This window comes from Hesperophylax consimilis, chromosome 13 (genome assembly GCF_061612785.1).
Source record: "Hesperophylax consimilis isolate HC1 chromosome 13, BYU_Hcon_1.0, whole genome shotgun sequence".
Classification (NCBI taxonomy): domain Eukaryota; kingdom Metazoa; phylum Arthropoda; class Insecta; order Trichoptera; family Limnephilidae; genus Hesperophylax; species Hesperophylax consimilis.
The window spans coordinates 31,248,040-32,301,294 of NC_142848.1; the positions used below are offsets into that span (position 1 = coordinate 31,248,040).

A 1,053,255-nucleotide genomic window follows, 5' to 3' on the forward strand; every position below is an offset into this window, starting at 1 on the left:
ACTTTACTACATTTAAAAATAAATTATTTTGAACGCACCAATCTCTAAACTTACTAATATTTGATTGTAGTATATGGCAATGATTTATATCAGTTATTTTCTTGTATAGTTTGATGTTATCTGCAAAGAGCAATACCTCGACATCGTTGAAGCAATTGGTTATATCATTGATGAAAATGAGGAACAAAACCGGGCCAAGGTGACTACCTTGCGGTAGGCCACTGGTAGCCCGGAAAGCTTTCGACATCCAAGATTTTATTTTAACGAACAGTTTACGATTTGACAAATAGCTACTAAACCATTTTAGCATGTTATCCCTTATTCCTAGAGCAAATAGTTTTTGGATTAGTAGTTTATGGGATACTTTGTCGAATGCCTTCGAAAAGTCTGTATATATACAGTCGACTTGTTTATTTTCTGCAAATGATTGTATAATGAAGTTTTGAAATACCGTTAAGTTAGTTGCGGTGGATCTTCCTTTGATAAAACCGTGCTGTTTTTGATTAATTAATTTTATTAATTTGGGATAGATTTCATCAAGGACCAATGATTCAAAAAGCTTTGGCAGTACTGACTGTATACAAATGGGGCGATAATTAGCTATGTCAGTATCGTCTCCTTTTTTGTAGATCGGTGTAATGAAGCTAGATTTCCAGCGGTCTGGAAAATGTCCAAGGGACAAGAGACGGTTAAATAGTAATGTGAGTGGTTTAGATAATGTATTAGAGCATTTTTTGAGGAATATTGGTGGAATGTTGTCTGGGCCAGCGGATTTATCAGTGTCTAAGGAAAGTAATTTTTGTTCGCAACACTTTTGTGTGATTTGGCAGTTTGTTAAGTTTGTGGTCATATTAAATTTGTATTCGGGTATTTTATCATCTGGAGTGTCTTCATCATATACATTTTTGAAGAAGTCCGAAAAAAGGTTTACAATATCCTGTGTATTGTTTGCACTGATTCCATTCATTTGCATTATTGGCGGGTAGTCTGTGTTTTGTTCATTTTTTTAAGAAATTTCCAAAGGTTTTTGGATTTAAAGACAGTGTCCTCGACAGAGGTTATGTACATTTTGTAATATTGTTTGGAAAGATCTTTACATTTTTTCCTAGTTTCGCTAAAGATTATATAATCATTTATGGATTTACTTTGTTTGAATTTTTTGTGTTGACTCTTTTTTTGCTGAAGAGAGGCTGTAAGCTCTGATGAAAACCAAACCGGGTAGGTATAGCTTCTCGGTGTGTAAAAAGGTACATAGGATTCAATAGTATTAGAAAAATATAAATAAAGTTTATCTAACGATTCATCAACGCTTTCATCGGATAAAAAAGACCAGTCTGTATTTGAGAGGTGGCAGTTAATTGAGTCGAAGTCGGCTCGTTTAAAGTTTAGGGCGCTTTGTGAAGGTTTCCTTTCATTATCACATGTCATATTTAATTTAATGTATAGGGGAGGATGATGATTATCTATAGGTAGAAGTGGATCATTTGAGAGTTCAACAGACATTTTAGGATAGTTTGATAAAGCTAAGTCTAATAAGCGATTGTTACTGTTATATATCAAATTATGTTGATGAAAGTTTAGAAAGTTTACCATGTCCAAAATTTCACGTGCACGATCGTTTTCACTTTCGTTTATGATGAGACCACAGTTATTTGCTTTCCATATTAAGTTTGGTAAGTTATAATCCCCAAGAATAACAATTTTCGAGTGAGGATATTTTGATGAAATTGTTTCGATGTCTTCACAGTGGTTTCTATATGACTGAGGGTCAGAAAGTGGTGGTAGATAGGCCGTTCCAAATATAATTTTCTCGAGAGGAGTCGTTATTTGCACAAAAAGATGTTCGATGTTATTGTGTTTCGTGGTTAATTTTCTTGCTGACAACTTCTGTTTTATTGCAATTAAAACTCCTCCACCTCTTGACTTGGAACTTGATCTGACGTTTCTGTCGCAACGAAATACTTTGTAGTTAGTAAGACCGAGTTCAGTCGATTTGATTTCCGAGTTTAGCCAGGTTTCCGTAAGTATAATGATGTCATGATGATGAGAAGGTAGAGCTGCTTGTAGGTCATCGAGTTTTGATCGCAGTCCGCGGATTTTTTGATAATAGATTTTTATAGTTCTGGTTCGGTTAGGTGGGATTGCTTGATTATTTTTGTAACTTCCTAGTTTTTTGGTCGATTCGGCACGATTCGGGGGTGGAGTTAATGTATTTTATGGTGACATCTTCACCATTTTCTTTCCTTTTCTCCAGCTGAACCCTCAGATCGCTTAGAAATTTTTGTTGCGCCGGTGTTGAGTCGGGGTAAATTCTGACATTGTTCTTGAGAAGACTTCGTTTGCTTAGAATATTTCTCGATTGTTTTGAATTTTTTAGTTCAATTTTTATTGGTCTAGGCTTGTCATTTAATAATTTTCCAACCCTATAAAATTTAGAAATATTTTCATTTGCTGAATTGTCGATTACACCGATTATACTGGTGACAGCTGCCTGGTCATCCGAGATCCTGCCAGCTTCTGTCGTCTTAATGCTTTCGGGCACATTGCAAATAATAATATTTTTAGATCTCACTTGTTGTTCATTCATTTCCGAAATTGCCTCGCAAACACTAAAGTTATTTTGCGAAGGATTTGCTCTAATATCCTTGTATGCGCAGTTCACCTTCTAAATTAGCAGTTTTGGATGCTACAGCTGAAGACATGGTACTTATGGCACTTAAAATTTCACATGCAATTGGGGAAATTTTAGAGATTTGATCCTTATTAAATTTGTTGGCTGGATCAAAAAGTACTTTATTTAAGGCATTGACAGCTATTTCTGCTTTGGAGATGAAATTTTGCACATCCATTGTGAAACGTTTAAAAATTCACTATTCACTGCTTATCACTGTTGGGAGTCGATGATTTGTTATTGCTTTTGTTGACACACTACAGAAGCACTTCCAATGCTAAATACTGCTATGTTAGTAAATAAGTGCTGCTTGTTAATATTCGATAATATTTATGTGTAATAATTCACTGTAAATAGTTTAAATGTTTAATTTTGACAGGAGTAGATCAAAATATGTTTGTACTATCAAAAGAGTATTGTTGCAAGCTATACTTACTATAATAATAAAAAAGTGTTTGTTTGATTTAATATATATTTATATGGTTATGTATGGAATATAGATAGAATGACATAAAAATACAATATATACTACAAAAGACGGACGTTGTTGGCCACATTATTTATTTTTATCAAAATATGTTTTACATTTATAAAATGTGCCTACCCCACGCCACTGGCGAAATCCTCACTCCCCGCCACTGCTCATTTTGTCCCCGTTTTGGCCAAAGCGGCTTGAAAACTTTGACTCCGAAAGGCGTTGGTACCGCATCGCGCACCTACATTTGCCCGAGGTAAGCGAAGGCGCCGGCGCGCCGCGAGTAAAGCGTGCCAATACTAATACATCTTTCTCCTCCACAGGTGCCGGCAGGAGAGACCGCGTTTCCCCGGTGGTGATGACCCTGGGAAACATGACGCACGCCCAAATGACAGCCACGGTCCAAGGACACCTGGGGGCTGGGAAATTATTCACGTTTAAGTATAACAGGGGCGGCACGGTCAACATCTTCGTGCGCACGATGGAGGACCATCGCGCCCTCACCAACGGGCTGCGAGCGGAGGCTTGCGGATTCCATACATTCACGGCCGAAGCCGAAAAAATGAAAAAGGCCGTTATCAAGGGCCTGCCGCTCGTGGAAGTGGAAGAGATCGCGGCGGATCTAGAATCACAGGGATTCCCGGCTATGAAGGTGGTAAAGATGACCGCCTCAGTAGAGTACCCATTGTACCTCGCACACTTCAACAAGGAAGTAAACATGGGACAGCTGCGCGCGGCCGTCAAATACTTGTGCCACTGCCGCATTCAACTTCAGAAGCACAGGAGCAACCATCTTCAGCACGGCACCCAGTGCTACAGGTGCCAAGAATTTGGGCATGGGTCCCGAAACTGTTCACACACAGCAAGGTGTGTTAAATGCCTAGTGGAGCATGCTTCAGCAGAATGCCCCAAAAAGACAAGAGACGAGCCCGCCGCATGCTGCAACTGCGCAGGCCCGCATTCGGCCAACTACCGAGGCTGCCCCAAGCGGGTAGCGTACGTCGCCTCTATCCAACAGCGACCTGCCAGAAGGGCCCAACGCCCGCTGGCAGAACAGAACCTTAGCAGGCCACCTCCTCAGCCAAGAACGGATGGACGCTCATGGGCCAACGTAGCCGGAGGTACCGCCCCCGCCCAACAGCAACCCGAGCCCGCGCCGCCCCCACAGCCCCGCCCACAACAGGAGCCCGTGCGCGCTTCCACCTCTACCGAGGACGATCTGGACATCATGGCCCTGCTCCAAGGCCTTCTGACCAGCTTGCCCGCTGCACATCAAGGGCAGAGAAGCTCGTCGTCCTGATGGAGTTTCTAGAGACCACCCTCGATGTATAATTCCGAGATGGTGAAAGTCCTAGTATGGAACGCAAACAGCGTCCGCTACAAGACAGACGAACTGCTCGCCTTGGCAAACGACACAAACACCGATATTATTCTCTTATCAGAATCCCACTTGAATCCAAGCGTACCGCTGAGAGTGCCAGGCTTCGAGATTTATCGAGACGACCGACAGGAAAGATCACGCGGAGGAACCGCAATATTCGTTCGACAATCTATGACATCCACAAGAATCCCCACTCCGAAGTTGAAGCACACCGAAGCCACGATTATTGAAGTCACCATAGAGGGTAGAGCGCATACCATTATCGCCGTCTACTGCACTAATGGAAACCTAGTGAGAGAAGACCTAAGTAAATTGCTCAATCTGGGACCAATTGTTGTGATAGGAGGCGATTTGAACGCCAAACACAACTACTGGAATAACTACAGAGGTAATGCGAACGGAAAAACGCTCTTTACACACATGCAGACAAATACCTATTCGATAATGGCGCCCGACAGACCTACGCACTACTCGCAGCTCTCTAGATATCCGAGTACATTGGATATTGTACTCGAGAAAAATGTAAAGACAATATCTCCACTGCGCACGCTAGACGAGCTGTTATCGGACCACCTGCCCGTGAGCTTCACTATAGGAGGCACAACTTCAAGGAGCCCCAGAAAACAGCGCAATTATAAGAATGCGGACTGGGAAGGATTCAAAAGGAAAGTCAACGAACGTATACATCTCACTTCAGGAACTCTGCGCTCGCTACAAGAAATTGACGCAGCTACAAGAACTCTCACGGAGATACTTCCAACAGCACAAGACACACATATACCTCTCAAAGAAGTACATTCATACACGATCAAGCTTCCCGAGTACGTCTTATCGCTCATCAAGGACAAAAATCGCCTGCGACGCATGTTTCACCGCACGCGCGACGAATATTTCAAGACAGCATTCAACTGCCTGCAGAGGGAAATCAAGACCGAAATCGCAGAACTCAAGCGCGAACTTTGGAACAAAAAAGTCGCGTAGCTCATGCCGAAGGATAATTCCTGTAACGTATTGATGTTTTACAGGATAGAATACTGGGCCCTTAATCTCCAGTATTCTAACGAGGATAGGGATCTGGTAATATATCTAGTAATAGTCGTAGATACTTATATACGGAGGTTGTTTAATTCGGAATATAATAAACTGACAATACAAGTAACAAGTTGCCTAAAGGCCGTCTAGCGAAAGAATGGCTTCCCGCCACCCGACGATGTAATCCGAGGCCTTTAGTAGCGTTCGGTTATGTTCGGTAGAACCCGAAGCTACCCGAACGCAAACACCAAACACTACACTTTCCCTCCTTCAACTCTGAAGCTACTTAAAAACCAACATAAATATTTTACATATATAAATCATAACATAGATATTCATTTTATATTACATTTGGTTTTAACAATGATTTTAAAAAGATAGACAACTTAGAAATTTTAAATATTAAGCACAAAACACGATTAAATCAATTGTGCAGAGATCCACAGAGATTTCTAACAGAACTGCGCTATGCAGTTATTACAACAAGTGAAGTTATTACATTTTGCTAACAAATAATCCTAAGACTAACAACCGCGGTGCCTGGGTCAAGTTGCCCCGTTTCCTCTGGAAGATGTGGGTGTCTCGCGTCTTGGCCGCAATCTCCCCGACCATGGTCTCTGTTGCCGGGCCTGTATCTGCTCCGACACCACCTCTTCTGCCGCCAACCTGAAATCAGGAGGAAAACCAGTGTTCCCTATCTTAATAATATAAACTTTCTTACCTAGCTTTCTAGAGACTTCTCCCTTAGCCCAAACTACTTTATTATCCTGACGATAATCTTTTGTTAAACACTTTTGTCCAATTTTAAAAACCCTGGTTTTAACCCCTTTGTAAAACTTAACCTGATCAGATTGAGCTTTAGAAATTTTAACGTTTGCTTGCTTGACTTTTTCAGAAAACTCATCCCCATTTTTCACTGGAATTAAATTGTCGAAAGTAGAACGCAGCCTCCTTCCTAATAACAGTACCGCTGGTTCAATACCTGTCGAGCAATGCAAAGAATTTCTATAGTCCATTAAAAAATTTGATAACTTGACATTAAAATTTAGTGGGAATTTACAGTTTACTAACAGTTTCTTGAGGAACGTTTTCGAAGTTTTAACAGCGTTTTCCGCCAATCCGTTTGACTGGGGGTATTTCACAGGAGAAGTCATAAGTTTAATATTGTTCTCCTTTAAGAAAACTCTAAATTCCTCACTTGTAAAAACTGAGCCATTGTCAGACACAATTAACTCAGGGTTGCCAAAATTAGAAAATTTTTTCCTCAATTCCAAAATCGTATGAGTTGAATCTGCCTTCTGTACTTCAATACAGTCCAACCATTTCGAGAATGAGTCACACACCACAAGGAACATCTTCTCCGCTAAAGGCCCACAGTAATCTACGTGTACCCTACTCCAAGCTTTACCTGGATTTGGCCAAACAGTCAATTGACTTTTTGGTGGTGACTGTTTTGACAACGCACAATCTGAACATGATTGAACGACTTTCTCTAAGTCTTTGTTCAGAGCTGTCCACCAAAAATATGCTCTAGCTATTCCTTTCATTTTAACAATACCAAGATGTGACCTGTGTAATGAATCTAACACTTGCTTTTGGAGAGAAAAAGGTATAACTATTCTGTTTTGCCAAAACAAACAATCTTCTACGATAGAAAGTTCGTTCCTTTTTAGCCAATATTTCCATATACTGCTGTCGCAATTTACTCGTTTGGGCCAGCCCTGCCGCAAATACCTAAACACTAGCTGTAATTCGCTATCCGCTGCGGTGGCTACCCCAACTGCTTGAAAATTTACATGTTCACAATTTTCAATAAAACAGATTTTGTCCTTGATTGATGAAACCGAATTTATCATCACTGGAACTATCTTCAGATTAAAAATCTCCATAAAATCCCTACCCACTATCAATTCCGTGCCATTAACCACATCAGTAAATAATAAATTATTTTTAAGATTATTGTATTCTACGGTAAAACAGGCACTACCTACAAGATTAAGTGGTTTGCCATCGTATCCTGATAAAGTACGCTTATCTGGTGACAATGTTACATTTCTAAAATAACGATTGAAAATAAAATCCGGCATGACCGACATGCTTGCCCCTGAATCAATCATAGCAGCACATTTTACTTCGTTAATTACCACATTAGCCCTAAACGGAGTAATGTATGGAATACTATTATTCTGGGATTGTTCAAAAATCGGATTAACCTTGTGATTCCTACATAATTTCTTCAAATGCCCTACCTTGTGACAATTAAAACATTTTGCGTTCTTGAATTTACAATATTTTTCTACGTGATATTCACCGCAAATCGTACATTTTTTATTCCTCGGTTCGGGGCTCTTTGAACGAGATAACCTTGAAAAACTTTGAGTTTCTCCCGAACGTGACGAATGTCTCCCGGGCGAATATGAACGATTCGAAATGGCATTCACATCCGAATTCCCTGCGGAAAATTCAGATTTAATTTCCGGAACCAGATTGTCTAAAACTGAAACCGTTATTGCTAACTCTTCCATCTTGTTAAATGTTAAATTAGTCCCCTCTAGAAAAATTTTCTCCTTAGCCCGGCCTGGTAAAATACCGATTGCAAAGGCATCCGCTAAGCTTTCTGGCAAGCGCGTTCCAAATTCACAAAAGGAAGATAATCCCCTTAGACGAACTGCGAAATCTCTGACCGATTCCCCATGCGATTGCTTGGCTTGATAAATTTTTTCTCGTTCCTTGAACACCGATCGCGGTCTGGAACAATGTTTCTCAATTAATTCAATTAACTGATCGAATGCCACGTCTGTAACTTTAGCAGGGAAACATAAGTTGATCAAAAGAGTTAATGTCTCCGCTTCTAGAAGATTCAGCAAATAAGCGCGTTTCTGTGAAGCATCTAACTTGGTCGTTTTTGTGTCATCACGAATTAAGAACTGCTCTAACCTCAAGCGAAATAAACTCCAATCTCCATTAACGTGGGAGAACCTGGAAATTCCGCCCGATTCCATGATTGCAACGACAACAACAACAAAAAAACCCACCCGGCAACAATAACACCTTCCAGAAAACAAACAAGAAACAAGACAACCTGACTCCAGGAACCGGCGCCGATGCAGTCCAGCGCCCAGCCGCTTCCCGGAATTCCAAGTCTTCTTCTTCTGTGAAACTTGTCTGGTCTTTATTACCCAGGGCCACCGATCTGGTCTTTGTTACCCAGAACCACGTGATTATTTATTCTTCGCTGGATTCTTCGTCTGGTCTTTGTTACCCAGAACCACGAAATTATTGATTCTTCGCTGGATTCTTGGTCTGGTCCTTGTTACCCAGAGCCACGTAATTATTTACTTCCAATTGTCCTTATTATGCCCAGTTTATCTCCATTTATTGTCACCTTGACAATAAAATCCCGGAGATTTTTCTTGCAAATCACTGGTGTGAAACAGATCGACTTGCCGGCAATCCGAAAAAACTGTTTTCGTATACTTCTTTTAAGCTGCGCCACTGTAACGTATTGATGTTTTACAGGATAGAATACTGGGCCCTTAATCTCCAGTATTCTAACGAGGATAGGGATCTGGTAATATCTCTATTAATAGTCGTAGATTCTTATATACGGAGGTTGTTTAATTCGGAATATAATAAACTGACAATACAAGTAACAAGTTGCCTGAAGGCCGTCTAGCGACAGAATGGCTTCCCGCCACCCGACGATGCAACCCGAGGCCTTTAGTAGCGTTCGGTTATGTTCGGTAGAACCCGAAGCTACCCGAATGCAAACACCAAACACTACAGGTTCGGATATTAAAATCCATTTTTTGAGGTTCTCTTGTACCAAATGGGCTGAATTTTTATAATCGAAATAGTTATCACGGTCAAAAAAGAAATCGGTCTCAAAATCTGCAAAAAGTTGTATTTATGGAAAAATAATCATTCTAATAGGCACTATTTGAAAACTTTGGTTCGGACATTTAAATCAATTTTTTCAGGTTCTATGGTACAAAATGGGGTAAAATTTAAAAATCGAGATAGTAATCATGGTCCAAAAAGAAATCAGTCACAAAATCTGCAAAAAGTTGTATTTCTGAAAAAGACATCATTCTTATGGGCACTATTTGAAGACTTGGGTTCGGACATAACAAACAATTTTTTCATGCTCTATGGCAGTGCTCCGCAACCGGTGTGCCGTGGCACACTGGTGTGCCGTGAGCCGGACACAGGTGTGCCGCGGTCAAATTTAATGTATTTGACATTTTACAATATTTCATTATGTATTTATATGTATATTTCAATATGTATCTATATATTCATTCGATTAAGAAATGTTCTCAAGCTAAACAACCTGAAAAAAGTCTATTACGCACTAGTCCAATCATTAATTCAGTATGCAATCATTAGGCGGGGAGGTGCATATGAAAAAATTTTAAGCTCTGTAAAAGTGGTACAAAAACTAATTATTAAAGTAATTTTGAAAAAACAACCAACATTCTCTTCAGCATCATTGTTCAAAATTTTCGAAGTACCAAAAATTGAAGACCTCTGTAAAAAAGATGCAATATTACAATATATAAAAAACTGTAATAAAAAAACTTAAATTTAACTCATCCTTAAGGCATAATTTTAACATCCAAATTCCTCTATTTTCAACTCAACAAATGCACAATAATTACATTTACAAAGGCATAAGATATTTATGTTAATTACTGATATAAACATAAATAATTGTGAAATAACTGCTACGCCAAGCTCAAGAGCTAGAACTCTTCATTGGAGTAGAAATTCAATAACATATGTTTTTCACTATTACCTATTATTACCTAATTTTATGTACAATGTAACAATGTTATAAGTTAAACAATAAAAAAATTAATACATAATGACAAAATATTTTTCATAATATTGTCTATTTTTCATTGTCTGCAAATACTGTTAAAAGACGTATTCACAATATATTAGAAACACTGATTAAAAAACTGTTATTGGCTGAAAAATTTGCGCTTCAGATCAACGAAACAACCGATAGTAAAAAATAAAGCATAGTTGATAGCTATTGTACTCTTTGTTGACGAGGACTTTATTAAAGAACATTATTTATTTTGTAAGAAGGTTTCAGAGCGACCTACCGGTGAAGAATTTTTTCAAGTAACCGATTATTTCTTCAAAATATACAATATTAAATGGAGCAATTGCATTGCTGTTTGCACGGATGGCACTGCGTCAATGACGGGTAGTAAAAAGGGTTTTGTCTCTTGTGTAAAACAAAAAAATCCAACGTTACAATTTACACACTGCTGCATACATCGGGAAGCATCGATGGTCAAAAATTTACCGAAGGAACTTTTGAACACGATGAATGAATGCATTAAAATCGTAAACATAATTAAATCAGAGCCCTAAACTCGCGAATCTTTGGAATACTCCGTCCAGAAATGGGAGCCGAATATGAATTCCTATTGTTTTATACTGAAATTCATTGGCTATCCTGAGGCAAAGTTTTGGCTAGATTGTTTGAGCTTCGTCAAGAGGTGTGTGAGTTTCTTTTAAATCAAAATATGCCCAAACTATATCAGCACCTCGATGATAATTAATAATTAATGAACCACCGGTCGGTGGCCGAGTTGACATCGCGCTTGGGTCCCACTCAGGCGTAGTGTGTTCAATTCCTCGGCTGGCTAAGTCCTCCATCACAACTCAAGCAACATTTTCAGCTTACTGTGGTGGTAGTAGGAGATTTTCAAATATTGTCAGGTTATTCGTAACCCGGGAATGTTTGTCTTTCTTTTTTAAAAAAAAAGAAATTACTGGAAAGCCAAACTTGCATACATGGCTGATATATTCGAGCATTTGAATCAACTTAATAACGAACTTTGGCAGAAAGAGTTGCAAAAAGGATGTTTGGAAATGTACCGAAGGATAGACCATAGTACAATTGAAAACAAACAATTAACTGTGGATCTGGCCCAACAACATTTAAGTATGCTTCAGCAGAAATTTGGTCAGTATTTTTATTCCATTAATACGGAACAATACAATTGGATTTAAAATCCTTTTACAACCAATGCAATAAATTCTACGGAAGCACTGCCTCTGCAAATTCCAGTGGAATTTACAGATTTAAATAATGACATCACTGCCTCTGCAAATTCGAGTGGAATTTACAGATTTAAATAATGACATGACATTAAAACATCACTTCTCCGAAGATCCATTAGATGTTTTCTGGATTTACGTTAAAAACGAATATCCTCACATTTCCGTCAAAGCATTCTTAACACTACTTCCATTTTCAACGACATATTTATGTGAGCAAAGTTTTTCAACGCTTGTATTAATTAAAAATGATAAGCCATGCTTAAAAGGTCTTGACCAAGAACTTCGGGTTGCGCTGTCAAAAATCGAGCCGAATATAAAACTTTTCTGTTCATTGAAACAAGCGCAGATTAATTTAACAATTAATCGCTCAATAATTTATTATTATTTTATAATAATTATTAAGATTGCGTAAAAAAAATGTTATAGTTATATGTATGTATGTATACTTTTCAAATAAAAAACAAGAAATTATTGTAAAATTTGTGTATCAATTTAATATCTATATATTTTAGCTTTTGGTGTGCCGTGGAATTCTAGGAAGAAATTTGGTGTGTCGTAGGTGAGAAAAGGTTGCGGAGCACTGCTCTATGGTACCAAATGGTCTGAAATTTTGAATTCGAGGTAGTTATCATATTCCAAAAAGAAAACAGTCGCAAAATCTGCAAAAAGGTGCATTTCTGAAAAAATCATCATTCTTATGGGCACTATTTGAAGACTTGGGTTCGTACATTAAAATCAATTTTTGAAAGTTCTCTTGTACCAAATGGGCTGAAATTTTAAATTCGAGATAATAATAATGTTCTAAAAAGAAATCAGTCGCAAAATCTGATAATGGTTGCATTTCTGAAAAAAATATCATCCTTATGGGCACTATTTGAAGACTTGGGTTCGGACATTAAAATACATTTTTTAAGGTTCTATGGTACCAAACGGACAAAACTTTTGGAAACATTGTAAGCATATTAAAACAAAGCGAAATCAGTCCCAAAATCTGCAAAAACTTGCATTTATGGAAAAATAATTATTCTAATAGGCACTATTTGAAGATTTGGGTTCCGACATTACAAACAATTTTTTTATTCTCTATGGTACCAAATGGTCTGAAATTTAAAATTCGAGATAAAAATTATGGTCCACAAAGAAATCAGTCACAAAATCTGCAATAAGTTGCATTTCTGAAAAAATCATAATTCTTATGGGCGCTATTTGAAGACATGGGTTCGGACATTAAAATTTATTCTTCAGGTTCTATGGTACCAAATGTGCTAATATTTAAAATTCGTGATAATAATCAGGGTCCAAAAAGAAATCAGTCACAAAATCTGCAAAAAAATGCTTTTCTGAAAAATAATCATTATATGGTCACTATTTGAAGACTTGGGTTCGGACATTAAAATCCATTTTTTCAGGTTCTATTGTACCAAATGTGCTAATATTTTAAATTCGTGATAGTAATCAGGGTTCAAAAAGAAATCAGTCGCAAAATCTGCAAAAAGTTGTATTTCTGAAAAAATCATCATTCATATGGGCACTATTTGAAGACATGGGTTCGGACATTAAAATCCATTTTTTGAGGTTCTATGGCACCAAACGGACAAATGTTTTGGAAACATCGTAAGAATATTAAAACAAATCGAAATCAGTCTGAAAATCTGCAAAAAGGTGATTTTAGGAAGAATCATCACTCTTATATGCACGATTTGAAGACTTGGGTTCGGACATTAAAATCCATTTTTTGACGTTCTCTGGTACCAAATGGGCTAAATTTTTATAATCGAAATAGTTATTATGGTCAAAAAATAAATCATTCTCAAAATCTGCAGAAAAGTTGTATTTATGGAAAAATAATCATTCTAATGGGCACTATTTGAAAATTTGGGTTCGGACATTAAAAACAATTTTTTCATGCTCTATGGTACCAAATGGGCTGAAATTTTTAATTCGAGATAATAACCATGTTCCAAAAAGAAATCAGTCACAAAATCTGCAAAATGTTGGATTTCTGAAAAAATTATCATTTTTTTGGGCACTATTGCAGGACTTGGGTTCGGATATTAAAATCCATTTTTTCAGGTTCTATTGTACCAAACGGACTGTAATTTTAAATTCGAGATAATAATAATGTTCTTAAAAGAAATCAGTCGCAAAATCTGCGAAAAGTTGCATTTCTGAAGAAATTATCATTCTTTTGGGCACTATTGCAGGACATGGGTTCGGACATTAAAATCAATTTTTGAAAGTTCTCTTGTACCAAATGGGCTCAAATTTTAAATTCGAGATAATAATCATGGTCCAAAAAGAAATCAGTCGCAAAATCTGATAATGGTTGCATTTCTGAAAAAAATATCATCCTTATGGGCACTATTTGAAGACTTGGGTTCGGACATTAAAATACATTTTTTAAGGTTCTATGGTACCAAACGGACAAAACTTTTGGAAACATTGTAAGCATATTAAAACAAAGCGAAATCAGTCCCAAAATCTGCAAAAACTTGCATTTATGGAAAAATAATCATTCTAATAGGCACTATTTGAAGATTTGGGTTCCGACATTACAAACAATTTTTTTATTCTCTATGGTACCAAATCAAAGATATTAGAAGAACGAGATATGCTATGTTGGCCGCCGGACCGTAGCCGGAGTACTACCTAATTAGGGTACTTTGAACGGTATCGGGACGTGTACGCACAGAAATCTGTTCTATGTATTAGTGCGGATACCTTAGCGCAAGCGAAGGTGTGCAGTAGTATTGGTGAACAAAACCGGCGACACTCCGGCAAAACAATTCCACTCAGTACGAACTGCGCATAGCACATCTCGTTCTTCTAATATCTTTGTACCAAATGGTCTGAAATTTAAAATTCGAGATAAAAATTATGGTCCACAAAGAAATCAGTCACAAAATCTGCAATAAGTTGCATTTCTGAAAAAATCATAATTCTTATGGGCACTATTTGAAGACATGGGTTCGGACATTAAAATTTATTTTTCAGGTTCTATGGTACCAAATGTGCTAATATTTAAAATTCGTGATAATAATCAGGGTCCAAAAAGAAATCAGTCACAAAATCTGCAAAAAAATGCTTTTCTGAAAAATAATCATTATATGGTCACTATTTGAAGACTTGGGTTCGGACGATAAAATTCATTTTTCAGGTTCTATGGTACCAAATGTGCTAATATTTTAAATTCGTGATAATAATCAGGGTCCAAAAAGAAATCAGTCGCAAAATCTGCAAAAAGTTTTATTTCTGAAAAAATCATCATTCTTATGGGCACTATTTGAAGACATGGGTTCGGACATTAAAATCCATTTTTTCCGGTTATATTGAATCAAATTTTGCGAAATTTTAAATTCAAGATAATAATCATGGTCCAAAAAGAAATCATTCACAAAATCTGCAAAAAAGTTGCATATCTGATAGAATCATCATTTTTATGGGCACTAGGTATTTGAAGACTTGGATTCGGACATTAAAATACATTTTTTCAGTCTCTATAGCGCCAAGTGAGCAAAAATTTTGGAAACATTGTAAGAATATTAAAACAAAGCGAAATCAGTCTCAAAATCTGCAAAAATTTGCATTTATCGAAAAATTACCATTCTTATGGGCACTATTTGAAAACTTGGTTCAGACATTAAAATCCATTTTTTGAGGTTCTATGGTACCAAATGGGCAGAAATTTTAAATTCGAGATAATAATCATGGTACAAAAAGAAATCAGTCACAAAATCTGCAAAAAAGTTGCGGTTCTCAAAAAAAAATAATTTTTATAGGCACTATTTGAAGACTTGGGTCCGGAAATTATAATCCATTTTTTTAAGTTCTATGGTACCAAATGGGCTGAAATTTTAAATTCGACATAATAATCATGGTCCAAAAAGAAATCAGTCATAAAATCTGCAAAAAGTTGCATTTCTGAAAAAATCATCATTTTATGGTCACTAATGGAAGATTTGGGTTTCTTCAGGTACTTTGGTACTGAATGGGGTGAAATTTTTTATTCGAGATAATAATTAAATAATCATCTGGCAATTTCTACACCCCCGCTGCACCGCCCCCTTGCCTCTACGCCCTTGGAAGGACGAAATCGAAATGAAGCCGCGTCTTTTGTCTTCTGCCAATATTTATTTATTTATTATTTTATTTACGCCCTAATGGGCTTTTACATGAAAATATACATTTACATTGATTACAATAATTGAACATAAGAAGATAAATGGAGTTAATTGTAAGAAAGCAACACATATAATAAAATTTTGTGCAAATTAGCAAAACACTAATAAGATGGATTCAATATAAAATATACCCAAGCATGAAATAGTAAGTAAAAGAAAGTTCAACATAAAAAGTAAGTAAGTGGGTGTGTTTAAACCCAGTATTAATTGTGTGTTTAACAAATCGATAAACCAATATAAATTAGAGTGTAACTTACTCGTGAGGTAAAGAACATTATAACAGAGATTTAAAAAAAAATAACAAAATAAGAGTTGCACCTGTAAAAAGCAAAAACTAATAGAATTTAGCAATATCGACATGAATAAGAAATAATAAGATCTGAGATGGAACATAGTGTTATGTATAAAAAGTAGTTAGTAGGTATATGCATACAATTATAAGTGTATAGTAGAGCAAATAAAAAACAAACAAATATGGATATAATTTACTTGAAAGGTTTCGAATGGGAGAAGATGTAATAAAATTATTAAAGCTATAAAAGTTAATTATTAGCCGATAGAATCGAAATAAGTTGCCTTTTAAAGCTCACAAAATTGTCAAAACCAAATATATCTATAAGTTCACAGTATTTATTCGCAAGGTTGTGAATTCTAGGAATTGGTGAAAAAATAGAATAATTAGTGTTGAGGTTCTTGTTAAATTTAAAAGTATCTTTACTGCGAGTTTGCCTAGCAGGAACATTAATGCAAATAAGTTCCAACAAATTAGGGCTGTCAATTAAAGATTTAATAATTTTGAATAAAAATAGCAAATCAATTAACACACTTCTATCAGATAATTTAAGAAGTTTAGTTTCAGCAAGCAAGTTATTGTAATTTATAAATTCGATTGGAATTTTCATTTTAAAATTAATGTACCGAAGGAATTTATTTTGTACCTTTTCTAATGATTGAGAATGGACCTTGTAGTACGGTGACCATACGGTGGAATTGTATTCTAATTTGCTTCGTACTAACGAGCAATACAGATGTTTTAATGTTGACATACTTTTAAAATTTGCTCCCATTCTCAAAATAAAACCTAGTATTCTCATCGCATCGCTTGTTATTTCATCGATGTGTTCGTTAAACTGTAGACTCTCGTGGAATATAACACCAAGATCACGAATCTGTGATACACGAAGAAGATTAGCACCATTCATAAAATAGGAAAAATTAAGTGGATTTTTGCCTTTGTAAAAACTGATAATCTGGCATTTACCTAAATTTAGTTGCAAATCATTGACAGAACACCACGCACATAGTTTATTAAGGTTCAACTGCAAAATTGCGCGATCGTCATCGTCTTTGATTATTCTGTATATCTTCAGATCGTCGGCAAATAACAGGACTTTAACATTAGTAAAAATATTAACAATATCATTGATAAACAAACAAAATAATATTGGGCCCAAGTGAGATCCCTGTGGTACTCCGCTCGAGGCAGCAAATGTATAAGAAGTAAACGAATCAATCTTGACTGCTAAGTACCTTCCTAATAGATAACTCTTAAACCATTCCAACATACTCCCTCTATTACAATTATAATAATATAATATAATATGAACTATTACAAACAATTATGCAGTGAATAGTTTATTGTTATAGTGATACGATACTTTTTGTTTTAGAATTAAGTTTTTTCATTTGGACATCTGGAACAGTTTTGATGGCGTTAGGATTAAGTTAAATATTATATTAATTTGTATTTTAGTTATTTATACCTAAGTATCAGTATGTTAGACTAGATAAGCAGTTCGTAGAAGGGAATGGCCGACACAGGTGTCGATGAGGCTCGCTATCCATCACATCGCCAACCCTTCGGTGGCACAAAGAGGAGGAAGGAACTCGAACAATGTCGAATTGGTACGTGGAATATTAGAGGAGGTATGGAAAGAAAGATGAATGAATTGTGTGACACAATGGTTAGCAAATGTTTGGACATTCTTTGTGTTACAGAGAGTATGAAAAAGGGGAGCGGTACAATGCAGCATAATGATAGGCTCGTCATTTGGTCTGGGAGACCAGATATGGAGAGGGCGTGTCAGGGTGTTGCAACACTACTGTCTCCCAGAATGATTGAATGTATGTTGCAGTATGAATGTGTAAGTCCGAGAATAATGTGGATCAGGTTCAAAATCGGTTTGACAAGGGTGTTTCTTGTTGTTTGTTACGCCCCTGTCAATTCTGAGAGTTACGAAGAGAAAGATGATTTTTGGACCGGTGGGAATGTTGTGATGAGACTGAAAAATATTGATGAAAGGATTATAATGGCAGGCGATTTGAATGGGTGGGTAGGAATTAGACGTGATGGATTTGAATCGGCCTTAGGTATGTTTGGGGATAAAAGAACGAATGACAACGGGAACAGAATACTTGAAGTATGTTTAGAGTGGAACCTGTTTGTGTCCAATACTTTTTTCGATCATAAAGGTATCCACCAATATACGTGGGAAAGAGGAAATGAGAGGTCAATTATCGATTTTGTATTAATTGACTCTAGGTTGAGAGCTGTTACCGAGGACGCGAGAGTTTTCAGAGGGGCAGAGGTTGAAACTGACCACTTTTTGGTGGTGTCGAGAGTAAACCTCTTTCGCGGTTGGCGCTCTAAAGTGAAAACGGTACTAACTCCAACAAGAATCAAAATAGAAAAACTACAAAACGATAATGAGAGAAGTAAGTATGTGAATTGTGCAGAGATGAGATTGAATGAAAAGAAAATGGACGGTCTTAGCATAGACGAAACATGGAACCACATAAAAGTGAGTCTTTGTGAATCTGCTAGAGAGGTTTGTGAAATAAGTACGCAAGGTAGGAAGAAAGGTGATGTATGGTGGGATGATGAGATTAAAGCACTAGTCTCAGAGAAGAAGAAAGCATGTTTATGTCTGATTGCGGCTGGCATTGCTTTCAGCGAAGAGAAGGATCGAGCGAAAGAAGTATATAAGGAATGTAAGAAAAAAGTAAGAGTTGGAGTGAAAGAACGAAAGAAACGCCTGGAAGAGGAAGAAGGAATGAAAATGACAAACCATTTCCAAGAAAACATTAAGTTGTTTTGGAAGGAAGTCAAAAGGTCCCGTTGTGGCCCTGAAACCGGAAGCATGAAAGTGATAAAATCTAAAGATGGAAAAATGTTTACGAATGAGGAAAAAATAAAAGAGAGATGGATGAAGTATTTCGAGGAAGTCTTTGAAAGCGAAGTGAGTGACAGTGATTCTAGCGGCGAATCAGATATGAATGATGATGGACTGAATGTTACCGAAATTAGCATGGATGAGATAGAAAGATCAATTAAGTGTATGAAGAATGGTAAGGCTGTCGGTTTCGACAATATTGCTGCTGAATATTTTAAAGGAGGTAGCCGTATAATTCTCACATGGTTGTGCAATCTTTTAAACCAATGTTTAAAGGAAGGTTACACGCCTTTAGATTGGAGAAGGGCAGTTATCATGCCATTATACAAAGGTAAAGAGTCACGTATGGAATGTGGGAATCATAGGGCTATTAGCCTGCTAAGTTCAGTTGGCAAGCTGTATGGTTGAATTTTGATTGAAAGGGTAAGAAAGGAAACAAAGGATAAAATATGGGATGTGCAAGGTGCCTTTATGAGTGGAAGGGGGTGCATCGACCAGATCTTCTCATTGCGTATGCTCACCGAGAAGTTTCTGGCAAAAAACCAGAAACTTTTCTGTGCCTTTGTAGATCTACAAAAAGCATACGACCGGGTCGACAGGAAAAAGCTATGGAAGGTGTTGTCCAAGTATGGAGTGAATGCGAATCTGACTCAGGCAATTGCGTCTCTATATGAGGGAAGCGTTGCATGTGTTAGGGTGAACGGTGGTTTTACGGGGTGGTTTGATATCACAAAAGGTGTTAAACAAGGCTGCGTAATTTCACCGTGGTTATTCAATCAATACATGGATAATTGTATGCAAGAATTGAAAGAGGTGGGATTGGGCGCGAATTTGAGTAATCTGAAAGTATGTTGCCTGTTGTATGCTGATGATGCAGTGCTGATTGCTAATAGTATGGATGATCTGCAGTCTCTCGTGTCTAGGATGAACGAAGTATGCGTGAAGAATGAGTTAATGATGAATTTAAGTAAGTCTAAAGTAATGGTGTATGAAAGATAAAGTACGAAAACAGTGTGCAATATAGCTGTGAATGAGGAATACTTGGAGCAGGTGGATGAATTTGTGTATTTAGGAAGCATGTTTACGAGAGATGGGAAGGCTGACAGAGATATTGAAAGAAGAGTAAATGCAGGTAACTCCATTAATGGAGTACTGAACGCAGTTGGCGCTAACAAAAAATTGTCCAAAGAAGCGAAGTTAGCAGTTCACAATGGAGTGCTGGTACCTACCCTGATGTATGGAAGTGAGGCGTGGAACTGGCAAAGAAAGGATGAAAGTAGATTGAATGCTGTTGAAATGAGATCCCTGAGGCGTATGTATGGTAAAATCATGTATGATCGTGTGAGGAATGTGGATATCCGCAAAGAGTGCAAGGCTGATGTAAGCGTAATGAGTAAGATCAAGAAAGGGACGCTTAGATGGTTTGGGCATGTAGAGCAAATGAGCGAAGAAAGGAGTGTAAGGAGAATATACGATGCAAATGTGAATGGTAGCAGAAATCGGGGACGCCCGAGGAAGACATGGCACGACCAAGTGAATCAGATACTTGAGTCGGACCATGTCGAGAGTCAGAACAATAGAAGAGTATGTATGAGACGATGTATGAATGTGAATGAGGCAAGGAGTGTGTGCCAAGACCGAGTTGTATGGCGGTCCGTCCTCTCTGCCTACCCCTACGGCGAAACGGCGTGATGGTTAGTTAGTTAGTTAGTTAGTTAGTTAATCATGGTCCAAAAAGAAATCAGTCACAAAATCTGCAAAATGTTGATTTATGGAAAAATCATCATTCTTGAACATTAGAAACATTTACAAATTAAGAATATTTAAACAAAGGGCAATCAATCATAAAATCTGCAAAAAGTTGCATTTTTGGAAAAATCATCATTATTACGGGAACTGTTGCAAGACTTAGGTTCGGATTTTAAAAGTCATTTTTTCAGGCTCTATGGTACCAAATGGGCTGAAATTTTAAATTCGAGATATAATCATGGAAAAAAAAAGAAATCACTCCCAAAATCTGCAAAAAGTTGCATTTATGGAAAAATCATCATTCTTATGGGCACGATTTGAAGACTTGGGTTCGGATATTGAAATCCGTTTTTTCAGGTTCTATGGCGCCAAACGGGCAAAAAATGTAGAAACATTGTAAGAATATTAAAACAAAGCCTAATCAGTCTCAAAATCTCCTTGAAGTTCATCATCTTTGTGGACACGATTTGAAGACCTGGGTTCGGATATTAAAATCCATTTTTTCAGGTTCTATGGTACCAAATGGGCTGAAAATTTAAATTCGAGATATAATCATGGAAAAATAAGAAATCACTCACAAAATCTGCATAAAGTTGCATTTATGGAAAAATCATCATTCTTATGGGCACTGTTGCAAGACTTGGGTTCAGATTTTTAAAGTCATTTTTTCAAGCTCTATTGTACCAAACGGGCAAAACTTTTGGAAACATGGTCAGAAAATTAAAACAAAGCAAAATCAGTCTCAAAATCCGCAAAAAGTTGCATTTATGGAAAAATCATCATTCTTATGGGCACTATTGCAAGACTTGGGTTCGGATTTTGATAGGTATTTTTTCAGGCTCTATGGTACTAAACGGGCTGAATTTTTTGATTCTGATAAAAATCACGGATTTAAGTGAAATCAGCCAAAAAATCTAAAAAAGTGTGATTTCTGAAAAAAAAAATTCTTTGGGCACTAACTATTTCAAGACTCGGGTTCGGATATTAAAAACCATTTTTTCAGGCTCTGTTGCGGCGTGATTGGACTGTAATTGCGGTATTTGTGATATTGTTTGATTGACTTACCAATATCTCCAAACTGTCGGCACCTTCCACTTTGCTCTGCTTTAATCACCGGTGGGGGTAATTGTTAGTATTGGAGGAGGTCAAGGAAAGGGAATAGTGATATTGGATTTTGCGATATGGTTCAATGCGTTATAGATTGCTATTTTTATGCACTATTTCACGGCGGTATTTTGCAGTATGACATTTGCCGTTTACAAGCGCGGCGCGGTGGTTTTAATAACTCAAGATAGGTTATGCGGAAGCGGTTGCACTTGCGGCGCGGTTACTTAAACAACTGACTTGATGTAGGTAAACGCGCGGAACGCGGGCGGGAAACAACTCGAACCAAATACTATGCAACAATAACTGGCCCGAGCATGCCCCCCGCCTTGACCAATGGTCAAAGTAACTAATACAACAAAGAAAAAAAATGAAAAACAAAAACACGTTATGAAAGGATTCAATAAACAATACTGAACCCGCGGTAGAACTAAATTCTAAATTAACTAAATCTAAGATAACGTTAAAGTTATTGTGTAGGCAGGGGACAGAGTTTAACGACTGCCCTGCGATATGTTCCGGAGTTAGTCTTAACGTCCGCAACGCGGATCACCCCATCTACGCCGGGGTGGACGTTTACCACTACGCCAATAGGCCATTGTAGTGGTGCGATATTGTCACTCTTAATTATTACCACGGTGCCTTTCGTTATTGGATTCGAATTTGTATTCCATTTCTGACGCGATTGCAGCGTGTTCAGATACTCCATTCGCCATCGATTCCAGAAAGTCTGGACGAGACGATCGACAAGATGTTTTCGTTGCAGCAAATTTACTGGCGCATCTGACAAATCAGCAGCGGGTAAAGATTGTAATGGAGTGAGCGTTAAAAAATGCGCGGGTGTTAAAGGCAATGGAGCCGAAACATCGGTAACGCTGAGCACTGATAATGGGCGTGAATTTAGAATAGCTTCAATCTGATGAAGAACCGTTTGCATCTCTTCGTACGTGAGAAGAGATGTACCCACAACTTTATTTAAGTAACATTTAATGCACTTAATGTTACTCTCCCAGATCCCACCGAAGTGGGGTGCTTGTGGAGGATTCATCTTCCACTCGATACGGTTTTCCAACAAATTTTCTGAGAATTATTTCTTGTAGTCCGGTGACTCTAAAAGTTCGAATAAAGCCTTCAAATGCGATTTAGCTCCTACGAAATTTGTCCCATTATCAGAATACATTACATTTACAGGCCCCCGACGGGATAGAAAACGTTTGAACGCGTTGAGAAAGACTTCAGTCGAGAGGTCTGAAGCGAGTTCAATGTGAACCGCGCGGGTCACCAGACAGATAAATAAGCAAATGTATGCCTTTTGGCTTCTAACACCCCGACGTCTATGCGGGATTATTTGAAGCGGCCCAGCGTAGTCGACCCCCGTGTGCAGAAAGGCCTTAGCTTCGCGGACGCGGCAAGCGGGTAAATCTCCCATTATTGGGAATTGCGGTTTGGGATTGACTTTAAAGCATGTGTTGCACTGATGCACGCGTTTCCGAATCAAATTGCGCGAAGAAAGTATCCAAAACCTTTGCCTCAACAGAGACATAAGTAAGGTGGGTCCCGTATGCAAGTTCTTAGTGTGGTAATAATCTACTATTAAATCAACTATATGATCATGAGCGGGTAATAAAATAGGATGACGACTATCAAATTCGAGTTCGGCGTTTCTCAATCTGCCTCCTACTCTTAGGAGACCGTCCTGAATAAATGGATTTAATTTAGCAAGAACTTGCCGTACTTTCTTGCCGTCGTTCACTGACTTCATATCATCGGAAAAATGTACTTGCTGAACTGCCTTTATAATAGCGATTTCTGCAATGTCAATATGGCTTAACTCAAATTTACGCGGCAATTTCCTAATGAAGCGAAACACGTAAATGACAATTCGAATCAATTTCGACCACGAATGAATGCGAGAAGCCAATGTGCATAATAAAGGTGACACGATTGTCTTGAGGCGATTATCGGTTTTAGGTTTCATTTCGGGTGGATCAGCTACACGAGAGCACAAGCCAAAAGTAGTTGGCTGTTCATACTGATTGGGTTTCAATTCCGGTAACTGTTCTGAATTTGCGTGCTTAAATGGTGAACTAGGCCACTCGAAATGCGGCTGGCAAAGCCATTTTGGACCATTCCACCAAATGTCATTTGCTATCAATTGCGATGGTAGCATACCTCTTGACAGGCAGTCGCTAGGGTTATCAGCACCTGCGACATGATAAAAATGACTACTGTTTAAATTTTCGTGTATTTTTGCTACGCGATTGGCAACAAAGGTTTGCCAGCGGTGAGGTGATGAATGAATCCAACTTAAAGTTACAGTCGAATCAGAAAAGGCAAATGTTGAATGAATAGTAAACCTAGCGGAGTAATTATCAATTACCTTTTTTAACAGGTGCGATAACAATAATGCAGCGCATAATTCTAGGCGTGCTAAGGAGACGATTTTTAGCGGCGCTACCTTTGATTTTGCGCAAACTAATTGAACCTTAATTCGGTTATCAGGAGTGGTCACATGAGCGTATACCACTCCTCCATATGCTTTTTCGCTGGCATCCGCAAATCCAACAAGTATTAACGTGCATCCTTCCGTGACTCCTATATGACGTGGAATACGAATCGACGATATTGACGGCAATTCCGCGTTGAACTGCTGCCACTGTTGTGATATCCTTGCGGGTGGGATTTCGTCCCAATCGATTTTCAAATTCCACAGCTCCTTTATTAGAAGCTTGGCTTGTACAATTATAGGTGCTACCAGACCCATCACGTCAAAGAGTCTAGCGACAGATGATAAAATATTGCGTTTCGTACAAGTTCGATTGTCTGGAGTAACTTCAAATGCGAAAATGTCATCCGAAGGATGCCATCGTAGCCCAAGGATTTTTAGCGATGCATCATTATCGAAAGTTACACTTTGCGACAGGCGAAGTTCCAATGGAACGTTTTCTAAAACTGTGCTGGAATTGGATGCCCACTTAGCGAGTTGAAAACCTCCTGACTGGAAGAGCTCAATCAACTCTTCAGCCGCGCGGATAGCTTCTTGCTCATTTAAAGCAGAGCTAGCGATGTCGTCTACATAAACATCTCTATTAATAATATCCTTTGCAAGAGGGAAGCGAGCGCCTTCATCTAACATTAATTGTTTGATTGCTCGAAGGGCTAAGAACGGACTACATTTAAGACCGAATGTTACGCGATTGTATTGGTAAGCCTGAAGCGGCTTTTGCGGATCGAATCTATATAAAATTCGTTGATAACGACGATCTTCTTTGCGAACATTTATACATAAATATATTTGACGAACGTCTGCGGATATTGCGATAGGAAAAAGGCGTAAATTCAGAAGAATGCAAAATAAATCATTCTGTAGGCTTGGTCCCGTGTGTAAAATATCGTTCAAAGATAAACCAGTTTTTGTCTTTGCGCTTGCGTCCAGAACCACTCTCACCTTTGTTGTCATTTTATCTTCACGCCTAACTGCGTGATGCGGGATGTAGTATGCGTTTTCTGACGGTAAGGCTTCCACCTGGGACAGATAACCTTTATGAATATGTTCTCTTATTACTTCATCATAAAGCGGTTTTAGTTCTGGCAGATGATTAAATTTTCTTTCTAGTGCATAAAACCGATTTTGCGCAGCTTGCAATGAATCACCTAAGTCACAAGGGTTGCTTTTGAATGGCAAAGCCACTTCATAAGAACCGTCCTCGAGGCGAGTTGTGGTGCCTTTAAAAATGTCTTCAGCTTCTTTTTTTTCGAGGCTGTGAACTGGTTCCGAACCAATATCTTCGATTTCCCAGAATTTTTGCATTAAGTTCTCAATTTCGTGCGTAGCGCAGAAAGTTAATGCGGTGTTTGGTTGAGAATTTACTGGGGCGTCACCCATAAAAACATAACCTAATGTGGTTTGAATCGCGACTGGAAAGCCGGGGGTGATTATCTTATTTGGTAGCAACAGTTGAGAGAACAGACTGACGCCAATTAGCAAATCGATTGGGCCTGGCATTGCCCAGGTGTCGTCTGCCAGCGGAACATTTATAAATTTATATGACGTCAAGTCCACCTTGCAAGTAGGTAAATGAGCGGTAATTTTTTCTAAAACTAGAGCGGTTATGGAGTATTTGAAGTAGGGATCAATCCTAGATTGAATTGTCAATGTGACACTTCCTCTTATTGATTGCGTTTTGCCACCTAAACCCTGGACTGCGAAGCGCGTTCCTGAACTGACTGCCAGGCCTAATTTTTCACAACATTGTGAAGTTATATAATGTTTTTGTGAGCCTGGGTCTAGAAGACAGCGGACGGTATTCTCTTCACCGTTTCGATCAACAGTGTGAACTTTGGCGGTAGCAAGAACTTCAGTGGTTGCCCCTTGTCGCGTGGTTGCTGACATAGTACATATCGGCGGTTCTGCATCGTTAGGTTGAGTTTCTCCATTGGATGTGGATGTGGAGGCGTTTGCTTGACTGGGTTTATCAAAATGAAGAAAAGTATGGTGCTTGCCATGACACTTATGACAAGTGCCTTTTGATTTACATTTTGTAGATGTATGTTGCGGGCTCAAGCAATTAAAACACAAAGATTTTTCCTTTGCGAAGGAAAACCTTTCCTTTGGTGATAATTTTAAAAATTGTGTACAAGTGTACAGTTGCGTGTGGTTCTCATTTTGACAATAAAGGCATTTTGATTGCGTACTCGTGTAAGTATGATGTGTGCGGAGTTGAGCTGTGCGACCAGTTCCACCGGAACTGGTTGAATGTGTGTTGGCGGTGTTAGGTCCACGAGTTGTTGAAGTTCGTTGCAGAATTTTGACCTGATCTTGCACAAACGACACCAATTGCTTGCAGGTGGGAATCTCAATTTCTCGAACTGAGAGCTCAAAAGCTTGTGCAGTTTGCGACTCTAATTTCTGCAAAGCGCATTGTAGTAATATAAAATCCGAAAGGTCTTCTATTCCCAATTGTTTTAGTGCGGCGATAGATGCTGAATATTTTTCTATAAAAACTGTCAGATTGTTTGCGTTGTGAGCTACGGTTTTTGAATGAAATATGTTATTCAGGTAATAAGTGGCAAGAGATCGCTTATCTTGATATTTATTGACTAGCGTATCCCAGATTATTTTATATGTGTCTCCAGTTGGCACTAAACCTGACGTAACATTTTTCGCGGTTCCAGTTAATTTTCCAATTAAATATTGTACGCGTTGCGAATCAGATAGTTGTGAATTTAAATGAACATTTGTTTTGAATGTTTCATAAAATAGGTGCCAATTTTCCATCCGTCCATCAAACGTAGGTAATTCTATAGCGGGTAACTTAATAAAATTATTATTATTAGTCGTAGCAGCACATGCAGATGTAGATGTTTGCGGTTTTGTAGCTAAATTTGGTTTTAAATTATTTCGTGCGCGAATAATACGTGTGTATAATTCTTCAAACTGTTCCCAGCTTGAATAATCTGGTTCAGAATTCGGGTCTGACGTAAGAGTATTCTCGTTAATTTGATCAATAATTAATTCAAATTTATTTTTAATTTCTAAAATACTTTCAGATTCTGACATAAACGCCTCACCTGAGCGTGACGCTTCGAAATTAATTGGCAAATTATTTGCAAGCAAAACTAAATTTTGAACCCTTTTTAGAATAATATCTCTTTTACCTTTTAGTAAAACTAATTGTCTTTTTAGTTTGTCTTCCATTTTTAGAATTATTTGCAAACTAAAAGTTTAATTATTTATAAAATAATGCGCAAGAAACACAAGTGTACTGGGCGACAATTTGTACTGACGAATTATAGTGGAGAAGTTATTTTCCAAATAATTAAATATATTGTGCCATAAACTCAAGCGATGTTTACGTACGTACTTAGGTTGGCATTAATACATAGACGAATATATTACGCTGGAATATCTTTGCGATTTGCACCGAATAAATTTGCTACAACAACATCGATAAATAATTTAATTACCCAAAATATCAAAGAGTACCTATACCTAGGCATGTAATTTCAAATAGCGGGCGAGTATTGCTAACTGAATTCTTACACAAAATGAATGCGACTTGCGATTGAATAGGAACAAATGGTTCTAGAATTACCAAAATGTAATTCTCAATTCAAATAATGCGGCTCGAATAGGACCAAATGTTGCGGCGTGAATGGACTGTAATTGCGGTATTTGTGATATTGTTTGATTGACTTACCAATATCTCCAAACTGTCGGCACCTTCCACTTTGCTCTGCTTTAATCACCGGTGGGGGTAATTGTTAGTATTGGAGGAGGTCAAGGAAAGGGAATAGTGATATTGGATTTTGCGATATGGTTCAATGCGTTATAGATTGCTATTTTTATGCACTATTTCACGGCGGTATTTTGCAGTATGACATTTGCCGTTTACAAGCGCGGCGCGGTGGTTTTAATAACTCAAGATAGGTTATGCGGAAGCGGTTGCACTTGCGGCGCGGTTACTTAAACAACTGACTTGATGTAGGTAAACGCGCGGAACGCGGGCGGGAAACAACTCGAACCAAATACTATGCAACAATAACTGGCCCGAGCAGGCTCTATGGCGCCAAACGTGTGCAAATTTTTAGAATCATTGTAAGAATATTAAAACAAAGCGAAATCAGTCACAAAATCTGCAAAAAATTGCATTTCTGAAAAAATCATCATTCCTGTGTACACTATTGCAAGACATGGGTTCGGATTTAAAAAGGCATTTTCTCACGCTCTATGGCGCCAAACGGGCTGAAATTATAAGAATGACGGATTTAAGCGAAATCAGTCACAAAATCAAAAAAAGTATCATTTCTGAAAAAAATATAATTCTTATCGGCACTTTTTTAAGACTTGGGTTCGGAATTTAAAAGTTATTTGTTCAGGGTCTATAGTACCAAATGGGATGAAATTTTGAATTCGTCATAATAATCATGGCACAAAGTGAAATCAGTTACAAAATTTGCAAATAATTGCATTTCTGAACAAATCATCATTCTTATGGGCACTATTGCAAAACTTGGGTTCGGACTTCAAAAGGCATTTTTTCAGGCTCCATGGTATCAAACGGGCTGAAATTTTGAATTCGTGATAATAAACATGGCACAAAGTGAAATTAGTTACAATTTTTCAAATAATTGCATTTCCGAAAAAATCATCATTCTTATGGGCACTTTTGCAAAACTTGGGTTCGAACTATAAAAGGCATTTTTTCAGGCTCAAATCAAAATCATCATTCTTATGGGCACTATTGCAAGACTAGGGTTTGGAATTTAAAAACCATTTTTTCAGGCTCTATAATAAACGGACTGAAATTTGGAATCGTTGTAAGAATATTAGAGCAAAGCGAAATCAGTCACAAAATCTGAAAAAAGTTTTATTACTGGAAAAAATTTAAATTCTTATGGGCTGTTTTACTAGACTTGTGTTCAGACTTTAAAAGACAATTTTTCAGGCTTTATGGTACCGAGTGGTCTGATATTTTGGAATCGTGGTTTACTTACCTTTACTATGATGTTCGTTTTTATTTTATATTAAGGTTTACAATCACCTAAGAATTATATATTTGTTTTTTTATTTTTTCTTAATTTTGTCTGCTTTTCATCTTTCTATAAAATCTGTTTTTATTTTGATTATTTCTTTCGTTATGACTGTTTCTATTTCAGCAGGATTCTGACCCCATGAGCGATGGTAGTGATGACACCATCGCACAATCCGTCATTATGAATTTAATTTATTTAATTTGAGTTTTTAATTAACTTTCCTTTATTTTTTGCATTACATATTATGATGAGCGTGCACAGTAGGCTAGAACTGAACTTCAATCGTCATGTACCGTCTACAACCCTTTTTGGGTGTGAAATAGACCTCGTCCCTGCCTAATCAGACGCCTCCCACACATGATAAGTGTTCACACAGAGTCGACTGCGTCTCCCCCACCGCCGTGTACGGGCTTGAGAATTGGTTGATGATGGGTGTAATACTCTCCGGTAAAATTTATCTACGTTTAAATGTAGATTCATACAATGTAAACCAGAATGTATGTAATGTGTTTTCTTTTTTTCTTCTCTACAGATGGTCTAGTCTTTCAGCAGCTATTTCGTCTATTATTATTTTTAGGCTTATTTTATTTTAGCCATACCTGTACATATTTTAATACTATTAATTGCGTTTTGTGTACATTGTAGGCATCCTGCAACCAAACCACTATGCAGGGACACTGGGGGTCTATATTATTTTTTAATAAATATAGAGTCGCTTAGCCAAAAAAAAATTACAGTCCTTGTGAGAGCTCTGAAGGAGTAACTATCTGTTACTTATACCAGAGCGGGTAAGCGGTGGATATCCTCCAGTGTCCATCCGGGCGCGTTAGGTCAGGGAATTTTTGTAGTAGCTGGTGGTAGGTAGTCGATCCTCTTACGGTTTTTACTGAATCAACTTCGCAAGTGCTGCTACGTCCTTGGGTTGATAGTTTCGTAGTCCGGTCCAGCAAGCGGTGATTTTTTACGTCAACTAGTAGCTCAAAATGTGAGAAAGACGGTCCATCCACAGCGTTCCGAGAACCTCGTCTGGTACTGCTACTCCCGCCAGGGTGCGGAGGTGGTGCAGGAATTAAGACGGCTTCCTGTACCCAATCTCTTCGTGTTCCAGGAGCCGTCGCGTCTTCTGTTCCTGAGTTGAACATAACCGGCGGGTCAGTTCAGTCTTCAGCGAGAGGTAGGCACCGGTTGCGGGTGGTTTGAGTATGATCTCTCGTACTTCGGCAGCGTGTCTTGGCTCCAAGGCTCCCAGGATGTAGCCAAATCTGGTCTCGTCTGCGACGATGTCTGATGCTTCAAAACTCCTTTCTGCCATCCAAAACCACATCTCTGGGTCGTCTGGGCAGAACGGCGGGATCCTCACCGCCACTCTGTGTTAATTTCGTCAGCCGCTTTTTCACCTTGTTTGGGCTGTTGCATATTTGCGTTGTTGTTGGTTTGTTGCTGGTGCTGTCACTGGACCTCTCGTCGGCTTTTTTTGGCTAATGATGAAGGCGACGTGCGTGTGTTCTTTGGGGTACCACTGTAGTTATATTTCGTATTCTAAATATTAATAAATAACTACTGAATTTGGCTGAAGCGGTTTATTATAACACATCCGAAAAATAAATAAACGTAGAAATAGAACAGAATTTTTTACAAAAGGAAGGTTCGAGAATGTTTTGATTTCCTTCCCGCTGACGCTTATACAGATGAAAAATAAAACGTTCTCGAACATTCCAGTAACAATATTAAAAAATAAAAGAAAATCCAAGAAGCTTGTTTGGCAACGGCCGAAACTTCTAGGATGACGTCCGACTCAAGTATAGATTTACAAACAATACAGAACAAAGTTATTAAAAAACTCTTCAATTATAACCCGGACACTCCCACAAAAAAACTGTATCAGGAAATGAAACTTTTGAAAATAAGACAATTGTACGAATACAATATATGCCTCCTAATCTACAAAATCCAAAATGGACTTATACACACAAACACAACATTTAAACAAACGTCACAAGTACACGAACATTATACTAGGCAACATAACAAATTGTACACACATGCTGTAAGGCCTGAAAGTGGCAAAAGAGGCATTGGCCACGAGGGTGTACAAATATACAATCTCCTTCCAGATAAACTTAAAACGGAGAGTATAAATGTATTTAAAAAAAAAACTTTTTAATCTTTAGTTATAAGAACAATATTAGAAAACTATTTATTTAATGTTATTTATTTAAGTTAAGAAAGTGAAATGTAAATTTCTTTTAACTCAATAAATAAATAAAAAATACAGTGTGTGGCAAGCCTACGCACGACGGAAGTGAAACTTTTAGTATTCTTCTCTCTCTCTCTTTTCATTTCATTCTCTCTTTTTCTGTCTATTGACATATTTATAAGTAAAAAAACAAATCGTTGATAAAAAAAAAAAAAAAGTTATAAAAATATGGGATTCGAACCCGGGTCCTGCATAACGAGTGTCGAACGCTCTGCCTCTAGACTGCGAGGAGAGATATTTCGCGCGACGCGGCGTTATCGACCTTGATTAGTAATTTTAATGATTCAAAATAAAAATAATTAATCAAAATACCGAGCGACTCTACCGACACGATTTGTAAGCTATATTTCGAACAAAATATCATATAGGTACTTGCCGTAAAGTAAATTAAATTTAAATTAACAAATTTATCTAATTTTTTACTACATTATTACAAATAGTTGATAAAAAAAATTAAAAGTTATAAAAATATGGGATTCGAACCCGGGTCCTGCATAACGAGTGTCGAACGCTCTGCCTCTAGACCGCGGTTATTACGTATTCGACCAAAATATCGTATAGTCAAAATATCTAAAAGTCGCAGCACGCAGAGCATTTTATCACTTTAAAAAAATATATTATTATAAAATCACAAAAAGAAAAAAAAATTTAGTTAAAGCGGGGATCGAACCTCGGTTCTTCACGACGACAATCGGGCGCTTTGCCTCTAGACCGCGAAGCTGAGTTTGGAGAGCCACCGAAAGTAGGTATATAATATTGGCTAGGCTCCTATAGCAAAATGATCACGGTTTTTGATGACGGTCATGAGTTGGTTTTACTCCGGTCCTCGAAATTGCATAACGCGCGTAAAGAAGTTTCGCTTCAATAAAAAAATAAGTAGTGGCGTACCATTACACCTCTACTTTGTCGAGTAGCGGTCGCGTACCTTCGCTGGAAACCAAGTATCCTAGGAATTTGACACTTGATTCTCCGAAGTTACATTTTGCAGCATTGACAACTAATTCACAATCCTGTAAGCGGCGGAAAAGGATTTCTAGGCGAGGCAGATGTTCTTAGCACTTACCCAATATAGACATTGTGTCGGAGCACCAAGACCTGCCGTATGCATATTTGCAACAGATGCAGACGCCACCAAGGATAGTGAAGGTACTAAAAAAAATTATCCAAGACATAATTCGGCCATCTGAGATAGGCGTTCGGGTAACGGGAATAAATAAGATATGAAATAAAGGTATCTTAATAAATACGGCAACCGCAGGCGAGCAGCAAAAACTATTAAATGCACCCTGCTTCGACAAATCGAGCACAATTAAGGCCCGACTACCGACCAAGCGATTTCCGAGACTAATATTTTTTGGTGTACCGCGGGTCCTGACTGACGAAGAATTTTTAAGGACCGCCTTACTGGTGTTCCCAACATTCAAGACATTGAGGGAACTATTGCGTGCTGTAAAAAGTAAATTAGCTTGTGCTCGCACAGGAAACACTTGTCATCGTATTTATGAAATGCCCGCTATCGTGCGTTAATTATATTTTGAACAGAATAAAATATTTGTGAACTGGACTGTTTGCCGCGTCAGAGATTTTATTGGCCTTACTGTCTGCACTAAGTGACATATAATTGGACACTCATACAAATATTGCAGAGATACTAAACCTACATGTGGACACTGTGCTCAAGAAAAATACACCCGTGAGTCTTGCCCAAATGCAAGCATCAATCCAGTTTGCGCGACATGCACCAGATTTGGTAAGCCTGCTGACCATTCAACTGGAGATTGGGACAACTGCCCAGCCTACATAGCTGCCCTCAAGAAGAACCTAACTAAAATAGACTATGGAGTGTAATATACAAGAACACAAGTGCCTGACCATCGATGACTATGTTATGATGCAGGGCTAGACTCCTTTTGTTTTAATATTTTATTCATTAATTTATTCTGCATCATCACATTTATCCTCGCCGATTCTCTAACCTAGTTAGGAACTGGGCGATTGTCGCTGGTATTGGTTTTGGTAAAATTTCGAATCATAATTTAAAATTTAAAATCTGTACCGGGCGGAAACAGAAAAAAACAAAACACTTCCTGGCCTGCGGAGAAACCAGGGAGTGGGCCTGATCTCTCGGCAGACGACAGTCACAGTTTTCCGGAGTGAAATTGTTTGGGAATGGTTTCCCTTTAATCGGAGTGGCGAAGTCTAATTTTATACGCGGAGATTGCATAATAAAATCGTATAAATGGTGTAAAATACGAAGTTCCATAGTGGAATTAGTTCGGTGGCTCGTTCGAATATTGTAACCACGCGGCATCATGAATCGCAAACGGAGTCAGAAGTGCTATCGGGTGTGATCTGCTTGAATCCGACCCATCCTTTATGGGATGAAGAAGCCAGTGGCTTAAAATATTGTGCCCGGTTCCCGGAAACCTAAGGATAGTATTCTTTCTCGCGGTTTGGCACTACGTCGACCGCATTTTCACCAGGGCCGTATTGAGGCCTATTTTTCCTTACATAAAGGGAATCCTCGCCAGGATACACGGATGCGACCGCGGGCACCAGATACCTCTTCCTCAGTCGCCAGATTACACATTTTCCTGCCACGGACAGTCGCCAGGAGGCGGAACTGAATCTTCCTCTTGCTCCGGCTGGAGTCCCTAGGAGCTCAGCCTGAGGAGGTGCTGCTCCAGCTCGAGTAGGATGTTACTTAATTAGCTAGATAGATAAAGCGTGGTCGGAACCTTGGGGGTAAGCTTATATCTAACTTTTATTATATTGTTTTCGTTATAACTCACACGGTAGAGTGTATAGACTTATATTGTATTCGAAATAATATACATTAATGTTACTCTAAATCTTCTTTCCTTGACTCTAAAGTACACATTGTAACCTGACACATTTCTGGTTTCGAACCCAACCCCCTGAGAACCCTGGGATCACAAACATTCTTGTGGGTATCTAACCCTCAAGAATTGGCGCTTCCAGTACTGGATAAAGTTTGTGATTCCACATTCATTATTATAACCTAAAATGTCTGGTGAGTATTGTAGGCCCCACTTTGCTCGCCAATTGCTACGTAGAGTAGTTGCTATGGTTACTTGCTAACACTTCTGACTCCGTTTGCGATTCATGATGCCGCGTGGTTACAATATTCGAACGAGCCACCGAACTAATTCCACTATGGAACTTCGTATTTTACACCATTTATACGATTTTATTATGCAATCTCCGCGTATAAAATTAGACTTCGCCACTCCGATTAAAGGGAAACCATTCCCAAACAATTTCACTCCGGAAAACTGTGACTGTCGTCTGCCGAGAGATCAGGCCCACTCCCTGGTTTCTCCGCAGGCCAGGAAGTGTTTTGTTTTTTTCTGTTTCCGCCCGGTACAGATTTTAAATTTTAAATTATGATTCGAAATTTTACCAAAACCAATACCAGCGACAATCGCCCAGTTCCTAACTAGGTTAGAGAATCGGCGAGGATAAATGTGATGATGCAGAATAAATTAATGAATAAAATATTAAAACAAAAGGAGTCTAGCCCTGCATCATAACAACTATACTCCCATGAAGAACTGTCTTCGAATAATGTATATGAACGCCAGAAGTATACGAAACAAGTTTGACGAAATTGAGGAAAAGGTCAGAAGATTATGCGATATTGTTTATGTCCTTGTCATCACTGAAACGTGGCTTGATCTTGGAAAAGAAAAGTTCTTACGTGTTCTGGATTCTATGTAGTGCTCTATCATTGAAAAAATTTCCTACGAAAATTCATTTTTAGGTATAAGTGTTTGCAGCAGTGATAGGAAACCAGTCAACATTTATGCCATTTATCGAAAACAAATATTATATCCATAGCTTTCAACAAAGCATAACTAACCCAAGAAAAACTTGCAAAACCATTAACTCAATTCTGTCTAACCATGCACATAAACCCACAAACATAATTGAATCTCTCATCGTAAATAATTGTGAAATTAGTTTTTCCATAGGCTCGGTGGTATTTCCAAACCATTTATTGTTTTTGTGTTTAATTCGTAGAACTCCATTTATTTTATTTTTTTAATTTAATTAAATACAAAATTAATAATATAATTATTAAGTTCTGCAAGTATTTTTTGGTTTTTGTTATTGTTACAGCTGTTTCGGCTTTCAAGGCCATTTTTAAACTCTTGTAATAAATAAATATTTGTAAAACTTCCGGAAGAAATTCTCTAGATGAAAGTGAAAAACTTATCTAAGTCCGTTGCACAGTTTAAAAGAACTAAGCGCCCAAACAGACAGACGCGGATAGTGACTTTATTATATCTTATTTAAAGATATATTTTTATTATAATTTGTTATTGTCAATTCATTCGAGTGAATTATTTCGAAAATATTCCTTTCGAAATGAATCCGAATGATTGGACGTGACAATAATGCTCAGTTAAAAAAAATTTAAATAAGGAAGAAAAAATTGTCTATTATTATGTAAATATTGTATTTGAATACAGAAAAACTTGCGTATCAGAGGGTATATCAGCACGTAGCCGAAGGATTTTAATCATTGAATCCTGAACATATGTAGAGATAAATGTGGATATCATTTTCCTGTGTTTTTTCGGTGATATTTTTTTAATTAACACAACAAAAATATATTTTTCCTAACAGCCTAGCGGTTAACGTGATACGCACTCTGTTTTGTTCCAGCAGTACGGTAACAGACGAGACAGACCTACGTGCTGTTACACCCCGTAAATAAGGAGTATCTGTGAGTTTGTTTTATTCCGAGAGTAATGAAATTCTGTACCTACTTCAAAACAAGAGAAAGGTCACTGTCTGTCTACATGAGACTTCGAGAAACACCCCCATCTTTTATTCCCACCCCTTAAAGCAGAATAAAGCCCGAGTATAGCCGGATACTTCAGGTAGTTTCGAAATCAAATTCGATGGGAAGAGATTGTGTTATGTAAAATGTTTCGATCACCTGCAACACTATTGAGCGAACACAGACATGGTGAAAACTTAGTGTTGCCAACTCAGCTGCTTTAGAGCTAGATTTAGGCCATACAAGGTTTTAGCCATAAATAAACCACTCTCGTTTTAGCTCTTTTTAGGTACATTTCGGGTGACGTCTAGCTTTATTTTGAAATTCGAGTTAGCAACACTGGTGAAAAATGTCTATGATTTTTCGTTACATCACATGTGTCTATGGTAAATGTCAAAAACAAATCTGGGCCTGAGATTTTCTTGCCCCGGATTAGTATTTTTCAAATTTTCGACTTTTTGCTACAGTTGAGAACTGTAGTTTATGTAAGGTAGGACTACACATAAATAGCAGAATGGCGCTGTTCTTCAAGGGCTTCGCCGCAGCCGTCGGCGCGTCCGGCAGATCTGCCCTCACCAACATGAGAGCGCCCGTTATCCAACAAATTGCCCACAAAACTGATCACGTCGCAGAGCCCGTCCCAGAGACCAGACCCACCGTGCGGAAGTCCAACGCGGCGCAGAGAACCCAGTTGAAAGACTTCGGTAAATACGTGGCGGAATGTATGCCGAAATATGTTCAGAAGGTTCAGCTGACGGCAGGAGATGAGTTGGAGGTTCTGATAGCTCCAGAAGGAGTAGTTCCCGTCCTCCACTTCTTGAAAGACCACCACAACGCTCAGTTCGTGAACTTGGTTGATATTGCTGGAATGGACGTTCCCAGCAAGCCTTATAGGTTCGAAATCATCTACAATCTTCTGTCGTTGCGTTTCAACTCCAGGATCAGGGTGAAGACCTACACAGACGAGCTGACCCCCATAGACAGCAGTGACGACGTATTCAAAGCGGCTAACTGGTACGAGCGGGAGATCTGGGACATGTTCGGAGTGTTCTTTGCTAACCACCCTGATCTGAGGAGAATCTTGACAGACTACGGCTTCGAGGGCCACCCCTTCCGCAAAGACTTCCCCCTGTCTGGGTACGTGGAACTTCGCTACGATGACGAGAAGAAACGCGTGGTGGTGGAGCCGCTTGAGCTGGCGCAGGAGTTCAGAAAGTTCGAGCTGAACGCCCCGTGGGAGCAGTTCCCCAACTTCCGCCATGCCCCCGAGACCCAGGAGGAGGTCAGCAACCCCGCTGAAGATGTTAAGAGCCCACCTAAAGCCTAGAGTTTTGTATGTATCTCTTTGGCTACCTAATACCATTACTCTCTGCAAATGCAAGACTTAGAAAGCATGTAGCTTCCAATTTACCATTCACTCCACTAAAACGAGGAAGGTTCAAAGGAAATTTCTAAACGTTCTGAGAACGAGCAACCTTTTACACGCAACCTTTTTTTTTTAGAGTCAAATCCTTTCCTTCTATCTCTGATACATATGTGCGTCTCTGTTTTCGCCACCTATCCCACTACCAAAACTCTCCTATTAAAAGTTTAACTCCAAACTCAGTCCATTGTTTATCAGTAGCCTTAAAAAGTAAACAATGAAAGCAAAAGTACCGAAACGTTCATTTTATTGCACCCGCAAATGCACTGATATAAATGATAAATTCCGTTTTAAACCTCTTTATTTTTCTCTCTTGTAACATAAACTAATTGTCACTTTATTTGAATATGTTTGTCATTATTCAATTGATTGTTTGCGATTTCTTTCGATATGATATCTACAGAATTTGACATTTTAAATTATTCCATGCAAATTACGTCAAAAATGCATTAACATAATTTCGTGAACTAATATTCAAGTTCAAGATGACTATCATTTATAACACAAATAACTTACGACTAACATTTTTTCACATCTCCCTCTAATACCTTAATAATCTTAGGTCGTAGATATCTCTATCTCACCGCGGTCATGTCCAAAAATGACTTCAAAATAAATTTAGTATGATAAGCAAATGTCAGACCCTGATAGTGTTTACCTCCTTTGTCTGTATAGAAAAGAGAAAGAAAGGAGATAGCTTAGGGACAAAACTTGATGTGACCCACACTAGGTACATACAGTAACGTCTCATTTGGACGCTAGATGGCACTGGAACCCGCTATTACATACGCTTCATTTTACTTAACTTAACTTCACTCTATTTTTGTAATATTTATATTTTCTGTAATACCTGCATCAACTGTAAAGCGCCCCTGAGGTGATATCTCACAAAAGCGGCGCTATACAAATTATCCAATAATAAATAAAATAAATATTACCATACAAATATGCACAAATATTAAAAATAAATTAATAATCGGGTAGTTTGTTAAATCCTTTTTTTATATTAATACTATTGCGGTATACTATAAATTCGAACTCTAAGCAGAATTCTTGCCTGAACAGATTATGCAATAATTACAATAGCGTATTATCCAAGGTTGATATTTTCAGTTGCGCACTTACCAAATACAAGAGGTCCATAAAAGAATATTTCTCTGATGGTTTGTGAATAATGTTTATCCCTTTATTGTTTATATCTCTATTATGATTTGATTTATATCTACAACCTCTCTCCATGGCTATGAATGTATTGTTTTGTAAATTTTTCGTTTTATATAACTTTTGTTTTGTATAAATTTTTCAATTCATATTCCTTTCTCACAAATTTAAATAACTTATTCCATATTATGCTGTCTCAGTAGAGGTAAAGTCACAAGGAGGAAATTCATAATTGGTTTTATTTTACTGTATAATACTTATGTACAAACTGATTAAATGTAAACTGTCGATTTCCCGAAAATGAATAAATAAAAAATAAATATTTTGGGAGGTCATTGACCAAAATACCTTGGTAGATGAGCCGCCACTGTATATAAACCTTCCGGAAGAAATTCTTTAAATGATAGTGAAAATCCATTGCGTAATTTAGAAGAACTAAGCGCACAAATAGACAGACGCGGATAGCGACTTTATTTTATACTATTTAGAGATGGGTTATTTGTGGATATCAATTGCCTCTGTAATTGTATTGTAAAATTAATAATTGCATTTCTTCTTTTCAGATTTTGCCGCTTCCGCCTCGGGGAATCTTTTCATAGAGTATTTAAATTGTTAGATTCCCAGTGTAAATAATTTATAAATAAAATAATATAACATCTTACGCCACCATTATTTCTTCCCAAGACTAATTGATAAATAAAAATTGTCTGTTAAGTTAATATTATGTCATATTTTTATGGTTTATTCAGTAGTATCTTATACGAATACATAAATAATTTTAGGGAATAATTATAAACTAAAATCAATACATGTACATATATAATACAGAAATTACGCACCATTAAAAAATAGCCATTAATTAATTAATGGATTTGAAAAACATCCTAATCATGTAAAACAATTTAAAAACAAAGTGCATAAAAAATTTTTATGGATTGGATATTTTGGTGACATTTAAGTCCCTTACACAACAGGAAAAAGTTAAATTTTATTGTTTACAATCATAAAACATCATTTTTTGTTCAATTTTTTTCTTTTCTTCTTATAGAACCATTGAAAACTTTGAAAGAAACAATATACAGAGTGTATTGTTTTATTTTATGAGACAAAACCTAGTGTTCGCCAGCGTACCCTTAAGAAAATTATTAAAAAATCATTTCTCTGTAGCTGTAGCTATTCTGGGGAAACTACTTAAGGTAATTTATAATATACTATTTTTTAAATATATAAACACATATCAGGTAAGATGGTACATTTTACAAAAACATCATTTTGCAAAAAACAATTAGTTATTACGAAAACAGAATCAGCTGGCAAACGGTGAAAGATTGGCATCGGCGATTGAGAAGTTAAATGGATGTTTGTGAAGGAATGACACTGCAAACTGAAAATAGCTACATTGCCCTAGAAACTCCAAAGAGCTGTGTGAATGTCATTACCAAGAGCTCAAATCTTGAGACTTACCTACAGCACAGGGGGTTCTGCTTTATAGTTTAACTAGTTGACGTGTACCAGGGAGTGCTAGACTTTTGAGACTGTATTATATACAGGGTTTTCCAATAAGAGGTGTTATTTTGATATTCAATCGTAAAAGATCAATGGTTTCGTTGCTTGTGTGGCACGTAGCGCCGTCTTGTTGAAAGTAAACGTTTTCCAGATCAATACCATCCAATTCTGGCCATAAAAAATCATTAATAATCTCTTGATAGCGCAATCCATTCACCGTAACTGTTGCTCCAGCCTCATTTTCGAAAAATTAAGTTCCAATGACTCCGCCGGACCATAAACCGCACCAAACAACACAAGTTGAGGAAGAGAGGCTTTTCAACAATAACTCTTGGGTTTTCCTAGCCCCAGATGCGACAATTTTGCTTGTTGACGAAGCCTGATTGCATTGCCTGTTTGCATTTGATTCAATCAAGTGAATTTTAATAATTTCAATGCGTTGTTGAAGCGTGTATCGTTCCATTTTTATTAATGGCGTAGTTTCTACTTGTCAAATGTCAAAAAATGACAGCTTCAAAAGTAACATCTACCGAAATAGCGGGCTATTCAAAATAACACCTCTTATTGGAAAACCCTGTATATAAACCCTTCAGGAAGAAATTCTGTAAATGATAGTGAAAACCCTATCAAACTCCGTTGCATAGTTTAGAAGAACCAAGCGCACAAACAGACAGATGCGGATGGTGAATTTGTTTTATACTTTTTAGAGATTTAATGTGGTATGTACTGTTAGCTGCTTATTTAAATATTAGCGCCACAGTCGTTTGGTTCGCTCTTCTGCTGCCAGAGGTGCGCTCTGTCGGCTAACAGCGAAACTACCCCAGCTGCTGCGCGTATCGGCCGGTAAAGAAGGGATGGACTGGACCTGCTGTGACATCCCGTCCTAACAGCCAACAGCCAACAGCTGGGATTTTGAACTGCGCAATGTGTGATATAACCTTATTGAATATTGGATGTTATTATCGTCATAGACTGTGAACACAATATTATATTTCATCACAACCAGAGATGTGCTTTATTTCAAATGGAAATGCAAAATGGGTATTTTCCATTTTAAATGCTTTTCTAAAAACCATTTTGCATTTTAAATGCTTTTCTCAATGCATTTTCCATTTTAAATGCTTTTTTGCAACATTCTTCCTACTATCTCCATTTATTTTTTTGTTCATAAGCCCTAAATATCAGTCGGTCCTCAACCTCGCTATGAGAGATAATTTACATTTGTCAAGTTGCTCCCTGGTTCCTACAATTGAGTGATACCATTACAAAAAATACTGATTCAAATACTGAACATGGGGCCATGACGCTGTAATATTAAATGTTAGATAGCAGTTTCTATGTTTTTACGTTGGCAACATTAGTCCCGCGCAATTTTTTTTTTGGTTTCATAATCTGTAGTCGTGGTGTTTTTGGATTTACCATCATGTAATATGTTTGTTCTACATTGATGTCCATTATTAAATAACAAAATTGTTTAAAAATTCCATAATAATTTTAATTGTTTGACCTGAGAAACCATTTTGCATTTGAAATGCTTTTCTAAAAACCATTTTGCATTTTCAAATGGAAAAGTTTTTACCCATTTCCATTTTGCATTTCAAATGGTTTTGGGTACCCATTTTGCACATCTCTGATCACAACCATTTACTTAGCGTTTTATTATTGCTAACAGTACAGTGAAAAAATTTTGTAAGGTTTTCCAATATACCTGAAAAATAAACTTCTTGTGTGGAAAAACATTACATTATGTAAAAAAAAACCTTTTCAAATTCAGTCAGCACTAAAAAATACACACTTTGTAGTCTGCTAATGCAAGAAATACTATGAATGATTTATTTGTATCCCTTGGAAAATCTGAAAGAGTTTCGCAGTAGATATAAAAAAAAAAACAGAACAGCGTAAACAACAGAAGTGAAGAAGTTTGTTCTGGCGATCTCGATCACCTCCTGTAGCGGTATCTCTTGAAGTGGAACCAGAGCTGGAAGATGTTGTTCTGGAACTGGCAACGGAAGCCCCTCTTGTAGGAGTACTCCCATTCTCTGTTGACGATCTTGAAGGCAATATCCTCGTAAGGAGGACCAGCGTGGAACCGGAGAACTCCAAAGTCGGGGTTTTCTGGACAAGGTTTCTACAAAAAATGGAAAAAAAATAATGTACACATTTGACACAATAGATTCTAACTTATGTCAATATATGGAAACTATGTATAAATTTAATACAAAACTTTTAATTTACATCAAGAGATGTCACTCATCCACTACTTATTCTCGATAAGCTGTCAGAATAACTATCCATTATAATAATTAAAAAATACTCGCAATTAGTAGAAAACTCGGCTAACTTATTGGATATATAGCCACTGTTATAGGTTCAAGTACAGAATAACAAACTCGAACTTTATAAAAAAATACATCTAAAATATACATTATCACTTGAATAGTGCTTTTGACAGTTATCAAGAGGATAATGAAATACCCCCTATGTCGAATATGTGAATTAACCCTTGGGACCTTCTAAGACCCAAACAGTCCCAAATGCCGTGCGCGCATTATACTCTCCTAAGACCATATTTGTCCCAGAACGACCGCACATTATTAAAATGCATATATCTCTTTTCCTCTCATCTAAAAATTAATTATTTCTTTTATGTCAGAAATAGTGCTTGTTATTGTCTTTGAAAAAATGGAAGCTTTTTAAAGGTTCGATCCGTGCAAATCAACAACGTCTCAAGGGTTAATCGAGAAAAACAATCTATTGGCATAATTTGACAGGCCACAAGAATTTTATTAGAATATTTTGTGATTCAAATGACCAAAATCTGTCATAGGCAATTCTAGCAAGAGCGGAGATGATTAACATATAGTTCCCGTGAGCACTTAGGCCATAGGCCCATTGTGCTATCAACCATTTTACCTCAATCCTTTAACAGTAATCCGGTCCCTTTAATGAAGTTCACCAGGGTTTTTATTGGATATGTGGCTAATAATAATAATTCTAGCATTAATAGTGTTGCGTTCTGTACATTTTTTCCCCTTCTGTACAACAAACTTGTCGAGTTGGTTGGTTCCCGAAGCTGATCAGGGATTTTCTGCATCAAAATTACAGGCGTCTATCAGGTTTTCAAATAGTTTAATTACCAGTGAGAACTGCGGTGTAGAATTCTTGTCGATGAGATCGGGATAGAATATGTTGAACTTGTATCCCTGCACGATCTTGGGAGGCGGATTGTCCATGTCGTAATGGGTCTGGTTGTACTTGTTCCACTCAAAGCCCGTGTGCACCCTGTAATACAGATACATGTCACAAATAATAAGTACATGCAAAGCAGACCCACTTGATTCTGCAGTTGGTAAGAGTACCAAATTACCAATGCTCAATAAATCCCTGGTACGTATACATTTGCGACCCGAAACGAGAGCCGAGCCACGAATTACGGGAAAGGAACGAAGCAACTGCAAGCGGTGTTTCGCTCCATTTGCGGTTGCTTCGTTAATTTCCCATAAGTTGAGGTTCAGTTCGGCATTTTGGCTCGCGTATGTATATGTAACATTATGAAAACATTCAATTGCATCCATTTATTTATTGCACTCCATCGGTATCATCAAAAATACTAATTTCTGTTGTGCGTCTGTGATTGTAACTCTGGTTCAATAAACATGGATTTGGTTTGAATTTAAGTGTCATTTTCCAAATCGGAACTGATGTGTGAAGAATTCCAACAAGCGAAAAAGTACCTACCTATAATATCATATTTTGTTTACCATATAATTATTTTAATTCTATACAGGGTGTAAACAGCACGTACCCGAAGAATTTTAACTTGGGCTCGTAGATTTTTTTTTCCATCCAATGATATTTTTGTCAATTAAAAACAAAAAATATATTATTCAATCATTTCAAAAATTTGCATCACAACGGATACACACTGTCTCGTCTGTTACCGTTGAACGAGACGGTGTGCGTATCACGTGACCCGCTAGGGTCCCCTACTACCCAGTCGCAACGGGTGATATGCTCAAGAATCGGTGGTTAAAATCCTTCTTAAATTCCATCACCCTGCTTATGAAATATGTACTTCTTTAGTGTTAATTTATTAGGATAGGTTGTTTGTGCAGAATTTGAACAATTAGGGGATTAATTGGGACTGGTATCTGACCTGTTGAAATATCTGGGTTTCCTGGGCCGGTACTTGTCGGACCAGAGGTAGAGCTGGTCGGGCAGGTTGGCCTCCACGCTGAACTTGGCCTCGTCCCCGCCCATGTCTCGCCGCGCCTCCCGCTCCAGCGCCGCCAGCCCCGGCACTACCACCTCCTCTGCTCCTCCGCCCTGAACACAAACATATATGAAGCCACTTTAAATTTCACTTTAGTGGTTTTAAGATAGAAGGTCAATAAATATATTTTTTGAAAGAACTTGAGATCCTTATTAACACACTTCGACTGGGAAAGGTAGTTAGTTCTACCCGTTCGGTCGATTGATGCTAAACATCGGGAAGGGTAGTTCTACCTTTTGCGCCGGCCTCATTTCAATGGCAGAAAAGACGGAATTATTCAATGTTTTTATATGAATATTATATACCAATCTCTTCGTAAAGGTCCCAACTATATGTACATAATTATCGAATCGTAATGCAAGTCTTCTTTTTATATTTATCTTTGTGCCTTTCGTTTACATCGGTATTTCAACAAAGGGATAGTATATTATTTGTTATTGTAATAATTCAATTCCTGGAATGAGGGTTTTTATGACCGTGAAACCCGATTCGAATCTCTATCTCTGTTCCGCCCTACTTAACTCCTATGTACAAGGGAGTGAGAGATGTCGGGCGTATTTAAAGAAAGCAGGTATGGGCAAATACCGATAGGCGGACCGTAATAAACATATTACGAGGTTAATTGAGTTGTATTTTAAATAATATTCAATTTTCGTTGCGTACTTTTATAGCTTGGGTATGCTGAATTACTACGTAGATATTTTTATTAAACCATTTGAATTATTTTCGAAGATATAGCGATTGAAAACAAATTAAAAAAATTCACGCAATACCTTTATTTATGCCAGCGCAAAAAATACCCTCAAGAAATGTGTTAAAAGTAAGTAAAAAGATTTTATTTCAAAGACTAAATAGTGATCACCTCTCTGCTCTTCTGTTTTTTCACCACACCCTTATGGGCAGGTCTAAGTTTCTTTGGTATATGGACTAAATCATTTTTCAGTTTCATTAACCTTTTGAATGCGTTAATTTGCTCCGTTTTATCTATACCCGTACGCGGTACATATTTTCAAATACCTATGCACGCAATTAAATGTCAAATTATAGCATTCTGGCATGATTTATTGGACTATATAGACAGAACAGATTATTCTCCACAATATGATAACAAATCCTCGTGTGTCAACACTCTTAGATGTTTATAAAAACAAAAACATAAATTTCATACAAAGACGTACCGTATCTTTTGAATGTGGTCCCGCCATTCACTCGGCGTGTGTGTACTTAGGCCACTGCGTTGATAGACACAAGTGGGACACCATGAGCACTTATCATTTTTAGTTATGAAAACTGAACACTTAAATTTTATGTCACTTAATATAATAACAAAATTGAACTAACGCCATCCGTTGACAAAATTGTAAACCATAGCACTCGAAGGCGCAAAGAGGCTCACTTGATTATCGATGTTTTTTAATGAAATACAATTTTATTTTCGAGAAATTCTTGTAGATGTCAGCATCGTGATAGTTCTACGAATGTTCAAGCGAGCGGGAAATAAATTTATGTCAAAAGACTGCTGGAATATCGGCATTCAAAGTTTCCGTATCAACAGTTGATACAGCCGCGTGTGAGTATGGACTTTTTGCCGTAACAACAGTTGATACGGCCGCGTGCAAAGAGTTAATGTTAATTTGTCAGATGAAAAAAGGTTCCTCTAATAGAATTTCCGTGTATCAGAATGTTTCCTAAGTTATTATGTTACATCAAAGTTTGGTCCGATAGATTAGCGCTTAGCACAGTGTGCTGGTAGATGGTCATTCTGAAGCTAAGAGGCTTAAGATGTTTGGTGAGGTTAGCCTACCTTCTGCTCTGTCTTCAGCACCTTTGCCCTGAGGAAGGCGATCTTCTGCTCATCGTGCTCGGGCTCCGTGAGGAGTGTGCCGGGCTCCAGGGTGGTCGGCGGGAGCAGCGGGGGGGTGTAGCGCCCGCTGGAATACTGCTTCAGGTACTCCGATGTCAGGTCCGTCTCCTCGGGATTCCATCTATAACAAGAACAGGATGTGAAGAATGCTATTATTGAATTAAACACAATTACGGTGAAACCCACGTAGAAAGTTTTCGCCGAGTTTATGTTCCTGCATACCACACCGTTCATCTTCAACTTTGCTTTGAATTCAAACGGTATCACACCATCACAAACCAATTTATTTCATTTGCCTACATTAGAAAAATTCCCCGATTCCCTGTATGTGTGAAATATAGGGTTTTCCAATAAGAGGTGTTATTTTGAATAGCCCGCTATTTCGGTAGATGTTACTTTTGAAGCTGTTATTTTTTGACATTTGACAAGTAGAAACTACGCCATTAATAAAAATGGAACGATACACACTTCAACAACGCATTGAAATTATTAAAATTCACTTGAGTGAATCAAATGCAATTATCTTGAGTGATGAGGCCCATTTCCACCTCGGTGGCTTCGTCAACAAGCAAAATTGTCGCATCTAGGGCTCGGAAAACCCAAGAGTTATTGTTGAAAAGCCTCTCTATCTTCAACGTGTGACTGTTTGGTGCGGTTTATGGTCCGGTGGAGTCATTGGACCTTACTTTTTCGAAAATGAGGCTGGAGCAACAGTTACGGTGAATGGATTGCGCTATCGAGAGATGATTAATGATTTTTTATGGCCGGAATTGGATGGTATTGATCTGGACAACGTTTACATTCAACAAGACGGCGCTACGTGCCACACAAGCAACGAAACCATTGATCTTTTACTATTGAATATCAAAATAACACCTCTTATTGGAAAACCCTGTATAATACAAAATTTCACAATATACACATTTTTAGTAATAACTTTCAGAAATATCGAATAGTAGTAACGCATACAATCGTAAATTAATATGTGAGTATGGAATATATCGGGAGCTCCTATCCCATTCCTATATTCCTCTTCCTTTCCCCTTTCCTAAAATGACATAGTTTTAAGACACATCACATACAAAACTCCATCTCTAAGCAACTTTAGCATGAGAAACTTTTTTGGCTTGACTTTAATTAATTTAATATGTATACATATTTATCTTCGTATTCTATGTAAAAGCTGTTTGTTTATGAAGCCGCATCTTCAGCGACAATATTACCACAAACATTGAACCATATGTTCGTGCAAATATGAAACATTGGGCCAGGGCCACAATATGTTTTGTTTTCCATGGCCGATGGAAAACAAAAAACGTTGTGACCCCGACCCAATTTTTTTGTTTTGTCCGATGTTTTGAAAACATTTGGTTGCAGGAGACGCGCTTTACAAATAAATAAATATCATCAATCTATTTTAAACGAGTCCTTTTACTAGACAGATAATAGAACTAGGATGTTTTATTTTGTTCCAATATAAATCTTGTATTTCCAATACCTCTTTCATTCTAACAAAAACCCAACTTTTATACATTTACGCCTTCTTCTTCTTGCAACAATGGAGTTCTTATTTATTGTTATCAAGTTTAATTTGTAGAACTCCATTTTAATTTTTTGTTTTTCTTTTATACACGGTGTCCGGAAACTCGTAGTACAAGCGGGAAACTGGAGAATCTACACCACATGGGAAACCCAAAAAAACATAAAGTTTTTTGATTTGAGCATTTTCACAAAAAAAAAAAAAAAACCAAAAAAATATATTTTTCGGCTATTTTAGGGTTAAAGTTTTTTCTGGTGTTTAGGGTTGAACAACAGATGTTTTAACCCTGCAGAGCAGAAATATTTTATGATTACACCGGGTTAAATGAAGGGTGATTTCAAAATAATGCTTCAAATCCGAGTTTCTTCATTTGTTTTACTTTCAAATAGTTTTAATTAGTTGGGTACTTTGATCTTCAGTAATAATTTATAAGAATTTGATTAAAAAAAAAAAAAAAAAAAAAAAAATCAACTTCAAACTCGATTTACTCGATAACGAAAGCTCAAATCAAAAAAATATATACTACAAAATCGACTCCAAATGTGATGTAGATTCACCAGTTTTCCGCTTGTACTACGAGTTTCCGGACACCCTGTATATAGGTACAATAATATTATTAATTTACAAAAAAACAGTTTATTTATAAACAGATTCTGCTGTGTTTTTATTATTAGCGTGACAGTTTGATAATTCTGTCAGAGGGCGAAACAGCTGTCACACATAATATTAATTACACAGCTGTAACATAGTTTTTTGAAAATTTAATAATAATATGATTAAACATATAAAAGAAAAAAAGGAGTTCTCATTGCACATTATATTTGACAACTTTAAATGCCATGCTGTTGGGTAGCTTATTATTTTAATAATAATCGTTGCACATTGTTATCACCTAATAATACATTGATAACAGTCTCCCTGTGTAAAAACTGAATATAGAAAAATATAGACTCACTCTTCATCAGTATCCCCCTCCTCCTTCTCTGCATCTTTACTGGTGCCGGGCTGCGGCTCCTCAGCGCCCGTGGGCTCCGCGTCCAGCAGCCCCTCCTTGCTGTCGGCCGCCTCCACCCCGCCCTCCAGGCCCTCGGGGGCCCCTGTGGCAGCCGGTGGCCCACCCTCCGCCACCACACCCTGCTCCTGCTTCAGCAGCTGCAGCTTGCGACGCAGGTTCTGCTGGTGGCGATCACGGAGGCGGGCTCGAGCCATGTGCGCTGGAAATAATAAACAGTGATTTTACAATTATGAACGCTTAACGAACTGTTGCTAGGTTAATTGACGTATTAATCAAAACAACAAAATGACCGGTCAGTGGTTGGTCAGTGGGCATAGCGCTTGGGTCTCACCCGAGCGTCGCGTGTTCGATTCCTCGGCTGGCTAAGTCCTCCATCACAACACAAGCAACATTTTCGGCGTTCTGTGGTGGTAGTAGGAGATTTTCAAACATTGTTAGGTTATTCGTAACCTGGGAATGTTTGTCTTTCTTTAAAAAAAAAAAAAAAAAAATGTACTCTTCCTTATCTACCTAAAGTTCCATGAAAAAACACTGTTGAAAATGAATTCATTTCATCACTTTAAAAACTAGTTTTTTTTTAAGTATATTTTATTTAGTTGTATAATTTAACATTTTATATCTAGTGTACACCTATTCTAAAACTACCATAAAAATATTCCAATACTTATTTGTACTTCACAACGTTGAGACATAACCCACGAAAAACTGCAAGACTTTTGGCTTCCTTAACATTTAAAGGGATTTATTGAACATTTTGAAACCTTTATAATAAATATTGCCGATAAATTTGTCTTAGGAAGCCTAAAATGGTTGCAGCTTCTCGTAGGATAGCCATGGACTGTACCATTAATACTAACCACAGACATAAGAATATATAGACTAGAAATTAAAGGTGAGGGGTAAAATCAACTGTTGAAGAACGAAGGGGGTAAAGCTGACTGTGATTCGTCAATAAATCAATCTGACAGGATATAAGCATCTCGCATTATAATATCACCATTTAGTTCTTAAAAGTAAAATCTGCTTTTGAATGAATAGACATTTTTACATGGGAGCGCAAATTACTCGTCACGTTATGAACTAATTTGCGAAGTCCAAATTCGGCAAAGTAAATTACGTCCATTTTCAGAGTCGTAGTTAGTTTCAGAGTATTTAGTTAAGACACTTTTACAAATGTTTCATAATTTACTTACCCCAGTAAACAACCATGAGCACACTTGAGAATCGCAACATTGTGAGGTGATAGTATATGTTTCTAAAACTGATCCATATAATACGGTGTGAATAAGCTTAAAATAAAGTAAAATAATGCTTACTTATGGAATGTAATAGGACAATTGGGTTTATTCTCTTTTTCACATCTATTTTTACAAGTTTTCATATCACAAGCAACCATTTTGCCGTGTTATTTCGTAAAATGCCTCGACCATAGCTCGACGCTAGTTCGAACAAGAATGATGACGTCACATTCTCAAGATTCACGGGAAGCCATACGCGAGCCCAGCCGGCTCCAATGGAACCGGTATGGGGAGTGGGGAATAATACGCTTTTAATCACTTAGGGCAGGTCTACTAATATTCATATGTCTATGCCTAACACTTTTTAACATAAAATCTGGTAACATTTTATTATTTAACTTGTATGTAAATACTAGGGTATTATAGACCAAACGTTGCCACACACTTAGAATACTAAGTTGGCGTTGCATTGTTTTTATCCTAGTATTTCTGCTACAGCACAATATAGTTCTCATACCTCTGTTCAGAATTATTTCCATTCTTTTAACTTGCATTTTACCGCTCAAAAAATTACACTTGTGCAGTAGTTCAGGTTTGGTGAGGTTAGTCATATCAAATGTTCCAATTTGTCACTGTTTGGTTTCGTCCGTTCACCCTACATGGTTATTTTAAAGACAGTGAAGTGTGTTTATAATGATATTAGTACCTTTGAGTTGTGAGAGCAAAGACTCCCAGTAGCCGATGTCCACTCCATCGTGTCGACCCCGGATCTTGTCTTCAATCTGTTTTTGAAGAGCCTCCAGCTGGATGCCGGTTTTGCCTTTGAACACCTGCAAAATAAAAGTACATATTAATAGATCAAAAAATACAAACAGAAAAGTTTTTTGTAATATTACTTTATTTATAAATTATAGAAAGTGTAGTGTTGTGCTGATAGACGTGTTTGAAATAAGTTAATTGCGAGACTTCGGAACCTCCGGAGATAGCCGAAGGCGGCTAGGTGCCTTCAGTACGGAGCTGTCCCGGGGCGTCGCGCTAATTAGATCTAAACTGCCCGCTCCTCGAGCTAGACGTATTGTTTGTATCTACAATAAAGTTCCACTGTTCTGTAAGAACCAACGTGTTTAATTGGAGAATTCCCATCTTCCATGAGCACCTTAGACTGGAGATAAGGGCCCAGTCAAAGTGATAAATATTAACGGTATTTCTGGAAAGATACCGTTTGAATACCCACAGCGGTATATTACAGAAAGGAATAAAGAATACTAGTGTGTCGAGGAGCTCTAGGCGTGTGATATCACCATGCATCGTAAAAAAATCACCATAAATTATAAAGGATGAAAGGCTGTGGCTACCTTAAGATTTCTGATAAAAAAATTATTATTCCATTGAATTCGTGAGTTTTTATGTCACAGTCATTCTAAAGACATTGCTTCTACTTGGCAAATTTCAAATTTTTGTTTGCAACCTACCTTGTCCTTTCCAATAATAATACAAATGTTGATTTGACTATGTATAATGCCATTTTCAAAACTACATAACCAACGCTACTCTTATTTGTAGGATTCAACAAAGTGCTGGTACATATTGATTACGCTTGATTCTATAAATGAAGTCAATAAATATATCAGTAGTGCCCCCATACTTGTTGCCCGGATCATGCATCCTATTGGTCAGTGAGTGTGTCTGATAGTTAATTGTGTATGTATTGCAGAAGAATGTTATATTTTGTCTTGTATTCCTAGTCCGCACATGGAATTTTAGTGGCAATGATGGCAAGACTGTCAATTAAGCTGTTAATGACAGTATGTAGTGTCTTACTTACTTATTACTAAGGCTTATAGCTAGCAACTTACATCTAACACTTTTAATTGTTTTGGGTAAATACTACCCTCTATTCCAGTGTTCCGCAAAGTGTGCTCCGCGGCACACTAGTGTGCCGTGGCCATTTGTAAGTGTGCCGCGAGTCCCGCGTCACTTCTCACAAAGTGCTCTGTAAATCGGTCTTTACTTTTCTGTCCGGCGCGGCGGCTGGAGGTGGCGTGGGTGGGACTCGATCGCTGCAAAGTTGCCGTGTGCTACGCCGCTACGCTACATTATCACGTGTGCTACACTACATAAGTGGGGTGCTATTGCTACATTATCACGTGATTGCGCACGAGCTGTCGGGGTGCATGCGCGTGACAACATTACATTAAAAAAGATTTTCAAATATTTCAACATAAAATTTAAAAAAGAAGAATGGGTAGCAAAACTTGCATATCTGGCGGACATATTCGCTCAATTAAATGAGCTGAACAAAAAAATTAAAGGAAGAAATTGTAAAATTTTAACGTCTTTTGACAAGATTGAAAGCTTTCGCGCTAAGTTGGTGCTATGGATCAGCCACGCTACCAATGGTAGTAACAAAATGTTTCCAAATGTCATGGCTGCCGATTCAGAAAAAAATGTGCAGGCTTTGATAGTGAAACACTTGGAGCTGTTAGCAGAAAAAATGAACTCATATTTTCCTAAGGGTGACTTGCAACCTATGGACTGGGTAAGAAATCCATTTTCGAAAAGCATTTCCCTTGGACATTTACCAATAAACGAGCAGGAAGAATTCATGGAGCTTAAAACTGATCGGACACTAAAATGAAAATTTTCTGAAACAGAGTTAGCACATTTTTGGCTCCACGTCAAAAATGATTATCCACTGCTGTCAAAGCGAGCTATTGCAATTCTATTACCATTTGCCACGACCTATTTATGCGAATTGGGGTTTTCAACTCTCACAACGATAAAGTCAAAAAAAAGAGAACGCCTGAGGACGATCGACGAAGAGATGCGAGCAGCGTTATCAACGATTGTTCCAAATTTTGATCGTCTGTGTTCAGTTAAACAGGCTCAAATTTTGCATTAAACATCTTTTCATGTTATATTGATTTTAATAATAAATATTAATAAAATATTGTTTTTGGTAAATTTTGGTTCGGAGTGGCCACGCTTATTACGAATAATTTTTAGAAAAAAAACTTTAGATATGCCTTAATTACTATAAAAGGAAACTTTTTGGCTTGGTGGCGGCGGAAAAAGATGCATTTTAATTATCAATTGCGTAAAATTAAAATTCACTTCTCGAACCGATTCGGTGACAGTTCGCGGTCATTCTGTCACTGTTATATTGTGATAAATATCAATCATAATTACACAAACCCTGCTTTGCCAAACAAACCATTCAAAACCTGGGATTTTTTTTTTTTAAATTATGATGACATGCAGCTTTCGTAGTTTAACCTCAAAGTTCACCGTTATTCGTAATAAGCCTAGCCAATCCTATCCAAAATTTACCTTGTTTTTTTTTTCTTTGGTGTACCGTTAAAATTTCTTGATTAGTTAGGTGTACCGTGAACATAAAAAGTTTGCGGAACACTGCTCTATTCTATCCCTCTGACTTTCTCGCTGGAATGCTACGACTAGATGGTCCAGAGTCTAGACATTAGGAGAAAAATTGCAATGTTGTTGGTAGCACATACGCTCCTCAGTGGACACATTTGCAATTCTGATGTTCTGAAACGTATTATGTTTTATGTCCCCGATAACTTCACCAGAGCCAGGCAGCACAGCCTTTTTGTTTTTCCAAGAGGCAGGACCAGCCTACCAATTCTCATGCCTTTGGGGAGAATGACTACGCTTTTAAACCAACTTTCTTGAGAGATAGACATTTTTCAGTCAAACCTCAATAAATTCAAGTGTTTTTGTTAACACGAGACTGCATCGCAACTGATGTAATTAATGTGTGTAATTGATTAATGTATATATGTTATTAATTGTAAATGTTGTGAAATTTTACTGGAATCACTGTTCTTCATAAATAAATAATGAGCCAAACCCGGTAAGATAGAGGTTACCTTTTTTATTTTCTGTATCTGTCTGTTGCATATTTTCATTGAGAGTTGTTCATGTTATCTTTTTCAAAGACTACATATAATAAAATTTCATTTATTTTACTTTAAAAAAAATTTAATGGAGGTCTATAAATTAAAAATAATAAATAAATTGAAATAATACAGTGAAACCTCTATCTATCGGTTTTGAAGGGACCTGTATAAAAAACTATGAATGCGGAAAAACAAGGATGTGAAAAATTAAAAAAAAAACACTACATACATGCTTAAAAGTTTAATATTCTAAAAAACTATATTTATTTCACATGTAACAGAATGTGTTTCCTAAAACTATTTTATATTCCAAACATGTGAGGTATAATTTTTAATTTTGAAATTTGTAAAGTTTAATCTTAAATTTCAAACACGTACTCTACTTTGTTTGTAACTTTATTGCTATACATATATTGAAGAGTATGTACTTTTTTCAGCAGAGTATGTACTTTTTTGAAACACTCGAACCCTAAATAAATGAAAATATTGCAAGCGCGCACTACAGCCCTGTTCGAATTTTTGACGACAAACGACAACTAGACTAATGCCAGGAGCGGCCACCGGAGCAGCAGAAGTCTTTCTCTTTCTTTCTAATGTTCCGCTCACTGTTCATGGTACCATTTATCGAAACCAAGCATTTAGCTATGAAATATGATTAAAAAAAATACTTCATATTTTAAAAACAATTGGTCGAGTAAAATATGTGCAAAAAACTGCGTGATTTAAACGATGAATGCGGCAAACGAAGCATAGAGGAACGATCAATGCAATATATTTTTGCAAGTTTTGCATGATGTAAATTCGGGACTGGAATAAATAAATGATAAATGTGGGAAAACGATCATTCGAGGAACGATCAATCGAGATTTCACTGTAGTTGGAACCTCCTGTGACCAATGCTTTCTCCTCAATTACCCCAAAAATAAAACCCGTTTCTATACAAGTTAGGATGATTGATTAATAAGTCAAAATATTAGTTAGAACATTACCTGCGTAACATCTTGTGCGACCGCGTGATGAATGCCGTCCCTTCGTACTCCTTCTGCGCCCCCTTCGGCGGTGCGTAGTTTTTCAAGTTCGTCCTGCACGATGGTGGTTATGTCGGACCAGTAGGACAGGTTTGCATCATTCTCCAGCTCTTTGTAAACCTGAACAAGGAATTAGACGTGTTATTCATCAGCGGTGGCCCATAAGGTAATGATTTAGTGCCGATTGTCAGTGAAAATATAGAGAAAAAAAAAACATTTATTTAAAAAACACAATTTTTAATCGTAATTACTGATGAAATGTCATCTACTAACTAAATGCACACATTGATTAATACTTGATAATAATAATTGGATAATTTGTAAGGCACAGTTTTGTATAAAGCAGTTCCAATTTTGAAAATGACAATTAAAATAATTTTACAATTGACAAATAAAAAATATTATATTATAAGGAAGTACTTTATTGCATGTTTGAATTCTTCACACAATGGGTTCCATTTTTGAAAATGTCGCTTAAATTCGAAGCAAATTAAAATTCATTGAACCAGAATTTCAGAAGCACATAAGCACATTTTGAACCAGGAAGCACATACAACCGAAATTAGTACCTATTTTAAAAATGTATCTTCCAAATTCAAATAAAAAGCCATTCACATTTGAAAAAAATTACAATACATATATACATTTTTCCTAATTAGATTAATATAATTGCGTGGATTTACGTACGGGATAACTAATGTGCTAATGAAAGTAGAATAGAATCTCGTTAATTCGAAATCTACGGGACATCAAAAATCAAATTTGAATTAGAATTCCCACGTAATTTAAATTTTATATATAAAACAAAAACAAAAAAGACGCCGAAAATCGAGTTTCTCAGCCGCCCCTTCAATGTCAGAAAGTATTTTTGGAGTAAATTTGTAATAATACTGATTATTCCAGTGTAATTCTAATTTTCGCAGCCGGTCACAGTCGCGGTCGGCCCTTTAAGATCAGTTATTGAAAGTAAATTCGTAAAAATACCACACATTTCCGCATAAATCAAATTTTCGCGGACGATTACCGTCGAGGCCGGCCCTTTAAATTCTTAAAAAAATGATTTCCACGTAAATTGGGATTTCCCCGCCAATTTTAGTTGCAGCCTTATAACTCATATATTCGAAATAAATTCGTAAAAATACGACATTCCAGTGTAAATCGGTTCTGATTTTCAAAATAATAACTATTAGAACGATGTATAACCGCAAAAAAAAATATTTTTAACTAAATTTTTGGAATATTTTGGCAAAAATCAAACTTTTTTGAATTACACAAACCAAATTTCGTGCGCGAACAAAAATAAATTTCCAATTTTTTTAAGGATATTTTTTTGGCGAAAATTTAGAATTTTAGGGGTTCGAATTAATCGAGTTCTGCTGTAATAATTGCTCATCAGAACTCTAATGAGACTTGAAACAATAGGCACTTGGGTCTAACTGTTTGTCACATTTGTCACTTGTCATTTGACATTGTCATTGAATCAGCTATCAACACCATTTTGAATATTTTGACTTTCGCCACTTCAAATAACGGTCCCCGTTAGCTGTCAATTCTTGGCCTGTCAGAATGTGATAAAATTTTGATAACCGTTATACTTGATGGCTCATCAGACCATCCAATTTTTATTTGTTTAGATTATTATGTGTTACCTTAATATGCCAATGTATGCCTGGACATTGGGGGTCTAGTCATTTTTATAAAAAGTAGCTTTCCTTTATAAATAAAACATCAGAGTCTTGCATACCTTAATATCTTCGAGCAAGTCCTCCAAGTCGGCGATCTGCAGTCCGTTGAGGTAAGTGTAGGGCTCGTGCATCTCCACGGCATCCACCTCCCCCTCCGCACTCACGTACCACGCCAGCAGGTCGATAGCCTTGGCTGCAAACAAAACAAAACCTTGACTACAAACAAAAAATTAAGTAAAAAATAGGAAAATTTTAATATATTAAAATATTTTCAATACAAAACATTAAAAGATAATTTTATCTAGTTTCTAAATTGATATTTGTTTTTTCGACATCTTCAAAATGAAGAAGTATAAACCTAGCACATTTAAATACCTTGGAAATATTCCGAAATTCGAAGAAATATTTCAAGTTTATACAGGATTTTCCAATAAGAGGTGTTATTTTGAATAGCCCGCTATTTCGGTAGATGTTACTTTTGAAGCTGTCATTTTTTGACATTTGACAAGTAGAAACTACGCCATTAATAAAAATCGAACGATACACGCTTCAACAATGCATTGAAATCATTAAAATTCACTTGAGTGAATCAAATGCAAATCATCTTGAGTGATGAGGCCCATTTCCACCTCGGTGGCTTCGTCAACAAGCAAAATTGTCGCATCTGGGGCTCGGAAAACCCAAGAGTTATTGTTGAAAAGCCTCTCTTTCCTCAACGTGTGACTGTTTGGTGCGGTTTATGGTCCGGCGGAGTCATTGGACCTTACTTTTTCGAAAATGAGGCTGGAGCAACAGTAACGGTGAATGGATTGCGCTATCGAGAGATGATTAATGATTTTTTATGGCCGGAATTGGATGGTATTGATCTGGACAACGTTTACTTTCAACAAGACGGTGCTACGTGCCACACAAGCAACGAAACCATTGATCTTTTACGATTCAATATCAAAATAACACCTCTTATTGGAAAACCCTGTACAACAGATAAACAACCCTCTTTGACTGTATAAAATAAAGATAAAGAATGTGTATATCATTCCCTGATCTATTTTATGACTGTTAAATGACAGTTTCTATAATTTTACATTTCTATTAGTAAGGTTTTTACACACACGGTTGTTTATCAAATGTATAAAATTTACACCACGTTTATTAGTGATGATACACTTGATGAAGTGTATATTTAAGAAAATAGTTTTACAAATAAATCATCTCTGCTGCTCAGATGATGTTAATAACAATGTTATATAAAGGAAAGGAATATGTACCAATAATTGTTACTGAAAAATCACTAAAACATTTTAATGACGAAGTGATAAACTCCTCAGGTATATTCTGTCAAAAGGTCTGAGTATTTCCGATTTGCATTAAAATCAAAATAAATGGAATATTTCTGAAATTATCGTTTGTCAGAAGGTCTGAGTATTTCCGCTTTGCAATAAAATCCAAATAAATATTTCTGAACGTATCCGAAATCTAAAAACTGCTTTTGAAAGGTGATAAAATACGCTTTAAAATTTTATTATTAGAAATAAATATATATTTTTTGAAATAACAAATTTAGAATGCAAACATAAAAACAAATAAAAATGTCTCGCTCTACGTTTTTTGTAACTAAAATTACTGATATAAAAACACGTGCATTTTATTACACAAATGTTATAGTCACCTGACTTTTTTATCTTTTGATCTAAATAAAGTTTTCAAATTGCCGTTGGAACCTTTGGTTTAATAAAAGTGCACATTTTAATTCTTCTGTGGTTAATTTCTAGATTTGAATATAAAGCGTAATATTTTTTCTTTCTAACACTGTTTAGATCATATGTCTCGCCATGACAGGGTAAATACAACGATTTCTGTGAGACCGTATTAGTGGTTCCAAATTGGCCTGAAGTCGATAATATAATCAACATTTTGTGACCGACGATCTGATGATTCAATAAAAGGAAGCAAAGTGATCTAACCTCTCCCGTCTTGTATGCGGATATGCGTCCGGAGGCGAGCCTGCTTGAGGTGGAAGGCGTCCTCCAAGGCGCGCCAGTGTCGCCACTCGGCCGCTTCGCGACCGCGCTGCAGCGACATGGCCTCTTCCTCGCGGGCCTCTCGCTCCGCCTCCCGCTCCACGCGCCTCTTCTTCACCTGCAATACAGACAATTGTGTAATTAGTTTGGCAGAGAATTTGAAAGATTTTATGGGTTGCCTCGGGTTTATTTTGTACCAGTCGGTCCAATTGAGTCGCACCAGTAAAGAAAAATATAAGTATGTGTTTTCAAACTGTACACATATTGTTCAATTCAGTAAAGTCAATACAAGTCAAGACTGGTTCAGAATCTGCTGATTGAATTTTTACGTCAGTCCTGGTCAGTCTGCTGAAGTGATAACAACGTTTAACATTTTCATTGCGCTCTTGACTTGTTTCAACCTGATTGAACTGAGTACTGTTAGTAATGTGACTTTCAAATAAAAAGCAACTGAATTCTGTTTTGTCATGGAACCATTGAAAACCTAATGTAATGGTTAATATTTCACCTTCTCCAGTTCAATCTTGCTGTCCAGCTGCTTCTGCCGGTTCCTGGTCTCGATCTCATCGTGCGTGGCGCCCTCCATGCCGTCCTTGGTGAGCTTCTTGGACCAGACGAAGGTCTGCGTCAGCGCCGCATCTCCAAACGGGTTGTCCTGATTCGTGTAGTGCTGGTACTCGCCGTCCCACCCCATGCGCTCGCGCCGCCGCCTCTCCTTCTCACGCTTCTCTTGAAGACGGCGCGCCCTTGAACATATATTATGAATTAAGCCGCCTCCTCACATAATAGACTTGACCACCCTTTTTAATGTGGGAATTGATCGAATAACGGGCTTGACTTAAGGAAAGGACGTGCAAACTTTTCGACATAAAAGGAACACACTGTAAACTTTTCAGTATTCAAATTCAATCAGCGTATAGCAATTTATTGTTGTCCTTTTTTCGCTAATAACAATAGGCAGGCTTAAGCGAGTGAAAAGGGTGTTTTTCAATAAAGCTTCACAATGATATCTCTGCCGAAAGCGTATACAAAATATACCCACAACTATAATTATTCTCTATGGGATGTGTGGGATTGCACTCACCTCCCCACATCCTGGAATAAAGATATTTTTATTTACTTTTTTTACTATTTTCCGACTTTGTGTCCGGGTTAAATCTAAACAGGAAAAACTTAACCATTCCACACACTTCTCCACAAATTATCATCTAGTCAATCCACATTATGCAAGTGCATTATATAAGCATAATAAATACAAAATAATACAAAAACAACATGTCAAATCACCAGAGATCAAATGGGAAAATAATTCACCGACTCCAGATATTTTATTTTATTATTATTATTATTATAAGAATTTTTTGTTAGAATCCACTATGATTGCGTGACCTGTAACAATTATTTAAATCCTGATTTGGATGAAGAACATAAAGCTATAGCAGGCAGATGAGCTAGCAAGGAAAGGGGGAGCTGCATGTTATAATTAATTAATGAGCATAATTCCGCGGCTTTACGCTGAAAATGTTAGCAAGATCAAGACTTGCATAAATATCATAAGGAAATTAGCTGGGGTTGCGATGCCAACACCCTACTAATAGCTTCTTAGCTGCAATCTTTTGCCTTGGTCTACTCGATAGCTGAATGTTGCACTCCACTGTGAGCTAGAAGTGCAGTTGCAACTAAACACTGTTATGCGCATGGTGAGTGGAACACTTCCCTCCACCCCTCTACAATGGCTCCCTGACCTCTCCAACATTGCACAGCCCGCTGTAAGACGACAGACTGCAACCTTCAGGGAATACAAAAAGGCCGTGAATAGCAACATTCCATTTCAAGATGACCTTGCAAACCTCCCGGCCAGCTGCCTCACATCCAGGAAACCCCTTTGGACTGAAGGCGAAACTCTTCCTCTATCATGATACTCCCCTGAAAAGTGGTGGTGAAAGACTTCTAATATGAAAAACAAGCACTAAGTGTGAGTCCAACAATTAAAATGCCAGGATTCTCTCTCCAGTCACAGCCGTTGGGCGTATACAATACATAAATGTGGCCTAAAAGGATTCTGAACTGTGTGAATATGGACATATTCAAACAACAAAACACATTGTAAGAGTGTCCCCTTCATCAGTTTACCTTTGCACGTCTTTGGCCTGAACCAAGTGACTCCCAATGCTGACGACTGACTGAATAACTTCAGCATCCCACTGTGACCTCAACTATATGAAGAAGCGCAGTCGTTTCACTCAAGTGCGCTTTAATATAACAACCTTCCTCTTCCCCGTGTTCCCTTCCCTCTTCAGCTTCACAACATACCCATTCATAGTAGGGACTTTTGTGCAGTATTCACAATTCAACTTACCTTTTCTCCTCCGGAGTTTCATTAGCCTTCATGGAATCTTTTTGTTTCTTTTTTTCTGCCACTAGTCGCAACCTTTCTTCCTCTAGCCGCTGCAACAACTTTAATTCCCGTTCGCTGCTGCTAGAGTCATCAGAAGAAGAAGATGAAGACTTCCTACGTTTATGTTTACTCTTCTTCTGTTTTTCACGATCTTTTGATTTATCCTTTGATTTCTTGCTAGAACTATATTCTGAACGATCTCTGCTCTCTTTTCTATCGTCTTTTGACTTCCGATCATCGTCAGATTCTGAGGAAGGTGACTTTCTTCTTCGATCTTTTGAACTTTGTGGTTTGTCACCGCGTAAATCTTTTTTTTTCTCTCGGGACCTTTCTCTACGATATCTTGGTTTATCTTTCTCATAGTGATAATTGTCTAGGCGTTCTTTAACGTTTCTGGTAGAAACAGAAGAATGCCTCGAAGACCTGTCAAAAAATGTTAAATATTATTAACCACTCACTCACTCGAATAATGTCTTTAGGAAAAAAAATACATAAAAATATAAGTACTTACATTTTGATGGCTTTATATAACAAATATTACAAAATTAATCTAGTCAATTACAATTGATTACAATATTTTGAAAATATTGCAGTAGTATTCCGACGTTTTGTTATGTTTTTGACATTTAACCTAAAAATAAGTGTTGCAAGAATCAACATAACTTGCCAGGACGTAAAAAATTTAGTACCACTTTAAGAAAATATAATGCTGCCTCCACATTTCAAACACGACACGGTGTTTACAAAACAATAATGTAATTTTTTTAATTACCGTAAACACACATGAACCGTTTTCTATATAATGTTAACGGAAGGTGGTTCTGCTGTCAATAATAATGTAATGTCATTGAATTATAGTAAACTGACCATTGTGAAATGAATTTTACTTTCATACTCTGTGTTTGCAGTAAAGAGCATATTTTAGGCTTAGCACGCACTGCGATTGTGCAGCAGTTTTCAAATAGCTGAAAAGGCTTAACCGCTTACAAACCGGCTGTTTTTACTAATTCATGGTGGTACTGAAATAGAATTAAGTAAAAACGCCAGTTTGGCATTTTCAGCTATTCCAAAACTGCTCAGTTTAAACGCAGTGCATGCACCCACTTAGGCAAAGACAAAAAAACCGTAAACATTAAAAAACAATGTTTTTAATTGGCTTTGTTGGACGGGTAATAAAAAATCATAATTAATATACAAATTTGATTTAATACTTAAATTATCATATGTTAATAAACATGACGCTGAGCTCCACCACACTTGGGAAAAAAATTATTTCCCATTCGAAAAAAAGAAATTAAAAATCAAGTACAGTAAAAAAAACTGAAATGTGATTGATAAAAAACATAACATTCTCATAGAAAAAATATGTGATAATAATTTCATAAATGAATAAAAGATCTGTCCTACCAACTAAACATTTCTAACAAATGACCACCATTTTGTTTAAATGGTGTCTAATAAAGATATTTTTTTACATAAATAACACTCCTTCACTTAACCCTCACATTATACCCCAATTTGGAATGCCATAGTCCGGACAGTTGGGACTTTTGTGCGGTCCCTGATCACATATATATTTTTTAATATCGTATTTTTTAATAATAACATGTTTAGCGAGGAAAATTTTAATCAGATTCTTCCCCACAATCCCTCTCCCATAATCTACTGAGGGCGTAATATTGTACTGGATTGACAATGAACTGCGGCAACACCAAATTATTATTTTCACCAGTTTTGATGTCATGTTTGGCCTCAAAGATGGCCGCACAAATCTTACTCGGATGTTCTGAATAACTCAGAGATAGAATTTCTCGTTTACCTGAAATCAAATAACAAAAGAACATTTTAATTTTGTACACACATGAGTGTTCCATAATTTGCATTATATAGGTATATCAGGATGTACCTGACAGACTTTAATAAATTAATTCTAAGTTTATTTGGAGTAAAACTCACTAAAAATTCGTTAGTTCAGTTAATTTCGAAACACTCGTAAAAAAGACAGTGCATTATGTACAGGAAAATGGGAAATAGGTTCCATTGTAAATTGTAGGTACACATCCCTGTCCAACACAGCAGTGAAAATGTTTATTGTTAAGCTCTACCTTTCTCACTAATATCCCCATAAGCCGGTAAGTTGAGAATGGTATTGACGCCTTCGTGGGACGTGAGCGGACAGCCCTGACAGTCTCCGGCCTGTCGACCCGCGGTCTTCTGGAGAAGTTTGCAGTCGGAGCAGCGCTGCCTGATCATCCTCCCCGCCAAACCAAACTGGTATCTGATTGAATAGTCGTACTTTCCTTGCTTGTAGGATTTCTCTGACATGTTCTGAAAAAAAAAAATAGTTTATCTTCTGCCAACAGAAGTAAAGAGGGGCTTATACTTTGGCTTAATCCAGTCCCACCTAAATTATTATATAAATATGGAGAAACACACACATTACATACTTAAATGATAAGTTTTAAAAAAACTCTTCAATTACAACCTAGATTCCCCACGAAAAAATTATACCAACAAATGAACTTATTGAAAATTAGAAAATTGTATGAATACAACATATCCCTTAATCTACAAAATGGACTTATATACACAAACACAAAATTCATAAAAATGTCACAAGTACACAAACACTATACGAGACAACATAATAAATTGTAAGCTAATACATTAAAGACTGAAACTGGTAAAGAAGCATAAGCCATGGGGGTATACAAATTTACAATCTCATTCCCGCTGGCCTCAAAATGGATTGAATAAATAAATTTAAAAAACAACTGTTCAATCTTAAGTTAAGTGAACAAAATTGTAATGTCTTCTATTGCAGAATAACTGTTAAGATAAGATTTTGTGTATTGTTGTTCTACATTAGTAAAATTATTATTCTTATATATATTATTTATCTGATATTCAGTGCGTTTTAGCATTGGAACTATTTGTGATGAGGTGTCAAGCATAGCGGCCATAGTGTTATGCACGTCAGCAGATTACAATTTGTTGAAATAAATCGATAATCGGCGTTCAACGGAGATCACTCAAATGTCGAAATGGTGATGATCGTCAGCTTGATGGTCGTCAAATGTTACCTTTAGTTTCAAACAACCCTACCTTACTTAGATCAAAATAATCACTTGTACACATCAATCCAATGCATGCTAAGTCATCCATCATTGCACATGAAACATTTTCGCTTACAATGATGGTATGTAGATTGTGATTCGTTACCTGGAAATGTTGGTTTTTATGTATCAAAACAAAAATCAATAACATTGATAAATTATTGTTTATTGTGTAAAACCATCTTGATGGCATACAAATCTAGAAACCTCTACCTGCATGAAAGTGTTTTGAAAATATGTAATGGTGTCAGTCACAGACAGGCCAATCTCCATTAGGAAGGAGATGTACTGCATCCTGGCATGATAGCGCAGATGCTTAGTCCGGTCCATGTGGTGATAGATGCGATGCATACACGGGGGGAAGCTGTGAGATAAGTCGGGGAGGGAATCCAGCTCCGTCTCATCTTCATCTAAGTCCAGACACCACAGCGGATTATCCACAAATCTGAAAAATAGTCAAAATTATCTTAAAGGCCCTCGATACAAGCAATCTAAATTCAGTCGGTCTTCGTCTTAGATGGCTGTGTTTTAGGGAAACAATCAAACAAAAAAATTTATAATTTGAAATGTACAGTGAAATTTTTCCGCCTTCACGCAATATGAAACTGTATGCGCTGGTGTTAGACGCTAAATTAGCCTGTGCCCTTGGCATATATCGTCCCTCTTCAGCAAAAAGTCTTCAAATGAAAAAAATGTTTGTTTTTTCCCACACAAAAATATTTTTCAATAGAATTCAAGCACCATTGTAAAAAATTCTATTACTCGTAAACAGATTTCATTTCCGAAGACTAAATAGCGATTCTACAATGCGAGCTCCATGTGGACTGACGAAATCATTTATTGACAAATCACTGAAAACTTGGATTGATCCCCTCGTCCTTATGGGCAGCTCTGTCTCTTACTTACGCGGTGGGCACTGCTGATTTTATTTATTTATTAAAATGCCATTTAATGGCTTTTACAATACAGTGATAATCGAATTACAAGCGTACAGTGGTAAACAAGATAATAATAGCAATAAATTAAAGAACAATTAATGTATACACAAAAAACACTATTGAAAGTGATGCAGTTATTAATGTAAGGGCAGTATGACGATGCATAATTCAAAATAAATATATACCAGTGTAACAATAGTTGAATTAATTTATACTAGGCTTGTAAAGACCTGTCATAATTGAAGTATGAGGTGTCTTTGATAATAGTCAGTAGTGAGTTTATTGTTACCCACAAAATTAATTGTACTTGGAATAGCTGAGTAGGCATCGCAACTTGGCATTAACAATTCAGAGCTGTCAGCGATTCAATTATACTTATGGATGAGAAATAATAATTTTTAATAAAATAATATATATGTTAGCTAACACTATAGGATATCTGAAGTAAATAGTTTAGATGTAGTAAAATATGATATAGGAGCCATGAAGAAGAATATTATCATTCCTGACATTGATTATTGTGTTTGAGGTATGTTATTATAGCCTTCTTATAACTATATTCCGTGCAGTTGAACACATCTACTACTTCTGATAAAACATTGCCAACTGCATGCAATCTAGGTATAAGCGAGTATCTAAATGACTCAGTCCTGATATTTTTGTTGAAATTGAAAAGAATTTTGGATCGACTAGTTCTTATAGGTATACGGAAGGTAATTAGACTTAATAAATCAGGGCTGTCTATAATAGCACTAAAAACTTTATAAATAAAAATCAAGTCGGAAACAAGTCTTCTATCTGAGTGTTTTAATAAGTTTAGTTCTTTCATTAAGTGATTGTAGTTTATTGTTTCAATTGGTAGACCGAGTTTATAGTTAATGAATCTTAGGAATTTATGCTTAATTTTTTTAATGGAGTCAGCGTGGATTTTGAAGTGAGGGGATCAGATAGAAGAATTATATTCGACTTGACTACGAACTAAAGAAAAATATAAGATTTTGAATGTTGAAATATTACGAAAGTCTCTGCCATTTCGAAGAATGAAACCAAGCATTTTTAATCCTTTGTTTGAAAAGAAGTTAAATTTTGAATCGAAAATCACGCCAAAAAAAAAAGATGATTTAGATAAATATTTGTTATTTACTTTTGGCAGTGTAAGCCCAGATCCTCTATCAACTCTCTGAACCGAACGTCCAGTGTTGCCGTCGGTAAGCTGACTCTAACGGAGGAGAGGAATGATTTGAGGAGCTGTCTCTGACGAGATGCAGCAACGAGATGAAGGTGGCTGCCATCGATATAGGCCACCCCATTCTTCAGAGTAACTTCCCTGCGCTTTACAAGATCTATAACATAAGTCCATGGTACCTGAAGGAATAAAGAAAAATATTTTATCAAAAACAAAATATAATGTACCTAATCGATTCTGTTTTAGGTCTCTTTTTTACACGATTTTGATAATATAACACGTTCCATAAAGCATGGTGGTAATATATGTTTTTATTAGAATTCTAAATTTTTCACACCACCGTGCTACCCAATTAATAATAGTATAGTAACAAACAAAAACGTGATGTATTTTTTGACAACCTGGTGACAAAAATAACTGTTTACAAAAAAAACATTTTTTTTAAATAATTTTTTTCAAAGACAAGAGTGCCAACTGTCCGAAGCCAAAAAGCCCGGAGAAAGAATGGGGAGGGGAAGGAGATGAAGAAAAAGAAGATGGGAAAGTACCTAGGTATTCAGATTTAGCTCAAGTCATTTCAAGCAAAAAAATAATTCTATTGGTGATCTTTCACCAGGGCAATACTAAAGGTAGAAACACACTGAGTCGACGTACGCTGTGTAAGTGACGCATTAAGATATCTAGACTAATTACAATCTATATATTTTCTAAGGAAATAGATGCTGTAGAAACACACTTCTCACACGTAATGCAAACCCACGGTTCCATCACTGTGCCGATCCAGGGTGTCCAGATCGGTGTGGAACATGTAAAGATGGAGGGGGTGGCATCACGCCTCCAACGAGATATCTAAGATATCACATCTATGAGTGGTGTTATGTTTCTTGTCTCCGCATTCATCATGGCGGTTGGCAAAAATAAGGGGTTTTACAAAATAGGGGTGGGTCACAGACATATGAATATATAGACTAGAAATTAAAGATGAGGGGTAAAATCAACTGTTGAAGAACGAAGGGGGTAAAGCTGACTGTGATTCGTCAATAAATCAATCTGACAGTATATAGGCATCTCGCATTATAATATCACCATTTAGTTCTTAAAAGTAAAATCTGCTTTTGAATGAATAGATATTTTTACACGGGAGCGCAAATTACTCGCCACGTTATGAACAAATTTGCAAAGTCCAAATTCGGCAAAATAAATTTCTTCTATTTTCAGAGTCGAATATTTCGTTTACGTATTTAGTTAAAACACTTTTATAAATGTTCATAATTTACTTCCCAGCAACCAACCAGCTTTGTATTCAGACGTATCTCGATGTGATAGTATATATTTCTAGAACTGATCCATATTATACGATGTGAATATGCTTAAAATAAAGTAAAATAATGCTTATATATGGAATGTAATACGACAATAAGGAAGTTGAGTCCATTTTTTTTATCAATGTTCGCATTCAAACTTAAATACTGGTATTTTTTTTTTTTTTTTTAAAGTTTGTTTTCATAATTAAATTAATTCTCAAAGTTTAAATTTTATTAAGCCCGCCAAAACGAGCGGAATCCGAGCGGTAAGAGGCGGGGTGTGGTGTGACGTCATTAGAACTGTGAAAACCACGACGCTCAAGCATTTTGTATGGAAAAAATTTTAATTCTTCAACAAGGAATTCCAGTAATTTTTTTACCAATATTAACCGTCTATTAGAATTGATGTTATTAAAAAAAAAAAGAAAATTGATTAAGATTTCATAGTTAAATTAATATTTTAAGTTAGAATATTTGCTTTTCCCGCCCGGTACGGTACTTGTACTGTATTGCCGTCGCTACTTGTTGACGTTCCACGCGCTAATTCAGGACCACCGCGCAGAAAAGTAAAATAACGGTTTACAGCCCAGTTCACTGTGATACCTTTCTGGGCGGCCGGCGGCCTGAAGTGTATCACATGCTATGTGACATGTATAATAATAAAAACTTCTAAGTTATGCAATAAACAACATATTATTATAAAGCACTATACGAATATGTATCTTTAGAAATCCATTTCATATAATAATAACAACAAATACGTACATATATTTGACAAACCCAAATAAACCTTTGGCCTATACACCTCTCTCATCTAAACCGACCATCTCTCATGTAATAGAAAGAGATGCACCATAGGTGATCCGTTGAACGTACAAGTCACGACACATGTGACGTCAGAATTCTTTCGACCAATCGTGGAGCGTATAGAGTCTATTGCTATTGAATGCTTTTTCAAGAACGTTTAACTAATTCTAAGAATAATAATATAGAAATATATTTATATTTTTAGAATCGATATTTTTTTATCTACATGAACATATTTTTTATAAGTCAAAATATTTTTCACTCAACTTCCTTATTGGGTTTATTCTCTTTTTCACATCTATTTTTACAAGTTTTCATACCACAAGCCACCATTTTGCCGTGTTATTTCGTAAAATGAACCGATGATGCCTCGACCATAGTTCGCACAAGAATGATGACGTCACGTTTTCTAAATTCACTTGAGGCCATACGCAAGCACAGCCGGCTCCAATGGAACCAGTATGGGGAGTGGGGAATAATACACTTTTAATCACTTAGGGCAGGTCTACTAATATTCATATGTCTATGGGGTGGGTAAAAGGAAGTTAGAAGAAGATTATCGACCCTTTCACTCATAAGGATTGGTACGGTGTAAAGTCACCATCCATGTTCCCCAAAAGGGAGATCGGCAAGCAGGTAAATAAGATCGCCTCTGAAGGTCTGAAGGGCCGCGTCCTCGAGGTGTCTCTTTGTTGCTGATATGCAGAAGTCGGATGCCGAAAGGTCTTTCCGGAAGTTCTACTTGGTGGCCGAGGTGTCCTCCTAATGGTGTTCTGCATCGGCTTCACCATGAAGGATCTCACGAGTGAGATCAATTGAGTTGGGCAGTTTCGTTAAAAAAATATCCAGCCTCGAAATATCTACATTTGTAAAGTATTGTAATGTGTTTCTGTATTTAATAAAAAAAATTTAAAAGAGACCAGCTACGCTCAACACACACAGGTGAGCAAGATCCGCAAGGAGATGTGTGATCTGATCACTCGCAACGTCACCACCACCGGCCTGAAGGGAGTCATGAGCAAATTGCTTCCTGACTCAATGGCCAAGGACATCGAGAAAGATTGCCAGACCATCTACCCATTCCATGATGTTAACATCAGGAAGATGAAGGTGATGAACTCTAGTAGGTTCAAGGAGCTCTACGAGGAGAGTGGCTACCGAGCACCCCGAAGGCTATGAGCCCCCGGTACAGGAGAACGTCAGAATAAACAATAAATATACCTTCTGATGTTTGGTGTATCTATGGTAGTTTGTTTTGACAGTCGACTTAATAAAATAATAAACTAAGGTTGTTTAAAAACATTGAACAATTCTTCAATTTTCAAAGTTGATTTTCAAATTCTGTGAAGGTTCTATTCATGTTCTGTTATTATATCATATTTGGCCAGTTGTTTAACAAAACTGAAATAATAACAAAACTTGAATAAAACCTTCACAGAACTTGAAAATCAACTTTGAGAATTGATGAATTGTTCAAATTCTGTGAAACGACCCGTCCTAAGTAAATCGTCCTCAAATACGCTCTCTGAATCGCAAGACATGACAAAGCTACCAATAGAATCTACTGACTAGTGAAATACATAAATATAACCTAAAAATAAAGGTCAAATCAACTGATGCGCCTGTGCGCCGCATACTTAAGAACTAGAGACCAATTGTTATGTGGTCAAACACGTTGCGTATGTAGAACCAGTGTGCATGTTGACTTGGGAACGTAGTAATGCGTGTATGGCCTACGTCGACCCAGTGTGTTTCTACCTTTAGGATACCTATCACTTCATAATGCAACAAATTATTTTATAAGATATTTCATACCTACTTTGTAAACTTCTTTGATTTCTGTGTTGGCTACGAAATCCTTTTCAATCGATTCACAGGCCAAATTATTTTCTCGGAGGTACTCTCTTTGACTATTTATTGATAATCCGAAAAACTGGATACTAGAAACATTAATTTTCATGAAACTTTATATTTTCAATTTAACACACCAACTTACTATCAATTCAATATTATTGTATCAAATAATTACCTGAATAAGTGAATTTCATTTCTCACAAACCAGTCAGTCAGTTCATACGATTTTCTATTCACAACTGCGTGAGCTAAAATAAAATAGGTTACTCTGTCATAGTAGCGAGCTTTCAGAACTTTGAATGACGAACTGTTTTCCGTACACAGTAGGAAGTATTTGGGAAATTTTGACGAAAACTCTTCCAATATCGCCTTTATCCAAGATGCCGACTGCGGAGTGTATTCCTTTGAAACCTTCTCTAAAAAATTTAACACCGATATTCTTTCTAAACTTACCCTGCGAAGTAAATTGACCGAAATTAGTGCCATAATTTTGATGTAAGTTAATCAATTAATCTTGTATATATTACAAAGGTGAAATTAAGAATTACTTACATTTGAACAGTTTTTAACGTTATTAAACCCGTCGGCATGTCATCTGGTTTGATGAATGGTTGTTTATATTCATTGAAAAAATTGAGGCAAGCCATATTTAAAGTTTTTGGCCTGCTAATCTTCAATATGGCATTTAAAGTTTCATTAATGGCTGTCAGTTGTCAGTCAAAATGCCTACTCAAAATAAATAAAATACTTGATTTTTCATCAGTTGAAATGGTTTGAGTTTGAAGCATAAATAAACCAAACAAGTTTGAAGTTTGAAACCATTGACAAAAACGCGCATCTGTCAAAAATTATAGAAATATAATTATTAATGTTGCCTCGGCCTCCTCAAATAATTTTCCAGTAGGTACTCCTCGCGTATGTACTATTGTATCATGTAAACATTGTAAACGTTAGATTTTTTTAACTGTTTTTAGTTCGCAGAAATTAAATAACACCAAATATATTCCTGAAATGATTGAAAAAAATATAATCCCCTTCTTTATTCAGAATAGCGATAAAAAATATTTTGTTTTACCGGTATTACACTTTCCATTAAATTTATTATAATGTTAATATAATAACAATATGTTTCAGTGATACTTTCAAATAAAAACCTTTATCTGTATACGTAAATCTGTTACTTAAGTATGTTATTATCTTACCTAAATTTTATAAAATTATGTTGCACAATTTGAGTAGTTTAGAAACTATAAATGTTTTAGCAACGTGTAGGTTTTGTTAAACTTTAAGTAAATGACCCATGATTGGGGTTACAAACCAGTATTGATAATTTTATCAGAGTAAAACGCACTTGAAGAGAAAATATCATAAAATTGCGCTATTGATCCATTGTGATTATTTGTATATTGACCGGTGTACAAAATATTTTTGTATCCATAGACTAAAACAAACTCTGACACCGGAAATCATAGACAAGCCAAAACTTAAAAACTTTAATATTCAAAAATTGTACCTCGAGCGGCCGTTGCTATTTCGCTCTTTGTAAGATTTGAAAGTGAGAGTTTACGCTGTTAAAAGTTGTTTTGGCTTGGGATATAAAGGAAAACAGACGCAAAGGTGCCAATAAATATACATAAATGAAGATGGCGCATAAAGACATATATTATTCAGACAAATACTACGATAAAGACCACGAATACAGGTAATTTAGCTCGACCTTAGCCAGCGTTGTTTTGTGACTCTGATCTTCATGCTTTTGTTTTGTTCGTGTTTTCTCCGAAATTACTAATTCACTCTTCAATTTCAGACATGTAGTTTTGCCTAAAGAATTAGTGAAGCTCGTCCCCAAAAACCACCTCATGTCGGAAGCGGAATGGCGAAGCATTGGAGTACAACAAAGTCAAGGCTGGATCCATTACATGATTCATTTACCTGGTAAGCGACCCTTCGGGTTGACTATTAAACTCCTTTTCAACCATTTGTATTGCGCAAGTACAAAAACCACTAAAATAACAAAGCAAAAAACCTAACCTATACCTTTATTGACAAATTTATTTACATGTGTCACTGAAATTTTTTGACATGTAGGTACCCGATTTTTTAACCTCCCATGTTTCGAAGTAATCGTGATGGAACACATTTTGTATACCAATTACCAAAATTCTTGACCATCTTAAACAACTTTTAGTATACAGCATTTCGCTTTGAAGCTATTGAATACTACAGGTCCCTTGGCTTATTTCATAGTTAATTGCACTGCACAATTTAAATTATTTAAGATTCATAATTCACTTGACTAGAATGGTAAACCAAAAATAATAGTGACATTAAATGTCTTTACTTATACCCTTTAAATTATTCAGTGATGTCTAATATTCTGTAAAGTACCACAATGTGATAAACAGCATTTGACAAACTCAAATTGACGATAAATTTTGTATAAATATTTTGCTAACCTAATATGTTTTTTTACAGAGCCCCACATCTTATTGTTTAGAAGACAAATCACCACCCCGCCTCCGGAATAAATCATAACTACATCAGGTCTCCTTGGAAGCTACTCCATTTGTAAATAACCTACTATAGTGACATGGTGATTTAGTTTTAATTGAATACTGTTCTCGTGAAAACCATATTGGTTATTTGATGAATTCTTTGTTCAAATTTTTAATACAAATCTTGTTTCTATGCGACTGGCTGGAAAACCTTACCATAGAAATTAGATTCACTAACTTTCTTTTGGGGTAGGTACCGTGAAATATTCTACTGCGTGGCTACCTTCCCTAAATGAAAAAACTAGTATTGTTTGGCTGAAAACTTAATCATAGAAATCAGCTTCACCAACTTTCTTTTGGTGTAGGTACCGTGAAATATTCTACTGCGTGGCTACCTTCCCTAAATGAAAAAATTAGTATTGTTTGGCTGGAAAATTTAATCATAGAAATCAGCTTAACCAACTTTCTTTTGGGGTAGGTACTGTGGGATATTTTACTACGTGGCTACCTCCCCTAATTGAAATTAAACTTGCGGTATTATTTTTATATTACTTTTAATCGAAAAGATCTGAATCAATGAAATTATAGTATTTGCAAAACTAATTTACTGCATGTTATTTAGATTATTTCACTGCCCAATTCTTATATAAACATTCCACATTGCATGGTCTAAAGTCGTGTTATTTTTAATTTGTTTGTTTTTGCATTATATGTGAGAAAAACTTCACATAATTTCTATGGATAAAATACAGAGTGACCTACAAGTAGCCGTCTTTGAATCTAACACTTGCTAATGACACCATACCATTTTATTATATGTCAATTTGTAGCGAAGTTAATAATTAATATAAAAGGTTTACACTTTTCTTCACTAGATAATGTATTTTCAAATAACCACAAGTTTACATAAAATTGTAATTTTCTATTAATAATGAACTCCATTAAAGATGTCATAATTGTTGGTGCTGTAATACATTCTTTAAAACTTTTTTCCATGCTAATTTAAGGTATTGTTAAATTATTTTATAAGTATTATTTCATTCTTATTATAAATGCTGGGATTTTTATAGAAACAAACAAAATTTACAATTATGATTGATTCTTAAGTTTTCCAAAAAAATTACTACATTGAAAGTGCAAACACAAACATTCATTATCTTGTTATTATTAATATATTAATCTGCCAAAATCCACTTAGGTGGGGTTGTTTCATAGAATTTGAACAATTCATCAAATTTCAACGTACATTTGTGAGTTTTGTGAATGTCTTGTTCAAGTTGTGTTATTATATCATTATAAGCCAGTTACTTGACAGAACTGAAAAAATAACAGAACTTGAAAATTAACTTCAAATTCTCTGAAACAACCCGTCCTTATAAAAATTCCCTTTTTCACAAAGCATTTATTCTCTTTGAAATTATCGTCGAGTCAAATTGTTGTATCTGTAAGAATTATGTTTATAAATAATTGCAGTAGGCACTGAACATGTTTTTAAGTCCCTTTGTGTATAAATTCTGTTGTAATAAATCCTTGTAAAAATGTATTTTTATTTATTTATTTCACGGCTATTAAGGCTTTTACATACATATATATAAAAAATATTTACGAAATTGTACACGCAAATAGTGCAGGAAAGGACTATTTAAAACAATTGCACAAAAATAAATAGAAAGACAAAATATCACTGAACTTGATCCACAAAGCATGCAGGCACAAAACATAAAAAATAAAAAAAATAAAAATTTCCTTTGTCGAAAAAATTATTATGTGTTGGTCAAATTAAATACCTTAATTAAAATATTCCCCTACTTGATGAAAAAAACTTCAATAAGGTATGCTTATATATTGAAATTGATGTACTAAATATATCAACAACATCGGAGTATTTGTTTCCTAGCTGTTGAATCCGTCGCATAGGAGTTTTATATTGGGACATTGATGTAGAATTGCTACAATAATACAGTAGGTACTGTCTTGTAACTGACCTGCTTGGAGTATGAAAAGATATTTTATTAATACTAGTTTTATTTTCCTTTGCTTTTATTTGGCTTTGCCCAAAATTTCAACCCTTTTCTTATTGATGAATCGAAATATGTTAAGCCCCTATACAAGCGGCTTATACACTTGCTCACATTATAGCCTGAAAATGAAAAACGTATTTAAAATTTTACACAACTGATAAACAATTATTTATGTATGGTAAACATTAGTTTCATCAGTTGTTTAAAATTTAAAACACTTTTTATTAGTAAGGCCCAATTTATAAACATAATATGGCTATTGTTTATTGCAGCCAATGTAAGAAAAAATTTCACATACCTACACATTAAAATGGTATATAGGGGGGATTTAGAGAGTTTAAACCCCCTCCCATCGGCCTCAGTATTGCGTAGGGGAAAAAGAGAACACTACTCGTAGATTACATTCCTGGAAAATACAACAATATTATTAGCACCATCTTTTTTAATGAATGTGATCTAAATAATAAGTTTTGGTAGGTAGAAGTCAAAAAACTTTCTAATCAATTTCCATGTGAGTGCTATAGCTACACCCTGGTAATGGTACCTACGTAATATACAACAGATGTAAAGGGAAAGTTATCTTGTTTACTTACGTCCTGTGTACAAGTAGCTACTCAATAGAATGAGTCTGACGAGTCAGAATCTTTGAAAAGGACACTGCAGACAGAGCTACTCATAAATAAACCACTCACTAGATCGATATCTTCAGACATTTTGTATGAAACAAATTGGTCCTAAAAAACCATAGATTTGCCAATATATAGACAGTACATTTCTCATTGGAGCCTACTTATTATACTATACACCAATGAAAAACAAAAGTTTATTCCATAGAATTTCAGAGTTTTTCATTGGTAGATATAGTTAGACAACAATATGATGTCACAATATTCACGGTTCCAATTTTCAATCAGAGTTATACCCCCTGGCGCTACTTGTCACTAACTAGTCGGTAACATGTTAGTAACCATTTGCAGACTACTCAACTTGTCAACTCGCTTTTGACTTGAGTCACATAGTTTCTCGTCTGATTGAATACATCAAATATAATAATCACATTTTTGTTTACGAAATGAAAAATCAACAAGTGAATGTAAAATTAGTGGTAGATTTGGAGTTATTTAATTATTTTAACAACAAATAATTGAGTGTTGAAATTTCTTTCAAGATATGGATGAACCATATGAAAATCTTGTTTGTATTTTATTTCTTCTGTAATTTTAATAGTAATGCAGATTCATTACTTGAATCATTATTCGTGATAGCAGAACTGCATCACTGATGAGTTAATAATTTAATCACAAAATAATTCAGTTTCTTTTGAGTAGCTCTGTGTGTTTAGGGCCTTAAATTTAACAGGAATATGGAATTTCAGTATAAAACTTGTTTCTGTTGGTAGAATCTGACCCAAACAGCACAGACATCGTCTTCTACTTATCATCCGTGAGCATAGAACACGTTAGAGGCAGTTGTTTCACAGAACTTGATCAAATTGCAAAGTTAAAATATTCAAGTACTGCAAAACAACTTGCCCATAATGGAATAATAACAGAACTTAAGGTTAAACGCGATGCTCGTTATATTCTACGTGTTCATAGATGGCGTAATTAATTAATTTGATCAAAATTAACTTTTTGCAAGGTATTGCTTTACAGTATTAAGACAAATTATTTGTTTGCGCCCGCATATACGCAATATGAATTTGAATAAATAGTTTTGTCCACATAAAAACTCAATTCTATCGAGAAAGGCATACGAATACAATATTGGATTGAATCATCGGTACAATATTGTATTTGTATGCCTTTCTCGAAAGAATTAAGTCTTTAAACGAACAAAACTATTGATTTATATTCATATTGCGTATATACGGGCGCAAACAAATGATTTGTCTTAATATTGTAAAGCAATACCTTGCAAAAGCGTATTTAAACAAAATTAATTAATTAACGCCATCTGTGAACACGTAGAATACAACGAGCGTTGCGTTTAACCTTAAATATTAACTTTGAAATTTGATGAATTGTTCAAGTTAATGACTGGCAGTCTAGTTTTGAGGATGAAGCAAGAAGCAGGACATGGATAAGTGTAATGTTTAGGTAAGTAAAAATAATATAAGATCATACCAACAATACTTATATTATTCAACAATTCAGTTATGCTACGTTCCGTATGGCATTCTTTGTTGCACAAAAACATCGAATATCTGGAGATCTTTTTCAATACAGGAGAAATTATAACTTCCATAATTTTGACAAATGACATTACAATACAACTAGACCCGCTATTGTCTCAAAAAACGTGGCAAGTTTTGTTTGTGCCGTATAAGACAACCTACTGCCAGTAAGTTTTCCTTCATATCCTTATGTGTTGCTACGTTCGATATCTCACTTTCTTTAATGGCGCTGAAAATCTTCAGAAAACAATCGAAATAATAAAACTTCCTTGTCTACAATGTACAAAAACTCTATTAAAAACATTTTATTTAAAAAACATATCTGAATACTCCACTGCCCAGCACAAATACTCAAACAGAGCAATAAGCCAAAATATACCGGTTACTCCCAGTTTGAATACATCTTTTGGACAGAAAAATATTAAATTCTATGCTATGAAATTATACAATCCTCTACCAAATCAGACAAAAAAAATAACAGAAATGAATATATTTAAAACAAAAGTAAAACATGGCTGAGAGAACAAAGTGATATTCAATTTACAAACATTATGAAGACGATTTAAAGACAACTTGAAACTAAATACAAAAGTTATAAACTACAGGCCGCCTCAGAACAGGAAACCCTAGTCAGAAGGACTAAGATTTTTTTTGAATTTTTACTTATATTATACTGTATACCTACATCATGTACAAACTTTGCTACTGAAACTAATAAAAAAAAGGATTTTTTTCAATAATAAATAATTTGCGTGTATTTACAAATGAAATCTTATTCCTTGGCTTTTTCTAGCTTTTGAAAATTGTTATTGAATTAAATGCAAACCCTTTCTGATTACACATGACGACACTTTGGCATTTTTTATGCAATTTAGTTCGAGCTTTTACACGGCCTTGCGGGACGCTTGTCAGTTTAGAACTAAAACCACTACATCGAAAGTACGACAATTAGCGTATCTTTAGTTTGCAACTTTTTGAGATCTCTACATGTCTTTAGTTTGAAATATCATTGGTTTGTTGTAAATTTTACCTACTGAAATAATGATATTTGTAGGTTTCAAGTTTCAACATGAAATTTTTTTTTAAATTTACATGTTTTATCCTTTTGTGAAACCCTAACAGTTTTTATTAGTCCCGGAGAGAGGTCGTACGTGACGTCATCCAAGTTGGTTTTTTTTGTTGTTTACATACAAATCTTTCTTCTCACATGTCTTGTATGAAAACTAAAAGGACATAAGATACTAGAATGATGACATCACATACAACCTCTGTCTGAGACTACTTTCTTTCTTGGAATAATATTCTAACTTTGAATAATTCAGGTTTTTGCATTCTTGGACCTGAAAAAAAGTTGGCAAAGGGTTAAAAAATTGTTGTCAATATTGGCATGGATCATCTCCCCTGCCTATGTCTGGTCAAAATGGTAAAATTGATATATCTTATATCACAGTAGGCCCAGATTTATTGCACTACACTAAAATGACAAGTTTAATAATCATTGAAGACAATATTAGCGACTCTGATCGAAAATTTGAAACAAAAATATCAGAAAAAGATTTGGTCGCATCAGGAACCCAGGACTGGGGCTTTGCTCTAAATGGACACATTTATCCAAGACACTATCTAGATTGCATTTAGTTCGGGAAGAATCTTACAATCATACATAAAGATAGCAGCCAATAAAAATATGCATTATGAAAATAAAGATGATGTTGGTATTTCTTAGTCGAAGTATGATACGGTTAATTATGACCTAGGGGTATAGGGCAACTCAGTTGTAGAGCACAACCCCGGCAAGGCTAAGGTCCTGGGTTCAATTCCTAGATGCGACCGAATATTTTTTTGATTTTTCTGTTTCAAATTTTCGTTTGAGGGTTGCTAATATTGTCTTCAATAATTAATTATTACACTTTGAGGTTTTACTCATTAAGTTATTGCAAAAATAAAAATAAGTTAAATAGAATAATTAAACACAAACAATTCTTACCCAAGAATTATTTGTGGGCATTAATTAATATTAATATAAAGGTATGTATTTGTGAAATAAATAAAAAAAAATTACCATCCAGTCTCTAGAAATTAATTTTATAGTTAGGTATCTAACAAAACTGTCCCATATAATAAAATGGATTTCTCTAGTTCCCGCATCCGATAAAACCAGGGAATATTAATCAAAGAAACCATTTTTTTAGCCATAAAATATTTTATTTGGTTTATAATGGATTACTTTCAGTAATGAATTACAATAAAAATAATAATTATTATAATTATATTGTCATTGGCTGTGTCAAAAATAATAGCAAAATAACAATGCTGCTAAACTTTGTGCTAGTGTGATTTGATATTTTTATAAATAAAAAATATATTTTGTAAAAAATATCGTATTTTATTCCTGATAATAAAAAAAACAATTATACAAATAAACAACAAACCAGTGTCGAAAAACAACAACGAAGAAATTGAATTTCTAAACTCGAGTGATTTTTGCGGGAAGGCAGAATTATTGTTGGATATTGATTTCAAATATATTTTTTTATAAATATCACTAGAATTTGAAGGAAAACTCGTTTTATTTCAATAAAAAATAATTCCCCAGGTGAGGCTCGAACTCACAACCCCGGCATCGCTCACGACTACTGTCTTATAAGTACCGTGCGCTAACCAATTGCGCCACTGGGGACGATGGAGGACTGGCCGAAATAACTTAATAGATATTATGGCACCGTTTTTAGGTAAAATTACTATTTATTTTCTGGAATGTGTTGATGTTCTCATATTCGTAACCTCAAATTCTGACTGTCAAACGGGATAATGTCAAAACAATAAATATATCCGTGATTGATAGCTTTGTTGCAAAAACAGTGATTCAAAGTGAAATGGCAACGAATATTAGTTCGGAACAAATGCGCATTTGATTTTTGTGTGTTATTATTGTTTTTGGATTGATAGAAGTGTACATATTTTAGGTTAAAAATGAAATAATATCAATACAAATACATACTGCAAAAAAAACAGTGTTTAGAGTGAAACTATGCCAAGTTCTAGATAATAATTATATTTAATTTATTGGAACAGCGCATTTGATTTTCATGTGTGAAAATCATTATTGTGTTTGGACTGAAGTGAAAATTAGTTCTTAGGTTAAATTATGTTCAGCAACACGAAGCATTGGGGTGAAATTGACGACAAAACAGATGACCAATATGTTTACTTACCAAAGGTATATGTTACTCTGAAATATTATCACCGGAGAAAGTAGTCCAGATGCGAAAATTAGTAGTTGTATGCCAAGGTCGAAATTATAATAAAATGGCCTTCTAGTCCAAAGAGCTTGGAAATTGCAAACCTGACTGCTGTCTACGTATTATTTAAAAAATATATATTATCTGCTTTTAGCAAAAGATTACAACATAATCCCAGTAGCTCTGTCCCCTGTTATCTAAAAAAATCTATTCTTAAATAATTGAAACATATAAAAATAGATTGACATTATTATCCCTCGTATGCTGAGAAGTATGTGTGACAGGCAAAAGATTATTAGGAGTATGAAAGCCATTGATCACATTAGGAAAACCATTAATTGTATTTATTTTAAATATTTAAAAATAAACTGCCATGCCAACCTTTGTGACAGAGTTGTACGATCCCTACGGGGTGTGTAAAAGTTAAAATAAAAATGTAATAACCTTTTGGAAAGTAAGGCTGTACTGTGCATGTCCGTAAAAAAATATGACTAAAGGAGTAATAATAATAATAATAATTGGATAATTTGTATAGCGCCGTTTTTGTGAAAAATCACCTCAAGGGCGCTGTACAATTTATTTCCTAGGATCTACATTTGTTATTTAGACCAACTGTGCCAGCACGAGGTTCGTCATCCGTTCAGGCATGTGTCTGCCGCCAATATAGCGCTGACATGTATCTGCTGCCAATAAAGAGCGCTGACACAACATCCTCACATAGACAACAAACCTTGGCAGCACCGCTGTGACGCTCGACGAAGACAGAAGATGGAGACTCTGCTGCAAGAGTCCTAGGTAGCGAAGGAACTGTACCAGCTGCTGCAGGGAGAGAGACTACCCCGTCCACCAACTGTGCCAGCACGAGGCTCGTCATCCGTTCAGGCATGTGTCCGCCGCTAATATAGCGCTGACATGTGTCTGCTGCCAATAAAGAGCGCCGACACAATATCCTCACATAGATAACAGACCTTGGCAGCACCGCTGTGCAAAATCACCTCATCCTAGTTTACCTTAGTCTCTCCAGTCACCTCCCAGCCTTTCATGCCACCTAGTGCATCTTCTCGACCCTTTCAGACTCCTTCCTGGCTCCAATACATTCTTTCTATTGTCGTGATCCGACGATTTCACACCTCTGTCTCAGACCCTTAGGGCTCGCTTATCGCAGGCTATCATAAGCAAAATCTTGAACCAAAGTCAAAGTGAAGTTTATGAGTGTCATCTGTAACAAAATACATAAACAAAAACAGAAAATAAAAACAAAGACAAAAACTTTAAACAAAATATGGCTTATCTGTCCTCCATGCAGACATCCTCGGTTGAAAAGGTCCCGTAAATCCCAACACCACTTGACACTTGAGTCAGGTATAAAATCTTCGACTGCATTGAGAAATCTTCGTTCTAGCTTCACTTTTAAAAATTAATCGGTTTAAAATGCTATAATAATTGCAAATTCCGGCTAAACGGTAGAAGTTACGCACATTTCGTGAAATAAGAAGGTAAGCACTATATAAAACACGGATGCTGAACAATTTTCAGCGATCTCTTAGCAAGGGAAACCTTCTGAAAGGATCAAACAAACCGGAGCGGTTAAAACACGTCCGCAACGAAGAAACAGCTTTTCGTGGTGGACGTACATCATACAGCAGTGTTTGTAGAAATCCTCCTATAATATAAATACAAATATTGAATTTTTTTATAATTAATTTTATTACTTCTCTCAAAAACAGAGGTTAATAATTAATAAATCATTTTCACATTTACATATTATCATTATATTAGTTGATTCGGTGGTGTTAAGTTGTATTTTGCCAACGTTTCGGTGTTATCGGAGCAAAAGTGAACTAATTTAAGTCTCTGGAAATATTACCAACTAAAATGGCTCGTATTAAATTATTCCATTATTATTTAATTCAAACTGGTTAGTAATAAATTTAATCCTTAATTACCCTATATTTAAAACCCTAACCTAACCTAAACTATCTAATAATATATGAGCGTTCCGCTGACAGCTCCGTTATAGCCTCTCACCCTTTCTCATAGACGTACATAACAAGATAGGTAACTCCAGAGTTTCAGCCATAGATAATTGAAACAAAAGTGAGATAATACGTGAAAGCGTGCCAATTGTTGCCGAGCTACGATCAAACTTCGCCAACTATCAAAGCAATACAATGCAAGTTACACATCTGTTGTGTAAGCAGCAGAACGGGTGAATGATTTGGTGACAATTGTAATGATTCATCGCCCATCTCCTTTGTTATTATCGATGGTTTCAGTGGCAGAACTGTAATTGAATAAAGCATAATAAACACTTTGTTTTAACCACTTTTTATTGTTTAGAAACAACCGACATATTTCATGAGCAATGTTAGAGAAAAATGAGCTCAAACTTTAGATGGTTTTTTTGTTCTTAGGTTAACTTCTCCCCACTCATAGAGCTGGCCCTTAGCCAGCCGGGCTGGTCTCCGCAGCGTCTTCAGGGCGCTATCGTAGGCCTGCCGTTGGACTCGGTGACCCTGCGCGCCGCCTTCCTCGCCGAACATGCCCGCCAGCTCGACGGACGTGCGGAGGGCAAGTCGACCAACATCGAAGGACTGAGTGGGGGCGGCAGTGAGACAAGCGGAGGGATGAACGCGAGGATGGAATCGGTATTGTCTCAGCCCTCTAGCCACCTACTGCAACATGAGGCGAAACCTCCACTCGGCTTTATCGAAAAGGTAATGTTGATAATCCAAAAGATGACGAATGGTTTCAAATGGACTCGAAATTAAGATATGATTTGAGATATTCATGGCCGAAAGTATTTTCATGATTTATTTTTGGGGTTTTGTGTAGTTTTGCACTTTCTCCTTTAGCCAACGTTTCTGACAATGTAACAGTGTCCATCATCAGGGCAGATCTATTGATTGTGGTGAAGTATGTGTTTATGTAAGTAGATGCGATACCGTGTTTTGCGCTCCAATCCTCTTAGGACCTGTATTTCACTAGGTATTAGTCAAAATTAATACTAAAAACTCTTGATGGAAATAATTTCCCTTGAGGCCTATGTCATCTGTGTGAAGGGGCTTTTGGAGGATGAGAAGAAAACACAGGCTGACAAATTATTTCACACCCGAGCTGTTGAGCTCGAGAATGTATCATGGAAGTGAACCATTCTGACGTGACAAACTAATGTTAACCATGTACAAATGTCAGGTGCGCATTTAGCATGTTTCCCAACTGTGTACCAGTGCTGAAGGGATCAATGACGGGGATCAATCAAGGAGGGATCTAGGACAACATTCCCACCTGACGTTGGTGAATTAAGGAATAAACACAAAATTACAAAATGGATTAAAGAACAAAAAAGACAATATTACCAAAATTTCATAGCATAAAATAAAAATAAAACCTACACGTAACACACAAAACCAAAATAAACACACATCACTCACAAACACACAAGATTATATATTAAATGTATTATTTTATCTTAAATTGTAGATTGTATTTAGATTATATTTTCATATTATAAAATGAAGGCCTCAGCACGGGCAAGCCACCCAGTGAGGCCAACATTACTGGAAAACTTTGAAATTTAAAAAAAATATTGTACCAAATTAAAAAAAAAAAAAAAAGGAAGGTTGAAGGAATCATATAGCATAGTTGCAGATCCTTCCGTTGAAATACCAGTAGCGTAAATACAGTATTCCCAAGTCTATGTAAGATAAGAGGTCTATCGAATGTTTTGCTCTAGTCAAGCGTTTTTATACACATTTTTTTTTTGTGTAAATACCGCATCGAGTACCAACTCCTCCTGGAACTGGTAAAACTATGGCATCCCCAATTGGGGTATGTTTTGAAGCTGAAGGAAGTGGCTTAGATGGAGCCCCCGTGCTTGAGATTTTTTTATATGTGAATACCGTACAAGAGTCTCAACTGCTCCTCACCGTTTGGAGCTAGTGAGACTATGGCATCCCCAATTAGGGTATGTTGTGAGGCTGAAGGTAGCGGCCAGGGAGGGGGGAAGGAGATGGGGAAGAGGAAGATTGGGGAAGTACCTGGCTATTCAGATGTGGTCACCAGACACAGCTAAAGCCTTTCAAGAAATGTTTCAATTAGAGTATCTTCCAATATGAACGAAAACAACAATCGTAACAATCAAAGAAAACATTATATTTCCGATCCACCACGGTTTACGAGGGTAACCTCATAAAACAGAATATATTAGGTTATGTTTGTTGTTTGTTATTTTCTTCATGTTCTGTTTGTCATGGAACCGTTTAGGAGTACTGCGCCTGGTCCCGCGGCTCTGCGCCCCCATCGCTGGGGCGAGCCACGTCTGCGGACTGCCGGCGCGCCCTGCAGCAGGCGGCCGCGCTGGAGCTAGCCACGCGGCCGGCGTCACTGGGTGCCACGCGCTCCGTGCTCGAGGCCATGGCCGACGCGGCCGACCACTTTCTGCGCCAGTTCACCGGCACCATGAGGACCATCGCGGACAAGGAGGCCGCGGACAAACCTTCCGGTGTGTATATACATAATTTTTTTACTCTTGTTTTCAAATTTTACATTTCATATAATTCTGGATACCAAAGGAAGGATGAGTTAAAAAAGATGTTTTAAGGAACCCAATGCATTTGTCTACATAACTACTAGCAAGAGTCACAATGTCTAGTATTGGGATTGCTAGAGTTGCACAACTCTTGTTATTAAACAAACTTTTTTTGATTGATTGAATTGATTTTTTAACCTCCATAGCAGAATGGAAATATTATTTATTACCAGCACCAGAAATTCTGGACTGTAAATTCTATGCAAATTTCATGAGGCCAGAGCTCACTGTTTGAGTTTTGGCTACCTGAAAAAAATATAACTTTATGTTAAAGTTTTGAAATTTTACCAATGCATCACACGGCAAGAACTTAAGTTTTAGTGGTCCCATTTTGTTAGAACTTGTCTGAGTAGCAAGAATACTTCTTACTTAGGTATATTTTATGCAAAAACACATCACTGCATTTATTCCATACTACAAAACGATTTTTAATAATAAAAAAATATACCACTACGTAAATTATACAATATGGCCAACATGTTTTTAAAATGTGACCCCTGATCTTAAAACTTTGTAATATTTTTTGGTTAGAATTACGTATTCATAAATTCGCAAGTAGTTAAACATCTGTCAGTTGACGATAATATCTTATGATTATGTATTTGTTTTGTCACATATGCAAAATATGAACATAACCATGCAAATAAATATGTCTTTATCAGTGTTTTCGTATCATTGCAACAAATAATGAAATATTGTTATCATTTATTGATTAAAATGCATTCTTTATAGATTAAACGAAATGTAATAACAAATGTCTATGTGTTGTGAATTGACATTAATTTTATTACTTAGGGGTATTTTGGGGATATTATCTCTCAGTCAGAGCTGAATATCTTATGAATAATGTTTATTGACAGCTTATTGAGAGATGGTGAACTCTACTATTGGTATTATCGAAATACAGTATAGTCTCCATAATCTGAAAAATAAACTGAACAGGCTCGGTTTTTAACAATTAAAAACCTGTTCGGTTTAATGAATTTTCAGATAACTGGAATCTTTAAGAAATAGCTGGACTTTTGGAAAATATGTTATTTTTGCCTTTCAAATCATTTACTGTGGATTTATAATTTTTTTATTCCCCCACTTACTTACAAATTAGCCACCACTAACTTGTATTGTACATTGTACCTGCTTAAATTGTTCATGCTCAGTTTACTATGTTATGTACTATGCACTTATTATTGTACTCCTGAATAATTTATGTATAACAATGTGTAGATGCCTTCAAGGCTTGAATAAATAAATGAATATCTATTTAATTATTGAAGACAATATTAGTGATTCCTAAACGAAAATCTGAAACAGAAAAATCAGAAAAAGATGCGGTCACATCTGGGACTCGAACCCAGGACCCTTGCCGGGTCACCGCTTTACCAACTGAGCTAATGGGACCCTATCTCCTTCGGTCCTATTTAACTGTAACATACTTCGAATAAGAACTACTGACATTGCCTTCATTTTTCTCACTGCACATTTTTATTGGTAACTATCTTTATGTATGATCGCAAGATTCAACCCGAATAAATGCAATCTAGACAGCGTCTTTAGATAAACATATCTTATTTTTATTTTAATGTGCGACATCTATTGACTTTTCTGCAAGTCTAGGATGAATATTTATTTTTTGGAATAACTTAGTGAGTAAAACCTCGCGGTGTCCCGGCAAGGTAAGGGTCCTGGGTTCGAGTCCTAGATGTGACCGTGTCTTTTTCTGATTTTTCTGTTTCAGATTTTCATTTAGGAATCGCTAATATTGTCTTCAATAATTAAATATTACAATTTGAGGTTTTACTCACAAAGTTTTTCCTAAAAATGAATATCTATTTATTTATTGAACGCCCGTAGGGCTTTTACAGACATAATACAGTTAAAATAACGCAGAATTTAATACCTAAGTACATAAAATAAATATCATTTGATCATTAGATACAATAAATCGATCAACTACATTTTGCACATCCAGAGTCTTAACTCTGCTTGGTTAATAACGGTTTACATTTCACCAATTGAAACAGTTCTATTTGTGTAATAAAGTGAACTTATATTGGAATATTGTTGAGCTAAATATATCTACATCATCAGAGTATATGTTTCCCAAATTTAGGATTCGTCTCATGGGCGCATAATACTGTGAATTTGTAGAAGAATTGCTACAATAGTATGGTAGGTACTGTCTTGTAACTGTTCTGCCAGGAACATGGAACGCAATTAAATGTAGCAACTCAGGGGTATATATTTAATAATGAACTAGCTTTTTGCCCGTTGCAGGCAACTAATGGGTAAAAATTAATTGCGTGGTGTAGTATTTGAATGTAGATGAGGCGAGGGTGTGGGTCTACAAATAGTTTAAAAAAGAAATGTATATTTGGAGAAAAAAAAAGAGCCAAGGAGCTTACTGATCATTTTTCCACCGAGCCATTCGTGTTGTGTAGGTCGAGACGCGTAATTTGATACCCATATCGTATGTAAGGTTTTTGTCACCGACATTCTTCAAAAGTCCCAGCGAGTTTTATTTTGGAAAAAAACATTGCTCTATCAACACGCAAAATGTAAAAACTTTTATCGGAAAAAATTATATTAAAAAAAAAACTTCAAACTTAATATGTTTAAAAAAAAAAATTACCAAACAAATATTTTCAAAACGCAATTAGGTACCTACTCGTTAAAAAATAAAGAGATAAAATTTTTAAATATGAATGGCTCCCGGGGCGACGGTACCCATGCCCGCCTCTCAAATTTATTATAAACACTCAAAAGGAAAAACTTTTGATTAAAAAAATGTTTAATTTACAAAACAATTAACATCGCTTCACCCTATTAACTTTTGCACTCCTGGTATAAATTTTAAATTTGCGTTACGCTATTGATGTAGTTTTTCACTACGGGGCGACGGTACCAGTGCAAAATTATTTTTACCAAACTTTATTTTATTTCGTTCAAAAGCATTATCGATTTTTCAAAAGATAAACTACCAAAGTAAGTACCTGCACAGATTTTATCGTTTTTTTAAATTTTTAAATCCATACGTTATATTACAACACAACGGACGTGACCTAGAAAAGGGCTAAAACATGCTCTCAGTACCTGCCTACCCTACTTTAAAAAAAATACCGAAAAAATATATACATAACGCAATTAGGTACCTACTCGTTAAAAAATAAAGAAATGAAATCTTTAAATATGAATGGCTCCCAGGCTAATCTCATCCAACTTCTGCGCCTCTGGTACAATTTATAAATTTGCGTGACGCTATTGATGTAGTTTTTCACTACGGGGCGACGGTATCCGTGTCAAATTATTTTTACCAAACTTTATTTTATTTCGTTCAAAAGCTCTATCGATTTTTAAAAATATACTGCCAAGTAAGTACCTACACAGTTTTTATTGTTTCCTTGAATTCACAACATTTCGCTGCTAGTCTATGATCGGCTATTATCTCTGATTAACCAAAAGCCCGATTGTTGGCGTTTTCGGTTCAAATGGCAAATGTCAAAACTTTAGCCGGTTACTGTGAGACATTTTGAACCGAGCGCCATATGTAGAACGGCCGATTAACGTTCCTAAACCTTCGGAGGATGAATTTTTTCGATAATTTTAACCGTAGACTGTGACTTTTTGACGGAATTCTATCATTAGGTTGACCGTGTTGATTTTATAAAAAGGCATACCACGTGGTTTCGTGTTGACCACGTGACTAATTTTTGTCAAAGATTCGAAGCTGTGCCAATTAAACTGCCGCAAATCAACTTTAGTGTTAGGCAATTTTTTTTTGCACTGCGCACTTTCGTATGGCGCGCCGCGAGCGCTTCCAGTTTTCGCCGCCAGATGCTACTCAAATTTGTGTCGACATTTTATCCCGAACGAATATTTTAGTAAACATTTTCATACAAACTTATACTGACTCGTATTTTCAGTTTTTACAGACCGAATTGAGCCTCGGCTTCTATACGGACGGGAAGGCGTCTCGGTCGCTTTTTGCCTGAAGACCGAAACAAATGAAAGGCAACTTTTTTGCGACTTTCACGCCAAAACGAACCTCGAGTTGTTTGAACTTAAGGGGGAGAGTGGTCGCTTTTCGCCTAATTTTCAGCGAGCAAAAAAAAACAAAGAAACTGAGTATTAATATATGTATTAAGAATTTTAAACAAACACATTAAATAGCAAATTATTCTTTGTTTGGATAATTTTAATAAATTTAATGAATAAAGAAGGTAGCCATAATATACGCATTCTCTAGGAATACCTATTCTAAAATTAATATATCTTAAGAATGTATATTGGATTCTTTCAATGGTGTGTGAATGAACTTCATAATTTGGAGACCAAACTGTGGAATTATACTTGATATGACTCCTTACTAGTGACATAAACAATGTTTTGATAGTGTAGATATTGTGAAAATTATTAGATAATCTTAAAATAAAGCCCAACATTTTCAAAGCTTTATTGTATATGATTTCTATGTGCTTTATAAAATTGATTTTCATTACTCAAGTCATTGATTTCCGAGACAGAAACTAACAATATATCAGTAATTAACTAACTCAGCACGGGTAAGCCACCCAGTGAGGCCAACATTACTGGATAACTATGAAATGTAAAAAAAAATTGTACCTAAATAAAAATAGAATAATCAAAAACTATAGGATTCCTCATTCGATAAAACCTCATAATTTGACATTTGTTTATTTATTTATTTATATTTTAAATGCATATTTACAGAATAAAAAATTCATTCAAATGCACAATCATAATTGCCTAATTAGCGATTTAAATTTATTAATGCTCAGGTGGAAAATGTCGATGTCAGAGGCTAGTGAGTTTAGAAGGACTATCATTCTTCCGAGAGGCATTGCTAATGGTAAGTTAGTCCTACATCTCGGAAGAATGAATGGTTTGTGTCTACGCGCTCTTGCAAAGTTATCAGGGACGTAAAATAAACTAATTTATGATGACTTTCAAGTTATTTTATTTTTACAAGTTATTTGACAATATATGGCAATCATTAATATGTCTTATTACTATAGGTTCAATAAGGTTCCAAACTGAGTGGCGGAGTATGTCGGTGAGTCTAGAAGGTTACGGAAAGTTCGAGAATGCTCTTAAAAGTTCTGAAAGGAGCCATAGCAACGCGTGGCGAGATACAGCTACATAGTAGTATAAATTATGTAATATTTATGGTTTGGACATGTGGAGTGGATAAACAAAGAAGGTTCCGGAAAGTTTGAGAATGCTCTTAAATGTTCTAGAAGGAACCACACCATTGCGTGGCGGGGTACAGCTAGTAGTATAAATTATGTAATATTTATGGTTTGGACATGTGGATAAACAAATAAATGAATGTAAGGAGAATATATTACGTAAAATTGGATGGTAAAAGTAGTCTGTGACACCCGAGGAAGATAAGGCACGATCAAGTGAACCAAACTCTTCAGTCGGGTCATGTCATGTTATATGTATGACACAATGAATAAATTTGAACGAAGCAAGGAGTGTGTGCCAAAACAAAGTTGTGTGGTGCTCCATCCTCTCTGCCTATCCCTGCTTGAAACAGTGTCATGGTTAATTAATTAATAGTATCCCCAGTCCCTTTCTTGATCTTATTCATCACGCTTACATCAAACATCAGCCTTGTATTCTTTCTGGATCTCCACACTTTTCAACACAATCATTGATGATTATACCACACATTATCCTCGGATATCTCTATTAATATTGCTTCAATAATTAATTAGGTATTTTTTGTTTATCCAGGTTTTCCCGACCTGATCAGCAAGACGCTATGTGAACTGGGCATCGTCGGCATCCACGAGTGGTACAACGACAATGTGCTGGGAGCGTGCCAGCGAGCATTACACCGCATTAAGATGTCGGAGCCAATCTCCGTGCATGAGGAGGTCCCCGAACTCCACTTCCCGGCTTCTCTGGAGGCCCTGGGCGAGGGATCCCTGGGCCCGGGGTACCGGATGCTGCACTCCCTGGAGAATGCTGACCTCATGCCCCGACTTCCCATGCACCTGGAGCTGATGGATGACACTAGTCCTATCACTACCGGCGGGAATGTCACATGATTGTAATTTTTATGATGAAATGGGTTTTGTAAATATGTCAGTTTAATTTGTGATATTTTGGTTGTAATAAATATTTGTACTTTATAAAAAAAAATTGTGTTTTAATTTATATTATATTGAAATCAGATATAGACAGTAATTTACACCTTATTTTGAAAGAAAAGTGTGCACAATTTCATCAAGACGTATCAAATTTCTACTTTAACCTCTTGTTTGCCGACGTATCCTTAAGTATACTATTAAAAATATCACTTATCTGAATATATATTTAACTAACTATTCTGAGGAAACTATTTATGGTAGATTACTAGTACTAGTACTAGGTATAACATATTTTAACATCCTTCCATTATATCTAAAAAATATTGAAGATATTCAGGAATTTAAAATAAAATTAAAAAATTACCTAAAACTACTATAAAAGTCCATATCTTACTTTTATTATTATTTCCTTCAAATCTTGAAACTGTATTATTGATAAATCTTGCCTATTTCTTACTTATCCCTTTGGTTTTGCAAATATATTATTTACTTACTTACATGATTTCATATAATTGAGCTAGGATTCACTCACCAAACACAAGAGCCTCGTCTCTTTATGGTGAGGAAAAGCTATTATTATTTACCTTTATAACACTGTATAATATGTATAATTGTATATTTATTGTAAAAAAAATACAAATATTAAATAAAATAAAATAAAAAAAGATTATATACTATTTTTATAAATATTTAAATATATTATCTGGTAAGTTACAAAAACATGATTTTGCAAAAAAACAACTGTTATTACGAGAATAGAATCAGATGGTGCTAGGTGAGCATTTAGCGCTGGTGATCAAGATGTTGAAGGGTGAGGAAAAGGGATGAGTGTGGTTTTTGTAAATATCATGTGTGCAAAATTTCATCGATCTCAGAATAAAACTAGATTAAATAAAAATTAGATTGCTGAAAAAAAAACTTATTTTTAAATAAAACTTTTGGTGGCAATCACGCACACACATGATATAAAATTGATGAAATTGAAACATGACGACATTACAGCGTTAATATACGCAATAAATGTCGTATTTGATACTATTGGTATGACAACTTCAGTTCCTGGGTAGGAATGGTTCTATCCTCAGTCAACAGTTTTTTTTTAATTTTTAAAAACATTTGAAAATAGACGTGTTATCTCACAGACTCAATAGCTTTTGACTATTAGATTGAGACAGCCAATCAACATTGCATATGCTTTTGTCTCTTTTACACTGCCCGTCATCATATTTGTCATTCTATTAAATTTTTAATTTGTATAGAGAAACCGTATTTCTGAATTTGATATTTGTGAAGGATGGTCAGACTTTTGCATCACGAATCACGTCCACTTACCATTTCTTGTGTTCTTTATTCCATGGTGGACGATGATATGGGAACATTGTTTTAAAAATTATTGGACATATTTGTGTTATAATATTATTTTATTACCAAATGCTTATTGAAAAGGCAGACGTTTGCATCATATTATAATAATAATGTGATGCAATTTTAAATATTTTTCGCATTTATAGTAAAATGTATTATTATTTACCATTGACAAATACAAAGATGTATTATGTTCACACTAATCGAACAAAATGTCCTGTTTCTAAATTGAAATTGAAGAAACGCACGAGAAAAGAACAGCCACAACAAATTTGTGTGAATGGATAAAATGGCTACAAATAACAACATACATAGCTAAATGAACAGAGAGCATTAGAAGCAGATAGCCATTCAAAGAATATGTGTACCAGCGAAACGGCTATATTATTATGAACGCCTCTCGTTTCTCTTGCCTCCTTGTGACGCCAACTGCGAGCTTAAAGAAGCCCACTCACGGGTGAGCGACGAGCATTTTTGTATCGACGTCATGCTCAGGATGCTCGTTGCGTACAAGCTCGCCCATCAGTGGGCCGCTTTTACCCACATTCTTGACCAACAAACGAGCGAGCAGAGTGATAGAATACAACGTACTGTCACTAGGTTGTACTTCATACTCTCATGTGTTTCTGCGTTCGCTGCCTCACATTATTTTATTCGAAAAGAGATTTTGCACAAAAACGGCGATATACTAATCATCCTAATATGCGAATGGAAAGAATCACTTTTTTTTTGGTTTGATTTGGTTTTTGCTTGAGAATAATTTGTGCACATCTCAAAAGCATAGGAAGGCATTTAAAAAAAAAAAATCCTGTAGCGACGTGGCTTGTGTGATTAAATCACCAGCTTGTCCACTGGACCAAGTTCAATGGAACCTCGCGCGTTGTCTCAGTAACCTATCATCATTTTTAAGGCGAAGCTTAATGCCAAATCACTATTTTGATTAATCTTTACAACGAATTGGTGTACATTATGAATACTAAAAAATATGCTTAAAATAAATTGAAGGTTTTCCTATCGCTTAGCTTGAGTAGAATACAAATAAAAAATTAATTACTCAAAAAAAATATACTTAAATGCAAACTACTAAAAAAAAAATTTTTTCAATAGAAATGTATGAACGCATAAAGGAAACAACTTTGTTGAAACAACGGTTGCCAGCTCCCATTTTATGAATTAGAGGATTTGATACGATTAAATAAAGGACATATGAAGAAAATAAAGGACATCAATATTTTTTAATAAAATGCTGTTATGGTATCAGTAGTTACATTTATTAATAAAAAAAACAATGTTAATCGAAGCCAAGTAAGTAGTACGACCATTGGTCATTTTGCATTTAAAGTAATAAATAAAGTTAAAACTTGGTATTACTTTTAAGAGCTTCTTCGTTTTCTATAATGAAATTGTTTGCATTTCATATTGAAGTTTGACTTTATTTGTAGTTCTGCTTTTACAGTATCAATATTTAACTTATTTCGGTTTTTGGTCCACGTATTCGTACACAAGGAAAAAATCCTTTCGGCTTGGGCATTAGAAACGGGGATGGAAAATACGTATTGTATTATTTTCAGCAGATTCTTGTTTTCATCCGTAGATTTGAGAATCTGAATCTAAATTTCAAGAACATTTTCACACTTCTTATCGTCTATAATTTTCGTCAGGAGAGGCTTTAATATACAGAACTCTTCATACAATGCATCAAGGTTAATATTAGGTATCTGTAGTTTTGATACCATGATGCACAAATCCTGGAACTTAATTTCTTTCGTCGCCCGCCGCCTCGCAGCACATCGCGCGAAATCACGCTGATTCATTTATTTTTTCCAAATTAAACAACAAAGTATTGTCCTCTATTGAAGATTTTAAATTAGAGGACCAGATTATTTTTTGGGTCTGAAATAGAGGACGTCCTTTAAAATAAAGGACGTCTGGCAACCCTAATTGTAGCTAAGATTATCTGTGACAGTTTCACTTTTTACAAAATAAATAAAAAACAGTTTTTTGCTTGAAATCGAACGTTTCTAGACTCCGTTTGTCAAGTGATTTTAATGCCTATTACCTACGATATAAGGTATACCAAGAATATACACATTTTTGGCTTGTAGTATAGTTATTTACTGATTCATTTCCGAGTAGGCTGAGATAATTCCAGAAGAATACTGCCATCTGTGTATCAGTAGAAAGGAATTTTCTAGAATAATAAAATAACGGTATTTATTTTTACAGAGCCTCAACAAGTCATCAATTAAATAGAGGTGGGATTGAATTGACAACAATTGTAATTATGCAGGATCACAAATAACATTGTGTTGAAAGTTTGTGTAGATTGATTCAATAATCGAACCATCGAGAAGCTGCGAGAATATTCGAGTTCCGTACCAGCGAAAGCGTCTAGAATGCTCTGGAAGGTTCCATATTTCAGTTCATAGATGGCACTGTCGTATATAAACGCCCCGCTCGCGGTTCGAAAATCATTCAGCTGCCCAGTTTCGAGCGATCAAGTTCTCTCTGAAAACGACAAGTTCAGCTTTCCAAACTTTAACTTGACATTCCATTAGTCTTTATTTTATATTAACCAAAGTTTCAAGTGAAATTTAAAATAAAAGTTGCAAAAATGGCGTTATTCATCCAAACAAATATGCCCGATCAACATTTTGGAGAAGTTCGGAACCTCGACGATCTAATCGTTTCCTTGTATGGAGTCCATCCATCAATGATGTCTCCAACCTGCAGAAGACACAAGCGAGTGGCCCCACAGTCAGCCCCCATCCCGAACCAGCCCGGTGTTGGATCCCAGATGTCGCTGGACCGCCACAACTTCCGGGTGTGTGTGGACGTGCAGCAGTTCCTTCCGGAGGAGATCAGCGTGAAGGCTGTTGGGAATGAGATCGTCGTGGAAGGGAAGCACGAGGAGAAGAAGGACGAGTACGGGTCCATCTCGCGCCACTTTGTAAGGAGATACGCTCTTCCCGAGGGCCACAGAAGCGAGGATGTGGTGTCCAGCCTGTCCCCCGAGGGTACACTGACCATCACGGCCCCCAGGAGGCAGGTGCCCACCGCAGAGGAGCGCGTCGTGCCCATCACCTACACAGGCAGCCCCCGCCAAGTCGCTGCAGCTGGGGGCCCCACTGACCAGACTCCTCCACAAGAACCACAACCAGACGCGACCTCAGCCTAATTAAAAGCATTTATTAGTTTTATAAGTATTATTATTTAAGATGTTATGTACCTAAGTTAATTTATTATTATTACATTTGTTTAACAAATTCTAAATAAATTATTTCGTATTCAGTCATGTATTTTATTTACTTGTTAATTTGTATACCCTTCTAATATTTTATTGCTGCAGCTAACTCCAGAACAGCACTTTTATTTCCTCCTTATATTGCATACCTCAGCACTTAGATAGATATTATACTGTATACCATAAATATACCACTCTCTGTATACTGTGACATACGTCATACGTCACGGGATTACGTAATCGTTACTTAGTTGTAGTAGTAATTACCCCTTTATATTTATTTACTGCAAAAAGGTACCATATTAATTTATTTTTGCTTTTCTATCATATATTTTTATAGAAATGTGTTCCATAGCCATCAGCTCTAGTAATGTTAAAAGGGCACCTTTGTACAACCTTCAGACACGAAGAAAACTTATGGAAGGTAATGAATGAGTGGATATAAATGAAAAACTGCTAGATGGTAATTAATACATCTTTAATTATTATAAAATAAAGTCGCTTTCCGCGTCTGTCTGTTTGTGCGCATAGTTCTTCTAAACTAGAGGTTCCCATACTTTTTTGCCCCGTAGACCACTTGCCAAATTTTTTTTTCCGTAGCCTGCCGAATATTTAATTTTCCTAAAACTATTAATGTCCCATGTGATAATCGTTTATTTTTTCCTAAAAAGATTCCCTTCCCTTGCCTGTCCAACAACCGGGTGGCGGTATAGTTCCTCTATATTTGCATTATGCAGACAAGGGCGCCCTTGTGAAGTATTACACCAAATGAAAATGAAGCAGGATAAGCAACGGGAATTTCTTTTTGTAGCTGACCCTACAGAACTGCCCCTTAAGTTCTTTGTCAGTGCTTATTCCGGTCATTTCTTCTTGTCACATGATTTCCGATTCTTCGACGTTCCATTTCTATAGTCAAAATGTCCACAAACTTAGTTTTTGAGTCTGTGTGAAGTACATTTAAATGTTGGTAAACGTTACCCTGGACGTTTTTCAAAAACAAGTTGGGAATCTAGGAAAATTCGCGGCTTCCGATGTGCAATGTTTTGCTTCAATATATTAATTCTGACGATATATATCTCTGTTTATATACCTCAAAAAACAACTTTAAAAAATATAAAAATACAAATATCAAATAAGTAATTTCTTAGTCTGTTATGTATTAGTATTACGTAAACTGTGTTATTTGTGTTAGGTGTATTGTGTCATTTACGGAATTCCTAAATGTTGACTTGAGGTAAATGGGGGTCGGCTCGTATGTACCCCCATTTGAATCATGTGGACCCCTAAATTTTTTTCTCGCTGACATGGACCCCCAGCAAGCCGATATCGACCCCTGGGGGTCGATATAGACCACTTTGGGAACCTCTGTTCTAAACTATGCAACGGAGTTTGGTAGTGTTATCACTATCTTTTAGAGAATTTCTTCCGGAAGGTTTATATATATAATACATGGATATTATATTTATTGAAAGTAGAGAAAAGTCGAGAAAAGCCTTGTAGACGTCAGCTGGTTAGATTATAAATATACCTATTATTGGAGATTAGAAGAGGACAATTCACCTTCATAAATTTATCAAACTTTATTTTTAAACATTTTCGATTTTTTTCCTTTTTCCATTTTCTATTTTCACTGGAATGGCAACTTGTGGTCTCATTAAAATTCCTTACATATTTTCCTATTTTGGTATAAGAATATGTATGTAGTACTTATTAATTCTGTTGTATTTGTTTAGTGCATCTGATTATCTAAATTCTAATTGAGTTCTGATCTTTTCTTCATTATTTGTGTAAAAATATATTTAAAAAAGTTGTTTTTCTTGTGTCCACTACTTAAAAATCTGAATACAGCATTTGGCTCCTCCGTATATATATTTTTTTCTATTAGGCTGAAACTCGGCAGATATTCTCGTAGTCGATGACAATGCATTATTTTAACTTTTGGTGGCAATCACGAACACACACGCCGACATATACGCATTTCTCTGAAATCTGATGACATCACAACAGTTAATATACGAAATAAATGTCAGTCCTACCCGATCGGTATTAGGCGAGTAGATTTGTCGACTCTAGTTACTGGGGAGGAAGGTTCGATCCCCAATCAAACCATTTCTTTTTTCAATTCTTGGTCACATTTCTGTTATAATATTGCTTTATTTCCATATGATGTTTATTAATCTAAAAGTTATGCTTATAAAATGGCGGATAATGTATAAATTTTTTTATATTATTCAATTTACTGACTCATTGTATTCGAGTAGGCCGCAAAAATTCTAGATTTCTGCCATATGTGTATCAGTAGAGAGGAATTTTCTAGAATAATCTATTATTTTATTTGAAAAAAGTTTTTTTACTACTTCCGACAATCAAATTAGAGTTTTGGAGGTGGAATTGAATTAATAACAAATGTAATTCTGTAAGATCCCACATAATATTGTGTCGAAAGTAGTAGTTTTATTCAACAATCGATCCATCGAGAAGCTACTAGATTATTCGAGTTCCGTACCAGCGAACGCTTTGGCGACTAGAATGCTCTGGAAGGTTCCATATTTCAATTCATAGATGGCACTGCCGTATATAAACAACCGGCTAACTGTTTGAACAACATTCAGCTGCCCAGTTTCGAGCGATCAAGTTCTCCCTGAAAACGGCGAGTTCAGCTTTATTTACAAAACATTCCATTAGTTTTTACTTCCTTCAGTTTTAAGTGAAATATAAAATAAAAGTAGCAAAATGGCATTATTTATCCAAACAAAGATGCCCGATCAGCACTTTGGACAAGTTCGGAACCTCGACGATCTAATCGTTTCCTTGTGTGGAGTCCATCCATCAATGATGTCTCCAACCTGCAGAAGACACAAGCGAGTGGCCCCACAGTGAGCCCCCGTCCCGAACCAGCCCGGTGTTGGATCCCAGATGTCACTGGACCGCCACAACTTCCAGGTGTGTGTGGACGTGCAGCAGTTCCTTCCGGAGGAGATCAGCGTGAAGGCTGTGGGCAGGGCCGCCGACAGCTAATCTGGGCCCCAAGTCTAGTAGACTATACCGGGCCCCCTCCCCACAACTTAGCGGGGGGGGGGGTGAGATAACAATTAATAAGTTCATGCTTACCTGCTACTGCTAGGAATACTACTTCATTAAATTTTCGTATACCATTATACCAATCATTCGAATTTGGCATAATTATTCAATGGAAATGTTTAAAAAGTTATGGTGAATACTCAAAATAAAATACTTGTGTTTCTTGTTTGTGTGTATTTACATATTCTTCGTTAATCAAGATATCTTGAGGCTAAATTAAATTATTATATTTGAAAGACAGAAAACAGGTAACAAAAATAAATAATCAATTTTCAAAACCAATGGAAAATAAATTAGGAGTACCGCAGTGATCGATCCTTGGACCCCTATTGTTCATACTCTATATTAATGACATGGTGAAAATATTTTCAAAATGCAAAGTACGACTATTTGCCGATGATACACTTATATACTTAATTGGAGATAACTATAAAGAACTAATAAATATTTTAAATAATAAACTAGATGATGTATCAAGATGGCTAAAAATAAATAAGCTTAAATTAAAAACAAAATGTATGGTGATTGGAAATAAGAAGACATTCAGTGAAAGCAAAATTAAAATTGATGGTGAAATTATTGAAAATGTTACTGAAATCAAATACTTAGGACTTATATTAGATTCCAAACTAAACTTTAATAGACATGCCGAATATACCCAAAAGAAAATTGGCAAAAAGATATCTTTTTTGGGAAGAATCCGGCCTAAAATTTCCAGAAAAATCGCCATCACCATTTACAATTCAATAGGCCACTTGCATGGATTTCATAACGACTTGGAAAAAATCGTGTGGATAGATCTTTTTACTAAGATTACGAAAATGTTAGTAAAATTTTGTAGAAATGTACATTTATTTTTATTTTTAAATAAATAAATCCATTATTTGGGCTCGTGTCGTCACTACATGAAAATGTCCCGTCTACTGAAAATGTTCCTATTAATTTTGTAAAATTCCACACTGATTTAATTTTTTTATATGGCATCACTTTGATTTCAGGCGAATTTTTGAATTCGTTCACTAGATTTATTGTTTGTTCTCTGCGAACTTTTCATTTGGTTTGAATTTTTGACAGATGTGAAGAGAACCCCGTACAATTTAGATGTCGGTACGTGTTTGGGCCTACGGAGCGTGCGGGCCTGGGCGCCCGGCCCACGTCCGTTCCTAGTGTCATTGGCATTTTTTAGTAAAATATCCGGGCCCCGTACCGGGCCCCCCTTAGGCCCGGGCCCCAAGTTTCGGACTTGGCTAACGTGCCCTCTCGGCGGCCCTGGCTGTGGGGAATGAGATCGTGGTGGAAGGGAAGCACGAGGAGAAGAAGGACGAGTACGGGTCCATCTCGCGCCACTTTGTAAGGAGATACGCCCTTCCCGAGGGCCACAGAAGCGAGGATGTGGTGTCCAGCCTGTCCCCCGAGGGTACCCTGACCATCACGGCCCCCAGGAGGCAGGTGCCCACCGCAGAGGAGCGCGTCGTGCCCATCACCTTCACAGGCAGCCCCCGCCAAGTCGCTGCAGCTGGAGGCCCCACTGACCATACTCCTCCACAAGAACCACAACCAGACGCGACCTCAGCCTAATTAAAAGCATTTATTAGTTTTACAAGTATTATTATTTAAGATGTCATGTACCTAAGTTAATTTATTATTATTACATTAGTTTAACAAATTCTAAATAAATTATTTCGTATTCAGTCATGTATTTTATTTACTTGTTAATTTGTATACCCTTCTAATATTTTATTGTTACCGGATCAACACTTTCGAGTACACACAAAGCTTTATTTCCTCGCCCGTATATTGTATATTGTATGCCCCAAGAGATACAATACCATACGGGAGTACAGTAATCACAAGTAACTTAGTTGTAGTAATTACCCCTTGATATTACTTACTGCAATTACCTAAGTACCATACAAGGTGTCCGGAGGTAATTGAAGGTTTGAAAAAAAAGTATTTAATTTGGTATTTTAGCTGTAAACGTAATCTATAATTTTATATGAAGCAGACCCCTTAGTCGTTCCTCTTAATTGGGTCAATGGTGAATTTCATATTATGATTTATACAGGTGTCTGGGGGTAAAGTGCACTACCTTCTGGGGGTGATTCTACATGATTTTAGAAGTAGAAAAGATAAATACCTTTTTTAGATTATTTATTGAATACAAGGTAGTCAGTCAGGTATGAAAAGTAGGATACAAATTATTTATTGAATACAGGGTAGTTAGGTATGAGAAGTAAGATACAAATTATTTATTTAAATTACACGCCGGACCGCGCGCCGAATCTTATTTTTACATGACTTCGGCACTTATGTCGGCATTGTCTCGTCTTAATGTTAAACGCGACGCTAGTTATATTCTACATATTCATAGATGGCGTAATTAATTAATTGGATCAAAATTCGCTTTTTGCAAGGTATTGATTTACAGTATTAAGACAAATTATATCTTTGCGCCCGCATATACGCAATATGAATATGAATAAATAGTTTTGTCTATATAAAAACTCAATTCTATCGAGAAAGGCATGCAAATACTTTATTGGATTGAATAATCGGTACAATATTGTATTTGTATGCCTTTCTCGAAATAATTGAGTTTTTAAACGAACAAAACTATTGATTCATATTCATATTGCGTATATACGGGCGCAAACAAATGATTTTTCTTAATATTGTAAAGAAATACTTTGCAAAAGCGTATTTTAATAAAATTATTTAATTAACGCCATCTATGAACACGTAGAATATAACAAGCGTTGCGTTTAACCTTAAAAAGTCTCTCCACACAGCGCAGCGTCCCTAAGATGAAAATGTTGATCTCTGTGAAATGAATGTAAAAAAACATAGGATCCCAAAAGGTAATAATTATACGAATTAATTTTTAGAACTACGGATCTATTGAATATCATTATGTAAGGGATGACTTATTATATCCAAAAAAGTACTATTCAATATGTAATATGGTACGTAAGTAGTAAGTTGCAGAGTAAAAAACGCCAAAAAATGTGGAACGCTTCACGATTTTGCGTGTCATCCTTGCGCAGGGGCCATGCTAATCTTCTCTGTATCGTTCCAATTTTAGTATATGTACTGCCGAAGCGAGTACACTGAATGAGGAAAAAATGTTGTATATATTATATGTCTGCAGAATACAAGTACAAGCGGGCACTAAAAGATCCTAATTGAGTCCCTGTGGTTCATGTATTAGCTAAAATGATTGTTGGTTTTGTCAACAGATGTCAGTAATGTTTTCTGGGTTCCATCACAAAAAATAAAATATAACAAATTTTTTATGATTGTGTTTGAACTAGCTTCAGGGCACATTCTTATGCGATTATTATTATTATATTTTTTAATTGCCGGCAACCCGAGCGTTTATTTCAATAACATGATCAACATTACAAATATGAAAGTAACCCGCCTCACTAGAAGATTTCTGTTCTGAGGCGGGTACGAGTATTATACAAAATCCATTTTCTACACATAACGCTGGAACCTCAAGGGAGCTATATTAGGTGTTATGTATTATCAGCGCCTTGTCTCCTTGACTCTTGGCGGCTTGGCAAGTTGGCGCCAGGAGCGGAGTGCTCCAAATGCGCCTGCAAAGGTCCGACCCTGACGCAGGAGCGCTCTGAGGAAAATAATTTGCCTCAGCTCAGGATCTAGGGGGTGCCGTTCGGAGCGTATTATAATGAGAAGAACGAGTGAAAAAGAAGGAGGGAGGAAACACGGAGTTCGGAAAATCGTTCCGCAGAAGTTTGATTACAGTGATAACCTATTTACAGGCCTCTAATGGTTTTGACAATAGGTTCGCCCTGGGGCGAGTAATTTTTTGGCGCCCCTTGTCAAAACCAGTAGACGCCTGGGCCCTAGGTAGATGATCACCATAATCAATAATATTCGGATGATTTGTGTTTTTGTGTAGTGCCGTTTTTATGAAAAATTATCTCAAGGGCGAAGTGTCAGGACTGTTAGGTTTTATCATTGGTAATTCGGCGCCCGGAGCGGACTGCTCCAATACCGCCCGCATATGGCCGGTCCTATTCATACTTGACGCATATATTCTAAAGATAGCAATCCGTTTGGGACCGCCAGTTTCTGAAGTCTTTCGGGGCACTAAGTTGCTCTTGCGATTTGTACAGGGAGTTTCTGCGGACCCTGTATAACGCTCAGCTTCTGGGAGACTAACTTGGTCTGAGCTTTTTTATATGTGAATACCACACAAGACTGACACTACTATGGCATTCCTAATTAGGGTATGTTGTGAGACTGAAGGTAGCGGTCAGGGAGGGGGGGAGGAGATGGGAAAGAGGAAGGTGGAGACGTACCTGGCTATTCGATCTGGTCACCAAACACGGCTAAAGTCATTTAATTTATTTCAATTCAAATTATGAATGGTGGTCTTACTGATAGTATCTTCCACCTGGAACCTGCCGCAACATACCTATTATTTTTAAAGAATAAATAAAATTTGTTATTATTTTGAATGCATTAAAATTACTGTGAAATAACACAAATTAAACAAATAAAAATTATTTGCGCACGCCGACATTTGAACCCGCGACCTCTGGATGCCGTGAGCTGGTCACTTAGGACGGGATGTTTAACAGAATTTTAACAATTCTTCAAAGTTCTGTTACTATCCTAGTACTGTAAAACAACCGGCCCATGACAAAATAAAAACAGAACTTAAATTTTAACTATGAAAATGATGAATTGTTCAGTTTATGTGAAATGACCCGTCCTTAGTTACACCAAGGAACTTGCATTAATGGAATGCATGTTGGAAAGAGGTAGATTGTTATTTAAATCCCTTTTAGACGTAATCAGACATGATTGGGTCTTTGAATAGGTTAGGTTAAGTTCTTACCGCGAAACTATCATATAAGAAAACGCATGGTAAATTTCGGAACAACCTCTGGGATTGATTTTTGTAACAAATTTATATTCATATATATTATAATAACTTTTGAAATGGGACATGTACCTACCTAGAAAATTTTATAATAAAATTAATTATTCTGCAATTATTTTTAAAAGCTGCAAGAATAAATAAATATTTAAAACAAACTTGTTTTATTCTATTATTATAATTATGTATATCTATAGAGTGTTTGCTACGCGTGAAAATTTATAAATAGTTACAATTTGCATCGATTCATGTATACACACATCATGCATTGCGTTGAAGTAAACTGATAAAATTCTATGATGCAATTATTATCTTTGCTGCACTTTCTTCATAATACGAAATAGACCGAGATGCTTCTAGAAAACTACCACCATCTGTGGATCAGTAGAAAGGAAACTTCTAGAAAATGAGATAAAAACGACAATTTAACAAATTTTGAACAGAGGATTTAAAATTTATAAGTAAAATATATCGAAATTCGTTTCAGTAAATAACCCTTCATTTTGATTGGGAGTAAACCTTGATTCCGTCCAATTATCGTGATGATTCGAGAATATTCGTGATTCACAGCAGAATCAAAGGTATTGTTCTCGAAGGTTCTGTATTTCGATTCATAGATGGCACTGCCGTATAAAACTGGCCCTGCTCGCCGTTCGTGAATCATTCGACCGCAAAGTTTCAAGCGACCAAATTCTCTCTGAAAGCGAGTTCGGCTATCAAAGCTTTATCGTGTTATTTTGTCGAAGTTCGCATCATTTTAACCGAAGTTTCGAGAGGAATATAAATATAAAGTTGTAGAAATGGCCCTATTCATCCAATCGGAGATGCCCAATAAGCATTTTGGACAAATTATGGACCTCGACGATCTAATCTCTTCCTTGTATGGACTCCATCCATCAATGTTGTCTCCAACCTGCAGAGCAAACAGACGTGTGGCCCCACAGTCAGCCCCCATCCCGAGCCAGCCTGGTGTTGGATCCCAGATGTCGCTGGACCGCCACAACTTCCGGGTGTGTGTGGACGTGCAGCAGTTCCTTCCGGAGGAGATCAGCGTGAAGGCTGTGGGGAATGAGATCGTGGTGGAAGGGAAGCACGAGGAGAAGAAAGACGAGTACGGGTCCATCTCGCGTCACTTTGTGAGGAGATACGTCCTTCCAGAGGGCCACAGAGGCGAGGATGTGGTGTCCAGCCTGTCCCCCGAGGGTACACTGACCATCACGGCCCCCAGGAGGCAGGTGCCCACCGCAGAGGAGCGCGTCGTGCCCATCACCTTCACAGGCAGTCCCCGCCCAGTGGCCACAGCTGTTGGCCTCACTGACCAGACTACTCCACAAGAATCACAACCGGACGGGACCGCAGCCTAAATTAGCATTTAATATTATTTGCTATCCCGCAGTGCTTCGCTATTGCTAATGTGTTTCTCAGCCGTGTCCGAATTCTTCCACCATTCACTGCTGTATAATGTTACTGCATTACATCGACTCTTCCTCGGGCGTTCCCGAATTCTTCTACCATTCAAACCACTCTCTAAAAACTCCTGGCAAGAACAAACTTACGGAGATTTAAGGTTTTGAACAGACGAACATTGAATTTTTTATTTATTTAGGTTAGTTAGTGCATTTTATCATTTAAGATATATTTAAGTTTATAGTTTTGATAAGTAGTTTTCAAATTCTAAATAAATTATTTCCAATTCACACAAGTATTTCATTTCATTTACTGTTTATTTTATCCTCTCTACAAAATCATCAACAAAAATCTGTAATCTAGAATGTTTTAGGTAAGCAGGTAATAGTCCAAGCGATGATCGTAAAAATCCCATCCCATAGGCCACATGAACCAAATTAGTACTGGGCTTTAAGGTTAAACGCAACGCTCGTTGTATTCTACGTGTTCACAGATGGCGTTAATTAATTAATTTTGTTTAAATACGCTTTTGCAAGGTATTGCTTTACAGTATTAAGACAAATTATTTGTTTGCGCCCTCATATACGCAATATGAATATGAATAAATAGTTTTTTCCATATAAAAACTCAATTCTATCGAGAAAGGCATACAAATACAATATTGGATTGAATCATCGGTAAAATATTGTATTTGTGTGCCTTTCTCGAAAGAATTAAGTCTTTAAACGAACAAAACTATTGATTCATTACTACTGCGAGTGTATTGGTTAAAACATTTCTGACATCTATCGTCGGAACCGATAACTATTTTAGTCAGTAAATGAACCAAAGCGTGTTCTTTAGTGCGCGCTTGTGCTTGTTTTCTGCAAACATCGAATATATACAACATTTTTTCAATTCCGAGTGTACTCGCTTCGGCAGTACATATACTAAAATTGGAACGATACAGAGAAGATTAGCATGGCCCCTGCGCAAGGATGACACGCAAAATCGTGAAGCGTTCCACATTTTTTGGCGTTTTTTACTCTGACAACTGAAATATTTTTACGATGCATATCATCAGAGGCTTATTATGAATTAATTCAGTGAAGATACGTTGCCCAGACCCTTTAGGTCATATAGCTACTCCATTCTAAACACACATTCTTTCAACGGCTATACTTTTTATAAGCGGTGCTACATTTTGTTCGATTAGTATGAATATAACGTGTCTTGTATTTTTATAATGTCATTGGAAGCATAATATGTGGTAATTTTTCAAGTTTACTAACATTGGAAAGGTGAATTTCTTCTTTAGAAAGGCAATGATCCTGAGACAAATATTTTATTTCTAACTAGCTGTACCCAGAGGCGGATTTGCAGTCTTGGCCGCCCTAGGCCCCAGACCATGTAGCCGCCCCTTTCTCAGTACCCATCATATTGACCAGGAGTATCCAAACTTTTCAGTAAGTTCCTAGGGTCAAAACCGTTTTAATTTTCCTGTCATTATCATTCATGGTTCATGGGGTGAGATTTGTCCAGGTCTTGGCGGCGGATACGTCTGCCCACCTGCTGCGTGGCGGGCCGGATCGAGAGAGACTGGGTGAGGGAGGCCTTTTGACCTTTCCAGTCGGACTATCTTGACCCATCGACTTGCACCGCAGTTGGAGGGATGTATTCATACATATGTCACTCCTGGACACACTAATCCCCAGATTCCTACCCACCCCTCATACATTTTCCTTTTCAGAACTTCCTATCCTTCCCTTCCTTAAAAAGACCCTCCACACAGCATCACCTAAGATGACATAGGTCGTGAGGGAAAATATTTTCCTCAAAGCCTCCTGTGTGGAATTAATGTAAAAAAATACGCTTGCTAAATTCGCTAGTTCAATTACTGTATAATTGTCGATTGTCGTGCGCTGTGTGGTGTGTGAACACGCTCTTGCATATCGCTATTTCGTACGTAGAATATTTAGGTACTTAGGAAGTAATTTCTTGTTATCATCTGTGACTTTTATGTCACGATTGGCCGCCCCTAATATCTGGCCGCCCTAGGCCCGGGCCTACATAGGCCTAAGGGCAAATCCGCCTCTGGCTGTACCGTTGTGCAGATAGAGAAACAATATCGCGTTTTGCTTTTACATCGTTTTTTATCTATCACAAGTGAGATCTATATAATATAGGTATATAAAAACACACGCGTGTTTGAATGCAAAGTTGTGTCGAAATTTCAAAGCAATCGGTGAAAAACTTTTGGAGATTTAAGATTTTGAAAAAACGAACATTTATTTATATTTATATAGATTTATAAAATCCCGTGATTTTTCATTTCATAATATTGTAAGATTATGCTGAAAGCATTGATTGAAAAAAATTCCTGCTGTTCTGCGCTAGTGAAAAATCACGGGTTATTTAATTGGTGAACCTGAAAGTATTTATAAAAAAAATATTTGCATCGATAATTCATGTTAATTAATAAAATCATGTCAAACATTAAAAAAAATGCAATTCGAGCAAATAGAAAAGACAGAAAAAGATTCAGTCTTAGGAATTGAACCCGGGACCTCTTCATTGCCGGGGATGTTTTTTGGGCAAGGAAGAGGTCATGGGTTCAATCACTAGATGAGGTTGAATCATTTACTGTCTTTTCCGTTTCATATCTTTCATTTGAGAGTCGTTAATTTAATATTAACTTCAATGATTAAATATTACAATTTGAGTATTTACCCATTAAGTTGTTCGACCATAAAAAAAGTATAATATTAATTTGGTACGTATAAATATTTAAGTTAGGGAGTTAGGATTTGATAACCAAACTTTTGCAATGTATTAGTTTTTACAGAGTTTTTGCAAAAATAAAATAATCTCGGTCTTGGCACATATCCTCTTGCTTCAATCACATTCATACATCCTCTCATTAATTACTTTCTTATCTTATCGTTATTCTCTCGTCATGATCCGAGTATTTGGTTAACTTGATCGTGCTATGTCCTTGCTTCTTCTACTGTTAACATTCGCATCATATATTTATACTTTCCTTACAATCCTTCTTCGTCCATCTGCTCTAGATACCCAAACCATCTAAGTGTCCCTAATGTACTTATAGTACGACTCACCTCTATCGTATACCAACATGATAAATCGCAAAGGTAAATAATTAATAAAAACTATCACTTACAAAATGAGATCATTTTATTTAAAATTTTAAAAGCTACCTACTTATAGTACTTTACATTTATAGAACATCAGAATAATACTCGTTTATTAAAACTAATAACAAATGCTTGTAATAATTGCCCTTGAGGTGATTTCTCACGAAAACGGCGCTATATAAATTAGCGAAATATTAATTTAGGCTGCAGCCTCGTCTGGTAATGGTTCTTGTGGAGGAGTCTGGCAAGTTGGGCCCCCAGCTGCAGCGACTTGGCGGGGGCTACCCGTAAAGGTGATGGGCACGACGCGCTCCTCTGCGGCGAGCACCTGCCTCCTGGGGGCCGTGATGGTCAGGGTGCCCTCGGGGGACAGGCTGGACACCACATCCTCGCTCCTGTGGCCCTCAGGAAGGGCGTATCTTCTCACAAAGTGGCGAGAGATGGACCCGTACTCGTCCTTCTTCTCCTCGTGCTTCCCTTCCACAACGATCTCATTCCCCACAGCCTTCACGCTGATCTCCTCCGGAAGAAACTGCTGCACGTCCACACACACCTGGAAGTTGTGGCGGTCTAGTGACATCTGGGATCCAACACCGGGCTGGTTTGGGATGGGGGCTGACTGTGGGGCCACACGCTTGTGTTTTCTGCAGCTTGGAGACATCATTGATGGATGGACTCCACACAAGGAAAGGATTAGATCGTCGAAGTTCCGAACTTGTCCAAAATGTTGATCGGGCATCTTTGATTGGATGAACAGCGCCATTTCTGTATCTTTTATATTATTCCTCTTGAAACGATGGTGAAAACCGTCTGCAGACTTCAATAGAATATTAAGAATTCGTCAAATACTGTTTTGAAAGCTCAAAAGTTGTTTCCAGTTTCAGTAATATCAGAGGACTCGATCGCTCGAAACTAAACAGCGGAATGATTTTAAAACCACGAGCGGTTCATTTATATACGGTAGTGCCATCTGTGATCCGAAGTACGGAACCTTCCAGAACGATATTCTAGATTAGAAAATTGGAGCGAAACTTGACTGGTGTAAGAGAACTCGAATATTCTCGAAATTCTAGAACCATCTGGTGACGGGTGGTTGAAAGAATGACGTATAGAGTGTCCATAAACGAATGTCCCAGTTTGGATTTTCAACCTTGTTTTTGGTTTTAAAACTAACTTTCAAATTATTTGACCAGATTTTTCGTTTCCCAAAAGATTTTAATTTATATTCATTTTTCTCAATAAATAGATATTGATAAAAATACCCGAATATTGTCGTAACGTAAGAGTGACTCATATTATCAATGAAAGCTTCTCTTTCCTAATATATATATGTAGATTAAGTTTTTATATATATATATATATATATCGTTTTGGACTCGATTACGACTTATATATATAAAAACTAAAACTTTTTATATATTTACAAAAAACTAAAACTCAGAAACGAGTCCCGGTAGGATCAAGGGAGTTATATGGTGTGGTATTCCTCTATCCCCATCCATTAAGAAGGTTCCCGTTTTTACTTGAAAGGCGTGCTTTTGAAGATATAAGGGCTGGAAGTTTCGCCCTCTAGAAATTTCTAGAACAGTCCAGAACATTCGAGAGTATTCGAGATCATTCCACAACATTCTAGAACATTCCGGAACATTCTGGAATGTTGTGGAATGTTCGGGAATAGTCTGAAACGTTCGCGAACACTCCGGTACATCCCAGATCATGACGAACTAAAAACGGGATTACAGCCGTTGCCTGATAAACTTTTAGTAAATTCGTAATCGTGACAATACATTGTTATCTCTAAATAGTATAAAACAAATTCACTATCCGCGTCTGTCTGTTTGTGCGCTTAGTTCTTCTAAACTATGTAACGTAGTTTGAAAGGGTTTTCAATATCATTTATAGAATTTCTTCCGGAATGTTTATATATATAATACATGGATGTTATATTTATTGAAAGTAGAGAAAATTCGAGTAACGCCGGGTACACGTCAGCTAGTGAATTTATAATAATGAAAGTTAAAACAGGACTTCGCTACGCTCAATCAATTAAAATTTACCTGAACCAAATCATCTGGATAGTGCACACATAATAATAATATAATATACGCTTTTTAACCGTTTGAGTGCCAAAAAAATTCATACAGTTGCTTTTAAAATGCCACCAAAAAAACATTATTTTTTATGAAACTATATATTTTTTTAAAACCCCATAAATTCTTTGAATTTTCAAGGATTTCGATGATTTTTTCGGTGTTTTATTAAAGAATATTGGTTTAGAATCACGCGGAGGAGGATCCCGAAGTCCAGGCGTTTCGAAAAAATGAGAATTTTACGTACCTACGTACGCGCGAATCAGAACACGACTGACGTAATCGACGGAAATCGACGATCGGCAATCTTCGTTAAACACGAATCGACGAAAATCGACGATTGGCACCCAAACGGTTAAATATGATTTTAATTGCGCCCCATTACTGTTGAATTTGGCAGTTTTCTCTAGTCTGGAGCCCCAATGTATTTGAAATAAACCCTTGACGCCGTGTATGTAAAAACGAACGGTCTGTTTGATAGATTCCTTTGAATTCCTTAGACTTAACAAACGGATTGCGATCATTAGAGCACAGGCGACAGATGGGAATACCGGCCTTGTTCTACCGCTATTTCAATGAAAGATGCTCCGAGAAACTAGCGTCATTGATCACTTCGGCACTGGTGCATAGGCGGGAAACACGCCAAACGGACGCTTAACATTAAATTTGTAAACGGTCGACATTTTTTGTCACGTGAGAATGAGTTCAACGAGATGTGGAACAATTTGCCGGCCTCTGTGTTTCCTCCATCATATAACATGGATTTCTTCAAGACCCGTGTTCACCCGTTCCTCTCATCAAAAAGATCCCCACAAAGCGTCCCCGAAGATGACAGAAATTAGTCCCGAGGGAAATTATTTTCGTCAACATCAAAAATAATAATATTAAAAAAACTAAAATTCTTATAACTTACAAAAAAAGCTAACTAAAAATGTGCTAGCTAAAGATATGGCAGGCTCAAAATACTTTTACAGCTAAAAACCGGAATTTACGGTTTTCTGACGGTTTTGTCCTATGAGTGTGGTATACTTTCTCTGTACCCTGTATCCACCGTAACTTTGTTATTATTTTATGTAACTTACTTTAATAAAAATCTGTACTATTACAACTAAATCGTGGCTAGCATCGCCCTGGGTGAAAGCCGAAAAATAAAAACATGCCTAACAATATTATTTCAATAAAATTATTGTAGTTTTCGAGTTCACCGACCGTAGGGACAATCTCCTCTGGCGGGAACGCAGATATAGAGCGATGTAGAGTGAGAGGCACGTTCTAGAATTCTAGAAACTGGATTTATGAAGCTTCAATATTTGAACTGTAGGTGGCAAAGCTCACGGAAACACAGGGAGTGAGCGTCGATAATAACGCGCACTGCGCAGTTAGACTTCGGGTTTAGTTCTAGAATACTAGAATAGTGCGAGTGGTTTGTTTATTTGTAAATCCAGTCTAGCTTTTAGTTGTCAGGTTGTTAGTGGTAGTTGTTTGGTTTCAGCAGCTAAACACACGTCGATAACAATCAGATTGTTATTGTTTACATTGCATACATCATTGTTCACAGTTTTACACAATGAATTCGTTTTACACCGGATATCCTGAGGGTGTAATTCCCCACTGGCCAATGCCCCCTGCAGTGTTCCCGAGTTATGCAGGTTCGGGCCCCCTTGTTCGCTCCAGTAGTGGCCACCGGGTTACAACAGACAGGGACAAGTTCCAGATATGCATCGACTTGCACCAGTTCACATCCAACGAGATCTCTGTCAAAACTATTGGGGATCATATCATAGTGGTGGGGAAACACGAGGATAAAGAAGACGACCACGGTTCGTTTGTCTCCCGTCATTTCGTAAGGAAGTACCCGCTTCCCAGGGACCATCTCGCTGCTGATGTGGTGTCCAGTTTGTCTTCTGACGGCGTCCTGACCATCACGGCACCCAAACACAAAGCTCCTGTGGAGGGAGAGCGAGTCGTGCCAATAGTTCCCACGGGGCAAGTTCACCACAAGCCAACCGATAGTCTGAAGAAAGGAACTGATTAAAATTGAATTGTTTTTGCCTTCATCGTGGTCTTCTGCGAAGCGACTAGGAATATCGATGCATTTATTTATTTGTTTAGCATTTGAGACTGATTTTCATTGAAATTTACTGATTTTATTGTAGTTCATTTGAGCATATTGTCGTGTGTCGATGTTTTCATCAATAAAATTAATATAAGTTGCGAAAATGTTTTTATTTTATTTCATTATCGATAATACAGCGCCATTGAGGTATTTTTTCACAAAATTGACTGTAAATAATAAATAATCCAATTATTATTATTATAGTAATCAATCATTATCAACAGATACTGTTTACAAATTAATATTCCAATGGGGTTTGCAATTCCACATGTTTTCAGTAAAAACAATTACGTGTTTTGAAGAGCATTTATCAAGATTACTTACTTTGTAAATATATGCGTCGTGAGAAATTTATATGACTTATTCCATCTAGAATGGATACAATGCGGATATTCACATTAATTTTCTTGTTTCACATCTTATAACTTATCTGGAGCTTTCTTATAAATTGATTTTTCAAATTGTTGGCCTGGCAAACGTGTTTGCTAGGCCAACGTTAAGCTATTTCATAACTTGCTGACGCGTACCTGGGGTTGCTAGGGTTATCCTTAGAAAATAGACATATACCACCTTGGATATTTCTGTAGACCTTTTTAAGACATACAATTTCGTAGTACATTATTTTAAGGTCACCGTTAGAAATGAAAGCGTTTGAAAAAATATTTTTTACGACTTGATTACAAAACATCTAGGTACTTTTCTCTACTTTCTATAAATAGAGTATGCATGGATTATATACATGAAACTTCCGGAAGAAATTCTCTAAATGATAGTGAAAACCCTATCAAAATCCGTTGCTTAGTTTGGAAGAACTAATCCTACAAACAGACAGACACGGATAGAGACTTTATTTTATACTTTTCAGAGACATACTTTGCAGACATCTACTAGATTATTAATACTGTCTAGGCGACATAACTCTTTTTAGATAAGTAATTCGATAAGTTTGTGTGCGTAGACTGTCATTCCAATAACAATAACAGAAGAATAAACATTTAAGTATTAATACAGTAATTCTCAAAGTGGGGCGCACGCCCTTCATTATTTATTAGCACCGCCATCTTTATTAATACAGGCCGTGCTGTGTAAAATGAACTGACCGTTAAAAAACCCCGTTTTCGGACTTTTGCACACTTTTTTTTGTTAGTATATATTGTAGTATGGTTAGTAAATTCGGACTTTTGCACTGGGTTAGTATATATAGTAGTATAGTTAGTTTGGTTAGTAAATTAGGACTCTTGCATTGGGTTAGTGTATATAGTAGTATGGTTAATTTGGTTAGTAAATTCGGACTTTTGCACTGGGTTAGTATATACAGTAGTATGGTTAGTTTGGTTAGTAAATTCGGACTTTGGCACTGTTTTAGTATATATAGTGGTATGGTTAGTTAGGTTAGTAAGTTCGGACTTTTGCATTGGGTTTGTATATATAGTAGTTTTGGTTAGTAAGTTCGGACTTTTGCACTGGGTTAGTATATATTGTAGTATAGTTATTTTGGTTGGTAGCAGAGATTAGTACTAAACCCAGTGCAAAATCTGAAAATAAGTATCTTTAACTGAAAAATCATTTTCTACGGCAAGGCCTGTATTAATATAGATAGCGGTGATATTGGTATAAATTTCTTTAACATTTTACTGTTAGACAATCGAATTTCCCGATTTTTTGACATCGCAGCATTGACTTTCCGAGGAAAATGTCGCAATGCGTGTTGAGATTAGGTTGGGTTAAATAATGTTAATTCGTGTGTTTTTATCTTGTACTAGTTGACGTATACCCGGCTTTACTCTAATTTAAATTAATATAATATCCATGTATTATATGTATACACGGTGTCCGGAAACTCGTAGTACAAGCGGGAAACTGGAGAATCTACACCACATGGGGAACCCAAAAAAACATAAAGTTTTTTGATTTGAGCATTTTCAAAAAAAAAAAAAAACCAAAAAAAAAATATTTTTCGGCTATTTTAGGGTTAAAGTTTTTTCTAGTGTTTAGGGTTGAATAACAGATGTTTTAACCCTGCAGAGCAGAAATATTTTATGATTACACCGGGTTAAATGAAGGGTGATTTCAAAATAATGCTTCAAATCCGAGTTTCTTCATTTGTTTTACCATCAAATAGTTTTATTTAGTTGGGTACTTTGATCTTCAGTAATAATTTATAAGAATTTGATTAAAAAAAAAAAAAAAAAATCAACTTCAAACTCGATTTACTCGATAACGAAAGCTCAAATAAAAAAAATAAAAAATATACTACAAAATCGACTCCAAATGTGATGTAGATTCACCAGTTTCCCGCTTGTACTACGAGTTTCCGGACACCCTGTATATAAACCTTCCGGAATAAATTCTCTAAATGATAGTGAAAACCATATCAAACTCCCTTGCATAGTTTAGAAGAACTAAGCGCACACACAAACAGACGTGCATAGTGACTTTGTTTTATACTATTTAAAGATACCAATGTATTGTCACGATTACGAATTTACTACAAGTTTATCAGGAAACGGCCTGTAATTCCGTTTTTAGTTCATTATCTGATCTGATCTGGGATGTTCCCGAACGTTCCAGACTATTCCCGAACATTCCACAACATTACAGAATGTTCCGGGATGTTGTGGAATGCTCTCGAATACTGTTGAAAGTTCTCGACTGTTCTAGAAATTTCTACAGAGCGAAACTTACAGCCCTTATATCTTCAAAAGCACGCCCTTCAGGTAAAAACGGGAACCTTCTGCATGTATCGCGGATAGAGAGCTACCAGACCCTCGATGGTACCGAGACTCGTTTCACGGCGAGTTTTAACGGTACGGTTACTGTACCTTACTTTTATAATATACATTATATTGATTGTCTGTTATTCTGGACCCTTGCAAACAAGATAATCGAAGATATTTTAAATTGAACAAACAAAAAAATCGCCTGGGGCGCTTTTCCCAATAGTCACCTTTTCCTTTGGTAGACATTATTGAAGTGTGACACGCATTGAATAGAGAATAAAAGTATTTTATTTTAATCATTGGGGACACGGCAAAAGTTGAGAAGCACTGCATTAGCTTCAAAACTTCAAACCATCGACGTGTGTCAAGTATCAAGTCGCGTAACTGTTGTTGTCTAGGTCAGGGCAGCGCCCTCTACGAACAAACTAAGTCGCATCGGCAACGTTGCGTCATGACGTCATAATGAAATCCATAATTATATGTAATTTAATTCATGTAAAAAAACTATCATAATTCTTGGAATCACTTTTTTAAGAATGTCGATTGAACTCTAACCAGAAACCAGGAAAATAATCCAGAATTGAAAAATAGCCTGAAATGGCTTTATTCGTGTTTGGTGACCAGATCTGAATTCCAGGTACTATCCCACCTTCCTCTTACCCATCTCCTTCCCGTCCTCGTACCTCCAGTCTCACAAGATGCCATAGTCTCACTGATTCCGGTTAGTAGCAGTTGGGACTCTTGGAGATGCTGTGTGGAGGGTATTTTTGAGGAAAGGAAGGAGAGGAAGTTCTTGGAAGGAAAAGGGTAAATGGGGTGGAAAGGAATCTGGGGGTTAGTGTGTCCAGGAGTGGTCGTATGAATGCAAGGCGATGGATCGAGAGAGTCCTGCTAGAGAGGTCGAAATAACTCCCTCGACCATTCTCTTCTGATCCGACTCACTAGACAGGCAAGACCTAGACAAACCTCACTCAATGAACCCGGTCATCCCTGCTAAGTCACCAAATGTAGCGAACCACTTGAGGTGACTTGTGGCAGAGGTGTTGGATATCCAATAAGTTTTTTCCGGGGCGACGGTACTTATGTCCCATTTCCGCCTCACAAATTGAAAATATCTAATAAATTAGTATATTGACAATGCCGGGGAACAGTAAAGCATAGAAAACTAACAATTTAATATTAGTGTAAAAATAATACACTACGGAGAATAGAGAGGTACCTACCCAACCTTAGGTATATAGAGAGGTACCTACCCAACCTTAGCTAAATAGAGAGGCACCTACCCAACCTTAGCTAAATAGAGACGTACCTACCCAACCTTAACTAAAGAGAGAGGTACCTACCCAACCTTTGCTAAATAGAGAAATACCTACCCAACCTTAGCTAAGTAGGAAATTAGAATATGTTGTTATTTGTTAGTTTGTTCAACATGGGATAAGTATTTTAAAATATTGGTAAGTAAAATTACCTGAAAAAATTGGTGAAATTTTTTTATTTCTCATCCCTATTGATAGATAATATGCTGAAATGTTTCTATGATGACTACCTACAAAATTTTTATTATTACAATAACTTGCTTTTTCATAAATTTTGAATAAAAACTAGGAACGCGAGTTAAGGGTGTTATAAATTAATAAATCATAGTAAAAATGTCGATCGTTCCATTTTTCGGCCTTCCTGGAGAAGAGGCATTATCTCCGTGGAGAATTCCTCCAATCTTCCACCGGAGTTACTACAGTCCCTGGCACCACTTTTCAAGAGTGGAGCCGACCTTCGACCGCCACGTCCCCGACACCATCACCAAAGAAAAGGGCAGCTTCCAGGTAGCCCTGGATGTTCAGCGCTTCGACCCCAGTGAGATCGTCGTGAAGACGGTCAACGGCGAGATCTGCGTTGAAGGAAGCCACGAGGAAAAAGAAGAAGGACATGCGAAGGTCACGAGATCGTTTGTGAAGAAATACAAGCTGCCCAAAGACCACGATGCCGATGATGTTAAAGCCACGTTCATGGAGAATGGTATGCTTGTGATAGTTGCTCCAAAAAGGAAGCCATTGGCCAAAGGTGAAAGGATTGTTCCAATCTTATCTTCCGCACAAGCCCAAGAATCCAAGAAAAGCAATGGCAGTCGCAGTTTGCCTATTCCAAAAACATCTCCCTCGCATGCCGAGAAGAAATCATCGAAATCTGTTTCCTGAGTGTTTTACCTACAGTTTCTACGTCGATTTTTATATATTTTTAAATTTAATCATAACTTATTTGCTTTTTACTTACTTACCTACAATTTATTAATTTACATGTTATGGCAGTGCGTCGTTGAAATAATATATTTTGTGTCGAAAGAAATGATGTATTTTTTATTGAATAAAACTCTACTTCGCATTTTAATCATTTTGTTTAATTTATCCCTAAGTTGGTATATTTATGTAATGTATCTTCACAATGCTAACATTAATTTTTAACCTCGCTAGGACTTAAGGACTTAGGAGGTTAACAGTTTAAAAAAAAACACAATTAAAATAACACTATTTGGCGATAGATACGACAAAACGTAAGTTAATAAATAGTTTTAATGTAAACTAGTAAATTAGATTGCGAGAGATTATTGAGATATTGCAGGACAACTGATTCAAGCCTTATCAGGGGTCCGAAACGTTGGATATCGCAAGTTCAAACACAAGGATAGGCAGACGACGAACCCCCCAATAACTCGGTCTTGACACACACTTCTTGCCTCATTCACATTCACACATCGTCTCATATATACCCTCTTCTGTTTTTCTGACCCTTGACATGGCCCGATCCAAGTATGTTGTTCACTTGATCGTGCCATCTCTTCCTTGGGCGTCCTTGACTTCTTCTAGCATTCACATCATGTATTCTCCTTAGACTCCTTTCTTCCTTCCACTCTACATGCCTAAACCATCTAAACATCCCTTTCTTTCTTATTCATTACGCTTACATCAGCCGCGCGTATTTACGAATCTCCACATTTTTCATTAGGTCACACATACAATGTTTTTTACACACATTCGCCTCAGGGATATCATTTCTACAGAGTTCAGTCTACTTTCATCATTCCCATGCCATCCTCGATAACCCCAAGTGGTTCGCCACGTTTGATGACTTAGCAGGGGTAAGGTTTATTGGTATCTTTGTTTTTTGAAATTATTCTCTCAAAACTAATTTTGAGAAAATAATATAATTTTTATTGGAATGACTTAACGAGTAAAATCTCAAATTGTAATATTGTCTTAATAAAGCTCTGAAAAATATGTTTATATCTGTAACAGCTGAGGCTTGCCCATTATAACCTAGGAAGAAAGAAGTTATTGTATCAAATAACAAAATAATACATTACCTTCTCGTCTCTCCATTATAACATTTTATGCGTAAACTTTTAAAAAGAGAGATTGCGTGGAAAACGGGTAAAATGGGAGAAGTTGAAATAATGATGGTATAAAAACAATAAATTATTAAAGGTTTACAATACCACTTTATTAGAAAATAAGGCAGGAAGATAATTTGTATAAATTAGTAATAATTGACAAAAGAAATACCTAAGTAACCTACGCGAAAAAGTAACTTTTATAAAAATAAGTAGGTAGGTATCAAACTTACAAAACTTATTTTTAGATTTTAATTAATAGGAATGATGGCGAATTTTCAATGTATGTGCTGAACTTGGATCTCCTGGACTGGTTTTCCACGATGTCCATGTCCGTGGTGATGGTCATGGGCATCCCGGCTGATGGGCTTATTAACAGGCCCCATCACGTGAATAGGCACCATCCTCTCTCCAAGAACAGCGTCAGGGTTCTTCTTCGGAGCAGTGATGCACAGGATCCCATCAGAAGAAAGGCTGGACACCACGTCGTCCTCGTGATGGTCTTGCGGCAGCTTGTACTTCCTCACGAAATGACGCGAGATGTAGCCATGGTCGTCCTGCTTTTCTTCGTGCTTCCCTTCAACAATGATCAAATCCCCAGATGTCTTGATTGTGACCTCGTGAGGAGCGAATTGATGGATGTCCATTGAAATTTGGTATTTATCCTTGTCAGCGGTCACGTTCGTCAGGATGTCGTGGTGCGGAGAAGCTCTGGACATCGCTCGGAATGGCGTGTAGCATTCCCTCGGCAGTAATGGAGCCATGGGCCAGTTCATAATTGAGTGAGGATTGTAAGATTGATACGACATAATTATAATATCACTTGCTTTTTGAAATGTTCACAAAAACCAACGCACTCCGTACTTACAGCGATACGGAATAATGACAAACAGCAAGGCGAACCGCAGTCAACAGCGCATTACAGAACAATAACAAGAATAACAACCGGTCAGTGTTGCCAACGGGTCTTGGCCTAATGTCGCCGTTTTTCAAACATTTAGTAGCTTAATGTAGCCGAATTTCAGTTGCAGTAATTCTAATGAACTCGCATAAATTCTGCCCACATATTCCCCACAAATATTGTACGTGAGCTTGATTCCCCTTTTATTATTCGAAATCCATGGGGGGGGGATTGTTAGAGAATTTCTGTAAAACATAATTCCCCACAAAAATGATTCAAAATGAGTACTCCCCACAAAGTATTTCAAATCCATGGGGGGGGGGGTTGTTACAGAACTTCGCTGAAAAAAAATTCCGCACAGCCAAAAAGCCTGTGGTAGCCTAATCGGCGACCAGTCGCCTTTTAGATTTTTTCGTCGCCGATCCTCGTTCCGAGTAGTCTAAATGGCGATAAATCGCCTTCGTTGGCAACACTGCAACCGGTGTCAGCCGGGCGCCGCCGCCGGCTTTTGTTTCTTCGTTTATTGTGCAGCTGCAATCTGCCACGCTATTGCCATCTGTGGGAGCGTCGCGAAACTGCCCTTTTAGGTGGCAAAATTCAAAATATCAATTTTGCGCAGATAATTAAGAAATTTAAAAAAATATATTTAAATTGCAGTTAAGATTCAAAACGAAATCAATTTAAAATAATAATTGATAGTAATGTGTTGAAAATATTCTCAAACAACAAAAATCAGCTGTAACTGACAAGCAATGGAAATGACCTACGACAATACGAAACGCGTGGTCATGTTTGTTGACGAAGCGACGTGATTTATTAGGTGGTTTATTTATGGTGTGCGTGTTATATGTATTTCATTTGTGACGGTATTGGTAACGAGGGTAAACATAAATAACAATGTAGGCAGAAGCCTATGTACGCCTATGGAATTGTATACGCGTTCGAGTTGGAAGTTGCTAGTGTGTATAAATAAAACTCTAATGTGCGTGAGAATGAATGAGAAAAATCTAGAAAGAGCGGGAATCTAGCAACACGCATGCGCGATCTTGACAAAACAAATACTAAGGATAGTAGAATTTTAAGCAAAAAAAAACATTTCAATGTTATTATAAATGTTCTTCGTTCACAGTATTACTTTGACTCTTCTACTTTTTTCTTTTACTTTGCTAGCATTGATTAAAATGTTCTTGCATGGAAATAACACATCCGGGGGTATTTAAACGTATGGCGCGATTCGTTCGCGCAATTCGCTAATACGAACTGCTCTGTGGAGGTTTTATTTCATAGAATTTTAAAGTGAATTGAAGTGCGCAATTTTGAAAGCTTGTGCTAATATCAAATCGAGGGAGAGTTTGAATATATCTGGAGTAATTCAAGATGTCTCTTTTCCCCATGGTTCTCCGCGCTATGCGACCATCGTCTTGGATGGAACAGCAGCTGAAGATGATGCAACAATTGGAGTCGGCGTTGACATCTTCGTTTCCCCACCATCCGTCATTCCACGTAGAGTGGCGCGTCCCTAATGATGAACAGGCCCTTCTGAAGAACTCTGAAGTTGTCGCAAAGAAAAACCAACCCTTCAAACTACAAATGGATGTCAAAAACTTTGCACCAAAGGAAATAACAGTAAAAACCATCGACAGTGACATTATCATTGAAGGAAAACACGAAGAGAATTCAGACGATAAAGGATTTATCTCACGACATTTCGTGAGGAGTTATCGTTTACCTGAGGGACATTATGCGGAAGACGTTGTGTCGACTTTGGAAGATGGCGTTCTAACTATAACAGCTCCGAACAGAGTGATCGAAGAAAAGCAAGCTAAAGAAATACCGATTGAAATCAAGGAGAAGGTGGCCGCGGAGGGAGAAGCTAAAGGGTGATTTTATGGCAGACTAGCAGACCAGCAAAGTACTTATCTGCTACAAATAATAAGATATTTATGTTTCTCAAATGTTGAAGATATAAATAGATAGTTGTTGTTACCATGATATTTTCAATGCAAATTGATTAATTTTGAAGTCTGATTAGTTTTTAGTTTTTGTAGATATTTTTGATTTAAGTACCTGTTTTTTTGAAGAGAGTTTTTGTTTTCGCAATTATTAGTATTATCTGAAATAAATGTATACAAAAGAAAAGGAAATTCTTTTATTTTGGTTATGTTTTAAGATTTTTTCATTACACATTTAAAATTTGGTTTTTCTTGGGGAGTCCCCAACTTCTTCCTTCCACTTCTTACCCACTTTATAGATTCTGACAGCTTTCAATATCTGAAAAGCAAATTAGGGTGAAAATGAAGGAAAACTAAAAGTCAGACAAAATAACCCTTTGAAGAACCGACACTAATCAGTTAGATGGCCAACGTTGGCGGCCAATGCATTGCAACAGTCAATATAAACCTAGTGAGCCTGTATATGTTGGGCCAGTACAATGGCCCAATGCATTGCAACAGTCAATATAAGCCTAGTGATCCTGTAGAACTATTTATCTAAAAACATTCAAAATTCTCGTGTGATGCAAACGTTTATTAATTTTTTAACCAGCCGATATTATATAATTTGATTGCTTTCATTTAAACAGTCAGATTTAATGAAAAATCGATATAATTACCGGCTGTCCCGATAAACCGGTGTCCCAATTAATCTGAATCGACTGTATGAAACGTATTCATAATGTTTTCATCACACAGAGAATATTTTATTACAAATCAATCGACACTCATTCAAAAACAATAAAAGTAATCATACAATAAAAAGGATATATTTAAATGGTAACAAAAATCTAACAAAGAAAAAACATTATTGCAACTGCCAGCCTGTCAGAATATCAGATTAAAAATTAAATACAAAAAAATTACCAAATATTATAACAAAATACTAAAAATATAAATAATATAACATACCTACATTAAGCATGTATGTGTTTTTACACAATAAAAACAATTGGTTTATTTATTATTTTAATTTAATTAAATTAATATTAATAAAAGCCATTAAATTAATAAAAGAGTATTTGAAAGACCGAATACAGGTAACAAAAATTAATAATCAATTTTCAAAACCAATGGAAAATAAATTAGGAGTACCACAGGGATCAGTCCTTGGACCTCTATTGTTCATACTCTATATTAATGACATGGTGAAAATATTTTCAGAATGCAAAGTACGACTATTTGCCGATGATACACTTATATATATAATTGGAGAAAACTATGAAGAACTAATACAAATTTTAAATAATGAACTAGATAATGTATCAAGATGGCTAAAAATAAATAAGCTTAAATTAAATACAAAAAAAAACAAAATGTATGGTAATTGGTTATAAGAAGAAAGAAAGAAAAGAAAAGAAAGCAAAATCAAAATTGATGGTGAAATTATTGAAAATGTTACCAATATAAAATACTTGGGAGTTATAATAGATTCCAAACTGAATTTTAACAAACATGCGGAATATACCCAAAAGAAAATTGGTAAAAAAATATCTTTTTTGGGAAGAATTCGCCAAAAACTGTCCGAAAAAACTGCAATCACCATTTATAACTCCATTATTGCTCCACATTTTAATTACTGCTCAACTATCCTTTTCCTGTGTAACGACCGAGAGCAAAATAAATTTCAAATTCTCCAAAATAGGGCAATGAGAACAATACTCAGACGAAATAGGTATTCAAAAGTAAATAAAATGTTAAACGAACTAAATTGGCTAACGGTGAAACAGATGTTGACCTTGAACACGATGATATTTTTACACAAAATTGTAAACAACCTGCTACCCAAATATTTTTCGAATAAAATTGTATACAACAAGGACATACACAAACATAAAACTAGGACGTACAATCAAATTAGGCTACCAAAGAAGGACAAAGCGAATACCCAGAATAGTATATTATATAAAGGGATGAAATACTATAACGCGCTGCCGGAAAACCTTAAGTCTGCCCCAATTGAAAAGTTCAAGATGTTGTGTAGGAGCCACATCAAGCAAGAAAAAAATAAATAGTATATTTGTATGTAATAATTAATTAGTCATTTGTAAACTTAAATGTACAAATTACTAAAATAAAAACAATAAATAAAAAAAAAAATAAAAAAAAATTATTTGATTCAAGTCTTTTTGCAATCAAAAGCAATGACATTACCAAAAAGACACGTTATTGTCTTACAAAATTAACAAAAATTTTGACACAAATGGATATGTGAATATCCATTAAATTCTTAATAATGTTGATCAGTTAGATAAGGTTCTAACTGACATTGTTTTCAAAATCCATTTCTTTTGCTCATTTTTATAGCCAAAGTTTTTCAAGCTTGTATTTAAATAACAAGGTTCTAACATCACGTTGAACCTTTTGCAATTGCCAATTTTTTTTGTATCTGACAGTTGATCGTTTTTACCAGGCGCAGTGTAGTTCGTCACTTTAGTTGGATTGAGTTCTAACTTCCCCTTAGGTTTCAAAGATTGCAAAGACGAATCTCTTGTAAAGTAATCAGATTTTAAAGGAAAATATTTATTTTGAACCTGGCCCTATTTTGGAATGGCATTAATTAGTTGCATGCGTATAGTTCTATCTGCACATTTAGGTATGTTCTACAATGGTAAGTATACATCCTATTCAAATATTTTCCTCTAAAATGTTCTAAACTAAACTACTTCACACAAGATTCAATCTCAAAATCAGAAATCGTCTTTGCAAACTTTGACACCTCACATCTCAGAACAAGTTAGAGTGAAGTTTGAACCCCCTCCAACCAAAGTAACGGCTCTGACAAAGATAGGCATTAAAAGCGTAGGTATGTTTGTATGAACGAAATAATTCGACAAAGGCATACAAATACAATATTGGATTGAATCATCGGTAAAATTTTACCGAATTATATACGCAATATGAATATGAATCAATAGTTTTGTTCGTTTAAGGACTTAATTCTTTCGAGAAAGGCACACAAATACAATATTTTTCGTTTAAAAAAAAGTTGTCCTATAAAGGGATAACTTGTGAATAACCTTTCATTTATTGTCAATTTTGGGTAATGACTTTTTTTATTTGAGCTTTCGTTTTCGAGAAAATCGAAGGTGGATTTATTTGGTAAATTTCTTAATTTTATATTTGATAGAATATCTATACATATTAATAACATCATTAATAAATTGACCTCGAGAAATAAAGGAAATTTTATTTTTTTATTTATACATTTGTTAAATTATTCTGTGTTATTGTACAACTAAACAATAATCTTTTTTCATTTATTCGTTACTTGAAGCATACCTTGTTTGGAGTATTTTTTCCGGCTGCCATGGATAAATCATAATATTGATCTACAAAGAGAAAAATAATATTATTGTTTGGAACTTTACAACACAACACATAGATAGAATATCTTTGATTTGACAACGTGTGAATGGTTACGTGTTTATACGCAGAAAAGCGATGGTATTGTTAATTTCCTTAAAAAGATTTTTTTATCTGTTTAATCTAAAGATAAAAATAAAAAAAACGGTAATAAACTTGTTTACTCCTCATAACGAAAATCGTCATTTTTCTCCCATAGTGCCATGACGGTCACCGGTGACCGCAGTTACCGCAGAAAATTTTGGTAAAAAAAAAGGAATACGTTTTGATGGTCGCCGATGCCATCTGAGTCTTTTTTTTCAAATTTAAAATGGTAATGTTTCTTCATTTCCACAATGGCGTTCAACGTGTTAATACCCCTTACCATGTAAGGCAGGAACAGTGAAAAACTTGACTTATTTTCACTTAAAACGTCCGATTTTACCAAACCAACAAATGATCTGGCGTGAGATGGTAATTTTTGGTTTAATTACCAAACGTGCCCTATGAAAAAACGTTCACTCTCCCACTTAGTCAGAGCGCGTAAAGACAATGAATTCTCTCACACACACTTGCATAAAGATGCCGCCAGTAAACAATATGACGTTAGTGCTAACCGTTAGGAAAAGGAACGCATATTAAATGTTGTATTTTACGCCTTTTAAAAAATATGACACTTGAAAAAATACAATACGTCAAATTTACACGAAAAAAGAGAATTTGTGCGTACTTACTGTTTTTGTAGCTTCCTTAGATTATTGTAATTCTTTAAGTGAGTCGGTATTCTACTTTTAGACCATTAATGAAACATTTTGATGGCATTTTCGAAATATATACGCCGTAAAACAGGGAGCCTATAGTTTCACCGCCATCACCGGGGGCTTCAATCCCGGAATAAGTAAAAAACTGTGAAATGTGTTGAAAATTTGGTGCAAGATAAAGTATTTATTTAATTGTTAATATCCACAGATAGCATAACGATAATAAGAGGCCGTACTTCTACAGATGTGTGTATTATATACATATTTTTAATTAAAAATATTGTGTAAAGCCGTTATTAACGCGTTAATCATAGATCCAAGTTTTAAAAGTGGGTTGTATGGTGTATCAATGTTTTTATTTTTTATGGTCGAATGCCTACAACAACTACAAAAAAATAGGCAGACTGAAAAATAATAGTCCATTAATTGGTAACAAAGAATATGAAGTCTGAGAATGACATACGAAAGGTAATATTAAGCCGTTTTAGAGAGCCGTTTTCCAGCAAATCACCATTCTGCCCTATAACCCACTCTTAATAACTTGTGAGTTAACCATTTATAAGTGTGTAAGTGAAAATTTAATTGTCTTTTCACTAATTAACTATGATTTATTTTAAAGAACATGTTTTATTAATTATTATGTTTAACCGACTCTAACATCACATTTATATAATATGTGTAATTTATTTCACATGACGGGCTCTCGAGTATTTGCGAAGCACAAAAACTGGTAATTCTTCCCAGATGAAGAGAACTATTTCTGTTTGTAGCACAGAAAATGTTGATTATTTTCACATGATGATCTCTTATTTCTGTTTGAAGCACCCAAACACCAATTTCCTCTCATGTGATGAGCTCTTGTTTCCGCATTCTTCTCATGTGACGAGCTCTTGTTTCTGTTGGAAGCACCGAAACTGTAACTTCTCGTCTCCTGGTGGATTCTTGTTTCAGTTTAATGCAATTATAATTTCTTCTCACATGATGGACTCAGGCTCCTGCTGGAAGGCAATGAGGCCCCCGTACACTTCGCCCCCCATCTGCATCTGCATGTGGTGCGGGGGCGGCGAGGGCCCTAGTGAGTAGTTGGGCGGGGAGTCGGGGGACAGCTGCGCTGGGTACAGTGGGGAGCCCTGCTCCTGCTCGGTGCCGGGGGCCCCCGCGGCCAGGGCGGGGGACTCGGGGGCATCCAGGTTACTGAATGTACTTGTGTCGGCTGTCGCACCTACAGAAGGATGAATCATTAGAAATGCTTCGTAAAAAAGCTGCACGAATGAGACAAAGATAATAACATTCGTAAAAGGTAAAATCATTGAAATTTCTTTTCCAAAACTTCATTCATAGTAGAATTCTATACATAATTTATTATTAAAATGATTAAAAAACTTTATTACATTGAGTGGTAGGGGAGAGTATGGTATATCGTACCACTTCGCACTTAACTCTCAATACTGTATGATCGAAATGGGTTAGAGAATTGGAGTTAGGTTCAAATTAATAATTTTTTTATTGGGTACGATATATATTTAAATCATATTTTATAGGCATCTGGAATGTTTTCAAATTAAACGTTTTATAAAAAATGATTTTCGGTACGATTTAACGAACCGGTACGGTTAATCGTACCACCGGTATGGTAAATCGTACCTAGACCATTATTCCAATTTATATCGAAGAAAACATGGACATTTTTAAGGCATGCATGTGTCGCAAATGACTGGGTTACTGATGCAAGCTTCATGCACCCATTGATGGCAACGAACGCACTGGATCCAGTCTTCTTTGGGTCCTGCCTTTTCAAAATAATTGCCAAAGCATATGTGGCATACGTTTTCTTTATCGTCATCATCAATATCCGTGTCCAAATCATTCAAAACGACAATACTGTCAGCATCTTCACTATCACTACTTCTGCAATTGGCCTTCTTTTGTCGAGCACACTTCTTACCCTTAATGGGCTTTTTATCAGTTTCAATAATCTTATTTTTCAATTTTTAATTTGGGAATTTTGACAGCTGGTAGACACCAGCAGCAACATTTTTTATACGGATTTGCTGTTATTTCAGCAGCTTTTTGTGCCATGCGCGTGTTCTTCTTTTTTGGTTTTTTGGTATTGGAGAAATCTCAAGAATTGAAGTTGAAAAGATGTCGACGCGTTTGAATTCGTTTGCCTCAATTCAACTTTCTGAGCTGCATCTGGTGGTGAAAAGGAAGACTCTGACGAGGTCACTGGTGGTGTTGGTCGCAACAAAGGCTCTGACGAGATCTCTGGTGTTTGTTGTACTAAACTCTTTAATTTAAAACTAGAAAATAATTAACTTATAAAACAACTAACAAATTACGGTAAATCGTACCGGTACGATTTACCAAACCACTTGTGGTACGATTTAACAAACTCTGAGTTTTTATGAAAAAATGACAACAAAACATGTAAACGACAGGTGACAATATGATTTTGCAATCGTAATTTGCAGAATACAAACAAGCTAAGTGAACTTAATTTGAGAAAAAACTAACATACCTACCTTTGAACACGAAATCACCTTACACAGGAGCCGAAAAAATTAGATGAAAATTGTGAAAAAACAAAAATACTCCACTGCCAGCGCACGCAAGATCCAACACTAAATTAAAATGGATGGACAACATAAAGCGTCATAACGCTTCTAACGGTTGGAAGAATATTATCAGGATTAAAAAATAGTGACCCGTAGCAAAAATATCGAGGTGGTACGATTTACCGACCGGTACGATATACCATACTCTCCCCTACATTCCGATTTTATTTATAACTTTTATTATCTATTAATATTAGATGTTGGCCTTTTTCGACACTTAAATAGATATTTAAAAGGTTCATCTAAGCTAAAAACATTGAAATTCAGGCAGAAAAAGCTGTGTAAACTCTACTTGATCATGCCATGTTTTCCTCAAGCGTAGGCGACATCTTCTACCTTGAATTTTCACGTCATATATTCTACTTACACTCCTTTCTATGTTCATCCACTCTGCACCTAACCTAACCCTATGTTTTACGATTGCAGGAGATCCGGAAAGAAATGAAGTAGATTGAAGTAATTTGTCAGTTCAATTCTCATGGGCGTGATGAGCAGCAAACGTGTTAAGACAGTATTGTTGTGATTTTGGACAGTGTTCCAGTATCTGTCGTCAGATCAAGATAGTGCTAATTCATCATTAAAATTAAATTAAAACTAGTCAAAAGTAGTAAAACGGCGTATTACTCAAAATGGGCGAACCTCCGAGCAGCATCTCCTGCAGCAGGCTGTCGATGTGCGCCACGCCAAACAGCTTGGCGAACTGGATCTGCTCGATCATCTTCCACGTGATGCTCTGCAGAGCGGGCAGCGTGAGTAGGATCTCCCCGAAGCGCCCCCGCTGGTCATACTGCCGGTCGCTGATGTAGTCCTCCAGGTTTATCTGGATTTGGTAGCGCAGTTGCTTGATGCGGTGCGGTTCATACTTTTGCATTGGGTTAGTACTCGTATATATAGTAGTATGGTTCGTAAGTTCGGAGTTTTGCACTGGGTTAGTATATTTTTTTTTATTTTTTTTTTATTTATTTATATATAATTTGTACATTTATTTATAACAATTACAGGTAATAAAGCCTAAGAAGTTATAATTGTACCATTTATGCAGTGTATATGCAATGCCAAAAATCTCGCAAATGCGCTATAGGACACAAAAAATAAATCTAATTTCTTATCTACCGCATTCAAAAAGCACGTAGCTCTCCCCACAGGTGAGTTCATTAATAAATTAGTGCGGCTTGCTCTACTATATAGAAGATTGTGATGACGTCCTCGAGAGTGAGACTCTGGTACAAAAAAATTTAATTGGGCCAGTATCTCATTATTAGATAAGTGACCGTTTATTAGTTGGAAAAAATATTTAAGCAAAGCAATACCTCTACGTGTCTCTAGGGAGTGGTAATTGGTCATGCCTAATATATAAATCGATGGGTAAAGCCAAGGGTAACGTCCATAGAGCCGCGAGAATAAAAACCTTAAAAAGATTTTATGGACTCTTTCAATGCGTAAAGTGTATGTTAATTCATGTGGAGCCCAGATGATCGAGTTTGATTCAAGTACACTTAGGACTAGTGTGTTATATAATAACGTCAGTGTTTTTGTGTTACGAAACGGATATGAGTTTCTAATTACGAAGCCGAGAAGCCTGTATCCTCTGCTTATTAAATCATCGATGTGTTGGTGAAAGGTTAGTTTGCTGTCGTAAATAACTCCTAGATCTTTGATTTGATTTAGGTGTTGGAGAATAATTTCATTGATTGTATATTCAAATACATGCGGTTTCTTTGATCTTGTATACGAGACGATATTGCACTTGGGTGTACTGAAGTTTAAGCCATTTATTTTGGCCCAGTTTGAGACGCAGTCGATATCACGTTGAAGGAGAATACAGTCAAGATGGTTTTTTTATTTAACGATATAGTTTTAAGTCATCTGCAAATAGTAAATACAGCGAATGTGTGATGACTGAACCAATATCGTTGATAAAAATCAGAAACAGAAGTGGTCCAAGGATAGACCCCTGAGGAACTCCAGAAAAAACTGTGAATTCCAAAGAACTGGAACCCTTATAATAAACAAACTGTCTACGATTTCGAAAATATGAAGCAAAAAAACAGAGTAGTCTTTTGGAAAAACCAAATGAAGCTAGCTTATTTAGAAGAATGTCGATGTCAACCTTGTCGAATGCTTTTTCCAGGTCGAAATAAGCAACATCCACCTGTCCCCGATTGTCGAGAGTTTGTGATAAGAAATCTGAGATGCATAAGAGGTTTGATGTTACTGACATCTGGGGTCTAAAACCATATTGACGGTCATCAAGAATTGGATTAACGTGATTAAGTATATATTTATGTAGAATTTTCTCGAATATTTTCATGATGGAACATAGAACGGCAACTGGTCGATAATTCCGGATATCGCGTTTGTCTCCCTTCTTGTAGATAGGGGTTATTTTAGTTAATCTCCAGATGTCTGGGAGAATCCCGTTTTTTAGGCAAACATTGAAGAGATGACATAATGGTGGTATTAAAAGGTCGGAACAACCCTTTAGTATAAATGTTGGAATATTGTCAGGACCAATGGAGTGAGGTTTCTTTAAATTTGAGAGTGCGTCCTTAACATCTTTTTCTGAAATACTGACCAGGTCGAATGAGGGCCCAATCTGTACAGTGTGAAGGGTAGAGTCAATATTGAGAGTTGGTTGGATATTTTTGTAAACAGATGAAAAAAAGGTCGCAAAACTATTTGCGATTTTATCATCAGTAGTCAATTCCTCTCCGTCAAGAATCATAGACTTAAATGAGTTGTTGGATTTTTTTAGATCCTTAATGTACTTCCAAAACTGTTTGGGATCGATAGATAATTTTTCTTCCATTGAAGTTAAATGATTTTTAAAAGCTTCACTGATTTCATGTTTTACGATGGAGCGATAGGCTGAAAAACTAGCATAGTCCAAGTTGCAGTATAGTTATTTTGGTTAGTAGCAAAATCCGAAAATAGGTATCTTTAACTGAAAAATCATTTTCTACGGCAAGGCCTGTATTAATAGAGATGACAGTGATATTAGACAATCGAATTTCCCGATTCTTTGACATTGTAGCACTGACTTTCCAAGGAAAATGTCAACGCAATTAGTGTTGAGATTAGGTTGGGTTAAAAAATGTTAATTCGTGTGTATTTATCTTGTACTAGCTGACGTGTACCCGGCTTTACTCTACTTTAAATAAATATAATATCGATGTATTATATATATTTTTTTATCGAAGGAAGCAAACACTTTGTGATGTGACATTATATATCAAATTAAAAATACACTTTGTAAAACACCACTTTTATTTTGAATTAATATTAACAGCCAACCAGGTTTCGCTTAGCTCAAGCTTCATCAGGGCTTATTATATCAACTAAAGTTATTTTCATACAGACACATATATAGAAGAAAATAAAACAATGAGTGAAAGAGATATAAATAAAATACACAAGTGAAAGAGATAGAAATAAAAGAGCAGACACCTTATTAGTGCTAGAACGAGAAAGGATGTATACTGATTACAGGATGGGTAGGAAGGGAGGGGGAAGGGAGGAAACAGTACACCACTTTTATTTTGAATTAATATTAACAGCCAACCAGGTTTCGCTTAGCTCAAGCTTCATCAGGGCTTATTATATCAAATAAAGTTATTTTCGTACAGACACATATATATATAGAAGAAAATAAAACAATGATTGAAAGAGATAGAAATAAAATACACAAGTGAAAGAGATAGAAATAAAAGAGCAGACACCTTATTAGTGCTAGAACGAGAAAGGATGTATACTGATTAAGGGATGGGTAGGAAGGGAGGGGGAAGGGAGGAAACAGTACACCACTTTTATTTTGAATTAATATTAACAGCCAACCAGGTTTCGCTTAGCACAAGCTTCATCAGGGCTTATTATATCAAATAAAGTTATTTTCGTACAGACACATATATATAGAAGAAAATAAAACAATGATTGAAAGCGATAGAAATAAAGTACACAAGTGAAAGAGATAGAAATAAAAGAGCAGACAGCTTATTAGTGCTAGAACGAGAAAGGATGTATACTGATTACAGGATGGGTAGGAAGGGAGGGGGTAGGGAGGAAACAGCTTAATATATATATATATATGTAGTGTATATATATTTTATATATATATTCCATAATAAATTCTCTAAATGATAGTGTAAACCATATCAAACTCCCTTGCATAGTTTAGAAGAACTAAGCGCACACACAGACAGACGCGGATAGTAATGAATTCGTTTTATACCATTTAGTGTTACCAATGTATTGTCACGATTATAAATTTAATAAAAGTTTATCATGAAACGGCCTGTAATCCCGTTTTTAGTTCATTATCTGATCTGGGATGTTCCCGAATGTTCCAGATTATTCCCGAACATTCCACAACATTACAAAATGTTCCGGTATGTTGTGGAATGCTCTCGAATACTGTCGAAAGTTCTCGACTGTTCTAGAAATTTCTAGAGAGCGATACTCACAGCCCTTATATCTTCAAAAGCACGCACTTCGGGTAAAAACGGGAACCTTCTTCATGTATAGAGGATAGAGGGCTATCATACCCTCGACGGTACCGGGACTCGTTTCGCGGCAAGTTTTAACGGAACTTATACTGTACCTTACTTTTATAATATATATATTGATTGTCTGTTATTCTGGACCCTTGCAAACAAGATAATCAAAGATATTTTTTTTCGCTTTTCCGCTTTAGGCGCTTTTCCCATTAGTCACCTTTTCCTTTGGTAGACATTATTGAAGTGTGACACGCATTGAATAGAGAATAAAAAATATTTTATTTTAATCATTGGGGACACGGCAAAAGTTGAAAAGCACTGCATTAGCTTCAAAACTTCAAACCATCGACGTGTGTCAAGTATCAAGTCGCGTAACTGTTGTTGTCTAGGTCAGGGCAGCGCCCTCTACGAACAAACTAAGTCGTATCGGCAACGTTGCGTCATGACGTCATAATGAAATCCATAATTATATGTAATTTAATTCATGTAAAAAAACTATCATAATTCTTGGAATCACTTTTTTAAGAATGTCGATTGAACTCTAACCAGAAACCAGGAACATAATCCAGAATTGAAAAATAGCCTGAAATGGCTTTATTCGTGTTTGGTGACCAGATCTGAATTCCAGGTACTATCCCACCTTCCTCTTACCCATCTCCTTTCCGTCCCCGTACCTCCAGTCTCACAAGATGCCATAGTCTCACTGATTCCGGTTAGTAGCAGTTGGGACGATTGGAGATGCTGTGTGGAGGGTACTTTTGAGGAAAGGAAGGAGAGGAAGTTCTTGGGAGGAAAAAGGTAAATGGGGTGGAAAGGAATCTGGGGGTTAGTGTGTCCAGGAGTGGTCGTATGAATGCAAGGCGATGGATCGAGAGAGTCCTGCTAGAGAGGTCGAAAGGACTCTCTCGACCATTCTCTTCTGATCCGACTCACTAGACAGGCAAGACCTAGACAAACCTCACTCAATGAACCCGGTCATCCCTGCTAAGTCACCAAATGTAGCGAACCACTTGAGGTGACTTGTGGCAGAGGTGTTGGATATCCAATAAGTTGTTTCCCGGGCGACGATACTTATGTCCCATTTCCGCCTCACAAATTGAAAATATCTAATAAATTAGTATATTGACAATGCCGGGGAACAGTAAAGCATAGAAAACTAACAATTTAATATTAGTGTAAAAATAATACACTACGGAGAATAGAGAGGTACCTACCCAACCTTAGGTATATAGAGAGGTACCTACCCAACCTTAGCTAAATAGAGAGGCACCTACCCAACCTTAGCTAAATAGAGACGTACCTACCCAACCTTAACTAAAGAGAGAGGTACCTACCCAACCTTTGCTAAATAGAGAAGTACCTACCCAACCTTAGCTAAGTAGGAAATTAGAATATGTTGTTATTTGTTAGTTTGTACAACATGGGATAAGTATTTTAAAATATTGGTAAGTAAAATTACCTGAAAAAATTGGTGAAATTTTTTTATTTCTCATCCCTATTGATAGATAATATGCTGAAATGTTTCTATAATGACTACCTACAAAATTTTTATTATTACAATAACTTGCTTTTTCATAAATTTGAAATTTTCACTTGGTACCTACATTCATTTTGGTTTCAATTGCCGCTCGAGCAACGAATGTAAAACTACGCGACGTAATTTTAATTCGCGAAGAACGTACATAAAGGAACGCGAGTTACGGGTGTTATAAATTAATAAATCATAGTAAAAATGTCGATCGTTCCAATTTTCGGCCTTCCTGGAGAAGACGCATTATCTCCGTGGAGAAGTCCTCCAATCTTCCACTGGAGCTACTGCAATCCCTGGCACTATTTCTCAAGAGTGGAGCCGACCTTCGACCGCCACGTCCCCAACACCATCACCAAAGAAAAGGGCAGCTTCCAGGTGGTAGTGGATGTTCAGCGCTTCGACCCCAGTGAGATCGTCGTGAAGACGGTCAACGGCGAGATCTGCGTTGAAGGAAGCCACGAGGAAAAAGAAGAAGGACATGCGAAGGTCTCGAGATCGTTTGTGAAGAAATACAAGCTGCCCAAAGACCACGATGCTAATGATGTTAAAGCCACGTTCATGGAGAATGGTATGCTTGTGATTGTTGCTCCAAAAAGGAAGCGATTGGCCAAAGGTGAAAGGATTGTTCCAATCTTATCTTCTGCACAAGCCCAAGAATCCAAAAAAAGCAATGGCAGTCGCAGTTTGCCTATTCCAAAAACATCTCCCTCGCATGCCGAGAAGAAACCATCGAAATCTGTTTCTTGAGTGTTTTACCTACAGTTTCTACGTCGATTTTTATATATTTTTAAATTTACTCATAAGTCATAACTTATTTGCTTTTTACTTACTTACCTACAATTTATTAACTAACATGTTTTGGCAGTGCATCGTTGAAATTATATTTTGTGTCGAAAGAAATTATGTATTTTTTTATTGAATAAAACTCTACTTCGCATTTTAATCATTTCGTTTAATATATCTCTAAGTTGGTATATATTTATGTAATGTATCTTCACAATGCTAACATTAATTTTTGACTTAAGAACTTAGGAGGTTAACAGTAAAAAAAACACTATTTGGCGATAGATACGACAAAACGTAAGTTAATAAATAGTTTTAATGTGAACTAATAAATTAGATTGCGAGAGATTATTGAGATATTGCACGACAACTGATTCAAGCCTTATCAGGGGTCCGAAACGTTGGATATCGCAAGTTCAAACACAAGGATAGGCAGACGACGAACCCCCCAATAACTCGGTCTTGACACACACTTCTTGCCTCATTCACATTCACACATCGTCTCATATATACCCTCTTCTGTTTTTCTGACCCTTGACATGGCCCGATCCAAGTATGTTGTTCACTTGATCGTGCCATCTCTTCTTTGGGCGTCCTTGACTTCTTCTAGCATTCACATCATGTATTCTCCTTAGACTCCTTTCTTCCTTCCACTCTACATGCCTAAACCATCTAAACATCCCTTTCTTTCTTATTCATTACGCTTACATCAGCCGCGCATATTTACGAATCTCCACATTTTTCATTAGGTCATACATACAATGTTTTTTACACACATTCGCCTCAGGGATATCATCTCTACAGAGTTCAGTCTACTTTCATCATTCCCCTGCCATCCTCGATAACCCCAAGTGGTTCGCCACGTTTGATGACTTAGCAGCTGGAATAATTGACAAAAGAAATAAGTACTAAAGTTACAACAAAACTTACAGTAGTTAACCAAGCAAAAATTAACTTTTTAAATATAAGTAGGTAGGTATCAAACTTACAAAACTTATTTTTAGATTTTAATTAAAAGGAATGATGGCGAATTTTCAATGTGTGTGCTGAACTTGGATCTCCTGGACTGGTTTTCCACGGTATCCATGTCCGTGGTGATGGTCATGGGCATCCCGGCTGATGGGCTTATTAACAGGCCCCATCACGTGAATAGGCACCATCCTCTCTCCAAGAACAGCGTCAGGGTTCTTCTTCGGAGCAGTGATGCACAGGATCCCATCAGAAGAAAGGCTGGACACGACGTCGTCCTCGTGATGGTCTTGCGGCAGCTTGTACTTCCTCACGAAATGACGCGAGATGTAGCCATGGTCGTCCTGCTTTTCTTCGTGCTTCCCTTCAACAATGATCAAATCACAAAAAAAATCAAAACAGTCGAAAGCGAAACGAAACTCTTGATTCAAAACGTAAATTTAACCAAAATTCGTGCATAACATAATATTAAAATAATTTAAGTCTAAACTTAAATAAAATTCCCTTTTACCACCAAAACACTCAAAAACGAGAACAGTATAGAAAAAAAATAATAATAATAATACAAAAAATATTATTGCTGTGTAACAGAATGCATAATATTATTAATAACTATTAACAATAACAATATAAAAAGTGAGCAAAACTTCAATGAAACAAATAAAATATTATTTAACATGGTAAAAACATATCTTTGTTTATAAAAAAACTATACATATTTATCATCAAAATGTTGTGCAGTGAAAATTGATTCTACAATATTTTTTTGAATGAGCAATATATAAAGCATTTTTCATTAACTAATTTACACATAAATTGGAGTAATTTTGTACATGCAATAGATTTTTGGTAAACTTGTCAAATTCCGCTGCAGGCAAAAGCTTTTTAAAAAACAATAAAAATAATAAAAATTTCATGAAGAAAACTATTTAAGTCTTTAAGTAAACATGCACAAAAAAAGTTTTTTGGTTGTTAATTTGGGTTATTTTAATAATTTATGCATATTTCCTAACCATCAAACTTAACTTTGAGAATAAATGGAACTTTAATGTATCTTTTACCATCTCCCACCATATGAATCGTTATTTCTTGTGGTAATTAAGTTGAAAACAAGTGCTATTTAAAAATTTATTGCAAATTAAGCGTGCAGCGGAATTTTTTGACGAGTTTTTCATATTTTTTAATAGTCCTTACGTTTAACCTTTACAACGCTGCTCTTTCGACACAATCTTGGTATCCATAATTTTAAAAAGCAGGCATAGTTATTATTCCATCAAAATGAAAATTGATACTTGAATAATTTCTGTAATTTTTTCTAGTAAATGACAAAGCATGGAAGATTTTTTTAGAAACATTATGAATCATTCTACATTTATCTGTCATGATTTAATTTCTTCTTAAACATATTAATAAAGGCACAACATACTGCCAATCTTCAAATACAGATCTGAAGTGACAACAGTTAGCAATATCTGCAGTAAGAATTTTATGTGCAAAATATCGGACCAAATATAATATCAAATTTTATAAATTACTTCATCAGGCTTTTTAACATTAATTCTAATAAAATTTTACAAAATCACATTAATATCTGGCCACGATTCTTATAAAAAATATATAAATAATTCAAATAACAATAACAAAATATTATATCTAAAAATTAAACCTTTGTAAGAAATATTATTGTTCTTGTGACAATAAACGAATGTCATGAAAACTTCAAGTCTTTGTTCATATTCATAAAAATATGGTTTTTAAAAATTATTTTATTATCTACTGGCAAGTCGGTTTAATATTAATGTTTGAACCCTGTTTGCATTAACACAGGCCTTTAATATTCAGTAAACAAACATAGATATACACTAGATGGTTTCTAATTAGCAATGTTTGTGGTTGCACGGTATATACATGCAAATAATTTTTAAAAATATATCTATCTACAAAAGTTCTTTAATGATTGCTTAAAAAATTTGACAGAACTTTGCAATCGAATACGCATGTGTCAGATCTGATCATCTGTGACAATAAAAACATGCTTTTTTGAAAAACAGCGCAATCTGTTGGACAAACATGATTTTTGTTAAAAACAGCGCCACCTGTTGGGCGTAAAAGCAAAAAGCGCTATTGTTTTTCTATCAGCACAGACAGACTTAGCCACAGCAAAGCTTAGCGGGGTACAGCTCGTTTTAAAATAAAGGATTACTAACAACTTGATTCGACGAAAAAAGTTAACTTCTGACAAATCTCTAGAACAAATGATGTTACAATATATATAGACGCATTGCAGAAATCTCAAAGAGGCAAGAAAAAAGTATGTCAACAATAATTGTAGTGCTTTCAATTTCGTAGTTTTAGTATTAAACAGCGTTTGAATTAAGAATTTACTGGAAACTTAAGAGTTTTCCTTACTTGCCACTTTTTAACTTAATTTTGTAAGACCTAGATGTATTGTAACATCATTGCTAGAACCAACATTAATTTCTTTTATAATTGAAAATTATTCTGGCTGGTTTTTGGCGTATTGCTGCGATTTATGGTGCTGCCACACGCAAAGCTCACATCAACAGATAATATAAAGCACAATAGCGCTCGCCATACAATCCCATACAGACCCGACACACGTAATGGTGCTGCCACACGCAAAGCTCACATCAAAAGTTAATGTACAGCGCATCATCTTTTCTACCGACACACGACGCTATCAAATATTTCTTCCTATGGTAGGAGAGGGGGTCAGTTGAATTCGAGAGCGGCCGAGGAACATAATTTCATCTGTCAAAGTGACAACTTTACTTACTGACAGCTTGAGCACGTTTTCGAAATGGATGATACTTGTCGCCTATTGCTGGATCTGTTGGACAGCTCATCCTCAGATGATGATGCCGCCAACTATATAATTATAAATGCTATTAATAAACTTTTTAGATTTTAAACAATCTGCGCGTAAATAGCGCATTTTCACATAACCTGACATAACCTCTCCGTCGAATCAGGAAATTCGCAGTTCGCACGCCGATCGACGAAAGCGACATATAATAAATTATTGTAAAATAAGCTCAAGTCGATTTCCAAAAATGTCGAAGGCAAAGGCGGCAAGGACCAACACCAGGGCAGGGAACGAGAAGAGAGCATGAGAGCTGACGAGAGCAAACCAGATTACCCAGGAAAACAATTGAAAAAAATCAACAAACGAACAAACTAGAAGCTTCTCTATGTAGGTATCAGGCCGTCCAACTTTATCAAAAAACCGAATGATATTACCATATAAACATACTGAGTTAAAAATATGATTAATTTTGAAAGGGCGAAAATTTGTTTACTTCAAATTCAAATATTGATTATATTTATATTTTAAATATATGTTAAGTATGTGTGCCAAATAAAGTTTTTTTTATGTTTCTAAATTTACTAGCACACATGACGATATGAGCTAACATAATAAATAAGAAATGCATTATTAGGCTGCTTATGTCATGGCTGTCAAAGGGAACACGGAACTTAGTCGGTAGCTCCGTAATTAAAATGACCCCCTCTACTTTTTACGGCGGAGAGGGGGGCGCATAACTTTTCAAATATCGCGTCGGGAGCGGTTACGTAAAATAAATTCGGTTAGCGAAGTTCAGAACCACACTTATAGCGCGTTATCTTTTTACGTGTGTCTGTATTGTGCTTTATATTATCTGTTGATGTGAGCTTTGCGTGTGGCAGCAGCTTAAAAAGAAAACGCGCTATAAGTGTGGTTCTGAACTTCGCTAACCGAATTTATTTTATATCGGCGTATTACTCAAAATGCAGCAGCATCTCCTGCAGCAGGCTGTCGATGTGCGCCACACCAAACAGCTTGGCAAACTGGATCTGCTCGATCATCTTCCACGTGATGCTCTGCAGAGCGGGCAGCGTGAGCAGGATCTCCCCGAAGCGCCCCCGCTGGTCATACTGCCGGTCGCTGATGTAGTCCTCCAGGTTTATCTGGATTTGGTAGCGCAGTTGCTTGATGCGGTGCGGTTCATACTTTTGCAATATGGTAGTATGGTTCGTAAGTTCGGAGTTTAGCACTGGGTTAGTATATATTGCAGTATAGTTATTTTGGTTAGTAGTAAAATCCGAAAATAGGTATCTTTAACTGAAAAATCATTTTCTACGGCAAGGCCTGTATTAATAGAGATGACAGTGATATTAGACAATCGAATTTCCCGATTCTTTGACATTGTAGCACTGACTTTCCGAGGAAAATGTCAACGCAATAAGTGTTGAGATTAGGTTGGGTTAAATAATGTTAATTCGTGTGTTTTTATCTTGTACTAGTTGACGTGTACCCGGCTTTACTCTACTTCAAATAAATATAATATCGATGTATTATATATATACATATATAATCCTTCCATAATAAATTCTCTAAATGATAGTGAAAACCATATCAAACTCCCTTGCATAGTTTAGAAAAACTAAGCGTACACACAGACAGACGCGGATAGTAGTGACTTCGTTTTATACCATTTAGTGTTACCAATGTATCGTCACGATTATAAATTTACTAAAAGTTTATCATGAAACGGCCTGTAATCCCGTTTTTAGTTCATTATCTGATCTGATCTGGGATGTTCGCGAACGTTCCAGACTATTCCCGAACATTCCACAATATTACAGAATGTTACGGGATGTTGTGGAATGCTCTCGAATACTGTCGAAAGTTCTCGACTGTTCTAGAAATTTCTAGAGAGCGATACTCACAGCCCTTATTATCTTCAAAAGCACGCCCTTCGGGTAAAACGGGAACCTTCTTCATGTATAGAGGATAGAGGGCTATCATACCCTCGACGGTACCGGGACTCGTTTCGCGGCAAGTTTTAACGGCACACATACTGTACCTTACTTTTATAATATATACCTATATTGATTGTCTGTTATTCTGGACCCTTGCAAACAAGATAAACAAAGATATTTTACATTGAACAAACAAAAAAATCTCCTGGGGCGCTTTTCCCATTAGTCACCTTTTCCTTTGGTAGACATTATTGAAGTGTGACACGCATTGAATAGAGAATAAAAGTATTTTATTTTAATCATTGGGGACACGGCAAAAGTTGAGAAGCACTGCATTAGCTTCAAAACTTCAAACCATCGACGTGTGTCAAGTATCAAGTCGCGTAACTGTTGTTGTCTAGGTCAGGGCAGCGCCCTCTACGAACAAACTAAGTCGTATCGGCAACGTTGCGTCATGACGTCATAATGAAATCCATAATTATATGTAGTTTAATTCATGTAAAAAAACTATCATAATACTTGGAATCACTTTAGTAAGAATGTCGATTGAGCTCTAACCAGAAACCAGGAACATAATCCAGAATTGAAAAATAGCCTGAAATGGCTTTATTCGTGTTTGGTGACCAGATCTGAATTCCAGGTACTATCCCACCTTCCTCTTACCCATCTCCTTCCCGTCCCCGTACCTCCAGTCTCACAAGATGCCATAGTCTCACTGATTCCGGTTAGTAGCAGTTGGGACTCTTGGAGATGCTGTGTGGAGGGTATTTTTGAGGAAAGGAAGGAGAGTAAGTTCTTGGGAGGAAAAAGGTAAATGGGGTGGAAAGGAATCTGGGGGTTAGTGTGTCCAGGAGTGGTCGTATGAATGCAAGGCGATGGATCGAGAGATTCCTGCTAGAGAGGTCGAAATAACTCCCTCGACCATTCTCTTCTGATCCGACTCACTAGACAGGCAAGACCTAGACAAACCTCACTCAATGAACCCGGTCATCCCTGCTAAGTCACCAAATGTAGCGAACCACTTGAGGTGACTTGTGGCAGAGGTGTTGGATATCCAATAAGTTGTTTCCCGGGCGACGATACTTATGTCCCATTTCAGCCTCACAAATTGAAAATATCTAATAAATTAGTATATTGACAATGCCGGGGAACAGTAAAACATAGAAAACTAACAATTTAATATTAGTGTAAAAATAATACACTACGGAGAATAGAGAGGTACCTACCCAACCTTAGGTATATAGAGAGGTACCTACCCAACCTTAGCTAAATAGAGAGGCACCTACCCAACCTTAGCTAAATAGAGACGTACCTACCCAACCTTAACTAAAGAGAGAGGTACCTACCCAACCTTTGCTAAATAGAGAAGTACCTACCCAACCTTAGCTACGTAGGAAATTAGAATATTTTGTTCTTTGTTAGTTTGTACAACATGGGTTAAGTATTTTAAGTAAAATTTGTAAATTAATAAAAAATAAAATAAAATAAAATCTGTAAGTAAAATTTTTCCCCCTATTTTTTCAGGTAAGTAAAATTACCTGAAAAAAAGGGGAGAATTGATTTTTTTCTCATACTTATTGATAGATAATATGCTGAAATGTTTCTATAAAGACTACCTACAAAATTTGATTATTACAATAACCTGATTTCGCATAAATTTGAAATTTCCACGTGGTACATTCATTTTGGTTTCAATTGCCGCTCGAGCAACGAATGTAAAACTACGAGACGTAATTTTAATTCGCGAAGAACTTATATTAAAGATTAAAGGAAAGAGCTGAATAAAAACTAGGAACGCGAATTACGGGTGTTATAAATTAATAATTAATAAAATGTCTATAATTCCATTTTTCGAACTTCATCCAATCATCCAACGGAACTACTACAGTCACTGGAACAACTTATCAAGAGTGGAGCAGACCTTCGACCACCACGTCCCCGACACCATCACCAAAGAAAAGGGCAGCTTCCAGGTGGCCCTGGATGTTCAGCGCTTCGACCCCAGTGAGATCGTCGTGAAGACGGTCAACGGCGAGATCCGCGTTGAAGGAAGCCACGAGGAAAAGGAAGAAGGACATGCGAAGGTCTCGAGATCGTTTGTGAAGAAATACAAGCTGCCCAAAGACCACGATGCTGATGATGTTAAAGCCACGTTCATGGAGAATGGTATGCTTGTGATTGTTGCTCCCAAAAGGAAGCCATTGGCCAAAGGTGAAAGGATTGTTCCAATCTTATCTTCTGCACAAGCCCTAGCCCAAGAATCCAAGAAAAGCAATGGCAGTCACAGTTTGCCTATTCCAAAAACATCTCCCTCGCATGCCGAGAAGAAACCATCGAAATCTGTTTCCTGAGTGTTTTACCTACAGTTTCTACGTCGATTTTTATATATTTTTTTAAATTTACTCGCAACTTATTTGCTTTTTACTTACATACCTACAATTTATTTACTTACGCATGTTTTAGCAGTGCTTCTTTAAAATAATAAATTTTGTGTCTAAAAAATTGATGATTTTTTTTATTAAATAAAGCTCTACTCTTCGCATTTTAATAGTTTTGTTTAATTTATCCCTAAGTTGGTATATATTTGTGTAATGAATCTTCACAATGCTAACATTAATTTTTAACCTCGCTAGGACTACCTATATGGAGGTTAACAATAAAAAAAAAACAATTAAAATAACATTACAAATATCACTATTTGGCGATCGATACGACAATACGTAAGTTAATAATTAGTACGCAAGTTCAAACGCAGGGATAGGCAGACGACGAACCCCCAAATTACTCGGTCTTGACACACACTTCTTGCCTCATTCACATTCACACATCGTCTCATATATACCCTCTTCTGTTTTTCTAACACTTGACATGGCCCGATCCAAGTATGTTGTTCACTTGATCGTGCCATCTCTTCCTTGGGCGTCCTCGACTTATTCTACCATTTACATGATTATTATCCTTAAACTCCTTTCTTCCTTCCACTCTATGTGCCTAAAACATCTAAACATCATTTTTTTCTTATTCATTACGCTTACATCAGCCGCGTATTATTAACGAATCTCCACATTGTTCATTAGGTCATACAATGTTTTAAACACATTCGCCTCAGGGATCTCATTTCTACAGGGTTCAGTCTACTTTCATCCTTTCCCTGCCATCCTCGATAACCCCAAGTGGTTCGCCACGTTTGATGACTTAGCAGGTGTGAGGTTTATTATTATCTTTGTTATGTCAAATTATTCTCTCAAAACTAATTTTGAGAAAATAATATAATTTTTATTGGAATGACTTAACGAGTAAAATTTCAAATTGTAATATTGTCTAAAGCTCTGAAAAAAATAGTTTATATCTCTAACAGCTGAGGCTTGCCCATTATAACCTAGGAAGAAAAAAGTTATTGTATCAAATCACAAAATAATACATTACCTTCTCGTCTCTCCATTATAAAATTTTATATTTATCAAAATAAACTTTTATAAAGAGAGATTGCGTGGAAAACGGGTAAAATGGGAGAAGTTGAAATAATGGTCGTATAAAAACAATAAATTATTTAAGGTTTACAATACCACTTTATTAGAAAATAAGGCAGGAAGATAATTTGTATAAATTATTAATAATTGACAAAAGAAATAAGTACTAAAGTTACAACAAAACTTACAGTAGTTAACCAAGCAAAAAGTAACTTTTTAAAATAAGTAGGTAGGTATCAAACTTACAAAACTTATTTTTAGATTTTAATTAATAGGAATGATGGCGAATTTTCAATGTATGTGCTGAACTTGGATCTCCTGGACTGGTTTTCCACGATGTCCATGTCCGTGGTGATGGTCATGGGCATCCCGGCTGATGGGCTTATTAACAGGCCCCATCACGTGAATAGGCACCATCCTCTCTCCAAGAACAGCGTCAGGGTTCTTCTTCGGAGCAGTGATGCACAGGATCCCATCAGAAGAAAGGCTGGACACCACGTCGTCCTCGTGATGGTCTTGCGGCAGCTTGTACTTCCTCACGAAATGACGCGAGATGTAGCCATGGTCGTCCTGCTTTTCTTCGTGCTTCCCTTCAACAATGATCAAATCCCCAGATGTCTTGACTGTAACCTCGTGAGGAGCGAATTGATGGATGTCCATTGAAATTTGGTATTTATCCTTGTCAGCGGTCACGTTCGTCAGGATGTCGTGGTGCGGAGAAGCTCTGGACATCGCTCGGAATGGCGTGTAGCATTCCCTCGGCAGTAATGGAGCCATGGGCCAGTTCATAATGGAGTGAGGATTGTAAGATTGATACGACATAATTATAATATCACTTGCTTTTTGAAATGTTCACAAAAACCAACGTGGAAACGCACTCCGTACTTACAGCGATACGGAATAATGACAAACAACAAAACGAACCGGAGTCAACAGCGAATTGCAGATCAATAACAAACGGTGTCAGCCGGGCGCCGGGTTTTGTTTCTTCGTTTATTGTGCAGCTGCAATCTGCCACGCTATTGCCATCTGTGGGAGCGTCGCGAAACTGCCCCTTTAGGTGGCAAAATCAAAAATATCAATTTTGCGCAGATAGAAATTTAAAAATATATATATTTTAATTGCAGTTAAGATTCAAAACGAAATCAATTTCAAATAATAATTGATAGGAATGTGTTGAAAATATTCTCAAACAACAAAAATCAGCTGTAACTGACAAGCAATGGAAATGACCTACGACAATACGAATCGCGTGGACCTACGTGCGCGTCGTCATGTTTGTTGACGACGCGACGTGATTGGTTTATTTATGGTGTGCGTGTTATATGTATTTCAGTTGTGACGACAAGCCTATGTAGTAGTATACGCGTTCGGGTTGGAAGTTGCTAGTGTGCATGAATAAAACCCTAGTGTGCGTGAGAATGAATAAGAAAAATCTCGAAAGAGCGGGAATCCAGCAACACGCATGCACGATCTTGACAAAACAAATACTAAGAATAGTAAAATTTTAACCAAAAAGTCATTTCAATGTTATTGTAAATGTTCTTTGTTCACAGTATTACTTTGACTCTTCCACTTTTTCTTTTACTTTACTAGCATAGATTAAAATGTTCTTGCATGGAAATAACACATCCGGGGGTATTTAAACGTATGGCGCGATTCGTTAGCGCAATTCGCTAATACGAACTGTTCTGTGGAGGTTTTATTTCATAGGATTTAAAAGTGATTTGAAGTGCGCAATTTTGAAAGCTTGTGCTCATATCAAATCGAGGGAGAGTTTGAATTTATCTGGAGTAATTCAAGATGTCTCTTTTCCCCATGGTTCTCCGCGCTATGCGACCATCGTCTTGGATGGAACAGCAGCTGAAGATGATGCAACAATTGGAGTCGGCGTTGACATCTTCGTTTCCCCACCATCCGTCATTATACGTTGAGTGGCGCGTCCCTAATGATGAACAGGCCCTTCTGAAGAACTTTGAAGTTGTCGCAAAGAAAAACCAACCCTTCAAACTACAAATGGATGTCAAAAACTTTGCACCAAAGGAAATAACAGTAAAAACCATCGACAGTGACATTATCATTGAAGGAAAACACGAAGAGAATTCAGACGATAAAGGATTTATCTCACGACATTTCGTGAGGAGTTATCGTTTACCTGAGGGACATTATGCGGAAGACGTTGTGTCGACTTTGGAAGATGGCGTTCTAACTATAACAGCTCCAAACAGAATGATCGAAGAAAAGCAAGCTAAAGAAATACCGATTGAAATCAAGGAAAAGGTGGCCGCGGAGGGGGAAGCTAAAGGGTGATTTTATGGCAGACTAGCAGACCAGCAGAGTTCCTACCTATTACAAATAATAAGATATTTATGTGTCTCAAATTTTGAAGATAGTTGTTGTTACAATGATTTTTTCAATGCAAATTGATTGATTTTGAAGTCTGATTAGTTTTTAGTTTTTGTAGATATTTTTGATTTAAGTACCTGTGTTTTTGAAGAGAGTTTTGTTTTCACAATTATTAGTATTATCTCAAATAAATATATACAAAAGAAAAGGAAATTCTTTTATTTTGCTTATGTTTTAAGATTTTTTCATTACACATTTAAAATTTGGTTTGTCTTCTTCTTCTTTCTTCCACTTCTTACGCACTTTATACATTCTGACAGCTTTCAATATCTGAAAAGCAAATTAGGGTGAAAATGAAGGAAAACTAAGAGTCAGACAAAATAACCCTTTGGCTGAAGAATGTTCCGGAAAGGTACAATAAATTGTAGTAAGTACATCCAACATTTTATGACACGGGCTTACTTGTAAAACTAAGCTACCGGTTCACGTTAGGCCTACGTGCTCGGCCAAAATCAGGACGCTGGTTATACGTTGGGCCAGGGTGTTGGGCCGTTTTTAGGCCAATGCCATGGGCCAATTCTGCATTGGCCATTTGATCAAAATTATTGGTACAGCACATTTAATTTTAACTAAATGTGCACCAAAGAGTGACGAAAAAAATCACGCAATAGAAGATGGTGGATGCTGACTATGACAAATGAGGCCAACTTGTGAAAGCTGTTCGCGCTAAGATCCTTTGACGTGTGCACAAAGAACCGACACTAATCAGTTAGACGGCCAACGTTGGCGGTCAATGCATCGCAACAGTCAATATAAGCCAAGTGATCCTGTATATGTTGGGCCAGTACAATGGCCCAATGGTTGGCCCAACGTGCTGGCAGCTTTACATTTATAGAGATTCCAAATCAAAACGTTTTGATGTCACAAAAATGATATATGTACTTACTAACAGGCAATAATGGTTTATAAGCTAATGATAAAGTTTTTGAGTGTTATAATTTTGTTCTTGAAAGCTTTTCAATCTGGATTTATAAATTATAAGTGAAGCTCTTTTTTCCCAAGGATACTTATTTATTTATTTCACGCCTATTATGCAAGTATTTGATACTCATGGTGTGTATTCACGTCACAAAAAACTTGACGCATGCACACGTCACTACTAAAGTAACGAGACCCGCATCGCCACCAATCATTGTCAAATTCTAGAATCGTCAGAACTAAAATGCTTTCATAACCTCACTCGCAATCAAACAGTTGCTGTCGCTGCCATTTTTATATCCTGTCATTCTTATCTGTTTTTTTTTCCTAGCGTTGATTTAAAGCACAAGCATTGTTTCAAAATGTCTGAAACAAATGACGCCATATTCGAGAGCATGCATCGTGCGTTCAGAGACGTCATGCATCTATGCGGATGTTTGTACTTGGATGACTAAAAAGGCACAATGAGCAGAAGAGTTAAATAAAACAATTACATTATTATTTTCAAATAGTAACTTTATTAAGATAATTGGCAATATATTTGAGCATTCAGAACGGTAACATGAGCCTGACGTTCTAAGTGGTCTAACCAACAACTGGGGGTATTAACATTTCTCCGATACAACTTCTATTATACTGTAATAACTATATAATATCATAAAATACATAACTTAGAAAAACCTGGAATGGAGGCACTACGTTCTGACTTTGCAAAATAATACAAAAAACAAGATTTAATAAAAATGGTAATAAGATAATATTTAAAAATTAAATTTAAATCTAACCCTTTGACAGAATTCGTTAACATTTTTGACACCATCGATCTTCGCAATCCGTTTTGAGTCATTAACGTTAAAAGGGGTTAACAATTACATTTAGGAATAAGCAAGTTATCTCTATATTCATTGTACTCGTTTCTAAAGTTGCAAAATAATACAAAAAAAAAAACAACGATGTACAATTATAAAATATAATTTTGATTTTAACCCTTCGACAGCACTTGTCAACATTTTTTACATCAAAATGATCTTCGCAATCCGTTTGAGTAAGTAATGTTAACAGTGAAATTATATAGTATTCATTCCATGCTTAAGGATGATTCCAAAACCAATTTGAAGGTTCGGTCCCAAATTGAATTAAATTAAATTCGTCTGATAATTAAACTAGATTTTAATATTTATAACACTAATGTAAAGTTCTAGGGAATCATCTTAACGTGAAAATATTATTATTTATATAAAAAACTTAATTCAACAATAAATGTGAACGAAACATGTTGCATCTCTAATAACACAATTTTATTAAAAAATAAACATTTTTAATATAATAACTGGCACTGTATGGTACTAAGAAGTATAATTAATTATCTAAAAACATTCAAAATTCTCGTGTGATGCAAAGGTTAATTTTAATTTTTTAACCAGCCGATATTATAGAATTTGATGGCTTTCGTTTAAAAACAGTTAAATTTAATGAAAAATTGATATAATAACCGGCTGTCCCGATAAACCTGTGTACCAATTAATCGGAATCGACTGTATGAAACGTATTCATAATGTTTTCATCACACGGAGAATATTTTATTACAAATCAATCGACACTCATTCAACAACTATAAAAGTAATCATACAATAAAAAAGGATATATTTAAATGGTAACAAAAATCTAAGAAAGAAAAAACATTATTGCAACTGCCAGCCTGTCAGAATATCAGATTAAAAATTAAATACAAAAAAATTACCAAATATTATAACAAAATACTAAAAATATAAATAATATAACATACCTACATTAGGCATGTATGCGTTTTTACTCAATAAAAACAATTGGTTTATTTATTATTTGATTCAAGTCTTTTTGTAATCAAAAGCAATGACATTACCAAAAAGACACGTTACTGTCTCACAAAATTAACAAAAATTTTGGCATGTAACAAACACACTCACATTTCCATTAAATTCTTAATTCAATAATTCTTAATAACGTTGATCAGTTAGATAAGGTTTAAACTGACATTGTTTTCAAAACCAATTTCTTTTGCTCATTTTTATAGCCAAAGTTCTTCAAGCTTCTATTTAAATAACAAGGTTCTAACATCACTTTGAACCTTTTGGAATTGCCATTTTGTTTGTATCTAACTTAGCCTTAGGTTTCAAAGATTGCAAAGACGAATCTCTTGTAAAGTAATCAGATTTTAAAGGAAAATATTTATTTAGAACCTGGCCCTATCTTGGAATGGCATTAATTAGCTGCATGCGTATGGTTCTATCTGCACATTTAGGTATGTTCTACAAAGGTAAGTATACATCCTATTTAAATATTTTCCTCACAAGATTTAATCTCAAAATCAGAAATCGTCTTTGTAAACTTTGACACCTCATATCTCAGAACAAGTTATAGTGAAGTTTGAACCCCGTCCAACCAAAGTGACAGCTCTGACAAAGATAGACAATAAAAGCATATGTTTGTATGAACGAAATAATTATATAACCGGCCAGTGTTTACATACTCAAAAGATACGTTGAATACTACATTCTACATCCAAGAGTGATTTAGATAATACTATGCTTTCTTGCTTACACTAAGACAAATATGGAACGTTGTATGAGACTATCTACTGGCAATAGGTTGTCCTTCTTATACTTGTGTGTCGCTACATTCACTATCTCACTTTCTTTAAAGGCGCTGACAATCTTTGGGACACAATCCAAACAATAGTGTTATTAATTTTTATATAAATTAAATGTTATTCTTTAGATATTACTAGTGTTTGCTGTGTAATGGAAATACTATATCATCACACAACGGCACTTTGGCTTATATTTATGCAATTTGGTTAGCGACAACACATAACCTCACACAACTTGTGACTTTAATTTGTAACGTGTAAATTTAATCTCTATAACGTGTCTAAAAGTTTGTAATGTCATTGATCAACAAAGATTTTTAATTTGAAATTACTAAATGAATAAATATATGTTTCTTATAAGTATATTTACTACGTGGCTTCACATATGTTTTAACATTATTTTTGAACTAAAAAATATGGTAAAAAAACAATATGGATGGCATTTTGACACTCGCGAGTGAATATTTCAAACTCTGAAAACAGACTTTTTGCCTTATAGTTTTAAGATGGTGTGATATAACGTGATATAATGACTAATAGAATAACTAATGGTAATAAACAATAACAAATATTTTTCTAAAAGATTGATAAATAAAGAAAACTAAAAGTAATTTGAAAGTTTGACAAATAAAACTGGCGCCCACACAATGTAACAATGAAATAAGACGATTTCATCATAAAAATAATAAATAGCTCTGAAGATGTAATGAAAAATTTATTTATTTAAACTGTTTCATAAAAATTTAATTATTTATGAAACAATATACAGTTAGAAAATCAATCAAATATAACAGTCATTATTTAGCTTATTCGCTATAGTAATATCAACACAAATTATTGCATAATTGCTCTCAAATAAGACATTATAAACAAATAAAATTGGGAAAATATATGCTAATATCATTAAATCTATATTAACAATAAGGCACTAATTAATGCACTGATTTATTTATTGATTTTATTGCACAATATATAAATATTATTTCTGTGTAAAAAGCATTATTGCAACAAAACAAGATTAAAAATAACTTAAATATTGATAAAAGGTATTCTTAAATACTCAAATTTAAAAAACTCGAAATCGCTCAATAAACATATAGTTTTCTATGATATAACTCATTTACATAATTGCTCTACTCCAAAAAATCTATAATAATTAAATATAAAGCAATATTTTAATAAACAAAACTCACAAACAGCCCATACATAAATATTACATACTGGCAACTTTAAAACCACTTAACAAAAAAAATTCAAAATAGTCAAAAGCGAAACGAAACCCTTAACAAAATGTAAATTTAACCAAAATTCGTGCGTAACATTATATTAAAATAATTTAAGTCCAGACTTAAATAAAATTCCCTTTTACCACCAAAACACGCAATAACGACAACAGTAAAGAAAAAAAACAATAACATTCATACAAAAAATATTATTGCTGTGTAACAGAATGCATAATATTATTAATAACTATTAACAATAACAATATAAAAAGTGAGCAAAACTTCAATGAAACAATTAAAATATTATTTAACACGGTAAAAACATGTCTTTGTTAATAAAAAAACTATACATATTTACTATCAAAATGTTGTGCAGTGAATATTGATTCAACAATATTTTTTTGAATGAGCAATATATATTAAAGCATTTTTCATTAAATAATTTACACATAAATTGGAGTAATTTTGTACATGCGATAGATTTTTGGTAAACTTGTCAAATTCTGCTGCATGCAAAAACTTTTTAAAAAACAATAAAAATTTCATGAAGATAACTATTTAAGTCAGGGGATTAAGTAAACATGCACAAAAAAGTTTTTAGTCAGTTAGTTTGGGTTATTTTAATAATTTATGCATATTTCCTAACCATCAAACTTGACTCTGAGAATAAATGGAACTTTAATGTATCTTTTACCATTTTCCCCGATATGAATAGTTATTTCTTGTGGTAATTAAGTTGAAAACAAGTGCTATTTGAAAATTTTTTTGCAAATTAAGCGTGCAGCGGAATTTTTTAACGAGTTTTTCATATTTTTTAATAGTCCTTACGTTTAACCTTTACAACGCTGCTCTTTCGACACAATCTTGGTATCCATAATTTTAAAAAGCAGGCATAGTTATTATTCCATCAAAATGAAAATTGACACTTGAATAATTTCTTTAATTTTTTCTAGTAAATGACAAAGCATGGAAGATTTTTATAGAAACATTATGAATCATTCTACATTTATCTGTCATGATTTAATTTCATCTTAAACATATATTAATAAAGGCACAACATACTGCCAATCTTCAAATACAGATCTGAAGTGACAACAGTTAGCAATATGTGCAGTAAGAATTTTATGTGCAAAATATCGGACCAAATATAATATCAAATTTTATAAATTACTTCATCAGGCTTTTTAACACTAATTCTAATAAAATTTTACACAATCACATTAATATCTGGCCACGATTCTTATAAAATATATAAATAATTCAAACAACAATAACAAAATATTGCATTTAAAAATTAAACCTTTTTAAGAAATATTATTGTTCTTGTGACAATAAAAGAATGTCATGAAAACATCAAGTCTTTGTTCATATTAATAAAAATATAGTATTAAAAATTATTTTATTAACTACTGGCAAGTCGGTTTAATATTAATACAACCCTGTTTGTATCAACACAGGCTTTTAATATTCAGTAAACAAACATAGATATACACTAGATGGTTTCTAATTAGCAATGTTTGTGGTTGCACGGTATATACATACAAACAACTTTTAAAATTATATCTATCTACAAAAGTTCTTCAATGATTGCTTAGAAATTTTGACATAAGGTTGGATTCGAATTACGCATGTGTCAGATCACCTGTGACAGATAAAAACATGCTTTTTTGAAAAACAGCGCAATCTGTTGGACAAACATGATTTTTGTTAAAAACAGCGCCATTTGATGAACGTAAAAGCAAAACCCGCTTTTGTTTTTCTATCAGCACAGACAGACTTAACCACAGCAACGCTTAGGGTACAGCTAATTTTCAAATAAAGGTTAACTAACAATTTGATTCGCCAAATTAAAAGTCAAATCTGACAAATTACTAGAACAAATGACGTTACAATATATATATAGACGCATTGTAGAAATCTCAAAGAGGCAAGCAAAAAGTGTGTCAACAACTGTCATGCATCACGTAAGGTTTTGTGCTATCTTTAAGTAAATTGCCTTAAAAAAGCGCCAAAATACCCTTGTGTGTGATGAGAATGTATTTTAATTACTCGGTAAACACTATTAGAAGCCAAGGAATAACATTTCATTAAATACGTGCATATTACTTATTTTTTGAATTATTAAAGATAATATAGTTGTTTCCCGAGGAAAATTTTTATGTATCGTAGAAAAATTGCAGGGCTGACTAGAGTAAACGTCTGGGAGCGCAACAGCCAAATTAAGAAATCAGTGCTTTCGCCAACTAAACTTCACTCTTTAAAAGGGTGTAATCACTCTACTAACTGTTTATTTATATGCTTGCGGTAAAACAACATACAAATCAGCAGTAACGAGTATTAACAACAATCACGGTCGTTTGCAAACTGTCATTGCTCTATTATGGCACGACACTGACTTGATCACTTGATACCTCAAAATCTGTCGGGCGCCCAGGCTTGTAACTCTAGTCTGCCTTGAGATGGTATTCAAAGCAACTTTTTCAACTTACATGAACAGCGTTTGAATGAAGAATTTACTGGAAACTTAAGAGTTTTCCTTACTTGCCACTTTTTAACTTAATTTTGTAAGACCTAGGTGTATTGTAACATCATTGCTAGAACCAACATGAATTTCTTTTATAATTGAAAATTATTCTGGCTGGTTTTTGGCGTATTGCTGTAAGTAATACATATTTATATATGTACATACATGCATTGACAAATTGAACAATGATTTGTTGATATATTCAAAAGTTGATGACCTATAAATTGCTGCCAATATCATTTTTGGTGGCAAAAGACGAATAATATTTGGCATAAAATCATTGTTTATTCGGTACTCGTTTAAATACAAGCCATATAGTACTCTCTTTATACTTAAATAACTGCAAACACTGTCACATATATACATAAACAATAATTGCTACCTGAAATGATTAATATGTAACTTGTGAGTTAACCATTTGTAAGTGAAAATTCACTTGTCTTTTCACTAATTAATTATGATTTATTTTAAAGAACATGTTTTATTAATTATTATGTTTAACCGACTCTAACATCACATTTAAATAATATGTGTAATTTTTTTCACATGACGGGCTCTCGAGTATTTGCGAAGCACAGAAACTTGTAATTCTTCCCAGATGAAGAGAACTATTTCTGTTTGTAGCACAGAAAATGTTGATTATTTTTACATGATGATCTCTAATTTCTGTTTGAAGCACCCAAACACCAATTTCCTCTCATGTGATGAGCTCTTGTTTCCGCATTCTTCTCAAGTGACGAGCTCTTGTTTCTGTTGGAAGCACCGAAACTGTAACTTCTCGTCTCCTGATGGATTCTTGTTTCAGTTTAATGCAATTATAATTTCTTCTCACATGATGGACTCAGGCTCCTGCTTGAAGGCGATGAGGCCCCCGTACACTTCGCCCCCCATCTGCATCTGCATGTGGTGCGGGGGCGGCGAGGGCCCTAGTGAGTAGTTGGGCGGGGAGTCGGGGGACAGCTGCGCTGGGTACAGTGGGGAGCCCTGCTCCTGCTCGGTGCCGGGGGCCCCCGCGGCCAAGGCGGGGGACTCGGGGGCGTCCAGGTTACTGGACGTACTGGTGTCGGCTGTCGCACCTACAGAAAGATGAATCATTAAAAATGCTTGGTAAAAAAAGCTGCACGAATGAGACAAAGATAATAACATTCGTAAAAGGTAAAATAATTGAAATTTCTTTTCCGAAACTTGATTCATAGTAGAATTCTTTACATAATTTATTATTAAAATGATAAAAAAACTTTATTACATTGAGTGGTACATTCCGATTATATTTATAACTTTTATTATCTATTAATATTAGATGTTGGCCTTTTTTGACACTTAAATGGATATTTAAAAGGTAGAGTCATCTAAGGCAGAAAAAGCTGTGTAAACTCTACTTGATCGTGCCATGTTTTCCTCAAGCGTAGGCGACTTCTTCTACCTTGAATTATATTCTATTTACACTCCTTTCTATGTTCATCCACTCTGCACCTAACCTAACCCTATGTTTTACGATTGTAGGAGATCCGGAAAGAAAGGAAAGTGATTGAAGTAATTTGTCAATTCAATTCTCATGGGCGTGATGAGCAGCAAACATGTTAAGACAGTATTGTTGTGATATATTTTTGGGATATTATGCCCTGTTGCGTTACCGCCTTCTTTAGACAACATTTCGGACAGTTTCCAGCATCCATCGTCAGATCAAGATAGTGCTAATTCATCATTAAAATTAAATTAAAACTAGTCAAAAGTAGTGAAACGGTGTATTACTCAAAATGGGCGAACCTCCGAGCAGCATCTCCTGCAGCAGGCTGTCGATGTGCGCCACGCCAAACAGCTTGGCGAACTGGATCTGCTCGATCATCTGCCACGTGATGCTCTGCAGCGCGGGCAACGTGAGTAGGATTTCCCCGAAGCGGCCCCGCTGGTCGTACTGCCGGTCGCTGATGTAGTCCTCCAGGTTTATCTGGATTTGGTAGCGCAGTTGCTTGATGCGGTGCGGCTGCGACAGTCCTTTTGCATCTGGAATGGGTTGGTTCGGATTGTAAATTATAATGAATTTAAATATGGTACATCTGGAATGGGTTGGTTGATATACTTAAAATTAATGGTTCTAAATATAGAAAGTGTGGAAAGTGCCGGTTCGGATTTGTTTTAAAGATGGAACGTCTGGGATGGGTGGGTTGGAATTACAGATTTATATGGTTTTAAATATAGAACGTCTGGAATGGGTTTATTCAGATTGCAGAATAAAATGATTTTAAATGTAGAACTAGATCGGATTGTTGAATAAAAGGGTTTTAAAAATAGAAGGTCTGGAGTGTGCTAGTTCGGATTAGTATTAAATATAGAATGTTTGAAGTGGGTTGCTTCAAATTGTTGAAATTAGTTTCAAATATGGAACGTCTGGAATGGGTTGGTATGGATTATAGAAATCAATGGTTTGAAATCCAAAATGTATTGCATCTGGAATTGGTTGATTTGGATTACAGAAATTAAATATAGAACATTTGCATCTGGAATGGGTTTATTCCAATGGCTAAATAAAATACCTATTCAATGGTTTATTCAATTTTTTTGGTTTTAAATAGAGAACTTAAGCATCAGGCATTACTTTGCGAAATTATCCAGTTTAAAAAATACAAAAACAGGCAATTAGTTTTAATATTTATATTTTATTTTATTACAATTATTATTTTGAGACCACACAAGAGTTCTAACTGCACGGAGCAAGTTGGACTATGGCACCGCCAATATTTTGAGGCAGGTGTAAAAAGAAGGAGAAACAAAAAAGGAATTACGGGAAATCATTCTACTTGTTTGGCTTAAGGTTAAACGCAACGCTCGTTGTATTCAACGTGTTCACAGATGGCGTTAATTAATTAATTTTGTTTAAATACGCTTTTGCAAGGTATTGCTTTACAGTATTAAGACAAATTATTTGTTTGCGCCCTCATATACGCAATATGAATATGAATAAATAGTTTTGTCCATATAAAAACTCAATTCTATCGAGAAAGGCATACAAATACAATATTGGATTGAATCATCGGTAAAATATTGTATTTGTATGCCTTTCTCGAAAGATTTAAGTCTTTAAACGAACAAAACTATTGATTCATATTCATATTGCGTATATACAGGCGCATACAAATGATTTGTCTTAATATTGTAAAGCAATACCTTGCAAAAGCATATTTAAACAAAATTAATTAATTAACGCCATCTGTGAACACGTAGAATACAACGAGCGTTGCGTTTAACCTTAAAAAGCTAAGTTCCAATCCAATCAGTTGATTACTGACATCTATTTACAGTGTTTGAAAGTATAATGGTGGTTTCTTCGGTGTGCGTTATAGAGTTTGCAGATAAGCCACATAGATGTCAGTACTAATAATTATAAAAATGGACTCTGAACCCAAATGAAAGCATCTACAAAAATTGAATTTGAATCAATATTGTTTATTTGTATCTTACTTACGCATCAATATTCCACGTAATGCTGCATGAAATACAAAAATCTTATCAATACATATATTATAATAAACCAATCATCTTCTGACAGTTAAGTTCTGGAATTTTAGCAAAAAGTGCTATGGAAGTTTTACTTTACCATATATATTATACTAGCTGACGTGTACCTCACGTTGCTCGACTTTTCTCTACTTTCTATAAATATAATATGCATGTACCATATATATAAACCTTCCGGAAGAAATTCTCTAAATGATAGTGAAAACCCTATAAAAATCCGTTGCATAGTTTAGAAGAACTAAGCGCACAAACAGACAGACGCGGATGGGGACTTTATTATATACTATTAAGAGATTTTGTTATGGCCATATTTCAAAATTATATCGAAGATTGAAGTCAAGTTCATGCTTACAAGAGATGAGATGTTGAACGGAGAGGAGGAAATTTTTAGATAAGGCTTCATAGAAGAGAGGATATTGTTTTGAAAGGAACAAATATCTAGTTTAAAACGTTAAAATTTCTTGATCTTTTTTACTTGTACTATCATGTAGAATCACCTCCCGAAGTTTGTGCACTTTACCCCCAGCACTGTATGTAATTATTACACGATTTGTAAAAGAAAAAGATTTGTAAGAGAAAAATTATGCGATTAAATTTATTTGCACAAACTTTTTTGTGATTCACTCAAAGTTATTAGATTTTTTTCTTTGTGAAATTGGGCCGGATTTGAGTTGTAAAGAGCTCCACACGATTTAAAATCAGATGGCGTCACAATAGTCGCTGTCAATTTCTCAGCAATCGAAAGACGTCGGAAAGGCGGATTTCTGTTCTTTATACTCAGCTAAGAGATATACCTATACCCCACATTTTAGCTTTGACATAAACTAGAGCGAGTGAGATAGCCGCGCAGCGTTCGCTATGAATGTGGTGGATAGGTATATTCCATAGCTAAGGGTAAAGAACGGTAATTCGCCTATTATAGGAGTGTTTATATCTCTCAATTTTTCAAAATCTTTAAAATTTATTAAGGACGGTTTGCTTCAGAGAATTTGAACAATAATTCAAATTTAAAACTTCATAGTTCAAGTTCTGTGAATGATCCGTTATTATTTCTGTTCTGTCAAGTAACTGGCCTATAATGATATAATAACAGAACTTGAATAGGACTTTCACAGAACTCGAAAATGAACATTGAAATTTGATGAATTGTTCAAATTATATGAAATAACTCATCCTAAGTGTATGATTAACCATAATTATATCATACAAATAATCATTTACATTTGGCTTAGAACAATCAATGCTACTGCATTACCCTTTACAGTACCCTTTTCATAAATCTTTGGTATTTTCTCTGTACTGATACTTACTGGGATCGAAGAAGACAATGGCTTTGAGACATGCAAACTCCGTATCATCGATTTGCACGTCTGTCATGGGCTTCACCAGCTCGTCCATGATGCGGGAGCCAACCAGGCTGATATCCAGGTCTGCGGCGATGCGAGGGTCTGCGGGGAAACACAGTGACACTGTTGCCACACACATTACATCACACTAACTGCACTGGGTTACCTAACGTCTATACTCTTCTGCTCCTGCATGATCTCCTGGCATATTCATTTTTTTGGTAGAGGTCATAAATAATAGAAACAAAAGGAGAGATATAGGACGGAAGCGTAATGACTGTCGCCAAGCTACAACCAAACTGCACAGAAAATCAAAGCTAATGAAAGTTATGCGTTTGGTTTGTAGGTGACCCATATCTCGTATTTCTATTATTTATGGTGGAGGTTAAACTAAATTGTGGTTAGGTTGTTGATTTGGGATCTGGAGGCTGCGGTTTTGATCGGTCATGAATTGACTCTAAAAATATGTTTAAATTAATATATTTTTGATTGATTTTAAAACAATTTAAACACTACAGCTATAGAAAGATTGGTCACAGAATTACAATCAAAGTTACTCTGGTATTAAAAAATATTTAAATATAATAGAATAGATTTTGTCTAGTATGGCAGTTAAAGAAAACTGGCCGGAACTGACACTAAATCCATTGAAATCTCTAGTTCTTGTGTTAAATGGCGCCGTAGTTTTCAGTTTTAAAGTAGAATTTTGTATTATTTTGTTACAACCAACTGCTGCGATAATGGTTAAATAAGTCTTTCTTTTGGACCAATTGAAATCTGCGACCAAAAATATGAATATTTCGGGGCAGCTGTTGCACACAATTCAAAAAAATCATCAAATTTCAAAGCTAATTATCAAGTTCTGTGAAAGCTCTTTTCAAGTACATTTCAGTAATAATATAATAACAGAACTTGAACAGAATTTTTACAAAACTTGAAAATCAACTTTGAAATGTGACGAATTGTTCAAATTCTGTGTCTCTTATTGTCCATCTGAACGCGACAAATATTTGAATTGTTTACAGGAACGAAATACTTAACACTTACAGCCTTACTAACGTGGTATAAATATTACCCGGCGCGTAAGCTTCGAACAGTGAAAATCTTGACTTATTACCATGGCGTTTGGTTAAAACGGTCATAAAACACGCTCGAAAATAAATTTACCACACAAACGTTAAACGGGCGTGTAAGAATCTAATTAGTAAGACGATTCAAATAAAGCATATAACCTAATTAAAAGTCATAAATATGGCAATAAACCACATATCTGAAGCGCCAATAATCCAGTCTATGAAAAATCCATTTGTGTCTTTTCGATAACAAAACATTTGATCTATCAAAACCCACGGCCTCCTGATCATAATTAATTGTGCTGACCTTTATCCACTGACCAGTCTTACCACTTTACCAGAGGTGAAACCATAGACAATAGAAACAAATGGAGATATGGCATGGAAGAGTCCCAACTGTCGCCTAGCTATATCCAAACTGCACAGACTATCAAAGCGGCTATGCAATAAAAGTTATGCGTTTGGTGTATAGTTTGAGACAAAGGCGGGGCACGTACTTATAGTGGTTCACGGGCCATGTTTCTCTTGTTTCTATTATCTATGGGTGAAACAAATAAGCCAGGAGTTCTCTGCTTTGGAGGTGTCTGCCATCGATGGTTGGTGATGGAAAGCCGAAACCGCAAGCCTTTGTGACATAAGAATTGTTAATAATATTGCTCATACAAGCGCCGTCGAAAACATAGAAACTGTGTAGGAAGTAAATAGTTATAAAAGTAAAATCCACCCGTGTTAGACCAACCCTACCACAAACCAGAATATAGTTTGAAATGGTTAGTAAACAATATAAAGTGAAATGATTTTTATTAGTAAAACCATCGTTTGAATGAACAAAAAAAAACCTCTCACAAATGTAACATTAGCACCAAATCGAAGAAGTAATAAACAAATCATCAGCATAATTTATTTAATTATAAATAAATTCTCAAAAACGCTAATTAAATTAAACTCAATCAATTGAAACTAATTTAACAGATAGGATGAAACGTCACACAACTATTTTTTGGCAAACATTCCTTGCTTACATCACATTCATAAATCATCTATAAAGATCCTTATGATTTCTGACTCTTGAAATGACCTAAATATACATTTTCGCGTCATATTCTCTTCACACTCTTCTCTTTGTTCACCTGTCCTACATAACCAAACCATTTAAGCGTATCTATCTTAATCTTGTTATTTTGGTCAGTGAGTATTATATTCAATTGATTGTGCATGTGAAATAACTAGAAATTTTAGTCATTAAAAACAGTGATAATTTCACAGTTAATAACACCAGAGCCACACAAATTGTCTATGCATGCACATAAGCACTGCCTACCCTATTTTGCCCGCTTAAAAATGTAAATAATATATATTTTTAAAACTATTGCAAGAAATCAAAAGTATGCAAAATGACGCACTTTCATTTTCAAATGTTGTATTCACTCGACACAAATACGTACATATACACGCGATGCTCATTCAAAAGATGATTCGTTTGTGTTATTGTGTTAAGTGTCGAAAAAGGCACTGCTTTTCGGTACAAACTACGAATGTAGCAATCAGTGCCATCTGTTGGTACCTCTATTAATTAGTACAACTTTACTAAGGAATCATTATCATATTACATTAGCTTTCTTTTATGCAATTGTGCGGTCAACAAATTAAATACGGAAATAAGTATGAATTATTTGGAAATTTAATATGGCTTAGAAAATGTTATATCTGCCTTTACTAGGCAGACTTCGGTGTTGGAAACTCTTTGAAATTAGTAAAAGGTTCTTCTTATAATTGTGTTTATTTACGTTACAATAAACAGGTCTGGATTAAACTACACTGTTCATTACCCGAGGGTAGGTAATTCTCTGGCTCCCGAGAAGCTTGCTCTCTTACAATATAATCTCACAAGTACCTGTTACACCTTAGCCACATCTGACGGACTCTGGAGTAAGCTTTTTGACTAGCGCCATCTATTGATTATATACTCAACCTTATTACCATACATCACAGAAAATTTCAACCAACATCGGCTAAAGCCAGCAACTTAGCCATTATTAGCGAAAACTTTTGTTATATCAATTTATTAATTTGGTGTTTTTCCTACTGCCTATCCTGATTAATAAATATATGCATGCCACGGAATATAATACATATTATATCAATATAAAAGATTTATTTTTATAAATAAACAAGACGCAACAGTCTGCGAAATTAACCCACATAACATATGTAATGATAAAGACTAATTGTCTAGCAGAATTCTAGAGATCACGAGACATCACAACAAGTTGAAATCGCAAAAGTTGTGATGGAAATGAAAAATAATTAGGTATGGAGAGAGATAGCTGCTGCTACAGTAATTTTAATAATTAATGTTGCTGTCAAGTTTTTATTACAAAACGCATTAATTAACGAGGTAAACAAAACTAACAAATACACCATTAAATGGAGCAATGAAGAACCGATAATGGCAGCACACAATGTTATTTTATTGATACTGAGAAATTAAATATTTACAATCGATAAATAAAAGAGGAATAATAAAGACATTATTACATAATAATATCAACTAAATTTTTTAATTTAAACTGAGTTCCAGCTATACACGGTGTTTGGAAAATCGTAGTACAAGCGGGAAATTGATGAATCTACATCACATAGAAAACCTAAAAAAAAAAATTTCAAACTGAGCATTTTCCTTTATTACTTGGAATTTTTTTCTATTATTTCCAACAACAGGATTAAAAAAAGCTGGAGTTTTTGGGGCTGGGTCCACGCTTCGATGCATTTAAAAATACATTAAAAAGCTGATATTAACCACCGTCGAAAATGTAGATTCATCATTTTCCCGCTTGTACTACGAGTTTCTGGACACCGTGTATAATGAGAACCATTTTTTAGAATGATAAATTTTCTTTTAAAATGAACACAGTTACATCTCTTGAGAGGAACATGTGTTCCTCTCAAGAGCCCCAACTTTCCAGAGTCAGTGGGACAATGGCATCCTTAATCGGGGTATGTTATAAGTATGAAGGGAGTGTGGAAGGTACTCAAGCTATTCTATCTGGTCACCAAACACAGTTAAAGCCATTTCAAGTAATGTTTCGATATGAATGGTGGTATAGTCGGAGAAGACCTATTGCACAAGATCTCTAGAATTTTCTTAAATTTTGTTTATTATCTTCTCGATCGCTCACACTATTTTCGTAGTAAGTTACTTGTTTTTCGCAAAATGACTGTAAATTTTTGTAAATTGTACCAACTTACCAGATAATGTGTTTATATATTCATAAAAATAGTATATATGTAATCGTAATACCATAAGTAGTTTCCTCAGAATAGCTACTTTTATTCAGAGAAATGATTTTTTTTAAATATCCGGATATGTTGGCACCCAAGAGGTTAAGTAACCCAAAAAAAGGCGTTAAGGGTAAAAGTAACATACGTTATAATGTAAGTGTTCGTAGATGGCGTACATTTAATTTTTTTAATGAAAATACACTTTTGCAAGTTTTGCTTTAAAAATTGAAGACTAATTATTTGTTTGCACACGTACACACGCAATATGAACACAAATAAATAGTTTTTTTAGTACATAAACTCAATTCTTTCAAGAAAGGCATAAAAATACAATATTGCATTTGTATGCCTTTCTTGAAAGAATTGAGTTTTTAAATGAAGAAAACTATTTATTCATATTCATATTGCGTGTGTATGGTCGCAAACAAATAATTCGTCTTAATAATAATATAAAGATAACTTGTGAAAAGCGTATTTTCATAAAATAATTAAACTTTCGCCATTTATGAACGCGTAGATTTTAACGTGTGTTGCGTTTACCCTAAACAATAATATGTATTAATCTTTTAGTGAAGCAATGATATAAATGCACATAACAGAACAGCATACACTATTAAATTTTATATTGCGTCAATAAAAATACCATTCACACTTTGTAAACCAAACATAATACACAAACATATTAAATTATTATTTCTTTAAATCGTTTTTTAGCAAGGTGGAATAATGCTATATTGTTTGTTAGTCTATAATATTACCACACTAGTTTTATACATTGTATTTATGTCTCTACGTTCTGGCGATAAAATTGTCACAAACGCCGACGGTTTCGCTCAAAGACACTCGAGTTAGACATGAGAAGCTTCATATCCCCCAGTAAGATACAAACGCATGCCAAACTTAAAACTAGAGATTTCCTTAACCAATATGAGAGAAATACACTGAAACTAAACAAGTTTAAGTTTGTGGTGTTTAAAATTCTATCAAATTTGGATATGATTTAAGATTTTCACAGCCAAAAGTATTATTAAAAGGTTTGTTTTTGGGGTATTATGCAGTGTTGCTTTAACAGCATTACAGTGTCCGAAACGTTGGCTAAAGAAGGAAGTAACGTAACACGGCATAATACCCCAAAAATAAATCACTCCATCAAATTTGATGCTCATCGTGATCAAACGGTGATCATTGAACCAAAAACACCGATCACAAGGCTGGAACGATCAAATCGGCATCTTAACTTGTATTAGAACCTTCAAAAATATTTTTATTTTATTTTCAAATACAAATTAATCTAAAAAAAAAACTAAAAAAACATTAAAAACTGATGAGGTCCATTTTATTCAGTAACCCGGCCTTGTGTTCTAAGGACGGTTTGTTTCGGAGAATTTGAACAATTCTTCAAATTTCAAAGTTAATTTTCAAGTTCTGTGAAAGTTCTATTCTAGTTCTGTTATCAGTTCTATCAAGCAACTAGCCTATAATGATAAAATAACAGAACTTGAATACGACTTTCACAGAACCCGAAAATAAGCGTTGAAATTTGATGAATTGTTCAAATTCTCCGAAACAACCAGTCCAGTGGTTTTAATTGAACGCCGATTCTCTCGGCCCATTTCAACTATTTATCAAATTGTAATGAGTTTGAAACACCTCAACTTAAGTATTACAATTCATACCGTCACTCGAATTCAATATCACTGTAAGCGCCAAAATTTTCATTCAGTTGAAAAATGTTTCCGAATTTATAAAATGTGGTAATAGATGGAGTGTTTTTCAAACCACTGGAGACAGATAGATTGTAGAAAAAAAGAAAAAGTTAACTAAAAAAAAAAGTTGCTTGGAAATAGTGGCAGTTACAGCAGTATCGTTTTCCTGTGACGATAGAATTATGTTATTGAATGAATTTTGGAGTACTGAGCCATGTTGCGATTCATTGTCTTTCTTGTGCCAATGTTTCGGAAAGTCTTACAGTGTAGACTATCTCAGTCCATCATCAGGGCAGAAGATGTATGTGTAGTCATGATGGATACCGCAAGGTTGTCAAAAAAGAGCAACATGGCTCAATATGTTTTAAGTCGAACAACATAAAACTATTGACGGTAAGAATCTTAAATCGTGTTTAGTTTAAGCATATTTGCAAACATAGAACATGTAAATACAGGAGAACACTCATTATCAAATCTATGTCATCCAAAACTCTGATTCCTACGCGAATTTTCCTTAAAACGACTGTAACTTGCAGCTCTTGCAGCATGCCTAGCAGCGCTCTTAATGTGGGATCATTTTTTTTCCGATCTAGTTTTAATAATAAGTGTTCTAAATTATAAAATTAATTAAAAATAATATTGGTAGGTGCTTTTCAAGGCACCTTTTGATGAAAAATTTAACCCAATGCATTTGTCTCAAAGACAATAAAGAAGCGAATACATTAACCCATTGAGTACCAAAACCGTCTTTGTTGGGTTAGGCTAGCGTTACAGTTGTTCAAAAATACACATATTTGTGTAAAATTTATCATTTAATAGCTCAATGAAAACTGAAGAAGAATTATTGATCCTTATGTTCAAAATAAAGATATTTAGTACTGAATGGTTTAATATGTAATGAATTTAATTTTGTAAGCAAATTGATTTTCATTAAGAATGGGTTAAACAGAGGTGAGGTTATGTTACCTGCGGTGTTCTTGGTGATGATGCAGTTGTTTCCAAGTAGGAGAATGTCCTTGAGGTGCATGGACCTTCGTGCCAGACCCAGTAGCAAATGTTCCCCTGCGTGTGCTCGAAGTAACGCCACCTGGCAGATAGAAAATCGGTAAAAATAACCCGGCCAAGGAAAATTCACTTATCGCAAAAATGACACTGGATAAAAAGCATTCGGCTAGACCAGGGGGAATCAGAATTTCCACTGATAAGAGCCAAATATTAAGAAAACGAAAGTAAAAATTTTCACAGAGCCGAAATTATACATACATTTTGACTTAATTCGTAAGCAGATTTTATTTTCGAGGACTAAATAGTGATATTACAATGCGAGTTGCCTGTATACTGTCAGATCCGGAAGTGAGGACTTCTGCTAGTCAGAACGCACCAATCAACAGAGCTACTAACTGCTTAAAAATTCTGCATCGACCATCGACATTTGTCGATGGTAGACATTCATCGACATCGACAAAAGTTCATTTGTCACAAAATGTGACTAATGAATTTTTATACTTACGTGTACCTCAAATTTGTGATCTTCTCCGTAACATATTGGTGTATAACCGTCTTACAGAGAAAACAAATAAATAAATTCATTTATTGACAAATCAGAGAAAGAGAAAAGTTTACGCAGACCCCCCACTCCGCGCACCTTGGTTTTTTCCCCTTTCTATGATGGGATGGTGTATCAATTTGGATGTATATGGTGTATTGTGCTCTTCTCATGAGGCTGCAGAGTGGAGATGAAGTTGGAGTTGGAGAGCCGCAAACGCCTATGAAAAGACCTACATGCGCGGCTCACGTCACGCATCTCACCATGCATCTCCTCACGAACATCAACTTTGATAGGGGTTAGGAAGAGAGACGGAGTAGGAGTGGGTATAGGGAACGAGAAGATGTCTAAAATTGGAATTAGAAAAAAAATCAAATGTACCTGATCGTCTAGCTCCAACTCCGTGAAGGCGGGAATGTACTTGGCCCACTCGACCAGGATAAGCAGCTGTTGCTTCATGGACTCGCACACGTCGTTGATGTTCGCCAGCTGCTTGCCGCTCAGGTCGCACTCGCTCATCGCTGCACCCGCTCCCAGCTGCTGTGGGGGCCAATGCGAGGTCAGGTAGGGAAACGCTTGGGACCACTGCCAAGGGTTAGTCAGGCTTACACCGTCAGTCGTAACAAGACAAGACTTGTACAAGTAGGTGGGTTAGTTTAGAGTTTTAGCGGAAATCGTTCAAGATAAAACAAAACTATAGATACCGTCAAAATGTATGAAAGATTAGAAGTTATTTTTATTGTTTTGATCATCTAAAAATTTGTAATTTACTACATTTAATTTTAATATTGATTTTAACCTTTGGAACGCTGAGGTCCCTCGACCTAATACCTCAATAGTGTGCCGAGGGTAAAAATCCCACAAAACAAAATGTATTAATGTCAGACAATTTTTTCGTATACAATGGATACCTTTGAGAAGTTAAAAACCATCTAAAACTACAAATTCCTAAACAGTTCAAACTGGCTGCAACGTCATTATCATTATAACGGTCCTGTGTGTACGTAATTGGAGCAGTCACTTCGGGCCAAGGAGGCACTGATAGTACCCAGCACCTTGAGAATTTTACTAGCACCAGGCGCCGTTTGAAAATGCTACTGGCTGGTAAGACGGCTGTTAACAACGCCGTATTCACAACCAAAAATGTAATTTTGGCGCAAATCTAAAATGGTACATTTTAAATAGAATTGGAAAGTTTATTTGTCAACACACAGATAAATGAAAGTGTCGTTATTATCGTGTATTTTTTTTCTTAAATTTTTCAACAGTGAGAAAAACAGTGAAAATACCAAATAAAATTTCAAAAAGGTGTTATCTAATAATTTTAGATACAAATTTTGTAAACAACTGGGATATCTATTAATCATAATATAAATAGACATACATTATCAAATTTGATAACAACGTACAGGTATGTACATAACTATTTGTGAAGTTTGTATGTTTTCTTTAGAAATGAAGTTATATAATATGTACATACACACAGTGTTCGGAAACCCGTAGTACAAATGGGAAACTGGTGATTCTACATCAAATCTTGCTATTAAAGAGTTGCTGATATAAATATATTGCTGTCAATAATTTTTCTCAATCATTCTTCAGTCTTTGTTCTGATGTGTTCTTCAGATAAAATCCTACACTTATCCATTATTGTGATATTAGATTTGAAGAATTATGAAAAACCAACCCAGTATTCTCATAAAGTTCTTTCAGCAGCCCTTGACGTGATATTTAGAGAACATAGAGAACCCAAAGAAACCTTTTTATTTCAATATGAGCATTTAAAGTATTTTTATATATTTTTTTGCAACGGGTTAAAAAACTTTTGGAATCGGGACTACAATTCGACGCTTTTAAAAAAATATTAAAACAGCTGATATTAACCCCCTAGCGACTAATTTGACCTAAAAAATTCTAACTTTGAACTCGTTTTACTAAAAAACGAAAGCTCAAATCAAAAAAAATTATACAACGACTTGAAATCTGATGTAGATTGGCCTGTTTCCTGCTTGCACAATGAGTTTCCGAACACAGTGTACAAGTGAGGTCATGATTTATTGGTACAAACATATATATATTATACTTAGTGGTGTTATGTTATTCTTTTGAGAAACAAAAATTTGTTCGTACAAGCAGGGCCGGCCCTGAGCCAAATAGCTCCTGGAGCTAATAAAAATCTCAAAGGCGCTGTATTATCAGATCCTTGGCGGCTTAGCAAAACGGCACCCGGAGCGGACTGCTCCAATTGTGCCTGCACAGAGCCGGCCCTGCATACAAACATCATAAATATATAGCATTCTATTCGTAAAAAATTATAAGCGAGCTTTTTTATGATAAACGTTTTCATCTTAAACGATTTCCACTGTTGATAGCTCAGTTGTTAGAGCAGTTGTCTGCAAATGACGCTGAAATCGTTAGCCAAAAAATTTCGAGGGGAAGAGAAAAGAATTGAAAAAGAAGTGTTAATAGTATGTAATGTAAATGAAAAATATTGTTATGAGATAGTAAAATATAGTTTAGTAACAAGATGAGATATATTTAGCAGTATACCTCTAGTGCGTCGACAACTTTTCTTGAAAGCATCTCAGCATTGAGCAGCGACACCACCGATAGTCCATTTCCCTGGGCTGGCTCCTCGTAACTTGGCCTTCTGCAGCTGATTCTGTCCCTCTCGATTTGGACGGCTGAAATAACACGAGACACAAATAAATAATAGAAAACATCTTCTGTCTTCATCGTTTTCATACAAGACATATGAGAGGGAAGACTTTTCGTTGATGACGTATGTAAAACGTCTCTCTGGGACTACAATAGAAGTGATACCATGTTACAAGCGCTAATCATCTTAATGTGGATTTCTGCGTTTAGTTTTGGTGTATAATATTTGCGGAGGAGGTCAGGTTGTTAATTCCACGTGTCTCGACAAAATAATGTCATCAAATATTTATGCTCGACATTTAAATGGATTTGCTGTTTTTGAACGCATTTCAAAATAAAATACTATTTTTGAAAGCAGATGAAATAATACTCTTTCAGATTTTAAAATTAAAATTTTGAAGGCCGACGAATATCTACAGTTTTTATCGTATAAACTGTAATTATTACTTTAGACGAATCTAAAAAACATATTTAATTAGACAAAGGCATTTAAAAATATATTGTCAATATACTTTCTTTTCGCTTCATATAAAAAAATATTATTATAAAATTGGCAATCTTTGAAAAATATTTTTCAAAGTTGTTTCATAGAATTATTTCAAATTTTTTGGGAGCGCCACCAATGGTAAATTTTTAAATGCAAATACAAACCATGGTATTCTCTGTTTCTAACACTGTTTGAATCATATGTCTCACTGTAATACAAAATGAGATAGCATGACTTTAATGAGTCCGTGTCAGGCTTGGAGAAATATCTCCCAAAAATAATCTACGGGTAAAAAAATTCAAGGAAAAGTCCGTTCTGGAAAAAGACCATTATTTTATCAAAAGAATATTTTCACAATGATGTCACATTGTCAATATGAAAACATATCTCAATACAAGCAACATTTGAATATATCAAATTGATTTTTCCTTGAAAATTTGAGGAAAATCCTCGAACAAAACTTTGTTTGTAGTTTATATTTAAATAAATATTTATAGTTTATAGCATTTATTAGTTTAATTAATTGATTTTGTCAATTTTTTCATTGACAAAATCAATTTTACTAATATTTACAACCTAAAAGGTGTTTATAACTGGCAGTAAGCAATAACTGAAATATGCAAATATTATCATGACATGGTGACGTGTCTTGTTTCCTTGCTCTTAAAATAATCAATGAAAATAAAATTGATACTTAAAATTTAATTTGCAATATTTTAATTTGAAGGATATCAAACTTTGTCGTGTGAAAATATTGTAATAAAAAATGTTGGAGGTGTGGTGCACAGTTAGAACATTTACAGACGGTTTGATGGACTATTTGACTAGAGAAAGATAATATTATATTGACGTAAATAAAATATATTATATAACCGTTTTGGTTTACAATTTTTCACATAATGTCCAAGTCATTTTAACACTATACAGGGTGTATCGGCACGTACCCGACAAACTTTAACCAGCTATTCCTTAGCACATTTGGAGTAAAAAATGTTATGGGCACTTTGCTGTCCGGTAACATTTTTTTCCTTTTAAAAACAAAAAATAAATAAAATTTCCACACTCCGTTACTGCCCTCAGTATAGGGGTAAAGTACTTGGCAACGCCGCGCTACTGTCATCTCTTTCACACGTATTCTGTCTCAAGTCCCGTGTGGGCTGTGTTATAAGCAAGTGTGTCGAAAACCATCTTCGCTCTTTCCTACACACTAAATAATAATAGTTAAAAATGAGACGAATGATGCCATACCATTGTTATTGTAAAAGCGCGCCAATACGTAAGTATACAACGAAACTCGAATAAGAATTGCCAGGTGGGTTTTTTAATCGCTTTAATCTGACTTCAAACAATAATTAAACACGTAAAAATTTATTAAAATATATCCAAGTATTATTTAATATAATATTACAGTACACTACTTTGAACCTTCGCAATAAATTTATTTGATTTTAAGTTTAGTTTGTAGAACTCCATTTCAATTTAGAGATTTTTTAATTTTTAACAGTCTTATTATTAAATTTATAAAAACAGTGTGTTTATAAACAACTTCTGCTAGTTGTAATTATTATTACGCGTGACAGCTGTTTCACCTTCTGACGGCATTATCAAACTGTGGTGAAGCCACTTACAGACGACGTAAGTGATAACTTTCTATTTTTATTATCCTGGCTTTATTGATTTCCGAGTAAATTGTCGTAAATTATTATTTGCTAATTCCTATTATTGCATTGTTTAAAATTTCACTTAATGTCGTTGGTATTTCCAACTGATGACTCAGGGGTTTATTTCCCTGAATAATTAAGTATTTTGGGGTCTAATTATCATGCATTTCATTACATCCGATATATCTACACAATTTTTATGTTGAATTGGGGAAAGTTTTATGGCTAAGGGAAGGAGTGGAAGGTGAGGAAGTACCTGGATATTCAGATCTGGTCACCAAATACGGCTAGTCATTTCAAGCAAAGTTTAAATTCTAAACCTGGATATTCAGATCTGGTCACCAAATACGGCTAGTCATTTCAAGCAACGTTTAAATTCTAAACCTGGATATTCAGATCTGGTCACCAAATACGGCTAGTCATTTCAAGCAACGTTTAAATTCTGAACCTGGATATTCAGATCTGGTCACCAAATACGGCTAGTTATTTCAAGCATTGCTTAAATTCTAAACCTGGATATTCAGATCTGGTCACCAAATACGGCTAGTCATTTCAAGCAACGTTTAAATTCTAAACCTGGATATTCAGATCTGGTCACCAAATACGGCTAGTCATTTCAAGCAACGTTTAAATTCTGAACCTGGATATTCAGATCTGGTCACCAAATACGGCTAGTCATTTCAAGCAACGTTTAAATTCTGAATTAATTAATCAATTACGAATTACTGATGACTCAGGGGTTTATTTCCCTGAATAAGTAAGTATTTTGGGGTCTAATTATCATGCATTTCATTACATCCGATATATCTACACAATTTTTATGTTGAATTGGGGAAAGTTTTATGGCTAAGGGAAGGAGTGGAAGGTGAGGAAGTACCTGGATATTCAGATCTGGTCACCAAATACGGCTAATCATTTCAAGCAACGTTTAAATTCTGAATTAATTAATCAATTACGAAAAAGCGTGGGGTTAAGAATATTTTTTTAAATTATAGTTGTAATTTATTGTCGATTTTTTTTTAAATTTGCGATATTTTAAATAAAATTTAATAATTATTATGTAAATAAATTAGCAATCTGGCAGCATTCATTTGCAGGTGGTCAATCCAATGCAGTCATGACGTTTGTGTGAGTGCTTTCCTTTGTGTGAGTGTGTTGCGCAGCAGTTTTATATGAACCGTTTTTTGATTCATCGGGATTGTTTTTAAAACTATACATTCTTTGTACCTTCAAATAAGTGGAAATAAACTTAAGTGTGTCAAGCTGCTCGTTATATTCCGGTAATTCTGGAAAGCTTTTAACATAAGCAATAATATTCATAAATCACATTCCGCGAAGTTGTAAATAACTAAATGTATTAAAAAATATACGTTGTAGGATAGCCTAGCAAGTAATATTTTGACAGAGCACTTACGGTTATTTAAAAAACAACGGCGCTGTTCAAATAGTCCAATTATTATAATTGATAAGTACCTAAGTGAGGAAAATTGTTTTTAAAAGTGCTCAGAATTATTGGACTTCGATTATAAATTCAGGAAATCTACTAATTAGTTTCTTAGTTTCAAAATTAGACTATTTAATACGTGAAACGCGTAAGAGGTGAAACCAGAGCATTCCAGAAGTGAAACAATTTAGATACAAAAATAAAACTGATGTGTACAATACAAGAAGACAATCAGTGATTCGCATACGAAAAATGTGAATAATCATTATTGTTAAATAAAATATTTATTTTCTGGTACTGGATTATGTAATACGGGCTTTGTTCGCAGCGACACGTGAGCAGTTGCGACGTTGCTTTCAAATATTGACAAAGGATAAAACAGTGGTGACATGTGGTGAAAATATGTTTAATTAATTTTTTATTAAAAAAAAACGTTACCGGACAGCAAAGTGCACATAACATTTTTTACTCCAAATGTGCTAAGGAATAGCTGGTTAAAGTTTGTCGGGTTAGTGCCGATACACCCTGTATGGTCGGGCATTTTACCGCCAAATTGGGGGCGAAGCGCGGGTGTTTTTTTAAATTTTAGCGCCAAAATTAGACTTTCCGCAAAATATTCATATCTTATGATCTATTTGATATTTTTCTATGAAACTTTCAGTGTTTTACTTTAAAATGATGTCTCTATTTATTTACTTAGCAATGTATGTGTAATTCCTTTTTTATGAACAAAAACTTTCTACTTTATTGGGAATCAAAGAAAAAACAGTATTTCACAATCGAAATAACATATCGACATTTATTCATACAAAACTACAAGATTATTTAGAAATTTTCAATACAAATAAAAAACTATAATCTAATGGTGCTTCAATGTGTGATAGCGTTCAAAACACTTTCCTTAATGCAGGGGCACATTGCAAAACTTGCACATGTACCGCGTTTCACTGCGTAGTTTGTGAGCGGAACATACGCGACAACGATTTTATTATTTTTAATTTTTTTGTTGTGCTTCAAACTTATTGTATTGACAGGTAGATAGATCGGGTACCACCGACAATAGAAAACACATGACCCCGCACCCATTTAGAACCCCTTGTTTACAAGTTTCCCGCTTCTTACCGCTTTGCGCAACAAAACGTCTCCCGCGTCTTACTGTAAAAAGGCTTACTATAAGTAACATATATAGAAGCCAAAGGGGGTTAATTATATAAATAAATAACCGAGGTATCGCCGCGGTGAATCAAATGGCTTTAACCGTGTTTATTCGATCTGAATAGGTAAGTACTTCCCCACCTTTCTCTTTCCTTTCAGCCTCTCAACCTGCAGCCGCCATAGTCCCGCTGGCTTTAGGCATTTCGAACTCTTGTGTAGTATTCACATTTAAAAAAGCCTGGGGAGGACCTTCGTCCGGTAGTGGATAAAAATAACTCGATGAAGAAGATGTGAAAAGTATTTGAAGTGTTGTTTCATTGTACGAAAGAATATTTTTGCAAGGTAAATATTACGTCTAAGCAGTATTGTGCCTAGAAGCAAATAAATAATAATCTCATTGTTGGGAAGAATTCAAGGCTGTTCCGATAGCTAGATGGGTTTATTTTATTTATCTTTGTATATATACATTATTTATTTAGTAAATGACAATAGTCTCCCAGAGCATTCATTGGTATTAACAATGATACAGCTAGGTTAACTCCGTGATTCCATAGGTAATAATACAAGCAATTGAGATGGGTCTTGAATAATCATCAGTATGAAGTTGTGTGCACAAAAGTGTTGCCAACGCTGTTTACCCATTTATTTCTGCCTACACACCAAACGCATAACTTTAAGGCCCTTCGTTCACAGAGGTACTTACAAGCAGAGATGTGCAAAATGGGTACCCAAAACCATTTGAAATGCAAAATGGAAATGGGTCAAAACTTTTCCATTTGAAAATGCAAAATGCAAAATGGTTTTTAGAAAAGCATTTCAAATGCAAAATACCTATTTTCAAAATGCATTGCAAATGCAAAATGGTTTCTCAGGTCAAACAATTAAAATAATTATAGAATTTTGAAACAATTTTGTCATTTAATAATGGACATCAATGTAGAACAAACATATTACATGATGGTAAATCCAAAAACACCACGACTACAGATTATGAAACTACAAAAAATTTGCGCAGGACTAATGTTGCCAACGTAAAAACATAGAAACTGCTATCTAACATTTAAAATTACAGCGTCATGGCCCCATGTTCAGTATTTTTTGTAATGGTATCACTCGATGCCAGGGCTCATGCAAGGGAGCAACTTGACAAATGTAAATTATCTCTCATAGCGAGGTTGAGGACCGACTGATATTTGGGGCTTATGAAAAAAAGATGAGTGGAGATAGTAGGAAGAATGTTGCAAAAAAGCATTTAAAATGGAAAATATATTGAGAAAAGCATTTAAAATGCAAAATGCAAAATGGTTTTTAGAAAAGCATTTAAAATGCAAAATGGAAAATACCCATTATGCATTTCCATTTGAAATGGATTTATTTGAAATAAAGCACATCTCTGCTTACAAGCTACGTGACTGTGATGCAGTTACTACGATTACTACTACACAAGTAGCCTACCGATATGCTACTCTTTAAAGCCGGTTTCCGTGCACGGCGCTACCCGAATTACACTGAACTATGTGCAGCCGTGGAATTAATGCGATGTCAAGTGACTCTAGACACTTATAATGTTCTTCTTTATATTTACAAGCATAAAAACAATCTATGATAATATTTTGGGTTTACCCATACAACGAAATAAAAGTTAATTGCAGGGCATTATTCGCCGCCAAGGAACTACATGAGAATGATGTAAAATGGACGTTTTTTTCCAATCTCAATCCTAAATTCTTTCTAACGTATTTTGGTAAATTGTAATTATATAAACATGCCATGGTTCGTGTTGAGAGCAATAGGCAAAATACAATGAGTAGTTGATGAATTAATGCACACCAGTTTTGCACAACACTACTACACTTACACTGGAGTGGTGTGATTTAATTAACTAGCGACAGAGCTGAGGTTAGAACCGGATTATAAAAAAATTAAAAATAAAATGAACTTGACTATCTTAAATAATTTAGCTAATTAGAATCACGATTACATATCATTCCATTATTATATAAAAAAATCTCTTCATTTTATATGTACATCAAATTTTTTTCTTATCATATGAGTATGTTAAGTTTTATTTTTTTCACCCTTTACACACGAGTGTTAGACTCTCGTAAAGGTAAATACATTTTAATTATAATTTGAAATATGTACTTATTATGTTAATTTAAATAATTATCTTGAAAGTTGTAGTAAATAAATAAATTAAAAAAATGATACGAACTAAAAAAAAATATATATTTTTTTCCACTTCCAGAACAAATTAAGGCGATGCACTACGTCGTGTAATATTTTAAATTGAGCCGCTGTCAATAACAACCCTTACGTAGATGGCGATAAGGTTTAAATTCCCGCTTAGCACCATCCGTCTGTTTTGATTTATGTAAGAAAAAAACATGGCCAAAAAGTGCCTTTTATTTTATTTTGTGGATGTTCATGCATAAATATTTACTTTTTTTTCGATCATTTTATAAATAACTTAATTTGCCACATTATAAAATAAAATCATAACCGAAAATGGGTTCGTAAGTAGGAGATTTTGAACTTTAAAGCAGTTTTCATAGGCCTTATACATTATTTTTTTCTGGGCTTATAAAAAGACTTATTTAAAAAATACTCGATTATTTCAAAGGCCAAGATGTATTCTACTCACAGTATTTAATTAAAGCATCTGAAACAAGTCTAGGCGACAAAATTTTCAAACCAAAAACACATGATTTTGCATTACTACGTATGGCATCGCCTTAAACATTCAAATCATGTTCGGACATCAAACCCGTAATTACATCGTGGCGCAACACTAGCAAAATAGTATGGCGGATACTCACGAGCGACGCGTATGCTACGCGCACAAAACTCGAGTCGCTTTCAAGTATATCCGTGTACGAATAGCCTAATTATATAGATGATTTGATTGTCCGTGCAGTTTAATCGTAGCTCGGCAAAGTTGACATTGGTTAGATTACAAATTACTGTTATTATTGTGGTTAAAATAATACAATGAATTTAAGTGAATGAACCGATGACATTCAGGAAAGGACACTTTAAAACAAAACTCTACACAAAATAAATTAAAAAATACTAGTTAATCGTGGGATAGAAAACGGCCATTTACACTCGTGCAGCAAAAATAAATGATAATGCATGACGATGTTCTGATTGATGACTTCTTCTCCTAATATAAGAAAAAAAGTTATTTAGTTTTAAAGTTGAAAACTGACAAAGTCACCCCATTTTATAGTGCCTAGAGTAGATTTTCTTTTCAAGTAAATGGGGGTTTCTTCGAATTTCGTTCAGGAGAAAAACATCTAGCTATGTTTAGTAACTAGATAAGAATATATGCTATGGTCTCACTGTTTTCTGATACAGGGTTTTCCAATAAGAGGTGTTATTTAGAATAGCCCGCTATTTCGGTAGATGTTACTTTTGAAGCTGTCATTTTTTGACATTTGACAAGTAGAAACTACGCCATTAATAATAATGGAACGATACACGCTTCAACAACGCATTGAAATTATTAAAATTCACTTGAGTGAATCAAATGCAAATCATCTTGAGTGACGAGGCCCATTTCCACCTCGGTGGCTTCGTAAACAAGCAAAATTGTCGCATCTGGGGCTCGGAAAACACAAGAGTTATTGTTGAAAAGCCTCTCTATCCTCAACGTGTGACTGTTTGGTGCGGTTTATGGTCCGGCGGGGTCATTGGATCTTAATTTTTCTAAAATGAGGCTGGAGCAACAGTTCCGGTGAATGGATTGCGCTATCGGGAGATGATTAATGATTTTTATGGCCGGAATTGGATGGTATTGATCTGGACAACGTTTACTTTCAACAAGACGGCGCTACGTGCCACACAAGCAACGAAACCATTGATCTTTTGATTGAATATCAAAATAACACCTCTTATTGGAAAACACTGTAGTAGCGATTTTTTTTTAACCGTCTGGAACCAGTAAGAACTAAGGCATCCTTAATTGGGGTATGTTGTGAGGCTGAATGTAATAGGGAGCGGAAGGAGATGGGGAAGAGGAAGGTGGGTGAGCACCGGACTATTCACATCTAGTTACCAAACACGGCTAAAGCCATTTCAAGCAACGTTTCGAATCTAAATTGTGGTCTTACACCAGGGCGACACTGAGAGTATCTTCCACTCTGGAACGTGCAACAATTATACTATATATTATTTAAAATTAATAAATTGTGAAATAACACAAACTCATTAAATTAAATTTACTTGCGCACGCCGGGATTTGCATCCGCGACCTTCGGATTGCTAGTCGAGGGCCTCAACCCTCGACCACGGAGGTTAAATAGCACGAAAAACATCACATAAAAATAAATCGCCTTAAGCTATAATGTAGGTTGAGAGTTATTATGTATAACTGCATTATTACTTCACGTGAATTTTGCCAATTTTTTGACCTTTCCGAAAATTGCAAAAAATGGCGGCTAATAAAATGATTGAAAAAAATACATTTTAATGCTGCAAATTTTATTAAAGATGATAACATATTAAGATAAGGATAATTACGATAAAAAAAGTATGTTAATGACGAGTGTTGAATTAATGACTGATTTTGATTGAATAATTTCCAGCGTTTTGAAATAGGCAAGGAGAATTTTTTTACAGCCCAACAAAAGTCACATCACTCGAGACATTGCGAAGATATAGGTACCTTATTAAATATTTGGAAACTTTTTAAGGCGATGCACTACGTCATGTAATATTTTAAATTGAGCCGCTATCAATAATAACCCTTACGTAGATGGCGATAAGGTTTAAATTCTTTGATTTATGCAAGAAAAAAACATGGCCAAAAAGTGCCTTTTATTTTATTTTGTGGATGTTCAGGCATAAATATTTAATTTTTTTTCGATCATTTTATAAATAACTTAATTTGCCACATTATACAATAAAACCATAACCGAAAATGGGTTCGTAAGTAGGAGATTTTGAACTTTAAAGCAGTTTTCATAGGCCTTATACATAATTTTTTTCTGGGTTTATAAAAAGACTTATGTAAAAAATACTCGATTATTTCAAAGGCCAAGATGTATTCTACTTGCAGTATTTAATTAAAGCATCTGAAACATTTCTAGGCGACCAAATTTTCAAACCAAAAACACATGATTTTGCATTACTACGTAGCCTTTTATTGACTTCGTTAGGCACAAATAATATTTATATTACGCTGGGAGAAGCGTACCCGGTGTTATAAATGGTTTGGAGTAAGGTTTTGAGGTTGTACTCTACTTGTGAATTCTAGTGTACCTGAAAACAGGGACTACTTTTAAGGTAGAAGTAATATTATCATAAGGAAGGGTTTTTTCACGGAATTTAAAAGCAAATTTTCACTGAACGCAGTTGGCGCTAACAAAAAATTGCCCAAAGAAGCGAAGCTAGCAGTCCACAATGGAGTGCTGGTACCTACCCTGATGTACGGAAGTGAGGCATGGAACTGATAGAGAAAGGATGAAAGTAGACTGAACGCTGTAGAAATGAGATTCCTGAGGCGTATGTGCGGTAAAACCATGTACGATCGTGTGAGAAATGTGGAGATCCGCAAAGAGTGCGAAGCTGATGTAAGCGTAATGCGTAAGATCAAGAAAGGGACGCTTAGATGGTTTGGGCATGTAGAGCGAATGAGCGAAGAAAGGAGTGTAAGGAGAATATAGATAGATTTAAAAGTAGAAAAAAAAACATTACGAAGGTTTTTCTTTTGTTTTCGGAAATGAATGAATGCAAATCTCTGCAGCGGAAATTAACCCACTTTCCCGATATCCGATCGAGCTGAAATTCGGCAGATATACTCGTTGTCGATGACAACGCATTATATTAACTTTTGGAGGCAATCACGCACACACACAAGGACATATACGCATTTCTCTGAAATCGGATGATAAAGCGACAGTCAATATACGAAATAAATATAGGTCCTACCCAATCTGGATTGGGCTCAGTTTTTAACGCGGTTGACTTCAATCCCTGGGGAGAAAGGTTCAATCCTCAGTTAAAAAAATTAAATACATCTCTATTAATAAAAATTGATGTATTATAGAAAAAATACTTTGTTTTGCAGATGCTGTTTCTCAGCGACGTTTCGCAAGGACATCCATGCGGAAATAATAATAAATAATAATAATGTTTATCTCAGCTGGGCAGAGCGGTGTGTGCAATGCTCTGCCTGCCATAAAAGTTTACATTTAAGTTAATACATACATAACAAAAAAATCAATAAAGAAATAAATATTAATAATAAAAAATGAATACATTGATGAGCACATTAAGACTTTATTTATTTATTTTGTAAGAAACAAACAGCTTTTATATAATATACAATGATAGATATAAATACACAAGTTAACTGAAGTCAAGCCACAGAAGTTTCTTATGTTAAAGTGCATTAGAAATGAAGTTTTAGTATCTTAAAATTAATTTGGTGTTAAAGGAAGGGGAGAGGAAGAGGAAAATAGGAAGAGGATAGGAGATGCTGCCGAAACATTCCATACTGTCATATTAATAATCGATCGTACGCATTACTTCATATCGATATTTCTTTAGGTTATTACCAAAAATGTCAATGCTGTAAAATTTTGTATTAGGTATATTGTGCACATATACGAGGAATTGGGGAATTTTTTCGAATGTTTGTTCTACACGAGGGTAGATAAAATAAATCAGATTGTCGGGTTGATATAGACGGAATATGAAGATTTATTAAATTGGTAAGTTCTGGTGAGTCCAAACCATTATTTAGGCTTTTAAATAATAAGATGTTTTAAATAATAAGACTTTTATGGTGGCTTGAGTGAAATTCTCTATCTCTGGTGTAGAACTACCCTAACAATGTGTATGAACCAATACACGTTGTTAGGGTAGGGTACCAATACACCAGAATCTACCGTTTACGCTGGTACAAAATATTGTCTTATTCGTTTTATTACGTTATTTATCATCGTAGGTATTTCGGATAAAACATGATATTTATTCCAAATTGTTATCATCATTTTACAACCATGATAGCTATAAAACAGATTATCGTATCTGATTTAAATAATACAACATGCCATTCATTTAATATGCCCCACAAAAATAAAAATTACGATATTAACTTTAATAAAAAAAAATCCAGTTATGCTAAAGTTTTATGATGGGAAGTAGTTCTGACGAAGTAACGATAAAATTATTTACCTTCTGATAGCCCCAAGGACGGGAAAGGTGTTTAAATCAATTTTAAATGTGAGCAAAATAACTGTAAAATTAATTTTACAATGGGCATTTAAAAAATATTAAAAAACTATTACATTTATTAAAAAAAATTGTATCAGGCCTATAAGAAAATGCTTTGAAGTGTACGAACCCCTTTTCCGACATGCGTTTTATCATATATTAGGGCAAATAAAAACCAAGCGTTTTGGCGAATTTTTTACAGGAATTTCAATCTTATCGTCATCTGCGTAAGGAGTACGTGATTTCGTTAAAATTTCACGAATTGAATCCCCTTCTCGCAATTTTATTTCCATTATGAGTTATCGAGCTTTGAAACGTGCGTGTACATAACTGTCACAAAAATTAAACCAGATGCCATATGTTTCTATTCTATTTTTTTAATGTGAATATCGCACAAGAGTACCAACTAACCGGAGTCAGTGCCTGGATATTCGGTAACCGGGGAACTCAGGATAGTGGAAATTCAACACAATCTTGAAAAGTGATATAAAGTCATGAAAACTAGGTTAAATAGATTATGTTAGGTAAGGTTAATAGGTAATTTTTTATCACTTTTCAAGAGTATGTTGAATTGCCATGGAGCCGAATATTCAGCTCTGGTCACCAAACATGGCTAAAGCAATTTCAAGCAACAACGTTTCGGTTTTAATGGTAGTCTTTCAGGGAGTGTCTAGCACTGCGTGAAATCGTGCGTTTTCTCAAATATCTATTAATAATTTATTATCTAGTATTAGATTAAATGTCCCGTAAGTGGTAAGTATTTGACCTTTCAAAAAGAAAACATTGTTAACGGGTAAGAATTCCACTCTAATCACAACTGCAGATATAATTCATAAAACATTCAGGTATAAAATGTTAACATACGATATCATACAGAAATGCAATCTGACCTGCATCAATTATAGACATGAATGAAGAATTCGGTTTGCGTAGATAGCAGACGAACGTCTGTATGAATGTAAATAAATTAGAATGGTACAATGGTAAGTCATACAGATCTAAAACAGGTAAGATTTCAAATATAGATCATTTATACACCGACAACAAAGAACAGGTAAATTTAATCAATAAACACAGCCTTGTCCTAGTGAGGTTAAAAATTCTAACGTAATAATATACAATATATTTTTTAATTTTTTTTTTAAAAGAAAGACAAACATTTCCGGGTTACGAATAACCTGACAATATTTGAAAATCTCCTACTACCACCACAGTAAGGTGAAAATTTTGCTTGTGTTGTGATGGAGGACTTAGCCAGCCGAGGAATTGAACACACTACGCCTGGGTGGGACCCAAACGCGATGTCAACTTAGCCACCGACCATATAAAGAAACAATTAATGCGTGTACAATGTGCGTGCCACTAAAACTCAGAAACGAGTCCCGGTACGATCAAAGGAGATATACGGTGTGGTAGACCTCTATCCTTCATCCATGAAGAAGGTTCACATTTTTACCTAAAGGGCGTGCTTTTGAAGATATAAGAGCTGGAAGTTTCGCCCTCTAGAAATTACTAGAACAGTCCAGAACATTCGAGAGTATTCGAGAGCATTCCACAACATTCCAGAACATCCCGAAACATTCCGGAATGTGAATGGAATGTTCGGGAATATTCTGGAAAATAACAGATCATAATGAACTAAAAGCGGTATTACAGGCCGTTTCTTGATAAACTTTTAGTAAATTCATAATCGTGACAATACATTGGTAACACCAAATGGTGTAAAACGAAGTCACTATCCGTGTCTGTCTGTTTGTGCGTTTAGTTCTTCTAAACTATGCGACGGAATTTGATAGGGTTTTCAGTATCATTTAGAGAATTTCTTCCGGAAGGTTTATATATTTAATATACGGATATTATATTTATTGAAAGTAGAGAAAACGTCGAGTAACGCCGGGTACACGTAAGCTAGTTTCCTATAAAATTTCAGCCATTACATTACAGAAAAAAACTCGTAGATGGTGAGCTCGAGCGTTATGAAAATTGCACAGCTAGCTAGGAACTAGCCTCATTGATCCCTTCGTCACCGCTGCATAGTCCCTTGTCACATGTAATATATACGATTCGTTGTTGAATTCAACAGCTCGGCTGTGGAACGGTTTTCCGGCCTATGTGTTTTCTCCTTCCTACAACATGGGTTTGTTCAAGATCAAGGTCTGTTCATATTCACTCCTTTTCCCGAAAAACACCCTCCACACAGCATCCCAAAAAGTGAGATAGACCTTGATTTTCCTCAGGGTCTCATGTGTGGAGTCAATGCAACAAAAGCTCTAACTAACTTACTAACCATCACGCCGTTTCCCGCAGGGGAAGACATAGACACGGAGATCGGACCGCCAAACAACTCGGTCTTGGCACACGCTCCTTGCCTCATTCACATTCATACATCGTCTCATACATACTCTTCTATTATTCTGACTCTTGACATCTTGACAGTATTGATTCACTTGGTCGTGTAACGTTTTTCTCGGACGTCCCCGACTTTACCTTTAGGCCATTTTTAAATACATCAATTTGAATTTCGATTGTTTTCTTGATTAAATGAATGAAATGGAATCTCGGAAGTGGAAATAAACCCACTTCCCGGCATCTCGGAACTCAGCAGATAGACTCGTTGCCGATGATGCCGATTTTGGTGGCACTCACTCATACACACGCATTTCTCTCAAATTGGATGACATCATAGACATATGAATATTAGTAGACCTGCCCTAAGTGATTAAAAGCGTATTATCCCCACTCCCCATACCGGTTCCATTGGAGCCGGCTGTGCTCGCGTATGGCCTCAAGTGAATTTAGAAAACGTGACGTCATCATTCTTGTGCGAACTATGGTCGAGGCATCATCGGTTCATTTTACGAAATAACACGGCAAAATGTTGACTTGTACTATGAAAACTTGTAAAAATAGATGTGAAAAAGAGAATAAACCCAATTGTCGTATTACATTCCATATATAAGCATTATTTTACTTTATTTTAAGCATATTCACATCGTATAATATGAATCAGTTGTTACTATCACATCGAGAAACGTCTGGACGCGAAACACAAAGCTGGTTGGTTGCTGGGAAGTAAATTATGAACATTTATAAAAGTGTCTTAACTAAATACTTAAACGAAATATTCGACTCTGAAAATAGAACCGATTTTTTTTGCCGAATTTGGACTTCGCAAATTTGTTCATAACGTGGCGAGTAATTTGCGCTCCCATGTAAAAATGTCTATTCATTCAAAAGCAGATTTTACTTTTAAGAAGTAAATGGTGATATTATAATGCGAGATGCCTATTTACTGTCAGATTGATTTATTGACGAATCACAGTCAGCTTCACTCCCTTCGTTCTTCAACAGTTAATTTTACCCCTCGCCATTATCTTCTCGTCTATTAATTCCTATGTCTGTGGATGACATTATAAAAAATAACAGCATTTAATGTACGAAATTAATCTAAATTTTTCTACAAGAGTTAATTGAGTTCCCGTATTTCTTTTTGTTTGTAATAACACATGTTCATAGTTTTGGCGTTTTGAGTATGTCTTAATCTTATCGCATATCTTGTAATTTATTCGAATGTGAAAACAATATAGTTTTTTATAAATTTTAAGGGCTTTAGATTGTCGATGAAAAGCAACACTTTGATATTATTATCAAATACCGCAACGATTTCATTAATAAACAGTAAAAAAAGTATTGGACCTAAAAGCGACCCTTGAGGTACACCGCATGTAGCCGTGCATTTGTAGTAGCGGGGGAAGGGATTTGGGGGTAATTCAGTCATTTATAAATAAATTTGCAATTACACATAGATTCTTAGTTATCATGGGTTGTTATAAACACGCATGGATTAATTATCCTAACCTTGCAGCAAAATCAATCGCTGCATCCAAATGCATTTAGAATACCAACACGTTCAGAATTATTATTATTTATTTATTATTATTATTATTTATTATTTGTCAAAATCAAACAAGATCCGCGTGAATGCATCGCGAGGCGCAAGTGACAATCGTTGGCAATTACTTACGCCATCTCGGATTCATTCTATTCAGAGCTCAGTGCCGCCGAGAGGTCAAGCGTCAAGCCTGTAGTGTCTTTTGTATTATTTATCGTCTATTATGTCCTTTCCATATGAGACATACATAATAATTTAAAATTTAGAGGAACAGTGATCATTCAGTAAAATATGATATTAAAATTTTATAGAACCCATGCAGAAGAATAGTATTATTCTTAACTTAATATTATAGACTTCTTGTAACTATATTCCGTACAGTATTGAAAACTGCATGCAATCTAGGCACAAGCGAGTATCTGAATTACTCAGTCCAGATTAAAAATAATTTTCGGTCGAGTAGTTTTAGTTCTATGTTAAAGATGATTAAACTTGGTAAATAAGGGCTGTCTATAATTCCTTAGCAATTTTAAAAATAAAAGTCAAGTGGGAAACAAATCTGAGAAATCAGAGAGTTTTAATAATTTTAATTCTTGCATCAAGTGGTTGTAATTTATAGTTTCTATGGGTAGACGGAGTTTATAGATAATATATCTGAGAAATTTATGATTTCGGAGTGGATTTTAAAGCGAGGGGTTCGAAATAGAAGAATTAAATTTGACTTGACTTCGAACTAAAGAAGAAAATAAGATTTTTAATGTTATTAAAGTCTCTGCCATTACGGAGAGTGAAGTTAACCATTTTTAATCCGTTATTTGTTACTGTATTGATGCGAGAAAGAAAATTGAATTTGGAATCAAAAATAATGCCAAGACCATTAATTTCATTGACAGAGGTGAGGGAAACATTGTTAATTTTATATTAAAAGTTGATTAATTCTAAAAAATCTTATTATGTGGCATTTACTAATGTTTAGATAAAGTTTGAAGAAATATTTTAATTTATTTGAATGTGAATACAATCTAGTTTTTTATAACTTTAACTGTAACACTTTAACATTATTATCAAATACCGTAACGATATCATTAATAAACAGTAAAAAAGTATTGGACCTAAATGCGACCCTTGAGGTACACCGCATGTGGCCATGCATTCGTATGACAGGTAAAAATTATTTGTTACTTGAAAAATTCCAATAATTTACCCTCTTTTCCAAATTAGCTAAGTTGATTGAGAAGTTATATAATAAATTATGCATGGTTTACTTTGTCGAGTACTTTTACGAAGTCGGTATATATTGAGTCGACTTGAGATTGAGTTCATCGAGGTTAGGTTTATTAGTTAGTTTTGCATTGTGTTGAGTTATCATGGAACCGATATTGCAATAGGAATAGGTGAGTTGTGAGGAAGAGAGATGGGTGACAGACCGGCGCGTGCGCAGTCGGCAGATCAAAGATGGCGGTTGGAAGAACCGCGGGAAACTTAGAAAGAAGATACAACTTGGTCACGCTAAAAGCAGTGGAACTCACTCTGCGTGGTATTATAATGAAAAGTAATTAATATACTGACCTTCCTTTTTCATCCCCGCCTTAAAGCACTTCCTGAGACGGCAGTAGCGGCACTGGTTTCTCTTGTCCTTGTCCACGACACAGTTTCGGCTGAACCTGCGAATGACAACAAACGGTCTAATGATCCACACAGAATATGTACCTACATCAGAAGTTCCCAATCTTTTTTGGCCAATTGCCCCCCACTTTTCAAGTAGAAAAATTTACTGGGTCCAAGGACAAAATCAATAAATCGAGTCATTGATTAAAAAAATGTTTATTCTGAGATAATCAGTTATATCCAAGCCAAAATAATAAAAAAGTCGACTATTTTAAATGCACTTTTTTCATCTGTTACAACTGATTTTGTGTGGGAATTTAACATTTTTGTTTTATTCATACAAAATAAAAAATAATAAAAACTGCACTTAATGACTTTTTGCAAACATCATGGCAACGACGATTGATAATATTTTTTCTCGAGAGAGAAGTAACCTTTTTTTCTGTGATTTTTTGGTACAATTCTTAGGTATAATTTTTAGGCACAATTTTTAGCTGTATTTTTTAGGTATATTTTTTAGGCATAATTTTTAGTCATAATTTTTAGGTATAATTTTTAGGCGTATTTTATGTGAATTTCTGTACATTATTCCACATTCAAAAGTCATTAAAATATGTTAGTGATTTGGTTTTAACAATTATTAGTACTATCTGTATAATATGTGTACACTATTGAGATTATTATTTTTTACCAAAAGTAAACATATGTTTACAAGATAAGATATTATTATAAACAATAATTATTAGCCTGACACACAAATATAAATTGCTGCCGACGGGAATTGAGCTAGCACCTTCTGATTGCCGGTCAGGTGCACGGAACCACTGTGCTACGTCGGTTTATTTTTAACCGCGAAATAATTCAATGAATACTAGTATTTCATTCAACAATTATTGCTTTTTTGATTTTTTTCACCTGAAAACAACCAACCTTATGCTTGTAGGAAAGGTATTGTTAAATACTTAATTTCTCACTAGGTGGGGTCAAGATATATTATATCTTTGTTTAATGGTGAAATATTTTGACATGTCGAATATGATAATAATAATATTTGACCGTCGTCGGCATTTATCTTCTCGGAAGATTTTTTCAATTTATATTTGTGTTTCGGGCTAATAATTATTGCTTATAATAATTTGACCATTAATATACTCAATTTAGCCATAAACACTGTTTTATTCGACATAATGAGTTATTTACAGCATGACAAAATAGGTAGATTGTGACTTCTAACTCAGTTTTGACAAAAATGTCCGTTAATGACTTTTTGCAGTAAACAGACGAAATGCTACATTGATTATTATCGCTCGTAGAGCCATATCACAAAGGACACTACAGGGACAAAACCCTCATATGTACGTGGCATTCCAAAACGAAATGCATCTTTTGGTCAGAAAAAAACTATAAAATCCGTGCAACAAAATTATATGATGCTCTTCCAAACAACACCAAAGTATACAAGGTGTTAAGGGCTTGACTTACTTTAACCAGTGATTCCTCAAATAAAACATGTAAATTTAGTTACTGACTGAGTGTCCGGTGACATGTGGAATAAAAATAAAAACATCAAAAAGTTACCAGATTGCAAAATTTCATTTAAATTGTTACTTCAAATAATGTCAGGTATCACTGGTTAAACTAAGTCAAGTACCTACGTCCATTAAAACCTAGTCTCTAGTATAAAATAAAGTCTCTATTCGCCCGTTTGTGCGCTTAGTTCTTCTAAACTAGGCAACGGATTTTGATAGGGTTTTCACTATCATTTAGAGAATTTCTTCCGGAAGGTTTACATATATAATGCACGTATATTATATTTATAGAAAGTAGAGTAAAGTCGATGTTTTATAATCAAGTCGTAAATATGTATTTTCGGGGACTACATTGTTAAGAGAAAGCTACAAGCCAAAAATGTGTATATTCTTGGTATACCTTATATTGTAGGTAATAGGCATTACAATCGCTTGACAAACGGACTATAGAAACGTTCAATTTCAAGCACAAAACTGGTTTTTATTTATTTTGTAAATAATTTTATAAGAAAGCAAAAAAGTTAATCAAGTGAAACTGTCACAAATAATCTAAGCTATAATTCTGTATTTTTTAAAGTTGTTTCCTGTATGCGTTCATACATTTCTAATGAAAACATGATTTTTTTAGTAGTTTACATTTATATTTTTTATTAAATAATTTATTTTATAATTTGTATTCTACTCAAGCGAAACGATAGTAAAACCTTCAATTTATATAAAGCATATTTTTTGGTATTCATTATATACACCAATTTGTTATTAAGATTAATCAAAATAGTGATTTAGCATTCAGCTTCGCCTTAACGCTGGCTAAACCTTTTGAGATTCATCAAAATAATGTACTACGGAATTATATATCTTAAAAAGCATACAGAAAAGTCTGCGATGGTATATGTATATGTCCTAAGGATAACCCCAGCTAGTCTTAAATATAAATAACTTACATCCGTAGGGATCCATCTAAAAGTATTTGAGATTTTAGTAATACGTTCATCAGAAATAATTCAAATGTGAGCGTCGAGCAAAATCTCGTTATTCGTTAGTCGAGTCATATGTCGCCATAATATCGCCCACTGGTGGGCGATATTGCACAGGTTGGGAAGAACTGATCTAGGTACATCATCGTCATCGTCATAACTACCGACTGCCAACTAATTACCATAATATATAATCATTGTTAGTTGCCACTGTCATTAATAATACCCTAGCTAATAATTACTATCCTAACGTACTGGGAAGGTAGCCCTGACACAGGTTCAAATAATTATAATATACATATTTTAATTTTTTATCATAAGATAACTTATGTTTACAAGACAAGGTTTTCATGCAAAGCACAAAGGATAACAAATCATTATAAGCAATAATAATTATCCAGAAACACAAATATGACATGAAAAAATCTTCCAAGAAAAAATAAATGTCGCCGACGGGAATTGAACCCGCACCCTTCTGACTGCCAGTTAGGTGCACTAAGCCACTGTGCTACGTAGGCTTATTTTCAACGACCAAATAATTCAATAAATACTAGCTTATTATGATCTGGATCGAACAGACACGCGAAAGCGATCAGTTTGAGACAAATCTCCAGACATAAGGCCTCTGAAGATGGACAGTGAAATCTGTCCGAAACGTCAGGAGTTAAAAAGTCCTTTCAAGGCGATGCCATACGTAGTAATGCAAAATCATGTGTTTTTGGTTTGAAAATTTGGTCGCCTAGAAATGCTTCAGATGCTTTAATTAAATACTTCGAGTAGAATACATCTTGGCCTTTGAAATAATCGAGTATTTTTTATATAAGTCTTTTTATAAGCCCAGAAAAAAAATAATGTAAAGGCCCATGAAAACTGCTTTAAAGTTCAAAATCTCCTACTTACGAACCCATTTTCGGTTATAATTTTATTGTATAATGTGGCAAATTAAGTTATTTATAAAATGATCGAAACAAAATTAAATATTTATGCCTGAACATCTACAAAATAAAATAAAGGGCACTTTTTGGCCATGTTTTTTTTCTTGCATAAATCATAACAGGCGGATGGTGTTAAGCGGGAATTTAAACCTTATCGCCATCTACGTAAGGGATGTTATTGATAGCGGCTCAATTTAAAATATTACACGATGTAGTGCATCGCCTTAAGGACTACGTTACGAGGGTAAACCGAGAAAATTATTCTAAATTTTACACCCCCGAAAACCTTAACCATAATATATTTATATGTATATATAATTTAGGTATATTAATATATATGTTTATCTGTGTCCAGGAGAGATATGCACGGAGAAAACATACTGATAAAAATATTGCTAATTTATTCTCTTAAAATTATTCGTGATCCAGTTAAAAACGGGACTGCAGGCCATTAACGAATGAATTAATAGGTATCCTGATAAAGTTTTAGTAAAATACCAATGTTTTGTCACGATGTCGGAACACGTGTTCCATTTCGTCATTATACATTATTAAGACAAATGCAGGTGCACAAACACGATTGATTTACGATATTATTACGAAATTAAGAAAGGTTTATCAGGAAGCAGCCGGCAGTCCCGTTTTTAACCAGATAACCAATAATTTGAACAGATTTTTAATAAATCAGCCTCCCAAATTGAACATACCTATATATTTGCGGTTGTAAAATATATATTTTTAAAGAAAGTCTATTATTCTCGGTTTATGAATATTATTTGAATTTGAATTACTCCTGCTACCAATTATTATATTCCCAATATAATGGGAAAATTTTGCTTGCGCAATGCTAGTTAATAGAATATTGAACCCGCGACGCCTTGGTGGGAACCAGAAGCTTTTGACCACTCAATTACTAAAAATAGAGCTATTTTTCCCGTACAATATCAGATTGACAAATTCGGGAGTCAATCATAACCTCACATTTGAAATATAATAATTTGTTCTAATATCGGTGTTGCCATACTAATGAAAAAAAAAATTACAACTATGGCAAGGTTTTTTCTTCAAACTCAACTTTTTTGCTTTTCTTTTTGCGAATAATTATATAAATAATGGCTATAAAAGCTCAAGAAGTAGGACTTTACATAAATCATTGATTAATGGCCTGTTAAAACAGGTGCCTTTTGCAATGGCCTACATATTTCACATTTAGTGGGTAGCTGGCACCTCAAAAGTCCAATTTCCAAGAGCCAATAAAATATATCTTGCTCAGTATATTGCAAAATTATTGTTGATTTGATTAATAACTATCGTTGAATATAATTATGTGGTTTTAAATTATCGTTTGTAGCTGTTTTTGCACAATTTTCAAGACAAGATTTTGTTTTTGTATGATGTCTACTAACTCGTCGCAGAACATCTCTAAACTACTCTATTTATTTATCTATCTTTTATCTATTTATCCATCTATATATATTTATCTATCGTTCTATCAATCTATCTATCCATCTATCTATCTATTTTATATGTACCTATCTATCTACCTAATTGATCTATCTATCTTCTATCTATTTATCTATCGTTCTATCAATCAATGTATCCATCTATCTATCAATCTATCTATCTATTTTATATGTACCTATTTATCATCTACCTATCTACCTAATTGATTGTATCTATCTTATATCTATTTATCAATCGTTCTATCAATCAATCTATCTATCTATTTTCTATGTACCTATCTATCTGCTACCTATCCACCTAATTGATTTTATCTATCTTCTATCTATTTATATATCTATTTATCTATCTATCATGCTATCAACCAATCCATCAATCCATCTATCTATCTATTTTCTATATATCTATCTATCTTCTACCTATCTACCTAATTGATCTATCTATCTTATATCTATTTATCTAGCTATCGTTTTATCAATCCATCTATCTATCTATTTTCTATGAACCTATATATATTCTACCTATCTACCTAATTGATCTATCTATCTTCTATCTATTAATAAAATAAGATTGTCCGATTGGCGGCGTGGATGTGATTTGTATACAAATCTACAGTTTTATTCCGTGAATGAAGAAATTTTGTACACTAGTCTTTCAAAACAATAGGAAGGTCACTGTCTATATTTAATTAGTTTTCTAAAATCTCTTGACTAAAGCCTGGAAAATGCCTTCTGTATATTTAAAGAAGAGTGTCTGTGGCGGGAGGCATGGCTTCGATTTTTGAGTGGTAGGCAGATTGGACGGACCGCCAAACAACTCGGTCTTGGCACACACTCCTTGCCTCATTCATATTCATACATTATCTCATACATACTCTTCTATTATTCTGACACTTGGCATAACCCGACTCAAGTATATGGTTCACTTGATCGTACCGTGTCTTCCTCAGGCGTCACCGACGTCATATATTCTCATTATACTCCTTTCTTCGTTCATTCGCTCTACACGCCCAAAACATCTGAGTGCCCGTTTTTAATCTTACTCATTACGCTTACATCAGCCTTGCACTCTTTGCGGATCTCCACATGTCTCAAACGATCATCCATGGTTTTACCACACATACGCCTCAGGGATCTAAGGCATTTCTACAGCATTCAGTCTATTTTCGTCTTCTGCCATGAACGTATAATATCCACACTCTTAGGTACCAGCACTCCATTGTGGACTGCTTGTTTAGCTTCTTTGAACATTTTTTTTAGAGCCAGCCGCGTTCAGTCCTTCATTAATAACCATTTTTATTAACAGAGTTATAGTAAATAGTAAGTAAGAAGTGTACAGCAGACAGAGGGTTAACATTAATAAAATTACAAAGTATATATACCAAGAGTAGCAGTAACAGTATGTTATTTCAAATGCTCTGCATAAGGGTAAGTATATAATATATTATGTTTCAAGCTGTTAAGTAATACCTCCCTCATTGAGAAAAAACTCGTGTTTAGGGAGGGAATTTACCTGCATTAACCCTTCTTTCAATATCTCTTTCAGCCTTCCCATCTCTCGTAAATCATGTTTTTATGTATGTAGAATTCATATCGTGTTGGAAGTTGCAAGTGGAAGTTGCATCAGTGCAATTAATGTTGTGGTTTACGGCGTTCAGTTTTCGTTTAACTGTCAAGTATCGGATATCAAGAACTATTAACATCAGCCCATTGTACCCTATTGATATTAATCGGGGTTTATTTTGTGTAAAATCCATACAATTGGATTATTAATAAGATCGGGCTCATGGCAGTAGTAAATGTAGTAAAAAATGAGAGAAGGCAAACAAGTCCTGAGAGAAGAGAGGTGAGTCAGGTTCAAGACATGATTGACAGATTTTAATTATTGTCAATAGAAACAGCGCTCGTTAATAATAATATAACTAATAATAGTTAATGCGGGCAATTATTGAGTTTATTATTCAGCCGATAGTCCAAGAATGCATTATTAGATGCAGTCGCACGGGTTAGAAATGCACTTTATTATTTAATGGACTGAAGGATCACGAGAGTGCAAGGTTGTAAGAGAAGGACGACTAACAAATTACCGTAAATCAGGTCATAGGAGACTAGGAGACAAAGAAATGAACATACTAAAGACGAGACAATACCCTGAAATAAAGATGGAAACGACGTAAGTGAAGCAGCACAAAAATAGGCGAAGCGCGGCCCTGGTGTATTAAGAGGAAGCTACAAGCCAAAAATGTGTATATTTTTGGTATATCTTATATTGTAGGTAATAGGCATTAAAATCGCTTGACAAGCGGAGTTATTGGGTAAGGCACACTGTAGGAATAATTTTAAGAACATGACCACTAATACTAAATTACCGTTCTTAAGTTTGTTATAGTAAAGCGCACTTGAATTGAAATGACACTAAACTGCGCTATATAAATGCCATGTTATTATTATTCAAACACAGAGGCCGTCAATAATAGAATGAACATGATATATTATGATAGAGCAAATTTTAATGATCGCGGGGCGAAGCATCCAAGATGGCCGCGCGACGCACTGTAGGGATGGGTCTTTAGGCAAGCTTTACCGATATTATTTTTATGTGTCGACTTAGGAATGCAAGTGCTTGATTAACCCTTTTCCTATCTGATATTTTCAGAGCTACAGTCTTGTGTAATGCGGTCTGTTATCTTCCGCTTTGCGGTAAAATAACAGACTGACAAATTAGCGATGATGTTCGGACACGTTTTTAAAAAGTTGCTAGATTAAATTCTGAGAAACCCAAAAAAATATTATTTCGATTCTCGATATAATCGGTTGATGATGAAGGCTAATGCAAACATCTCTAGTTGACCCATCGGTGAGTTGCGCGGTTATCTTGGACCCTTCACCCCGTAATATTTCTCACGTTAAAGGCTCTCCGTTCTGTTCACTACAAGGTGCCTGAAAATAAGTTTCATTTTAATATCTACGATTTATGTTGAATACATATCTTTAAGAGCAAAGGAATCTTAAATAATAGAAACATGGGAAAGGGGCCATGAATTAGTATTAAATATCGTGCACTGCCATGTCGCCAACATCTTTCACCGATATTACTACCTCATTATCAAAGTGCAAACCGTATTCAAATAAAACTTTTCTTTACTTTATAGAGCCATTAACATTATAAATTATAACTATTGTGAGGGAATGGTCATAGAATGTTGTTTGATATAAATAAATTATTTTTAATCAATTGTTTGGTCTCCATTTTACAAAATCCACATAAACAAAATCGAAGCAATTCAAAACAAATTCCTAAAATATCTTTGTTACATCATTTGTAACATTTAATAATTATGCAGAGGCAACTTCATACTTCAAAATTGATTTACTGAGTGTACGGAGGCATCGTAAGGATGCACTATTCCTGTATAAAGTAGTTAACAATAATATTCAATGCCTAGAGTTGCTAAATAAGATTCAATTCAATGTACCTGCGAGTTCAACATGCTCTTCTGTCCTGTTCAAGGTGGATCAGTGCAAAACGTACTTTTAGCAGACTTCTTGCCTGAACATATTACGCAATAATTATAATGGCGTATTATCCAAGGTGGATATTTTCAGTTGCGATCTTACCAAATACAAACGGTCCATAAAAGAATATTTCTCTGATGGTTTGTAAATAATGTTATGTCTCTATTTTTTATATTTCTATTATGATTTATATCTACAACCACTATAAATGTATTGATAAATGTTTTGTTTTCAAATTTTTTCGTTTTATATAGTCTTTTGTTTTGTATAAATTAATGATTTCGTATTCCTTTCTTACAAATTTAAATGACTTATTCCTTATTATGCTGTCTCAGTAGATGTTAACTGTCGATTTCCCGAAAATTAATAAATAAATAATGTCCAGTTGTTACCTGCACGTGTAGAGGTGGTTCTTCCTAACGGATCTCCTGAAGAAGCCCTTGCAGCCGTCGCAGGAGGCAGCCCCATAGTGCTTGCCGGTAGCGCGGTCCCCACAGATGGCGCAGTGCTGGCTGACGGCGGCGGAGCCCGCGTCGGGGCTAGGCCCTGCGCCCCCTCCCAGCTGCATGTCCGAGTCTGCTGTGGGGAGACAGACATGTTAGTGAGTTGTAATATGTCTGCAGTGGGGATACATACATGCTAGTATTGTCATTTGGCTGCAGTGGGAATACATACATTCTAGTATTGTCATTTGGCTGCAGTGGGAATACATACATGCTAGTATTGTCATTTATCTGCAGTGGGAATACATACATGCTATTATTGTCATTTGTCTGCAGTGGGAATACATACATTCTAGTATTGTCATTTGTCTGCAGTGGGAATACATACATTCTAGTATTGTCATTTGGCTGCAGTGGGAATACATACATGCTAGTATTGTCATTTATCTGCAGTGGGAAGACATACTTGCTAGTATTGTCATTTGTCCGCAGTGGGAATACATACATGCTATTATTGTCATTTGTCTGCAGTGGGAATACATACATGCTAGTATTGTCATTTGTCCGCAGTGGGAATACATACATGCTATTATTGTCATTTGTCTGCAGTGGGAATACATACATGCTAGTATTGTCATTTGTCTGCAGTGGGAATACATACATTCTAGTATTGTCATTTGTCTGCAGTGGGAATACATACATTCTAGTATTGTCATTTGGCTGCAGTGGGAATACATACATGCTAGTATTGTCATTTATCTGCAGTGGGAATACATACATGCTAGTATTGTCATTTGTCCGCAGTGGGAATACATACATGCTAGTATTGCCATTTGTCTGCAGTGTAAATACATACATGCTAGTATTGTCATTTGTCCGCAGTGGGAATACATACATGCTATTATTGTCATTTGTCTGCAGTGGGAATACATACATGCTAGTATTGTCATTTGTCTGCAGTGGGAATACATACATTCTAGTATTGTCATTTGTCTGCAGTGGGAATACATACATTCTAGTATTGTCATTTGGCTGCAGTGGGAATACATACATGCTAGTATTGTCATTTATCTGCAGTGGGAATACATACATGCTAGTATTGTCATTTGTCCGCAGTGGGAATACATACATGCTAGTATTGCCATTTGTCTGCAGTGTAAATACATACATGCTAGTATTGTCATTTGTCTGCAGTGGGAATACATACATGCTAGTATTGCCATTTGTCTGCAGTGTAAATACATACATGCTAGTATTGCCATTTGTCTGCTGTGGGAATGCTAGTGAGTTGTGACATCCAAGGTGTATGTAACACGACATTAATAAATTACTATCTTAATGACATATATATTTACAAATGTAGAAACATACAACTAACATTAATATTAACAATTTTATTTTACTAGCGCCAGAAGAAGAAATAAGTTCTACGATTGCGCCAGACAAGCCACGTTAATTTAACTAAGGCCAATTGTGGGTACCATTCTAGCATATATCTTTTTTGATGGATACAACGGGAAAATGAATGAGATGAGGGAGAGGGGAAAGTACTTGACTATTCAGATATGATCACCAATTACATATATTGAAGTAGGATGGTGTCTATCGGTCCTTACGCCACCGTTCTTTGAGATAATATGTTATGATCTCAAATAATCTTCGTTGCATCCCCGTTAAAAAAAAAAAAAAAATATATATATATATAGCGAGTGGTAAAAATCTGATGCAGTCAAGTACTAAAATTATAAATGTATAAGCCCCAAGACTAAACTCGTCTCTTTCTGATTGTATTGAATGAATGTTACTACCTACTTTGTTGTATGTTACGATCAAATGAATGTTTTGAGTAGATGCATCGAAGAAGAAAGTCTGATATAAGAACGCAACAATGCCAGTAATTGTCACAGATGCAACGACAGTATTGGCACCAGTTCGGAAATGTCAGCGTGTGCCATTCATGGCACCCCGGTGTCCCAGAGTCTGCCAAAGAATGCCCGAGACACACCATCAGGTTGAAGGTTAAACGGTTATCGTGATTAATATGTAAAAAAGGTAATAACGATAACACTCTTGGCCGTGATAATCCAAAATTATAACAGCTTAAACCAGGGGTTCCCAACATTTTTCAGATCGCGAAAGTTTAAGTTCTTTCGGTGCTATTAAATAATAAATAAATAATACGCGACTGTTCAAAATCTAAGTTTTTGGCATTTTTTTTAAATTTTTATTTCTAGGGATTTATTTTGTACTCCCAACCACACATTTACGCTTGACTAAGGTAGCGCAAATCGTATATCGTATGTGGTCGGAGATACGCCCTTTCGTAAATAGCAGATTATATCCAAATATTTAGATAAAAAAAATGTGATGCTATTCAAACTTTAAGACTTAGGACGGGTTGTTTCGGTGAATTTGAACAATTCATCAAATTTCAACATTCATTTTCAAGTTCTGTGAAAGATTTTTTCAAGTTCTGTTTTAATTTCAGTTTTGTCAAGCAACTAGCCTATAATGATATAATAACAACTTGAATAGGACTTTCACTAAACCCGGAAATGAACGTTGAAATTTGATGAATTGTTCAAATTCTCCGAAACAACCCGTCCTTACTGATTCAAAATGTAAATGATCACTTTTTTACTGTTTTGGGTGGCGACCCCACAGGAAATCCTTTGCGATCCCATTTGGGGTCACGACTCATTAATTGGGAATTGGGACCTATGGGTTGAGAGGAAGCTACAAGCCAAAAATGTGTATATTTTTGATATGCCTTATATCGTCACTAATATAGGTAATAGGCATTAAAATCCCTAGACAACTTGTTTAAATAACAACAATCGCGTTTAGAAACGTTTGATTTCAAGCACAAGAGTGTTTTAAAAAAAATATTTTGTAAATCATTTCATAAGAAAGCAAAAAACTTAATCAAGGGAAACTGTCACAGATAATCTTAGCTATAATATTGTATTTTTAAAAAGTTGTTTCTTTTATGCGTTCATGCATTTCTATTGAAAAAAAATTGTACTTTACATTTATATTTTTCATTGAGTAATTAACTTTTGATTGAATTTAAACGATAGGAAAACCTTTCAATTTATCTAAAGCATAGTTTTGGTATTCATAGTTACCAATTCGTTATAACGATTAATCGGAAATAGTGATTTAGTATTAAGCTTCGCCTTGTGCCGGCGATCCACAGATCAATATATCAAAGGACAAATCCACAGATTACTGAACTTATATGTACTTTCTGTGGGGTGGTTTAATTATCAGTAATGTCAGCATTGTCAACATTGCGCGAACACTTGATTGGGTTAGTTTTAGACGACAAGCGGGAATGTCGATTTCTGCTTCATCACTAGCTATACATATAATATTTATTACCTTGTCTGTCAGTCAGTTTTTAATTTGAAGCACTAACATATTATGTAAATATATCTAAACATGTTTAATATTTTAAGTTGACCTCCACGCTAGGAATTCACCTGTGTTACGGGGATTTTTTCAAGGGTAAATGGAATAGTGGAAGACGAATTGGAAAAAATGTCGGTATTATTTATCAAGAGTAAATTGATTCAGTACCTAAACGGAACACTTTAAAATTATAAAATGAAAAACAATTTGATAATAAGAATATTGAAGAAATTTAAACAACATCAACACTATAAAATATCAAAAATTTTCAATCGAAAATAGATTCATTACAGCGGAAGGATTTGATGAGTTCAGGGCAGGGAAGCAACAAGAAGCAAAAAGCTTCAAAACGCTCAATACAATAATTGAATACTGTCCATCCTACATTACCATGTTGAGCTCTAGCTAGGTATATAGATCCAAGAAGAGTCAAAAAGAGGCAAGGAGACGTAATAAAAACCAAGTATAGGAAATAATGTATAAGACAAGGCAAAAAGAGGCAAAAGAGCCAAAAAGAGACGAGAATACGTAGTAAGAGGAAAGAGTGGACAAGACGAGGCAAAAAGAAGCAAAAAGAGTCAAGAAGAGACGAGAATACGCAATAAGAGGAAAGAATGCACAAGACAAAAACGAGGCAAAAAGAAGCGAGAGTAACCAAAAGAATCAAGAAGAGCCAAAAAGAGTCAAGAAGACGCCAACAAAGCTTAATTCAACATTGTATCCCTCTCTGTGCTACATTCCTACATTGGTTCTATACTATTTTGCCTGTAAACCGGCTAATTAAACTCCAATCTGCTTCCATGCTTTAAAGCAAGTGTTAAAAGTCTAACAAATCAGTGCCTCGTGGAGAAACGGTCGCACAGGGACAGGAATTTTCATAGCTGGGTGTTTTTTTTTTTAAATTATTGTCGGTAGCCCGGTCGTTTATTGACATCAATGGTTATTTACAAATCATGTGCGCTACCCGACTCACTAGACAATATCTGTTCTGAGCCGGGCTGATTCGTGTCGTACCATTTAAAGGATTCAGAGAAAGAAAGACGATTGTCACAATTTGATAAATGTGCATCTTAAAATTTAAATGACGTCCATTTTAGCGGCCTTATTTTGTTGACTATCCGTGTCCAATTTCCGTATCATTGAATTATTTTAATATAATATCAAAGGTATACAATATGAATAATTTCTTGGCACGTTAATTCCGTTCACAATATGGTAAATATGAAGCTGATAGTCATAATTATTTTGAGTTGGTAGGGAGTTACTGAAAATAGCTTTTTAATCAATCCAATATTTTTTTTTATCAAAGCTCGTTCTTCAAATACATAGCCATTACGCATAATTCTAAAACTCTTCTAGAAGAATTATGCATAGATTACGCGGTACATATAAAAATCAAACTCAAACAATTTACATATCACAAAAACTAATAATAAAAACCATATTAAAAAAACCCTATTCATATAGTCCGAACTTTTATTCAAACAATTTAAGGTCAGAAAATTAAGTACATTATACTTCTACCATGCAACATTACAAATTTATAAAAACTATATTCAAAATAAAATCAAACGTCAATACTTCCTACTCCTAAATGTAAAAAAAACAATAGGACAGTTCAACCATGAATATCTCGGAGTTAAATTTTTTAACTCATTACCAGAAAAAATTAGAAAAATGAATGCAAATATAAACGAATTCAAAAGCCACCTTAAAAAGTATTCCGAACAGTTGAACTGAATCGTACCAAATATAAACCAATATAACAACACCCCCATACACACAAGCCCTGCTTATTTATGGGGGTACATCAAATACTAATATTATGTAATTAATAACTGTACTATATTGTGTAATTATATTATGTAATTCGTGTATCTTTTTTTTACTAATAAAAAAAAAAATTTAATAACGTCTTGTTCGATCTTCATTGCTGACATGAAGGTTCAAAATCGTTGAAGTTTTGACCGCTCATAAAATATAGTGATGCAATCAATATAACTTTATAGACAGTATAATAATAATACGTTGAATGTTGTAAACAGTATACAAAAAGTCATAATGAGAGTCATAAAACAAGGAAACGCTAAAAAAGAAAGTATGATATCAAACTTTATCCATCAAACTCTTTTGGAAAGTTACTGACGGATCAATTAACAAACTTCCGACAAAAGTCTGGCCAAATCAACACTTCAAGATGACTTAACCTCAAAAGATGATCTTCAATGACAAAAGTGAATGATACAATGATTACAATTAATTGAAAATACTAATTAAAAAGTCTTGCATAATATTTGAAGTCTAAAATCAACACTTCAAGATGACAACCTCAAAAGCTGATTTCCAATGAGATAAATGAACAATACAATTTTGCAAAAAAAGTTGGAGTTTTAATTTAAAACCTAGTTCGTCTCATGCTTTAACCATGTAATTTTTTATTACGTAAAAAAATTGTACATTTTGAAATTAAATAATTATAAAAATGAAACAGTAGTTACTTTAAAGGCGTCCTCATAATTATCAATATTGTAAGGTCTCATTTCCAAAGAGGCTGATTAGAAGTAGAATTGAGGTCAACCGATCATTTACATAACATTGTAGTTTATTTCTGAAACCGGTTCGGCCAAGAATAATTATATATTGAGAGAAAAAATAACCGGCGGTAAGGAACTAAATTATGAATTTAATTCGGGACCCGTCACAAGAACTTGAGGCATTCCCGGCACTAGGAAGTCGGGAACAGAAATAAAATCGGCGTAGTGAGTTATTTATATCGCGGAAAATATATATGCTTGCGACCATTTTACGTCATAAGCGAGGAGGTGTGTCTGAAATTATGAAAGAGATTGTGGGAAAATTATGTAGATTAAGAGAGATTGAATTTAAGTACAGTCCGTAGTAGTGTAGCGGATAAGTATTTGTGTTCGGTGGTAGATGCAAGTAATATTGTAAGTATCTGGATTAATACAGTATGTTAAGGGACGCGCTTGATTAGCGGCAGTAATTCCTTACATTATTTGGAGCAAGAAATGTTAATGAAATTTTGGCCTTCGGTGACTTTTTTGATGTTTTCAAGGTTATTGGGTTCAAACACACATTTCACATACGTTTAAGGCCTACTTTATTTCGCAGAAATTCACGGGTGACAAAGTTATCAAATGGCCACTCGGCGCCATTTTGTTTTTTGACTGTTGAAAGGTTTCCGTTAAATGCCGATTCTAAGTACGTTTCAGCTTTTGAACAAATTGTGATCAGCAGAAGAGGACAACTATAATGTTGTTAAGCTCGTCAGTTTACTACAATTTCCTGACCTTTCAAACGTCAAACAAACAATATGGTGCTGAATGGCCATTTGATGGCAAAGTTACATTTGAATTTCCACGAAAAACTCGGCCTAAGACAAACTAGGCAAGTATTGTATAAGATATCCGGTAAGTATAACGTCAAACTTTCAATCTAATTTGTCACCATAATGGATTATTCTCTAACTAAATAGTATAAAATATAGTCGCTATTTGTGTCTGTCTGTTTGTACGTTTGGGTCTTCTAAATATCCCATATCGAAAGAATAGAAAGAATTCAATTTTTTTTAAACACAAAAATTATAAACTAAACTTACACTTCTCAAATTATACCGAATCCATTAAATTTCATAATTTTAACTCCCTCCAAACAAGACGTCTAATTTTTGATCAAATCTTATTGTTTAAAATCCTAAATAATGGTCTGGACTCACCAGAACTTACCAATTTAATAAATCTTCATATTCCGTCTAGATCAACCTGACAATCTGATTTATTTTATCTACCCTTGTGTAGAACAAACATTCGAAAAAATTCCCCAATTCCTCGTATATGTGCACAATATAATACAAAATTTTACAGAATTGACATTTTTGGTAATAACCCATAGACATATGAATATTAGTAGACCTGCCCTAAGTGATTAAAAGCGTATTATCCCCACTCCCCATACCGGTTCCATTGGAGCCGGCTGTGCTCGCGTATGGCCTCAAGTGAAATTTGAAAACGTGACGTCATCATTCTTGTGCGAACTATGGTCGAGGCATCATCGGTTCATTTTACGAAATAACACGGCAAATAGTTGATTGTACTATGAAAACTTGTAAAAATAGATGTGTAAAAGAGAATAAACCCAATTGTCGTATTACATTCCATATATAAGCATTATTTTACTTTATTTTAAGCATATTCACATCGTATAATATGAATCAGTTGTTACTATCACATCGAGAAACGTCTGGACGCGAAACACAAAGCTGGTTGGTTGCTGGGAAGTAAATTATGAACATTTATAAAAGTGTCTTAACTAAATACTTAAACGAAATATTCGACTCTGAAAATAGAACCGAATTTTTTTGCCGAATTTGGACTTCGCAAATTTGTTCATAACGTGGCGAGTAATTTGCGCTCCCATGTAAAAATGTCTATTCATTCAAAAGCAGATTTTACTTTTAAGAAGTAAATGGTGATATTATAATGCGAGATGCCTATTTACTGTCAGATTGATTTATTGACGAATCACAGTCAGCTTCACTCCCTTCGTTCTTCAACAGTTGATTTTACCCCTCGCCATTATCTTCTCGTCTATTAATTCCTATGTCTGTGTAATAACCTAAAGAAATATCGATATGAAGTAATGCGTACGATCGATTATTAATATGAGAGTATGGAATGTATCGGGAGCATCTCCTATCCTCTTCCTATTTTCCTCTTCCTCTCCCATTCCTTTAACACCAAATTAATTTTAAGATATTAAAACTTCATTTCCAATGAACTTTAACATAAGAAACTTCTGTGACTTGACTTCAGTTAACTTGTATATATATATATATATGTATCATTGTATATTATATAAAAGCTGTTTATTTCTTACAAAATAAACTACGCAACGGATTTTGAAAGGGTTTTCACTATCATTTAATTTTTTTCCCGGCATGTATTTAACACATGCAAATTATTTATAGAAAGTAGAGAAAAGTCTAGCAACACCGGGTACATATCAGCTATTCTTAATATATAAAAATTCAGCCTGCGAATGTTCGTGCTCACAAAACTCAAAAAGTATGCGACCCACAGACATAGGAATTAATAGACGAGAAGATAATGGCGAGGGGTAAAATCAACTGTTGAAGAACGAAGGGGGTTAAGCTGACTGTGATTCGTCAATAAATCAATCTGACAGTAAATAGGCATCTCGCATTATAATATCACCATTTAGTTCTTAAAAGTAAAATCTGCTTTTGAATGAATAGACATTTTTACATGGGATCGCAAATTACTCGCCACGTTATGAACTAATTTGCGAAGTCCAAATTCGGAAAAGTAAATTTCTTCTGTTTGCAGAGTCGTAGTTAGTTTCAGAGTATTTAGTTAAGACACTTTTACAAATGTTTCATAATTTACTTACCCCAGTAAACAACGATGAGCACACTTGAGAATCGCTACATTGTGATGTGATAGTATATGTTTCTAAAACTGATCCATATAATACGGTGTGAATAAGCTTAAAATAAAGTAAAATAATGCTTACTTATGGAATGTAATACGACAATTGGGTTTATTCTCTTTTTCACATCTATTTTTACAAGTTTTCATATCACAAGTCAACATTTTGCCGTGTTATTTCGTAAAATGAACCGATGATGCCTCGACCATAGTTCGCACAAGAATGATGACGTCACGTTTTCAAATTTCACTTGAGGCCATACGCGAGCCCAGCCGGCTCCAATGGAACCGGTATGGGGAGTGGGGATAATACGCTTTTAATCACTTAGGGCAGGTCTACTAATATTCATATGTCTATGATGCGACCGATTTTAATGAAAATTTCAAAGTTTTATTCTTATTTGTACCAGAAGTGTTTATAGAGTGAAGAAGTCAGGACGCCCGAGGAATACTTAAGGCGATGCCATACGTAGTGATTTAAAATCATGTGTTTTTGGTTTGAAAATTTGGTCGCCTAGAAATGTTTCAGATGCTTTAATTAAATACTGCGAGTAGAGTACATCCTAGCCTGTGAAATAATCGAGTATTTTTTAGAGCCCAGAGCCCAAGTCTTTTTATAAGCCCAGAAAAAAATAATGTACAGGCATATGAAAACTGCTTTAAAGTTCAAAATCTCCTACTTACGAACCCATTTTCGGTTATGGTTTTATTGTATAATGTGGCAAATTAAGTTATTTATAAAATGATCGAAAAACATTTTAATATTTATGCCTGAACATCCACAAAATAAAATAAAAGACACTTTTTGGCCATGTTTTTTTCTTGCATAAATCAAAACGGGTGGATAGTGTGAAGAAGGAATTTAAGCCTTATCGCCATCTATGTAAGGTGTGTTATTGATAGCGGCTCGATTCAAAATATTACACGACGTAGTGCATCGCCTTAACGCAATATCTCTGCACCGGAATGAGATAAGGAGTAGAATTAAAGTCAATGTAATGTAGTTTTTTAACAGTAACATTGTGGTATACAGTAGTGAATGGAAAGAAGTCGGATACGCCAAAGAAAGACATTAGCAATAGCGAAACATTACGGGGTCCACTATTTATTATATAAAGATTGGCTTCAAATTCTGAAATCTGTTTGGTTGAACGCTGAATGTTATATAACCTATAATTTCATTGAATGCGAAAAATAGAACAGGAACGCGTTTCTACTGCGAGGTCACTGGCAGAAGGCGAACCCTATTTTAAAAGCCCTTCGCTGTTTCATAAATACATTTATGCGAAATTCTAGAAAGCTCTCGTAACTAATAAAGAGTAATAAATAATAACCATCGCTGTAAAAGCAATTTCCGTTAAAATATTGTGACTTCAAAATCAAATATACAAAAAACTGATGGTAAAATTATTCAGGCAATTTTTAATAAACTCATAAGTATAGTTGTATTCATATTATGATTGGGCGAATTCTAACGTCAAAGGAACCCAGAAGTTAACGATTTGAATACATGTAAAATTACCGATTCAAATTGGTTCTTTTTGATTAAATTAGTTAAAATAATTAAAAAGTTGAGCGGAGACGGTTTACATATAGTTCCCGTGAGCACTTAGGCCATAGGCCCATTGGGCTATCTCCCATTTTACCTCATTTCTTTAACAGTCACCCGGTCCCTTTTGTAAAGTTCACCAGGGTTGTCATTGGATATGTGGCTATGTCTTCTGGTTCCACAATGTGTCTTCCCAGGTCTCATATGCAATCTCCCTTGATTCCCTGAACGCCCCACAAGGGAAGAGAGCCTCATCTCAGAGAGGCCTCACAAGGGAAGAATTCACGGAGGTGGCCTCATCTCTCCTCTCCAGTCTCCACTCCTCCTTAATAAACTTAATACATAAAATGTATGTAGGTATATAACAAAATACTGGTATTTAAGATAAATGATACAAAATGAAAATCGCGATAATTTAAGGGGACGATGTACCGTAATAGGGGTCAGTTTTCAACTTTGAAAATAAATAACATCTTTATAAAATTTGTGTGTGAAACTATACATGTGTTTGTTCGGGGATGGCGATCAAAGTAATGGTTAATGGGGTGGCTTTGGTATACCATTTTTTGTTTATTTTCGAAGCGTCATTTGTATCCACGTTGCCTGAAAAAGAAATCATTAAAAAGAAGCGAGTCATTTCTGAGTGGTCGCGAGAATTATGCAGATATTTGCGATGATCAAAGTCGCCCCATATTACGTTACAAAAAAAGTTTGGAAAAACCAACTACAGAGGTAGTGCGAAGCGTAGATGGGTCTGCAATGGGCAGAGCTCAAAAGTAACCCAGAACCGACCTGGTCGAAGAAATGGGATCCAATAATAATTAGAAAAAGATTTATTAGATTAAACAAAAAACTAAAATGGACAAAAGTCCTCATTGCGAACGATTTTCTTCATCGTTTTCGACTTTGATGAAAATTGGAATCATAAGTCTCCAGGAATAGGTCGAAATAATGGACACAGAGGCGTTTCGAAGGATTATCGGCAACTATTTATTGACTTTTCTATGCGTGTATCGCTGCTGGCACTCTCCCAAGGGCTTCCGAAACTGTATCAAACAGTTGCCATTAAGGTCAATACACTCTCAAATTCTTTGAAGTATTTTTTCACGAATATGCAACAGTAGGTATGCTATCAGAGTTACCTCATGCTCTGGTCTATTTTAAAGGCACAAACAATAATAGAGGCGATAAAAACCAATATTTTTAATGTTTCAGCAATGAATAACACACAACAAGCTTTTCAATCCATAAGAAAAGTAAACAAAACCATCACCAAAGTAATTTAAGATATAATAACAAAATAAGAAAAACAGAAACAATAGTTTTAGGAATTCCCCAAGGTACGATATTAGGTCCTATACTTTTTATTTTATATATTTATAAATAAAAATTTTGAATTCCAAATGGTTGAAGTATTATATCCTATGCTGATGACACATCAATAAATTTGGAAGAAAGCAAATGGAAAGAAATTGAAGTATCAGCCAATAGAGCAATAAATATTCTGAAAACCTGGTTTGATATAAATCTATTATTACTATACCGAATATAGACAGATAGCACCGCGGACTTTTCTGTAGGCCCTTTTGAGAAACAAAATTCCGTAGTACATTATTTTCATGCATCTCATAAGGTTTAGCCAGCGTTAGCAATGTCAGTGTCCGGAGACTTATTTAAAAAAAAACATTGAATTTTCTCTACTTTCTATAAATACCTATAATATGATTTAATATATGTATATATAGCTTTCGAAATAAATTTTCTAAATGATAGTGAAAACCCTATCAAATCCGTTGAGTAATTTCGAAGAATGAAGCGAATTTATTTGATACTATTTAATAGAGATACTCGGCAATAAATACAAATGTTAGATGTAACAAAAAATTAATACTACCCAATAAATAAGAAGAAAAAAACTATGGCATTCACAATTTAGTGATTAATTCGAGACGCGTCGGCGCTAATCTTAGAATTTGAGGGGAATAAATAAAGACTTAAATTAACATAATAAGTAATTTGTCAGTAGTACGATCAATCATTACAACCTTGCAGTACGCGAGAAGTTAGCTAACTGTCGATTTGGTGACCATACTTCAAGATAAATTAAATACAATTCGGTTTCGTTATCACGAGGATTTGGCTATCTTATCTAAGTTGGGCTTATTACAGGTTAGAGGTGTTGAAGGTATGTACCTGAAACATTGTAATGCTCACAGATGATGTAGTTTTATAGCCTGGCTATCTCAGAAATGTGATGATATTATCGTCCTCAAAGCGATAAGATTCCTGACTTTGGGAATAGAGGAAGCGATTTCATTTCCTGGCGAGAGAGAATTTTCGTTCACATACCAGAATGGTATATACTCTAAGGACGGGTTGCTGTGACAGAATTTGAACAATTCATCAAATTTCAAAATCATCAAATAGAACCTTCACAGAACTTGAAAATCAACTTTTGAAATTTGACAAATTGTTAAAATTCGGTGAAACATCCCGTCCTAAGTGAGTGCCGCCCTGCGAAAGATCGGATCCATGCTAACTCAACACAGTGACTATTCAACACACTTTCAAAAAGTGATATAAAGTCATTAGAAACGATGAAATTTTTTTTTTTAACCTAACCTAACCTACTTAACCCAGTTAATAAAGTTTTTGTTTCATCACTTTCCATGACTTAATATAACTTTTTAAAGATGTGATGAATTATCATTTTGATGATTTAGAATTTCACCATTCAGAATCGAACCGTTACTTGTTATGGCTTTAGCTGTGTTTAGAATAAGTGTTTGTGACTAAATCTGAATAGCAAGGTTCTTTCCAACCTTTCTCTTCCTCTCCCCTTTTTACAACACTGAATAAATACTTTACACAGTTTCACATATTCCGTATTTTTTTACGGTTAAACAGTTAAACAAGATCACCATTCGGAATTGAAACGTTACTTGAAATGGCTTTAGCCGTGTTTGGTGGTCAGGTACTTCACGAAATTTCTGTTCCCTTGTTCCCTTCCCTAGTTTCTTCAGCAGCACAACGTTCCCCAACTGAGCGCTTAGTCAAAATCCTTTAACCAGGTTCAAATATTGCGTATTCTTCGTATGAAACTGTACATCAAATTTTGTTACGTTTCTTGTATTTATCTATTAATTAACGCCCTTTTTCGGGGCTTCTACATAAGAATATTAAGAAATATACATTATTTATTGTACATAACTGAATCGCTTCATTAACAACATTTTATATTTGTTTAAAGATAAATTGAAGATGTCCACTGACATGGTAAAATTGTTTCTCTCCATTAATATTCTGGGCAAAGAGGAATACATATGGTAGTTAGTCCCAGAATTTCTGCACTGAAATAAATCCTGACTTCTAGTATTACGTTGTGGAATCCGGAAGCTTATCAATTCTAGCAATACCAGACTATCAACTAAATCATTTAGAATTTTATATAGAAATACCAAATAAGTCAGTGAAAATTCTTCTGTCTGACAATTTGAGTATATTCATATAATTTAACAGAGTGTTGTAGGTCAACATAATTGCTGGAATACCCATTTTAAAATTTATAAAACGTAAGAATTTGTATTCTTTCATCAGCTTGTACATGTATATTATAATGTGGATTCCAGACAGGAGAATTGTACTCGAGTTCACTTCTTACATAGGCAAAATATAACAATTTAATACAATTTATATTGTTAAAATTTACTTCCAATAAATTGTTGACAACAATGTCTGAATGAACCTTTACTCACTTAGATACAAAGAAATTGAGAAAAACAAATAGACCCGGAAAATTTTTACCTTCGACATAATGTTGAGTTTTGGAAAACGCTCCCCATTTGGGGACGTCATAATTCCACTGGCTTTAAGACGTTTGGGAGCAGTTGAGACTCTTGTGCGGTATCTACATAAAAAGTCTAATATTTGAACATCAAATCGCTTCGAATTTTGTGCTCGAATAAAATCAACATAATATATAGGTTAAGTTTTAGGGTCCGTTGACTTCACTGGGTTTTATTTGACAATAGAACAATCACGTGATGATTTTTAAATATATACACTAAAAAAGTAACGATTCCTCTTAGGTAGTCGGAAGGACATTGCTCTGTGGTTGGCAATGGAAGAAAGAAGATTCCATGAAGCACATAATATTCGATCGATATTTTTAAATAATAACAGTAAATGATTTTACCTTGTCAGCTTGAGCAGATCTCTACCTTATCATAAACCAAAAACACCCTGATTTAGTCAAGTTCAAAACCATAACAGCTTAAAACTTACACTTACAGAGGGCAGCAGTTATTTATTTTAACAATATGGATTGGTTCGACTAGCCACTGTATAAACTATTTAAGGTTAAACGCAACGCTCGTTGTATTCTACGTGTTCACAGATGGCGTTAATTAATTAATTTTGTTTAAATACGCTTTTGCAAGGAATTGCTTTACAATATTAAGACAAATCATTTGTTTGCGCCCGTATATACGCAATATGAATATGAATCAATAGTTTTGTTCGTTTAAAGACTTAATTCTTTCGAGAAAGGCACACAAATACAATATTTTACCGATGATTCAATCCAATATTGTATTTGTAGATAGAATTGAGTTTTTATATGGACAAATAAAAAGATACTCGATAGACTTTCTCGATAGAATTGAGTTTTTATATGGACAAAACTATTTATTCATATTGCGTATATGAGGGCGCAAACAAATAATTTGTCTTAATACTGTAAAGCAATACCTTGCAAAAGCGTATTTAAACAAAATTAATTAATAAACGCCATCTGTGAACACGTAGAATACAACGAGCGTTGCGTTTAACCTTAAACAATAACGATTCTCGAAGACATTTTAAAGCAAATATTGAAGCAAGGGTTGCTGCTAATGACCGATGATTCACAATCTATGAATGATTATATAAATAAATTAATGCTTCTCTGTTTGTCTCGTACGCGTTCCTATACCATTTATCCGATTTCACTGTAAATTTGTTCTTATTAGTGCCAGGAGTGTTAAGAGAGTAGTTTGAATGGTAGAATTCGATACGTAGTCGAATTAACATCGATATAACGTATTTTTTAACAGTGATAATGTGGAATTCATTATGCTACATGAAGCGAATGGTATGATATAATAACTTGCTGAGGTGTACCTGCCCGGCGTTGCTGGGGGTTAACCTTAGGAGATAGACATATACAATCACGGACTTTTCTGTAGGCCTTTTTAAGATATACAATTCCGTAGTACATTATTTTGATGTATCTCATAAGGTTTAGCCAGCGTTAACAATGTAGTGCCCGAAAAAATATTTTTACGACTTGATTATAAAACATCGACTTTTCTCTACTTTCTATAAATATAACGGTACGTATACATTTTCGACCCGAAACACGAACCGAGCTACGAATATCGGAAAAGGAACGAAGCAACTGCAAGCGGCGTTCCGCGCTATTTGGGGTTTCTTCGTTCCTTTCACATAAGTTGAGGTTCAGTTCGGCAGTCCGGTTCGCGTATGTATACGTAGCATAATACGCATGTATTCTATATGAAAATCTTCCGGAAGAAATAGTGAAAACCCACAGACATAGGAATTAATAAACGAGAAGATAATGGCGAGGGGTAAAATCAACTGTTGAAGAACGAAGGGGGTAAGGCTGACTGTGATTCGTCAATAAATCAATCTGACAGTAAATAGGCATCTCGCATTATAATATCACCATTTACTTCTTAAAGTAAAATCTGCTTTGGAATGAATAGACATTTTTAGATGGGAGCGCAAATTACTCGCCACGTTATGAACAAATTTGCGAAGTCCAAATTCGGCAAAAAAATTCGGTTCATTTTCAGAGTCGAATATTTCGTTTAAGTATTTAGTTAAGACACTTTTATAAATGTTCATAATTTACTTCCCAGCAACCAACCAGCTTTGTGTTTCGCGTCCAGACGTTTCTCGATGTGATAGTAACAACTGATTCATATTATACGATGTGAATATGCTTAAAATAAAGTAAAATAATGCTTATATATGGAATGTAATACGACAATTGGGTTTATTCTCTTTTTCACATCTATTTTTACAAGTTTTCATAGTACAAGTCAACATTTTGCCGTGTTATTTCGTAAAATGAACCGATGATGCCTCGACCATAGTTCGCACAAGAATGATGACGTCACGTTGTCAAATTTTACTTGAGGCCATACGCGAGCACAGCCGGCTCCAATGGAACCGGTATGGGGAGTGGGGATAATACGCTTTTAATCACTTAGGGCAGGTCTACTAATATTCATATGTCTATGTGAAAACCCTATCAAAATCCGTTCCGTACTTTAAGAACTCAAACGCAAAAACAGACAGACGCGGATGGTGACTTTATTTTATACTACAGGGTTTTCCATTAAGAGGTGTTATTTTGATATTCAATCGTAAAAGATCAATGGTTTCGTTGCTCGTGTGGCACATAGTGCCGTCTTGTTGAAAGTAAACGTTGTCCAGATCAATACCATCCAATTCCGGCCATAAAAAATCATTAATCATCTCTCGATAGCGCAATCCATTCACCGTAACTGTTGCTCCAGCCTCATTTTCGAAAAAGTAAGGTCCAATGACTCCGCCGGACCACAAACCGCACCAAACAGTCACACGTTGAGGATAGAGAGGCTTTTCAACAATAACTCTTGTGTTTTCCGAGCCCCAGATGCGACAATTTTGCTTGTTGACGAAGCCACAGAGGTGGAAATGGGCCTCATCACTCAAGATGATTTGCATTTGATTCACTCAAGTGAGTTTTAATAATTTCAATGCGTTGTTGAAGCGTGTATCGTTCCATTTTTATTAATGGCGTAGTTTCTACTTGTCAAACGTCAAAAATGACAGCTTTAAAAGTAACATCTACCGAAATAGCGGGCTATTCAAAATAACACATCTTATTGGAAAACCCTGTATTTAGAGATTAGAGATATTATTTCCGTCTTCAAAATGCACCAAGTTGTTGGGTACAAAACTTTACGCCAAACAAACGCCGGTTACGCGTCAGCTTGTACAGAATTAACGCAAATATTTTAATCAGTACGCCTAGCAACGTAGAATAATCATCAGCGGTGATAACAAATGATTAAAATGAATGATCAACGTGATGAGTGACAAAGAAGTTTGTGGTTGAGCCACCGTTGTTATGGCTATCAGACTTGTGACTAATTTGTCTCGATGTACGACACTTCCTATAAATGTGATGATACATAAATATGATAGACGTGGTGCATTTACTGACGATTAATGTGGTGTTGTATTAATAAATGCATTATGTAGATTTTGCAATTTTGACTCACATTATGGTAGATTGCTGCGGGTCAAAGAAGGTATTGTTTACGTATGAGTAGGAATAGCTGTTGTTAGATAAAAGTTTATACGGAACAATACACATTCTCTCAGTAATGTTTCTTGAATCTGTAAAGCATTTAAACAAAAAATGAAAATGTTCGTTTGTTCAAAATCTCAGAAAAATCTTCACCAATTGCTTTGAAATTTTGACACAACTTTGCATTCGAATACGCGTGTGTTTTTATATACCTATATTATATAGATGTCAACCTGATTTTTTTTCTGTTGGACATATTACATTTTGTTTGATATATTAAGCTCGGTCCAGACATGTTCTTTTGTCCGTACCGTACCTCCGTTTCGTACCAGCGTCGCGATCAAGAACGCTAGTTTGGACGCCCGTTCGGTACGGTACGGTGGTACGGCATCTCGATACGGATAGAGGTACGCTCCGATCCATCGCGAGTCGGTTTTTCGGCCCGTTCAAAGGCGATACGGTACGGGTCTGCGCCAGTCTGGACGTGTTCGCGGCGTCTTACATCTTTCTCTGTTTTTGAACAATTCTAACTCCCACCAACGTCGCCTTTTTTGTTTTTTTTTCGTTATATTATTGTGAATAACAATGAAGGACGCGCAAGCAATCGTCAAATTCTCAAACACTTCCGCAGTCGACGACATGGTGGGAGGAAATGGACACGCGATGATCGCAGCGACGTTACGGAGATACGGGCTCTTGATCGCGACGCGGATACGAAACGGAGGTACGGTACGGACAAAAGATGATGCGTCCAGAGTTTTTGGATCGCGACGCTGGTACGAAACGGAGGTACGGTACGGACAAAAGAACATGTCTGGACCCAGCTTTACATGGTGTTTGTTTAGTGCAATTGAGTGGTTTCGGTTTCAGTCTGTATCTTTTGTCAGTTTATTTTCTATTTCTGATGTCCCCATGTTTTGTATCCAGCTTTTTATTTAAGATTTAAATGTTTAGTAGCATAGTATAGGAAGCTTTTTTGCCTAATTGTTGTGTTAGTAGTTGCTTGTTTGATATGTGTTTATTGTAATGAATTTATGCACCGTTCTTAGAGTAGTTGGTGGCGAAATGGTCAACATTCCAAGCAGTTCAACTGGCTGACCGGATAAATCATCACAATGATAATTCATCACACCTTTAAAAAGTTATATTAAGTCATGGAAAATGATGAAACAAAAGTTTTATTAACTGGGTTAAGTAGGTCAGGTTAGGTTAGGTTTAAATATTTTTTTTTTCATCGTTTCTTATGACTTTATATCATTTTTTAAAAGTGTGTTGAATTGTCACTGTGTTGAGTTATCATGGAACCGTTTTTATATACCTATATTATAAAGATGTCAAATGTAATAAGTAAAAATTGTTTTAAAAAAAACAGCGCCATCTGTTGGACATAAAAGCAATACACGTTACTGTTACGTTGCATTCGAATACGCGTCTGTTTTTATATACCAATATAATATAGATGTCACTTGTGACAGATAAAAACATGCTTTCTTTTAAAAAACAGCGCCATTTGTTGGAAGCAACAGCAACACGCGCTATTGTTTCTGTATATGCACACACAGACTGAACCACAGCGACGCGTGGCGGGGTACAGCTTGTTAATAAAATAAAATAATTTTGGTACCTACTTTATTGCTTATCTAATAAGATGTAATTCCGATGAGTGGTTCCAATTTTGAAATAAAAAAGGTAATTGAACATGTATAATGTTAAGCATTGCGAAGAGATATTTCACATTACTTAATTACCCATATACACCAAAGATCGAAATAGTTATTTATGTAATATTTGTATTTTTTACAACAGATGTAAAAAATTTACACGTTATAACGAAAAAATTTTATTAAAAATATTGAACTCTAAATTCGATTGTTGTGAACTCCTGCATTTAATAAATCAACACATATCTACACGAACGACTAGGCAAATATCAATATTTTTTATATACATACATCTCATTCCAACTACAGTTTTCACTCTCCAATACAACGTTTACACAGTCTTGGTAACAAATACTTGTATTGGCGATGCCATACGTAGTAATGCAAAATCATGTGTTTTTGGTTTGAAAATTTGGTCGCCTAGAAATGTTTCAGATGCTTTAATTAAATACTGCGAGTAGAATACATCTTGGCCTTTGAAATAATCGAGTATTTTTTAGATAAGTCTTTTTATAAGCCCAGAAAAAAATAACGTATGAGGCCTATGTAAACTGCTTTAAAGTTCAAAATTTCCTACTTATGAACCCATTTTCGGTTATGATTTTACTGTATAATGTGGCAAATTAAGTTATTTATAAAATGATCGGAAATCATTTAAATATTTATGCCTGAACATTTACAAAATAAAATAAAAGGCACTTATTGGCCATGTTTTTTTCTTGCATAAATCAAAAGAGGCGGATGGTGTTAAGCGGGAATTTAAACCTTATCGCCATCTACGTAAGGGTTGTTATTGATAGCGGCTCAATTTAAAATATTTCACGACGTAGTGCATCGCCTTAAACAATATAAATGTATTTGACAATAATTTTAATAACTTAGCAAACTTTAAACGGAGTATGTGCGAACTATTTTTACCTAATTTGTAAACTATTGTTACACTTTCTTATTGTCATTATGGTTGATTTGGAGGATTTTGACAGATATTCTATTTTTCGTCTCACTTATTTGTACTCTATCCATACCTATATTTTTTAAACTTTTATATTTTATGTAACATATTTTGTTAACCCCGATAATTTTTTATGTAACCTGTATTATGTTAAATATGATTTTTTTTAATGTAATCTGTGTAACTAAAAAAATAAAGATGTACATTATTATAGGTAAAAGCCCTATGGACGTTTAAATAAAATAAAATAAAATAAAAATAAAAATCGCCTTTCTCACCAAATTTCTTCTGTTTGGTGAGGGAATTCTAACGCAATTATACTATAAAGTCATGAAGTCATAATAAAATATTGCAAGTAAATACCAAAAAATACGTAAGAAAAATGCAAGTTTGCCAATAAGAGAGAAGTAAGATTAAAATAATAATAATAACAGATAGTTTTTAATTTTTCAAATTAAGGCGATGCACTACGTCGTGTAATATTTTAAATTGAGCCGCTATCAATAACAACCCTTACGTAGATGGCGATAAGGTTTAAATTCCCGTTTAACACCATCCGCCTGTTTTGATTTTTGTAAGAAAAAAACATGGCCAAAAAGTGCCTTTTATTTTATTTTGTGGATGTTCAGGCATAAATATTTAATTTTTTTCCGATCATTTTCTAAATAACATAATTTGCCACATTATACAATAAAATCATAAGCGAAAATGGGTACGTAAGTAGGAGATTTTGAACTTTGAAAGCAGTTTTCATAGGCCTTATACATTATTTTTTTCTGGGCTTATCAAAAGATTTATCTAAAAATACTCGATTATTTCAAAGGCCAGGATATATTCTACTCGCAGTATTTAATTAAAGCATCTGAAACATTTCTAGGCGACCAAATTTTCAAACCAAAAACACATGATTTTGCCTACTACGTATGGCATCGCCTTAAGCTGAATTTCATGAATGTTTTCGATAATTTTTGGATTTAGGAAGGTTGTTAAAACAAGTTATTCCCAGATATAGGTAGGCATTTTGAATGTGCTTGGTACACATGTTCGAGATTTTAATGTTGTTCTGATACTAGCCGACATGTACCTGGCGTTGCTAGGAGTTATCCCTAGAAGATCGACTAGTATACGGTAGTGGGCTTTTCTGTAGGCCATTTTAAGATATCAAATCCGTCGTACGCATAGACATATGAATATTAGTAGACCTGCCCTAAGTGATTAAAAGCGTATTATCCCCACTCCCCATACCGGTTCCATTGGAGCCGGCTGTGCTCGCGTATGGCCTCAAGTGAAATTTGAAAACGTGACGTCATCATTCTTGTGCGAACTATGGTCGAGGCATCATCGGTTCATTTTACGAAATAACACGGCAAAATGTTGACTTGTGATATGAAAACTTGTAAAAATAGATGTGAAAAAGAGAATAAACCCAATTGTCGTATTACATTCCATAAGTAAGCATTATTTTACTTTATTTTAAGCTTATTCACACCGTATTATATGGATCAGTTTTAGAAACATATACTATCACATCACAATGTAGCGATTCTCAAGTGTGCTCATCGTTGTTTACTGGGGTAAGTAAATTATGAAACATTTGTAAAAGTGTCTTAACTAAATACTCTGAAACTAACTACGACTCTGCAAACAGAAGAAATTTACTTTGCCGAATTTGGACTTCGCAAATTAGTTCATAACGTGGCGAGTAATTTGCGCTCCCATGTAAAAATGTCTATTCATTCAAAAGCAGATTTTACTTTTAAGAAGTAAATGGTGATATTATAATGCGAGATGCCTATTTACTGTCAGATTGATTTATTGACGAATCACAGTCAGCTTCACCCCCTTCGTTCTTCAACAGTTGATTTTACCCCTCGCCATTATCTTCTCGTCTATTAATTCCTATGTCTGTGGTCGTACGTTATTTTGATGTAACTCGCACTGTTAAGCCAGCGTTAGCAATGGAAGTTTTTTTTATGATGATTATAAAACATCGAAATTTCTCTTTATTTAAATATAACATATAATATAATAGTGATTTGTTTTTGGGGTATTATGCCGCGTTACCTCCTTCTTTAGCCAACGTTTCGTCACGGCAGATGTGTAATTTTCTCAAATAATTTGATGATGGACACAGCAATGCTGTCCGAAACGTTGGCAAAAGAAGGAGTTAGCAACACGGTATAACACCCCAAAAACAAATAACAAAAATATTGATAAGGTATTAAAATATTTTTCTTCAAAAATTTGTATTATTGAATATTTTTTACACGTTTTGTCAATTGTAGGTACAATGAATATTGTAAAAAAAATAGGTCGAAAATGTAGATAGTTTTTTACAGTGATTATTTAGTGAGAACCACAGACATAGGAATTAATAGACGAGAAGATAATGGCGAGGGGTAAAATCAACTGTTGAAGAACGAAGGGAGTGAAGCTGACTGTGATTCGTCAATAAATCAATCTGACAGTAAATAGGCATCTTGCATTATAATATCACCATTTACTTCTTAAAAGTAAAATCTGCTTTTGAATGAATAGACATTTTTACATGGATTCGGTTCTATTTTCAGAGTCGAATATTTCGTTTAAGTATTTAGTTAAGACACTTTTATAAATGTTCATAATTTACTTCCCAGCAACCAACCAGCTTTGTGTTTCGCGTCCAGACGTTTCTCGATGTGATAGTAACAACTGATTCATATTATACGATGTGAATATGCTTAAAATAAAGTAAAATAATGCTTATATATGGAATGTAATACGACAATTGGGTTTATTCTCTTTTTCACATCTATTTTTACAAGTTTTCATATCACAAGTCAACATTTTGCCGTGTTATTTCGTAAAATGAACCGATGATGCCTCGACCATAGTTCGCACAAGAATGATGACGTCACGTTTTCTAAATTCACTTAAGGCCATACGCGAGCACAGCCGGCTCCAATGGAACCGGTATGGAGAGTGGGGAATAATACGCTTTTAATCACTTAGGGCAGGTCTACTAATATTCATATGTCTATGGTGAGAACGCAAGATTGTAAGAAAAATTCACGGGCATTTATTTTTTCTCGGGAGATTTATTAAATTTGTATAGGTATTTCAGGCGAATAATTATTCTTTATAATAATTTGTTATCCTTTGCGCTATGCATAAAAACAATTATCATTAAAAAGATAATATATGACAAGACAAAATATTTCATCAATAAATGTAGATATGTCCCGACGCCATCTAATTGGAGATTTAGCATTAACAAAGCCTTTCGTTCAAAAATACAGTTTGTTGTTTTTAGGTGGGCAAAAATGTAATAAGCAATAATGTAGAAAGAAAAATACTGGTACATGTTGAATTATTTGGTGTGTTTGGAATAAGCCTACGTAGCTTAATACTGAGAGGTTTTGACCGGCAGTCAGAAGGTTGTGGGTTCAATTCCCGTCGGCGGGATTTATTCTTTCTTGGGAGATTTTTTTTCGGGAGGTATTTCTAATAATAATTTGTAAGAAAGAGCTGACGACGATGGTGATCATCTCACGGCAAGAATTTTTCTTGAAGACAAGATATCCGCAAGGCAGGAAACTATTTCTACAGAGCGGCATTATCACTAATAATAATTAATAATTATACATATATTATTTAGTACTTGTCGGTGGATAAATCCTGTTTGGCACAATTAAATAATGCAAGGCAAACATTAGTAGATATTACTATTCTCAAATGACGAATGACTGGTAATTAAAATAGGCATTTAAAACAATTATTCGTTTAATTATGTCGATTATCCACATGCTAACGCAATGTAGTATATAAGATCGATGGCAGGCGTAATTAAAAACGTGAAAATCCCATGAGTTATATTCGTAGAATGGGAGCTACGTGAAGAGATCCCATTTTATTACTAAAACCACTGAAGAGATGAGGATTGGACCTTCCTCCCCAGGGACTGGCTCTTAACTGATGTGACTTTTTAAATGGTGACCGGATAAATCGTTAATCACATCTTCAAAAAGGTATATAAAGTCATGGAAAGTGATGAAGCACAAACTGTATTAACTGGGTTAAGTAGGTTAGGTTAGGTTTAAAAAAAAAAAATTCATCGTTTCTAATGAGTTTATATCACTTTTTAAAAGTGTGTTGAATTGCCACTGTGTTGAGTTATCATGGAACCTTCTAAATATCTTTCAAAACATTAAAAAAATGGTTTTAATTAGGATTAAATCTTTCTCCTCTAGGACTGGAGGCAACGACACTAACACCTAAGCCAAACAATAATTGGATAGTACCAACATTTATTTCGCATATTAAGTACTGCATTTTTATTTATTTACTAAACACAATGTCATCCAATTTCAGAGATATGTGAATATATCCGCCTTTGTATGCGCGATTGCCACCAAAATTTGATAAAATGCAATCTTTTTTTTTACGAGTTAATTTTTTTAAACTTTCTTCTGGCAGGTAGATACCATTATGTTGAAAAAGAAAATCCAATAAACACGATAATGTAACATTTGAAATATATTATTTAGTGAATCATTAAAACGGCCACCATCTTGAACGGAAACGGAACGTACAAACAAATTAATACAAGTACTTTCAAAAACAGTACTTCTCAACACCCAATAAATACAATAGGTACGAGTATGTTGCATATTATACAAAAGCATTTAACGGTTTGTACATCAAACTGTATATTATATTATGCTGCGAGAAAACCTTATAACCTTAATAAACAGTAAAAAATACGATGAATTAACAAACAAAAAACCACCGGTTTACCTCAATTAATAATAAGAAAAATTTCGAAATTTCTACAAACTGTCAAACGAGGGACAAAAAATATCCACCGCACATTAATCTCCTTGATTAAAAAACGTCAATTTCTCGACATTAACAAGAACCCATAAATAAATTAATAAAAAAGGTTAGAAAAACTTACAGATAAACATGTAACTTTTTAACGCCGATTATTGAGAGTTGATTAAATTGTTATCGAGAGAAAAACGTATTACTTTGACAGTTGATGTTGCTAACAATAAATTAATAAAATACATACTGTATATATAATTTAATTATTGAAGACAATATTAGCAATTCCTAAACGAAAATATGAAACAGAAAAGATATGGTCACATCTAGGACTCGAACCCAGGACCCTTGCTTGCCGGGACACCGCTCTACCAACTGAGCTAATGGGACCCTATCTCCTTCAGTCGTCATATGTAACTGTATCATACTTCGAATAAGAACTACCAACATTGTCTCGCCGCACATTTTTATTGGCAACTATCTTTATGTATGATCGCAAGATTCAACCCGAACTAAATGCAATCTAGACAGCTTCATTAGATAAACATATTTTATTTTTATTTTTTAATGTGCGACATCTATTGACTTTTCTGCAAGTCTAGAATTAATATTTATTTTTTTGGAATAACTTAGTGAGTAAAACCTCAAATTGTAATATTTAATTATTGAAGAAAGTTGAGAGCAATTCATAAACGAAAATCTGAAACAGAAAAATCAGAAAAAGATACGGTAACATCTAGAACACGAATATGTATATATTTTTGGGATTACCGGTATTATATATCATAGCGCTAAAAACGCACCGTTAAAAGTTATTAAATATTTTCTCATTCATTGTTATTTTTTCTACACTGTAATTTTTACATAAATTTTAGATTTTGTTCTTTGTCCTAAAGTTCCAGCATATTGTTATTAACAGTATTACCTTTTCTTGCTTCTAGTAAATTGTAAATTGTATCGGGGTTAATAATCTGATGTTTATAAAAATAAATTAGATAGTAAACATTTGTGTACATACATTCTCATTTAAACATTCGTTAATTTGTTTATGTTATACGTTCATACCTTGTATCTCTGTTCTATATACATCTATAGCTACTAGTAAAATATTTTTATTTAACACTACCTGAAGTCCCCATCGTTGGCCGGGCTTTACACAAAATTTTCGAAATCGTAGTCAATAATTTTCGCCTTATTTTGAAGGTCAAGTGTGCAAAATTTCATCAATATCGGAAACAAACTGTAAATTTGTATAAATAACAAAGCCAGCCGTCCGCCCATGATGATGTTTTAAAAGGTGTACAGTAAAGGCAATTTTAAGAACATGAACCCTGAATGGGATTACAAAATCATTTTATTTTAAAGTGTGAAAGTAACGAGATAATAAGTGAAATATCACAAAGTTGCGCTATAAAAATGCATTTTCATTATTACATTGTATTGTAATTTTCTCTCTGATAAATGTGTCGTCTGTGAGAAAGACGGAGAGGTTAAAACAGTGTTTAGAATATTGTATCAATTTTTCCGGCCATGGGGGGCTGTCATTTGTGTTTCCTGTGTATTTGTATAATTATTTGGTGTTTGCTGTACATCGTGTACAATTTTATGATAATATGGAATAACACGATGGGTCAACAACCAACTGAATCCTAACACCAACAAGGAAATACGTAGAAAACATTTGTTTATCGCATGATAATACCAACGTAACTTAATAAGTCATTTTATACAATAAAGCCATAACCGAAAAGGGTTTCGTAAGTAAGCGATTTTGAACTTTAAAGCACTTTTTACAGACCTTATACTTTATTTTTTTCCCGAATTATAAAAAAGTCGTTTAAAAAAACTACTCGATTGTTTCGTTGTGTTCTACTGGCAGTATTTAAGTAAAGCATCGAAAATAGCTCTAAACGAGCAAATTTCCAAACCAAAAACACGTGATTTTGCATTACTTCGTAGTGCTTCGCCTTATGTATGACAATCGGTTGCCGGTACCTAGGCCGGGGGCAGGATGTGAATGCTTTTCTCGGGACGCTGCGGAACACGTGTGCTGAGGGATATGATTACAGGTTTCATTGTATCATTGAATACTTATCTAAACATGAATTTTATTTTTAAATTACATGTATAAAGAGGAAGTCAACTGCTTTAAGTATCACCATGGGAAAACAATCGCCACAACTCGAACAATACAACCTTGATTTGAGATGTTTACGGCCAAAAGTATTATAGTGCTTTATTTTTGGGCTACATCTTTCTTTAGTCAACGTTTCGGACAGCATTGCAGAGTTCATTATCAGGGCAGATGTGTAAAGATTGTCACAATCACCATAATCTTTACACATCTGCCCTAATGATGGACACTTCAATGCTGTCCGAAACGTTGGCTAAGGAAGGAGGTAGCGCAACACATAAAACCATAATAATACCCTTAAAAAAGCACAATAATACAGCCTTAATTATCCTTGTATGTAAATCTGACTGACGAGCAACCTGGCAAGCGCTAACGATGATGTTTGGGAGCTGTTAGGCCTCTTGTGCGATAAAAAAACAACCATGGAGTTTTATTTTGTTGTGCCGTTGAGGTTATTATATTTCAAAATGGCGCTGTACAAATTATACAATAATATTTATCTATCTATCTATCTAAGATTACTAAATTCCCATCAGAAGACAAAAAATATGTCAAAAAGAATATAAATTAAACAAAAACAATATTAATCGATTTGATAATTAAAAACATGACATATTTTGTATTAACACAGCTGACCAGTGGTGTGCTGATACATTCTATTATGGATTATGTTATGGAATAATGTTATGTTATTCATCTTCAAGAAACATGATTAAAAATATCTACAACAAAGTAGACAAGCGAACAAGTTAAAACAAAATTCAAAAGAAAATGATTAGGTATCCACGGTAGGCGTGAGGTTTTAAATTATGTATGAATTAACATGTGTTATTTTGGATCGTACAGATTGTAGCAAAAAAGAGGTGGAAAATCTTTATATGTTCTTGAATATATACAAAAAAGAAGGGAATATGTTACATATGCACATCAATTTAAAACCACTGTTTCAGAATAAGAAAATGATTTCAACAGATTAATTTAAAGTAGGTATCGCCACTTAAGATAGGGAATGGCGTAAGGCCCCGTAGTAAGCGTTCAAAGATGGTTTGAAAGGGAGATATGTAAATACGAATGTTAGAGGGAGCGCGCTAATATTCAAAAAAAGATAATAATTAAGCAAAAATGGTGAAAATATATAATAAAACACCACTCGTTTGAAAGCGAGCAAAAATCTCTCCATAGATGCTGTAGTTGCATTTAAAGATACACTGTGATTTTTTCATATTGAATAACAGAAAAAACGTGGTTTTAATAATTTTCAGAGCTTACTTTGAGATTTTGTTCTATCGAGGGAAATTCATACAATTAACGTTTCGGAATAACAAATCTTCAAAAATAATATGTATTTTTTTGGACTTAAAAATTTGAAGGGTTAACGAGAGACTTGTTATACATCGAAATATATATATAGATTTTATAAAAAAAATAATGTTATAAAAAATATATTATAAGAGACCATCAATGTCAATTGTAAAAGTGTTTACGTGATTGAAATTAGCAATTGAAGTGCGATTGACAGAACTTCAATCGGAACGTCAATATTTTCACCCCAGTTGCTTTGTAAATGTCTTCAAAAGCTCTACATACAGTCTGCGAATACAGTGATCCGCCTCCATCACTCTGGACAGTTGCGATATAATGCAATTATGAGTAAAACAAAATCTCGTTCAGTCATGAAACTGAATTCCAAAGGGCTCGATAGATATTGCAATTGAAGAAACGATTGGCAATCGCACAGGGAAACGATCATACCGTAAATGGCGTATGCCAAAGCGCTCAATCAAAATACCCATCAATGGGAAGGTGCAGAAGTCAATCGCTTCAATTCGTAAACGATCAATTGCACTTGTCAATCGCATCAACGACGTAAATTGACGCAACTAATAACAATTGATAATTGATACTGATCGTCTCCGAGGCGCTTTAGTGTCCAAAGCGAAACAAAATGAATCAAGAAAAGATCATTTAAGGAAGCAGTTATGAAGGAATTCTTGTAATGACAACATTAAAAAGATAAAATTTCTGTTTAAATCTTGCACATAATTTAATACGTATATTTTCCTAGTAATTTTAACTTTACTTGACAATACAGGGGACGCCACTGGTATGTTTTTACTTAGTCCTACATTAAGAAATATTTTTTTAGTTTTTACAGTAGATATCAATAGGAAATTACATTTTTTGTCACCGTCTTCATAAATCTCATAAATAATGTTATGCAGTTACGATATTATAAAGAAAAAAGGTTTTAATACCAAAGCCTCTAACGTAAATGCTCTGACGTTAGCTGCATGTTTTTTGGGACCTACGATCGATAAAAAATACGGGATTAAATCTATAAATGAAGTACTGGGTTTTTTTAACCGATGCATACATTATCATATGTCGGATGTATGAATATGTAAATTTTTATTGATATACCAACATACACATAAGCATTTCCTAGGTGTAAATGTTAAATTACGATGCGATCGTTTCCGATGGGGACAAACTATTTATTATAATTTCGTACATTGTCTATTTCGTCTTTTAAAGCGCATGTTATGTCTGTAATTATTGCGCCATTAATAATACACGGAGAAAAATGAGTACGTATATATTTCGGTGAGATTAGAGTACGTAAACGTCATACGAGATTTGTTACTGCTAGCGCCTCGGTGTCTAAAAAGGGAACCATTCTGCGGCTTAATTAGCCCCCTTAAATTTGCGCAAGGAATGTCGTATATAACGAGGATGCGGACTGACTGATATACCGGGCCATAATAGTTTAGTGCAACAAATAAAAAAGAAATAAAATTTTTGCTATTAGTTAGTTATATAGAAATTCGATGCAGAAGAATAGTATTATGCTAAGCTTAGTTATTAATATTATTGACGTATGTTACTATAGCCTTATTGTAACTATATTACGTGCAGTTAAACACATCTACAATGTCTGCCAAATTATTGCATGTAATATTGGTACAAGGAGGTATGTAAACGATTGTGTCCTGATATTGTTGTTGCAATTAAAAATAATTTTCGATCGAGTAGTTCTAGTTCGTATGTTGAAGGTAATTGCGCTCAATAAATCAGGTCTGTCTATAATTCCAGTAACAATTTTAAAAATAAAAGTCAAGTCGTAAACGAGTCTTCTATTTGAGAGTTTTAACAATTCTAATAATGCCATGTAAATGGTCTACATCTAGAAAGTTATCGCGAATAATATTAGCATTGGAACAATCGCAGCCCGGGTTAAAGTTCTCCATGGTTAATTGTTCATATTTACGTAAATACAGACATTTCCACAGGCAGGAATATCAATACGAATCATTTCTCGTTTAATAGAGTCTCTTCAAAGTAACGATTAACATTTCTCGTTCAATAGATTCTCTTCAAAGTGACAAATTAATAACGATTAACATTTCTCGTTCAATAGATTCTTTTAAAGTGACAAATTAATAAGGAATTAACATTGCTAAACTGAGGTAAATATTAATTAGAAACATTTTCGTTGCAAGACAAAACTAAAATCATGATGCAAACCAGAACCCCACACCGCAGAATAAAAGATAAAGTGAATTTTAAAAACTCCTATAACTTTGAAGTGGTCGAAGAGTTTGCCTACCTGGGCTCCATCATAACGCAGGACAACGAAGACCCAGTAGAAGTAAGAAAGCGCATCACAGCCGCTAACAACACTTACTTCGCGTTGCTGCCAGTGTTCAAATCCCGAAACGTCCATAGGAAAACCAAAATAACCCTGTATAAAACAATTATTAGAACGGTCTTGGCCTATGGATGTGAGGCGGGAACACTGACAGCAAAGTCTGCGGAACGGCTGGACACCTTCGAAAGAAAGGTACTTGGAAGAATCTTAGGAGCGGTGCGAGAGGGAGAGGCATGGAGAATCCGCCACAATAAGAGCTATATGACATCTACCAAGCTCCCAGACTCTCTACTCATTTACGGCTCCAAAGACTAAGATGGGCCGGACATGTGCACCGAATGCCAAGCACACGTGTACCAAAGAAGGTTCTAACAGGACACCTGGGAGGCAAACGAAAGGCGGGCAGACCTAGGCTGAGATGGGAGGACGATGTCAGGAAAGATGCCAGAGGACTACTCCATGTTGCAGATTGGAAGACGACGGCCGAGGACAGAGGGCGGTGGAGGCTCATGTTAAAGGAGGCCAAGGCTCGAAATGGGCTGTAGCGCCATTGAAGAAGAAGAGAAGAAGAAGATTTTCGTTGCAGAATAGCTCTTAAGGCGATGCACTACGTCGTGTAATATTTTAAATTGAGTCGCTATCAATAACAACCCTTACGTAGATGGGGATAAGGTTTAAATTCCCGCTTAAAACCATCCGCCTGTTTTGATTTATGCAAGAAAAAACATGGCCAAAAAGTGCCTATTATCTTATTTGTGGATGTTCAGTTCATTTGCCACATTATACAATAAAATCATAACCGAAAATGTTGCAGTTTTCATAAGCCTATACATTATTTTTTTCTGGGCTTATAAAAATACTTATCTAAAAAATACTCCATTTTTTCAAAGGGCAAGATGTATTCTACTCGCAGTATTTAATTAAAGCATCTGAAACATTACTAGGCGACCAAATTTTCAAACCAAAAACACATGATTTTGCATTACTACGTATGGCATCGCCTTTATCGTGTGAGTCGTGAAATTTGCTCAAATGCGCACCGTCAACTTTTCAGCAATAAAAAAATATTTATTTAACTGTCACTAAACAACAAAATGTATTTTTTTTATTTTTTTTTATTGTTCTTTATTCAGTAAAGTTTATACATTACAGTAAACGGGTAAATTTTTGGCCACCACACTAGGCACATGCCCGTGTTGTAGTGGTCAATTTTATGTTAAGTATAATAATTCAAATTAAAAATAAGTTGAATGAAAACAAAATAATATAAAAACAAAATAAAATAATTTATACATCTAAAACAAGTATGAAGTATAAAGGAATTAAAAATAATGCAAAATATCTACATAAGTTTAAGATATATGAATATAAAAAATAGGTGTGGAAAACAGAAAAATTAAAAATAATATAAAAAGTATATCAAAGAAAATACGTATTATTGAATTAAAAATAATACAAGGAGCATGTATCAAAAATAAGAAAAAATACAAGTACATTTGTGTAATTAAAATAGAATTAAAAGTGTAGTAAAAATACAAGTACATTAAGTACAAGTGTATTTCTAAAAAAAGAATACAAATACAATATAAAATCAAAGAAAGTACTATGCATATTATTAATATTTATTTTACTGTCACTAAACAACAAAATGTGTGCATATTAATAATAAAATAACAGCTGTAGTTAGGTACTTTGAAATCTGATAATCAGTTTCTGATTAAAAGAAGCCGAGAAAACTTTAAAACAGCGAGCACAGGAGTCATGAAGATTACTCAAATTATTTGACATGTGCATGATTTTCAATCGTTGATGGCATTTCGTTAGTGAAAAAATCTGATAGTATTATAATCTTAAAGTCTGTACAGTTTAGGATTGTTGCAAACGAAAGTGGCGCCATCTGTTATTACAAAAAATAACCGTTGAATGTTTCAAACAGCATCGCCGATGAGAAAAGGTAAAAAAGAACATTTTCAATAATGTTTCAGATTCTTAAATCTCCTTTGTTCAAATTTGTTTTTCTATCGCTAGTATTCGTAGCTTTTTCTATATTAGTAACGAAATAATACGATTGGTTTATTCAACTCTATGATGAACCAAATGGATTAACATTTCGTACGTGCCAAAAGACAATTATTTTTAATTATCATCCATGTTGTGTCGTTTCGTTTTTAATTAATTCAAACTGTGATTCGGACGAATACGGGTCATTGCACCGAAACCGGTATGTAAGCGGTGACCACATTGTACCAAATAGAGCTGCCTCAGAGTAGGAACTGAGTACCAAATAGAAGTCCAGCGAAAGCCGCTTTAGGTCGGTTTCAATGAGAAAATCGACCAGAATCTTAACTATAAATCAGAAAATATGTTTGTGTGACAGCCAAAGTAGTAAAAAAAAACTCTAACGATGAACTCTGGTGTCGTGAAATTTAGGAAGAATGTTGCGTATGCTATTTCTAGGTCAATGCAACTTTATGTAGCTTGCTAAGTTATTTACATCATGTAGCTTTAAAACTTTATCAATTTCAGTCGGTTAATTTCTTCGTACGGAGCAGCAAAAACTCTCTAACAGTGAGCTCTGGCTTCATGAAATTCTAGGCATTTGTAATGATTTAAGTCCCTACGTCATCTCAATCAGGAGTAATGAAGCTGTGAAGATTTAAATTAGATTAATTTAAATGACAAAGCAAGACAAAATACCAGTACAGCAGCTCTCTGACAAGACAAAACATTTTGCAGTAGTTTGATAATAATATTTTGAAAATTTAATCTAGAATACTACAGATAAAATAAAAATACAGACGGATTTATTTATTTAATTAATTATACATTTACTTACTTAATCCCGTGCGAAGTCGGGTTTTAAAACTTGTTATTGCATATTATTATGAAACGGAAAGTTAGAGAACTAGATACAGTTTATCAGCAATTCTGTCTGTTACGAGTACTATTGGTAAGTAGGTGCTCAAAAATAGTAAATTTGATTTCTAGACGCCAAGTGACAAAAACGGCCAAATAAATCTCAAGAAGGTGACATTTTCACCGATAAAGCGGCTCGGTTTGTCGATAAGGTTTTAAGTTTTTTTTAAAGGTTAGGGTAAGAACACCATGAACAGTGGCGGTTCGTGGGGTCAATCGGATAAAAAAATAGAGAAATAATAATTATTTTTTATATTTTTTTTAAAGAAAGACAAACATTCCCAGATTACAAATAACCTGACAATATTTGAAAATCTCCTACTACCACCACAGTAAGCTGAAAATGTTGCTTGTGTTGTGATGGAGGACTTAGCCAGCCGAGGAATTGAACACACTACGCCTGGGTGGGATCCAAACGCGATGTCAACTCGTCCACCGATCGGTCAGATAACTGTTTAAAAAAATCCCATGGTGCTCCTTTCGATAATATTATATTGGAATTAAAATTATTAAAACTCTCAGATAGAAGAATTTTAGACAGCCCTGATTTACTGAGTCTAGTCACCTTCAACAGACCAATAGAACCAGGAATGAGTCATTTAGATAACTCGCTTGTACCTAGTTTGCATGCAGTTGGCAATACTTACGCAGAAAATGTAGAAATATTCAACTGCACGGAATATAGTCACAAGAAGTCTATAATAACATACCTTAATATTAATAGTAATTAAGAGGAAGCTACAAGCCAAAATGTGTATATTATTGATAGATTGCAGATAATAGGCATTAAAATCGCTTGACTAACGGAGTTTGATTTCAAGACGATTTCAAGCACAAAACTGGTTTTTGTTTATTTTGTAAATAATTTTATAAGAAAGTAAATAAGTTAATCAAGTGAAACTGTCACAGATAATTTTAACTATAATACTGTATTTTTTAAAGTTGTTTCCTTTACGCGTTTATACATTTCTATTGAAAAAAAAAATTTTTAGTAGTTTACATTTATATTTTTTATTGAGTAATTTATTTTTTATTTGTATTCTACTTAAGCGAAACGATAGGAAACCCTTCAATTTATTTAAAGCATATTTTTTGGTAATCATAATGTACACTTATTCGTTATAAAGATTAATCACAATAGTGATTTAGCACTAAGCCTCGCCTTAAAGTGTGGTAAAATTAAAAAAAAAAAAAAAAACTCATTTTCATATATTTTCACGAAGAAAACCGCCACTGGGAATGAAGAAAAAGAAAAAGAAAAACTTTGTGGGAATTATGATTATAATTAAATTACTGGGGAATACTTGTTCATATATTCGATAGAGTTCTTGATGTCAGGCAACTATACATAAAAAAATTATATTACACACTCAAAAACAACGTCACCACTACCCTTCCATTGATCATTATCACGACACTAGACATTCAAGGAGGAATCCAGTTGTTCCACCTACTACTATGACATCCTTTGCCCAAAGACAATTCTATTACCTTGGTCCAAAATTATTCAACCTCTTACCCGATTTATGGAAATCGAAAAGCATAAGCATTCTGCGTAAATTAGTTTATTATTGGCTTCTAGACTTGGGAAGAGTCGAAAGCGAACTTATGATGACCAACACATAAACAAAAATGTTCTGTACTCACATTTATTCATTGTTATTGGCAGTTAAATAAAAAAATCCTACCATGCATCTGATTTATACAATGCGAATGATAATTTTTGTGATTGATAATGTTTATATAATATGTTTTCATGTACCTTGTTTATATGTTTCTTGATTATGTATATTATATTATATGTACCTTGATTATGTAAATTAATACACAGCACAGTAACAGCGATCAAATTAAGAAACCCACCTAATATTTTTCTTATATTGTAACTATAAATTGAATAAATATGTTATCATGTACCCTGATACAGTGTTCCTTAATTGCATATTATTACATGTACCTTGATAAAATTTATCAGGTGTTTTCATAAAAAAAAACTAATATTCGGGTGTACAAATATGTCTGAAAAAGTTTTTATTTTGATTACTTTGATAAATATATATGTATATAGACTATATTACTAGCATAACTATTAATGTAAAGTATGGAAATATAATTCATAACAGCAGCGTGTACAAATGTTAACTAAACCAGGCAATTTGGCTGTCCTAAAACGGGAAAATTTCCTAGTTGGACAGCCAAAGCTTCCTTAATATGTATGTAATTATTTGTATCTAATAAATAAATAAATAAATAAATATGAAAAATATATAACGAACAAGATGGCGTCTTGTTTTGAATGGGTATTTTAGGACTCAATTGATCACGATCCTTGTCGCAGTGAGCTACTCATTTTGCGTTCGTTGTTCGTTTGCTAATGCTTCTTTTGAACAACCGCAGATTTACATTTTTCAATCTGTAAATGTTTTATCTTTAAACCTATTTTAAATAAATATGTACGTGCTGTGAACAGTAGAATGAGAATCGCGTCTAAAAAGCACGTTTATAATATTCTACTGTTTGATAAAAAAAAATACAAAAATTAGGTAGGTACTTAATATGTACCAAAGTACTTAATTATATGACATTTATTTTAGGTAGGTAACATTTTTTCTTCAATATACAATTTGTCCAAAGAAACGTCAATATCTCAATGAAAATTCTTTTTTCAAACTTTCTTTAGGCAGGTAGGTACTATCATATTGGGAAAAAATTTGAATGAGAAAGTCCAAATAAATATGAAGATTTCACATTTGATAAAAATAATCATTACTGAACCATTAAAACGACAATTATTTCGAAACGTAAACGCAAAAAAAATACAGACAGACGAAACGCAAAGCAGTCGAGTTAAAACAGGACTCAGACAAAAATATACTTTTTTTACTATCAGCAATAATCAATCTAACATAAGATGAGAGCCTCTCTAAAAGTCATTTGCCATGACGACTTTAGGTGTAACGCATCACACTGCCCACCTTGGTTGGGTAAGGTTAGGTTAGATTAGGCTAGGTTAGATTGTTGGGTGTCATAATACCCAGAAATAAATAAATTTTATGTAATATATTTATTTATATTTATTGAGTTGAACCTCGGACCACCGGCATTGATTACTCCTTTATCAAAATTGTTGTGATTGCATGTTTTTTTATTTGAATCAAATTGCGTGATGCCATAATATACCGATGTGACATTCATTCTGAAATGTGTCATCGATTTGTAGGTATACTAGTGTAAAATGAACTATAGACGAAATATGTAGATAACATCTTTACAACGAGTAGATTAAGACAAGAGGCTAGAAAAAGCGTCTCGATGATGATAAAAGTAGTCAGTAAGAAAAAGAAATGATAAAAATATATTCGATACAGGGGCGCCGCAGATCTAGGTGTAATGTATGCTGCGCACTCGGGCGGCCAAACCGCGGGGCGGCCGAACCGCGAGGCGGTCGCGGCTCTTGGATTAACTCACCAGCCACTGATCGATTCGAAATTAAGAATAAAAAGATATGAAAATAATGTAAAACATCTGCCTTGCATAATTTTCATATATCATATATCTGTGAGTGTAATGAATAAGACAAATTAGACCTTTTTTTCTAAAATTATGTACGATGCCCGGAAACTCATAGAACAAACGGAAACTGGCGAATCTACATCACACTTGGAATCTATTTCACAGTATAATTTTTTTTTGATTTGAGCTCTCGTTTTCCAGTAAATCGAGTACGAAGCTCTAATTTTTAGGTCAAATTTAAAAAAAAAATCGCTAGAAGGAACATATCAGTGGTTCGATATCTGGTAAGTTTTTAGATTCTCACGGCCAAAAGCATAACACCCCAAAAACAATCAACAAAAAAGGTTCGATATCTATTTAAAATGCATCGAAGCGTACACCCGGCTTCAAAAGATTTTTTTAAACCTTTTAGTTGCCAAAAATAATAGAAAAAAGTATTAAAAAAATCGAAATGCTTAGGTAGATAAAATATTTTTTAGGTTCTATATTTGATGTAGATTCACCAGTTTTCTGCTTGCACTACGAGTTTCCGAACACCGTGTATAACTATGTCTTATCAAACATAAGTTGCTTCATTATTTTACTCACATCTTCTCATACATTCTCTTCTATTATTCTGAATATTATTCAGTTCTTTATTCACTTAATCATTGCATGAATTTCTCTGATGTTCCCGCCATCTTCTACCATTTACTTTCGCATAAAATTTTCTACTGACATCCATTTTTTTAAATTTTAATTCACAAACCTGAGACAGATTCATTATTTCGCATGATCTTTATACGCCATTGCTAGATCTTAAGCTTGCGAAAGCTTTTTCAATCATGGGTACATCATATCTGAACCATGTAAGTTTTAATAGTTGGTTTTCGCACCCAGGCGGTTCGACGCCCCGAGGCGGCCCTGGTTCTCTTATCGGGCAGCACCACTCGAGTTTTGACCCGGATACGATACATAAAGTCAACTTGAGCAAAAATAATTAATTATTATTGGGAGTTTAAATTTCTATACAACTCCTGACATCTCTGAACCTAAAGATTATCCGCAAATATACAAATATATAATATTTGGATGATTTGTATAGGGCCGTTTTTGTGAAAAATCGCCACAAGGGCGCTTCAATCTGATTGTATGTGTATGCCTTTCTTGACAGAATTAAGTTTGTGTACGGACAAAATTATTTTACGTATATACGGGCGTAAACAAATAATTCGTCTTAATAATTAAAAGCATAACTTGCAAAAAATGCATGTTCATAAAATGATTAAATTAACGTCACCTATGAACGCGTAGATTATAACTTATAGGCCAGTGCAATTAGCGCCAAAAAGGGGGTCGCGATCGAAGTAATTCCGGTAGTCCCAATTTTTTTATATGTTATATAAACTGATCTCCTGATGTAAAATCTGAGTTTCCGACCTTGGCGCACCTGTGCTCGCGCCGCCATTTTGAAAAAACTGGCCGAAATCGGGCCTAAATCTAGCTTTTCCCAAATATCTCATTTCCAATGCAAATTTCGGCTAAAGTATCTTAACAAGTATAATAGAACATAAAATGACCTACAACTTTTGTTAAAACAAATTTCTTCTATCTCTAATAGGTACTGAGGTAGAAAGTCGTAAAGGTGCGTATATTTTTGAAAAAACAAGTTTTTTGCGAAACTAGGTTTGGTTTTTTATAAATACCTCGTTTCCAGTGGAATTTCATGAAAATTTTATTGATACCAATTATGTAGAACATAAAAATTTTAAAAAGGCTGTGCAGTTTTTATGTTTATATAGTTTTTTTACCGGTATAAAGAATAAACAAATCTAGGTACGTACGCACAGAAAATCAATCACGGTTTATTATCACGTTATTAGATTTTTGTTTGCATTTTTAAATACTCGTACATACATCTATAAATTTACTAGAGGGCACTTCGGTATGGGGGGCTACCCCCCCCCCACCCTTCTACTCCTCCCCTCCGGTTTCCTTCACAGACAGTTCCATCCTTCGTTGGACTGCTGGATTAGTTTATCTGCATAACATTTGTGAGGGTATCGAGTCATTCAGTGAGATTGAATCAGAAACGTCAGAGCAACATGTAGAGATGAGGCCTACAAGAATTATGAGGGATGATCGAGACGTTCAAACTCTCATTGATTGGTTTGCTTGCCATGAACCATTTCCTAAAACAAACGGGATTATGTCTATTAGCAGAGGCACAATCGGGGATAGCAAAGTCACTTGTCACATGACTGAAAAGATGGGGAAATTAGCTATGTCTAAAGTTATCAACCAGAACTTTGGAAACCTACACTTAAAACGTAATGATGCGATAGTTTCTCTTGCGGCGGTGACCAGCAGTGTCAAAAATCAGGGTGTGACTATGGCAATAGATCCATTAATGCTATTCAATATGAACTCTCTCCTGTACCATTGTCTCTTTTCTCAGAGGAAGGCATGCGCAAAGGAACGAAGTCTATATTTTATTCATCATTCAACCCTCTACCAAATAATACAGAACTGGGAAGCAGTAAAATACACGTAATTGATGGAGGATATTTACTGCACAAAGTGGTATGGGGTCGTGCTCAACCTTTTTCAGTAATTTTCCAGCAATATGTCAGGTATGTACAAAATCATTATGGATCCAATGCAGTAGTGGAATTCGATGGATACCCAGATTCTATGGAAAAGAAAAGCACTAAAGGGGTGGAAAGAGCACGGCGTGCCAGAGTTACAACTTCTGCTGAAGTTTTGTTTTTTGAAAGCATGCACCCACAAGTGCCACAGGAAAAGTTTCTGGGAAATGAGAAGAACATGTCTCGTTTTGTTTCACTACTCAGAACCTCATTTGCACGATCCCACATAACGACAGTACAAGCTGAAGAGGATGCTGACGTTCTCATAGTGAACACAGCAAATTCATTGTCATTTCAACATGGTGTAGTCATAATCGTTGGTCAGGATATTGATCTGCTGGTACTCCTCACAGCTCTCTCACCTCCCAACGTATATTACCAAAAAGTTGGAAAAAATAAATCACCTAACGCGTTGTACTCGAACAAATGTTTTAAACACCTTGAAATAGTTGAAAACATTTTATTCCTTCATGCCATAAGTGGTTGCGATACAACTGGAGCTCCGTTCGGTCAAGGCAAACACAAATTTTGTAATATTCTTCTCAAGAACCACTCAGTGAATGAACTTGTTCGTGTATTTCAAGACCCAAAAGCAAAGACAGAAACAATCACTTTGGCTGCCGAACAACTATTTGCACTTTTGTATGGCGGCAACGAGAAATCAAATTTGGAAAATTTAAGGTACATCATTTTTGTCAAAGGAGTAAAAAAGAACAAATTCAATTTATCCAGGCTACCACCCACCAAAGATGCAGTCCAGCAAGACGCTTCAAGAACATACTTGCAAGTGCAGACTTGGCTTGGTCACGATAAAGATCCGACTGAATGGGGGTGGAAAAAGGAAGCTGTTGGGTTACTTACTCCAGTAACATTGTTGAAGGAAGCTGCACCTCAGGCCTTGCTGAACTTCATATCATGTCAATGCAAAAAAGGATGCGCTGGAAAGTGCACCTGCAGAAAGTCGGTTTTGAAATGTTCCTTACTCTGCATTCATTGCAATGGCAACTCCTGCGAGAATGCTGTAGAAGCCTTTGTTGATGACGATGACGAGGAATATGACGACCCAGTCGCCACAAATTCGGGTGATAAGACAGATGAAGAAGCTATTCAGGGCCAGAAGTAAGAAACTATAGTCAAGTGCTCGTATTTCTGTCTAAACTGATCTACCATTAATTTTATTTTTTGTTATGCTGACAACTTAACTAATAAAGAAAAGAATGTCAATAAATGTTAATTTTACGAAAATACCAATTTTTTATCTTTTTTATGTACCTTATCATCTTAATTGTATTAATAATCTTAAATGTATGTTGTGATTACGTTGATAGGCGTGTCAGACCAAGCTGCGAGCACAAATGTAGTGGCTTGGCCAATTTTAGTGGTCTTCCCATTGGGAATGTATGGCGACCGTTATGCTGAAATAGTCTATTTACTTTATTTATATCTAGGTCTGACACAGGCATGACGATTGTTGTCAACGTATATGTAGAACAATAATTGTCAAAGAAAAATAAAATCAAGGAATGCCAAGTTTAAAACACCTAACCTCTGTTTCAATTTTTGGCCTGGTTTTGGTGGATTAGAGTTTGGATACGTAATAGAGATAAAAAATATAAATTATATACCTATTTCTTTAACGAAATTTTATTTTCTACAAAATAATTAACAATAAATTTTTCACAAAATTGTACTGGAAACGAGGTATTTATAAAAAACCAAACTAAGTCGCGCAAAAAACTTGTTTTTTCAAAAATATACGCACTTTTACGACTTTCTACCTCAGTACCTATTAGAGATAGAAAAAAATTTGTTTTTACAAAAGTTGTAGGTCATTTTATGTTCTATTATACTTGTTAAGATACTTTAGCCGAAATTTGCATTGGAAATGAGATATTTGGGAAAAGCTAGATTTTGGCCCGATTTCGGCCAGTTTTTTCAAAATGGCGGCGCGAGCACAGGTGCGCCAAGGTCGGAAATTCAGATTTTACATCAGGAGATCAGTTTATATAATATATAAAAAAAATTGGGACTACCGGAATTACTTCGATCGCGAATCGCTAATTGCACTGGCCTATTATAACGATAAAAAACTTTGTTGATTGTTAAACTTTACATGGCGATTAAAACGAACAAAAGCTTTGTGCCATGAAAAAATAAATAAACTTTTTGAAGGCTAGTAAAGCAACAAAATAAAACAAAAATAATACAACTAACAATTTTTAATAAAAAAAATACGTTGTTTATAACACCAATACCTGGTCCGTTTGTACGCTTAGTTCTTCTAAACTACGCAACGGATTTTGATAGGGTTTTCAGTATCATTTAGACAATTTCTTCCGAAAGGTTTATGTATATAATATATGCATATTATATTTGTAGAAAGTAAAGAAAAGTCGATGTTTTGTAATGAAGTAGTAAAAATATACATTTTCGGGCGCTTACCTTGCTAACGCTAGCTAAACCTTATGAAATACATCAAAACAATGTACTACGGAATTGTATATCTTAAAAAGATATACAGAAAAGTCCATGATGGCATATACAGGGTGCGCCAGAGAAACTTACTTATTTGAAAGTTCAATAAAAACAAAAGCACTGTAGTTATTGTTGTAATTCTTTTTTTATTTGAAAATGCAATGTACCAAGTTTTTTTTCATACTGTTTTAAAAATTACATCTTTTAAATGGCGACCCTCATCGCGCATACACTGGTTAAGTCGTTTTTTGAAGTTTTCGTCCACTCTTCTCAGCATATCAATCGGAATATTGGCAATAGCATCAGGAATGTTGTTCTTCAGGTGATCTATGGTCCGTGGTCGATCGACATAAACAAGGGATTTCAAATAACCCCATAAAAAAAATCACATGGAGTCAAATCCGGAGAGCGCGCCGGCCATGGGAGATCGTCTCGGAGAGAGATGAGGCGGTTGGGGAAATGTTGTCGCAGCAAATTCATGCCCGCTGCTCTCTAGACCACAGCATAATGGCAACTGACGAAAATGGGAAACAAACTTGGGGACGTCCTCCTCCAGATGCGCCCCCTCCCGCCCCTCTACTTGCCCAACTCAACGGTCGGGAATTTTTTCAAATAAGTAAGTTTTTCTGGCGCACCCTGTATCTATCTCCTAAGGTTTACTCCCAGCAACGCCGGGTAAACGTCAGCCAGTATTGGATAATATACTTCTTGGATTATCATAGTTCGGGGATAAATTGTGCCACTAGTTTCATTTTACAAATTAAGATAGTGTTATGAAACGTCTCATGGTAATATGGAGGACTATTAGATGGATTTTATTAATGCCCTGCCAGTTATTGGGGCCCTGCCAGGTTTTGGGTGCATCAACTTGAGTAATGTGCGAATAAACAGTATTTCAGAGTGCACAATAAAAAAATAAGTAGGTATTGCTAATTTACTAAAAATCTCTTCAAATTATTGGTAATCATGTTAAAAATGGGACTGCAGGCCGCTTCCTGATAAACTTTTATAAAATTCGTAATAATATCGGAATTATGTTCATACACCTGCGTGTGTCTTAACCGTTTGGGTGCCAATCGTCGATTTTCGTCGATTCGTGTTTTAACGAAGATTGCCGATCGTCGATTTCCGTCGATTGCGTCAGTCGTATTCTGATTCGCGCTTACGTCTGTACGTAAAATTCTCATTTTTTCGAAACGCCTGGACTTCGGGATCCTCCTCCGCGTGATTCTAAACCAATATTCTTTAATAAAACACCGAAGAAATCATCGAAATCCTTGAAAATTCAAAGAATTTATGGGGTTTTAAAAAAATATATAGTTTCATAAAAAATAATGTTTTTTTGGTGGCATTTTACAAGCAACTGTATGAATTTTTTTGGCACTCAAACGGTTAATAATATATTATGACGAAATGCGAAGATGTATTTTATGAACACGTTTTCCGATACCGTGACAAAACATTGGAATTTTACTAAAAGTTATCGGGATGGCTATCAATTCATTAGTTAATGGCCTGCAATCCCGTTTTTAACCGGATTACGAATAATTTGAAGAGATTCTTAAAAATTTGCAATATTTTTTATCAGTAAGTTTTCTCCGTGTTGTAGACTTTTTTATGTGAGTACCGCACAGTCCCCTCTATCCCCAATTGGGGTATTTTGTGACACGATTACCAGACGTGATTATAAGACGAGTGGACATAATAATATAATGGATTATTTTTTTTAAATTATGGCATTAAAACCAGTGCATCAGGCGCCCAAATTCATGTATTTTATATAATATTTACGTGGGCATTTGTATGTTAATTTTTAACTTTATATTTACTAGACACCGAATCGTACATTCATGCAAGCTGATAAAATATTAGATTTTTTTTATTTGATGAAGGTAAATACAAGTTTTGTTCTAGTCTGATTTGTGAAGTTTGTCGCAATTTTTTGGTAGGGGAGAGGCGGTGAATGCAGAATGACAGCCAAGTTTTGAAGATCACGTGTTTAGTTATTAAAATAAAATCTACTTGCGCTCGCCGGGATTTGAACCCGCGACCTCCGGAATCAGACGAGGAGCGAAAACACTCAACCACGGACAACTGGAATGTGTGTATGTTCATATGCACCAATACACACAATCCTAATGCTGTCGTTTGGGTCAACTATAATTATTGCGCGACCTTTAACATGAATACTGCACGATATCTTCAACAACTTAATATTTGTTTACGTAACATATCATTATTTTACAATCAGTTCCACGTGTGGCGATCATCTTCTCTACCTCTATCTAAAATTTTCATTATCGGCGTTAGTGACGTCATTATTGAAGCAGTACGTACTGGGAGCAAATGTTTCAACGACACGAAAAATACAGCTTACGTGAAGAAAAATATGCCACGCGCGGTCCTTGTGTATTAGACAGACCTGCGATTGAATTTGCCCTATCAAAAATCTCTAAAATAAAGTGGAAATCTTTACGCCATAAGTGATGAAGTCGTGTAAAAACAATATTCGGCGCGCGTCCCGGCGTAATCGACGGACTTACAGTCGATTTTGCCCTAGCAAGCCTAGAAAATCGATCTTTCCGTGGGGATTATTTTAATTATATAACAATATCTCTAAACTTTCTAGATGGATCCCTCGGGAAGTTACTAATTCATCGTTAAGAAAAATAAAATCTGGTGCTTACTGGTAATTTTATAGTATAGTATAGTATAGGTAATTTTATCATATTATTATAATAACTTATTAGGGTTGCCTCCAGAAACATTTGAGATTTTAGTAATACGTTCATAAGAAATAATTAAAATGTCAGCGCTGAGATTAGAGTCTTATGTCGCCTTAAGGCGATGCACTACGTCGTGTAATATTTTAAATTGAGCCGCTATCAATAACAACCCTTACTTAGTTGGCGATAAGGTTTAAATTCCCGTTTAACACCATCCGCCTGTTTTGATTTATGCAAGTAAAAAAACATGGCCAAAAAGTGCCTTTTCTTTTATTTTGTGGATGTTCAGGCATAAATATTTGCCACATTATACAATACAATCATAACCGAAAATGGGTTCGTAAGTAGGAGATTTTGAACTTAAAAGTAGTTTTCATAGGCCTTATACAAAATAAAAATACTCGATTATTTCAAAGGCCAAGATGTATTCTACTCGCAGTATTTAATTAAAGCATCTGAAACATTTCTAGGCGACCAAATTTTCAAACCAAAAACACATGATTTTGCATTACTACGTATGGTATCGTCTTAAACATGTTATAATAGACCGTAATTGGTACTAGGCGGTAAAAAAATATAGCGTGTTGATATAAATTATTTTTCTTCTTTTGTACCTACATATTTTGTTATTATATTATCATTATCTAATCGTTTATGATTCGGTGTGATCTTGTACATACATATAGCAGTAGAAGCAATAAATAAATTAACCCTTTGTGTATTTATTTATTACACCTACTGACAGAAATCCTTTAAGCCCCCGCATTCCCAATTTTTACCGATTTATAACATATTTCTCTTTAACACTATTTTTTACCGATTTATAACATATTTCTCTTTAACACTAATTTTTACCGATTTATAACATATTTCTCTTTAACACTCATTTTTACCGATTTAAAACATATTTCTCTTTAACACTAATTTTTACCGATTTATAACATATTTCTCTTTAACACTCATTTTTACCGATTTAAAACATATTTCTCTTTAACACTAATTTTTACCGATTTATAACATATTTCTCTTTAACACTAATTTTTACCGATTTATAACATATTTCTCTTTAACACTAAGTTTTTAAGTCCAAAAAAAAATGAATGTTATATTTGAAGATAATATCTGTACATTTGTTATGCCGAAACGTTAATTATATTAAATTTCAACGATAGAAAAAAATCGCAAAGTAAGCTCCGAAAATTATTAAAAACATGTTATGTTCTGTTATTTAACATGTTATAGGCATGAAAAAATTCACAGTGTATCTTTAAATGCAACTAAAGCATTTTTCGAAAGATTTTTACTCTATTTCAAACAAGTCGTGTTTAATTAAATATTTTCACCATTTTCGCTTAATTATTATCGTTTTTTTACTACTGTGCTCCCTCTTACAGTCGTCTTTACATATCTCCCTTTCAAACCATTTTTGAACGCTTACTACGGGGCCTTAATACAATATTCGTCATTAACGAAGAAACTCTCTCTCTTGGCTTAATTTTAGTATAAAATCTACGAACTTATTTATGACCATCGCTAAAATATTTACACTGTTTGGTTTAGATTGTTTGTCTATTTAAATTTTTTTTTTAATTTCACTAGAATTTTCGATAGCATATTTGAAACTCGCTGTATACAAGAAATCCAATTATGTTTGTACTGTAATTCGCTGTGATATTGCCGGCTGGTTTTAACTCGACCGTTTTACTCGACTGTCTGTAAATTTGTTTGTATGTTCAAGATGGTTTCCGTGTTAATGGTTAGGTTAGGTCAAGTATTAAGTACCTACTAATAAATCTCATGATTTCATAAGAAATTTTGATTTTGATTTATCAAACAAGATAAAATTAGAAACGTGTTATTTTTGTACACGAGGTCGACTGTTCACGGAACATCTTTGGAACTTCGTTTTTTTTCTGCTGATTTTATTGTTGTTTTACCGGAAGCATATAAATAAACAGAGTGATTATACTATTTTACTTAGCGACAGCAGTGACTTCGTAAATTGGCAGTTACGCGCCCAGATCTGTACTCTAGTTGGTCTTGCACTTTTTTTAACGACGCTAAAAATAACAATTAAAAAAATAACATTTAAAAAAGAACGTTCCTACGCCAACATATTCTAGCAAATTTTAGAAATTGAAATTCAAGGTCGATATTATTTTGTTTCATATGTTGTTTATTCGTAAATATGTCAAAAAATAATGTATATTTACCTATTTCGCCCAATGTTAATTCTGTTTAATGGAGCTGTTTGCGAACGCGACGCTTATTTTTAAACTAAACAGTGATACACATTTGGAAGTGGTTTTTCGCGACTACGTGATACTATTCACACTACAAAATAAAACATGAAATCATATGACAAAATTATGAATTTATTTAATATTTTGAAAATTAAAGACAAATTAATTAATTGACACATAGAAACATTATTAGGTAATAATATTCCAAAAGCTTGATTAAATATACTCTCAGTGAAACTAATATTGAAAGGTACTGACTATATTACAATTTTGACGATCTCGAATAATAGTAGGTACTTGCGGCAAGTTCCAGAGTGGTAGAAGGACGGGTAAAATTCAAGTTCTGTGAAAGTTCTATTCGAGATGTTATTATTTCATCATAGCCCGGTTATTTCACAGTACTTAGGATAATAACAGAACTTAAAAAACGACATTTACACAAAAAGAATGTTAATTTTGAAATTTGATGAATTGTTCAAAGTCTCTGAAACAACCAGCCGTAAAAGTCGCTCTGAAGACTAACATTCGGAATCGAAACGTTGCGTTGCTTAAAATGCCAGTAGCCGTTAGTGACTAGATCTGAATAGCCAGGAACCTACTTCCCAACCTTCCTCCCCGCATCTTTTTTAGTCTCACAATAAATGCCATAGTAACTCTGGCTCCAATCAGTGGGGAGTAATTGGGATTCTCGCTCTATATTTATATAAATATATGCATAATAAAGCCATATTATTATTTTAAACACAAAAAAACGCTTCCTCACAAATTATCAATTTATTACGAAGTAAAAAAAATACTTACAATCCGGCCAAAACTGGAAAAACTCCAGTTTTACAAAGAAGTCCTTATCTTCTGAATAAAATTCCTGATGCTGCATTGAAAACAAAAACTCGGCAAAATGACGAAGTATGAATCAACGTAAATATCAAATTAAATTTAATTGATATTATTTACAACACAACAAACCATCGAATTAGGAAATTATAACACAACGCATTGAAGCAACCAACAATAAAGGTCTTACTTGGAAAGCTCCCGATAGTCTACTGAAATATAGGATTATCAGTGTGTTTCGTTGATTTAATAATTTCTTTCATCTCTTATCTATTGTATATAAAAACAAAAACAGAAAACGGACAAATTTAAATCTAAGAGTCATAAACTTCCAAGATTGTCATTCGATATATCAAACCCCTAAAATATCCGGTTACTGAGAAGGATAACTAAAATACAATACGTTATCTAGGCACAAGACTTGCCCCATGAACCCTATTTTTTCTTTCTTTTAGTCTGAAGATAAGAATTTCGGGAATGTCTTATTATATAATATTTTCAAAATCCCTAACAGCTTGCATAGAAAAGAAGTGATTAAGAATTTTGAGAAATTACGAGATAAAATCTCTACCAGATTTACTATGTAAAGTAGTTTTGTGAACAGTAGATTATTATTTATTAATTAATGCCCTTTTTCGGGGCTTTTCCATATGAATATTAAGAAATATACATTATTTATTGTACATAACTGAATTGCTTCATTAACAATATTTTATATTTGTTAAAAGATAAATTGAAGATTTCCACTGACTTGGTATAATTGTTTCCCTCCATTAGAGTAATCTGGGCAAAGAGGAATACAAATGGTAGTTAGTCCCAGAATTTCTGCACTGAAATAAATCCTGACTTCTAGTATTACGTTGTGGAATCCGGGAGCTTATCAATTCTAGCAATACCGGACTATCAACTAAATCATTAAGAATTTTATGTAGAAATACCGAGTCAGTGAAAATGATGATAATTATTTTTATTAATGTTGATTATTCTGATTTGACAGCTCTGGCGGAGTAAAAAGGTACTATTACACACAGCTACCACCTTAACAGGATTGACAGGACCCGGAACACACACGAAAAGACAGACGAAACGCAAGTGGTCGAGTTAAAACAGGACTTCGCTACGATCGCGATCAGTCAATTGCTACATTTTACAAAGAAACTTAACCTAACTTGTTAGTTAAACTTATAAATATCTACGCAATATTAAAAAACGTTTTTAACAAAATGTATGAATATATTAAAATATATTTTAAGATGTGCCGAGTATGTTTTTTATGTTAAAAACTGTTTTTTGAATAAATAAATAAATATTTTTTGACTAATAATTGGACCATCCTCCCCAGGGACTGACAAAATTGGTCAAATGAATGGTACCGACACTTAATAATTCATTAATTTTAACAGTTAATTAATTAATCAATTTTAACAGTTAATTAATTGAATAATTTTAATAGTTAATTTATCGATTAATATTAACAGTTAAAAATTATATATTTTAACAGTTAATTAATTAATTTTAATACTTAATTAAATTATTTTAAAAGTTAATTAATTTTAACATTTAATTAATTGAATAATTTTAATAGTTAATTTACTAATATAATATTAACAGTTAAGTAATTAATTTTAAAAGTTAATTAATTAATTTATTAACGGCTGTCCAATTTCACATAAATGCGTATATGTCCGCGTGTGTATGCGTGATTGCCAGCAAAAGTTGATTGAATGCATTGTCATCGACAACGAGTCTATCTGTGAATTTTCAACTCGATAGGATGTCGGGAAGTTGATTAATTTACACTTCCAAGATTCCATTGCATTAATTCGTTATTTATTAATTCATTCAATAATCCAAAATCGCAAGTAAAATAGAAGTATTTAAAAAATTAGGGATCAAAGATCAACCGGTGTTTTATAATGCCATAAAAATAGCGAATCTGTTATTTTCAAATTGATCGATAAATCGGCAGAATAAAATGATGGATGCTGACATTGTTTATTTTGAAAATTCGCTTATTAATTAACCGTGACTTTGTAACGTACACACTATTAAAAGGTTTACAGTGAACTTGACATTACATATTTTTTGACAATCAAATGGAGCTCATTATGCATAAACCTTCCAACGCACAATGTGCAAAATTTGACTTTTTGATGACTTAATTATGCGGTATAATTATACATACTTATGCGGTCACAAGCAAAAAGGCAGCTGGAAATGTTCAATGGTCACATTCTGATATATGAGACCTTTCATGTTTATCTACCTTTTATAATAAAATGTGCATCAGAATGTGACCATTTATATTTTAGATAATTAATTTGATTTGCTTAACCTAACCTAACCTAACGAACGAAGAATATAATATTTTAAATTACACAAATTAATCTAATAAAATTTTCTTTCGCACGTCGGTATTTGAACCCGCTACCACCGGCTTTCTAGTCGAAAGCCTCACCCTTCGATTACGGAGACAGCGTTCAGGAGAAACTATTCCAGAAAAATCAAACTTTCTACAGTATACAAAATATTATTGATAATTATTATTATGATCGGCATTATTCATGTGATAGTATCTTGATAGTTGTGTTGACAGTTCAAAGTCCCGTTATATACAACAAATACTCTATCTACAAAACACAGCACTAATAAATAATATCGCAGACGTTCCTAGACATTCTGAGAGTCATCAAATGACTTGTTATTAAATAATAGACAAAATATAAATATTCCTTGCGCACACTTTTGGCCAACATCAAAAGGAAGTAGAACGAGCAACATGTTATTGTTGGTATTTTATTAAAATAAAATTTATCACGTAGCAACACAGATTCCATTTGACCCTTCAGGCCTCTGGCATATTGAGCGTTATATTTCTTTTAAGATGCTGTCCGAAAGGCAGAAAATTTGTGTGTATTCCCTCTTAAAATCTTCTCAATAGTATTTAAATAAAGGGGATATTTTTGAACGTATCTGAAAACAAAAGCTATTTTTGGAAGGCGATGAAAAAAGCTTTCAAATTCTGTAAAGAACCTAGCTGAAGTGAACCCGGTGTTGCTGGGGATTATCCTTAGGAGACAGACATATACCGTCGTTAAACGCAAAACAAAAACACTTATCCTATTTACGGCCCTTTACACCAGTGACTGAATTCTTGTACAAGTATTACGAAAACTTCGAATCAATCGAAGATATCCATTAAACGCAAAAGACTAAAATTCAGCTCTGCCACCTAAACATAAATAGTTTTACGTTTCCAAGCTTTATAAGTTTTATTTTATAATTTATAATAGGTATTGCACTAAAATGAAATGGTAGCCGTTAAATGATAACTTAATCAATAAAATAAATTTAGCGTCTATAAACTAGGAATCAACTAAAAAATTTCCAATACTTTCCCACAAAATTAATTTAACCCATTCTTAAAAATTTTGGTCCTTCGAGCCGGATCAGTTTTGCGATAAGATTAAAGGAGCACCTGCATAGAGCCGATTTAAGTAAGCCGTATTGTATTAGGAATAATGCATACATATAAAGGCAAACAGCTGATAGCTCAGTCGTACTTGTCCATTCTTTCACAAGTAGTAGAAAAACAGTTTAAATAACGTCATAATGTCAGGCTCAGATTTGCACACCTGTGTTTGTGTCAGATAGGTGACACTTCTCTAGAACACGTGTTTACCTGTTGACAAGTGGCCACAGCGTGACTGTGACAGTATAGCCGGAGGCACCTGTCACCTATACTGACATCGCTTTTGTCTCGCAAAAACAACAAGCAATTTACAATGTTTTATGCCGATGTTTGCTAATCAAACATAATGAGAAAACTCGAGATTATTCTATATTAGTTTGAACACAAAAAGCTGAGAATAAACTGAAGGTTCTCATTCATCATCAAGTCATATAGCTGATGAAATAAGGAACTGTACAGAATTAAAGGCATACCGCATTCATTTAAAAATAAAACCCTTCGAATCGTTTTAACTACTAATTAATTTGTACGTTATGATTTATTGACATCTCGACCATACCCACAGCTTAATAATGCGTCATAAATTTACTATTATGTTTTTCACATGGCATTTCAAATCACATACCAAATACGAATGGTATAATTTTATTTTCTGCAACCTAGACTGGAAATGAACAGGCGGAAACTGAACCATTTCCCGTGAATGGGAATGCATTCCTAGACACTTTGAAAAAAGGACTAAATATAAAAAAAAAAAACAAAATGTAAATCAATAATGTGACCGCTGATGTGACCTACTATATTTATTTGTGCTTTATATTATAAAATAGTAGATGACGTGTACCCAGAGTTGCTCGGGGTTATGAATGGTTTGAAGTTGTGAATTCTAGTCTCATAACCTCAAAACTGGGTGCCCTTTAAAATGTAAATTTAATGTGGAAATCATATTATTGTATTAAAAAAGTAAACTTTTCACTTAAACGTGTCATGTCTTCATCGGACATCCTCAACTTCTTCTGCCAGTCACTTCCATGACATACGTTCTCCTTACACCCATATCTTCGTTCATCACAAATACCACATGTTACCACACAAAATTGATTCATTATTTGATTGTACCATATCTACCAAACCACTGTCTGAACACTCCAGGAACTAACAAGAACAAACATTGAAATTTTCATCGCAATCGTATGAATAATCGAGAATACGATTTTTCATATTTTTTGAGGCAACTTTGGTAATTTTAATGATAATTATTAAATATCTACATCATTTCCAACACACTGTTGCTATATTTATTTATGTAGTAGTTCGGATACTTTATTTTTTATTAATTATCACAAAAAATGCCACAGTTGCCTCGAAATTGTCATTTATCTTCTACACATAATAAAAATGTAAATGTTCGTTTGTTCAAAATCTTAAATCTCCGAAAGTTCTTCGCCGATTGCTTTGAAATTTCGACAAAACGTTGCATTCGAATACGCGTGAGTTTTTATATATCTATATTATGTTATCGCCTATTTGAAATCCACAATATAAACTTTACATAGATAGTATAGAACGTATCCAAAACAAATTTATAAAATATATTACATACAGATTCAAAAATAATTTTGAGTGTACATTTGAAACTTTGCAGCGAAGACGAGCAGTAACTGCCTCAATATTTATACACAGAATTTTAAACAATGACATTGACTGTACTGAACTTCTGTCCCTTATTAACTTTAACATACCTTTGAGACGTACACGACATACAGTGCTATTCCACACGCTAAATTATAAAACAAATGCAGCATCTAATTCGACAATTAACCGAGCTCTTCATACTCTAAATAATATTTGTCTTAACTCTAACATTGACATTTTTTTCGGATTCACTGCCCAAATTCAAACGTGGCATCATGTCAATTATTTCAAACTATTCAATGCGCATACATACATACAGACACACACACACAAACACTCACACATACATTACACACGTCACACACACACACATATAAACTACACAAGTCACCTGGTAATTAAGGAATAAATATACCACTGAGCAGACATTACAAGGAAACATATCATAGGTACACAACATGAAGTATCTTATTCCTGTATATTGTTTCATCTCTGTAAATCATGTACTGTTTGTTTCTGTAATATAAAATAAAATAAAATAAATAAAAGCAACACGCGTTATTATTTCACTATCTGCACAGAAAGACTGTGCCACAGCAATGCGCGGCGGGGTACAGCCAGTCATTTAATAAATAAAACCTAACACCAATTAAAAGATGCGTAAGAACAAAGTGCGAGATTTTTTCAACCTACTAGTTAAATACTTAACTAAGATTAGTTAGTTATTTCAAAACCGGTAGATGGTACAAGAAAATGCCTTCATTAAGGTCTTCATCGACATCTTCAAATTCATTGAAACAGTGTGTCGGTTGATGTAATATTGGCTGTGAAAGGGTACGACTTACGCACAGCCCGGTGATTGACAAAGGATTTTTTGTGTAAGAAACAAAATACTTAAGTGTTAAACACGATGACCTTTCCATTACAAAAATAGATGCGTAATTGGGAAAATATTCTGAATGTGTCGAAAACAGTATTTTTCGACAAGGTTGAAAACGTACAATGTATTCCGTATTTTCTCAGTATCGGAATCTATTACTCAAAAGAACTAACACAAAGCTTGTTGATACTTACGCCAAATTGTAAAGATAAAGATAAAGCGAAATGAAATGATATATTATGTGTTTGTCTTTGGGTCAAAAGGTTGCGTAAGAAATCTTAGATAATCAATTATAACACATCAATGAGTATTAAAATATAGGGTTTTCCAATAAGAGGTGTTATTTTGAATAGCCCGCATTAATAAAAATGGAACGATACACGCTTCAACAACGCATTGAAATTATTAAAATTCACTTGAGTGAATCAAATGCAAATCATCTTGAGTGATGAGGCCCATTTCCACATCGGTGGTTTCGTCAACAAGCAAAATTGTCGCATCTGGAGCTCGGGAAACCTAAGAGTTATTGTTAAAAAGCCTCTCTATCTTCAACGTTTGACTGTTTGGTGCGGTTTATGGTCCGGCGGAGTCCTCGGACCTTACTTTTTCGAAAATGAGGCTGGAGCAACAGTTACGGTGAATGGATTGCGCTATCGAGAGATGATTAATGATTTTTTATGGCCGGAATTGGATGGTATTGATCTGGACAACGTTTACTTTCAACAAGACGGTGCTACGTGCCACACAAGCAACGAAACCATTGATCTTTTACGATTGAATATCAAAATAACACCTCTTATTGGAAAACTCCGTGTATATAACGCAGAAGACCGACTTCGAATGCCAATACTGAGTTCGATTGCTCTTCAATTAATCTCATTTTACTGTATAAATTTTTTAATTCAAAATTTGACTGCCCTGACGCTAAACATTTGCTGTCCATACCTGTACGAGATCCAGATGGAATATATTATTTCACAAGAATAACTTCGTGTTCAATTCTGGTAGCGAATACATAGACTGGGTCATGAACTAATAGATGTCGCTGATATTTTCGATTTAAATTTTGAAACATTCAAAGCCAAATTAGTTCAGCACTTTTTAGTTAATGTAAATAACGAGTAATAAGACTTTAGTATTACTAATATCTTTTTAAATTTTATTTTTTTTATTACTCGTTTATAAATTTTGGGATATAAGGGATCGTAAGAATCAGTGTGGTAATAACTTAAGGCGAAGCTCAATGCTAAATCACTATTTTAATTAATCTTTATAACGAATTGGTGTACATTATAAATACCAAAAAATGTGCTTTAGATAAATTATTCCTATCGTTTCACTTGAGTAGAATACAAATAAAAAATAAATTACTCAATATAAAATATAAATGTAAACTACTAAGAAAAATATTTTTCAAGAAAAAAGTATGAACGCGTAAAGAAAACAACATTTAAAAACATACAATATTATGGCTAAGATTATCTGTGACAGTTTCACATGAGTAACTTTTTTGCTTTCTTATAAAATTATTTACAAAATAAATAAAAACCACATTTGTGCTTGAAATCGAACGTTTCTAGACTCCGTTTGTCAAGCGATTGTAATGCACATTACCTACGATATAAGGTATACCAAGAATGGCAAGAATATACACATTTTTGGCTTGTAGCTTCCTCTTAACAAGTAAGTATATTGTATTTTATGGTTTATTTTTCTTTGTCGCTATGTAAAATCCCAATATGGCATTAATAAATAAAGGGAAAAACAAAAAAAAAGTAAAATTCAACAATCATGAAATTTGAAGACGACTATTTTCAGCACGCAATGTCATTTGCACAAGAGCTAGTAAGCTTTAAGAAAAAAACAATTTAGGCTAGTGTCACACACGCACTATACTCTCATGGCTTGGCCAATTTCACCGTATCACCCGCTATACATTCCCATTGGGAAATACAAATTGGTGAAATAGGCCAAGCCATGAGTGAAGGTATAACGCGTGTGTGACTAGCGTTAATTGTAAAAAATCATTTTTGTTGGATCCATAATTAACATAATATATAAATGAGAATGTCGCCGGGCGGGCTGTGTGGATTTTGATTTTTATACAAATCTACAGTTTTATTCCGAGTCAAATGAAATTTTGCACACTTGACCTTCAAAACAAGAGGAATGACACTGTCGGAATATTTTTTCGAAAAAGTCTTCGTAAAGCTCGAGCCATGCCGGAGACTTCAATTAGTTTTATTTATATAAAGGAGAGTGTATGTGCCCGGTGACGGGCGGTCGCGTGTCGGACAAAGTTTGTTTGATGTTAATACAAATCTACAGTTTTACATTGAAACTGATGAAATTTTGCACACTTGGCCTTCAAAACAAGAGGAAGGTCACTGTATACATGACATTTTGAAAAACCTCTGCGCGATGCCCCAGAAACGCCGGGGAATTCAGCCAGTCGCTCTATAAGATTTGTAAATCTCGGGCGAAGTCGGGTACTTAACCAGTTTTCGTTAGATATTATACACTCGATTGATAAAAGCGAATAATATATATATTTACATTTACCATATTATTTAATTAATATCATTCCTCAAAATATTAATATAAAAACATATAAAACTGCTTACTGTGGTTTAAAGCCAATGAATCCACCTAGATTTCGCCATTTTTCTCATATCTTTAGGTTCTATAAATTTGGCACATCACGACAAGCAATCGCTCAAAACGTTTTTGCAAACTTGCCTTAATAAGCCAAAAATCGCTCGAGTGGCTAGGTTATGTACATGCAATATGGTTATTTTATATATGTATATTACTTCATAAAAATAAAACCATTCTATACAACTTCTAGGAGCTTTAAATCACGCCTGAGAGCACTTGTATAAGTATAATACAACACTCATAATAACATAATGAAGGATATAATATGGAATCATAAACTATTCAATCGTCAATCACTTTAAAATTACTGATAGATATTTCTATACAGATACCTATTTCTTAAGGCCATAAGTAAATTATTATTATTATTGGTATCTAGATTTCAAGAAGTTCGGATGTGAAATCAGAATGATCTGCAATTTTTTTTATATTTCCGGGACTCTTCAAGACTCGCACGTAATACTCCCACTTTGTATTTTAATAATAATGTCGACAGTTGCACCAAAATCATCGCTTGGGTGACCACTGGAGACTTACTTCCAAACGGAGTACAACGTGAATATCGAATACAATGTCAGAATATCGAACCAAATGTCAGAATATCGAATCCAATGTCAGAATATCGAATCAAATGTCAGAATATCGAATCCAATGTTAGAATATGGAATCAAATGTCAGAATATGGAATCAAATGTCAGAATATCGAATCCAATGTCAGAATATCGAATCGAATTTCAAAATATCGAATCCAATGTCAGCATTTCGAATTCAATGTCAGAATATCGAATCCAATGTCAGAATATCGAATCTTATGTCAGAATATCGAATCCAATGTCAGAATATTGAATCCAATGTCAGAATATGGAATCAAATGTCAGAATATGGAATAAAATGTTAGAATATCGAATCCAATGTCAAAATATCGAATCCAATGTCAGAATATCGAATCCAATGTCAGAATATCGAATCCAATGTCAGAATATCGAATCCAATGTCAGAATTTCAAATACAATGTCAGAATATCGAATCCAATTTCAGAATATTGAATCCAATGTCAGAATATCGAATCTAATGTCATGGAACTGTCACATTACAGAGCTAGTAAATAGAATTAGGAAATATGTATACGTATACAGTATGTTGAGACCAAAATTTAATTTACAAATTTTACTCAAAATAATGTCAGGAATCACTGGTTAAAGCAAGTAAGGTACGTTCCGTAGCACCTTAGTATTCTATTCTTATTGATGGCAATTACGCATATACATGTGGACATGTACGCATTTTTTTAAATTGGATTATATTAGAGCATCGGAATATGGCTCAGTTGTTAGCGCGGTTGATTCCAATCACTGGGGAGGAAGGTTCAATCCTCGGTCAAACAAAAAATATATTAAAAAAATTAGAGGTGTTATAGTAAAAAAAGTTTTTTACGAGTTGATTTTTACAATTATTTAAAAATATATATATTAAAATTTGAAGGCCACCACTGAAAAATGCATGTCCACGGTTGAAAAGAAAAATCCTAAGCAATGATCTTTATATAGTATAAAACAAATCGGTCTGTTTGTGCGCTTACTTCTTCTTAACTACGCAACGGATTTTGATGAGGTTTTTACTATCATTTAGATAATTTATTCAGGAAGGTTTATATATGTAAAACATGTATATTATACTAATAGAAAGTAGAGAAAAGTCGATGTTTTGTAAACAAGTGGTAAAAAAATATTTTCGGGCGCTTTCATTGCTAACGATGGCTAAACTTTATGAGATCAAAATAATGTACTACGGAATTGTATATATTAAAAAGCATAAAAATAATACACCAAACTATTTATAAGTCCCCGAGCAACACCGGGCACAAGTTGGCAAGTATTAAAATAATACTTGAAGTGAGTAAAATTGCTTCTTTCGGAATGTACGTGGGTTGGAGATAAAACCATATTTATTCAAATTATTGAGAATAATTATTTATAAATACCATTTGAAGTTCTTGGTTTACGCGTCACAAGTAGAATGATTCAATAAAATACCATATCCGCTCGATTCTCGGGAATCGCATTTGATATTTACTGTCAATAGTGATTATTAAAATGGTAAAAGTGCTTATTTGCTTGGCGAAGAGAAGACATGTGACTATTGAATGTGCGGCCATCATCTGTCAAAAACTGTTTATTCACTGTGCAACTTTAAATAGAAAAATCTAAATTAAACAAATAATTCAATTAATTAATTAGAATGTGGAAAACTTATGTTTGTCTAGCAATAAAGCTGAATAATAAATCAAAACGTAAAAATCGAAGCTTTTTACTATAATACAGGGTTTTCCAATAAGAGGTGTTATTTTGAATAGCCCGCTTTTTCGGTAGATGTTACTTTTGAAGCTGTCATTTTTTGATATTTGACAAGTAGAAACTACGCCATTAATAAAAATGGAATGATACACGCTTCAACAACGCATTGAAATTATTAAAATTCACTTGAGTGAATCAAATGCAAATCATGTTGAGTGATGAGGCCCATTTCCACATCGGAGGCTTCGTCAACAAGCAAAATTGTCGCATCTGAGGCTCGGAAAAGAGTTATTGTTGAAAAGACTCTCTGTCCTCAAGTGTGACTGTTTGGTGCGGTTTATGGTCCGGCGGAGTCATTGGACCTTACTTTTTCGAAAATGAGGCTGGAGCAACAGTTACGATGAATGCATTGCGCTATCGAGAGATGATCAATGATTTTTTATGGCCGGAATTGGATGGTATCGATCTGGACAACGTTTACTTTCAACAAGACGGCGCTACGTGCCACACAAGCAACGAAACCATTTATCTTTTGACGATTGAATATCAAAATATATCAAACTATATTAGTAGTAATAGAGCTTCTCTTTTAAAGGCAGCCTCATTAATACTAAATACAGGGTTTTCCAATAAGAGGTGTTATTTTGAATAGCCCGTTATTTCGGTAGATGTTACTTTTGAAGCTGTCATTTTTTGACATTTGAGGAGTAGAAACTACGCCATTAATAAAAATGGAACGATAAACGCTTCAACAACGCATTGATTGTAAGGTTTTTAAAATAATAAACTGAATTGAAATAACTGTGTTCGTGTTAACTCCAATTGTGTTACCTAAGTATAAACCGGTCGGTAGGTACTTAATTTGTTTAAAATCAATAAAGAAATCTTACGTGCAAGTGTTGATGCAGAAGTGTCCAATCCACTATGTGTCGTCCAATACACTCGCGTTTACAATCTTCAATCGATCTAATCGGTGATGCAATTTGAATTCTATCAAAAACTGACCATTAATTAAAGCATTATTTAAATTAAAAACGAAATCTTTTAAGATTTAGGTATTGGATGTACGGTTCCATGATAACTCAACACAGTGACAACGCACTTTTAAAAAGTGATATAAAATCATTAGGAACGATGAAAAAAAATTAAACCTAACCTAACCTACTTAAACCAGTTGATAAAGTTTTTGTTTCATCACTTTCCATGACTTTATATAACTTTTTAAAGATGTGATGAATTATCATTTGACGAGTTAACCGGTCACCTGGATATAAATATCTATCTAGGTGACCGGATAAATCATCAAAATGAAAATTCATCTTTAAAAAGTTATATAAAGTCATGGAAAGTGATGAAACAAAAACTTCATTAACTGGGTTAGGTAGGTTAGGTTAGGTTAGGTTAAAAAAAAATTTTTTTCTTCATCTCTAATGACTTTATATCACTTTTTAAAAGTGTGTTGAATTGTCACTGTGTTGAGTTATCATGGAACCATCTATCTATATGTACCCGAGAAAAGAGTGTCTCGGTGTGATTTCGTTTTATTTTATATAAATCTACAGTATTATTCCGAAATTGATGAAATTTAGCACACTAGACTTTCAAAACAAGAGGAAGGTTACTGTCTACATGAGATTTCTAAAAACCACCTTATTCCCTTTTCCTATCCCAATTTTAACAGAATTTTGATATTTCTTGACGAAATTTTGCAAACATGACCTTCAAAGCCAGAAAAAGGATACCGTGTACATGATATTTAGAAAACCCACCACCCATACGTCTATTCCATCCCTTAAAGCATAATTTAATACGAAATTAGGCACAACCGACATTAAAAAGAAGAAGAAAAAATACTGTCTGGATCGGATTACGAAGAAACAATTCATACAGCACGGGCAACGCCGGGACTTGGTAGCTTATGTTAATTTATTATGTTTAATAGTATAGTATGCAGGTTTTAAAGCTGTTGTTGAAAAGCACCAGTTAATTCCTTGTAATCAATTAGTGATAAGCAGTCGTGACCAATGCGATTAAAAATTGCAACGTCAGTCTACGCAAAAAAACGCGTCACCAGTTTCTACGTACGTAGTACCTACCCAATTATGTACGTAAATAATACATCACTTGAAATTATACGTACACCAGCTATTATGTTGGTTGTAAGTGTTTATTTGGGAAGCTAGTGAGTGCAAAATACACGCTATATCGTACCCTAGTATATACATATCGACTTTAATAATGTCGGTAATTTTTCATCATCCCCGAGCACGGCTGCAGATCTAAAAACAAACAACAATAGTTTACGTCGACAATTAAGGCGATGCCATTACGTAGTAATGCAAAATCATGTGTTTTTGGTTTGAAAATTTGGTCGCCTAGAAATGTTTCAGATGCTTTAATTAAATACTACGAGTATAATACATCATGACCTTTGAAATAATCGAGTATTTTTTAGATAAGTCTTTTTATAAGCCCAGAAAAAAAATAATGTATAAGGCCTATGAAAACTGCCTTAAAGTTCAAAATCTCCTACTTACGAACCCATTTTGGGGTTATGATTTTACTGTATAATGTGGCAAATTAAGTTATTTATAAAATGATCGAAAAAAAATTTAATATTTATGCCTGAACATCCACAAAATAAAATAAAAGGCACTTTTTGGCCATGTTTTTTTCTTGCATAAATCAAAACAGGCGGATGGTGTTAAGCGGGAATTTAAACCTTATCGCCATCTACGTAAGGGTTGTTATTGATAGCGGCTCAATTTAAAATATTACACGACGGAGTGCATCGCCTTAAGCATATCGATAGCTTATTAACCAGCCACACAATCTTCCTTTTTTTATTTGGCTAATTTATATAGCGCCGTTTTCGCGAAAAATCGCTACAAGAGCGGCTTTGAAACTCTCAACTTCTGTATGTCTTCCTTATTAAGTATTTATGAAATATTTTTCAAATGACTGTGTTGAGATATGATTTTAGATTTTCACGATATTATAGTGATTTATTTTTGGGGTCTTGGCGGAGAGTGAGCGGAGAGAACGGTTGAGAGAGACCCTTTGACCTACCCACCAGGACTCACTTGTTTTTGTTAAGGCGAAGCTTAATGCTAAATCATTATTTTGATTAATCTTTATTATAAATATAAATTGAAGGTTTCCCTATCGTTTCGCTTGAGTAGAATACAAATAAAAAATAAATTACTCAATAAAAAATATAAATGCAAACTATTAAAAAATAATTTTTTTTCAATAGTAATGTATGAACCCGTAAAGAAAACAACTTTAAAAAAATACAGTATTATAGCTAAGATTACCTGTGACAGTTTCACTTGATGAACTTTTTTGCTTTCATATAAAATTATTAACAAAATAAATAAAAACCAGTTTTGTCCTTGAAATCGAACTTTTCTAGACTCCGTTTGTCAAGCGATTTTAATGCCTATTACCTACAGTATACCAAGAATATACACATTTTTGGCTTGTAGCTTCCTCTTAAGCCAAATGTAGGGTGAGGGAAAATTACCTGTCAGCCGTCTCGTATGACGTATGACAAACATTAAAAAAGATTTGTATGCAAAGTGGTATAAAATGAACTATCAGTTTAATATTATACATTTAACGACTTACATTTTTTTGAGTATTCGATGACACAGGGATTGTGAAGCGTAATGATAAAATTAAGAAGATTTTGGAATTTCATTTGATTATATTTTTTGCTTTCTTGTATAATTATTTACAAATAAAATAAAAACCAGTTTTGTGCTTGAAATAGGACGTTTCTAGACTCCGATTTTAATGCCTATTACCTACGATATAAGGTACACCAAGAATAAACACATTTTTGGCTTGTAGCTTCCTCTTAACACTTGCTAGCTTAATCGTCGGCGTACGAGTGGTAAGACTGTTGACTAGCAAGCCTAAAGTCGCAGGTTCAGATCCCGGCGTGCGCAAGAAAATTTGATTTGATTATTTTGTGTTATTTCACAAATTGTTCTTTTAAAATCATTTATAGTATACTTGCGGCACGTTACAGAGTGGAAGATACTCCTACAGTATAAGCCCTGGTGTAAGACCACCATTCAGAACTGAAACGTTGCTTGAAATGGCTTTAGCCGTGTTTGGTGTCCAGATCTGAATAGACAGGTACTCTCAAACCTTCCTCTTCTCGTCTATTTAACCTCCTCTCTGACTCCAGACGATTGGGAGCAGTTGGGACTCTGGGAAAAAAAAATCGTCGCAGGCTTCTCGGAGTCTGGACGAAGCTAATGTGCGTCACAATAGAGATATGTAGCAGTCCATGTTCTCTGCTTACCGCTCCAGCAAAACGGCGTGATGGTTATCTAGACGGTTCATTTAATAATATTTGAACACTGCTATAAGGCTCATTAATTTTGGGCGCGGCCCTGATAAAAATAATCCCTATTGCGTAACACGAACACCTTATCAACTCCCAAAAATATTATGAAGTGTCAAATAAAAATTAAACGATAAAAAAACTCGAGTGCAGGATACGGTGTGAAAAAAAACATCACGACGAAGAGTTATCACAACACCATCAATGATGCAGAGTCATTGTAGAGTATATTTTCTTATAATTGCGATGTCGCGAGGTCATGGAAAGATATACACAATACGCGAGTGGTCATGAGTTAACGCCAGGAATCACGAACCAATTTCTTCAAAGGTGTCAAACAAAATACTTATCTAAATAGTATAAAATAATAATTATTTTTTTAATGATAAATAATGTTTATAAGGAAAGGTTTTTTGCATAGCACAAAGTATAACAAATTATTATAAGCAATAATTAGTCGCCTGAAAATATCAATACAAATTTATATTTCAGGTGACTGATTATTGCTTATAATAATTTAGTATAAAAAAAAATCGCTATGTCTGTTTGTGCGCTTATTTCATCTAAACTAAAGAGTGGAATTTGATATCGTCTTCATTATCATTTAGAGAATTCCTTTCGGAAGTTTTATATGTATATATATATATATATATACATTTATACAGGGTGGGGTAAAAGTAATCACACGATGTTCTTTTTCTGTAATTTTTTTTTGTGATAAACTTTGGTATTGCTTATTATTCCGCGTTCTTGCGGAGTAAACCGATTTATGTCTTCTCTTCTTCTTTATGTGCCGTATCAGGTCCCCCCGACGTTGGCGATCACTCTAGAAAATGTCTCTTTGTCTTGCGCTGCCCGGAATAGCTCCTCCACACTTCTAATGCCGGTCCACTCTCGTATATTTCGCAGCCAAGACATTTGTCTCCTACCAGGCCCTCTGCGACCCTCTATCTTGCCTTTCAATTTATGTCTTGTCGATTTGTATTCTGCGTTTGTTTACTTCACAAATGTCAAAACCGAATTGACATTTGGCGCTATTTGCAAAAGTTATAGCGTTTTACAATAGGGTGATTTCTTTTGCCCCACCCTGTACAATACATGCATGTTATATTTATAGAAATTAGAGAAAAGTCGGTGTTTTGTAATCAAGTTGTACACAAATATTTTTGGGGATTACATTGTTAACGCTGGCTAAACCTTATGATGAGATACATTAAAATAATGTTTTACGGAATTGTATATCTTAAAAAAGCCTTCAAAAATGTCTATCCATGTAGTATTTGTCTAAGGATAACCCCCAGCAACGCCGGGTAAATGTCAGCTAGTTATTAATAAGCAATAATTGTTGAATGAAAAATACTTGCATATATTTAATTATTTGGCGTGTTGGGAATAAACCGACGTAGCTGACCAGCAGTCAGAAGGCTGGGGGTTCAATTCCGGTCGTCTCGGGAGATTTTTTCAATTTGTATGGGTGTTTTACGCTAATAATTATTGCTAGTAATCATTTATTATTCTTTGCGTTATGCATAAAAACCTTGTCTCAAACAATAGTTCATCATTAAAAACATTACTGTATTTTTTAATCATTTTATTTCAGCATTTTTTATACAACAATCCGGAACACAGGGAGAAACGAAATTGTTAGAATATTGCAACTAAACACAGACTGATTAAGGTGAGAAAACATGTGTAACATTCAATATATATGTACATATAATCAAAACAAATTATGTTAGCTTTTAAATTAAACTGTAAAATGTTATATATAGAGAAATATAAAAAAATTGTAGCAAACTAACTAATGTGATGAGTATTAGATTGTATTACAATGTAAATTGAATAAAATTCAATTTTTATGTCAATACGAATCAAAGAAAATAAATTGTTTTACGTAACTATATTATGTGGAAATTTAAGAACAAAGAAATTGTAAGGTTTAAACAAACAAAAATTGTTCGCGTGTCGAACGTTCTCCATCCCTGCTATATGTAGTTAGTTGTTATAACTTCTTGTTCTTGTACTATAGTAGTTAGGATGACGAAATGTAATAATGCAAGAGGCATTAATGTTCTCAGAGATCGATCATAAGTTGTGTTATGGATCGATTTCTGGAACTGTGGAATTGTTCTTGTGGAAAACAGATTGAGAAATACCTTCTACGATGCGTGGAAAATTTTAGAATTATTCAAATTAAATTTTAGAAATTGCGGTGGCATAGAAATGAAATCTCGGCTCGCTAGGAAACAACCTTTGAAACCAACCCTTGAACGACGAATAAAATTAAAAATAAATAATGTTATGAATGAGAAAAGTTTTTTTAAATAATTTCCCTCGGGGCATTTTGGGATGATATGTGAAGGGTCTTTTTGAGGAGAGGGAGGAGTGAAGAGAAGTTGTAGAAGGGAGGAAACACAAACCAAAGGCAAAACGATCCACAGCCGAGCTGTTGAACTCATACAGTCAAGAAGTGGTGGAAACGACCCGTTCTCATTTGAAAAATGTGCAACCTTGCCGTAGCGTTTTATTTATTTATATAGATAAAATATATTTATAATTGATTTTGGCAAATTTTTGTGTCGAGACAGATGTAAGAGTAGTGAAGATAAATTTTCCTGGATTTTGTGCCTTTCCCTTAAAAAAGATTTATTCCCTAGGGAAATTTCTCTTTACATACTGCGTAGGAGGCACATAAATAATGGGTATTCTAAGGTGAATCTATCAAACGGACCACCCGTTACTGCAAGGTTAAGGTATTTTTTCAAGTATTTTGGGATTCCAGACCACCGTTGGCTGCCAACAGTGGGGAGCACTTGCGATTTATATAGGGCCAACAGTTGTGTACTCATTCATTAAATAATCTGGGGCCTAGAAGTCAATCTGAATTCTAGATCAAAAGTCACACGTTAAAATCGGTACAGATCACACTTCTATGGCTTATCTGTTCAATTCGGATGACTAATTATTCAAAATTGCAATTGCCTTAAAAGTAGTAAAATTAATAATAAAATTTCTTTATCAATTACTTAGTAGAAGTTGGATTAGACCACAGGTTTTCTAACTTATTGCAACCATCGCCCACTTTGAGATTTGAAAAAAATCTAGAGCCCCCATATTTTTAACTTAACTTTATATATTACCATCTGTTGCGTATCTTAAAAAAAGTGAATGCAAATATATTTTTTAAACGTGTACTATTATAACCCATATCCTTTTTCTGAAATCAAAGAATGTTTCAATCAGAAGAAATAAAACTCATCATATTTGAAATATTTTAGTACGCACGAACTGAAGGTGGATAGTCCGATACAGTTTTCTATAAAAAAATTCGAGGAATCAATGACGGCGATAGAAAAGATGAAATTCCATTATTAGTGTTTTACTTAATTTAAACAAATTATTTTTTTACAAAGTGGCGAATGCCCAGTTTTGTTATAGTAAATAATTTGTTATAAGGAAGAAAAACAAACTATTTATTAATATTAATATTTAATTCGGCTAGATTCCGTGGTAATTTTTTTAGATAGAATTTGTCTGCCGTCGCCCTTCTAGATTTCTTTAACGACCTCTAATTTTCTTTGCGCCTTTCACCGCCCCCCCTGAAAGCGTCCAGTGCCCACAAGGGGGCGTTATCGCCCACTTTGAGAAACACTAGATTAGACGGAGCAACCTGATGGACTATCGATAACCGATGGCAGTCTCCTAAATTACACAAGATATAAAAACAGACACGATGACTTCATACCTAATAAAAGTAATCAAAATAATATATTTTTAGTATAATCAGTGATACCACTATACTGAAAACTGATGGTTTTTCGATAACGGTTCCGATAGTAGCTCGGGCTACTTCTAGCTATAGGTAGATCAATGAACAGAAGTTGTTGTGTGTAGTGTGTACCCAAGTGATACTGTAAAATTGTGATGCCCGCTCCAGATAAGCGGACGGACCTTGCCCAGCTTGTAGCAGTGTCTGGCTTGTGTGAATCATGCACAAGTCGAGAGGATTTCCCTCGCCAGCAGGGTCCAAGAGTCCAAAAATACAAATTAGATTTTACGATTTTATTTTAAAACATTGTGCAGATAGATAGATTTTGTACATGGGCGTCAGAAAGAAAATACATCGATTTTCGTATAGGTAATACGCTGTCAAGAGTTGACGCGAACACAATGCTCACATATTGAATTGCATGCATACAGCATGTTTTAAAGTTGTCATTCAAAAAGAAAAAGTTGTTTTGTTTATCCCTTACGCGTTCCTATACCATTCATCCGATGTCGTAGAAAATTTCAGGGATTGTTCTTATTTGTTCTAGCAGTGTTTAGAGAGTAGTTTAAGTTTAAGGTTCAAATGGTAGAAGTCGGGGACGCTCGAGAAAGACTTAACGCTAATGCGTTAAGAGATAATTCTCTGCACTGTCGTTATAATGAAGTTTTTTAACAGTGACAATGTGGATTTGTTGATAAAACATGAAGGGGATGGTAGAAAAAGTAGCTTACGAGGAAGACATGAATCAAATAAGTACCTTCACTACATACCACGTCAGCTCGAAGACAATTTTTCTTCCTAGCTCATAAAATCTTTAACCTTATCCCTGAAAACCTAAAAACCGAGAGTAAACCCCATTTAAAAAAAAAAAAAAATTACGAAATGGATCCTTACACACGGAATACTTTACAACTACAATAACCATTTAATCACCTTTCAGACAAAACATAATATATCCTTATTCCCTAACTTAGCGGTATAGTATGTACATAATTAATTAGTGTCATCTATTTACTAATAATTTTTCAAATTTTTCATTTTTTTCTTTTTCTTATAATTTTCTAACTTCTCCATCCTCTTCTTGCAACCCAAACTAGGTATACATCATTTTTCTTATTTTTCTATTTTATATTATAGTAGTGTATAGATTCTATGTCCGCAAGCTGTAAAATTCACCCGCCATAACACAGGGTCATCGCTAGCATGGAGGGTGAAATATCACAAAAAACCACATGTACTCTCTAAATCATGTATCAATAAAATAAAATAAATAATTAATTTAAGTAAATTGAGACGTAAGTAATGAGCGAAGAAGGGTATGACTTAAAAGTGAATGATTGAAGAGGTCGATGACGCTTGAGGAAGACATGGCATGATCAAGTGAAACTTATTACAATGCAATAGCATTATTTCCACTTTAAAACTGCACTCAGTTGTCAGGTAATCACAAAATTGAAACTTTACCCCAAGCCATTTAAGGCGAAGCTTAATGCTAAATCACTATTTTGATTAATCTTTATAACGAATTGGTGTACAAAAATGAATACAAAAAAAAAATGCTTTAGATAAATTGAGGGTTTTCCTATCGTTTCGCTTGAGTAGAATACAAATAAGAAAATAAATTACTCAATAAAAAATATAAATGTAAACTACTAAAAAATAAATATTTTCAATAGAAATGTATGAACGCGTAAAGGAAACAACTTTAAAAAAATACAGTATTATGGCTAAGATTAACTTTTTTGCTTTCTTATAAAATTATTTACAAAACAAATAAAAACCAGTTTTGTGCTTGAAATCGAACGTTTCTAGACTCCATTTGTCAAGCGCTTTTAATGCCTATTACATACAATATAAGCTATACCAAGAATATACACATTTTTGGCTTGTAGCTTCCTCTTAAAGACCCCAGTCCTGTCAGCTAGTACTGTAATAAAAGGAACCACCTTTGTGTGAAAATTGCGCGACTTATAAACTCAAAGAGAGATCCTGAAAACGTGAAGTTTTTTGTCAATATTCAGTGCTGCAGCAGCAAAATCTCGTACGGTGGGCTATGGCATTATGAAAATTACACAGCTTCTTATTCATTCAGGATTAATGAATATATATTTTGAGCTAGATACGTGATATTCACGCGGAACTACAGAGTTTTGAGAAACATTTTTTTTAAATCCAAGTCAACCGTCATAATCACTGCGCAATGGAGGTCTACGATTTGAATTCACATGTACAGTTAATTTATTCGTTATAGCGTGCAAATAGTTTAGGTAAAGAGCCGTCTTGTCGATTCGTATTGGTCTGTTAGTCCAAGGTAAACACTCATCCTGTCGTCTGTTTGTTTTTGCGCATTGGTCGTGAGATTGTCATATATATTCTGTTGGGAATGTGACGCATAGTCAGAGTGTTCCGTGTTCCAGTTGGCCACCTCTGGCGCCGGGTCTTGCAGGGGTGGGCCGTTGGAAAGCTACTGAGCTATGTCGTCTACATATAAACTCCGAAATTTCTTCACCGATTGCTTTTATCTGCACAGTAAGACTGAGCCACAAAGCGTGGCGGGGTACAGCTACTATAATATAATATATAACACAATTAGAGTTGACACAAACAATGCACAGTAATGCAAGTTTTACACCATGCTGTTTTTCATACCAATCCCCAAATGGAAACTATATCGGTACCCATATGAAAAATCTTTGCTTTACAGTCTTTACACATTCGTCATTATGTTCATTATGTTACTAGGTCATATCTGTATGATGGTCTTGTATTATGTTAACGATTTAGATATAAAAGATTATTTTGGGAAAGGTACTAAATCGTTAAAAAAGCAAGGGGGGCCCTGTTTGTACAGCTTAAGGCTGGGGAACTATACTTGGGTTGGTCAGCGTTGTGAGGCGTTTAAGGAAGGGGATGCAGGAAGGAATTTAATAATGCGGGTCTTGAAGAGGCCCGGATTATAAGAAGTACAAAAAACATATGCCGGTAGCTGGTTCCACATACGAGATGACTTCACAAAAGTGAGTTGAAGAAACGGCCGTTCTCATGAAGCCAACAATGAACGGGTGTTCCAGTTGTGTCCATCGAGTTTTACGCACATACATCGGTGCACAGGAGATCAATGCTGCTAGCTCTTAAGAGCAGACTCCATTAAAATGCCTGTAGAACAGAATCAGCATCCCCATATTGTATTGTGGGGCTCCAGCCCAGATGTGGCTCCCAAATTCAATTTTAGAGCGTACTTCGAACATAACCACATAAAAGCATTTGTCATTTACCCTTACCGTCAACAAATCATCAAAATTATACTCGAAATTCACAATACTGAACAGCAATACACGTTCACAATCAGTAATAAATACATGTTATAGTATATTTTTAGCAAAGTAATATTATAAAATTTCCATATTATACAATGTTACGTAATGTTACAATGACAGACGACAGTGTCAAAAAATGCCCGCCATCTTAAACTATGTACAAGAAAATCAGTTCAAAAATAGAACTTTTTTCATCCCGAAACCACATGAAAAGACGACCCATAAGTGGAGTTGGACAACAACAAAAAAGCATCGTGTAAAACGCTCATTAGGATTGTGCGTATTGCACGTGAGTGTGGATTTTGAATCAAATAGAATTTTCGTTTCATAATCTGTGACTAAATGTGTTCCGAAGGACTCAGAATTCGTTGCGATACCTATATTAGGTAAAATATACTTAAACTGTCAAAAAATTCGCTTTCCCATCACTAATTACATGTTGTTTTAAAGACTTTTTCCTCCACTCGTGTATACTGGGAAATGTGGTACATCAACAAACACGGCCATCTTTACATTGCCGCGTCCCATACCAAACCTATTTGGCCGCTTTTTATTTTGTTTATTCGGCAATTAACAAAGTACGTCTGGGCGAATTATTTTTTTTATTCCCACTACAAAATATATATGACATTCGCTACGAATTATTTGTCAGGTTGGTACCTCTACCTACACGATTGTTATTTTTAAAAAAAATAATATAAAACAATATGATTTCGGATGTGGTGTGATCATAGACATATGAATATTAGTAGACCTGCCCTAAGTGATTAAAAGCGTATTATCCCCACTCCCCATACCGGTTCCATTGGAGCCGGCTGTGCTCGCGTATGGCCTCAAGTGAAATTTGAAAACGTGACGTCATCATTCTTGTGCGAACTATGGTCGAGGCATCATCGGTTCATTTTACGAAATAACACGGCAAAATGTTGACTTGTGACATGAAAACTTATAAAAATAGATGTGAAAAAGAGAATAAACCCAATTGTCGTATTACATTCCATATATAAGCATTATTTTACTTTATTTTAAGCATATTCACATCGTATAATATGAATCAGTTGTTACTATCACATCGAGAAACGTCTGGACGCGAAACACAAAGCTGGTTGGTTGCTGGGAAGTAAATTATGAACATTTATAAAAGTGTCTTAACTAAATACTTAAACGAAATATTCGACTCTGAAAATAGAACCGAATTTTTTTGCCGAATTTGGACTTCGCAAATTTGTTCATAACGTGGCGAGTAATTTGCGCTCCCATGTAAAAATGTCTATTCATTCAAAAGCAGATTTTACTTTTAAGAAGTAAATGGTGATATTATAATGCGAGATGCCTATTTACTGTCAGATTGATTTATTGACGAATCACAGTCAGCTTCACTCCCTTCGTTCTTCAACAGTTGATTTTACCCCTCGCCATTATCTTCTCGTCTATTAATTGCTATGTCTGTGGGTGTGATGTAAAATGCGAACTTCAACGCGAACCGAGCCACGAATTGCGGAAAGGAATGAAGCGTTTCGAGCCATTTGCGGTTGATTCGTTACTTTCGGTAGTTCGGCTCGCGTATGTATACGTAGAATTACATTTTCAGTACATTTAATAATAAGTATTTTTGTTATCGTCCTTTTTTGAAACTATCTATCGTGCGGAGTTCATTTACATATTGTTAAAATTAAGTAGTATGAATAATTATAAAAATTATTATGTAGTGTTTTTGTGAAATAATCTGTATATATAAATAAAAATGTAAATGTTCGTTTGTTCAAAATCTTAAATCTCCGAAAGTTCTTCAATGATTGCTTTGAAATTTTGACACAATGTTGCATTCGAATATGCGTGTGTTTTTATATATATTTATATTATATAGATGTCACCTGTGACTGCTCGTGTCAGGCAAAAACCTGATTTTTTTATCTGTTGGATGTAAAAGCAACAAGCACTATTGTTTCTCTATCGGCACAGACAGACTGAGCAACAGAAACGCGTGGCTGGGTACAGCAATTTATAAATATATAGGGTTTTCCAATAATAGGTGTTATTTTGAATATTAATTAAGGAATTAATGATTTTTTATGGCCGGAATTGGATGGTATTGATCTGGAGAACGTTTACTTTCAAGAAGACAGCGCTATGTGCCACACAAGCAACGAAACCATTGAACGTATTACTAAAATCCCAAATGTTTTTAGATGGATCCCTACGGATGTAAGTTATTTATATTTAAGACTAGCTGGGGTTATCCTTAGGATATATACATAATATATACAGGGTTTTCCAATAAGAGGTGTTATTTTGATATTGAAAGAGCTATCGAGAGATGATTAATGATTTTTTATGGCCGGAATTGGATGGTATTGATCTGGAAAAGTTTCCGGACCGTGTTATCTCTCGAAGAGGTGATCACAATTGGCCACCGAGATCTTGTGATTTAACACCTTGCGACTTCTTCCTTTGGGGCCACGTGAAAGAGAAGGTCTACGTCAACAGCCCAGCGTCGATTCAAGACCTCAAAGATGGAATTCGTGAGGCTATCGAGGAGATAAGGCAGCCACTTTGCGATTTGGTTATGGAAAATTTCATGAAAAGGATATGGTCCTGTAGGCGTGGTCGTGGTGGTCATTTGACTGATGTTATTTTTCACTATTAACAGCATGCCATCCTCTTTATAATGAAATAAACATTCGATCATTTATATTAAAAAATGGCATTTTTCTTTGAATATCAAAATAGCACCTCTTATTGGAAAACACTGTATTATATGGTGTTTTTTTAGAGCAGTTGAATGGTTTCGGTTTCAGTCTGTATCTTTTGTCAGTTTATTTTCCATTTCTGATGTCCCCTTGTTTTGTATCCAGCTTTTTATTTGAGATTTAAATATAATAATATTGTTGAGTTTTTAATGAGATTGTTATTTTGTTGCAGTATAGTATAGTAGGTAGTGTTAGTACCATAGTATAGGAAGCTTTTTTGCCCAATTGTTGTATTAGTAGTTGCTTGTTTGATATGTTTTTATTGAAATGAATTTATGCACCGTTCTTAGAGTGGTTGGTGGTGAAATAGTCAACATTCCAAGCAGTTTGATCGTGGCTGTATTCTTGCCATAGCAAATTATTAAAAAAATTACTTATATTTTTAAAAAATGCATTTTAAATTTAAAAATTTTATATCCCGTGATTTTTCGGAGAAAATATTTTTTTTTAAATCATAGCTACGCAGCAGATGGTGATGCTAATACTGATGGATTACTTGCATGCAGCATGTTTCAAACTGGTTATGAATAAAAATAGCAACAAAATTGTCGTATATTTAAAACCGATCATCGTAATCACGTATTGTCCTTTTTCGATATTAACAATAAGTAGGCGTAAGAAAGATAAAATTATGTTTCTCAGTGACGTTTCCCAAAGACATCGCCGATGGAATTACAGGTATTTTTCAAACAATATAATAAGTGAATTTCCCGCTAATAAAAAAATATGAGTTGTTTAATTGGGTATAGGTATATGATTTATGTGGTACCCATGTCTCCGTGTAAGTATATTAAAATGTATGTGTCTTTGTGTCAGAATAATTATTTATCTCTGAAAGACGTTGATTCAACAATATAATATTATTATTAAATTTCGGTATTACATATCTTTATCTTTGTGTGCGCACGGCGATAACGATGAATTCGCCTATCAAAATTTCTTGAGAACATAAATAATATTAATTCTAGTTGTTACCCGTGAAAAATCATTACATGTAACTAGGTATGTAGAACTTGAATTGCCAAGATGAAAACTGAGAATTTTTGTTTTACATTTCAAATTTAGAATTAAAATATCCACTTTGAAAAATACATCGTAGGTAGGTACTTTGAAAATATTCTTAACACCAGGCTAGGTACCACGAGAATACATTATTGTTTAATTAAGCAAACGATGTACGACACAAATATTATATGAGTAACCGCAGCACGGCTCAACGACACCCCAAAAACAAATGACAAATATACAAATATGTCGTGAAAGTTCAAAACGCATTCACCTTTGAAATATAGCAACGGAATTATCAAATTTGTATACCATCAAAATGTATGTCTTACATAATATTAATAATCTAAGAAATGTTTTCAAGCGAGGTACCTACGTAATGGACCCATATGATTTATCATGCCCCCACTGTAAACTAATAGTTTATTGGCATAAAACGCGTAAACAACAATGAATGCGTCAAGAAAATGGAGCAAACGATTTACTGCTGTGTATCTCTAACAATTGCATCCAATCTTCACCCATTACGATACATAAAAAAATGTTATATGAATTATTGGAGTTACACCTAATTGACCCTCGCGCATCGCACAACAAACAAGAAATATTTGTTAGTCGCACATTCCGAATTCCGACATTCCAGCGTACCAAATTCGCGTCAAAGATGATTAAAACATTGAAACAAATCAAAAAGTTTACTTACAATCTTCGCACAGTCCCATTTTAGCAAATGTCCGGTTAAATCACGAGAAAAAGGCACTTTTGTAGAGCGAAAAGTCGCGAATCACTGACATAGGTTAGATTCAACAAGTAACTATGGGAAATGGAAATTATTTACTGTTTGACAGCTGACAGCGCTAGAGTCAACACTGGCGACATCTGTTGACGACTGAGAAAGACAGCGATTCATAGTCACGTGTTCCACACAATGTTATCGTAGGACCGAGTTGTATTATTTATTTTCAAAGAATTCATTATGTACCTACCCATTTCTGACATGCGGGCAATGTAATAATTATCGAAGGAACAATACACATCCATAATAAAGCACACAGTAAACAAGAATAGACATTATTTTGAGAGATAAATAATTGGTAAACACGCGAATTGATATTTCTTTTGTCGTCTTACGAACTTAAAAATACTGCGGCACTCACTAACTGATGGGTTTCCCGCAATTTTTAGTCAATAAGCTTTTGAAGCAAGAGGAAAACAACACAAAAATAAACGAAATAATTTGAAGTGACAGTGTTTTTTGTCGCTTTATTGATTTTTACAGAAACTTCTAGAAATCGGGAATCAAATAACATCATTATTCGTTCTTCTGGAGAATGTTATCCGCTTATCTGAATTATTCTGAAAAGCTCCGAAGCAAACCAGATTTTAATGAAGCGAATGAAAAGAATTATTAAAAAATGGCGGCAAAGCAGGTATAATGACCGCGCTGATTTCAACTGATTTTTGGCGAAGAGGTTGATGATTATTGAGGATGGCTCGTGGATAGAAGAGGGATTTTAAACTATCACCGTTTTATCGCTATAATTCTGGGTGGAATTTTTTACTATTATCTTCAGATTAGGCATTTCTTATTGATTACCTCGCAGTTTGCAGTAGATAAGCCGTGGCTTACGGCAATTTTTTGATAGAATATTTTCAATGTAGGTACCTAATTATGATTATTCAAATTTTTTTGGCCGTTTTATATTGGAGTTTATAAGGCCGTGATTTTCTGGTTTAAATAGTTGAGTAATCTGTAAAGCAGGTGTGGATTTAACTATTCCTATTATAATTAAAAAAACCATTGATAATATTTAAAAATCTTTTATGGATAAAGGCAAATAATGTAAAATAGGTATTTTTAATACTACAACTTCTGACATTTCTTAAACATTCTGACTGCAAAGCTACACTAACGCATTTTGGCGGCGAGAGTTGTGAAGCTAGGTTTACTTTCATACATTAAATGTTATGCATGATAAATGCCATGCTACACTAGCGACCAGAGTTGTCAGTCTATACCAGTACATACTGCCAATATTTTACAGGAGTGGGGACGTATTATTGATATTCTAGAGTATTTAATACAGGTGTCTTATATCTATCTACCTTTCGTTCATCCATCATAATCGTTGCGATGACATTGCGTCAATCGTTAATTATGATTATGACATTGTATTAGTTACCTACCGTTAACTTTAAACGTTGAACAAATATTTTATCTCGAAATTAAAAAGAAATTATAAAATTGTTGTCAAGGATAGTAAAACATGGTGCGTCGTTGTACAGGGTTTTCCAATAAGAGGTGTTATTTTGAATAGCCCACTATTACGGTAGATGTTACTTTTGAAGCTGTCATTTTTTGACATTTGACAAGTAGAAACTACGCCATTAATAAAAATGGAACGATATACGCTTCAACAACACATTGAAATTATTAAAATTCACTTGAGTGAATCAAATGCAAATCATCTTGAGAGATGAGGCCCATTTCCTCCTCGGTGGCTTCGTCAACAAGCAAAATTGTCGCATCTGGGGCTGGGAAAACCCAAGAGTTATTATTGTTGAAAAGCCTATATATCCTCAACGTTTGACTGTTTGGTGCGGTTTATGGTCCGGCGGAGTCATTTGAAAATGAGGCTGGAGCAACAGTTACGGTGAATGGATTGCGCAATCGAGAGATGATTAATGATTTTTTATGGCCGGAACGTCTAATTTCAACAAGACGGCGCTACGTGCGACACAAGCAACGAAACCATTGATCTTTTACGATTGAATATCAAAATAACACCTCTTATTGGAAAACCTTGTATTATAAGGCTAATATGTATCAATTAAATTAAATATGAATCGAAGTTCTTAACCGGTATATTTACCCCTGCCGAAATACATTCGTAATCCTGGAAGTTATTAAAATTATTTCTACTGCTGTTTTAGCTTTAATCTGAACGGCGCTTGCCTCAAGATGGGGATCCAAAAAAGATTGACCCCTCGATCGTGAGGACGAGAATCCGACGCGTAGGACCACTCGCAGACCACATGCTGATATTCTTTTCTATTCCGGTAAACAAACTTAAACCATAATTAGGTTTTAATCAAGAATGTGACACAGTTTTAAATAAAGCATTATCATAAAATATCGATAGAGTAAACGGATATTGATGGAATTTATTTGATCGTTTATAGGTAATTTAAATACGAATGATAAAAATCAAGGATTTATGTAATACCTGGCATGGGTTAGTGAGACTATTGAGACACTCTCCACCGACTTATAATTAAATTACATACGCTTTACGACAACACATATGATTTTAGAATTTAACTACAGGGTTTTCCAATAAGAGGTGTTATTTTGATATTCAATCGTAAAAGATCAATGGTTTCGTTGCTTGTGTGGCACGTAGAGCCGTCTTGTTGAAAGTAAACGTTGTCCAGATTAATACCATCCAATTCCGGCCATAAAAAAATCATTAATCATCTCTCAATAGCGCAATCCATTCACCGTAACTGTTGCTCCAGCCTCATTTTCGAAAAAGTAAGGTCCAATGACTCCGCCGGACCATAAACCGCACTAAACAGTCACACGTTGAGGATAGAGAGGCTTTTCAACAATAACTCTTGGGTTTTCCGAGCCCCAGATGCGACAATTTTGCTTGTTGACGAAGCCACCGAGGTGGAAATGGGCCTCATCACTCAAGATGATTTGCATTTGATTCACTCAAGTGAATTTTAATAATTTTAATGCGTTGTTGAAGCGTGTATCGTTGCATTTTTATGAATGGCGTAGTTTTTACTTGTCAAATGTCAAAAAATGACAGTTTCAAAAGTAACATCTACCGAAATAGCGGGCTATAACTAAAATAACACCGCTTATTGGAAAACCCTTTAGCTCATCTATAACTGCAGGGTCCGCTAGGCAGCGAACTTCTTCATAACTTCATCATTGAACCTCCAACGTCCTAAAATAACTGGTTATTGCGAGAGAAAGGTACAAAAGCAAAATAACCGTTTTAAATATAAACTTCTGAATAGTCTCATCACGTGCCAAGTTTTGATAATGCTAATACTAAACTCCTTCCTCGCTTGCTTCCTTACCGGTGTAGCAATGAAAATGCATTATAACTAATAACAGTGTAAAAGTTTAGACCTCTCCATTGATGTATCTTCTTCGATAGACCTTTGCTTTGCAAGCATTAAATTGTTGCCTTTTTAAAGATGTAACTTTACAAACCAACAATCATATTGTACTGTGTCTATCATTATGTAGGTGCTTATTTACATTTGAAATTTCACTAAATACTTCCTATGTACATAACGCATGTTCATTTACAGAAATATTTTGAAGATAACTGTGAATAACTGATTATGGATTTCGTTTTACCAGTGGCGTTACCTTTTTTGTTCTCTGCTAGATCTATCTGCGATCTTTCCGGAGTGTATTTATTTGATTTTGCTTGCCTAGCTTAGATACCCTGCTAAATTAAGCGTGAAACTTAGAGTAGACAACGTTCCGCATAAGTCAGAGTCTATAACCAACTTTAAGGCATGGTAATTATAGTATGTTACACGTTACTAGTTAATCGATTTACTGCAGACTATTATCGCTGAACTCGGGGTCAAGGAGGAAGCGAGGTGTCCCCAACGTGCTCTCAATACAGATCTTGTGAAATACAGAAATATGCGCAATTATCTCTTGACAAGCGCTAGCAAAAAGTACATATATGCCAGTCTTATAATTATTAGATTATCTGATACTCATTTCTTCGCCAACTGTTGACCAGCCAAGATGCCAAACAAAACGTCTGTAACCAAGTTATTAGTTATATACAATTATCTTATCTGCTCTACAGGCAGAAGTAATAAAGTTGCTCAACAGATAATCGTAGCCCGGAAAAAAAATTTAAAAAAACGAATAACTATAAACCAATTAGCCTGCAATTATTCCGCAGGCGGTAGGCAAGATATGTTGGAACAGTAGGTAAATTTGTATGCTTAACAAACACATACTCTCTTACTAATTTACTTTTTTTAAATTTTACACAACTTATAAACAACTACTAACCCTGCATTAATGTTTATCATTTGTGAAAATTTTAAAACTCGTTAATTAGTAAGGGTTATAAGGTTTAATCCGAGAAAAAAATAGTCGGCTTACCTAACAGCGAGACAAATCATTGATGACGATGACTTACCTGCAAAAAAACAAAAATATATATTTTAAAATACAATCGAAAAAACTTCAAATAAAATTTGTGGTATCATTTTATAAAACATATTTTATATGAAAATAACAAATTTTAATCTTTACGTTTCATAACCTTACTAATTTAGTAATATTTAGTTTAGTAAAGTATCACTGATTTCTATTGTGACATTATTAACTCTTGTCAGGCCAAGATGCCAAATAACACGTCTGTAACCAAGGGGGTCTTCCGACGACCCCATGCATTTTTCTGTCTTATGGGCTTTTAAACTATAGAAATCCCAATTATTCAGTCAATTATTAATGGTAACTTATGTATTTGTGGAGGAATACGTAAAATACTAAAATGTTTATATTAGTATTTAAGCTAATATAAGGAGGATAGTAATTTTGGGTACTACCCACTCCCCCACTTGACTGCAGGATAGTTAAGACAAGACAATACCCTAAAATAAAGTCCAAATCTTAAGGCGGAGCTTAATGCAAAATCACTATTTTGATTAATCTTTTTAACGAATTGGTGTACATTATGAATATAAAAAAAATAAGCTTTAGATAAATTGAAAGTTTTCCTATTGCTTCGCTTGAGTAGAATACAAATAAATATATAAATTACTCAATAAAAAATACAAATGCAAACTAAAAAAAAAAAAAATTAAATGAAGTGAAACTGTCACAGATAATCTTAGCTATGATACTGTATTTTTTAAAAGTTGTTTCCTTTATGCGTTCATACATTTATATTGAAAAAATATTTTTTTTAGTAGTTTACATTTTTATATTTATATTTTTTATTGAGTAATTTATTTTTTTATTTGTATTCTACTCAAGCGAAACGATAGAAAAACCTTCAATTTATCTAAAGCATATTTTTGGTATTCATAATGTACACCAATTCGTTATAAAGATTGGTCAAAATAGTGCTTTAGCATTAAGCTTCGTCTTAAGTACCTACATCTATCCTTACATCTTCAAACCATTTTGGGTTGCCTCAATCGTACACGTAGAAAAATGATTCTAGTAAAAAAGTGAAGCATACCAATTTCCTGATAAAATATTAGCCATTCAGAATATATGCAGAACACGTATTCTTTTCCTAATAAATATCATAACGAAGATATTATGACATGTCAGTATTTGTATGAACACTTGTTCCGCCGTACTCATAAAACATTCGCATTTAACTGATACATTCGTTAAAGGCTTGCAGTCCCGTTTTTAACAGAAAAATGATTAATTTTACCAGATGTTTAATAAGTTAACAGTATTAGTTCTCTCCGTGTAATAATATTACAGACGGACTTCTGTATTCACCTCAAAAAAACATCTCAGAGATCTAATGTCTAAATTTAAAAAAGTCTAAAAAACAAACATCTTATTTATCTTCCATCCTATCAAAATTAATTAAGAAAACTTCTGAAAACCACATGAAACATGTTAAAGCATCCAACAAGTAATTAAATACAATTTAAATCATATATATTTTTACTAAAGATCTAAAGATTTAAAAAAGAGAAAAATTAAACGATTTTAATGTTCCCAGATTCATTAAAATATGACGAAATTTATGCAAGGCATTACGAAAAAGTAATCACTGGTTTTCCTATTACCTTATATTTTAATGTAGGTGACACATTACGCTATACGCGTCATGGCTTGGCCTATTTCGATATGCAAATATAACGCGCTTATGGCGTCGTCTGTCACAGGCTTTAACCTTGCGAATGCATCTCATAGAGATAGAGCAAGCAAAAAGATCTTACGTACTTTTCGTACATCCGTAATTTTCACAGATTGGCTTCCTGACCGGTGCTTGGCCAATGCAAATACCAATAATATTAATTAATTAATAATAATATGCAAATGGTAAAACTGCAGAATGGTCGCTATAATAACCAATCTTCGTTTGAGCAATTCTTGACGACCTTAAACAAATATTCTTAATATTCTATGATAATATCTTTCTGGTCAAATCACATTCATTTTGTGGTTTTGTATAATCTATGTATTTATTTTATGTTTGCAATTGCCAAGGACCAAAAAAAATAAATATTTGGACACGAAAATAGAAAAAACACACAAACTAAAAAACGTGTTGAGAGTCTGATACTCTGTAATATAATAAACAATGTTATTTATCATTTCAAATATAAATAGAAGTATGTTTACGAGAGATGGGAAGGCTGACAGAGATATTGAAAGAAGAGAAAATGCAGGTAACTCCATTAATGGAGGACTGCTAGCAAAAAATTGTCTAAAGAAGCGAAATTAGCAGTCCACAATGGAGTGCTGGTACCTACCCTGATGTATGAAAGTGAGGCATGGAACTGGCAGAGAAAGGATGAAAGTGGGCTCAATGTTTTTTGAACTGTATTTTTTAAAGTTGTTTCCTTTATGCGTTCATACATTTCTTATGAAAAAATATTTTTTTTAGTAGTTTACATTTATATTTTTTATTCAGTAATTTATTTTTTATTTGTATTCTACTCAAGCAAAACGATAGGAAAACCGTCATTTTATCTAAAGCATATTTTTTGTATTCATAATGTACACCAATTCTTTATAAAGAATTGTGTGTAAAAGTGATTTGGCATTAAGCTTCGTCTTAAATGTTAATCAAACAAAATCGCACTAAATACACAGTTTGCAGAATTTGAAGAATTCATCAAATTTTAACGATGAGTTCTGTGGAAGTCATATTCAATTTCTGTTATAATATCATAATCGGCCAGTTGCTCCACAGAACTGAAATAATAACAGAACTTGAAAATTGCCTTTGCAATTCGATAAATTGTTCAAATTCTGTGAAACAATCCGTCCAGGGTCTTATAAAATAATATCTGAGTTACATTTAAAGAATATACAAAATATGTGTCTAGAGTTCTAAACTGAGCGGGTTTTGTGACGTCAATCAAAAACAGAATGAATGGTTTAAACGAATTGGATTTATTCGTCTATGGAATTATGACAGTTATTTTAGGATTAACTTCGGATGGCAATACTTTTAGTACTCGCCTACACAAATAATTAATGGTCAAATTAAGCAAATCATTTTTAATTCCGCTCGTGCCGTTTGTTTGTGATCTGATATTAAAATAAAATGGTTATACAGTGTTATACAGCGTAAGATCGAAGCTTCTTTCGTTTACATGGGATCAGGATTTGTGATAGATTTTTCTTGACACGGTTAACTTTGTGGCCTTTGAATGATTAGTGTAGATTTTGTAAATACAAAAAAAACTATAGTGTTATTTTTTAAATCAGTTCGTTAGCTCCTTCTTTGGTCACCTGCGAAGTTAAGAGTGTCATGCTTTAATTTTGTCAGCTAAAATTTGTATTGTCAAGAATCTTTTGTTTAGCTGACAAATGGCATTTTCAAAGCTCTGATAAGATCTAGACACAAATCAATGCACATTTCATAACGCCAGAGTTCACCGTTCTAGCCCACTAAATTCATTACCCGACGGAATAGGATATTTTCACTATTTATGTATGTGTATATGTTCATAATGTAATTTTTATTTCATTTTTATGTTGAAGAATTTGAATTGAAATTTTCTACGACGATTTCAAATGTGCAACTTTTGATTTTACACCAAAACGATGTTTATTCTTATCGTGAATACAGCGTTGTTGACGTCACATCGACCAACGTCGTTTTCTACGTCGTAATGACATTGTATGGACCATTTCGAAATGTGGTGTCTTGTCTCAACCGTTTTTAAAATCTATTATTATTAGGAATAAATATACATTAATATCAAATATACATTTTTAGTGCGACGATCAGAATTAGAAAATAAACTTTAAAACCTGTCGCACATTTTTAACGGTATTCATAATTTGCTAAAACACCCTATTTTTGTGAGATATCACCGCCCCTGAGGTGATATCTCACAAAAGCGGCGCTATACAAATTATCCAATAAATAAATAAATAAAATTATGAGGTCCAGAGGGCAAATCCTGAGGCCCTAGACTGGTTCTCAGAACTATGTGTTTCTCTTTGACCTATGAAAGAAGAACCGTTCGAGTGTTTTTAGTGGGTAAATTAAGGCTGAGTATAGTAAGCGTTAAAAAAGAAGAAGAAGATGATTTGAAAGAGAGATAAACAAATAAGAATGTTAGAGAGAGAGCGCGCTCATATAAAGAACATTGAAAACTAAGAGGAATTTGTTTAAATATTTAATAACACACAACTCATTTAATTCTGTTCACATCTCTCGTTAGAAGTATTCTAGAATACAACTCTACGATTTGGTCATCTGTCTTTAATAACCACATTAATACCATTGAAAGAGTCCAACGCAAATTTTTGAGGTGTTTTAATTTAAGCTTGGAATTCCTTTAGAAACAATAGATTATGATTTCTTATTACATTCATTGAAATTGCTTAAGACGATGCACTACGTAGTGTAATATTTTAAATTGAGCCGCTATCAGTAATAACCCTTACGTAGATGGCGATAAGGTTTAAATTCCCGCTTAACACCATCCGCCTGTTTTGATTTATGCAAGAAAAAAACATGGCCAAAAAGTGCCTTTTATTTTATTTTGTGGATGTTCAGGAATAAATATTTAAGTTTTTTCGATCATTTTATAAATAACTTAATTTTCCACATTACAAAATAAAATTATAACCGAAAATGGGTTCGTAAGTAGAGATTTTGAACTTTAAAGCAGTTTTCATGGGCCTTATACATTATTTTTTTCTGGGCTTATAAAAAGACTTATCTAAAAATACTCGATTATTTCAAAGGCCAAGATGTATTCTACTCGCAGTATTTAATTAAAGCATCTAAAACATTTCTAGGCGACCAAATTTTCAAACCAAAAACACATGGTTTTGCATTACCACGTATGGCATCGCCTTAAGTTAAGTGATAGAAGAAAAATTTTTGGTCTTATATTTTTATACAAAATTATAAATTATCAGTTGGATAGCCCTGACATATTAATGTTGATTCAATTTCATGTACCTACCATTAGATCAAGGACCTCTATTATTATTACTCTAGTATTATTGTGACAATTATACCACAGTCTCAGGATATAACTCAGTTATAAATTTGTTTGCACACACTTGGGAACTTTTATGCTAAAATCGCAGATACTTTTAATATTCCCCTTGTAAAGTATAAAGCTGCACTAATAACACATTTTAACGCCACTTATTTTAAAGAGGTCACTACATAACAGGCTATTGTCATTGCTTCTTTCTTTACTGTTATTGTATTTGCTATGTTTGAACTAAATTTAATTCTTTAATTTTTCTCATCAAAATTTAATACTGCACTATGTATATGTAAAAAAATAAAATAAAAACTTTGTATGTAAATGGCACCTGTGCAGTAAATTCTAAATAAATAAAATAGATCAAAAATCTCTCGAAAAATGCTTAGGTAAGTTACATTTAAAGATACGATGATTTTTTCACACTTATAACATGTTAAATAACAGAAAAAATGTGGTTTTAATCATTTTCGGAGCATACATAACTATTTTTTTCTATCGAGGGAATTTCATGTAATTATAGTTTTGGCCCTACACACGTAGATATATTTTATTCAAAAACCACATATAATTTTTTAGGACTTTAAAACTTTAAAGTGTTCAAAGATATGTGTTATAGATTATAAATAGGTAGAAATTCGGAATGCGGGGGCTTGAACAACTTTTAGACATTTCAGAACATAACAACAAAATTTCTCACGGAAAAAAAAATAACACCAATAGAAAATTATAAATAATCAATAGAACCTACTGTACAATGTTTGAAGCAGTTCCTCGCAGTACCTAAATAGAGTGTTGTGTCAATTTTCTTAGCTATTTTCATCACAGAAATAAAACGTGTTTTTTACCCATGCGTGTCAAATTGATTTCTTTTTCGATTTTTTCTTTTCTATTTATATCGAGATCGACGTGATATCCAAAAAACTGATCAAGCTTTCTTTAAGGATAGTCGGTTAACGCATATTGTTTAGAATTTTTTTTAAAAACTTGGTTCCAACTGTGTAGAACCAGTAACATACTCAATTTTTTTCTGAGTTTGGAAAAGGAGGGGAAGGATATTATTATAGAAGGGTATTAAATATTCAGATCTGGACACTAGTCATGACTAAAGCCATTTCAAGCAACTGTTCGGTTCTGATTGGTGCTCTTTCACCAGGTAAATACCGAAAGTATATTCTTTAATAAAATATATTTAGCATACCTGCCTACTTTTTAAATGTTTATTTATTTATTGACGCCCTATTGGGCTTTTACGTACATAACAATTACAAATTTCATTTTTAACAACAGTATTAAACAAACAATAGAAAATCGAAATAAAATATAATGATTTCTCATACATTATTTACATTTAAAAAGTGGTGGACTAATTTGGTTTTAAATGTATTGAAGTTATATTAAATATGTCAGCGACATCACTTAGTTCATTGCCCAACCTATGTATTCTTTCTAACACAGAATTCGTAGCGAAGTTATTGTAGTAGAATAAAATATTCCGTTTAGTATATTTTGGAGGTATATGTAAAGATAGCAAATTTGTAGTGTCAGGGCAGTCCAACCTTGAATGAACAATTTTATATAATAAAAGGAGATCAAATATTTTTCGCCTTTCAGATAATTTCGATATGTTAAGTTTACTGCGTAAATTGACATAATTGATTTCTATAATAGGAATACCAATTTTGAAATTAATAAAACGTAAAAAATTATTTTGAATTTTTTCAATTTGTAAACAATGAGAGTTGAAATGAGGACACCAAATGGTTGAATTGTATTCAACCTGACTTCTAACCAGAGACGTGTATAGTAATTTTATAGTTTTTATGTTATTAAAGTCTTTAGCGATTCTGAGAATAAATCCAAGCAATTGTAATCCCTTTTGTATCCCCATGTTAAAAATAAATTTATTTTTATGTTGCAAAAGACATATCGAATCAAAACTGAGGTTATATCAATTCCCAATTTTTTCAGAAAAATATATTTCTACATTTATTAGATTGTTTTTATTGTTTTTTTATTGTGTTTGGTTCGAACAAAAGATAATGTGAACTCTATAATTTATTTATTTTCAATTTAATTATGTTATTATTGAGTTTTGAAAGATTTTATTAATTTATTATTGTGACAGCTGTTTCAGCCGGCGGAATGTATTTTTCTCGTATTTTTTTTTTCAATTTATGTAGGTGTTTCAAGCTAATAATTATTGCTTAGAAATAATATGCTATCCTTTGTGCTATATATACAATAAACTTGGTCTCTTAAACATTAGTTTATCATTAAAAATAATAATAATCAAATTTGAGTTCCAAACCAAATTTCAAACAGGACTAACATACGGAAAAGACAACCTAAATTAGTATGTGTAATTAGGCTCATTACGAACCTCAAAAACATAACATTAATTTCGCTTTGTTTTTTTCATCTAATGAAACGATTGCCAAGAACACCCAACAACACCCTTGAAGGGCGAAATATGAAAGTCGGAATGATACAAAATATTTATAAATCAACTTGGTGCATCAACTTCAACCAACCGGCCGCGGCAGTCGGTACCGGACTGATTTAGCATATCGTATTTAGTATTTATATACACGCGGTAGAAGTGTGACCCCGGGTTACGTTGGGACAATGGGGGTGATGCGGCCGGCGCGCCTTCAATCCGCTTGCCACTGGCCCAGAGGTGACCTATTCCTCCGAAGTAGAAATAATCCACACATTCCGGGACGAACTCGGTCAATTTAAATAATATCTATTTTTTATTTTATTTTATTTTATTTTATTAGGAACATTAACAGGTTTATAACATAACATGCATAGAGAGAGAGAAAAAATAAGTAAAAGAATTAGGTTACAACCCAATAACCAATGTTCACATCATGCAATAAAGATAAAGAAGGTTAAAAAGCAAAAAAAACAAACAAAGAAAACAAAGAAAGGTTAAAAACAAAGAAATGTTAAAAACAAGGAAATAATAAGAGAAAATGTATATATATATATATATACACGTATAAACACATACATACATATATATACATACACATGCATATACACTTATAAATACATACGTACACACATACATATACATAGTTGCATACATACATACGCATACATACATGCATACATACATACATACACACACGTACATTTGATATTAAATACAAATAATATGTAAGAGTGATAATGAATAAATGATGAATGTAATGTATTAAATTTAGAAAAGGGTTAATTATTACAATACTCTGTTAACAATTTTTTTTAAATCTCCTAAATCTATTATTAACCCAACGTTTTAAAACGACTTTACTTAGTTTTACTGGCTGAGATCGAGGTATAACCCTTTATAGGTCATAAGCTAAAAACGTATAGTTTTGAGACCTGCAACATTAAGGTCTATATTTCTTTATGTTAACAAGTTATAATCGCCCTTATGGGTTGTAATCATTCTGAGGTAACGCACAGAGGTCTTGAATCGAACCAACCGCCCCTAAGTTCGCACATGTTGAGTAAATTTAAAATTATCAAAGCAATCTCCTGTAACGCAAATAAATAAAAGTACATTTTTCCTTACTAACCTGTCTTTTTGTAATGAAAACAAAAATTTTGGATCATATTTTTTTTACCTAAATGGACACCGGTCAGAAAACAGACAGCTGGAAAATCAAAAATTTCAAAAAGACTAAGCAAAAAAAAGAAGGTTTTTTCTGTTCATCAAAATGAATATAGAATATCGGTAAAAAAATGTTGTCCTATAAAGGGATAACTATTTTTCTTATTGGATAAAATAATTATCATTTTTTAATGATAAACTAATGTTTATAAGATAAGGTTTTTTATGCATAGCACAAAGGAAAATAAATTATTATAAGCAATAATTATAATAAGCAGTAATTGTTGATTGAAGTAGGTACTAGTATATATTGAATTATTTGGCGTGTTGGAAATAAGAAGACGTAGCTCAGTGGTCCAGAGCTGCTGACCGGTCATCAGAAGGTGCGGGTTCAATTCCCGTCGGCGGCATTTATTTGTACCCGGGAGATATTTTCAATTTTTATGGATATTTCAGGCGACTATATGCTTTATTACTGCTTAAAAGTTCCATAACCGATTAAGGACGTGACGATGAAGAGGGTTAACTTAAAAAGTATAGAATGAAAAAAGTTGAGCATTTTTCATAACGAGCGTTTTTTTTATTTAATAATTGTTGAGTTTCAACAGGGTGATGTGATGTGATTTATTTATTAATAAATTAACGGACTTTGTCCAATATATAACAAAGCCATACAAGATTTAGGACAATGTACAATACAATATGGTATTTAGAAGCAGAGACAAACGGGGAAAACATAAGAAAATAGAAGTGTCAAGTCAAGTTAACATTGCTAAAACTAAAATGATAGAAAATATCCTCAATTGCATAGTGAGCGACAAAAAACATTCTGACTTATACCAAAAAAATCAAGGTCTTAACGTGAGTTGACCATTCTACATATTCTGGACAATGGTGAATTATAAGCATAATTAGTCGAGTGTTGATTGAGGAAGAGCAGTTCTTTATTTGAGTCTACGAGTATATTGAATGTGATGAGTTCTAATAATGATAAAAGTTATTCGTACTTCAAATTAGAACTGATAGTTTGTTTTAATCGTCATTATGGGTCATGACTCGATAAGTAAATAAATATTATAAAACCAACACGGTACAGTCTGAACAGTCAAAATTCAAGTTATCCGTTCAAATATCAAAATAAATGGATGTCCCGAAAGCCAAAATATTATATTTGAAAATGGCGTCTATAAAGTTAAAAAATTGGCTTCTTACCCCAATAACCAGGCGAAATAAACTCTACGACTAAATCAGTCCCAGAAAGAGATCGTACGCGACGTCATTGTCCTATTATCATCTATATTTTCCGTTTTGTTTTCATACAAGACGTGTGAGAACGAAAATTTTACGTCGACGAGGTACATACGTCTGCTCTTTGGCTCTTGAAAACTATAAAAAATCAAAGATGGCGTCCTAAATGCAAAGTTACAGTGTTACGTGGTAATTTATTTTGTTCTTTTTTTAAAACTTTTTTATTTCTAAGGACGGGTTGTTTCGGAGAATTTGAACAATTCTTCAAATTACAACGTTAATTTGCGAGTTCTGTGAAAGATATTTTATAGTTCTGTTATTATTTCAGTTCTGTCAAGCAACTAGCCTATAATGGTAAAATATCAGAACTTGAATAGGACTTTCACAGAACTCGCAAATTATCGTTGAAATTTGATGAATTGTTAAGATTCTCCGAAACAACCGGTCCTTAGTTTTGTCAGTTCAAGTACGGCTCTGTTAGTAAAAATTGAATCGGAATTCAAATATATTGAAATGCAAACAAATCAACCGGGGTTTAATTTAATTCATGCTAAAAAAAGACTGCCAAGGTGAAACATATATTATGACTAGGGCTGAAACCCTAAAAGATCTGCATAAATCGCAAAGTAATCGAAAATTCAGCTCTACCACCTAAAGGTTTTTTTCCACCATTTTTATGTTTAAATTTCTAATTTATAGAAGGTAAAAGGTTTGTATTACATCTGAAAACCTCGGTGATGCGCGAATGCATCATAAGGTATCTTGAAAATGTGGTGACTTTGAACAATTTAAACTTTGAAAACAAAAGTTTCTTTTTTTGCTATTTGTTTTTGGGGTGTTGCGCCGTGTTGCGCTAATTTCTTCTTTAGCCAACGTTTCGGACATCATTGCAGTGTCCATCATCAGGGCAGATGTGTTATTTTGAATAACACATCAAAACACGTCAAAATAACACATCGCCCTGATGATGGACAGTGCAATGCTGTCCGAAACGTTGGCTAAAGAAGGAGTTAGCGCAACACGGCATAACACCCCAAAAACAAATGACATAAATACTTTTGGGCGTGAAAATCTTAAATCATAAGTGTTTTGTCAGTAAAAAAAAATTAAAACACGGTGAAAAAGGAGTGACGACTTGGATATAAATTTATTATAAGGTTTTTTTGTTGTTTGTTTTTGGGGTGTTATGCCGTGTTGCGCTAACTCCTTCTTTAGCCGACGTTTCGGACAGCGTTGCAGTGTCCATCATCAGGGCAGATCCGGTAGATCCGAAGATGTGTGACACCCCAAAAACAAACAACAAAAATGCTTTTGGCCGTGAGAATCTAAAAACTTACCTTATTATAAGGTTATACAATCATACTCCAAATACTTGTATAAAAATTGATACTAAAAAATTATAAATGTTGAGGAATTTATAAAATTTATTTACATTTCTCCCTGTCTTAAAATTTCTAAAAACACAGCTTTACAATTCTAACGACAATACGTTTGAAAATAACTGTAAACCAACTAATTTGACGCTGATTTGCGAAGAGTCATTGTATCCAAGTTTCCCAAAAAAAAATTAAATAAGCGATAATATAATATAAAATTTATAATAATTATTTCTGCGTAGTAGCGAGAATCATCAAACATCCGCGATGGTCAAAGTCGCCCCATATTACGGTATTTATATCTTCTATCTAATCTAATCTTAGATTTTGTAACACTTTCGCAAGCATTTGGTCACTGGTTTGGGGACCCAAGGATGATCAGCAAAACTTCTATCCACTGAACTACTCGGCTCCCAAAACATTTGTTTAAAGAGATGAACATTCTCAAATATTGATTTAAAAAAACTTCTTCGACGTAGCAAACTGCGACTTTCTCTAGATACCGCATGGCAGAACAGATAGCTCTAGCATAGCATAGAGTAAATGGTGCCGTTGAGTGAAACTTCTAAAATAGTAGATGTATTTAAATAAACTTATATTTTCATAAATGTTAAGAACGTTAAAATAGAAATCTTCTACTGTAAATGCATGATTAATCAATAAAAAACATATGAAATGTTGGAGAACTTAGTTAACCTTCAGCCCCCGTGGTCGAGGTGTAAGGCTCTCGACTAGCAATCCAAAGGACGCTGGTTTAAATCCCGGCGTGCGCAAGTAAATTTTATTTGATAAATTTGTGTTATTTCACAAATTATTTATTATGTATATATAGCATACTTGAGCCACGTTCCAGATTGGAAGATACTCTCAGTATCGCCCTGGTGTAAGACCACCATTCAGAATTCAAACGTTGCTTGAAATGGCTTTAGCCGTGTTTGGTGTCCAGATCTGAATAGCCAGGCACTCTACAACCTTCCTGTTTCCCGTCTCTTTCCCCTCCCCAGTTCATTCAGCAATTGTGGATGCCATAGTCTCTCTGGCTCCAGACGGTTGGGAGCAGTTGGGACTCTTGTGCGGTATTCACATTAAAAAAACATCGTCGCACAGTGGTCTGAAAATTGCCTTCCATAGACATAGAGACTTGAATTTTCAAGGGTATTTTTTTTGGCTAGAAATGGATTCTGCTGATCATTACTATGCTATAAAATTTTGTACGAAGCAATTGCGTGTACAAATGAAGGAGTTATCATTTTTTAAAGTAATAATTGTATGGCACTAACATTAAAAATGAGGCTATCTCTGGAATCATAAGGTTGACCATTATATCCTTACACACAGATATACTACTATCTATTTGTATTTTTTGACATACTTCGTATTGTGGGGCCACTTGTGATTTTTTTTTTTAAAATCCTCAAGGTTGAAAAAAAAACTTTTTAATGTTGATGATTCATTTTAAAGCTCATATGTAAAGCATTTAAGCATTAAAATGAATCATCAACATATAAAAGTTTTTTTTTCAACTTGAGGATTTAAAAAAAAAAATCGCAAGTTTCGCCACAATATGAAGTATGTCAAAAGAATACAAATAAATAATAGTTTGGGGATCAATGAATGAATCAATTTTTCTCGACGCCACAGTAGTATATCTGTGTGTAAGGATATAATGGTCAACCTTATGATTCCAGAGATAATTTCCAGAGCCATACAAATTTTTCTTAAAAAAATTATAACTCCTTCATTTGTACACGCAATTGCTTCGTACGAAATTTTATAGCATAGTAATGATCAGCAGAATCCATTTCTAGCCAAAAAAATACCCTTGAAAATTCAAGTTTCTATGTCTATGAAAGGCGATTTTTAGCCCACTGTGCGTCGCCCGCCTCTCGGAGTCTGGATGAAGCTAATGAAGCAAGGAGCGTGCGTCACGATAGAGATATGTGGCAGTCCATGTTCTCTGCTTACCGCTCCGTGAAAACGGCGTGATGGTTATCTCACTGGCTCCAAACATTTGGGATTAACATAAAAAACCGAGTATTGAACCTGCGAGCGTTTGGTGAATACCCGACGCATTTGTCCACTCGGCCACCAAATAGGCGTGTAACCTTCTTGCATACGCGCATCTGCAATGATATGTACTAATCACTACTCAATATGAAGTAATATAGTCCATATATCGTATAAGGCATGTTATAATCTGATTCCTAGTTTGCAAATATTGTGCTACGTGATTTTAGCCTCGTCTTCGATGTTTCCAAAAGTATTTAAATGGCTGGGAATTTTTATAAAAATAATTATCTTAATATTTATTGAGTTTTGAAGAATTCCGCTTCCTTGTAATTAGAGATATGTGGATACCTATAAAAGTGTTGTGCATTACAGAATATACTGCCCAGATGACATTTTGAGAAAACAAACTATTCATAAATAATGATTTGCAATTTGCATTTTATAAGTCGCGTAAGCCTGCTTTCTGGCATTGAATTTTTTTTACTAGATGCGAAATATTATATGTAACAGAAAACAAAAACAGAAGATGATTAAACGGAGCAGTAATATAACCATAAAAAGCGTGTCACGTGATCTGTTAAGTTGTATCCAGTAGCGTCATGTGGTAGAAAAAAAAAAATTAAAAAAATCTTATCGAACAGAATAATGATATAACCGATACACACAGTATAGGTACCTACATCAATGCGATAAATCAAACAGTGAAAAACGGAAGCACGATAAATACATCTATTTGAATTACATTTTTGCTTTTGGTAATGAAGGAATGCAAATCTTAAAAGCGGAAATCAGACCATTTCCCGAAATCCGATCGAGCTGAGACTCGTTTTCGATGACAATGCAATCACGCACACACACGCGGAATTTCTCTGAAATCGGATGAAATCACAACAGTTTATATATGAAATTGATGTCGGTCCTACCCGATAGGAATTTGGCGAGGCTGGTAGAGTTGACGACCTTCATCAATGTTCAATGTCAATAATTTTTTAAATTAAGTTATGAAAAATATTTTAAAATACAGGGTTTTCCAATAAGAGGTGTTATTTTGATATTCCATCTTAAAAGATCAATGGTTTCGTAGCTTGTGTGGCACGTAGCGCCGTCTTGTTGAAAGTAAACGTTGTCGAGATCAATACCATCCAATTCCGGCCATAAAATAATCATTAATCAACTCTCGATAGCGCAATCCATTCACCGTAACTGTTGCTCCAGCCTCATTTTCGAAAAAGTAAGGTCCAATAACTCTGCCAGACCATAAACCGCACCAAACAGTCACACGTTGAGGATAGAGAGGCTTTTCAATAATAACTCTTGGGTTTTCCGAGCCTCAGATGCGACAATTTTGCTTGTTGACGAAGCCACCGAGGTGGAAATGGGCCTCATCACTCAAGATGATTTGCATTTGATTCACTCAAGTGAATTTTAATAATTTGCATTTGCAATGCGTTGTTGAAGCGTGTATCGTTCCATTTTTATTAATGGCGTAGTGTCTACTTGTCAAATGTCAAAAAATGACAGCTTCAAAAGTAACATCTGCCGAAATAGCGGGCTATTTAAAATAACACCTCTCATTGGAAAACCCAGTAGATTTATTATAGTAAAATAAAACAGCGCCATCTATTGGACGTAAAAGCAACACGCGCTCTTGTTTTTCTATCTGCACAGAAAGAATGAGCCACAACAACGCGCGGCGGGATACAGCTAGTTTATAATAAGAATATAAAATACTAGTACTTGTATGATATATTTTTTTCATTTGTTAAGTTACTTACATAGAAAGAAAAATAAACTTTCGCTTTATAAGAACCGTTTCTAAAAATAACAAATAAGTCAGTATATTTAAATATGAAAATAAATAACGTTTCGTAAAATATTTACGTAAAAAATTCAATTAAATGAAAAAATCGCAATACATTTTATACCTGTAATAACCGTTTAGCATTCCTACAACCATATATGTATGCCAGATGAAGGTTTTTGATATAATTTTTAAAGAAACTTGATAAAAGATTTACGTGTATAGTCAATAAAAATGTTTAGCAACAATATTAATAAAATATAGACATTTTGTCAATGGATTTGAGTCATTATTTCGGCATTGCTGTATGATTGGAGACGATTTTATCTTCAGTACTTTGACATCTGACATTAATATATTATTATTATCTACCTTTGCGGCTTTGTGTCAAATCATTATATTGTGTAGAAGTAGCAATTTACCTCGGAAATATTATATTTTTGCTCGAATAAAGAAATAACGTCATATTTTCGTTGGCAGTAACTCCATAATTACAGAAGATGCAAACAATGAGAAAAGATTTATTCGCAAGATGATTTTCTATCGATTTCTAAATATGGTTTTTGTTTGTTAACCCTTCAGAACTCTAGCACAATGATTGTTATATTTCTCAAAGATGCTTTCAGAAAGTTGGGGAATTTGTGTGCAATAAAAAGGACATTTCTAAACGTATCTGAAAACTAAATACTCTTATTATTAAAATGTACACAATTTTTCAAATATTCAAGTTTTGAAATCAAACATAAAAATATTTTAAACATGTTTTTTTTTGTCTAAACGCTGATAACAAAAAAATACATATTTTATTAGACAAGGGCACTCTATAATTATATAATTAATTAAAAAATCACTAAGTTTCATAAATTTTTATCAAATTGTGGTTGGAATCTTTGATTTCCTACAGGTATCATTTTTATTATTCTGTGGTTAACTTCTATAATAATAGTTCTTCTGTAATAACTTCTATAATAACCCGGGGTTGCTGGGGGTTATCCTTAGGAGATATAACATATAACTCTGTGAACTTTTCTGTTAGGCCTTTTCAAGATATACAATTAGCCAGCGTTAGCGAACATATTTAAGACTTGATTACAAAACACCGAATTTTCTCTACTTTCTATAAGTATAATATATACGTATTACATATAAAAACCTTACGGAAGAAATTCTCTAAATGATAGTAAAAACTTTATCGAAATCCGTTGCATTGTTTGAAAGAACTAAGTGCACAAACAGACAGATGCGGATAGCGACATTATTTTAAACTATTTAGAGATAAAGCGTGGTGTTTTCTCTTTCTAACACTGTTTAGTTCATATTTCTAACTATAACGGTAAGGGAGACATAACGATTTCTATGAGACCATAGAGCTGTTCCGAAAAGTGAACAATTTGACTCTACTGGTAATAGCTGTTACCAAAACCGAACAAATTAGCCGAGAGTTCATTTTTAAAAAATATTATTCATTATTCATCAAACTAAAGATGGAAAAAGTAGATTGACCATTAAGTGTAAATGATTTCATTTGGTAGGTAGGTACAAACTGAAATAATTTTGAGTAGGTAACACTAAACGTTACAATACTTTGCTATCAATTAAAAAATAAAGCCAACGCCATCGGTCGTTGAAAATTTAAAATGGATTGAAATTATTAGATTTTTAGGTAGGATTAATATTTATTGGACTTATTTTTACTTGTAATTGACAACCTCCGTGGTCGAGGGGTAAAGCTCTCGACTAGCGAGCTAGAGGTTGCGGGTTTAAATCCCTGCGTGCGCAAGTCAATTTTTTATTTCACAAATTACTAATTTAAAATAATATATAGTAATATTGCGGCACCTTCCAGAGTGGAATATACTCTCAGTGTCGCCCTGGTGTAAGACCACCATTTAGAATTGAAACGTTGCTTGAAATGGCTTTGGCCGTGTTTGGTGACCAGATCTGAATAGCCAGGAACTTCCCCACCATCCTCTTTCCCTCCCAATACCTTCAGTCTCACAACATACCCTGATTAGGGATGCCATAATCTCACTGTCTCCAAACGGTTGGGAGCAGTCGGGACTTATGCGCAGATTCACATTAAAAAAATCGATGTAAAAATAACATCTGCCTTATTTATAGTGGAAAATTTTATTTTTCACACAAAATTAAGCACATACCCATTCAAATGAATAATTCCCACGTGCAAACAAGCGTAAAAATCGGATTATACAAATACTTTTAAACGCTTTCAACTAGTACCTAACCAATAAGTCCATACATGGCCACTATTATATTTGCACTTGTCCAATAAAAGTGTGATAATAAACCAATATTACAAATTCTCAGCAGGTTCATATCAGTGTTGGCCTCAGAATTCCGATATGCTCTGCCGTACCCATAAACGTTTGTTCTCTTATCAACCAACAACTCAATACCGAATCTTATTTACCATAAATTATAACGTGGCAGTATTAAGAGGAAGCTACAAGCCAAACATGTGTATATTCTTGGTATACCTTATACTGTAGGTAATAGGCATTAAAATCGCTTGACAAACAGAGTCTAGAAACGTTCGATTTCAAGCACAAAACTGGTTTTTATTTATTTTGTAAATAATTTTATAAGAAAGCAAAAAAGTTAATCAAGTGAAACTGTTACAGATAATCTTAGCTATAATACTGCATTTTTTAAAGTTGTTTCCTTTATGCGTTCATACATTTCTATTGAAAAAAATATTTTTGTACTTTACATTAATATTTTTTATTGAGTAATTTATTATTTTATTTGTATTCTACTCAAGCGAAACGATAGGAAAACCTTCAATTTATCTAAAGCATAAAACATTTTGTAATCGTAATGTACACCAATTTTTTTAATTTTATTTTTATTTCTTTATTAACGACAAATATAATTACAAAGTTAAGTATATTATTCGCAGTCCTCCTCACTAGGTATTCCTGTTCCGAGGCGGACTGTAGGTTTTTGTATAGGTGTAGATCGTGATTTCCTTCTTAATTTCTACAAAAAAAATTTAAAAAATTGTCTTCACATTTGTTCAGTTCATCATTTTATTGATTTCCTCATCTTCATGTTTACTTAGCCATAATTTGATGTCGTTTTTAAGTTTTTGTGTCTCCGTTGTGTTTTTGAGTTCAATTGGGAGGGCATTATATAGTTTTGTAGCCTGGAAATGATGATTTTTCTGGCCAAAAGACGTATTTAATTTTGGGATGTTCAATAGTTTTGAGGATTTCTTCCTTGTAATATAGTTGTGTTGGTCAGCAGGGTACTCATATTTTTCTGTAAATTTGATTAGAGCATTTTTTGAGTACAGTTTTATTATACTGAACACTTTAAAAATTTTAAAAATATCTTTTGATGGAGTTCTTATGGGTACTTTAAAGATTATTTTTATTATTGCTTTTTGAGTTTTAATAAGCTGCTTCATGTGGATGTTTGAGGCAGATCCCCATCCAATAATCCCATATTCTATTCGTTTTAAAGATTAATCAAAATAGTGATTTAGCATTAAGCTTCGCCTTAACATCATTCCAAATATCAGGCTTTGAGGTATACCTATAGATAGAGCAAACATTGGCGTCCGAAGTATGGACCATAAACATCGGTTAATTGTTCGCTGTGGAATACCACGGGCATCAAGTATGTTACAAGCGCTCGTGTCTCCGGCAATAACTGCCTAATATAGATATTTTACAAGTCGAACTGAAAAAGATAATGCAAGCAATGGTATAACTTTTCATCGGTAAATAGGATTTCACAATAATCGGTGGTCGCCTAAATAGGCTTTATAATCTTAAAAAACTCAAGGATCACATGAAATTGGCGCGCCGCACGGTGGGCTGAAAATCGTCTATGTCTATGAAAGTTTTTTGGCTTGCAGTGTAGATAAAATATTGTAAACTAGACAAAGCATACTCATATGTAAAGCATTTAAGCCTTAAAACGAATCATCAACATTAAAAAGTGTTTTTTTCAACTTTGAGGATTTAAAAAAAAAATCGCAAGTTGCCACAATACGCAGTATGTCAAAAAAATACAAATAAATAGTAGTATATCTGTGTGTAAGGATATAATGGCCAACCTTATGATTCCAGAGATTGAACCTCATTTTTAATGACAGTGCCATACAAATTTTTCTTAAAAAAATGATATCTCCTTCATGTGTACACGCAATTGCTTCATACGAAATTTTATAGCATAGTAATGATCAGCAGAATCCATTTCTAGCCAAAAAAATACCCTTGAAAATTCAAGTCTCTATGTCTATGAAAGCCGATTTTCAGCCCACTGTGCGCCGGTAACCAACATGTTCCGGGCGTCTTCGTTCGTTGTGTACGTTTGCGGTCGGAAGGATTTGGGCAACATCGACAGCGGCCACACCCCTTACATACTTCACACTCGGGAACAATACTTTACACTGATTTTACAAGGAATATAGAGTCTATTTATATAACTCAATGATATCAAAACAAAAGAAAATTCATTTGTTTCCACAATATACTATTGTTATAGTTAATTAATATAAAAAATCAGAAACCAGTAAAAAAACATTTTTTTCACTATAATTATTCTTTTTTTGGTTTGAGTGAGGATTGTACCTTCTTTTCAAGGACTGAAGCCAACCGTGCTAACAACCTCGTCAGGTGCCGATCGGGTAGGACCGATATTAACTGCTGTATTGTCATCCGATCTCAGAGATATGCATTGTCATATAACAGATTTTAGGCGCAAAGATCCTACAGTTGCCAACTTGAGTAGCGGGAATTATCAGGCTAGTTGCTGGGTCAAACGTAACGCGCAAAAGATCCGCTACAGTTCCCCCCACCCCCGGCGACCGAGCTCCTCGTTCCTCCTTCTTACGCGCCGACCTCTGACCTAGCTGGACGTGTGTTCGTTTCGGCGCCCGCGTTCCAATTCGCACCGCTCGGTCGAGAAGCCAAATGTACGACAATGTCGCGCTTTGAACGTCGACAGGCTGGCACCGTTTGTTTGAAACACGGCGCACAGTCCTGCAATCAACAGGATACCCCGACAACACCATGCTGTGAGTCTCTTACATTTCCTATTACCCTTGAATGTGTCCGCTAATAACCTAAATTCGTCCACGCTGCCTGTCGGTCTAGAGAGCTGTTAATTATTTCCCAGAGAGAGATTAGGGAACCCTTTGATGATAATTCTAGTTAGGATGTAACAACCTGTATTCTATTGTCATTCCCCCATGTAATGTCCATTTTGCCGCTCAAATACAATGTTGATTTATAAAAACCTAACCTCTTTCATTTGGGGATAGCGATTGTATGGGAGTGTTTTGTGTAGACGGTGGGATATGGATTCTTGAGCCTCGCGCTGACCCCGAACCCTGACTATGAGAGAGACGTCTCATGCCCCCGCATCTGAGCTGGCCGAGGGAAAGTCAGGGCCCCCCCCAGGTCCGACGCGCGACACTGGCGACCAACTTAGGGCAGAATTTTTTTAAACATATCCTTCCCGACTGCACAAAATTGCCTTTACGATTGCCCCCAATTTGAAAACATGTACTATGCAATTTTGTTGCCAAGCGCATTTTCGCCGCGAGAACTTTTGTTTGTTGTCAAGCGCATTTTGCCGCGAAAAAATAACGGTAGGAATCCTCTCGAACGAATAAAAGAGACGCACGAAATTCCCGCCAAAACGCTGTGATAACGAAAGTTTGAACATAATGTTTCTTCAATAACATAGATTCTGTGTTCTTTGTTTAAACAAAACAAACCCACTGTTTTAATTTCGGCATAAATTGCACCGTAATAATAACAGTCAGGATTTAGAACTGTGAAGCCAATTTTTACACCGGAAGTGATTTTTTTTAAAAAAAAAGCACAATACACCCAACGGCCCATCGAAGCTGATTTCTAAAAGTATATCAGCTACAACCTGTAAAACACAAATAATTCTTTATCCCGATTAATTATATAGGTACGGTGTTTGTCCATTTTCTTGTTTTTTTTCAGCATTTGACTGTTATAAAAGTGATTTTAAGTGAATTGTTTCAAATTAACCTCAGAAGTGCAGTGTTTTTTTTTGCAAAGAAGTGCTTTCTCGACGCAATAATAAGAACGTGTGTTCAATCTCACGATTTAGTGCCAGTAAATGAAGCAAATATAAAATCTTTCCATCAAAAGTGTTTTTTTTTCGCTTCTAAAGTGCTGTTTTTGTGCCTTTTTTCGTGCCTTTCCTCGAGTGCAGTGAATATAAGTGCGAATAGTGCCCACAAATTTAAATAATGCAAATCCTAAAGTGTCCCCCTGGCCAAATTTTCTTCAAAAAGACTTAGAAAAATTTCGGAGTTTTTTTTTCTTTTTTAAACCATTTTTTAACAATGAATTCCAATCAAATGGCTACATCTTTGGACATGGGTGTCATTCCCAATGTACACAACTTATCCAAAGTGCACCTACAAGCCGTCTTAAAAGACAGAGGAATATCACCACTAAACAAATCAAAGTCAGCATTGAAAGCATACGCTTTGTTATTCAACAAGAAGTTCATCAGGAAAATAAACCTATCCGTTGCAAGTGAAGACAAGGCACCCAATACCCCAGTTTTGGAAATCCCCGTTTCTAACAAAGAAACCAGGACACATGTTACAGTAAAACAAGACAATGCACCCATCACGGCACAAGAAAAAACATACGATCTCACTCCTTGGAAGATCAAATATAACGGTGTTTCTGATGTACTGGATTTCATTGACCGAATCGAAGAAACGGCCTCAATTAAAAATGTTCCATTTGACATACTGCAGAAAAACTTTATAGAACTAATATCTCCAGAATTAATCCCGTGGCACCGAATACAAAAATCAAAATGCAAGGACTGGAATAAACTCAGATCAGCCCTGATCACTAGCTTCGGCAAATCAGAGGCCCAACACAGAATTAAATTATCATTACTATCCATTAAACAATTAGTAAACGAAACGGTGGCAACATTCATAGAGAGGGCCGAGTCCATCAACATCAAACTTTCCCACCCTGTCCCGGAAGCCGAATTATTACCAGTTATAACTGATGGCCTCCTACAAAGATATGAAAACATTATCACCTCACAGAAAATTGTGTCGTTGGCCCATTTAAACGAAGTTTGCCTCATTTTGGAATCCCACCAAGACAGGAAAAACAACAAAACCACCACGGACAATATCACTGTACCAAGCCGTCCTTCTGGATTAAAACCAGAATTTGACAACAAAAAAGTTTGCTCCTTTTGCAAAAAAGTAGGTCACCTAGCTACCACTTGTTTCAAGCAGGCCAAATTTCTGGAAGCTAAAGAACCCAGAACCTTAAAGAGACATCGCTCCAGGGATCGTTCTCCTCCACGCGACGAACTGCGTGAAATTTTCAAAAAATCAAGAAATAACATGGAAAGGTTGCAAGACCCTCACTTTGTTAAACCTCAAGTGGATTTCTCTAAACCCCCACCGAATTTTCACGCAAGAAAACCAAAAAACTAAATAATAACCTCTCAGGTATTCATTCTGTACCAAGGTCTAAGGAATGGACTGATTGGTTATCACACATTAAATATTTTAACCAGACCTTAAATGTTTCTTCGGTTTGTTGCAAACAAGCTAAAGATGGAAGACCTTATGCCCTTTTCTCCGTTAACAATGTCCCCTTCTCTGGACTACTAGATAGTGGTGCATCTGTTAGCTGCCTTGGCAACAATGCCCACCTGCCTTTTGTTAACAACGGTTTTAAAGTTTTTTCCAAACCTACACTCGTGACAACTGCGGACAATACTCCCCAGACAGTCATCGGTACTCTGCAATTACCAATTAAATGTAACAATAACACAGTTACAATTAACTTTCTAATAGTACCCTCTATATCCCAGAATTTCATCCTTGGCGTTGACTTCTGGAAGGCTTTTAACGTTGCTCCACAAGTATTTAATACTCTTGGCCAAAAACCTCCGGTCGCTCAAGTTGGTGAGATTCGCACTATAATTCCTCACGAAAACCTAAGCACTGACCAGGCTCTCCAATTAAAGGAAATGATCAACAAATTTGAATCAATATCTTTCGAAAAATGCGGACTGGGTTTAACTAATTTGGTAAAACACCACATCAAAACCAACGGCCCACCAATCAAGCAACGCTACTACAATTTAGCCCCCCAAAAATTGAAACTTTTAGAAAATGAACTTGATGAAATGTTGAAAATGGGAGTGGTAGTTCCCAGCAGAAGTGCTTGGACCAACCCAACCCTTTTGGTTTCAAAAAAAGACGGCTCTGCACGCTTTTGCCTCGACAGTAGACGATTGAACTCTTGCACTGAAGCCGACGCGTACCCACTGCCTTTCGTTCACGCAACTTTAGACAAATTACGCAATGCCAAATTCATTTCTTCCATTGATCTAAGCAAAGCTTTCTGGCAAATACCTTTAGATGCGGAATCCTGCGAAAAAACTGCTTTTGTTGTACCTGGTAGGGGAATGTTCCACTTTAAAAGGCTACCTTTTGGTCTAAAAAATAGCCCCGCCGAACTACAGAGGCTGATGGACAAACTATTCGGCCCTGAAGTTGACAACAACCTATTCTGCTACCTTGATGATCTCATCATCGTTAGTGACACCTTCGAAAAACACCTGTTAATGCTGGAAAAAGTTTTTCAACAACTTAAATTTGCTGGTTTAACCATCAATTTAAAGAAGTCTGAATTTTGTAAGTCTCGCCTGCGTTATTTGGGATTCATTGTCGACGAAAAAGGTCTGAGAACAGATCCTACTAAGGTGGAAGCAATGGCAAATTTCCCCCGACCCAAAAACGCGAAAGAAGTCAAAGGTTTCCTTGGACTTACAGGTTACTATAGGAGATTCATTAAAGACTTTTCCACTATTTCGGCCCCATTAAACAAAATTACTGGTATCCGTAAAGGTATCAGCAACTTTCGTTGGTCTACTGAAGCCGAAGAAGCTTTTACGACTTTAAAAAATGCTCTTCAAACAGCCCCTGTCCTGAATTGTCCTAATTTTGAACTACCTTTTACCCTCCACACGGATGCTTCTAACGTAGGGATCGGTGGAGTCCTAACTCAGGAATTCCCCGATGGCGAACACCCGGTAGCCTATTTTTCCCGCACCTTGAATAAACACGAGAAAAATTACGGAATCACCGAAAAAGAGTTACTGGCAGTATTGGATTCTGTTCACCATTTTCGCGGTTACATAGACGGTAGCAAATTTACTGTAGTCACAGACCATAGTAGTTTGAAATGGTTGATCTCTCTAAGTAATCCCTCCGGCAGACTCGCTCGCTGGGCTTCTCGTTTGTCCCAATACACTTTCGATGTCATCCACCGTAAAGGTGCGGACAATATTGTCCCAGATGCCCTGTCAAGAATTGAACTTGCCACATTAAACATCGATACAATTGCCTCTACCCCATCCACAAAAGATGAATGGTATCTCAAAATCTATGAAGGATGCAAAAACAATCAACAAAAGTTTCCCAATTTTATTATAAAAGAAGGACAACTATATCGCAATTGTAAGGCCCCACTGTCCATCCTTGAAGATTACTCTTGGAAACTCGTTGTGCCCCTCGAAAAGAGAAAACAAGTAATCATCAACAATCATAGTGCCCCCGACTCTATACACCCAGGAACCTTCAAGACGTATAAAAAGATTTCCTTGAAGTATTACTGGCCTGGTCTTTTCAAGCAAGTTCGCAACTACATCTCCAAATGTGAAACATGTAAAGCTTACAAACATAGTACGGCACCCCCTGCCGGCCTAATGGGAAAACCCAAACGTGCTGATAGACCCCTCCAATCGTTATCTATGGACCTCGTCGGACCTTTTCCCAGGAGTTATTCTGGACACATGCATATACTCAGCATCGTGGATATCTTTACCAAATTTTGTTGGATCTTCCCCTTAAAAAGAGCCAACGCCGCCGCCATTGTCAAACTTGTGGAAAAACACATTTTCATACCCTACGGAACACCCAAAACCGTAATAGTTGACAACGGAAAACAGTTTATAGCACAAGAATTTAAAGATTTCCTTGCTAAATACGGGATTAAAGATATTTATTATAATACCTTGTACACTCCCCAAAATAACACTGTCGAAAGGTATAACCAGACTATTAACACAGCTCTGGCCATTTTGGTTGACAAAGACCAACGTAATTGGTGTAAGAATTTAGATAAAATTCAAGCTGCCATGAATAACACTGTTAACCTATCCACTGGTTACACCCCCTTCTTTTTAAAACACGGTATGGAACAGGTGGTACATGGTTCATTGCACTGGAACACGAATTTCCCCACGTCAACCACCTCCACAAGCAATCCTGCCGTTGATTACGCTCATCGTTTGGAAGAACTTACTGCCATTTATAGTGAAGTTACTGATGCCCTATTGCTGGCCCACCAAAAAAGTGCGGACAGATATAACCTACGTAGGAAACACATCACTTTTAATGTAGGCGATGTTGTCTGGAGAAGGAATAACACCCTCTCTCAAGGAGCCCTGTACTTCTCTGCCAAGCTGGCACCCCGTTTTGTCAAGGCCAAGGTTGTAAGAAAAATATCGGACTTAGTTTACTACCTGTCCGACTCCTCTGGCAAACATACTGGTAATTACCATATTAAGGACATTGTAAAGTCTGGAAGTGAGGAGACAGTTGAAACTGCCCCACCACCCCAGCAACTTTAAACTAACCCATTGTGTATTATCACAAACTATTGTAAGCTATGAAGTCTTACCATAATTAGGCGTGTAAAGTGTCAACTACATGTCAACCTATTCGTCAAAAACGAGTTTAACCTACCTTTGTAAATAAATGTATATTAACATATTATGACCATGAAATATTATTCCTGTAATAACGTTCTTTCCCTCACGACAATCGTTTTCTCCCTTTTTACGTTTCATTTTCTCACCTGTTCTGAAACTGATCATTTTAGAATAGAGACACGTTTTCGAGTTACAATCGCCGGGAAGTCGCGAACCCGCTTTTGCTTCTCAACTTCTACACTATGCAATGTTTATGTCATGTCACCCCATTTTCGTTTCATTTTTGTTCCCTTCGTCGTGTTAGAAAGAACCACCCACTTTTGTTTTTGTCCTTGTAAAATAACGATTGGTAATCACTCATAAGAGTGCCATCCAAAAAAGTTCGGATTTTGTAAATTCCAAAGTGTTAAATACCGACCCTTTTTTTTAAAAAAAAGAAAACCTGTCAAGTACAGCCATTAATTCTTTCTTGTCCAATTCAACGTTACCTTGAGTATGTAAAACCCTATAGTGGTCTCAAAGGCAAGAACCAAGTAGCAATTAATCACATAATTGTCTTCTTTGTATGTATATAATTTTTTCATTTTTTTCAATTTTTTCCTTTCAAAAATTGATGGCGTCCTACCCAAGCTCACATTTACCAAAAATCGGATTTTGACACATCCATTTTGGGAAATTGTATTTATAAAAGAAAACCAAATGTCGGTCCTATAAAACCACATACCATAACTGGATTCGCTTCAACTAAAAGTATGTAAAACCCATTAAGGTCTTTTATTGTATGACGAGATCTCGATTTCTTTTCTCTACTGTTACGTCACGTATGTCTCGTACTTCACGTTTCAACCCTACGGGACAGGTTAGTAAAACCTTACGGTTATCCTGTTCTTCGAACGCAAATAATTATATCACAACGTAAATCAACAGGACTTTGTTCGATCATCGTTGCATAATATAAACACCCAACCTTTGTCTCACCATTTAACCAAGTGTTTGCAACCCAATTGCACGCTACAATGAACAGTATGTAAAGCCATTATGGGCCTGTTCTCACCCATCGCACGATGTAAGTAGAAATACCTCCTACCATCATCTTGCACCTTGTAACAAATGAAGTAACATTGAAATTGTTTATCTTCTCTATTGTTCCATCGTACGCCTCTCCAGGCTACGGAGTTAGTCAATCTAACAAATCTTTGCAAACAGTATCAAATGATACTGCTAGCTTTTGTTGAATTATATTTAAATGTAAAATTTGTCACGCGATAGGAGAGATCCTTAAAAAATCCACCACTACACGAGAAGTTCGTTACAATTACTTAATACTTATAACCATGTGTTATAATTTGGTCGTGTGACATTAACTTGCCATGAGTACCGCCTTTGTGTATAATTTGGTCGTGTGACATTAATTTGCCATGAGTACCGCCTTTGTGTATAATTTGGTCGTGTGACATTAATTTGCCATGAGTACCGCCCTTGTGTATAATCTGGTCGTGTGTCATTAACATGTCATGAGAACCGCTTTTGTGTATAATTGTGTACAACCCTGTACACGAGACGTGGAGACGTAATAATAATACTTACCGTGATTCGTGTGAACGACATAATATCGACATCGTCATCTCCTTTAAGGAACTGTTTTTACACTCTTTGACTTCTGTCTATAATTGAGTTGTACCTTGCATATACTGCATACTCGTACACTATACGTGAAGACGTTACAATACTCACCATGAATCGTGCGAACGAAATAATATCAAACCTTTATATGTGAACTACGTAAGTATTTCACAGAAACCTCTTTGTTCAACGCCAATGCCCGTGGACTTCCTGTTTTTGCTGCTTTCCAAAAAGAAAAGAAGCCCAGGAATATCTACTATCCCAAAAGGACTAGTTTTCAGCTTCACTGTCAATTATGGGGCATAGTGCCGCAGGAGTTAATCGATGGGCACAAAACCACTAAACTCGTCGTCTGGGAAACGAATAAAAAGAATCCCAGGTTTGTGAAATTGGAACTAGGGTCTGTCTTTTCTCACAATCATGTAGAAGTTTAAAACGACCCCTAATCTTTTGCCAAATACACGCAAAAGATTAGCCTCTTTAGTACAATGTGTATTCAAATACTGTTTAAAATTAATCCACTTTATTAAAATGTAAAGAGTCAGGAAATCTGCTGGTTGAATATGTTTCACTCTCACATAGAGGTTGAATTGGAAATTAGTCCAGTCTCTAGCAAATTTCGTAACTCAATTCCCGTCCTTTTTCCTCCCACTCCCTACCCCCATGCCCTCAGGCATATGTATGAAGTGGAAAATCTGTTGTCGACCATATTTCGCCCTCACTTCAAGTTCGAATCGGTAATTGTTCCGGTCACCAACAGGCTTCCTACCTCACCTTTCACGTATGTTGTTTTTTTTTTTTTTTCTCTCCTCAACGAAACACATTCATGAATTTTGAATATGTATGATACGCACTTGGCGTATCGTCTGTCTTTTCTGACAACCTTTATTCATGAATTAGTTTCCCTGCTGTCGCCGTGACTCGTTCACGAATTTTTTGTCTTGTTCTTTGAAATCCTACGAAAATGTTACCACCTGTATGTTAACATAGGCCAAAGAAGGCCGGTTGTTTTTTCAACCAAGACAGTTTGTCATTCGGCAAACGCCAAGTCATCCTAATAAAGGATAATGTTTATGTAATCAAAACTAGTTAGGAATCTCTCTACCTCTCTCTCACACTCTTCGTCACTCTCTGGACCGGCAGTTAAACCTCGTCTGTTTATTTTTTCTGGACACATTTTGTTTCTCTCCAAACTTTTCTTCATTGGTCCCTAGGCAGGTAAACTTCAAGAAATTTGCTTTAATAATAATTCCCCCCGGATTTAAAAAGAAGCCCAGGCGGATGCCATCTCCGGCAGCCAAGCTGAGCCTCACCTCCTAGCAGCCTGCGCTGTGGTTACAAAGGCCCCTCGACTACTACTCGCTACACACTTGTTCCATCTTGTTCCATCTTGTTCCTGAAAGCACAGACCATACCACTCATATGTATGACGTTTGTCGCACCACTGCAAGCCGAGTTGTCCCACTATACTTTATGACACTCTGAACTACCTTTCGGACACGCTAGTCCCGGAGTTCAAATTTCTTGCCCTCAATGCCAATGCCAGTTATACCGTCTCTTGCTCTGTCATGCAGTGACACATACCAGGTCATGGGTGAAACATAATTACCCTTTGCCCCTCCAGTAAACACAAACTGCGCATCTCTAAAAAGTTATCCTGAGCTACATTATGCTCCGATAACCAACACATACGATCCGTGCCCACCATAATAGCACATAGGACTCGTACTGGCATAACTACGGAACCTGGACTACTCTCTCCAATGACCACTGTAACCATAGCCGCAGCCCCGCAAACCACAGCCCCACTTCGCAAACATCAACGCCCACAACGAAGCAAAGTGTTCTTTCCAAGGCCTAAGTGTACTCCTGAGTGTTATCTCAATGGGTCAGATTACAGTGATAATGTAATCTTTTAGAGTCAGTGAAATCTCGTTTCCTTCGCAACTCTTCGAAACCAAAAAACCAACGCAACGCAAACTTAGCTTCCAGACCAATGAAACCCTAGAATCACACCTTAACATTCCGTCTTTTGTTTTTTTCAATTGTATAATGTTGTCTATTGTTTTTTCAATTGCATAACCATGCCCTTTTGTCTTTCAATTGTATAATTTTGTCTTTTGTCTTTCAATTGCATAACCATGTCTTTTGTTTTCAAATTGCATAATTTTACTTGTTGTTTCCACACCTGCTCTCTCCCCAAAATTATTTGCTCCAAACATGCTATGTACCCTTCCTCATTTCTCCCCACAAATATTGTTACCTAGCCTATGGCATAAGCTAGTCATTATGTTTTAGCTAGGCACCTCTCTGGCCATCCAAGTCTCTCAAACTAAGGGCAACTCTTGTTTTGTCAAAAAACCCCAAGGGAGGCACATAGAGGATCTTTTAACCCTGATGCTCCATTACCACGTCGCCCTTTTTTACGAGCGCGGGGGGAGGTGTCATATAACAGATTTTAGGCGCAAAGATCCTACAGTTGCCAACTTGAGTAGCGGGAATTATCAGGCTAGTTGCTGGGTCAAACGTAACGCGCAAAAGATCCGCTACAGTTCCCCCCACCCCCGGCGACCGAGCTCCTCGTTCCTCCTTCTTACGCGCCGACCTCTGACCTAGCTGGACGTGTGTTCGTTTCGGCGCCCGCGTTCCAATTCGCACCGCTCGGTCGAGAAGCCAAATGTACGACAATGTCGCGCTTTGAACGTCGACAGGCTGGCACCGTTTGTTTGAAACACGGCGCACAGTCCTGCAATCAACAGGATACCCCGACAACACCATGCTGTGAGTCTCTTACATTTCCTATTACCCTTGAATGTGTCCGCTAATAACCTAAATTCGTCCACGCTGCCTGTCGGTCTAGAGAGCTGTTAATTATTTCCCAGAGAGAGATTAGGGAACCCTTTGATGATAATTCTAGTTAGGATGTAACAACCTGTATTCTATTGTCATTCCCCCATGTAATGTCCATTTTGCCGCTCAAATACAATGTTGATTTATAAAAACCTAACCTCTTTCATTTGGGGATAGCGATTGTATGGGAGTGTTTTGTGTAGACGGTGGGATATGGATTCTTGAGCCTCGCGCTGACCCCGAACCCTGACTATGAGAGAGACGTCTCATGCCCCCGCATCTGAGCTGGCCGAGGGAAAGTCAGGGCCCCCCCCAGGTCCGACGCGCGACAGCATATACGTCCGGGGGATAATTAACGTAATTGCCACCATTGATATAATGCATTGTCATCGATAGCAAATCTGTCTGCCGAGTTTCAGCTCGATCGTATGTCGGAAAGTGGGTTAATTTCCGCTTCCAAGATTAGCATTCATTCATTCCCGAAAACAAAAAAAATAAATTTGACGTATTTAAAATCATTAAAGTCTAAGGCCCAGTTGTTTCACAGCAATTTAAATGTAACATTGTTATCAAATGGCCAATAAAGAAAATTTTGTTTTGTTTTTACAGTTCAAATATTCATGTTAACTGTCGATTCTAAGTCCGTTTCAGTTTTTGAACAAATTGTGATCAGTAGAACAGGACAACTATCATATTGTTAAGCTTATCAGCTTATTATAAGTTGATAGAAAGCTGATACGCTCCTAGAATCGGCGTTTAACGGTGGACTTTTAAAATGTGAAAAACAACAAAATGTTGCTTAATTACCCCTTGCAAAACAACTGAGCCTAAGACTGGGTTGCTCCAAGTCTTGTAAAAATTTTTGATGACCGCTAAATTATCGATCAGCTCAATTTTGAAATTTTGACATTTGAATGGTACACGTTTCACTGATTACGTAACCACTAATTCCTGAACCGCTCCAACATTTGATCAAATTATGTCGTTGTCAAGAATAATGGTAATGTTTTAAGGCTTACCAGTTGATCACGATTTTATCAAAAGCTAAAACGGATCGCGGTGTTAAACTGGAACCATTTAAAATTATAAAATTCGATTTTGATTTGATTATCGCCAAATGAATAATATATGTGGAATTCGTTATATTTGTACAGATACATATATTATTTTTCCAAATATAAAACGTCTTCGCTACCATATGCTTACTTATACGAGTTTGAAGATTGAAGCGGCGCGGAAATATGAATATAAATAATGTTGATTATGTCGAGGATGAACACTTCACAAACCGGTTTCAAGCATCAATGCCGGACACCAGATCTTAGGACCAAATCACTGAAGAATCTAACACCTCAACAAGAGTCATGACAAACAGGCTAGCCTTGTGATGGGCCTGTCCAAACCAAGCAAACCACAAATCGATATTGTATCAGTATTGTATCAACTAACCTTCTAATGGTAATTTTACACGATGATTTTTTTCATATCGATCACCGCATGGAAATTACATCGGGGCCCATGTGAAAAATCTTCGCGTAAAAAAGAGTAAAAAATTGACTGGAATTCCTATTTGGCAAGGCAAAATGATGTTTCAAAAGGACATCACAGTAGGATGTGTATACATAAGCACCAATACACATAAGTATGTGGTGTTCGTATGGGAGTATAAAAAAGATACTTTCAATATCGCCCTGGTGAAAGACCACCATTCAGAATTGAAACGGGTTTAGCCATGTTTAGTGACCAGATCTGTATAGCCTGCTACTTTCCTCTTACTCATCTCCTTCCTTCTCTACTACCTTCAGCCTCACAATAAACTCCAATTGGGGATGGGATGATATAGTCTCACTGGCTCCAGTCAGTTGGGAGCAGTTGGTACTCTTGTATTCACATAAAAAATAATAATAATTGTACGATCTATGTGTATAATTTCATGATTGAAAATTACCGATATTTTTATCGATAATTTAAGCATCGGTAAAATAGACATTCATTTTTGTTGAAGTTTTTGAGCAAATTTTAAGATTTTGTATTTTCTACAAACTACACGTAGAGAAATCGATTTTTGACTAACGACAAATTAACATGCCTTTTTAATAAAACATCAATTTTAGAATGTTTTATCGCCCAGAAAATATGTCATTAAGAAACAATCAATTTTTCGTTGTAATACAAAAATATTCGTAAATTACTAAGAGTTTATCAGAAAACCTGTTAAAGCGAAGCTTAATGCTAAGTCACTATTTTTGATTAATCTTTCTGACGAATTGTTTTACATTATGAATACCAAAAATATACTTTAAATAAATTGAAGTTGTTTCCAGCGTTTTCCTTGAGTAGAATAAAAAAAATATATTCCAATATAAAATATAAATGTAAACTACCAAAAAATGTATTTATTCAATAGAAATGGATGAACCCTTATGAATCAACTTAAAAAATACAATATCATGGCTTAAATTATCTCTGACAGTTTTCCTTGGTTAAATTTTTTGCTTTCTTATAAAATTGTTGACAAAATAAATAAAAACCACTCTTGCGCTTGAAATCGAGCTTTCTTGACTCCGTTTGGCGATATAAGGCTTAAAAAGAATATACACATTTTTTATTGTGGCTTCCTCTTAAATCATTCCTTAGGCCTGCAATCCCGTATATAACCGGACTACGAATAATTTGAATAGCTTCTTAATAAATTATACATATATTTGTCATTAATTTGTCTTCGTGTTGCTCCAAGTCTCGTAATATTTTTTGATGACCAAATGATCACATTATCGAACAGCACCATTTTTTGATTTTAACATTTAAATGGACCCCGTTAAACACCGATTTTCCCTACCCGTTGAAACTTTTGATCAAATTATGGTGAGTTGTCAATAATAATGGTCTTGTTCTTATGCTTATCAGTAGATCATAATTTGATCAAAAGCTGAAACGGACCGAGGATGAATGTTAAGCTGAGACGATTTGAATTTGAATTTCATTTCATACTGGCGTAAATCGTTGATTTGTTGGATTAAGACGAGGCACTACGTAGTAATGCAAAATCATGTGTTTTTGGTTTCAAAATTTGGTCGCCTAGAAATGTTTCAGATGCTTTTATTAAATACTGCGAGTAGAATAAATCTTGGCCTTTGAAATAATTGAGTATTTTTTAGATAAATCTTTTTATAAGCCCAGAAAAAAATTATGTATAAGGCCTATGAAAACTGCTTTAAAGTTCAAAATTTCCTACTTACGAACCCATTTTCGGTTATGGTTTTATTGTATTATGTGGAAAATTAAGTTATTTATAAAATGATCGGAAAACATTTAAATATTTATGCCTGAACATCCACAAACTAAAATAAAAGGCACTTTTTGGCCATGTTTTTTTCTTGCATAAATCAAAACAGCTGGATGGTGTTAGGCGGGAATTTAAGCCTTATCGTCATCTACGTAAGGAGTGTTATTGATGGCGGCTCGATTCAAAATATTACACGACGTAGTGCATCGCCTTAACCAGAATTACCACTTATTTGAAGATATTATTAATAAATTAGCAAGATTGATTTTTCTCCACGTACTTTGCTAAATGTAAGAGATAATATAATAATCCTTTTTTTGACCAGGATTTTTTGGCAGATTCTCAATGATTCCGTATATTTTTTTGAAAATTACAGTTTTTTACATTCAATGTTTTTCATCAATCCCAAATTGCCTAATGACTCTGGCTCAAGGCATGGTCTGCGCTGCGTGCCTCAAGGCCTGCGATGGTTTGACTGTCATTACTTTACTGACGACAACTTTGCGATGATGGATTAGTGCGGTGACGTTGGACCAAGGTCGCTGAAATGCATCATTATCATGACATTCATTACCTATCAGCGTTTCTAAGGAATCCTTTCAAAATGTGAGACAATAGGTGATGACACTCGGAATCAGATGGATATTTGATTTTCTTCTTCGCTTGCAGCTTTGGCTTTATTTGATTGATATAAGTATTTAAATAATGTTTTTATTTATGGACATATGCGACCAAAACTGGAAAGATAATAATTATGTAATACAGGGTTTTCCAATAAGAGGTGTTATTTTGAATTGCCCGCTATTTCGGTAGATGTTACTTTTGAAGCTGTTATTTTTAGACATTTGACAAGTAGAAACTACGCCATTAATAAAAATGGAACGTTACACGCTTCAACAACGCATTGAAATTATTAAAATTCACTTGAGTGAATCAAATGCAAATCATCTTGAGTGATGAGGCCCATTTCCACCTCGGTGGCTTCGTCAACAAGCAAAATTGTCGCATCTGGGGCTCGGAAAACCCAAGAGTTATTGTTGAAAAACCTCTCTATCTTCAACGTGTGACTGTTTGGTGCGGTTTAAGGTCCGGCGTAGTCATTAGACATTACTTTTTCGAAAATGAGGCTGGAGCAACAGTTACGGTGAATGGATTGCGCTATCGAGAGATGATTAATGATTTTTTATGACCGGAATTAGATGGTATTGATCTGAACAGCGTTTACTTTCAACAAGACGGCGCTACGTGCCACACAAGTAACGAAACCATTGATCTTTTACAATTGAATATCAAAATAATACCTCTTATTGGAAAACCCTGTACTAGCTGGTTTGTCGGCGTTGTCCGGACTTCACACAGAGATTTTCGAAATTTGATGTAAACAATGATTTTTCTCTTATTTTGAAGGTAAAGTATGCAAAATTTCATCAGCATTGTAATAAAACTGTAGATTTGAATACACAATGAATTCACGTCGCCCGCCACAGACAGACACTCTCATTTATCTATTAGAAAGAAGATATTTATTTATTAATTTTCGGGAAATCGACAGTTTACATTTGTTTCAATTTGTACAAAAGTTTTATATAGCCAAAATAAAACCAATTATGGATTTCCTCCTTGTCACTTTACCTCTACTGGGACAGCATAATAAGGAATAAGTCATTTAAATTTTTAAGAAAGGAATATGAAATAAAAATTATATACAAACCAAAGATTATATAAACGAAAAAAATTGGAAAACAACACACTTATCAATACGTTTATAGCCATGGAAAGACGTTGTAGATATAAATCAAATCATAATAGAAATATAAACAATAGAGACATAACATTATTCACAAACCATCAGAGAAATATTCTTTTTGGGACCTCTTGTATTTGGTAAGTTCACAACTGAAAATATCCACCTAGGATAATACGCTATCGTAATTATTGCATAGTCTGTTCAACTACTTCACTTCTGAAGTAATGGTGGGAAAAGGCGATGGGTGGTTTATCGAAATATCATGTACACAGTGACCTTTCTTTTGTTTTGAAGGTCAAGTGTGCAAAATTACATCAAAACCGGAATAAAACTGTAGATTTGATGACAAATTCATGCCAACCCGCCCGCCCGATATAGCTTAGGCCTCATTCTCACGGGAGCTTTTTTAACGTCCGTTAAAAAAGCGTTCAAATAGAACAAATGCATTACCAAGTATATGTTCATACGTCAGCGGTTTTGAAACGCGACGCTTTTTTATCGAGCAGTGTTGCATTTTGAGCGCTGAGCGTTGGGCGTTAAAGGGAATAGATCATATGAAACTTCGTATTATTATTCGCACGAGCGGTAAAAAAACGTCGGCGCTTCACTCAGTACGCCACGCGCTCGCTCGGCAACCGGACGTGTTTGTTTTGTGTTTATTTAGCAGATAGCTTTTTTACCACTTTCAACCCAAATATTTGCCCATCTCCATCCAACACTGACCAATCAAGTTCAATAACTGTTCAGAGCCCCTTGACCAATATTATTTCACCAGAAGAATTTTACTTATCTCCAGATGATTGTTAAATTTTTATACCTAAGTTTTTGATAAATATAAATTGTTTTGTAATTTTGTAATTATTGTTTTATTTACCCCAGTGTAACAGCTAGTCGTTGTGCAGGTGGTATCGCCGAACGCATGTTGGTATCTTGAAGTGTTGTTCGAGGCCCCACTATCGTCAACAGTTCGTCAAATGTTCATTCATAAATAGACATTCGAAAATAACCAAAAATTTTTATCGGGGTATTGCCTCAATTCTTCGTACAGTGTTACAAACTGCCCTTTCAAGTATCTCAGTTCATTCAGAGGATGAACCCAGAATGCCTTTTGTTTTCTTTTTCGTCTTCTAGCAACATAAATCGCTATTTCTATTAATTTAGCAGAAACCATTTCCACGTCTTACGGAAGCGAGAAACGAAACAAGAGTGATTTTTAAGCGCTCGTATGAACAATCATATCGAGAACGTTATAAAAGCACCAACGCCGAGTTTTAACGCTACGTTTTTTAAAGTCTCGTGCGAATAACGCCTTAAACCTTTCTAGTTGGACAGTGAAATTTCTTTTATATCTGTGAATAAATTGTGTATTAAAGGTCTAAATTAACCCTGTAGATTCTTTTATATTACGTTTTTAATTTTTAGATGACAGTGTGTGAATGACATTCTCAATTGGGGCATGTGATGAGGCTCGAGGGTGCTAGGAGGGGAGGAATAGGGGAATATAATGATTGAGCTGAATATTAAGATATAGTCACCAAACACGGCTAAAGCCATTTCAAGTATTTTTTTATTCTGAATGTTGGTCTTTCACCAGTGTGATACTAAGGATGGATTTTAAATTTGAACAATTCATCGAATTTCTAAGTCCTATTCAAGTTTTGTTATTATATCATTATAGGCTAGTTGCTTGACATAACTGAAATAATAACAGAACTTGAAAAAATCTTTCACGGAACTTGAAAATTAACTTTGAAAATTGAAGAATTGTTCAAATTCTCCGAAAAAACCCGTTCTAAGAATATGTACCGCTCTCAAACGTGCCAAATATAGCAACAAAAGTTTAAATCAAAAAGTTATATAACAAAACATACTCCATATGTGATGTTAATTCACCAGTTGTACACTATTTTGTGGACACCATTTAATTAAAATAACAAATCCAATAAAAACATTTGTCTGGATATGAATATTTAAAAGCTCATGTTGTAAATGACATCAGGAGAATACATGCTCTTGGTTGACATAAATGCTTGTATAGAAAAAGAAAAAGACAAATTGTCAAGAGCCCTTTTCTCGTAATGAGTAAAGACCATGTTCTGTTACAATCAACTATAAAGCTCTTCGGATGCTGTAAGAAGATGAGGAATTACATCAGCCCAAGTATCAATGCCTATCATTTATTAAGATGTGTGAAGTTCTATGATTCATTGCTTCAAGTTAATCCTTACATATTATTTGTAATAAAATAATGTACACTATCATACCTGTTCGAAGATTCGATAATAATAGTGATTTATAAATTATAATCCCACTACTTTGTCAAACCTGTCGAGTAAAGTGTCATGCAGTAAGAAGGTGATAATTATGCGCCTTTTCGTTCGCCTGTGGAATTGTCAACGCTTACCTACCTACCTATCAAACCTATCAAGTAAAGTATCAGGCAGTAAGAAGAAGTGCTGTATTGAATGTGAAACTTATATTTGATATCAAAATACCGTTGTAAAATTGTTCCTACTACCTCCTACATATGAATTGTAAGTTCCTCCTGTCCTAAAATGAGTTCTGTTACTCATCGGGATTGCTCTAGCAAGAAATAAACACAAAAAAAAAAAAAAAAGATGATAATTATGCGCCTCTTCGTTCGCCTGTGGAATTTTCAACGCTTACCTACCTACCTATCAAACCTATCAAGTAAAGTATCAGGCAGTAAGAAGATGATAATTATGCGCCTCTTCTTTCGCCTGTGGAATTGTCAACGCTTACCTATCTACCTATCAAACATGTATCAGGCAGTAAGAAGGTGATAATTATGCGCCTCTTCGTTCGCCTGTGGAATTGTCAACACTTATCTACCTACCTATCAAACCTGTCAAGTAAAGTGTCAGGCAGTAAGAAGATGATAATTATGCGCCTCTTCGTTCGAATGTGGAATTATCAATACTTATCTACCGAACTATGCGTTCCGGAAAACACTGGTCTAAGGCAGTCAACTCTTAGATCAGCAACATCATCAGCTGTAGGCAGACTGATAGAACCTATCCGCAAGCCAAATACTAAGTTTGGTGATCGCGCTTTCGGAGTATCTGGGCCGAAAAGCTTGGAATAAACTCCCTCCGGAACTACGATCCATAACAAGGACAACAGAATTCAGGTCTAAACTAAAAACTTACCTTTTTAAGCTGTCGTACCCTTAAATTAAATTTACCATTCTTAAGAGAAAGTCCAGTTATATTAAATTTTCCAATTATGTCCTAAATCCCGAATCTAAATTTCGCTAATAAAAACAATTAGATAATGTTAATTAAGTGTTAATCTCAAGTGACCTGCCAGGTAAGTGTTGTACTGTATATTATCTCCATAAATAGGTAGTAATAACATAAATCACTGTAGAAATGTATTATAAGTTTGTACAGCGCCCTTGAGACGATTTCGCACAAAAACGGCGCTATACAAGTCATCCAATTATTATTATTTATTATTTTACCAATCAAACTTGTCAATCAAAGTGTCAGGCAGTAAGAAGGTGATAATTATGCGCCTCTTCGTTCGCTTGTGGAATTATCAACACTTAACTACCTACCTATCAATTCGTTCGCCTGTGGAATTATCAATACTTACCTACCTACCTATCAAACCTGTCATGTAAAGTGTCAGACAGTACGAAGGTGATAAGAGTGGTGTTTTATTCAATGTTTTCACCATTTTCATTTAATTCTAACATTCATATTTACATATCTCCCTTTCGAACCATCTTTGAACGCTTACTACGGGGCCTTAAAATGATTTATAGTCCAATCGCAGTCAACCGAGCGTGTGTAGCATGCCTTAACAGAATGTACTGTAAACAACGACATAAGTATGAAAAACACATTTTCCTATATTTGGCAGATGTTAATTTTGGTTGTCTGATTACAGTAATATAAGTACATTTTTTATTTATCCCTGAGCTTAATATATTTCCTGGTAGAATAATTAATTAAACTGTGAACAAACTTGTAACAAAGTATCCCTGTCATGTTTCAGATAAATTTTCTTACATTTGTATTACTAAATGGCTGTTTCTATGCGTTGTTGTAACCGAATAAGCCTTCCCGTTTCCTGTCGCCGTATTTATGGTCACCCTATAAATATGGTTCACATTAAATAATGCATAAGAATCGTTTAAGCATGAATAATTAATTATTATGTAAATGCAAGGAAAATTTATGGTCACTCGATGCATCTGGTTTACTTACATTAAATAAATGCATAAAAGTTCATTATCAAATCGAAGTAATACAAAAATGTTTTACAAAGGAAACGAGCAACACAGATAAAAACATTACATTTTGCTGTTTTTTTAGCACTTTGTTTTATAAAGTAAAATATTTTCGGGTACGATTAAGTGAAAATTATTGCTGACGCAATGATTGACTTATTTAGCAGAGAAATTCTTCGCATTAAATGTTTTATCGAAAATATCGGTAACTTGTCTTCGTTTCCGAGCAAGACTGCAGATAGCCAACGAAAAAACAGTTGTTCATAACGACTAAGTGTTATAATTTCATAATTTATTCGACTTGAACTGTTGTCTGTACTTTAACGATCTGCAATCGTACTAGGGAACGATGACAAATTGTCGATATTATCGATAGGTACATCGTTTATCGATAGACCGTGCTAGATACCCGGTAAGACAAAGCCAAGAACAGGTGAATCAAATATATTATCTACCCATAAAGTTGGCTACTAGACAGTATCACAGAACAGTGAACCTACATATTTTGTATTTATTTAATCTCCATGGTATAAATATGCCGTAAACCATAATTGCATGACACAGTATACAAGAATAATCAAATACTAGAAATAATAAAATAAAATAATAACAATTAACTGTGGCATTTGATCGTAAAATGACGACGAAAGTATAAAATTAATTCAAGCTCTTAAAGGATATAAACGTACAAGATCCATGTTTTATATGTATGTACGTTTGTGAGTTATTCCATCCTCTAAAACAATAACTCCAACAATAACTTTGTTGTAAACTGTCAAATATTCTTGTATCAACACTTAAGGCGAAGCTTAATGCTAAATCACTACTTTGATAATCTTTTTAACGAATTGGTGTACATTATGAATACCAAAAATATGCTTTAGATAAATTGAAGGTTTTCCTATCGTTTTGCTTGAGTAGAATACAAAGAAATAAATAAATGAATCAATAAAAAATATAAATAAAAACTACAATTTTTTTTTTTCAATAGTAATGTATGAACGCGTAAAGTAAACTTAAAAAAATACAGTATTATAACTAAGATTATCTGTGACAATTTCACGTGATTAACTTTTTTGCTTTCTTATAAAATTATTTACAAAATAAAAAATAGTTTTGTGCTTGAAATCTAAAATATAAGGTATACCAAAAATATACACATTTTTGTCTTGTAGCTTCCTCTAAAGGCGACACAAGACTAATCGCGACCCCCTAGACGGGGTTTTTTCTCAAGGATCACATTTGAATTATTTCCGATAATTTATATATTGCCGAATATTGTATTTACACAACTTCATCACTTATGTCGTTTTCCCACTTTATTTTAGAGATTTGCTAGGGCAAATTCAACCACAGGTCTGTCCAATACACCAAGGCCGCGCATCGCAAATTTTTGTGCACGGCTGCTTCACTTACGTCGTTAAGATTCTGGCTTTATTTTAGTGTATTGTCTCGTCTTAATCCTTAACTCACTTCAACAGAAGATTGCCATATTATATTTTCATCCAGATTTTTTATAAGTTCTATTTGCTAAAAACAGAGTGTTTCCCTAGTACGCGTCACTTATTTTGGTGGATGGATTTTTCACTTACGTTGTGCATCAATAAGATTCCTAGGGATAAGATTTTTAGGGTATTGTCTAGTCTTGAAATAGATTGATCAGGAATCAGAGGGGTATAACTCCGATCGAAAATTGGAACGGAAATATTGTGACGTCATATGATTGTTTAACTATATCCACCAATGAAAAACTCTGAAAGTCTATGGAATAAACTCTCAGAGTTTTTCATTGGTGAATATCATAATAAGTACGCTCCAAATTAGAATTTTACTGTCTATATATTGGCATATCTATGCTTTTTTAGGACCCATTTGTTTCATACAAAAAGCCCGAAGGTATCGATCTAGTGAGTGGTTTATTCATGTCAGGAATGTATAGGGTTTTCCAATAAGACGTGTTATTTTGAATAGCCCGCTATTTCAGTAGATGTTACTTTTGAAGCTGTTATTTTTTGACATTTGACAAGTAGAAACTACTCTTTTAATAAAAATGGAACGACACGCGCTTCAACAACGCATTGAAATTATTAAAATTCACTTGAGTGAATCAAATGCAAATCATCTTGAGTGATGAGGCCCATTTCCACCTCGGTGGCTTCGTCAACAAGCAAAATTGTCGCATCTGGGACTCGGAAAACCCAAGAGTTATTGTTGAAAAGCCTCTTAATTCTCAACGTGTGTCTGTTTGGTGCGGTTTATGGTCCGGCGGAGTCATTGGACCTTACTTTTTCGAAAATGAGGCTGGAGCAACAGTTACGGTGAATGGATTGCGCTATCGAGATATGATTAGTGATTTTTCATGGCCGGAATTGGATGGTATTGATCTGGACAACGTTCAATTTCAACAAGGCGGCTCTACGTGCCACACAAGCAACGAAACCATTGATCTTTTACGATTGAATATCAAAATAACACCTCTTATTGGAAAACCCTGTAGATGTATAATGTTAACTAACAATGTATGTGTTTTTTTGGACAAGTATACAATAATCTTTTGGCTAATTAACCAATACCCAATAAAGCATTTTGCACATCTGTAATTCATGAAATCTTATCGTGTATCAAGGAAACCCACCGAAAACATGTACTACCAGGCGTCATCACCGGCTGATGATTATGTCTATCTATGTTATATCTATCTATGGTATATCTATCTATGTTATATCTATATATGTTATATCTATCTATGTTTTATCAATCTATGTTATATCTATCTATGTTATATCTATCAATGTTATATCTATCCATGTTATATCTATCTATTTTATATCATTCTATCGATGGATCTATTTAAATTAAGGAGAGTGTCTGTGTGCTTTTGGCGAGTGGGCGGCGAGGATTTGCATACAAAACCACAGTTTTTTTTCCGAGATTGATGAAATTTTGCACATTGGAGCTTCAAAACGAAAGGCAGGTCGCTGAATAAATGAGATTTAAAAAAGCATCGCTATCCCCTTTTCCCATCTCAGAGCAGAATTTTGATACTTCTTGATAAAATTTTGCAAGCTTGTCGTTTCAAAACATTATTGTCTAGTTTCATTTGATTTAGAAAAACTCTGGGTAGAGTCAAAGCAACACAGGAGGCTTCAGGTAGTAACAAACAAAAATAATCTAGAAAAGGTACCTACTTCGCATATCAGTTTAAAATAAACGTATTGCCTGTTGCTAAATATGAAACAGTCAGTTTCTGATAATGTCCTTGATTTTGATCAAAATCGTATGTTTTGGTAATGAGATCACATTTTCCTATCAAGGTTCACATTTTCGTTGATAATTTTATATGCTATCTTAGAAATCAATGAAATTTTAATCATAAAAATGCAATTGGCAACCTGATGGTCGTTTAAATCGCACTCCAACAACTACATTTCGAGAACGCACAACAATTGAATTTGGGAGCCTCCTCTGGGCTGGAGCCCCACAATACTTGATATACCTACTTGATTATGTGTGTCCGTCTGATTGACAATCTATGGTTATCAGACCGATTGACATCTCTAATGCACATACGTAATGTGGGTACGCTGAGTCTGTTCTACGTGTATTTTAATGGAGCCTGCTCTAAAGAGCTAGCAGCATTGATCCCCGGTGCACCAGTGCACGTGCGTGAAATTCGACATACACGAGCTCAAAATTCAAAATAGTTGATGTTGGCTTCGTGAGAACGGGTCGTTTCTTCGACTCGTTTTTGTGTAAGTCGGCTCTTATGTGAAACGAGCAACCGGCAACTCTTTTTCCTCCTTCATATAATCCGGGCCTCTACAGTACCCTAATAATAATAGATTGCTTCCTACAGCCCCTTCCTTAACCCAACTCACAACGCTGCCCAACCGGGTGGCGATATAGTTCCTCTGCCGTTACGCTGCACAAAAAAGGTATGCTATTGCGAGGTGTCACATTTAAAGAAATATAAAAAAGACCATCATATGTCGTCGGTTTACAGTCTAGTAGGCAAATTCGTCCTTACTCTACAGTATCATGCGAACGGGTTAACTTTTAAGCACGGAATTGAAAAAGGTAATTTTTTTTAACCCCTCAAGCATTTGAGGGTCATATATGACCGGGTGTCCATATTTTATATTTTTCCATATTTTATATATTTTTTTTTATCATGCAGAAATACATATTTTTGACGTTAGAAAGAGAAATAATAAATGTTTCCAGTTTGCCTCAAATATTTTTACTGGATCCATTAATAAAATACTAAAAATAGCCAAATTGAATAATTCACATTTCGCGCCGCTATCGTAACAATCGGTTTAACTTTAAAAATTATTTCTTATTTTTAATTATATGAACGAGATAAAAGTTAAGGTACAGTTTTCTTACAAATTCATTAAACAAAACGAATGTGTTTTCGAAATTGAAATCGAGTTCTCTCAACTTTTCTATGATTGGAGTAAAAAAATTAAGTAAAAGTGTGGTTGGCGTTTTAGTCAACATTTTCCAAGTTTGATATTAAAATTGTATTATTTAGAAATAGTAATGTCTATTTTTAATGCGTACATCGGAAAAAAAATTTATCTAGTTTCTAAAACAATATTTGTTTTTTACGGAAAATTAAAAAAATACGGTGTACATTGTGCATTTGAAATACACAGAAAATATTGTAAACTGAAGAAATGTGATGAAAGTACTGAAGGGTTAAGAGCTCAAAAGGTTAACTGCTCAAACGCTCTTTGGAGAAAACGGCCACTGGTGATCTGATGTCACTGATAATAGCCAACCTCTGATAGGAAAGGACACTAGAAGAAGAATAACATCATTTGATTAAGGCTGCGTAATGTCACCATGGTTATTCAATCTATACATGGATAATTTTATGCAAGAATTGAAAGAGGTGGGATTGGGAGCGAATTTGAGTAATTTGAAAGTATGTTGCCTCTTGTATGCTGATGATGCGGTGCTGATTGCTAATAGTATGGATGATCTGCAGTCTCTCGTGTCTAGGATGAACGAAGTATGCATGAAGAATGAGTTAATGATGAATGTAAGTAAGTCTAAAGTAATGGTGTTTTAAAGAGAGAGTATACGAAAACAGTGTGCAATATAGCTGTGAATGAGGAATACTTGGAGCAGGTGGATGAGTTTGTGTATTTAGGAAGCATGTTTACGAGAGATGGGAAGGTTGACAGAGATATTGAAAGAAGAGTTGCAGTTGCAAAACGCAGTTGGCGCTAACAAAAAATTGTCCAAAGAAGCGAAGTTACCAGTCCACAATGGAGTGCTGGTACCTACCCTGATGTATGGAAGTGAGGCATGGAACTGGCAAAGAAAGGATGAAAGTAGATTGAATGCTGTTGAAATGAGGTCCCTGAGGCGTATGTGTGGTAAAACCATGTATGATCGTGTGAGGAATGTGGAGATCCGCAAAGAGTGCAAGGCTGATGTAAGCGTAATGAGTAAGATCAAGAAAGGGACGCTTAGATGGTTTGGGCATGTAGAGCGAATGAGCGAAGAAAGGAGTGTAAGGAGAATATACGATGCAAATGTGAATGGTAGCAGAAGTCAGGGACGCCCGAGGAAGACATGGCACGACCAAGTGAATCAGATACTTGAGTCGGGCCATGTCAAGAGTCAGAACAATAGAAGAGTATGTATGAGACGATGTATGAATGTGAATGAGGCAAGAAGTGTGTGCCAAGACCGAGTTGTTTGGCGGTCCGTCCCAAAGATATTAGTTCTTCTAATATCTTTGGTCCGTCCTCTCTGCCTACCCCTGCGGGGAAACGGCGTGATGGTTAGTTAGTTAGTTTAGTTAAAATCAGAGAAACCGATTTAAAAGAAAATGGTTGCGCCACAAGCAAAACACAGTTATATTAAAAATAATGTTATCATTATATCCTTTGCTCTTTAGCTGACAGAAATACATTCAAGAAACTAACTGGTCATAATAATTTTTTAAAATTTGATCGCTATCTTTCACAATAATGCTGATTTTATATCTTTATTTTGCCAAACAAGATTAAAAATCAACCAATTAAGTTTTATTAAGAAAAAACTTATTGAATCACTTAAAAAGCCAATTTTAAGAAGAAAAAATGGAGTGTTTCCTTGAGGTGTTATGAATCATCGATCAAATTTAGACGTTGTGCATCTTGCTAAATTGCTTAAAACACTTCATCAACTAAATAAAACAATTTATATCGATTTATTTTTAGTGTATTATGCAGCGTTGATGTCCATAATCAGGGCACATGTGTAAAACACAAATCGTTGGATGGAGAAGGAGGTAGCGTAACACGGCGTACTACCCCAAAAATTAATCACTTTAATGCTTTTGGTCGTGAGAATCTCAAATCACACCTTAATAAAATATCTGGCAAAATAGCACCATTCAGTATAGAAACGTTGCTTGAAATAGCGGTGCTTGATGATCAGATCTGAATAGCAAGGTACTACCCAACCTTCCTCTTCACATCTCCTTCTCTTCCACACCTTTCAGCCTTATAAATTACCATAATTGTGGTTTCATTTACAATGTAAACAATATTAAAATTACAAATAAATAATATAGAATACATATCGCGTTGTTTTCACAGAATTCGAACAATTCGTCAAATTTAAAAGTTGATTTTCAACTACTGTGAAGGTTCTATTCAAGTTTTGTTATTATTTATTTATATATACGTCTAAAAAGACTTTTACATAAACGTGACACATGATGCAGTGTACATAGGAGAATATCTGTATTATACAGGAGATACTGGCAGTAAATAGATGTAATCCATTGTAAAGTAGGTACAAAATACACAGTTGTAAAATTGTTATTACAAGTATAATGCGAAAATATTAAGAAATTATTTAAAAAAATATATTAAATTTAAAAAAAAAACTAAATATGAAGCAATATTAGTAAAATGTAAGAGTAACATAAAGTAAAAAAGAAATTACAACAACACTACATATAAGACAAATCATTAAAACTAATTTACCAACGCTACTCTAATTTGTAGGATTCGACAAAGTGTTGGTATAGATAATGCTTCTATAAATGGAGTCAATAAATAAATCAATAACACCCCCATACTTGTTGCCCAGATCATGCATCCTATTGGTCAGTGAGTGTGTCTGATAGTTGGTCGTGTATGTATGCCAGTTGTTTCACTAAACTGAAATAATGACAGTACTCGAATAGAACATTCACAGAACAATTGGTCCTTAGCGGTTAATAACATTGTTTAAAAATATGTTAAAAAAGTATGCAAAACCAAAACAAGAAACAATAAAGTTTGCCTCAAGTGAAGTCAGGTGAATACAAAAAATTCGGGAAATTTCCTGGGGATTATCGTTAAATAACATGTCCGGAATCTTGTCACTAGATGTTTGTTTCTTATAAATTATTACTGAAGATCAAAGTATCCAACTAATTAAAACTGTTTGAAAGTAAAACAAATGAAGAAACTCGGATTTGAAGCATTATTTTGAAATCACCCTTCATTTAACCCGGTGTAATCATAAAATATTTCTGCTCTGCAGGGTTAAAACATCTGTTATTCAACCCTAAACACCAGAAAAAACTTTAACCCTAAAATAGCCGAAATATATTTTTTTTTGGTTTTTTTTTTTTTGAAAATGCTCAAATCAAAAAACTTTATGTTTTTTTGGGTTCCCCATGTGGTGTAGATTCTCCAGTTTCCCGCTTGTACTACGAGTTTCCGGACACCGTGTATTATCATTTACTGGTATTGTAATTTGTATCTATAAGTGTGTAAGTACATAATATTTATAAATATACTATCAATATGAGCACTAAGCATTATGTAATTTATTATTTATTATATCAGCCGATAAGCTAATTGATCCGAATTGCGATAAGTTAAATAATCCCCGACGCACTTTAATAGGTGAAAATAAATAGCCAGAAATCCTATTCACTTTCACGCTAATCTATCCGTACAATCTATTCTGCAGTATCGCATTAATGAAAAGAATTAGAATTATTTTTCTATTTTATTACTGAATCAAAATACGATAATAGACCGAGCGCAGTGAAGTACTGCTTCATCTCGAGCACTTTGCAATTCGTCTATTTTTTTTTCTTATAATCAAAATTTTTGAATATTACAATTTTGGTGATTTTCTCAAATGCCATACTAGGCTCATGCCCGTATTATCGTAGTCGTACATGATTTATGTAAGAATAAAAAATTATATTCGGTAGAACACATAATCAAACGTAAGGGAAAAGGACATGTTATGGTTTTTTTATATTAAAAAAAAAGACAAACATTCCCGGGTTACGAATAACCTAAACATATTGAAAGGTTCCTACTACCACCACAGTAAGCGGAAAATTTTGCTTGTGTTATGATGGAGGAATTAGCCAGCCGATGAATTGAACACGCTACGCCTTGGTGGGACCCAAACGCGATGTCAACTCAGCCACTGACCGGTCTATTATTATACAAACAACATTAGAAATAAAATAAAGATAAAACTGATTGATAAAAAGATATTTTAAAGAAAATAGAAATAAGAATTAGATTTAAAATACGTGCAAAATAATTCTTTTTTTTTCTTTAAAACAGGCTTGGTACGTACTTATCTAGAAATGTACCTATTTACGGTAGTATAATCACATTTGAAATTAGCGATATGAAAAAAAAATATTTGGTCGGTCAATCCTGTCAAGTTGGTAGCCGTGTTGGATGGTATATTTTTTCTTCGCCAGAGTTATTTGAACTGTCAAATCGGAATAATCAGCATTACGTGAGGTAGGAATACTGTTTACAGAACTAGTAGTAATAATAATGTTTGAAAATTTTAAATAGCCCTATTTTTGTGTAATATCAACTGAAGGGCACTTTTATTTTATTTATTTATTTATGTGCCGTAAAGTGCATTATGCGTATTAATAGCTTGATGTGTATACGTCATTATTCCGTAAAATAATTCATTGGTATCTCTTCTCCGCGCTGTATGTCGAAGTGTTAAGCTTATGGAAAAAATGAATATTAGCCAACTTGTAGATAATAATGTCTTCTATAATTTCATTGCTGTCATCAATGACGTACAATGCATAGAAAGCGAGTTATTCACGAAAAACCAAACCTGTAATTTGGGTGAATTGAATCAAAATATTCTCGAGTTTAATTTTATAAGCTACTTATTTGTAACTTAGACGTAAAAAAATTCAGCTAGGTAGAAATTATTCCGAGTCGGCTTTTTTCGCCTAATTTGACTAGTTTATCAATTCATTCGACAAAGTTCTTTTTAGTTAATTCTAAGTTTTTTGGTTGTTGCTTCATTCTTCAGCTTCCTAGCAACAACAGTATTATTATTAAAATTAATTTATCCATCCTGTACACCACTACATAGGCAAGGGTATTTTTTAAATTATAAACATATCAATTTTAAAGAAAGACAAACATTCACGGGCTACAAATAACCTGACAATATTTCAAAATCTCCTACTATCACCATAGTAAGCGGAAAATGTTGCTTGTGTGTTGATGGAGGACTAAGCCTTCGAGGAATTGAACTCACCACGACCCAGACGCGATGCCAACTCATACATTGACCAGTCATCTGTACCTATGTATAATATATCGACTTAAATGATGTATTAATATAATTTTCAGTTATTTTTGATATTTTCATTGCAAAATAATGACACTTGAATATGATGAAAAATAATTACGTTTTATTGATTTATTATTTAACTCCGGGGAGTTTTGGCGAATTGACAAATTGCTGTACAATCTGGCATAAAAATGGGTAATAAAACGTTTATTTTGAAAAAAGGGTACCTGCCGTCAAATGTACAGTGTTGCCCGCGTAAAAAAATATTTTACGACATGAAATAATACTAATACATAAAAACAAAATGTTTCCTTATTCTGACATGTTTTTTATTTAACCCTTTTATAAATTACGAACCGTTTATGTTTAGAGGTCAACTTGAAAAGTAAATGCTAATTTTAAATTAGCCAACGACACAAATTATCATTCATAATATTTCAAGCAATTCGAGTTTCTTCTCTGGGGGAAGTTGTTCTACCTTAAATACAATTTGAACATTTTGTTCTGTAGCACTTAAATAATATTTCAAGCATTTCGAGCACTCTTCTTCGGGGAAGGTGTTGTACCTTGAATACAAATTGAACATTTTGCTCTGTAGCACTTAAATAATATTTCAAGCATTTCGAGGAAGGAAGGAAGGAAGGAGTTCTTCGGGGAAGGTGTTGTACCTTGAATACAATTTGAACATTTTGCTTTGTAGCACTTATAATATTTCAGGCATTTCTAGCACTATTCTTTGGGGAAGGTGTTGTACCTGGAATACAATTTGAACATTTTGCTCTGTAACACTTAAATAATATTTCAAGCTTTTCGAGCGTTATTTTTTGGGGAAAAGTGTTGTACCTTGAATACAATTTGAAAATTTTGCTTTGTAGCACTTATAATATTTCAGGCATTTCTAGCATTATTCTTTGGGGGAAGGTGTTGTACCTTGAATACAATTTGTAAATTTTGCTTTGTAGCACATATAATATTTCGGGCACTTCTAGCACTATTCTTTGGGGAAGGTGTTGTACCTTGAATACAATTTGAAAAATTTTCTCTGTAGTACTTTTAATATTTCAGGAATTCCTAGTGTTTACTTTAGGGAAAGGTTTTGTACCTTGAATACAATATGAACATTTTGCTCTGCAGCACTCAAAATATTTCAGGTATTTTGAGTGTTCTTCTTTGAGGTAAGGTGTTATAGAATACAACAACATTTTACTATGTACAAGATATCGCTGTTTTACGAGTATGACGTAGACATTTTTTCAGTCCTTATTTCTTTACTAGAACAATAAGTAGATTATATTATTTGGTAGAAGTAAAGCCACTGTTATCTATGTTTCCTTCTGGATAGATAAAAACATCACATGTCATAATATGTAACATATTATTGTTACAAGTTATAGTTAGTACCTAAAAGCAGTAAAAGACAGTATACTGGCGCTATCAGCGGTATTTGCTTGGGTGATTGTATGTCCAAGCCGATAAGGCTGAATAGTTATTAATACTATTTTTTTTCCTTTAAACGATCACTATTTTTATACTAACGATTTCATACAGATAGTTACCACCAAAAAAAATATTTTGAGACGGTACTATATCATTAATAAATGGCAACACCTTAGACATGATCAGTCGTAATATATGTTAGATGTTCAATTTGGGATGCTGGTTTGGGTATCGCCGCCCCGGCAACCATTTATTGTATAACCAAGACTTTTGGTGATTCAGCAGGGATGCCCGGGTGCACCAGCTGCGTGGCGTGCCAGATAGGAAGAGGTTGGTTTGGGTGACACCTTAACCTCTCAATCTATTCCTTTAAAAACATTACAAAATTACATTTTAATTCGTTTTTAAGTACATTTGAAAATGGTATTACATAATAAGTAAGCGGTGTATCAACTATACCATCATCAATATAGCTTGCCTTTTAAAGGCAGCTTCATCTTCAGCTAAATATGTCGATATCCGAATTAATTCTGTTCAACAGCAAAACTGCTCTCCCCACCGGCATGACCATTGGCAAGTTGGTCCTGCAGGCCGGGAGATAAAACAGTCTATGCTGTCGGTGACGGAGATAACCATCAGGAACATAGAGACTAATACTCTCCATGATAGTCGGATTTTCAAACCATCCACGAATCAGTTTGAAGAAGTGTGATACAATATGCACATCTCTTCTGACCCGTAGATGGTTCATACCGAGCATGCCCGGGAGAAAGTCAGTAGGATAGAGCCACGGGTAGTAGCCATACTCCCTCAGGTAGAGGAATCTCAGAAATTCTCTTGACCCATCGCCTTGCGCTGCAGCGGGAGGGATATATTCAGCGGATATGGATATAAATTCACCGAGACAGTTATATGAATTATATTTATAAAGGAAAACCGTAGTTATTGGGAGTAGAGATCACCAACAACTTTTTTTATTTGTTTTTATTTATAACTAGCTGCACCCCGCCATGAGTTGCTGATGCTCAGTCTGTCTGCTGTGTGCAGATAGATAACAAAAGCGCGTGTTGCTTTTACGTCCAACAGATGGCTATGTTTAAAAAAAACATGTTTTTACCTGTCACCGGTGACGTCTATATAGTACCTTAAGGCGATGCCATACGTAGTAATGCAAAATCATGTGTTTTTGGTTTGAAAATTTGGTCGCCTAGAAATGTTTCAGATGCTTTAATTAAATACTGCAAGTAGAATACATCTTGGCCTTTGAAATAATCGAGTATTTTTTAGATAAATCTTTTTATAAGCCCAGAAAAAAATAATGTATAAGGCCTATGAAAACTGCTTTAAAGTTCGAAATCTCCCACTTACGAACCCATTTTCGGTTATGATTTTATTGTATAATGTGGCAAATCAAGTTATTTATAAAATGAACGAAAAACATTTAAATATTTGTGCCTGAACATCCACAAAATAAAATAAAAGGCATTTTTTGGCCTTGTTTTTTTCATGTATAAATCAAAACAGGCAGATGATGTTAAGCGGGATTTTAAACCTTATCGCCATCTACGTAAGGAGTGTTATTGATAGCGGCTCGATTCAAAATATTACACGACGTAGTGCATCGCCTTGATGTATAAAAATCATCGTCACTGTGCTCGTACACGCTAATCTCCGTATGGTTGGTTCCAGCTTGAAATATAGTAAAGTTTTGGACCCAATGGGTCGCACTGTTCCATCAAAAAATCCATACAACTACAAATTTTGACTTCCTATAGAACGCGGTCTGTGGTAGGATAACGTCTTATTTTATAAAATGCATTCCAAATGGTTGAGTTAAATTCTAACTGGTTTTTAATCTTAATATATAAACATAATTCAGCCTGCAAAACTAGAAAAGTAGTCGACTGATATCGCTGAACATTTATCAGTTTGAGGTTATTAGTCCCAGGAGCGCGCGTTTTAAGGAAATATAATAATCGAGGAATACTTAACGCAATATCTATACAGCGGAATGAGACACTGAGTCGAATTAAACTCGATGTTATGTAGTTTTATTAACAGTAACATTGTGAAGCATTGCAGGGAAATCACTAGTAGGTATATAAAAAACACGCATATGAAGAGGTGTTATTTTGATATTAAATCGTAAAATATCAATGGTTTCGTTGCTTGTGTGGCACGTAGCGCCGTCTTGTTGAAAGTAAACGTTGTCCAGATCAATACCATCCAATTTCGGCCATAAAAAATCATTAATCATCTCTCGATAGCGCAATCCATTCACCGTAACTGTTGCTCCAGCCTCATTTTCGAAAAAGTAAGGTCCAATGACTCAGCCGGACCATAAACCGCACCAAATAGTCACACGTTGAGGATAGAGAGGCTTTTCAACAATAACTCTTGGGTTTTCCGAGCCCCAGATACGACAATTTTGCTTGTTGACGAAGTCACCGAGGTGGAAATGGGCCTCATCACTCAAGATGATTTGCATTTGATTCACTCAAGTGAATTTTAATCATTTCAATGCGTTGTTGAAGCGTGTATCTTTCCATTTTTATTAATGGCGTAGTTTCCACTTGTCAAATGTCAAAAAATGACAGCTTCAAAAGTAACATCTACCGAAATAGCGGGCTATTCAAAATAACACCTCTTATTGGAAAACCCTGTAGATAGATTAGTTCAGCAAATTCACGCTCGTTGTCTCAGTAACTTATGTTCACTCTTCTCATGCACCTAAGCATCTGACAAGCATTTGAACAAAATAAATACTCATTTAGAACAAATAATTATTAATTCATAAAATAATTTTTGTACCTATTTTATCGCTTGTCTGTCATGATAAGTTGTTCCAATTTTGAATTAAAAGTTTATAAAGCATGAATAATGTTACTCACTACGCAGGAATTTTTCACATTACTCACTAACTTACAAATGCATCAACAACTGAAATTAGTATGTTAGAATTATTATTTTTAGATTAAGAAAGTTACGCTTAGATGGTTTGGGCATGTAGAGCGAATGTGCGAAGAAAGGAGTGTAAGGAGAATATATGACGCAAATGTGAATAGTAGTAGAAGTCGGAGACGCGCGAGGAAGACATGGCACGATCAAGTGGATCAGATACTTGAGTTGGGCCACGTCAAGAGTCAGAATAATAGAAGAGTATGTATGAGACGATGTATGAATGTGAATGAGGTAAGGAGTGTGTGCGAAGACCGAGTTGTTTGGCGTCCTCTCTGCCTACTAGAGGTGGGTCCTATGAGTACTTTTCGTTACTGGGTACAATGAGTACAGGTACAAATAAATACCTGGTAAAAATACCGGTGACAAAATACTCAAAAGTATTTAATACCGACCTGAGGATTGATTCAGAATTCTAATTTTATACGGAGCTTCACTGAAAGAAATTCCGCACAAGCAAAATAATATGTGATTCCCCACAATAATTTTTTGCATTACGAAAAAATTCCCCACATTTTTCCCAGATATCAATATCAGATCACGTACCAGTCAATACTCAAGTCAGATACCCGTCAAAAATACCTACATAAAAAAATTCATAATCATAAATATCTACTAAAAATACCCATCAAAAATACCCATCTAAAATACTTATCAAAAATACCTACTGAAAATACCCATCAAAAATACCCATCGGAAATACCTATCAAAAATACCTACTGAAAATACCCATCAAAAATACCTACTAAAAATACCCATCAAAAATACCTATCAAAAATACCTGGTAAAAGTACCTATTAAAAATATTTAGTCCCGGTATAAAATACTCATGAGTATTTTGGAACCAGGTATTTTAGAGATCTGTCACAAGTACAAAGTATCGCATGGAAATACCCGGTACTTTTACTGGGTACGATAAATACGCCTCACCTCTACTGCCTACCCCTGCGGGGAAACGGCGTGATGGTTAGTTATTTCAGACATTCATTTCATACATGAACTGCTGTAAATTTTGAGTCTATCTGCCGAATTCATCTCGATCGGGAAGTGGGTTATTTTTATCCTTCCAAGATTGCACTTCATTCATTCATTCATTCGATCAAGAAAAAAAATCGAAATTCAAGTAGGTGTATTTAACAATTGTGAAATAATGAATAAATAATTACTAACTCAACCAATTAAATCATTAAAATCAAGATCATTGGAGCAATCAATGTTATTATTATGTATTTACAAGATACACGAGGAGTCAACATTTGATTGACAGTGACAGTAGGTACTTACTTGTTATATCGTCGATTTTTGCTCATCATTTTTCTGCTGTTGAAACTAGAACATTTTCGGTAAGTCCGTATTTGAATTTGATTGTAGGATCAGGGGTGGGGGGTAAGTCCATTCTGCCCCCAACCGTCTGTAGCCAGCAAAATTATGACATTCCAATTGGGGCACGTTGTGAAGCTAAAGGTAGTGGGGAAGGGAAGTAGATGGGAAGAAGAAATTCCTGGCTATTCACCAGCAATTTCAAGCAACGTTTCGCATCTGAATTGTAGTCTTTCAACAGGGCGATACTGAAAGTATTTACCACTCTGGTACGTACCGCAAATCTTTTTATAAATAAAAAACGTAAAATTTCGTTTGTTCAAAATCAAAGTTCTTCATCGATTGCTTTGAAATTTTGACACAAAGTTGCATTCAAATACATGTGTGTTTTTATATACCTATATTATACAGGGTGTATCGGTACGTACCCAACAAACTTTAACCAGCTATTCCTTAGCACATTTGGAGTAAAAAATGTTATGGGCACTTTGCTGTCCGGTAACATTTTTTTTTTAATAAAAAATTTACTATTATTTTTCGGAATAACTTATTGAGTAAAACCTCAAATTATAATATTTAAATATTGAAGACAATATTAGCGATTTTTAAACGTAAATCTGAAACAGAAAAATCAGAAAAGGAAACGGTCACATCTGGGACACGAACCCAGGACCCTTGTCTTTCCGGGACAATGCTCTACCCAGATGTGACCGTTTCCTTTTCTGATTTTTCTGTTTCAGATTTGCGTTTAAAAATCACTAATATTGTCTTCAATATTTAAAAAAAAAATTTACTATTCATATTTTCACCACATGTCACCAATGTTTTATCCTTTGTCAAAGTTTGAAAACCCGTCTGGCAATATTTTGTTCGAGTTTCGTTGAATAATGTACGCACGTACCTACGTTGGCGCGCTTTTACAATCACAACGCAATGGCACGGCACCATTCGTCTCATTTTTAACTATTATTATTTAGTGTGTACGAAAGAGCGAGGACACTTTTTGACACACTTGCTAATAACAGCTGCTGAACACGAGATACAATGCAAATGACAGTGACGGAGTGTGAATTTTTTATTTATTTTTTGTTTTTAATGGAAAAAAAATGTTACCGGACAGCAAAGCGCCCATAACATTTTTTACTCCAAATGTGCTGAGGAATAGCTGCTTAAAGTTTGTCGGGTACTTGCCGATCCACCCTGTATAGATGTCACCTGTGACAGGTAAAAACATGTTTTTTTAAACAGCACCATTTGTCAGACGTAAAAGCAACAAGTGTTATTGTTTCTCTATTTGCACAGACAGACTGAGCCCCAACAACGCGTGGCGGGGTACAGCTAGTATCCCATATTTTATTTTAATTTTAATTAAATGAATTCGCCGAATTGTGAAAAAATACAAATTAATCAAATAAAGTATATTGCGCACGCAAAGGTTTAAACCCGCGAGCTCCGGATTCGTAGCCAAGCTCGTAATCACTCAACCATCGTGGTCGTATGTGCCCAAATAAAGCGTCTCTAACTAACTATCCTCAGAAAACATAAAAAAAGATCGGTTCATTGACGACTTGATTCTCTTCAAAACCCAGGTTCACTTTTTAATTCTCTCAAAACGACACATCACACAGCGTCCCCAAAAATGAAATAGCCCCCAAGGGATATGATTTTTTATAATGCCTTCTGTGTGGAGTTAAAAAAATAAAACAATAATAAATAACTCAAAGTTATATTTGCAATTATTGAAGAACTAAAAATAATCTTTATTTTCACGTGAACGTTTTCCACTTTGTAAGACCACATTTGCACGCACACTTCAAGGCCTTGTAAAACAAATTAATCTTACCAAGTCATAATAATTCCATGGTTCTACATATTTATAGGTTGATGCGATGTTATGTCTTTAATGTAACATTGTTGATATTAGACTAAACTGGGGTAAACGTTGTTTATAAAACAAGCCAATTAACACGCCAAAATGAAGGTAATTCCGTCTGCAAAATAATAATAATGATATTAATAAATTGTCTAACAATTTAGAAATATTTCAAAAATTTAGGCGTATTAGATCTATCAAAAAATGTATATATAAAGATGCAAAAGTCGGTCATTTTGAATACATGTAGGATTACGAAAGATTTTTTAAATATTTATGTTGAGGGATCAGTAGGATTTATAGGCCCTGTTAGAAGTTCTACCGAGCCGAACCCTCTGATATGAAAATATCTGGAGTCGGTGAATTATTTTCCCATTTGATCTCTGTTGAGTTGACGTGTTGTTCTTGTATTGTTTTGTATTTATTTTGCTTATATAATGCACTTACATAGTGTTGATTGACTAGATGATCATTTGTGGAAAAGTGTGTGGAAGGGTTTAGTTTTTCCTATGGGGAAAATTTAACTCGGACATAAAATCGAAATAATTAACTTATCTTCTAAAACGATGACGTATGTTATTAGGTTAATCTATCGGGATTGAGCTATATTCATTTCGCAATGCAATTTCCATCACGAGCAATAGAGCAGCCAAATAATATACCTAATTAAATAAGACAAACAGCCTTATTGTTTGTTCCAAATTTTTAAAGTAAATAACTCAATTCGGAGGCGGGGATGAACCATTTATTAGATAACCAACGCCTCTGCCTAGGACACCCCAAGTGGTTCGCTACGTTTGGTGACTTAGCAGGGGTGCCCGGGTTCATGGGATGGGGTTCGTCTGGGTTTTGGCGGCATATGCGTCTGCCCACCTACTATGTGGCGGGCCAGATTTAGAGAGACTGGTTGAGGGAGATCTTTTTACCTCTTCAGCAGGACTCTCTCGACCCATCGCCTTGCACCGCAGTGATAATTTCTAGACCCCCAGATTCCTACTCAAATCTCTTACATTTTTCTTTCTCAGATGATCCTCTCCTTCCCTTCCTTAACATAACCCTGCAAACATCATATCCAAATATGACATAGGCCCTGAGGGAACTTATTTTCCTCAGGGCCTCGTGTTTGGAGCTATATATATTATATGTATATATTTATTGATGACCTAGCGATTTTTGTCAACAATCTACCGAATTTTTCAAGCGATTTTCATTTTTACGGCATAGCATCACTGTCACTAAGTCAAGTGGAGACCGAGCATGAGAGCAGTTCGGCACGATTCAGCACGAAAACATACAAAACGCCCTGGTTACGCATGTTAGAAGTTATGAATAACCTGACAATATTACCTACAATATTACTAACTTAGTTAGCTGGGGAATTGAACAAACGCGATGCTAACTCAGCCACTACTGACCGGTTGAAATTATGTATGTGATATGATGAAACGATATATATGAATGTGAATAAAACAATGAGAGTGTACCAAAGCAGAGTTGTGCTGAAGGGTGGAAACGGCGTGATGTTTAGTTAGTTAGTTAATTTAGAAAAGGACTACTCGATATCGTATTACGTGATAAACAAAAATGACAGAGTTTAGTGGAACGTGGGAACAGCAATGAAGCTACTGGATATAGTAGAACATCTCGATATGACCCATGAAGCAAGAACATCAAATATTTATAAAGATGGACTGTTCATTAATTAGTTATATTAGGCATCTTAACCGGTTGCGATATGCCAATAAAATACCGGTAAAAACAGCAAACTGTGTTCCTTCTCCATGGCACTAAATAAGCCATTAATGTTATGAATATTTCTAAACGCTTTTTAAAAATCATAATTGAGATTTTGGCATTTTTTACCGCTGGTTCAGATTTGCTGCGATAGTAGTAACTTTCATAGTGAAGCGAATAAAATGGCCAACTTAGAAAAACTACAACAAAGAATTCTAGCAATACCGGACTATCAACTAAATCATTTAGAAATTTATATAGAAATACCAAGTCAGTGAAAATTCTTCTGTCTCACAATAATAATATATATATAATACAATATAATACAATATTATATTGGTATCTTAATAGATAAAAATGTTAAACGGAAAGACCATATCAATCTCACTGTTGAAAGAATAAGAAAACTTATCTATATTTTCTATAATTTACGAAATATTTTAAATAAGAAAACTATCAAAATTGTCTATTATGCATTAATTCAGTCCATATTGCAGTACGGGATTATTGGGTGGGGAGGGGCTTTTAAGGCTTCTTTACAGCCCATAATAACAATTCAAAGAATAATTATAAAAATCATCCTTAGGAAACCATTTGACTTCCCTACTTTAGAGATATTTCGGAAATTCAATGTACCATCTATCACAGAATTATATAAGAGAATCGCCTTATATCAAATTTATAAAGAATATTTTATTTATAAAATTCACCCCTCAGATAGCATAAGCAATAGATTCAAAACTAATGGCTTAATGGCCATTCCTATGCTTAGAACGACCACGGCTCAACACCACTATTCGTATTTAGGTGTGAGATGGTACAATATATTATTGTCCAAAAATAAAATTAGTGTAACCGAAACTGAGAATTATGAACAATTCAAAAAGTTAATTAAGTCCCTAAAATTGGATGATGATATATTGTACCCCTAATTTTCTTACACTTACTCAATCTGTAAAAAATATATATACCTATTAATTTAATTGTCTTTAAAAAACTATTTTTCTTATTTGTTTACCTGATATATTGTACCCTTAATTTCCTCACGCTTACTTAATCTGTAAAAAGATATATTATTTAAATTATCTTTAAAAACACACTTTTCTAATTTGTGTTCCTATGTTAATATTATGTTTGTATTTATATAATTTTTTTTTGATTATTGTTTAAAAAATCATTAGAACTAAAGGTAAATACTCCTCCCATAAACACGAGCTCCTGGAGCTCAAATTATGGAGTAGTAGAATAATAACGAAAAAATAAAATATATATATAAGTCTGCGTATTGTCATCATTTATAATGTTAATTAATTCACAAGTAATAAATAAATTAATTAAATTAAAATAATAATATAAAAAAATAAGAAAATACACAGATTTAGGAAATGAGATAAAAAGAATTTGGCATTCTCAGACTATAAAAATATTACCATTCGTTATTTCGGCTACTGGCATTATACCTAGCTCTCTCATTAAAATTTTTGCGTGTTAGATCTATCAAAAAAATTATATATAAAGATACAAAAGTCGGTCATTTTGAATACATGTAGGATAACGAAAGTTTTTTTAAATATTTATGTTGAGGGATCAGTAGGATTTATGGGCCCTGTTAGAAGTTCTACCGAGCCGAACCCTCTGATATGAAAATATCTGGAGTCGGTGAATTATTTTCCCATTTGATCTCTGGTGAGTTGAGGTGTTGTTCTTGTATTTATTTTGCTTATATAATGCACTTGCATAATGTTGATTGACTAGATGATCATTTGTGGAAAAGTGTGTGGAAGGGTTTAGTTTTTCCTATGGGGAAGATTTAACCCGGACATAAATCGGATAATACATGAAGGAATCAAAATAGACTTCGATAGCTAGTTCCGCATACGAAACGACTTACACAAATTTGATAAACTTCTTACTTATTCGACAATAATTAATCAGTAATATTAAAGGTACAGCTATCGCAACGAGAGTGGATACGAACACAGTACACGGAGAAAAAAGAATTATGTTGATTTATTAAAATCTTGTTAAAAACGGGATTGAAGGCCGAATATACAATGACGAAATGCGAAATGATTCGAATTTTCATCAACACGTTTTCCGGCGTCGCGATAGCACATTCGTGTTTTACTGAAAGTTTATAAGGAAACCCGTCAATTTATTCATGCAATCCCGTTTTTAACGGTTTTACGAATAATTTGTAGAGATTCTTATGAAATTATCAATATTTTACAATAGTTAGTTTTTTCCGTGTAGGTCAGATATTATTGCATGGATTATTAATTTAGTTGTATATTGGCTGCGATCCCTCGTGCTGTTTTGTTCTACTTGTACATAGGTAGGACTTAGTGATTTCTTATAGATATGAGATACTTAACAAATGCCAAGAAGTTCTGTGTAATATTTTTTAATCACCTCTGTTCAATCTCGTTATCATTATTATGTCATACGTAACCTTGCAAAGTATAATGACTATATCGCATACCTGCCAAACGATTTAATAATAATTTATTTAAAATTAAGACATTGTAATATTTTTAGTGATTAGTTTTATATATACATATATATTTTGCTATACAATATTTATATCTAACGAAATCGCTCCTTGCGATGGTGACGGTAAGGTTGAAATTGTCACTGGATGCTGGTTGCCTGTTTAGATGTATGCGAAAAAACGTCACCGAAAATGAACACGAAAAATATTTTGTAATATTTTTTGAGCTCACATGCAAATATTCGTTTTTTTTCCGGCAATAGTCTAAATAATGTAATTTGTCACATTATACTGTAAACAAAATTCGAAAAAAGCTTCGTTAGTAGAAGATTTTGCACTTCAAAGCATTTCCCTTTCCAGGACCTTCCAAAAATCTAGCTAAAAAGTTTTTAAAAAAAGACCGAGATGTTTGTTCTACTCGTGGTATTTAGAAGTCTCTTACAATAATTAATTTTGAATTTATTTTAATTAGGACCTGAAATGGTTACTAAATCATACCATAATATCTAAAATAAGTATATTAGTACATACCTACAATCAAAAATACGAGTATTAAAAACAAATGAAACTACAAAATAGAATGTGATATAAAATCTCTTATTTAAGAAATCAAAATTTCCCATGTAATAACAAGATTTGTAAGTAGGTAATAGTACCTACCCAGCCAGGTACTATATTATAATCCATATATATTTTACGTAACATATGTAAAAAATTCAAATAAGGAATTTTATAATTAAAATTAGTCTAAAGAATGTTACTATCTCAGTGAAAGTAAATGCTTTCACAAATTTTCTTCATGTCATAATATTGAGATATAGAAGCTTATGGGTATGAACCAGGATCATCCACGGAGAAAATTGACTTATGCTAATTTATTATGAATCTCTTCAAATTATTGGTAATTTCGGTTAAAAACGTGTTTGCTGGCATGACGAATGAATTAACAGGTTTCCTGATAAATTTTTAGTAAATTACGAATATATTATCATGATATCGGATAACGTGTTTATGAAAATCCGAATATTTTTGCATTACAACGAAAATTATTTGTATATTCATGATATTATCAAGGAAAATCGATAAAACATTAGAAAATTAATGTATTAATAAGGCCTGTTAATTTTTATCGTGGGGACAAACGTAGATTTCTCTTCGCGTGTGAACTCTGGCGAGATAAAAAGATAATATCCGACACGGACACCATCTTGTACCGGAACCGGAACGTAACAAACAGATTAAATTCAAAATGGTCGAGCTAAAGGAGGACTTCATTACGATGATACGCTAAGGACGGGTTGTTTCGGAGAATTTGAACAATTCTTCAAATTTCAAAGTAAATTTTCAAGTTCTGTTATTATTTCTGTTAGTAACTGGCCTATATTGATATAATAACAGAACTTAAATAGGATATTCACAGAACTCGTAAATCAACGTTGAAATTTGATAAATTGCTTAAATTCTATTAAACACCCATCCTTAGACAATGATACAAACTGATTTTGCATTGTTTATTGTTTACATTAGAATTTTTAACCTCACTAGGGCAAGCCTTCTCTGAGAAAAATGATCCTGATAAAAAAGTGGTAGCAAGCCAATTTTGAGATAAAATATTGGTCATTCAGAATATATCAAGAACACATGTTATTTTCCCAATAAATATTGTGTGTCAGTATGTCAATATCAAATTGTATGAACACATGTTCCGCCGTCCCCATAAATATTCGCTTTGATTCTTTGATAGGAACTCTTTCAATTCATTCGTTGTTGGCTCGCAGTCTCATTTTGAACAGAAAACGAATAATTTAACCAGATTTAATAAATACACAGTCACATCAGTAAGTTTTCTCCATGCGCCATACTCTAATTTAATAATAGAGCTTACATGGTACACACATAGGAACACCCACCCACAGTACGCTTACATCGGTTTGTATTTTCAGTTGCAATAGGTAGGTACCTATAAGTACTTATTCTGGAAATTTTGATAACTCAGTGAACTTATAACAAACAATTAAGCAATAAATTAATAATTAAGACGGTTAATCTATAATCGAATCACAATATTATATGCGATGTTTGGTTTTTGTTTACGATCAACAACGCGTTTGAGTTCAAATAGGTTTAATCAAAAGCAATCACAGAACGCAGACAGTATTGTCAACATTATGCAGTCATTGAGAAGTCTAATGCGTTCATGTATATCGGGCAAACGATGTCGTTTGGAGTTACATTAAATTTAAAAATATATATTATTAACATTTTTTACAAAAAAATCACAAATTATTTTTACATCATATAAGTATTAAAATATTGTTAATAATAGTAACAAGAAAATAAGACTTTTATCGATAACAGATTTTTTTTAATAATAGCAAAATATTGACTATAAATCTGTATGTCTATGATATAAATATATATTTTTTTATTTCTTGTGCAATTAGAAGTCAATAAAATACCAATCACCCTAATATAAAATTAATTAATAAAGTAAGGAACATTATTCATTCCCCGCTTCTAAGTATGTTCACAAAACCTAAACAATATAACACATTTAAATAAATTAATAACAGCTACATCATTATTAAACAATTAAGATAACATTAATGTGGGGAAAACAGACTTCAAAATACCCCCACAGCATATGAAATCTATTGTCACAATTATTTAATCAGTAAATCGGTTTAACTCGTTATAAATCATTTTAAAATGGGGGGGGGGGTAAAATATAATCATAAATAAGTCGTCTAAATGTGGTTAAAACCACAGTTTGAAAATAGCCTTGAAAGCTGAAACAGCTCTAAAAATAACAAAAATCAAAAAATACTTGCAGAACTTAATAATTATATTAATAAATTTGATATTAAATAAATTTAAAAAAAATAAATTGAGTTCTACGAAATAAAAACAAAAAATAATGATTTATGTTTTCTTATAAAGCTTTTGTGCCCCTTTCGTCGTATTATGTTGTACATAGGTGATTATCATCATTCCGATACCTAAATATGGGTATTTATTATCATTCCTATATTGAAAACGATTTTTCCTAAGTTTTTTTGGAAAATGGTTGTAGAAAAGCATACATGAGTACCTAATTGTTGTTGTGTTTTTTTCCTTTTTTAACCTTCACGTTAAAGTTTTTTTTTAAGTATTTTATATTCTAAGGCCCTTTCTTTCTATATGTAAGGGTTTAAGTTCATTGTTGTCAAGCGGGACTGGATTATTCACTAAGAGATGTTCTGCGGATTTTGAAAAGTGCTTTTATTATTATAACATCTTAAATGTTCTTTGAATCTAGTTGAGAAAGCCCTTCCCGTCTGTCCGATATAAGTAGCGTTGCAGTCGGCGTGGTATTTTATTATAAAGTATTTTATATTCTAAGGCCCTTTCTTTCTATATGTAAGGGTTTAAGTTCATTGTTGTCAAGCGGGACTGGATTATTCACTAAGAGATGTTCTGCGGATTTTGAAAAGTGCTTTTATTATTATAACATCTTAAATGTTCTTTGAATCTAGTTGAGAAAGCCCTTCCCGTCTGTCCGATATAAGTAGCGTTGCAGTCGGCGTGGTCATATAAAAATGTTATTTAAAAATATATATATCTATACATTTGTAAAACCAAAAGGGTAATTTCATGAAATTCCCTCGATAGAAAAGCTTCGTAAGCTCCGAATTAATGAAAACACGTTTTGTTCTGTTATTCAATATGTTACAGGTAACCACAATGTATCTTTAAATGCAATTTAAGAGGAAGCTACAAGCCAAAAATGTGTATATTCTTGGTATACCTTATATTGAAGGTAATAGGCATTAAAATCGCTTGACAAACGGAGTCTTGTAACGTTTCTCTATCAAGCACAACACTGGTTTTTATTTATTTTGTAAATAATTTTTTAAGAAAGCAAAAAAGTTAATCAAATGAAACTATCACAGATAATCTTAGCTATAATACTGTATTTTTTAAAGTTGTTTCCTTTGTGCGTTCATATATTTCGATTGAAAAAATGTTTTTTTTAGTAGTTTACATTTTTTTTGAGTAATTTATTTTATATTTGTATTCTACTCAAGCGAAACGATTGAAAAACCTTCAATTTATCTTAAGCATATTTTTTTGGTATTCATAATGTACACCAATTCGTTATAAAAATTAATCAAAATTTGTCGAGAAATTTTTGCTCTATTTCAAATAAGTCGTGTTTTATTAAATATTTTTACCATTTTAGCTTTTTTAATTATTGTCGTTTTTTTTTTAATTTTAGCGGACCCCCTCTAACATTCGTATTTACATATGTATATCCCTTTTGGACCATCTTTTAAAGCTTACTGAAATATGGGCATACAATAATACGAGGCACATTGCCTTACTTGCCACTAAAAATCTAACGATAGCTTAATATAGCCGATAGATAAATGGACAGTTTTAATCACAGATTAATTTTGTATCGTGTCCTGCTGCACGTAACTATCACAATATAACAAGATGTCAATACGCCTAACAGGTGAGGGTTGCCAGATATGAAATATGTCATGTGTATATGTACATCTAGAATTGCCACGTGTAGTGTAGCCACGCAGCGTAAAATAACATATCTCAGACATGTTGTAACAATCTACGGCGCTAAATAATCTCTGCATATTTAGCCAGTGGCGTGGCAACAGCATTGACAACTTGGGCAGAGGGCTCGGGGCCCACCAAAGGACATTCAAATGAACAGAAAACAATATAAACATATGAATTAGATACATCGAAAATATAAGAATTCCTTTGCAGTTTACTTTGAATAATACATATTATTTACAGTATAAACAGCATGGGAATTTTCTGCCTGTAGAGCAAAACCGTAATAAGATCGAATACATTTTAAATAACTGAAATAAATTTTAAGAATGCATTAGTTATAAGAAAATACTAATTTCAGATTAAGGCGAAGCTTAACGCTAAATCACTATTTTGATTAATCTTTATAACGAATTGGTGTACATTATGAATACCAAAAAATATGCTTTAGTTTAATTGAAGGTTTTACTATCGCTTTGCTTGAGTAGAATAAAAATAAATTACTCAATAAAAAATATAAATGTAAACTACTAAAAAAACATATTTTCAATATAAATGTATGAACACATAAAGGAAACAACTTTAAAAAATACAGTATTATAGCTAAGATTATCTGTGACAGTTTCACTTGATTAACTTTTTTGCTTTCTTATAAAATTATTTCAAAAATAAATAAAAACCAGTTTTGTGCTTGAAATCGAACGTTTCTAGACTCCGTTTGTCAAGCGATTTTAATGCCTATTACCTACAATATAAGGTATACCAAGAATATACATATTTTTGGCTTGTAGCTTCCTCTTAAAGGTAGAAAAAATATTAATGCTGATTTATTAAAATTCTGTTAAAAATAGGATAGCATGCCGTTTCCTAATAAACTTTTAGTACTATAATGGTTCATATTTGGGGTATTAAGTATTGCGCTAACTCTTTCTTTATCCAACGTTTCGAACAGCATTACAGTGTCCATTATCAGGGCAGATTCGTAAACCTAGTAACACGTTTTATACATATGCCCTGATGATGATGGACACTGTAATGCTGTCTGAAACGTTGGTTAAAAAAGACGGTAGCGCAAAACGGCATAAAACCCCAAATATAAACCACTATAGTACTTTTGGCCGTACAATGAAGATGGGCGAAAATATTAGAATTTTTATAAACACGTGCTCCAACATTCCATAACAACAGAAAACATGTCGATTCATTCGTTAAGGCGATGCACTACGTCGTGTTGTATTTTAAATTAAGCCACTATCAATAACAACCCTTACGTAGATGGCGATAAGGTTTAAATTCCCGATTAACACCATCCGCCTGTTTTGATTCATGCAAGAAAAAAACATGGCCAAAAAGTGCCTTTTATTTTATTTCTTGGATGTACAGACATAAATTTTTTTTTCGATCATTTTATAAATAACTTAATTTGCCACATTATACAATAAAATCATAACCGAAAATGGGTTCGTAAGTAGGAGGAGATTTTGAACTTTAAAGCAGTTTTCATAGACCTTTACATTATTTTTTTCTGGGCTTATAAAAAAAATGATCCAAAAAATACTCGATTATTTCAAAGGCCAATATGTATTCTACTCGCAGTATTTGATTAAAGCATCTGAAACATTTCTAGGCGACCAAATTTTCAAACCAAAAACACATGATTTTGCATTACTACGTATGGCATCGCCTTAAAGGCCTACAGTCCCGTTTTTAACCGGAATACGAACAATTTGAAGAGATTCTTAATAAATTAGCAATATTTTATGTCAGTCAATTTTCTCCGTGTACGGTTAGGCTAAATTAAAACTATTATTATATATTTTATCTTCCTTATAAAATTAAATCTACATAACAAATAGGAAATATATCAAATGAGGAAAATATAAAAAGACAAAAAAATTGTGATAAAAAATAATTATAGTAATATTAATAATTACATGTTTTGAGAAGGCAGTAAAGACACAATGGAGAAATCGTAACATTGGAGAAAATTGAACAAACGAGTCACGCAGATTTCCTGTAATTACATATAATAAACTAGCAGAGGTTCCCGGCGTCGCTCGGGCTTTATGAAAAGTTATTCGCAATCAGATGTAGACTGTAATTTTCCTCTTATTCTTAAAGTGTGCAACATTTGATCAAGAAGTACCAAAGTTATTAAGGGGTGGAAAAAGTGGATGGGTACAGGAATTAATAGACGAGAAGATAATGGCGAGGGGTAAAATCAACTGTTGAAGAACGAAGGGGGTAAGGCTGACTGTGATTCGTCAATAAATCAATCTGACAGTAAATAGGCATCTCGCATTATAATATCACCATTTACTTCTTAAAAGTAAAATCTGCTTTTGAATGAATAGACATTTTTACATGGGAGCGCAAATTACTCGCCACGTTATGAACTAATTTGCGAAGTCCAAATTCGGCAAAGTAAGGCAGTTTCTATTTTCAGAGTCGTAGTTAGTTTCAGAGTATTTAGTTAAGACACTTTTACAAATGTTTCATAATTTACTTACCCCAGTAAACAACGATGAGCACACTTGAGAATCGCTACATTGTGATGTGATAGTATATGTTTCTAAAACTGATCCATATTATACGATGTGAATATGCTTAAAATAAAGTAAAATAATGTTTATATATGGAATGTAATACGACAATTGGGTTTATTCTCTTTTTCACATCTATTTTTACAAGTTTTCATATCACAAGTCAACATTTTGCAGTGTTATTTCGTAAAATGAACCGATGATGCCTCGACCATAGTTCGCACAAGAATGATGACGTCACGTTTTCAAATTTCACTTGAGGCCATACGCGAGCACAGCCGGCTCCAATGGAACCGGTATGGGGAGTGGGGATAATACGCTTTTAATCACTTAGGGCAGGTCTACTAATATTCATATGTCTATGATGGGTACGGTTTTCCGAGCTCTCCTATAAACAGTGACCCTTTTTAAGGTCAAGTGTCACCAATTCAATGTTTATAAACGTGCGTAGGAACAAAACTGTTGAATTGTATAGAAAAAAAACACATTCTTTTTATAGATATAATAGCTGACGTGTACCCGGCTTTGCTAGGGGTTATCCTTAGGAGATAGACATATACCACCGAGGACTTTTCTGTAGGCCTTTTTAAGATATATTCGGTTTTCCAATAAGAGGTGTTATTTTGATATTCAAAGAAAAATGCCATTTTTTAATATAAATGATCAAATGTTTATTTCATTATAAAGAAGAAGGTATGCCGTTAAAAGCGAAAAATAACATCAGTCAAATGACCACCACGACCACGCCTACAGGACCATATCCTTTTCATGAAATTTTCCATAACCAAATCGCAAAGTGGTTTCCTTATGTCCTCGATAGCCTCACGAATTCCATCTTTGAGGTCTTGAATCGACGCCGGGCTGTTGGCGTAGACCTTCTCTTTCACGTGGCCAAAGGAAGAAGTCGCAAGGTGTTAAATCACAAGATCTCGGTGGCCAATTGTGATCACCTCTTCGAGAGATATAACACTGTCCGGAAACTTTTCCCGTTAAAGATCAATGGTTTCGTTGTTTGTGTGGCACGTAGCGCCGTCTTGTTGGAAGTAAACGTTGTCCAGATCAATACCATCCAATTACGGCCATAAAAAATCATTAATTCCTTAATTAATATTCAAAATAACACCTCTTATTGGAAAACCCTATACATAGTTTTTATGTATCTCATAAGGTTTATTCAACGTAAGCAATATAAGCTACTGAAAAAAAAAACAATTTACGACTTCATTACATTTTCACTACTTTTTATAAATATAATATGTATGTATTATATAGATAGATCTTCCGGAAGAAATTATCTAAATGATAAAAAAATCTCTAAAAGGTAAAAACCCTATCGAAATCCGTTGCGTAGTTTAGAAGAACTAAGCGTACAAACAGACGCGGAGAGCGATATTATTTTATACTATTTAGAGATGTATATAGATAAGATAGATATAGAAATAGCTTAGCAACGTTTTAACTAATGTGAGCTTAGAATTTACTCCTTTAAAACTCATTCTTATGAAGGTAAATTTTATTGTTTTTGACACTAAACTGACATATTTAAGTAAAATTAAATAATATTACATTAACTAGAAATTCTACGAAAAGAAAAATTTGTTAAATTTTCATTTGACCAGAGCACATGCTTGACAAAAAGTGGATTTCGGCTTTATCTATATTATTAATGCGCTAACGTTTGTCGTAAACACTCGCTTAATATACGCTTCAAACGGAAGTGGTGCCATCTACAGAATTCAAAAAGAACTATTGAAATTTTCGAAGTATTTTTTATCTGAATTTACGCCCATTTTTTTCCTGAAGGGGTTGCCTTTTGTTCGCTACCTCATTGAATTTGACATTTTTTCTTCTAGAAAAAGCGGTTAAAAAACGGCGGCGTTATTGTCACCATTTTAACGACGCCAGACCGCAGGTAAAAAACAATATTTTCCAAGGTTCCTGAGCGACGCCGCAACCTCTAACCTCGAATCTATGTAGGTAGTAGGTATATAACTATAATAGTATTTCCATTTTTCCTACACCGAATAATTGCAGCTATCATGTTTAACATCGTCTGCCAACGACGAACGTGCAGATAATAGCGCGATTGGTAATATCATGTGCCGAGGAACCTTGTGAAGACTTAGGAAATACTTGGAATACACATCTACCGACTTGCAGATGATCTTGCAAAATATTACAGAAGGGAATTTTTTTGTTTTTTTTAAATTCGAAGTTAACGAACAGAAATAACCTTTGTGTGACAATATTATAGTATTTTCTCCTTCTATTTCGTATTTTAGAGATAAAACATAGTAAGAGTTGAAAATTATAGCTTTTTATTTATATAGACCAGCTGCATCCCGCTACAAGTTGCTGTGGCTCTGTCTGTGAAAATAGAGAATTAATAGCGTATTGATTTTACTTCCAACAGATGGCACCGTTTAAAACAAACATGTCTTTACCTGTCACAGGTGACATATATATATATATATATATAATATAGGTATATAAAAACACACGCATATTCAAATGCAACGTTTTGTCAAAATTTCTAATCAATTGGTGAAGAACTTTCGGAGATTAGAGATTTTGAACAAACGATCATTGACTTTTTTATTTATATATAAATAGATTACTTACTGATTTCAAATACTGTTAATTTATTAAAAATAAGGAACAATTATTCGTTTTCCTGTTAAAAATGGGACTGCATCCCTTTAACGAATGAATTGTCCCGAACAAAATATCAGTTAAAAGCGAATAATTTATGAGGACGACGCAACTCGTGTTCATAAGAATACTGATATTGTCGCATTCCGTCGTGATATTTATTAGGAAAATAACACGTGTTCTCGATATATTCTGAATGACTAATATTTTTTCAGAAAGTTGGCACGCTATCACTATTTTAACATGATTTTTCTCCGTGAATGTTCTTGACTTTTATTTTTTATCATCGGAACCGAAGGTTATCCGACCTCAAATATAAAGATATTTTTTTTGTGAATATTTATTAATTATTTTTTCATATGAAACGTCAAAAAAGCGAGGTGACAGTAACTTTTATAATACATTATTTGTCTAGTGAAATGTGTGTGTTTTATATATATTGTTTTGTTTTATTAATTTTTGTTACAAAAAACGTAGAGTGTTTGTTTATGTTTGCATTCAACAATATAAATGTTTATTTATAGTATTCAAATTTTAAACAAGCATTTCATCATCTATACAAAAACAGTTTTTACTTTTCGGATATGTTTAGAAATTTTCAATTTACATGGTTTTTAAAGAGGAATATGATAGAATATACCAGAGGCCTGAAGGGTTTAGTAAAAGTTAGTGAACAAATGAGAGAAACATTGGGCTACATTGATTATTGATGACGATTTGGGAACAATTTTTTAGTAACACGAAATTTTACGAACACTAATCTATTTTTTGACAAATTTAAACAGTAAATTTACAATGTCTATAAAACTATAATTGCATTCAAAACGATTTTCATTCTTAGTTGACACTTTTTATGAAGAACATTCAAGGTTAGTTTGGCGTAAAGTGATGCGATGATTGCCATGGAGCAGTGGTCGGAAATCATAGACAAATGTATATTTACGACTATTTAAATCTATAAGGTTTTTCAAGAGGCACAAAGTGTATAAAAATAATAATAGTTTGATTCCCAGCTAGAAGAATGGGATATGCAATTCAATGTATCTATATTCGCACTATAGCAAACAATAGAATATAATAATATAAGATGGGAACAAAATTAATCAACGTTAACTCGTAGTTACAAAAAATACAAAGAAAAGAAAATTTAACAAAAAAGTATTGATTCTTGCCTGCTGTAAATAAAAAAAAATCAATATTTAAGGAAAAACGTAAGTCAGAGATGATTATAATCTTAATAAGACAAACTGTTAGAAATTTTTGATTTCATTTTTAGTGAGAACAAAGAAACTGAATTTATTTACAAGCCTATGAAGCCTTTGGACTGGGGAATACGTGGAATAGTTCGTTTTTGAAGAATAAACAGAGAACAACTAGGAGTTCTTGTGTCACGATTTGGTAAATCACGGCAAGCAAAAGCTCAGGAGAGGGACATCTTATGTTATACACCAAATAACAAAAGCTAAATAATACCTCATTGTACCTAACATTTTAATCACTAAATAAGATAACTAACTAACCATCACGCCACTTCTCCGCATGGGTAGGCAGAAATGACGGACCGTCAAACAACTCGGTCTTGGCACACACTTCTTGCCTCATTCATATTCATACATACTCTTCTATTATTTTGACTCTTGGCATTGCCTGACTCAAGTATCTAATGCGCTTGATCGTGCCATGCCTTCCTCAGGCGTCTCCGACTTCTGCTACCATTCACATTCGTGTCATATATTCTCCTTACACTCCTTTATTTGTTCATTCGCTTTACATGCCCAAACCATCTAAGCGTCCTTTTCTTACTCATAACGCTTACATCAGTCTTGCATTCTTTGCGAATCTAGACAATAAGGAAGTTGAGTGAAAAATATTTTGACTTATAAAAAATATGTTCATGTAGATCAAAAAATATCGATTCTAAATATATAAATATATCTCTATATTATTATTCTTAGAATTAGTTAAACGTTCTTGAAAAAGCATTCAATAGCAATAAACTGTATACGCTCCACGATTGGTCGAAAGAATTCTGACGTCACTTGTGTCGTGACTTGTACGTACAACGGATCACCTATGGTGCATCTCTTTCTATTACATGAGAGATGGTCGGTTTAGATGAGAGAGGTGTATAGGCCAAACGTTTATTTGTCGTTGAGTTAAAGCTTCCAAAAAGTATATCAAATTATTAATTGTGTTCATTTGTACGTTAATCATTGCGAATTCTACTCATCTGACATTTACCAGGTATATATTTATATACCTTTTATATAAATATTTTTCACTCAACTTCCTTATTATTCTCTACTCATTATAATATATATTATAATGTGGTGATGGCTTTTAAATATTTCATCTTTTGTTTACCATATAATAAGGCACTGCTGAAAACCAGCTGCATTCCCGGAGAAACTAAAAATAGAGATAGAGACAGAAAAAAATAGCTCCCATCTATTGTCAAATATATGTACGTATTTGTTGTTATTATTATATGAAATGGATTTCTAAAGATACATATTCGTACAGTGCTTTATAATAATATGTTGTTTATTGCATCGGTTAGAAGTTTTTATTATTATACATGTCACATTACATGTGATACACTTTAAGCCGCCGCCCAGAAAAGTCTCACAGTGAACTGGGTTGTAAACCGTTATTTTACTTTTGGTCTTACTTTTCTGCGCGGCGGTCCTGAATTGGCGCGCGGCGGTCAACAAATAGCGACGGCAATACCGTACCGGGCGGGAAAAGTAAATATTCTAACTTAAAATATTAATTTAACTATGAAATCTTAATCAATTTTCTTTTTTTTTTTAATAACATAGACGGTTAACATTGGTAAAAAAATTACTGGAATTCCTTTTTGAATAATTATTTTTTTTCCATACAAAATGTTTAAGCGACGTGGTTCTTACAGTTTGAATGACGTCACACCCACACCCCGCCTCTTACCGCTCGGATTTCGCTCGTTTTGGCGGGCTTAATAAAATTCAAACTTTGAGAATTAATTTAACTATGAAAACAAACTTTAAAAAAAAATACTCGTATTTAAGTTTGAATGCGAACATTGATAAAAAAAAATAAAAAAAATGGACTAAACTTCCTTATTCTCACACGATCTTACATGGTTTTACTAGACAAACGCCTTAGAGATCTCATTTCTACCGCATTCATTCCACTAACAACTCTCATTGAAAATAAGAAACAAACAAAGACACAGAAAATAAGAAGGTGAAGGCAACGGTCGCTACTGGGAATCAAACCCAGATCATATAGTCTTAAATGGACTGGTGTCTCTCAATCGAGATTAGGTTGTGACTGTTATTTTTAGTTTCTCGTGTCTAGTTCATATTTTCACTGAGAGTTGTTGATATTCTATTTAATCTTATGCAATGATTTATATTATAGAACACACACATAATATTTACCTAGATGGTAGCATGTAAATATCGACAGATGGCTCGCAAGCAGCCGATTGCCTAGCCCTGACATGAGCAAAGCAATACTCATGCGAATTGGCAAAAATTAAATTGTCTTCAAGGGGCAGAATTCCTCATAGCAACATTTTGCGGTTTTGGAATAAAACATGGAGAACAGTAAAATAAGGAATTATTCTAGTAGGATGCAGCAAAATGCAATGGAGATGTGGTCTACTATTGCATTTAAACTTAACATAGTCTTACATAAACTTTTTCATACATTATATCTTAAAACTGACACCTCGGGCAGTACTCATAACAATATTGTGTATTTTAGATATAAATATGTATGTTACTTGTAAGTATCTAGGTTTAAGCCACAGTTATAAGTCATATAATAGCAATACTGTCATATTATTTTATAGCGGTATTGCTATAATATGACTTACATGGCAACCGGATAAATCATCAAAATGATACTTCATCACATCTTTAAAAAGTCATATAAAGTCATGGAAAGTGATGAAACAAAAACTTTATTAACTGGGTTAAGTAGTTTAGGTTAAGTTAGGTTAGGTTAGGTTAGGTTAGGTTTAAATTATTATTTTTTCATCGTTTCTAATGATTTTATATCACTTTTTAAAAGTGTGTCGAATTGTCACTGTGTTGAGTTATCATGGAACCGACTTACATATCTCTAAATAGTATAAAATAAAATAAATAAATAAATAGTCTGTTTGTCTGCTTAGTTCTTCTAAACTAAGCAACGGATTTTGATAGGGTTTTCAGTATAATTTAGAGTTTTTTCCGAAAGGTTTATATATATAATACATGCTTATTATACATACATAGTAGAGAAAAGTCTATGTTTTGTAATCAAGTCGTAAAAAAAATATTTTCGGGACATTGCAAACGCTGGCTAAACCTTATGAGATACATCAAAATAATGTACTACGGAAATTTATATCTTAAAAAGGTATCAAAACTTTATCCTAAACCATATGTCCCCGCGCAACGCTGGGTAATACCAGCTAGTCAGTCATAAATATGAGTAGTTTCAAGTCACTAGTTATTAATCTTAGTTGCAATTTACTAGTTATTAATCTTAGTAGTAAGCCACTAGTAATAAATCTTAACTGTAATAAGTTATAGGTAGGTATACAGAGATACTTGCAAGTCACGTGACTGTGATGCAACCACAAGTCGCCTACTGATATGCTACTCTTTGAAGCTGGTTTCCGTACACGACGCTACCCGAATAATTATTATTTATTTGATATTTTTTTCATGTGCAGCGGTGGAATTAACAAGATGTTAAGTGACTCGATCGAAGAAGATAATATTGTTTTTTTTTTATCTTTATTATAAGCGTAAAAAAACGATGTAAATTAAAATTTTGTACATGGAAATACATATTAATTGAAGGGCATTCGTTCCCGCCAAGGAACTACATGAGAATGATGACGCCTTCTCAGCTAAATTCTTTTTTACGTATTCCGGTAAATTATAGTTTAACTAGCTAATGTGTACCCGGTGTTACTGGGGGTTATCCTTAGGAGGTAGACATATATCATCGCTTGTTTTTCTGTAGGCCTTTTTAAGATGTACAATTCCGTAGTACACTATTTTGATGTATCTCATAAGGTTTAGCCAGCGTTAGCAATGTAAAAACACCCGAAAAAATGTTTCAACTTGATTAAAAAAAATCGATTTTTCTATACTTTCATTAAATATAATTTGCATGTATTTTATATTTAAACCTTCCTGAAGAAATTCTCTAAATGATCCGTTACGTGATTTAGAAAAACTAAGCACACAAACAGACAGACGCGGATAGCGACTTTATTTTATACTATTTACAAATAAACATAAATACTATTCCACCTCCGCTTCAAATCGTGCTTGGAGAAAATTTCGACGCGTCGCGTTGTGTACGAGCAGTATCAAACTAGTATGTCGGATACTCACGGGCGGAAACTCGAGTCGCTTGTACCTCCGTGTGCGAATGGCCTTAGTGATAAAGTAGGTATATAAATTATGAGGTATATAAATTATGATGCCCAGCAATCTTGATATGATTTTCTCACAAAAAAGGCGCTATAATGATCCAATTTATAACAAGTTTCACTCTTTACGTTTTTAAGTTCCAAAAAAATATATGTTATTTTTGAAGAAAATATCTATACATTCGTTATGCCGAAACGTTAATTATATGAAATTCTCTCGATAGAAAAAATCGCTAAGTAAGCTCTGAAAATTATTAAAAACACGTTGTGTTCTGTTATTTAATATGTTATAGGCATGAAAAAATTAACAGTGTATTTTTAAATGCAACTAAATCATTTGTCCTGAAATTTTTGCTCTGTTTGAGAGTCGTGTTTTTATTATCGTTTTTAATATGAGCGCACTCCCTCTAACATTCGTATATATATATATCCCTTTCAATTCATCTTTTAACGCTTACTACGGGGCCTTAAAAAACATTTCAGATGCGTAAACACGGGTTATTTTGACCCAAAATATTCTCCATTCGCTCATAAATTTTCTTAATAAACATTTAATATGTGTATCTTAAAGAAAGACCCCCTGATTACGGTTACAATAATGATACAATACAGAAATATCTAAGTATTTATAATTTGTTGTTCCATTGGCGGAAATAACATTAATAGCCTTTGAAGATCAAACAAATTAACGAATCAAAAACAGACAATATTTCTGTACAAGTCAATAGTATTTTATAAACTCATGCTCTAAAATAGCTTCCATCAAGCCGAAAATAAAGTAGCTTTGTAAATTGAGCAAGCCCAGTCGATTATGAGCAAAATTAAAAACCTTGTTAGAAAATTAACGGTTATTTTATGTCTTTTTATAGATATTTATTCCAATTTTCGCTATATAATAGATTGTATTCGAACATTTAAACTCAATTCATAAGTAGCTACTTATACATTTACCAGTTACCTGATTTTCTTGAAAATTAAAATTGTAGGTAGGTACCTATTTAATTAACGATTGAGTTCTTAAATTAAATTTGTTTGAAAATTAACTAAGCAGTTCTAAAATTATACATTTATTTAGAAACTTAACTATTTAGACAGTAAATTAACTATTTATTTTTTAAATAATACTATTTCGTTCGATAATTTATCACTTGTTTGAAAAAGAACTACATAATTATCGTCATTAAATATTTTGTTAGAAAATTAACTAGAATGGTTTAAAAATTATGAAATATTTTTAACCAATAATTTAAATTAAATCAACTAAACTAATTCGTAGGTTTATATTTTATGGGAAAAATTGACTTAGGTCATACCTAAGTGAATTTTTTTGTTTGTCTTGAGGTTATTGTTATAAAATTAACGATTTCATAGAAAACAAAATTAATTCTTGATGAAAAATAAAATCGATTAATGACACGAAGCTGATTTCTTACGTCATATTATTATACATATAGATATTAAGTTATTTTTATTATGACTGTTATGCTAAGATAATGCAAACGATAATGGAAGAATACAAACAGGATGAACAAATATACCAAGAAAGGAATGTTTGATTTTATGTGAATATTAATAAGTGAAGAACACGCCAATTTATCGTAAAATATCATAACGACATTAAAAAAGTAATTTTTTAACCAAATAATTTAAAGATAGTTAATTTTGCAAATAATACACGGAGAAAACTGAATATTTCTAAATTATTAAGAATCTCTTCAAGTTATTCGTATTCCGGTTAAAAACGGGTTTGCAGGCCCTTAACGAATGAATTGGTATGTTTACTGTTAAACTTTTAAAAATCATAATATTTTCACATTTCGTCATTATATATTATCAAGGCAAATGCAGGTGCATGAACACGTGTTTCGATATATTAGGTATGGACTAAAATATTATCAGGAAACGGCCTGCAATCCCGTTTTTAACTGGATCAAGAATAATTTGAAGATATTTTTTAATAAATCGGCAATATATTTTTTTCCGTGTATGATTGGTTACATAACGATAGTCGCCTATCTAATGTACATAATTTATAATGTATTAGTAACATGATTAAAAACGGGATTGCAGGCCTTTAGTTTCCTAATAATAATCGTGTTAATAAGTGTTTTCGCGATGTCGAAACAGCAAGTGTTCATAAAAATTATAATATTTTGGCATTTCGTCATTGCATGTTATCAAGGCAATTAATTGCTAGTGCATGAACACGTGTTCCGATATATTGGGAATTTACTAAAAGTTTAACATGAAGCGGCCAGCAATACTTGCAATATATGCTTATATATAGAAGCCAGAGTAAAGTTGGCCTCTCAGAAGCTGGGCGTACTGTACAGGGCGCGCAGATACTTTAATAGTACACAACTGCTGACCCTGTACAAATCGCAAGTGCGCCCTACTGTCGAATTTGGCAGCCATCTCTGGTCCGGAGCCCCTAAATACCTGAAAAAAACCCTTGACTCTGTGCAAAAACGGGCGGTCCGTTTGATAGATTCCCCAATCTTAACAGACGGACTGCAATCTTTAGAGCACAGGCGTCAGGTAGGTATGCTGTCCTTATTCTATCGGCATTACAATGGAAGATGCTCTGAGGAACTAGCGTCATTGATCCCTTCGGCACCGGTGCGTAGTCGGGATACACGCCAAACGCGCGCCCAACATTTGTACACGGTTGACATTTGTCACATGAGAACGGGTCGCTTCTACGATTCGTTCTTATGTTCAACAGCTCGGCTGTGGAACTACAACATGGGACTCTTCAAGACCCATGTTCACTCCTTCCTCTCCACAAAAAGACCCTCCACACAGCATCCCCAAAGATGACCTGAGGGAAATTATTTTCTTCAGGGACTCCTGTGTGGCGTTAATAATAAAAAAATAAAAAATACTATTGTATTTAATAAATCAGCAAATACCAACTAATTTTTCTCTGTGTGTGAGAAATTGGAACGACTGGTTCTTCGAACCCTCATTACATTGTTTGGCTTTGTCACAAATTTGAAATTTATTTTGAACAGTGACCGTTTACCGCTGATCTTCGGGCCGTCTGTTCAGTTAATTTTGATGACATTTAAGTAGGCGACACATTACGCTACACGCAACATGGCTTGGTCTATTTGACCATATCGCTCGCCATATGCCGAAATAGGCAAAGATACGAAAATATAGCGCGCTTATACGTTACCCCCGAGACAGGGGATCTAGGAGGTATTGGTTTATAGCAGAGGTTCCCAAACTTTTTTGCCTCGTAGACCACTTGCCAAGACCTTTGTCAGTGCTTATTCCGGTCAGTTCTTCTTGTCACATGACATACGATTCTTCAACGCTGCATTTCCATAGTCAAAATGTCCTCAAACTTAGTTTTGAAGTCTGTGTGAAGTGCATTTAAATGTTGAACGTCATTATTACCCTGGACGTTTTTTCAAAAACAAGTTGGGGAACTAGGAAAATTCGCGGCTTCCAATATGCAATGTTTTGCTTGAATATATTAATTCTGACGAGAAAAGGAACGTAGACTCTATTTATATACCTCAATTAACAACTTTACGAAATATACCTAAAAATACAAATATCAAATAAGTAATTTCTCAGTCTATTATATTTGTGTTAGGTCTATTGTGTCATTTACGGAACTCTTAAATGTCGACTTGAGGTAAATGGGAATCCGCTCGTATGTACCCCCATTTGAATCTCGTGGACCCCCAAATTTTTTTCTAGCTGACATAGACCCCCAGCATGCTGATATCGACCCCTGGGGGTCCATATAGACCACTTTGGGAACTTCTGGTTTATAGCGTGAAATGTCAGGCTTTATGCTTGACGGCGTAATCAACAGCTAATCAACCATCCCAACAAACATTTTTACAAAACTTGTAATGCAATAAAAAAAATTAGGAAACTGTTAATTTTAGCTAAGAAATACACGAGGATACCGGTATATCAATAAAAAGTTAATTTACATCATATATATTTGACTATAACCAATTTATTAAGAATCTCTTCAAAATATCGGTAATTCCGGTTAAAAATGAGACAGCAGGCCTTACGAATGAATTAACAGGTTTCCTGATAAACTTATAGTAAATTACGAATATTTTGTCACGATTTCGTAACACGTGCTCATGAAAATCCGTATATTTTTGCATTACAACAAGAATTTCTTTGTATCCTCATGAAATATTGTCAAAGCAAATCGACAAAACATTATTAAATTGTTGTTTTATTAGGCCTGTAAATTTATCGTCAGGGCAAATTCGATTACTTTCCGTGCATCAACAGTTATTTTTTACAAACATTTTTTTTATAAATTTGCAATAGGTAGCTAGGAACCTAATAGTGTTTTGTTTTTCTTGTATAAAATGAAGTTATTATATATTTATTTTGTAAGAAACAAACAGCTTTTAAATATACAATGATAGATATAAATATACAAATTAACTGAAGTCAAGCCACAGAAGTTTCTTATGTTAAAATTCCTTAGAAATTAAGTTTTAATATCTTAAAATTAATTTGGTGTTAAAGGAAGGGGAGAGGAAGAGGAAAATAGGAAGAGGATAGGAGATGCTCCCGATACATTTCATACTCTTATATTAATAATCGATCGTACGCATTACTTCATATCGATATTTCTTTAGGTTATCACCAAAAATGTCAACATATATTTTCTCTGTGTCAACTACGAGGAATAACTTGGCTTTCAATATATTTTTATGATAGTGTAACGTAATAATAAAAAATTATATTTTGTTATTATCCGATGTTATAATGATATCTCTAAATAGTATTAAATAAAGTCGCTATCTGTTTCTGTCTGCTTGTGCGCTTAGTTCTTCTATCCTACGCAACGGATTTTGATAAGGTTTTCACTATAATTTAGAGAATTTCTCCCGGAAAGTTTACAAATATGACACATGCATATTATATTTATAGAAAATAAAGAAAAGTCAATGTTTTATAATCAAGTCGTAAAAATATATATTCGGTCATTACATTGATAACGCTGGCTAAACCTTATGAGATACATCAAAATAATGTACTACGGAATTGTATACCTTAAAAAGGTCTACAACAAAGTCTACAATGGTGTGTGTCTATCTCCTGAGGATAACCCCCTAGCATCGCCGGGTACATATAGATTATAAATTATTACAATACATATCAAAATAGTTTTTATTTCTTTTCCAACTATGAAATAGTTTTATGTAAAACTACGATTATAAAAAACAGTGTTTTTTTACCATTTTTCATGTTATAAAATATATTCTGTCGGCATGCAAATTGTAAATATATTTACCTCAATTTTCTTTATATGCTTTTTACGGTCAGGAGAAAAACAATGTATGATTTAATATATTTCTAAACATTCAAACTATAAGACACGTATTTATGTAACTGTAAAGCGCACTAAAAAATCACTTTGTATCAGTTAGTAATAATAATAACATAGCATTTATATAGCGCAGTTTTGTGTCATTTCACTCCAAGTGCACTCAGTAATGAGAAAACAATGCATGGCTATTTCGTTAAAATTAAAATCGATTGTTCTGTTGGCGGCCATTGTTATTGATCTAAGGGGTTTTTCAAAAATATGCACCTTAGAAACTATTTTAGGTTCTTAGTTTGGGTTTAATTTAAAAAAAACTAGCCTAAAACTATTTAGTATTACGTCAAATTATCCGTTTTTTAACGAAATAGCTATTAAAATGCATTATTTTCGATTTTCTGTTAATACAATGGTTGTTTCTCACGGTTATCTAACTGACACAAAGTGTTTTTAAAAATAAAACCTGATTATTGACCGTGTACCTCTTTTCTGTATATTTACACAAAGGATAATATTTCTAACTCACCAAGTATCTGGAAAAATGAATCATCTATCCTCATTGTGCTGGATAGGAGGTAATCCGTCCCCTCCACCTCCCCTGGCACCATCATGTCACTTCTCATCTCTTCCCCTTGCACTTCTCCAAATTCCACTTTAACCAAGATACCTTCCCTCCAAAACAATCGAAAATACCAATACTTTTATTTCACGAAAGCACTTTAAATAGCATTGAAAAGTCAGAATTAATTTCAAATTAAACGATCTATTTCAAATTTTGTTCCGAAGTCATAGACAATTTTATAAAAATCACGAATCAACACTCCATAAACAAAAATTCATTACCAACGTTCCCGCGCACTTTTAAAATAAACAATGTACTGTCAAATTTTAGAGTAAAATATATCTAATTAGCCGACTTCCAGCTTGTTTTTACAATGTCAACAATGTTTTATTTCGAGATATTATTATCAAAAATTATCTTTATGTTTCGTTTATCTCCAGATGTGTTGATAAACGCATCAAATAATGCGAACTTATTTTGATATAAAACAAGACGGTTTAAGCTCTGATAAACGTTTAAAGATACAACAACTCTATTATGTTAACAGACAAGTACCAAGTACCTACACAGATTTTAAATGTAATAATAATTTAATCACCAATATAAATGTTTTGTTGCTTAAAGAATCACTAGTATTAATAGAATAGTTTTTATTCACTTTCATAAGATTATTATTTTATAAATACAAGTCAAAAATGTCACAGTTTTTATTCAAGTCAACACACCATTCTTGTACAGATTCAATAACACTGAAATAATTTAGAATATTTTTGAAAAATCGTTCGGCAATCGCGAATACCATTTGAGAGCGCGCAACGAAAAGAACTAGAAAAAGAACCTCGCGTAGGTTAGTAGCTATTTATTATTTTTAGGTTGGACAGACTGCCGGCGTTCGCCGTTGACTCCGGACGTGTCGGCTGCGTAGTCGAGTGTCAACTGAACTGACCGTAGCCGAGGAAAACGCTGGCGGCCATTGCTAACAGCTGACGGGGCGGTTTGCAAACTGCGGCGCGGGCGGGTACTTACCTTTACCGCAGATAGTTCCCTTGTGGCCTCTCACTCTATCTTGTATAAGACGCGGACAACGGAAAGGGTTCTTAGCGGCAGGAACAAACCACATGGTAGCTTTATTAAATAGATCCCTGTTTCTCTTAGAAGATGCATGCAACAATAAAGCGATGTTGCTGCAACTGGATAATACCACAAGGCGGGGTACCGTATTATAGAAGAAATCTGACCAAACATCTTTTTCCGTGAAAATCGTGGTTTATAAGGCAGAGAGAGGTTACAACAGGCCACGTTTAAATGAGTACCTAGGTAACTATTATAATAAATATTATGTGGGTACATAAATATCTTGAAATTTGTCATAAACGTTTTTATGTTAAGAATTCACCGATGATCTTGTGTAGGTAACTATTATTGATAGAAATTAAAAAAAAACAATCAGGTGTACATTAATTTGTTCTCATTTTTAATCATATATTTATTTTAGGTAGGTACCTAATAATTTGAATGACAAATATTATTTAATATATTTTTTAATCAATTAAAAAATGTTAATACCGCGAAAAAGGTGGAGGAGATGGAGAGGAGGAATGTGGAATGGAATGTATCTGGCTACTCAGATCTGGTCACCAAACATAGCTAAAGCCATTTCAAGCACCGTTCCAATTCTGAATGGTGGTTTTACACCAGGACGACATTGCACGGAGAAAACTTACTGATAAGAAATATTGTTAATTTATTAAAAATCTGGTCAAATCAAAAACGGGACTGGAGGCCTATAACGAATAAATTGACAAATTTCATCAGTAAAGCACGAATATGTAATAAGGAAGTCGGAAAACTTAAAAATAATATTATTTTTGCGTCTCATCCATTATAAATATAAATTCGGAGAAGGCCAGCTGCGTGAAGACGTGTTCAGATATATTCTGAATGACTATTTTTTTAGTAGGAAATGGTCGTGCATTTTTAACAGTATTTTGATTAAAAAAAGCCGTACTCATTTTTTACGAACGTGAATAAAGTTTACTTGCGCACGCCGGGATTTGAACCCGCGACCTTTGGCTTGCTAGTCGAGAGCCTTACCCCTCGACAACGAAGGCCCTAAATCTGGAATATCCAGTCAGAAAACGATGTGCATATTTTTCTTACGACAGCGCTCACCATTCGAAATTACTCGTAAATCTCTAACTAACAATAATTAGTATAAAATAAAGTCGCTATCCGCGTCTGTCAGTTTGTGCGTTTAGTTCTTCTAAGATACGCAACGGATTTGATAGGGTTTCGGGTTTAATAATAGGCAATAAATTTAATTTATTGCTGTCACAAATAAAAAGAGATACCAATTTAATGCATTCCAAAATGACGATTTTTATATTACCTTATATTGTTTTTTTGGGAAAATCATAACAAATTTGATAAAATTTTATACGAAAATCCTCCATCCAATCCTCCAAAAAGAGAGTACATATTATTATCTATCGAATTTGTAATTACAATAAATTAATCGATTTGAATTAGCGCGTGTCACTGTGATAACAGTTTAAAAAAAAATACTTCTAACTAAACAACATAATATGTAGGTACCTACCTACCTATTGTCACCAGCACAAAATACTTAAAATAATCACTTCCTAAAAACGTAAATAACATATTGCAAATTATGTTCTTTTAAATTCAAAACATTATTTTCTCTTTATGTAAAGAATGTCATATGTGATCATCATATGATCGAGAGGATCTGTGATTATATTTTATTTTACGTCAACTGCGTGCTGTGTTGAGAGTCTTTTTGAAGAAAAGAAAGAGTAACCAGAAGTATTGAAGACACTGATGCATGCAACTTAGCATTCCACACCCGAGCGACCCGTTCGACAAATGATTGAGAAGAAGATATTGAATGTTAATAGTGATTTGGCAGAAGAACGGAGTGTTAAGTAAATAAATGACGTATAAGTTGATAGAAAAAGGAAACGGAGACGTCTTAGGAGAACATAGTATGATCAAGAGGTATAATTATAAAGAAGGTCAATTCAACCGGTGAAATCCGTGGTTGAAGCAATGAGTATATGCCTAAACACGTATGTGTGGCCCTCCGTCATCTTTGCAAACATTGCGAGACAAAGTCATGATAATACAATAATTGAGTCATAAAGCGAGGGTAGTCCATTGGACATAGGTTTATAGAAATATTGACGTATCGTTGGTTCTTATAACGTTATCATTAATAATGCTAAAATGCATCAAAATCGTTTCTGTTTACCTGAGCAAAAGAAACGTGAGTCATGCAATAAATCAGAGCACAAATTTAATTAAAATACGTCAAATTTAAACTGGAGCGTGTGATGAATTATGACAGATACTCTTACATGAGTAATCGATCAAAGGCATATATTTTTGTTGGTTTATCGGAAGCTAAGTCAAGTCACGAGTTTTTGAAGGATGTAAAAGAAATAAATAAAAAATTATGTCACATTTCTTGTAGATTACAGATAGATACTAGGATCGATCATTTGAACCAAAAAAACCGATGTAATCACATTTAGTTCAATAATAAATTGTTGTGTTTCAGATAAATATTTCAATAAACAACATCATTGAGGACAATATAAGCGACTTTCCAACGAAAATTTCAAACAGAATTGAACCCAGGACCTTAGCCTTGAGTTATATTTAACTGTTTTTTTTTTTTTTTTTTTTTTTTTTTTCTTTATTCATGAAATATTAATGTGTACAGTTTTTACATGCTTTTCGACTACCACACTAGACACACGCCCGTATTATGGTAGTCGAAATTTATATACATAGGTTTATATAATTATATAAATGTAATATTTGATAACTTGTTAATCTAAGTATTTTTTTTTTACATGCAATGTATGTGTATAATAGGTGACACTTTTACTGGTTCCCAGTTCAGTAGATTGCTCAAGTGTACATCAACCGTATTTTAAACTGTTGATATTAATGAGATAAAATGAACACAATCAGCAAATAAATAGGTTACTTTACTTGTTAAAATAATGAAAATAAAGTAGAAATTATGAAAATGAACTTGTTGAAATAATGAAAATAAAGATTAATTAATTAATTATTAAACTTTTTTCTTTACAGAATTGAATGAAAAAACAAAAATGACTAATAAAGAAAATGAGCTTAATTTAATGATGGCAGGCATTCCTTGAAAAAGTTCCTTCCCTTTATAAATAACCAATTTTGAACACTTATGACATACAAATTGTGAGTTTTTGATTTTCTGATATCAATACTCAGCGAGTTGAATATTTTGGGAGCAATATAAGAAAACTGCCGCTGGGCGAAAGCTGTTTTCGTTTGGGGAATTTTACAATTTAGGTGTGACGAGTAACGGGTGTTAATTTTTTGTTGTGTTTTATTCACCAAGTCATTTTTCCGTATGTATATGAGAATGGTCTTAACATATAATTGTCGAATATCTAATATTCTGAGTTTTCTAAAAAGTGGTTCTGATGGGTTTGTTGGCTTACATTTGAATATTATCCTTAGTAACAGTTTTTGAATTAAAACCATGGGATGAAGAATCGTTTTTGCACAACCTCCCCATCCCACTATACCATATGTAGTAATTGATTGAAAAAGTGCAAAGTATACACATCTTAGTGTTTGTAGGTTAAGGATAGATCTGAGAGAGTAGAAAATGTAGCATAATTTGCGAAGCCTTTTTGTTGTAGAATTTATATGGGCCTCCCATCGCAGTTGATTGTCTATAATGACCCCCAAGTACTTAATTTCGTTTGATATTATAAGGTTATCGCATGAACAATTTTTGTGAGGTGATGTAGCCATGTTGAATTTCTGTGAACATGAATGTATGGTAAGTTTATGATAGTTTTGAGGGAGATTAGGTTTGCGTATGGAAAAAAGTAAGTATTTAGTTTTCTCAATATTTAGAGTGAGGAGGTTGGAATCTAACCAGTGTTTTATTTCATTTATACCATGATTTGCTTTTTCAAATGTTGAATTCAAATTTTCATCTGCAAATATTATAACCGTATCATCGGCAAAAGATATTATAGTGCCACCAGTATCCAAATTGCATAACGAGTTAATGTATATTAGAAACAGAAGTGGGCCCAACACACTGCCTTGGGGCACGCCATATGTGATTGGCAAACTTGTACTTCTATACTCTTTAGCGGAGTTAATAATAGTTGACTGGGACCTATTTGTTAGATAGCTCTCAAACCATTTAAGAGGAACACCTTTTATTCCTATCTGTGAGAGTTTTTTCAAAAGTATGTGGTGAGATACAGTGTCAAAGGCTTTAGCCAGATCCAAGAATACAGCGAGGGGCTTGCGACTTTTATCGAGGTTATCAGAAATTAATTTAGTAAAAGCTGCAATTGCATCTGATGCACTAAGACCTTTGCGGAAGCCGTATTGGTTTTTTGACAGGATTTTATTTTCTTCGAGAAACTTGTAGAGCCTTTGTTTTACTGTTTTTTCGATTATTTTAGAGATTGGACTCAGTAGAGATATTGGTCTATAGTTATTGACGATTGATCTGTCCCCTGATTTAAAGATAGGAATAATTGTTGAATGTTTTAGAGTGTTTGGGAAAAGGCCAGTTCGAAAACTTAGATTTGTGATGTATACAAGGGGCTTAGCAATGATTGGTTTAAGGTGTTTAATTAGTTTAGTGGATATATTGTCAACTCCCGTGGAGTGTGTATTTTTGAGTGAATTGATGATTTCAGTGATTTCTTGTTCTGTTGTTAGTGTGAGATTGAAAGGGTCATAGCTCAGATTATCGAGAAAGATAGTATTTGCAAGATTATTTTCAGACTTGCTATTTCTTTTTAAAATATTATTTGCTAGATCCGATCCGATTGTAGAGAAGAATTGGTTGAAGTGATTTGCGATTGTTTCTGAATTTTCGGTTGCATTTAGTGTTTTATTTGTGATGGTTATTTTATTTATGGGTGTGGTAATTTTGTCGGTGTAGCATATTTCTTTGACAATGTTCCAGATTTTTTTATTATCATTCGCAGCTTCCTCTATCTGTTTCCTATAATAATCTTCTCTGGCCGTACAGGTTATTTTTTTACAGGCATTTCTGTATCTTTTATAAAATAAGAGAGATTCGTAATCAGTGGGGTTATTTTTACAATATTTATGAAGTTTATCACGTTTGCGGATACAGTGTAAAATACCAGTAGTTATCCAAGGTTTTAGTTTAATTGTACGACTACTTTGATTGTTGTGTGTGTGGGATGTGGCATTTTTCAGATGCTTATGTAGGATGTTGATGAGAGATTCACACGCTAAGTTTGGATCGCTAATTTTGTAGAAATTTGACCAGTTTTCATTGGAAACCAGTTTGAAGAGAGTGTCATAAGAAATTTTCTTTAGTTGTATAGTGGATGCTGGTAATTTTTGAATTTTATGAGAAATGGAGGTGATAGTAGCGTAGTGATCTGTCACAGTGCACTGATATATGAGAGATTTGATATTTAGCTTACATTTGACAAAGACGTGGTCTATGCAACTGGCGGATAACTCTGAGACACGAGTAGGGGCTGTAATAGCTGGGATAAATCCTTGAAGAGTTAATAAATTTATGTAGTCGTTTGCTTGGGGATGCATTGTATTTATAATATTAATATTTAGATCACCAATAATTAGAACATTTTCATGATCTCTAATACATGCCAGAAACTGATTAAGCGAGTTTAAAAATGGTGTTATATTGGAAGTGCTCGGTGATCGGTATATAGTTAGAACAGTAACGCTATTTTCTATTTCAAGTTTAAGACAATTTGAGTGAGTTATTGTGATTTCCTTTATAGAGTATTGTATATGATTTTTTATGTATATAATAACGCCATCATTTTGTAATTGGTTATTCTGAGTACTGTATTGATTATAGTTTTTTATGTTTTTAGGAATATAGTTATCTCTGATCCAGCATTCGCTCAGAATAATCAAGTCAAAGTCTGAGTCAAGTTCTGTAAGTAGTATCATTAGTTCATTGAAATTTTTGTTCATGCTTCTGATATTCATGGAAAATATTTTTAGGTTGGATTTATTTAGGGTTTTTTGAACTTCTACAGAACTACTTGTTTCGATACATGGAATCTGCGACAAATTGTCTAAAATATTATTTATATTATCTTCCATTTTTTAAATTGGTGTAGGGTGTTGGTAGCTAAACTTTGGATGAGGACTAGAAGCTGAACAAAACTTGGCGAGCAATTTAGAAAACAAGTTGTATGTAGAGTTTTTACTGTTGGCAATGTTAGAAAATAATGTTGATGTTTCAAAGCAATAGAAATAGGAATAGTATCTTTTACCGGATTCTTGATTCTGACACCAGTACAATATATGTGATACCTCAAAACAAGTACAATAAAAAAATAATAATACGATACAATAAAACTTTTACACATGATAGTTTTAGAACTATAATTGTGATGAATTTGGTGAGAGTAGTGCCAGTGTCTCCGCATTAGAAACACGAATTGCAGGTGTTCCGATATCTCTACGTACGTAGATCTGCCCTGATTTGATCCACGAATACTTAAAAAAAATTTCCTTTGTAGCTTTGCGGGCCAGGTACCACAAGTGGTTAGCACGAAATGTCAGGTGTTCCGCAACGTAGACTGGTGAGCTTGGTCCGGCAATCCCTAAGTTCAGAGTGTTGAGCTTCTCCTCGGGACTGGATGCTTGTTTGTGGAAGGCTTTTATATCCGATAGTAATTGTTCTCGATCGCGATTCGAGGTCAGTTTAAAAACAATAGGTCCATTTTTGTGTCCTGTAGGACGCTTCAATGTTTGAAGTATTTACTTTTGATTGAATGGTTTGGCATATATTGTGGAATATATTTTTCAAACTTTCTCCCTTTATTTCGGGTATTCCCCTCACCTCTATATTTTTGGCTCTTGCCGACCTTTCGACATTTTCAAGCTGGCCTTCTAGTAGGTCAATTCGGGATTCTAAAGAGGAATTTTGTTTTGTTAACACCATATTTTTATCTTCTAACTCCCGCACGCGGAGGAGAATATCTTCATACTGTTTGCTCATGAAGGTTATTGTATCCAGTATTTTATTATTTTGTAAGATGATTGCATTTTGACTTTTCAGGATTTCGCTGTTCTCCGATCCAATGGGTTTATCACAACTGATATCGTAAACCGGTGACTGCGCCTGGGAAGAAGTGCCAACCGCTACGGTTGCGCACTTCTTGCATTTAATTTGAGTGCGCCGTTCCATTGTCAGTCGTCGATAAGCGGTTTCTGTGATTCCACCGCAGAGAAGATGGTATGCTCCTTTACATACTAGGCATACAAATGTAGTTCCCGTCGATTCGGGACATGCTAAGCAGTTAGGCATAGTTAGAAGATTTTTAATATTTTTAATTTATTCAATTTTCGATGGATTCTCTGGGCCTTGAACGCGCCCCGCAACTTAACAGTCGTGCGTTAGAGATTAAATAAAATAAAAATAAAATATAAAAATTTTAGTTGGTTTGGTTGGGGCTCGAACGTACGCCGTTGATCTAACTTTCAGCGTGACCGATTTATCCACTGAACCACTTCCGAGTTATGAGTAGGCGAGATAATAGATCTTCATATATTGTAATTCAGCTTGAGAGATGACAGTGCTGTTTTTGCTAAATCTTTCACTTTCAATATTTGATAGTTTTACTTTTATATTAATAGAATTGGATTTAAAACTTTTTAAAAAAAGAAAAAACTGGGTGATTTAACACTGTTACACTTAGCAAAAAACAAAATTGAGCACTTTTGATGTAGTTTGAACGTAATCTTGAAAACAATTAATTTTGACAGTTCCGTATTATTTAAATTCGTACACTTTTAATGGAATGCAATGCAGAATTTAACTTATTAATCACGTAGATTGTGGATTTTTAAAGTCTTTATCGTTTGATCACTTAAATATATAGGTTTGATTACTTTTTACTGCAATTTTTATAAATTTAACAGAGCTCAGCAGTTGTTGACAATAGCGTGCACTAGTAGTTTTGAATTATTACTGTACCATATAACTAAGAACTACCAGCACCATCTTCATTTTCTGAAGGCATATTTTTATTGGCTGCTATCTTAATGTATGATTGCAAGATTCTTCCCGAACTAAATGAAATATGGGTAAATATTTCCATTTTTATTTATGTGCCACATATACTGACTTCTAAGTCTATGATGAATAATTTATTTTAATTTTAGTATTACTTGATGTGTAAAACCTCAAATTGTAATATTTAATTACTTTATGTATAAAACCTCAAATTGTAATATTTAATAACTTAGTGTGTAAATCTCAAGTTGTAATATTTAATATCTTAATGTGTAAAACCTCAAATTGTAATATTTGATAACTTGATGTGTAAAACCTCAAGTCGTAATATTTAATAACTTAATGTGTAAAACCTCAAATTGTAATGATTAATAACTTAATGTGTAAAACCTCAAATTGTAATTTTTAATAACTTAATGTGTAAAACCTCACATTGTAATATTTAATAACTTAATGTATAAAACCTCAAGTTGTAATATTTAATCATCGAAGACAATATTAGCGACTCTCAAACGAAAATCTAAAACAGAAAAATCGGGAAAAGATAAGGTCGCATCTAGGAATTGAACCCAAGACCTCAGCCTTCTCGGGACTTTACTCTACCACTGAGCTAATCCATAAACAAATTGTGATTCAGATAATGCGAGTAAAAAGTTACTTCTTGGCGGTTAATATCATCTGCTATGAATCCAGAAACACGAAATGCATAAAAAACGTACATATAAATGTAATTGCAGAACTTTGCAAGAACATAATTTTTTTTATTTAATCTTTGTTTTGAATACTATTATCTCACTGAATTTGGACAGTTGGAACTCTTGTAAACTTATAAACATAAAACAAAAACGTCAGATTTTTGGTATTAATCTTTTCCAATTAGTTTCGAAATAAAATCTACAGTTTGAGATGCAGTGGACAATTGTCAAAACCCTCAATAACCAATAATTTATAAATAGTAATATATGAATAGTATTTTGTTATTTCTAAGCTAGGTTAATACGTAGCATGTATATACAATGCGTATTTACCACCACGGTACTTATCTATAGATAAATCGACATCAAACACTTTATACAAGTTCCCACTAAAGAACCACATTGTTCTCGAAAATTTGACTATTTGCAATGTAATAATAATATAAGTTCAATACATATCAATTATATATTTATCATATATCACCAGAAAGAATATCACAAATTTGAGGTACACGTAAGTATAAAAGGTCCAGGGGATAAATAAACCACTCACTAGATCGATATCTTCGGCTTTTTTGTATTAATCAAATTGTTTCTAAAAACCATAGATATGCCAATATATAGACAGTAAAATTCTCATTCGGAGCCTACTTATTATACTATCCACCAATGAAAAACTCTGAAAGTTTATTCCATCGACTTTCCGAGTTTTTCATTGGTGGATATAGTTAGGCAATCATATGATGTCATATTTCGGTCCAATTTTCGATCGGAGTTATACCCCCCCAGTCATGAGGGGTACTTTTACTATTTTGTGACAAACGTCAAAAGATAGTTGCGGAACTGCCTGTAAGTGATATTGAAAATGTCTATGGTCAATACAGAATCGCTCTGTTCATTGACGTGTTCTGATAGGCAGAAATCTTCGCTTTCCGAGTTCCAAAAGGTGAATGGGATCTCTCACGAGTATACTTGTCACAAATAATCAATTTATAATTGATAATAGGGATAAAGTCGGAATGATTTCACTTGGGGGTCTTTCTTCAGTATGACAATAATTTCATTTAGGAAGTTTTCCGATTTAGTTCTGCCACTTTCTATCAGCCATACGGTAATTTGCTTTTGAAGAGGGTTTATTTTAACCTTACTGCATTGCTGTTTGAACCCATTATACACCTTAGGAGCCAGAAATACATGGAAACGATGTCCAAACGATGTATTCATTTTAGTTACTATCATCCTTTGTTCTGATCTTAGTCTTGTTGTGTAACTGTGATCTACAAGACTATGAAGCTTGGGATTGTTCGTGTAGTACATTATGAGCATGTATATACACATCTGTCTTAAATAAGGGTGTCAATGGATACAGCGCCCTTGAGGTGATTTTTCACAAAAACGGCGCTCTACAAATTATCCAACTATTATTATTATTATATAAGGTTTTTTTATCCATCACTCTTATTACAGCTTTTTGTGCCTTGGCTAACGGATCTAGTATAGTTTAGGCGTACACCGCCCCAAATGCTTTTCAATTATGGAGTCCTTATTTTGCAAAGGATATCGATCTAATAGTGAGAGACAATTTATAAAAAAAATACAAAGATCTTTGAGAGACCGGCAGTTTAAAGAAAGAATCAAGTAACTAAGATTACCAATGTTAAAAGAAAGAAGATAAAGTGGATGATTTGAATGAGACTATTGCCCAGGGTATCTATCACGGTCAATCGATAAAAGATTAATCGATAGTGTCGATAAGTTGTCTTCGTTTCTAACCACAGTTCACATCGAATACTTGAAAAACTAATAAGCAATGGCTTCATATGGATAAAAATTGGATAAGAATCAAAGAGTATGGAAAATAATTTATTTATGTTTCAAATACCGAATTCGTTACGTTAACAATGTCGATATTATTCTGTATGTTGGAGTTAGAAAAATAAACGAAACCATTCGTAAGTGTTAAAAAAATATATAATGCTATCCTCACTGAGATCTCCCGTGCTGAGGATTTCCTTTACATATTAAAAAAAATATTAGGATGGATAATATAAAGTAATTATAAATGTATTAAATAGTGTTTTTTTCTGAAATAATTATAAATAATTTTTGTTCAGTTGAGAGGTTTCAGTTTCTGTCAGTGTATTTTCTATTTCTGATCTCCCTATGTTTTGTAACCAGCTTTCTATTTGAGATTTAAATGTTAAAATATTATTGTGAGTTTTGAATGAGAGTGGGATTTTATTGTAGAGTTTAGAACAAGAATACAGGAAGCTTTTTTGCCCAAATGTTGTATGTTGTAGTTGCTTGTTGGATATGTTTTTGACCTTAAGATCTCGTGTTTCTAATATTTGTGTTAGTTGTTATTCATGGACGTAAAGGAGTATTGTTTTAGAATAGAGTTTTTAGTGACATGATTTTTTTTTATTTTTATAGTGAATACCTCACAAGAGTCCCAACTGCTCCCGTCTGGAGCCAGTGAGACTATGGCATCCCCAATTGGGGGATGTTGTGAGGCTGAAGGTAAGTGGGGAAGGGAAAGAGGAAGGTGGGGAAGTACCTGGCTATTCAGATCTAGTCACTAAACACGGCTAAAGCCATTTGGAGCAACGTTTCAATTCTGAATGGTGGTCTTACACCAGGGCGATACAGGTAGTATCTTCCACTCTGGAACGTGCTGCAAATATACTATATATTATTTTAATTAATTAATTGTGAAATAACACAAATTAATCAAATAAAATTTATTTGCGCACGCCGGGTTCGAACCCGCGACCTTCGGAATGGCAGTCCAATGCGTTACCACTGGACTATGCCGGTCGTCAATGATGATAAGTTTGTTGAATATTTCGTCAGTGTTAGTTCTTACAGGGACTTTTAGAATCATTTTCATTATGGCTTTTTGGATTTGAATGAGTGATTTTAGGATATTGTCATAAGCAATTCTCCATCCGATAATACCGTATTCTAAGAGCGATTGGCAAAGAACTACGTAGATCTTCATTAAGGGCGGGTTGTATCGGAGAATTTGAACAATTCATTTATTTATTACATCTCACTATACATAAAACACTTTTTTTTCACATAAAAATCAACCTCACTAGGACTAAGCCTGTATCGAGGTTAACAATTTACATTTGAGTGAAGCAAACATAAGAGTATCACAAACATAAAGTAATTCTACATACAAACACAAAATATTTCAAAATTAAAGAAAAAATGAGTATTAGATGTGTTACCAGATGGGTAATTTGACAGTATATTGTAACAATATTTGAACCATAACTAATCATTAATCATTATTCAAAAGAAGAAGCAAAGTAGATAATAAAGACAGATAGGGTGACATTCAGTTTTTAGCAAATGAGACTTTTATAAAATCTTATTATTTAAGAAAGGACAAGGATGAAAAAATATTAAGACAATCGTCTGTCAATACATAAACCTTAATTAACTTTTTAAATTTAACTAAGGAATTGGTAAACTTAATATGATTTGGAAGAATATTTAACATAAGTGGTGCCTGATATAAATAATTTCTTTGACCAAAAGAAGTTTTAGTATGTACCGCCACAAAGTTCAAGAATTAAATTATTAAATTAAATTAAATTCATTATTTCAACGTTCATTTTCGGGTTCTGTGAAAGTTCTGTTATTATATCATTATAGGCTAGTTGCTTGAAGAACTTAAATAATAACACAACTTGAAAAAATCTTTCACAGAACTTGTAAATTAACTATGAAATTTGAAGAGTTGTTTAAATTCTCCGAAACAACCCGTCTTTTTTACTTAGGACATTCCTAATAACAATGCTTAATTGTTTTGAAAAAATAACTTAGTTTTAATTTTTTATTATTTAAATAAATAATATGCATAGTAACAGTAAGTAGGTATACATCCGAAAAGTTTAAATTTTCTTAAAAGGGTTTCCAAAAACCCACTGAACGTTCACTGCTTACAGATCGTATAAATCTCAAAATAAAATATTATACCTACTAATTACATGCACTGATAAATTTAACGGCGATTGAGTGATTAATAATTCCACTAATTTAATGACGATTGCGTTTTTTAATTTCATATTATTTGCATAGGCAATTTTTGCTACTGGTTGTGAATCGTATATACGTCATTGAGTATTACGTGAAATTGAAGACGATAATACGTCACGATGACGTTTTTGTTGTTTAAACGAACGTATATTAAATATTGATATCCGGGTAGATATCAATATTTGATTGTGTATTCTATAATGTATTCCAATTGGTATACATCAATTGAAAAAAACAATCGTTACACAATTTGGAAATAAAAACTTACGTAATTTTGTTTTAATTTTCGGGTTGATTATCAATAAGTAATACGACTACTTAGAATCAAAATGTGGCTTGAAATGTCTTTAGCCGTACTATTTTTTTAATGATAAACCAATAATAATAATAATAATAAGGATAACAAAAGATTTTTAAAATATTTATGTTGAGGGATCAGTAGGATTTATAGGCCCTGTTAGAAGTTCTACCGAGCCGAACCCTCTGATATGAAAATATCTGGAGTCGGTGAATTATTTTCCCATTTGATCTCTGGTGAGTTGACGTGTTGTTCTTGTATTGTTTTGTATTTATTTTTCTTATATAATGCACTTACATAATGTTGATTGACTAGATGATCATTTGTGGAAAAGTGAGTGGAAGGGTTAAGTTTTTCCTATGGGGAAGAATTAACCCGGACAATAAAATCGGAAATTATGAAAAAAAAAAAAAATTGGATGACTTGTATAGCGCCGTTTTTGTGCAAAATCACCTCAAGGGTGCTGTACAAACTTATAATACATTTCCACAGTTATCTTTGTTATTACTTAACTATTTATGGAGAAAACACACAGTACAATACTTACGTGATAGGTCACTTGAGATTAACACTTAATTAACATTATCTAATTGTTTATTGGCGAAATTTAGATACTGGATTTAGGACTTCATTGAAAAATTGAATATAACTGGACTTTCTCTTAGGAATGGTATATTTAATTTAAGGGTAAGACAAGGTTTTTATGCATAGCACAAAGGATAACACATTATTGTAAGCAATAAATAATTAGTCGCCTGAATTATCAATTCAAATTGAAAATATTTCGCGAGTAAAAATAAATTGGAAAAAAATATAATAAGCAGTAATTGTTGATTGAAGTACTAGTACATATTGAATTATTTGGCGTGTTGGAAATAAGCCGACGTAGCTCAATGGTTCAGAGCATCTGACCGGACATCACAAGGTGCGGGTTCAATTCCTGTCAGCGGCATTTATTTTTACTCGGGAGATATTTTCAATTTGTATTGATATTGCAGGCGATTAATTATCGCATATTATAATAATTTATTCACAGACATATGAATATTAATAGACTAGAAATTAAAGATGAGAGGTAAAATGAACCGCTGAAGAACGCGGAGGGTAAAGCTGACTGTGATTCGTCAATAAATCAATCTGACAGTATATAGGCATCTCGCATTATAATATCACCATTTAGTTCTTAAAAGTAAAATCTGCTTTTGAATGAATAGACATTTTTACATGGGAGCGCAAATTACTCGCCACGTTATGAACAAATTTGCGAAGTCCAAATTCGCCAAATTAAATTTCTTCTATTTTCAGAGTCGTAGTTAGTTTCAGAGTATTTAGTTAAGACACTTTTATAAATGTTTCATAATTTACTTTCGCGTGATAGTATATGTTTCTAAAACTGATAGTATATGTTTCTAAAACTGATCCATATAGCTTAAAATAAAGTAAAATAATGCTTACCTATGGAATGTAATACGATAATTGGGTTTATTCTCTTTTTCACATCTATTTTTACAAGTTTTCATAGCACAAGCCACCATTTTGCCGTGTTATTTCGTAAAATGAACCGATGATGCCTCGACCATAGTTCGTACAAGAATGATGACGTCACGTTTTCTAAATTCACGGGAGGCCATACGCGAGCCCAGCCGGCTCCAATGGAACCGGTATGGGGAGTGGGGAATAATACGCTTTTAATCACTTAGGGCAGGTCTACTAATATTCATATGTCTATGAATTTATTGTGTTTAGCGGTGTTTGGTGATCAGATCTGAAAAGCATGGGAGATATTTCCCCACTCTCTTCAGCCTCACAAAATTTCCCGGTTGTGGATGACATAGTCCCACTGGATCCAGACGAGAGAAGAGTTGCAGTTATAACACTAAAAAAGAATACTTTCTGCAACATGTCACAACGTAAACTTTTGGCTTATCAAACTATTGTCAATCCTAGCCAGTGGCCCACCAAGGCCCCCCAAAATAAAGTAAAAATATACATTTATTTATTTGTTAAAGCAAGCCATACACGCTACGGTCTACTGGAGAGGTTGCCTTTGAAGGTCTGCCTGGGCAGGTCAACCGTACGTCGGTAGCGTGTATGGGGACGTTCCGGTGTACCGGAGCGGTCTTCAGTTCATTCTCTTTGCGATGGCATCGATTTTAAGACGATGACGGGTTGGCGTTGATAAGCCTTGCGTTAATTTTGATGAAAAAAGATAAAAAAGTGATAAAGAAGCGAACAAAGTGGTGTAAGCATTGGCAATTGAAAAGGACAACGCATTGAATGAATTAAAAATTTAACCTGAAGATTTTAAAAACTATCTCAGAATGCACGAGAACACATACCTAAAATTACTTGCAATGGTTACACCAATGATAACAAAAAGATATAGTTATGAGAAATAATATATTATCAGTTACTTTAAGATTTGACGCGACCTGCGCAGGCGACCGGAGTACATGCACACACACGCAGGTACACCTTACGGTGTTGCCCGAAAGAATTGATTTTCGATTTTGCACCGGTCGCCTGCGCAGGTTAAAAAAACTGCACAGGTCTATTCCCACACACGCTCCGGTCTAACTGCCCATGCATACCTGCACAGATAGACCTCTCCGGTGGACCGTAGTGTGTATGGCCAGCTTAAGACATACACAGTACAATAGGATACAGTTAGATATATTCAGTTATTACATAGTTGTAGTACCTATTACGTATGTCCATAAAATATCATTACGTAATTTCGCCAGAGATTGTTATAAAAGGAAGGAAGTGTGTGGATAGATAATAATAAATGAATTGAAAACAAGAATTATAATAAGCTCACGAATTGTAATTGACTGTTAATACATACAAGTTTTGAAAAATGATTTGAATATATATTTTTTAAATATGTCATGCTAAGAAATTTAATAAGTTAGTTTTGTATGTTAGAAAGGAATCATGAAAGATGTCTAAATGTAATAATTTTTCGTAATTGGTGCATGTTGTGATTGCGTTACATTACATATATATCCAAGTAGTGTAGCATTAAATGCTTGCAATGTGTTTTAAAAATTAAGTACTTCAACTTGTAGGTACTGGCTCAAGCAATATGTATTGTGTGAGTTATTGTGTAATCAATTAGCAATATTTATCTCACAATTATTAGAGGCCAGTGGCGGTTCGTGACTTTTGAGTGTGATAGGGTGCTAAGTTTAAAAAATTCGACATTATTGGTGTTGTTTAGTCTAAAACTATTTTGTATATTTTTTTACGAAAATTCTAAAGATTTTCAGGAAATTTCAGTTTGGCCGCACGGATTTCCTGAAAACCTTTGTACTAAAAACCGAATTTTCGGAAAAAGATAAAAATAATTTTCGGATACAACAACATCAATAATGACATTTTTGTAATATTACCACTCTAGGGTACTCAAAAGTCACGAGCCGCCACTGTAACAGACTCTCACTCGCGACAGGAAAATTATAGAAACGGACTGAGATGATCAGAGAAATTTCTTTTATGATGATGTTTTAAAAAAAAATATGTCTGAAAAACGTTCGCAAAGAGATTTTTGTTCGGTGTTAAAAAGCGTGTTTGTTTTGTGCAGTGTTAAATGTGAGATATTGAGGTCTCTAACAACATACCCCAATAGGGGATACCATATTATCACAGACGGGAGCAGTAAGGAGGACTCTTGTGCGGTAGGTACTCACACACAAATTTTTAACTATCCCGTAGCCAAGTGGGGGAGTAGGCAGTACCCAAAATTACTATCCTCCTTACATCAGCTTAAATACTTTATTTTTTATTTTTTTTATTTAAATTTATTTATTTCATCCAAAAATTACAGAATATATATAATATATCATTAGTAAGTTGTATAATTATATGTAAGTTAGAAACAATGAAATTGTTGGAAGAATAATGTTACAATAATACGGCAGTTTCTAATATAAGAAAAATATATATGAATGTAAGAGTGTTATATAGAAATGGCATAATATACTATATTTTAGGTTGTGCATAACCTGCCTCACTAGGCGAACCTGTATTGAGGCAGAATTTTTAGTTAATTATTTCTCCATTTAGTCTATGGTTTGCTAATATGTAAATGTTTAATATGGGTTCCCATACAGCAATCCATTATTTTAGGTTACATTATTGTTTACATATTGAAGATACAGATAGAATAAGTTTAAACACAATACATACTATAATAACTCACTGTGACAAGGCATTTGGTTACTTTTCATTATTGTTTGCATTTACACAATACGTATATAGTAAGTTTTAGCACCGTACATACTGCAATAACTGTCAATGACAAGGCGTTTGGGTGAGGGCACCAGTGTAGGCTCGATCATTTGAATAAATCCAAATTTTAACATTTTTTTAAAATTCTTTCCGTGTTTGACTCTCTTTAATATTTTCCGGGAGCATGTTGAAGATCTTTGTGGCAAAGTAGCCAAAGCTACGTTGACCAAAGGTGGAAGAAAGTGCTGGAACTTGCAACATGTCTTTGTTTGAATTACGCGTAAATCTAAAGTTAGTTTTTTTTTCGTAAAGCACGTGTTTGTTTTTAAAGAGATGCATGAGGATAGTTTTTACATAGATCTGTCGAACATCAAATACTCTCATTATGTTGAAAATTAAGTTACTGTTTGCAGTTTGAGGAAGTTTGAGAATAATTTTCATAATTGTTTTCTGCGCCTTTTCAACAGAATCTAGAGCTGATGAAGTACCCCCTCCCCATGCAATGATACCATACTCAATGATAGATTGGGTTAATGCAAAATAAATCGTTTTTAGAATTTGTAAGTTAAGGAAGTTCCTTACGGATCTGAAGAAATTTATTGTTTTCCTAATTTTATTCGCAATGATCTGAGTATGTATATTCCATTTGAGGTATGGGTCAATGGTGAGGCCGAGGTACTTCATCTGTGGAGTTCGCTCTATACAGGGGCACTCATTGCATACATTGGAATTCGTACAGTTATGTATTTTTATGGAGTAATCATCATTAGGTTGGCCTGCAGTATTGATGCTTGAAGTGATATATTTTGTTTTTTTCGTGTTAAGGGTAAGCGTGTTTATATCTAACCATTTTTTAACTAAGTTAATATTTTTTTCAGCTTTTTTAAATACAGCTGACCAATTGTTGCCTTCAAACAGTAAGACAGTATCGTCGGCAAAGCTAACAATGCTTCCCTCAATTTCAAGGTTGCAAAAGTTGTTTATATAGAGTAAGAACAGAGTTGGTCCCAATACGCTTCCTTGTGGAATTCCATAGTCAGTTGAGCGCTGGTTACTGAGGGTATTATGTATTTTAACCTGTTGTTTGCGTCCATTTAGGTAGCTTTTAAAGAAGTTTAGCTCTTTGTCCGTGATGCCGATTTTTTCAAGTTTTTTTAATTAGTTTAAAGTGTGATATTGTATCAAAAGCCTTAGAGAGGTCTAAAAAGATTGAAATACATTTATTTCCTTTATCAAGGCTTTTTACAATGAAGTCTGTCACCCTGGCAATGGCATCTGAGGTACTATACATATCATTTTAGTATTTTAAGTATTCCTGCGCAAATACATAAGTTACCATTAATAATTGACTGAATAATAGGGATTTCTATAGTTTAAAAGCCCATAGGACAGAAAAATCATGGGGAGTCGGAAGACCCACTTGGTAACAGACGTTTTGTTTGGCATCTTGGCCTGTCAAGAGTTAAAAATATCACAATAGAAATCCGTGATACTTTACTAAACTAAATATTACTAAATTACTAACGTTATGAAACGGTAAAGATTCATTTGTCATAAAACTAATGACGAATTATAAATGCACACGTTTCTTATCGTCCAATGCGTTTATTTGGTTTTGAATAGGCAATTAGTAGATTGGGACAAATATGTTCGGGAGTAAATACAATTTCCCCGAGATTTTAAAACAAGGGAAGCCCAAAGCACGGCCCGCAGTGAATGTTGGTGATGATTTTCATTGAATGAAAACCAATACCTCTTGGTTCTAGTCCATTTAGCACGCGCTGTCTCTCTTATACTTGCCTGACATATATCACCATCCTATTTGATGAAACATTAGTGTTAGAAATTTAAGGCCCGATTGGCCAGACTTTTGGATCACGTTTCACTCCCACGTCGCATTTCTGGTGTTTTTTCTTTATTTATTACCGGTGGACCTCGCAATAATAGCTTTCTCGTAATCGGATCTACCACTTCTTCCACTATTCACTACTGTATACCACAAAGTTGGTGTTAAAAATACTACATTATGTTAACTATAATTCGACTCTAATAAAATTCGACATTAATAGAATCAAACTAAAACATTTAAATATTCTCCTGATGAAGAAAGGCTTCTTCCGAAACCGATTGAGTATAATAAAAATTAAAGTAGTCAAAAACAAATGTACGTGTTCATATTGCGTAATTAAAAAAAAAATATTTTGTTCATAATTATTGATTATAAAACAATCGAAAACCCTTTCATTTCCAAACCATATTATATCTTACTATTTTACCAAAATATCCTCTGAAATCGTAAGATTTCAAAGTAGGTACTTAAATACCCACCTAATTAATTATAAACCATTATGAAACATTTTATTAAATTTTAAATAAGGAATTATACAATTTGTCCAAAGAAACTTCAGTATCGATGACAGGTAACCAGAACATTGAAAAAAATGCCAAAGAAGTTCAAATAAAAACGATAATTTCACATTTGAAAAACGGATCTTTAATGAACCGTTAAAACGATTACCATCTTGCAACGGAGACGGAACCGACGAAATAATGTTTTGTTGCATTTCGTTTTAACTTTGAAAAAAAAAACTAGAACATTTTTACTTTGTTCTTAATTATTACGAAAAAAAAATTATAACAATTTGTTGTAATACTTAAATATTGTAATAAATGTATCGCTTACCTAAAAATGGTTTCAATAGTATTTTTAAGAAGCAGACGCATCTCACTCTGAATACCTCTTTATTAGATTTATTAAATTAGATTTTTAATCTACCTACTCACATTTAAATAAATTCATGAAAAATAACATAAAAATTAATTCTCATAAACGGGCCGTGTATTGGACAGACCTGGTTTAGATTGTTTGGCAAATCGGGGAAGGACTTGTTTATTCCTAATAGTCTTATCTAGGTAGGTAATAAATGCATTGAAAAACAAATAAATGCATTGCTAGATAGATAAAGAATGCATTTAACGATAGTCATTAGTCATCCCACAAAGGGAGGTAAGGAAAAAATAATAAAGTTTGGGTTTATCTGGTAAATCTGTTACTGTTTACGTGATGGAAGGAAAGCTGGAACACTTAGGGGTTAATTATAGAATTTGTTATCGACAAGGTAAATATTAACTTTGTTTGATAATGGTGGATGTATTGAAAGAAGGGTAGAAGCAGATTCAATAGAGGATTTATGGACAAACTTAAAAGAATTTATAATCTGCTCTTTCTTAGCGCTAATTTAACTATTTTTGTAACAAACACTTCTTGCAAGTCATTCTACAAAATTTTAGGATGAATTATTTGTTTGCGTCCTTTATACGCAATAATGATAATTTTATATTTGGGAGACGGGTTTGAGGAACCATTCATTGGATAACGAACACATCTGCCATAGGTCGCCTCAAGTGGTTCGCTACGTTTGGTGGTATAGCAGGGGTGCCCGGGTTCATCGGGTGAGGTGTGTTCAGGATGCGTCTGACCATCAGCTGCGTGGCGTGCCAGATCGGGAGAGCATGGTTTGAGGATACCCTTTGACCTCCAACTGGTCTCTCGACCCATCCCTAGATTCCTACCCATCCCTCATAGCTTTATCCTTCTCAGAACTTCCTCTCATTATAAAGACCCTCCACATAGCATCCCCAAGGATGACATAAGTCCCAACGGAATTTATTTTTCCTCAAGGCCTCCTGTGTGATAAAAATTGTCCGTCCACAAACTCGATTCTTAAAAGAAAGGCACACAAATTCAATATTGTATCGGTGATTCAATCCAATATTTATATAAATTCATCCTAACGAGGATGATATGCTCACAGGGCTTTCAACTTGTTTTCCAAATATCGCCAACTTCGGAATAAAACTGTAGATTTGTATTTAATTTAAGTCACGCCGCGCCACCTGCCCGCCACAGACATTATTTTTTTATTAAATAGGAGATAGCTGAAGTCCCCGGCGTTGCCCGGGCTTCACACAGAGTTTATCGAAATCTAATTTAAACAGTGACCTTATAAAATTAGCGCAAAATTTCATCTGACTAAAACTGTCCGCATGTGGCTGCCTGGCTGCCTGACTGCCTGGCTGCCTGGCTGCCTGGTTGCCTGGCTGCCTGGCTGCCTGGCTGCCTGGCTGCCTTGCCTCCCGCCCGATATAGGGCACAGATACCCACCTTTATGTATTAGACTCGTTGTCGATGACAATTTTCGACTTTGTTGGCAATCACGAGTACTCACGCAAAAACATACACTTTCTCTGAAACTGGATTACATCAGATAATATACGAAATAAATGTCGGTCTTATCCAATCGGAAATTGGCTCGGTTGGTAGAGATGTCTACTCTTGCTCCTTGTAGGAAGGTTCGATCCACATTCAAGCCATTATTAGAAGATTCAGTTTTAAAAGGTATTTGTAAATAGATGGATTATTGTAAAAAAAACTTTGTTAACTAACTAACCATCACGCTGTTTCCGCGCAGGGGTAGGCAGAGGGGACGGACCGCCAAACAACTCGGTCTCAGCTTACACTTCTTGCCTCATTCACATTCATACATACTCTTCTATTATTCTGACTCTTGACATGGCCCGACTCGAGTTCTGCTACCATTCGCACGTGCATCACATATCATCCTTACACTCCTATCTTCGCTCATTCGCCCTACATGCCCAAACCATCTAAGCGTCCCTTTCTAAATCTTACTCATTACGTCATTACGCTTACATCAGCCTTTTATTCTTTGCGGATCTCCACATTTCTCACACGATCGAACATGGTTTTACCACACATACGCCTCAGGGATTGCTTTTTACGGGTAAAATCAATCCATGTATCTAGTCTGGTAGCCAAAAATTATGTAAAACTTTTGTACAAAAATATTTTCACGATTTTATAAAAGACATATCAACATCAATTTAATCATAGTCGAAATGCGAAATCTTGACCTATTCAATTGCGTATCAGTTGCGGAATGACTACATTTGCATAATAAGCATTTTATACATACGTGATTTTAATCAAATGGTAAGGCTAAGATACATAATATTTTTATTAGAGCACCTTGGTTTTTACGTATTATCGATCAAACCAATGGCAATTATTATTGTTGTTCGATGGGCAGGATACAGGGTGGCATGAAAGTACTTCAATATAGCCCTGGAAATTCAACAAGTTTATTTATTAAATAATTATAAGTAAAAATTAGTCGCCCGAAATACTAATACAAATTGAAAATATATATTTTTTTTTATTAGTAAAAAAAGATACAAGAATTACATTACACAATATAGTACTGTTATTAATTACATAATATAATATAAGTATTCGATGTACCCCCATAAATAAGCAGGGCTTGTGTGTATGGGGGATGTTGTTATATTGGTTTATATTTGATATGATTCAGTTCAACTGTTCGGAATACTTTTTAAGGTGGCTTTTGAATTCGTTTATTTTGCATTCATGTTTCTAATTTTTTTTGGTAATGAGTTAAAAAATTTAACTCTGAGATATTCATGGTTGAACTGTCCTATTGTCTTTTTACATTTAGGAGTAGGAAGTATTGACGTTTGTCTAAGATTTCTGTTATTTTTAAAGGGTGCAATTTTATTTTGAATATAGTTTTTATAAATTTGTAATGTTGCATGGTAGAAGTATAATGCACTTAATTTTCTGACCTTTAATTGTTTGAATAAAAGTTCGGACGAATATGAATAGGGTTTTTTTAATATGGTTTTTATTATTAGTTTTTGTGATATGTAAATTGTTTGTATTTGATTTTTATATGTACCGCCCCAGCCTATAATGCCGTATTTTATAATTGATTGACAGAAAGCGAAGTATGTGGTTCTAAGTAATTTTTCGTTTAAAATATCTCTTAAACATCTAAATATATATGTTAGTTTCCTTATTCTGTTGTTCAGAATATTTATATGTGGGGACCATTTTAAACGCTGGTCTATTGTTATGCCTAAAAATCTTATTTTTACTCTCCCGAGTAAAAATAAATGCCGCCAACGGGAATTGAACACTTGCCTTCTGATGTCCGGTCAGGTGCTCTGTATCCACTGAGCTATGTCGGCTTATTTTCAACACGTCAAATGATTCAATATGTACTAGTACCTCAATCAACAATTACTGCTTATTATATTTTTTCCACCTGTGTTTATTTTTGTAGGAAAGGCTTTGTTAGTGCTAAATTTCTCACTAGATGTCGTCGAGATATATCATATCTTCATTTATTGGTGAAATATGTTTGACTTGTCAAATATTATTATTTTTTAATGATAAACTAAAGTTTATGAGACAAGGTTTTTATGCATAGCATAAAGGATAACAAATAATCATATGTATATATTTATGTGTAATATATTTTATATAATTATATATTTATATAAAATATAAAAAATAATAAGTTTATTTATTATTTGCTTCAAATGTCGGAAACTTTAGTTTTTATTGCAAATGCGAGAATTTTTATCGGTTAACATGTAATTATTTTTATTCAAGGTTCAGCTACCTGGGAAGATACATCGTGGAACCAATGTCAAGAAATGAGGTAAAATGGGTCTGAGTGTTCACGCAAATTATGGTAGACCGTCTCAGCTACATTCAAATTAAAATTAATCACAGATACAAACGTCATTTGTGGAAGAGGCCATACCCCATACTAGGATGTAGCGCCCCTTGATGATCACGACAAATAAAATTAAATCGAGGTTCTAGTCCGTGACATCTGAATCTAGATTATAGGATATTAACCATGGCCACGCAGGTCGTCAGAATATTGAATATTGGTTTCTTCCTAGCTCCTAAAATCTTTAACCTTATCCCTGAAAACCTAAAAACCGTGAGTCAAGCCCATTGCTTTAAAAAACAAATTACGAAATGGATCCTTACACAAGGAATAAATTACAATTACAATACTCATTCATTCTACACTCTATCAATTTAATCACCTTTCAGACAAAACATAATATATCCTTATTCCCTAACTTACGGTCACATCTAGGACACGAACCCAGGACCCTTGTCTTTCCGGGACACCGCTCTACCAACTGAGCTAATGGGACCCTATCCCCCCCGATCACTTTTAACTGTATCATACTTCGAATAAGAACTACCAACATTGTCTTCATTTTTCCACCGCACATTTTTATTGGCAACTATCTATATGTAGATGTTCCTATATGTGACCGTATCCTTTTCTGATTTTTCTGTTTCAGATTTTCGTTTAGAAATCGCTAATATTGTCTTCAATAATTAAATATTACAATTTGAGGTTTTACTCAATATAGTTATTCCGAAAAATATATATAATAATTTCTCAAATTTTTCATCTTCTTATAATACCTCTAACTTCTCCGTTCTCTTCTTGCAACCCAAATTAGCTATACATAATTTTTCTTTTTTCTCTATTTTATATTACAATAATGTATAGATTCTATGTCCACAAACTGTAAAATTCACCCGCCATAACACAGGGTCATCCCTAGCATGGAGGATGACATATCACAAAAAAACACATGTACTCTCTAAATCATGGATCAATAAAATAAAAAAAAATAATGTATCCGACGAAGCTGGGGGTTATCCTTACGATATAGACATACAACACCACAGACATTTCTTAGGCTTTTTTAAGATGTACAATTCCGTAGTACATTATTTTGATGTATCTCATAAGGTTTAGCCAGCGTTAGCAATGAAGTGCACGAAAATATATTTTTACGATTATAAAACATCGACTTTTCACTATTTTCAATAATTACAATATGCATGTATTATATTTATATAAATCTTTCGGAAGAAATTCTCTAAATGATAATGAAAACTCTATCAATGTCCGTTGTGTAGTTTAGAAGAACTAAGCGCACAAACAGACAGACGCAGATATCGACTTTATTTTTAATTGATTTATTTATTGCTTCTCACTGTACGTAAATCATAATTTTCCACGTAAATCAACCTCACTAGGACTAAGCCAAGATTAAGCAAACATAAAGTAAACACTACATACATAAATAAAAAATATTACAGGAAGAAAGAAAAAAACACGAGTGACTCTAGATGGGTACTTTGAGAGTGCATTGTAACAATATTTGAACCATAAAATGAATAAATAATCATTATTCCCGAGAAGAAACAAAGTAAATGTAAAGCCTACAGGGAAACACAATGTAAAGCCTACAGGGAAACAAATATACCTTATATAAAATATTATTGTTGACAAGGATGAAAAAATATTACGGCAATCCTCTGTCAAAGTGAGTTAAGGATTCTAGGTATCCAGAATCTCAACGGCGTAAGTGAAGCAGCCGTGCACAAAAATATACGACACGCGGTCCTGGTGCATCCCCGGTGTATTGGACAGAACTGCGGTTGAACTTGCTCTATCAAATCTCTAAAATAAAGTAGGAATCTTAACGACATAAGTGATGAAGTCGTGTAAAATTAATATACGGCGCGCGGCCCGGCGCAATGAACGGACCTACGGTCGATTTTGCTCTAGCAGGCCTAGAAAAACGATCTCTCCGTGAGTTTTTTTTTAAATTATTTCTGATGAACGTATTACTAAAATCTCAAATGTTTCTATAGGGATCAAATAAAATCTGATGCTTACCGCTAATTTTATAGTTGAATGTTTTATAAAATTTTCAAACCGTTTTACATAAAATATTTTAGTGGTAAGGTCCCGTTTTTATTAATCTTAAAAATAAATAACTAGGGGGTCACTCTAGAAACATTTGAGATTTTAGTAATACGCTCATCAGAAATAATTAAAATGTGAGCGTCGAGCAAACCTCTTTATTAGAGTCTTATGTCGCCTTAACAAATTGGCATAATAAATACAGCATTCAAAAAATTTTAAAGCTGATGTGAATTTTAGGATAATGCGCCCTGGTTATTTGTTTCATTTGCACAAATGTTCTGTACTAGATCCGGCTCTGTCAGAGTATGAAGATCGCCGAGGCGACGTCATAATTATTTTAGAAAAACAATCCTTAGGTGCATATATAATAAGGTCTATCCTTTGTCCAGTCGTTATTTTATTCGTGGGTTATGCTAAAATTATAATAATAATACGCCCATTGTTTATTAAGGTAAAAACCGACTATTTTTCGTTTACTTTACGACCCATTTGGTAAAGAAATAACTTTTATTATTATTATTTAATACACCCACGATATGGCTTATTACGAAATAAAAATAGAAACCAAAAATATTGTCTTATAATAATAAGTAGGTACCTAAAACAATAACATATTGCAATAACAAACGATTAGAAATTATATTTTAAAATTATATTTGAATTTCACTTTCGTTTTCGGTAATGAATGCAAATCTAGGAAGACTAAATTAACCCACTTCCCGACATTCGCTCGAGCTGAAACTCGACAGATAGACTCGTTGTCGATGACAATGCATTCTAAGAACTTTTGATGTAATTCACGCATTTCTCTGAAATCGGACGAAATCACAGCAGTTAATGTACGAAATAAATGTCAGTCCTACACGATCGGCATTTGGCAAGGGCGGTAACGCTTATGACTTCGGTACCCGGGAAGGAAGTTTCAATCCTCAGACAGATTGAATCCATATTTTAATATTTTATTGTTTCTTTACATTGTATATTTTTTTTACCTTATAATTTTTAACCTCACCAGGACAAGCTGGTGTTGAGGTTAATAATTTTACAAAATAATAAAAATAACACAAAGATTATACATTAAGAGAACAATATTGTTACATTAACGTTTCTACGAATTGGGTACCTAGATGGTACCTATTAATCTAATTCCAGCCAATTCACTACAGTATAATGTAGTAAACATGTAGGGTGACCATGATATACATTGATATTTAATTGCAAAAAAATTAAATAAACTATTATTTTAAAGAGGAGAGAAGAAAGAAAGAAAAAAAAACATTTTAAAAGGAAAAGGATGAAGAAATATACATAGAAATAATTACTTGTTTGTTATGTTTAAACAAACTGGCGCCCTATAAATTCATTAATTTATCATTATTAACTTAAATACAATATTGTGGTGACATTTTTTAAATTAACTCTCGGAAATTATCTTCGAGTTTCTGACCACCATTGAAATTTAAATTAAATAAATATAGATTTATTTTTATAACCCCAAACTTTAAATAGTAAAAATATATTTCTTTAACTATAAATTGATTTAAAATTTTTTTTGGTTTACATTTCTTAGTACAATTTAGTAATGTTGGCCTCACTGGGTGGCTTAGGCTTCCATTTTATAATAGGTACAAAAAAATATTCATAATACATTTAAAGAAAATATAATGTGGGTGAAGAAAAAAAATATGATTAAGATAAAATTTAAACCAAAAAAATAGATTTAAAATTAAAGTAAAATAAAAATTAAATAAAAAGAAATAAAGTTAAAATCGGTATATTTATATTATATAATACTTGGATGACTTGTATAGCGCCGTTTTTGTGCAAAAACACCTCAAGGGCGCTGAACACCGTTGTGTGTTTGTGAGTGATGTGTGTTTTATATTGGTTTTGTGTGTTACGTGTAGGTTTTATTATTTTATGTTTTGTAATTTCGTAATATTGTGTTTTTTGTTCTATAATTCATTTAGTAATTTTGTGTATGAATTTATTTTTGTTTTCCTCAATTGTATTGTCAAGTGTTAGGCTGTTGAAAGCTTTTATGGCATGGTATTGATAGTGTATTTGTCCAAAGCTTGTATTTACCGTCGGAGTTTTTATGTTTTCTTTGTACGCTTGTGTAACTGGTCTGTTAGTGATATTTTGTGTATGTTAAAATTTGTTTTTTTGGTCAAAAATTGTAGTTTAGATAGCCGAGTTTGTTGCTCCTCCCCGAGCAATAATTCCATATTCTATAATTGATTGGCTAAGTGCAAAATATATTGTTTTCATATGTATCTTATGTATGTATCTATTTTATATTTATTTATTTTATATATGAATCTCATGTTTAGGAAAATGTGTATTGTTTTGAGAAGTTTATTTGTGATTTGTTTGATGTGAGGTATCTATCTAAGGTTACATAATAATTTTTATTTACATTACAATCATGATTTTTAGGTCTCTTTCATATTTTTTCTACCTTTTTTTTTTATTTTTATTTTTATTTTTTTTTTTTTATTCTAGATAAAAGAAAATTACATTTTTCACTTATTTAACTAGAAATAACATATATATTACACATAAATATATTACACAGAGAATTATTAATATATTATTAATACCATTACAATTTTTTACTATTACATGTGGCTTTAACTACTATTAGATCTTTTTACTAATACTATTATTAGTTTTATTTATGTTATATAATCTTGCCATATTTCTAGAGCTACCAAATTACTGTTGAATAAATTTTATTAACTAAACATTCGAAATGATATGAATGAAAGAAGAGCAAACTTTGTAAGGGCAACTACTGGTTTTATGCCAACATTCTTTTAAAGTTTTAGAGTGTGGAGGAACTCCGTATGGCGGGTAAAGCCAAACGATCACGCAATTCCCCCATGACATGTCTTCACAAAGCCTATGTTATGCTTCATATACATTTGAGAACCGAAGTGCGAGCTGAACCACAAATCACAAAAAAAAAAAAAAAAATTACGTTGTTGACGTCACGCCGACCTACATCGGTGACAGCTGTCTTACCAGCCAACAGCGTTGCCTACGTCATAATGAATAGTGACGTTGTAACCAATTCGAACCGTCGAAATTTTTAATCAAAATTACAAAAATAATCTTCAAATCTGCCACTCATTTTTAACGGAATCCATAGTCCATAGAAAACAACCTTATCTTCAAATATTTTAAGCTTGCAACGGTTTGCGCACCCACATTACCTCCTAAGTCTAGTTTGTTAGGTTTTGGAAACAAAAAGCTAGTACCAGAAGTTGACATTACTAGTACCGGTAGACAATTTGTTCGCTTTTTTTAACAAATCATATGGTCACATAGAAATCGTTGTATCTCCCTTACCGTCATAGTTAGAAATATGAACTGAACGCCGTTAAAAAGAGAAAACACCAAGGTTTAAAATAAAATATTGAAGTTAACCACAGAATAATTAAAATGTATACCTCTATCCAGAGATGTGCTTTATTTCAAATAAATCCATTTCAAATGGAAATGCAAAATGCAAAATGGGTATATTCCATTTTGCATTTTAAATGCTTTTCTAAAAACCATTTTGCATTTTGCATTTGAAATGCTTTTCTCAATGCATTTTCCATTTTAAATGCTTTTTTTCAACATTCTTCCTACTATCTCCACTCATCTTTTTTTCATAAGCCCCAAATATCAGTCGGTCCTCAACCTCGCTATGAGAGATAATTTACATTTGTCAAGTTGCTCCCTGGTAGGAGCCCTGGCAATTGAGTGATACCATTACAAAAAATACTGAACATGGGGCCATGACGCTGTAATATTAAATGTTAGATAGCAGTTTCTATGTTTTTACGTTGGCAACATTAGTCCCGCGCAAAATTTTTTGTGGTTTCATAATCTGTAGTCGTGGTGTTTTTGGATTTACCATCATGTAATATGTTTGTTCTACATTGATGTGCATTATTAAATGACAAAATTGCTTAAAAATTCTATAATTATCCTAATTGTTTCACCTGAGAAACCATTTTGCATTTTCAATGCATTTTGAAAATAGGTATTTTGCATTTGAAATGCTTTTCTAAAAACCATTTTGCATTTTCAAATGGTTTTGGGTACCCATTTTGCACATCTCTGCCTCTATCAAACCATAGATTCCGACAGAAATTTGAGAAAAGAAATACACTTTCAAATTTGATAATTAGAAACTAGATAATGTGTACCCGGCGTTAACCTTAGGAGATAGACATATGACATGGTGGACTTTTCTATAGAACTTTTTTATGATATACAATTCCGTAGTACATTGTTTTGATGTATCTTGTAAGGTTTAGCCAGCGTTAACAATGTAAGCGCCTGAAAATATAAAATTTTCCGACTTAATTAAAAAACATCGAATTTTAACTACTTTCTACAAATATAATATCATGTATTATATACATAAACGTTTCGGAAGAAATTATCTAAAATGAAGTGAAAACCCTATCAAAATCCGTTGCGTAGTTCAGAAGAACTAAGCGCACACATAGACAGATGCGGATAGCGCATTTATTTTATACTATTTAGAGATTAATTATTATTTTTATTTTTATAAGCAATAATTATTAGTCTGGAACACTCATCCACATTGAAAAATCTCCTGATAAAAGAAACATGACGCCAACGGGACTTGAACCCGTGTCCTTTCGATTTACGGTCGACAGCTCAGACCACTGATCTATGGCGGCTTATCTCTTATCCGTGAAATAATTCAATATATTCTAGTGTTTCATTCAACAATTACTGCTTGTTACATTTTTTCACCTGAAACAACCAACTTTATTTTATATGAGAAAGGCATTGTAAGTGCTAACTCTCTCACTAGATGGCGTCGAGACAAATTGTCTACATTTTTTGGTGAAGATACTAAAACTTGTCAAATATTAATTATTATTTTTTTTGGTAAATCAATGTTTAAGACAAGATTTTTTATGCATAGCACAAAGGGTAACAATTATTTTTATAAGCAATAATTATTAGCCTGAAACACTCATTCACATTGAAAAATATCCTGATAAAAGATACATATTTAGATACATACTTATAAAAATAATTGTTACTCTTTGTGCTATGCATAAAAAATCTTGTCTTTAAACATTAGTTTACCAAAAAAAATAATGATTAATTATTCATTACGGTTAGTACTCTTCTTACTACTAAGTAAATGGGCTAAACTACCTAACCTAGAAAATGCTATTTCGGTCGTGTATATCATTTGGCAGAGACGGCAATGCCGTGCAGCGCGTTATAACGTGCTATTTCCACTGCTTAGATAATAAACACTAGAAATGCCTTTCACTCAGATCTGACACCTTCCATGAAGATTTGAATGGAACCACAGACTAGATAATAGAGAAATGCCTTCCATGCATAGACATTAAAATTAATAGACCAGCCAATCAGGAGAAGGAGAGCAAAAAAGTGTCTCAAAAAAATCTTACAGTACACAGGTAACTCGCGTTGTAATATCACCATTCGGTTCTCGAAAATAAAATGCGCTTACGAATTACTAGTCCTTTTTACAGTGGAGCGCAAATTGCTGGTTAAGTAAAACTTCGCTACAAATCCCAAAAAGGGTAAACAAAAGTTTGGGTTTGTTTTCAAAATTGAATAATTTGTTACACTATTTACAATCTTTATATATTATAAAAGTAGTTGTGGTAGCCCTCTACCCCCCATCCATGATGAAGTTTCCCGTTTTTACCTGAAGGGCGTGCTTTTGAAGATATAAGGGCTGGAAGTTTCGCCCTCTAGAATTTTCTAGAACAGTCCAGAACATTCGAGAGTATCCGAGAGCACTCCACAACATTCCAGACCATCACGGAACATTCTGGAATGTTGTTGAATGTTGGGGAATTGTCTGGAACGTTCAAGAACCCGAAACATCCCAGAATTAACTAAATTCGTAATCGTGACATTGGCATCTCTAAATACAGAGTTTTCCAATAAGAGGTGTTATTTTGAATAGCCCGCTATTTCTGTAGATGTTACTTTTGAAGCTGTCATTTTTGACATTTGACAAGTAGAAACTACGTCATTAATAAAAATAGAACGATACACGCTTCAACAACGCTTTAAGAACAAATTATTAAAATTCACTTGAGTGAATCAAATGCAAATCATCTTGAGTGATGAGGTCTATTTTCACCTCGGTGGCTTCAGAAGCAAAATTGTCGCATCTGGGGCTCGGAAAACACAAGAGTTATTGTTGAAAAGTCTCTCTATCCTCAACGTGTGACTGTTTGGTGCGGCTTATGGTCCTGCGAAGTCATTGGACCTTACTTTTTCGAAAATGACGGTTGGAGCAACAGTTACGGTGAATGGATTGCGCTATCGAGTTATGATTAATTGATTGATCTGGACAACGTTTACTTACAACAAGACGGTGCTACGTGCCACACAAGCAACGAAACCTTTGATCTTTTACGATTGAATATCAAAATAAGACCTCTTATTGGAAAACCCTGCAGTATAAAACAAAGTCACTATCCGCGTCTGTCTGTTACTGTCTTGTTCTGTACGTTTAGTTCTTCTAAACTATGCAACAGAGTTTGACAGGGTTTTCACTATCATTTAGAGAATTTCTTCCGGAAGGTTTATGTATACAATACATGGATATTATATTTACTGAGTGTAGAGAAAAGTCGAACAACGCCCGGTACACGTCAGCTGGTGTGTTATAATTTACCCATCTCATTCATTTTTAACGCCGCTTCGCTAACCGGTTCGTTTTAAAACAGATCCTGCGTAGAAAAGTCCCATAATGCGCAGCAATAAAGCAAATTTCTGGTTATTTTAATGTGCGTTCTTCGTCGGTCAAAATACGACTGGTGCCAAAAATATGGTCACGTTGTTTGACTCCAGCTCGTTGAAATAATACATTTCATGATAGGAGAAGTCTATTAATTTTGATGTCTATGCTTTTGTGTAAATTTGAATGGAAACAAAATCATCACTGACTTACTACATTTTGATTCTAGCCCATTTAGCACGCGCTCTGTCCCTCTTACACTTGCCTGGTATCCTATATCGCCATCTCATTTGATCGGAATAAATTCTGACTGGTTGGTACAGTCCCAGTGTGCCATATTACATAGCTACATCTGATAAATACAATTACATACAAAAATTAAAATTAGGTTCTGTATTATTCTGACTTTTGGACCTCAATATAGCATTTCATGTGTTATTCTTTATTCTATGACTAGCTTAAGTTCTTGGCGATGCCCAGGCTAGAGTCAGTCGAAATCAGATGTAGACATGAATTTTCTTCTTATTTTTAATGTTAAATGTGCAAAATAAGACAAGAAAAGGTTTAAAAAAAACTGCTTTAATGGGTGGGAAAGAGAGATAAGAGTGTTTTTCAAGGGTGTTTTTCCTGTAAAAGTTTCATCAATGCTGTAAGGGGTGGGAAATCGGGGTGGGGTATTTTTCAGATATCTTGTGTAAACAGTCGCCTTCGTCTTGTTTTAAAGGTCAAGTGTGGAAAATATCATCAATCTCGGTATAAAATATCTATTAATTTTTAGCAATATCAACTGTATTAAAAAAAATCAACCCGTAAAAACAATGTTTTTTTACTAAAGGTATAATTACACCTATTTTCAAATGTCTTTTAAAACATAAAAAAATGGTTGACTGAGGATTGAACCATCCTCCCCGGGATTGGCTAAAATTAGTGACCCGCGCTATCGCTGAAGTCAAATCCTCTACACACCGAGCCAAATCCCGATCGGATAATACCGACATTTATTGCGTTATCAACTGATGTATGTCATAGAATTGTATATAAAACATATATGGCGAGTTTCAGCTCAATCGGGTGTCGGGAAGTAGGTTAAATTCCGCTTCGAAGATTTGAATTAATTCATTACCGAAAATTCTGTAAATTAGAGTACCTACCTATAACAAAATATTTTAATTGTCATTTTCAAAATTGGAACAGATGATAGTTCAGTCATAAAAATGAACTTTACATAACTAGCATTTAACTTTTTTTAAACCTGGTATAACAACGAGGTATGTTCTAAAATTTGTATTTCACAACATTGTGTGGAGCCATCGTTTGGCAGTGACTGCAATGCCAAATAGCTCGGTATAAATAATGTTCTACGTTATGGCATCCAGTCGGCTATTTTTAACTTTTATAACAAGAAGTATAACTAAAGTAGGTATAACTTGATATTCATCGGGTTAAATAATCACGTTTTAATCGACAACTCGACTAATAGATAAACTTGCAGAATTCTACCTCGTGAGGAAGCTTGTAAAATCACTATTTTTGATTAATCTCGACTACAAATCTTTTCATTTTTATTTTTTAAGTGAAACCGCATAACTGTCTCAACTGTCTGGAGCGAGTGAGACTATGGCATCCCCAATTAGGAGATTTTGTGAGGCTGAATGCAGTTTGGAGGGGAAGGAGATGGGGTAGTGGAAGGTGGGTTTACTTTACAAATATAAATTTGCTTTATTTAATCTGAAGCCTTTCCTATCATTCCGCATGAGTAGAATTTCAATTAGAAATGTATATTTCAATAACAAATGAATATTTCAATTAGAAATGTATATTTCAATTAGAAATGTATATTTCAATTGGAAATGTATATTTCAATTAGAAATTTCAATTAGAAATGTATATTTCAATTAGAAATGTATAATTAAATTAGAAATGTATATTTCAATTAGAAATGTTATTTCAATTAGAAATGTATATTTCAAACAGAAATGTATATTTCAATTAGAAATTTCAATTAGAAATGTATATTTCAATTAGAAATGTATATTTCAAACAGAAATGTATATTTCAAACAGAAATTTATATTTCAAACAGAAATGTATATTTCAAACAGAAATGTATATTTCAAACAGAAATGTATATTTCAATAAGAAATGTTTATTTCAATTAGAAATGTATATTTCAATTAGAAATGTATATTTCAAACAGAAATGTATATTTCAAACAGAAATGTATATTTCAAACAGAAATGTATATTTCAATAAGAAATGTATATTTCAATTAGAAATGTTTATTTCAATTAGAAATGTATATTTGAGTTAGAAATGTATGAACGTATTTAAGAAATACCTTTTAAAAAATACAATTTTATGGTTAACATTATCTGTGACAGTTTCCGTAAATTAACTTATTTATTTATCAGCGTCCTTTTTAGGAGCTTTTACATATGAATAGTAAAAAATATACAGTATTTATTATACATAAATAAACTCAACTAAAGTATCAATCTTTTTCATTTGTTAAGTGATAAATTGAAGATGTCCACTGACTTGGTTTAGGGAAATAATTATAAGTATCTGGGCAATGAAGAATACATATGGTAGTTAGTCCCAGAATTTCTGCACTGGAATAAATCCCGTTTTTATTTTCTAGATTCTTATTTTCCATGAAGTGGTGAATCATTTAAATTTACTGAAATTAAAGTTAATGTTCTAATGTTTTGTAATCAAGTCGTAAATAAAATATTTTCGGGCGCTTAGATTGCTAACGTTGGCTAAACCTTATGAGATCAAACAATGTACTAAGGAATTGTAAATATTAAAAAAGGACTACAGTAAAGTCCGTTATGGTATATGTTATCTCTTAAGGATAAGCCCTAGCAACGCCTGGTACGTGTCAGCTAGTAAATTATTTAATTTACGAATCCAGACAAAATAATAGTATTTTTCTAGAAAACCATCAATAATCAAAACAGTAAAATTCATGATGTTTTTCTCTTAAATGATGGCCATAACTTTAAGGAAAGAAAAAATGAACACATTTTATGCTGTATTATTTATTATTGTGTTACGTTATTTTTTTCATTTTCTCAATTTCCAAATGTCTATAAACGCATGTACATGATTTTTTACACAGATATAAATGCGCACTTAGCTTTTTCTGTAGGCTATAAAAGATTTAAATAAAAAAGCGACTTCAACACTGACGAGGGTCAGGTCAAAAGGTTTATTAAAAAGTTTAATAAGCACATATATTCAAGATAGCATGGGAGTTCGATGAATAAATGTTTTAGATTGGCATCCATTCCTGCTCGTGTTGTGTTAATAATTAATACGAAATCATGTTTTATACCCTTTTGTCTGAATACCGCACAAAAGTCCCACCTGCGTGCCAACATTATGTTTAATTTACATTAATTATGTCAGACCTGGTTGCATTACACAGAGTCATTAACAACTTCATTGACATCCCTGACATCGTTGTCACTATTAAATTTCATGTGCCGACTAGGAATACAAGACAAAATATAACATCATTCTGCAATACATACACAACCAATTATCAGACACACTCACTAACCAATAGGATGCATGAGCTGGGCAACAAGTTTAGGGGTACTATTGACATATTGACTCCATTTAAAGAATTAAGCGTAATCTATACCATCACTTGTTGAATCCTACAAATTAGAGTAGCGTTGGTAATGTATTATTGTTCGTTTATTTTATGTTACTGTTACATGTTATAGTAATATTGTTGCATATTCAGTGTATCAGTTTACTTATATATCATGCCTTAAATTTTAAAAATATAAAAATAAAGTAAAACATTCCCAAACCTGTAGTTCGGATCTAAATTATCTACCTTTTAAGTAGACATATAGGCTTTTTGATATATTCTCCATCTAAATAATGGCATGACAATGATAAGAATCAATGGAATGTCCACTTTCGATCTGGTATATAATACAGAGTACGTTTCATGTTCCAGGTCGATGTCGTATCAAATCCAAATTTAAAATAATCCAAATATAAATATTTTAACTACTTTATATTGAATAGTGACAATAATTGACTACATATTGAATCATAAATCATTTTCTTTATACAAAAACAATTGAAAATGAATATTTTTTTAATATTTGTTTATATTTTTTATAGTTAAATTAATAGTATCTATAGTGCACTAACTTCGTAAGGTGATTTTACATTATAATACAAGTAAAATGATATATTTTTTTAAATTACATCGTTTTAAGATAATTTTCAGGTTAATAATTTGAATTGTTGAAATAAATATTCTTCTTCGGAAATATTTTTTTTGTGGGAAAAAAAACGATGGAATTTTGAAAAAAGTTATTATGATTTGTTTTACTTTTACCATCATGTAGAATCACCTCCCAGTTCCCAGTACATTTTACCCCCGGACACCTTGTTTATGGAATGATAGAATGATAACATCTACTGTAAATGATTTACATTTTTTTGTTTTTGTTTTTGGAATAACTTAATGAGAAAAACCCGAAATTGTAATATTTAATTATTTAAGACAATATTGGCTTAGTTGGTAGAGCAGTTCCCCGGTAAGGCAAGAGTCCTGGGTTCCAGTTCTAGATGTGACCTATCTTTTTTCTGATTTTACTGTTTCAAATTTTCGTTTAGGAATAGCTTATATTGTCTTCAACAATTAAATACTTACATATTTTTTAGCGTTTCGTGAACACCTCACTAGGAGAATCTGTGCAGATGTTTTCATTAATATTAGAAATCTTTTAAGATGCTCCTCGCTTGGAAAATTGTATGTTAGTACTGTAAAAAAAATCTGAATATATAATATAAAAGTTTTTTCCTTACCTGACGACATCGGAATAAAATTAAGTTATTTCAGTAAAAAGCGGCGCAAAAAAGGACTCTATTCATTTGGTATTCAAATTCGGAGACGTAACCTAAAAAGTTAATACCATTTTCCTGTTTTCTTCTCAGATATACGTTTTTATTATTAACTTTGAGGCCAAGCCATAAAATAATATTACCAAATAATATATTGTGAAAGACTACCTTTCAGAATAGAAAAGTTGCTCGAAATGGCTTTAACAGTGTTTTGGTGAGTAGATCTGAATAGCCAGGTACTTCTCCACCATCTTCCCATCTCTTTCCCTTCCCAACTATGATGTTTATTACGCTTTATAATAAATTTCTAACTTTGTTGCCCGTTAAACATTTTAAAAAGCAAAACGATTAAATTATTATTTTTTTTTAAATAATGGTAAAATAATGTTTATAAGACAAGGTTTTTTATGCAAAGGATAAAAAATTATTATTTGCAATAATTAGTCTCCTGAAATATCCATACATATAGTAAGCAGTAATTTTTGATTGAAGTACATACTAGTACATATTGAATTATTTGGCGTGTTGGAAATAAGCGGACGTAGCTCAGTGGTCCAGAGCACCTGACTGGAGATCAGAAGGTGCAGGTTCAATTCTCGTCGGCGGCATTTATTTTTACTAGGGAGATTTTTCCAATTTGTATGGATATTTCAATTATTGCTGATAATAATTTGATTAAATTTAAGTAAGCGATTAGCTTAAAGGACAAAAAGCTTTCGATCTCTCAACATAATTAAAATTTTGGAATGCATATTTCGTATTAACTGTATTCTCATGAGTTTGTTTAAAAAACATTTAGGTCCAGTTGTTTCGAAAAAATTCACGTGTGACGAAGACATCAAATGGCAATTGATAAGGGGCGTTTAGTTGCAAGCTGCTATTAAATTGTAATAAGCCGATTTTTTCCTGTTCTGCTGGTCACAATAAAAAGCTGAAACAAAATTAGAAACGGCATTTAACGGGGGGCTTCCAACTGTAAAAGAAAAACAAAATAGCGCATAATGCATTTGATAACAATGTTGCGTTTAAATGTCTGTGTCGTCTAAACCTTTTCCAAGGACAAAATTTAGTTATAATAATTAATATCAGGATCATATGAAGCGTAAGTTAATGACAGAAGTAGCCAGGGACGCCCGAGGAAGACATTCTTGAGTCGGATCATGTCAATAGTCAAATTAACAGACGAGAAGAAATAATATTAAATAAAGTCGCTATCCGGGTCTGTCTGTTAGTGTGCTTAGTTCTTCTAAACTACGCAATGGATTTTGATAGATTTTTCACTATCATTTAGAGAATTTCTTCCTGAAGATTTATATATATAAAACATGCATATTATATTTATATATAGTAGAGAAATGTGATGTTTTGTAATCAAGTCGTAAAAAATATGTTTGGCGCTTACATTGCTAACGCTGGCTAAACCTTATGAGATACATCAAAATAATGTTCTACGGAATTTTATATCTTAAAAAGGCCTACAGAAAAATCCCCGACGGTATATGTCTATCTCTTAAGGATAACCCCCAGTAACGCCGGGTACACCTCAGCTAGTGAGAAGATATATAAATGTAAATTAAGCAAGGAGCGTGGGCCGAGACAGATTTGTCTGACGTGATAGTTAAATAGTTGGTTCTTTCATTTATAGTATTTTCGGCGTATTTGATAAGTTTTACAAATAAAATGAGTTTTAAAACTCATTTGGATCGCTCTAGCAAGAAATGAATAAATAAAAAACAATCAGAAAAACACAAGTTGAGAGGACGCGAGGGATAAATTAATCTATACATCGTTTTTGTTGAATTTTTTGGTGACTGTTTTAGTCGTTTTTTTGCTTGAGATGTTGACATGCTATTTTGAAAGCGAAAAACAAATAACATGTTATTATATTTAATACTTACCTACATAAAATTAAATACACGGCAAAGATGACCATGATTATTTAAACATAACACAATAATACATGCGTGAAAATTAAATAGGTATTATTTTTTTTCACCATTCTCTTGATGGCTTATCAATAGGATAACGTATATTTTCCATTTACAATTTTTTATGTCAGTAACGCACAAAAGTCCCATCTGTTCCCAACCGCCTGGAGCCAGTGACACTATGGCATCTCCAAATGAGGGATGTTATAAGGCTGAAGGAAGCGGGGAGAAATAATAACTGGCTATTCAGATCTGAACCAAAACACGTCTAAAGCCATTTCAAGCAACGTTTCAATTCTGAATGGTGGTCGTACACCAGGGCGATACTGACAGTATCTTCCACTCTGGAACGTGCCGCGAGTACCTATACTATGTATTATTTTAAATGAATACATTGTGAAATAACACAAATTAAATTTACTTGCGCACGCCGGGATTTGAATCCAGAGCCTAGAGGTTACTATTCGGTACTTGAACCTATATCGGAAAGTGAACCGAATATTCTGCCAATTGTTGAGTATTTTTTGTTTATGTACAGGGTTTTCCAATAAGAGGTGTTATATTGAATAGCCCGCTATTTCAGTAGATGTTACGTTTAAATCTCTAATTTTTTAACATATGACAAGTAGAAGCTACGCAATTAATAAAAATGGAACGATACACGCTTCAACAACGCATTTAAATTATTAAAATTCACTTGAGTGAATCAAATGCAAATCATCTTGAGTGATGAGGCCCATTTCCACCTCGGTGGCTTTGTCAACAAGCAAAATTGTCACATCTGGGGCTCGGAAAACCCAAGAGTTATTGTTGAAAAGCCTCTCTTTCCTCAAAGTGTGATTGTTTGGTGTGGTTTATGGTCCAGCGGAGTCATTGGACCTAACTTTTTCGAAAATGAGGCTGGAGCAACAGTTACGGTGAATGGATTGCGCTATCGAGAGATGATTAATGATTTTTTATGGCCGGAATTAGATGGTATTGATCTGGACAACACTTCAACGACACTTTCAACAAAACGGCGCTACTTGCCACACAAGCAATGAAACCATTGATCTTTTACGATTGAATATCAAAATAACACCTCTTATTGGAAAACCCTGTATATAAATAAAAATGTTTGTTCAAATTCTTTAATCTCCGAAAGTTCTTCACGGATTGCTTTGAACTATTGACACAACGTTGCATTCGAATACGCTTGTGTTTTATACACCTATTTTCTTGATATATAAAAATAGGTGTATAAAATACGCGTGTGTTTTATACACCTATTTTCTTGATATATAAAAATAACGTGCCACTGTGTTCGTACACGCTAATCTCCGAAACCGCCCAAGCGCTTTCAATGAAATTTTGTAAATGTGTATGGTTGGTTCCAGCTTGAAATATAGGATAGTTTTGGAACCGATAGGTAGCGCTGTTGTCGAGATCTAAAAAGATTTTTCATCCAAAAATACATACAACCACAAATTTTAACTTCCTTCCACAGAAGGCGGTCTGTGGCAGGACAACTCTTCTCGGTCCACTAGTATTATATAGATGTCACCATAATAACATGTTTTTTTAACAAAACAGCGCCATCTGTTGGACAAACATTTAAAAAAAAAATACAAATACTGTTTTAGAAACTAGATAAAATTATCTTTCCGGTGTATGCATTTAAAATAAACATTAATATTTCTAAATAATGGAACTATAATATCACATTTAAAGTAAACATTTTACTCCAATCATATAAAAATTGAGAGAAATCGATATTTAAAAACACGTTCGTTTTGTTTGTGAAATTTGTAAGTAAACTGTACCTTCACTTTTAGCTCGTTCATGAGTTTTCCAATAAGAGGTGTTATTTTGATATTCATTCGTAAAAGATCAATGGTTTCGTTGCTTGTGTCGCACGTAGCACCGTCTTGTTGAAAGTAAACGTTGTCCAGATCAATACCATCCAATTCCGGCCATAAAAAATCAGTAATCATCTCTCGATAGCGCAATCGATTCACCGTAACTATTGCTCCAGCCTCATTTTCGAAAAAGTAAGGTCCAATGACTCCGCCGGACTATAAACCGCACCAAACAGTCACACGTTCAGGATAGAGAGGCTTTTCAACAAAAACTCTTGGGTTTTCCGAGCCCCAGATGCTACAATTTGCTTGTTGACGAAACCACCGAGGTGGAAATGGGCCTCATCACTCAAGATGATTTGCATTTGATTCACTCATGTGAATTTTTATAATTTCAAGGCGTAGTTTCTACTTGTCAAATGTCAAAAAATGACAGCTTCAAAAGTAACATCTACCGAAATAGCGGGCTATTCAAAATCACACCTCTTATTGGAAAACCCTGTAATAAAAATAAGAAATATTTTTTAAAGTTAAACCGATTGCTACGATAGAGGCCCCTAAATTATTCATTTTAACTATTTTTAGGATTTTATTAATGGATTCCAGTAAAAATATTTGAGACAAACTGGAAAGATTATTATTTTTCTTTCTAACGTCAAAAAACTGAGTTTTTCTGCATGATAGAAAAAAAGATAAAAATATTTTTATAAAATATGAACGCCCGTTCATATATGACCCTCAAACGCTGGAGGGCATCCCAACCTAAGTTGCAAGCTATACTATGTAGACAGCAATACAACATAATAATATGATTATGTCTCGATAGTATTTGTGGCGCCATATCAGTCGGGCTCCCGGATGTCAACGATAAGTTCCAGCAGCGTGATCCACAACTTGACTGAGCTTATCTATAAGTTCACCTCGTCAAATTTGCATTGTTTTTATTGATAGCGCCAACTTTAAACAAATACCTATGTAAAAGAGAATTTTCACTAACTATGCAAACGGTTAAAAATATTAGTAAGTTAATTTTTCCGATTATGATTATCGTACTAAAAATAAGTAACATATTCTTAATTATTGATTTTAAGAACACGATATAAAACCTCACATTCCGAAGCGATTCCAATTGGCTACAACGTCATTGTGATGTAGAAAAGGCTACTGGCTGGTATGACGGCTGTCACCAACGTTGCCCGGCGTGATGTCAAAGCCGCCGAATTTACGAATAAAAATGTCGTTTGGGCGGCAAATCGAAAATGTCACGTTTTGAGATATAATAGAAAATTCATTCGTTTACATATAAATACGCTCATTATCTTAATTTTTTTAAAGAATAAAAAATACAGTGAAAATACCCTTGTATGTGTGATATAACTAAACTAAACTAAACGTGTTCGTACAAACAGGTCTCCAACTCGTCTTCGAAGGATTTTATAAATTAGGGATTTATTAATACTCAACGTATTATAATGGTGACTCGATAGTCGACCTAACTAGAAGCTGGCTAACTGGAATCTGAAACAGTAAGTTTATCTGGGAGCCTTCCCACTGGCCCTGGCGACTACTGGCCACTGGTTCCATCTTGCGGACTTCCACGCAAGCTCTATGCACTGCCATCTGTGCGTGCATCTATGAAGCTCTTACTTCCCAACAGTAAAGAACCCGAAATCATAATTATTTACTTTTTTACATTGACTCTACACAGGAGGCCCTGAGGTAAAAAATATCCCTAAGGGTCTACGTCGTCTTTAGAGATGTTATATTGAGGTAAGAAAATGGTGAACCTGGGTCTTGAAGAGAGAAAGAGATGTAGGATGAAGGAAACACAGAGGCCTGAAAAACATTCCACAGCCGAGCTGTTGAACTCAAAAACGAGTCGTAGAAACTCATTGTCGTTCTCATGTGACAAATTTCAACTGTGTACAAATGTCACTAGTTTCGACGAGGCGATCGACAGCAGCTGGAAATCGTGTCCATTTTTCATATAAAAATGTAAATAGCATAAAAACTGCCCAAATCAAGGGGGACCGAGGCGTTCCCAATTTGGAGAAAGTTGAGAGGCTGAAGTAAAGTGAGGAGAAGTAAAAAAAGGCAAAAAAATCTTACCAGCTTTCCAAATTCAAGTTAGTACCTACATAAGTTATTAACCCTGCGACAGGGCGCACCTCTGGGATACCTGAGTTCGGGCGCAATGTGCCTGGCAGGCAATGGTTTAAAATTGGCCGTTTTTAACTACCTATATTAATTTCTAAAAAAACATGTTTTACCTGTCACAGTAGATATCTCTATATTATATATATAAACACAAGCGAATTCGAATGCAACGTTATTACAAAAATTCAAAGCAATCGGTGAAGAACTTTTAGAGATTTAATTTTTATCAAACGACCATTTACATTTTTTAATTACATAGATAGATAACATAAATAAGCCGTTTATCGAAGATTTTCGTTGTGTAAAAAGGTACCTATCTCGCTGGATAGATAATGACTTTGTTACACTTTCACTATTAAAATAGAAAATAAAACATTTTTTAACTTATTTCCACTTGTTTATTAAGTGGAAATAAGTTACAAAATGTTTTATTTTCTATTTTAATACTATATAATTCCACCACGTATAACAGTATAATAAATAAACTCACGTTCACTATTTCTAAAAGTGACGTTATCACCGAGAGAACTATATCGCAGTTTACGAACACTTCGAAAAATTGTTAATTTGAAGGTAAGGACAAATTTAATTTAGTTAAGGCGATGCCATACGTAGTAATTCAAAATCATGTGTTTTTGGTTTGAAAATTTGGTCGCCTAGAAATGTTTCAGATGCTTATTAAATAACGCGAGTATAATACATCTTGTCATTAATAATCGAGTTTTTTTTATATTAACTCCACACAGGAGGCCATGAAGAAAATAATTTCACTCAGGGCCTATGTCATCTTTGGAGATGCTGTGTGGAGGGTCTTTTTGTGTAGAGGAAGGAGTGAACATGGGTCTTGAAGAGTCCCATGTTGTAGGAGGGAGGAAACACAGAGGCCGGCAGTTCGTTCCACAGCCGAGCTGTTGAACTTAAGAACGAATCGTAGAAGCGACCCTTTCTCATGTGACAAATGTCAACCGTTTACAAATGTTGGGCGCGCGTTTGGTGTGTATCCCGACTACGAACCGGTGCCGGAGGGATCAATGACGCTAGTTCCTCAGAGAATCTTCCATTGTAATACCGATAGAACAAGGACAGCATACCTACCTGACGCCTGTGCTCTAAAGATTGCAGTCCGTTTGTTAAGATTGGGGAGAGTAATTTTTAGATAAGTCTTTTTATAAGCTCAGAAAAAAATAATGTATAAAGCCTATGAAAACTGCTTTAAAGTTCAAAATTTCCTACTTACGAACCCATTTTTGGTTATAGTTTTATTACATAATGTGGAAAATTAAGTTATTTATAAAATGATCGGAAAACATTTAAATATTTATGCCTGAACAATGAACATCCACAAAATAAAATAAAAGGCACTTTTTGGCCAGTTTTTTTCTTGCATAAATCAAAACAACTGGATGGTGTTAAGCGGGAATGTAAGCCTTATCGCCATCTACGTAAGGGTTGTTATTGATAGCGGCTCAATTTAAAATATTACACGACGTAGTGCATTGCCTTGAGTAGAACGAGAATCGCTTTCCAGGGTAATAAAATAATCCAGCCTGTGCCTGTCAGATCAGGTGCGCCCGATGGAGGGTTAAGTATATATTATGTATACCTCTTATTAAGTACTTTAGTTTCGTGTAGATAAAAACCTTAAACCTTGAGGTGACAATACTAATAACTATTTTGGGAATAATACTAAAGATAGGTAAGTACTAGGTACCTATTTTTCGCAAGGTCATTATTTGCCGAAAATGTTTACACGAGAAGTAAGTAATTATTTTATCTTTCGTTCAAATTACTGTTATTAGATTTTATCTTTATTTTTTAAATTAAGGGATTACAGATAATACTTGTATCTCCATTACGATAACGATAACGTCAGGATATTTCGTGTTATTTAAGTACCTACCGAGTAAATACTTATTATTATGTATTATTTGTGTTTGATTGCTAGGTATTGCTTTTGATTTGATTTTACGAAATTTGATTGTTTAAATATATCGACATTGATTTATGATGAATGAGGTGGTTTTGCATGAAAAGAAATGCCACAAAACACAAATGAAATCCCTACTTCATTTTATCAAAATTCATAACAAATTTACAGCAAATATTTTTGTTCTAATTATTATTTTTTTTAATTTTAAGTTGTACGTCGTATAATTAGAGTTTACCTAAGAAACACAACATTTCGTTTAGTGTGTGTGTTGGTGCATATATGATATACACTTACGCATATATTTCAACAGTTATGTCGGTGAAAAGTGTCACTGAGAAACAGTTATTATTATTGCTATTAGCGAAACATCATTACAAATGTAGACATGCGTTACTAGAATTTGAATAGGTGGTATTCGATTAGTTTTTGTCGTAATTAAACAAAAATATATAGTGCATTGTTTTTAAGACCCGTGAGAATCACGGGATATTATAATTTTAGGATTTGTGAAGCGGAAAGTATTTATAAATTAGAAATTAGATGGATGTCAGAAATTTACTTTCCGAATGAACAACGTTAGTAAACTTGTTAAAAATAAAGATATTTGTCAAAAATTTTAACAAAAGAAATACACATTTTAACATTATCATTGACATAGAATTATTGTCAAAATAAAATAATTTTGGAATCGCTAGGTTCGCTTGTCCCCACAATCAGTTCCAATTTTGACAATTAAAAGTTCATTGAACGCAAATAATTTTAATTCACGCATGCACCGATGCACCGACAGCCGAAATTAGTATGTTTTTTATTTTTTATTTTATTTCAGTGGATGTTTTTTTCTGAGAGAGAAATACAATTTTGAAACATGCTGTATGCAAGCAATGCATCTGTGTGAGTTCTGTGTTCGCAAAACTTATATTATACACGGTGTCCGGAAACTCGTAGTACAAGCGGGAAACTGGATAATCTACACCACATGGGGAACCCAAAAAAACATAAAGTTTTTTGATTTGAGCATTTTCAAAAAAAAAAAAAAACCAAAAAAAATATTTTTCGGTTATTTTAGGGTTAAAGTTTTTTCTGGTGTTAAGGGTTGAATAACAGATGTTTTAACCCTGCAGAGCAGAAATATTTTATGATTACACCGGGTTAAATGAAGGGTGATTTCAAAATAATGCTTCAAATCCGAGTTTCTTCATTTGTTTTACTTTCAAATAGTTTTAATTAGTTGGGTACTTTGATCTTCAGTAATAATTTATAAGAATTTGATTAAAAAAAAAAAAAAATCAACTACAAACTAGATTTACTCGATAACGAAAGCTCAGATAATAAAATAATACTACAAAATCGACTCCAAATGTGATGTAGATTCACCAGTTTCCCGCTTGTACTACGAGTTTCCGGACACCCTGTAGAATAATTTGAAGTCGTAGCGTCAAATAAGACAAGAAAGAAAAACATCGAGGATATGGAAAGGCAAAGAAGAGTGATATCCGTTAGAGATCCTGGATTCGATTCACAGTTGACACGTTTTCTTTTTATTTTCTGTGCCTAGTTTATGTTTCGTTTAGATGTGTTATTATTATATTTTTCTTGAACGATATATACTTGTTTACTTCCATTTGTTTTTTTAATATTTCGAGTGCAGGTATAGATTGATACGATCCCACTGATCCCGAATATAAAAATATAAATAAAGATACATAATTGCATATCGAGCAGTCTGCACCTAATATTAGAATGATGTGAGTGCGTATTATTTGTAATAGAAACACGCGACCGAAGCGTGGCAGTGAATATTATATTTATATTATTGCGATTAGACCGTCTACATCGTATTGACTCTAGAAGTTCACGCAGATCAATGAAACATGGAAGAAATGCGATACCAGTTCATAATTTTCCTTTTTTTATTACTTACAGAAAATTACATGAACATTTATAACTGTAATACCACAATAAATGCATACATTACAATAATAACATAATTATTCTTTTTTTGGAATAACTTGAGTAAAACCTCATATTGTAATATAACAATAATAATAGTCACTCTCAAACGAAAACCTAATTCAGAAAAAAAAATCGGTGGTATCTAGGATCCAGAGCAAAGCCCGGGCAAGGTTGAGGTTCTAGTTGCTGTTTCAGGTTTTCGTTTGAGAGTCTCTAATATTGTCTTCAATGATGAATTATTTTTTTGTTGAAGAAGAAGATAATACTAATAAATCGAAACGAAACATAAAATGGAACAATATACGGAACTTCGAGTTGTTCAAGAATTCGAATTGTCTGTTGTTCTCATTGTCTCGCCGAGTTGATTGAGGAGTTGTCCTGGTTAGATAAAAATCCTAGGTTCGTTTTCCAGTTGAGACCGTTACCTATTTATTCTCTGTCTTAGTCGCCGAGTTGGTTGAGGAGTTGTCCTGTTTAGATAAAAATCCTGGGTTCGTTTTCCAGTTGAGACCGTTACCTATTTATTCTCTGTCTTAGTCGCCGAGTTGGTTGAGGAGTTGTCCTGGTTAGATAGAAATCCTGGGTTCCATTTCCAGTTGAGACAGTTCCCTTTTTATTCTGTCCTAATCGCCGAGTTGGTTGAGGTGTTGTCCCGGTTAGACTGACATCCTGATTGGAGTTGAGACCGTTACCTTTTTATTATTTTGTGTTTTTTTCTGTTTTATGTTTCGTTTAGATATATTAGTGTTATCCTCGTCTTCAACTTATATACTTTGATGGGTTATCCTTAAAAGTTGCTAAAAAAAGTTATTCCAATAAAATTTAATTATTTTTGCTAATTTCATTTCAGAAGGAATAGTAGACCAATCCCCTTTTCTTTTTTAACATTGTCTGGAAGGCTATTTATAAATTGCCCCCTCGTAGCCAATGGATTGTTTGCCATATCGTGAATGCATGATGTTTATGTAGGTATGTTATCATGTTGTCGTGTGAAGTGCGGTCTGTGGGATGTGCGGAATGGTTGCTAATTTAACGGAAAATATACATCATAACTTTGTTTTCTAAGGCCTCACTAAAAACCTTTTACATTTGCATGAACATCATTCTGACCTATCGCGGTACCTCCATGAAACAAGTAACAATACTGGAACGTTACAGAATTTATTTTATTTTCCGCTGTATGTCTGTAGATAATACGAGATGTGCTGATTTGGGAAATATGCATAGGTACACATTTAAAAAATTAACACTTCGTAACTTACCATCTTCCATACGTAGTGCATGTAGCGACATCTCTGGACCAACGACGGAGTTATTTTGCACTATGACAGAAGCAGTGCACGCGCGCTTCATTTCTTGATTCGTTTCCATTTTGTACCGCGGCGCTACTGTCGCCTGTCAAAAAAACATCCTTGCTTTGCTTTCCCTATGTTTTCACAAAACTGTACCCGCACTTGACTTTAATATGATTTATTAATAGTTATTGCAATTTAATAATTGAAAGATGATGATTTTAAACAATAACACGAACGGGGCCTGCTTTAAGCGAATAAAACACGGCGTATTGTCAGGCCACGTTACAACGAATAGGCAAACTTGTCAGTGACGATATTTTATCTTCCGTCGCGATGGAAAGTGTTGGCGCTGTTTGGGTCTTGAATATTTTTTAAAAGTTGTTTTCTCGGCGTGATAATGTTATCAGTAATGGAATGAATGTCTGGAATGATGAAGTGAAAACGCTACGCGTGCAACAGAGTTGACAGATTATGTGGAGAGTTGACTTGAAATTTAAAAATAGCGCGCCATTGTTCAAAATGCACTGTGCCAATTTTAACTTTATTTTTGTGTGTTAAACTAGTATGTGTTATGTTCATATTATATATTTACAATTTTCAATTAAACTTTATTAAATGATACGATAATGATAGGGTTTTTCACTTCTTTAAGCACAAATGATTTTTTACATTTTTTTCAATTCATGTTCGAAATTTAAAGTTTTTCCCCGCCATTATTTGTATAATAATAATAATTGGATTATTTTATAGCGCCTATATTTGGCTATTTGTGAAAAATTTCCTCAAGGGCGCAATACAATTTATTATTTCCTAGGCTCTATCTAATTTTATTATTTACAAACATCAAAAAAACACACATACCTATTGTTTACAAATGCTATGTCATTCATTAATATTCACTTGTTATGATGACCTAAGAGGAATAATAATATTATGTTCCTCCGAGGATGTGACGTTTGCCGAAAGGTTAATATGTGAAGTTAGAACCAAGAAAATAAGTTATTTTGTTCATGTTTTTCTCACTTCGTAAATAGTCGTTTCTTGTACCTATTGATTAAGTAATATTTTTAAAAAAATAAGTATATTAGTTAAGAAATGGAGTGTTATTTCAACATTTAGGGTGACTTTTTGAAATAATGGCGTTCAGAGCTCCAGGCCTAAAAGGCCAATTTCTCTTTCTCATAATGATTTAAATTAAAAGGTTATTGAAAAATAGATCTAATTTAGGTTTTGTGAAAAAAAAAGTTTTGCAATGAAACATGGCTGCAATATGGGTAGAATTAGTCTTTACGTAGGATTTGTTTCGGTTTTTTAAATAGTGTTTTTATATGCTCAGCACGGGCAAGCCACCCAGTGAGGCCAACATTACTGGAAAACTTTGAAATGTAAAAAATTTTGTACAAAATAAAAAATAAAAATATTTTCGTCGTGCTGGGCGAGACAATTTATAGACGAGTTTTAATGAGTGGGGATACCCGGCATACCCGCATAAAATAATTCCGGGAGACTTTAGATGGAGTGGGACTTCTTACTTCTGTTTCAAGTTGACAGACGGCCGTTTCCTCCTGAATATGGTTTTCTGCGATTTCCCATATTTTCTACAGGAGAATCCGGAGAAATTCCCTATAATAAAGCGCAGCTGAATTTCCCCCCCGATCCCAACATAACACAAACCGACATGTATGTAGTATATAGCCGTGGCTAACTGCTGGTGCTGAAGCTGAAAACCTGCAATTTTAGAAGGGTTTTTAAGTAACAATTTTTCCCTACCGAGAAAATACAAGGCCTCTAAGTCTATAATAGTTAGGAAACATTTAAAAACACTAATATGAGGTAATAATTGTGAGGCGCAATTACGCCGTTCTATTTGTATAAAGAATATTAACTTTAAATTCCGTAAATTTAAATGATTCGCCACTTCATGGAAAAAGAATCTAGAAAATGAAAAAAAAAATACTTCAGAGTCCCGATGGAGTCGGGAAACCCTCATACATTTGGGTTCTCCCAGGGCAATATGTACGGCTTTATTTTGGAAAGTTTGGAGTCATTTTGAGTCACGTTGAGTTAGTTTGGGTAGCAGAAGTCGGGGACGCCCGAGGAAGACATGGTACGACCAAGTGAATCAGATACTTGAGTCGGGCCATGTCAAGAGTCAGAACAATAGAAGAGTATGTATGAGACGATTTATGAATGTGAATAAGGCAAGGAGTGTGTGCCAAGACCGAGTTGTTTGGCGGTCCGTCCTCTCTGCCTACCCCTGCGGGAAACGGCGTGATGGTTAGTTAGTTAGTTTGGAGTCATTTTAAATGTGAAATGTCATTACCTAATTCCGATTTTCAAAGACATTGAACTGTGTTTACTTGCAAGTAATCTTATATGACAATTTTTTATTGTAATTTATGCTTATTTAGCTGGAAACAAATATGTAAAACACAGGAATATTTTGTATTTTTTGATTTTATTTATTTATTTCTACAACTAAAAAGGCTATTACATAAGAGTGATACACGATGCAGTGTACGGTGACCGGATAAATCATCACAATGATAATTCATCACATCTTTAAAAAATTATATAAAATCATGGAAAGTTATTTTTTTTTTTTTTTTTTTTTTTAAAAGAAACACAAACATTTCCGGGTTACGAATAACCCAACAATGTTTGAAAATCTCCTACTACCACCACAGAAAGCCGAAAATGTTGCTTGTGTTGTGATGGAGGACTTAGCCAGCCGAGGAATCGAACACGCGACGCTCGGGTGAGACCCAAGCGCTATGCCCACTCAACCACTGACCGGTCAGTTATGAAACAAAAACTTTATTAACTGGGTTAAGTAGGTTAGGTTAGGTAAGGTTAGGTGGGTTAAAAAAAATTCTTCGTTTCTAATGACTTCATACCACCTTTTAAAAGTGTGTTGAATTGTCACTGTGTTGAGTTATCATGGAACCGCAGTGTACATAGGAAAATATCTGTATTATATACGAAATAATAACGATTTACTATGAGGGCGATTGGTATTTTACCCATTGCATAGGAATATTCATATGCTATGATAATTCTGACTGAAATCAAAGAAAATCACATGTAGGTATATTTTTACTGCCTTACTAATTCGATTCTTACACGCCCGTTCAACGATGGTGTTGAAACACCGTTTTAACGAAACACCATGTTATAAGTCAAGTATTTCACTGTTCTGAATTCCTTAGGGTGCTTTCCCATAAATCGCGGATCATTTGTCCTGTGTATACGTTACATTACAGTTTCAACATTTTTCACGTTTTGACAAAGAGAAATTTCTACTACAAACGGTTTTTTTAAATTCTATCTACATAATTTTATTTTATTCGTTTTACGCCCAGCAGGACATGGATTTTAAGAACAGAATATACCTAGTGAGCTAGGTATCGAAAATTATACAAAAAAAATAAAGCATGATATAACAGTAAACTGATAAACTAAATATGAAACAATATTAGTAAAACATGTAACATGCAACATAAAAGACAAATCACTAAAACTACATTACCAACGTTACTATAATTTGTAGGATTCAACGAAGTGATAATATATGTAGATTAATTATATAAAAAATGCAGTCAATAATACAATATCAATAGTATTTCCAAACTTGTTGACCAGATCATGCATATTGGTTAGTGAGTTTGGAAGTGTCTTCGATATAGCCAATTCAGAACTTCACTGAAAGTTATGTAATGTACCTACATAGAAAAGCCATTATTATCTTATTCCAATATATTTGAGTGGCTCCAGTTATATACCAAAGAAACTTTATTTCTGATTCCCAGATCAAAATGTTACATGTACTATTACATATAATATATATATTGTTGTGCCATCTATGGGCAACACGAAAAAATCTTTTCCAAATAAAAATAGCAAAGATTTAGACCTTTAATGCTCAACGACGCCACAGCGGCGCGCTCTGTGTAATTCTGCGAGCAGCTGCGTAGTAGAAAAGAAGGAGGGAACATCCACATAGCCGCCATACTGAAATAAACGTCAGATGATTTTCGCCGCAGTCCGTATCACACTTGTCGTTCTGTAACTCGTTCTAGTCATTTCCCTTCCCGTGAACAATAATAACATTATTATTAAACGTTCCAGTACCGTGGTATTTATGTGAATTAGAATAAAATAAACCGTGTTGTAATGAAAACGGCGCAGTTTTCCCAGTGATTCGATCTTTTCGCGTGTTATTTTCGTTTCAAGATGCCCGTGACATTCTTGGATCGCATCCCCCTGCCAAATCTAAAGATTTACTCGATTCTGAGTGTGCTATTGTTGTCAGTGTCGGTGTATCATGCCGTGAATGTGACCAGTGACCCGGGGTGGAAAGTGAATGCCACCCTGAGCGAAACCGGTGAGGAAATAAAGGCCAGCGACCTCACTATTTTGCTCCAGACGGCGGGAAATTCCAGGTTTTCCAATGAAACCAGAACCTTTGGGAAACAGATGGCTGATGTAGCTAGCTTTATGATACAAGAACCTTTTTGCATTTGGGTGAGTGATCATTCTAAGATTATTATGATAAGATTTATGTGTTCATTTTTATTACAATCATTAATCATCCCAGTTTTCTCCATTTTCCAGGAATCATAATATTTATATTTAGATGTTTATTTTTGGTACTTTGACAAGTTGACAACGCAGAATACAATGTAGAAAAATATTTAATGTTGCTATCCTCTCTCACCTGTTCACCTCTCTGGTTATTCGTTAATAAACCTACTTGATTCTGGAGATGACTTGAGGGCGGTCCGTCTGATTGACAATTCATTGTTAACAGATGCACAGACGCGATTTGGGCATTCTGGGTCTGTTCTACAGGTATTTTAATGGAGCCTGCTCTAAGGAGTCAGCACCATTGAACACCGGTGCATGTTGTACCTCCCGTTCACAGTTGATGTTGGATTCACGAGTTCGGTTCTCGTCTTCAACTCGTTTTTGTGTAAGATGGCTTGTATGTGGAACGAACTACCGGCGCCTGTTTATCCTCCTTCATACAATCCGGACCTCTTCAAGACCTGCATTAACAAATCACTTCCTACAGCCCCCACCTTAACCCGTGTCCAACGCTGCCCAACCAGGTGGGCACTCTTGGGAGCACGTAAAAAAAATTCAATACATATTTTTTTAATTCAAAGTAAATTCATTGTAAAGGGTTTCTTTGTTTATGATTATTTTTTAACTGGTATCCCCAATATATAACTATTGTATCTACCGAGTTGTAGATGCTGACATAAAACGTTGCAGGTTACAGGTAGCCTCCTTTTTATGTAGAAATAAGCAAAATACCAGCTCATCATAATATTATTTTCAAGCCATACAAATGAATCTGGGGCAAACGTAACTATTTAAATCTTCCGTTGTAGGTTAACACCTACTTTATTATGTACTGGCAGTTATTTTGTTGCAATGCTATGTTATCTAACACGATATAATCTATTCCAGTATTAACTCTATAATTTTTTTTTATGTCGCTAAATTCAAATGTGACTGTAAATATGTACATTTCTAGATAAGTACCTACCAAGATTTACCGATTTAAAAAAAAAATATATTTATTTATTTTGTAAGACATAAACAGCTTTTATATAATATACAATGATAGATATAAAAATACAAGTTAACTGAAGTCAAGCCACAGAAGTTTCTTATGTTAAAGTTCATTAGATATGAAGTTTTAATATCTTAAAATTAATTTGGTGAGGAAGGGGAGAGGAAGAGGAAAATAGGAAGAGGATAGGAGATGCTCCCGATACATTCCATGCTCTCATATTAATAATCGATCGTACGCATTACTTCATATCGATATTTCTTCAGGTTATTACCAAAAATGTCAATGCTGTAAAATTTTGTATTATATTGTACACACATATACGAGGAATTAGGGATTTTTTTCGAATGTTTCTTCTACACGAGGGTAGATAAAATAAATCAGATTGTCGGGTTGATCTAGACGGAATATGAAGATTTATTAAATTGGTAAGTTCTGGTGAGTAAAATAATTTGGTATAATTTTGCATGTATTTTAATCTTACTTTTAATATTTTCTTTAAAATATCTTTTTTATCAATCATTTTTATAATTATTTTTCATTTCTAATATAGTTTCTACAATAATATACATTTTTTAAATTTTTATTTTAACGTAACAATTTCTTTTTCCGTTATGTTTTATTATTGTTATTCTTACATAAATCATGTATGACGTACGACTACCATAATACGGGCATGAGCCTAGTATGGTAGTAGTATGAGAAAATCACCAAAATTGTAATCTTTTAAAATTTATGAAATAAAATTAAAATAATCTCCTTACATCACATCATGGGTTGTGTAAGTGTATGTGTGAATCATATAATTATGATATTGTTAAAATTTTGTTATTTTTTTTCTCATAAAAACCACTTCAAGTCGCTTTCACCTTAATGGTTATTGCACAGAACTTGAACATTTCAACGTTAATTTACAAGTTCTGTTAAAGTTTTATTCAAGTTCTGTTATTGTTTCATTTCTGTGAAACAACCGGATCATAATGGAATATTAACAAAACTTGAAAAGAGTATTCACAGATCTTGAAAATTAGCTTTAGAATTGAATTGACGAATTGTTCAAATTCTGTGGAACATCTGGCCCTTAATGTAATTCAAGGTCTGTGGAAGATCAGAAGTCAATTGTTTAACAGGACTTGAATAATAACAAAACTTCAATAGAAATTTTACTGTAATTAAATTATTATTTTTATTTAGTAACTATATTTAGAGCATAGACCTCTTTTCTTCTGCATCTAGGAAATAACGCCATTGGTGTCTTCGGCACTGTGGCTAGGGAAACACGGAAAACGCACGTCCAACAATTGCATACGGTCGTCATTCGTCCCACGAGAACGGGTCGCTTCTACGATTGGTTGTTCTTATTTCATGATATGCCGGTCTCTTTGTTTCCTCCATCCTTCGAGAACCAGATCACTTCCTCAAAAAGACGCACCACACAGCATCCCAAAATATGACATAGAGGGAAATAATTTTAACACGGAGAAAAACGAGTACGGCTTTTTTATCAAGACACTGTTAAAAATGTGATTGCGAGACCTTTTCCCGATAAAATTATTAGTCATTCAGAATATAGCTGAACACGTATTCTTACAGGAGATTTTTAAAATTTTATTTATTTATTTATCGATATAAAGTTTTTACATATATTTTTCGAAATCTGTCTCACTAGCAGTGGCGGTTTTCTCTAAAGTGCGTTTGTGCGGCGAACCCCCATTAAAAATATGAGAAAATAAAACATCCTTGTTTTATAATAATATAAGCACATTATAGATAGCACGCTATTAAAATTTCGCCTTCAAAACCCGCGCCACCGAAAAATACGATGCCTATTCCAAATTTGTGCGAGTTAAAATCCGCGCCAAACTCTCCATACAAAATAATCTTAGCCGGTACAGACCCTATGACGGTGATATATACAACATTTGGTCTTTCTTTGCAAAAATAAGACAAATTGTGTGCGCCGAACACGCGTTGTGATATCACGTGACCTCCGAACATTGACGAATGTAACCGAAGAAACCCGAGAACTTCGCGGCCGACGTTTAACCTTTGAACCATAGGGATGCAAGTTAAGTGTTATTTTTTTATGTTATATTATGGTATTTAACTTTGTAGTCATTTTTGTACATATTTTTGTTTTCTTGTTTCTGCATTTCTCCAACCGTTTGCTTATGGCATGTGTAAATCTACTACCTATTTTTAAATTTATTTCGTGCCACCTTTATTTGTTTTTTTGATGTTTTAAAATATCTATTATATATTCTACGAAATTATTCTTCTCTAAAAAACAATAATAATTAGCAACGTACCTACATTGAGTGCTATAAAAACATTAAACAATTTAATTCCTATAAAACTTTTCTCATTATCTAATAATTGTGTCTAGGTAAAGTGATTTAAAAACAATAATATGTAGGTACCCCTCCCACTAACTTTATTTAAGTTGTGTGACTGCTGCCGTATTCGACTATTTGACGTAGGACAACAGTAAGTAAATTTTAATTAGATATGTTTATCTTCTCTTGAATTTCTGAACCCCCTGTTAAAAAAACCACGAACCGCCACTGCTCACTAGGGTACACCTGTGTCGAGACAGACCTATTCAGATACTTAGATAGAATATTTACATGCATTACTAAATCAAAACACAAATTACAAAGTTGTACACACTAAACCCATGGTTTAACACCATGTAAATCATCTTCGAAAATATTATATTATTATTTGACTTCCTGATAACATATTCGTGGTTTACTGATTATGAACTAGTAGACGCGTACCGGGCGTTGCTCTACTTTTCTCTACTTTCTATGAATATAATATGTATGTATTAGGCATATAAACCTTCAGGGAGAAATTCTCTAAATGATAGCGAAAACCCTATCAATATCCGTTGCGTAGAAGAAGAACTAAGCCCACAAACAGACAGACGCGGATAGCGAATTTGTTTTATACTATTTAGGGATGAATGTTATGAAATTTGTCAAATCATTCGTTATATGCCTCCAGTCCCGTTTTTAATAAATTAACAATATTTTATATCAGTAAGTTTTCTCTGTGCATTCATTCTGTGTGGAGGTAATATTAAAAAAAAATTATCTTTTTAACTGAAAGTAAAAGAAATAATAAAATAATTATGTCAACGTCACGCTTCTTACTAGTTCATCTCCCGGAGTGCGTCAACCAATATTTTGTTTGAATTGCTTATCGTACTTTTGTAAGCGAAGTTATCATTTTACCCCACAAAAAATCTACGCGATGCGCGTTCCATCTGAAAATAGGCGTGTTGACCAAATTACTTTTTCACTACGCCACACAGTGGGCTGAAAATCGCCTTTCATAGACATAGAGACTTGAATTTTCAAGGGTTTTTTTTTTTGCTAGAAATGGATTCTGCTATAAAATGTCGTACGAAGCAATTGCGTGTACAAATGAAGGAGTTATAATTTTTTTAAGAAAAATTTGTATGGCGCTGACATTAAAAATGAGGCTATCTCTGGAATCATAAGGTTGGCCGTTCTATCTTTACACACAGATAATACTACTATTTATTTGTATTTTTTTGACGTACTTCATATTGTGGCGCAAGGTGCGATTATTTTTTAAAAAATCCTCAAAGTTGAAAAAAACCCTTTTTAATGTTGATGATTCATTTTAATGCTTAAATGCTTTTAGGCTTGCAGTGTAAATAAAATATTGTAAACTAGACAAAGCATACTCATATGTAAAGCATTTAAGCATTAAAATGAATCTTCAACATAAAAAAGTATTTTTTTCAACTTTGAGGATTTTTAAAAAAAAAATCACAAGTTTCGCCACAATACAAAGTATGTCGAAAAAATACAAATAAATAGTAGTATATTTGTGTGTGAGGATATAATGGTCAACCTTATGATTCCAGAGATAGCCTCATTTTTAATGTCAGTTCCATACAAATTTTTCTTAAAAAAATGATGACTCCTTCATTTGTACACGCAATTCCTTCATACAAAATTTTATAGCATATTAATGATCAGCAGAATCCATTTCTAGCCAAAAAAAATACACTTGAAAATTCAAGTCTCTATGTCTATGAAAGGCGATTTTCAGCCCACTGTGCACAGTGTTTTGGCTTGCAGTGTAAATAAAATATTGTAAACTAGACAAAGCATACTCATATGTAAAGCATTTAAGCATTAAAATGATTCATCAACAAAAAAAAGATTTTTTTTCTACTTTAGGATTTTTAAAAAAATAATCGCACCTTGCGCCACAATATGAAGTATGTCAAAAAATACAAATAAATAGTAGTATTATCTGTGTGTAAAGATAGAACGGCCAACCTTATGATTCCAGAGATAGCCTCATTTTTAATGTCAGCGCCATACAATTTTTTCTTAAAAAAATTATAACTCCTTCATTTGTACACGCAATTACTTCGTACGACATTTGATAGCATAGTAATGATCAGCAGAATCCATTTCTAGCAAAAAAAAATACCCTTGAAAATTCAAGTCTCTATGTCTATGAAAGGCGATTTTCAGCCCACTGTGCGCCAGCGCTATCCGAGTTATTGCTGCTTCACAGTTACTGGTAGCGCTGATGATGGCTAACCTTCGATAGGAGAGGGAGAATTAGAAAATATTTTGCCATAATTTCATGTTTTATGATTTTAGATTTTTTGTTCCAGCCTTGAACATATGATGATGTCGTTATTGATAACAATTCCAAACATAAGAAAACCTCCACATTTATATCGTCATATTTATTTTTTTTGTAATATCTTTTGGAATATATGTGTTTTTTATACTTTGTTTATTTTTACATTAAGAGGAAGCTACAAGCCAAAAATGTGTATATTCTTGGTATACCTTATATCGTTGGTAATAGGCATTAAAATCGCTTGACAAACGGAGTCTATAAACGTTCGATTTCAAGCAAAAACTGGTTTTTATTTATTTTGTAAATAATTTTATAAGAAAGCAACAAAGTTAATCAACTGAAAATGTCACAGATAATCTTAGCTATAATACTGTATTTTTTAAAGTTGTTCCCTGTATGCCTTCATACATTTCTATTGAAAAAAAATTTTTTTTAGTAGTTTGCATTTATATTTTTTATTGAGTAATTTATTTTTTTATTTGTACTTTTATTTCTACTCAAGCAAAGCGATATGAAAACCCTCAATTTATCTAAAGCACATTTTTTGGTATTCATAATGTACACCAATTCGTTTTAAAGATTAATCAAAATAGTGATTTGGCATTAAGCTTCGCCTTAACACTACACAGGAAAATCATTTCCCTTTTAATATTTAAGACTATGATGGTATTTGAAAATGGAGGAGATGAAGTTTTGGTAAAGAACTTCACTTCATGAACCACGGCACTCCTGCAAAGTGACCAAACGTAACCGACCTCTTGGGATGACCTAAGGGAGAGGTCTTGGTTATCTGATGAATGGTTCCCGGGCTGCGCGCGATACCCATACCCGCCTCCCAACCTCCCAAATGGAAATTAATTAATTGTGTTTATAAATCGTAAATTTATTTTCCTTGAATGCGAGTTGGGTTAATAATGTATTTTCCAAGTGTACAGCTCTGCTGGGAATTGTGGAAAACACTATCATAGCAGGTATTTAGAATTTATAGTTGGGTTAGGTTAGGTTGCATTTTGGTGTGCAACTAAATCTAATCTTGGCGGCCAGTAAAGGAACGCCGCCCTTGTCATTCGGTTGTCAAAATATTTTCAGTTGGGTTTCGTTTCCTACTTACTAAGCGGTGCAAATATCGCGCTTTCAATGAGTTCAAATATAAATTTTCCTTTCAAAAATATTCAGAATCGAAACGCTGGTTGAAATGGCTTTAGCCGTGTTTGGTGACCAGATCTGAATAGCCAGGTACTTCTTCTTCCCACATCATTTCCGTCCCCACTACCTTCAGCATAACAAATTATCCCAATTGGGCATGCCGTAGTCTCAATGGTTCCAGACGTTTGGGAGCAGTTAAAAACCGCTATTTTCGTATCATCAGAAGTTAATCATTTTCTTTTAATTTTGCTTTTTAATCAGCCATTTAGGCGATACACTACGTCGTGTAATATTTTAAATTGAGCCGCTATCAATAACAACCCTTACGTAGATGGCGATAAGGTTTAAATTTCCGCTTAATACCATCCGCCTGTTTTGATTTATGCAAGAAAAAAACATGGCCAAAAAGTGCCTTTTATTTCATTTTGTGGATGTTGAGGAATAAATATGAATTTTTTTTTCGATCATTTTATAAATAACCTAATTTGCCACATTATACAATAAAATCATAACCGAAAATGGGTTCGTAAGTAGGAGATTTTGAACTAGCAATTTTCATTATTTATATTATTTACATTATTTTTTTCTGGGCTTATAAAAAGACTGATCTAAAAAATACTCGATTATTTCAAAGGGCAAGATGTATTCTACTCGCAGTATTTAATTAAAGCATCTGAAACATTTCTAGGCGACCAAATTTTTAAACCAAAAACACATGATTTTGCATTACTACGTATGGCATCGCCTTAAAAGCAATGATTGCAGCGTCCTCTCTACATTTTTCTTTTCTTTTAAATTTATTCGTGTCGCTGTAATTTTGTTATTACTTAAGTTCCCATTAAAGTATTTTTTACTATGGCACGATTATGTAAATTACAAATTGGAAAATCCTTAGCCCTGCTACAAAATGTCACGTTTAGTGGTAAAACCCAAAAACTCTTAGGCTAATAGTTATTTGAATTTCAATCAATAATCTGTTATTATGTAAATCGAGCATTACTCGTATGTTGTGCCCGTCACAAAGTTGACTTAGTTCATACGTAATACGATAAAATCATACTAAATATTCAATCATTCAACAAACGCGCAAAACTGTCACGCTTTGCTTGGCTCTAGGAATAATTTCTTTTAACAAGTCAGAGCTATATGATTTATTTATGACACGTTGTGTGATAAATGTCTCACGCACGCTTCTTGATGTGACAAATGTCACGTAAACGCATCCTCGTCACAGTGGCTTGTGTATTTGTTTACTCAGTTCGTCCCCATGTATATATTTTTTGAGCTTAGTGGCAGAGTGGTAAACTTGTAGGCACGAACCCTGAAGGGATGTGTTCGAAAACCGGCGTGAGCAAATGAAATTAAATTTACACCAATAGTCTCTATGTTTCTTCTGTAAGAGACCACGATTCAGAATTGAAACGTTGTTAGAAATATGTATGGAGCCAGTGAAAATGACATCCCAAGATGGGGTATGCTGCGAGGATGAAGATAGTGGGGAGGGGAAGGAGATGGCAAAGATGAAGTATAGAAAGTACCTGGCTATTCAGATCTGGTCACTAAACGCGGAGCGTAGCAGGTAACGCATTTCAAGCAACGTTTAATCCTACATGTTGGTCTTACACCGGGGCGATACTGAGAGTATCTTCCACTCTGGAATATGCCGCAAGTATAGATACTATATGTTATTTAAAATTAATAAATAACCCTAATTAATCGTCGCAAATTTTTTTGCGCACGCTGGGATTTGAACCCGCGACCTCTTTGATTTTGTTTTCTTAATTGAATGAATAAACGAATGATTTAATGAAATGGAATCTTGGATGTGTAAACTAACCCACTTCCTCGCATCCGTTCAAGCTGAAACTCGACAGATAATCTCGTTGTTGATGACCATGCATTCTATCAACCGGTGGCACTCACGCACACACACACGCGCGTACACATACAGATTTCTCAGAAATTGGATGACATCATAAAAATTTACAGCAGTTAATATACGAAATAAATGTCAGTATCAACCAACTCGGTTGGTTCGCGCGGTTCACTCATTTTAGTCAGTCCGTGTGGAGGTTTGTTCATTCCTCAGTCAAACCAATAAAATAATATTATATATTTTTTAAATATTAAGAAAAATATACAGGGTGTATCGGCACTAACCCGACAAACTTTAACCAGCTATTCCTTAGCATATTTGGAGTAAAAAATCTTATGCTGGTTAAAGTTTGTCGGGTACGTGCCGATACACCCTGTATGTATTATATTAGAGATGCTTATTTTTCAGGGGTTAATTTTTTTTAAATTTCGTTACCTACATAGAGCCTTTAGTTAATTAAGTCATATTTGTGCATCGCTTTCGGGGGAGGTTCAGTATGGTTGGGTTGGGTTGGGTTGGGTTAGGTTGGTTTGGGTTGGTTCGGGTTGGGTTGGGTTGGGTTGGGTTGGGTTGGGTTGGGTTGGGTTCTGTTGGGTTGGGTTAGGTTAGGTTCGGTTAGGTTAGGTTAGGGGGAGGTTAGGCTACGCTAGGCTAGGCTAGGCTAGGCTCAGGTTGGGTTTAGGTTTAAGGTTTAGGGTTAGGTTAGGGGGAGGTTCAGTATGGTTGGGTTGGGTTAGGTTCATTTGGGTTGGTTCGGGTTGGGTTGGGTTGGGTTGGGTTGGGTTGGGTTGGGTTGGGTTGGGTTGGGTTGGGTTGGGTTGGGTTGGGTTGGGTTGGGTTGGGTTGGGTTCTGTTGGGTTGGGTTGGGTTCTGTTGGGTTGGGTTAGGTTAGGTTAGGTTAGGTTCGGTTCGGTTAGGTTAGGTTAGGGGGAGGTTAGGCTACGCTAGGCTAGGCTAGGCTAGGCTCAGGTTGGGTTTAGGTTTAAGGTTTAGGGTTAGGTTAGGGGGAGGTTCAGTATGGTTGGGTTGGGTTAGGTAAGGTTTGGTATGCTTAGGATTACACAAACAAAAGCTTATCTGTGATAGTCGCCACTACGACTGAAATGGTTTTGGTTTTGTAAATATGCGGCCGGGCCAACCAACTACTAGTATATACTAGTGTAGGACAATACCAATAGAGGTGAGTACCTACCTATAATAGCCATTAGAGGCGCGAATACCTCCTAACCAGTCATTGCCCCCTGTAGGTACTACAGATCGATCACCGGCATTGGGCGAGGTGCAACCGCCGATAGATCTGGTGTGGCTCAACCGAATTTTAGTAAGAACATTTTGGTTTATTGTTATATCTGCCTTTCTTTGCAGATTTAAGTGTTGGTAACTTTTTGTAAAAAGTAAAAGGTTCTACTTAGAATTGTGTCTATTTACGTTACAAATAATAGATCTGGATTTAGCTACACTGTTCATTACCCGAGGGTTGGTAATTCTCTCGTTCGAGAAGCTTGTTCCCTGTCAATCTCATCTCACAATTAATTGTTACACTCTAGCGACATCTGTCGGACTCTGGAGCAAGCTTTATGACTAGCGCCATCTCTCTCTCTCTGGTTTCAATCCTGGGATTGGTTTACAGCAATTTCATCTAATCTCCTCTTCCATTCTTCCCTGTCTTGTGCGGCTCTTTTGACTTCTGCATATGATGAGCAGCGCACGTCCACCAGCAGGTCCTCCAGGTACTCTCGGCGTGGGCGTCCCCTAGAGTTGGTCCCCTCGGTCATACCCTCCATTACGACATGCAAGAGGCCTTCTTGTATAACATGAGCAAAATAACATTTCAGGACGGTCGGTCTAAGAGCGAGGTCGACAGCCGTATACATTAGGCTAGGCTTGCATTCAATAAAAGGTCGAAAATAATAGAATCGAATAATATAGACATGTAATAGAAAACTGAGAATACTCCTCATCAAGACCTATGTATAGAGTATCTTGATGTACGGCTACGAAACATGGTGCCTATCCGAAAGAGATAAACGGAGACTAGAGGCTTTTGAGATGTGGTCCTATAGAAGACTGTTAGGAATTTCCTGGAGAGACCATATTACAAATGAGGAGGTTCTCCAAAGAATCGAAGGAGGAAGGCACCTGCTCAGGCCTGCGATTCTGGAGTTGAACGATCAATCGTTTTCGTATGCGCCGTCTTCGAGTGAAAAACTACTAGTCGTCGCGACTAACTTTTTCGAATGTTTCAATTTTACGTATTCTTGAGCGTCGAACGGTCGAAGTTGGTAGAAGAGATGATTATATTGGCACCTCTGTGAATATTGTCTATGTTCCTGATGTTTTTGGGATTTTTATGGTGTGACTGTCAAACAGACAACAGTTATTCGTTATTCAAAACAGAAATGGCTGCGGGACAAATTACAAATTGCCAAAAGCAACTCTTAATAAGGAAGTTGAGTCCATTTTTTTTATTTTTTTTTATCAATGTTCGCATTCAAACTTAAATACTGGTATTTTTTTTTTTTTTTTTTAAGTTTGTTTTCATAGTTAAATTAATTCTCAAAGTTTAAATTTTATTAAGCCCGCCAAAACGAGCGGAATCCGAGCGGTAACAGGCGGGGTGTAGTGTGACGTCATTAGAACTGTGAAAACCACGTCGCTTAAGCATTATGTATGGAAAAAAATTTAATTCTTCAACAAGGAATTCCAGTAATTTTTTTACCAATGTTAACCGTCTATTATAATTGATGTTATTAAAAAAAAAAGAAAATTGATTAACGGCCGCTGTTCCCAATCCTAATAATCAAATTCTAAGCGAATCACCACTGCACTACGTAATTCCAACACACAATAATTGCTTAAGCAAGCCGCTCAGTCTAAGCCAGCCGGACAGCTGGATTAACCATTTAAGCAATATGTAAGGAAAAAACTAGTTACAAAAAGTGTCGACAGAGTGAAAAAATACCGCGAATGATCAAATGTCACTCTGACAATCGACAGTCGCGCTCCTTTCAGTTTTTTGTGTTGCATTTATCATTATCGTTTTAAAATGGATAGAGAAGTTTTAGACATTTTAGATATACTAGATATTGCGGAATGGGCCGAAGTAATCGATGAAAACATCGGGTTATACAGGCGGCGACAGGGTGTGGATGTCAATTACATCGAACTATTAAATGACAAAGAATTTTTTGACCGTTTTCGTATGACGAAAACGTGTTTTTTGTATATTTTGAACCTAATTGAGGAGAATTTAACTTATGCAAGCGAAAGGTAAGTTTTTATTTACGCAAGTGTCATTTTTGCGATCAATGTGCGAACTATTTTGCCCTTACCTCATGTCAGATCTGAAAACCTTTCTATTCTATCAATTTTATGTTATTATACCTTATTTCTTTTTAGAAACTGTCCAATTTTACCGTGCAATCAGTTGCTGATAGCATTACGCTTCTATGCGACGGGAAGTTTCCACATCACAAATGGAGACTTCTTCAAAATAAGTCCATCTGCCACCAGCAAGATAGTAAAAAAAGTGTCTTATGCCTTGGCAAGCTTGAGACCACTTTACATTAAATTGCCAGTAGGACAGGAGGTCGAAATTGTCAAGAGGGAGTTTTACGAAGTTGCAGGATTCCCTAATGTGATAGGTGCGATTGATTGCACTCACATCAAAATCCAATCCGTTGGTAAGTGCCAAACCAAATAAACCAATACATGTGTTGGTTGTGCCTGCATTGTTTTCTGTACAGTAACAAATAAGTATAAGTATGTATTGTGTTAACCATCTACTTTCTAAAACAGGCGGGTCAGAAGCTGAAACTTTCCGAAATCGGAAGGGATACTTTTCGTTAAATGTCCAAACAATATCAGACGCGAAGATGAGGATAAGAGACATAGTAGCCAGGTGGCCAGGAGCAACGCATGACTCGCTCATCTTCCAAGGTTGCCGCGCCAAAGCGGTCTTTGAGACCGGCCAATACCCAAATGGAGTACTCGTAGGAGACAGCGGATATCCATTAAAGGTATTAAATACACAACTTTAATGTTTTAATCAAATAAGATATTTGTATAACGTCAGTAAATTGTTCCGTTCCTTCTCACCTTTTTAAAATTCACGTCCTCGACCATCCAGATTGTAAATTCTGTGCTTTAGACGTGGGAACTTTAGATCACATATTTTTTGGTTGTCGCTCTCTAAATAAATATACTCTGTTCTACCAAGCGTAATCTAAAATTGCCCCCCCCCCCCCCATTCAACATCTCATCTATTCTAAAGTCTGAACTCGAATCCAATCTTCCATACGATTCTGAATTATGCACATTTAAATAAAATTAATATATTCATATTCACCTTTCCTTTCTCTGTAATTTTAAATGATAGCCTATAACAATCCTTGAAAGGTGAAGTCAGAAATATAAAAAAAAAAAAAAATTATTAAAAATACTGGGTTCAGTGTTTATATAGTTTTAATGACTTTTAAACAAAACATTTGCATAAAATAACATTAAAAATACTGTGTTCAGTGTCTACATAGTTTTTAACTTTCAAACAGGACATTTTCAAAACATAACTTGAAAAATAAGCAAGGAACGTACGTTATAATCTCTTTTCATAATTTAACTATTGCAAAAAGTTTTTTGGCAATGTGGTATGTAAGAAAAATTTAATTAATTACACAAGAGACGTTTGCATAACATAACTTTTAAAATATTGTGTTCAGTGTTTACATAGTATGTAATGACTTTCAAACAAGATCTTCCTAAAAACATAACTTGAAAAATCAGCAAGGAACGTACGTTATAATCTCTTTTCATAATTTAACTATTGCAAAAAGTTTTTTGGCAATGTGGTATGTAAGAAAAATTTAATTAATTACACAAGAGACATTTGCATAACATAACTTTTAAAATATTGTGTTCAGTGTTTACATAGTATGTAATGACTTTCAAACAAGATCTTCCTAAAAACATAACTTGAAAAATCAGCAAGGAACGTACGTTATAATCTCTTTTCATAATTTAACTATTGCAAAAAGTTATTTCGCAATGTGGTATGTAAGAAAAATTTAATTAATGACTTTTAAACAAGAGACATTTGCATAACATAACTTTTAAAATATTGTGTTCAGTGTTTACATAGTATGTAATGATTTTCAAACAAGATCTTCCTAAAAACTTGAAAAATCAGTAAGGAATGTACATAATCTCCGCGTTCACAGATGGCGCTAATTTAATTATTATTACAAAAATGTTATTGGGTAATGTTAAATGTAAGAATAAGTTTAAAAACATACAAAGTTATATAAAATTATTAAATGAAGAATGCACATTTCAACGCGCATCGTTCGCAGATGCTCCAGTTGCTCGATTTTAAGGACATTCTGAAAAAGAAAACAGTATAATATTATTACAAAAATATTAATGTTTTATTTCAGACATATCTCATGACACCATACAGGAATCCTGAAACACCTGTCCAACAAAACTATAATGAAAGACACATTAAAACCAGAAACGTTGTGGAAAGACAATACGGATTATGGAAAAGGAGGTTTCCTGTCTTATCGAACGGCCTGCGACTAAACCTCAACACCACAATGGCAGTGATAGTCGCATGTGGAGTTCTGCATAACATATGCATCAATCGTGGGGAGGAACATCCACAAGATTGGATCAATGGCGTTGACGATGTTCCAAACAATGTCGCAGAATTGAACAATGCGGGGAACGTTGCAAATTTAAAAAGAGACGTGATTGCAAATAATATGTACAATGTATGAGCACTACTCGTAGTTGGTATGTTTTTGAACCTGCAATCCAAAATGAGTGTTACTTGCTATTTCTTGTTTTTTCTATTTAAGAAAATAAATAAGTATTTCTTTAAGAGTAGATAATAAGTTTGATGAATATTTAAATAAAAATAATAAGTAAACAAAACAATTACCACTTCTTAATTTCTTTAGGGTGATCTCTTTGGCCTCCCTCTCCAACCTTACAACGGCAAGTTGCTCTTTTAATATATCATGGCGAATTGCCCATTCCGCTGCCTTCGCGAGTCTCTCCTCTTGTATCATCTCCAAAACAAGTTTTTCTTGGGCGGCTTTGGTAGAAATTATTTCTGTTGTCATTTCTGACTGGACCTTTGCCTTCGCCTCCATGTCTTGCATGTCCTTAATTCTCGTTCCTTCCGCTTCAAGCTTGGCGGCTGCTATTTTATGCAAATCAGCGAGAAGAGAGTCCTTCGCTGATTTCTTCAAACACAGCCGCCTCTTGAACGCCTTCCTAGGAACTGAAGGGGGGACGGTTAGTGAGGACGTAACTGGAGTGGGGGGAATTTCAGATGGCAGTGGGGAGACAGCTGGTGCCGACATCACGGGATGAATGGCCTGACTCTGAACGGTTAATGGGGGGACAGCTTGAACCGACATCTCGGGAAATGTGAAAATCGGATTTTCTTCCTAAACAAAAGATAAGAAGAATATCAACAAAATTCAAATATAACTGACATATTTATTTATAAAGAAACAAACAGTACATTGATCACATTGGTGAGAAAATTTACAGATATTAATAATATTTCATGGTTGGTACCTATGATATGTTTCTCTGTAGTGTCTTATTTATGGTATGTATATTTATTAATTATTGGGTGATGTGCGTAATGGGTAGGTGTGTGTGTTGTATGTGTGAGTATGTTTGTAGATGTGAGAAGTGGTGATGTGAGAAGTGGTGATGTGGGAAGTGATGATGTATGCACATTGAACTGTTTATATTATTGACATTATGCTCTTTTTAAATTTGGGCAGTGAATCGGAGAAAATGTCGATGTTAGAGTTTAGGCAAATATTATTTAACGTTTTGTAATTCAGCGTGTGGAATAGTTCTGTGTGGCGCGCATGTCTTAAGGGTATATCAACATGAATTAGGGAAACAAGTTAAGTACAGTCGATGTTATTATTTAAAATTCTGTGTATATGTTTCCTTTTGTTGAAAAGTTTGAAATGTACATTCAAAGTTATTGTTGAATTTGATGGTAAGATATTTTATAATTTTTTTTTTAAATATAGTATTATATATATTATCCTTCAATGTGATTGAGAAGTCAGTAAAAATTAAATAAAATTACCAATATCCAGTCCTCAGTCTCTACTGATTCCAGTTGATGCTGTCCTACGAGTACCGTGTTAGAGTTGGCTGCGTTGGTAGTTGGCTCGCTCACATCATTTGAATCAAACCTTTCAAAATACAATAGAAGGACTTGAGAGTAAAATCATATAATATTTAGCAAGCAAGAAGTAACATACACAATCCAACTACAATGTACAATGCATGATAAGCTTTCAGATTCCACTACGTAATACTACAAAACTAACTAACTAGTAACTAACCATCAGGCCGTTTCTCCGCAGGGGTAGGTACAGTGGACACTGGACAGACCGCCAAACAACTCGCTCACACCACACACTCTTTGCCTCATTCATACATACTCTTCTATTATTCTGACTCTTGACATAGCCCGTCTCAAGTAACTGATACACTTGATCGTGCCATGTCTTCCTCGGGCGTCCCCGACTTCTTCTACTATTCACATTTGCGTCAAATATTCTTCTTACACTACTTTCTTCATTCTTCACTCGACATGCCCAAACCATCTTTATACTACAAGTTGGGATTTATTCCTGTGCAGAAATTCTGGTACTAACCACCACATCTGATTATTACTGAGGCAGTTCATTTATGTATAATACTATATAAGTAATTTTTAATATTCTTATGTAACGGCCAATAAAAGAGCGTTAAAAAGAAAAAAAATTTAAACTTACTGGTTTTCCAGGCCGGAAGAACTTATGCCAATTGCTGCTTCGACCTTTAATAATACAGGGTCCTCAACATCTTGGCTGGGCCCTCCCCCAGTACCAAATATGTGGCAACGGATGCTGGCCCTCTGTGTTCTGGCTTCCCTTTTTAAATTGTCCCAAGCCTTTTTGAGAGCAACGAGCGATCTGCAATGATTTAAAAGATTAGAAGAAATAATTTGGCCTCATTCCCTTCAAGCATCGTCTCATACACAGTTTGGTTATTCTGACTTTTGACATGGCCCGTCTCAAGTATCTGGTTCACTTGATCGTGCCATGTCTTCTTCGGGCATCCCCGACTTCTACCATTCACATTCGCGTCATAATATATGTCTCATTCGCTCTAATACGAAACAGAATTGAGCTAGGAAAACCCGAGATACGAAACAGAATTGAGGGACAAAATGAAGCTTGTTAATTTCATCTGAATTTGAAGAAGACACAATATTATATAAGCGCCCTTGAGGTGATTTCTCACGAAAACGGCGCTATATAAATTAGCCAAATATTATTAAGATAAATCACATACCGTTGAGATGAGCTCCCGCTGTTAAACTGGACTAAAACGTTGTTCCAAGCGGCATCCTTTACTCTCGTATTCAACAAATAACTCGGACCGCCCGTTGATTTCGATAAAAGTGCCGGCGACGATGTAATGAGCTCTACCAGCCTCATCTTATCATTTTGTGTGAAGTTCTTCGCACGCTTTGCTTTGATCTCCATTTTAAGATTTGTTTGTGTTTGTTTTGCTGTCGCACGGAAAAAAAACTTACGTCGATCTGCCAAATCAAATGGGAAGTCCCGATTGTGGCATCACGTTCAAATTGTCACTTTATTTTTAATATATTATATACGTTAGTTTAAAAAATATGAAATACCAGTTTATAGATAACGGTATTTAAAAGAAGTAATGTATATTAATAAGAGCTACAATAATTAACTCTTTAATATTAATTAAACATAGAAAGTTTTTAATTTGATGTCATTTTATTGTCTATGCTAATGTTCGGTAGTGTGTGGGGCTACTTAAGATTTTCAAAGATAAAATGATTGGGAACAACGCAAATCGAACGTTCCCTGCAAAATGCTTAAAAATCGCTTGGCTTAGCAAAAACAAAGATTTGAACTTAGATAACGATTAAAAAGTTGGGAACAGCGGCCGTAAGATTTCATAGTTAAATTAATATTTTAAGTTAGAATATTTGCTTTTCACGCCCGATACGGTACTTGTACGGTATCGCCGTCGCTACTTGTTGACGTTCCCCGCGCGAATTCAGGACCACCGCGCAGAAAAGTAAAGACCAAAAGTAAAATAACGGTTTACAGCCCAGTTCACTGTGAGACTTTTCTGAGCGGCCGGCGGCCTGAAGTGTATCACATGCTTTGTGACATGTATAATAATAAAAACATCTAAGTTATGCAATAAACAACATATTATTATAAAGCACTATACGAATATGTATCTTTAGAAATCCATTTCATATAATAATAATAACAAATACGTACATATATTTGACAAACCCAAATAAACCTTTGGCCTATACACCTCTCTCATCTAAATCGACCATCTCTCATGTAATAGAAAGAGATGCACCATAGGTGTTCCGTTGTACGTACAAGTCACGACACATGTGACGACAGAATTCTTTCGACCAATCGTGGAGCGTATACAGTATATTGCTATTGAATGCTTTTTCAAGAACGTTTAACTAATTGTAAGAATAATAATATAGAAATATATTTATATATTTAGAATCGATATTTTTTGATCTACATGAACATATTTTTTATAAGTCAAAATATTTTTCACTCAACTTCCTTATTGAGCTTGTAAGCTCCAATAAAGACTTAGTAAGTGGGAAATTTTCACCCACTTTTACATTTGCGGAATCCGCGCGGTAAAACAAAAATTGACAGCTAGACTAGATTTTGACGACAGCCAATTCCATAGAAACGCCAACAACCTACCACTCGCTGCCCTGTTTCTACTGTTTATACCCAGTAGTTGTTGCGTGGAATGATTTTTGACGTTTGGCGTCGAAGTATGTACCTTCGACCAATTTCGGGAATAGCAACGACGACCAACGTACGTACTTTCGACGGCGATTACGAGCGCCCTCGATTTAGGAATAGAGCCCCAGGACCTTGCCCGAAAGGCGTGCAAGATGGATCGGCCATGTTATACGACAAGAAAGCGCGATCTATAGATTAAATACTCAACTTATTACCATACATCACAGTTATGATTGGTAGACGTACGAAGCATTTATTTGGATTGATCTGTGGATTGTTAAAATCATCGATTATAGACAGCATTTACGTTTTTATGGAATCAAGTTTTAATTATATCGGAATAACTTTTCGTGAAGATTATCTAATATTTAATCATGGACGGAGAAAGATGAGCATTGCTAATTTATTAAGAATCTCTTGATATTTCGTAATGCGGTTAAAAACGGGATTACAGGCCCTCGACGAATGAATTAATAAGGTTCCTATTTTTTAATGATAAACTAATGTTTATAAGACAAGATTTTATGCATAGCATAAAGGATAACAAATAATTAGTCGCCTGAAATATCAATACAAAATGAAAATATCTCCTGAGTAAAAATAAATGCCGCCAACGGAAATTGAACCCGTGCCTTCTGATGTCCGGTCAGGTGCTCTGAAACCACTGAGCTATGTCGGCTTATTTCCAACCCGCCAAATGATTCAACATGTACTAGTACCTCAATCAACAATTACTGCTTATTATATTTTTTCCACCTGTAAACAACCAACTTTATTTTTGTAGGAAAGGCATTTTTAGGGCTAAATTTCTCACTAGATGGCGTCGAGATATATTATATCTTCATTTATTGGTGAAATATTTTTGACTTGTCAAATAATATTATTTTTTCAATGATAAACTAATGTTTATAAGACAAGGTTCAATTTATCTTTACTCTGGATATATTTTCAATTTGTATTGATATTTTAGGCGACTAATTATTGCTTATAATAAGTTTCTTGTTGATTTTTTTACTTAATACGACTGTTTTATCACCATATCACTACACGTGTATATAAAAATCCTTTTTACGCATTTCGTCATTATATATTATCAAGATAAATGCAGGAGCATGAACACGTGTTCCGATATATTATGAATTTAATATACATTTATCAGGAAACGGCCTGCCAACCCCTTTTTAACTGGAATACCCAAAATTCTAAGATGTTTTTTTATTTGTCGTATCTCGTCTCTATTTGGCAGCAGTATAGTCGGCACTTTTGATGTATGGAAGTGAGGCATGGAACTGGCAAAGAAAGGATGAAAGTAGATTGAATGCTGTTGAAATGAGATCCCTGAGGCGTATGTGTGGTAAAACCATGTTTGATCGTGTGAGGAATGTGGAGATCCGCAAAGAGTGCAAGGCTGATGTAAGCGTAATGAGTAAGATTAAGAAAGGGACGCTTAGATGGTTTGGGCATGTAGAGCGAATGAGCGAAGAAAGGAGTGTACGGAGGATATATGATGCAAATGCGAATGGTAGCAGAAGTCGGGGACGCCCGAGGAAGACAAGGCACGATCAAGTGAATCAGATACTCGAGTCGGGCCATGTCAAGAGTCAGAATAATAAGAAGAGTACGTATGAATGTGAATGAGGCAAGAAGTGTGTGTGTGTGTCAAGACCGAGTTGTTTGGCGGTCCGTCCTCTCTGCCTACCCCTGCGGGGAAACGGCGTGATGGTTAGTTAGTTAGTTAGTTAGTTAGTAGTCGGCACTTTGCGGACGACCCACAAAACCGAGCCATTATATTATACAACCAGAAGACGTGGTAATCTCATCTATGCGACGTAACACTGTGTTGAAAACTGTTGTTGCACATCGCCTTGTCACCACCACCGCCCACCATTGCTATGTATTAGTCTTTCTTTGCTATCGCGACGTAAATTTCTCTACACAAGATGTATTCATTACTAGCGATGTGCCGTTTCCCCTCTTTTGCCATCTGACATAGATTTTGTAACATTATCTACTTTCATATATTTGGGTAGGTTAGTGAAGGGCACCGAGGAGATAAAAAGATAGAAGCGTATTGTGGGCGTGTCTTCGTGTCTGATGTAAGATCAATTTTATCTTCCTGAGCTGCAATCAATTTCATTAGCCTCTCTAGTGACTAGAAATTGATCGGTATCACAGACATAGGAATTAATAGACGAGAAGATAATGGCGAGGGGTAAAATCAACTGTTGAAGAACGAAGGGCGTAAGGCTGACTGTGATTCGTCAATAAATCAATCTGACAGTAAATAGGCATCTCGCATTATAATATCACCATTTACTTCTTAAAAGTAAAATCTGCTTTTGAATGAATAGACATTTTTACATGTGAGCGCAAATTACTCGCCACGTTATGAACAAATTTGCGAAGTCCAAATTTGGCAAAAAAATTCGGTTCTATTTTCAGAGTCGAATATTTCGTTTAAGTATTTAGTTAAGACACTTTTATAAATGTTCATAATTTACTTCCCAGCAACCAACCAGCTTTGTGTTTCGCGTCCAGACGTTTCTCGATGTGATAGTATATGTTTCTAAAACTGATCTATATTATACGATGTGAATATGCTTAAAATAAAGTAAAATAATGCTTATATATGGAATGTAATACGACAATTGGGTTTATTCTCTTTTTCACATCTATTTTTACAAGTTTTCATAGTACAAGTCAACATTTTGCCGTGTTATTTCGTAAAATGAACCGATGATGCCTCGACCATAGTTCGCACAAGAATGATGACGTCACGTTTTCAAATTTCACTTGAGGCCATACGCGAGCACAGCCGGCTCCAATGGAACCGGTATGGGGAGTGGGGATAATACGCTTTTAATCACTTAGGGCAGGTCTACTAATATTCATATGTCTATGGTAGGTAGGTATTTAGATACCACCTTGCAAATCGTATGATTTCAGATGAAATTATAGATTTGGTTTATCAAATACGCGTTGCTCGACTTTTCTGCACTTTCTATAAATATAATATGCATGTCAACCGGTCGGTGGCCGAGTTGACATCGCGTTTGGGTCCCACCCAGGCGTAGTGTGTTCAATTCCTCGGCTGGCTAAGTCCTCCATCACAACACAAGCAACATTTTCAGCTTCCTTCTGTGGTAGTAGGAGATTTTCAAATATTGTCAGGTTATTCGTAACCCGGGAATATTTGTCTTTCTTTTAAAAAAAAAAAAAGTTTATATATCTATAAACCTTCCGGAATAAATTCTCTAACTGCCAGTGAAAACCCTATCAAGATCCGTTGCGTAGTTTAGAAGAACCGAGCGCACAACAGACAGAAGTTTATTTTATACTATTGAGAGTTTTGAGAAGAGAAAATTAGAAACTTACTTTTTTGGACACGAGGTCCACTGTTCAAAAGTTCAAGTCGGTACAGATCACACTTCTAGGAATTGGGTGTTTCAGTGTTGATGGGCATTATCGAAATGTCCATTTCAAAACAGCTGTTGTTGTTTTATGATTTGATTGTTAGTTAGGGTTATTGCCTGATTGGCAATCTAATTCAAATACAGGTTTTTTAATATTCACGGTATGGCTTGCAAATGTTAAAAGTGTGTGGTCAATAAGAGGAAGCTACAAGCCAAAAATGTGTATATTCTAGGTACACCTTATATTGTAGGTAATAGGCATTAAAATCGCTTGACAAACGGAGTCTAGAAACGTTCGATTTCAAGCACAAAACTGGTTTTTATTTATTTTGTAAATAATTTTATGGGAAAGCAAAAAATTTAATCAAGTGAAACTGTCACAGATAATCTTAGCTATTTACGGTATTTTTTAAAAGTTGTTACCTTTACGCGATCAAACATTTCTATTGATACAATAGATTTTTTTAGTAGTTTACATTTATATTTTTTATTGAGTAATTTATTATTTTTATTTGTATTCCACTCAAGCGAAACGATAGGAAAATCTTCAATTTATATAATGCATATTTTTTGCTAATCGTAATGTTTACCAATTCGTTATAAAAATTAATCAAAATAATGATTTAGCATTAAGCTTCGCCTGAACGAAAAATTTAAATTAAAACTATTTTTACAACATCCTTTTTTTCATATCAGGACCCATACGAAATATCTTCTCGTTACACGATTATTATTTTCATATTTACGATTTCCTACAGATACTTGCCATAAGAAAAGAAATAATATTTTGGGACGGTACTCAATCATAACCCCTTGAAAATAAGCTGTGTCACGTGCTTGGCCATTATCCAATCGATGTTTCTGTTTACTTGTAATGTAAGTTTATTTTATTTATTTTTTATATTTCGCTAGAGCAATCCCGAATTAGAATGAGTTACAAAACTCATTGTAGGACCAGATAAACTTACAATAGATAGGTGGGAGTTACATTTTTACATTGGTATTAAGTTACGTAAAATGACGAGAGATGACTGATGTCTAATAATGTACGCCATCTTAACCTTTCCCTTACTGTGCTAAAAAAATACACGCGTTACGGTGCTGTGTAGTCAATACACATCTCAAAATAAGCGATTTAATATGGGAAAAATATGAATATTCATAGCTAATCGATTATGTTTATTATATTTTATATCAAAAGTGATAATAATTGTAATTTAATTGCTAAAAACATGAAAAAACCATCGGCAGATGCTAAAGAAACGTGAGAGGGGTCCACATCTAACGACGGCTCGCGGCCAACTGGCTAACACAAACACAGCTTTGCGGTCGTAGGTATCGATGGACTAAATGAAAAGACAAATGCAGACGTGTGGATGTCTCATGTTCCTGCATAACGAATTAATGCGGGACATCAATAGCGTGTCATTTCCTCGCACACTCTTCGCGTATTTAGTATCACACAGTTGATTGTATTGGTGTATTTGTTCCCGATTTTTAACAAAAAACTCTGATTTTTAATTGAATTTGAAAACTATGTAATATATTATTTTTTAATTCAGTGCATAAATGTATAACGGAGGAATACCTTAAATCTGAACCCAGAATTTATTATATTTATAGAGTTATTAAAGTTATTAGAAGCAATGTGTAGTAAATACACACCACAGATGAGGAAAGGTTTTAAACTGTACGAAAATCGGTACCAAGCATAGACATATGAATATTAGTAGACCTGCCCTAAGTGATTAAAAGCGTATTATTCCCCACTCCCCATACCGGTTCCATTGGAGCCGGCTGGGCTCGCGTATGGCTTCCCGTGAATCTTGAGAATGTGACGTCATCATTCTTGTTCGAACTAGCGTCGAGGCATTTTATGAAATAACATGGCAAAATAGTGGCTTGTGCTATGAAAACTTGTAAAAATAGATGTGAAAAAGAGAATAAACCCAATTGTCGTATTACATTCCATATGTAAGCATCATTTTAAGCTTATTCACATCGTATAATATGAATCAGTTGTAGAAACATATACTATCACATCGAGATACATCTGGTCGAATGTAGCGATTCTCAAGTGTGCGCATCGTTGTTACTGGGAAGTAAATTATGAACACTTATAAAAGTGTCTTAACTAAATACGTAAACAAAATATTCGACTCTGAAAATAGAAGAATTTTTTTTTTGCCGAATTTGGACTTCGCAAATTTGTTCATAACGTGGCGAGTAATTTGCGCTCCCATGTAAAAATGTCTATTCATTCAAAAGCAGATTTTACTTTTAAGAACTAAATGGTGATATTATAATGCGAGATGCCTATATACTGTCAGATTGATTTATTGATGAATCACAGTCAGCTTTACCCCCTTCGTTCTTCAACAGTTGTTTTTACCCCTCACCTTTAATTTCTAGTCTATATATTCATATGTCTGTGGTACCAAGCATACCTTCTTCTTCTTTATGTGCCGTATCAGGTCCCCCCGACGTTGGCGATCACTCTTGAAAATGTCTCTTTGTCTTGCGCTGCCCGGAATAGCTCCTCCACACTTCTAATGCCGGTCCACTCTCGTATGTTTCGCAGCCAAGACATTTGTCTCCTACCAGGCCCTCTGCGACCCTCTATCTTGCCTTTCAAAATTAACTGGAGCAAGTGATACTTCTCCCCTCGAAGTACATGACCCAGATATGAAATTTTCCTGATTTTTATTAATCTAAGCAGTTCTCTCTCTGCTCTAGCCCGCCTGAGAATTTCTGTGTTGGTGATCATGTCGGTCCATGGTACTTTGAGTATTCTCCGGTGAAGCCACATTTCAAAAGCCTCTAACCTGTTCATGGTATTTACTTTCAAGGTCCATGTTTCACATCCATACAACAAGACCGACCACACATAACATTTTAGCATTCTCTGCCTTAGTTTTAAGCTGATATTATCATTGCAGAAGAGGGATTTCATTTTAATGAACCAAGCATACCAACTAACAAAATAGAATACGTACTTTTTTTCCATGCACTTGAAAAGCACCTGGACGTAGCAATTCTAGAACATTTCGAAGCCGCGGAGTGAGGAGGAAGATGTACGAGAAACGCCAGAACCTACTGAACTTTTTAAAAGACTTATCCCGTTCCTTGACTCATCAAACACCCCCCAAAAATCACAAGCTTAACAAACATTGAATAATAATTGTTCTTTATGCACCACTTCGCACACAAATAAGTTCAAAAGTTAGTCATTCAAGATGGGTACCAGGCAATTTCCCATGACCCTAGATTTGGCTTCAATGCCATTCATACAAAATCGCACTAATGCTCTTTCCAGGCTTTTTAGTTCCATGCCTTTTTTCATCCCGAATAGACAAATAGATGAAATAGCATGGTGTAAAACGGGTATAATTCATATGACATACACAAAGTTTATTGATGACTGACATATAAAATGCCAACGTTTGATGATGTTTCAGCAAAAAACCTTTACGAAATAAGTAGGTAAATGTTACTGACTCTAATGAGTACTAGTGACGAACAGCTGACGATGAATAATTATTTTTTAGTGTTGTTGTTTTTTCTTACATCAATACACAAGAAGACGGAAGTGAATCAATGATTGGTTGTAGATGCGCTTAAAATAGATATTCGTAATCTGAAAAAAACTATGAACAATGAGGTATATAGATAGTCAGCTTTGGCGTTCGAAGTACGGGCCACGCATATCGGATCATTGTCCGATGTGATATATCACGGGCTATCAAGCACTCGTCGGGCACAGGTACGCCAACATGCACGCTGAGAAATTGTACAAGTCGAACTGGAAAATATAGGGAGAGCAATGGTATAATCTTTCATCGGTAAGTAGTGTTTTACCATAATCATTAGTCGTGTAAATTGACTTATTAATGTTAAAAACTCGTGGAGCATTTGAAGGCCGGTCACCTTCTACTGCCTTCGACTCTTCATTGAGTTCGTTCGCAGTCGGATTCGGGCCACATCGACAGCCGCCACATTCACCTTCCTACTTCCCGCATGATAACAATATTTCATACTGATGTTGCAAGGAATGTAGACTCTATTTATATAAAACTCAATGGAGGACTATGAAGGAAAAATCATCGAGTTAAACCTACTTAACCCAGTTAATTAAGTTTTTGTTTCATCACTTTCCATGACTTTATATAACTTTTTAAAGATGTGATGAATTATCATTGTGATGATTTTTCCGGTCACCAAAAATACATTACATATATATTACATTGATGAGTATAACCCTTAAAATAAGTTAGAAAGAAATGTTGCTCCTATATATATGTTTCTGTGATATTGTGGGTATTTATATTATTACGAATTTTGTTGTTAGTTTACAAATACACTTACCTACCTCTACTAATGTTCATGTGTTTGTTATTATTATATAAAAACTATCACATCTGTAGTTACGGTTATTTATAGATAGTCGTATATAGAACAATCACTTGGTTCGTATGAAAATTTCAACACTAGTTATTTAGAACAATGACCCTTTCAACAATGTAGTATTTCAATTGGAAAGCGTTTTGTATTATGTTATTATTTCTCAACATTAGATTGTCCAAAGAAGCGAAGCTAGCAGTCCACAATGGAGTGTTGGTATCTACCCTGATGTATGGCAGAGGAAGGATGAAAGTAGACTGAATGCTGTAGAAATGAGATCCTTGAGGCATAAGTATGGTAAAAACCTTGTATGATTGTGTGAGAAATTCGGAGATCCGCAAAGAATGCAAGGCTGATGTAAGCATAATGAGTAAGATTAAGAAAGGGACGCTTAGATGGTTTCGACATGTAGAGCGAATGAAAGAACAAAGGAGTATAAGGAGAATATATAACGCACATGTTAAAGGTAAAAAGAAGCGAAGTTAGCAGTCCACAACGGAGTGCTGGTACCCACCTTGATGTATGGAAGTGAGTCATGGAACTGACAAAGAAAGGATGAAAGTAGATTAAATGCTGTTGAAATGAGATCCCTGAGGCGTATGTGTGGTAAAACCATGTTTGATCGTGTGAGGAATGTGGAGATCCGCAAAGAGTGCAAGGCTGATGTAAGCGTAATGAGTAAGATTAAGAAAGGGACGCTTAGATGGTTTGGGCATGTAGAACGAATGAGCGAAGATAGTAGTGTAAGGAGGATATATGATGCAAATGCGAATGGTAGCAGAAGTCGGGGACGCCCGAGGTAGACATGGCACGATCAAGTGAATCAGATACTCGAGTCGGGCCATGTCAAGAGTCACAATAATAGAAGAGTATGTGTGAGACGATGTAAATGAGGCAAGAAGTGTGTGGTGTGACCGAGTTGTTTGGCGGTCCATCCTCTCTGCCTACCCCTGCGGGGAAACGGCGTGATGGTTAGTTAGTTATTTAGTTAATGTTAAAGGTAGAGGAAGTCGGGGACGCCCGAGGAAGCCCTTGTAAGGCCATGTCAAAAGTCAGAATAACAGAATAGTATATGAGACGATGTATAAATGTGAATGAGGCAAGGAGTTTGTGCCAAGACCGAGTTGTTTGTCCGTCCTCATCGTTAGTTAGTTAGTTATGTAATTATTCTGTTATGTTTGATTGACCCCAATGAACTCGATTTGGTTTTATTCTTTGGATAATTAGAGAAAATGTAATAATTCTGCTTCGTTACGTTCTCAACCTACATTAATATTACGTAGGTAAGTTACGTAAAATTAAATTAAATTAAAGACTTAGGCATCATTTTCCAATCAAATCTTTCTTTTGTTATCTCTAACAAGGGTTTACAAATGTTGGGATTTATAACTAGGTTAACTAGAAATTTCAACAATATTTAGTGTATTAAAATGTTATATTTTGCCTTTGTTATACGTCAAATTAAATACAATTCTCCCGTCTGGAACCCACATTAGAATATTCATGTAAAAGCTATTGAAAGAATACACAATAAATTCTTAAGTTTTAAAGAGTATTCCAGCAATTTTGTTGAACTACAACACTATTTTAAATGAAATGAATATGCTTAAATTGTCTGACAGAAGGATTTTCACTGAACTGGTATTTCTATATGAAATTCTAAATGATGCATTTTATAGTCCAGAATTGATGGCTTTGATAAGCTTTTGGTTTCCACTACGTAATACTGGATGTCGAGGTTTATTTCAGTGCAGAAATTCTGGTTCTAACTACCATATATGTGTTCCTCAATGCCTAGAATACTTATGGAGGAAAATAATTACAATTATAGTTGCTTGTGTGGCACGTAGCGCCGTCTTGTTGAAAGTAAACGTTGTCCAGATCAATACCATCCAATTCCGGCCATAAAAATAATTAATCATCTCTCGATAGCGCAATCCATTCACCGTAACTGTTGCTCCAGCCTCATTTTCGAAAAAGTAAGGTCCAATGACTCCGCCAGACCATAAACCGCACAGTCACACGTTGAGGATATAGAGGCTTTTCAACAATAACTCTTGGGTTTTCCGAGCCCCAGATGCGACAATTTTGCTTGTTGACGAAGCCACCGAGGTGGAAATGGGCCTCATCACTCGAGATGATTTGCATTTGATTCACTCAAGTGAATTTTAATAATTTCAATGCGTTGTTGAAGCGTGTATCGTTCCATTTTTATTAATGGCGTAGTTTCTACTTGTCAAATGTCAAAAAATGACAGCTTCAAAAGTAACATCTACCGAAATAGCGGGCTATTTAAATTAACACCTCTTATTGGAAAACCCTGTATAATACATGGGTATTATATTTATTGAAAGTAGAGAAAATTCGAGCAACGCAAGATACACGTCAGCTAGTATGTATATATATACTCGTATAAAATGTTAAACCGCTTTAATTTCAGTGTTGCTTATCTCTCGAGCGGTGATTGACGTAAGTGGGCGGTAACTAATAAAAATAACTCCTTCAACCAAGATAAACAACCATTTACGATACGTTAATGGTTGTTTAACCATTTACGATACGTGATGGTTGTTTATTAGTTGTGTAAAATTAAAAAAAACCGCTAATAGTAAGGCCCTTAGAATATAAGTACGAGAACAACCACATGAAATGGAGCACGGAGTTTATTATATTTATTGGTAAAAGGGGAAGGTTGATATGGACCTCTCGGCGGTAAGGCTATTAGTAACTGGGTGGATCCGGTCTGTTCAACATCTACCCAGTTTTGTTGATATATTTGTACTTCTGACACGGGTTCAAGCAGCCCATCTACTTAGTAAAAGATAATACTGTGTCACGTGCAACTTATTAAGGAATTCTCGTAACAAATATCGGAGGCACGTGCCCAGTATCAAGACTTAGCATGTATTTGACATCGGTCATGTAAGGCAATGTCTTATTTGTCAACTATGTGAATTTGATGATACACGTGACTGGGCTGCTCGTTATGTAGATACATTAGGCAGGAGTAATTTTTATTTATTTTTAGAATTTCAAGTTCTGGTCTGTTATTGAGTACTTTGGATTGTGTCATTCCTCCTAGTACTAGAATGCGACCGTTGACCCACCTTTCAATGTGTGTCGCAGGCTACCACTTCTATGGCCGGCTCGAATCCTGCGAGCAGTGCTTATTCTTAATAATAATAATATTTGGATGACTTGTATAGCGCCGTTTTTGCGCAAAATCACCACAAGGGCGCTGTACAAATTTATAATACATTTCTACAGTGATCTATGTTATTAACTAACTATTTATGGAGATACTATACAGTACAATACTTACCTGGTAGGTCACTTGAGATTAACACTTAATCAACATTAACTAATTGTTTATTAGCGAAATTTAGATACAGGATTTAGGACATATTTGGAAAATTTGATATAACTGGACTTTCTCTCAGGAATGGTATATTTAATTTAAGGGTATGACAGCTTAAAAAGGTAAGTTTTTAGTTTAGACCTGAATTCTGTTGGACTTGTTATGGATCTTAGTTCCGGAGGGAGTTTATTCCGACCCTTTCCTTGCTAGTCCGTCAGTCCGTTCGTTTCCGTCGATACCTTTATGTAATGATATAGTTTACTAAATGGGGTATATATGTAATTAATTATCGCACGTGTGGATTTAGTTGCTACTACGTATGAACTAGCCACTTAACGAAGCGTGTACTTGAAAAGTTTCAATGCCACGAAGAAAAAAACCCTTTTATATTAGTCCTGGGTCGATCGTGAATGACCCGCTCATGGAAACCCGCTCACGAGCCACCAAAGAGCGAGCGGGATATTTTTTTGTTAGCATCCGGGTTTCGCGACCCACTCTCGCGACCCGGGTGCCGGTGTGGCTAGGCGAGCAACCATAGATAAATGTATGAGTGAGCGAGCGATAATTTTTAATTTTAATTTTATTTATTTTTTTATTTAATATTTGTATGTTTTTTACAATAAATATACAATTATACATATTATACAGTGTTATCAAGGTAAATAATAATAGCTTTTCCTCACCATAAAGAGACAAGGCTCTTGTGTTTGGTGAGTGAATCCTAGCTCAATTATATGGAATCATGTAAGTAAGTAAATAATATATTTGCAAAACCAAAGGGATAAGTAAGAAATAGGCAAGATTTATCAATAATACAGTTTCAAGATTTGAAGGAAATAATAATAAGAGTAAGATATGGACTTTTATAGTAGTTTTAGGTAATTTTTTAATTTTATTTTAATTTCCTGAATATCTTAAATATTTTTTAGATATAATGGAAGGATGTTAAAATATGTTATACCTAGATAGAGATAGGTATTTTGTGTGTGCTTTGTATTAAGTTTTGGGATTTTGATAGTTTTTGATATCTTACTGATGAATTGAATTGTAAGTTATTTAACTGTATTTCTTTATAAATTTGTAGAATTGAATATTTTTTTTATATATATTGTCTATTGTGGGTACATTGAATATTGAAAAGAGAATCTCAGTAGAAAATTTGGATGGTTTTTTCAATATTACTTTAATTATCAATCTTTGAACTATTTTAAGTGGATTTAATATACACGGTGTCCGGAAACTCGTAGTACAAGCGGGAAACTGAAGAATCTACACCACATGGGGAACCCAAAAAAACATAAAGTTTTTTAATTTGAGCATTTTCAAAAAAAAAAAAAAAACCAAAAAAAAAATATTTTTCGGCTATTTTAGGGTTAAAGTTTTTTCTGGTGTTTAGGGTTGAATAACAGATGTTTTAACCCTGCAGAGCAGAAATATTTTATGATTACACCGGGTTAAATGAAGGGTGATTTCAAAATAATGCTTCAAATCCGAGTTTCTTCATTTGTTTTACTTTCAAATAGTTTTAATTAGTTGGGTACTTTGATCTTCAGTAATAATTTATAAGAATTTGATTAAAAAAAATAAAAAAAAAATCAACTTCAAACTTGATTTACTCGATAACGAAAGCTCAAATAAAAAAAATATATACTACAAAATCGACTCCAAATGTGATGTAGATTCACCAGTTTCCCGCTTGTACTACGAGTTTCCGGACACCCTGTATTGTTATAAGTTCCTCCCCAGCCAATAATACCATATTGTAATATAGATTGTACAATTGCATAGTACACTCTTTTTAGGTTTTCTAGTCTAAGAATATTACTAAGTCTTATAAATATATAAATACATTTTCTAATTCTTTTGACAAGTTCACAAATTTGTTTTTTCCATTTAAAATGTTGATCTATATATATATACCAAGATATTTAATTTCAGAAGTTAGACTAAGTATAGAACATTCTTGATTGCAATTAGTTCTGTTACATTTAAGTTGATGTATTATAATTTTTAATTCTGGTATTGATTTAAATTTGTTGATAGAGAATGGGATACATTTTGTTTTTTCAGTATTTAATGAGAGGAGGTTTTTATCGAACCAATTTTTCAGTATATTAATATCAGTATTTGCTAAGTTATTAACATTATTCCAATCAGTACCTTCAATTATTATGACAGTGTCATCAGCATAAGATATTATTTTTCCATTTAATCTAATAATTGAACATAGAAGATGTATTTTGTGGACCATCTTTAATAATAATAATAAATTTATTTCAAATTAAAATCATACAATAAAACATGCGGAAACTTTGACTAGCCAACTAGGAATGGATCCTGTTTTAGGCCAGTCAAATTGACAAGTTTAGTTCATATATCATAATTTAGCACTTAATATAAAACAAAACCGGTAAAGTAAATAACAGCCAGATAGTAGTAATAAAAAGACAGATCACCACAGGAGTTGTAAGGTAGAAAAAATGGGAAGGGTAGTTTATTAGTTTATAATATAGTTGGATGATTAGAAAATAATCGATAGCATTGATAAATAAAGTACAGATTAATACAGAATTGACAATTGTGTTCAGAGGTGATAAATATGTGTTTTTGTATTGTATGGACTTTAAAAAATTATGTATCAGTGTTTTGACAATAATGTAGGTACATATATATTTTTTATAATGAGATTATTTATTATTGATCAACATATCTTCACTTTTTACCCTCCCTAAATCAAGGAGCCAGTCGTTGACCAATTTGCGCAAAACATTTGTACTTTTCGTTTTATCTTATCTTCTTGCTATTATTATCTTCTGCTGTTTTTTTCCCCGTGTAATCTTGGAATTATATATTTCTTTTGAATCTTCCCTGTATTATGTATGTAAGTTGTATTAAAGTTTTTCTTTAATATGATTAAGATTTTGTGATATATTTCAAAAACACTTTCACTTATTTTTTCAAAACTTCTATGTATTAACAGTTAATTCGTGAGCATATTATAATTCTTGATTTCAATCTATTTTTTTCTCTCTATGCACTTTCTTCCTTTTATAACTATTACCTACTCATACATAAATTTAAACTTAAATTCATTGATTTAAAGTTTAAATCATTAGTTTTAAGAACAATCTCAGGCAATATTACATAATGATATTTTATGGACTTACGTAATAGGTACTAAAACTATGTAGTAACGAAAAATATCCTTAACTGTATCTTATTGTACTGTGTGGTGACCGGATAAATCACCAAAATGATGATTCATCATATCTTTAAAAAGTTATATAAAGTCATGGAAAGTGATGAAACAAAAACTTTATTAACTGGGTTAAGTAGGTTAGGTTAGGTTATGTTTAAATTTATTGTTTTTTATCGTTTTTAATGACTTTAAAACTCTTTATAAAAGTGTGTTGAATAGTCACTGTGTTGAGTTATCATGGAACCGTACTGTGTACGTCTTAATAAATAAATAAATAAAGATGTTCTCACTGATATCAAATTATAAATTTAACCTTCATAAAATATCATGTAACCTAAGAGTAAAAATTAAATTAAAATCATGCAAGCATCATTAATATTGTACATTCTCTTCTACTCTTATCCCAGTATGAAAAATAATTGTAGTGATTATAATAATCTATGTGCATGTAACTCCGGTAAGTTTCAGATTTTCCGACATTTCTTACCTTTTTACTTCAATAACACCAGGACACTAGCTTACCAAAATTCTCCGATTCCGAGACTTCACAATCTCGGAAACAAATATTCTGATCTGAGTGATATATTTCATTTGAAAAATAATCACTAATCAGTTTAAATGTTGTATATTCTATCACTTTTATTCTTCTAGACACAAATAGACCTATGTACCCGTATAACTTCTCCGCTTCTACTATTTTGTTTTGTTGAATCTTTTAAATTCAATTATATGCGTGAGGATTCATTTTTGCCATTATGTTTACATTCTTCTTTATTGTATTAATTTTTAAGTGTTTACTCTGATACAAAATGCTTGTATTTTTTAAAATAAAAGCCCACTAGGGCGTGTAATAAATAAATAAATAGATTAACCATGTCTATTTTCGCGTTGCGAGAATTGGCTTGAGTCACTTGAGACGTCCGGTCTACACAATTTAACATCTATGGCATGGTCTAACAGTTACAGGACCTTCTACCAACAACTACCCACGTCAAACAAAAGTGAAACTAGCCGGGTGACGAGTAATCGTTCGGGTTTCGGGACCTGGTACTACGGCGGCAGGCGGCGCGTCCGTAAAACCCGCTCATGACGCCAGTGGATCGTGAGCGACAGGATCAATTGACCCAACTCTATTAATTTTGTAGTAACATCTCGGGCTAGTCGTGAAATGATTTTTCTCTCAAAAAGTGCCACGTAGATTTTAATTTGTTTATTTTTGGCACGAAAATAGTTCAAATACTATAAACATGTTATTTCACAATACGCCGATCTAAGTGATGTCAACTTGACCGTCATTGGCAGCGATCCAAGGACCTTTGCGTTAAGAATAGTAGGTACGTATCCAATTTGATCGAGCTAATTATTTGCTGTTAAATGTTACTGACGGCCTCCGTGGTCGAGGGTTAAGGCTCTCGACTAGCAAGCGGGAGGTCGCGGGTTAAGATCCCGGTTTGCGCAAATAAATTTTATTTTATTAATTTGTGTTATTTCACAAATTACTTATTTAAAATAATAGATAGTATATTTGCGACACGTTACAGAGTGGAAGATACTCCCAGTATAGCCCTGGTGTAAGACCACTATTCACAATTAAACGTTGCTTGAAATGGTTTTGGCCGTGTTCGGTGACCAGATCTGAATAGGCAGGTACTTACCAGGTACCCCCACCTTCCCCCCGCTACCTCACATTTCCCAGTTGGGTATGCAAAATCTCACTGGCTCCAGATGGTTACGAGCAGTTTGGACTGTTGTGCGGTTTCACCAGGAATCTCTTCAAATTATTCTTAATCCGGTTAAAAATGGGATTGCAGGCCCTTAACGATTGAATTGATAGGTTTACTGTTAAACTTTTAGTAAAAAAGGAATGTATTAATAACTTAACGTGTTCATAAAAATTATTATATTTTCACATATCGTCATCATATATTATCGGGGTAAACGTAGGTGCATTAACCCTGCTCCGATGTATTAGGAATATACTAAAAGCTTAATAGGACACGGCCTAAAATCCCGTTTTTAACCGGATATTAATAAATCAGCAATACTCATTTTTCTCCGTGCACTAAAGGTGAGCGAAAGCAGTTCTGTTGATTCTCCAATGAATGGTTTCCTGGGCGGCGGTACCCATACCGCCTCCCAAATTGAACTAACATCGAAATGGCTGTCTAGGGACTAGGAGCATCAAGGTATTATGTGAACTAACTACGTCAATTTCTACAATCAATCACACTTCTAGTGTTAGTGTGTTCAGTGTTCGTGATCGTGACCATTAATTAAATCGCGTTTATGTTTTCTTTTATGCAACTTCATGCCTCGATGAACCATTAAAATAACAACACAATAACTATTCATTTTATGCATTTCTCTTTCATCTAAGTGAGTGTTAGATACTTTTAGTATCGCCCTGTTGAAAGAACACAATTCAAAATCGAAACTTTGCTTAAAATGTCTGGTTTATTCCAGCCACGAGCTAATGCTTCTCTGGAGGAGTAGTATTAAATATTGTAATGGTAATTGTAAACCTTATTACTTATATGTATTTTTTCCTTTAATAAAAAAAATATATATTTTATGTTAAAAGATATATACACATTTCACCTTCTTCACTTAAAACAACACATTCAAAATAAAAATCTTAATATTATTGTTTACTACATGTAAGTACCTGTAACTACATGTAACTACCTGTAACTACCTGCAACTACATATAACTACCTATAACTACATGTAAGTACCTGCAACTACATGCAACTACCGGTATCTAGCTTTAACTACATTTAACTACCCTTAATCACCTGTAACTACATTTAGGTAGTTTAAAAATAAAAATGCATTAATACATTTTCATTGTGCTCGCTGATCTTAAGAGCGAACAGTTTGTACTTAAATATATTCACTCTATTTACTAATGTCAAGGTATTGGGAAGGAGATTGTGTATATCTAAGTGGGTTCCATGATAACTCAACACAGTGACTATTCAACACACCTTTAAAAGTGATATAAAGTCATTAAAACTTATCACTTTCAGTCATTGCTGAATGTGTGTATAGTTTACTATGTTGTGTTGTGTAGTGTTAATGTACTTGTGATGTTTTTATAAATGTTGTGTTCGTGTGTATAATTCCATTTTGGATTTTGTAGATTAATAAGCATATCTTACATTGGTACAGTTTTCCGATTTTCAGTATTTTCGTTTCTTGGTATATTTTTTTGGTGGGGGTATCTGGGTTATACTTAAAAAGTTTTTTTATATCTTTATTCTGTATTATTTGTAGGTCGTTTAAATATGTAATGTACGTGTTTCCCCATATTTCAATTAAATAATTAAGATGGGACTGGATTAAACTAATGTATAATCCCCTCTTCACTTTTGTTGGTAGAAAACAAATACACCAATTTCTACCAAATACACCAATTAGTGGGATCATTTTTTCTTTAAGTTAGTGTATGTGCTACTTAAATGATAAGTGTTTATCGATATGAGTCCCATATATTTTTCACCATCTGAAATTTGTAGGTTTTTTCCTTCCATTTGTAATTTATGAGATGGCGTTTTTATTTTGATGAGCTTAAGATCATGTAACTGATTTGTTAAATATTTTTTGTTATTTGCATTTTTAATTAGCCAGTCGTTTAATATATTAAGATCCAGCTGTGAAGTAATATATAGCAGTATCATCTGCGTATAGGAAAATTTTGCCATTTAGGTTTAATTGACATATATCATTTATATACATACTTGAAAAAGGAGTGGCTCTAATACGGGTCCTTGAGGAACTCCATAGTTTACGTTATTGTGTTGACTGTTTTTGCTATCTTAAGTTGACATATTACATTCTGATGATGAGATACGATTTAAAGAGATAGAGTGCAGGCCGAGTTACACCTATTTTTTCTATTTTTTTAGTAGTATCTGATGACTCACGGTATCTAATGCTTTTTGTAGGTCTACGAGGATTGCTATAGCATAATTTCCATTGTCTATGCTGGTTCTTTTTTTATTTATCAGATCATTCGTTTCCGAAAGAGTATTCGATTTTTTTCTAGAACCGTATTCTTTTTCATATACGAGTTTTGTTTTTAATAGAAACTTGTTTAGCTTTTCAAAAAAGACATGTTCAAAATTTTTTGATACAATTGGTTAAATGGCGATGGGCCGGTAATTTGAGGTATCCGTTTTAGATCCAGATTTTTAATTTTAGAGCAATCTGGAAAAGTTCCCTCTCTAATACAATGGTTAATTATTTGTAATATTGGAGAAGCCAGTAGTTCGGATAGACTAAGTATTGTTTTATAATTTACTGTGTTTTAGCCAGCACTTGCATTTGGTTTATGAGATTTAATAATTCTTTATTTCATGCTCCGTGGTGGGCTTGAAGATAAATTGATTCATTGCTATTGTCCTCTAACATTGTTTCGTTAGCTGTATAGTGTGTGGGCTTATTTTTTTTATTTTATCGGCTAAGGAGGACCCGATGTTGCATAAGTAGTCGCTGAAATGTTTGCATGTATCATCTTTATTTGAGATTATTTAATTAATGATCATTAACTAATTACTGAGGACAGAACGCAGTTGGCGCTAGCAAAAAATTGTCCAAAGAAGTGAAGTTAGCAGTCCACAATGGAGTGCTGGTACCTACCTTGATGTATGGAAGTGAGGCATGGAACTGGCAAAGAAAGGATGAAAAGAGATTGAATGCTGTTGAAATGGGATCCCTGAGGCGGATGTGTGGTAAAACCATGTATGATCGTGTATAATGTGGAGATCCGCAAAGAGTGCAAGGCTGATGTAAGCGTAATGAGTCAGATTAAGAAAGGGACGCTTAGATGGTTTGGGCATGTAGAGCGAATGAGCGAAGAGAGGAGTGTAAGGAGGATATATGATGCAAATGCAAATAGTAGCAGAAGTCGCGGACGCCCGAGGAAGATATGGCACGATCGGATACTCGAGTCGGGCCATGTCAAGAGTCAGAATAATAGAAGAGTATGTATGAGAGGATGTATGAATATGAATGAGGCAAGAAGTGTGCGCCAAGACCGAGTTGTTTGGCGGTCCGTCCTCTCTGCCTACCCCTGCGAGGAGACGGCATGATGGTTAGTTAGTTAGTTTGACTAATCACAAGATCTTTTAATTTTTTTTTTCGATTTGTTTGTTAGTATTTTATTAATTGAGTTCCACGTTTTCTTCGAATAATTTTCGCAATTTTTTAAGAGACTGGTATAGTGTTTTGGTTTTAATATATTTCTTTGTAATATTGTTTCGTACATTTAGGAATTCTTTTTCCATGATAAGTTTGTTGGTTGTTTTATTAGTTTAAGGTGTAATTTATTTCTTTTTTAAATTAGTTTTAAGAGGTTCTCCAATCCGGGTGACGTTTATTTTTCGTTTTTTTTTTGTCTACTATTACAGTTTATTTTATTTATGAGATACTGTACAAGTTGTTAGAATTTGATATCGAATCGTCATTTACGTTGATATCAAAGGGATCCTGGAGGAAATCATTTTTAAGTTTATCTGAATTAATATAAAAATTTACTTCAAATAGAAATGTTTGATTTGGTGAAATGTAAACCATAACAGACCAAGCAGAGTGACTGTGCAAAATGTAGTTGATTTATTGTATCTAATGATCAATTTATTTGATAATAATAATAATATTTGGATGATTTTTATGGCGCCGTTTTTGTGTAAAATCACCTCAAGGACGTTGTACAAATATATAGTACATTTCTACAATGATATGTTATTACTAACTATGAAGATAATATACAGCACAATACTTACCTGGTACGTCACTTGATATTAACACTTAGGACGAGTTGTTTCGGAGAATTTGAACAATCTATCAAATTTCAACGTTCATTTTCAAGTTCTGTGAAAGTCCTAATCAAGTTCTGTTATTATATCATAATAGGCTAGTTGCTTGACAGAACTAAACTAAAAACAGAACTTGAAAAAGAGTTTCACAGAGCTTGAAAGTGGATGTTGAAATTTGATGAATTGTTCAAATTCTCCGAAACAACCCGTCCTTAATTAACATTAACTTAATTTGTTATTAGCGAAATTTAGATACAGGATTTAACACATAATTGGAAAATTGGATATAATTGGACTTTCTCTCAGGAATGGTATATTTAATTTAAGCGTATGGCAGCTTAACAAGGTAAGTTTTTAGTTTATACCTTAATTCTGTTGGACTTGTTATGGATCTTAGTTCCTGAGGAAGTTTATTCCAAGCCTTCTGCCCAGGTGCTCCGAAAGCGCGATCGCCAAACTTAGTATTTGGCGCTTAGGTTCCATCGTCTGCCTACAGCTGATGATGTTGCTGATCTAAGTGAAGTACTTAGATATTAAATTTCTGCGTTACTTTATTAAGTGTATTATGTCCGTAAAAGCCCTACTGGCGTTTAATGAATAAGTAAATATGTTTGTATTCACACGAAGAAGTTATGGATGAAGTATTAATACGAGTATATGTGTGAAGGACATCAAGGAGTAGAATATTGTGATCGGATATTACATTATCGCAGTTAATTAGTGAGTATACGATAATAATAATAATAAATGTTTATTTTCCATATAGAGATACAAAAAATATGATCAAAACAAAAATAAATAGAACAGGAAAACAAAAAAGAAAAAAAAACACAAGAATTGAACATAAAATAGAATAGTGTGTTATATTACATTAATTTATCCTAAGTAAGTTTTGTATGTATCTTTTATTTTTACGTCATTCTAGAGTTTCTGTTCATTTAATACTCTCTGATGTCACTGTATGTGATTTATTGTTTATGGTATATTTATACCGTTGATACTAAATAAAAAAATTAGACATTAGCTAAATCCGTAATCTATGGTCAGTTGGCGATATTTATTTATTCATTTATTTCACGCCTATTAAGGCTTTTACATACATATATATATAAAAAAATATTAACGATTTTATACATGAAAATAGTGCAGGCGACTATTTAAAACAATTGCAGAACAATAAGTATAAAGTCAAAATATCACTGAACTTCTTGATCTACACAGCATGCAGGCACAAAACATAAAAAATCCAAAATATTTTTTTCTGTTTCAGTTTACAAAATTATTATGTGTTAGTCAAATCAAATTGAATACCTTTATTAAAATATTCCACTACTTGATGAAAAAAACTTCAATAGGGTATGCTTATATATTGAAATTGATGTACTATTTGCGAGCAAGGTCAGCGTATGATTCCGACAGTCGGTAGACAATAGCCGTTGCTTTTAGTGCGGCCTCCTTGCTGTCAGATAAGCTACAATAGATAGAAGGTGCGGGTTCAATTCCCGTCGGCGGCATTTGTTTTTATCGGAAGATTTTTTCGATTTAAATGTGTGTTTCAGGCTAAAAATTATTGCTTGTAATAATATTTCTAATGATTTTGCTCATAGTTGGAATTTTGTTTATTAGTGCATACGTATTATACAGGGTTTTCCAATAAGAGGTGTTATTTTGAATAGCCCGCTATTTCGGTAGATGTTACTTTTGAAGCTGTCATTTTTTTACATTTGACAAGTAGAAACTACGATAACGATACACGCTTCAACAACGCATTGAAATTATTCAAATTGACTATTATTAATTATTAGAATTCCATCGAAAAATCATCTTGAGTGATGAGGCCCATTTCCACCTCGGTGGCTTCGTCAACAAGCAAAATTGTCGCATCTGGGGCTAGGAAAACCCAAGAGTTATTGTTGAAAAGCCTCTCTATCCTCAACGTGTGACTGTTTGGTGCGGTTTATGGTCCGGCGGAGTCATTGGACCTTAATTTTTCGAAAATGAGGCTGGAGCAACAGTTACGGTGAATGGATTGCGCTATCGAGAGATGATTAATGATTTTTTATAGTCGGAATTGGATGGTATTGATCTGGACAACGTTTACTTTCAACAAGACGGCGCTACGTGCCACATAAGCAACGAAACCATTGATCTTTTATGGGAAAAGTTTCTTTGAATATCAAATTAATTTTCCTATGAGCCATCTTGGTGTTGCCATTTAACATTTAAGACGATCGCAGCTCTCTCAGTTTGTGCCTGCATTATTTGGCCCACCTGTACACGTACACATTGGATACAGTGCGGGTTAAAAACAGGGTCACTGGGTGGCTGCTGTCGCTTTCTACAGATTCGTACTGTATCGCGGATAATGGGATGTAACGGATTAACCGGTTTTATTAAACGGATTAGTCGGAATCGCGTGTAGGTCCGAGATTTTAAATCTATTTTTTGTTAACATTTAACTTTCTCGAATCATTAACTATTTGTATATCACGGAGGCCGTCACGTTATCTACTATTGTAACAAAAAAATATCCGCCACAGGCCTGGTAGATATGAAACATTGAAATAGATTTTTATTAAAAGAAGTGTAAGTGAACAAGTCATTATCTTTTTGATAATAAAACAATACTTTTATTATTATTAAAATACACACAAAAAATATATTGCAAATTAAAAATTCATCATCACTTGTAGAAGCAAATATCCCGCACAGAGTTTTAGCGGCCGGGCTGAAAGAGCCGACGAGTCACGAGGCTGGCCGAATTATGCGTCGTTCCGTGCGAGAGCGTCGGCTCGTCTTGCCACGCTTGCTACGCAAGAGTCGGTTTTACCCCCCCTAGGAAGAATAACAAAAAAAAATTATTTCAGGTAAAGGTTCATATATAAAAACTAGCTGAGTACCCGGCGTTGCTGGGGATTAACCTTAGGAGATAGACATATACTATTCTGGACTTTTCTGTAGACCTTTTTAAGATACACAATTCCTTGATACATTATTTTGATGTATCTAGTAAGGTTTAGCTAGCATTAGCAATGTAATCGCCCGAAATAATTTTTTACGACACGATTACAAAGCATCGACTTTTCTCTACTTTCTTTAAATATAATATGCATGTATTGTATATATAAACCTTCCGGAAGAAATTCACTTTTGATTTGTGTCTTAAGAGCATTGTTATCAGATTTTTTATTAGAGAAAATGTAACTATTTTAAATTTTGAGTTATTTAAGTAAAGTCTATTTTCATAACACCAAATTAATAATTTGTTGATATTGTCTTAAAGAATATTGCAATGGTAAATATTTTGAATAGTTCTATAAATTTTGAGGTCATCAGCCCAAATATAGTTACATCAAGAATACATTTTGTAAGACCATTTATAAACAAGATAAATAAGATTGGGCCAAGGTGTGAACCCTGTGGAACTCCACTTATTGCATTAATTTGGTCCGACAGGGAAGATTTTATTTTAACAATTTGTTTCTTCCAGTAACATAGCTTTCAAACCAGGCTAATATAATATTTAGAGATAACTATGGTTGAAAAACCTGCCGCCATGTGCTTTTTAACACGAAGTAGGTATTAGCCATTTTAACGATCAAGTCATTCGAAGAATAACAGGTACACACTACCAGAATTCATTTCGCATTTTTTTAATAAATATTCTTCTTCGCTTTCCTGTCCCATTGAAAGAGGCTCTTCGTTTAGCGTTTGACAAAACACCTCTTATGCAAATTGGTGATTATAAATATGTACATATTTATTCAAGCATCTATTATATTTTGGCTGTGTGTGCGGGGTTTTCGTCGGAAAAAAAGCTTTATTATTTGCGTCACTAGAAAGTGAACGTACAAAAGAATTTAAATAATGTTTTGTTAAGGTGACGTTAAATGATTTTGAAATATTTATTTTATGTGATACCGCAGAACTCTTCGCTTCTTTCACTCTTTTATTTTATTTTAGTTGTTATGTGATTATTTTTTTGTGTAAGTGATATCAAACATTCGCAGATTCTGTGTATTCTGACAATAGGTAAGCACTTAGTATAGAAAATATAAGAGTTGAGTTAAAAAAATATTTGTGCTGGAAGGGATAATTGATCGACAGCTTATTGTGTATAATAAAAATACAAAATATGATGTAAAAATCAATGAGATTATAATAGACCTATTATTGTCTCACAAAATTATCAGTAAATGTGGCAAATACTCCAGTAAATTATTAATTTAAACGTTCTTAAATGCGTTCGTTCGTTCTTAAATTTAAACGTTCTTAAATTTATTAATTTAATCGTTTAAAATTCGTTCTTAAAATTAAACGTTCTTAAATTTATTTATTTAAACGTTCTTATATTCGAAATATGACGTAAAATCAATGAGATTACAATAGACCTGTTATTGTCCACAAAATTATCAGAATATGTGGCAAACACTCTTTTTTCTAGTAAATTATTAATTTAAACGTTATTCATGTAGAAATGTGGAGATCCGCAAAGAGTGCAAGGCTGATGTAAGTAAGCGTAATGAGTAAGATCAAGAAAGGGACGCTTAGATGGTTTGGGCATGTAGAGCGAATGAGCGAAGAAATGAGTCTAAGGAGAATATACGATGCAAATGTGAATGAGGAAGACATGGCACGACCAAGTGAATCAGATAATTGAGTCGGGCCACGAGAAGAGTCAGAATAATATAAGAGATTCCATGATAACTCAACACAGTGACAATTCAACACACTTTTAAAAAGTGATATAAAGTCATTAGAAACGATGAAAAAAAAAATTTACCTAACCTAACCTACTTAACCCAGTTAATAAAGTTTTTGTTTCATCACTTTCCCTGACTTTATATAACTTTTTAAAGATATGATGAATTATCATTGTGAAGATTTATCCGGTCACCAATATAAGAGTATGTATGAGACGATGTATGAATATGAATGAGGCAAGGAATGTGTGCCAAGACAGAGTTTGGCGGTCCGTCCTGTCTGCCTACCCCTGCGGGGAAACGGCGAAATGGTTAGTTAGTTAGTTAGTTATTCATGCATGACAAAGATAGACATTCAAATAATAGAATAGAATGAAGTAGATATAGGACCGGGGGCGTATTTATTTTGAGATCTCTACAACGTGTCTCGTTTTTAATTTCATTGCGTAAGATTTAAGATTAATTACCTTTTTTTTAAATAATGTAAAATTAATCCAAAAATAGTAGCCAAGTATTACGCAATCTAATTTCCATCATTATACACACAGCACATGATGTGGCATTTACACAATTATTACTGTGATGTAGTAAATCATTACGCTTTCGATATTATCAAAAACCAGTTAGTGAGTGAGTGAGAGTAAAAAAAGATATCGCATTTCGATTGGAGAAAGGTGCCCGACTGATTCTTATTAGACCGGTGTTAGAATAATTTGAACCATGTTTGAATGTTAAAAAATTGATTTCTCTTTAGAAATAAACTGCCAAATATTTTTAACTACCTGACGTGTAGTCGGCGTTGCTCGGTGTTATTAAAGATATTATTAACTAGCTGACGTGTAGTCGGCGTTGCTCGGTGTTATTAAAGATATTATTAACTAGCTGACGTGTACTCGGCGTTGCTCGGTGTTATTAAAGATATTATTAACTAGCTGACGTGTACTCGGCGTTGCTCGGTGTTATTAAAGATATTATTAACTAGCTGACGTGTACTCGGCGTTGCTCGGTGTTATTAAAGATATTATTAACTAGCTGACGTGTACTCGGCGTTGCTCGGTGTTATTAAAGATATTATTAACTAGCTGACGTGTACTCGGCGTTGCTCGGTGTTATTAAAGATATTATTAACTAGCTGACGTGTAGTCGGCGTTGCTCGGTGTTATTAAAGATATTATTAACTAGCTGACGTGTAGTCGGCGTTGCTCGGTGTTATTAAAGATATTATTAACTAGCTGACGTGTACTCGGCGTTGCTCGGTGTTATTAAAGATATTATTAACTAGCTGACGTGTACTCGGCGTTGCTCGGTGTTATTAAAGATATTATTAACTAGCTGACGTGTACTCGGCGTTGCTCGGTGTTATTAAAGATATTATTAACTAGCTGACGTGTACTCGGCGTTGCTCGGTGTTATTAAAGATATTATTAACTAGCTGACGTGTAGTCGGCGTTGCTCGGTGTTATTAAAGATATTATTAACTAGCTGACGTGTAGTCGGCGTTGCTCGGTGTTATTAAAGATATTATTAACTAGCTGACGTGTACTCGGCGTTGCTCGGTGTTATTAAAGATATTATTAACTAGCTGACGTGTACTCGGCGTTGCTCGGTGTTATTAAAGATATTATTAACTAGCTGACGTGTACTCGGCGTTGCTCGGTGTTATTAAAGATATTATTAACTAGCTGACGTGTACTCGGCGTTGCTCGGTGTTATTAAAGATATTATTAACTAGCTGACGTGTACTCGGCGTTGCTCGGTGTTATTAAAGATATTATTAACTAGCTGACGTGTACTCGGCGTTGCTCGGTGTTATTAAAGATATTATTAACTAGCTGACGTGTACTCGGCGTTGCTCGGTGTTATTAAAGATATTATTAACTAGCTGACGTGTACTCGGCGTTGCTCGGTGTTATTAAAGATATTATTAACTAGCTGACGTGTACTCGGCGTTGCTCGGTGTTATTAAAGATATTATTAACTAGCTGACGTGTAGTCGGCGTTGCTCGGTGTTATTAAAGATATTATTAACTAGCTGACGTGCAGTCGGCGTTGCTCGGTGTTATTAAAGATATTATTAACTAGCTGACGTGTAGTCGGCGTTGCTCGGTGTTATTAAAGATATTATTAACTAGCTGACGTGTACTCGGCGTTGCTCGGTGTTATTAAAGATATTATTAACTAGCTGACGTGTAGTCGGCGTTGCTCGGTGTTATTAAAGATATTATTAACTAGCTGACGTGTACTCGGAGTTGCTCGGTGTTATTAAAGATATTATTAACTAGCTGACGTGTAGTCGGCGTTGCTCGGTGTTATTAAAGATATTATTAACTAGCTGACGTGTAGTCGGCGTTGCTCGGTGTTATTAAAGATATTATTAACTAGCTGACGTGTACTCGGCGTTGCTCGGTGTTATTAAAGATATTATTAACTAGCTGACGTGTACTCGGCGTTGCTCGGTGTTATTAAAGATATTATTAACTAGCTGACGTGTACTCGGAGTTGCTCGGTGTTATTAAAGATATTATTAACTAGCTGACGTGTACTCGGCGTTGCTCGGTGTTATTAAAGATATTATTAACTAGCTGACGTGTACTCGGCGTTGCTCGGTGTTATTAAAGATATTATTAACTAGCTGACGTGTACTCGGCGTTGCTCGGTGTTATTAAAGATATTATTAACTAGCTGACGTGTAGTCGGCGTTGCTCGGTGTTATTAAAGATATTATTAACTAGCTGACGTGTAGTCGGCGTTGCTCGGTGTTATTAAAGATATTATTAACTAGCTGACGTGTACTCGGAGTTGCTCGGTGTTATTAAAGATATTATTAACTAGCTGACGTGTACTCGGAGTTGCTCGGTGTTATTAAAGATATTATTAACTAGCTGACGTGTTCTCGGCGTTGCTCGGTGTTATTAAAGATATTATTAACTAGCTGACGTGTACTCGGCGTTGCTCGGTGTTATTAAAGATATTATTAACTAGCTGACGTGTACTCGGAGTTGCTCGGTGTTATTAAAGATATTATTAACTAGCTGACGTGTACTCGGCGTTGCTCGGTGTTATTAAAGATATTATTAACTAGCTGACGTGTACTCGGCGTTGCTCGGTGTTATTAAAGATATTATTAACTAGCTGACGTGTACTCGGAGTTGCTCGGTGTTATTAAAGATATTATTAACTAGCTGACGTGTACTCGGCGTTGCTCGGTGTTATTAAAGATATTATTAACTAGCTGACGTGTACTCGGCGTTGCTCGGTGTTATTAAAGATATTATTAACTAGCTGACGTGTAGTCGGCGTTGCTCGGTGTTATTAAAGATATTATTAACTAGCTGACGTGTAGTCGGCGTTGCTCGGTGTTATTAAAGATATTATTAACTAGCTGACGTGTACTCGGCGTTGCTCGGTGTTATTAAAGATATTATTAACTAGCTGACGTGTACTCGGCGTTGCTCGGTGTTATTAAAGATATTATTAACTAGCTGACGTGTACTCGGAGTTGCTCGGTGTTATTAAAGATATTATTTAGATAATTAATAGTTTGGAGTAAAGTTTTAAGGCGATGCCAAAAATCATGTGTTTTTGGTTTGAAAATATGGTCGCCTAGAAATGTTTCAGATGCTTTAATTAAATACTGCAAGTAGAATACATCTTGGCCTTTGAAATATTCGAGTATTTTTTAGATAAGTCTTTTTATAAGCCCAGAAAAAAATAATGTGTAAGGCCTATGAAAACTGCTTTAAAGTTTAAAATCTCCTACTTACGAACCCATTTTCGGTTATGATTTTATTGTATATTGTGGAAAATTAAGTTTTTTATAAAATGATCGAAAAATAATTAAATATTTATTCCTGAACATCCACAAAATAAAATAAAAGGCACTTTTGGCCATGTTTTTTTCTTGCATAAATCAAAACAGGCGGATGGTGTTAAGCAGGAATTTAAACCTTATCGCCATCTACGTAATGGTTTTTATTGATAGCGGCTCAATTTAAAATATTACACGATGTAGTGCATCGCCTTAAGATTGTAAATTTTGGTGTACATGAAAAGTCGGTGCATTTAAAAGTTGAAATAATTTTATTGTAAAGAACTTGAAATTGAAAGATGTTATCTTTTATATTTCTTTCCTCGGTCGTCCTCGACTTCTTAAACCAATCACTTCCACGTCATGCATCACGTACGCCTTATTGCACCATACATATTTGTTTCACTTGATCGTACCTTGACTTCTTCAGACATCCTCTACGTTTTCTACAATTCTCTTCCACGTCATAAATTCTCCTTGGTGACCGGATAAATCATGACAATGATAATTCATCACATCTCTAAAAAGTTATATAAAGTCATGGAAAGTGATGAAACAAAAACTTTATTAACTGGGTTAAGTAGGTTAATTTAAAAAAAAATTTCATCGTTTCTAATGACTTAATATCACTTTTTAAAAGTGTGTTGAATTGTCACTGTGTTGAGTTATCATGGAACCGTTTCTGCTGTTTAACAAAATCCCGAAGGAAGTTACTTAGATTGAAAAGATGGTTAAGGCCAAGCTTAATGCTAAATCGCTATTTTGATTAATCTTTATAACGAATTGGTGTACACTATGAATACCAAAAAATATGCTTTAGATAAATTAAAGGTTTTCCTATCGTTTCACTTGAGTAGAATACAAATAATAATAAAAAAATTACCCAATAAAAATATTAATGTAAACTACTAAAAAAATATACATTTTCAATAGAAATGTATGAACGCATAAAGAAAACAACTTTAAAAATACAGTATTATATCTAAGATTATCTGTGACAGTTTCACTTGATTAAATTTTTTGCTTTCTTATAAAATTATTTACAATATAAATAAAAACCAGTTTTGTGCTTGAAATCGAACGTTTCTAAACTCCGTTTGTCAAGCGATTTTAATGCTTATTACCCACAGTATAAGGTATACCAAGAATATACACATTTTTGGCGTGTAGCTTCCTATTAAGTTTAAATAGGAATTGAGAAAACATATTTTCCTCAAATATTGAGGTTTTTTTAGTGAAATATAATATGTACTTACATTTAAATATTTAAAGATCCATTGCTTACCAATTTATGTAATTTTTTTCATATGTTTCTAAAACTATTAACATACACGACGATGTGAGCTAACTTAAGTTTAATAAATAAATAAATAAATAATAGTCATACCTTTTGATTAAATAAATATTTCATTGATAATACTAATAAATCTGAAGGAAACACGAAAAAATAATTAATTTATTATTATTATCTTCTTCTTCAATGATGAAAATAACCTTCAAAATAAGTTAAAAAGAAAAAGTACTTAAAAAATATATTATTTAGTTTAGTTGAAAATTTTAGCCTCAAGTCCAAAGTTTTTGTATTTAAGGCCACGCATTCGTTATCATCATATTCATAATAATGTTTGATTTATGAACTGGATTCTTAGTAACTAAGCGACATATTTTGCTGTTTCGATAAACAATAAATTAATACAACCTTTAAGGCCCCATAGTAAGTGTTCAAAGATGGTTTGAAAGGGAGATATCTAAATACGCGCTAATATTAAAAAAAACGATAATAATTAAGCGAAACTGGTGAACGTATTTAATAAAACACGAGTCGTTTAAACTATTTAATAAAACATGACTTGTTTGAAATATTTAATAAAACACGACTCGTTTGAAATATTTAACAAAAACAAACAAAACTTGAAACTCTAATTAATATTTGTCTTAACTCTAAGATTGAGATTTTTTCGGATTCACTGCCCAAATTCAAACGTGACATCATGTCAATAATTTAAACTATTCAATGTGCATACATACAGACACACACACACAAACACTCATACATTATACACGTCACACACACACCTATAAACTACACAAGTCACCTGGTAATTAAGTAATAAACATACCACTTAGCAGACATTACAAGGAAACATATCGTAGGTACCCAACATGAAGTATCTTATTCCTGTATATTGTTTCATTTCTGTAAATCATGTACTGTTTGTTTCTATAATATAAAATAAAACATGACTCGTTTGAAATAGAGCAAAGATCTATCGACAAGTGCTTTAATTATATATTTGTGTTTTTTTTTCATGTCTTTCAAACAAAATGTGTTTAAAAAAATGGTATTACCTTGCGATCTTTTTTCTATGTAGGGAATTTCATATAATAAATGTATAGATATTATCTTAAAAAATAACTTTTTTTGGAACTTAAAAACTTAAGGAGTTACAGAGAAACTTGTTATAAAGTTGGTATGCGGGGGCTTAAGGTTGTACTTTAAAAATATACACTTCCTTGATACTTACTAGTAACATCATAATAACTTTAATAAGGATTAGTAATTTGTGAACTGATGTAGAGTTGTTTATTTTACATAATACGTAAATTCATAAAACACGTTTTCACAAAACCATTTGAAATAAAATAATAAATTATTACCAATGTATGTAATCAAAAGAATCCCTAATATATTCAGACACGTAGACACAGGCTCTATAGAGACACGTGTCATTTTTGTAAATTATCTGAGATTATACAACTAATGTTTATATGGCCATTTCTATGAAATGTCACCTCAGGCATTTAAACATAGGTTGAGTTGCCTACTAATAATTTATTATATAGCTTATGTACGCCATATTTTTAGCTCTGACTGGTTTAATCTGAGTGTTTATTAGAACCCAATTTATGTAAATGTGTTTTGGGAATATAATTGTTTGTACATGATTTTTAAACACATCTATTAAAAACCAGAAGAAAAATAATATTAATAATTTCTGAAATTTAATATCTACTTACAGTACCGTTTCCATGCTATATTTATTAATCCCTCGGACAAGTATATATTTACTTACATTATCGTTTACATGTTATTTCATGAAAGTAAATTTTTCCAGTTCATTACCGTAAAGTATTGGAAATATAAGTAACAATAAACATTTTAAAATTCAATCTTAAAAAAACGCACTGAAAATATAAACTGAATATTTTGGTAGAAAGCAGTCAGGTTGTGGTTTGACATAATGCAAAAAAAAAATGATTAGATTGTTTTATAACTATGAAATTGTATTTATTTATTTGTTATGACCGACCGGTTTCGCTGAAGTTTCTCGTTAACTCTTTAAGTTTTTAAGTTCAAAACAAAAGTTGTTTTTGAAGATAATATGTATACATTTGTTATGCCGAAACGTTAATTATATGAAATTCCAACGAGAGAAAAAAAAACGTGAAGTACGTAAGCTCTGAAAATTATTTAAAACGCGTTTGGTTCTTTTTTTGTTGTTTGTTTTTGGGGTGTTATGCCGTGTTGCGCTAAGATGTGTCTTCGGATCTACCGAATCTGCCCTGATGATGGACACTGCAACGCTGTCCGAAACGTCGGCTAAAGAAGGAGTTAGCGCAACACGGCATAACACCCCAAAAACAAACAACAAAAATGCTTTTGGCCGTGAGAATCTAAAAACTTACCCGCGTTTGGTTCCGTTATTTAATATGTTATAGAAATAAAAAAGTGTATCTTTAAATGCAACTAAAGCATTTGTCAAGAGATTTTTGCTTTATTTCAAAAGAGTCGTGTTTTATTAAATATTTTAGTCATTTTCGCTTTATTATTATCGTTTTTTAATATTAGCGCGCTCCCTCTAACATTCCTATTTACATATCTCCCTTTCATGCCATCTTTGAACGCTTACTACGGGACCTCAACACATAGGGTACAAAATTAAACTAATCAAAAAATACATTGTGTGTGTTTATATATATGAACATTGGAATTGCCGGTCCTCGCTCGCCTATCTACGTTTCCGAACAACTGACCTTTCGATCAAAGCAGCTCTGGTTTAAGACACGCCAATATGCCAAGGAACGTATGTTTCGATTCGCGTGGGTTAAAGGAGGGAACATATACAGGGTGTATCGGCACTAACCCGACAAACTTTAACCAGCTATTCCTTAGCACATTTGGAGTAAAAAATGTTATGTGCACTTTGCTGTCCGGTAACGTTTTTTTTTAATAAAAAATTAATTAAACATATTTTCACCACATGTCACCACTGTTTTATCCTTTGTCAAAATTTGAAAGCAACATCGCAACTCTCGCGTGTTGCTGCGAACGAAGCCCGTATTACATAATCCAGTACCAGAAAAGAAATATTTTATTTAACAATAATGATTATTCACATTTTTCGTATGCGAATCACTGATTGTCTTCTTGTATTGTACACATCAGTTTTATTTTTGTATCTAAATTGTTTCACCTCTGGAATGCTTTGGTTTCACCTCTTACGCGTTTCACGTATTAAATAGTCTAATTTTGAAACTAAGAAACTAATTAGTAGATTTCCTGAATTTATAATCGAAGTCCAATAATTCTGAGCACTTTTAAAAACAATTTTCCTCACTTAGGTACTTATCAATAATAATAATTGGATTATTTGAACAGCGCCGTTGTTTTTTAAATCACCGTAAGTGCTCTGTCAAAATGTTACTTGCTAGGCTATCCTACAACGTATATTTTTTAATAAATTTAGTTATTTACAACTTCGCGGAATGTGATTTATGAATATTATTGCTTATGTTAAAAGCCTTCCAGAATTACCGGAATATAACGAGCAGCTTGACACACTTAAGTTTATTTCCACTAATTTGAAGGTACAAAGAATGTATAGTTTTAAAAACAATCCCGATGAATCAAAAAACGGTTCATATAAAACTGCTGCGCAACACACTGAGACAAAGGAAAGCACTCACACAAACGTCATGACTGCATTGGATTGACCACCTGCAAATGAATGCTGCCAGATTGCTAATTTATTTAAACAATAATTATTAAATTTTATTTAAAATATCGCAATTTTTTTAAAAAATCGACAATAAATTACAACTATAATTTAAAAAAAATATTCTTAACCCCACGCTTTTTCGTAATTGATTAATTAATTCAGAATTTAAACGTTGCTTGAAATGACTAGCCGTATTTGGTGACCAGATCTGAATATCCAGGTTCAGAATTTAAACGTTGCTTGAAATGACTAGCCGTATTTGGTGACCAGATCTGAATATCCAGGTTTAGAATTTAAACGTTGCTTGAAATGACTAGCCGTATTTGGTGACCAGATCTGAATATCCAGGTTCAGAATTTAAACGTTGCTTGAAATGACTAGCCGTATTTGGTGACCAGATCTGAATATCCAGGTTTAGAATTTAAACGTTGCTTGAAATGACTAGCCGTATTTGGTGACCAGATCTGAATATCCAGGTTCAGAATTTAAACGTTGCTTGAAATGACTAGCCGTATTTGGTGACCAGATCTGAATATCCAGGTTTAGAATTTAAACGTTACTTGAAATGACTAGCCGTATTTGGTGACCAGATCTGAATATCCAGGTTCAGAATTTAAACGTTGCTTGAAATGACTAGCCGTATTTGGTGACCAGATCTGAATATCCAGGTTTAGAATTTAAACGTTGCTTGAAATGACTAGCCGTATTTGGTGACCAGATCTGAATATCCAGGTACTTCCTCACCTTCCACTCCTTCCCTTAGCCATAAAACTTACCCCAATTCAACATAAAAATTGTTTAAATTATCGGATGTAATGAAATGCATAATAATTAGACCCCAAAATACTTAATTATTCAGGGAAATAAACCCCTGAGTCATCAGTTGGAAATACCAACGACATTAAGTGAAATTAACAATGCAATAATCCTATTATTGCATTGTTTAAAATTTCACTTAATTATTAGCATTAGCAAATAATATTGGGATTAGCAAATAATAATTTACGACAATTTACTCGGAAATCAATAAAGCCAGAATAATAAAAAAAGAAAGTTATCACTTACGTCGTCTGTAAGTGGCTTTACCAAAGTTTGATAATGCCGTCAGAAGGTGAAACAGCTGTCACGCGTAATAATAATTACAACTAGCAGAACTTGTTTATAAACACACTGTTTTTATAAATTTTTTAATAAGACTGTTAAAATAAAAAAAATCTCTAAATTGAAATGGAGTTCTACAAACTAAACTTAAAATCAAATAAATTTATTGCGAAGGTTCAAAGTACTGTACTGTAATATTATATTAAATAATTTTTACGTGTTTAATTATTGTTTAAAGTCAGATTAAAGCGATTAAAAAACCCACCTGGCAATTCTTATTCGAGTTTCGTTGTTTTTACGTATTGGCGCGCTTACAAGCATCAGTCGTCTCATTTTTAACCATTAATATTTAGTGTGTAGGAAAGAGAGAAGACGCTTTTCGACACACTTGTCGAAAAACTTGTTGAATGCCGACGGGCATACTCTTCTACAGATTTTATTAAATATTGATATGTAGGTAATATTGATGTGTAAATGAATGACATTGTGAGAATTTTACCAATAAATAATACATGAAAATGCGGACATGTAGTTTATGTTAATTTTTTTATTGGAGCATTTGTTCGAAGTGACTACCATTATTTTCGATGCAAGCGTGTAGTCTTGTTATATTTTGATTATTTAAGTTTGCAGGATTTGCTTTAATTTCTGCAGCGGCTTCCATCACTCGTTCGAGCAGTTGCTCTCTTGAGGCTATTGGCTTAGCATACACTTTTTCCTTGAGAGCCCCCCACAGGTAGTAATCCAGGGGGGTCAGGTCGGGTGATCTTGGTGGCCAAGCAATGGCCGGACTTCCACGGCCTATCCAACGACCAGGAAACTCGACATCCAAGTAGTTCCGCACGGCAATCGAATAGTGTGGTGGGGCTCCATCGTGCTGGAACCACATTCTCCGTAGTAATTCGAGGTTCACATCTTCCAGAATCTCGCCCAGTTGCACTTGTAAGAACTCCAAATACATCGGTCCATTTAGTCTGGGAGGCAACTCGATTGGACCGAGTATTTGATTTCCCAGGATTCCTGCCCACATGTTGATGGAAAATCTGTCCTGGCTCGACGACTCCCGAACAAGCTTGGGGTTTTGTTCAGCCCAATGGTGCAAGTTGTGCACATTTAGCACTCCTGTTTTAGTGAACTGTGCTTCGTCGGTAAACAATATGTTTTTCATGAAGTCTGCATCTCTTATGACATTATGCAGCATTCTTCTGCAGTACACGACTCTGGAAAAGTGGTCATTCTCCATGAGGCCTTGGCAGCGCCTATAGTGAAAAGGTTTGAGCCCGTGCTTCTTCAGAACTCTCCATACCGCCATGTGTTCCCTGTGTCCTATCATCAGAGCGACCCGACGCACGGACAGCGTGGGGTCTTCGGTAATTAAGTTCAGGATTCTCTCCTCAACTGCCACAGGAACGATGTTGTGTCCTCCGCCGGCGCCTTCAATCCGTCCGATGCCACAGTCACGCAATTGTTGATACATCTGAAACAAAACAACAAATAACAACTGCTTTTATTATTCAGCTCAGTAATAATGTCAAATAAACAATCGCGGGCTTTTTCACTCATTTTATTTTTAAAGAACACTTATTTTAGGCACATATCAGAAAACTTACGTTTTCTCTTCATTTATTTCATTTTTTTATAGTAAAATGTATAACAAAGTGTTTTAAATTATAATTTTCTTAACTAGGTACGGTTGATATCTTGGATTCACAGGGGTGAAATTGAATTCAAGTAATTTAAATAATCCCATGGTGAGAAAGGGAGTGAATTCAATTGCAGTGAATGATGCATTTATTAGAGATTAAAATTAATTAACTTTTTAAAACGCCGTTTAGTGACCACTGAACACAAATCACCTAAAGTACAATTTACATTTTTAAAGTTGGTGGCCCCTTGTTATGTTTTTAATGTTCCCAGTTTAAATTTCAAAAGCGCTTTTTGGCATTATCAATGAATGTAAATAGTTTCAATAAACAATTGATAGGGTACAAACCTGGACAAAGGTAGCATGGTGTGGGACGCGTCTTCCAGGAAACCTCATGCGATACTCCCTTACGGCTGCTCGTGAATTTCCATTGCAAAATCCATAAACAAAAACAATATCTGCTTGCTCGGCAGGTGGATAATTGAGGGGCATATTTCAACAGTAAAAACTTAGATAACAAAACAAAAACGAAACTAGAAACTTGATGACATGCGAACTCCCAAAACAGCACTGACCACTGATACGAGACGGGGTGGCGGGAACCACACGGGACTTGAGACAGAATATGTGTGAAAGAGATGACAGTAGCGCGGCGTTGCCAATTATTTTACCCCTATACTGTGGGCAGTAGCGGAGTGTGGAAATTTTATTTATTTTTTGTTTTTAAAAGAAAAAAAATGTTACCGGACAGCAAAGTGTACATAACATTTTTTACTCCAAATGTGCTAAGGAATAGCTGGTTAAAGTTTGTCGGGTTAGTGCCGATACACCCTGTATATTAGAAAAGAGGCGGGATAAAATGCTATTCTCATTTCCGATGAATCAAAATTGTCAACACTGTGATAAAATTGTACCAATTTCGCTCTCGAGGTATATTTCGTCTCGCTTGTTTACTATTATATTTAGTCGTTGTTCCCGCTTCATCAAGTCTATTGCTTTCCACTACCTGCTAGGAACTTGTATTATCACCAGCTTCATAGTAATTTTAGGTGTCAATAAAACTAAATTAGATATTGTATTAAAACTTATATTATGCGATAGTTTATCACAGCACCACGTTAATCTAAAATATAATAACTATGTTACGCAATACTACACTTATTTAAAATATACTAAATATGTTTCGTTTACCATATGATAATTATAATGATTCCGATATAAATTATAACACAAATGTTATTTATGATCTAAATAATCTAAACAAATACAATTGGGGCTCATATAGCCTAAAAATCATTCATCAGAATATCAGAAGCATTTCAAAAATCGATGATTTTTTATTATTTCTTGATCAATTTAATTACTCATTCGATGTTATAATTTTGTCGGAATGTTGGATAAATAAAGAATACACCTCCAAAATTATACAAAATTACTCTGAATATCACACTAACATAAGTTTAAATAAATCAAGTGGAATCGTTGTTTACATCAGAGACGGAATACAAGCACAAGTAGATGAAATTTTATTATCACAAGCAAACTGTCTGAAAATTGTTTTGAACAACAACTTATGTATCTTTGCAATCTACAGATCACCCGCTTTCCAAAACATCGACACTTTTTTGAGCTCACTTCAAGCAATCATCAATAGTTCAAAAAAAATAGAACGTCAAATCATCATAGGCGATCTCAATATTAATACTATTCCCGAATACCATCGTCAATATAACGATTATTTATGCCTGCTTACTGAAAATGGATTCATTCAGACAATTAATAGCCCTACTCGAGAACAGGGCATGAGTAAATCTTGCCTAGATCATATCAATGTTAAAAATGTTAACCTAATCAACTCATTTGTTTTTCACACTACAATTTCAGACCACTACACCACAGCTCTCTGTCTTAAAAACAAACCTCCCACTGATGCTAAAATTAAATATGTCCCTCGAACAAATTACAATAACTTAGTCGAAGACTTGCGATCAGAAAACTGGCAAAACGTTCGAGACCAAATTGATACTGACTCAGCAATGAATGAATTTATCACAAAATTACATTCATATATATCTAAACACACTAGTCACATACACATAACAAATAATCAAGTAAAACTCACACCTTGGATCTCCCCTGGCCTTGTCAAATCTATTCACAGAAGGAATCAATTACACGAAAAGGCGAAAAGATGTCCTGAAAATATTTTACTACAAGCTCATTATAAAAAGTATAGGAATTTATGTCAACATTTAATTAAATCGACCAAAGAAAATTATTATAAAAAAATTATTTACGAAAATAACTGTACGCCAAAACGTCTGTGGGAAACTTTTCGTAATATATCTAAAACAAAAATTAATAAATCTTCTGAAATAAAATCGTTGTACATTAATAATATAAACTGTTCAGACCCAAAAATTATGGCAAATTTTGCCAATAATTATTTCACTTCAGTGGGAGTCACTCTTGCGAAAAAAATTCTTGATAAACTTAATACTACTGAAATTGATCTCGCTAAGTTTACTACCTCTAATTTCGGTCATAAAATAGACAATGTACAAACAACGACAAACGAAGTCATGAAAATAATTGACGATCTTAAGTCATCAAATGCTTGTGGTCCTGATAAAGTCTCATCAAATCTGTTAAAACTTATTAAATCCTCAATCGCAATACCGATCGCGTTCATTTCGAATCTAAGCCTTAAATCAGGAATATTCCCCAATCATTTAAAACATTCAGTAGTTATATTGCTTCACAAAAATGGTGACAAATCGCATGTACATAATTACCGGCCAGTTTCTTTGCTAAATTCGGTCTCGAAAATTATTGAAAAAATTGTAAAAAATCGCCTTAGCACATATCTGGAAGATAATAACATTCTTTCTAATAGACAATACGGCTTCCGACCAGGTTTAAGCACAGAAAACGCTATCGCTAACCTGACAAAAATCATCTCTAATAATATCGATGGAGGCATTAAATGTACTGCACTATTCCTGGATCTAGCCAAAGCGTTCGACACTATATCACATAAAATTCTGTTGAAAAAACTACAGTGCGTTGGAATACAGGGTCAACTATTAAAGTGGATGGTTAGTTATTTAGAAAACAGAAGCCAAAGAGTGAACATTAATGATACTCTAAGCGATTCAGCAAATATTAAATTTGGTGTACCTCAGGGAAGTACTCTAGGGCCAATTTTGTTTAATATATATATTAATGAGCTATGTAACAGTTCCCTTGCCGACCACATTATTACCTTTGCAGACGATACGGTCTTGTTATTTGAAGGTAAAAACTGGAATGAAGTTCACAGTAAAGCAGAAGCTGGTATAAACAGTGTTAAACAATGGCTTGATAATAATCTACTCACACTCAACACGGAGAAAACAAAATTCATCCGCTTCAGTGCAACTCAAGCGGGACAACCGAAAGAAACACAAAACATTATTATACTCCACTGCAATAACCTAACTACTTGTAATTGTAACACCCTAGAATGCGTAGATAGTATAAAATATCTAGGAATTATGATAGACAAATTTCTGAGATGGGACCTACATATAGACTCAATTTCCACAAAAGTCAGAAAACTTACTCATCTTTTCCTGGGCATTAGAAATATTCTCTGCATAAAAGATCTTAAATGTTTATATTATGCTCTGTGTAACTCATTACTTGAATATGCATCTTTGGGATGGGGCGGATGTACCAAAACAATACTGGATCCCTTAGCAAAAGCACAGAAATCACTGCTAAGGGTCATCCTAAAAAAACCATTTAGGTACCCTAGTGATGTATTATTCAAAGAGATACGAGTTCTTAATGTCAGGCAACTATACATAAAAAAAATTATATTACACACTCAAAAACAACGTCACCACTACCCTTCCATTGATCATTATCACGACACTAGACATTCAAGGAGGAATCCAGTTGTTCCACCTACTACTATGACATCTTTTGCCCAAAGACAATTCTATTACCTTGGTCCAAAATTATTCAACCACTTACCCGATTTATGGAAATCGAAAAGCATAAGCATTCTGCGTAAATTAGTTTATTATTGGCTTCTAGACTTGGGAAGAGTCGAAAGCGAACTTATGATGACCAACAGATAAACAAAAATGTTCTGTACTCACATTTATTCATCGTTATTGGCAGTTAAATAAAAAATTCCTACCATGCATCTGATTTATACAATGCGAATGATAATTTTTGTGATTGATAATGTTTATACAATATGTTTTCATGTACCTTGTTTATATGTTTCTTGATTATGTATATTATATTATATGTACCTTGATTATGTAAATTAATACACAGCACAGTAACAGCGATCAAATTAAGAAACCCACCTAATATTTTTCTTATATTGTAACTATAAATTGAATTAATCCAATATGTTATCATGTACCCTGATACAGTGTTCCTTAATTGCATATTATTACATGTACCTTGATAAAATTTATCAGGTGTTTTCATAAAAAAAACTAATATTCGGGTGTACAAATATGTCTGAAAAAGTTTTTATTTTGATTACTTTGATAAATATATATGTATATAGACTATATTACTAGCGTAACTATTAATGTAAAGTATGGAAATATAATTCATAACAGCAGCGTGTACAAATGTTAACTAAACCAGGCAATTTGGCTGTCCTAAAACGGGAAAATTTCCTAGTTGGACAGCCAAAGCTTCCTTAATATGTATGTAATTATTTGTATCTAATAATAAATAAATAAAATATAAATAAATAAATATATGAATACAGAGTGTGATTTCTCATGGTTAAACAAAGTAATTGTTTTATTATCATGAATACTTTGAAATATAAAATTTAAAAAAAAAAACGAACAAAATATCACATCCCCCCCTTACACGCAGCCTAGCTTATGGTGGTACATTGTATGTATAAAATTATGCGAAATGATTATCTGTAATTTATGTTACATTATTTTTTAATAATTTTTTTTTAAATCATAGTACCATATGAAAACAATTTGATGGTGATCATCTTGTGGACTTTATATGAATGCTAGCTGCTACGTATTTCCTGTGTTTGTAAGAGGCCATTAGCACCGGGAACTACTCGATTTAGCATTATTTGCCTAACCATGTATGGTTATTATGTATTATTGAGTATGCCTCGACCAATATAGTTGTCCCCTCCACCAAAAGAACTTTTTTCTATTTCACTTGAATTTTATTTTCTGAAGTCTAAAACTTGTTCGAAACAGACTTATGCAAGCAATTATTCACCTACCTATGTAGTACCTATGAAGACAAATGGTAGAAAGTCGACAGAAGTAAATTTTTATTGATTTAAAAAAAACTAATTTGCTATTCCATTATTTCAATTTTATAACTGCACTCGCTCATAGACACGCAAGGAAATGCACGACAAATGTGAGCTTAATTAGTAAATTATTGTCTATAAAAAAAATCATCTCACAAAGTTGGTAGGTAGCCAAAATGGTAACCTACTACTTACCATTAAAATAGTAACCTACTACTTACCATTAAAAAGGTAACCCACTATTTACCATTTAAATGGTAACCTACTACTTACCATTAAAATGGTAACCACAAATAAAAATTATTTAATAGGTAACTTACTACTTACCATTAAAAATGTAACTCACTACTTACCATTAAAATGGTAACCTACTACTTACCATTAAAAACGTAACCTACTGCTTACCATTAAAAAGTTAACCCACTACTTACCATTAAAATGGTAACCTGCTGATGGATGGGTACAATGGAAGATGCTCTGAGGAACTAGCGTCATTGATCCCTTCGGCACCGGTGCGTAGTCGGGATACACTCCAAACTCGCGCCCAACATTTGTACACGGTTGACATCTGTCACATGAGAACGGGTCGCTTCTACGATTCGTTCTTAAGTTCAACATTTAACTGTGTATTTGAATGTACTTATTTTTATACATAAAATTAACTTAGGGATGATGTCTAAGGAACTGAAAAGAAAAATAAATTACAATAACGAGATACACGGACACGGGACGAGAAATTCTAAGCAAATTAGATTGCCAACAAGAAAAAAAACAAGCACCCAAAAATCTCTGATGTACCAGGCCGTTCAACTCTATAACAAAATCCCGAAGGAAATTGCTGTGATAGAAAATATTAATAAGTTCAAAAATGAATTAAGAAAATATGTCTATCTCAATTATTAATGTTTATTTTTTTTGTGACTTTATTGAAATATTTAAAGAAAGATTATGTTTGCCAAACAATGTACATGTATATATGTTTATAAAACTATTAGCACACACGAAGATGTGAGCTAACTTAAGATTAATAAATAAATAAAAAATAAACAGCTCGGCTGTGGAACGAACTGCCTGCCTCTGTGTTTCCTCCCTCCTACAACGTGGGACTCTTCAAGACCCATGTTCGCTCCTTCCTCTCCACAAAAAGATCCTCCACACAGCATCCCCAAAGATGACAGGCCCTGAGGGAAATTATTTTCTTCAGGGCCTCCTGTGTGGAGTTAACCTATTACTTACCATTAAAAAGCACGGTAAAAATAAAAAAAACATTTATCTGAATTTCGATATTGTTTTCATTTCGGAAATTAATCCGCTTCCCGTTATGATATCGAGCTGAAACTCGGCAGATAGGCTTGATGTTGATGACAATGCATGCAATCACACACCGAACATAATATACGCTTTTCTCTGAAATTGGATGACATTACAGTAGATAAAAATGTCGGTACCATCCATTCGGGATTTCGCTTAATTGACAGCGCGGTTGACCCCAGTCCCTTGGGAGGAAGGGAATTCAATCCTCTGTTAAAATAAAGTATTTGAAAAAAATCTCTTACGTAAACTAGTAAATAAATGTTTTTTTTGTGTTTGTTTTGTTTCCTAACCAAAATAAAGTGATTATTAAATTAAATTATTTTATTTATACCTACAGTAGTTATCTGTAACAATGTTTAATGTCGATGTCCCCGCATGATATTGTATAACATGAAGCAATGGCGGATTATTATGTAACTGCACTCAACCATGCTTCGAGCCTCGACCTCTCATGGCCGACCGGATTCAAGTATCCGCTAAATAAACATTATCTACAATAATAAAATGGACATTGGATTGTATTCTGGTTGATTATTATTATTAAACTAGCGCAGAACCGTGAAAAAATCACGGGATAGTATGATTTCTTGACTAATTAGCTCAATTTTTTTCAGTGGTTAACCTATTTGTTCGATTGATTGGATTTTTTACACAATCAGTTCCAAATTTGATTATTATTATTTTTTTATATTAACTCCACACAGGAGGCCCTGAAGAAAATAATTTCCCTCAGGGCCTATGTCATCTTTGGGGATGCTATGTGGAGGGTCTTTTTGTGGAGAGGAAGGAGTGAACATGGGTCTTGAAGAGTCCCATGTTGTAGGAGGGAGGAAACACAGAGGCCGGCAGTTCGTTCCACAGCCGAGCTGTTGAACTTAAGAACGAATCGTAGAAGCGACCCGTTCTCATGTGACAAATGTCAACCGTGTACAAATGTTGGGCGCGCGTTTGGCGTGTATCCCGACTACGCACCGGTGCCGAAGGGATCAATGACGCTAGTTCCTCAGAGCATCTTCCATTGTAATACCGATAGAACAAGGACAGCATACCTACCTGACGCCTGTTCTCTAAAGATTGCAGTCCGTTTGTTAAGATTGGGGAATCTATCAAACGGACCGCCCGTTTCTGCACAGAGTCAAGGGTTTTTTTCAGGTATTTAGGGGCTCCGGACCAGAGATGGCTGCCAAATTCGACAGTAGGGCGCACTTGCGATTTGTACAGGGTCAGCAGTTGTGTACTATTAAAGTATCTGCGGGCCCTGTACAGTACGCCCAGCTACTGAGAGGCCAACTTTACTCTGGCTTCGATGGAGCCCCCGTACCTGAGCTGGTCACTTATAGTTATACCAAGCATATCAATGGAAGGCGCGTTCGGAAGATTGCTTCCGTTGAAGGAGACTAGATTATCATTTGGATCCCCTTTAGACATAATCAGACTAATGATACTTAAATTCAAAGCAGATGTGAGTTCATTGAACCAGAGTTACGCGGAAGGTAGAGACAACTGAAATTACTATTTTTAATAATTCAATACATATATTCTTTATTTGTTAACAAAAAATTATCTAAGGACGAATTTTTTCACAGAAATTCAAATGTAACATTGTCATCAAATGGCCACTCAGCGCTATTTAGTTTTTTCGATAGTTGAAAGGTTCCGGTTAAATGCCGATTCTAAATACGTTTCAGCTTTTGAACAAATTATAATCAGCAGAAGAGAATGACTATCATGTAGTAAGCGGGGATCTTTTAAATGGGAAAAAACGAAATGGTGCTGAGTGGCCATTTGAAGACTACATCACACGTGAATTTCCATGAAACAACCCGGCCTTAAAATGTATGGAAGATATACTGGTGAAAGACAACCAATCATATTATTGCCTTTGGCGTGTTTTAGTCACTAGATCTTAATAGCCAGGTTATTCTCAACTCCTCTCTCACATTTCTATATCCTTAACCTCCCCACTGCCTTCAGACTCACAAGAGTCCCAACTACCCTTTGATTGTCCGTAGCCAATGGGACCATGGCATCGCCTATAGGGGTATGTTGTAAGGCTGAAGTGGGTTAGCAGCAGAGATGTGCAAAAGGGGTACTCAAAACCATTTGAAATGCAAAATGGAAATGGGTCAAAACTTTTCCATTTTAAAATGGAAAATGCAAAATGGTTTTTAGAAAATCATTTCAAATGCAAAATGCAAAATACCTATTTTCAAAATGCATTGAAAATGCAAAATGGTTTCTCAGGTCAAACAAACAAAATATTATAAAATTTTTAAACAATTTTGTCATTTAATAATGGACATCAATGTAGAACAAACATATTACATGATGGTAAATCCAAAAACACCAAGACTACAGATTATGAAACCACAAAATATTGTACGGGACTAATGTTGGCAACGTAACAACATAGAAACTGCTATCTAACATTTAATATTACAGCGTCATGGCCCCATGTTCAGTATTTGAATCAGTATTTTTTGTAATGGTATCACTCAATTGCCAGGGCTCCTACCAGGGAGCAACTTGACAAATGTAAATTATCTCTCATAGCGAGGTTGAGGACCGATTGATATTTGGGGCTTATGAAAAAAAGATGTGTGGAGATTGTAGGAAGAATGTTGCAAAAAAGCATTTAAAATAGAAAATGCATTGAGAAAAGCATTTAAAATGCAAAATGCAAAATGGTTTTTAGAAAAGCATTTAAAATGCAAAATGGAAAATACCCATTTTGCATTTCCATTTGAAATGGATTTATTTGAAATAAAGCACATCTCTGGTTAGCAGTAGAAGGAGGTGGGGAAAGGAAGATCGGGAAGTACCTGGCTATTCAGTTTTACTCACCAAACAGGCTAAAGTCATTTTAAATAACGATTCGATTCTGAATTGTTGTCTTTCTTCCACTCTGGACCTTGCCGCAAAAACGTGTACATTTGTTTGTGCGTTACGTATCCGTATCAATATGGTAGCAATATGGTTCAGTAAAGATTCTTTTTCAAATGCGAAATCGTCGTGTTTTTTTGGACTTATCTTATTCGCATTTTTTTCAATTCAGGTTGGTTACCTACCTGCCCGAACAAAAGTACTTACATACTTACAAATCTTATAATTTCCGTTCACAGAACTATTAGTTTTATCATGTTATATTTACTCGTGACGGCTATTTCACCCATCTAGACCTTCACAAAACTGTGGCTGGACAACGTACAAACCAACATCTGGTAACCATAGTCCAATGAATAAGTACTCCCCATGTAATGCAATGTATAAACTAAACAGCGCCTTGATTCTCGATGAAGTCATTCCACTCTGTTTCGACTCACTCGTTGTTCGAGTGAAATGACTTTTGACGTTTGGCGTATGTAAGTGTGTACCTTCGACGAGATTCAAGAATAAGAATGTCGACCAAAGTATGCACTTTCGACGTCGATTGCGATCGGCCTGGATTGGAGAATCGATACCCCGATACCTAATATATTATTGTAGTATAGTTATTTATAGGATTTGTCGTAATCGCAAAAGTTGCATGGCAGCTGATTTCAAGGCTGCGTACCTACAACCTACACGGCTGGAGCAATCGATTAGCTAATTTGAATTTATTCGCTTATTTTTGCATCTTATTATATTAAAATTAATATTATATCTCATACGTTTAGGCTAAAGGTTCCCAAACCGATTCCCAAGACGATTGAAAAGCTATCAAAATTTTCTCGTGTCTATAATGCAGGATAAGAAACAGGCACTTATTTGTGAAGCTATAAGGAGAAGAACGAGTAAATAATAATTTCCTGATAAACTTTTAGTACATTCCTAACATATCGGGACAAGTGTTCATGCACCTGCATTTGCCTTGATAATACATAATGAGGTAATGCGAAAATATTTTTTTTTTATCAACACTCACTCATCACGAAAATATTATTATTTATTAAAAGTAAACATTTGTTTACAAGAGAAGGTTTTATGCAAGGCACAAAGGATAACAGATTGTTGTATGCAATAATTATTAGTCCGAGAAAAAATAATTGCCGATGATGGGAATTGAACTCGCACCCGCTGATTGCCGGTCAGGTGCACGGAACCGCTGTGCTACGTTGGCTTAGTTTTAGCCGCCAAATAGTTCAATAAATACTAGTATTCAATAATTATTGCTTTTTTTCACCAGAAAACAACCTACTTTATGTTTGTAGGTAAAGTATTGTTAAATACTTAATTTCTTATTTCTTCTTAATTTCGGTGGCGTCGAGATATATTATATCTTCATTTAATGGTGAAATATTTTTACTTGTCAAATATCATTATTATTTATTAAAGGTAAACATATGTTAACAAGACAAGGTTTTATGCCAAGCACAAAGGATAACAAATTATTATAATGTCGGTGGTATTTATTTTTTCTAGCAAACTTTTTTTCTAATTATACTTGTGTTTGAAGCTGTGTTTGCTTACAATAATTTGTTATCATAATAATAAGTTCGAATTTCAAAAGTTTATTAGGGAATATATTAATCGTTAAAAATCGTTGAATTAAGACTAATTTGAAGAGATTTTTAATAAATTAGCAATATTCAATATCAGTAATTTTTCTTCGTGACCCTTTCCGCGAGTATGCAGATGGAAAATTAATTTCATTTCCTGCCTCTACGTCGTATATATTTTTAAAGTAATTAATTTAATAATCTAGAACTGCTCATACCCCTCTAAGTTCTTCGTCAGTGCTTGCTTATTCATATGTTATTCGATTATTCAATGTCACCGTATGGATCGATAATCCAGTGTGGTATTTCGATAGTCAAAACATCTTCAAACATAGTTTTGTGTGAAATGCATTTTAATGTTGAATGTAGGCCAAATCATCTTGAACGTTAGTCATTGAAAACTTGGGTATACAGGAAAATTTGCACCTTCCTATGTTTTGCTTAACCCTGCCAGTGTTTGAGGGTCATATATGACCGGGCGTCCATATTTTATAAAAGTATTTTTATCTTTTTTTTTTAACATGCGGAAATACTATTTTTTTGACGTTATAAAAGTCTTTCCAGTTTACCTCAAATATTTATACTGGAATCCATTAATAAAATCAGAATTTCTGACAGCATCTTAAAGAAATTAAAACTAAAACAAATAATTACCTACATATTTAATTTGCTTATTAAAAAAATCTTTAACTAACTCAGATATATATCTAACATACCTATCTAGAAAATAAAAATATTTTGTCAAGATTTTATAAGATCTGTTCTTAAACATTTCCTGAGTTTGGTACTTTTTAATTAGTAATTTCGAAATGCTTCAGAGGTATTTTAAATGAACTGCTTATAATTTAAGTTATCGTAAAAAAATTGTGTTAGGAATTAGCATGAAATATAAATTAATACCGTTTACACAATAAAAATAATTTTCAACTGTCAAGTCCCGCCAACTTGTAATCATAAACTTTGATAATTTTTAGTATTTATCTATGGAATTATAACTGAGACTAAGAACTAACATAGGTTTAAAGAGTTTAGAGCGGGAGCACACAGAGAGCGGTCAGGAGTTCCGAGTTCCGCGTTCGGCGTTCATTAGAATGTACTGATATTATAAAATTATAACAACAACGCACACAGCACACAGCGGGCAGTCAGACCGCGGCGGTCAAAACGGAATGTCGCGTTCTAAGAGTTCTTTTCCCGCCGAGGCGAGGCAGAGAACGCCAGAACGCCGCGATGTCTGAGGTTACAAACACGGAAAAGTTAATTGAATTGGTTAGGGAAAGGAGTTTATTATACGATTTAAGTGATGTAAATTATAAAATATAGAATCGTTGTTCGTCTTTAAGTAAATCCTGAAAAATACTAGTAAATTCGCCTTGTTCTTCTCGCGTTGTGTTGATTGGGTGCACCCAATACTTCCTTTTCTTTTTAGAAGCTGCTAAGCTCCACAAGAGCAATAATTCTTCATCGGATGATGAACTTTCTAGTGACATGTTGCATATCCAAAGACCCAAACGAAACTAGAACGCGAGAATTTGAACGCCGCTTGTGTGCTTTGGAACTCTTGAGCGGTCAACGGTCACTAGAACGCAGAACTCTGACCGCTCTCTGTGTGCTCCCGCTCTTAAAAAAATAGATTATGGGTAAAATTTTCACAATCATTTTTTTTTTCTGCAACAGTTTAGTGAATAGTCTAGTTCTGCAAAATTAATGGTATGTTGTAGTTCTTCACGACGCATTCAACGATTTATCGTGCAAGTGAACACAAATTAGAAACTAAAACACGGAAATTGATAGAAACGTGATTTGGTCTCTTGTGACGCACGTTAATTGGCAAAATAAGCCTTACTAATACAAACATTCAGCTCGCGGTTGCTGCGTAGCACCTTAAACGTGATTAATGTCTGGCTACGCCGTAGCCTATTCTAAGCTCGAGGTGTAGAGGCGTGGTTTTGGTTGGCGTAGAGGTGAGGCAATATTTGGCGTGAATACATCCGTAGACGCCAGACGTATATAATTACTAGCTTACGTGTACCCGGCCTTGCTGGGGGCAATCCTTATGAGATAGACATATACCATCCTGGACTTTTCTATAGGCCTTTTTAAGATTAACAATTCCGTAGTACATTATTTTGATGTATCTCATAAGGTTTATCCAGAGTTAGCAATGAAAGCGCCCGAAAATATTTTTTTACTACTCGATTACAAAACATCGACTTTTCTCTACTTTCTATAAATACAATAGGTATGCATGTATGTATTTATAAACCTTCAGGAAGAAATTTTCTAAATGATAGTGAAAACACTATCAAAATACGTTGCGTAGTGTAGAAGAACTAAGCGCACAAACAGACAGACGCAGATAGCGACTTAATTTTATAATACAGGGTTTTTCAATAAGAGGTGTTATTTTGAATAGCCCGCTATTTCGGTAGATGTTACTTTTGAAGCTGTCATTTTTTGACATTTGATAAGTAGAAACAACGCCATTAATAAAAATGGAACGATACACGCTTCAACAACGCATCGAAATTATTAAAATTCACTTGAGTGAATCAAATGCAAATCATCTTTAGTGATGAGGCCCATTTCCACCTCGGTGGCTTCGTCAACAAGCAAAATTGTCGCATCTGGGGCTCGGAAAACCCGCGAGTTATTGTTGAAAAGCCTCTCTATCCTCAACGTGTGACTGTTTGGTGCGGTTTATGGTCCGGCGGAGTCAATGGACCTTACTTTTTCGAAAATGAGGCTGGAGCAACAGTTACGGTGAATGGATTGCGCTATCGAGAGATGATTAATGATTTTTTATGGCCGGAATTGGATGGTATTGATCTGGACAACGTATACTTTCAACAAGACGGCGCTACGTGCCACACAAGCAACGAAACCATTGATCTTTTACGATTGAATATCAAAATAACACCTCTTATTGGAAAACAATGGATTTAGAGATTTCCTGTAGATATTTGAGGTAACAACGTATTATTATCGCCGTATTCCGTTTTTTTTTTTTTTTTTTTTTTCGCAATAACTAAATATTTCACTACCTGCGTGGGTTGGCTATCTTCCAGAGACTTGCCTTACCGTTGTTTTCAGTAAAAATGATTAGTTTTAGCTTTTGAGGTTAGTGAACAAACTACTATTTTTTTAAATTACAAAAATCTTTTAGTTTCCTTTGCCATAGGTCACCCCAAGTGGTTTTCTACGTTTGATTACTTAGCAGGAGTGCCCGGGTACATGTGGTGAAGTTTGTCTAGGTCTTAGAGGCATATGCGTATCTACTGCGTGGCGCGTCAGATTGGGAGAGGCCGGTTGAGTGAGACCCTCTGAACTCTCCAGCCGGATTTTCTCGACCCATCACCTTGCATCGCAGTGCGAGGGGTTGATTCATACGTCAGTCACTCTTGAACACACTGCCCCCAGATACCTACCCACCATCTTACATTATTTCTTTCCAGAACTTCATCTCCTTAATTTCCTTAAAATGATCAACCACACAGCATCCCCAAAGATGATATATGCCCCGAGGGGACAATTATTTTCTTCAGAGCTTTCTGTGGGGAGTTAGTGTACGAAAAGTAGTTATTTCCAGGTTTCATACTATAAAAAGTACTGACCTAACGAGGGTTTTTGTTTGCTTATTTACTTTTTTTTGCTATTTCATTGAATTCAAACGCTGTAATATATATTATTCTTCTTGTGTCTTTTCCTATCAGAGGTTGGCTATCATCCTGTATCTTGATCCTGTAGTACACGCTGCAGTCCGGAAATGTCACTTAGATTGAAGCGTGGAGTCCTCTCATATACTTCTTGTATAATTCGGATGACGAACCTCGTGCTGGCACTGTTGTTGGACTCGGTGGACTCTTTCGCTGCATCAGCTGGACCAGTTTCCTCACCACCTGGGATTCTTGCTGCGGGGTCTCCATCTTCTATCTTCGTGTCACCTGTTTCTGTACTTCATTTTACTTAACTTAAATTCAGTTTATTTTTGTAATATTTATATTTTTGTAATACCTGCATCAACTGTAAAGCGCCCCTGAGGTGATATCTCACAAAAGCGGCGCTATACAAATTGTCCAATAAATAAATAAATAATAAATCTCACTAAAAAAACCCCACCAGGATTCCGGCGAAAATAAAATAACGCCAATTATTTTTTACTCTAAATCTCAACACAACCTGAAACCAATATCCCATACGGACCAATATGAAATTGATAAGTGGGCATCACTAATCACGTGTGACACGTGTCAGCTATATCCAGGCTAGTTCAGCCACGTAGTTAGTTTACGGTGATATCGACCGGACTACGTGGTCTGCTTTGAAGGGAACACGTAGTAATGAGGTGGGAAACGAAACACCCGCGCTTTTATATTGCATAATACTGCTTATGTGATTAAAGTGTCACAAAAATTGTAATGTCATAATTGTAAGAATGATATCCACATTATTTTTTTGTTGTAGAGCGCTCTATGTACGCACATTGTCAGACGAGCTCAGCACAAGATCCGCGTGTATGGTGTTTCGCGCTCATACCGCTAAACTTTGGGAGATGGTGGTTTTGTTCATGGTAATCTAAAAACTATTGAACAAAGCAATTTAATTTTTTATAAAAGTTGTCATGTACAGACAACTCGAATTGTAATATCACTATTCGGTCATCTAAAATAAAATGTGCTTAAGAATGACTAGTCCATTTTACAACGGCGCGCCAATTTATGGCTGCGTAAAAACTTTACTGCATATCCCAAATCCGGTAAACAAAAGTTCGACCTTGTTTCCAAAATTGTATTATTTTGTTACACATTATTAATTACTTTTAAAATATGCTGTTATTCACCCACCCAACTTAATTTTAGCGTGTCTACGCCAAGCTGGTCGTTTAAAAACGGAGATCCAGATCGTGCATAGAAAATTCCCAGAATGTACTGCGCTGCAAACTTTTCTTTTCTGCACAGGGTCTGGTTGTTTTAATGTGCGCTTTTCGGTGGTAAACTTATGACTAATGTCGTAGTTTAGTCAAATCATTCTCGAAACCTCCTGGTGCCAAAAATATGATCACGTGGTTTGCCTCCAGTTCGTCGAAATGATATCCAGGTTTTAATGTTAGGGCGAATCTATTAATTTGGATGCCTATGGTTTTTTCTTCTTTTTGAGGAACCAGTTCCAAGAGTAACTGGATAAAGAACCAAATCACAAACACCCAAACACTTCAGGTATCAACTATTTCTATGGCCCGGTATGTCAGTCAGTAGTCAGTTTGTATCCTCGCTATGTGCGACACTCCTCGCGCAAATTTGAACGGGCTCAATCTTCCGCTTAAGCCGTACTAAGCCGAAGAATAGTTCCCTATTTAGACACCGAGGCGCTAGCAGCAAAAAATGTCAAATATGACGTTTACGTAAGTAATCACGTACTCCAATCTCACCGAAATATACGTAAATTGCCCAATTTTATTAGTATGGACTGTTAATTAATCGAGCGATGGGAGATGTTGATGGTTTTAATTGATAATCAATCTAAAATAGACAAATAGTCTGGTAAGGTATTATACGAGGAATTTTTCAATGCCAGGACAGTGTTTTTAGCGGTGTTTGTTTGTCATAATTTCATGAATAGAGCATTGACTACAGCAAAATAAAAACTATTCAAAATTAGTATCCTCGCATACAGCACCATGATGATCAAAGTGGGGAACTTTATCAATAATCAAATCTTCAATTATCCCGCCTAAAACATTTGACATTTTGAAAGCTCGCGATCTTTCGATTTCTTAAATTTTTAGGTCCATGGTTCTCGATGACATAGAAGAATAGATATACCACTCACGCAACATAGAAAATTAAGTACTTTCCTACAATAAAATCATTGACAATACGTGTAATATTTCTGATAGCTAGGCTTTCGACCTATATACGGATTACGTTCCAAGCCGCGCTAAGCTCCACATTCCAACCAAGCCGAGTTTTAAATCAACCGATATACCGGGCCTATAACGACTGCTAAAAAGTGAGATGCTGCCACTGCAATCAGGCATCTTTAAATATGTTTTTTTTTTAAATAAACCCTGACTTTAGAGTTCGTCATTGAGTCATAATGTTGCACATCCATCATTAACAATTTCACCTTGATTTAATGATTATTATCAGTGTGACATCGATCATAGGTTAGAGGCGTTCACCGCACCTTGACCTAGAGTCACCAACACTTATTGCAACTGCACGATGTTCATTTATTGTTTTGGTGTTTAATTCGTAGAACTCCATTTAATTTTTTTAAATAAATTTAAAATAAATCAAATTTAATAATGTTATAATAATTATTAAGTTCTGCAAGTATTTCCGTTATTTTTACAGTTTTTAATGTGACAGCTGTTTCGGCTTTTGAGGCCATTATCAAACTGTGGATATGTCTACACGGCGACGACTTATTTATATGATTTTATTTATCCCCTCCCATTTAAATTTCTATGATGTTCAAAAAGAATTGGAATAACCAAAATATTTGGGAATCCAGCAGTGTTTACACACCTGTTAAAATTAATGACCTAAGGGTTTTCTTAATTGTTGGTACGTAGGTGATTATGTTAAGGAATTATATTTTTTGAAAATATTAGCAGGGGAGAATTGATCATTTTTGTTTGATTATTAATTAGGGTTATGTTTGGATCATTAGTTTTTTATTTATCTCTAATTGTTCTAGTAAATTTAATCTAAAACCCTTTCTTTCTATGTGTAAAGGTTTAGGCTCGTTTACACATAGAAAGGTTTAGGGTTGTTTTACAATCAAACAAAAAACTATTCCTCCATCTGTAGTCTCATGATGCATGTGATTGCATCATAAGCGCATTCCATAATACCTGCAGAGCTAGACACGGTAAAAAAAAAGCACGATGTTCACATCACCTGCAACCGTGAACTATTCCTCCATCTGTAGTCTCATGATGCATGTGATTGTATCATAAGCGCATTCCATAATACCTGCAGAGCTAGACACGGTAACTTAACAGTCTGTGGCGCAGCAACTGCATACATTATGGATACCAGTGCAAAATCATAATATGTCCCACGTAGGCTATATTATAATTAAATTTGTTTTTTTTGTTTGACTGAGGATTGAATCTTCCTCCCCAGGGGCTGACCAAAATGATTGAATCACTTAAGCCAAATCCTGATTGGATGGTGATGAGATTTATTAATTTCAGAAACATGATGGTGTGTGTGAGTTATAAAATGCATTGTGATCGTCAACGAGGCTGTCTGCCGAGTTTCAGCTCGATCGAATGTCGGGAAGTAGGTGTTTTTTCACTACCAAGATTCCATTTCATTCATTCATTCATTGTTTAATTCAATCAAGAAAACAAAATAGAATTTCAAGTATTTAAAAAATAAAAGTGCACAGTTTTTTTGAGAATAAACACAAATTAATTACAGTAACCAATTTTTATTTATACTCGTGGTAGGTAACTTACACTCGATACTAGATTGTCAAAATTTGAGAATATTGTTTCGAGCGTCATTTCTCGTAAGCCTTCTCATTTCCCATCAAGCCTTTGCCTTACTCTCAGTATCGCCCTGCTGTAAGACCACAATTCAGAATTGAAACTTTGCTTGAAATGGCTTTAGTCGTGTTTGGTGACCGGATCTGAATACCCAGGAACTTCCCCATCTTCCTCTTCCCTATTTCTTTTCACTCTCCACTGCCTCCAGCCTTGCAACATACCCCAATAGGGGATGGCTCCCGACGGTTGAGAGCAGTTGGGACTAGCTGGAGTGTCAGATTTTCTACTTGGTAAGGGTTTTTATTATCACTTTAATTGTTAACTAGCTGACTTGTACCCAGCGTTTTTTTTTAAATTTTTTTATTTATAATTTATTTTTATTTTTATTTTATATGTATAATTTTTTTTATTTTTTATTTATAATTTTTTTGGTACATACATTGGTATAATTTTACAATAAAGGAAACATTTTTTTTATATAAACAGTTAAAGAGTAAAGAATAATACATTTAGCAGATAAACCAAAAAAATCCCACATAAGCATAGCCAGTTCGTGGGTATACTTGTGTTTATTAACAGTTAAAATTTTACTCACATACATACATGCGTTGCTGGGGGTTATCCTTAAGAGATAGACATATACCAAAACGGACTTTTCTGTGGGCCTTTTTAAGATATACAATTCCGTAATACATCATTTTGATGTATCTCATAAGGTTTAGCCAAATAGTAAATATATATTTTTACGACTTGATTACAAAACACCGACTTTTCTCTACTTTGTATAGATATAATATATATTTTTTCATATATTTAAACCTTCCGGAAGAAATTCTCTAAATGATAGTGAAAACCCCATCAATATCCGTTGCGTAGCTTAGAAGAACTAAACGCACAAACAGACAGATGCGGAGAGCGATTTGGTTTTATGCTATTTAGAGATGTGGCAACTTTAGTTCTTAATAATAATCGGAAAGAATTTTAAAATTCTCTCGCTATTTCGTTCTCTAGCGTTATATTTATATTTTGTTTATTTATTTGATAATTTGATTGTTGAGACGTTTTCGACTTTATCGCCAACAATGTAAAGAGAGCTTTCTCTTGAATTTATGACATTCAGAGAGTGCATCGCTTAAAAAATACTGTTTTCACAATATTTCAATTTACACAAAAAAATTGTGAAAAGTGGTGTTTTTCTGTCTTTAAAATTTGTAAATTTTGTATATGAGTGCATTCTTACTATGTGTGGTATTTAACAAAGACTAAACCGCTCAAAACATATTGTTGCGTGGTTCGGAATACGTAATATAATGATAGGTTACATCGCCAAGGTCAGCGAATGCAGGTTTTACAACTCCATGCCAGTCAATTCAAGTGGAATACATGAGTTCTCGTTTATGTAGGTCTAGTCCACAGGTTCTCAAACTTATTTCGACCATAGTTCACTTTGAGATTTAAAAAATCCCCCAGTATTTTTTAACTTACCTTTTTACATTACCACCTGGTGCGTATCTTAAAAAAACAGTTAGTGCAAATATAATTTTTAAAAGTGAATTATTGCATGGATCGGATAGATAGTATGTGACCCATATCCTATTATATGGATAGAATAGATAGGGTGTGACCCATATCCTATTATATGGATCGGATAGATAGGGTGTGACCCATATCCTATTATATGGATCGGATAGATAAGGTGTGACCCATATCCTATTATATGGATAGAATAGATAGGGTGTGACCCATATCCTATTATATGGATCGGATAGATAGGGTGTGACCCATATCCTATTATATGGATAGGATAGATAGGGTGTGACCCATATCCTATTATATGGATCGGATAGATAGGGTGTGACCCATATCTTATTATATGGATCGGAAAGGTAGGGTGTGACCCATATCCTATTATATGGATAGGATAGATATGGTGTGACCCATATCCTATTATATGGATCAGATAGATAGGGTGTGACCCATATCCTATTATATGGATAGGATAGATAGGGTGTGACCCATATCCTATTATATGGATAGGATAGATAGGGTGTGACCTATATCCTATTATATGGATGGGAATATAGGGTGTGAGTTATATTTTATTATACAGATAGGATATTTGTAAAAAATAAATATTGTATGGATAGGACACATAAGGTGTGACCCATATCCCTTTTCTGAGATAAAATAATGTTTCAGTGAGAGGAATTAAAACTTTTACTTAATCACATTTACAAGTATTTTTACTAACCTTAAAATAATTCAATTATTAGTGTTTTACTAACTAAAAAAGTGACGAATACCCAGTTTTGTTATAAAAAATATTTTGTAATAAAGAAGTTAAACAAAATATTATTATTTAATTCAGCTAAATTCCGTCGGATTTTTATAAATAGAATTTGTCTGTCGTCGCGCCTCTAGATTTCCTGAACGCCCCCTAATTTAATTTGAGTTTACCGCCCCCTTAAAAGACTCTAACGCCCACTTTGAGAAATACTGGTCTAGTCTGTCTATTATAGGGAAATATCAGCAAGGATATTTTGTCAAGGACAGAAAACCTGCCACTAACAAACTAGTGTTTTAATCCAAATGTACATTTCTAAATATTTTTAAATTACATTACATACCTACGTAGTTACATTTTTATACGAAAAATTACACAATAATATTGTATAATATCTGAAAATATTTAAAAGTGCTATTTACGTCTTGTCAGGCCGATGTTTTTCTGGCTACATTATTTTGATGTATCTTATAAGGTTTAGCTATCGTTAGGAATGTAAGCGTTGTAAGGTTTAGCTATCGTTAGGAATATAAGCGTTATAAGGTTTAGCTATCGTTAGGAATATAAGCGTTATAAGGTTTAGCTATCGTTAGGAATATAAGAGCCCGAAAATATTTTTTTACGACTTGATTACAAAACGTCGACGTTGCTTTACTTTCTATAAATATACTATCCATTTAATTTCTCTAAATGATAATTAAAATATTATCAAAATGCGTAGTTTAAAAGAACTAAGCGCACAAACAGATGCGAATCGCGACTTTATTTTATACCATTTACAGAAGTTCGAAATTCTCGAAAAAATCATTTTGTTGTTTGCATTTCCGACTGTGACTTCGATCTAAAATCCAAATGGAAATCTGCTACTAAGGGGTATTTCACTATCTCTGATTATGTTCTGACTAAGCACTAATCCGCGGATTAGTCATTTTTTCGTTTTCACTATATCTGAATAACGCTAACGCTCGGGTTAAAGTTCGATTTGACTAATCAGTGCTCGAACCTCACGTTAGGCGCTATTCCTCGAATCAAAGATGGCGTCAAAACATTCCGAGTTTGACAGCGGAGAAGTGAGTCGAATTTTGTTGAATGAATTTGAATGCTTGTATGATCCATCCTGAATTATTTGATTGTGCTCAAAATAAGAAACAATGTATTAATTCGGCACGAATCTATCTAAAATGACCTGATAATCAACATAACATAACCAAAAAAATGCACACTTTGCGGTGTGCGGACTGTGACGCATGACAGCCGTGGCAGTAGATGGAGTAACTGCAAACATTTTGCGATGTTGCCAGACTATTTTGAGTGTTATCTATCCGGAAGCTCGGAAAAAATGGTGAAACGGTCGCCGTTGAATAACGAAGTTATTCTGATCTTTAAAGCCAGCCAACGGATAACTAGTCAGATATTTAGCCCGACATAGTGAAATACCCCCTAAGTAGCAGAGTTCGAAGTTCTCGAAAAAAGCGTTTTGTTGTTTGCATTTCCGACTGTGACTTCGATCTAAAATCCAAATGTAAATCTGCTACTAAGAATAACTTCCAATCAGAATTGGAAGTTAGCTTAGTAGCAGAGTTCGAAGTTCTCGAAAAAAGCGTTTTGTTGTTTGCATTTCCGACTGTGACTTCGATCTAAAATCCAAATGGAAAACTGCTACTAAGAATAACTTCCAATCAAAATTCTACAATTTTACAATAAATTAAAACACGTTTTTACAATCAGGTATTGCAAATATATTAATTACGCCGCACCTTACGTTTTATTTATTCAATCAATTTTGCAAATAAAAGCATTTACCTTTATCAGTGAAGAATTTTGGCAATTTTTGATAGGCTACCTACTATCACTCTGTTCAAGGCTTCTGGGTTGCTTCTTCCGGGTTTGAAGATCGCAATCTTATTTGGAAAAAAAAAACAGACTAACAAAGTTTTTGTAAGAGTTTAAAATACGTAGTTAAATATATTTTTGCCAACCAGTGGTGAATTGCGAAGGCCGCTTTGATGCGATTGTCGTTTAAGGAACTGTAAAAAAAACCTTCAAGGACCTGTCGAGTGACGAATCAGAAGACAATGTCTTAAAATTTATTTCAAAGAAAATTTACATTGGATGATACATTTTGAATGTTATTTCAACCGCCACGCTAGGGATGTAGGGATTCCCTTGTGTTATGGCGGGTGAAGTTTACAGATTGAAGAATTTAATAATATTCATAATAGTTAATAAAATAAATTATCCAATTCCCATTCAGTTTATATTTTATGTTATAAATAATTAATTAAACATTGTCAAGTGCAATTTTTTATATGAATTAAATCAATTGAGGAATGTGAGAGATGTGTGGAGGGAGATTTATTTATTTATTTAAACGCCATAAAATGGCTTTTACAATAGAGTGATACAATAGAGCGATTACAGAACAAGTAATATGTACACAAAAATATTGTTGCAAGTGATATTGAAAAAAAATGTTACCGGACAGCAAAGTGCCCATAACATTTTTTACTCCAAATGTGCTAAGGAAAATCTGGTTAAAGTTTGTCGGGTACGTGCCGATAAACCCTATATAGGCGCTATTCACAGGTTAGAGTACCGAATAGTAAACTCGGCAATATACGTTATCCTACTGATAAGCTATCAAGAGGATGGTGAAAAACCCCTAAATCTTAAATGAATGAATGCCAATCTTGGAAGTGGAAATTTGCCCGACATCCGATCGAGCTAAAACTCGGCAGATATACTGATTAAAAAAAATGTTCATTAATTTTATTTTTTTATTACTTATTAAAGTACTTAAATAGAAAAAAAATGTAATAGCGTTGAAAATATTATGTTAAATTTTATTTTTTATCTTCCAAAAGGCTATTTTATACTTATGAGAGATAAGGATCTAAAGTCAGTTTTTCAAGTTTAAAAATGGTTATTTTTGTTCCTAATACTTGATCTTCATTGTTGTTATTATTTAAATTTAAATTTACGAATCTTTTGCGCGGTTTTATTTCGATTACTGTATAATAATGACTAGCCATTTAATAAATAAAGATTCGAAATTTTAAAATTGGAAATTCATATGTCATACGGCATATATTCTGGTCTAGTAATGAGTAATTTCTATCACCTAAGAAATTCTACTTAATATACTGATTTATAAATGTGGAAATTCTAACTATACAATTGTCAATGGTCTCCAAAATGCCCTGGAAAGAATCTCAGACTTGTGATGTCCCGAAAGAAAACATTCATCTGTTCTGAATGCAATTACTAATGTTATCCAAATTGACCCTGGTAATAAATTACATCTTTGCGATTCTTTCAAGGATAAAGAAACCATCCTGTCACTTCGAATGCAATCAACAATGTTCTCAAAAATTTTTTTGACAGCATCGTCATTCCATTGTAAGAATATTATGTACTAAATACACAATTTGGCTGTCCTGAAACGGGAATCCTTCCCAGTTGGACAGACAAAGGTTCATTTTGTTTGGTATTGTTTGTAATTTATATAAAATAAATAAATACTCGTTGTCGATTAAAATGCATTCTGCCATTCTGCGAAATAAATGTAGGTAATACCCAATGGGGATTTGGTTCAGTTGTTAGCGCGGCTGACTCCAGTCCCTGGGGAGGAAGATTCAATCCTCAGCCAAACTAATATATATTTTATTTCCTTTATTAACGCCCTTTTTTATATTTACTACATAACTAAACTGTCTCAGTAATATTTGTTTGTTAAATATTTAAGTGATGCATTAATGATGTCCACTGACACTTCAGCCGTGTTTGGTGACCAGATCTCAATAGCCAGGTACTTCCCCACCTTTTTCTTTCCCATCTCTTTCCCCTCCCCACTACATTCAGTCTTACAACATGCCCTCATTGGGGATGCCAAACACTCAATGGCTTCAGACGGTTGTGACCAGTTGGGACTCTTGTACGGTATTTACATTTTAAAAAAATATGTGTTTTTGAATACATCCATTCGTAAAAATAAAAAAAATATACATAATATCAAAAAAAACTTTGGTTTTTGAACGTGTTGAATTTTAAATAATATTTCCTATATTACTTGTTTTCACAAAACCTATCATTTTACGGCTAGCAAGCAACCGGCTTTTATAAATGCAGCCATCTCAACTAGTATATGCATAGTAAATGCATTAATATGTTCTTGAACTCCAAGCTCCCATTGCGGGCAGGCTGTTAAGTATGTACCGTTGCTTGGTGCACTCCAAGACTGCATTCGTGACCATCATTGCACCGGGAGGTACCTACCATATACATCAGGCTGGACCTTCAACGCGTTTTTAGAATTTGTACACGTCAGGGTTCTCGATAGTTGCGCATACCTACAAATTAATGCCATCTAAACTAACCTAACCTAACACGGGTAATCGTTCTTAGTCACAGCACTGTAAGCGTTAACAGTGGCGGCTTATTCACGGAGATAAATCGATTTTGCCCCCACAATAAATTAACGGGCCTTATTGATAGAAATGAAAGAATTGACAATTTTCGTTGTAATGCAAAAATATTAGGATTTTCATGAACACATGTTCTGACAAAGTTTATCAGGAAACCTGTTAATTCATTCGTAAGGCCTGCACTCCCGTTTTTAACCTTAATTACTTGTAATTTGAAGAGATTCTTAATAACTTAGTCATTTTTCTTCGTGTCACTTTGTTCCCTATGCCAGATAAAGAACGCTACCAATTTTGAAGCTTACACCGACCGTTATGCGAACTGTGAACTAAAGTGACGCCATCTCAGCGCGACAAATAAATGTATTGTGTCTTCGGGTATTTCGGTCTCGACGAAGAGTTCCGAGGCATTGGTGAGCGCCGTTCATGTTTCCGAGTAATTTCAATAATATGGTCAACATTGATAATAATTTATGTTCCCAGATGATTTCTCGTACCACATGACTTATGACACGTGATACAAATACCGAAAATTCGAGTCTGTTGAATTTAACTCAATACTTCCATTAATGTTGTTTGTTTTGATTTTTGGTGGGTATTATTATTGGTTGATAATTATTATTTTTAGATTGAATAAAATTTAGGGAGTGCGTTGTAGCGATGAGTCATGACTCATTTTATTACGATCGGGAGTCACTAATATTTGGATAATTTTTCTGAAATATATCATGTAAAAAAAGAGTTTAATTGATACATTGTGCGGTTTACCGGGAATCAAACGAAAACGGCTTATCGAAAAGAACGACTCATCGAAAAGAACGACTCATCGAAAAGAACGACTCATCGAAAAGAACGACTCATCGAAAAGAACGACTCATCGAAAATAACGACTCATCGCTAGTGCGTTGCTCCAACGCTCCTTAGCGCTAGCCGTCACTGAACGTCACTAGTGCAGTTCCGCAGAGTTTCTTGCGCTACGTCCTGCAAGGGTGAAGATTTGTTTTGTCTGAAGCCAGTGTTACCATGGCATCCCAAATTTGATTTTACAGTGAACCTGAAGGTAGTGGGGGAACAGAATGAATTGGGAAATACCTCGATGTTCAGATCTGACCACCAAACACGGCTAAAACAATTTCAATCTTTGTTTCGATTCTGAATGATGGTATGCACACGGGTCACCACAAATTATTTCAAAGTAATTCTTATGACTTAAGGCGATGCTATACGTCGTGTGACATTTTGAACCAAGCCGCTAACAATAAAACCCCTTATGTAGATGGCGATAAGGTTTAAATTCCCGTTCAACACCATCCGTCTTTTTTGCTAAAAACAAGAAAAAAACATCGCCAAAAAGTGGCTTTTATTTTATTTTGCGGACGTTCAGGCACAAATATTTAATTGTTTTACGATCATTTTATAAAGAACTTAATTTGCCACATAAATTTGTACACGGTTGACATTTGTCACATGAGAACGGGTCGCTTCTACGATTCGTTCTTAAGTTCAACAGCTCGGCTGTGGAACGAACTGCCGGCCTCTGTGTTTCCTCCCTCCTACAACATGGGACTCTTCAAGACCCATGTTCACTCCTACCTATCCACAAAAAGACCCTCCACACAGCATCCCCAAAGATGACATAGGCCCTGAGGGAAATTATTTTCTTCAGGGCCTCCTGTGTGGAGTTAATATAAAAAAAATTAAATAAAACCATAACCGAAAATGGGTTCGTAAGTAGGAGATTTTTATAGGCCTGATACATTATTTTTTCTAGGCTTATTAAAAGACTTATCTAAAAAATACTGGATCATTTAGTAGGCCAAGATGTATTCTACTCGCAGTATTTAATTAAAGCATCTACAACATTTCTAAGTGATCAAATTTTCAAACCAAAAAAACATGAATTTGCATTGCTACGTATGGCATCGTTTGGGAGTTATTCATTTCGTATCGGGCCTTGTAGAGTGGCCTCAGTGTTAAATAATTATAATGTGTGCAAGTATGACGTCACGATTGCCCAGCCAGATTTCGATCGTTTTGACGGGCTTTAAATTCAAATATTGATAGTTATTTTAATCGTGAAAACGACGCTTAGTGCAAAAAAATATTAGCACTTGGTTTCAACTTAATTACTACAACAAACAACTCTTTATGTCGAAGGAGATGGTAAAAGATGCATTAATGTTCCAATTTTTCTCAATGAAAGATAAGTTTTAAGGTTAGGAAATACACGTAACTTATTAAAATAGTCCAAACTAACAACCTAAACACCTTTTTTGTGAATGTTAACTTAAACTTCCGACTAAAATGGTTGTCTCTATTTTATATACATATACGATTTTCCAATAAGAGGTGTTATGTGTATTTGATTCCGGCCATAAAATGATTTTTTATGACCGGAATTGGATGGTATTGATCTGGAAAACGTTTACCTTCAACAAGACGGCGATACGCGCCACACAAGCAACGAAACCATTGATCTTTTACGGGAAAAGTTTCCGGACCGTGTTATCTCTCGAAGAGGTGATTGCAATTGAGAGAGAAGGTCTACGCCAACAGCCCAGCGTCGATTCAAGACCTAAAAGATTTAATTCGTGACGCTATCGAGGACATAAGGCAGCCACTTTGCGATTTGGTTATGGAAAATTTCATGAAAAGGATATGGTCCTGTAGGCGTGGTCGTGGTGATCATTTGACTGATGTTATTTTTCACTATTAACGGCATACCTTCCTCTTTATAATGAAATAAACATTTGATCATTTATATTAAAAAATGGCATTTTTCTTTAAATATCAAAATAACACCTCTTATTGGAAAACCCTGTATTTATGTTTTATGTTTATTTTAAGGAATCTGCGTGAAGCGGAATTCGACAAGTTTACCAAAAATAATACTGGTTAGAAAGTGAAATAAATACTTTGGCTATACGAGTATACATATAAATATATTGGCTGGAGTTTCTTTTTATGCTTGTATGTCACTTGCATTCAAAGATTGTCTATTTTATTTAAAACCAGCTGACGTGTACCCGGGGTTGCTCGGGGTTATCCTCAGGAGATAGACATATACAATCACGGACTTTTCTGTAGGCCTTTTCAAGATATACAATTCTGTAGAACATTATTTTGATGTATCTCATAAGGTCGGCAATGAAAATATACATTTTTACGACTTGATTACAAAACATAGACTTTTCCTTACTTTATATAAGTATAATAATAATTTTAAAATGGGCATTCCTAGAGAAAACATAAATTACGATAACGTACTTTGTTCATTAAATTTAATAAAATTATCTGGTAGAATCATTTCCGATTTAACCTTTTTTTATTGTTTAACTTATAACATTGTTACATTGTACATAGAATTAGGAAATAATAGGTAATGGTGAAAAACATATGTTATTGAATTTGTACTCCAATGAAGAGTGCTAGCTCTTGAGCTTGGCGTAGGAGTTATTTTACAATTATTTCATGTTTGTATCAGTAATTAACATAAATACAGTACAATAAATATAAACTTAAAAGAGGATTGTGACGTTAATTTTGGTTGTAACATGAATTGAAGTTATAACATTTGAAAGGCGATGTTAGTTTTTTTTTAAAAATAAATTTGACCTTTTTTTTTAATAAAATAAAATCTGGTATTTTTTTCACTTCTTCGGGAAGACTATTAAAATATCTTATGCCTTTGTAAATGTAATTATTGTGCATTTGTTTAGTTGAAAATAGAGGAATTTGAGTTTTTTTATTACAGTTTCTTTATATATTTGTAATATTGCATCTTTTTTATAGAGGTCTTCAATTTTTGGTACTTCGAAAATTTTGAACAATGATGCTGATGAGAATGTTGGTTGTTTTTTCAAAATTACTTTAATAATTAGTTTTTGTACCACTTTTACAGAGCTTAAAATTTTTTCATATGCACCTCCCCACCCAATGATTCCATACTGAAGTAATGATTGGACTAGTGCGTAATAGACTTTTTTCAGGTTGTTTAGCTTGAGAACATTTCTTAATCTAATGAATATATAGATACATTTTCTAATGCGCTTAACGAGTTCACATATGTGTCTGTTCCATTTCATATGTTGGTCTACAATTACACCGAGGTACTTTATTTCAGTTGTTTGGTTTAGTATGGTACATGATTTATTACAAACATCTTTGTTACATTTTTTGTTGTGTATTATTATATGAATGTTGGGGTAAGTTTTGAATTTATTTATTGTGAATGATATATAAACTGTTTTTTTTTGCGTTAATTTTAAGTAGATTTGTATCGAACCAGTTTTTTAGGATTTGGATGTCATTATTTGCATTTTCATTTACAATTTTCCAGTCATTACCCTTAATTATGATAATTGTATCATCTGCGTAAGATATAACTGTTCCACTGAGGTTTTGTTTAAAATATCGTTTACGTACATGATAAAAAGTAATGGACCCAAAACAGTACCTTGTGGTATCCCAAAATCACTTGTGAGTGGTAGACTAGATGCGTGATTAATTTTTACAACTTGTGTTCTTTGGTGAAGATAACTTTTTAGCCAACATAATGCTGTGTCATTAAAACCCAAGATCTTTAATTTTTGTATTAGTTTGACATGAGATATGCTGTCGAAGGCTTTTTGGAGATCAACAAAAATACCAACACATTTTAATGATTTGTCTAAAGCGTCTTGTATGGTACTAGATAATTTAGCAATGGCGTCTTTTGTGCTTTTGTTTTCCATGAATCCAAACTGGTTTTCGTGAATTATATTATTAATCTTTATGAACTGAGTTATTCTTTTTTTGGCGATTTTTTCAAATATTTTTGCAATGTTTGATAGTAAAGAAATAGGGCGGTAATTGGTTGGTTCTTCCGGATTGCCGGTTTTAAATATTGGTATAATTACAGATTGTTTGTACATGGATGGAAAAACTCTGCTTTGAAAACTTGTATTGATTATATGAGTTAATGGTTTTGATACTTGTGATTTTATACATTTCAGTGTTTGTATTGTGACCCCATCAAAACCAGGGGCAGAACCTCCTTTCATACCTGTAATAATTTGTTCAATTTCTTCTGGTGTTGTTGGTTGAAATAATTCAAATTTATGCTCATTATTTACTGTAGTATTTGGGTCATTTGGGGTAAGGCCTTGTTGGATTTTTTTAGCGAGGTTTTTTCCTACATTAGCAAAAAAATTGTTAAATACATTTGCGGCTTCTAGAGGAACCTGTTTGTATAAAATCATTAATTCAATGTTTGTTGTAATCTCTTTTCATACTCCAAGCAGGTCGGTTACAAGACAGTACCTACCATATTATTGTAGCAATTCTATATCAACGTCCCAATATCACACTCCTATGCGACGGATTCAACAGCTAGGAAACAAATACTATAAATAGTACATCAATTTCATTATAAGCATACCTTATTGAAGTTTTTTTCATCAAGTAGGGGAATATTTTGATAAAGCTATTTAAATTGACAGTATTTTGCACGTTAACAGTATTTTGTCTATTTGATTTTTTTATATTTATATTTCTTACCTACGTACTGTGTGGATCAAATTCAACAATATTTTTTTTTATATATGTGTTTTAAACAGTCATTTCCTGCACTATTTACGAGTATATTTTCTTAAATATTGTTATATATGTATATGAAAGCCTTAATAGGCGTAAAATAAATAAATAAATAATATGCATGTATGAGTGTTGTGATATGTAAACCTTCCGGAAAAAAATCTCTAAATGATACTGAAAATCCTATAAAAATCCGTTGCGTCGTTTAGAAGAACTAAGCGCACAAACAAACAGACGCGAATAGCGACTTTATTTTATACTATTTAGACATTAGAGATGAACCCTTTTGTGTGCATCTATGGCCCAGCCTAGTACGCCTGTTGCTGTAGGTTGCACTTGGGTGTCTGTTGCACTTGATTATGCGTTTATGTGCATAATTAAGTAACAAGTTATTCCGGGGTCTTGACCGCGTTAGCTACATATTGAGCCTATTGCTTGTTGCTATCATATCTGAAAGGTTTTTTTTTAAATATATATTTATTGTACGACGGATTATTCATCTAATTTCATTACAATATTCTCATTCAGATACTAACATCTGGTAAGAATATTATACAAAAAAACAACCCTTAACCCTAGATAACTAAACTGTTTTCATTGTTTCATGGTAACTACACTTTTGTCGAGTGGACTACGCAATAAAACACTATAAATAAATCAAAAATATTTAATTAAGATAGGAACTTGTTACATGACACAAAAGTAAGGTTTACAATGAACAAATCAAGTACAAATTAATATCAGTCTATACAGTGACCACACATGTCAACATTATGTGGACCACAAATAGCCTTTCTACATCTGGTGCAACGGTGTTTGGTCATTCTCCGGGCCTTGTATGGCCACAGGTAGCAAATTTTAGGCACGTTTGACGTAGATGGAACCGGAGCTTCTATTGTAGAAGATTCGCCAACATTAACAATAAATATAAGAATATATGAATGTACGTACCTTAAAAATAAAAAAAAATGTTGTTATAACTAAAGTTTCGTCCAGCGGACGATAAGATGGTCATAGGGCGCGTCCTAGAATGCGTGTGGCCGCAATCGTGTCACGTGCTGCACTGTTTACTCAAATTAGGAAGGTAATGAAAGAGTCAAGGTCGGGAGTGGGGGGAAGTAGGTGATTTCGAATTTCGCCGAGTAGCGCGTCGTCGCCTCGACGAGCGATTAGCTATCTAGGGTTAAGAAAGTTTTTTTTTACTATAATTAAAAAAAAATGTGGTTTGAGGATTGAATCTTTCTAACCAGGAACCGTAGTCGACATCTCCACTAACCTCGCCAAATGCCGATCGGGTAGGACCGATATTTGTTTCGTGTATAAACTGTATTAACAATAAGTAAATACAGACAGCGTACCCTAGAATATGACGTGCCCAAAAAGTTCAACATGTTACCAATTAATATCAAAAATTGAACATTCCTAAATAGATTCAGATATATGCTGAAAACATTGCTCATAAGTTGATTTACTTTATACTTGTCATCAATAGTTATTATTCATTAGCATGTAAATTTATTCTATTTTTTATGATGTGTGCCAATAATTATAATTAGAATTAATTACTAACAATAACACAGGGTTTTCCAATAGGAGGTGTTATTTTGATATTTAATCGTAAAAGATCAATGGTTTCGTTGCTTGTGTGGCACGTAGCGCCGTCTTGTTGAAAGTAAACGTTGTCCATCATTAATCATCTCTCGATAGCGCAATTCATTCACCGTAACTGTTGCTCCAGCTTCATTTTCGACAAAGTAAGGTCCAATGACTCCGCCGGACCATAAACCGCACCAAACAGTCACACGTTGAGGATAGAGAGGCTTTTCAACAATAACTCTTGGGTTTTCCGAGCACCAGATGCGACAATTTTGCTTTTTGATGAAGCCACCGAGGTGGAAATGGGCCTCATCACTCAAAATGATTTGCATTTGATTCACTGAAGTGAATTTTAATAATTTTAATGCGTTGTTGAAGCTTGTATCGTTCCATTTTTATTAATGACGTAGTTTCTACTTGTCAAATGTCAAAAAATGACAGCTTCAAAAGTAACATCTACCGAAATAGCGGGCTATTCAAAATAACACCTCTTATTGGAAAACCCTGTTTAATGTATTCATATTTACATTGTAATTGAACATGTATATTCAGTTGACAAACTGCTTAATTGTAGTTTAACTGGATAAAACTGCTGTAATGTCATCCGGTTTCGAAGAAATGCGTATATATCCATGTACATAATTGTCACCAAGTTGATAGAATGCATTGTCATCGACAACGAGTCTATTTGCCGAATTTCAGCTCGATCGGATGTGACATTGGTTTCCCGACGGAAGTGGGTTAATTTCCGCTTTTAATATTTCCATTCATACAAAGATATTAAATACATCCACTCTTTCAGAAATTTGATTCAACACCACAATTACTCGTTCATATTAATATTATCGGTTCCCTGATATTTCATCAAAATGAAAATTTAACACACCTTTAAAAAGTGATGTAGAGTTAGTAAAAGTGATGAAACAAAAACTAGGTTTATTAGTTACTTATTGTTATGTTTCTGCTTTACTTGCAGATTTCTGTGTTGGGAACTCTTTGATAAAGTAAAAGGTTCTTTTAATATAATTGTGTTTAATTACGTAACAATTAATAAGTACAATTAATAAGTGGATTTAGCTACACTGTTCATTACCAGAGGATTGGTAATTCTCTATTTCTAGAAGCTTGTTGTCTGTCAATAATATCCCACAGGCAATTGATACACTCTAGCGACATCTGTCGGACTGTGGAGTACGCTTTATTTCTAGTGCCATCTATCGCTTGTATTACCCATACATCACACTTATGTAACCTAATTTTTCATGACTTTATATCAATTTTTGAATGGTCATTTTGATGACATACCTGGTCACCAATATTATAATAGGAATTTTAGTTTGTCACCTAAAGAATATACAGATCAATGGTCATTTTGATGACATACCTGGTCACCAAATTATCATAGGAATTTTAGTTTGTCACCTAAAGAATATAAAGATCATTATAAAATTTTATCTTATAATGTTTAAATATTATGACAGTAAATCGTTTTTTAAAAACAAAATAATCATGGAAACAATTAGGTTTGTGGGAAAAATCTACGTGTATTTTTCCGAACACAATCTTATAAATCTAGAAGCTGGAATTAATAATTATATCTTTAATGTTAAGGGACGTACTTGTCTTATTTTAACCAGTGATTACTGATATTATTTGGAGTAAAAATGTTTATATATTTAGTAAATATATATATGCATTCGCAAATTTGGGTACGTGAACGCGTACATGCATGCATACACATATACAAACATATGCCATATACACCCACACATATACATATATACCTCTACGTGAGTATGAGAAACATGCTACTAACACTATCACATTCACTCATCAGAAAGTCCCCAAGCGCCTTCCTGAATCCGTGATATTTGGCTATTGATTTTATTTGATTACATAATTCATTATAATGATGAAACGCGAAAATATTATGATTTTACGAACACGTGTTCCGACATCGCGATAATACTAAAGGTTTAACAGGAAACCTATCATTTCATTCGTTAAGGGCCTGCAGTCCTTGTTATAACTGGATTACGAATTATTTGAAAAGATTCTTAGGACGGGTTGTTTCGGAGAATCTGAACAATTCATCAAATTTCAACGTTCATTTTCAAGTTCTGTGAAAGATTTTTTCAAGTTCTGTTTTTATTTCAGTTTTGTCAAGCAACTAGCCTACAATGATATAAAAACAGAACTTGAAAAAATCTTTCACAGAACTTGAAAATGAACGTTGAAATTTGATGAATTGTTCAGATTCTCCGAAACAACCCGTCCTTAGTAAATTAGCAATTATCAGTAAGTTTTTTTCCGTGGGCAAGGTGTAGGTACATGTTTCTAGAATAAAGGAAAAACCATGAAATTATGTCTTTAAAAATATTTGCATATTCAAGAAAAAAACTTATTATTTTTAGCGGACGATTCAAAACTTTAAAGAAAAACAAAATTCTTGAGGAAAACAACAGAAACCGTTGAAAATTTTTAACCCTAATTCTTTGATATTTTATTTTGCCAAGTTGGCCGGTAAGGGATCGCGGGCCACAGGTTATTCATCACTGATTTGAATGTTGAATACGTAATACCTACGGCTTGTCGCACGCCGATTATCTACCGGTTGTATCGGCGGTTACCATTGTTACCAAGGTCGCTAGTGCCTGATCAAACTTTCATGCATACGGACATACGCTATATGCCACCTAACAATGGTACACAATATGTTATTATATCGGGAAGAATTATTATTAGGCCAGAGATTATGATTATTTTTTTTAATTATCCTTTCACAGGAGGCCCTGAGGAGGCCCACTCCTGGACACCGTAATCCCTAGATTCCTACCCAACTTCTTCTCCTTCCTTTCTTTAAAAAAGACCACCGCACAGCGTCCCCAAAGATGACATAGGTCCTGAAGGATTTTAGTTTTCTCGGGGCCTGCTGTGTGAGGTTAATGTAAAAAAAACGGCGAAATTCGTGCATTCATGAAATTTTGCTCATACATTCTTCTTGGCAGTAGAAATTATGGTTTATAGAGTCCGCCCAAAATAAAGTGGTGAACCATCCTTCTGTGAGGAGGCGGAGAGGGGATTGTTTTGAATACATGTTTAAAAACTAGGTCGAGTGAGGTATCTTTTATAATGTTTTCGTTAGTATTGAATCGAATGAGACCATTTATACCTAAGTCGATAGTATCTATATTTGGCGAGATTAGACAGGTTTTTAGTGAAGAAAAAACATGAAAACACCATAAATTCAAGCAAAACGTATTTTGTTAATGTAGAAATTACTCCAGTAAAATTAAATACTAGTCATTCCTTGTTATTATTCCTTAAAAAGTCAACCCGTAAATAACAAATCATTTTGCTGCAATATGTACCTTCATCTACTTTTAATAATAGATGTATGTACATATTACAATTATTTTTTTTAAATTGTAATATTTAATAATAGGATGAATATGAAAAGTCAACAGATGTCGCACATTAAAATAAAAATAAGATATATTTATCCAAGACACTATCTAGCTTGCATTTAGTTCGAGATGAATCTTCCGATCATACATAAAGATAGCAGCCAATAAAAATGGGCGTTCAGAAAATGAAGATAATGTTGGTAGTTCTTATTTGAAGTATGATAGAAGTTAAATATGACCGAAGGAAATAGGGTTCAAGTATCTTGCGACCGTATCTTTTTCTGAATTTTGTGTTTGAAATTTTCGTTTAAAAATCGCGAATATTGTCTTCAATAGTTTTTTGTTTGTTTGACAGAGGATTGAATTTTCATCCCCAAGGCTGGCCCTTACCTGCTGTGATCTTTTACTGACAACATTTCTCTCTTATTTGTTCTAAGTCTTCTTTTGTCTTGTTACAGACCCTGATCAACATGTCCTACTGCTGCCTGTTCCTGCTCGGTCGCTCCGTCCAGCGCGTTGTGTTCGGCGAACTTCGTGTCTCTGAGCGACAGCACGTCAAGGACAAGTTCTGGAACTTTGTGTTCTACAAGTTCATCTTCGTGTTCGGCGTCATCAACGTGCAGTACATGGATGAGGTGGTCCTGTGGGTCGCCTGGTTCACCGCCCTGGGCTTCCTGCACCTCCTGACGCAGGTGTGCAAGGATCGATTCGAATACGTGAGTACTTGTTGGATTACTGCTTTTTACGGTTCTTCCTCTGGCTTTTCAATTTTTAATAGCAAATTTAGTAACTGACGAGGATGGCTCGTGCACGATTGGCGCGAAACTCCAAGGGGTGATTTTTCACATGCGGAGAAAAATGAGTGTTGCCGATTTATTAAAAAAATCTCTTCAAATTATTTGTAATCCGGTGAAATACGGGATTGCAGGCCGTTGCCTGTTAAACTTTTAGTATATTCCTAATATATCGGAACACGTGTTCAAGTGTCTGAGACCCGTAAGCCAATATCTTCGTCAACTTTATACGATATTAATGACAGCATCCAACGTACGAAAAACGTCTAATATGTATAATGCACAGAATCGCATACTCTATTACTAATCCATTGGATTGTTCTTATTGACGCCCGAGGAAGACATGGCACGATTGAGTGAATCAGACACAAGGTGTGAGAGTCAGAAGAGTATGAATGAGGCGATGTATGAATGTGAATGAGGCAAGAAGTGTGTGCAAGGACCGATTTGTTTGGCGGTCCGTTCTCTCGGTTAGTTAGTTAGTTTTATGAACACTCGTACATTTTATTTATTCGGACAAGGCCACCTGCATTAACACAGGTTCAGATATATTCTGAATAATTAATATTTTATTTGGAAATGGTCATGCATTCACTTGTTTAACAGTATTTTGATTAAAAAATTTAACTCATTTTTCTCCCTGTATAATATAAAATTACGTACGGTTTTTAAAAGTATTCAGGAACTCGAGTCAGCAACAATTCCAAACTCGGGTAGCACTGACATTTGTTTCGTATATTGACTGCTGTAATGTCATCCGATTTCAGAAATATGCGAATATCTCCGCATATCTCCGCGTGCATGTGCGTACCACTAAAAGTTGATAGAATGCGTTGTCATCGACAACGAGTATATCTACCGAGTTTCAGCTCGATCGTACATGGGGAAGTGGGTGAATTTCTGTTTCCGAAATTCGCATTCATTCACTACCGAAAACAACAGTGAAAAATTATGTATTTTAACATATGTTATGTACAGGTATTTAAGGTCAACATTGATAAATTATTGTAAATTGACCAGAGGTCAGATTGGTGAATATTTTTATTTATTTTCAAAACAAATCTATAACAAGGCAATTAAAACACTTTGCAGCATTCCTACAGTTGTTACTGTAATCATATTCTACCGAACGCTTGGTCTAATGCAGAGGTTCCCAAACTTTCTTGCCCCGTAGACCACTTGCCAAATATTTTTTTTCCGTAGACCCCCTTCCTGCCGAATATTGAATTTTCCTAAAACTATTAACGTGTGATAATCATTTATTTTTTTCATAAAAAGATTCCCTTCCCTTGCCTGCCATACAACCGGGTGGCGATATAGTTCCTCTGTTTTTTCTCTGTTCCTTGTGAGGTATTACACCAAATAAGAAATGGAGCAGGATAAGCAACGGGAATTTCTTTCTGTAGCTGGCCCTACAGAACTGCCCCTTAAGTTATTTGTTAGCGCTTATTCCGAACAGTTCTTCTTGTCATATTATATCCGATTCTTCAACATTCCATTTCCACAGTCAAAATGTCCTCAAACTTAGTTTTGAAGTCTGTGTGAAGTACATCTAAATGTTGAACGTCATTATTACCCTGGACGTTTTTCAAAAACATGTTGGGGAACTAGGAAAATTCGCGGCTTCCAATGTGCAATGTTTTGGTTCAATATATTAAATCTGACGAGAAAAGGAGCGTAGACTCTATTTATATACCTCAATAAACAACTTTACGAAATGTAAACATACAAATATCAAATAAGTAATTTCTCAGTCTACATATCCACGTTAAAAGTGTAAATTACAAAAAGCAGCGGCCCCAAAATAGATCCTTGTGGAACACCTAAATTAAGTTGGTATTCTTTGTATAGTGACGTCACCAAATCGTTATTTATGATATCGTTTTACTTATTGGACAATTTGTAAAGCGTAAAAATAAAAATATTACGTAAACTGTGTTATTTGTGTTAGGTGTATTGTGTCATTTACGGAACTCCTAAATATTGAGTTGAGGCAAATGAGGGTCTGCTTGTATGTATCCCATTTGAATCTCGTAGACCCCCAAATTTTTTTCTCGCTGACGTAGACCCCCCAGCAAGCCGATATCGACCCCTGGGGGTCCATATAGACCACTTTGGTAATCTCTGGTCTAATGGGTTTATTATGCATAATATCGGTGAAGTGTTATGACACCGTGCATATATTATTAAATTATTTATTTGCTTCGCGAATCTCGTTACCTAGCAATTAACCTGCATATTTAAGTTTTGTGCAGGGTGCATGAATGTTTATTAGTTTTTACTAACTATGTTTCTATCTTGTTTTGGTATATTTGCTATTAAATTAATTCCATTATTATGTATTTAAAAAGAACCAAATGAATTACATTAGCAGCCTTATTTAAAAAATGTGTTGGAAAAAAGCCTATCCAGCCATATAGGGTTGTTTATCTGATGTATAGACTTGAATTAAAAATAATTTTAATTCCAAGTTGATTTGAAGATGTTGCAAAAACAAATAGCATAAAATGAACCATTAGATTTTTATATTTGAAAGGTACGTATATTTAAAAATTGCAATATTTTAATTTCAAACACGAAAAAAGTTGAAAAAAAGTCAATCACAAACATTTTTAATTAAAACGTCGAAAAAATCGAGAAAAAAAAAAACACTTTCCTTTTATAAGGAATTCGCAATTATATTCATTTCAAATAAAGTCATTTCACTTTTAACTCGTTAATACAATTAAAAAATAAATAAAATCTAATATAAAAATGTAAATGTTCGTTTTTTTTAAATCTTAAATATCCGAGAGTTCTTCGCCGATTGCTTTGAAATTATGACACAATGTTGCTTTCGAATACGCGTGTATTTTTGTGTACATAAATTATATAGATATATTTGAAACAAAAAAAACAGCGCCATCTGTTGAACGTAATAGCAAAACCCTCTATTGTTTCTCTATTTGCACAGACAGAATGAGCTACAGCAACGCGTAGCAGGGTACAGCTAGTTTTAATAATAATTCCCATAAAAATTTGAGAATTTAGTTTAATTTTTGCTCAATATAAACGTTGATTTCTTGGAATTTTATTTACCTTCGCATGCATAATGCTGTATCAGTTTCATGAAATTCTTGTAACTGTCAATTAAAAAATAATGTATCTGAAATAACCTAGCTTTTTCCGATAACATGAAACTAAATTCACAAAATGACATTACTAATGGATTAAAAGTAATACAAATTACATAATCACGTAAAAGTGCATTGGTCAATAGAATCGAAATTATAAACCAAAACATGCTTTAAATCACATATCTCAAACCACAAATCAAAACTGTCAAATTACTCATTTTTCCGGGAAAATACGTCAGTCTCCGCATGCACCAGTTTGCCAAAATGCAATGTTGCGAGATATTTTTTACTAGTACTAATTCAAAATAGAAATAGTACAGTCTTTGAAAAAGTGTGTGTTTCGAATTGATTTTTGAAGTAAGGATGGAGGTATTTATTCACGTTTTACCACACGTTAAGTCTCCTTTTTACGACAACTTTTATTAATTACTTAGTTAGTACTTAATTGTTAGTCGTAATACAGGATTATAGGTTGCCATGGTGATGGCCAATTTCCAATAGGAGAGTGCATATATATTGAGAGGAAATATTATGATCGCTAGGCAAGACGACAAGATTGAATGTATTTGTAAGTCATACTGATTGTATGCATCGTAGCAGTTGTATTTTGACAATATATTAAAGTCTTACGAACACCGTTTGCAAAACCCTGATTCAGCTAGAAGTGTTGCTGTACACCCTTATGTTCTTTTGTCTCCGATCCTCTATTGTCTATTATCTATACTTTCGTCTCTGGTCTTGATCGGTCGACATGCGACATCCCACCCTCTGACATAAAAGCTCTGTGTAGTGTCAGTAAGTGTGGAGTGAAATACCATATGCATACGGCTCCTGCATGCCAATCTCAAGAGTATGAAACGTCCAGTCTTGAGTCCTCGTGTTCCTTTGTATCCAGGCTTTCTCTTCAAGCGTTGACTTGAAGCTAAGTTTAGGTACATTATTTGATAGTGTTAAAAAAATGTATTCCAGGCATCGATATATAATCTCTAGATATGGTGTGTCTTACGAATTTGGTCGAGTAATTCGACCCACCTGTGAGTAATTTCATCACCAAACTCCCCATCTGGGGTCTAACACAGTGAAATCGATAACTTTACAATGTCGGATCGATACGCGTAACTACCGATGATTTCATACCGATCCATAAAGCCCTATATCAATACGATATTGGCGGAATCCGTTAGCAATGTTTGCAAGGACAGTCAAAATACGATTCCGATAGTCGGTAGACAAAAGCCGCTGCTTTTAGCAAGACCTCCAAGGTGTCGGATAAGCAACCAATATGCGCGACTTTTTGGATAATGTCATAATGTTATTCAAAATAACTGGCTAATGAATAAAAGGAGATGAACTAACTCATCAGAAATTGTATACACGATCCATGGACGAACGAAACGCGATAAATTGATTAGTAACAAAAGTTGTTAGTCATACTCGTAACTAAAGACCTCATGAACTAATCAACTTCCTTTTTAGTGTCAAGAAGTATATGCGGACTGCCAATATACAGGGTGTATCGGCACGTACCCGACAAACTTTAACCAGCTATTCCTTAGCACATTTGGAGTAAAAAATGTTATGGGCACTTTGCTGTCCGGTAGCATTTTTTTTTCAATTAAAAACAAAATTAAAAATTTCCACACTACATCACTGTCATTGGCATTGCTTTTCGTGTTCAACAGCTGTTATAAGCAAGTATGTCGAAAAGCGTCTTCGCTCTTTCGCACACACTAAATAATAATAGTTAAAAATGAGACGAATGGTGCCGTACCATTTCGTTGTGATTGTAAAAGTGCGCCAATATAGGTACATACGTACATTATTCAACGGAATTCGAATAAAATATTGCCAGATGGGTTTTAAAACTTTGACAAAGGATAAAACAGTGGTGACATGTGGTGAAAATATGAATAATAAATTTAAAAAAAAAAAAACGTTACCGGACAGCAAAGTGCACATAAGATTTTTTACTCCAAATATGCTAAGGAATACCTGGTTAAAGTTTGTCGGGTACGTGCCGATACACCCTGTATATTAAAGTTATTATTTAAATTCGACATTGTCAATTTATTAGTATTTTACTTTTGCGTAGCTGTCTGAAGTTAATTCATTTCCCAGCTTCCAGTATTGCCCGCGTATCTCGATTTGCACTACAATATCGGTTGGCGTATCAATAGTTCTACCATGCCAGCTAAATCGCTACAAATTCGTCGGTAGTTTAGCCTATTGATCCGATATTGTAAAGTTATTGATATATACTGGCAATACTTAAGTAGTTTGACATTTCGAATCATCAAATGTATTTACGAAAAATGAGAATTTTGAATTGAAATATTAACCTACATATGCATTGGCAGTCCGTATTTACTTTTTGGCATTAAATGAGGAGTTCATTAGTTAATGTTGTCTTTATTCACAACTTAGAATTGGTCAATGAGATCTTTAGCCATAATACGAGATATTCGAGGTAATTGTCTCAATTTCGTCTCTCCAAGTTCGAACGGCTTTAATTGATCGCATAAATGACGTCTTTAATTCCAAGGAGCTTCGTTAATCTGCCTTCATTCATTAATAAACCAGTAATTTTGCATAAAAAACTATATTATTAAAAAAAAGTTGCGTATATCAACAGTCACCCAAATTTAACTGACAGCCAAGGACATTTGGCGGGTTTTATTTGTCGGAATTTCTTATCAATCGTTCGTTGACCGTGCTAGGGAATGTTGCTAACTGACCGTAGATCACGAATTACGAATTTAGTCAATATCGTATTGACATATAGCTTTATCGATTTTTCGTGCTAGACCTCCTGATCCGTCGCCTCGTTTCGATAAATAAGACAAATTTGATCCTTGCAGACCAGCAAAAGATAAAAATCAATGCTTCTTGTGATCTTATTTATTTATTTATTTTGTAAGAAACAAACAGTTTTATATAATATACAATGATAGATATAAATATATAAGTTAACTGAAGTCAAGTCACAGCAGTTTCTTATGTTAAAGTTCATTAGAAATGAAGTTTTAATATCTTAAAATTAATTTGGTGTTAAAGGAAAGGGAGAGGAAGAGGAAAATAGGAAGAGGATAGGAGATGCTCCCGCTACATTCCATACTCTCATATTAATAATGGATCGTACGCATTACTTCATATCCATATTTCTTTAGGTTATTACCAAAAATGTCAATGCTGTAAAATTTTTGTATTATATTGTGCACATATACGAGGAATTGGGGAATTTTTTTGAATGTTTGTTCTTATGACTGCGATATAATGCACTCCCTTTTTGATAAATGTTTTCGAAACCCAATTATTGAAACTTAAAAGTAATTTTGGTTTCGGTGTAATTTTTAACATCCGCACGGTCTGTCTTTGCTGGTCAATGATTCAAAGTGTTTCAATATTAATAAATGTACGTTTCTTTCATCAACACCATTTCGGCGCTATGTATGGCATTTAGAATCTTCCTCAAATGTTATCCTCAGAAGTTCCTATCCTGCTCCAATTTTCTTCGGCGCAGTCCACCTCTTTCTCTATCTGACTAGTCGTTTATACGTCGCTTTCTTTAACATTTATACCAATTATTTTAGCTTTTCCTTTGTCATTGAGAATCCTTCCCCCGCAGGGGTAGGCAGAGAGGATGGACCGCCAAACAACTCGGTCTTGGTACACACTTCTTGCCTCATTCACATTCATACATCGTCTCATGCATACCCTTCTATTATTCTGACTCTTGACATGGCCCGACTCAAGTATCTGATTCACTTGGTCGTGCCATGTCTTCGTCGGGCGTCCCCGATTTCCATTCACATCTGCATCGTATAGTTCGCCTGTCGATAACCTTTATTAATGTGAATTCCCGAGTCCTTTCTTTGGGCATTTTTCCTCATGACCAATGCCGCCCATTATAGAAACAAACCCACAACGCATTACGATGGATTGTTTCTACATTTTATTATCTTTATGATATTAATATCTTGGCACTTCCCCCGACAAAAATTGCTACTTAAACTAAATGGAACTCTTAAAAATTGCGAAATAATTTTTAATTAAGTAAAACTCAACATTTCTTAATTAAATGAAAGGGTCATACCGCACTCATATAATGTTGTTAGTATCAGCTACCTATAGATATATTATATATAAATAAGGGTGTCCCGGTGTGGGTTTATTTTTAAACAAATCCACAGTTATGATTTGAGATTTTCACGGCTAAAAGTATTATAGTGATGTATGACGTTTTGTGCTACCTCGTTCTTCAGCCAACGGCACTACGGTGTCCATCATACTCGCACTGTAATGATGTCCGAAATGTTGGATGAAGAAGGAGAAACGTTGGAAAACAAGAGAAAGGTCTTTATGAGGTCTTGAAAAACCATCCATCCCCTTTTACCTTAAATCAGAATTTTGGAAATTCTTGATTAAATTTTGCACAATTGACGTTCGCAATTAACTGTCTGCTATGTAATAACATCATATAAGTGTAGGGTTGCCACATGATGATTTGATAAAGGAGGGCAGATGGGTCTAAAAATGAGGATTTTCTGTGAAAAAGGACATTCAGAAATTAAACGAATTTTTTATATTATTTTACTTTATTTTAATCATTTTTAGCTGAGCTGCCAATTTTGCAGAGAAGTTCTTGGTTTTTTAACAAATAATTATAAAAATCTTCACATGTTTTTGAGTTGTATTGAGTAAGAATTAAAGATTTAACTGACTGCACACTTAGTCTATTCATCTCTTTGCTCCACTGAGTATTAATCAGCTAAAAAAATCTTTTTACCACATTTGCGTGATGTGCGCTTATACAAAAATATATCTCGCAGATCTTGAGCAGTTCTGAGAAACAGTCAATGTTTTTAACACTTTTGAAGTAGATCTTCCACTGCTCGTGCAACGTCAAATCATAATATGCTTCATATTCATCTGAATTTGATTTAAGAAATGAAATCATGTTACAAAATTGATCGTGTAGCTCAGAGGTTCCCAAACTTTTTTGTGTCGTAGACCCCTTGCCATGTTTTTCTGTTTTTGGTAGACCCCCTACTTACCTGATATTGATTTTTTGTAAATTTCTAACTGTAGTGAAGTTTAGTGTTAAAAACTTAAAGTAAAAACACATGTTCAGTTTTATACATTTATTAATTGAATTTAAATTAAAACTACTCAAAATAAAATTTTGTATCTGTTATATAAAATAAACTAAGCAATAAGTAAATGTTTTTAGTGGGAAGGATGAACCTGATGCTTTAATAATAAATTATCAACATTTGGCGTCAATTTTGTAAGGTTTAATCTTAAGTCTCCTCGGCTAATGATGTCCAGTCTGTTTCTTTTTTTCGTTAGGAGATTGGTAACAGCGCTGAACCCCCTTTCCACTAGGTATGACGATGGAAAGGAAATTAAAAATTTCCTCGCTATATTCCATAATACGGGATAAGTAACGGGTATGTTTTTTTGCAGCCAGAAGTGCTGATATCCGTGCTTAAACTGAACCTTAAGTTCTTCGTTTGTACTTATTTCAGTCAGTTCCTCTTGTTTTATGACATTCGTTTCTTCTATGTCACCATATGGGTTAATTATCCACGGTGGTATTACCATAGTCAAAACATCCTCAAACCTAGTTTCAAAATCTGAATAGAGGGCATTTAAATGTTGAACGTAGGTTGAAACGTCGTCTTCCTGGCAGTTTGTCTGTGACAAATTGGGGAACTGGTAAAATTCGCCTCGTCCAATATTTTGCTTCATTAGTTTAACTCTGGCAAGAAACGCTGATAAGATGGACTTTGTTTTAATCAAATTTATACTGTCGCCTTGTAACTGCAAATTAACCATATTAAATTTTGTAAACAAATCTGTTAAATAGGCGATGTCTGTTTTCCACTTCATTAAATTGTCTTTTAAAATTTTATCTTTAGTATCCAGAAATTCTAAAATAGTCTCAAAAAGTGCAAAAAATCTTGTCAAACATAAGCCTTTCGACAGCCAGCGTACTTCAGTGTGAAGGAGTAATTGATGAAAGTGTTTGTCATTTTCTTCACACAACTGCGCAAATAACCGCGTATTCAACGCGTTGCTTCGGATGCGGTTTACTGCATCAATGACTAATTGAAGAGATTCGTGTAATCTAACACTCAAATTTTTAGCAACTAAATGTTGTCGATGGATGACACAATGTATTGCTAACACCCCTGGGACATTTTGTTTTAAATAGCTTATAAATCCACGATAACGTCCAACCATGGCAGGTGCTCCATCTGTAGCTACTGACATTATATTTGATAAAGGGATTGCTTTTTCAATGAAGTAATCCTTCAAAACATGAAATATTGATTCACCTTTAGTGTCGGTTAAGTGTAAGTAAATAGGTACTATCAGTGTATGTTGAGATCCACTATCGTGGACCCCCATTTTCATTTCATGGACCCCCAATTTTTTTTTTTCGCTGACGTAGACCCCTTGCAGGTTGTCATAGACCCCTGGGGGTCGATATAGACCACTTTGGGAATCACTGGTGTAGCTTAACATCGTCAATCTCTACACCTCTGATGCTCAAGAACTCAATGCATGAAACTAAATCATCGTATTTTAAGTTTTCGTTCTCTTTCAGCAATGTCATCCACTCAAAACATTTGAAATCTTCCAAGGGTTTTATTCATTCCATCAAGTAATCTTCACTAGCCTTGTAAACACTGAAAAATTCGTTGGAAATGGACTCGGCTTCGTCATTATCACGAAGCTGTTCTCTTACGCTTAGTGGCAAAAAATTGTTGTTTCTTCGATTACGAAGCATATGAAGTACGGATTGAAGTGTCTTTGAAATTTCCAGAGCGGAATTATGTTCCTCTTCGACTTTTGCCAAATTTGCTTTGTAAATAGACCAAACCCGATGTTTAGCAAAAATGAGGACTTACAGTAGGTAAGGAAGGACGGGAGGAAAAAACATGGAAAAGGGGGACATGTCCTCCTTTTGGATACCATCTGGCATCTCTATATAAGTGTCACTTAAACTATCATTTTTTAAAATTCCTCCTTTCTGCATGAGATTTGTCTTCTTCGACATTTAAACAGAACTCGTAGATTCATGTTATTCAAAAAATCAACACGCAATGTTGTTATTTGCTACGACATGCAAAAAAATATGGCCTTGCTTTTATAGTGTGTAGGGACAAAAGGTAATAAGTACCCACCATTTGTTTGTTCCCTCCCATTGTGTTGACTGTTAATGTCAGTATCGTATTTTTGTAAAAATAATTATCGTGAACGCGTAAACAGACCCACACTGCCAATAAGAGAACTCTCATCGCCTTGGGCATTTATTTTTAGCTTGTTTGTTTTGTTTTTATTTGACCGCAATCCAAAGTTTTGCATGCCTTTCTAATTCGATCTTAAAAACTCGCGTCGTGTTTTATTTGGCGTTAACTGAAAATTTGTTTATTAATAGTTATACTTAACATTGGCGTTGACTTAACTTGATATTATTTATTTATTTTAATATTACATTGAGTTACTAAGTATTCTCCAAAAATTATTAAAAACACATTTTGTGCTGTTATTTAATATGTTATAGGTATGAAAAAAAATCACAGTGTATCTTTAAATGCAACTTTGGAATTGGTCTTGAGATTTAAACTCTACTTTAAACGAGTAATGCTTTTTTTTGTTGTTTGTTTTTGGGGTGTTATGCCGTGTTGCGCTAACTCCTTCTTTAGCCGATATAGTAATGCTTTATTAAATATTTTCGCTTTTTTTAATATTAGCCCGCTCCCTCTGACATTCGTATTTTTACTTATCCCCCTTTCAAACCACCTTCTTCTTCTTCTTGAACGCTTACTACGGAGCCTTAAAGGGTGGGAAAGAGGGTGGGGTGGTTTTTCGTAATCTTCATCAATCTCGGAATTAAACTGTTGATTTGTATTAACAAATAATATTTTTTTAAAGAAAGACAAACAATCCCGGGTTACGAATAACTTGACAATATTTGAAAATCTCCTACTACCACTACAGTAAGCGGAAAATGTTGCTTGTGTCGTGATAGGGGACTTAGCCAGTCGAGGAATTGAACGTACGACGTCTGGGTGGGGCCCAAACGCGATGCCAACTCAGCCACTGACTGGTAAAATAAAATTGCATTTGTTTCAAGGTTTTCACTTTTGTTTAATGGGACTGTAATCTCTCTTAGTTATAAGAACGTACGAGTATAACATACGATATAAGTGTAAATGGACGTACTTAATACATATACAGTATAATAAAGATCCCCTAACACGCTGCTGCAGCGCTGCTTCAGCTTTACGGTGAAGAGGGCCGTATACTGCTCGGGTTGAAATATTTATGCAAGATTATTTTAGACTTGCACCAATCCTCAAAAAACACGGTCATTTTTGCATTTCGCGTTTAGTTGCTAACCTCACGTTTATTCAGATGACATTTGGCGATGTAATTGACCCGGTAAGCTTTCAATTTAATTATGCTTTCCGTATTTGCTTTGATAAATCGATAATTCAATTTAATTATGCTTTCCGTATTTGCTTTCATAAATCGATAATTCAATTTAAAATATTCCTCTGATAGTGTGCTGCCAATGAGTATTACTGCTTTTTTGCGTTTTCATTGCGCGACCGATCTATATTTGTCAAATCAATTAGACTGTTAACAAAGTCCGCGATCTCTGTCTTAATACGATCGTAATACGTCCCTAATCCCGTGGGTCGGGTGGTTTAAAAATCTGTTAGCCTTACTGCGATATTACAGCCGCTATATGCAGTACGCATGCGCGTGATTATGAGTAACGTTTTCTATTAAGGCGGTGCAATATACGTGGTAATGTAAAATCATGTGTTTTTGGTTTGAAAATTTGGTCGCCTAGAAATGTTTCAGATGCTTTAAATAAATACCGCGAGTAGAATACATCTTGGCCTTTTAAATAATCGAGTATTTTAAACATAAGTCTTTTTATAAGCCCAGAAAAAAATAGTTTATAAGGCCTATGAAAACTGCTTTAAAGTTCAAAATTTCCTATTTACGAACCCATTTTCGGTTATGGTTTTATTGTATAATGTGGCAAATTAAGTTATTTATTAAATAATATCAAAACATTTTAATATTTATGCCTGAACATCCACAAAATAAAATAAAAGGCACTTTTTGGCCATGTTTTTTCTTGCGTAAATCAAAACAGCTGGATGGTGTTAAGCGGGAATTTAAGCCTTATCGCCATCTACGTAAGGAGTGTTATTGATGGCGGCTGGATTCAAAATATTACACGTCGTAGTTTATCGCCTTAACCTGTTCGTATCCCTCTGTATTATCCATTTTAAGTAACGTGTTCTATTAACCTGTTCTTATCCCTCCGTATTATCTATTATGAATAATTTGGTTTGTGTATTACGTACGCCCATTTACAATTACACGTATACTGCATGATAAGTCACGACTCTCCTAGATGTGAAATTAAAAGTTTTTATTAAATTATGTGCATTCATTTATGTAAAATATGCACGGCGAGTTAATGGCCGCTATTTAAGTAACCTTTTAAGGCCGTCACACACGAGGGATATGATACAACATATTATGTTTGTTGTTTTGATAATTCTGTTATAGTAATAATTACTAATTAGTTGTCTGAGCATAGCAAATTCCTGTTTTAACTCGACTGTTTTGCATTTCGTCTTTGTGTTAATTTGTTTATCCGTTCCGATTCCGTTTAAAAATGGTGACCGTTTTAGCATATTTTCAAATGGGAAATCTTCGTGCTTATTTGGACTTTCTAATTCGCATTTCTCAGTACTGTGCTGCCTACCTGCCTAAAGAAAGTTGGAAAAATAATTGTCATTGTGATGGTGACGTTTCTTTAAACAAATTGTATTATTCCTTATTTGAAAAAAAAATAGTTTCGTGAAATGTGTGGTTTATAACGGTAACTGCAAAACTCAAGGCAATAACAAGGTGCCTACGAAAAATTACAAACTTGAAACTGCAAATTGGAATTTTGAATTTTGAATTTCGAACAATGCAATAAACTTTTAAAAATTGATACAAGGTCACGAAAAGTGATGAAACAAACAAAAACTAGGTTAAATGGATTACGTAGATTAGGTTTATAGTTTTTTGTTTTGTTTTATGTATATATTTATACCTAAATACCTACTTACAAATCTTATGATTTCAAAGGAAATTTTGGTTTTGATATATAAAATGAGAGAAAATTATAAACACACTTTTTTGGGCGCCCGTCAAATGTTCACAGTACTACTAGTAAATATAGTAGGTACATACAGAAATAATCATACATCCAAAATACGTAAAAAACGGTTATAATCGGCGATAAACTTTTATGAACGTATTATTGCCACCATAAAACGTAATTTGTTATATATGTTTTAAAAATTTTCCGACAAGAATTTAAGTTTTTTCTGTCTGAAATAACTAGGTCAAAATAACTATTTTCTGTCTGAAATGACTAGGTCAAAAAAACTATTTTCTGACTGAAATGACCAGGTCAATAAAACTATTTTCAGCTTCCAAATTAATTTCCTTCATCAACTATTTAACTGTCGGAACAAAAAATAAGGTAAAACGGCATATTACTTTGCTGCAGATTTTTCGCTTTATCTCGTTTAGATATATCTCATTTAGATATTTATCTCGTTTATATACGTCACCCTGTGACAGGGGGTAAAGTGCACTAACTTCGGGAGGTGATTCTACATGATGGTAGAAGTAAAAATATTAATAACTTTTTAGAAATACCAACTTTTTTTCATTTTTTTTAAAATATTTATATATACTAACTGTACCTGGTCACGCGTCGCTGTGGGTCAGTCTATGTATGCAGATAGAGAAAAAAAAGCGCCTGTTGCTTTTAAGTTATACGGATGGCGCTGTTTAAAAAAAACGTTTTCCATCTATATCTATGTAATAAAACACACGTATTCGTATGCAACGTTGTCAAAATTTCAAAGCAACCGATGAAGAACATTCGGATATTTGAAATTGTGAACAAACGGAACATTTTTATTTATTTGAATATATATATTTTTTTAAATTTTAAAATTGCATGCTACAAAAAATATAATTTTTTTATATTGGTGCCCTTTTTTACTCATTTAAAGTACGCTCTAGCGTGTTTAAATCGCACTTTATGGAACGCGCGTTTTTTAAAGTTACCATGGCAACATCAACAAATCAACAAAATGTGAAGTCTAAATGTCAACTTTTAACTATAAATCTGACAGGAATATTTTAAACGTCAAATAAAACATTGCAAATTAATGTTTGTGTTTTTCATTTCCATGACAACAAGATATTGTGATGTCACATCACGAATTCATTAATAGTTCTTATTTCCAAGTTTTTAATAATAATATCAATATTTATGTTTTCAAAGTGTACCAATAAAAAAATAGCGTAAAGTATTCGTGGATAACTGGTCTTTAAAACACTTGCTTTATTTCGAGCACTCGGCTACGCCGTCATGCTCGAAAAATCGCGCGTGTTTTAAAGACTTGTTTATCCACTTATACTTTAATAGTATATTAAAGTATAAGTGGATAAACAGGTCTTTAAAACACGCGCGATTCTTCAGCACGACGGCGTAGCCGAGTGCTCGAAATAAAGCAAGTGTTTTAAAGACCAGTTATCCATTGAATTATTTGGCGTGTTGGGAATAAGCCGACATAGCTCAGTGGTCCAGAGCACCTGACCGGACATCAGAAGGTGCGGGTTCAATTCCCGTCGGCGGCATTTATTTTTACTCGGGAGATATTTTCAATTTGTATGGATATTTCAGGCGACTAATTATTGCTTATAATAATTTGTAATACTTTAGGCTATGCATAAAAAAACCCACGTCTTATAAACATTAGTTTATCATTAAAAAAATATTTATATAACGAAAAAAATAAATATTTTAAATTGTATTAAATTTAAACTTAAACGATGTTAAAAAGCGTTTTGCAGGGTCGAAATTTAAATTTACAAGTGAAATACGCGTTCTAATGTACATTAAATTTAAATTTCACCCATCTCTCTCGCGTCATCACATTGTATTTGTATCTAAAACCCTCCTTCTGTTGCAGCTTTCTCTATCGGCCAGTTCTGGGGGCTGGGCGGGGGCTCGCCTCGCCGCCCTACTGGGCACCATCCTCGCGCTGGACGGGCTGCTGATGATACTGTGCGTGGCCGTGGCGCTGCTGGGCGGGGGACTCAACACGTTTGCCTTCATGTCGGCTGAGGTGAGTCCAAACTAACTTTTTGATAGTGTCGGCAACACGGTATCTCCGATGGCTGCCTTTGACTTCTAGAACCATGCGTAGTTGCATATTGCCAACTCAGTTGGTTTTTAGTAATATTTAAAATCTATTTCATTTCTCGTTTAAGAGAATACAATACTTAATAATAAAATAATGTCGGAGTCTTAACGACGTATGTGAAGAAAGCGTGTACAAAAATGGCCCGGCGTATTTGACGCGCTTACGGTCGAATTTATAGAAAATGGATCTTTCAGCGGGGTATATTTGAATTAGTTCTGATAAACCTATTCTAAAACCGCACATTCCGAAACGATTCCAACTGGCTACAACGTCATTATGACAGAAAACGTCTGCCCGGCATGACGTCAACGCTGCCGAATTTGCAAATATGAACAAACATGTCGTTTTGGCAGCAAATCGAAAATGACACTTTTAAATCGTTATAGAAAAATAAATCCTCAACATAAAAATACCTTCATTATCGTAATATTTTTTGAGAGTACAAAACAAAAGAGTGAGAAAAAAAACTTGATAAATTCATTTTAACCTTGATAGACGAATTTAACAGTTTCTATGTCAAGGAAATCAGTTGAGGAAATCGGCATCAATGTTATATTTTTAATAATCTTGAATATTTTAATAGAATATCGGTTACTTCAGGTAAATTGTCGTTCGATTAACCTTGCCGGTAGATTAGTTCTCATGAGGTTCGGCGAATTAGATGGTAGATGTTAGAAGTAGGTTAGAAGTCTGAGACATCCGCGGGGACTTTGTACCGAAGAAGTGGGTCAAATATCAACATTGACTGAAAATGCAGAATTATTACTCAATATGGATAGAAACTTACTGAGGGAGTCTATGCGGTTAAGAACAGGAAACTGCCAAATTCAGGAATTGCATATATTCCCGTTTGATATCGTTGTTAAGACCACGGGAATCAATAAGCAATCAGTGCATTGAAATTTCATTACGACAACACAACCTACCTATATGACTATGAACTATGTACGTTGTTAGGATATGAATGTAAGGGAGGGGGAGGAGAAGTCTTGTGAATAATTCTGTATATTCAGATTTGGCCATTAACTGAATGATGGTCATTCAGAATGATTTCAGCAGATAATATGAAAATGCTCATATAATTATTTGTATATATATAACCAGTTGTTCGGTAATAGTATAATATCTTGCGTCCAAAAATGTATGATTTTTAATTTCCTCTTTAGTAAATCAAAGCCGAAAATTCCTGTGAAATCATAAGATTTGTAAGTATGTACTTTACCTAACTAATTAATTGTAAACAATGTTAGTTTTTATTTCGAAAAAGGAATTGTATAATTTATTCAAAGAAACTGTAATAGCCTTGATATTAGTGTATGAGCTCACATATAGATGGCACTAGATTAGTCTATTAGGTTACCCATAGACGGCGTTAGCTGTCGAGAAAAATAAATAAGGTGTGAACCACAAGATCGAGGTCCATATTACTCCAACCGCCTGCTAATTAAGACATAACAGCCATTGTCAATCTATCACAGTAAATGTCCAAGTGTTTTGCTGAGGCTGGAGTTTTATTGATGAATGGTGTTTGTGAGAAAAGCCTGGAGACAATTAATTATCACAAAATTGAAATAAAATGCTGTTAAGAAAGTCCAAATAACACGACGATTTCAGATTTGGAAAAATAAACTTTACTGAAGCATTAAAACGGCCCCATCTTGAACCAGAAGGAAAGTAAAAAACAAACAAATTAACAGACAGACCAAATGCAAAACGGTCGAGTTAAAACAGAATTTCGCTACGCTCAATTGTGTAGTGCTTTAAATGCAGTTGTGTGGTTTATGTTTCAGTCTGCATTTGGTGTTAGTGTGTTTTCTATTTCATATTGTTAAAACAGTTGAACTAATAAAATAAAAAAAGCCGTTTCCCGCAGGGATAGTCAGAGAGGATGGACCGCCAAACAACTCGGTCTTGGCACACACTTCTTGCCTAATTCACATTCATACATCGTCTCATGCATACTCTTCTATTATTCTGACTCTTGACATGGCCCGACTCAACTATCTGATTCACTTGGTCGTGCCATGTCTTCATCGAGCGTCCCCGACTTCTACTGCTACCATTCACATTTGCATCGTATATTCTTCTCCTTACACTCATTTCTTCGCTCATTCGCTCTACATGCCCAAATCATCTAAGCGTATTTTTATAAATCTTACTCATTACGCCTACATGAGCCTTGCACTCTTTGCGGATCTCCACATTTCTCACACCATCATACATGGTTTTACCACACGTATGCCTCAGGGATCTCATTTCTACAACAGTTAGTCGACCTCCCTCGACAGAGATTTATTTATAACTAATTTACCATATGAATTCGTCAGGTGATGCAGCTTTTGGCAATCCTTATCAATGCAGGGCATGCACTAAACTATTCTGAAACTGATTATATTAGTTTAACGTGGAACTTGTGCAGTGAATTATTCATAAGTGTCTACAGCAGTTAGTCTATTGGTAGTGCCTCTGAAGTAATTTCTAATGCTGTGAATCTTTGAGGACATTTCCTGTTTAGTTCCGGTTGCAAATTAGGCCACAACCAGTCGCAACTATGTCATTCTCCTCCCTAGATGAATCAATAGAGTGAAGATAGTTTACTGAGACACAAGGGCGTTTACAGCGTACCCCAATTAGGGATGCCTTATTCTCACTGGAGCAGTTATGACTCTTGTAAGGGAAGTGCCTGGTTAGTTAAATCTGGTCACCACACACGGCTAATTTTACCTCAAGCAACATGTTTTTACTTTGATCCTTCTTCTGTCAGTTCACTGTCATATCAGGGTTGGTATCAGTACTCTGTTTTGGACCTCTAGCCTCGCTTCTTTTGACAAGTAGGGTTTGTTTGAGTCTGTGATCTAACGTACTTTCCGCAAAGTGGTTATAACATATTGTATTTTATACTTGTATGCAAACATAATATATACGTACACGGTGTCCGGAAACTAGTGAATCTAGTGAACTAGTGAAACTACATCATGAAGAGAACCTAAAAAAAATTGAAACTTTTTTTTCCGCAACTTAAGGATTTAAAAAATACTATTGGAGCCGGCTCTACAGTTCTGGGCATTTTAAAAGACAATTAACAGCTGGTATCAACTAGCAACTTCGTGGCGACTATAATATTTTGAATTTTATCGTGAAAATTTTCAACTTTGGGCACAAAATATTCATTCAGCATATATGTCACTTCGAATATAAGAGGAAAGTGGAACATGAACATAATACTTGGTCCACAAAAAATGAAGGAATGCTTCTACCAAAACACAACAATAAATACGGACAGAGAACCCTGAAAACAACGTGCCCAAAATATTCAACAAGCAATATAAAAAATTGCGAATTACCACAGACATTCAGATATATGCTGAAAACATGGCTACTAAGCAGAGATTCTCTGTATTAGTAATACTATTGATTAGGGCAATGGTTAGTGATAATTAATATTATGTATAAGTTGTATTGTAATAAGTAATGATATTATGTAAATAGGTTATATTGTAATTGAATATCCTGTTGACAAACTGCTTGATTGCGGTTTAATGGGATTGTACTTTGAAGAACAATAAAAAAAATTACCAACGAAACGAAAGCTTAAAATAAAAAGAAGTTATTCTTTTACAGTTTCCAGCTTGTTGACACTACGAGTTTCCGGACATCGTGTAAATTCAACTACGATTTATTCAGATCGTAAAATTGGCCGTGGGTCGGAAGTAAATTGCCGGCATAACGGAAACATTATGTTGAAAACAGGAAGCAACTTTTGCTGTGGAAAGCAAGACCTACTATGTGTGTGTGTTAGTAGGTCAATTTAATTTATGTTCTTGAAGACGACTATTCTATATACTATGTCGCGACATTCCAGTTAGAATTCAGTGGCGTATCGATTGCCCGCCTAGAGACTCCGGAAGGATTTTATTTGTACTTATTTTAAATTATGAAATATAGGCCGTTCGGTTTTTAGTGATTTGTGAGGACCATTTTTTGCGAGTTGATAGCAATTGTTTAAAAAAAATGAAGTAGCACACATCCGTAATAGATATTTGATTATAAAAATAATTATTTAAGAAGAAGATAATATAATAAATTTAAACGGAACATGAAACAGAACAAGTAGGAAACGAACCCAGGATTTCTCGTCTTACCGGGACAGCTCTTTTAACCACTTCACCATTGGGACCTATTTATTAAACATCACATTTCAAATTCAGAATTGACAATATCTATTTATAATTAACTTGCAATTATTTTTTCCCAGTTTTAGGCATACATTTTTAAATGGTCATAACGTTCTAATGAATTGGTTTGTAACCTAGATTGTGTCTCGGATAAACATATACGATTTTTATTTATATGGGATATCTAATGATTGGCTTTTTTAAAAGTATAACTGAATATTCAGGAACAATTTTTTTTTTCTTAAATTTTTTTGTTAATTTGAAGGTTATACCCATCAATGTGATATATCATTGAAGAAGAAAAAATACATCAATGTAATATATCATTAAATAAAAAATACATCGATGTAATATATCATTAAATAAAAAATACATCAATGTAATATATCATTGAAGAAGAGAAAATCGATCAATGTAACATATCATTGAAGAAGAAAAAATACATCAATGTAATATATCATTGAAGAAGAAAAAATACATCAATGTAATATATAATTGAAGAAGAAAAAATCCATCAGTGTAATATACAGGATGTCAGATATTTGGGGATCAGGTGAGAGGCACGAAATGAAAGTAGTGTCGGTGAAGGTCACAGTGTTTATTTGAGTCAGTTTGCCGTGATGAGATGACGTAGGACAGATGTGGTACTCTCCGGATGCTGGCTGTGATGGCTGGTCAAGCGCGGGTCAGTGAGTCGACGCCGGGCGCTGGTGACCGGGACTCGATGACTGTCAGGCACTGGCGATTTTGGGAATCAGTACTCCAGTGCTGACGGGAAGGCCGAAGGTGCGGCGGACCTTGTAGGCGGTTGAGCGGGAGCTGTGTAGACCAGTGAGGATGCTGCGTGTCCTCGTGGTAGTCATGGTGCGTGGATGAAGCGCTGGTCAGAGACGCTGGAACCAGGGCGCTGTAATCCGTGTAGCGCTGGCCAGGGACGGCGGCCTGGGCCAAGGCGCTATGATGATATCCCGATGGAGTCCATGATGTGTACGTGCGAAGCCGGGAGTATTGTCCTTCGCGCAAAGGTGCGCGGATTATCACTCGTGAGATTATCCACTGACGGCAGATTGATGACTGACTGACTGCTCGCTGCGTCGGGCTTATTTATACTGGACAGCCGACGGCAACAGTAGGTAGATGAATTGCTCAGTCTGAGTCTTTCGGGAACTTTCGGTCGCCCTGCGTTAACGCATAGGCGATAGGCTCGAACCTTTTGGCGAGTTGTCGTAATGTGCCAGACCGACTTGCGATCGTATTGTCGCAGGTAGGCGAGTAGATGCTTGTAGCAGGTAGGTTGCTTTGTTTACAATTTAACTGCCCGTAGTAACTCGCAAGTAGGTACTTAGTAGATCGAGCTGCTTATTATTAATGAGTTAATCTGGATTCTTCTCGACGCTACAGATATATAAAAAAGTTATTTATCTTTTTAACTTCTACCATCATCTCAATCAGAATCACCTCCCAAAGTTAGTGCACTTTACCCCCTGACCCCCTGGATATTACCTGTCAATGTAATATCAAAGTTAAAAAAATGGTTCCTGAATAAAAATAATTATTCAGCTGGTTGGGTATTTTGGCCTTAAATCCAAAATTAAGTTTTGTGTGAAAAGGGGCGCTCAGGCCGAGTTATCATCATTAATTACTTAATTAGCCGTTATCGCCCAACTTATTTTTTATTTAATTATCTATAAAGTTATAAATAGCTTCCAAACTGTTGTTTGCAGCAAAACCTTACCTCACACTGTCGCAGTACTCCTTATCATGGACCAGTCTAATTTTCCTGATAAGACTAATTAATAATGGCATTTTTTAATCTCTTTTATTTACTTTAAAAGCTATCTTCCTCGAAATCTAAAAATTATGGAGAATATAAAATGGCCTCCGTGGCGAAGACCGACTATAAGGCTGTCGACTAGCAATCCGAAGGTGGCGAATTAAAATCATATTTTAAGCAAATTTTATTTCACAATTTACTCATTTAAAATAATAATTGCGGCACGGTCCAGAGTGGAAGATACTCTGAGTATCGCCCTTGTGTAAGACCACCATTCAGAATTGAATCTTTGCTTGAAATGGCTTTAGCTGTGTTTGGTGACCAGATTTGGATTACCAGGTATTCCACCTTTCTTCCTCTTCCCTTCCCCGCTACGTTCAGCCTCGTTACATACCTCAATTGGAGATGCCATAGTCTCTCTGGCTCCAGACGGTTGGGACGCTTGTGCGATATTCTCTCGCTGGTTGGTACAGACTCTCTCTTCGTAGAGGGTGTTAAAGACACAGTTGACATACTTTTACTAGGGATTATTTGGAGTAAAAAGTGTAAATGAAATTTTAATGTTTTTTTTACAATTTTTTTTTCTTCTTCATGTTATCACTGATCAATCAGCGGAGTAACAGAACAACCCCTAACTGTCCAATACCTACAGATTTTTTATGTTTTAACTTGAAAAAAATGTATCTATACATCGAAAGTGTCGCTTGAGACCATAATTTTCATTATTTTTTTTTTCTTATTGCAAATAATGTCAGGAATCGCTGGTTAAAGTAAGTCAAGTACGTTCCTTAAGGCGATGCCATACGCAGTAATGCAAAATCATCTGTTTTTGGTTTGAAAATTTGGTCGCCTAGAAATGTTTCAGATGCTTTAATTAAATACTGCGAGTAGAATACATCTTGGCCTTTGAAATAATCGAATATTTTTTAAATAAGTCTTTTTATAAGCCCAGAAAAAAATAATGTATAAGGCCTATGAAAACTGCTTTAAAGTTCAAAATCTCTTATTACGAACCCATTTTCGGTTATGATTTTATTGTATAATGTGGAAAATTATGTTATTTATAAAATGATCGGAAAAAATTTCAATATTTATGCCTGAACATCCACAAAATAATATAAAAGGCACTTTTTGGCCATGTTTTTTTCTTGCATAAATCAAAACAAGAGGATGGTGTTAAACGGAAATTTAGACCTTATCGCCATCTACGTACGGGTTGTTATTGATAGCGGCTCAATTTAAAATATTACACGACGTAGTGCATCGCCTTAACACCTCGCATATAATTAAAGTCGTTATCCGCGTCCGTCTGTTTGTGCGCTTAGTTCTTCTAAACTACCCTACGGATTTTGATAGGGTTTTTACTATCATTTAGAGAATTTCATCCGAAAGGTTTACATATAAGATACATGCATATTACATTTATAGAAAGTAGAGAAAAGTCGATGTTTTATAATCAAGTCGTAAAAATATATTTTCGGGCAGTACATTGTTAACGCTGGCTAAACCTCATGAGATTTATCAAAATAATGTACTACGGAATTGTATATCTTAAAAAGATCTGCAGAAAAGTCCGTAATGGTATATGTCTATCTCATAAGGATTATCCCCGACATCCCGGCCGGGTACACTTCAGCTAGTAGATTAATAAATTTATATTCCTCTGGCATGGCATAGCCAATAGCCGCAACAGCTGTATTGACTTTGGCAACATCATTTTATGGGTCATGAAAAAATCATAGCCATCATTCTATTATATTTATAGGGTTTTTCAATAAGAGGTGTTATTTTGATATTCAATCGTAAAAGATCAATGGTTTCATTGCTTGTGTGGCACGTAGCGCCGTCTTGTTGTAAGTAAACATTGTCCAGATCAATATCAATATCCAATTCCGGCCATAAAAAATCATTAATCATCTCTCGATAGCGCAATCCATTCACCGTAACTGTTGCTCCAGCCTCATTTTCGAAAAAGTAAGGCCCAATGACTCCGCCGGACCATAAACCGCACCAGTCACATGTTGAGGATAGAGAGGCTTTTAAACAATAACTCTTGGGTTTTCCGAGCCCCAGATGCGACAATTTTGCTTGTTGACGAAGCCACCGAGGTGGAAATGGGCCTCATCACTCAAGATGATTTGCATTTGATTCACTCAAGTGAATTTTAATAATTTCAATGCGTTGTTAAAGCGTGTGTCGTTCCATTTTTATGAATGGCGTAGTTTCTACTTGTCAAATGTCAAAAAATGACAGCTTCAAAAGTAACATCTACCGAAATAGCGGGCTATTCAAAATAACACCTCTTATTGGAAAACCCTGTATTATTATTTGTTAACATCCCACATTAAGGACTATTTCGAGAATGTTTACATTAATCATTTTAAGATGAGGACATTGTTTTGCTAATTAACCATTATTATTATTTTACCTTAATAACAATGACATAACTCACAATTATTTTTAACATGCCCCAGACGAAAATTAATAAACTGACATTGTGTAGATTACACCAAGGTCATTTGTTTTATATTATCAGTGGCCCCTGCGGGATATTGGGAAAATATCTGTGTTTATATACCTGTATATATTATTATCATTGGTGTGCGCAGTGTGCTGGGTCAGCGGCAACCAACGGGCTGCCGACTAAGTGTTGTGCGGAGTACAAAATAACAATACGCCTGTTTGAGGAAGAATCCGTTAATTGCTATTATTAACTGTTTTGGTTAGTGGTTAGCTGGGGATGGCTTTAGCGGCCACAGAGGAGGCAATAAGAAGGCGCTGATCCGCGGAAGACTGTCATGGTTTTCGTATGATATTGAAAAAATGTAAGGAAGACTGTCATGGTTTTCGTATGATATTGAAAAAATGTAAGGAAGACTGTCATGGTTTTCGTATGACATTGAAAAAATGTAAGCAAGACTGTCATGATTTTCGTACAAGATTGAATAAAATGTAAGGAAGACTTTCATGGTTTTCGTATGAGATTGAATAAAATGTTAGGAAGACTGTCATGGTTTTCGTATGAGATTGAATAAAATGTAAGCATATGTGGAATTATTAGCCGGTATAATGGAAAAAATGCTAAGATTTATCAATAAATACGTACTTAATACATTTTTCTCCATTTATGCATGACGATTTTTAATCAATATATTTTGTATTTTATTTCCAGTGCTGCCTGCTCAGCATCTGCACCATGCACGTGATATTCCGCTACGGGCTGCACGTGGTGGAATCCCGCCACCCGCCCTCCGAGGAATCCTCCATCCCGCCTTCAGAAGAGACGGCCCCGCCCAGCACTCCCCCGCCCAGCGCCGCCCGTGACCGCTGCGCGCCCCTCGCGCACTACGCCGAGCTGGCCTTCGAGCTGGCCGCCCTCGCCGTGGACCTGCTGCACCATCTGCACATGCTGGTGTGGAGCAATATCTTCCTGTCCATGGCCTCGCTGGTTATCTGCATGCAGCTGAGGTGCTTGTTTCACGAGCTGCAGAGGCGCGTGAGGAAGCATCGGAACTATGTCTGGGTGCTGAACCACATGGAGAGGAAGTAAGTTTATTATATTCTTCTTATTTCCTTCTTTTCCCGTCAGATGATGGACAATTGGACAACATTCTGAGTATCTAGCACATTTGATCGATAAATGTTGTTATCAAAAATAATAAATTGTCATCGTTCCCGAGCTTAACTGCAGATCGCCAACCAACAAACAAAACTTCACAATGAATAAGGCCCAGTTGTTTCGCAGAAATTCACATATGACAAAGTCATCAAATGGTCATTCTACACCATTTTGTTTTTTTGACAGTTGAAAGGTCCAGTTAAATGCCGATTTTACGTCAAAAGTCCGTTTCAGCTTTTGAACAAATTGTGATCAACAGAAGAGGACAACTATCATGTTGTTAAGCTTGTCATCTTATTACAATTTGATAAAAGCACCTACAATCAATGTTTAACGGGGACCTTTCAAATGTCAAAAAAATAAAATGGCGCTGAATGACCAATCGATGACACTGTTACATTTGAATCTCTGCAAAACAACTGAGCCAAGTGTTCTTAATTTATTCAACGTGAACTGTTGTTTGTACGTTAGCGATTTGAAGTCGTGTTCGTGAACAATGACAAGTTTTCGACGTTATCGATAAAAATCCTTTATTGATCGACTGTTCTAGATACCCTAGAATCGCAATTTAAGCTGAAAGACTTCTTCTGGGTGTTGAACCATTAGAAGAGGAAGTTAGTAATTTGTTCCTTCCGTGTTCGTGAATGAATTAATGCATTTGCCAATCCTTTCAGCCTCGTAACGTACCCTAATTGGGATAGATTGCAAATAAAAATCGACTGCCTTATTCACAAGAAATGCATAAATTTAAAAATTCTTGTTTGCGGCACATTCTTTTATTTCTCCCTTTAGAATTATTTTACACAGAAAATCGCATCGCATTTTTTTTACGTAAACAACATTATATTTCGCCAGTGTACAATATTAGGTAGAACTAACAGGGATAACCGAAAAATCAGGAAACGCAAACTGCCTTCTAGTCGAAAGCCGAACCAAACTAGAGAAAGCGCAACACAATATTGCACTATTAGCGACTTTAGTCAATTAAGACAAAATCTGTTTGCTGGTGGATTTACAAATGTTGGAGAAATGAACAAAAAATAAAAGTTTACTATAAACTACTAAAGAAAAATAACATTCAACTTGCATCAATGTAGGTACTGCAAAGTTCAGCTGACATTGCGGGCGGTAACGGCTCGGCCAATCTCGGCGACACTCTTCCATTTCCGGAGATCACATGGCATCAAACATTTTCTATCGCGCCGCACAAAGATCGTCTTGGCGTAGGTTATAAGATTTCACTGTCAGGGGGATCGTGTTGGTTTGCCTTTTTTGTATGAAGTATTTTGTGCTGATTCTATAACGCCCAGCATGGGAATATCTAGTTGGTATTTGACCATATTTTTGGTCGTGATGATTTTAAAGACACTCTGTTTATAATGTGCTAATATTATTATGATGCAAGTTTCTCTCATCTTTTTAATGGGGTTTTACTGCACAAACAAACTTTAGAGAAAACCGCCACTGATTCATATAAGCGCTAATTTAATTGTTTGGGAAATAGGATTGTGCCTGTACATTCGCAATTTGAATATTATGAATATATAGTGTTGTCCGTATACAAACATAATTCTTTCAATAAAGACACACAAATACAATATTGAATTGAATCACTTATACTATATTATATTTAGATGCCCCTCTGTTGAATTTGGTAGCCACAAAAGGTATGGAGTCCCAAAATACTTGAAAAAACCCTTGACTCAGAAACGGGCGATCCGTTTTATAGATCCCCTATCTTGCTAAACAGATTGCAATCTTTATAGCAGAGGCGTCAGGGAGGTATGCTGACATTCTACGGTATAACAATGGAAGATGCTCCGAGGAACTAGCGTCATTGATTCCTTCGGCACCGGTGCATAGTCGGGAAACACGCCAAATGCGCTTCCGATATTTGTACGCGGTTGACATTTGTCACATGAGAACAGGTCGCTTCTACGACTCGTTCTTGAACTCAACAGGTCTGCTGTGGAACGATTTGCCGGCCTCAGTGTTTCTTCCATCTATGTGTCTCTTCAAAACCCATGTTCGCTCCTTCTCCTCCTCAACAAACCCTCCACACTACTACCAAATATAATTATAATTACTTCATATTATCCACACTACTAAATTTTAATAATCCATATAAATAAAAATGGAAGCATTCATTTTCGGGTTCCGTGAAAGTCCTATTCAAGTTCTGTTATTATATCATTATATGCCAGTTACTTGACAGAACTTAAATAAAAACAGAACTTGAAAAGAACTTGAAAATTAACTTTGAAATATGAAGAATTGTTTAAATTATCTGAAACAGCCCATCCTAAATGTTCGTTGGTTCAAAATCTTTAATCTCCAAAAGTTCTTTACCGATTGCTTTGAAATTTTGAAACAACATTGCATTCGAATACGCATGTGTTTTTGTATACTGCACAAACAGACTGAGTCACAGCAACGCGTGGCGAAGTACAGCTAGTATGTAAATGAAATCCTCACCACGGGAGATCCCTCTGAGGACATCATTATCAAAAAAGATAATAAAACACTTATTATTATTGCTCAGTAAAGGGTAGAATCTCAAGTTCATATTATTTTCTTATCAATTTTTCGCTACTTAAAATGTGCATTGTTTAATAATAAATAATAATTGTGTCGTAAAATATATTATTCTTCTGATAATTCTTTTTGATAAGTGAAAAACACATGCCTCGCTTATGGAAAATTATTCAAAATATTTTTTATCAGTTCTGTTATTATTGATTAGTTCAGTGAGGATTTCACTGGCGATGTTTTTTTTGACACTTTTAATTTGCACAATCAGTCATTATTTGGAGCAGCTGTTGTAATGACATATTTCCGCTGCGCAGATATTAGAAGACAGAACAGATGTTATCTATATCTTGCATATAAAGAAAAATATCCGTGTGTTTGTTTTTTATATAAATCTACTGTTTTATTCCTGTACTAGCTGTACCCCGCCACGCATTGATGTGGTTCAGTCTTTCTGTGCAGATAGAGAAACAATAGTGCCTGTTGGTTTTACGTCCAATAGATGGCGCTGTTTTTTTATTTATTTTTAAAACCATGTTTTTAACTCTCACACGAGATATCTATATAATATAGGTATATAAAATCACACGCGTATTCGAATGCAACGTTGTGTCAAAATTTCAAAGCAATCTGTGAAGAGCTTTCAGAGATTTAAGATTTTAAATACAAGCGAACATTTTTGGGGATCAGGTGAGGGGCACGAAATGAAAGATGGGTCGTGAAGGTCACAGTGTTTATTGATGAGTCAGGTAGCCGTGATGAGAGCGGACGTAGGACAGATGTAGTATTTCCCGGATGCTGGCTGTGAAGGCTGGTCAAGCGCGGGTCAGTGAGTCGACGCCGGGCGCTGGTGACCGGACTCGTTGACTGTCAGGCACTGGCGATCTTGGGAATCAGTACTCCAGTACTGACGGAAAGGCCGAAGGTGCGGTGGACCTTGTAGGCGGTTGAGCGGGAGCTGCATAGACCAGTGAGGATGCTGCGTGTCCTCGTGGTGGTCATGGTGTATGGATGAAGCGCTGGTCAGAGGCGCTGGAACCAGGGCACTGTAATCCGTTGTAGCGCTGGCCAGGGACAGTGGCCAAGGCGCTAGGATGATGTCCCGGTGGAGTCCATAGTTGAAACCGGGCGGAGCCGGGAGTATTGTCCTTCGCGCAAAGGTGCGCAGATTATCACTCGCGAGACTTGTAAACTGACGGCGGATTGATGACTGACTGACTGACTGCTCGCTGCGTCGGGCTTATTTATACTGTACAGCCAACGGCAACAGTAGGTAGGTGAATTCGTAAACAAAACGGAGCCACTCGCCCAGTCTGGGCCTTTCGGGAACTTTCGGCGGCGCTCCAATTACGCATAGGCGATAGGCTAGAACCTTCTAGCGAGTTGGCGTGATGTGCCAGACTTGTTCGCAACGTATTGTCATAGGTAGGTCGCGTTGTTTACGATTTAGCTGTCAGTAGTAACTCGCAAGTAGATACTCGTAGAAAAGTAGGTTGTGTTGTTTACGTTTTAGTTCTCGGTATTAATTTGCAAGTATCTAAGTAGGTCGAGCTGTTTATTATTAATGAGACAATTCTGGATTGTTCTCTCGTCGCCACACATTTATACTTTTATTTATATAGATAGATAGACTGATTTAAATTTTGCACACTTGACCTTCAAAACAAGAGGATCTGTGATCTACATGAGATTTTAAAAAAACCACCCCATCCCCTTTTCCCACCCCGAAACTACTCAGGCCTCAGCCACATTCTCTCAGATGGTCGGAGTATTTACGCTTTGAAATAAAATCCAAATAAATTGAATGTTTTTGAATTTCTTTGAAAGGTGATAAAATACACTCTCATATTTGACTTTATATTACGCTCTCATATTTGATTATAAGGTACGCTCTCATATTTGATTATAAAATACACTCTCATACTCGATTATAAAATCGCTCTCATATTTGATTATAAGATACGCTCTCATATTTGATTATAAAATTCGCTCTCATATTTGATTATAAGATACGCTCTCATATTTGATTATAAAATACGCTCTCATACTCAATTATAAAATCGCTCTCATATTTGATTATTACAAATAAAAATATTTTTTTAAATATTAAAATTTTAAATGTGTACATTAAATTAAAATTAAAATGGCTCACTTTACGATTTTTTAAACTAAAATTACCGATGATGAAAAAAAATATTAAAACCCACTTATTTTATTAGACAAAACAAACTGACGTGTAACTGGCGATGCTCGACTTTTCTCTACTTTCTATAAATATAATGATATTTGGATGACTTGTGTTGCGCCGTTTTTATACGAAATCACCTCAAGGGCACTGTACAAATATATATAGAAAAGAGTACAAAGGGTATAGCTTATAGGTTACATCCTATTTCTTCCAGCTAACCCAACAAATACACATTAAATTACATAACCCAACAATTACATGTTAACAAATAAATAAAAATAAATAACAGTAAATAAAAAAACAGAGGTATTTAATTCATGTAAGGTATTCATTTAAGGTGTTGTGACATTTGTTTAAAAGAAATGTTTTTAGTGTTGATTTAAATTTAAGTATGTCGGTTATTTGTTTGATGCTACGTGGAAGGTTGTTATATACCTACTTTAAAGGCCACGTAGTGTGGTCCTTTTTGAAAAATAGTTTTGTTTGCTTTTGGGATTAATAGGTTTTCTGTGAACCTTGTAGCGTGTTTATGTGTTGAGTTTTTTTGTGGGAACTTTTCTGGAGATGATCATACTATCAACGGTATAAATATACCATATATCATAATTCATGTCACAGAATAGCAATTAACTGTGGCATTTGATCATAAAATGACGACAGAAAGTATAAAATTAATACTAGAAGGAGATACAAATACATAAAAAATATTATCAACAAGTATGAGTAGACTTACATTGTATTTGTAATGATTTAGAAGATGTGATAGTAAAGCCTTTTGTACCTAGCTTCTGTGCAGTTAAACAGATCCGCTACATCTGCGTACCTATTACTAACTTCATGTAATCTAGGTACAAGCGAGTGTTTGAAATGCTCAGTCTTGGAATAGTTACCATTAAGGCGATGCAGTACGTAGTAATGCAAAATCATGTGTTTTTGGTTTGAAACTTTGGTCGCCTAGAAATGTTTCAGATACTTTAATTAAATACTGCGAGTAGAATACATCTTGGCCTTTGAAACAATTGAGTATTTTTTAGATAAGTCTTTTTATAAGCCCAGAAAAAAATAATGTATAAGGCCTATGGAAACTGCTTTAAAGTTCAAAATCTCCTACTTACGAACCCATTTTCGGTTATTATTTTATTGTATAATGTGCCAAATTATGTTTTATAAAATGATCGAAAAAAAAAATTAAATATTTATGCCTGAACATCCACAAAATAAAATAAAGGGCACTTTTTGGCCATGTTTTTTTCATGCATAAATCAAAACAGGCGGATGGTGTTAAGCGGGAATTTAAACCTTATCGCCATCTACGTAAGGTTTGTTATTGATAGCGGCTCAATTTAAAATATTACACGACGTAGTGCATCGCCTTAAACAGGGTTTTAGAACGAGTAGCTCTAATGGGTACATGAAATTCAATGAGGTTAATTAAATCAAGGCTGTCTACACTACCATTTACAATTTTGAACATAATTACTAAGCATGTAAATAAATAGATAATTATTATAGTGTATGTCTACAACGATTTTTAAAAAATTAATAACTGTAGACAGTCAAACTATTATCAACTTGTATTATTATCAATATGCATGTATTACATATAAACCTTCTGGAAGAAATTCTACAAATGATAGTGAAAACTCCATCAAAATCCGTTGCGTAGTTTAGAAGAAATAAGATAATAGATATTTTTTTTATTGTTATTAAGTTTAATTTGTAGAACTCCATTTTAATTTTTAAATTTTATATATTCAATAATATTGTTATTGAGTTTATAAAAACAGTTTATTTTTAAACAAGTTCTGCTGTGTAATTATTATGACGCGTGACAGCTGTTTCGCCCTCTGAAGGCATTATCAAACTGTGGGTAGCCCACTTACTTTTTTGTTAACGTTAAACGTTATTGTTACCTCGCTTTTTTTGTTGTTTCGTATAAAAATAATTAATAAAAAATCCACGAAGTTTGTGCGCATTTAAGTTGTTATTGCATTAGGCTCTTCAATTACGAAAGTATTATCTAGGAGTTTTTCAAGTTCTTTGTAACCCAGGAATGCTTGTCTTTCTTTAAAAAATGATGGGCCTCGAGGGAAATCATATCCTAATAGCTTCCTGTGTGGAGTTTGTAAAAAATAATTTACATCTTTTACTTAGAAGTAGAAGTGAAGAAAATGTATGAGAAGATGTATGAAAAATAATGGAGCAAGGAGCTTAGGATGTCAGGACAGTGTGGCAATCGGTTCCATGATAACTCAACACAGTGAAAATTCAACACACTTTTAAAAAGTAATATAAAGTCATTAGAAATGATGAAATTTTTTTTTTTGTATACGTGCCAAGACCTTGACAATCTTCACCCCATGAACACGGGTGCCCCTGCTAAGTCACCAAACGTAGCGAACCACTAAAGGTGACCTATGGTAGAGGTGCTGGTTATCTAATTAATGTTTCCCGGGGCCGCGGTACCCATACCCGCCTCCCAAATTGGACACCGAAATTTTTTGTCTTTCGTTCAATAAAAGTTTTCTTTTGACATTTCACATCTACATTATTTATTCTAGCTCACAACATTATTATTTATATTCGTCACATGTGTTTTTACTTGGTAAATCAGTAAAATAAATATTTGATTTTACACTTCCATGTTTTATTTACTTTGAACAATATTTATTAATGTCAAAGAAGTGTTAACCAAGGTTATATTATTTTCTTCATCTTTACAAAGCTTTTAAATAGTGTTTGTTCCAAATGATGTTATTCATGCAAAAAAACTATGTATGTTAAGGCGATGCACTACGTCGTGTAATATTTTAAATTGAGCCGCTATCAATAACAACCCTTACATAGATGGCGATAAGGTTTAAATTCCCGCTTAACACCATCCGCCTGTTTTGATTTATGCATTAAAAAAACATGGCCAAAAAGTGCCTTTTATTTTATTTTGTGGATGTTCAGGCATAAATATTTAAAAAATTTTCGATCATTTTATAAATAACTTAATTTGCCACATTATACAATAAAATCATAACCGAAAATGGGTTCGTAAGTAGGAGATTTTGAACTTTAAAACAGTTTTCATTTTATTTACATTATTTTTTTCTGGGCTTATAAAAAGACTTATCTAAAAAATACTCGATTATTTCAAAGGACAAGATGTATTATACTCGCGTTATTTAATTAAAGTATCTGAAACATTTCTAGGCGACCAAATTTTCAAACCAAAAACACATGATTTTGAATTACTACGTATGGCATCGCTTTAATGTCCCTTTTTTGCAGAAAAGCTTGTAAATATTTTTAAATAAAGGACAATGGTGCCCTATGGACTCAAAACTACTGGACCGATTTTGGTGAAAATTTCAAAGTTAGTTCTTAGTAGTGCCAGGAGTGTGTGAGTGGTTTGAATGGTATTAGAAGTCGGGGACGCCCGAGGAAGACTGAACGCATTATCTTTAAACTGGAATGAGATACAGAGTCGAATTAAAGTCCATATAATCAGAGATGTGCAAAATGGGTACCCAAAACCATTTGAAATGCAAAATGGAAATGGGTCAAAACTTTTCCATTTGTAAATGCAAAATGCAAAATGGTTTTTAGAAAAGCATTTCAAATGCAAAATGCAAAATACCTATTTTCAAAATGCATTGAAAATGCAAAATAGTTTCTCAGGTTAAACAATCAAAATAATTATAGAATTTTTAAACAATTTTGTCATTTAATAACTGACATCAATGTAGAACAAACATATTATTACATGATGGTAAATCCAAAAACACCACGACTACAGATTATGAAACCACAAAAATTTGCGCGGGACTAATGTTGCCAACGTAAAAACATAGAAACTGCTATCTAACATTTAATATTACAGCGTCATGGTCAGTATTTGAATCAGTATTTTTTGTAATGGTATCACTCAATTGCCAGGGCTCCTACCAGGGAGCAACTTGACAAATGTAAATTATCTCTCATAGCGAGGTTGAGGACCGATTGATATTTGGGGCTTATGAAAAAAAGATGAGTGGAGATGGTAGGAAGAATGTTAATTTAAAATGGAAAATGCATTGAGAAAAGCATTTAAAAAGCAAAATGGTTTTTAGAAAAACATTTAAAATGGATTTATTTGAAATAAAGCACATCTCTGGATATAATGTAGTTTTTTAATAGTAACAATATGGTATCCAGTAGTGAATGGTATAAAAAGTCTGAGACACCCAACAAATCAAATCCTTAAGTGTAAAATGATATTTAAAGATAAAATTTTTTACGTATGTGATGATCAAATGAAGGAGTGTAAGGAGGAGAGGGGTGTTACTATATAAAACATGTGAACATACAATATATTATGGTGTATTGAAGTATAACAAAGGTATTTCTTTGTCCCCCTCATAAGGGGGTACCGTGTTGAGATGGACTAAAGTTATTTAACTAGGTCGTTTTTAGTGCTTTTTTTAATATTTATCTCTTGTCACTTCACCGGGGCACCCACTTGGTCACAATGTTTGGTGTCCTGTCATCTGGCATTCAATAAATAATAGTTATTTGTTTTATTTATTTATCAACGCCCTTTTTGTTGTACATAACTGAGCAGACTTAATAACTATCTTTTGTGATTGTTTAGTGATGCATTGACTACGTACACAGACTCAAGCATAATTATTTCCCTCCATTAGTATTCTGGTCAATGAGAAATACATAATATCGTCGGCTTGGCGGCAAAGTCCACTAAGTCCCGTTTTTTCATGAAATGACTTAAGTATGAGGTCTTATGTAAAAAATCGTCCTCTTTCGACTGGCATACTCCATTTAATCGTATATTTAATCGTTTTCGATTTAATCATGTTTTTAAATTCACACTAAGTCATAAATCCGATATTATTGGCAAGCAAAACACATTAAGTCAGACATTATACACTAGGCGAAGGCCTCCATCTAACAAAACCGACGACGTTAGATTTTTAAAAGTGAAGCAACATATTGAAAGCTTTCCTTCAGTAGAGAGCCACTATACACGGAAATTCACAAAGAGGCAATATTTAGATTCCAAACTAACCATTGCAAAAATGCATGCGCTGTATGAAGGGAAGTGTACAGAAGACGGTGATGACAATCCTGTTAGTCTTATAACTTACCGAAGAATATTCTGCCAGAACTATAACTTGTCCTTCTTCAAACCAAAGAATGATCAATGCGTCACCTGTACAGTAAACAACAAGGCCGGTGCCCCAGAAAAGAAAACCCTTGAAGATAACTATCAACAACACCAAAACCGAAAATCTGCATCCATGAAAGCCAAAGACGAAGATAAGAAAAGAACTATTGAGGATTCTACTTTCATGTCTATAACATGTGACTTGCAAAGTGTTTTGCAATTACCTTGCTCCCAAGTGAGCTTACTTTATTATTTGCGGAAGTTAAATTTGTATAATTTTACAATCTATGAAGCGGCACCTCCAAATAAGGGTCTCTGTTACCTTTGGACAGAAAATAACGGGAAAAAGGGTAGTTGTGAAATTGGAACATGCATGGCCCTTAATTTAAAACAACTCCCACAGCAAATCACTGAAGTATCCATATTTTCAGATGCTTGTGGTGGACAAAATAGAAATATACAAATTTCCGCGCTGTTCCTGCATTTCGTCCAAAACACTTCCATGTGTGTTATTGAACAAAAATTTCTTGAAAGCGGTCATTCATTTATGGAAGTTGACTCAATGCATAGTGCAATTGAAAACAAAACTAAACATTTGGATATCTTTAGTGTGCACGAATGGATCAACGTTTTTAAAATGGCTCGATCTTACAAACAAAAAAATAAAAAGCCTCCATATGAAACTAAAGAAGTTTTATTTACAGATTTTTTAGATCTGAAAAAGTTGTTTGAAATGACAATAAAAAATAAGAAGGTTGATGAGGATTCCAACATTGTCAAATGGCTAAAAGTTAAATGCTTCCGATATGAGAAAAAATACCAAACATTATAGAATATCGGTATGACTATTCCAGTGACTACAAGAGGATTTCCGTTGCCTCCCTTTTAACGACCAATCAGAAATAAAATAACACGTGCACAGATCTAAGAGCAAAGCAATGTTATTATACCAAAGCTTTATACAAAGCCCATTCCAATATCAGTCGCAAAAAAGAATGACCTGTTAAAACTAAGTAAGACCAATATTATTCCACCAGCCTTACATAACTGGTATGAAAATATTCCATGTTTAAGTAGCATCAAAAATGTAGCTCCCGAGCCCAGCTTTTCTGATTCCGATCCTGAAGATGAGTAGAGTGTACCGTACCTACAATCTACATGTCTACACGTATACGCATCCCTTAAAAGCTTTTTTTATTATTATAAAATATTATGAATGTGTCTTTCAGTAAACACCAATAATGATTGGTAATTATTATTATTTTTATTTGTAATAAATGTTAAAATTTGTATTGCATTCTTGGTTTTCATATTTATTTCTACTAAATATTACAAACATTGCTTATTTTTACGTTGATTAATGTTTTTATAATCTTTTTTATTTCATCTAAACACACACATTGTTTATTTCTGATATTCGTCATAATATCTTTTATATAAATATTATAATAAATAAATAACTAATAAATTATAATAAATAGTTAACATAAATATTTCTTTTGTAGCTTTGAATATTTGTATTTCAGTAGGTACCAGCAATAATTTGTAATTATTATTATTTTAATAAAAAAACTACCTAAAAAAAACTTTTGTCTTAGTTAGAAATTATTATAAGAAATAATAATTGGTATTTAATAATTAAATATTATAATTAAAATAATCTTAAAGCTATTTTGCAGCATTACAGTCAACAATTTGACAATAATCTTAACAAGCAAAGCAAACTAAGTCATTATTGACCGGTAAAAACCACTAAGTCAGGCTCATTTTTTTGTAAATCTTTAATTAAAGGTTGCTGTTATTGCTTTCAACTAATATTGTGTATTGATAAGGTACTAAAGGGTTCAATCTAAATTATAAAATATTAAAAAAATATGTATTTTAGAGATATTCATCCACTTATAGCCTTTCCAAAATCGCTAAATATTAAAATGCGATTATCTCAGGATTGTGTTTTAGTGACTTAGTGGACTTTGCCAGTAGGCCGACGATATGGTAGTTATTCCCAGAATTTTTACACTGATATAAATCCTGACTTCTAGTATTACGTTGTGGATTCCGAAGGCTTAACATTGCAAGCAATTCTAGACTATCAAATGCATCATGTACAATTTTGTATAGAAATACTAAGGACGGGTTGTTTCAGAGAATTTGAAAAATTCATCAAATTTCAACGTTCCTTTTCGGGTTCTGTGAAATTCCTTTTCAAGTTCTGTTATTATATAATTATAGGCTAAATGCTTGACAGAACTAAAATAATAACAGAACTTGAAAAAATCTATTCATTCTGTACAAATATTGATTTGAGATCAAGGTATTAATTTTTATTGTTATATATATATATATATATATATATATATATATATATATATATATATATATATATATATATATATATATCCCGCTACATTTGTTGCGTCCGACCCCTAAAAACTCCATAGCATTGCAGCGTCCACCGACTTACAGCGTCCGATATACGGACGCTGCAATGTTTTGACCTCAAAATTGGCCAGAACGATGCTTACCCCATGTAGAATCGTATGGCAAAAATTTTTGTGGAAGCAAAAAATGTCTCAGAATGTCTGGAAACGAATATTGAACGTTTGACATTTTGCCGACAGGTTCGCTACACGATGTATATATCGAGCAGTGTATGTTTTTATTCATTTCTACGATCTTGCCGCGTCCACGAAGTAATATAATTTTCGATACATAACGACGATCATGCTGCGTCTACGCATTACATCGTTAGTATTGCGTCCTCAAGACCGATTACGAGTAGATATTATTTTATATACATAACGACGGTCGTGCTGCGTCCACGCATTACGTCGATATTACTGCGTCCCCGTAGCCGCTCATGAGAATATACTATTTTTAACTCATAATGACAATCATGATGCTTCCATGCATCACGTCGATAGTATTGCGTCCCAGTGAACGATCACGAGTAGATATTATTTTGAATATACAACGACGGTCATGCTGCATCCACGCATTACTTTGATAGTATTGCGTCCCCCTGGCCGATCACGTTGAAATATTATTATGATTACATAACGACGGTCTTGCTGCGTCTACGCATTACGTCGATAGTACTGCGTCCTCGTGGCCATCCGGAGTACATTGTTAAATATTATTTGAGCGTTTGGTTGAGTAAATCATCAGATTTGGCAACATTTGGTTAATTTACAACGATGCCGCTTGATACTCAGAACTAAGAATCGTCTTGCGTGGTTTTTAATGCATAACGACGATTTTGCTGCGTCCACGCATTACTTCGATAGTACTGCGTCCCCATGGCCATTCACGAGTACATTTTTATAAATTATTTGAGCGTTTGGTTGAGTAAATCATCAGATTTGGCAACGTTGGGTTAATTTACAACGATGCCGCTTGACACTAAGAACTAAGAAGAATCCTGCGTAGTTTTTTATGCATAACGACGATCGTGATGCGTTTACGCATTACGTTGGTAGTATTGCGTCCGTTGTTGTTTTTTTTTTAAAGAAAAAGCGTTTTTTGGGAGCGAAACCCGGTCGGCACAAAGTATAAAAAATAAAAGTGGTGTTTACAAAGTTATTGTTTTATTTTAAATTAAATATTGTTGTCAATTAAACAAACAATTTATAAGTTCCCGAATATTATCTGAATATAAAATAAATCTTATAGAATAAAATAAAAACCTCAAGATATGAATTGAAATCTAATTGTAATAAATCTATCGTAACACAAATTGTGAGGATTATTATTAATATATTCATAGAATTATAACTATATATTTTATCACACTTTCATAAATGCAATGAAAACTTTAACTTAAATGAAATCAACAAAAAATCAAAATATAGAAGAATACGTATGTGAAACATATAGCGAATGCACTAAAATCTAGAACAATATAATAAATCTACTAACAATCTTGCACTTAAACATAAGGAGTATAATTTGAAACATGGACGAACTTCTGGTATACCTATGTATTTAACATTATGTCCACAACCAGATTTTTTAATACTATCCGAGGCACACTCGCATGCAATACATAAAAATATACCAAGTATTCCAAACTACAAACAATATGTCACAAATTATCACAAAAATAAAAGTAGTGGAATTGTAGTCTATGCTAAAGAAAAATTTACTGATATCAATGTTAAAGAAATACCAATATGTAACGCAAACTGTTTGTCAATTAATGAATCTAAATAATTAGCCAATTAATATAATCGCATGTATCGAATACATAGCTCGTTATACCCTTATAATCCAGTAGGTACCCAAGCGATTCCTTCAGAAACTTGATCAGGGTGCTTAGGCTGTGTACATCTTGGAATAATTATCGATAATAACATCAAATGGAAAAGTCAAATAAACTCCACAGTAGACAGAATGAGAAAACTCATCTTTATGTTTTTTAGACTTAGAAATACTGTATCATAAAAAATACTTAAAGGTATTTATTTTGCACTTGCACATTCTACACTACTACAATATGAAATCGTGGTTTGCGGGGGGGGGGGTGCGTATAAATCATACCTACGTCCACTTGTGACAATTCAAAAAATATTAATAAAAATCATATTTAAAAAAGCCATATAACTATCCAACAATAAATGTTTTCCAAGGTTTCCCGGTTCCCCTTCTCACAAAAATTAATGACAAAAATACTCGTACATTAAGAACTTCAATTACATAAAGATTTATTTGATAAAAATAATATTCCATAATTAATTTTAAGCTAAATAATTATTTATATTGGAGGACTAACCGTACCACTAGTTCGAACTACAACAGCAAAACATCATTATTTAACGGTATAAAATTATTCAATAAATTACTCCTGGATATATCTGAGGAAAATTATGACAGTTACAAAAAAAAACAATTTAAAATTCTCTAATACCACCTAATAAATTTTCTTATTGTTTTAAATTATTTATTTATTTATTTTATTTCAGGGAAATCAACAGTTTACAATGTGGTTCATTTATACACGTGTAATTTACCTAACTGAGAAACCAATTGCAGATTTCCGCAATATTCTATTCTATTATGTATGTAAAAATTTAAAAACTATACTTACAAGAACTAAAAAATATTAAATTATCGAAGAAAGCAAACACTTAGTGGCTTGACATTATACAAAATGAAACAAATACTTTGTTTTAAACCACTTTATTTTTATTTATATTTCGTCGACCGGTTTGGATTGAACCCAAATATTGTATAAAACAAATATAAAGTGGTTTAAAACATAGTATTGTTTCATTTTGTAAAAAATATAACGTTATTCAAGAGGGAGATTATTATAACATGAGATTATTTTAACTGGAAATTATTATAACAGGAGATTATTAAAACAGAAGATTATTATAACGTAATACTACATAATATATGTCATTACATAATATAATAACATTTTATGCAGTTTGGTACACGTTTAATACATTTTTAATATAGTTTTTATATTTATTTTGGTTACATTGAAGATAGAATCAGAGAGAATGTTATTATACATATGTTGAACATATTCTTCTAAGACAAGCATTTTTATTTTACTAGATTACATGAGCGTGTGTGCCGTGTAGGTACTTTCAAATCAATTCTGCTTAATAAACTCCACATATTATGTTTCTGCTTATCATTCCTTGGTATTATTTGTAACTAACCTGTTTTTATTACTTTTATTGTATTTTCTTGTAAGGCTATTAATAGTTTTTGTAATAATATTTGCAATATAAATATGTAAAAATATATTGTTGCCCTCTCCTAAGCAAAAGCATCATACTTATCAGAAAAGTGATTTAAATATTATATAATATTATGTTGTAAATATTGTTACACTAAAGATGTTAAGAAATAAAAATAAAAAAATATATTTTTATATTGAACTTAATGGTATTAATAAGTTTAACTCATTAATTAAAATATTGCAATTTGAGGTTGAACTAATTAATTTAAATATAAAAACAGATATTATTATATTGAATACGTAACGAAAGAAGTTCTGCGTCGATGGTATTGTATCCTCGTGACCAATCACGAGTAGATATTATTTTGTGTACATAACGACGGCCGTGCTGCGTCCACGCATTTCGTCGATAGTATTGCGTCCCCATGGCCGTTGGCGAATTTGTACATTTTTATGTATTGTTTGAGTCCTTGGTGAAGCAAAACCCCAGATTTGGCAACATTCAGTTCATTTACAACGTTGCCACTTAGCACTCAGAACTAAAAAGCGCCTTGCGCGGGTGGACATTTTTGTAAGATGGTTTACAGGTGACGGTAAATTGATATCCCGACCTAAAAATGTCCGACCGCCCTCTGCAATGGAGCGAACTGGCGCGTTATGAAATGATACATTTTTACTAAGGATATCGTTGTAAAAAAAATTGTCGCACGCCTGCGCCCAGTAGGTACGTTTGTATACAAGGTGCAACAAGATATTCATTAAAACTTCTCACTATCAATAGACAGTTTGTTGTCAGGTCTGGTGTGTTTCTGGATGTCAAAAAAATAAAACATAAATATATATACATATATTTTTTATATACCGCACAAGAGTCTCAACCGCTCCCGTCTGGAACAGCGAGACTGTGGCATCCCCAATCTGAGTACTAGGGTGAAGGTATTGGGGAGGGGAAGAAGATGAGGAAGAGAAATGTAGAAAAGTACCTGGCTATTTATATCTGGTCACCAAACACGGCAAAAGCTTGGAAATAACGTTTCCATTCGGAATGGTGGTCACACACCAGGGCGATACTGAGAGTATATTTCACTCTGGAACGTGCTGCAAACACACTTTATATTATGTTTAATGTATTAATTGTGAAATAACACAAACAAATAAAAATTTATTTGCGCACGCCGGGTTTGACCGTCAGATTACGGGCTTCGGATTGCGAGTCGAGAGTCTTATCTCTCAACCACAGATGCTGTAATTAATTAATTAATTCACTATGAACGTGAAAACTTCACTAGAAAAGTAAGAAATATTTTGTGTTGTTTATTTATTTGTTAATTTATTTATTACACCTAATAGACGTTTACATTCTAGTTTAATAGTTGAGTATCGCAGTTATTATAAATTCTTCAAAATTAAAACAATAGAGAAAACAAAATAGAATGAAAAAAAAAATGTTACAACAAAAGCGTATAATAAAATAAGATACATTGGTAAAAATGATAAGAAGTCTCACATAAGTAGATATTCAAAATAAAGAAAAGATTGCAAAAATTATAGATGTCTATTTGTCTCGATATATAAAAGAATTAAAATAAACAATATTTATATGGATTATTTTTAAGGTGAAATATATCTCCCATATCAGAATAAGTCATGTAATCCTAAGGGGTTTAATAATATAAGGGGCATAACAACGGCCTAAATTTACCTTTTGAAACTCTCAAAACAAATCCAAGAGTCTTAAGGGCCGTATATACGGAAGACGTAAAAATTAAATCGACCTTCAAAACGCCATGTAACAAACAAATAATATACACTCGGACGCAAGAATATATTATTCAGTATGGACGTGAAACCTTTATTAGAATAGTCAGCAATATACGGCAGACGTAACAATTAAATTAGAGTGAACGGACGTGAAACCTATATTAAAAGGAACCTTCAATATACAAAAAATATACACCCGGACGTGAGTATGTACGTGACGCTAGAAATGTATGAGAGTGTAATAAACATCAAAACCTGCATTATTATGAATATTAAAAAAATATGATATTAGCGATTATCGTGAGTAAAACATAGTGCAATATTCACAAAAACAATCTAAAAAAAAGAACTAGAAGTGCTGGACGCCCAAAGACGGATTTACGCACGGACGCAATAAATGTTGTGGGACCTATATATATATATATATATATATATATATATATATATGTGGGAAGCATAGAATGAGGACAGTTTTTCGAGCGCGCCCATACTTCGGGGACATTTGTATAGTTTGGGGACAGGCCCAAAGTATCTGTCCCCAAACTAACACTTTGCATTATATACGCAACGCATAGATTGAAGCCAATTTCAAAATTATGCAGAAGGCATGCTTTGAGCCATACATTACTAAAATATCCATAGATGCCACTATCGTATCGTTCTCAGATTTTTGAAATTTTCTATTGTGAATTTTCGAATTAGCAAAGGCTCGGTACCTATTTACCTAATTTATGTTTGTATTCTTTTTCGCTTGCTTTTGTCGGAGATTGTCGCATTTTTAAACCCGGTGTCCGCAAATATTTTATTTATTTAATTGTTGGTATTATGTTTTCTCATTAGATAATAATAAAATTAATATGCTCGTACATAATATGATGGTGTATTAAAAACTGATTTTAAAATAATCTAATAAAAATAATTACACATATTATATTACGTTTGTGCAAACATAAAAAAAAACTTCTTTTTTGGTTTTAGGCATTCCACCCTGAAAAGAGTGCTTTGTGAAAAAAAAATACTTCCATAAATTTTAATCATATTACAGATACATGTATTTTCAAAATAAATTTATTTTCATACTTTGACAATGTGGGCTTCACTACCCGTACTGAGTTTTATACTTTTTATTTTTATAGTTTTTTTTTCTAGTTACCTATTCAAAAGTATAAATGTATGTAAAATAATAATGAGAGGTACATACTTCCTACTCTCATGTTACGTGAATAATGCAATAATAATATAACTATAAAAAAAGAATTCAGAAATCGCGGGTTCAAATTACGGCGTGCAATTTCACAATATTTATTTGTTGAAATAATACGTTAGTACCTACCTATATGGTATATTTGCGGCAAGTTCAAGAATGGTAGATAGGTACTTTCAGTATCGCCATGTTACGTGAATAATGCAATATTTTAAATAACTACAAAATAGTTGTTAAATTTTTCGCCGTTGAGATTGAGATTACGATCCTTGACTACGAATTAGGAGGTCGCGGGTTCAAATTAGGGCGTGCGCAAGTAAATTTTATTTGATAAATTTCTATAATTTCACAAAACTTATTAGTTTTAAATAATTCGTTCGTATCTATATGGTATATTTGCGGCAAGTTCAAGAATGGTAGATAGGTACTTTCAGTATCGCCATGTTACTTGAAAAATGCAATATTTAAAATAACTACAAAATATTTGTTCATTGTTTCGCCGTTGAGATTGAGATTACGATCCTTGGCTACGAATTCGGAGGTCGCGGGTTCAAATTACGTCGTGCGCAAGTAAATTTTATCTGATAAATTTGTATAATTTCACAATATTTATTTGTTTAAATAATACGTTAGTACCACAGACATAAGAATATATTCATATGTCTATGGTTAGTACCTATATGGTATATTTGCGGCATGTTCAAGAATGGTAGATAGGTACTTTCAGTATCGCCATGTTACTTGAAAAATGCAATATTTAAAATAACTACAAAATATTTGTTCATTGTTTCGCCGTTGAGATTGAGATTACGATCCTTGGCTACGAATTCGGAGGTCGCGGGTTCAAATTACGTCGTGCGTAAGTAAATTTTATCTGATAAATATGTATAATTTCACAATATTTATTTGTTTAAATAATACGTTAGTACCTATATGGTATATTTGCGGCAAGTTCAAGAATGGTAGATAGGTACTTTCAGTATCGCCATGTTACGTGAAAAATGCAATATTTTAAATAACTACAATATAAATGTTATTTTTTTAGCCGTTGAGATTGAGATTACGATCCTTGACTACGAATTAGGAGGTCGCGGGTTCAAATAAGGGCGTGCGCAAGTAAATTTTATTTGATAAATTTCTATAATTACCCAATATTTATTAGTTTTAAATAATTCATTCGTAGCTATATGGTATATTTGCGGCAAGTTCAAGAATGGTAGATGGGTACTTTCAGTATCTCCATGTTACGTGAATAATGCAATATTTTAAATAACTACAAAATAGTTTTTCATTGTTTGGCCGTTGAGATTGAGATTACGATCCTTGGCTACGAATTCGGAGGTCGTGGGTTCAAATTACGGCGTGCGCAAGTAAATTTTATTTGATACATTTCTATAATTTCACAATATTTATTTGTTTAAATAATACGTTAGTACCAATATGTTATATTTGCGGCAAGTTCAAGAATGGTAGATAGGTACTTTCAGTATCGCCATGTTACGTGAAAAATGCAATATTTTAAATAACTACAAAATAATTGTTATTTTTTTAGCCGTTGAGATTGAGATTCCGATCCTTGACTACGAATTAGGAGGTCGCGGGTTCAAATTAGGGCGTGCGCAAGTAAATTTTATTTGATAAATTTCTATAACTACACAATATTTATTAGTTTTAAATAATTCTTTCGTAGCTATATGGTATATTTGCGGCAAGTTCAAGAATGGTAGATAGGTACTTTCAGTATCGCCATGTTACGTGAAAAATGCAATATTTTAAATAACTATAGTTTTTCATTGTTTCGCCGTTGAGATTGAGATTACGATTCTTGGCTACGAATTCGGAGGTCGCGGGTTCAAATCACGGCGTGCACAAGTAAATTTTATTTTATAAATTTCTATAATTTCACAATATTTATTTGTTTAAATAATACGTTCGTACCTATATGGTATATTTGCGGCAAGTTCAAGAACGGTAGATAGGTACTTTCAGTATCGCCATGTTACGTGAAAAATGCAATATTTTAAATAACTACAAAATAATTGTTATTTTTTTAGCCGTTGAGATTGAGATTACGATCCTTGGCTACGAATTCGGAGGTCGCGGGTTCAAATTAGGGCGTGCGCAAGTAAATTTTATTTGATAAGTTTCTATAATTTCACAATATTTATTAGTTTTAAATAATACGTTAGTACCTTTATGGTATATTTGCGGCAAGTTCAAGAATGGTAGATAGGTACTTTCAGTATCTCCATGTTACGTGAATAATGCAATATTTTAAATAACTACAAAATAGTTGTTCATTGTTTCACCGTTGAGATTGAGATTACGATCCTTGGCTACGAATTCGGAGGTCGCGGGTTCAAATTACGCCGTGCGCAAGTAAATTTTATCTGATAAATTTGTATAATTTCACAATATTTATTTGTTTAAATAATACGTTAGTACCTATATGGTATATTTGCGGCAAGTTCAAGAATGGTAGATAGGTACTTTCAGTATCGCCATGTTACGTGAATAATGCAATATTTTAAATAACTACAAAATAGTTGTTCATTGTTTCACCGTTGAGATTTAGATTACGATCCTTGGCTATGAATTCGGAGGTCGCGGGATCAAATTACGGCGTGCGCAAGAAAAAAATATTTGATAAATTGGTGTAATTAACAGTTTATTAAGTTTACTTAATACGTTGGTACCTATACTATAATATATTTCCGGCACTTTCACTTTGCACTGGCACTTTCGGAACATTTGTAAATGTGTACCTACTTTCAGTGTCGCCAGAGGGTTAGGAGCAGACTGATTGATTGAGACGAGTGATTTTTTTTTTGAATACCACCTATCTTTCACAAAAACAGCGCAATGTAAATAAAATGATTCATATTTTATTACCATGATGCGCTCCGCTCAGACTTGTTAGGAGGCCCCGAGGAAAATATTTTCTCTCATGGTTTATGACATCTTTGAGAGGAAGGATTGAACAAGGCACTGGAAGAGACCCATGTTGTAGGAGGGAGAAAACACAGAGGCCGGCAAATCGTCCCACAGCCGAGCTGTTGAACTCAAGAACCAGTCGTAGATACGAAACGAGAAGGTACCGAAGAGATCAATGATGCTGGTTCTTCAGAGCATCTTTCATTGTAATACCGGTAGATCAATAAGAGCACACATACTTCACGGCTGTGCTCTAAAGATAGTTTACTGCACAGGGGAAAAGGTCTTTTCAATTATTTTGGGGCTCTTGGCTATTTGGCTAGCGATTTGTACATAATATTTTAAACAGAGACAATCATACCCAGGTGACGAATAACCTGACAATCTTTAAATATATCCCACTACTATCACAGTAAGCGGAAAATGTTGCTTGTGTCATGATGGAGGACTTAGCCAGCCGAGGAATTGAATTCACTAAGCCTAGGTGGGAACCAGACGCGATGTCAACTCAGCCTCTGACCGGTCTGAAATGACTCGTTACGAATAAAAATAATATTGTAATAGACAAATGTATTATAAAAATTACTGCCACCTAACTTTTTGTTGATTCATAATGAATCGTTTTAGGAGAGGAAGATCTAGGACGGAAAAAGGTATGAGGGTTTGTTTGGTAGTAATCCGGGGGTCAGTGTGTCCAGGAGTGACAGATGTTTAAAATCATTACTCCCAATTCGGTACAAGGCAATGGGTCGAGAGAGTTAAACAGAGAGGTAAATAGATCTCCTTCAACCGGTCTCTCTAAATCCGGCCCCTCACACAGAACGACAGATGCATCCGCCGCCAAGACCTAAACAATGGTGTCTCTACTAAGTCACCAAACTTAGCGAAGCACGTGACCTATGGCAGAGGTGTTGGTTATCCAATAAATGGTACCCATACCCACCTCCCAAATACCAAGTTGGCTTGACTCTACAGATGTTGTGGCGGGCATCTCTACAGTTAATAATTGGCCTTCAAAACAAGAGTATATATTAGATTTCGGAAACTAATACCCGGGCAACGCTGGGGACTCCAGGTAATCTAAAATATTCACACAAAGCAATTAAATATAGATTTCCCCGTAAAACCGTAATACCTAAAGGGTAATTATTACATACATAGATAGATCTATTTTAATAAGAAGCAGATACTTTGTGTTTTGACATTATAATTAAAAATATAATAGTGCCAGATGTATCAATAGTCTGGTACTTCTTTACCTTCCTCTTTCTCATCTCCTTCCCTTCCCCGTACCTGGTACTAGTAAACGTTCGTAACATAACTACATTCCTACAAATTGTCGTAAAATATATAATCTAAATTCTAAATCATGAAACAATCGGACCATGAGAAATGCACCTATCAATAGGTACTTATGGTAATATAATATTATCATTTCTATAATTTGGTAAAAATGTCCGATCCCGAATTTGTTTAGCATCGACTTGTAACTACATGTCCCAACCAAATATGTAGGTACATGTAGATAGGTACTTTCAGCCAGCCCTGGCGATCACGCATGGATCACGCGCCTAAAACGTGTTATAGGATGGTTCACATATTAACCTAGCTCACTTAAAAATAATTCATTGCTTCTTATATCCTATCTACTAACTTTACTTCACCTCCCCGCAGTGTTAGAGCGAGGTTTAAGTATTTTTTGCATTCAGATACGATATAGATTGTGTATTTGTTTGGTCCGTACAAATTTAGTATATAACATAGGTACTTTTTGCTATTTCTCGAAATTCCCCTATCTTTCTGTACTTTGTATTTATGGAGTTTGTGTAAGTTGGGGGGTAAATGGATATAAAAAAAAACATTCTAAGTATAGTTATTGTTATGGCCTAAAACATGAAGGTTTCTTTTGAGAAAATCAACATACCTGTAGATTAGATCAAATTAGATTAAATCATGACATAACACCCTTACAACATACTGCAATCCGCCTCGGAACAAGAATACCCAGTGAGGAGGTCTTTGAATAAAATTCTTTGCCTTGTGTTTTTAATATAGCGATTACTAAAAATAAAATAATAATGAAATGGATGCGACCACTTTTTGTAATAGGCCTAACCCCGAGGTTCATAAGAAAGAAAAATATTTTAAATCTTGTTTTATTTAAATTTGTAACAAAAAATAAAATTTCCTGCTAAACCAGTGCATTTCTGAACATTTTAGATGAATACAGAATGTGTTCTATTTGGCCCTTTTGTTATGATGTTTGAATTTTTATTATTTAGCCATGTAAACCTTTTTTACTGTTAACTTTTCGGCTTCGACCAAATCTGAACTTGACTCGATGCTAGTTTCTTATTAGATTAAAAATATTTATTTTTTATTTTAAAGAAAAGTAAATATTGTGTACTAAAAAATATAAAATGAGGCTTTTATAATAATAATAATAAAAGAAATCATAAGAATTTATTTCATAAAAAATATTATTTGTTTCGGTTATCTCAATATTTCGTGAACATTTGTAAATGATTAAAACATTTCATTAGTAAAAGTTTAGTAAACATTTTTAAATACTAACAAAATTATTAATTTTAATATTAAAATAAAAACAGAAAAAATCAAATAAAATTACATATTGAAGATCTCTTTGTATGTTTGGAAACACCCAGTGCAACAGTGCCGATGTAGAGAGGATTGCAAACACATCCTGGGTTGCAAACTCTTCGGTTTCTCAACTCAACTCAAGTTTTTTCTGAATTGGTTATTTTGCGGGAAGAACTTATATTTTGTTTATAGAATGCGGGGGTCTAGACATTTCTCGATTATCCAACAACATTAAAAATAATATTAACAATAATTGTGAGAATTTGGTTTTCTTTAGCAGTAAATATTCAAAGAAATTTCTACTTTTACAGCCTGAACGAAAGAAAAAAGCCGAAAATGACTAGATAGTAAAAAAAAACTAATTTCGTAGAATTTCGTTTGTAAAATTATTTTATTTAAACATTTGAACTAATATTGTTGGTTTTTAATGCATTTGCATCGGCAACCCTGCACAAAGTATTATGTGCTATAATGCCAACATGGCCTTTTTAGGTTCATGTTGTGCGTGCACAAAGGTCATTGCCCATAAAACCGGCCCTATAGAAATTTTCCAAATATTATTATTAACTTCTTCAAATTTTGCAAATAAAAATAATAATTAATATTTTTCATTATTATTATTAAAATTACATACCCAATGTAACCCGCGCAGTATGCATATGGCATACGCTCGTCGACGGTCGGCACGCTTCCATGCCATACCTCCATTGCTTCTATTGTATAAATACCTATAAAACAGTTAAATTACACATAAATGGAAACAAGAAATACAGGCCATGAACCGTTGAAAAGTCGATGAATAGTTTGTGGGTCGTGTCTAGTACTGGGCGTTGACGATAATTCCATCCAACGCCAACGTCGTTATCGTTAGCGATTTTCAACTGTTTAAAATAACGCCGACGTTAACGCAACTATAATTGATTATTTGTAATGATTTATTAGCTCAGATCTGTTTTCAGTGCTTAATTCTCCATACTCGATGAAACCTCATTCATCACATATGTTATTATATTTTTATAGATAATTTAGTAATTACTGTTTTTAAATTATTTTAATTTAGAAACGGTTCCGTGTTGACCACATTCGCTGTATATATGAGCTCCAAGCAAAGAAAATTCAATCGGGTGCTTTTGCTTTAAATGGCATTTTAGATTGGAAATTGTTGATTTGTGTGAGAGTGCACGCTTACAAACATTACATTTTGCAGTTTTTGTCTTTCCATCAGATTATAAATACTTCCACAAATCACTCTGATTATTGTTCGCCATTGATATTTGATATCTATTTAGGAAAGCACTTCAACTGTTTAGTTTATAACGTTATACGCAGCGCTAAGGAACAATCAAATTTATCAACGACAAGCAAAATATATCTTCAATGTCTTTAATATTTCAACAGGGTAATGTTTTCAACACCGAAATGAATGTCTTCCAACAGTTTCAACTTTTAACTTTATTATAGGATTATTATTACGTGTGTGAGGCATAGAGATAATCATAATGCATCAATTATCTGGGGAACAACCCGTTAATAGGGATTCTAATACGATTTTGATCTATTTTTTGTTTGTTTTTTTGTTAGTATCGTTTCGATCTCTTATACGTTTAGTTTGATTGTACTGGCTTGTCGCGCGTCTATTCAATCTGTTTTTTGTTAATTGTTTTACTTATGAAGTAAAAATACAAGTGTATGTATGTAGTGACGCCAACATAGTTCACTTATATATTAATTCTATGCAAATCGCATCTTCGCCCCTATATACCAAACTTATAACCTGTGCAGTATAGCCTATACTCGATGACAGTTATTCTAATGTTTCTAATATATATGAATAAAACCATGTAGGTACCTATAATAAAGCTAAATTAAACATGGACGGAAATAATGAAGATAGGCCACAAACTGTTTTTTTTTTGTTTGTGTGTAGTGTCGCCAAAATCTAATATGCATTTATAAAAATATTATGTTTATGTTATATTTCTCAGTCAGATATAAAGTATCCTTAGAGTGGTGTACGCAAAATCGGCGCTATAAAAATACTGTTCACAAGAAATGACACAGTAAGTTTTCGAAGCGAAATTACAAACGCTACTGTTTAGATACTTTCTAATTCAGCCATCGGAAATATGAGAACGTAAAAGATGTTCCAAGCTCATCTATGATAATTTTTTTGTGAAACCAAATGACACGCAAAATACGCGTGATTATTTTTTGCTATAGAATGCGCTCACGGGCGCACAGTGATTTTATTTTGAAAATTACTGGCCTATACTTTCATGTCTTCATTTTTATGGTTACTATTATTATTGTTTACAACGCAAATAAAATAAAATAAAAATGATTTGACAGATAAGGAAATAATTTTTATCGCATTTTAAATAAATAAAAAATATCATATTTTGTATAAGTAGGTCTACAAAGAGTAATTAATGAAAATATTTGAATAGGAAGCAGATACTTTGTGATGTGACATTATAATTCAAAATATAACAATTCGCCAGTGAATACATAGCCGCTCTGTGATTCAATCACCTCAATGGCGCTTACAGTATTATTTATTGGTAGCCTCTTCTAGTATTTTTATTATCTTTTTCAAACCAGATGGCTTCTGAACTTTCCAGAGTGGAAAATACTCTCAGTATCACCCTTGTGTAAGACCACCAGTCTTGAAACGTGGCTTGAAATGGATTTAACTGTATTTGGTTACCAGATCTGAATAGCCAAGTACTTCCCCACCTTCCTCTTCCCCTCCCCACTATTATCAGCCTCGCAACATACCCCAATTGGGGATTTCATAGTCTCACCGGCTACAGATGGTTTGGAGCAGTTGGGGCTCTTATGCGGGTTAATATTAACTAACTAACTAACTAACTAACCATCACGCCGTTTCCCCGCAGGGGTAGGCAGAGAGGACGGACCGCCAAACAACTCGGTCTTGGCACACACTCCTTGCCTCATTCACATTCATACATCGTCTCATACATACTCTTCTATTGTTCTGACTCTTGACATGGCCCGACTCAAGTATCTGATTCACTTGGTCGTGCCATGTCTTCCTCGGGCGCCCCCGACTTCTGCTACCATTCACATTTGCATCGTATATTCTCCTTACACTCCTTTCTTCGCTCATTCGCTCTACATGCCCAAACCATCTAAGCGTCCCTTTCTTGATCTTACTCATTACGCTTACATCAGCCTTGCACTCTTTGCGGATATCCACATTCCTCACACGATCATACATGGTTTTACCACACATACGCCTCAGGGATCTCATTTCAACAGCATTCAATCTACTTTCATCCTTTCTTTGCCAGTTCCATGCCTCACTTCCATACATCAGGGTAGGTACCAGCACTCCATTGTGGACTGCTAACTTCGCTTCTTTGGACAATTTTTTGTTAGCGCCAACTGCGTTCAGTCCTCCATTAATGGAGTTACCTGCATTTACTCTTCTTTCAATATCTCTGTCAGCCTTCCCATCACTCGTAAACATGCTTCCTAAATACACAAATTCATCCACCTGCTCCAAGTATTCCTCATTCACAGCTATATTACACACTGTTTTCGTACTTTCTCTTTCAAACACCATTACTTTAGACTTACTTACATTCATCATTAACTCATTCTTCACGCATACTTCGTTCATCCTAGACACGAGAGACTGCAGATCATCCATACTATTAGCAATCAGCACCGCATCATCAGCATACAACAGGCAACATACTTTCAGATTACTCAAATTCGCGCCCAATCCCACATCTTTCAATTCTTGCATACAATTATCCATGTATAGATTGAATAACCACGGTGACATTACGCAGCCTTGTTTAACACCTTTTGTGATATCAAACCACCCCGTAAAACCACCGTTCACCCTAACACATGCAACGCTTCCCTCATATAGAGACGCAATTGCCTGAGTCAGATTCGCATTCACTCCATACTTGGACAACACCTTCCATAGCTTTTTCCTGTCGACTCGGTCGTATGCTTTTTGTAGATCTACAAAGGCACAGAAAAGTTTCTGGTTTTTTGCCAGAAACTTCTCGGTGAGCATACGCAATGAGAAGATCTGGTCCATGCACCCCCTTCCACTCATAAAAGCACCATAAATAAAAAATAGATTAAATGGCAGGCCATTTCAAAAATTTGAAAAACGTTAAAAATTAATGAAAAAATTATTTACATTACACCAAGAAAAAATGTTTCGATCTGCAGTTTACAGAAGTAAGTGGTAATTACTGCAAAAGATAAATTTAAAAAAAAAAATGCTTGGAAGCTAATGCTGCTGCAACATAAATCAGTTTGTGTGGTAAAACCATGAATGCTCGTGTGAGAAATGTGGAGATCCGCAAATAGCGCAAAGCTGATGTGTAATGAGTAAAATCAAGAAATGGACGCTTAAATGGTTTGGGCATTAGAGCGAATGAGCGAAGATAGGAGTGTAAGGAGAATATATGATACAAATGAAATTTGACCGGTCAGTGGTTGAGTGGGCATAGCGCTTGGGTCTCACCCGAGCGTCGCGTGTTCGATTCCTCGGCTGGCTAAGTCCTCCATCACAACACAAGCAACATTTTCGGCTTTCTGTGGTGGTAGTAGGAGATTTTCAAACATTGTTGGGTTATTCGTAACCCGGGAATGTTTGTCTTTCTTTTTAAAAAAAAAAAAAAAAAATGTGAATGGTAGCAGAAGTCGGGGACGCCCGAGGAAGATGTGGCACGATCGAGTGAATCAGATACTAGAGTCGGGCCATGTAAAGATTCAGAATAATAGAAGAGTATGTATGAATGTGAATGAGGCAAGAAGTGTGTGCCAAGACCGAGTTGTTTTGCGGTCCGCCCTCTCTGCCTACCCCTGCGGTAAAACGGCGAGATGGTTGGTAAGTTAGTTTAGCAATAGAAAAGCAAAACACCAAAATATAAATAGGTACCTACTAAACATTTTATACATTGTTTATAAATATGTTTCCAAGCAAGGTGCTTTTCGGTCCTGGAAAGTATAGTTGATTCTTCAAAAAATTGCCTGGAATCATAGACACTATGTCTGTGCCTGGAATGGACGCTAAAAATATTTTCGTTCTTACCTCTTCCGTATTTTTTTGATATAGTGACATACGAGCTTCTGTTTCCGTGCGTATGGTTTGTCTAGTCTGCGCGGGGCAAGTAATTTTAAAATTATAAAGTAGTCATCTGCAATAAGTAAAAAGCGCCAGGCGGGATCTCCCGTCGAACACTAACTGAAACTAACTCTTTTTAACAGGTGGACTTTTTAACTACCGGTGGTTTTTGACAACTCGCGGTCGAGAACGCGTCAACTTTTAACTGCCGATAATTCTCCAACTTTAAGGATTACTGATTAATATCATTTTTTTTATAAAATTAAATTTTGGAAATTTATTTTAATACGGAAAACCAACATTTATTATATTTTACAATGTATAGAAAAAGGGTGCGTATAAACAGGCAAAGTTTTATCGAGTCGAACCACGAATTAGGGAAAGGAACGAAAATACCGCAATTGGCATCAATCTTATAATAGCTCTTTTTTATCTTATCTTCGGATATATATTTTGTTTTCTAAATTTTTGAAATAATCTCTTATCTTTTTGAACTATACAACGGTTACAATTTTATTTAAATCGTATATTAAACCAAAATCAGGTAAAAAATGAAAACGGAGGTAGGTAGGTATCAAAGATATTAGAAACTCTACTATTAGAACTTATACTTACAAAGATATTAGAAATTCTACTATTTGAAATTATATTTACCAAAGATATTAGAAATTATACTTATCAAATATATTAGAAATTCTTATATCTTTGGTAAGTATAGTGTGGCTTCTGGAAATTAAAAAAAAATGCAATTTAATATTTTATTTGCGTAGTGCGGGCGCAACAACAATATTTAAATAAATATGGTCAGCAAACTTTCATCAAATTAAATGAACTAGTTATTAAAAACAAAACAAAACCAAAAATTGGATTACACGCATATAACGCGGGTCTACTATTCCTTCGAATATTTTATCGTGTTCTTTCTTGCTTACATGGATATTTGTTTTTATTTTACTATATATCTCATTATACTATAAAAACTCATTATTAGACCATAAATGCAAACGTAAGGTATATTTTATATAAGAAATAAATCATTAAACAGCTAATAAGCAATAAACCTAACGGTTCCGGTATTTTGAAATAGAAAAATCAACCCGTAAAAAGTTCGATTACTAAATATATGAAACATCTGTTTTTATCAAAAGATGTATTTGAAAATATTTTTTTGGTTTGATTAAGGATTGAATCTTCCTCTCCAAGGACTGGAATTTATATTAACTGCTGTAATGTCATTCAATTTCAGAAAAATGCAAATATTTCCGCGTGTATTCACGTGATTGCCGCCAGTTCATTGTAATCAACAACGAGTCTATCTGCCGAATTTCAGCTTTATTGGATGTTGGAAAATGGGTGAATTTCCACTTCATTCATACATTAATTTAAGAAAACGCATGTGAAATTAAAGAAGGTGTATTTAAAAGTATAAAAAAATAATATTTAAAAAAAAACACACGAACATATCTTCACAGTTTGAGAACTAATAATAATTGTACACAAAAAATGTCAACAACGAAAAAAACAGTAAAAAAAACATCTGCACATCCGGTCATCGCGCATCGGCAGTGTATATACCGACCAGCCTCATATACCTATGTACTACCGTATTATTATTCAAAAAGTAATATTATCTCATTTGTGTTTCTTTTGCGGCAATTTTTGAAAAAATAATGTCTATTATTAAAGCCCGAACGAAACAGAAAATACAAAAATGACTATTACCAGTTTCTACTTTGAGATTGAGATAACAATCCTTGGCTATGAATTCGGAGGTCGCGGGTTCAAATTACGGCGTGCAATTGTGAATTTTAATTGATAAATTTGTATAATTTCACAATATTTATTAGTTTAAAATAATACGTTAATAACTATATTTGCGGCATGTTGAAGAATGAAAATGGGTACTTTAAGTATCGCCATGTTAAATTAATAATGCAATATTTTAAAAACTACAAAATATTGTTAATAGTATGAGGTTGAGATTACGATCCTTGGGTACGCATTTTGAGGTCGCGGATTCGAATTCCGGCGTGCGCAAGTAAATTTGATTTGATAAAATCGTTCCACAGCCGAGCTGTTGAACTCAAGAACCAGTGGTAAAACGAAACGACAAGGTGCCGAAGGGATCAATGATGCTGGTTCCTCGGCGCATCTTTTAAGAAAGAAAAAAAGTTAATTTTTGTCACAGAAATCTTAGCCATAATTATGTGTGTTTTTCTAGTTACTCATGTGCGTTCTTATGATAAAATACAGTTTTTAGTATTTTACAATTATATTTTAAAATTATACAATGATACAAAGTAATTGAACAAATATATGTTAATTCCACTCAAGCAAAAGGATAGGAAAAACTTTATCAAAAGCATATTTATTGGTGTTCACCTTGTAAACCGAGTCGAATAATAGAGATACTTACATCACTGATTCGTAGTAAAGATACATTTACAGATGGTCGCTATGGTAGAACGATGGTATAATAGTAATTTATGTGAATACATCACAAGAGTCCCGAGTGCTCCTAACCGCCTGGAGCCAGTGAGATTGCAGTGAGGGCATCCACAATAATTGGGGTATGTTTTTATATACATATATGTGACACCTCACAAGAGCGTCCCTGCCTGTGCAGTGTACAGACAGGGGAACTATGTCACCACCCGGTTGGGCGGCGTTGTGAGGCGGAAAAAGGTAGGGGCTGTAGGAAGGGATTTGTTAATGCGGGCCTTGAAGAGGCTCGGATTATAGGAGGGAGGAAAAACAGATGCCGGTAGCTCGAAATTGCTTGTTGAAAAGCTAAAAGTATTGGAGAGAGGAAGGAGATGTGGAAGAGAAAGGTGGGGAAGTACCTGGTCACCAAACACGGCTAAAGCCATTTCAATCAAAATTTCAATTCTGAATGATGGTATTACACCAGGGCAATACTGAGAGTACCCTCCAATCTGGAACGTATCGCAAATATACCTTATATTATTTTTAAAAATAAATTGTGAAAAAATACAATGCCATATCTGCTTTGTTACTTTTATCTATGGGTAAAACCATGTAGGTGCCTACCTAACACAAAAGTTAAAATGTGTAAAGGAACAACGAAGATAGGCCATTAATCGTTGTTAGTTTGTGTGTAGTGTCGCCAACATCATATAACCTTACAATGCCCTGCATCTACACTCCTACATAGTCACCAAACGTACAACCCGTGCAGTATGGTCTAAGCTCGATGACAGTTGGCAAGCTTCCATGCCATATCCGCTTTGTTTCTATTATCTATGGGTAAAACCATGTAGGTACCTACCCAACACATAAGTTAAAATGTGTAACGGAACAGGCAAGATAGCCCATTAATCGTTGATAGTTTGTGTGTAGTGTCGCCAACATCATATAACCTTACAATGCCCTGCATCTACACTCCTACATAGTCACCAAACGTACAACCCGTGCAGTATGGTCTAAGCTCGATGACAGTTGGCAAGCTTCCATGCCATATCCGCTTTGTTTCTATTATCTATGGGTAAAACCATGTAGGTACCTACCCAACACATAAGTTAAAATGTGTAACGGAACAGGCAAGATAGCCCATTAATCGTTGATAGTTTGTGTGTAGTGTCGCCAACATCATATAACCTTACAATGCCCTGCATCTACACTCCTACATAGTCACCAAACGTACAACCCGTGCAGTATGGTCTAAGCTCGATGACAATTGGCAAGCTTCCATGCCATATCCGCTTTGTTTCTATTATCTATAGGTAAAACCATGTAGGTACCTACCCAACACATAAGTTAAAATGTGTAACGGAACAGGGAAGATAGGCCATTAATCGTTGATAGTTTGTGTGTAGTGTCGCCAACATCATATAACCTTACAATGCCCTGCATCTACACTCCTACATAGTCACCAAACGTACAACCCGTGCAGTATGGTGTAAGCTCGATGACAGTTGGCAAGCTTCCATGCCATATCCGCTTTGTTTCTATTATCTATGGGTAAAACCATGTAGGTACAACACATAAGTTAAAATGTGTAACGGAACAGGGAAGATAGGCCATTAATCGTTGATAGTTTGTGTGTAGTGTCGCCAACATCATATAACCTTACAATGCCTTGCATCTACACTCCTACATAGTCACCAAACGTACAACCCGTGCAGTATGGTCTAAGCTCGATGACAGTTGGCAAGCTTCCATGCCATATCCGCTTTGTTTCTATTATCTATGGGTAAAACCATGTAGGTACCTACCCAACACATAAGTTAAAATGTGTAACGGAACAGGGAAGATAGCCCATTAATCGTTGATAGTTTGTGTGTAGTGTCGCCAACATCATATAACCTTACAATGCCCTGCATCTACACTCCTACATAGTCACCAAACGTACAACCCGTGCAGTATGGTCTAAGCTCGATGACAGTTGGCAAGCTTCCATGCCATATCCGCTTTGTTTCTATTATCTATGGGTAAAACCATGTAGGTACCTACCCAACACATAAGTTAAAATGTGTAACGGAACAGGCAAGATAGCCCATTAATCGTTGATAGTTTGTGTGTAGTGTCGCCAACATCATATAACCTTACAATGCCCTGCATCTACACTCCTACATAGTCACCAAACGTACAACCCGTGCAGTATGGTCTAAGCTCGATGACAGTTGGCAAGCTTCCATGCCATATCCGCTTTGTTTCTATTATCTATGGGTAAAACCATGTAGGTACCTACCCAACACATAAGTTAAAATGTGTAACGGAACAGGCAAGATAGCCCATTAATCGTTGATAGTTTGTGTGTAGTGTCGCCAACATCATATAACCTTACAATGCCCTGCATCTACACTCCTACATAGTCACCAAACGTACAACCCGTGCAGTATGGTCTAAGCTCGATGACAATTGGCAAGCTTCCATGCCATATCCGCTTTGTTTCTATTATCTATAGGTAAAACCATGTAGGTACCTACCCAACACATAAGTTAAAATGTGTAACGGAACAGGGAAGATAGGCCATTAATCGTTGATAGTTTGTGTGTAGTGTCGCCAACATCATATAACCTTACAATGCCCTGCATCTACACTCCTACATAGTCACCAAACGTACAACCCGTGCAGTATGGTGTAAGCTCGATGACAGTTGGCAAGCTTCCATGCCATATCCGCTTTGTTTCTATTATCTATGGGTAAAACCATGTAGGTACAACACATAAGTTAAAATGTGTAACGGAACAGGGAAGATAGGCCATTAATCGTTGATAGTTTGTGTGTAGTGTCGCCAACATCATATAACCTTACAATGCCTTGCATCTACACTCCTACATAGTCACCAAACGTACAACCCGTGCAGTATGGTCTAAGCTCGATGACAGTTGGCAAGCTTCCATGCCATATCCGCTTTGTTTCTATTATCTATGGGTAAAACCATGTAGGTACCTACCCAACACATAAGTTAAAATGTGTAACGGAACAGGGAAGATAGCCCATTAATCGTTGATAGTTTGTGTGTAGTGTCGCCAACATCATATAACCTTACAATGCCCTGCATCTACACTCCTACATAGTCACCAAACGTACAACCCGTGCAGTATGGTCTAAGCTCGATGACAGTTGGCAAGCTTCCATGCCATATCCGCTTTGTTTCTATTATCTATGGGTAAAACCATGTAGGTACCTACCCAACACATAAGTTAAAATGTGTAACGGAACAGGCAAGATAGCCCATTAATCGTTGATAGTTTGTGTGTAGTGTCGCCAACATCATATAACCTTACAATGCCCTGCATCTACACTCCTACATAGTCACCAAACGTACAACCCGTGCAGTATGGTCTAAGCTCGATGACAGTTGGCAAGCTTCCATGCCATATCCGCTTTGTTTCTATTATCTATGGGTAAAACCATGTAGGTACCTACCCAACACATAAGTTAAAATGTGTAACGGAACAGGCAAGATAGCCCATTAATCGTTGTTAGTTTGTGTGTAGTGTCGCCAACATCATATAACCTTACAATGCCCTGCATCTACACTCCTACATAGTCACCAAACGTACAACCCGTGCAGTATGGTCTAAGCTCGATGACAATTGGCAAGCTTCCATGCCATATCCGCTTTGTTTCTATTATCTATAGGTAAAACCATGTAGGTACCTACCCAACACATAAGTTAAAATGTGTAACGGAACAGGGAAGATAGGCCATTAATCGTTGATAGTTTGTGTGTAGTGTCGCCAACATCATATAACCTTACAATGCCCTGCATCTACACTCCTACATAGTCACCAAACGTACAACCCGTGCAGTATGGTGTAAGCTCGATGACAGTTGGCAAGCTTCCATGCCATATCCGCTTTGTTTCTATTATCTATGGGTAAAACCATGTAGGTACAACACATAAGTTAAAATGTGTAACGGAACAGGGAAGATAGGCCATTAATCGTTGATAGTTTGTGTGTAGTGTCGCCAACATCATATAACCTTACAATGCCTTGCATCTACACTCCTACATAGTCACCAAACGTACAACCCGTGCAGTATGGTCTAAGCTCGATGACAGTTGGCAAGCTTCCATGCCATATCCGCTTTGTTTCTATTATCTATGGGTAAAACCATGTAGGTACCTACCCAACACATAAGTTAAAATGTGTAACGGAACAGGGAAGATAGCCCATTAATCGTTGATAGTTTGTGTGTAGTGTCGCCAACATCATATAACCTTACAATGCCCTGCATCTACACTCCTACATAGTCACCAAACGTACAACCCGTGCAGTATGGTCTAAGCTCGATGACAGTTGGCAAGCTTCCATGCCATATCCGCTTTGTTTCTATTATCTATAGGTAAAACCATGTAGGTACCTACCCAACACATAAGTTAAAATGTGTAACGGAACAGGGAAGATAGCCCATTAATCGTTGATAGTTTGTGTGTAGTGTCGCCAACATCATATAACCTTACAATGCCCTGCATCTACACTCCTACATAGTCACCAAACGTACAACCCGTGCAGTATGGTCTAAGCTCGATGACAGTTGGCAAGCTTCCATGCCATATCCGCTTTGTTTCTATTATCTATGGGTAAAACCATGTAGGTACCTACCCAACACATAAGTTAAAATGTGTAACGCAACAGGGAAGATAGGCCATTAATCGTTCTTAGTTTGTGTGTAGTGTCGCCAACATCATATAACTTAACAATGCCCTGCATCTACACTCCTACATAGTCACCAAACGTACAACCCGTGCAGTATGGTCTAAGCTCGATGACAGTTGGCAAGCTTCCATGCCATATCCGCTTTGTTTCTATTATCTATGGGTAAAACCATGTAGGTACCTACCCAACACATAAGTTAAAATGTGTAACGCAACAGGGAAGATAGGCCATTAATCGTTCTTAGTTTGTGTGTAGTGTCGCCAACATCATATAACTTAACAATGCCCTGCATCTACACTCCTACATAGTCACCAAACGTACAACCCGTGCAGTATGATCTAAGCTCGATGACAGTTGGCACGCTTCCATGCCATATCCGCTTTGTTTCTATTATCTATGGGTAAAAGTTTGTTGGTACCTATAAAAAAGCTAAAATTAACAATAAGTATTGAAAATTATTTTTTTCGAGATGGATGAAATTTTTCACTCTTTTATCTTTCGAAAAACTCAGCGAAAAAGTTTCGATTTGACTTGAAGACGAAACATTACTTTATCATAATGTACCAAATTCACAGCGCGTAAATATCTACATATTTGATATTATTATTTGTGCCATCTGGCGTCAAAAATATTAATAATTACACATTATTCCAATGGAAGTTTCCTACTTACCATAGGTCCAAAGTATGCTTTATGTACACGAAACACCTCTCTGTGAAAAGCATTATTTGAGACCACGACGGGAAATTATATATAACGCATACATTGAGGACTGTCTTCAAACTATCGTCTGTACAGAATAAAAATATGTCTTCAAAGTATGCTCTAGATGTATGTATCGATATATATATTAAACGGTACATCATAGACGTATATAGCTGTGAGGGGGTAGTTTTTAAGGGTTGATTAAACAAAATGGCATTAAAAAAAAAGTGTATATAATGTGGCTCAAAGTATGCTTTATACAAATATATATATATATATATATATATATATATATATATATATATATCACACCGCCTATTTGGCGACCAGCATGGGCAAATATGCATTTAAAGTGGCGACCACCGACATTTGGCGACCGATATACGGTCGCCACTTTGTTTTCTCAAAATTTTTACACAGTTCAATAATAGATGTCGTTACAAGCATCTCAGCGAAATTAGTCCTGGTCGCCAAATTGGGCTGGGAGTGCAAGTTTTCGAATATTTAAGTTCCGAAGTCTGTCGCGAGGCAGCTTGGCGCTAGGTGATATACACAGCCACGTATTCCGCATTTCATTCCTGGCCTTTAGTGGCGACTGGGTATGACGAATTATTAATTTCACAACAAGCCTTTAGTGGCGACCGGGTACGACGTATTCTGCATTTCATATCTAGCCTAAAGTGACGACATTTCATAACTAGACTAAAATGGCGACCGTGTTCGACGTATTCTGCGTTTTATTCCTAGCCGTTAGTGGCGACCGGAAACGACGTATTCTGCATTTCACGTTTAGCCTGAAGTGGTGACCGTGAAGGGTACAATGTTGCCGGTTCGTTTCAACTCGCGGTGGCTGGTTATTTGCGACGTTGCAGCACATGTTTTGCCAGTGGTCTCGAATGTCTTACTATTTCAAATGTATCTATTTTCAATTTAATACCGAGTATTGACGTCTGTACGTTTTAGAGTTTATTTGGCGACCAATCATTTTAGTGTCTTGTCTACATACAGTATTGATTACTGTCGATACAATGAAAGCAACTCGTTCTAAATAGAAGTTAAAAAGCACAAATAGAAATTTAGAATATGGGTATGGGTAGCACTTCCCTGGAAACCATTTAATGACCAACATCCCTGACATAGGTCACACCAAGTGGTTGGCTACGTTTCGTGACTTAGCAGGTGTGTCCGTTTTCATGGGGTAATGTTTGCCCAGGTCTTGGTGGTGGGTGCGATGACCGTTTACAACCGGTTACCGCGGTCAGGGCCGCTCGGTAATGCCGGGTCCTGACCCTCAGACTGACGACTGAGGGTGTGCTGCCTGCCCCATCAACTAGTTGGGCAACTGTTGTGCCGGTTCGTGACCGAAGCGGACCCAGCAACAGCGTTTGGGGACATTTGGGGTGACCTCTCCTGCCGGATTCTCCCGGCTCATCGCCTTGCACCGCAATGGGTGGGTTGGGTTCATACCATCCATCACTACTGTCCACTGTGATCCCTAGTTTACTACACACTCTTCATACCCTTTTCTTCCCAGACCTTCCTTTCCCTTCATAACATTGCAGAAAAATATACAAATAAGAAAACAATTAATTGGTGAACATTAAACAAACAACCATAAGGAACTCCAGTCCATTATTTTTATATTTTATTATTAGTAGTGACATTCTGACTTAAATTACAGCATTTCAATTTTATGGTATCATCTTTTTTTTATTCATTTTATTAAAATCTAATTTAAAAAAAATCTAATTTCAATTTCTCTACAAAGTCTCACATGGCGTCTCCAATAATACTAAACAATAGGTACGCCTGTACCTAACAACTGTCTTCACAATGCAATCACCTTTCTGAATGCTCCTGGCTATACTTGCAAGTATCTCAGATTTAAAGTAAAATACACAATGATCATACAAACAAAAATAAACAAAACCGTTACATTGAAATTTCGGCGGAAAACAAAATTCTTATTATTAATTTATAAATAGAAATAGCATACTAGGGTTGTACTGCAATTATTTGTCATAAAGTCACAAGTAATAAACTAGTTTTTTCGATCTTTTTATTGTTTTTGTAAATCAAAATCGCATTCCAGGTTGTACTCCTAAGGGTAAGGCTCATTAACAATTTATTAGTATGTAATTTTATTTGAATAAATGTTAAAAATATAAAAATTGATTATTTTTTCGGCATGGAACGCATTGTTGTATTTTACATTGTTTTATATGGGAAAAATTATTTCGCAACGAGTGTTTCACATAACGAGTAAAATTCTGGAACGAATTAGTCTCGTTATGAGAGGTTCCACTGTATTTAAATAACTACCCTTTACAAAATAGTTTTATATTTATTTATTTACTTATTAATTGACGCCTTGAAGGCTTTTACATGAATACAAGTTTACAAGGATACTTTTTCAGGATCGCAATATTAAGTGTATATAATTTAGAACATAACACTTGTTTAATTTACGTATAAATGACATGGAACGTAATATTAGTCATTCTTGTTTCTTATTTTACGTAGATGACATGAAATTATATAAATGCATTGACTCCGTAGATGACTGCAACCAGTTACAAGAAGACATTAACAAAATTGAACAATATTGCGAAAACAATCAACTATCTTCTAAACATAAACAAATGTAATGTTATTACCTTTTCACGTAAAAAACATCCAATTAATTATACTTACAAATTGAACCTTGTACCCCTACAACGGGTAGAAACAATCAGATCTCTTGGATTAATACTACATTCTAAAATTAGTTATTTAAGGATCATATTGAAAATATTTTATAAAAAGCTTATAAAGAAATGGTCTTTATTTTAAGCATAGCAAAGCCTTTCCCCGTAGCACACACCCTAATTATCAGTTTCAGTGCCGGCAACCGGGGCGTTTATTTAAGGTTGGTTCTGTACAGATGTTTTTTTTTTCATTACCCTCCTCACTAGACATAGTCTGTTCTGAGGCTGGTAATTAACAATTTATATATAAACCAAATGTTTAGTAAAAAATAGTAAAATAAAAATAATAAGAAAAAATTGGAGTAAAAAAATGAGTAATATACAAAAATAGAAAAATAAGTGTAGTACTATATGTGTTGAAAAATTATGTATAAAAATATGAAATGAGTATTTCGAATTATAATTAATTGTAAAATTTTGTAATTTTGTTAGAATTTGTGTGCAGTATGGTTTGTAAAATGCATTAGATGTTTAGAATATTTCTAATATCTGTTCTTTGTTTTACCATCAACCAGTTTACAAATCTTTTGAACACCCAATTCAAATTATTTGGTAAGACGTAAGTTTTAGTTTGGGTTAAGAACATGTTGAATATGTGAGGAGCCAGGTAAGATTCGTGTCTTTTAGCGAAATTTGATTTGATATACGGTACTTGTAATTGTTTGTGTGTAATTGCTCTCGTGTTTTGCTAGTGAGTTATGCGATTCGGTAATTTTTTTATGCAGTTTTTGTAGATGATCTTCTTTATGAACAGTTTATTTATGTCAAATAAGTTATTTTCAATCATTAGCTGTTCTGTCGGATGTTTATAAGGCTTTCTAAACATAATTCGAATTATTGATTTATGATTAATTTTAAGGGATTTGAGATGAGTGTCTGCTGCTACTCCCCATACTGAAATACCATACATTAGAATACTTTGACAAAGTGCAAAGTATATATTTTTTAGCTGATTTAATGACATAAAATATTTCGTTTTGTTTGTATTGTTTTTGTTTTGAAGATGTATGATAGTTTCCGGATTTTTTTTGTTATTGGGTTAATTTGGAGATCCCATTTTAGATTATGGTCAACAGTTAAGCCGAGATATTTGATATTATCCGCATAATCTATTTTGTCACAAGTACAGCGTTTGTTATTTGTAGAAGTATTGGTGCAGGGGTGAAGATGGAATTGTGGGCGACTATCTGGCTGACCAGCTTTTGTTTTACTAAAAGTCAAGTATTTTGTTTTAGAAATGTTGAGTGTAAGAAGATTATTCATTAGCCATTTATTTATTTCAGTCATCCCTGCTTCTGTGTTTTTGTAGACATTTTCCCATGATTGTGCTTTGAATAAAATTACAGTGTCATCTGCGTAACTGATTACTTTGTACTCTATTTTTCCAAGGTTTATCTCAGTTAGACTATTTATGTAGATGAGAAAAAGTATGGGACCCAAGACGCTGCTTTGCGGTACTCCATACCTGTTACCTACCTTGTCACTTTCGTGTTTATTGATTTTTACTATTTGTTGTCTATTTTCAATGTAGTTGATGAACCATTTTAGTGGTGGACCGGTTATGCCGATATTTTTGAGTTTTTGGTGTAGTAATTTATGTGAGATGGTGTCGAAAGCTTTTGCTAGGTCTAAGAAAGCCCCTACCACCTTTGACCCGCCATCATAAGTTTTTGACTATGTAAGTAGTTAGTTCCGATAAGGCGTCTTCTGTTCCCATTTTCGCTTGAAACCCGAATTGGCTGTTTGAGATCAGTTTGTGTTTATCAAGGTATGCGAGCAATCTTTTTTTCATAGTTTTTTCTAGTAGTTTGGATAGTGAATTGTGTTATAAATGTCATATGTAAGGTCACAACTTGAGTTCGCCGCAGTCATTTGGAATCGAAAATATCCAAAACAAATTTATAAAACACCTATCGTATCGCTTTAGTGATCATCGGTTTGACCCTATCGCTTTATATAAACGCAGAAAAATCTATGATGCTTTATTTTTTTACAAAATCGTGAACTGTCTTGTTGATTCATCATATCTGTTAGAAAAGATTGCATTTCGTTGCCCCAAACAAAACACCAGATCGAACGATTTATTTAGAATACCTCACTGTAAATCCAAATACGCGCAAAACTCTATAATAGGACGTATCTGTGAAAATTATAATACCTTACGAGATTTTCAACTTAAAATCAAATAAATTGCAACTCACTAAATTAATAATTAATAGCTAAAAACACTTTTACTTTTGGGAAAATTATATTATTACTTCCGTAGTTTGTTTTATTATTTTCAATTAGTACCTATAACCATGCGAAAACTGTATCTATTTTTAATATTATGTACTTCTTTAACATTTCATGGAATTTAATTGGTCTATAACATATTCATGTTTATTGTTATATTTCACTGTACGACTAAGTTTCCTAAATAAATTTAAATAAAAACAAATTTTAAAAAAATAAGTTGAAAATTAAAAGTAGATACAATATAAGTGGGTACAGAGTAAAACAGAAATAATAATATAAAAGATATTGAACATGACGTTAGCAATGTAAATATTTTTTTCGGAAGATGCACATTTAATTTTATTATGGTTCGGACGGTGATATAGCGGGTGGGACTTCAACACTTCTAATTTTAAGCTGCCATATAATGTTGGAGATTTATTGCTTTCCCTACTTGAGATAGACAATAGATAAGGGCTTCAGTAGGTAGTTTACCTAACACTTAAAAACAAGTCCTAAAAATGTAATTTACAATGCAACATTAATTTAGAATTTCATAATATAGTTGTAAGACACCGTGTTTATAAATATTCCATGCCAAAAATATTACTGTACTTTACAATATAAGGCTATGACATTATTTGTGAACATGTGAGGAAATAATATATGTTTTTATGCTACTTTTAAAAAATAAATGACGAATAAATATAATTCTTATGACAAAAACTATTTGGAATAGGAATTGTCACATTCCGGAAAGAACAGATACCTAACTGAGTTTTGCAAATATTTTTGTATTTATTATTGTGACGGCTGTTTCGGGGTTCAAGTACTTATAAAACTTCAGTTACGCCACACGAAGGCAACTTATTTATATGATTTTATTTACCCCTTCAGTATTCTTATTTGTATGATGTTTTGGTGTTTTATTAACACACTTTGATCGGGTTATTTTTTCGCCGGCAGACCGCTGAAAATGGGCGAAAATAAAGGTCCCGCGCGAGTTTCTTTAATTTGTTTTAAATCGCTATATCTTCGAAAATAATGGAAATATTTTAATAAAATTTTCTACATACTAACTCAGCATACCCAAGCTATAAAATTTCTAGCCGAAAACCAAGTATTATTTCTAATGCAACTTAATAAATCGAAAACAAAGTCATTGTTGGGTCATTAGGGTTCAATTTTTAAAGTATAAACTAGGTTTCAATTTTATAAAATTACAAATCTTTTCGTAGGAAGCAATCACTTTGTGGTTAGACATTATATATTAAATCAAATAAAACACTTTGTTTATTAACCACGACTTTTTTATTATTACATCTAGGTACCGGTTTCGCTACAGTCGAGCTTCATCAGGATGTGAAATATAACTGTTATATTTCACATCCTGATGAAGCTCGACTGTAGCGAAACCGGTAGATGTAATAATAAAAAAGTCGTGGTTAATAAACAAAGTGTTTTATTTGATTTAAAATTACAAATTATTATATTTTCACCAAGCCCAAATCATTATAAAAACAAAAACAATTGCCACATCACTAGTATTGTCAGAGTAACACATTATTACCCATTCAAATACCACGTGTGCAATTGCCACCCAAAAAACCATCGGAACATGCTAATAATATTGGTTATTTTATAAAATGAAATTTAAAATAATCTCCTCAGAACACAACCGTAGGACAATTTGCTTTTTAAAAACTGGCATGTAAATATTTATTATGGTCCGCCTTACTGTGTTCGCCGATACCTGCTTTTGTTAGATGCGCCAGACACTCAGTAGTTGAGTGGGTGCGGAACCGAGATAGAGAGATTTGTTTCGAGTTTCAGGGACATAAAAACTCTCGTTCCAGGAATTAAACTATTATAATAACAGAATATGTTATCTAAATTACTTATTTCGTTGTACTTCAAACGCAATACCTATCAAGTGTCAGGTGTTCAATAATATAGGTGATTTGACGCCCGAAAAAGACATGGCACGATCAAGTGAATCAGATACTCGAGTCGGGCCATGTCAAGAGTCAGAATAATAGAAGAGTATGTATGAGACGATGTATGAATGTGAATGAGGCAAGGAGTGTGTGCCAAGACCGAGTTGTTTGGCGGTCCGTCCTCTCTGCCTACCCCTGCGGGGAAACGGCGTGATGGTTAGTTAGTTAGTTAGTTGAAATATCGATGTACACAAAAGATTCCAAGATAAATACTAAAAAAAGACTTGCATTACAATTTGATAATTACGTACGTATAGTTGGAACCTTCACAGAGAGATTGGTATATAATATTCATATAAAAACATCGGATAATTTCTTCTTTTCTGCCATTGAAATGAGGCGGGCGCAGAAGGTAGAAATACCCTTCCGACGTTAAGCATCAATCGACCGAACGCGAACGGGTAGAACTACCCTTCCCGATTAAAGTCTGTTAAGCTAGCTTGGAATGGCTTTAGCTGTGTTTGGTGACCAGAACTGAATATCCTGGTACTTCCCCACCTTCCTCTTCCTCGTCTCATTCCCCTCACCTACCTTCAGTCTCACAACATTCCCCGATTGGGGATAGGCCATAGTCTCACTGACTCCAGACGGGAGCGATTGAGACTCTTGTGTGGTATTCAATTAAAAAATGTACTGATAGACGCAAAAAGTAGAAGAACAAAATAATATAACTGGAAGTGGGTGTACAAGCGTCCTGAGGGGTTTTACATGTAGGTAGTACAATATTAACATCACAGAAAGTTTTAAAACAAAATAAAGTTAGTAATAATAAAAATAAAACTATATTAGATAAAAAATACAACAAACAAAAATTAAAATAAGACAGCAAACAGAGAGGTTATTAAATTTCTTTTGAATTAACTTAATATTTATAAGGTAAGGTTTATGCATAGCAAAAAGGATTACAAATTATTATAAGCAATAATTGTTGTAAGGCTGCGATTACACTTGGAAGTTTTTTTTACGTTAAGTGAGTTAAGGCAAAATTATCTATAAAGTGAAACGTCACCTATAAAGTGACATGCTGCCAATGGGACTCGAACCCACGGCCTTCTGATTACCGGTCAGCAGCTCTACTTCTGAGCCATGGCGGCTTATCCGCCAAATTAGTCAATGTGTACTTAGTGTTCTGCAAGCAAAATTATTGCTTATTAATTTTTTTCTCACCTGAAAAAACCAACTTCATTTTTGTAGGTAAAGGAATTATTACGGTGCTAATTAATTTAATTAATTAATCAATCAATGGTGCTAATTCTCCCACTTAAGGGCGTCGAGATATGTCTTGATTAATTGACTAATTTGGTGGGTATTAAATAAGCCGCCATAGTTCAGTGGTAGAGCTGCCGACCGGTAATCAGAAGGCCGTGGGTTCGAGTCCCATTGGTGGCATGTATTTTTTCTCGGGAGATTTTTCAATTTGTAAGTTTTTTCTCTTACAATAATATTGCTTATAATAATTTGTAACCGAGAGGTTTACAAAAATCTTCTTTAATCATGGTTATTATCGATTAAACTTGATTAATCTTAGTTTATCTTGGTTTATCTAAGTTAATCTTGGTTAATGTTTTGGTAGTCTTAGTTAATAATATGGGTATTCTTTGTTAGTAGCCTCCATACTCAAAAACTATATACAAAAAACAAATATTAATATAAGTACACTGATGCTCGAACTCTGAATTTTGTAAAATAAATGGTTTAGCAACCTAACTTTTACTATTGTCTAATTACCTTGTCATAGTTACCTAAGATTATTTTTGAGAAATAGTTCTTTGCTAATTAGCGCCATGCACTAGTCACCAAACCTGCTGGAGTGTTATTTATTTATGCGACAATTTTTGTTTCCATTTTTAATTTTGTACCTATTCATGTATGGGATTTCAGCACTGTGCAATGCCGCGTACAGTTCAGACTTAATGAATCCACCCATAAGCGACACTTTGAACTGAAACTCTTGTCTCTAACTGCTCAAGGAAAACCTCCCCTCTGCGGGTGTAAAACACTCAGCCAACCTCCAATCATACAGATGAGGTTAAAGAAATATCCGAAGAAAGAGTTGAGACTTTAATTAGGTAGGTAGGCAGCTGGGCACCTGCCCTACCTAGGTACATTGAAAAAAATTGAAAAATCGTCATACATATCGTGCAATACTTAGTTTTAATAAAGTAGTGCGTATCTCTATTTGATAGCCTATTACTCTTGGAATGCTTCGACATTTACGTGCCTGAAAACTTGAGCAGTAGGTAGTCGTCATCATGACACGAATTGTTCAATATACCAAACTGCAGAATAGATTTTCAAGCATAGCATAGCATGACAATAGGAATTGTTCTATTGAATAATATTGTAAAAACAGTATATATATTTAATTACTCTAAATAACCTCAAAACTTGGTTCGTATACCTACCTGTATTCCCTAATATGTTTATTGTTATACATGAGAAATATTTTACGTATGCAAATTGCATGGTGTAAATATCTACTGATTAATCTATTGATCAATACATTAATTTAGTAATTGTGGAATGATTTGCCGGCCTCTGTTTTTCCTCCCTCATGCATCATGGGTCTCTTTAATACCCATGTACAGTCTTTCCTCTCCTCAAAAAGACATGTTCAGGCCCAGAAGTAAATTATATTCCTCAGGGCCTCAATGTAAAAAATGGGTTTAAGTAAAGTAAACATTTTTTTCCTGCAATAAGTTATATCTTAGGCCCTTGAGGTAGTTTTTCACAAAAACGACACTCTACAAATAATCAAAATATTTTTTTTACTAGGTATGTAGTTCCTACGTGCTCAAGTGTGAACAGTGTACACTGAGTGCATAATAATATTCGGATAATATTTAGAGCATCGTATTTTGAAAAATCACCTCATGGGCGCTGAAACTATGGTATGGTGATACTATGGCATATCCTTACAACGACACCCTTCGAGGATTTTCAGGATTAGCATAACTGATGAATTAGCAAGTCACTTGCCCCAGGACTTGTTGAAATTACAACTAGCTTATGGCAGGATTATTCGTTTATTATATCTTAAAATATCACGTGACATTAATATTTTTTCAAAGACAGACCATTTATTTCATCTTATGTTGTTTTTTTTAAATGCCACACAATAAAGTCTTTTACAAATTTAGGTACGTTATTATAGGTAAGTTGTGAAAAGTAGTATGACAAGTTTAAAGTACATAATATAATAATAACTGTGTAAAAGAAGTACATAAAAGATAAAATATGATACGTAAAAGATAGATATAATAGTACAATATTCTTTAAGTGGCAAGTTGAAATCTGGGTAGCCGGTAGAGTCTACGAAGATTCATGTTATTTATGATGATAGAGAAATTACTATAAGCATTCCAGCTATTCTTTGAACACGTATCCTCAGTGATTTTTATATATTATTATAAAAAAAGTGTTATTACACATAATAAATAAATAAAACAATTTGTTGAGCACGAGACCACAAAAAAATTAAAGAAAAGCTAATAATCATGCGACAGATATAAATATATTAGGAAGATGGCCAACTATATAACAGATGGATAACTTTTTTTTCAAAATAAATGCAAAATATATTATTATTCGTCAGCATAATTCACATCGAATGACGTTATATGATAATAACAGGATATTATTGTAGTACTTATATTATGTAATCAATACATTTATCTTAATAATCTATGGCTTGTCATTGAAGTAAAATCATGTATTATTTCATAGTGCTTTCACACAAACAAAAGTATTGAAATCCGTAAGTCTAAACTTAAACTTTAGGTTGCACAGTTTACACCCGCGCTGTGCAAGCGGGTTCCTTTCAGAGCATCGGACCATCATAATATGATTATTTGCCGGAAATTAAAACAAAAATTATGTCCTAAATGAAAAAAAATAATTGATTATTGACAGTAGATGTAATATGGACGATGGTCCCTTTACTTAATCAATTGTTTATGAAGTTTTCCTTAAAAAACTCAACTCTTTTTCTTGTTAGAATGGTAGAATAGAGTCATAAAATAGGTACATAATATTCGTGATAATTACTTATATCAGTGAACGAAATCGTTTTATCTAAAATCAGAAAAAATTTCAATCGCCCAACAAACATTTGGTAGGGCGCTAATGTCAGATGTTGTTAGCTTTGACGAAACAGATTCCAATAAATATAAGGGGGATCAATCAAATTAATAATAATATGACCATTCCGTGATAATTTTATCCAACTCAGTTCTATCTAAACAATAACTTGTTTATTTACGGTGATAAGTTTATTGTTCGCCAAAAAAGTTGAGAAAATTATTAGTTTACTAATACGAATTTTGTGTTGTTTAGATATATAGAGAGATTATCTTGCCTTTATCGCGAGACTAATTTTAAAAGAGTTCCCAGATTTTAAAATAAAATTTTGAAACATATTTATATTAGATTAGCCGGGCTTTACACACAATTTTTAGAATTCGGATGTAGGTAGTAATTTTTATTTTATTCTTATCGTCAAGTATGCAAAATTTCATCAACATCGCAATAAAACTGTAGATTTGTATAAAAAGCCAAACCAAACATCTTTATATATTATGCATGTAGATAGATATAAAGCTGATGATCCGGCCTTGCCCGGCTTTATGCAATTATTTCGAAAAGTGGCCCTGTCCCAATGTTTTTGTTTTTGTCGAATGTTTTGAAAACATTTTGTCGCTGGAGACCTGACTTGAGATGACCGCCGCTAACTATGAAATTTGGCAAAATTTCGTTGTTGTTTCTAAGCATAGAAAAATAATTAATTTTCTACCAATCTTACGGTTTCACTGTCAGTGAATTCAATTCATTTGGCTAATACCATTTGTTCCCACCCAGTCAAGGCCTGGCTGGTTTCATTGGCTGGCTAAGTCCTCCATCACTGAATAAGCAACCAACATCTGCCGCTTATAATGACGGTAGTAGGAGATTTTTAAATAGTGATAGGTTTTACGAAATCCGAGAATGATTATCTTTCTTTTAAGAAATAAACCTTTTCGCAATTGTCGTCCATCGTAGAAAGGCAGCTACTAAGTCAGAATACTTATTGGTGACAAATATAACGCTAGAGCCAAAGCGGTTCGTTAAAATACAAGCCAAAATCGATAGTTAATTTTGACAGACGTGAAGAGAGATAATTACGTTATTTTCTGTTATTTCTAATATAAAATGTATAATAAAATCGTCCACCATTTTGAATTTTCGGAATGCTATTCTTTTAAAATTAAATTTGCATCATCCAAGACAAGCAAATTAAATTAATGTATTATGTCGTCAAATAAACCTTTGTTTGTATGGACTCGTCTTTTCAATGACAGCGTATCGTTATATACATAGGATATACACCGGTGCCAAATCAAGACCAAATTAAAAGGATTCTGAAAGCATCGGAATATAAACGTATGGCATACGGGAATATACGGAAGTCGTTAAATGTTCGTAATGAACGGACGCCTTATTAAAAACGTAATGTACTGTGATATTCGTAAGATATATGCGGTTACCAAAAGGGCAGCAATATGAGAGGGTGTCCAAAAGACTCTAAAATGTATGTACCTTGCAAAAATATGAATACCCTTAAAACACGATTTATGGCAAATTCTGTTACGATCACTTTATTCTATAACTATATATAAGTGAACATTCACAGCGTTTTTGTTTCTAAACCTACCATAAGCGGTGGTAGTCAAAAGGATGCGAAGTGAAAGGTCGCCACATCGGTAGCGGGATTTATATATATATATATATATATATTAAAGTTGAGTATTCTTTTCAGTTACCCTATGGCAACCAACGAAGAACTGGCTGAGAACTCCGACAACTGCGCCATCTGTTGGGAGAAGATGGAAACTGCCAGGAAACTACCATGTGGCCATCTCTTCCATAAGTAATTTTATGTTTTGATAATTACTATTCACTTAAAAATATATAAAATGTTTATTTTATAATTCGCTAATAATCTTATGTCTTCTCCAGCTCCTGCCTGTCTTCCTGGCTGCAGCAGGACACCTCGTGCCCCACTTGTCGCCTGGGGCTCTCACTGTGGCCTTCGCGTGCCTCTCAGCCCCCTTCGCAGCCCCGCCAGCCCAACCACTTCTTTCACTTTGATGGTATTTTGTAGCTAATAGTATTACACAGTACAAGGCTGCACAGAAAGTTGTGAATGTCATTGTTATTGACTCTCAAAAATCTTATAGTATTGTAGCGAAATGTTAATGGCGCGTTCCTATCTCTTCTATTCTATGATCTATTTTCATAGTCTATGAAATAGATCAGTGAGAACAGGCTTTCTATGCCATAGAAATAAAAGCCTAATGTTGATTTTTCATTTAACCTTTTGAACGCGTTAATTTACTCCGTTTTATCTATACCCGTACGCGGTACATATTTTCAAATACCTATGCACGCAATTAAATGTCAAATTATAGCATTCTGGCATGATTTATTGGACTATATAGACAGAACAGATTATTCTCCACAATATGAAAACAAATGCTCGTGTGTCAAAACTCTTAGATGTTTATAAAAACAAAAACATAAAATTTCATACAAAGGCGTACCGTATCTTCTGAATGTGGTCCCGCCATTCACTCGGCGTGTGTGTACTTAGGTGATAGACACAAGTGGGATACCATGATCACTTATCATTTTTAGTTATGAAAAGTTGTGAATGACATACTAGTACTAACGCTATCCGTTGACAAAAATGTAAACTAAAGGTCTAAAAGGCGCGAAGAGGCGCACTTGATTATCGATCTTTTTTTATGAAATACAGTTTTATTTTTGAGAAATTCTTGTAGATGTCAGCATCGTGATAGTTGTACGAATGTCCAAGTGAGCAAGGAATACATTTATGACGAAAGAGCGCTGGAATATCGGCCGTCAAAGTTTCCGTATCAACTGTTGATACAGCCGCGTGTGAGTATAGACTTTTTGCCGTAACAACAGTTGATAGGGCCGCGTGCAAAGAGTTAACTTCATTTTTATTCTAATGGAATCGACAATGAACGGCAGGCAATAGGTAATGCAGTATAGTAATGTCTATGATTATGTCAAATAAAATAATGGAATATAAATGAAACCAAAAATCAATGCAGGACATGAAAAAAATGACTAATCAGAATTTCACAGCTGATGTTGGCTTCATGAGAACGGGTTGTTTTTTCGACTTGTTTTTATGTAAGTCTACTCGCACATGTGACGAGTTGCCAGTATCTGTTTTTCCTCCTTCATATAACCTCTTCAAGATTCACATTAATAGATCCCTTCCCATAGCCCTAACTAAACCCACCTCGCTATAGGTCCATCCTGTGCTGACAAAAGCACTTGTGAGGTGTTATACAGGTGTATCGGCACGTACCCGACAAACTTTAACCAGCTATTCCTCAGCATATTTAGAGTAAAAAATGTTATAGGCACTTTGCTGTCCGGTAACATTTTTTTTTCAAAAAAAAAAAATCCACACTCCGTCACTGTCATTGGCATTGTTTCTCGTGTTCAACAGCTGTTATTAGCAACTGTGTCAAAAAGCGTGTTCGCTCTTTCATACACACTAAATAATAATACTTAAAAATGAGGCGAATGGCGCCTTGCCATTTCATTGTGATTGCAAAAGCGCGCCAATGTAGGTACGTACGTATATTATTCAACGAAACTCGAATAAAATATTGCCAGATGGGTTTTCAAACTTTGACAAAGGATAAAGCATTGTTGGCATGTGGTGAAATATGATTTTTTTATTAAAAAAAATGTTACCGGACAGCAAAGTGCCCATAATATTTTTTACTCCAAATGTGCTAAGGAATAGCTGGCTAAAGTTTGCCGGGTACGTGCCGATACAGCCTGTATAATTATTATTTTTTTTAATTTTATTTTATTTTATTAGGTTTTACGCCCAGCCGGGCTTTTACGTGCATTTTAAAACAGAATATATCTAGTAATCGAAAATTAAACAAAAAAAATATTAAAGCTAATGAATATAAAATAATATTTGTAAAACATGTAACAGTAACATAAAATATTATAGAGACTAGAACAATACTACATATAAGACGAATCTCTAAAACTACATTACCTCTAATTTGTAGGATTCAACAAAGTGCTGGTATAGATTACGCTTAGTTCCATAAATGGAGTCAATAGTACCCCCATACTTTTTGCCCAGATCATGCATCCTATTGGTCAGTGAGTGTGTATGATAGTTGTGTATGTATTGCAGAAGAATGTTATATTTTGTCTTTAATTCCTAGTCAGCACATGGAATTTAATAGTGGCAACGATGGCAGGACTGTCAATTAAGTTGTTTATTTTATTTTTTTATTTTATTTTATTAGGAACATTAACAGGTTTATAACATAACATGCATAGAGAGAGAGAAAAAATAAGTAATAGAATTAGGTTACAACCCAATAACCAATGTTCACATCATGCAATAAAGATAAAGAAGGTTAAAAAGCAATAAACAAACAAAGAAAACAAAGAAAGGTTAAAAACAAAGAAATTTTAAAAACAAGGAAATAATAAGAGAAAATGTTTATATATATATACACGTATAAACACATACATACATATATATACATACACATGCATATACATAGTTGCATACATACATACGCATACATACATGCATACATACATACATACATACACACACGTACATTTGATATTAAATACAAATAATATGTAAGAGTGATAATGAATAAATGATGAATGTAATGTATTAAATTTAGAAAAGGGTTAATTATTACAATACTCTGTTAACAATTTTTTTAAAAGCTCCTAAGGTACACGACAGGATATCAGCATCAAAATAAGTTTTATTATAATGATTGCAAGTTCTTAGTAAGAAAGAATTTTGCCTGAGACTCGTTGAAGCAATTTCGATATGAAACAATGATTTGTCTCTAGTTTTCTTACTTGGGACTCTAATATTGATTGATGACAAAATATATGACCACTCAAGACTTTGTGTAAGTAAATCATGTCCGCAGTGTCTCTCCTGCTTTTTAATGTTTTAAGTCCGTAGTGCTTGATAGAGCTTTCCATATCGTAATAACGTAATTGTCTCCTGAAGTTCAAGTTTGAAGTTCAAGTTCAAGTTTGTTAATGACTCTGTGTAACACAATTATGTCAGCATAATTCTCAGACAGTGTTATTAGATGCAATTGATTCATCAAACTGACACAATTAATATAATCAATTGGAATTCTGAGCTTAAAATTTTCGTACCTGAAAAAATTTGTGCTGAACTCTTTCTACAATATTGTTAGAGTGAACTTTATTTAAAGGGTACCAAATAGGTGAATTATATTCCCCTTGACTTCTGACTAATGAAATATAGAGGGTTCTCATACAATCTAAGGACTTAAAATCAGTTAAAGTTCTGTAAAGGAAGCCAAGCTTCTTTAAAGCCTTATTAGTTATATAGTTGCACAAATCTCAGCAGTTTTCAAATGTGATTAATGAAAAAATAGTGATAAAAAAAGTGAAAATGATCAGAATGGAAGTTTGATTTTCTTTTATCATTTGCACAGACATAGGAATTAATAGACGAGAAGATAAAGGCGAGGGGTAAAATCAACTGTTGAAGAACGAAGGGAGTGAAGATGACTGTGATTCGTCAATAAATCAATCTGACAGTAAATAGGCATCTCGCATTATAATATCACCATTTACTTCTTAAAAGTAAAATCTGCTTTGAATGAATAGACATTTTTACATGGGAGCGCAAATTACTCGCCACGTTATGAACAAATTTGCGAAGTCCAAATTCGGCAAAGTAAGGCAGCTTCTATATTCAGATTCGTAGTTAGTTTCAGAGTATTTAGTTAAGACACTTTTATAAATGTTCATAATTTACTTCCCAGCAACCAACCAGCTTTGTGTTTCGCATCCAGACGTTTCTCGATGTGATAGTAACAACTGATTCATATTATACGATGTGAATATGCTTAAAATAAAATAAAATAATGCTTATATATGGAATGTAATACGACAATTGGGTTTATTCTCTTTTTTCGCATCTATTTTTACCAGTTTACATAGTACAAGTAAACATTTTGCCGTGTTATTTCGTAAAATGAACCGATGATGCCTCGACCATAGTTCGCACAAGAATGATGACGTCACGTTTTCAAATATCACTTGAGGCCGTACGCGAGCCCAGCCGGCTCAATGGAACCGGTATGGGGAGTGGGGATAATACGCTTTTAATCACTTAGGGCAGGTCTACTAATATTCATATGTCTATGATCATTTGTTTATTTTTCTGTATTTTACATTTCAGAATTCCATATGTCTATTATTGACGTATTGTTGTGTTTCAGGTTCTCGCTACGTATCTTGGCTGCCGAGTTTCTCTGTGGAAGTGACCCACATCATGAGGGCTGAACCAGTGCCGGCTACCAACTCTCAGATGGACGCCATGGCTAGACAGGTAATCGTTTTTATTTTTCTACAATTACATAAATACACAAAAACTAGATAGATAAAACACATTAGAAATTACTTCCATATATGTAAATTCAAAATCAATCCGATTTCAATAATCTACGTCACATAGTATGGTCTCATAGAAATCATTGTATCTCCGTTAGAAAGAGAAAACACCACGCTTTATATTCAAATCTGGATATTAACCACAGAAGAATTACAATGTGCACCTTTATGAAATCAAAGGTTCCAAACACAATAAAAAAAAATTATGAAACTTCGTGAATATTTTGTACCGAACGACAAAAAAGTGAGATGACAGTAACATTTGTAATCAATTTGTCTAATAAAATGCGTGTGTTTTTATACATTTCTTCATTATTAGTTATTTTAGTTACAAAAAACGTAAGGTGAGCCATTTTTTTTCATGTTCGCATTAAAAATTAAGTTTTTGAAAGCGTATTTTATCACTTTTAAAAAGCAGTTTTTATTTTTCAGATATTTGGATTTTATTGCAAAGCAGAAATACTCGTGTACTGTTTAGATCATATTTTAGACATAACGATTTCTGTGTGACCAAATTGATTGCTCCCAAAAGCGAACAAATTAACCTGGGGGGCTACTCTGTATCTTTCGAAACTTTCCTGCCGCCGGTTTAGCCGCGTCACAAACCCGTATTAACCCTTATTGTTAAAAAATTCCTCGTCCTCCGGTGATATACACTTGGTAAATATTTATATATTCTAATGCAATACTTACATGTATTGCGGAGGAATACCAAAAATTTGAACCCTGGATTTAGTAAATTTACAAAGATATTTTATTAATTAGAGACGATGTTCATTCAGTTGACAGCACCGGCAAGGAAAGGTTAAACCACGAACTTACTGGTTTGTTAACCCGAAAGATACAGAGTAGGCCCCCTGAAGGGTTAAACAGTGAGGATATATATACACATTAGTTAAATAAATTTATATCGTCGCATTAATTCGTAGAATGCGTAACTCCCAAATGTAAAATTTTACAGGAGGCACAAAAAACCTCGTAGTGAAAAAAAATGAAAGACGGCTTATTCTTTTTATTTATGTTTCGAACATATAATATATTTGGAAATTTATTTTCAATCATTAAACTTTTGTAAGTTAAGGCTTTCTATTTCAAATCGGAGTTAGGAAGTTTACGTAAAAACCGAGAATGGAGATACGCATTTTACAAAAGATACATACTTTTCTGCGAACAGTTTTATGAACAACCTAGCGGAAAATTTGGGAGATAGGAATTTTACATTTACAAAATAAAACACAACAATGTATGTGTATGTCGAGGCAGTCTATTTAGATGCATTTTAATGATTTTAATGATGCGGAAGGTTATCGTTAAAGGAGTGGTAATCCTTTTCTAATGTCTGTTTTAAGTCTTGTAAATGCTGGTACTTTTCCTTCCTTAAGGGATTAAATCTGACTCTCAAGTGAAATCTTCAAACTCTGGAGAGCATTACAGATTCGGCGACGGTTTTGTGCTGGGTGAGATCTACACTGACCGGGAGTAGTCGTGTCAGAGATGATCGTTAAGTGACGCTTGGAGTTGATGAAGGAGATTGTAGAAGAATTTGATCTGACATTGTCGATCACCCTTGTTGTCCTGTAGAAATAAAACTGATGTGCTTACTAGGGTTTGCAAGACCCGGGCAAAGAGTAGCCATGACAGGAAACGTTGTGAAAGAGACTCCTCAGAGTGTGAAGATAGGTGGGAGAGGCTTGAAAGTGGAACTGGTGAGCAAACATGTGCTTTAAGCGTAGAAACTCTTCATGCTCAGCATCACTTTGGAGTAAAGTGAACGCTTCATCTTGCCCGGCTGGTCGATCCCGAGGCGAGAAGAAAGGACATCGATAGATGCGTGCGTTCCTGCGTACAATGCAGGACAATTGACCCTCCACCATCATCCCATGAAGCGGGTAATCTTAATGTTGTGACAACCTGGAGTCGCTTGGCAGTTGATGTTACTCATTTCGGTAGGAAATGTTTACTCACATTTATCGATTGCGGTCCAAGTAGATTTGCCGTGTGGCGGGAAATCGAGTCAGATAATGCAGCTTCGATTATCAGACATTTGGAAGAAGTGTTTCGGGAAAGAGGCCCGCCCAAAGTAGTTCTCATGGACAATGGTACTGCATTTTGTTCCTACAGTGTTACAGATAAGTGTAAGAGATGGAATGTTCGTCAAAGATTTTGCGCGGCATACCGACCAGCTGGAAACGGTATAGTTGAACGATATCATCAAACAATAAAGAGAACTGCAGCCAGAAGTGGAAGCGATCCCCTGCAGGCAGTGTTTCGGTACAATCTTTGGCTGCAAAAAGTCAGGATGATCGAGGTATTGCGCTGTCTAGTATAGTTCACACTTCACACTCGTGGAGACACCCTTCTGCGCAAGTGAATATAGAAGAGGAAGTATTGACTGAGCTCTAAGTGGGCGATCTTCTTGCAGTTAAACCAGTAGATGGGAGATGCACATAGTGCATGGAAGGGTGACAGGACTTACTTCAGTCAACAACATCGAAGTAGATGGCATACCAAGACATGTGCTTGACCCGCGGAAGATGCCTGACAGAGAACGGACTGTGTCTGAGGAGAGACGAGATGGAATTGCTGCACGTTCCACCGTAAATATTTTGGGTTTGTTTGAAGAGGACAGTGAAGAACCGGATCCGGATATGCATCAGGAGGAGATCCACTTGCAAAGAGATGGTGACCTTGAAGAAGAGATAATCACAGAACAAGGACCTATTAGGTATTTACGAAACCGCAGAGGCACATAAAACAAGAGAGCTACGGCAGAGCGTCACACGGTGCAGAAGACGTCAGTTTAGACTACAGATACAAAACACTATTCGTGACTTCACAATTAAAATTAAGGTTATAAAATGTTCAAAATTGATTAATCAACTTATCTCAGTTAATTTCACTGTAAAACTATTACACCATAAATAAATTTCCTCAGTCAAAAACACAACAAGCGTGCACGGCTCACCGGCCAATACTGAATTAAGCAGTTACGAAGTATTCGCGAGTAAAAATGGCACCATAATTTTACGCAGTTTTCTAAATTGTGTTTATCTAAAAGGTTAATTTTTTTTTAAATTTTCGAGTTTTACTAGTCGATGCGGGTCTAATTTTAACACCAGATGGCATTAAAAACGTATTTTCGAAAAATTTGGAGTTACGCAGTCTACGAATTAATGCGACGATATGTAATAAGAAGTTTCAATTAATTGACAACATGTTTTATTCATTTTCATTAATTTATTATTGACTTTTGAGTACAATAAAGGTAAAACGAAAACAATACAAATTTTTCCCTAAATCAACATTAATTAACGTTTTTTTAACGATCTGTTTCCATAAAATTAGTTTATTCATTGTCAGTTTGACTGCTGAGTTTATCACAATCATTTTAATTGGACAAAACTCCAATACATTCTACCGGCTGTCAAGCTAAGCCTTGTGCTGCCATCTGTGGTTGATATATGGCAAGTAATTTGAATGGATCTGCACAAAAACTGTGTTATTGAGATAACGCTGTTTTTTCTAACAAAAAACACAGCGTTATTGCAATAACACAGTTTTTGTGAAGATCCATTTAAACTCCAATACATTCTACCGGCTGTCAAGCTAGGCCTTGTGCTGCCATCTGTGGTTGATATATGGCAAATAATTTGAATGGATCTCCACAAAAACGGTGTTATTGCGATAACGCTGTTTTTCCGCATAAGGGGCTCAATTTATCATTTTGCTAATTATTTTCTATTCTTCCAGGTGCAACAGCTGTTCCCCCACTTCCCGCTCTCGGTCATATTGCGTGATTTGGGCGTCACGCACTCTGTGGAGCTGACGGTGGAGAACATCCTGGACGCACGGCTGGTGCTGCCGGCGCGGCTGGTGACCCACGAGCTGCCCACCATGCCGGCACTGCCCGGGCTGCTTCTGACAACGCAAGCGGCGGCGGCCGGGGGGGCCAGCCCGCAGTCGCAGGTGCTGCTGCAGCACTCGCTGAGCATGCTGGCCAACCGGCTGGGCTCGCGCCAGGGGCACGTCGAGAACATGGACTGGAATGTGGAGCCACAGGAGAGGTAACAACCATTGTATAATGCACAAATGTGTTTAGTGCAATTTATTGTAAATGCAACCTAACCTAACCTAACCCAACCCAACAGGCGCTTGCGCCAGGGCCACATCGAAAACACAGTCTGGTATGTGAATCCGCAGAAGAGGTAACAAATCGTCCGCATTCGAGCAAAGGTCACTTATTCACAATTGTTCAAGAGAGATAAAATTTGATATGATTTGGTGCGAGTTCTTATCAGGCAGATTGGTATTTACATTAATAATTCTTAAAAACGACCTTCAATACGCATTAATAAATTAAGGAACATTTTGCATGGCTGCATCAACATTCTCGTAATTGCATTGCGCTTGCTGCTCTATGGCTGCCTTTACACACGTAAGAATATTCCCGTAAGTCACTTACGCTAGTGACTTATGGCAAAATTAACAACGTAAACGACAGTGTAAATCTCTTACTGTAATTTATAGCAAGTTACAGAAGTCGTAAAAGGTGTAATCAGTTTGATAAGCTGCGACGCATTCCGTAAGAAATGGTATCTAAATGCGCCAATGCGAGATGTCAAAAATTAAAAGATAAGTTTTTGTAGGATTTTTTTCCTATAAAAACTAGGATTTTTATTATATAACTAAAATCTGATTAGGGTAAAGCAGGTCGGTTACAAGACAGTACCTACCATATTATTGTAGCAATTCTATATCAACGTCCTAATATAAAACTCCTATGCGACGGATTCAACAGCTAGGAAACAAATACTCCGATGTTGTTGATATATTTAGTACATCAATTTCAATATATAAGCATACCCTATTGAAGTTTTTCTCATCAAGTAGTGGAATATTTTAATAAAGCTATTTAATTTTACTAACACATAATAATTTTGTCAACTGAAACAGAAAAAAATATTTTGGATTTTTTATGTTTTGTGCCTGCATACTGTGTAGATCAAGTTCAGTGATATTTTGACTTTATATTTATTTTGTGCAATTGTTTTAAATAGTCGTTTTCTGCACTATTTTCGTGTATAATTTTGTAAATATTTTTTATATATATGTATGTAAAAGCCTAAATAGGCGTTAAATAAATAAATAAGTACGTTATTATCTCCCGAAAAAAATAACATTTGAAAGAGAATTTTCTGATTCCGAAAACTATATGATATGTAATTTTTTTTTAGGTCGAATAATGCTTTTTGAAAATGAACATCCTTGTTTTTAATTATCGGTCCAATCCTTTCTAATCTGAATGTTTCTGTTTGCAACATGACATATTTAAATTCAAAGTCGATTGCTGTCATCTTCTGGCTGTCATTCGGATAAAATTAAAGAACTACATTCATATCCGCCGTTAACAGAACAAAAGTGAAAAGCAATTTGGGAGGTGGGTATGGGTACCGCCGCCCCGGAATCCATTTATTGGATAACCAACACTTCTGCCATAAGTCGCTCCAAGTGGTTCGCCACGTTTTGTGACTTAGCAGGGGTGCCTGGGTTTAAGGGGTGAGGTTTGTCCAGGTTCCCCCGGCAGATGCATCTGCCCCAACTGCGTGACAGGTGGGATCAGGTGAGACCGGTTGAATCATACCTTTTTCCTTCCCAGAACTTACTATCCTTTCTTTCCTTAAAAAGACCCTGCTACACAGCATCCCCAAAGATAACATAGGCCTAAGGGAAATTATCTTCCCCAGAGCCTCCTTTGTGGGGGTTCATTTAGACCTTTTCATAATTTTTGACAACATCGCATAAACTAACTAACTAACCATCACGCCTTTTCCTCGCAGGGGTAGGCAGAGAGGACGGACCGCCAAAGAACTCGGTCTTGGCACACACTTCTTGCCTCATTCACATTCATACATACTCTTCTATTGTTGTGACTCTTGACATGGCCCGACTCAAGTATCTGCTTCACTTGATCGTGCCATGTCTTCCTCGGGCGTCCCCGACTTCTGCTACCATTCGCATTTGCATCATATATCCTCTTTTCACTCCTATCTTATAAACTTGACGGCAGCAAATCTTTGTTGACAGGAAGCCATCTTACCGCAGATAAAATTACGGATGTAACGGTAGCTGTGAGCACTTACAGCATTAATTACTATAAGTTGGATGCATATGTAAACTTTCCTACTAGTAACTTATCAAAACTAACGTAAATCGTAAATTGTACTTATGAGTGTAGCTTACTTAAGGCAGCGTTAGCCTAACCTAACCTGACAGCATTCCTCTTCTTTCTTATTGCTTCATTTGGCCAATCCCCACAAGCGCTCTACCTATTATGTCAGGTTAGGTTGTAGATCCGGAATGTTGTCTCCACAAGCTTCTCCTTGCCGGGAGATGTAAAATCTTTCGACCAATCGTGGGATGATATTTTTTCTTAATCGATTATTAACTGGTCGCTTTTCGCAAGCTTAAGATTTATACTCTTGTCAATAACCTCCATTTATAATTCATACAAATAATATTAAATATTACTAATCACCTATACTAATGTCTCTTGTAAGAAACATACTATAGGCTGCCACGTTTAACTTCCACATAAAGCAACAAAACTTTGTGAGATTAGCGGAAACGTGTATTGTTATCATCGATGCCCGTGCGAGACTCTTGATAACTGTGCGTATTCTTTTGATATGCTTTGTTTAACGTAATATGCAATTCTTCCACAGTAGCGAAGACCACGCCACCCTTGGCAGCCGCTTCTCCAAGTGCTCCTACGAACGCGAGAGGATCCTACAAACCAGGAAGGAGCAGCTCATCAGCGCCGCCCGCAAGAAGTACCTGGACAAGCACCAGCAAGCGGCTCCAGCCGATGTAGTCTCCGACGACCACTCTGCCCCCTCCACCTCGCGCCAGGGTTCCCCGATCTCCACCAAACCCAACTCCCTTCCCATCTCCGACTCCCTGCTTACCTGAATCCCTAAACCAAGTCTGCTTGTGTTGTTAGTTACGACGATGCCGAGGATTGGTGTTGTTTTCTGTTATTTAGATTATTTTTATTTGTTAAACCCTTTTAATGTTGCTAATTTTTTGTTTATTTTAATCGTAGATAAAAGAAACAAAGTCGTCAAGCTACGATTAAACTGCACAACCTATCAAAGACTACCAATGAAAATCATTTGTTTCGCATGCAGATGCTATTCGCAATAGAATCGTTGAAAGATTTTGGCGACACGCGGTTTCATTCTAATAATGGTTCTTGGCCGATCTCCCCTGTTTCTATTATCTTTGGTTTTAATAGGGTAAACCAGTGTAGGAATGTTACTAATATTACTAATTAGGGCATATTTTATTTGCAAACAAGGCTAATAGATAAATTATTACAATCTTCGAAAGAGACTAAAACCTGAATGTAGATATCTGCATGTTTTAACCTTTACCGCGCTGTCCTTTTCAAAGCAATCCATCCTGTCACGACATAATGTTTGTGCTTTAGTAAATCATCATTGATCACATAATATGCGACATCTGCGTACGGGGATAGCCATCGATGGATCGCATAAACCTATGACAGCCATGTAAATTAGGTTAAATAATGTAGTTATCTATTGGAATATATAACCACACGAGTGATGGAGATTTTCGCGTGTTCGGTTTTCGATTCAGCCATTTGATTTAATTAATATCATACCTCCAAATATTAATACGGAAACATATGAACTGCTTACTGCAGCTTCAAACCAATGAATTCACCTAGATTTCACTGTTTATCCCATACTTTAAGGGTTAATAAAAACATATTTAATTAATTTAAATCACCTACCTCAATTTGGGAAGACATCGTTCAAGACATCAATAAGTCACATTTTTCACTTCTGAATTTTCAAATAAATTATGTTATACATATTATTATTTGAAGGCTTAAGAGAATTATTTTCATAATGCTTTATTTATTTTATGAATAGTAGATCCTCTTCCTCGATTCGCCATGTGCATCCTTTGTCCTTTGTTCAGAGGTTGAGTTAGACCCCTGACTCTGGCAGTCACGTCTCTTGTTTGGCATATCATTTTGTAAGAGCTGAACGTTATGAGGGTTAAATAGGTGTTTAAAATATATACTGTAAAGGTAAGATCTTATGAAGACTGGTTTTGTATGTTTGAGGAGAGCGGCGTAAATTTAATCTGAAATGTGCTAGTTTATGATAAATGTTAGTTTATTTAACTGACGATAGAGCAAATGCCTCGCTGAGTTAGTTAATTTGCTTAAAGATGGGCATATGCCTCAATGAGCTAGTTTATTTAAGTACGTAATAAAGGATTTGATTTAAATGTGAGCAAATGCCTCGCTGAATCGGTTCATTCATCTAAAAGTGTGCGGATGACTCACAGATTTTGTTTATTTTACTAATACAGCGAGTGTCCAACTCAGTTGTTTTATTTATGTAAAGGTGAGCAAATGCCTCACTGAGTTGGTTCATTTGTCTAAACTTGAGCAAATGTCTCGCTGATTATGAAATCTATGAATATCAAAAGATTCCAACATGTCATACTTTGCACATAGCTTATTTTTTTCGAAAAGAATGTGACCTCAGTTGGGTACACCGTTCTAAGGTCACATAGTACATGGTTTTGCGTATGAATTAGGTTAAGTATGTTCATTTTTTCAAATAAGTTTTTGTGTAATACTTGAATGTTTAGTCAATATTATTAACGTAAACTTGCTGTATCACTTTTATTTTATTACTTAGAAAGTATTGTTTCATAGTTAAATCTTTCATGCATGTCTTAGACATTCAAAAGTTATTTAAATAAATTACGTTATGTTCACAAAAATGGATGGCAAAATATTAGACAAAATATCTTTATGAATGATCTCATTTATAATAATTAACAGAATAATTCATGGGTCAGGGTCGGAAGCCACATAAGTCAGAAATTCAAATGTAAAGATGTGGTTCTTTCAATCCTTTCTTACCTAAAAATTTCTGCTTTTTTCTGACTCACTGTTTTCACACCCCAACCCACAAATTATTACAAATGCTTGCGTAAGGCCCTTCGTACACAGATACTTACAAGCTACGTGATTGTGACGCAGCCACAAGTAGCCGTCTACCGATATGCTTCTCTTTAAAGCCGTTTTCCATACACGGCGCTAACCGAAACATACTGAACTTGATCATTTTTCTAGTGCAATCGTTGAATTAATATGATATCAAGTGACTCAAGCAAAGAAGCGATGATATTGTTTGTTTTTTACAAACATAAAAAATGATATTACGGAAGATTTAGGGTTCATACAACGAAATAAATGTTAATTGTAGGACATTCGTTGTCACTGAGGAACTCTTCTCCGCTAAATCCTTCCTAATGTATTCTGTTAAATTACAGTTATATAAACATGGATATTTTTCAACCTCCAGAACAAATTTAACATTTACGGACATTTACATATCATGTACGGACGTCATTACTGTCAAACGAGTAGTAGATGCGAATGCAACCGGCGTAGCGTGCTACCAGCACCGTCAGTAGCGTGCAACTGACGTCAAACCCGTAGTCGACGCATTGTGTCGTGTACGAAGACCAGCAAAATAGTATAGCGGCGTGTGTGCTACGTGCACAAAACTTGTAAGAATCTCCTAGTAGAGATGGCCTAACAGTCTCAGGAATATTTTAATGTCATTATTTAGTATGTATCATTTGCCTAAATGTGTGCCTGTAAATAAACTGCTAGCCTTATTGAAAAAGTTTTACCTTACAATAAAACTTATATTATGTACTTAGCTTTATTTAAAACCTATAAAGTGAGATAAACATTACCATTTTGCAGCCAAATCGACGTTTCTTACCAAGTTCGTGTGTAATTCTTAGTTTAAATCTCCCGCCAATGTCACCTGCTAGTTCCTAATGCATCCTTCAGGCGGCGCCAGTAGTGGGGACGCCATCAATGATGCTATAATTTCATGCTTCATTAGATCTCATCAGGCAGCCCTTGCCTAGGTTTTAAATAAAGCTAAGTACATAATATAAGTTTTATTGTAAGGTAAAACTTTTTCATTATGTAGCATAGGCTTTATTTAAAACCTATAAAGTGAGATATTGTTTGTTATCGCCTGGTGACATTATGCTAATGTGAATCAAATATAATATTTAAATTTATTTGCTAAAAAGAAAATAGGGGCAAGATTTCCAGAAATCAGCTAACCAGTTACAGAGGTTGAAAAAGGTCAGCAACAGATGGGTCGGTGTTGACTCGGCCAGCCGATTCTGCAATTTCCCTTCTATAGAACCTGGCAAAGGTATTGGGACTTCTCCAGTTACCACGTGACAGTATATCGTCCAGCTTATAATTCTGCAGCCAGTTCAGAGATGCCACTGCTGAACGGATGCTGCCAGGTGGATCCTCTACACCAGCATCCCTGAGGACTGTCCTAATCCAACCTGCAATTACTGCCCTGGAGGCCGCTTTCACTGTCCCACAAGTTGTAATAAATAGGCTAGGTAGTATCGCCTGCGCTCTCCGTTCCTTTGACAGTTCTATGACCTTTTCCGTCCAATAGACAGGGTCTATGTTCCTAGACTCCGAGCGAGCCAGTCTCCACCCTGATTGTTGCCAGTCTGCCGAATCTGTCTTGCCACCAAACACTGGCCAAATGGAGATGCCTTCACTGTCCACTGACAATCTTTCAGCTGTGCAATGGAGCAATGTGAGATCGTGGACTCGGCGCCCTGATGCCAAAAGCAGGATGGTGGCTGCTCTCCTTGATGCTTCAAAGAGAGTAATATGTTGAGGCAAATTCTTCTCCAGCCATGATGATACAACCCTCGGGTCCCAAATGGGGGGTTTTGAAGGCCTTAATCTAGCTAAAGATATCCCTTTTAATATCTTCTTCACTATCGGGTTGGAGCTCAGCTCTCTATTATCTTCGGGAGAGCCTAAGGTACACACCACTGACTTGTGAACTAAAATGGTACTCAGCGATAGCTTTTCTCTGATGTGTAGATCGGCTAGGAACCTGGCTAAGTCTTCAGCTTTGGGACGCGTGGCATCGAGCTGATTCTCTGACGCCCAGCGCTGCCACCTCCGCCATGCCGGAGCATAAGTGCGAAGGGTGGAACTTCTCCACCCGGATCTAAGAAGTTCCTTCTGCTGACTTGACCATCTTGTTAGGTTTTTGTCCCACCCCCACAAAGCCAAATCTCCAGAGTGAAGGACTCTACTTGGGGAGGGGGGCTGTTGGTCCTGGTGTCTATCAGTGCTTCTCCTAGATTGTGAATCGTAAGAGGTGGACCCAAGGCCCGACACTTCAGATCCGCTCTCCAAAATGCCCTTTCCCAACGAGGAGCCACTACCAGGTATAATCCCCTTGCCCTGTTCAGGTGGCAAAGAACCCTCGGCATGAGGCACGGGGGAGGGAAGATCCAAGCCAGCTGATAGTCCCAGTCCCTGCTCCAAGCATTGTGGTAGTCTGCCTCGTCGTCCTGAAAATCAAGAGAAACATACCTTTGAACCACATGCGCTGTCCTAGAGCCAAATAGGTCTATCTCGGGTCGTCCCCATTTTCTGAATGCTACCTCTGTGAAAGAGGGTAGCAAGTGCCATTCGGGTACAGCACGATGACGAGATAGACAGTCCGCTACTTCATTGAAACGACCGGGTAAGTATTGTGCTGTCATGGAGACACAGTGTTTATCCAAAACATCTAGCACTAGTTGAGTACAGCTCAGGAGTTGAGTTGATCTGGTACCACCCTCCTTGCGGAGATAAGATACGACAGACCTGTTATCCGACTGGATCAGAAGACCCGAGCCAGATAGCTCAAGCGCGTGAGGAGACAAGGCAGCCAACACGGCGAGCATCTCCTTTACATTGGAGTGAAGATTCAGCTGGTCATCAGCCCACACACCGCTGAGAAGCTTTTTGTCCAGCTGGGCACCCCAACCCTGATCAGAGGCATCGGTTGTCAGGTAATGCTCAAACAGCGGCAGATGTATAGGTGACGTCAGGGTGAGCGATCGAACCCACCATCTCAATTCCCGAGCGGTAGCTGCCGGAATTGGTGATGACTCCCAAGGGTGGTAGTGTCTGAGTCCTAAGCACCCTTTCTGTATGTGCCGGCTGTTGAGCCTGCCTCTTGGAACTGCAAAACTAGCAAAGTTTAAAGAGCCCAAGAGGCTGCGCCCCTTATCTAGTGACCACCTACCCGTCTGAATAAAACCCTTTAACAAATAAGATAGGGCTGAAACCTTGTTCTGAGGGAGAGACTTTTCATTAGTTAGAGTATTCCAGCTGATACCAAGAAATTGAACTTGTTGTGATGGTTCTAATATTGACTTATCAAATTGTATATGCCATCCCAAGCCTTGCAAAAACTCCACCATTTCAATAGACTGGTGTTTTAAAGTAGGCAGGCATTGGTTTACTAATAAAAAATCATCCAGATACACTAGAATTCTCATCCCTCTCTTCCGCAGTTCCTGCGCTACCCAGTTAGTGAAGGTTGCAAATGCCTTAGGTGCGGTGGCCAAGCCAAAGGGGAGGGATGTCATCTGCAAGAGTTCATTCCTATAGATATGTTTGACCTTCGCAAAATAAATGCTAATGAAACATGAAATTATAGCATCATTGATGGCGTCCCCACTACTGGCGCCGCCTGAAGGATGCATTAGGAACTAGCAGGTGACATTGGCGGGAGATTTAAACTAAGAATTACACACGAACTTGGTAAGAAACGTCGATTTGGCTGCAAAATGGTAATGTTTATCTCACTTTATAGGTTTTAAATAAAGCCTATGCTACATAATAAAATAATTACGATCGTTAAAATATTTTCGCCAATTAAAATGTTTCTGCTAAATTTTTCTTTACTAGCAAATGAATGAAAAAAACAATATTGTTGTGTAGTAATTTTAATGAAAGCTAAAATGAGACTTATTCCGAGAAAGTTTTTCACCACTTCTGAGTAAACTACCGATTAGTCCTATTCATCGAGTAGCAATAATCATTATTATATGTTTCACTGCTGCTGAGAAATGCTGCTCTTCAATTAAATGTCTATGTTAATTAAATTAAGCTTACTTGACGAGTAGACGCTACTCATCAGTTTGTTTAGAGGTGGTGAAATATACCTTTATTGTATCCCAAACGTAAGTGCAAAAAGAGCACAAAAAATTCGTAACGATGTTCTCAATTTTTGTGAAATGGATCACTTTTTAAAAGACACTTTTATGGTAATTTTATTGTCGCACGAAACTCTGCAGACGTAGAATATAGTAATTTTATTACCTGACTTTCGTTTAATATTATTAAAATTTGTTTTTACCGGGCTGTGATATGCATGAGTTTATTATTTTACGAGTCAAGGAAGAGGTAATTGTTAGTATATTATGTAGGTATCGCTACCAGAGTTGACACGAACGCAGTACTCCCATTGATGCATGGCTTGCATATAGCATGTTTCAAACCTGTTATTCGATTTTAATTAATATAATAAAAATAACACCCTGAACTAAACCACTTTTCGAATTTTAAAATTCGATTATCATAAACACTTGTTTTCCTTTTCTGGCTAGTAACAATAAGTGTAAGTAAGACAAAAGGCTGTTTCTCAGTGATATTTGGCAAGGACATCGCTATCGGAAGTGTATACAATATATGCATCAATACTCACAATCCTAACTTTGTGCTTTTCATCGATTTTAGAATGAAGACACCGGTGTTCCATCGACAGTCGACAGGTTGAGTAATATGGTAACATATAATTATTGCATATTAAACTATGCAAGTATGTATGTATGTATAATTGCCCATTTGTACTACTTATTAATTTATACATGGTTCGTTATGAAGCTGCAGTGTGTTGTTATAGGAAGTTATTTTAAGTCATTAGCGTGTAATAAATGTACACCAACTAGGAGGTGTTTTAAAACTGCATTGCATACTTAAATGTGTTAATTTTACTTGTAAATATAATTATAATCATTATCAATGTGCATAGAATGTTACAGTGTCTGTATTGGGGGTGATTTATGGAAACGAGCTATGAATATTATTTATAAAGTAGAAATAATTAAAACTGTATTTATACGATGGGTGTCTTTTATCTTCCTTTTTATTCAATCGAAACATTTGTGTGTATAATATTATTATACAGGGTGTCCAGGGGTTAGGTGCGCCAATTTCGGTAGGTGATTCTACATGATGGTAGGAGTAAAAAAGATAAATAAATTTTTCTAAACCTACTAAATATTCTTAGTGTGAGGTACAAACTTACTCGATAAATTCGCTGTTAGCTTGCCGAGAGTGATTGTGGGAACGTTACATATTTATGATTGGACCGCATTCATGGAAACCACATGTAAACAATAACATACGACCGAGATTTTGACGTTTACAATAAGCTTAAATATCGTTTGTTGTAAACCAAATTCAAAAGAGAACTGCACTAAAATAACAAAATGTAGCTACACTTCTAACGATAAAATTATTATTAAATAAATAACTATTAATCACGTAATTAATATCATTGCTTTTGGCTAATTTAACAAATTGTCAACCTTCTACCATGTAAACATAATGAGTGTCTGCCTATTATTCGTGGGTAAAGCCAGGTATTGTCACCGTAATTCAATAACAAAATTACGCATAATTTTAACAGTTAAATGTTAAAATTATGACTTTGGAGAAAACACGCACTGAATAAACTACACAAACACGTTTTGATTATAACTATCAAGTTTTTAAGGTGCTAGGTACATTAAATTATCAGGTTACTTTGCAAATTAAATAAAAGTTATTGACACAACGCACGGCAAGTATTGATTGATGGAACCGGCAACGGGTGCTAGATGGAAGACTTGGAAACAACGCAAAATAATAATGTGGGCCGCACACGCTGAACCAATTTAACCTTTTTACATGAAAAGTACCCTTAAAAGATATAATTACTTAATTATTTACATGAAAAGTACCCCTAAAAGATGGAGTTACCTTTTTAAATGAAAAGTACCCCTAAAATATGGAATTACATGTTTACATGAAATGTAGCCCTAAATGTTGGAATTACCTTTTTACATGAAAAGTAGCCCTAAAAGATGAAGTTACCTTTTTACATGAAAAGTAGCCCTAAAAGATGAAGTTACCTTTTTACATGAAAAGTACCCCTAAAATATGTATTTACCCCTAAAAGATGGAATTTCGAAAATCTTATTTATATTTTTATTTGTACTGTCTTGTAGAACCTACCTAAGTTAGTACACTTTACCCCGGACACCCTGTATATCTGCGTGCAAAAGAAAGAAGGCTATAATTGAAATGAACTTGAGCTCTAATGCTGCGTATACACGTACAAATCATAGGCGCCAAACGCCGCTTGCTGTTGCTTCGTTCCTTTCCCATAATTCGTGGCTTGGCTCGCCTTCGTCCTTTTCAAATGCTTAATCGATTCATATGTCTTTTACTCAGGAGTAATTTTAACTTATCTAATTTTTTTCCTGTCCAGACTTTCGGCTCATAACTCATAACTTGTATTTTTACTTTTCGCACGCAGATACTGACTCAAAGCATGTATATTTTAATTTACATACTTCAGACAAGGATAAGGTAAGTATGAATTTATATTTTCCTTTCAAAGTAAAAGCTAGAATCAATTTTACTTAACCCTTCAGGCCTCTGGCATATTCTGTCAGAAGGACAAAAAATTTCGCCATGTTATAAATAAAAATCCAAGTAATGGATTATTTTTTAACGTATCTGAAAACTAAAAACTGTTTTTGAAAGGTGATGAAATACCTAAATATTCAAATGTTATTATTATAAATAAAAATTTAAATGTTTGTTTGTTCAAAATCATAAATCTCCAAAAGTTCTTTACCAATTGCTTTGAAATTTTGACACAACTTTGCATTCGAATACCCGTGTTTTTATATATGCATATATTATATATTTAATTATTGAAGACAATATTAGCGATTCCTAAACGAATATTTGAAAACGAAAAAAATACGGTCACATCTAGGACTCGAACCCAGGACCTTTGCCTTGCTGGGACACCTCTCTACCGACTGAGCTAACGGGACCCTATCTCCTTTGATCGTAAAATATTCGTTTAGGAATCGCTAATATTGTCTTCAATAATTAAATATTACAATTTGAGGTTTTACTAATTAAGTTATTCCAAAAAATAAAAATATTCATCCTAGACTTGCAGATAAATTCAATAGATGTCACACATTAAAAATAAGATATATTTATCTAAGATGCTGTCTAAATTGCATTTAGTTCTTGTTGAATCTTGCGATCATACATAAAGTTAGCAGCCAATAAAAATGAAGGCAATGTCAGTAGTTCGTATTCGAAATATGATACTTTTTTTTAATTAATATTGATCAAAATTACATATTAGAATGCGCAAAACACTGCCACCAAGTACAAATAAATTTAATTTGCCGCCATTGAAAGGAATGTGTCAATATGTATTGCCACTATTTCACTGAAGTTGGATGTATTATTAATTTTATAGTGTATTTGATAATACATCTTTGAGCAACTTTGTGTTAAAAGACATAATATTGTTTGTTTTTTTGGAATAACTTGGTGTGTAAAACCTCAGAATTAAATTTAAATTAATTTTGCACACTTGACCTTCAAAATAAGATGATAATCACTGTGTACATCTGATTTCGTAACAATCTGCATAAAGCCCAGACAACGTCGGGGACTTCTGCTAGTGCTTAATAAGCACCTCAACATGTTTTCTAGTTAGTATTTTCTCACTTTCAAGTCTTGGTTATACACAAATGAATACCGGAATTAAAAGGGTGTAAGTCTTTGAAAAAAAGGACAATGTTTCTATTCAAATATATTTTGGGATAGCATTAAAAAAAGTTACCTGACTACTGTTTTTGCCCATTACTTCTAGCCAAGGTTTTCTTGAAAAAATCAGTTCCTAAGGTTGCGTTGTCTCAAACTCTCATTAGCAACATGATTGATCACAATTTGTTTATCTTCTCAAGCGCCAAAAGTACCCATTGTATACAAAATATTTGTATACGTTGAGCGCCTGCAGATCCATTCTAATCTGACATTAATACATTCTGTTTGTGGGATTTTTACCCTCGGTACACAGCGAAGGTTTTAGTGTGGAGAACTAAATCAAGAATCAGCGTCTAACAGTGACCGTTCAAATTTCAACAATGAGATGGAGTTAGAAACAACCTAACCTAAATGTTTTGCGAACAGCGTTGGAAGTTCCAGTTAACCTAACCTATAGTTTTCCAATTCACCTTAGAAAGAATTAGTGACTAAGTATTAATAAAGATAAAAATCTGTGTTGTGCTTCATAATATGTATGTATCGATATCTTAAACATTTTGGGACTCTAGACCCCGTCAGAATGCTGAATAATTATTTTTGTATGTGGTATTAATAGTTCATTAAGATAGCTTTTGAAGAATCAACATGAATGTTTCACCTTTAGTGATATTATTTTATAAATTGCTTTGGCGTTTTCGCGGCCATAAGTCTTATTGTTTAACTTGAAACTGCATAAGGTATGTTAAATAAATTATGAATATTTAATTTGTGTTTCATTTAAGCTTTAGAGCGAGTGGCGGTTCGTGGCCCATTTCTATGTTGACGGCTCTTTTTCCTCTCCGCAAAAAATCAATGCGGGGGTGCCACAAGGATCTGTGCTGTCACCAACACTGTTTTTGTTTGAGATCAACCATCTCGTTGAATGTGCCTGATTCATTGCTACACTGACAACAGCCATCATTCACGAGGGTTATCGTTTTGACAAGCCTCCTTCCACTTATGATGTCCGAACAGGTCGGGAAGTTTTGAGACAAAAAGACCACCTCAAGAAGGTTTGTGCCTGGGATAAGGCCAAGCAGTTGGGACTCGTTTGAGTCAATCACATTTTTCAAAAAGTACATTTTTTTATATGGTGTGGAGTTTTTTCTAAGAAATGAAACACATTTTACACGAAAATTATTCTATATTGTGACAAAAATTTTTATTAAAATTAATTTTACAAATTTATCCAATGAAGTTGACAACAACGATGTGCAGAATGATGTGCGCAAAGATGAAATCTGCAAAGCCTCTTTCCGGGCTGATGCCAAAGAACTGCGCCTTGTTCTCGGGGTTCACCTGCAGGCGAAGGCACACTGGAACGGAAAATAATACTATCTGTATTAATTCATGCATTTTGTTGGCAAACTCGTGAATGTAATCATGTTCATGTTACCCACACAAAAGATACATATTTATTTTATTTAAGTAAGGCTGGGTTTACACTTGTAAGTAAAATTTACGACTTTCGTAAATTTTTGATAAGTTACTCACAGGAGCGATTACATATGCATCCAACTTATCGTAAATAATGCTCACGGAAGTTGTTTGGAAGTTTAACTTACGAACTTCTCACAGAGACCGCTACACCAGTAATTCTATTTTTCGTAAGATGGCTTCCTGACAACATGCAACAACGCGTTGCCGCCGACTTTGACAGCTGTCAGTTAGTAATATTTGATAAGGGATTAAATTTGTTTATGTACGGTTAGATCATGGATCCCCATATAATACCCATTTCCGCACACAACGGATTGCCGCTGCGATAATATGCACAATTTTGTCAAACAAAAACGTAAGGGCCCGCAGAGTGCGTTGGATTAGGAGTTGGCTTCAAAGAAAAAGTACTGATAGGGATTTCGTTCGTTTAACGGCAGAATTAATAATTGAGGAACAACGAAAATTCTTTAATTTTATCCAAATTAGAGAAACTGACTTCTAATACATATTGGAAATGGTTGGACCGCTAATTAAAAAGAATGATACTCGTTTTCGGAATGCTATTTCACCAGCTGAAAAATTAATGAGATTCCTGAGGCGTATGTGTGTAACACCATGTACGATCGTGTGAGAAATGCGGAGATCAGCAAAGAGTACAAGGCTGATGTAAGCGTAATGAGTAAGATCAAGAAAGGGACGCTTAGATGGTTTGGGCATGTAGAGCGAATGAGCAAAGAAAGGAGTGTAAGGAGAATATACGATGCAAATGTGAATGGTAGCAGAAGTCGGGGACGCCCGAGGAAGACATGGCACGACCAAGTGAATCAGATACTTGAGTCGGGCCATGTCAAGAGACAGAATAATAGAAGAGTACCTATGTATTAGACGATGTATGAATGTGAATGAGGCAAGAAGTGTGTGCCAAGACCGAGTTGTTTGGCGGTCCGTCCTCTCAGCCTACCCCTGCGGGGAAACGGCGTGATGGTTAGTTAGTTAGAAAAAATAATGGTGACTCTTCGATTTTTGGCGTCAGGTAATGTTTTCTATGTATTCTTGTATTGCATTTTTGTATGCATTCATTGGAGATATTAATTTGTTGTGAAGTTTGATAGCTGATCCGTCAGTTCGTGAAGTCGAATACTAGAATCATTATCACACATTTACGCAGGCATTTTTTAAAGATGACATTGTGTTAATGATAAATAATGTTATGTTAGTCTCCATAGATTATTGCAGTGTATTATTTCATAAAGCTGTTCATGGCGACAAATAAACAAGTCCCGATGAGCAACGGCAGAAAGACCTGTCAGTGTTGCAGATTTCTGTTTTACCATCCCGACAGTGACGTCAAAACTTACTGTAAGCGTCTCAACTTATCAATCTGTTTTGATAAGCTGTGAGAGAGCCGTAAATTCCCGCGTGAGCGATTAGACCTGTCAAAAACTTACGTAAAAAAAACTTCCGTAACTTGGTATAAATTACGGTAAGTGACTTATGGTGTCGTTTACATTGGTAAATTTGTCGTAAGTCGCTTACGTGAGCAACTTACAGGAAAAAACTTACAAGTGTAAAGGTAGCCTAAGAGATAGTTTTCAAAAATGGAAAAACAGCAGCAATTAGACTAACTAACTAACTAACCACCACGCCGTTTCCCGCAGGGGTAGGCAGAGAGGACGGACCGCCAAACAACTCGGTCTTGGCACACACTTCTTGCCTCATTCACATTCTTACATCGTCTCATACATACTCTTCTATTATTCTGACTCTTGACATGGCCCGACTCGAGTATCTGATTCACTTGATCGTGCCATGTCTTCCTCGGGCGTCCCCGACTTCTGCTACCATTCGCATTTGCATCATATATCCTCCTTACACTCCTATCTTCGCTCATTCGCTCTACATGCCCAAACCATCTAAGCGTCCCTTTCTTAATCTTACTCATTACGCTTACATCAGCCTTGCACTCTTTGCGGATCTCCACATTCCTCACACGATCAAACATAGTTTTACCACACATACGCCTCAGGGATCTCATTTCAACAGCATTTAATCTACTTTCATCCTTTCTTTGCCAGTTCCATGCCTCACTTCCATACATCAAGGTAGGTACCAGCACTCCGTTAATTAGACTTGTGTTATTTATACAAACCCTAAATGGAAAATGTAATTTTAATTTAAAGAGACGCGCATTGCAAAACTTCGGCGTGATCGTAGAATCTACGACATAGATAATCATCAACGTCAACCATATTATAAAATTACCGGCCGATAGGCATTATCTAAAAACTAGAGAACCAACCTCAAAACAAACGTATCGTCACAAAAATATTCTATTCAGATTTGTCAAAGAACAAATAACATAATAAGATGTGAACAAATAACTTACCAGCAAGAATAAAACAGGATACGGTAGAGATAAAACCACTAAGGAATGAGTTGAAGGGGAATGTTCCTACGAAGCAGCAGTAAACAAATTGCACGATTCCCGTGAGAAGGATGTAAAATAAGTACGCATCGATCAACTTCAGCTTCTTTGGTGTGCGGGTGATGTATTCAGAATAGAATTTGCCTACTACAGCTCCTAGACTTGCCATTTTCGTATTTATTTCTGATTTCTGAACAAGTTTGACAGATACCGGCGAGCTGAGGACGTGTCTTTTTCACAGATGAAGTTCTCCATAGACAAAGTGACAAAGACGTGTACGTAAACACAAAACACATACGTCGTATTGAGTTACGTTTCCGTAGAATGTTAACTGCCACATGTAGCTTGTGTCAGCATGAAGGTATTAAAATAAAATAACATTTTTGTAATACTTTACAACACTTTTTTCTTCCCCAAGCTTCAAGAATTATAAGCTTTTCATAATAATCACCAGAGATTGAAACTTTTAGAAAGGATTAGGTGATTATTTTTTCTACTAGAAAAATTTTATCTAAATTTTTATGATTAATTTCAAAAACTAATATTGTTATTATTTTTTCAAATCACTTTACACTATTGTACTTATGCCGGGAACACAGGGGGACAACACAATATTTTCCTGCCCTTGTTACGAGAACAGCCTCGACGTAGGACAGGTGGGACAATACAACAATTATACTGTAGTTCAAAAGCGGAACGTTGCAAAAATGGATACACGAAGATGCGCGTTACGAGCGAGTTCGCGAAAAAAATTAGGTCTTTTTTATCAAGATGTACTGAATTGTTCCATTTACGCGACATTTTTAAGTAAGTCAGACACTATTCTGCGTATATAGTTTTCTTTTCTACCTCTGGGATAATGTCTTGGTTCATTTCTTTCCTCCAAACTACACTAGGACAATGGGTCCGGAGCTGGGACAAGACAGTGTTGTACTTTCCTTTTGTGATCCCTGAGGTGAGCTTACTGCCAGATACCAATTTCTTCCAACCGATTCATTTGATATTTTTACTTTTTTGGGGTTAACTATTTATAAAATAAAACACTTATATCGGATAAATATATATTTTTTATTATTAAAGTAAAGTAAATTCAAGAAGACATCTCATGTTTATGTATCCACTTATACATCCATACATTATAATATAATACTTTTAACAATGATGGCAATCAAAAATTTATATTATTAGTAAAGAACACAGTGTTGGCTTTTTTATGTAGTTTTTATTTAAAACTTTCTGATTCTCGGTAATTTCTATTTCCCAAAATCATTCAGAATACAACTTACAAAAAAAATAAAATGAATAAGGTATTTTCGCAGGGATACAGTTATTTTAAAAATAAGTTTTCTGAATATGATTAAAAATAAATTATTGATTTAATAATCTAAAATCGCAAATTCCTAATTGGGAATTTGACTATGACATAGGTAAGGCTACTGGACCAGGTACTGCCCACAGTGGCCATAGATACGTTGGCCGATGTGACATCATAGACACCCTCCGCCAAAACATGTACTTTTGGAAGCAAATAAAAAAAATTGCATTTTTTAAATAATACAGAAAATTTATTTAACATAAAAATGCCATTAGTATTATAATTTCTTTAAAGTAAAAAAACCTTTTGTATTTCTGTCTCACATTAGCTGTATATATATTTATAAAACTTATTATTCTACATTAGTTTCCTATAAATAATAATAGCTCTGAAGAAAGTACATAATATTATTATAAATTAGATGGTAATATAGAATATATTTGAAGACAGGGTATGGTAGATAGATGAATGTGAAGTTGTCTACGGAATAGCACCGGGCCTCGTGGTGTCAATGTTGACTTCCTGCCTCAGCCTTGGGGGCAGGTCCCGGTAAACTGCTTGCGGAACGTTTTCTGTTGAAAAAAAAGAAATTTAAGTACCCACTTCAATAAAAATAGCAATTTGAATGGAGGAGAGAATTTAGTTGATAATAATTAGCTTCTAGAAAAGTATTATAAGCCTAGGTGCAGTTTTGAAATCCTGATGATTTTCGAAAGAAAAAAATCTTCCTCTACATATGTTTATCGCATTATCTAATAACTCCTCGATTTGTGAAAAGGATAACCATCACCTCTGCCATAGGTCATACACGGTGGTTGACTCAGCAAGGGTTTCATCTTCCCTGGTTCATGGGGTGAGGTTTGTCCAGGTTTTGGCGGCAGATGAGTCTGTTCACCAGCTGCGTGGTGAGCCATATCAGGAGAGGGCGGTTGACCTCTCCTAACGGACTCTTTCGACCGAACGCCTTGCAATGCAGTGGAAGGAAGGATGGAATTGTACATCAGACACTGCCAGGGCCGGTCCTGTGCAGGCGCAATCGGAGAAATCCGCACAGTGCACATACCTAACATCTAACATAGCGCCCTTGAGGTTTTTACTAGCGCCAGGCGCCGTTAGCTCAGGGCCGGTCCTGCTCATAACCTTTTCCTACCCCAAACTTCTTTTCCTTAAAAGAGCCTCGACACAGCATCCCCAAAGATGCCATAGGTCCTGAGAGAAATTATTTTCTTCTGGGTCTAATGAAAACAAAAAAATGCCATTTTGCAATTGTCACAAAAACAGTGAGATAACCCTGAAAAAAAGCTGATTTTTCTTGTCAATAACGTGACTAAGGATCACATGGACGTAGATGCCGTTTACTTAAACAAAAACGTTTTTAAATGGCGCATCCTATTAGCCAAATCTTATAAAGAAAGAGTCTGCTAAAATATATAATTTATAATGAAGATATTTGAAATAAATAAATATGGTTGAACTAAACCCACCGTTGCAGCGGTAAACCAAGTCGGACCAGATGATCATCTCCTGGCTGAAGCAGAAAACGCCCAGACGTCCCCCCTTGAAGGTGGAGTCGTAGACATTGCCAGAGTCAGCTACCAGGTGCTCGCCTTCGAAAACGCGCAGCCGGATAAGCCCAATTCGGGGTCGATGCAGCAACAGCCAGCGGTAGGCGGTCTTCTCTTTCCAGCCCACGTTGCGGGGGTCTTTCCACAGCAGCTTGACCTGGAGGGGAACATGACATGAGGTTTAAATAATACGTGATAATTGACACAAGAGCATTCAGAAGAATTGCTGTTGAAACCGTCAAACAGTAAAATATACAGTAAAACAGTGAAGTAGTCAATCCAGCAGCAGGCCAGAGAGGAACATGACTCTTGGTTGAGGTATGATCATTGACACCACAGCATTCAGAAGAAGCAAACAGTCTATTATCCAGTTGCTAGCCAGAGTGGATGATGACTCTTGGTTAAGATATGATCATCAACACAAGAGCGTTCAGAAGGGCTATGATTAGTTGACACGGTTCACAGTCTGACAGGGGCGGTCGGTGTGTTGCTTGCTGCAAACTAAAATGCGGAAAAAATTTGTTTAGAAAATTTTCTTCAGACATTCCTCATAACGGATGAGACTATTTATTTATAAATGATTGAGATGTGATTATTGACACCAGAGTATTCAGAAGATCTGTGGTTCGAACTGTTCAAGCAATCCAGTTAATAGTAGCCTTCTTTTGAGATCCTGTGGTAGTCTCGGCATCTGAGAATAAGGGAGTACCTGATCAGGAGTGTCACCAGTGTGCCACAGAGAGTTGCGCATCATCTGTCCGGGACCAGTGCTGGAGTCCACCATCTTCAGCTGGATTCCTGGTTCGGCTACGGCGCGGAAGGGTGTGGACTCCCAGTACGTCTGTGTGGCTTTCTTCCACATCACGGTGTAGAACTTGTGGTTATCTTGGTAGCTGGGAATAATAAAACAACGTGTTAGGCAACCTTCAATAAATGATGAAAAGCACAACTGTTATGTTGTGCTTGTCAGCTGATCTCAATTTGATAGAATACTGAACCGGAAAATGTTAAATAATCAAAATTAATGACAATCATACGCTTTTTTTTAATGAAATATCTCATCCTTAGATGGACGAAAAAAACTCTTGATTGTATTAAAAATACCGCAAATGAATGTTGTATAACTGTTGTTGATTGTGAGGTTAATAACTAGTCACCTGAAGATGAACCCTACGTAGTCATCATCCACATCAGTATCTACGAAGAAGGTTCCCTCGAAGTCCACCCCGCTAAAGGAATCGTATCCCACTGCCAGGCCGGGGTCACTGTTCATGGTCTGCACAATCTCCGCCCCCTTGTTGTAGATCACCCAGTTGGGGTCGATCTGCGACTCACCTTCGGGATCTAGCACCACGGTCTGGTAGGTTCTGGAAGATTCATCAAGTGATTATTGATGAAGATTTACTGAATACTCGTGATATAATTATGTATCTGCGGTAAGAAGGAAATGTAAGAAAAAAGGCGGTTAAAGTGTGTCATTAGTAATATTCTTCAGTCAGAGAAGGATTATCTTATACGATTGATGTACAAATTAAATAGCAGGGCTCTGAGCCAAACGGGACCAAGCTCTAGTAAAAACCTCAAGGGTTGGGTTAGGTTAGGACACCTCACAAGGCCACCCCTGACAGTACAATGTAAAGGCAGGGGAGTTATGCTGCCACCCGGTTGGGCAGCGTTGTGCGGTGTTGTTAGGTATTATCAGCTACTTGGCTCCTTGGCAAATTGGAGCCCAATAGTGCCTGCACATGACCGGTTAAATGGTAACGGTCCCAAAAAGAATCCTTGGGGAATTCCTACATTATATCAAAATATCACAAAAGGTTTTTTGTTCACTTTGTTACTACCTGTGGAAATACAAAATGTCCAATTCGGAATAGATGATTGATCTGATTTGATTGGGTTTAGAGTTTAGTCGGGTTAAAAAGAGAATTAATTTTTTTGTCATTTTACCTGAAATCAGTGGACCAGATCTTGGAATTGTTAGGGCAGTTGTCCAAATGATTTGGAATATCATCAATATCATAGTCATCCTCACATCTGTCGCCGATTCCGTTTTCTGAAAACAAATAGGTACAATGACAATTATCAATGACACTGGGGAAAATATTGTATTTGGACGAGTATAATAATAGCCATATATTTTTGTCATTCTGCTCATAAGTCGAGCGTCGCAAACCTTTAGCCATGTGCTGCATCATGCGGTGAATTTTTCTCTATCTTTATCGCACAGCCTCACTTACTTGTATGCAAGGAATTAGAAATATATAATATATACGCACATAATATTACAGGAACAAGCAATTGTGCATATTATTTCGGTCAAACGGGAAAAACAGATGGTGTCACGACACCTTTTGTAGATGTTTTATAGAATCTCAGTGTGACTTGCTTTGACAGTGTTCACAACACGTGAATTTTGATTAAAACAGTTAGGCACATTCTTTGACACACTGGTATATATAAATAAATACAGAAATGTCACAAAATCATTAGAGAATCGTAAAGTTACTGTTGAGATCTTCTTGGTTAGGGTTGTAGGCCAGCGGGCAGTTGTCCCTGGTGTTGAGGACGCCGTCATTATCAGAGTCCGGGTCGCAGGCATCACCCCGACCGTCTCCGTCCGTGTCCAGCTGGTCGCTGTTTGCTATCTTCGGGCAGTTATCTTCACTGTCTTGAATGCCATCCCTGAAAGGAATACATAAAAAGAATAAGAAAAAAATACCTTTAAGCTAAAATTAAAAGTGGGAAATCGACAGAAATAGAAGAGTGAAAAAAATATGACATCAGGTTTGGAACTTATCAGAGCGTGGGCAGAAATTCAGGCTCGATATTATGCAAGAGTAAATGTAGAAGGCTGATCCAGGTGGAGCAATACTAAAACGCCATTTTGTACTAATTCGTAACCTACCAACTACAGTTTTCTACGCGTCATGGTGACCAATAATGGCTTCTTCAATTGGAAAAAGACGCACAGAAGAAAAGTCATTTACAATGGTTTGGTATCTCGTTGATGATAAAGTTTCTATTGAAAAATTTGAAAGCTAATCAAATGATAGAAGAGCCTGACTGACTGAGAACTGAATTTGAACATTTTTTTGTTTGCATCATGTTATGAATTTAAGGTGAATTAGGTAGGTACCTGTCTCGATCGATGTCACTGTCGCAAGCATCTCCCACCAAATCCCTGTCGGAGTCGCGCTGGTCGGGGTTGGGCACGCGCGGACAGTTGTCACATACGTCTCCCAGCCCGTCGCCGTCGCTGTCTCTCTGCTCTATGTTGGCGTGGCGCGGACAGTTGTCGGAGTGGTTGGGAATGCCTGGAAGAAAGAATATGCATGGAAAATCCTAAGAAAATTAACGCCCGAGTAACCGGCAATGAAATCTGAGTTAGTTACATGTAAAAGTGTAGTTAACTACGTGAATGCCTTCTTGAAATGAAGACATAGAAGAAAAGACCGATGAGCGGCCTTCTTCATCTTCACGTTTTGTGAGAGGCTAAAACAAGCCCACAAAATAGTCATGTAATTCAGCTTGGAAGCAACCGGATTTCAAGCTATCGTGTTTCGGGTAGATCTGTCAGGTTTTCAATGGGTTAAGTTAGATAAGGGTAGCGGAAAGAGTTGAAACACCTACTGTCATTATCAATATCGGGGTCACAGGCGTCTCCCAGTCCATCCTTGTCTGTGTCGGCCTGGTCGGGGTTGGAGTCGCGGGGACAGTTGTCACACGCGTCTCCCACTTTGTCGCCTTTGCTACCACCACCCTCCTCCAGGTCACTCTGTTCGGGGTTGTATTTTAGGGGGCAGTTGTCCTATGATGAAAGAAAATAATATAGAACCACAAGAATGGATTTAACTTAATTTTTTTGTTGTATATAACACAGTAAGATAGGTAATTACGCAATTCTATGACATGTAACCCAACCCATGGACCCGTGGAACCCAATTCTGCATTGGACTTAAACTTGATGAAATTAATTGAAATGCTTACTGGACTATTTGGAACACCATCTCCATCTGCGTCTGGATCACAGGCGTCTCCAAGACCATCTTGATCAGCGTCTTCTTGTCCTGAATTGGGAACTGTCACACAGTTATCCTGAAATTATGAAAACAAGCTATGGTAAGTATAATTGTTTTCAACAATCATTTCAGAGAAGTTTATGACCTTACCCTTCTTACCTTCCTGCTTGAGCTGCTGTATCCTCCGTATCACTTGTCTATGTAGTTTGTATTTTTATTCTTATTTCGTATAGTAGGGTTTAAAGACGAACATTGGGGTCTTTGAACTAGTAAAGAGTCTCACACGTCACCCTGTGAATATCATCAATTCCGTCTAACGAGTATTTGTCGACTACACATTCGGTATTGCATTCACACCAAGCCAAGCCTTTTAGTGTCCACCCGTGCGATATGTAATCCAATTGCTGATTGACTAGAATTTACTAGGCAGTGAAAACCCAGGCTGTCTAAGACACTAAATGGGAATAATTTCTCACGTCAGCTAGATATGTATCACTCAAGTTTCTATGTGTCTGCTGGTGTAAGAGCTAACCGAATGAGATATATCGAGTTAAGTTAGATTAGGACTCACCTTTCTGCACCTCGGGTCGGGGCAGCCCAGGTCTGTGTCCGGCCACCCATCCAGATCCCTGTCGCTGGCGCAGATGAGCCCATCGCCCGCCCAGCCCACTTTGCAACGGCAGCCCTGCCCTGAGGGACTGCTGTGGCCCCCATAGCACTCGGCGTTGCGGTCGCACACGGTGCCGTCGGGACAGTAACCGGGCCCTCGGTGGCAACCAATGCTCTGGTTGCCAGCAAAGCCAGGGTTGCAGGCGCCGCAGTGGAAGGAACCCTGGAATTGAAATGGCGCCACAATTAGTTCACAGGAAAGATGATTTAAGCAAGAATTTAAACTGAATACAAAACAAAACATGTAGAAACATTAGCGAATCGCAAGGTTTTGGATCAATACTTCAAGTGGGATACTTACCTTCTCCTACTGGCATTTCAATGGAAGATGTTATGAAGAACTAGTTGAAGTCGAAGTTGATAAGAAACTTACAAAGGTCCCTGGGGACTTCACTCTGGCTGACAGTATCACCGAAGAACGGGAAATCAGGGTCAAAAGGGACTTTCTCCACCATCGCTACCCCAGGGGTGGAGAAGTGGACATTCATTGCAAATAAGCGGTGTGATGGCTGGTTAGTTTCATAAAAATATGAGAAGAACTCACCTCGGTATTGATACACTGCGAGTTGGCTGCACAGCCGCCGTTTCCACCGTCCGCGCATTCGTCCACGTCTTGACAGCGCTGCTGGTAGCGCCGTGCGTGCGCCAAGCCCGCCCCGCGGGTTGTTCCTCCGCCCACGGAGCTGAAACCAGCTGGGCATGCGCCACAGCGGTAGCCTGGCGACAGGTTGATGCACTGCACGCGCGGGTCGCATGGTTCTCCCAGGTCGCACTGGAACATTCAAAACAAGCTACTCTTAGAATCGGTCTGGAATCGAACTGTTGCTTAAAATCCGTTAAGCATGTTTAGTGACCGAATGAGAGCCTGATACTTTCACAGGTTCATATAGTGTCCTCACGGGTCGAATGACTCGCCTAAGTCGCCTCCGAATCGGGCTGGAATGTAAATGCTGCTAGAAATCATTGAGTTATATATAAACAGAGTCTACGTTCCTTGCAATATCAGTAGGAAGGGGGATGTGGCGGCTGTCGATGTCGCCCGAATCCTTCCGACCGCGAACAAACTCAACGAACGAGTCGCAGGCGACCGGCTGCCACCGATACAGTAGATCGATATAACCCTGGTTACAAAACACCATTCAGATGCAAACGGTTATTTCTTATCGATCAAACATTAATCATGAATATATAATATTCAGGATGTAACATGTGACATTGCCCACTATAACCCGTGATTCCTGAGTTCATTAGGAGTGAAAAATGTAGACGAGGTTTTGGTTTCCTGTGACATTCAGGTGGAAGATAATTTCAGGATAGTACTGGCTAAGGACTTCATACAATCAAAACACTGCTAGTTTTGGTTACGTTCAGCGGCCAGCTCTACCTAAACTTCTTTTCTTCCGAGCCTCATCATTTAACCTCACAGCGCATCCCATATCCAGGGTGCTATAGCTCTGCTGCATCCTGACATTTTAGACTCTTAAGCTTTAATCAAATTTTAACCTCGTCTTCATCCTTGCAGTCTGTCCCATTGCCTGTATACCCCTCCGGACACTGCCCGCAGCGGAAGTAGGGCGGCGAGTCGATCTGGCTACACTGCACGCCGGGATAACATGAAGCTGCATGACAGGCCGAGCGCCGCTGACACTGGCGTCCGTCTCCCTCGTAGCCGCCGGGGCAGGGCCCGCATTGAGCGCCCTCCACCGTGTCGTAGCATCGCACCCCTGGAATATGACAAAATATTAGGCACTTACGTATGCAGAAATAAATGTGACCGCTTATTACTCAAGTCATGTTTTCAAGGTATTGTCACCCATGCCATTGTGGGTGTGAGAGCTTCCTGTATGAGGAATAGAGACATAATTGTAGAACTACTCAAATCTAGAAACTGATGCAAGAACACAATGGTAGTTGTTTACGCTTACATACCTGCCTTACATAGCTACCTTTCTCAGAAAATCTACTAAGAAACCATGAAACTTTCCATATTCCTTTCCAAACATAATCTTCTCCCAACCTCTGTGCGAATGTGTCGCCTATATTATAGTGGCAAGATTCCAGACATATTTAGCGATAGCCCCCAGAACTTTACTAAATTTCTCAAATCTATTGTTTTTACTTGACTACACAAGTGAAAACAATAGATGTCAATTTCAACGAAAACAATTCCTTGTCAAGACACAAACTATTGTTGTTTTACATTCTCATTGTATTGTTCTTTATTGTTATGCCTACATAATTATTTGATGGTTTGTGGTTATTCTCTGTAATAACCACAGACATATGAATATATAGACTAGAAATTAAAGGTGAGGGGTAAAATCAACTGTTGAAGAACGAAGGGGGTAAAGCTGACTGTGATTCGTCAATAAATCAATCTGACAGTATATAGGCATCTCATAATATCACCATTTAGTTCTTAGAAGTAAAGTCTGCTTTTGAATGAATAGACATTTTTACATGGGAGCGCAAATTACTCGCCACGTTATGAACAAATTTGCGAAGTCCAAATTCGGCAAAAAAAAAATTCTTCTATTTTCAGAGTCGAATATTTTGTTTACGTATTTAGTTAAGACACTTTTATAAGTGTTCATAATTTGGTTCCCAGTAACCAACGATGCGTACAGATATATCTCGATGTGGTAGTATATGTTTCTACAAACTGATCCATATTATACGATGTAATTACGCTTAAAATAATGCTTACATATGGAATGTAATACGACAATTGGGTTTATTCTCTTTTTCACATCTACTTTTACAAGTTTTCATAGCTAAGCCACCATTTTGCCGTGTTATTTCGTAAAATGCCTCGACCATAGCTCGACGCTAGTTCGAACAAGAATGATGACGTCACATTCTCAAGATTCACGGGAAGCCATACGCGAGCCCAGCCGGCTCCAATGGAACCGGTATGGGGAGTGGGGAATAATACGCTTTTAATCACTTAGGGCAGGTCTACTAATATTCATATGTCTATGGTAATAACCCTCTGTTTGTTGTGTACATCTATTTGCATCACGAAAAATTTCTGTGGCGGGCGACGTGGATTTGATTTTTTATACACATCTAGAGTTTTATTCTGAGATTTATAAAAAATTGCAAAGTTGACCTTCAGAACAAGTGAAACATTATATTTAGAAAAACAACTCTGTGTAAAGCCCGGGCAACGCCGAGGAAGTTATCATTAAATTAAAATAAACGGAGGCACTGCTTAGTCTAGTGAGGCGGGTAATGTATTTGTAACTGTAAAATAAGAGAGATAAACATCCGGTTTGCCGGCAATGAAATCTGAAATATAAATACCTGGGAAGCAAGGCCTATCAGCGCAGGTGACTCCAGGGCGGCAAGAGCGGCCATCCCCCACCAGGCCGCGGGGACACCCACCACAACGGGGACCCTCAGCTGTGTCGTGGCATTGCACACCTGACGGACAACACACATACCATAGTAATTACCATCGGCGTTACAACCCCTGCAGAGTATCTACTGCCCACCTTTAGGAAACGCTTCTATTTCCATTAATTTGTCCGGAAGAGTGATTAGAGATTATTTTCTATTTGTATACAGGGTATATCAGCACATACCTGAAATACTTTAACCAGACATAATTGGAGCACATTTTTACTGCAAATATATGTCATTTTGCTGTCCGGTGACATTTTTATCAATAAAACATTTACATCACACATTGCTATTGGGTACAACCTAGTGTATCATGTGATATGCACTCCGTTTACTTCTAGCAGTACTGTGCAGACGAGACAGCGCGTATCACATGATCCGTGGTAGAAAGAATCACTGGTTATTAATTAAATTAATCTTAATGTCGAGTTTTTTCGTTATTATTAACAAAATACCACTGTTCATTTCTCTATTTTATAGCATTCATTTAATCGATTTTTTTAAAAGCTCTTGTTGGTTATTTCAAGAACCTTACAAAATGAGTAAAGTAAGATTTTTATGGTTGCTTCGAAAAAACCCTTAACGATCTTATTGTGTTAATGATTTGTTTCGCACTCCCCATCACAAGTGTAGACGAGACTCTAGCCCTAGTGAGTATAAAATATAATGGCAATGGCAAAATATATATGGCAAATGGCTTTTCTAATAAGAAACATTTTTAAATCAGTGTTTTAAGTTCATTAGTTTTTAAAATTCTTTATAGAACTTTAATTTAAAAAGGTTTACAAATTAATAATATTCTATGTAATGCAATTATGACTAAAACTAACAACAGAATTGTTAAAACATAATTGTCCAAATGATTGCCGTCGTTAGCGGTTATCGCGTAATCCAAGAACGAGTGTGGCATCCAGAAGGTTAAAATTTAAAAATTCCATCTAGTATGGATTATCTGAAAAAACTACATCCCTAATTGGTATGAAAATCACCACATTGGTTTCATTTATATAAAAATTTGAACTTTTTAAGAAAAAAATAAATTTTTTAACCTTTCACACACCAAGTAAAAAATAACTAAATTTATAATTGCATTCGAAATATGATGATGGTATTCATGTCTGATTTTCAATTTTTATCGGAACTTATAGTTTTATTGTCTGGGCCTTTCAATCAACCACGGTGACAGTCAAGATATATCGGGACGGATGTAAGCCCCGGGTATGACGAAAGACTTAATCACCATAATTATCCATACCACGTCTAATCATCATAGAAGATAAATAGGTCATTTTAACTTGGAACGGTTTGCAATAATCGGTCAGCACTTTGGAAATGATGTAAAATCACTGTAATTTTGTGACACAAGGTGCTTGAAATAGTTAACTTCAAAGGCGGCCAAAAGTGCAACTAAAGATGACATGTTTGTTATTTGTCTACCAAAATATTTTCGGATAGGTTTACAAGTTTTTGTTTTAATAAATCCGTTATACAATAATGAATTAGTCTTGTGGCTTGATGCTAAAAGGGTCAATGTGAGTTTTTAGATTTCACAATCCCTATGTAGAATTTATTTTGTTCTATTTACTACAAACTCTGTGGTCGAGTGCAAAGGCTCTCGACTAGCAATCCGGCGGTCGAAGGTTCAAATCCCGGCGGGCGCAAGTAAATTTTATTTGATTAATTTGGGTTATTTCACAATTTACTCATTTAAATTATACATAGTATATTTACGAGTGTTTTACGGGGAGCGTTCAGATAAAAAAAATCAACCTGTGAAAAACAAAGTAATACTACTAAACATCTATTTTTATTAATATACTAGTGGACTATGGAGGGAAGTTAAAATTTGTGGTTGCATGTATTTTTGGATGAGAATTCTTAAAAAATATTTATATTTTCTATTAATTTCCTATTAATCTCATATTTTTATTTAAAGCTCAAAAATCCCATATTTCAAGCTGGAACCAACCACACGCATATAACAAAATTTCATTGTAATCGGTTGGGCGGTTTCGGAGATTAGCATGTACGAGCACAGTGACACGTGATTTTTATATATTAAAATGTGTTAATAAAAATAGATTTATTTAATTTTTTTTGGTTTGACTGAGGATTGAACCTCCCTCTCCAGGGACTCAAGACATCCGCGCTAACTAAAGCCAAACCCCGATTGGGTAGTAGGTACTGACTTTTATTTGGGAAATTTGGTAAATTCAGAGAAATGCGTACATGCCGCGTGTGTATGCGTGATTGCCACCAAAAGTTGGTAGAATGCATTATCATCGACAACGAGCTTATCTTTCGAGTTTCAGCTTGATCGAATGTCGGGAAGTGGGTTAATTTCCACAAAATCGAGATCCAAACAGATGTATTTAAAATATATATTTCTGATCGTTGATTATTGATCTTGAATTTAATGTGAACAGCTCCCATTTATTAAATTGCAAAAATTGATTCAGGGATAAATAATAAATATATATTCTAGATAACTCTGCATACTTCCAAATTCATCATGCAGCATTCTCATGCGCCAGTCATAAAATTTTTCCATTTTGTTACTTGCATACATTTGCTGAAAATCATCCGACAGACACAATTCCAAAACTGTTTTAGCAAAACATTATTTTTATAAAATGATTGTCATAAAACCGCAACAATTTACAATATTTCAACATTAGTTTTACAAAAGTAATAAAAATAAAATATGTATCAAAAAACATTTTCAGAATTGTGCCCTTCTAATTCGTATTTTATTAGTAGTAAAACAGTACAATGCTGTTATAGTGGTATTTGAAGATTGTCAAAATGAAAACAACATTTTTCTGTTACAATTTGTTTAATATTTCTTTTCAATCGTACAATACTAAAGAAGGATACAATTCATTCTGAAAATGCTTAAAATAATATTTAAATATTATAACAGTGAGCTTAAAGTTAATTTGTTAATATTATGCAAGCTAATTAATAGTAAGTAAGTAATTATTTGTCAATAAATGGGAGGTAGATTGGCAGACAAATTTTTTTCGAATATTTACGTTCGTTTTTTCCAAATTAAATCATCAACTTTTCATAGTAAATAAGTGTTATAAATATTTTCTATAATATTTACATGCAACAAAGAATCTAACTTTTGCACAACCGAGAGATTTAAGATAATGACCTAAAAATAATTATTTTTAAAGAATGCGCCGAGTCTTGAAATCAAAAAGAAAGGTGTCGCAGTGTCGGTTTGTTTCTTAAACAAATCAAAAGTGGTTTTATTATGAGATTGATGAAATTTTGCACACTTGACCTTCAAAACAGGAGGAAGGTTACTCTCTACATATGATTTTAAAAAACCACCCGACTCCCATTTCCCCCGTAAACAGAATTTTACTAATTTTATGAAATTTTGCTTACTCGATGTTTAAAATAAGAGAAAAAATATTTCTGATTTCAAAAAAACTCTGTGCAAAGCCCTGGCAATGCCGGGGATAAAATAATTATGATAAACATAGAAGAAACACTAATAAAGCAATTTTTCAAAAACTTTACGAAATAATAATCTTGCCGGCTGATTGCACTGAACTCTAACATATCGCTGATCGAATATCAGATTTTAGAACACCAGAACGTCAGAATCTCAGAACATTAGAGTGTATCGTCAGAATGTCAGAATGCCAAAACATTAGAACACCAAGACTCGGCGCTTTATCTACTATAACTAACAGATCTGATAACGACAACACAACGCGTTGAGCATATAATTGGGGAAGTTGGTTTCATTGTTTGGCTGTTTGGTTGGGTGGTTGGGACTATTCACCAGGGTGGCACGGCCCCGGGCTGTTGGCGCAGGAGTTTCTCTGCGGTTGCTGTTCCTTGCAGCCGGCGCAGTTCTCCAGGGTCTGACTCAGCCGGTCCAAGTTCGCGCGCTGGCGCTCAATCTCGTTTTTCAACATCTGGATCTGCTTGATCAGCTCGTTGATGGTCTTCGCCAGGAGGTCTGCCAAAAGAGAGAGAGAGAGATATTCAAATAAAATCATCACAAAATTGTAAAGGTGCACATTCACTGTCAAAAATAACCGATCACAAAATTGGCAAAAGGTACAACTTTAGATACTTATGGAGGCAACTCCAATTAACCTATGGTGCCAAAGTAATGCACTGATGGGAACAAGGCTCATCTACCTGGGAAGACACATTATGGAATCGGGAGTCAACACAATATCTAATGTCAAGATGAACTTTATCGAAAGAACCCGATTACTGTTAAAGCGCTGAGGTTTAACAGTGATGGACGCTAACGCAATGTGTCCATGGCCTGAGTACGAGAGTTATGTAAACCATCTTTGTATCAACAAAATATGGAGACCACAGTCATCTTTGGAATGCTATGCGGATGATCGTCTAAATGAAAATAAAGAGTAATCCTGGCTCTAAAAATATACCAAGGAGGGAAGACAAACAAAAGCTCGTAAGTCATTTCACAGCTGTTGAAAGAACACGACGAATAATACAAAAAATTATTGTAAAAACATAATTCCTCTCACACGACAATTCCCACCAGTGTATGCATTTGGACTATTTAGTGCAGAGGTCCCAAAGTGGTCTATATCAAGGCTGCCCAACCTTTTTAGCAGTTGGGCGAAATTGACGATTTTGAATCACTGGCGGGCCACTGAATACCTGACGGTTCCTATTTCCATGGGGCGGGGGGGTTGTTAGAGAATTTCTATAAAACATAATTCCCCACAAAAAAAAAATCTAAATAAGTGCTCCGCACAAAATATTTGAAATCCATGGGGGGGGGGTTGTTACGGAACTTCGCTGAGAAAAAATTCCGCACACCCGAACATCATATGTGATACCCCACAGCAATTTTTCGAATTCCATGGGGGGGGGGGGTGGCTACAGGATTCCATTTCGACGCAAAAAATATTATGTCGAAAACCGGTGTATTTTTGTTTCAAAAGTAAGTTCCACAGGTTAGATTTTTTCGTCGCTGATTCTCGTTCTGAGTAGCCTAAATAGCGATAAATCGCCGTCGTTGGCAACACTGGTGACCGCGCGCAAGCTGCATTGTTTGTTTTACCGATGTTTGTTTGTTTTTGCGACACTTTTTCAAATTGGCGGATTGGCGGGTTTTTTGAAAATGTTTCACGCGGGCCACTTATAATTCGTTCGCGGGCCACATTGGCCTGGGGTTGGGCAGCCTTGGTCTATATGGATCCCCAGGGGTCGATATCGGCTTGCTGGGGGTCTATGACAGCGAGAAAAAAATTAGGGGGTCCACGAGATTCAAATGGGGGTACATCAACTCAATATTTAAGAGTTCCGTAAATGACACAATACACATAACACAAATAACACAGTTTACGTAATACTAATAATAGACTGAGAAATTACTTAATTGATATTTGTATGTTTATATATCGTAAAGATGTTTATTTATAAATAGAGTCTACGTTCCTTTTCTTGTCAGAATTAATATATTGAACTAAAACATTGCACATTGGAAGCCGCGAATTTTCCTAGTTCCCCAACTTGTTTTTGAAAAACTTCCAGGCTAATAATGACGTTCAACATTTAGATGTACTTCACACAGACTTCAAAACTAAGTTTGAGGACATTTTGACTATGGAAATGGAATGTTGAAGAATCGGATATCATATGACAAGAAGAACTGATCGGAATAAGCGCTAACAAAGAACTTAAGGGGCAGTTCTGTGGGGCCAGCTAAAGAAAAAAATTCCCATTGCTTATCCTGCTCCATTTTCATTTGGTGTAATACCTCACAAGGGCGCTCCTGTCTGCACAATGCAAAACAGAGGAATTATATCGCCACCCGGTTGTAGGGCAGGCAAGGGAAGGTAATCTTTTTACGAAAAAAATAAATGATTATCACATGGGAAGTTAATAGTTTTGGGAAACTTCTATACTTGGCAGGCAAGTGGTCTACGGGGCAAAAAAGTTTGGGAACCCTGGCTTAGTGTATCTCCCAGCAGATCACCGGTGTCAAAGTGATCAATGACGGTACTTACCTATTTCTTTGGAGCTTTTGAGCATCTTCCAATAAAGTGCCCATTCTTCTACATCTATGATCCAAAGACGCCAGTTCATCCATTTAGATTAAGGCTTCTATCAGATTGAGTGCCCATTTTCGCAAACATTTTATTTATTGATCTTTGGGAAATCAATAGTTGAATTTCAAAATTTTTTACAATTTTCCAAAAATACAACCAATCATAGATTTTCTCCTTGTATTAAGAAATTAACAGAATTGATTAAATAAAACAAAAACTATACTTTAATAAGAAGGCAGGATGTACATAAAACAAATTAAATTCAAAACAGTAAAGTTACTTAGTATGACTTGTCAGAAAAATACTCTTAGTGGGTGCATGCACTGTGATTAAACGCAGCGGTTTTGGAATAGCTGACAACGCCAAACCGCGTAAAAACATTCACTGCGGCTGGCATTTTTACGTACAGTACCACCATGAAATAAAATTAACTAAAAACGCCAGCCGCAGTGCATGTTTGTACGCGGTTTGGCGTTTTCAGCCATTCCAAAACCACTGCGTTTAATCACTGTGCGTTCACCCACTTAAATGGACTTTTTATATTAATTTATCCATCTCGCAATTGAAAATATCCACTTTTGATATTATATAGTCCGTTCAAGTAATAATTTTGTTTACAGTTTGTTTTGCATTGAAGCACTTTGAATATGACAGAAGAGCGTGTAGAGCGCGCAGGTACACTAAATAGAATCTTATTTAGGTAGATCACTAGGTAAGTAATATAAATTAAAGTTACCGTCACAGTTTTCCGAGTGTATGATTTCAATATCCCCCCTCCTGAATGGCACCTCATTCTCATCATACGGCTGCTGCGCCTGCATGAGTTCTTCATCTTGCACGTCTCCCTCCTTGTGTTCAATGGAGTTCTTAAGGGCCATTTCCCTCAAGAGGCGCAGCTGTCTCTTGCCCAGCTTCTTGTGAGGGGGCTTCTGCTTCGGGGGCTCACTGTCCACGCAGCCCAGGGCATCCAGAGATGGCCCAGTTAGGACGTGCACGGTCACATGCTTGTCTCGATACTGAAATATGTAGATATTTATTGGAATTAAGTCGGTGCCTTTTGATAATGATTTTTTATTGGAATTGAATTTGGATTGAATTAGTATTGGAATTGAATTAGTATTGCGATTGAATTGGTAATGGAATTAAATTAGTATTGTGATTGAATTAGTTTCGCGATCAAGAGTCTCAACTGCTTCCAAACGTTTGGAGCCAGTGAGACCATGGCATACCCATTTGGGGTATGTTGTGAGATTGAAGATAGTGGAGAGGGGGAGGAAACGGAGAAGAGGAAAATGGGGAGTACCTGGCTATTTCGACCTGATTACTAAACACGGCTAAAGCCATTTCAAACAATGTTTCAATTCTGAATGTCTTGCACCAGGGCGATTCTAAGAGTATATTCCACTCTGGAACATGCCGCAAGTATACCATATACAGGGTGTATCGGCACGTACCCGACAAACTTTAACCAGCTATTCCTTAGCATATTTGGAGTAAAAAAATCTTATGTGCACTTTGCTGTCCGGTAACGTTTTTTTTAATAAAAAAATTATTATTAATATTTTCACCACATTTCACCACTGTTTTATCCTTTGTCAAAGTTTGAAAACCCATCTGGCAATATTTTATTCGAATTCCGTTGAATAATGCACGTGTGTACCTATATTGGCGCACTTTTACAATCACAACGAAATGGCACGGCACCATTCGTCTCATTTTTAACTATTATTATTTAGTGTGTGTGCGAAAGAGCGAAGACGCTTTTCGACATACTTGCTTATAACAGCTGTTGAACACGAAAAGCAATGCCAATGACAGTGTTTTTTTGTTTTTAATTGAGAAAAAAATGCTACCGGACAGCAAAGTGCCCATAACATTTTTTACTCCAAATGTGCTAAGGAATAGCTGGTTAAAGTATGTCGGGTTAGTGCCGATACACCCTGTATATTATTTTTAATTAATAAATTGTGATATAACACAAATTAATGAAATAAAATTTACTAGCCCACGCCGGGATTTGAACTCGCCACCTTCGGCTTGCTAGTCGAGAGCCTTACTCCTCGACCACGGAGGCCGTCATCGGTGTTATCCGATATTGAAGAAATGTCGCACAATTGACCTTCAAAAGAAGAGAAAGGTCAAGGTTTATGTCTGATTTCGAAAAACTCTGTCTAAAGTCCGTGCAACTGGTATGGAATCAAATAAAATAATTTTCAATAAATTAGAAAAGTTTTACTGGTTTTGGAAATGAATTGGTATTGGAATTGATTAGGCTTTTTAGAAGGTGAACTAAGGACGTATCAATGCATCTCAAAGAACCAGCCGCTCCAGCCTCCGCCACAGTCCCGGAGAAATGGGGCACACATAGCTTAAATGTGCGAAGCAGCCAACAAGTTACAAAAATAAAGGTTAAAGAAAATTTTATCCTCACAAATGTGCCCGAAAGCGTCATATTAGAATTGAATTGGTATCGGAATTGAACTGGTATTATAATTGAATTAGTATTATAATTGAATTGGTATTGGAATTGAATTGGTATTATAATTGAAATGGTATTGGAATTGAGTTGGTATTAGAATTAAATTGGTATCGTAATGTTCATCAGGGTTATTGTACTCTATGTCAAAGAATATATCAAAGAAGAGCGGACGTTGATAGCTAAATATAATTAAATAGAGGCGGAGGATTTTGGATTTGAGGGTCCTTTAAATCTAAGGACGTACAATTTCACAGAATTTAAACAATTCATCAAATTTCAACATTCATTTTTAATCTATGGAAGTCCTATTCAAGTTCTTATATCATTATGGACTAGTTACTTCCGAGAACTTTGTCATTTTTCTTTATTATTGTTTTATAAGTGGATCCACGAGGTATTGGTGAATCCCTCAAATTACGAAGCCAGTGTTGTCTCTAAGTAAACTTCACCGTTTAAAATGATCTAATCACCAAAGAGATAGAATAAAACTAATCACTCTGTTTATTTAAGATGCTTGCGGTAACAATACATAAAACAGCAATAACGAAGAGTACCAACAACATTCGCCGCCATTCGCAAACTGTAGTTTCTCGATGGCACTGACTTGATCACGTGATAATTCAAAATCCCTAGCGCGCAAGGCCTATACTGTGGTTGGACTGGGGTGAATCAGTGGTGACGTTTAGAAAACTGTGTGATCATTCGAGAGGCTCACCATTGTCGTTTCCCTTCCGGTCATCGATGTTTCGTTTTCATTCAATAATGTTATAGAAGTGAATATGAAAGGAAGATTATGATCGTAGTTATTAGGTAGATGGCCGAATACGACGCCTCAGCATTAGAAGTGAGTCGTTCGCGAACGAGTCGACTCAGTGAACCGGATCTTTACACCGATCCGTAAGATCCGGTTCCCAAATCAGCCGCTCACTCGTTCGCGGATCGGTAGTGACTCACCCGTTCGGGAACGGTGAGCCGGTGACCCGGTGACCCGCTTCACTCGTTCGCGAACGAAGAGCCGGTGAGCCGGTGAGCCGGTGACCCGGTGACCCGGTGACCCGCTTCACTCGTTCGAGAACGGTGAGCCGGTGAGCAGGTGACCCGCCAGACCCGAAGAGCCGACTCACCCGTTCGCGAACGAAGATCCGCATACATCGTTCAACGGATCTCACGGCTCGCGGGTCACTACTGACGTACTGACCAGATTGATCATATATACGACATAATAATACTGGTATTCCCGCTTGCATAACATTTTAGTTGTTGTGGCGGCACTTATTTAGTTTATTATAACAGGAACAAGGAAGAGTTATATTATGTTCATGGTTTATTTTCAGTTAATCATTGATATCGAAATAATCGTAAAAAAGTAATGTTGGCATTGAGTACTTACATGAACGACGTTTAGCTATTATTCTCACACCGAAGTATTTTGTTTCACAACACAATTTTTTGAAGTGAAACTTCTTTAGGCGCGTAATTCGGGGACGGAGTAAAACCGAGTCAGGATCGACACGAAAATGCGGGTACCCCCACCACCGCTCACCGTTCACTGTCCCTCTCTCACCATATGCGCTTGTTGAGGTGGGGGAGCCGCTCACGAACGTTCTCTCCCGACACGGGACAACAATCGATGCAGTTTTTGCACGATTCATTAAGGATTTAAGTGCTCATGTATATATCTCGCACTTTAGTTACCATAACCCAATTATCACGACATTAGGAAATGATATTCATGAAATTGACAATGAAAATGGCACATGATTGGTAAATTGTCATTGTAATTTCTTTGTAATTTTTAATTGTAATATTGTTATTTATGTAATATTGTATACTTGTGAATAAATTGAAAATTTTTGGAACTATACATTAATCGAACGTCATTCATCTATAAGAAAATATTAGAAAAAGCAAATCCATGCTTCGTCGTTGAATTATTTAACCTCTAATTTTCAAACTAACCTAAGAGAGAAAATAGAGATGATGAAATGAAAATAGAGAGAGAGGAATACTAGAAGTTTCACTTCTGTCTTGCGTAGGCTTGACACACCCACTTTTTTTTAATATTATTATTACACTTATTTGGGACAGAATTAATTTAAAATGGATTTAAGTTTATTTTCATTGTTCTATATTTTAATTCCATTCACCAATTGATTTTTTTAAACTTAATTTAAAGAAATTTTTTCAATAGTATTGATATAGATTATAGATTTTAATTTAAAAATAACACATCTGACAATTTTTGTAGCCGCAGAAAAATGATTCCAAATTTCACTCTTTTTTCTTGTGGAAATCATGGTAAATTTAAATTAAAGCTATTATAAAGTTCGTAATTATGTTTTCCGGGTAAAAAAAACTAAAAAGCGATAAGAAACGTGATTCAACGATTACCGTACGATTGAAGTTTGACGTTTTGTACCAAAAACCTAACAAAACAAAAGATTTCTCGATTTCATTTTTTCATTCTAATAAAAGGGTATTCCAATAAAATTGGGAATCCCCTTTGAATGTAATCATAAATATACGATATATTGATCGATTTTTCTGGGCAAAAATTTTGTCTTCGAAATATATAATATTCCCAAAACAAAAATGTCGAAATGTTTCCTCACGATAGCAAGGTCCCATCTGACGAAGCGCAGTCCTGAGAAATGACCTTTAAAACATTTATCTTTTCAGCTCATTCTTCCGGAGGGAGCTTTGTCAGACGCAACCTGCTATGAAAAATCATAAAACCCTAAAAATATTTTAAATGCAACTTTTATAAAAGAAAAATGAAATCTCATGATTTCATGTTTAAATACTTTTATTTTATAAGCAATAATTATTAGCCTAAAACACTCATCCACATTGAAAAATCTCCTGATAAAAGATACATGACGCCAACGGGACTTGAACCCGTGTCCTTTCGATTTCCGGTCGACAGCTCTGACCACTGAGCTATGGCGGCTTATCTCTTATCCGCGAAATAATTCAATATATACTAGTGTTTCAGGCTAATAATTATTGCTTATAAAATAATTGTTACCCTTTGTGTTATGCATAAAAAATCTTGTCTTAAACATTAGTTTACCAAAAAAAATAATAATAAATACTTTTAATTTCACCAAAACATAAAAATAGCACATTGTATAATAAACGATCCAATTTGATTTCGGTCACAATGTACAATTAAAATAAATTTCACTAGCGAATCTTAAACATCTTAGGACACTGTCTTAGAGTGTAGAACACAGGTCGATTTCAATATCTGTACCATTGTATAATATCGACGACTACACGTATGTATTCTTTTATCGCGAAGAACTTTATTTTTATTTTATTTATGGAGGGGAGGAGGGGGGGGTTCAATCGAGCCGGTTCACTGAAGCGGATCTTTCAGGTGAACGGGACCCAGTGAACCGGCTCCCTCAACTGAGCCGCTTCGCCCATCTCTACTCAGCATAAGATGTGTCCTGATTGAATGATGCGGAAATGTCGCCGAGATGGCGCCACTTTAGTTCACAGCTCGCACAGAATAATTCCAGTAGGTTTAAAATTGTTAGAAATCTGTACCTGGCGTATAAGATAGAGTTTTTAGCGCACCACCAATTTTTGTGAGTACAAACCGCCACTGCCTTGGTACTGTAACTAGGTAATAGAATCTAAGTTTTCACTCACCAGTTTGACAGAAGGCACCTCCATGGAAGAGTAGACGCCCCTGGGCGAGGACTTGGCCCTCAGCTGAGAGAGGGAGCTGCAGGCGCGGTACACTGTCAGTGAGGCCTCCTGGTCATCTTCCTCGGCCCCCTGCGCCCACACCAGCCCGAGGGAGCCCCTGGAGGGCGCGGACCAGCGGAGCGCCTCATCGCTGCTTTGGACGGTCACTGGAATCAGTGGAAAATATAACGTAAAGTTAGAGATAACCATAATCTGATCGTCATCATCAACGCGGCGCTATATTTATAATTAGTGCTGTTTGGCCTGTTTTTATTTATTTTGAACTTCACGCCTAGCTGGGTTTTTGTTTAACAAAGAACATCCGAATGAATAAGATGGAAAAATAGTAGATTACGAATAAATAAATTGAAATGAGTCGAAGCAGAGCTAGGCAGTTTGTTTAATTAGATTTTGTTGTTCTGCTTGCCGTTATAAATTATACTAAGCCCTATTTATATTTAGTGATTGATGCGTTAAATATGTCAAAAAAATTCTTATAATCATAACCTAAATTCTGTATATGGCGAACGGGAGTATAAAATTGTGATTCCGTGTTGGAGTTGCAGCAATAATACGGTAGATATTGCCTCAATGTTGGTTTACGAGGTGTATGGATAGAAATAAAGTATAATGGGTTGTCAATTATTGAATTTGTTTTTTTTTTTATAAACAAGTCGCTGGTCAGCCTCACGGTCGCTTCCACTGGGGAAACCACTTGGTCAGAATCCACATTCTGATATCGTCGTTGTAAATTCAATCTTCAATACCGCGGAAGAACCATTTGTCAACATGTTCAGGAGGAACAAACAACCTTACAATTGTCAGATAATGAATTTAAATGCAGTTTTTTGTGATACTGTTTAACTTTAGAGTACGAGTACCTATATATATTTTATTATAGAGTAATGACTCTATATCACTTTTTAAAGGTGTGTTGAATTGTCGTTTTGATGAGATATCGGATCACCGGATTATTTGTACTGTATCAGCTGTTTTAAATCTCTTGCTTGCTTCTTTATTGGGGTTTAACCGTCACCATCCGATATGAATCTAGGTTTAGTCGAGTGCAAGCAGTCTATTTGTCAATTTCAATATTGGAATGCTAATCAATGCGGATTTTGCCGTTCAACTGAAAACACCAAATGAGATTATTATTGGCTATGCGGTATTCAACTTATACGGGCGATAGTATGGCCTTTAAATTTGAACTTTGAACTTAATACAGGGTTTTCCAATAAGAGGTGTTATTTTGATATTCAATCGTAAAAGATCAATGATTTTGTTGCTTGTGTGGCACGTAGCGCCGTTTTGTTGAAAGTAAACGTTGTCCAGATAATACCATCCAATTCCGGCCATAAAAAATCATTAATCATTTCTCGATAGCGCAATCCATTCACCGTAACTGTTGCTCCAGCCTCATTTTCGAAAAAGTAAAATCCAATGACTCCGCCGGACCATAAACCGCACCAAACAGTCACACGTTGAGGATAGATAGGCTTTTCAACAATAACTCTTGGATTTTCCGAGCCCCAGATGCGACAATTTTGCTTGTTGACGAAGCCACCGAGGTGGAAATGGGCCTCATCACTCAAGATGATTTTGTTAAAGCGTGTATCGTTCCATTTTTATTAATGGCGTAGTTTTTAATTTTCAAATGTCAAAAAATGACAGCTACAAAAGTAACATCTACCGAAATAGCGGGCTATTCAAAATAACACCTCTTATTGGAAAACCCTGTACTATTTAGTTCAAAGTTCAAATACTCCGATGGTCGCGACAGGATTGAAATTGATTCATCTCCTCGACCCCTTGGCTTTTTCTAGAATTATACAAAACGCGTACTTTATTAAATTTTGTGACCCTCTGGCTCAAATTTTGTAATATTTTCCTGCTAGAAGTTGAAGATATAGATTTGCCTCGATACGTATAAAAACTTAAATATTTTATAAATGTAATATTCTAAGCTTATTGTATGAATGTATGCTCGGTAAGAATTCATGCCCTTGTAAGGACAGCGAAAACTTCCGCAAAATAATTTTGCAATACGCCTACTCGTAAATAGAAGCAATAAAGGTTGACTAGTCAACAAATAATATGTTTAATTATTATGGACGAATTTAAAATCTTTAACAGGGTCGGAATGGCCAGAATCAGAGGCGGATTTGCCCTTAGGCCTATGTAGGCCCGGGCCTAGGGCGGCCAGATATTAGGGGCGGCCAATCGTGACAAAAAAGTTACAGATGATAACAAGAAATTACTTCCTAAGTACCTAAATATTCTACGTACGAAATAGCGATATGCAAGAGCGTGTTCACACACAGCACACAGCGCGCCCCCACGCCCCGCAGCCGCCCTCGCCACACCTATCATGCTCCGTCGCTCGCCCGCTCGCGTATTTATATATGCGCTAGTGACTGAACCGCGTTAGGTATTGTTATGCATAATAGCGTGTTCACACACAGAACTATAATATGCGTGGGATGGCGTATTTCAGCATATCGCTCGCCATACTTTCCAATTTTGAATGTACGGCGAGCGATATGCCGAAATACGCCATCCCACGCATATTATAGCTCTGTGTGAACACTCTCTTAATCACCTTACAAAAGCTATAATAAATAAATAAATCAGAGATTATAAAATAATACAATAATAAGATGTTATTTATGCCAATTATGAACTTTCCACTGATGATAGTGAATAATAAAGTGTGACATTATAAATGTATTTTCTTTAAAAAATTAAAATATTTATATTTTTAGTTAAAATCTATGAAAAGGGGGGGGGGGGGGGGTGTAGGATCGTAGGAATAGGATTAAGAGGCAAAGGATTTTTATTTCTTTTTAGCATTGTTCTAAAGTAGCCTACGGAGTTCGGATTTGTGAAATCTATGGTCAAAATAGATATAGCATTGCAATTTGCAATAGCTCCGTGTTAAAATAAACGGCTGGCCAAGAAAATGTTTTAAATAATTACAATAAATGTTTTACGAATGGTAGGAAATGTGGTCCATTTTTGGACCGAAATCAATCGCAGAAAAATAAAAGTGGTCCGTTGTCCATTTTTCGACCGAAATCGCTCCAGAGGAACAAACCCGCGTAGGGATTGGAAATACGCACCCGCTCGCGACAGGCGACAGCAGTCAGTGCCGGCAGTGGTCAGTATGCCAGTCATATGCCAGTGTGCGTACAGCAATTGCAGCAAGTTGACGAGCGTTTTTCTAATATCTTAAAGGTATTCGCGACGCGACGTGTATGTACTGCAATATTAACAAAAATCAAAATATTTTACAAGACGTGGACGATACCTCACGTAAAAAGTGTTATTTCGCATAATTAGATATGGATGGAAAGAAAAGGTTAAGTGGGGCTGAGTATCGCAAGCGAGCTAAAGAAAAAGATAATAAACAACAGGATGTAATAAAAAAAAACGCGGAAATTAGATATAAGATTATTATTATAGATTTCGATAAAAGTTGTCAATAAAGTAAATTCATTATGTAGTCTATAGTCTATATCAGGGGTCTCCAAACAACGGCCCGCCAATGTCACCTGCGACAATCGACAATTATACAGTAATTGAACTAGCGAATTTAGCAAGCGTATTTTTTTTACATTAATTCCACACAGGAGGTTTTGAGGAAAATATTTTCCCTCACGAACTATGTCATCTTAGGTGATGCTGTGTGGAGGGTCTTTTTAAGGAAGGGAAGGATAGGAAGTTCTGAAAAGGAAAATGTATGAGGGGTGGGTAGGAATCTGGGGATCAGTGTGTCCAGGAGTGACATACGTATGAATACATCCCTCCAACTGCGGTGCAAGGCAATGGGTCAAGATAGTCCGGCTGGAAAGGTCAAAAGGCCTCCCTCACCCAGTCTCTCTCGATCCGGCCCGCCACGCAGCAGGTGGGCAGACGTATCCGCCGCCAAGACCTGGACAAATCTCACCCCATGAACCATGAATGATAATGGCAGGAAAATTAAAACGGTTTTGACCCTGGAACTTACTGAAAAGTTTGGATACTCCTGGTCAATATGATGGGTACTGAGAAAGGGGCGGCTACATGGTCTGGGGCCTACGGCGGCCAAGACTGCAAATCCGCCTCTGGCCAGAATGATTTCAAATAATTATCTAAATTGTTTTCTTAATCTCTGAAGGCAATATTAGAGTCTCTCAAATAAAAATTTGAAACATAAAAAGATTTGGTCGCATCTAGGAATTGAACCCAGGACCTCATCCTTGCTGGGATTTTGCTCTACCACTGAGCTTATTCGATCTAGATGCGCCGAATCTTTTTCTGATTTTTATGTCAAAATTTTTCGTTTCAGAGTCGCTATCATTGCCTTCAATGATTAAATATTTCAATTTAAGGTTTAATTATTATTTTTTAAATTTTTATGGCTTTCACCTTTCAATGGTGTCTGTTCTAGGCCATCATTTCAAATTTTGGAAACAGGTTTATTGAATAATCAACACCTCCGCCATAGGTATTCTCAAGTGCTTGAGCTTGGGGGCTTGTTCATGGGACGAGGTTGGCGGCGGAAGCCACTGTCCATTAGCCCTACAAATTATATACCTACCCCTCATAAATTTTTGTGAATTTGTATATTGATTTTGTTTGAATTTGCAAATATCAAAATTAAATGGAAGATTGGGGTCGAATTCAGTCTCAAAAGATGAGATGTTGAATGGAGGGGAGGAAAGGTTTTGCTCATTACGAATGCAGTCTCAGAATAAATAGCTTGCCTTACAAGGGCATGAATTCTTACCGAGCATACATTCATACAATAAGCTAGTGTTGAATGGAGGGAAGGCAAGGAGGTTTTGTTCACTATGAATTCAGTCTTAGAATAGATGAGATGTTGAGTGGAGGGGAGGCAAGGAGGTTTTGCTCATTACGAATGCATTCTTAGAGTACCTAGATGAGATGTTGAATGGAGGGGAGGCAAGGTTTTGCTCATTACGAATGCAGTCTTAAAATAGATGAGATGTTGAGTGGAGGGGAGGCAAGGAGGTTTTGCTCCTTACAATCTTACAAATGCATTCTTAGAGTAGATGAGATGTTGAATGGAGGGGAGGCAGGAGGTGTTGCTCATTATGAATTCAGTCTTAGAAGATATGAGATGTTGAATGGAGGGGAGGCAAGAAGGTTTTGCTCATTACGTTATAAGAAAAGTTTAGTTTTAGTACATTTACAGATATCTAGGTTTGGTCGACTTTGTCGAGAACTTGCATCGCCTTATCGTTCGTATTTTGAAATGAGATTCAGCGCTTGTTTGCTTGCAAATCATCACGGTTATAATATATTCCGAAGTAAGTTGATATCTTTCAGTATACATTGAATATGTGTAGATTGCGTAGGCACTTTCAGAAAACAACTTGCAAAAGTGTTTGCCCAAAATTATTTTTACGAGCTGGCAGTGAACAAACTATGGATAGTAGTTGCATGATGTACCTATTTTATAAAAAAATACTAATTTCGGTTGTGTGTCTGTTCTGAATAAGAACTATAGAACTCGGATTTTCAAAAATGGTAATGTTTGTATGAAGAATTCCAACAAGCGATAAGGTACCTACCCATGATATAATATTTTAAATAGAAAATTTTTGTCATTTTCAAAATTGGAAATTGAAAAAAAAAATAGGATTTCGCATCGAATTGCTAAGCTCGCATAAAAACTACGTAAAATCAATCCAATATGATACTAAATATTATATCGTGGCTTTGCATAAAAAAATAAGTGCTCGATTTAACTCTGCTAATATAGGAACAATTTCACGATTTTGCGCCAGTATTAGATAAATTTTGATGTATGCACGTAATGTTTCCCAAAAAATATGGTAAAAAGAAGGACTTCATTATCATTCGATTCATTCGGTTCGCCGTTCTACCGCCAGAGTGCAGTGTCGCAGCCTTCACCATCTTGCTTCAAAATGGTTTATATGGTACCTGTATCTTCCTCCTGCGTCAGTGTGTAATGCCTCATCTCTCCAGGGAACTTCATCTCCAACAGAGGGCCGCGGCCCGCGGATTTGCTCCCTTTCACCAATAGAACGAACTCATCCTGCTTAATGGCTTCCTCCAGTTCGGCTGTGGCCACTGGAATAGGAAAAATACATCAATTAATATTCGGCGATATTTTTTCGGTTGAAAACATAAAAAAGGACGCAAACTGCCTTATTTAACGAACATAAGGCCAGGGCCTCGATTCTCGATGAAGTCATTCCACCCGAACAACGAGTGGTTCGACCCAGTCGTTGTTAGAGTGGAATTAATTTTGACGTTTGGCATATGTAAGTATGTACCTTCGACGAGAGTCAAAAATAAGAACGTAGACCAATGTATGTACTTTCGACGGCGATTGCGAGCGGTCTGGATTGGATAATATATACCCTGAAACGAAGATATCTAATTATCAGTTACCGCGTAATCGATCTCAGCCAATTAACTGAGAGACTCCACGAATTGAGTGTTTTGACTGGCTTTTGATATCCATTTATTGGATAACCAACACCACAACCATAGGTCTCCCCAAGTGCTTGGGCTTGGGGGCAAGGTTCATGGGGCGAGGTTGGCGACGGATGTCTCTATCCATTAACTGCGTGGCGGGCCGGATCCGTAGAGGCCGATTGATGGAGATCCTTCGACCTCTCCAGCTGAAATCTCTCAACGCCATGCGCCGCAGTGGGAGGGATCGATTCATACATCTGTCACCCCTCTTACATTTTCGTTCCCAGATTTTCCTTTCCTTTCTTTGGACTCCTCTACACAGCATCCCCAAAGACAAAATAAAGATTGTCCGAATTTGGAAAAGAACATTTTTTGATCAATTTTACCCAAAGTAAAAGAACATATATCTAATTTCAGACGCACGGACATATTTTTTCTGTTATTGTTATATCTGCCTTTTTTTAAGCAGACTTCGGGTGTTGGGAACTCTTATAGTCAGTAAAAGGTTCTTAATATAATACTGTTTATTTACGTTACAATAACCTTTCTGGCTAGCTACAACTGTGCGTTATCCGAGGGTAGGTAAATCTCTGAGCGCGCAAATGCTTGCCTTGCTTGCAAAGACTTTATGTCTACCGCCATCTACCGATTAACTACTCAACCTAATTACCATACATCACAGTTAATTTATAATATTCAATCCGTCCGGCCCTGTCTATTGAATCAGTAATTCAACAATGCATCCCAACCTGTTGTTCATCAGAGCTGCTTTGTGATGAGATGTGACGCATCTGTAATCTTGTCACCTCTCAGTAGAAGCGCCAGTCCCGTGCTCTGTACCGTTGCGGCCCTACAAGGAGGTTCAGGCCCTACAAGGGCAGTCACCAATAACCTGCCCAGACCGTTATTTAAGGACTGACCGGCCTGATAAATTACTTGGCACGATTTAAAAATAAACCCTGCACAATACCACGACCGTAGAATTTTGGAATTGTTTCCCGATTTAATGCACCTGGCATGGTTAGGGATTTTCAAAGGTTAATTTCATCATATTATTTATTAACTAGCTGACGTGTACCCGGCGGGGGTTATGCTTAAGAGTTATAAATAGCCTACAGAAAAGTCCGTCACGAATTTTCCTATCAAATTGTATATTCTAAAAGATATACAATTCCGTAGTACATAATTTTGATGTATCCAAAGGTTTAGCCAGCTTTAGAAATGTAAGCACATTTTTTTCGACTTGAATACAAAACATCGACTTTTCTCTTCTTTCTATAAACACAATATGCATGTATTATATATGAAAATCTTCCGGAAAAAATTATCTAAATGATAGTGAATATCCAATCAAAATCCGTTGCGTAGTTTAGAAGTACTAAGCGCACAAACAGATATACAGTGACTTTATTTTATATTAGCTGACGTATACCCGGCGTTTATGGGAGTTATCCTTAGGAGATAGACATATACAGTGGAAGATTTTTCTGTAGGACTTTTTAAGATGTACACTTCCGTAGTACATTGTTTTGATGTATCTCATAAGGTTAAGTCAGCGTTGACAATGTAAGCCCCCAAAAATATATTTTTACGACTTGATTACAAAACATCGACTTTTCTCTACTTTCAACAAATATAATATGCATGTATTATATACATAAACCTCCCGGAAGAAATTGTCTAAATGATAGTGAAAACCCTATCAAAATCCGTTACGTAGTTTAGAAAAACTAAGCGCACAAACAGACAGGCGCGGACAGTGACTTTATTTTATACTATGTAGAGACTACCTGAACGTTTCCAGGGCTTAACCCAGAGTTTTTCGAGATCTTAATGTACACAGTGACCTTCCTCTCGTTTTGAAGATGAAGTGTGCAAAATAACATCAGTCTTGTAATCCTTTCGACCACCTACAATTTAATTAGCACTCCACAAACCACCAACACTAAAAGATAGAACAGAAATATCCGAGCAAAAATTCTTATTTAAAATCATCCACAACGCTGTTTACAACGACTGCTTTCTGGAAAACGTTCATGTCCAGTTCGAAATACACGCTATCCACATCCCACACCCAAAAACAAACTACACACAACATTCATTTTTCAGAAGGACGTGCACAAAATACAATAATATCTTTTCAGACACCAATATTTTCCATTTGTCGTTACATCAATTTACTAAATGCATGTTACAAAAAATTAATCGAATTGTGAATTAATCCTCTACCCCTGCTGTGTGTAAGATATTTGAGCCTACGCATACCCAATTTCTACTGATTTATAACAAGATTGTTAACTCTTTAAGTTTTTAAGATCCAAAAACAAAGTTATTTTTGAAGATAATATATATACATTTGTTATGTCAAAACGTTAATTAAATGAAATTCCCCGATAGAAAAAAAATCGCAAAGTAAGTTCCGAAAATTATTAATAACGCGTTTTGTTCTATTATTTAATATGTTACAGGCATAAAAAAATTCACAGTGTATCTTTAAATGCAACTAAAGAATTTGTCGAGAGATTTTTGCTCTATTTCAAACGAGTCGTGTTTAATTAAATATTTTCACCATTTTCGCTTAATTATTTTCGTTTTTTAATATGAGCACGCTCCCTCTAACATTTGTATTTAGATATCTCCCTTTCTAACCATCATTGCAGCTTCGTTAATTTTTAATGCATTTATTTGTCATTTATAAGTTGTAAAATTTCCGCGAGCCGAGTCGCGAATTATGAGAAAGGAACAAAGAAAAGCAAGTGGCGTTTCGCGTCTGAATGGTGGTCTTTTACCAGGAAGATACTGACAGTATCGCCCTGGTAGACTAAGTAGGTAATCTGTACGCAAGTCCGTGAACGACAAACATGATCTAACGAGGAGACATACCTTCGTGTTAAATGAATTAGTTAGATATACTAATATGAATTAATAATGTGATACCCAAATGTAGACAACAGTAATAATACATGCGATCTGTCACAATGTTGATGACATTACAGCGTGTTCTAAGTAGGTAATTGATTTAACAGATGTTTCATACTGCGGTCATCTTCTTCTCATGGAAAGAAATAAAGGAATGTGCATTGAATTAATGAATAATTAGGCTGTTCATTCATACTAATTAACTAGCCTCACGCCATTACTCTGAAATCTTAAGAAGATCATACTAAACGTACCACCTACTGTTAAAAACAACATTATTTTGCCAAAAATCAAGACATCGTAAAAGACAAATATTTCCACGATTTACCCAATTTCGTATAACAAATTTCTCATTAACTCTTTAAGTTTTTAAGTTCCAAAAAAAAGTTATTTTTAAGATAATATCTGTAGATTTGTTATGCCGAAACGTTAACTATAACGCTAACTGTTTTCCCTCGATGGAAAAAAATTGCAAAATTATTAAAAACACGTTTTTTCTGTTATTTAATATGTTACAGGCATAAAAAAATGCGCAGTGTATCATTAAATGCAACTAAAGAATTCGTCGAGAGATTTTTGCTCCATTTAAAAATTTTAAACTAACAAAATTAACATTAGAATATTTCTAAGGAAAGGGTTGTTTCGGAGAATGTGAACAATTCTTCAAATTTCAAAGTTAATTTTCAAGTTCTGTGAAAGTTCTTTTCAAGTTATGTTATTATCTCAATTCTGTCAAGTATCTGGCCTATAATGATACAATAACAGAAATTGAATAGGACATTCTCAGAACTCGTAAATTAACTTTGAAATTTGATGAATTGTTCAAATTCTATGAAACACCCCGTCCTAAAGAGATCAAATTTTTAAACTAAAAACACACGATTATGCATTACTTCGGACTTCAGAGTGCACAGTCTTAGGTGCATCCTTCAAAAATGAGAAGATCGTATCGTAAAAACTATGTCGGTTACGATCTTTTGACGACCATGACTCATATGCATAGGGCAAATTACATTAATGCTCATATGTGGTTTTACTCGTCATAATACAGGGTTTTCCAACAAGAGGTGTTATTTTAAATAGCCCGCTATTTCAGTAGAAGTTACTTTTGAAGCTGTAATTTTTTGACATTTGACAAGTAGAAACTACGTCATTAATAAAAATGGAACGATACAAGCTTCAACAACGCATAGAAATTATTAAAATTCACTTGAGTGAATCAAATGCAAATCATCTTGAGTGATGAGGCCCATTTCCATCTCGGTGGCTTCGTCAACAAGCAAAATTGTCGCATCTGAGGCTCGGAAAACCCAAGAGTTATTGTTGAAAAGCCTCTCTTTCCTCAACGTGTGACTGTTTGGTGCGGTTTATGGTCCGGGTTAGTCATTGGGCCTTACTTTTTCGAAAATGAGGCTGGAGCAACAGTTACGGTGAATGGATTGCGCTATCGAGAGATGATTAATGATTTTTTATGGCCGGAATTGGATATTGATATTGATCTGGACAATGTTTACTTTCAACAAGACGGCGCTACGTGCCACACAAGCAACGAAACCATTGATTTTTTACGATTGAATATCAAAATAACACCTCTAATTGGAAAACCCTGAATAACCCAACCCCATCATAACATATGTTTGGCTTATCTGCAAGCTACAGTCTAATCCTGTCATACTATGCTGTCATTATATTTGACCGGACGGTGTGTCCAGAATTGAATGACTCATCCGCGGTAAGAAGCAGAAGAATTTCAGCATGCAATCATCATGCATTTCGAACTGCATCCGGCTGAAATATCATACAATCTTGCTGTGTGTCATAGACAATCTACACATTATTCCCGTGTTCTCACATTTTATGGATATTGATTTGGTGAAGTTTGGTTGCAGGCATAACGAACACCGTGGTGGGTTCGAATTCCGACGAACGCAAATAAATTTTGTTTAATTGAATTGTACTAGCGCAGACCCGTGAAAAATCAAGGGAAAATCTAATTATTATATAGTAAACAATTCTTTCTTGAAAATGGAAAAGCGCAGACACGTTCACATAGAGAATTTATTATTAAGGCGATGTACTACGTCGTGTAATATTTTAAATTGAGCCGTAATCAATAACAACCCTTACGTAGATGGCGATAAGGTTTAAACTCCCGATTAACACCATCCGCCTGTTTTGATTTATGCAAGAAAAAAACATAAAAAAAACATAGGCCAAAAAGTGCCTTTTATTTTATTTTGTGGATGTTCAGGCATAAATATATTTTTTTTTGATCTTTTTATAAATAACTTAATTTTCCACACTATACTATAAAATTATAACCGAAAATGGGTTCGTAAGTAGGAGATTTTGAACTTTTAAGCAGTTTTCATAGGCCTCATACATTATTTGTTTCTGGGCTTATAGAAAGACTTATCTAGAAAATACTCGATTATTTCAAAGGCCAAGATGTATTCTACTCGCAGTATTTAATTAAAGCATCTGAAACATTTCTAGGCGACCAAATTTTCAAACCAAAAACACATTTTGCATTACTACGTATGGCATCGCCATTATTATAGGTAGGTACTTTAAATACTAAAAAGTAATAAAGGTATATAAAAGAAATCTGGTAAATATTATTTTTAATGTAGGTAACAAACAGAGGGCCTTCGGGGTCGAGGGGCAAGTCTCTTGACCGGCATCAGGAGTTCTCGGGTTCAAATCCCGGGATGCGCAAATATTTTTTTTTGATTAATTTGTAATATTTCACAATTAAATCATTTAAAATTATATAAGGTATATTTGCGGCACGTTCCAGAGTGGGAGATACTTTCAGTATCGCCCTTGCTGTAAGAACTGAAATGAAATTAGTTCTTCCCCACCTTTCCCCCTTCCCCATATCTTTCCCCTCCCAACTACCTTCAGCCTCACAAAATACACTAATTAGGGATGCCATAGTGTCACTGGCACCAGATGGTTGGGAGCAGTTGGGACTCTTGTGCGGTTTTCATATTAAAAAAATTGTTAACAGAATGGTAGAAAGGTAGGTAGGTGCTCTCAAAGCATTGCTTCCAAGTAGAAAACATACTGATATGAAATATTGTTAATTTATTAAAAATCTAGTCTAATTATTCGTTTTCATGTTAAAAATGGGACTGCGGGCATATAACGCAAAAATTGAAAGAGTGCGTAACAAAGTACAAGTACAAAACAAATGTTTTATGCGAAACACGTGTTCGTACAAATACTGATATTGATACTGACACACATTGTAGCATGTACATATTTTCAGGATATATTCTGAATGACTAATATTTTATCACGAAGTTAGCATGTCGTCACATTTTTTCCGTGTGAAATAGCAATGATTGTAACCGTGTTTTGTGATCAGATCGGAATAGCCAGGTTATTATCAAACTTTCTCTTCCTCGATATCCTCCCTCCACTCTCCCAACTTCACAACATATCCCAATTGGGGGTGACATAGCTCCACTGGCTTCCGACTGTTGGAATCAGTTGGCAGTTTGGCGGTATTCAAATAAAAAACATGCAGAGTAGCATTTTAATCGAACATATTTCGTGTAGATTTCAAAATAATAGACGGTCATCCAAAATTAGCATTTTTACAGTCCATTGGGTTAAGTTAATACAGGACGGCTGCACCAGTCCACTGACTGCAGACCGCAGTTAAGTAGAACATTAACGATTGACCAGATTCTGTACAGATTCCATTAAGATTTCAGTTCGTTTCTCGGAAAATACGAAACTGGAAATCGTTAGAAATCTTACCGGCAAATGTTTGTTCCCCTATTGTTTTATTAACCTTTTCAACGCGGTAAGTTTCGATGTAACTTTATCATTTTAGCAAACATGACTTGTGCACGGAGAGAAATCGATGTTTGCCTTCACTATAAATGAACAGGCATTTGTTGTAAGAATATTTTATTGATCTGCCTTGATAATACAAATGACGATACAAAGAATATTTAATCGATCTGCCTTGATAATACAAATGACAATACAAAGAATATTTTATCAATCTGCCTTGATAATACAAAGAATATTTTATCGATCTGCCTTGATAATACAAATTACAATACAAATAATATTTTATCGATCTGCCTTGATAATACAAATGGCAATACAAATAATGTTCGTTGTAATGCAAAAATATTAGGATTTTTGTAAACATGTGTTCCTACATCATGTTAATATATGAATATGTGCTTTACTAAAAGTTTATCAGGAAACCTGTTAATTCATTCATAAGGCTTGCAATCCCGTTTTTAATTGGCATTACCAATAATTTGAAGAGATTCTTAATAAATTAGCAATAGTTATTTTTCTCTGTGTGATGTTTGCAAAAATCCATCTCCAATTAGGTTAAGTTGTGATGCTGAAGGTGGTAGGAAGTTGTAGGCGACAGGAAAGATAAAGGTGGGGAATTATTGGCCATTCAGATCTGGTCACCAAATTCAGCTAAAGTCATTTAAAGCAACGTTGCAATCCTGAATGGCGGTCTACCACCAGGGCGATACTGAGAGTATTTTCCACTCTGGAACGTGACGGAAATACATCTTGTATTATTTTAATAGAGTCAATATGGAAATAAAACTGTTAACATTAAAAATTCTTTATGAATATAATACATCTCTCCTTATATACAAAATAAATAATAAACGCATAAAGAACATATACAGAATTCATTAAAACGTTCCAAGTACACACACACACACACACACACACTTTACGCGGTAACATGATAACATACATTTAAACACCATACATACTCACCATGGCAAGCAATCCATTGGTTACGAGGGGGCAACATATATAATTGCATCCCAGACAAAAGTGTAGGTACATTAAAAAAAAAAAACACTTTTATGTTCAATCAGCAAAACACTGAAATGTGTAATGTAATTTTTAAAAAAATATTTATTTTAGTTATTTCTAGTTAAATAAGTGAAAATATAATTTCATTTTATCTGGAATAAATACTAAAAAAAAAATCAAATACAATTTACAAATGCACACCGGGATTGGAACCCGCGACCTCCAGATTTCGTGTTCTCTTTCACTTGAAATAACCATGCTAATTTCATCTAAGATAAAAACCACCATTTGAACTAATTATTCACAGTTTATTTACAGTTTACAGGAACAACATTATCATGTTCTCACGAGAAACGTAATACTCCATCAAAACTATTTTTCAAAACAAAATTATTATTGAAAGAGCAGACAGCATTCTGCTGATGCTATCTGATTTCACAATAACGTCAGTATTACATAATTAGGTTGATTTAAATTTAAAATAAGACAATCTCTCCTAATAAAAGTAAGTGTATATTGTTACTTGCCGCTTAAACTCAGAAACGAGTCCCGGTACGATCAAGGAAGTTATATGGTGTGTTAGCTCTTTATCCCCCATCCATGAAGAAGGTTCCCGCTTTTACCTGAAGGGTGTGCTTTTGAAGATATACGGGCTGGAAGTTTCGCCCTCTAGAAATTTCTAGAACAGTCCAGAACATTCTGGAATGTTGTGGAATGTTCGAGAATAGTCTGGAACGTTCGGGAACATCCCAGGTCATAATGGACAAAAAACGGGATTACAGGCCGTTTCCTGATATACTTTTAGTAAATTCGTAATCGTCACAATACATTGGTGTCTCTAAATAGTATAAAACAAAGTCATTATCCGGGTCTGTCCTTTTGTGCGCTAAGTTCTTCTGAACTATGCAACGGAGTTTGATAAGGTTTTAACGATCATTTACAGAATTTCTTCTGGAAGGTTTACATATATAATACAGGGTTTTACAATAAGAGGTGTTATTTTGATATTCAATCGTAAAAGATCAATGGTTTCGTTGCTTGTGTGGCACGTAGCGCCGTCTTGTTGAAAGTAAACGTTGTCCAGATCAATACCATCCAATTCCGGCCATAAAAAATCATTAATCATCTCTCGATAGCGCAATCCATTCACCGTAACTGTTGCTCCAGCCTCATTTTCGAAAAAGTAAGGTTCAATGACTCCGCCGGACCATAAACCGCACAGTCACACGTTGAGGATAGAGAGGCTTTTCAACAATAACTCTTGGGTTTTCCGAGCCCCAGATGCGACAATTTTGCATGTTGACGAAGCCACCGAGGTGGAAATGGGCCTCATCACTCAAGATGATTTGCATTTGATTCACTCAAGTGAATTTTAATAATTTCAATGCGTTATTGAAGCGTGTATCGTTCCATTTTTATTAATGGCGTAGTTTCTACTTGTAAAATGTCAAAAAATGACAGCTTCAAAAGTAACATCTACCGAAATAGCCGGCTATTCAAAATAACACCTCTTATTGGAAAATCCTGTACATGGATATTATATTTATAGAAAGTAGAGAAAATTCTAGCAAAGCGGGTACACGTTAGCTAGTTACTAAATAGAACTATTGAAGACGTACGACGTTAGCAGTAAGATATGAAAGCTTTAGAGAAAATAAACCGAAGATTATTTACGACTTTTACCGACTGTGTATGTATGTCTGACTTCATGTATCAAATTTGCAACAGTCGCATAAGTGGCACGATATTGATATCACAATGATGATACAGTGGTATGTATCAGGTTAACTTTTATCACGTTACACGGATAACAATTAAATATATTATCGGTTAGCATTTGGAATGAGAAGAACTTTAATCGGATTGCGTAGGAGGTAACGGAAAGAATGAACCAGATGTTACAGTTGCCTTATAAGATGAAGTTCCGAGAGCTATCGAGTTACCCGCCTTTGGAGTTAGATGTTTATTAAACACAATATCTTATCGTGTTCGGCTAAACGGATTGTCGATAAAACGAAATGGATACTTTTAATTTCACTGTACAGATAAATATATCATTGTTAGTTTGAATCTACAAGTAGATATGTTTATATATTGATCTGTGCTCCTAAGGACAATATTTTTTTTATATTGAAACCACAAATTGTAATACTTAATTATTGAAGACAATATTAGCGATTCCTATAAGAAAAGATACGGTAGCATGTCACATCTAGGACTCGAACCCTTGCCTTGTCGGGGCACTGCTCTACCAACTGAGCTAATGGGACCCTATCTCCTTCGGTCATATTTAACTGTAGTTCTTATCCGAAGTATGACACAGTTAAAAATGACCGAAGGAAATAGGGTCAAATTGATTACAACTTTGGACACGATTTACTCAAAAACGAAAAATCAAAAAAAAAGTTATACTACGAGTACTTTGTACTACGAGATTCCAGACATCGTGTATTTATCTTTGTATTATTAAAAAACTGGTTCTTTCTTGCAAAAATAAATAAATATAAAGTGACAAATCTTATTATGATACTAAACAAACGAGATTTTGGGACTTGTCTTTGTCTTCTACTTTTTTAAATGTAATTCAAATTGCAGCATCAGCACAATCCGTTTATGGATACAATTACAATATGAATTTTATTAATAAACAGATTGCATATTTCTAAAAAAATGCATAGCTTGATTTTTTCACAAAAGTGTGAGACATTTTCTTGGAAATCTTATATAATATCATATAAATTAGATGACACCACAAGGCATGTAATATGATAATCATACTTGGAAATCTATATAAATATAAATGGTTTCGGGTTCCTCCTTATTGTACCTTTTTTAAATGTCTACTCAGAATGTTCTTATTTCAAAGCACAAACTGCCTCCTGTTTTATCGAATATGTTTTGTCCTGTGCTATATATAATAGCACTGTTATTGTTATTTTTTGTTTTTTCGTCGCTTTGGTTAAACTGTACATTTAGTGTAATATTATTAGATCTCTATGGGGTAAGGCGAACTGTAGAAATAATTTTAAGAACATGACCATTAATACTAAATTACTATCTTTGTTAGTTATAGTAAAGCGCACTTGAAGTGAAATGACACTAAACTGCGCTATATAAATGCTATGTTATTATTATTATAGTAAAATATTACTGATGTGGTTATAATCTTTCTACGAGAGTGGTAGATACTCTCAGTATCGCTCTGGTGATGGAGCAGCATTAAGAATCAAAACGTTGCTTGAAATATTGACTTAGTCCGTGTTTGGTGACCAAATCTGAATATCCAGGTACTTCCCTACATTCCTCTTTCACACCATCTTCACATAGTCACTCACATCAGCCTCAAAATGATGATTGAATCACCAAACAGCGCTATATAAAGACACCTTCTTACTCATCACACATAATACGGGGGTATAAGAACGGGTTATTAGAAAACGTTACTCATAATCACGCTCATGCGTACTGCGTATTCAGTCTGTAATACGACAGTATTAGTAGTTTACAGATTTTTAAACCGTCCGACCCTAGGAAGAGGAACGTATTACAATAGTAGTAAGAAGGAGATCGAGGACAATCTGGTTGATTTGACAATCTGGTTTATATGACAAATATGGATCTGTCGCGCATTGAAAATGTATAAAAGCAGTAATACCCATTTGCAGCACTATCAGAGGAATATTTCAAATCGAAATATAGATTTACCAAAACACATACGGAACACGTAATCGAATATGCCCGATTTTGTAGCAAATCAAAACATACCGGGTCAAAGACGTTACAAATATCATTTGAAGATAAGTGAAATTAGCAACAAAACGCGAAATGCGAAAATGACCGTGTTTTTGAGAATAGATTTCAACCCGAGCAGTATACGTCCCTCTTCACTGTATAGCTTATACCAACGCTGCAGCGGCGTATAAGGGAATATTTATACCTAAGTAAGACTGGATTTTAACAATGTATGATTATTTTAGAATGGAGACAAGTGTGTTAATAAAATAACAATTATTGTATCGCCCCAAAAACCTCGGTTCGCGTCATTAATAAAAATTGATAGTATTTTGTGTGATAACCCGTTCACCTACAAAATAAGATAGAAGAAACTTAAAGACACTATTTCCTTTGTAAATTTGTCAATAAACTTTATACCTATACCGGGAATTACTATCTTTAAATTAAAACTTAACTATTTAAAGCAGAAATCTATTATTTTTAGACTATGACTTCCCCAATCGGGATATGTTGTTAGGCTGAAGGTAGTATGGGGGAGGGAAGATGGAGAGGAGGAAGGTGGGGAAGTACCTGGCTGTTCAGATCTGGTCACCAAACACGGCCAAAGCCATATCAAGCAAATATTCAATTCTGAATGGTGGTCTTACACCAGGGCGATACTGAGAGTATCTTCCGCTCTGGAACGTCCTGTATATTATTTTACATGAATAAATTAATTAATTTGTGTAAACACAAATTAATCAAATAAAATTGAATTGCGCACGCCGGGATTTGAACCCGCGACCTGCGGATTGCTAGTCGATAGCCCTACTCCTCGACTACAGAGGCTGTCAAATATATAAGTTTTGGCGTCCTGAATTTCGCATAGATTATTCTATCTGGATTATGCAAGCTACCGCAAAAAATTTCAACTCTCAATATCATTTAAAAAATAAGCTATGGAGTTTTGAAATTTCTATGATAAATCTTTCCAAAATATTGTTCCGTTGTTCGATAAACAAAAATTAAATAAAAAGCTTGTTTCAACAAGGTTCACCTTGGGCGAAGCCGGGTAGTACCCTACTGCAAAAAAGTGCGTGGTGTTTGGAACATTCACGATAAACTAACGGTGTCTGGAAAATCGTGGTAACATTGAATGGCATCGATAATACTGTGTACCTTGTTCATACAGTAAATCAAAACACAAAGATAAAAACATTTTAGGGTGCAATAGCTCCCTGGCTCCGGGAAGTTCGGACCAATGTGTAGTATAATATTTAGTAAAATAACGATATTTAGGATACGTATTTATTATCGAATCCGAATATTTTCACATTTTCATGAACACGTGTTCCGACACCGTCATAATATATTCGTAATTTACTAAAAGTTTATCAGGAAACCTGATTCATTCGTGAGGCCTGCAATCCAGTTTCTAACCGTATTACACAAATTTGAAAAGATTCTTAATAAAATAGCAATACTCATTTCGTTCCGAGCAGGGGATGCTCTTCAGTATAATAATATCAAGAGTACTAAGTATATACATATCAAAAACAAGAAATATTAGGTATAAAAATAACAATAAGAAGAATATTAAGTTAGAAAATAACAATAACAAGAAATATTACGTATAAAAATGGTAATAACAAAAACAAATACCCCAAAAATGGAACACAATGCCGAAAAACATAATAAAAGTAATTTACCTGGATCGTAGACAAGAGAAGAGGATAGACTTGAGGCCACGAGTCCCGCCAAAAGCGCGAAAGCCAAGATGGCTCCCGATTTCGCAGCCATGTCTGCCGCACCACTTCAGTCGAACTGTCGCTAAACACTGGTGTTTTTACTGTCTCTAAACAACACTGTTCTTCATAATATCCTGCCCTGTTCTGAGAGACAAAAGGGGACAAAGCAATACGTTAGTTAGGTTTATAAATGATTGGTCGCATGAATACACTTGCGGTAAAAATTACGTCAACGTGGTGATGTCAAATTAAGAATTACACACCTATCTGCTTATTGAAACTTACATAAATCAGATGCATCATTTACACTTAGTTTTGGACATAAATAAAGAATTGAGCAGAGCCGAAATGAGGCACTTTGGCGCCTGGGAAACTTATGTGGCAACATCAAAGAAGAAATTAAATACACACCTATCTGCTTATTGAAACATACATAAATCAGATGCGTCATATAAACTTCGTTTTGGACATAAACATGAAATGAACAGAGCCGAAATTAGTCACTATGGCACACAATATGCCAATTACAAACAAGGAATTACTTAAATTCGGATCTGTCATAATCAGATGTATTATTTGCACTTCGTTTTGGACATAAACAAGAATTTAACAGATCGGAATAAGGCATTTTAGGGCCTTGGGCACTTTGAAAAGACATACTGTCAAAAAAGGAATAACATACATACAGATCTGTCATAATCAGATAATATATCATTTGCCCTTCGTTTTGGATATAAACAAAACATTAACAGATCAGAATAAGGTATTTTAGGGCCTGGGGCACTTTGAAAAGACTTAATATCAAAGAAGGAATAACATACATACAGATCTGTCATAATCAGATACCTACATCATTTACCCTTCATTTTGGAAATAAACAAGAATTTAACAGATCGGAATAAGGAATTTATGGCCTGGGGCACTTTGAAAAGACATAATATCAAAGAAGGAATAACATATATACAGATCTGTCATAATCAGATTTATCATTTTGTTGGAAATAAACAAGAATTTAACAGATCAGAATAAGGTATTTTAGGGCCTGGGGCACTTTGCAAGAATGCTCACACACAATATGACAATATCAAAAAAGAATTACATATACACCCAGCTGTTTATTTTCACATTGTTTTGGACATAGCAAGAAAATAGCAGGGCTTAAATTAGGTATTTCGGCGACCTGGAACACTTTGAAAAGACGCCCGAATAATGAAGTGAAAGGAATTAAGGAAAAATAAGAACGCAAAAGGAATATAGCGAAACTTTAGTAAGATTACCTACTTGGGTAAAAGGGGTCTTCATTAATTTTTTTTGTTTTGTAAGTTATATTATCAAATTTGATGGCTAAATAAGTGCAATCACCCGTACGAATGAGAAGCCATATTTCAAGAGTGGGCTTAAAACTGGTAAACATAAGTAGGCAGTTAGTCATGTGTGATTACAAGGCTGATTTATAAAAAAGCTTTTCTCATTTCTCACCTAAGAGCTACAAGCCAAAAATGTATACATTCTTGTTATGCCTTATATTGTCACGAATGTAGTTAATAAGCATTAAACTCACTTGACAAACTGAGTCCAGAAACGTTCGATTTCAAGCACAAAAGTGTTTTTTAATATTTATTTCGTAAATAATTTTATAAGAAAGCAAAAAAGTAAATCAAGGGAAACTGTCACAGAAAATCTTAGCCATAATACTGTATTTTTTAAAAGTTGTTACCTTTACGCGTTCATACATTTCTATTGAAAAAAGTATTTTTTAGTAGTTTATATTTATATATTTTTTTGAGTATTTAAAAAAAAATTGTATTCTACTCAAGCGAAACGATAGGAAAACCTTCAATAAACCTTCAATAATAATAATAATAATTTATTTTAATAAGTTTTAAAAATAATTCACCAAAATTTGGTAATTAAACATAACTTGATTGACTGCCGTAATATAGTACCATATTATGAATACGAACCAAATTCATTTTTAGAAAACGAATTTTGTAAAATATATTATGATAAAACTATACTAACAGACCGAACGATTAGTCATAATAGACCCGATATAGTTTTACATGACAAAATTTAAAAAAATAACTTGTATCATTGATGTCGCTATTCCAAATTCCTGTAATATTCAAAAATCTGTTAATGAAAAAATAAGGAAATACAAAGATTTAGGAAATGAAATAAAAAGAATTTGGCATTCTCAGACTATGAAAATATTACCATTCGTTATTTCGGCTACTGGCATTATACCTAGCTCTCTCATTAAAAATTTAGGCGTATTAGATCTATCAAAAAATTTATATATAAAGATGCAAAAGTCGGTCATTTTGAATACATGTAGGATAACGAAAGATTTTTTAAATATTTATGTTGAGGGATCAGTAGGATTTATAGGCCCTGTTAGAAGTTCTACCGACCCGAACCCTCTGATATGAAAATATCTGGAGTCGGTGAATTATTTTCCCATTTGATCTCTGGTGAGTTGACGTGTTGTTCTTGTATTGTTTTGTATTTATTTTGCTTATATAATGCACTTACATAATGTTGATTGACTAGATCAGAGGTTCCCAAGTGGTCTATATGGACCCTTAGGGGTCGATATCGGCTTGCTGGGGGTCTATGTCAGCGAGAATAAAATTCGGGGGTCCATGAGATTCCAACGGGGGTACATACGAGTGGACCCCCATTTACCTCAAGTCAACATTTAGGAGTTCCGTAAATGACACAATAGACCTAACACAAATAGAATAGACTGAGAAATTACTTATTTGATATTTGTATTTTTATATTTCGTAAAGTTCTTAATTGAGGTATATAAATAGAGTCTACGTTCCTTTTCTCGTCAGAATTAATATATTCAAGCAAAACATTGCACATTGGAAGCCGCAAATTTTCTAGTTCCCCAACTTGTTTTTGAAAAACGTCCAGGGTAATAATGACTTTCAACATTTAAATGCACTTCACACAGACTTCAAAACTAAGTTTGAGGACATTTTGACTATGGAAATGCAACGTTGAAGAATCGGATACCATGTGACAAGAAGAACTGACCGGAATAAGCACTGACAAAAACTTAAGGGGCAGTTCTGTAGGGCTAGCTACAGAAAGAAATTCCCGTTGCTTATCCTGCTTCATTTTCATTTGGTGTAATACCTCACAAGGGTGCCCCTTTCTGCACAATGTAAAGACAGAGCAACTATACCGCCACCCGGTTGTTGAGCAGGCAAGGGAAGGGAATATTTTTACTAAAAAAAATACAGTGTGTGGCAAGCCTACGCACGACGGAAGTGAAACTTTTAGTATTCTTCTCTCTCTCTTTTCATTTCATTTTATTATTATTCAGAATGCTGTACATTATAGTTTTAAAAAGCATAAATTTATTTATAGGCGTGTTGTTAACAAATAAACGTTTAACTAGATTCCTAATATTGACATATTTATAAGTAGCATGTGATAAAAAAAATTAAATATATAAAAATATGGGATTCGAACCCGGGTCCTGCATAACGAGTGTCGAACGCTCTGCCTCTAGACCGCGAGGAGAGGTATCTCGCGCGACGAGAACCGCGTATACAACGTGTACTCCTCAATTGACTTGTCCCGCGCAAAATTTCGTTTTCAAACACGGCAAATGAATAATATCACATAACGTCTCGTAAACGCTTTATATAGGTCGAATCGAAGATATATCGGCAGTGTGAGTCATATCTGTCGTTTTTCAAAATATTTCCGTATATTTGTCCGTTTTGGAAAAGATCTATCGTGTTTTAACAGTCTCATACCCGTATGGAGTCTGAATTTGAAAAACATTTCTAAATTTTGAAAAACTCACTTACGGCTGTGTTTTTTACTAAAAAAACTTGTCACGCACGTCTGCGAGGGTAATTAGTCGCGTCATCAGCCTTGATTAGTAATTTTAATGATTCAAAATAAAAATAATTAATCAAAATACCGAGCGACTCTACCGGCTCGATTTGTAAGCTATATTTCGACCAAAATATCATAAAGGTACCGACCGTTAATTCTAGCCAATTACTCGAGTGAACACCTGCCGGCCGGTCGGCCGGTCTCACTAAATGGATTTAGACATTTCGGGAGACTCTCGGTTAAAATTAACAAATTTATGTAATTTTTTACTACATTATTACAAATCATGTAGATATTTTCTTATATGTATGCCTGACAAAGTCGAAGCACGAGAGCATTTTATCACTTTTCCTCGTATTAAAAAAATCACAAAAAGAAAAAAAAATAGTTTAAGCGGGGATCGAACCTCGGATCTTCACGACGACAGTCGGGCGCTTTGCCTCTAGACTGCGAAGCTGAGTTTGGAGATTGACCTATACTAGGTATATAATATTAGCTAGGCTCCTATAGCGAAATTATCACGGTTTTTCGTGACGGTCATGAGTCGGTTTTACTCCGGTCCTCGAAAATGCATAACGCGAGTAAAGAAGTTTCACTTCAAAAATAAATGATTATCACATGGGACGTTAATAGTTTTAGGAAAATTCAACATTCGGCAGGCAGGGGGTCTACGGAAAAAAAAATTTAATAAGTGGTCTACGGGGCATAAAAGTTTGGGAACCTCTGGACTAGATGATCATTTGTGGAAAAGTGTGTGGAAGGGTTTAGTTTTTCCTATGGCGAAGATTTAACCCGGACAATAAAATCGGAATCTATAGCATATTTTTTTGGTATTCATAATGTACACCAATTAGTTATAAAGATTAATCAAATAGTGATTTGGCATTAAGCTTCGCCTTAAAATGGCAAAAATATGGTTAGACACGCAAAACCACAACATGTGCGGTGACTGCTCTACGGTATTCAATATTTCAGTAAAATATGTCTTTGTCATGGCTATAATAATTGTAGCTTTAATTTGAAAATGCTAATCAAATGTCTGTAATATTATGTAGAAGCGTGGGTTTGCGGTCCTACATAATGCTTTACATAAATTATTCTACCAGTGGGTCTGCATTCTGTAGAAATACAAATTTAATTGTAATTTATCTACTTTAGGTTAGTGGGCGATGGATGGATTCTGTACAAACGACTCTTGATTTCTTTGATGGAGGATTTGCATTAACTTTAAGACTGTGTTAATAATAGGTCCATTAACTCTCAAAAGAATAGAATCAACTGGGAAAGGTGAGGTATTTAAACATAGCTCCGGCCCTGAACCAAATTGCGCCACAAACAGTTTTAAATTTGAGGCATTTTGAAATAAATGAAAATACATCGTTTTAAAGAGGACCTCTTGGATTCGACCCTCTGCTAGGTAAGAACTAAATCATTATCAGATCCGTGAAAAAATACGGTAGATATAGTCTGAATTCTTGAAAATTCAATAGTTCCATTTTTGAAAATGACAATATTTTTTAACAATTAACATAATTTTCTGTTAAAATATTGTATTATAGGAAAATACTTTATCGCTTGTTTGAATTCTTGACAAATCAGTTATAATTTTGAAAATGGAATTTCAATATTAAATTCAAAACAATTGGTAAACAAGCTAACAACAAATTGGTATTTTTTATGACATGATACGATGGAAGTAGAATGAAATTTTTTGTTCGGTTGGTATCGAAAATAGTGAAATCATCTCTAGTAAAAATCGGCTTACATTATGAATACCAAAAATATGCTTTGGATAAATAGAAGCTTTACCTATCGTTTTCCTTGAGTAGAATTAAAATTAAATTGTTAATTACGTTACAAAAAATATGAGCGTAGAATACTAAAACATTTAACTTATATATGTAACACATATGAGAAACAAGTTTAAAAAATACTATTTTATGGCTATAATTATCATTGACAGTTTTCCTTGATAAAATTTTTTTAGTCTTATAAAATTATTCACTAAATAAATAAAAACAACTTTTGCGCTAAAATCTACCGTTTGGAGACTCCGTTTGCCAAGCGATTTTTATGCATATTACCTACATTCGTGGTGATATAAGGCACACTAAGAATAAACACATTTTCGGCTTATGTATTCCTGCTATTCGAACCACTGTCGGATAAGTTTCATATAACCTTTTAGGTAGGAAAAAAATATTAAAATAAAACATAGTATCTTTCCTAAAGCTTCGGAAATTATAATTTTTTTTTGTACTGAGCTTTTTGACAATTGAGTAAACATTGTGGAAAAGCCACTAAATTTTAAATTAGAGATTATTAATAATAATTGTATTGACCTGATTTCCTAAAATAGGTACTTCACACTAAACTTCGCACCATGTATTTGACAAATAATATCAGACCTTGTTTTGTTGCTTTCAAATCTTCTAGTTGGTTTCCAAGATTCCGAAAACTTTTATTTATTTTCAACTTGATAAAACTTGACCAATTCTTCAAAATTGAAAGTTTCCGGAAATCTGTCTTTGAGAATGGACAAATTTCTTTGTGAATAAACCTTAGCTTAATAAGTGCACATAGGAAGATAGTTTTACGAATTGATTTTATGTTGAAATTACAAATATGTAAGTACTACGAAAATGAATTGCATAATATTAATAAATAGATTTACAATCTACCTAGAACTTTCGGATAGTTGAAGTACCTAACCATTATTATCATTTGGAAAAGTTATATCTGTTTGGGGTAAAGTTTCGAGGTTGTGAATTCTAGTTTACCTGACAACTTGGTGCATTTTTAAGGTGAAAATAATATTATTGTATTAGTTATTGCCATTGGTTTTATTTGATTTTCCAATGTCTTCCACGGTGTCCTTAACTTTTTCATCCATTCACTTACTAGTCATACATTCTCCTTACACCTCTTTCTTCGGTAATCACTGACGTCTTATTTTACAAGAAATAATTTTGTGATTCATGTTTTCTTCAGACGTCCGAGACTTTTTATACTATTCACTTCATGAAGTATCACGAAATCCGCATGGTTACTGTTAAAATTACATTATGCCGACTTAAACACGACTTCATATTTCATTCCAGTGAAGAGAACACGCGTTAAGTCTTTTTCGGGTGTCCCTAACTTTTGCTACCATTCACTACTGTATACTGCATTGTTACTATTAAAAAACTACATAATATCGGCTATTCGATCACTTATCTCGTTCCATGTCCCGTACGAATGAGTGCGTACGGGACAAACAAAAAACAATCAATTTTATTTACTGATGGAAATCGGTTGATACGGAAATCGGTTTATACGGAAATCGGATTTTACTTCTGGAAAAGGTATACAATTGATATTATGTTATATTTATATATTCGTTGGCCAAATAGGGATAAAAATGTGTTCCTTTTAACAATTTTCGTCCTTGATCTAAATAATGCATCTACAATCACCAAGTTGTGGACGTACAAAGTTACAGAGTCCTCGGTCTCATCAGGATTTCGTAAATGAAACAAATTGGATTTAGTTTCGCTCTGTTTCTCCGAAGTTAATTGCTTTATGACCACTTTAAGGATTCCACTTTGATGTCCTGGCTGACAAATTTAATAACAAGACAAGGAACAATATTTCCAGTTATGAAACAATAAAATGTTTTAAGAGTTTTCTCAAATGTTGGTATTGAAATATTAAAAAAGTGTTTTTATAGCTAAAAAAGACCGACAAAATATCGTCTAATGGAGAAAAGGCTTTAAAATAGGTCATAAGCCAAGTGAGCAAATAGATCAGTGGTGTGCCTCGTCTCTTTTCTGATTTTCAGAATATATCGGAACAAAGTTTGTGCTTTATTTTTTTAATAGACGTATTAATTATTTTTAAATTTAAATTTTATGTAGAATCAACATAACACAATAATTAGCAAGGGTGGTTTTCTAGTTCTGTGAAGGTTCTATTGAAGTTCTGTTATAATATCATTATTGGCCAGTTATTTCACAAATATGAAATTTTTTTTATTTAATTTTTTGTTTATTGGTTAAAATAGGTACAGTGATAATGTATACATATTACAAAGTTGTTTATTTTTAATATCAGGAAGAGTTAAGCAACACACCTTTTCTTTGGGCAAAAGCTCGTGGTAAAAAGGTGGGGAAACGTAATTAATTACTATTTTAACAATGTTATTATTTTAAACAAAGAAAAATAAAATACAGTTTACAGACAATTACAGAAATAATAACAGATCTTGGACAGAACTTCAAAATCACTTTTGAAATTTGATGAATTGTTAAAATTCTGTGAAACAACGCATCTTTAATAATCTCCCCCTCGAAAGAGATTCATAATAACCAAAAAGATATTTAAATAAATAGTTCAAATTTAAAAAACAATCAATTTGACAAATGCCGATCGAAGTGGGTTAATTTCCTCTTCCAAAATTTGCATTAATTCATTCATTAGGTAGGCCACACAGTACGCAATACACATCATGGCTTGGCCTATTTCAGCGTATCGCTCACCAAACACTACCAATGGGAATGTATGGCGAGCGATATGCTGAAATAGGTCATAACGCTATAAAAAAACTTATCTGTTGTAAAAAATAACAACAAATTCTCAAGAACACAACGTTCTTTCAATACGTTTACAATGGACACATATAGTTTTTTTTTAATTCCTAAATTTGTTTAATGTTTATAATTTACATATATAGTTTTTTTTTAATCCAAAATTTTCCATTACAAAGCGTGATAAAAAACAATACTATACAGACGGTAATCTCTTCATAAAAAATGTTATAAAAGTTTCAATAAAATAAAACTAAGGAGTAAAAATAGTGTAATGTATTCTACATAAAAAGGGATTCACGCAAAGTTAATGGAAAATGTTTTTCTCTGGAAAAACCGCAATATCCTGATTAAAAAATACGGCATACCACTGCACTTGTACGTACCTTTATTTAATTTACTACCCATAAATATATACTTCTAATGTTCAGACGAAAAAAAAGTACTTACCGATCAATTTTAATTAGTAAAAAAATTGAAATAAGCCTTTAAGACGATTGAGGCAGTTTTGTTTCTAATTTGACACCACTTTGTTACGTATATAAAAAAATAGTTTTTTTTCTTGGTTAAAAGTAACTTACACTTTAAACTTCGGTTCTAACCTTTGGTTAGTCGGTTCGGGGAGCGAGTCGCGGCTCGGCGGTGCAATGCTTACCACACGGTGGCCAAGAACACTACTAAACTGACTACTGGAGACTAGAGATGTTCGGTATTCCTGTCCATGTTACCTGGGACCGGTTCCTTTACTGTTCTGTGAGTAACCAGTTATTTTTGATCCGGTTCTTTTCTTAAAACTTTTATCAAAAATTAAAAAGTAATATTAGAAAAATTTTAAAAATCGACGAAATATTTTGTGAAGTTTGAGGAAGCGTTTCCCCCTTCTCAGAATTTTCCTAGCGACCTCCCAGGATGGGATTTTTTTTCTCAGATATTCTTGAGATCTCAGATATTCTTAGCAACTCGTCCATGGTTTTTCGTTTTTAACGAACCGGTTCCAAAATAATGTATAGGTGACAACACAATTCATGTATCAATCATCTCTATTGGAGATTAGATGATATAGTCGATATTTCTTACTTATAATTCATGTATCAATCATATCAAAAACGTTCATAATATTAATACAAATATTAAAAAATATTTTGAAATTGTTCTAGCCAACTCTCCCAGGTTGGGAAAAAATTCCGTTTTCATAAAATCTTCAACAATTTCCCTCCCCCCAACTGGATAAAGAACCGTTTCCACATAGTCTCCGATAACTGGAACCGCAGTGACAACTCAATTCAGGTATCAACCATCTCTACTACGAAGGCGGGAGATATGATCAGATATTGTAGGTGTATATTATGCTGTTCAGATGCTATGCTATGTATTGCAATCTTTGCGAAGATGCTGTGTCTTGGCGGCGTCGGTGACAAATATTATGAAGGCGTGAAATTAATAAATAAAAATGAATTAGTAGGCGTTTTGAATCTATGGATTATTTCAATTGAAACTCTACTAATTAATTTTCATTATAAAGGTCCTGTTACTGGTCGAGTGGAAAGATGCGTCATATTCCGACCTAATTAGTTGCAAATTTATTCAGAATATATTCACATTATTGGTAATCCAGTTAAAAACGGGATTGCAGGCCGTTTACCGATAAATTTACTAGTAAATTCTTAATAAAATCGGAACACGTGTTCATGCAACTATGTTTGTCTTGATAATACAAAATGAAGAAACGCGAAAAATTTTATGAACACGTGTTTCGATATCGTGACAATACATTAGTATTTTACTAAAAGTTTATCAGGAAACCTATCAATTCATTCGGGGCCTGCAATCCTGTTTTTAAACCGACTACGAATAATTTGAAGAGATTCTTAATAATTCTCAAAAATAATATAAAATAAGTTGCTATTTGCTTCTGTATGTTCGCGCGCTTAGTTCTTTATAAACCAAGCAACGGATTTTGATATGGTTTTCACTATCATTTAGAGAATTTCTTCTGGAAGGTTTACGTACATAAAACATACATATTACACTAATAGAAGTAGAGAAAAGTCGATATTTATTTTGTAATCAAGTCGTAAACATATATTTTCGGGCGCTTAAATTGCTAAGGCTGGCCAAACTTTATGAAATACATCAAAATAATGTACAACGGAATTTTATATCTTAAAAAGGCCTACAGAAAAGTAAAACATGGTATTTGTCTATCTCTTAAGGATAAACCCCAGGAACGCCGGGTGCACGTCGGCTAGTGTGTTTATGATTTAAATTTAAAAAAATTAAATATTCCTCACCAGTTTGCTGCTGTACGTAAGTACTACAAGATTTCAAATACCGTGTCTGTAGATAGGTACTTGCTTATGTCACGGATTTCACCATTTATCAACCTTTTGTGTATTATTGATATAAAATTTGTAGTTTTATATTATATTGTAGAAAAGTAAATACAGTAAGTACAAGAATATGGTATTGGTGTTCCACTACATTTTACCTAAAATTTTGATGGACGTATTTTTTTCACGTTAGTCGATAAATATTTTGCATAAAATCATATATTTTCAAATACATCTATTTGAATTTGAATTTTGTTTTCGTGAATAAATTAATGCAAATCTTGGAAGTAGAAATTAATCCACTTTCCCACATCCGGTCGAGCTGAAACTCGGCAGATAGATTCGTTGTCGATGATAATGCATTCTATTAACTATTGGTGGCAATCACACACATCGTAATATAGTAAAATAAACTTTGTTTTTTTTTTTTTAAATTATTTGTTGATAACCTGCTTAAAATTATATTTTTTGTATTAGTCAATTTGTTTGTTATATAACTTGTCAATCTTTATCTTTAAAAACGTACTGATCGAGGAACAGCATGGATTTAGATCTGCTAAATCTACTACTACTAACTTACTATCCTTTACCAATTCCATCGTCAATGGCCTAGAACAAGGCTGCCCAACCCCAGGCCCGCGGGCCACACTGTGGCCCGCGGAACGAATTATAAGTGGCCCGCGTGAACCATTTTCAAAAAACCCGCCAATTTGAAAAAGTGTCGCGGGCCCGCGGTAAAACAAACAATGCAGCTTGCGCGCGGTCACCAGTGTTGCCAACGAAGGCGATTAGGCTACTCAGAACGAGAATCAGCGACGAAAAAATCTAACCTCTTGAACTTACTTTTTAAACAAAAATACACCGGTTTTTGATATAATATTTTTTTGCGTCCGAAATGGAATCTTGTAGCCACCCCCTCCCCCCCATGGAATTCGAAATTGTTGTGGGAAATCACATATGATCTTTTTGGGTGTGCGGAATTTTTCTCAGCGAAGTTCCGTAACAACCCCCCCCCCCCATGGATTTAATGTGGGGAGCACTCATTTTCAATTTTTTTGTGGGGAATTATGTTTTATAGAAGTTCTCTAACAACCCCCCCCATGGAAATAGGAACCGTCAGTATTCAGTGGCCCGCCAGTGATTTTTGAATAGTCAATTTCGCCCAACTGTTAAAAAGGTTGGGCAGCCTTGGCCTAGAAGATAACTCACAAATAGATGTTCTATACAACAATTTCTTTCCCCCCAACTGGATAAAGTACCGTTTCCACATGGTCTCCGGTAACTGGAACCGCAGTGACAACTCAATTCAGGTATCAACCATCTCTACTACGAAGGCGGGAGATATGATCAGATATTCTAGGTGTATAGCTGTTCAGATGCTATGCTATGTATGGCAATCTCTGCGAAGATGCTGTGTGTTGGCGGCGCCGGTGACCTGTTTAAAATAAACAGCATTCGGCACTTCCTGCCTAAAATAGAGAGTAAAAAGAATATTTTCCTAAAATCTTCGCGATTGAATTGTTTTGTCGCTGTATTCTGTTTATATGTAGGTGAGACACGCAATTCTCCAGTGACTAGAAGGTATAAATAGTCAACAGTATTCACGGAACCACGCATTAGATCACAGTGCATCGCTTCCTGCTTTTTCACTTCGTTTTGAGAACTTTTTTATTTTTATTAGAAATTAAACTTCGCAGAAAATGCAAACAGTCACTGGTTCTAAAGAAAGTTACCAGATATTCAGTATATAATTTTTCATTTAGCATTTACAATGAGCTACTTACATTAACTTTTAAAATGATTTTCTTAAAATTATTTGTGGTGTATACGACAACGCTAGTGTATAAAAAATAATCAACCCACAAAAAACACAGTTTAAGAAAAAAATAATACATTCATCATAAAATGTCTTTTAAAACTTTTTTGTTTTGTTTTGGGTGACGATTGAACCTTTCTTTGCAGGGACCAGAGTCGACCGTTCTACTGACCCTGCCAGATGCCGATCTTGTATGACCGATATTTATTTCGTTTATTAACTGCAGTTATATTGTCCGATTTCAGAGAAATGATTATGTGATTGACACCAAAAATTGATGGAAGGCATTATCATTCATAAGTCTTGGAGAGTTTCAGCTCAATCTAATGTCAATGTAATAATAGTTAACTTATAAAATTAATTTATAATGGTTTTTTAAATTCTAGTTTTATTTTATTAATTTATCTAGTTTTATTACATTAATTCATCTAGTTTTATTCTTTTAACTCATCTAGTTTTATTATATTAATTCATCTAGTTGTATTATTTTAATTCATCTAGTTTTATTATTTTAATTCATCTAGTTTTATTATGTAGTGAACTTTTTTGACTTTCCACCACGATTCTACGCATCGAACGGCACGAGTTGGTCCACCATTACACCAACTTTAAAAAAATGCGTTTGTGTGCGTGAATACCACCAAATGTTGATATAATGCATTGTCATCGACAACAAGCCTATCTGGTGTATTTCGCCTAGATTGAATGTCGAGAAGTGGGTTAATTTCCACTCCCAAAATTTAAATTCATTCACGAAAACAAAACTGACATTCAAATAGATTAATTTAAAAACATTGTGTTTATAAGCAAGTTCTGCTGTGTGACAAACATCTCACTTTAACGACTTTTAGTCAAATTCAGACAATAAACTCAAACTGAAGTTATACTTGTCAGGAATAATTAACTAAATAATTGTTTATAAGCAAGTTGTGCTGTGTGACAAACATCTTACTTTAACGACTTCTAGTCAAATTCAAACTGAAGTTATACTTGTCAGGCATAATTAACAAAATAATTGTTTTCAAGCAAGTTCTGCTGTGTGACAAACATCTCACTTTAACGACTTTTAGTCAAATTCAAACAATAAACTCAAACTGAAGTTATACTTGTCAGGAATAATTAACAAAATATTTGTTTTTAAGCAAGTTCTGCTGTGTGACAAACATCTCACTTTAACGACTTTTAGTCAAATTCAAACAATAAACTCAAACTGAAGTTATACTTTTCAGGAATAATTAACTAAATAACTGCCTGTTTTTCCCTTTCTTTATACAGGGTTTTCCAATAAGAGGTGTTATTTTAAATAGCCCGCTATTTCGGTAGATGATACTTTTGAAGCTGTAATTTTTTGACATTTGACAAGTAGAAACTACGCCATTAATAAAAATGGAACGATACACGCTTCAACAAAGCACTGAAATTATTAAAATTCACTTGAGTGAATCAAATGTAAATCATCTTGAGTGATGAGGCCCATTTCCACCTCGGTGGCTTCGTCAACAAGCAAAATTGTCGCATCTGGGGCTCGGAAAACCCAAGAGTTATTGTTGAAAAGCCTCTCTATCCTCAACGCGTGACTGTTTGGTGCGGTTTATGGTCCGGCAGAGTCATTGGACCTTACTTTTTCGAAAATGAGGCTGGAGCAACAGTAACGGTGAATGGATTTCACTATCGAGAGATGATTAATGATTTTTTATGGCCGGAATTGGATGGTATTGATCTGGACAACGTTTACTTTCAACAAGACGGCGCTACGTGCCACACATAAACGAAACCATTGATCTTTGTGATGACAGGCTTAAATCACAGTGAAAACAGATAAACCGTAGCTTCCCACTTCGCGGATTAAAAATATACGAATTATTTATAAAAACGGACATCCTAACGACATCTGGTGAAGAAAAATTTAATCGAGTTTGTTTGCGGTAGACATCTGTAATAGTTGAAATTATGTCGAGATTCTAGAGCGTAAACACAGAGGTCATTAAAATCGTCTAGGACAAGAAGGATTCCCCTTTTTCTTAGGCTTAAAAATAAACATTGAATTTTGTCGACCAATAGACCTAAACAAAAAGCTATAAAATTTTGAGTAACCAATCAGTGAACGGAAAGGCGTGTGTCTACGAAAGACAAAGAAATGAACTTTGGACCCGACATTAAAAAAAGATAATTAATGACATTTCCATTCCCACAGAAATTAGAGGTGAACGCACTGTAGAGTAAACATCGACGCTCAAGGTAACAAATCCTAGGGAATGTTTAGAATAACTGATACGTTTATGAGATAGCGAACCATTGAAATCGAGGGCTTTGGGGCCTTTACATGTTGAAAAACACACACACGAAAATCCAATGGAAAAATTATAAACGTGATAGTATAAAAGAAGGGCGAGAAAGCGAAGGAAAATTACTGGCAGGATTTTCAACCGTCGTGCAATTACCTATGATAGAAGGAGGGTGTCAAGTTCGATGAAAATCGTACTAAAGAGAGGCGAGAGTGTTGGAAACAATGGGAACTAATCGTTATCAATTTAAGATGAAGCGGACATATTGGGAAATCAATTTTGAATGAAAATTTCGCGAAAAAATAGACATTTTAGAAAGAGTGCAGCGACTGGACGAAGGGGCAATTTAGAGATTTCGGGCTGCTACAAAGGTCCTAGGAATATGATAATTGAGTATCAGAAGAAGACAGTAATACTAAACATATAGCGATAGATTAAATTCAGAAAAGTAGGCGTTTTAAATTATTATCAGGGATATAGATATTAGAGTTACACAAGACTGTAGAAGAAGTGACACGAGATAAAAGGTTGACAGTCTCATGTGTATTTTAAGACAATAACAATCAAAATTCGAACATGGTTCTTGTTTACGTTAAAGTAATAAGCAATTAGTAAAGCTATTAAATTTAACGTAGGGATTATGAAATGTTTATATAAAGCAAAAGATATAAAAATTAGCTGCTCTAAAATAAAATGAAATTTACGAGCGTAGTACCAAAATTTGAGACGTAAACAGATGTCAATGCGTATGTTTTATGTGATATTTTGTATGAAAAAGATAGAGAATGGGGCGGAGATCGAGTTAGACAGTAAAAGTGACGGATATCCCAGAGTCAAATTAGGTATATCTCCCATAGAAGTGTGGAAAACTATTTATTAATTAATAATAAATAAAGGATGAAATTTTCCTGGGGGCAACACACATCAGGAAAAGTGTGAAAAAGATAAAGGAAGGGTAAAGAACGGAGATAAGGAATGATCCAAGTGGAGAAAAGCGATACAATTCTAAATTATCCGTAAAATTAATAAATACGGCTTGGAATATAATTAATTATAGAGTTATGTGAAATAACATAAGAATAAAGAAGAAATTTGTGGAGAGAAACGTTGCGAATAAAAGAAAGTTCAAAAAAAGGGAAAACTCAAATCTGCGACATAAAGAGAGAAGGTACGGGTGAAAATGGAAAAGCTCATATAGGTGACAATAAAATTAAGTAGAATTTAGACAAATTGAAATTCAAAACTGCATAGTAAAGATTTCGACATGGATTTAATCATTTTTCGCACGAGATGCATAAAATTGAGATCTATATACCTATACGTTATTGAGGACGGACCTATCGCAAATTGAGAGAAAAAAGGAACACAAAATCATGATATTCTAAATAAATTTTGTATGAACAGGAGAACAAAGGAAGTTTGGGCGATTAACGCAGACTTACTCGATCCGGACCCTATGAAATTGAAGACCTGAGATGGAATCTAACCACCGCCCAGACGACGAAAGGTCATATGTCGGCACAATCGAAATTGGTGGGAGATATGTTCGAATTTACGAGTTGATAGAAGATGGAATTAATTGCCAAAAGAAATTCAGATACGTCTTTTGGAACCTGAGAGGGGTATAAAAGTTCGTGCACATCAGTTTTCAGGGAGTCGTGCCGTGGATTTGAAAAGTTGTTACGTGGCCGTACTACGTTCTTGGTAAAATAACAGCGGGATATCCTAAGTGTTAAATTTTGAGCAAGTCCCTGGACTTAGAGAATTTTGTGAAAAGTACAAGTACTAAAATCAGTGAAATTTTAATAAGTCAGTTTTAATTTAATCAAACAGTGTTAGTAAAAAAAATAGAGTTTAAACTCAGTGCTTAAAAGTGTTAAGTGAGAAATGCTAAAAAGTGAATTGTGAATTATTTAAATTCTAAACTATTTATTTCATTCAAAGTGAAAAACATTCTAATTAAATTTAAGAGTTTTTTCGGAAATCTAAAGTGAACGTGATCGCGGATTGATATTTTAAAATAGATTATAATTTAGCATGAATTTTGTTTAAAAATATTAAAAGTAAATATTTACATCTTAGTTTAAAAAAAAACCAAACAAAAACAAAAAGCCTGGAGTTCGATAGCTCTCCAAAACAAACTATCAATAAGATCTTATTATATCGTATTTATTCCTATCACCTTATTCTTATGTATCTATTCGGTAACCAAACTTAGAGCTTCGCAGAGTTCTTGGTACGAGATCCGAGCTTGGGATGCGAGGCAAGTAGCCTCGTATTGCAAGTTATAAACCTTTCCCAAACTGTATGTATACATATATTTATTCGTATTTACTGTTTACTGGAGAATGCGGACCTGCATACAGCTTGCATTTTAGGTCTTCTGGACCACTCTCGCATTTTCTCTTAAACGTGGAATGAGGATTCACGACCCGTAATTCCACACCAACCGTGAGTATATGATTGCATATAGGACGAAACCGGTTCGCCCTAAGTAAATTGTAGTCCAAGGAGGAGTCGGAATTTGGGAGTATCAAGGCTCGAGAGAGGACCTGAAGGCAGTGCATGATGACGAAGGAAGATTTTATTGGGACGCGGTAACTTAGGTACCAATCAATTTCATCGTGTCACAAGATTGTGCGAATTTCTAGTTGACTCTCGATCACCTCGTTTACTTGCAGGAGGATAGGAGCCAAATTATGCCAGCAAAGGGCTTTTCTGAGTTCGTCAAATATGCAATTAACTAATTACATTAACCTACTAAATCAATCTTTACACGTACCTTATAGCAGCAGAGTCATAAAGGAGTGGCGCCAAACAGACACAAGAGTTTACCAAAATCAAATTTACTAACAATTAATCATTTGAGTTATATTAAATTACCTGTCCAAATAAACATGAATAATATCTTCTACCAGCGTTTAACTACGACTTTGTTAGGGTGCAGGGAATCAGAATAGTTACAATAGGAAAGCTAGCTCATTCAGAGAAATCATTTAAGTCTAGATTTGCAATGGAAAGACCAATTCAATTTTGAAACTCAACGCCTTGATCAGAATCAAAAGGGTTACCACAAAATGAAAGTAATTAAAATCCTATATCATAAACAAAAAAAATTACACAACGTTTGATGGAATTTAATTACAATATAAATACGAAAATATTTGCGTTCAAGGTCGTAAATAACGTATTAATTAGTTAAGTACATATGTCTATAAAGATATATAGTACAAGGGAGCTTTATGTAGCTTTCTGTAGATATCAAAGAAATTAAGGGTCCAATTTTCATGGAGGCTTACGTGTTGTAGGGGAGGAATTTTCCATCCCTGCGAACACATATGCAAAGCCTTAGAGAAAAAAAATTAAATATCGGTCAGAGCCAAGAGAGAAGAAAATTTTATATTGTTTTAAACAAATAAAAGAATGGCAAAAAGATGAAAATATCACATCTTTTACGATTGAATATCAAAATAACACCTCTTATTGGAAAACCTTGAATTTAGTATCAGTCTATATTCATCTCTACTTTATTTAGATATTTCTAATTACTATCTTAATTGCTCAATAATTAGTATGTAACAGAATCCTATATATGTACACCTACACTTAAAGATTTATTTTATTTTTATATATATATATATATAAATTACAAACAATAATAAGTGTTTTATTATCTTTTTTTTTGTGTAACAAATAGATATAATGATCTCCTCACTGGGATCTCCCGTGCTGAGGATTTCATTTACATATTATGTATAATTCAATTATAAGAAAATTAATATTACATCAAAGTTACAAATAAATTTAATTATTAATATTATTTTAATACAAAACAAAATAAACCTTCTTCTGTCCAACTGCGAAGGATTCCCGTTTCAGGACAGCCAAATTGTGTATTTAGTACATAATATTCTCACGATGGAATTGATTGCATTCAAAGTGACAGGATGGTTTTTTTATCCTTGAAAGAATCGCAAAGATGTAATTTATTACCAGGGTCAATTTGAATAACATTAGTAATTGCATTCAGAACAGATGAATTGTGATGATCCAGAAGTTTCAATTGTTCCTTTTATATATACCTATACCATAATGCTATTCTATTTTATTTATAATTAGTGTAACTCACTCAGCAACCACAAGAAACAGTTTCTTCTTTGGTGAAATTGCGATTATAAATATATTTTGTACCGATGTGTAATTTATATAACACCACTGTTCCCACTTATATCTATATTAAAAAATATACAGTAAGTGGTATATAAGTAACTATTTAGAAGTTATATAAATGAACCGTCCGTAAGTGGCTTCGCCAAAGTTTAATAATGCCTTCATAATAGCTGTCACTTGAAATATTTTAAAACAGATGTAGACTGACGATTTTAACCGTTTTTTTAACATTAGATGCCCTGAGGAAAATAATTTCCCTCAGGGCCTATGTGATCTTTGGGGACGCTGTGCAGTGGGTTTCTTTAAGGAAAGGGAGGAAATCTGGGAAGAAAAAAGGTATGAGTTGTGCGTAGGAATCTGGTGGTCAATGTGTCTAAGAGTGAAGGACATTTGAATTCATCCCCCCACTGCGGTGCAAGGTGATGTGTCGAAAGAGTCTTGTTGGAGAGGTAAAAAGATCTCCCTCAACCAGCCTCTCCACACAATAGGTGGGCAGACATTCGCCGCCAAGACCTAGACAATCCTAATCCTACAAATCCGGGAACCCCTGCTAAGTCACCAAACCACTTGAGATTACCTATGGCAGAGGTGTTGGTTATCCAATGAATTCCAGGGGCGGCGGTACCCATACCTGCTTCCCAAATTGACGCAATTCTGAATTAATCTTTACTTATATGATTTATTTGTTCGATCTTGACATTAATAATAATTGGTTAAATAAACAAAAAATATAATTCAATGCTATTTACTAATTCTTATATAGTCTTAAAAAACTTAAGCAAACGGTTTAGCAAATACTTTTTAAAAATATATATCTAAAGAAATCCCACCAAAATCTGCATGCAAGTGGCTCATTGTGGTTTTTATCAGAAAAATGATGTGTTTGCCTTTGACCTCGTAAACAAATAAAACAAGTATTTAAATTTAATTTAATAATCTTAACAACAAGTAACATACATGGATTGGTTTAGCTAGCATAAATGCAAAAAAAAAATCTGAATAAATATTTTTAATTATCCTACATAATATTAACATTTTTTCAATTTCATTGGAATTTTCTTTAATGAAAAAAATGCTGTATACAAGCAATGCATCAGTGTGACCTTTATTTTCTGATAAAAATATATTAAAACTGCACAAAAAATAATTTGATAATTAGAAAAATTTATTATTATTTGGTAATATACATTTTCAACATATCGCCGATATCCTTTCCAGCCTTTTCCAAAATGTCTGCATTATGGAAACCAATGGAGAGACGGATAGCGTTGGTATTGGTGGCAGTCTCTGTTTCGTTGGGCCCAGAGATGGGGGGGATGAACCTGAGGGCCGGAACTGCTCCAGGGGCGCCCCGCGGCTTGCTCCAGGCTAGGAAATCGCTTGCGTTCACCGGGAGCTCGATCCAAATGAAATAACCGCCCTTGGCTTCTTGGAATTTGCAGCCTTCGGGCAGGTTTTCTTTGAGGCTTTTGCAAAGTGCCGCCATACGAGCCTGTGAAAAATAACACAAAAAATATTTAAGTTCACAACACGGCTGATCTTTTTAACATTAAACATTTTCAAGAACCTAAGTACCTACATTAAAAAAACCTTATTTATAAAAATACAAACGTGCTACTTCGTATATCCCACAAATTAAAAAAAAACGTCATAAGGCGGCAATACAAAATATACTATTAAAGTATAAATAATCATTTTGTCGAGAGGCTTAAATAACGGCGGCCCGTAGGGAAGGCCTTCTGAGATAGCCGCCCTAAATTGTGGGGGCTCGGTGAGAATGGGTTATGAGTTAAATAAGAAAATCTCAGGCAAAGCTGGGTAGCAAAAGAGCGTTTCTTTTAATTCTATTATGTATGCAGTTTTATTAAAGCCAGCAAGAAACTTCAATAAATAAAAATACATTTTTTTTAATGCCAATATGTAGACGATACCATACTTGTCAAAGTGACATTTTTATTTTTGTCTTTAACTAACCCGGTAGAAGTAATATCTGTGATGTTTGGTAATAAGTTGAGTTTTCAAGCGATAGATGGCACCAGTCATAAAGCTTACTCCAGAGTCCGACAGATGTCGCTAGAGTGTAGCAATTGCCTGTGGGATATTATTGACAGACAACAAGCTTCTAGAAACAGAGAATTACCAACCCTCGGGTAATGAACAGTGTAGCTAAATCCAGACTTAATTTATTGTAATGTAAATAAACGCAATTATTGTAAAGAACCTTTTACTTTATCAAAGAGTTCCCAACACAGATATCTGCTAGTAAACTAGAGGAAAAATTAATCCATAAGGTCGACACTGCAATAAGGAAGTTGAGTCCATTTTTTTAAATTTTTTTTTATCAATGTTCGCATTCAAACTTAAATACTGGTATTTTTTTATTTTTTTTTAAGTTTGTTTTCATAATTAAATTAATTCTCAAAGTTAAAATTTTATTAAGCCCGCCAAAACGAGCGGAATCCGAGCGGTAAGAGGCGGGGTGTGGTGTGACGTCATTAGAACTGTGAAAACCACGACGCTCAAGCATTTTGTATGGAAAAAATTTTAATTCTTCAACAAGGAATTCCAGTAATTTTTTTACCAATGTTAACCGTCTATTAGAATTGATGTTATTAAAAAAAAAGAAAATTGATTAAGATTTCATAGTTAAATTAATATTTTAAGTTAGAATATTTGCTTTTCCCGCCCGGTACGGTACTGTACGGTATTGCCGTCGCTACTTGTTGACGTTCCACGCGTTAATTCAGGACCACAGCGCAGAAAAGTAAAGACCAAAAGTAAAATAACGGTTTACAGCCCAGTTCACTGTGAGACCTTTCTGGGCGGCCGGCGGCCTGAAGTGTATCACATGCTATGTGACATGTATAATAATAAAAACTTCTAAGTTATGCAATAAACAACATATTATTATAAAGCACTATACGAATATGTATCTTTAGAAATCCATTTCATATAATAATAACAACAAATACGTACATATATTTGACAAACCCAAATAAACCTTTGGCCTATACACCTCTCTCATCTAAACCGACCATCTCTCATGTAATAGAAAGAGATGCACCATAGGTGATCCGTTGAACGTACAAGTCACGACACATGTGACGTCAGAATTCTTTCGACCAATCGTGGAGCGTCTACAGTCTATTGCTATTGAATGCTTTTTCAAGAACGTTTAACTAATTCTAAGAATAATAATATAGAAATATATTTATATTTTTAGAATCGATATTTTTTTATCTACATGAACATATTTTTTATAAGTCAAAATATTTTTCACTCAACTTCCTTATTGCAGCGCTTCGTACCGTGCGCGGGCATGATTCTTCGACACTGCAAATGCAGGGCTCAGATCCCTAGGGGTTTATCATAAAATTGTTTTGAGTACTAAGCGCTGTTATTTTTTTTTTATAAATAGGAAGGAATTTCATTGTATATGATGGCGTGAAATTTGTAGTGTCTTTGTTCAAAGGTTGTGATGGAGGTTGAAATTATAAAGTTTTGTTTATTTTGCTTGCTTTTGTCTTTTACATCTGGATATTGCATCCAAAATAGATTTCATCAACCATTGTGAATATCAGCAACCAGAACAATCGGACTTTCAATATTTTGGGAGATTTTTTTACCTTGTAGACCTGTTTGTACCACAGAAGGTGTTTCTCAGCCAACCCCAGTTCGATGACACTCTGCATCAGTCCATACATCACATTGTTCAAGGATCCTCCGCTCTGCAGGATGCCACTGCAGCAAAATAAACAATATTAAAATCGCGACATCATCACATCTGTCGCTGTGATGATTGATGCACAACATGGCATAATAACCCAAAAATTAATCAAAATAATTTTTTTTAAAAACATATCTAGCAATAATAAAGTTGGTTAAATCCACGCTAGTAGTTGCATGAACAGTACGTTTTTTATTTCAAGTATGGAATCATACAATTTGTCCAAAGAAACGTCGCTATCTCAGTGACAATTCTTTCTTTCAGGCTGGTAGGTACCATAATATTGAAAAAATGCATATAAGAAAGTACAAACAAATACAGCGATTTCACATTCACTTTACAGAAACGTTAAAATGGCCACCATCTTGAAAAGGAAACAGAACGTAAAAACAAATTTTAAGACAGGCGAAATGAAAATGTCAATTAAAATAAGTAATATAACTCGAAATTAGTAACATTTTTCGATACATCAATAAAAGATTATGACAAAAGTAGTCAATCACAACTCACCATTTTCGGAACTTGGTCACCAACTCTGGAGCCATCTCCATCCAGCCCACGCGGATGCCCGGTGCCATGATCTTACTGAAGGAGCCGTTGGAGATGACGTGCCCGCCGTGGTACTCCGTACCCTCAATTCGGTCATAGGAGAAGAGGCGCGCTGGTGGCGGGCCGTCCCCGAAGTGAAGCAGGTTGTACACATCGTCGCAGAAGACCAGCAAGTCGTGTTGTTGGGCGGTTTTAACAAGCTTTTTGCAGCTTTCTGGCGGGTATAGAAGCGTTAAAATTATATTAATTCGAGTGATAATAATGGGGAATTTTCACAAACTATGAAGATTTAAAGTTTAAAAACGTTTGACTTTAATATTTTCATTGATAAAAATATCAATAGTTGAGTATAAAAATAACAAGAGTTAAGTATTAAAATATCAAGGGTTAAGTATAAAAATATCAAGAGTTAAGTATAAAAATAACAAGAGTTAAGTATTCAAATATCAACGGTTAAGTATAAAAAATATCAAGAGTTAAGTATTCACATATCAAGGGTTGGGTATAAAAATATAATTAAGGCGAAGCACTACGAAGTAATGAAAAAAAATCATGTGATTTTGGTTTGAAAATTTGATCATTTACGAAAATTTCACATGATTTAATTAAATAGTGGGAGTAGAACACACCTTGGCCTTTGAACAAAATTGAGCGTTTTTCGATAAGTCATTTTATAAGCCCAGAAAAAAATTAAGTATCAGGCCTATAAAAACTGCCTTAAAGTTCAAAATTTCCTACTTACGAAACCCTTTTCGCTTATGGGTTTGTTGTATAATGTGACAAATGAAATTCTTTTGGAATTGATCAAGAAACATCTTAGGACGGGTTGTTTCGGAGAATTTGAACAATTCTTCAAATTTCAAAGTTAATTTCCCAGTTCTGTGAAAGATTTTTTCAAGTTCTGTTATTATTTCAGTGTTGTCATGCAACTAGCCTGTGATGATATAATAGCAGAACTTGAATAGGACTTTCACAGTACCCGGAAATGAACGTTGAAATTTGATGAATTGTTCAAATTCTCCGAAACAACCCGTCCTTAATATTGGTTCCTATCTTCATAAAATAAAATAATACACCCTTTTTCTCAAAGTTTTTACATTGCCTTAAATGGTATTATCCGAGTTTAGTGAACAGATCTGAATAACCAGGCACTTTGCAACCTTCGTCTTCCGCATCTCCTACTTCCCACTTCCTTCAATCTCACAATATAACCCAAATTGTAGATGCCACAGTTCCACTGGCTCTGGGAAGTTTGGACAAAAACGAAACAGATGTGGTCTGACAACCTTTCGAATAAGAAATCGTACGCATTTAATTCAAGATCAGGTACAAAAATATTACATTACAATAATTAAAGATTTGTGGTTCATTGTTACACAATTATTATTATTGTTTTTTGTGATTATTGTGACAGTGGGAGGATTGTGGGTGAATGTAACCGCGAAACACTTCTGAAGATAATCACTGTCGCAATATATTATTACGTATTTGAGTCCATTAAATTATGCAGAGAAAAAAATAAACACAGACTCGAAATCTGCGTGGGTGGTTTAACCTGAGATTGAGTAAGTATGGAGGATATGTGACGCATGGATTATCTGGCAGAAAAACAATTGTAAATTATTATATAGGCGTGTCCCATAATCAATTCCCCAGTTGTCTTAATATTTTATTTGGTAATTATTCAGGATCGCTGGCCACGGCTAATACGAAATATTTTTCAATAAAACTTTTAAATTTACCTTAATTACTATAAAAGGAAACAGGCTGCATTTGGGAAATTTTAATTTTCAATTACATAAAATGAAAATTCTGTTTCGTTGTATGTGATGATTATATTTACAGGGTGGGGCAAAAGTAATCACCCGATGTTCTTTTGCTGTAATTTTTTTTTAAATGATAAATTTTGGTACTGCTTGATATTCCGCGTTCTTGCGGAGTAAACCAATTCATGTTTTTCATGATTTGTATTCTGCGTTTGTTTACTTCACAAATGTCAAAACCGAATTGACATTTGGCACCATTTGCAAAAGTTATAGCGTTTTTCAATAGGATGATTACTTTTGCCCCACCCTGTATAAAATAAAAATGTTCGTTTGTTCAAAATCTTAAATCTGCGAAAGTTCTTCACCCGATTGCTTTGAAATGTTGACACAACGTTGCATTCGAATACGCATGTGTTATTATATACCTATATTACATAGATGTCACCTGTGACAGGTAAAAACATGCCTTTTTTTAAAACAGCGCCATCTGTTGGACAAACATGCTTTTTTATGCAAAAAAAAAACAAACAGGGCTGGAGGAGGCCCACCACTTCCCCGCCCTGTTTTAGGTACTGATGGTACCCCTTCAGAGCTCTCGCAAGGACGCTAATTTTTTGATATAACGAGTCTACATTTAAAATTTCAAAACAAGACCTCCAAAATGTCCATGCATACAATGTTATTCGCAGTATAACAAGTGCTGCGTATTAGTAACCTGTTGGTAAAATCTACTCTATTTGGTTAGTTTAACAGGTCATATGTACAAGGGATCAACAATAACGGGTAAAAATAATAATTTACAGCCACCTGCAAAAATTAAAAATTATGAGACAAAAGAAAATGGTGAAATGTACACCTCATTTTTTGTGAGGGGGTGTCGTCACCCGCTCCCAGGCAGTCCTAGGGAGAGAAAGCAGGGCATTGGATAGGTTTCACGAGGATCAGGTTCCGCGCCCCTAAGCCAGGAAACCGGTTGTGCCTCGACGAAAGATGTAAGTTGGGGTTGGGAAGATCCCAAAGACCACGAGGAGAAAGCAAAACAGGGCTGTCTCAAAAGGGCGTTTTACTTTTACGTCCACTATAAGCAAAACGCCCTATTGTTTTTCTAGCTGCACAGACAGACTGCGCCATAGCAATAGTGACTACAGCTAGCATAAAGAGTTGGGACTCTAAAATTATATTCATATTATTCATTATACCTAGCTTTCTCATTAAAAATTTAGGCGTATTAGATCTATCAAAAAATTTATATATAAAGATGCAAAAGTCGGTCATTTTGAATACATGTAGGATAACGAAAGATTTTTTAAATATTTATTTTGAGGGATCAGTAGGATTTATAGGCCCTGTTAGAAGTTCTACCGAGCCGAACCCTCTGATATGAAAATATCTGGAGTCGGTGAATTATTTTCCCATTTGATCTCTGGTGAGTTGACGTGTTGTTCTTGTATTGTTTTGTATTTATTTTGCTTATATAATGCACTTACATAATGTTGATTGACTAGATGATCATTTGTGGAAAAGTGTGTGGAAGGGTTTAGTTTTTCCTATGGGGAAGATTTAACCCGGACATAAAATCGGAAGTAGTAAAAAATGTTTAAAAAGATTTTTTTTTGTTTCTTTACACAAGTCAAGATTGTGATGCATCCTCTATTTATATAGCTCAAGGTATGAGTGGACCTATACAAAACACCTCAAACAGCCATGACAAACCTCCCACGGTGGCGAGGTCTTGGGGTCTCACAAGCCTGAGGCAACTGGTATTGTAACAAGGAAGGTGTTCTGGCATTGTTGTGACCTAACAAGGTTCAACACCGTCTCACAACACATTACAATATGATGCAAATCTATTTATACAAAAGCAACAAGAGTGAACTTGGGAACTAAAGAATACATAACTAAAATATACAATGCTTAAATAAGCTGATAGGTTAAACTTTGAGTTGAGATTGAAACATAGAATTTTGCCTGGAGCCACTGTGACTATGGCATCACCAATTGGGATATGTTGTGAGGCTGAAGGTAGTGCGGAGGGTAAGGAGACGGGGAAGAGGAAGGTGGGGAAGTACCTGGCTATTCAGATCTAGTCACCAAACACAGCTAAAGCCATTTCAAGCAATTTCTGGTGGTGTTATCCAGGGCGATATTATTATAAATGAATAAGTTGTGAAATAACAAAAATTAAATACAAAAAATTTACTTGCGAACGCCTGGATTTGAACCAGCGACATCCGGATTGCTAGTCAAGAGTCTTATCCCTCAACCACGCAGGATTATTATGAAATACATGTTTATTTTATAATCTGTACCTAAGAGATAAACTTTTTTGAGTTTTTCAAAATGAGATGACAGTAATTTTCTTCTTATTTTGAATGTTAAATGTGTAAAATCTCATTAAAAATATCAAAAAGCTGCTTTAAGGTGTTTTCGAAAAGGGAATGTTTTAAGGGTTTTTGAAACTTCATGTAGACCAGGAGATCAAGTTGTTTTGAAGACCAAGTGTGCGAAATTTCATCAATCTCAGAATAAAACTGTAGATTTGTATTAAAACAAAGCCACGCCACCACAGACAGTCTTCTATAAATTATTTTTGGATTTGTATTTCTTTTAAGTGCTCTGACGATGTCATAATCAGGGCCAATCCAACCGGCGCCTGGCGCAAGTAAAATTTTGGCACCCCTTGTCAAAACCAGTAGACGCCCAAGTGGGTAATCAATAATATTCGGATGATTTGTATTTTTGTGCAGGGCCGTTTTTATGAAAAACAATCTTAAGCATGATGTGCTAGGTGTTGGAAATTATCAGCGCCTTGGCGCTTAGTAATGCGTTGCCCTGAGCAGACTGTTCCAACTGAGCCTGCATTGGGACGGAACTGATCATAATAGTGATGAAACGATGCAAAATAAAAACAAACTGTTATTAATCAATAATTGCATAAAATTACTCACCTAACTAAAAAAATTATGTACAAAATTATAAATATTTAAATTACAACTACCACATAATTTTACAGGGTTTTCCAATAAGAGGTGTTATTTTGAATAGCTCGCTATTTCGGTAGATGTTACTTTTTAAGCTGTCATTTTTTGACATTTCACAAGTAGAAACTACGCCATTAATAAAAATGGAACGATACATGCTTCAACAACGCATTGAAATTATTAAAATTCACTTGAGTGAATCAAATGCAAATCATCTTGAGTGATGAGGCCCATTTCCACCTCGATGGCTTCGTCAACAAGCAAAATTGTCGCATCTGGGGATCGGAAAACCCAAGAGTTATTGTTGAAAAGCCTCTCCATCCTCGACGTGTGACTATTTGGTGCGGTTTATGGTCCGGCGGAGTAATTGGACCTTACTTTTTCGAAAATGAGGCTGGAGCAACAGTTACGGTGAATGGATCGCTATCGAGAAATGATTAATGATTTTTTATGGTGGGAATTAGATGGTATTGATCTGGACAACGTTTACTTTTAACAGGACGGCACACAAGCAACGAAACCATTGATCTTTTACGATTGAATATCAAAATAACAACTCTTATTGGAAAACCCTGTATGTGTACATGTATGCATGTATCAAGGTACAATCAAATCTTTAAAATACTGGCTATTTTTAATTTTTATTAAGAATTATTACAACCATCATTACAGGGTGTCCGCGAGTTAAGTGCGCTAACTTCGGGAGGTGATTCTACACGATGGTGGAAGGAAAAAAGATATTTATTTTTTTTCGTAATTCCAATATATAATTTCCTATTAACACAATTCAAGTTTTTAACCACTCAGAACATTAGATTGTCAATAGACGTAAATATGATAATAGCGGTCAAGACATTAGAATGTCTTTTCACGTAAACGCGCGAGATTTTACAAAAATCGATTTATTTCCATCACTAGTATACGGATTGCCATGATTTAAAAAACAGAGTATCGATAATGAATAACGCTACGCGTCTCTGTATTCAAGAATATCTATGGAAGGTAGAGGTGCATTATCTAAGCCGATTGAATCTGTCATCTTGTTCGTTCATAATTTATTGCGTTTCTAAATAATTTATTAAAAATATTTTAGTTTGGACGGTTAATATTTTGAGGTGACTAATAGTTTTTAATTATATTTTTTCAATATATAAAGTGTTATTTCTGTATGATACTCAGAAAAAAGTACATTTTTCACGGCTTTGAAATAATGGTAAGCGATTTTTACATATTTTTGACGTTTTCATAAAATGTATATTTAGAAACGCAAATATTTACGTATAACAACACAATGCGATAGTGGATTTCATAATCTTTCCAAAACATTTTTTAGAATGAGGCTACCTTTCCCAAAACGTGAGTTATGAAGCTTTTAGCAAAATTCGTAAATAACACAAAAATTATCACGTTTTGACAGTTCTAAAGGAACACATAGTAAATAAAAGTCTTTGTCTGAGAGGTTAACCTAAAAACTACCTTAAAACTTTGACACCCCTGATACTCTGTATAAGCGGAAAATGTTTAAATTATTTTTTAGTAAACAAACAAAATGTTGTTGGTAAAATCATAAAGATGGCGCTAGTATAATGAATTGAGAGGATTTAGTCTTTTTCTACAAATAATTTTGTCAGCAGAATCTCATAATATTAGCCACGAATAATGGCTACATATTAAAATAAATCATTTAAAAAATATTATTAAAGGTGTAATGGTTCTCAACGTTCTATGGTCAAAACAAAGGAAAGAAGCCAGATAGATCTTCTTAACGGATTAATATTTTGCTCGTTTGATTTGGCTCTTCTCGCGGTTTATCAACCCTTCAATCTTAACGAATTAATATGTCACGTTGTGTCAATTTTTTGTTTCGACAGGGATTAATTCATTGAAGGATCCTTTTAATTGGTTGTGGTAACTTTGGTTCTTTTTAGATGAGGCGTGTTACATTCTGTATGGTTTAAAAATAAGACAATGACCGACTACCCTGATTTTAACTACCTTTTCCTACCTTGTTTGCTCGCCCAAACGTTTCCGGTTGCTGCAGTTGATAATGTGCTAATATAATGAGACAATTAATTACAAATTAAGTACATGAAATTCACTATAGACAATTCAATTCAAGATGCACAAGATTCTAAGTTAATGATTTGACTATGGATTGTTAGTTTTGTGAGTTATTTCTATGAGTAGGTATTTTCGGGAATAGCTAGAGACAAAACATGTGTTGCTTTCGATTGGTCTCCGTCCAAATCCCACCCATCAACGTGACCAGCTCGAGAGCAGCCAAGTTGATGGTCCAATCCCAACACCTCCAGAAATGAATTGAATATCGCTCAGCGACAGATGAGATAATGACATGTTTTGCCTCCTGCCGGAGGGTGATGAAGGTGGAATGTGGGTCCTTGGTGGTAGCTGTTGATGTTGATGTTGATGATGAATGATGAAGATTCATCTTATACCGTTAGGTACAAGGGACTGCTCCGGTCCGGTGGCATGATAGCCTGGTGTCAGGAACCATATGGGTCACGTGGGTAGCGCGAGGTTTAGGTCGCGTCAACCTCCCCCAAATCGATGATGAGTTGAGCTTCGCCAGCATGCCGAAAATTAGGAGTCCACTCTACTAACCTCAAACATAAACATATACTGAAGTGGTTTGCATCAGCAACGTCAGGAGTTCGGGAGTCCCGTGAACACCCCTCTGGTTTACGCTCGTAAGGATAATGATGAATTCAGCTTCAGTTTGTTCGACTTCGCCTCTGCAGTCACGCTACTCCAAATAGCTCCTGGCTCCAGTCTATACAGCTTCTCGTTCCAGTAGAGGTAATGACACATATTTATCATATGTACAATACAAAACATACTTCAAGTCTTTCGTCCACACTCAAAATAGTCATGTCAATATTTAATTTGGATGAGGGCGTCCATCCGACATAACGAATGTTTCCTAGACGGGAGATTTTACCCCACTTCAAAGTCATGGTCATTAGCTCTATCGTTTGTTACCCTCCGTTCGCTTCAAATATCAAAGAATGGTAGAAATTGACATCCTCGACTTCCGGCGCTAAGGATCAGGGATACTGGAATCATCAGGTCGTGAATCTGAAATCATCCGATCTCCGTCAGCTCAAACGGTTTCAGTCGGAGTCAATTTCCAACCTAATTCTGGATGACTTCTCCTCCTATAGTGGGGTAAGTACTTATTGGATTTGACAGGAAGGACGTCAGAAAGCGCCGAAACAACTTCATATTCGTCACGATCCCTTCGTTCTGTCAGCGAGAAAATCCTCCTCACACGCCAGCCAAGAATAGCATAGCCCTTATCCGCTTTGTTCCTTCGTCTACCAGCTAACTCAAGTAGGAAAGCCCATTAGCAATTTTCGTTCCCTTCGATCTGAACTCAGTGAAAGCGTCCTCTCACCAGCTGAAAATACTCGAAACAGGGGTCTATTCCGGGTGACTATCTAAGGCTGGTCCGCCAACACCTTCGACAGAAACCGGTGCTTTTACGGGAATAACTCAACCACACCAATAGCAGGGGAAAAAGCCGGCGCTGCTATACTAAAATAGACGTTATATCGGTATCCAGGGTTATCGACTTTGCTAACACAAGAGTCCCTATTAGGCAAGCCAATTTACAAATTTCGTTCCCTTCGCTTTTGTCGCTTTGGTAAGATAGGACAGCCTACGGAAAATTCGTATACTTCGTCCCCGTCAAACCCATGAAAAATTAAAATCTCGCTTGATAGAATAGGAATGCCAGACAGATGCACTCTCTCGGCGACTAGCCTCGATCCGCTGCGTTATTCCGATTCAAAAATGAATTAAAAGAGTGATGTTTGAATAAATTATATTTAATTAAATATATTTTATGAATTCCGTATAGAATAAGTTGAATTCCCAAGGAGGATACGACAACTCATTTTCAAATAACAGGCATTGAAGATTTAATTTACCGTTCTATCCGTTACTATAAAAACACTGCATAAATACAATGGTTTGTGTTCTATAAATTTTGGCGCTAAATATAACTACTAGAGAATTATTAAATCATTTTAAACTCATAAACAATGTCTATTGTTGGATGATCTAAAGCGGTTTCAGGGTAACCGTTCTTCGTCCCTTTTTTAATGGCCAGGTCTCGTAATTTATGACCTCCTTCGCTAACGGGTACCTATAGTGCTCAAGTTGAATACCCTTACTTCAAAATACAATTGGATTATTTGGTTTACATTAAGGAAATAAGTGTTAATAATTAGATTATAATAGACTTACCGATACATCTTAGTGTCAACAATCCAAATAATTATAAAAAAAACAAACACAGTCACATGCAGAAAACTCATGCTGTTAGAAAACCGCACCTTCTACACTAAATGATTTTAGCCGTGTTCGCGTCCCGACGATTAATTCTTGTTGACGCGCTTCCTAGTTTTTTACTAACTCGACTATCTTAAAACGCTGACCGATCCTGATTATTCCTGACCGCCTCCCAGACCTTGAAACTCTGACCCCCTTGACTTTATTTCCCGCCTCCCAACGTTTTCAAACTGACTATCTTGAACCGCTTTTTCTAACCACCGACTATCGACTTCCTTCCCCCGTTCTTCAACGCTGACCGTCTCCCCGCCCGGGCTCATTAACCACGACTATCGACTTGCTTCTTCCGACCTTCAACGCTGACTGTCTTGAACCGCTTTTTCTAACCACGACTATCGACTTCCTCCTCCCGATCTTCAACGCTGACTGCCTTGACCGTCTCCCCGCGCTTTCAAATCCCGACTCCCCCTTCTCAAACCAACCCCCCAAATCACCATATGCGATTTCTAATTTATGTTCTTTTGAATTCTGAATGCTTTTTGTTTTCAAAAGACAGAAATGCACTAAAGGAACACATCAATTATGGCCCTAGAACCTGTCACATTAATTTTAAATCGTTTCAAAACCAATAAATTGTTACTTCTCCAGTAAAGTCTAATTCTTTGTTCAAAGGATGAAACTTGACTACCCCCAGTCCAGCGGCGTGTTGGCCCACCAGCATTTTGGCTCGGCTTACTATTATCAACCACCATCACGGAGGTCTCTGCCGATACAGTGCATGTTCCTATTTTTTTTTCTCTACCCTAATAAATCTAAACACTTGTTTTAAAATCAGTTGTCCAACATCTGGTAATCTCCTATGTCGTGAGACCAACTGAAAATTTCTTTCCCACCATAATAAATCAACAATAAAAAAAATTTATCCCAGGGCGAGTCCATCACAGCTCCCTTCTGGAAAAATAATAGTGGGAGTAGATACGGAGATAAGCTATTGTCAGCTATTATTGTTCCATCAACTTAGCAGCAGAACACGTTTGAACTCGCCAATAATACATTTTTTTTTTCAAACCTTCCTAGGTTTCACTTGCTCCCCACTGCTCTGTTCTTGTTGTTAAAATTGTTAAAAACTCCTAATCCCTTTTACCTTTTATGTTATTTTTTTTTTATATATATTTATTTTTTTTCTACGAAAGATTTCCCAATCCGCCCCTGTCTCACTTGACGTTATATCTTATCTTTCTCCCTAGGCCGAACGCTATCAGTTAAACCTCTGGTAGGTCCGTTATGGGGCCCTTTTGTTAACCTTTTGTGTGTTCCTGCCGTTGTTAATTGTTTTATGACTGAGCATACAGTAACCAAGATCTTGAGAGTTATTTCGCACTAATTATTTGCATTTTTAAGCGTTGGGTAATTTGTTTTGATGTTTTAATTCATGTGAATAGGACTCCTTCTATATGAACAATCTATTAGTGTACCTATATGTTTTGCGGTAATTCAGTTCCGTCTAATTAGAGTGGATAATCTCTTTACCAATTTAATTGATAAATTATTTCTCGTAAAACCGTGTGCCTTATTTCCTATTCCTCCTTACAGGACGCCTGATAATAATAATTATTATTATTGAATAATTTATATAGCGCCGCTTTCGTGAAAAGCTAACTCAAGGAACCTAATATTGTAGTAGCTACTAATATTTTGATAAGAGTTTTGTTGAACAACTATGTCGTATTATAGGAAAAAGAAGTGTGGAGGGGGAGGGGAAGGAAAAGGGGTAAACTATACAAATGAAATCTCTTTCAAACTACGCTGTCTTACATTAGCCAAACAATAACGGTGAATGGTGATCAGAACTCAAACATTGACCTCAGCGTGTCTTAGGCTATACTCTAATAGCTGGCGACCCACTTCTCAAAGGTACCGTGACCTACCAGAACCCACCACGCCTGAAGGAAAACGAATTGAGACTTCCCAACACTTCCAGATATTGTTCCAGCGTATTCACTTCTGTGAACCTACTTTACTGTCTCTAAATGGGGAAAGTAATTGCATCCCATATCACGATGCTGACGCGAAAATGTGTCATGTAAGTTTCGTCTGATGAAGCCCTCCTTCCACGTGCTGTCAGACCTACACTTCACCTCTTAGAATCTGTTGTAATTAAGCCAAGATTGCGTTGGCTTACATCAGGTTCCAGGTCGACGCCATTGGAGTATTTGATAGAACTTTAACGGGTTTATTCCTACGGAATATCGCGCGAACATCTCTTCCACACAACCTTGCAGGAACCTCGCAGGTTACCTTCAGCTAGACGCCTTCAACAGCGAATTACGCTCTTTTCATCCCAGAGTCACTCATGTCTTCTCACCCTGTCTGTCATTCCCTTTTTCATTGCATAAAACCGCGAAAGGGTGTAGCTTTCAGTACGCCGCGCTGAACTGTCCAGTTTATGTTGGAGTCTTCGTCCACGCGATAGCGCAGGAAAAAAAAACCATTTCGGCTTGCTAATATTTGTGTGATATTATTTTGACAGCGAAACTATCTAATTCTCCAATTATGAAGTTTAATCGTTGGTCGAAAATCGGGACAAAGGAAGGTTTAGTAATGTTGACAACACTACCGAGGTAATTAATGTTGATTCGATGGGGAGTCTGAAAAAGTATCAGGGAAACCCTAGGTATAAATATGTTTATATGTATACATTTTTTTTTTCACGAACCCTTTATTCATATATATTTTTTTATTTTATTTAATCGATTCTACTTCCGTAATTGGGATTCTGAAACTGACTTATTTTAAAACATTGTTAACATTCAAATACCAGCATCCTGTCCGTTGACCCACTTATAACGGTCAAGTTCGTAATAAGTGTCGTAATAAGCTATTATTTATTTTTGTCCCCGGGGAGAGGGTCCGGTCTAGTAGTACAATACATCTTTGTTATGATTTTACAACCGTCTTGGCCCTAGGGTCTTCCTCACCGTACGTCTATTATTGACTTTAAAATGTTTGTTTAAATTGCACTTTCCCTTTTCGTCTCCCTTCAAAGTAACACGGGCATGTGCCTAGCATGGCGGTCGAAAAAATCCTAAATGCATTTAATAAATAATTTCAATGAATAAGGAAACATAAAAAAAAGTTTTATCTGTTAATTCAGTCCTTATCGGAGGTGGGACATCAGCCTCTAGAATGAACTGGGTTTGTGTCTACTACTTGAAGAAACTATTTTCTCCCTCCACAATGTAATACCTTTAATAACTATGTCTTATCGGAGGTTGGATGACAATACAAAATTTTGTTTTACAATTTTATTTAAAATTTAAATAATCTAATTTATTCTCTGCTTATAATTCACGGATATTTTTATTTCGGATATTTAGCATTGAAAGCAAATAAACTAATGCGCTGGTATTAGGTCTACTACTGAAGGAACTATTTTCTCCCTCCACAATGTAATACCTTTACTCACTATGTCCTATCGGAGGTTGGATAACATCATAAAATTTCGGTCGTATATTTTTATTTGGAATTTAAATAAACTGATTTTTACCCTACTGATAAATTCACGTATAGCTCAACTATTATTGTAGAAATTCACTACTTTTCGCAGTTTTGTATTTAAAACACTGAACTGTTAGCCCTGGCTTTTTATATTTTTTTTTCATTGTCTTGAACCAAACAGAATGTAAAACATTTTAATACCTCACCTCCTGGTCCAACGGCATCACTGTAATGGTTCTCAACGTTCTATGGTCAAAACAAAGGAAAGAAGCCAGATAGATCTTCTTAACGGATTAATATTTTGCTCGTTTGATTTGGCTCTTCTCGCGGTTTATCAACCCTTCAATCTTAACGAATTAATATGTCACGTTGTGTCAATTTTTTGTTTCGACAGGGATTAATTCATTGAAGGATCCTTTTAATTGGTTGTGGTAACTTTGGTTCTTTTTAGATGAGGCGTGTTACATTCTGTATGGTTTAAAAATAAGACAATGACCGACTACCCTGATTTTAACTACCTTTTCCTACCTTGTTTGCTCGCCCAAACGTTTCCGGTTGCTGCAGTTGATAATGTGCTAATATAATGAGACAATTAATTACAAATTAAGTACATGAAATTCACTATAGACAATTCAATTCAAGATGCACAAGATTCTAAGTTAATGATTTGACTATGGATTGTTAGTTTTGTGAGTTATTTCTATGAGTAGGTATTTTCGGGAATAGCTAGAGACAAAACATGTGTTGCTTTCGATTGGTCTCCGTCCAAATCCCACCCATCAACGTGACCAGCTCGAGAGCAGCCAAGTTGATGGTCCAATCCCAACACCTCCAGAAATGAATTGAATATCGCTCAGCGACAGATGAGATAATGACATGTTTTGCCTCCTGCCGGAGGGTGATGAAGGTGGAATGTGGGTCCTTGGTGGTAGCTGTTGATGTTGATGTTGATGATGAATGATGAAGATTCATCTTATACCGTTAGGTACAAGGGACTGCTCCGGTCCGGTGGCATGATAGCCTGGTGTCAGGAACCATATGGGTCACGTGGGTAGCGCGAGGTTTAGGTCGCGTCAACCTCCCCCAAATCGATGATGAGTTGAGCTTCGCCAGCATGCCGAAAATTAGGAGTCCACTCTACTAACCTCAAACATAAACATATACTGAAGTGGTTTGCATCAGCAACGTCAGGAGTTCGGGAGTCCCGTGAACACCCCTCTGGTTTACGCTCGTAAGGATAATGATGAATTCAGCTTCAGTTTGTTCGACTTCGCCTCTGCAGTCACGCTACTCCAAATAGCTCCTGGCTCCAGTCTATACAGCTTCTCGTTCCAGTAGAGGTAATGACACATATTTATCATATGTACAATACAAAACATACTTCAAGTCTTTCGTCCACACTCAAAATAGTCATGTCAATATTTAATTTGGATGAGGGCGTCCATCCGACATAACGAATGTTTCCTAGACGGGAGATTTTACCCCACTTCAAAGTCATGGTCATTCGCTCTATCGTTTGTTACCCTCCGTTCGCTTCAAATATCAAAGAATGGTAGAAATTGACATCCTCGACTTCCGGCGCTAAGGATCAGGGATACTGGAATCATCAGGTCGTGAATCTGAAATCATCCGATCTCCGTCAGCTCAAACGGTTTCAGTCGGAGTCAATTTCCAACCTAATTCTGGATGACTTCTCCTCCTATAGTGGGGTAAGTACTTATTGGATTTGACAGGAAGGACGTCAGAAAGCGCCGAAACAACTTCATATTCGTCACGATCCCTTCGTTCTGTCAGCGAGAAAATCCTCCTCACACGCCAGCCAAGAATAGCATAGCCCTTATCCGCTTTGTTCCTTCGTCTACCAGCTAACTCAAGTAGGAAAGCCCATTAGCAATTTTCGTTCCCTTCGATCTGAACTCAGTGAAAGCGTCCTCTCACCAGCTGAAAATACTCGAAACAGGGGTCTATTCCGGGTGACTATCTAAGGCTGGTCCGCCAACACCTTCGACAGAAACCGGTGCTTTTACGGGAATAACTCAACCACACCAATAGCAGGGGAAAAAGCCGGCGCTGCTATACTAAAATAGACGTTATATCGGTATCCAGGGTTATCGACTTTGCTAACACAAGAGTCCCTATTAGGCAAGCCAATTTACAAATTTCGTTCCCTTCGCTTTTGTCGCTTTGGTAAGATAGGACAGCCTACGGAAAATTCGTATACTTCGTCCCCGTCAAACCCATGAAAAATTAAAATCTCGCTTGATAGAATAGGAATGCCAGACAGATGCACTCTCTCGGCGACTAGCCTCGATCCGCTGCGTTATTCCGATTCAAAAATGAATTAAAAGAGTGATGTTTGAATAAATTATATTTAATTAAATATATTTTATGAATTCCGTATAGAATAAGTTGAATTCCCAAGGAGGATACGACAACTCATTTTCAAATAACAGGCATTGAAGATTTAATTTACCGTTCTATCCGTTACTATAAAAACACTGCATAAATACAATGGTTTGTGTTCTATAAATTTTGGCGCTAAATATAACTACTAGAGAATTATTAAATCATTTTAAACTCATAAACAATGTCTATTGTTGGATGATCTAAAGCGGTTTCAGGGTAACCGTTCTTCGTCCCTTTTTTAATGGCCAGGTCTCGTAATTTATGACCTCCTTCGCTAACGGGTACCTATAGTGCTCAAGTTGAATACCCTTACTTCAAAATACAATTGGATTATTTGGTTTACATTAAGGAAATAAGTGTTAATAATTAGATTATAATAGACTTACCGATACATCTTAGTGTCAACAATCCAAATAATTATAAAAAAAACAAACACAGTCACATGCAGAAAACTCATGCTGTTAGAAAACCGCACCTTCTACACTAAATGATTTTAGCCGTGTTCGCGTCCCGACGATTAATTCTTGTTGACGCGCTTCCTAGTTTTTTACTAACTCGACTATCTTAAAACGCTGACCGATCCTGATTATTCCTGACCGCCTCCCAGACCTTGAAACTCTGACCCCCTTGACTTTATTTCCCGCCTCCCAACGTTTTCAAACTGACTATCTTGAACCGCTTTTTCTAACCACCGACTATCGACTTCCTTCCCCCGTTCTTCAACGCTGACCGTCTCCCCGCCCGGGCTCATTAACCACGACTATCGACTTGCTTCTTCCGACCTTCAACGCTGACTGTCTTGAACCGCTTTTTCTAACCACGACTATCGACTTCCTCCTCCCGATCTTCAACGCTGACTGCCTTGACCGTCTCCCCGCGCTTTCAAATCCCGACTCCCCCTTCTCAAACCAACCCCCCAAATCACCATATGCGATTTCTAATTTATGTTCTTTTGAATTCTGAATGCTTTTTGTTTTCAAAAGACAGAAATGCACTAAAGGAACACATCAATTATGGCCCTAGAACCTGTCACATTAATTTTAAATCGTTTCAAAACCAATAAATTGTTACTTCTCCAGTAAAGTCTAATTCTTTGTTCAAAGGATGAAACTTGACTACCCCCAGTCCAGCGGCGTGTTGGCCCACCAGCATTTTGGCTCGGCTTACTATTATCAACCACCATCACGGAGGTCTCTGCCGATACAGTGCATGTTCCTATTTTTTTTTCTCTACCCTAATAAATCTAAACACTTGTTTTAAAATCAGTTGTCCAACATCTGGTAATCTCCTATGTCGTGAGACCAACTGAAAATTTCTTTCCCACCATAATAAATCAACAATAAAAAAAATTTATCCCAGGGCGAGTCCATCACAAAGGTTATTCCCATGAATGTAACATATCATTCAAGAAGATAATACTAATAAATGTAAGCGAAACACGAAACAGAACTTATTCACAGAACAACTGACAGCAAAAACGGTCTTAACTAAGAATCGAATAATACATAATAACATTACATGTATATAGCGCTGTTTTGTGTCATTTCTCTCCGAGTTGGTTGAGACATTGTCCTGGTAAAACAGATCAAGACACAGAAAAATAAAAACGTAACGGTCTCAACTGGGAATTGAACAAAAGAACTCTGTTTCACCGGGACAATGCCTCAACCAACTCGGATGGTTGAGACGTTGTCCCGGTAAAACAGAACAAGACACAGAAACATATAAAGGAAACGGTCTCAACTGGGAATTGAACAAAAGAACTCTGTCTCACCGGGATAATGCCTCAACCAACTTGGATGGTTGAAACGTTGTCCCGGTGAGACAGAGTTCCTTTGTTCAATTCCCAGTTGAGACCATTACCTTTTTATTTTTCTGTGTCTTGTTCTGTTTTACCGGGACAACGTCTCAACCATCCGAGTTGATTGAGGCATTGTCCCGGTGAGACAGAAATCCTGGGTTCTGTGTCTTATTCTGTTTCATGTTTCATTTATATTTATTAGAATTATCTTCATCTCCGATAATAAAAAAATAATAGCTAATAGTTAACTCACCTGGTGGCAGTAACCGTCCTGTTGGATTGTGGAAGGTAGGAATCGTATAAAGCATTGCCCAAAATGGCTTTTGCTCTGAGCACTTCCATGATGAGGAATTTTTTGCCTCTGTGACCATTGTTTCAAATTTATCAACATCCACTCCATCCTGCGTCATTGGCACTGGAAAAATAAGAATTTATTCACCCTTCAGGCCTCTGGCATATTGACCGTCATACTACCTAAAGATGCCATCAAAAAGTCGGTGAATTTGAGTGCATTTCAGGTTCTCAATAAAATGCAAATAAATGGGATATTTCTGAATATATTCGAAAACTAAAAACTGTTTTTGAAAGGTGATGAAATACTCTCTCAAAATTTATTATTAGAAATATACACATAATTTTTGAAATATTCAATTTTTAAATGCAAACATAAAAAAGTTTAAAAAATGGCTCGGCTCGACTAAAATTACCGATAATGAAAAAAATCATGTATTTTGTTAGAAAAATATTTTTTAAACATTACAGCCACCTCACTCTTTATTCGTTTCATTAAAAATAATTGATAAAAAATTCATAAACAGAATCAAATATTTTTCGAAATTGCGGTTGAAACTTTGGTTGTTTAAAGGTGTATATTTTAATAATTCTTTGTTTAGCTTCTATATTTGAATATAAAGCAATATTTTCTCTTTTTAACACTGTTTAGTTCAAATTTCTAACAATGAGACTATAAGACCTTAGGGGCCGTTCAAGTATTACGTAAGCAGATTTATTACAATTATTTACCCCCTCTTCCCCCTTGTCATCAAAAGTAAGCAAATCACTTACCCCCCCCTCCCATGCTTACGTAAAAATTGGTACCTATATGCATTTTTCTGTTAATGTATTCTGTTTTTTAAGCGAGTACCTAAACGTATTAATTATGTGTGGGAATCCCCGAATATGTATTCGGTTTTCAAACATAGACAATGTGTGGGTTGCCAATGTGTAAAAAAAAATAACTACTGCTGAGCAGTGCTGACGTAATCACTATCTCGACCCCTCACCCCCCCATGTCATCAAAAATAAGCAAAGCAAAGACCCCCCTGCCCCCCTATAGTGCTTACATAATACTTGAACGGCCCCTTATGAGCTGTTCTGAAAAGCGAACAAAATTGACTCTACGGGTACTAGCTGTTTGTTAAAAAAACCGAACAAATTAGCTTGAAGAGTTAATCATTACTAAAGGGTTGGATTTTCCTTGACAAATGGGCTGTACGCTCCAATTTTTTGTCAGTCGTCTCCAGTCCTCAGACCTTCCTTTCCATCCATCTTCAATCCTCTTCGACGCAGTCAGTTCACTTCTTCCTTGACCTGCGTCTGGTTCAACTGGTCACCATTTTCGGTATCTGTCACTCTTTCCATATATCAATCCCATCGCTTTCATCGAGATAGAATCTTACAATGATCTCACTCTCAATTAGATTAGAATTTACATAACTACTAATAATATATGCTGTTAATAATCAAACATACTAATTTCGGTAGTGTTTGCGTGCATTATTCAGTTCTGCATGAAATCTGGCCCACAAATTTGCTTTGAACGGTTCCATGATAACTCAACACAGTGACAATTCAACACACGTTTAAAAAGTGATATAAAGTCATTAGAAACGATAAAAAATAAATAAAATTTAAGCCTAACCTAACCGAACCTACTTAACCCAGTTAATAAAGTTTTTGTTTCATCACTTTCAATGATTTAACACATTGTAGTCGGGCGCTTCAAACAATAGAATCTAGCCTATAGCGGGTGTTTTTCGCGATTAGCGCATAAATATATCGCTTTCCTAAAATTGACACAATCTCTAAACCAAATAATATTTTCAATTGAAATTTTCAAAGAAATCATATATGACATTTGATCATCAACAATAAATTATAATTGCTTTGATTACATCATAATTTCACCACATTTCAAAGCTGAATATAAAAACCTGATATTAATTCAGTAAATAGCATTCAATATTCAATATTTGAAAATTCCAAGTAAAAGACAACATGTTTATTCATATCATATAGTTATATAATAAATAATAATATATATTTGCCATGCCCGCAATTTTACAATCGCTGGATGTGTGAAATCTGATAGCGTAAATTGAACAGTGTCGTCTAAGGTCGAAGGCGCACACTCAATAACTTATATGTTTAATTGCTTCTTGTCAAAAAAGAGTCTTTTGCGGTTGTCTCGCCTAATTGAAGAGCCCATTCCACTTATGAATCATAGAATTTCACGCTGATAACAAACCCGTATAATGCCGTTTCTCGCCAAAAACCGACAGTTGACCAAAACGGCATTTGCCGTGTCCCGCAGTTGACCGACAGTCCGCGAAAAACGGCAAAGGCCGTGTCCCGACGACAATGTGTTAATATAACTTTTTAAAGATGTGATGAATTATAATTTTGATGATTTATCCGGTCACCGCTTTGAACATAAGTGTCATTTTCAAAATTGGAATCAGTTGCGTGAAGAGTTCAGAAAAGCGATAAAGTACCTACCTGTACTAAAATATTAAATTATTTCATAAATTCGAAAATTGGAACTGATTTGTCAAGAATCAAAAATTCGGACTATCCTGTGATTTTTATACTGGTAAGTTATAGCTAGCATATTATACTAGTTATTATAACTGCTAATAAAATGGATACTGCTAAAATATCTGTCCAAACCTCTCCATATTCTCATAAAGGATGTATTCAATAGAAAAGAGGTTACAAAGAAGCTCTCAGTGACAGGACAGTGTCATTAAATAACATTAATTCTGAAAAAGCCACAAAATAAGCATAAAATAGCAGAAAAGCCACACGATTATGGCCAGTAAATCTCATCTCATTGACCTATAGTGTAATAAAGAAGGCAATTAAGATATAGTACTATTATTATAGGCAATCTTTATGAAGACCCCCACATATTGACCAGAGATGTGCGAAATGGGTACCCAAAACCATTTGAAATGCAAAAGGGAAATGGGTCAAAACTTTTCTTGACTAATGTTGCCAACGTAAAAACATAGAAACTGCTTTCTAACATTTAATATTATAGCGTCATGGCCCCATGTTCAGTATTTTTTGTAATGGTATCACTCAATTGCCAGGGCTCCTACCAGGGAGCAACTTGACAAATGTAAATTATCTCTCATAGCGAGGTTGAGGACCGACTGATATTTGGGGCTTATGAAAAAAAGATGAGTGGAGATAGTAGGAAGAATGTTGCAAAAAAGCATTTAAAATACAAAATGCAAAATGGTTTTTAGAAAAGCATTTAAAATGCAAAATGGAAAATACCCATTTTGCATTTTGCATTTCCATTTGAAATGGATTTATTTGAAATAAAGCACATCTCTGATATTGACTGATATTAATTAATTATTTGCAGAAAGTTTGAGAAATTTTCTGAATTGAACACAGGAGAAGTTTGAGAGCCGTGATTTCCTATCAACTGCGATGAATTGAAAAATTAACCCTTGGAATGCCATCCTCCCGGGACCTAGTAAGTTTTACCTTAAGGCGATACACTACGTCGTGTAGTATTTTAAATTAAGCCGCTATCAATAACAACCCTTACGTAGATGGCGATAAGGTTTAAATTCCCGCTTAACACCATCCGCCTGTTTTGATTTATGCAAGAAAAAAACATGGCCAAAAAGTGCCTTTTATTTTATTTTGTGGATGTTCAGGCATAAATATTTAATTTTTTTTTGATCATTTTATAAATAACTTAATTTGCCACATTATACAATAAAATCATAACCGTCAATGAGTTTGTAAGTAGGAGATTTTGAACTTTAAAGCAGTTTTCATAGACCTTTACATTATTTTTTTCTGGGCTTATAAAAAGACTTAACTAAAAAATACTCGATTATTTCAAAGGCCAAGATGTATTCCACTCGCAGTATTTAATTAAAGCATCTGAAAAATTTCTAGGCGACCAAATTTTCAAACTAAAAACACATGATTTTGAATTACTACGTATGGCATCGCCTTAATTGAATTATGTAAATTGTACCGTCTTACAAGATAAGTTTTTTTTCATATTTATAAAATAAAAGTATATTATACCTGTCTTATGTTTTTTCCCCAGGATAAATACTTATGCAGGGTGTCTGGTGGTAAAGTTCACTAACTTCAAGGGGTGATTCTACATTTTTTCGAAATTTCAACGTTTTAAGTTAGTTTTTATGTAAAAAAACTTGAATTGTTTGTATGGGAAAATAAATATTCTTCTATGGAAAAATATTTTAGTATGGGATAAAAAGTTGAAATTTCAACAAAAGTTATTTATCTTTTTTACGTATTATTTTCTTTTTCTGGTAAACTAATGTTTAAGACAAGATTTTTTATGCATAGCACAAAGGGTAACAATTATTTTACAAGCAATAATTATTCGCCTGAAACACTCATCCACATTGAAAAATCTCCTGATAAAAGATAGATCAGACGATACATCAGATACATAAGACGCCATCTAGTGAGAGAGTTAGCAATTACAATGCCTTTCTCATATAAAATAAAGTTGGTTGTTTTCAGGTGAAAAAATGTAACAAGCAGTAATTGTTGAATGAAACACTAGTATATATTGAATTATTTCGCGGATAAGAGATAAGCCGCCATAGCTCAGTGGTCAGAGCTGTCGACCGGAAATCGAAGGGACACGGGTTCGAGTCCCGTTGGCGTCATGCATCTTTTATCAGGAGATTTTTCAATGTTTCAGGCGAATAATTATTGCTTGTAAAATAATTGTTAATTTTTTTACTTCTACCATCATGTAGAATCACCTCACGAAGCTAAGTGCACTTTACCCAGGACACCCTGTATTCAGAGAAATGTTTTTTCTCTCTTTAATGTTATAAAAAAATCTATCTATACAGGGTGTCCGGAAACTCGTAGTACAAGCGGGAAACTGGTGAATCTACATCACATTTGGAGTCGATTTTGTAGTATTTTTTTTTTTTATTTGAGCTTCCGTTATCGAGTAAATCGAGTTAGAAGTTGATTTTTTTTTTTTTTTTTTTTAATCAAATTCTTATAAATTATTACTGAAGATCAAAGTACCCAACTAATTAAAACTATTTGAAAGTAAAACAAATGAAGAAACTCGGATTTGAAGCATTATTTTGAAATCACCCTTCATTTAATCCGGTGTAATCATAAAATATTTCTGCTCTGCAGGGTTAATACATCTGTTGTTCAACCCTAAACACCAGAAAAAACTTTAACCCTAAAATAGTCGAATAATATTTTTTTTTGGTTTTTTTTGTGAAAATGCTCAAATCAAAAAACTTTATGTTTATTTGGGTTCCCCATGTGGTGTAGATTCTCCAGTTTCCCGCTTGTACTACGAGTTTCCGGACACCGTGTATAAATAAAAATGTAATTGTTCAAAATCTTAAATCTCCGAAAGTTCTCACCGATTGCTTTGAAATTTTGACACAACGTTGAATTGGCGTGTGTTTTTATATACCTTTATTATATAGATGTCACCTGTGACAGATAAAAACATGCTCTAGTGTAACCAGTGACAGGCAAAAACATGATTTTTTTTAAAAATAGCGCCATCTTACGGACGTAAAAGCAACATGTGCTATTGTTTCTCTGTCTGTACAGACAGACTGAGCCACAGCAATGCGTGGCGGGATACAGATAGTATATAATAAAGAAATATTTTCGGCTCAATTCTCGGATAGTTTTAATATATTTTCCATAAAGCTAAATGAATGATCTATATGAGGTTTTCTTCAAAATAAGAAAATAAGAAATATGAGACGAAAGATAACTATGGAAGCATTTGGCTTTGATGAACATCTTTTGTGTACGACTCACGACGGAATTGTCTATACCTTTGATAATTCTATGCATTGGGAAGGTCTGGAGAGTGCTCAAGGCGATCATGTATGTGAACTCCTCGACGAAGATGAGAGCATCTGGCACCAGGAGGATGCTGACTGCAAGATGAAGACCGTGACTGGCTCCACAGGTCAACACCAAGTCGGCTCTGAAACAGTCACAGTACAGCTGATTCAAACAATCGGATTTCTGCTTTATGGTTTACAGACCTTCTCACTTGACTATTCAAGCTTCATAAATAGGTAACTAACTGTATAGTTATCGTTATCAATGATTCAATATGTATTGTACGGATTTGGCGGACAGAATGTCAAGTTGCACAAAGGATACCGACTGCACTATGAAACCAAATCCTATGGACACGAGACAATTCTATTCAAGTTTTCTTTTTATATCATTATTGGCCAGGGGCTTCACAAAACTGAAATAATAACAGGACATGAATAGAACCTTCACAGAGCTTGAAAATCATCTTTGAAATTTGATGAATGTTTCAAATTCAATGAATACTGCAAAAATATCTGTTGAAACCTCTCCATATTCTCATAAAGGATGTATTCAATAGAAGAGAGGTTACAAAGAAGCTCTCAGTGGCAGGAAAAGAGGAATATTTTCAGTAGTCCATACACAACTAGCTTACTTCAGCTTGCTTATTATAATGCCATCGAATATGGCTATCATTGTTCTGGGTCATTAGATATTTATATGTTCTGATGACAAACCTAGGGTTGCCAGATGTCCGGGTTTTTTTTTTAGGCGTTCAAAAAACCGTACTGTCCGGTCTAGAAAATTTTGGTAAACCAGACAACTCAATGTCCGGATTTTTTGAAAATATGCGACATATATACCTCACGAGATAATTTACAGAGCAAAGCCGTGAGCGATTCTGGCGGGTGGTAGCAAGACTTGCTGAAATCTGTTGAAAATGGTACAATACGTGTGCAGTGTTCCCGTCTCCAATGCCTTCGTAGAAAGAGTTTTTAGTGTAAAGGGTAATGTATGGACTGACGAAAGAAATAGACTAGGTGTGAATACCGTAAAAAAAGCGAATTATGTGTTTTCTTCAATTTAAATGTCAATTCCACTGAATTTAAAGATACAATTTCAGGAAATAAACGATTATTTAAAGCAGTAGCCAAATATGTTAAAAAGCGATTTTTTGCTTTGTGTTTCATTGTGTTCACCGTCAGAAATTTTTGGTAATTTTCTCTGTTTGTTTTGGTCAAATTCAAAGGGGTTTATGATTATCAAAGGACCCTTTGAATTTCGACAAATTTTACTAAAAAAATTCAAAGGGGGGACCCTTTGATAAAAAAATGTTCGGTTTTTTTATCTGGACCATAGACATATGAATATTAGTAGACCTGCCCTAAGTGATTAAAAGCGTATTATTCCCCACTCCCCATACCGGTTCCATTGGAGCCGGCTGGGCTCGCGTATGGCTTCCCGTGAATCTTGAGAATGTGACGTCATCATTCTTGTTCGAACTAGCGTCGAGCTATGGTCGAGGCATTTTATGAAATAACACGGCAAAATAGTGGCTTGTGCTATGAAAACTTGTAAAAATAGATGTGAAAAAGAGAATAAACCCAATTGTCGTATTACATTCCATATGTAAGCATCATTTTAAGCTTATTCACATCGTATAATATGAATCAGTTGTAGAAACATATACTATCACATCGAGATACATCTGGACGCAAAATACAAAGCCGTTTGCATAAGAATCAGGGATGTGCCTTCGCCTTTTGCGCTTTAGGTACCACGTGTTAGGTACGCGCTTGTTTCGTATGTACGGTACTGCTGGAACGAGAAGGAGTGAATATCACGTAATGCGCTAGGTTATACCGAGTGGCGATGTGTGATAGAAAATCATGTTTTTTGTTTTTAATTGAAAAAGTGTCATCGGAAGGCAAAATGATGTCCAAATTTTTACTCCAAATACTCTTAGGAAAATCGCTGGTAAAAACTGTGTGCATATAATTTCATTTGTTTTTTTAGTTGTTTTACTTTTCTATTATCTTCTTAAAAGTGAAATGTTATATATTTTCTTAAAGATTTCAATATTTTATTATTAATAGGAACAGAACGGTTGTGACAACCCTCCAACATTGGTCGAATGTAGCGATTCTCAAGTGTGCGCATCGTTGTTACTGGGAAGTAAATTATGAACACTTATAAAAGTGTCTTTACTAAATACGTAAAGAAAATATTCGACTCTGAAAATAGAAGAAATTTTTTTTTGCCGAATTTGGACTTCGCAAATTTGTTCATAACGTGGCGAGTAATTTGCGCTCCCATGTAAAAATGTCTATTCATTCAAAAGCAGATTTTACTTTTAAGAACTAAATGGTGATATTATAATGCGAGATGCCTATATACTGTCAGATTGATTTATTGACGAATCACAGTCAGCTTTACCCCCTTCGTTCTTCAACAGTTGATTTTACCCCTCACCTTTAATTTCTAGTCTATATATTCATATGTCTGTGATCTGGACCATCTGGCAACCCTAGATAAACCCCAGGAGTTTGTAGCAAGCAGGAGTAAGCCATAATATGTGGACTGATAATCTTACTACTCCTAAGATTGCATGATCCACCGGTGACACTGATAGCTATAAGAAACAATATGAAGAGTGTGAAGTGTACATTACTTGATTAGACAAAAAGATAGCCATGTTGTGGAACTAGAAGACAAATACCCAATGACAACTATTGTGGGTTTTATTAAAGGTACTGGACTACTGTCAAGTAATTGAGGCAAAACATGGGAGATAGCACAATGTGCCTATGACCTGAGTCCCTTTATAAGATAACTAGCTGACGTGTATAAAGCGTTGCTAGGGGACTTACAAATAGTCTGGGGTAAAGTTTTGAGGCTGTGAATTCTAGAGTACCTGACAACTGGGTGCATTTTTAATGTGGAAATAATATTATTGTCTTGATTGTGCCATGTCTATCTCAGACATCCTTGACCCCTTCAAGCATTTACTTCCAAGTCATACATTCTCCATATACCTCCTTCTTCATTCATCAATTACTTCTCATTTTACCACAAGTAAATATTTGATTCATTGACCGGTCGGTGGCTGAGTTGACATTGTGTTTGGGTCCCACCCAGGTGTAGTGTGTTCCATTCCTCGGCTGGCTAAGTCCTCCGTCACAACACAAGCAACATTTTCCGCTTGGTGTGGTGTTAGTAGGAGATTTTCAAATATTGTCAGGTTATCCGTAACCAGGGAATTTTTGTCTTTGAAAAAAAAAAATCTTCCTTGGAGAGCCCCGACTTTTTCTACCATCATGAAATCCAAATCGCTATTGTTAAAAAACTGCATTATTTTGACTTTTATTTGAGTCCGTGTCTTATCCCAGTGAAGAGATAGTGTGTTAAGACTTTTTTAGGCATTCGGGAACTAATAAGAAGACACTTTGAAATCTTCAGCGAAATAGTTTTTGAGTTTTTTTTCCCTATAGGGGACAAACAAAGAAACATGAATTTATATTTTATAATTAATTATTAATTTATATTACTTCCTACGAGGAATCGCTTGGAGGTTGGGTCTTGTAAGAGGAGAGTACTCATATGATGAAGTTGAACAAACTTTAAACATTTCTTCTTTGGAGAAACGTAGAAGGGACACTGATCTGATTTGCATATTTAAGATTATCAATGGTATTACAGACTCACCTGCTTTGTTGCAACTTATCCAATTCAACATCCCTTCCCGTAGACTCCGAAATAATGAATTGCTGTTCGTCAATCAACATTCTACCAATTATGGATACCATTCTCCTTTGTCCAGAATGTCGAGACTTGTCAACTCACTGTCAAGTCAAAGCATTGAATTTTGTGGTATATGCCTAAATGACTTTCGACAGTCAATACGCAATGTCTAATTTCTAATGCCCTTTGAACCATCTTCATGCTTTGACTTATTATTATCTCCCATTCTTACTTTTATATTATTATTGTCATTATTATTGTCTTCGCTCCTCATTTATATATGCTCTCCTTTCACTGTCATCTCTGTTTATAAAACTTATTCGTGTAATTAATATGTTGTTAATGGACTATTTGTCCGTAAATAAATAAATAAATTTATATATAGATTACATATAAGCAATTGCCAATTACCTGTTAACAGTATCCTCGTACTGTTTGGACAAGAAGTGTGAGAGAGCTTCACGGAGCCCCCAGAGACCAGCTGTGGGGCCATACTGGAACAGGTAATGATTGTTTTTGTCTTCGACTTCCTGAAATAATATTGTCAGATTACTGGATAAATCAGGAATGTAAGTCATCCATCAGCAACAATTTCAGCTTTTAATAAAGGGAGTAGACGATACAAAGAATATTGTGAGGTTTTCTTATAACCTTTACGTAAAGGTAACAAGAAAACAGGAGGGTCACTAAGGCCCCCAATATATCGCGGAGCAATCGTGTCTCTTGATATTCTTTTTGTCCTTTCCAGTAAAACTCAGATATTAGTTACTATATTATTTATACCTACTGTTTGAACCAAACATCATCCATCTTCCATCATCCCCCGGCAGCCAATCATTAAGTAATGCAAAAATGGGAAAATACAAAATCGAGTAATTGAAAGCCTGAGAGTCTTGCAGCCATTTCTAGTAAAATGAACTTTTCACGTCCGCACTCACTAATTTCACGATATGAATATTCACGAATTTTTTAAAAAGGATTGTTGAATCAGGGAATGGGGGGAGGGGAGAGTATTTTTTTTAAAGGCAGATCGGAGTATGCTATATAAAAAAAAGCAGATATCTTACAAAAGGGGATGTGGATTACCCCTCCGGTGAGGGAGGGTTAAAGAAGTTGTCTTACCATTCTATGCAGCGTTGCTTCTCTGAAGATAGGCGTCAGGGCCTTGAGGAGATCAGGACCAGGGCAGCCGGCAGCCAGGTTGATCCAGGACTTGTCGTACACGTCCAGGGCTGCCGACTCCTCAAACAGGTGACGCAGGAGTGGATCATTCTGGTTATTTAACCCCGCCGAAAACAAATCATCCACTTTACCGGGCTTCGATCCTGCCATTGCTAAATTGTTACTATTTGTCCTTCTGTAATATTTATTTTATCAATGATCAACCCTGAAAAGTACAAAAAAATTATATTATCGCCTTGGTAAAAGACCGCTTTTCAGAAACGAAATATTCGACCAGGTCTGAATAGCCAGGTACTTCCCAACCTTCCTCTTCCCATCTATTTCCTTTCTCCACTCCCTTCAAAATCACAAACAATAGATATACACAATAACATATATCTTAAATGGGGATGCCGTAGTCCCACTGTCCCCGGATAGCTGGGAGCAGTTGGGGCTCGTGTGTGGTATTACACAAAATTAAAAATAAAGTGTAATGCAATACATATATTCTATAAATTGGAAAATAATGATATTTAGTAGAAATTATAATGCTGTAGATAAAAAAGAAATAAGAATTTTGGTAAGCAGTAACCATAAAATATTGTTTATATCAGAGAAGGAACACAATGCACAATGATTTCATCTAACACTGATGAAATCATTTTTATAAAAAAGCTGTTTTTATCTTTCAATTGCAAATTATAAATAAATATTATATTATGTCATGTACTTTCTCAGTGTTCTTGCAGAAACTCTTTAAATATCTGGAAGTGTGTTAAAATGAATTAACAACTAATTAAAAAAGCAAAAGTTTGCTTTGACAATAGAAAATAATAATTTCATGACAAGGCATCTATAATAAATTAACAATTTGTCCAAAGTAAATTATATCTATTTACAAAAACCCAACAATAATGTTATATCACTATTACTTATCTTTTTATATTAATATTTTGTTGACTGTAACACTGACCCAGAAGATAACGAAAACAACTAATAACACTTATTATTTTTACATAATTTGGCGTTAGAAAATCGATTTATCAAAAGGTTATTTAGCCTACTTACCAGCAGCGCAGCAGTACATCTGCACTAGCTAAACACAATTTGTAAATGGTTTATCGGTATGATTTAGCGTGCCGTTATCAACTTGTGCATGCGAAATATATCTTGTATTGTGTTAAAACTTAAAACATTACAACTAGGTACTCAATGAGAATCTAAAATGGTTCTTATCAGAAGATTCATTTGATAAACGTAGAAATCACTGAAACAAAATAAACATGAAAGAATAACACACAATCTACATGTTCGCGTTGTTAAAACTAAAATTCGGTTATTAAATATAAAATAAACATAGAAAGACAACAGAAGATTACTAACATTTTTGAGGTTAATGTAAATATTATTGAAGAAAAGTGACATTTGGCTTTGCAAAAATACATTTTATCTTCTTCTTTTAATTAATATTCATCGATTGCGTTATCGATTCGCTATATTATTTTGCTCCGTAAATGCATACATTCACAAAGTAGCTACTTACTTTAGAGTTGAAACGGAGCACACTAAACCAAAAAAATCTAAAATATTGATATTATTAGACATCGTATTATATGCATTTGCGTATGAATAATCCATATGTGAGCTATTTTTTTAAATAATTAAATAGGTATCACGGAAGAAACTTCGGAGGAAACAAACCCATTATAAACAATAATTTTTCTGATGTTAGAAAAATGATTTTATAAATATCTAGGGCAATATCATTATTTGCCCAGTCTCCGATATTCAAATTATATTTATGGCTGTGTTATTTAATTCAAAGTGGCCTATAGTAATACGATGACTATGGGCGTTAAAGGGTGACATGCCCCAAGCGACGGGGTGGCTTGTGAACATGGAAATCATTTTATTACACTCCATAAAAATTCTTTGCATCCACCAGCAAGTCGGAGGGGTACAGCATTTTCACAAAATCTTGTAAAACCTGATATAAAATAATTAATTTGTATATTTTTATATAATTTGTATGTGATACAGTACGAGAGTTCCAACTGCCACAACACAGCGGAATTGTGGCAGAACCATTTGATGATTGTGGAGAGGGGAAGTATAAGGGGTTAAGATGGTTGGAAGGTATATGGATAAGTAGGTACCTGAGGTACCTATTTATGTGAGTACCGCACAAGAGTTCCAATTGCTCCAATCCGCCCAGAGCCAGTGAGACTATGGCATCCCCAATTGGGGTAAGTTGAATTATGTGAGACGGGAGGTAGTGGGAAGGGGAAGGAGATGGGGAAGATGAAGATGGGGGAAGTGCCCGGCTATAAAGATCTGCTCACTAAACACGGCTAAAGCCATTTAAAGGAAAATTTCAATTACGAATTGTGGTCCTTCACCAAGGCTGAGAGTAGTGCCGAAAAAATACTACAAATTATTTTTAAGTAATGTATTTAAAAAAAATAGTTAAATAAAATTTACTTGCGCACACCGGGATTTGAACCTCCAACGTCCGGATTCATAATAGAGATCCTCACCTCTCTACCAGGTGGATATGCGTATTTATTTTCATAAGAGGTATTACTGCAAGTAGTTACCTACAGCTAATATAATATTTTTTTAAAGTAATGATTTTCCTACGCTGTGTTTCAAACACGCGATTTTCAATTCAAGTCGAAGAAGTTACCATTTCAATTATTGAATCAATTAGCGGTGCATCATAGAAAAATGAGATAAAAGAAATAATATTTTTTATACGATATCTCTCAGACTGATATAGAATATTATCAAAAAGGGTAACCGGAGACCCGAGAGCATAAAATGGGATATTCATAAGAGCAACAATTAAAAAAGACAATGGAAAATGTCCTAGAAAATTGCCCCATGCATTCAATACCTCGTGACACTTCGAGACTAAAGGTATTGATATATTTTTATGAAGATTTTGCTATAATCGTTTGCACATAAAGATTTAATGAAAAAAGGTTATTTTTGTATTTATTATCAACGTTAAAGCTCCGTAATAACTGTTCAAAAAGACGAAGAAAATGGTTTGACTCGTTTAAAATACATATAGGAAAAATCTCACTACAAATGACTAAGGATGGGATGTTTCTGAGAATTTGAAAAATTCTTCAAATTTAAAACATAATTTTCAAGTTCTGTGAAAGATTTTTTCAATTTATATTATTATTTCAGTTCTGTAAAGCAACTAACCTATAATTATATAATAACAGAACTTGAATAGGACTTTCACAGAACCTGAAAATGAACGTTGAAGTTTGATGAATTTTCAAATTCTGAGAAAGAACTCATCCTTTCAAAGCAAATTTGAGATTACAGATTTTAGGTTGGATTGCATTGTTTTAGGATGTTATTTAGTGGGTTCAGACGTTTCCATTTTACAAAAACTTGGTCAACTTTGTTGTAAGAAGGTTTCAAGCTCCATTTGATAACCAAAATTGAAACGTCTGACCGCTGTTAGAGACGTGTTTGTGCTTAATTTACATTGAAATAAGAATTACATTGATAAAAAATCTTCTCGTTTTGGCAACGTCTTCTGACGGACTAATCAGGTTTTTTGATATTTTATTTTTGTTTATTTTACCGCACAAGATTCCCAAGTGCTCCCCGCTAACGGGAGCTAGTGAGTCTATGGCATCCTCAATATGGATATGTCGTGAGGCTGACGGTTTAGGGAGGGAAGAGGACTGCGGGGAGGTACCTGACTATTCAGATCTGGACATCAAACACGGTTAAAGACATTTCAAGCAAAATATTGATTCTGAATGGTGGTAATTCACTGGATGTTATTGATAGTACCCATCAGGCGAGAAATTGCAACACTGAGGGAATACAAGAAGGCGCTGCAAAAAAGCGCAATACCTCTACACGAAGATGTCGTCTCCCACCCGGCATGCCGCTTGAAGTCCCGAAAGCCCTTCTGGGCGGAAGGAGAGAGGCTCCTCCGACTACCTCCCACCCCAGAAGATGGGTGGAAACTTGAGTGGCAAACGGCCAACGTGGGAAATGCCCATCTCATACAGGACCCCACCGAGAGACAGCCTGGGTTCTCACTGCCTCGCAAAACCTGGTCCGCCATCAATAGGTTAAGGTGCTCCCATAGCCGCTGTGCCCACATGATGCACAGATGGGGCCTTAAAGAGTCGGCGATGTGTGAATGTGGTGCGGTGCAGACTACCGAACATGTGGTCAACGAATGCCCGCTCCATTCATTCCCCGGCGGGATTGATGAGGTCCACATGGCGACGCTTGAGGCCCTAAAATGGCTCGCAGATCTAGATGTCCCCCTCTGACCCCCCACCATACGAAAGAAGAAGAAGATTGATAGTACCTAACCCTCTAAATCGTGTCGCAAGTAGGTAGATATACATTATTTAATTTTAAATTAATTAAATGTGAAAAAACCTAATTTTAATAAAATGAAATTTGTACTAAGTACAAAATCACACATTGTAATACACCACTCTTTAATCGAATTAATAACTGACAGCCAACCAGGTAACTGATGGTTAATATAATAGCCCTGAAGAAGCTTGAGATAAGTGAAACCTGGTTGGCTGTCAGTTATTAATTCAATAAAAAAGTGGTGTATTTCAAAGTGTGTTTTTTTCATTTAATATACAGGGTGTATCGGCACGTACCCGACAAACTTTAGCCAGCTATTCCTTAGCATATTTGGAGTAAAAAATCTTATGTGCACTTTGCTGTCCGGTAACGTTTTTTTTAAATAAAAAAATTATTATTATTTTTTATTGTACAACAGAACATATTTATTTATATTTATTTTCACCACATGTCACCACTGTTTTATCCTTTGTCAAAGTTTGAAAACCCATCTGGCAATATTTTATTCGAATTCCGTTGAATAATGTACGTGTGTACCTATATTGGCGCGCTTTTACAATCACAACGAAATGGCACGGCACCATTCGTCGAATTTTTAACTATTATTATTTAGTGTGTGCGAAAGAGCGAAGACGCTTTTCGACACACTTGCTTATAACAGCTGTTGAACACAAAAGCAATGCCAATGACAGTGATGGAGTGGGGAAATTTTTAATTTTTTTTGTTTTTAATTGAAAAAAAATGCTACCGGACAGCAAAGTGCCCATAACATTTTTTACTCCAAATATGCTAAGGAATAGCTGGTTAAAGTTTGTCGGGTTAGTGCCGATACGCCCTGTATAATGTCACACCCCAAAGTATTTGATTCCTTCGAAAAAAAAATTACTTGCGCACGCCCGTATTCGACCGTGTGACCTCCGGATTCGTATTAGAGAGCTTTAGCAATTAATTAAAAATACAAATAATGTTATTTTGCGAGCACCGTGTCGCAATAATGGGTTCGTGTAGAGAATGGTGACTTTGCAAGTAGTTTCTGAAAATCTGAAGATTTTCATATAAAAGCTTAAGCGAGCTTTACTCGACACCATTCCTATTCTGCATATTGAGTAGTGACACCAGCAACAGTTTTGAATAAATCTCTTTGTTGTAATAAAAAAAGTGTACATTTAAAAGTTAAAAGATTTTGCTTCAGTGAATTGAACAAACAGCGTTTCGAACCGTTTTTCGAATCGACTGCTCGTAAATCTAAGAACATGGTTTTAGGCAATGATTTTGTGAAAATTGTTTTTGTAAGTGTACTATTGTTTTGTCTAAGTGCTGATGTTAATGCCGACGAAAACTGCGAGACGTTACCCACTGAAATACATCTAACTAAAGGTTTGTAATTTATTGTATTTAAAACAGTTTTAATTACATTATTTCTTGTAATGAACACAGACAGTGCTTTCAACCGGTAGATTTCCGGAAACATTTTGTTCTAAATTCGTTTTATTTTACCATACCATAGTTTCCGTCAGTACTTACTTACTCAGGCCACGGCCCGTTGTGCTCCTATTTCAAAGTAATTCCTCTGATAATGTTCACTAGGTTCGTCATTGATATATTTGGCCTGTCTCAAAGTTCCATAATGTGCACACAGAAAAAAATTGTATTTCAGATTAATGAAAATCTCTCAAAATTATTGGTAAACCTGCTAAAAATGGGATTGCAGGCCGTTTCCTGATAAATTTTTAGTTGTTTGCTAATATATCGGAACACCATTTGGCTTGATAATATACGATGACGAAATGCGAAAATTTTAGAATCATTGTGATAATAGATATTTTCGTATTTTAGTAAAAGTTTTTTGGGAAACCTATCAAATCATTCCTTATAAGCCTTCAATTTGTTTTTAACCGGATTATGAATAATATGAAGAGATTATTAATAAATTAGCAATATTCAATAATAGTGCTTTTTCTTCGTGTGTCTTCTCAGGTAGCTGAGCTTTGTTCCTAACAGGGCGACACATTGGCACCATAGGCGAAGTGGAGTCTCTTCATCCTCTTCAAATTTCCAATATCTATTAGTGTTTTCCACTCCCAACAACTTCACAAGTCATCTGAAATGGCAGTGTCCCGTTAATAGTCCTACCAGTTCCCTCTTTCTGTTCATTTTGAGTCAAAAATCAACCTCACTAGGCCTGAGCCTGTATCGAGGTTAACAATTTACATTTGTGTAATCAACCATAGAGTAATCACAAACATAACGTAATAATACATACAAACACTTAATATTTCAATAAGAAAAAAGTATTAGATGAGTTACCAGATGAGTAATTTGACAGTAGTTGCTTATCATTATTCCCAAGAAGAAACAAGTAGATAATAAAGACAGCTAGGGCGACATTTAGTTTTTAGCAAATGGGATTTATATAAAATCTTATTATTTAAGAAAGGACAAGGATGAAAACATATTAAGATATCTGTCAATACAAACATCTTAACTAACTTTTGAAATTTAACTAAGAATTTGGTATGATTTCGAAGAAAATTAAACATGAGTGGTGCCTGATATAAATAGTTTTTTTGACTAAAACAAGTTTTAGTATGTACCGCCACAAAGTTAAATGCAGAGTCAATTATAGTTGCATGCGTTTGTTGTGTTCTTTCAGCAAATTTAATATTGATAAAAAATCGGCAAGTATTTGAGTGATATATAACTGTTTTATACAACACATAACGTTATATTCCTTATAAAGTAGGTTGTACATTGCTTTTTTTAAATACCTCGATGTTCGCTTCATCAGTATCCCCGGGAGTATTTATAATAAATAGTGTGACTTCTGTCTACTTACTAAATTACCTCGGCATCATGGCTATACAGATACAACATTAAGCTATGACTCTGTTCCACCATATGAAGCAGGAGAAAATTCACGATTGCTAAATATTCTCCGCTAGCCAACAATGCCTTTTATCAGCCAACACAGCTCAGGCATTAAAATCAGAGTTCACCACACCTGTTGATGTTCGCCAAAACTAAGTTTGCAACAAAGAGGAACATCACTCAACTTTTTTTTAAACTTTCACTGTCTGACTAAAATACCAATATTTTTTATATTCATTTTACGAAAGCATGTTTTCATACAAGAATAAAATTTTTGACTTTTTTTATCTTGCATACAATGAAATCCGACCGTTTTCTTGGAAACGCGTCCGATTTGAAGTTTTATAAGTAGCAACAAGTATTGATAGTTATAACTAGTGACTTATATATAAGGACGGGTTGTTACACAGAATTTGAACCATGAAGGTTCCATTCAAGTTCTGTTAGTTCTGTCTGTGTAGGGAAATTATTGTCCGAAATGCGTTAAGTGGATACGAAAATATCGTAAGGAATTATTCTTCTTGAAATTCCCTAGCCACCATGGATTTTAAAATATTGCCGGGAATCCAGTACTGAGTAATCGAGAATACCCCATAAAAATCCATTCTTAAATCTAGGGAATTTTCGGCCCGAAATCTAGGCATTCCATCAATCACTCAAAACAGAAAAAATCGGCACGTGGTCTACGGGACAAAAAGTTTGGGAACCTTTGCTTTAAAGCTACTTTTACGGAATAAAATCGTATGGTACGAGTATGAAGTGATTTACGCCAAGTCAGAACTTCCTCAGAGTTATTTACGGTACGATGGAATTCAAATATATCATTTTATGTGTTCAATTATATTACGTTTTCCGGGAATGACGCCGGTCCAGAAGGTTACCCTATCCATATATGTAAGTGTAAATCTCTTGTAGGAAGAGAAGAGATTCTTTGATAATAGGTAGGTACTCAAGACATATTTTTTAATAAAATCTTGTTTTTATTTACACAGCTTTTTGGTCTTGTGGGAAAACAACCTACTACGGCTATTTTGTCAACATGTTAAAAATAGTACAAAACATTGACGTATATATTATATTTAGATGAGAAGTGAATCGAAAAAATTGGTTCCAACTCTCCCAACGCTCTAACTAAAACTACCGAATCCGGTCTACGCGCACCGCTTATTGCGTTATAATAGTGGATCAAGTTTCGGAGACATATTAGTACGCAGTAGTGCTTTTAATAATTATGACGAGTAATTGCCAGCGTGTAATGCGCCAATTAATTACTTCACGATTTTGCATTGCCCATCGACATTTTCAACGTCACTCACAGACAGTTCAGCAAATATATATGTCACAAAATAGTAAAACTGCCCCCACGACCTTTTATACTTATATTTACCTCACATTTGTGATCATCTCCGTAATATATTAGTGCATAACAACTGTTACATCTATTAAAGACCTTGGTGTCTCTCTTGATAGCAAGCTTTTTTTTCGGGATCACATAACTGCAATCGTTAATAAATCCCTCAAACTACTTGGTTTCATCACTAGAATCACTTCGGACTTCAAAAACGTAAATACCCTTAGAACTCTTTACTGCTCCTTGGTTCGCCCCCATCTTGTATATATGCTTGTGTTATTTGGTCTCCTTTTTATGCTGTCCACATTCGACGCATTGGATCTGTTCAACATCGGTTCTTAAGAGGGATTGCTAGGAGGCTAGGTTTAGAAAAAGGCAAATACTCATATGATGAAATTGAACGAACTCTTTACCTCTCTCCTTTGGAAGTCCGTCGGGAAAGAAATGACCTCATTTGCTTCTTCAAAATTATAAATGGTATTATTGATTCACCTACGCTACTGCAACTCATTCCCTTCAATATCCTCTCGCAAAGACTCAGAAATAATGAACTGCTCTTCCTCAACCATCATTCGACAAATTATGGATATTATTCACCATTGTCCAGAATGTGTAGACTGGTCAACTCAAGTCAAAACATTAACTTTTTTGGGATAAGTCTAAATGATTTTTGCCAGTCGCAAAACAAGTGATGGAATATTAAGTGTCCTGTGGTCCTGACCCACGGCGTATTCTTGACTTTATTCGACTTGTCACTTTATTTTCTTATATTATATCTACCATATGTCTTTGCTTTCATGTACCTTTGTCTACTCCTATATTTTTCATTTTACTTTATTCGTGTTATTATTTTGTAATTTGGACGATGTCCGTTAATAAATGAATAAATAAATAAATAAATAAATAACCGTCTTATGGAGAACATCAATAAATCAATAAATACGTAATATGATAATATAAACACAAACACAAGCAGCTGCTTTATTAGGAGAGTGATTGATATATTGGTGTTTATATTGTTAAAAAATTGTAACCTTGTTTATATGTTTCAATAAATTAAAAAAAAAAAAGTAATAATAATAATAATACACCGGGGACCATTTATTGGATAACAAACACCTCTGCTATAGGTCTCACCAAGTGGTTCGTTACGTTTGGTGATTTAGCAGGAGTGCCCGGGTTCATCGGGGGAGATTTGTTCAGGATGCGCCTTCCCACCAGCTGCGTGGCGTACCAGATCCAGAGAGGTTGGTCTGATGAGAACCCTTGACTTCTCCAACTGGTCTCTGGACCTATCTCCTTGCGCCACAGTGAGAGGGATATATTCACATGTCCGTCATTCCTGGACACGCTGAACCCTAGATTCCTACCGTCTCCTCATACCTTTAACCTTCCTAGAACTTCCTCTCCTTCCTTTCTCTAAAGAAGACCCTCCAAAATATCAAATATATGACCATATCATTGTTTCTCTAGATGAATATGACGAGATCGGCAGGCTGGTGAGGACGTGCAACGGTGATGTGGCCATCAACAAGTGTGAGGGTACTTGCACCAGCCAGGTGCAGCCTTCTGTCATCACACCAACTGGCTTCCTCAAGGTAAGACGAAATGCGTACGCAACTGTTATCCCAAATAAATATAAAGAAAACAGCACCGTGCCGTGTATCGGAGCAAAACATTCAGATACGCTAGATAACCGATGAATTTATTATTTAATCTTGAGTTGAATCAGTAAAAATGTGCAGTGAGAAAATGAAGACAATATTGGTAGATCTTATTCCAAGTATAATACTGTTAAGGCGAAACTAAATGCTAAATCAATATTTTGATTAATCTTTATAACGAATTGGTGTACATTATGAATACCAAAAAATATGCTTTAGATAAATTGAAAGTTTTCCTATCGTTTCGCTTGAGTCGAATACAAATAAAAAAATAAATTACTCAATTAAAAATATAAATGTTAACTAGTAAAAAAAACATTTTTTCAATAGGAATACAGTATTATAGCTAAGATTATCTGTGACAGTTTCACTTGATTATTTTTTTTGCTTTCTTATGAAAGTATTTACAAAATAAATAAAAACCAGTTTTGTGCTTGAAATCGAACGTTTCTAGACTCCGTTTGTCAAGCGATTTTAATGCCTATTACCTACAGCCTGATGCCTGTTACTCAATTAAAAATATAAATGTAAACTAGTAAAAAAAAATTGTTTTCAATAGAAATACAGTATTATAGCTAAGATTATCTGTGACAGTTTCACTTGATTATTTTTTTTGCTTTCTTATAAAAGTATTTACAAAATAAATAAAAACCAGTTTTGTGCTTGAAATCGAACGTTTCTAGACTCCGTTTGTCAAGCGATTTTAATGCCTATTACCTACAGCCTGATGCCTGTTACTCAATTAAAAATATAAATGTAAACTAGTAAAAAAAAATATTTTTTCAATAGAAATACAGTATTATAGCTAAGATTATCTGTGACAGTTTCACTTGATTAATTTTTTTGCTTTCTTATGAAAGTATTTACAAAATAAATAAAAAACCAGTTTTGTGCTTGAAATCGAACGTTTCTAGACTCCTTTTGTCAAGCGATTTTAATGCCTATTACCTACAATATAAGGTATACCAAGAATATACACATTTTTGGCTTGTAGCTTCCTCTTAAATATGACCGAAGGAGATAGGGTCCCATTAGCTCTTTATTATATTTTTTAGATTTAGATGTATATTAGACTAGCTCTCATTAGATTTTTGTTTACGCTTCATATATAGAATGCATATTATATACATTATAAAATATGGCTGAAAGTAATTATTTAGAGGAAGACACTGAAGTTGAATTTATAAGGACAAACGATCTTGATCAGTGGCTAAAAATTAAAAAAAGCGAAACTGGGGATTTAATATGTATTCATGTAAATATTAGATCATTAAGTAAGAATTGGGATGTATTGAATATGTACCTAAATACTTGTTGGGAGCGTATAGATATCTCAATGCTTGAACATACAAGCGGACCTAGTTAATATGTTTAAGATTCCAGGTTACTCAAGTTATAACTACTGTCGCACTAATAAGTCAGGAGGGGGCATATTGCTATACAGGGTGTATCGGCACGTACCCGAAAAATTTTAACCAGCGATTCCTGAGCATATATGGAGTAAAAAATGTTATGGCCACTTTACTGTTTGGTAACGTTTTTTTTAATAAAAAAATTATTATTCATATTTTCACCACATGTCACCACTGTTTTATCATTTGTCAAAGTTGGAAAACCCATCTGGCAATATTTTGTAAGAGTTTCGTTGAATAATGTACGTATCTACCTACATTGGCGCGCTTTTACAATCACAACGAAATGGCACGGCACCATTCATCTCATTTTTAACTATTATTATTTAGTGTGTACGAAAGAGCGAAGACGCTTTTCGACATACTTGCTAATAACAGCTGTTGAACACGAGAAGCAATGCCAATGACAGTGAGGGAGTGTGGAAATTTTTTAGATTTTTGTTTTTAATTGAAAAAAAAATGTTACCGGACAGCACAGTGCCCATAACATTTTTTACTCCAAATGTGCTAAGGAATTGCTGGTTAAAGTTTGTCGGGTACGTGCCGATACACCCTGTATATTAGGAAAAATCTGGTATTTAAACTAAAACTATTAGGATCGGACTATTTTGAAAATATTTATGGTATAATTACTCTTCCAAATGAAGGAAGCCTGAGTATATTAGCAATATATCGACCGTCGAATCTTAGCAAACAATCGTTCATTAGGGATATAGAATCTATTCTGACGGATTTAATAGGCCCACGAGAAAATGTTTTGTATTTTGGGGACATCAATCTAAACTTGATAAATTCTCAAAATCCTGTAGTAACCTCATATGAGAATATTCTTGCTAACAATTATTTGATTAAATGCATAGACGATGTCACGAGGGAAGCAATTGTTAATGGGCGAGTAACACGTTCACGTATAGATCATATATACGTTAGATACACTAACATGCTTAAGCAAATGGAACCATTATCAGCGTGTGTATGCGAGATTTCCAAAGCAGATCATTATGTGACAGCCGTAAGTATTAAATATGATACTACAAAAGAATTTTTAGATAACAAGAAGAAAATAACTGTACTGTCCCAAAAACGTATTGATAGTCAGATACAAGAAATTAATTGGAATTGTATACTTAATAAGGAAGATAGTACTATTGCGTATCAACAAATTAAAAATAATTTTTTTAATCTATATGCCAAATGTACGGTATCGTATTTTGAAAAACCAAGCAAAAGACTTCATGCGCTAAAAAAATGGATGACTTCTGATATTTTGGAGAAAATTAAAAAAAAGAGATTTATTGTTTCGAAGATGGAAAAACTCACCTTCTAATGAAAAATTTGAAAATGATTACAAAATTTTGCGAAATAATGTCAACAAAATAATTACCAAACGAAAAAATTGTTTTTTTAAAGATAAATTCAAAAGTAATTTTAATGATTCTAAGAAAACGTGGGATGAAATAAATAAAATTTTGGGAAGAAAAACAAAAAGTAATTGCGATGAAGTTATCTCGCAATATGTTTTAAAGGATCAGACAGTGGAAAGTGTAACAAACCAATATGTGAATTACTTCTCAGATAGTATAAAACAAATGTTGCACAGATGTGACTTTAAAGCATCCAATGTCGATCCAGTAGAATTAATGTTCAAAGCATGTATTTACCCGAGGCAACTATCACAGAGATTAAAAATATTGTTAAAAAAATGAAAAATTCGAAATCTATGGGAATGGACAACATAAGAATGTACGACATAAAAGGACATATAGATATTTTAGGACCTGTTTTAACACACTCTGTAAATAGACTTATTATACAAGGGAAAATGCCTGATGACCTTAAATGTGCTATTGTTAGACCTATATACAAAAGAGGAAAACACTCGGAAATAGTAAACTATCGACCTATTAGTAAATTGCCTGCACTTGATAAAATTTTATAAAAATATGTTTCTTTAAAATTAAACAATTACTTAGAAAATTTTTGCATTATTGACAACAAACCATATGGATTTCAAAAGAAAAAAAGCACAGAAAAATTATTACAGGACTTCTAGAATTATATAAATAATGAATTAAACCATAAAAGACATGTATTAGTACTATTTATCGATAATTCCAAAGCATTTGATACCATTGATCCACAAAAAATATTAAAAATCTTAGAGGCAATTGGAATTAGAGGAAACCTACTTAATTTGTTTTAAAATTATTTATATAATAGACATATCTGTGTAAAAATATTAGAAAAACTGAGTGGGAAGAAAAATATGAGCGCTGGCGTACCTCAGGGTTCAATTTTGGGACCCACGCTTTATATAATATTTGTATCAATAATGAAAAAACTTTCTTTATATGTAAAACATTTTGTATACGCAGACGACACTGCTCTTGTTATATCTGATGATCAATTATCAAATGCTAATACATATATGCAGTGTGACTTTACATCCCTGATAAAATGGTCACACGACGCAGGCCTAATCATAAATACCAAAAAAACCAAAATGATGCACATACGATCTCCACATGATTCAGTTCTGAAGAAGCCTGAAATAATATCCCACATTTTTGCATGTATTCATAAAAACATTTTGCAGAACTGCAAATGCGAAAGTATTGAACTTGTTAATGAATATGTTTATTTGGGAGGGACTGTTGATTGCAACTTTAAATGGGACTTGCAAATAAACAAAATTTGTAAAAGGCTGAGGGCGATAGTGGGTAAACTGTACAAATTGAAATGTTTCGTTCTTGTGAATATTTTAAAAATAATTTACTTATCACTTGCAGAATCTACTTTACGATATGGAATAACCACATGGGGACACTCTTGCTAAACTAAGTTAAATTACCTACAATTAGTACAAAATTCTATGATTAAATTACTACTTCCAAAACAGATATTTTCACAGAGGCGAAACATATCATTATTGTATCGGAACTTTACTGTCTTACCGGTACAGGCCTTATTATGGCACAAATTATTGATTCAGCATATATCTGACTCTGAATATAAGAGGAAAGTCGAACATGAACATAATACTAGGTTCACAAAAAATGAAGGAATGCTTGTACCAAAACATAACAATAAATACGGACAGCGAACCCTGGAATACAACGTGCCCAAAATATTCAACATGTTACCAAGCAATATAAAATATGCGAATTACCTCAGAGGTTCAGATATATGCTGAAAACATGGCTACTAAGCAGAGATACTCTGTATTAGTAATACTTTTGATTATGGCAGTGGTTGGTGATAAATATGATGTATAAGTTGTATTGTAATAAGTAATAATATTATCAAAATATGTTATATTGTAATTGAACATGAACATCCTGTTGACAAACTGCTTAGTTGCGGTTTAATGGGATTGTACTTTGAAGAACAATAAAAAAAATAAAAATAAGGTAGAGCGGTGCCCCGGTAGGGCAAGGGTCTTGGGTTCGAGTCCTTGATGTGACCGTATCTTTTTCTCATATTTCTGTTTTAAATTTTGTTTAGGATTCGCTAATTTTGTCTTCAATAATTAAATATTTTTTATTAATAAAATATACGTAACATATAACTTTTAAAATGGAATATTTTGTATCTCACGTTTTATACATTGATGTATTATTTATACTGCTCTTCCATTAGAAGTATTTGCGTATGAAAGAGGAGTGTACAGTGTACATTTGGAAAAAAATCAGTTTAATAGTATATTATAGTGCAAGCATAGTTTTGTGAAATGGTACATATACATTTAGTGAAAATTTCTTTTAGAACAAAGGATTTTTTTAAAGGTATATTGTCATGGTTACACAGTAAACATGATACGGAATTAAACAACAAACATGTTAACGTATTTAGAGAGATTTTTTTTAACATATTGGAGAACTAGAACATTGTAGGATTTTTGCTAAAAGTGGTGGCTCGTCACTTTTGGGTGTACTAGAGTGCTAATATTAAAAAAACAACATTATTGTTGTTGTTTTGGCCAAAAACATTTCGATTTGTATGAAGGCCAAATTGCAATTTCCTGAAAATCGAATTTAAAAAAAAAAATAATAAACCGTTTTTGACTAAAATTTCAAAAAATTGTATCACACTCAAGGGTTTAGCTAGATTTTAAAAAAATACTTAAAGCGTATTGGATAATGATATCGTGATAAAGTATTCGATGTTTACAAAATTTTTATAAGGAAACCTGTTCTTACATTCGTTAAAGCCATCCCGCTTTAACCGGATTACCAATAATTCTTAATAAATTAGTAATTCTCATTTTTATACGTGCAGGTAGGTAATCTATCGATCCCAAGCAAATATGAGTTCATTGAACACAGCACATACAGCCGAAGTTTGGTGATATACAGATACGCGCACAAATTATTTTAAAACGCTTCGTAAATACACTTTGCAAAAAAAAATTAATGAAATCGTCGTGTTAACTTTACGTCCATCTTGAATGTTCACAACTATATGGAGAAAAATTATTGAAAAAAAAAAATTGCAAATTTATTAAGAATCCGATTAATCTGATTAAAAACGGGATTGCAGGGCCTTGATAACGATTGAATTCATAGGTTTTCTGATAAACTTTTTGTAAAATAGTATTGTCACGAACATTTTCACATTTCGTTATTGTATATTATGAAGACAAACGCAAGTTCAAGTGCACGTGTTCCGATATTAGAACGAATTTACTAAAAGTTTATCAGGAAATGGCCTACAATCCCGTTTATTACCGGATTACCAATAATTTGAAGAGATTCTTAATAAATAAACAATATTCATTTTTCTCTGTGCGTAATAAATCATTTGAAGAGAAATTTAATTGTTTTTCTTTTTCAAAATTCGAAATGATTTGTCAAGAATTCAGACCATGCCGTGATTTTTCGCGTGTCTGCGCTAGTTTACCATAAAATAAATCACACTCGTGTAAATCACCACCTTAAGCATCTTCCTGAATAAAAGTAATGCGAACAAGCTTTGAAGTTGTCAGATTCAGGATTCAGTCGAGGACGATAAATTCTACGTTTTCTCTGAACCCGCGAAGGGTTACTAGATAGGAAGGAACCTTTCAGAGACTATGTTTGACACCCTGATCGTAAATTCCTATATGTGCTTTGATGTCATAAAGATTTTCAAGACGTTGACGCAATTATTTAAATTATTTATTTACGCTTTGAAGGCTTTTACATGTATACATGGTTATAGATAAGTTGTTGGAGTACAAAAAACAAGTGTATAGTAACGGGTTTTCCAATAAGAGGTGTTATTTTAATATTCAATCCTAAGAAATCAATGGTTTTGTTGCTTGTGTGGCACGTAGCGCCGTCTTGTTGAAAGTAAACGTTGTCTAAATCAATACCATCCAATTCCGGCCATAAAAATCATTAATCATTTCTCGATAGCGCAATCCATTCACCGTAACTGTTGCTCAAGCCTCATTTTCTAAAAAGTAAGGTCCAATGACTCCGCCGGACCATAAACCGAACCAAAAAGTCACACGTTGAAGATAAGGCTTTTTAACAATAACTCTTGGGTTTTTCGAGCCCCAGATGCGAGAATTTTGCTTGTTTACGAAGCCACCGAGGTGGAAATGGGCCTCATCACTCAAGATGATTTGCATTTGATTCACTCAAGTGAATTTTAATAACTTCAATGCGTTGTTGAAGCATGTATCGTTCCATTTTTATTAATAACGTAGTTTCTACTTGTCAAATGTTAAAAAATGACAGCTTCAAAAGTAACATCTACTGAAATAGCTGGCTATTCAAAATAACACCTCTTATTGGAAAACCCTGTACGTAGCACAATAAACTGATTATGAACTATGAACGATATAACAATGCAAGTTATCATCGAAATATGTACAAAGGAGAAATATTTTTATATAATAACACGAGTACAATATAATATAATATAATATATAATAGTTACAGAGCTGTGTGTAGTTTTACTACGTTGATAATTTAAACAAAAACACGAAGAGTGTGTTGTAAAGCATGTTTGTATTTACCAAATCTTTGTTAGACCAGATTTGCTATTTTCAGCTTCACTCGAGGGTTTGTTGATTTAATTTTTTAATAATTTTGTAAAAATTATTTTAATATTGTTTTTCTTTACCCGCTTCAATGGACAAAGTCTGTTCTGTTTGACTGAACATGGCTAAATTAAAACGTTAAAAGGTGCACATGAAAAAGCATGAAATATAAAATACACTGTTTGTTATTTGTTACTTTTTAACTGGTTGTATTTGTGAAAGTGATTTTTGTGAAAATGTCGCCCTTAACCTAAATTAACCTAACAGTGAGTTGAAGAGCATGGGATAGGTCAAATGGGGATAAAAAATTGAAGGGGATCGCTGATGGGTTAAGTTTGGTAAGTGATTCGAGAAAGTGCATGAAAATTCTTGAGGTTCTTGAAGATGCCTGAGATTTAATTTTTCAGAGAATGCCTGAAATACTTGCATTCTCTGTAATTTTTTGTCACTATTTGATATATTCAGTAATTACTTAAAAGTTCCTGAAAATATTTGGCATTTCCTCAAAGTACCAGAAATTTCTTGGAATTTTATGAAACAACCTGAAATTTTTTGGTATTTTAGAGAAAGCACCTTAAAAACCCATCTCTTGTGATATTATAGTGATTTATTTTTGGGGTACTATGCCATGTTGCGCTACCTCCTTCTTTAGCCAATGTTTCGGGCAGCATTGCAGTGTCCATCATCAGGGCAGATGTGTAATGCTGTCCGAATCGTTGGCTAAAGAAGAAGGTAGCGCAGCACGGCATAATACCCCCAAAACAAATCACTATAATACTTTTAGCCATGAAAATCTCAAATCATACCTCTTACGATATGCCTAAAGTGCCTGGAGTGTCATAGCAATTCCTTACGATATGCCTAAAGTGCCTGGAGTGTCATAGCAATTCCTTACGATATGCCTAAAGTGCCTGGAGTGTCATAGCAATTCCTTACGATATGCCTAAAGTTCCTGGAGTGTCATAGCAATTCCTTACGATATGCCTAAAGTGCCTGGAGTGTCATAGCAATTCCTTAAGATATGCCTAAAGTGCCTGGAGTGTCATAGCAATTCCTTACGATATGCCTAAAGTGCCTGGAGTGTCATAGCAATTCCTTACGATATGCCTAAAGTGCCTGGAGTGTCATAGCAATTCCTTAAACTTTTGAAATTCACTGGCATTTCAGAAAATGCCAATCCGTGAAATCTCGTGAAAATCTTCAGCATTTCTGAAAGCTCACATCTTAAACAACTGTTCAATACTGATTACACATTACAGGAATGCTACTGCTGCCGAGAAACCTTTCTGCGCGAGAGGATCATCTCCCTGACCCACTGCTACGACCCCGACGGAATGAGATTCTCCTCCCCAGAGATGGCCAATATGGACCTCAAACTGAAAGAACCTTCTGACTGCAAGTGCTACAAGTGCGGAGATTTCAGCAGATAAACCCACAACAGAAATTGACCCCATAGATAATAGATACAATGGAGATGCAAAATGAACTATTAGTAGTACGAAACTAAGTTTCACCAATACCGTTCACCCAATACTACTGCAAATCGGTTTTTGTTTGTTGGTTCCGTCCACAAGACGACCGCACAAAGTACTGAGTCGCTCAAAATAAACAAATAAATAGTTAAGCAGTTAAAAGGGCAAAATAAAAGGTATGAAATCAATTGTGACTATAATAGTGCATTTTGGCCTTTCCATCAAATAATTAACCCTTTAGACAACATCGCTCGTTTCCTTTTTTTAACTTCCGATTTAGTTGTCCGGGTTAAATCTTCCCCAAAGGAAAAACTTAACCCTTCCACTCACTTTTCCACAAATGATCATCTAGTCAATCAACATTATGTAAGTGCATTATATAAGCAAAATAAATACAAAACAATACAAGAACAACACGTCAACTCACCAGATATCAAATGGGAAAATAATTCACCGACTCCAGATATTTTCATATCAGAGGGTTCGGCTCGGTAGAACTTCTAACAGGGCCTATAAATCCTACTGATCCCTCAACATAAATATTTAAAAAATCTTTTGTTATCCTACATGTATTCAAAATGACCGACTTTTGCATCTTTATATATAATTTTTTTGATAGATCTAATACGCCTAAATTTTTAATTAGAGAGCTAGGTATAATGCCAGTAGCCGAAATAACGAATGGTAATATTTTTATAGTCTGAGAATGCCAAATTCTTTTTATTTCATTTCCTAAATCTGTGTATTTTCTTATTTTTTCACTAACAGATTTTTGAATATTATTGATATTATTATTATTTCCGTTTGAAATACCTCAACAGAAATTTTCATAAGCGCCAAATAAATTGCGCATTTATAAAAATCAAAACAAATATATTATGGGACACTAATCATTTCATGCATTCTGTTGACCTTTAGCTGCAAACTATATAGCTATTTTATATGTATAAAATATGTAGCAGCCATTAAGTTATAGAAGCGACAATCCTGGAAAGGACAAAATATTAAAATATTCAAACTGTAATAATTATAATGAAATCATTACAGGAAAGTTTGTGATGCCATCAAAAGGACTAATTTTTTCATGGGAAGGCTTTGAATACATTGTTATAGTAACAATTGATTCAATACACTACTTTATTTTGTCTTTTTGACTGTTTAGGAATTAATTTACGAGTTGGGACAGGCTCTGTGCATTGTGCGGGCGTCGTGTGTGTTGATTACCTATAACCAAGCGCATTATTTCTATTGCTTTCGATAGTCCGTGCAGTTTGTATTTGTTTATCTCCCTTTGTTTCTATTATCTATGATTGACCTCAAATTACCTGTGACATGGCAAGATTGACAGCTGATAACCCCTGATATTGAATTAAATTAATGATTCGCCGCTAATTCCTATGATTATTTACAATGTTTTGATGATATTTTAAATACGATTAAAAAAAACACAAAATTATGGTAACATGGCGGTTTTCTCATCACATTAAAAGTATTAATTAATAAATACGTAGAACCATTTCTTTAATAAGCTGAAAATTATTATAAGTGAATTGAACAAGCTCTTTGTTGTACAGAATTAGTATGCTTTAGTTCTAAATCAATGTTCTTTTCTTCAGGATTTGTATATTGTTTTATTAGTTTTATTGTTAACACTACATAAAATCGTTGACACACGGAGAAAACTTCGTAATAAAAAAAGCTAATTTACTAAAAATCTCCTCAAATTGTTCGTATTCCTGTTAAAAACGAGATTGTAGGCCATTAATGAATGTATCCCAAGAAACTTCAAGTAAAATACCAATGTTTTGCCACGGTGTTCTTAAAAGTTCCAACATGTTTGTATTTAGTCCTGATAAGTTATTTGGAGCAACGCAGGTGGATGAACACGTGTTTCGATATTATTACGAATTTTACACTGTATCAGAAAGAGGCTTACAGTCCCATTTTTAACAAGATTGACAAGATTTTCAATAAATCAGAATTATTCATTTTTATCCATTCATTTCCTAAAAGTTTCAAAGGTAAAATATATGGTATTTGGATGCTTTTCATGAAAACTCTTGGCATTTCTCGAAAATGTCTAAATGAAGTGTCTTATTCATTTCTAGGCTTTTTTAACGTGTCTTAAATTACTTGGCTTTACTGAAGGGGCCTGAAAGTATATGATTTCCTGAAAATGCAAAAAATGTTTGCGAGTTCGTCGATATAAAATATAGCTATTTATTAAAAAGCTGATGAAATTATATTGTATTATTGTTAAAAACGTCCGCAAACGAATGAATTTACAGGTTTCCTAACAAACTTTCGGTAAAACATTATTAGAATCTCGGAACGCGTGTTCATAAAAAATCAAATATTGTAACATTTCGTTATTATATTTATCAAGAAAAGGACACCTGTATGTACACGTGTTCCGACATATTCTGAATGGACTAATATATGGATTGCAATCACGTTTTTTACAGGATTTCAATAAATCAGTCAGGCTCATTATTCTCCGTGCATATTGTCGACTTTCAAACAGTGAACAGGTATAAATTGTACATTTATTTACAAAATACTTTAGAAATGAGACACATTGTTAACGAATCCACTATTTTTGTCAGAATATCAAGAAATAGAGACAAAGAAAATGCTTTCATTATATATTTATGTTTTTTGGGGAAACCGCCTCAATGCCAAACTACTAAATACTATTTAGGCGTTGAATAGAGGCTAAATGTGATTTGCTTACGTTCGTATTAAAGCTCTGCTTACAAAGTGCTTTCATTTGAATAATTAAGTCATTTGAGACTAGACTGTTGTTAGCCTTCAAGTGTAAGATTGACGCTGGAATTAATTGCCATATGACATACCCTAATAACTTTAATGTTTCGTGTTTTGTTAATATTTACAATAATATAAAAACTACGATATGCCGCATAGTAAAATATTTAAAGTATAAACCGGTATAGCCTTTTTTCACTTCCGTACATTAATCAGAAACATTCTTTCCCTTTTATTATATATGTAAATATAATGTGGAATAATATTTCTCCGTGTTTTTTGCTGTTATAACTTATATCGCTATTCATTTGTTAAAATTTGAATAAATTTTAAATGTAGGTAATTTGTATGTATTTAATTGTAATTTAATTTGAAGTACACCTTAGCATGTTAATTCATATTTATATTATTAATCTTAAACAACTTTTGAAAATAGATAACGTATTTAAAGATCGATTTGATTGTTTTTATTAATCCTATTTATGTATGAAAAAATATTATTAACCAGAGTTTGAACTATATACTATAGGTAGAGATGGCAAAATTTCGTTTTAACTAAAAACGCGAAAAAAAATTTATGGTTCGAGAATAGGGCATTTATAAGTTTTCTTTGCGTTTCAAGGCATTTGAAAGTGTTTCCAGTGATTTCTATTTCGCGAAATAACGCGAAAAACGTGATTTTGGCCGTATTTCAGCTAAATTGTTCTATTTAGCGAAATAGGCGCGAATTTCCCGAAAATACCGGGTATTAAAATAATATGTGAAAATTTAAAAAAAATCGATATTTACATTACGATTTTTTATAATTTTGTTACTATTTTATGTGAAAATATTTAATATTTTTGTACTGTAGGCTAAAATTGCTTTTTGACATTACACAAATAGTGGGAAATAAATTACGCCTATTGATGTTAATCGCAATCTGCATTTGTGTTTGTGTTCGACCCGTACTTAGAGTTTCCTTCCTTATTAATTTAATATTAAAATTAATTATTTATAATCTTTCACATGGAAATACTTGCAAATGTAGGTTAAACATATATTTTACCAAAAATACTTAAAATATGCGCTAAAAACATTCAGGAAATACATTTTTTTCTATTTTGCTACAAAACGATAAATTATGCCTCAAATTGCTATAAAACGTTAAATTTCCAATTGTTAATGCTAAAAAATCTGAAAATTAATGCTAAATTTTGCCATTTCTAACTATAGGGACTATGGCATCCTCAGTTGACGTATTTTGTGAAGTTGAAGGTTTTGTGGAGAACGTGATTGGGATATATTGTTGAGCTATTGTCTTTTTTCTCTTCTGTTCTCCTTATTCACAAGTCTCCATCAAATGCCTGCAGTTTGCGGTGTGAAGATAAAGTCCAGTAATAGAGTGCCCATTGGTGAAGAAGATGAAGGCGGAAGTAAATAAATTAAATTTAAAAAAACAAACACACACAAAAAAAGGATAAATCAATTAAATAACATATTGAACTAAAAATAGTATGGTGGAACAGTCGACTAGGAGGCAACAAGTATGCAATAAATGTCGCGTGAGTTTGGCCAAGAAATGCGTTTATTTCATCAAAAATTTGTAAAATTGTATACATTGAATTCAAAGGTTGGAAATAAGCCGACACGCGACGTGGCTCAGTGGTTTAGAGCGTCTGACCCGACATCAGGAGGCGCGGGTTCAATTCCCGTCGGTGTCATTTATTTTTACTCGGGAGATATTTTCAATTTGTATTGATATTGCAGGCGACTAAATATTGCTTATTTCCCACTAAGCTTTTTATTTTATTTCATTAGTTCCCAAATAAATAAGTTGTGAAAAATTTATTATTTTTGTTTGGTTTGCAAAGCATTCGCTTGTACACAATTTTATAATTATTATTTCTTCTCGCTCGGTCAGCTGTTCAATTTAAAATTTAAAATGTGAGGGTCGCCATTTTGTTATCCGAATATGTGCATTATTTGCAAAAGTAAAGCAAAGATTACACTGGACAATTTTAAATAAAGCTTTTTTTTGTAACATTGTTTGTTATTATTTTTTCTTAGATTATCAAGAATAACCACCCACCCTCCTTAAAAATTTCGCGGTATAAGCGTGGAATACGGTGTGTACATATAGAAGGTATATAAGTAGGGGGTGCGCATCGTCACATAGTTGCAACAGAAAAAAATCCTCCCTCTGAAAAATTCCTCGTCGCATGGGAAATTCTATTTTTTTACTGTTGAAAAGGGTACAGATCCATTATTGATTTCCAGTCTTTAGATTTTCATTTCAAGCATCCCGAGTTCAATCATCTGGAAGATAGGAATTCTTCCAAAGACCTTCAATGTGCAAATAAAAAATGGGATAAAAAAAGAAATAAATACGCATTTTTCGTAATTTCTAGAAGTTTATTTACTAACATATTTATTTACAATAATAAACATTCATTTGAAGTACTATCTATTTACAGAATTACATTACATTATCTACGTATGTATGATAATTTTAAATTTTAAACTTTAACGTTTGATATAAATACATTCTTTATAAGCGCTAGTTTCCCCTAAATTTGGGATAATTAATTATAAATTATTAAACATTAATTCAATATTATGTACAACACAGAATTTATCAATTAGTAAGTAAGTACTAGTTAATTGTTTTATGTATTAGCCTTACACATTTACTACATATTAAGGCCCAGTTGTTTCGTAGAATTTCACATATGCTCGGAGAAAAATGAATAATGCTAATTTAGATCTCTTCAAATTATTCGAAATCCGGTCAAAAACAAGATTGCAGGTCCTTTACGAATAAATTGATAGGTTTCCTGATAAACTTTTAGTAAAATACGAATGTTTTTATTACAATTTTTTACAAAAATCGTAATATTTTCGCATTGCGTCATTATATATTATCAACACAAATACAGGTGCATGAATAGGTGTTCGATATATTAGGAATTTATTAAAAGTTTATCAGGATTCTTAAATAATAATAAATTAGCTATTCTCGTTTTTCTCCTTGTGACAAAGTCATCAAATGTCCCTTCAGCGCCATTATTTAAAAATGTTTAAAGGTGAAACTCGTTAAACGCCGGTTCTATGTGAATTTTAGATTTTTATCAAATCGTAATAAGCTGACAAGCCTAACAACAAGATAATTGTTCTCTTCTGCTGATCACAATTTGTTCAAAAGCTGAAACGGACTTACAATCGGCATTTAACAGGAATCTTTTAACTGAAAAAAAAAACAAAATGCCGCAGAATGGCCATTTGATGATAATGTTACATTTTAATTTCTCTGAAACAACCCGTTCTGAGGGTCTTCATAATAAACGTGTTTTAAATTTTACACAACTGATAAACAAAAGTAAGGGAGTAAGCTACATTTGGTCCAGGCAGGGGGAGGGTGATATATTCGTAGGGGAGAGTGGGTTACATACATTTTTAATTGGAGAAATTTTAATAACATATCATTTAATAAAAAACACTAAAAATCATAAATAGCACTTGGTTTCAACTTAATTACTACAAGAAATAACTATTTATGTGGTGGGAGATGGTAAAAGATGCATCAGAGTTCCATTTTTTCTCAATCAAAGTTAAGTTAACCTGTTAACCGGGCGGGACGTATAAATACGTCAAACGTAAACAGTATCGGGTACGGGTAGGACGTATGAATACGTCCTTGAAATATATGTTGCGTCCTGGAACGAGCGGGACGTATATTTCCGAGCATATCACACGGAAATTGAGTTTTTGATTTTTACATATTTTAATTTTTTCAACTCAATGTTTCTCTTTTATCTGTGTGCTTTTATTTATTGTTCTGTAATTATAACCTTTTTTAATATTTTTTGTAATCTTTATAATTGTTTATAAATATTCTTTTTTTTTAATTCGATGTTTTCACTTTTTTGATGCATAAATAAAAAAAATAAAATTAACGTCCACCGGGCGTGAGGTACTGATTCTTCCTAGTGAAGGAGTTCGCGCCCGTTATATGCTGAGTAATTCAAAACTGAACTCCCCGGTTAACAGGTTAAGGTTGCGAAATACGCATAAATTATTAAAATAACCCAAACTATCACCCTAAAAGTCTATTATATGCATGTTTACTTAAAATCCTGACTTAAATAGTTGTCGACATTAGATATTTAAGTTGAAAACAGGTGTTTTTTTTAAATAGCCTTTGCATGCAGTGGAATTCGACAAGTTTGTCGAAAAAACAGTTCCATGATAACTCAACACAGTGAAAATTCGACACACTTTTAAAAAGTGATATAAAGTCATTAGAAACGATGAAAAATTTTTTTTTTTAACATAACCTAACCTAGCCTATTGTTTTTGTTTCATCACTTTCCATGACTTTATATAACTTTTTAAAGATGTGATGAATTATCATTGTGATGATTTATCTGGTCCAACCCAGATCCTCTAGTCTTACCGGGGACCAACACAACATATCGTCCGTCTGAAATTTTTTGTTACGTTCCGGTTTCGATCCAAGATGGTGGCTGTATTAAATTCTATCTTTTTATGCCGCAAGAGTAACATGATTATAGTTCCTACTATGAGCGATACGAGCTGTCAAATCGGAATTATTATGGTATTTATCGGGCTGAAGAAATTTTGATAACCTAGGCAATTTTTTGATCAATTCAAAGGATAAAGAAAATAATTTTAGCCATTCTGGCATCTACTAGCTTACATGCAATGATTGACCAGTATTTTACACAGGTAAAACTGCAAGAAATGTTCAAACGAGGGTGGTTTAACACTTGAGGTCGCTAAATAGTGTAAGTTTTTCAAAATTCGCAATACAACTAATAGTTAAAGATGACTATTTTAATAAATCCTCGGGTATAGACTTGCTACAGAAATGAGATAGGTTTACGTTTGAACAATCTAGAAGCTATGGAAATAAAAAAAAAACGTAAAAATAAATAAAAAAAACCTACTAAATAAACAATTAGACTTTAAAAATAGACCCATTTTAAACATATTCCCCTCCCCTCCATCTACTGTAACTCTGTTATTATTATTTTTATAAGCAATAATTGTTCGCCTGAAACACTCATACACATTGAAAAAATCTCCTGATAAAAATACATGACGCCAACGGGACTCGATATATATATATATATATATATATATATATATATATATATATATATATATATATATATATATATATATATATATATCTTAACTCTGTTATTATTAATAATAATATCTTTATTTAAGAAATTTGCAACCATAACTATGAATAAATATTGATTAAATATGTTTTTTATATAACCCTGATAAAGGTTCAGGGTGAACCGAAACCGGTTGGTTTTATATAATATATACAATAAAGTGGTATTAAAAACAAAGTTATTTTATTCTAATTGTGTATATGCATAAAGTGTTTACTTCTTCTTCCTAGCACTGTCCCAACTCATTGCCTAGGTAGGCTGTTGGGGTCGGCTCTTCTCGTTCTCAGGTTATAGCTTCTTCGGTTCTGAGTGTCGCTTTCATCTAGGCCGTTTCTTTGTAGGATTTTGGAGCATTGGGTCATCCAGGAGTTCTTTGGTCTACCTCTGGATGACTGTCTTTGAAGCTCTATAGACATTGCCTGCTTCACTGTGTGGTCTGGTGGTCTCCGTCTTATGTGCCCATACCATCTTAACTGTATAAAGTGTTTACTACACGTGATAAAATAAAAATAACTTCATTGTGGGAATTTTTTTCCAGAATTAAAAAAAAAACAGTGAATATACCATATTTAGGATAGTGTTGGTACGGTAAATATTAAATCTAAATATGAGAACGATAAAAGTGACCGAATTTAATTAAGTCTGATAAGGTAATTTTTTTACAATTCTAACACAACCTTACATTATCCCTATCCAAGTTAATCTGCCTGATTCCGAAGTTTAACATAACCTCACATTTTTCACGTCCATGTCAATCTGCCAGATTCAGATGTATAATGTAACCTCACATTTTTCATGTCCATGTCAATCTGCCAGATTCAGAAGTCTAATATAACCTCACATTTTTCATATCCATGTCAATCTACCTGATTCCGATGTTTAACATAACCTCACATTTTTCATGTCCATGTCAATCTGCCAGATTCAAAAGTCTAATATAACCTCACATTTTTCATGTCCATGTCAATCTGCCTGATTCCGATGTTTAAAATAACCTCACATTTTTTATGTCCATGTCAATCTGCCAGATTCAGAAGTCTAATATAACCTCACATTTTTCATATCCATGTCAATCTACCTGATTCCGATGTTTAACATAACCTCACATTTTTCATGTCCATGTCAATCTGCCAGATTCAGAAGTCTAATATAACCTCACATTTTTCCTGTCAGTGTCAATCTTCCAGAGGCGGGAGTCTAACATAACTTCACCTTTGAATCTCATATAATTTGTTCTAAAATCGGTGTTGCCATGATAATGAAAAAAAAAAACATTTTTTTAAATTATAGACTGTGTTGACAAACTTTTAGAGCTATGGAACGACGGGAAGTTTTCACTGTGTATAAATATTATCGGCCTGAGTGTTGGGTCAGACTAGAGGATTTGGGTTCGAGTGTTTTCCAGTGTTTTATTATACTTTCATAGTGATATTTATACTATCAAGGGTTTTCATATTTTTATCGAGAATTTTAAATATTCTTTTGATTAAATAAATTTTACAAAGAGGTTTAAGCTTCAAGCTAATCTGAACAATTATAACTATTTTTCTAATGACTCCAGAAAGAAACTGAGCGGATTTGCAACAATTATGCATTGACAAGGAAGATAGGAGTTTCGAAATTTTGGTATAATTTAATTCTAGGATCTTCCTCCAAATAGCTTGAAATTATTGAAAACGGAAAAAATGTCGGAGTCAATCAGCAACTGTTCAAGTTCAAAATTAAAGAAATGTTAAATATCTCTTTAACCATAGAGATAATCACAGAGGAAAATTGACGGAAGATTAGTAGAGAAAAAATTGTAACATTTATTAAAAAAAAAATTAAATATTTTCTTATTTTCAGTAGTAAAATCTATTCGTATGAATTTGTCCGTCTGTTAAAAATTCTAGATGTTTGAAAACAGATTTTTTGACATAAAACTGAAAAGTTCGGTTTCGTTGAAATATTTGTGTATTAATTACTAGGACCTGAAAAAAACGCGTTATTTTTTGAAAAAAAACGGTGTTAGTTATCAGTGAAAGCGGTGGTTTTTGTAATAAAGGTGATGTAACATGAATCAACCTTTAGGTATCTTGGAACAAAAAAATGTTGAAAAATTGCGAATTTCATGTTATTCCGAAGAAAATGGCAAAATTCGCGTTATCGCATACGCCATTTTTCCAAGTCTCTAGTTTTTACTCATTATATAGTTTTATCACCATATCGTTTGAAAAGATAAATAAATAAAATGACATAGTTAACTACTTATCACGTAATATATTTAGTACTTATTTTTGTACCACAGGTATATTTTAAGATGTAATCTCAACGAATTAGAATTGACTCAACTATAAATGGTTTCTATTTACTAATTCCTTATTTAAGTTAATATATACATCAATTTATCGGTAGGATTATATACCAGTGGCGTGCTTTGCTAACCTGTGCGTAATTTTTATGTTCGGGTTTGAATAATAATTGTGCATTGAATTTTTTTAAATTATAATTTTCCGATTCATCTCATTCCGCTGATTTTTGTGGCAAAGTTGATAATGAATCATAAAAGTGTAAAAAATATATCATAATTTGAAAATATTCATATTAAAAAAAATCTATTTGAATTTCGTCTTTGTTTCATTGATTGGGAAATTAACACACTTACGGCAAAAATGGCAGATAGACTCGTTGTAGATGATAATGCATTATATTATGCACACACACGCATTTTTCTGAAATTGGAAAACATTGTATTTTATAGATAAACAATAAAAACAATTAATAGAAAAATAAATGTCGGTACAGTTAGAATTTGGCTTAGGTGTTAGTGTTGTTAACCTCAGTCCATGGGGAAGAATGTTCAATCCTCAGACAAACAAATTTTTTCTTCATATTCGTCTATCAATAAAAATAGACGTATTGTAGTAAAAAGCTTCTTTTATAGGTTGTTATTTAATTGTTAGTAATTTTTTTCTTACAGGTAGATACGTAGGTACAGCTTTTCAACATTTATTAAATGCACGCCACTGGTATAATATCCTATTAACACATTACAAACAATTTATTTTTTAATACTAACAATAAGTGAACATACATTTTTTTAACACAACCATATTTTTAAGGTACAACTAAATAATGTACATAACATACAGTCGTAAAAATTATATAGAGAAATTGTTCGGAGTATCTTAAAAATCTAATCCAATATAGTTTCTAAAAGAATGTTTTAAACAAAGAAACATTTTATTTTCTTACATAAACTTAATAAGTTTTCCAACCGGAACGCTTGCCTAATTTATTTTCAACGCAATTCGTTGAGCAAATGATTATTTAAGGGGATTTGTAAAAAACCCACCGCACACCCCTAGTGAAAGATTTAGAACTGACATTATATCGTAAGTAACAATACAAAACAAAGTCCGTACCTATGTAGGTACTATAAAGGAATTTAAGAAGTTAATTATTGTATTTTCCTAAAAAAATATATTGAGGATTTTTGGAGGGTTAATAATAAAATATCCAGGAAAATGTGTAATTTTATTTTCTTTATAAGTTATTTTTGGTGGTGGCAACATATTTAACCCATTGGGAAATTTTGTGAGATATTTTTACAACCGTAGAGTCTTTTTGGGAGATACGTCTCTCAATGATATCTCAAACAGTTTTGTATTACGGTGAGAAATATGATTAGCAGTGTCAGAAAGAGAGAAAAAACGCGCTTTCAGTTTGAATTTAGAAATTACAATAAACACCCCAGAATGTATTAAAATAATTTGATGAAAAAACATAAGGACGGGTTGTTTCGGAGAATTTGAACAATTCATCAAATTTCAACGTTCATTTCTGGGTACTGTGAGAGTCTTATTCAAGTTCTGTTATTATATCATCATAGGCTAGTTGCACGACAGAACTAAAATAATAACAGAACTTAGAAAAAATTTTCACAGAACTGGAAAATTAACTTTGAATTTTGAAAAATTGTTCAAATTCTCCGAAACAACCCGTCCTTTAAGCATTTGAAATTTTTTTTTTAATATTAATAAAAAAAATATTTATCTTGCAGAAACGTCAATAGATGTCACACATTAAAAAAAAAAGGAAATATTTTTCCAAGACACTATCTAGGTTGTATGTAGCAGCCAATTGAAATGAAGATAATGTTGGTAGTTCTTATTCGAAGTATGATACAGTTAAATATGACCGAAGGATATAGGGTCCCATTAGCGCAGCTAGAAGAATAGCCCCCCGGCAATACGAAGGACCTGAGTTCAAGTCCCAGATGTGACCGTACAAATTTTCGTTTAAAAATCGATACAATTATCTTCAATATTTAAATGATAAATATTTGTCACGGTTCGTGAACTTTTTAATAAATATTTTTGTTCTAAGCAAAAAAAAAGTAAGTGACCATAACTTTAATAATACTTTTGTATAATTAAATATGTTTCATGTAAAGTTGTAATAACAAGAATTTATAAGATAAAAACCATTGGTAAACTAGTTAACTTTACTCTTTTTCAAAATATTATTTTTGAAAGCAGATTAAAGACTTTCAGATTTTATAATTACAAATCGGTATAATTATGCAATTAAAAATATAAGGCTTTAGGGGTTAGGTGTGTATTGGTAATGGAATAGTTCATGAAAAATCTTGATGCACATCTATTATTCTAAAACTGTAAATACATACTGTGATGTATTGTAATAAGTTGGGTATTCAAGCGATAGATGGTACTAGTCAGAAAGCTTACTCCAGAGTCCGACAGATGTCGCTAGAGTGTAGCAATTGCCTGTGGGATATTATTGACAGACAACAAGCTTCTAGAAATGGAGAGTTACCAACCCTCGGGTAATTAACAGTGTAGCTAAATCCAGACTTATTAATTGTTACGTGAGTAAACGTAATTATAGTAAAATAATTACTTTATCAAAGAGTTCCCAACACAGAAATCTGCAAGTAAAGCAGAGACATAACATTTACCCACATATATTAATACATTATATAGCATTGATACGTACATACCTACATATATTAACACATTATATAGCATTGATACGTACATACCTACATATATTAATACATTATATAGCATTGATACGTACATACCTACATATATTAATACATTATATAGCATTGATACGTACATACCTACATATATTAATACATTATATAGCATCGATACGTACATACCTACATATATTAATACATTATATAGCATTGATACGTAAATACCTATATACATTAATACATGATATAGCATTGAAACATACTTAAGTGAAAACCTATTATTGGCTAAATAATTAACACTTAATACACCATACTTTGTAATTATTATAACTGTTGGTTTTCCAAATAAAATAAAATAAAATACATACCTACATACAATAATACATTATATAGCGTAGATACGTACATACCTACATACATTAATACATGATATAGCATTGATACGTATATACCTACATACTTTAATACATTATATACTTAGATAGCATTGAGAACAGCAACGGTTAAATAACATTGTTTTTGTAACTACATCACATGCAATATGAAATATACCTGTTACGGAAGTCAAATTTTCGACTGAAATTGATGATACTCGTACGACAAGAATGAAGCGAAAGTTGTGACAATATTTAAAAAAAATACGATTCGTTTGAAATAGAGCAAAAATCTCTCAACAAATTATTACGTTGCATTTGAAGATAATATCTATATATTTGTAAAGCCGGAACGGTAATTATATGAAATTACTTCGGTGAAAAAAAAATCGCAAAGTAAGCTACGAAAAATATTAAAAATAAGTTTTGTTCTGTTATTTAATATGTTGTAGGCATGAAAAAATTCACAGTGTATCTTTAAATGCAACTAAAGCATCTGCAGAGAGATTTTTGCTCTATTTCAATCGAGTCGTGTTTTACTAAATATTTTCATCATTTTCGCTTAATTAATATCGTTTTTTAAATTATTTAACATTCGTTTTTACATATCTCCCTTTCAAACCATCTTTGAACGCTTACTACGGGGCCTTAAAATAAATGCGCACAGGACGTATACAGTTATCAGTGCAGCGTGGGTGTTATTGCCGTTGCAAAATAAATTTGTTCACTGGAAAGTTTGGAAATCTGTTGATGAAATAAAATTCTTAAAATATTTCTCACAGCTCAATAGATGAAATAAATAACATACCACTAAGAAATGGACGGTAAAATTAACAAATAACTTAGTTATTAAACTTTAGAAATGCATAACAATCATGACTAGAAAAATATATTAGCTCTTATTCTCAAAATTTTTCTGGAAACCCGTATTTAAATTATAGATGCTTACATAAAACACTGGAAACCGATTTATGAATTTAGGAATGTAGGCCGTTAAACTAACCTAAATATAAACCGTATTACTAATTAGATTCTAAGACGCCCGTTCAACGTTGGCGTGGTAAAGCCGGCCTTGAGCCTGGTTTCATACCGTTTCAACCAAACAAACACCATGGTAATAAGTCAAGTTTTCATTGTTCTGACCTTATGTGCCGCGTGTTATTTATGCCACATTTTTTAATTAGGCTGAAAATCGAAGATGAGCAAATGTCAATACATTATGTTGTGTAATACGTTCATAAATACAAACAATAATGTTTTATTTATGCCACAGATAATAGTAGGTACTAATTATATTAATTTAAAAGATGGTTTTATTTTATGTCGTGAGATGTCACTCATACGTGGGATCTACTTACCGATACTTTATTATAATACAGGGTGTCCGGGGGTAAAGTGCACTAACTTTGGGGGGGTGATTCTACACGATTTTAGAAGTAGAAAAGATGAGTAACTTTTTCAAATTCCAACGTTTTATGAAGAAGCTACATGCCAACAATGTGTATATTCTTGGTATACCTTATATTATAGGTAATAGGCAAAAAATTTAATAGGCATTACCAAAAAAAAAGTTCCGAAATACAAGTCATTCAAAATAGAGCCGTACGGAATATATATAATCTTCCATGGGATACACATGTCAAAGATTGACAATCGTAATTGTTTTTGCAATTGTAATCTAATGTTGTCTTTCCCGAAATGAGTTTGTAAACTCACTGGGAATAATACATTCTAACTTTGTAATTATTTTGTAATGTATTATCTTGTAATAAATAAATAAAAAATCGCTTGACAAACGGAGTCTAGAAACGTTCGATTTCAAGAACAAAACTGGTTTATTATTTATTTTGTAAATAATTTTATAAGAAAGCAAAAAATTTAATCAAGTAAAACTGTCACAAAAAATCTTAACTATAATACTATATTTTTTAAAAGTTGTTTATTTTACGCGTTCATATATTTCTATTGAAAAAATTTTTTTTTAGTAGTTTACGTTTATATTTTTTATTGAGTAATTTATTTTTTACTTGGATTCCAATCAAACGAAACGATAGGAAAACCTTCAATTTATCTAAAGCATATTTTTTGGTATTCGTGATGAACACCAATTCATTATAAAGATTAATTAAAATAGTGATTTAGCACTTAGCTTCGCCTTAAGGTAGTTTTTATATAAAAAAAGAATAAAACGTATAGGAAAGTAAATATTCTTCTAAAGAAAATATTGTAGTATGGGAAAAAATGGAATGTAGAATCACCTATCGAAGTTAGTGCACTTTATCCCCGGACTTTATACTTAAATGTCACTTTTTATAATTTATTCCTCTTCTTAACAATTAACCTTGAATAAGTTTTAATTAACAGTATTACAATTATAACTCAACTGATTGAATGAAAGAAAAAATAATTGTATATGGTAACATAAATTATCACACAATCTCATAAATTATCAAAAAATGACAATCCTGCACGTAAATTTAAAAAAAAAATCAGTTTTGTTTTTATGGTTCTCTTCCTCTACATGATCGAACAATTTAGTACATTTTGGTGCCAGACCATTTAGCCCGCGGTTTGTCTCTCACAAATGCCTGAAATTGTATACATAAATGTATGCCCAAATCGGGCTTATAATTGGATCACGAAACACGTTCACGAGGCGGTTCTTCCGTTATTCTTTTTCTATGGGTCGAACTAATTCCGGATGCAATCGTCTTAGAGTGAGAGACTGTATATATACAGTATACCTATACTAAAGTGTCTCCGCTTATCTCAGAGACTACAAATGCAACATTGTAATGGCCACACTAATGTGTGTTACATTATGATATGTACGAGGTATAATTCCCTTCACTCGCACAAGGCCGATTGCACCCTAGCGTGAAAATATTTCTTTTATTTCTGTTGTTGGCAGTAGTAGGGTGACCATCTTCTATTTCCTCCGGCTGGAAGAGTGGGGCGGCAGTTCCAGTGACTCCCCGCAGCTGTACAGGTCCCGCCTGTTCACTGAGTGGTGTGTCACCCCACCGCGCGTGCTTCTCTGTGAAATAAATCAGCATTTTCAAATATTCAAATGGAACGCACACATACAAACAAGTTTTATTAAATTAAATTTGTTTGTGGAAAACAGATTTAAAATAAACTTCTAAAATTATAACAAGTCAAAATGAAAGTGAAATAAATGATTTCTGAAAACAATTTAAAACAAATTCAGCCCATCGTGGCCATCTCCAGACTAGTATATTTTTTCCTAAAGGCGATGCACTACGTAGTAATTTAAAATCATGTGTTTTTGGTTTGAAAATTTGGTCGCCTAGAAATGTTTCAGATGCTTTAATTAAATACTGCGAGTAGAATACATTCTGGCCTTTGAAATAATCGAGTATTTTTAGATAAGTCTTTTTATAAGCCCAGAAAAAAAATAATGTATAGGCCTATGAAAACTGCTTTAAAGTTCAAAATATCCTACTTACGAACCCATTTCCGGTTATGGTTTTATTGTATAATGTGGCGAATTAAGTTATTTATAAAATGATCGAAAAACATTTAAATATTTATGCCTGAACATCCACAAAATAAAATAAAACGCATTTTTTGGCCATGTTTTTTTCTTGCACAAATCAAAACAGGTGGATGGTGTGAAGCGGGAATTTAAGCCTTATCGCCATCTACGTAAGGTGTGTTATTGATAGCGGCTCGATTCAAAATATTACACGACGTAGTGCATCGCCTTAAACTATTGTAAATAAACAATTTAAATCTATACAACTATTGTTATAAGCATTAATTAGTCGCCTGAAATATGCATAAAAAATTAAAATAACTCCCGAGTAAAAATAAATGCCACCGACGGGAATTGAACCCGCACATTCTGATGTCCGGTCAGGTGCTCTGCACCAATGAGCTATTTTTTTTTATTAGTAATTTTTATGGTATAATTTTACAATAAAGGAAACACTTTTTTTATATAAACAGTTAAAAGTAAATAATAATACATTTAGCAGATTAACCAAAAAAATCCCACATAGGCATCGCCAGTTCGTGGGTATACTTGTGTTTATTAACAGTTAAAATTTTACTTACATACATACATTATCTTTGTAGAGGATTAGAAAATAAAATTGAAAAAAAAATCAGTGTTTACAGAATTACAATTAAAAAGACATGATTGAAAAATATAAAAAAAAAAATAAAATTAAAAATGTTAAGTTACATCAGGTCAGATGTTACAGCAGGTCGGATGTTACGGCAAGTAAATGTTTGTATCAATGGTATTTCTTCAAGACTCAAAATGATTCATCAAACAGTTAAAAAGTAAAGTAAAACTCATTTAACAAAATAACTAAAAAACCAACCATTGTTAAAGTTAAAAATTTATTTTTCTGTGTCGGCTTATTTCTAACACGCCAAGTAATTCAATATGTACTAGTACTTCAATAAAAAAATTACTGCTTATTATATTTTTTCACCTGTAAACAACCAACTTTATTTTGTAGGAAAAGCTTTGTTAGTGCTAAATCTCCCACTAGATAGTAGATATAATATGTCGAGACATATTATATCTACATTTGTTGGCGAAATATTTTGACTTGTCAAATATTATTATTTTTTAAATGATAAACTAATTTTTATAAGACAAGGTTTTTTATGCAAAGCACAAAGGATAACAAATTATTATAAGCAATAATTAGTCCCCTGAAATATCCATACAAATTGAATGGACATCAGAAGTGCAGCTTCGTTTCCCGTCGGAGGCATTTATTTTTACTCGGAAGATATTTTCAATTTGTATGGATATTTCAGGCGACTAATTATTGCCTATAATAATTTGTTATCCTTTGTGCTATGCATAAAAAACCTTGTCTTATAAACGTTAGTTTATAATTTAAAAAAAAATTATAAAATAATATAAATATGCCTATATAACTCTTAGATCGCCGGTGGAAAGATCGCCCGATGTAAATTAATTTTTTGTAATAACTTACTTTTTTTGCAAAATTATGTTTTTGTAAATCGTAATGTCTTACTATATGTATCCTTTGTACTTTACCAAGGGTAGCTATTTGCATTCAGAGAAATATTTTTTTCTCTCTAACATTATAAAAAAATATAATATAATGAAGACAAACGAAAACGTTCTTGAGATTTATTATATTTTTTTAGATAAATAAAAGTTCACAACAACCAAAAATAAGTCATACGAGGCTTTCCCGTAAATAAATACATTACTATGTCTTTGGAAATGAAGATTTATTTGACGTTAAATTTTGCTACGCACTTATTCACAGAAAAAATAAACATGTTTGCAAGTGACGAAACGACAAGTTAGAATAATATGAAGATGCATCAATTCCTTACCAAGCGAATATGCAAAAATTGCATAATGGGAGCAGTTTTTAAGGTTCAAAATACCATAAAAGTGAGGTGATCTTCTAGGAAATCCACTGTGACGTGAATGACTTGTAGCACTAAGGATTACTACCAGAGGGTATAAATCCGATATATGACGTCACAATATTCACGATTCCAATCCGAAATTGGAACCGTGAATATTGTGACGTCATATTGTTCCCTAATTATATGCACCAATGAAAAACTCTGAACGTCTATGGAATAATCTGGAGGCCGTACTGGATTGTGATTATATCATGCGAGGTAGAATTCCATCTTTCTACCTTATTCACTAACGATTAAATCTGTATCTATAATTTATTGTCTTATTGAAATAAAAATGCTTAACATGTAATATTTTGATATTTTAAACATTTTTAATTTTAAAATATTTTAGGCTAATAAGTAGGCTCCGAATGAGAATTGTACTGTCTATATATTGGCATATCTATGGTTAATAGAAGAACAATTTGTTTCTTTCAAAAAGCCCGAAGATATCGATCTAGTAGCTGGTTTATCTATGGTTATTTCTGATAATAAACAAACAATTGGGAATTATTTGTGAAACATGACAAACCAACTTAGATGTATTGCTAACAGTAAAATCATAATAAATTCACCAATCTGTCAATAATTACAATGTAATCTTGATAAAAACATAACGTGACCGACGCTTTATTAATTTATTCATTTTTATATCAAAATATTAAAACATTAAAAATATCCCAAGCACTACAATCAGGCTATAAAAAAGCGTAATATAATATCCTAATCCCTACAATCAGGCTATAAAAAGTATAATATTATATCCTAATCCCTACAATCAGGCTATAAAAAGCATAATATTATATCCTAATCCCTACAATCAGGCTATAAAAAGCATAATATTATATCCTAATCCCTACAATCAGGCTATAAAAAGCATAATATTATATCCTAATCCCTACAATCAGGCTATAAAAAGCATAATATTATATCCTAATCCCTACAATCAGGCTATAAAAATGCAAAATATAATATCCTAATCCCTACAATCAGGCTATAACAATGCAAAATATAATATCCTTATCCCTACAATCAGGTTATAACAATAATATCATTTTAATAAAATCACTGCTTATCACCTCCGATCTCCTGAAAATTGTATATATAGTACCGATAATTCAATTCAATTTTGTAGTTGTATGCCTATCTTGAAAGAATTGAGTTCAATTCAATTCTGTTTATTCATTTAATAAACATTACAAAATTGTTAATTTCAATGCGTTTTAAAAATATTTTTGTAATAAGAATTCTTAGATTAATATTAACAGTGTGTATATCAACTATACCAGTAATAATAGAGCTTGCCTTTTAAAGGAAGCTTCATTGATGCTAAAAATGTCGATATCCGAATTGATTCTGTTCAACAGCAAGATTGCTCTCCCCACAGGCATGACCATTGGCAAGTTAGTTCTGCAGGCCGGGTGATAAAATAGTCTATGTTGTCGGTGATGTAGATAACCATCGGGAACATAAAAATGAATGCTCTCCATGATGACCGAGTTTTCAAAACATCCACGAATCAGTCTAAAGAAATGTGTAGCAATGCGCACATCCCTCCTGACCCGTAGATAGTTCATTCCGAGCATACCCAAAAGAAAGTCCATGGGATAGAGCCACGGGTAGTAGCCATACTCCCTCATGTAGAGAAATCTCAAGAATTTCTTCTGAACTCTCTCCAACATGAGAGAATACTTTACCTGGTGTGGACTCCAAATCACCGACCCACTTTCAAGTCTACTCCTTACTAAGGAATTAAATAAAACTATAAGCACCCGGTTATCTCTAAAATTCCTTACAGTGCGTAGAACAAAGCCCAGAATTCTCAGTGAAGTGCTACATGCCGTCTCAATATGAGCATGTCAATTAATATTGTAAAGCAATACCTAGCAAAAAGAGTATTTTAATAAAATAATTTAATTAACGCCATCTATGAAGACTTAGAATATAACGAGTGTCACGTGGAAAAATTGTACCATTCTGAAGATAGCTGCGATAGGCTGAAAATGGGAACGGTCATAAATAAAAAAGTTTTTAATTAATTCTATAATTCATTATAATGGAGTTCTACCACGAATTTGTTTTCACAAAAAATGAATACCGTTCAAAATGTGTGGTAGATTTATAGTTTATTTTTATGATTTATTAATAACGAGCTGTACTCTGTCACGCATTGCCGTGGCTAAGTCTGTCTGTGCAGATAAAGAAACTAATAAACAATAGCAGTAGTGTTTCTTTTACGACCAGCATATAGCGCTGTTTTTTTTTTTAAAATCATGTTTTTACCTGTCACGGGTGACATGAAAACACATGCGTATTCAAATGCAAAGTTGTGTCAAAATTTCAAAGCAGTCGGTTAAGACTTTTCGGAGATTTAAGATTTTTAACAAACGAACATTTAAATTTTTAATTTTTTTAGATTATTGATTAATGGTTTTAACTGGCCACAAGACATCAATATCTGGTAAGACTGCTGTCACCAACGTTGCCTGGCGTGACGTCTACGCCGCCGAATTCGCGAATAAAAACGAGCATGTTGTTTTGGCTGCAAATCTAAAATGGCACATTTTAAATCGTTTTGGAATTTTTTTTCGTCTACATAACAAATATATTTATATTATCGTAATTTCATTTCGAGAATTAAAAAAACATTTGAAATATGCCATATATATGCCGTTGTCACTATCAAAAATAAAAATATTAGAAATTGGAATTAACTGGCAGAAGAATAAAATTGAATTTCAAATCAGTCTGACACAAAGTTTGGTAGTAAAGCTGGGTTTTGGGTCACAATAAATCATTGGGTTTGATCCCAAGTGACTGAAAATGCAAGTGAAAGAAGTCAAATTGACTGATTGATTATAAAAATACTCTCTTCTCTGGGTAGTCAACTGAAGATAATATTAATCGTAAATAATATTAATTGAAAACAACTGCACGGTCACCCTTAATTATAAATAATGCTTAGGTTAGGTTAGTCTGTTTCCAAGTTCATGACCATCAAGTCCACAAGTCTTTTCAGTTGATGACAACTTGATCAGAAGCTGAAAGAGACCGAGAACTAGCATTTAACCCTTCAACCCTGTGATGTGAGGTAATAAGTTGAGTATTTAAGCGATAGATGGCGCTAGTCACAAAGCTTACTCCAGAGTCCGTCAGATGTCGCTAGAGTGTAACAGATGCTTGTGAGGTTATAGTGACAGGGAACAAGCTTCTCGAACCAGAGAATTACCAACCCTCGGGTAATGAACAGTGTAGCTAAATCCAGACCTATTATTTGTAACGTAATAAACACAATTATAAGTAGAACCTTTTACTTTTTAACAAAAAATTCCCAACCCTTAAATCTGCAAAGTAATACAGATATAACACATATTAACCTAAATAAAATCCAAATAAATTATTTTTTTCTGAACGTATCCGAAAACTAAAAACTGTTTTAAAAAGAGGTTGAAGTAAACATTTCATTTTTGAAATATTAAAAATTTGAAATCAAGCATAAAAAAGTTTAAAAGATTGCTCACCTTGCGTTCTTTCGTCTAAACACTGAACTATAATTAATGATAAAGAAAAAAACATATTTCATTAAACAAATGTATAATAAACATTACTGCCACCTCACTTTGTTATCGTTTCATATTAAAATAATTAATAAAAAAATAACAAAGTTTCATAAATTTTTCTCAAATTGCGGTCGAAATTTTTGGTGTCATATAAGTGTATATTTTAATTATTCTTTGGTTATCTTCTATATTTGAGTATAAATATTGGTATTTTCTCTTTCTATCACCTTTTAGTTCATATTTCTAACTATGACAGTAAGGGAGATAAAACGATTTCTATGAGACCATTATGACCTGTTCTGACAAGCAAATAAATTGACTCTCCGGATAATATCTAACTGTTTAACATGGACACAAATTGGCCTGAACGGTTAACATGGACCGTTGAAAGGTAAAAAATTGAAAATAATTAGATTGAATTAACCAAACACATATTTATTTTTTTAAACATTGATTTAAATAAAAATATAATAATGCTTACATTAAGTTCTGCAAGTATTGTCGTTTTTTACTATTGTGACAGTTGTTTGGGCTATCAAGGCTATTGTGAAAAACTGTGGTTAGGCTACTTTGAGACAATCAATGTGGTCTCAACGTGCCGTAGTTTTAAAATAGTGCTGAACGTCGAAACAGCTGTCATATAATAAAATAAAAATAAAAACTAAAATACTTGCAGAACTTGTAATAGTAAAAATATTATTTTAATTTAAAAAATAAATCCATGAATTAAAAACAAAACAATGAAAAAAAAGTTTTGTAGGTTATTGAACAATGTTAATGTTTTTTTGCTTTAGAGTGTCTAATTTTTCAACAATTTATTGATAAAGTTTTATAAAAAAAGGAGGGGATAGGTAGGGATTAAATAATAAAAAGAAAAATAATAAACAGTATTTATGGTCAACAATATATACAAAACGTAAAAAATACATAAAATCATATTTCTATAATAAAAACTAGGTATCTTATTTTTAAGGTTATCTTAGAAACTATTCTCATTAAATAATTTATTTACCATTTATTTATGTGCTTAAATAAAAAGAATTAAATCCTTAGTTTAATGAAGCGTAATATGTTAGATTAATGTTATATTATTTAGTTACATAAAATTATATACATATATGTACATTAGGGTGGAGTGCGAAAAATATAAATTTATTCTAATTCAATTTTATCTGCTTACATAGATGCCATGCAAATAATTTACAAGCTTACAGGTATGGTGCAAAACCACAGGAATTATATTTTTTATGTTGAATATGCAACTGTTAAGGCGTATCCAAAATCAGAATAATCTTTAACGGCCCTTCCCCTTTACCCGCGTACATCATTGCCGTAGTAAAAACATGCCTAATTAATTCCACCCTATTGTACAAGTACTTGACTTCGTGGATAATGGACGTTTTACACGATGCTTTTTTTGTTTAGTTTCCATAATATGGATTCAGTATGAAAAAAAACGTGTTCTAATTTGGTACCGATTTTCGTACAGTTCAAGATGGCGGACGTTATTTGACTTATGTCATTGTTGTAACTGTATAACGTTGCATTTTTATGTCGTTTTATATTTCAAACATAGATAAAAATAACATAATACGAATTTATTACTCATTGTGAACGCGTATCGTGAATTATGAGTGGTTTTTTTGATGATTTGTTATGATGACAGAGTAAAATGACAAATGCTTTTATGTGATGTATGTTTAAGGTGTTGCCATTTTTTAAAGAATAAATAATAAAACAGATTTGCGCGGCGGGCATGTTTCGTGGTCGAAATATTGTATTTTAAAACTGTTTTTTCAAAATTAATATTGGATGGAAATCTACGATTTCAGGTGAGTGTAAGTTCAGCGGAATATTTGTTTCCATTCAAATTTGTATGGAAGACACTTCTAGTGTCATATTATTTATTTTGTAGTCCCGATAAGGTTTGAAACGAAGAATTGAAACGTTGCTCCAAATGGCTTTCGCCGTGTTTAGTGACTAGATCTGAATAGCCAGGTACTTCCCCACCTTCCTCTTTCCCTTCCCCACTTACCTTCAGCCTCACAACATCCCCCAATTGGGGATGCCATAGTCTCACTGGCTCCAGACGGGAGCAGTTGGGACTCTTGTGAGGTATTCACTATAAAAAAAAATTAAAAAAAATATGGAAAAACTATCGAGTAAAAAACCCATCAATATGAAATAAACGTGGAATAAAAATCGAATTCCGTATTTTTACTAATGACACTGACTTTGACATTCCTCTCCTCTTACTTCGGTTAGTATTTTTTTTGTGCTAAATCCAAATTGCCTGAAAAACTGCTTTTCAAACGAAATATTGTGGGTGAAAATGAATTATTAAGTCAAACGAATATTTAGGAAGAAACATACGTAAAAGTACGAAAGAAGAATTTCCTCTTTATTTCAAAACAGAACAGGGATCCGATAAAAAACACTCCCCTCAAACAATCTCTTTTTAATTTCACAATATGTATTATATGCTATGGAATAGAAATCAAAACCTGCAAAATACTAGAAAACTATATTTATTTAGAGTAGTCCATTTGTAATTTAGATTTTTTGTGGTTTGCCGAGTCAGAAAGCAGTAAATTTTTATTTAAAATCCAGCCTCTCAATTTTGTAAATTTTTTACATTTAACAGTATTTTTATCTCTCGGTTAATGTAAACAATATTATTAACATCCCATTTTAGTATGTTTTGGCAGTGGCTAGGAATCTCCCAGTGGATTCTACGTGAAGCTGTTCAAGTTATCAAAGTAAACATTGACCTTTTGAACGCAGATTCACCGAGAGATCACCCATACAAGAGGCACCGGTCTGCAGCGTGGTGAGGCGGAACTACATTGGTACATTATTTGCTGATAGCAGAAATAAGTGGGTAATTGGAAGATAAAACATTAATTGAGGATGAAAAACCGGGTGCTAATTAATTTACTAACGGGCGTTTTATTGAACGCGGAAAAAATGTAGCTACATATAGAACGAGGCGTTTAAAATATATGTAATCCCCCATTTATGAGATAACCTAACTGTCTACCAAGCTACGGCAATCCTCCCACATAACTGCCCGCAGAGAAGCTATGGTAATTCCTATTTAATGGGATAACCCAACATTCTACAGTAGAGCTATATATAGTAACACCGATTTAAAGTGATAATACAACTGTCTACAGTGAAGCTATGTATAGTAACACCAATTTTATGTGATAATTCAACTGTCTACAGTGAAGCTATGATAATTACGCGTTTATATGATAAACCGACATTTTATGTGATAACCTATCTGTCTACAGTGAAGCTATGTATAGTAACACCGATATATGTGATAACCAACTGTCTATATTAAATCTATAAAAATTCCCCCTTTATGTCATAACCCAACTATCTACAGTGAAGCTATGGTAATTCCTATTTTATATAATCTGTTTACAGTGAAGCTATGATAATCCCTATTTTATGTGATAACCCAACATTCTACAGTGAAGCCTAGAAAATCCCCATTTTATGCGATAACCCAACTGCCTGCGCAGTGAAGATATAATAATCCCCATTTAATGTGTTAACCCAATTGTCTACAGTGAAGCTATGTTTAGTAACACCAATTATATGTAAAAACCCAACTGCCCATAGTGAAGCTATGATAATTCCCCCCTAATATAATAACCCAACTGTCTACAGTGAAGCTTGGTAATCCCCATTTAATGTTTTAACCCAATTGTCTACAGTGAAGCCTAGATAACCCCCATTTTATGCGATAAAACAACTGCCTGCGAAATGAAGCTATAATAATCCCCATTTAATGTGTTAACCCAAGTGTTAACAGTGAAGCTATATGTGAAATTAGTAACACGAATTATATGTGAAAACCTGACTGTCCATAGTGGAGCTATGATAATTCCTCCCTAATATAATAACCCAATTGTCTACAGTGAAGCTTGGTAATCCCCATTTAATGTTTTAACCCAATTGTCTACAGTGAAGCCATGGTAATCCCCATTTAAAGGAATGTTGAGTGGTATGAAAGATTTTTGCAGGGGGAAGGAGAACATTTTGAAATACCTGGAACTCAGATTTGGTCACTTAACATAGCCTTAACCTTAGTTTCATATTGGCTTCTTACCATGACTACCATTTAATCACTATAACATGTGAAAAAACATAAATAAATTTACTTATCTCCACAATATTTGAAAAATGCTTTTAACGCCCCTTCACACTAGCGGCAAAACCCGTTTCGAAGAATTGCTCAATGTGTATATTCCATATATTTCAAACATAGATTATGCACGGACCTTATATTAAATATGCCACTTGTATGGAGGGCGGCAGATAGCGTTATTTCTTCTCCCCTATAAGAAAGGCGATATTTTATAAATATCTTAAAGCAACGGTGTCTGGAAACTCGTAGCAAAAGCGGAAAAATGATAAATCTACATCACATAGAGTACCCAAAAAAACAGAATTTTTCTGCAACCAAATGGTACAAAAACTTTTGGAACTGGTTCTACGTATCGAAGTATTTTAAAAGCTGATAACTCTTTAGCTTTAGACTAGATTTATTCAAATCAAATATAGTTATGCCAAAAAATCAGATTTAGATTCACTAGTTTCTCGCTTGTAGCACGAGTTTCTAGACACCGCGTATGATATTGAAAATTAATTTGAAACAAGCTTCTACAATTCAACTTCACTGTAGTTTCGGACGTCTGTAGTAACTAGGTACATAACTACATTGCTCTATATACTCAGAAATATAAATCCGGTAGTTCCATTCTTATCTGGTTTCTTGTAAACTTAGCTAATCTATGGCCTTCAAAAAATGATGAAAAATGTAGAACATATTAATATCTCTCTAAAATATTATCTCGGTCATGGAAACATTTTTTATGAGTAATATTTTAACGATGAACTCTAAACACTCACATATAATATAACGGCCAGCGTTGACGAGTTTGTATCCTAAGTGAAATGCAGTACAACTAGACGCGAATAAATTTTTAGTATAAGAAACATTACGCTATACGCATCAACGGTCATTTAGAATTCTATGCAGATTATGATTATGTTGAGATGTCTCACTACGCTATAATCTTCGTCGGGAGAGCGGGTCAGATCAATTGGGGAACTGCCGCGGAATATCATTTCTTTGTATGGGATCTCTCACCTTGACAGATGACAGCCGAATGGTCACGGCGCTTCGTAAATTGATATTTGATCGCTTTTATGCGTATAGCGTAAGGTGTCGCTACCCTTAAATGGCTGAAAGAGTAACTGAACACTGCTTGAATAGCTGCAATGTGAAAAAAATAGAGACACGCTTAATAGGCATATTTTGTTGAAGAAACACTTTGTATCAGTAAGATAATAATGAGAAGTAAATATTTCAGTTTCTGGAAATTAATAGTTTTTTCGTTGAAATTAAAATAGATTGTTCACTGTGCAAGCATTTTTACTGATGTGATATTTTTAAGGTAAGTTTTTTTCTTGTCTTCACCCCTCGAGCGTTTGAGGGTCATATTTTATAAAAGTATTTTGGTCTTTTTTTCTATCATGCGGAAATACATATTTTTGACGTTATAAAGAAAAATAATAATTCTTTCCAGTTTGTCTCAAATATTTTTACTGGATTCCATTAATAAAATCCTAAAAAATCCTAAAATTAGCTAAAAATGAAGGTACAGTTTTCTTAAAAATTCCCCAAACAGAACGTATGTGTTTTCGAAATATCGAGTTCTCTCAATTTTTCTATGGTTGGAGTAATAAAATTAGGTAAAAATATGATATCGTTTTTGACAACATTTTTCACGTTTGATATTAAAATTTTATTATTTAGAAATAGTAATAATTATTTTAAATGCATAAATCGGAAAGTTCATTTTATCTTGTTTCTAAAACAGTATTGTTAACTGAAAATTAAAAAATAAGGTGTATAAAGCGGATTTGAAATACACAGAAAAAAATGCAAGCTGAACAAATGTGATAAAAGTACTGAAGGGTTAATTTACTCAAAATGTTAACCTATGATTCCAAAAAAGGTTCTTAGTTTGGGTTTAAAGAAATAGCCTAAAAAAATTAACATTATTTTGTCGAAAAATTAAATTATTATCTAGCTACTGCAAAGCGTTTTTTTAAAGTGTAAATAAGCGTGTCCCCATTTTCTGTATACCAGTGTGATTATTATTTGTAAAACTAAAATTACGATTGTTCCGAATAAAACCTCGATCAAGGATTTGCTTGATATTCCAATATCTACGGCGACGATGACACCAACTGAAAAGTTATCCATGTCACGCAGTAGTAAGAGTAAGTTTAGTATCTACATAATATGGAGATAATTTGAAAATCGTCAAATTTCTCATTTTCCTAAATATAAGACAAAACATTTGAGCATTCGAATTAACTAATTTAAATCATTCCTCATATTCTGGAATCGACTATTGACTCCGATTTAAAAATAAATTCTTTATTTAAATAAGTTCTATACCACAGTAATCATTCTGGAATCGCTTGGATAGACTTAATTTGTTCCGAGCGTATTTGAAAAAAAAATCATTATTCAAAAGTGTTCTATTATATCGATCATTCTGGAATCGCGCATAGACTTGATTTATTTCGAGCACATTTTAAATAAATTCCATATTCAAATTAATGCTATCTTGTCGATCGCTTGTAAACTTCGTTTAGAGCACATTATAAATAAATTCTAAATTTAAATAAATTCTATTCTGCAGTAAGCACTATTAGACACTATTCCACAGTGCGCAGCGATATTGACAGGGAGGTCATCCTCGAGTCGCTCTGAGTGGCGCGCGTAGGTTTGGGCGCGCGCGTTCGATTTACCTGTGCGCGTGCCCGCACGTTGAAGGCTCCGTAGACGAGCGGGTTCATGCACGAATTGGTGCACGCGAAAAGGAACAGGCCGCGTTGCACGCGGTGGTCCACCTTTGTGGCGGACTTGGGGTCGATCCACCACCTGAAAATAAGAAAACAAAACGTTCAAAATCAATTCTTATATTTCTTATGAATTCTTCTGTTCAAAAATATTGCAAGGAAAAAATGCATACATTTGTTAATTTTTATGCGAGTACCGCACAAGAGCCCCAACTGCTCCCAACCAACTGGATCCAGTGAGACTTTGGCATCCCCAATTGGGGTATGTAGTAAGGCTGAAGGTAGTGAGGTTGGGAACGAGATAAAAGGTAAGGAGGTAAAGTACCTAACTGGCTATTCAGAATTGGTCACCAAACAAGGCTAAAGCCATTTCAAGCAACGTTTCGATTCTGAATGTTGGTCTTTCATCAGGGCGATACTGAAAGAATCTAGCACTCTCGAACGCATTGCATATATATCTACTATAAAAACCTACACATTCTTCTATACGTAATTATTTTAAACTAGTGTTAATTATTTTAAACAAGTGTTTTTTAATTTTAATTATTTTAAATTATTATTTTAAGTAGTGTAGTAGACCCGTGAAAAATCACGGGATAATCTAAATTCTTAAAAAAACAGTTCCTATTTTGAAAATGACAATTTAATAGAAACTTTATAGAAACAAACAGTTACAATTTTGAAAATGACACTTAAATTCAAAGCAAATCAGAGTTCTGGAGTTCATTGAACCAGAGTTACGCAGAACGGACACACAAACAAATTGAATTTTTTATGATTATGATGATGGCAGAAACTGGAAATTTGTTAGGACGGGTTGTTTCAGAGAATTTGAACAATTCTTCAAACATCAAAGTTCTGTGAAAGTTTTTTTCAGGCTCTTTTATTATTTAAGTTCTGTTAACTAACTGGCCTATAATGATATAATAACAGATCATAGGACTTACACGGAACCCGAAATTGAACGTTGAAGTTTGATGAATTGATCAAATTATATAAAATAACCCATCCGTAATATATCAAAATTGAAGTCGCAGCTCACAATTTTACTGTGAGAAAATTTTTTGACAATTTTTCAGAATAAGCAGAAAAATATGTAAAAATTATCTTTAAAAAAATTTACATGAAATTGCATTATACGAAACTACTACAGCGCCCTTGAGGTAATTTCTCACGAAAACGGCGCTATATAAATTAGCCAAATATTATTTTACAACAAATTGTTCGATTTTTAAAAGGTTCACGTAGAAAACTTACTGATTAAAAATATTACTAATTTATCAAGAATCTCTAATTCGGATTTGATAATAACTGGATTTCAGGCCCTTAACGAATGAATTTATAGGTTTCCTGATAAACTTTTAGTAAAATACCAATGTATTGTCATGATGTCGGAACACGTATTCATAAAATTCCTAAATTTGTCGCACGTTGTCATTATATTTTTTTTTTAAATAAAGACAAACATTCCCGGGTTACGAATAACCTGCCAATTTTTTAAAATCTCCTACTACCACCACAGTAAGCGGAAAATGTTGCTTGCGTTGTGAAGAGGACTTAGCCAACCGAAGAATTGAACACACTACGCCTGGGTGGGACCCAAACGCGACGCCAACTCATTCAATGACCGGTCTATCAAGACAAACGCAGGTGTATGAACACGTGTTTCGATTTTATAATAAATTTACTAAAAGATTATCAGGAAGTGGCCTGCAATCCCGTTTTTGACCGGATCACAAATAATTTGAAGAGATTCTTTATAAAGAAGCAGTGATCATTTTTCTTCGTGTAGGCATCCATATAAACCAACCTAATACATTTAAATAATCTATGTAAAAATCCGTTTCAATTCAATCCCTAATTATATAAATTCATCGGGCGGCAACCAATCTAAAATTCGACAGTAATCCGCGCGGGATGTATCTATCTACGTATTTCAATTTAAAGCAGTATTGTTATCCTGGAATTTGAAATGGGCGTTTTGTGTGTGCAGTTAAGCGAGCAGCCCAGAATTTGAGAGAAGGAAACGAGTAACAAGAACGCAAAAGGAACAAAAAAGTATTTTTAATTATAGCGTACCCAATAAACACAATATTAGACCCCACACTCCATTTCACGCAGTTGCTTCTCACACTAATTTTATGTACAGTTCTTATTTACAGAGATAAAAAAAACATTGTTTCCCATATAGCAAATGTGTAATGTGTTCAACGCTCCTACAGTAAAACTTGAAGGGAGTGAGGAGGGGGTTTGGTTAATATGATAATATAAGAAAAAAAACCCACTAAAGTTTTATTAAATAAATTCTTAGTAATTCTAATAAAAAATATATTTGAATTGTCCAATGTAATCATAGCTTTATTTTAGCGTGTCCTGCACGTGTTCGGAAAACAAAATGGCTAACCTCACAGCAAGCTGGAGGTCACGAGTTCAGGGAACGTGCGCAGGTAAATTTTGTTTGTTTAATTTGTGTTAATCACAATTTACTCATATAATATTCCAGAGTGTAAGATATTCTCAGTGTCACCCTGGTATAAGACTACCATTCGGAATAGAAGCGTTTCTTGAAATGACTTTGCCCGTGTTTGGTGACCAGAAATAGTCAGGTAGTTCCTCATTTTCCTCTTCCCCATCTCCTTTCCCTCCCCGCTACCTTCAGACTTACAATATACACCAATTAAGGATGCCATAGTCTCACTGGCTCCAGGCGGTAAGGAGCATTTGGGACTGTTGTGTGGTTTTACATTAGATGTATAAATGTGTGTTTATACGAACGCTTTGAAAACCATTCAAAAGTTGAGAAGTTAATCATATGTTTTTAGTTACGGCGCTTTTGAAAAAAATATACTTTTTTTTGCAAATATTTTATCAATCAACCCCTACAGTTTCGCAGTGTAAGCGTGAAACATTTTATGTATTCTCGGATAAGGGTAAAAAATGGAGGAACAATCCAAATATATGCTTAGCATACCACCGTTTTGTGAAAAATATACATGATTTGTTGAAACTGCTACCAACGATCACAAAACTAATAGATATTATTGTCGACACTACTATCAATGATCAAAACACTAATAGAGATTTGTCGAAACTACTACCAACGATCACAAAACTCATAGATATTATTGTCGAAACTACTATCAACGATCATAACACTAATGGAGATTTGTCGAATCTACTATCAACGATCATAAAACTAATAGAAATTTGTCGAAACTACTACCAACGATCATAACACTAATGGAGATTTGTCGAATCTACTATCAACGATCATAACACTAATAGAGATTTGTCGAATCTACTAATAACGATCATAACACTAATGGAGATTTGTCGAATCTACTATCAACGATCATAAAACTAATAGAAATTTGTCGAAACTACTACCAACGATCATAACACTAATGGAGATTTGTCGAATCTACTATCAACGATCATAACACTAATAGAGATTTGTCGAATCTACTAATAACGATCATAACACTAATGGAGATTTGTCGAATCTACTATCAACGATCATAACACTAATAGAGATTTGTCGAATCTACTAATAACGATCATAACACTAATAGAAATTTGTCGAAACTACTACCAACGATCATAACACTAATGGAGATTTGTCGAATCTACTATCAACGATCATAACACTAATAGAGATTTGTCGAATCTACTAATAACGATCATAACACTAATAGAAATTTGTCGAAACTACTACCAACGATCATAACACTAATGGAGATTTGTCGAATCTACTATCAACGATCATAACACTAATAGAGATTTGTCGAATCTACTAATAACGATCATAACACTAATAGAAATTTGTCGAAACTACTACCAACGATCATAACACTAATGGAGATTTGTCGAATCTACTATCAACGATCATAACACTAATAGAGATTTGTCGAATCTACTAATAACGATCATAACACTAATAGAGATTTGTCGAATCTACTAATAACGATCATAACACTAATAGAGATTTGTCGAAACTACTACCAACGATAACAAAACTCATAGAGATTATAGTCGAAACTAATATCAAGGATCACAACACTCCTTGTCACAAGATTTGTCGAAACTACTACCAACGATCACAGCATCCATAGAGATTTGTCGAAAGTATTACCAACGATCACAACACTCATAACAATTTGTCGAAACTACTGCCAACGATCACAATACTAATACAGATTTGAATACGTTTGTTTTTTTTTAGATACCTGTAACCTCCGTTGCCAGTAAAAAGTGTTTTTTTGCACACTGCTGTATCAAAAATATACGAAACCATAATATATGATGTCAATGTCTTAAATTATAAAAAGAAAACTTGAATAATTTTGAAATTTCAAAAATCATCTCATACACACCAATACCTCCGAAAACTTATTATCTCTTGGAATACATTGCTTTGAGATTTCTCGTTATCCGCTACTTCATTACAAAGTGTTACGTAATTGAATTTGTAGAGGAGACTCGTAAATACTCTCCTCAAGGAATTGTCTTAAAGATACGTAGGTACTTAATTACTTTAAGTTTACTGAAAGAAGAAGTCCTAGTCCTGAAAGAGCGTTGAATGATGCGATAGACAGAACACGAAATATAAAATACAATTACGTTTCTAAGAAACGTGACAATAAAACGTTATTCGGGTAAAAATATACAGTCCACTACGCCAACACTGAGAATGATGTTTTCCCATTTTAATCGCTTTGCATTATCACTCGAGGACCCCAAAATGAGAACATTTTGACAACTACAAAGAACATGGCGTCCTTTGTTTCTCATTTTCAAACCTGCAAAGTTGTCAATATATCTAACTCTAATCCAATATTTTTTAACTACAAATAATCTGAAAAAGTGCTTCTTTTTGTTAATATTGTGCTTTAGAAATTTATTTATTTAAGGCTCATCTTTCGCTAATTCCCTGAAAGCTTTCGCAGAATTTTTTGACAGCCTGAAATTTTAGAATATTAATCATAATTATTATATATAGTAGCTTTTTCCTTAAAAGTTGTCACTAAAACCATAAAATATTAGAATATTGTCTCTGAAAGGCTATTAATATTACTATTCTTTTATAAATGGCTCACTCAGGTTTTGAAGTTAGTAATAATTCATTTCTCTCATTCCCATCGTTTTATCGATTTTCTGTCAATTGTAATATTGAAATTATAAGTTAGGTACTAAAATATGAAAATCAACGATGATGGAGATATTCCCAATTTCTTCAAAGTATTCCTAATTTCCCTCTTACAAAATTCATATTAATAACATACATTAGCAGACAGACGAAAAATAAATTGTTTAACTTTCTTATTTAAAAAGACTAACACCTAAATTAGACTGTTCCGAGCATGTGCAACTTATAAACTTACACTTAGTCACAAAGAATAACGCGACAAAATACTCTATTCTACCGCAGTATGCATAAGCGTAACTACAGGGTTTCCAATAAGAGGTGTTATTTTGATATTCAATCGTAAAAGATCAATGGTTTCGTTGCTTGTGTGGCACGTAGCGCCGTCTTGTTGAAAGTTAAGGTGGAAACACATTATTAAAACCCGACGCGACCCGATGAAACGCGATGCGTGTTGAGTCGAATCAAATGTATTGTTTTCTTATGACCAGAATCACACTATGAACATCCGACGCGACGCCATGTCGGGTGTTCATAGTGTGATTCTGGTCATAAGAAAACAATACATTTGATTCGACTCAACACGCATCGCGTTTCATCGGGTCGCGTCGGGTTTTAATAATGTGTTTCCGACTTAAACATTGTCCAGATCAATAAAATCCAATTCCGGCCATAAAAAATCATTAATCATCTCTCGATTGCGCAATCCATTCACCGTAACTGTTGCTCCAGCCTCATTTTCGAAAAAGTAAGATCCAATGACTCTGCCGGACCATAAACCGCACCAAACAGTCACACATTGAGAATAAAGAGGCTTTTCAACAATTACTTTTGGGTGTTCCGAGCCCCAGATGCGACAATTTTGCTTGTTGACGAAGCCACCGAGGTGGAAATGGGCCTCATCACTCAAGATGATTTGCATTTGATTCACTCAAGTAAATTTTAATAATTTCAATGCGTTGTTGAAGCGTGTATCGTTCCATTTTTATCAATGGCGTAGTTTCTACTTGTCAAATGTCAAAAAATGACAGCTTCAAAAGTAACATCTACCGAAATAGCGGGCTATTAAAAATAACACCTCTTATTGGAAAATCCTGTACATTGCTAATTATCCGATACAGCGGCTTCACACTATGGGAAACCAATAATTACGTGATATTGATATTATAAACTCGGTGAATTTTGTAGATAATATTAAAAATTCTATTCCAACCCTATTGCTAAAATTTTTGGCGTCTCCTTCGGAAGAAATTCTCTGAATGATAGTGAAAACCTCTATCAAAATCTAAACGCATAAACAGACAGACGCGCATAGCGACTTTGTTTTTTGGAATCAAAAAGTACGCCTAGCTTTTTAATTTATTTGCTTATTTAGAATTAACGGCACGAGTGCCATTTACATGCATGATAGTTATTGACATTCATAGTACAATATAGAAAGAAGAAAGATAATTAAAGAAGAAAAAATAATATGCTTTAGTAAGAAATGTTAGTGAAAGAGATGAAGAAGAAAGAAAAACAAAAACAAAAAACTGTTATGCATTGACCTCGTTAAAATATTCACTGCCAAAATCTTTGATTAGTACAGCCTTATACTTTAAAAGAGGTACATTAAAACATCAGTTAACATATCGTGAGAGATACCAATGGTGTGTAATTTATAACATAATTGTAGCCCGAGACTGTAGTATAATTGTAACAATAATACACACTAGGGAACCTTGATGTATCTTGATGTACCTTGATGTATCTTGATGTGTATCTCATAAAGTATATTAGGAAGACAGTGTCAGCCTTAACATTGTATTTGATAGAGACTATGATTTGATGCATAAACAAAAAGATAACTACTAATTTTTTTTGCTTAATAACAACCAACAAAAAACCATTTATGCTTTCACGAAAACGTTCAAGGCCTTTATTCCCAATATCTAGCGATTTTTCGTTTTAAGTTAATATATACTAGTGGGTACAGTGGTGTTATATAAATTAAATATGGGTACAAAATATGTTTATAATCGCAATCTCACCAAAGAAGAAACTGGTCCTTGTGCTAGGTGAGCGAGTTACACTAATTATAAGGAAAATAGAATAACATTATCATAATAGGAACAATTGAAACTTCTGGATCATCTATATGTGTAGGTTTACATATATAGGATTCTATTAAATACTAAATATTGAGCAATGAAGGGTGTAATTAGAAACATCTAAATAAATTAGAGATGAATATAGACTGATAATAAATATAGAGAAATGGAAAAACAGTACATTATTTAGTTCATTTTTCCTGACAAGTATACTTCAGTTTTAGTATCAGTTTGTTGATATCCTTTAATTTCTATATGTCAATCGGAAGGTTTTTGAAATACTTAAATAGAATAGAAGTTAAAAAAATAAAATTTAAATCAAGTTTCTCGTTAACTCTTTGAGTTTTTTTTAAAGATAATATCCATACATTCGTTATGCCGAAACGTTAATTATATATAATTCCCTCGATAGAAAAAATTCGCAAAGTGAGCTCCGAAAATGATTAAAAACACGTTTTGCTCTGTTACTTAATATGTTGTAGGCATGAAAAAAATTACAGTGCATCTTAAGAATTTTTTTGAGAGATTTTTGTTCTATTTCAAAGGAGTAGTGTTTTATTGAATATTTTCACCATTTTCGCCTAATTTCATTCTTTTAATTATTTTTTTTTAATATCCACGCGCTCTCTCTAACATTCGTATTTACACACTCGTATCTTCCTTTCAAACAATCTTTGAACGCATTTACATGAGTTGACAAGAGTGTCAAGAATAACAATAAGTGGTGTTGGTTGAGGAAAAGCAATTAATTATTTTTGATGAAAATAAAACACTGAGTTTTCAGGAAGAGACATATTAAACTGGATTAGTTGTAACAAAGAAGGTAAGTCAATAACGCAGTCATGCTTCACCTTCAAAAATTGGGCATGAATCTAACAAGATCATTGCAGTTGGGAAATTAACCATTCTTGAAGTTCATAGCATTTCGGACATGCTTTCATTTCTTTGTATAGGTACTCTTTTACTTATTGTCGGGGTATTTGGAATGTTATTTTCCCCGGGGCACCTTCTGATAACCATCGCCAATCAACATCGTGTGTCACCTACATCATTTTTAACGATGGCAACCTTTGGCAGCCATGACAGCTAAAAAACACCCGGGAAAATAATTACAAACGAACCAACAGCTGTCACATAATGGCGGCGACAAGGGTCGAAAAGCATTTACATACAAGACTAGCAACGTTGACTGGGTGACCTTGACAATTATAAATAATGCTCACGAATGGGAATGGATACCGGTTAGTGACTGATTGTTTAAATCCTCCGTTAGCTGGGGCCTTCACATTGCACGAGAAATATTTTTCTATTATGATGATGGTAGTAAGAATAATTCCAATTAGTTATTCGAAACCCCGGAATATTTGTCTTTCTTTAAATAAAAAAATAAAGATGGTGATGTTATATCGTTCTGCATTTGTGATAAGCGATAACATTATTTTTCATTGTAATATTTTCAAGGAAATGCTCGAATACCCAAAAATAAAGCCAGAATTTTAAGGCGAAGCTTAATGCAAAATCACTATTTTGATCAATCTTTATACATATAACGAATTGGTGTACATTATGAATACCAAAATTTGGATAAATTGAAAGTTTTCCCATCGTTTCGCTTGAGTAGAATACAAATAAAAAATAAATTACTCAATAAAAAATATAAATTTAAACAAATAAAAAATATTTTTTTCAATAGAAATGTATGAACACGTAAAGGAAAGAAATTTTAAAAAAAATTACAGTTAAGATTAACTGTGAAAGTTTCACTTGATTAACTTTTTGGTTTTCTTATAAAATAAATAAAAAAAAAAACAGTTTTTTGCTTGAGATCGAACGTTTCTAGACGCCGTTTTTCAAGCGATTTTAATGCCTATTACCTACGATATAAGGTATACCAAGAATATATACATTTTTGGCTTGTAGCTTCCTCTTAACGACGCGAGTGAAGCAGCCATGCACAAAAATATGTGACGCGCAGCCCTGATATATTGGACAGACTTGCGATTGAATTTGACCTATCAAATCTCTAAAATAAAGTTGGAATCTTAACGACATATGTGATGAAGTCGTGTAAAAACAATAATCGGCACAGCCGGGCTTAATGGACGGACCTACGGTCGATTTTGCCTTAGCAGGCCTGCAAAATCGATCTTTTCTTCAGGTTTATTACAATTATTTCTGATGAACGTATTACTAAAATCTCAATTGTTTCTAGAGGTTTACCTCGGGAAGTTACTAAATCATCGTCTATAAAAATAAAATCTGGTGTTTACCGCTAATTTTATAGTTGAAAAACGTTTTGTAAAATTTTCTTAATTTTAATTGTAAGGTCCTGTTTTTATTAATCTTAAATATAAATAAATTACATCCGTAGGAATCCCTTCAGAACCATTTGAGATTTTAGTAATACGTTCATCAGAAATAATTAACATTTGATCGTCAAACCCCCGTTTTTAGTCTTATATCATCTTAATAATCGCTAATATTGTCTTCTCCTTGTGTAATTTAGATCATATATAATTAAATTTATGAGTAATTTAGTGTATGTGTAATTCTGTTCATGTGTAATTTAGCCTATGTGTAATTTAGTTCATGTGTAATTCAGTTCATGTGTAATTTAGTTTATGTGTAATTTAGTTCATGTGTAATTTAGTTCATGTGTAATTTACTTCGTGTGTAATTTACTCAATGTGTAATTATGTTTGCGTGTAATGTAGGTATTTTGGCAATGGTACGTTAAAGTTCACGCCTGTGTGATTTTGTTGTTACACCGTTTTTTCAATATTTTTTTTAACCCAATTAAAAATCCTTTGGTAGTGGCTTATTATTTATTGTTGTATAACAAGAACAAAACAGCCTGTATTTCCATGATATTAAAATCAGATTAAAGTACCCACATCAAAAAATGAATAGTGTCCCAAATAATGGAAAACGGAATTAGTACAGATTGGTTTGTGATATTCAAATAAGTTAACAAAACTTTCGACAACTGAACAGAAAATTCTCCTCGGGAAGGTCTCATCGATCGAAAGAATTCATCGTCTAGAAAAATAAAATCTGGTGCTTACCTCTAATTTTATAGTCAAAACGTTTCAAACCGTTTTACATAAAATATTTTAATGGTAAGGTCCTGTTTTAATTAATCAATATATATATTACAAAAGTAAGTACGGTCAATGGGAGTTTTATGGTGTGGTAGCCCTCTTTCGCCTATCATGAGAAAGGTTCTTGTTTTTACCTGAAGGTCGCGCTTCTGAAGATATAAGGGCTGGAAGTTTCGCCCTCTAGAAATTTCTAGAACAGTCCCGAACATTTGAGAGCATTCGAAAGCATTCCACAACAATCTAGAACATCCCGGAACATTCTGGGATCGAAACTCGAAAAGTAGTCGACCGGCATAGGTGGAAATTGAAACGTTTATTGTTATTAGTGCTAAGAGTGTTTAGAGATGTTTAAATGGTAGAATTAATTGGGGATGCTTGAGGAATAACTAACGCAATATCTCTGCACCGTAATGAGATACGGAGTAGAATTAAAGTCAATGTAATGTAGTTTTTTAACAGTAACATTGTGGTATACAGTAGTGAATGGTGGAAGAAGTTAGAGGTGCCGAGAGAGACATTAGCAATAGAGAAGTATTGCGGGGAATCCAAGTCTCTTTATGTAAAGAAGAGTGTTTATTGTGGGCGGTTTGATACCGGGCGGGCGGGTTTATTTGATTTTTACACATATCTACAGTTTTATATCAAACTGATGAAATTTTGCAAACTTGGCCTGTATACGTGTGAGACGTATAGGTGTCACTACCGAACATGCTCGATGGAACGACTCCGAATTCAATATAATGACGCCTGTAGAATCATATTTGGATACCGAAGATACAGCAGCGCATAGACAATGTTCACGGAACTAGGACTGAATGGATTTGCCGGCCTGATGAGACACCGGGTCACTGGAGCCAGGATGCGGCTAATGGCCTCCGCCAACACGTTGGTGACCGCAGCCTACCAGCACCAAGCGCCACTCCTGAGTGAGCGCTGGGCCCAAGCTCACTCAAGACCACGCCCTGCATAGTTGTACTCTGTAATTAATTTATTCTTCTTCATATATTTTTTCATTTTTCACATACCTATTGTACAAAAAATATGTATATATAAATATATGGGACGTGTGGGATTGAACTAACCTCCCCACATCCTGGAATAAAAATTATTATTATTATTAATGCCGCCTTAATTCACGCATCAAACATACCGCCAATCTTTTATATAACTTAGCTAGTAATATCGTAAATATAAATTCAAAAATTTAACAACCAATTGGAAATACTCGATAGCCGAATAATAAAAAAGCACACCGTCTTTAACAATTATTATAAGCAATAATTAGTCGCCTGAAATATCCATACAAATTGAAAATATCTCGCGAGTAAAAATAAATGCCGCCGACGAAAATTGAACCCGTACCTTCTGATGTCCGGTCAGGCGCTCTGGACCACTGAGCTACGTCGGCTTATTTCCAACAATTCTACCAAAAATTACTGCTTATTATATATTTTCACCTGTAAACAACCAACTTTATTTTTGTAGGAAAAGCTTTGTTAGTGCTAAATTTTCCCACTAGATGGCGTCGAGACATATTATATCTACATTTGTTGGTGAATTATTTTGACTTGTCAAATATTATTATTTTTTAATGCTAAACTAATGTTCATAAAACAAGGTTTTTTATGCATTCGTTTATCATAAAAAAATAACAGCGTCTTTAGTTCCAAGCAGTACATTCCTGATCGTTTCAAAGCATTCCAAATGTAATATAATAACGTAAACATAATTAAATAGAGTCACGGGTATGGCAGTAGAGCAGGCACAAGATATGGTAAAATACCAGCTAAAATAGCTGGTATTTTACCAAGCGCTTCAGGAATTATCTAACAACATTCTCTTAAACATGCTTAAGAACGGTTGAAATTGCCATAGTAATTCTCCCATTCAATTTACTACAAGAACACACTATAAATGGGATGCGCTACCGCATTTTTACCAGAATAGAGGCCTGCTCGGGAATTATTACAATGAAAACCGTTTAAGACGATCACGCTTAACACGGAAAATCGCTTACTACGAAAAAAATATTCTGAACTCAAAAAAATGCAATGCAATATTTCTTTGTAATGTGAAACTCATTAAAATCTTATTTATTTATTTCAAGCCTATTAAGGCTTTTACATATTTACGAAATTATACATGAAAATAGTGCAGGAAACGACTATTTAAAACAATTGCAGAAAAATAAATAAAAAAGTCAAAATATCACTAAACTTGATCTACACAGCATGCAGGCACAAAACATAAAAAATCCAAAATATTTTTTTCTGTTTCAGTTGGCAAAATTATTATGTGTTAGTCAAATCAAATAAAATACCTTTATTAAAATATTCCACTACTTGATGAAAAAAACTTCAATAGGGTATGCTTATATATTGAAATTGATGTACTAAATATATCAACAACATCGTAGTATTTGTTTCCTAGCTGTTGAATCCGTCGCATAGGAGTGTGATATTGGGACGTTGATATAGAATTGCTACAATAATATGGTAGGTACTGTCTCGTAACCGACCTGCTTGGAGTATATCTCAGAACTCTAAGTATTTCAAACGATTTATTCGGTTGGTATAACTTTTTATTTCATATTATTTGATGTACCATTGTTTTCCACAAATCTATTGAAATATCGTGATGTAAATTTTTTTTAAATCGTATGCTTTAATTTTTGGTGTTATTATTTTAATTCCGCCCCCTGGCGCGGCGATCACACCGCGACAGGAGTGCTCTTGGCTGGATGGTACAATCGCATCGTATCGTAACGTATCTGAAATCTAAAATTATTACATAAATGCAGACAATTACTCTCAAATTAAATTTGCGTTTAATCAGTGATGACGTTTTTAAATGACGAATAATCTTATTTATTCGGTTTTCCAAGGTATCCAAAAATGTTAGGCTGTTGTTATTGATTGTTTGTGTCACTGAGCACTAATTTAAATATGGAACCCGAACAAAACTATTTAATATATGAAAATAAAATACTTTGTATGCATTACTATTCAAAAACGATCGACATATTTCAAAACCAATGGTTATACTAATCTTTTCTTTCAGGATAAATACTTTTTTATGTTTAATTTTAATAATATTAATTTTAAAATTATTAAAGAAAAAACAACTTAGTGTAGCAGGCTGAGTTATTGCTTAGATCTTTGTAATATTTCCTTGTGAGGTAATCCGTAATAAAAAAAATACATGTCGCAGGGTGGAGTAATCATATCACATCTGTTCTTCACCATAAAAAAGGTTTCTTTAAATGTTTTTTACATTAACTGCACACTGAGTATGCCGTGTAGAGGGTTTTGCTTAAGGAGGGGAGTTCTGGAAAGGAAAAGGAATGAGGGATGTATATGGGGGGTCAGTTTATCCAGGAGTGACGGAAGTATAAATCCATCACTCCCACTGACCAACTAGAGAGGTCAAAGGGTCTCACTCAAATTTCCCGAACCGGCACGCCACGCAGTAGACCTGGATACATATCACCTCATGAACCCTTGAACCCCTGCAAAGTCAAATAAAATATTTTATGTGAATTATCGTCAACTCATTCGTTGCCAGCAGATTTTTTTACCATTAGAAGTATATATGATTGGTCCGCCGTTAGAAGTGATTGGCAGTGAACCAGTTAAGCCGAAAAAACTTCCAATGTTTTCGTCTTAAGCGATTTTCACTGCATTCAATTATTGTTATAATATTGTGCCTGGGGCCATTGTTCGGATCGCTCCATATTTGTGGTAATTTACATGTACACATAAAATAAGTTCACTGGAAGCTGCAAATAACCAGGTATATTTATATCAAATGAAAATTACACTTTGTAAAACACCACTTTTATTTTGAATTAATATTAACAGCCAACCAGGTTTCGCTTAGCTCAAGCTTCATCAGGGCTTATTATATCAACTTAAGTTATTTTCATACAGACACGTAGAAAATAAACAATGAGTGAAATTCACTTCACTTCTGTATGAAAATAACTTTAGTTGATATAATAAGCCCTGATGAAGCTTGAGTTAAGCGAAACCTGGTTGGCTGTTAATATTAATTCAAAATAAAAGTGGTGTTTTACAAAGTGTATTTTTCATTTGATATATAATGTCACATCACAAAGTGTTTGCTTCCTTCGATAAAAAAAGGTATATTTATACTTTTCTCCTCTTCTCAGCTTCAAGACATTTAAAAAAGAATACAAAATCTAATAAGTTATGTGTATTACAGATTTTGTAATCCTATTAAACAAGAAACAATTTACGCAACCGAAAATAAGTACGTGAAATTATTTATGATATATTTTATCGTAATTTTTGCCCAAAATGTAATTTTCAAAGACAAATTTTAAAATGTCAAAACACCTAGAATAACCATTTATCTGTCCTGTACGTACGTTCCGCCGTGTGTATTAAATAGCAGGTCGTAGTGTCGACCCTGACTGTAGTTGTTTGGTAACCTACCTCAATTAGGGATGCCAAAGTATCACTGGTCGATGAATGGGAGCAGTTGGGACTATTGTGCGGAATATAAAAAAAACAAGTCGGGGCCTCCCGAAGAAGACATAATAGATCAAGTTAACCAAATACTTAAGTCCTAATATATAATATATAACAGAAAAATTTGAGTGTATACCTATTCAAAGACAGAGTAATTTGAGTGTATACCTATTCAAAGACAGAGTAATTTGAAAGTATACCTATTCAAATACAGAGTAATTTGAAAGTATACCTATTCAAATACAGAGTAATTTGAGAATATACCTATTCAAATACAGAGTAATTTGAGAGTATACCTATTAAAAGACGGAGTAATTTAGTGGTCCATTTTCAGTGCCAACCCCAGCGGGAAAACGGTGTGATGGTTAGTTAATTATTTTATTGCGAAATAAATAGTTACATACTACAAGCCTTTAGATTAAATCAATAGTAACAAAATAGGATCAAAGAGTTTTCCTTGTTGATCTTTACCCATGGGGGATGTAATACTGACACATTTGAAGAGTAATTAACTCCCTCTGATCACTGTATGTCAATGATCGTGAAATTACTTATTACCCGCTGATTGGCCTCATTGTGAATAGAGCAATTAAATTACTAAAACTAAATGAATATAAATATATTACGTACTAGCTGAAGCACCCGGCGGTGGATGGACCTTATTCTGCTTTAAAGGGAAGGGAAAAGGTTTAAAAAAAAAACAAATAAACAGTGTCTTTCCTCTGATACTGAAGGTCAATTGTGCAAAATTTCATCAAACTAGGATTACAACTTTAGATTTGTATAAAAAACTAACTACATAAAAATTAATACAAATGTTAATTTTGATTGTGTTTCTGTAACTCGGATTTGCTTTAAATTAAGTTTAAATGTAATTTAAAAATTGAAACTGTTTGTTTGAATTAATTCAGACAAGCGATAATTACCCACCTCCATAATATTCTGACAGAAAATGATTTTAACTGTCAATATCTCTTGATTTTTCACGGGTCTGCGCTAGTAAGCGTAATAATATATAATGATGACGTCACGACGTCAACGTAATAATATATAATAATGATGACGTCGCGACGTCACAGAGGGAGGCGTCGTTTGAAATAGTGCATGCCTTACTACTTGTGAAAACCGCAATGTGACAATAAAGAGTTTTTAAACATGTATTACATATTTTTACAATTTCCACAAACATACTTAAACGGCAGAAATATTTCACTTTCATATATATGACGTTTTCTTCGCTGATGACCTAAACTGATAGAATGGTGTCGTGGGCTTGTCAGCGTGCCAGAACTAAGCTCAACTTTTCCTTACTTCTGGTGAAATTGATGTTCAAATACAAAAAATTCTTTCTTGAGCTAAGATTGTAAATACCATCAACAAAATTGAAACGATTGAAATGATTTTTGCCATGTTTGGTGGCCAGATCTGAATAGTCAGGTAACTACCGTCCTCTTTCCTATCTCCTTACCCGCCACACTACTTTCAGCCTCATAACATGATGCCATAGTCTCATTGCTTCTATACTGTTTGTAGCAGGATTAATAAAAGCGTTTTAAATTTTGCATAACTAATTAAATTAACGGTTGTCTATCAGTAGTGTAAAATATAAAACGTGTTTATTAGTAAGGCTCATGTCGGAAAATGTTGCTTGAGCAATGATGAAGATTTTGGAGTTAGCAAAGGATTGAACCAATGACGCGCAACGCCTGGATGGAAACCCGAAGCGACGCTTTGGATCCCTCGGCCACTAGCCGGTAATAGAACCTACTAATGGTTTGGATTTTTTTAATATGAATTTCACACAAGAGACATTGAGACTATGGCATCTCAAGGTTGTCGGAAAAGAAGGAGACAGGGTAGTTGAAAGTAGTACCTTGCTCTTCATATCTGGTCATCAAACACGAATTAAGCCTTTTCAAGGAATGCTTCAAAAATAAATGGTGGTCTTACACCAGGGCGATACTGATAGTATCTTTTACTCGGGAACTCATATACCTTATATATAGCTACGGAAATATACCTTATATTATTTAAAGGGTAAAAGTACCGTACGTTATAATCTATGCGTTCATAGATGGAGTAAATAACATGACATTATATAAATCAATTGTGCAAAGTATTCTCGAATATGCATCAACAATTTGGTCTCCCAATTATGAGATTCATAATTATAGGATTGAATCCATACAAAGGAAACTAACCCGTGTAATTGCTCTTCGTGAAGGTTTATCTGGTCAATTTGGAACATATAATGACCGAATTTTGCACTACAAACTACACTCACTGACGGTCAGACGTAAACTTTCTGACGCACTGCTCCTACACAAAATTATACATGCATCAGTTGATACACCAAACATTTTATCCCAAATTAACATCAATATTCCATCAAGAAAATCAACAAGGAAGATGGACGACATTTTCTATATTAAAGCCTACCACACAAATACAGGATATTTTTCCCCTGTACCGCGAACCTTAAGAAATTATAACATTATACATGGCTCTAATAATGAAATAGACATTTTTAATGACCAATTTAAACACTTAAAAAATGTTTTACCTTTAATCATATTAAGCTGATATTGTGATGAAACCCTTTATTTAATGAGAAGCAACATTGTACCTACCTAATCAGTGTCTCACCAGTACAGGTGTGACAATAACAAATCGTTTATGAACATATTTGTTTATTTATTTATTTATTTATTAATTTTTGGGAAAATCAACAGTTTACATTTTTACAGATTGTACATAAGTAAAATAGCCAAAATAAAACCAATTACGGATTTCCTCCTTGTGATTTTACGTAAGACAGCATTAGAAGAAATAATTAAATTTATGAGAAATGTGAAGTTATAATTATATAAAATAAAAGAATTGTATAAAATAATAGAACAAAATAATACAACAAAAATAAAAATAAATGGGAAAAAAAAACTAAAATTTATATAAAATAAAAGATTATCGATACATTGGTAACCATAAGAATACAAACAATATTGTGCATATAAATCATATCATAACCATAACCATTGATTGAGGTTATGATAATCTCTATCTCGTCTGTAAATATGGTACCGTGGATCGAAAAGTTCCTCATTAAAGATTGAATTGTTAAGCCATGCTTCACTGAGACATATAATGTCATAGTTGTTTAATAATACATTTTGAAGAAAAATATGTGTCTTGGTTCTGAGACCTCTTAAGTTTTGATAGTATAATTCTAAAGATTCCATTGTATTAAGTATATAGTGCAGTTAATATAAAGTTGCTGGAAAGTTAGTTGATGGAAATATTGTATGTTTTTAGTTTTTCTAGATCATTATAATTATTTATGCAATGGTGATTTGTGTTTTCATTAAGTCTTACATAAATTTTACAATTTTTGATCCAACAGAATTTGAATTTATTAATTTTGGTAAACTCTCTGACCTTTTTGTAGAGTACTTTGTTTTTATGAGTTAAATGTTCATTTATATAGATCCGTTGTTTTCCATTAAAGTTAATATCCTCTGCTGTTAGGCCCCTTCTTGTCCGGATTGCTGCTATGATTTCGTCTTTCTGTTTCCTGCCCTTTAGTTTTACTATAATATTCCGCGGTCTTCCTTCAATCTTCTCCTTGGGGGTGACTCGGGTGGCGTATTCAATGTCGTCGCTTACTATATTTAATTCTGAATAGATCCTTTTGATAATCTCCGTCAGGTTCTCTTGTTTTTTTTCTGGTATCCCAATGATCTCTATGTTATTAATGCGTGCGTGTTGTTCGTTAGCATCCAATTGTTTTTGTAATTCTTTAAATTCACTTTGTATTACGGCGTTTTGTTCCAGAGTTTTTTCAAGGTTGTTGTTTTTTTTTGTGTCAATTTTTTTTTCTAGAGTTAATATTTTATTTTTTAATTCCTCGATTTCTTCTTTATACTCGTTTCTGATGATTTCCAGAAATTGTTCCATTAAATTCTTCAAACTTTTTGTCAAGAAGTTGGAGGAGTTGGGTGTCCGTAGTATTTAGTGTTTTTGCAGTTGCTCGTGTAGTCATTTTGGCACGAAATATTAATTAATATAACTTCACTTCACTATTAAAGCTATTAAAATATAGATATTTAGATTTTAGCTAGAATTTTTTATTTTATTTCGAGATATTTCAAGAGTGAAATAAAAACACGACAGCTGTCATTGAATGTTATTGTTGTATTGACCTTGTATTAACCTTTTACCCATTATTATTTGTTATTTACTTCTGCATATTTAGCTTATTCATTTTGTTACTATTTTTGTTGTTATTATGTATTTAAACATTCATGTATGTAAATTCTTGGGCACCATGCCTGTTTTATGTACTTACTTAAATAAAAATAAATATTGGAGAAAAAAAAAAAATATATATATATATTTTACGGAAATGCACTTTTTGCAAGTTATGCTTTAAAATATTGAGACGAATCGGTGATTGAATCCAAAAGGTGAAGTAAAACCAAATTACGCGTCCATAGGAATTCGCAAGTATTCGATACTTATGTTGTGTATTTACGTCGCAAACAAGCTGTCGCACACATCCCGTACAAGGCGCTACTGAAAGGACGGGGTCCGCTCGCCCCCAGTCACATATACTATTCTTTATTTAAATAGATATATTGGTTTATGATGTGTTAAATGCCACAAGGGCATTTTTTTTCTTTCTCTGAACAAAATAATAGTTAAATTATAAAGGACGAGGTTCTTTATTTAAATAGATAAATGGGTTTATGATGTGTTCGCCTCAGGGGCAATTTGAATGATAAACAAACAATTAATCAAGTTATTATAAATGGTGATATAAATCTGTAATTATCTACTGTTTCCAAGTACGTATTATGGTAGGTACCTGGGTAAAGCAGTCACCTTCAATAATTCACACCGATAACCCCTAACATTGTTTGTCACATGTTTTCCAGATGAATTTTCATTATTTTGACGTCGAAAATTTTCAGAATATGGTTTCCAATTTCATTGATTGATTGGAAGGATTCATTTATGCTTTATTTTCGTACCCGGGGGTGACTTTGGGACAAAAATAACTGTGGACTTAATTCTCAAGAAATTTGAGGTGACTTTGAAACCTTATTTGTTCAAAGAAAAAAAAACCTTTTTGTATTCAAGAAAATATTTTTTTTCGTAATACCTGAAAATGATGAATATAATATTATTATATACCCTATTGTAGGTTTTAAAATATAAAATTCTTAAAAATAGAGACTAAAACATATTTACCGTATATATATTTACACATATTCACATATTATGTGAGGTAGATATACACGGTGGATGGAAAACGATTGAAAAAATAATATTCATTTTGTCAATGTATCAATTTTTATGATGGACTTCGAAGTCCATGTGTTAAACTAAAAAAATCGTTGTAGAAAGTGTAAATTATTCTAAAGGATATGTACAGCGGACTACTGAAATATTAGTGAAAACCGGCCACGTTATGAATTAACGCAGTTGTGTAACGGGAAAACTAAATAAATGCAATATTATAATGGAGAACAAAATAAGTCATTATTTTGAGTACAATTAATTGTATTATTTAGTATGACGCGTATTCAAAGCAGTTCAACAATAGTATAACAAACTTTAACTACAACTTTACGGGTTTACTGAGGAAACAGGGTACACCTGCATCGTTCCTCCCAAAGAAACATTATAATATGACTATTCTTTGTCTCTGGGTTAGGTGATCTCCAAAGCAGACGATTTATGAAGAGTTTCTTGACCCAGACCTACCATAGGTAGCCGAAGTTAGGTAACTTAACTTTCTAGAGAAAAAACTGACCTTTTGTCGGTCATCACAGCTGTGAGCTGTGACATACATTCCAGCAATCACATCTGTTAGACAGAGGGGTCGAGTGAAAAACTAACCAATAACATCCCTCGCCCTAATTAGTAAGAGACGAAACAATGAGAAGATATTTGATCGAAGAACTAATCAATATACGCTCGGAATTTGCATCATAACTAAATTTCGCATATCACTACAACCTTGCCAAAATTACACGCAGACGGTAATACACGTGGACCACGTTGAGAGAATTACACACGTCCAAAAAACCCACCCTTCCCGAAACTCCTCTCCTTCCTTTCCTTGAAAAGATCCTCCACGCATCATCCCCAAAGATGACATAGGTTCTGAGAGAAATTATTTTCCTCACGGCCTTCTGTGTAGGGTTGATGTAGAAAAAGGACACCTTGCCTTGCACCGTAGATGGAGGGATGGATTCATACGCCCGTCACTTCTGGACGCACAGACAGACCCCCAGGTTCCTTCCAAGAACTCCTCTCCCTCTTTCGCTTAAAAAGAACTTCCACACTGTATCCCTCAAAGATGACATAGACCAAGAGGGAAAGTATTTTCCTCTTGGCCTCCGGTGTGGAGATAATGTAAAAAAAGGGATTAATGTAAAGGCGATTGCCTAGAGATACTCGTTATTTGAACAAATCACATTTTTATTTATTTATTTATTTATCGTTTCTTTACATTGTATCTTTTTTTTAAAGTATAATTTTTAACCTCACTAGGACAAGCCTGTGTTGAGGTTAATAATTTTACAAAATATTTAAAAAATAGTACAAAGATTATAAGAGATTTAAAATAGTACAAATATTAAAAAAAAATAATTCAAATATTAAGATAACAATATTGTTACATTGACGTTTCTGCGAATTGGATACCTACATGGTACCTATCAGCCTATTCATTAAAATATAATGCTGTAAACATGTAGGGTGACCATGATATTTAATTGTAATAAAAATGTAACAAACTATTATTTTTTTTCTAAACAGAGAAGAAAGAAAGAGAGAAAAAAAATTACATTAAAAAAGAAAAGGATGAAAAAATTAACTTATTCAAAATATTATGCCACAATTTAAAAGGACAAAGATGAAAGAATATGTTGGAAATCCTCGGATGGCAGAAATAATTTAACATTCTTTTTAAATGTACACAAGGAATTTGACGATTTAATGTGATCTGGAAGGCTATTAAATAAAAGTGGAGCCTGGTACAAATAATGTCTCTGCCCAAATGAGGATTTAGGGTGAATTGCCATAAAGTTCAGACCAGAGCCAATTCTTGTAGTACGAATTTGTTGCGTTCTTTTCGCAGAACTAATATTGTTAAAAAATCTGCATAACGTTTGTAGGACAAATAGTTATTTTAAATTTATGATATTACATTCCTTATAAAGTAACTGTGTAGGATATGTAAATTTTTTCTTGTACATAACTTTGAGAATCAGTTTTTGGGCAATATTAAGTGGTTCTATTACAGTCTTCAGGCAGGAACCCCAGCACACTATATTATATGAAAGTAGGCACTGAATTATAGCAAAATAAACTGTTTTTAATTTTTCCTTGTCTAGTACATGTCTGAGATCTTTAAAAATATAGATAAGTGTCCTAACTTTATTTACTAACATTTCGACATGATCATTACACCTCAAAATTTTATCTTTTTTTTTTTTTTTTTTTTTTCATTAATATAATATATTATTTTTAAAATGTTTTAATGTGAAACCGCAAAAGAGTTCTTAATACTCACAACCGCCTGGAGCCAGTGAGACTGTCGCATCTCCAATTGGGGCATGTTGTGAGGCGCAAAGTAGTGGGGAGGTGAAAGAGATGAGGAAAGGGAATGTGGGAAATATGTGTAGGGTTATATACAGTATACTGCTTTCAAGGCAAATTTAAGTCCGCACGTTTATAATGGAACTTTTTAACGAGTCTCCGCTAATTGCTTCATAAGTTTTAATATATGTGCCAAACGAGGGTGAATTTGATGCCTAAGGGCCTACTCTATATCTTTCGGGTTAACAAACCAATAAGTTCGTTGTTTAACCTTTCCTCGCCGGTGCTATCAACTGAGTGAACATCGTCTCTAATTAATAAAATATCTCTCTAAATATACTAAACCTAAAGTTAAAATTTTAATAATAACGCAAATATATCTGGAACACAGGGAGACAGGAAGACAGAGAGAGAGAGAGATAGAGGGAGGGAGACAGGGGACAGGGAGACAGGGAGACAGGGAGACAGGGAGACAGGGCGACAGGGAGACAGGGAGACAGGGAGACAGGGGGACAGGGAGACAGGGAGACAGGGAGACAGGGGGACAGGGAGACCGGGAGACAGGGAGACAGGGAGACAGGGAGACAGGGAGACAGGGAGACAGGGAGACAGGGAGACAGGGAGACAGGGGGACAGGGAGACAGGGAGACAGGGTGACAGGGAGACCGGGAGACAGGGAGACAGGGGGACAGGGAGACAGGGAGACAGGGGGACAGGGAGACCGGGAGACAGGGAGACAGGGTGACAGGGAGACCGGGAGACAGGGAGACAGGGAGACAGGGAGATAGGAAGACAGGGAGACAGGGAGACGGGGAGACGGGGAGACGGGGAGACAGGGCGACAGTCAGGGACCGCGGAAGTACTCTATGACGGGGGGGGGGCAAACTTTTAGTCACCCTCTTCCTTTAGTCTCCTCTCCAGTCAATCAACTAGTTATAAATAAGACAAAACGGAGATGACTAGGTCAAACAAATAACAGGTTCAGTGAATAAAAAACTTTTTTAAATATTGCTTTATTTCATTCATTGAACGATACCAAAAACGTTGCGTCTCTCAGCCGTCTTTGAAGCAAATTCTCTAAGAATTTCATTATGCACGTGCAGTATTGATTATTTAAATAATCAAAACTCTAATGCTATCTCTTGACAATTTTTCTTGTATACAACAAACACTTTTTCATTTATGAAAAAAAGCACTGTGAAGGATACAGATAATCTTTACCAGGACAGATAATCCTTCTTTACCCAGGTAGTAAAATTGGAGGAGGCGCGGCCCCCCCCATTTGATTTTAGGGGGGCGTTTGGCCCCCTCTGCCCCCCATTTCCGCGGTCGCTGGCGACAGTGCATTATGATATACATTTATGTATTGAATTAAGTAATTACAATATATAAATATTTACCGAGTGTACAGCACCGGAGGACAAGGACATTTTGAATACCCTAAGGGAAGGGTTAATACGGCTTTGTGACGCGGTTAAACCGGCGGCAGGGAAGTTTCGAAAGATACGGAGTGGTACCCTCGAAATCCCCATGAATTTAAATTTAAGCTTTTTTTTTCTTGACTAAAGGCAAGGTGCCGTCTAATTCATTGTTCCATATTTTCCAATTACATTGTATTGAATAGACGTACGAAAAAACGTTCAATTCTCGGAATGTGAGTTAAATATATTTCTTCAAATAATTTTTTTTTACGTTTTATAAATTAAATGTGTCTTTAGTACGCATTCAGGGAAGCCTCCTTTCAAAATAGATTCGGGAATGGGAGCTCGGGAATCCGCCAAACTGGGCTTATCTTATGTTCCAGTAGCCCAGATTTAACATGTTGATTATATATTCATTTAATTCCAGGAAATTCAAGGAGTATTTTTAAAATTTAAATATGATGGTTGGTTTTTGAAAATTAATTTTCTTATTTTTTTTAAATTTATAAATTTTTCGGGAAATCGACAGCTTACATTTATTTTAGTTTGTAAATAAGTATTAAATAACCAATTATCGATTTCCTCTTTGTGACTTTACCTCTATTGAGACAATACAAAACAAAAGATTTTATAAAACGAAAAATTTACAAAACAAAACATTTATCAATACATTTACAGCCATGGAGAGAGGTTGTAGATATAAATCAAATCATAATAGAAATATAAACAATAGGACATAACATTTTTCACAAACCATCAGAAAAATATTCTTTTATATTATTTTATGAAGAATATTCGAGACAGACAAGGCGGTTGGTAAAGGCATTGAAATCACAACTAATCATTTACATCTCATTGAAAAAAGAGATGGTGCAAATAATATTGTTGCATTTTTCAGGAATGTAATCTACGAGTACTATTCTGATTCTTTTCTTGCAATGATGAGGCCAGCGGGGGGAGGGGAGGCCTCCTTATACACGCTCTTTTTTAATATAGATAAGGCGCGTTGGTTACAATAAAGACTTCAATACTTTGTTAATGTAAAGATTCTCGTGTCATTCGCACTACACATAAATCAACACGATCTGCCTCGAGATATGCTTCGTGCAAACAATTCGTGTTGCATTGAACGCTTCTGGACGAGGCTTAATAGGTTCAAAGCAAATCACTTCCATGGGCGGACCAATCATATATACCACTAACCGGTTTTTTGACAATCACTCCCGTGGGCGGAGCAATCATATATACCATTAACCGGTTCAGTGCCAATCACTCCCATGGGCGGATCAATCATATATACCATTAACCGGTTCAGTTCCAATCACTTCTATAGGCGGACCAATCATATATACCATTAATATCATAGTAACAAAAGCTCCTTGCAGCTAATGTGTTAATGTGAAAAAAAGGACGCCCCGAGATGACATTTGCCCGGCCGTATGAGCAAGTAAGTGAGATGGTCCTTGTCAAGACTCGGTGTAATGGAGAATGAATGATGCATGGATTGTTCCAAGAGTGAATTATTTGGCGTTTCAAGTCAATATCATGTGAGTAATATATATTAGAAATATATAGTTGCCACTTATATTGATAGACAAACTGATATCAATCAGTTTAACGGGACTTAATAGTAAAAAAAAATATTTTTGAAAGTTAATATATGAAAAAAAAAAAAAAATGATTTCAGAGGAAATAATAATTTTGATTTTTTTTGTTCATATAACTACTAGTATTAAGATAGCAGGTGTGTAAAAGGTGTTATCTTAAGAGGAAGCTACAAGCCAAAAATGTGCATATTCTTGGTTTACCTTATATTGTAGGTAAAATAGGCACAAACGGAGTCTAGAAACGTTCGATTTCAAGCAAAAAACTGTTTTTTGTTTGTTTTGTAAATAATTTTATAAGAAAGCATAAAAGTTAATCAAGTGAAACTGTCACAGATAATCTTAGCAATAATATTGTATTTTTTTTTAATTGTTTCCATTACGCGTTCATACATTTCCATTGAAAAAATGATTTATTTAGTATTTTATATTTATGTTTTTTATTGAGTAATTTATTTTCTTATTTATATTCTACTTAAGCATAACCTTCAATTTATCTAAAGCAGATTTTTTGGTATTCAAATAATGTTCACCAATTCGTTATAAAGATTAATCAAAATAGTGATTTAGCACTAGGCTTCGCCTTAAGTTTTATGAGAGAAAATGTTTCTCGAAGGACCTTGAATGTTGGTGTAATTATCACGCTCGTTTCTTCCTGTTTTGTTCTTCTCAGGGATCACGGCGCGGTGCCGCGGTGGCACCGAACACGTAACCGTTTGATATATATTAGCGCGGATGTAAAGATATAACAAAAGCTAGGTGAGATCTCGCGCGGATGCGGTTTTTATGGTGAGTTATGGGGGATATTGAAACAGACTTCTCGAGTTATTGTAACAGACTGATTGCAATGCGCACAGAAAGGTGTAAGAATGGATAGGAAGGTAGAACCAAAGGAACAACAATACTCTCTCAGTGCAGTGGTCACGAGTATGTATATATGTGTGTGAGATGTATGTCAAAATTGATGTATAATGCGTATTGGCGCAACCAATAGCTAAGCTGTTATTTCCATTTTTCTTCGTTTGGTGGCTTAGATCTACGATTGGATCGTATCGAAATTTCGTAATATTTTTACATGACTGGTGTGGAGGGTTTTTAAATGAAAATATCAGTAGATAAGATTGATGCGCTCACCATAATGCCATGACGTAGTATGGAGTCCAGCAGATGAAGAAGACCAATACGATGGTGATGGTCATCTTTAGGGTTCTGGAGCGAGCCCGCCCGAGGAAACCGAGACTAGAACGGCGCATTATCTTATCTGGAACAACCAAAACAACAACACATTAACAAAAACCTCTCATTTTATACTCCAGACGAGTGGCGGCTATCTCTTAGGAGCGGGAGAGTTATGAAATCAATTTTGGCCAATCTAAAAATTTCTGAGCGCCAAAGAACCTACACCTTCATTTTTTTGTTTATTGAAATATATTTCTTACATTTTCATTAAAAAAAAGATTAATATCATTAAAAGTTACCATAAGTAATTATCAACGATCAGGTTATATAAAAATAAATAAAATAATATAAAACGAAAATGCCAGATATATGAGTAATGAAAAAAAAAAACAAGTTCTAAGCTGTTGATTTAATTAACACCACCCTAATTGAGAATAACTCGTGTATAGGGAGAATTTAATTTAATTTAAAGAGATTTAATTTCCCTTATCACATTACGAAACTCGATTCGGTTATTTTTGTTGTTTGTTTTTGGGGTGTTATGCCGTGTTGCGCTAACTCCTTCTTTAGCCGACGTTTCGGACAGCGTTGCAGTGTCCATCATCAGGGCAGATCCGGTAGATCCGAAGATGTCCGAAACGTCGGCTAAAGAAGGAGTTAGCGCAACACGGAATAACACCCCAAAAACAAACAACAAAAATGCTTTTGGCCGTGAGAATCTAAAAACTTACTCGATTCGTATTCATACGTTCCGTCTGTTGCACATGACTAGGGTTGCCATCCTTCCTGACTTATCGGATATTATCAGAACTGTCACCGTAATCGAGCTCCTTGTCAAAACAAAAAAATATCACTGTCCCGATTTAACCCATTAAGTCTTGAATTGAAACTGGTAGTGGTAGAATATAATATTATAATAAGACGGCCGGCATAGTCCAGTGGTAACGCATTGGACTGCCATTCCGAAGGTCGCGGGTTCGAACCCGGCGTGCGCAAATAAATTTTATTTGATTAATTTGTGTTATTTCACAATTAATTAATTAAAATAACATATAGTATATTTGCGGCACGTTCCAGAGTGGAAGATACTACCAGTATCGCCCTGGTGTAAGACCACCATTCAGAATTGAAACGTTGCTCCAAATGGCTTTAGCCGTGTTTAGTGACTAGATCTGAATAGCCAGGTACTTCCCCACCTTCCTCTTTCCCTTCCCCACTTACCTTCAGCCTCACAACATCCCCCAATTGGGGATGCCATAGTCTCACTGGCTCCAGACGGGAGCAGTTGGGACTCTTGTGAGGTATTCACTATAAAAAAATTAAAAAAATTGATGGTTGATAAATAACAAATTTAATAATCTAAACATCGTGCCAATTAAAAAACTCTATGCTAAAACCATAAGTATTTTAACCCATAAAAATACACTTGATCTACTAACGAACGTACCTAACAAAATCACTAGATCTTTCAATCAAAAATACATCCAACAAGAAAAAAAGAAGACAACTTTTGGATAAAATTTTTAAATATAAATTTTTCGGTACATCAATTTTAAAATGAATATTCCCATCGAATTTATAAATTATAATAACTTACGTACCGAAACCAGACTTCTCAAACTATCGGATAGAAGAGTTCTAACTGATATATTATTTTTATTCAAAATTATCAAATCTCTCATTGACAGCCCTGAATTATTGGAATTAATTTATATGAATGTACCTGCCAGACAAACTCGAAGCATAGACACTTTTAAATGTAACAATAACCTCAATACTAACTACTCTTTGTACTCACCAATTCCAAGAATTCATCACTGCGCAAACAAATATTGTAAACTTATCGACATATTTGGTATTAATAACTTTGAGAGTTTCAAAAGGCAACTAATTTTAGACCTATTTGCTAGTTATTAACTTGTAATATTTATTAGCTTTAAAAAAAAAAGGTCTAGCCTTCATACTTTGATTTACTTTACCATATTATTTTCTAATTACCTTATGAGTAAATTATATTTAGCTATTTTATCCATGTACATGTTACACTTATATACATATACTGTCAACTTACTATGTAAAAGCCCGATAGGGCGTTAATAAATAAATAAATAATAATAAATAAAGAAATTTCATTTACTACGGCATAAATCTTTGCAATAATTTACCACTCTCCTACAATAAACAAACGAATATCAAAATATTCAAAGCGTTCATACAAAATATATCTGAGACACAGGAAGACAGGGAGACAGAGAGACAGGGAGATAGGGAGACAGAGAGACAGAGAGTCAGAGAGACAGTCAGACAGGGGACAGGGAGACAGGGAGACAGGAAGACAGGGAGACAGGGAGACAGGGAGACAGAGAGACAGGGAGACAGAGAGACAGGGAGACAGGAAGACAGGGAGACAGGGAGACAGAGAGACAGTGAGACATTATGATATTCAATTATGTTTAAACAAAGAAAAAGATACGGTCGCATCTAGGATTTGAACCAAGGGCATTATTATCAAACTACCAACATTGAATATATTGTTGGTATTTCTTAGTCGAAGTTATGATACAGTTAAATATAAACGAAAGAATTAGGGTCAGATTAGCTCAGTGGTAGAGCAGATCCCCGGCAAGACTAAGATCCTGGGTTCAATTACTAGATGCACTGTATCTTTTTTCTGATTTATCTCTTTCAAATGTTCGTTTGAGAATCGCTAATATTGTCTTCAATGATTTAACAAACGATAGAATTATTTGAAAATTCGAGGTATTATTTATTAGTTTAGAAGTAAATGCTACTTTAATTTTAATGAACATTGGGTCTCAGTAAGCGTGTTTTACATAAAATGACAAATCGTACACTGTATACCAAAAATAATTAAAAATACAAAAAAATTAAACATACAAATACCTCTAAATCACATTAAAAAATTGATGGAGATCAAACACAAAAATCACATCTCAAAATATAAAAATTGCTACCGACTGAACTAGTATCAAACATCCAATTTAAAAAAAAATAGCGCGCAAAACAATTTTTTGTTGGAAAACGAAAACCGCTAATCATAATTCACTCTAGGAAGTGAAGAAAAAAATTACGAAATATTTGAAATATTCACACAGTCTGAAAGGGTTAAACCTGCACAATGCAGTAACGCTGTTTACTAACGAACATTTTCCGCGGCCGTGCTATCACTAGCGAGCACATATTGTAATTGACTAATCAGTTGTGGGCAAATTATATACAATATTTGTTATGTAGCGAAAGTATCAATGGCAACTACTGAACATCGTACATATTGTACAAGGGTTGGAATTTCAGTTGCATTAGGACAATATGTTTGACGAGACAATACCCTATAATAAAGCCAGAATCTTAACGACTTAAGTGAAAAAGCCGTGCACAAAAATATTCAACGTGCCGCCCTGGTGTATTGAAGTTACTAATTCATCGCCTAGAAAAAGTAAATCTGGTGCTAATAGCAAATTTTTTAGCTTAAAGACGTTTTATAAAATGTTTTAATGGTGAAGTCGTGTTTTTATTAATCTTAAATATAAATAACTTAGACCGGCAAGGATCCCTCTAGAAACATTTGAGATTTTAGTAATACGTTCATCAAAAATAATTAAAATGTGAGCGTCGAGCAAACCCCCGTTATTGGAGTCTTATATAATAGATGTGGCTTGAGACATATTGACGTTCGTCAAGTAGACTCTTGTAGAAATCCTGACAAGATAAGCTGACCAATTTCTGAGCATACTGAAATACCGGCTTTAACTAGTCGACAAGTAATATTATTTAATCGACACTTCCATAAATATTAACACCACGATCACAGATTAAATATGTGGAATTTTTAACATAAACGAGTCTTCATGAAATACTCGTAAATCAAAAAAATGTTAGCCGAATATAAATCAGCATTCTATTCGAATACTAATAACAAAATTGATTAAACAGGTACTACGTAATGCCCAAAATAACCATCATAAATAAGTGATTCGTATATTTATCATCTAAAGAGCATACTTTCATGTTTTAACAAATCAGCGCAAAACGCGATTCACCGAAGAATCTTACAAAATAACACTTTTGTTAAACCGAATATATATATTTTTAATGACAAGAGTTTTAATAATGATGCACGGGTAATATTACTCACTGAACCTATATATAAGTAAGCACATAAAAACATTATAACTTACTGCATATTATATAAATAACTTGGATTATTAAAGCATAGTAAATTAACGGTTGTTCTAATAATATTTAAAAAGTACAACAAATATTCCTCTGAAACCTTAAATACAAATTAAACAGTTTTAAAGAAACTATCGATTACTCCCGATATGTTTGACTGCTGATCAAACACACTAACAACAAAAATATGATCAAACGCTGACGAGCCGATATTCGCCGGTTACACCTAGGTCTCACAATAACTGTGAGATCATTCAAGCAACACATATTTAGGATTGTGTAATACACACACGTAGTTAAAAGGTATACAGTTCCAACAGCGATGTCCTTCAGAAAAGTCATTTAGAAACAGACGTACGGCCGTTGTTCCCAATCCTACTGATCAACTGTTGAACTGAAAATTTGGCTCAAAATTCCTCAAATGCACAGTAACGCTCTTCCCAATGCAAATTTTTATCAAGCTAGAGGAACCAAACAGCTGGATTAACCTCTGGCTCAGTAAAAGGGTTAGTTAAAAAAAGAGTCAACATAGTGAAAAATGACAGCGAAATGTCGAACGTCATTTGGCTCACGCATTCTTTTTTATTATTATTTTTAGTATTAAATGAATATGGACAGTGAAGAATAAAATATTAATGATAATATTTAAAATAGATATTGTGGAATGGACGAACGTAATGGACGGTAATGTAGGGTTACACAGGTGGCGACAGCCAAACATTGAATGACAACGATTTCTTTAACCGTTTTCGATTGTCAAATGATGCCGGATGATGTTGTAAACCTTATAATATCCATTTTCTCATTCTGCGTGAAGTTATTGCTACTTTTTTTACACGGAAGAGAAACATCAATCGTCATGTTTGTATTAGTGTATTTTCGCAGGTTATTACGGTACTTAAAACAAATCATCTGGATTAATAATAAGTCAAATATTAACTCATCAACATTAACGGCCGTTGTTCCCAACATTTCGAACGATCAATCTCAGGGTCCGATCAGCCAAGTGATTTATTCAGTAACGTTCGATTCGCCTGTTTCCAAACATCTTTACTGTTGACTATCTTAAGTGGCCATGCCCACTTTCATAGACAATAAAATGACATCAAAGTTAAAACTTTCAACGCTAAATTAATATTGACGAATTAATTATTGTATTTATAATTAATGCATATATTTTTTTAAGTACTGTAATACGTAAAAAGATATTTTATATTAAAGCGTATGAAATATGTTAAAAATAAAGTATTAGCTTGACTTTATTGCCACCGTGCCTTGGGCTCGCAAATATGTTTCACTCTGTTGACACTTTTTATAAGTAGTCATTTACTGAGGCAAGCTTAATCCAGTAGTTTAGCTTTCTTAAATTGGTTGATCACTCAATTGTCACTTTTCCGTTGGAAAGAGCATAGTTGTGCGTTTGAGCAGTGTTGAGCCAAAATTTCGGCTCTGCAGTTGATTGAGAATTGGGAAGAACGACCGTTAAAGTTCTTACTTTAATGTCATTTTATTGTCTATGAAAGTTGGCGGGGTCACTTAAGATTATCAACGATTAAGGTGTTTGGAAACAGGCAAATCGAGCATTACTGAATAAATGGCTTGGCTGATTGGAGCCTCAGATTGATCGATCTAAAAATTGGGAACAACGGCCGTTAGACCTATACTCAGACCTAGATGTTTTGTCTTGCTTACACCTATTTATTATCAACTATCCATATATAATATACAAATAAGAAGGTATGTGGATGCCGGAGTTACTTGGCTTTGTTTTAATACAAATATTAGTGGGTCCGGGCAGACGTTGTCCTGCCACAGACCGCCTTCTATGTAGGGAAGTTGAAATTTGAGTTTGTATGTATTTTTGGATGAGAAATCGCAAGCACCACCTATCGTGTCCAAAAATATCATATCTTTCAAGCTAGAACCTAGTGTTCAAACACAATAGGTTCACTGTCTACAATAAATTTAGAAAAATCTTTTCCTATCCCTTAAAACATAATTTTAATACTTCTTGGTGAAATTGTGGACACTTGACTTTCAAAATAATCACAAAATTCCTGTAGTTCCTGATTTCGGAAAACTATGTGTCAAATCCGAGCAAACTGGGAACTTCAGCTAGTTAGTGAGAAGGGGACAGCATATGCAATTGTATTTGTATTTTTTATGGTGTATTAAGTTAACCGAACTTTTTATCTGTCGTAAAATTATCTTTTCTGAAGTCTAAAACCAATTATGAAACATGCAGTATGCAAGCAATGCACTTGTGTTAGTAGGTACTGTTTTCGGTCAAAATTTTGCTATAATCCATCGCGAACCATTATAGTGGCAGTAGGTACTAACGTCAACAAATTCAAAGTGGCGGTGATAGCCGATGTCAATGTCAAATGTGACGGGGATTCAAACAACCACGTTTAAGCTTATAAAAACACTCAAATAAAGTCTTTTAAATTAAAATCAATGTGAAACTAAATAGATTTTAATTTAAATGTTCAATGAATTGACGCTTCATTGAAAGGTAAAGGTTAACGAATATAATTCCTCTGTCATCCGTCCATTGGTTGCGAGATTTTACATAATTTGAATAATTGAATTCAACTTTGACTCTAAATATTAAACAAACAACTATAATTTTGGTCTCGGCTTGGACAAATATGTGCCGAAAGCACTGAAGAAACATATCTGTAGAAGAGTGTTGTAGTCGTGCTGTGTGCTAGAAGTAGGGGAGACCGGGGCCGGTAGGCGAACTTTTTGTTTTCCATAAATAAAAGCTAAACGAAGTAATCAAAACTTAATGTTTGGTATCAGTTAGAAACATCGTCAATTAAGGAACAAGTTTTGATACCAATGAACGACAAAACTCTTCTCGTTTCTTGTTTCTATGATGTTTTTTGGAAAGCATTTCGCATTCGTCTATTTACCCCTTGGCGGGGGTTGGTTGACGAATACCATAGGGGTAAGTTGGCGAAAGCTTTTATTGTAAATTAAATAATCAAATTTTACAAATAACACATATAAGCATTAATTACTCGCCTGAAATATCCATACAAATTGAAAATATCTCCCGAGTAAAAATAAATGCCGCTGACGGGAATTGAACCCGCACCTTCTGATGTCCGGTCAGGTGCTCTGCACCATTGAGCTACGTCGTTTTATTCCCGACCCGCCAAATAATTCAATATGTACAAGTACTTCAATCGACAATTACTGCTTATTTTTTTTTTCACCTGTAAAAAACCAAATTTATTTTTGTAGGAAAGGCTTTGTTAGTGTTGAATTTCCCACTAGATGGCGTCAAGATATATTATATCTACATTTTTTGGTGAAATATTTTGACTTTTCAAATATTATTATTTTTTTAATGATAAACTAATGTTTATAAGAGAAGGTTTTATGCATAGCACAAAGGAAAACCAATTATTATAAGCAATAATTACTCGTCAGAAATAACTCGGCACGACTGGACGGTATACGATGCAGCGTTGCCCGCGTGGTGGAATGTACCAGAACTAACGTTTAAATGACCGTTCGTCAACAGGCCTTGGTCTACCCTAAGGTCAATTTTATCTTACTTCTGATAAATCGATAGTCAATTGTATTGGTCGTTCCCAGTGGTAATCTCAAATGGCTACACTTCTAAGAATTTTCTGTTCAGTTGTCGAATGACGACTTCTAAGAATTTTCTGTTCAGTTACGAAATATTCTAAATAAAAATACACTAAAAACGGTATACTTTTCTTTATGCCAATCAATTATATCTTACGGTATAATAGTCTGGGGAGGATGCTCAAACACGATATTAGATCCATTAATTAAAGCTCAAAAATTGATAATGCGGACCATTTACAAAGTACACTATATTCACCCCACGAAGGACTTATTTAACGACTTCAAAGTACTCAACATAAAATCCTTATACGTCAAAAACATATCCTCCTACTATAAATTCAAACATACGAAAAAAATATTTTTGAATCGACCCATAATACAAGATATTCCAACAAATCGAATTATACTATTCCCCCAATAAAAACCTCAATGGCACAAAGACAATTTAACTTTCTTGCTCCAAAAATATTCAATAATTTAACGTTAGAAATAAAATCAATAGCCAAATACGACAGTTTCAGGAAAGCGCTCGGGGATTTTTTGATGTGTGATTGTTATAGTGTTAGTAGCCTATTCCAAGTACTCAGATAGAGGTGTATATATTGTTTATATGCGTGAGGATGCGTCATATGGGTGTATGTATACATGTGCTGTTATATGTATATAGGTATGTCTGCTGCTATATACACATGTGTGCTTGCATGCACACATATTAAAAATTATATATATAATTATGTACATTTTTACAATCTAATGCTAATTTACTTCTTTCTCCTTTCTAATTTCTATCTTCTACTTTTTATTACAATTTTTCTAAAATTTTAGCTTTATCTATAGTTACTAATTTCATATGTTTACACTAGATTTCATATTTCATACAAATTAATTACACTCAATTGGTCACCATGAAACAGGCAGCCGCCTAGTATGGTGATTCATTATATCTACTTTATGTAAATTTCATAATAATGTAACATGTATTAAATAAATAAATAAATAAAAAAAAATGTTTTTGAAGTAGAAACAAATTTGTAATAATTCCGTATTCCATTATTTGGGACATAATTCATTTTTTGATATGGGTATTTTAATCTGATTTTAATATCATAGCATTACAGGCTGTTTTTTTAAAATTCGTAACAATAAATAATGAGCTTTTAGCAAAGAACTTTTGATTGGGTTAAAAAAATATTGAAAAATAATAAATTGGTATTGCAACAAAGTTACACAGGCGTGAAATTTAACGTACCATTGCCAAAATACCCACACTACTACAATTTCTATCCAAATCCCCATAAAAATTATAATTATGTGAAAACGCAAAAGAGTCCCAACTGCTCCGAACCGTCTGGAGCCAGTGAGACCATGCCATCCCCAAGTGGGGTATTTTGGGAAGATAAAGGTAGTGGGGTTGGGAAGGTGATGAAGCAGATGAAGGTCGGGAAGTACCTGTGTTCAGATCTGGTCACCAAACACGATCAAACCATTTGAAGCAAAGTTTTTACTCTGATCGTTGGTCATTCACCGGGGCTATACTGACAGTTGGTAGAATTCTGATATAACATATTTATTATACTGGAATATATCAATTAAATTGATATGGTAAGCGTTCAAAATAATAATTTATGTAAATACTGCACAAGAGTCTCAACTGCTCCCAACCGTCTGCAGCCAGTGACACTATAGTATCCCCAATTGGGGTATGTTGTGATACTGGAGGTAGCGGGGCGGGGAAGGAGATGGAGAGAGAAAGTGGAAGAGTACCTGGCCATTAAATCTGGTCACCAAAAATGGCTAAAGCCATTTCAAGAAACGTTTCAATTCTGAATGGTGGTCTTACAACAGGGCTATACTAAGAGTATCTTCCACTCTGGAACTTGCCACGAATGTACTAATAAATTGTTAAATAATACAAATTTATCAAATAAAGTTTACTTGTACATGCCAGGATTTGAACCAGTGACTTTCGGCTTGCTAGTCGAGAGCCTTACCCCTCGACTACGGAGGGCGTAACAATGGTTGGAAAGGGAGATATATAAATATAAATATTTGAGGGAACGCGTTAATATTAAAAACTCGTTTATAATACAGCAAAAATCTCTCGAAAAATTGCTATTAAAGATACACTGTGAACTATTTCATGCTTTTAACATATTAAATAACAGAACAAAACTGGAGCTTTCTTTTCGGAGCTCACTTTGGGATTTTTTTCTATCGGGGAAATTTCATATAATTACCATTTCGGCTTTAAAATTTGTTGTGTTCCCACAAACAGTTCTCCAACTCGTCGTGGAAGGAGATTTTAGACAATAAGTTCTTTATATTAAATCAGGGATTTATTCAATACTTTTCGTATTACAAGAGTGACTTCGATGGTCGACCTAACTAGGAGCTGGCTAAATGAGATCTGCATATACCATGTTTGTCTGGAAGCAGCCTAACTGAGACTAAACGGCCGTTGTTTCCAACATTTCGAACGATCAATCTCAGGTTCCGATCAGCCAAGTGATTTGTTCAGTAACGTTCGATTCGCCTTTTTCAAAACATCTTCACCGTTGATTATCGATTAGTGACCCCGCCCACTTTCAAAGACAATAAAATGAGATAATATTAAATTAACATTGACGAATTAATTATTGTATTTATTATTAATGCTTATATTTTATTTAAATACTGCAATATATCAACCGATATTTTATATATTTTTAAGTAAAAGTATGTAATTTATGGCACCGTGTCTTGGCGTCGCGAATATTTTTCACTCTGGCGTCGCTTTTAATAACTAGTCATTTACTGAGGCAGGCTTAATCCAGTAGTTTGGCTTCCTTAAATCGGGTGATCGCTCAGTCGTCACATTTCCGTTGGGAAGAGCGCAGTTGTGCGTTTGAGCAGTGTTTAGTTAAAATTTCGGCTCAACAGTTAATCAGTAGGATTGGGAACAACGGCAATAAGACTACTAGCTGCCATCTTGCGGACTTCCAAGCAAGCTCTTTGCACTGCCCTCTATGAGTGCATTTGTGAAGCTCTTAGCTAACTCACTTCAACACAAATGTATAGATATATCTTCAAAAATTACATACATTTTTAAGGGAACTTAAAAACTTATAGCGTTCGAGAGAAATCTATATGGATAAAAATATTAATGTTCGCTTGTTAATCTCCGAAAGTTCTTCCCCGATTGCTTTGAAATTTTGACACAACGTTGCATTCGAATATGCGTGTGTTTGTATATACCTATATTATATAGATAGATGGATTTTTTTTGTTCAACAGAAGCATCTGTTGAACAAAAATGTTGTTTTGAAAAACAACGCCATCTGTTGGACATAGCAACGCGTGACGGGGTACGGTTTTTCTTTTCTTCTCTACTGTATAGTAACTAACTAACCATCACGCCGTTTTACCGCAGGGGTAGGCAGAGAGGACGGACCGCCAAGCAACTTGGTCTTGGGACACACTTCTTGCCTCATACACATTCATATTCTTCTATTATTCTGACTCTTGACATGGCCCGACTCCAGTATCTGATTCACTTGATCGTGCCACACGATCAAGTCTTCCTCGGGCGTCCCCTACTTCTGCTACCATTCGCATTTGCATCATATATCCTCCTTACACGCCTTTCTTCGCTCATTCGCTCTACATGCCCAAACCATCTGAGCGTCCCTTTCTTAATCTTACTCATTACGCTTACATCAATCAGCCTTGCAATCTTAGCGGATCTCCACATTCCTCACTCGATCATACATGGGTACTGTATAGTGTAATACAATTATTTTTTTTTGCATCCAATGCTACACATGATGAGAATATGTTGTAAAATGTGGCAAGGATTGATGACCTTACTTTTTTTTATTCTATCAATATGCATTTTATCTTCACAAGCGAAACACACTCAGATTTTCTGTTTTATAGTTAAGATTGGAAAATTTATTTCAAAGGAAACACGTGCGGTGGAAATTTTGTGTGGGAAGAAATTGATGCTTTGAATTAAAGAAGATGGCGACTGATTTCTTCAAACCATTTGACCTTTGATGAGAATGGTAATATTATGCTAATAGTAGGTATGAGGAAATGCAAATTCTACTTCTATTTATGCTTCTGCTTTGCAATCTTTGCATCTTTTATCTACGTAGGTACTTTTTACTTATCGATCGGTATTAATTTATACTCTATCACGAACTTACACACAGCGGTTAACTGCGTGAACAAAAACTTCTCGTATAAATGTCCAGTATGGCAGCATCGCTATTATTCTGGGTTCCAATGTGATGCGCGTTGCATTTATTCAATTTCTAGAACCTAGTAGTGGCTGCCACTATGTATCTATTCATAAAAATAGAAGTATTATAGTGAAAAGATGTTGTTTTTTTACCGCTTGATTTTTATAGTAATTATAAAGTTGAAACCTTCGGATTCGTAGTCGGGAGCCTTACACTTCGACCACGGAGGATAACAAGATAAGAAATTAAGTATGTGAGAGATATTATCATAATTACGTAGAACAGAGATAGTAACTGCCACAACATTGTAAACAAACCAGGAAAATGAGATTACAGTCCCCCGTTATTATAGAAATATTACCTTGCAAACTAAACAGCGGTGCGGATTTTTTCATACAAAACATAAATTTGCATTTCAGGCCAAAATATTTTTAGTTTTTTTTTAAGTCAAAAGGTATAGCAAATATCTAAGGTTTGCATTCGTTCATTAATTACTTATTCATTTACGAAAACAAAAGCGAAATTCAAACAGATGTATGAAAAAATTATTTAAACAGGAAAATTTGATGGGCGTAAATTCAAATTATATACAACCATAGACATATGAATATTAGTAGATCTGCCCTAAGTGATTAAAAGCGTATTATCCCCACTCCCCATACCGGTTCCATTGGAGCCGGCTGTGCTCGCGTATGGCCTCAAGTGAAATTTGAAAACGTGACGTCATCATTCTTGTGCGAACTATGGTCGAGGCATCATCGGTTCATTTTACGAAATAACACGGCAAAATGTTGACTTGTACTATGAAAACTTGTAAAAATAGATGTGAAAAATAGAATAAACCCAATTGTCGTATTACATTCCATATATAAGCATTATTTTACTTTAATCAGTTGTTACTATCACATCGAGAAACGTCTGGACGCGAAACACAAAGCTGGTTGGTTGCTGGGAAGTAAATTATGAACATTTATAAAAGTGTCTTAACTAAATACTTAAACGAAATATTCGACTCTGAAAATAGAACCGAATTTTTTTGCCGAATTTGGACTTCGCAAATTTGTTCATAACGTGGCGAGTAATTTGCGGTCCCATGTAAAAATGTCTATTCATTCAAAAGCAGATTTTACTTTTAAGAAGTAAATGGTGATATTATAATGCGAGATGCCTATTTACTGTCAGATTGATTTATTGACGAATCACAGTCAGCTTCACTCCCTTCGTTCTTCAACAGTTGATTTTACCCCTCGCCATTATCTTCTCGTCTATTAATTCCTATGTCTGTGTATACAACCCATTTACGCAAATTTGTTGTGTATAAATTCAAACCTCTACCCAAAAATGCCTTTCTATGATAATTAATTTTTAATTATACTAACACAGTAAGAGGAAAAGATTATTTTCAAAATAATTACGGCTAAGAACAAAACCACAAAAATGCTTAAGTTTCCTCTAAAATCAGGTAAAATTGAATTCTTTAAGGCTAGTGTATCAATATTTAAAACACAAATTAGACAAATAGTCCATATTCGTTTATAATATTTGCTATACCTTTTAATTTTACAGAAAAAAAAATATTATTCACTTTGTTTGGGTATTTCGGCCTCAAATCCTAATTTAAGTTTTGTATGAAAAAGGCCGCGTGATCGTTTCTCTTAGCTTTATGCTGATGATGCATTAATGTGCTTGCCTGGAAGAGGAAAAAGTGTGAGAAATCATGATAAAAACATGGTTGTTTACCGTGGTAAAAACAACCGTTTAGCGGTCGAGAATTTAAATATCATAACGCGATTTTTATCTGGATGACAGCGTAACGGCAGTTGATTGATGGAACTGGTGGCATATTGTATTATTTATTTTGTAATATTAAATAACCAGACAATATGTGAATTCCTCCTAAAACCGCCACAGTGATAAAATTTTGCTGGTGCAATGAGGAAGGACTTGGCTAACGTGGGATTGAACTGGTTCTGGGTTGATCGATCATTTCAAACCGGGTCGATCAAGGTTCAAAAGACTGGCAAAGTGATCGGGTATTTAGAGATGAAAAATGCTATTGATTGAGCGATGCGCCACGATGTATGTAATATACCAAACGCCATATACCAAAAATGAAAACCCTATAAAACATGTTTTTTAATTTTCACTATTTAGAAGGATAAAAAAAAAATATTTTTAAAGTTATTATTGAGAAATTAAATAAGGAAAAGCCGATACCAAAGCCTTATCTACAATACAATTAAAACAACCATTTCATAATTTTCCTTTGATAACCAGGAAAAAAAATTATAAATACATCTCTTAAATAAAAAATGAAAACGAAATATTTTCAATGTTATCGTTTTAAATAGTAAAATTTCAAAAATCTGTATCAGTCTTTTAAGATTTTTCAGATAGGTGAAGAAGAATAAATTCTCCCGTAACTATTAAAAGTAATTTTTTCTACATGTTACAGTAGTTAATGTAGGTACCTTTATTACATAACCTAGTTATATGGTGTGTTAGTATAATCTAATAAATATTATTTATTGACAAATTTTATTCACAAACAAGGGGACCATATTAGGTCCCTTGGTTTTCTCTATCTATATAAATGATATTACGACATATTTCCACAACGCTATTTATATTTTATAGATATGTCTTCATATAAGCTCCCCCGACTGCTGTTTGTATCTGCAAGCAAGATCTTACTTGATGTACTGACTGATTAATGTCTCAGAAATAAGCTTTTTCTCAATATATCGAAATGTTGCAAAGTCACATCCACACGCAACCGTGTGGAAATATCGCATGATTACGCCATTTCTGGATCGCTACCTAAAAATAAAGATTATATTCGTGATCTTGGGGTTCTTTTGGACTCTAATCTCACCTTTGAGAAACAAGTTGATCATATTGTCACCAAAGCAACCAAAATTCTAGGTTTTTTACTGAAAATAGGCAAATTCTTCAGCAACACTAAGACCAATCTGGTTGTTTATAATTCACATGATCATCCACACCTGGAATTCCGTTCATAGGCTTGGAATCTGCGCTAAATTGCTTATGTCAACAGCTGAGAAAGAGTTCAGCAGCGATGTCTAAAATTCCCCAATTTGATATCATTCATATACAACTCTGACGACGAAATCGTGTAACGTTTTCAAATCACGAAACTACTCAACAGGAGGCTTGTCGCTGATCGGATGCTCCTTTACAAAATTATTTACTGATAAATTTGACTGCCCGGAGTTAGAAAACAAAATAAATGTCCACGCACCGCTTCGATATAGCAGACAGAAAACCCTTTTCTATATTGACAAATGTAACACCAATTCCAAACAAAATGAATTTATGAACAGAACCAGCAGTTGGTACAGCAAAAAACTTGCAAATATAGACATACGACATTCACTGCTAGTTACTATCGTTACAAAAGTTCATTGTATCACATTTTAGGTGTGAATAACACAAAATCATGATGATTAAATTAATTGTAGGTCTATTACATTTGTTCTACTTCCATTTTAATACTTGTTACTTAGTTTGGCTTTTATATTTGTGACTTAGTTCTGCTTTTTATATTTTAGTCTCTATTCTGAAAATACTTAGTTGTGTATTACCAATTCAACCATCTGTGAACATTCATATTTGGTGTGTTTCTTTTTCATCCTCCTTTGTATATTAAATTAATATTAAGGCTATTTATTTTCCATGAAATAAATTAAAATGATTAGATAACGAGACACAGTGAACTGTAGTGAATTCAAGAGCAACATTCCTGAATTCGGGATTTAGCGACCCAGGCTAAAAAAACGTGTCTCATTGAAAAGTACGTACTTCAGTGACCGGTTAAAATATGGAGGTATAAATGATCCAAAAACCAGGTCCATGCATGGAACTAATTCTTTACACAGTTACTTTTGGAATCTGTTTACAGTGGCGGAAAGGTTTATCAGTATGCTAATGGCTAAAACTACGATCAGATTTGGATACTAGGTACAAACTTGCCATCTGTACTTCTCTTCAACTAAATTAGATAGTCACTCGCCACGCACTGAGCTGACATCTCAACGATCAAATGTAATCGAATCTTTTTTATGACAAGTAACCCGATCACTCATTGGTGGTTCATGATCGGGTTAAATGATGAAATGGGTACCTAGTTCACGATCGATCCAGTACTAGATTGAATCCTGGGGGGGAAACCAAAGCATTTGTCCCCTCAGAAGGGTACAATTTTAGGTGATTCGGCTTTCGCCGCACGGGCTTAGACCATCAACTCTGTACTTTTGATATTTTTATTATATTTCCTGTGCCATGTCTTTAATGTAATCACGTCCTTCCTTCTGCTCATCGTTAATTCTTTTTTCCCTCAAAACTTAATTGAGTAATTGGATGTGCCGTATATATAAAAGGTTGTCTGGGGTTTCGATACTAATTGGTGTTCTAGACGCATTTCAAGACGATATCGAATTTTGATTGCCCATTCCGTTAATGGTCTCGAGTGGCCCCAATATTCCGTAAATTAATTTAGGGATTGGTCCGCCCTCCGCTTATTTTAGACCCCCACAGACAATTAAACTTACGTAGGCCAGGAGACTCGGCTCTGAGCTAAATGGCGCCTGAAGAAGATGGTATTTAGGCGCCTTTTGAAATCAGATAAATTTTTACAATTTGCTTTTGAATTATAATACTTTTAAGTCTTCGTCAGTCTAGGATATTTGTTTTAAGTGCACAGACTGAAGGCAACGATTTCTTATGTTTCCTGACAAGCTTTTAGTAAAACATTATCACGATGCCAAAACATGTCTTCATTGAAATTTCTCATTTTTTTAGAATAAAAATAACAATATTTTCGCATTTTGTCATTATATATTATTAAAGTAAATGCAGGTGCATGAACACGTGTTCCGATGTATTGGAATTTACTAAAAGTTTATCAGTGAACGGCCTACAAACCCGTTTTTAACCGGCTTTTGACAATTTGCAGATATCTCTAATTAGTATAAATTAAAGTCGCTATCAGAAAAGCATTTAGAAAATTTCTTCCGGAAGGCTTACATTTATAATACATACATATTATATTTACAGAATGTAAAGAAGAATCGATGTTTTAAAATCAAGTTGTAAAAAAAAAAATTTCGGGTGCTTAAATTGCTACATCAAAATAATATTTCCTTGGTTATTGCCCTATTTGACCGATCCAACACACAATGTTTCTATCTGTCAGATTAGGTTAGGTTAGGTTAGGTTAGGTCAGGTCAGGTTAGGTTAGGTAAGGTTAGGTTAGGTTAAGTTAGGTCGTGTTAGGTTAGGTTGAGAGGGAAGTACACAATGCGATTGTTAGAATGTCGTTTCATAAATCTTCATCATCACGGCGTCACCCCAGTGTAGGATTTGGCCTGCCACACAAAAAAGAATCTCTCCACGGAAAATATAATATTTTATTTTAGTGTACATACTATCTAAAAAAAAAGAATTATTTAACCAAAAAAAAAATCTATCTACATAAAATTTTATTGTTTTAATGTTTTACCTACTTTGGCATTTATATTTTATTGATAATATAATATCGATACATATGGATTGCAGGCCGTTTCCTAGTAATTTTTTAGTACGTTCTTAATACATCGGAAAAGTGTTCACGACACCTGCACTTGTCCTGAAAATGACTAAATGCTAAAATATTAGATTTTTCATGAAAACGTGAAAGTTTATTAGGAATTCCTGATAAGTTTATCAATTCGTTAATGACCTGCAATCCCATTTTTAACAGGATTTTGAATACTTTGAAGATATCCTTAATAAATTAGCAATATTTTGTATCAGTAAGTTTTCTTTATGTCAGTATTGATAGTGTGCAAAATTACATCGAGCAGTTTAAAAATTCTGCTTTAATAGGTCGTAAAAGCGTATAGGGTGGTTTGTCGAAATTTCATGAAGACGGTGACCTTTATACCTTTTTGAAGGTCAAGTGTGCAAAATTTCATCGATCTCGGAATAAAACCATAGATTCATACGAAAAACCGAGCCATGCCGCCGCCACAGGCACTCTTTTGTAATATTTTATAAATAGATAGATATTTTTTGTAGCGTTGCGTGGTAGAGGAATAGCGCTTTTTTATATTTAAAAATATTTAAATACTAGTTCTGAAGAATATCAAAAATGATTTCTTAGTTGTTAAATTTTTTAAATATTATTTTAATTATTCATTATTTTTATATGAGTTCATTTAGGAAACATATTTGTGGACTAATTTTACACATTTTAGTGAACATAAACTAAAAAATATATGTTTCATTGGGATGACATTAGTTTTATAAGCGCCCGGTCCTGTTACACCATCTTGAATTATAGATTGACAAAAAGCGTCTTTAAATATGCATTTAATTCTAAGTAGTCATTTATTCAGAAAATGTATCAACTGTCTAAATATTTAGAGCGAGCGCGCTAATATTAAAAAATTGTGAAAATATTTAATAAAATACGACTGGTTTCAAATAGAGCAAGAATCTCTCGACCAATGCTTTAGTTGCATTTAAAGATACACTCTGATTTTTTTCATGCCTAGGCCCATAACATATTAAACAACAGAACAAAACTTATTTTTAATAACTTTGCGTTTTTTTATATAGAGGGAATTTCATATAATTTTCAATCAAAGATAACATATATTTTTAAGGGAACTTAAAAACTTAAAAAGTTCACAACAAACTTGTTATAAATCGGTCTAAATTGGGTATGCAAGGGCTTAAGGATAGGTACTATTAGGTCGGGTTCTTTCACAGAATTTGAACAATTCATCGAATTTTAAAGTCGATTTTCAAGTTCGGTAAAGATTCATTTCTTTTATTCATTTATTTAGGAAAACCAACAGATTTTTTTACAATTTTAATAATAAACTTATAAACAATACAAATAAAATCTAATGACAGATTTTCATATAAACATGAAATTGTAACAAAAAACTAAGGGTCAGTTGTAAATATTAAATAAATCATACAATAAAATATAAGAACACAAATAAATAACAATATGTAAAAACAAATTATCTTCACTGCACTAACAACAGCAATAATCACTAATATATACCTACAATAAACTGAGCAAATGTTAATGAGTCTAGTTTTTGCACTGTTAATTCGTGGTGGAATTCCATTGTAATAGAATTAAAATTAAAAAACTTTTTCACTTTGTTCCACTTATTTATTATTACCAGGACCGGTTTCATCCTACTACTTAATCCATAGACTATTACATGTACCACTAAACGACATAAATTACAATAATGAATTAAAAGTTATCAAAACTATTGCAGAAAATAATGGTTACGATAGCATAATGATTGATAATCTAATAAAGAAGAAGAATAAAAAACTCACCGTAGCTTCAATTACATATGGCCTTACGCCGGACAAGGAAATAGAAACAAAACAATGGACTAAAATACCGTACCTTGGCAAAATATCAAATAAAATTTCAAAATTAATAGACAGTGATAAAAAATGTAAGACAGCCTTTTATAATGTAAATTCTTTGGGTAAAATATTTATAAACAATAAAGATAAAAGAGGTAATCTGGAAAACTCTGGAGTCTACCAGGTGAACTGCTCGAATTGCCCCGCGTATTACGTAGGACAAACAGGAAGAGCAGTATCAACCCGTATAAAAGAACATTTCGCTAGTTGGGTTAATCAAAAAGGAGATTTATCGAACGTTGCCTTGCATCTACTAGAAAACCAACATACTTTTGACAAAGATAGAGATGTAAAAATCCTTCATGTTTGCAACAAAGGACAAAAATTAGACAGATTAGAGTCACTAGAAATCAATCGCTTAACGAAGAAAATAGATCGTAAATATGTTATGAATAAACAGTTGGAACATAATGCTCAATCACCATTAATTTACCCATTATAATTCACTTAGAATAATTTTACTTCAGAGAGCAGTGGTATAATTTAAGTATGCAATTTAAAGATGTAATAACCCAAATATGTGGGGAACCCTAATAATAATAATTATTTAAGTGCTATCAATATTTGACAATAAGCCCTAAGCAACAAGGAGGGAATATCCCAACATTACAAAAATAAAATATCAGAAATCACAAACCTTTTTAATTATATAAATTCTTTTATATTCATATGAACTATAAATATCTACTTGCTTTGTAACATCATTCATAATTTGTAAAAATAAACTTTATAATTACCTAATGTACCCTAAATTAACAAAATAACTCATAATACCTACCTCAAATTAACAAAATAGAATCATTCATTATATATAAATAATGTTGTGTACCCCTGCCTAAGTTTGTATAAAATCAGTAGCATAAGAGTTTCAACTACCAGTCTGAAAATGTCCGTAGTAGGATGAAACCGGTCCTGGTAATAATAAATAAGTGGAACAAAGTGAAAAAGTTTTTTAATTTTAATTCTATGAGCAAATGTTTATAAAATGAATGTTTTGCAACTGAACAGGATTCATAGCAACAACATGACAACTTAAAAATTATATATTATATGTTAATTTCTTACATATTTTTTTAAATGCTCTTAAATTACACGAAAATATGTTTATATTATTATAATTCTTGTCAAATAAGTTACACGCTCTAATTATAAAAGCGTTCATAATGACTACTAACTGATATGTACCCGGCATTACAACCCCGAGTTGTAAATGATTTGGACTAAAGTTTTAAGTTTGTGAATTCTAGTATTCTAAGCATCGACTTTTCTCTGCTTTATATAAAGACATTATTCATGTATTATATATATAAACGTTCCGGAAGAAATTCTATAAATGATAGTGAAGATCCTATCAAAATTCGTTGCCTTTAGAAGAAATACGCGCACAAACAGACAGACGCGGATAGCGAATTTATTTTATACTATTTAGAGTCATTATTAGCTACTTGTTTCAGATGAAAGAAAATAACAGAACTTTCATAAAACTTGAAGCAAAACTGTCAGTTTGATAATGGCCTCAAAAGCCGAAACAGCTGTTACATTAAAAACTGTAAAAATAACAGAAATACTTGCAGAACTTAATAATTATTATAACATTATTAAATTTGATTTATTTTAAATTTATTTAAAAAATTAAATGGACTTCTACGAATCAAACACCAAAACAATAAATAAATTGAATTTTAACTTTGAAATTTGATGAATTGTTCAAATTCTGCGAAACAACTCGTTTTTAGAAAAAAAATTCTGATTGTAACTTGTAACTAGTATTTGTTTGGAAACTATTTATGGTAGATTATATACAATTTTCATAAATACATAACCACATTATCTAGTAAGATGGTACAATTTACAAAAAAAAACAGTTTTCAAAAAAAGTAAGTTATTTCGAAAATAGAATCATCTGGTGCACAGCTAAAATTTAGCAAGAAGTTAACCTTACACAACATTGTTAATTTTCTTTTTAATCCCCATCTGGCCGACCTCACATGTGTTTCTAAAATAAGTATATACGTTGTAAAACGTACAGTATGTAATGCGGCGCATAACGCTTGGTGAGGAAATTTTAATATATTTCCTGTATTACGAGTAATATTTCCACCGCCCCTCGCCTTCGAGTCATGCTGTTCATTCGCCCCCCGCGGGGGTTTGTCGCGCCCCGGTGTTTTAGCGACCACAACAATCATAACAGTGACGAGACCACTTAACACCGCCACCGGCCAAATTGGAGGACAATAATATTATATATACATACGACCTACATACAGGGTCTCACTACACCAGTGTTGGGGTAGGGGGAATACCCTTGTACAGGGTGTACATAAGAGCACGTACCCGACGGATTTAACCAAAGATTCGTGAGCATATTTGAAGTAAAAGACGTAGACAATATTAGCGATTCTAAAACGAAAATTTTAAACAGAAAACTCTGAAAAAATATGGTTGCAACTCGGACCTGAATCCAGGATCTTCATTTTACCGGGACACTGCTCTACCAACTGCGCTAATCCGTCCCTGTTTTTCTTCGCTAACATTGCCTTCAATAATTACATATTACAGTTTGAGGTTATAATCAGTGATTAATTTAAAAAACTTATGTCATGTAGGAGTAGATGTCATCTTGCTGTTTTTGAAGATGTTTTTTTTCAATCGAGAACCAAGAAAAAATGATTTGATATTTTCACCGCCAAAAGTATGATAGTTATCTGTTTTTGGGGTATTATTCTGTGTAGCGTTACCTCCTTCTTTATCCAACGTTTCGGAGAGCATTTCAGTATCTATAAATAGGGCAGAAAATTGACGGCTGCACCAAAACAAAACGCAGTAAACCATGTTGAATTATACTATTTAGCCAGCTCTTGAAGTATTGGCAGCACGGTATCACATATATATATACATAAGCACACACTTCACCTGTGTGTTCTGTCCTGATGATGGACATTGTAATGCTGTTTGAAATGTTGGCTAAAGAAGGAGGTAGCTCAGCACGGTATAATACCCAAAAAAATAACTATAAAACAAAAAATGTTTACTTTTTAAATGTTTAGTAAAATAAAAAAAATAAAAAATTAGATAGGTTTATCTAAAAAGACGCTGTCTAGATTGCATTTAGTTCGGGTTGAATCTTGCGATCATACATAAAGATAGTTGTGAATAAAACCAAATATTTAATTTTCTCCAAAAACAAAAGAGGACAACCAATGAATGAGCATATACTCAAACTACATGAATGTCAAAAAAAATTTCCTCAATGTTCCTGCTCGATTATAACTCAAACCAAAAGCATAAAATATCTTGGTATTGAAATTGACGATAAACTACACTGGGATTCACACATTGATCGAACTTCAAAAAAGTTAACTAAACTCATCAACTTCTTCAAAAAATTACGGAACATTTTGTCAGCTAGGGATTTAAAGAGAGTTTACTATGCTTTATGCCACTCCAAATTGGAATATGGAATAATAGGATGGGGCTCAGCAGTATCAAAACATATAAAACAGCTGAAGGTAACTCAGAATTGCATCATAAAGACCATACTAAAGGTTCCCACAAGGACGTCAACAACAGAAATTTTTAAACAATTTGACGTTCCAAGCATACAGAAAATCTATGCCAAAAACATTTTGGTACAACACCTCAAAAATAATTCTCAAGAAAACACCTCACATACTCATAAAACCAGAGCCAAACAAACAGAGATACTAACTATACCAAAGTGTAACTCTACCTTTGGACAAAGAAGCTCTGAATTTTTAGCAGTAAAGGTATATAACAAACTCCCACTTAGTATCAAACAAATCAAAACAAAAAACAACTGCATTAAGAACATTAAATCTTGGCTTAAGGAATTACCGGAAAAAGAACTTACTAGCATATTTAAAACATCGTCGTAGAAGTTTCTGGAAACCCTTACCCAAAACATGGAGTCATACCATAGAAGTCGCTGAATAACTTATCCAAAACCTAGTCCCCCTCAGCACAGGATTTCCTAGTGAGGAGGACTATGAATATAATCAACATCTATTTTTTATATATATATTCTTATAAAAATTTAAAAAAAATGTATAATATAGCTACTAAATAAAAAAAAAAATAATAAAAAAAAGTTGCCAATAAAAAATGTGCGGTGAAAAAATGAAGACATTGTTGGTAGTTCTTATTCGAAGTATGATACAGTTAAAAGTGACCGAAGGAGATAGGGTCCAATTAGCTCAGTGGTAGAGCGGTGCCCCGGCAAGGCAAGGGTCCTGGGTCCGAGTCCTAGATGTGACCGTATCCTTTTCTGATTTTTCTGTTTCAGATTTTCGTTTAATAATCGCTAATATTGTCTTCAATAATCAAAAAATGTTTCATATAGGTATAGCCGCCGACAACGCATTCTGGCGGACGACAACAGTACCGTTCTTTTATATTTTTCGAATTTCGTTTGAAAGTAGATAATATTGATTTCAATGATTAAGTTATTAAATTTGAGGTTATTCTCATTTAGTTATTCCAAAAAAGAAAGAGAAAAATATCCTAGACTTGTGGGAAAGTCAATAGATGTCGCACTTAAAAAAAAAAAAAAAAAAATATATATATATATATTTACCCAAGACACTATCTAGATGGTATTTAGTTCGGGAAGAATCTTTCAATCACACGTAAATATAGCAGCTAATAGAAATATGTGTTAAGAAAATTTAGATGATATCGGTAGTTCTTAAAAAGTGACCGAAGGGAATAGGATCGGATAAACTCAGTGGAAGAGCACAGCCCCGGCGAGGCTGAGGTTTTTGTTTCATATTTTCGCCAATGATTAAATATTTTAATTTGAGGTTTAAATTATTAAGTTATTCTAAAAAATAAAAAAAGGTACCGTTCTCACAGGAATATATTTGTATTTAGTGAAATGAAATGTCATTCGTCGAAGAGCCACACAAAAAACGAAAAAACTTATGAATAATGGTAACATTTTAGCCAAGGAACTAACTCATGAAAAATAAACAAAAATCCTTGGACAAATAATTAGGTAATTAATAGCCAAAAAATATATTAATTTTCCTTAAAGGGTTATGGACTCATATTGAATATAAATAAATTGATGAGTTAAGGTGCTAATGGTTAATAAAATTCCGATAATATTTGAGAAAACTCCATACCTATTGGATTTCTGTTATCAAACACCAAAAGGGTTCCTTAATATTTCATCGGATTCTAAGAATTCTTTTCATCAAGAAGATTTATATCTACGTCCTAAATAGCGCTTTCCAGTCCAGTCGTTTCTTAATATTCTTATCTTTTAAAAAAAGCGAGGGATAATTTTGCAATGAAATGAGAGATATCGGCTTTGTCAGTAAGAAATACTTTTTTAATCCCACTTTAAGGCGAAGCTTAATGCCAAATCACTATTTTGATTAATCTTTGTAACAAATTGGTGTACATTATGAATATCAAAAAGTATGCTTTAGATAAATTGAATGTTTTCCTATCGTTTCGCTTGAGTAGAATACAAATAAAAAAATAAATTACTCAATAAAAAATATAAATGTAAACTACTAAAAAATGTTTTTTTTTTCAATAGAAATGTATTAACGCGTAAATAAAACAACTTAAAAAATACAGTATTATAGCTAAGATTATCTGTGACAGTATCACTTGATTAACTATTTTGCTTTCTTATAAAATTATTTACAAAATAAATAAAAACCAGTGTTGTGCTTGAAATTGAACGTTTTTAGACTCTTTTGTCAAGCGATTTTAATGCCTATTACATACAATATAAGGTATACCAAGAATATACACATTTTTGGCTTGTAACTTCCTCTTAAGGTATAGAAAAACTGGGTAATGTTAATTTATTGAAAATCTCTTCAAATTATATTAGTCATCCTTAAATTTTATTCTAGTGTATTCACTTAAATCAAATATGATTAGCAAGGTACTTCCTAATCATTATTTTTATATTTACTTCCGCTCCCCACTGCCTTCAGCACCCCAACATAACGAAATTTGGGATTCCACAGGTACCGGGAAGTTGGGACCCTTGTGCGGAATTCACATAAAAAACCTTTCACAAAAATTTATAAAGTTCGTAGAGAAATTATAATTCGTGGTACTGGCAGGGGTACTAAAAATTAAATACAAACGAACATGTTTTCTTGAAAAGGATTACAGTTAAAAGTTTGAATTGAATTTTAATAAAGTACACAAACAAAAGGAACTTCCGCAAGTTTCGAAAAATTATCGGATTTTGAGATGGGTTTGACGACCTGTTTTATTTGACAACGTTTGGTATTGGTCCACACTAACGACCAAATTCTTATAAGTGAATTTTTTTATATTTTAATACTTAAAGCAGGTTGACGAGTTTTGGAAGAATGTTTACAATAGATAGAAAGGCTAATAGCGATATTGAAAGGAGGGTAAATGCAGGAAACTCCATTAAAGAGGAACTAACGGTTAAAAATTGTCCAAAGAAGTGAACCTAGCAGTCCACAATACGGTAACTACCCTGATGCATGGCAGTGCTGCAGTAGGAACTGGCAGATGAAGGAAGAAAACAGACTGAATGCTGTAGAAATGAGATCCCTGAGGCGTATGTGTGATCATTAAGCCATGTATGATCGTGTGAGCAATGCAAGGCTGAGTAAGATTAAGAAAGGGACGCGTAGATGGTTCGGACATGTAGAGCACATTAACGAAGAAAAGAGAGTGGTAGAAGAAGTCGAGGACGCTTGAGAAAGACATGGCACGATCAAGTGAACCAGATACTTGAATCAGTCAAGGTCAAGAGTCGGAATAACAGAAGTGTATGTATGAGACGATGTATGAATGTTAATGAGGCAAGGAGTGTGTGCCAAGACCGAGTTGTTTGGCGGTTTGTCTTCTCTGCCTACCCCTGCAGAGAGACGGCGTAATGGCTAGTTAATGAAGAACCAGATTATTAAACTCGCTAGGTACCTCGGACTGCCGACAGAATCAAAGCGGCCAAGAGATCAACATCAATTGTCAATAGGCAATTCAAGTCAATTTAAGTCATTGGTGCAATTGACATTTGCTGATTGATAGTTCAAAGAGTCAATTGAAGCGATTGACATTCGCAACTTGACGAGAGAATGATGGGTATTTTTATTTAGGGCCTAATCAAGCGTCATTGTCCTAGCGGAATTATTGTTTAGCCTTTTGCTGTGCATTTGACAATCGTTCGTTCAGTTGATATTGAGAAAAAAAAATAGTTTTACTTCTGATTGCATTATATTGCGATTGTCCAGAGTTATGTAATTGAAAAATATTGACGGGTCGATTGAAGTTCCCTCAATCGCCTTCTATGTAGATTTCCGATGAAATTAGCACATTGACAATTGACACTGATCGTCTCTCGATCCTTTGTATTAAGAGGAACGGCTGCACGGCCATTTCATGCAAAATTTAAATTTTTATTTGAGGCCAAAATAACAAACCAAACTGAATAATATTTTTTTAAATAATAGAGTATAACAAATAACTTGTACGGATATGTTTTATTTTATTTATTTGTGTATTAATATTTACGCCATTATAGAATTGAATTTTGCATGATTTTTGAGGCAATTTCGGCAGTTTTAATTTAATTAACAAGATCTTTCCATATCTACTGTGTTAATATAACGAAAAATGAAACATTCTAAAAAAGCGCTTTAAAATTTTGGAGAATATTTTAGACTTAGGACGGGTTGTTTCATAGAACTTAAACAATTCATCAAATTTCTTTTTCGAAGGTTCTATTCAAATTTTTGTTATTTTATTTTATATTATAGAAACAAACAGTACATGATTTACCGGGATGAAACAATATACAGGAATAAGATATTTCATGTTGGGTACCAATTATATGTTTCCTTGTAATGTCTGTTAAGTGGTATGTTTATTCCTTAATTACCAGCTTACGTGTGTAGTTTTCGGTTATACTTCAGTTTTGTATGATAACGGGTCAATAATGGTATAATAACAAACCTTGAATAAAACCTTCACAGAACTTGAAAATCAACATTGAAATTTGATGAAATGTTCAAATTCTATGAAACAATCCGTCCTGAGTCTAAAATATTCTCCATAAGATTCTATCGAACATGTTTTGTACGTCAGTTCTTAATTGCCTTATAAATAATGATCATTTTTTCTACTCATCGAAAGTGACGCGATGGAATCCAAGCGAACAGATAGTGAAAATACTGATAGCGGCGTAGCGGCGTAGAGGGCGACAAGTTTCTATGACGTCAGAACTCTACGCAGTACTGATCTGAAAATTCATTTTATCTTACACGCATATTAAATGTGATAGTTTGCAGATTTTGCGTTAGTAATGCTACGTATTCACACACACCAATGAACACTATCTACAGTACATACATACTAAGTTTGGTGAACGCGCTTTCTAAGCATCTGTGCCTAAGGCTTGGAATAAACTTCCCCTGGAACTAAGATCCATAACAAGTCCAACAAAATTCAGGTCTAAACTAATAACTTACCCTTTTAAGCTGTCGTACCCTTTAATTAAATATTCCATTCCTGAGAGTAGCATTCTTGTATTGCCTATAATAGATCCCAATCACAATTTTCTTATTGGATTTACATTATTCGAAATCTGTCTTATACCGAGGGACGAATCACGTTTAGATAGATGAATTCTGATCAAAACCTTGTACTGTAGAACCGCTTAACATAATATTTTCTTTTCCTTTCCTAAACACGCTCATTAAAGTCCATCAATACGTATTATTAAAATATATACCGAAAGTCCAATAATGTCCTGATAAATTTCTCTAACAAAAAATCAACAGTGTTAATCTCAAGTGACCCACCAGCTATGTATGGTACTATATATTATCTGCCTGTACAAAATATAAATAAATAAGAAAAATAACATATGCACATTTGTAAAAATGCATTGTATATATATACATCGTCCTTGACGTGGATTTCGCACAACAACGACGCTATACAAATTATCCATACATCAATATTTTTTTATATATACTCCACACAGGAGGCCCTGAAGAAAATAATTTCCCTCAGGGCCTATGTCATCTTTGGGGATGCTGTGTGGAGGGTCTTTTTGTGGAGAGGAAGGAGTGAACATGGGTCTTGAAGAGTCCCATGTTGTAGGAGGGAGGAAACACAGAGGCCGGCAGTTCGTTCCACAGCCGAGCTGTTGAACTTAAGAACGAATCGTAGAAGCGACCCGTTCTCATGTGACAAGTGTCAACTGTGTAATACCGATAGAACAAGGACAGCATACCTACCTGACGCCTGTGCTCTAAAGATTGCAGTCCGTTTGTTAAGATTGGGGAATCTATCAAACGGACAGCCCGTTTCTGCACAGAGTCAAGGGTTTTTTTCAGGTATTTTGGGGCTCCAGACCAGAGATAGCTGCCAAATTCGACAGTAGGGCGCACTTGCAATTTTTACAAGGTGAGCAGTTGTGTACTATTAAAGTATCTGCGGGCCCTGCACAGTACGCCCAGCTTCTGAGAGGCCAACTTTACTCTGGCTTCGATGGAGCCCCCGTACCTGAGCTGGTCACTTATAGTCACACCAAGCATATCAATGGAAGGCCTGTTCGGAAGATTGCTTCCGTTGAAGGAGACTAGATTATCATTTGGATCCCTTTTAGACGTAATCAGACAGGATTGGGTCTTTGAAACATTAAATTCGACGAGATTATTTTTACCCCAGGAGAAAATACTCTCGAGATAACCGTTCTCGAGATAACCGTCCATTCTCTGCTTCAAAGCCCTCCGAGCCGTTGGAGTTTGTGTGCCCTTTGGGGGCTTATCAAACAAAAAGCTATCATGAACTGTACTGTCATCCGCGTAACAATGAATCGGTGCACATGTCAAAAGGTCATTGATGTGAAACACAAACAAAGTCGGAGACAGAACCGATCCCTGTGGGACGCCAGCATTTATGGAGTGCGAGGAAGAGGTGAAACCGTCAGCAACCGCCTGAATCGACCTATCCCTTAAAAAGTCAGCAATCCACGTACACAGGGATGCGGGAAGTCCGTAAGAATGCAATTTGTTGACAAGTCCTCGGTGCCAGACCCGGTCAAAGGCCTTGGATATGTCTAGTGCGACCGTTTGGGTCTCACCGTGACGTTCCAGGCACCGCCCCCAAACATGCGTCACATACGCGAGAAGATCACCGCACGAGCGGTTCTGCCGGAATCCGTATTGACGGTCGTTGATAATTTTGTTCTTCTCGAGGTATGTCAGCAGTTTGTCGTTGATCACACGTTCCATCACTTTGGACAGAACTGATGTGATCGCTATGGGGTGGTAGTTGGCCGGGTTGGAGCGGTCACCTTTCTTGGGAATAGGGTGAATTACCGCTTTTTTCCAACCAGAGGGCACAGTGCCACACTTCAGGGACATTTTGAAGAGCTTTGTCAAAACTGGAACTATTTCCGCAGCACACCTCTGCAATACCAGGGCAGGTATTCCATCAGGTCCACTGGCTTTGTTAACATCGAGCCCCCGTATGACGTGGAGTACATCCCGATGCCGGATCCTCAGCTTTTTCATATAGAAGCCGCAGTGAGGAACCGACGGCGGAACAGCACCTCCGTCGTCGAGGGTCGAGTTTTCCGCAAACATTTTCCCTAATAGGTTAGCCTTTTCGGTGGCGGTGTTTGCTAGTGAGCCGTCAGGTCTGGTAAGAGGTGGCAAACTGGGTTTGCAAAAATTTTGACCTATTGAGCCCGCAAGCGACCAGAATGCTCTGCTGCCATGCGGGCAGGCAGCCAGCTTTTTGCTGATCTGCAGGTCGTGTTCGAATTTTGACCTATTAATGATTCTCTTATTAATGATTCCTTAATTGATTTAGTAAGAAAAATTAAAATCTGCAGCACAAACACACAAATGAAACGAGGAAAAGAAAATAAATTAAACTCCCCTTCAGAAAAAAAACAGAGTTGTGAGTCTACAGTGATCTACGGAGCAATTAAGATATTTGCCGATTTACCACAGGAAAAAAATTAGAAGAAAATATAAACAAATTTAAACTTGAATGGAGTAATTATGTGATTGATTCATAATCATTAAGTTTTCAAAAATATAACATTTATGTGGATTATATTAGGAGATTATTTATAAACCACAAATAAATATACAAGATGTTAGAGACTGTCTTAATTAAACCAGTATTTCCTGGGATATATTGAGGAACAAATGTAGATTACATTCGGTATCTGACGAATTTAAAAAAAAAAAAAAAATTTTTTTTTTTTTTTCAATAAAAAATCAGTAATAAATGTCACAGGAAACAAAACATTAATTAATCCACATGTTTTAATCTATCTAATGTCAGGAATCAATTACAACAAAGTAAGTAGAGTAGAATTGGTTCAATGTATACGGTAAGAATTTCTTCATAAATTGCTTAAAGAATGATTTCTCGTTTTATCGTTAATCTTCCTGAAAATAGTTGTATTTCTGAAATCAGAGTCGAAGATACATTCAGTAGCGCCACGGTGATAACCACCATTCAGAATCAAAAGTATAAAGGCACTGTGCCCTCTGGTTGGAAAAAAGCGGTAATTCACCCTATTCCCAAGAAAGGTGACCGCTCCAACCCATCCAACTACCGCCCCATAGCGATCACATCAGTTCTGTCCAAAGTGATGGAACGTGTGATCAACGACAAACTGCTCACATACCTCGAGAAGAACAAAATTATCAACGACCGTCAATACGGATTCCGGCGGAACCGCTCGTGCGGTGATCTTCTCGCGTATGTGACGCATGTTTGGGGGCGGTGCCTGGAACGTCACGGTGAGACCCAAACGGTCGCACTAGACATATCCAAGGCCTTTGACCGGGTCTGGCACCGAGGACTTGTCAACAAATTGCATTCTTACGGACTTCCCGCATCCCTGTGTACGTGGATAGCTGACTTTTTAAGGGATAGGTCGATTCAGGCGGTTGCTGACGGTTTCACCTCTTCCTCGCACTCCATAAATGCTGGCGTCCCACAGGGATCGGTTCTGCTTCCGACTTTGTTTTTGTTGCACATCAATGACCTTTTGACATGTGCACCGATTCATTGTTACGCGGATGACAGTACAGTTCATGATAGCTTTTTGTTTGACAAGCCCCCAAAGGGCACACGAACTCCAACGGCTCGGAGGGCTTTGAAGCAGAGAATGGACGGTTATCTCGAGAGTATTTCCTCCTGGGGTAAAAATAATCTCGTCGAATTTAATGTTTCAAAGACCCAATCCTGTCTGATTACGTCTAAAAGGGATCCAAATGATAATCTAGTCTCCTTCAACGGAAGCAATCTTCCGAACAGGCCTTTTATTGATATGCTTGGTGTAACTATAAGTGACCAGCTCAGGTACGGGGGCTCCATCGAAGCCAGAGTAAAGTTGGCCTCTCAGAAGCTGGGCGTACTGTACAGGGCCCGCAGATACTTTAATAGTACACAACTGCTCACCCTGTACAAATCGCAAGTGCACCCTACTGTCGAATTTGGCAGCCATCTCTGGTCTGGAGCCCCAAAATACCTGAAAAAAACCCTTGACTCTGTGCAGAAACGGGCGGTCCGTTTGATAGATTCCCCAATCTTAACAAACGGACTGCAATCTTTAGAGCACAGGCGTCAGGTAGGTATGCTGTCCTTGTTCTATCGGTATTACAATGGAAGCTGCTCTGAGGAACTAGCGTCATTGATCCCTTTGGCACCGGTGCGTAGTCGGGATACACGCCAAACGCGCGCCCAACATTTGTACACAGTTGACACTTGTCACATGAGAACGGGTCGCTTCTACGATTCGTTCTTAAGTTCAACAGCTCGGCTGTGGAACGAACTGCCGGCCTCTGTGTTTCCTCCCTCCTACAACATGGGACTCTTCAAGACCCATGTTCACCCCTTCCTCTCCACAAAAAGACCCTCCACACAGCATCCCCAAAGATGACATAGGCCCTGAGGGAAATTATTTTCTTCAGGGCCTCCTGTGTGGAGTTAATATAAAAAAAATAATAATAATAATGGGTGCCTTACACGATGCTTTTTTTCATACCGATTCCCATGTGGAAACCATATCGGGACCCATATGAAATATCTTTGTTTCGCTTTTTTTTTTATGCTTACGATTTCATACAGATAGTAGTAGCCATTTATTAGAGAAGAAATAATATTTTAGGACGGAAGTAAATCGTCAAAAAATGGCAAAACCTTGAACATAACTATTGATTCGCATGAAAGCATCTGCAAATTGCCTTTGCCATTGAAGTCAATGAATTATCTATAATGCACCCGAAATTCACAATACACAATATCAACACAATACTGAACAGTTAGGATGGGTTGTTTCATAGAATTTGAATAATTCAAAGTTAATTTTACAGTTCTGTGAAAGTCCTATTCACGTTCTGTTATTACTCAATTATGGGCCAGTTGCTTCACAGATCTGAAATAATAACAGAACACAATAACTTTTACAGCACTAGAAAATAAACGTTTAATTTGATAAAATATTAAAATTCTGTGAAACAACCAATCCTTATGAATTACAATGCACATTCGTAATCAATTATCTACAGTAAGCACATACAAAAAAATTACGAAATGGATCCTTACACACGGAATACATTACAACTAACAATACCCATTCATTCTACACTCTATCAATTTAATCACCTTTCAGACAAAACATAATATATCCTAATTCCCTAACTTAGCGGTATAGTATTACATAATTAATTAGTGTGATCTATTTACTAATAATTTCTCAAAATTTTCATCTTCTTATAATTCTCTAACTTCTCCATCCTCTTCTTGCAACCCAAACTGGCTATACATATTTTTTCCTTTTTTATATTATAGTAACGTTATATTATAGGTTCTATGTCCGCAAACTGTAAAATTCACCCGCCATAACACAGGGTCAGATATATCACAAAAAAACAAATGTACTCTCTAAATCATGTATCAATAAAATAAAATAAACATGTTATATTCTTTTTTAACAATATTTTAAATATAAAAAAGAAGTAAGCATATAACATTTTCACATAATATAGTTACATAAAACATGTCAGAAGATAGATGTCAAATAATGTCCGCCATCTTAAATGTACGAAAGTCTGTACCAAAATAGACATGTCCTTATTTTCATCGCGAATCCATACGAGAAGTCAATCATCGTGTAAAACGCCCATAAAAGTACCCGACCTGAATAATTTGGGATGATAAAATGAATCACGGGAGATGACCTCCATTGGGGACAGTGTACACAGTAACTTGTGTTCCGATATCGCCACAATACATTCGTTAAAGGCTGTATTCAGGGCCGGCCCTTAGCCAAACGGCGCCTGGCGCTTGTAAAAACTTCAAGGGCGCTGTATCTGGTGTTAGGTATTATCAGCCCCTTTGCTCTTTGGCTCCCTGGCGTCTCGGAAAGTCGGCGCCCGGAGCGGACTGCTCCAATTGCACCTGCACAGGGCCAGCCCTGCCTGCATTTCCTTTTTATAAGAGCAATACGAATAATTTGGAGAGCTTTTTAATGTATTAGCAATATCACGAACTCTAAGCAAAATTCTCGCCAGAACAGACTATGCAATAATTACAAAAACGTTTTATCCAAGGTTGATATTTTCAGTTGCGAACTTACCAAATACAAGAGGTTCATAAAAAAATATTTCTCTGATGGTTTGTGAATAATGTTATGTCTCTATTGTTTATATTTTTATTATGATTTGATTTATATCTACAACCTCTCTACATGGCTATAAATGTTTTGTTTTGTAAATTTTTCGTTAAATATAATTATTTTTTTAAGTGAAACTTCTTTACGCGCGTTATGCATTTTCGAGGACCGGAGTAAAACCGACTCATGACCGTCACGAAAAACCGTGATCATTTCGCTATAGGAGCCTAGCTAATATTATATACCTAGTTAAGGTCACTCTCCAAACTCAGCTTCGCGGTCTAGAGGCAGAGCGCCCGACTATCGTCGTTAAGAACTGAGATTCGATCCCCGCTTTAACTGAATTTTTTTTTTTTGTGATTTTTTTAATACGAGGAAAAGTGATAAAATGCTCTCGTGCTGCAACTTTTAGATATTTTGACTATATGATATTTTGGTCGAAATATAGCTTACAAATCGAGCCGGTAGAGTCGCTCGGTATTTTGATTAATTATTTTTATTTTGAATCATAAAATTACTAATCAAGGCCGATAACGCGACTAATTACCCTCGCAGACGTGCGTGACAAGTTTTTTTTAGTAAAAAACACAGCCGTAAGTGAGTTTTTCAAAATTTAGAAATGTTTTTCAAATTCAGACTCCATACGGGTATGAGACTGTTAAAACACGATAGATCTTTTCCAAAACGGACAGATATACGGAAATATTTTGAAAAACGACAGATATGACTTCACACTGCCGATATATCTTCAATTCGACCCTACATAAAGCGTTAACGAGACGTTATGTGATATTATTCATTTTCCGTGTTTGAAAACGAAAATTTGTCAAGTCAATTGAGGAGTACACTTTGTATACGCGGTTCTCGTCGCGCGAGATACCTCTCCTCGCGGTCTAGAGGCAGAGCGTTCGACACTCGTTATGCAGGACCCGGGTTCGAATCCCATATTTTTATAACTTTTATTTTTTTTATCACATGCTACTTATAAATATGTCAATAGACAGAAAAAAAGAGAGGATGAAATGAAAAGAGAGAATATTAAAAGTTTCACTTCCGTCGTGCGTAGGCTTGCCACACACTGTATTTTTTTTGTATATATTTTTTAATTCATATTCCTTTCTTACAAATTTAATTTACTTATTTCTTATTATGCTGTCTCAGTAGAAGTAGAGTCACAAGGAGGAAATCCATAATTGGCTTTATTTTGGCTATACAGGGTGTCCGGAAACTCGTAGTACAAGCGGGAAACTGGTGAATCTACATCACATTTGGAGTCGATTTTGTAGTATATTTTTTTTTTATTTGAGCTTTCGTTATCGAGTAAATCGAGTTTGAACTTTATTTTTTTTTTTTTTTTTTATCAAATTCTTATAAATTATTACTGAAGATCAAAGTACCCAACTAATTGAAACTATTTGAAAGTAAAACAAATGAAGAAACTCGGATTTGAAGCATTATTTTGAAATCACCCTTCATTTAACCCGGTGTAATCATAAAATATTTCTGCTCTGCAGGGTTAAAACATCTGTTATTCAACCCTAAACACCAGAAAAAACTTTAACCCTAAAATATTTTTTTTTTTGTTTTTTTTTTTTTTGAAAATGCTCAAATCAAAAAACTTTATGTTTTTTTGGGTTCCCCATGTGGTGTAGATTCTCCAGTTTCCCGCTTGTACTACGAGTTTCCGGACACCGTGTATAATACTTACGTCTATTTCCCGAAAATTAATAAATAAATAAATCAGTATTTTTTCTCCGTGCACTAATCAGAGATGAAACGTTGCTTGAAATGGCTTTAGCTAAGTTTGGTGACCAGATTTGAATAGTCAGGAATTCCTTATCCTCCTCACTACCTTAAGCCTCACAACATACTCCGATTAGGGAATCCATAGTCTTAATTGCTCCAGACGGTTGGGGGCAGTTGGGACTGTTGTGCGGTATTCACATAAAAAATGTAATGCTCCTTACCGTCAAGGGAGTCCCTCGACCTCCTGATGATCTCCCTGAGAATGGACGCATAGCAGAAGAGGATGGCCACCAGTGGAGCAGCATACATGAGAGCCAGGTTCAGCAGCGAGTAGGCCAGCTCCTGAGTGGGGGTGCTGAAGGCGTGGAGCGCCACGCACTGCTCGTACCACGTCACGTTGGGGTGCCGCTCCACGTGGAATATTGCAATCTGTCGGGAAATTAAAACCATGATTTACTTCATTAGAACTAAAAGTATTAAAAAAAAAACTAGCTGTTGTTTACCCGGCGTTGCTGGGGGTTATCCTTAAGAGATAGACATATAACACCATGGACTTTTCTGTAGGCCATTTTAAGATGTACAATTCCGTACTACCTTATTTTGATGTATCTCTTAAGTTTTAGCCAGCATTAACAATGTAGTGTCTGAAGAAATATTTTTACGACTTCATCTTGACCTGATTACCAAACATCGACTTTTCACTAATTCCTATAAATATAATATGCATGTATTATATATGTAAACCTTCCGGAAAAAAATCTCTAAATGATAGTGAAAACCCTATTATATTCCGTTATGCATTTTAGAAGAACTAAGCGCACAAACAGACAAACGCGGATATCGCCATTATTTTATACTATTTAGACATTGTGTGAAATGGGTGAATATGGGTAATACCACAGTTTTGTTTTTTTTTTTATTTTTGGGGTATTATGCCGTGTTACGCTACCTCCTTCTTTAGAGGTCCTCGATGTGACACAGAGTGGACGATACTCTCAGTCACCCTGGTGTAAGACCACCATGTTAACGTTGCTTGAAATGGGTATTGGCCGGGTTTGGTGACCAGATCTGAATAAACAGGTACTTCCCCATCTACCTCTTCCCCATCTACTTACCCTCTTCACTATATTAAGCCTCACAACATACCCCAATTGGGGATGCCATAGTCTCAATAGCTCCAGATGGTTGAGACTTTAGTGCAATTTCAGATTAAAAAATATTTTTTTATTATTTTTGAACGTTAAGTGTGCAAAATTTCATCAGGCTTTAAGGGATGGGGTGGTTTTCGATAATCTCATGTAGACATACACGTTTCTCTTATTTTGAAGGTTAACTGTACGTAATTTCATCAATCTTGGAATGGATGCAAGTTTTTATAATTATTTATTGATTATACAACAATAATCTATTTAGTAGAACTAAAAACAGAATATACATGCTAATTAAATTGGGTTATCTTTGAGTTAGGGTGAATAGGTAATAATGGAGGACTGAACGCAGTTGGCGCTGGCAAAAAAATTGTCCAAAGAAGAGAAGTTAGCAGTCCACAATGGAGTGCTGGTACCTACCCTGATGTATGGAAGTGAGGCATGGAACTGGCAAAGAAAGGATGAAATTAGATTGAGAATGCTGTTGAAATGAGATCCCTGGGGCGTACGTGTGGTAAAACCATGTATGATCGTGTGAGGAATGTGGAGATCCGCAAAGAGTGCAAGGCGCATGTAAGCGTAATGAGTAAGATTAAGAAAGGGACGCTTAGATGGTTTGGGCATGTAGAGCAAATGAGCGAATAAAGTCATGACGCCCGAGGAATTCATGGCATGATCAAGTGAATCAGATACTCGAGTCGAGCCATGTCAAGAGTCAGAATAATAGAAGAGTATGTATGAGACGATGTATGAATGTGAATGAGGCAAGAAGTGTGTGCCAAGACCGAGTTTTTTGGCGGTCCGTCCTCTCAGCCTATCCCTTGGTTAGTTAGTTAGGTTTTGGAAAAAATTGTAAGGGTTTAATATTCATCAATTCTGTTATCTGTTTTTTTTAGTTTATCTATTGGTGAATTATCAGAATTATTTTTTAAAATAGATGGCAAGAATAGAGCTACTAATGGTGGCATGCAGTTATACAGTTTAATGTAATAGTACTCAAATGATCTTTGTCCGTGGGTGCAGCGTTTTAGCCCATGTTTAGGGTTAAGTTTGTTGAAGACCTGGTTGAATAGTGAAGACGAAGCTTAATGCTAAATCCCTATTTTGATCAATCTTTATAACGAATTGGTGTACATTATGAATACTAAAAAATATGTTTTAGATAAATTGAAAGTTTTCCTATCATTTCGCTTGAGTAGAATACAAATAAAATAATTAAATTACTCAATAAAAAATATAAATGTAAACTACTAAAAAAAATATTTTTTCAATAGAAATGTATGAACGCGTAAAGGAAACAACTTTTAAAAAATACAGTATTATAGCTTAGTCTGTGACAGTTTCACTTGATTAACTTTTTTGCTTTCTTATAAAATTATTTACAAAATAAATAAAAACCCTTTTTTGCTTGAAATCGAACGCTCCTAGACTCCGTTTGTCAAGCGATTTTAATGCCTATTACCTTCGATATAAGGTATACCAAAAATAAACACATTTTTGGCTTGTAGCTTCCTCTTAAAATCTCTCATAATATTTAGTCTGTATTTGAAAAGGCGAAGAATTGACGCTCTAGATCACTCTAACTTGAGTTGTCTAATTGGAAAAACTGTAGATTGGTATATTTTTGCGGCGATTACCCTAATCAATCATTTCGTTGAAAATTTTTATGCAAACTCGCTTGGAATTAATCATACATTAAAAATAGCATTACAGCACTCAAGTTTTACGCCATTTATTGAAAGCATAAAAATGTTTCTGACAGTTCCGATCCCTAAACATGAGTTTTTCTTTCAAATTCTATAATCGAAATGAGTTTTGCAAAATCTGATTTAATTTTTTAAAATTTATATTGATAAGGAAAGTTTTACAAAGGCAAGACGGGAAACCAATTAGTTGGACTTACAGTGTTCTATTACATATAATATAATTCATTCGCCTCAGAAAATACGGCGTGTATTTTTATAACGTGAGTAGACGAATTCCACGAATTGATTTGAAGGCTAAACTTTACGAGTTCGGAGGGTTACTTCCAGATGCGGAATTCTTAAATTGGTACGTTTCAAGTAGGATTTGTTGAATGTATTCCAAAAAGTTAAGTTGCTGAAATCTTTAGTATTATTGGCGGAAATTTTGAGAATTTCTGTGGCTAAGATATTGAGAGGATAAGTGGTAGACCAATAGAGGTTTTGTTGTCATCAGTGGCAGCACGTGAATTTTAAGAGTAATAAAGTGCCAATAAAAAATAAAATGGCATTATTTATGTAATAGCCAAATTTTTTTTTTTTTGAAAATTAGATTTTTGAATGAAGATTTCCTGAAAACTGAAATTTCCTGAAAATCTTCATAAAAACATTGAATTTTCGAAAAAAATGTTTCGGGCTACAAAAACATCAATAATGCCATTTTATTTAATATTAGCATTCTAGTACATTCAAAAGTCACGAGCCGCTACTGGTTGTCATCACATTCCCGTAACAACGAATTTCTAATAAATTATATTTCAGTACATTACTGAAGATACAAAAAGTGCTTCTGGCATAAAAATTATTTGTGTATTTATTTAAGGTACAAGTTTATGAAAAAAATATTTTTAACATAAAAAGGATTACATAAAAATTTTGCAGTGTGAAAATACTACGATACCTAAATTGTAAAACTAAAATTTACAATAACGCTGTAGGAAACAAAATTTTAACTAATAAATATTTTAAAAAATGTGATATGATTTTTTTAAAGTTTTTCGGTTCTATAAAAAAATATCTGCTGCTTCTGCGTATAAGTTACTTAGCTATGTATGTTTGGTATAAGGGTGTTCATAAGCGAATTGATATTGACATTATTGTTTCAGTGAAAGATAATTTTAGTACGTGTGTGTCTATTAGGAACATGAAATTAAATAGAGATACAATGCTTGAAGATTGATTTAATGGTCAGAATAATATAATAGCTTGAGATGCATGATTGTGAATGAAGCAAGAAGTGTGAAGGTTAGTTGAGTATTTGATAGACAGGACATACCTGCGGAGCACTGCAGATCGCCGAGGAAATCCAGGCTGCTGTCAGTAGCGCCTTGCCTCTCCGTTCTCCCCCACTTAGCTGCAGGGGCTTCAGAACTGCATAGTATCTGCAGATATAATACGTAAATCAAATAATTACTCTCAACTATAGCAAATAGGTTTTCGAACATTCACTTCACACAGGCAGCCCTGAGAAAAATAATTTCACTCAGAGCCTATGTTATCCTTGGGGATGGTATTTAATGTAAGAAAGGAGAAAAGGGGTAATCGGGTAAAAGGAATCGTACGTACGTATGAATCCATCCTACGAAAGTGAGAATTTTTTCTAAAATCGGTTTTTTGGATGAAGATTTTTCAGGAAATCTCAGTTTGGCCGTGTGCCGCACGAATTTCCTGAAAATTTTCATTATAAAATCGAATTTTCGAATTAAACAAAAAAATATTTTCAGCTAAAATAACATCAATAGTGCCATTTTTACCACTGATTTTAACCCGATCGGATGTACCTTAATATTTATATGTAGTAAATTTAACCACCATTCAGACATCAAACAGCCACAATAATGCAATTAAATAACTATTTCATTGAAATTAATCTATTTAAATAAAAATGTAAATGTTTTTTCAAAATCTTAAATCTCAGTAAGTTTTATTTTATTTTTTAATTTTATTTATTATTTTTTATCATATTCAATAATTTTTTTTTTGGGTTTATAAAAACAGTTTATTTTTAAACAAGTTCTGCTGCGTAATTATTATTACGCGTGACAGCTGATTCGCTCTCTGAAGGCATTATCAAACTGTCACGCGTAATAATAATTACACAGCAGAACTTGTTTAAAAATAAACTGTTTTTATAAACCCAATAACAACATTATTGAATACATAAAAAAATTAAATTAAAATGGAGTTCTAAAAATTAAACTTGTAATAATAAATCTCAGAAAGTTCTCCATCTTTGAAATTTTTACACAACGTAGCATTCGAATACGCGTGTGTTTATATATATATGTGACCTGTGACAGGTAAAAACATGATTTTTTGAAAAACAGAGCCATCTGTTGGACAAACATGTTTTTTTATTATAAAAAGTGCCATCCGTTGGACGTAAAAGTAGCGCCATTGTTTCTCTATCTGCACAGACAAAATGAGCTACAGCAACGTGTGGCGGGGTACAGCAAGTATAGTGATATAAATATTTAATGTCTTTGTGTACGCCGTTTTGCATAGGCAGTAGGTTTTTAGGCTAGTTTTTGGTTAATTATATTTCAATTGAACCCAAAAACCCTAATTTAGGTTCATAATTTGGGTTAAATAAAAGTTTAAAAAAATGTTTACCCAAAAACACACTTTCGTATATCAATAATAATGAACAAAATATGGCCGCTGAGTTAACACGACGAATTTTTAAATTTTAATCTTAAGAGGAAGCTACAAGCCAAAAATGTGTATATTCTTGGTGTACGTTACATCGTAGGTAATAGGCATTAAAATCGCTTGACAAACGGAGTCTAGAAGCGTTCGATTTCAAGCAAAAAAAGGTTTTTTATAAATTGTAAGAAAGGTTTTAACGGTTTTTAAAGGTTTAAGGTGTAAACCCGGTAAGATTAGAGAAAAATTATTTCTCGATAGTGAGTCATATACTTTCGAAAAATGTGTGCAAGTAGCAGAGTGTATTGAACTTGTAGCTTCAACTCAATCTCAATCAGCTGATAACAGAGTTTTAGCTAATTTAAAAGTCGGCGGAGGTCGTATCTCACCTAATACGCATGTGAAAAAGAGAGATGGATATAGTTTCAAGCGAAGCAGTAGTAATAATCGTGCGCGATCGCCGGTTCATCAAGTTACAAAGCGTAATTGTACGGTTTGTGGTTATAATAATCACACGGCGGTAGAATGTAGATTCAAAAATTATGTATGTAAAATTTGTGGTACTAAGGGTCATTTAGCAAAACAGTGTAAACAGGTAACAACACGTAAAAACGTGAATATTTTGTTATCGGATGGAATGGTTGGTGATGTACTAAGTATTGAGCCATATTATATAGAAGTTTCACTCGACGGAATAAATAATAAATTCATGGTAGATTCTGGAGCATCTTGTAGCGTAATTCCCGAAGAGTGTTATTTCAATAAATTCAGCAGTATTGAGTTATTGCACGAAAACGTGAGCTTACGGAGTTTTGACAATACGCTCATTGGTGTGGTAGGTACTTTCACACCGATACTAGAGTATAACGGTTTACGACACCGACTCAAAATTATTGTCGTCCGTAGTTCGTCTCTATCTATTTTAGGACGTGATTTCATGAATCTCTTTAACGTGGGAATAACTGGGATCGTTAATTGTGTAAAACAAAATACATTAAAGGAGCGATTAGTAAAAAAATTTCCAGAAGTTTTTACGGATAAATTAGGAAAGTTTAACAAGTACGAAGTGAATTTAACGTTAAAAGATTCTGCCGTTCCGATATTTCGTAATCACAGAGTAATGCCGTTTGCTTTGAAGGAAAAAGTTGAAAGCGAATTAAATAATTTACTTTCTAACGGTATTATAGAGCAAGTTCAATATAGTGATTTCGCGAGTCCAATCGCGCCAGTGATCAAGAAAGATGGTAGCATTAGATTGTGTGGTGATTATAAATCTACAGTAAATAATCAGTTATTAATTGACAAGTATCCGTTACCTAGAATTGAGGAATTACTAACCAAAGTGAATGGAGGCAAGGTTTTTGCCAAAATTGATCTAAAATCCGCATATAACCAGTTTGTTTTGAAAAAGGAGTGTAGACGTTTCACAACAATCAATACCCACTTGGAATTATTTCAGTATAAACGGTTAGTGTTTGGGTTATCACCAGCGCCAGCAGTTTTTGCTAAAGCAATGGCAAATTGTTTATCAGGATTACGGAACATGACGTTCTACTTGGATGATATTATTGTGATAGGAGAAGATGAAATCGATGAGAAAAAAACGTGTGTCTCGTTTTAGAGAGGTTAAAAAGTTGTAATTTAACGGTGAATAGTGAAAAGTGTGAATTCAATTTAAAAGTTATTGAGTTTTTAGGTTATAAAATAAGTGAGCAAGGGATTCAACGGAATAAAGAAGCCATTTTAAACGCATCAGCGCCTAGTGATTTAAATAAATTGAGAAGTTTGTTAGGTATGGTTAGTTATTATCGTAATTTTATTCCAAACATGGCAGATATATTGTCACCATTATACGATTTACTTAAAAAAGATGTTAAGTTTCAAAGGGGTACGGAACAAGAAAACAGTTTTGCGATAATAAAAAAAATATTGACTTCGGATAGGATTTTAACGCATTTCGACGAGAATATTCCTGTGAAACTTGTCACGGATGGAAGTATGAATGGAATCGGAGCAACTTTAATCCACGTCTTTAAGAATGGCTCAGAAAGACCAATAGGGTTCGCAAGCAGAACTTTAAATAAAGCGGAAAAGAATTATTCGATTTTGGATATTGAAGCAACAGCTATAATTTTTGGGATTAAGAAGTTTTATCAATATTTGTACGGCAGAGAATTTATTTTAGCTGTAGATAACCAGCCTTTGGTCAAAATTTTCGGTCAGAATAGAGAAATTCCTAAGATTGCGGCGTCAAGATTACAGCGTTATGCAGTTATGTTAGGATCGTTCAATTTTACGATTGAATACGTAAAGTCGAAAAATAATTGTTCAGACTTTCTGAGCAGGTGTCCAATTGAAAAGGTTAGCTGTGAAGATAATATAGAGTCTGGTTACATTAATTATTTTGAAAATAACGGGTTTAATTTGTCTTTAGACGTGATAAGAAGTGAGACCGAAAAGGACGAAATTTTAAGTCAAGTAAAACAATTTCTTATCGAGGGTTGGCCAGCATCAGTAAAAAAGGCACAGAATGTTAATTTTATTAGAGTTTTCTGGGAAAAAAGGTTAGAATTGTCATTGATAAATGGGTGTATTTTGTATCAACATAGAGTTGTTATTCCTGAGTCTTTAAGACAAGAAGTTTTAAAGATGTTACACAAATCTCATTTAGGGGTTTTTAAGACTAAAGGCATTGCAAAAAGCTTTGTCTGGTGGCCAAAAATTAATCAAGATTTGGAGAAAATAACAGAAAATTGTAGAGATTGTTTAGAAATTAAACCAGAATCACAAAAGAGTTCATTAGCAGTATGGCCTTATGAACCTGAAGTATGGTTCAGGGTGCATATTGATCATGGTAGCTTACATAATAAATTTTTTTTAATTGTGGTAGACTCTTCTTCGAAGTGGATCGAGTGTCTGGAAGTGAACAGTCTGTCTTCAAAAGAAAATATTGAAGTACTTCATAGATTATTTTCACAATTTGGTTTTCCAGCAACTTTAGTTAGTGATAATGGTACGTGTTTTTGTTCTGAGGATTTTGAAAATTTTTGTAAGAAAAATGGGATAGAACATATCACTAGTCCAGTTAACCACCCGAGTAGCAATGGGCAAGCTGAGAATGCTGTTAAAACCTGTAAAAATTTTCTTAAAAAAATTTGTAAAAATATTAGATTTCCTTCAGATTATAAAGAAAAGTTAGGTAACTTTTTAACTGACTATAGAAATACCGTTCATGCAACAACAGGGTGTGAACCATCTGTATTATTAATGGGAAGGAAAATTAGAACAGTATTTGACTCTCTGATTCCTAGGAAGGTTGATGAAAGAACGAATAGTTCAGGTTCTACTCGACAACACGAAGTAAAGCAAAAGGTTATTCAGAGTCAAGTCAATCAGAAAAGACAATATAAGGGTAGAAATAAGTCAAATTTGAATGTAGGTCAGAAAGTGATGACTAGAGATTTCAGAGCTCAGGGTAATAGGTTATGGGTCCCTGGGGTTATTGTTGAAAAAAAGGTAGCAAAATATATTTCATAAAAATTAACAAGTCTAATATGGTGTGGAAAAGACATTTAGACCAGATAAAAAAATTACATGTTTCATGGCAGGAGGGAGCCGGAAGTCGGTACATCTGACACAATGGAACTGTCGACGGATGAAGTTAATCTCTCAGGTATGTTACGTAATAGAAGTGACTCTAATACTGTTTCTCCATATTTCAGGTCTAACCTATGGCAGGGAAGACTTCGTCCAAGATGAGGGTACTTCGCAGTCCAGGAGTAGGAGTGGACGGACGACGAGACAAGAGAAGGGAAGCAGAAAGAAACGCGGCATATGATAGTTAAATTTAAAAAAAATATGTTGTGTTAATTGTTTAGAAAATGAAATATATAAAATAAAATTGTAATATGAATATGTAGTAATAGGGTATAATATATGTAGATAGGGGCATTCAATTTTAGTAGGGGAGGATGTAAGAAAGGTTTTAGGTGGTACGCCTGCTTTTTGAATGTGTAAGAGCGAGATGACAGATAGAGGTATAAAAGATGACGGATGCATCTGCTCGCTCTCTTTACCCAACCGACAGCTCAGAAGATAGACGTAGTCAATCCGTACTAAATTGTTAATAAACATTATCACCGAACACGCGTTCTAATTATTGGTAACCACCAAGTCTGTAAATAACATATATTTTGTAAATAATTTTATAAGAAAGTAAAAAAGTTAGTCAAGTGAAACTGTCACAGATAATCTTAGCTATAAAACTTAATTTTTTAAAAGTTATCCCCTTTATGCGTTCATACATTTCTATTGAAAAAATATTTTTATTAGTGGCTTGCATTTATATTTTTTATTGAGTAATTTATATATTTATTTGTATTCTACTCAGGAAAACCTTCAATTTACATAAATCATATTTTTTTGTATTCATAATGTAAACCAATTCGTTATCAAGATTAATCAAAATAGTGATTTGGCATTAAGCTTCGCCTCAAAGAAGTATCAATTAAAATGCATTTTTTTGTTTGAAATAGATTCTTGTCTTTGTAATCGAACTGATTTGACGTGTTTTAAATTTGTATGTACATATTAAAGATGTTCAGCGTATCTGGATATTTACTGCCACGTGTTTTGTGTGTGTTTTTTTTACCTGTCAACGCTGATGCAGATGAGAACAAAGCTGGAGAGGTATAGGCCGAAAACCTTGAAGAAGGACATGATCCTGCATACCAGATCGCCAGCGTTCCAGGAGACCGTCCACGACCAGGCTATCTCCATCGGCATCATCAGGAATGTTACCTGGAAAATAAACACAATTGTAACTCATAGTAATTAAGATATCTGAAATAGATTCAATTTGAGTGAGAACAGTCTAATGAGCGCTTTACACAACAATGTGTTTCTAACTTTGTTAATATTTCATAAATTTCTCTAATCGTAACACTTTTTCCATTATTCAAGAATAATACATCGTTATTCACTCACAAATAGTATTTTATATTTTGAGATAAAAATAATTTGGCATTCTCAGACTATAAAAATATTACGTTATTTCGGCTACTGGCATTATACCTAGCTTTTTCATTCGAAATTTAGGCGTATTAGATCTATCAAAAAATTAATATATAAAAATGCAAAAATGATTCATTTTAAATACATATAGGATAACGAAGATTTTTTAAATATTTATGTTGAGGGATCAATAGGATTTATAGGCCCTGTTAGGAGTTCTACCGAGACGAACCCTCTGATATGAAAATATCTGGAGTCGGTGAATTATTTTCCCATTTGATCTCTGGTGATTTGACGTGATGTTCTTGTATTGTTTTGTAGTTATTTTGTTTATATGTATAATGCACTTGCATAATGTTGATTGACTAGATGATCATTTGTGGAAAAGTGTGTGGAAGGGTTTAGTTTTTCCTATGGGGTAGATTAAACCCGGACATAAAATCGGAAAATAATAAGTCTTTTATTTAAACTATTTTGGTTCTCAAAACATAGGACACGACAAATCTTTTCTTGTGTTAAAGTCACTAGAATGAGTTGCAATAATAGTGAAAAATCAAGCCATCATAAATAATATTTTCACATTTAGCAAACATTTTCAGTATAATATACATAATAATAATAATAATAATTAGAATAAAATAACTTTGTTTTTAATACCACTCTGTTGCATATATATTCTCAATATATAAAACCAACCGGTTTTCGTTTACTCTGATCCTTCATCAGGGTTATATAAAAACATTATGGTATAATATGTTTTTATATAACCCTCATGAAACATTATGGTATAATATGTTTTTATATAACCCTGATGAAACATTATGGTATAATATGTTTTATATAACCCTGATGAAGGTTCAGGGTGAACCAAAACTGGTTGGTTTTATCTATTAAAAATATATAAAATGAAGTGGTATTAGCAGCTATTTTATTCTAATTATTGTAAATAAAATGAATTATTATTTTTTTGGTAAACTAATGTTTAAGACAAGATTTTTTATGCATAGCACAAAGGGTAACACTCATCCACATTGAAAAATCTCCTGATAAAAGATTGGCGTCTTGTATCTTTTATCAGGAGATTTTCAATGTGGATGAGTGTTTCAGGCTAATAATTATTGCTTATAAAAAAAGTAAATAAAATTAATAAAAGTTACTCAATTTGAGCTTTGTGCGGAGCTCTTGGGTAAAAAAATATATTTTTTTAATAAATTTGAGGTTAACCACGCCACCTGAAGATGTCATCGCAGGTGAATTTTTTTTCTCATATAGTATCAATATCATATAGGGTCAATGAAACAACATTTATGGATCTTAAAAAATTCTCTCTGCCCTACAACCCATATCTCATACCTTTTTCGTTCCAGATGTTCCTTTCCTTAAAAATACCCTCCTCTTAGCATCCCAAAGATAACACATTCTCTCCAGGCAGAATACTGCAAACATCCTTACAGACATAATATCACCATAAAACTTCAAGTTTTTCATTTAATCTAAAACTTTATCACTCACTCAAACAGCATGGAACCACAGCTGGAAAATATGATTATTTATCATTCCCCTACCTAAAATTGCATTGTCCTTCCTTGACCCAAAACTTTCTACCAAAAAGACTGAATGCTTTAGAATGTGCTGGTCTGTAATATATGGGATGACATCCAACCAGCTAAACGCTTCGCCCTTTCTCTGCAATTGTTCAAATAATTTATTCGAACCGTGCGCTTCATAATTCATTATTTAATTCCCACAGTTTTGAACGTCACGGAAAAGAATGCAAGAAATATCACAGAAAAATCTGTAAACAAAAATATTGTTATGGAGAATTGATTCTTTATCACCGTAGAAATCGGGTAAAACTATCATTCTACATAGGTTAGATGAAATTCTAAAATATCATCATTTGTTTATCACCGTAGAAATCGGGTAAAACTATTTTTCTATATAGGTTAGGTTAGATGAAATTCTAAAATACCATCAATTCAAATAACCGTAGAAATCGGGTAAAACTATCTTTCTATATTGGTTAGATGAAATTCTAAAATACCATCAATTCAAATCACCGTAGAAATTGGGTAAAACTATCTTTCTATATTGGTTAGATGAAATTCTAAAATATCATCAATTCAAATCACCGTAGAAATCGGGTAAAACTATCTTTCTATATTGGTTAGATGCAATTCTAAAATACCATCAATTCAAATCACCGTAGTAATCGGGTAAAACTATTTTTCTATATTGGTTAGATGAAATTCTAAAATACCATCAATTCAAATCTCCGTAGAAATTGGGTAAAACTATATTTCTATATTGGTTAGATGAAATTCTAACACACCATCAATTCTTTATCACCGTAGAAATCGGCTAAAACTATCTTTCTATACAGGTTAGATTAAATTCTAAAACACCATCAATTCTTTATCACCGTGGAAATCGGGTAAAACTATCTTTCTATCGGGTAAAACTATATTTCTTTCTAAATATAGGTTAATTAATTATAGGCTAGATAAAATTCTAAAATACCATCAATTCTTTATGAACCGAAATATGTAGGCTCATAAATTTCAAAGTAAACAGTGTTTACTACCTAAGCAAATTACAGTATTCGTATAAAGCTGGGTAATATAAGGAGTTTAAGGAATTTTTTAATTTGAAACGTTCTGAATAGAATATTTTTTACTTCTTTTATGGCATTGTTTGGAAGGTCTCTTTTTATTATTAATATTATTATCATTTATTACCACAGACCTGAATATTTCGCGTTTGCGAAAAACTCGAATTTTGTCATTTTTACGCGAAAATCGCTATTGTTCGAGTTCAGTTTCATTGAACGACAAAACTTCTAAATAAAAAACTGGATCAACTTTGTTGAAAGAAGATTTACACTTATCAATATGCTTTCAAGTTGATCAACTAAAATTGAATGCCTGATCCCGCTATTCTGGTGAATAGCGTGAATATTTCACGCGATATTTAGATTTAAAAAAAAAATCATACTAAACGTTGTAACTATTTCTTATGGTTTTGACACGTTTGAAAAGCATTCGAAAAGGCTGCGCACTGTTAATAGTTTTGCGATTTTCAAAAAAAGATAACATTACCTTTGCCGTGACTTTCGCTGAAAAATAACACAGCATTTTCCAAAAATATCGCGGTTTACAAAAAAATAAGCCGAAATTTTCAGAAGAAAATTTTCAAATTTTCATGAAGAATTAATCACGTATTCCCTGATGTTGGACATTGTAACGACGTTGGCTAAAGAAGGAAGAAGCATAACACAGCTGATTCGATAGCTCTTGGAAATAACCGGATATATTTCCGGCCGCGAATTTCTTCCTTGAATATTGTCTAGCGAAAGGGGAACGAACGGGATCTATAAGAGGATGCCACCAGAATAATGAAGGTCCTACCTTGGTAATGGTGTCCTCAAGGTTCCTCTTGGCCAGCACGTAAAGAAACTCACGGCGTAATTGCACTTAACACTTTGAATGCAACCTTACAGAGGCGGTGTAGAAATTGTACTAGCGAACCTTTCCTCTCCTGGTGACAGGGTTATAAGAACGGGTAGGTAGGATATAATATTTGAAAATATCTATCGGTATATATGCCTGAACAATATCATAATAACTCTAAAAATATATCACAAAAATAATTTTCACTTCGAAAATCTTAAATCATAAGAAAAGTTATTTGTTATCACTTATTTATTCCATAATAATTGTTTTGATGGGTTTCGAATTTCATACCATATTGTTACTGAAAAGATTTAATTTCTGTTAAATCTAAAATAATTATAAGTTTGTACTTTGAAACACTTGAATTTCTTATCTGTGGGCTACAGTCGATTAGGTTTTAGCTCAACGCCAACTTTCCGCTCCCGACCCGAGCTTATCTTAGAGTGGATAAAAGCTTACTTCTTTTGGATCGGAGCCAAGCTACATCTATTTATTTTACAGTGCATTGTCGGTTAGAATTAAAATATAATTATAAATCATTGAAGACAATATTAGCGATTTCTAAACGAAAAGCTGAAACAGAAAAATCAGAAAAGGATACGGTCACATCTAGGACTCGAACCCAGGACCCTTGTCTTTCCGGGACACCGCTCTACCAACTGAGCTAATGGGACCCTATCCCCCTCGGTCACTTTTAACTGTATTATACTTCGAATAAGAACTACCAACATTGTCTTCATTTTTTCACCGCACATTTTTACTGGCAACTTTATGTATGATCGCAAGTCAATAGATGTCGCACATTAAAAAATAATAATAATAAGATAGGTTTATCTAAAAAGACGCTGTCTAGATTGCATTTAGTTCGGGTTGAATCTTCCGTCGGCTCTATCCACCTGGTCGCCAAAACTTTGTGCGGTATATTTGCTTCTATTCTCACTAAAATTGGCAATGGATCTACAGGGTTTTCCAATAAGAGGTGTTATTTTGAATAGCCCGCTATTTCGGTAGATGTTACTTTCGAAGCTGTCATTTTTTTACATTTAACAAGTAAAAACTTCGTTATTTATAAAAATGGAACGATTCACGCTTCAACAACGCATTTAAATTAGTAAAATTCACTTGAGTGAATCAAATGCAAATCATCTTGTGTGATGAGACCATTTCCACCTCGGTGGCTTCGTCAACAAGCAAAATTGTCGCATCTGGGGCTCGGAAAACCCAAGAGTTATTATTGGAAAGCCTCTCTATCCTCAATGTGTGATTGTTTGATGCGGTTTATGGTCCGGCGGAGTCATTGGACCGTACTTTTTCGAAAATGAGGCTGGAGCAACAGTTACGGTGAATGGATCGCTATCGAGAGATGATTAATGATTTTTTATGGCCGGAATTGAATGGTATTGATCTGGACAACGTTTACTTTCAACAAGACGGCGCTACGTGCCACACAAGCAAAGAAACCATTGATATTTTACGGTTGAATATAAAAATAACACCTCTTATGGAAAACCCTGTATATGTAAGTGTATGTATCAATAGAATGCATATGTGAGTGTGTATGTCATCAATGTTGTGTTTGTCTGTAATTAGTGATAGTATCAACCATGTTTGATGTAAATATATTTGCGAGAGCTCTGGTATGAATCACTGTTGACAAACCTAATAAAAAAAATGATGTTCATTTTTTTATATCATTGAAGATAATATTAATAAATATAAACGAAACATGAAACAGAACAAAATACAGAAAAAAATAACGGTCACAACTAGGAAATGAATTCAGGATCTGTTGTCTTACCGGGACAGGCGTCTTAACCACTCGACCATTGCGCATTGGAACCTATATATTAAACGTCATATTTCAAATTCAAAATTAGCAATATCATCTTGCAACTATTTTTTTCCCATATTTTTAATAGCTACCTTTAATTTTTATGTTTATATGTTTTATAAATGTTTATAATAATAAAAAAATGTGTACACCCAATCATGTTTATGTGCTCCTGATATTTTGATCTTGTCGCTTCACGTTTTGACGTTTATTATATTCAATTGTGACATTAGCGCCACGGCGGAAATTTACACAAATTACCCCATGACATTTTCTGCCCTCCTGGTTTTTTTTAATTAAATGAAAATCAAATTTAATAATATAATGTAATCGATAGATTGTAACCGATAGAACAAGGACAGCATATCTGTTCACGTTTTGACGTTTATTATTTATACATAGCGCAAACCTGTGATAAATCACGTATGATCTGAATCTCGAAAAATCAGTTCCAATTTTGGAAATGGCACTCAAAATAATTTTCTGTTAAAAATATTATATTATACACGGGTGCTTTATTGCTTGTCTGAGTTCTCCAACAAAACTTTGAAAATGAACGAATTTTTAAATCTTATTTTTTGTATGAATATCATAAGAATATTTTCAGTCAGGCGAGTGCTTTTCTGTTGTTGCTTAAATGTTGCTCGTTTGGCGGTACGTATTCTGTACAATTTGCATTTATTTGACTGGTTATGGATAAAATGATCGTATTCAAAATTATCTTAGTCAAATGATCGTATGCAAAATGATCGTAAGCAAAATGATCGTAAGCATAACGGTTGTAATTGAATGATCGTAACTCTCAAATGATATTAAGCAAAATTATCGTCAGCACAATGACACTAATCGAATGATCGTAACTCTCAAATGATCGTCGGAAAAATGATCGTAGGAAAAATGATCGTAATCGAATGATCGTAACTTTTAACTGATCTTGCAAAGTGATCGTATGCAAAATGATTCTAATCAAATTATCGTAACACTTAAATGATCGTAAACAAATGATCGTTAGCAAAATGATCGTAAGCAAATAATAAGCGAATGATTGTAAACGAATAATACAATCAATCAAATGGTGATTTTCGATAAAATTCGCTTTCGAACATATGATAATTACGATCTTTTTACTTCGGTCTTTTGCATACGATCATTTGATTACGATCAAAACGTCAGTTACTATTAGTATTTATTTCCATTTAGTGCATTTTTCAAAGTACCTTCATTCTGTTGTAAAGCCATTTTAAATTTTGCACTTAATTTTTGATTTTAAGGAACATAATAAGTCTTAATATAAATTTAATATACGGCAGAGGATGGAAAAGAAACAGACCAATTATAAATGTTTACAGATGGTTTAAATGGTAAAATTAAAGTAAAGTATTTAGTGAATGTAGGCTAAAATATAAATAACTAAGTAACAAATATAAAAGCCGAACTAAATAACAAGTATAAAAACTGGAAGCAGAACAAATGTAATAAACCTATATCATTTTATTTTATGCATTATACAAGAATATATGCGTTGATGCAACTATTAATCTTCCATTAACATTGTCCTTGCAATTTTTCACATCCTATTTTACCTACAAGTACCTGTCATTATCTAACTATACGTGTGTGTTTGACATTTTACAACAATAAAAGCGACTGTCAAACCAGTTTATTGATGTAGCCTGTTTGATGAAAATCTATTTGTGAACAGTGCTGTTATTTATATCAACTCAGGGTAGAAGGCCTGTGCAGTGAACAAAGTTGGTTCCCTCAGTGTATTTCGTATCCAACCTGGATGTTATGGAAGCTTGTGCGTAAAATAAATTATATCTCCTGTGAGTGAAACCAACCATCAACATCTTTGAAGAACATTAAAGGGGTAAGTCTGGTTCCTTTCTTACTCCATATTCATCATCTCAGACCACAGTTGTGTCAACTTCAAAGTTCACAGTTAATATTTTACAGTCCACTCTTGAATAGCTTATTGCTATCACAATATGTGTTTATACTGTTAAATCTACTTCACGATATCCAAACCTGGAACTAGTACGTTCGACAAACATCCAACCAAGGCTTTCTAACGAAAAACGCTATAACAGATTATGCATCGCCCATCCAATTTTTATGACCATCGATCCATAATATAACCATGGCAAAATGAGGGCTTAGAGTTCCAGACAATATTATCTTGCATTTGGGTTATTAGTCTACCAAAGCGATTAGATTAGGAAGTATTGTTTAAATAAATATACCAAAGAATAGAGGTTACCTATAATCGCTTTAGGATCGGTAATAAATCATGATTATTATTATTGGAGAGGTATTATTATTTTATAGCTGTTTTTGGGTAAGTGTTAGTAAATGTAACTAGTTATGACAATCTTATCGAGAGGATGTCTAGGTAATTTATGAATAAGTTGAGCAATACAGAACGTCAATTTACAATTCTGATTGTGATGTCCTTGCTAAATATGACTGAGAAATTGCCGTTTATCTTGATTACGTTTAGAATAAGATATTTTAAAATAATATGCGTATATGTGTGTGTAAGCGTGATTGCCACCAAAAGTTAATAAAAAGCATTGTCATTGACTACGAGTGTATCTGCCAAGCTTCAGGTTGATCGGACGTCGTGAAGTGGGTTTATTTACGCTACTATTATTTCATTAACGAAAACAATAGTGAAATTCAAATAGATGCGTTCAAAAAAGGATAAAATTTTCGGACAAAATCTGTAGTAGAATCTGTGTTTTGAACATTAGGTAACTTTACGCCAAAAACAAATAACATACCTCTTCAAACATACAAATGTTTTGGACAATGTAAAAACTGATCTTGATACTACAAGCATGGGGAAAAATCTCTTACTTATCTCTTTCGTTAAACTTCTTTTTTTAATTTTTTTTTATTAGTGTCTATTTAATAAGGTGTGATGAGATTTACATTATATAAAAATCTATAATATTTCATTCATATAGTTTCTTCTTAGTCCTCCTCACTAGGTAGTCCTGTGCTGAGGCGGACCAAATTTGGCCAAAGAAATTCAAAATATTTTGCAATAAAGCTGTTTAATATTGAAACACTTTTATGGTTATTCCAACAATCCGGTTCCTACCTAAATTGCCCTCCCCTAGTTTTTATTCCATTTCCTAAAAGTCTTACCTTCGACAAAAGACGTAAGAAGATTTGAAAAATAGAAGGCTAAAGGCAAGTATCTTTTGTTACTGGATATTTTTTCGTCGTTGTTGCATTTTTGTCGGCCCTTCGTAATAATGATCATAAAACAGTATAATTTATCAGCCCCAATCATAATACGTTAAATAAATATTGTTTATTATGGAGAGTTATCGAAAAACCATTCATGTTGTGAAACAATAAATATTTGTGATACAAAAACCGTTCGTGGTGAAACAATACAAGATGTACATCTATAAACTATGGTTTCCACAGAACATTCAAGACCAACATCAGAACTTCCAATTGAAGCCACAACATTCACAAGGTAAAGACCTCTTTTCCCACTCCTATTTTTTCCCTGTGATAAACACGATTGTTCATTCTTATTTTCTTGCGAAAAATTGCAATCCATTCGTCGAGTACCAAATCGATTTGGTACAGAACAAAAGTCATACAATGCACTTCCACTAGTCATAAAACGGAACAAAAATTTATTCTAAACATATATTAGATACCAAGACTTTGATCATAAGATAACATCAACTTTCTTATTAATACCTGTTTATAAGATAAGTATGGTACGATGCTGATTGTAATTTATTTTTTTATGTAATTGGTGTTTTTATTTTTGTTATTAACTGCGCCTGCTCTTAACACTGGAATTATAGTTAGAAAGGCATAATACAACCATTAATGTAATTTTAAATGGTCAGCCGTTTTGAGATATTGGTCAGATTTTGTGTTTTCTGTTGGAAAATGTGATCAGTTGAGCAACCACTTGTGGTCAGCAAATAGAACAAGATTGATCAGCAAATAATGTCGACCTAACCTAACCTAAATTAACCCAACTTAAACTAGCCATAACCTAACCACGTATTGAGACTTATATTTTTTCATCGCCGACAAAGATATAGTTTGATGTCCAATGGTTTAGTTGTGAAAATTTAAATTACTTCCTTCCCTTCCAAAAAACACATTGAAAATGGAATTAAGGTGACACAATACTGTAATAACGGGGTTTGTTCGACGCTCAGATTTGATTTGATTCTGATGAACGTATTACTAATATTTCATTTTTTTCTAGAGAAACACTACTATAAGTTATTAATTAATATAAGTTACATATATAAGTTTTTTTAAATTTTTTTTTTTAATAACAAAATTTTTGATACATATACAATTCAGGTACATACATAGTAATATAGAATGAAAGAGTAACAAAAAAATCCCACAAAGGCGAAACCTGAGCATGGGTATTATAGTGTAAGGATAAAACAGTGGTGTTTAAAATATATATTTTTAAACATGTAAAAAGTATCAATAGAGATCAATGTGATTGGTTTTTTTTTACAGAACCACACACACACACACACACACACACACACACACACACACACACACACACACACACACACACACACACATAAAACATAGATGCATGTATATTTCTTTGATTTACAGAAATTAATCTTTAATTTACAGAAAGACATGTGGTATTTTAGTTATTTAGAAACAGGTAGCATAAATTATAGAAAAAAGTTACTCGCTTCGAAATTATTTCTTATCCAACTTTTAACATTTTTCTTATATAAGTTCAAGTTTTGACACATGTTGATGGAATTGGGTAAAGAATTGAACAATTTTGGGGCAATATAGTTGATGTGCCTTTGGCCCAGCCTAGTTTTGCAGTGAGGGACTGTGAACACGCATGTGGTATGTCTCTGGCTCGAGCGATTTGTGTTTTTGGTGAAATTGATAGGACGTGTAAATGTAAATTTGAGACATTGAATACAATAGATCTGTCTTAGTTCAATAATTTCAGTTTCTTGAAATAACTGGTTGGTGGGATATGTCTTGTTCCTTTGGTACATTATTTTAATGATGGACTTCTGAGCGATTTCTAAGGGTTTTACGTGGTTATTGTAAGTTGTTCATATAAGTTATATATATAAGTTATTAATAATAACAGGACCTTAAAATTAAAATATTTTATGAAAAACGGTTTGAAAATTTTATGAAACGTTTTTTGGCGATAAAATTACCGATACGCACCAGATTTTATTTTAATTATTTTTATTTTTATTTTATTTTAGAGATTTGGTAAAATTTTAGGCAAATTCAACCTTAGGTCTGTCCAATACACCAAGGCCGCGCGACGCATATTTTTGTGCACGGCTGCTTCACTTACGTCGTTAAGATTCTGGCTTTATTTTAGGGTATTGTCTCGTCTTATGTAATACTTCGCTTAGTTTTCCGCTAAGGATAAATAATTTTTTCTCAAGTCCGCATCTTCGTTGATGAAAGCACTTGTAATCCCTGCTCTGAAAAATTAACAAAATTTCGATAATATATTTTAATTAATTCTTTCATTTTCCAGTTATCTATTTTATGCCCAATCCAGTATGGCTGTTTTTGACATGAAATGTCAAAAACACGTGAATGACACGAAGAAGATAATGTCGTCATTAATCTGATCATAAAAAATCTTTGTTTTAAATATTTTCCCATTTTCCGGGAATGACAGTGTACGAATGATTTATAATTTTTTTTATTAATTAAATGTTATTTTTAAGGCTTTACGAAAAACTTATCATTGTATTTAAAAAAAAACATTCAACTTATCTATGAGTACCATTACATGCTAGTATATTTGTGAAGAGTAGACCTTGCGTTCGAAAAAGTTTATAATTTTCCCTTATTTAATAAAGCAAAACCAAAATTTTCTACGAAATCGTAAAATTTATAAGTAGGTACTTAAATACCGAGATACTTAATTTAAGAACAATGTATTTTATGTGACCTTTTTTATAAATTTAAATAAGGAATTATATTATTTTTCCAAAGAAAGTCACCTTCTCAATGACAATTTTAATAATTAGTCGCCTGAAATATTAATACAAATTGATAATATCTCCCGAGTAAAAATAAATACCGCCGACGGGAATTGAACCCGCACCTTCTGATGTCCGGTCAGATACTCTGGACCACTGAGCTACGTCAGCTTATTCCCAACCCGCCAAATTATTCAATATGTTCCACAATCGACAATTACTTTTTTTAAATTTTATATTAGTTACTTTTTTTAAATAATTAGGTACATTTTTGTATGGCACATGAAATAAAAAATATATATAAAATTAAAACAGATCATTGAAGTACTCCTCACTAGGAGATCCTGTGCTGAGGGGGACTATATATGTTAGTATACGTTTTCAGCGACTAAGATGATGTTTTAAATATATTAGCTAGTTCTTCTTCCGATATTTCCCTAAGCCAAGATTTGATGTCCTTAATGTAGTTATTTTTCGTTTTCCTTTGTTTGATGTTGAGAGGGAGTTTATTATATAATTTGATTGCTAAAAATTCAGAGTTTCTTTGTCCAAAGGTAGAATTACATTTAGGAATATTTGGCATGTCTGTTTGCTTGGCTCTGGTTTTATGATCGTGAGAGGGGTTTGCCTCTGGTTTATTTTTTAAGTGATGAACTAGAATATTTTTAGCATAGATTTTTTGTAAACTTGGAACATCAAACAGATTAAAAATATCAGTAGTTGGCGTCCTTACGGGGAGCTTTAATATTACTACTTATTATATATTTTTTTCACCTTTAAACAACGATATTTTTTTTGTAGGAAAGGCTTTGTTAGTGCTAAATTTCCCACTAGATGGCGTCGAGACATATTATATCTACATTTGTGGTGAAATATTTTGACTCAAATATTATTATTTTTTAATGATAAACTAATGTTTATAAGACAAGGTTTTTATGCATAGCATAATTATTCGTTATTAAATGCTCCTAATTTGTTATTCTTTGTGCTATGCGACGGGAATTGAACCCGCGACTTCTGGTGCAAACTAAAGTTGGTTATTTACAGGTGGTAGAAAAATGTAATTAGCAGTAATTCGGTCCAGTCAGGTGTTTTGGGCCAGTGAACTATGTGGACTTATTTCCAACACACCAAATAATTCAATATGTACTTAGTAATTGTTGATTAAAGTACTAGTACATATTGAATTATTTTCGTGTTGTAAATGTCAGTGGTCCAGAACAACTGACCGGACATCAGAAGATGTGGGTTCAATTCCCGTCGGAAGCATTATAAATATTTTTTTCCTTTGTGCTATGCATAAAAAACTTGTTTTATAAAATGTAGTTTATCATTAAAAAAATAATAATGGTTCTTAGTTCCGGTAAGAGTTGATACATATAGTGTGTGCCAGGTTGGCAAGACTTTTGTGTCACGTTCTATCCTCTCTGATTACCCCTGTGGTGAAATGGTGTGATTGAAGCTGGTTGATGATACAACGAGATATCCATCTTTACTTTCAATTGCAATTTGAATTTAATTTTTCTTTCCAGAAATAGAGTCTCATTTTCTAACACTCAATAAAATAATGTTGTTGGTATTTTACGATGTTCCGTTTTATATATTTAGAAACAAAAATACACAAGTTGTAATATACCGGCTAGCAGAGATTCTTAAAATATTATACAGCTAAATAAAATAAAAATATCACTCACACGTATCAATCAATCAATCAATAAAACAGAAACCATTTTAAAATAGGCATATTAAAATAACCTATGATTTACGTAAAAATATTCTTTTTGAAGTGAAATATCTTTTGGCTCGCCTAGAGGGGTAAAACCGACTCACTCGACGACGAAGCTCTTGCATGGAACGATTTTTTATTCGGCCATCCTCTTGACTCGTCGGCTCTATCCAGCTGGTCGCCAAAACTCTGTGCGGTATATTTGCTTCTATTCTCACTAAAATTGGCAATGGATCTACTTAATAAATTTCTTTGTATATATTTTAATACTAATAAAATAATTGTTTTATTTTCAAAAATATAAGGACTTGTTTACAACCATTTTCACTTTTTTTTACTATCGAATCAAATTCGATGTTTCACATTGCCGGGCGTCACGTGACGGTCAAAAATCTTCGGTCTTGAAGAGACCCATGTTGTAAGAGGGAGAGAACTCCTAGAAGCGACCCGTGACAAATGCCAAATGTCAACCGTGCACATATGTTGGGCGCGCGTTTGGCGTGTTTCCCAACTACGCACCGGTGTTGAAGGGATCAATGATGCAGGTTATTTGGAGCACCTTTCACTGTAATACCCGTAGAACAAGAACAGTATATGTATTGAAATAAAATAAAAAACTTTCCTTGAAATTGTTTTTTAGATCAGAATAACCAGATACTTCCTAACCTTCATCTTCCCCATATCATCCCCCTTCCCATTATCTTCAGCCTCCAAACAAACCTCAACTGGGGATGCCATAGTCTCACTGGTTGCAGACGATACTCCTTTGCGATATTCATATTTAAAAATATGTTTTTTTCCATAGGAGAACCAGCACGCACTAAACACATTTCATCATAATATATTCCGTCTATTTCGGTATATTTTTACAACCAATTGATACAGTTCAATAGAGGCTGGAATATTCTCAAACGAGATGAGATAATCTATCACGCTGTAGACATTCATAAGGGGATAGCGGGGTTATACAAACAAATTTAATATATCGTATCTCCACAACAACAACACCGTTCACTTCCATGTTATTTTTTTCTATCTAGGAATGATAATATATATATTCCCGTGTGGCTTTGAAAATTATAATATTATTATTTTGACTACATTTTTTTGGTGTAGCACTTCCAATGATTAGATATTAGATAATACACACCTTCAATTATTTAATAAGAACGGAAAAAATTGTCCCCACTAACCGTAACCTTTTGCTTATTAAGGCGATGCGATACGCAGTAATGCAAAATCATGTGTTTTTGGTTTGAAAATTTGGTCGCCTACAAATGTTTCAGATGCTTTAATTAAATACTGCGAGTAGAATACATCTTGGCCTTTGAAATAACCAAGTATTTTTTAGATAAATCTTTTTATAAGCCCAGAAAAAAATAATGTATAAGGCCTATGAAAACTGCTTTAAAGTTCAAAATCTCCTTCTTACGAACCCATTTTCGGTTATGATTTTATTGTATAATGTGGCAAATTAAGTTATTTATAAAATGATCGAAAAAAAATAACATATTTATGCCCGAACATCCACAAAATAAAATAAAAGGCACTTTTTGGCCATGTTTTTTTCTTGCATAAATCAAAACAGGCGGATGGTGTGAAACGGGAATTTAAACCTAATCGCCATCTATGTAAGGGTTGTTATTGACAGCGGCTTAATTTAAAATATTACACGACGTAGTGCATCGCCTTAAAATGAGGTAACATTGCGTACTTTGTCTCAATGGGCGTCTTACACTATCCTTTTTTTCATACCGATCCCAACATGGATACTCTTTTGGTACCAATATGAAAAATCATTGCTTTACACAATAATTATTTTCATACTCGCAATAATTTATTTTTTTTAGCAAAAAATTTACTCTGAATACATTTTTTGTTAAGTGTTATTTTACCTGACATGCTAGAGATGTCCCTGTGTTATGGCGGGTGAAATTTACATACTGAATTTATTCATAATTATTAGCCTGAAACACCTTTATAAATTGAAAACATCTTCCGAGAAGAAATATATGCGGCCAACAGGAATTGAATTGCAGTCTTCTGATTAATTATTATTATTAATAAATATTTATTTATAGACATTATTTGTGTTTTGGAAATATGTATGTATGGAGGTGGGTTTCGGTTTTTAAGTTATCAGGGTTGAAGATTTTAGGAGCTAAGTAGATAAATTGAAGACTGGAGTGTAGTATGCAGGTTAGGTACTTTGTAATGTCAGTTATTTATATAGTTTTGGTCTGTATGTCAGCACACCTCAGTGTAGTATGCAGTTTAGGTACTTTGTAATGTCGGTTGGTTACATAGTTTTGGTCTGTATGTCAGCATACATCAGTGTGTTATATAGTTTTGGTCTGTATGTCAGCATAAATCAGTGTAGTATGCAGGTTAGGTACATTGTAATGTCAGTTATTTATATAGTTTTGGTCTGTATGTCAGCATACCTCAGTGTAGTATGCAGTTTAGGTACTTTGTAATGTCGGTTGGTTACATAGTTTTGGTCTGTATGTCAGCATACATCAGTGTAGTATGCAGGTTAGGTACTTTGTAATGCCGGTTGGTTATATAGTTTTAGTCTGTATGTCAGCATACATCAGTGTAGTATGCAGTTAAGGTACTGTGTAATGTCGGTTGGTTACATAGTTTTGGTCTGTATGTCAGCATACATCAGTGTAGTATGCAACTTAGGTACTTTGTAATGTCAGTTGGTTATATAGTTTTAGTCTGTATGTCAGCATAAATCAGTGTAGTATGCAGGTTGGGTACTTTGTAATGTCAGTTATTTATATAGTTTTGGTCTGTATGTCAGCATAACTCAGTGTAGTATGCAGTTTAGGTACTTTGTAATGTCGGTTTGTTATATAGTTTTAGTCTGTATGTTAGCATACATCAGTGTAGTATGCAGTTAAGGTACTTTGTAATGTCGGTTGGTTATATAGTTTTAGTCTGTATGTCAGCATACATCAGTGTGGTATGCAGCTTAGGTACTTTGTAATGTCAGTTGGTTATATAATGTTGGTCTGTAAGTCAGCATACATCAGTGTAGTATGCAGGTTAGGTACTTTGTAATGTCGGTTGGTTATATAGTTTTAGTCTGTATGTCAGCATACATCAGTGTGGTATGCAGCTTAGGTACTTTGTAATGTCAGTTGGTTATATAAGGTTGGTCTGTAAGTCAGCATACATCAGTGTAGTATGCAGGTTAGGTACTTTGTAATGTCGGTTGGTTATATAATTTTGGTGGTGTAACTGTGTTGTATGTTTTTTTTTATATACTAATAGTTGCCATTAGAGAAGAAAGTATATCTCGGAACGGTACTAAATCGTCAGAAAATAGCAACACTTTGAAGATAACCATGTATCATAAATCACAAGGATACGTCTGTCATTTTTCTTTGCCATTGCTAATAATAATTACAAGTAATCAAAAACAAACGCCAAATTAACAATAGTAAACAGTAGTACGCGTTCGCAATCAGTAATAAACATATTTTGTTGTATTTTAACAATGTTTTAAATACAAAACGAAATAAACATGCAATATTTCCACTTGAAACAGTTTCGTAAAACAATAATAGATAATGTCAAATAATGTCCGCCATCTTAAACTGTACGGAAATCAGTCCCAAAATAGAAAACATTCGTTTTTTCAAACCGAATTCTGAATTCTGTCTTTAACGGACATCAATTTTCTTGGTATTAATGGCTTCTACGAGTCGAAATGTATTATGCAAATTGGCGACATCCGTTATCTTTGAGACATCTAGAGTCCGTTATCTAGAGATTTTCTACAAAGTGGAGAGCGTAAATCATCCAGTTATGAAGACTTTCGAACTCCTTAATAGTGTTATGAAACTACGACCATAAAAATATTTAAAGAAAAAAGTCATGAATCATGATAATAATAAAATCATGTATAACTTTTATCACTGACGGACAAGGCAACTTTAAGTAGGTACTTCGCAATTATTAAATATTACTAGCACAGACTCATGAAAAATCACGGGATAGTTTGAATTCCAATTTTGATCATGACAATAATTAAAATAATTTTTCTGTTAAAATATAAAACCATATTTATGTAGGTAGGTACTATCGCCTGTCTGAATTCTTGACACACTCAGTCCCAATTTCGAAAATGACACTTACATAAGCAGAGTTAAGAGCAGATGAAAAAAAATGGTACCAATGAAAAATCACGGGATATTATAGTTGGAAAGATTTGTGAAACTGAAAGTTAAGTCATTTTCTCATTTAAGAGACAATGAGAAATTATGTATCTTTCGAGTGAACACATTATTAAACTTGTGAAAATAACGATATCTATAAAAAATTTACACAAAATAAATGCAAAAAATCGAATCATTACTATCATAATAACGTACTTTATTGCTCTTCTGAATAGTTCTAAAAATTTGTTCCAATTTTAAAAACTAAATTTAAAAAAAATGTAAATAATTTAACGAAGGAATATTTCACATCACATCTCAAAATATGTAACAACAATCATTAAAACAACCAACACACACAATCAAATAAAAAGTGTCGGTCTGAATCAAAACAAAAGGTACGTCATTTTTCAAATGAACTTAACAACCATGGCCACCTCTACTTTAAATTTTAAGTAAACTTTAAATTTATATTTTTATTCGACTTTTTAACTATTGCTCAACGATTCTTTTCTTATGTAATGAATGACAGAGAACAAAATAACTTGCAAATTCTGCAAAACAGAGCAATGAGAAAAATAACTAACTAACCATCACACCGTTTCTCCGCAGTGGTAGGCAGAGAGAACGGACCGACAAACAACTCGGTCTTGACACACACTTATGCAAAATTGATGTTCAACAGAAACTAAAATGTTAGAGTTGCAGACCGCAATGATATTTATACATGCAATAAAAAACCACCTCTTAACAAAATACTTTTTAAACAACATTATATACAACAATGGCATTCACAGACAAAACACTCCACACTGAGTGCACACGTGAAGTGAAATTAGGCTACCAAAAAAGGAAAAAGCTAATGGACAAAATTGTTTAATTCGTTACAGGATACCATAAAGTCGGTGGTTCAATAACTTAAATGTCCTAGAGTTCTTCGCCGATTGCTTTGAAATTTGCAACAGCGCCATCTGTTGGACGTATTGCTTCTCTATCTGCAAAAACAGACTGAGCCATAGTAACGCGTGGCGGGGTGCAGCTAGTAATCAATAAAAAAATAATAATGTTTGTATGTAATTAATAATATTACTAGACATTTGTAAGCTTGGATGACTAAAATAGAATGAATAAATAAATAAAACATTTGTAAAGATATATTCTTAGACCCTGATCTTTGACAACCAAAACTGCTTTGTAAACATAAACAGTTCTGTTGTCAAACATGTCTTTGTAATCAGTCTTATAAGCGTTTATTAGAAGTCGTAACCTTAATAAAATTCGATAAAATCAGAATTAAAATTGTGCACGTACACAACAATATTATTATTTATTTCGTCGATCGATTTTAATCTAAAGACAAACATTCCCGGGTTACGAATAACCTGACATGGTTTGAAAATCTCCTACTACCACCACAGTAAGCGGAAAATGTTGCTTGTGTTGTCATGAGGGACTTACCCAGCCGAGGAATTGAACATACTACGCCTGGGTGGGACCCAAACGCGATGACAACTCAGTCATCATTCAAAATGATCGATTATTCGACGACGCTCTTGCACGGAAAGACGCGTCATTCGGCCAGTCTCGTGATTCACCGGCCGCCAAAACTCTGTGCGGGGAAGGTCGATTTTTGTGTGGCGTGACGGAATTCGGCCAGTCTCGTGACTCGAGACGGCAGCTCTTTCCGCAGTCCTGTGACGGCTATTTTATATTTTTTTAAATATTTATGTAACTGGACAAGAGCTACATTGAGCTAGTGAGGCTATGGCATCTCCAAATGGTGGTTTATTGTAAGTTTGGGGAGTGTGGGGAGGTGAAGAGGATGGAAAGATAAAGGTAGGGAAGTACCTGACTATTCAGATCTCGTCACTAAAATACGGCGTGATTTCAAGTAAAATTTTCATTCTGAGTGGAGATATTTTTAACCAGGGCGACTCGGCGAGAGTTCTGCCACAAAAATATACAATAGAGGTAGGTATGATTTTTTGGTGACCGGATAAACCATCAAAATGATATAAAGTCATGGAAAGTGATGAAACAAAAACTTTATTAACTGGGTTAAGTAAGTTAGGTAGGGTTAGGTTTAAAAAATTTTTTCATCGTTTCTAATGACTTTATATCACTTTTCAAAGGTGTGTTGAATTGTCACTGTGTTGAGTTATTATGGAACCGATCCAAAATATGACTACATTCAGTCCTTCATTAATGGAGTCTCCTGAATGTATCCTTCTTTCTATTTCTTTAAGCCTTCCCATCTCTCGTAAACATACTTCCCAAATACACAAAGTCATCCACCTGCTCCAAGTATTCATAATTCACATTCAGATAAAATAAGAACAGAAAAGTTTTTTGCGCAAAAATTGAGAGTAAAAATCTGGCTGAAAGAGATCAAAAATAAAATAAAAAAACACACTAAAAACGACCGAGAAGACAAACAAAATAGTGATGAGGACTAAGAAATACCATCAATATACTTTAATTCGCATCATATTTTGTATATACGAGGGTGGTCTGAAAAGTTTCCGACCTCAACGCAAAGATGGCGGTACTCGTCAATAAAGTAAATTTGCATGAAATTTTTCCTGTCAATCCTAGACAAACGTACGAGTACAACTTTACTATTTTTTTCGCATATAAAATCGTGTATTTGAGGATTTAAAAGCATTAACTAATTTCATCTCGACTTCCATGTTGAGAAATTCCACATTAAAAAAAATCGGCATAATTCCCAAATACATTCCCTGACCTCTGCTGTAGGCCAAGTTCTAGAAAGGCCACCGATAAATAAAGGATTACGCCAGGACTATATAAGTAAGCTTGATTAATCGTGAGATCGTCTGAGAAGGCCGAGCAATATCTATCTCAGTAGAGAATGCTTAATGAATTCTACAAACTTGAGAAATAAGTTCATTATGAATGATAAGAGATCAATTCCAGGAGATCCTTGAGAAAATCGAAATTTAATTTGAGCAATCTTTTAACGTACAGGGTGACTGGTACTTGTTGGGAAATATTGACGGGAAAATAGAGGAGATAGATGCACGTCAACTGATTGGAATGGACGGTATGTTGACACAGTGACATTGGTTAGCAAACAACCCCTCAGTAAAAGACAACTTGATCTATTTTACGCTTCGCAAACTTCATGAAATGAGTTCGGCTTTTTTTTACCAAGATACTAATAAAATGTGACTACATGATAATTTCCTAGTAAAATATTAGTCATTCAGAATATATCTGAAAGCGTGTTCACGCAGGTGGCCTTGTACGAATAAAGACGAATCGACGAGATGCGAAAATATTATATTTTTAAGAATACGTGTTCCGTGATCCTCATTACTTATTCATGCTTTACTATTATGATAGTTGGTTATGAAATTTGTCATTTGATTCGTTATAGGCCTCCAGTCCCGTTTTTAACATGAAATCAAATAATTTGATCAGATTTTTTACTAATAATATTTCATTTAAAATTAAACAATAACTTTGTAAACATCACTTATAAGTGTTTAAGTGTTGTTTAATTTTAATTTTAAATTATAATGTCACATCACAAAGTAACCGCTTCATATGACGAAATAATATTTCATATCAGTAAGTTACTTAACATACTCGATTGGGGGATGCCAGTTCTACTGGCTTCACATTAAAAATAGAAGAGGAAGAAATCTGCAAAATTTCTTCTTCTTTTTTTGAATAAATCCATATGAATTTCAATTTTGTTTTCGATAGTGAATGAATTTAAATCTTAGACGCGGGAATTAAGCCACTTTGCGACATCTAATCGAGCTGAAACTAAGCAGATAGACTCGTTGTAAATAATAATGCAGTCTACCAACAATAAAAATTTTAAAAATCATTTCAAAACAGATTAAACATTTCAAACAAAATAAGAAAACCTTTGCACTTTTTCAGAATCATACGAAACTTTCTCGGCTTACAACACCTGAAAATGATTTATTTTGCAGTCTGCGAATCTATTATTGAGTATGGTATCATAGCATGGGGAGGCGGCACTTCATCTGCACTAGACCCAATCATAAAGGCTTAGAAAACAATTTAAAAAATAATTCTAAGGCTACCTTTAATTACAGACTTGAATCTAATTTTTAAAATTATGAATGTGTTTGATGTTCGGCAACTATATGCAAAAACTATCCTAACACATCTATAGGTATTCAATTATACATAATTACTACGAAAAAAGTTCAAATACACGATGTACTCGAAGCAACAACAAAAACTTACTGCAAATACCGATAACACATACTACGTTTGATCAAAGAAACTTTAAATACTTTGCGACAAGACTCTACAACATTCTTCCAGACAGCATAAAACAATGTGATTCACAAAAAAAATTCAAAGATAATGTAAAAACTTGAATCAAAAATAAGAATAGGGCCTTCACCGGTGCATTCACCCAAATTCGCAACCATGTCACCACATTATTGAGCGAGTACATCTTAATACAAGTATAGGTATGTTCAAAGCCTACACGAAAAATTCTGCCCCAACAAAGGCTAGCCTAGTGAGGCGGTATTTGAGTAACCTCAACTGTACTTTTATTTTCTTTTTACCTTCACAATATTATGTTTGTATTTTTCTGTTAATTTTATAACTTTAAAAATAAAAATTACAAATCAATGTACACCATAATATGTAATGTGTAAACTTTGTGTTTTAAGGGTTGACTTTTTAGCCGTTGAGTTAATAATACCAACTAAATACATGCCCATATTAAATACAAAATTTCAACAACATAAGATAAATAGTTATGAGTTTAGCCAATTCTTCGAATATCTGTAGAAAATCTGACCTAAAATAATATCCAGTTTATTGGAATAAATTTGAATGTTATACACATAATACAATATTTAATTATAGATGAAGATAATATTCATAAATTTTAACTAAAATTGAAATTGGACAACAAACTACCAGAAAATAAAAAAAAGATAGGTCGCAACTGGGAATCGATCCCAGGTTCTCTGTATTACCACGACAACACTTCTAAGAGTGGAGCAATTTAAACACAATAAATTCTCATGTTTCAATTTAAGGCGATGCACTACGTCGTGTAATATTTTTAATTGAGCCGCTATCAATAACAACCCTTACGTAGATGGCAATAAGGTTTACATTCCCGCTTAAAACAATCCGCCTGTTTTGATTTATGCAAGAAAAAAACATGGCCAAAAAGTGCCTTTTATTTTAGTTTTTGGATGTTCAGGCATAAATATAAAAAAAATTTTCGATCTTTTTATAAATAACTTAATTTGCTTCATTATGCAATAAAATTATAACCGAAAATGGGTTCGTAAGTAGGAGATTTTGAACTTCAAAGCAGTTTTCATAGGCCTCATACATTATTTTTTTTCTGGGCTTATAAAAAGACTTATCTAAAAAATACTCGATTATTTCAAAGGCCACTTATTCTACTCGCAGTATTTAATTAAAGCATCTGAAGCATTTCTAGTCGACCAAATTTTCAAACCAAAAACATACGATTTAAAATTTCTACGTATTGCATCGCCTTAATTTCCGCTTCCCAGATTTGCATTAATTCATTCACTACCCACTTATTGGGAAACTGCCTTGCCTCAATAAAAGGACTATCCCATCAAAACGTTGGTTTCAACGATTCCCACATTTTTCCAAAAATGTATTTTCCTCATGTTAAATACAAAATTTGTAACAAGGTGTGTGCATCACTGTACTTACGCATCTATGGTCTTGTTTAACCTTTAAGTTCCTACACATTGTCATTTTGCTATTGGTCAAATTGACAGCCCTGGAATTCTGATTCGGAGAGTTGCCAAACCTGAGGGAGCAAGGATCTGTCATTTGCATTGGAAGCAGTCGCCATTCTTTGATCACCAGCCCAGAGCAGCGGGCATTCCTCTTGGCTGAGGTTCGACGAACACATTCGCCAATTTTTGTGAGCATCAGCTTTGCATATGGAGCATTGACCATTGGATTGATGGAATCGGATGGCATCTGCCGATCCTGATTGGTTAAGAGGGACCCTTTTGTAGTCCAGCAGCGTGAGGCTGTTTTGCATTGGACTAAAACATTATTTTTTGGATAAATTATAAACTGGGACAGATTTAATAGTAGGATGCTAATTATTATTTTTTTATTATGTCTTCTTTGGGTAATACATTTGAGTGATGACCGGATAAATCATCAAAATGATAATTCATCACATCTTTAAAAAGTTATATAAAGTCATAGAAAGTGATGAAAAAAAACCTTTTTAACTAGGTTAAGTAGGCTAGGTTAGGTTAGGTTTAATTTTTATTTTTTTCATCTTTTTTTAATGACTTTACTTTTTAAATGCGTGTTGAATAGTCACTGTGTTGAGTTATTATGGAACCCATTTTAGTATTCTTAAATATTTTTTTTTTTTTCTAGATAATAAACCCATCCTTACTTTTATTTGTTGCCACTTAATCACACGGTAACACTCACTTAGTCGAATGAGAATTAAGCTTTCTTCCGATCCTTCTCACACTTTTTAAATGCACGAGTTCGACACTCTAGATTAAACTTTTCTGCAATCTAGAAGTCGGATTAAAATCATATTATTTTGGTTGTCCCTCTCTAAACAAATATCTTCTCGAGCCACATCTAAAATTTCCTCCCATCCGTTCAGCATCTCATCTTTTAAGCCTGAACTCGATTGTAATCTTCCATATTGTAATTCATTAAATTTGCCCATTTAATCAAAATAAATTTAATGGATAAATTCACTTTCTATCTCTCCATAATTTGAATTGAAAAACAAGATATAAATTCATTAAAAACTGGCCGGTGGCTGAGTTGGAAACGAAATATTGTGACGTCATATGATTGCCTAACTATATACACCAATCAAAAACTCTGAAAGTCTAGGTATGCAATAAACTTTCAGACTTTTTCATTGGTGTAAAGTATAATAAGTGGGCTCCTAATTAGAATTTTCCTGTCTATATATTGGCATATCTATGGTTTTTTATTTTTACATTTTTTTTCATACAAAAAGACCGAAGTTATCGATCTAGTGAGTGGTTTATTTATGGTTAACATCGCGTTTGGGTCCCACCTAAATACTCGTTAAATTCCTCGGCTAGCTAAGTCCTCCATCACAACACAAGCGACATTTTCCGCTTAGGGTGGTGGCAGTAGGAGATTTTCAAAAATTGTCAGGTTATTTATAACCCGGGAATGTTTGTCTTTCTATAAAAAAAAATCAATCTCTTCCTAATTTAAATTGGTGGCCGCCTAGAACAACCTGGGAAGGGTGAAAGCCAGAAAAAAGGATTATTGCTAAGATAATCCATTAAATCTTAGTTTTTATAACACTTTTACAACTATTTGGTCGGCAGTTAATTATAAAATAACAGTATAAAATTGGCTTTAGCAACTCCTATAAAAGTAGGGTAAAAAATTAAAATTATTATATTTCGAAATAATTTTTTTTTTAATTTTACATTCACGCGCAAAGTTACCCCATGCTTTTATTTTATTTTATGTTATAGAAACAAACAGTGAATTATTTATAGTGATGAAACAATATACAGGAATTACATATTCATGTTGGGTACCTATGATATGTTTCCTTCTAATGATACGTTTCCTTGTAAGTGATATGTTTATTTTTTAATTATCAGGTGACGTGTGTAGTATATAGGCGTGTGTGTAATGTATGTGTGAGAGGGTGTGTGAGGGTGTGTGTGTGTGTGTGTGTGTGTGTGTGTGAGAGGGTGGGGTTGCTACGTAGAGTAGTTGCTATGGTTACCTGCTACGTGCAACCTACAATACTCACCAGACATTTCAGGTTATAATAATGAATGTGGAATCACAAACTTTATCCAGTACTGGAAGCGCCAATTCTTGAGGGTCAGATACCCACAAGAATGTTTGTGATTCCAGGGTTCTCAGGGGGTTGGGTTCGAAACCAGAAATGTGTCAGGTTACAATGTGTAATTTAGAGTCAAGGAAAGAAGGTTTAGAGTAACATTAATGTATATTATTTCGAATACAATACAAGTCTATACACTCTACCGTGTGAGTTATAACGAAAACAATATAATAAAAGCCAGATACAAGCTTACCCCCAAGGTTCCGACCACGCTTTATCTATCTAGCTAATTAAGTAACATCCCACTCGAGCTGGAGCAGCACCTCATCAGGCTGAGCTCCAGGGGGCTCCAGACGGAGCAAGAGGAAGAGTCAGTTCCGCCTCCTGGCGACTGTCCGTGGCAGGAAACTGGCAATCTGGCGACTGAGGAAGAGGAATCTGGTGCCCGCGGTCGCATCCGTGTATCCTGGCGAGGATTCCCTTTATGTAAGGAAAAATAGGCCTCCCTACGGCCCTGGTGAAAATGCGGTCGGAGTAGTGCCAAACCGCGAGAAAGAATACTATCCTTAGGTTTCCGGGAACCTGGCACAATATTTTAAGCCACTGGCTTCTTCATCCCATAAAGGATGGGTCGGATTCAAGCAGATCACACGTCTGACTCCGTTTGCGATTCATGATGCCGCGTGGTTACAATATTCGAACGAGCCACGGAACTAATTCCACTATGGAACTTAGTATTTTACAACATTTATACGATTTTATTATGCAATCTCCGCGTATAAAATTAGACTTCGCCACTCCGATTAAAGGGAAACCATTCCCAAACAATTTCACTCCGGAAAACTGTGACTGTCGTCTGCCGAGAGATCAGGCCCACCCTTTGGTTTCTCTGCAGGCAAGGAAGTGTTTTTTTTGTTTTTTTCTGTTTCCGCCCGGTACAGATTTTAAATTTTAAATTATGATTCGAAATTTTACCAAAACCAATACCCGCGACAATCGCCCAGTTCCTAACTAGGTTAGAGAATCGGCGAGGATAAATGTGATGATGCAGAATAAATTAATGAATAAAATATTAAAACAAAAGGAGTCTAGCCCTGCATCATAACAAGGTAGGGTGTGTGTGAGTGTGTGTGTGTGTGAGGGTGTGTGTGTGTGTGTGTGTATATATATGTATGCGCATTGAACAGTTTTTATTATTGACATTTGACACGTTTGAATTTGGGCAGTGAATCCGAAAAAATGTCAATGTTAGAGTTAAGACAAATATTATTTAGAGGATGAAGAGCTCTGTTAATTGGAGAATTAGATGCTGCATTTGTTTTATAATTAATCGTATGGAATAGCACTGTATGTCGCGTACAAAAAGGTATGTTAACTCTTGACAGGCCAAGATGCCAAAAAAACGTCTGTAACCAAGTGGGTCTTCCGACGACCCCATGCATTTTTCCGTCTTATGGGAATTTAAACTATAGAAATCCAAATTATTCAGTCGTTAATGGTAACTTATGTATTTGCGCAGGAATACGTAAAATACTAAAATGATATGTCAAGTATTTAAGCTAATATATGCATAATACTCCTAACATAAATCACTACAAAACTTTTCGCCATGAAAATCTCAACTCTTATCCCACATCCCAACCGGTTTCAGTAGTGTATTTCATTCATCAGGAAAATATTAAAACTAACGTAAGACACAGTAATTAAAGCCATTAGTTTTTTTTTAATAGGCACTGCCTAGTTAGAAACTAATATTTACTGGGCCGTAATGTATTGACGTCTGTACCTATTGCAGTTCATCGAGGTACGTTGTACTTTGAATTTATTTGACTTATTATGTTACTTATAAATTTGCTGTATCAAATGTATAAAAATAAAGACAAAAAAATCAATCAGCGAAGAACATTTTTTTTTACTATAGTTAACTATTTAAAAATGTCTTTTAAACTTAAAAAAATTGTTAGAATTTCACGCGCGCGCATCGGTGCACCGGGGATAAATGCCGCTAGCTCCTTAGAGTAGGCGTCATCAAAATATCTGTAGAACAGACTCTGATGAAGTGAATGAAAAAAAACATGGTGTAAAACGGGTTTTAGACACTATAATTATAATTGATGAGATCGAGTTGAAAAAATATATCTCAAGAGACATCATCAATAACAATTAAACATAAATCTACCGTGTTCAACGTTGGGGGTGATATTTATTCATGAAAAACTTATCAAAAAAATAAAACACTTGGATTCAACTGGTTTTTACTTCAAACAAAATAACATTTACTTAACTACTCGTAGTTTTTTTCGTGAAGGGTTTTTTCGCGATGATTCCAAAAAGCCGAAAGTTTACGCAGAGGTCAAAAAATGTTCAAAATTGAAAATGTGTTTTTATTTACCTGCTGAAGAATTCAATTTCTCGTTTATTTTTTGTTGGTTTAAGAAAACCTTAAGCTATTTGCAGCTGTTGATGGGGGTAAAATGGGAAGAAAATACAAATAAAATAACTGAAAATTCTATATTTACTTTATCCAAGAATTGAACCCTTTGGTACTAGTTTACAGTTGGGAAACACTCTAAACCCGTTCACACCTTTTGAAAGTATGGGGGTAACATTCTGTCATAAGCACTAGTCGTTCTTACAACTAGCTCAAATTTCTTAACGGTAGTAAAGCACTCCCAAATCAAAGATTACTAAAATTGACGAATAAAAAAATTGAAATTTTTTAAAAATTTATATTATCTCAATTTTCTCAACTAGTTGGGCTAGCAGCCAATTTCAAATTATTTTTTTTGTTCGACTAGGGATGGGTTGTTTCAGATAATTTGAACAATTCATCAATTTCTAAGTCGAATTTCAAGTTCTGTGAAGGTTTTATTCTTAGTTCTATATTACTTGCATAGAACCTTCACAGGACTTTAAAATTACTTTGATATTTGAGGAATTGTTCAAATTCTCTGAAACAACCCATCCTAAATTTAATATGGTTTTTAATGATAGTTTTAAGGCTAAATTAAGTGGGTAAGGAAGTAGATTGAAGAGGAAATTGGAAAGAGATTGGGAAATAAATTGGAAATGAGATTTGTAAGGAAATTTGGGAGGAATTGGGAAGAAGATTTGTAAGGATATTGAAAGGAAGATTAGGAAAGAGAATGTGAACGAAATTGGAAAGGATAATGTTATCGAGATTGGAAAGGATACTAAGAAAGAGATTGGAAAGGAGATTGGGAAAGAAATCGGAAATGAGATTTGAAAGGAGATTGTGGAGGAATTGGGAAGAAGATTGAAAAGGATATTGGAAGTAAGTTGGGAAAGAGAATATGAACGAGATTAGGAAGGAAAATGTGATTGAGATTGGATACTAAAATGAGATTGGGAAGGGGATTAGGGAGGAGATTGTAAATGAGATCGGGAAGGACGTTGGATAGGAGATCGGGAAGGAGATTCAATAGGAGATTGGAAATAAGATTAGGAAGGAGAATGTGAACAAGATTGGAAAGGTGATTGTGAACGAGATTGGAAATAATATTGAGAATGAGATTGGAAAGGATATTGGGAAGAAGAATGGAAATTAGATTCGGATGAAGATTGGGAAGGAGATTGAAAAGGAGATTTGCGAGGAGATTGTAAGAAAGATTTGGAAGGAGACCGAAAAGGAGATTGGGGAAGAGATTGGAAAGGGAGAGATGAAAGATGGCTGATTCTTCAGTCTCGGTAACTAGACACTGCTAAAGCCACTGAAGAGATAAACAGATGGAAATGCTTTTTTGGGCGTGTCGGTTTGCCCGAATTAATGGGAAATTGATCTAATTGGTGATGCCATAGTCTAACTGGCTCCAGAATCAATTAAGACTAGTATGAGGTATTAAAAAAAATATCATACTTACCATGGGAAAGTTCGTTCAATGGCTAAAGTCATTTCAAGCATTGCATAATTTCTATTCTGAATTATTTAAATAAATATGAAAATGATTATTGAAGAAAAGGAAAATACTTATCAATCTTAACGAAACATGAAACAGAATAAGACACAACAAAAAGGTAAAGTTCTCAACTGCCAATCGAACCCAATACCTCTGTCTTATCTGGATAACTGCTCTAACCATTCAGCCATCGTTAAAATAATTGGTAAAATGATGCCTTTGTGCAAACGTCAGGTTTAGCATATTAAAATCGATTTATTTTACAATAAATTTATTCACGTCTTATGACATCGCAATCTGAATATTAAAAAAATAGCTTTGTACGGATTCATTTTCGCACCTAAATTTATGTCAATATTCTACGGAATTCTATTTTGGGCCGGAAATTACTAGAGTCGATAACTTGTTTGAAATATAACTTTCATTTCGAACTTTTTTAATATAACCTTATTATAAAAAATGGTTTTTGGACTATAAACTAACTTAAAAATGTCCTTTTTCATTTTCTCCAATAATGAAGAATTTTCAACTCCAGTGAAAAATATTATGGCTTTAAAATATATATTCGTAGAGATCAACAAACCCTGATGCTGAATATACAAGTTTTAATATATATTTTTTATTGGTGCCCTTTTTTACTCATTTAAAGTACGCTCTAGCGTGTTTAAATCGCACTTTATGGAACGCGCGTTTTTTAAAGTTACCATGGCAACATCAACAAATCAACAAAATGTGAAGTCTAAATGTCAACTTTTAACTATAAATCTGACAGGAATATTTTAAACGTCAAATAAAACATTGCAAATTAATGTTTGTGTTTTTCATTTCCATGACAACAAGATATTGTGATGTCACATCACGAATTCATTAATAGTTCTTATTTCCAAGTTTTTAATAATAATATCAATATTTATGTTTTCAAAGTGTACCAATAAAAAAAAATTGCGTAAAGTATTCGTGGATAACTGGTCTTTAAAACACTTGCTTTATTTCGAGTACTCGGCTACGCCGTCGTGCTCGAAAAATCGCGCGTGTTTTAAAGACCTGTTTATCCACTTATACTTTAATATACTATTATAATGAGTAGAATTGACAAAACGTAATTTAAAAAACGAATAAAACACAAACAAGTTAAACAACACCGTTTGGTTGGTACGAATAAATATGCTGATTCATCATAACCAGTCTATGCGAGTAACATATCTATGGTCTTTAAATTTGCTTATGGTAAATTGCTTATCAGGTGCGGTCATCGATGTATTTTTGCACTTTGGCCCAATACAATAATAGTAGTGACGAGATGCTAATATTTTACCTGTTCTTCAATTTTAGATGCAGATATTCTTACGAATTAAAACCGTCTTGACTGCCTTTGTATAGATTGTATACAAAATACAGCGCGGATTGAAAAAAGTAGGCTTTTTGAGACAGGTGCCTGGCGACGTCGCTGGTCACATCAATAGATTTGGTAAACCAAGAAATTAAACTTTGAAAATTGATTTAACTATTAAAACAAGCTATATTAGTAAAAGATATACTGATATTTAAGTTAGAGAATCATTGTTGATTTATTTTAACATGGACTGGAGTTCCTTATTTACGTCAGAGTTTTATCCAAGGTTCTCTAAGCCTTTCTCGAGCTTTGTCCAGAATTTTCCTGGAAACAAACTTAAATTATTTGCTAGTCCTTGCGAAAGCTTTCTCCGTAAGTATGAAGCTTACTCAACGGTTAAAAAGTCTTCATGCTACAAAATTTTCCAGCAATGTTTCCGGTTTGAGACTTCACTAAGCTGTGCTTTCAATTTGTGGATATAGTTGTAGTTCTATGGATCACCGCTAACAATCGAAACTTTAAAGCTTTTCGATACCACTAGTGCTGTCGCCCATTGAGTTTCCGGAAACCATGTGTAGAAAAGTAAAATTTTTCGGAAACCTGTTTATAATCTGATTTTAAATACGTGGGGATTTATTATTTGAACAATTTCTGAGATATTTTCAATTTGTATGGGTATTTCAGGCGAATAATTATTGCTTTTAATAATTTATTATCTTTGGTGCTATGCATAAAAAGCCTTGTCATTAGTTTTTCGTTTAGAATAATACTTATTTTGTGAATATAAAACTTTTAAATAATCCTGGTGAGTATTGTAATTATTTGTATTATTTTTGGAAACCTGTTTAGGCTGGCCGCATACATACGTTTTCCGTATTCGATTTCCGAATTCGTTTTCCGTATTCGGACATCCGAATGCACGGAATCAGTAGAAAATACATTAACTGCCGCACACGTTCGTTTTAGTTCCGAACGGAACAAATTCCTTACGCACGTTCCGAATGCGAGCCGGCGCGTTCGGAGAAACCGAATGGAAAAAACCTAATGACGTCACGTGGAACGCAGCTATTGCATACAGTTTGTTTGTGCCGACGCAAACGTACGGACATTTCCGTTCGTAATTCAGAGTTGCCAACGGATCTTGACCTAATATCTCCGTTTCTCATACATAAGGTAGCGTAAAGTAGCCGAATTTGCTGTTAGGTGGGACATGTTTAAAATTTCGTGGGGGGGGGAGGGTGACTAGAGAATTTCAAAAAAATAAAATTTGTCCCCAGAAAATAAAAAAAATTCATGGGGAGGGTGGCTAGAGAATTTCAAGAAAATATAAAATTTGTCCCCAGAAAAATAAATTTCATGGGGGGAGGGGTTAGAGAATTTCGGGACATGTTTAAAATTGATGTTTTTGAAGTAGCTTAATTGGCGACCAGTCGCCTTTTAGATTTTTTCGGCGCCGATTCTCGCTCTGAGTAGCCTAAATGGCGATATATCGCTCTTGTTGGCAACACTGGTACTGACGTTTATACATTCCAAATGAAGAAAAACGAACGTTTGCGCTAGTCTCACGGAATTCCGAATACAGAAAACGAATTCGGAAATCGAATACGGAAAACGTATGTATGCGGCCAGCCTTATACGGAACATGACACTACTAAATACATTTTTCAAGACGATTTTCACGACATTATCCGCGTTTCTTTGCCAACGTTGATCTAAGTTTATTTGAAAGCAGACCAAGAATGGGTTGTTTCATAGAATTTGAACAATTCATCCAATTTCAAAGTTCAGTCATTAAATCAGTTTTGTGAAACAACTGGCCAACAATGATAAAATAACAAAACTTGAACAGAACCTTCACAGAACTTGAAAATCAGCTGGAAGTTTGTCATCATGAAATCATCGTAAGTAGTGGGTATAAAATATATGTTTTCTTTATCTTTAAAATATTAACGGTTTTTAGACATCATTAAATTTCACAAATCCTGTAGAGTTCAGATATTTTTTCATCATAAATCCAATCATTGATACATCCTCCTTGATGATTAACGCTCGAATGCAATTATTTTTGTACGGCGGTTGTCATGTACTCGTATTACAAAAAATAGAATTAGTAAATTCAATAGACATTCAAATTAATAGACGAGCCAACCAGGGAAGGATAAATAGGGAGGCGGCGTGACCGTCCCACTTTTGGCGATTTGTCCGTAAATGAATCTGAGAGTATACATGCAACTTGCATTGTAATATCACCATTCGGTCCTCGAAAATAAAAATATGCTTCCGAATTACTAGTTTTTTTTCAAATGGCGCGTAAATGGCTGGCTGCGCCAAAAAAAAACTTACCTATACAGGGTGTATCGGCACGTACCCGACAAACTTTAACCAGCTATTCCTTAGCACATTTGGAGTAAAAAATGTTATTTGCACTTTGCTGTACGGTAATATTTTTTTTTAATAAAAAATGTATTAGATATTCATATTTTCACCACATGTCACCAATGTTTTATCCTTTGTCAAAGTTTTAAAACACATCTGGCAATATTTTTTTCGAGTTTCGTTGAATAATTTACGTACGTACCTACGTTGGCGCGCTTTTACAATCACAACAAAATGGCACGGCACCATTCCTCTCATTTTTAACTATTATTATTTAGTGTGTACGAAAGAGCGAGGAAACTTTTTGACACACTTGCTAATAACAGCTGTTGAACACGAGAAACAATGCAAATGACAGTGACGGAGTGTGGATTTTTTATTTATTTTTTGTTTTTAATGGAAAAAATTGTTACCGGACAGCAAAGCGCCCATAAATTTTTTTACTCCAAATGTGCTGAGGAATAGCTGGTTAAAGTTTGTCGGGTACTTGCCGATACATCCTGTATATCCCAATTCGGGTAAATAAAATTTCGGGCTTGTTTCCAAAAATAAATATTTTGTTTCATTATTTAGTTAGACACTTTTACAAATGTGTTATAATTTACCCACCTTCGTTTAAGAATGAACATTCAGATCCTGCGCAGAAAGGTCCCATAATGGACAGCGCTGCCAACATTTGCCTTACTTTTGGTAAAACTTTACTTTTCTGCACATGGTCTGGTTATTTCAATGTGCGCTCTTCGGCGGTCAATGATTAATTAATGTCATTCTTGGATTCTTGCAATTCAGGAATTCTTGAATCCTCATAAGATAACGGTGGTATAAAATAAGTTAGTAGAAGAGAAGTAATTGCCATGTAATACAAAGTAAGTTGTAAAGTTGTTAAATACGATACGGCAGATAACAGATTAACTTTAAAAAAAATTAAATAAAATATTTTGATTATTTATTCATTTTGATTCTCTTTCTCCCGCTGCTCATCTCACTAGGGAATTCCTGTGTCGAGATGAACAGCTTTACAATTATATTCAATCAAATAAGTAAATCACATAACATACACAGATGGATCGCATCGAATATGGGGCTCCTAAGGATTCATGACAGAAGCCACGACATGGGCAATCCAAAATCACCACTCTCAGCCAGTATGGAATTTTTTACCATTTTCTTGAATAGATTCAACGAACCTATAGTTTTTATATTTTCACCGAGCATTTAATAAAGCAACGGAGCTTTATAAGAAAAGCTCCTTTGTACAAATGATGTTCTTGTATTCGTATAGAACCCAATCTAGTGTAACGCACTTGTTGCGATCTTTTGGCAGTATCAATGTTGTTTATCAATTTACAGAGAGTCTGTATTATGTACAACTGACTTATTGACATAATTTTACATTCACTATATAATAACTGTCACGAATACAAGAAACTTGTCTCATGCGTTATTTTTTAAATTAACTTTTAAAGGCTCTAGCGTAGTCTTGTGACAAGATTCCCAACATATAACATTATATGAAAGAATTGATTAAACAAGCGCACAGTTAACAGTTTATAATGTAACTACGAGTATGTGCAATATATTTCTTAGAGTCTTGAAGATGTAGATTAATATAAATCTTAATTATTTTTTTTTATTTTTTTAAGAAAGACAATTATTCCCGGGTTACGAATAACCTGACAATATTTGAAAATCTCCTACTACCACCACAGTAAGCGGAAAATGTTGCTTGTGTTGTGATGGAGGACTTAGCCAGCCGAGGAATTGAACACACTACGCTTGGGTGGGACCCAAACGCGATGTCAACTCGGCCACTGACCGGTCATTAAACTTAAGCACATTTTTTTATTTACTAAGCATACAGTATCATAAGTCTGTTTGGAATTTACAACGACTAGACTAGGCACAGTAGGTACATTAGGTTCGGTGCGTATTTTTGTATTTTTATTCAGTTTGTAAATTATGTTTATGTATTATATCTTTGATGGGTCGACGAACTTGAGTGTGTTGGATAAAATGGCATACTTCCTACTAATTTCTAAACCCTAAACACACGTCTTTCAACTAATACAAATGAGTCTACATGAGTAATTACTTCTTGATTCAAGTAATTTTGTTTCTAATCCAACAGATTATTAATTATCCTGGTTTGCCAAAGGATGTACGATCCGGCCGTAATTCGCTGTGTAACCCAATTAACTGAGAAATTATATTAAATGGCGCTTGCGTAGTTTAACCAGAAATCTAAATATCAGTAAAGGGTGGCATCCATGTACGACCGATTCTAGAATAAAATTTTAATAGGCTTCTCAAGATATACAGAAAGAAAAATTGATTTCTCAATTTTCACGTTTTTATGCACAGAAAAACATGTGTTGCTAATTTATTAAAAGTCTTTTTTTAAATTTATTTTTCGGAATAACTTTATTGAGTAAAACCTCAAATTGTAATATTTAAATATTGAAGACAATATTAGTGATTTTTAAATGAAAATCTGAAACAGAAAAATCAGAAAAGGAAACGGTCACATCTGGGACTCGAACCCAGGACCCTTGTCTTTCCGTGACAGTGCTCTACCAACTGAGCTAATGGGACCCTATTCCCCTCGGTCACTTTTAACTGAATCATACTTCGAATAAGAACTACAAACATTGTCTTCATTTTTATTGGCAACTATCTTTATGTATGATCGCAAGATTCAACCCGAACTAAATGCAATCCAGACAGCGTCTTATTAGATAAACCTATCTTATTTTTTATTTTTAATGTGCGACATCTGTTGACTTTTCTGCAAGTCTAGAATGAATATTTATTTTTCGGAATAACTTTATTGAGTAAAACCTCAAATTGTAATATCTCTTCAAATTATTGGTAATCTGGTTAAAAAGGATTGCGGGCAGTTTCTTGTATTTTTTAAACATATCAGAACATAATTCATTCCTGTTTGTGCAGTGAATCTCCATTAAAAGTTGTGATTATGAGAGAAACTTGCATTATAACTATATTAGCACATTGTAAACAGCGCGCCTTTAAAGTTTTGATTTTAAAATCGACGCGTCCGAAAAATACGGCCAAAGAGCTACCTAATATTACCATTCTGTGCGATATAGAATTAGCACAAAAAAAACAACACAATCCCACTGGGGGTGAAATCTCATAACCTACGCCAGAGCAAGACGATCTTTGTGCGCCGCGATAGAGAATGTTTGATGCCACGTGACCTCCACCGATGTCACCGTGGTTGGACCAGCTGCTGGACGGCAGCTGAACTTTACACTACATGGATGCAAGTTAAATTTTATTTTTATTTAGTGGTTTAAAGTAAATTTTTGTACATTTTCTTATTCCTGCATTTCTCCAACTGTTGCTTTTAATGGCATTTGGAATTCCACTAGTAAAACAGATTTTGTCTTAAATCACAAGTAATGTATTGTGTTACGCTTTCTGTAGTTTGGTTACGGCTTTCGACTGGAAAGTATGTGCATTTATTGATTCTTAGCAGATATTTTAATTACTTATCTCTTTCATTTTACAGTGACAAAATTTGTAAACAATATAGTGTTGTTTCCATAAAAAATGTGAGTTGGTGTGAAAGGGGGATTGAAATTAAAAATTAGTGAAATCCTTAAAATTTGATGAAATGGAGATAGAAATATAATATCGTATTTTAATATTCTGAACCTCTGGTGTAAAAGGCCAGGAACCGCCGAAGGGAGTGGCGGAAGGAAAGATACGTGAAGAGAAAGCTTCGGACGTACCTAGCTCATCAGATCTGGTCACCAAACACAGGAAACATTTAAACTGAGAATGGAGGTCGTGCGCCAGAATGATAATGAGAGCAGATATCTACCTCTCTGGTTAAACCCCTCTTTAGTAGTTAAAAATACCTATTTTTAAAATTTACCTCTATTTTCCAACATAAATAGAAATGTGAACTAAATTCATACATAAAGAGGACATCCTCATCACAGGGTATAATATTAATTTAGGTACATAAATCAAAACTCGAAAACACTTGCTGATTGCTGTTATTGAACTGTATTTAATTTATGAGATTGAAAACACTCTGTTTTCATAGGAAGTGTACTTTTTTTTCTGCTGTCCAGTGACTGAAGCAAGTCTTTTTTTAAATATCTTTTTTAATTTCACTTTTATTTTCGTGAATGTATGCACATATTAAAAGTGTAAATTAACCCACTTCACGACATCGGATCGAGCTGAAACTTGACAATGCATTTTATTACCTTTAGGTGGTAATTTGTATTTGTTAAATTGTATTTCTTTGAAATGCGAAGACGTTTCGTTGCAGCAGTTTTTTTTTTGTAGTTACACATGTTTATACCTATAGAATTATTAACAACTTATTTCTATGTCATTTCTGCACACTTTAAACTACATCTAAAACTTTTTCATTAAAGCATCAGTATTTGATTGTACAAGAAAAAGTCATTAGGGCAGTAATTTAAATGAGATGCTCCTGTACTGTTATTATTTATTTTTACCTTTTGTGCCATTTTCTTGGCAAATAATTCTAAGTTAGAGCCAAAATTGAGTTGATTGTTTATTATTTGTTTTCCTCTACTTCTTCTATTTCTTCGTTGTCAATGATAATTTTATTGAGTACGTTGATTTTTGTACCTATTACCATGTACTTACTTTTTTCAAAATTTAGTTTTAATTTGTTTATCTTTAACCACTTAGATATTTGATCCTGGTTGTACTATATTTTAAGCATAGCTTCAGAATTATTTCCTGTTATATATTAAAGGGAATCATCTGCAAACAGTTTGATAAAACAGTATTTTAAGCACTGCACTATATCGTCAATATATAATATAAATAGTAATGGCCCCAATACAGATCCTTGTGGGAATCAGATTTTGCTCTATAGGTAGAGTTGACGACTCCAGTTTCTGGGTAGGAATGTTTTAAAAGAAATTTGAAAATGATTGAATTATATGTCCATTTACGGGTTGATTTTTCATTTATACAGTATAACAAATATCAATCATAAACAACGAGTATTGTTTCATTAGTTGAAGTTCACTGAAATTTTGTTTTCAGCAGTCGTCAGTAGGTACGCTGAAATTCTGTAGCGTGAAACCTGCTTTCAGTTTCGGTTCGATTATTTCATTCATTAATTTAACATTTCAGCCGATCCAGAAGAAAGGAAATTTCAAGTGACCTGAGTTTGGACAGGAAAGGGTTTAGTTTGCGAATGAAATAGTATTTGAACTATATTTTGGCCATGTTTTTCTGTGAACACTGAACGAACTTTTGCAAAATTTAAACAAATAACTAGCTGACGTGTACCTACCCGGCGTTGCTGGGGGTTATCCTTAGAAGATAGAAATATACTATCACAGACTTTTCTGTAGGTCTTTTAAAATTATACAATTTCGTAGTAAATTATTGTGATGTACGTCATAAGGTTTAGCCAGTGTAAGCAATGTAAGCTTCCGACAATATTTTTTTAATGATTTTATTAGAAAACATCGATTTGTCTATACTTTATATAAATATAATATGCATGTATTATATGTAAACCTTCCGGAAAAAGTTTTCTACATCATAGTGGAACCCTATTAAAATGCGTTGCGTAGTTTAGAAGAACTAAGCGCACAAACAGACAGATGCGGATAGCGGCTTTGTTTTATACTATTTAGAAATAAAGAATTTCGGAAAATGTGCCAAAATTAGCATTTTTTGCGAATCAATGTTTTTGAAGAGCTTTATTACGCATTTGGCTGCAGGACATCAGAAAATGGAACAAAATTGCGAAAACGTTAATTATTATTGACGAAAACTGCAGTATGCATAATGTGTAAATTCATTTTTTACGCCCAGCTGGACAGAATATCCCTAAAAGCTATCGAAAAAGTTAGTGAGTGTGTCTTATAGTTGGTTGTGTACGTGTTGCAGAAAAATGTTACATTTTGTCTTGTGTTCCTGTTCGGTACATGAAATTTAACAGTGGCGTCATAATCCGATATATACTAATCAACGACTGAGATTTTGTGGATGATAACATAATTTTAAGACAATTTTTTTACTGGAATTTTGTTAGTAATAAGGACGGGTTGTTTCAGAGAATTTGAACAATTCTTCAAATTTCGAAGTTAAATTTTAAGTTCTGTGAAAGATTTTTTCAAGTTCTGTTATTATTTCAGTTTTGTCAAGCAACTAGCCTATAATTATATGATAACGTAATGTAAACCCGCTGTATTTATTATTTAATAAATATATTTGTACAGCGCCTTTGAGGTGATTTTTCACAAAAACGGCCCTATATCAATTAGCCAAATATTATTATTAACAGAACTTGAATAGGACTTCAATAGAACCTGAAAATGAACATTTAAATTTAATAAATTGTTAAAATTCTCTGAAACAATCTTTCTGAGAATCATTCCTTAATGAATTTCCCGAGATAATTCATTATATGAATACTTTTTCTTAATTAATGATCGGTAATTCAACAAGTAGGAAAATAATTAATAGATACTTTTGTAATTTAACCAAACAGTCAACCCTTTTTCCCCGAAAGTTATCATCCATTTCCTGTATATAAGGGCACTTTTAATTTAGAAGACTTCTAATTAAATTTGTTATTAATTTGATCAACTGGTCAGATAAACAACCCATTGGACTCGGGTTAAAGTACATTTATTCATTTGGAAACTTTATCAATTAAAAAGGATGGTTAAGGTTTCCGAGGACTAACAAACAACTAATTTCGGTTGTCTGTGATGTGCATTTTTCCCTCGAGAAATTATTCACATTCACTGAACTCAATATGTTTTAAATTCAAGTGTCGTTTTCAAATTTGGAACTGCTCGTATGATGAATACTTCAGACAAGCGATAAATAATTAACCTACCTATCAAACATAATAATTTCTTTTGTCTCTGATGAGCCATATTCCTGCGTGAAATTTTCTTCATTAAACTCAAATTTGCTGTGAATTTAAGTCTCTTTATCAAAATATCAAAATTGGAACTGCTTGTTTGAAGGATGGTACTTACTTACAAGTAAAAAAAATAATTTTCTTTTTCAATATTGGAATTATAACATCGATGTATAGGTAATAATATCTTACAAACCACAGTGACCATCTTCAGGTCACTGTGGTTTGCAACCTAGCATAAAAAATAGAAGCCATAAGAAATATTCGTCTTGAGCGATACGCAGAATCTTTTAACTTGTTTCGCAAAATCAAGATATACTGTTTTTTTTTCACGTTCTTGAGGAAGAACTCTGGTATTGGTTAAAATTCTTTAAAACCGCAAAAAAATCTCCCGCCTTTCGGCGTGATTTGATTAGGAATGCCCGCAAACAATGTGTGATTCTCCTATCAAAGATTTTAAATTCTAATAATGATGTATATGATAGAGGCAGTAAATATCCCAGAGGGCGAGTTGCCCTCTCAATTTAATTACAGTTCCGATTTCCCGGAGAACAAATACAAGTTTTATATTGTGTTTCCTAGAACCGGAACTGCAGACAGCATTGCAATTTATATAAACACAGAGGAAATTATATAAACAAACCGGAAAAATAATTACTAACGTAGATATTGAACTAAAGATGCAGTATTCTCTCAAGTATACTGTGAACCTGGTGAAAATATTCCGATTTAAATAGCCAGGTACTTACCAACCTACCTTTTCCCTATATCCTTCCCTTTTCACTCTCTTCAGCTTCACAACATACCCCAAATAGGGATGCCATAGTCCCACTGGCTCTCAAATTAAAAAGAAAAGAGATCTAAAAAGAAGAATAATTTAACCAATCTTTATTATCCTTCAATTTAGCATCAGTAAATTATGTTTATCACAAACTTTAAATACCGTTAAAATTGTTAAGTTTTTTTTCTGATTCTGATCATTGAGTACTAAACTAAACTATGTACTAAAAAATGTATAATTTTTATATTTTCATCTAAAACCGCACATTCCAACTAGCCACAACGTGGCGTAAAAAATGTCATTGACTGGTAAGACGGCTGTTACCAACGTTGCCAGGCAAGTCGTCAACACCACCATATTCACGAATAATAACGAACATGTCGTTTTGGAAACAAATCAAAAATGTCACATTGTAGAAAATTTATTTTTCTACATAAAAATACTATCTTTAGGATCAGATATATGTTGATGACGGATACTTTAACGCTCTCAGAAACGTTGGTTAAAGAAGAAGGAAGCGCGACACGGCGTATTAACCCAAAAATAATGAATCACGATAAAAATTTGACTTGTTAACAGTGAGAAAAAAAGAAATGCAGAAAAATCTTAGATAATTTATTTCAAAGCCGTCAGAGAAGCTGCATATATCAAATAAAAAGTAGTTTCTAAATTGACATTTATCCCAAGCGATTCTGACCCTGCCCTTCAAACTGTTCCTTTATACCTAAAGGTTTAAAAAGAATCTTCGATTTTGTTAGGCTATCGGTGCGGCGTCCCAAACACAATTGATAGATTGACCGTGAAAATTTCGGGCAAATGTTCTCAATCAAATAAGATTCGCCATAGAAAATTATTTACAGTGATAGGAGAAAAACTTTGTACTAATGATATCGATCAGTGAGCAAAACTTATACAAATTTTATCTGACAAACAATGATCCGATCTTTTTGTTTTTTTGTTTTTGGGGGTGTTATGCCGTGTTGCGCTAACTCCTTCTTTAGCCGACGTTTCGGACAGCGTTGCAGTGTCCATCATCAGTGCAGATCCGGTAGATCCGAAGATGTGAAACAATAAAAATGCTTTTGGCCGTGAAAATCTAAAATCTAAAATCAGTTATACGAAAGGTCTGATACCTCTAACCAGGGATGAAGGGATAAGAGATTAGCGTGGATATTTTTCCAACCCTTCAGTGAGGGTAGAAAAATACACTCGTAGGTAGTTTACAGATAAATATGGATTAATAGTATTTGATGTTATTCAAATCAAAAGTTTATTGCCTTACCACTCTATTGCTTGAAAAGTTCGTCGTGGATTCGATTCGAATCCACAGTGTAAATAGTATTACGGGATAGATCGAAAATATTTACAACTACGTCTATCACCAAAAGTCCCTATAAAAAAAAGTTTTATTTTCTATTGTGGTCCTTCATTTGATTTACACAGATTTAGAAAGAGGAAACACCAAGTTCACTCTTATGGGACTGGGACACGGTCAAGCGGCTTGATCGCAAGCACGTAGTTTATTGTCTATGGCACTTTGTGACAAGCATTTTGACCGTGTACCGAAGCTGGCTTGCAAGCATTGCGCAATTCTACGTGCTGGCGGCGGGGCTTGATGCGAATTTATATTTTTGTGGGAATAGACAAACGACAATAGACAAATAAATATCACGTATCATAAACAATGATATAAATTGAATAAAATTGTTATAAAATAGGTACTTAGTTATTGTTTTTGTGTTCAATTTGTAGAAATCCATCTAATTTAAAAATTCTGGAAGTATTTTAGTATTTTTTAATAATTATGACAGCGGTTTTCAAGGTCATTACTAATCAAACTGTAGAATAAATAATTTTCTGAATTTTCAATGGAGAAAACAGATTTTTTGTATGAATACCGCACAAGATATTCATACAAAAAATAGCTGTAGCCTGTAATACACTTTGCAAATGCTCATGGGTAAAGCGGTACCTTAACTTGTACCATTCTTGACACCAAATTAGTTTCTTTTTATTATTTTATTCAAACATAAAGCTAACGTAAGAGCCAAGAACGCTTTGTCTTTGACAGATTCCATTTTGCCGTGAGTCACGAAATGACAGGAAGGCATAGAAGTACATATACATAGACCACCACGAAATCACAGGAAGGCGTGGCCATGCTTGACGGAGAGGCTTGATGCGGGCTGTCAAGCCGCTAAGCATAGACAATAATAGACAACAATAGACAACAATAGACAAAAAAACTACGTGCTTGCGATCAAGCCGCTTGACCGTGTCCCAGTCCCTTTACCATTTAAAAGTTTACCATAGATGATCCTCTACAATTTGAAAAATCTATAAAACAGAAAGTGGCTGAACAGTTTGCCCGGTCAAGGTTTTCCAATTTTTAAAATACCTTTATTTATGTTAAACGAAAAAAAGTGAAGTGAATATAACCTTTATTAATCTGTGTTTTTAGTTTCGCAAAATGAAATAACAATTAGTCTAGTTATCGATTTAAAAACATTCGCTATGTTTGCGTTCATAATTTTAATATTTTTAATTGCATATATCATGTTTTGTGAAATCAAATCTGAAAGAGTCATTCACCTTTAGCCTTGTTTGGTGAGTAGATCTGAATAAGCAGGTGTTTCCCCACCCTCCTCTCCCATGTCTCCTTCTCCTCCCCATTACGTTACTTGTGTAGAAGGTGTCGGGAAAATCCAATCAGTTACTCTAAAATACAATACTTAGGTGATGTCGATATATTTAATATTAACTTTGTGGATCACGTCAAAGACTTATTTCAACACTATTCCTAAATGGAAGTTGTATTTTTTCAAACCAGTCAAATCACTGTATTTTTGAAATTATGGTCTTGTTCTTTTATTTTTGTTTCTTTAATTTAATTAATTTTTATTATTTCTTTTTCATGTTTCAATAATTGTCTGTCATCAAAATTGTACCAGCTACATGTACAGGGTTTTCCAATAAGAGGTGTTATTTTTAATAGCCCGTTATTTCGGTAGATGTTACTTTTGAAGCTGTCATTTGTTAACATTTGACTAGTAGAAACTACGTCATTAATAAAAATTGAACGATACATGCTTCAACAATGCATTGAAATTATTAAAATTCACTTGAGTGAATCAAATGCAAATCATCTTGAGTGATGAGGCCCATTTCCACCTCGGTGGCTTGGTCAACAAGCAAAATTGTCGCATCTGGGGCTCAGAAAACCCAAGAATTATTGTTGAAAAGCCTTTTTATCCTCAACGTGTGACTGTTTGGTGCGGTTTATGGTCCGGCGGAATCATTAAACCTTACTTTTTCGAAAATGAGGCTAGAGCAAAACAGTTACGGTGAATGGATTGCGCTATCAAGAGATGATTAATGATTTTTTTATGGCCGGAATTGGATGGTATTGATCAAGACAACGTTTACTTTCAACAAAACGGCACTATGTGCCACACAAGCAACGAAACCATTGATCTTTTACGATTGAATATCAAAATAACACCTCTTATTGGAAAACTCTGTAAAAGCCCTCGGCGTTAAATAAAGAAAAAAAAAGAAAAATAAATATAAATGAACAGATTTTTTTAAACTTGTATCTAAGCAGGAGATCTGAAAGTCTCTCTAGGAGTCTATGTTATCACTTGGGATGCTGTGCGAAGGTTCAATATAATTTGTTTGCGAGGTATCCATAAGATCATCGGCAAGTACACAACTCAACCTTTAGAGCTTACAATAAGGGATTAAACTATTATCTCAAAGCTCTCACTGAAGATTAAAGGTACATGCCCGCTCCTGCTTCGTGTTATAACAACTGGATTAAAGCTGAGAGGAATTCAAATACTAAAGGATACGATGATTATATTATTATTTTCATCGTCTTCTGACGAAGAAAATAGCAAAAAGGGGAATTCTCAGGCAAAGGAAAGGACCTATCCAGGCACAGGAAGGTAATAAATAATTATTATGTTTCCGTCATAAATAAAAATGATACCTCATCAAAAAGCTTCAACCTGAGATAATTGTGCATGAAAGGAGTTCTCTAACGATGCCACTAAAATACTCACTTTTCGGAACAATTTAACTATGCATTCTCACCTTCTTTACACTTTTTACTTCACTTTGAGGTTGTTATAGACCCACTGGTTGCAAACAGTTGGTTCTCTTAACGTAACAGCCTTAAACACAGTGTAAATTTCTGTGTGATTTGACAATATTTTCGGCGACTTAGACATTAACGAGAGAAAAAATATATTTATTTAGCGCAGACCGTGACAAATATATTTATATTAGCGCAGACCGTGACAAATATATTTATATTAGCGCAGACGGTGACAAATATATTTTTATTAGCGCAGACTGTGACAAATATATTTATATTAGCGCAGACCGTGACAAATATATTTGTATTAGCGCAGACCGTGACAAATATATCTACACTGTAATTTTATTCAAAGCCCAATCATGGGAAAACGTCTTCAAACACACGGAAACAGGGATGACTGAAGTAAATAGATGGCTAATAAATAATCTACTGACACTAAATATTTCTAAAACTAAATACTTAACTTTCAGTAAAACATTAGCTGGTCAGCCAGATAGTCGCCCACAACTTCATCTTCACCCCTGCACAGTTACCTCATTAACTAACTCACGCTGTGTTTGTGACAAAATTGATTATGCGCAAAATATTAAATATCTCGGTTTGACTGTTGACAATAACTTAAAATGGGATCTCCAAATCAACCTAATTACAAAAAAAATACGGAAACTCTCTTACATCTTCAAAACAATTCGAAACATTATGTCACTACCTCAGCTAAAAAATATATATTTTGCACTCTGTCAAAGTATTCTTATGTATGGTATTTCAGTATGGGGAACAGCAGCAGAGACTCATCTCAAATCACTTAAAATCAATCATAAAACAATAATCAGAATTATGTTTAGAAAGCCTTATCAACATCCGACAGAACAGCTAATGATCAACAATAACCTATTAGACATAAATAAACTATTCATAAAGAAGATCATCTACAAAAACTGCATAAAAATATCACCACACTTCATAACTCACTCGCAAAACACAAGAGCAAACACACACAATCAATTACAAGTACCATATATCAAATCAAATTTTGCAAAAAAACATGAATCTTACTTGGCACCACATATATTCAATAAGTTTGTAGCCCAAACAAAGACCTACGTCGCATCTAATAATTTGAATTGGGTATTCAAAAGATTTTTAAACTGGTTGAATGTCAAAGAAAGAAGAGAGATAAGTAATATTCTTAATATCTAAAATTATATATTTTCTTTTTTCTACTCTGTTTTTAAATTCTGATTTTCCTCTTATTTTATTATTATTATTTTTACTATAATATATATATTTCCTTTTTTTTACCACTTATTTGTTTTTATGTAATTAGAAATTGTTAGTTACCAGCCTCAGAACAGACTTTGTCTAGTGAGGAGGGTAAGGAGAAAAATCATGTATGTACATAACTAATAATAAATAAACGCCCGGGTTGCCGGCACTGAAATTGAAATTTATACTAGCGCAGACCGTGAAAAATATATTTATATTAGCGCAGACGGTGACAAATATATTTATATTAGCGCAGACCGTGACAAATATATTTATGCTAGCGCAGACCGTGACAAATATATTTATATTAGCGCAGAGCGTGACAAATACATTTTTATTAACGCAGACGGTGACAAATATATTTATATTAGCGTAGACCGTGATAAATTACGGAATATTTAGGGCCGTCTGTTTCAACAGAATGCTAAATCGTGAGCTAAGTTAAAAATTTAACTGTCAGTTAAAGTAACAAGGATGTTAAATCGGACCGCGCGCTGTTTCAAGTGCCTTTATGCAAAAGTAACAGTTACTAGTGTGGCCAGTCTAAAAAGCAGAATATTCCTCGAAATTACGTGTAAAAACGCACGGCATTATTTTTTGGTACGGCCACACCGAAGATTAAATATGATCTCTGGTTAAGTGACTGTCAAATAGTGTCAAAATACAGAAGTTTGTTGTGCGTCATTATAACCTCTTCCGACTTCTTGTTTGTTATTTTGTTCGAATTTTTTATTTCAGAATTTAATTTTTACTTACATGATGAAGATCGATTTATAGTTTTAGGAATAATTTCTTGAGAGTATTGGAGGGGCTAGTTTCCTTTGATTAATAATTCCAACCAAACTTTGTAAAAAAAGTTATATATTTATTACATAGTTTCTTTTCAATTATAATATGTATATTGAAACATTATATACAGGGTTTAATATAATAATAAGTTTTATACCAAAGTTTATGAAAAAAGATATACTTTTATTACATTGTTTTGTTCCTAGAAAAATATTTCTGTGGGTATTTAAAAATAAATGACGACCTGTTATAATATATACGATATTACACGGAAAAAATATAATTTACTTTCCAGTAGTCGTAATATCTCCCTCAATTTGATCCGTCACAAGCTTTTGCAAGCTCTTTCGACATGCGATACCGTGCCAAAAATTCGGAATCATCCCAAATGACCATATTATTAACACGGGGTCGAAATGTTTTTGGCTTTCACTGTAAAACATTTTGCATGACGAATTCATCTTCACTACTGTCATCTTCGATAATATGATTAATAATCGTTTCGTAACAACACTCAACAGAAGAACCTTACGTATAGAACTGTCAAATATGTCAAAATGGCGGAGTAACTCGAGAATCGCCAATAACTCGCGAGTAACTCTCGGATTTCGGGAAGTTAAAACAAAAGTTAAAAGTGACGTATAACCAGGAGTTAAATTGATTGAAAAACGCATTTTGGTGAAATTTAACTTTAGCATTTACTTTTACTCTTACTTTTACTATAGCTAGCGTTGAAACAGACGGCCCTTAATTGTAGAATTTTGGAAGCTAAAATTATTAAAATATCTGCCTCAGGATGATCTTATTACTATATTTTTATGTGAATACCGCATAAGAGTCCCAACTGCTCCCAACCGTCTTGATCCAGTGAGATTATGGCATCCCCAATTGGAGTATGTTGTGAGGCTGACGATTGCGGGGAGGGGAAGGAGATGGCGAAGAGTAAGATGGGAAAGTACCTGGCTATTCAGATCTGGTCACCAAACATGGGTATAGCCATTTCAAGCAACGTTTGAATTCTGAATGGTGGCATTACACCAGGGCGATGCTGAAGGTATCTTCCACTCTGGAACGTGCCGCAAATATTCGATATATATTATCAATCATATAAAATTTACTTGGCACGCAGAATTTGAACCCGCGACCTCCGAATTACTAGTTGAGAGCCCTACCCTTTGATCATGGAGGCCATCTTTGTCTTTCAAAAGAAGAAATTTACCTACCGATTGTTGGTACTCTAGAAAAAATTGGACAACTATACATCTATCTTTATAAAAATTCAATACACGTTATATTCATATAAATCGAACAAAGAATATAGCACTGCTTATGAAAAGGATAGCAATTCAAAGAACATGTGTGTGCGAATATAATAGGTATATGAACAACCCGCTAAAATAAGTAAGTCCACTGGACTTAGTTGGAACCAGTAAAACCACGCGCCTTGTCTTACCAACGTGTCTACACTATGGTGACCGGATAAATCATCAAAATGATAATTCATCACATCTTTAAAAAGTTATATAAAGTGATAGAAAGTGATGAAACAAAAACTTTATTAACTGGGTTAAGTAGGTTAGGTTAGGTTGGGTTAAATTTTTTTTTTCATCGTTTCTATGACTTTATATCACTTTTAAAAAGTGTGTTGAATTGTCACTGTGTTGAGTTATCATGGAACCCTTCACTATACATCCATCTAGGCATTTGAATAAAAAAATGCAAATGTCGAATAAATGAGTAATTATTTATTGTAATTTTTTTAACCCGTTTTATCGCTTGTTAAAAGTTTCTTGAATTTGAATAACGTTACATTTAACGCAGGAATATTTCACATTACTTACATGCACCAACAAACGAAATTAGTAGGTTTAATTACATTTAATCGAAGTGTCGTAATGTTATCAAGGTGATACAGGTATTACACTTCTACCGTCATAATCATAATAGATAATACGGAGGAATAAGAACAGATCAGTAGAAAAGGTTACACATAATCTAACTGCGTATAGGCATAATACCGCAGTAATTAGTAGCTAACAGATTTTTAAACTGCCCGACCCCCAGGATTAGGGACTTATTACTATGGTATTGAGACGAAGATCGCGGACTTTAATATCGATCGGTCGCGCAATGAAAATGTAAAAAAGCAGTAATACCTATTGGCAGCACACTATCAGAGGAATATTTTTAATCGAAATATCGATTTACCAAAGCAAATAAGGAACGAATAATCAAATTGGCCAAATTTCGAAGCAATTCAAAGCAGACCAGGTTAATGACGTTGTAAATGTCATCTAAAAAAAAGTAAAGTTAGCAACTAAACGCGAAATGCAAAAATGACCCTGTTTTTAAGGATTGGAACAAAGTGGCGCCAGTTTAAACAATCTGCGTGATATTATTATGAGTGAATATTTTAACCCGCACAGTATACGGCTCTTCTCATCGTATAGCTATACTGTGTATTAGGGAATCTTTGTAAGTAAGACTTCTAGAGTTTTTGTTACTCCGGGCATAAAAATTCCATATTATTTTCGTAAATAAAGTAGAGATGAAACTTGGCTATTAAAGCCATTACTGTACATCATAAAACAAGTGACAATAATAATATCAAAATTCTACGAAAATGTTCCAATGTTAACAAAGGCTTTCGCCGGTTACCAAAGGAGAAAGGGTTAACCTACGCGTTACGCTATAAAAGGCTTCCAAGGCGAGCTTTGAGCCACGAGCTTTAGAGGCTTAGAAGATTATCGGCGACGAGAAGGAATGATACAGTTTTAAAGTTCAGAAATAAACTAAATAAAATTCGGTCTCTTGTGTAAAGTTCTAGAAAGTTTTTTCCCTTTCATAAATATATTGAATTTTGGAAAAAGCCTGATTTTTATGAAATAAATTTGAAGACGTGAATTTTTTTTCAATGCGAAACCGGACAAGAGTCCCAAACAAGTAATCGGGGTATGTTGTGAGGCTGAAGGGAGGGGAGTGAGATGGGGAGGATGAAGGTGGATAGGTAACTGGTGACCGAATATGGCCCAAGTCATTTCAAGCGAAATTTAAATTCTGAATGGTTAAGACCACCATTGTATATTTCGCTCTGGAACGTGCCTCAAATATACTATAATATATTATTTTAGTGAGTAAATTGTGAAATAACACAAATTAATCAATTGCGCACGCCGGGATTTGAACCCGCGACCACCGGGCTTGCTAGTCGAGAGCTTAACCCCTCGACCACGAACGCCTTCAAATGATGATTTTGTTTCGTCAGTGCCTACATCATAATTGGGGGTGCTGTTGAGGGTACGTTTAACAATATAAAGGAATAGATGTGTATTTAAGAGACCTAATTGTACGTTGTAAGTATGAGGAAACCCAGAAGCCACTGTTCAAAGACACCTTCCATTAAAATACTGGTAGAACAGCCTCTGTGGTTGACTTCTTATGATTCCGGAGGTAGCGGGTTTATATCAAATCATCTAATTGATTTGCGTTGTTTCACAAATTTTTCATTTAAAATAAAATAAAATAGGATATTTGCGGCACGTTCCAGAGTGGTAGATACTTTCAGTATCACCCTGATAAAATACCACAATTCAGTTGGGACTCCTGTGCGATACTCTATACCTATACTATCCCCATAGTACAGATAGGAATCTATCAAACGGACTGCCTGTTTCCGCGAATTCAAGAGTTATTATGAATATATTTATAAGATAATATATTTATAAAAGAATATATTTCTAAGAGAATATATTTATAAGAGAATATATTTATAAGAGAATATATTTATAAGAGAATATTTTTATAAGAGAATATATTTATAAGAGAAGTCCCGGCTACCGGAACCAGTATGTAAACCAAAATCTTGGCATGTTATCAGGATGACATGAGTGGAGAGGTAAAGTAGACAGGGAAGAGGGTGGTTGGGAAGAAGTGGGATATCCAGATCTAGTCACCAAACACGTCTAAAGCCATTTCAAGAAAAGTTTGGATTCTGAGAGTGTCTGCCACTCGGCATAATGCCGATGTTGTTGGATATAGATGTTTACTGAGATTTTAAGTTTTTTTTTGTTAAATTTTTATTTATTTCGAATATAACATTCAAGTAAAATTTTAAAAAAATATCCGTGATCAGGGATTATCATCAGTTGTGTAGCGTATTTTTAAAAGCGTCCAAGCGTAGACCCTCCCTAAAAGTTCTAGTATAAAGAATCGTTTTGCTCATGTTGATTTTTTTTTGTTATGTATGTGCTTTAGATTCACAAGCTTCCCGCTTATACTACGAGTTTCCATATACCGTTTATACATACATACAGTATATTATTTGCGAACACCAGGTTTTGAACGCAATAACTCTGTATTTGGAGTCAAGGATCATATACAGCTCGGCGACGGAGAATGTCAAAATGCATCCAAACGGAATAATTTCATTATTTATTTATGAAACGATCTGAATCGAATGATTTGAATAACATAACAATAATTCTCGTTAGTATATTAATTTTTGAAGTTATTGAAAAGTAAAAATTAATAATTATGCATTTATTAGTGCGAATCATTATAAAGATGAAAATTACATCCCTAACTAAATTAATTAGATTGTTAACAGTAATGCTGTTTCCTAAAATGATTATAAGACGTAGTTGTTATCCACGAGGCAACTAAACTTTATTGAAGTTATTTACATTTCTGCAAAGATAGGGGTTAAAAATAAGTATTTATTTCAAAGAAGTCTTTAATTTATTTCCTAAGTCGATCTCTCGAAATAAATACAAGGTTTTCCAATAAGATGTGTAATTTTGATATCCAATCGTAAAAGATCAATGGTTTCGTTGCTTGTGTGGCACGTAGCGCCGCGCCGTCTTGTTGAAAATAAACGTTGTCCAGATCAATACCATCCAATTCCGGCCATAAAATATCATTAATCATCGCTCGATAGCGCAATCCATTCACCGTAACTGTTGCTCCAGTCTCATTTTCGAAAAAGTAAGGTCCAATGACTCCGCCGGACCATAAACCGCACCAAACAGTCACACGTTGAGGATAGAAAGGCTTTTCAACAATAACTCTTGGGTTTTTCGATCCCCAGATGCGAAAATTTTACTTGTTGACGAAGCCACCGAGGTGGAAATGGGCCTCATCACTCAAGATGATTTGCATTTAATTCACTTAAGTGAATTTTAATAATTTCAATGCGTTGTTAGCGTGTATTGTTCTATTGGCGTAGTTTCTACTTGTCAAATGTCAAAAAATTACAGCTTCAAAAGTAACATCTACCGAAATAGCGGGCTATTCAAAATAAAACTTCTTATTGGAAAACCCTCTATATCTGTTATTTGTAAAACTTTCAAATGGTTAACCTTTTTGCTGGCTAAAACGGGAAATAAAGACGCCATTTTTCTGTTGATATTTGGTAGTTGAAATTTTGGAACAAGTTTTTTATTTTTCGAAAAAGATTATAAAACTAATGAATTTAAACGAAATACGAAACAGAACAAGACAGAGAAAATAAAAAGAAAACGGTCACAACTAGGAATCGATCCCAGGATCTTTTGTCTTATGTATCACTTAACCATTGGAACCTATTTATTAAACTTAATTTTAATTTGTCAATTTCATATTTCAAAATCAAGTAATTTTTGACAGCATAATATGCATAAAAAAGTAAATAAGAATTTAGCAATTTTCTCAGGGAGTTAACATTTTTAAACATACGGGGTGCTAAGGGACGTACATCACCTATGATTCTTGACATTATTTGGAGTAAAAAATTTAATTTTCATATATTTTTTTAAAGCAAACAATTTTTTTTTCTTTCACATTTCGTCACTGGTCACTTAACCTAGTAACCGACCAAATCCAATATATACTGTTTTTTTATATATATAACAATGAAATTTTTCTATACTGTACAATTTTATTCAAAATTATTTCAGGAACCACTGGTTAAAGTAAGTTAAATACGTCCTTTATTATAAAAAAAGCCCAGTATAAAAAGGCCTGACAATTGTAATATTATAATGTAGAAGAGTGATAGATAGTAAGTATCACCCTGTTGAAATACCACCATTCAGAATCAAAACGTTGCTTGAAATGACTTTGGCCGTGTTTAGTGACCCAAACTGAATAGCCATGTTACTCTACTCCACTTCATTCATCCTTACAACATTTTAACATAAATAATTCTACAGTTACATTAACTCCGTACAACTGGGAGTAGTTGGGACTCTTGAAATTGATAACATATCTATTTTTGATTTTTTGTTTGTTTTTGTTTTAACTGAGGATTGAAGCATCCTCCCCAAGGACTGAAATTAAACTCGCCTATTTGGGTTGGACCGATATTTATTTCGTACATTAACTGCTGTCATCCAGAAATGCGTATATGACCGCGTATGTATGTGTGATTGCCGCCAAAATTGATAGAATTCATAGCCATAGACAACGACTCTATTTGCCGAGTTTCAGCTCGATCCGTGGGTTAAATGGGTTAATTTCCGCTTCGATTTAATATTTGCATACGTTCGAAAACAAAATCGAAATTCAAAAAAAAGCATTTTAAAAACAAACGACTCACGAAGAATTGTGAAAAAAAATCTGAAAAAGTATTTAATTTTTTTTTGTTGATTTACAAGAAGAAAAAAAAATTAAGGCGCAAATTGAAACAATTCTTCAGGGACCAATGTCACACTACTCCATGCGCGAATTGGCTCAGGGTCGGTCTTATTGCAACCAACAAATCTTTCAATCAGTCGAAGCTACTTGTGTTAAACATGCGTTTCCTACACTCTTAACATTAAAAATATCATTTAAGTGATAATAAATGAATTACTACATAAATAAAATTTCTAGCTAAATATAACACCACGTAAATTGCACCCCCGCAACTCCACCGCGATGACAAAATATATATTTTCAGATTTTATGCGGTCCAATTGAAACATTCTAATTTCAGTGGTCCGTTTGGTGAATTTTCCTAATTAATGTATTTTGAAATTATCAAAATTGGAACTTTTTTATTTATTTTAATGTGTGCGCCGTAACAAGAGCGCTCCTGTCTGTACAGTATTAAGGCAGGCGAATTATGACGTCACTTGGTTGGGCAGCGTTGTGAGGCGGGTTAAGGTGGGGGCTGTAAGAAGGGATTTATTAATGCGGGTCTTGAAGAAGAAGGAAAAACAGATGCCGGTTGCTCGTTCCATATACGATCCGTCACAAAAACTAGTCGAAATGTGCCCCGTTCTCATGAAGCCAAAATCAACTGTGAACAGGTGGTTCTGCTCGTGTATGTCGGGTTTCCACCAATGCACCGGGGATCAATCATGCTAGCTTCTTAGAGCAGGCTCCATTAAAATACCTACAGAACAGACTGAGCACGCCCACAATTGCGTCCGTGCATTAGAGATGACAATTGATCTGTTAACAATGGATTATCAATCAGACGGACCGCCCTCATTTGCACAGAATCATAGCATCCCAAAATATGACAAAGGCCCTGAGGGAAATTATTTTCCTCGGGGCCTCCTGTGTGGGGTAGTGTAAAAAAACCTCACTAAAACTCACCAGTCTGTACAGTTTTGAGGCAGGGGATCTTTGTCGCCACCCGATTAACCACTGCTTATTTTTTAATAAAAATTTTAAATTTGTTTTCCTCTTGTTTAATTTTTTAACGCATATTTTTTAAGTTAACTGACTGTGACGAAATTTCTGACGTCTCGTTACCATAAAATATGATATTTAACTTACGGCAGTGTTTTTGTGAGAATGCTATATAATCGCCAAATGATAATAACATTATGTTAAATAACACGTAATTATTCAACACTTTATCTGGTATCAAAATACGCCTGGGTTAAATATGATACGAGCGTGTTCAACTAAAATAAAACGTCAGGAAACTTATTTAGAGGTCAAGTTGTGTTCTGTTCTGTTCTCTTGTACATTATTAGTTCAGCCCGACGTTCTGGCCGATTAAAGGTAAGATGAAAAGCTAGAAGCAGAAAGATGTTAAATCCATTTTTAAGATTAAGTTGTTAGTTTTTTTGGTGTTTGTGAACCGACTCATTCTGTATATAGATTTTTTTAAAAAGAAAGACAAACATTCCCGGGTTACCAATAACCTGAAAATTTTTGAAAATCTCCTTCTACCACCACAGTAAGCGTAAAATGTTGCTTGTGTTGTGATGAAGGACTACGATTGGGACCCAAACGCCGAGCCACATACGGATCGTATTTCCCGTCGTTCAAAAATCAACCTGAAGAAACATTTTTTTTATACAATACATTTTTTTTATTGATGTACGATTCTATGTTATTTTTGGTTAGACTAAGGATTGAACCTTCCTACCCAGGAACTGGAATCGACGACTGTACCAATCTCACCAAATGCCGATTTATTTCGTATATTAACCGCTGTAATGTTAATCTGATTAGTGATAAATGCATATATGTTCATTTGTATCTTTGTGATTGCCACCAAAAGTTAATAGAATAAGTTGTCATCGACAACAAATCTATTTTCCGAGTTTCAGTTGGATCGTATCTCGGTAAAAGTCGTAGAAAAGACCCGTTTTCTACGGAAAAATATCAACCGGTGCCGAAAGGATCAATCCTGCTAGTTCCTCGGAATATCTTCCATCAAAATACCGGTAGAACAAGAAAAGTATATCCACCTGACGCCTTTACTATAAGATTGCAATCTGTTTGCTAAGAAAATGGAATCTTTCAAATGAACGCTTTTTAACCCTTGATTTACCCCGTGACTTCATACATACACAATTTACCTGGTGGAGTCCCCAGGACTCCCGGAAATAAAATATTTAATTTAACATGAAATAAAACACTTTTTAAAATGAAATGCTAGTTTTATTTGTTTATTATATATTTGGTTTTACAATGGCATAGGTTTTTACTTAAAATTATAGAATCACGGCTTTTTATTAAGGAACTTATAGAATATGGCACTTTTTGTAACAAAATTACGAGACCTAACTTCTAGTCTCAACATTTCAAAAATAAAATAATTTTTCACACTATTTTATAAAGAAATATAACAAAAACATAATCAATTTTTATAAAAAGCAAAAAAAAACATGGTTCGAACAAAACAAAAAAAAAGTGCAAGACCTTCTAGTCACGGTTGATGACACAGTCATTGCATATTTTTTTGTACAGTCAAGGCACACAGGCTTATTACAACTATGGCAAATATATACAGTTTTCCTTTTTAGACGCGGTGAGCACAGGTGACAATACTTTCTCTCATTCCGTGGTAGTTTTGGCTCATTATTACTTTCTACACCACCTCGTTAGGTTTTAGTCTCCTAGTCTGATTCAACAGTATATTTTGTTGGTCCTCACCATCTGTGTCGCTGTAACTTACTTGTTCGAGCCAGTTGTTCACCACAGACTGAGAACCTTCATCAAGGATGTTTATATTATTACGAGACGCCATTATATCAACTGAAAACAAAAAAAAAACACTGTAAAAAATACCGTAAATAGGCCAAAACTGTAACATCAATGCCCCGGTGGAGTCCCACGGACTCCACTAGCGTGATTACTCACCTATCGGAGTCATGCACATCGATGTTCACTCTCCCTCACGTTTGACGCGTCACTGCGTGAAGGTACTGGAACGCACAATTTGTAATTCCAAAAACGAACGGTTTTATGAGCGCTGAAAGTTTCCAATGGAGTCCCAGGGACCTATCGGGTAAATTAAGGGTTAAGATTATTAATTGTCAATCAGAAGGACAAAAATTTGAAGAACAGTCACTTTTCTTCGTCTAAATAGATATTTAATGTAGGTACAGCTTATTCCTGCATATGGTCATTCAATTTGAAACTACACGACGGATAAACATCTGGGTACGAGAATACCTTCGATTTAATTTTATGATTTTGTTCTCGCAACTCCCATTAGGTCAATGGTTTCTCCGCTAACCTGACTACATAATTTTTAATGGCTGTGTGGTTGTTTAGTATTTTTTATACAATCACACAGTAAATACTTATCTATATAAATAAAAATGTAAATGTTCGTTTGTTCAAAACCTTAAATCTCCGAAAGTTCTTCTCCGATTGCTTTGAAATTTTTACCCGACGTTGCATTCCAAAACGCGTGTGATTTTATTTATATAGATTTCACATGACAGGTAAAAACATGATTTTATTGTGAAAAACAGCGCCATCTGTTGGAGGCAAAAGCAACACGACCTATTGTTTCTTTACTGCACAGACTGACTGAACCACAGTAACGCGTGGCGGGGTACAGCTAGTATCAAATAAATAAATAAAAGTATCTACTCATTAGATAAATATTTTAGATAAATCCTTACTTTAAAGTAAAAATCTATTTTCTTGAGTAGCTTTAGCGTCATGAAATTTTAAAAAATTGCTAATTCTGGCAAGTCTAGGCAAACATAGGTTAACACAATTGTTTTCAACTGACACCGTTAGTTCCATCACCTCAGGATTTTAGAAACATAATAAAATTTGGCAAATTGCCAGATTGTTTTTTTGTCAATATCAAATACATATGTTCAAATATCTCTGTCTTCTCCAATCATTTTTCTTTCGTTTGCGTTAGCGTGGTTTTCTCAAAACTCATTTCTCCGTTTATCTCTTACACGTCTAATCTATCGTAAAGACGAAAGTAATCAATTCAACTTGGGAGGCGATTGGATAACCAACACCTCTGCCATGGTCACCCCAAATAGTTCGCTACGTTTGGTGACTTAGCAGGGATGCCCGGGTTTATTTGGTGAAGTTTATCCGGGCCTTGGCGGTGAATGCGTCTGTCCACAAAATACTGGACAGATTGGAACACACTGGTTTAGGGAGATCTTTTGACCTCTCAAACAGGACTCTCTCAAAAAATCGCCTTACAACGCAGTGGGAGAGATGGATTCATACTTCTGTCACTCCTGGACTCACTGACGATGATGGACCGCCAAACAAATCCGTCTTGTCACACACTCCTTGCTTTATTCACATTCAAAACCTTTTATTTATCTGACTCCTTTCACGATAAAGTGAACCAAGTCTTTGGTTCTATGTTATATTCTCTTTGTTAAACTCATTTCTTCGTTCATTCACTCTGCAAGTCTACATGTCCACAATAGCGTATTATCCAAGGTGGATATTTTCAGTTGCGAACTTTCCGAATACAAGAGGTCCATAAAAGAATATTTCTCTGATGGTTTGTGAATAATGTTATGTCTGTATTGTTTATATTTCTTTTATGAATTGATTTATATCTACAACCTCTCTCCATGGCTATAAATGTTTTGTTTTCTAAATTTTTCGTTTTATGTAGTCTTTTGTTTTGTATATTTTTTTTTATTTCATATTCCTTTCTTACAAATTTAAATTACTTATTACTTATTATGCTGTCTCAGTAGAGGTAAAGTTACAAGGAGGAAATCCATAATTGGTTTTATTTTGGCTATATAATACTTATGTATTTTATAAACTGAAATAAATGTAAACTGTTGATTTCCCGAAAATAAATAAATGACCAAACCACCTTAATCTTTCTACCAAGCGATGATACATACAACCTGACACACACGCGCCTCAAGGATCGAATTTCTACAGCATTGTATCTACTTTCCTGCAATCAAAGAACTGCTGAAAAATTATAAATTTGATGAGTCATTTTGATATATAGCTACAATTAGAGGCGCTACATCGTACTGATATCTAGACGAAACTAGTTCCACTCTTAGAACGCGGTAAGCGGTGCGTGTAGACTGGATTGGTTAGTTTTAGTTAGAGCGTTCGGAGAGTTGGAGGTCAGTTGGAGGTTAGGTGGAGGTAAAAAAGCGGAACCTATTTCTTCGCTTCGTGTCTCATCTAAATATAATACATCAATGCATTTTAATCACTTTCATTTTCGGGTATGGATATACCGCCCCAGAAACGATTAATTGGATGAACAATACCTTTTCCATAGGGCACCTCTAGTGGGTTCATAGGGTGAAATTTATGTAAGCCTTGGTTGATTCAACTGTCAACTGTTACTCTTGCACATACATGGAGAAAAATGAGTACAGGCATGCAACGAGATAACAGGCAGTTTCTTAATAAACTTTTAGTACATTTATAATATATAATAAGACGTGTTCATACTCCTGCGTTTGTTCTGAACTACGAATAATTTACAACGACATTTTTATGAACACGTGTTCTGTTTCATGTTTTACTGAAAGTTTATTAGGAAACTTACGAATTCATTCGTTAAATGCCTGCTATCGCGTTTTTAACCGGAATACGAATAATCTTAACAGATTCTTAATAAATTTTCAATATTTTATATCAGTGAGTTTTCTCCTCAGATAACCCTCAGATGCCTACCCACTCACCACCCCTCTTTCCTTCCCAGGACTTCCTCTCATTTATTTCCTTAAAATACCCTCCACACAGCAGTCCCAAAGATGACATGGGCCCTGAGGGAAATTATTTTCCTCGGTGCCTGTGTTAGGCTAGGTCTCTATTTACACATATTCATAACAGATTTGCCTGCAGACCGACCAGTAAATATGCTGATTCAATTTCTATACCAGAAGATAATATGTTGGAATTTGATCTTGTTATTACAACCAAGTTCAAATACCAAGAGGTTCTAAGCACTGAAGAGAATTATCGATAGAAGTGTTTTATGAGGTTGTACGTTTGCCCGAAGTAAGATAATTTTTTCCTTATTTACTTTTGGTGAAATTAATCATTTTTGAATATTGATTTTTTTTTCTTAAACAGATAATCAATTTCATCGACATGCCTGGGGTCAAGGAATCAAAAAACCTTACATAAACTACAGATATCAGTTTTCTTTCAAGTTTGTTTGGATCAGATAATTAAATAATCAGATAATAAATTGGTCAGATAATTAATTAATAAGACAATTAAATAATCAGATAATTAATTAATCACATAATAAGTTAATCGGATAATTAATTAATCACATAATAAGTTAATCATATAATTAATTAATCGGATAGTTAATCAATCAGATAATTAATTAATCAAATAATTCAGTATAGAGGTATTAGTATATTGTGTATTTATAGTTAAGGTAGCCGAACTGCATTTTTGATATTATTTCATTGTATTTCTTAGATCTACGATTGAATCTTATATTTCATTATTGAACTACGATTGAATCTTATATTCATATTAGTAGTAACACGTATAACAGTGTTATTGGACAGATCAAATCTGATTAATGACGAGTAAGCAAGCAAAAAACAAGTATAGAACCATGTTATTGAGTCAGCCTACACGGAATTATTATTATTACTATAATTGATAGAATGAAACGATTATTTTTTTCTTATTGATAAATAAATAGAATTATTATAATAAAACGTGAATAATATTAACCGGATTGAACACACGAAGTAGATTCGTGGCTAGTGTGTTTTTCAAGTACGCTGGTTTAAATACCGCTTTTAACCCTCGACCACTCGCGAGGGGTGCTGTCAGCACCCCACGCATTTTGTAACGTAAACATGAATAATTATTTGTCTAGTTACGAGTCCACGCGTCTCAGCACCTTCAAGTGACCATTAAACGCGTCGAAACGGAGGGAGGGGCAGTGTGGCGCCAGCGCTCGCAACGTGAGGACGTTTCAAAGCTTGCTTGGGGGTGGTCAGGACACCCTGTGAGTGCTCGTGTTATACTTTTGCGGAGGTTACTTTATCAGCAAGGTAATTACGATAAATAGGAAAAAATATTATTTTATTTTGATAATTAACCCTTATATTTGTGATTTTCGATGAGAAAGTTTATGTTAAAAACTAAGAAGTTGTTTTTTTTTGTTTTTTGAGGAAAGATCTCAATATTATGACTAAAATGGCTGATTATTATAATGTTTTGTAGAACAGTAATAAATTTGATTTATAAAATTTACGTTTTTTATTTACATATGTAATAAAATGCTGGTATAATTCTATTAACTGATACTATATGTATAAAAATTTACTTTGAGTATGTGGGGTGGCCACAACACCCCGCGAGTGCTAACGAGGCTAACAACCGCGCGAGTGATCGAGGGTTAATAGAATATTCCAGTATGCGCTGGGCTGAAATTCCCTATGCACGGAGAAAAATGATCCTGTTAAAAAATGATCAGCATGCCTCTCAATATATAAATCATTCAGAATATATGGAGAGCACGTGTTCTTTTCCTAATAAATATCATGACGGAATGCGACAATATCAGTATGTAATATTAATATTAATTATTTTTTAATGATTAAATAATGTTTATGAGACAAGGGTTTTTATGCATGGCACAAAGGATAACAAATTATTACAAACAAAAATTACTCGACTGAAATGTCCTAGTACATCCAGTACAAACTGTGCTGGATGGTGTTTAAATCCATCAATGAAATGGCCCCACCCTACATCTCTGAACTATGCGTCCCGAAAAACACTGGTCTGAGGCAGTCAACTCTTAGATTAGCAACATCATCAGCTGTAGGCAGACTGATAGAACCTAAGCGCAAACCAAATACTAAGTTTGGTGATCGCGCTTTCGGAGTATCTGGGCCGAAGGCTTGGAATAAACTCCCTCCGGAACTAAGATCCATAACAAGCCTAACAGAATTCAGTTCTAAGCTAAAAACTTTTTAAGGTGTCATACCCTTAAATTAAATATACCATTCCTGAAAGAAAGTTCAGTTAAATCCAATTTTCCAATTACGTCCTAAATCCTGTATCTAAATTTTGCTAATAAACAATTAGTTAATGATAATTAAGTATTAATCTCAAGTGACCTACCAGTTAAGTATTGTAGTATATTATCTCCAAAAATACTTAGTAATGACATTGATCACTGTAGAAATGTATTATAAATTTGTACAGCGCCTTTGAGATGATTTTGCACAAAAACGGCGCTATACAAGTCATCCAAATATTTTTATTATTTTTACATATTGAATTATTTGGCGGGTTGGAAATAAGCCGACGTGGCTTAGTGGTGAAGAGCGTCTGACCGGACATCAGAAGGCGCGGGTTCAATTCCCGTCGGCAGCATTTATTTTTACTCGGGAGATATTTTCAATTTGTATGAATATTTCTGGCGAGTAATTATTGCTTATAATAATTTTTTTTCAATATTAATATTTGTGTGAACACGTGTACCGCCGTCTACATAAAACATCCTCTGTTAAAGTATCAGCTTTGTTGGGAATTCTGTCAATTCATTCGTCAAATGCCTGCAGTTCCGTTTTTAACAGGAAAACGAATAATTTGACCAGATTTTTAATAAATTAACAGTTTTCTCAGAGTGCGGGCGCGATTGGAGCAGTTCGCTCCAGTTGCCGAATTGCAAAGGCGTTAAGGCGCCTTAACCACCATTTTGATTAATCTTTATAACCGATTGGTGTACATTATAAATACCAAAAAATATGCTTTAGATAAATTGAACTGTTTTCCTATCGTTTCCCTTGAGTAGAATTCAAATAAAAAAGAAATTACTCAATAAAAAAATATAAATGAACTACTAAAAAAAACATTTTTTCAATAGAAATGTATGAACGCGTAAAGGAAATAACTTTAAAAAATACAGTATTATATCTAAGTTTAACTGTGACAGTTTCACTTGATTAACTTTTTTGCTTTCTTATTAAATTATTTACAAAATAAATAAAAACCAGTTTTATGCTTGAAATCGAACGTTTCTAGACAACCGTTCTAGACAACCGACAACCGTTTCTAGTTTCTTGTCACGCAATTTTAATGCCTATTACCTACAATATAAGGTATACCTAGAATATATACATTTTTGGCTTGTAGCTTCCTCTTAACATCTAACAGTCCTAGCACATAGCCTTTGAGATTATATTTTATAAACAGCACCACAAACAAATACAAATCATCCAAATATAATTGATTTCAGTGAACACCTACCTAAGCGTTTACAGGTTTTGACAGGCACCTTTTGGCGCAGGAACGGCGCTGAGTATGACGCATAATAAGTACATAATAATACACCAGGATGGTTCCCTTTATACCCTTCACACAGCATCCCCAAATATCACATAGGCCCTAAAGTTAATTATTTTCTCCATGGTCTCATATGTGGTGTTAATGGTTAAAAAGGATTTTTGTTAATATCCTCCGAACCGTTGACATCATCAAAAATACAATTTTCGGTCGTCCGTGCGTTAGTCAGTTTATCCTGCGTGAAATTTAGTCCAATGAACTCAAATTCACTTTGAATTTAAGTGTCATTTTCCAAAATGGAACTGATTTTTGAAGTATTCAGAGAAGTGATAAAATACTTGCCATTATAAAATAAAATAAATTACAAAAATATATCTTAATTGCTCTTTTAAAATTGGAACTAATTTGGCGGAAAATTAAATAATCCCGTGATTTTTCACGGTTCTGCGCTAGTCAAACAAAATAATTTCGGTCCAATTCAGTTAATTATTTCTACATGAAATCTGGATCAATGAACTCAAATTGGCTTAGAATTGAAGAAGTGTCATTTTAAAAATTGGAACTGCTTGTGTGAATAATAATTTACACAAGCGATAAAGTAGATACCTACCTATTATCATATGCCTATGTATTTTATCTGCGGGTGTATACGTGATGTGTAGTTTATAGAATGCATTGTCATCGACAACAAGTCCATCTTCCGAGAGTCAGCTAGATCGGATGTTGGAAAGTGGGCTAATTTCCGCTTCCAATATTTGTATTTATTCATTACACGAATTTATTTAAAAAGAAATCTAGTTATTTTTCCGTATTATTGAAAGAAGAGTATTTATGGGATGTTTCGTTTTCTATACAAATCTACAGTTTTATTCTGAGATTAATGAAATTTCACAAACTCGACTTTCAACACAACAGAAAGGTCACTGTCTACAAGGCTTTAAAAATCATCTCATTCTCTTTTAACACCGCAATTTTAATAATTCTTGATGTAATTTTGCACACTTGACCTCCAAAAAGAGAAAAAAATACTTTCTTCTTGAGCGCAAAGCCCGGGCAACGCCGGAGACTTCAGCTAGTTTTATATAAAAAAACTATAGTTAATGTAAAAATAAATCTACCGTTTTCCGTCTACCCATTCTCGTTTAATATGGGTCTCAAAATTAACATTAACAAATCCCTTCCTATAGCCCCCTCACCCGCCTCGCAATGTAGCCCAACTAGGTGGCGATATATATATATATATATATATATATATATACTCTTGGTACACATTACATTACAACATTTAATACAGGGTGTCTGGGGGTAAAGTGCACATACTTCTAGAGGAAATGGTAGTACAAGTAAAAAAGATAAATAACTTTATTCGAAATTTCAACATTTTAAGGTAGTCTTCAGGTACAAAAGATGAATTGTTTGTACGGAAAAAAAATATTCTTCTACGGAAAAATATTTTTGTATCGAAAAAATTTACAACGGAATTTCGAAAAAAAGTTATATTATCCTTTTTTACCTATACAATAGGGTGTATCGATTTTTAACTTTTTTTGTTGTTTTCAAATTCCAAGTTGAGAAAAAGTTGCTACTAGGTACCACAAATTACCACAAAAAGTTTTGGATTTTTAAAAAAATGTTTACGTCTCCCGCACAAGGCCTAAAGTTTTAATTTTTTTCAAAAAATATCCAATTTTTTTTAAATTAAAAAAAATAAAATCGTAACTTTTGTGTTTATTCCAAGTTAAAAAACAGTAATATATGGTCATAAAAATAAGTAAGAAACGATTTTTTTATAAAAAATGGATTTTAGGTATCCCGCACAAGCCCTAAAATTTGTTAATTTTGATTAAATTTTGTAATTTTGTGTACATATATGAACCATGTTTTATTTTTAAGTTTAAACCACGGGAATTAATTTTAATTTTCTTACAGAAGGCATAAAATGAGTTCAGAACACAAAAGTTACGATTTAATTTTTTTAAATTTAAATTTTTTTTTATATTTTTTGAAAAAAATTAAAACTTCAAGCCTTGTGCGGGAAACCTAAACATGTTTTTATAAATCCAAAACTTTTTGTGGTAAGTTGTGGTACCTAGTAGCAACTTTTTCTCAACTTGGAATTTGAAAACAAAAAATAAGTTAAAAATCGATACACCCTACTATACAATCATGTAGAATCACCTCCCCGGATACTAGTTTATTAGTTTTTGTCTTAACTATACAAATTAATGAATAAAGTTTCCAAGTGGAATGTCCTTTAATCAGGGTTCGTGGTTCGTTTATTTTACCAGCCGATCAAACAGTAAACACAAAACAATTTTAATTAAAAGTCCTTTAAATCTGTCGTGGTCTTGTTTACCGACAAAAGTTGATAACTCCTGGGTAAATAAGTGATTTCATAAGATGAATATTAATAAAACAATAATCTATTTCCTAAAAACTTGTCGAAAGCTTGATCATCACCAAAATAATACAGTCGATTAATACAATTATTACTGGTATTATAATAAACTTACAAATGTATTTAATACTCCTATATAAAGGAGAAGTCCCGGTGTGGGTTTCTGTGTTTGTTTTTTAAACAATCTACGCACAGTTTCCTTCCACAATTGATGAAAATTTGCACACTGGACCATCAAAACAAGAGGAAGGTCTATGTTTACTCTAGATTTTTAAAATCCACTCTCACCTTTTTCCCCCACCGCTTAAAACAGAAGTGTATTACTTTTTGATGAAATATTACACACTTGGCTTTCAAAATAAGAAGAAAATTATTACTCTCTACATCTAATTTCGAAAAGTTGGTATAACCCAGGCGACGCGACGCCCTGAACTTCAGCTAATCTATACATACAAATAGAATGACTAAGGTTTTGAGGACGAAACGGAAAATTGAAAAGGAAATGTTAGATTTTACGGTACCGTTTATGACGAGGTAAATGAGGAGGAAGATCAAAAAAGTCCATGGCCAATAATATCTCCCTCCCAGCAAATGTGGCTTTTTAAGAATCCTAGTTGTGTGAAGGTGGACACTTATAAACTACATATCATGTAAGAATGTACACTCCACTAGATCTGTGACGAACCGAGTGATTCCCGATGTCATCATCTGACTGGATGGATAACCTCAGCTTCGTTGTGACCCCCACAAATTCTCTAAAGACAAATGAGATAATAAATATTTTCATAAAACCCTCAGCTGAAACGGCGGAAACGAACATTGAAGAAAATTATAAAGATCACGAATGCAACTTACGAGTAGATCAGCAACTGCAAGATGTACCAACATGGTATTGATCCTGGTCTTCGGGGTGCCCCTTCGCAACAGAAGTGTCAACACAGTGCAGTTACCCACGGCTGACACTACCAACAGAACGCTATACACAACTATGGACAACACATGGCTATCATTAAACATCATTTCCAAGGGCAACACAGTCGAAGACTGGTTGTCATCACTGCTCCATGTAGCAACGAGTCTATGCTCGTGCAAATCCTCTGGAATGACTGACTCCATTTTTTAAATTTAAAAATTAAACTAAAACTTCATCTATGTTGTTTAATTTGGATTCTGCTCCAATTCTGTCTTTGGCAGATGGTTCAAGACACTCATTTGACCATGTTTTGGTTGTTAAATTTGTTTCTGCTTTGCTTCCGTATTAATAAATCATCGAATCAGTGTGACGCACGCCAATTGATAACAATTACTACTGTGATTGATCTTGAAATTTCACAAATATATTTTCTTTAAACTTATCACTGTTATTAAAATATTTATATTATCTTCCTGCTACAATATTTTTAGTTATTTTACATTTAAGAAACGAAACTGGCGATATTATTATTATTGTAACATTGGTTATGTCATGAAATGTATTGATGATTATTTCGTATGTTATTAAATTCGTAAACAACAGTTATAATTTTATTGAGAAAGCTTATCGCAATAAACCAACAAAGGTTAGCTGATTGGCTATAACACCAATAAACAACCCAATTAAAAATATAAATAACTGTACAGATGAACTACTAAAAACGTTTAAAAATATAAGTTACAGAAGCAAATTTGTTTTTGTATTATTTAGACAACTGTTTAATAAATTGCTCGTTTCTTTTAACACCACGCTGATGTATTTATCCTCAAAAGATTTGACGTGACAATCCTTTCAAAATAGAATTTCGCACAACACGTTTTATTTTTGATAGTTGAGTTTCAAAATATTGAAATATCTTTTGTCCTTTGGATTTTAGACCCGGCAAAAACTGCCGGGGTTCTTCATCTACTTGAATTTTTTGATAATTGTTCTTTCTTTTGAAGCGAAATATTTTTATCTTCTTTAGTTTCTTCAGTTTTATATATTTATTTATACATTTGTCGCAATTAGCAGAGTAATTAGTGTCTGGTGTGTTGAATGAATCAATTATTCACAATCAAGTCGAATCTATTGGCTCACCTTCAAAATAACTATTTAAAGAAGCAAAATTGTCTTCTCTTCAAAGCAAAAAAATTCACTGCAATTTTTCAACAAACTGACACAATTATAACACAGATTTAATTTGCAATTAAAACATAGATCCTTGATCTTACAATATCAAAACAAATCATTTCACACAATGTAACATATATCCACTAAATTAACTCCTCGTAAAGGATTAGATTTCTGTTTTACGATGTTAAAGTTTTGGTCGACATCGTAATTTTGAATTTCGTAAAGTTCGCGAGTTCTACCGACCGCAGAGCGCGGGAAGCTTTTTCAGACTGGCGGCAATCTGACAATTTACGAAATGTGTTTCCTCCAATACGGAGAGGGGAGCATATCCCATTTTCCGAATTACATGTTCAATCTACCGCTTCGAGGCGGAACTGAATTCAGTAGCTTCATCACACTCTCTCATTATACAGTTCTTCTAATCTCTCAATGCAAGAGGTATGAGAAGAAGATGGTTGGGAAAATGTATTATTTGAAGCGGTATTAAATGGATTGTTCGCCAAGTCGTTACGAGATGTTATGTGTCATCTGCCTGTTGATTCAGATCATATATATTATCAATGGAAACGAGACGACTTCGATCAGAACTTTTTTTAATAGAGAAAGTTCGTAATTTAAATTACTGTTAAATGGAATCATATTACGTAAGGAAAATTTTTATCATCATTTCGCTATGAAATTATTTTTCCGATTATTGGCCGAGGTGCAATTCTACGAGCTGTGGGTTCAATTCTTCTGCTAACAAAGTCCTTCATCAATGCACAAGCAACATCTTTCGCTTATAATGATAAAATTATGAAAAATCTTATTTTGTTTTGTTTGTTTGTTTTTGAATCTTTATTTAGATGTATGCAAATTTTTTCATACATCTAGTAGGAAAATATAAAAAAATACAAGAAATAACAATTACATTTTAAAAGAAAAAGATAAATACACAAAATTATAGTATATAAGATATCTATGTGACTATAATAATATTGGTGAGTTCAACAATCAAAAATTATTTTTTACATATAAAGCACATGTCCTACGAAAAGTGCTAAGGCTTGGGGCTTCTTTTATGACATTTGGTAGGTTATTATAAAGTTTTTGCCCTTTATAAAACGCGCTGTTTTGTGTGCATGAAAATTTTAGTTTTGGGAAGCCTAAAATCTCTGCGTCTTCTCGTAGGATAATTGTGAACATTTTCATGGTAGATAACATTTCTTTGCAGATAATTTGGGAGCATATTATTTTGAAGTTTATACATCATTGTTAACGTATTATATATTATATGTTGTTTGGTTGTCATCATATTTAAATTTTGTAACATAATTTTAACTCTAGTAAAAATGTTGTATTTTAAAATCATCCTCATCCCCCTATTTTGTATAATCTGGAGTTTATTATTTTGGGCTTCGTTACATAAGAATAAAACACTAGAATAATAATTTAAATGCGGAGTAACAATAGAATTGTAAACAAGGCGCGTTGTCTTTAGATCCAAGTTATTTCTGATCCTTTTTAGGAATCCAACGTTTTTAGCAATTTTCTTTGTTATGTATTCTAAGTGTTCATCAAATTTTAATTTTTCATCTAATATTACACCCAGATATTTAATACTACTCACCCTTTCTATGTTTACGTTCAATTTTTAGTATTGCCTGCTCGTTTCCCCTACACTATTCACAGTTAAAAACTTTGTTTTCATTAAATATTATTTATTTTATTTTTATTTTTATTTATTATTTTTATTTTTTTTATTTCTTATTTTCATTATTTGTTACACAATTTAAGTCAATTTGTATTTTTTTCAATGGTGTCCTGTAAATTTTTACTGGCTATGTATAACAATTTATCATCAGCAAAGAGTTTAATTGCACAATGCTTTAAAACTTTGATAATATAATATTTTGGTTTTCAGTGCGTGATGTGAAATATTCCGACGTGAAATTATTCACGCTCAATGAACTCAAATTAGCTTTGAATTTAAGTGTCGTTTTAAAAATTATATCTCACTGTGGAAACAATTCAGACAGCTATTACAGTTGTGCCATAATTATTGTGCCATGATTTTTCAAGATTATTAAAGAAAGGTAAATTATTAACCAACTCTAAAAAGGATTATATTTGTTTTTGAAAGCCAAATATCTAAAAAAAATTCAGCTTCACAAATCCTACAATTGCACGGAGAAATACACTAACTAATATCAAATATTGTTAATTTATTAAAAAAAAAGTCTGTGGAAATTATACGTTTTCCTGTTAAAAATCGGACTGCGGGCCTATAATGAATTGTAAGAGTTCCTAACAAAGTATTAAACAAAATCAAATGTTTTATGAGGACGGCGGAACACATGTTCATACAAATGCTGATATTGTTTCTGACATACCTATTTATATTGTAGAATTCCGTCATGATATCTATTAGGAAAAAAACACGTGTTCTCGATGTATTCTGAATGACTAGTATTTTGTCAGGAAGTTAGAATGCTGTCCTTTTTTAACATGATTATTTTTCTCCGTGTGTATGTATATCTTCAAGTATAATGTATAAGCAAGAAAATTATAAAATATTTGCATTCCAATTATCTTTCCTTCGCAAAATTCAATGGTTTTTCTATAAATATTGCTACTTTTAGAATTCAACATGAACGAACTCAGTCACCCAGATTTTGATAAAAAAAAATTGACGCACATGGTTTGATATAGTAAATACATATGCCTCTTTATTAAGTTAATTAAAAATATATTTTAATTCGATATAAATATAATACAAAAGAAATACAGCATTAAACAATGACATTGACTGTACCGAACTGTATCTGTCCCTTATTAACTTTAACATACCTTTAAGACGTATACGACATACAGTGCTATACATATTAACTATAAAACAAATCCAGCAACAAATTTGCCAATTAACTGAGCTCTTCATACTCTAAATAATATTCGTCTTAACTCTAACATTGATATTTTTTCGGATTCACTGCCCAAATTCAAACGTGGCATCATGTCAATAATTTATATATTTATAATGTCAATAATATTAACTATAAAACAAATCCAGCAACAAATTTGCCAATTAACTGAGCTCTTCATACTCTAAATAATATTCGTCTTAACTCTAACATTGATATTTTTTCGGATTCACTGCCCAAATTCAAACGTGGCATCATGTCAATAATTTAAACTGTTCAGTGCGCATACACACAGACACACACACAAACACTAACACACACATTACACACACACCTATATACTACACACGTCACCTGGTAATTAGGGAATAAACATACCACTTAGCAGACATTACAAGGAAACATATAATAGGTACCCAACATTAAGTATCTTATTCCTGTATATTGTTTCATCTCTGTAAATCATGTACTGTTTATTTCTATAATATAAAATAAATAAATAAAAATTAAATTAACAAAATAGGTTCAATGTATTTTCATTATAAAATTAATAACACTCAAAGGAAAATTTTGTGTGGAAGAGATTGATTGGGTATCTAGTATTTAGTTGTTGTTACTTAAAATTTGCTAGGTTTTAATATCGGTAAATTTTGATTGATAAGAAAGTCACAATGTTTGTTAATAAAAATTAATAAATTATCACAGTCGAGTAATGTATTCAACGTACAAATAGTAAAATTATGTGATAAAAAAATCAACCAATATAATATAATATTTTTTAATGTCTAAACGCTTAAAAAAAAAAATGGTTTGACTGACGATCGATCCTTCCTACCCAAGAAATGGAGTCGACAACTCTACGCCCAAGTTCTGACACTCCTTTTACAAATAATTAAAAGTATTGAAACAAACAACGATTGAATTAACCCACAAATAGACTAACATATATGTTTTTTTGATAAATTCAAATTTATTTAAGGTGTCATTTAAAAATAAATGAAAATAACCAACATTGTTTACACCGCTGTTTTCCAATAAAAAATATTAACGTATTTAAATTGTTTTTGTAAAAATTCATTTTCTATTCTTCTTTTACATATTCAATTTATTAAACTAGTTTACATACAAACAATTTCGACTTCATAATTTTTATAATTTCCGACTTTATGTCCGGGTCAAATCTTCCCCATAGGAAAAACTAAACCCTTCTACACACTTTTCCACAAATGATAATCTAGTCAATCCACATTATGCAAGTGCACTATATAAGCAAAATAAATGCGAAACAATACAAGAACAACACGTCAACTCACCAGAGATCAAATGGGAAAATAATTCACCAGCTCCAGATATTTTCATATCAGAGGGTTCGGCTCGGTAGAACTCCTAACAGGGCCTATAAATCCTACTGATCCCTCAACATAAATATTTAAAAAATCTTTCGTTATCCTACATGTATTTAAAATGACTGATTTTTGCATTTTTATACATAATTTTTTTGATTGATCTAATACGCCTAAATTTTTATTATTTAATTACCATAATTATTATTATTATTATTATGACGCGTGACAGCTCTTTCGCCTTCTGAAGACATTATAAAAATAAAAATTAAATCATGTTTCAAAACCAAATGTTTCTTCAGTACACAAATAAGTGCCTCTAAATAAAACCATAATAGTAAGCGATGGGATAATGCAATTAATGAGTTATTATTGTTAAAATTGATTAACCATTTATTTATGTAAGGTAGAGCGTCTGTGACGCACACCGGGCGGGAGGCGTGGATTTGATTTTTATACAAATCTACAGTTTAATTCCGAGACTGATGACATTTTGCACACTTGCCCTCCAAAACATGACTGACACTGTCCACATTGGATAGTTTAAAAAAAATGATAATTGTATTTAAATGCAAAACAAAAAACTTTATAAATAAATAAAAAAAACAACAGAATCGTCTGAATCCAAATTCCTTAGATAAAAAATTTATTTTTATTTTAACGATATTAAATTTGTGCGTAAAATTTTGAAACCTTTGTTGTGTTAAAAGAATGATTTGTTTCAAGAATTTCCTTAAAAGAAATAGCCAGGTACTCCCCTTTTCTTCCGCATCTCCTTCCCTCCCTTCTACCTCCAGTCGTACAACAAACCCCAACTGGGGATTCCATGGTTTCACTGGATTAGGCGGTTGGGGCTCTTATGCGATATTCACATAAAAAAATACATAGGTATATTAATATAAAAAGCTGGTTGTAAGTATTTGGGATGTTTTTAATTATTCAATTTATAGTATCATTTTATAAAAATACTACAATTTTTTTAAATCTCTGACACTGAATAAATGAGAAAGATTATAATATTTTGTAGATATGTATTTGTTACATTTCAGATTTATTTCTATAAAATATGTTGCTGACAAGCTTATGTCAAATATATATTTTTTATTGAATCAGTCTCCATAAAAGTGATGTGAAAAACTAAACCAAATATGGCACAAAAATTATATGGAAAACTGAGTAAAATACAACAGAGAAATCATATGAAAAACTGTGTAAAATATAACAGAGAAATCATATGAAAAACTAAGCAAAATATTGGTAGAAATATGACACAAAAATGTTATGGAAAACTGAGTAAAATATTGATCGAAATATAGCACAGAAATCATGTGAAACACTGGGTAAAATATATTTAGAAATATGGCTCAGAAATTATGTGAAAAACTGAACAGAAAGAAATACGGCACCGACATTACGGGAAAAAACTGAGTAAAATATTTGTAGAAATATGGCACAAAAATGATATGGAAAACTGAGTAAAATATCGCAGAAAAATGTCAAGGAAAGGATATGAAAAACTGAGTAAAAATATTGATAGAAATATCACAAAAATCTTGTGCAAAAACAGAGCAAAATATCGGTAGAAATACGGCACCGAATTGTGTGAAAAACTGTACAAAATATCTATAAATTCCACACGCACCATCATTAGAACTTGAACTTGTACCAACTATTAATATCGTTGCTCTTATTTTTCTATTGTTTATCTTTCCGCTGAATTCTATCCATTCTCTCACGTAGGCAGACATCAAAGGAGAGCAGTGCCGGCTCTTAAATGCCTTTGGGAAGTGGAGTATTTTCCATTGTGGACAAAGTGTGGGGCGTAATTTTTATACATAATAAGCTCGGGGTGATATAAGATTTTGTACATAATTAGCGGTGCTCGGGGTGACATACGTTTTTGAGATTTCTCTACATCCGCTACTATTCGTGGCTATCCCAAACAAAATTTCTTCTGGGCATTCTCGGATTCCATTCCATGCAGCTCAGAAGAGAGGGATATACCGCTAACCACTTTTTAGACTGCTGCGAAGATTAATAGATAATTCAACTATTAGGAACGCGTAGGTTTAGAATATGTTCCTGACGATTATCTAAAACAGCGCAATCATAGATTGTTCTGTTTTCTGGAAGACATGGATTATTCCGTATTCTGGAATATATGGATTATTCTATATTCTGGAAGACAGATTATTCTGTATTCTGGAGACATGGATTATTTTGTATTCTGGAAAACATAGATTATTCTGTATTCTGGAAGACATAGATTATTCTGCATTCTGGAAGACATCGATTATTCTGTATTCTGAAAGACATGCCTGTAGGATCGGTACCTATTTAGACCACATCCTTTTTTCTTCCCGAATCCATATGAAAAGACGCCCAAAATGGAAACTAGACGAAATATGGAGATATTTATCACACGGAGAGAAATTGATTTTTGCCCTCACCATAAATTAACAGCCCTTATTATTAAAAATCAATGTCATACGAATCATTAATCGGTTTGCCTTGATAATATATCACGACGACGCATTGAATTTTCATTGATAATGCAAAAATATTAAAAAATTTCCTGAACACGTGTTCCGACATCATAATATATTCGTAATTTCTAAAATTTTACCAGAAAACCCATGAATTTATTCATAAGGCCTACAATCTCGTTATTAACCGGAATTACCAATAATTTGAAGAGATTCTTAGTAAATTAGCAAAAGTCATTTTATTCCTTGTAGGGTCAAAAGTTTGGGAAACCTTATGAAAGTTTGGGAAGATTTATTATTATGAAATTCGTAATTTTATATGTATAAAGTATTACAGATAAGCCAATTAATTGATTAGCCATCAATAACAATTTTGCTTGTGATGCATCACCATTCGATTCAATGGAGAATTGACATTTGTTTTGATGTTAAGGAATTTGCTTATTTCTGTCTGTTAATTGTTTACGAAATATTCTAGCTTAGAATTCGGACCGTTAATATGTAATTGAAATTATATTTTACGCGATAACATTTAACATGTTATGAAAATCTTTAATTCAATTTCGTACCAGTTTCAGTTCAATGTAGAATTAGCTAACTGAAATGACGGTACACATATAATGTTTATAAATTATGTTTTCATAGTAAAACTAAGTACTTTAAAATTCAAACAAATAATTTGTTTGCAATGCAGCACTCAAAAAAACTACCTTGAATCAGTCTGTAATCTCCTAACTCAAGCAATTAATAGGTAATACAGACGATTTATCTGTAAATTCTATGTAGCTTGCTAGGAGTTAGGAAAATGACCAAGGCTTCCAGCGAAAAGAATCCTCAAACTGTAAGCTTTTAAACCTCTCAGGTTAATTTGTTCGGTTTTAGGTACAAATTGCTATTATCACTTGAGTTAAATTGTTCGATTTTGGGGATAATAAATGTAAAATAAATAAATTTTGGGATTTATAACTAGGCTAACCAGAAATTTTAACAATAGAACGTGTATTGAATTGTTATATTTCGCCTATGTAAGAAGACAACTTTAGTACAATTCTCCTGTCTGGAACCCACATTATAATATACATGTACAAGCTGTTGAAAGAATACAAAACAAATTCTTACGTTTTATAAATTTTAAAATGGGTATTCTTGCAATTATGTTGTACTACAACACTGTTAAATTATATGAATATGCTCAAATTGTTAGGCAGAAGAATTTTCACTCGCTTGGTATTTCTGTATAAAATTCTAAATGATTTAGTTGATAGTCTGGTATTGCTAGAATTGATAAGCTTCCGGATTCCACAACGTAATACTAGAAGTCAGAATTTATTTCAGTGCAGAAATTTTGGGACTAACTACCATATGTATTCCTCTTTGCCCAGAATACTAATGGAGGGAAACAATTATACCAAGGCAGTGGACATCTTCAATTTATCTTTAAACAAATGTAAAATGTTGTTAATGAAGCAATTCAGTTATGTACAATAAATAATGTATATTTTTTTATATTCTTATATAAAAGCTTCGAAAAAGGGCGTTAATTAATAAATAAAGAATATTCTATTTAAAAAAAAAATTTAAATGTTCGTTTGTTCAAAATCTTTCATCTCCAAAAGTTCTTCACTGATTGCTTTGAAATCGACAAAACGTTGCATTCAAATACACGTGTGTTTATTTATATACCTATACCATATAGATGTCACCTGTGACAGGTAAAAATAATGATTTTTTTGAAAAACAGCGCCATCTGTTTAACAAAAATTTTTTTTACAGGACCATCTGTTGGACGTAAGAGCAACACGGGGTATAGCTAGTGTCTAATGTAAATCGACGTGTCTCTTTTACTGTCATGGTGAGAACTTTGATTTAGACGCTGTTAGAAAATACCACGCTGTATATTCAATTCTAGAAGTTAACTACAAAATAATTAAATGAACACCTCTGTGAAACGGAATTTTTATTTATTATTTTTATATGAAACGACAAAAAAGTGAGGTGATAGTAATGTTTATAATACATTCGTGTGTTTTTTGGTTATCAGTAGTTTTAGTTCAGTTCAAAATTTTAATAATATTTTATACCAATAAAATAGCTTTAGAAAGAGTCACGGAAATGAGAGATCTTGGAATTATTTTGGACGAATAACTAAGTTTCACCAATCATATCCATCAAATTGTGAACACTAAGTATGAAAACACTAGGCTTCGTATTAAGAACAACTAAAAACTTTAATTCTTTACAAGCCATTAAACTATTATACGTATCTCTAGTAAGAAGTCTAATTGAATATAACTCAGTAGTTTGGTGTCCATCTTACAAAATTCACATTAACAACATTGAGCGAATACAAAAAAAATTCTACGTTTTATGAATTTTAAATTAAATATCCCTTTCGAAGACTTAAAATACAATTTCTTATTAAATACTCTAAAAATACATAAATTAGAAGATAGACGTAAAATAAACGATTTAACGTTCTTATTCAAAATACTTTACTCTAAATTCGACTGTTGTGAACTCCTGCAACTTATAAACATACATACACCCACAGTAACAACACGACAAAATACAATATTCTACAGCAGCACACATAAGCGTAACTACATTGCCCACTCTCCGATACAACGACTTCACACCATGGGAAATCATTACTTGGGTGATGTTGACATATTCAATACCAACTTGGCAAGTTTTGTGGATCATTTAAAACATTTATTTCAACAATACTCCTAAACACATCATGTAAACCTACAAATAGCTGTAAATTTCTGTTTTTGTTTCTTGTGTTTGTATGACTTGTTGCATAGCTTTTATCAAATGTAATTTTATTCTCATATTTTATGTTTCAAAGTATCTGTCAAATTAAAATTATACTACCAACCATGTAAAAGCCCTCTGGGCGTTAAATAAATAAAGAAATATCAATTAGTTTTCTCCGTGTAGGGGTTGAGGGAAATTATTTTCAGTTAATGTAAAAAAGTAGGTACTTGTATAATGTTCACCCGGTGTACACGTGAAAGTAGGCACTTGTATAATGTTCACCCGGTGTACACGTGAAAGTAGGTACTTGTATAATGTTCACCCGGTGTACACGGGAAAGTAGGTACTTGTATAATGTTCACCCGGTGTACACGTGAAAGTAGGCACTTGTATAATGTTCACCCGGTGTACACGTGAAAGTAGGTACTTGTATAATGTTCAACCGGTATACACGTGAAAGTAGGTACTTGTATAATGTTCACCCGGTGTACACGTGAAAGTAGGTACTTGTATAATGTTTACCCGGTCTACACGTGAAAGTAGGTACTTGTTTAATGTTCACCCGGTGTACTCGTGAAAATAGGTACTTGTATAATGTTCACCCGGTGTACACGTGAAAGTAGGTACTTTTATAATGTTCACCCGGTGTACACGTGAAAGTAGGTACTTTTATAATGTTCACCCGGTGTACACGTGAAAATAGGTACTTGTATAATGTTCACCCGGTGTACACGTGAAAATAGGTACTTGTATAATGTTCACCCGGTGTACACGTGAAAGTAGGTACTTTTATAATGTTCACCCGGTGTACACGTGAAAGTAGGTACTTTTATAATGTTCATGTTCATGTTAATGAGCAATTGTGGCCACTATCCACAATCCCGGGTTATCACAACTCATTCTGCCAATTATTGGTGAAATTAGTCGAATTTACATCCTGGACGGTCCACGCGTCATTATCATAACAATATCAAAGACAAAAATGTGCTACAGTAGGGTGGGCCGTAAATACACAGATGTTTCTAGATTTATTTATTAATTTATGTCTGCAGCCAGTGAGACTATGGCATCCACAATCGGTGTATGTTGTGAGGCTGAAGGTAGTGAGTGGGGGGGAGGCTATTCAGAGTTGGTCACCAAACACGGCCAAAGCCATTTCAAGCACCGTTTCAATTATGAATCGTGGTCTTACACCAGAGCGATACTGAGAGTATCCGGAACGTGCGGCAAATATACTTTAATGAGTAATTTATGATATTACACAAATTAATTAAAATAAAATTTACTTGTGCTCGCCCGGATTTGAACCCAGGAAGCCGTCGCTCTATCGAGAGGTCTCAAAAATTGTACACGATTTTTTTAAACTAATCTTTCAAATTTTGTAATCACTTACTGCTAACAAAAGTCACACTGAAAAATACATTGTGTTATGCTTAAAAATACAAAGAACGAACGTAAAAAAGTTTTTACATCAGAAAATTTAACCTAGTGGATAATCTTAGATAATCTTAGATTAATCACCTTCCCCTCCCTCCTACCATACCATCCCTTTACCCTCCTCCATCCCATCCCCACAGGCATTATTTTATTTTTAAAGGTTTTACTCTCAGCCAACAAAATATTCCTAGTGAGCTATCAAAATATTTAAAAAAGCATTAAAGCATGATATAAAACTAAACTGATAAACTGAATAAAAGACATGCAACAGAAACATAAATAATATAGAACAATACTACATATATAATACAAATCAATAAAACTACATTACCAACGCTACTCTAATTTGTAGGATTCAACAAAGTGCTGGTATAGATTACGCTTAGTTCTAGAAATGGAGTTAATAAATAGTACCACTAAACATGGTGCCTAGATCATGCATCTTATTGGTTAGTGAGTGTGTCTGATAGTTGGTTGTGTATTTATTGCAGAAGAATGTTTTATTTTGGCTTGTATTCCTAGTCGGCACATGGAATTTAACAGTGCAACGAATTGGCATTATGTAACTCTATTATCTTTGCGTGCTTTGATTATTACAGTACATTGTTAAATAACATTAAATTTAGTTGTGGAAGACATCCTGAACTTTCACGGTCCACCCAAATGTACAAGACACGCAATACATGCTACACGATGTGCGATGAGTAACTGGTGTCGACGAATCTAATTAGATGTTTGATAGGTCCAGCGGACCTTCAACCCCAGCCTCTCGATGTCGAGTGTTCGCGGCGTGATGGGTGTCGGGTGTCACCGATTCGGTGACAACCTGTCTGACAATCGCTTGCTGGATGCCACCATCATTATTAATATTTATTGCGATGTTTTGGCTTATGGTGACAATTAATATTGTTTTGTTACGGGGTATGGTGTTACAATCTATTATTCTTTGTTATGGTGAGGATCAAAGGTCTGTGAGTCATTCTAGGAGCCTAGGGCCTTTGGCGTCGCATTGTTAACCTCATCAATTCCGCCGGAGGATAACTGGAGTAAACATTCGATGAATGCATGTTTGGTAGACTGCAATGTTCTGTAATCACGCGTCGTCGGATCTTTTAGGCATCATCTGGGCACAATGGCTGTGGGAGCACATTATCCAGTTGATGGACGACCATGCATTACGTATTTCGTATGAAGTGAATGTATGAATGTGGATGTATAAATTTTAATGTTAGAATATGAATGTATGAATTTGAATGTATGAATGTGAATGTATGAATGTGAATGTATGAATGTGAATGTATAAAAGTGAATATTAATGTGTGAATGTGAATGTATGAATGTGAATGTATGAATGTGAATGTATGAATGTGAATGTATGAATGTGAATGTATGAATGTATATGTTTGAATGTGAATGTTTGAATGTGTATGTATACATGTAAATGTATACATGTGAATGTATAAATGTGAATGTATGAATGTGAATATATGCATGTGACTTTATTGATGTGAATGATGGAAGGAGTGTGTTCTATGACCGATTTATTGGGCTGTGTGTCATCTCTGCATACCCCTGCAGAAAAAAGGAGTTATGGTTGGTTAGTATATTTGAAAACGTATTTCTTCACCTTTCAAAAACAGTTCTTAGTTTTCAGATGTATTCAGAACTTTTCTATTTATTTATATTTTATTGCAAATCAAAAATACTCTGACCTTCTGACAGAATATGCCAGACGCCTGAACGGAATAAAATATAAAATATTGTAAGAAAAAAATAAGGATGAAAATTTATAATCTATATTAATGTTGTTACGTTATGTTTGTTTTGGTGTTAAAATAACTAATTAATCATCACGCCGTTTCCCAAGGGGATAGGCAGAGAGGATTCAAGAGGATCTTTGTCTCGTTCACATTCATACATCGTCTCATACATACTCTTCTGTTATTCTGACTCATGACATAATAATAATAATAATAATAATAATTGGATAATTTGTAGAGCGCCGTTTTTGTGAAAAATCACCTCAGGCGCGGATTATGTATTTGTTTCACTTGATCGTGGCATGTCGTACTCCATTTCTTCTATCATTTACATCCGCGTCACGCATTCTCCTTACAAGCGTTTCTTCGTTTATTCGATCTCCGTCTTAGTTATAAAAAAAATATGTACCTTTCGTTTTTATCCAGATCGTAACATTATGTTTGTTCTAATGTGTATGGTGTGTTTTGTGTTGTAAACATGGTGTAAATGATGTAAGCATGTGATTATAGAGTTCAATTGCGTAGTACTTAAAATGTATTTGTCGGTGGGTGGTTTATTTTAATGAGATATTTAGGGTATAGTTCAAGGTTGGTTATTATCGTTGATTGGGGCTCTAAGGGAATTATTATTATTATTTTTACGAGAAAAAATATTATCATAATCGTCGACATCGTTCAACACAACAGACAATGTTGTCAATATCGATAGAATATCGAAGGCATTTCGGATGACGTAGGTACTGCTATAGGCGTCGCACCATTTCATATGAGCGTCGCGACGCCTTAGTGTGGGCGTCTATTCTGTCGTCGGTTCCAACAACCTTCGGCGGTTGGCTGCTGATCCTAATGCTTGTGTTTTAGGTCTGATGTTGATACTGCGACTTATGCACCCATTCAAATCTTCGTTCATATGAAATTAGATGCCAAATTGATAAAAAAAAACAACAAAAGAATTTTTTAGATTCTCACGGCCAAAAGCATTTTTGTTGTTTGTTTTTGGGGTGTTATGCCGTGTTGCGCTAACTCCTTTTTTAGCCGACGTTTCGGACAGCGTTGCAGTGTCCATCATCAGGGCAGATCCGGTAGATCCGAAGATGTACATTATACGTGATGGACACTGCAACGCTCTCCGAAACGTCGGCTAAAGAAGGAGTTAGCGCAACACGGCATAACACCCCAAAAACAAACAACAAAAAAAAACAAAAAAAATTCCATATTTTTATTATTTATTAATTTAAACGCCTTGATGGGCTTTTACATGATACATATTTTACATCATTTTAGTGTATAATACAGTTCCTACCGAAGGTTTTTATTTTGAAAACAACAACAAAATAAATAACCAAAAACTTTTTAAAAAATGAACCTAATACATGGTACATATAATTTTCCGTTTAGATGTACATAATGTAAGAAAAGAGACAAAATAAATAAACCACTTTTGAAAGTGCAGATGACATAAAAGTTTAAAAAAAAAACAGTTTGATTTTATGTAATTTATAAGTTAATACAAGTAATTTACAATAAGAAGTAATTTTTTTTAAAAACTAAGCGAAACTTCTAAATAATAATATAAGCTACATAAAAACGTCATTCAGGTATTTCTTTCATAATGATAAACTTATATTTAACATTCAACATAAATATTATGTTGTATGTTGAAAAATTGTAAAAATGAGAGATTTCTTACAATCAAACTGAATACTACTCAGTTTTGTAAGGCACTGTGTAAAAAACAACTGAATAAATAAATCATTTAAGAAAAAAAAGGAGATATTTGAGGTGAATTTATTTCCAAGTGTATGAAGGCGAGATATAGGTGCGTTTGTGTGGTAGTTAGGCCCGGAAATATTATTGTAGAATAATTTATTTTACCTGGTTGTTCGATTTGGTACTTTAAAATCAATGAAATGCAGGAGGAGTTCACAACAGTCTATTTTGGAATGAATAATTCATACAAAAAACTTAAAACATTTTTTTTTCTTCTATTTTCTGGGGTATGTATTATAAGTGTATTTTTTAAGAATGTATAATTTATGTGTTGAATAGGAATTGATATTAAATAAGAATTGGGGTTAAGATGCATATTTAACCAAGAATGTCGCAATTATTTTTTTTTAAATTCCGTGAAAGAATAAAGATCTCTAGTAGAAAATATTTTCAGATAGAAGAATAAAAGTTAATTTCAGTTATACATACATACAAGTTTCATTACTTACTAGCGCTGACCCGTGAAAAATCACGTGATCAAGTATCAAAAATAATTAAAATATTTATATATTTTTTTGAATTATAAATTTATTTTTCTTATAATCGAATCCCAATCAAATGCTTGGAAAGCAACAATGCTCACAATTATACTACCAACTACGGTGGCATATATTTTCATTGTAGTGTACTAAAAATATAAGAATTAAAGCGCACACCCGTGAAAACTCACGGCATATTATACATCACATTTTTAAAACACCATAATAAAATAATTGTATAACAGGTAGGCACCAATTTTATTGCTCGTCTGAATTCTCCAAATAAACAATTCAAGTTGTGAAACTTAAATTCAAAGCAAATCCGAGATCTAGAGTACATTGAACAGGAGTTACAGATACAAAACCGAAATCAGTATTTTTGATAATGGCTTGCTTACATCACATGCGGACGCATGGAAATTATCCGAAATTCATGCACCAAATATGGTGACTTTCTTGATGCAACGACTAGATTTAGTCCAGAAACCAGGCGTTATGCAAATCTTGCAGTACTTAGTTTTAATATAGTGCGTAATTCTGTAGTCTATAGTTCATAACTCTGTAGCCTGTAGTGCATAATTCTGTAGCCTGTAGTGCATAATTCTGTAGCCCATAGTGCATAACTCTGTAGCATATAGTGCAATACTCTATAGAAAGGCTGCGCAACCTTTTTAACAGTTGGGCCAAATTGACGATTTAAAAATCACTGGCGGGCCACTGAATACTGACGGTTCCTATTTCCATGGGGGGGGGGGGGGTTGTTAGAGAATTTCTATAATACATGATTCGCCACAAAATGAGTGCTCCCCACAAAATATTTGAAATCCATGGGGGGGGGAAAAAGTTAGTTCAAGAGGTTTGATTTTTTCGTCGCTGATTCTCGTTCTGAGTAGCCTAAATAGCGATAAATCGCTTTCGTTGGCAACACTGGTGACCGCGCGCAAGCTGCATTGTTTGTTTTACAGCGAGCCCGCGACACTTTTTCAAATTGACGGTTTTTTTTTAAATGGTTCACGCGGGCCACTTACAATTCGTTCGCGGGCCACAATGTGGCCCGCGGGCCTGGGGTTGGGCAGCCTTGCTCTATAGCCTATAGTGCATAACTCTGCAGCCTATAGTGCATAATTCTGTAGCCTATAGTTCATAATTCTGTAGCATATTGTGCATACTTCTGTAGCCCATAGTGCATAACTCTGTAGCATATAGTGCAATACTCTATAGCCTATAGTGCATAATTCTGTAGCCTATAGTTCATATTTCTCATAGACATATGAATATTAGTAGACCTGCCCTAAGTGATTAAAAGCGTATTATCCCCACTCCCCATACCGGTTCCATTGGAGCCGGCTGGGCTCGCGTATGGTCTCAAGTGAAATTTGAAAACGTGACGTCATCATTCTTGTGCGAACTATGGTCGAGGCATCATCGGTTCATTTTACGAAATAACACGGCAAAATGTTGACTTGTACTACGAAAACTTGTAAAAATAGATGTGAAAAAGAGAATAAACCCAATTGTCGTATTACATTCCATATATAAGCATTATTTTACTTTATTTTAAGCATATTCACATCGTATAATATAGATCAGTTTTAGAAACATATACTATCACATCGAGAAACGTCTGGACGCGAAACACAAAGCTGGTTGGTTGCTGGGAAGTAAATTATGAACATTTATAAAAGTGTCTTAACTAAATACTTAAACGAAATATTCGACTCTGAAAATAGAACCGAATTTTTTTGCCGAATTTGTTCATAACGTGGCGAGTAATTTGCGCTCCCATGTAAAAATGTCTATTCATTCAATAGCAGATTTTACTTTAAAGAAGTAAATGGTGATATTATAATGCGAGATGCCTATTTACTGTCAGATTGATTTATTGACGAATCACAGTCAGCCTTACCCCCTTCGTTCTTCAACAGTTGATTTTACCCCTCGCCATTATCTTCTCGTCTATTAATTCCTATGTCTGTGATATTTCTGTAGCCTATAGTGCATAACTCGGTAGCCCATTCCTCTTGGAATGATATGGCTTATACACTCCTGAAAACTTCAGATGTAATCGTCTCCACGATTTTTCAAGATGCCACACAGGAGAACACATGTTTTAGCACAACATAAAATGAAAAATGGTGCTATTGAATTAAATTTACAAAACAGTAGATATATTTAATTGCTCTTTAAAAAACCTTAATGTTTTAACTAGGCACCAGTATCCCCAGATGTTAAAATAAAAATAAAAATCTGTATTCAATGACTGCCAGACGTATTTCCACGTGTCGGGGTCTAACTCAGCCGGCAAACACGTGTCAGTAAAGAAAGGTAGGTACCTACTATTAACATTAAGGGAGAGAGAAAGAGAGAGAGAGAGAATGGATACTTTTTTTACTCCAGGCCCTGTTGACCCATTCGTGCCTAAAAGGCTACGATATGTATTAGGCGTAAGGTATATTTTGACAATGCTAAAAGATTCGTAGAGGAAACAAAAACAACTTGGAAAATTGGTTAAGGTTGTTAATTAATTTGTGAGCAATGAAGTGGTATTAATTAGCAATTATTTAGTCAAAATTTAAGCAACACGTGTGTAGGAAACTTACGGCGTTTTTTTTTAATTTGTGTGAGGACAGTTACAGTTAATGAGGTCTGTTGTAAGGATTAAGGTAGTGGATACGAAAAGCAGATGGGGCAGGGGATGGTAGGGAAGTACCTGGCTAGTCAAATGTGGTCATCAGAGAATGGTGGTCTCTCACTAGGGCGATTATTTGACAGAATTCAAGTCCGAACTTGATTTGAATGTTAAATTTTTTCTAGAGGTGAGAAAATATCCATGTTTTTGTAATTATAATTTAAATGATTACCAGAATAGTGGATTTATATTGTTCAATTTGACATCATTCTCATGTAGTTCCTAGGCAGCTACTATTGAGCTACAATTGACATTTATTTCACTGTAGGGGTGAGCACAAAATCTTTTTTTATATCTGTGATGTTTGGTAATAAGTTGGGTTTTCAAGCGATAGATGGCACCAGTCATAAAGCTTACTCCAGAGTCCGACAGATGTCGCTAGAGTGTAGCAATTGCCTGTGGGATATTATTGCCAGACAACAAGCTTCTAGAAACAGAGAATAACCAACCCTCGGGTAATTAACAGTGTAGCTAAATCCAGACTTATTTATTGTAATTGTAATTGTAAATAAAACGTAAATAAACGTAAATAAACGCAATTATAGTAAAAGAACCTTTTAATTTTTACAAGAGTTCCCTACACTAAATCTGCAAGTAAAAGCAGAGATATAACATTTTGTTATACTTGTAAATTTAAAGAAGAACAATTGTATTGTCTTCGTCGCTAGTCACTTGACATCGTATTAATTCTACAGCTGCAATTATTAAATATTCAAATTCAGAATGATTATGGTAGTACCGTGAATGAAAACTAGCTTTAAAAAGTAGAATTTCGGTGGAATTCTTATTAGTAGTGATAATTTTGTATGGTTTTATCAAAACCTGATGAAGGCTTAGCTCGAATCGAAATCGTTTGGTTTATTTGTGTATATTTTAAGACAGATCTCCATTTTTTCTATAATTATAAAATAAAGTCTCTATCCACGTCTGTCTGTTTGTGCGATTAGTTCTTCAAAACTACTCAACGGATTTTGATAGGATTTTCACAATCATCTAGAGAATTTCTTCCGAAAGGTTTACATTACATGCATATTACATTTATAAAAAGGAGAGAAAACTCCAACAACACCGGGTACACGTCAGATAGTACCCAATAAAGTGGTATTCAAACAAAGTTATTTTATTCAATTTTTTTTAATTTTACAATACAAAACAAAATGAACTATTGTCTGTCCAACTGGGAGGGATTCCCGTTTCAGGACAGCCTAATTGTGTATTTAGTACATAATATTCTTACAATGGAATGACGATGCTGTCAAAACAAATTTTGAGAACATTGTTGATTGCATTTGAAGTGACTGGATGGTTTCTTTATCCTTGAAAGAACCGCAAAGATGTAATTTATTACCAGGGTCAATTTGGATAACATTAGTAATTGCATTCAGAACAGATGAATGGTTTCTTTCGGGACATCACAAGTCTGAGATTCTTTCCAGGGCATTTTGGAGAATATTTACAATTGTAATTATAACTATACATACCCACAAAGTGATTAATACATGTGATTTTATTATTTTATGTTGATGTTATTTATTGATCTTGTGGTTACATAATTTGGTCTCATACAACGTCCCCCACAGCTATATGATCGTAGCTCATGAATTTTCATATTTATACAGCCCAGAAGTACCTACTAAGAAACGTGTGGCGTTTAGGTCAGAGGTCAGATTCAGTCAATATCAGGCATGCCAATAAGGTCAGTGTTTGCTATGTGTATTATCTAACGAAAGGTTTAATCCTTAATTAATGAGAACAGAAATAATCAAACACAAGCCAGCATCCGAGGAACTAGGGCGTTGGCCCCAAGGGCAGCTTAAATTTCAGAAATAAATTTTTAAATAAAACATAATTAATTCACGGAAATAATAGTTACTACACGGAGAACATTTTTTTACGTTTAGTGGGCTTTTACATACCATAGCACATCTTTATTTTATTCGAACAAAAAAACAATTACAATGAACTTACAATATATCTAGATATGCTATTGTCTCACAAAGTTACGATGAAATGTGGCAAGTAAGAAACATTTTTATTCTTCCAGTAAATTCTTAATTCAAACGTTGCTCATGTATGACAAAGATAAACACTAAAAATATATATATGTGCATCAACAGAATAAATTATAGGACCGGGCGGCATTTTCGTATTCAATATGAAAACTACCACAAGGCCGACTGACATGAGCGCCTGGCGGATTTTGAGGTGTCAAGTCAGTGGTGTATCATAATAGAGCAACGACAGTTTTAAAATGGGGGCGATTCTTGTTGAAACCTACTGATTCGTTTATTGTTTTACAAGAAGTATATAAATTAACACGGTGATTAGACTATTTTAAACAGTGAAGTTGAGTCGGCGATAGCACTGAATTTGTTGCGTAGCTATTGCGCGCTCAGATATCTACTGAAGTCCGCTTTGCACTTTTCTCTACGTCGCGTAAAATATTCGGCCAAGAAACAACCAAATTATTTATAATAATCGAAAAAAGTAACTTGCGTATATTAATAAATCAAATGTTATTCCTTGGCCTTTACTAGTATTTTTCGAGTAATTAAAACACTTTTTCAAAACATACATGGGCATTTTGGCACGTTTTGAAGGCTATTTACTTTACCTTACGTGACGCGAGACAGTTTAGTAGGTACTAAAACCACGAAATCGTAAGTACAACAAGTGACGTACTTTTGGCACGCCACTTTGAGATTTCTGCAGCGCGTCTGTATATGTTGTAACACCATTGGAAAATAATAATAAAAATGCCCAAGAATTAACAAAAGAAAACAGAAATGTTTTGTTAACAACAAATTTCGAAAAGTTGTTGGCAATAATTTATAATCTACATAGAAATCTTTCGCAGATACAGCCTTTCAAATTGGATAAGTTCGAGGAATTGTTTTGTTTTATAATACAACCTAATCAACAAAAATTTAATATTTGAATCCAAATCAGATTCCGTTCAATTAAAGTAATAAAAGTTACTGACTCAAATGCGGTATTTAGATTATTTATTTGGAGTTTTTTGATAAACAGTAAACACTTATTACGAGAAATCGTAAATCGTAAACGTTTTAAGATGATAATTTGACTAGTTTTCGTTAAAATATTAATTCCAATTCGCAAAAAACACACATAAACTTGACAGTTGACAGTCCTTCATAACACTTTTATAAAAGTTAGTCTTAACTTATCACGCCCTTGAGGTGATTTCTCACGAAAACGGCGCTATATAAATTAGCCAAATATTATTATTATTATTTATTATTTATAATTTCTTTGACATAATTGTTGCAAAATATCATATCAAGGGCGCTTAACACTTTTCCAGCGGAATAGGCACAATTGTAACGTGTAATATTTTAGACCGCTGTAACTAGTTTTTTGTTTTATTATGTAGGTCGTAGTGACCTGACATTTCGTGATATCTCTACATTATTTAGTTATTTTATCAAATTATATATGTAAGCCAAATTTAAAAAAAAATAAACTTTCATCCGTTTCCGAGGTTGGGGATCTAGTGGTTTTTACTTATCTGGCTGCATAGGTACAATTGTGCTTTCTTAAATATTTCAAGGAAATTATTTTTTTACTTTTGTTGTTGGGAATTAATGAAAGCAAATCTTTGAAGTGAAAATTAACGCACTTCCCAACATTCGATCAAGCTGAAACTTGGCAGATAGATTTGTCGTTGATGACAATGCATTCTACCAACTTAGTGGCACACAAGCGAATATACACACTGTACGGGACCTGTAGACATAAAAAAAATAATAACCTGTACACATTCACCTTTGTCCTTTGTAATGATTCAAATAAAGTACTTGAGATATTTCATTTGAATCGTCACAAAATTATCTAAACCACCATGAAAATAAATGAAGTCTTGTAGTGTTTTAACATTTTGAGATTTTCGCTAAGTACATAAATATCTTATGTGTATCTTGTTTTATTTCTTTGCTAGTTTATTCAATTTACATAAATATCTTCGTATAAAATTGGTTAGCTAATATGCTACCCAATTTTTAACAGGAAATGCTGTGAAAGCTTGATTTCTACAAATTCGACGTAGCAGATCTCTTCTCAGTTTCGTTAGAGCGAGACAAAACGAGCCGTCTCTGTCGAGTCGGTTTGGAAGATAAGGAATGCCATTATAGGTAAGGCTGGTTTTTCAGCCTAGGTTTTTTACCCGTGTCTAAGCGGCAGGGCAGGTTTTTAAACATTAGTTTTTTTATGGAAGGTTTTATATATAGTTTTCAAGCGGTAAATATTATGGCATTTTGTTGTGTTTTTGATGATGATGATGCTGTTCTATTTGATAACGTTCGATACACATGCACTTTTCTGATATTTGACGAGGTTGTTAGCGTGGTTGATCCTCAATTAAACAAAAAAAAAATATTTATATTTATTTATATGTTTATTTTTATACATACATATATATTTATCCTTCCTTCAAACCCTTCCACAACATAAACACTATATATATTCCCTTTACTCCTCATATATTCGCCCGCACCTGGAACACTGTACACCGATCTGGACTCCACTAACTCTATCAAGCCCATATTGAAAGAATAGAAAGAGTAAAAAAAAAATTTAAACACATAAATTATAAACTAAACTTACACTTCTCAAATTATACCGAAACCATTAAATTTCATAATTTTAACTCCCTCCAAACACGACGTCTAATTTTTGATCAAATCTTATTATTTAAAATCCTAAATAATGGTCTGGACTCCAGAACTTACCAATTTAATAAATCTGCATATTCCGTCTAGATCAACCCGAAAATCTGATTTATTTTATCTACCATCATGTAGAACAAACATTCGAAAAAATTCCCCAATTCCTCGTATATGTGCACAATATAATACAAAATTTTACAGCATTGACATTTTAATAACCTAAAGAAATATCGATATGAAGTAATGCGTACGATCGATTATTAATATGAGACTATGGAATGTATTGGCAGCATCTCCTATCCTCTTCCTATTTTCCTCTTCCTCACCCCTTCCTTTAACACCAAATTAATTTTAAGATATTAAAATTTTATTTCCAATGAACTTTAGCATAGTAAACTTCTGTGGCTTGACTTCAGTTAACTTGTATATTTATATATTTTTTTTTTTTTGGAATTATTTTTTATTTTTAATAATAAGTTTACATGGTACATAATTCATTTTACATCTTGGGTTTTTTTTACTACTCTTCCATTGAAAGGATTTGCTTGTGTATGGAAGGGGAGTGTACATAAATGTTGTTGTTAGTTAGTACTTAGATAATTCATTGTACATAAATGTATGTTTGCTGTAGTATTTTTTTTTGATAGTAGTGAAGGATAATATATTAATATAATAAATTTTAATAAAGAAAGAAAGTTATGGAAAACTAAGGATATTTGTGAGATTAATTAAGTGATAGTAGTTTTTTTTTCAGAATATTTTTAAAGTGTCTCTTGGCAGAGAGCAGTATTTGGGTTTTATCATTAATGCTTCTGATTTCTTCTGGTAGACGATTGAAAAAAGTTCTTCCCTGGTAAGTATAATGATGTTGTGCAAAAGACGTATTTAGTTTTGGGCATAGAAAAACATGTCTAAGTCGCGTTCTGTTTTCATTTAAAAATTGATATTTATCTTTTTCTTTTATAATTTGGATTAATGAGTTTTTAATATATAGGTCTTTAAATGTAGGTACTTGAAATTCTTCAAACAGGCGTTCTGTTGGGTAGTCAAAGGATTTTTTTAATATAATTTTAATAATTGTTCTTTGTATAATTTCAATTGGAAGAAGGTTACATTTATACGCGGATCCCCAACTAATAATAGCGTATTGTAAAGTGGATTGAACTAAGGCATAGTAAATTAAATATAGATTTTTTATCGACAGAAAGTTTCTAATTCTTAAAAATATATATATTAATTTTCTAATTTTTTTTACTACTTGACATATTTGTTCCTTCCATTTCAGATTTTTATCAATAATTACTCCTAGATATTTAATTTCATTTGTTGTTTTTAGTACTGTACAGTTTGATTTGCAATAGTTTTGGCTGTGAATTTTAGTATTATTATGTATGACAATGTTAAAATTTTTAGGAGTATCATTTGTATGGATTGCAAATGGAATTACAAATGTCTTTTCATTATTAAGTGACAGTAAATTGGTGTCAAAAAAATTCTTGAGCGTGTTGATGTCTTCTGTGGCCTTTAATTCTACTTTTTCCCAAGTCTTATCACTTATTATTAATACTGTATCATCGGCGTATGACGTGATTTGACCATGTAAAGGTTGAAAAAAAATATCGTTTACATATATAGTAAATAGAATTGGTCCAAGCACTGTACCTTGGGGGATTCCAAAGCTTGTAATCTCTTGATCACTTTTAACACGATTGATTTTTACCACTTGAGGACGGTTTTTTAAGTAGTCGGTGATCCATTTAATCACGTTGCCTTTTATGCCGATATTATTCAATTTTTTTAATAGCATCTCATGGGATATGCTATCGAATGCCTTTCTAAGGTCAATAAATATACCCGCACATTTTTTACCTTTATCTAATGATTCGTGAATGTATGAAGTTACGTTAGCAATAGCATCTTGTGTGCTGAGTGATTTTATAAAGCCAAACTGGTTTTTGTGTAATATTTTATTATTATCTAGAAAATTTACCAATTGTTTTTTTACTATTTTTTCAAAGATCTTTCCTATATTAGAAATTAGACATATTGGGCGATAGTTTGTTGCTTGATGTGGATCTCCAGATTTGTAAATAGGTGAGATTATTGTGGTTTTGTAGTTCATTGGAAAAATTCCATTTGTTAAACTTAAGTTTATTAAATGAGTGATAGGTTTTATTATGTGAGGTTTCATAGTTTTTAACATGTGTGTCGTAATAGAATCAAAACCGGGAGACGAACCTCCTTTCATATTTTCTATTATTTTCGAGATTTCACATTCTGTTGTTGTTTCAAACATTGAAAGTATATTATGTTTCTGTATATTTTTATTTTTATGGTTTTCTTGGTTTGAAGGCTTATGGATATTTTTCGCAAGATTTTTCCCAACATTTGCAAAGAAGGAATTAAATATGTTTGCACATTGTTTAGGCTGTATATTGGCATCTATAATTTTTTTATCATGTTCAATGTACTTAATGTTTTGTGTTTTTTTTGTATTTTCTATGGCGAAATTAACAGTTTTCCACATTAGTTTATGGTTATTTTCTGAAGATAATATTTTATTTTTAAAATACTCTTCCTTACTTTTTTTAATATAAGATGTTAATTTATTTTTATATTTTTTATAGAAAATATATGCTTTTTCATCTTGGGGATTTTTTAAAGTTATTTTGTAAAGTTTTTCTTTATTTCTGATAGATATAATAAGCCCTTTGGTAATCCAAGGCTTTAAACATCTTAATTTTGATTTTATGTGTGTTGTTATCTCAGTTGTCGAATTTTTAATGTGTTGTGACATAATATTTTCGAAGTTAGTCGAACAAATTTCAGTATTATCACTGTTTAAAACATTATTCCAACTCTCCTTTTTTAATTTTTCAGAGAGAATAGTCATATCTATTGTTGATTTTTTGGTTATTAAATTATGTTTTTTATGTTTAATATTATTATTATACAGAAGTAAGCATGAGTGATGATCAGTTATGTTAGTTTTCCAAACAATTGATTTTATTTTGTGAAGATCTTTAATGTTTACATTTGTCCAAATGTGGTCTAAACAAGATGGAGTATGTTCTTTTATTTCCCTAGTATTTTTATTTATGCAAGATATAAAATTTTGTTCAGTCATACAATTGATGTATTCATTTTTGTTATTATTTTCTATTTTTTCATTAATATTAACGTTAAAATCTCCTACGACGAAGCAAAGTTTATTTTTTAATTTTAATAATATGTATTTGAGGTCATTAATAAATGTAATAATATTCGAGCCATGCGTTCTATAGATAGCTATTAGATGGTATATTGATTTGCCGAGTTTGAAATGTACTTCGATGCAGTTTACTAAGTGTATTGGATGTTCTATTATGTTAACAATACTAAATTTATTGCTTGCAAATATTATTATTCCCGAATTTTTATTGATGTCTAATTTGGTAGAAATATAGTTGTACTCAGGTAAGTGATAAGACGGTGACTCATCGTTTGTAAATGTTTCGGATAACACTATAAAGTCCGGTTTTTTAATTAAATTATTTATTTTTAGAATTAATTCATCTAAATTTTTTTGAGCGCTACGGATGTTTATGTGCATAATAATTATATCATTGATGTTTTTAGAAATAATTTTGTTACACGAATCGGTACATATACATTCATATTCTTGAATTTTAATATTTAACTCTAATTCGTTATTTGAGAAATCATCCATTTAATGCATTTTCGGTTGTATTTTACAAAATTATTTATAAGATTTTTATTCAATGTCGTAGTTAATTCTTTCTTTGGCTAATTTAAGCATGTAAGATCGGAACTTACATGTTTCGCTGTTTGTTCGGTGGTCTACTTCATTCATTTTACTGTTCAAGGAGTTTATTTCTTTCTTCTTGTTAGCTGAGTTGCAGTTAGCGCATTTGGGTGGCAGTTCCAGGGATTTACACTCGGAGATAGGATGATTTTCTGAACAGTGCTTGCATGTTGGTTTATTCATTCTATTGTAGCATTTTTGTGCTGTGTGTCCAAATCTTTGACAGTGGAAACATTGGGTAAGAGGACTGCAGTCTTCTACATAGATTCTCATGAATCCTAGATGAATTTTTTTTTTATTAATAAGATGTAGTCTCATTTCGGGATTTGTTTGTAGTATTAAGTTTTTGCTGTTAGTTTTTTTGTTTGTAATGATGGCCTTAACTTGTAATATTTCTTTGTCTTGGTATTTTTCACATATCATTTTGATGTCGTTGTTTTGTTCAATGATGTCTTCTAAGAATTCTTTTTCGGTATAGTCTTTGTCAAGACCTTTGAATATTACGCATGGATCCGTTTTCAGAAGTACCTCCGCTATTATGGTTTTGTCGACTTCATTTATCTTATCTTTTAATTTTTTTGCGTCTTCTTTTTCTGGGCATGTTATTATAAGGTTTTTTTTTGTTTTTTTAATTTCGCATACTCGAATTCCCAACTGTGAAATTTTAATCTTTTGTATTTTCTCTTTTATTTTTTCAGTGTCTTCTTCTTTTAAGCTTTTAATTATTATAGGAAATCGTTTTTCTTGCGTTTGTGATATTAAGTTTTTTACTGCAGAAGAGTATGAAAATGGGTATTTTTGTGCTTGGTTTTTTTCTTGAATATCACACTTTTCTTGTAATTTAGCTAATTCTATTGCCATGTGCGATATCATTTCCATGATGTTATTTATTTCTTTCATCATTTTTGATTTGGTTTCTTTGGTAAGTTTATTTTCTTCTATGATTGTATGTAGGTCACTTATGTTTTGTTTCGCCTTTGTTATGAAGGCATGCGGATCAACCGCTTCCTCCATTTTTCCAGGTTAAAAATATATTTTCCGTAAATTTATGTATTTATATAATTTGTCTTGGATTGAAGGTGTTATTTTATTTATTTACCGCTTACGGCGCTCACTCGCGTCCAACACCGTTGGAGGTTTGGGCGACACTGATATATATCATTGTATATTATGTAAAAGCTGTTTGTTTCTTACAAAATAAATGAAAATAAATTTTTTTAAACTATAATACATCTCTTATGGGTAAATACTTAATGCCGACCGGGTTTCGCTACAACCGTAGCCTCATCAGGGCAGTATAATACATCACAAAGTAACCGCTTCATATGAAGAAAAAAAAAAAATATATATAATACATCTTTTTTAAAATGACATTTAAAAAAAGATGTAAATATGTACCGCTGGACGAATGTAAAACACAGACAACATTTATACCTAAGTTAATATCTTTTGTAGTTTGGACCGTAGGGATCGTAATATATTGTATGGACTGTTGTTCGTAAGATTGAAAAACAACCTTGGGAAGATTATGTCTTCAGATAAGCACACTCACGTTACGGAGATATGTCAGAAAAGGCGATGAAATGTCAGAACTGAGCGCTATCTCCGCCTTTCAGGGAGGTTCCTGAAATGAGCCGATAACAACCCTTACGTCTGTACTACAGCCTACCTACCCTAAAGCAGCCTTCACCAGGCTTTTCTGTAATCATTATTCTAATATTCTCCACACAGAGAAATACGACCTTTATAAACTTCAAGAAAATTACGCTAGAAAATGTTTGGCTTTCATTTGTTAAAGTTTGAAGACTTTAAAGTTAAATATTATTAAGGTGTGTCAAAAGGAATGTGAGGTGAACAAATGATGCATAAATTAAAGGTATGAAAATCGGAGACATCAGAAAAATTTATTATCGAAAGTCAGGATATGAAAAATCACGAGAATTTTTTTTAGAACCGGGATTACGGTGCCGAAAAGGGTCCGGGATTCCCGTGATCCCGGTTCTCGAAATCCAGGATTTAAAGCTCTAGTCGTGACGTATGACTGCATTGCGAATTAATGTAGACATCCGGAAAATATGCAAGGAATAATGACAAACAATATTTAAAGGACGCTTATATAGCTTGGATACGTTTATTTATCTTACTACCGCACAAGAGTCCCAACTGTTCCTGACTAGTGAAACTATTATCATTCCCAATTGGGGAATGTTGTGAGGCTGAAGGTGGTGGGAAGGGGAAGTAGGTGGGAAAGATGAAGGCCGGAAAGTACCTAACTCTCTCTCTCTCTCTCTCTCTCTCTGGATTTATGCGTCACTCCTGGATACACAGACCCACAGAATCTTACCAACCCCTCATATTTTCCTTGAACTTCATTTAATTAAAAAGACCCTTCACACAGCATCCCCAAAGGTGATTGGCCCTAGTGAAATTATTTTCCTCATTGCCGACTACGAGTTAATGTAAAAAAAATTGAAAAGTCCTTGAGACAAACGGCGCCTGGCGCGAGTTTAATTTGGCGCCCATTGTCAAAACTATTAGACGGATATGTAGATGATCACTGTAATCAAGAATATTCGGATGATTTGTATTTTTGTGTAGCGCCGGATTTATGAAAAATAGTCTCAAGGGCGAAGTGTTAGATCTGTTAGGCTTAGGTGTTAGTTATTATCAGGTCTGCTCCAATTGCGCGTGCATAGAGCAGGCCCCGGGTTAAGGATTTAAGGTTTAGGGAGTGATTGATCCATAAAAATGAATAAATAACAGAAGGTAAAAATAGATTATGTAAAGTGATTGGGTTGAAAATATTATTATAATTTAAGCAAATCAGATCGTTGCCTAGTTTTATCCCAAGTTTATATCAACCTTTTACACATTTTCCTAACATATTCATTCGTCTGCTGGTAGAAACCCTAGCCCTATATATTTTAACATAAATTTTGAAAACATACATAATTCCCATTTATCAAATAAACTTTTGTTTGTATAAAGTGTCCTTAGCTTGCAAAATTGTATATTTTCCAAGTTTAAACTCTCTAATCAATACGTCACTATTGTAACTAAATGTAATATAAAATAAAATAAATAAATAAATTTAAAAAAATCAAAGTGTGTGTTATCTGAAGTGACCTGCCAGGTAAGTAAGTTTTCGGTATCTGTTTGTAAATAATTAGATAGAATTCGGACACGTCATGTTCGATAACAGCAGACTCTAAAATCTGCTTCTCCTGTCCTGAAGTCCAGTCCAGTCTCGGACGCCATGTTGGATAACAGCAGGCTTAAAAATCTGCTTCTCCAGTCCTAAAGTCCAATCCTGTCCAGTTCAGTCCTTGACGTCATGTTGGATAACATCAGGCTCTAAAATCTGCTTCTCCAGTCCTGAAGTCCAGTCCTGTCCAGTCTAGTCCTTTGCGTATAATTATATCCTTCACTTCTCAATAACAATAGTAGTGTTGACGCAACTATTAATCTTCCATTAAAATCATCCTTACAATTTTTCCCATTCTATTTTACCTGTCATTATCCGACTATACCCACGTTTGTGTGACATTTTACAACAATAAACGTAACTGTCAAACCAGTTTATTGATAAAGCCTGTTTTTTTTTATTGAATCAGTGCTGTTATTGATATCAACTCGGGGTAGAAGCCTGTGCAGTGAATATATTCGGTTCCCTCAGTGTCTTTCGTATCCAACCTGGATGTTATGGAAGCTTGTGCATAAAATAAATCTCCTGTGAGTGAAACCAACCATCAACATCTTTGAAGAACATCAAAGGGGTAAGTCGGATTTCTTCCTTACTCCATGTTCACCATCTCCAACTATAGTTGTGTCAACTCCGAAGTTCACAATTAATTTTACAGTCCACTCTTGATTCGCCTATTGCGATCACAAATAGGGTTGTCTCAAAGATAGGGTTTATTGATGGAAGAGATACAGGCGGAATGATCGGTCACTATCCTTTACCCGATTATATCTTATATCATTTTTCAATCAGACAATGATTTTATTCAGAAAGCTTTCCGATTCTGTTCTGACACTTTCTAACAGCCATACTGTAGTTCACTTTTTAAAAGTTTCTGTTGTAGGCATACTGTATTACTGTTCATTATGTACCTTATTTGTGATGTCATTACTTCTCAGCTGTATATTCCGAACCCAGAATGCAGCTGGTTTTCAGTAGCTAGTTTCATAAATTATTTTATGAATACCTGTACAGATTGATAATATAGCATGTGGTTTCGTAATATTTCACTTTCAGTGAAAAAGTGCAGCCATGCATGCACAAGTGAACTGCTGCACTTGTCAAACGACAAGCAAATAATTGCTCTAGTGATTGCTTCGAGCAAAATACAAACAACACGCCATTGTCTGTCGGTAAATATCAATATTGATTTATTCCGCATTGCCGCTCGCATGAGATTCCGAACACAGGAATAAATATTTTCTGCTGAAAAATAAAATGTTTTTTTCATTTTTATGAAAACACCATTTTTTTCAGCTAACATAAATATTATTGCAAAAACAATGCTTCGGATATGTGCATCCAACAAATTCAATTATAGGACTCGGTGAGACAACATACATAATACTTTGTATCTCGCTGGAAAACTTTATGACTACCGCGCAACAGGCCCAACTTTCCACAGCCGGTGAGAATGTAGTGGTACGCTACTATGTACTTCACTCGAACGTTATTCTAGAAGTTTCCAAACAAGCTTCTTGGATTTTCTTTTATTTTTTAAAATTTGTTTCAGTTGCAACTGGAATGTTCGAGAATGTTTTATTTTCCACCTAGATAAGCGACAACGTGAACGAAATGGTCAGTAGGTACAGTACCAGCAACCGCGACATCGAGATCGAATTATTTTGCCTACGTAACACGCTTCGGAACATTCTCGAACCTTCCTTTCGTAAATCATTTTGTTTTATTTTCTACGTTTATTTATTGTTTTGAGATGTATTATTAAAAACCGCTTCAGCCAAATTTCGTAGTTATTTATTAATAAAAAAATACCGAAAATAACTACAGGAATATTATGGCATTTCTAATTAGTGTATGTTTTAAGGCTACGGGATTGGGGTGAAATGAAATGGGGAGAAGAGGAAGGTTTTAAAGTACCTGGCTATTCAGATCTCGTCAAAAAACATGTCTAATGCAATTTCAAGCAACGTTTCTATTTTGAATCATAGTGTTTCACCGGGGCAAAACTGAAAGTATCTACTACTCTGGGACATGCCGCAATTATTCTCATGAATATGTTAACAAATTATAAAATAACACAAATTACTCAAATCAAATATGCTCGTGCCAGGATTTGAACCTGCGATTTAATCGGATCGTTACAACTCGACCTCGGAGGCCGGCAAATATACGTAGATATGTTGTATAAGGTTATACGTCAAAATATCTGTTTTAAGTAAGTTTGAAATTTAGAGTGCGTGCCAAATAAATTTCGAAACTTAACAACAAAAATAATTATAAAAGTTAGGTTAGGTGTAATCCCGTCCTGTGCAATTTCGTTATGTATCTGTTTTTTATCTGTAAATTATCTGTATATTATCTATAAATAAATTAAAATTACTTTTTTAATATCTTAGGCACCCTTTTTGTTAACAATTAATTACAAAAAGGGTAGTTGGGAGGCTTAAGCATTTACAGCCTTACCTTAAAAAGAGATGTATGTGAGTATTAGCGTGCGTTTGTTTGGTTAAGGCGAAGCTTAATGCTAAATCACTATTTTGATTAATCTTTATAAACAATTGGTGTACATTATGAATACCAAAAAATATGCTTTAGATACATTAGGCTATTAAGGCTTATTATCGTTTTGCTTGAGTAGAATACAAATAAAAATAAATTACTTAATGCAAAATATAAATGTAAACTACTAAGAAAAACATTTTTTCAATAGAAATGTATGAACGCGTAAAGGAAACAACTTTAATAAAAATACAGTATTATAGCTCAGATCATCTGTGACAGTTTCACTTGATTAACTTTTTTGCTTTCATATAAAATTATTTACAAAATAAATAATAACCAGTTTTGTGCTTGAAATCGAACGTTTCTAGACTCCGTTTGTCAAGCGATTTTAATGCCTATTACCTACAGTATAAGGTATACCAAGAATATACACATTTTTGGTTTGTAGCTTCCTCTTAAAACGATCTTAATCCAGACTCAAGGCCGGCTTTACCACACCAACGTTGAACAGACGAGAATCTATTTAGTAAGACGGTTAAGCTTTAACCCATAGAATAAAAAGTTATTGTTAAATTGATTTTTAATATTCGTCGAGAGTCGAAGCAAAGACGTGTAAGCAAGTTCTGGTCATATTAATAAAGTGATACGCAAATGAACGCTATGAACGTCCATGGTTCAGAATAAGGAAAATGGAGATGATCATACTTATAACATTATAATAATTCCTGAGAAGTAATTAGATTACTAAATGTACACTATAATATAGCACAAAAAGGAGTATTAAAGACTATACTGAAAGTTCCGCTTAGAACTATTCCGACAGAAGAAATATTCAAAAACTTCAATGTTTACAATGTACAGAAACTATATTCAAAAAATATTTTATTTAAACTGAAAAAAAACATATCCGAATACTCCACTGCCCAACATAAATACACAACCAGGGCAAAAAGCGAAAATATCCTGATTACTCCCAGTTTAAACACATCCTTTGGACAGAGAAATAATAAATTCCATGCTATAAAATTGTTCAATGCTCTACCAAATGAAACCAAAAAAATAAACGAAATGAGTATATTTAAAACAAAAGTCAAAACATGGCTTAGAGATCAAAGTAACAATCAACTTACAAACATTATGAAGACAATGTAAAGACAATTCAAAACTAAATACAAAAATTTAAGAAAAACTACAGGCCGCCTCAGAACAGGAAACCCTAGTGAGGAGGACTGTGAAAAAAATATACTTATATTATACTTTAAACCTACATAATGTACAAATTTTGCTATTGATATTAATAAAAATAAAAAAAAATAATAATAATAGTACCAATTAGGTAGCTCTCACTGACTAGGTAAACACTGATGGAAGTGTGCAGTGGGCGCGTCTGTATATTCGATTATATTAATGTTTACCATCAATGACGGCCTCTGTGATTGGGTGGCTAAGATCCCCAACTTGTATACAAATTTAATATTTGGCGTGTTGAACAAGAATAGCATTCCCACCTGACCTGTGTTCAAAATATTGCAAAGATAGGGAAATTAAATTATGAAATAACAACCCACAGTCGACAAATATGAAGACGAAGAAATCAACAAATATGAAGATGAGGTCCACAAACATGAAGACGAGGGAATCAAGAAACATAAAGATGAGAAAAAAACGAAACATTAAGATGAGGTCCATAAACACGAAGATCAATCAACAAACCAGTAGATGAAGTCTACAAACATGAAGATGAAGAAATCAACAAAAATCAAGATGATGTTTACATACATACATACATGAGGTCTACGAACATGAATATGAAGATATCAACGAACATGAAGATGTGATGTCTACAAAAATGCATATGAAGACATAACTTTAACTCTATACAAGCCATTAAACTGTTATACATATCTCTAGTTAGAAGCATAATTGAATATAACTCAGTAGTTTGGTGTCCCTCTTAAAAAATTCACAATAATAGCACTGAGCGAATACAAAAATAAATTATACGTTTTAAAATTTTTAAATAAAATATCCCACTAGAAGACTTACAATATCATTTCTTATTAAATACTCTAAAAATACAAACATTGGAAGACAGTCGTAAAATAAAAGACTTAACTTTTTTATTTAAAATTCTAAATTCGACTGTTGCGAACTTCTGCAACTCATAAACTTACGAACACCTACAATAACAACACGACAAAATACACTATTCCACTGCAACACACATAAGCGCAATTACATTTCGAACTCCCCAATACAACGGTTTCACACTATGGGAAACCAATACTTAGGTGATGTCGATATATTTAATATTAACTTTGCAAATTTTATGGATCACGTAAAAGATTAATTTCAACACTATTCCTAAATGGAAGTAATATTTTTGTAAACCAGTCAAATCGCTGTATTTTTTCATTTATGTTCTTGTTCTTTTTATTTTTGTTTCTTGCATATATTATTTTTTAATGTAATTTTATTTTTATTATTTCTTTCTCATGTTTCAAAATTGTCTGTCATCAAAATTGTACCACCTACATGTAAAAGCCCTCTGGGCGTTAAATAAATAAAGGTCAACAAACATGTTGATGAGGCCTAACACACATGAAGAGGAGTAAACAAATTATTAATTTACACCAACAGGACTACATAAAGTCGGCTTCGGAAGAGTCAGGAGGACTGTACAGTATGAATAATACTATTTTAAATTGGAAAATAGAATCTTGACTGAACCCTAAAATAGTCACCATCTTGAAACGGAAAAGGAAAGCACAAAAAAATAACGAACAGACGAAAATATCGCACTGCCTATTTAGTAATAGGTCCCTAACCTTGGCAACTAAATAGTTGCCTTCCAACATTGTTTTTTTGATTATTTATTAATTTATGTACTTATATTATTATTAGTGTTTATCATTCGTCTGGCAAATTTAATTATACGTTTTACGATTGAACTTTGAAAAATGTTTAGTCTGCGATAGTGAGTTTCTGAAGAACTAGATTGGTAATGAAGTCAGACAGACTTGTTATAGTAATTAGCAACGCAGGGCCGCATCTCATAAAAGATGTATGTGTAAAAAATAGAGGTTACGAAAGAGATCTAAGTTGCAGAACTATAGCAATAATTAATGGTGGTAAAGGACTGAATCGCTAAATAAGTACGTACCTGAAGATTATAAAAGAGTGGCGGAAACTAAGTATCATAGAAATGGATTTTAGATATATTTGGTGAACATATCTGAATAGTCTTTCTTCCCCTATATCTTTCCCATCCGCCCAAAAGCCATGGTCCTAATAGTTCCCGACAGTTGGGAGCATTGGGGACCCTATTAAGCCCCCCCGTACCCAATTTATACCGATTTATAACAAGTTTCTGGTTAAATCTTTAAGTTTATAAGTTCCAAAATATATATATATTATTTTTGAAGATAATATCCATTTCAGAACGCCTTCGTTACCTTCACTGGCTCAAGTACCCTGAAAGGATCCAGTACAGATCCAGTTGTGCTGGATGGTGTTTAAATCCATCAATGAAATGGCCCCACATCTCTGAACTATGCGTCCCGGAAAACACTGGTCTGAGGCAGTCAACTCTTAGATCAGCAACATCATCAGCTGTAGGCAGACTGATGGAACCTAAGCGCAAGCCAAATACTAAGTTTGGTGATCGCGCTTTCGGAGTATCTGGGCCGAAGGCTTGGAATTAACTCCCTCCGGAACTAAGATCCATAACAAGTCCAACAGAATTCAGGTCTAAACTAAAAACTTACCTTTTTAAGCTGTCATACCCTTAAATTAAATATACCATTCCTGATAGAAAGTCCAGTTATATCCAATTTTCTAATTATGTCCTAAATCCTGTATCTAAATTTCGCTAATAAACAATTAGATAATTTTAATTAAGTGTTAATCTCAAGTGACCTACCAGGTAAGTATTGTACTGTATATTATCTCCATAAATAGTTAGTAATAACATAGATCACTGTAGAAATATATTATAAATTTGTACAGCGCCATTGAGGTGATTTTGCACAAAAACGGCGCTATACAAGTCATCCAATTATTATTATTATTATACATTTGTTAGGCCGACATGTAAATTTTATAAATATTAAATTAGTGCATAATGTTTTTTTAGAAAATTACTCTGTCTTCCTAGTTTTTTTTTTAAATCCGTCACTGTTCCAAGTTCACAGTCTCCGAGAGGTCATGCAGATGTTACAACACAATGGTCATTACTTGGATCACGTAGTTGAGCGGTGTTCCGGTATGTAAAATATTTTATCAGGCATGCCAACAATTAACTAATTAGTGTCGCTTCTCTATATTTAGCTTTGCTAATTCTATTGAACAAGGCGATTGGATTTTTCTTACGCAATTTTATTGTCTTTATCATAATTCTAGAAGCATATTCTATCCGTGTTAACTTGTGTTGGCCAACTTCCGATAGGAGAAGCTGTTGTTGAATTCCCTACAGTATAAATGGGCACCATAGTTTCTTTTTATTAAAACAACCATTACTAGGTTACGATATATCTTATATTTTGATATATTAATGTTCATTCAATTTAGGCATGAAAACACTAGGCTTCGTATTAAGAACAACTAAAAATTTCAACTCCATACAAGCCATTAAACTGTTATACATATCTCTAGTTAGAAGCATAATTGAATACAACTCAGTAGTTTGGTCTCCCTCTTACAAAATTCACATTAATAACATTGAGCGAATACAAAAAAAAAACTTCGTTTTATAAATTTTAAATTAAATATCCCACTAGAAGACTTACAATATCATTTCTATGATATTGTATAATATATCATATCACCCACATGTAAAAGCCCTCTGGGCGTTAAATAAATAAATAAATAAAAAAAAAATTCATGTTCCTACTATTAGATCATGGTTCTCTAGTGTGTATTATTGTAATAATCATACTACGGCCTCAGGCTACAATTCTGTTATAAATAGATTACACACTATTGGTAACTCGTATGCTATGTTAGGTGATGTTTTTAATATGCCTCTTTTAAACATATTTGATATTAAGAATATATACCTCGCAATAGCACAATCTATAATGGAATACGGCATTATTGCCTGGGGCTATGCCAGTAAAAAATACATAGACACACTGTATAAAGCTCAGAAAACCTGAATAAAAGTAATACTTAAAGTACCAATACTAACACCCACTTCAACCATATTTAAACAATTCCCAGTGTTGAAGATTCAAAAACTATATTCAAAACAAATACTTACTTTCCTTTACAAGAACCTAAACACATTTAAAACTTCACAAACTTCTCGCAATACCAGAACAAGACATGCACACCAACTACTAATACCAAAAACCAACACATCCTTTGGACAAAAACACTACAGATTCCAGGCTATAAAACTATTCAATTCACTTCCAACACAATATAAAACATCTAATCTTACAGAATACAAAAAACACATATGGAACTGGCTACAATCCTGTTAATATTTATTTTTCTATATTTCACTTTTTTGGAATAACTATGGAAAAACTATTGTTATAACTATGGAAAAATCGATTTTATATTTTAATTTTTAATGTTTCTCTGTGTAACCAACTCCACTGTATTGTTTTAGAATTATATAACTTTACAATTGAAAAAGTCCTCCACAACACAGGTGAACTCCTAGCGTGGAGGACAATATACTATACCATTGTTTAACAAATATATTAAAGAATAAAAAAAATAAAAAAATAAAAAAATAAAAATAAAAAAAAAATAAAAAAAAACAAGAATCTCTAAATAGTATAAAATAAAGTCGCTTTTCGTGTCTGCCTGTTTGTAGGCTTAGTTCTTCTAAACTACGCAACATATTTTCATAAGGTTTACTATCATTTAGAAAATTTCTTTCGGAAGGTTTATATATATAAAACATGTATATTATAATTTCAGAAAGTACAGAAAAGTCGATGGGGTAAACTTCGGTGTATGGGCGAAATTCCTAAAAAATAAAAGTAGTTATTTTTATACTAACTTTGGGCCGGGGAATCCGAATCCGAAAGAATTAGGTTGGGGCAAGCAATATAAACTGAAATACACGACTTTAAAATTTTAGATGCAAACAATATACAACGCCATTTTCGATGCGCTTTTTGACAATAAATCCATAGAAAAATAACCAAAGATATTATATACAGTGTTACCATTTGTTGACGCTTCAGTATATAAATTCCAACTAAACAATCAACATACATATGAATTTTCAGTAAGCATAGGCACAATAACCACCAATCAAGTAGTTTAGCGGCTACGCTAGGTTTGTGTAACATGGTTTGTGATAGAAAAGAAAGTGCCCCCTTCTTAGCGCCTACTCGCGTCAAGGCAAGAAAACATCCCAGTTTTCAAGTAGTTTAGCGGCTACGCTAGGTTTGTGTAACATGGTTTGTGATAGAAAAGAAAGTGCCCCCTTCGTAGCGATGTTTCTAATCAAGTCGTAAAAATAATTCTACATTGCTAACGCTGGCTAAACCTTATGAGATATATCAAAATAATGTACTACGGAATTGTATGTCTAAGATAGGCCTATAGAAAATTAAGCAATTGTATATGTCTATCTCCTAAGGATAACCCCTAACAACGCCGGGTACTGGTCAGCTAGTGTATATGAAAAAAAATTATATGAAAGAAAGTGTATTTGGCGGGCGGCGTTGATTTGTTTTTTATACAAATCTACAGTACTATACCGATTTTGATGAAATTTTGCACACATGACTATCAAATAAAGAATTTTGAAAAACTACCCCCATCTGTTATCATTGTTATCTCACGAATATTTTGTAAGCCAAAGAAAAATGAATGAAAGCTTTACACTAAAAGAGTTTGAAAAAAGACGAGCAAAAGGATTTTATTTCTTTTTTTTGGAAATCCATTCTACGAAATCATTTCTCTCTTTTTTATGTCCTTTAAATCCTTTTGTTTATCCCTGTTTTACGTACTTGAAATTCAAACCTAAAACCAACAGTAAATTATAGTCGTGGAATCCCTTTCTTTACTATTTGGTTATTTTACTATGTACATATTTCTCTTTCCCTACATTTGTATATCATGAAACTCGTATGAGACTAGTGATTGATTCTGAACGAATACTATCAGAAAACTATAGAGAAAGCAGGAAATGTATAAGGGTTAATTTTAGGATTCAAAATTTGCATTCATTCACGAAAAGAGAAGTGAAATTCAATTAGATGTAGGTAGATGATACAGTTATTGACCGTTTAAGATACAACATGTATATACGAGTTTGTTACAGTCATAGATATTAAATAGCTATTATACATGTAGTAAATTGTTTAGACAATGTGATAAATTAATCACTTAATCCGGATATTATTCATAATTTCGGGTCAAAGTTAACCAAAGTAATAAATACGGTCCAACTGACTTGTTACCCCCCTATCCTAACCTAACCTATAATAACCAAACCTAACCAAATCTAACCTATCCTAACCTAACCTAACCTAACCTAACCTAACCCAACCTAACCTAACCTATAATAACCCAACCTAATCACTTTATCCGGATATTATTAATAATTATGAATTATAAATACGGTCGAACTGACTTATTACCCCCCTAACCTAACCTAACCTATAATAACCCAACCTAACCAAATCTAACCTATCCTAACCTAACCTAACCATTCCTAACCTAACCTAACCTAACCTAACCTAACCCAACCTATAATAACCAAACCTAACCTAACCTAACCTATCATAACCCAACCTAACCTAACCTAGGCTATAATAACCCAACCTAACCTATACTAATCTAATATATGATAACCCAACCTAACCTAACCTATGATAACCCAATCTAACCTAACCTAAACTAAACTTACCTAACCTAACCAAACTTAACCTATAATAACCCAAGCTAACTGTGATGTATGGTAATAAAGTTGAGTATTTAAGCGATAGATGGCGCTAGTCATAAAGCTTACTCCAGAGTCCGACAGATGTCGCTAGAGTGTAACAATTACCTGTGAGATGATATTGACAGAGAACAAGCTTCTCGAAACAGAGAATTACCAACCCTCGAGTAATGAACAATGTAGCTAAATTCAGACCTATATTTGTAACGTAAATAAACACAATTATAAGTAGAACCTTTTACTTTTTACAAAGAGTTCCCACCACTTAAATCTGCAAAGTAAGGCAGATATAACACTAACCTAACCTAACCTATAATAACCCAACCTTACCTTACCTAAAATCTAAACGCTTTATTTAAAAAAATAAAATTATTATCATAATTTTATTGAAGTTAATTCATCTCAGTTGATTTTAAATATTTTATTATTGTAGTCTTTAAAGAGTGATACCAAATACTTCTATTGATCTCTGTGTTTTTATTTTGTTTTATGGCTAATGAGGTTTAAATTTACTTTATAAAATAAAAGCAAATTGATACATAATTTTAAAATCCTTACCTATACCTACTTGTTTTATTACTTTATCCAAGTCTTCGGAGATATTATATAAAATTGTTAGTTAATGTGATTAATTCTGTGTCCATTGTCACTTTGTCTAAATTGGGTAGACATTATAAATAATGTCCTGGATAGCTCGTATATGTATAATATCCGGATTTATTAGTTTGGCTGTAACAAATATATGATGTATATATTTAACTTACTTTAACAAACTTCTTTTAAATCTATCTATCTCTATCAAGGTTTAACTTACTTTAACAACCTTCCTTTATATCTAAAAATACCTACCTCTATCTAGATATAACTCACTTTAACAACCTTTCTTTAAATCTAAAAACATTTACATCATTCTAGCTATAACTGACTTTAACAAACTTTCTTTAAATCTAAAAATTATCCAAAATATTCATTTTTCATGTTTCATTCATTCATATTTCAGCTAAATTGAAAAGTTATCTCCGACTACTATTAGAATCCACATATCAGTTATTATTATTGTATTTTAACTTTAAAATTATTATTGGTAATCTTGCGTTTTTCTTACTTATCTTTTGTAATTATTTACAATATTTTACTAATTACTTATACGATTTTTTTATAATTGATCTAGAATTCCCTAACCAAATACAAGAGCCCTTATCTCATTATAGTAAAGAAAGCCTAGTTTTCGTTTTCCATTATAATACTATAGTAAAACATATAAATATATAAGGAAAACCGCAAAAATATATAAGGAAAACCACAAAAATTTATTATGTGGTTCTTTCATCGATAGCCCATGAAAAAATATGACTACCTATTATTTATTATGTATCCTTGGAAACCACATTCAGAATCGGGTTTCTAAGTAACCTGATATGGACGTAGACAAATGGGTTCCTTTATTTAAACGCATTTCTCACTTCTGGTGAAGTGTGGCGTTGATATAACGTGATTTCTTCTTATCTTTACGAAGAAGAAGAAGATAGAAGAAGTGGGGGACGCCCGGGGAAGACATGGAATACGATCAGGTGAATCACATAATTCAGTTGGGTCATGTCGATAGTCGATAATCATAATCACAGAAAGATGAGACGATAAATAATTAATAATAATGATCCTTATTGAGCATATTAGGAGAAGTCCCAGCGTTAACCGTGCTTGTGTTTTCAATGTTCTTACCAATTAGTTCTTGAAAGCACATTTCTATTTATGTGAACATTGCATGGAAATAAATCTTTGGTAATCTTGTCGAAATCCGCTTCATGCAAAGGCTCTTTAAAAGAACAACAAATGATTTCAACTTTGCCAAATGCAAAGGCTCTTTAAAAGAACAACTAATGATTTCAAATTTGCCAATTAATTCTTGAAAGCACATTTCTATTTATGTGAACATTGCATGGAAATAAATCTTTGGTAATCTTGTCGAAATCCGCTTCATGCAAAGGCTCTTTAAAAGAACAACAAATGATTTCAACTTAATATATAATGGAGAGAACTTTTTATGTCGGGGGTTTAAGTAAACATGCACCAAATGGGTTTTTAGGGTGTTGGTGTGGGTTATTTTGATAATTTATTGCATATTAATTTTCTTCAATAAAATCGCTAATGTTAATAAACAACCAACATTTTTTACAGCAAAAGGAAAAAGGTTTTGACATTTTGCAGGACAATCGGTTCGCCAATAGAAGGACTCGGGATGGGGAAATCTTCCCTTCATTTAGGGAATGCTTTGAGCCATTTTGAACAACTTGGATGCGGATATAGTTACATTTTTTTAATGAGATATGTGAATGATATCTTTATATTATTTTAATGCTAACTGGGCACTTTTTCAAGTGATACGATTACTTTAAAATGATACATATTTACATCCATGAAGTCCAATTACAGAAACACCTGTATATTTTTAAATACTTTACTCTAAAAATGAAATTATTCCTCTTAATTTTTCTAACTTCCCGGAAGTAAAAGCACAGAACCACTTGGAAAAAGTAAGTTAAAATAAAAAGTGGGTGTGTCAAGCCTACGCAAGACAGAAGTGAAACTTCTAGTATTCCTCTCTCTCTATTTTCATTTCATCATCTCTATTTTCTCTCTTAGGTTAGTTTGAAAATTAGAGGTTAAATAATTCAACGACGAAGCATGGATTTGCTTTTTCTAATATTTTCTTATAGATGAATGACGTTCGATTAATGTATAGTTCCAAAAATTTTCAATTTATTCACAAGTATACAATATTACATAAATAACAATATTACAATTAAAAATTACAAAGAAATTACAATGACAATTTACCAATCATGTGCCATTTTCATTGTCAATTTCATGAATATCATTTCCTAATGTCGTGATAATTGGGTTATGGTAACTAAAGTGCGAGATATATACATGAGCACTTAAATCCTTAATGAATCGTGCAAAAACTGCATCGATTGTTGTCCCGTGTCGGGAGAGAACGTTCGTGAGCGGCTCCCCCACCTCAACAAGCGCATATGGTGAGAGAGGGACAGTGAACGGTGAGCGGTGGTGGGGGTACCCGCATTTTCGTGTCGATCCTGACTCGGTTTTACTCCGTCCCCGAATTACGCGCCTAAAGAAGTTTCACTTCAAAATATGGGGGGCACTACATTTTTCTTAAATCTCAAAGTGAACGGGTATCAAAATAAGTTTTAGAACCTCTGCCGTAACTGTTAAATAACAGAACAAAACATGTTTTTAATAATTTTCGGAGCATACTAAGTAATAAGGTTGAGAATTTAAGCGATAGATGGCGCTAGTCATAAAGCTTACACCAGAGTCCGTCAGATGTCACTAGAGTGTTACAGATACTTGTGAGGTTATAGTGACAGGGAACAAGCTTCTCGAACCTGAGAATTATCAACCCTCGGGTAATGAACAGTGTAGCTAAATCCAGACCTATTTATTGTAACGTAAATAAACACAATTAAAAGTAGAACCTTTTACTTTTTACAAAGAGTTCCCAATACCGAAATCTGCATAGTAACGCAGATATAACACTAAGTGATGTGGATTCACCAGTTTCCTGCTTGTTTTACGAGTTTCCGTACACCGTGTATAAACAAAAGTGTCTGTCTGTTGCTTTGTTTTTCATACAAATCTAAAGTTTTATTTCGTGATTTTATTCTGAAATTTTCAAACTTGACCATCAAAACAAGATGAAGGTGTCTAAATGAGATTTCATGAAAAACCATCCCATCCCACCCCATCTTTTTCCCACCCCTTAAGCGCCCCCGCATTCAGAATTTCTACCAGTTTATTATATATTTCTATTGGACACGTAACTTTTTTCCTTAATTCCTTAAAAAATATATGTTGTTTTTGAAGATAATATCAATAAATTTTTAGAGCTAAAACGGTTATTATATGAAATTCCCTTGATAGATAAAAATCGCAAAGTAAGCTCTGAAAATTTTTAAAAACACGTTTTGTTCTTTTATTTAATATGTTAAAAGCATGAAAAAGTTCACAGTGTATCTTTAAATGCTCCCTCTAACATTCGTATTTACATATCTCCCTATCAAACCATCTTTGAACGCTTACTAAGTGGCCTTAAGGACGTTGATTGGGACTGTAAGGGAATATGGAGATTGGATTTGAAGAAATGAAGGATTAGCATAAAGTTACCCGACTGTCGTAACTGTGTAACGTTAACTGTGTAAATTGTGTAACGTGTGTAATAAGTGACAAAAAAGAGTGATAGTGTCGAGGGTGAAAGTGATAATATTTCATATTAACTTTCAAAATTATTAAATAAGTATAAGTATAAACAAATTTCCTTTGTATATCTTCCAAATTTGATACTTACACAAGAGTGATTTTATGATATCACGCTCTACTAAGCTTTCTCGGGAAAGGAAACAAATTCATAATAATTCTTGTAAACGGTTTATCCACACCATTGACTAATTTAAGAAATACATCTACGTCGTCACAAAAGGTAGGTCTCATCTCGAAATCCTAGAAAAATGTAAAAATAGATCATCGAAATAATATACATTTTAAAGAAGGAAAAATTGGCAACATGTTTTTTTTTTTTAATTCCTCTTATTTCCATCACTTCCATCATCAAGTACTGAGGCGAGCGAAAGTCAAAATTTTTCATTAGCGCCTTCTGGGTTAAGGTTTTCTGATTTCTGTACAAATTGCCATTTTTAAGTTTTTCATTTAACGCCTTCCGGGCTACATTTTTCTGATATCTGTAGAAATTGTTAATTTCAAGGGTTTTGCAAAATTTCGTTATGGAACCGGTTCCTCCGAAATATTTTATCAGTCAGCAATTGTCGTAATATCGATGCCCATCTCTAATAAAATCTCTTTTTTCATAAAAATTCTAAAAGGAGCCGGTTCCAAAAATAACCGGTTTCGATCGAAAATATGTGTTTAGCTCAATATTTGAAGAACGTTGAAAAATCTCAAATATGCATGAACGATCATAAAGATAAAAATTATGCGCTATGCATGATAATTTTTAGGCAAACATTTTTTTAAACTAATCACTGATATTATACTAACGGCCGTTCTTCCCAATCCTACTGATCAACTACTGAGCCGAAATTTTGGCTCAACAATGCTCAAACGCACAACTATGTACTTTCCAACGAAAAAGTGACAACTGAGTGATCAACCAATTTAAGGAAGCCAAACTACTGGATTAAGCTTGCCTCAGTAAATGACTACTTATAAAAAGTGTCAACAGAGTGAAACATATTTGCGAGGCCCTGGCACGTTGGCATTAAAGTCAAGCTAATACTTTATTTTTAACATATTTCATACGCTTAAATATTAAATATCGGTTTACGTATTACAGTACTTAAAAAAATATATGCATTAATAATAAATACAATTATTAATTCTTCAATGTTAATTTAGCATTGAAAGTTTTAACTTTGATGTCATTTTATTGTCTATGAAAGTGGGCATGGCCACTTAAGATAATCAACAGTAAAGATGTTTGGAAACAGGCGAATCGAATGTTACTGAATAAATCACTTGGCTGATCGGACCCTGAGATTGATCGTTCGAAATGTTGGGAACAACGGCCGTTAGTATATTACACTTATATTAAAACAGAGACACTTATTACTAACTCTTGTAAGATCCCATGCTTTTTTTCATACTCCGAAAGCGTGGCCTATCAGAAGCGACTCAACTGCTTAACGATTCCGTGTCGACATTTTCAACTTACAGACAGGTTCAGCTTTTATCAGACAGGTTCATCTTTTACTTTTCAGGTTCAGCAAAATATCTTTTGTACAAATATGTCACAAAATAGTAAAACTGACCCCATTTTTGCCACCTTTTATACTTATATTTACCTCACATTTGTGATCATGTTCGTGTACAATCGTTTTATGGACAACACGAATAAATAAATAAATAATGCGAAATTGTAATTGCATATAATCTGATATCTAGTAAAGAGTAATAGAGCCAGTGTGGTCTCATAGGTGACATTTTTCGTATGTTTTTATTTAGTTATAATTAATTACTTAATTACTGACACCTAACAACTTTTAGCTTCTTTAGCATCCGACGATATTTCTTTGAATATCTTGAATCCTTTGAAATACGGATTATTTTGAGTTCCCGACAAATTTGTTTTCGGAAGTCTAAAATCTTCACAGCTTCTCGTGGGGTAGCCATTTATTTTGAAATTAAAATTTACATTCTTAAACATGTGTAGCGGTAGGCTACTAGAATGTTTGGGAACGTTCTTACGTTCAACCCGCATCGCCTTAGAACCTACTTCCCAAACATCTTAGATACTGCCCATCTACCTACTTTGCGCCTATACAAACGACAGCCTCAAGGTGCTTGGCTCAATCAATATTCAAGTCAGTCAATAATTAGCAGTTACAAGCAAGTGCCCGCTGCGAGCGATCATCGCTAACTGGCTCAGGCGGTCTTTTCGGCTGGCTCCTCCATGTCGCTCCCCGGCTCACACTACGGACCCACTACGCCCGGCGTTGCACGAACCTGAAAGGAGATGCTAAGGATAATCATCAACTTTGCGGGATTATAATAGCGCCTTGGTCTTGGATATCTTACCTGGACTGCACTCCCCATGCGCTTATGCCCTGCGACATCATGGCTGGTCTGCGCCTTGGCCCTGCGATATCTTCGCCGGCCTGCATCTCCTGCGCATCTGCCGATCAGGTCAATCATACCTTCGGCTATCTTGTTTCACACTGGAATAACTGGAAGACTCAACGTCTTCCCCAGTACTGAACACATCTACAAATCCGGTATCCACCAACGCGGTGTTGAGCACTCCACCATCGCCGCTTACATCTGGTGTTGATCTTCGACATAGAGGATTCGTCACTGATTACTTGCACCGACGCGATGTAAATCTTTGGCCCGTGGAATTCAACGTCGATTCCCATCTACCAACTCTGAGCACCGCCCCTTAATTTTGTCTCATTACCACATTCCTAAACATGTATTTCTGTGGCATCTTATTTTTAAACTTAAATATAAATATTAAGGTATTGTAAATAATACGCTATCTCACACCTAACATGCTTAGTTTGTTCTGCGTATTAACTATCTTAGAATATCTACTACAATTAAATACTGCTGGTATGCCTCTATTTTGAATTATTTGCTTTTTTTATCTGTGTACTCTAGAAGAGGAAACACTTGCAGAACACTATTTCTAATATATTTTTTATCTTGCATTAATTTATACTACAAGTATTGTATTCCAGAAAACTACAGACTTTATCGATACAAAAGATATTTACAAAATGTTTCTCCAATGGCATTTATACGACGAGGATGTGTAGTGTAGATATATATGGTAGGAATCCTTTAAAAAATTCTCCATTGAAGAAACTGATGTCTGTAATAATTTATGCACAGTATTTCAGGGTGGTACCACGAACCTTCTGAAAGCGATTATTCACGATATTCTGCATTCTAATAAAAATAATTAATTTGTTTAAAACTTGTAGAAAACTTTTATCGTACCCGTAGCTTTTAACACCTGCTTACGTAACCGTTTTCGTAACCGCCCATTCACAAAGATGTATGCATAGCCAATCAGTCGTTAGGTTACTGTTGGTCAAACTGATCGCGTATTTAGCGATTCAGTGATCTATACTATAGACCAGTACGACATGTATGATAGTTTTTATTTTTATTTTATTTGTTAACATATGTTTACAAGACAAAGTTTTATGCAAAGCACAAAGGATAACAGATTATTGTAAGCAATAATTATTAGCCTGAAACATAAATATTTTTTTTAAATCTTCCGAAAAAAATAAATGCCGCTGACGGGAATTGAACCCGCACTTGACCGTCAATCAGGAGGTGCGGATTCATTTCCGTCGATACCATTTATTTTTTTTCGGAAGATTTTTTCAATTTATATTTTTGTTTCAGGATAATAATTATTGCTTATAATAATTTGTTATACTTAGTTTTTAGTTTATCGACAACATAGTATATCATTTATATCATTTGGGTTTTATGAAAAAAATTCTAATGGTTTTGTTCAGAATATCAAAAATAATCACCCTGTAGTTTTGCGGTGGCACCCTGAAACACGGTGTATACAGTTAAGGTGACCAGTTTTTTTTTGCCAACGGAACTGAAATCTCAAATGTTGTCTGTGAATTAATTTGTTTTTTTTTTTATTGCGGACTGTAATCAATATTTGACACTACTATTGGATTAGCTGTGGTTAACAGTTAGAATTGGAAAGGGATTCTGACTTACCCCTGGTCTTTGGTAAACGTCTTGTTGCAAGTCGATATTATGACCTTTAGGGACAATGCGCGTGACCGCAAGCTTCTTGCGTAAAAGATTCGAACTAAACCAAAACCTCCTAGATCACAAGGCCGGGATACTTCATTCAAAGAAGTTTCCCAACTTGTATGGGATTTTACAAAAAAATGTTTTTTTTTCAATTTATTCATATTTATTAATACATCTTTAAATTTTTTAGTTAATTAAAAAAAAAAAAATTTTTTTTTGGAGATACAAGTCAGGGGCTGATTTGATTCAGTGTCCTGGCCTTGTGATCTAGGAGGTTTTGATTAAATGCACTGAAGGTACATGTTCGCTGCACAGGTTTTCCTAGCATATTGGTAATATGTATTAAATTGTGACTTGACAACTACGGACTCATTAAGCCGTATGCATGAACCATAAAGGGGAGGCTACGGATAATCATCAACTCCGCAGGATTATAATAGCGCCTTGGTCTTGGATATCTTCCCTGGAATATCACTCCCCACGCGCCTATTCCCTGCGACATCATCATCAATGTATTTTAATGTAGTCACTGATATAGGTAGTTAGGTACTCCACACTGTCAGACAGGGACAGTTAATTGGGTAACAGGTAATTGGGTGGAGGAATAAAGGAAAATTTCATTGTGAGAGATACATATAGTTGCGTCAAGATATGCATATAGGTGCGACATCGGTATAGATGCGTCTGGGTAGAAAACTCTGAATTTGGTTTTTAAACTTCTCCCCCAAAGACACCGGGACCATCCATAGACATCGAATCCAAGATACCCACTGAAGACATAAAATTGCCCAAATAAAGGGCGATACTTTCTAAATCCAATACGATCTATTTACGACTATCAAAAGTCTTTCTTGAACAAATATGCAAATTTCACTGACATATCTTATCTAATTGGCCACATTCATATATCTTATCTAATTGGCCACATCAATTCTTTTTCAAATCGTGTTATGTAACAATTTTTTTCTAAGACTGTTAGATCTACTATTTGAGATATTCTTTTGCTCTCAATTTGATGTAGTTAAGCCCGCTTTCTGTAAACTGTGTAACACTTATCATTATTACGTGTTCTTCATTAATATTTAGGGGTTATAAAAAGAAAAAAAGCATGCGACTAGAAGTCAAAAATTATTTAAAAGAAATGACGCCAACAATTTTAAGGATTAATGAATCTAAATTTGATCGAATAAATATCCCAGGGTGTGGATGAGACTCAAAGAGTTCTTATCAGATTAAAATAACTATAAATTCACTTGTGTGATTAATAAAATAAAGATGCCAGTGGTAAATTAATTCGTCTTTAAATATGAATCATTTACGGGGCGTCATGTCATTTTTAAAGATAATGACTGAAGTAAAAAGATCAAAACAAAAGATAAACCATGTAAAAGTTTAAACTAAAACCGGCTAATTGTGTAGTGCGCATGTTCCGTTAGAGTCGCCATTCTGGCTCGCTAAACCTTCATTTGAGACTGCTCATTCAAGAAGTAAGTTATGGATAATGTCCCACTCTTATCAATGTTGACAGCTGTTAGTAAGTGTGTATCGGTATTCCTGTAACAATCGCGTGTGTCTGATGTTCCAATACGTTACAGCGTATTCCTGTAACTATCACGTGTGTCTGATGTTCCAATACGTTACAGCGTATTTCTGTAACGATCACGTGTGTCTGATATTCCAATACGTTACAGCGTATTCCTGTAACGATCACGTGTGCCTGATGTTCCAATACGTAACAGCGTATTCCTGTAACGATCACGTGTGCCTGATGTTCCAATACGTAACAGCGTATTCCTGTAACGATCACGTGTGCCTGATGTTCCAATACGTTACATCGAGACATTTTTGCGTCCCGACGCTTTCCTTCGGGACAATGCTGTCGGGACAGAGTTCTTAAAAACGGGACGGTCCCATTCAAAGCGGGACGTATGGTCACGATATGTATACTCCCCGACCTCATACCACGAGTTTGTGTATTGTATGTAGGAAAACTTTAAAGTGTCTTAGGAAAATAAATTGAACGATGTTTGAACGTAATAACTTACAGAAAAGGGAACGGGGAAGAGAACGGGGAAATGCATAGAAAATGTGATACACGTTCGCGTGAGAATGGACCGACTTCCACATAATATCGAGCCACGTGCCATGGTGATGCGTTTGAAAATAATGCATAATCATTTTGTTTGCGGTTTGAAAATTTGATCGCATAGAATAAGTAGATTCTTTAATCCTGACCCTGGACATTTCTAGCCACAAACATCATATTCCATTAGAGGCTCTGAAGGATAGATCTGACCGGGGCGTCCATAGTTATAAAAGTTTTTTTTCTATAATGTATAAGTGATTTGTTTATTTGAAATTTGTCGCAAATACCTACTCCGCCTATCATTTGTCCTTCTATTATGAAACTGTTGAACCACGATAGCAATGACATGTCATGCTTTAAAAAATATGTTGACAGCGTACGTGCTGCTGTTGTGATTCCTCCAGAAAACGTCAAAAAAAAGATGGATGAAGGTCACATTAACCTCTGTGGGTTCATTCATTGTTCAATATGTTGATCATTCAATATCTTCAATTCGATGTTTTTGCTCACAAACTTTCCATCGACAAAGCAAATGGTCACCAATTTGGTGGATATTCTTGCAAGATGTAATAAACAAATAAAAATTGTAAAAATATTTGGTGTTTTGCTTCCGCCAAAGGATACCTTTTTCGACGCACCTAATACCTACATGACCCTGGATTGGTCAGGGATCATCCGTTGTACGATGTCGATGATGGAATATGTAGAGTTCCCTGCGTGACTTTTAAACACTTAAAATTCCAAACTTTTTCAGATGACTGCAGAATATTAGAATTTGGATCAGTAATATGGAAGGTAATTTTGAAAAGTTAGAAGGAATTCAAAAAAAATTCTGAAACACTTTTTTCATAAAATTTGAACAATTCATCAAATTTTAACGTTCATTTTCGGATTCCGTGAAAGTCCTATTCAAGTTCTGTTATTATATAGTCATAGGCCAGTTACTTGACAGAATTTAAATAATAACAGTACCTGAAATGAACTTTCGCAGAACTTGGAAATTAGCTTTAAAATTTGAAGAATTGTTCAAATTCTTTGAACCAACCCGTTCTTAAAGACTTTAAATCCTTCTGACCACCCCAACATTTAAAAGACTCATTAGCATTCCACAAACTATCAACATTTGAAGATAGAAGAGATATATCTGACCAATTTTTTTTTTTAACACACAACGCTGTTTACAACGACTACCTTCTGGAAAATGTTCATTTCCACTGTCCAGTTCGAAACACACGGTCAAACAAATTATTCCACATCCCACACTCAAAAACTAACTACACACAACATTCATTTTTCAGAAGAACGTGCACAAAATACAATAGTATCTTTTCAGATGCCTATATTTTCCATTTGTCCTTAGTACAATTGACTAAATTCATATTGGAGAAAATTAAATTATTTATTTAACGCCCATAGGGCTTTTACATGTATGTGGTACAATTTTGAATTTTTGAATGAATTTCAAAACATAAGAATGAAATAATAAAAATAAAAAATATATGCAAGACACAAAAAAAAGAACAAAAACATAAATTAAAAAATTCAACGATTTGACTGGTTTACAAAAATACAACTTCTATTTAGGAATTGTCTTGGAATAAATCTTTTACATGATCCACAAAATTCGCAAAGTTAATATCAAAACCTTTGTATTGGGGAGTTCGCAATGTTATTGCGCTTATGTGTGTTGCAGTAGAATAGTGTATTTTGTCGTGTTGTTATTGTAGGTATTCGTAAGTTTATGAATTGCAGAAGTTCGGAACAGTCGAATTTAAAGTTTAGAATTTTGAATAAAAAAGTTAAGTCGTTTATTTTACGCCTGTCTTCCAATGTGTGTATTTTTAGAATATTTAATAAGTAATGATATTGTAATCACGTACCCTCTCCCCGTGCTGGGTGTTAGATATCTAAGGGTACGTCTACATTTGCGAACCGAAACGCGAACCGTACTACGAATTACGGGAAAAGAACGAATCATCTGCAAGCGGCGTATCGCGCCATTTGCGGTTGCATCGTTTTTTTCCCATAAGTTGAGGTTCAGTTCGGCAGTTCGGCTCGCGGATGTATACGTAGCATAAGATATCCAAGTATTTTCTTATTTTCATTAAGTTTTCAATATGCTTTCACTTTATGTTTTTCTTTTTACTTACTGTATTTTTTCTTTACGTAACATGAATTTTATTTGTAAAATTTACTGGTTCATGCAAACCTGTAATTATTTATAAAAATATATGTAGGTATATCTGTTTGTTTCCCCAATAAACTTTTTTATAGTGATAACCTCACAAGAGTCCCAACTACTTCCGTCTGGAGCCAGTGAGACTATGGCATCCCCAATTGGGGGATGTTGTGAGGCTGAAGGTAAGTGGGGAAGAGAAAGAGGAAGGTGGGGAAGTACCTGGCTATTCAGATCTAGTCACTAAACACGGCTAAAGCCATTTGGAGCAACGTTTCAATTCTGAATGGTGGTCTTACACCAGGGCGATACTGGTAGTATCTTCCACTCTGGAACGTGTCGCAAATATACTATATATTATTTTAATTAATTAATTGTGAAATAACACAAATTAATCAAATAAAATTTATTTGCGCACGCCGGGTTCGAACCCGCGACCTTCGGAATGGCAGTCCAATGCGTTACCACTGGACTATGCCGGCCGTCGTAACTAAACTAAAATATAATAAAAAATGCCTTATTGTGGACAATTTATTGCAATTCCTCCATTTGGTAATTCACAAGGTTGTGAAAATGTGCGCAACTGGCATTAATTTGTAAACAAGTTCGATTCCCTAATCTTGAAGCTTCAGCCAAGTTGAAGACAGACAAGTTATTTGCCAAAAGGTTACATTGCTAATATATTTTTTCTCGTGTGTAGCTTTCATCACCACTATGTAAATCTCTCCGCTCTTCTAACTACAAATGAATTTGATGGGGTGGTAGAGATGGAAAACAAAAAATCGTTTGCCGCTGACAGAACAACCGTGAGGTATTAGTGGCCACGAACTATGGTCGAAAGAAGCCAATAAGCCAAATTTGTGAAAAATAGAGATATGAAAAAAAGTCGTTTGCCCGGCGCCGAAGCGAAATTATAATATGGGAATTGTGGTGTTGACCTCCTTGACAACGGAATTAGAAATATTCGGGTCAACTTTGGTTTAAGGGTAGTACTGGCCTTTATTTGTGTCTCCTCAGTAACGCTCGTGTAAATGTGTGGAAGCTGCACTGCTTCTTGAGGAATTTGGGAAAACATACGACAGAGAAAACCGCACTCTTCAATTTGACTGCTTCGAACACCATCCCCTGGAAAATAAATTGCCCCGATTCGGCTGATTTTCTTCATTCTTTAATGATTTTTAAATTAATTTTTTAGGCATAAATATTTAATTTTTTTTCAATCATTTTATAAATAACTTAATTTGCCACATTATACAATAAAATCATAACCGAAAATGGGTTCATAAGTAGGAGATTTTGAACTGTAAAGCAGTTTTCATAGGCCTTATACATTATTTTTTTCTGGGCTTATAAAAAGACTTATCAAAAAAATACTCGATTATTGTATTCTACTTGCAGTATTTAATTTAAGCATCTGAAACATTTCTAGCCGACCAAATTTTCAAACCAAAAACATCGCATCGCATTATGGCATCGCCTTAATTATTATCGTTCTTTAATGTTAATGCGCTCCCTCTAACATTCGTATTCTCTTATCTTCCTTTCAAACCATCTTTGAACGCTTACTACGGTGCCTTAACAGAGACATTTCAAAAAATAAAATGGCAATTTGATGAATTTCTGCGAAACATCTAGGCCTTAGATTCGTAAAATGTACTCTTAAAACAATTTAGTCGTAGTGCGGTTAATATTATACTTTCTCTCCACTGTTTATTTTAATAATCGTTTCAAAAACACGGACACCAAAACCAAAAACGATTAATCTTCTTCCAGTAATAACAGGCCAAATAAATTACCTTTCCAAGGGACAGTGTCAAACCAAATAATAATGAGTCTACCATATTTATGTTGTACTGTTTTTCACCATCCATTATCCAAAACGTGAGAAGACTTCAGTGGGATTATTTCCAACAAGCCTTTTGACCTTGCATGATAATGGTTTTCTTATGTGACGAACTCTTCAATACTCATGTTACGTACAGTGTTAAAATATGAACAAACTTTGCGATATTATGGTGTGTTTAAATCTAGTCGCATAATATGTGTTTTTATGTTTGTTTATGGTCTGTTTGTGGTCTGTTTATGACTGATCCTTTTGTTCCAAAATTACTTTTTTTCGATTATTATAAAAATTTATAGCATCCTTGAGGTGATTTTTCACAAATACGGCGCTATACAAGTTATCCAATTATAATAATTATACAGTTTGTTTGCCATACCAAGATTTTAAGCGTCATAGAGAAAATGCAAGGCCGACTAGAGCAGAGGTCTGGGAGCGCAACAGACAAATTAAACTAAACTTCACTGTTAAAAATAGTGTAATCACTCTGTTTACTTAAACGCTTGCTGTTAAAGAACATACAAATCAGCAGTAACAACGAGTATCAACAAGAATCGCTAGAAATAATGCAAACTATCGTTGCTCTATTATGGCACTTGACACCTCAAAATCCGTCAGGCGCCCAGGCATGTACTCTAGTCTGCCTTGTGTAGTATTCGACGCATCTTTTGAATGCGATAACGCCCCCTGGACATATCATTTATTGCGTTCATACACAAATATAATTTTAATGTTTATCATTGTCAAACATGATCAACGTTTTATTATTTTTTTAATTATAAACTAATGTATATAAGACAAGGTTTTTACGCATAGCACAAAGGATAATAAATTATTATAAACAATAATTAGTCCCCTGTAATGACGGGAATTGAACTCGCGCCTTCTGATGTCCGGTCAGACGCTTTAGACCACTGAGCCACGTCGGCTTATTTCCAACACGCCTAATAATTCAATATGTATATGTATAAGTACTTCAATCAACAATAATTACCGCTTATTATATTTTTTTGACCTGTAAAAAACCAACTTTATTTTTGTATTTGTCGGCATTTATTTTTTTTACTCGGGAGATATTTTCAATTTGTATTGATATTACGAGAGACTAATTATTGCTTATAATAATTTATGACCAACGTTTTAATTTAGAATTTATTGGAAACATAAGAATGTTTCTTATTTGATACATTTTGTCTGAATTTTGTGAGACAGTGAAGTCTAGATATATTGGAACGTCATTGATGGAACAATTCTGCAAAAGGAGAAATAAATGATTACGATCGTTCTTCTCCAGATCTAGATAATATTATATTTATATTAATTGTTTGCCGTAAAAATTCGAGCAATTAAACCCTCGATCCATCAATTAACTCTAACAGCCCCAGCCTCTTTATGGTGCCGAACCTAGAGAGCTAAGCCTCGCTTGGGTTTTTCAATTAAACTTGAGTATTCCGCTATGTCTTCCGTTTCCATTAGGACCAGATTAGATACTTTGCCAGTCGCACTGTTGCGAGGGCTGCCACGAGATATATTCACCCTTAAAACCCTTCTAAGAGTCTAGCACGGACAATCGATAAAGCCATACGTCAATATATTGACGAAGTACGTAATCTATAGTCTATATATGCGAGCAGAATATGATTTCGACAGTCGGTTGACAAAAGTCGCTACTTTTAGCAAAGCCTTGAAGGTGTCGGATAAGCTGTCAACATGCGCCACTTTTCGGATAATCTCGTTCGTTATGCAAAATAACTGACTCATTAATTAATGGGGGTGAACTAACTAAGCTCTTAGAACTGAAAGAAATCGTGTTCACAATCAATAGACTTAATTAATGCTAGCTTCGAGAAACAAAGTTATTGTTAATCACTTCGTGAACTAATTAAAGTTAATATTTAACTCCGACATTGTCAATTTACTAGTATTTTTTAACTGTTACGTATCCGTCTGACGTCTAGGAATGTAGATTCATAGAGAGATATCCCAGTGTTGCCAGTTTATATCGAGTCTGATTTATTGCATTACGAACATCGGTCTACATATCAATAATCGCGACTATGCTTGGCAAATCGGCACAAATTCATCGATAGTTATGCCTATCGATCTAATATTGTACAATTATTGATTTAATCTACTTGCCCCTTGGCCTCGCAAAAAAAATATCATGTCGTCAAATATTCCCGCGCATCGTTCAATTTAAAATTCGCCATTTTTTAAAGGGATTAAAAAAAATACGGTTTTCGAAAGCAGATGAAATGCTATTTACAAATTAGTATTACCAATCGACATATAATATGAAATTACAAATCGACATATAATATGCAATTACAAATCGACATACTCGTATAGTATGCAATTACAAACTGACAAATAATATGCAATTACAAATCGACATATAATTTGCAATTACAAATATGGCATGTTATTACAAATTGACATATAAATTCAAATAAAATATTGAAATTTTGAATGCAAAAGTAGGTAAAGTTTTTAAGTATTTATTTAATTAAATTGATATTTTTAAGTGTTTAAGTAATTAAAACTTCACAAGAAATTAAAAACAAATTTAATCAGAAAAAATTGGTATAAAAGTTATCGTCACATCACTATTTTATCTTTTTGCATAAAAATATTTACTATAAAATTACAAATATTTTTCATAAAATTTCCAAATTTCAATAAATATTTTTCAAATTGCAATAATTGTTGTTTCATATTTATTTTATTATTTTTTTTTTGGAAGCATCCATGGTAACTTTTTAAATAAAAATACAAATGCTGATGTTCTCTCTTTCAATGAGACCCCTCCCAGGTTCCTACCCCCACCACACGGATGTACCGGCCTTTCAAAACTGCACTGTCTGTTTTGCTGCACCCTGTATATAATAATTGAGGTCTATTTCAAGATGTAGGTAAATATGAGAATTGTGTAAGTAATAAACAGCTCTTATGAGTGTATAAAACAGCAAATAGAAAATAGAAGTTGAGAAGATATGTAGATAACAAAACAAACAGTGACATCCTGTAATTTTTATTTATTTTTTATTTTATATTATATTATAGAAACAAACAGTACATGATTTACAGAGATGAAACAATATACAGGAATAAGATACTTCATGTTGTGTACCTATGATATGTTTCCTCGTAAAGTCTCCTAAGTGGTATGTTTAATCCTCAATTACCAGGTGACGTGTGTAGTATATAGGTGTGTGTGTGTGACGTGTGTAATGTATGTGTGAGTGTTTGTGTTCTTGTGTGTGTCTGCATGTATGCGCATTGAACAGTTTAAATTATTGACATGATGCCACGTTTGAATTTGGGCAGTGAATCCGAAAAAATATCAATGTTAGAGTTAAGACAAATATTATTAAGAGTATGAAGAGCTCGGTTAATTTGCGAATTAGATGCTGCATTTGTTTTGTAATTAAACGTGTGGAATAGCACTGTATGTCGTGTACGTCTTAAAGGTATGTTGAAGTTAATAAGGGACAGAAGTTCGGTACAGTCAATTTCATTGTTTAAAATTCGGTGTATAAATATTGAGTCAGCTACTGCTCGTCTTTGCTGCAAAGTTTCAAATGTACACTCAAAATTATTGTTGAATTTGTAGTAATTGTAGAATTAATATAAAATGAAATATTAATAAATTACAAATCATCGGTTGACGATGGAACACAAATTTGTGGTGCACAAATTAAAATTTCGACCCAAGAAACCATCATTACCAATACGCACCCCGTCATCTTCATGTGAATGTGCATTCGTCTGACCAGGGCGATACTGACAGTGTTTTACACTTACGGCTTTATGTGGAAACCATAAAAATCTATTCTACATGTAATACATTAAAAAAGTATTAAAACTCTATACTTTACTTATTTATTATTTATTAATTAATTAACGGACTTACGTCCAATATATTACAAAGCAACACGAGATTTGGGACAATGTACAATACAAGAGTAAAGGATGGTATATGAACGCAGAGACAAAATAAAAAAATAAGAAAATAGAAAAGAAATAGAAGTGTCAAGTCAAGTCAAGACCTTGCTAAAAATAAAGTGATACATAATATCCTCAATTGCATAGTGAACGACAAAAAACATTCTGACTTTTACCAAAAAAAATCAAGGTCTTGACGTGAGTTGACCATTCTACATATTCTGGACAATGGTCAATTATAAGCATAATTAGTCGAGTGTTGATTAAGGAAGAGCAGTTCTTTATTTCTGAGTCTACGAGAAGGTATATTGAATGAGATGAGTTCTAGTAATGTTGGTGAGTCAATAAAATTGTTCATAATTTTAATGAAACAAATGAAATCAGATTTTTTCCGACGGTCTTCTAAAGGAGAATGGTTTAGAATTTGTTCAATTTCATAATACGAGTAATTGCCTCTTTCTAATCCTAGCCTCCTAGCAATCCCTTTTAGGAACCTAAAATATCTTTACATTAGTCCTGTACATTTCTTTAGTACTCGAACCCTTAGCGTCAATTTCAGCTTTCAGAAAAGAACTTGGAACTTGGCTTAGGACCCCGCATTCCAAATTTCTACATATTTCTCTTTGGAACTTTAAGTTTTTAAGTTACTAAATATATATATATATATTTATATATATATGTATATATATATTTATATATATATATATATATATATATATGTTATTTTTGAAGATGACATCTATACATTTGTAAAACCGAAACGCTAATTATATTATTATGTAATGAGCAGGCAGCATTCTGCTGATGCGCTCATATCTGATTTAACAACAAGTTTGACAGTAATTGAGTTGTTTTAATATGAAATTTCTTCGTTAGAAAAAAATCGCAAAGTAAGCTCGGAAAATTATTAACAACACGTTTTGTTTTGTTATTTAATATGTTTTAGGTATGAAAAAAATACAGTTTTTCTTTAAATGCAACTGAATCATTTATCGAGAGATTTAAATTCAACTGAAGCATTTGTCGAGAGATTTAAATGCATCTTAAGGCGATGCCATACGTAGTAATGCGAAATCATGTGTTTTTGGTTTGAAAATTTGGTCGCCTAGAAATGTTTCGGATGCTTTAATTAAATACTGCGAATAGAATACATCTTGGCCTTTGAAATTATCGCGTATTTTTTTAGATAAGTCTTTTTATAAGCCCAGAAAAAAATAATGTAAAGGCCTATGAAAACTGCTTTAAAATTCAAAATTTCCTACTTACGAACCCATTTTTATTTATTTATTTATTCATTTTTTGGGAAATCAACAGTTTACAATTTTACAGATTGTACATAAGTAAAATAGCCAAAATAAAACCAATTACGGATTTCCTCCTTGTGACTTTACGTAAGACAGCATTAGAAGAAATAATTAAATTTATGAGAAATGTGAAGTTATAATTATATAAAATAAAGAATTGTATAAAATAATAGAACAAAATAATACAACAAAAATAAAGGGGAAAAAAAAAAAAAAAAAAAACTAAAATTTATATAAAATAAAAGATTATCGATACATTGGTAACCATAAGAATACAAACAATATTGTGCATATAAATCATTTTGGTTATGATTTTATTGTATAATGTGGAAAATTAAGTTATTTATAAAATGATCGGAAAAAATTAAATATTTATGCCTAAACATACACAAAATAAAATAAAAGACACTTTTTGGCCACGTTTTTTTCTCTCATAAATCAAAACAGGCGGATGGTGTTAAGCAGGAATTTAAACCTTATCGCCATTCACGTAAGGGGTGTTATTGATAGCGGCTCGATTTAAAATATTACACGACGTAGTGCATCGTACAGCGCCCTTGAGGTGATTTTTCACAAAAACGGCGCTCTACAAATTATCCAATTATTATTATTATTATCGCCTTAAGCATTTGTTTAGAGATTCAAAATCCAACTGAAATAATTGTTGAGAGATTTTTGCTCTATTTAAAACGAGTCGTGTTTTATTCAATATTTTCACCATTATTTAACATTCGTATTTAAAAATTTCCTTTTCAAACCATCTTTGAACGCTTACTACAGAGCCTTAAACTCCTTCCACAGAGTATTTTAATGAAACGTAGTTTCCGTCCTGCTGTTTTGAAAAACTTTCTACTAAGTACAAGTAATTTCTTTTATCGGTCTCAATTTCAACTATGCAGTACTGTTTCCTATATTATTACTTTATGTTCGGAGTTGAACCTGTGCTACTTTAATGCACGTGTCACCACCCAACTTTGAACGTGTTGTTGCATTGCATGCTGCGTCGAACTTTTCCCGGAAAATCTAAGCTGTAATTACAAGTATTGCTGGCAACGCGACGAAATTGAGCTGCAAAGTTCTGAAAAATGTCTAGGACTACGCTTTAGTTTGCTGTAGATTTACGAAACTTTGTGATAGATAGATGAAGGATTATATTACATACACAGGGTATCCCATAAGATATTGAAAAATTGCAGTGGGTGATATGGCGTATTTTGTGAAACCTGTATCTATATTACAGTAGTAAATCTTTTCTATTTTTTCACTTCTTTAAAAATAAATCCTAACATACGAATAAAGCCGACACAAAAATATATACCAGAGAAAGTTGAACCACAACTAAAATAAATAAACACAGGACGCCTGACAGATGTGAAACATCGAAATTGATTTTTATTAAAGCAAGTGAAAATGAAAAGTAAACAAGTATATATTTTTATAATATAACAAATATTTTATTAGTTTAAATATACTCATAGAAATAAATACATTACAAATTTAAAAAATAATATATCGCTACGAATTTTATTTTTCCTTGTTAATTTTATTGAGAATAGAAGCAAATATACCGCACAGAGTTTTGGCGGCTGGGCAAAAAGAACCGATGAGTCACCGAATGAAGTATTTTTCTATGCAAGAGAATCTTTCAGTTTCCGTGCAAAAGCGTCGTCCCGTCTTGCTACGCAAGAGTCGGTTGGTTTTATCCCACTAGGCGCGCCAAAAGAAGACTCACATAAAAAAATATGCGGATTCCAGCAAGTCACTATTTAATTTCATTGGTTACTATCTAATTTTTTTTTTTAATATTTTAAAAGTTGATTGTATTGGAATGTGTATTTAATTGATTTCGTAGTATTAATGCATACACGTGAAAATCGCGGGAAATAAAATATACGTATATTTTTTTATTTTTTTTTTATTGTTTAACTTATAACATTGTTACATTGTACATAAAATTAGATGATCATAGGTAATAGTGAAAAACATAAGTTATTGAATTTCTACTCCAATGAAGAGTGCTAGCTCTTGAGCTTGGCGTAGGAGTTATTTGACAATTATTTCATGTTTATATCACTAATTAACATAAATACAGTACAATAAATATAAACTTAAAAGAGGATTGTGACGTTAATTTTGGTTGTAACATGAATTGAAGTTATAACATTTGATAGGTGATATTAATTTTTTTTAAAGATAAATTTGACCTTCTTTTTGAATAAAATAAAATCTGGTATTTTTTCACTTCTTCGGGAAGACTATTAAAATATCTTATGCCTTTGTAAATGTAATTATTGTGCATTTGTTGTGTTGAAAATAGAGGAATTTGGATGTTAAAATTATGCCTTAAGGATGAGTTAAATTTAAGTTTTTTTATTACAGTTTCTTTATATATTTGTAATATTGCATCTTTTTTATAGAGGTCTTCAATTGTTGGTACTTCGAAAATTTTGAACAGTGATGCTGAAGAGAATGTTGGTTTTTTTTTCAAAATTATTTTTATAATTAGTTTTTGTACCACTTTTACAGAGCTTAAAAATTTTTCATATGCACCTCCCCAACCAATGATTCCATACTGAAGTAATGATTGGACTAGTGCGTAATAGACTTTTTTCAGGTTGTTCTAGCTTGAGAACATTTCTTAATCTAATGAATATATAGATACATTTTCTAATGCGCTTGACAAGTTCACATATGTGTCTGTTCCATTTCATATGTTGGTCTACAATTACACCGAGGTACTTTACTTCAGTTGTTTGGTTTAGTATGGTACATGATTTATTACAAACATCTTTGTTACATTTTTTGTTGTGTATTATTATATGAATGTTGGGGTAAGTTTTGAATTTATTTATTGTGAATGGTATATAAACTGTTTTTTTTGCGTTAATTGTAAGTAGATTTGTATCGAACCAGTTTTTTAGGATTTGGATGTCATTATTTGCGTTTTCATTTACAATTTTCCAGTCATTACCCTTAATTATGATAATTGTATCATCTGCGTAAGATATAACTGTTCCACTGAGGTTTTGTTTAAAAATGTCGTTTACGTACATGATAAAAAGTAATGGACCCAAAACAGTACCTTGTGGTATCCCAAAATCACTTGTGAGTGGTAGACTAGATGCGTGATTAATTTTTACTACTTGTGTTCTTTGGTGAAGATAACTTTTTAGCCAACTTAATGCTGTGTCATTAAAACCCACGATCTTTAATTTTTGTATTAGTTTGACATGAGATATGCTGTCGAAGGCTTTTTGGAGATCAACAAAAATACCAACACATTTTAAAGATTTGTCTAAAGCGTCTTGTATGGTACTAGATAATTTAGCAATGGCGTCTTTTGTGCTTTTGTTTTCCATGAATCCAAACTGGTTTTCGTGAATTATATTATTAATCTTTATGAACTGACTTATTCTTTTTTTGGCAATTTTTTCAAATATTTTTGCAATGTTTGATAGTAAAGAAATAGGGCGGTAATTGGTTGGTTCTTCCGGATTGCCGGTTTTAAATATTGGTATAATTACAGATTGTTTGTACATGGATGGAAAAACTCCACTTTGAAAACTTGTATTGATTATATGAGTTAATGGTTTTGATACTTGTGATTTTATACATTTCAGTGTTTGTATTGTGACCCCATCAAAACCAGGGGCAGAACCTCCTTTCATACCTGAAATAATTTGTTCAATTTCTTCTGGTGTTGTCGGTTGAAATAATTTAAATTTATGCTCATTATTTACTGTAGTATTTGGGTCATTTGGGGTAAGGCCTTGTTGGATTTTTTTAGCGAGGTTTTTTCCTACATTAGCAAAAAAATTGTTAAATACATTTGCGGCTTCTAGAGGTTTATCTTTACAGCAGATTTTTGAATCATTATGGTTTACATTGTTGATTGTTTTATTTTTTAAATGTTTTTTATCGACAATTTCATTTATGATGGACCAAATCCTTTTACTGTCATTTCCAGATAATTCAAGTTTTTGTTTGTAGTAGTCATCCTTTGTGTTTTTTATTAGATATGTAAGTTTTTTTTTATAAGCTTTGAAATGTTTTTGTAATGTTATATTTTCCGGTTGTTTTGTATATTGTTTGTAGAGTGTTTCTTTGTGTCTAATTGAGATTATTAATCCATGAGTTATCCATGGTTCGATTGGCTTTAGTTTTGAAGATGTTTTGTTAGATGTAATATTTCTACAAGCATTTATGTGAAAACTCAGTTTTTTATCAAATATTTTGCAGCATTCTTCTACATCGTTACATTGATATATTTCTTGCCATTCTTTTTCGTTACTTAATATTTTAGTGAGAGAATTTATATTAATATTATAGTTGTATTTATCAGTATTATTAACGGCCGTTGTGGTTGGTAATGGGAGGTTTTGATGTTTGTAGTCATATTTAAATATACATGCAAAATGATCCGTTACAGTTGTTTTAATTACCGCAGATGATATATTTTGTATATCTTTGGTGTTTGTGAATATGTGATCGATACAAGATGGTCGTTATCCGATAATGTTTCTGGTGTATGAATTTATACATGAAATGTAATTTAATTCTGCTAACATATTTAAATAGTTATCTTTATCGTTAGAGGAGTAGTCATTAGCGATATTTACGTTAATATCTCCGATGAGTATTGTTTTTTTTGTTTCTATGATGTTGTAATATTTTTTTTTAATTCTTCTATGTATGTGGTTATAGCAGAAGAGTGTGTCCGATAAATAGCAATGATATTAAATGAATAATTCATAAAATTTATCTCCAAGTTTAATTTTTTTATTTTTTTATAGTATTTAATTTTTATTTAATATTAAATTTTCAATTACGTGTTATTACATTACATTAAGTTTATTTTCTTTTTATTACAGTACATCGTGATACACCTTTTTTTAGAGCAAATGCTCGTGTTAAAAAGGCGGAGAAATGCGTGTAAATAGTAATTTAACATATTTTTTCAGAGAGTGTAATGATAATGAAAAGAATTTTTATTTTTTAATATAACAAAATAAAAATTTTATGTGTAACAAAATTTTATCAAATAGAAAAGAGAAAAGGATGTAAAAGAAAGAAAGAGATAAGAATACGAAATAAGAGAAAAGGATTTCAATATAATAATAATTGAGAGATTATATTGTCTTTTTAAGTATAAACGATTTTAATATGCTATTGATATAGTGCTTTTATTGAGCTTTTGAATTTTTTATAATTCATTTCCAATCTTAAGTTAAGAGGTAATTGGTTAAACCATTTAACACCAAAATATTTATAAAATTGTTGGGCTGTGGTGGTGTTACAGCGCGGGATAGTTGTAGAGCCAAGAATATTTTGTCTATTGCTGTTCGAAAAAGTTATTAAGTTGTCAATGTTGAAACAATCTTTATGTATTTGAAAAAGAGTTATTTTTTTATAAATAATATGAAGTGAAGGGACTTTAAATTCTTGAAATAATCTAAATGCGGGGTAATCATACGGTTTTTTCAAAATTATTTTTACTAATATTCTTTGGATGATTTCTAAAGGTAAGAGAGAAGTTTTGAATGCTCCACCCCAACCAACAATTCCGTATTGTAATACTGATTGAATTAGTGAAAAATAGATGGTTCTTAATAATTTAAAATTTAGTATGTTTCGTATTCTAAGAAAAATGTACAATAATTTTCTTAATCTTTCTACTATTGCATTGATTTGTAATTTCCACTTTATGTTACTATCTATAATTACACCTAGATATTTTACATTAGTTTTAACAGTAAGTACAGAGCAGTCAGGTTTACATAAATTTGAAATTCTATTACAATTACATGAGTGTATACTTATCTTTAAATTATCAGGGAATGAATTTTTATTAATGGTGAAAGGTATTATAAAAGTTTTTTCAGTATTAAGTGTTAACAAATTTTTATCGAACCATTTTTTTAGTATGTTTATATCTAACTCTGCTGTTCTTTGGGTTTCATTCCAAGTTAATCCCTCAGTTAAAATTGCTGTGTCGTCAGCGTATGAAATAAGTTTAGACATAATTGAGAGATTAAAAATATCGTTGACATAAATGATGAAAAGAATTGGACCTAGAACAGTTCCCTGCGGGATGCCAAAATTTGTGGTCTGCGAATCACTCAGAGAGCCATTTAACTTTACAAATTGCTCTCTATTAAATAGGTAATTTTCAATCCACGTTAAAGCATTGTTAGTTATACCAATTTTCAATTTTTTAATAAATTGACATTACTCACCATTATTTCATTTACACTTGTGACAGCGTAAATATTTGATACAAATATGGCGACGCCGCTATTTCTGTTAATTTTATATTTTGTTGCATAGTACGAGTAGCCCGGTATATTATAATTAATTTCACTCGATGAATGCGTTTCTGATAATATTATACAGTCAAGTCTATTTAATTGTTTAATAGTTATTAGAAATTCTTCGAAATTTTTTTCCAAAGATCTAACGTTCATGTGTATTATTATTAGGCTGGCTGTAGGTTTTATATCTATAAAATCGTTTGTATTATTTACCGTGTCAAAAATCCTTTTGTCTATTTTACATGAATTATCTATTGCGTTTATTATAAAGTCGTTCATTTTGAGGTAGTAATAAAATTAACAATAATGTTGGCGCTGGGAATACACTTCACATTTGCAATTATAATACATACTACATGTGTTGGCTTGAATATAATCACTGCGTGTTAACACTTTGCGGGCGGGCTTTTCGTAATATTTTTTTGAAATATTGTGCATATTATTTAGGTTTTCGTTAGATTTGTGATTAATAATATGCATCATTAGTCGTAATCGATGCGATCCCTCGCAATTTTCAGCATTTTGTTTCTATAGTTGCACCTAATACTGTTGGCTGCGTGGTCCGTGATGTTTTTTTCTCCATATTTAGAATTTTGTCTGGTGCAGTTTACACATGCTGGTACTGTTTTTTCTCTTCCCGGACATTTTGAAAGGATGTGGTCGCCCATACAGTGTGGGCAAATTGGAGGGCTGGTTCGGTGTAGGCATCTTTTAGCCGTATGCATGAACATACAGCAATGAAAACATTGAGTTAATGGATCGCAATCTTCAATTTTTACTCGTTGAAACTGTATATTTAGTTTACCGAGTGCAAGGAGACTTTTTCGCATTTTGCCACTGGTTTCCATGATGTAGCTAGTAAATTGGCGCTACTTTTCGTTTATGTTTGTGTTTTTTATCTCCGTTATAAGTGTGATTTTGTTGTCTTCACTTTCCTTGTAAACATCTTCAATTCCTTCGTTCTGGGTAATTATTCCGCAAACTATTTCGTCTTCAGTAAGATTGGATTTTAATCCTTTTATTATTATTTTTGGTCTTTTCTTTTGAATTTCATTTACCACCAAATCGGTATTCAGTTTTTTTTATTTCGGCGGTTAAGGTATTTGCATATTCCTTTTTTGGGCATGATATTATTATTTTTTCTTCTTTTGTTTTTCTCAAACCATTTATTCCTATCTTTATGTTACTTAAATTTATTTCTTTTTTTATTATCTTTTCAATTTCTTCTGCTTTAGCATTATTTTTGGTCGACGAAATGATGATTGAGAATCTCTCTTCTTCTCGAGGAGTGACTTTGGTTGTTGATAATACCTGTGCATAGGATGGTGTTGTTGCGCTTTTCATTATTTTTTCAAAGTTTCCCACCAGTTGGTCGTTTTTTTCGATAAGTTTGTCTTGTAGTTGAATTATTTGTTGTTGCATTTTTAATATTTCAGATTTCACTTCATTGTCAAGATCAATGATATTTTTTTCGATATTAGTTTTGGTTTTCGAGTCTTTAACGGTTTGTATTTTTTGAACTTCATTTTTTAGCGTACTTAACAACTCTTCTACCGTCATGAAAGTGTTACGTTGCGGTGTAACGAGAGCGCGAAGACAGTACCGTGGGACGGGCTGCCGTTACGAGCGTAAGGTTATAACTATATTAAAATATTATTAATATCATAATATTATTAAAAGTAAAATTAAAAATTAAATATGAAAATATTATATTTTAAAAAATGCCACGGTCGAGAATTGAACACCGATCAACCATTTGTAAAACAACTGGGAGCGTGTAAAATTTTGTTATAGAATACTTCAGTTGTCATTTGTTATTGATCAGTTATGATTTATTACATTTATAATGTATTACATTTATGTAATTATGCACAAATTTCGACTATCATAATACGGACATGTGTCTAGTGTGGTAGTCGAAAAGCAAGTAAAAAACCTGTATCCAAATATATTTTTATGAATAAAGAAAAAAAAAAAAAAAGTTATATGTTATATCATCTCAGTCCACAGCCATATTCTGTCAGAAGGTCGGAGTATTTCCGCTTTAGAATATAATCCAAATAAACGGAATATTTCTGAGCGTATCCGAAAACTAAAAACTGATTTTGAGAGGTGATAAAATACGCTTACATAATTTTATTACAAGAATAAATATATATTTTATGAAATATTCGAATTTTGAACTAATGATAGACAACAATAAAATGTAAGCTGGGTGAGTACCTAATGATATGTTATATGTAAATTGGTTGAGTACTTCATGATTTGTAAAATGCTTGAGTATCTAATGAAATGTAATAAGTAAATTTGTTGAGTACCTAATGATATGTAATATATAAATTGTGTGAGTACCTAATGATATGTAATATGTAAATTGGTTGAGTACCTAATGATATGTAATATGCAAAATGGTTACGTACCCAATTATATGTAAAATATAAATTGGTTGAGTACCTAATGATATGTAGTATTTAAATTGGTTGAGTACCCAATGGTATGTAATATGTAAATAGGGTGAGTACCTTATGATATGTTAAATGTAAATTGGGTTAGTACCTTATGATATGTAATATGCAAATTGGGTGATTACCTAATTTAATATGTAAATTGGGTGAGTACCTAATGTTATATATAAACTGAATGACTACCTAATATAATATGTAAACTGGGTGAGCACCTAATGATAGGCTGTATGTAAACTGGGTTAGTATCTAATGTAATATGTAGATTGGGTGATTACCTAATTAAATATGTAAATTGAGTGAGTACCTAATGTAATATGTATACTGAGTGAGTACTAATGCAATATGTAAACTGGGTGAGTACCTAATGCAATATATAAACTGGGTGAGCACCTAATGATAATTGATAGGTAAACTAATGATAGATAGTGACTAGGTAAAAATATCTGATAATATTCTGTTTCACGCGCCAGTCGTGTGACCTGAGCCGTGTTGTGATAACCCCGTGACATTTTGCCTTATCAGTTCGCCATTATAATAAATTATTATGGACCACACATGTTTACGAAAATAGCACATATGGGTACTTAATTGCATTTGTCTCCTTTTCCAGGTGCCCTCTTCTATAGCCAGGTGACCATCCTCAGGAACACCTTCATCCTTCAACCCGTAGTCCAGAACCACAATTTAATTAATAAAGGTAACAACGGTCATATTGAAATTGCACATAAATATATTTTGAAGGTAATACTTAAACAAAGTGGAATGACTGACACAGACCAAATATTCAATATGTTTGACGTACCACTCGGAAAAAATGAGTTGTGCTAATTTATTAATAATCTCTTCCAATTATTTGTAATCCGGTTAATTAAAATCCGGGGATTTCAGGCCGCTTTCTGCTAGTTAATAAATTCCTAATAAATATGACGAAAATATTCGCGTTTTTATGAAAACGTGTTCTGACATTGTTATAACACATTAGTATTTTACTGGAATTTTATCAGGAAACCTATCAATTCAATCGGTGAGGGCTTGCAATCTTGTTTTTAACCCGTTTTAGTTCAAGAAAATTACGTAGAATTAGGGCGGGAATTGCGCATTAATTTTTTATACTATACAATAGAAAAGTAAGTATTGCTGAATTATAAATTAATCTCTATTTGCAGAGTTTTAGCTCGATTGGGTGTCAAGAAATGGATTAATTTCCGCTTCCAAGATTTATTTCATTCATTACCAAAAACAAAAGTTAAATTCAAATGGATTTATTTAAAAATACAGTCCAAGACACCCAAAATAAAAGGTAACGGGGATCATTGCAATAGCTCGGTGGTTAAAGAGTTTTCCAGGTAAGACGGATTTTCTGGGTTCGATCCCCAGTTGCAACAGCCACCTTTTATTTTCTGTGTCTTGTTCTATTTCATGTTTCCTTTGGATATTAATATTATCTTCTTCTTCAATGATAATTATACAACGTCAATTTGTTTAGCAGGTAAAACGATTTCTCATCAATAAAATGCCAAATAATACGTAATAACAAATTATTATCGTGTGAATACATAATGTTATTATTTCGACAGTTCTTTTGAAAAGAAACTGATGTGTCTGATGGCCGATAACAGAACGTCAACGAGAAAATGAAAAAAACTCGGACTATCTCCAATCACATATAAGTATTTAATTCTTTGGTAAATACTTGAAGCTATTGGATCGATATTAGTGTAATTTTTAATCTACTTTTCGTAATCATTTTTTTAATTGGTCAAAATGTATGAAAGAAACAATATTTTTTTCCATAAGCTTGTGAAATCGCGCTGACGTAGAAATACCAGACGGAGAAAGCTGCGCAATTTTCATGACGCCATAAAAGTCACTATTTTAAGGTTTTTTGGGGCTTTGGTTCACAGATTTTCTGCTTTATGTATTTCCAAGCTGAAGTTCCCAGCATCGCACGAGTTTTGTGTAGAGTATTATAGTATTTGCTTCTGTTAGTGCGCGAAATATCGTCAAAAAGTATCATATTTCTGCTTTTAGGTGTGTAAAAAGTGGGGGGTGGGTGGTTTTTCGAATTGTTTTTGGAGTTGTAGCAATAATACGGTAGATAATGCCTCGATGTTGTTTTGAGAAGTATGTGCAAATAAGATTATCATGATCATCGCGGCGTTACATTCCAGGGTGGTATTTTAAATTCTTCACAATTAATACTCACAATGGTTACTCGTCATTTGTCTACAGACCTCTGCCCTTCCAATCCTAACCAGGAGGTCTACACGGTATAATTGATAACTAAACAATATCCGATCGATAGATTTAACTTTCGACAATTTTATATCGATATTCCTAGCACTATTGCGCCGTCGTTAGCAGAACAAATATTGCATGATACGAAATAAATAAATCGTTTTACGATAGCAACACTGGCGTCTGTGGATTGGCATCCCTAAATGTCAAACGGTTACGTAAAAATACTAATAAATTGACAATGTCGAATTGAAATACTAACTTTAATATACATTCGCAGCCCCATGTACCTATTGACGCTAAAAAAGGATCTCATTAGTCAATGAGGTAATTATCTATAACATCGCTTCTCCAACTTGATTAATTAATTAATCACTTTTACAAATTTTTTCAATTCTAAGAGCTTCGTTAGTTCACTTCCGTCCATTAAGTAGCCAGTAATTTTGAATAACGAACGACATTATTAAAAAAAATGTAAATTGACAGCTTATCCGACATCAGGGATGCGGTGCCAAAAGCGACGGCTTTCGTCTACCGACCATCAGAATCACATGCTGACCATACTGGCAAAGGTCGCTAACTAACCATAGATGACGGAGTTAGTCAATATCGTATTGATATAGAGTTTTATTGATCGAAGGTGCTAGATGCACTGGTCCTATTCCAAACAGTACATTCCTACATCTTGGTTATTTCTACTAGAGTTCTAACATGGTCATAATTTTCGGAGTCGTATCATCTGGCATTTTTAAACACGTCCAGCCCATCGTAGTTTTTGAGATCAACACAATTTTGCAATGGTCTTATTCTCAATTAGATTTTTGTAACCGTTCACTTTAATAATTCTGTGCCATCAGTTTGGTCAGTGCAGGTCCAAAGATTTGCTTTTAATAATTACAAAACTTTACATTGACTGAGCAAAAAATGGCTTCAAAACATCTCATGCAACATGTGCCTGTTGATACGTACAAGGAAGAAAACATCTGCTCGCCGAACTAAGATAAAAACTCCCCCCTGTAACTTCATAATAGTGAGCCAGTTGTTGGCAACTATTGGAGAAAAATGGTATTATTTATTCGTTATATTTTAAAAATATATATTAACCTTAAACGGATAATATAGGTATAGATTTCTAACTGATCTTAAAACCAAATCTTCACAATATTGATACAGCCAAAATCTGAGACTACGAAATTTACTCGGCGTTGTCTGTTTGGATTTTAAAAGTCAACAACTTTTTAAAGCTTGCAAAGTCGCTATCATCACGAGAGGTGAAGCTTTATATATTTCGTTTATGCTAGCCTTCCAAAATATCAAATTGACAAGCTTAAATCAGTGTTTAATGCAGCAGCAGCACGGCTCATAACCGGGGTTTCAAAATATTCGCACATTTCAGAACATCTTCGTAACCTTCACTGGCTCAAGTGCCTTGAAAGAATCCAGTACACATTGTGCTGGATGGTGTTTAAATCCATCAATGAAATGACCCCACCCTACAACTCTGAACTATGCGTCCCGGAAAACACTGGTCTGAGGCAGTCAACTCTTAGATCAGCAACATCATCAGCTGTAGGCAGACTGATGGAACCTAAGCGCAAGCCAAATACTATGTTTGGTGATCGCGCTTTCGGAGTATCTAGGCCGAAGGCTTGGAATAAACTCCCTCCAGAACTAAGATCCATAACAAGTCCAACAGAATTCAGGTCTAAACTAAAAACTTACCTTTTTAAGCTGTCGTACCCTTAAATTAAATATACCATTCCTGAGAGAAAGTCCAGTTATATCCAATTATGTCCTAAATCCTGTATCTAAATTTCACTAAAAAACAATTAGTTAATGTTAATTAATTGTTAATCTCAAGTGACCTACCACGTAAGTATTGTACTGTATAATATCTCCATATATAGTTAGTAACAACATAGTAGAAATGTATTATATACTTGTACAGCACCCTTGAGGTGATTTTGCACAAAAACGGCGCTATAAAAATCATACAAATATTATTTTTCGTTTAAATATCCAAAAACAAGGCCTGAAAACACGATATTCAAAAATAAATTAAAGTATTCGGTTTTTTTCATTACGCTCAATAAGAAAAAACAATTAAACGGAGGAAACGGGGACACAAGCGGCTTCTTTTGTATGTCCATTTTATATAATATTTTGGTCAGAATGTAGTTTATTGTCGCCCTTGTGCCTATGCCTATCCCTGTCCATAATAATCTTATTATTCTGTAAGCGTATTTAATTTCGATATCGAAGCGAGTTGTTATTTTTCTTTAGAAAGTGGCTAGCATCGTAGCAACGAACTTTCCTTTCAACCATGGAATTTTTCCTACAATGCCCCACAATAAAGGAGTGTAGTCTTTGATATAACCCACGTCAGAATGGCTAAAATAAACAAAATTTTACCGGTGAAATGAGAAACATTCTCTTTTTGAATGTCTTTAGAAAAACAACCTTCATCAGTCCGATTTTTCTTTCGATTTTCATACAGATGGATAAATGGAAACCTAACCTACCCCAACGGCTCATCAAAATTAATATTTTCACATTTATTAATATCCTTAGCAGATAGACATATATCATTGCAGCCTTTTCTATAGGCCTTTTTAAGATACACAATTCCATTACACATTATTTTGATATATCCCATGAGGTTTAGCCAGCGTTTCATGTCGTTCGTTATGCAAAATTACTTTCTTCTTAATTAATGTGGTGAACTAACTAAGCTCTTAGAACTGAAAGAAATCGTGTACACGATCCATTGCCTTAATTCATCTAAAAAGCGATCATTTGATTCCCTTCCAGCTTCGAGAAACAAAACCTGTTAGTTATGACTATTCACTCATGACCCTTCTAACTCCCTTTTTAGAGTCAAAAAGTACACGTGGACTACCAATGTATATTAAAGTTGGTTTTTCAATTTGACATTTATTAGTGATTTTAAGTTTTACGTAGCCGTTTTACGTTTAGGATTATTATTTCATCGATACTCGTAGATACGCCAGTGTTGCCACTGTATATAGATTTGAATTATCAATATCAGACTGGCTATCACAGCGCGACTGTGCTCGGGAAATCGGTGTGTGGCGTCTGATCCGTTCTCTTTAGCTGGACCTGAATGCTTTAAAAAGTGCCCGAAAAAATATTTTTACGTCTTGATTATAAAACATCGACGTTTCTATAATTTCTATAAATATAATATGCATGTTTCATATATGTTAACCTTCAGGAAAAAAATCGCTAAATGGTAGTGAAAACTCTATCAAAATCCGTTGCGTAGTTTAGAAGAACTAAGCGTACAAACAGACAGACGCGGATAGAGACTTTATTTTATACTATTTAGCGATTTCCTTCGAATTGTCTTACGATCGTCATTCAGTAAAAATTATAATTTAGGAGTCCAAAAACTCACTCGATTAGAAATGACTAAGCCGGTGAACCTGTGAGATGGTTTTCACTCTTTTTTTCGTGAATGCAAATCTTGGAATTGGAAATTAACCCACTACCCGACATCCGACCGAGCTGAAACTCGGCAAATAGACTTTTTGTCGATGACAATGCATTCTATCAAATTTTGGTGGCATTCACGTATACACACTCGGATATATATATGCATTTCTCTGAAATCGGATGAAATTACAGCGGTTAATATACTAAATAAATATCGGACCAATCCAATGGGAATTTGGCGAGGTTAGTAGAATTTTCGACTATAATTTCTGGGTAGGAAGGTTCAATTCTCAGTCAAAGTTTTGAAATACGTTTTTAAAAAGATTATTTTTACGGGTTTGTATTTTGTATCATTTAAATTTGAGTAGAGTTCCTTTATATTATGTATCTTTTAAATTAGTTTTGTACTTAAATTTTCTCACTTCGTGTAAACAATCTGTAAAACTCCAGAAAAATACATAAAAATGATAACTCATAAAAAGTAATGTTTTTTGTCAATCTTTTTACATTATTTAATTTTTCGCACCATTTTTTCAAAAGATTACTAGTAGGGCGTATCCATTACTTTATTTTTCAATGTGTATAATGCTTGCTGAAGTTTACGCGGCACGCTTCGAAGCCTTTCATTTGTCGAGCTTTTTGATTTCCAATAATATTGAGAAAAATAAGAAAAATGAATACACACCTCGTATTACGCCTCAGCCAAAACATTATAAGCCTACTGTTTATTTTTTCAAACGTTTTCATAGAAAATAACGCGTATTACCGGCTTTGAAGAATATTTGTTCGATGTTTTTCATTTTAATTTTGCTTGAAATTGCGCGCTAGGCAGTTTTGAAGGCTGGTTCCTAATGATTTCCAGAAACCTTTTGAATAAAAAATATAATTTCTGGAAACCTTGATTGTTTATCTTGATAAAAAAGCGAAAGAATTTTTGAATCACTGTTTCTCAAACTCGCTGTTATTGAATTGAATGGAGATCATAATGTTGAAGCGATAACTGTCAAACTGTAAGTTCTGGCGTCATGAATTTTTTTGTCTGGATTTTCAAGGCTAATGCAACTTTAACTAACGATCAGCTTTAGTTCCATTATGAGATATACAGCTTTAAAAAGTTAATGTATAATATAATATACAATTAAAATCTCGGCAAATACCGCGTTGTTCCAAATACCAGCTCTAAAGCTGATAGTGTAAGTAGCTGAATGGCTGTACAGTTTTGACTGTCGTAGACGGAAGTGACGCCATCTGTTTGCAAACAGTATCCCCTATGATAAAAAGTCAACAAAAATTACAACATTTTGAATTTCTCCAACAATTTACCGATCCATTTTCCGGTCATTTTTTTTTCATGATTTTTTTAAAGTAAAAAATTTCCTAACCACACGTAATATCAAAAAGACAAAAAATTTTATGAAAATTTCTCGACCCTTTTTCCGAGCAAAATCTTCACAAAAGTGGGCAAATTCCATCGAAAAAATCGCCTGCAGGGCCTGGCAGCAAAAACCCGCAGATTTGGAATTCAAACAAATTTGTAAAATATTTAGAATGCTTTCTAGAATCATTATCGTGAATTTACGCTTGGATTTTAGAATTCAACTGCTTAACTGTCAATCTGTATATGTCGGAGAGTATCAAAAATAAAAAAAAATATATATTGCATTTCATTTCCGAAATAGATCGGCTATCAATCGTCCTTCAAGGGCACTCTTAAAAACTAAATACATAATAACTACCCCCATTCACACAAGTGGCGCAATTATTATGGGGGTTGGTAAGTACTTACATCTTTAAATAAAACATACATCATCACTATAAAAATTAAATGTTACCAGTTAACATATATTTTTCTACGTTGCTCAGGATTCTGTTTTCAATTATGTTTGCATAAATAAATTTCTTGTAGAAAAACTAAAAAAAGGTTCACAAAAGAAGTTGCTGAAATGTCTATTAATTTGAAAGTTCCCAGGGATGGGAATTTTTATATATCGTAGGCTACCTTTAAACACCTTCTCGTTAGTGACTTAAGACACAATTATCAATGAAAATTAAAGTCACTTATTGTTATTTATACCAAGTTTCAGAAGTCGTAATATGTGTAAGTTTTTGACAGATTTACTTTTCACAGCTTTTGAAATCAGTTTGATGAGTTGAGTCGTCATTTTTTTTACCCTATGTCGACGCAACTATTAATCATCCTTTAAAATTGTCATTGCATTTTCCCATCCCATTTTTACCTATCATTATTTGACTATACCCAGGTGTGTGTGACATTTTACAACAATAAAAGCGACTGTCAAACCATTTTATTGATGGAGCCTGTTTGATGAACATCTATTTGTGATCAGTGCTGTTATTGATATCAACTCAGGGTAGAAGGCCTGTGCAGTTAACATATTCGGTTCCTCAGTGTGTTTCGTATCCAACCTGGATGTTATGGAAGCTTGTGCGTGAAATAAATCATATCTCCTGTGAGTGAAACCAACCATCAACGTCTGTGAAGAACATCAAAGGGCTAAGTCGGATTCCTTCCTTACTCCATGTTCACCATCTCCAACCATAGTTGTGTCAACTTCAAAGTTCACAGTCAATATTTTACACTCCACTCTCGATTCGCCTATTGCGATCACATCCTACATAAACAAGTATTTTTATTATTTGAATTAAAATCTGATTAGGTTAAGTGAATAAGTACGTATGTTATTATCTAACCAAAATAATATAAAAATAACATTCAAGCACTACGAAAACGAATATAAATGGAAAGAAAATTTTCTGATTCCATAAACCGAAGAAATATCATTTATTTTTCAGGAGGTACAAAGCTTTCTCAAAATCTGTAACCTTCTTTGTAATTAGCGGTACAACTCTTTCTAATGTCAATATTTGTTTATAACATGATATATTTAGATTCAATGTCGGTTTTTGTCATCTGGCTGTCATGATAATTAAATAACTGCTATAAAATAGTCCTCCATTCAATTCTGTCGTTAAAGTAACAAAAGCGCGCGGATTTTTTCTCTCAATTCAACTTCTATTCCAACACTTTACTAGAGCCCTATCATCTTTATGGACAAAATTGCGTAAATTTGTTGCTAGGAAGTCAATCTTACCTTAAATAAATTTACAAATGTGACGTACGTAGTATCCGTAAGCATTAATTACCGTAAGTTGGATAAAAATTTAAACGCACTTGAAAAAAACATCACAAGTACATGAACACTACACAAGACAACATAATAAACTATACATACGTTCAGCAAAGACTGAAAGTGGTAAAAGAAACATAGGCCATCAAACATTGACATCAGTAAATAGAATTAAATTGTAATTATTTAAGTTAGGTATATAGTAAACAATAGAAATTATTTTTTTATGTGTTCTTTTAAGTTAAGATAGTGAAATGTGTATATTTCTTTAAACTTAAAATAAATAAATAAAAATTAAATTAAAGTCCATCCGCTCACGGGGCAGTTGTAACTAAACTAAAGGTTACAAACTGGTTGGCAACCGAAATTCTCTCACGGCGCAACTCAATTTTACGATTTCACTAATTATCTAAGCTTATTTAACCATAGAATAAATAAGAACACTTCAGCTGTCATCTGCCACTATCACATTGCTTTGAAAATGTCTGCAGAATCAAGTGATGATGAATCAGAAGCATTTAGTCGTGAATACATGGGAATTTTTCAACCTCCTGAAAAAATTTAATGTTTTTATGCTCGGATATATCGTTATCTGACAGGCATGGACAAAACGCAAATTTCTTGAAAATTGACTTAACTATTGGCAACTGGCAAACTGAAAACGAGCAGGCGCAGTTGTGAGAGACGGTTGCATCTCCAAACACAAGGCCGAGTTATTGATTTACGGCGGCAAAATTATTTTTAAGAAAAACCTAAGAAAATCTTTCTGAACAAATGAGTCAATTGGTATCAAAACTGGTCAACTCCACTTTAGGTGAATTTTCAGGAAACACCAAAACAAGTGCTGGATTTGACTATTTTTCATACCACAGCCGCTTTTTAAACCGGTTTCTCTTACAAAATATGCGGATATGACTGCTTTTGAAAAATAAGAACTGTTCTTTTGTTAATAATGAACACAGTTCAATACTTAGTTTATTTTTTTTAAATTTTGGATCTGACCAGTTTTGATACCAAACAACTCAAATGTAGTATTCCAAAATTATATATTATAATTTAAAGATTTCACGTTAAATTATTTCTGTGTTTTGAATTAATGAAGTTGTTAGAACAATTTTTGTTATATTTACTGTTATTTAAGCGTATTTTAAAGCCTTTTAAAACCAGTTGATTTTAGTTTACGTATGCGTTCAACATATAGCAGAGTTAGCCTAATGGGTTCAAATTATTATTACCTACCTACATTATTTATTTCTCCTTGAATTAAATTGTTTTTTACTATGAAAATAAATCAATTTCTTCAAATCAATCAAAGAACATAGTAATAAAATTAATATTTTCTGAAATCCAATCCACATTCAACAAAACAAGAACACACAATAAATCTTTATGAGAAGAGTCTAAATAGATTTAATGGGTTTTACCAGTGGAAGAAAGCAATAAAAAAATAATGAAGATTCTTTAATATACATTTTCCACTCCCCGCTTGCCGACAACACCTGGTGTATCCGGTACAATGAAGCTAGGCAAATAGTTTTCCCGTTCATATAAATTAAAAGCATAATATACAGGATGTCCGGGGATAAGGTACACAAACTTCGAGAGGGTTCTACATGATGGTAAAAGTATAAAAAATAAATAACTTATTTCTAAATTCCGTTGATTTTTTCCGATATAAAAATATTGTTCTCCCAAGAATATTATTTTTTACGTGCAAACAATTCAATTTTTGTACCTGAAAACTACCTTAAAACGTTTAAATTAAGAAAAAAAATATTTTTTCTTTTTTATTTGTACTATCATGTAGAATCACCTTAAACACGTTGTACAAGTTGGAAACTGTTGAATCTACATCAAATTTTGAGTGGAATTTTTTATTTGAGCTTTTATTTTAACCATAATACATCTACTTTCGAGTGTTTTTTAGAACTTTAAAACAATAATTAGACTGAGATTTACACGTTTCTACCCAGAACTAGAGTTGACAGCTCTACAAACCGAGCCAAATCCCGATTGGATAATACTGTTCAATTTTTTTTTCGTGTACTAGCTGAAGTAATTTAATCGAATTTCAGAGAAATGCGTATATCTCCGCGTATTTGTACGCGAATGCCACAAAAATGTAATTGATGCATAGTCATCGACAGCAAGTCTATCTGCGGATTTTCAGCTCGATCGGATATAGGGAAGTGAGTTGATTTCAGTTTCCAAGATTTGCATTCATTCACGAACACAGAAGTAGAATTCAAATAGATCTTATTATAACCAATAATTATTAATAATAAATTGTTATCCTTTGTGCTTTGCATAAAAACTTGGCTTGTGAAAACATAATTTTACCTTAAAAATTCAATCAAAATAATGTGTTTTAAAATACGTCACAGCGTAGAACCCGGCTCTAAAAGTATTTAACCCTTAGGATAAAATTTAAAAAATAATATTATATTCAGATTTAAGAATATTTTTTTTGGGTTCTTTATGTGATGTAGATTAACCAGTTTTCCGCTTGTACAACTAATTTCTGGACACCGTGTATATCTAGAAAGAAAAACAAAAAATTTCGAGTGAATACCGCGACACCTATTGTAATTCTTTATACAGAATAAAGTCGCATTTTGACGCAAAAAGCCTATTATTTTCTATTAGAGGACCGCCGTGTCACATTATGGAGGAAGTATTGTTAAGTTTCCCTCCATTTTATTTTTATTAAATTCCTCCCTGAAAGTTCCTGACTAATGTTATTCTCCGCCATTCTTCACTTGAATTCACACACTTTTAATAAATATGCAGTTTCCTTCTAGACGGGACGTTTCCTCTCGTTATTTTCTAAGAATACGAAATGTTTTTCTTAAGAGTGGCTCCTTTATTTTCCTTCAAAACTTTTGCGTAATAATTCATTTGAAACTGCATATATAATAACTTGCTCGTTTCAATCTACACTACTTACGTAGGTACCTTCATACTTGTTTATGCATAAACGCATCCCTATGCTAAGAACGACCACTACTTTGTATTTAGGTGTGAGATGGTACAATATATTATTGTTCAAAAACAAAATGAATATAACTTTGAAATAACAATTCAAAAAGCAAATTACCTTTAATTTACGTTTACTTAATCTATACTATCTAACGTTTAAAAAATATAATAAAAAACCTTAGCTCAATAGCTGTTATTTTTCTAAAACTAATTCTCTAAAATTGTGATATTAAATTACGTCTGTAGTTATTCAATAAGTCTATGAATATTGTTTACAATCGTCGCCTTTTAAGCAATATTTTTTATTTGTATGTAAATATTCTTCCCACAAACATGAGCTGCTGTAGCTCCCCTGTGAAATAGTAGAATAATTAGGGAAAAATAATTTAATTTGCATACTGTTATAATTTGAAATGTAATAAATTAACAAATAAAATCACATAAAGTATATTTATTTGACGGAATAACTTTATTGAGTAAAACCTCAAATTGTAATATTTAATTATTGAAGAAAATATTAGCGATTTCTAAACGAAAATCTGAAACAAAAAAATCAGAAAAATATACGGTCACATCAAGGACTCAAACCCAGGACCCTTGTCTTGCCGGGACACCGCTCTACAACTGAGCTAATGGGACCCTATCTCCCTCGGTCACTTTTAACTGTATCATACTTCGAATAAGAACTACCAACATTGTCATCATTTTTTCACCCCACATTTTTATTGGCAACTATCTTTATGTATGATCGCAAGATTCAAACCGAACTAAATGCAATCTAGACAGCGTCTTTTTAGATAAACCTATATTATTTTTTATTTTTTATGTGCGACATCTATTGACTTTGCTGCAAGTCTAGGATGAAAATTTATTAATCGGAATAACTTTATTGAGTATTTTTCTGTTTCGTATCGCTAATATTGTCATCAATAATTAAATATTACAATTTTACTCAATAAAGTTATTCCGATAAATAAATATTTAACCTAGACTTGCAGAAAAGTCATTAGATGTCGCTTATTATAAATAAAAAATTAAAAAAATAAATTTAAAAAAAAAATTGTTATAAATAAATATTTATCCTAGACTTGCAGAAAAGTCATTAGATGTCGCTTATTATAAATAAAAAAAAATAAAAAAATAAAAATTGTTACGTCATTAAAAACAAAAAATGTCTAGAAATTGTTACATAGTGAATGCCAAAGAAATACAAAAAATTAAAAAAAAAAAAATTAAAAAAAAAAAAAAATAAGACAGGTTTATCTTAAAAGACGCTGTCTAGATTGCATTTAGTTCGGGTTGAATCTTGCGATCATACATAAAGATTGTTGCCAGTAAAAATGTGCGGTGAAAAAAGGAAGACAATGTTGGTAGTTCTTATTCGAAGTATGATACAGTTAAAAGTGACCGAGGGGGATAGGGTCCCATTAGCTCAGTGGTAGAGCGGTGTCCCGGCAAGACAAGGGTCCTGGGTTCGTGTACTAGATGTGACCGTATCCTTTTCTGATTTTTCTGTTTCAGATTTTTGTTTAGAAATCGCAAATATTGTCTTCAATAATTACATAAAGTATAGTTGTAGAAGTGAACAGACCTCGCGTCCAAAAAAGTACGTTTCAAAGTTTGTCTTATTTAATTCTGTGAACTTAATTGTTTCTAAATTTATCTTATTTAATTAACAAAACAGTATTTTTCTAATTTGATTTTATTTAACTTTGCGAACAATAATAAACCTCTTCTCCGAAAAAGCATGTTTCTAATTTTATCTTTTTTTAATTTTGTGAACAGTAAACCTCACTTACAAAAAATATGTTTCTAAATTTATCTCATTCAATTCTCTGAACATTAATGGACCTCGTGTCCGAAAAGCATGTTTATAGTGTTATCTTATTTAATTCTCTCAACATTAATGGACCTTGTGTCCGAAAAGCATGTTTCTAGTGTTATCTTATTTAATTCTCTGAACATTAATGGACCTCGTGTCCGAAAAGCATGTTTCTAGTGTTATCTTATTTAATTCTGTGAACAGCATACCTCGAGTGTTATTATTTACCCTATTTTTCTATTTTTTTATAAATCAAAATTTCCTCTGACATCGTAAGATTTGTAAGTAAGTTCTTAAATACCTACCTACTTAATTATAAATATTTTACGTAAAATTTATTTTTATTTCAAGGAACTAACTATCTAATTTGTCCAAAGAAATGTCATCATCTCAAAGACAATTCTTTTTTCTTCAGGCCAGTAGGTACCTTAATATTTATCCGATTTGAAAGCTCGTAGTACGAGCCACGATCATGCGAACTCTGGCAAGATAATAAGGCAACCATCTTGAACCGGAACGGGAACGTATACACACATTTATCAACGTATAAACACATTTACATACATACGAAATGCCAAATGGTCCAGTTAGAACAGGAGTTCGCAAAGTTCTGTCGATAACCCTTGTGTTAAAGTAATATGTCATCTACACATTATTACACCGTTTGAAGGAATTTTCATGCAATTCTAGATTCATTAAGAAAACTCCCTAAAAAATCTAAGGTTTGACAATTATTTTGAATTGTAATTTTCTCAATAGATAAGGTGGCGCACCAAATCTTAAATGTAATAATAATAAGTAAAATAATTTTTTTCCGAGAAAAAGAAGTGTAACATTTTATGCTTGTAGTGTTTTGATTGCTTCAATTAGTAGGTACTGCCTTACTAGTAAGTACTGTACATTACGGGAGTTATTATGTAATTTATGAGCAATCTTTTTCTTACAATTATTGTTACGGAGGAGTCAAGCCCTTGAATTATTATGTGATCTACAATTCCCACTTCTAGATCACAGAATGTACAATCAATCAAGGAGTAATCCTTGAATATTTTACAAAGGTGAGAAGGAATAGAACAATGTCCAATCCTCATTAGAATAAGTGAGGAAAAAACTTTTCGCGATTGTTTGCGCCGTGAAATATTCCTGCGTGAAATGTAAAAATCTGGTTCAATGAACTCAAATTTGCTTTGAATTTAAGTCTCATTTACATAAATTTAATCAGTTTTGTGAAGAATTCAGACCAGCCTATAAAATAATAATAAAAATTTGAATAATTTGTACAGCGCCGTTTTTGTGAAAAATCACCTCAATGGCGTTATAATCACAAACACTCATTTCGATTTCCTTGTTCTGCTGTGAAAGTGAAAACTGATTCAATAAACTCAAAATTGCTTTGAATTTAAGTGTCATTTTCAAAATCGGAATCAGTTTAGTGAACAATTCATACACATAAGGACATTGCCTTTTATTCAAATAAATGGATTATTAAATTATTTTAATTGCCATTTTCAAAATTGGAACTGATTTGTCAATAGTTCGGAAAATCCCGTGATTATCACGGGCTTGCGTTAGATATTAGCAATATTTTTGCTTTTTCTTTTGTGTGGCTACTGAAATTTTTTTAAAGTACATATAATATAACAAAATAAAATATACGGTACGGTTTTGGAAGGCAGCCAATAATATCATGTTAAACGAAACAGTTAATCCGGTGAAAATGGTAATGCATTACTTTTGTCGGTTGGATAATTTACAAACAGATGACACATATTTTTATAATCACGAACACACATTTTCAATTTCTATAAAACAGAACGAAGAAAACACTATAAAACATGATGAAAGGGAAAATCTGAACATGATAAAACTGAACACGTAAAAACAGGAAACATGATAAAATAGAACACGTCAAAACAGAAAATGATAAAACAAGACGTGGTTTTTAGAGCATGATAAAACAGAAAATTGATAATACACAACGTGCTAAACAGAACATGATAAAATAAGACCTGCTTAGAGAGAACGTGATAAAACAAACCACTATAAAACAGGACACGATTAAACAAAACACGATAAAACGGAACTTCATAAAACAGAACATGTTAAAATGAAACACGATAAAAACTAAACATGATAAAATAGAATATGTAAAAACGAAACGTGATAAAACAGATCCTATTTAACAAAACATGATAAAACAGACCATTCTAAGAAAGAATATGTTAAAACAGAACAGGATCCAACAGAACATTTTTAGAAAAATATTACATGATTAAATAGAGCATGATAAAACAGATCACGATTAAACAAAACATGATAAATGCAACATGATTAAACAGAACACGATGAAACAGAACATGTCAAAACAAAACATGAACAAACAGACCATTCTAAAAAATAACATTATAAAAAACTTGATAAAACAGAAAATAACAAAATGAACATAGTAAAACAGAATATGATAAAAAATAACACCATGAAACAGTGCTTTAAAAAACAGAGCATATCAAAAAAAAATTTGACATTTTTTTAATTTTCGTTTTCTGTCTATTATAATTTATTGTTTTTTATTTTTTTTATTTTGTATTTGGGATACCAACAGTTTACATTAATAAAAGCATAATAATAATTGAGTTACAAAAATTAAACCATTTACAGGTTTCCACATAGGTATTGTATACAAGTGTTGTGATTCCGAGATATTTACTAAGGAAAATTACATTTCAAGAGACAAGTTATTTAGAGGGGAAAAGGGAGGGGGTAGGATGGGGGGGGAGAATTGATTGTTTCAGATTATAATTTTGAAGGTAGTATGCCACTTACACTGCACACTTTCATAATAATTTTAAAGCCCTATGGGCGTTTAAATGAAATAAATAAATAAATAATATTATACACGGTGTCCGGAAACTCGTAGTACAAGCGGGAAACTGGAGAATCTACACCACATTGGGAACCCAACAAAAACATAAAGTTTTTTGTTTTGAGCATTTTCACAAAAAAAAAAAAAACCAAAAAAAAATATTTTTCGGCTATTTTAGGGTTAAAGTTTTTTCTGGTGTTTAGGGTTGAACAACAGATGTTTTAACCCTGCAGAGCAGAAATATTTTATGATTACACCGGGTTAAATGAAGGGTGATTTCAAAATAATGCTTCAAATCCGAGTCTCTTCATTTGTTTTACTTTCAAATAGTTTTAATTAGTTTCGTACTTTGATCTTCAGTAATAATTTATAAGAATTTGATTAAAAAAAATTTAAAAAAACAAAAAAAAAAATCAACTTCTAACTCGATTTACTCGATAACGAAAGCTCAAATCAAAAAAAAATATACTACAAAATCGACTCCAAATGTGATGTAGATTCACCAGTTTCCCGCTTGTACTACGAGTTTCCGGACACCCTGTATAAAAAAAAAAATTTAAAAAAAAAATAAAAAATAAAAAAATGTGAGAAATAGTTTGATATACATGCCAATTCCCTTCTGTCCAAATTTTATATACCTATACCATTATTGTCTGTGTTTATCTTTTCCACCAATCAAAAATTTAAAAAAAGTAATTTTAATATCATGCTAAAACCAAACACCGAGATGTTTGAAGATAACCGTTCGTGCAAAGGATGTCTGGACTCTGAGTAAATAGAAAACCAGGATTAAACCACAAATTGCTATCCTCTGCGGCGAAGTGTCAACATTTAAGTGCCAAATCGCTAAAACCAGGATTACTTTGGTAAAAAATATTAAATTAGCTTTTCGAGCAATTTACTTTTAAAAAGCATTTTATCATATTGGAATTAAACCCGCGCTCTCTGAATCCCGTGCAAAATATTTTACCGTTCCGCTATAACAACAAATGAGTTAATTTTATTTGAATACCGTACAAAGAGTCCCAAATGATGCAGTAAGATCCAATGTGGGTATTTTTTGAGAAAGGTTGTGGGGAGAGAAAAAAGATGAGAGAGAGAGGAAGGTGGAAAAGTACCTGGCTATTCAGATCTGGTCACCAAACACGATTAAAACCATTTCAAGCAACGTTTCAATTCTGAATGGTGGTTTTACACCAGGGCGAGAATGAGAGCATGTACCTCTCTGGAACGTGCCGCAAATAAACAACGTGTATATTATTTTTAACTATTTGTCGTGTACCCGGATTTGCTCGGGACTATGAACGATTTGGAGTTAAGCTTAGAATTTTTGGCTTCTAGGATAAACATCGACGTTTCTCTACTTTCTATAGATATAATATTTATTCTCTTTATTTATTCTTTCTATAAATATAATAAATTCTATAAATGATTAGTAAATGATGAATAAATTGTGAAATAAAACACATTAAACAAATAAAATTTACTTGCGCACGCCGGGATTGCAACCCGCGACCTCCAGCTTGCCAATCAAGAGCCTTACCCTCCAACCTCAGAGGCCGTGGCAAAATATAGGAATATAAAATACTTATGTCGACAAGTTAAGTTAGGTTAAGTAAGGGCCCGTTCCCACTTCCGTTTTCAAATCGGAGGCGGGTCCCGTTTTAAAAACGGATGCCCTAGTGGCTGTAGTGGATGTATGGAGCTGTTCACACTTGTCCGACACGATTTAAAAACGGATCCGACATTTTTTGTCGGATGGCTCGCCTACGCAGCGCGTCCGTTTTCAAATCGTGTCGGAACACGCTCGCTCATAGTGTTGTATGGAGCTGTTCACACTTGTCGTCCAGTCGTTCCGGCAGAGTCCCCGCCAAACCCCGACCCCTCCCCGCCCGCTCCCTGTCGCAATGAAGCAGGCACGCTGCGTGCTTGTATTTGGTTATTTTGTTAAGTAAATAAATCAAAACTACAATAATGGATAAGGAAATAAATCCCGAAAATTTAATACCGCTGGTCGAAGAAAGAGTATGGTAATATTTTATCTTTAACCAAATAAAAACAAAACACTTGGTGTACACAACTTTTGTACATCAAAATTTTTATTTTTATTTTTTTAAGTTTACTTTTTTTAAATTTTAAAGCTTTAATGAGATGCACGGAAGAGCTTATTATTTTAATAAACACATAATAAAAAATATTTGAGTTGTTATTGTTTTCTTAATTTAAAATATCGATAGCCTTTCTTCAGGACAAATGCACTTTCTCAATTTTGTATTTTGATATGTTAAGTTCTCTGAAACTCATTCCAGTAGATGGTTAAAGGAAGTGATAGACATTCTCTTAAGCCATTAAGCGCCCTTGAGGTGATTTTTCATGGTGAAAACGGCGCTATATAAATAATCCAATCATTATTATTCTAAAATAATTAAAGAACTTTAGTTCATCACTTCTCAACTCACCAATTAACACTTGGAAAATTCCTACAGAAAATCATTCGGCTATGATTGGGTGTACCCAAAATTTTCTTTTCACTTTTTTCCTTCTTTTTAATAAGTACAACATGACAACAAGAGCTTCGTCGTCGTTCATTGCGCACCATTACTGAAGAATGAGCAAATAACATGTTTTTGTTGAATCGACAATTATTTTTTTTCGTAGAGTATGGTCCGTTTTTAAAACGGTAGTGTGAACAGGGCCATTGGCCATCCGTTTTTAAAACGGGACACGCCTCCGATTTGAAAACGGAAGTGGGAACGGGCCCTAAGGTCAGGAACAATAAGGTAATGTAATTATATACCATCAAAAGTTAAAATGAGTCTAGCTTTCGAATTCTTCCCGCGCTGTGCTCTATTTTAGTTAGGCCCTTATTTCTGACCTCTGAAACCTGATATAACTTACTTATGACCTACAACTTTAGTATAACAGACACAATATTATATACTACACGATTACACACTAGAGCAAACACATTATATACACGACTACACTACAGCAGACACAATATTATATAGTACACGATTACACACAGCACACACAATATTATATACTACACAACTATACACTATAGCAGACACAATATTATATAGTACACGACTACACACAGCACACACAATATTATATACTACACAACAATACACTATAGCATACACAATATTATATAGTACACGACTACACACAGCACACACAATATTATATACTACACGACAACACACTACAGCAGACACAATATTATACAGTACACGACTACACACAGCACACACAATATTATATACTACACAACTATACACTATAGCAGACACAATATTATATAGTACACGACTACACACAGCACACACAATATTATATACTACACGACAACACACTACAGCAGACACAATATTATACAGTACACGACTACACACAGCACACACAATATTATATACTACACAACTATAGACTATAGCAGACACAATATTATATAGTACACGACTACACACAGCACACACAATATTATATACTACACGACAGCACACTTTAACAGACACAATATTATATACTATACGACTACACACAACACACACAATATTATATACTACACGACTACACACTATAGCAGACACAATATTATATTTATTTTTCGGAATAACTTTATTGAGTAAAACCTCAAATTGTAATATTTAAATATTGAAGACAATATTAGTGATTTCTAAACGAAAATCTGAATCAGAAAAATCAGAAAAGGAAACGGTCACATCTGGGACTCGAACCCAAGACCCTTGTCTTTCCGGGACAGTGCTCTACCGACTGAGCTAATGGGACCCTCTTCCCCTCGGTCACTTTTAACTGTATCATACTTCGAATAAGAACTACTAACATTGTCTTCATCTTTTCACCGCACATTTTTATTGGCAACTATCTTTATGTATGATCGCAAGATTCAACCCGAACTAAATGCAATCTAGACAGCGTCTTTTAAACCTATCTTTATTTTTTATTTTTAATGTGCGACATCTGTTGACTTTTCTGCAAGTCTAGAATGAATATTTATTTTTCGGAATAACTTTATTGAGTTAAACCTCAAATTGTAATATTTAAATATTGAAGACAATATTAGTGATTTCTAAAAGAAAATCTGAAACAGAAAAATCAGAAAAGGAAACGGTCACATCTGGGACTCGAGTCCCAGATTTTCGTTTAGAAATCACTAATATTATCTTCAATATTTACAATATTATATACTACACGACTACACACAGCAGAAACAATATTATATACTACACAAATGCACACTATAGCAGACACAATATTATATACTACACGACTACACACAGCACACACAATATTATATACTACACGACTACACACAACACACGCACCCTTATATACTACACGACTGCACACTATAGCAGACACAATATTATATACTACACGACTACACACAGCAGAAACAATATTATATACTACACGAATGCACACTATAGCAGACACAATATTATATACTACACGACTACACACTGCACACACAATATTATATACTACACGACTGCACACTATAACAGACACAATATAATATTCAGCGCCCTTGGGGTGATTTTTCACGAAAATAGCGCTACCCAAATTATCCAAATATTATATACTACACGAATACACGTTATAACAGATACAATATTATATACTACACGAATTCACATTACAACAGACAAAATATTATATACTACACGACTATACAATAGTGTGTAGTCGTGTATTATCGTATGTATTGTCGTAGATGCTAGAGAGCAGACACAACATACCCTACACACTTACACATAATATGGGTAGTAATATTACGTAGTATCGTAGCATGGCCTTTAATTGAACCAAACACGGGTGAGTAAAAGTTCTGATTAAGAGAAGGATAAAGAATACACGCTTCGTAGAGCTGAGAGCAGTATGAGATGATTACGTCACGTTATTTGTAAGGTTGTAGAGGAAGGGAGAGGAACGCGTATGATGAAAGATGTGGGAAGATTATGTGACGTAAAGAATGTGGGCTTTTAAGCGCCTGCCTCCAAGTATCTATTTCGCAATTAAAATGTTTAATTACTTTGAGGAACAGCAGCTTTGCATAGTTCATACAAAAGATAAATTTGGATTTAAGGCCAAAATGCTGGCTCCAACTGAATAATTATGTTTTTAAATCAAAATGAATAGCAGATATCTAACATGGATATGTGCTACATTAATTATTTGTGTTTTAAATTATAAAAAATAGGCCATTAAAGAATTTAATTTTTAATAATTTCAGAGCCAACTTTAAAAATTTTATAAGTGTTTTTTTTAATTAATCTTGCCCGATCTATGTAAATAAAAAATGAAAAAATTAAAGGTTGTTTTTCGGTCGAAATTTTCTATTTATATACGACAAATTTGTGTTCCAGCGTAAATCAGTCGTTTAAATTTAAGCCCATAAAAATGATTTTTATAATGTATTTAGGTAGAGTAAAATATTATGTTTTTAATAATTCCCTATAATTCAAATCCCTTCCCTATAATTGCCAAAGTTACCTTCAAATGACACATGGTCTAAAAGTCTAAAGTTAAGGAAACAGTGCTCGAAATGGCTTTAGCCGTGTTTGTCTGAATGGCCAGATATTTCCCCACCTTCATCTTCTCTCCATCTTCTTCCCCTTCCCACTACCTTTCTCACAAAATACCCCAATTGGGACTCTTGTAAGGTACTCACATTGAAAATCTAAAATGGTGACTTTACGAAACTTAGCCAGATTTTGTATAATTACATGATGAAAAGACAATGTTTCGAACAACCTTGCATCGTCTATCATCAGGGCAGTTAGAATTCTCGTAAGAAATCAGGTAAAATAAATCTACCTCTGACTTCTGAAAAGAGTTTTGGTTTGCGGAAAAAGTTGCGGAACATTTTCAATATGAAGGTTTATTACAATCTCTATCGTAATCCTTGCAAAAAAAATAATATGGTACATGTATGTATCTACATTTGACATGCGTAGCAGTCATTTCGCTGATTTATGGTTAGCGCCCAACGCGGAGTCGAAAAATAAATAAAATATTTCACACACCAACCCGACACCCGCACGAGGTACCAGGCAGGCAGTGGCGATCGGTGGCATCGCACTGTGGTCAAAATACCGATTTCAGGGGGAATAAAAATATTCAGGACATCGAAAATCAATGTGCGATAGTAGAATCGACCAGGTGGTAGATTGAGGAAGATGTGAATATACTGCGTGTAAAAGGATTGGACCACGACGGGAAGTTCAACGATCGGAGTAAATGAAAAAAAATTGTGAAGGAAGCAAAATCTCACCCAGATTTGACTGAGAGGAAATAGATTATTTCGTTGTGTCATCTTGTAAATAGCTTAAAATAAACCATATTCGAATAATTTTCGTTTAATAATGACTACCCAATTTATGTTAATATTAAAAATTACGTTTAGCTGAAATAAGCTGTAGGTACGGTTCATAAGAGATCTGAATAGATTTCACACGTCAATAGCATTGATTACATTAAAAAAATGATTTCTTGTTGAAAAGTTTTTGGCAAGTTCATCAGAAATAAGGAAAAGTTTGCCTGTTTCAGTCACACGGACATGCTCACAACACAATTCCATCGTATTATCAGTGGTAGGTACCTATTAATGCATTTTCATGAATTTTTCAATATAATTCGTCGTCTTATAATCGACTTCTTGACCACTGTGCGGAGATGGCGGCCGCCCACTAGTTTAGTTCGGCGTTGAGAACATCTGGTGAAAGTCAATAAAAACTAATGTGGACTCGGATAAAATTCTCATAATATCGATTGACCCACATCCCCATCCAACCTTCCTGACACCCACCCCCAAACCTCTTCTTACCCACCAGATAAATTATCACTTCTTTATCGCTATTAAATTGACAGTTTACGAGTTATCAACAGAATTGTGACAATGGGGCGCATTGGAAAAATTGGTGAGGTAAACAAGAAACTCCCAAGAAAAGTAGACCCTGACAAAAACAGTTTTTTATTTATTTCATATCAATGATATAAATATACCATAAACCATAAAATCATACACAATGACATCAGAAATCATACACACCTCTATGTACATAGTATCTATCTAACATCCTTTGAATATAACAGTTTTCTTCATGTATCTCGAAATGGAGATTTATTGAGATCCTTACTACTCGGTTTCACCAGAGTCTCAGCACTCTTCTCTGTAAAACAATACGGCATCTTTTGCTTATTTTACTTTATACACGGAGAAAAATTAGTATTGCTAATTTATTAAGAATCTCTTAAAAATGTTGGAAATATAGTTAAAAACGGGATTGGAAGCCATTTCCTAATAAGCTTTTATAAAATTCGTAATGATATCGGAACACGTGTTCATGCACCTACGTTTTTCTTGATAAAATATAATGACGAAATGTAACCATGTTAGGATAATCGTGACAATACATTGTAGGCCAGTGCAATAGCGCCAAAAGGGGGGTCGCGATCGTAATTATTCCGGTAGTCCCAATTTTTTTATATGTTTTATATACTGATCCCCTGATGTGAAATCTGAGTTTACGACCTTGGCGCACCAGTACTCGCGCCGCCATTTTGAAAAAACCGGCCGAAATCGCGCCAAAATCTAGTTAGGTATATATTTATATAAATCTAGTTATATAGTATATTAACTGCTGTAATGTCATTCAATCTCAGAAAAATGCGTATATGTCCACGTGTATATGCGTTATTGCCATCAAAATTGATAGAATGCATCGAGTTTCAGCTCGATTGTAAAAATTGGCAAATTAAGTTATTTATAAAATGATCGGAAAAAAATTAAATATTTATGCCTGAACATCCACAAAATAAAATAAAGGCACTTCTTGGCCATGCTTTTTTCTTGCATAAATCAAAACAGGCGGATTTTTTTTTTATTTTTTTTTTTATAGTGAATACCTCACAAGAGTCCCAACTGCTCCCGTCTGGAGCCAGTGAGACTATGGCATCCCCAATTGGGGGATGTTGTGAGGCTGAAGGTAAGTGGGGAAGGGAAAGAGGAAGGTGGGGAAGTACCTGGCTATTCAGATCTAGTCACTAAACACGGCTAAAGCCATTTGGAGCAATGTTTCAATTCTGAATGGTGGTCTTACACCAGGGCGATACTGGTAGTATCTTCCACTCTGGAACGTGCCGCAAATATACTATATATTATTTTAATTAATTAATTGTGAAATAACACAAATCAATCAAATAAAATTTATTTGCGCACGCCGGGTTCGAACCCGCGACCTTCGGAATGGCAGTCCAATGCGTTACCACTGGACTATGCCGGAAGGCGGATGGTATTAAGCGGGAATTTAAATCTTTACAGAAGTCGTAAGAGGCGTTAAGGCGATGCCATACGTAGTAATGCAAAATCATGTGTTTTTGGTTTGAAAATTTGGTCGCCTAGAAATGTTTCAGATGCTTTAATTAAATACTGCGAGTAGAATACATCTTGGCCTTTGAAATAATCGAGTATTTTTATAAGCCCAGAAAAAAATAATGTAAAGGCCTATGAAAACTGCTTTAAAGTTCAAAATCTCCTACTTACGAACCCATTTTTGGTTATGATTTTATTGTATAATGTATCGAAAAAAAATTACATATTTATGCCTGAACATCCACAAAATAAAATAAAAGGCACTTTTTAGCCATATTTTTTTCTTGCATAAATCAAAACAGGCGGATGGTATTAAGCGGGAATATAAACCTTATCGCCATCTACGTAAGGTTTGTTATTGATAGCGGCTCAATTTAAAATATTACACGACGTAGAGCATCGCCTTAATCAATAAAAATTGATGATTTTTTATTTTTTTATTCCTGGAATTTTCCCAATGCTTGAATTCTGTTATCAATTCAGGGTAGAAAAAGCATAACGATTTTTTTCTACAAAATAGGAACTGTACATAACCGAAAAATCAGATTTCTTTCCAAGCCCGCCCTGTTTCCTAACAAGAACAATTCGCGATGGAGTGGATCCTTTCCCTCAGAAGAGACGAGAGAAGAATCATGGCCTGGATTATGTCACACGTGAGGGAATAATAGCTTCCATTATTATATTGCCGCCTCACTTGTGTAAATGAACGAAAGTAAAATATATCTTGAATTTAAAGATTTCGGAAAATTTGTTAAGACACGTTTTGTGTAAATATTTTTATAAATTTATTAACCAGTAGTTTTGTAAACAGTTAAGATACCTTGCGTCCCAAAAAAGAATGGTTCTAATTTTCTCTTATAATAAAATCAAAACCAAAATTTCCTTTATTAAAATATTTGTAAATAAGTCCTTACAAACCATATATATGCTTGTGTTGTGATGGAGGACTTAGCCAGCCGAGTAATTGAATTTTGGTCCCGCCTGGGTGGGACCAAAACGCGATGTGTAAGATTTGTAAATAAGTACTTAAAAACCATATATCTATGTAAGATTTGTGAATAAGTACTTATAAACTATATATCTATGTAAGATTTGTAAATAAGTACTTATAAACCATACATCTATGTAAGATTTGTAAATAAGTACTTATAAACCATACATCTATGTAAGATTTTGTAAATAAGTACTTATAAACCATACATCTATGTAAGATTTGTAAATAAGTACTTATAAACCATACATCTATGTAAAATTTGTAAATAAGTACTTATAAACCATACATCTATGTAAGATTTGTAAATAAGTACTTATAAACCATACATCTATGTAAGATTTGTAAATAACGACTTATAAACCATATACCTATGTTTGATACTGACTATTCGTGGTGGAATTTTATTATAGTGATATATTGAAACAATTTAAATTTTTTTCTACTTATTTTAATTTTTTACCGCTACCGGTTTCATCTAATTATAGCCATCTTGAGACTGGTATATTCATTTTTAAACTATGGTTTATGTATATTTACCGTTACCGATTTCATCTAATTATAGCCATCTTTAGACTGGTATACTCATTCCTTAAACTATGGTTTATGTATAGTTACCATTACCGGTTTCAGCTAATTATTGCCATCTTCACACTGGTATACTCATTCCTTAAACTATGGTTTATGTATAGTTACCATTACCGGTTTCAGCTAATTATTGCCATCTTCACACTGGTATTCTCATTCCTTAAAGTATGGTTTATGTATATTTACCGTTACCGGTTTCATCTAATTATAGTCATCTTCAGACTGGTATACTCATTCCTTAAACTATGGTTTATGTATATTTACCGTTACCGGTTTCATCTAATTATAGCCATCTTCAGACTGCTATACTCATTCCTTAAACTATGGTTTATGTATATTTGGGGGAGGCGATGGTATACAATGATTTTATTAGGCTGTCTTACACTCGTAAGTAAATTTACAACTTACGTGAGTTTTTGATAAGTTACTCACAGGAGCGTTTACATATGCGTCCAACTTATATGGTAATTAATACGACGGAATTGAATGGAGTACTTTGAGGCCCCGTAGTATGCGTTCAAAGATGGTTTAAAAGGGAGATATGTAAATGCAAAATTTTGACCTTTTCCAGAAAAAAAACATCACAATTTTTTGGCTATTCAATAAATAAAACAAATTTAGAAAGAGTAAAGGAAATGCGAGATCTTGGCATAATAATGGATGAGAAACTAGACTTTACGGCCCACATTCAACAAACTGTGAATAAGGGTATGAAAACATTAGGTTTTATATTAAGAACAATTAAAAAATTTAAATCTTTACAAATCATAAAACTATTGTACATATCCCTTGTTAGAAGCCTGATAGAACATAACTCCATAGTTTGGTCGCCCTTCTACAATGTACATATTCATAATGTTGAAAGAATTCAAAGAAAATTTCTACGCTTCGTCAATTTTAAACTTAACATCCCTTTAGAACACATAAATTACCAGTCATTATTGAATCATTTAAATATTCCGACATTAGAAAACAGAAGAAAAATAAACGACCTAACCTTTTTATTAAAATTATTGAACTCTAAATTCGATTGTTGTGAACTCCTGCATTTAATAAATCTACACATACCTACACGAACAACTAGGCAAATATCAACATTTTACATACATACATCTCATTCCAACTATAGTTTTCACTCTCCAATACAACGTTTACACAGTCTTGGTAACAAATACTTAAATAATATAAATGTATTTGACAATAATTTGAACTTGGCCAACTTTAAACGGAGTATGTGCGAACTATTTTTACATACTTTGTAAACTATTGTTATCAACTAATTTTATACCTTCTTATTAACATTATCGTTGATTTGGAGGATTTTGGCAAATTTTATATTTTTTGTCGCACTTATTTGCACTCTATCATACCTAATTTTTTAAACTCTTATATTTTATGTAACCTATATTTTGCTAAATCTGACATTTTTATATGTAATCTATATGTATTTTTTTTATATAAAATGTATAACTAAAAAAATAAAGATGTACATTATTATATGTAAAAGCCCTATGGGCGTTTAAATGAAATAAAAAAAAAATAAAATAAAAAATACGAATGTTAGAGGAAGCGCGCCAATATTATAAACGATAAAGCGAAAATATTTAATAAAAACACGACTCGTTTGAAAAACAGCAAAAATCTCTCAAAAAATTCATTAGTTGCATTTAAAGATACACTGTTAATTTCAAGCCTATAACATATTAAATAACAGAACAAAACGTGTTTTTCATAATTTTCGTGGCTTAATTTGCAATTTTTTTCTATTGAGGGAATTTCATATAATTAACATCGAAATGTTAAATGTTAACCCTAGATTCATAACCTTATCTAAGAGGAACATTATTCACAAACATTCGTCTCGCAGACGACTAAATTTAAGTGACGAGTTTTTGGGTACTTGTAAATAAAATAAATAAATGAAGTATGGCACTCTTTAATATGTTTAATTAGGTAACAAAAATGTTTATAAACGAGTTAAAATTAAATTTCATCGCTACATTCCACACACATGAGGCCGCGATGGTCCGTGCACATATACTTTTTGCTTTGCTTGTATTGGAACCTTGTCATTTGCCGTTTTTTAAAATCACAATAACCACATACCTTTTTTTGAGTACCACTTGGACCAGGTGTGGCAATGGTAGGCATTTTATCTAAAACTTCGGCCATTTTCCTTTTTAGGCATCTCTTCAAAATTAGCATTTCGTGTCTTTTACGTAACCATGTCGTTATCACTGTCGGAATCTGTCGGGACCATTTCATCTAATTCAACATGATCTTCGACATCACTGATTTCTACGTCCTTTTGCTTACTGGTAAAATCATCATTACCAGAATCAGACAAACGATTCAAATGGTCATCAATTTGCCGATCATCCATTCTAAAATAAAATAAAGATTTGATGTAAAATACACACAATAATACATTTTGAATGATAAAATGAGATGTAATTATAAATAATATCATATACTTACTTTTACTCTGTATAACCAGAACTCATCAAAAACAATGTTTTCAAAATAACTTGCAGTCTCGTCAAAAGTTACACTATTCATAAACATTCGTCTCTCAGACGTTCAAACTTGTCCACGAAATTTCGCTGCAAGGCATACGCACCCCCGTTACTAATGAACAAGCGATCTAGGAAGGTACTTGAGAGGTCATCATTCTATCTCTTTCACTCGAGACACTAGAAACAAATTTACGTTTTGAGAGGTCTGTGGGACGAATGGTTATGAATCTAGGGTTAAATAACAAATGTAGATATTATCTTCAAAGGTAACTTTTTTTTGGAACTTTAAAAGAGTTACCGAGAAACTTGTTATAAATAGGTAGAAATCGGGTATGCGGGGGCTTAATTTTATCCGAATGACAGCCAAATGACAGCAACCGACTTTGAATTCAAAAACGTAATGGTATAAACAGAAACGTTGAGATCAGAAAGGATTTGACCGAAGATTAAAAATAATGATGACCATTTTCAGAAAGCTCTTTTTCCGTCTGAAAACTAAACGATATCTCTTCGCCTTCTGGAATCAGAAAATATTCTTTCTGTTTACATTAGTTTTCACAGTTATTGTTTGAGTTCTATCTAGTGTTATTTTTATATTGTTTTCGGAAGTTAATAATGTACTTATCCACTTATCCTAATCACATTTTCGATCACATATTAGATAAATCTAGTAAAAAATCCTACGAAAACCTGTCTTACCATTACCATTTCTTACAGTAAGTGTCTCAACTATTCTCTAGAGCAGGGGTTCCCAACCTTTTTGTACCCTAGAGCACATTCTAAAATATCAGTAGGGTGGCGGGCACCACCTACTTTTAATCAACAAACTCCTTCCATAACTTTTCAATTTTATAATATATAATTTTTATTTCTTTAATACATAGTTTATTAATAAATAATAAACAAAAATATTTAAAAATAACAAAATTACTATTAAAATTGCATGCATACAGAGAAATGTATTTACAAAACGTAAACAAAAAACACAAATACAAAGAAAACATTTTACAAAAAAATTCAATATCAATATGTCAATGTGATCTTTGGCATTGCATATCATTGGCCATTGCCTCATAATTAGGAGAGTATGACGATAATCCTGTTAGCAAACAATCATAAATCGGTGAGTCGAGATCTGTATCTTGATTTTATTAATTTCACGTTTGAAAACAATGATTTGCATAAATATGTCGAACCGAAAAATGATTCAATTTTATAAGCCGCTTTTTTAAAAAACGGGAACTTTTCTCTGTCCACTGTATGCCAAAAGTCCTCAGATATTAAGGATTTTAGCAAAATATCATTCTTAAGGTCGAAAAATTCTAACTCTAGTTTTTCTGTCTTACCTTGAACAAAATCTGCAATGCGTGCGGACATTTCCATTACATAAATCTTTGTGAAATGTCAGTTTGGCTGTCGGGGCCATGCTTATTGCTTTCATTGTCAGACAGAACTGTCAGAGTCATGTGCCATGTTTTTTGACGCCTTCGGCGTTCATCGGCTCAGTTCGTGGCGTTCGTTCACTTCGGATTTTCTGCGTGTACAAGTAGTGATGTGCAAATAGAACTCCCGTTCCAGGCTAGTGTGAAGAGTACAGACTGGCTCGCCGCTAGACAAGTTGCGACAAGTACTGTCAGCAAAGGAACCACTCATTCATACAATATCGCAAACATACGAACGCATTTAAAAACCTAGGCACTCAAAACATTAAAACTCTAACAAATAAATAAAAATAATTTACATTTTGAATTAATGTTTATGAAAAAATTATTTCACTGTCGAATAGTGGCGGGCACATTCGAATCGTTCTGCGGGCGCCATGGTGCCCGCGGGCACGGGGTTGGGAACCCCTGGCCTAAATCATCAATGACTACAACACCTTGGTAACAAAATGAACGCTCTTCATTGATTTCGCTTACGACTTTAGAATATTGTACGCAAAGTTTACACCAAATTGGATTGTTAAGTTTATCTCCATATCTTGTGACGCGGGCTGTTTAGGCTTTCCTATTGGCTGATGGAAGAGCAAACTACATTACGGTATTCGAGCGAAAACTTCGTGCTCTGTTTTAGATTGCATAGGGAACATGCATTTATATTATCTAGGCTTTCTAAGCAAAAAGGCAAAATTCGAAGAGGAGTTGCATTGTGAAATTACTCAAACGTGGGGTTATTTTCAGATTGGAATTAACTCCTGAGGGAAAATCTAGTCTTATTACATCAATGGTCTCAATTTATCAAACTGACTTCAAAAGCTGTGAGAAGGATGGAAATTCGCGCGGACGCAATTAGTCCTGTCAAAAACTTAAGGCGATGCACTACGTCGTGTAATATTTTAAATTGAGCCGCTATCAATAACAACTCTTACGTAGATGGCGATAAGGTTTAAATTCCCGCTTAACACCATCCGCCTGTTTTGATTTATGCAAGAAAAAAATATGGCTAAAAAGTGCCATTTATTTTATTTTGTGGATGTTCAGGCATAAATATGTAATTTTTTTTCGATACATTATACAATAAAATCATAACCAAAAATGGGTTCGTAAGTAGGAGATTTTGAACTTTAAAACAGTTTTCATAGGTTTTTACATTATTTTTTTTCTGGGCTTATAAAAAGACTTATCTAAAAAATACTCGATTATTTCAAAGGCCAAGATGTATTCTACTCGCAGTATTTAATTAAAGCATCTGAAACATTTCTAGGCGACCAAATTTTCAAACCAAAAACACATGATTTTGCATTACTACGTATGGCATCGCCTTAACGCCTCTTACGACTTCTGTAACTTGCTATTAATAACAGCAAGAGACTTACAGTGTCATTTACATGGTAACTTTGCCATAAGTCACTTACAAGAGCGACTTACGGGAAAAAATTTACGTAAGTTTAGTCAGCCTTACAATTATACGGATTTACCTGTCTTTGTTGCTTTGTATGGTGTTTCCAATTAAAAGTTTTTTTTTTAAATTCAAATAAGGAATTATGTACACAATTTGTCCAAAAAAATATCACTATGTCGACGGATCATTTTTCAAACTTTATTCTGACAGGTGACCTACCACAATATTGAAAAAAAAATGCGAATTCGATAGTCCAAAACTCGACGATTTCATATTCGAAAAAAATATTTTTACTTAACCATTAAAACGGTTACCATCTTTAAACGGAAACGGAACGGCCGAAAGATAGTATTTTGCTGTGATTTGTTTTACCCATTCTGAAATACGCGGCCTAAAAATATTGTCTAATAATTTATATTTTAAGGGTGTCATTACATTACATCAGCTTTACCCAACTGAGCCAAGTTCGCTTTATCCAGCGCTTTTTTTTCGTGAATGATCAATCACTCGAAGAGAATAGCGACATTTTCCTATTTTAGGTTCATATTTCATATCAAATTGATTGACAGTTCACTTCTGTCAAGTCCATACTCCATTATTTCATAGTTACATAGCACGAGTAGGTAGAGTAATAGTACCTATACCTCTTTGGTATTGTTTTTCCGTACGAGATTAGACGAAAAACCATCTATCACTTGAAAAGTATATTTTTTTTGATAGCGTTGGACCCTTTTTTGTATGTTTAAGGCCCCGTATTAAACGTTCAAAGATGGTTTGAAAGAGAGATATGTAAATACGAATGTTAGATTGTTAATATTAAAAAACAATAAAAATGAAGCGAAAATGGTGAAAATATTTAATAAAACACGACTCGTTTAAAAGAGAGCAAAAATCTCTCGACAAATGTTTTAGTTGCATTTAAATATACACTGTTATTTTTTTACACCTATAAAATATATAAAAACAAATAGAAAACAACTTTTTTCGGTTTTTGGTTTTTTTTTATATCGAGGTATTTTCAAATAATTAACGTTTAACAAATGTATAGATATTATCTTCAAAAATAACATATACATTTTTTAGAACTTAAATACTTGACTTAAAGAGAAACTTATTATAAATCGATAGAGAAAGGGGAATGCGGGTGCTTAACCGAAGATGTCTGAATCAGTCAAAATATCGAAGGGTGAGCTCTGGTTTGACGAAATGTGCAAAGCATGATCTGTCTGGACTTTATATGAAAACGCGACTGTTCAGCTCGCATTTTTACCGGAGAAAAATGAGTATTGCTAATTTATTGAGAACCTCTTTAAATTATTCGAAATCCGGTTAAAAACGGAATTTCAGACACTTGAAGAATGAATTGATAGGTTTCCTGATAAACTTTTAGTAAAATACGAACGTATTATCATAATGTTGTGTGTTCACAAATATCCTAATATTTTCGCATTTCTTCATTAAATACTATCAAGGCAAATGCAAGTGCATGAACACGTGTTCCGATATATAAGGAATTTACTAAAAGTTTTTCAAGATACGGCCTGCAACCCCGTTATTAATCGGATGTAAAAACTTGAAGAGATTCTTAATAAATCAGCAATACTCATTTTTCTCCGGATAATACGTAAAACATGTTAAATATTTGGTCTTTGTCAGTCATTCCACGTTTTTTTATGTATTACCTTTAAAGTATATTTCTGTGAAATATCAATATGAACGTTGTTACCGTTATTAATAAAATTTTGGTTCTGGCTACAGGCTGCAGGATGTTACTGGTGATGATCACCTCTCGATAGAAGATCGGTGGCTGAGTTGACATCGCGTTTGGGTCCCACTCAGGCGTACAATTTCTCGGCTGGCTAAGTCCTCCACCACAACACAAGCAACATTTTCCGTTTACTATGGTGGTAGTAAGAAATTTTCAAATATTGTCAGGTTATATCGGGAATGTTTGTCTTTCTTTAATAAAAAAAAATTAAATTAATAATTAAGAACCCGTAAGTTTTATTTTCGTAAATATATTTTTAGGTACTATCTATCATTAGGTCCTCACCCAGTTTACCTATAAACTTTCATTAGATACGTACCCAGTTTACCTATTAACTATCATTAGGTAGGTACCTACGTACCCAGTTTACTTATTAACTATAATTAGGTACGTACCCAGTTAACTTATTAACTATAATTAGGTACGTACCCAGTTAACTTATTAACTATCATTAGGCACGTACCCAGTTTACTTATTAACTTTCATTAGGTACGTACACAGTTTACCTATTAACTTTTATTAGGTACGTACCCAGTTTATCTATTAACTTTCATTAGGTACGTACCCAGTTTACCTATTAACTCTCATTAGGTAGGTACATACGTACCCAGTTTACTTATTAACTATAATTAGGTACGTACCCAGTTAACTTATTAACTATCATTAGGCACGTACCCAGTTTACTTATTAACTTTCATTATGTACGTATACAGTTTACGTACCCAGTTTACCTATTAACTATGATTAGGTAAGTACACAGTTTACCTATAAATTATCATTAAGTACATTATTCAGTTTATCAGGAAAGGGAATGCAATCCCGTTATTAACCGGATTACCAATAATTTGAAGAATTTCTTAATAAATTAGCAATACTCATTTTTATTCGTGTGTGAAGTTAAATAATAAAGTTTTGCAGAGTGTTGAGACTGGCGAAACCGAGTAGTAGAGCAAGTAAGGGCAGTATGTACTTACAAATCAGGTTAGCTCCGTACATCTTCATTTCAAGATACATGAAAAAAACTGTTATTTGCAAAGGATGTTAAATAGATACTAGGTACAAAGATTTTTTTATATATATATTTTTTTTATGTGACATCTCACAAGAGCGTCCCTGCCTGTGCGGTGTACAGACAGGGGAACTATGTCACCACCCGGTTGGGCGGCGTTGTGAGGCGGAATAAGGTAGGGGCTGTAGGAAGGGATTTGTTAATGCGGGCCTTGAAGAGGCTTCGATTATAGGAGGGAGGAAAAACAGATGCCGGTAGCTCGTTCCACATACGAACCGACTTACACAAAAACGAGTCGTAAAAACGGCCCGTTCTCATGAAGCCAACGTCAACCGTGAACGGGTGTTCAGCTCGTGTCCGTCGAGTTTCGAGCACGTGCACCGGTGCATCAGGAATCAATGCTGATAGCTCCTTGGAGCAGGCTCCATTGAAATACCTGTAGAACAGACACAGCATGCCTACATTGCGTCTATACATTAGAGAAGGCAATCGGTCTGTTAACAACGGATTGTCAATCAGACGGATCGCTCTCCTTTGCACAGATTCAACCAGGTTTATTAAGTATTTTGGGGCACCAGCCCAAAGGTGGCTTCCAAATTCGATAGTTGGGCGGACTTGAGACTTGTACAGGGTCAGCATCTGGTCACTGTTGAAGAATCTCCTAGCCCTATACAAGACGCCCAACTTCTTGGAGGCCTGATTTACTCGGGCTTCTATGGATCCCCGATACTTGAGCCGGTCTGATATAGTAACTCCAAGCATTTCAATGGAGTCTTTATCGGGGAGAGTGCTCCCATCAAATTGCACCAGACAGTCATTGATCTCGCTCTTTGCCGAAATCAGACACGCTTGGGTTTTTGTGACGTTGAAACTGACCAAGTTGGCCTTACCCCAGGCACGAACCATCTCGAGGTGGTGGTCAATTTTTTGCTTCAAAACTTCCCGAGCTGTTCGTACATCATAGGTGGAAGGGGGCCTGTCAAAAAGATAACCCTCATGAACGGTGCTGTCATCAGCGTAGCAGTGAATTGGTGCACATTCAACGAGATCGTTGATGTGCAATAAAAACAGCGTCGGAGACAGCACAGATCCTTGTGGCACCCCCGCATTGATTTGGTGCGGTGAGGAAGAAGAGCCGTCAACCACGGTTTGAATTGTTCTTCTCCTCAGAAAGTCCGCAATCCAACTATGCAGGGTTGGGTGGATCCCATACGATGGTAACTTCCCGATAAGCGCCCGGTGCTAGACTCTGTCAAAGGCTTTGGAGATATCCACCCAACGGTTTGAGTTTCACCAAAACGCTACCGCCCCCAAATATGCGTCACATATCCGAGTAGATCGCCACACGATCGGTTTTGACGAAAACCATATTGCTGATCGCTTAGGATATTGTTATTCTCGAGATATGTGAGCAATTTGTTGTTAACCACCCTTTCTAATACCTTAGAGAGTATGGCAGTGATGGCTATGGGGCGGTAGTTAGAAGGGTCGGATCTGTCCCCCTTTTTTGGGATTGGGTGGACGATTGCCCTTTTCCAAAGATCTGGCACCTTTCCACTTTTGAGAGAGAGCCTAAATAATTTCGCGAGCACTGGAGTCATTTCTGCAGAACACCTCTTGAGGACCAAGGCAGGTATTCCGTCCGGCCCACTGGCTTTGTCGACTTTCAGCTCGTTCAAGACTCGGAGAACCTCTCTGTTCCGGATCTTCGGTTCCTCCATTTGAAAACCGCAGTGCGGAATGGAAGGGGGAGTCTCTCCGTTATCTTGAAGAGTTGAGTTTTCCGCGAAAATTTTGCCTAATAATTCAGCTTTCTCGCGGGCCGAGTTAGCCAGCCGACCATCAGGCTTGGGCAGAGGTGGGAAAGTGGTTCTGCAGAAATTTCTTCCGATAGAGCTAGCGAGTGACCAGAAAGCACGGCTACCAGTGGGGCAGTCAGACAGCTTTTTCGCAATTATCTGGTCGTGGTTGCTCTTAGCTCTATTTAGAACTCTCTTACAATCCCTTGCCCGTTTTCGGTATTCCGAAAGGTTATTCATGGAGCTAATCTTCCGGAGTGCATTAGATAAGATAGATTTGATAGATGTGTGTATATTACAAAATATTTATTTTATAACACAATCAATTGTTAACTAATTATTATTTCAGTTCACAATTCAGAATCAAAACGTGGCTCGAAATGGCTTTAGCCTTGTATCCATGGTATCCCTCCCCGGATATGGGTACCGCCGGCCCGGGCACCATTCATTGGATAACCAACACCTCTGCCATAGGTTACCTCAAGTGGTTCGCTACCTTTGGTGACTTAGCTGGCGTGCACGGGTTCATTGGTGAGGTCTTGGTGGCGGATGCATCTGCCCACGAGCTCTAGCGCACTAGGAGGGATGGATTCATACGTCAATCTAAATACACTGACTTCCAGATTCCTACCAACTCCTCGTACCTTTTTCCTTACCAGGACTTCCTCTAAAAAGACCCTCCGCACAGCATCCCTAAAGATGACATAGGCCTTGGGAAATAATTTTCCTGTGTGAAGTTAATATTAAAAAGTAGATAGAGCCGTGTTTGCAAGGTACTTCCCCACCTTCCTAATCCTCATCTCCTTCCCTCCCCCCTTACCTTCAGCCTTATAACATCCCCCAATTGGAGATGCCATAGTCTCCCGATGAGAGCAGTTGGGACTCTTGTACGGTACTCATTCAATACAAATTCCTTTTCGGTAAACACCTCATCAGTTTGAATATGAATGATTTTTTTTTTATTTTTATATTTACTCCACACAGGAGGCCCTGAAGAAAATAATTTCCCTCGGGGCCTATGTCATCTTTGGGGATGCTGTGTGGAGGGTCTTTTTTTGGAGAGGAAGGAGTGAACATGGGTCTTGAAGAGTCCCATGTTGTAGGAGGGAGGAAACACAGAGGCCGGCAGTTCGTTCCACAGCCGAGCTGTTGAACTTAAGAACGAATCGTAGAAGCGACCCGTTCTCATGTGACAAGTGTCAACTGTGTACAAATGTTGGGCGCGCGTTTGGCGTGTATCCCGACTACGCACCGGTGCCGAAGGGATCAATGACGCTAGTTCCTCAGAGCATCTTCCATTGTAATACCGATAGAACAAGGACAGCATACCTACTTGACGCCTGTGCTCTATAGATTGCAGTCCGTTTGTTAAGATTGGGGAATCTATCAAACGGACCGCCCGTTTCTGCACAGAGTCAAGGGTTTTTTTCAGGTATTTTGGGGCTCCAGACCAGAGATGGCTGCCAAATCCGACAGTAGGGCGCACTTGCGATTTGTACAGGGTGAGCAGTTGTGTACTATTAAAGTATCTGCGGGCCCTGTACAGTACGCCCAGCTTCTGAGAGGCCAACTTTACTCTGGCTTCGATGGAGCCCCCGTACCTGAGCTGGTCACTTATAGTTACACCAAGCATATCAATGGAAGGCCTGTTCGGAAGATTGCTTCCGTTGAAGGAGACTAGATTATCATTTGGATCCCTTTTAGACGTAATCAGACAGGATTGGGTCTTTGAAACATTAAATTCGACGAGATTATTTTTACCCCAGGAGGAAATACTCTCGAGATAACCGTCCATTCTCTGCTTCAAAGCCCTCCGAGCCGTTGGAGTTTGTGTGCCCTTTGGGGGCTTGTCAAACAAAAAGCTATCATGAACTGTACTGTCATCCGCGTAACAATGAATCGGTGCACATGTCAAAAGGTCATTGATGTGCAACAAAAACAAAGTCGGAGACAGAACCGATCCCTGTGGGACGCCAGCAGGCTGGAGTGCGAGGAAGAGGTGAAACCGTCAGCAACTGCCTGAATCGACCTATCCCTTAAAAAGTCAGCAATCCACGTACACAGGGATGCGGGAAGTCCGTAAGAATGCAATTTGTTGACAAGTCCTCGGTGCCAGACCCGGTCAAAGGCCTTGGATATGTCTAGTGCGACCGTTTGGGTCTCACCGTGACGTTCCAGGCACCGCCCCCAAACATGCGTCACATACGCGAGAAGATCACCGCACGAGCGGTTCCGCCGGAATCCGTATTGACGGTCGTTGATAATTTTGTTCTTCTCGAGGTATGTGAGCAGTTTGTCGTTGATCACACGTTCCATCACTTTGGACAGAACTGATGTGATCGCTATGGGGCGGTAGTTGGCCGGGTTGGAGCGGTCACCTTTCTTGGGAATAGGGTGAATGACCGCTTTTTTCCAACCAGAGGGCACAGTGCCACACTTCAGGGACATTTTGAAGAGCTTTGTCAAAACTGGAACTATTTCCGCAGCACACCTCTGCAATACCAGGGCAGGTATTCCATCAGGTCCACTAGCTTTGTTAACATCGAGCCCCCGTATGACGTGGAGTACATCCCGATGCCGGATCCTCAGCTTTTTCATATAGAAGCCGCAGTGAGGAACCGACGGCGGAACAGCACCCCCGTCGTCGAGGGTCGAGTTTTCCGCAAACATTTTCCCTAATAAGTTAGCCCTTTCGGTGGCGGTGTTTGCTAGTGAGCCGTCAGGTCTGGTAAGAGGTGGCAAACTGGGTTTGCAAAAATTTCGACCTATTGAGCCCGCAAGCGACCAGAATGCTCTGCTGCCATGCGGGCAGGCAGCCAGCTTTTTGCTGATCTGCAGGTCGTGTTCGAATTTCGACCTATTGATGATTCTCTTGCATTCCTTTGCCGATTTGTTGTATGCTGATCTGCTTTCGGGCGTTCGAGATGTGTTGTAGGCTCGGTAAGCCGCGTTTTTTCGTCGGACTGCTTCGGAGCATTGTCGACTGAACCACGGCTTTGAGCCCACACCAGTTTCTTTAGTAGTCGATTGTATGAAGCCATCCATCGCCGATTTGATGACTTCACCAATCTCCTGGGCACATCTTGAAGGGTCCGAAGTCCGAAAACAAACAGCTGACCACGGAAAAGCGTTGAAATGGGCCCGCAAACCGAACCAATCTGCTGACCTATAGTGCCACACTTTTCTCCTCAGCCTCTCATTGGTTGGTCTGAGGCTGACGGGGATTGATGTCGTCACTAGGCAGTGGTCAGATGATCCCAGAGGCGCTGTGACGTCAATCTTATAACCGTGTGGCACAGTAGTTAAGAATAGGTCTAACAGATTGGAGCGGTGAGTCTGGACATCAGGAACCCTTGTAGGCTCCTGAACCAATTGCTCTAATCCGTAGCAAATGGCAAAGGATTCCGCCTGTCGGCCAGCCGAGTCCGTTGGGCCTGAGAACTTCAACCATGGTTCGTTATGAACGTTGAAGTCCCCCAGAACAATAAACTCGGCCGAAGGGTAGCGGGGCAAGAGATCATCAATAGTATCGCTCAAATGTTTGAAGAGCTCGGAAGTGTCTGATTCGCTATGGTTCGGTGAGCGGTATAGACATGCGTAGAATCTTGCCGTACTGGCAAGATTGACGCGCACCCACATTACGTCGAATCTGGAGTTTTCCAGACTCAATAGTCGCACACAGTTGACGTCAACTCGACTATAGAGGCAGACTCCTCCTTTCAGTCGGAATTTGCTTGCGAGGGTAAAGCCCGGGCAGTCCAGATAGAAGGAGTCTGGCGGCTCGGCTATCTGAGTTTCGGATAGGAAAAGAAGGTTGGGACGTTGGGACAAAAGATGGTGATGGACGGAATTTAAATTTGTGTGCAGGCCGCGAATGTTGGCAAAATTTACCAACAGTTTTGGCCCGCACCGGGGACGCCTGCTACTCGCCGCTGTAACGATGTTAAAATTGTTGTGTTGTATGTTCATGAATTTATTTATTATTATTATTTTTTTTTATAAGGGTAGGAGGTGAAAGGAAAGGTCTGGAAAGGAAAGGTATGAGGGGTGGGTAGGAATCTGGGGTTCAGGCTGTCCAGGAGTGATGAGCGTTTGGTTCCAGCCCACCCACTGCGGTGCTAGGCGATAGGCTGGGAGAGTCCGGCTGGAGAGGGCATCCAATGCGCCCCAAACGCTGCTGCTGGGTCCCCTCCGGTCACGAACCGGCACAACAGCAGTGGCGGGGTTTTTTCACTCGCTGATGGGGCAGCCCACCCTTAGTCGTGAGCCTGAGGGTCGGGCCCCTGTACTATCGAGCGGCCCGGACAGCGGTAACCGGTTGTAAAGGGTCTCCCTCAACCAGCATCTCCCAACCGGCCCGCCACGCAGAAGGTGGGCCGACGCACCCGCCACCAAGACCCGGGCAAACCTTAACCCATGAACCCGGGCACCCCTGCTAAGTCACCAAACGTAGCGAACCACTTGGGGTGACCTGTGGCAGAGGTGTTGGTAATCCAATAAATGGTTCCCAGGGCGGCGGTACCCATTCCCGCCTACCAAATTGATGATAGACTAATGCCTCATCAGTTTGAATATGAATGATAGACTAATGCCTCATCAGTTTGAATATGAATGACAGACTAATGCCTCATCAGTTTGAATGTGAATGATAGACTATTGCCTCATCAGTTTGAATATGAATGATAGACTAATGCCTCATCAGTTTGAATATGAATGATAGACTATTGCCTCATCAGTTTGAATATGAATGACAGACTAATGCCTCATCAGTTTGAATATGAATGACAGACTAATGCCTCATCAGTTTGAATATGAATGACAGACTAATGCCTCATCAGTTTGAATATGAATGATAAACTAATGCCTCATCAATGCTTGTCTATAAAGTAAATCACTATTAATTAAACTGAATAAAAATGCCCTCACGTCATTCTATACGAACTGACCCCTAGAGAGTCCAGGATTTTCTTTAATTCTTTTGAGATGGTATCTTTTGAATTGTGATCCTCGGTTTAATTTTACTGACTTTTTTACAACCCAGATAGAATAGTTCGCTCTACTAAATGAACAAAAATGATAGCTTTTAAACTCTAGACATTTATTAGTATGTTGTAATTAATTAACGAAGGTTAAGGGACATCTCTTTATTCATTGCACTATAAATATGTGAACATTCGCTTGCAATACTTTAAGGTAAAATGCGACGCTCAAAATTTAAAAAATATATATTTAATGTAATAAATTAGACATTTGCAAACATGGATGTATAAATGGCGAAAATACAATTAATAAATTAAATAATATTTTTTAAAACAGTTATTAGCTTACGTTTTCTGTAGCCTCATTGTAAATATGAGTAATTTTAATTATATTTAGATCGTTAATTGATTTGTTATCATTTTTATAATAATAATTAGCTTTTCCAATCCCAAGGGTATGTTTACTTCGTCACCAAAAATTTAATTCCCGGGTTGAAATTTTAGCGCAACGTTATTTGTTTATCCTTAATTTTCGGTGTTTGAATACACTTTTGTTGTGCCAGCTTGACAAATGTTAGATTTTTATTTATTTTATTAGAGAACTAGAAAGCAGCCCACAACGGATTCCAAGTAAAACTATGCATGATTGTGTGAGAAATGTGAAGATTGGCAATGAATGCATAGCTTAATTTTTAAGTTCAGATTTTCTTTTTTTACATGTATATCTATACCGGCTAGTGGCTTAGTTGCAGAGATATGCAAAATGGGTACCCAAAACCATTTGAAATGCAAAATGGAAATGGGTCAAAACTTTTCCATTTGAAAATGCAAAATGCAAAATGGTTTTTAGAAAAGCATTTCAAATGCAAAATGCAAAATACCTATTTTCAAAATGCATTGAAAATGCAAAATGGTTTCTCAGGTCAAACAATTAAAATAATTATAGAATTTTTAAACAATTTTGTCATTTAGTAATGGACATCAATGTAGAACAAATATATTACATGATGGTAAATCCAAAAACACCACGACTACAGATTATGAAACCACAAAAAATTTGCGCGGGACTAATGTTGCCAACGTAAAAACATAGAAACTGCTATCTAACATTTAATATTACAGCGTCATGGCCCCATGTTCAGTATTTGAATCAGTATTTTTTGTAATGGTATCACTCAATTGCCAGGGCTCTTACCAGGGAGCAACTTGACAAATGTAAATTATCTCTCATAGCGAGGTTGAGGACCGACTGATATTTGGGGCTTATGAAAAAAAGATGAGTGGAGATAGTAGGAAGAATGTTGCAAAAAAGCATTTAAAATGGAAAATGCATTGAGAAAAGCATTTAAAATGCAAAATGCAAAATGGTTTTTAGAAAAGCATTTAAAATGCAAAATGGAAAATACCCATTTTGCATTTCCATTTGAAATGGATTTATTTGAAATAAAGCACATCTCTGCTTAGTTGGCATCGCGTTTGGGTCCCACCAACAATTCCTCTACCGGCTAAGTCATTTATCACAACGCAAGCAACATTTTACGCTTACTTTCCCACTTAAAGTCTCACTAACACGTAGTTTGTAGAATTCCTCGACTGGCTAAGTCCTCCATCACAATAGAAGCAACATTTTCCGCTTACTGTTCCACGTACAGTCCCACTGACTCCATCACAACACAAGTAACATTTTCCGCTTACTGTGGTGGTAGTAGGAGATTTTAAAATATTGACAGGATATTCGTAACCCGGGATTTGTTTGTATTTCTTTGAAAAAAAACGAAATTAAATTAAAATATGTATATGTGTGTAAAGCATACTTTGATCCACATTACACACACTTTTTTGAGCCATTTTTTATGTTGGTTTTATTATTAGCATTAAGTGTAAGTGGGTGGTACTCTAGCCATAGAATTAGTAGTATAACTATCCCTTCCTAGCACGCAATAAACAATTTTAATTGAGGAGATATCTGTTTGAAGTTTTGATCGCAAATATGTCTAGAGAATCGGCGTGTTATTATGTAAATAACGTGCAATCTGTTGACCTTCTACAGTTGTCAATAAACACAATAATAGATCGATACACAGCTAATTTGAGATAATGATATAAGTAGGTACCCAGTACCCACCCATGACATTACGTGGTTTTAAACACTGTCAAAAGCGTGTATCTACAGCTTGACAAACTAACGCATATATGCAGGCGGCCAAACGAGGAACTAACAAACGAAAAACCTTTTATGTCCACAATGGACAATAGGTGATTATCAATAGGACAAAAAACGCAAGCCGAACAACAAATTACGGGAAAGGAACGAAGCTGTTGGCTACTGGCGTTTCGCGCCTTTCGCGGTTGCTTCGTATTATTCATATCTTAATTTCGCTTTTCATTTTAGGTTAAAACAAGCAGAGATGTGCTTTATTTCAAATAAATCCATTTCAAATGGAAATGCAAAATGCAAAATGGGTATTTTCCATTTTGCATTTTAAATGCTTTTCTAAAAACCATTTTGCATTTTGCATTTTAAATGCTTTTCTCAATGCATTTTCCATTTTAAATGCTTTTTTGCAACATTCTTCCTGTTATCTCCACTCATCTTTTTATACTCAGACTATATTAGAGATAATTTACGTCTGTCAAGTTGCTACCTGGTAGGAGCCCTGGCAATTAAGTGATACCATTAAAAAAATATAGATTCAAATAGTGAACACGGGGCCATGACGCTGTAATATTAAATTTTAGATAGCAGTTTCTATTTTTTTACGTTACCAACATTAGTCCCGCGCAATTTTTTTGTGTTTTCAATGGTTTCATAATCTGTGGTCGTGGTGTTTTTGGATTTACAATCATGTAAGTACTGTAATGAATATTATTATATCTTACATCGAAATATCTACCTATGCACGCTTCCTAAAGAAAACCAATATATTATGCTAGAATTGTAGAATGCTATGTAAGTATATTCAGTAGTTTAAGAATATACAAGTGAAGATGGATTTAGATGGATAATTTGTATGGCATTGCTTATCTTATTTTATTATATAAATATATGTACGAACTGCATTTTAACCAAATATATTATTTCTTTCAGGGATGTGAGAGATATCACAATACATTACCACAAAAATGAAGTATTTCCTTCAAAGATGTAAGGGTCATTCCGCCGTTTCGTTCAAATCGCATGTTCTTGCAAAAAAGTCATATGAAAAATAATGTTTTTCAAGAAAGTTTTATTGGAAAATGTAGTTATTTAAAAAAGGAAAAAGTAGTATTTACCGGATTAGGCATTTGTTACTTAATAACTTTATGGTATACAAAAAACATGCTAAAATCTCATTACCTTCCCCGTGTAAATGAGGGACCGGTAAATTGATCAATAAATAAGAACATTTTACACTAGTAAAATCACTACATTCATTAATCGACCTGAATGTACAACTAATTTTGCATATTTATTGGTGTTTAATTTATTTTTAAAGTTACTGTATCATAGAAAGAATTGAGATTTTGTTTTTGTCCAGAAAAAATCGCTGTCGTCTTCCGCCAAAGCGGTAATTAAAATTGTGACCGTGTTTGTCACTGTTCGTCAGCTGTACCCCACCCCGCGCCTCCGTTACTAATCAGTGTACCGCTATATCTGGACGGGGGAGGACGTGCGTCGCTGAATAAAGAAATATCTGCGATCTCCGTGCTCGAAAACGACTTTGTCACCGACCAGGCATCATTACCTTCCAGCATTTTTTAAAGTAAGTACATGTTTTAAAAATTCGAATCATGAACCTATAAACTATAATTAGTCGGACTATTTTTTTATTGAAACATAAAGATTTGTAATGTCATTATTAAGCGAGTTATTAAGGAAAGATTGTCAAAACCTCATTACCCTCCGTCTCATTACCTTCCGTATCGTAAAATTTTTTGCCGGATGGTAATTTAGAGGTGTGGAAGGTAATGATAAATTTGTAAGGGTTATTTTTACGTGCATCTGGGACCATGTTTGGGGGTTCATAAAAGTTAATATTATCAATAAAAGCAGTTTCTTGCGTTCTAGCGTCGGACAATTTCAGTTTTGGTGAAATACATATTTTCGTTTTATCTATTTACTGATATGGAAAAACAATCTGTTAAAATTTACCCTGCGAATTTTTATTTGAAAATCGATTTTTTTATTCAATGATATAATTACGGAGAATTTAATAACAGCACAAACATTAACTACTATGAGTGGACAATAGAAAAACAAACCTACAGGGGAAAGGATGGAATCCAGAAAATGAAAACCATAACAACTAAAAAGAAGCTCGAGGACAACCCTCGTAAAATAATCGAAAAGTTAGATGCCACCACGGATGTTTTCTTAAAACACACACGAAACATCGTAATGCAGTACTCCGCTATCAGAGAATTGAAAGATAATCTGACAGACACGGAGGTTCTCATACATGTTGATTTTAGCGAGAACTATTGGTTGAAATACCATGAAGAAATTCAGTCCTTTCATTTTGGTGGCAGCCGAGGACAAGTCTCTCTTCATACAGGAGTACTTTACTATGTAGACAGCCAGACGGGTAGATGTCACAGTTGACATGAATATTGAAAACTTAAGCCTACAAATTGACTCGCCTACTATTTTCAATAATATTGATGACAATATGCTATTGAGCGAATTCGACGGCTCCATGTTTTTGGACGATACTATTGCTTCAACGCCAGAGCCTGCTAAAACTATAGAAAAGAAATGTAAAGTGAAAATACTCTCAAACGTCCCGTTCGACTATCAGCATTATTCCCTTTATAAAAATAGTACGCAAGAATTCAATCCTTTCGATCAATGTGAGTTCGAGAAGTTCATCCGATCCCTAAGAGTAGAATATCCTGATTTCGATGAATCAAAACAGCAGTCCCCCAAAACTGTGGAACTCCCACACATGTACATTGACGAGGAAACCAACAAAGAGGATAAGGAGGCGCCATTCAAATACTACTTAGATGACTGGATAATGGTTCAATATAAAATAACTAACACGACACATCATTTCATTGGGAAAATTATTGGAAAACATGAGTACACACTAGAGTACAAAGTAATTTTTTTGAAAAAAGCTCAAGGGAATTCCAAAAAATTTGTCTGGCCAACAATTAGTGACGACGATTTCATTTTGGAATCACAAATTCTTCAGCGCTTGCAAGATCCAGATGAGAGTGAAAGAGGACAATTCACTTTCAAAAATTTGCCGAACTTTGATTTGAAATAGTTTTCCAGCAAAAACTTTCACAAGAATGATCTCAAGTTCCTTAAATATTATGTTCCTATTTAGATGTAAGACCTTTATCTTGTACTTATTAGTTACATATGTTGTGTTTGTTTTAAGTATCTCTGATTTTATTTTAAACTGCATTTCAATTGACTTCTGATTTTTTCTTATTTTTAATTATTATTTTTATTATTTCTATTTTTCAAATATTACAATGTTTGCTTAGGAATGTGAAAATTTTGTATTTCTTGTGTACAAACCTACTTATAAAACGTAATTATAAAGAATTTGACTATTCCTTATAATTTCTGGGTAAGTAGTATAATAGGAAAATTTTAGTTGTGTTGGGTTTGATGTTTCAGCTGCCTTTTCTTAATTTGTATTTTGATATTTTTTTCCATTATTTTTTAACAATTCATACAGATATTGCAAAAGCATAAGTAAGCAGAACTGATTACGTATGAAAAAATGTATTTCTTGTCTCCAATGTTCAAAAGTCTGAATAAAGCATTTAGTTTTTCACTATAATAGGTTTTTCTTCTTTTTCCTAATCCGCTCACCACGTCAAATGATACTTAGCATGATTTGAAATCTATTTTATTATTCAATTTCTATTCAAATTTCATTATTCACAGACATTTTAAGAACCTTAAACATGTTCACTACCATCTATTAATATTTCATCACCAAACTTCATTACCATCCAAATTTTTAAATTACCATCCAACAGTTTTTCATTACCATCCACACCTTCATTACCTTCCATCAATTTTCTTCGAATCCAAGTGTCGCACAAAGGTGCCCTTTTCACTTTTATACATCTGATAGGTACGGGAACCCATTTCTATAAAAATATATAGTAAAAAGGCAAAAAAAAAAAAATCCGCGGAAACATTCAAATTTGAACGAAACGGCGGAATGACCCGTAACCATCATTGGCAGCATTGAGAATGGAAATGTTTCCGCCACTTACTCAACTTGTTCAAAGGTTTTAAAAGCGAGCATGGTCGCTACCAGTACAATTTGCGCTACACTGTCGTATCCATTTTTTAAAACAGAAGGACAGAGTCCGTTCAGTGTTTTTACTACAAATAAGGAAATTAAAAGAAAGTACCAAAAAATGTTATGTAAATCCACAAAGTGGAACTAATAGTCTTGTACAGGATGAATCTTATTTTTTTGGAAGATATTAAAGATTCATCTGATTCTTCCGCAGCAACAGCAGGAACTCCGGATTTAGAAGCCTTGCAATACCTTCAAGACAAATGAACCGATTTTGAAATGTTTCATGACTACTCTACTGTTAAGCACATGTTCATCAAAAGCAATACTTGTCTTCCGAGTTCAGCACCAGTTGAATGTCTCTTTTCAAATGGAGGTATAATTATGAGACCTCATAGAAGAAAAATGAGTGATGATGTTTTTGAGAAGCTCGTTCTTCTAAAATCTAATAATGGCTAAGGCTACAATACATAGTACCTACATAATATAGAATATATATTGGTTTTCTCAAAGTTGTAACATATTATCTGTGGGTTTTCTAGTGCGCCTGCTTGGAGTTTTCTGTGACAATCTATGGTCAAATAATGGGTGCGCACTAGAAAACAACATTTTATATTGTCTGATTGTTTCACTGTCCTGTATTTCTTTACTGTTCACTGGTGGATGTCCCCTCACTAGAGGGTTACTACACAAATGATGATGGCCTTAAGAAAAAATCATTAAAAATGACAATATTTAGTTAATAATAGATTCTATTATATTCCACTCAAATTCAATTGTTTTTTACACAGTACATATCAGTATGTATGATTTGTTATTCCACAAGTTGTTCTACATTGATGTCCATTATTAAATGACAAAGTTGTTTAAAAATTCTATAATTATTTTAAACCTGAGAAACCATTTTGCATTTTCAATGCATTTTGAAAATAGGTATTTTGTATTTGAAATGCTTTTCTAAAAACCATTTTGCATTTTGCATTTTTAAATGGAAAAGTTTTGACCCATTTCCATTTTGCATTTCAAATGGTTTTGGGTACCCATTTTGCACATCTCTGAAAACAAGTTATGTATCTACCATATGTTTTGTCATTTTATTACATTAAAATAGTTAAGCTTCGTCATTACACTTCAACTGACGTAGGTATTCTAAAAGAGGTTTCTTGAGGTCAGATAAATTGAAATTTTGAATATTAATTTTGGAAACTATTAAAATAACTGTTTTTCCTCGCCGACATTATTGAACTGGAACAAGTTTATGGCTCAATTGTGTGTTTTAATCAATATTCCACTGCTGATACAACTGGGCCAGGAATCGGGTTCGGTTGTAGCATTTTCCTCGACCTATGCGCTTATAGTTTAGTTTCTATAAGATTTAGAAAAATTTGGTAGACAACTAAATTATCTGGCGTTGAGTATGAGCATTTTTTTCATAAACCTTATACCTAAGACGCCGAGAAATCTAAAAGTCAAATTGGTACAGCTGTCCCCGGTGTCCCCTACTGGTTGTCAAAATAAATTAAGATTTTTGAAAGCTGCAAAAAAATGAAATAACAAAATATTTTGATGAAAACCAAAGAGTTATTTAATAAAATTACAATGACTGTAATGTGGGAGCAGCATTAACGCAAACGATACCAACAATAAACTCACACTAACATCAAGCTACTTTACAACACACACTACGAAATATGTAACAAAATCTCTTAACTATATTGCCTACACACTCTATAACTCTCTTCCAGATATCTTTACAAACAGCCATTAAATACAAAAAATACGGAGTAAGGCTTTAAAAGAATATTTTTTAAATATATAAAAACGAAAATACGTAATCTCGTAGTGGTAATCGAGCATAATCTATTTTTACCAATGTATTGGTGCGTAAGTACCTTCTTATAAATTTCTACCTTGGCTTTGTGCTCATGTGTAAATCCCAGTCTGTTTCCTTTTTTGTTTCTTCTTGTTTGTTCTACTAAATCTCCCTTTTTCTATTTTTGTGCCATTTTGTATGTAAAACTTATAATTATGATTACAAAATACCAATGTAAAATTGTATCTATTGACTCCCACCTATATATTGTAAGTTCCTGTCGTTTGTAACTCATCGGGATTGCTCTAGCAAGCGATAAAAATAATTCTTGCGGTAATAACAGTAGGTAAATCAATGAAGAGCTGTAGTGCCACGCGCTGCGTACTAGGACCATCGATCCAACTTCTTAGCGCTACGTCGTCGGTCGTCCGACGGTACGCGCGGTACTATTTCCAGCCTAAGCATCGCGTTTACAGGGTCATAACCCTTTCATAGCATATAAATAAAGTTTGCTACCTTCCCTTGCCCTTACTGACTCGTGGGGCGAGGGGTTTAGTATAAAAGCAGCATCTGAACCGAACAATTTGTTTATACAGATATACCTACTACTGATCTTTAGTAACTTAAGAACTGTGCTGTTTTCTTGAAAATATTAAAAAAAATTTCGTATTTTATTTATTTATTAGTTAACTATAAATGTTGTGAGGAAGGGAAATTATTCTTCACCTAAGATATTCCCACATTCACTTTAATTTTAATGATCAACTTGCGTAGTTACCGGTCTTTACTTAGCAGGGCAGTACAATATCCCGATGGTCTCAACTCTTAAAGGTCGTTGTCAAACTGTAGGTTAGTCGTAAAACGTGCATCATCATAAAATAATACTATTCATGGTGGGCGTAAATATGAATCACACATCTCACGATCTCGAGCTTTTATATTGGCGTAATTTAGCGAATTTTTAGGTTATGTCGCGCGTGCCACCACGCGCCACTACTCTAATTGAGTTGTCAATGGACGATCACGAAAACAACTTGCCACCAATTGAGGGTGTCACTCCATGGGCGGCTCGCGCCACAAATTTGAATTTTAATTGGACACATTTTCAAGATGGCGTGGGCTTTTCCAAGTGTGCGATACGTTCAGTACCTAATAATAATATTCCAAACAATCTTAGTACGATTGAAATAACTGTTTTTTTAATAACAACATAAAAGTATTAACCAAGCAAATTTAGTTATTGTTTTTAAAAAAAACAATATATTTGTCAACTCTTTCCAGGACAAGACCAAACCCCGTTCGGTTTGATATTTTTCCTACCTAAATCACTTTTCCTGTTTGTGAGGTGTTAAGTTTAGACAGTGGCGTAGCTATAATAGCATTCACACGGGGGGAGGGAGGTTCGACACTGGTGAGGGGGAAAGTTAGTAGCACTAGAAATCTCGTGGCCTGAAAAGTGTTAAAACTATCATTTAAGCCCCCGCATTCCCAATTTATAACATATTTCTCTTTAGTACTTTGGGTTTTAAAATTCCTAAAAAAATAAATGTTAATTCTTCTGTGGTTAACTACGATTTGAATATAAAGCGTGGTTTTTTCTATTTCTAACACCGTTTAGATCATATTTCTCACCATTACAATAAGGGAGACAACGTTTTGTATGAGACCTAAATGAGGCTGTTCGTAAAAGCGAACAAATTAGCCCGAGGGGTTAACATTAATTCTCGATTTCCATGTTTAAATTTCTTATATTATTTATATATTCGCTAAGTATAATAATAATTATGATTAAAATTTGTCGGCTACTTCAATGAACTGACCAAATTAAGGTGTTCATTTTGTGGTATTTAGGGATGAAAAATGAGAAATTCTATTAATAATATTTCTATGGTTGAAAAATGCATTTATGTAAGCACACCTCCATTTTCGATTTCTTTGCGATTTACAGCTTAAATCAACGGTTCAACTGGTTGGTTGAAATCTACATGTAAAATTTAGTGTCACAAAAGCGGCGCTATACAAATTGTCCAATAAATAAATGAATTAATTAATTTGCATTTTTTCTATCAAGGGAATTTCATATAATTACCGTTTCGGCTTTAAAAATGTGTATATACATTTGCAAAGCCGGATAATATATGTATAAACAATATGAGAAATTTAAAAACAAGTTAACCCCTCGGGCTAACTTGTTCGCTTTTGCGAACAGCCTCATTTAGGTCTCATAGAAAACGTTGTTTCCGTTATTTTCAGGGTGAGAAATATGATCTAAACGGTGTTAGAAAGAAAAAACACCACACTTTATATTCAAATCTAAGTTAACCACAGAAGAACGAAAATGTGCACCTCTATGAAACCAAAGTTTCGTATTGCAATTTGAGAAAAATTATGATTCTTTGTGAATTTTTTATTAATTATTTTTATATGCGACAAAAAAATGAGGTGACAATAGTGTTTATTATACATTTGTTTAGTAAAATGTGTGCGTGTTTTCCTATAACAAATTATTATAAGCAATAATTAGTCGTCTGAAATATCCATACAAATTGAAAATATCTCCCGAGTAAAAATAAATGCCGCCGACGGGAATTGAACCCGCACCTTCTGATGTCCGGTCAGGTGCTCTAGACCACTGAGCTACGTCGGCTTATTTCCAACACGCCAAATAATTCAATATGTACTAGTACTTCAATCAATTTTTTATTTTTTCACTAATTTATTAAATATACCTTTTTTTCACCTGTAAACAACCAACATTATTTTTGTTTTTCTATTGTTTCATTTTCAGTCATTTTGGTTAGACGATTCGTAAGGTGGGCAAATTTTTAAAACTTTTTATGTTTGGAATCAAAATTTTAATATTTCAAAAATTATAAGTTTAGTTCTAACAAAAAAATTTGAGAAGCTCATAATTAACACCTTTCAAAAACAGTTTTTAGTTTTCGGATTCATTCCGAAATATTCCATTATTTGGATTTTATTGCAAAGCGGAAATACTTTGTCCTTTTGACAGAATGTCAGGGTATAGAGGGGAGAGATCTTCTTACACTTCCAAGCACATTCTCACACTTGTATTTTTTTACATAACATTCTTGACAATACAATTATTTATTTTTTTCCAGTATCTTCAAGTTCATTGCAGCAAACTGAACTTTGCCCAAGTATGACTGGTGTTATTATTGAAGAATTTATTCTAGGTAGTCAATTCACAGACATAATAACACTAGTGTTTAGCTACTACTGCATAACAAATTGATTTTGACCTATTGACCCGAGAGTGGACGATAACTGTTTATCAATATACATATATATCCCCACTCCAGCAAAATCTAATTCAACACAGCTCTAAACTTGCAGCTATCAATAATTGCTAATGGTGTCAAGTACTGCAATGAACAGGTTAAATATGGTTTAAGGAACGTTAATGGCATCATTGAGGTATTGTCTGCTGCCTACAAACACTAATGTACATTACACTCCCCCTAACAGATGACTAAACTGTTGTTTTTACATTTGATGATATCATTTTAGAGGTTTGCAGGGTTTTCCAATAAGAGGTTTTATTTTGATATTCAATCGTAAAAGATCAATGGTTTCGTTGCTTGTGTTGCACGTAGCGCCGTCTTGTTGAAAGTAAACGTTGTCCAGATCAATACCATCCAATTCCGGCCATAAAAAATCATTAATCATCTCTCGATAGCGCAATCCATTCACCGTAACTGTTGCTCCAGCCTCATTTTCGAAAAAGTAAAGTCCAATGACTCCGCCGGACCATAAACCGCACCAAACACGTCACACGTTGAGGATAGAGAGGCTTTTCAACAATAACTCTTGGGTTTTCCGAGCCCCAGATGCGACAATTTTGCTTGTTGACGAAGCCACCGAGGTTTAAAGGGCCTCATCACTCAAGATGATTTGCATTTGATTCACTCAAGTGAATTTTAATAATTTCAATGCGTTGTTGAAGCGTGTATCGTTCCATTTTTATTAATGGCGCAGTTTCTACTTGTCAAATGTCAAAAAATGACAGCTTCAAAAGTAACATCTACCGAAATAGCGGGCTATTCAAAATAACACCTCTTATTGGAAAACCCTGTATAATTTAGTTCATGGCTCGTGCAGCATACCTGAACCGTTCAACTTGATAACTTATAATAGTCAATCTTAGCAGAGGGCGGTCAGGACAGGTCGTCTTCCATTTTATATTCACAATATTATTGTTTTACAGTATAATAATAATTATACTATTGCAATGAAAATTAATCACCAATAATTATTATTCCTTTGCATAAATTTTAATCATGATAAAGATGCAACCTTCTACTGTACACCTTTCAACACTCTCATTAACTCTTGGTGTACCGAAGCGAAATTTACACAGAGCGCCATCTGACTCTTTTTTTGTCATAACTTACTTGTTTTTTTGCAAAATTATGTCTTTGTAAATTGTACTGTCTTATCAGATATATTAATAATAATTGCATGTAACCTACCGTATGTAGTTTCCCCAGAATAGCTAGTTATGTTCAGAGAAATGATTTTTTAAACATAACCTCAAGCATACGCTTGCATTCAAGGGGTTAAAGGGAAATAATTACCGCACTCCGAGGAATGGTAGAAAATATCCTAAATGGTTTTCTAGTGAGATTGTTAGCGACATAAAACTCAAATTCAAACATTACAAAAAATGGAAGAAAACTGGAATGGTGAGTGACCGGGAAATGTTTTGTCTACTTAGAACAAAAATAAAACGCAGTATTCGATTAGCACATGTGCAATATATTAATTCTATTGAAAAAAATATCAAATGCGATCCCAAATCTTTCTGGAAGTATATCTCGTCCAGAAGAAGTGATGGCGGGTTTGTTGACCATGTTACTTGGAATAATCAGTCTTTCTCAGGAGCAGATATTCCAGAAGCATTTGCAGACTATTTTAAATCAACTTATAGTAAGGAAGCTGCGGACTTGAAATCTTTTATACCTGGAAAAAATACGCCAACAAAAGCACAGAATGTTGATATTCAAAATATTACAAACACTGACATCACCGCTGCTGTTAAAAAATTAAAATCCAAAACTTCTTTTGGACCGGATCTTATTCCGTCATTCGTGTTAAAGGGATGCTTTGAGCCCTTATTAACACCTCTCGCGTATATTTATAATCTCTCACTTAACTCCGGAATATTCCCAGACCTGTGGAAAATCTCTAAAGTTACACCGTTACATAAAACTGGTGATAAGGCTTCAGTCTCTAATTATAGACCAGTGGCGATCCTATCCTCTCCAGCCAAGTTGTTTGAACTAATAATTCATAAATGCATTTATACCCAAGTTGAACCCTTTATAATTGACCAGCAACACGGTTTTAGGTCTGGCAGATCTACTGTGTCTAATCTAATGGTTTTTACGGAGTACATATCTCAAGCTCTTGATAGTAACAATCAAGTAGATGTATCATACAATGACTTCGCAAAAGCCTTTGACTCAGTAGATCCGCTTATTCTCCTAAATAAACTCGACCAATTTGGATTTTCAGCGAAACTTCTATGTCTATTTGTAAGTTATTTCTCAAATAGACAACAATACGTAACTTATGGTATTTTCCACTCTTCCAACTTCATCACAAACTCTGGAGTTCCACAGGGGTCGAATCTTGGACCCTTACTTTTCTCGCTATTTATCAATGACATTTACCATTGCATAAAATTTTCCAAGTTTCTCTTATTCGCGGATGACATGAAACTATTCCTTTTAATAAAATCTTTGGAAAATTGCTTGCAGCTACAAAGTGATATAAATTCTATCGTCGAATGGAGTCATACCAATAAATTAGGGTTTAATATTAAGAAATGCTCCATTATGTGCTACACCAAGGCAAACAAAACGATTTACTATAACTACAAAATGTCTTATTCATCTCTTCAGCACATTGTTATTTCAAGAGATTTGGGAATCGCATTTGATACGCACTTAACATTTCACGTCCACATAGAAACGATATGCAACAAAGCTTTAAGAATGCTAGGATTTGTGCTAAGCAACTCCAGACATTTTTGCAGCTCGGCCGCGATTCGTGTGCTATACTATAGTTTAGTACGTAGCATTTTGGAAAGTGGTTCTGTAATATGGGGACCAATGGATTTAACTTACTCTCAAATGATAGAGAAAGTACAAAAGAAGTTTCTGAGATATTTATATCTTAGAGACTTCGGATATTATCCCTGGTTATATCCATCAGCCTTTTTGTCCGGCATGCTGGGTATTAATAGCCTCACCGATAGAAGGAAAACTGCTTTGCTGATAACAGCATATAAACTTCTAAATGGTAACGTCTGTATTCCCGATATTATAGAAAAATTTGAGTTTTATGTCCCCGACAATTATACAAGAGCGCGCAGGCACAGAACCTTTGTCGTTCCAAAATGCAGAACCAACTTACCATTAGTAATGCCGCTCGGAAAAATGATTATGTTACTAAATTACCTGTCCCCTGATATAGATATTTTCCAACTTAATATTCACCAGTTCAAAAACGCTATTATTACTTAATAAATTAAAATAAAATGTATGTTTATTATTGGTTATGTATAACTGTAAATGTGCATTTAAAATAAAATAAATAAATAAATAATTAACAAAAAAAAATCCATTATTATTATCATATTAAATCGACAATACATAAACTTTATTACAATAATAATTAAAATTTGTATTATAATATGTACAAAACATTTTTAGTATTATTTTGTGATGATAAAATTAATAACAAAAAAGAAATTAAGTTATTAAAATGGGTTGATATATTACTGTGTACATAGAGGTCCAAATCAATAGACTTGCCCTAACACGAAATCTGGGTATCAATTCGACTCGTCGAAACAGCTTGGAGGCAAACCAAGTGATCATATTTTTGGCAACAGGAGGGTTCAAGAATACTTTGAATAAACTACGTCATCAGTCTTACATTGACCGCCTAAGAATGCCAAATTTAAATAATCAGATCCTGCATAGAAAAGTAAAGTTCGCTAATGTGAGGTAAAAGTTTGCAGCGCAGTATATTGTGACACTTTTTTACTCAGGATCTGAATGTTCGTTTTTAAACAAACCTCCTGGAGTAGCGATGCTAAAAATGAGCGAGGTGGGTAAATTATGACACATTTGTAAAAGTATCTAATTTGTGTAACTAACTATTTAATTTTGGAAACAAGCCTGATCTCTAGTTTACCCGATTTAGGATTTATTTATTAGGACATACACAGTACAGTTTTTTACATTAGCAGTTTTATACGCAGCCAGCAATTTATGAGCTATCATAAAAAGGACTAGTAATTCGTAAGCAGATTTTATTTTCAAGAACTGAACAGTAATATTTCAATGCAGTGGCGGTTCTTCCCTTAGTTCAATTGGTTTTTGACCCCCCCAAAATTATAAGACAACAATAGTAATAAATTACGTGCATCAAAACAACTGGTCTTATTCTTAATTTATTTGAAATGTACAGCGAAACAGCAGAGCTGCGAGCGGCAGGGCGACGAGCAGTGACATCTGTTGTCTCTAATAGAAGCATTCATTCACAAGTCCACACGATTCGCTGGGTCAATTTAAAGAATGTCCCAACTTTGGCATCTTCTGTCCCTATGCCATAGAATAAACGAGATGGTACTATGTTTTTAGACAAAGTAAAAATTGGGTCCTGAAGAAAGCTTGGGGATGCTTAGGTCATGGCCGTGAGGGAGACAGCACAATGAATATTATATGTTTTAAAGAGATGGTGACGTAAACATGTGTCGATTTTTCACTGTACATGCTTGTCGTGTGTGGAACATTAGTTGCTTTTCAATTGCTTCGCACCTAGTAACTTTGGATACTGCAGACGACGTTTCAAATTCTTATTTTATTTACTTTAATGTTGTGCACAACTACATTAAAATGTAATCTCTTAAAAATAATTTGCCGTAAGTACATAGATTGTGTAGTTATTTACAATTTACTATATTAACATAAAATGTGTTTAGAGTCGCAGACTTACAAATTGATGCAGATAATAATGTATAGGCATTTTTCACAATGTCAAATAAAGATTAGTCACACATTTTTTTTAAATGACCTATCACGCCTGGAACCAAAGAGGCGCCTCTGCCCGCAACCACACTGTCAAATAAAAAATCAGAAGTTTTGATAAAACATATAGCTTTCAAAGAACACCCAGTAAAAATTGCACATCTCTAACTAAGGATGGGTTGCTTCACAGACATTCAAAAGTAACATTGCCATCAAATAGCTATTCAGCGTAATTTATTTTTTTGAATTTTTATTTTTTTGGGTTCCTTTAAATGCCGATTCTAAGTCCGTTTCGCCTTTTGAACAAATTGTGATCAGCAGAAGAGGACAACCATCAACACTAATAAGCTTGTCAGCTTATGACAATTTGATAAAAAGCTTTTTTTTTATAGTGAATACCTCACAAGAGTCCCAACTGCTCCCGTCTGGAGCCAGTGAGACTATGGCATCCCCAATTGGGGGATGTTGTGAGGCTGAAGGTAAGTGGGGAAAGGAAAGAGGATGGTGGGGAAGTACCTGGCTATTCAGATCTAGTCACTAAACACGGCTAAAGCCATTTGGAGCAACGTTTCAATTCTGAATGGTGGTCTTACACCAGGGCGATACTGGTAGTATCTTCCACTCTGGAACGTGCCGCAAATATACTATATATTATTTTAATTAATTAATTGTGAAATAACACAAATTAATCAAATAAAATTTATTTGCGCACGCCGGGTTCGAACCCGCGACCTTCGGAATGGCAGTCCAATGCGTTACCACTGGACTATGCCGGCCGTCAGCTGAAGCGCACTTAGAATCGGCGTTTAATGGGAACCTTTCAAACGTAAAATGGCGCTGAATTGCCATTTGATGACTTTGTCAGATGTGAATTTCTGCAAAACAACTGGGCTTAAGTATTGAAGTAAGTACATAAGTGGTAAGCAAACAAGTATTTTTAGATTTTTTTTTTAATATTGTTGAACAGTCACAGTGCGTAGTTATTTAGAGATAGTATCATTAATCATAGTTTCAAATTGAAATATACATACATCAAAATCTAGAATCATGTTAAAAATCCAAAACTTCAAACCATAATCACAGCAGAGATATTGAGACTTACGACAGTGTAGTTGCGGGATTGCAATATATATCAACCCAATTTGACGCAACTATTTCACCGTGACATGATCTCAAGCGTTCCATTTTCAGTGCTTTTCTTGGTCTTAACGCCTTCCGTATTCCCTTCAAACTGTTTACCGAACAGCGAAGCGTACAGTTCATTCTTCATCTCGTCAGTCCAGTCGTGATTAATTTCCGGAGCGATAAAGTTGACAAGCTTGGAATGCACGGCGTAGCGAATCCTCCGTCCCTTTGTGGCTCTGGTGTCGATCTTTCTCTTCATCTTGCTCCGCATCTGCTGCAGAAGGATCCACTGCCGACTCAACTGAATTGGGTCGGAGATATCCGAAGACTTATGCTCAATCAGCTCACGCAAGAGCTGATGATAGAAATCGTCATCGTCGAAAATCTCCGCGCAATATTCTTCATCCACATTTCTTCTGTCTTCGCATAACGGTAAAAAACCTTCACCATTTGCTGTTTCATCTTCTTTTATTTTCTTTTCTCCGATTATATCATACTTTGTTCTTCTCATCTGCGTTCTTCTCGTGAGTTTATTGCTATCGCCTAAGATGAATTGAATTTGAGAGAGAACGGACGTAGGTGCCGGTTGATTTTTGAGATTGCCCGCTACTCTTGTTTTGTCATTCCATTTCTGTATAACGCTATTTCTGTATTTAGTATACGTATTAAATCTATTGGAGAGTTCTTCTGAATAATCCGCCAGCTTTCTTTTACGGTTAACTTTAGGTTTTTCTTCTGCTTCTGCTGCCTTCTCGCTACTGACTGAGTCTGAATCACTGGATATCTCTTCGTCCATTGGGTCATCTGTCTTTTCCTCTTCTTCTTCACCTTTTTTAAAAGCTTTGGCTTGTTTGAAAAGGTCTTTCGTTTCGGGATATTTGGATATTAAAATAGTTTGAAGTTCCATCAACCTAAAATAAACACAAAAATTCTTTATTAGTTTATTTGCAACTTAATTATGCCCAATGCGTTAGAATAAATTCATTCCGTGAAGTACAATACAAACCGTCTATGAGCTCACTAGACTGGCTATGTGAGTTTGAGGGGAAGCAAAAAACTTCTCAGTTTTTTATTTGAATGTGTCAACAAACAATGTTTGGCTGAGTATTGTGCGATAGCGGTTAAACTTATGCACATAGCCGAGTTTGGGCCCATTTCCTTGTTTTTTTTTTTTTAATTTTTGGAGTAAAAAAACATTTGCGGAAATCTGGCACATAGTCATTTTTGAGTTTTAAGCTGAAGAGAGGTACATCAGCATTAAAAGTACATACATCATTCAATGATATATATGTAAAATGCCCTTCGCAGGATGTTTATTTTCAGAGATTCTAAAAAGATAATTCACCAGAGGGGAAGATACTCTCAGTATCGCCCTGGTATAAGACCACCATTCAGAATTGAAACGTTGCTTGAAATGGCTTTGGCCGTGTTAGGTGCTCACAGCATAACCCGATTGGGGATGCCAGTCTCACTGGCTCCAGACGGTTGGGAGCATTTGGGACTCTTGTGTCTATTCTACTACATTCTACATCTCGGGTGACAATCACACCCGTAATGTAGAATTCGCAGCAACTTTTAAATACAAAAATGGGGTCCAGTGCTATTTAGTTTATTCACATATATTTTTTGTTGTCTATCCTTGTCATACACGAAAGACATTTAAATTAGGAATTTGCTGGAAACTTAGGAGTGTTTGTTGCTTGCCATACTTTTTGTTAATTTTATAAGACAATAACGGGTCTAGATGTATTGTAAGGTCGTTGGTAAAAATCAGAAACGTCTAAGTGGACTTACCTAGTCATGAGGGAAGCAACGCTGCCTTTGCTCTTGTTGAGAGCATCATGAAACTCTTCACCACCTTCTTTCTTTAGCTCCCGTATCGTCTCCGGCAGTGGCATCTTGTTAGCCGTTATCAAACACTTCTGCAGATTGATCCTCATCTCCAACAAATTCTCCCAAAGGTTTAACTGGTTCTTCACACATTTTCCTTTTTCGACCTCCTCTGAGTTATCTTTCTCTTTGAAATGCTTGAAGTCATTGCTACTTTTGTTATTTTCACTAAGATTAAAACCATCTTGGGATCCTTCTAGCTCACTGTCATTTTCTTCGTCGCTTTGTTCTTCTTCCATATCAGAACCAATTTCTTCTCCATCCTCTGAACCACCAACTTCATCATCACTACCCAAATCACCACTTTTATCGCCATTTTCTTCGACATCTGAACCCTCTTCGGCATCAGATGTGGCTTCACCGTCTTCCGAACCTCCAGCGATATCATCAGAATCAATTTCAATACTGTCATCATCCGAATCGCTGTCATTATCAAGTCCTAATTCCTTCTTTGACGTAACTTCTCCTGCATATCTCCCGCTCAAATCAGCCAGAAGACTTGCGTTTTGTTTTCTAAAGTTGCTTAATTCCGCTTCCTCGGCGCTATCACCATCGGAGTCCAACTCCTCTCTGGTGACGGTTTTAGGTTTGGTACCAAACACGTGATCATCCTCTACGTCCGCATTTGGAGCGACAGTCAGCAAGTTGGCGATCTTGTCGGAGAGGATCTCCTTCTTCTTTTTCTTTTCTCGGCGCAACATTTTCTAGTTATTTAATTTAATTTGCCAGAAAAACTCAAACACCAGGACTTAACCTAAAAGAGTACGCAAACGTCGCAAATGTCAAAACAATTTTAGGCCATGTGTAAATTCGATGTTGCTATGTGCAATTCGGTGTTGAATATTGAAAAAATAAAAGTACCCACACGTAAAGTTCTTACCTGTATTATTTTAGGACTCCTTTTATACTACGAAAAACATAATAGATATTTATTTTGAAAAATACATTAAAAAAATCCATAATACAATAAATTATTCCAACCTAAACTAGCTCATATTTGGGACGACATCAAAAATACAAATAAAACAAAAATCATGTCAAAGAAAATTATTTATTTAACCAAATAAAAACGTAATAACATTATCATTCTTATGCACAAATAAAAAAGTGTGTCAGAATTCACGAATTTAATAAAAACAATTAGAATTGCCAAAATAATATTAAATAATTATGGAATTTTAAATGATACTGGTGGATTCTTTCCCCATAGGGCCTTCGGCGAACTAAGGGGGAGTGAAGAGTAGAGATGAGGCCCTCTTTCCTCGTGGGGCCGTTAGGGAACCGAAGTGGAGAGGAGAGATGAGGCTTTCTTCTTTTGTGGGGCCTTCAAAGAACCAAGAGAGATTGGAGAGGAGAGATGAGACCTGAGAAGACACATTGTGGAACCAGAAGACATAGCCAAATATCCAATGACAACCCTGGTGAGCTTTATAAAAGGGACCGGGTGACTGTGAAAGGAATGAGGTAAAATGGGAGATTGCACAATGGGCCTATGGCCTATGTGCTCACGGGAAATATATGTAAACCGTCTCCACTCTATAAAAAATAAATAATTAATAATACCGATGTTGTGTTTGCCCAGAAATTCCAGACGGAAAGAAATAACAAATTTCTTAATGCTGGAATTCACCGTTCGAGAGTTATTGAAGTCAGTGAATTCAAGAATATTGGGTATTGGACACAAAAGATGAAGTTTTAGAAACTAAAAATTAAACTTTTAAAATTATAAAAACACATTACTACTGAATAATTTTTGGTATATTTACGACTAGATAACTTTTCAACCCACTAATTCTAATGTTTTGAAGACTAAGAAAGCCTATCGATGCAATAATATTATTCAGACACAGTCTCATCTAGAAAGGCGGTGTTTGCAAACATTTTGTGAACCATTGCCAAATTACAATTTAAATAAAAATGTTGCATTCTTGAAACAAAATTATTGACAAATAAAATTCACACTTCAGCTGCTTGTCACTTTCTGCAAAATTAACTTATATGTGAAAACCATAGATGTATATTGTACAGTCCTCTCCATGAAGGAAAGAAGGGAGAGTAGATGGCACTAGAGCGACTGGGCACAACTAGCGATGGATTGTAACTCATTTTATTAAAAGCGGGTGCCATGGTACAAGCTTGATATTTTTATTCCGCACAAAGAGTTGGCTCAGTTGAACGACGGCTCAATTGAACGACGGCTCAATTGAACGACGGCTCAATTGAATGGAAGCCATGAGCTCAGAGCGTATGAGCAATGAGAATACTGTGCTCTGAGAATACGAGTCCCCCAATACGGCTCCCGGCTCCCAGCGTAAGTGTATGATGATCGTACGAATCTTGGTACCGGTATGTCGCCTCGTACCACGAGACTTATATTCAAGTCCAGAAGTCCGACTGTCAGATGCCCTTCACGTCTCTGAGTATGAAATAACAATTAACACTTGGATAATTTTAATGGCTCTATTTTTCTAAAATATCTCCTGATAAAAAAGAGTAACCGTTCAATTGTGCCGTGGTACGGTTTACCGGGAGTCGTACGAATACGGCTCATCAAAAAGAACTAGCTCAATTGTGCGGCTCGTTCATGAACGATTCATCGCTAAGCACAACACATACATCTAACTCTACTAGGGGCAATTGGGGGTGGCTTACTAGGCCAGTATGATTTCACCGCTCGGCATAAGCAGACTGTTTCTTCATAAGCTATAAAGTGCGGTTGTAAGCTTTAAACAATGAAATACGTCGTTATAATTACATAAATAAACATTGAAATACATTTTTTATTATCTAGTGTACGTTGCCTGGCTTGTAAAAGTATTATTTATTTGCTTTGTTACACGTCACACCCTGTTTTATTCGAAGTTTGAAATTATTTTTATTTTATAATTGGTGCCATCTACTGCTATTTTGATTAACACTTGGCAAGTGTATTGCGATGAAAGGGCATGTCAATTTGAAATTCTCTTCCCCTGGCGCCCCCGAATTCCGTCGTGAAAGTTAGCGGCAAAAGTTTGTAGGAAATGTTTTTATGACCCTCGTCTCCCTTCTTTCCTCCGTGATACTCTGTCATTAATCCGCCACCCCAAAAACCGGACAAGTTTAATGTCCAATCAATGAAATAGTGAAAGCAGCGAATCGTTAATTCAGAAGTCAGTGATACATACAAAATATGCTAAAAACACCGCTATCGAAATTTTGTAAAATTTTCGTTTTTTGTTTAAAGTTAAGGTGGTGTCATGTTTACCCTTGCAAGAAGACTCCATTTTGTAAACTTATTCAAACATGGTGAGAACAGTATTTTTTCGGTTGTCTTTTTTTACTATACTGCCGTGGTAATTAAAAACACAGAGTCTTCCTTAAGAGTCTCAAGAAAGGCACTGTGTTTTTAGTTACCACGGCAGTATAGAAGACAGCATTATAAAGTAAAAAATTATGGAATGTTGATTGGCTTTTTTACATACATAACACAAATTACTACAAATCATTAAGGCGATGCAATACGTAGCAATGCAAAATCATGTGTTTTTGGTTTGAAAATTTGGTCGCCTAGAAATGTTTCAGATGCTTTAAATAAATACCGCGAGTATAATACATCTTGGCTTTTGAAATAATCGAGTATTTTTTACATAAGTCTTTTTATAAGCCCAGAAAAAAATAATTTATAAGGCATATGAAAATGCTAAAGTTCAAAATTTCCTACTTACGAACCTATTTTCGGTTATGGTTTTATTGTATAATGTGGCAAATTAAATTATTTATAAAATGATCGGAAATCATTTAAATATTTATGCCTGAACATCCACAAAATAAAATAAAAGGCACTTTTTGGCCATGTTTTTTTCTCGCCTAAATCAAAACAGCTGGATGGTGTTAAGCGGGAATTTAAGCCTAATCGCCATCTACGTAAGGAGTGTTATTGATGGCGGCTCGATTCAAAATATTACACGACGTAGTGCATCGCCTTAAAGCATAATATATATAAATAATAATTTTTTTGCACAATAATTATGTAAATCTACAATTTTATCTCACTATTGTATATTACGGTAAGTAAATTACTAATCACAGAATCTAATACAGTAACTACTACATTAAACAATTGAGTGGGTGAAAATAAATATGAATCAAGTCAATCAATAATGATCCTCCTAAATTTAAAGGTTTTAATTTAGAATCCAAAGATTTTTTGGCTTTACACAATTAACGAATTATTATTATTTTGATAATTGTACAATTAAATCATTTCAAAGATATCCTTGCTTGTGTAGTGTTGTACTGGTTAGATAAAAATAATTTAATTTAATAATAATTTTGTTTTTGTCGGGAAAAAGAATGGAACAAAAAAAAACACAGAAAGAACATTATCAAATTGAATCGTTAGTCTAAATTTGCACAGAATTGATATACGTCGCTAAGCACCAAATATCTTTGGCGGGGTAAGAAGGGATTGTGAATGGGTGTTTGATGAACATTTTTTTTAAACTTTCGTTGCTATCGGTATGCACAAATACATTCATACCAGATTTGTCGGTACATGAATGAACTAAATAGTCGAAAATTAAGTTAGTTTATATTATATAATAATTTATACTAGGTGAAGTCCACTTTTTTCGAAAAAAAAAAGTTTTTCGAAATCAGACATAGACAGTAATTTTCCTCTTATTTTGAAAGTCAAGTGTGCAAAAATTTCATCAAGAAATATCAAAATACTGCTTTAACACGTTGAACGCCATTGTGGAAATGAAGAAAAATTACCATTTTTAATTTGAAAAAAAAAAAACTCAGATGGCATCGGCGACCATCGAAACGTATAACTTTTTTTTTTTGATCAAAATTTTTCATGAAAATCAAGAAAATTAACTGCGGTCAACGGTGACCGTCATGGCGCTATGCGAGAAAAATGACGATTTTCGCTATGACGGCCGGCGTGGTCTAGTGGTATACGCTTTTGACTACAGATCCGAAGGTCGCGGGTTCGAACCCGGCGTGCGCAAATAAATTTTATTTGATTAATTTGTGTTATTTCACAATTAATTAATTTAAAAATAATATATAGTATATTTGCGGCACGTTCCAGAGTGGAAGATACTCTCAGTATCGCCCTGGTGTAAGACCACCATTCAGAATTGAAACGTTGCTTGAAATGGCTTTAGCCGTGTTTGGTGACCAGATCTGAATAGCCAGGTACTTCCCCACCTTCCTCTTCCCCATCTCCCTCCCCTCCCCAATACCCTCAGCCTCACATCATACCCCAATTGGGAATGCCATAGTCTCACTGGCTCCAGACGGGAGCAGTTGGGACTCTTGTGCGGTAATACTGTAAAAAAAAAAAAAAAAAAAATGAGGTCACCGGTGACCTGTATGGCGTTCAACGTGTTAAGGGATGGAACAGAGAGTGGGGATCATTTTTAGAAAACTCTCATAGATCTTCCTCCTGTTTTGAAAGTCAAATGTGCAAAATTTCATCAATCTCCGAATAAAACTGTAGATTTGTATAAAAAACAAAGCAATGCCGCCACAGACTCTCTTATTTGTATTATACAGGGTTTTCCAATAAGAGGTGTTATTTTGATATTCAATCGTAAAAGATCAATGGTTTCGTTGCTTGTGTGGCACGTAGCATCGTCTTGTTGAAAGTAAACGTTATCCAGATTAATACCATCCAATTCCGGTCATAAAAAATCATTAATCATCTCTTGATAGCGCAATTCATTCACCGTAACTGTTGCTCCAGCCTCATTTTCGAAAAAGTAAGGTCCAATGACTCCGCCGGACCATAAACCGCACCAAACAGTCACACGTTGAGGATAGAGAGGCTTTTCAACAATAACTCTTGGGTTTTCTGAGCCCCAGATGCGACAATTTTGCTTGTTGACGAAGCCACCGAGGTGGAAATGGGCCTCATCACTCAAGATGATTTGCATTTGATTCACTCAAGTGAATTTTAATAATTTCAATGCGTTGTTGAAGCGTGTATCGTTCCATTTTTATTAATGGCGTAGTTTCTACTTGTCCAATGTCAAAAAATGACAGCTTCAAAAGTAACATCTACCGAAATAGCGGTCTATTCAAAATAACACCTCTTATTGGAAAACCCTGTAATATATAGATAGACGTTTTAATCAAACAGGGGTTGTTTTTAAATATTAATACTTGCAAAACTTCATAAAAACATTAAAAATATTGTTTTATTTCAAATGAAATTTAAAAAATAATTAAATGGAGTTATACAAATTACAGAATAATAATAAATAAACAATCTCATATTTAAGTCAATTTTGAATTGATCCATAATTATTTTGACCCGCCCAACTATTTGACTATTAATGACACTAATACATTAGGTTAACATGTTGGATACAAAGTCAACAATAACTAACATTACAAGACGTTCCATAACATAGTGGAATGGTCAAAAACCAGAACATACAAACAATACGGTTAAAACATATAGTATTGCATATTGTGCAAGTCTTAGGAAATGTATTAACTAACCGCAGGGGTAGGCAGAGAGGGTGGAACAACACACAACAATAAGTATTGGCACACATTCTTGCTTCAATCACTTTCATACATACTTTTCTGTTATACAGAATCTTGAATCATTACATGTCTTCTGAGAGTGCTCCTATTTTTTTTTTTTTTTTTACATAAACTCCACACAGATAAGTAATTTTCCTCAGGACCGTGTCTTCTTTGGGGATGCTGTGTATAGGGTGTTTTTGAGGAGAGGAAGGAGTGAACATGGAGCTTGAAGACGCAAATCGTTCCACCGTCAAGCTGTTGAACACAAAACAAGTCGTAGAAATAACCCATTCTCAAGTGACAAATTTCAATTTCTTTCGTGTGACAAATTTTTCCCAATTATGCACCAGTGACAAAGTGATTAATGACGCTAGTTCCCAGAGTATCTTCCATTGAAAAACTGGTAGAACAAGGACACAAGATTGCAATCCGTTTTTTAAAATAAGGGAATCTATCAAACGAACAACCCGTTTCTGCAGAGTCGAGGGTGTTTTTTCTTACATCCACTTTCACATCAGATATTCTGCTAACACTCCTTTCTCCATCCATCCGCTCTCCATGTCATAATGTGTCATGTCATTATGCTTCCATCGGCCATTTGTATCATACGTACCCCTCAGAAATCTAATTACTGCATTACCTAGTTCCGTTCCTCACTGCCATCCATCAGGATTGATATCAGATCTTGCGGCCTGCAAGCCTCCCTTCCTTTGAGATCATTACAAAATACTTAAAATATATTTTAAAATTTTACTTGTAAATTGCCACTAAGTCTAAAACAATCAGTGCTTTTCTTACAAGATAATAAATATAATTAATTGTAAATACAGGATTAATTTTATAGTCACAAGAGAAGACAATTTCTCTAAGTACTTTCGTTTGTGTTTTGTAATATTATTTGATTTGAATATTTATGTACAGTCCCGGTCCTATGCAAAATGGCGACTTCGTAAGAAAAAATTCATAAACAAATCAACCATTTTCATTGTGGATTGTTGTGAACAGTTGTAAGCATTTTGCAAACTGTGTAAAATTGCTTTTTATTTAATTAGATAAAATATTATTAGAATGTTATTACTCTCTGCACCGTCTTGGTGAAAGACCACCATTAATTGTTGCTTGAAATGGCTTTAAAAAATATTACAGATAGACCGCCCGCCGCAGTGTTGAAGTAGACCATAGATGTATAAATTGTGTAGACCGGGCGTCTAATCTCCACAGAAATGTGGTTCCAGGCTGGAACCGTAGTGACAACTTAATTCAGACTTCAGGTATCTACCATCTCTATTTCTGTCGTGAGAATGAGATTCGAGACGCTCGGTCTACAAAATTTATAGATCTACGATTGTGTCAATCACAATCGACACAGGACAACTTTTGTACGGTATTCACATAAAAATGACGCAGTTTTGTACTATTAGTGCAATAGATATTACATATATGAGAGGCACTGAGATGTTCGCTAGTGCAGTCGCTACTTTGGACTTGATTTTTATAGCACAGAAGTCACCTTCTCAGTTCGCTATGCGTTGGAAGATTGATATGTCAAATGCGGCATCAATTTAATTACGCCTGCATAAAACCGGGCCTGTTAAAATAATTTATAAATTCCTACCAAAATAAATACATATAAGGCTAGCGTTTGCAACAAAACAAATATAAAAATCGGTTAATTGTTATCAGAAAGTTTTGAGGTAGTTTCAGTCAAACCTGGAATGCATATTTTATTATTAAGTTTGAGCCAGGTTTGTAGTAAGGAACTTGAGAAACAGTAATGTTATTACAATTATTATAGTATATAAATGTATTAGTTATTTAACAACAGTGTTCAAAAGAACTCAGTAGTATAAAAGTTGTAAAAGTTTTCCTGTTTATTTTTAGTAGTAAAATATCATTGGCTTCCGATGCAGTAAGACCACTAAAGAGAGATAAACCGATTTTTGTGTGTTATGGACATGTCCAAAGTAAGCTCAATTTTATCTTACTTCTAGCGAAATAGATAGAATTAACTGGTCAGTGCGTTAGAGCATTCTGATTATAATGCATAGTTTAAAACTTTATTAAAAAATCAGTTAAATTCAATTACGTTGTAGGTTTTCAAATCTTAGTTTGGAGCAATATTTGGAATGTTAAAACGATTATAAAAACATAAAAGCATTTCTTATTATCATAAAGTAGGTAAACTCTAAAAACGTTTTTATGTGTGACAAAACATTTGGCCAACTTTAAAATAATACAATAAATTTCAAAACACCAAACATGATATTACCCCGTTTTCTGGAAACCATCGTTATTAACTTAATTGCTTTCTTAAAAATATGCACACTCCTAATGATTTACAACCTTGCCTATGAAATAATTTCCAATAAACCTACACATCGATAAGTACACTTTTGTGATTTCCTATTCAACACAAAGAAAAAACAATAAAATATGTATATATTTACTATTCAAGGACCATGCATTAGATGCTGGGACTTTTAAAAGTACCTACCCAGATTCCATCAGCTTTATGATAATAATAATTACATTAATTAACATGGCAACACTTTCATATATTTTTACTGGCAACATTGTAGATTCCGAATTTAAAACAATTTTTGAAACTTTGAAAAATTCTTACCCAAATTCCTTCAGATTATTTGTTAAGATGGTAACACTGTCAGATATTTTTTCAACTAGTAATATTATAAAAGATTCCGAATTGAAAATAAATTTTCACTTATTTCTTGGCAGCCCCTTGAATGACGAGTTGTGCGTTCAGTTCCCTCATGTGTTTGGCCACATGGTCGGGCATTCTGGAATAGTCTTGCAGTATCTGCGTGAAGAGAAGGAGGATAATAGCCGGCCACTGACGTCGAAGGAGACGCAGCTTGATGGCTGCGTGAGCGGCCTGGCACAGAACGCGGGAAAGATGGGCGCGGCCGCGGTGTCTGAGAACAACTTCTTCCTGCAAAAAAATTTGTAAGTTTGAATTATCTCATTTAACACGATCTGCAACAACCAAAACTGTAACTTAACTATACAAGAAACGTCTTCTCAACAATTAGGTCATTTCAAAAGCAAGTATTATGATTGAAAATCTAAAATACTGTAAACATGACCTAAGCCTAAATTTAAGAATCAGAATTGTTTGTTGTTCTTTTTTCTCTATTCTTCTAATCGGTGTGGAAACCTAGAAACTAAATGAAGTAAATTTAAAGTTAAAATTAACATGAAATGTGGATACATATATAGGCGCATCCAAAGTACACTCAAGCAAAAACTGAAATTGTACTAGAAATACTGTACAAAAGATTATTAAAAATTATTGTACTAAAAATCAACCCGCAAAAAACGTTTTTTTTACTATAGTATATATAGAATTAAAATTAAAAAACTTTTTCACTTTGTTCCACTTATTTATTATTACCAGGACCGGTTTCATCCTACTACGGACATTTTCAGACTGGTAGTTGAAACTCTTATGCTACTGATTTTATACAAACTTAGGCAGGGGTACACAACATTATTTATATATAATGAATGATTCTATTTTGTTAATTTGAGGTAGGTATTATGAGTTATTTTGTTAATTTAGGGTACATTAGGTAATTATAAAGTTTATTTTTACAAATTATGAATGATGTTACAAAGCAAGTAGATATTTATAGTTCATATGAATATAAAAGAATTTATATAATTAAAAAGGTTTGTGATTTCTGATATTTTATTTTTGTAATGTTGGGATATTCCCTCCTTGTTGCTTAGGGCTTATTGTCAAATATTGATAGCACTTAAATAATTATTATTATTAGGGTTCCCCACATATTTGGGTTATTACATCTTTAAATTGCATACTTAAATTATACCACTGCTCTCTGAAGTAAAATTATTCTAAGTGAATTATAATGGGTAAATTAATGGTGATTGAGCATTATGTTCCAACTGTTTATTCATAACATATTTACGATCTATTTTCTTCGTTAAGCGATTGATTTCTAGTGACTCTAATCTGTCTAATTTTTGTCCTTTGTTGCAAACATGAAGGATTTTTACATCTCTATCTTTGTCAAAAGTATGTTGGTTTTCTAGTAGATGCAAGGCAACGTTCGATAAATCTCCTTTTTGATTAACCCAACTAGCGAAATGTTCTTTTATACGGGTTGATACTGCTCTTCCTGTTTGTCCTACGTAATACGCGGGGCAATTCGAGCAGTTCACCTGGTAGACTCCAGAGTTTTCCAGATTACCTCTTTTATCTTTATTGTTTATAAATATTTTACCCAAAGAATTTACATTATAAAAGGCTGTCTTACATTTTTTATCACTGTCTATTAATTTTGAAATTTTATTTGATATTTTGCCAAGGTACGGTATTTTAGTCCATTGTTTTGTTTCTATTTCCTTGTCCGGCGTAAGGCCATATGTAATTGAAGCTACGGTGAGTTTTTAGAATTTTCGATATGAGTTTTAGTTATTTGAGTTTTTAGAATTTTTAGAATTTTCGATATACAGGAAACCGACATATAGCGATAATATTATTCACAGCTCCTCAAGACACCACATTTCACATAAATTGTCGGTATTCCATTCTTTAATCCATAGACTATTACATGTACCACTAAACGACATAAATTACAATAATGAATTAAAAGTTATCAAAACTATTGCAGAAAATAATGGTTACGATAGCATAATGATTGATAATCTAATAAAGAAGAAGAATAAAAAACTCACCGTAGCTTCAATTACATATGGCCTTACGCCGGACAAGGAAATAGAAACAAAACAATGGACTAAAATACCGTACCTTGGCAAAATATCAAATAAAATTTCAAAATTAATAGACAGTGATAAAAAATGTAAGACAGCCTTTTATAATGTAAATTCTTTGGGTAAAATATTTATAAACAATAAAGATAAAAGAGGTAATCTGGAAAACTCTGGAGTCTACCAGGTGAACTGCTCGAATTGCCCCGCGTATTACGTAGGACAAACAGGAAGAGCAGTATCAACCCGTATAAAAGAACATTTCGCTAGTTGGGTTAATCAAAAAGGAGATTTATCGAACGTTGCCTTGCATCTACTAGAAAACCAACATACTTTTGACAAAGATAGAGATGTAAAAATCCTTCATGTTTGCAACAAAGGACAAAAATTAGACAGATTAGAGTCACTAGAAATCAATCGCTTAACGAAGAAAATAGATCGTAAATATGTTATGAATAAACAGTTGGAACATAATGCTCAATCACCATTAATTTACCCATTATAATTCACTTAGAATAATTTTACTTCAGAGAGCAGTGGTATAATTTAAGTATGCAATTTAAAGATGTAATAACCCAAATATGTGGGGAACCCTAATAATAATAATTATTTAAGTGCTATCAATATTTGACAATAAGCCCTAAGCAACAAGGAGGGAATATCCCAACATTACAAAAATAAAATATCAGAAATCACAAACCTTTTTAATTATATAAATTCTTTTATATTCATATGAACTATAAATATCTACTTGCTTTGTAACATCATTCATAATTTGTAAAAATAAACTTTATAATTACCTAATGTACCCTAAATTAACAAAATAACTCATAATACCTACCTCAAATTAACAAAATAGAATCATTCATTATATATAAATAATGTTGTGTACCCCTGCCTAAGTTTGTATAAAATCAGTAGCATAAGAGTTTCAACTACCAGTCTGAAAATGTCCGTAGTAGGATGAAACCGGTCCTGGTAATAATAAATAAGTGGAACAAAGTGAAAAAGTTTTTTAATTTTAATTCTATTACAATGGAATTCCACCACGAATTAACAGTGCAAAAACTAGACTCATTATAGTATATATATTTTCAATTTTTTACCGAGTTGCGTCATCTCTTGGGCTGGCTGGTAGCATATTTCAAATAAAATAAAATAAATTGGTTTGACTGAGGATTGAACCTTTCTCCCCAGGGACTAGAGTCAACACCGCTAACACTTAGGCCAAATCCTAATTGGATAGTACTGGCATTTATTTAGCATATTAACTGCTGTAAATTTTTAAATATAATATCATCCAATTTCAGAAAAATAAAAGTGCGCGAAGAATGGATTGTCATCGACAACGAGCCTGTCTGTCGAGTTTCAGATCGATTGGATGTCTGGAAGTAGGTTAATTTCCACTTCCAAGATTCCATTTTATTTAATTGAGAAAACAAAATCGAAATTCAAATAGATATATTTAATAAAAAAGTATAGACATATATCAACTATTTGTTGACTTCAAACAGGCATATGACAGTATAGATAGGGAGAAAATATATGAAATACTCCTAAATTTTGGTATACCGCCCAAAATAGTCAAGCTTGTAAAAGCAACGATGGTTGGTTCACAATGTCGAGTAAGGATAGGAGGTGAAACAACGGAGGATTTTAACGTCTCCCAGGGGCTGAAACAAGGTGATAGCTTAGCTCCCACTCTTTTCAATATTGTTCTGGAGCACGTCGTGAGGAAGACAATGATTGCTACCGACTCAGACATTTGCTACAAAAGCAATCAAATAGTTGGATATGCAGACGACCTTAACATTGTCGGAAGATCCTTACAGGCTGTAAGAGAGGTGTTTGACCCTTTGGAGACTGCAGCAAGAGAGGTGGGCTTGCAAATCAATGAGAACAAAACTAAAATCATGATGCAAACCAGAACCCCACACCGCAGAATAAAAGATAAAGTAAATTTTAAAAACTCCTATAACTTTGAAGTGGTCGAAGAGTTTGCCTACCTGGGCTCCATCATAACGCAGGACAACGAAGACCCAGTAGAAGTAAGAAAGCGCATCACAGCCGCTAACAACACTTACTTCGCGTTGCTGCCAGTGTTCAAATCCCGAAACGTCCATAGGAAAACCAAAATAACCCTGTATAAAACAATTATTAGAACGGTCTTGGCCTATGGATGTGAGGCGGGAACACTGACAGCAAAGTCTGCGGAACGGCTGGACACCTTCGAAAGAAAGGTACTTCGAAGAATCTTAGGAGCGGTGCGAGAGGGAGAGGCATGGAGAATCCGCCACAATAAGGAGCTATATGACATCTACCAAGCTCCCAGACTCTCTACTCATTTACGGCTCCAAAGACTAAAATGGGCCGGACATGTGCACCGAATGCCAAGCACACGTGTACCAAAGAAGGTTCTAACAGGACACCCGGGAGGCAAACGAAAGGCGGGCAGACCTAGGCTGAGATGGGAGGACGATGTCAGGAAAGATGCCAGAGGACTACTCCATGTTGCAGATTGGAAGACGACGGCCGAGGACAGAGGGCGGTGGAGGCTCATGTTAAAGGAGGCCAAGGCTCGAAATGGGCTGTAGCGCCTTTGAAGAAGAATATTTAATAAAAAGAAGAAAACTTCAATATCTTTGAAGGCACAAGATTATCCAATGCAGTTTTCTCTTACAATAATTAATATGAAGCATTTACAAATGTATCATATTAATTAAAGATTATTGAGGACCCAACTATTAGAATTTTTGGAAAATACCGAATAGTACTTGTGGTGAATGTATGTCTGTCGGTATGAAAGAGACAGGCATATCTGAGTGGGACAGCATGACCGAGACGTATAAAAAGGCATGTCTGTTGTAACTCGTCCTCTCTTCATTAGCAAAACTCTTATATTGTCCATTGTATCAATACTTGTAGCTACCTGAAATAAACCAAATAGTACGGAGTACCCACATACTTTTATTACAAAGGAATCTGGATGATCAGCACGGAAGATCACCACAGTACTGAAGATATAACCCATCAAAATGTTGAGATTTGCGACTGGCCGAAAAGTGCGTGACATTAAGGTAAATGCTTAGGTACTGCAGCACTATCATTCGAATTGTGTGTAATTGAATGGTGTCTCGTGTGACATCTTCAAGGGGTAGATTGATGGGAGACTTCCAGTAGAGACGGACACCAAAAGAAGAAGAATAACAATAATCTAAGCACCTGTGACATAGCGCTACGTCTCCATTGCAACGCTTCCCTTGCAACCACGTCCCTCAGAGCCGGATCCGCACTCCACAGCCAGCTCCTGGCTGCCCCCACCGGCACGATGTCTTCTTCCACCTTCTCGCACATCCTCCTGGAATTACTACCATCTCTAGTGTCCACCCTTCTCTGTGTATCTTTGTCCCAATTCCGTCTTTGAATGCTGTTATCTCTGTCCAGGATCCTCCGTTGGACACTGCTGTCCCTCTGTTGTCTATGGGTGTCCATTGTGTTATTTCCATCTCTGTCGAGTGCTTGCTTGGTGTTGCCGTCTTTTTCTCCCTGCAGGCGAGACAGTAAAGGTTGCAGAAGACTGTCGGGAAGTGACCATAGAACTACGTCACTCAGTCCAGCGTATTCGAGGTTTGCGGCGGCAATGTCTTCATCAGTTACCTGTGGGGAAAAGAAATGTTCTAAAAAAGGGTACAGAGATGATTTACAGAAATACCAATAACTTTGAAAGACCGGCAATATGAAATAAGAGTCTCTGTATTAAACACAATGCCACCCAATAGCCACAAAGCAGCTTTCTGACCATAGGATAAGAAAGCTAGTATTTATATCGTATCCCCTCCCCGACCGGGGAGTACTGAGTACAGCGTGCGCTGCGGATACAGTATTTACGTCGAATCCCCTCTCTTTTTCCCAGGCGGAGCCAGGCCAAACACTGACGATCGGCGACCGTCAGCCAATCAGTGAAAACCACGAAATAGCTAGTAAAATATTTCTCTGTTCACATATAATTGCGTATATTAATGTTACATTTGCATGAGTCTAGCCGCAGTAATACAAAATAAAAATATACAGGTTAAAAGGCTGGACTCCTGTCTATGTTGTAAAGTAATATTGAAATATGTAAACATTAAAACTAAGTATTTATAAGGATTTCCTTACACCAATATCGGGCTGAGGACCCACTGATTCACTTTTAAAGTCACGTGAAAACACACGAAGCTGCACAAAAATGCACCTCGTTAACATGGGGCAGTCCTGACGCGCATACACCAATCTGTGCACAGTCCCGCTATCCCCTTTATATTCTGCGCAAAAAGCAATCTCAAGTATCTTTCTTCCGACATCTACTCTGACCGCTTCACTCTGGACTGCTCCTCCCGCTTGAACCACTACAACCGCCTTTGACTTTGACCTTCGACCTTGCGCTTCCTTGGACTATCGACTGCTTTCTACTTGGATATACGACATCATAGCAACCGGATCAGGCCCTGATCATATAGCAGCTCACCGACTAGAAAACCCAGCACCCCCTATTTACAGGACTCCGCTCTGATACACTCTCCGTGGACACATCTTTTTATTTTTCTTACTACTGTTTCAAGTTTCGTTTTGATTTATTAGTATTATCTTCTTCTTCAATGATAATTTAATTCAATTACTATTAAAATAATTGTGAAATAACATTGAGCGCAGCAGAATAATGCTGCCTGTTCATTAACAAATAATAATAAGACTTTATATATTCTTTTGTAACTTCTATATGGTACTCCTGGGATTGCTGGAGAGGTCCACAGGAGCGATGAGCAATGAATCACCAAATCGCCTAACCTGGGGCGATTCAGTACTATCAGGGGCCAATTAAACGTATGTGTGTTCCAGTACCTCCTTCAGATCGACAGTTCTCAGTCCCCAGTGCGCCAACCGGTATAGGGCGTACTTGTGCCAGGGCCTGTTGGCTAGCGGGTTACCCTCCCGGTTGATGGCCAGCGAGGTGACCCCGCGCAGGGCCGCCAGAGCCCCCAGCTGCCCCGCCATGGACACCCCGCAAGCGCGGAACGTCAGGTGCACTGCGTTCGGGAATCTGGAATCGTAACAATTAAACAGTTAAGATTTTTTTAAACCGTTTTTGCAATATTAATCTCATTGGTAGATAAATCAGATATGAGTATAAAATGCCAAACATCCACGGGTACACGTTGATAATATGAGAGTCTGACCTGTTCTTGATGATGGGGAGCTTGGCTGTGATGTCGGCAAAGCTGACATAGTGGAAGTGCAATGTGGTGACCCCCTCAGCCGGTGCCCAGCCCTTCTCCAGTCTCTTCAGAGCTCCTAAGCCCCAGATGCTTCCTTCGTTGCCTCTCACCTCCACCAGCCAGTCTCCGCCTGGAAAAAAATAACAATGAGATAAGTCATTACATCAAACATTGAATTTTTCTTGCACGAATACTAAAATCAAATTTTAACATTCTCCTTTGAGTGGTAGATACACCAGATCTGAATAGCCAGACACTTTCCAACTTTCCCCCCTCTCATCACCTTCCCCTCCCCATTCCCTTCAGTCTCATAACATACCCCAATTTATGCTATAGTCTCTTACTAGCTCCGTGCACTTGGGACTCTGAAGTCATAGCTGAGTTATTTTTGATTGAAGTAAGGAGAAGGAGAAGTGGATGAGAAAGGTTGTGAAGTATCTGGCTATTCAGACCTAGTCACAAAATATGGCTAATGCCATTTCAAGTAACGTTTTGATTTTGAATGCTGGATTTTCACTGGTGGGAGTGCTGAGAGAATCTATTAATGCTTGCAATAGTAAAAATTGTTAGCTGATTAAATATTTAATTACGGTTTGGACGCCACCGGACTGCTAGCATAATAAAAGCAGCAATTCAAGAATTAGGTTGAAGATTATTCCAAATCTATCTAACTATCTCAAAGGAATCTCCTATAATAACGATATTGCTCCACAAAATTGACTTTTTACTTTAGTTATGAAAAAAAAACACCCAATCAACTTGAATCAATTATGAAAAGAGCTGGGAAGCCACGTTTTTACTACAGATATTGAACGAGTGGAAATGATTTTGTAATATCATTAGTACTGAAAAAATTATCTATCAATTAATCTTATCAGACAAAATGCATTTTAAGTGCAGTACTAATATTAACCTCCCAGACCCGATGTCCTTGATTTGAGATTTTGATCGTTCGAGAGCTGTACAACTTGATATTAACAAAATCTACACTAGCGATGCCACCGACCGCAAGGTAAGTACATCATGTGAAGTGTAGATATTGTGGATACAAAAAATCAATGCTTAGAATTTAGTAATCTGCCACTTGTTATTTTTACTGTAATTTTCCGGTATTCGAATGCCAAATCCGGTAGTCTGCCATTTGCCAAGACCCGAGCGCCAAGCTTTGTACACCGACGGGTTGGGTTATCTTACTCTTACAAACTCAGTTAATATACCACATAAATACCACAATAAATTACCTTGTTCTCTATCCTTTCCCGCAATTTCTTGATTGACTTGTGCACCCTCCAAAATAGTCTTACCGACCGGCTTAGGCTTAGCTGTGACCGGCCTATTCAGAGCTTGCTTCTGGACTGCCCTCCTCGACGTAGTGGCGCTCTTTATATACCGACTCTTGGCACTGCCGGCACGCGACAAAACCTCCCGCCGACCCAAACGGCTCGCCATCTCGCTGCCGGAAGTCGAAGAATTTGTCAGAGTAGAATTCAAATTCGTCGCTGTCGAGAGCACACTCATATTTTCACTATTATCACTTATCGATCTATTTTTCATCGGCAGCTTAACATTACTATGATTGTCCGAGATTGATACAGATTTACTAGCAGCGAAGGTAGCACGTTTCTTATTTGCAGTTTGCACGCGTCTTTGTGGTGCTTTTTTAGTTTCTGACTCGCTTTCGCTCGTCGTCGTGGGTAACGAACTCAGAGACGAATTCATTACCGGTTCGACGCTCGACAAGCTCTCCCATCGCTTGAGAATTTTTGTTGGTTTATCGGACACTTCCAAGCCTCCCAAAGTTAGTCGCTGATGTTCCAAAGAGTCAATGATCGGTACCAATATCGGTGGAAGCTTCAAGAGTTCGCTGCTAGTAGAAGTTGAATGAGACACATCAGTGTCTTGAGATACGCTTCTGTGTGAGAAATTCACTCGTTTTTCTCCGAAGGCGCCGTGATTTGAACTATTTATAGCATTTTTGGTATGGTTAGGATTGGCCACGTTGTTGTATTTAAAATTGTGATTATTTGTCGGTTTTGAGAAATGAATGAAATTTGTTGTTTTTATTAGATCCGGGGTTTCTGATTTGGGTATTCCACACGGCTCCAGGGGAAATTCGCCGGATAAGTTGGTAGTGTTGCCACCGATGGAAGCTGTGGGAGATGAGATGCATTTGCTTTGAGATCTGTTGAAAAGAAATTTAAAAAATCGATTAAATATACATCAAAAAAATTATCAAATTTGGAACTAAGGTATTTTTAATAAATAACTTCCATTCATTTATCTATATACAGCTATGGGGACTACTTTAACTCGTCCCACATATGATAACACTAAATAATTACTCCGCCGTCTGAAGCCCCGGGAGAGCCAGGCGCGGACGGGAACGCAACTCTCTGCCATTCTAGTTTCAACTTTCGACCAAACCACCACTCTCTACTACCACCGTCTCTGCGTTCACTTAACTTGTAAATTCATTCTCGCAAATAAATTCAACAAAGATCGCAGACCTTTATCTTTCAATCATCAGAATTCCTTGAACACAGATTTACGATACCGGCAGCCATCGTAAATTACATTTATCCTGCCATACTGGTGATCCCGACTTTACACTGCCATACTGGTGATCCCGACGTTCACGCTGCCATACTGGTGACCCTCGACATTTCTGGTGATAATAATATTTAGTGGACACGGTAGGTCGATCGTTGAAGCTGGAATCCTGGACAATCGAGTAAGTAACTTCCAATCTCATTACTTACAATCTCATTTTCAACATTTTCAAGTCCAGTATATTTATTAGAGTCTGATTGTCGAATTATAAAGCACATTTCAAAAAAAAAACATTATTGTCCCACCAATTCTAATAATTAAGTATATCAAATATACCCACTAATCTGAACCAAAAAACTGGTATATTCGAATAGTATAGTGCCAAAAAATCTCAATTTCAGTGAAACACCGCACCAGCAGCTGCAGACCAAGCATCAAATTCTCCGCAGAACGCAACAATTTCTGCAGACCAACATCAATTTCATCGCAGATCAAGGATCTACCGGATTTACTACGCAGGCAGAACTTCAGTTCCGGACCTCGTAACATCCATCACAAATCAATGCCCAGTAATCAACACCAAGTAACGAACCATAATTAATCCTACATACAGTGATTTTACAGTTAAATTTCCGAATACGAACATTCTAAAATAACTTTTTAAAAAAAAAATTTTTTGCAAGTGTACAATATTGTTACATGTTTATTAAATTAAGTGACCAGACAAGTTGAACTCGTCACAGTACATTCACATTATTTACATTGTATGCACTCTAGATTAAGGGATTTTTGAAATTTTCGGATATCATCAATCTAACATTTTTGAATTTTTAAATTTTTTTTTCAAAACCTAAATTTACTGTCGTCATTGCTTTTGTTTCCTTGCTATTTTTACACATAAATCTGCCTATTTTATACTGCCTATTGCTTGCCGTATTATCAACAAAATATGTCATTCGAGAATAACCAGACATCGAACGAAATCCACGGTAATAATTCCACAATGGACACAACAATAAACTCTGTCTCGGTTAAACTACCCGCGTGCTGGCGCGACAACATTGCACTTTGGTTCGCACAAGCTGAAAGCCAATTTTCTAACTCAAGACTAAAGGATGACCTCACCAAGTACAACATTATTGTTGCCGCTTTGGATATGGAGACCCTCAGGACCGTAAGCGACATCGTCATCAATCCTCCTGCAGCAGACAAGTACACTCATCTCAAATCAGCACTCATCGAGAGGTTACAAGATTCGGAGGAAAAGCGACTCACTCGTCTTCTAACCGGACTTCAGCTCGAGGACAGGAAGCCTTCTGGACTGCTTCGACTAATCCATGAACTCGCTGGTCCCGGGCTATCGGAGAGCCCAATCGTACGCGTACTTTGGCTGCAAAGACTCCCGCAACACATTCAGGCCATTCTTACCGCACTACCCGACGACAATCTGTTGCAACTAGCATCCGCAGCAGATAAAATCTCGGAAGTTTATCAAAAATCCGAATGTGAAACTATGGACAATAATCATCATAATGGCATCCCGAACTCGAATCCAAACATCAGTGCTATATTACAAAACTTACAAGAACAAATTTCGGCACTCACTCTAGAAGTCAGTCGACTTAAAACAACTCGGAGAGATGATCATGGACAGGCAAACATTAATTTCGAAAACCGAAATCCCAGCACCCGCCGCGAATGGCGTCATCCATCGACATCATACCCAAATTCCGCGCACCGACCTCGTTCCAGGTCACGTGGTAGACCGTTACACACTAATAACACTGTACACGGCTACTGCAGTTACCATGCAAAATTCGGTAACAAATCATATAATTGCACCAAACCATGTACTTTTATTAATAATAAGTCAAGAAACGACAGTGGAAAACCCGCAGTAGAGACGTGCGATTTTCCTCAAAAAACTTGTCGTCTCTTCATTCACGAACTCGTGACGCGACAGAAATTTTTAATTGACACTGGTGCTGACGTATCTGTTCTCCCAAGATCATGCGGGAACACGACCAATACGGTCACCACAGATACATGCCCCACCACATTATACAGTGCTAGTGGGAAACATATAAAAACATACGGTACAAAAACCATAAATCTCCAATTTGGCCTCCGCCGCGATATGAAGTGGAAGTTCATCATCGCAGACGTCTCGAAAGCCATTTTAGGAGCAGATTTCTTACACTTCTTCAACTTAAGCGTCAACTTGAAGAAAGGAACCCTAACGGACCAGTCAACAGGACTGCAGATTAGAGGAGTTTCGCTGCAAGGACCCTCATCTGGCATCTCAACGCTGCCACACTGGTATGGAAAACCGATCTACACCGATCGCAAACCGATTACGTTTGCGTTCAGCAAGAAACAACGTCAAGCATATCTCCGGTCATCTCAACACCGTAGCAGATCCACCGACGTCAAACACATCTCCGGTCATCACAACACCGTAGCAGATACGCTGTCTCGAATAGAAGAGATAAACAGCCCCTTTGTTCCTCGAGACATGAGAGAACAAGCAATAGCCAACGTACACAACGTATGCCACCCAAGCGCCTCCGGCACCTCCAACAGCATACGTCAGAGATTCGTCTGGCCCAAAATGGCAAAGGAAACCAAAACCTTCGTCAAACAGTGCGTCGCTCGCCAGAAAGCAAAAATACCACGACACACAACTGCACCCACAGCGACGTACGGAAGAACATTTAGACTACCATCTGAATTCTTCACCACAACCCACCGCGAAGAAACCCACCGCGAAGAACCCGACACCTACGTCGGACGCCTACAAAAAAGGTTTAATGAGATGAAACCCACTCCCGCTAGTAACCACAGCGCTGGAAAATTTTTCATCCACAAGGATTTACCGCATTCATCACACGTTTATTCATCAATAGATCGACTGAAACCTGCATTCTTTCAAAGCACAGAAGAAATCCCATCAAGAGGAACCGTCACACAGCCTCTAATAACAAAAATGACAACTCGATCCGGAAGACATGTTCACTTCCCGGACAGATATCAAGCGCAGTAATAATTTGGCAATATCATAAGGCACAGTAATTAGCAAAAAAAACTAACCAGAAACCTTAGATTGACGTATCCATAAATTTCATAAATTAATTGTAACTATCATATCGCAAATGTCAGACAATCTAATAAATTACTGTTACTAAAACAAACAAAAAAACAATAAAATTTACTATCAATAATACGCATATATAAGCATCCTACAATAAAATCTTTATTATGTAAATATTGACATTACTATGTACTACGTCAAAAGTGCATTAATAAAAACAACAATAGAACTGTCATAACAAGCTATTTTAAATCATCGTAAACAATCATAGTATACACAGGTAGCTCACTACTACGCTAAGTACATTGCGACTAGCGCTCGCCGTTTATCAACAATTATGTTTACCTGTATATCATTTATGTACCTATTTACTACGGCGAATAAAAATTCGTACGGCCACAGCTACTATGCAACGGCGGCATGGAGCCACTATTACTTACCATTGTATTATTACTTTCCTGTCGCTAACCGAGCGCAATATTATCACAACATTATGTACCTTAGATTATAAATGGACTTGTGTTTTTATAAATTATGATTGACATTGTAAAATATTCATTGTTGTTATTATGTACTATATGTTACTATTGTATCGCGTAGAGACGCTGGTGGGGAGGTATATGGGGACTACTTTAACTCGTCCCACATATGATAACACTAAATAATTACTCCGCCGTCTGAAGCCCCGGGAGAGCCAGGCGCGGACGGGAACGCAACTCTCTGCCATTCTAGTTTCAACTTTCGACCAAACCACCACTCTCTACTACCACCGTCTCTGCGTTCACTTAACTTGTAAATTCATTCTCGCAAATAAATTCAACAAAGATCGCAGACCTTTATCTTTCAATCATCAGAATTCCTTGAACACAGATTTACGATACCGGCAGCCATCGTAAATTACATTTATCCTGCCATACTGGTGATCCCGACTTTACACTGCCATACTGGTGATCCCGACGTTCACGCTGCCATACAGCCTCCAAAACTACTGGAGCATTTTTGCAGAAAATTACAAAGTTTTTTCTTATTAGTTCCAGGAATATTTAGAGTCAATATAATGTGGATTTCAAAGAAGAGTTTGACAATATTAGTAGGGTAACTAACCTTAATAATTTCCAGTTGGTTCTTGCATTAGATATAACTTGCTCCCGGCGAGCATTGGCATCAGCTTCCTCCCCGAGATCTTGAAAGGCAATATTGGTGCTGGCCTCCTTGTTTTGTCTCCAAGACATTGCAGCACGACGAACCTACAATGTCATACATAAATTAATAACATTGGAAAGTTTTTAACCCCTAGAGCAATTTTGGGAGATATTTCTCCCAGACGTCAAACACTCATAGAGTATATATTTTCCAGTACTCATAAGTTCATAAATTCGCTATCTCATTTTGTATTACTTTGAGATATATGATTTAACAGTCTTAGAAAGAGACACCTCTCTTTGTATTTTGATTTAAAAGTTTACCATAGATGTTCCTAAAAAATTTTAAATAAAACAAATTTTAGCATTTGAAAAATATTTTTCAAGTTTTGCAAATTTTTTAATATATATTTTTATATAAAACGGAAAAAAAACGACAGAAACACAAGTAAGCGACTTTAAAATCTTTATCTATATTTACATTCAAACTTTGAATATTTTTAATTTCATGTCGATTTGTAATACATCCTAAAATCTTTCATCTGCTTTCAAAAACAGTATTTTATTTTGATATACATTCAAAAACAGCAAATTTATCTGGAATGGAATGTAATGCAAATATTTTCCGCGCAATCAGCATTTTGATAGTTCACTTAAGAGATATATACATTGCAAAATATCAGAGGTCCTAGGGGTTAAATCTAAGATTTTACAGATGTTTGTACAGCTATTAATTACTGTGGTAAAAATGTATTCATATTAAAAAAGTGTTTTGAATTTTCTAACATCGCCATTTCGTAACTTCCCACAGAAATATCACAATGGCAACACTGAAGATTTCTTCCACGCTGCCCAATCCAAAGGTAACAATGAAGGGAACGAGAGTGGGTACCTACCTGATCAGTGACCTGCATCTGGCTGATGAAGGCAAGGGTGGGGAGGTAGGACACGAGGAAGGGCACGCAGTCCCCTCCCAGCGCCACCGGGTTGCCGTCCAGCGTCACTTCCCGCAGAGATGTCGCCATGGCAACACTGGAGATGTCTTCCACGCTGCCCAATTCAAGATTAAGTTCATTATGGTAACAGTAGGACTGTTTTATGCACATCAAGATGGAATAAAATACACGGGGCCTGGCCCTGAACCTAACGGCGCCTGGTTCGACTAAAATTTTGGCACTGCTTATCAGAACCACTAGATGCCTAGGTAGGTGATCACTGTAATAATAATATTCGGATGATTTGTATTTTTGAGTAGCGCTGTTTTAATCAAGGGAGATGTGGTAGGACTGTTAGGTGTTAGGTATCAGCACCTTGGCGCCTTGGCAATTCAGCGCCCGGAGCAGACTGCTCCAATTGCGCCCGCATAAGGCCGGCCCTGAAAATATATAACCTAACTTAGGACTATTGCAGTGGGGTTTTAAAATTGAAGAAAACAACCAATATATGCAATTATGTGAAGTAAGCCCAATCTCTCCTTACTTCAGGTGAAACTGATAATGCAGTTTAAAATATACTCTTTGCTAGAGAGGTAATCGATTTCAATGGCCTGTACGGGACTTAGTAGTCGAAATGTCTTGAGTAAATTAGTTAGTCTATTAGGATACCTATAGATGGCGTTAGCTGTTGAGAATAATAGGATAACAAATAAGGTGAGAACTTCAAGGTCGGGGTCCAGATTATTCCAACCGCCTGCTAATTAAGATATCGGAGCCATTGTCAATCTATTACAATAAAAGTTGGAGTGTTTTGTCAAAGCCGGAGTTTGTGAGAAAACCCTGGAGACATAACAGTAATCAAAGATTTTTCCTTTTTACATTTTATATATCTAAGTATATTTATGTTTTTATTTTATCAGCATTTAAATTATTTAAGACTACTCAATTCAATTCAATTCAATTCAATTCAATTCAATTTCAATTCAATTCAATTTGTTTATTCCTTTAAAAACATTACAAAATTACATTTTATTTCGTTTTTAAGTATATTTGTAAAATGGTATTACATAATAGTTAGCGGTGTATAAACTATACCAGCATCAATAGAGCTTGCCTTTTAAAGGCAGCTTCACCAATGCTAAATATGTCGATATCCGAATTAATTCTGTTCAACAGCAAGACTGCTCTCCCCACCGGCATGACCATTGGCAAGTTAGTCCTGCAGGCCGGGAGATAAAACAGTCTATGCTGTCGGTGACGGAGATAACCATCAGGAACATAGAGACTAATACTCTCCATGATAGTCGGATTTACTAACCATCCACGAATCAGTTTGAAGAAGTGTGATACAATATGCACATCTCTTCTGACCCGTAGATGGTTCATACCGAGCATGCCCAAGAGAAAATCAGTAGGATAGAGCCACGGGTAGTAGCCATACTCCCTCAGGTAGAGGAATCTCAGAAATTTCTTCTGCACTCTCTCCAACATGAGGGAATACTTCACCTGATGTGGGCTCCAAACCACCGACCCACTCTCAAGCCTACTCCTAACCAACGCAATGTATAGCACTTGGAGAACCCGGGTGTCTCTAAAATTCATCGCAGTGCGTAGGACGAAGCCCAGCATTTTCAGTGAAGCACTACACGTCATTTCGATATGAGCATGAAATGTCAGCCTACTATCAAACATGATGCCAAGATCTTTCATAGTGGAGACACGTTTTAAACTTCGGGCATTCATGGTATACCGGTAAAACCAGGTATGACGTGCCCTTGTGAAAGAAAGAATGAAACATTTAGAAATATTGAATTCGATCCGATTCCGTTTACTCCAGTCAACAATTCTATTAATGTCCGATTGGAGTCGAATGCAGTCTTCTAAAGTTTTAATTTCCAAGAATAGTTTTAGGTCATCAGCAAAAAGAAGTGACCTGGAATGCAGAATATTTTCTGTAATATCGTTAATAAAAATTAGAAAGAGGAGCGGTCCTAAATTAGAGCCCTGTGGAACGCCTGAGAGTACAAGGAATAATTTTGACATGAATATTCCATGAGATACAAATTGCTTTCTTCCAGTAAAATAGCTTGCAAAGAATATGAGAAACCGTAAAGAAAAACCTATAGTTGACAATTTATTTAATAATATGTCATGGTTTACGGTATCAAATGCCTTCGAGAAATCATTATATGAGCAATCTACTTGGTAGCCCTTATCTAAAGATTTGGAAACATAATCTGTGAGTACCAGTAGGTTAGTATCTGTTGATCGACCTTTTCTAAACCCATGCTGTTCCGATATTAAGAAAGGCTCTACTTGAAACAGCACATGTTTATGAATTATCGATTCGAATAACTTAGCCGGGGCGGAAAGTATTGCCACTGGCCTGAAATTTTCGACAGATGTCTTTGATCCACTTTTGAAAATGGGACAAATTTTTGAGACTTTCCAGGAATCAGGAAATATACCAGTATCTAAAGATAGGTTGAATATAAAACTTAGTGGCATTTTTAAAAATTCAACACATCCTTTTAAAAAAAATACTGGAAGAAAGTCTGGCCCAAGTGAATGTGTATGTTTCATGTTATTAATTGAAGATTTAACATCTGATTCGTCTATATGACTTATATCAATGTTTTGGGCTCCCTTCACATTCAACTTGGAAGCAGAAATGGGATTTAGTAATGGAGGCTCATTACTGTACACTGATTGGAAATGGGTTGCAAATGCATTGGCTACATCCGCTCCTCTAACTTCCCGATCACCATGCATCATGATGTCTGTTATACCACCATCCTTGCGCAGTGATTTTACGTAGTCCCAAAATGCCTTGGGATCATGCTTGATATCACTCTCTATTGAGTCGACATACGTTCGGAATGCTATATGAACATTTCTTCTAACAACTGCTCTGAGATTACTGAACATTTCATACTCATTTTGGTCACCAGTAGCTTTCCATTTTTTATGGTGAGCATGTTTTTTCTCAATGCTCCTGATGGTATCTCTAGTGAACCACTTCGGATATCTACGTCCACCTCTGTTGGGAGGTTTCCTAGGGAAGCAAGCGTCAAATACATTATATATACATGAATAAAAATGGTGTAGAGTCTCATTAACGGTATCGAATTTAGAAAGTTCATGCCAATCCAATTGGCTCATCATCTGATAAAGTTTGACAAAATACCAACTACCAACTACTCACTACCCTTAGGATGATTGTGGAATCCAGTCATTCCTTATTATAACACAATCCTTACCGACATTGTGACGTTTGGGATTGCTTTACATGCGCAATTTCAACAATAACATTCAAATAAAAGAAATGGATGTCTATAATTGAGACAATCGAAGACAATTTTAAATGTAAAAGTGTACCAACTACCTAAATACATATTTTACTGCATATAGCTTTAGACTAACTCCAAAAATGTATAATTCTTTATGTACAACCTTTAAAAGGACCACATGTGTAAACCTTCAATCTTTTAAAAACTACATCAAATCTTGGCTAAAAAACACTGAACTAGATATTTTTTTTCTTATAAGTTTTAGCAAAGTTATCTGTAACATTTATATCCATAGACAGATTATTTTTTATTATTTCACATACATACAAAACAGCAGATATATTTTATTGTTTGTAATGCTTTGTCTGCTAATTCACTTTTTAAAAACTAGTATTTACCTTATTTTTTGTGTTATTTTAAAACTCTTACATATTTCATGCTTTAGTTTCTTGTATTGCCTCTCTACAGAATTAACAGAACTAAAAAAACAAAGGTAGAAATTAAATATTTATGTGAAAGTACAAATTGTGCTACATGTTTAGCACAGTTTTCCACTAATGCCGGAATCACACGATATAGAAGACAATACAATATTGTCCTGTCCCAACAATTCTACCATAGTTCAAACGCGGAATGCTGCAAAAATGGATACACGATGACGCGTGTTACGAGCGAGTTTACGAAAAATAGGTCTTTTATACCAAGATGTATCGTAGTGTTCCATTTACGTGACTTTTTAAGCCGAAATATGAGATCTGAGCACCGAGAGCCGAGATATATACGCGTGGAGTGACTGGCTATTGTCCAAATGCGTTTTCACGCGGACATCGCAGCAGGGCGCAGTGGTAGGGTAAGACAATATCTTCCGGTGATATAAGGATGATATCTTAACCCTTCAGTACTTTCATCACATTTGTTCAATTTGCAATTTTTTCTGTATATTTCGAATGTGCTGTATACATCTTATTTTTCATTTTTCGTAAAAACAAATTCTGTTTTAGACACTAGATAAAATTATCTTTCAGGTGTATGCATTTATAATAAACAGTACTATTTTTAAATAAAAAAAATTAAATATCAAAAATTGAGAAAAGTCGATATTTCGAAAACACATTCGATTTGTTTGGTGAATTTGTAAGAAAACAGTGTTTTCGCTTTTACCTCATTCGTACAATGAAAAATTATTTGTTTTTATTAACCGATTGTTACAATAGCGACGCGAAATATGAATTATTCATTTTAGTTATTTTTAGGATTTTTTAATGGATTCCAGTATAAATACTTTCAGCCAAAATGGAAAGAATTAATATTACTTTTTCTAAGGTCAAAAAAATTAAGTATTTCCGCATGATAGAAAAAAAGATTAAAATATGGACGCCAGGTCATATATGACCCTCAAACGCTGGAGAGGTTAACAATGTCTTGGTTCATTGTCCTGTCCTCCTAAACTACTGTTCACACTAGGACAGTGGGGCCGGAGCTGGGACATGTGAACCCAGCATTACAATATTAAATGGTTTGTCGTTTAGGACTAATTTACATTGATAATTTAACCTGAAAAATAATTTTTTTATAAATATTTCAAGTATAGGGAAAACTTGATACAATCCTACTAAACACATATATGAAGAAAAAGAATGACATTTAGGACAGTTTTACACTAGATAGATGATATGTATATATTATTGTTGTTTTCAACCAAATCCAAATAATAAAAAATGTAATAAAACATTGAGCCAACCTCTGTAGATCATTATTGCTCAAGAACAGCTTCTGCAACTTGGGTACACCGTCACATCCAGAAAGCCTTCTCAGCTTATTCCTCTTCAGATTCAGCTCCCTCAGCTGGGGAAGTCCTCGGAGGTCGGCTGACCGGAGCTGGTTTCCGGCCAGGTTGAGGACCTTCAGCTCGCGAAGGCCCGAGAGACCCCCGGCTAGGGTTATGCGGTTGCCATGAAGATCCAGGACCTCCAGTTTGGCTGCCACTCCCGATAGACCCTCGATTTTTTTGATCCTACAAGAAAGAGATAATAATAATAATAATGATTGGATTATTTGCACAGCGCCATTTTCGTTAGAAAATCAATTTTCAACATATTCTATACATTTTTTAATTCAATGCATTAAAAAAAAAATCTTAAAAAGGTGATTTATACATCATAGAGGCATTTGAATAGAGAAGAAAACTACTAGTGCCTTCCGGACAAATTTGAATGGAACAAAAGTTCCATTTAGCCCAATAGCTTAACGCTCTGTATCACTTACACTCACCTGACATCGTAGATCTCCATCTGATTTAAATTACGTAAACACAGTTCTGTACTGGAAATTTAAGCAGAGCGATTGGGCAATATTTGGATCAAGAAATACGCCCACAAGATATTTCTTGTGTTCTTCCCATAGACATCCAAATTAATAGAATTGCCCTAACATGAAATCTGGGTATCATTTCGATGAGCTGAAGGCAAACCATGTGACTAATTTTTGGCACCAAGAGGGTTTGAGAATGCTTTCAATAAACTACGACGTCAGTCGTACATTGACCGCCGAAGAGTGTAAAAGACAGAATACCAGACCTTGTAGAAAAGTAAAGTTCACTAAAGTAAGACAAAGCAAGCAGACTGTAAATGTGATTTAAGGCGATGCCATACGTAGTAATGCAAAATCATGTGTTTTTGGTTTGAAAATTTGGTCGCCTAGAAATGTTTCCAATGCTTTAATTAAATACTGCGAGTAGAATACATCTTGGCCTTTGTAATAATCGAGTATTTTTGAGATAAGTCTTGTTATAAGCCCAGAAAAAAATAATGTATAAGGCCTATGAAAACTGCTTTAAAGTTCAAAATCTCCTACTTACGAACCCATTTTCGGTTATGATTTTATTGTATAATGTGGAAAATTAAGTTATTTATAAAATAATCGAAAAAAAATTAAATATTTATGCCTGAACATCTACAAAATAAAATAAAAGGCACTTTTTGGCCATGTTTTTTTCTTGCATAAATAAAAACAGGCAGATGGTGTTAAGCTGGAATTTAAACCTTATCGCCATCTACGTAAGGGTTGTTATTGATAGCGGCTCAATTTAAAATATTACACGACGTAGTGCATTGCCTTAACTTAACCTGTAATAATTGTCCCCCTGTAAATGATCAGTTCTCTACCTATTCTTCCCCATGAGTAGCACCCTCAGTGACTGCAGCGTGTCCAGGGCGGCAATCTCCTGCACCTGGTTGTCGTACAGGTCCAGCAGCACCAGGCTGGTGAGGCAGGGTGTGGCCAGGCCTTGCAGCGAGGTCAGCAGGTTGTGCTGCAGCGATAGCAGGCGAGGCCCGCAACCCACCTCAAGGGAGCACAGGGAATCCGGTAGAGTGGTGAGGCCACGTCTGCAAATTAATAACGAAATCTATATAAATAAAAATGTTTGTTCAAAATCTTGAATCTCCGAAAGTTTTTCACGGATTGCTTTGAAATGCTGACACAACGTTATTCGAATATGCATGTGTTTTTATATACCGATATTATACAGATATCACCTGTGACAGGTAAAAAGATGCTTTTTTAAAAAACAGAGCTATCTGTTGGACGTAAAAGCAACAAGCGCTATTTTTTCTCTATCTGCACAGATAGACTGAGCCACAGTACCGCATGGCAGGGTACAGCTAGTAATGAATACAAAGTTTATCCACCTCAATGGGAAGAATGTTCAGATCCATTCATATCCCTATATAGTTAGTAATAACATAGATCATTGTAGAAATGTATTATGTATATATTTGTACAGCACCCTTGAGGTGATTTTACACTAAAACGGTACTATACATCATCAAAAAAAAAAATTATTTCCGATTATATGTCCGGGTTAAATCTTCCCCATTGGAAAAACTAAACCCTTCCACAAATGATCATCTAGTCAATAAACATTATGTAAGTGCATTATATAAGCAAAATAAATACAAAACAATACAAGAACAACATGTCAACTCACCAGAGATCAAATGGGAAAATAATTCACCGACTCCAGATATTTTCATATCAGAGGGTTCGGCTCGGTAGAACTTCTAACAGGGCCTATAAATCCTACTGATCCCTCAACATAAATATTTAAAAAAATCTTTCGTTATCCTACATGTATTCAAAATGACCGACTTTTGCATCTTTATATATAAATTTTGTGATAGATCTAATATGACTAAATTTTTAATGAGAGAGCTAGGTATAATGCCAGTAGCCGAAATAACGAATGGTAGTATTTTTATAGTCTGAGAATGCCAAATTCTTTTAATCTCATTTCCTAAATCTGTATATTTTCTTATTTTTTCATTAAAAGATTTTTGAATATTACAGGAATTTGGAATAGCGACATCAATGATATAAGTTATTTTTTTAATTTTGTCATGTAAAACTATATCGGGTCTACATATTATGACTAATCGTTCGGTCTGTTAGTATAGTTTTATCATAATATATTTTATAAAATTCGTTTTCTAAAAATGAATTTGGTTCGTATTCATAATATGGTATTATATTACGGCAGTCAATCAAGTTATGTTTAACCTTCCAGCGGGCGCGCTGTCGTAAAATTTACGACAAACGCTAAGCGATAAGCGCTTCCCCCACTCTTGCGACTTAGTTGTAAGCATCGAGCTTCGAGCTATGCTAGAGGCAAATCAAATGTCAAACATTTACCGCAAGATATAAATGCTTTTCTCAAAGTGAATTACGGTAGGGCAGTTGAACCGATAACAGAAGAAGAAAACAGAAGCTTTCCAAAATGCGGTGTTCGTCGGTTATGTGCACTGGATAAGAAAAGATCCTCAGCATCAATGAAGTGTTGCCGTTGCCAGTCCTTTACATGAAAGAACCATTCTTCAGTTGAGGTGGTTTGTAACAATTGTAAGGATGAGAATATTGATTCTGACTAAATAGGTCGATACAATATTTTGTTTTGAAATATTAACATGTTTAGAGTGTTGCTTCGTTTTTTTAAGAAAGTCAAATATTTTTTTTTAAGTACTGCCTATTATGATTTTTCATATCCTTAAAGAAATTCCCTAACGTTTGTATAAAGAAAACACCACTTACATGGAGAAAACTTGATGACATAAAATTTACGACAAGCGCCCCTCAAGGGAAATTTCTCAACGCGCCCGCTGGAAGGTTAATTACCAAACTTTGGTGAATTATTTTTAAAACTTGATTATGCCTAAATGTATACTCGGACGGTGCTAATATAGTGCATCCCAATATAATATGTTCTATAGTTTCCGGAAAAGCCAAACATTTTCTACATAAATCATCAATTTGATTTGTATCTTTGATTATATGCTTCCTATAATTTTTAGTATTAATGACTATCTTGAATGGCAAGCATAAATCTTTCTATTTATTATTTATTATCATTATTATTATACCTTGGAGTGCATGTTGTAGAACCAGGAGACAGCGGAATACCCAAAACATCCTGGTGAACTGTATTAAAGGGACTAGGCTACTGTCATGATAAAACAGCCATAGTCGCCACCACTTGATTATAAAACATCGACTTTTCTCTACTTTTTACAAATATAATATGCATGTATTATATATGTAAACCTTCCGGAAGAAATTCTCTAAATAATAATGAAAATCCGTTGCGTATTTTAAAAGAACTAAGTGCACAAACAGACAGATGCGGATACCAACTTTATTTTATACTATTTAGATTAGATATTTAACAACTAAAAAAAATATATATATTATAAAACATAAAAATATGGGATAAAAGGTGAAATATATGTGAATTTTTTTGGCTTTAAGTGCCTAAGCAGTTTACATGCTTCGGTATTAATATTCAGAAGTATGATTTTCCATCTAGAATCCAAAACTGAACGCCCGGAATCTCCATCGCTCGAGTGGTTAATATGACTTATTAATAAACAGAAGGAGGTGACCATTTAGGCAGTCAGAAAAGAAAGTCATCTGTGGAAGAGGTTGTTCAGATGTTTATCAAAATGACTGCAGAATAAGGATCTCCAGTCCATTTTTCTAATCAATAATGACCTTCTAACTTTAATATCAGTGTATTTTTCTTATTGTAAAATAATTTTTGAAGTATTAATATTTGGGGTCTCCTGAAAATGCATCAAATCTATGGATGTGACCAGTGACTTCACCAGTCACCAGTCTTAAAAAGTCTATTTTTTAAAACCGGCACTGTATTTTGTATGGGAGTCGAGACGTTTTTTACTCATAAGATTATCCGCTTTTAACATTGAATAACACTACGTAAAATGTTAGCATCTCTTTACTGATGTTATTATATTGAACCAAAGTGAAAAAATATATCCATGATGAACAATTTGAACCGGTATTTAAAAACCTGCATTACAACATTTTCATCGGTTCTAATGTGAATGTGGACCAGGGTTGCCAGTGCACATGTTCTAAAATATCTATAAGAGATGAAGCGATGTTCAAATTCCAGAAAAAATCCCCCCACAAATTTCTTTAACCTTTTGAACGCGTTAATTTGCTCCGTTTTATCTATACCCGTATGCGGTACATATTTTCAAATACCTATGCATGCAATTAAATGTCAAATTATAGCATTGTTGCATGATTTATTGGACTATATAGACAGAACAGATTATTCTCCACAATATGAAAACAAATCCTCGTGTGTCAACACTCTTAGATGTTTATAAAAACAAAAACATAAAATTTCATACAAAGACGTACCGTATCTTTTGAATGTGGTCCCGCTATTCACTTGGCGTCATAAATAAACCACTCTCGGTGTGTGTGTACTTAGGCCACTGTGTTTATAGACACAAGTGGGACACCATGATCACTTATCATTCTTAGTTATGAAAAGTTGTGAATGACAAACTAGTACTAACGCCATCCGTTGACAAAAATGTAAACTAAAGGACTAAAAGGCGTGAAGAGGCGCACTTGGTTATCGATCTTTTTTTATGAAATACAATTTTATTTTTGAGAAATTCTTGTAGATGTCAGCATCGTGATAGTTCTACAAATGTCCAAGTGAGCAAGAAATACATTTATGACGAAAGAGAGCGGGAATATCGGCCGTCAAAGTTGCCGTATCAACTGTTGATACAGCCGCGTGTGAGTATAGACTTTTTGCCGTAACAACAGTTGATACGGCCGCGTGCAAAGAGTTAAGTTTCCAAAATTAGACAAAAGTCTATTGAAAATAGCATTTTTTTATTACCTTGACATTTTCGGATTTTCTCTTTCGTTCAGGCTTTAAAAATAGATTTTTTTTTTAATTTGCAGTGAAAGAAAACGAAATATAGTATATTCTTACAATTTACAATAAATATTGTTTTTCAATATGGTTTGATAATAAATAAATGCCCAGAATCCCTGCATTTTCCCTACACAAAGGTTCTCCCCACAAAAAAACCATTTCTTAAAAATTTTAGAAATTCGGAGAATTCTCCATGAATTGGCAACCCTGATGTGGATATTGCAGACCATAGATATTTTACTCACATAGACTGGTTGTGATGAATCAACAGATTTAGTTGTACCAACCAAACGGTGTATTTTAATGTGATGATGTTTTATTCGTTTTAAATGACGTATAATAAATAATATATAATAAAAATTAAACATTCAGAATCAGCATTTTTAAATGAATAGATATTTTTTTAAGCGATAATATGTTTCACTGGAGATCCTTATTGTTGTACTTTAAACACACTTTGGTGGGAGTGTTTCAATTACATGACGCTGATCACCGATTTTATAGTCATATAATGGACACCACAGTCTTCGAAGCATTCCTGTTTATTTATTTTATTTTACGCCCAGAGAGCTTTTACATATAAACATAAAGGCAGTACAATTTAACATGAGAAAGAAATATAAATACATACATAAATGAATTAAAAATAAATGCAATAAAAATTTAATTTAAAATTTAAAAGTATGTAGTGTTTTTATGTCTCACCTATCCAAGCTGACTCTATCGCACCTCTCTGTGTGCGCGGCACGCTCCTGCTTGTCGGTCACGCCCCGGGTTGGGCCCAGCGTACTGTGCGCCCTCGGGCCCAGGCCCCTCCGTCCGCCGGGGCCCAGCGCCGGCCCGATGTGTAGCAGGTCCCCGCAGTCCCCGGGGGGAGAGCGCCGCGCCTCGCAGTCCACGCTGCGGGCAGACTTGCCGCGCAGACGGAACACTGATCTTCTGGCCTGGAGAGAATGTGGAGCACATTACAAATAATTAACTATGAACACAATATAATATTCAGATAATTTTTCTTCTTGAGTCACTGTCTTATTGCTGACGATCGTAACCATACTTAACCGTTTTGATTTATTAAACAAGAGAAAATTAGAGAACTAATTTTTTGGGTGCGAGGTAGATGTATTCAACTTTGTTCACAGAACTACTTATATAGCCTTAGGTACATGGATACAACTTTGTCCACAGAACTACTAATATAACCTTAGATATTAAAAAAACTCGCCTAAAAACCTATTATATGTTATAACCTTCTTCGTAGGTATATAAAGAAGGAAGGACCTAGGAACAACGACATACCAAAATGACAGTACAGAATTAAATTATTGTAAAATATGGCAGTTGTCTCATAGAAAAAAATATATTATATCACGTAATTATAATTTAAAATGAAATATTTGCTATTCCACCGGATGTGATCACAAGGTTATTTAAAAAAAATTCTTATTAAGCATGGCCAGCGATTTCAAAAGTTTACTCCAAAAAAACTATGCTGCCTGTATTTTTAATAAAACTTGTGGTAAAGTTGTCGAATTCCGCTGCATGCCACAGGCTCTTTAAAAAAACAACACTTGAATTCAACTTAATTATATTACGGAGACAACTATTTAAGTCAGGGGTTTAGGTAAACATGCACAAAATAGGGTTTAGTTTGGGTTATTTTAATGATTTGTGCGTATTTCCTGACCTTCAAACTTGATTGCGAAAATATGGAACTTTAATGCATCTTTTACCATCTCCCACCACATAAATAGTTATTTCTTGTAGTAATTAAGTTGAAACCAAGTGCTATTTATATATTTTTGCATAGTAAGCGAGTAGCAGAATTCGACAAGATTATCAACTAGCAATGAAATTTCGTGTACCTGAAGTATGAAAATAAAATAAAAATCCTGTCAATTTTTGCGGAACAAACATTGGTACTTTGTGAGACTAGTTCAATAATAATAACAATATCATTATACGATTTTTAATAATAATAACACTACCAATCAAATGATATCCGGCATAATTTTCCAAGCTACAAATATCCGATCACATAAACAGCCTTGAGAGAATTTACAACCCCTATGATATCACAATTTTATAGCAGACATTATGAAATAACTGACCTAGTTACCAAATCTCAAAGGAAAATCATATTTATTTAGGTGTAAACATCGACATACGATACTCACGGATTTAAACAGGTTGAAGATATCCTAAAACTTTCATTTTAAGCGAAATTCCTTAGTTTATTGCACAAAATAACAAAAATATCTCAACCAATGTTGTTCTACTTACGACATTGCTACGATTGCCCGAAGCTGGCATGGAAAGGTGTACGCTACGCCATGTTATTTATTTATTTGTTGATAGTCGGTAACTGCTTCGAAAACCCTCGGCAATTAATTAATTCAAATTGCCGAAGTAATGGCAGGTTTGCCTCCCATTATGATGTTAAATTATATCGACATGTCAAAAGTGACATTTGTGCCTTGTCGAGAGCGTACAGTGTTGCCCGTTGTTGGGTATTTTGTATTTTACTGGACAACCGAAATCGATATTTTAGAATTATTACTGAGGGGGAGACATTGGGAGTCCCAATCCGAGACAGACCCGCAGATATTTGAATTTGTAATTTGGTACTAAACACGAATTTAATTACTCAGACGGGTCAGACGTTTCAATTTTAGTTGATCAATTTTATTGAACAGCTTGATTTCTAACTAAAATCTTGATCAACTTTGTTGAAAGAAGATTCACACTTTTCAATATGCTTTCAAGTGTCAAGTTGATCAATTAAAATGTCTAAACTGCTATAAGATTCTCTAATCGAATTTTATAAATTTTGTTTAGATCATTAATCTTAGTTTGTTTGTAACAAACGAAACTAAATTATTATAGATCTTGTGAATAAGAAAATAATGTGCAATGATTTAAGAATTTTGATTCTCACGGCCAAATTACCGTGATTGATTTTTGGGCATCTGCCCTTCAACTAACTTCTTAACATTTTTAGAAACTTTCCGGATCCCACATTTTCAACATTCTTCTTTGGTATCGTGGAGGGGAAATCTCGATTTGTGAGATCACCAACTGTGTAAGTCCCCACCTAAGCATTGTTATGCATCATTTGGGTACAACGGTTAAGGGAGCACCTTATCACCTGTTGGTGTAGGACCAGAATTTAAGAAGCTGTGAAAACCAAAGCTGTCTCTGAGTTGGGCAGACCCCTGATACCTTAATATGACAAGAGCATTTCTCATGTCAGCTGCTTTGTCACTCGATTTTCCATCTGTCTTCTGAATGATAGCTAACCGAAGGAGTTTCTCTCCTTTCATCCAAAACTTCAGAACTTTTCGAGACTTCAGGTGGCATGCAGGCCGAGAAATAAAATCATGGTGTAAAGGTAATGAACTATTTTACAGCGCCTTCTTGTCAAATCTCAAATCTATCCTGTTCATAATATGCCTATCGTCACACTGGGTTGGTAATGGTAACGAATCGAATAAAACCGAAGACCCTGCGCAGTAAAGTAAAGTTCACTTCGTTTTACAGCACAGCCATTGTGGAACTTTTCTGCACAGGGTATTCGGTTTTTGTCCATTCCTTAGCATTACCCAGCCAGTGGGACGACGGGCTATAAGAATATGATGTGTATAAAGTACTTACCTACAATATACGAGGCGTATCCAGAAAGTAAGTGTACTGAATTTTTGTAGGTTACAATTTTTTTTATTGAAACATAAAAATTACATGGTTACCGTAGTACATATGTAAGCTATTTTTCGACATAGTCGCCATTCCTCTCAATGCAGGTGGTGAAGCGGGGGATCAACTTTTTGATGCCTTCCTCGAAGTAGTTTCCCGC

General features: G+C 34.5%; 29 protein-coding genes, 1 long non-coding RNA gene, 5 other non-coding genes and 1 pseudogene across 40 annotated transcripts; 18 read left to right on the top strand and 18 right to left on the bottom strand.

Moving 5' to 3' along the window:
* The first annotated feature begins 36,804 nt into the window (after positions 1-36,804).
* ND-30 (NADH:ubiquinone oxidoreductase core subunit S3) lies at positions 36,805-39,695 on the top strand. Its single transcript, XM_089639002.1, has 2 exons — positions 36,805-37,786; positions 39,601-39,695. Exon 1 carries the CDS (start codon positions 36,968-36,970, stop codon positions 37,778-37,780), a length of 813 nt encoding a protein of 270 aa, XP_089495128.1. The 5' UTR covers positions 36,805-36,967; the 3' UTR covers positions 37,781-37,786; positions 39,601-39,695.
* Positions 39,696-42,349: 2,654 nt separating this feature from the next.
* Positions 42,350-62,157, bottom strand: cactin (cactin, spliceosome C complex subunit). The gene is made up of 12 exons (XM_089638999.1): positions 62,037-62,157; positions 61,487-61,948; positions 59,636-59,873; positions 59,071-59,245; positions 57,166-57,299; positions 55,383-55,541; positions 51,180-51,303; positions 49,176-49,434; positions 46,621-46,801; positions 44,700-44,869; positions 43,681-43,825; positions 42,350-42,671 (listed from the first exon to the last, which is right to left on the bottom strand). Coding segments are annotated over exons 1-12 (2,238 nt in total). The 5' UTR covers positions 62,039-62,157; the 3' UTR covers positions 42,350-42,482.
* A 746-nt stretch (positions 62,158-62,903) lies between these two features.
* Positions 62,904-71,525, bottom strand: LOC149418786 (uncharacterized). Of its 2 annotated transcripts, XM_089639003.1 has the most exons (7): positions 71,283-71,525; positions 70,906-71,184; positions 70,696-70,816; positions 66,724-66,944; positions 64,855-65,086; positions 63,631-63,853; positions 62,904-63,344 (listed from the first exon to the last, which is right to left on the bottom strand). In XM_089639003.1, the coding sequence occupies exons 1-7, from the start codon at positions 71,375-71,377 to the stop codon at positions 63,151-63,153; spliced, it is 1,365 nt and encodes a 454-aa protein (XP_089495129.1). In that variant the 5' UTR covers positions 71,378-71,525; the 3' UTR covers positions 62,904-63,150. The 2 variants fall into 2 exon arrangements, with proteins under 2 accessions (XP_089495129.1, XP_089495130.1); XM_089639004.1 differs by having other exon boundaries at positions 70,696-70,978.
* Positions 67,514-70,055, top strand: LOC149418787 (small ribosomal subunit protein eS1 pseudogene; annotated as a pseudogene).
* Positions 71,526-72,192: 667 nt separating the features above from the next.
* On the top strand, positions 72,193-74,737 carry Cks30A (Cyclin-dependent kinase subunit 30A). Its single transcript, XM_089638661.1, has 3 exons — positions 72,193-72,432; positions 72,538-72,665; positions 73,206-74,737. Exons 1-3 carry the CDS (start codon positions 72,368-72,370, stop codon positions 73,256-73,258), a joined length of 246 nt encoding a protein of 81 aa, XP_089494787.1. The 5' UTR covers positions 72,193-72,367; the 3' UTR covers positions 73,259-74,737.
* Positions 74,738-74,793: 56 nt separating this feature from the next.
* Positions 74,794-83,044, bottom strand: LOC149418789 (uncharacterized). The gene is made up of 3 exons (XR_016303018.1): positions 80,638-83,044; positions 75,545-75,652; positions 74,794-75,365 (listed from the first exon to the last, which is right to left on the bottom strand). It is a non-coding gene; the product is annotated as an uncharacterized LOC149418789 (long non-coding RNA).
* On the bottom strand, positions 80,011-80,102 carry TRNAI-UAU (transfer RNA isoleucine (anticodon UAU)). The gene is given in 2 exon segments: positions 80,011-80,046; positions 80,065-80,102. It is a non-coding gene; the product is annotated as a tRNA-Ile (tRNA).
* LOC149418791 (uncharacterized) lies at positions 80,192-91,378 on the top strand. The gene is made up of 4 exons (XM_089639005.1): positions 80,192-80,642; positions 83,079-83,381; positions 84,931-85,168; positions 91,016-91,378. Exons 1-4 carry the CDS (start codon positions 80,571-80,573, stop codon positions 91,330-91,332), a joined length of 930 nt encoding a protein of 309 aa, XP_089495131.1. The 5' UTR covers positions 80,192-80,570; the 3' UTR covers positions 91,333-91,378.
* A 3,850-nt stretch (positions 91,379-95,228) lies between these two features.
* LOC149418792 (protein lethal(2)essential for life-like) lies at positions 95,229-95,963 on the top strand. The gene has a single exon (XM_089638662.1). The coding sequence runs from the start codon at positions 95,354-95,356 to the stop codon at positions 95,915-95,917; it is 564 nt and encodes a 187-aa protein (XP_089494788.1). The 5' UTR covers positions 95,229-95,353; the 3' UTR covers positions 95,918-95,963.
* Positions 95,964-98,899: 2,936 nt separating this feature from the next.
* Positions 98,900-100,721, top strand: LOC149418793 (heat shock protein 26-like). Its single transcript, XM_089638424.1, has 2 exons — positions 98,900-98,977; positions 100,316-100,721. The coding sequence occupies exons 1-2, from the start codon at positions 98,900-98,902 to the stop codon at positions 100,640-100,642; spliced, it is 405 nt and encodes a 134-aa protein (XP_089494550.1). The 3' UTR covers positions 100,643-100,721.
* Positions 100,722-102,063: 1,342 nt separating this feature from the next.
* On the bottom strand, positions 102,064-102,170 carry LOC149418794 (U6 spliceosomal RNA). The gene has a single exon (XR_016303082.1). It is a non-coding gene; the product is annotated as a U6 spliceosomal RNA (small nuclear RNA).
* Positions 102,171-104,657: 2,487 nt separating this feature from the next.
* LOC149418795 (protein lethal(2)essential for life-like) lies at positions 104,658-105,588 on the top strand. The gene has a single exon (XM_089638663.1). It carries the CDS (start codon positions 104,777-104,779, stop codon positions 105,338-105,340), a length of 564 nt encoding a protein of 187 aa, XP_089494789.1. The 5' UTR covers positions 104,658-104,776; the 3' UTR covers positions 105,341-105,588.
* Positions 105,589-106,288: 700 nt separating this feature from the next.
* Positions 106,289-106,395, top strand: LOC149418796 (U6 spliceosomal RNA). Its single transcript, XR_016303093.1, has one exon. It is a non-coding gene; the product is annotated as a U6 spliceosomal RNA (small nuclear RNA).
* Positions 106,396-108,585: 2,190 nt separating this feature from the next.
* On the bottom strand, positions 108,586-109,425 carry LOC149418797 (protein lethal(2)essential for life-like). Its single transcript, XM_089638664.1, has one exon. The coding sequence runs from the start codon at positions 109,278-109,280 to the stop codon at positions 108,717-108,719; it is 564 nt and encodes a 187-aa protein (XP_089494790.1). The 5' UTR covers positions 109,281-109,425; the 3' UTR covers positions 108,586-108,716.
* A 2,545-nt stretch (positions 109,426-111,970) lies between these two features.
* Positions 111,971-112,814, top strand: LOC149418798 (heat shock protein 27-like). Its single transcript, XM_089638665.1, has one exon. The coding sequence runs from the start codon at positions 112,175-112,177 to the stop codon at positions 112,640-112,642; it is 468 nt and encodes a 155-aa protein (XP_089494791.1). The 5' UTR covers positions 111,971-112,174; the 3' UTR covers positions 112,643-112,814.
* Positions 112,815-117,051: 4,237 nt separating this feature from the next.
* LOC149418799 (heat shock protein 27-like) lies at positions 117,052-117,686 on the top strand. Its single transcript, XM_089638666.1, has one exon. It carries the CDS (start codon positions 117,093-117,095, stop codon positions 117,636-117,638), a length of 546 nt encoding a protein of 181 aa, XP_089494792.1. The 5' UTR covers positions 117,052-117,092; the 3' UTR covers positions 117,639-117,686.
* A 1,227-nt stretch (positions 117,687-118,913) lies between these two features.
* LOC149418800 (alpha-crystallin A chain-like) lies at positions 118,914-119,743 on the bottom strand. Its single transcript, XM_089638667.1, has one exon. The coding sequence runs from the start codon at positions 119,635-119,637 to the stop codon at positions 119,107-119,109; it is 531 nt and encodes a 176-aa protein (XP_089494793.1). The 5' UTR covers positions 119,638-119,743; the 3' UTR covers positions 118,914-119,106.
* A 1,210-nt stretch (positions 119,744-120,953) lies between these two features.
* LOC149418801 (heat shock protein 26-like) lies at positions 120,954-121,847 on the top strand. Its single transcript, XM_089638669.1, has one exon. The coding sequence runs from the start codon at positions 121,107-121,109 to the stop codon at positions 121,611-121,613; it is 507 nt and encodes a 168-aa protein (XP_089494795.1). The 5' UTR covers positions 120,954-121,106; the 3' UTR covers positions 121,614-121,847.
* Positions 121,848-134,666: 12,819 nt separating this feature from the next.
* On the top strand, positions 134,667-135,212 carry LOC149418802 (heat shock protein 27-like). The gene has a single exon (XM_089638425.1). It carries the CDS (start codon positions 134,667-134,669, stop codon positions 135,210-135,212), a length of 546 nt encoding a protein of 181 aa, XP_089494551.1.
* Positions 135,213-136,274: 1,062 nt separating this feature from the next.
* Positions 136,275-137,291, bottom strand: LOC149418803 (heat shock protein 67B3-like). The gene is made up of 2 exons (XM_089638426.1): positions 137,279-137,291; positions 136,275-136,638 (listed from the first exon to the last, which is right to left on the bottom strand). Exons 1-2 carry the CDS (start codon positions 137,289-137,291, stop codon positions 136,283-136,285), a joined length of 369 nt encoding a protein of 122 aa, XP_089494552.1. The 3' UTR covers positions 136,275-136,282.
* A 5,429-nt stretch (positions 137,292-142,720) lies between these two features.
* On the top strand, positions 142,721-143,332 carry LOC149418804 (heat shock protein 27-like). The gene has a single exon (XM_089638427.1). The coding sequence runs from the start codon at positions 142,814-142,816 to the stop codon at positions 143,330-143,332; it is 519 nt and encodes a 172-aa protein (XP_089494553.1). The 5' UTR covers positions 142,721-142,813.
* Positions 143,333-144,527: 1,195 nt separating this feature from the next.
* On the bottom strand, positions 144,528-145,423 carry LOC149418805 (alpha-crystallin A chain-like). The gene has a single exon (XM_089638670.1). The coding sequence runs from the start codon at positions 145,271-145,273 to the stop codon at positions 144,743-144,745; it is 531 nt and encodes a 176-aa protein (XP_089494796.1). The 5' UTR covers positions 145,274-145,423; the 3' UTR covers positions 144,528-144,742.
* A 717-nt stretch (positions 145,424-146,140) lies between these two features.
* LOC149418806 (heat shock protein 26-like) lies at positions 146,141-146,823 on the top strand. Its single transcript, XM_089638671.1, has one exon. The coding sequence runs from the start codon at positions 146,255-146,257 to the stop codon at positions 146,759-146,761; it is 507 nt and encodes a 168-aa protein (XP_089494797.1). The 5' UTR covers positions 146,141-146,254; the 3' UTR covers positions 146,762-146,823.
* A 1,447-nt stretch (positions 146,824-148,270) lies between these two features.
* Hnf4 (Hepatocyte nuclear factor 4) lies at positions 148,271-407,182 on the bottom strand. 4 transcript variants are annotated; one of them, XM_089639008.1, is made up of 9 exons: positions 407,057-407,182; positions 195,559-195,742; positions 186,711-186,805; positions 169,171-169,304; positions 167,002-167,157; positions 166,041-166,161; positions 158,978-159,115; positions 155,904-156,155; positions 148,271-155,227 (listed from the first exon to the last, which is right to left on the bottom strand). In XM_089639008.1, the coding sequence occupies exons 1-9, from the start codon at positions 407,163-407,165 to the stop codon at positions 154,980-154,982; spliced, it is 1,437 nt and encodes a 478-aa protein (XP_089495134.1). In that variant the 5' UTR covers positions 407,166-407,182; the 3' UTR covers positions 148,271-154,979. The 4 variants fall into 4 exon arrangements, with proteins under 4 accessions (XP_089495134.1, XP_089495137.1, XP_089495133.1 ...); XM_089639011.1 differs by having other exon boundaries at positions 155,919-156,155; positions 167,002-167,160; XM_089639007.1 differs by having other exon boundaries at positions 167,002-167,160.
* A 3,945-nt stretch (positions 407,183-411,127) lies between these two features.
* On the top strand, positions 411,128-589,799 carry LOC149418808 (E3 ubiquitin-protein ligase AMFR-like). The gene is made up of 9 exons (XM_089639006.1): positions 411,128-411,613; positions 502,988-503,245; positions 518,523-518,678; positions 527,878-528,251; positions 578,101-578,211; positions 578,301-578,434; positions 582,650-582,759; positions 586,572-586,885; positions 589,544-589,799. The coding sequence occupies exons 1-9, from the start codon at positions 411,323-411,325 to the stop codon at positions 589,788-589,790; spliced, it is 1,995 nt and encodes a 664-aa protein (XP_089495132.1). The 5' UTR covers positions 411,128-411,322; the 3' UTR covers positions 589,791-589,799.
* On the bottom strand, positions 425,331-428,960 carry LOC149418809 (uncharacterized). The gene is made up of 5 exons (XM_089638672.1): positions 428,716-428,960; positions 428,154-428,333; positions 427,457-427,565; positions 426,275-426,788; positions 425,331-425,711 (listed from the first exon to the last, which is right to left on the bottom strand). Exons 1-5 carry the CDS (start codon positions 428,907-428,909, stop codon positions 425,701-425,703), a joined length of 1,008 nt encoding a protein of 335 aa, XP_089494798.1. The 5' UTR covers positions 428,910-428,960; the 3' UTR covers positions 425,331-425,700.
* On the top strand, positions 573,624-573,695 carry TRNAT-GGU (transfer RNA threonine (anticodon GGU)). Its single transcript has one exon. It is a non-coding gene; the product is annotated as a tRNA-Thr (tRNA).
* Positions 589,800-593,022: 3,223 nt separating the features above from the next.
* LOC149418811 (uncharacterized) lies at positions 593,023-599,887 on the bottom strand. The gene is made up of 3 exons (XM_089638428.1): positions 599,867-599,887; positions 594,563-594,758; positions 593,023-594,296 (listed from the first exon to the last, which is right to left on the bottom strand). Exons 1-3 carry the CDS (start codon positions 599,885-599,887, stop codon positions 593,023-593,025), a joined length of 1,491 nt encoding a protein of 496 aa, XP_089494554.1.
* Positions 599,888-600,791: 904 nt separating this feature from the next.
* On the bottom strand, positions 600,792-603,789 carry Dad1 (dolichyl-diphosphooligosaccharide--protein glycosyltransferase subunit). Its single transcript, XM_089638673.1, has 2 exons — positions 603,494-603,789; positions 600,792-600,983 (listed from the first exon to the last, which is right to left on the bottom strand). Exons 1-2 carry the CDS (start codon positions 603,699-603,701, stop codon positions 600,853-600,855), a joined length of 339 nt encoding a protein of 112 aa, XP_089494799.1. The 5' UTR covers positions 603,702-603,789; the 3' UTR covers positions 600,792-600,852.
* Positions 603,790-604,621: 832 nt separating this feature from the next.
* Tsp (Thrombospondin) lies at positions 604,622-655,512 on the bottom strand. Of its 2 annotated transcripts, none has more exons than XM_089639012.1 (19): positions 655,411-655,512; positions 646,359-646,541; positions 632,698-632,847; positions 626,710-626,915; positions 621,307-621,586; positions 618,311-618,490; positions 614,410-614,529; positions 612,607-612,827; positions 611,648-611,875; positions 611,006-611,266; positions 610,403-610,510; positions 610,046-610,223; positions 609,552-609,729; positions 608,922-609,097; positions 608,363-608,468; positions 607,570-607,779; positions 607,122-607,305; positions 606,332-606,569; positions 604,622-605,419 (listed from the first exon to the last, which is right to left on the bottom strand). In XM_089639012.1, the coding sequence occupies exons 2-19, from the start codon at positions 646,447-646,449 to the stop codon at positions 605,328-605,330; spliced, it is 3,207 nt and encodes a 1,068-aa protein (XP_089495138.1). In that variant the 5' UTR covers positions 646,450-646,541; positions 655,411-655,512; the 3' UTR covers positions 604,622-605,327. The 2 variants fall into 2 exon arrangements, with proteins under 2 accessions (XP_089495138.1, XP_089495139.1); XM_089639013.1 differs by having other exon boundaries at positions 655,432-655,495.
* Positions 655,513-666,395: 10,883 nt separating this feature from the next.
* LOC149418814 (uncharacterized) lies at positions 666,396-698,872 on the bottom strand. The gene is made up of 8 exons (XM_089639014.1): positions 698,551-698,872; positions 697,444-697,708; positions 696,733-696,851; positions 692,589-692,743; positions 686,726-686,887; positions 669,668-669,920; positions 669,057-669,171; positions 666,396-666,922 (listed from the first exon to the last, which is right to left on the bottom strand). The coding sequence occupies exons 2-8, from the start codon at positions 697,651-697,653 to the stop codon at positions 666,602-666,604; spliced, it is 1,335 nt and encodes a 444-aa protein (XP_089495140.1). The 5' UTR covers positions 697,654-697,708; positions 698,551-698,872; the 3' UTR covers positions 666,396-666,601.
* Positions 698,873-702,952: 4,080 nt separating this feature from the next.
* Pburs (bursicon subunit partner of burs) lies at positions 702,953-718,585 on the top strand. Its single transcript, XM_089639015.1, has 3 exons — positions 702,953-703,227; positions 707,543-707,667; positions 716,433-718,585. Exons 1-3 carry the CDS (start codon positions 703,104-703,106, stop codon positions 716,601-716,603), a joined length of 420 nt encoding a protein of 139 aa, XP_089495141.1. The 5' UTR covers positions 702,953-703,103; the 3' UTR covers positions 716,604-718,585.
* Positions 718,586-721,037: 2,452 nt separating this feature from the next.
* On the top strand, positions 721,038-721,114 carry TRNAS-CGA (transfer RNA serine (anticodon CGA)). Its single transcript has one exon. It is a non-coding gene; the product is annotated as a tRNA-Ser (tRNA).
* Positions 721,115-739,983: 18,869 nt separating this feature from the next.
* AkhR (Adipokinetic hormone receptor) lies at positions 739,984-886,100 on the bottom strand. The gene is made up of 6 exons (XM_089639016.1): positions 884,642-886,100; positions 818,582-818,730; positions 812,561-812,666; positions 808,616-808,823; positions 772,443-772,569; positions 739,984-745,930 (listed from the first exon to the last, which is right to left on the bottom strand). Exons 1-6 carry the CDS (start codon positions 884,900-884,902, stop codon positions 745,705-745,707), a joined length of 1,077 nt encoding a protein of 358 aa, XP_089495142.1. The 5' UTR covers positions 884,903-886,100; the 3' UTR covers positions 739,984-745,704.
* A 125,546-nt stretch (positions 886,101-1,011,646) lies between these two features.
* On the bottom strand, positions 1,011,647-1,015,396 carry Aatf (Apoptosis antagonizing transcription factor). The gene is made up of 2 exons (XM_089638674.1): positions 1,014,515-1,015,396; positions 1,011,647-1,013,631 (listed from the first exon to the last, which is right to left on the bottom strand). The coding sequence occupies exons 1-2, from the start codon at positions 1,015,309-1,015,311 to the stop codon at positions 1,012,752-1,012,754; spliced, it is 1,677 nt and encodes a 558-aa protein (XP_089494800.1). The 5' UTR covers positions 1,015,312-1,015,396; the 3' UTR covers positions 1,011,647-1,012,751.
* A 5,350-nt stretch (positions 1,015,397-1,020,746) lies between these two features.
* On the bottom strand, positions 1,020,747-1,051,864 carry LOC149418819 (uncharacterized). The gene is made up of 11 exons (XM_089638675.1): positions 1,051,686-1,051,864; positions 1,050,111-1,050,349; positions 1,045,315-1,045,536; positions 1,043,892-1,044,164; positions 1,038,822-1,038,975; positions 1,037,888-1,038,030; positions 1,032,384-1,033,324; positions 1,031,104-1,031,272; positions 1,030,769-1,030,967; positions 1,029,110-1,029,544; positions 1,020,747-1,024,085 (listed from the first exon to the last, which is right to left on the bottom strand). The coding sequence occupies exons 1-11, from the start codon at positions 1,051,713-1,051,715 to the stop codon at positions 1,023,858-1,023,860; spliced, it is 3,033 nt and encodes a 1,010-aa protein (XP_089494801.1). The 5' UTR covers positions 1,051,716-1,051,864; the 3' UTR covers positions 1,020,747-1,023,857.
* Between the last annotated feature and the right edge of the window lie 1,391 nt (positions 1,051,865-1,053,255).

What these genes read in the sequence shown, in the direction of transcription:
- LOC149418792 (XM_089638662.1), top strand. Translation starts at nt 95,354, where the DNA reads ATGGCGTTATTCATCCAAACAAATATGCCCGATCAACATTTTGGAGAA.
- AkhR (XM_089639016.1), bottom strand. Translation starts at nt 884,902, where the DNA reads ATGGAGTCAGTCATTCCAGAGGATTTGCACGAGCATAGACTCGTTGCT. An exon ending in ATCTGCATCAGCGTTGACAG is followed by an intron (nt 812,667 to 818,581) that starts GTAAAAAAAACA and finishes TTATATCTGCAG; the next exon opens with ATACTATGCAGTTCTGAAGC. An exon ending in GTCGAGGGACTCCCTTGACG is followed by an intron (nt 772,570 to 808,615) that starts GTAAGGAGCATT and finishes TGGTTGTTCCAG; the next exon opens with ATAAGATAATGCGCCGTTCT.
- LOC149418804 (XM_089638427.1), top strand. Translation starts at nt 142,814, where the DNA reads ATGTCTATAATTCCATTTTTCGAACTTCATCCAATCATCCAACGGAAC.
- LOC149418795 (XM_089638663.1), top strand. Translation starts at nt 104,777, where the DNA reads ATGGCCCTATTCATCCAATCGGAGATGCCCAATAAGCATTTTGGACAA.
- LOC149418806 (XM_089638671.1), top strand. Translation starts at nt 146,255, where the DNA reads ATGTCTCTTTTCCCCATGGTTCTCCGCGCTATGCGACCATCGTCTTGG.
- LOC149418809 (XM_089638672.1), bottom strand. Translation starts at nt 428,909, where the DNA reads ATGGAGATCAAAGCAAAGCGTGCGAAGAACTTCACACAAAATGATAAG. An exon ending in AGCGGGAGCTCATCTCAACG is followed by an intron (nt 428,334 to 428,715) that starts GTATGTGATTTA and finishes AAATCATTGCAG; the next exon opens with ATCGCTCGTTGCTCTCAAAA. An exon ending in AGACTGAGGACTGGATATTG is followed by an intron (nt 426,789 to 427,456) that starts GTAATTTTATTT and finishes TCTTTTGTTTAG; the next exon opens with GAAGAAAATCCGATTTTCAC.
- LOC149418819 (XM_089638675.1), bottom strand. Translation starts at nt 1,051,715, where the DNA reads ATGCCAGCTTCGGGCAATCGTAGCAATGTC. An exon ending in CGGGCAATCGTAGCAATGTC is followed by an intron (nt 1,050,350 to 1,051,685) that starts GTAAGTAGAACA and finishes CATTCTCTCCAG; the next exon opens with GCCAGAAGATCAGTGTTCCG. An exon ending in CTCCCCATCATCAAGAACAG is followed by an intron (nt 1,030,968 to 1,031,103) that starts GTCAGACTCTCA and finishes TTACGATTCCAG; the next exon opens with ATTCCCGAACGCAGTGCACC.
- LOC149418801 (XM_089638669.1), top strand. Translation starts at nt 121,107, where the DNA reads ATGTCTCTTTTCCCCATGGTTCTCCGCGCTATGCGACCATCGTCTTGG.
- Cks30A (XM_089638661.1), top strand. Translation starts at nt 72,368, where the DNA reads ATGAAGATGGCGCATAAAGACATATATTATTCAGACAAATACTACGAT. An exon ending in GATAAAGACCACGAATACAG is followed by an intron (nt 72,433 to 72,537) that starts GTAATTTAGCTC and finishes CTTCAATTTCAG; the next exon opens with ACATGTAGTTTTGCCTAAAG. An exon ending in TTACATGATTCATTTACCTG is followed by an intron (nt 72,666 to 73,205) that starts GTAAGCGACCCT and finishes GTTTTTTTACAG; the next exon opens with AGCCCCACATCTTATTGTTT.
- Pburs (XM_089639015.1), top strand. Translation starts at nt 703,104, where the DNA reads ATGGTTTTAGGCAATGATTTTGTGAAAATTGTTTTTGTAAGTGTACTA. An exon ending in TGAAATACATCTAACTAAAG is followed by an intron (nt 703,228 to 707,542) that starts GTTTGTAATTTA and finishes TTGTTTCTCTAG; the next exon opens with ATGAATATGACGAGATCGGC. An exon ending in CACCAACTGGCTTCCTCAAG is followed by an intron (nt 707,668 to 716,432) that starts GTAAGACGAAAT and finishes TACACATTACAG; the next exon opens with GAATGCTACTGCTGCCGAGA.
- LOC149418793 (XM_089638424.1), top strand. Translation starts at nt 98,900, where the DNA reads ATGTCACTGGACCGCCACAACTTCCAGGTGTGTGTGGACGTGCAGCAG. An exon ending in AGGAGATCAGCGTGAAGGCT is followed by an intron (nt 98,978 to 100,315) that starts GTGGGCAGGGCC and finishes GGACTTGGCTAA; the next exon opens with CGTGCCCTCTCGGCGGCCCT.
- LOC149418802 (XM_089638425.1), top strand. Translation starts at nt 134,667, where the DNA reads ATGTCGATCGTTCCAATTTTCGGCCTTCCTGGAGAAGACGCATTATCT.
- cactin (XM_089638999.1), bottom strand. An exon ending in GCAAGATTGAACTGGAGAAG is followed by an intron (nt 59,246 to 59,635) that starts GTGAAATATTAA and finishes TCTGTATTGCAG; the next exon opens with GTGAAGAAGAGGCGCGTGGA. An exon ending in AAACCCAGATATTTCAACAG is followed by an intron (nt 43,826 to 44,699) that starts GTCAGATACCAG and finishes TCTGTATTACAG; the next exon opens with GGTGCACACGGGCTTTGAGT.
- LOC149418799 (XM_089638666.1), top strand. Translation starts at nt 117,093, where the DNA reads ATGTCGATCGTTCCATTTTTCGGCCTTCCTGGAGAAGAGGCATTATCT.
- Aatf (XM_089638674.1), bottom strand. Translation starts at nt 1,015,311, where the DNA reads ATGTTGCGCCGAGAAAAGAAAAAGAAGAAGGAGATCCTCTCCGACAAG. An exon ending in GTTGCTTCCCTCATGACTAG is followed by an intron (nt 1,013,632 to 1,014,514) that starts GTAAGTCCACTT and finishes TGTTTATTTTAG; the next exon opens with GTTGATGGAACTTCAAACTA.
- Dad1 (XM_089638673.1), bottom strand. Translation starts at nt 603,701, where the DNA reads ATGGCAAGTCTAGGAGCTGTAGTAGGCAAATTCTATTCTGAATACATC. An exon ending in ATCCTGTTTTATTCTTGCTG is followed by an intron (nt 600,984 to 603,493) that starts GTAAGTTATTTG and finishes TTTCCGTTCCAG; the next exon opens with TGTGCCTTCGCCTGCAGGTG.
- LOC149418811 (XM_089638428.1), bottom strand. Translation starts at nt 599,887, where the DNA reads ATGGATCTGCAGGCGCTCAAC. An exon ending in TGGATCTGCAGGCGCTCAAC is followed by an intron (nt 594,759 to 599,866) that starts GTATACAAATAT and finishes GCCTCTGATCAG; the next exon opens with GGTTGGGGTGCCCAGCTGGA. An exon ending in TTATCTCCGCAAGGAGGGTG is followed by an intron (nt 594,297 to 594,562) that starts GTACCAGATCAA and finishes CTTGATTTTCAG; the next exon opens with GACGACGAGGCAGACTACCA.
- LOC149418786 (XM_089639003.1), bottom strand. Translation starts at nt 71,377, where the DNA reads ATGGCTTGCCTCAATTTTTTCAATGAATATAAACAACCATTCATCAAA. An exon ending in AATGAAATTCACTTATTCAG is followed by an intron (nt 70,817 to 70,905) that starts GTAATTATTTGA and finishes TAATGTTTCTAG; the next exon opens with TATCCAGTTTTTCGGATTAT. An exon ending in CTGGGCTTACACTGCCAAAA is followed by an intron (nt 65,087 to 66,723) that starts GTAAATAACAAA and finishes ACTATTTTTCAG; the next exon opens with ATTTGTGGATAATCCGCTGT.
- LOC149418800 (XM_089638667.1), bottom strand. Translation starts at nt 119,637, where the DNA reads ATGTCGTATCAATCTTACAATCCTCACTCAATTATGAACTGGCCCATG.
- Tsp (XM_089639012.1), bottom strand. Translation starts at nt 646,449, where the DNA reads ATGGCTGCGAAATCGGGAGCCATCTTGGCTTTCGCGCTTTTGGCGGGA. An exon ending in CCCGGGGCCGTGCCACCCTG is followed by an intron (nt 614,530 to 618,310) that starts GTGAATAGTCCC and finishes GTTGTCCGTCAG; the next exon opens with GTGTGCAATGCCACGACACA. An exon ending in TGATAGGCCTTGCTTCCCAG is followed by an intron (nt 612,828 to 614,409) that starts GTATTTATATTT and finishes GTCATATTCCAG; the next exon opens with GGGTGCGATGCTACGACACG.
- LOC149418805 (XM_089638670.1), bottom strand. Translation starts at nt 145,273, where the DNA reads ATGTCGTATCAATCTTACAATCCTCACTCCATTATGAACTGGCCCATG.
- Hnf4 (XM_089639007.1), bottom strand. Translation starts at nt 407,165, where the DNA reads ATGGAAACGAATCAAGAAATGAAGCGCGCGTGCACTGCTTCTGTCATA. An exon ending in AACCACCTCTACACGTGCAG is followed by an intron (nt 186,806 to 195,558) that starts GTAACAACTGGA and finishes TGTCATTCGCAG; the next exon opens with GTTCAGCCGAAACTGTGTCG. An exon ending in GGCGGGGATGAAAAAGGAAG is followed by an intron (nt 169,305 to 186,710) that starts GTCAGTATATTA and finishes GTGTTATTTCAG; the next exon opens with CCGTCCAAATCGAGAGGGAC.
- LOC149418814 (XM_089639014.1), bottom strand. Translation starts at nt 697,653, where the DNA reads ATGGCAGGATCGAAGCCCGGTAAAGTGGATGATTTGTTTTCGGCGGGG. An exon ending in AGGACGGTTACTGCCACCAG is followed by an intron (nt 669,921 to 686,725) that starts GTGAGTTAACTA and finishes TATACCCGCCAG; the next exon opens with AAAGCTGCAAAAAGCTTGTT. An exon ending in GTGACCAAGTTCCGAAAATG is followed by an intron (nt 669,172 to 669,667) that starts GTGAGTTGTGAT and finishes ATTTTGCTGCAG; the next exon opens with TGGCATCCTGCAGAGCGGAG.
- LOC149418808 (XM_089639006.1), top strand. Translation starts at nt 411,323, where the DNA reads ATGCCCGTGACATTCTTGGATCGCATCCCCCTGCCAAATCTAAAGATT. An exon ending in GCAAGGATCGATTCGAATAC is followed by an intron (nt 503,246 to 518,522) that starts GTGAGTACTTGT and finishes CTTCTGTTGCAG; the next exon opens with CTTTCTCTATCGGCCAGTTC. An exon ending in TTGCCTTCATGTCGGCTGAG is followed by an intron (nt 518,679 to 527,877) that starts GTGAGTCCAAAC and finishes TTTTATTTCCAG; the next exon opens with TGCTGCCTGCTCAGCATCTG.
- LOC149418797 (XM_089638664.1), bottom strand. Translation starts at nt 109,280, where the DNA reads ATGGCGCTGTTCATCCAATCAAAGATGCCCGATCAACATTTTGGACAA.
- ND-30 (XM_089639002.1), top strand. Translation starts at nt 36,968, where the DNA reads ATGGCGCTGTTCTTCAAGGGCTTCGCCGCAGCCGTCGGCGCGTCCGGC.
- LOC149418791 (XM_089639005.1), top strand. Translation starts at nt 80,571, where the DNA reads ATGTTCAGCAACACGAAGCATTGGGGTGAAATTGACGACAAAACAGAT. An exon ending in CACTCGGCTTTATCGAAAAG is followed by an intron (nt 83,382 to 84,930) that starts GTAATGTTGATA and finishes GGAACCGTTTAG; the next exon opens with GAGTACTGCGCCTGGTCCCG. An exon ending in GGCCGCGGACAAACCTTCCG is followed by an intron (nt 85,169 to 91,015) that starts GTGTGTATATAC and finishes TTGTTTATCCAG; the next exon opens with GTTTTCCCGACCTGATCAGC.
- LOC149418798 (XM_089638665.1), top strand. Translation starts at nt 112,175, where the DNA reads ATGAATTCGTTTTACACCGGATATCCTGAGGGTGTAATTCCCCACTGG.